Source organism: Natrix helvetica (genome assembly GCF_964273705.1).
Source record: "Natrix helvetica genome assembly, chromosome: 1".
In the NCBI taxonomy this organism is placed as follows: Eukaryota; Metazoa; Chordata; class Lepidosauria; order Squamata; family Natricidae; genus Natrix; species Natrix helvetica.
The window spans coordinates 296,737,691-297,891,123 of NC_138548.1; the positions used below are offsets into that span (position 1 = coordinate 296,737,691).

At 40.3% G+C, this 1,153,433-nt stretch overlaps 12 protein-coding genes, 2 long non-coding RNA genes and 1 pseudogene across 33 annotated transcripts in view; 3 read left to right on the forward strand and 12 right to left on the reverse strand.

Annotated features, from left to right (window-relative positions):
• The window catches only part of LSMEM2 (leucine rich single-pass membrane protein 2), an 8,142-nt gene extending 5,203 nt beyond the window's left edge, over window positions 1–2,939 (reverse strand). Inside the window, exon 1 of the mRNA XM_081935172.1 lies at window positions 2,272–2,939. Coding sequence (XP_081791298.1) covers window positions 2,272–2,293 — 22 coding nt within the window. The 5' untranslated portion in view covers window positions 2,294–2,939. The remainder of the gene's footprint in view (window positions 1–2,271) is intronic.
• A 4,307-nt stretch (window positions 2,940–7,246) lies between these two features.
• HYAL3 (hyaluronidase 3) lies at window positions 7,247–35,073 on the reverse strand. 2 transcript variants are annotated; one of them, XM_081936765.1, is made up of 4 exons: window positions 34,968–35,073; window positions 12,301–13,284; window positions 10,536–10,625; window positions 7,247–9,553 (listed from the first exon to the last, which is right to left on the reverse strand). In XM_081936765.1, the coding sequence occupies exons 2-4, from the start codon at window positions 13,219–13,221 to the stop codon at window positions 9,128–9,130; spliced, it is 1,437 nt and encodes a 478-aa protein (XP_081792891.1). In that variant the 5' UTR covers window positions 13,222–13,284; window positions 34,968–35,073; the 3' UTR covers window positions 7,247–9,127. The 2 variants fall into 2 exon arrangements, with proteins under 2 accessions (XP_081792891.1, XP_081792890.1); XM_081936764.1 differs by lacking the exon at window positions 34,968–35,073 and adding an exon at window positions 33,307–33,772.
• On the reverse strand, window positions 23,412–34,204 carry NAA80 (N-alpha-acetyltransferase 80, NatH catalytic subunit). 2 transcript variants are annotated; one of them, XM_081936780.1, is made up of 2 exons: window positions 34,138–34,204; window positions 23,412–24,808 (listed from the first exon to the last, which is right to left on the reverse strand). In XM_081936780.1, exon 2 carries the CDS (start codon window positions 24,752–24,754, stop codon window positions 23,756–23,758), a length of 999 nt encoding a protein of 332 aa, XP_081792906.1. In that variant the 5' UTR covers window positions 24,755–24,808; window positions 34,138–34,204; the 3' UTR covers window positions 23,412–23,755. The 2 variants fall into 2 exon arrangements, with proteins under 2 accessions (XP_081792906.1, XP_081792907.1); XM_081936781.1 differs by lacking the exon at window positions 34,138–34,204 and adding an exon at window positions 34,030–34,050.
• Window positions 35,074–43,083: 8,010 nt separating the features above from the next.
• Window positions 43,084–53,001, reverse strand: HYAL1 (hyaluronidase 1). Of its 5 annotated transcripts, none has more exons than XM_081936769.1 (4): window positions 52,602–53,001; window positions 46,253–47,265; window positions 45,853–45,942; window positions 43,084–43,842 (listed from the first exon to the last, which is right to left on the reverse strand). In XM_081936769.1, the coding sequence occupies exons 2-4, from the start codon at window positions 47,165–47,167 to the stop codon at window positions 43,492–43,494; spliced, it is 1,356 nt and encodes a 451-aa protein (XP_081792895.1). In that variant the 5' UTR covers window positions 47,168–47,265; window positions 52,602–53,001; the 3' UTR covers window positions 43,084–43,491. The 5 variants fall into 5 exon arrangements, with proteins under 5 accessions (XP_081792895.1, XP_081792897.1, XP_081792898.1 ...); XM_081936771.1 differs by lacking the exon at window positions 52,602–53,001 and adding an exon at window positions 52,345–52,415; XM_081936772.1 differs by lacking the exon at window positions 52,602–53,001 and adding an exon at window positions 50,045–50,146.
• Window positions 53,002–92,865: 39,864 nt separating this feature from the next.
• Window positions 92,866–117,928, reverse strand: HYAL2 (hyaluronidase 2). 2 transcript variants are annotated; one of them, XM_081936767.1, is made up of 5 exons: window positions 117,792–117,928; window positions 117,351–117,583; window positions 114,487–115,459; window positions 105,654–105,743; window positions 92,866–95,018 (listed from the first exon to the last, which is right to left on the reverse strand). In XM_081936767.1, the coding sequence occupies exons 3-5, from the start codon at window positions 115,414–115,416 to the stop codon at window positions 94,614–94,616; spliced, it is 1,425 nt and encodes a 474-aa protein (XP_081792893.1). In that variant the 5' UTR covers window positions 115,417–115,459; window positions 117,351–117,583; window positions 117,792–117,928; the 3' UTR covers window positions 92,866–94,613. The 2 variants fall into 2 exon arrangements, with proteins under 2 accessions (XP_081792893.1, XP_081792892.1); XM_081936766.1 differs by having other exon boundaries at window positions 92,868–95,018; window positions 117,363–117,583.
• A 23,453-nt stretch (window positions 117,929–141,381) lies between these two features.
• Window positions 141,382–165,602, reverse strand: TUSC2 (tumor suppressor 2, mitochondrial calcium regulator). 3 transcript variants are annotated; one of them, XM_081932307.1, is made up of 4 exons: window positions 165,334–165,602; window positions 161,379–161,499; window positions 156,609–156,668; window positions 141,382–141,417 (listed from the first exon to the last, which is right to left on the reverse strand). In XM_081932307.1, the coding sequence occupies exons 1-4, from the start codon at window positions 165,477–165,479 to the stop codon at window positions 141,397–141,399; spliced, it is 348 nt and encodes a 115-aa protein (XP_081788433.1). In that variant the 5' UTR covers window positions 165,480–165,602; the 3' UTR covers window positions 141,382–141,396. The 3 variants fall into 3 exon arrangements, with proteins under 3 accessions (XP_081788433.1, XP_081788432.1, XP_081788434.1); XM_081932306.1 differs by lacking the exon at window positions 141,382–141,417 and adding an exon at window positions 153,443–154,465; XM_081932308.1 differs by lacking the exon at window positions 141,382–141,417 and having other exon boundaries at window positions 153,443–156,668.
• A 1,813-nt stretch (window positions 165,603–167,415) lies between these two features.
• Window positions 167,416–203,361, reverse strand: RASSF1 (Ras association domain family member 1). Of its 2 annotated transcripts, XM_081934171.1 has the most exons (6): window positions 202,292–203,361; window positions 189,915–190,036; window positions 174,554–174,658; window positions 173,987–174,284; window positions 172,852–172,967; window positions 167,416–168,802 (listed from the first exon to the last, which is right to left on the reverse strand). In XM_081934171.1, exons 1-6 carry the CDS (start codon window positions 202,620–202,622, stop codon window positions 168,656–168,658), a joined length of 1,119 nt encoding a protein of 372 aa, XP_081790297.1. In that variant the 5' UTR covers window positions 202,623–203,361; the 3' UTR covers window positions 167,416–168,655. The 2 variants fall into 2 exon arrangements, with proteins under 2 accessions (XP_081790297.1, XP_081790298.1); XM_081934172.1 differs by lacking the exons at window positions 189,915–190,036; window positions 202,292–203,361 and adding an exon at window positions 185,200–185,814.
• A 6,188-nt stretch (window positions 203,362–209,549) lies between these two features.
• On the reverse strand, window positions 209,550–234,379 carry ZMYND10 (zinc finger MYND-type containing 10). Of its 3 annotated transcripts, none has more exons than XM_081945835.1 (12): window positions 233,627–234,379; window positions 226,145–226,253; window positions 225,107–225,223; window positions 224,287–224,340; window positions 222,736–222,888; window positions 220,287–220,375; window positions 217,846–217,946; window positions 214,603–214,775; window positions 213,401–213,526; window positions 212,529–212,650; window positions 212,080–212,205; window positions 209,550–210,826 (listed from the first exon to the last, which is right to left on the reverse strand). In XM_081945835.1, exons 1-12 carry the CDS (start codon window positions 233,677–233,679, stop codon window positions 210,715–210,717), a joined length of 1,335 nt encoding a protein of 444 aa, XP_081801961.1. In that variant the 5' UTR covers window positions 233,680–234,379; the 3' UTR covers window positions 209,550–210,714. The 3 variants fall into 3 exon arrangements, with proteins under 3 accessions (XP_081801961.1, XP_081801960.1, XP_081801962.1); XM_081945834.1 differs by lacking the exon at window positions 233,627–234,379 and adding an exon at window positions 228,607–228,788; XM_081945836.1 differs by lacking the exon at window positions 233,627–234,379 and adding an exon at window positions 228,654–228,723.
• Window positions 234,380–236,757: 2,378 nt separating this feature from the next.
• NPRL2 (NPR2 like, GATOR1 complex subunit) lies at window positions 236,758–252,225 on the reverse strand. Of its 4 annotated transcripts, none has more exons than XM_081936775.1 (12): window positions 251,999–252,225; window positions 249,200–249,285; window positions 248,719–248,810; window positions 248,422–248,590; window positions 247,037–247,145; window positions 246,118–246,254; window positions 244,156–244,253; window positions 242,719–242,755; window positions 241,175–241,268; window positions 240,468–240,585; window positions 237,668–237,810; window positions 236,758–237,437 (listed from the first exon to the last, which is right to left on the reverse strand). In XM_081936775.1, exons 2-12 carry the CDS (start codon window positions 249,275–249,277, stop codon window positions 237,370–237,372), a joined length of 1,143 nt encoding a protein of 380 aa, XP_081792901.1. In that variant the 5' UTR covers window positions 249,278–249,285; window positions 251,999–252,225; the 3' UTR covers window positions 236,758–237,369. The 4 variants fall into 4 exon arrangements, with proteins under 4 accessions (XP_081792901.1, XP_081792902.1, XP_081792899.1 ...); XM_081936776.1 differs by having other exon boundaries at window positions 248,719–248,829; XM_081936773.1 differs by having other exon boundaries at window positions 252,138–252,216.
• Window positions 252,226–252,305: 80 nt separating this feature from the next.
• Window positions 252,306–265,647, forward strand: CYB561D2 (cytochrome b561 family member D2). 3 transcript variants are annotated; one of them, XM_081936782.1, is made up of 4 exons: window positions 252,306–252,449; window positions 254,894–255,198; window positions 257,221–257,258; window positions 263,476–265,647. In XM_081936782.1, exons 2-4 carry the CDS (start codon window positions 255,072–255,074, stop codon window positions 263,977–263,979), a joined length of 669 nt encoding a protein of 222 aa, XP_081792908.1. In that variant the 5' UTR covers window positions 252,306–252,449; window positions 254,894–255,071; the 3' UTR covers window positions 263,980–265,647. The 3 variants fall into 3 exon arrangements, with proteins under 3 accessions (XP_081792908.1, XP_081792909.1, XP_081792910.1); XM_081936783.1 differs by having other exon boundaries at window positions 252,307–252,449; window positions 254,996–255,198; XM_081936784.1 differs by lacking the exons at window positions 252,306–252,449; window positions 257,221–257,258 and having other exon boundaries at window positions 255,060–255,198.
• Window positions 265,648–274,273: 8,626 nt separating this feature from the next.
• On the reverse strand, window positions 274,274–281,249 carry TMEM115 (transmembrane protein 115). Its single transcript, XM_081936779.1, has 2 exons — window positions 279,912–281,249; window positions 274,274–275,773 (listed from the first exon to the last, which is right to left on the reverse strand). The coding sequence occupies exons 1-2, from the start codon at window positions 280,763–280,765 to the stop codon at window positions 275,566–275,568; spliced, it is 1,062 nt and encodes a 353-aa protein (XP_081792905.1). The 5' UTR covers window positions 280,766–281,249; the 3' UTR covers window positions 274,274–275,565.
• Window positions 281,250–286,293: 5,044 nt separating this feature from the next.
• On the reverse strand, window positions 286,294–963,721 carry CACNA2D2 (calcium voltage-gated channel auxiliary subunit alpha2delta 2). 2 transcript variants are annotated; one of them, XM_081936759.1, is made up of 38 exons: window positions 963,573–963,721; window positions 902,598–902,679; window positions 777,439–777,555; window positions 603,895–603,954; window positions 517,155–517,199; window positions 470,318–470,456; window positions 441,810–441,941; window positions 437,911–437,968; window positions 418,559–418,609; window positions 414,485–414,584; window positions 407,139–407,297; window positions 400,901–401,008; window positions 394,338–394,416; window positions 387,141–387,190; window positions 361,759–361,848; window positions 361,368–361,451; window positions 351,600–351,674; window positions 351,171–351,245; window positions 347,172–347,243; window positions 345,756–345,827; window positions 345,088–345,149; window positions 343,141–343,217; window positions 329,699–329,759; window positions 321,442–321,539; window positions 320,161–320,251; window positions 319,682–319,744; window positions 318,530–318,633; window positions 317,830–317,928; window positions 312,545–312,633; window positions 310,382–310,429; window positions 306,856–306,927; window positions 306,462–306,614; window positions 304,752–304,804; window positions 304,369–304,424; window positions 303,319–303,442; window positions 302,612–302,721; window positions 300,464–300,552; window positions 286,294–286,403 (listed from the first exon to the last, which is right to left on the reverse strand). In XM_081936759.1, the coding sequence occupies exons 1-38, from the start codon at window positions 963,695–963,697 to the stop codon at window positions 286,386–286,388; spliced, it is 3,240 nt and encodes a 1,079-aa protein (XP_081792885.1). In that variant the 5' UTR covers window positions 963,698–963,721; the 3' UTR covers window positions 286,294–286,385. The 2 variants fall into 2 exon arrangements, with proteins under 2 accessions (XP_081792885.1, XP_081792884.1); XM_081936758.1 differs by lacking the exon at window positions 286,294–286,403 and adding an exon at window positions 296,792–299,642.
• LOC309384664 lies at window positions 366,188–373,787 on the forward strand. The gene is made up of 3 exons (XR_014174098.1): window positions 366,188–366,258; window positions 366,478–366,500; window positions 373,587–373,787. It is a non-coding gene; the product is annotated as an uncharacterized lncRNA (long non-coding RNA).
• On the forward strand, window positions 767,126–777,650 carry LOC309383849. Its single transcript, XR_014173935.1, has 3 exons — window positions 767,126–767,198; window positions 774,233–774,598; window positions 777,554–777,650. It is a non-coding gene; the product is annotated as an uncharacterized lncRNA (long non-coding RNA).
• Window positions 953,228–954,101, reverse strand: LOC309384137 (GTPase HRas-like; annotated as a pseudogene). Its single transcript has 2 exons — window positions 953,951–954,101; window positions 953,228–953,812 (listed from the first exon to the last, which is right to left on the reverse strand). The product of its transcript is annotated as a GTPase HRas-like (transcript).
• Window positions 963,722–1,153,433: the final 189,712 nt, after the last annotated feature.

Here is a 1,153,433-nt window from a genome sequence, read left to right on the forward strand (position 1 = left end):
ATGTTACCCTGTGGAGTCTCTTTGTACAGGCAAAGGTTGAATGCAATTTTATTGGACCACATTCTCTATGCAATAGGGCAGGGTGAAGAGTGCAGTGGATTTGGCTCCAAAGGCAGACAGACAGTGACTTAAATCCTCTGTCTTTTCATTGCCACATTATTGTTGGCAGTGACAGCCAGTGATGACAGTGTCTCCCCTCCCCCCCCCTGGAGAGAGTTGGGGAAAGGCTGTCAGTCTGCAAAACTGTTGACAGAGATGCAACTTCTGTTTTTCTCTCCTTAGCACAATTCTTTCACTCCATCCCATCAGGTTGTGGTTGTTGTCAAAACAATAGATTTCAGGAGGTGGTGGGGTGTCTGAATGAAAGATCTGCCTGCTGAGCCTCTGCCAGGGAGGACAGTTGTTAATGGAGCAAATTGCTGCCAAGCTGGCAACTGATCCCTGGGCGGGGCAAGGTTCCTGGCAGCTAGATCTCGGTTCTCAAATTGGGGTCATGTTTTTCAAGGGCACAATGGATAACACACACAGCATAATTGGACCTTAAAGAACAACTTAGAAGGCATGGGTCCCTTCCTACTCCTTGGGCCTAAAGGATGGAAGGAAAAGTGATGCTTTCTGCTGCTTGGTTACAAAAAAAAAAACTTTTATGAAAGCATCCCTTGAATATTATCACAGCTCTGTACAAAGTTAACTTGGCAAGGTGTAAGTGGCTTAAATTGGAATTTAGAAAGGGGAACAGAAAATGAGTTTTACCATTTTGAAGATTCTTAGATGTTGAAAGAAAATTACGGGACTGTTCAGGACAGATAAGATCTTAATCTTAGAACAATGACAATAAGGAATGCTTGTCCAGTACATGCAGCCAAAGGGACAAACTACCTACAATAACTGCCAAACCATTAGGTAATCATAACGGTTTAAAAGATTTGTTAATGCAGGAAATGCTCTCGTTATAATAATGTGTCTTAAAAACACACACAATTAATTATAAGAGAAAAATAAAAGTTTTAGAACTGTTACAGCTTTCTGAAGAAAAATTAAAAATTGAGTAAATGGTATATGAGTATAGATAAAATTATATCATTTTGATAAGTACTAATGCATGTGAATTAGGCCGCATCATCATGTGGAACAGTTAATAAAGCTTGAATTTATTGAGAAAATGCTTCTTTCTGTAGCATACAATCCAACTATGAAAATTCACTTCATCAGGTTGTGGTCATCAACCTGTATGCCTTTAAACAAGGATTAGCCTCACATAAGGCTATATATGAGTACCAGTCATAAAGGCTGCATTAATTTTCTTAGATTTTTTTGGAAGGGAAGAGCACCAAAGATTGGAGGAATAATGTTACCTGGTTTACAATTTGAAGGCAAGTGTTGTTTTTTAAGCCATGCTAAGCTTTTTTTTTTTCTTTTCTTTTTTTAGGACTTATACTATCTATCTACATACCTTCCATTTCGGAACGGGTACATGCTAGCACTGACTTTTGGCAATGACAACTGAATGGAGAGCCACAAAGGGATCAGGATTTTCAGTTGCCACTATTCTATAGAAATTTGCAATAATGCAGGATCTATAATAGAAGAGAACAACCTAAAACACAACATAACACATAACATAATAACATGACAAAAAAGAGCATCGGGATTCTCAATCACCTGCTGCAAAATTTATACCATAATAATGCATTTTATATATATATATATATATATATATATATATATATATATATATATATATATATATATATATATATATATATATATATATATATATATATATATATATATATATATATATATATATATATATATATATATATATATATATATATATATATAATATATATATATATAAAACTGAGCTGTAGAAACGGCAAACAAATATTTAAGAAATAACTGCCAGTGCAATATAATAAGTATCTGGTTGCACAGTAATAGCAACACATTTATCTGAACAAAATTCTATAAATCAACCCAAAGTCTCTTTCCTTCACATATTTATCTGCAGACCATCAGTTTCTTTGCTATTAACCATCAACACGGGGTGTTTGACCATTATACTTTGAGTGAGGAAAAATATTAAAAACTACTCCCCTGAACACTTTTTCACCCTTCCTAGGACAAGGTGAATAGCCTTTCTCTTCAAGCTATACAGCTTCACACATCAAGAAATTAGGAGGTAGAAAGGACATTCCTTTGGCATGATAAATGCCAAATGGTACATATGATATGTGCTCTACAAAAGAGACCTCCCAGAGACCATACCTTCTCCAATTTCACCGGACATCCTATAGACCAACTTCTTTTTCTACGGCTCTCCTGGAGTTTGCTCGAACTGGGGGCAAGTTTTCAGAAGCCGCTATGCGAGGCCTATCAGGTCCTCTGGGAACTGATAGGGAAGTAAACATAGGCTTCTGCCTGTCAGGTCAGCTGCTAGGGCTTAAAATAGGAATAAGAGAGCCCAAGGAGGAGCTATTGACAGAGCCAGAAAAGAAATGCCGGGTGGACAGACCATGTACTATATAAGGCTATTGGAAATATTGGAAGGCTGATTGAAAAGAGGAGGAGGAAAGAAGAGGAAGAAAAATAGAATTGCCGATGTGGGACGTTTCCCTACGGACAGAAAATGCTAGTTGGAAAGGGAAAATGAGAAAACATGGGAACACTTAGGTTAGAGTAATGAGGAAGTTGCAACTATCTTTTCCGATACCTTCTGAGCAAAAATTCTTCAGCAGTAAGGAATAGTGAGCATCTTGGCAGTATTTCCCAAATCTCTGGAATTCTGTACTGCATACCTTAAAACAAGGATGATGATGATGATGAAGATAGTTAATCTTCCATTCGATTCACAGTCTGGGACTGGTAAAAACTGAACGGTTCAAGACCTAACCAAGAACCTAAGAGCTGTTAAAGTAGCGCCTGAGTATATAGATAGATCTTTATCTATTTTGGGGCGGAGTGCAAAAGGCACTCGTCTCGGTTTAAGTCGGATTGGCGCCACCTTGGGGTCCAAATTGAATGAGATAGGTTTACCCACATACTTACCAAGACTGGGGCTGAACACGTCCTCAAACTCCTTAAAAATCTGTTCAGCGCTGCTGTTCTCCACGGCGTTGATCCCGGTGACTTCTAACCCCAAGGCTTCAAACCAATCAAGTCCAAGAAGGTTCTGTAACGGCGCGCTGGCGATGGTCACGGGTAGCTGGGCTACGATGTCCTTGAAACGAATTTGGAACGTGCCGTGGCCCACGATGGGGACTCGGTTCCCCTGGTAGTCTCGTAGCAGGATGTCTGGTGCACGTAACTGGCTCTTTTTGAGGCTAGGGATAGCCTTTTTCATGGACGCCCATGAAATGATCGTCAGGGACGATCCTGTGTCAACTTCCAGCTCGCAAGGAGAGCCCTCCAAGAGGACTGTGACTTTCAGCTTTTTAGGCCTCTTGGTGCGGACCTGACTTATTGTGGTGAGATAGGTTCGCAATTCCTCTCTCTGGGTTAACTCTATCTCAGGATCAGTACCCTGGCAATACTCTCGTTGGGCGTCCTGGTAGAACGCTCTCTCAGCTCTTTGTGTGTGATCTCTCTGGGAATACGCCCTTTCAGCTCTTTGGAAATTTTCTCTCTGGGTAAACTCTCGTGGATTTCTCTCTGGGCGCCCTTTTTGACTTCACCAAGCCCCTGGGTTGGACTTCTGTTGGCGGTACATAGGAGGCTGCCGTGAGGAGGCAGGGACTTCGCTCCGGCACACTCGTGCGATGTGCCCAAGTTTGTCGCAATGCGAACAAACAACGTTCCTGAACCTACAGGTAGACCGGGGGTGATTCCCTCCGCAGCTTGCGCAGGGTGGCAAACGGAATCCGGGTCTCCCCCCTGGCCTCATGTGACTGCTCCGCATCAGGTGACTGTCCTCGAACTCGGGATCCTCGTCGTCTGGATTGGTGTCCTCGTAGTGGATTCTGGTGTGTCTGGGTGCTGGCTGGCTTACGTTGAACCCACGTTGTATGGTTTCCGACGATCTTTCCGCTGACTCGGACGCCCTTGCTTCGTTTAGTGCTATTTGGAAGGTTAAATTGGGATTGGCCAACAACCTTTTTTGTAGCGAAATGTCCTTTAGCCCACAAACAAGTCTTGCCAGGATTTGCTCGTCCAGATCCCTGAACTCGCAATGAGTTGCTGCTTTACGTAGGGCTGCAACATATTGGTTGATTGATTCTCCCGCCTTCTGGTTCCATGTGTTGAATTCCTGGCGGCAAACGTGGCGGGAAGGTTTTGGCACGTAATGAGTTTGCAGAGTCTGCTGCAACGCCGTCCATGATACCGCTTGTATCGGAGTAGGCTCGGAGAGGTCCCTGGCCGTGTTGAAAACTTCTCGCCCACAGTAGCTGAGGAAGATGTTCTTCTTTCGGGAATCGGTTATTCCCATGTATTCGTTCGCTTCGAGAAAACACTCGAAACGAATCATGTATGCCTCCCATTGGTCGTTCATCGGGTCGAACGGAGCGGGAGGAGTGTGCATCGCCATCTTCTCTGCATTGAATTTGCCGCGCTGCGATGGCCTGAGATGGCTGCCGGAATTTCTGCCGAATTCCTGGGCTGGATCGAATCCTGGGATTCTGGAGGTAGCTTCTTCGTCCTATCTGTCTCTCGATCCCACCTTCGTCGCCAATGTTGGATTCGAGCAACGAGAGAACAGACTCCGGACACGAAGTGACTTAACAGCTCTTTATTAGTAGTAGTAGTAGTGATCCAGCTTGCTCTGTGGTCGGAGGGTTCCCTTTTTATAGGGATCGGGTACGCCTCTCGACCAATCAGAACGATACCTGTTTCCCGCCGTAGCGGCGGACCTGAGAGGAGACTTGCTGCGATATATGTTAATATCTAACAGTAATAGTCTAATTTTCTGAGATGGTGGATTTGGGGTTTTCATGAGCTGTACGCCATAATCATCACAATTATGACAAATCACGGCGTGAACTATCATGCTTTGCATGTAAAGAGTCTTATCTCATATATTAGTTTCACCTTTTAAGTTGCATTACTGAAATAAATGAATTTTTGCACGATATTCTATTTTTTTGAGTTTCACCTGTACCTTATTTCCTGCAATGTAGCAACATCCCTGCCCACATTCTTGGATTCTAAATCTGGGCTAGCAATGGAGTTCCCAATATGTATGGTTCTGGGAAACGTCTTGAGGAAGTAGACTGTGCCGAGTGTGAGCTCGGCCACCTTCATTCTGGGCACATGCCTCTTCTGGTTGGTTAAGGCTTCCAAAGAGGTGGCATGTGGTTTGGTTCAAGCAGTGATTAATGCCTCTTTGCAGAAGAGGGTAGCACCTCCTGCCCTGAAGGACGCAGTGGTGCATCCCCCTATTCAAGAGGCTGTCCTTTGACCCAATAGTATAAGGCAACGTTCATGCAGTCTCCACTCTTCCCTTTTTAGGAAAGATTGTTAAGAAAGTGGTTGGTGCCCAGTTGCAAAGAACCCTGGATGGAACTGATTACCAGGACTCTTTTAGGTCTGGGTTGAGATTAGAGGTGGTATGCTGCCGGTTGACACCAGTTCAGGTGAGCGGGAGGCTCTGCCCACTCACCCAGATGTCATCAAGGACCTTCTGCACATGCCCAGACAGCAGTGCATGAGCAAAGCAAGTGCGCGGGTGCTAGCGCTTCTGCTACTGAACCAGTAGTGAAGAAAATAGAATACCATTACTGGTTCAGATCAAAACACAGCATTGAAATGGCATTGATTGCACTTGTTGAAGACACTTGGAGGGCTTGGGATGGGGTGATGAAACCATTCTGGCCTTCCTGGTCCTCTCCGAGGGTTTTGATACCATTGACCTTGGTATCCTTTGAGACCAGCTTCAGGGGTTTGGAGTGGGAGGCACTGGGATATGATGGTTCTCCTCCTACTTCGGTGATGGTTCCAGTTGGTGTTGGTGTTGGTATGGAAAGAGAGGTTGAGCTCCAGGACCCTACAGTGTGGCATGCTCCAGGGCTTGAACCTTTTGCCTTTTTAAAAAAATCTACATGAAACCCCTGGGATCATCCATCAGTATGGGGGTCTAGTATCATCACTATGTGAGTAACACCTAATTTTATTTAACATGACATGAAAAAAGGAACATGAAAGAAGACCACAACTGGACGTCCCCCCCGGGCAATGGTGATACTGTTTAAACCCAGAAGTGCTTCAATGCTCCTGACACGCCTGTAGTAGTACCTAATAACACATCCCCTGCACCTATCCAGACAGGTGATGCTGTGGCAGTGCTGGTTTTGACTCAACCCTGGCAAGATGGAGTGGCTCTAGGTTTTGCCCACACCCCAGGCCCAAATGATGTTTTTATCTTTTGACTCTAGGAGAGGACTGAGTTGGTGCACAAATTCAAGGTCCTTCTAGATCCATGGCTCCTGGTTGAGGAGGCGGTGGTAGCTGTGCCTGGGGGGTGGGGGTGGAGCTTTCCATAGATTCATCTGGTGCACCAATTGCACCCTTTCCTGGACTGAGAAGCTCATGGTCACTCATGTCTTGGTAGTTCCCATTTGGATTATTGCAATGTGTTCTACATGGGTCTGCCCTTCAAGACCACTCAGAAGCTACAAATGGTAAAGAATGCAGCAGCATGCGCAGTGATGGGTGTCTCTAGGTTATACATTTAATATTTCTGTTGCATGAGCTGCCCTGGCTTCCAGTTTCTTCGGGGGGGCAATTTAAGGTGATAGTTTAAGACCCCACATGGCACAGCCCCAGGTTATCTATGGAACCGCTTTTCTCTAAAGACATCCACTGGTCCACATTAGATAGATGGGCCTGCTTCTAGTCCCTTCCTTTAAAAGATTGCCATCTTACAGGAAGGAGCTAGGAAGCATCGCTCTTCCATGGCAGCCCCTGCCCTATAAAAAATACTCTCACCCCAAAGGTTTGGCAAACCTCAAACCCTCTTGCTTTTAAAAAGCACTGAAGATCTGGCTTTTCCAAGCCCTAACATTAAGATAGGATGAGATGGCTGCATGTTGGACCTTTGACATGTCACCAGGTTTTTCATTTTTAATGTTTGTGGTTTTAATAGTTTTCAAATGGTTTCTATGTTGTTTTAATTCTTGATTGGGAGCCATTCAGAGTTCTGTATAAGATGGCAGCTGAATAATGTTTTAAATAAATAAATAAAATGTCCCTCACTTATAGAAATAATTATTTGAATATTAGTTTATTTATGTTAAATCCATTTCAAGCATACCGGTTATTCACATTTTTTTAACATCGTATTTTAACTATCTTGGGATAGGAGACAAAGGCAAATAGGTCAAATTCATGTATTGCTTTAATTTATTGGAACTTAGTTTAAGGTGATGTGTGAACTCAGCCAATTGTGGCTTATTTAATCAATTATAGTATCAAATATAGTAAATTATGGTTTAACCTAACATGAGAATTCAGAAAATTACATTGCATCTTACAAAGAAATGCATTTTTGTTCGAGGCTGCAGCTAGTCCTTTAGAAGGCTGTTGAATATATTGTTTTAGAGAAAGAATTTAAATCTTGCAATACTGGCCAGAATAATACAAATACAGTACTAACGCCTACAAATGTACAGTAGACTATGATCCAAGTTCACAATGGGTCATATTCACTAGTGTCCTTCCACAATTAGAAAGTCCATTAATGTACTGATGAATCAAATTTATTTCTACATCTACTTTAGATGCCTGGGGACTTTCTGGAAATTTGACATCCAGGGGATTAACCTCTTGTTGTACAAGGCCAAAAACTAGCAGTCAGTATATTCAGGGAGACAGCTGAGCACACAAGAATATACTGTAATCTATGGAGCTGCCTTATATTGAATTAACTTTGTCCATGGAACCTTGTATGATCTACAGGACCCTGACCAGCAGCAGCTTTCCATAATCTCCAACAGAAATCTTTCCACTTGGGTTCTGGAAAATACAATGAGAGAGACTAAACATTGTGCTCAGCCCCACATCGGTCAATTTATTTATTAGCAAGTAGTGGAGGAACCATGTAAGGAAACAGAATGTGTGAAGGTATTTGAGGTCAGATGAAAATAGGGGCAACAGTGTCCTTTCACTTTTGGTAGCCTTTTTCCAACTGTTCCATTATTTTGCTGGTTTAAGGTAGTCTTGTTGGTGGCCTTGTTTCTCCTTTAAAGGTTAATAAAAGCAACTATTCTCAGGATTGATATAGTCGATTCAGCTTCAAAATAATTGCACTTAACTTAAGGCTTAATTCTTCCTTTCCTCTCAAATGCAAAGTGCAAATGAGAATTCGAAGACGATACTATCAATAAGTGCTGATCAAATTCACGCAGTCCTATATTCAATCCCCCATCATGACACTAGGTGTGAATGATCCTTTTTTTTAGCGACTGATTATTATCAATTTTGCTGACAAAAGAGAACATCCTTTCTCATGCAAGACTTAAAGGACTTTTGATCGTCTCTACTCGGTGAGATGACCAAAAGGCCTCCGAGTCTTGCATGAGGTGCTCTATTAAGTGAACCCAATAAATAGTTTGGGAGAAAAATAAAAAATACAACCTGACAATGGGCTGAGATGATGTGCTTTCAACCTACTTTGTTGGCATACAATTGTGTGCTTTTTGTCAAAGAGAGACAGAGAAAAATAATTATGACAGAGTATATGTGATATAGAGATCCACACATCCATCAACTCTGTGTCATGATATTAAGGGGAAAGACAGAATATGAACTGGCTGGATACCAGTCTTATTGGACAATTCATTTCCCCATCCTCTCTCCATCATGTCCAGTATAGTCAGAAAAGTAGGATTAAGCTACGTTCCTTGCTAAATTTACTCTAATACAAGTACAGCAAAAGACTTAAGCCTGTCTCCCTTAGGAACTGGGGCAAAAATAAAACATTGTCAAGAGGGTACAGCTATTACCGGAACATGTTCGTGCTAAGATTAGATGTAAGTAAAGACAAGAGAGAGAAAATATGAGGTAAAAGAAAGGTAATTATCCAAACATAATTCAAGAATTCTGTTATTCTCTTCAAGTTATCAGGAAATGTTCACTCCCTAGAACCTATCAAGATTCCTACTCAAATAAAGTGCTGCTTTTGGAGAAATCGTTATCTTCCTGTTTCTTTACCGTAAATGGAGGTAGGACAGATATTTGATTCCAAGTCAAAGTCACCATCATGCACTGCATCATACACATTGTTATAATGTGAAGCTTGGTTAGGTTTTGGTATCTCAAAGGGCTCTATTCTCCGTGGCCTCTCACAGTGGGTGCCAGCCCACTTTGGATAGCATTGACACTGAAAGTGATCTTGCATTGATACATTTTGGTCTTGAAAATCTGTTATCCCAAGGTCCCCTTCCCGTAGCTGATGGTCCAAATGGAGAAAGGCTCCTAATTCACTCAGGTCGCATCTCACACAACGTCCATTCCCATGGCATAGCTGGCGACTACACCTGTTTGCTGCTGTAGTCACATTAGCGATGTAAGGTCCCAGTGTGGTGGTGATATAATGGTGAAGACTCTTGCAGCTCTCCTGGAGAACATAAGATCAGAATTAGGATTTTGAAGAAGTCAAGAAGCCCCAGGGTGGATCAGGCCAAGAAAATCATCCATTCCAGCATTCTGTTACTAGAGGGACAAATCAGGGACTTCTACTCAAAAGCAGAACATGGCAATAGCACTTAGACTTATCTACTGCTTTACAGTGCTTTAGAGCCCTTTCTAAGTGGTTTACACAGTCAGCATATTGCCCCCCAACAATTTGGGTCCTCATTTTACCCATCTTGGAAGGATGGAAGGATGAGTCAACCTTGAGGCTGGTGAGATTTGAATTGCCAAATTGCAGGCAGTCAGCAGAAGTAGTCTGCAGTACTGCACTCTGACCCCTGCACCACATTAGCATTTTCCATGCCTGGTTCTCAGCAATTAGCATAGAAAGGTACACTGCCGTCATTACTGGAAGGCAGTACATAGATGAATTCTGCTTGATAGTCTTTTCTTCCATGAATTTGATTTAAAAACATCCAACTTGGCAGGTAACATTACATATTGCAGTAGAAAATTCCATAATTTGATTTATGTAATATAAAATATTGCCTCAACCTCCTATAATTTTTGTTTGGTCATTGTGTGTTCTAATAATGTAACAGAAGAAGGCAACATTTTCCTTTTTTTCCTTCTAAACACAAATTGGCTTTATATATTTTATTAGGTCCCCTCAAGCTGAAAATGCTACAGGTTTTGGGCTATTTGCACAAATATATGAACAATGTCCTCTAAGAAGACCAAATCATAAAAGAATTATTGATAGAGAATTAGTGAACTCTCACTGTTGGGAAAACATATTACTTCATGGATCTACAATATCTTGCCTAAACCAGCGTTTAAAGTTGGACAGGATCTTCCCCATAGCTGCAATGGAATGCTGGTGCAGAGGAAGTGTACATATGGACCTGTTTCATGCTCAAGATTCACCTCCACAGTACGGAGCACAGAAATGTTTCAGAAATACTCACAAGTGACCGGGAGTAGGAGAGGTCGCCCCAGAGTACAACCCCAGCACTGCCAAGTGCTGCACTTTCTCCAATTGTATTTATCAGGTCAGCCTGAATCAAACAAAAGAAAGAAGAGAAAATGTAAGGACCAGTCCACCGGCAGTCAATGTGATGCTGCAAGGTTGTTTTGAGAATGCTGAGGTGCTAGGCAGGTAACAGTTCATTCTCAGGGTACGAAGGCCTTGGAACCAGGCTGGAACCGGCTGGGAGGGAGTCTGCTCCCTCTCTGAAGACAATCCCCCCTCCGTAATTCCCAAGCAGTTACAGCAAAAGCAAAAGCATGTGGAAAATACCAGCAAGCCTTCATACCCACCCCTCCACCCCCGCCTTTTCAACAGAATGGCAGGATGTCATAGTGGATAGTTAGTAGCTCTGTATGAGATCTCTATGGAGATTCTCTGTCATCCAGGTCATGGTTGTCCCAAAGGTGCCTTTTCAAAAGGAAACTCGTCTTTCTGGTTTTTCTTTGAAAACATTTCGTTTCGGTGAAAAACAAAATGACTTCAAAGAAAAAAACAAAGACCAAGTTGCCTCTTGAGAAAGCACCTCTGGGACTCTGTATGAGAGGTTCACATTATAATTTTAGTGATATAAAGTCTCTATTAAGCTGGCTTCAATGGAGTTAAAGATCTATTTTCAGAGACCTAGAGATATAGTGTGATCTTTTTCCATACAGATACCCAAATTGGTACTTACGAGTTAGAAGAGTAATGAGATGAACTGGGCTTCAGTTAGCATAATTGGCTATTGGAGTCTAAAACAGCTGGAAGATCACCAGCTATGTGATAAGTGATATAGGCAGCCAGACACTTTATTATTCAGGAGAGACACTTACGTTCCATTGAATTCACTGGTCAAACAAATCTTGCATGTGTCTCATGGCTGAAGAGCCTGACTGATTTGTTTGACCATTGTACCAAAGACCAAGTGAATGCCTACAATCCAAGCAATAATCATTTTTTTAGTTCTGTGTACACATTTTTGGAACACCAAAAGAAATTAAATTATCCGGTAACACTTTACATAACAGTAATGGCATGGAAAAATATTTTCTGTAAAAATTTCCCAACTCCTATTATGAATACAATTTTTCCATATGTGTAGTGTTATATATATTTTTTCAATGCAAACTGAACATTTTCCATAGAATTATTTTCTTTTTAAAAATTCCAATTCTAATTTTTCAGGAAAATCTACAACACTAAAGAGCACTAAAGTCAGAACAAAAAATCTAACAAGAGCAAGCTCCCTTTACTTAATTACTCAGAGTAGCCTGTTCAGAAAAGATGCAATTTGTCTCTACAGCTCTTGCTAATTAGTAGCTTTTTTCTTTCTAATTAAACAACAATTTGCAAAATTAATGAATGGACCTTACTTACTGCAATTCCATTTTTAAACATAGTATTTTTACTGCAATTGATGACTCAAGACTGAAATACTGTTTACTGAATGGCCATGAAGCAGGAAGTTTCTCCCACGTTTAATCTACTCCAAGGGTAATTGGAAGAATTCAGTACAGGGCTGACAGTAGTGTGTGGATGGAGAAACCATATATGCCATTCAGAATTACTTTGGGGAAAAAGTGAGATAAATATAACAAAGGAAACATGTACAGGAAAGTGAATACAGCGCAAAAATGTTTTCCAGTCAAATAGCAGATGTAACTATTATTTGCAATCCCTGGATCTATCATTACCTTCTTCCCTGAGCAACGCAGAGTGCTTACCTCAGTTAGATACTTTGAAGAATGCCTGTAGGAAACCCTGGAATATGGTAACACAGGAAGGGGATGCTCTCTGCCAAACTGTGCCACACGGAATGCCTCTCCAAGACGGTGATGTACATAATGCTGGCGGTACAAAGTTGGTACTTTCAGTGGAAGGTAGATACTGGGATAGAGGGCTGAGGAGATCTTCCACAACCACATGAGCTGATCATTCCATATGACCTCCTTCGGATTACATTGGCCAGTATAGTTCTCCACTTTCCCCCATTTGTCATTGAAGCAATCAGGAAACCTGTAGAAGCCCCAAAAACCATGTGGCCTCAGCTTCTTTCCCAGAGCTAGAGTAGACTCCATCAGCACCCGTGCGGCCCTTTCAAACTCTACCTTAGCTAAGTGAGTTTGCTCCTTAGGAGAGAATCCACGAAATGTTTTCCTCACCCATTGTTTAGAGGCTTCCCTATAAACCATTTTGGGCACCCAGTTTCGTCTCCAGAGAGGTCGCCACTCCTCCCAGTCTACTACTGCCAGACCTTGGAAGTCATTGTTCAAGAGTTCTGTGATTTCCTTTGTGGCTTTCTCTAGATGTCTCTTCAGATTAACCTTCTGAGGGATCCCCCCATTATGCCAGTCGCCCTGTGGAGAGATGTAGGGATACAGTCCAAACTTGTTTTTGTAAAAAATAGTCATATTTTGTCCATGGAACACATTGCCTTTGTTCTCCACAATGCCATAGACTTCCAGAGGTAATCTGATCCCAAAATGCTCTTGACATCTGCTTGTAGGTAAATTCCACACTACAACAAATGGCTTACGCTGGATGATGGGACTGGCAGCTGCCTGCTTCCAGCTATTCCCTACTAGGGGTCTAACAGATGCAGTACAGAAGGAGATGCAGATCCAGATAATTCTCTCCAGGATCATGGTGGATGGAATAAACTGGTATCTGTTCTGGACCTCCTCAAGCTTTGTTCATAAATGCATCCCCTGGCAAAGAGAAAGGGAGTGATGGGTTAAATAAATTCCGTCTGCCCCTTATTTACAGATCACTTCTAACTCAATAGCACATAATAAAAAGAAAATTAAAAAGTAAATGTAATTAAGTCAAACCATTAGCTATGAAGAGCCTTGCAATTGTCGCAGTTAAAATGTCAGATTAGAATTGAGGACACCCAAGTTTGCTTCCTCCCTCCACAATCAATGAGTTGTGCTCTGGACAGCATGGCAGATTTAAATTCATGTACTATTCATGAATCACTGTCCCGACTTTAGGATAGTCATTATTTCTCAAATTGTCACCTTCTCACAATGATGTAGGGTTGGGTGGAGATCTATTTATCTATTTATTGTGGAAAACTGGAATAGAAATATAATCAATCAATTCATTCATTTAATCAAGTTATCTGACACGTTCATTGTTCAAGGTATATTTTAATCTGAGAATCCAGCTTCATAATGGAAATGCTTTGTTTATTACAGAGTAGGAAGCGTGAAGCTTCTGGCCTCAGGTTCTCTTGTTCAGATTTGTGAGGATTGCTTGCTGTTTTTCTAAAAGTCTGCTAAGTGAAGAGGGAAAGAAAGGACGTCAGGATTAAAACAAATGCCAAAAGAGGAAAAGAAAGCATCACTCTAGATGAGGGGTGTCAAACTCGATTTCATTGAGGGCCACGTCAGGGTTGTGTTTGACCTCAGGGGAGGAAGCGGGCATGGTTGGGTATGACCAGCTCAACATCACTTGTGTCGGGGGCACCTATGGTGGCCCAAGCGCTCTGCCAGTGAAAATAGGCTCCCGAGTTCCGTTTTTGCTGGCAGAGGGTTGCAGAAGACTGTCGCAGCCAAAGACTGAGCTCAGGATCCTGTTTTCACTGGCACAGTCATCGCAGACTGGTTGTTTGCTGTTTCCAGGGTGGCCCTATGGGCCAGATCTAAGTACCCCATGGGCCAGATCCGGCCCCCGGGCCTTGAGTTTGACACTCCTGCTCTACATCATTAGGAATCAAGTTGCTGCTATTAGATCAACTTTATAAACATCTGTGATCTTAAGAAATAGTTCACTTTTTGGCCCATGGCTTGCAAAATATCATTTTATGACAACTAGGAAATTGTCTTCCTTGTGGTGGACATGTCCTGTGTGGATCAACCATCTTCCCTTTAGAACAAACCAAGTCTTACAGTAGGTAAGTGTTAGGTAACTTTAAAAATATACCTTTTGCAATGAGCTTCCCCAACCCACTATCTGTCCCAACCAGCCAACCAGCCAACCAACCAACCAATCAATCTTTATTCAGTCAGAAATCAGCAAATAAAACACAAAAATCACAATTAGAAGAAAGAGGGAAACATATAATTTGTTCTAAAATATCTAAAGAGGATTAGAAGAAAGACTATGCCATATTGACAAACTATAGAACAGTGCTTACCTGTGGTCAGGGAAATAAAGTCAGATTGATCTGATAAGAAATCTTAAAACAAGTCAGAAGGACCAGGATAAAGAATGGAGATAGCAATTCCTGCCGAGGACCTGCCTAGAGGGGACGTTACAGAATCATCTATTCTACCATTTAAGTGATGCCTCTCTTTTTAGTAATGGCTGTTGGGAGGGCATTGGACATGGCAAAGAATAAAACCTTTCTAAATTTTGGGATGATGATGCAACTAAGATATCTAGTTGGTTGGAAAAAGTGTACCTCAAAAAGGTGCTTTTGGGTAGCATAGGAAAGTCTACTTGCAGTTCTAAATCAATAGCTTGCTGTTTGAGATCAGCTAGTGCGTATTCATAATCCATCATAGTGATGATTGGCTATAAAGTTGCACTTTGGCATATATCGCCCTGGTACTAGGAAGACTCAAAGGTCAGTCATAATTAAAGGAGCCAAGCTAGCTGAAACAACAAAAAAAGAGAGCTTAAGCCAATAGGAGAAAATGAAAATCCAGGCAATAGTTTATAGTTTAAGTAGGCCAGCTTCACAGTGGAGGACTGTGTTTAAAATGCATTGAGGAGCACCTGTCCCTAATATTTGTCTTTTTAAATGATGCTTTTCATGCTTTATAGCTTCTATAAATAACAGAGCTTCTAATACAGAGAAGTGGCTTTCAAATCACAAAAAGGATAAAATAGATTGGCTTTGGCATGTGGTTTCTAAGCAAATACAGCAGGGGACAAAACAAAATTATCCACAGCTGATTGAGCATGTTCAAGCAGGTGAAGGAACTCCTCAGGAGATAAATCCAAGGACTAAAATTTTAAGGTGGAAATAGTGAGAATGTTTAAATGGGAACTGCCCAATAAAGACTGATGTTAACTAGGTGACCTAAAATTAAATCCTGATGAGTAAGACATGTTTGGATCAACACAGAAAATGTTGGGAGGAATGACTCTATGGCAGTTATGCATCTTCCCAACCCAAGACGTGCAAGTTCCTGTCTGGGCAGCTTCCACTTGGTGGTTTGGATTGTTTGCTTTGCTAATATCTCGTTGAAGAAACTGCAGACCAACTTCTTTCTACAATTTTAAAAGCCTGGTTTGCATTGATTAGGCTTTTGACTTCTCCCACATTGAAAGAAACCAAGATAAGGTAAAATGCAATTTCCCCATTCTGCTGTCAATTAGAGGTCCGCTCCCATAAACCTCAGGCAGTAAAATTATAGGAACTGATCCCCTCCTTCACTTGGAAGGCACTATATTAGGGCAGGCTAGAACAGAGCATTTCTTCCAATCCAAACTTTCTGATTAAACTAAACTGGTTTCAAATAAAAACTACAAACTTCCCCTGCAGTTGATAAGTCAATATAAACTCTTTTCCACACTTGTAACCTGGCAGAAGCGGCAGGCTTGAAATCCAAACTTCATTGCAGACAAAAAAAAAAACTAATTCTCTGTACAATATTTGTTCACACTTTGGGGGTGTGCATTAGTAACTTGATCATCATGGGAATACTCCAACAGTCACCTCAACATTTTACAATATTTCCTGTTAGCAGTAAGGCAATAAGTCTTTTCTCCTAGCTGCTATTTCACACAAGTTGTGCAATACAACCTCGAAGCCTGTAATACTATAATATTTGTCGATAATGTTCCTGCTTCTCTTTTATTGCTTTTGCGTGATCTGTATTTTTGTAGGAGAAATATGCTAATGGAGATTATTTTAGTAAAATACAGTATACTCTCATTTAACATCTATCCATGCTTCTGTGCTGAAAGTGAACAGAAAGAGAGTCGCTTTTATTTTGGGGAAGGTAGAAATAGCTCAAGGAATGTACTTGAAGACCCAAAACAGAACAGAGTTGTGCTCTGAATAATAGGAAACTTGAAAATCCCTCTTTGATGTGCCATATTAATAGCTGAAATGAGAGGCATTGAATGTAATTTTGCTTAGGATAAATTATCTTTAGAACCAGCTTGAGGAAGTGATTAAAAGCACCAGGCATGAAACTGGGAGACTGAGAATTCTAGCACAGGGCTAACTGGGTGATCTTGGGCCAGACATTCTCTCTGCCCTAGGAAAGCAAGGACAAGCCCTTTCCAAAAATCTAGCCAATAAATCTTAGAGGCTTGTCCAAGAGTCAGGATAAATTCAAAGCCACCAAATATGAAACTTTATATTTTGAAATAGATTGGGTTTAGTATTCAGTAATTAGGGCAATATTTTGTAAAAGCCTAAAAGAACACTCCTTTCAATCCCATATAGTGGCAATGTGAAAGACCCATCCTAATCCATCCAATGACTTCTGTCCCTTCTTCTCTCCCATTTCTAATAAATGAACGCAAGCAACACATTTGGAGTTGAATCTCCAAATTGAGCCTGCTTATGCTGCCATGACACAAGTGGGGCAGTTTAATATTTGAGCCACTGGCTCTCAGACATTTGTGCTGGGCAACTAGGGATATAATTCTGGCCACTATAATCTTGTTTAGCAGATTTTCTTCTTCAGAAGGGCAATGTGATTGGATCACACACCTGTCACCAATTATGTTTTGCAAAATATCGGGACAGTGATCTGGTGCCCAGGCAATTGGTTCTTTTGGAAACGCATAACATAAAAAGCATACCTACCAATAAGATAATACCCAAATTTCTTACAAGCTGCCAGGAGCTCCTTAATGACAACGGCAGAGATACCCCAAGGGCAGCATGTTTCCATAGTATCCAGTGCTAGGTTCCATGCAGAATCTCCCAAAAAGCAACAATAATCCCAACGTTTTTATCAAAACCTGGCACCATGACTTCATGGTTCTGCTATGAGGATAGGACTGCAAGACCTGGCCTTGATTGGCTGGCAAATGACTCTGGCATGGGAATCAAAAGTCTGGAACTTTCACAGCGAGTAAAGCTTTGAAACTATGTGACACTTCGCCATCCACCTTCTCCTTTATTCATTAAACAAGAGTGCAAACCAAGCAGGTCAGCTCTGAATGAGTTCTAAACTTCTAGAACTTTTCGTATTATGAAGAATAAATCAAAATATGTCACTAAACCCCTCCAAATAACAATGGCCTTCTGCATTGCAACTACAGCCTGCCCTCGAAAAGGTCTAGTGGTTGAAGCACCAGGCTAAAAACCAGAAGATCAGGAATTCTAGTCCTGCCTTAGGCATGAAATCCAGCTGGGTGGCTTTTGGACAGTCCCGGCCTCAATTCACTTCACAAGCATGTTGTGGGGAAAAATAGGAGGAAGAAGGTATGTTCCCTATCTTGAGTTATGTGTAAAAATAATAATAAGTAAAATCATTCAAAAGCTACTGTTGGTCCATGGTATGCCCATGTAGCCTCGCTGCAACATGATCCAGCAGGATGGGCATCTTCTGATTCCTTTTCATGTACAGCAGTGGTTCTCAACCTGTGGGTCGTCCTTTGGGGGTTGAATGACCCTTTCACAGGGGTCGCCTAAGACCATCGGAAAACACATATTTTCGATTGTCTTAGGAACCGAGACACCAATTTTATGGTTGGGGGTCACCACAACATGAGGAACTGTATTAAAGGGTCGCAGCATTGGGAAAGTTGAGAACCATTGATGCACAACATTGTTCAATGATACTGATGAGGCACATCTTATGACCAGTAGCAGATGCCTTTTGGAGCAGCCTCCTCCTTGAGTTTGGGGGGACTCTATTGGCTTTCCACAAAATCTGAAGACCTATTTTTTCCTAGGTGTTGGGCCCAGGATGTCAGATTTGGGCATATTTAATTATTTGCTGCTTTATGGTTTTTACATGGTGTTATTTAAGTATTAGTTTTGTTAGATGGCCAAGAGTTATTTGGTTAAGACGGGTGGTCATATAATTCCATTAAATAAACAATTTGATCTAATCTAAGGAAATAGCTTTTGAGCTGTCAAACGCTATTCTGTTTTTTAAACTCAGGGGAAACAGCCATACAGTGAGATTACATAGCAAAAGCTTTGGCTTTATTTACCCAAGTTCTGAAGTGTGTGAAGGTACTCTTTAAAGAGTTTCATACTATAAAGAATTACAGTTTTGTGATCTTCTGGAAGACGATTGACCTAAAAAAAATTTCTATAAGCTGAATTTTGATTACTTCTCCCACACACACACATCCCCATGTGACTTCTTTGACGTACACATACCTATCATATAAATCACTTTCCATTCCATTCTTTTGTATGCTAAAGAACCTTTGTGTTCCACTGAGGGTGACAATTCAGAGTAACATTTGGCTTTTATATGCTAAGCCATTGTTCTTTTCACCCAACAAATCTGTCCTTTCTGATGCCTGACGCCCTCAGAGCATCTGCAGTACCTAATGCAAATGCCTGCACATCCTCTTTTCACATTTGGGACTGTTTTTAAATGCAAATGCTAATTTCAACATTCATGCAAATGCCACTTTCAACCCCCCCCCCCCCTTGGCTTTACCAACTTTACCACCAAAAAATTTGAGAGCAAAGATCCTCCCTACGTAACCTTTAATTTTTGGCTCAAGACTCATTTCTTTAGACCAGTTTCAACTCCCTTCTGTTTTTTTCCGGCACAGACCAAGTACAAAATCCAGTAGGTCACATGATATTTATTACTTAAGCTGAAGAAACCCCTTTTATTTGTGGTTGTCTGTTTGATGGAAAGGTTTGAAGAACTTTGAAGCACGAACATTATTTTCTAATGTTTCAACTAATGATGAAATTATGTTTTAGGCATTCCTTTACATGTCAGTTTTTAAGAACAGATTATTATCACTGTTCTAATGTTCAGCAAACTGTAGTACTTAAGTAATTCTGTTGGCTAAATCTGAAAAAGCACTAATCACATGTAAAAGTTGCTACTAGAAAAAAAACAGCACTAACAACTGGGCAGTATGGCAAATAGTTCTTATTAGCAAATCTACCATGTATCGTGGGATGACAGGAAGAGTCCTTTTAATATTTCCCTCTACAATAACTCAGCTCATATTTTATGGGGCAATAAAAAAAACAATTTCAAATCATTACACACTTTTGACAGCTTCTATTTATTATCTATTTATTCTTTCTCTTCTCGCCAACCTATATATATGCGCAAAGGAGGAAAAGCATGTTGCAATCTTCTGATTAGTAATTTGGATGGGAAGAGGACCAGACTGAGAATACCTATATCAAGCTTCAGGTACTGTATGTTGGGGACACTGTGAATTTTTATAATGCAATACTAAGCTTTTTTTAAAAATGAATGAGGATTATCTTTTTTCAACTGCTTAAAAAAACTCAGACAAGCTTATCTTGAAAGCAAGTAAAACACCAGTTCTATATTCATCTCAAAGAAAGCTCCATGAATAAGAATAATTCATAAAGCACACTGCCTGGCTATCCTTTAATAACACAATGCAACAATGAGAAATTATTTTTTGTCATTTCAGAAGTAACCTAGGTTTGGTTTTTTCACTTCCTGGAGTAACAGTCTATGTTGTTCTGACTTTCTTTTTCAGATACTATCTATGCTCCAGGGTAGCTGAGTGGAGGATTCTGGGTTCAATCCATGCTCATATGGAGACAAATATTTGTGAGATTTGCATTTAAGGAACTTTAAAAAACCACCTTTTTTGATGAGAACTTTCCATTTGCTCAAAAAGGAAACAACGCAAGATTCAGATAATTCTCCAAGCCACACTTGTGTCTTAGCCCACTTGCAGTTAACCACAGCATGTTCCCATAATATTGCTTCCTCTTATGCCTCCAATAGTTGAGGCATTGTGAAGCATTTAGATGTTTCAGTGTCCAGTGTTCTCTCTCTTCAGTAGCCACCAGGCCACAGCTGTTTTTCTGATATGCTTCAGCTGTGCTGGATGGGGGATTTGGGGAGTTGAAGTCCACAGGACTTAAAGTCGCCAAGGTTGAGAAACACTGGTATAAGGCTTCTTGCTTTGAGCAGGAGATTTGACTAGAAGACCTCTGAGGTCCCTTCCAGCTCTATGATTGTTTTCCTGTCAGGGACATAATTGCTACATTGGCGTTCTTCTAGAAGGCAGGTGCCTAATGATGCAGCAAAGAATCAGTTCATGCAGCCTCTTGTTATCTCTCAACCATTGTTCAAGCTAAAAGCTAAATCAGATCTGTGTTAGTAATCAGATCTGTGTGTCAGGGTTGGCTTGAAGACATCATAGATCAAACCCCACCCCGCTCCTATTATCACTATCAGTTATTAGTCACTTGTTATTACAATCAATCAATCAGCCGGCTGATGCAGGTTTTCCCAAACTGGGAGAGGTGCCCCTCTAAAAGGGTGCGTGAATTCTGATCAATGGCTGAGCTTGTGGATGTTGTCAGGCATCACCCTACTAATGAGCAAAAAGCATGACACGTACATGTCTATCGAAAGTCATCCAGGTCATAGTTGTCCTAAAGGTGCTTTTTCAAGAGGCAACTGGACTTCCTTGCTTTTCTTTGAAGACGTTTCACTTCTCATCAACGTCTTCAAAGGAAAACAAGGAAGTCCAGTTGCCTCTTGAAAAAGCACCTTTGGGACATAACAACCACAGCTGTACTAAGATCGAAAACTGGTTTCTCCATCAGCTGGGGGTGTTGAGAAGAGAAACAGGCTCCCCCCCCCCACTGAAAATGGGAAGTGCATTCTCCAGCTAAAAGCCAGAAGAGATAATAATTAGGGTTGTTAAAGACGGCAGCAAAGGGGTGGCATGTTGGTTTTCTAGCTCAGGCATGGAGGAAAGCACTTTGAGCTGTGAGGAAGAAATCTCTAGTCTCTTCCACATAATAGGGAGCAAGCGACTTTTGCCATTCCAAACATTATATTGGAAAAATTACTAGTAAAAGTAATCCTCAACGTACAGCAGTTCATTTTGTGACCAGAGTTGCAACTGCACTGAAAAAAGTGACTTATGATCATTTTCCTATGATCCTTGCAGCATTCCCGTGGTCACATGATCAAAATTCAGAAGCGTGGCAACTGTTTCAATTTTGGGCTCAAAATTTTGGACTCAATTGTGGCCATAGGTTGAGAACTATGATCTTCCTCTTGTTTAAAATGAAATCAATATTCTTTAGACCAGAGTTTTTTAACCTTGGAAATTTTAAGATGCATGGATTTGAGCTCTCAGATTTTCCCAGCCTGGCTGGGGGATTCTCGGAGGTGAAGCCCACACATTTAAAGTTGGCAAAGATGAGAAATATTGCTTTAGACCAAAGTGTTTCATGCAGTAGATATCTGGCAATTTTAAGTAGCAGACACCTGCTACTCTATATGTGCAATGTCATCTTTGCAGCTTTTAATATGAAAAAGATTTTTTTTTTCATTTCAAGGACTTTAAGTATCAAGAAACATTAATGTACAAAATTCAATGAAGAAATAATACCATTTCCTATACATCCCTCAAAAAATTGCATGTACATGCTGCTTTAATAGTTCCTTTACAGCTGTATGACATTGCTGCTTCGTGAACAAATTCTGACGGGGCCTTCCCTCTTCATTTTCAAAAAGCAATTTAAAGAATTTGGAATTGCAAGACAAGTGTTAATTCTAAATACTGTAATTGAAGTATCACATTTCATTACTTCATGTATTTAAATTACTTATATCCATAAACTGTCTGAATATATCCAACACTTGGCTGCAAAATATGCAATGATCTTGCAGGTGGATTCACCAGGGAGCCAATATTAAGCTATCGCTTTCAATATGCATGCAGCAGAAGGTAGTTGCCAAGCAATGAAGGCAATAGCTCAGATGGAATATTAACCAATTAGACTAAAAGAAACTAAGAATCCAAGAATGAAAAGTTACATCTCCATTTAAAAAGTGTACAGATAAGCTTTCATAAAAATATAATTTATGTATGTATGTGTATATATGTATATGTATATATATGTATGTGTGTGCATGTATGTATGTATATGTTTTCATAGATTCAGTAGATATACATATAATGGTACATGAAAGGATGTTTGACATAAACCTTATTTGTGCAACCTATACACTAACCTTTTTGGAAGGCATCAGGCTAAAGCTTCCAAAACCCTTAATTCCAGATTGTGGGGATTAAAAGTCCTGGCAGTCAATATAATTAAAGAGTTTTTCCCCCCTCAAACCAAACTTTAAACACAGTCACTTGATAAGTGTATGATGGCTAATGAGAAAGAACTTTTATTACAGATGCTATTTGTGAGGTCCAAGTTAAGAATGTGACAAACTTATGAAGAAGCAAGCTTGCTCCACTATTATCCCACCAAAGCAGCTCCATCTCTCAGCTCTACCCAATTCACATGAAGGCAATGACTCATCCATCGAAGTCAAATATTAGATAAATATCTATGTTTAGGTTTTGTTCTTATGGATTCATTTCTCTGGTCTTGTATACCACCCAGAGGTGATTGGAGTGGGACAGCTATAATACATGTAAATAAGTATAGCTTGAGTTTGAATTGGCGAGTTATGAGAAGCTGATACCTAAGGTGGCTAAATCTAGGTTTATCACTTAGCAAGTTTGACAAACCAAATCAACTCACAATTATCCAATAAACCATAGTCAAACCCTGTAAGATTTCTAGCAGAAGTGATGGCAAAGCTATTCTCTTTATGCATCAGCACCACATACTTACAAATGCATGTGTTTGTTTGAATGTTCCCTGCAGAGTCAGAAGGGACATCTTGCAGAGTTTTAAAAATGCTCTGTTTATTGGGACATACAATACAGAAGAAGCAAGGGAATCTATAGGGAAGCTTGTCATAGCCCCAACAGCACAACTTTGGCAATTACTGAAATTCAATGAGAAGCAAGAGCTGGCCTTCAAAGTGCACCTAACGTATACGGTCTTGGCATCTTGAACTCTCAACGAAAGGGAACCTAATAAGGAAGAACAACAGAAAACCAAATACATTGTTTTATTCATTTTAAATGGCGATCTTTTGTCTCACAAAGCCAGGCTTTCCTTTTAAAACAAGAAAGGCTTTTCTTTTTCCTCCTTATTCACTTATTTCATCTTTATTACACAGTCACACAACGGAGGGGGAAAAATCAGATATCCTTCTTCATCCAGAATATGGGCTGCCCTTTCAGATCCCGATAAGGTGTTTCAAAAAGCGTCTGTTCTTCAAATGTATTCTCCAAAACCTTGGAAGAGGCGGGTTTTCCGGAGTTTGGCTGGACTACTAAAAAGGCTCTTGGTGGAGGCACTGGAAGTGGGAGGGGAGGAGGAGGAGGAGGAGAGGGTGGAAGAGCTGGGGCAGCAGAGGCGAATGGTGAAGAGTGAACCAGAGCATTACTGGACTGGGCAGAGGATGGGTGGGGACCTGGCAACGGAAGACGGGGAGAAATGGTAGCCGTCCCTGAATGATAAGAACAAGGAGAAGGCAATGAAGGTGGGGCTACTGAGCAAAAAGGGGAAGAAGAAAGAGGCGCAGCACGCGGTGAAGGAGGGAGGTTTGCTCCAGATCTGCTTTGGTAAGATGCATTTGTATTATGCTTCCCAGATTGTGCAGGAAGCTCCGTCTTACGTTGAGGGGCAGAGAAGTTCTCCAAAAATTCCATAGGTACCAGAGAACTGATGAAGCCAGCCCACTGGACGGGCTTGGACAAGCAATAACCCAGGTGGGCATAAAAATGCTGTTTGTCATGTGTGGTGAGATACAGATGCTGGTAGCGGTGGGCTTTGGCAAAGTTCTCAACAGCTTCCATCAGCTTCCTGCCGTAGCCCTTTCCACGGAGGGCCTTGGCAACCACCACAGTCTCCACAAATAAACTGTTAGATTGGCCAACCACACGGGATAACCTGGCATGTCCCAGAAGTTGGCACTGGGTATTGGACATCTTCCCTTCTGCAGTTTCCTCCGTTAGCCTCAAAGTTCTGATCAGTACCAAGCACATGGGAAAGTTGTCACTAGATTTTTGCAGGGAGTGGATACGGGAGGTCCGGCTCCGTTTCCACTCTTCGTTGATGAGGTCAGCACAGGCCTCCAGGAGATCAGGCCTCTTGTGAAGGGGGACTGCGGTGAGCATCTCTGAAACCGAACCCATTCTTCTCACCGTGATGAAACTTCACAAGCGAGAGAGAGAGAGTTTGGTGCACTCCTGAAAGCACAAACACAATGAATTGTGCTTGCAATGCATACTTACTTCCCAGAGAATTAATCATCTCACTGACATTACAGGGAAACTTCAGCAGTTCCTTGCTTTGTTTTGCCTAGGTTAAGCCCAAATTAGCAGCCTCTGAAATACACCCAAACAGCAACAAAAGGACCTAATACAGAAATCCATTTAATAGCCACATACCGTACATCGAAATAAACATTATTTTCACTACCACCATTCTATTATCCCAGCAATTTCCCCAACCTGCTTCAGTAGTTTCAAGAAAGACTGGAGTAGAGCTTCCATTCGTGGGCCTGATAGCTGAAAATGATAGGCATTCAAGTAGAAAACAAGCTGCTACTTTGAAACTTTCTTTTCATTTTCTTTACTGTCCAAATATAAATTACCATGCGTTAAATAACCAACAAGCAGAATGTCTGTATTCTGTCTACCAATCTGAATAACTTACACAAATGCAGATGATTACATATACTTGTATGTGATTAAGAGAAAACAGTCTGGTAACTCATTTTCTCCCCATTGGAAATAATAGATAAATTCTATTACTGTTAAACCTTTAACAAAAAGAAGAACTTGTTGTAGGTTTCCTCTTTATCCCACAAGCATAGACGACCATTATTTTTCAAATATATATTACACTCTTGATAAGAACCTTTGCTGAAATACCTGGATCACCGGCTTATAGGCCACAAAAGATGACCCGCAGGTAAAAAAGCAATCTACTCTAAAGGAACATCCAAGCCCAATTTGCTCTTTTATCTTCTCTCAACAGTCTAGGTGACTCTAGTTAAAAGTTTTATGTAGGAAGCAGCCTTGCATTTAAGGTGCTGTAATATGACATCACTGATCGGCAATGTCATAATGACTTCACATCTCTGGTCCTCACCAGGAGATACCAGCTAAATATAGCTCTTATTATGCCTTCTCATTTCTGCCTGTCATAAATGTAAAGTCCAAGTCCAGAGATGAGACAATGAATCCAATGGAGTTCAATTCTTTATTAGCTTGCACCTAATGGACAGAAACTTACCGGACTAAAACTATATTGTATAACCTTCTCTCCTACTAGATATATCCTGAGAGATTCTAGGGTGAATTTAGTCCAGCTCAGGACTAAGCAGTCTCTTGATCCAGGCTTCTTTGGGAAGGCTCTAAAAATTAACAAAATACTCCCCCTCTGATGCTCTGAGTGCACATTCCATCACAATAGCCTAGATCACGTCTAGGTAACTAGGGCACGCAGAGTTGCTTACAGCTCTCATGTTGTCACAATAGTGTGGAATTAGTGGCAGTCTCCTACCATTGTTTGGCAAGAACATGTAGTATTAGTATACTGGAACAATCTTACGTGATCATTTGAGCTCTGGAAGGAACAGCTCAAGCAAATTGTGGGACTGTTTGAATGTTTCTCCAGAGCACAACGCAATACTTCCTCCAATGTCTCCCAGAAGCCATGGATGTGGCAAATTGCAAGAAGGCAGTATGTTGCAACATTCCCATAACCAGTCACAGATGAAGTACTGATGTTTCCAGTTAGACCACAGAGTGAGTTGCACATATGAGAATCAAAAATGAATATAAACACAATTTTGTTGAAGAGGAGGCCTTTTTGCTTGAGGATTTGAAAAGAGAGCATCATTCTGTACACTTGGTCCATTTGGGGAGGTATGGGGGAACTTCCCCATTATATATCAGTAACAAAGAATAAGAGAGCTTATTTAAGAATGCAATCCCTCTAACCCATTTTATTTACAATATTTATATAGCTGTCCATCTCTCGAGCAACCCTGGGAAGCTCCCAATTAAAAATCAAAAGACACATAAAATTGTTTTACAAAACTTTTAACATTCAGTCAATTAAAACATAAACTATTAAAATAATAATGCAGTTGTTAATAACATGACACCCTTCTGTGCTCATGTGCCATCATCTAATCTCCCAATTTTGGGGAGAAACGCTAGGTCTTTAAAGCCTTGTAGAAGGCTAAAATGGCCTGCCAAACTTTAGGGCAGTATTTCTCAACCTTGGCGACTTTAGGTCCTGTGGACTTCAACTCCCAGAATCCCCCAGCCAGCTGTCTGGGGAATTCAGGGAGTTGAAGTCCCCAGGACTTAAAGTCCGCAAGATTGAGAAACACTGCTTTAAGGGGAAGAGTGGTACACAGGGCAGGGGCTGCCATGGAGCAGGAATGTTTCCTAGTTCTCATCAGATGACAATTTTATGGGAAGAGGCAAGAAATATGGCCATTCTATCTAACCTGGTAGGACGTATCTGTCCCTGTACTGTAAATGTTTAAAGGTGATGACCAGCACCTTGAATTGCACCAGAAAGAAACTGGAAGCAGCTACATAGGCCTACATAGGGGTCTTGTTACTGTGTTCGGTGCTGCATTCTAGACCGGATGAAGTTTCTGATTCAGCACCATGTGAAGCGCACTGCAGTAATCCAAACAGGAGGTGACCGAGGTATAAATGACCATAAGGGAGGCTTGCCAGTCCAGGAAAGGACACAATTGGTGCACCAGACAAATCTATGCAAAGTCCCTCCCTCCCCCTTTAGCACAACTGCCACCTGCTCCTTCAGCAGGAGCTGTGAGTTCAGGAAGACCCCAGAATCATCCTCCGGGTCAGTCCAGAAAAGTATCAACCCATCCAGAATCAAAGATGACGAATCATCTGGTCCTGGGGGATCCTCCCCATCCATACACTTATAGCCTCCCAGGCACTCAGCCAGCACTGCCACTGCATCTGAGATGCCATCTAACCCACATGAGATACTCCAAGGGAGATTGTCTCTCCATCTTTCTTAGTCAGGAATGGTCAGAAGGGATATCAACCATTCACATACTTCTATGTAAGATATTACGTTTGTTCTTTCCTAGACACCCGTGTGCTAAGCTGGCATTAATACCAATCAAGCAGAACCCAGATTAAGGAACTACCAAGGAGAAAACCACACCCCACCAACACTGACAAGCAAGCTACTGAATATAAACAGGCAGGAAGCTCTACATTCAGTAGCACCGGTGATGTAGCCTAGTTGAGTAATGAAATGTCTGGAAGCAAACAATCAAGATCAGAGAATAAAAAATTTTGTGCGCCAAACCGGCAGTAATGCCAGCAGCAATCCACCCCTGCACCAATGTCACTTTAATGTCCACATTCTGGCCCCAAATGGCCCATGTGCCTACTGGGGGTATAGTTCAGGGTTTTATTTGAAAGTATGTTCACCTGATCTGAAAGGACAAAATAAGTAGAGGTGGTAGGAAGCAAGTAACAGGGAGCATTTTAATAAAATAGATAACTGATGGTATCTCTTTGGCAGAGCAAACAGGTACCACCCTCTGTATCAAAACACCACCCAGATATGTCAAAAACTTACTTTCTAAGCATCTTCAACAATATATTTTAGTGACAATATATGTTGTTATTATGGGAAGAAACTGAGAATGTGCCAATTGATTTACAAGTAAAGTATCTTGCAAATGACTTTTGAAGGATGCTCATTATCACTTACCCAAAAACAGGCACAAAAATACAAAGCCCGTTATTCTATTGAAATTATGCAATGTTATTATAATTGTGCAATGTGTTGTGTTTAGAAACTTGTAACTTGCCTTATATATAAATATTTTTTTAAAAAATCACCCTTTCAATAAAAAGAGAAACAAAACATATCATAATCCTAATGATAATGGCAGAACCACAAATGTTGTGGAAAATTATCCTAATACGGATTAGAGCACTGAGCAGAAAGCATAATCCCAGGTAAACATATTGTCCTTTTCACTAAGTGGAATTCTAACTACCACATCAATTCTAATCTACAGTAAAACAGGTATCCCTTCCTTGCTTAAATTAGGAATATTTGGCATACTGCATGGAACTGCAGTATCAGAATTCTGGAGCTAGGTTAGAAAAATACAGGTAACACTATGATAATGATATTGAGAGAAGAGAAAAAGAGAGTAGTATTGAGATAGGAGAAATTAACAGGAATGGCAATGGCTTTCTTTTCACTCCTTCCAGTGATCAACATCTGTAGCTTGGCCTCTTCTTCCTAATTTTATCTTGGTGTCAATTTCAAATTGCTTTGCTTTAAAAAGACAATAAAGCATTCAAGGTTTGAAAGTTCTAGTCAACCATATTTCCGTTTTTGGGTTCCCTGACTGGGTGAAGACTCGCATCCTCTCTCTTTTAACATTACTTAGGGCAGTGGGTCTCAACCTTCCTAATGACGCGACCCTTTAATACAGTTCCTCATGTTGTGGTGACCCCCAATGGTAAAATTATTTTATGTTTTCCGTATTTTTCTCCAATATATGTATTTTCCGATGGTCTTAGGCAACCCCTGTGAAAGGGTCATTCGACCCCCAAAAGGATCCCGACCCACAGGTTGAGAACCACTGACTTAGGGAAAGGTGTGTCTTCCTCAGTTATAACTCTCAAAAAACATCCCACCTTATATGACAATGTGACCGTTATAGATCCTGTTCCTTTACAGTGTAGGCATCAAGAGTGTTTAGTTCGCAGCCCTCCTTTCCAAGACTTAAGACTCCCTATTCCTCTACAACATCTGATCAAGGAAGCCAAGAATATCCTTGTCCAAGTATTAGTGCATAATAAAAATGCAAATGGGAAAAAAAGCACCAAATACCTTTAATGAATGGGAGTTGCCTCAAGTAGCACCACCTTTCTCCTTAGAAATTTCAGCTTGCCAATTAACACCTAGTAGAAACAGTTTGGTTGCTTTCACAAGAGCACAGCAGGAACTAAACATGCTCTTCTTGTCCATTACTTCTTTTAAAGAAAGAAGAGGCTGCTAATTTGAATACTGGTAAAGGGGGAAGTATCTGAAATGTAAATTAAGTCTTGAACTGCCCAGCTCTTACGATCAAAGGCTGGCACCTTTTCACAGCTTAACAATCAAAAGCAACCAGCAAATTCTAAGGGGTTCTCAAATGAATCTTTTAAAACTATCCTTACTGGCAAGTCCAAATATAGGCAAAAGCCTTCCAACAATCTGTTCTCTAATGAATGATCATCCAGTAAACTTTAGCAAGCAACATCCTGGCCTATTATAAAGACAACAATCAGGTTACCTAGGGTGGAACATGGGACAAAGTAGGGCAGATTGAACAGGCGAACTAGATTGACAGCTTACCATGCCCTAATTCCTCCCCAACATTTCTGCATTCAGTCAGACTATTAAAGTGTGGACACAAACAATGCTGACTGTACAATGGGTCCTTAGCTAAATTTATAGTGCCTTGTCATCTCCATCTCTTTGTTTGTGTGTGGCATTGAGGCACGGTCTCAATTTCAGATATTTATTGACCAACTGAATGAAGAGAGCAAGAAAGGCGCAAATAGAAGTCACTGTTTCAATGCTTTCCTTTTAAAGCCATCACAGTCCCATCCCATATCTCTTAGCTGTTTCTTAGAATCCTGAGAATGAAAGAACATTGGGTTGTGATGATCTTAAACTCACACATCAATTTAAGGTCCTATAAGTTCAGAGAGTCCTTGTCACACTCAGACATTCCATACATCCATGCATACAGACATAACATTCTTTCCTTGTTTATTTTGTATCCTTTTTCTTTAATGTGTTCACATTCTCTGTCTCTGTCTCTCTCTCTCACACACACAGAATTACTCTACCTCTACAACATTAAGAAACTATCATCTTTTCCCCATAAGAATTCTATCCACTGGTATTAGCAGGAAAACACATAGCAAAGGAGGAGTGACAGATAGTTACCAAACATCTATCCAAGGGACACCTTGATTTAACCATTGTGTTCTGAGCTGGGTCCTGGACTTCAGGCTGAAACTTATTGGCATTCTTTTTCTCTTTATAATAACTACTGAAAAAATAAGGAAGAGAAGATTCCTTGAGGGGATCATACATAAGCTATTATGGCCCAGACAACAAATATTCAGGAATGGCCATTATCTAGAGTGGAGGAAAGTGGAGCTTAGAAGAAACAACAAAAGGTCCTTCAAGTCTGGCTCATGGTGTTTTGGTGAGCACATCCATATAGTTTTCAAAGCATTGCTATTGTTACCATGATCTTCTCTGGGAATCTTTCTTCACCTTCCTAACTTAGTCTACTACCTTATATTTCCTGATGGTTCCTATTCAAATACTTAGCTTTCTGAGCTTAATTGAGCACCTAGATCAGTGGTGTCAAACTCAAGGCCCACGGGTTGGATCTGGCCCACAGGGAGCTTAAATGTGGCCCATAGAGTCGGCCTGCAAATATCAAAGGACCGGCCCCCGGTGCCTCTTCCAGCCAAAATGGACTGGTAGGGGGCCTCCAGAAGCACTCTGCCGGCCAAAAACAGGCCGCATTGAAGCCCCCATTTTCGGCCAGCAGAGTGCTGCAGGAGGACTGGATTGAATTGGATTACAATTATGTGTCCTCAAGTAAGTGCCTGAGCTGGATAGAAAACAAGCAACATCCTATGTTAATACTAATGCCAAATTTTACATATTATAGGTCCATTTAATCTACAATCAACAATCCATAATTGACAGGCATTTCTATTCACTATTCTGGAAATGTACCTCTGCTGTTAGATCTTGTATTATTGTGTTATTTATGCTATTGTATGTTTATTATTAATTGAATAATAAAAATACAATCGTATAAATATCTTTTCTGCATGGAAAAGCAATTTACTATTAAACAGTGGGGTATAAATTTAGAAATAAAAAGTTTAGTGGAATACGAAGAATAAGTAATACATGTTTTCCCGTAATATCTGGTAGGAGAGATAGGAAAAAGGTTTTAGTAAAAAACTGTGGAAAGAAAGAAGGGGGAAAATGCATCTTGAGCCTATGTCAAATGCCCACTATACTATGGCCATGCCCTCCCTGGACACACACACACCTGGACAAACACACACGGCCCTCTGAGGTCAAACACAACCCTAATGCGGCAAATATGTTTGGACCTATTGCTACAGTGAAATGCATTTTGCACTCCAACTACTACGCAGTGTAAAAGACCAACCAGTTTTCTGCAGTAGTAAAGGATCCAAATTTTGAAAAAAGAAACTAGTTATGTCCAGTTGGTTATAGCTGGATTCTTCACATGGATGACTGGCATCTTGACAAAATCTGGAGTTGCTAATCAACATATCCCTTCATGGAGGGGATCTGCTGTTTCTGGAAGCAAGATTTCCATCCCCTCCAAGGGATTCTGCCCATAAATCATATTGTACAAACCAAGGTCTAGACTCCAGAGGATATGTGCCATCTCAGCTAAATTTATTGCTGTTCCTGGAACCCCTTGAAATGAATGCTTAACCACAAAAAGGCTAAGGCCAAAGGTCACCTCTATAAACAGCATCATGCTAAGGAACGGCAAGTGTGTTAGCAATCTTCTTCTCCTGACCATCAAAAAAAGGGCTTGGCTTTTTAAAGGTACATTATACCTGGGTTCATTTTTTTTAAAGTACATCTCTCATATTCTCCATTTAAGGTCAACAGCCGTCTATGAAGAAGACAGAACCATGTTCTTATTAAGTGTACAGTACAACTGAACTCCATACATATTGTCTACTTAGGAGTTAGGACTCAACCCAAGTAAAGATGTCCAGGTTTCCTAACTCAACTTTGCATTTGCCAACAAAGAATGAACCGCAGGCAAGTCTCAATCTATTTTGTAAGATATATATATAGGAACTTTGAAATAAAATGCCAGCTTACCCTGAAGGCGGTTTCACCCCACAAAAAGTATGAAACAAGCTTGTTCATAATGTTAGGAAGTGTCTGATAGCATCTTTTGTGACTAACAAATGTCATTAAAAGGCATGCCCTTATTCTTTTTTTTACTTACATTGTTAATTAGAAATGATCCTACACATTTGGAACATGGTGGAATAATTACACATATCTATTTGTATTATTATTGTTAATGTTGTTTAAAAGACTTGACCCAGCCAACACACTCTCCACAAAATATATATGGGGAGAAAAGAAAATTGCAAACAAAACATGCTTTAAAAAAAGAAAAGAAAGAAATGATGCTATCTGAATTTAGATTAACACTGTAGACTACCAGTGGTGTCCTCCTATATTGTCTAGACATTATCAAATCATCCCTCACCCCAAAGTAAAATCAGTTCTGTAACTCTAATATGTTGTGAGAATAGCCCTGAGATAGAAGGAAGAGTCAAAGCCCTAGGCAATAGTCTGATAAATGAAATCTGAGCCCAAACTAGAAATTTGAGAAAGTGTTTCAGAATTGACCCACCCTAATAAAGGCAGGAGAAGGGGGAAGCACTTCTTAACTGGTTACTCAACCTATAATGTAACTAGTATTCAGTAGGTTGCTTTCCTAATCCGGACTACCTCAAAGGGCCAACAGTACAGTAACAGTGATCTCTACTTCCCTTATATGTTGAGGATGCAACTAGACGTATTATGTTTCAATTCCACGAAGAAAACCACACCCCTGAAGCACCTTAATCTTCTAGTCCGGGGGCGCTGGCTCTACTATCCGCGAAAATGCCCTGCGCCACCCATCCCAATTCGGGGCTTTCTTCCAATGAATCGCCCCTTCGCTTTTGCCAGCAGAATCACCCGGGACTCATGGGCTCATCCAGAAGCCCTAAAATAAAGGCTGCTACGACTTTTTCCATTAAACGACGCGAGGTGTCAGCAAAGAACGAGCCGCTGGGCTGCAAACGGTCCTCTCCAAACCATACAAGGCGATAAGGGGGAAATGCGAGGAGTCCCCTTAGTGGTTCTCCGCATTGCGTTGCGCTTAACTGGAGGCTTCGTTTGGAAGGAGCTACTTGTAGGACGTTTTACCTCCCGATCCCCCCCCCTCCCGCCTCGTTGCACCCCTGGGTGCAAAAGGTCAAGAGGCGTTTAATAACTTTTGAGACTCAAGTCTCTTGCCTTCATCCTTAAGCGCCGAAACGGGATCCCCCCCCCCCCCCATTCACCCCTGTGCTTCCCTCCCCGCTGCAGAGATCCACATCCTTTTATGGGCACAGCCACCCGACTCCTTTGCCTCTGGAACAGGAGAAAGAAGAATCAGGCGGCGGTCAGCCAAACCTATTCGCACCCCGCCCTTCCCCATCCCTCGATTCCTGCTCTCTCTCCAAAATGAATATTCCAATACTCAATGCTTTTCCCGATCCTCCGTCCAGCAATTGAGAGAGGATTCCGTTTGTACTACCCTGCCTCTCCCTGGCGAGAGTTTCCTGCCTAGAACGTCCCTTGCAAACCCTCGCCCAGGCCCAAAGCAACATTAATGCCGAAAGCGGGTTTAATAATAAATACTAACATCGTGCTAGCTACCGCGGGAACTGCCGTGCGGACGCTCTGCCTTTCCAGCGCCCTGAGCTCGCCCACGGGGACCACGGCTGCACGCCGTAAAGCGGCGAGGGCAGACAAGTTCCGCTTTTTTCTTTTTTTTGTCCCGAAAGCTACACTGCCCTCTAGAGGGTTGGAGGTTTCCTTCTCCTTAAGATTGCCGTTGTCCTTTTCTCGGCAACTTTTGCGAACTGGTTTCTCCTTTCGAAGTTCCATCGCATGAAATGAAAAAAAAAACGGAGCCGTTAATTCATCTCGGGAAGAAGAAGAAAAAAGGCAAACATCTGGGCAGAAACGTAGGGCCAGCAAAGGAAGCGTAAGATGTGCGTAAATGGGCGCGGAATCCAGAACTTGGGGCTAGAAAGCGACAGATAGGTGCAACGAAGGAGAGGCGATTGGGTGCTCCGCGCGTTAAGTGTTGGAGAGCTTTGTGTATGTGTGAAAGAGACAGAGAGAGAATCTCTATAGACGAGTATGTAGGGGGTGGAGTAAATTGAGGGAGGAAAAAGGAACGGATGAGTCTGGGTTCTTAGGCTAAGCGCAAAAAAAAGGGAAACAAAAGCTACCTGTTTTTAAAATTTAAAAACACTGTGAGAAAGCAGGTTATCTATTTTTGCTTGGAAAGACTGGTTAAATTCAGGTTAGTACAGCTGGGCTATATTATATAACTCAGCTTTAAAAGTTAGGTGTTATTTTGTTATTAATATGAAAAAGATTCCTTTTTTTTCTTTCAATAAGAGTAAAATATTCAGAGCTCCTCCCTTTGCACATTTACCAGGAATTAAGCTTCAGTAAACCTACCACACTTATAACAAGGTATTTTCCGGATGTTTTTGGATTATACTGTAATCCTCAGTTTTGCTGCTTGGAGCTATTAACGGTGAAGATTCAAAAACGACTGGGAAGGGGTGCTTTTAAGGCTGTGTTTCTCAACCTTGACAACATTAATGTGTGGACTGCAACTCCCAGAACTCCACTTTTCAACATGATAGCTAGGAAATTCTGGGAGTTGAAGTCCACCCATTTTGAAATTGCCAAGGTTCAGAAACAAAATTTTATATGTTGTGTGTACACACACATACACACACACACACACACACAGAGAGTCACTCACTCACTCACTCACTCACTCACTCACTCACTCACTCACTCACTCACTCACTCGTCTCTGGCCATGGAATTCATGGTTCTTCAGAGCTCAAGAGTATTTCACATACTTGGCACTTTTGTGTCTTTACCCAATGCTTAACAGTACCAAGAACTCATAAATCCCCCACCCCCCCATAAGACTGAGAAGTCACAAGCTTATGACGTCTCAAGGTATGGTTAAAAAAAGTCAAAACGGCAGCCCCTCTGCAATAGCTTTGCCATGTTTTTTTTCCACATGTGCTTCAAACATAGTTGAGGGCATCTTGACTTTTTTGATTATACAAGATAAACCTGCCAAATGTCTCATGGCCAGCATTTTCTGTTATATACTCTGCTTGCACAGAGGTTAGAATGCAGTATTGCAGGCAAACTCTGCCCACAGCCTAGAGTTTGATCCTGACTGGGTTCAAGGTTGACTCAACCTTCCCTTCTTCCAAGGTCGGAGAAATGAGGACCCAGATTGTTGGGGAGCAATATGCTGACATTGTAAACCATCCAGAGAGTGCTATGGAGTGGTATATAAGTCTAAGTGCTATTGGTATTGGTATTGGTATATATTACTCTTCTGTCTCAAGGAGTCTCATGACATGAGAGCTCCTACAGCAATTGTCACATGCCTGGGCTAAGAAACCCAGCATGCCAAACCAGCTGGAGATGACTCATTTGTGTATTCTCTAGCACCCTAAACAAGGCAGGCAGGAGTATCCAGTCCAGATACCAGCCTGCTTCTGTGCTGCTAAGAGAACTGGCAAACACCCTCTCTGCCTCTTGTCCCATTGAGGTGGAAGCAAACAGAATTACCCAGGGTTAACTTTTCTAATGAGAATGATTCTACCTCTCCTCCCCCCCCCACCCCTTTAAATAAAGGAACCATCTCTCCCAGTTAAGCCAGAATATTTGACAAGTGTGCGTTTAGATACACATTTGGGGATATAGCACTTATTGGTATTATACGGAGTACTGGATATCATGCAGTTCAATATGTAAAATATGTGTAGTTGGCTCTTGCTTGGTAACACTGATTGGTTAGCTTTTGGTTTAGCACAATGTATGCATAACACTTCAATGATTTAATTGTCCTTTAATTATTAATTTAATAACTTAATAAAATAGGAATCTTGTGATTTCAATAAGCACATCAGCTCAGTTCTACAGTAACATGCCAGTATTGCCTGGCTCCCTCTTCTCAAAGTCAGTGTCTAAGCTGTAGCAGAATAACGTAACACACAAAAAATTGAGATGGGGTATCTAATCTAACTGGAGGTAGCCTCAGCAGATATACATGCATGCAGTTCAATTACAGAAATCTGGTAACCGATTAGGCCTTTTACTTGAATCACAAAGTCTTTGCATAAAATGATCATTGGCTTCCCCCTTTTCTGTGCACTACAGGAGAGGCCAAGCAACGGGTTAAATCAGTCTGGTTGCCCTAGGACTGAGGAATCTTTTTCCTTGGCCATGCCTCCTGGTGTTGCTTGTCCCTAGAATTTTGAGAAGATCTGGAACTCGTTAAGTCTGGAAACGTGATGAAGCAGTAAGGAAAGTCCAAGTTGACATGACAGTCACAAATCCCTGGACGGAGAAGCCAGGGTGGGTTGGACTCTCCCGCAGTGCACAGAAAAGGACCCTTCAGGTAAGCCAATGGTCATTTTCCTGTGCACTGCTTGGAGAGTCCAAGCAACGGGACAAACCCAAGTTATATGTCACTAGGGCGGGCAGAAGGTCAGTCCCGGGATTCGGTCGTGGAAACAACCCGCCTGCCAAACGAGGCTTCGGCCGAAGCATACATGTCCAATTTATAGTTCTTGATAAAGGGCAATGGTGAAGACCAGGTAGCCGCTCTGCAGATGTTGTCAATGGTAGCCTGGGTGGCCCAGGTTGCGGTGGTGGAAGCACTCCTTGTGGAATGAGCGGTAATGTGTCAAGGTACTGCCCTGGACTGATGTTCGTATGCAGCTGCAATGCATGCTCTCAGCCACCTGCAGACCATAGAAGATGTCACCTTCTTACCCAAGGAGCCTGGCTAGAATGACACAAAGAGGGCCTCTGACCTGCGGAAGTCTGCAGAACGCTTGATGTATATCCGCAGGGCCCGTCTAACGTCCAACTTGTTCCAAACACGTTCCCTTGGGTGGTTGGGGCGCGGACAGAAGTTAGGTAGGATGACTTCTTATGCCCTGTGGAACCAGGTGTTGATCTTTGGGATGAAGGCAGGGTCCAGATGCAGTACGAACCTGTCTGGATGGATGACCCAAAGGTCCTCCCGGACCGATAGAGCCGCCAGCTCTGATATGCGCCTTGCAGATGTTATTGTGACAAGAAAGGCAGCCTTTAAGGTGAGGTGTCGAAGTGATGTTGTACATAGAGGCTTGAAGGGCGGTGACATAAGAGCCTGTAGGACCACCGATAACTGCCAGGTGGTGTAACAGTGAACCACCGGAGGGCATAAGTTGGAGGCGCCCTTAAGGAAACAGCGAATCCTTGATATTTTGCTGAGGGGCTGGGTCGGATCACTGGACCAAACGGTGGATAGTGCCGCCATCTGACGACGAAGGGTGTTGGGGGGGGCGAGACCCTTGTCTAGACCCCCCTGTAGAAAGTCCAATACACAGGAAACAGGTGCAGTGACTGGATCAAGATGGAGGTTGTCACACTACTTGGTGAAGGTGGACCAAGCTGAGTCGTATATCCTGGTCATTGAAGGACGCCTGGATGCCTGGATGGTACGTAGCACCTCCTCTGACAGGCCCTCTCTCCTCAGGAGGTCCCCTCAAGTGCCAGACAGCCAGCTGGAGCCACTGGGGGTCCGGGTGGACTATGGCCCCCTGGCTGAGGGAGATCTGGCCTTGTGAGCTTCGCCATGGAGTAGACACCGACAGGTTGACAAGGTCGGCATACCAGGACCTCTGAGGCCAATGGGGTGCAACGTGAAGAACCTCCGCCCTCTCTGCGATGATTTTGCAGATCACCTGTGGTAGCAGCAGGAGAGGAGGGAAGGCGTACAGCAGTTCCTGAGGCCATCTGCATCGAAGGGCATCCGTCCCCTCCGCCCCCGGTGAATGGAAGCGGGAGAAGAAGCGTTGGAGTTGCATGTTCTCTCGGGTGGCGAACAGGTCGATCACGGGGGTGCCGAATCTGTGAGACAACTGGTGGAACAGGACTGGATCCAATTGCCACTCTGCACTGTCTATGGTGGTCCTGCTCAGCCAGTCCGCATGAGTATTGTCCACTCCTAAGATGTGGTCGGAGCGAATGGATGCAACGTCAGGATGTGCTGATGCAGAATGTCCTGGTAAAAATGTCACAGGGCGAGTCTCGCTGCCCGCAGCTCCAAGAAGTTGATATTGCAAGCTGCTTTGGCTGGAGACCACTTGCCCTGAGTTATGCAATGTCCCATGTGTGCCTCCCAGCTGGCAAGGCTGGCTTCTGTTGTGATGACCACTCTCGCAGCCCTTCAGTAGGGCTGTTGATTGCCACCACTTGAGAGATCTCTTCACGGTCGGGGACAGCCACACCGTCATGGATGAGTTGCTCCTGTTGGCTCTCTGATGGGGCAGGAGAAGCCACTGCAACTCTCTGGAATGGAGCCATGCCCAGGGGACGACTGAGATGCAGGAGAGCATCTTCCCCAACAGTTGTGAGAAGAGTAACACAGAGACTCGCCTCAAGCTCAGAACCCTGTGGGTCAGGGATATTAAGCTGTCTATCCTGTCCTGGGAAAGGAACACCCTGCAAGTTGAGGTGTCTATCACTCCCCCCAGGTGGAGAAGGTTGGTAGTTGGGGTGAGATGACTCTTTTCCAGGTTCAAAGAGAACCCGTGACTCCGGAGGGACCTCATGGTGATGTGGAGGTCTGTAAGGCCTGTTTCCTGGACGACGATTGGATGAGAATGTCGTCCAGGTAACATTGAAGTCTTACGGGCCTGCGCTTGAGTTGCGCTGCAACCACTGACAGAACTTTTGTGAAGGTCCTGGATGCCGACAACAGGCCGAATGGAAGGGCCCTGTACTGATATTGTCGGTCGGCGTAGAAGAACCACAGGAACCTTCGGTGTTGTGGTCGAATAGGGATATGTAGATAAGTCTCCTTCAAGTCAATGGACGTGAGGAGGTCCTCCTGGTGGATCCCTGCTAGGATAGTCTGCAGGGATTGCATCTTTTTTTTTAAAAAAACAAAATTTTATTGGTTTTTAAAAAAATAAAAAGGAAAGGGGTGGTGGAATAAGTTACAGATTTTGGCAGTCACAATATGTAGGAGGTGTCCCCGCCCCCCGTGCTTATGAATTCCATTTATACATAGGTCAATTTGGTACAAAATAGCAATATTTCATCAGCAGGGATTGCATCTTGAACCTCCTGTATTTGATGTGACGGTTGAGATTCTTGAGGTCCAAGATAGCCCTCCACTCCCCTGAGTTCTTGAGTACCAGGAAGAGAATGGAATAAAATCCCTTTCCTTCCTGGTTGGGTGGAACCTGCTCCATGGCATTGATCTCCAGGAGATGGCAAATTTCCTGGGTCATGAGTTCCCTCTTGAGAGGGCAAGAGGGGGTTGGGCAGCGGATGAAATTCTGAGGGGGTTGAGAGAGGAACTCCAAAGAGAGTCCCTCCCTGACTGCCTGGAGGACCCAGGTGTCCTCCATGGTCAGTTCCCATTGGGGGATGAACAGTTGAAGCCGACCCCCGATGGGAGGGGAGCATTGATGGCCACATGGATTTGCGGAAGGGCCTGTTGGAAGCCCTGCCATGGTTGGACCTGCGGTAGTTGAACTGCTGCCTACCCCTGTCCCGAAAGAACTGCCTGTCCTGGGACCTATCCCCCAACTGACTAACTGGTCTGTTTGAGGGAGCGGAGGAGGATCCTACGGGCTCACTGGAATGAAAGGACTGCCTCTTGAAATAGGGAGCGGATTTACGGTCCTGTTTCTTATTCAAGGTAGGCAGAACTTTCCGCTTAGATTCGATCAAGAAGGAATCTAAGACCTCCCCAAATAATTTGGTCCCCTTAAACGGAGCAGAAGCCAATTTCCACTTGTTCTTCTTATCTACCTGCCAGTGACGAAGCCACACAATGCAGCGGGACGTCACGTTGGAAGCTAATGCCCTAGAAGCGAATTTGACCACGTTAAGGGAGGCATCAGCCAAGTATTGGGACGCTGCAATGATTTTGGTTATGTCCTGGCGAAGACGAGTGTCTCTTGCCGGTAGTTTAGCCTGAAGCTCACACAGCCAAATGATAGAGGCTCTGTTGAAAAGGACGCGGAGGAAGACGCCTTAATGGCCCAGGCTGCCGCCTGATGAGTCTTGTGGCAGGCCTTCTCCGCTTTTTTGTCCTCCACCTTTAGGCCTTCTAACAGGTCAGCAGGAAGGACCAAATTAGAAGTGAGGGCTGCTATAGAAGGGTCCACAGATGGCAGGACCAAAATGTCTTCCAGTGCAGGATCTACTGAATACAGCTTTTTGTCCCCCCCCACTGGGCGCGGCCAGGGAACTAGGCTGGACCCATTGCCACTGAATGACATCCATAAAGAGATCGGGAACTAGAACCAGCTCTTGCTGAGTGGCCTGAACATTAAACATGCTTGCATTGCGGTTGACCGGGGTGGAATCAGAAGATCCCTGTATGGTCTTAGGTTTGGTACCCACTTGGGTGGTGTTCTTAGCCTTGTGCAAGATGGACTTAAATAAGCTAGGCTTAAAGAGCCGTGAGAAGGCAGGGGCATCCGGAAGGTCCTTGTCCTCCGAGAGTTCCTGCTCCTCCTGATCTGGGTCCTCCAAAACGGAAGACTTGCTGAGCGCCGAGGATTCCAGAGAAGGGTGACAGACCCACCTGGCAGTAGAGGGAGCCTCCTGCCTGGTCTGATAAGTACTGGGAACAACAGGCACTTGGTCTCGTCTCTGCATCCTCTTGGCTATGCCTTGAGAGATGGCGCGGGTGACAACTGCCTCCATGTGGATGGATAACTCGGGTTCCTGAGCTAAACCAGTGTCCGGCCCAATAGTGTCCCTGGAAGGAGGAGGACCTTGTTGGGCGAGGGTAGAACCAGTAAGCCCCACAAGGTTGGGCCCCACGAGAGTGGGCCCTGAGTCAGAAACATATGAAGGGGTAGGAGAACCTGGTCCGCCAGAGACCTATCCGGGGATAGATCTTGGGATTCCACCTCCTCATCAATCACGGACAGGTGATCCCCCTTGGGGGTGGTAGAGAACCGGCTCAAGAGAACCGGGGAGTGGGCTGAGGGGCCTCCCTCTCTGCCTGGTGCTGGGCCTTCTCAAACTGCTTATTGAGAGCCCACTGCTGCCTCTCTGCATCCCTAGCCGCCGTGGCGGAAGGTGCTTTATAGGGATGACTATCCTGACTGGCCACCCTGCCCTTTGCCCCCTGGCCCCTGCCTGCGGAAGTTCCCTTGCTAGGGCCCTATGAGGGACCTGGTCTACGGTCAAGGGAGTCAGATGGGCCAGGTTGCTCCATGGCCTGGTGGCACGATCTTCAGACAAGAAGGCCAAGGCAGATGGAGATCAGGTGGTGATGGAGACTCTGGTGGCTGACACTGGATCTGATGACCAGCAGGTATTATGGAATCAGGAACAATTCATGAAAAAAATGCCAGAAGAGAAAGCTGGGGCTCTGCAAATGAATCCAATGAAAATCCAGCCACTCAAACAGGAGGTGAGAAGATGGAAAAGCAACCGAGGCTGCAAGACCAGGCAGATAAGGCAGGGAGAGAACTGGAGATAATTGAGAAGCCCTCCCTATGCTGGTGTATGACCACCAGGTGGCCAAGACACCAGCGCCGCTTGGGGAGACATTGTGGGTGGCAGTGACCCAGCCGGAGACCCGAAACAGGGCCAGCTAACCACTCTGCAACTATCTGCTGAAGCGTGGCTGAGCGGGAAATCCGATTGAAAAAGGCGTGAAATTAAGCCTTTCCAAAATGGCCACCACTCCAGTGCGAGGGTGAAGGAAGATGGTGGCTGCGCATTTTAAAGCGGTCGCGCACCTCTCCATGGCAGGCTGTGCCTTCCCAAAGGCAAGAAAACAGTAAAAAAACTCAACAAAGCAAACCGCCAGTTGCCGCCGGGAGCCTTGCTGCCCTGCCGCACTTTAAAGCTGATTCGGCAGCTCTCCACTGCCGTTCAAAGGTGGCATGGCAAGCGGAGCACCTCCCACCACCACGCCTACCTCCGAGTCTCAAGGAGAAAGTCAATGATGGTGAAAAAAATCAAATCTAAATAGCCTACACTAAGTAAGGGGTAAAAAAAACACAAATAAGGACAACAAGGAAAAAGAAAAAGGGGACTAAGTAGTAGGAGAGTCCAAGCCTAGGATAAATTAAACTGGAGCTCACAAAAATAAGTCCTGAACGGGCAGACTGAGGAAAATTCTAGGTCCAAGCAATACCAGGAGGCGTGGCCAAGGAAAAAGATTCCTCAGTCCTAGGGCAACCAGACTGATTTAACCCGTTGCTTGGACTCTCCAAGCAGTGCACAGGAAAAATAGTTATTTAATAACCTTAAAAAAGCACCAGTGCAACAATAGCATACCGAAGTATTTGCACTTATTTTAAGGGCAATTGATGGGTGACAGAGCTGTCTTCCTTCAAAACCCTCACCATACAACTGTAAGAATAAACTCTGGGTCTCCCAAAGAAATGAAGTGTGTCTTTTCTCCCGAGCACGAATCCCTCTGCGTGCATCGACATGTCAACACAAGGATGTCACTGAACTGATGTTACCTCTTCAGATGGCAATGAAAGCAAACTTAATATATTCATAAGAAAAACACATTTATTGACAGTGCAGTATTCATATCATGATCAAGAGAAAAAGCATGCCAGCTTTTTTATGCTGCAAGGCATTAGAAGCAAAGTATTATTATTATTAGAAGCAAAGAGACTGCAGAAAACCATTTCTAGGAGGATTTTTGCTTGCACTCGATAGAAGAGGGGGGGGAATTGTTTGCTGATGCCTTTGCGTATCATTGCAAAAGGATGAAGCCCAATATTCAGCCACTTCTGCCTCTCATAGATGGGACAACAGCTGCCAGAATTCTGAACCAGTTGGCTGACTGTAATGTAGCCTATAGTCTCTGAAAAATTAAAGTAATCAGATATTGATCAGGTATTAATTTTATACAGACTAATTCTGCAGGTTGTGTTTTTCTTGTTGACATGTATTATATATCATGAAAGTGGGGACTGAATACTTCATTGTGGATTGACTTCTTCTCACAATGCAATCCTTTCCAGCCATCGTAGCATTGACATGTGAATTCTTTGGCCATCTTGATTTGATCTTTCACTGACATCTGGCCAATCAAAATAAAGCCAGGGGCGACATTATGCTTCCTAATAGTGAAGCTGGCAGAATTGAGATGCAGGAAGGCTTCTGGGTGATTCTCCCGCCGCACACAGCGGCCATTCTTTGAGCAGAGTATTCGACTACAAAGCTTGCTACTACTGGTCACATTCATAATGTATGGGCCAAGGAGCGTGTCCACATACTTCTTCACTTCAAGGCAGGATTCCTGTAAGGTACAAAAAAACAGGCCCAGAAAAAAATGAGTTTTAAAAAATTTCCTGCAATGATCCTATTACTTCAGAACACATTTCCCACAAGAGTTCCATCCATGACTATTTTCCCTTAACTTGATATGTTTCCTTGGTGATCATGACAACACATATTTAATTCTATATAAAAGAGTAGGTGGGGGGGCAGAGTTAAATGTGTCATTAGCTCAGAGTTCTTACATTGCCACAAACAATTTAAGTCCAGTCTCTCTTGAATTCCGTTGACTCTTATCTGGCACCAATTTAATATTGAACGTTGACTAGATTTTTGTGTATATGTGTGAATAAACCTTCTGTGCTGCAATTTAACGTATGGTCCTGATCTTTTGCATCTGACATTCTAGTCATCATCAGTGTAGTTGACATGGAGATATAAAAGGATAAACATTACACGGTTTATTTCAATGACTTATATGGCCATTATCTCATAGGATAATCCTAGGTACTCACAACAATCCATTAAAAGTAGGCTAAAAATACAAGTACCCTTCCTCCCAGGCCCCAGAGTAAACCTCCTCCAAGTTCAATTCCCACCTTTGCTTAATGCTTAGGGAAAGAAGCAGATCTTTACAGCCTCTGGGAAACTAAAACAACAGGACTCTTTAGATCTCAGGTGGGAGACACCTTAGAAGATAGCTTAGAAGTGAAATGGGACAACTGGACTTTTCTCAATGAATTTGTTATATAATTATGATGATCTTGAAGCTGTTAGATTAACTATCAGTAAGACCCTGAACTCAATTTCAAATGCTATTAGGTTCCCAAAAAACCAAGAAAGACACACTGAGATTCTTCTAAGCAGTTTCCTTCATTGTCTGTCACCTATAGACAGAAATTCTGCCAAACTAAAGCAGACTACTTGCACCATTTAACATATTCTCAGAACTTCTGGGAGGAGATGCCTTAGCTATCTTTTCACACAAACTATCTCAGCTGTCTTTTGTTCCTCTGGAATACACTCCCTCCTGGGAATCCAGACTACATTCCACCACAAATGCTATTGTGACTTGTCTTAATTTAATTGGCTTAAATGAATAGCAAACATGGTTATTATGGAATTAAGTTATGCCAACCTGATTCAGGTACATCTGCAAATGGCACATCAGTTGAAACCAGGAGAAACACTCCTTGGTCACAGTTCCACTTGTCATTCAAGTAGGAGCTATATGGATACAAATTGTGCACCAGCCCATTCAGAGACGGGACAACCTCATCAGAAGCAATTATAGGGGTCAGTATGATCAGACAGCCCTGATGTTTACAGGCACAGAATAACTCCATTTTGTTAGACTTTAATCTCTTCCTGCCCATCCAAACCCTAACAGCCTGCAAACAGCAGCTCAAATATAATCTATAGCATATCCAATACAGCCTGACGTGACAATGCACAGCTGGATGTCATAATAATTTTGATGATATCTCATCCAAACCAACATAAGAACTTTTCCAGTGGCTTCATATATATATTGAATAATGTGTGTGGGGTGGGTGGGTGTGTGGGAGTTAGAGAGACTGATCCCAGAAGCATCTCTCCATGAAATAGACAAGGTCCTGACCATTCTTTGGTTCCCACACCAATTATCCATGCTCAAGTAACCACAAATGAGAAGGATACCTTAACTGATTGTATCAAATGCTGCTGAGAAGTCCAGCAGAACCAGAGATACATATTGAAATATGTTGGAATATTAAATATCAAACCAACATATGGAATATTATCAAACCAACAGCCTAGAGGTACATATTTGTTCATCAAAGTCCTGATAAAAGTCATCTACTGGATGGTCATCTACCTTGTTTATCCCATAACTGAATATATTACACATCCATAATGTATGGATTGAAAAAGAAATGTTGGAAAGGCCTTCGCCCAAATAATATATCTTACCAGAATCTGAACCTTTGAAATTCCCCTACCTAGCCTCATATTGCCCTCTGACCAGCTCTGACTTCTTTGCCACACTCACCTGAGATCTACTGAAATTTGAACTACCCCACAAGATAACTCCAGCAGCACCTTGAGAAGCACTCTCACCAATGGTGTGGACCAGGTCTTCCTGCAAAACAAGTATATTAAGGTAATTTCAAACACAACATGTTTAGGATCTGATTTTTAGCACCCCTTCTTTGACACAATAGACACTATCTAAAAGGACTGCATTGGCTCTACACTAACAGGACAACTTCTGTGTTATTGATGGAAAATTAAATATTATGGCACTTAGGCTTCAAGTCTACGTCTTCCACTCCAAGAGATGGGAGGGAAAAAAGTCCACGATTCTTATGTCCATGTAATGTTTTATAGCAAATTCCCACTGATCAAGGCTTATCAAATCTTGCACTGGACCAGACATGAAAATTGCTTACCTGTGTGAGGAAGTTATGAGTAAACTCGTATACAATGGTAGTATAAGGTAAGACAGGGATGTCATTCTGGGTCCACTTCGCAACCCTGAAGGCCTCCTGGATTCGATGACGAGCAAATTCAAGAGTTTTGTGAATCAGTCTGAGAATTTGGGGGAGGTAAATGCTGGGATAGAGAGCACCACTTTGTTTCCAGAGCCAGTACAATTTGTTGTTCCTCTGTTTCTCAATCTCGGGACATTCTCCAGTATAATTGGCATATTGGTACTGATTGTTATAGCAATTGGGGAAACTGTAAAAGCCCCAGAAGCCCTTCGGTCTCAGGGTTTCACTAACGGCCAATGTCTGCTTCATAAATGCCCAAGCAGATTGTTGAAATTCTAACTGGGCCGCTTTGACCACTTTGTCAGCAGGCCAATCAGGATGCTGCTCTTTGACTAACTGTATGGATTTATATTGATAAATTTTCATAGAACCCCAGTTCCGAATCCACAAGGGACGCCAGTGTTCCCAGTCCACCACTGCCAGACCTCTGAAGCCAACATCCAAAATGGTATGATCAATGTCTTGTTCAATCTTCTGGAGATGAGCCTTTAGGCTAGCATTTTGAGGGAGACCGCCATAGATGGCAACACCATCCTTAGTGTAATATGGATAGTATCCAAATTTATTACCATAGAAGAGAGCAATGTCTTTCCCTATAAATGAATCATTTGAATTGACGATTATATCAAGAATTCTCAAGTCAAGCGATATTCCGTATTTTTCTTGGCATATTTGAGTTGGTGCATTCCAGACTGAGATGAATGGGTGGCCCAAAATTGCTGGGGATCCTTCAGTCATGTTATGGTTCCAAACCATTAGAAATACATTTAGTAAGCAGAACCACAGAGTCAGGTATTCCATGCGCATCCCCATTTTGCAACCTATTTTCCAGCTAAATGCTCAAATCTTTTCTGATTTTCAATGCCAGTGGCTTCAGGCAGAATTGTGTAAAAGAATGACTGTAGTTCTTCCTGGTAAATGGAGAAAATAATTTCACCAACAAGAATAGTATATAACTGTCAGAGGAAACAATACAGAATAAACCATAAATTCCTACCTACCCTTTCATTTTCTATCTACCATTCAAGGTTCATCTAGAGCACAATCAAATGGCAAAGAAACAGAAGTCCTTCTGGGAACTTTGATGTTGCTGGGATTCAATGTTAATTTTTTAATCTTTGCTTTTCCAATGACCTTGATTAACAGTTCAGATACAGGTCGTCCTTGACTTACAGCCAAAATTGAGCCCAAAATTTCTGTTGTGAGACATTTATTAAGTGAAATTTGCCCCATTTTACGACCTTTCTTGCCATCCAGTTAAGTGAATCTGGCTTCCCCATCGACTTTGCTTGTGAGAAGGTCACAAAAGGGATCACATGACCTTGGGATACAGCAACGGTCATAAATATGAGTCAGTTGCCAATATTTGAATTTTCATCCGATGACCATGAAGAAGCTTCAAAGGTCATAGTGGCCATACGTTGCATTTTTCAGTGCTGTTGTAACTTTGAACAGTCACTAAATGAACTATGGTTAAGTCAAGGCCTACCTGTACTGCTTACTATTCCTAAAATAATGAATAATATCCCTCTTTGCTTTTAGGTTCTCTCCCAAACAAAACTTCATTAATGACTTTCTGGAAGCAGTCACTTCTCATCTTGTGAAAAGTGCACCAATAGGAAAAAGTCATAATAGGGAGGTGTCAGTTGAAAGAAATGGTTAAATCAGCTGAATATACAACAAGAGCTATCTCCTATGGAGAAAATAGGAAAGAGCTAAAATAGAAGTGTAGAACAGGGGAAGAATTAGATTATTTCAATTACTATTTTGTTACAGCATGATTTATAACTGGCTGGGAACTATTAGCATTGTGGTACAAAATAATTGGAGGACATCAAATTGAAGAAAATGCAGCAAATGTTCCAAGAATATATCTGGCACACCTTGGCAAATCTTACAATATCTCCTTAAATATATTTCTATTTTCATACTGTGAGAGGAGACTTGTTTCAAATTATCTCCTATGTTTGTGACCCAACTCAAATTTGAACCCTCTTTCATAATTCAATCTCTTAAAGCCATTTTGCTAAATCAGCAGAACCAATGCCCAAAACATAAGATGGGATGGAATATCAAGCTGAATCCAGTTACAAGAATTGTATAAAATAGATCCCAGCTGCTGCCTTTTAATTAACCCAAATTTCCACATCTCCTTACAAACTTATACCACTAAAGTTTTGCCAAACCAACATCTTTACATAACCCTTAGCTAAGCCTGATGTTCCTAAGTGATCAATTAATCAGACCTACAATTTCTCAATTCCCTATTATTCCTTAGGCGTAGTAGTCACAATTTAGTTATGCAGTAATTTTGACAGTGCTATAAATTTGATTCTGCCAGCATATGTAAGTTCAAAGGGGAAGAGATTTGCCCCAAGAAATGCATACTAACATAAAGATAACACTGCTATGAAAAGACATAGGACATTAAGCAGTGGCTGGCATTAGGACATACTGTAATTAATAGAGAAACATAGGTACTGTAGGCAAATAGTAAATTTGGCTGGATTTGCAGGTGGCCAAAGACAGTCACCTTGGTTTCCAATATTATTCCTATAATGCAACAGTACTTCTATCTGAATTGTAAGTAGCTATGAAAGAATAGCATTTCACATTAGGCTTCAGAGAACAAACCAGAGCAAAGTTATTCTGAAAGACACTTAGCCATATAGAAAAGGTCAAAATTATTCTTGCAGAATAGCCATTTTTTAAAAAAAAAACAATATTGTGATTCTTCTTTAAACTTTGGCACAATTATAGAGAATCAGTTTGGTCCAGTGGTTAAGGCACCAGGCTAAAAACCAGAAGACTGTGAATTCTAGTCCTACCTTAGCCATGAAAGCTAGCTGGATGATCTTGGGCCAGTTACCGTATTCTTTCTCAGCCCAACTCACCTCTCAGAGTAGTTGTTGCATAGAAAATGGGAAGAGGAAGGTGTGTCAGATATGTTTGCCACTTGAGATGTTTATAAAAATAAAAGTGGGATATAAATATGGTAAAATCTATTGTATAGCAATTTCCAACTCCAGACATTTCCCCTTTTTCCCCTCTATTGGAAAGTATGTTGCCAAGGGAGAATCTGACACAGGAAAACTAGAATCATTTGAGAATTAAAATGTCAGAACAAAGAATAGGGAAAAGGAGTTGCTTAAAAGTTGCTCTCGGCATCTGATCTTTCAGCACAAACAGATCCAATCACTATTCATAAAAAATAAAGAATGTGAATTAACTGACCACTTTGTTTTTCATTTACGTACATTTGAGGAGCAAAACCTTTACCCTACTGATGTAATGTAGGAAAGTTTACATAATTCAAAATGGGCTGATCAGAGTTGGAATTCAACAGCTTCTGTGGGCAACAAACTTTCCTAATTTAGGTAATCCACTTTTTCTCTTTTAGCTCTTGGAAGCTGTTCAGTTCACATATTTAAATAATATTTAAACTCATTGGCCCATATTAACAATCTTGCAGGATTTCCCAATCTATAGGAAACTATTGAATTGTTTTCCTGCGAGCCACATAATGAACAAATGTATTTGCATCTTATTAGAATGGAAGAAGTGCTCATCAGGATATCCAAGAAGGAGGCAAGAAGATTCAGGATGTGTTGGTTTTAAATGTTCAATCTCACTAAACATGAAATAAAATACTTTGGAGCACAACGCAAAATCACCTACACCCTCATGTACCTTTAATCAGAATTCTTTTCCTAAAGATCTATGGAAGCAGAGACTATTAACTCTTTTGAGCTGGATCTCTGCAGACTGAGGTAACCATCATTGCTGTGGCCCTGTTTATATTATAATATACTGTATATTAACAACCACATTCTGAAAAACCCTAAATTATGTGCCAAGTCTCGTTTTTATATATCTTTAAAATATATACAGCATGACTGAAAAGTACCCGAGGCTTTATACAGCACAACAGCTCCCTGCCTTACAAGAGCTACGAAATGCTATATTATTCAGGACAAAATCGATCAGATCCGGAGCGGGTGGACCTCCGTCAGTGGACCAGACGAGCCGCCAACAGCGAGTCTTGAGAGACCACTCTGGGAGGAGTTTGACTCTGTTGCCCCCGAGGATTTGGACAGGTTGCGTGGACGGCTGCGACCCACCACTTGTTTAACGGACCCGTGCCCCTCCTGGCTGGTACTGGCAGCCTGGGAGGTGACACGAGGCTGGCTCCTGGGCCTGGTGAGCGCATCATTGGGTGAGGGTTACTTACCAACCGCCTTGAAAGAGGCGGTGGTGAGACCCTTGCTCAAGGGGCCTTCACTCGACCCAATGGAGCTAGCTAACTATCGTCCAGTCTCCAACCTTCCCTTCGTGGCGAAGGTTGTTGAGAATGTGGTGGCGCAGCAGCTCCCGCGACACCTAGACGAATCCGACTATCTAGACCCACGCCAGTCCGGCTTCCGACCCGGGCACAGCACCGAGACAGCCTTGGTCGCGTTGGTCGATGATCTCTGGAGGGCCAGAGATAGGGGTTGCTCCTCTATCCTGGTCCTATTAGATCTCTTGGCGGCTTTTGATACCATCGACCATGGTATCCTATTGCGCCGGTTGGAGGGGATGGGAGTCGGAGGCACCGTTTTGCGGTGGTTCGGCTCCTACCTCTCTGACCGGAAGCAATGTGTGTTGACAGGGGGACAGAGGTCGTCCCTGAGGCCACTCACTTGTGGGGTGCCACAGGGGTCGGTCCTCTCGCCTCTCCTGTTCAACGCATATGTGAAGCCGCTGGGTGAGATCATCCGTGGTTTTGGGGTTGAATACCACCTCTACGCTGATGATACTCAGCTGTATATTTCAACCCCAAACCACCCCAACGAGGCTGTCGAAGTGATGTCCCGGTGTTTGGAGGCCGTCGGGGTCTGGATGGGGGACAACAGACTCAAACTCAACCCCTCCAAGACCGAGTGGCTGTGGTTGCCGGCACCTCGGTTCAGCCAGCTGACTCCATCGCTGGCCATAGGGGGCGAACAGTTGTCCCCTGTGGAGCGGGCGCGCAATTTGGGTGTCCTCCTTGATGCCCGGCTGTCAATGGAGGACCATGTGACAGCCGTGGCAAGGGGGGCATTCCACCAGGTTCGCCTGGTGCGCCAATTGCGCCCCCTACTGGACCGGAGTGCCCTGCGCACGGTCACTCATGCGCTGGTGACGTCTCGCCTGGACTACTGCAATGCTCTCTACATGGGGCTTCCCTTGGGACGCATCCGGAGACTGCAGCTGGTTCAGAACGCAGCCGCGCGGGTTATTATGGGAAGTACTCGTTACTCCCACGTAACACCTCTCCTGCGCGAGCTGCACTGGCTACCTGTAGCCTTTCGGGTGCGTTTCAAGGTATTGATTACCATCTTTAAAGCGCTCCATGGCAGAGGACCTAGTTATCTGCAGGATCGCATCCTACCACACACGTCCCTGCGACCTATCCGCTCACACAGGGAGGGGCTCCTCCTGGTGCCGTCTGCCAGGCAATGCCAGCGGGCGACACCTAGGAGTAGATCCTTCTCTGTGATGGGCCCAACCCTCTGGAATGACCTCCCCCCAGACATTCGAACCACCACCGACCTCCGCTCCTTCCGGCAAAAGTTAAAGACTCACCTATTTCAATCAACTGGCCTGGCACCGTCTTAGTTTTACCTCCCGGGATTTATTTATTTTAATTGGGTTTTAAGGGTTTATAGGCTTTTAACGTATTATATTTATTATTCGATTACAGTCTCATAACCTCCTTCACCAGTATTAATTTAATTGTTTATGTATGTATTTTAGAATGTATTTTAGTGACTGTACACCGCCCCGAGTCTCTCCGGGAGAGGGGGCGGTCTATAAGTGTGAATAATAAATAAATAAATAAATTTAGATCGTATCTAAAGCTCTAAGTAAGTCACTAGCGAGGTTTAGCTCCGACAAGCGGTAATTACATCCTAGGGCTCTCTGGTTGGGCTCCCGTAGCCGTGGTTTGGAAACCCAAACATTTGTACCTCGGTTTAAAGGTGGAATTGGGCGCAATAAATTATTCCCTTCACGAACTGCCTCGTGGAATTCTGAAATTCCTAGTAATCGCTCGGCCCCATCTAGAATAGCCTGCCAATTATTCGCCACTATTGCAAAGCTGCCAATCGACTTGGCTTTCCCCGCCATGAGGGCAAAGGGAGGGAAAGGGAGAAACTCCCAGGCGGAGGGAAGCAGCAACTCACAACCAGCAAGCAAATGCCTCGAGCGCAAGCGACCGACTCACCCGCCTGTCCAGCCGAGGAATGCCGCGCGACCCTCCCGCTTGCCAAACTTATAAGGGCTAAGAAGGGACGTCACTTCCAACACGCGTGGACGAGGCACGTGAATGCACGCTAGCCTGGCATCTCAGAGAAGCTGGGAAAGCTTCCAGGCTAATCTAATCAGCTCTATATCGGAGGAGGAGGCCCGGGAGGTCGTTCGTGGCCCTTCATATCCCACACCTGCTTAGGGCAGGGAAGGACGCGAGAGCCGGGACGTGGATCCGCAGTCGCTGCTGCGGGCGGGTTCAGTCTTCATGGGCCGCTCGGCATCCCGATTCGCTTTCCCCCAGTGGGGAATCGATCTCGGCCCAGGCGGGAAGGATCCGCGTTCTGCATCAAGTAAAACTTTTAAGAAAGTTTATTACAATAGGGCAGCGAAAATCCGGCGAGGGAGGAAAAACAAAAACCGGTCCCACGTACGGGGAATCGGCACCGCCCGCTTCTCCGGAGGAAAGCGAGCTCACCTTTCCCTGGGTGTTGATCGGTAGAGGGCAGCACACAGCTCTCGCCCCCTCCGTTCCCCGCATCCTGAGAAAAACAGCTGGCCAAGCACTTCGAGGGCGGGGGGGGGGGGGGAGGCGGGCAGTGATGGCGGGGAAGAAATCTCCCTCTCCTTAGAAGTCTGGTTTCTATTAAGCTCCGAACCCCCGCCCCCCGCTTTGGCGGAGAGGAGGGGGCAGGAGAGATTCTGCGCAAGGAAACAATTACGTCCCCCGTCTTCTGGAGACAGACGGTGGGGGGGGGGTGTCAAGTACAGATGGGGAGGCTCTAAGTTTAACCTTTTCTTCTCTGGAATAGAGGCAGCCTTTGGGAAGACATTTGGCGGCCTGGAGGAATGTTCCCCGCGTCCTCGTGGGCCTGTTGCTTTTTAAAACTTCATCATAATTTATTAACAAGTTTTTCAGAAGGAAATAGAAAAACTATAAAGAGCGGAAAAGGGGAAACCCATCATTACTATGTGTCACATTTAAACAAAAGTCAAACAAATGTCTAAATCTATCTTAGGGCATAATAATTGTCTTAACATTGCAAAATAGCATAAAAATTGTCCCGCAGAACTATTTACTGAATCATTTTTGAATCTATATATATATATAAAATGGCTGTGTGTGTGTGTGTGTGTGTGTGTGTTTGTTCCACCATAACTCTGGAATGCCTTCAGCAATTTCAACCAAACTTGGTACACAGATGACTTATTCTCTGGAAACAAATACTGTGGGGATAAGACACCCCTAACACCTCTCTGGGTGTCTGTTCTGTTAAGATACAGTGGGGCAAAAAAGTATTTAGTCAGCGACCAATTGTGCAAGTTCTCCCACTTAAAAAGATGAGAGAGGCCTGTAATTGGCATCATAGGTAGACCTCAACCATGAGAGACAAAATGTAAAAAAACCCCCAAACTATCACATTGGCTGATTTGGAAATAATTTATTTGTAAATTATGGTGGAAAATAAGTATTTGGTCAATATCAAAAGTTCATCTCAATATTTCGTTATATATCCTTTGTTGGCAATGACAGAGGTCAAACGTTTTCTGTAAGTCTTCACAAGGTTGGCACACACTGTTGCTGGTATGTTGGCCCATTCCTCCATGCAGATCTCCTCTAGAGCAGTGATGTTTTGGGGCTGTCGCTGGGCAACACGGACTTTCAACTCCCTCCAAAGGTTTTCTATGGGGTTGAGATCTGGAGACTGGCTAGGCCACTCCAGGACCTTGAAATGCTTCTTACGAAGCCACTCCTTCGTTGCCCGGGCGGTATGTTTGGAATCATTGTCATGTTGAAAGACCCAGCCACGTTTCATCTTCAATGCCCTTGCTGATGGAAGGAGGTTTGCACTCAAAATCTCATGATACATGGCCCCATTCATTCTGTCCTGTACACGGATCAGTCATCCTGGTCCCTTTGCAGAGAAACAGCCCCAAAGCATGATGTTGCCACTCCCATGCTTCACAGTAGGTATGGTGTTCTTTGGATGCAACTCAGCATTCTCTCTCCTCCAAACACGACGAGTTGTGTTTCTACCAAACAGTTCTATTTTAGTTTCATCTGATCATATGACATTCTCCCAATCCTCTTCTGGATCATCCAAATGCTCTCTAGCAAACTTCAGATGGGCCTGGACATAGACTGGCTTAAGCAGGGGGACACGTCTGGCACTGTAGGATCTGAGTCCCTGGCGGCGTAGTGTGTTACTGATGGTAGCCTTTGTTACATTGGTCCCAGCTCTCTGCAGGTCATTCACTAGGTCCCCCCGTGTGATCCTGGGATTTTTGCTCACCGTTCTTGGGATCATTTTGACCCCACGGGGTGAGATCTTGCGTGGAGCCCCAGATCGAGGGAGATTATCAGTGGTCTTTTATGTCTTCCATTTTCTAATTATTGCTCCCACAGTTGATTTGTTCACACCAAGCTGCTTGCCTATTGCAGATTCAGTCTTCCCAGCCTGGTGCAGGTCTACAATTTTGTTTCTGGTGTCCTTTGACAGCTCTTTGGTCTTCACCATAGTGGAGTTTGGAGTGTGACTGTTTGAGGTTGTGGACAGGTGTCTTTTATACTGATAACAAGTTCAAACAGTTGCCATTGATACAGGTAATGAGTGCAGGATAGAGGAGCCTCCTAAAGAAGAAGGTACAGGTCTGTGAGAGCCAGAAATCTTGCTTGTTTGTAGGTGACCAAATACTTATTTTCCACCATAATTTACAAATAAATTCTTTCCAAATCAGCCAATGTGATTGTTTGGTCTTTTTTTTAATATTTTGTCTCATATAGTTGAGGTCTACCTATGATGCCAATTACAGGCCTCTCTCATCTTTTTAAGTGGGAGAACTTGCACAATTAGTAGTTGACTAAATACTTTTTTGCCCCACTGTACAGCCTGTTTTGCTGTACTGCCTACTGACTTCTACTGTACAGCGCAATGGAGTTGCCATGGTAACTGCTTCACAGCACTCCACAAGGGGGCTCCCTCTGGTAAGGGGGAAAATCCAACATTAGAAGTTTGGTCTGGACATTTTTCCCCTATAAATAAATACTCTGGCAACGTCCTGTTATCGGCTAGTAATAGATAAAATTGCCTTCCTAAAGCGGATGCACATCTCTTGAATCCAGTCTCTATTAGGACTATTATAACTTGCAATTTGTCAAAATAATAAATGGTTCCAATGGTCTTTTGGAAAAATTGCCCTAGGTAGTTGGATTTTATAGCACCGAAAGAAGCAGTGTAGGGTAGAAAGTTTAAATATGTTACTTCTTCAAAAAACATAGCAATGGACAGAATCTTTGTGACATTGATTGTGGTGCCCTTGAAATTACAAGTTGGTTAGTACAACATGCTAACCCCTATAAAGTGTTTTATTTGGGTTTAACTTAGCATGAAATGCTAAACATGGTTGGCCTCATTTGTTGAGGTTACAACAATCAGTTGTTTAAAAATGATTGTGCGGAATGTGGCTCTAGTCTAGCCATCATCTTACCCTCAAGTCCCACTTAGATTTGGCTGCATGTTTTCTCTGTAGTGGGGGCGATCCTGTGTTGCTTTAAAGAGCACATTACAGGCCAAAGTTCAAGAGAAATCACAACTTGCACATCACTTTGTGAATCTGCATTGAAAAAGAGACAGATGAACTCTTCCATTTCTTGTGCAGCTGAACTAGAAAGGGGGGGAAAAGATAGTTGAAGTGACAGGAGTCCGAAGATTTGAAAAATGGCCCTATTTTTAGCAACAGGGTTACATTTCAATAACACAGAGGAAATTCAGGACCTGAATCTCCATCCTAAAGATGGACCTTTTAAAGAGAGATGATTTAAGGACTGAGGCCAATCCACTTCCTTTTGAAAAAGAAGCTGGTTGCCTTCAGAATAAAAGCAACTCTACTCCCACTGAAAGGGACATGGTAGTTCAGTGGCTAAGACGCTGAGCTTGTTGATCAGAAAGGTCGACAGTTCAAATCCCTAGCACTCTGCAACAGAGTGAGCTCCCGTTACTTGTCCCAGCTTCTGCCATCCTAGAAGTTTGAAAGCATGTAAAAATGCAAGTAGAGAATTAGGAACCACCTTTGGTGGGAAGGTAACAGCGTTTGTGCGCCTTCGGCGTTAAGTCATGGTGGCCACATGACCACAGAGGAGTCTTCGGATAGCTCTGGCTTTTCGGCTTTGAAACGGAGATGAGTACCACCCCCTAGAGTCGGGAACGACTTGCACATATGTGAGGGGAACCTTTACCTTTACTTCCGCTGGGATATCTCTTGGGCCTTTAAGAAGGGTACTTTCCAAGGTTAGATCTACTCCATAATCAATCATCGTCTATCTGACTATCCCTCAAATTACAAAGGTCATCCAGCCCAGGAATGTTGGAGTTGTAATCCAACACACTTAGAGGGCACCAGGTTGGGGAAGGCTCTTAAGGGCTTGCTAATGAGAAACCGAAGTTGAGAAGCAGGCAAAGGGGAACAGCTGATTCAAGCCAGCTAGCTAGCATTCAGTTGGATCAACTATACTATGCACAGCTGCCCTTAATTACCAAAATTACTGCTGTTACAAATGGGATTCTTTTCTGTCCAGCTCTCCAAAAGCACACCAGATTAAATCTGCAATATGCCACCCTGGCTGGACTGTTAGATAGCCAAGTACAAGCTGCTCACTTCAGTATTGTAATTCTAAACATTCCAGTTTTAAATATTCTAGCATTCCCCCACCCCCAAACAACTACGGTAGATGCTTGTGAATCTTGCCCCTTAAATCTCCTGAACGGCTTTTTCTCTGCCTTTGTGAGCCACCAAATAAAAGAAATCAGTGGACAAAGGTTTTCCCAGCTGGTATTTGCCTGCAGAAAGAAACTGTTAGATATTAACATATATCGTTACAAGTCTCCTCTCTGGTCCGCTGCTACAGCGGGAAACAGGTATCGCTCTGATTGGTCGAGAGGCGTACCCGATCCCTATAAAAGGGGAACCCTCCGACCACAGAGCAAGCTGGATCACTACTACTACTAATAAAGAGCTGTTAAGTCACTTCGTGTCCGCAGTCTGTTCTCTCGTTGCCCAGATCTAACATTGGCGACGAAGGTGGGATCGAGAGACAGATAGGACGAAGAACACTACTTCAGAATCTCCGGATTTGATCCAGCCTAGGAATTCGGCAGAAATTCCAGCAGCCATCTCAGGACACCGCAGCGCGGCAAATTCAAACGAGAGAAGATGGCGATGCACACTCCCCCCGCTCCATTCGACCCAGCGAACGATGAATGGGAGGCATTCATGATTCGTTTCGATTGCTTTCTCGAAGCGAACGAATACACGGGGATAACCGACGCCCGAAAGAAAAACATCTTCCTCGGCTACTGTGGAAAAGAGGTCTTCAACACGGCCAGAGACCTAACCGCGCCTACTCCGATACAAGCGGTATCATGGACGGCGTTGCAACAGGCGCTACAGACTCATTACGCGCCAAAACCTTCCCGCCACGTTTGCCGCTAGGAATTCAACACGCGGAACCAGAAGGCGGGAGAATCAATCAACCAATATGTTGCAGCCCTGCGTAAAGCAGCAACTCACTGCGAGTTCAGGGATCTGGACGAGCATATCCTGGCACAATTTGTCTGTGGGTTAAGAGACATTTCGCTACAAAAGAAGCTGTTGGCAAACCCAAATTTAACCCTACAGATAGCACTCAACGAAGCAAGGGCATCAGAGTCAGCGGAGAAATCATCGGTGACCATACAACGCGGTTTCAGCACAAGCCAGCCAGCACCCGGGCACACCAGAGTTCACTACGAGGACACCAACCCCGACTACGAGGATCCCGAGTTCGAGGACAGTCACCTGATGCGGAGCAGTCACATGAGGCCTGGGGGGAGACCCGGATTCCATTTGCCGCCCTGCGCAAGCTGCGGAGGGAATCACCCCCGGTCTACCTGTAGGTTCAGGAACGTTGTTTGTTCGCACTGTAACAAACCTGGGCACATCGCACGAGTGTGCCGGAGCGAAGTCCCTGCCTCACGGCAGCCACCTATGTACCGCCAACAGAAGCCCAACCCAGGGGCTCGGCGAAATCAAAAAGGGCGCCCAGAGAGAAATCCACAAGTGTTTACCCAGAGAGAAAATCCCCAAAGAGCTGAGCAAGCGTATCCCCAGAGAGATTACACACAAAGAGCTGAGAGAGCGTTCTATCAGGACGCTCAACAAGAGTATTTCCAGGATACAGATGCTGAGATAGAGTTGACCCAGAGAGAGGAATTGCGAACGTATCTCACCACAATAAGTCAGGTCCGCACCAAGCGGCCTAAAAAGCTGAAAGTCACAGTCCTCTTGGAGGGCTCACCTTGCGAGCTGGAAGTTGACACAGGATCGTCCCTGACGATCATTTCATGGGCATCCATGAAACAGGCTATCCCTAGCCTCAAAAAGAGCCAACTACGCGTTCCAGACATCCTGCTTCGAGACTACCAGGGGAACCGAGTCCCCATCGTGGGCCAAGGCACATTCCAGATCCGTTTCAAAGACATCGTAGCCCAGCTGCCCGTGACCATCGCCAGCGCACCGTTACAGAACCTTCTAGGACTTGATTGGTTTGAAGCCTTGGGGTTAGAAGTCACCGGGATCAACGCCGTGGAGAACAGCAGCGCTGAGCAGATATTTAAGGAGTTTGAGGATGTGTTCAGCCCCGGTCTTGGTAAGTATGTGGGTAAACCAATCTCATTCAATTTAGACCCCAAAGTGGCGCCAATCCAACTTAAACCGAGACGAGTGCCTTTTGCACTCCGCCCAAAAATAGATAAGGAAATAGATAAGCTAGTGGAGCAAGGAATCCTTGAGCCGGTGGATCACGCGCGCTGGGAAACTCCCATCGTGACCCCAGTTAAGCCAGACGGGTCAGTCCGCATCTGCGCGGACTATAAATGCACAATTAATGTCGCGCTACAACAAAGCGCATATCCTGTGCCAGTAGTACAGCACTTATTGCACTCGTTGGGGCCAGGAAAGATATTTGCAAAGTTAGACATGGCACAAGCTTACCAGCAATTGCCCGTGGATAGCGCCACAGCGGAGGCCCAAACTATAGTGACGCATAGAGGAGCATTCAAATGCAACCGGCTACAATTCGGCGTGAGCATTGCTCCAGGATTGTTCCAGAGCATCATGGAACGACTTTTGCAAGGGATACCGGGAGTCGTCCCCTATTTCGACGACATCTTGGTGTCCGCTGCAAACAAGGAGCAATTAAATAAAAGAGTCAGAACTGTTTTGGCCAGAATCAGAGGGAAGGGTCTCCGCCTTAAAAAGGAAAAATGCCAAATTAACGTGCCTAGCGTAGAATTCCTGGGTTATAGAATCGATGGTCAGGGAATACACCCCACTTCAAAGAAAATTAAGGCGATCCAGGACGTCCCCACACCACGAAATCAGACCGAGTTGCAGGCCTTCCTCGGACTACTTAACTTCTACAGCGTTTTTCTGAGACAGAAGGCGACCGTTGCTGAGCCATTACATCGACTACTCCAGAGGAACGCACCATGGAGATGGGGACGATCCGAAGCAGCAGCTTTTGCCGCAGTAAAGCGCCTGCTCACCACTGACTCGCTGTTAGTCCAATACAGCCAGACACTACCGCTGGTATTGACCTGCGACGCATCACCTTTTGGAGTTGGCGCAGTCCTCAGCCACAGGATGCCTAACGGAAACGAAGCACCCATCGCCTTCTACTCTAGGACTCTTTCATCGGCTGAGAGGAACTACAGCCAGATGGACAGGGAAGCGTTAGCTGCTGTAGCTGGAGTAAAACGTTTCCACGAATACCTCTACGGCCGCGATTTTGAACTGATTACAGATCACAAGCCGCTGTTGGGACTTTTGGCGGGAAACCGCCCCACTCCAGTCTCCCTCTCTCCACGCATGACCAGGTGGACTGTTTTCCTGGCCGCGTACTCATACAAGTTAATCCATCGACCGGGCTCCACTCTAGGACACGCAGACGCACTCAGCCGTTGCCCACTACCGGACCTTTTGCCAGACCCCACTCCCGAAGTACCGGTGTTGCTCATTGACTGTTTGGACTCAGGACCGGTTTCTTCCTGCGACGTTGCAAGGTTCTCCTCAAAAGACAATATAATAAAGCAAGTTCAAACTTGGGTTTGGAGGGGGTGGCTGAAGGGAAACATGGGCCCGGAATTCAAAGTGTTTTGGGCGAAACGGGACGAACTCTCAGTGTTACAAGGTTGTTTGTTGTGGGGGGATCGAGTTGTTATTCCTTATGCTTTACGTAGAAATGTGTTAGATGCATTACATGTTGGGCATCCGGGGATCGTTAGGATGAAGGCTTTAGCGAGAAGTTACGTTTGGTGGCCAAACATGGACAAAGAGATAGAGGAGTGGGTGGCCACTTGCGATCCATGCCAAGAATCGAGACCAGCACCCCCAGAAGCGCCCGCCACAGAATGGGAAAAGCCGAAAGCACCCTGGTCGAGAATACACATCGACTTCGCAGGGCCAGTTCAAGGTCAGACCTTCCTTATAGTTGTGGATGCATACTCCAAATGGCTAGAAGTAGTCCTAATGACTTCAACCACGGCAGAGGCAGTCATTAAGGTTCTACGGCGACTTTTCACCACTCATGGCCTGCCCGACCTCCTGGTCTCCGATAACGGGCCCCAATTCACGGCCATGCATTTCGAAACGTACTTAGCAGGTCAGGGAATTCGGCATGCCCTCGTCGCGCCATTCCATCCGGCATCAAATGGACAGGCGGAGAGGATGGTGCGATCCGCAAAAGAGGCCCTCGCTAGGATGGGTCCAGGTGATTGGCAAACACGCATTGACCATTACCTCCTAATTCAACACATTACCCCCAGCGCAACGACGGGTAGGAGCCCCGCTGAAATGCTCATGGGCCACCGTCTTCGGTCTCACCTGGACCGTCTTCACCCCAATTACTCTGCCACAGCACCCCCAGACTCCACAAGCAAAATTCGAAGTTTTAGCATAGGGGATTCGGTATACGCCCACAACTATGCAGGGGGAACATTGTGGATGCCGGCAAAGGTCATTGGCATCACGGGTCCACGTTCGTATCTGTTAGAACTGGAAGATGGGCGGAACTGGAAAAGGCACATCGATCAACTACGAGGTCGCCTGGCGCACTCAGACCTACGAACCGAGAACAAAAGCTACCTACCGATGCAAAGTCAGCCACTCGAGAGCCCCAACACAGAGAACTACGACACCTGCGAGCCCAGGGCAGAACAAGAGGTCAAACGCGAAACAGAACAACCCCCAAGCAACGTAAGCGAGCAGACCCCCGAACGCCAAAGCAATGAAAGCCTGCAAACCCCAGAACTCGAAACAAAGAAAGCAACTGATCCTGCAACTACTTCTGACCAACCCGAACTGCGACGCTCCACCCGAGTAAGGCAAACGCCAACATACCTTAAGGACTACATAACGAACCGCAGTGTTCTGTCTAAGAGGGGAGGGGTGTTAGATATTAACATATATCGTTACAAGTCTCCTCTCTGGTCCGCTGCTACAGCGGGAAACAGGTATCGCTCTGATTGGTCGAGAGGCGTACCCGATCCCTATAAAAGGGGAACCCTCCGACCACAGAGCAAGCTGGATCACTACTACTGAGGCAGCAGGTAAATAACCCCCTCATTTGAAGGGTATAGGAGCCCCTAGACTCCTTAATAAAACTCCTTGATAAAAGCATGGATTAAGTCTGCATATTAAAAGGACTTCTGTAGCTGGCATAGGAAATTACACATCTAAGTGACACATAGCTTAAGAAACGCTTTATGGAAGGGCACAGAGAAAAACAGATGTGGTAAGATAAGAAATAGGGAAGTGGCATTTAGCATTTTACTCACCTTTATGTAGAGATCGCCTAGGCTAACACATTATTTCTGTTTTTCTATTTTTCTGTATAATGTTAGCATTTTCAACTTCTCTTTTCTTGCAAGTCAACAAATTCACTTCTGTTTTTGTTAAATGTCAAGGAGCATATTTGTAACATTTTACTGTAAAGGTTGTGATGATGATGAATCTAGAATATACCTCCCCTTGACCGAATGTACCTCCCCTTGACCTTCCTTTTTCCCTTTGGACAAACACGCCTATGGAACCCCCAGAACGTCTGAAGGGGTATTAAAGTTCTGTTCTGGCCTACCCAGGACAGTTCAGACTTTGCAGTGTTAAACGCTCTGAACTCTGATGCATCATTAAAAAACCTGTTTCTCTTTTACCTTGTGGTCTCGCGTCCTATGTTTGGCTGACTGAGGTTTCCTGTCACAGTCTGCCGCAACATTTCTGGCGACTCCAAGCCGGGACTGTGAGGGGTTTTTGGGACCCTCTGGTGTGTCGGCCCCGGTGCCGCTCGCCCGGCTGCTCCTAGGGACTTCCCCCTGGCGCCAACGGACCTTTGTTCCGAGGGGCTTTCCAGAGGACTGGGGGGCCGCGGCACCTGCGGCTGACGACTCCAAGAACCACGTGAAAAGGACCAGAGACCAGGAGCTCACAGACGCCGGCCGGCTGGGACAAGGGGATTCAGACAGGCAAGTATTGCGGGACCCCTCTCCCCTGAAGTTGACCCGGACTCGTTAGAGAGCCGGACCAGAACCCCGGATTCCTTAGTGAACCGGAGGCGCGGGCTGATCCCCCGACGCTAACTGAACAGGTACCTCTGGGTGGATTGTCTAAGCATAAGTGTTTTCTGAGGCTATTGCGGTTCCCTACGGTGACCCTGTTGATCGGGCACCCTGGGCCAGTAGCAGGTGCGTGAGCGTCCGCAGTTCCCTACGGTGACCCTGGTGATCGGGCTCCCTGGGTCGGACGATTGTTTGTGTGTGTGTAAAGGTGTTACGTTCGCAGTTCCCATTGGTGGCCGTGGTGAACCGGGACCGTGGGTCGGACGTGTGAGTGAAAGTGATTTGTTTTGTCTGGGGCCCCGGGAGGACCATGGGTGGCAGTGAAAGTACACCCCAGACCCCCCTCCAATGTATGTTAGACCATTTTAAGGCTGAATTTATGTCTCAGGACTATGGCATCAGGTGGAGTAGGCACAAACTCAGGGTATTCTGCACTTCTGAATGGCCCACTTTTGGCTTTGATTGGCCAGCCACAGGCACATTTGATCCCCAAATTACTCTAAAAGTCCATCAGCTGGTGTTTCACCCCGAATTAGGCCACCCTGACCAGGCTCCTTACATAGATGTGTGGTATTTCCTGGTGCGAAGACCCCCTCCCTGGATGAAAAAATGTCAAGCCAAAGCAGTCAACGTTATGCTGTCTCGTACACTGACGCTGAAATGCCCGAAAATAAAAGTGGTTCCTCCCATAGTGGCCAGTGCTCCAGAAGAAGTGCCCCATCCCCCACCTTATGAAGTCTCTCAGGTGGAAGCACCTCGATTGGCTGTGGCCAGGCCACCCCCGGTGCCTGCGTTAGTACCCCAAGTGCACCATTCAGGTGCCCGTCCACGCAGCATAAGCTCAAGCGGAACCTCGGGGGTTACATGGATGGAAGAAAGGCTGGATGACCTAGCCCCCCTACTCTCAGCCACCAGCTCTTTCAAAGGCTCCCAGGATCTGGCTCCCTCTGAAAGACCAGTATCCCCAGAAGCAAAAGAAGAAGAAGAGGGGGAAGGGATGGAAGCAAGTGGAGGCATACCCATGAGGGAAAGTCAGGATCCCCCCATTTCTACCCGTACCAGGGCAAGAAAAACTGAAACAGCCCTTACGGCCCCCTTGAGAAGGGTGGATCAACTCTTAGTGGATCGAGAGGATCCTACCAAAGTGCTGACCAGCCCTCTGTTTCAGCACGTTCCTTTTTCTACATCAGACCTCCTTAATTGGAAGCTCCATTATGGACCCTTTAGTGAAAAGCCAAATGATGTAGCTGATCTGTTTAAAACTATCATGGACACCCACAACCCAAACTGGAGGGATCTCCAACAACTGCTTGCCACTTTGTTCAACCCAGAAGAAAGGGAAAAGATTCGAATAGCAATTGGCCAGATTTTAAAGCCTGATGTCCCTGCTCAGACCACTTTGGCCCAGTTTATTGAGAGACGTTTTCCATCTCAGGATCCCCATTGGGACCCTTATGAGCCCCGCCAGATGGCTGAATTGCGTCAACTCCAGCAGCTAATTGTCAGGGCCATCCGAATGGCTGGAAAACCAACTACCAACATGTCAAAGCCCTCCCTCGTTCATCAGGAACCAAATGAAAGCCCCGAGGCATTCTATACCAGACTCATTGATGCCTACCAAATGTATACTCCCATAGACCCCACTTCGCCTGAAAATGCCCGCATGTTGGCTATGGCTTACATTTCCCAAAGCGCCTCAGACATCCGTCGGAAGCTTCAAAAGCTAGAAGGTGCCTTGGGCAAGCCCATGAGTGAGCTAGTGGAAGTGGCCCGCAAGGTGTTTGTCAACAGAGAAGCTGTGGAGGAGAGGAAGAAAGAGTCCAAAATGCAACGTAAAGCTGAACTTCTGGCAGCTGCCTTCATGACGCTGCCACCAGGAGAGGGAAGAATGAGAGGAAGGGAGAGTGGAGGGCCCTTGGGACGCAATCAATGTGCTTACTGTCATCAATATGGACACTGGAGGGAGGAGTGCCCCCAAAAGGCTAGGGACGGCGCAGAGGGGCCAGCAAGAGGATCTGGACGACCCAGACCACCCAGAGACCCTCGTCTCCGCCCCACTAACCGGGGGCACGGAGGCAGAAGAGGCTTCTTTCCCCCTGCCCCCCTTATGCAGTTGGGCCACTTAGAAGAGGAAGATTGAAACCGACCAGGTTCCAGCAGCCTCCCTGAACCTATGGTCCGTATTAAAATTGGGGGCACAGAAATTCCCTTCCTTGTTGACACAGGGGCTACCCGCTCCGTGCTTACCAAACCCTTGGGCCCCCTCTCTAATCAATCTATCAACATCCAAGGGGCCACAGGTGGCCCTCAGAAGCGTTCACTCCTACAGCCCCTGCTTTGTAAAACGGGAGGAAAGTCCATTCTTCATCAATTTGTGTATTTGCCCGAATGCCCACTCCCCTTGTTGGGCCGAGACTTACTTTGCAAACTACGTGCTCAGATCTTCTTTACTGAAGATGGGGAGATGGATCTTAAATATGGGCGGGTGAATTTGGAAGTGCCCCGGGAGGAGGCTTGGAGAATTATGACCATCATGCAAGTACCAGGAGAAAAGTGGCGTGAATTCAAGGTCCCCGAATTATGGGCAGAGGACAACCCCCCTGGCTTTGCAGCTCATCACCCACCTATCATAGTGGAAGAGCTCCCCTTTAAAAACCCTGTCAGGATTCGTCAAAGACCCTACCCCAGACCCATAGTGGCAGCCATCCAAGAAGTCATTGATCTGTATTTGGACAACCATATTCTGGTTCCTACTGATTCCAAATGGAACACCCCGATTCTGCCTATCCCTAAGGGTGAGGGTCGCTTTCGCATGGCGCAAGATTTACGCCCCGTCAACCTAGCTACAGTTACCATACATCCGACTGTTCCAAACCCATATGTACTGTTGGGTCTGATTCCTCCAACTGCTAAGTGGTTTTCCGTCATTGATCTGAAAGATGCCTTCTTTTCCATCCCCATACATCGCAAGAGTAGACACTTGTTTGCCTTTGAGTGGGAAAGCCCTGTCACGGGTCGCAAGCAACAGTACACCTGGACTCGTCTCCCACAAGGTTTTAAGAACTCCCCCACTCTGTTTGGAGAAGCCCTGGCAAAAGACCTTGAGTCATTACAAATCCCTCGGCCTGATGTATTGCTTCAGTATGTAGACGACTTGTTAGTCACCGGACACAACCAGGAGCACTGTCACAAAAACACATCAGCTCTGTTGAATTTGTTAATGGAGAGGGGATACAAGGCTTCTAGGAAGAAGGCTCAGTTAGTCCAGACAGAGGTCAGATATTTGGGCTATGATATACAACAAGGCCAAAGGGCATTGGGGCATGAACGGAAAGAGGCTATTTGCCAATTACCAATCCCCAAGAATCGCAAGGAGCTGAGAGGCTTTCTGGGGGCAGCAGGCTTCTGTCGTATTTGGATCCCTAATTTTGCCCTATTAGCTAAGTCATTGTACGATGCCACAAGAGGACATGAAAAAGAACCTATGCAATGGGGAAAAGAGGAACAAGCCAGCTTCTTGCAGCTTAAGCAAGCTCTTACCCAAGCACCCAGCTTGGGCCTTCCGGATTTGGACAAGCCTTTTCATTTGTTTGTGGACACAAAACAGAACATGGCTGTGGGAGTGTTAACTCAGAAATTTGGTACCTGGCATCGTCCTGTGGCCTATCTGTCCAAACAGTTGGACCCTGTAGCAAAAGGATGGCCTGCTTGCCTTAAAGCTGTTGCTGGCACGGCCCTCCTTACCCACGAGGCTAATAAATTGACTTTTGGCCAGGACCTGAATATATACACCCCACATGCCCTTAAAGCTGTCTTGGACCGAAAAGGCCATCAATGGCTCACAAATCCACGGATGCTCAAATACCAAGGCCTGATTACTCACAATCCTGCTGTTACATTGATCCAATCCCACGCCCTCAACCCAGCTACTCTTCTACCTGAACCTGATGCCCAAACCACCCATGATTGTTTGCAAACCATTGCTGAGACCTATGCCAGTCGCCCCGACTTGAAGGATGAGCCCCTCCTTCGCCCCGATGCTTCTCTGTACACAGATGGCACCAGTTTTCTCCATGAGGGAACCCGCAAGGCTGCCTATGCAATTGTCACTCTCGAGGAGGTATGGGAAGCAGAGCCCCTTCCCTCAGGCACCAGCGCTCAATTGGCTGAGCTACATGCTCTCACACGGGCTCTGGAATTGGCTCAAGGCCTCCGAGTCAACATTTACACAGACTCCAAATATGCCTTCCTCACTGTACAGGTCCATGGGGCCCTTTACAAAGAAAGGGGGCTTATCACGGCAGGAGGAAAAGATATTAAATATGGCCCACAGATTCTGAGGTTATTGGACAGTGTCTGGGCACCTAAGGAAGTGGCCGTTATGCATGTAAGGGGACATCAGAAAGGCACCACGGACACTGAGCGAGGCAACAATAAAGCTGACCGCACGGCCCGTGCCGCTGCTCTCCGCCCTCTGAACTTACAAGCTACATGCCTTACCTTGTGGACCCCAGACTCATCCCATCCACCTTCATATTCGAACCAAGAAATCCAACAGGCCATAGCCATAGGAGCCCATCTTCAGGAAGGATGGTGGGTCTTACCTGACAACAGAGTTTTTGTTCCTCAACATTTGGCATGGGAAGCAGTTACCTCCCTTCATAGGAACCTACATCTGGGGAAGACTGCCCTACAAAATGCTTTGGCCAGAGAAGTCTACATTGAGCACCTTCCTAGTATGGCAGCTAGTGTGTGTGCCAGATGTCAAATTTGTGCTGCCAACAATCCTCGACAAGGTCCTTCTCTTCCCCAGGGACACCAACCAAGGGGATCCTATCCTTTTGACTCCTTAATGATTGACTTTACAGACATGCCTAGGTCAGGTCCATACAATGCCATGTTAGTCTTAGCATGCACTTATACTGGCTGGCCTGAATGTGTCCCCACTAGGACGAAGAAGGCCTTCGAGGTGACACGCGCCCTCATGTGTCTTATAATCCCTCGTTATGGCCTCCCGTCTCGTATTTCTTCTGACAATGGCCCGGAATTTATTCATAAGGCCACGCAACAGGTGGCTTCTATCTTAGGGATCACCTGGAAGCTGCATTCGTCGTTCCATGCTGAATCTGGCGGTTTTATCGAAAGACGGAACCGCACTATTAAGGACAAGGTCGCTAAAATTTGCCAAGAAACCCACCTTAAGTGGCCAGATGCCCTGCCTATGGCTCTCTTGGCGGTTCGCTGTGCTCCAAGCAAGGGTCTTGGTCTCTCGCCCTTCGAGCTGTTGTATGGGCGGGTCCCCAACCTCTTGGCCCCTAATTTGCACCCGACCGCTCAGATAGCTGACTCCATTAAAATTGAACAGTTGCAAGCCCTGAATGCCATAGTCCTCCAATTGCAAAAATATGTATTGACCTGTCGGCCACATGTTGTTACCACTCCGGTCCACTTCTTCCACCCTGGCCAGGAGGTCTGGGTCAAGGACTGGAAAAAGGAACCATTGGGCCCCAAGTGGAAAGGACCATATACTGTTGTCATATGTTCTCCCCTTGCTGTTAAGGTTGCTGAAATCAAGTCGTGGATCCATTGGTCGCGAGTTAAGTTGGCAGCAACTTCCCAGTGGCACGCTGCCAGCAACCCACACGATCCCTTGAAGCTCACTCTGCGTCGTCATCGGGATCCCGACCTGAGGACTGTCACCTCTCCTGACGACACTCGGGACGCTGTCTCTCCACGGACAGGTGACCAACGCTCTCCACCCCCTGCAGGTGGTCTACCAGGCGTGATCACCCATCGCACGGGCAACTTACGACGTCTCCCGTGGACTCTTCGCTCATCCCGACGTTCCAAATAGCTCGATGGAGGCCACCCAGCGCCTGCGCCAAACGGCCTGGATCAGACGAGGCCTTATGCCCACCGTCTGGGTGGTAGTCGTTCTTCTTCTTATTTCTATTGTAATTAACTCTATGTATTTGTACCGACTTTTGCGTGCCCAGGACCCTCCTCTGGTTCTGCCAGAGGGCTTCCCCAAGTCAGTTGACCCTCCAACAGGGGGGAATGGGACACGCCCCGTATACGAAACTATGGGGCCGGGCCCCTTTCCACCCTGTGAGGAGTGTTTTGTGTACGGTCCAGGGGGAAAACAGTTCCTTCATAGTGATTCTTGGTTCCCCGAATGCCATAAGGAGGAAGGGCTCTCCCCTTGTGAGTATGAAAAGACTAACTTTTGGCAATGCAGAATAGACCCCAATGGTACAAAATGGGCCCCCAATGATATTTACAACTCATCCATTATGTGCCACTTGCTAAGGCCCACTCAGGTACCAATTTCTGGTATCAGACATACCAGACACAAACGAGCCAAAGTCACACCTACTAGTAAGAAATCCACTAAAAAGGACCCCCACACCCTTCAGAAACACATGTCAGCCTGGTTGACCAATTTCATGGGCAACCACGTGCAAGAGACGGAGGGGGAACATGCAGGTCCACCAGACAGGGCCTCACTTGATGAGGTCAAGAAAGCTTGGGCTAACTCAAATCTAACAGTAATACCCAAGGAGCTCCCTCAGTGCATTTCATGCATGACGGGCCAAGGAAAAAACATTTTTAAGTTTAAATTGGGCCTGCCCCAAGAGTGCAGTACTTCACCTGAAACTGCTTCACTGCCGGACTGCACCTTTGGGAAGGATCACCCTCAGGTAAAAATATGTAGGGGTCGGGCTGGCATTAGAAACTGTACTCAGGTCCCCCTAAAGCCCCAGGTATACAAAAGATGCCAGGGCTCCACTGGTATCATCTGCTACCTTCCAAAATCCCAAGGTTTGGACAGCTGCACACCTTGCATGAAAAAGGCATGGGTAGGGGCTCGCACCATTGAAACCCTGATCTACCACACTGAGGCCCCTCCACATTGTGTACCCCAGGCCACAGGGTGCACCTCCAATGGCACCATGTACAGTTACTGTTTGCAGGGAACTGATTTGGTGTGCTATAATCCAGAACTCCCTGTGCGGATGAATGTTTCTGTCTGGGCAGGCCTCGGCCTTACCTCTCAGGAACACTCATGGCTCTATTACCTAAACTCTACAGTAGCCCTGAAGCAAGGAACGCAACCCCTGACTGTTGTCTTTGATGTGTGTGCTGCCATGGACAAAGCGGTCCATATTACCTGTGGGGACAGTAGCTGGAGAAATGTCTATCAATCTGCACACAAATACTTATGTCCACGAAATCTGGACCCGCACAAGGGCAATCCTGATGACTTCAGCCCTTGTGACAACCGAATGGTATGTACAGGTTGGGATTGTGTATGCAAATACACAGGCCAGGGAACACATTCTGGTTGTCCGCACATTGTCAAGTTTGAAAGGATCCCCGGTAGTAATTTGGTATCGATCCAGGTGTCTCGAGACCATCCCCCTCAGGTTAGTTATGGTATTGGGATTGAGGGGTCAGGGAGGGATCCTGTTACCTATATCACCATTCGCCTCCAGACTAAGAATGATGGGGAAATAAAGTCTCTTGGATGGTCAGTTTATGACAGCCTTCGAGAGTTGGAAGAACCTCTCCCTCTAAGTACTAAGGCAGTCAATTTGTTTGTGGAAATGGCTGAGGTTGTGGCAAAGTCCCTCGCAGTTCGAAACTGCTTTGTGTGTGGTGGAACTAACATGGGAGAACAGTGGCCATGGGAAGCTTTGGAAACTAGCCCCGAAGTATATAACAACATGAGTCAGGATGGCAATATTACCATCAGAACTGACCCATCGGGCATAGTCTGGACGCTCACCACAAACCTGGTGGGACGAAATTGCTTTGTCCGGAATGGGTCATTCCCGGTGGGCCATCTGATATGCCTAGGTACGTGGGATGTCAATTATACCAAATGGACATCGCCATCCGATTTGCCAGCCCCTCCAAAGTTTAACAACACTTTCCTTCCTTTCATTACCTCCAATCCTAAGTTCCCAGCCCCATGGGTTGCCCCTGCAAATATGTATTGGATTTGTGGCAACACTGCCTATGAGGTCTTGCCATCGTATTGGTCTGGGTCATGTGTTCTGGGGTGGATAAAACCTTCTTTTTTCCTACTCCCCATCCAAAAACGCCAAGTTTTAGGGGTCCCCCTATATGAACACATAGGGCTTCAAAGGAAGAAGAGGGACTCCGAACATGCATTCTCCAACTTCCCTTGTAAAGAATTGGCCCAATATGAAGGACAAACATTCTGGGATTCGGAACGTATTGTTTGCACCTATGGGAAGGCCACTTGGGCTGAGGATGGGTCCTGGGGGTATCGCACTCCTATATATATGCTGAATCGCATCATTAGGCTCCAGGCGGTGTTGGACCTAGCAGGTGAAAGGATTGATAAGTCACTTAACATTTTGGCCTCGACAGCAGATAAACTAAGGACCGCTGTATATCAGAACCGGCTGGCCCTGGACTATCTGCTGGCTTCCTCTAGATTTGGGGAAAGATTTCACTTTAACCAGATGATTCTGAGGAGATGATAAACCTTATTGTTGTCCAGACCCAATTCACACCCTTCTTCCTTAAAGCTGCCCTATTTTTTTTAATAAAAAACCCAATAATAATGGACTCTTTTCTGCACTTCCAGCAGAGGGCTCTGAATATGATCCAGATGGCATGGGATTGTGGGAATATGGATTGAGCGACCAAGCATATTTGGCAAGTATTCAGAATGCTGTTGTGATAGTAGGAACAGAAAGAAGGTTGAATGTTGAGCTAGTACTGGAGAGACTCCCTGGGTGACTTGGGGCCCCTTGTTTCTCTCCCCCAACCTACTTTGCAAGGTTGTAGTGGGGATAAAGAGGAAAGAGGAAAATCTGTACAATGCATCAAGGAAAGCAACACATACATCCCATCAATGGTGGGATTCAATTTTTTTTACTACTGGTTCTGTGGGTGAGGCTTGGTGGGCGTGGCAGGGGAAGGATACTGTAAAATCCCCATTTCCTCCCAATCAGCTGGGACTCGGGCAGCAGAGAATAGATAGGGTGGAGCCAGACAGAGGTGGTATTTACCAGTTCTCCAAACTAATCAAAATTTCCACTACCAGTCAGAACCTGCTGAATACTACCTCTGCATCCCATATATTATTTTTTAAAATGGGTGTGTTGTTTTCCCCCCACTAAAGGCAACAGATCAATGCCTGCCCTTTTCCAAGAAATAAGCAACAAGGGGATGATGAATTAGCCACGGCTAGGATAAGGTATTTGAATAAGTAAAGTAATATTCCAGTTAAACAGATTACATTAGATAATTCATTACGATTGCTTCCAATGCAGTTTCCCCCCCTTTTTTGCATATTAAAAATTGTAATTTGATGGCAGTTTTGGAAGAATCAAGATTGTTTTGGGACAATAGGGGGAGGACAAAAGAAATCCAAGGCAGCATTATGCACCTTTAATGCCATAATTAAAGCACCCCAACTTGAGCCCATAGATCTGCTCTCCTTCTGGCAATTTTATAATAACCTTTCCATACATGTGGACAGGAGGGAAAGCCTTGAAGATGCTCTCCCAGAAGAATGGCATCTTGTCGTTTTTCTGAGTTTTCTGAATTCTGCCTATAAATGTAGGCAGGTGGGTGTAACCCATTCTTGGAACTTTTGGCCAAATGCTTTAGCTGAATATCTTATTCTGTGTCCTTGCCTATCCCATTGTTTCTTTTTGCTTGCTATTTAGCTACAGGACTAGCTACAGGATATTTCTTATTTCTCTTAAATGACCTCTCCCTTCCCAGTCCATCAAAACAGGCTCCCAGGAGAGTTATGCTTTAGAAACCAAAGGCTCCAAGTTCTTCCCAGCAGGGAACTGTGGTTATCAGATATGTACTCTTTTATTACTAGGTCAATATTTAAAGTCCCAAGATCTTAGGGTTCCTGTCAGACTGAAGATAAAAAGGGGCCCATTAGATTTACTCTTTTGTTGATTGGCTGGGACTGCAAATAATCTAAATCAGTGGGTTTTTTTTTCAAACTTGGCAAACGTAGCATGTGGGGACTTCAAATTCTGAGAGTTGACGTTCACACATCTCAAAGTTGCCATGTTTGAAACACTGATATAAATTATACTGGATTTGTGGTTCATTGGATAAACTACAATTGCTTAATCCATGCATTACCATAAACCAGGGGTGTCCAAACTTGGGAACTTTAAGACTTGTGGACTTCAACTCCCAGAATTCCCCAGCCAGCTGGCTGGGGAATTCTGGGAGTTGAAGTCCACAAGTCTTAAAGTTCCCAAGTTTGGACACCCTTGCCCTAAACTATGGCTTTCCAACTCACAGAGGCGCTCCTAACCATGAAGTTTGAACCCAACCTTTGGGTATGTATTCTATATTTGGGATAATTATTTTCTTCCAAAGCAGCTCACATCGTTTTGTTTAAGAGAATACTGATCAATTCTAGCAGCCATTTTATCCAAATTATAGAAGAAGCCTCTAATACACTCCCATGTTGGATTGCAAATAATGCATCAACACAGTTTTATTTTAAGCAATTGCTACTATTAAGCGAAATAGCTCTTGTCTGGAATCTCTATTTAACCATTGATGGACCTCCATGGTTTGATTAATTCTCATTACAAACCATCATGTGTCCTGGCATTTCACAATGCTACTGGAGTGAGCTGTAAAGGCATAGATGACAACTAGGTGGCAACAAACAGATTAAAAAAATATTAACTCTGCTGGCCTCTAGTTGTTTAATTGTTCAATTGCTTCTGACTCCTTGTGATCCAATGGACTTCAGTTTCCTTAGGATTGAATGCCAGGGATAACTTCTTTGAGTTCTGGAAATTTGCAGTCCAGATTTGGTAGTTCTAGAATTAAATAATGTGTACATTATTGATTACTTTTTTGTTGCATCTACCCATCACATAGTGATGGCATAGCAGGAGAAAAGAAGAAACACTGATTCTGTTAATATTTTTCAGTAGTGCATATATCATACACTTGACTTACAACAGTTCATTTAGTGGCTTTGGAGTTACAAGGGCACTAAAAAAAAGGGACATTACCATTTTTCACAATTATTGTTGTATCATCCCTGTGACCATGTGATCAAAGTTCAGCCACTTGGCAACTGACTCGTATTTATGACAGTTGCAGTGTCCTGGGGTTATCTGATCATTTTTTGTGCCCTTTGATAAGCAAAGCCAAATGGGCAAGCCCACTTCGCTTAACAACTGTGTTATTAACTTAACAGCAGCAGTGATTCACTTAACAACTGTGGCAAGTAAAGTAATAAAATGAGACAAAACTCACTTAACAAATGTTTCATATAGTATCAAAAATGTTGGGCTCCATTGTGGCTGTAGGTCGAGGACTACCCATATTATATTCTATCTAAGCATGGGCAGGAATAAAATAAAACATAGATCCATGAAGAAATGTAAAGCTGCAAATAGCATGGAAGAAGTGATCATGTTATTTCTCAACATCTTGTGCCATATTTTTTTTCCTAGATGGTTTTATAGGGTTGGGGCAGAAGGCCAGTTTTTGGTCCTGGAAAATTGAATTGGTCTTGGACATAAGCATTGAGGGTTTATTTGCAGCTTGGTGCTGTGTAGCTGGATGATTCCTAGGAATGATTTAAATAGTGGGTATTTCAGGGACATGGTGGCTCAGTGGCTAAGATGCTGAGCTTGTCGATCAGAAAGGTCGGCAGTTCAGCGGTTCAAATCCCTAGCGTCGCGTAATAGAGTGAGTCTCCCGTTACTTGCCTCAGCTTCTGCCAACCTAGCAGTTCGAAAGCACATAAAAATGCAAGTGGAAAAATAGGTCCTTACAATAGGTTACCTTCCTTTGGTGGGAAGGTAACAGTGTTCCGTGCGCCTTCGACATTTAGTCATGACCACAGATATGTTTTCGGACAGCGCTGACTCTTCGACTTTGAAACAGAGATCAGCACTGCCCCCTAGAGTCGGGAATGACTAGCACATATGTCTGAGGGGAACCTTTACTTTTATTTCAGAAGAGTCAGGATCACACAGATTTCAGTCAGTCTTCTGAGATGACACAGTTTATAGTGGGGATGTAAAAGAAAGGAAACTTCAGAAGAGAGTAGTTGGGGATTTCTGTCAAGTCAGAGACACACACGCACACAAATGTTATTCGAGGCTCTAGGCAAATTGATAGCATTGTTTTCTGTCTGTTGCAAAAGCTCCTGATGTTGAAATAAGAGACATGGTATCCATTAGGCCATGAATGCAGGCACTAATTTCTGAGGTTATTAGGATTAGCCACCATGACCCCTTTTTCCATGCTAGAATCACAGCCCTGAGAGACTCAGACAATGGAAGGCTGGCGGATATGTGACCGTATTAACATGATAAAAGGAAATGGAAGAAGAAGAGGAATTTCAATCCCTCCCTCCTGGGGGGGATCTATTAAAGCCCCATTCTTCTTTGTGGGGTCTCTGGAAGCATGGGCTTAAAAGCAGACAATGCCATTTCTCACCATCTTAAGGTGGGAAACTTGCAAAATGAAATGTAAAGTCCTGAAAGAGGCCTGTGACACACAGGCCCAAAACAATAAAGGCTCTTTCAGATCTATTCCAATCACATATGAGCCGCTTCTCCATCCCCTTTACTACTCTCATTTCTTTAAAAAAAGAAGTAAAGTAAGGCTCTTGGCTACAAAAAGCTTGCCCACCTCTAAACCTTCCAGTGATTATGAAGTCTATGGCTGAAGAGATGAGGGAGGGAGGGAGAGGGGGGGTACATGTATATCAATTTATTTTTCTGATTGTGCTCACAATATATTATTTTGTTTCCCTTGGTTGGGACAAGGAGAACGAACAAGGCAAAGACATTATATACCGTGCCTTTGAGTCCCTGTTATCATCTTAAGTTTATTATCAAAACTAACCCAATCTGTATTCAGGGGAGTTAACAATTAGGTGCCTTTGCAAAATGCAGGACAAGAGAGCAAATGCAACTCTTGATATCTCCAGTACCATGGAATGAAAAGGTAGCAGTGTGAGGCCATCAAAGGAGGACAGGAACAAGGACAACGCAAGCTTGGGAAAAGAAACTCTTTTTTAAAAAAAAAAATTTAAATTTTCAAAACAAACACAACACAAAGACTCCTCCTTCCTTACGTACTGTAGAAAGTGTATCAGTTGATTACAAAAGGCTTTCATGCATCTCTTCCACAGTCATCAAGCATAATTCATATTAGCTCAAGTATTTTAACTCAGATATTTATACATGTTACCATCATCATACCTCCATTTACATTTGACTATAATTGTTTAAATGTCAGTCATCATAAAATATACCAAGATTTAATACTGATGAAAGAAATATCCTGGGTTCGGCTCCAAGTGGGGAAAAAGACACTGGAGACATGGAAGCTGCTTGGAAAGATGGTTTTAATGGTGGACGGGACCACATGGCTTGAGTCCTGAACAGAAAAGGTGATCAAATGCTTCAATGTTGGTGGAGAAGAGAAGGGAAGGGAAGGGCGAAGAAGGGCTTGCAGGGCTTTTTATAATCCGTTCTGCCCCACCTATCTGTTTCCTGTTCCTGTGTAAGAAATGTAATCTGATTGGTTGCCAGACTCCCATGGGCCCGAGCAAGGGCAACCCTCTAGGCTGAGTTTTGAATCCAGGTTTGGTTGAGTTCAGATGCCATGTGGTCAGTTGAGTAAAGGCTTATATTATCATGCCTTCATTCCCATCCCCCTGGAGCTGAAGGGGAGAACTCTTTTATTATGTAAAGAGACTGGCTCAGGCTTTAATGGCTCATGGACAAAAGGTGGGGGCAGGAAGCTGCAGGGAGAGTTATCTTGTCTTTTTGAAATGTGTTTCTTTTCACATCCAGAAAAATATTCTGCCTTTTCAATATTTCCTAGGATATTTCATTTTTTCTGGGAGAGGGCTGGGTGATAACTTTCCACAATCCATAACCACATACTGGCATGTCATTTACTATTTCTAAAATCCTCCAATAACACGGAATCCTTATGTCCTATTCTAGCTAAACATCCATAATATTTAATAACAAAATTTTCTAATCCTCCTTTCCAAATCACTGTTTACAATTTATATCCAGTTTCCTTACGTTGTACCCATACATATATATACGTTGTTATCATTATCCCTCCTTTATTTGACTATATCCTGTATCATAACATTTCTCCCCCTAATAATCAAGACCTAACTGAATCTAACTTAAATCTGTTTTATTAACCTTTATATATAATCCAAAAGGATTTCTAATCTTCCTTTCATGGGTACCATTCAATATTCATATCCAATTATTACTTATCATAACACTACACATTGTATACATTATTATTATTATCAATTATTTATTTAACTATATCTATTGAGTGGTGTAAAAGGGAAGGCTTTGGTTTTATTAGTCATGAAGCCTGTAGCTGGTACAATGAAAAACTGTACAAAAGAGATGGGTTGCACCCATCCAAGAAAGGAACTGAGTTACTTGGCATTAAATTCACAGATTTTCTTGATAAACATTTAAACTGAAGAGCGGGGACAGAGAATTAATAGATACAGAACATCTCTGTCCCCAGCAAACTAAAATTCATAGGGTTATAAATGCATGTAACATAGATGTGTGTGTGGGTAAGATTATCACTCCTGCTGTCAAGCAAAACCAAGCATGTAATAGTGATTGTCATACCATGTGCATGAATCACACAAGTGGCAAGAAAATAGGGGCAGTCAGGCATAATACAGGTTATGTAGACAGTAAACACAAGGTCAATCAAAATGGACTCAAATGTCTATATACCAATGCACAGAGTATGAGGAATAAACAGGGAGAATTAGAAATTCAAGTAAAAGAGGGCAGATATGATATTATTGCCATTACAGAAACTTGGTGGGATGAAACTGACAAATGGAACATACAGCTAGAAGGATTTAAATTATTTAAAAGAAATAGACCAAATAAAAGAGGAGGTGGAGTTGCACTATATATAAGAAATAACTATGTCTCTACAGAAATAGAGCACAACAATAATGAGAACTATCCTGAATGCATTTGGGTCAATATTAAAGGTTGTGGGGGAAATGACATTGCCATAGGTCTATACTACAGGCCACCCAACCAAGCAGAGGAAGAAGATGAACTTTTTGCTAGTCAGCTAACTAAGGTATGTAGGAAGCACACCACAATAGTAATGGGAGATTTTAACTACCCTGACATCAACTGGGAAACAAACTCTGCACCAAGTGGAAGATCCAACAGGTTCCTAACAAACCTAGCAGACAACTTTGTTTTCCAAAAAGTAGAGAAGGAAACAAGGGGATCAGCCATACTGGACTTAATTCTCACTAACAGAGAGGAAATGATAGAAGGTGTTGAAGCCATAGGAACCCTGGGGGCAAGTGACCATGCAATATTGGAATTCAACATTATCCAAACACAAGTAGTAGAACAAAGTCAAACTAGAGTCTTGGACTTTAAGAAAGCTAATTTCAATAAACTTAGAGAGAGCTTGGGAAAAATTCCATGGATGAGAATCCTCGAGGGGAAAACAACTCAAGAAGCTTGGGAAATTTTGAAAAATGAGATTAGAAAAGCCCAGTCTAACACAATACCAATGAAGAAGAAAAACAACAGCTCCCAAAAGAAACCAGCATGGCTGCATAAACAACTATCTGACAAACTGAAAGACAAAAAAAGTAAGTATAAAAAGTGGAAGGAGGGGGACATAACTAAGGCAGAATATCAGCAAATAGCCCGAGCCTGTAAAGATGAAGTGAGGAAAGCTAAGGCTCACAATGAAGAAAGGCTTGCCACAAAAGTAAAAATTAACAAAAAAAGCTTCTTCCAACATGTTAAAAACAAGAAAAAAGTTAAGGAAACAATTGGTCCATTGCTAGGAGAAAGTGGCAAGAAGGTGACAAGCAACAGGGAGAAAGCAGAACTATTTAACTCATGTTTTGCATCTGTCTTTACACAAAGGGATAAAACAGTCCAACCTATCAAAAGCAGCACCACAAAATTAGGAACACAAATTGAAATAGGGAAGAAAATGGTAAGTGAGCACCTGTCTACCCTAGATGAGTTCAAATCACCAGGACCGGATGGATTACACCCCAGAGTTCTGAAGGAACTAGCAGACGAGATCTCAGAACCACTGAATTATATCTTTCAGAGATCCTGGAACACCGGGGAACTACCAGAGGACTGGAAAAGAGCTGATGTGGTTCCCATCTTCAAAAAAGGGAAAAAATTAGATCCAGGAAACTACAGACCTATCAGCCTAACCTCAATACCAGGAAAGATTCTGGAAAAAATAATCAAGCAACGAATTTGCGAACACCTAGAAGCAAACAAAGTAATAGCCAAAAGCCAACATGGATTTGTCAAAAACAGATCATGCCAGACTAATCTTATTGCATTCTTTGATAATGTGACAAAATTAGTGGACCAGAGGAATGCCGTTGATATAGTTTACTTGGACTTCAGTAAGGCTTTTGATAAGGTAGACCATAACCTACTACTAGATAAAGTAGAAGAATGTGGGTTAGACAGCATCACCACCAGATGGATTGGTAACTGGCTGACCAACCGCACTCAACGTGTAGTTCTCAATGGAACTGCATCTACATGGAGGGAAGTATGCAGTGGAGTACCCCAAGGCTCTGTTTTAGGCCCAGTACTCTTCAACATCTTCATCAATGATTTGGATGAGGGAATAAATGGGGAACTCATCAAATTTGCAGATGATACCAAGCTGGCAGGAATAGCCAACACTCCAGAAGATAGGCTTAAGATACAGAAGGATCTTGACAAACTTGAACATTGGGCACTATCTAATAAAATGAAATTCAATGGTGAAAAGAGTAAGGTTCTACATTTAGGCAACAAAAACGGAATGCACAGGTACAGTATAGGTGATACCTTACTCAGTAGTAGTAACTGTGAAAGGGATCTTGGAGTCCTAGTGGACAACCATTTAAATATGAGCCAGCAGTGTGCAGCAGCTGCCAAAAAAGCCAACACAGTTCTAGGCTGCATCAACAGAGGGATAGAATCAAGATCACGTGAAGTGTTAATACCACTTTATAATGCCTTGGTAAGGCCACACTTGGAATACTGCATTCAGTTCTGGTCGCCACGATGTAAAAAAGATGTGGAGACTCTAGAAAGAGTGCAGAGAAGAGCAACAAAGATGATTAGGGGACTGGAGACTAAAACATATGAAGAACGGTTGCAGGAACTGGGTATGTTTAGCTTAAGAGAAAGAAGGACTAGGGGAGACATGATAGCATTATTCCAATATCTCAGAGGTTGCCACAAAGAAGAGGGAGTCAAACTATTCTCCAAAGCACCTGAGGGTAGAACAAGAAGCAATGGGTGGAAACTAATCAAGGAGAGAAGCAACTTAGAACTGAGGAGAAATTTCCTGACAGTGAGAACAATTAATCAGTGGAACAGCTTGCCTCCAGAAGTTGTGAATGCCCCAACACTGGAAGTCTTTAAGAAGATGTTGGATAGCTATTTGTCTGAAACGGTATAGGGTTTCCTGCCTAGGCAGGGGGTTGGACTAGAAGACCTCCAAGGTCCCTTCCAACTCTACTATTGTATTATTGTATTATTGTCACTAAATTTCACTAAGTTTAACTAATTTTAAATTATACTCTTCCATCTATCAACCTGTATCTTTCCAGTAGCAAAACAGTCTCATATCTTCTGCCATTTGTGGTGTCAGTCCTCTAATCATCTCCTTAATCAACTTTGTATGGACTCCTCTTAGTAACTCTTTGCTTATAAAGTCTCTCATGTAATTTCATTGCCCTTCTTCTGTTTCCTTAATCAGCTTATCTTTGATTGTCGGTAGTGTTATCAATGATGTTGCTAATAAAATTTCTCTCTTTAAATCCATAAATTCTTTTATTTCTTCTTCTTCTGTATCTTGCCATCTGAGATAGAGTTCTCCTCCATTTAATTCCTCTTTCAATATTCCACTCTTTCCATTTTCAGAGACAAACCAATCACCATAAATATCAGCAAATTTAATTTATAGTCATTTTCCTCTTCGATTTTTAGGATTCTAACCACCACTTTTTCCACTTGATAAACATCTCCAGCTTCTTCATCATATTTTACTGTTAGATCCTCTAAGTCTTCCAACTTCTTCTCTATCCTCTCAAATGTGTTTGATAATTTCTGTATTTCTAAGAATATCTTTTGCAGACTTAAAGCTTCTTTCTGCTTTTGAAATTGTGCCATTATCTCCAGCTAATAAACACTGCTGCTGTAGCTTGGAAGGTTTTAACAAGATTAAGCATAGATTCACAATAAAGTTTTATTTTCACTTTTCTCTGGTTAAAGATATACTTCAAAGGGACATCTGTATGCTTTTCTTCTTATCACTTTCTATAAACAAGCAGTTTAAAGACCTTGGAGTGCCAAGCCAGGATAATCAGTGAGAAAAGTAAGAGTGTTTCGTTTCCAATACACAAACCTCCATCCTCCGAGTAGCAGTGTTATTGTTGCAATTTTCTTTGTTTCTTTTTGTATCTGTTTTGTATTTCAAGTTTTAAAAAAAGTCCAATTCTTGAATGAGTTAGAAGAACACCCACAGTAATGAAAAAGGAGAATTTTAGTCCATAGGTTACAAGGAGTAATAAAAGAAAAAAAATAGAAGAAGAAAACTTAATCCATTCGTTTTAAAAGACTTGCATAAATTCCATCCATGAACACAGCATTTAAAAAGTAAGATAAACCACTGTCCAAAACCATTCCAAACTTAATTCCACCGGTTATTTCTTCTGTTCTCCATTTAAATTAACTTTACGTTTTTTACAGGCAGTCTCTTTTAAAACGGCAAAAATTCCTCACCAGCTGGAAACACTTTCTCTTTCCGTATCCTTCCGTTTTGGAGCTGCCCTGCCTTCATCAGCCTAATTTTTTGTCGCCGGCTTGAAGAACTTCTCTTGGATCAATCAGGGACTTTGTGATGTCCCTGAGATCAGCAAGACGTATTCTTCCTGTTCATCATCTCTGCGGGATGGTTTAGGTCCAATTGGACCACCCAGCGGCAAAAGTATTGGCTGCGGTCTCATAGCATCAAGACAGCACATCCGCATCGTCATGATGTTGGCTCCTCCCCCTGGGAAAAGAAACTCTTAAAGGGAACAAAGACCTGCAACATGGGGGGGGGGTATCTTCCAATGGCCTGCTTGCCCTTCAGATATGCCTTATAGAAGGCAAGGGGAATAGAGGGACCCTGGAAGACAGGAGGAAGAGCTGCTACCAAGGTAATGATCAATAAGAGGGGCTTGATCCTAGACCAAGAAAAGCCCATTCCTAGTTCACATGAAGAAGTACATTCAGACTTGCAAGCTTCTGTTAACTGCTGTTACTATAACAGTAGTGCTGGCTATATGGTATTCGCTTCTTTTTCTGATGTGCCACATTGGGCTGACATCAGTAGTGGGATTCAAAATGGGCATGGCTTGGTGGATGTGGTGTGGCTTGGTGGGCGTGGCTTGGTGGGCGTGGCAGGGGGAAGGATACTGTAAAATCCCCATTCCCTTCCAATCAGCTAGGACTCAGGAGGCAGAGAATAGATGGGGGCAGGGCCAGCCAGAGGTGGTATTTATCAGTTCTCCGTACTACTCAAAATTTCCGCTACTGGTTCTCCAGAACTGGTCAGAACCTGCTGAATACCACCTCTGACTGACATGCCTCAACTGGTTGCCCACTAATTTCATCCCCTACCTCCCTCTGTTTCTGACACTCGCCTTCCTTACTGTGTCCTGCACCTTCTTCATACCTGCCCTTCATTCTTCAAGTAGCAGGGAAATAGTCAAAGTTCCCAGAAGCTGACCTGCCCAATTTCTACCCCCAGGCCTGATTTCAGGGTAATGATCACTTGTGAGAGAAGGTTTTGCAACTCACCTTCTTCCTCATGGATTAAGCCAGCAAGTGTACTTTCTTAGGCCGCTCTTCCTCACAATTGCTTCTTTGGGGCTCTTTCTTGTAGCTACAGAAAATTTGATCTCCCTAACATAAACACCTTGTAGCTCACCCAGCCATCTTTGGCCTCTTAGTTGGGAAAGCCCAAAAATGCTTTACACTTTGTTCCCTTCTGTCTGCATACAGGCTTGAGTACTTAGCTTGAATATCAGCAAGGAATAGGGTTGGGCTGAAAATAAGGTTTCTGGCCCCTTTCAAATGGGATTATTTATATGACTCAGGGTTTGCTTTCTGCCAGATCCAGCAGGCACTAAGATGAGTGAATTCCTGATTGTTTGCTGAATGATATCAAGGCAACGTACAGCCTTTTGCCCCCTTTACTGGCAACCCACAGAGCCCCATCCATTTTCTTCTGCAGACTGGCTCAGCAAAAGGCAACAACCTGTTTTCCCCAATTCCCTGGAGTTGGAAAATTGGGATCAGGATCAGAATTTCTATACAAAGCAAAAGAGATGACCCCCCCCCCCTCACCTCCATGCACTGCCTCAAAAGTGTGCAGCACAAGTTGCCTGTCCTTGAAAGTAGTGGAAGTATTTGTCTCTCTATATATATATATTTAAATGTCACAAAGAAATGACATTTATTTAATATTTGAAAGCTGGATTGCCCAGAAGCAACGTTTAAGATTTTTGAAATCTCTTTTTACAGAACTATCTTTGTTACATATACATTGACTCATCCCACCTGGTCAAGTAAAGTAGATATGTTGCAGATCCTGTCGGTTAAAGAACTCCAACTGGTGGGATTCAGGAAGAGAGACTTCTCTGCTAAATTGAGCTGGGCGGGGGGGAGGATAATATTCTGCAATATTTGGTTGATACGGGGCCCCAGCTCTCCTGGAATTCCCAATACAATAAGAGTTAAAACATGGCTCTGCGGCCTTGTGAGGGAATCCAGGCAGCTGTGGGCTGGCTGGTGCCCTGAGACGTCTCCCTTCAGCTTTTAAACTAGTTTTTAACAGTTTAATCATCCTTACCTCCATCTAAATTTTCAATTTTTATATGCGGTTTCTACATTTAAATATTTTATTGTACACTGCCCGGGTCCCTCTCCGACCAAGATGGGTGGTTCATGAATAAATAATAAATATATTTCAGTGCTAGTGCTGTAACTGTTTTATCCACCAACAGTGGAAAAACTGACACCTATGATACGTCTTATTGATAGGGGTTGATTGTCATTGTAACAGTATGATGATGACATCAATTTATCCCTTTCCATTGATAGATATTATAAATGCTGCTGAATACAACCAATTGCGTTGTATTTATTTTGTACAATGACAATAAAGACTATACTATTCTTTCTTCCTTCTTTGTCAAATTAGAACTGGTGTAGGTATGTAGCTTAAACATTAGAGGTGGTATTCAGCAGGTTCTGACCAGTTCTGAAGAACCGGTAGTGGAAATTTTGAGTAGTTCGGAGAACCGGTAAATACCACCTCTGACTGGCCCCGCCCCCATCTATTCTCTGCCTCCCGAGTCCCAGCTGATTGAGAGGGAATGGGGATTTTGCAGTAACCTTCACCTGCAGTGAGGAGTGTTCTGTAGGGAGAACGAGGCAGGCAGGAACTGAGGCAAGGCAGGTTGAAGCTAACACAACCTTTGTTAATAGTTTAACACGGCAAAATGTAAGGCAAACCTCGAACCGGCAAACAGCAACATTTGACAGCTGACAGCCCTTTTTATACTAGAGCTGTGAGATGCTGAACCAATAGAATGGCTGCATTCTCCCGCCAGCTGGCTGCTCGCATCTCAACCAATCAGGGGCCGGCAATGATAGTCAATGGCGTCATAGCCTCGAGGACTTAACAGGGAGGGAATGGAAATTTTACAGTATCCTTCCTCTGCCCTGCCCACCAAACCATGCCACGCCCACCAAGTCACATCCACAGAACCGGTAGTAAATTTTTTTGAATCCCATCACTGTTAAACATATTGCTGCACCAAAAAGAAAAAACAATGCAAGGCTAATGTTTAAAAATCTACCAAATATAGTTCATCTTGACACCATTGTTATGATTAAGACTTTACTCTTCTCTACCTGTGTGAACTGCCATATTTCACTTAGTGCATGGCTTTCTTCCCTGCAGCTCAAGGTGGGAAATTTACCAGTTGATATCTCCCAACTTTATTATATTACGCAAAGTCACTTATCAAACTTTATGGCTGAGTAAGAATTGAAACCTGGTTCCCTCAAAGCATTAATTAGACCGTGCTAATCATTACATCTCACCACCTTATATTTTGGCTTTGGTCAATAGTTTTATCTGATTTTGTGCCCTCTATTCTAATGGATGGTTGTACGCTTGGTCTCTCTCCCTCTGACTTTCTGAGCCTTATTGGAGGCCCCTATTACAGGCAGTAACAGGGTTTAAAAAACAGCAACTTTTTTTCTATGTTCTCCTACTGAGCAATGATTTCTCAATATTCCCTGTACAAAATTGGTCTGAGGTTGCAGTACATCTGCCTCAGGCAATCTACTGTAATGTACTCCAGACATATTGAATTTCAGTACCCTAAGCCCATGCTGGAGAGATCTGTCCTGGAGAAAGCTGCAGTAGATGGAACTGGTTTACACTGAGCCAAGTGGTTTATTTGGTTTTGGCTTTATGTGTTGTGTGGATCCCACCAACTGTGAGATATTCAGAAATCATGATTTGTTAACATGCCTGATCCCAGCAACAATACAGCTGCAGAAGACATCATTGTGACCTCAGTATTAACCCTTTCGGAAACCATGTTTTAAGTTTAAATTATTTTGGGTTTGCATGAGATGCGCTTGTGTTCTGTAAACTGAGCATCTATGTTCTAGCTCTGGAATGCTGAATTGCCAAATTTATGAAATAGATTTTAGGCTATAGTTTATATTCTTTACTCACTTCACGTCCTTATTCTAACTCATGTTTAGTGATCAAATACTAAAAGAGAATTTATGCTTAATTTCAAGAAACCAAAGACTAATGGTCTTAAACCAAGGCAAATGGTTGAATTACAGTGACAAAACAGATACAGAACCTGAAGGTATTTGGCATATTCCAGATCTCAAGGGAACCATGCAAATCTACATGAGATGGAATGAAATAATAAAAGATGGAAAACATTTTCTGATTTAGGGTCTGTACTACATATGAGTCTATGAGTCTTTTCTCAGGGAAATCATCCAGGCCTACTTTGGGGGATAATATGCACTCAGGAGAAAACTGATATTGATTGGCCTTACCTAGCCTGCCAGCCATCTGATAGGCAGTGTTACAGAGCACATCCTAGAGAAATCACTGCCTGAAGCTCACAGATGTTTTTGTTTTAAAGGAAATGAGACATAACTAGCCATGTAAACATAACTACAATCTCTGTTGGTCTAGGAGGGAGATAAGGGATTTGTTAGCTCTTTTGTGGCACCAGGGGGTGCCCTTCTACTAGACTACTGAGAAATACAAGGTCAACAACTACCAACTGCAATATGTCAATAGTCAATGAGTATCCTTATGGAGCAATAGAATAGAATAGAATAGCAGTGTTGGAAGGGACCTTGGAGATATTCTAGTTCAACTCTCTGCTCAGGCAGGAAACCCTATACTATTTCAGACAGATGGTTGTCTAATCTCTTCTTAAAAACTTCAAGCATTGGAGCACTCACAACTTCTGGAGGAAAGTTGTTCCACTAATTGTTCTGTCAGGAAATTTCTTCTTAGTTCTAGGTTGCATCTGTCCTTGATTCCATCCATTGCTTCTTGGTCCTGCCTTTAGTTGTTTTATCCTCCAGTCCCCTAATTATCTTTGTTGCTCTTCTCTGCACTCTTTCTAGAGTCTCAACATCTTTTTTACATTGTGACGACCAAAACGGAATACACTATTCCAAGTGTGGCCTTACTAAGAAATTATAAAGTGGTATTAACATTTCACGTGATCTTGACTCTATTCCTCTGTTAATGCAGCCCAGAACTCTGTTGGGTTTTTTGGCAGCTACAGCACACTGCTGGTTCATATTTAAGTGATTGTCCACTAGAACTCCAAGAACCCTCTCACAGTTACTACTGTTGAGCGAAGTACCACCTACGTATACTGTACCTGTACATTTGGTTTTTCTTGCCTAAATGTAGAACCTTACTTTTTTCACTACTAAATTTCATTTTGTTAGATACTGCACAATGTTGAAATCTGTCAAGATTCTTCTGTATCTTAAGCCTATCTTCTGGAGTGTGTTGGCTATTCCTGCCGGCTTGGTGTGTCATCTGCAAATTTGATGAGTTCCCCATCTATCCCCTCGTCCAATCATTGATGAAGATACAATAATACAATACAATAGTAGAGTTGGAAGGGACCTTGGAGGTCTTCTAGTCCAACCCCCTGCCTAGGCAGGAAACCCTATACCGTTTCAGACAAATAGCTATCCAACATCTTCTTAAAGACTTCCAGTGTTGGGGCATTCACAACTTCTGGAGGCAAGCTGTTCCACTGATTAATTGTTCTCACTGTCAGGAAATTTCTCCTCAGTTCTAAGTTGCTTCTCTCCTTGATTAGTTTCCACCCATTGCTTCTTGTTCTACCCTCAGGTGCTTTGGAGAATAGTTTGACTCCCTCTTCTTTGTGGCAACCTCTGAGATATTGGAATAATGCTATCATGTCTCCCCTAGTCCTTCTTTCTCTTAAGCTAAACATACCCAGTTCCTGCAACCGTTCTTCATATGTTTTAGTCTCCAGTCCCCTAATCATCTTTGTTGCTCTTCTCTGCACTCTTTCTAGAGTCTCCACATCTTTTTTACATCGTGGCGACCAGAACTGAATGCAGTATTCCAAGTGTGGCCTTACCAAGGCATTATAAAGTGGTATTAACACTTCACGTGATCTTGATTCTATCCCTCTGTTGATGCAGCCTAGAACTGTGTTGGCTTTTTTGGCAGCTGCTGCACACTGCTGGCTCATATTTAAATGGTTGTCCACTAGGACTCCAAGATCCCTTTCACAGTTACTACTACTGAGTAAGGTATCACCTATACTGTACCTGTGCATTCCGTTTTTGTTGCCTAAATGTAGAACCTTACTCTTTTCACCATTGAATTTCATTTTATTAGATAGTGCCCAATGTTCAAGTTTGTCAAGATCCTTCTGTATCTTAAGCCTATCTTCTGGAGTGTTGGCTATTCCTGCCAGCTTGGTATCATCTGCAAATTTGATGAGTTCCCCATTTATTCCCTCATCCAAATCATTGATGAAGATGTTGAAGAGTACTGGGCCTAAAACAGAGCCTTGGGGTACTCCACTGCATACTTCCCTCCATGTAGATGCAGTTCCATTGAGAACTACACGTTGAGTGCGGTTGGTCAGCCAGTTACCAATCCATCTGGTGGTGATGCTGTCTAACCCACATTCTTCTACTTTATCTAGTAGTAGGTTATGGTCTACCTTATCAAAAGCCTTACTGAAGTCCAAGTAAACTATATCAACGGCATTCCTCTGGTCCACTAATTTTGTCACATTATCAAAGAATGCAATAAGATTAGTCTGGCATGATCTGTTTTTGACAAATCCATGTTGGCTTTTGGCTATTACTTTGTTTGCTTCTAGGTGTTCGCAAATTCGTTGCTTGATTATTTTTTCCAGAATCTTTCCTGGTATTGAGGTTAGGCTGATAGGTCTGTAGTTTCCTGGATCTAATTTTTTCCCTTTTTTGAAGATGGGAACCACATCAGCTCTTTTCCAGTCCTCTGGTAGTTCCCCGGTGTTCCAGGATCTCTGAAAGATATAATTCAGTGGTTCTGAGATCTCGTCTGCTAGTTCCTTCAGAACTCTGGGGTGTAATCCATCCGGTCCTGGTGATTTGAACTCATCTAGGGTAGACAGGTGCTCACTTACCATTTTCTTCCCTATTTCAATTTGTGTTCCTAATTTTGTGGTGCTGCTTTTGATAGGTTGGACTGTTTTATCCCTTTGTGTAAAGACAGATGCAAAACATGAGTTAAATAGTTCTGCTTTCTCCCTGTTGCTTGTCACCTTCTTGCCACTTTCTCCTAGCAATGGACCAATTGTTTCCTTAACTTTTTTCTTGTTTTTAACATGTTGGAAGAAGCTTTTTTTGTTAATTTTTACTTTTGTGGCAAGCCTTTCTTCATTGTGAGCCTTAGCTTTCCTCACTTCATCTTTACAGGCTCGGGCTATTTGCTGATATTCTGCCTTAGTTATGTCCCCCTCCTTCCACTTTTTATACTTACTTTTTTTGTCTTTCAGTTTGTCAGATAGTTGTTTATGCAGCCATGCTGGTTTCTTTTGGGAGCTGTTGTTTTTCTTCTTCATTGGTATTGTGTTAGACTGGGCTTTTCTAATCTCATTTTTCAAAATTTCCCAAGCTTCTTGAGTTGTTTTCCCCTCGAGGATTCTCATCCATGGAATTTTTCCCAAGCTCTCTCTAAGTTTATTGAAATTAGCTTTCTTAAAGTCCAAGACTCTAGTTTGACTTTGTTCTACTACTTGTGTTTGGATAATGTTGAATTCCAATATTGCATGGTCACTTGCCCCCAGGGTTCCTATGACTTCAACACCTTCTATCATTTCCTCTCTGTTAGTGAGAATTAAGTCCAGTATGGCTGATCCCCTTGTTTCCTTCTCTACTTTTTGGAAAACAAAGTTGTCTGCTAGGTTTGTTAGGAACCTGTTGGATCTTCCACTTGGTGCAGAGTTTGTTTCCCAGTTGATGTCAGGGTAGTTAAAATCTCCCATTACTATTGTGGTGTGCTTCCTACATACCTTAGTTAGCTGACTAGCAAAAAGTTCATCTTCTTCCTCTGCTTGGTTGGGTGGCCTGTAGTATAGACCTATGGCAATGTCATTTCCCCCACAACCTTTAATATTGACCCAAATGCATTCAAGATAGTTCTCATTATTGTTGTGCTCTATTTCTGTAGAGACATAGTTATTTCTTATATATAGTGCAACTCCACCTCCTCTTTTATTTGGTCTATTTCTTTTAAATAATTTAAATCCTTCTAGCTGTATGTTCCATTTGTCAGTTTCATCCCACCAAGTTTCTGTAATGGCAATAATATCATATCTGCCCTCTTTTACTTGAATTTCTAATTCTCCCTGTTTATTCCTCATGCTCTGTGCATTGGTATATAGACATTTGAGTCCATTTTGATTGACCTTGTGTTTACTGTCTACATAACCTGTATTATGCCTGACTGCCCCTATTTTCTTGCCACTTGTGTGATTCGTGCACATGGTATGACAATCACTATTACATGCTTGGTTTTGCTTGACAGCAGGAGTGATAATCTTACCCACACACACATCTATGTTACATGCATTTATAACCCTATGAATTTTAGTTTGCTGGGGACAGAGATGTTCTGTATCTATTAATTCTCTGTCCCCGCTCTTCAGTTTAAATGTTTATCAAGAAAATCTGTGAATTTAATGCCAAGTAACTCAGTTCCTTTCTTGGATGGGTGCAACCCATCTCTTTTGTACAGTTTTTCATTGGACCAGCTACAGGCTTCATGACTAATAAAACCAAAGCCTTCCCTTTTACACCACTCCTTTAGCCAAACATTAAACTCTGCTACACGCTGGCCCTTCCCTTTTTGTTCCTTATATACAGGTAAAACCTCTGAAAAGATAAGCCTACAACCTATACTATTAAGTTCATACCCCAAGTTCTGGAAATCATTCTGCACAGAAAGTACATCTTTCTGGGATAGATCATTAGTGCCAAGATGTATAATAGCATCAACGTCACAGTCCTTACTTGCATTCTTGACTATCTTAAGAATACGCCTCTTGTCTCTGCTGGCAGTAGCACCTGGCAGACACCTGACCTCTTTTAAAACCTCCGTATCCTCTCCTAAATTAACATCTCTTACGATTGAATCACCAACCAGAAGGTGACTTCTCTTTTTACATACCTTGATCTTCTTCTGCGACTGATGTGTATATAGACTGATGTGTGAAGATGTTGAAGAGTACTGAGCCTAAAACAGAGCCTTGGGGTACCCCACTGCATACTTCCCTCCATGTAGATGCAGTTCCATTGAGGACCACTTTGAGTGAGTTGGTCATCCAGTTATGAATCCATCTGGTGGGGATGCTGTCTTAAGGAGAATTAGGAATTAAGGAACTGCTACCAGAACTAGAAAGCAGAGACAAGCGTATGGTGCCAGTACAATAGCTGAATTTCATCCATTGGTTTAATTGAACAGAATTCTTGCCTGTAGCTATTTGTAGCAGTCTTTTTCCCTTCCTAATCAAACAGCTTCTTGCTGATTAGTCCATGTATTCAAACTTTATTTGAGCTTTTAATAAAACGTGGAATTGTGAGGACAAATAGCAAACTCATGGCAGGTTTATGCAGACTCCAAAAGTCAATAGGATTTGAATCTCAAAGGGCAAAAGTAGAGAAACAAAAATGATATTAATTTTTTTTCACCTCCCACTAGTGTAGATCCCTTGATTCAGTATCAATCAACACAGTCATTTTTGAACTTCACCAGCAGAGGAATTCCAACAGAACAGCTACAAAAACAATTCTCTTTTTCTTCTGGCTTAGTCTCCTCATGTTCTTCCCACTGCTTTCTTAATTAGCCAACAAACTACATTGTGCAGTAGCAACTATATTATCTCCAATGGCAGCTGTGTTTCTTTAAACTAGGAGTGGAAAACGTTTTGTGCAGAAGAACGTAAGTAGTGGGAGGCAGGAGAAACCCACATTTTAGAATTAAAACAAAGGGATACAAACACACCACGTCAGTGAATTCTAGCCATATCCTCTGCTAGGGTGGTTGAGAGATTTTGCATGTGTGAACAGGTGAAATCATTTATAATTCAGTAGCCTTGATATTTTCACTTGTTAGCATCTTTCCAAGAGCTCTTAGGAGAATAATTCAGAAATGTACAATGGGTTAGTCTCATAGTCCCTGAGCAATGATTTAAACAAGAACCTGGCAGTTTAACCACCTGGATCACTGTCACACCAGAGTCATACCTAGAAGATATACTTCCAAAGTTATATACTATACAGATTCATTCTGGGGGAGTAGTAAGGATTGGTATAAGCCACATCCCATTTCAACATACAAGTAGCAGAATGGCACCTCCCCATCCTGAAAAACGATTGTATTTGTCCTTTGTACACAACTACATGCAATCTAATTTCATGAAACAAATGGTCACATGTGTACAAGGCTTCAAACTCCCAGTTCGATCATTTCCAGTTGGAAGGTTAAAATAAGGTTAAAATGGTTTTGATAAAACAAAACAGCCTACCAGTGCCAAGAATTTGACAAAGGAGTTCAATGCTTATTTAGTTTGTCCTGCAAAATGAATGGAAGGGTGGGGGAGTTAATTTTTTATATCTCTGCCTTTTTGTTGATCAAGTTAATTGTTTTAGATTTCTACTCTGGTAAAATTTCCATTAAGACTGAAGTCCACGAAGTATCAGAATTTCCTCGAGCATGATCCTAGAAGCCCTTTTATAATACTGGGATGTGTTTTACCAGTAAAGTATGCACAGAATTTAAAAAAAAGTTTTTTCCAAGCCCAACTCATAATGTTTCATTGGAAATATTTCTCAATGGGTTTGTTCCCCCAGACAAAAAAAAAAGAATTCAAAATATTTGAAATGTTCACCATAAAGATCTTGAAATATATCCTCACTCCCTAGTTATTATCTTAAAATTACCAAATAGATGTGGAAATAGTCCATATTGTTATTTGATATCTAACCTGCAGAAAGGTTGGCCAAGGGGATTATTTTAATATGTAAAACCCTCTTTGCAAAGTGTTAGCTATAGTGAAAATTAAAAAGAGAATGGAATAAAATGGCCACTTGTTTCTTTAAATGTTTCAAGCTCGGCACATTTACCATACTGGGAAAAAACAATCTTGGCAAGTCTTGGTTCATTCCTCCTTATGGGCTGTTTGTCGGAGCTTCTGCCTTTTGTCAAATGGGAGGGCAGACTTTGCTAAAGCTTGAAGCCAATTTAAAACTCAGGAACGAGAAAATGCCAGATATTCTTCACCAGGAAGAAATACATAGGGCTTAATCTAGGGAATTCCCTCTCCTGTGCATGAGACCCACAGACCCATGAAAGCAGCGTAGCCTTGCTAAAGATTTCATGGCAAGGATCAGGAAGAACTGGGCAAAGGCATTGCTAGCCTAGTGCTGCTCCAGAGAGGGTAGGAGAGCCCCCCCCCCCCCCAATGAAAAAGACAACTGTTGCAAATGATCTTTATCCCACTGGACACAGCAGAGGCCAGGACCCTCTCTATCAAGCACAGGCTGTATGGTATTCTCCCTAGCTCCAAATCAGCACCATCAAGGGACCACGTTCTGTGACAAAGCCATATTTTGCCCTGGGGAAGTCATGTAAAGAACAGGCCAAATCCATTATTGCATACTGGAGCTTGCTTTCAGCTGGAATTTCCCTCTTGGCAAAGAGCAAAGGGAAGAAAGAGTGCCAGGGCAAGGAGCAAGATTTCTTCACACAATACAAAACACACATGATTTTTTCTGTGTCTCTTTAATTCTGAGGTAAAACTTTTTGGTTTTCCCGTAAGAGGTGCGGGCTTCCAAGTTGACAGTGGCCACAGACAAACCAGGCACGTTTTTCCCTGTCAATGGCCTTATCTGGGCCATTAAAAACTGTGCTGCCCACCCCAGTCAGCAAAGAGTGATTTCCAAGTTACTCTCCAAGGTAATCCCCCTGGACTCACCTCTTTCTCTACCACCTATCTAAAGAGATGGGGAACAGCAGCAATTTTCTTCATTACAGCAGCTCCATGAAACCTCCACACCTGTGCTTCAAGCTCCCCCCACCCTGTTGCTTGTGGCACCCTTCCCTAAAACAGAAGAGCAAAGCAGCCCCTTCCTAGTCCTTATCCAAAACAAGATATGGATGTAGGCATTGAGACCCTGCATTCTGGCACCAGGCCCCATGTGTGAGCTTCTCTTTTGGGAGCTAACCTACGGCAGTGTTACGGTTCCCATGATAAAGAAGCTACCAGACAAACCAAGGCAAGGGCCACAGAGGAGGTCATGCCCCGTGAAGCATCCTTCCTTTGCCAGTCTCTAAAGCACCCTTTCTTCCACCTGTCCAGCTCTCTGAAGAGGCACGCTCAGTGGTTAAAAGGATCTTTTCTTTTTTGCCTCATGAAGGGCTGGGGGGTGCTGAGGGGAGAGGTAGAGCCGTCTCTTTAAGAGGTCTGCTACTTTACTGCTAAATAAAGATATAAGGGCTCTGCCCCTACTTCTCCTTCTTGGCTGCCTACCTTCCTTGCCTATTGCACCGCCTCTCCTATTGTTCCAAGCACCATGGATTCCCTTGCACCCCACAGATTCCACTGGAGAGGTGGCCTAGTGCAAGCAGACCAGAAGGAAGACAGTCACCAGTAACTGGAGTCCAAGTGTGTAAGAAATAGAGGGGCCACCTCCGGGTGGATTCAGCTGTTTCTCGCACCCTTTTCCATGCCACCCCTGGTAGCAATGGCATTGGAAGTGGGTTTGTAGGAAGGAAATGTCTGCCTGAGAGAGTTTCCCTTTGGCTCCCAGGAGTGGGTTTGGATGCTTGGATTCATTCCGGTAGATCTGGAAGCTGTTTGGATTGAGATGCAGAAAGATGCTGGCCTCACTTTCTTGGCGCCGGCACCGGCCATGGCCCCTGCAAAGAGTCTGGCTACAGAGCTCCGCTGCGGTTGTCACGTTGATGATGTAACGGCCAAGGGGCTCTTCTATGTATGTTTTAATCTGCTGGCAATTTTTCTGCAGAAGAAGAAAATCCGAATGAGTAAAATACGAGAAGGCAGGAAACGGGTCCAAGCGATAAAGGATTTGTTTTGCAAATGCCATCAAAATGTTTGTGGATATAATGGAAACGAGAAGGATCAAGGGAAATCCACACAACACCGGCAAAGTAAAACCCTGCCAACAATAGAAGAATTGAGACCAATACTGGAGAATACTGGAGAATCTCAGAGGGGGAGCTAGACCTTGCAGGGATAACGGAGACCTGGTTGGGCCACGAGGGCGGTCTGCCCCTCGTGGAAATGTGCCCACCGGGTTTCCGGGCATTTCATCAGCCCCGGGCCCTGGGTAAGGGTGGTGGGGTGGCGGTAGTTATTCGGGAATGTTTGGAGCCGAGAGAGTTCACTGTTCCTCAGATACCCGGGTGTGAGTCCCTTGGTGTGAAATGGGGCCCAGGGAGGCAGTGGGGCTTGCTGATTGTATACTTGGCTCCTCGCTATGCATCAGCAGCCCTGCCCGAGCTCCTCGAGCTGATCTCGGAAACGGCAGTTGAGACCCCCAAGCTTCTGGTTATGGGGGACTTCAACTTGCCGTCGACGGGAGAGGCTTCTGAGGTGGCTCGGGAGTTCATGGCTTCCATGACGGCCATGGACCTGACCCAATTAGTTCAGGGCCCCACTCACGAAGGTGGTCACACACTGGACCTTGTTTTCATATCTGAGCAGTGGACGAGTGATCTGGGAATGGGGGATTTAGTCATCACGCCCCTGTCATGGTCTGATCACTCATCTCTCTGGCTGAACTTCCCTGGCGCTACCTCCCACCGCGAGGAGGCGGAACCAGACTGTCTAAGCTGGTACCGCCCCAGGCACCTGATGGAACCGGATAGATTCCAGACGGAGCTTGGGCCAATACCTATAGCCCTGACCCGCTCCCGGTCGGAGGACCTAGCGGCCGCCTGGAATAGGGTGGCGGCTGGGGCCTTGGACCGGGTTGTGCCTTTGCGACGTCTCCTGCGGCAGCGATCCACCCGGGCTCCTTGGTTTACCGAGGAGCTGAGGGTGATGAAACGCCACAGGAGACGTCTAGAGAGCAGGTGGAGGTCCTCACGCTCCGAATCTGATCGAGCACAGGTAAGAGCCTACTTGCGGACTTACCTTGTGGCATTAAGGGCGGCCAAACGTAGACATTGTGCCGCCCTTATTGCGTCCGCCGATAACCGCCCTGCCGCCCTGTTTCGGGTGACCCGCTCCCTCCTATCACAGAGGACGCGGGGGGCACCCCTGCAGGGAAGAGCAGAGGAGTTTGGGGAATATCTGCAGGACAAAGTCGCTCAGATCCGGAGCGGATGGGCCCCCTTCAGTGGACCGGACGAGCCGTCAACAGCGAGTCTTGTGAGACCACTCTGGGAGGAGTTTGACTCTGTTGCTCCCGAGGATTTGGACAGGTTACGTGGACGGCTGCGACCCACCACATGTTCAATGGACCCGTGTCCCTCCTGGCTGGTACTGGCATCCTGGGAGACGACACGAGGCTGGCTTCTGGGCCTGGTGAACGCTTCGTTGGGTGAGGGATCCTTGCCAACCGCCTTGAAAGAGGCGGTGGTGAGGCCCCTGCTCAAGAAGCCTTCACTGGACCCAACGGAACTAGCTAATTACCGTCCAGTCTCCAACCTTCCCTTTTTGGCGAAGGTTGTTGAGAATGTGGTGGCGCAGCAATTTCCACGACACCTCGACGAATCCGAATATCTAGACTCACGCCAGTCCGGTTTCCGACCCGGGCACAGCACAGAGACAGCCTTGGTCGCGTTGGTTGATGATCTCTGGAGGGCCAGAGATAGAGGTTGTTCCTCTATCCTGGTCCTATTAGACCTCTCAGCGGCTTTTGATACCATCGACCATGGTATCCTATTGCGCCGGCTGGGGAGGATGGGAGTCGGAGGCACCGTTCTACGGTGGTTCGGCTCCTACATCTCTGACCGGACGCAATGTGTGTTGACAGGGGGGCAGAGGTCGACCCTGAGGCCACTCTCTTGTGGGGTGCCGCAGGGGTCGGTCCTCTCGCCCCTCCTGTTCAACGCATATGTGAAGCCGCTGGGGGAGATCATCTGTGGTTTTGGGGTTGAATACCATCTGTACGCTGATGATACGCAGCTGTACATCTCAACCCCAAACCACCCCAACGAGGCTGTCGAAGTGATGTCCCGGTGTTTGGAAGCCGTCGGGGTCTGGATGGGGGACAACAGACTCAAACTCAACCCCTCCAAGACTGAGTGGCTGTGGCTACCGGCACCCCGGTTAGCCAGCTAACTCCATCGCTGGCCATAGGGGGTGAACAACTCCCCCCTGTGGAGCGGGCGCGCAATTTGGGCGTCCTCCTAGATGCCCGGCTGTCTATGGATGACCATGTGGCAGCCGTGGCAAGGGGGGGCGTTCCACCAGGTTCGCCTGGTGCGTCAATTGCGCCCCCTACTGGACCGGGATGCCCTACGCACGGTCACTCATGCGCTGGTGACGTCTCGCCTGGACTACTGCAATGCCCTCTACATGGGGCTTCCCTTGGGACTACAGCTAGTTCAAAACGCAGCCGCGCGGGTGATTATGGGGAGCTCAAGATACTCCCATGTGACACCTCTCCTGTGCGAGCTGCACTGGCTACCTGTGGTTTTTCGGGTGCGTTTCAAGGTATTGATTACCATCTTTAAAGCACTCCATGGCACAGGACCCAGTTACCTGCGGGATCGTATCCTCCCGCACACATCCCTACGACCAATCCGCTCTCACAGGGAGGGACTACTACTGGTGCCGTCCACTAGGCAGTGCCAGCGGGCGATGCCTAGGGGTAGGACCTTCTCTGTGATGGGCCCAACCCTCTGGAATGACCTCCCCCTCGACATTAGAACTACCACTGACTTCCGTTCCTTCTGTCAAAAATTAAAGACTCACCTGTTTCAATTAGCTGGCCTGGCACATTCTTAGTTTTTACCTCCCGATGGATATATTTTAATGGGTAATTTTGGGTAATATTTTAACTCTTGGGTTATTAGAGTTTTTAATGTACTATATTTATTATTCTATATACAGTCTTGCAACCTCCTCCACCTACGTATTTAATTATTTAACTGTTTTATGTATGTATTTTATAACGCATTTTAGTGACTGTACACCGCCCCGAGTCCCTTTCGGGAGAGGGGGCGGTCTATAAATACGAATAATAAATAAATAAAATAAAGAATACACCATGATGACAAAATGACCATTGGCTTACCTGAAGGGTCCTTTTCTGTACACCGCGGGAGAGTCCAAGCAATGGGTTAATTCAGTCTGCTTGCCCTTAGGACTGAGGAACTATTTTTCCTTAAGCCACACCTCCTCCTGGTGTGCTCAATCCCCCAGAATTCTTTGAAGGAGTCAGTTCGTGCGGACGGAGCGAAGCGTCCAAGATGATGTACTGTTGACACGAGGAACCCGAATCCCGGCCTTGAGAGCCAGGGTGGGTTGGACTCTCCCGCGGTGTACAGAAAAGGACCCTTCAGGTAAGCCAATGGTCATTTTCCTGTACACCGCTTGGAGAGTCCAAGCAATGGGACATACCAAAGTTATTGTCCATCTGGGTGGGCAGAAGAAGGCTCCCGGGATTCGGTCTCTGACACAACCGCCTGGAGCACACGCCTGCCGAAAGACGCCTCAGCCGAGGCGAAAATGTCCAGTTTATAGTGTCGCACAAATGGAGAAGGAGAGGACCACGTAGCGGCCCTGCAGATGTCCAGGATCGAGGCCTGGGTGGCCCAGGCCGCTGAAGTAGCAGCACTTCGTGTGGAGTGTGCAGTGATGCCGCGCGGAACGGCTTTGGATTGACTTTCATAGGCAGTCGCAATGCAAGCGCGAAGCCACCTGCCAATTGTGGAGGAAGTGACCTTCTTCCCTAGGGAACCGGGCTGGAAGGAGAGGAAAAGAGCCTCTGATTTCCTGAATTCCGCAGTACGAGCGATGTAGACCTTCAGGGCCCTCCTGACATCAAGATTGTGCCAGGATCGCTCTCTGGGATGCGACGGATGAGGACAAAAATTTGGCAACACAATGTCTTGCGCTCTATGGAACCATGAGTTTACTTTGGGGGTAAAGGTCGGGTCCAGCCTCAAAATGACCCTGTCAGGGTGGATGACGCACAGATCCTGGCGAACAGAGAGAGCCGCCAGCTCCGAAATCCGGCGAGCTGACGTGATGGCAATCAAGAAGGCCGTCTTCAGCGTCAGGAATCGAAGAGAAGTAGTGCGTAAAGGCTCGAATGGAGGGCCAGAGAGGGCCCGCAGGACCACGGACAGCTGCCAAGTAGGATAGCGATGAACGGTGGGAGGGCGAAGGTTAGAAGCGCCCTTGAGGAAAAGACGCACCTTCGGGATTTTGCTGAGAGGCAAAAGGTGGTCGCCCGACCAGACAGTAGACAAAGCCGCCACTTGGCGTCGAAGGGTGTTCGGGGCCAGGCCCTTGTTGAGTCCCGCTTGAAGGAAGTCAAGCACTCTGGGAACAGGCGCGGTCGTCGGCTCGATGAGCAGCTCCTCACACCACTTGGCGAAGGCGGCCCAGGACGCATCATAAATCCTAGTGGTTGAAGGGCGTCTAGCCGCCTGAATGGTGTTCACTACCTCCTCCGACAGGCCTTGGTCTTTTAGTCGGTCCCCCTCAAGTGCCAGACGGCCAACTGGAGCCACTGGGGCTCTGGGTGAATCACGGCCCCCTGGCTGAGGGAGATCTGGTCCGGAGGAATGCGCCACGGAGGAGACACCGACAGGTGGACAAGGTCGGCAAACCACGACCTGCGGGGCCAATGCGGGGCCACGAGAAGGACCTCTGCTCCCTCTGCGATGACTTTGGAGATGAATTGAGGAAGGAGAGGCAGGGGAGGGAAGGCGTACAGTAGCTCGCGGGGCCACTTGCAACGCAGTGCGTCTGTCCCCTCCGCCCCCGGGGTGAAGAACCGGGAGTAGAAGCGGTCGAGCTGCTTGTTGTCCCTTGACGCAAACAGGTCTACGGCCGGAGTCCCGAATCTGTCGGACATCTGGTGGAACAGGCGAGGGTCCAGTTTCCACTCCGCAGGATCTATGGTCGTCCTGCTCAGCCAGTCGGCCTGTGTGTTGTCCACTCCGGAGATATGGTCGGAGCGAAGGGATTCCAGATGGCGCTCCGCCCAGCGTCCCAGGGACTCCGCCTCTCTCATCAGTGCTCTGGATCTGGTGCCGCCCTGACGGTTGATGTGGGCCTTGGTGGCCACATTGTCCGTCATCAGAAGCACATGTTGACGATGGATGGGCCGGCTGAAATGTCGCAGGGCCAGGCGAGCAGCTCTCAGTTCCAGCAGGTTGATGCTGTAGCTGGATTCCACTTGGGACCACTTGCCTTGAACAACCAGGGACCCCATGTGGGCTCCCCAGCCGGAGAGGCTGGCGTCTGTGGTGATGATCAACCTCTCGGGTTCCTTGAATAGGTGGCCCTTGAGGATGGCCGGAGACACCCACCAGCGGAGAGACCTCTTCACGTCCGGGGGAACTCGAATCGGCCTGGTAGAGTTGCTCCTGGATGCCCTCTGGTGCGGCAGCAGCAGCCACTGAAGAGACCTGGAATGCAGGCGGGCCCACGGCACGATGGAAATGCAGGAGATCATTTTTCCCAGCAGCTGCGACAGAAGGACCACTGGAGCCTGCCTCAAGCTCAACACCTTGTGGGTCATGGACCTTAGACCGGTCAACCTGTCTCGGGAAAGGAAAACCCTGCACAAGTTGGTATCTATCACCGCCCCCAGGTGTACAAGTCTGTTGGTTGGAGTGAGATGGCTCTTCTCTATGTTTAGAGTGAAGCCGTGATTTCTGAGGGATCTCATAGTGGTTTGGAGATCCCGAAGGGCCTGCTGCCTGGACGACGACTGGATCAGGATGTCGTCCAGGTAGCACTGGAGCCTTATGGGCCTGCGTCTTAGCTGAGCCGCCACTACCGCCAGCACTTTGGTAAACGTCCGAGGAGCGGACGAGAGGCCGAATGGAAGAGCTTTGTACTGGAAGTGGCGACCCGCATAATAGAAGCGCAGGAACTTCCTGTGCTGAGGACGGATGGGGATGTGGAGGTATGCCTCTTTGAGATCTATAGATGTGAGAAGATCTCCCTGTCGAATCCCCGCCAGAATGGACTGCAGAGACTGCATCTTGAACCTCCGGTAGGCGATATGCCTGTTGAGGTTCTTGAGGTCCAAGATGGCTCTCCACCCCCCCGAGTTCTTTGGTACCAGGAAGAGGATGGAGTAAAACCCCTTCCCCTCTTCGCCTTGGGGAACTGGTTCCACGGCCCTGATGTCCAGGAGATGACGGACTTCCTGGTCCATACGCTGCCTCTTTTGGGGGCAGGACGGGACAGGGCACCGGATGAAGGTCCGAGGGGGAAGGGACAGGAATTCCAAGGAGAGGCCTTCCCTGACTGTCTGCAGAACCCAAGCATCCTCGGTGTTCTGGGCCCAATGGGAGGCGAACAGCTGGAGGCGACCCCCGATGGGCGCCAAGCCCTGGCAGTCACTTTGACTTACGGAACGGCCTGTTGGAGGCCCCACCGCGGTTATACTTGCGGAAGCCGAACTGCTGCCTGCCTCTGTCCCGAAAGGGCGCTCTGTCTTGGGACCTGTCGCCCTGCTGGCCGAAGGACCTATTAGAGGGAGAGAAGGAAGAGGCAGAGGTGGAAGGCTCGGAGGCACGAAAGGACTGCCTCCTAGAGTAGGGAGCGGCCTTACGTTCCTGCTTTTTATTTAGAGAAGGTAGGATCTTCCTCTTGTCCTTGGACTCAATGAGGAGAGGATCCAGGGACTCGCCAAACAATTTGGACCCCTTAAAGGGGGCGGAAGCCAGTTTCCATTTGTTTTTCTGGTCCGCTTGCCAATGTCGGAGCCAGATCAGTCGACGGGAAGTTATGTTAGAACCGAGGGCCCTGGAGGCAAATTTGGTGGCATTGAGGGACGCGTCAGCGGCATACTGGGAGGCCGCGATTATTTTTGACACGTCCTGGTGGAGACGGATGTCTCCCGCCGGGAGCTTGTTTAGGAGCTCGCGCAGCCAGATCACAGAAGCCCTATTAAAAAAGGAAGCGGAAGAAGAGGCCCTGATGGCCCAGGCAGCCGCCAGATGGGTCTTGTGGCACGCCTTTTCCGCCTTCTTGTCCTCCGCCTTAAGGCCTTCCAGGAGGTCGGCCGGTAGCGAGGAGTTGGAAGTGAGCGCAGCGATGGGCGGGTCGACAGTGGGAAGGGCCAGAAGGTCCTCCAACACTGGCTCCATAGTATAAAGCTTCCTATCTACCCCACTGGGAGAGGATTGCGTGGCTGGCTGAGCCCACTGGCGCTGGATTAAGTCGAGGAACAGCCCCGGGACCGGAACCAGCTCTTGCTGGGGCGCTGGCACATCAAACATGACCGCATTGGGATTAGCCGGAGGGGCATCATCCGCCGGCGCGGTCGGCTTGGGCTTGATCCCCACCCTGGTGGCAGCCTTGACCTTGTGAAGGACCGATTTAAAAAGGCTGGGCTTGAAGAGACCCGCAAAGGCGGGCGCTTCGGGGGGAAGGTCCTCGTCGTCCGAGAGGCCTAGCACCTCCGGGTCAGGGTCCTCAATGGCAGAGGCCTCGCTGACCACCGAGGATTCCAGGGAAGGATGGCGAGCACGCTTGCTTGGGGGCGGAGCTGCCTGATCGGGCTTGGGACCCCTAGGGGCCGCTGCGGTAGGGCTTTTAAATTTCATGGCCTCCGTGATGCCCTTGGCAATGGCGCGGGCCATTAGCTCCTGCATGCGGGGCGATAACTCCTCAGAGTCAGAATCGGGATCCAAGCCCTCTTCTAGGGGGGGTGAAGCCTCACCCTGCATATCGTCTATGCTAGCATCCCCAGGGGGAGGAACCTGTTCACAGGCCCAAGAAGGGACCGGGGAAGCCGGCTCTGCAAATGACCTATTAGGGGATAGGTCCTGGGATTCCACCTCCTCGGCGAGGACCGACTGGAGATCTTCCCGGGAGGGAGGGGCTCCTGAAAGGGACTGCACCCTGTCTGCCTGGCGTCTGGCCTTCTCGAATTGCTTGTCAAGGGCCCGCTGGCGCCTTTCAGCATCCTTGGCCTCAGCTACCGAAGGGGTTCTGGAACGCTGTTTCCCAGAGCTACCCCCACCACTCTTGCCCGCACCCCCACTCCCCGAAGAGGAGGAACCCTTGCTAGGGGCCTGCGAGAGGCTCGGCCTAGCGTCTTGGGAATCGGGAGGACTGGGCAGGTCCATAGTCAATGACCACACAAGATGGAGCAAGGCTATGATAAGGCAGAAGGATAGAATATAGACTGGGTGCTGTAGGGGAAACAAAACGAAATGATCGTTAAAATTGCCATATATACAATTAATCGAATCAATACTATGAAATCATCCCATGTTTCACACCAGTCGGAGGCCCAGGGGTAGGATTGGGGCCTGCACCGAGGTGCAAGGCCCCGCAGGAGAAGCAGGGAGGAGAATGACTATAGAAAAAATCTTCAGGCCTGCGCTTACTTAGGCCTCCTCCCTGAGCCGGTATGATGACCGTTGGAATGGCACAGGAACCAGCGCCGCTCGCAAAAATAGACAAATGGCGAAGGTGGCGATCCTAGCCCGAGAAACCCTTGCTAGGCCCTGCCACCTCCAGCGGCCTCCTGACAACGAGGCTGATGCAAAATGGCGGCCATGGCTGGGCGCGCTATTTTCGCGCCTAAAAATGGCCGCCGCAACAGCGTGGGGCTAAGGGAGAGCGAGGGGCGAACGCGCCTCGCAATGGCGACGATCGCCCACTCCTCCCTGCGGCAGAGGTCCTCTAGCAGGCCGGGGAGCGAAAAAACTTCGACGAAAATAACAAACGAGGGGCCTGGGGACTTAGGAACCTCGCCGCTGCAGCCGCGCCGTTTTAAACGACAAGCGGCAGGCCTCCGAAGCCGTCCCAAGAGGATCGGCTGAGGGGCACCCCCCACCACCTTGTAGCTTACCTCCTGGCCTTCAAGTGCAGATTCTATTGAAGAAAGTCGCAGAATTGAAGAGAGAAACGTCTCACGAGGTTGGGGAATATTAGAGAAAAAACTTTAAACGCAATTAGAGAGTCCAAGCCAAAAAAAAAAAAAGATCAATTTAGCTCAGAGCTCTAACTAAATACGTCCAAACGGGCTGACTGAGGAAGAATTCTGGGGGATTGAGCACACCAGGAGGAGGTGTGGCTTAAGGAAAAATAGTTCCTCAGTCCTAAGGGCAAGCAGACTGAATTAACCCATTGCTTGGACTCTCCAAGCGGTGTACAGGAAAACTATAGAAATTCTGAATTCAATTCAAGCAGGGATAGCTCCCTTCCCATATGATACATCATATAGCGAGACAGGCACACGCATTTGGAATATGGTTTTCAAGGAGAGATCAATCAAAATATCAGATCAAATTATTCAAATAAATATAAGCAACAACTTTCAATATTCCAAACAAAGTATCAATACTTAAGTAGAGATTAGTGGTTCGGGATATGAAAGGGAAAGGGGAAAAAACACACCAGTAATTGAAAGTTCCTCCTTATGATGTTTTTGTTTTACTTTTTAATCTTTGCTTCAGTATCTCTTTTTTGGTATATCTTTATTCTTTATTAACAATTTGAAGAATGTAAATTAGCTCTATGCTCATAAAAAAGCTACATGTTTTAAAAATGTAAAATATTTTTTTACTGTAACTCAAAATACCTATTATAATGTTCTGACCTAGGCTTCCCAAGAGCACGAAGCAGACTCCTTGTCCCGACAAAAAACCCTTTTATTAATTTAATGTGGATTCTGCTCAATCATATCCAACAAAGTCTTTCGAGGGAGGATTTACAGTCACTGACCTTATCTGGCTTGGACAGCTGACAGGCCAATATCTGCAAAACTTGGCAAGGAGTCTCGGAGAGTCTCGAACCAATTGAGCGAACGAATGGTCTCTTGCAGAGTCCCCTTCCCTTTCGTTCCTCTTTTATTTCCTCTGGGAGGGGCCATTCATCATCCACCTGTGGCCTTACTCCCAAGTTGACTCCTGTTCTTTAGCTGTTCCCTTCATCTGGCAAACTCTGAGCATGCGCACACTGGGAACAGGTTCCAGCTGTTTGTCTGCCTCACTGATGTCTGTCTCTGAAGGCAGCTGATAACTGGCATAGGGTTCTGCCCCCCTCTCTGCCTCCGACATAGAGCCCTCATCAGAGCCTTCCCCAGACTCCAGGACTGGCCCAGGTTCCTCCCCAACCTCCTCACTGTCCGAATCTTCTGCTAGCTCTGCTGGCTGCTAGCAGGCCACAACACATAAGTTGTTGCTTTCTTACGTTTACATCCTTCCAGAAATATGCAAAGCCCACCTCTTAATAAACTCACTTACAACCTGTCCAAACAGCTCCACATAACACCAATTAGATTAAGAACAGTCAGGGAGGCATTGTTGGGATAGTAGCTGTTTGATAAAGTGAACAGGCCCTGACGTGCTCCTAACAGAAGAGAGATCAAAAGGTTTGTTCAAGAGATCCACTGTAGGGAAAACTACTGTGGCGGTTAGGCTTAATATGAGATCATATAAAGTAGGAATGAGGGAGAGGGAGGGAAGATACTACATACCTTATTTCCAGTGTTCCCAGCATCTCCCCAGAAGATGGCACCAGCTGCCCCCAGAGCAGCACTCTCACCTATGGTGGAGATCAGATCTGTCTGGAATGAAATAGCCAAAAAGAGTTACCGTCATCCTCCTCAGCTCATGACCACAACTGAGCCCAAAATTTCCACTGCTAAGCAAGAGAGTTGCTAAGTGAGTGCCCCCCCACCCTCCATTTTACGGCCATTCTTGCCACCATTGTCACTGCCGTTGTTAAGTGAATCTGGCTTTCCCGTTGACTTTACTTAAGATAAAGGTGATCACTTGACCCCAGAACACTGCAACTGTCATAAATACATGCCAGTTTCAAAGCATCTTGAGTTTTGATCATGTGACCATGGGGATGCTGCAACAGTCATGGTGTGAAAAACAGTCATAAGTCAGTTTTTTTCAGTGCCACTGTAACTTCAAACAGTCACCAAATGAATGGTTATAAGTTGATGGCAAGCTGCACAAACATATAAGTACTAAAATTGGAGATTAGCTGATTAGCAAAATGTTTTCCAGCTTAGAATGGATACAAATAAGCTACTCACAATTACTATTAATTATATAAAAACAAAATACTACTTTAAATGTGGGTCTAACTCTTTAGCAAAAATGTCTTTATAAAGGTCCTTTTATTATTCAGAACCTTTGGGTATTGAAGTAATATATTTCTGGCAAAATCGTAGCAGATGAATCATCTCCTCAATAGGAAATAGAAAAAATGTGCCTTTTCCCTTCATAATTTCCCTGGCCAAATTGCTTTATTAGACCGTAGCCCTACTCCATATATTTTGTCTGTCAACCTGTATTTTCAAATAATACAACTTTGGTGGAGTGCTTAAGGTGCTGGCCTAGAAACCAAAACACTAAGAGTTAAAGTCCTGCCTTAGGTATAAAAGCCAGCTTGTAACTTTGGGCCAGTCGCTTGCTCTTGGTCCAACCCATCACATAGGGCTGTTTTTGTGAGGAAAATAGGAGAAAGGAGTCTTGTGAATGTTTGCCACCTTGAGCTACTTATAAGTAAAGGTAGGGAGAGTACAATAGAATAGAATAGGTTGGAAGGGTCCTTGGAGGTCTTTTAGTCCAACCCCCTGCTTAGGCAGGAAACCCTATACCATTTCAGACAAATGGTTATCCAATCTCTTCTTAAAAACTTCCAGTGTTGGGAGCATTTACAACTTCTGGAGGCAAGTTGTTCCACTTATTATTATTCCACAATAATCTAGCAAGTAACTTTCTACATTAGCTGAGGCAAACAAATTATACAATACAATAATACAATACAATAGTAGAGTTGGAAGGGACCTTGGAGGTCTTCTAGTCCAACCCCCTGCCTAGGCTGGAAACCCTATACTGTTTCAGACAGATGGCTATCCAACATATTCTTAAAGACTTCCAGTGTTGGGGCATTCACAACTTCTGGAGGCAAGCTGTTCCACTGATTAATTGTTCTAACTATCAGGAAGTTTCTCCTCAGTTCTAAGTTGCTTCTCTCCTTGATTAGTTTCCACTCATTGCTTCTTGTTCTACACTCAGGTGCCTTGGGGAATAGTTTGACTCCCTCTTCTTTGTGGTAACCCCTGAGATATTGGAACACTGCTATCATGTCTCCCCTAGTCCTTCTTTCTATTAAACTAGACATACCCAGTTCCTGCAACCGTTCTTCATATGTTTTAGTCTCCAGTCCCCTAATCATCTTTGTTACTCTTCTCTGCACTCTCTCCAGAGTCTCCACATCTTTTCTAGATCGTGGCGACCAGAACTGAATGCAGTATTCCAAGTGTGGCCTTACCAAGGCATTATAAAGTGGTATTAATACTTCACGTGATCTTGATTCTATCCCTCTGTTGATGCAGCCTAGAACTGTGTTGGCTTTTTTGGCAGCTGCTGCACACTGCTGGCTCATATTTAAATGGTTGTCCACTAGGACTCCAAGATCCCTTTCACAGTTACTACTGTTGAGCAAGGTACCATTTATACTGTACCTGTGCATTCCATTTTTGTTGCCTAAATGTAGAACCTTATTCTTGTTTTCTTTTGTATTCTGACACAACTGCCAGGGGTCCTCAATCATTAACATCAACAAAACATTACCAATATAAATATTAAACTTAAGAATAGGAATACTTTATATCCCTCAATAGCATCAGCCCTGCATCCTTAAGCACACTGGAAGTGTTCAGTTTGCTTCGGCGTCCAGAAAAGATGAACCTTGATTGGCTTCCTTAATTGGGGGGCATTACTGAGAAATACTGTTTACCATTTCCTGTCTTTTGATACTGTCCATGGGGTTTTCATGGCAAAGATACTGGAGTGGGTTGCCATTTCCTTCTCCAGTGGACCACGTTTTGTCAGAGCTCTCTGCTATGATCTGTCCATCTTGGATGGCCCTGTACGGCATAGCTCATAGCTTCATTGAACTACGCAAGCCCCTTTGCCACAACAAGGCAGTAATCCATGAAGTGGTAATCCATGTAATGCATGGTGCTAGAGAAGACTCCTGCGAGTCCCTTGGATTGCAAGGCGACCAAACCGATCAGTCCTAGAGGAGATCAATCCTGATTGCTCTTTAGAAGGCCAGATCTTGTAGGTCAGGGGTGTCCAAACTTGGGAACTTTAAGACTTGTGGACTTCAACTCCCAGAATTCCCCAGCCAGCCATGCTGGTTGGGGAATTCTGAGAGTTGAAGTCCACAAGTCTTAAAGTTCCCAAGTTTGGACACCCCTGCTGTAGGTGAAACTCAAATACTGTAGCCACCTAATGAGAAGGAAGGGCTCACTGGAGAAGAGCCTAATGCTGGGAAAGATTGAGCCCAAAGAAAGAAAGGGACGACAGAGAATGAGGTGGCTGGATGGAGTCACCGAAGCAGTAGGCATGAGCTTAAATGGACTCCAGGGGATGTTAGAGGACAAAAAGGCCTGGAGGAAAGTTGTCCATGGGGTTGCGATGGGTCAGACACAACTTCTCAACTAACAACAACAATCTCATGTCTTGATTGACAATATGTGAATTTTGATAAAATTCAAGTGATGACTATGGAAAGGACACAGAAAGACATTGTAACCAATCGACACACTGTATGTAGTTGAAGAGGCTTTTATGTTATATGTGTTGTGTGTTTGTGTTTGTTTGAAAATAAAAAAAAATATTTAAAAAAGCAACAATCTCATGTCTCCCAAATGGGGCACTTATTCATCCTTTTTTGCATTACTGGGTGAGTTGATTTGTTGAGCGTTAGCCCTGAAGATACTTAGGAATTGCCAAATTTTCAGGCACTTTACTGGCAGCCAACATAAGACTAACAGCACAGGAGTCACAGGGCTCTGGAGAGTCTCATTCACCAAGAAGTGAGCAAGTAAATTTGGGACTAACTGTAATTTCTGCTGGTCTTCAAAGGCATCTCGTACAGAGCACTTTACAATAATCAAATTACATCAATACAAGGATGAGTCACAGTTAGCAAAGCCTCAATTACATCCAAAAAGGGAAGGCTGGAGACAAACTAACATCCAAAATGACTGGACCAGGGAAATATTTTTAAAAGAAGGAATACCACCATCTTTTTCATGGTAGCTGGCATCAGTCCTTCCCCCAAAGACATACTGACTACCTCTTGGGCCCATCTTGTTATATTCTTCCCTCATCCCAAAAGGAACCATGAGGAGCATAAGTTTAACACAGGTTTAACATAACTCATGTCAAAGAGCATCTATCCACTTCATTACCAGAGACTAAAAGGAATTCCAGAAAATATCTCAAGATTTTCACCTAAGTCACCCGATTCTGCCCATGAAGAGTTAAGACTTTGGCAGCTCTGAGAGACATTATCAGCAAAATATTGTGCAAACATATCACAACAGCAAGGTGATCCTTCCCTAGTAGGGATCAGCTAACTTTAAACAAGGACACAGGAGAGCAATTGATATTTCGTAGGCTCACACATGAGCTTGTATCCATGCTTGGTGAAATTCATGTTTTATCACTACTATTCACTAGTTTATTCATTAATATTCCGAGTATCACTTTGTCCTAGAGATAAAGTGATCCCCAGGATTATGATGAGGGAAGTCATACCAAGTTCCTGGGTTCCACGGTCTTCCAGATTCTAGGGTATACAGTAGACCCATCCACTTTGCAAAGTTTCAAAAACTATATAGAAGAGGTTTGACCACCGCAAAGAGCCAAGCACATGTCCTCCATGTTCGGATTACAAACCAACTGCTTGAAAGCAAAGGTAAGATTAAATATATTTCTACAAGTGGGCCAGAGGTTATCATAGATGATTGCTGCAGAGAACACAAATCTTCCCCAAGGAATAGTCTCCAAAATGTGTCTGACTTACTATTCTTATCCAACCCATACTTTCCTCTACAGTATATTCCTTTCTTCACTTTGTGCAACACAACTCTCTCTCCAATGGATTGGTAAATCATCAGTGAACATCATGGTACCTCCACCCAACCAGGAAATCACTGTCATTTGATCTAATAGCACCACTCTGGGCCCATTGGGTTTGCCAGGATAGGATGACAAGACTTATAGTTGCTGCAAAATAGGCTCTAGTTTGATCCTGATGCCTGAACTCTGCAAATGCTCACTGTTTTAGCCTGACAACTTAAAGTAGATCAAAGAAGCCCAGCAGCACCTTAATGGCAGAGGGGATCAGAAGCAAAGCCAAACAAAGAGAACCTTACCCACATGAAACTAACATTGTTCCAGTCTTAGACTAATGAGTACATTAACCAGACACCCTTTCAACCTTTTGCTTTCCTCCTTACTTCCAGGTCACAACTTATCCTTCTACTAAGCCAGATAAGTAACTCTTCAAGGAGCTGAGCTACCCTGATCTTTTCACTGGTAACAGGAAGCCAGTTTTACTCCCAAGAAGGAAGTGATCATACTAGATTCGTCAAATTCATCTTTTTAATATTAGGTGTGCTCATAATTGGTTCAGAAGCCAAAGGATAATTCTAAGGTATGGTTATCCTTCAGGCTCAACATTTCACTCACTCATAACCAAACTCATTAGCTTTTTGATGGGAGGGCCAGCTACCATTGGAAATTAGAGTTCAATGACCAATATATAGATCTGTCCACCTCCATATTTGCAGAGGTGTTGATCTGAATGTGAACAGCTAGTAATATCCAGTAATCCAAAACTGGAAAGTAAAGTGTGCTACTTTGCATGAGAGTTTATTACCTATGCAGATCAATCTGCAGAAAATGAGGTGGAGCATGGATGGATCTAATAACTTACAGCAAAAATGTTTCTTTTGCTGTTACAATGGCCGCCCAATGTTCTTGAATGAATGAATGCAATTTGGAACATAACTTGGGAACTGAGAAGAGACCACTTCTCAAAAGTAGAAGTAAAATCAATAATTCAACCATGCATTTGAGTTTCAGCACTGGTTACCTGTTAATGCAGGTTTCAACTGCAACAGGTAGGTATACAACTTGAATGCCCAGTATTTTGTAAGAACGGTTAAAGAAAAGATTCTAGGTTATGGATAGGGATAGTGGATAAGTCCTTTTGGTACTACCGGTAACCCTTTAGTCACAAAATGCTTAAATCCCCAGTTTTATCATTAACAACCCATCTAACTAGACCTTAGATCAGACTAGTTCAGCCTGACCACACTCAACGTATGAAACTGCACTTGTCAGAATTCAATGCATTCATATTCCTAATGTTGGTTGTTGTTATACCAACTAATTGAAAGGGCAGCAAAATTGGAAAAACTGGCTGAGCTGCTAGTTATCTTTATCTAGACATGATTATTCATTTTGGTGCTTCATTGTCCAGCTTATCTTCAAAGCACTCCTCAGTACATCTCAATGATTTTCTAGTTGCAGGGATTAAAAGCATCCTCTTACAAGCTTTTTTCATAGAAGTAGCAGCTCCATAGAATGGTAGTTTGAGGGCCTAGACCCCACTGCAGGCTTCAGTGAAAAATTGTACCCTTGCTAAGCATAAATATGAATTATAGTAATAAAGAAGTGCATTGAGGTTATTATTACATATACCTCTCATTTTGAAATAATCATCAGCACTTTGCAGACGCAAGCCACTTACAGAGGAAATCACAGCTCTTTTAAATCTACTAAGTTGCAGCTCCAGTTTGCTTCAGCACCTTCTACCACAAACTTCAAACACGCTGAGAAAAAGCAAAAATAATCCAGATCTCAACAGTTGTCAAAAGCATTTTTATGCAACTTCCAAAAGGCTCAAAGGAAAGTGTCCCCAGCTCTCAATTGCCAATACTCATAATCCCAAGAAAGAGGGGTTTCTGACTCTAGGGGGCAGTGCTCATCTCCGTTTCAAAGTGGAAGAGCCAGTGCTGTCCAAAGACATTTCCATGGTCATGTGGCCGGCATGACTAAATGCCCAAGGTGCACAGAATGCTGTAACTTTCCCACCAAAGGTGGTTCCTATTTTTCTCCTTGCATTTTTACATGCTTTTGAACTGCTTGGTTGGCAGAAGCTGGGAGAAGTAACGGGAGCCCATTCCATCATGCAGAGCTAGGAATTTGAGCCACTGACCTTCATTGACAAGCTCCGTGTCTTAGCCACTGAGCCACAGGGTCCCTAATTGGACTATATATAAATATAGTCAGAACTATATATAAATATATAAAAATGTGACCTCATTCCACCAGGCACTAGCCAAAGACAACATGGGAAAATTCTGCTCAGCTCCTTGGGAACTGGCCAGTTGTCGGGGAAGGAGGTTCTAAGAACCATCATATTTTGATGAACCGGAGTGTTCACCATATTTTGAGTCACTCTGAGAGATGGGTGGTACCTAAATTTAATAAATAAGTAAATACACAAACCTTCTGGGAAGGATGTGATAACAGCCAGCTACATTTCATTCCTGCAAACTCACAACTGAAAAGCTCCATGTCTCCCAAGCCATAAAGGATTGGGTACAGAACAGATAGAATTTGGACAAGAAAGGATTGTTACCAATTTTAGGTTTGGATTTGACATATGCATACTCTTCCACAGAGTTATCGTACCATGAAGGACCAGATTTGTAGTTTGGTCTTGGATCCAGAATTGATCCAGATTATTTGCAAGACTTCTTAGGTCCCACTGCACAATCTTAGAACTTCTGTGGGGGATCTTTGCAGGTGTGCAATACTCAACTATTAATATCAACAGCCAATTCTGCCTTCTCCTGAAGTGGTACTATAGACAGTAGATCTACTTGAGGTTTAATTGAACATCTAAAAGGATGCCTTAAATTTCCTTCTAAATTGACGGGAGCCAACTGCGATGGCAATTTGTTCCATAGTCTATGGAACAAATTGCCATCGCAGTTGGCTCCCGTCAATTTAGAAGGAAATTTAAGGCATCCTTTTAGATGTTCAATTAAACCTCAAGTAGATCTACTGTGTACGAATATTTATTACCCCCTTTGGAGCCACAAATTGGAGTAAATGCTCCCCACCTAGGTATTTTATCATGAATTGATTACACAATTATTTTAAATCAGTGAAGTGCAGTCCAACTGATAGACCAAAGCAATTGTTCTCTTCACATTGCTCCACAAACTTGTTAGAATTCTATTAGGCCAATTTATTTCCAAAACAATGCTTTTAAGTGCTGATGTGTTCTATTTTCCACAAGGGAATAAAACATCAGGAGGTTTATTATACATATATCTGGTGGGAAAAGACCTGGATCTTACGGAGTTGTGGTATTATACCTACCAATAAAGTAACTTTTGAAATGTTAACTTTTCAAGAATTGCATGGTTAGAAAAAACTTAGGGCTCCCTAAGGGACTAAAAATTGGTGTTGTACAAAGCACATGGGTATGAACGTATTAAAATATCCACATCCTCTAGAAAGCTTAACCCACCTGCTTTGAAATATTATTTGAAAGATTGTTTCCATTATGTGTGTTCATGTATATGCATGCAAAGCATCTTGATGGTGGTCCCAAACCATAAATATAAGGAGAATCAGGGACAATCTTCAAAGTGAATGCTTGGGAGTCTAATGCAGAATGTGGCTGTTTTAATGCTTTGATGCTTTCCTCATATTAACACACTTTGCAAATTACTATTTCTAATGTTTTGTATGAAACTGGTTTTAAATTAATAGACTAGGTTCTGCACAAAGACTGGGTTTATATATTACACTAAACCCTAATGTGATCTGATTTTTTAAAAACTTAGCGTACTCGGGGTTAACAAATTATATATATAGCAATAGTAATAGCATTCAGACTTATATACCACTCTGTAGTGCTTTACAGCACTCGCTAAGTGGTTTACAATGTCAGCATATTGACACCAACAGTCTGGGTCCTCATTTTACCAGAACTCGTAAAAGTGGGAGGCTGAGTCAACCTTGAGCACGTCAGGATCGAACTCCAGGCAGTGAGCAGAGTTAACCTGCAATACTGCATTCTAACCACTGAGCCACCAGGGCTCCTATAATTTAGCATGATGTAGAAATGCACTTAATTGTAATTTAGTCAACACGCAAAAGTTAAGCAAATAATGGATTAATCAACCGAGATTGATGTGGTACCCTAGTCACAATTAATTTATGAAATCAAAAGCCGACCATTAGTTAGATTTTGTGCCAGGCCAAGTGCTGGACCCAGTCACTATTTTTGTCTGTGCAGAATAGCAGTAAAAAAGAGGGCAGTACAGGGCATGGGAGTGTGTTCTGTACCAAGTAGGTAACCTTCCAATTGTATCAAGGGTTGATTAGCCCTGAATTGGTGACTGCTACTCAAGATTCCAATTTCTTCAATAAGGTTTCTCAGTTCCAAGAAGAAAGTATTCTTACCTCACTTAATAAAAGATCCTGCTGATTGCTATAAGTGGGCCTGGTGTAGACAAAGACAGGTAGGGCATAGTTATCATGATGTTGTTGAGAAATACGAAGGCCTTCTTTTACTCGAGACCTCACAAACTTGCGTCCATTCATGGTGTTGGCCAATTCACGTTCCAAGTAAATGGAAGGAAAAAGAGCAGTGCTCTCCTTCCAGAGCCAGGCCAGGTGATCGTTCCGTGTCTTCTCTACATCAGGACAGTGGCCCGTGTAACTATCCTGGTTGTTGCGATAGTCATGGTTATAGCAGTCTGGGAAGAGGTAGTAACCCCAGAGCTGTCGTGGACGAAAGCTCTTGGCATATCGCAGAGTCTCCCTCATAAAATCACAAGCCGATGATTCAAATTCATACTGGGCCTCCTTCTTCAGTTGATCTTCTTGCAATTTCGGACGCCGAGCCAGCACGAGCTTACGAGAGGCATTCCGGTAAATGTCTTTGGGCTGCCAGTTTCGGATCCAGATGGGTCTCCACTCTTCCCAATCAATGACTGCCAATCCCTCCTTTGAATCGGACCGGATGTACTTTTGAATGCTCTCCGTTAACCGGATTAAATGTCTGTCCAAGCTGCTGTTTTGTGGGACACCCCCATTAATTGGCACTTTGTTCGCATCATAGTAGGGATAAAGGCCCAAGCGTTCTCTATAGAAAATGGTCAGGTTCTGGTCCACAAAGCCCTCATTAGGTGAGGCCTGAACATCGAAAACAGAGAAGTCCAATGGAACTTTGAAGCGAGGCTCACAATCCTGGGTTGGTGCGTTCCAAGCCACAATAAAGGGCCTGCGGGTGAAGATGGGGGTGAAAGCAGGCTTGTCATACTGCCCAAGAGCACCAGCCACAGCTAGGAACATGAGCCATGGCACTGCCAGTGCATTGCCCCCCGGCATTCTCTCCAAGTCACTTAAAAACAGAATGATGGCAGATTAAAGCCTGCAAAGAAAAAGAGAGAGAGAAAGAAGAGGCATTATTACAAGACTTCCACAACCTGGAAGTATGGGAATAGCATCCTTAAAGCATCTGAAGCTCATAACAGTATCAGAGTTGGAAGGGACCTTGGAGGTCATCTAGTCCAACCCCCTGCTCACGCAGGAGACCTGTACTAGGGATTCGACTCGCTGAACTGCCGAACCTTCTGATCGACAAGCTCAGTGTCTTAGCCACTGAATCACCTAGTCAGGCTTGAGGTTGGGCAAGATACTATAGTACTGGAACAAAGTAAAAACTCCATCCCTCTTGAGCAATGGGATGTCTGGTCTGTGCTATTAACCAATCATTTTTTAAAAAAAGAATTCCTCAAATTTAATTTGAATCTGCTCTGCCAATAACCTTTTATTGTATTCAAACTGGGAAAACCAGACCTTCTTAATTTGGGATATAAAATGGAGACCTGAAATACCCTTATCAGGATGTACCTAACATTCTGGTTTTCTCTGATTTACAAAGTTTGTAGCAGAGCTGGAAAATGATTGTTTATTCTTAGAATTCCTACTACAAAGTCTAGTGTTGCAAGACTGCATCTATCCGATAGCCAATATAGTTTTACTTTTTCAGCACTGCCAACAATTCAAACAGCTGTTACGGTATAATCCTTGTATGGCCTGTCAAAATCTATTTGCTCTTCGCCTGAGACTGGAGCAATTCCCCCCATAGCCTACAGAAATAAACAAAAGCAAACAATCAACAGTAAATAAGAGAGTTATATTCATTTTTCTTCCTCAAAGGTGTAAGACTCAAGAGTGTATGACATGCGTGTAATATATCTCCTGAACAATTTTAGGCTCACCAGTAATGCAACTACACTTCACAGGGAATATTCTTATTTTCCCTCACAAAGGGACATTCCCTAACTCAGTATGAATATCTAAATTGTATCAGAAGCACCATGGACTTGAATCCATGAGAAGCTCTCTAACACTCAGAGTGCAAAGAAACAAGTTAATTAGTTTCACTCTGGAATAGGAAATGTGTGTGCTAGGATTTATGAGAAGTCTCCCAAAAGAATTCCATTTCAACAGAATCTAGACAGAGGAGTTTAAAGAATTCTATGAAATCTCTCCCCAAATAGTTTCTCTGAAGCAATAGTTTTCAAACTTTTCCAGGACTTGCCTTTTAGGTTTAAAAAAAACAAACCAACCTAGAACCTCAACCAAGAGGCAAAATTCTGGTGAAAGAAAATAGGCTGAATTTCAGCAAACTCCACCCCCCCCCCCAATCTCTCAAGGAATTTTAGGGTACTGTGAAAACACTGTTTGAAAAACCGTACTTTGCATTGACTGCGTGTCCCCCTCAAATTTCTGCAATGTCTAAAGATGCTTCGACATTAGAACCCGCTTCTCAAACTCTGCCCACAACTTGTACTAGTAGAAGCCTTTCCTGTTATAAGAAGTTCAGCTCCCACCCTCCTACTCCTACTTAGTTAATGGGACTAAAGCTTTAAAGTTTTCAAGCAAAAGAGCTGTCTGAAAGTTGCTTTTTTTGGCGGAAAAAAAAAGAAAAGAAACCCCTATCAAATAACAGGCGAGAGGAAGGCGCTGGGGGAAAATGTGGATGTCAGCAACTGTTGAACTAACAAAGCCACACAAGAATACTGGCCTTCAGGAGCCGCTCCTGAAGCAACCAGGCAAGAGGCAGAAGCCTCAGCAGAAAGTGAAAAATCGCAGCTGAAAGGAAATAAGATCGCGGCGTGTGCAGGACGAGAGAAGCGCATCCCCACGTGCTACCGCAACCGCTAAAAAGGAGCTACGCTCCGAGTGAACGAAAGCCATCTAACTCGCCCCTAAATTCGGGAGTTTGGAATGGTTAGTTCAGCCAAGATACAAACCAGATTCCTCACCCCAAGAGATTCAATCCGGATTCATAGGAGGTCGGCGGGAGGGGCTGCAGAAAAGTTTACGGAGAAGTTAGTTTTCCATTCAGTGGCTCCGACCGAGCAGGCATTTCAATCAATTGGGCTAGGAGCTTTGCCAAAGCAAGCAGAGAAAGGGATCGGCAGCCTCGCAGGAAAACGGCGCCTTCCGCAGACGAGCTGAAGAAGTTCCCGAATCAGGATCGGCTCTGCAGAAACAAAACACCTTAAAAGTGATCTCGGACAACCCGCATTAAACACCCTCCCCGCGCGCCTCTTTCTTCCCAGCTTCAGCCATTCTTTGCCGATTCAAATGGGCAGCCAGCTCTGCATTCTGCTTCCAAGTAGCTCCTCCATAAGTCCCCACCCTCATTTAAAACACCCCCTCCCCCAAGGCTTCTCCATGTAAGAACTCACCTGGATACTTAACTCATCAAGCCCCTTGCCAGCTTTATCTACAATATCCTCGCGGGCATAGAGCGCTCGGCTCTTAAAGGGACCGTGAGTCCGGTACCACCCACTCTCTTCCCCGGCGCCTCAACTTTTCCTTTAAAAGATCGGGGTGGGGGCGGGCGGAACGATGCTGCGTTAAAGACAGGGGGTAGTTTCCCCATCGACGAAAAAGTTCGCTCCAAGCAAACTGCTCTGGGAGAATTATTGGAACCGAGAGAGAAAAAGGAGAGACAACATCTTACAGAATCTTGATTTTTCACCGTCAGCTATAAATACAGTATATGCATATGTGACTGCTGGATCTGAATGCTTCCCCCACCTACGGTGGTCACTTGGTATAATCCAGCTACTTCTTGTGCGCCGAGCGTGGCTCGCCTCTTAAAGAAACAAGAATTAATTTTCTTCCTTGACGGGGTAGCTTGTTGGTGAGGCGAACCGCGCTTGGGACACAAGAAGTAGCTGGATTCTGTTGTAGTCACAGGTACCCTTAAGCAACCCATGAAAAGAGCAGCTATAGCACTTGAAGTCTTACTATTGATTCCCCCCCCCTCCAGAATCGGGGAACATATTGCATTGTATTGTTGTATTTGCCCCTCTCTGATACTGTAGAAAAAAAACCAATAGTGAGACATCAAATGTTACTATACAGTTGCTCTTCTCATAGGTTGCTTAGGGATATGTGTGACTACAGAATTGCTCAAGGCATCTGACAAGCACCTCTTCCGTGTGCAAAATACACTTGCAAATGGAATGAACAGAGTGGTCTTTATTCATCTTTGTAACTAAGACAAGTGGCTTCTAGATAACGGAATGTCATATAATTTAGGGCTAAATGAATCCCTGTTGGCAATTAAGATTTAGAAGGATGTCCATTTAGCAGTCCTATAAAGTTACTTTTCCCAAAAGTTCTTGGACTGAAGCTGCTGTCCTTCCCATTCACAGGTAAGAAAGTAGCTAGAACTGGCAGGTAACAGTTTGGTCCCTAATACATTCACTCATCTGACTCAGCTTCTAAAACTACCTTCTGGTAACAGTGACTTGTGCAAGCACAACTAGTGAGGTGCTGGTGCTGGTCAGGTTGTGGATTTATGGTAAAGGAGAAATTTGGCTCTCAGACTTGCTGTTTCATAGTCCTCAACTTACGACCACAATTGAGCGATTTCTGTTGTGAAATGAGATGGTAGTTAAGTGAGCTTTGCCCATTTTATGACCTTTCTTGCCACAGTTGTTAAGTGAATCACAGCAGCTAAGTTAGTAACATGGTTGTTTAGTGAACCTGTTAAAGAAGATTGCAAAAGGGGATCAGGTGACCTGATTTGTTCCTAACTGGCACCTGCCAGGTATGTATTGTACTATCCCAAAGGTGCTTTTTCAAAAGGTAACTGGATTTTGTTTTTCCTTGAAAACGTATCGCTTCTCATTCAAGAAGCTTCTTTAGTTCTCTTCTTGGATGAGAAGCGAAACATCTTCAAAGAAAAACTAGAAAGTCCAGTTGCCTTTTGAAAAAGCACCTTTGGGACAACCGTGACCTGGATGACTGAGAATCTCCATAGACATACTGCTCTATCATATCCATTATTTCCCCCCTGCTCTTTGTTGAGCTAAAAGTTGAAGGCCAACTGATTGAGAAAGTGCTTGCACCTGGAAGAGAAAACAATCTGTCTGAAAAGCCTACTGAAGTGGAGGAGTGGGTAGGTCTGGGTTTTGTGGAGGAAGAGAGGCTAACTAAAACATTTAGCTGTTTCTGCTTCCACCAGTTTTTCTGAGCCACCTCTAGCAAGAAGAGCTACGAGCTCGCCTTGAAGAAGGCCCACTGGCTGGCCTCCCTCCTTTCAAATTGCATCTCTCGGTAGCAATTGGTATAAGGATGACCTTGGGAGCACTGGCTCTATTATTGAGGCACAAAGCGGTTGCTATGTCCAGAGACTGGAGTTCCCTCAGAGTATTCATTGATTATAGACTGCAGATAAATGGCTGCCACAGGAGCAGTGCAGTTTTGACTGAATGGCCATTGTCTGGCAAAGGAGAGTCTTTTTTCCCAGCAACGCGCCAGCCGCCTGACTGGATGGGTTTTGGTTGAGCTCTCCCATGTCCTGGCAATGGGGAGGATTCTATTCTTGAAACAATTGACACATTCTGCCCAACCAGCATGCTGGAGATTTTCCAAAGTGCCACTAGAAATCAGGAAGAAAAATAGCTTCTGACAGCCAGAATGCCCAGTGCTTGAATAGGGTTCAGTACTGTTGTTTGGTTCTCCTTTGCACATGGATCCCGCTGTATAAACATACATCACTAAAAAGCTTGTCTGGGAGTTGATGGGAACTTGAGACACTGACATGTCCCTGGCTTTGATAAATGTCAGCTGCATTATAAAGCATCCTAGACATCTTAAAGTGGTACTTGCAATTTCTCTCTTTTGATCTGACATAGAAAAACAGGTGGAAGCTGTGCTTCAATCTCAGGTGTGCCATTATCTTCTTGGCATGAATAGAGAGGACCATTTGACACAGTTTCCAGAACAATTCAAACAGTGTTTCCTTATCCATCCACATTTTCCCTTCGTGGTGTCTTCCAACTGGGAACTGTGGGATCATGATTACGAGCAGACTAGAGATTATGGGAGTTGACCCAACACAACTGGAGGGCACCAGATTGGGAAATCCCAAAGGTGCTTTTTTCAATCGGCAATTGGACTTTCTTTATATATCCTTGAAGACGTTTCACTTCTCATCCAGCAGCTTCTTCGGTTCTGAATTGAAGAAGCTTTTTGGATGAGAACTTTTCATCTTCAAGAAAAAACAGACAGTCCAGTTGCCTCTTGAAAAAAAAGCACCTTTGGGACTGGATGACCGAGAATCTCCATAGACAGGTTGGGAAATATTGTCCATACTATTTTGAAAGGTTTTCTTTGAGCTAATTATCTTTTGAGATTCTCTTTGGCATTTGATTGGGTGAGGCACTGGCCATATTCCATGAGAGGAACATGACTGGCATCCAGTCAAGTTGATTTCAATGTTTGTGTGCGCATGAGAGAGAACGTGGGTGGGTGAGGAAGTGTAGCATTTCAGAAAAGTTATTTCTCTCTCCCCCTTTTGGAATTTTCTAGGCTTCCCACAATTGCAAAGAGTTTAAACATCTTACTTTGAGCAATTAGCAGTGCAGAGGACTTCCCTTTCCTTCCTGTGTAGGAAATTATTCTGCCTAGGCACCATATTTTAAAGGATCCTCCCAAGATTTCCCTCTGAATGAATCAATTTCATACGTCAAAAGTTCTACCTTTAGTGGAAATCTGCCTCAGCAGTATTGTTGGTAACATTCAGGACAGGAGAATGACATAAAAATCACCATATCTTGCCCAAAAAGGAAAATGTACCTGCCTAAAAGCACAGCATGTTCAGGATTTTGCTATAGCAGCTGCCAGGAGAGTTTCTGGAAGGGCATTCTTGTTACATCATGATCCAGATTACTATACTTTGCCCCTGCCTATCCCTGATTGCTTCTTGTGGAGCCACAGTTAGACAACTTCAAGTTTCTTACAAGAATCCAGCCCGTGTATTTCAGGGGTTTACAATTTCCTCTTTCCTAGTGCTGAGAGTGAGTGGCCCAAGGTCACCCAGCTGACTTCATGCCTAAAGAGGGACTAGAACTCACAGTCCCCTGGTTTTCTAGTCTGATGTCCTAGCCATTACATCAAATTGGCTCTCTTCAATATATCAAACCCAGACAGGAAAAGGGTTACCTGAATAAACCATAGCTAACATAAGGAAGGATAGATATTTTATATAGAGATAGCATAAAGCAGCGGTGTCAAACTCACGTCGTCATGCTGACGTCATGTGATGTATCGGGACTTTCCCCCTTCGCTAAACCAGGCATGGGCATGGGTTGTCAAACCGGGAGTTTGACAACCCTGCCCTAAAGGATTATTTGTTCTTATTACTTCCTTAACATTCCTCAATACAGTTACGATTTTTTTAAAGCATTCCTCAGAGTCAGATTAAAGAAATGAAATGTAAACCACAAAATGTTACATTTGTCCTCTGTTCTTTCTACTATTCCCTCAAGACCAGTGGCAGGTTACGACCGTACTGGTGCCTGCTGGGAGGGCCCACCTTGCCACCCACGCTCCTTACTGGTATTTGAGGTTTTCGGGGCTTCTGCACACAGAGCGTACAGCGCCTGTGTGATGTTCTGCAGAGCAGTTGGAGCGTCGCAGAGGCATCATGGAGCGTTGCAGGCGGTAAGTACGCATGTGGATGCCCGGCCCCATTGTACCGTACCAGCTGCAACGGGATCCGGAACCCACCACTGCTCAAGACCGTCCCTATATCCCAGTGGAAGAAGAGGAATCACAATTTACAAGATAATTGTTAGACTCAGAGAGTTAATTTAAGTAGCATTGAAATTTGCTGTGTTGAGGTTTTGTATTTATTCCCCAAAAGTTTATTTGTATTAGTATAGTACGAATACTGATTTTTGGAAAGAGGAAGGGTAAAATTTTGGATTTCTCTGGAAAAAAAACCTCTTTGATGACTACAGTCATAATCAGAATTTGAATCTGGCCACATCATAATCAAAAAAATTCCTTTGTCAGACTTCTCCAACCTGGTACAATGCATAAATGCTGGGATTGCAGCACTTTGGGAATTATTTTAATTTTGCTAGCTGAGAACTCTTGTTCTGTAATGCCAATAGTTTTAGGGGTAGCTGATTGGAGAAGGTGTTTTTTTTATTATTTAATTTTATATTGCTCTTCCCAAAGTAGCTTAGCATGGCTATTTACGGCTAGCCTATTTCTGCCTAAAAGAAGTATATTCAGTGGATATATTGTATGCATATCTAAATTTGAATGATTTAATGGAGCAGAACCATCAAGCACATGATCCTGGTGCAGCTGAACACATGGAGTGTAGAGTGAGGGTTATTTATACCCTCTCTGATCTTTGAACTTGATCTTCCTGTTCCTGTGGCAAGAACATGTATTCTATTGGTTGCTGTGGAGGTTATAGTTAATTTTGTAGGTATCTGAGTTAAGTTTGGTTGAAGTTTGCGGATGCAATGAAGGGGCTTGTTGGCAATTCCTATTGTGGCTGAATGGTTTTGCCATGAAGGATAATCCCATCATCTGAACAGCTGAAGATCCTTTGTTTTGTAAGTAGGCTGGCCCAGTCTTTCTTAATGGGCACCAAATATCTGCTGGGGGCAGGGAGTTGAAGCTCTGAGTTTTTGTTTCCCTTAAGATTTCCATTTCTCTTTTAGGGGAAATATAGTATTCTGCCTTTTTAAATACTTCTCAAAATATGTCATTCTTCTAGGAGGGGCAACTTCCCTCATGACTAAGTGGGGGCTGCATAGCCCACCAAGTTGAGAAGAGGGTAAATGGATAGGTGGAGCCATAATTAAGGCATCCATCTTGAAAACCTAATATCAGTTATACTCAGAGCAAGAAATTTATTCCTTTTTCAAGTAGCAAAGCTATACTTTGGGAAGAAATAGGCTAGAACCTGTCATAGTTTGGCTGGAAAAGTTTCCAATTGTGTTGAAAACCTCTAATCCAAGAACTGCTGCTTCCCATTGGCAAAACTGCAGAGGGTGTGAGAGCAGATGGGTCCTTTACATCCCCCTCAAAATGGTTGCAAGGGCCCTGATCAGCAAGATAGCAGAAAAGGGAGAACAAAGGACTCCGCTCTCCCCTCCTCCTTTCCCTGAGAGCAAGCTTTAGCAGAGGCCTCCTCAAATGCCCAGCTCTTTCCACTTAATCAAAGGATCAGCTCCCAGTGGGAGGGGTGACAGGGGATGAATGCACTTGAGTAAGGCTGCAAATCTCTTGAGATAAAGGCCTTGCCACAGCTGCTCACAATGGGACTCTCAAAGGGGCTGGCTAGACTGGGAAGGAACACAGAGCTTGATCCCACACAAAGGGGACTGGGAAGCTTTCAAATCCCAGCAGATAAATCCAAGAAAGGGGGTGGTAGAGATCTCTACCGACCTTAGGTTTAGAAAGGGCATAAAAAGTGATTTCCCATGTCATTGTCTGAATGTAAACATTATCTTCTGCTTTCGTTAAGGATATTCTTCCCTGGTCCATTCTTGCCTCTGGTAAGACCAGTATATAAGCATTATTCAAGACTTTTGAAAGAGAGTCTAAAAACTCTCAAAGCAAGCTCAGAGTTTGAAATGATCAGGGAGTTAGATACTTTTTATTCAGTGCAATTCAACTATTGTTAAAATACGATCCGAAGTGTTTAAACGGGCTGGAGAGCCACCGGTCAGCAATAGTTTAGTAAATTCCTGTTCAGCGCAGGGAGTTGGGCTAAACGGTCTTCCAGCTTATTTCCAGCCCTTAGATGCTCTGATTCTGAATTATAGCATCCAAACCAGATATCTCAGATGGCATTTTGGCTACCAAAGTAAGAGTGGCATGAACTATATTTTTGCAGCTAATATACAGATTTTTGAAAACATGCACATCACCAGTATAGGGGTGATCATATTCAGAATTCTGCAGCTGGAACAAAGAGTTTAATCCTTTCCTTACTCACCGCACTCCTGTTGAAAATCCTTTCACTCCATCTAACACATAGGTGATACATAGTGCCACTGAACTCAGCTGGGGCTTGCAAAGGAGATCAGCCAGGGATTTTCTCCCAATACAAATAATTCCCTAAAGGAAAGATTTTCCCTGGAGCCCACTGAGGAGAAAATCTCCAATCCACAATTCACATCTCAATAATTATCAATCCCACCCCTTCCCACATTTGTGTCTGCAAATACATATTTGGCAGGTTTTAAAGTTAGAGTGCTGTTAGTCTAAGCCCTGGCTCAATCTAGAGAATTAATTTGCAATAATCCCATGGCTAAAGTATGTCCCCGATTTTGCTTGGTTTTTATAAAATACAATGTTGTGATGACTTCACTAAAGTCAGTTGTAGAAGTAGCATGATTGCACTGTCAGTGGAAGATGTGGCTGTCAGTCGTTTCATTTAAAACAGTCTGGACAGATGGCCATTCTTCAAGAGGCGAGGAAAGGTTGGGTAGCCCCTACAGAATGAAAGTAAAAGCCTTCCACAAAAAGGTCACGGAGTAGATAGTTCGCATGTGTGTACATATGTGTGTATGGGTGGGAGAGGGGTGTATAGCGTAGCTTTGCTGACCACATTCTACTCTCAGGCAGCAGCTGTTCAATGCACCCAGCCTCCAAAATCTTCAAGCTACAACATAAATGCCCCAGTGGTGTATATTATGGTGTGCAGACACAGCTCACACAACCAGTTGCTAGAGTCTATAACTATACAAGCTGAGGAAAAAAGACTGCATTTCTTTGATAGAAACATTGTGTGATAGGTACTGGTTTAATGATACTATAATATCCTTTCAAGAGGAACTATTTCTGGAAAATGCTGTGTGTCAGCTTTGTACACAAAGAGTCCTTGACATTAAGCTCCATCCCTGGAGACTGTATGGACTTTGGGCATCAGTATGAAAGCAATTGGTTACTACTATTTTACATACTTATTAGAAAACAAAGACAATACTAGATCTTAAGTGTTGCTTCATCATTGATGAAGATGTTGAAGAGGCCGGCACATGTGTATCTTGAGTTGCATGAGCGTTGGGCCAGTGTGCAGTGTGCAAACATGCAGGTTTACTTGCATGATTTGAGCTGTGTGCATGCATGCTTGACAGCCTGCTGCTCGCATGGCCCGGTTCCAAATAGGATGATTTGGATGAGGGAATAAATGGGGAACTCATTTATAAAGTCAAATTTGCAGATGACACCAAGCTGGCAGGAATAGCCAACACTCCAGAAGATAGGCTAAATACAGAAGGATCTTTTTTTTTAATTGAAAAAGTTTTACACAAACAAATTTTCCCCCTTTTTACCCCCCCCCACCATATAATGTAAATCACATACAAATACTGTACCCCCTCCCCTCCCCCCGTCTTAAAAAAAATTTCTCATTCAAATATTGTACCAAATACTGTATCCCCCCTCCCCCATCTTAAAATAGATTTCTCATTCAAATATTGTACCCCCTCACCTCCCAACAATCATAATATAAGTTTCTCTTAAAGTAACAATAGCCCAATAACCCCATCATCTAAATTAATTAAACATATATAAATCCTAATATAGGTTTCTCTTAAAGTAGCAATATTTCATTAATCCCATCTTCTAGATTAGTTATGCATATATATTTCCCCACCCTCCACCCTAACCCTCCCCCACCTCCCAATCAATCCCACCCCCCTGACTTCCACTATACACCACTCTAACAATTCCAAGCATCCCATGTATTATTTACTCTGATCATCTATCAGTCTAAACATTCTTAACTAAAGGCTACATAGTACTTCCTAGTCTGATATTTATTCTGTATGTAATCAATACAGAAGGATCTTGACAAACTTGAACATTGGGCACTATCTAATAAAATAAAATGAAATTCAATGGTGAAAAGAGTAAGGTTCTACATTTAGGCAAGAAAAACGGAATGCACAGGTACAGTATAGGTGGTACCTTGCTCAACAGTAGCAACTGTGAGAGGGATCTTGGAGTTCTAGTGGACAACCATTTAAATATGAGCCAGCAGTGTGCAGCAGCTGCCAAAAAAGCCAACACAGTTCTAGGCTGCATCAACAGAGGGATAGAATCAAGATCACGTGAAGTGTTAATACCACTTTATAATGCCTTGGTAAGGCCATTCTTGGAATGCTGCATTCAGTTTTGGTCGCCATGATGTAGAAAAGATGTGGAGACTCTATAAAGAGTGCAGAGAAGAGCAACAAAGATGATTAGGGGACTGGAGACTAAAACATATGAAGAACGGTTGCAGGAACTGGGTATGTTTAGCTTAAGAGAAAGAAGGACTAGGGGAGACATGATAGCATTATTCCAATATCTCAGGGGTTGCCACAAAGAAGAGGGAGTCAAACTATTCTCCAAGGCACCTGAGGGTAGAACAAGAAGCAATGGGTGGAAACTAATCAAGGAGAGAAGCAACTTAGAATTGAGGAGAAATTTCCTGACAGTTAGAAGAATTAATCAGTGGAACATCTTGCCTCCAAAAGTTGTGAATGCCCCAACACTGGAAGTCTTTAAGAATATGTTGGATAGCCATTTGTCTGAAACAGTATAGGGTTTCCTGCCTAGGCAGGGGGTTGGACTAGAAAATCTCCAAAGGCCCCTTCCAACTCTGCTATTGTATTGTATTGTATTGTATTGTATTGTATTGTATTGTATTGTATTGTATTGTCCTGTCCTGTCCTGTCCTGTACTGTACTGTACTGTATTGCATTATTGTATTGTATTGTATTGTATTGTATTGTATTGTATTGTATTGTGCTTGTGTGGCCCTGTTCTCTTCTCCCCCCAGCCAGGCCTCCAAGTCTCAAATGTTGAGGATTGCTCTTTTACACAAGACAACTTTTGCAGCTTGGCAGCCCAGCTGAGGGGAACAGGGCCATGTACGCAGCTCAACCTGCGCATGTGGTGGGCACACACTCAGTTTGATTTGTGCAATTTGAGCTGCAACTGCATGTGTGAACGCCAGTCCGCTGCTCACACGGTCCAGTTCCAAATAAGTCATGGTCTGGTAGTGGTTGGAGACCTCTCTTCTAAAATATTAGCTCTCACATCTAATTTTGCATTGCCTGTATATGTTAATATAATAAATAATGATATAATAATTAAATACATAGAAAAGTCCAGGTTCCAGAATAAACTTTGGTAGATCATTCTAGAGAAACCATAGGCGAGTCTTCTTGAACATGATTTTGAATTAGTTATATATCTAGTCCATACTTTGTTCATAACAAAATGAGATTTTTTTTGTCAAGTGTGTCATTGTAATCAAGATATATTCCACAGAATTCCACAATATATTAAGGGAGCTATTCAATCAAAGATGAGAGAAGGTCAATCTGCATGATTAGTTTTGGACATATCCATGCTGAGTTGTGATCATTCTGAGATTGTTTTAGATCAATTTCATTATGACCATTGTGGAATCTTTCCAAATAATTATGACAGACCAATTGATCTGAGGTTTCCTACCCCCCCCCCTTTTCTTCCCCTTGGAAGGCAGGAACAATACTCGCTCTTCCTCTGTCTGGAATATTACCCATTTCCCAGGATGTCTCACAAAATAGCATATACCATAAACTTTCAGTTAGGTCACCTGCAAGTTCCTTTAGAATACAATAACTGTAGTATCCACAGTTGTCTGAAGAAACATATTCTATTTTTGGAGGAGACAGAGCCAAAATAAGAGTTAAATAGCTCATTTTTTCCCCTTTGTTACTTCTTAGAATTTTGTCATCTTCCCTGAGCAGCTGCTGAGGTGACTCCATTCTCTTCCTTTTATCCAGAAGCTCTTGGTATTGTTCAACAACCACAATTTACTCTGAGTTTCAACTTTCCTGACATTATCACTACATTTCTGCCCAACTCTTTTGTTTCAGGCCTTTGCTAAGCTTTTTGTATAGATATATTGGCTTTTTTCTGATGTCTGACATTTTCCCTGGAATTGAATTGTTTACTCGGGTGCTCCTTACTGAGGAACCTCTACCCATCTTGAGTTGTTATTTCCATTTGCTTTTCCTGCCATGAAATCCTGCTTGGCATCATTGTAACATTTTTGATAAAGCAAAGAAATGTTTTTTTACTGGTCTCAGTTATAATTTCTTTTTTAAAAAATCAAGTCAGCACTACCCAGTCACTTCCAGTTCAGGGGCATCAGTGAGCTAAATTACTGTCAATCCATCCTTGAGATGACAAGAAATGCTGCCATAAATTTGCTGTTCCCATTGCTCATCTTATCCTCTTCTGAATCGCTGTAAGATGGTATTGTCCTCATTTGTAAGTGTGGATCCAAGGGTGGGCTGCTACAGGTTTGCCCAGGTTCAGGAGAACTCGTAGCTAACCTTATGGCCAGTTCGGAGAACCTCCAAATCCCATCCCTGGCTGGCCCCACCTTTCCCACCCTGCCCCTCCCAGGAGTTTCCACGTGGCCCATTTTGGATGCGAGGTAAGTGCAGGGCCCACACGGAGGCTTGGGGAGGGGGAAAAATGGGCCTCCCAGAAATTCCAGAAGGCTGGAAATTCCAGAAATGGGTCCATTTCCAGCCTCCAGAGGGCCTCCAGAGACCGGGGGAGGCAATTTTTGCTCTCCCAGAGGCTCGAGAAAAGCCTCTGGAGCATGGGGAAGACCATGGTGCAGGAGGCCGACTGGGTGATTCTGTTTTTTGTTAATTAAAAAGTGTTGCGTATGGGAAGAGGGAAAATATGTATGAAATTGTAAAGGGTCCAAAATAAGAAAAGCTTGTTTTTAACTGCTGCAAAGAAGATGAGAACTTGCTTACATTTTCTCTTTTTTTCTCTTTTTCTTTTTATGTACTTTTCCTTTTTTTTGTTCTTTTTTTCTTAAAATGTTTTCATGTTTCTTTCATTTATTTTTATTTTCAATAAAAATAATAAAAATAAACTAAATACAAAATAAAGAAATACATGGAAAGACACCAGGAGATGTTTATTCTCAGAGAGAAGGCCATCCTTACCATAATTCTGCAACCCCTAGATCTTTTTGTTTGAGGAAACTGAAACTAGAAATTGAAACACAATTAGCTGCTGAGAAGCCACCCACCCTCCTAATAGAAATTCCAGGGAAATTCTGGAAATTGATAAATAGAGGGGAAGTGGCAAAGAACACACAAATGTTTGGCCCTTCTTCCCCAAAGAAAAGGTTTAGGTCTGCTTGCCTCTTCTCTACCTTCTCTCCAGGTTAGAAGCCTGGAGAGAAGATCATGTCAAAAATAAAGTGGGTGAGCTGTAGTGAATTATAAGGAGACCCAAATGGGTATAATGGTTTCAGGCACCAGGCTAGAAACCAGGAGACTGTAAGTTCTAGTTCTGCCTTAGGCACAAAGCCAGCTAGGTGACCTTGTGCCAGTCACTCTCAGCCCTGGGAGGGAGACAATGGCGAACTTTTTCCAAAAAGAACCTTGCCAAGAAAACTGCAGGGACTAGTCTAAGCGGTTGCCAAGAATTCAAAATTAAATTGAATACACAATATATAATAAATGCACAATACACAATGTAGTAATAAACTCAACATACCACATTGCCAGGCACTCCCAAAGCATTCCTCTGATTACACCCACGCCTCCTTATCTGGCAGTTTCCAAGGGAGTAAGTGGTGAAGAACAATAGATTTTACATGGTGTTATAAGTAAGAGAGAAAATACTACTTGCATAATGGTCCAGTTAAAGACTGTGATTCAGTCCCAATGAGGACAGGTGTATTTATAAATCTCCCTTGCTTATTAATATCAAGTTAAAGATACATAATCATGTTGAACTTTCCTTTCTTCCTTTAGGAGAAAGTTGTCATGACTTTCCTGGTAAGACTGCTTGGCACAGATATCAGGATAATAGCTGATTCACACTTCTTTCAAAGATCTGTAATTTATTTTTGACGATGTATTTCACCTCTACATGTATTTCATATCGATTGGATATTTGATATTAGCCTTCAAAAACTATTATTATTACTGTATTTGTTTTAATCCAGATGTTGTTTACATATTACCAAGCTCATTTATTTAAATTTTTCAGGAAATGTGGATATTTTTTATATATACTGCAACTCTTTCTCCCTTTTTCCTCCCATCCAATTTATTACAATACAAGGCACTCCTTTTCAGTGAAAAGAAGACATAGCACCAAACTCTCAAATTCCAAAAGTCTTTCTCAACAGCTTCACATATGTGTTAAAGGACACAAGTGACAAAATGCAACTCTTCGAGAAGCACATGCCACAGTTATATTGGCAACACTGCTTCCCAGTCTTCTCAGAGACCCCAATTTCTCATATGTGGATATCATCCATGTTACTTGAGTGCAACAAGATTAATTTTCAATTTGAGTTTTCCAGTTCCAACCTTCTACCCTTCATCCAGTATGAAATAAAGTGGGTGTAAAATATGGCAGCCAAGGACCAGGATCCACTAGCTAAAATATTTATCCTCGACATCTAGTTTCTATGGCTCCAGACACACATCTAGCCCAGGACCTTTCAAAGTGGACATCAAGAATTGCAAACAGTCTCCTGAAAGAATTCCACACTTGCTTTCCTGTACAACCTCTTACATCAGACCCCAGCAGTTTTTGTAATCAGTTTCCCACTGATTACACGGTTGTCTATCTGCAGAGACTTTGTCCCTTTTACACCCAAGAGGTGCTCTTCTTATAGGATGTGTGACCCAGGTGTCAGCCCAGTGTGACTATTATAAAAGCCATCATCCACTTTTCCTGTTAAAAGTGAAAAAAGGCACATCCTGTCAAAGAGATAACACAGAGTTCCATCTGACTTCTTGATAGGGCAGGAAACTCATATGCCGCCTGAGCTGAAGGAAACCACTGATGAAATATAGGAAGCTGGTCTCATAACAGGAAATCTGAAAACGCTTGCTGACATTCCAGAACAAGGAGTGCTAGGCTGCCTGCCTGATTGCTAGAATTGTTCTTCTCTCTCCCCCTCTCTAGGCCCACTGATAGCTTCCTAGTCATCCACCCAAATTTCCCTGATTGCCTCCCACTGGAAACACCTTCATTTCGGGCAAACGGAAAGACCTTACAGATCACTTTTAACATTTCAGTGCATTTTGTAAAAAAACAAAATTTTGAATATTACAATATTGGACTATGGAGAGATCTTAATGAAATAGCTTAAATTGCAAGTCCAGCCTTCTACAACATTGCACCCAGCAGTTGTATTGGGACTAGAATTGGCCGCATTGACTGGTGCTCTTGGGAAATCTGCTTCCAAGACACATGGAGAGCTATATGAAGTTAATGTGACTCAGTATAAGGTAGCACCCTGCCAACTAAAACACATTTGCCATGCTTCTATTAACCCCCTCCTTTTAGCACAACATACCTTTAAAGTGTATTTGTTTGTTTGCTTGTTTGTTTACCTTTGTTGCTCACTCCAATAGCATTGACTGAGAAATTAATCATTCTGAATTTGATTGTAGATGGCCTAGTCCACACTCTTTGGACTAATGGCTACATATGGAGTTTGTATCCCAAAAACATTACAGATTTTTACGGAGCAGCTATTGGCTTAAAAAAAAATCCAGTGTGTATGGATTTAAGGTAAAGTATGTTTCTATTTGCATATTGTATAAGAAAATGTTTACATTAAGATTTTGGATCTGCTTTTTAAGTGTAGATTAATGCAAAAACAGTACAAAATTGATGCAGACACCTGGACTGATAACAAAAATTAGAATGATACACGTATGCCTATTTGTACTATAAAATTTGAATTGGAGGCCTCCCTTAGCACAGGTACTTTTTAGTTCTGCCCAGCTCATAAACCTGATTTTTGGGGTATATTACATCAGATAATAGATAAGGACTGATAGTTTCTTTGAAAAGGTTACACAAAATGCACAAATAATTTGACTGAACTCACACATTGCATTAAGCTATGATTTGTTTAAATACTTCCAAATATTTTGTTGAATAAGCCACAGTAGGAAAATTAATGTACTAAGACTTACATTCTAATAACTGTCTTCAATGATATTCTAAACCAAAATTGAACAAGCTATCTTAAAGCTTGGTGTGATATGTGGCTGTGCCAGAGTGGTTTAAATCTACCCTTCTCCCTAACATTATAAAAAAGTCCAGGTGCTTAGCTGACACTTGTTGGGCTTAGTTCTTCTACTTAGTCATTATCAAAGCATTTTGGATCCAGTAGCTTCACAGATTAAAAGTATCTGAAGATATATTAGTAAATCTAAAGCACAAGCTGGAAAAGTGGAAGTCTATATCTGGTAGCTATAAAATGTCATATTCAGCAAAATCCCTCCAAATTTAGCATTATTTTTGTTTTCACAGAACACCTCCCTGCTTAAGCTCAGAGCAAGAAGTTGCCCAAAACAGCAAGGATCACAGAAGATCTGATTACAGAGAAGGCATGCCAGCCCAGCACAAACCTACAAAGGAGAGCAACTGAGATTTGACAAAAGCATTTTTTTAATAGGAGCCATGCTGTCAAAATGCAGGCTGGGTTAGATTCTTGCAAGAGAATTGTTAACCAATTGCTGAAAAACAGCCATGCTGTTGGGATTGAAGCCGATGCTTTCAAGCACCAACTCTTGAAAGACTTCTTCAAACGTCACTTGAGTACTGGCCTAAATGCCCTTGGCTACGCTAGCTTGTGTAATTATTTTCCAGTAGCTAATCTTCCTGAAACCTGAACATATGTTCCTTCATTCGTATGGAAAGGAGTTCAAGTTGACTGGAAATAATGAGCAATTTTGTCTATAAAGTGTATAACTATAGCAAGTTAGTTTAGTTGTTGAGGCAACTAAATGCAAATTCAGAACATAGAGAGAACCAAGGAAAGACAATCAGACAGAAAGAATTGGCAGGCTCTCCAATAATCTAACAATGACACCTGACAGGAAGCAGGCCTTCCCAGTCACAGCACCTGTCCTTTGGAATAGTAGAATAGTATCCTGTGGTGGCGCAGTGGTTAGAATGCAGCATTGCAGGCTAATTCTGCTGATTGCCAGCAGTTCAGCAGTGTTGATTATAAGGCACTTTTCACTGGCTCGAGGTTGACTTAGCCTTCCAAAGTTAGTAAAATGAGGATCCAGATTGTTGGGAGGCAATATGCTGACTCTGTAAACCACTTACAGAGGGCTGTAAAAGCACTATGAAGCGGTATATAAGTCCAAATAGCATTGCTAGTGCTATCCGTCAAAGATTCATATACCTCTACCCTGACTATTTCTGACTTCATAAGTTTCTGAAAATGTGTCTTCTTTTCCCCCCAGCCCTTGAGTTAGAACAGATGGGAAGTCTCTTATAAGAATTGAGGTGTGAGGTGGGATGTAGTTTGAATGTTTTCTCTTCTGAGGTACATAATTCTTCTCTGTGTGATCGTTTATGATTGTTCCAAATGTGATACACTATGTTGCCTAAAATGTTTACAAAGTTAGGCAGCCTTTAAAATTTCACATATAAAATAAATATTGCTGTAGTCTTTTCTATGGCTACCAAAACTCGGCTGCAACTAAATAACCGCCAGATAGCAAGAATGGACTCAGGTGTACAATATTGTATCCCTTTGCTACCATCTGTTGGCCATCTAGATTTTCATAATCCCTATCAGATATACCTACTAAAGCCTTTCCTGAAGAATTGAAAACTGTCCCCCCATCTGAAATAACAGACTTCACCGCCACCACTACCATCATCACCCCAGATAATCCCAATTCCCTGCCTAAACTGAAGTATGGAGATAGTTGCAAGGATTAAATGATGTGTTGATTATAAGGCACTATCAATCTTCCCTGAAAAGGAGTGACTTTTTCTGTCTAATCTCCCCCCCCCAGCTAGCTTACTTCTGTTCATGCTTCAATGTCATTTCCAATGCTTTAAAAACATCCCATTTTCCTGACCTAAAAAGATTTAAGTTTGGAAATGTCTGCACTTGTTTTTCTGCTCCTGTTTGGTAATGGGAGGGAAGGAAGAAGAATGGGGACACTATCGATCAAGCAATTATTTGGTCTCTGCAATACTTGATAGATTTTGGATTTCTCCAGGGAGCTGAGGCAGCTATCGTTTTTATCATTCTGATGAGAGAGAAAAAGAAGTTAACAGTGATCATATCTGCCAACGAAGGGACCATCCATCCATCTACAAACCTTCCTCATGAGAGCAAAGGCTTTCAGAAAAATTCAGACTCCACTCAAGCTCCCTGTTCAAGTCATTTGTGCACCACTGTGCATCCCAGATGACAAACTCTGTAGCTGCTTATAGAAATATTTTCTGGGTATAAAAGAGGTCTGAGCTGAAAGACACAACTTTTCTTTTGCTAGGTGGCAGGGAATCTCTTTCCATTCCCTTCTGCTGCTAACTCGCCCTTGGAAATTAAATGAGCCAGCAGATAAAGTGAATCCAGGGACAATTGAGTCTGCCCAAAATATTTGCAGTGCAAAATTTTATTCAAGTAAACCAATCTTCACATGCACCTCTTCTCACCTTTCCCTGGTTATATAAATAACCAGAGTCTGTGTAAAGAAGCATGCTCTGCTGTCCCTGGGACTATCTGGACAGTACTTACTGTTAACTTTGTCATGTCGGTTATTTTAATTTAGACTTGAGAAGACATTTCAGGACTATGATAACAGGATTTCCTCCATTTGTTAAAGTGCTGATAATTGTGTTAGGACAATTGAGCCAGCATTTATGCCTGTGTTTCTTCCTGTCCTCAGACACGGTGGCTTTTCGGATCACAAGGAGACTCAGAGGAAACGGAAGACTTCCAGATGTTAGGGCTTTGTTTCCTGATCATGGTTATCTCCTGAATTGTAGACTCCCAAGTGTATCACCACAGGACTGATTCTTCAATGTAATTAAATAGAAAAGGGCAATGGAGGAAAGTGCAAAAGATAAAAACAGAGGCCCAGAGGATAGAAGCGTATTTGGTATGGGCAGAGGGAATTCTAATGAGAAAGACTTCCAATTGTATTTATTTGTTTCATATTAGAGAAATTATGAAGAAATAGAACTTTTGAAAAAATGCTGGGAGCTACTTCATTATTATGATTCTTTCATACAGCATTAATCTAATACAATACGAATGAATACTATTGAATTGTAAATGAAGATTTGCATTCAGCCCTATGTCCTCTCTGTGAATTTGTCTTATGAGCAATTTGCTTGACTTCCTGTAGACTCCTGGACCTTCATCCATTCTCCAGAATGTTGTGCCTTCAATACTTGCTATAATTTCCCAGTTTATACTACTAAAATGAACTATGCCTTCTCACACTTGCTCCAATTCTTTTTAATACTCATGAAACTCTTTTGAAAATTCTGAATGGGATAAAAAACAATATTTCGGTTTCAGTTTCAGTTACAGAAATTAATGAAAGAAAATCTCTTTACTCATTTTGAATTATACAAATATATATTGAATACAAGAAAGGCTAAATCAAAATGTGAGACATTGCAGTTACATTTCACATTAAGCACTGTTGAACCTTGTTGGCTGGGGTCATACTCCATGCTAAGCTGTAAATCGTGATTTATAAAACCACAATGATTTTCTTCACACAACAATGTAAATCATAGATAAATAAACACACTTTGGCTTCATGAAGCCCAAATCCAGCGGGGGGAAAAATGAAATTGCTCCTTACAACTAGCTACAATGAAGTTCACATAGCTTGATTATATTTTAGGGATGTATATGTTGATATGGGAAAAGTAAAATATTATCAATGCTCAGAGTGCCAGAATAAGAGAGATAAAGAGTAACATGAAGGAGAGCTTCTGGATATATGAGAATCTCCTATTCTGCATTGTAATTTGAGCACTGATATCTTATGTACATAGATAGTAAGGGCACCAGAAAGAAAACTGGTTGCCCAGTCAGAGCCCTAAGGAGACTGGGCTTCAGGCAGAAAAGAAGGAAGGGAAAAAGAAAAGGAACTGTCTCATCGGAATGTAGCAGGAAAAGAGAGGAAGAGCCATCTAAACACTAGTGAATCTGAAGAGCATATGTGTGTGTGTGTGTGTGTGTGTGTGTGTGTTGTATTTGTGCTGATAAATAAATAAAGGGAGACTAGTATAGATCTATTTCAAGCTATTTAGCTCTCATCAGCTAGCCATACCCTTACTGGGATTTTGAACCTGGGCTGTATTACATATTAGGCAGTTGTATTAGCCACTAAGTCACAGGCTCTCCTCCTTATCAGCTCAGCCAGGGAAATAGGTATGTATTTGTGTTACAACCCCTGGTATGCCCAAATATGGGAGGGAGCTCACTACTCCCCCTTTCTGTCCTTCGGCTCATTACAGAAGACCATCCAGGCAGAAAACCATATTTTTTATTTTTAATGTTGCCTTTTTATATTTGTGTTGTATTTGTGCTGATAAATAAGTAAAGGGAGACTAGTATAGATCTATTTCAAGCTATTTAGCTCTCATCAGCTAGCCATACCCTTACTGGGATTCGAATATAGATAGATAGATAGATAGATAGATAGATAGATAGATAGATAGATAGATGATAGATAGATAGATAGATAGATAGATAGATAGATAGATAGATAGATAGATAGATGATAGATAGATATGGATGATATAGATATAGATACAGATATATATGAATGGAATGGTACTCAGGAAAGAAGTAGCCAGTGAGTCCAATGTCCAGCAAATCCAAGATGAAACAGAAGAAACAGTTGTGTAAATTTAGCCTGGTGCTGAAGAAGTCTATCTGCCATCTAAGCAGCATATACTAAAATAAGACAGTCAAAGAAGAGAGAAATTGCTGTGCCAGTACAACAACTGGAGGAGGAGCAATCGAATGTTAAAGTAGAGGATAGATTCTTTGAGCTACAGGGTAGATGGAGAACAGTGGTGGGTTCGGGATCCTGTTGCAACCAGTATGGTGCAACGGGGCCAGGTAGCCACCATATGAACGCGCGCAGCATGTGCATATGTACTTACCCCTGGCAATGCTCCGCAACGCCTCCGCGATATTTCGGTTGCTCGGCAGAGTGTCGTGCAGGCGCCGTATGCTCCATGCGTGTAAGCCCCGAACAGCTCAGGGAGGGCGGTTAAGGAGGGCGGGCGGGTGGGCCCTCTGGAGCACCATACCGGAACAGTACGGTAACCCACCATTGATGGAGAAGTAACTATTTTAAAAGGTAAAGATCGGGCAACAACAGGTAATTCTCAACTTATAACCATTTGTTTAATGACCATTTGAAATTACAAATGGCACTAGAAAAAAAGGAACTTATGACCATTTTCACACTTACTAACTTAACAACTGCAGTGATTCATTTAACAACTGTTTCTTTGCAACACTCAGTGATTCTCTCCCTCCCCATCAGAAGCTGCAACTGCAGGTACATTGCAGGAATAATGTTTGGAGATATAATACAGGTAGTTCTTGACTTATAACAGTTCATTTAGGGACTGTTCAAAGTTACAACGGCACTGAAAAAAGTGACTCATGGCCGTTTTCCCCGCTTATGACCAATGCAGCATCCCCATGGTCATGTGATCAAAATTTAGACTCTGGGCAACTGACTCATATTTATGACGATTGCAGTGTCCTGGGTTCATGTGATCCTCTTTTGTGACCTCCGGACAAGCAAAGTCAATGGGGAAGCCAAATTCAGTTAACAACCATGTTACTAACGTAACAACTGAAAATGATTCACTTTACAACTGTGGCAAGAAAGGTTATAGAATGGGGCAAAACTCACTTAACAACGGTCTCACTTAGCAACAGACGTTTGGGGCTCAATTGTGATCATAAGTCCGGGTCTATCTGTAAAATATACCTCCCATGGTTATGAATGGATCAGGCAAAAAGAGATAAAAGGTGGAGGGGGTTGGACCTGAAAACCTTCAAAATGAAGCTGATTATTCAGGACCTCCAGTCTCCTTCCTTCTTCCACTTTCCAAATGATGGAAAATAAATTCTAGCACGTCATTAGGAAGTGATGGCTTTATCTTCACGTTCACACAGAGGACAACACAAGACAGGATACAGAGCTGACAAGGAAGCACCCTTCTCCTTGATCAATCCTTCCTCCTCCTCTCCCTCACTCCCCTCTCTGATATATCCAATAGGCAATTCACAGCCTGCAAAAAGTTTTCTAGCTCACACAATTTCAGTGTTGGCTTACAGAAAAATGCTGATGTGACCCGAAAATTGTTCATTCGCTTTTATCATCATAGGAACTTTTATTATCTGTGTACTGATGATAAAATACTTTCCTTGCTGAGGAGGGATGAGCCACAGTATCTTCTTCAGAACTGCTCTGAGGAATGCTCATTATTTGGCAGACAAAGTTGGTCAAATCCACCTGGAGTTAGATTCTGATTGAGCGAGAGGATTTTTAAAAACAAAAATTAAGGGAAGGTTATTGAAAAGGTGGTTGGGCTACAATTCCAGAGGATCCTGAAGGAAAAAGATGATCTGGACATATTTTAGCTGCATTTAGGACAGAGGGAAAAGAGGGACACAGTGGCTACTGAGCTTGTCGATCTGAAAGGTCGGCAGTTTGGCGGTTCGAATCCCTAGCACCGCATAACGGAGTGAGCTCCCGTTACTTGTCTCAGCTTCTGCCAACATAGCACTTCGAAAGCATGTAAAAAATGCAAGTAGAAAAAATAGGAACCACCTTTGGTGGGAAAGAAACAGTGTTCTGTACGCCTTTAGCATTTAGCCATGCCGGCCACATGACCACGGAGACGTCTTTGGACAGTGCTAGCTCTTTGGCTTTGAAACAGAAATGAGCATTGTCCCTTAGAATCAGGAACAACTAGCACATATGTGCAAAGGGAACCTTTACCTTTATCTTTGGACAGAGGAAAGTATGGAAGCATCACCGATTGCACTTACTGAGGTCACTAAGAGAGCCAGAACAGAAATGGTAGTTTTGGTTCTGGTACTAGCAGTGTGCTGATTAAGCCCAGTTATACATCTTGCCTCTGGGTTCCCCAAGTAATGCTCTTGATGCCTTGTTCCATTGTCTGGAGGTTATAAGGGCCTGGATGAGGTGGAATAGACTCAGTCCTAACACGACTGAGGGACTCTGGGTTTTCTCTCCCTTCCTGGACATCTTCCATCTTTAGTTCTGGGTGGGGAAGCCTTTCTCCATTTGGGGTTTGTATAAGCTCTAGAGATTTTCTTGGACACAACTCATTCTCAAACAATATACCATCAAAACCTTTGCAGAGATTCATTTTCCAGTGGTTTGTGCTTTTCTCTCTTTCTTATTTTTTAATGTTGTACATTGCCCAGATACTTATGCAGTTGGGTGGCCCTCCAGATCTAATGCATATATACATATATTATCTTGGCACCAACATAGTATTTTCAAGCACAAAGTATTTGCTGGACCATTTCCACATTCTAGCTTTTTTTGTGTATGTGTGGTTTTTGGAGGAATGTTTTACTGTATTTTATATTTTGGCACACTGTTTTGGAATGGAAAGCACTGTTGTCAATGAAGAAACTATAAATTGGATAAGTGCATCTTCAAAATTAGGCCGATGTATAACTGAGACTAGAATCTATAATCTTTATTGGTACTGTTTGTGCATGTCGAAGCTTGGAACATGTGAAATTCCCACGTTGAGACGTCATGGTTTTTGCAAAGCCTTCCACTTCCAATTTTTTTGCCTTCTTTAAAATATAAGTTGTCACATTTCTCCTGGGATTAAAATACAAATGTTTACACAACTTCCACAGTTGAGCATTAATATTGCTTTGGACCCAGTAGAGATAGGAGGTATGATTTAAATACTGTAGTAAAAAGATCGTTCATTAATTCATGAACACATTGTATTTCTGAAGGATAAACCTGAGAAGATAATTTAATTACTGCTGAAATTAACCTTCTCCCACCTGTTATCCTCCAGATGTGGAGATATACAACTGCACAGGTCCCATCAGGCCGGGGAAACCTTGTTTAGTCACTACAATTTTTCGTTTTCACAAGGGAAAGAACTTTGTGCTTGGAAACAGCCATTGTATTATGGATGACATCAAGAGAAAGGATACGACCTTTTAGCTAAAACCATCTTTCTGTGGCCCAAAATGAAATACAGGAAGAGCTGAGAAAGAAAGGAAATGAGCTCATGCAAGAAGGGGTGTGTGCGTGTTTGTGTATGTGCATTGAGGAACAGACAGTGCAACGCATTTGAGGAGAGGGAGCCCTGCAAGAGGAAACCTCATATGACTTCCACTCTTTCAAGTAGAAGTCATATGAAGTTTTATATGGAAGTTCATATGTTGCAAATGGGATAACCAGAAAGGGGGAAATAATATATTGCAAACACTTTGGAGATCAATTACAAAGCAGAACTTCATCTAGTCTGACTCAGTCCTGCTTGTTAGAGAAACAACAAGAACTAACAATCTATGCAAGGAAAGTTTGCAAGAGATCAGTCCAACTAATAATATTTAGCATGTGAACTAAATTCCCAGATTGCAATCATTTGATTTCAAACCTTTGTTTTCAAATCTTTGGTTACACAAACAGCCATCCACTGAAATTTCTCTTACTATTTGCGCTATTCAACATTTCCCAGCCATTGAAACGGGGAGGGGTGGTGGTATTTGGGAGGGGAAGTTTAAGTACAGGAGAGATTGTAAAAAGGGAGTTTTGGTCTCACTGTCTACTGTGCATGCTGGAGATTAGTGCTTGGTGTTGGTCAAGGCCAACCGTCCTGCATACCAACCTGATGATGCTCCTTGAAGTGAAACTCACATGACACCTAAGGGATTTGCAGATTGGACACTGGGATGAGGGTTACCAGGGGAAGGGGCTTTGGTCACATATTGATATGTATGATTTCGCGCGCTTTTGCCTCAGATCTTGCTTTGCTTAGCTGCTATCTTTTCATAACCAGTAAAAGTACTCTTCTGCAAAATGGAGTTAAGTGGTTTCTTTCTTGGTTGCTGAGGGAGGCCGGCTTGACAGGAATCTTCAATAACCAACATCGATTTCTGAATCACATCTCCACAGACAATCCCTGAGAGAATGAATAAATTTTCATATCACACCAAGCCAGAACTTGCCTAACTGTGGCTTTTCAGTAAGGCACAATTCGCTGCGTTGGTATACCGCACTAAGCTGTAAAAACAAGAGTTTACAAAACACAATAGCTAAGTTCAAACAATAAACTAAACCAAGCCAAAGAAACTACCGTACTTAAAGGCTTAGTGCAATGTTTGAATTCAGGCAGGGTGTATGTGGATTACATAAAGAATCCACACAGAGAAAATACTAGAATTAAGGGCCCTACTCAGTTTTCAGTCACTTTACATGTTTCTATAAACAAAAGCAGCCTTCTACAGTTGTGGCTCTAAAGCAATGGTGAAATTCATTTTTTTTTACTACCGGTTCTGTTGGAATGGCTTGGTGGGCATGGCAGGGGAAGGGTACTGCAAAATCTCCATTCCCACCCCACTCCAGAGAAAGGATATTGCAAAATCTCAATTCCCAGTCTACTCTGGGGCAGCCAGAGGTGGTATTTGCCAGTTCTCCGAACTACTCAAAATTTCTGCTACCGATTCTCCAGAACCTATCAGAACCTGCGGAATTTCACCCCTGTTCTAAAGGGCTGCAATTTTGCATCCAAAGTATTGGCTCTCCTAAGAACTGGGAGCTAGGAGAACATCAGTAACTGAAGGGCAAGGAGGGCCAGGGATATCACACTTGTTATGGTCTCATCTTGTAGGTGACATGCATGGTATAACTTGAGTCAGTTATGAGTGGCGCAACTTACTTTGTTTATGCCCTTTGCATGATAATACCATGAAATGTATTTGCAAACTGTGACTGACAGTTTAGCATGCAGTGAGAAGCAAGGCAGTAGAGTTTGTTCAACAAGATCACGAGCACTGATGATGTTACCCAGTTTGGGTAATGAAACATCTGCAAGAAAACAACCGAGCTAAGAGAGCACCAAGGACCCCTCAAAACAAACTTGGCTAACAGAAAGGGCTCAGGATTGTGCGTACTGACCATGCTATGCCTTCCTGTGGAGAGCATTTAGAGACATGATTCATTTCCCCAGAATCCTGCACAGCCTGCCGACTTTCCTTCTGGTCATCATTCATGATGGATTTTACTGATACTAGGAGTGTGTTGGGTCTTGCTGATCGGAAGTTGGTTAAATATTCTTGGCAGTGGCTTTGTTCATACATTTGACCTCTCTACATTATTAATAGGCCCTGTTCAGTGGTTAAATTCAATTTTAAATTACTACCAGTTCTGTAGGCGTGGCTTGTTGGTCATGGCAGGGGAAGGATACTACAAAATCTCCATTTCCCACCCCACTCAGGGGCCAGCCAGAGGTGGTATTTGCCGGTTATCTGAGCTACTCAAAATTTCCACTTCCGGTTCTCCAGAACCTGTCAGAACCTGCTGAATTTCACCCCTGGCCCTGTTTCATTCAGAAGTACATTTTTACTGTCATACCATCAAATCTTTCATTCAGATTATGCTACTCAAGAGAATGCTTGTAAAGGGGAATTGGCACTACTCTTGAGCTTAGTTTCTTAGAAAACCCAGTCTTTAATTCTCCATGAACAAATAAATAAGAAGCCAATCTCTGAACCAACCCTTACGAAAACTGTAAAGGAGGTCAGTATAAACACAGCCTTTCCCAAATGTGTTGGGACTATGACTTCCAACCAGTAACTTGAGGGAAGCAAGAGTATCATGGTGTTGGCAAAGAAACAATTGTATGAGGTCTGGAGATGAGTTGAGGAGCAATCAACAGTAACAAGTTTGATCGTGTAGGAACTAACTACACTCTGGCAACTTATTTAAGCTGCAACTGAGACTGAGCAGAGGTGAGAAAATGAGATCCTGTGCCCAAGTATCCTTGTAACCAGACATTTTGGACAAGCTCCAAGCAGAAGGAGTTAGTCCGTAGAGAGAATGACTTGAAAGGCAAGAAGAAAGGGGGGGGGGGACTGCGGAAAATGTCTGAATATTGAGTGTAGGGAGAAGTATGAGTGTGTGTGTGTGTGTGTGTGTGTGTGTGTGTGTTTAGGAAAGAGGAGAAGGAAACCTGCCACTTTCCAGGCCCTTCTGGGTGTAAATGACAGCTGGGTAGGGTGTGTTAAGAGGAACAAAAGGGTGCAACTTGGCATAGTGCAGAGAGAGAAAAACAGAAGCTTGGTCTCAGGAAGACTTGCTGGACAATAAAATGTGGGAGGCAAAAGAACTAAAACCACCCACAGGAAAAAGTGGGGGGGGGTGAGGGAGAGAAGGCGATGTCCTGATCTAGGGATGTTCACAGCCCTTGTAATGCAACCACTTCATGATCATAAGACAGTTTTGCGAGGCAAAGAAATCCCCAGCCAAAGAATAGGAGGAAACCTCACTTACTGTGAAGAGTGAGACCTGGGCCCTCACAAGTCACCATCCCTCTTCTCTATTCAGTCTCTGGGACATCTGCCTCTGTTGTAGTGGGCTGGGGTAGGAGGAGGTGGTTCAGCCTCAGCTTACCCTGGCAAACATCATGCTGAGTCCTTCACCCTCTCCTGGGTGTGGACATCCTTTCCTATGAGGTTCACCATGCTTTACCCCCACCATTGAGGCTAGAAGCAATGAGGGCCTTATCTCTGAAGAACAGGCCTACACTTGGCCTTGGTTAATCTGGCAGCTGAGCCCTGTAAGAGCTTTTCCAAAGTGGGTTTTGGCTTTATTTATTTTGGGCTTTGAATGCAAAGAGGTTTTGTTTTATTTCCTCAGTGCTGCTTGCTTATCACTTCTTGGGACTTTTTTTTTTTAATTTCACTGAGGGGAATATCATATTTTCCAAGTATCTACCATGTCCTCATTTTCTACATGAAAAACGGTTTTTTTTCCCATTGAGAAAATGTATTTTCTTCTTGATCACTATGCAGCTCAGATTGCTTGAGAATCACAGTAATAATACGTTGAGCTAACTCTGCTGCTCCTAACTCTATGAAAATAAACCTTGTAGAAATAAAATCAAGATAAAGAAAGAACTTCCTAATAATATGACTGTTGCTTTGATTTTCTTTATACTTGGATTTCTCTGCTACAAAAACCTGGAAAAATCCAAATAGCACTTCTTCATTTTTGTAGAGGGCTACTGTTGTTGTTTTTAATCATAATGATGTACTGTACCAGTTATAAACCTTGTGGATATTTTGGTTTTTTTAATTTATGACATTAGATGTATTTATTTATTAATTAGATTTTAATTCTGCCTTTATTATAGCATTGTCTTATGGGCAACGCGGCAGGTGTGCAAATGGATGGATGGATAATGACGTGCCTCTCGTGCAAGTGGGATTGCATGTGAGTTTGCCCTCTGCTCACATGACTGAATGGGCTGAGGCCTGGGGCTTGGGGACTCCTGGTAAGGGTAACTCAGGTTGGCACACAAAAGACATTTTCTTTGCTTCTTTTTCCTACAACAGCAACGCTGTGAGATGAGTTGGACCAAGAGAGAGTGACTGCTGACCCAAAGTCACCCAGCTGACTATCACGCCTCAGTTGGGGCCAGAATTCACAATCTCCAGGATTCTAGGCCTGCACCTTAACCACTACACCAACCTGCCCCCTTCTTTTTGCTGATGTAGCTTGTAAAGACCCTTATCTTTTGACTTGAAAGACTATTCATCAATCTGATTTATACTTATATGAACCTATCTGATCCCCTCAAAACTAAGCGTAATCAGACCCAATTAGCTTTTGGATGAGAGACTACCCCAAAATCCTTGAGCTGCATGCAAGGCTGGGAAGTGGAAAAATATCCTAGAAGAAGGCAACGGTAAACCCCTTTCAAACTTCTGTCAAAAACATCTATAGCAGTGATGGCTAACCTTTTTGGCGCCGAAAGGGTACATGCATGCGCACACCCATAATGCATTGCATGTAACTCCCCTTTGTGTGACCCCCCTGGCGCATGTGCCCTGCCTCCTACACATGCACCCTACCTCTGTGCATGAACGCACGACCCCCACTTGTGCACACAACCCCATGTGTGCACCCTGCCCCCCCCCCACATACACATACATCTCCTGCGTGTGCCCTGTTCCCCCATGCATGGATGGCAGAGACCCAAAATCAACTGGCCGGTGGGAAGCATGCGCGCGTGTGCGGAGGAACTGAGCTGGAGCAACGGCTCGTATAACTACAGAGAGGGCTCTGCGTTCCATAGGTTCACCATCATGGACCTACAGCAATAGCACTTAGACTTATATACTGCTTCAGTGCTTTATAACCCTCTCTGAGAGGTTTACAGGGTCAGCAAATTGCCCCCAACAATTTGGGTCCTCATTTTACCCACCTCGGAAGGCTGAGTCAACCTTGAGCCTGGTGAGATTTGAACAGCCAAATTGCAGGTAGCCGGCAGGCAGCAGAAGTAGCATGCAGTACTGCACTCTAACCACTGCACCACCATGGCTCTATTTGGGGATCTCAGATAGCCTGGAGGAGGGAAATCAAAGCCTGGAGAGGAATGAGTCAATTCTGCTTGTTGGGGATCATTCTGAAGGCTAAAATCATCTGTACCATCTTTTCAGCAGTATCTTCCAAAGGATACCTGATACTATTGAAATTAGGAGTCTGGTAGCAACTTTTTTGAATACCATAACAAATTTTATTAAAAAGACAGACGTTCATGACTGACACTATTCTCCTCCTCCACCACTGACAACAGAGCCCTTGGAGGTCTCCTGGTTCAGCCTCTTGCTCAAGCAGGACACCCTATACCAATCCAAATGGTTGTCTATTCTCTTCTTGAAAGCTACGAATGATGGAGCACCCACAACCTCATAGTTTATAAGGCAACCTTTACAGGGGTGGGTTGCTGCCGGCATTACTGCCGATTCGGTGCGTGGGTCGCGGGAGAACCGGTTTGGGGGCATGGCAGGCCTGGGTCGTTGCCAGTTCCAGCAACGCAGGCCACCAAATTGCTACTGGTTCGGCTGAACCGGTCTGAACCGGTAGGAGCCCACCACTGAACCTTTCTGTTTCTGATATACTGTCCCTCATTCTCAATCTTGTTTGCAAATGAGCTTGTGATCAAGGCTGTTTTTTCAGAACTGGTGCTGATACAACTCCAGGGGCAGCATGAGATCACCTCCTCCCCCCAGGCCGAAAATGGTTTCTTTCTAGGCACAGGCAGCCTTCACCAAAATCCTATCAGCCGCTTCCTGTGATCTCACACGCAGCATGTGGTATGAGCTGTGTGGAAGTGAATCACCTTTTGTCACTAGGACTACAACTGCATAATCACCAAAGCCAGGGAGGCCTCTTTAATGCTTCAGGCAGGAATTGCCAAATTAGTTCATTCTCTGGAGGCTACACAGCTTGGAGGCCAGATGGGTTTGGAAATGTATCCAGTAACTCTTGGAAAAAGTTTTGCCTTTTCCCTTCTGCAAGCGTTTTCAGCTTTTGTTGTCTTCCGAGGAAAAGATTTCAGAAATTTAAAGCCAAACGGCCTTTGCTGAATTATTGGAGGAGAAGGCACATTTGGGAAAGGATGGTGAACCTAGCCTCCGTATTTTCTTTCATATGTGAGGCGACCCAGTTTGGTTGATAGTAATAGTGGCATAATTGCCTCCTTTTCCACCATTTTGGTATGTATGTATGTATGTATGTATGTATGTATGTATGTATGTATGTATGCATGCATGTATGTATGTAAACAGATGGGAAACAGATGGAATCTTATCAAGGCAGAATTATTGTTTAGGCAGATGTCTTCAGGGACCAAGAAGGTAGCAACTGTAGCTCCTGATGGAGTTGTACATCCCTTGAATGCACAATCTAGGGGTTCACCTGGATTCACAACTTCTATCACAACAGCAGGTACAGATCTTGTCTAGGAAAGCCTTCAACCAGCGTTGGCTGCCCCATTGGCTGTGGCCTTTCCTAAACTGGGAAGTTCTGACAAAAGCATAAGTCATCTTCTGGCTTGACTACTGTAATTTGCTTGACCTGGGGTTGGTCAGAAGATGGTGTGGGAAGTTAGCACCCACCCCACTCCTAGGAAAATGAAATATTTTAGGAAATATTAAAAGGACAGAATATTTCCCCTAAAAGGGAGGCAGAAACTCACCCACCACCACCTTTGTCAATGGGCCATTAAGGCCTGGACCAATCTATTCTACAATACAAAGATCTACCTCCTTCAGGCAGAGCCATAATAGGAACCCCAAAGCCCTTTCATTACATCATCACCCAGCAAGCGTCAACCAAGCTTGGCACTCAGGACAGCATACAGAGTTGCTCCTGCATGGCTCTCTCTCTCTCTCTGTGGGTGATTCAGCAGATATAGAGCTGTATTGTAGGAAATGCACTGTCCATTGTAGGATTCAGAGCTTTTTATGTGAGGTTTTTTTGTGGCTTACATCCTTGTTATATTCCCAACCATCTGCTCTATGTAGACTCTATCCTAATCAGGGGGTTATAGAGCAGGGCTTCAAAGAAAGACCTTACCTTTTGCAGGCCCTTCATTCTGGAAGAACTTGGCCCTGAGGTTAGGGTGGTCCCCTGTCCTGTTCAATTTAGGAAACAGTGCTTTTGTAGAAGAGGTAGACAATACTAAGGTGTGCCTGTTGCTTTTAAGCAGCATTTGTTATATTTCTGTGTTCTCTCTCACGTTTGCACATTCATAAGCCACATTCAAAATCCACAGAAGAAGCTGCATAAACAGCAATCCAATTGATGGATTATGAAACTTGATGGTAACCAATATATCAAATACACTGGTGAGTTGGTTCTCTTGAAGCCCTCAGAAATATGGAGAAACCAGTTATAGAGCATTGTTTGTCTGGAGCTCCTCTTTACGCTACTCTATGTGTCTGACAAGGTGCAATTCCAATCAGGTGTATTCTTCTGGTATGTACACACACACAGAGAGAAAACTTGTACTCACATAGTTATGTTGAAGTACTGAAAAGATTGCCATCTTTGCTTACTGGTAGGATTTCTTTACAGAACAGTAAATCTTACTTTCTCTTCATCAATGAAACATACGTATATTATTACAAGAGCATCCTTAGTACTTAATGTAGTTACTACGTCAGCAAAGTTCCCAACTGTATATGGGACAGAATGTGCATGGAGAATGGGAGATTTACCGGTTAGTTGGAACTTGATTCCTCAGGAATCAAACAGCAGTAGCCCTATTGATCCCTGGTGGAAGAGCAAAAGTAGGGGAGTAGTTTTGAATTGTGTAACCATGTATGGGATTTGTTAAGCAGTCAAGCCAGCTTTTAGTGGAATATGGCTTTATTTACCTGGCCTTGCTTTTTACTGCTTAATACATCACATGTTCTACTTTTTTTTAAAAAAAACCATCAGGTCTTCTTGGATAACTCATTTATGACTTGTTTCTTAATGCCATTTCAAATTTGTTGCATTTCACACATTCTGCCAGAAAAAGTTGTGATAAACAAATTGTCACTTCCACAAAGTTGTGAAATGGAGACAGCAAGACATTTGTAATGCTAAGTAATAGGTGAGCTATAAGCCATTTTCCCCATCCCTCAAGCCTTGCTAAAGTTGCCTCATTGTGGTGTGAAGGGAGGTATTCCTGGAAGAGATAAGCAAACACCAAGACTGTATATTCCCAGCAGAGTCACCCAAGGCATGAAGATCATCCCAACTGCACAGCCTAAAACATATTGGACAATAGAGGCATATGAAGAATCTGTTGGCTGTATACTCTCTCCTTATTTATTCAGTTTGTATTGAGGGAGGCTACATTGGAAGAACATGAATGTAGTCTTAAAATTGGAGAAAGAAACCTAAGTAATTTGTGTAATGCTGATGACACTGCTCTGGTAGCTGAAAATGCAAATGATCTGTACGTTCTAGTTATGCAAGTGAATGAGCATGTTGTGAAAGTAGGATTAAGATTTAATGTAAAGAAGTGAAAATGAATGACAAAGCAGCCAGCTTTAAAACTGAAAATGAAGATACTGAGGATAGCTTCTGCCTTGCAAGATTGATTATCAACAATAATAGCACCAACAGTCCAGGAATACACCACAGACTAGCACTTGGTAGTTATGAAGATCTTGGAAAATACACATTTATGTTGGAAGGAAAATCCATCTGTTTCAGTTCCAAGCTGGGAAAAAGATGCTGGAAACAACATGGAGGTTGACTGGAAAGAAAGTTTATTGAAGAGCAGAGCCAACCTGTGGTTCTGTGGTAGCTGGCCAATTAGCTAGATGAGTTGTCAGATGGTCAGAGCTTTGCATAGCAGTCCTCCAGCCCTTATTGTTCCTCTTTTGAAAGGCAAATGCGGTGTGTTAATAGTATACTCAAATAATGTTCTGCAACTGTTCTCTTGCTTAACACTTTATAGCCTTGTTTCTCAATCTTACCAAATTTAAGATGTTTCAACTTCAATTCCACACCGGCTAGGGAATTCTGGGACTTTATGTTCATACATCTTAAAATTGGCAAAGTTGCTCTAGTCTAGAGACTTGTGCATCAAACTGGTAACTTGCAGCTGAAGGCCTTGCCAGAAAAGTATTCTGTCGTGACCCCATCACTGGTTGCCGTGCAAGCCCTGTTATGAGCAAAGGTTTGTTAAGGCATAATTTGTTTCACCTGGTTAATTTAATGAACTTCAAGTGGTTGCACTTATAAAACATCTAAGTCCAAATCAAATAAGGCATAATAATGTAATGTGTGAAACTTAATTCTTTTGCTATGTGAATGAGTAAGTTTGATGCAGAACAAGGAGACCCTGCAACTCAGTGGGACAAACACTAACAACAACAAAATGTTGAAGGATGTCCATGTAAACTGGAATTGGCATAAGCACTGATATATTTCTATGAACCATGAATGCCTTCACTTGATAAATAGTCCTGGAACTTATTGGCTTGGACTCAATAGTTCATACTGTTATGTTCTGTTGGACATAAGGAACATGTATTGTTCCTGTATCGTTACTGTAACGTATTGGATTCAGTATGGCAGCAGCAGCTTTTATTAAAGCCAAAGAGCCTTTTTCTGTGTAACTGGAAGCTAGCTGAACATGGGGCCTTTTGGCTAAAGGGAATCCACCCGATATTTGACATCACAATGAGAGCTTGCAACTGCCATAAGGAAATACCTCAAAAGGCCTGTTTATTTGATAAAAGGCCTGTCCTGTTCTCAACTTTGTTTTCATCACAACTAAACTCACTTCCAAGAAGTATGTCCACAGTGAGATTCTCTAGACAGTAGCCAGAAGCAGATGGCTTTGAGTCACTTTTTTGCAATTCCAAATAAACCTTTCAGCAAAGGGTGAAATATCACAGGACAGAGCAAAGTTGGAACAAATCACTCATTGTCTAAGCTAGATGAGCCACACCGTAGTCCTTCTCATAACCCTGCATCTGAAAAACTCAAAATGATCTTCTGTGAAATATGGAGGAAGTGCCTCTTCAAAAGAAGCTAAACTTTGCCATCTGGTGGGCACAGAAAGAATCCCATCTTTTAGCACCACAGAGACTGCACTCACAGACACACACACCAAAAATTTGGATTTACGTAATTTTCCTTAATGGGTCTACAAATGTAAATATATTGTGAAACAGAATGATGCCACCTTGTAAGGTAAACCTGTGCATAAGTTAATGCCTTTTAAAGGAAGCTCCTGGCCAAGAAAGGCACAATTATTTAATTCTATTTTTGCAATGAGAAAAGTGCTTTTACCACATGATGAAGCCACTCATAGGGCCCAGTCCCTGTGTCTGCAGAATATTCTCATACTTTATAGGGCAGGGCTGTCAAACTCCTGGCCCACGGGCTGGATGCGTCATGCGCTGGCCATGCCCATGCCTGGTTTAACGAGCTGGGGGGGGGGAGGGAGGAGTTCCGATACATCACGTGACACCAAAGTGACGTGAGTTTGACACCCCTGCTATAGGGGATTATCAATGGATAGAGGTTTGTGCCACATTTTTCTTCAATCTGTAACTACCTGATGGGTTGAAACATTTAACACACGTCACACGTCGCCCTATCTCTATTCAATTATTGAATAGAGTGGAGCATTGAAAGACTTCAGTTTGGTTGGTGGCCTGCTGATGACCCATATAGTATTATGGGTAACCGGTCTCCTATAAGTTTATAGGTCACTTTTTTATTGCAATATATTTGACTTGCTCTGATTTACATGGGAAGCCACAGCACAGAAACTGAAACCTTATCAAGGATCTGAATACAATAGAGAGCCATTTAGGTGTAGTGGTTATGACACTGGGCTAGAAACCAGATGACCATAAATTCTAGTCCTACCTTAGGTAGAAAGCCCGCTAGGTAACCTTAGGCCACTTACTCTCATGCTTCAGGAGGCAATGGCAAACCACTTTTGAAATCTTTTTAAGAAAACTGCAGGCAGTCCCTGGGAATTAACACTTACTTAAGGGCGCGCGTGCGGGCACACACACACACACACACACACACACACACAGCATTCCACAACACAGACTTAAACTTCAATGTTTCCTTTCTGATCCTTTACTTGTCACCATTACAACATTAGTTCAAAGTCTCTACAACTGTTGTTTTAACCCAGTGCTTCTCAATTATTTTCTGTCATGCCCCCCCCTAGGAAGAAGAAAACATTTCGCGCCCCCCTGCGCGACTGTAAATAGTATCATTTGTCTATAAAATTGTTATAAGTACACCTCTGCATAACACTGTATTGAATAATGCAACACTTCCGACGAGAAGTCAGATGCTGGGTGACACTGTTATGTCTTATCTACCAGAGAGTTAAGACCCACTAAAATTGATTGGCTTTGCTTCCAATTTGGGCCTTCCAATGAAGCTGCAAAGCAACGCGGGCTGCCCCGGTGGCATCCAATCTTTCTTTCATGTTTGGTTTCCGAAGTCCCGCACAGCACCCGGGGCCAGGCCGGCCTTTCTGCCGTCCTTTCCTTCGCCGGACGGGGGCTGCCAAAAGAAGGGAGCGCCCCCTCCGCCCGACCGCTTTCCTTTCGCTTTGGGACTGCAGGTCAGTCATTTGGTCGGCCAGTGGGCTGCAGGGTAGCCCGAGCAAGAGGCTGGTCAGCGTGAAGCTCCCGCTTCCCCTCGCCCGCTGCGGCCAGTTGCAGGGCGCGGATCCTGCTCGGAGAAGGCGGAGCGGCAGCTCCTCCCTCAGCCAGGAGCCAGCGGGGGCTGGTCGGACAGGCAACCTCATCGGGAAACTCCAGTCCGCCGCCTTCGCTGCTGCCGTTGCCGCCTTCGCCGCCAGTTAGCCCAGAGGAGACACGAGCGAGGCCACAAAGACCTCTTTGTGCACCGGCGGCCGCGGCCCCCTTGTCCCTCGTTCTTGGCCGGCGCCAGCATGGGCGCAACCAGCGCCGCCTTCTTAGTCCTGCTGGCAGCGTCCAGGCTTCTTCCTCTGATCGCGGCAGGTAAGCCCAAAAGCAGCTCCGACGGCTCAGGGCATGCGAGGGTTGAGCACCCCCTCGCAGCCGCCCGCTACTCTTCATCCCCAGAGCAAGCGAGGGTTGCAAGAGGAGATTTACACACGGGCTGAGCCCACTTGAAAGCAAACTGTTGAACGTGGTGGCGGGACCCCGCCTGTTGCTCCTGGCTCCTCGTTTGCACCCAGATGGAAAGGGAGCCTTCGCGCCCCCCTTTATGGAGCCTCGCGCCCCCCCTGGGGGGCGCGCCCCACTATTTGAGAAGCACTGTTTTAACCTAACCCAACAACTCAAAGAGAATAAATGGTCAGTGTACGCCAAGATTAGCAAGATCATTAAAAGTGGCAGTGGTGGCATTACTGGTAGAGATGTCCAAGGAAACCAGAGTTAACTTTTACTTAGATCTCAAATGGCCAACCAGTAATGAAAAAGCCCATTACCGTGGATAATGGAAGACAGGGGACTAATATACTAGTGCCGACTGATAATGCAAGCTGGAGCTTACCAGACTCAAAGAAGCAGTTACTGACAGACAGTCTTAATTAAATGATGCCTCTCGGGTCATAAAGAGTCAGAAGTAACTGAATTTCTGAACAACAAACAGAACCACAACTATAGGTATATTCTGGGATATACAAACAATTTTATTGAAATTTAACAAAATTCAACGAATGCACTTCAAGGCAGAGGAAATAGATATCATACATGTTTGCCTCCAGGATTCCTTTCTAGGTGCTACAAGAACAGAAAGGGTAGTGCCAGTGGGTTCAGTTCTCCACAACCACACATGCACAGAAGGACCATTAAAACAAAATAGAGCTTTTTGCTTATTCCAAAGATAAGTGATATATATATCAACATTTTTGTCTATATACCATCATCTGCTTTCACAGTATCAGCATCCTATATAGTCTCCAGAAGAACCTCTCCCTCATCACAGCTGCTATTTGCTCGAGGAGCTGCTGCTGCTATAGAAAGCAAAGATGAGAGGGAGGGCAGAACCCCAGCAGAGCAACTGCACAGCTGGAGACACAGTGGACAGGCAAGGAGAGGGCCTTGGAGAGAGGAAGAAGATGTCAGCTGCCGATATTCTCCTGGGAATTACTGCAGCTTAGGAGATGTCAAGCTCGGCAGAAATGAGATCTCCTTTGCACAGAGGCTCCATTTAGATGCCAGTCAAAAAGAGAGTGGGAGCAACTTGCTGTGCAAGCCACAAGGAAAATGAAACCCAACATAGCACAGTACTTTTTTTGATCACAGGGCATTTGCTTGCTCAAAAAATAACTACTGGAAGAACATAAACCAGGTATTTTAGAAATGTAGATACGAGAAAGTCTGCTAACAACAAGCTTTCCACTGTCTCCCATGAATCAAATCTCTAGATTGGAGAGTAGAATATTCCATTTTGAAGAGAAAATGTGACCCAACACTGAGCAAACTGCTTCTTCCGGCCTACTTTTGAGTCTTAATAAGCAGCCTTCTGTTCAATTACTCAAGAAAGTAGCGTAGTTCAGCTCCTTGATGACAATCTAGAATTCATTATGGACCATCGTGCTGAGATGGAGTATTTGTTGGTCCAGCAAGTTTGCCAACTTATCTCGATCCGCAGGATGCTCTTGTTTCACTGCAATGACAAATCCTTCCCTAATAAAGATCAGAAATGTCAGATTCTGATTATCACATTATTCACTTTAAAAGTGAATAAAAATTCAGATTTCACTACATAAGGGGGTGTTGGCTACGTGTATCCCTTCTATTCGCAGGTAATCATATACCTGGGAAACCCATAATCTAATTTCTGAATGGCAAAGCAGTGGCAACTGAGGAAACAAATGGCAACTATGCTCCAAGTATCAATCCTAATATGTAACACAGACTTGTAGCTAAGAGAAGAGAAGAGAAGATAAGAGAGTAAATAGGTAGACCTCTGTCAGCATTGCTGTATGCAGTCCGTGGCCCTCCTACTTAGGCTTTTAATGCTTAAAAATGATTTCTTTGCATGGGCGGAGATGAAAGGATGCACATTTAACTTATTAATATTGAGATGCAACTGTGTACAAGCTAATTATACTGAACATTGAGGTAGCAATGCCTGAAGTGCTCTGAAAGGCAATGACACACTCTGGGAAAGAAATATGATGTGCAATGAACTCACCCACACTCCAGTTTTAAAGCTCAATACCAAGTCCGATGGGTGGGTAAAAAGGCAGGCAGGCAGGCAAGGATTGTTTGGCTGTACATTGCATATGAAAGCCTCTTCTTAAGAGTGCCTTTAACAAGGTTTGCCTGATCACCTCTCAGCAGCAGGTAGCTCTACATCGTGAAAGCAAGAAGCCTGGGATGAAGAGGTAGGCATACTGCTTCAGTACTTGCTCAGCTATCAGTACCATAGCAAAAACATTCCACATTCATACATCTGGGAGAAGGGTAAGGCCCTTCAACATAGAAAAGATGTAACTCTCCTTTGAAGTGTGCTGCATTCTCCCCCTATCAGACACTACTTGGTCCAATCCAAGGAGTCTGCCAAAGGAAGATCACAGGATTTTGTTATTATTTGCCGGCAGAGGGAGATGAAGGGGAAAATAAACAGCCAAATTAGAGGGCAAACATCTTGACCGAAGTACAGTTGTCTTAGTAAAGATAGTATAACTTAAGAAAGAGATGGAATCATTTGGCTCTCCAGCAATCCCAGAGAACATGGCCGATGGTGGAGGATGGTTGAATCTGCAATTCAGCAACACGTGGTGGACCACAGGTGGAGGCTCTCCATGTGCAACATGGGAAACCAATATGGGAACAAGTTACTCTACCACAAGAATGAAGATAGAAGCCTATGCTCTTGACATGGGGCTCTCCAGAGAAGGTCCTGGATTATGAATCTCATCAGCTCCAGTTAGCAAAATCACTGGTCCTACAGTCTCACTCTGCTCTAGCATTTATTGGAGGGCTCTAGGTGTGGGAAGGGATGCTCTCTTGAAAGACAAATGCTTCCTAAGATATAATCTATTTGGTGCGCTTTAACAGAAAAAGCTTCATATCCAGATGCTACTTCACACCTTCTATCTTGCAAAGTTCAAAAAGATGAAACCTGCAAAGGAAATAGTGCAACTCCCAAGGGAAATATAACAAAGAGAGGACAACCTTCTGGTTGGTCTGTTTCCTACGACCACCTCAAAAATGATTCTGGTTTGAAAAGTTTATTAAGTGCAACATTACCCTCCCTGCCTCCACAAAGATATAGTCGAGTATTAAGTCTTTCGGCCTATGCTTATAAGGTAAGTGGCTGAGTGGACAAAGAAGCATAAGAAGTTTCCTTTCTCACCTTTACTCATCTTGGAAGAAATAGGCTGAAATGTCAGTATCAACGTTTGTATAATCACACGGAATATCTGTTCCCCGAAAAGTGCAAGTTGCCCCTCTAGTGTCAAGACATTTGACATCTGCTGCCCCCTAAGCATCAGTGAGCAGCTCTTAACAAGGTTCTAGTTGACTCAGTGAAGGAAATTTTGAGTAGGCTCCTAATCAAGGCCTGACTTTCCATCTGACACAGGTCCCACTAATATACATCCTTAGACAATATTATGCCTGATAGTCAGAAGTGCGCCCCGTGCCGCAGTTGCTGTCACTGCCTCCAAGCAGAGAAGCATCAAAGCCCGCTGTCTGTTTGTGCCCCCAATTCATCCTCTGCAGGGACACGTGGCTGCCTAGCATGGTTTACATGTGGTGCAGTAAAACTGGGCGGATAAGATGTACTGACAGCACACAGTAACTTTCTCTTGGCTCAGACCTCACAGATGATAACAGGGAAGTCCACATGAATCCGAGGGTGCTCCAATTTCACCACGCCCTGGAACGAAAAAGGATACAGTGTCAGTGAAATGTCACCAAAATTAACTTTCAAGAAGAGGGTTGCAATGATCTTTCCACCTAAGACAGATTGTGCTAAAAAAAAGTGTCTTGCTCATAACCAAAAATCTGAAAACATTAGAAAAGCAAGTAGGCTAAGACATGCCATACCGTTGGATGACTTAAAAGTAGTCAATTATCTCAGGAAGAGACTGAGGAATAGGACCAGAAAGTAGTAAGACCCTTGAAATTTGCATCAAACGGCTTACTTCTATCCCTAGAGGGACCAAATTGTTGTGATCAGACGAGCACACAGGGAAATAGGCGGCTTAATTCTTTCTAATGTGACTTGCGATTGTAAAGTTCACCGCTGAGCTATTTGACTAATGAATCACAATGCGGAGCAAACAAATATTGAGGATTAGGGAAAAGAGTGATTATGTGCCATTGAGTCATTTTTGACTCCTGGCAACCACATAAAAGGAAAAGAGTAGGACTAAAAAAAAATAATTAACTGATTAATATCTTTTATCAAGCTAAGTTTGCTTAGCCCCGGTTCTCTACAGCTGCATTTATCATTTTTAACTACATCAGAAGATCTAATCACTAGTATCCACATCATTCTGTAATTCAGATGTTTTCTATCCAAGAAAGATGTCTAGCTTTTTAAAGAAAACAAAAAAACTCATTTGAAAAAAAGGAAGGCCAGGGAATAATTGAACAAATGTGAGTGAACGCAACTAAATAAAGTGCACTAGAACCTGTCTACAAAATTCTCCCATAGGAGACATAATATCTTCCAGGGCTGCCTCAGAAAATAGGTTTAAGAAGCTAGATACAGTACAGGAAATGAAACTACCGTATTGTTTTGGCGTATAAGACGCTCCGGAGTTTAAGACGCACCTTAGTTTTGGGGGAGGAAAATGAGAAGAAAAAAAATTCTGCCTCTGCCTACCAGCATCCATGGTATCCAGCTGGCTAGCTTCCTTTCAGTGTGTGAGATATCATGACTTGGAACACATTGTAACAAGGTCAGACAATTAATAGGCATAGCAATTAAGTCAGCCAATGAGGGCTATTTGGACTCTGAAAGAGTGTTTGCTGTGTGGGCAACAAGGAGACAGGAAGGAGCCTGGCTTAGCAGAGAACTGAAAGTGAAACTGCTTGTGTTTTGCTTGTATTTACTGCTACTTTGGAAAACCTGCTTTTGGTACTGTATTGTATATTATTATTATTTTGAATCCTGCTGAATCAGTTACTGAATGTGCTTTCTGAATGTGATTGCTGCTGCAAACTCTGACCAGCCAGGCCAGCTTCAGCACTTATTGCAGCCTGATTCAGCACAGCTGATTGGTGGGTGGATGGGACTGCTGGAATATCCCCAATCAGCTGTTCTAGGCTGCAGGGATCGCTGCTTCCATACCTCGCAGTTTTAGCCTCTGGTGGGGGTGGGTGGGGCTACATTTGGTGTACAAGACGCACCCAAATTTTCACCCTCTTTTTTTTGGGGGGGGGGTGCGTCTTATACTCCGAAAAAATACAGTATACTCTTATGTGAGTTTTATCCTATAGATATACCAAACCATAGCATAAAACAAAAGAACCAGCTCAGTGTACAGATAGTCCTCAAATTATAAGCATTTGTTTAGCAATTGTTCAAAGTCACAGCAGCATTGAAAAAAAGTGAATTGCAACTGATCCTTGCACTTAAAACTGTTGCAGCACCCCTAAGACTATGTGATCAAAATGTGGGCGCTTGGCAACTGAACATGCATTTACATGGTTCAGACATCATGTGATCATTCTTGGTGACCTTCCCAGCCAGCTACTTGCAAGCAAACATAAGGGGGAAGCAGGATTCCGTCAAACAACCACACGATTCACTTCCTACTGCAGCGATTCTCTTAACAACCATGGCCAAAACAGTTGTAAAGCTGGGCATGACTCACCAATCAGGCCCCAACTGCTTAAATTGAAGAATATCTGTAGTGCTTAAGGTGCTGGCCTAGAAACTAGGACAGTGATGGCAAACCTTTTTCGGCTCACGTGCCACAAGTGGGGGGAGCGCAGGGGGGGTCGTGTGCGGGTGTGCCGCACCCATAATGCAACGCGCAACCCCCCCATTTTTACATGCTTTTTTCACCCTCCCCAGGCTCCAGAGGCTTTATAGGAGCCTGGGGAGGGCGAAAAGAGCCTCCCCCGCCCCCCCGGAGGTCCTCCAGAGGCTTCAGGGACCATCCGGAGGCTTCCCTGACGCCTTCGGAGAGCTTAAAACCACCCTCCGAACAAACCGGAAGTGACTTCCGGGTTGCTCCGAGGGTCGTTTTAAGTGTTCCGAAGGCTTCAGGGACCATCCGGAGGCTTCCCTGATGCTTTCGGAGCGCTTAAAACCACCCTCCGAGCAAACCGGAAGTGACTTGTGGCACACGTGCCATAGGTTCGCCATCACTGAACTAGGAGACTGTGAGTTCTAGACTTGCCTTAGGAATTAAAGCTAGCTGAGTGAGTTTAGGCTAGTCACTCTCTCTCAGCTGAACCCTCTTAACAGGGTGGTTGTTGTTATTATGAGGAAAACAGGAGCAGGAAGAAGTATTATATACTCACCACCTTGAGTTATTTATGAAAAAAAGAATAAAAAAATATTTTAAAAAGTTATGCCACCACTACTTTAATACTATTTTTAAACTGCAAGTGGTAAGTTTCTGAACTTGTCAAAATGCTAGCTAGGTCTGATACTGGATGCAGAGACAGCATTGCCAATTAACTACGCATTCCTCTGGGCATGCTAGTTAGAGATCAGGGGAAAAAATAAATCTCTTGTATATGCCATGGATCACTACAAAAAAAACAAAAACAAAAAACAAACGTTTGGTCAAAGCAAAACCAAATCAAGTTACACAGAAAAAACCCATGCACTTTCAAGGATGAAATAAAGACACTCTATTGTAATTATTGCCTACTCAGTTATAGAATAGAATAGAATTCTTTATTGGCCAAGTGTGTTTGGACACACAAGGAATTTGTCTTTGGTGCATATGCTATCAGTGTACATAAAAAGACAAAATACATGCATCAAGAATCATAAGATACAACACAGTGATCGTCATAGGTTACTAAATAAGTAATCAAATCATACTAGGAAACAAATAAAACAATATAAATCATAGAGATAAAAGCAACAAGGTTATAGTCAGAAGTGGGAGGAGATAGGTAACAGGAAGGATGAGAAGACGACTAGTAATATAGACTTAGTAAATAGTTTGACAGTGTTGTAGGAATTAGTTGTTTAGCAGAGTGATGGCATTCAGGGGGGGGGGGAATGTCCTTGTGTCTAGTTGTTCTGGTGTGCAGTGCCCTATAGCGTCATTTTGAGGGTCAAAGTACAAACAATATGTTTCAACTTCTACCCTCAATTTCTATCTCTGCAGACTTGGATGAACTCATAGATACTGTAACATCGTATGTCAGTTTTTGTGAAGATTTGTGTGTGCCGACTAGAAACCTACAAATATAAAGTAACAATAAACCTTGGTTCACAGTTAAACTTAAGCAGCTATGCTGTACCAAAGAGGAAGTCTACAGAAAGGGTGATAAAATATAGTATAATCAGGCCAGAAAAGTACTAACAAGGGAGGGGGGGAAAAGCTACTCAACAAATGAACCAGCAAACATGAGGAAAACTCTTAAAAATATCACCGGTTACAGCAAATCTCCTTACCAGGCTGAAGGAAATGAACTGGCAGATGACTTGAATATGTTTTACTGTAGGTTTGAGAGAAAACGACTACCTATCTCCACAATCCCCATCTCAGATGCCTCAACAACAACTAAGCCTCCTGCAACTGACCCCATCCCATTGGGCCCACCACCTCTGGTAATTACAGAAAATGAAGTGCAAGGCTTATTTCACAGACAAAAACCAGGAAAAGAACCAGACACAGACTTGATAACCCCTTCTTGCTTAAAAGCTTGTGCTGACCAACTGGCCCCCATCTTCACCTAAACCTTTAATAAATCACTGGAGATATGCTATGTTCTTTCTTACTTCAAACACTCTATCATCATCCCAGGGCTGAAGAAACCCTCCATCAATGACGACCGGTTGCTCAAACATCAGTAGTTATGAAAACCATCACTTACGTTCTCTGCATTTTAGTCTCTCGTATTTCATTTGGATTGTTTAAAAAAACAAATATGGAATATTCTAACGATCTGTTTATGCTTAGGATTATGTGGTTTACCTTCAGACAGAAATGAGGCATTTATTCCTTCAAAGGAATAAATCAATATATCAAAGTTACAATGTTTCATTTTGAATAAATATTTCAAATGTCAGGTATAGCAGAAATCCCTGAGGAGGAAGCAGGCTGAAATAGACTCCAATTATTCCAACTGCAAGTGTTTCAAAATCTCTGCTGCAGAATCAAACATCTTTCCTCAGATGGTAGAAAGCAATCTTAAAAGGTTCTTATTTTCTTACAATACAACCAATCTTACAAATCCAATCCAGCAATACACATTTTCCCCCCCACGAGGCTTGCAAAATCTAGAAATTAATTGAGTTCTAATCTCAATCTGTTGCATATTGGATCAGAATCTGGGAGCTTCTATCAAGTGTGAAAATGACCAGATTGAAAAGGCTGGATCACACCGTCTTGCTTAAGTGTTTTGAAGTCTTCATTTGAATCCAAAACACAACAATAAACATTACCTGAGGTATCAGGTTCTTCTGAATTCTTTTGAGCTTGGCACGCTTCCTCCCATTCTTGGTGATTATTGTCTCCTCATAAAACTCATGTGCAAGGTCACCATCCTCATCATAATACATAGAGCTGAAAGGAAAAGAGAAAATTTGAAAGGAAGTATCAACCAAAGACAAAACGATGAAGCTGTGTACAGATCAGGTTAACTTATTAGGAGATAGAGAGATGGCATCTGCTGCTGCCAACAGACTTCGGCTGAACCATGGCAAGACCGAATGGCTTTGAGTGCATGGAACGTCAAAATCTGAGACTCCGATGTCTTTTGACTTCTGGATGGGGTGGCACTTCCCCAGGCAGACCCGATTCGCACCTTGGGGGTTCTCCTGGACTCACGGCCCCTGCTTGAAGAAGAGGTGGCAATCATGGCTAGGACAGCCTTTCCTGGATCAGGAGTCCCTGTGCTCAACCACTCAAGCCCTGGTCATCTCATGTCTGGACTACTGCAATGTGCTCTACATGGGGCTATCCTTCGGAAGCCACAACTGTATGTGGCAGTTTTGGGGGTCCTCTACTAGAGTGGTCTATGTTATACTGCCGCTTTGCAAGTTGCTGCCAGTTTGCTTCTGGGTGCAATTCAAGGTGTTATTACTTTTAAAGCTCTTCATGGCATGAGTCCAGATTACTTGAGGAACTCTCTTACCCCAATGGGATTGATCTGCCCACCCACGCCAGCAGAGGCATGCTGTGGACACCTGTCTGTCAGGGATTTCCAGCTGGTGGAGTCCAGAGCAGCCTTCTCTGACGTGGAACATTGTGCCCATTGGGATGAAGTCTGCTCCTACCCTCCTGACTTTTCATAAGGACCTAAAGACATGACTGTCAGTTGACAGGGGTATCAGTTAGGGAGTTTCATGCTGGAAGTGACTGATGGACCAATAGAGATCCTACCTACCTCCCATCGGGCTCCCTTCATCTCCATCTTTTAGTCATAAAACAATTTAAATGTTATTATATATTGTATTATATATATGTGTTTGTGTTGGTATGGCTTATTGCTTTTAATGTTGTAAGCTGTCCAGAATCTCTTCGCAGTGAGAGGAGCAGCCAACAGATTTAATAATAATTTTTTTGTATGTTGGTTATTTTTTTCATTTTTTAAAAAAATCTTGACTTCATAAGTGGAATGAAGCATACTTTTAAAACAAACTTTATATAGTGACCTTGATTTCAAATCACAAAGATGAAGTCTCAAATGGATTCTGCTACAAGTTGGAACAAACAATAGTTGAGCATCATTCTCTCCATGTTCTATGATTTCTCATCATGTTCTAGTTCAATAAAACATGCAGATAATTACCATTTTACATAGCACTCATTAACAACAATTAAGATGAGAGAGGAGACTTCTCTTGAGGCTCAACCCATCATTAAAAACTTTAAATATAGTTTACAGAAATGTGAAATACCTCAAAGATATCTAAACCACACATTTTTGTTATATGCTTAAAAAAAGAAAAAGTGGTAAAACTGTTTAAGTGGCAAGATACCACAAGTATCCAATATAATTGGGATTAATTCCAAATGGTCTCCTTATACAGGTAGTCCTCAACTTACAACAGTTCATTTAGTGATTGTTCAAAGTTACAACAGGACTAAAAAAGGGACTTACAACCATTTTTCACAGTTATGACCTTTGCAGTACCACCATAATCATGTAATCAAAATTCAGATGCTTGGCAATTGGTTCATGCTTATGACCGATGCTGTGTCCCAAGGTCATGTGATCAACTTTTGTAACCTTCTGACAAGCACAGTCAATGGGGAAACCAGATTCACTTAACAACCAGGTTACTAGCATATCAAGTGCAGTGATTCATTTAACAACTGTGGCAAGAAAAGTTTTTAAATGGGGCAAAATTCACTTAACAAATGTCTCACTTAACAGAAATTTAGGGCTCTTTTGTGGTCGTAAGTTGAGGACTAACTGTATTTCAGAGAAAGATTTAGATCATCATTTGCTACATACATGTAAGTTACTTTTTCCAGTAACTGACTGCTTCAAACTGTACATTTAAACAGTCTAATGTATTTAGACTGTCTAATTTCAGACACTCTGCACTAACAATCTTGGGTTTTGCAGTAAAACAATGTTCAGATAACTGAAGATGTTTACATTTGTTTTTTCCATACTTGCAACTCCAAATGAAAGCAGATTTGTATTTTGCCTTAATAATTAATGGAAGCAGAATGAATGAGAATTGGAGAAAGAAACTGGAACAGTCAAGCATATACAAATGAGAAGTAAAATGCTGCAGTCAGACTGCAATGACATTTCATTTAGGAACTCTCAACCACTAATAGGGAGACAGACACGCTATTTTTGCCTACACACAACGTGAATTGTAAGATTATAGCGTTGGAAGGACTAGCAAATCCAACAGCTGTACAAATGAACAATGTACAAATCCTACAGCATCCCTGACAGATGGCTGTTCAGGAAACACAACCAAGGAAAAGAAATTACTGAATCTCTGTGTTAAGTTTTACAGTTAAGCCCATTTGTATCAGGAACTTGCTTTTCTGTACTATAATTTAAATCCCTTATTCTGTTCTTTGGGATGATGAAACACTGGACTTTTTTGTAGTACACATTCAGATAAGAGTTCTACTATATTTCCCCTTCCTACTTTCAGCTTTTTCTTTTCAATGCTAAATATTTCTGGATCTTTTCTATTCATTAGATTTGATATATTGTCTTCTGATCATCTTCATAATCCTTTTGGGCATTTGATCCTATTTTTACCAAATCTTCTTTAAGAAGTGTTGTTATCTGGATAATTTTCATATCTGCTAACAGTTATAAGTGATGTTGCTCCTGACAATTGAGCTAAATCTGAACTACAAAAACTACTGAATTATGTATGATGTTCTTCAAAGATTTTGCAGAATGTGCTGCAAAACATTTCAGATGGTGAATCGATGTCAGAGTAAAAAGCCATTATCACAAGCAATCTGGAACAAGAGAGCTATAAACTAAGACTTCTCACTCTCAATAAATACAACTGATAATAGATCATCAAAGTTCTCAAGGAGGTATAATTATTTTGCAACAATATTCAAAATTAAAGTGCCCCTACCTCTTTCTTTTCCACTGAACCTTCATGGGGGCTTTTTTTACTATGCATTTGAAGAGCATTATATATTTTGCCCAAAATAAATATCGAGGAAGCAAGGTAAATTCTTTAAGTTGTTTATTTTCTCGCTCCAGAACAATTCTACCACAGCAAAATCGATTTATTATTTCTCCTGAGGCATTTCTAACAACCAGAGAGATAGACCATATCTTCTATGCTATTGCAATACCTGAGATATGCAATAGAGGTATTGCAATACCTCCATTGCAATTATTTTACTTTTCAGCAAGCAAAAATCTGGAAAAGGCTCCAAGGCTGGGAAAGAGGGAAGGAAGGGAAGACGAGCAGCAGCGAGGTGGATGGATCCAGTCACAGTGGCAATGAATGCAGCAGTGAAACCCCGAGTAACGAAAAGATGGTCACGGACAAAATCGATGTGGTCGCTAAGAGTCGGAAAGGACTTGCACATCATCACCCATGGAGTTGTCCCGGAACTGGTGGGCTGAAGGCCCTGGCCAGGTTTCCCAAAGAAGCAACTCAGGAGCGGCTCTGTCCGAAAAGAAAGCTCCGATGGTGGTGGTCTTTGGGTCATTCCGAAGTCGTCGGATGACGGAGGGAGAAGTATAGGGAGATCGGGCAGCTTCAATCTCCTTTTTTCCCTCCACACCGCGAGCGACCGAAACAAGGAGGGCATCTGGAGAGAAGCGCCCGCCGCCCTCCTTACTTGAAGGCCGATGCTCCGGGCAGGCAGGGAAAAAGCCGAGCTTGCAAGACCACCTAGCCTGCCCGATCCCTTCCCCACTCCCCACCCACCCAGCTTCCCTCTTACCCGCGGCGGGTGAAGACGAAGGGGGTAGCCGAGCAGTATCCCCGACCTCGAGCCAGCGTCTGATCGCCGGTTGACCTTTCGGAGCCGCCTGACCCACCCGAGCCAAACAGCCAGAGGCCTCGAGACTTGGAGCCGCTGGCGCCCATGGCTCAGAGCAACAGCGGCGGCAGCACCATGACCGCCAAAGGAGGGACGAGACGCCCGACGATCCCCGGAGGCCAGCAACGGATTCGGCCTCGCGCCGGAAATTCGTCCCTCCCCACGGCGTAACTTCCGGCACCGCCCATTCCGAAAGTCCGCTCCTGAGGGGGAGGCGGCGCGTTAAGAAGGGCTCGAGCGCAGAGTCCAGTCGCAACTTCCGGTTGGCTCTGGAACTGATAACGCTCAGCGCAAACCGGCTGCGAATGGGCCGGTTCTGAGGAAACCTGCTGAGGCCTTTGAAGATGTCCCGTTATCCGCTCAAGCGAATTGCCTCTTTTGAAAGGCCCACTGGGACGATTTGTTACGGAGTGATCAGAATGCCGTATTTGTTTCTTAGCGGATACCGTATACAATTGCTATAGACAAGACTTGACAAAGGGCTGTATTTTCTAGTGCTGTCCCATGCTATTAAAAAACAAGCAATTTATAATTCAAAGTCATCCATTGTATCAGAGTGCTATGGTGCTTTTAATTTATGGTAGCTTGAATGCTATTTTATTTCATGTATTTTGGATGAAGGAATGATCATCTCACGAAGATTATGGCAGCTATTTGAGTCAAGCTATAGTAGGAGATATGGTTTATTAGCAGCCCATAATATGTGCCCAAATAATTTTCATGTAAACACTTTCTCTCTTCTAAGAGCTCAGGAGGGGATAGGCATCCCTTATTTTGTTGTCCTTATATCCTAGTGAGGTGAGTTAGATCCACAATTGAATGTGTGTGTTAAGACAAGCTAAACATGGGTTGCCCCAGTCTATTATTACACATCTAAGATGTGCTGCCCAGAAGGTAATTTTAGTAATACAAGTAGTTGATAATTTATTTGGTAATATGCTGCATGTGATTTCACGAATATCTGCACAGGAAAGATTGCATATTGTTTATAATTGGCTTAAATTCCAGTTTATTTAGTAGCCACACCACCATTTGCCCAAACCTTCAAGAAGAGTACATGAAATAATTTTGTGTATTAGAACAATTAAAGTCAAATTTTATTCAAAAAATTATGGACTTTAGGCCATGTTTATTTGATATAGGCAGAATTGTTTTACATAAGATAATGGTGGGTATATAAATAAGTCTTCAGTGGCTCTACTCTTTCATAATGGGGAAGTGTGGCAAATTATGACTATTGATCACCATAAGATTGAGGATTTTTTCACATTGGAAGATGTTCTCAGATCAACTGCTATTTGTATATCCATGATGCCATGGGGGTTCCAGCTGAGGTGGTTAATTCCACAACATAAGCATCTAAAATCCTTTTCCATGGTAAATATTTTTGCTTTGTATGTGTATTTGCTATAGCAAATATTAATCTATTTAATATTTGTTATTAATATTTTTATTATTACTTATATGTAATATATAAATTATTTGGAAAGTTACAGGGTTTGGATATATATAAATTACCATATAAAAGAAACATGGTACATCAATACAGCAATGTAGGACAACATAGCACAATAGTTTTGCTGCAAAATTTTATCTTAGTTGGAAAAAGGTAAGATGTAGTATTTGTTTTATTTATTGTCTCTCAATAATTCACACAAAAGGTTCCAGCAATAATACTTCAGCCAGAATCTAAACCGAGCTTTTTAAATGGCTTTTTTCCAAAAGAAAGAAACCTTGGTTAATACTACACAATAAGTCACTGATAAAATTATTCTGGTTTATGCACCTAATAAAGTCTTTGGCTGAACATATTACTTCAATCCATCTAATTTTTAGGCACATCAATTTTAGGTTTCAAGGATGGCGGAGGATTAGGATTAAAACACATAGTATGGTTTGCAGGAACTAATAGATGTGACACTACCTAGCAGATGCCATTTCTAGGCATAGTCTTTGAGCAAGAAAGTAATATTACACCAAATATTTCTCATCCCTGAATCATTTATTGATTGGTATATAAGCAGTATCATTCATAACCTAACCAATCCCCAAAATGTTTTATCCATTCAAATTTCAAAACAATGAACAAACCTAATTAATCTATTCAATGTTCAAGATAGTTAACAATTTTAAACAAGATTCCCCAGAAATGGTAAAGGCCTAGATTTTATTTTTTAAGTATTTTTCAATGCTCTGACAAATATACTCTACTACTAAATCTCAGAGAGACTTACTGTAGCAGTACAAATGCTTCCCATACCACAGATGTTTTGAGCAGCAACCTAGAAAATTTCCTGCTAGGTTCTGCCCCAAACTAAAATGTTCCACAGCCATACATCAGGATCTCAGTCATGCATGTGCCCATATAAAAATAAGTAATCAAAGCTATGATTATAGCAGAAGAGAAGCCAGAGTTCTGAGATTTGTTAAGCAGCTAGCTCCAATCTTTCCATAGAGATCAAAATAAAGGGGAGATATTGGCAGCATATTTTCCCCCACTATCAATGTTTCTGTCAACTGCTTTTCTATAGTTCTGAGAGAAGGAAAACTTTAGTCTCCATTTCTCTCCATGATCAGTCTTAGTAATGACTTCAGCTGAGAGGCAGTGGATTTCATTCAATCAGACTGACCATGAAGTTCCTACTACAGATGAGCTTAGACAGGGTTGAATGAATTAGACTAGTCCCTTAAAAGGAATCTTAATTAATTACCTTATATAAAAATAAAAAGAATATTTATATTTTAAAGAAAAGTGCCATGGATGCCTCTCTTCCTGGAATACTTCTAGATTCAAAGCTATTCTAGTTGTTTTTAAATTAATCACAAATCTTGCCAATTCCAGTCCCAGAGAAACATAACTCAGCAAGTCTTTTACTGTAAAAGTGGCACTAGCTTTTTGGCACTTTTTTCAGTAACAGTGCTATAGTATTGCCCTAAAATCCCCATCTTCAGACACATTCTGCAAACACATTTTTATTTTCTCACCTGACCCCAATGTGCCATGCATGCAACATTTACTATCCACTCACTCCAAGGGAGCACACATATGCACTGATCAAAGGCTCACAAAGAGATCCATACATCCCTGCTGTCCCTTCCCCACCACCTCCAGAGACACATTCATCCCACAGACAGTCGAAGGATCACTTCATTTGCAGTCCACTTGGCTTGCTTTTGGCATCTGCTCTTTATCGGAGTGCTGGGTTTGGGATGTAGCATTTTATCAACCTGGGGTGCGAGCAGCTAGAGCCTCTTGCATTTTTTGGCGACAATGGGCATATTTCTGCAGAATCTGCCGAGTATGCTCCTCTTCTTCACGCTGCAGGATACGCAGAAAATTCTGCAATTCAGGCATGCTAAAGGCATCCCACTGCAAAAAGCAAGGAAATTGAAGTAATTATCACAACATGTGTGTATCATAGTGATGAGCTTACGAGTACGACCACTAATAGATATATATTTCATCACCTTTTACATTATTTTTCTAGAATCTAAAATAAAGAATCTAAATAAATCTAAACAAAAGATTTTGGCACAGAAAAAGCAGGGAATCACTATATCTTATGCATAACTCAAAAGGTACTTTTGTTAGCGGCTCATGTTTAAAAAAACACACACATACAAATAGTACAAGGGTATGATACGAATCAAAGCAGAAGGCAAATTGGTAATTTCCTGTTCTACAGCTTACAAAACAGCTTTTGAGTATGGCTTTAAATAATGTCCAGTTTGGCGTTCTTTCCTAATGCAGAAAGAAGAAATGTTTAGTAAATTTAAATACTTATGAATATCTCAGAAGGTGGCAGCACTTGAACAACTTTGTCTGAATTTGGAAACTAAATTTATTTTATTTATTTATTTCTTGGATTTCTAAACCGCCCCCTCTCCCAAAAAGGGACTCGGGGCGGTGTACAGTCAAATGCAGATAAAAATACAATAATATAAAACAGTTAAATACATTTGGGTGGAGGAGATAAGGCTGTACAAGAAATAAATAAGAACCCTAAAAACATCCCCAATTAAAATACCCAAACCCGAGTTCCGGTTCCGGCGGCGGCGGCGGGCAGCTCTTTGCCCGCTTCGGCTCCCCGGTGGGCTTCCCCACTCCTTGGGGGGCACAGGACACCCCGCAGAGGGGTCCTGCCGGAGGGGCGGCATCGCGGGGGTCTCCTGCAGCGGCGGCGGCCGGCGGGAGGTCTCGCGCGCACCCAAGGCACCGGGGAGCAAGATCGGAGGGCGCTTCGCGTTTCTGCGCCTCGCGCCTCGCTAAAGCCGACCGGAGAATGCAACAATAGAAGGACGCAGCTGCGGTGCGGTGAGGTTGCTTCTCTCTTCACTCCCTATTCTGCACGAAGGATTATTCAGCTTTCTTTAAAACAACTTTCGGAGCAAGTTGGAGGCGCGGCTGGAGGGAGGGGGGTTTTTCCCCCCCCTTGGACAAGCGGCGAGGAACAATTTTGCTCTCAGCCCCCGGGGGAGGAGGAGGGGGGAGAGCCAACGAATGAAGCCTCATCCAGGTTGAGATGATTTTCTTTTCAATTTAATTTTATATATTACTGTGATTTGAGGACTTCTGGAACTTTTTTAAAAACTTTGTTATGCCTCTGTGCCCAAAACTGGCAGGGCAAGATGGCACACTTCCGTTGTCTTTATGAACTGTGAAACCTGACTCCACCTTTAAAATTCAGGCTTCCGGTCTTTGTCTCCGTGTCTCCCAGAGGAAACTCTTGTGGATTGGTATTTTTTGAACTTTCTAGGGGAAACTTTTCATCTATTGCCAGACTTATTAGAGAGATTCTCTTCTGCCTGGTTCTCCTGCTCCCGGAATTCACCTGGCTACCCTTCTTTTCTAACTGTTTATCTTATATATGGACTGAACTTTTAACGTTATAAAGGATGGCATCCAAAAGACCACCTCCTGGAAAACCTGGCTTTGCCACGTCTGCTCCAACATCTGCAACATCCAGTCCAGCCACACAGTCAAAGATAACAGAACTGATGCAACCCAAGACTACAGAGATGGACTTTCAACAAATGCTTCAACAAATTTTACAGGGCCAGGAGGAAATCAAGAAACAGCTAAGGGAAATGAAAGATGAAATTAAAGAAAATCAAGCCCAAATTTATAAGAACTCACAAAGACTGAACCTTGTGGAAGGGGGGGTGGAGGAGGTGAAGGGGGTGGTAGAAGCTGTGCAGAAAGGGAACAAAGATCTTGACATCCAACAGATGAAATTAGAATTTGAGAGAATGTCCTATTATCTTAGATTTCAAAATGTTATAGAAGAAGATGGGGAAAACATAAGGGACATCATGACAAACATCCTGGCTGACTACACACACAAAGAAAAACAACAGATGGGGTGGGATATAGACCTGGTTTATAGAGTGAACTCAGCTTATGCTAGAACACACAATGTACCCAGGGAGGTTCACATTAAATTTCTTAGAAAAAGCACAAGAGATGAAATTCTGGGTGTACAAAGGGGGCAAGCATTGACATATCATGATATGGAGATAACCATTCTGAAGCAGATCCCTAAGAAGATTAGAGAAAAAAGGAAGAATTATTCGCAATTAGCGAATAAATTATACCAGAAAGGGGTGTGGTTTAGATGGTTGATGCCTGAAGGTATGCTGATATTCTGGGAGGAGACAAGAATCAGAATCAATTCACCCATAGAGGCGCAGGCCTTTATGGAAAAAAATAAAACACTCCTAGAGAAAACACCAGACATTACAACGGACACGCAGGACACGGGAGGGGCCAGAGCTCTGCCAGTGGAGGGAGATGGGGCAATAGCAAGAAGACTCAGATCACAAAAATAAACAAGAAAATCATATTATTATAAATTGACCGAAAGTGATAATGGAATTATACTTGGATTTTATACTGTAATGTTTAATCTGATTGAATTTAGTAATAGAACTAATTTGCTGATTGTAATCAATTATATACCAATGCATTATATATAAATGTATACTATGGGTATGGAGGGAGGGGCGCCTTTCACATTTTGCAACTGCCAAAATTTGTAGACCTGTCCATTTACCCTTTTCCCTATAAATGTTGAAAACCCAATAAAATTTTATTATTAAAAAAAAAAAATACCCAAACCCAATTAAAATATATCCCCGGGAGGTAAAACTAAGAGAGTGCCAGGCCAGCTGATTGAAATAAGATTGGGTCTTGTTAGCATGTGGATGAGATTACTTTGGGGAAGATGGGGTTTATAAAAAGGGGAGAGTAACTTGGAATAGGCTTCCTAGAAGAAAGCAGTAGCAAATCACTTCTGTGCTATAACCAACAAAACTATATGTCTTCACCCCTGAATTTACCAGGAAATCAGCCTGACTCAAAGGAAGCATAATAATACACATCAGATAATAAATGTCATCATATGATTCTAATATTGACCTTGGCTGAAGTCACTAGGCTATGTCAATGAGTCATCAAACATAATGCAGATCTTTATAGGCTTTAAAATTACTTTATTGGGCATTCAGAATTTAACCTTCTTAAATAGATATTAGAAACGAATATTAATTAGTTAGAAACAGCAACAAAACAACTTCTAGTATAATAAATTGTTATCCAGCCAGTTTAATTCCTCATAAAGTACAACAGTAATGTGGGTTTTTGTGAAACATTCTGAAACAGACCTTTTTTTAGTTCCTAAAATTAGGAATATGCAAACATTTTCAAATCTAAAATGCCTAACCAAGCTCAAAATAGTTGTTCTGATCTTACTGGAAGTGTCCCAACCCATTTCAAGCTATTAAGATTTTTGGAAAGAGCAGATCAGCTTATTCAAGTTCAGAACATGCATTTCAAATTCAAAATGTGGCCTTTTCCCTTATCATTACCAAAATGTAATTGGATTCCAATTTCAAAACTTTGATTTCAGGATTATTAAAACAAGCAGCATTATGTAAATGTTAAATTCAAGCAAATGTAAAAGGTTTTTTTTTGAAATTTTTCATTATAATACTTGTAAAACACTAATATTCAGGTCTGTGGCACAAAATTACTTTCATTTTAATAAAAAAAGCCGCAGCAGTACTATAATGTTCATATATTCATGATTCCTAGCAATAGTAACATAAAGGTTATTGCAACTGTTAAATAGTCCAGTTTGTTTGTTCTGTACTCACTATTGTTTTTTGTATGCTATAATTTTCAAAAAAAAGGGCAGCTTTCTTGCAGAAAACATTGCACCACAACACTTGTACATTGCAGATGTATACACTATTGTTAAAAACCATGCAACTGGAACTAGGAGATCAAGGCCAGTGTAATTCTCTAGCTGTTGAGGTCAAGGCAAAAGGTGCTAGATAGTAAATAGCTATGGAGGTTGTCCTACTGCCAAGACAATTAATTGTACTTAGTCACACAAGTTCAACAATATCTATACTCACATTGACTTCACCAGTCTCATTTTCCTTCAGAACAAAACTGAGTGTTTTTTCGTTAGGACCAGCAAGTAGTCGGAGACGCAAGGGTTGCTCCTCATCAGAAAGCTTACGGATATATACTGAAACACGAAAGAATAAGAAAACGAATGATTGAGTCTTCCAGGTAGCACAGATTTAAATAAAATAGACAAATCAATCTATTCTCTTCTGTGAAGAGGCTTTTAATGTATCAGTTACAAACTTTCTCACAAGGGAATTCTGCAGCAGGAAAAAATTAAAGATTTGACTTCTTTTTCTCCCAGCTGACTTTCAGCTCTGATATATAATTAACAATAACATTCTTAAACAAACACTAAGTTTCATTAAAATTCTTTGTTCATTTTATCTTGAAGATAACCTTGCCCTAGTGGTTTACGGCCTGTTTTCTCTCAATCTCATATTTTTCAACTTGTTCAAAATGAACTTACTAAGGTACATAGTTCTCAACTGACATCAGTTCATTTACTGACTGGCCAAAGTACCAATGGCACTGAAAGCGACTTATGACCATTTTTCACACTTATGACCCTTGCAACATCCCTGTGCTCACCTGTTTAACATTCAGATGCTTAGCAACTGACTCAACAAAAATGTTGGCTCAATTGTAGTTGTAAGTGGAGGACTGCCTATATAATATTTTGACCATCACACTTTTAATAGCTTAAATAAAGCAAAACACTGTCCCTCATAAAAGTATTCCTTTGTTACCCAGTTAAAGTGATTCACAATTACAGCAGAATTAAAGCAAAACCATGAGGAGAAGAGATGAAAGGAAAAGAAAGAACACTATCCTCAAAACTTCCCAACTCTCTGTCAATTGGCTTATTCAAGAAGAATAAGCTTAACAGCCTTGGGTAAGTCCCATAAGGAGGCTGCTATGTCTACCTTCATGCGGGGAAGCATTCCAGAAGGTGAGGGCTGTAGCACAGAAGGATTCATTTTGGTTCCATGGACCCTTGACTTCTTATGCATCCTCCCACCGCATGCGTGTATTGACCATGCAAATTCCCTGGTCAATATGGTCCTTAAGATATATTCAATTTACCACGAGTTACATGTTGGTCTTTTTCCAAGAAATTCAAAAGAAAAGATTGAATACCTTGGTCATCTTTTTCTGTTCTCTCAAAGAGGGCAAATTTGCGGGGATTGTCAACAACCATAAATTTCTTGAGCAGCGCTTCAATGACTTCACTGGCCCGTGTACGAGAAATTATATGTAGATGTTTGATTGTATTCTTTGGTAAGTAGAATGAAGTTCGGCGCTTTACAGATTGGCTGCGCAATGAACTCTTCCTAGTGTCCTGGATTGAGGGTGCTTTCTTATTGGCAGGTACTGACACAGGCCGGATCAGCTTTAGTTGTACCTTAATGAAGCCAGTATAGGACCCATCTTTATTCTGCAGGAGTAGAAGAACAATTGAGTTGAGCAAAAAAGCCAGCAAAAAATTATCTCAAAGAGAGTCATAGGTGCAACATTTGGAAAGAAAGGATTTGAATGGAATTTTTATTTTGTTTGCTAAAAATAGCTAGGAATTACATTTATGAAATGATTTCAATGTTAATATTTTAAATTACTGAGTTGGTGAATAAGGGAAGACATAGGGCTCTGTTGCTGAGATGTAGAAATATAATTGGGGCCTTGAGTTACAGTTGTTCTGAAACTTACCAAACTCATAAATAGGTTACTGTTTATCTGGCTATTATATTCTTTTATCTTTTGTTCAATATCAGCTTGGGACAGAATGGGTTTCTCCCAGTCAATCTGTTCATCCTGCAGAAGAATCAATAAATTAATCTAGTTAGTCTATTCAGTCTCACAGCAATAGCATTTAGACTTATATACCACTTCACAGTGCTTTATAGCCCTAAGTAGTTTACAGAGTCAGCATATTGCCCCCAACAACCTGGGTCCTCATTTTATTGACCTTGGAAGGATAGAAAGCTGAGTCAACCTTGAGCTTGGTGAGATTCGAACTGCCAAATTGCAGGCAGCTGGCAGTCTCAGTACTACATTCTAACTACTGTGCCACCACAGCTCTTGAAAAGAAAGATTTCTTGGTAAGACTTTCTCATCCTGCTTTATTTTAGTAATGTAAGGAGAATATTTTGCTTAAAATTCACCAAAGAACTCCAGAAACTTGCTTGCCGATACAGTATCAATGGGGAACAGCCTTTTCTCCACAGGTAAAGTATACACATACACACACTTCAACTTTTCTTCCTGCTTCTTATATAGCAGAGGGCTTTCCTCCAAGCAGAAGTTCCAATATCTTTTTACAGTTGTTTTTGCTATCACCTATGCCCAAGGAAGCCTCCTTTACAAAGAAGCAAGCAGGTATACTTTGCCTCACACTGAATTTGTGTATTTGGAGGTACGCCACAGCTTCCAACTGTTACAACAATCTGCATAAAGTCACAAATCTTGTTATTACCTTTGGAAGGAGGGGGGATGTCTGCCAAAGCAAAGCTGAAATATATAAGAGCCTCTCATATATGCATGTATATGTACTTTCTAGTGACCATTCTATAATGTCTTTTATCGGTACTTTCATTTTAAAAAGTTATAAAGCTGCTTTTAATGCTTAGTTTTATACAACCTTATTTCAGGCTTTCTACAGATAGCTTCCACTGTCTTATTTAACCAGGATAACTATTACAGATGGATTCTAAAGGGGAATTTAAATGATACATATGTCTGAATCTCTAAGAAGCTGCTGTTAATACTGAAACTATCCTCTGAAACTCTCTGGATTCAAAATGCAGTTTAGATACATGCTAATAAAGCCATTTACAATGGAAATAGCATATGAACCAAGGCTCTGCCCTGTTGAAAATGCTTCTGGCAAAATCTAAGCTTCTCTTGGAAATATAGACATGTAAACAATAGTTTCATAATACTGGTATGCAATCTCTTTTGGACAATATAGCTATTAACTACAATAGTGTAAATAGTGAGGGGTAGTATAATGAAATATGATATTGAGATCCAAACCCCAACCTCAGCTCCCCCAAACTTCAGGTGAAGTCATTATTCTATGTTTTACTCCACTAATTCTTTTATTCATTCAAGGCATGAATGAGCTCACTGTGCTGAGCTGTAGTTCTTGAAGCAATCTCACATTTCCCAGCATCAGCTGTAAAAAGCAGAGGACAAAATTATTTGGTATCATCACTGGGCGTACCAAGAGAAACTAAAATAATCACACACCACACCTTTGTTTGATGTTACACCAAACCCAATTATGAGACAGTTAATTGGTCTCGTGATTAATATGCAGCAGGCTGCCAGCCAGAGTTTTATTACCACAAGAAAGCCAGAAGAAATAGTTAAAATTGCTCCTGAAAACTGCAGCATCTTGCTACCACCTGAAATTCCCAGCAGCTACAAAACCAGCATTTAAGTAAAGATAACCATGAACTAAAGAGGCTTATTTCTGCAAAATTTGTTGGGACAATACTAATATAAAATAAATGTATGTTTTAATTACCTTACCATTATTTTTTTATTTCTCTAATACTGTGCCATAAAGTGGACAGCAAAAGGCATGCTATAGGAACATTGCCTATAAATGTTAAGTCTTGTTTTATCTTATTGCTGTACATAGCAAGATATTGGGAAAACAATGTCTCTGAAGATATTTGTATATTATTGTTACAAACACATGCTGATTTGTTTTGGTTTTAAAGCAAGATAATTAATCTCTAAGATTGTTTTCACAATACTGTAACAATGGGGCAGGGAATCATCAAAGGAGAGCAAAGTTCCAGATATGGAGGCATACAATATTCATAAAAGCTAATCACTCAGTTTGTGAAATAATTATTCTATTATTCCATTAGGAGAGAAGGGGGAGGGGAGTTTCCATCTTTGCTCAAGTACAGAGTCTGCCCATCCTGCAAGGACATTTACTTAAGGCCTGCATTGGCAGAAAATGACAAGAGCACAGACCAGAAAGAAAGATTTCTTTTATGGCTGTCCCTACTTATGGAAGAGCTGCACTCAAGATGAAGAAGCCTTGGTCCCTGGGGGATTGATCATATATTTAATAGTTGGAGATTGAATTGTATTTATTGAGATAATGGGATGTCTCTTATATAGCTACTGACTACAATTGTGATAGCAGGATGGATAAATAAATCTGTGTGTTGTGAGGTGCAACTATCTTGAGAAGCTCTTGGTCAGTCACCACTGAATAACTCTAATAATTGAACAATACATAATTCTATTATTATAAAATGATATTACTCAGAAAAACAAGATTCAGTAGACCAGCTTTTAAAAGTCTTTTAAATTAAGAATTTAAGAATAAAGGAATTTCTACTCTATAAATTTTACACTTTAGGTTAACAAGAACATTTCAGGTTTCACGTTCACCTTTCATGCTAGAGAACGGTAAAAATAAAACAACTTTTGCCTACAAGTGTAACAAAACCCTACAGTTTCTCTTTCCCAGCTTTTCAGTTATTTGCTTCTGATTGCATCAGCCTTCTTTCCTGCTGGCATTCTCTAGTGGAGGATGGGAGATTGTGGGGAATTCCAGATGAGATCATTAAAAACCAATCGGAAATCTCCAAGGATTACTGAAAATCGTTTTGTCACCACAATAGTAAGCACATGAGTCAATGATTTATGTAATTGGCTCCCATTTCCCCAGATAGAATCCTTCAGAGGCAAGACATGCATAGTTTTATTCTTAAATGTTATGGTATACGTATGAAAGAGACAACAGAAAAACTTTTAATGATTTCTGTATAATTAAATCAGTTTGATAAAGAGATTCAAATGCAATATTTGCATGTGGTAATCCTAAATTAAAATCCTTGTAGGTTGCTTTAGGCAAATCAGTTTAGTTTACTGCACAGCTGTTGAGATACAAAATTACACAAAGTTCCTTGGAGAAAAGGTGGGATACAAAAATTTGCAAATAATGAAAAAACAAGCTGAAGTGTAGACAGAAGAGCTGAAGAATTTGTTATCAAGAAATATGTTTCAAAGATTTACTAGCAAAACACTGACAATCTTAAAATTATATGCCATTTTTCCAACTGAAACAAGAGTTTTACAATATATGAGAGCAGCATAAAATAATGTAATCCAGACTCCTGAGAGGTCCATTTCTTTAGGATTTCCAGTATTTTTAAAGGATTATCACCAATCTGTTTATTGCCAATTCCTTTATATTTGTAAACATAAGAAGTGCCAAAAAGATAGACTAACAAGGTTTATTTGAGAGAGGTTTTTTTTTCTTAGCCTGATCATTATTAAGGAAATCACAAAAAAATCAGGCATATTAAATGGAATGAAGATCCTTAAAATCTAGATTGGTTATGCCTAAAAAGATTTCTTGGTGCCACAAATTTCAGGATAATATTCTGGTGAACAGTTTCCATCCCAAGGACATGTTTTTGTTTTACGTGAATCATTAAATTAAAATCATGAAAATATTTTAGAGGATGAATATGGAGGATAGTCTTCATATACTGCCCTGGGATAATTTTTAGATAAGCAAATTAATTTTAAAAAAACCTCTCTTCCAAGTCAGGAGTTCCAAAATATGTGTACACGTGAGAAGGATAGAGAGGTTATTCCATCTAGTGGAACCTAATTATCACTCAAGAAAGAAAATAAATCTGATTTAGTGGAACTATGGGAAGCTTAAATCTCTACCCTCTACTGCATTTCCCCCCTAATCAAACCATCTTTGATTTTAGAAAACAAGACTTAATGTCTTTAAGCAGGGAAAACTGGAGCAATCACTTGCAGTGTTCTTGAGTATCAAATTTTGCAAGCTTCTGCCATCCTCACCTTTCCTGAAGGGTAAAAGTGCAGGAAAAGCCAACTAGCATATCAGCTATTCCAAGTGAGAGGGTATGGGATATGAAAAGTGCTTCAGACTGCACACAGATGGTAGATTGGAGTTTCCTCATTCATATATAAAAGGTTCACTATATATTTAATCAACTTTATTTTGGCTCATGTCCTTAATGTGGAGTTCTTATGCTACTAAAACCTAGATAAAATGTACAAGGGGTACAATAAGATTCCAAACCAATTATATATCTTCTTTAAGGAAAATAATAAAGCAATACCTTTCTAGAGTGACTCATAGTTTTCTGAAGTCCTCTAAAAGAACAGTGTGTGTTTGTATGCATTACAGTGAAGCTTATTGTTTTAATTTTTCAACTCAACCCATTACTCATATAGCATTAATCATTTGTACGAATTATATAACCCACATCTTGCATTTCTTCACTCAGCAAAAGAATATATATATTAAAAACTTTGAAGTTGACCTATTTTTTCACACACAGTGAAAACCAGAATATGGAAAAAATCTATTTTAGTTCTTATATGACTGAAATAGATGTAAAGGGGTATAATAAAATAAACAGATAGTTCATCAAATAGAACTATCTTAAGCCTTTTACAATGTTGCACAGTGTTGTCAGTTCCTTAAAAAACTGCTATTTGCCCTAGGCACTTTGCAGCCACGTGTTTTCTTGCAATTTTGTTTTATTAGCTCTTTTTTTAGTCTATTAATTAAACCAGTCTTGGAAATAGGGAACAATTAGCTTTTTAATAAATGTAATAAACTCACTATCCTGCAGAGATTTTCATGAAGTATGACAAAATCACTAAAGCCCAAACCACAACTGACTTACAGGAAGCTGAGTGTTTAAGGGCAAAGAGGATTTCTCAGGCACAGTAATCTGATCTAATGAGTAAAAGTTGTTTCATCCTGTGGAAAAGAGCAAGAGGAAATCCATAAGGGTGGGACAAAAAAGTAAATTATGACCTGAATAGGATAGAGAATCCCACCCATCCACAAGAACAGCATGTCAGGGACATGGATATCCTGTTTACATGATACAGAACTGTCTCTAGGACTCAAGAATGGATAACTCTCATTTATTAATGAAATATTAATTGACCATGTTAATATGGCATGAATTAAATGCACCCACTTACAATGCTTAAGTAAATTTTGTATAGCATTTATAACCCTTATATCTAGCTTGTTAAAATACAGTAATCAATGGCAAATTATGCTCCTAGATTACACAAGCATTAACATTCAAATTTTTTGAATATAACACTGATTTTTTTATTGATCAGCAACTTTTACTAATCACCATCCAAGAATCTGAATGTTTTGTGATACAAAAAACCCCAAAATGCTACTATTTAAAGATAAAACATTTACATTTTTACAGGTATTATTTTAAAAGCATTATTATTTACCATGTTACATCTAAACTACCGTATTTTTTGGAGTATAAGATGCACCTTTTCCCCTCAACAAAGAGGCTGAAAATCTGGGTGCATCTTATACACTGAATACAGCATTTTTTCCCTCCCGAAACCCCGCCCTCTTCACCAAAATGGCTGTGCACAGCCTTTAGGAGGCTTTCAGAGTGCTCCTGGGGGCTGGGGAGGGCAATTTTGCCCCAGGAGCACTCTATAAGCCTCCTAAAGCTATGCATGCCTTTTTTTGACAAAAAATGGGCCGTTTGGGGGAGATCTGCAGTGCAAAACCTTTTTAAATTTGCCTCTTCAAAATCTTGGTGCATCTTATACTCTGAAAAATACCATACTTTTGAGTCTCAATGTAAGTGATATTCATACCATTGATTGAGAACTACCAACTATAGTACTATTTCTAATTCAAGAGAACTTGCCAGTTGTATTGTTCCAATTTCAGTATATGTGCTGCCAAAGCAAATACAACTATTATTCTTGAAATATATTTATCACTATTCAACTACGGGAGATGTCTCTGTGTGTGTGTTTGTGTGTGTGTTTGTGTGTTCCACAAACATTATTCAGAACATTCTTCATCCTTTTCTATGCATATAATCTCAGCTTCCATAACATCAATACCCCACTTCAAACACCGTCTTGTTCTATAAACTTCTTTCTTTTTGAAGATAGAAATAATTCCACCAAACTATAATATTATTGGTCTTTTCTCTCCTCCTGACCTATTTCACTCTTCCTTCATATATTTATTTTAAATAGGTAGTTCTTGTGTTATAATGGCAATTGGGACCAAGATTGCAATCACTAATTGATGAAATTGTAAAGCATAATATCAAGTGGCTGCATTATTTAGCACAGACAGTCCCAGCATTTCTGGTCACTCACATCTTTATTAAATCTATATTGATTCAACACCATATATTCTTGACCCTTTTGTGTGTGTGTGTGTGCGCACGCACACGCACTAGGCACCCCATTCATACCTCAGTTTATTTACTCTGTTTTTCCAGACATATACAATTCTCGCTTCCATGTAACAAAATGGGAAGTATATTGTTAAAGGCAGCAAAATGTGAAATTCAATAAAACCAAATGACAAAAATGTATGTTTCTGTGTTACTGTCAATTACTGGGGAGAAAAAAACTTTCAAAGGCTCAGGAGGACTGATTTCATTTGCTTCCAAAATACCAAAAGGCTGAATTTAATTTTCAGGTGACTGAACTAATTCCATGTAGAACTGTCCACTCTACTAAGTATCATTGGCTCAGAATAATTCGATGGTCTTGGAAGACATTGCTGTCATGTCAAGAGACCTGATGAATGTGAATTTTATCTATTAAATACTGTAGCAACTTAGGCTCTCTCCACTGCAAGGAAATAGATGAACCAGGATTGAAGTAGGAGGGAAATACTATCAATTATAATTCTATATTCTTTTCCCTGCAGACATCCTTAGTTGTTCTTGCCACTGGTAATAGCATGGCAATTTCAAACCTCTCTGCATAAAAAGAACAAACCCATCTTTAACCTGCAACTAGGAAGGAAACCTGACCCTTTTAATCTCTACTGTACCAAGATGTAATGTAATTTCTTTTACCTTGCAAATCAAAGTGATTTGTGCTTCCAATTATTGAAACACTTGGCAACTGTTCAGCTTCAAACAGAATGAAAAGTCCTTGTCAAGATCTGCCATTTCCTTGCTCTTTTAACTTCTGAGCCACATAATCTCTCTCTTCTTGTAATTCAATCTTTCCCTTCAGGAGAAAAACCCCCTAAGCATTAGGAAAATGCTACTTTCCTTGTCAAAATTGTAACAAGTTCAGACTTTCTTGATAAACTAAAATATAGCATCCTTCTCACAAAGATGAACTGCTCTTCTGCTTTCTTAAAATTCCTTTCAGATTTTGAAAGACCCATACAGACTCAAACATTCTAGATAAACAGTTGAAACTGTTGATAGAATTATGAAGATATTTATGCTGGGATGATTTCCAGATGCTTTGGATTACAACTCCCCCAATTTGTTGCCAAGAGCCATGTTTACTAGGACTGGTTAGAATTGCAACCACTCATATTTATGTAGCTTATAATAAATTCTATAGTATGAACAAAGAACATATTCTTGCTCATCACATACTCAAATTGTGTATCAGCCAAATCCCTTTCTATTACTTACTACTGTATATGCAACTATGGCTTTCAGTCAAATATACTTCCAACAGCACCTTATAATAAAAAACCCACCCATTCTCCAATATAATTGCTTCTCTTTCCAACTGGGAACTTGTTTACACTCTGCATTAAATATCTGGGTCATTTCTGATAATTTTCAGAGTTAAGCAAAATGGTTCCTTTATAATAATCCAAGGTGAATTTTTACCATTTCTTCTCCCCATGCATTTGTTACCAGAAATCAAATTGGAACTATTTCTAAAATATCCATTGGACTATATTTAGGCATACATGTCAAATGAAATAATACAGTAGGCCAAGGCCTTCCTTTAGAATATTAGGAAACTGCCTTCTCATATGAGATAGAAGTGACAAAATATAACATTAACCAGATATTCACAAAGCAAGTTAGGGTCAACTTCAGCTAGTTTTGCAGTGACCTCTGTATCACAAATGAAAAGAGACATATTTTGAAATCTTCCTAAAATATACTAAGACAGACTTGGCTTAAATCAGCAATAGTTAGCAAAGGGAGCAATTAGGATGAAAAATAATTTTTACTATTGGTTTTATTGCTTATGGATTTTAATGTGTATATGAGATTCCAACTCCATTTAACTCTTTCAGGATGGGTACACAAAATTCATTATTTGATCTTAACAACCATACCCTAAAAAACAGGGATAGGAGCATGAATAAAAATCCCATTCATTCCTGTCCTTTGTCAGCCTACAGTTTTCAGACTCATTAGGGAAAGTCTGTCAGCCTATAGTTTTTAGGCTTATTACACAGACTTCTCATTTATTACCTCTATCCAGTACAGGTCAAACAAGATAGACATGTTCTTTCTGGAAAGGAACAAGTCATACTAGTGGAGATTTACAAAATTAAACCTCATATGGCACATCAGATCATGTAAGAACATCACACTGATTATAGATGCTTTACTGGTGGATTCAGAGTTGGTAATCCTACTTCTCAAGCCTGACTTGCTACTAGATCTGAGCACTAATAGGTAGTATATACTGTATTACCAACTCCTTCTTTGTTAATTCAGGCAGGCTGTATTACAATTCTGCTCTATCATATTTCCTTAATTATGATTATTTTATCTTTCAATTAAACATGTCTTTCTAAGGTGCCCATTACCCATGCTTTATGGTCTTATAACATATAATTTTGCTTCTTATTATTGATTGCCAATGCAATGAGATCTGCTGAAAGCTAAGCCAGAATTAAATGACTCTTTGTCTCCAAAAATAAGCAGCATTATCTTCTCTTATATGGGAGGCTCTAGTTACTATAATGAAACCACCTCAGACTTGGTTAGCATATTTTAAACCACAAGCCTGATTGAGCTAATGTATCACACATTAAGACATGAAGAAGATGGCCTTATCATGAGTTACTGCAAATTAAAGATAAGCCATCTTCTTCTAACAATCCTTCAATTCATATAATTGTAACGTAACTGCTTTTGCTGGCTGTTTAGGTAAACTAGAGATACTATATTTTGTTTTGTGGCACAACAGCGTAGCAAAGGAAAATTATTCAAAAGCTATTCTACAATATTTTTTTACCCAAGTCCAAAAGAACCATTCTTTATATTGTGTTGTCTCCCTTAGCCCCAGTTAATGTCCCTAAAGAAAGTGCAGCAAGAATATGTATTGCTTTATATTATGTGAACATACGGTATCCTATAAAGACATTCCCTAAAACTTCTACATTCAATAAACCACTACATTATATTCTCAAAGTATTTCCTACAAGCTTAGGCACAAAACAATACAGGACAGAACTATGCAAACAGCAACTATAGACGACAAATGGCAGTGTCAATAGCTTCCATACCATTTTAATATCTGAATATCTGTAGTCTGAAAGCCTACAGACCCTGTGAACTGTTTTTCAATAAGCTAGAAATACTCTAAAGGAATAATTGTTGACTCTTCTTTTGGTGGCATCACATATCAAAAACTACATTCATTCCAGTCCTCCATCAATAAACAACCCATTAACAAACAACCCATTAACATTTTACAAATGATTATTACCCCACTATATTATAGCACCATGCCATAATTATAATTACATTTAGCCCTTACGTAAGTACTGTATGATTTATTATTGAAGCATATTAAGCATAATTCCTCATCTTCATGACTTTTTGTTTCCTTTTTCCTACTTCTATTGATATCATATGAAAGATCACAATAAGTGTATTAGCACATAGAAAAGCAAAAACATGAAGACCAAACTAAGATACAAAATAAGATTTTCTAAGTTTAATGCTGGGCATGTAACTTACAGGATAGGAAACAAATATATGTCTCCATTCAAAGAATTGAAAAAGATACCTTCATCCAACTAACATACAAGGCAGCATGCTGCAAATAAACACAAACAGGCACTCTATGGCTGCTATATATGCATATTATAGCAAGGTTAAACAAATAACTGATTGGGTGCAAGCAGACATTCAAGCCATAGAATAAAATACTCTTAAAGAACCATGTTTGGATTCAGCTACTGGTTTGAGAGAGCAACTGTTGTCTAATATGATGTACAGCACCAAAGTAATTTTATGGGTTAATTAGATTAGGTGCAAGGGGGGGGGGGGGAATCAGGGTCGGCAAAGCCCTTTTAACCGAATATGCCATATTACCGGCAAAGAATATAAATAAGCCAGTAAGAAATGTAATACTCTTAAGAATTATCCACCCTACAAGCTAAAACAAGATCCAGGTGTTGCTCGATTTCTTTTCACCGCAAACTACAGACTGCAACGGATAGTTAGCGCAACAAACACTACTTTCCCGGGTGGGAGAAAAGCCACGTTTGAGAATAAAGAGAGCGGGGGGTGGGGTGAGCCTTTCACCTTTTCCTTGTGGGGTTTGCGGATAAACGAGGTGCGGGCCGTGAAGTACTGCTCCAGCTCGGAGTCCGAGTCTTCCTGGCTGCAGTAGCCGCTGCTCGTCGTGCTGCTCCAAGTCATCTCGAAGGACGGAGTGGCCGCCGCGTCACTTTCCCTCATGCCCTATAGATATATCTACTTCGCCGGAGGAGGAAGAGCGGCAGCGGGGCACGGCTGGACAGGGAGCTTCTTCTCGTACCGCCGGTGCTCCTCAGAGGCCCCTATTCGACCTCACTCGCCCGCCTCCCTTTGTCCCCTGCCGGAGCTTCAACCAACTCACAAAACTGCGCCACGCCACGAACAATTAAACTCCCGAGAACTCGAGCCACGGGAAGAGTAATTCTCCTCGCACCGCCTCCTCCTCTGGGTAGCACTGGGGGAACTAAGAGGAGTCCCTGCGAATGGACACCGCCAAGGAGGCTTGATTTTGCGGCTTCTCCTTCGACCCCGGCTGGCCCAAACAGACGCCCCCAACGCTCCCGCTCGCCCTCTGCCACAGGCGCTACAACCCCGGCTTTGGATGAAGAGGAGGAGCCGGCGGAAGCGCCGCCTCTTTTTTGCACGCCCGCCTGCAGCCGTTGGGATTGAAAAGTAGACAGCGCCCGCGCCCGCCTGCTGATTGGACGAGGAAGAGCCCGTCTGCTGCTGTTTCTCAGGCCAAGAGTCCCGCCCATTTCCTGCTCGTGAGGGCGGTTGGGGGGTGATTTTATCGTCCGAGTAGCCACCGCGCGAGTTGGCGTCACGGTTTTTGCTGGCTTTTGTCTTCAGCGCGTTTTTTCCAGCCCTCCTGGAATAGGAGTCATTTTCCTCCGCCCTTCCCTTTTCTATGGTCGGCGGCATGCTTGAGGGAATACAACGTTAAACTTGCTTGGTTCCTTTAGCCGATTTGATTTTCTTTTCTGCTACGCTAGGAACAAAAATCAGAGCCGCCCGTAGGGCAATTTTTTTTCTTTTTGGTGGGAGGATCTACCAACTGTAGGATTCAGAAGGAAACTAGAAAGGAAAATTAGAATTCAGAAGGAAACTAAAAGGAAAAGTATAAATTTTTGCAGTACCTAGAGCGCTTTAATAACACACAATCTTTGGCTGATTTTCTGTAATAAGAGGAAGATGAACTTGGCATTCCATCTTCAAGGAACTTGGACCCTATCTTCACGGAACTTCTCTCTAGCTAGATATGTGTATATATTGCAGAATATGTATATATTGCAGCAACAGTGCTAGTTGATCTTCCAAACTTTTGGACTCGTGCTGGAGTCCTGGACTCCAGCAGGAGTCCAAAAGTTTGGAAGATCAACTAGCACTGTTGCTGCAATATATACATACTTAATACTTTAGACTACCCATGACTTCTTGGGTTATCCTTTCAAAAGATATTTCCTTACCAGATTCTTCAATGCCTTCAGAGCTGTGTCTGCCTTGAAACAAGCCCATGCTGAACTGGAATAGCAGAGTCAAACATTGGCAGAAGAAATATTTTAGGATATTTTGTACTATGTCATAAGCTTTTATAATCTTATGTCATAAAATGTTTCATACAAGTTACCAAATTTCAATTCCATAGGAATCATGGGTCCCGGATTTTGGACTCATTCTGTAAGTTAAGCCATTGGAGGTACCTTGGTTGAAAAATTATTATCCTATCATGTCCAGAAAAACATCTACTTCTGCTTCATTGACTGTACTAAAGCCTTTGATTGTGTGGATCACAACAAATTGTGGCAAGTTCTTAAAGAGATGGGAGTACCAGACAATCTTATTTGTCTCTTGAGAATGTTATATCCGGGTCAAAAAGCAACAGAACTGGACACTGAACTGCTGATTGGTTCAAAATTGGGAAAGGAGTCCGGCAAGGCTGTATACTGTTGCCCTGCCAATTTAAACTTATATGCAGAGCACATCACGAGAAAGGCGGGGCTAGATGAATCACAAATTGGAATTAAGATTGCCGGGGAGAAATATCAACAATCTCAGCTATGCAGATGATCTCACTCTAATAGCAGAAAATGAAGAGGAACTAAAGAGCCTCTTGATGTGGGTGAAGAAGGAGAATGCAAAAGTTGGCTTAAAGCTGAACATTAAGAAAACTAAGGTCATGGCATCCGACCCTCTCAATTTCTGGCAAATAGATAGGGAAGAAATGAAGGTAGTGACAGATTTTATTTTCCTGGGCTCCAAGATCACAGCAGATGGGAACTGCAGCCAAGAAATTAAAAGATGCTTGCTCCTGGGGAGGAAAGCTATGGCAAATCTGGACAGCATACTAAAAATCAAAGACATCACCCTGTCAACAAAAGTGCGTGTAGTCAAGGCTATGGTTTTCCCAGTTGCAATATATGGCTGTGAAAGCTGGACCATAAGGCTGAGCATCAAAGAATTGAGGCCTTTGAACTATGGTGGAGAAGACTCCGGCGAATCCCTTGGACTGCAAGGCAATCAAACCGGTCAGTCCTAGAGGAGATCAACCCTGACTGCTCTTTAAAAAGCCAGATCCTGAAGATGAAACTCAAATACTTCGGCCACCTAATGAGAAGGACCCACTGAAGAAGATCCTAATGTTGGGAACGACTGAGGGCAAAAGAACAAGGGGATGACAGAGAATGAGGTGCCTTGAGGGAGTCACTGAAGCAGTAGGCATGAGCTTAAATGGACTCTGGGGGATGGTAGAGGATAGGAAGGTCTGCAGGAACGTTGGTCATGGGGTCGTGATGGGTCGGACACAACTTCGCAACTAATAACAATAATCATGTACTGTTTTGCCCAGTTAAAAAGTTACAGGAACAAGAATTTTATAGCATTTAGATGGATGGATGGTATTGTAATCCTTCATCTATTTCATACTTTCCACTGCAAAGTCAAAACTTGCTATTTTATTACTAGATTTTTACCCCACTTTTTATGTATAACTCAAGGTGGCATATATAATATTCCTGCCTCCTATTTTCCCCACAACAATCCTGTGAAGTAGGTTGGGCCAAGTATGACTGGTGACTGAGTTATCCTGCTGGCTTTCATGCCTAAGGGAGGCCTGGAACTCATAATCTTTGGATTTCTAAGCCAGCACCTCAACCACTATTATAATAAGGGCCAAGACCAGAAGAGTTGGTTGAATTACAACTAACAAACCACAAAACTGGGTACAGGTAGTCTTCAATGTAAGACTAATTGACTCCAGAATCAGGGTTATGTGTGGTGCCAGTTCTTAAGTGGATACCATGTGACCACACTTGATTTTTTTAAACTACTTTTTGTGGCAGTTGTTAAACAAATGTCATTAAGCAAATCCATTCTCCACAATGGGCATTTTTTAAAAGATCAAACTGGAAGTAAATGCTAGTTTCTGGCAATAAATGTTGTAAATTGCAGTCATATGACTATTGGGCACTGCAAATGGCTGTAAATGTGTGCTGGCTACCAACTACCCCAACTGCAATCCTGGTTGTTAGCAGTCTTGGGGATGTCCATTGTAACTTTGAATGGTCACTAAGAGATTGGTCATAAGTCAAGGACTACCTGTAGTCTCATTTTTAAGGCAAGAGAGAAGAGGGATCATTATTTTGGGCTGCAGGCATTGATAGCACGTATGAATACTCCTTATGCTATAATTGTATAATAGTAATGCAAGGGCAAAAAAATCTAACAACCTCTTGCCTGCTATGACTGTTCTTTAAAAGGAGAATTTTAAAAAAGCAATTCCAAACCTGCATTCTGAAATGGCAGTCTTTCCCAAGCAATTAAATCTGAGTAAATTAGTGCTGAAAGGGAAAGAGACCAAGCCAGCTGGGCTTTTAAGATACTTACCGTAGTACAGTAGCTTAAATTATACAGCAATGCATAACAGACAGAAATAGAAGCACATTGAATATATATTTCTATAAGAGATGCTAGATAATCTGTTCTCTTCTGGGAACAGTGTATGAGTGATGTTGCTAAGTGGTATGGTTCTACATCTCCATTAGATGACAAAGTGTTAATTGCAGTGAACCTTTCCAGCTGGTCTGATGGGGTATTGCCTATCTAGGTGCTTGGTTTTTTTTTCATCTTCTGACCTCAGGGTCATTTTGGCAGCATCAAGCTCCAGCTGTAGAGAGCAGAAGCACCATTACAAGATGAAATTCGATCTTCCAAAATCACATTGACACATTTATGATCTTGTTTGCCTTCTGTCAAGTCTCAGATTCTATTGAAAATAGAATATTATTGCTTGTGAATGCAATAAAGCTTTCTCCTCTGTTTTAGGAAAATTCTCTTGACCAGACAGAGGAACATTGGATTATTGACAGTCATCTAGATGATAGTCCCCCCCCCTCCTTTTCTGGAATTATATTACTAAGCTTATTACTGGGAACGTTCATAAATGCTTATAAATCGGGTGTAATTTATGATGTTGTAAAACTAGTGATCCCAGCAGTCCCAGGCACCATGACCAACATTACTAGAGACCACCTAGTCCTAGTTGCAATGTATACTCACTTTGTGTTGACTACGGACCCATTTGGTCTAGTGGCGGCTCTTAGTGAACTTAGAAGAAATTCACTTGCTATGTGAAAATATTGTCTAAAAAAATATTAAGGATGGATTCTTGGATTTTTGCTTCATTTTGCAATTTTCTTTGCCATTCCAATATTACTTTGCAATCTCCTCCTTCCACTGCATTATTATTTAAAACTGTTTCTTACCACATTAGTGTCTTTTTCTATTGTCTGCTCATTGCCTTCATCCTGCTCATTTTTATATCTGGGTCCCCTGCAATCAAGTCGGATTAGAGCACGGCATCGGTAGTGACAGATGAACTTGCAGTCTAAGGAAAATTTTAAAAAAACAAGAGACGTTAAAGGGACAAAAGAAATGTCACAAGCAAGCAAGCAGTTCATGTAACTTCAAAGATACCCTTTGAAGTTTTCACCCCAGAATTGTAATGAACATTTTCTTTTAACAATCTTTAGAATTTTCATTTCAACTTTGATATTTTTGTGTCATGCAGGCCTAATCTCCGGGGCACAGCCATTGACAATTATTGGCAGAAAGACAGCAGGCCAAATAAATATTGAGCTCTCCCATGCTTTAAATGAAAGGTCTGAAAGAGCCTCTGTATCCCAGTCCATCACCTTATTTTGGCAGCTGCTCTGCTGTCTGTAAAGATAAAAGCCTTATTTTTAAAGGAGACTTCTTATTGAACTGTAACTGCTGCATGGGAGATACGCTCATTTGAAAGGAATGCCTAATGCCAATCACATGGTGCTAGGGCACAGTGCCATCCTCACAGACAAAATGCCTTCCTTGATTGCTTTTCCCCCCTTAATATGTACATTCCAAGTAGTTTGTGCTTGTATCTTAGACCAGCCAGAATGGACTGCCGTCAAATGTATTTGTTCAGTTTTCCTACGATCGCCTTATAATATAATGGTTTGCAACATCCTTTATAAACTGACTGGTTCAGACTTGTTCACAGTTAACTTTGGGGTGGAGAGACAAGTTATATAATGATAGAAAAATCTATGATCAGAAATTTCGAAAACAAAAATTGACAATACATGTGAAAACAAGCTGAAAGAAACTCATGCATAGCAGGTGTTTTAAGTCAGTCAGATGAAAAATGTTCACAAATATGAAAATCTTAAGTGTTTAAAAATGGATGTTTCAGAATATCTCATTTTATTTCTAGTCTTTGTGCTCTGTTTCTTGAGCTTTGTCATTGGGTCCTTTATTATTCTCTTTATAGACTCTAATTCTTGCTCTCTGGTTTTGTATTCTAAATTCAACCACCACCACATATACGTTGACACTTTCCAGATGTATTACACAATGTGGGCATAGCTTTCTGTTCATTACACAGGATTTCAGATTGTATGTGTTCCCACTATCTTAGTTTGAACATACCATAGTTGTAGCTGCCACCTGCTCTTTGAGCAGGAGCAGTGAATCTAGGTGGTCTTCCAAATTGTTCTGACTGGGAAATGAACCCACAGTCAGAACCAAAGATGAAAACTATCCGGAACAAGGAAACTTAAAAACCATAGTGTCTCCCTGTGCTTAAGTCGAGGTCTGCTGTCCCCCTTCCAGATTCTCAGCCATTGCTTGGTCAGCCCAAGATGGATAAGTACAATTGGACACTAGCAGCAAAGTGATGATAGTGCACCTTATACTCTTAATAACTTCACACAATGCCTTCATGTAGTTATTAAATAGGAACCGGGAGAGTCTTAAGTGCTGAGAGCCCATTCAAAACGGACTTGTGCTTGACCTCTCCCCAACCCAACAGGAACTGGTATTGACACCATGGATAGAGGAAGAGAATCGCCATGATACTATGCCTTCTCCTTCCACTCTCCAAAGCTGCCCCAGAAATATATCATTATCCATACTTTTCCATGTGGGTTGGGGAAAAATGGGAAAAATTATGAAATTCTGTTATTTTTACAGAATGTTTGCAGAATTCAGTGGTTTTTCACTATTAAGAGAGTCAAGCTCTTGGTTTGTGCCACACTTGAATTGTTATAGTAGCCTACTGGCTGGATTCCAAGACTTTGTTCCATCCTTTGCTTCACATCCAGAATAATCCTATTCTGTATCTTTCTTACTATGCCCCCTACTTTTTAAAATTGCATTTGTTAAATTGGGATTTTAAGAAAGATACCACTACAAATTGAGGATGTTGACCGAGTGTATATATGCACACTGGTTATTTGAAAGGCCTGCTGGTTAATCTTGTGCTGATGATGCCTGTGCTTTTGTGCCAGGATCATGCCAGGGTCAGTTGAATCTATTACATACTGGAATAGCCACTTTTACATTTAGGAGCTCCATTTCACTGCAGTAGATTCCTGCCAGGATTACACTTAAAATTTTATTACAGTGCTTAAAGTTTTTTTTTAAGTCTTAAATTGCTTCTTTTGCATTGGCTGCTCTGAAGTTGCTGTGAAATAAACCAATACTTATTTTTCACTTTGAGTGTATAGTGATTAATAATATTATATGCCATGAATATTTTAATTTAGAGGTTCTTTATTTTATTTCTGTTATAATTAATTAATCAAGAAAACAAGGCATAACCTCAAACTGACAGAAGGAAAGTTCAAAAGTAATGTTAGAAAGTATTACTTCACAGAAAGAATAGTGGAAACTTGGAATCAACTTCCTCTGGAGATTGTGGGTCAATCATCAGTAACTGAGTTTAAACATGCTTGGGATAAACTTGTTCATCATCCAACAAAAATATAACAAAACAAAATACAAAGGGCAGACTTGGTGGGCCACCAGATCTTTTTCTGCCATCAGTTTTCTATGTATCTAATTAATGTATCAATTGTGGTTTTATTCTATGCCTTTGCTGCACTTATAACTGCATTATAAATAAAATTACTACCATTAAAATGTAGAATTGTATCCAGTTACATCCATTTGCTTGTATGCTAATGTCTTGTGTACAAAGGCTCCTCTAAAAAAAACAGCCTGGCCTATTAGGACCCACAGCGTTAGCTAGGTGCTGCCATCTGCTGTGGTATTTCATATATCTAGATTATATTACATTATAATCTAAAACTATGTCAAACTCTTGGTTTAGTTGTCCTAAGCCAAAACCTTCTACTTTGCCTTTAATTGCCTTTAATATATATTCCTTGTTCAGTCCTAACTCAAATTAAATTCATAGGATTTAGAACTCCAATATAGAGGAAACATTAATACATTAGTCAATCTACTGCATGTACAATATCTGATGAAGTGAGCAGCAGCTCATAAAATCTTATACCTTAAAATATAAATATGCTATCACACTATTGATATTTGGCTTGCCACACAATACATACTTTATAAAAATGACTAATGGCACAATGTCCCCTAATGACGTATTTACATCTGCTGATTTTAGAACACAAGAAGATAGTCTTGAGTTAATATCTACTTTACTTAATTGGATATATGGAAAAATTACATCACTTCCAAATGAGTAACTGTATTTCTCTCTTACAGCAAACATAACAAAGAGTCTAGTGGGAACTGTATGTTCTCTGCCAGTGATATTACATGATTGAATCCCATCATCTACCACATCAGAGGAACTTACATACACTCTTTTTTCAATGGGGTAAATGTCATAATCGGTAAGCTCAGTACATTTTATACTGGATTATGGCCTACTAACTATACAAACGAGGAATGGGATAAACATCTTATATTAGAAATGACTATATCAATATAGAGAATGAGAAAAATATCAACTCATCAAAGCACTTTACTCACTGTGTAAACACTGTCTTTGATTCTGCAGAACAATATTAGTATATATATATGAGATACAAATGCATAGGACCTACTGCGTAGTAGTGCAGCAGAGATAGAAAATGATTTCCCATATGACTAGGGAAGGAAGTTAGGGGAGAAAAAAATAAAAAATCAGGGTAAAGTTCAGAGTACACAAAACAAACATCCTGAAAAATGACAGGCTCAGAATAAAATTCCTGCTAGTCAGTACAGATACATTTTAAAGAAGATGTGATTACCTTTTACTTGACTGCTAGAAAGTGAGGCCAATAAAGATAAATAAGCATCAACCAATACTTACACATGTTGCAAATACAATTTAGAAATGTGCATAAACCAGATCATACAATTATATCAGAGTTAATTCCTCCCTCCCTCCCTCCCTCTTTCCCACACCTATTGACATGTTTGGAGGATATGTTGTAGGCACTGGGACCATCAAGGACAAGATTTGTCAATTTTCACAAAATGGAAGGTATGGGGGCATGGGCAATTACTAAACAAAAAAGAACAAAACCTAGAGAAAGAAAGAAAAGGTCATAGGCAAATTAGGGACCCAGATAGTATGTCCATATCCATAGGGTGTTTTTTTTTGCAATAAATAGAACCAGACAATGCTATGTAATTCTTAGGAGAGGCTTTATGTATTAATAGTTCTCTGTTAATGAAACTCTCCATTCACATATTGAAAAATAGCATAAGGAAAGTTAACTTTTAAATTTTATATATCAAAATTTATATTTATGATTTATAAATATAAATTTGCACCTGTCTTTTCACATAAAGAAAGTGGTCCAATCTGTCACACTGTGTGTGTGTGGGGGGGGGGGAGAAGATAAATCAGGTCAAAATAGATAAGGAACTAATGAGAGAATTCATACATCTTTGAATGAATTCAAATCCCCAGGTCTCGATCGATAATATTCTAGGATGCTAAAGTAACTAATGAATGTGGTCTTAGAACCAATGATGAGAATTCCTGAAGTTTAGGAGAAATGTGAGAAGATTGGAGAAGTCCCAGTGTTGCTCTAAATCTTTAGAAAGAAGAGGAGGAGGGAGGAAATGGACTTGGGAAAATATCAGCTTAACATCTGTATCTGGGAAAATCCTAGATATGATAATCAAGCATACAGCATATTTGCATACCGCTCATGCCAAATAAATCTGTGTGTGTGTGTGTGTGTGTGTGTGTGTGTGTGTGTGTTTAACAAAAAAAGCTAGATCCAATCTGGGTCAATCACTTGGAGCCCATCTTCAGGGAATTTCTCTCTAGCTAGAGAGAAGTTCCCTGATGATGGGCTCCAGCATGAGCCCAAAAGCTCAGAAGACAAAACCTCTGGTTCCAATGACTGACCCAGATTGGAACCTGCAACATTATCCTGGGACACATATATTTTCCTTCATTCTGGAAAATGACTAGAAAATCAAGGAAATGCTGAACATGAAGTGTACTTTAATGTAGCATTCGGATAAAGTTGATTACAGCCTCCTCCTTTATAAAAGGAAACAATGTGGGATGAATGATCCTATTGCCAGGTGCATTCATAGTTGGTTGATTAGTCTTATCCAATGTGTGTGACTTAACAGTTCAATGTCCTTAAGGAGAGAAATATCCAATGGTGTACCCTGGAGTTCTGTCCTGGGTGCTCTTCAAAATTTTCAGTAATGATGTAGATGCAGCTTCCAAAAAGAGCAGTGGGTGGCATCAATAGAGGCAGTATCAAAATGATGGGAAACGATAGTTCAGTTTTATGACTGTACCTGAACTACTCGGTTCAGTTCTGGTTCCCACAACTTAGGAAAGATGCTGAGAAATGTAAAAGAATGAAGAGAATGCTGATAAAGATGGTGGGGGCTTGAATGCTAAATCTTATGAAGAACAGTTTAAAAAATTGACTATATTTAGTTTAAAAAAAAGAAAAGGGGAAGGGGAGACCTAATAGAAGTTGTCTAATTCTTGAAGGGCTGCCATAGAGAAGGGGGTACGGATTTATTCTCCATGCCTAAAGGTAGGGCAGGAACGTTTGGATGGAAGCTTTATAGAGATTCAAATGGAAAACAAGGAAGTATTTCCTGGCCAAGTTACCTGCCTCTTGGACAGTCCTGGATATTCCATCCCTGCGGGACAGCCATTAATCTGGGATGGCCTGAGGATTTCTACTCTGAGCAAGGGTTGGATAAAATATTTCCAAGATCCCTTCCAAGCTATAATTCTGTGAGTTCCTCCTTTGCAACCTCTCAGATGGAAACATCTGAGCCTGCAATTGAACTCAGATATGCAGCTTTAGTGATTCTGGGTGGCTTAGTAAAAGTAAAGGTTCCCATCGCACATACACTATATTGCCAAAAGTATTCATTCGCCCATCCAAATAATCAGATTCAATTGTGAGTGAATACTTTTGGCAATATAGTGTATGTGCTAGTCGTTCCTGACTCTAGGGGGTGGTACTCATCTCTGTTTCAAAGCTGAAGAGCCAGCGCTGTCCGAAGACATCTCTGTGGTCATGTGGCCGGCATGACTAAATGCTGAAGGCGCATGGAACACTGTTGGGTGGCTTACAAACAGTAAAAACCCAATATAAAAATAATAAAAACAATAACCCCCACCCCCACTGGTGACAACAGCAAGCACTCAAATAAGCCACTTGATGGACTCTATTCCACTCTGGGTTCCCCTGGCCCATTGGCAGAATGTGGTCTTCAGGGCCTTGAGAGGGCCAGTCTAATTTCTGCAGGGATGATGTTTCAAAGGGAAGGTGCCACCATGAAAAAGGGTCCTTTCTTCTGGGTCCCACCAGAAAAACCTCCTTAGGAGACAGAACCCACAACATTATCTGTTCTAGTGAAATGGGTGGATATAAACGAGAAGAGATGGTCCTTTGGATAATGTGGTCCCAAGCCTTTTTTTTTTTTTTTTTTTTCAAGAAGTTTTATTGGTTTTTTTAAAAACATTTATGCGGAAAAGGGTAAGTGGAATAGTTACAAATTTTGGCAGTTGCAAGTATGGCAGACGCCCCCTCCCTCCAGACTCCTAGGTTACATCAAAATATCAAACCTTATTACATAGTCATAAAAAAAATCAGCATATTAATTCTAGAAAAAATACTTTTCAATCAGTTTATATAATTATAATATATAGTCTAGTTGTAGATTCATTAATACTTTCGGTCTGTTTATAACATTGTGGTTTTCTTATTTATTTTTGTGATCTGAGCTTTCTTGGTGTTGCCCCTTCACCCCCCGCTGGCAGAGCTCCGGCCCCTCCCGTGTCCTGCATAACCGTTGTAGTGTCGTCTGTTTTTTCTAGGTTCGCTTTGTTTTTTTCCATAAAGGCCTGTGCCTCTATGGGTGTGTTGATTCTGATTCTTGTCTCCTCCCAGAATATCAGCATACCTTCAGGCATCAACCATCTAAACCACACCCCCTTCTGGTATAATTTATTCGCCAATTGCGAATAGCTTTTCCTTTTTTCCCTAATTTTTTTGGGAATCTGCTTTAGAATGGTTATCTCCCTATCGTGGTATGTCAGTGTTTGCCCCCTTTGTACACCCAGAATTTCATCTCTTGTGGTTTTCCTAAGAAATTTAATATGAACCTCCCTGGGTACATTATGTGTTCTGGCATATGCTGAATTCACTCTATAAGCTAGATCTATCTCCCATTCCATCTGCTGTTTATCTTTGTGTATGTATTCAGCTAAAATGTTAGTCATAATGTCCCTTATATTTTCCCCATCTGCTTCTATTACATTTTGAAATCTAAGATAAAAGGACATTCTTTCAAACTCTGCTTTCATTTGTTGGATGTCAAGTTCTTTGTTCCCCTTCTGTAAGGCCTCTACCCCCCCCCTCGCCTCCGCCACCCCACCCTCCACAAGGTCCAGTCTCTGTGAGTTCTTAAAGATTTGGGCTTGATTCTGTTTAATTTCATCTTTCATTTCCCTTAACTGTTTCTTAATTTCCTCCTGGCCTTGTAAAATTTGTTGAAGCATTTGTTGGAAGTCTATCTCTGTAGTCTTGGGTTGCATCAGTTCTGATATCTTTGACTGTGTAGCTGGACTAGACGTTGCAGACGTTGGAGCAGAAGTAGCAAAGCCAGGCTTTCCAGGAGGTGGTCTTTTTGGAGACATAGTTTATGAAGCAAGGAGATCAGTCAAAGTAGAGACTGGGCAGCTGGAGAGGTAGAGCAGGCAGGCGAATTCAGAAGGCAGAGGATCCAAACAGATGGGGATTTCTTTAGTCACTCTAGCAGTAGATGAAAGTTTTTTTCTCCAAAGAGTTCAGAAAGTAGCAATCCACAAGAAATTCCTCTGGGTGACTCGGAGACAAAGACCGGAAGCCTGAATTTTAAAGGTGGAGTCAGGTTTCACAATTCATGAAGACAACGGAAGTGTGCCATCTTGCCCTGCCAGCTTTGGGCTCAGAGGCATAGTAAAATTTTTAAAAGTTCAAAAAGTTCTCAGTTCATCCATTAGTTCTGGAGCTAGGTCGAATGAAAATCACTTTTATAGGGGTGAGGCATCATTAGTTGGCTCTCCCCCCTCCTCCTCTCTGGGGATGGAAGGAAAGTCTTTTCAAGCCGCTTGTCCAAGGGAGGGGGGGAAATCCCCCTCCCTCTAGCCGCACCTCTAGCAGGGATCCGAAAGTTTAACTTTTTAAAAGTGCTGAAAAGTTCATCAATTCAAAAGCGAAGGAATGCAGAAAGGAAGCCTCTCACCATACTGCCGCTGCTTCGTTCGGAAGTGTGTTCTCCGATCGGCATGGGGCGAGACGCGTGCGCACGCACGTCCTCCAAAACTGCTCCCCGATGCCTAGAACGAAGCGGAGGAGCCCCCGCCAGCCGCCGCCGACGCCAGGACCCTCCGCGAGCCGTTCCTTCGGCAAGGCGCCCCTCCAAGGCGTCTTGTGCCCCCCCAGAAGCGGGGGAAGCCCACCGGGAGAGCTGGAGCAGGCAGCGATCTGCCTGTCGCCGTAGCCGCCGGAACCGGAAGTCTTGGTCCCAAGCCTTTAAAGGTGACAATCAGCACCTTGAATTGCACCTGGAAGCAAATCGACAGCCAATGTAGCTCCTGATACATGTGCACACCTGGGTCTGCACGAAGCCATACAGGACACTGCATTTTGAATCAATTGGAGCTTCTGGATGACTTTCAAGGGCAGCCCTATGTAGAGTGCATTGCAATAGTCAAGTCAAGAGGTGACTAGAGTGATGGGCATGAGTGACTGTGAGCAGAGATTGTTGGTCCAGCAAAGGGTATAACTGACACACAACCCGCTGTTTTGCAAAGGCCTCCTGGCCACAACTACCACCTGCTCCTGGAGCAGGAGTTACGAGTCCAGGAGAACCCCGAGATTGTGCACTGGGTCTGTTTGGGGCAGTGCCACTCCATTCAAGACCAATGGTGGCAATTCTCTATAGAGCAAGGAACCCTGAATCCAGAGCCACTTGGTCTTCCTGGTGTTCAAATTCAGCCCATTGCTCCTTATCCAGTCCTTAACAGTTTTATTTATTATTTTTATTTATTTATTAGCGTTTATATACCGCCCCCTCTCCCGAAAGGGACTCGGGGCGGTGTACAGTCCGTATCAAAATACAACAAATTAAAACATAGTAATAACTACATAAATACACGTATGAGAGGAGGATAAAATATGCCAAACTGTACAGCTAAATAAATAAATCGATACAAAAGTTTAAAATCCCAATGTCATATCAAATTTAAAACACTATCCCTCTAAAAACCAGTAAGAGTGTGTATGCCAGGAGGTAGAAGTTATAAATTATGCCAGACCAGCCAGTCGGAACAGGTGTGTCTTCAGTTTCTGTCGGAAGGAGCGGAGGTCAGTAGTGGTTCTAATGTCGGGGGGGAGGTCATTCCAGAGGGTTGGGCCCATCACAGAGAAGGCCCTACTCCTCGGTGTCGCCCGTTGGCATTGCCTCGTGGACGGCACCAGGAGAAGGCCCTCCCTGTGAGAGCGAATTGGCCGCAGGGATGTATGGGGGAGGATGCGATCCCGCAGGTAACTAGGCCCTATGCCATGGAGCGCTTTAAAGATGGTAATCAGAACCTTGAAACGCACCCGAAAGACCACAGGAGCCAGTGCAGCTCACGCAGGAGAGGTGTTACGTGGGAGTACCTAGTACTCCCCATGACTACCCGCGCGGCTGCGTTCTGGACTAGCTGCAGTCTTCGGGCGCGTCCCAAGGGAAGCCCCATGTAGAGAGCATTACAGTAGTCCAGGCGAGACGTCACCAGTGCATGAGTGACTGTGCGTAGGGCATCACGGTCCAGAAGGGGGCGCAATTGGCGCACCAGGCGAACCTGGTGGAACGCCCCCCTTGCCACGGCTGCCACATGATCATCCATTGACAGCCGGGCATCTAGGAGGACGCCCAAATTGCGCGCCCGTTCCACAGGCAATTGTTCGCCCCCTATGGCCAGTGATGGAATCAGCTGGCTGAACCGAGGTGCCGGTAGCCACAGCCACTCAGTCTTGGAGGGGTTGAGTTTGAGTCTGTTGTCCCCCATCCAGACCCCGACGGCTTCCAAACACCGGGACATCACTTTGACAGCCTCGTTGGGGTGGCTTGGGGTTCTCCAAGCACTGAGAGAGGGAGCTCACAGCATTGCTTAACTCACCATGGGCTGAGACATACAGCTGGGTTTCATCAGCATATAGCAGTCCATAATGATGGATGATCTCATCCAGCAGCTTCATGCAGATGTTAAACAGAAGCAGAAAGAGCACCAACGTTTGCAGGATCCAACAAAGCAGGGGGTGAGGTCTGGACCTCTTGCTTCCTTTCAGCACCAACTGAGAATGGCCACAGAGGAAGGAAATGAACCTGGACAACACAGAGCTCCCACCACCCTCCCAACCTCTGAAACCAAGAATATTATGGTTGATGGTACTGAAGGTCGCTAAGAGATCAAGTAGTGGAAGGATGGTTGTACTATCCCCATCTTCTTTCCGCCAGAGATAAAATAGCATGAACAATGCAATTTCTGTTTATCTGAGGATCTGATCAAATTATAAAACTATTTTGGAAGCAAGTGATTGCAGAATTCTGGAAACTCTTTTTATTTATAGAAAAATAGAGAGCTCATTGGACTTTAAAAACTTTTGCTTTGCTGAATTGTATTTGATAGCACATAACAGTTCCTATTCTGTTCAAGTCTGCACAAATTACAACTTGACCCAGCTTAAATATGTAGTATGTATGTATGTATGTATGTATGTATGTATGTGTGTGTGTATATATATTGCCATGTACTCTTAGACTTAGATAGATTCCTGTTTTACTAATTCACAGCAATTTCTAAACTCCAATTTGTAGTTGTATTATAATAATGTCATATTTTTCATTCATATGCTTTTACAGAGCAAGAGAGATATTTTTATACTTTCTAATAAAAGAAAATGCTAGAAAGAACTTATGTAAACAACCTCGAGATACTTGTTGGTCAACAGGATTATTCTCCCAAATCCAAACAAAATTTGACCAAATTTTGTACAAAAAGAAGACTGAATTCAAATGCCAGGCCAGATAGGGCCAGGAGTTGTGGCAAAACAGAAAGGAAACCTCTATAGGAGAAACAGCTGGGCAGCGGCTCTGGAATGTTGCTGACTGCTTCATTCTAAGCTCTTCTCTGGCTCTCTCCTTGTCTTATGACTCATAGCATAGGGCAGGGATGGCTAACCTTTTTCATCACGGTGTGCCAACCTGCCTGCTGGAAATGGCACACAAAACCATCCCATGACGAACGTGTGGCCTTGCCAGCCTTTACGCTTGTGGGAGCGCCAAAACCCAGAAAACAGCATTCCGTCATGCATACGCATGCCGGCACCCAGACCTGTGGTGCGGGTGTGTGCCTGACAAACCGCTGGCCATCGCTCATGTCCGCAACGGAAACCTGGAAGCTTGGATGCCAACATGCGCATGGGCAAAGGAACGCTGCTCTTCCAGGTTTTGGTGCTCCAATTTGTGCAAAGGCCAGCTGGCTGGCACATGTGTGTGCAAAGGAACATGGAAGAGAGCCAGCGAGACTGTGCATCCCACGCAGGATGCTGTTTTTGGCATGCGTGCCTTTGGTTTGCCACCATGGGTATAGGGTATCTTGCCCATCCTGGGCTTCCCAATGCACAACTACACAAAAACAGCTCCACAGGCAACATGTACCACAGTCCTCCCATTAGACCCTCACAGACACACTATGACACATCTGCACACACCCTAATTAGCCCCCTCCCATAGTATTCTCTTACACACCGCACACAGGCAGCTTGTATGGCCAATGTTGGCAAAGAGATTGAAAAGGGGGAAAAAAGACCCCAATTGTATTGCATGCCCATGTTCAATAGTTGCTCTGGATACAGAGACTTTAGGAAATGCAATTTCCCCCAACCAATAGCTTTCAAAGAAATCTTGAACCAATGCAAAAGACCACTGTCAGGGGATCTGTCATCCTGTTTTTCTCGCACAGCTCTTAAACTGCACTTTCAATACAAGAGACTACTTTTTTAAAGAGTTCATCAGTTTTTCCCCTGCTGGATCTGTGCCTGCCGTACTCAGTTGTCTATAAAAATTCCGCCGGAAACAAGGTAACCAGAGGCGGTTTTTGCATGGAATAGAAGCAACAGTGCTAACATAACCCAAACTCTGAAGCTGCTAAGGGTACCCTAATTCGCCACTTTATGCATCCTGCACTGGGCATTACCTCCCCGCCCTTCTGTTTCTCCCCGAAATTTCTGCAAGCGAGACTTGTGGGGGAAAGTTAAGCTCCGGTACTCACAGATGCAGCGGAGACGCTTTTTGTAGACGCCCCAGATGAACTCCCCGCACAGATCGCACCAGGTGGGTTGACTCTGAGTGCAGGGTCGGAAGAGGTGTCCCTCGCCGAGCTCCTCGGTTAATCTAGGATCCCTCTGGCCGCCCAGAAGGCGGATCTGGCGAACGCGGGTCAAAAGCTCGGGCACTTTCCCGGGAGAGATCCTCAAGGCGTTGGCGCGCTCTAAGCGGACGGGGCGGTCGGCCGTGCCTCGCGGGCCGCGCGTCAGGTCCAGCTGCTCCTCCAGCCCCAGGTTCTGCAGTTCGATCATCTCTTGGTGCGTGGGACGGTTCATGGCCCTTTCCTGGGCTGAGGGCGGAAGGGAAGAAAGAGCTCGGGAACCCGCATGGAGTCCTCATCGGGGCCCGGTTGGCGTTCCCATCCTCCTCACTCGCCGGAATCCTTGCCTCTCGGGCGTTCCTTGCCTTCACTCCAGCTCTCCGCTTGCCTCCCTCCGTTTTGAAGCAATCCGAAGAAAATCCCTGGGGATCTTGGCCAGAGCTCAGCCAGCGGAGCCTTGTCCTCCTCTTCTCTCACCCCATTCTTCCCTGCAACAAATGGGGTGGCTTTCTGGGCTTTTACGGCAAACGGCCTTCTCCCGCGCGTAAAAGTCTGGGGAGGAAGGCGGCGACGGTTGTGTTAACTCAGGCTGCGTCTTTAAAAGGGCTGCTCAGAAACGTTTTCTTTTTGCGCGCAAGCGATCGGAGGAAAAGCCTCAGCTCGCCTCTTCTTTCATTCAAGTCCCCCTTCCCAGCAGTGGGATGGAGGGAAGGGGGAGAGAGAGAGAGAGGCGGGCGGTGCCTCGCTTTGGGGCCGACGCTCCCCCCTCCTCACTTCCCGCCTTAAGGCACCTCCGGAACAAGAAGTGATTGCACCCGCATAGGAACCGGTCCCACGCAGGTTCGAGGAGAGCGATAGTCTCTCAGCGAGGCAACTCCCCCTTGACGAGGCGGGAGGGTGTTGTAGATGCGCGAAGGGGAGAAAGAATCATATAGAACAGCGCCGCGGTTTTTAGACGGCTGGCTTTGAAACAGAGAAAAAGTTTTAGTAGAGAAAGTTGAATAGAAAAAGTTGAAAGCTGCAAACCTCCCCTCCCCAAAACACAATCCCACCCTGCCTGTTCTTTCTCAGCTGCTCACTAAGCTGGACTTTGGGTCGCCCCTCTGGGTTCTGCTGCTGGGTGGAAGTTGGGAATGGGCTTGCAATGGGTGGGGCCTGATGTCAACTCTGGGTAGAGGGAGCCAGAGGCCCTGGGAGAAATAGGGATGACAAAATGCTCACTTACTGTCAACAAGCAGATACTGTTAAAAACAAACTCTACTATTGATTTGAATTTAAGACAGGAGCCACCTTTCTCCTAGGATAGCCACTTTAGACTGCAAGATGCTAGCTAGATAGCCACCATCCTTGCTTTGTGTGGAACACCTAAACAGATTAGAGGATATACTGCTTTTTGTGTGCACACAACTTCTTCCAGGTGCAAAGGTTCTCTGGACCAGTCTTTCCTAAACTGGGGTCTTCCTGGTACTTGGAACCACAGCTTTCAGAATTGTCAGTTGGTACAATAATTGGCTACATATGGAGCTGGAAACCTGTGGGGTTCGGCTCCAAGTGGGGAACAAGATACTGGAGACATGGAGGCTGCTTGGAAAGATGGTTTTAATGGTGGACAGGACCACATGGCTTGAGTTCTGAACAGAAAAGGTGATCACATGCTTCAATGTTGGAAAAAAAGAGAAGGAAGACCTGGGATGCTGAGTCCCTGGTTTTATGCCCTCTCTGGCCTTTGATCTTGATCTTGTATTCTGATTGGTTGTCAGACTCCCATGGGGCCGTGCAGGGGCAACTCTCCAGACTGCGTTTTGAATCCAGGTTTGGTTGAGTTCTCAGATGCCATGTGGGAGTTGGGTAAAGGGCCAATATTATCATGCCTTAATTCCATCCCCCTGGAGCTGAAGGGGAGAACTCTTTGTTATGTAAAGGGACTGGCTTGGCCACCTTAATGGCCCATTGACAAAGTGGGTGGGGGCAGGAAGCTGCAGGGAGCTATTCTGTCTTTATAAAACATGTTTCTTCCTTTTCACATCCAGAGAAATATTCTGCCTTTTCAATATTTCCTATGATATTTCATTTTTCTGGGAGAGGGCTGGGTGATAACTTCCTACAAACCCTAAAAATCATACTTCCAATTTTTAAGTGTGAAGTAATGGATCTCAGTGGATTACTTGCAATCTGCATTTTAAAAGAGATTATGATTCAGAATCACGTGGTTTAGCGTAGCTGCTTGCTTATAGAGGTAAGAAACCACAACATCTACTTCTAGTTATTAGCACTTCAGCCTGCAAACAAAGCTTTCTCTTTGCTTAAAACAATTGCTCAAAAGTATTTTCCTTTTGTGTAAGTATTGTTCTTCAGTCTCTCTTCAGTCTTCTACGAAAGAATCTCTGCTGTATACTGTATATAATTACGGTTTCCTATTAACTTCCTTCCCATTTTCCATTAAAGGTAAACTCTTCTATGAATCCAGCTCACATCTTAATGACTTCATAAAAACATCCGTATAGTTTTCTTGGTAACAATGGTTTGCCATTGCCTTCTTTAGAGATGTTTTCTCAATTTCTCAGTTTAGGCTGCAGTCCTGAGATTTCCTCATCAGATCTGATTCCACTGATTTTTTGAGATCAGCCCCAGCTATAACAATGCAAAAGACTAACAAAGGCACCTTTGCATAAGAGGGTTTCTGTTTTAGAATTAGATAAATGCCATAAAATAGATTATGTACTATACCATCTATTTTTATGAGGCTATTTTGCATTATTATAATAATATCATGTTTCTCAACCCCCATTTGCTATGATAAAAATTAAGGAGGCAAAGAAGAATTTGCAACTTCTAAAGTTCTCCTTCAGGAGGAAAAGAAATGTAAGAACTTTTTTGGCCATGTTTGCAGGGATGAATTAATCCTCAAAAATCCTTTCTTTCCCATTCTCCTGTCAAATTCCATCATTTGCATCTGCTTGTTGAGGGAAAATACAGACCACCACATTTTTCTATATGAGAACTCTTGTTCTTTTTGTATTGAAAATGCAGGAAAGCCTTGCCATCTTCCCCCCTTCATATGATTATGTGTAGGAAGTTATCACCCAGCCCTCTCCCAGAAAAATGAAATATCCTAGGAAATATTGAAAAGGCAGAATATTATATTTCCCTGGATGTGCAAAGGAAGAAACATGTTTTAAATTGAGAATAGCTCCCTGTAGCTTTCTGCCTCCACCCACTTTGTCAATGGGCGATTAAGAAGGCCAAGCCAGTCCCTTTACATAATAAAGAGTTCTCCCCTTCAGCTCCAGGGGGATGGGAATGAAGGCATGATAATATAAGCCTTTACTCAACTGACCACATGTCATCTGAGAACTCTTGAGAATTCAAACAAACCTGGACTCAGCCTAGAGAGTTGCACTTGCATGGGCCCATGTGAGTCTGAGAACCAATCAGAATACATTTCTTACACAGAAACAGGAAACAGAGAGGTGGGACTGAACAGGTTATAAAAAGCCTAGCAAACCCCTTCCTTTCCTTCTCTTCTTCTCCACCAACATTGAAGCATGTGATCATCTTTTCTGTTCAGGACTCAAACCATGTGGTCCTGTCCACCATTAAAACCATCTTTCCAAGCAGCCTCCATGTCTCCAGTGTCTTTTTCCCCACTTGGAGCCGAACCCAGAAGGACATTTCTTCCAACAGATGTATTGGCAGTGCACTTATATGACTGCAACAATTGATACAGAAGTAATAATTTTAAACTCCCATCCCAAATTGGATCAGAGTAATAAGTGTGGGCACACAGAAGAAGCAAGTTCATAGTCATAAAGAGTGCCTACGATGGTACTCAGAAGTTGCAAGCAGATCCCCAATATTATGTGTGTGAGATCCCCAATATTAATAGTAGTAAGATGCCTTAAGCTCTCTTCCAGATGTCTTGCTTTTCAACAACATAAAAGTCTGGAATGACTAGAGAAGTGAGTCCTTTCATTTTAACCCCAAATTTGGGGAAAAGAATGGATCTGTCATTAGTGTAAGTGTATAGTTTAGCCCTGCTCACTGGTGTAAATTATAGTATGATTTGGTTTGTGTGGCTTCATGATAGAGGAAATCACTCATGCTGATCTTACTAAATGCAGCTTTTGTCAGCATTCATAGCAAAAGTCTTACTGAAAATCTTGGCTAAGTCCTTAAGATTGTTGATGGTGGTTGCCATAGATTCATATTACTGAGCTTACTCTTTTTCTAAAATTATCTCCAAGTCAAAAGGAGGAAAAAGAATGAAGCTAGAATGAGGGTTGCAGGCCCTTGCTCTTGCTCCAGGCACTGCATTTTGAACTCTTATAAGAAATAGAATCCACTTGAACAAATTCAAAAATATCATTGGAAAAAACTAGAAATTGTCCTATTTTTGCTGTTTTCCGGGAATATTAAATTTAGAGAGATCTCAGAAGCAATAAATACTATTGGTATTTATCTTTGTTCAGCCTGGAAACTTAAATCTGCAGCTGTTTGTAATCTCAAAATGCAGAGAGGAGTTCCATGTCCTCCCTCCAATCTTCCATTGTTCCTTATATTTAATATTAAAGATTTTTAAACAATTCAGCAGATACACTGATTATGATTGTAATGTCATAATAGTGGCTTATTTATAATAATGGTTAACTTTAGACTTTATAAACATAAAGCCATCTTCTTTTTTGAACACTCAACAAAAGAAAAGATTATGGTTTCTCCCCTGCTGTTGAGTTCCAGCCTCCTTAATCTGTTCAATAACTTTGTGAGTATAAATACATTTTAAAAACTTAATTTGCTAAATTGTATTAGGGGAATTATTTCAGGGACTCCTGTAAATTTGATGATACCAAAAGTTGTAAAAAGAATCTGACATTGACTTGAAAGAACTTCATTTACAGATTCAGCAATTACTTATCTTTTCATTGTTTTAAACATTTGGAACATTTAAACTAGTTTTGGCTGGCTGGTATTTTCAGATTAGTTTGATTAAATTTATATCACAGACTATTATACAACTGAAGACTTCTGTTCAGTGAAGTAAGTTCCATACTTCTTCGGTTGACCGTTTCTCTGTCTGTTAGGTTTCAGAACTCATTCCTTTAAAGTTATGTTTAAAGCATTTTTTTCAACTTTGTTGGTGAACTACATATTGAGGTATAAGCTTTGGAGAGGGAGAAATTATATTTAACAGTCAAGAGTTCAATTAAAAGCTTCCCTCTGGTCTCAGTAACACTGGGAAGAGAATTCAATGTTATTCTTCATTCTGTATGGCAAACATTAAATCCATTCCTCTTATTCATCAATCCAAGTTGTTCTGTTTAATTTAGAACAACCATTAACTGTACTTTGAAGAAAAACACCTCTAAAGCTATAGAAAATTCATCTTATTCACCACTTGAATTGTGATATTAAATGCTCAGAATTCTGCACCTCGGTAACAATACATATATATTTCATGGTATTATTGTGAAAAGTGTATTTCATCAAGATAAGAAACAATAATTTCAAATTTCAGCAGTATTAATTTTCTTCATGGGAAGCTGTGTTTAGCATTCCTTGTTTCTACCTTTAGAGCAGCCATAAGACGTATTTTAACCAGTCATTTATTTATTAACTTTGCAGTAGTTTTAATTAATTTTAAACTCCTCCCCCTGCCTGTTTGAATTTTAACTAGTTGACGTCTCAATTTAGTAGGAAGGCAGGATATAATGTTAACACTAATTCCGAATGTCTAGGAATGAAAGAATAGTTTGAACCTATGCACAATTGCAATATGAAACTTTTATTAACAATGAAAAAAACAAACATGACTCTCTAATTTCTGTCAGATAAATATAGTACTGCATTATGTGCCTTGTACTTAGCATGAAAAGCAAATGAACTTTGAAAAACTTCTGCCCTGTAGTATTTTCTACATGGGAGGAGCTTTTTAGGAATAGGTAATAAGGAGGGCTCTGTTGTGAAAGTTGCAGCATTTTAAAGTTCACTCTAAAGTCAGCAGAGTTAACAATTTTTCAACATAACTGCTGGAATATTTTCCTTTCTTGTGGCCAGCAGCTCATCTACCACTGCCAATTACTGGTAGTTAAAAACCTATTAACAAGACAAAACATCCAGGGTTTTTTGTTTCCAGCTTTCCTGGAGTGAGGCATGTAATCAGAATATGTTATGAAAAACTAAAATGGAAATTAATAAAGGAAATATTTGTAACATGAGTTGTTATGCATATGACTTAAGGATATTTCCTGACTGAACACAATAATTGTTACAGAGTTTATATTATTTGAAGACCTTGAGTTGATTCATTCTTGAACAATTGGTATCTGAGCTCCGTAATATTAAAAACTAAGCATATAGAGAGACTGGAATATGTCAAGTTGCTTATTTAAAGAATGTACTCATTATCTTTAATCAGGGTTGAAGGGACTAAGGAAGAAATAGTATGGCTGTTTTGGGGAAATTCTTGACATCTTTCCTCAAAATCACTGAGATTTCAGAATTTTTTCCCGAAGGCACTTAAACCTTAGACTATATTACAGAGGCAGGGAAGAAAGAAAGCATATTGAAAATACATGGAACATACTGTAAAAATATAATTCCAAAATTCAAATTTAAGAGGATTCTGCATATTAAGAAAGGCCTTTCTCAATATCACAACTTTGTCTAGAAGGAAAAAAGCTAGAGGGCTATGATTTTCAGAAATAGACTAAAATGTGTTATTAAAGATCTTAGAAAAATTAAGAAGAGACATTAAACATTTTCCATTTAGAATTGTATTCCATTTCCTGTGATTTTTTTTGTACAAGATTAGTTATTCAGCAGCATGAAAACTCATATGTAGCAGATTATTAGTGTTCTTTTATTAACAAAATAAGTACTAAATAACAAAGTCAGCTTTCTCACTGGCATGGAAAATGTCATGTGATATACCATCAACTGTGAAACCATACAGCTCACTAAACTGAAATTCTTTATTTACCACATCCTTTCCCCTTCTCTTCCCTCAAAGCCAGTTCTTCTGACATGGAAAAAAAATGTAATCAAACATTCATATACTGTAATTCAGAAACTGTAGTGCAGTCGACAAGGCAACCTCTTCACCCTTCTCATTTCCACAACACAAATATGTTTGATAGAGCATATAATTTGCACATATCAAGGCTTGTTCAAAGAACTTTAATTGTACTTTATTGTTCTATTGATATAACTGGAACCAGTTAAGGATAAACAATTCCCCACCAATACAAATAACTAATCCTTACAAATACAAATTTGAAATTATACAGGAACGCTGCATAAGTGGCTGGTGATTTGAGAAGGGCAGGAATTACTTATTCCTACCCATTTTCTAATTCTACTCCTCCCTTCCAGCAATATATATTATTCTTTAAAAATTCTTATTAGGCTACAATATGTCTGCCTATCAAACATGTACAATGCACACAAGTCCAGTTAGTTTCATAAAGACAAAGAATTTGCTATATTAGTTTCCAAAATATTAGGCTTTTAATTTAGAAACTAATGTAATTGTGAAACTACTGGTCATAAAACTATAAATAAATTCTTCAGACCAGACTTATGTATCAATGTGATTTTACAGAACTGAAAGCAGAAGATTGAACTAGTACCTTAAAATTTTTGTCCTAATGAAAAAAATGATACAACAAAATCAGATTTTGACAGTCTCCAACAGTGCAGACAGCTTGGGAGATCTGTCTTTTAAGTTAGCAATATAATTGAACCAAAAAGGCCCTTTTAAACTTAAGACATAGGCTTTTGTTCTCAAATGGTTGCAAGCTATTTCTGTTTTTAAGAAGGAAGAAGTCTTGCAAGTCAATTTCATTAGTTATGATGTTATTCACTGCGGCAGAAATACTAGTTAACCATATATACCATAGGAAAGGTACGTAGTATTAGGCAAACTACAAAATAAGCCTTAGAAGCTAAAGAAACTTGAATGACAAACAAAAAACAATCTCCATTTATAATCAAACTTAACTCTTCCAAATTCCTAGGAAATTTAGAGCCTGACACCAATGCTTGAGCATTCCAGCATACTGTCATCTAAAATCTAGGATATATACATGACAGTGGTATTCATAAGGGAGAGAACTTACCTTAGAAATAGTTCTCTACTACGACTTATCTCTTAGAATTCGAGAACTATGTTTTTTTCTAAGATTTTTTGGCTGACATTTGTTAAATCAAATGGTTTAAAAAAACCTTTCTGTGTATTTTATTAATTATTAACCTGGTGGCCTTTTTTTACTCTATCATTTTGAGTGTTGTATATTTGTAAATTAATTTTTTTCCCCTGACCATCAGAATTACTTAATGGATGTTGCTTGCATCTGTACATCTTCCTGTATTTTCTTCATTGTATCAGCAATCAAGTTGCAAGCTTTCTTGTGCTTTTGCCAGTGCTGCACTTGGCATTCTCTAAAGATGAGTAAAAGATTAAAAAAATAGTAATGATGGATAACCATAGTAACAACATTCCAAATGTTTCCTTACTACTGTTAATATCTGCATGGAGGTCAAAGCATATACTTCATTTATTCATAAAAACGATTTCATAAATGGTACAGCTGGGATTTGGATGTTAAACCTATGCCAATAAGCACAAACATTTTGAAGCAGCTGCGTGAACCTTTCCAAATTTTTGGAGGAGGGGTGCTCATTCAAATGCTTTGCACAATCTTATTCTGAACTGGAGACAACGTCAAAGAAAAATTGATTCCAACTGAAATTAATGGGAAATAATTTGCTAAAGCAGAACTATATTTGACATCTAAGTTTTTGTGAAATTTAACCAAACACTATCAAAACAAAACAGCTTGCATACTATTGCAAGCTAATACCCACAAGACTATCTACTCATCTAGATAAGTGATGAAGGAGCAGATTGCAATATTGCTAGTTGTTCCAATTCCTTTAAAGCAGACATGAATGGAAGTAAATATATATATATATACTTGAATATACATGATCACTTCTGAGGAACATTCAAGACCCTCAGATGTCATTGTTCAGTTAATGTCCTACTGTTATAGAGCTGTCAGATGATAACCAAAGAGAGAAAATAAATTTGGTAATATAGTAAAATAAATCTCAATCATGTTACCTATAGAGCCAGCATTGAAACTGGTATGCTTTTCTCTATTGGAAGCTCAATAGTAACATGAGTAAACACTTAAACTCTGTCTTATAGCAACCAGAAAGAATAACCCAATTCTGGATAATCTCTACTCTTAGGAGAGTCCATGTTCTACTGAAGAGAAAATGTTCCAAATATCCTAATTATTAGTGATAATATTAATTATGAAACATACTATGGAGAAAGTGTAAGTCTGAGTTCTACTTTTTTCACAAACAAAGCCAATGTAATAAAATATGGTTTTATTTTAACTGGGTACATAAGAATTAGATGTAATTTATTAAAATGTTAATGCATTAAAACATTTCTACGCATATACATACATGCATGTTTGTTTATAGAACTGAAGCTAATGAGGTATTTACAGTAAATGAACCATGAAAGTAAGAGTCTGTTAAATGAAAAATAACATTTCAACCTTATAGCGTTTATAATATTTTTAATATTGGTATTATTTTTGTTTCTAGGTATCTATGTTACCATAAGATTAGTGGAGGATTTAGGATAACATGAAAACTAGTTGTATTAAACTTACCGTTTGCAATACCATTCGTTCCTACAACGGGAACAGCGTTTTGAGGCCTCAGAGCCACACATTGCACACTTGGGTTTATTTGGAATTAGGGCTTCCATTACATCCAGGTTATATGTCTTTGCCCATCTGATTTAAGAAAGAAAGTGGCGTTCATAAAACACAACTGCAACAATTATCCAGTACAACAGAAATGGAACTCTCATATTAATTTGATATTTAGTAAAACATTATTAAAATGAATTGATGTCAATGAAATTGACTTCAGTGACCTTTGAAGACAAAGATTTGGAATACGACATTAAGCAAATAATTTTTAAACTTGATTGAATTAGGAAAATGATTTTTTTATTTTTCAAATTATGGACTATCAGATTAGTTCTATGTATCTTGATAATTGTAACGATTACAATCTTTGACAGAGGAAGAAGCTGAATATGAATGAGTCTTACCTATAAGCCTCGTTTTTCAGCTCATCTTCTGAAGGACTAAACATATTGTTTACTTGGTGCTTGGCAATTGCTTGCCATTTTTCAGAGTTTTTTCTGACTACTTGATCCCAGATTTCAGGAATCTTAGGACAATTACAAAAAACAGAAAGCTTATTTCTTTCAAATACTATATTGAAAATATTTTGAAATTCTTATGTTCATCACAGCACTAAGATAAGAGATGATAAACATTAAGTTGAAGAAAAAATATAATACTATACTAGAGATTTTATCTTGGGGAAAATTTATCCTAAAGAAAACAAAGAAGGGACAAAACTAGATTAAATAGGAATCCCATTTTTATATAGACTAGTATTAATATATGGGGAACCTCTTATTTAAATCCCATTTGTAAAAAGAAGAAACTGTAGTGTAGTTTGAATTAAAGTCCTATCATTCATGTTTAAGATGGTCTACAATTAGAATCCTAGCCTGTTTGAGTAATAACTAATATTTGCTTCATTAAAACTAACCAAAGGAACTTAACAAGAAAAAGTTTAACCATATACTTTCAATAAAGATTTTTAAAAGATTCATGTATTATGAAACTAGGAAAATCACGAGAATTTCCTCTGGTTTCATAGATTTTATTGTAGTGGCTGCAATGTTAGTGAAAATAACATTGTTATACATCTTTTATTGATGATGAATAAAATACATATTTGCAAATAAAATGGTTACTATATCTAGATCGTTTTCCATTGCAATCCCAAATAGGTAATGCAGAATTATAGCATGTCGTAGAGGTATTCAGAATATAGAGATACATAGATGGTATTCTCTGGGATTGTGGAACATAAGAATAGGACAAAAATAGTAGGGATGCACATTACCTGCTCCAGTATGAGGTCCTTCTTGGGTGGAGTAGGATCTGTTACAGCCAGATGGCTCAGGAATTTCTGCATCTCCAAAAGATTGGGAAATTGGTCAACAAGAACATCAGTCAGGAAGGCACGAAGCTAAACAGAGACAAGATGAAACTAAAATATATTGTAAAGCATTTTAAATGAGAGATGCATATTTTATATTACAAAATTGGATTGTAAAAACATTATGGGAATTAAGCAATCTCTCCTGTGCCAGACTCATTTCCCTGCCTATAAAAACCCTATAAAGTGTTTTCAATGACTAATAATGTATCTCTTGTCCTCTCCCTAATAAAAAAGACCATTTTGCCATTTTTGCAAATTATGTCACTTCAATAAATTATATGTGTATATTAATCATACAAGAACTAGATCATTACCCTGATCTAACACTAACAATATTGATATCAACAATGGGGCCTCTAAGAAGTCATGCACCCCAAAATGCATTTTTCCACCATTCTACAATGTCCAGCCCACCTCTTTTATTTATCACATTTTAAATCTCATTTACTTTTTTGTACAATTTAAAGACAGCTTGAGTCTACAAAACTTTGGGCAGCTAACAGCTTTAAAAGCAAGAAAGCAATATTAATAAGAACATAGATAATAGGTGACTGACAGAATGAGATAGACATTTCAAAAACAGATATTTGTTAAGACTTCAATAAAATTAAACTTATTTTTAAAGCAACTAATAAAATAGAATCGTCATTTTGTGCTTTAAGAGCAGAAATGAAATAAAAACTATATTATAGTTTAAAAAATCTTATATTCCATTCTGTACTTATTTTCTATTTCTGTAGCATACTAAAACAAAATTATGGTACCTAGGGACTCCAAGGTAAAAAGCTTTTAACATTCTATTTCACAATTAAAATTTGTTATTAATTATCTAAGAATGAATTACAATTTGACCTATTTATTAAGACTTTCATCCCTATATTTATTCTAATTTATTTATCTTGTTCATTATATGTATGTATATCTGGGTGTGTTTATCTTTCCACATCCAGTAGTGACAAGGGTTGTCATCTGCTGCAATATTAAACAATCCCCTTCCTGTTCCCTGCTATATTGTTTAAAAATAGAATACAATATTAGATCTAAACATGCTAAGGAAAACATGAAGTACACATAAAAAGTCTGCCAGTTTTGCAATCCTGTACCTTGAGGAGCTGACCTTTGTTAAAGTTATTGAATTCGTACTTGCTCTGGCATTCTGGGCTAAGGAGTAGGTTATAAAGAGCGAGCCACACTTGCCCATCCAATTTAGTCATTTTCATACGGTCTTCAGGGGCAACTTCATACCATGAACCGTTCTCAAATTTCTTCAATTTTCCTATGGAAAAATATAAGAAAAAATACTTTTGGTATTGAATATTATTTTATACATACAAAACATTGGTTTACAATTGCATTGTTTAGTAACTGTTCAAACTTATGAGAATAATGAACAAATACTTTTATGACTGAACTTCAAATTTACAACAGTTGTAGCATGTCCATGATCAAGTGATCTGATTCGCATGCAGCATAAATTTACGAAGGTCATAATATCCCACATTCACATTATGGCAATTTGGGCACTTTGCAACCAATGTGCATTTATGACAATTACATCATCTATGTTCATGTCACTGTCATTTGCAACTTTCATAGCCAGCTTCCTACAAGCAAAATCAATGGAAAAACCAGCAGTAAGCTGCAAATTCTTAATGACCACGTCTGATTCTTTTAATAACTGCAGCAGAATTGAGGTCATAAGTCAACTAGTCACATGATGTGTCACATAATGAAAGTGTCAATTAGCTACAGAGTTGTTAGTCACAATTGCAGTCATTAAATGAGGACTACTGTCAGCATCTGCTTCGCTATCTGCTTTCGGCTGCCATTGAAATGGGGAGGGGGGGCCTGGTATTTGGGAGGGGAAGTTTTAGTACAGGAGAGATTGTAAAGAGGGAGTTTTGTTCTCACCATCTACTGCGCATGCTGGAGACTAGTGCTTGGTGTTGGTCAAGGCCAACCGTCCTGCATACCAACCTGATGATGCTCCTTGAAGATGAAACTCACATGACACCTAAGGGATTTGCAGATTGGACAGTGGGATGAGGGTTACCGGGGGGAGGGGGTTGGTCACATAGTGATATGTATGATTTCGTGCGCTTTTGCCTCAGATCTTGCTTTGCTTAGCTGCTACCTTTTCATAACCAGTAAAAGTACTCTTAATTCTGCAAAATGGAGTTAAGTGGTTTCTTCCTTGGTTGCTGAGGGAGGCCGGCTTGACAACTACCTATAACTATATCATTTTTTGAAAGGTGAAGAAGATACTATAAATATGCCCTCAGAGCTTTATGCAAGTCCATATGTGCAAAGATTCTTTTGCCAGAGCTGCACCGCTTGCCGACTGCACTGCTTCTAGGTGCAATTTAAGGTGTTAGTTATTACCTTTAAAGCTCTACATGGCTAGGGGACAGATTATTTGATGGACCACCTCTCCTCAATAACATCTACCAGAGCAAGAAGGCAGAGCATGTTACAAGCCCCAACACTCAAGGAAACACATCTGATGGGATCTAGGAAAAGGGTTTTCTCTTTATGGCTTACTCCCTTTGGAACATCATTCCCAGAGATAAGATTCTCCACAAAGCCTTTGAGACATGGGTTTGTCAGTGGGCTTGGGGATCCCATTTGGAGCTGGATAGTATATTTCAATTGCATAAAATATTTAAAACTGCATTGGTCTGAATATGTTGAAAATGTATTTTCAGCACAAGGCACATGATGGAGCGTTAGAGTCTGCATAATAATGAGATTTCCCCAGTAATCTTTTTTTGCCTAGTGTCCTCCAGATGTGCTTGGCCTACAATTCTTAGAATTCCAAATCAGTGAGTCAAAACATATCTAGAGGATATAAATTGGAAAAAGGCTTCTCCACTAAAATGAAATTAAGTTTTCAGATATAATAATACATTGATTTCTTGATGAAACTTTAGAAACCATAAACTTTCATTAAGTTGTTATTGGCAATTGTACCTATGTAGGTTGCTGTTGGGTTTTTTGGGTGGATGTTTTCTTCAAGTCTACCTAACAACCCAGAAATTCAGGTAGTCCTCCATCTGCATACAATAATAAACAGGGATGACCCTGCTAAACTTCTGAGGTCAGCCACATTTGAGTAGGTGCTATTTTCATCTGCTGAGGCTTTTGAACCTTAGAGTTCAATTAAAATCAATGCGTTTCACAAATTTTATTTTATTTTGAGATGCCCTTGATATCTTTCTTGGATATATACCTTTCTCAAACAAAAATAGTTCTCTGCTTGTAACATCAGACTAATGAATCAACTTGTAGCAAATCTTTAACTTACAACTGTTTCTTTAAGAACAATTCAAAGTAGTGATGGAAAAAGTGACTTGCGACCTGTCCTCGAAGATATAACCATTGTACCACTCCTGAAGTCACATGAATGTAATTCAGGTGGCTACCAGCTCTAATTTATGGTAGTTGCAGTGTCTTGTAGTCATGTGATCATGAATTGTCACCTTCCCAGATGATTTCCAACAAGCAGAGAATTGGGGAATCTGGATTTGCATAAAGACTGCAGTGATTTGCTTAACGATCGTGTAATAATGATTTTAAAACTGGGTCTAGTCACATGATGACAACTGCACTGCTTAGATTTTCTGAAATGAACATGAAATGAAATTATGCACAAATTATATCAACTAAAGTTCAGAAAGTAATGAAAATAATAGATGTTGGGCAAAGCCTTCCAAGATGGGAAATGATAGGGCAACATATTTTTTTGAAAGAAGCCTTTCGGGGAAATGTGTGTTACATCAGAAGCCTGTCTTTTTGAATAATTAAAGTATCCATGTCATTTTTCAGACTCATGCAACTCCTATCTGTTTATATTTGTGTGTTATACAAACACCTGTGTACAGTGATAGCCGGGAACAGTTTCCAAAGAAGACATCTAACCTATAAAAAGATATGGCTGCTTTAAAGATTTGAAAATATGCTTTGTTTGTGTTCCCACATGTTCCAAAACTTCTGCTTTGAATGAGAGGCACAGTTTTAAAAAATAGCCCACTAAAGGCATTTGTTATACATACTGAAATATCAAATGTGCTGATCGAAACATGGAGGACAAATGGCATTAAAAAGTCTTGGGGGTTTGGAAGAATTTCCTAATTTATCTCAAAATCTATAAACTATACTATATTCAGCAACAACTAAGAATTTAATCAATAGGTGCCATGATAATCTTTTAGCCATTGAAAAAAGTATCAACCAGAAAAACTCAGATTTTTAAAAAATCAATCTTTCCTAATAAAAATAAGAACATAGAAATAAATGTTCACTATATTACTTTGGCACACATTGAGAAAATAAGACATGATACAGACCTCCTTCAAGATTGGTCCATGGACAATGCTCTAACAGCTGCACCAGAAGGCATGGAAAATTGTGGGCATTCAACATTCTTGTCACAGCACTTACTGGCAAACTGACAAAGTATATGAGAGAAAAAAGATATAGTGAACATGTGTACTTTATGCAATGAAGCCATTTCCATTCTTTCTCAGGTTTGACAATGTCTTTAATAATGTGCAATAATGTGACAAAATTATAATCCCAATTACATTAATGTTACGATGCCTCCATAATGTTTCAACAATTAAAAGAATTCACATGACTAAATATAAAACTACATTTTTATACTGAATAGCCACAGAAATAGTACTTTCAACATTGTAGATTATATATAAGGCTTACTACTATACCGATAGGTAATTGACCCCTGAAAGGTCATCTTTATTTTGATAAGAATACCATTAAAACTTTCAAATTTGCTTTTATACCAATGTAATGGTATGCATATTCAGACTTTTGTCACGTTAAACAATAACAAACAAGGCAGATAGTATGTCCCAATTTTGGAAATGTTAAATGTCTAATATTTATTTAGGAGCTATTTCAAAACTGTAGGATAATTTGGTTGATCATAGCATGTACTTTGTTCTACAAACGGAAGTATATAGTTACATCCTAATTCTGTAACATTTTGATCAATATGAGAATCATTGCCAAAACCAAATTATTATCAAATCATGACCAGCAATTGATTATTACAACCCCATAGCATCTCTGTAGCATGTAAATCAACTAAAGCCCTGACGATGTTACCTAGGTTGGGTAATGAAACATCTTCAAGAGATTGAGCAAGTTCAGAGAGCACCAAGAACTCCTCATTTCAACCCTGAACTACAAATATTATTCTTTATTGGCAACTAAAGTCCCTCAAAACAACTTAAACCAAAACACCCAAGTCTAAGCACAAAAACCGGAATTATCTACATCATCTACATCCCCTTTTTGGCTCAATGGTCTGGCAGTGGTGGCGGCAGCAGTGGCGGAGGAAGGTTTTGTGGTGCAACCTAATCCTGTGCATGCATAAATAAAGCTTCATGCATCACTTGCGAGGTTCCCAATAGGCCGCAGAATGGTACTGGTCTGTGGCTGGGAGTTGTGGATTGCTGACCCTCAGCATATAGTTTAAGGATTGTAACAGCCAATATGTATAACAGTCAGGCAGAAGACTAGCAGAGCGTGTCCATGAATGTCAACTAGCAGTCAGAAGACATTATGAAAACTTCTTAATCTCATATGGACAGACTCAACAACAATTTCAGATGAGAAACTGTAAGCATCCTGGATTAAGCCAAACCCCAAAACACTAGGGAATTCCTAGAAGCTTGGCATTCAGACAAATCAGCTATCAATAAGTACATACAAATAAACCATATTTATATACCATTCAAAGGACATAACGAAAAGTTAAAATGGAAAAAAAGACCAGGGCACATCCCTTCCAGCAGCCAACACTCAGATAAGCATGGATTAACCCAGTGATGTGCGGTGAGGTTTAGGGCTGGTGAGGCTGGGGGTGTCATCAAATTATCATCATGAAGGGAGGACTGCAACAACTTTGATCTTTGCAAGCATGCAAGCAAAATACCCCAGGATCACAGTGGCAGGGACAGCAACTCCTTCCGCTGCGCTGCAGAGAAGACCCACAGGAAGGAGGGGAATGGGACCAAATGTGGAGGAGGCAGCCCTTCATGTTGGCTCAGGAAGGAGGGGAATGGGACCACATGTGCAGGAGGCTCCTCAGCGCCAGCCTCAGATCAGCGCAGCCGCGGTCCCCTTCATGTTGGCTCAGGAAGGAGGGGAATGGGACCATGTGTGCAGGGGAAGGGGACCATGGCTCGCGCTGATCTGAGGCTGGCACTGAGGAGCCTCCTGCACACGTGGTCCCATTCCTCTCCTTCCTGAGCCAACATGAAGGGCTGCCTCCTGCACTGGTGGTCCCATTCCCCTCCTTCCTGTGGCTCTTCTCCGCAGCGCAGCGGAAGGAGTTGCTATCCCGGCCACTGTGATCCTGGGGCATTTTGCTTGCACGCGCAAGAAAGAGATGAAAGAGAAAAGGGGAGATTTTTTTTTTCTTTTCATGATGAGAGCGGTGAGGCTCTGCCTCCCCTGCCTCCCCTGACTGCACGTCACTGGATTAACCCCAGACAAACAATCAACCTACCAAGGAGAAAACCACATCTCCACCAACATTGGCAGGACAAACTACTGTATGAAAGTAGGGAATAAACCCCACACTCACTAACAGCGATGATGTTAGCTTGTAATGTAAAAAAAGCTCCATAAGCAAACAATGAAGCTCAGAGAGTTCCAAGGACTCAATAGTTTAGCCCTGAGCTACAGAAAACATAGTCTCTTCTATTGAAAAGATTATCTTTCCCAACTGCCTTATTTCTTTTATGGAAAGTTAACATACCTCTCTATCCCATCAGTAATGAAACGGAACACTGAAAGAGCTCTCAGTGAGATCTCAAATTCCATCATTTCAGCTTGCTTCTTTAGTTCCTGAAAAGAATAAAAGATCCTTAATACAATCCTTCTAGATAGGAAAAACTGAGGTTCCTAAAATTTTAAGAAATGGCTGGACATTTGGAGGGCAGCCATGGCAGTGGCCTCTGAATTCTGAAAAGGTTTTCCTAGAAAAACTATTTTAATGCCAATACTGTTTTTCCATATCAATTTGCTCCCAAAATCTAAGTACCCAGGAGGTTGCATGGTATTTATTTATTTTATTTTCTTCGAATTTCTAGACTGCCCCCTCTCCCGAAAAGGACTCGGGGCGGTGTACAGTCCACACAACAAACAATAAGTATCAAATACAAATATAAATACAGATATAAATACACATAAGGAGGAGGTTAAAAATTTAAAAAGAACTGTACAGAAGAATATAAATCTGGTTCTAAAAACCCTAAAATCAGTTAAATTTAAAACCGTACCCTATAAATAACCAGGTAAGAATATGTTTCCAGGAGGTAACAGTTGTCACAATTATAATTATGCCAGGCCAGCTAATCGAAACAGGTGAGTCTTCAATTTTTGTCGGAAGGAGCGGAAGTCTGTGGTGGTTCTGATATCGGGGGGGAGGTCATTCCAGAGGGTTGGGCCCATCACAGAGAAGGCCCTACTCCTTGGCGTCGCCCGCTGGCATTGCCTAGTGGACGGCACCTGGAGAAGCCCCTCCCTGTGAGAGCGGATTGGCTGCAGGGATGTATGTGGGAGGATGCGATCCCGCAAGTAACTAGGTCCTGTGCCATGGAGCGCTTTAAAGATGGTAATCAGGACCTTGAAACGCACCCGAAAAACTACAGGTAGCCAGTGCAGCTCGCGCAGGAGAGGTGTTACATGGGAGTATCTAGAGCTCCCCATGACAACCCGCGCGGCCGCGTTCTGGACTAGCTGCAGTCTCCGGGCGCGTCCCAGGGAAGCCCCATGTAGAGAGCGTTACAGTAGTCTAGGCGAGACGTCACCAGCGCATGAGTGACTGTGCGTAGGGCATCCCGATCCAGAAGGGGGCGCAATTGGCGCACCAGGCGAACCTGGTGGAACGCCCCCCTTGCCACGGCTGCCACATGGTCATCCATTGACAACCGGGCATCTAGGAGGACGCCCAAATTGCGCGCCCGTTCCACAGGGGGCAATTGCTCGCCCCCTATGGCCAGCGATGGGGTCAGCTGGCTGAACCGAGGCGCCGGTAGCCACAGCCACTCAGTCTTGGAGGGGTTGAGTTTGAGTCTGTTGTCCCCCATCCAGACCCCGACAGCTTCCAAACACCGGGACATCACTTCGACAGCCTCGTTGGGGTGGCTCGGGGTTGAAATGTACAGCTGAGTATCGTCAGCGTACAGATGGTATTCAACCCCAAAACCACGGATGATCTCGCCCAGCGGCTTCACATATGTATTGAACAGAAGGGGCGAGAGGACCGACCCCTGCGACACTCCACAAGAGAGTGGCCTCAGGGTCGATCTCTGCCCCCCCGTCAACACATATTGCATCCGGCCGGAGAGGTAGGAGCCAAACCACCGCAAAACGGTGCCTCCGACTCCCATCCCCTCCAGCCGGCGCAGTAGGATACCATGGTCGATGGTATCAAAAGCCGCTGAGAGGTCTAATAGGACCAGGATAGAGGAATAACCTCTATCTCTGGCCCTCCAGAGATGGTAATAGGGTGACTGTTCTTTTCATGAGAGTTAAAGAAATATATTTTGAGTTTCGATGGCTCCAAGCACGTTCTTAGTTGTGAAAAAAATATGTATTGCTAAAAGTTTAAGAACCATGCAGTCTGGAGTGTGATGACCCTCAACTGTGTTGCTAAAAGCCCCGAGTCCAAGATAATTTCATAAGAAAAATGTAAAGTGCTGGATAAATTGTATGAGGGAACAAATATTATTGCTGTTGATTGGCTATTTGTGGTAAACAAATACACAATACTTAGAATCGATAAAAAATGAGAAAGTAAATATAATAAATGGAATAGTGACATCGTGTAATGTCTTTATTTGGGGTGTGATCTAAACATAAGAGAAGATTTCTCTAGAAGTGTTTTCTATTTTGGGAAGGAAGATCAGAGCCAGAAAAATGCCAAGCAGAAAGAATATAATTGAGGCCGGCCAATTTCAATTGGTGGAAGAGAAGACACAAGCAGATACTGTTAAATTGATGGAAGAGAGCTGTGTTACTCTCTCTTAAGAACACTAATTGTGACATTTCTGTGTACTCACAGGTGACCACAGAATGTAGAAACTTGATTTAAACTTTATTTCATGGCTACCCAACAATTTGCAACTGTGTCCAATTATATCTTATATTTTCCCTTTACCTAGAGTGCTCCCTAGGAGTAAGAGATAATATCCTTTGCTCACCTGCATTGATGAAAGACTGGCAAGAGCCCCAGGTTGAAACTTTTGTTCAAATGGTATCTTCCCATTGGCACTTTGAGCTGCTAACAGTGTCAGTTTCCTATGGGTATAATCTATTAAATCCAGAATGGTATCCTCTGCTGATTCACAGATTTCCTATACAAAGAAGACAAGCTATATTTTATGGAAACATCTTCCAAAATGAAGGCAAATGTCAAGATCACTTAAATTGTTTTAATTTCATCTCAGCTGGTAGATTAGTCTACTCATTGGTTATCTGGAAAATGTTTCTCAGTTAAGCAATCTTTGCCAATTATAATGTTGTATCTTATGACTTGATACAATAAATTTCTTCTCCATCTAAAATAGCTTCCCACATGACAGGTATGCAAAATTTTGTATTCCCAAAGGCAAGCAAAATACCTTATCTGGTTTTGTATTGCTAAGGACTGAATTATGATTCACCCAAAGTAAAGAAAAATGGAATTGCATTAATACAGAAAGTTTACATACAGCAATTATTTGAGAAAGATTTGCAGGGGTGACAATAATACAGAAAATAGCAAGAAATTTGGCTGGAGATGCATCAAGTTTGAATCTTGTCTCTTACTTCTAGATTATCATAGGATTTAGATAATTCAAGAAAAAGGAGAGAAGTCAATTACTTGGAAGTATTAACATTATCTAAAAGTTTCAACCTTTTTCTCACAGATGAGCTGATCCATCCATTCTTGAGTCAATGTGAAATGACTATTGCTGTCCCCATTACCAATCCCTGCCTCTTCTCTAAGCCACTGGAGGCACCTAATTTCCCTTGAAGTAACAGATATATTTTATACATGTTAGGGCTGCCTTTGCTACATCAGAACAATGGAAGAAATACTATATTAATAGCAATATAGTTAAATGTACCTTATGCCAGTCTCATTCTTGTGATGAAGGCAATAGCAGAAAAAAGAATGGCAAGGTTATGTTTGTGCCATGGTTAGGTGCAAATGAACAAAGCTGTTGAGTTTGAAATATGGTTTCCAAACAAATAAATGCCACAGAAGTAAGCACCCGAGAGGAATTACCTTGCACATTAAATCAGTTCAGATCAGGTAATTCCAAAGGAGGGAAGTATATACTCATTGGTTCCCTTATTGTTTGGGGAGCACCAGATTAAAAATATGAAAGGTATAATTAATTCTCCTATTTACTAGGATTATTTATAGTCAATTTGGATCTCCAGAATGAAATGATATGAAATATTGTATGAATTTGTCCAGTCCAACATCTCAAGATACAAATAGGTATTTCAAAGTTATTCTATTTGAAAAGAAAGTACTAGTAGATGGACCTATTGCTATTTAAATAAGATGGAATGCAAGGTATATACATAACTAAGGCAATAGAAGAAAATAGGTTTATACCAGTAGCTGTCTTCTAGATTGAAGTTCTAGTTCTTATTGCACTAAGAATTTAGTCAGATAATTGTGTTTCTTCTGGAATGGTCTAAATTATGAACTGAAATTTTTATTTCAAACTTTTATTTATATTGTGAAACATGCCTACCTTGTGAAAAAATACTGTCTCCAAGAAATTAATAATTGAAGCTTCATGTCGCAGCTGAATAAGAGAGACAGCAAAGAGAAATCAGAAATTAATACAAATATTACCATTCTCAGAAAACAAAGTAATATGGAATTAGAAATTAAAAATTTGTGTGGCCTCTTGAGATAAAAGGAAGCATAGAACTAAAAACAGCAAAAGAATTAGACAACCTAACAAGCTATAGCTGAACACAATGTGAGTAATTATTGCTTCTTCCTCTTCTTTGTCAGTGTGAGGAAGAATTCAGAACTGTTCCCTTGTTCTAAGCTTGTGCGATTCAAACAGACTGCACTGAACGTTTTCTACTTTGTATAAAACAAGCCAACCTGTATTATATATTGAAATCCAAAGTGTAAAGTGATTTTCTATTATCTGAAGAAGTGCTCTCCTTCAATTTCTCACAGCTTTTGTTTTGACAACATTATATTTTATATACATTTACTGAAAATTATCTGCAACATAATGTAGAACTGTTTGTTTGTAAGGTTCACATTTTTCTTTCTTTGAGAAACTCAACAGGAGCTATATTGCACTCCTTCATCTAATTTTTCACAAATTCTATGATAGATTGAGAAAAAAAAGACAGACAGAAAGTGACATGAACTTCCACAGCTAAGACTGCTCTATACCTTGACCCACACTAGCTCTTACAAAAAATAAGATATACATTATTACTTTAACAAATAAATATGTGAAGCATCATTTGGCAAGTAGATCTTACAGAAAGCTTTGAAATGTTCTAATAGCAAGTAGGCTGATTCAAAACATTTTTCATACATACCACTAAATACAAGGGAAAGGTGCTTTTTGGTTTGAAATCCTCCAGTTTGCATAGTATAGGGAAGATTTTTTGCTTCCAAATAGCCACAGTAATTAATTCTTCAATGAGAGTTGGGATCTATAAAGAATGGATAAATTAAGTATACTGTTTGCAAGATTGAAATCATAAATAACAGGAAACATATCAGACTTGGGAAAGTTCTGTCTGATGCCTGAATTCATAGAGACAAATTAAATCCAAGCAGAAGGCTTTCTTATTTTACTTCTGTTTCTGTACTCAGAAAGACAAGAAATGTTATTTGTAACAATAATGGGAACATATTTTGCTTTGTAAAGAATACATATCTGTATCTCGCTCATGCTCTCATTATATGCATGTCCTTAGTAGGTTTGCTTAGTCAAGATGTTTTCTTCAATAGGGTTATAGTATATATATGCAATCAAAACCATTCATTCCAGAGGAGTTATTTCCTCATAATTTAACCAAAGGCAACTGGACAGTTTTTCCTTGAAGATATTTCTCTTCTCATCAGTTCAGAACTGAGGAAGCTTCTTGGATGACAAGCAGAGCATCTTCAAAGAAAAACAAAGTCCCAGTTGCCTTTTGAAAAAGCATCTTTGGGATGACCATGTCCTGGATGACTGAGAATCTCCATAGACAAACAAAGCATATTGTTTCTATCCTGCCAATTAATTTGTATAATTAGAGCAAAGTTATCCTTAGGAGGTCAGTAAAATGAGGACTCAGCTTGTTTAGGGGCAATATGCTGACACTGTAAACCATTTAGAGAGGGCTGTAAAACACTGTGAAGCGGTATATAAGTCTAAGTGCTATTGCTGTATATGTTTATATGATTACAGAAAGATTAAGTTGATCCAGAAAGTAATTGTATAAAACTATGCATTTCTAAATATAAGTACTGCCAAATACATAAATAATAAAAGAAATTTTGATCCAAATCAAGCTCATATTTATTCAGGTTAATGTAGCCTTTGTCATAATGATTTTCTTGTGACTAAGTGGCTAAATTCATTATACCTTGCCATTATTCACCAAAAGCTCAATAAGGAACTGCTCCTGGCCAGCAGAAGCACTCAGTATGGCTTGCATGTTCAGCTTTTCAATTATTTCTTGTTGCCGTAGCCACCTAGGGATTAGTAAAAGCAGTTAGCATTCACATCTATGGTTGGTATTCCAATACTTCCCTATAACCATTACTGCAACCACAGTCTTACATAATTCACCCTAAAATCTGGAAGGGGTTTCCCCTGCCAATGTTTTTTTAAATCACCTATATGTTCTAGTGTAATCCAATTTTGAGAAAAATCTCAAAGATAATTCATTGGCTTGCTAAAGTCAGAGACTGTATTTTACTACCTTGTTTCCCTGAAAATAAGACCTCCCCAGATAATAAGCCCAATCGGGCTTTTGAGCACATGCGCTAAAATAAGCCCTCCCCCAAAAATAAGCCCTCCCCCAAAATATTGCAACACAGCAGCAGTCATGAGGTGACACTCACAGCCTCCTGCACCTCGAAAATAATAAGACCTCCCCAAAATAAGGCCAAGTGCTTATTTCCAGGGTCAAAAGAAAATAAGTTCCTGTCTTATTTTCAGGGAAACACGGTAGTGGAAAAACTAACATAATTTGCTCTTCATTCCCTGTGGAGGGTATTTTTCCACTAATAAACACACAACACTTGTTTTGGAATTATTCAATGATATCTCTCTGCTAATGGAATGGGCACTGGTAATGGAATTGGTCTATTGCAGGGGTGTCCAAACTTGGGAACTTTAAGACTTGTGGACTTCAACTCCCAGAATTCCCCAGCCAGCAAAGTCTTAAAGTTCCCAAGTTTGGACACCCCTGGTCTATTGCCTTCTCTACTCTGTAAATCCTTTTGCTCTAAACCTCTTTCTAAAGCTGATTTGGGAAATAATTACTGCAGGAGAAGATTAAAGCGAATGTAATAATGGGAAAGTAGAAGTTTTAGAGATGTTTCAATGAATCATCCTGTTGAGATACATTGTTATTTATAATCTGGTGTAATCTATATGATCTGTTCGTTTTTATGCTTCTTTGCATGATCTGCTCTTTGAATGATTTCCCTCCAATTTTGACCTTGACTCAAATGTTTGCTTATCCAAAATCAAATCTTCAGTTTCTTTTTTTCAATCTTCCAATTGTAAGCCATTGCTAGTTTTTATCTTTATTCACTTTCCTCTGTATATTTTGTAGAAATTGACCATGTAATGCTTTTTGTTGCCAGCATTCTGTTCCAGTTTTTATTGTACATTATTTTAATATCTTCTCTTTTTGTTTCCTGTACTTTTAATAAGTCCAATTTTTTAACCTGCATCAATGCTTGTTCTCCACTATCTTTTTCATAATCAGTCAATCCATGCTTTTCTTCTTTGGCAGTTGTTCACTTGAAATAAACCTCCGCCTCCATTTCTGTGAGGCAGGTATAATTATCAATATTGCTAAGGAAATTAATGCATAGTGAATAGTCATCGGTTTTCTTGTTTATCAGTCCAGGCTATTCAGTTTAGCTTGTGTCCAGTAAATAATTCAAGAAATATATCAAATCACAGGGATGGCCCAGCTATTGATGGCTTTGATGGTATTTCTTACCATTTTCTTTTTCATTAGAGTATAAACAATGACATCTCTTTCATTGTCCACTCCTATTTCCACCTGCAGCAATGGAACTGATATAAAAGTGGGTTTGTCCCAACATTTTGATCTTCCCTTTAGAATAGTAATTAATATGATCAGAGTATTACAGAAAAAGCTTTCATTAAAATTATTTTATATTTCTGCATTTCACTTCTCTTTTATATGTTTTGAAACTTTCTTTGCTGTTTTTGCATGTCCCTTCATATTTTTTAAGTTCCTCAGTACTCCTACTGTCTTTCATTCTTTTATTTTTCTCTCTCATAGCTGCCATGTGCTTTGGAACCTTGTTTAAACTAAGTTAATGGCCTTTTAGGCTTCCTCCACATGAGTAGAGTTCACTTTTTGAGTAAAGTAAGAATTATATGGTGGTGGGGGGGAATCAGGATTTTAGAGATGCTTAGGTGGGGCATGTCCAAAAAAAGTTTGGGAACCACTGTTTTGGATGGAAGGGCAGTTCCGAGCAGAATGTCTTTCCAGCCTCCCTCCCATCTTCCCCCTCCAAGGCTCCTAATGCTTGTTCTTTCCTTTATCCCATACCCTCCTCAAATACACGGGAAAACACGACTCGAGGTCTTTTGAAAATAACAACTGCCGGCCATCAGGCAGAAACCTAGCACGTGATTTTTTTGGCAAGGATATCTCTTCCATTTCTGTAAAAGAATAAGCAGGGGGGCTGCTCCTGAGGAAAGGAAAGCCCGTAGCCCCGGCTGACATTCAACCCCCAAGGAAAGCCGAAACCTGCCGTCGTGAGTTTCTCCCTGCGGGACCCTCTGTCTCCCCTTCGCACCACCCTCCCTCCCATTCCTCCTCCTCCCCCGTACTCATGGCTCCCGATATCCCGCAGCTGGAAACTCCTGAGCGACTCCACGGAGATTTCGGCTTCGCCCGGCAGCAAAACCTCCGGCAATAGATCCTCCATGGCGCCGGCCGACGAGCTGAAGGCCGGACACCGTTGCCGTGGTGACGAGCGCGCGCTGCTCAACTGCTACTCCCTCTAGCGGCGCCCACCCCTCCCAAACAGCATGGCGACTTCTTCCTGCCGGCTGGGCGTGGGGACTTACGAGTGCGACCACCAGGGATTTCATTGGCTGGGGTTGCTCAACGTGCTAGTTCATTAATTCATAACACAAACATCTGGGAGGAGGGGGTTACTTGGAAATCAATCAATGGACCAGTTATTACCATACTTCGGTTTGCAAAACACAAAAAGCCCCTCGCGAATAAGGCTCGTCGCCTAACGATTTCATGGGACACACCTGTCTCTGTTTTGGGGCTTCCCTGCTTAGCCTAGGCTGGTGTTTCTCAAACTTGGCAACGACAAGATATGTGGACTTCAATTCCCAGAATTCCCGAGGCTGTACGAAAGAGGACAGTCTAGTGATCCCCTTCCATGCCCAGATTTATTTAGGATTGGCTTTGTTTTAGCTCAGTGGTTAAGACGTTGAGCTTGTCCATCAGAAAGGTCGGCAGTTTGGTGGTTCAAATCAGTAGTGCCGCATAACGGAGTGAGCGCCCGTTACTTGTCCCAGCTTCTGCCAACCTAGCAGTCTGAAAGCACATAAAAATGCAAGTAGAAAAATAGGGACCACCTTTGGTTAGGGTTGCCAGGTATCCACTATTTGAGCGGACAGTCTGCTTTTTTCACATTATGTTCACTATTTTTTTTCACAAAATAGTGGGCATTTTTTTTATTCAAAAGCTTTATGATGAAATGATACATAATCTAAAGCTGTACAGTCTAAGAGAATAAGGTTAGGAGAATCGTGTTTTGTCTTTTTTTTTCATGTTAGAATGAGACAAAGATTGAATATCCATTGGACTAGATTCTCCGAAAAAATTATTAATCATACTCAATTGTTTAACAAGACATTTAATAAAAGTATATAAAATTATTTACATACTATTTTTCTTAACTCGCATTTACCTATTATTTTTATATTATACTTTTTTCTTAGTTGGATAGGTATGTTTTGGAACACTTAATAACGTAACATCATTTGAGGTTCAATGAGTACTAGCCTCAATAAGTAGAGCGCGAATTTGTCAAACCAAAGATTTCGTTGAAGCATTATAAACATAAAAGTTAATCATTGTTTTTATGTAAATACTATTTTGCTGTGTTCTAATTAAATCACCATGTAAGTAATATTAGGTTAATCTTTAGTAACAGCCATCAGTTGAATCAGTTCTCAGTATAAAACACAAATACATAGCTTCAGTGAATTTAGCAAATTCTACGAATTTGTGAATTCACTGTTATTCACTGTTAAATTTGAATTAAATCTAAATAAATGTAATCTAATATTTTACATATTATTATATTTGATGTTTTGAATTTTAAGTAAAGTTTTGAAGTGATTATTTTAATACGTGTGAAAATGTTTGTAAGAAAATATATAATTTAATTGTAATTTTTTTTTTTTTACTACTTAACCCCCCCCCTCCCCGCTTGTCCGCTATTTTTTGGAAGCAGACCTGGCAACCCTACCTTTGGTGGGAAGGTAACAGTGTTCCATGCGCGTTTAGTGTTTGGTCATGCCGGCCACATGATCACAGAGACATCTTTGGACAGCGCTGGCTCTTCCGTGACTCAATCACATTCTAGCCTGGCACATGATATCAATATGACCAGAGTGCTGACATCTAAACTAGGAGTTATACATCTTTAATTCCCAAGGTATACAATAGATTGTAATCACAAGAATGCTAAAATACACTTTTTATTCTCAAATGTAATTTTTAAAAATCAGAACACTCCCTTTGGTAGCCTAAGGTTTTTCTCTTCTGATAATATAATATATGAAAAGGTCAACTATTTAGACTCAAATCTCTTTTCCCTCTAAAGGATTATGGAGCACCTCTCTAAAATAAAAATAACAGATTCAGAAAATATACTTTTAAAACATAATTTCCATCAGCTAAGATACACTCAGGCAGCAGATCCATGTGGCCAATAAGAGTTGAAATTGATGACACATAATCAATCAAGATCAATTTAATAGAATGCAGCAGTAATAGAATGTAAAAAGTTTGTAAAACTGTTACAGGACTTTAGATCAGCTAAGATGGATATATTTGCCAAATATATAAACTTGCTACTATATTTGCAAATACCATAGCACACATGGACATTAACATATTTTAAAGTAATGATAAATTAGCATACTGCAAAGGACATTTGCTCAAGTAACACTTTTATTTCCAGCAATGGCTCTGTATCCTTTAGGTATGTTCATGTATGTGTATGTATGTATGTATGTATGTATGTATGTATGTATGTATGTATACAGAGCATTCTTAGAAAATGAAAATTACAGGAGAGATAGTCCAGTGCTGTATTTGGAAATGACCCGCCCACATAAAAAAGACAGCTAAGTAAATGTGATAAGGTGTTTCTGGGAGGTCCTGTGAGAGAAATGTCCTCAGTATGGTTTCAAATTAATACAGGTAGTCCTGGCTTATCATTCATTCAGTAGCCATTTGAAGTTGCACCGAAGATTGCAACTGGTCCCCAAAGTTGTGGCCACTGCATCATCCCCCCACCCACCTCCCAGTCAACATGATTTAAGATTTGGGTGGTTGGCAACTAGTACACATTTACAACTACCAGTATTCAAAGTTTGCAGTCATGTGACTGCTATTTACGATTTTTACAGCCAGTTCCTGATAAGCAAAGTCAATGGGGAAGCCAGCAGGAAATCACTTAGTCATGTGATGTTTCACTTTACAATCACATTGCTTTGTAAAAGAGTTGTTGGTCCCAATTAGAATAACAGAGTTGGAAGGGATCTTGGAGGTCTTCTAGTCCAATCCCCTGCTTAGGCAGGAAATCCTATATGACTTCAGGCAAATGGTTATCCACAATCCAACAATTGTGGTTGATAAGTGAGGACCACTTGTATTTGGCACAGTCTACCTTTACTAAGATAGTCAGTTTGTGGTAGCACTCACATTTTATCAAAATTCCACACATATACATCAAGTTCTCTTCAGATAGAAAAGCTTTAATCCATTTATAAGAGGAAGATATCAAATAATGAATTAGAGATTCTAAGCATTAAAAAAATTTTTTTTTTGCTATGTTTAGTTTCCCTTTCAATTGCTGCATTTGCATTAAATTTCCACAAAAATATTCTAGTTTATATGAGCTTTATAAAATAGAAGGGCCCATCATTCTCCTATGATCGTGGAGACAGTAGCCAGACAGGGTTGCTCTGTCCAGTAACCAATTGGACTGAGTCTACACTTGTGATGTCATTGAGCCCTGGTGACTCCTCCCAGTTTAGACTCAGTCCAACCTGGACTTACAGTGAGAATTGTTCTCTCCTCCTTAATTCAACTTTAATCTTCCAAGAACTTACTGGCATTTTTCAAAAATATTTTTTCTAATTGGCATATTTTTTTCTTTTTTTTCCTTCCCGGCTCTCCTTATAAGTAGTGGGCGGGAAGTTTAAATTAGCCATTTGGGCTGCCTACTGGCCTGCTGCATTGACTAAGTTCTTCTGAAGTGTTCGTCAGAAGCTCTCCTCAACAAGGAATGGCTCCCAGGCTCACGAGCTGTGGCTCTGCAGCCTTCTGAAGAAGCGCTCTATTTGCAAGTGGTTTTCTTTGCTTGCTGGTGCATGGAAGCCCTGAAGACGCGCAAATGCTGCTGCCGGCTGTTTTAGGACTGTTCAAGCTTCAAAAAGGCCACCATTTTGGACCCTAATGGCTTCGGAAAAAGGGCGCAAAGTAGCGGTTGTCATTTTGAGAACGTCGGAAGACTGAGGAGCGCCTTTTTCTAGTGCAGCCAGGGGACTTCTTCTCCTCAGGGGTGAGATCATTCCCTTTTGCTGTTTGCCGTGGTTGGGGGAATCGCGTGGTGGAAGCAATGGTACAAAATCCCCCCTTGGGCCCCATTCCTGACAAGGACTTAGAGGAGGCAGGCTCTTATGGTGCCAGGCCTAGCTGCAAGAGGGCAGCTAAGGAGATTGATCAGGCCAAGGCATCCAAAGTTTCCAAACCTACCGTCAGAGCGGAGGAAAGAAGGCAGAAAGCTCTGGAAAAAGTTTCAAAAAGCCCAAACACAGGCAGGATAGGACTCCAGGGTTTCACCCCCTTCTGACAGGGGAGATCAAGTCACCTATTCTGCCCCTCCAGCACTGCCTCTCATGGAGCCTGGTTCTACTGTAGATGACATGTCTCATGAGTCAGATGGTGAATTGTCTTCATCATCATCTTCTATTCATCCTGTCATGGGTGGAAATTTTTTTGTTGTTGCCCTCAACAGGGACCGTCAATTTGAACAAGCCAACTTAATTCCAGCTCAGCCCAATTTGCCTCAGGCTACAATTTCTACTTCTGCTGACATGGCATCTATAATTTTGGAGGCCATAATGCAAGGCATTGCAGCCGACCTTCAGCAACGGCCGTCCTCAAGATCAGCTAGCAGGCATAGGGCATCCCAGGGATCTCATCAGCTCACAGAGTCAACATCAGCCAGTCAGGCTTCTATATTTGGGGACCAAAATACCCTCAGACACTCAGACTTATCGGACGAAGAGGGTGTCACCCTGGACGTTCCAGCATTTGCTGGATTGTTTAAGTCTGACTGCTTTAAGTCACTTCTCTCAAAAGCAAAAAAAGCTGCTAACTTGACTTCTTCTCCTCAGCCTCAACTTCTGCCACAACTTCTTCCGACCAACCTAACATGTTCTTCTCTGAACCAACTGTGGAGAAGGAGGTTATACCTACTCCAAAACTCTTCATGAATGTAGTCCAGCGACAGTGGGCCTCTCCAGGAGTGGGTCCTCTGCCACCTAACTTGAACAAATGTCTCTACAATGTCTCCCCAGAACTTACCAAGTTTCTTGAGACTCCTCCAGTGGATGTTCCGGTTGCAGCCCTGTCTTCATCTACAGTAGTCTCTGGAGCCCCTGAGGAAGTTCTCAAGTCTGAGGAGAAAAGGTCAGATTGGTAAAGGGTTATCAAGCAGGGGCCTGGGCACTATGGGCCCCTACTGCCTCTTTGTTTTTCTCCAGGGCAGCGCTGATCTGGATCCAGCAACTCCAGAAATGCATTGCAACAACTGATACTAGGTCACATAGGGATCTTAATAAAATTAGGGCGGCTATTGAATTCTCAGCGGATGCTTCCTTAAACACAGCTCGTTTTGCATCTAAAGCTATGGCCTCTTCGGTCACGGCCAGGCGCTGCTATGGATTAAGCTGTGGCAGGCGGATGTCCGGGCTAAGTGGCACCTTGCAGTCTCCCCTGTTAGCGGCACTCAGCTCTTTGGAGCTCCCTTGGATCCTTACCTTATGGAATCTAAGGATAAATGCAAGGTTCTTTCCTCTATTTACAAGAATCAGGACAACCGTTCTGCTCCATTCTATAGGCGGCCACCCATTTGACCAACGGACGGGGGATCATCCTTCCCCCGTCCACAATGTCAGTCTTTCACACCCAGACAGGGATCCAATCAGGACAGGTCTAATCGAAATGCTCAGCGTTTCCCCCCGCAAGAAGTCCTACCGGGGTGGAGGTTACCATCAATTCCCAGAGTGAAAGTGACTATCTGGACTCTCTCCCAATCGGGGGTTGCCTAGCGTTTTTCACCACCGCTGGGAGGAGACCACAACAGACAATTGGGTAATCAAAACAATAAAATTCGGCCTTCTCCTGGAATTTCTCTCCACCCCTCAGGAGCACTTTGTACCATGTCTGATATCCCAGTGCCCTCGCAAGAGGCTGCTGGTGGATCAGGCCATCCAGCATCTACTAGAGATTCGGGCCATCCAGCCGGTCCCTCCCCATCAGAGGGGTCAGGGTTTTTATTCCCGTCTCTTTGTGGTACCAAAGGCTTCTGAGAGCTGGAGAGCGATCCTGGACCTAAAGTCATTGAACTGCCACATTGTTTATCAGCGGTTTAAAATGCACTCCCTCCACACTATCCTGCAGGGAGTCAGGAAAGATGATTTCCTCATCTCGATAGACTTGACCGAAGCTTATCTTCACCTTCCCATCTTCGCAGACCACCAAAGATATCTCTGGTTCTCTTATGGGGGAAGGCATTTCCAGTACCGAGCCCTTTTATTCAGCCTCTCCTCCGCCCCCAGGGTCTTCACGAAGATGCTGGTGGCCCTAGCTGCCCACAACTGATCGTCACCAATCAGAATTCTTTGCTATCTGGACAACATTCTCTTGTTGTCCAGGTTGCCCCTTCAAGCAGACCCTGTGGGACCATGGGTTCGGGGTGAATCTCAAGAAGAGTCACCTCGTACCCGTGATTTGCATTCTTCATCTCGGAGTCATCATAGACACTGTGGCAGAGAGGGTGTTTCTCTCCTAAGACTGCATCCTCAGCCTCAGGGAAATAGTCAGGAGGGTCGTGCATCTACGCAATGTCTCCCTTCTATTGCTGTCCCAGTTATTAGAGAAAATGGTGTTTTGCTTCGGGGTAGTACCGTGGGCCAGATCCCACAGCAGGACCCTGCAGTGGTTCATGCTCCCGCATCAGAAAAATAACAGGAGCTGCTCCCCCCACAGGGTTCTCCCCCCCAGGCAGGTCACCCAGTCTCTAAACTGGTGGCAGTCCCCAGCAATCTTGCAGGGGACGTTGTTCAGAGAGCCGGCCCATCTCACTCTTACGACGGACACCAACTTGACAGGGTGGGGAACACACATGCAGAACCTGGTGGCGCAGGTGAGTGGTTGCTAGATGAAAGCCAAAACAGCATAAATTGGCTAGAACTGCGGGCAGTCCGCCTCACCCTGATACACTTCCAACAGACGGTTCAGGACAATCATATCCTCATCCTGACCGACAACACCACTACTAAGGCACACATAAACAGGCAGGGGGGACCAGGTCCTGGCCCCTGATGCAGGAAGCCAATCTATTATGCCACTGGGGGGAATCTCATCTAGCATCTCTCAGGGCGGAGCACATCCCGGGATCTTCAAGCGTCCAGGCAAACTGGTTGAGTCAAGCCAAAATAGATCAGGAGGAGTGGAGTGTTCACCCGGACCTCTTCCATTGACTCACGCTCAGGTTCAGACTACCTGTCTAGACCTGTTTGTGACAGTGGACAACAACCAAGTCCCCAGGTACTACTCAAGGTTTGTGGATCCCAGTGCAGATGGTGGTCGAGCTCTTAAAATCTATATCGACCGCACGGCTTCGCTATGCCATTCGGAAACTCTTGTCTCTTTTCGCCAGGCATCCTTGGGAAACAAGGTTTCACCATTGAGTCTGGGACGGTGGATCAGAGCCTGCATTAAATTAACATATGAACTTCAGTCCTTATAGGTACCACAAAACATTACAGCCGACTCTACCTGGAGTGCGGCAACGGCGGCGGCGTGGTCTACACAGGCTTCTTTGGAGGAAGTTTGCGGGGCAGCCACATGGACATCTCCCACAGCCTTCATACGCCACTGCAAATTAGACATGTATGTGTCGGCTGATGCAGCTTTTGGCTGCAGAGTGCTGCAACAAGTACATGTGCCTTAATGAACTTTACTCTATTGTCCTCACCCTAGTGGATAGCCCTTTCTTTGGTACATCCCAGTCTGGCTGCTGTCTCCACGATCATAGGAGAATGGCCGTTGGTCCTTACCTGATACGCTCATTCTCTGTGAGGTGGAGACAGCAGCCAGCCCCATCCTAGTGTAAATCATTCTGAACTGAACTTTTTGTGTGGAGGAGAGAATATGCATTTCGCAGTTATTTTTTTGCTTCACAATTCTCACTTGAGTCTACAGTCTACTTTGTCTAAACTGAGAGGAGTCACCAGGGCTCGATGACAAGTGTAGACTCAGTCCAATTGGTTACTGGACAGAGCAACCCAGTCTGGCTGCTGTCTCCACGTCACAGAGAATGAGCGTATCAGGTAAGGACCAACACCCATTCTTTCTCACAACCAGTATTTGAAAAGTATACAAGGTAAATAGATTGAGCCCAATTATATTAAATATAACTATGCTGCAGCTTTATTTCCACAGTTTTACTTCAGTATTTTACTTCCCCAAAAGAGTGTGCTTTTTATCAGCATGATTATCCATTATTTATAATCTGCAGATTTTTTTCAAAACTCTTAAAGGATTTCAAGTGGGTATGAGGCATCAAAATCCCTTTTGTTAAAAAAGAAGGCATATTATGATAGAGAAGCATATAGTTATTAGTTAGGGGGGAAATCCAGAATGAGATAGTAATAAGCAGAATAGATTTTTCTGCTGCTGAGGTGCAGCAGATTAAGTGGGAGAATTTATGGTACAGCATTCCCTGCTAGGAATTTTTCCACTTCAGTTCCTAACTATTTTCAAACTATTTTATCCCTTGCTCAACACCATGGCCTTCTGAAATTTCTTTATGCTCCTGTGTGTCTTTTAACACACCCTCCACAAAAAAAGAAGCATGGTTCTGCATCTCAGCTGATCAAAGAGTGTCAAATCCATTTTCCACATTTTTTTTCCAGGGACTACCACAGTTCAAGCCATGCTGCTTTTCATGATCCAGAAGAGTCCTGGGGCCACCACAATGTCTCATGCAGCCCAATTAAAAGTTAACAGGGCATAATAATCATCCCATGTCTCGAAGAGTCTCATTTCCAACAAACAATTATATTGGGATCATTCTCTAATCTTTCATCCAATTCCCGATAGCTCATTCCTAGGGAGAAATAAAAAAAATGATGATGAAAGAGCATTAGTATAATTCTATTGCTTAGGCAAAATAAGGAAATTGATTTATATTTCCCAAATAATCTAAAGATTGTAGAATTGTTTGGTATAATGTTATTCCTGTTTACTTTTAAAAATATTTTGTTTCTGCTTTGTTATCTATTAATAAGTTACTTTATGTGTTCTGAGTAGATGAATACAGGGAATATGATTCCTTACCTGTTTTACAACAAATTTCATCATAGCTATGGCAGCCAGTGTAAAGTCGAGCTGGATGACTTCTTTCATCTCGAGCTATTTTTACAGGATATTTCTGGAGCCGACGAATAAGACCCTTCATCAAACCAAACTGGATGAATTTTCTAAACAAGAGAAAAATGTGCTCATAAATATTTAAGAACAACAGCAGTAACACTTAGACTTATGCACCACTTCACAGTGCTTTTAGAGCCCTCTCTACGCCATTTACAGAGTCAGCATATTGCCCCAACAATTTGGGTACTCAGACCTTGGAAGGATGAAAGGCTGAGTCAACCCTTGAGCTGCTCAGATTTGAACTCCTGAAGCAAGCAGTGAGTTAGCCTGCAATACTGCATTCTAACCACTGAGCCACCACGGCTCTTAGGACACTGCAGTGCTTCTTTTTTTTGCTATCCATTTAGATAGCTGCTAAAAACAATTTTAGATTAGCAGGAATGGTACTATATATGTATTGCTGGTACAGAAATGTGTTGTTTTGGACTGTTTTTCTTTCTCTACTGTACCACAGATTGCTATTGTCCACATGTGCATGGAAATTTTTGATATAAATATTGAAAGAGGTAAGAATACAAGAACCTTTTTCATACATGCACTACATTTAATGAGTAGAAATAATTATTTGGAGAGGGAAATGCTCAAAGGACAATTTAAGATCAACCAACAGGCACATAGTTATCAAGTTTCTGCCTGCCACAATTGGTAAACAATATATGAGGTACATGTTACATGTTTGATAGACACAAACAGATCATGACAATTATTTCTCTTTCCAGACATCCTTAAGTTTCTACGTTTTTTAGAACAAACGAATGCTTTGCACAGTTGATACTAAGACAAGTCTGGACACTTACCGTATTTTTTGGAGTATAAGACGTACTGGAGTATAAGATGCACCAAGGTTTTGAAGAGGAAAATAAAAAAAAAGTTTTTGCACTCTGCAAATCTCCCAAAAAGGGCCTGTTTTTCATGAAAATGGGCTCTTTTTTTCAAAAAAGGGCATGAATAGCCTTTAGGAGGCTTGTAGAGTGCTCCTGGGGGGTGGCCCCCCCAAAATGAGCAAAAAATGGCCCATTTTTTGCGAAAACGCATCCATTTTTTGTCAAAAAAAGGGCATGGATAGCCTTTAGGTAGCTTATAGAGTGCTCCTGGGGGGGCTATAACTGAGCAAAAAACAGGCCATTTTTTTGCTCATTTCTGCCCTCTCCAGTCTCCAGGAGCTCTCTGAAAGCTTCCTAGAGGCCATTTTGGTGAAGGGGGTGGGGTTTCAGGAGGCACAAAATGCTGTATTCAGTGTATAAGACGCACCCAGATTTTCAGCCTCTTTTCTGAGGGAAAAAGGTGTGTCTTATACTCCCAAAAATATGGTATGCATCAAGAATGTGATTTTACACGACCAAGTAATGCTACTGCTACTAATCAAATAACCACACAGGTTTTACACACAGGTTTACTGAAAAGAATAGGATAGCAAACAAATTAAAATAAGGAACTTCATATTTTGATTAGCCCTTTAGCTGCAAGAAAGAAAAGGATGTATTTGTTCTGAAAATATATATCCATTTTAAGTAAGCTGAACAGTGCTGTTTCTATTTGTCTAGATCGAGCCCTAGGAATTGTAGTTTGATGAATATACTCTCATACAACTCTCAAGCAAAGTTCTCGGCCTTGTAGACAAGACAACAGTGATTACCATATTTTTGGAGTATAAGACGCACCGGAGTGTAAGACGCACCAAGGTTTTGAAGAGGCAAATTTAAAAAAAAGTAGGTAGGTAGATAGAGGGATAGAGAGGGATAGAGAGGGAGAGAAAGAGAGAGAAATACAGAAGGTAGGGAGGGAGAGAGAGAGAATAGTTAGGTAGGTAGATAGGTAGGTAGATAAAGGGATAGGTAGGAAGAGAGAGAGAGTGTGTAGGTAGGTAGGTAGGTAGAGGGATAGAGAGAGAGAAATAGAAAGAGAGAGAGAGAGAAATACAGTAGATAAGTAGGGAGAGTGAGTAGCTGGGTAGGTAGATGTTTCCAGGTGTATTTATCATGTGCTGGAGAAGGAAATCGCTGACAATCTATAGCACCTAACTTTGTTCCTGCTGGCACAGCACTTGATCTAATTCTCATCAATCAGTTAAAGAGTTTCTGAAAGGAAAAAAAAAGTTTTTGCACTATGCAAACCTCCCCAAAACGGCCTGTTTTTGGTCCGTTTTGGTCTGTGTTTTTTTTTCAAATAAAAGGCATGAATAGCCTTGGGGGGGGGGGGCTTGCAGAGTGCTCCTGGTGGGTGGGGGTGGGCCAAAAACAAGCAAAAGATGGCCCGTTTTTCATGAAAACGGGCCCCTTTTTTGTCAAAAAAACTGCATGCATAGCCTTATGGAGGCTTATAGAGTGCTGCTTGGGGGGGGGGGGGGAGGGCCCATTTTTTGCTTATTTTTGCCCTCCCCAGCCCCGAGGAGTTCTCTGAAAGCCTTCATAAGGCTATGCACGGCCATTTTGGTGAAGGGGCGGGGCTTCAGGAAGCAAAAAAGATGCTGTATTCGATGTATAAGACGCACCCAGATTTTCAGCCTCTCTTTTGAGGAAAAAAGGTGTGTCTTATACTCCGAAAAATACGGTAGATTGAAACCAGACACATTTAGCCTTTGATTGCTCTATGTGGTACTGAGCCTTTGATTTAGCCTTTTCTCTATGTGGTATTTAGCCTTTGATTGCTCTATGCTACTGTTGCTGAATTATTGGTTTTCTGAAGGGAGGGGAAGCTTTCCTACCTTTCATCCACTCTCTGGAGTTGGAGGGTATAGCGGCAAATAAGGTCTCGAACAGTTGTCCCAGGGCTCAGTCCACAGTAGAGCTGGAAAACATCTCTCAAACTGGCTCGCTTGTGTCCTATAGAAAATAGTCAAAGAACAAAATTGGGAAAGCTGCTAAAGATGATGTCTACCATCAAAATAGCTAAAATTTAAATAAGAACAGGATTCAATATTACAATGTGGATTGTATTTACTCTAAATAAGGACTAAAAATAACATTCCAAGGGTGGATGCAAATTAATCTGTACTGCCAAATATAGTTTATGGAACCACTGCAGTCAGTGACAATGCCAGCAATTAAATTGCTATGAGATTTTTATTTTGGACTGAAAGTCAGCCAAGAGCAAACTAATTCATTTTATCTGCTATACATTATTCATATAACTACCACTGTCATGAAATAATTGTTTTATGGAAACATTTGCTACAATAGCTTAGTAAATAGCTTATATTAATAACCTTTGATTTTATGCAATCTCTCCCAAATATTTTAACAAGAAGAACATACTTGATAAGTATGAGGACAAGGACCAATTTTATACTAGTTCCTCTGGATTAGGCGGAAAATACACACTTTCCTGAAATTAAGTTCAGCTCAACTCCCAAGGATGTAGTCTGAACAGATACAAACAGGACTGCACGTTCAGCCATCCATGCTTTTTTACCTGGTTTTGTTACATATAAGAGACATTCATCTTGCAAGCATTTATCATCCACTAGGTCCTGAACTTTGGGAGTTGTGCAGTAAACATTTGAGTACTGTGGGAGGGAAAAAAGAGATTTCGGTCAATACTGGCAGAGTTGCAGCATTTTAGCTACTGCTGAGATTCCCATTAATTACTCATCAAAAGCATTCCAACAGAGTTCATAGTGGCATATGTTAATATTAGCATTACATGAAATAATCAAATAGTATCAAGTAGCATTATAGTATAGTATGTTAATTTATAGTAATAATTAAGAAACTTTTGCCTTTTGGATTATAAAACTCTCTCACTGAGATCACAAAACGTCTGCCATACCTGCAGACTAAAATCTGGAACGCTAGAAAACACAGGTTTTTTTTCGTGATGAAAGGACAGATCAATCTTAGCTGTTATTGGGAGTTCTCTGCTACCATCGTCTCCAACAGACCTTCAGCATTGCTGGGTTCTTGTCAGCAGAACAAAAACCAGAGAGGTGTGTTCTTCCCTATCCCTATCCCTGTTAAAAAACAATAGGCTCCCCTTCATCTGAAAATAATTAATTGGTACAGAATGAGAGCTGGGGAGGTCTGGTACATAGAAGAAATAAGGTCTCCCCTTGCCCTTTTCTGATGCTCAAAAGTCCTTGATCTATATCACGGGTGTCAAACTCGATCGTGATAGTAGCTGAACTCTTAACATTTTTGGCAATTAGCATAATATTCTTTCCATTTACAGTTGAGTACTGGTACTTTAGATATACTGTTTTCAAATATCAGGGACTGCTCATTTCATTAATATCTATCAGGTTTTTAAGCCACAAAATATCCTGTATAACAACTAGGGTTCCTCTTTTTGTTAAAATGGAACTAGATCAGAGGTGAGTTTCTTCCGGTTCGCCCCGGATCGGCAAACTGGTAGTGGCGGCGGCGGGAGGCTCCGCCCACACGCACAAACGCTTCTGTGCATGCGTAGAAGTGTCGCAGACACGTGCGCACAAAAGCAAACCGGTAATAAAATAAATTGAAACCCACCACTGAACTAGATAATGTCAAATTTTCTGTTTTGAGGTTTCCCGAAAGCCTAATTGGAAAAGATGCAGGAGTTGAAGAAGACAGAGATCCACACTCTTTCCTGTAATAATGTAATATATCACGGGTGTCAAACTCGATTGTGTCACAGAACGGATTGTGATGTTTTTTGCTATTGTGAAGCCAGGATGGGCGTGGCCTGCGCTTGATGTATCCGGCCCGCAGGCCACCAGTTTGCTAGGCCTCTAATAGATTATAAATGCACATGTCTATGCATATCCTCTTATTTCTCATCAGATTATTATAAAATGAAGCAGGAAGGGATTATGGGAGAAACAATTAGGGTGCGAGTTCAATTCCTTAACAATTACTGTATGTTCTTTGACAGATAACCCATCTTTACAAAGCATCATTTTATCATGCATAATCATGCAAATATATAAACTTGATATTTTATCATCTCAGTTCATCCTACTGTATGTACATTCTACTCACCTGAAGTATTGAAACAAGAGTGACTACATTGTAGTATCTAACAATGAAAAGAAAAACCATTAGAAAGTAACAAACATAGAAAACTATATGTATATTATGAGAAAAAGATAAATCCAGAAAAGTAATAAATTATAGGAAAACCATTATCAAAAGTGATTGGATATGTGATATTAATTCAAGGTAACCTTTGAATTAATATGATCCTCCCCTCTTCCAAATGGATTGACAGAAAATAGAACATATTTGAATACTGTTAACCTAGAATCGTTGAGATGGATTGTGGTGGGACAGAAATTGGATCAAAAAGTTAAATGGATAATTCTAGCAGAAACCAGACCATGAACCCTGCAAAATAATATACACATTATATTTATGAGCATATATGTATTTATACACTTTCTAGAAGTTAATCTTTGAAAAAATGACTGGTTTGGAAGATCTTAATCAAACTGTGTGCTTTTCAATCCATGTTGACTCCTGGTGACTGCCTGGACAATTTCTGCAGTTTTCCTGGTAAGATTTCAGAAGTGGGTTGCCATTATTTTCTTTGGGGGTTGAGAGAAAATGACTGGCCAAAAGGCCACCTAGCTGTCTTTGTTCCTTAGCTGAGACTAGAACTCAGTCTCCTCTTTCTAATCTGGTATCTTAACTACCACCAAACTGGCTCAATATTAATCAAATAACATCTAATTGAAAATTAATTGGGTATAAAATATTTCTTATTAATATAATTAAATGATTTTCATTGAGACAAACCATTCTCATTTATACACGAATATTTTCCACGCAGAAATGTATAATATACTCCAAATACTTGCATGTGTAATAAACATAATTCCCTACCTCATTCCAACAGAAAAAAAATAATACCCCCAAAATGGGTTAAGATGTTGAAAAGAGAAGAGAACAGAAAGTGAGGACAAACAAGGGGAAAAAATAGACTCTATATGGAAAAAAAAAAGCCAAAAGAAAAATCCTGTTTCTACTTTACCAAAATTAATTTCAAGCAAACAACTGCAGCTGCTCAAAGTATTTCCATCCAGGATTTCTGGCCATTTCTGCTTCTTGCCTAACTAATAAATCTTAGATGACACTTACACTTCTACAATCTACTGTATGTGGAGAAAAGCTGTTAAGTTAAATACAGAATAGTATGGAAATGTTATTAGGAAGCTGATTAAAGTTGCAGAATTAAGGTAAAAAAAGAGCCTTAATGTATGATTTTTTAAAAATTATGTTCAAAACAGTATCAGACCAATACACAAGAAAAAGTATGTATCCATCAAAAAAGAATCAGAACCTAACTTAAAGAGGATGTTAAAGAGTTGTTGCTGGAATATTATATGTTACATTGTGTTACATCACATCACAATAACGTAATGTAAAGCACTCTCTTTCCTTCACTGTAGCTTTTTCTTTTGTGCACCTAGCACTTACAAAAGGTTTTGGACAGCGATTCGAGCCAAATTGAGTTCCACATCTGCTTCAGCTGATATTTTCTGAACATGCCGAAATCCATCAATATACGGCAGGATCTAATATGAGAGAGGATGTAGGCAAGGAATGTAAGGTTAAAAATGCATAAACATAAACAATTTTTTTCCTCATAAGCTAAACGAGGAAGACAAAACAAGATGAGAAAATGTCCATATAAAAGACCATTTGATTTCAGTGGAAGCATGTCTTAAGCCCTTTCACTTTGTTTATTTGTTTGTTTATCAAATATATGTAGCTGAAATGTGACTGTTGCGCGTGAGCTACACTTAAGTGGATGGCAGAGGCAAATAAAGGTCTTCTGCCAACACTTTAATTGATAAGAATTGATAAGAATGGACAGGTGTGAACCTTAGCTGGGTGGTGGCGGCGGTTAAATGATTTATTTATTTAGTTTCTATAGCCACCCATCTCAATGATTCTGGGAGGCTTGCAATTAAAATATATACTACAATTAAAACAATAAAAGCATTTTAAAATGCTAACTAAAATCCTCTTAAGAACACCCAAAATAAATACAGCTGCTGAGATACAGTTAACAATAATGCCAGGCAATCGGGCCCTTAGCCCATTCAGCACTGTAGCCCCAGGAACACAGCCTGACGCTTACAGTTTTATGAAAGGCTAACAAGATTGGAGCCATTCTAATTTCTGAAGAGAGGATATTCCACAGAGCAGGAGTCATTGCAGAGAAGGTCTAACTTCTAGTCTCCACCAGTCAACATTGTTTGGCTGATCTGCAGCGTGCCCAATCTGCTAGAGTGGATAGGTAAGACTCCTGGAAAAAGGTGGTTCCTCAGGTAATTCAGACGCAAGCCATGTAGGGCTTTAAAGATGACAACTGGCTCGAATTGCATTGCACCCAGAAGTATACAGGTCGCCAATGTAGCTCACGCAGTAGTGGTGTTGCATGTGCTGATATCTGGCACCATTTGTTACCTGTACAGCCTAGTCCTTTGGGCATTTGCAGGCTCTTAACAGCTTTTACCAGAATAACAAAAGCAGCATTTTAGCACTGCGCCACAAGCCCTAGCCCTCCTGAATGTGTAATGTTATGATGCATGCAAAATATGGGCAAAGATTGTACTGCATTGCCATAGTGCTGCTTGCCTCACTTTGACATTTTTCCCCTTTGACCCTATCCAAGCTTCTTTGCTGAACAAGGATCTTAGCAAATACACAGTTTTAAGGAAGGAATGTGTGCTTATTCATATCTGCATCCACATGCTTCACTCGAATTTAACTCTTTTCATGTGCACACAAATAAGCGCATAGGTTCAAGTAAATTTCAGTTTCAATTAACCTGCCATTGATAACTAAAATACAGTTGTTGCTTAACATATGTGGTCAGACCTTAAGGACCAATTATGATGGATCTCCAAAAATATTCTTACAACCCATCCTTGAAATTACCTTCCTGCATGTGACAATGCTGTCACATGATCCCTTTCAGCTGCTTGGAGGTTGGTTGGCTTTTAAGACCAGCTGCAGCCATCCTGTGGACATGTGACCACGATTTGCAACCTTTTTTTGCCATTTATAAAGTTCATGGAATCCTGCTACCCTTCTTAAAAAAACTCAATTCTGATGAATAATATTCTCATTGAATATGCAATTAAATAAATGCAGAAGTATTAAGAACACAAAATTGCAGTCTTAATCTCAAAACAAGAAAACATTTAGCTGGAACCCCTTTCAATACAATGGGGACCGCTGAATAAATTAGAACACATTCAATCTGCTTGGAGAGAAATTGTTTTCGATTTTTAATCCGCCAGGAGGTTAGTGTGTGTGTGTGTGTGTGTGTGTGTGTGTGTGTGAATTGAAGGCAAGTTCTCCCTGTAATGTTGATATTATTATGAAATCCATTGGTGGGATTATTTCAGGCTAATTTTTTGCACTAACCTGTTGAGTAGTGAGGTCCCACTGAGAATTTAAAAAGTCATCTTTATCTTGGGTGAAGACAGGGACATCATATTCTTGTACAATGGGGGGATCTGGACGTTGCTCAATCACTTTCAGGTGAATGGTGTTTGATTCATCTATGAAAAAAGGCAATGCTTATCTCAATGCAAGATTATACTATCACAACAGGCCTGCTGGAATTGAAATACATCGGACAACAATAACAGACCCTACTTTATAGGGTATAATTGGACTGGGTGTGCAATGGGAGCGCTCACATTACAACCCCAATTAAGTTTTAATGTTGAATGTACAGCAATTTTCAAACCAGTGGGTAATCGGATAACCCAAGTGAATGATACTCCAAACCAATAGGATAGTGTTACAGTATAGCCTATTCATCTTATTGTTTTACAACATGTTGCACTTAGTACTAGAGAGAATATTCAAATTATGCAAAACCCCAAGGACAATTAGTTTTTTCCTTAGTCATGTCAATTTATAAGAGCCAGAATATATTTGTAATGAATACTAAGAACTTCCTTCAAAGAATCAACATCCAACAATTTTTCATACTTTGTGGACCCTTGATCTAAGGGGCTGAGAACTGTGGATTTACTAGGCTAGAGAATACTGCTTTGGGAGATGACTCTTCCCTTACCACCCAATAAATAAATAGAAACTACAGTGTACTGTATGCTCAAGAACATTGGTACAGTATTCTTCCTGCTGTTGAGCAAAATAATATTTTTATCTACTTTACCTGTTCAAATTGAGACATATAGATGTGGAGAAGACAGCACTAAATAATAAGTATCCTTCTTTCTAAATGTGCTTATCTGCCCAAGAATCACAAGCCTGAATTTTAATATGCTCCATTCCAAAATATATTTTGTAACAATACGCTTGGTGAAAATACCAATAGGCAGAGTGCATTTGCCAGTAGCATTCAGTTCTTCAAGTAGAATGGTCATGATGGGTATCAATTTTTGCTTGCTCTCATCATTGGAAATGAAGCCACTTTCAAGCTAGGAAAGAGCAGAGTTGACGATCAATTACAATCAAACTATTACTAGGAGCAGTAGCATGGATCGACTGTGTGCCCCACTAAAAGAAAATACAACTTCGTTCAAATAAACCGTAGCATATTTTTCATAGCAATAATAAAATGGAAACTCAAAAATAGAATTAAGCTCTTAGGGTATCATGCATTTCATTATTACAGCCACAGAGAGTGATGAAAGGATAGGCATAAGAGATCGTGATTTGTAGATGAGTGGTCTTGAAATCGGCTAAAAACTGTTTGACTTTTACAGCACACAAAATACTCAGGAAAGCAGCATAAATGTTTAAAGAATACTTCTGGAATAGTACAACTTTGCTGCAGGAAATCAGAAGAGGGTTGCTGCCGGTTTGGCCCACTTCAGTAGAACCGGTAGTGGCTTGGAGCAGCTGAGAGCGAACCGGTACAGGGGCTCTTTTGGCCCACCCGCCCGCACTCTATACCTGTTTTTATGGCAAAAGGCAAATTGCGCATGCACGCATAGTGTGTGGCGCCTATGTGAACCCTGACAATCAGCTGGTTGTTGCAGGGGCAGTGGATTGCCCAAGCACATGCGCGCAATCACTGAACCAGTAGTGACAGTAAGTGCAACCCACCACTGCAGGAAATAGAGTAGCAGGTATAGAAAAACAAAGTGGTTATAATTTACAAGTTTTAATAAGAATACATAATCTCCTGCAAGTGTCTCCAGAGTGGAAGTAAAATGTCTGTTGTGATCAGCTAAGAGATAGCTAAGACAGTCCATATTCATCACACAACTTCATCAGGTGTCACTCAAGGACTTAAAGGTCCTAAAATATATATATATCAGGTTTGCCATTGGCAATTAGACAAAAAAATAAATAAAGAGTGAAGACAAATGTGCTTCTATATTGCCTTTTCTGTCACACTGCTTGCGGTCTGCTTGGAAGATCATTTCCCAAAGGTTAGACTGTCCTAATCCTACTGGCATTTTATAAAGCACTGAAGACCTGGAATATGATCCAGATTCTGGAAGTTGGGAGAATAGAAGCTGCACTGAGAGGATTTTGATGATACTTTTGTCTGGGTTTATTATTGGCATTCACTGTTGGTTTTTACCCACATTAATATTGGTTTTTTTATGATTTTAATGTATTGTTAGCTGCCCAGAGTTGTATTTATGAGATGAGTGGAAATGAAGTATAATAAAAGATAATTTAAAAAATCTATACACATATGAGAGCAGGAATGAAGGATATCATATTTATGCTATTTCTAACCTCCAGAGTAGTAAGATAACCTGCCAATTTCTTCACAATCGGTTCCAGTGCACAGGTCTTAGCTCTAGCATCACAAACAAAGCCAAGGTTGAAATGCAAGGCATTCCGGGTGTATTTCTTATGTTCAATGCAAACTGGGCAACCAATTAGCTTTTTTTCCATAGCTGTACTGGATTTTGGTAGAGCAGGGGAGAGAAGAGAGAGAAAACAATTAACTTTCCAGCACCCAAAATACTGAGCAATTGTATTTCTTCTTCAAGCAAGGTTTTTCTTACAGTGCTCCTGCATAATACTCACACTGTGATAAGCTTACTTTGGAGTTCGGGTTTGGTGATGATATATACTTGCACTGTATCAAACAACTCTCGGGAAATAAAATCCTCTGGAACCTGCAGGAACAAGACAGAGCTGCAAATAATTAATAGACAAACAAATCAATAAATAATGACCTTAACTTTTAGGGCAACTCTATTTTTAAGCTATGGCAACATGTTTTTCAAACAAAGGTGAAAACATTTTTTACACACCACTGCAAAAATAAAATACGCAATCAGAAATAAAAATAGACAAGCAGATGCAAAATAAGAAGCTTTGATACACTTGATGAAAGACATTCCATCAAAAGGAAGGCCCTCATGAATGGCAAACATAATGTTTTCCTAGATCTCGGCTTCAACTCCAGTCATGAATAATAAAGAGAAAATCTAAAATCTTGGACAACTGATGCCAATCAGAGCAGAAAATAACAAATGAGGCAGGTAGCTTTTGCACAACTCACCTGATACGTTATTTTAGGCCCCAGTGTTGGGTGGAATTCGCTGAAAAATATACACTCAATTCTGCTGCTGATTTCCATGGTTGTAACTGAAAAAAGATGAAATACGTAGAAATGAATGAACAGCTACCTACATGGAAAAAAATAACTCTTATTTTCTTTTAATCCAATTTCAAGGCCTGACCCCCCTGATGACACGGTGTAGCTTACAAAAGAAAAAGAAAAAAAGAAATCACGGCCAACTGGAAGGACAAAACACTCGAACATAACTAAAGAGGACTCCAAAACACTTTACCCAAGGCCTGAAAGAACAACCTGGTTTTAAATAATTTGCTAAACGTCATAAGCGTGGGAGTTGCATGAATCTCGGGGGAGATATTGTTCCAAAAGGCGCAGGTACTGCAACAGAGTTTGCCTATCTTCTGAATCCTATAAAAGGCAACATAGTTTAATCACACAGGTCCAATACTCATCTCAGTCAGGTCGATCTCTACAGGTAAAAAACATTCAGAAAGTGATCTGATCACAACAATGGACTAATAATAATGTTCTCCAGAATCAGATTATATCTCATCTGCCCCAAGAGAAAATCCAAATCTAGTATGTGAGCTGTTATGCACGATATTCATGATGTCTTCGGACAGGTCTATGGTTATCGTGGTGGCCACAAACTCCTAAGTTGCCTCACTCAATAGCACCAGCTTGACATCATCAACATCCTCTGAATGGACATTTGCCCCAAGCCTGATGACTCACATCTAGGAAAATCTTTATGGCAAAAACAAACATTATTGTGGGTACGCAGGAACAAAACCGTATTGAAAGATAGAGAAAGGAGACCACTGAACAAGGCATAATATGAAAAGAGATTATGGCTGAAGAATCCGATCTCCCTTATACTATTTGTTGGACCTTGCATAGGTTGAGGGTTGGAATACTGCCAGAAACATAATACTGATAATGATTTATTTTTGCCCGATGACAAAACCAAGGTGACTTCATTCTGGCAGTCTAAAGTTTGATCAAGACACAGAAAAAGAACATTACCAGCTGCTAAATTGATGTCCCAAAAATTAGTTGCCCCAGAGTCTCAATTACCAGCTTAGTAAATGAAATCCAGCAGCTCAGCCAGGGGAGATGCTATACAACATGGAGGGCAGGGGAACAGCAACTATTACATGTGTTTCTTGGAAGCCAACTTCAAACCAGAGCAATTCACTTACTGACCCACAATGCCTGCTTAACGAGGGCTGTAGAGTATGCCAGGATTGCCATTGCTAAGCAATGCAGTCTCACAATGTTTCACTTTATAACCACTTAGTGATAGAAATTCTAGTCTCAATTACCACAAAAAGAAGAATGGAGCAGACCCACAGTCACCGCCAGCATCTGTGATGCCACAGGGAACCCTACTGGCCTCAACAGGCCAGGCAGCAGTTGGAAGAACTTGCCCTATTTTTATATGGAATAAATTCCATAAAAGTAGAGTGATCATTGAATACCAGGTTAACCCAAATTTCTGTAATCTTACCTCCTGCACTGAATATGTAACCTAAGCAGTAAGCTTACCTTCGGCATAATTTTAGCTTATCACTGGAAGATTAGCATAACTATCACACTGAGTGCATTCTCTTACAAGTGTATGTAACTAATAAATCAGGATGTGAGTTGTCTGTGATCTTGTACAAACCAGAACTCTGCTGAATTATTCTTGTTCATTCAAGACTAAATGAATCACTGATCGAAGTGTCAAGATCTGAGTCACCCTTAGTCAGAAAGAGCCAGAGGGAGTAATCAGTGCATTTTGTGAAATGCAATTCAGAAACTGTTGTTTTGAGCAACATAGAAGGCAGCCCCTAGCACTCTCACTCTGATTCCCATTGACAGCATAAGAATACTATAAGTACTATACTATAAAGAGCACTTACAGTCCCTCAATTTCCAGATGTCCATATTTTCCAAAAGAGGGCAGGACAATATCCCATAACAGTAGGTACACGTCTACTCACTCTATCCATCACGTTGAGAATGGCCAGTGTTTCTCAACCTTGGCAATTTGAAGATGTCTGGACTTCAACTCCCAGAATTCCCCAGCCAGCATGCTGGGGAATTCTAGGAGTTGAAGTCCAGACATCTTCAAGTTGCCAAGGTTGAGAAACACTGCTTTATACTGTACTTAGCAATCTTCTAAATTAGCTGAAAACAAGTGCCCTATTTTTCATTAGAATTTCTCTGTTAATCTTCCCATTTATGCGTGCACAAACGACAGTACTTGGAGATTAACCTTCCTACCATAGTCCATCAATTTATTCAATGTTTTTTTCAGACTTGGCCACCTTAAAATGTGCGGACTTCAACTCCACAAAATTTTGGGAGTTGAAGTCCATGCCTCTTAAAATTGCCAAATTTGACAATCACTGCTTTAGTTCATAAATTACAAGCCAGTCCGCATTTCTTTAAATATAACCGATTCCCACAATTCTGGCAGTGTGTGTGTGGTTTTTCTTTTCTTTTTAAAAGCTGATAGAAATGACTTGGTGGAAGAAATCTACAGATCAAAGGATCTTCTTGTCTTCCATCAATAATCAAACTGCCTGTGAAGTTACAGGGTAGTATTGCTCAAGAAAGGCCTATTTAATGCCCGGTCCCCTGAACTAACAGAAAGCTGCCTAAACTTGGGGTTCACGTAAACTCCTAAAATCCCCGCCAGATAGTGTGCCCACGAAGGGAGGAATCGGGAGCCTTCACATGCTCTCCTCTCTCTCAGGTAGCCAAAAACCAGCCCACAGGCTCTGCACCTACCGGAAGAGCACGGCCAAAGCACGCATGTGCAAGGCTAACTCCAACTGGGCGAGCGAAAGAGCCTGTGGGGGGTGGGAAACAATCGATATCACAGCGCCTGCGTCTTGGTGGCCCTGGAGAAGAATAAAAAAAAGACAACCTCCCTGCAGATCTCCGCTCGCAAACGTGCTCCCCGACCTTGCCCGCCGGTAACCATACAGCATTAAACTAAGATCGGAATGGTAGTTACGGACGTGCAATGCTTGTCACGTGTCGCGCAGTTAGCTGTCTTGGAGAGGGTTTGCCCGATGATGGGCAGCGCGGCTCAGCCTCTCAGGCGCCGAGACCGGCCCCCAGGGTAGGTGGAACGTATGACAAGCTGGGTGGACTTGGCCAATCAAAAGGCATCAGATACTTCCTCGGCTTCCACCGGAGTTGATGCCCCTTTGCGATGCTGCTGTTCTCGGCGGAGGTGAGTTCTTTGGAATCTCCGCCAAGGCGGTTGGCTTGGCGCTGGGAGAGGGATGCTTTTCTCAAAGCCTGCTGAGCCTTGTGGGCGGATTAGGGCAGATCTGCGGAAGGGGGTGGGCTCTGCTTCGGGTTTCCAGGGCTTGGGATGCTTTTTGTGGAACAGCAGCCCGGGAACTCAACGCTTATCATTCTGGCAAAAAGAAACCCTAGGTGTGGTGGTCCTTGGTTGGTGGAGGCATCTCTCCACACCTCTTGTACTAACAGACCTTATCGCCTATGCCAGTTGCAATGCAAGATGTAGGGTGGGCAAAGCCGAGGTAGGGAGCGGCTGCTTTATCCGAGGAGAATCTATGTCCTGGTGCTGTCGGATTAGGTGAGGCGGAAGATCGGCACATTCTCTGCCTCTCCCCGAAATGATTGTCGAAATTGTGCATCATCGTTTTGGACGGAATCCTGACAGCTGTGCGTCTCTTTAGACAGCGTAGCTTCTCGTGTTTCCTTCCTTCCAGCAGCCACCTCCACTTTCGATTGTGCCCTTAAGATACGCGGTGCTCAATCGAAATGCAGGCTGTCCTCGTCTTCTTTTTCAAAATGCTCAGGAGGGAGCCTTGCCTTGCCACTGAAAGAAAAGGAAGGAAGGCTATGACGTCTGTCTCTTTGCCTTAATACTGTATTAGAGAGAACAGCCTAGGGCTAAAAGAGGATTGTGTTGTTTGTGGCTCAGCATCTTGTAAGGAACCTAGCCAATAAGCTAGCACGTTATACATTTTATTTATTTAGGCATACCTGAACAAGGTCTGATAGGAAAGCCTATTGGTAGGATCAACCTGTCTTAAAGTTAGTCAGATTTCTTGGTTCCAGTCTCATTTCTTTTTAATCCCGTGGCTTTATTTAATTAAGGTTGTATCTTTATAGATTCAGCTTCTTACAAAACTTGGAGTTGAATTCTCAGTTGTTTTCATTAATTACGGCCTCCCCATATAGGTAAAGCAAATTTGTGGCAACTTGAATTTGCATATTATAAATTTATGATTCCAAAATAGCTGTTACAGGGTATATAGAACTGTAATTCTCATTAGCAATGAGCTTTCTCTATGAAAAGGTGTAAGAAACACATGCATGTATGATTATATATTTAAGTTGCTTGCCTATTCCTTCAGGTGCAAATAATTTAATGGATGGATTTTGAAATGTCAGAAGACGTCTCAGGGTGATGCTCACTTGGTAGCCTTGGACAAATTACCATCAATTAGCAAGAGTAAATATGAAGAGAGGAAAAAATATTTTCATGTTTATATTTATATAACCCTGAACAATAAAAATTGAGTGAACAGATTGCTTGCAAGCTGTATAGCGCATAAAAATTAAAAATAATACACTGTTGTTTTCTATTAGTGCTTTTGATTGAACAATTTTTCAGGAGTTTTATCTAGAAATGTTATTTTTCAGAATTTCAAGTGTTTGCCATCTACTATGCTGCAGAGGACTGAAGATGGGCAGCATGACAGATGTGAAGATGAACCCTTCTGTGTTCTTTAACGATACATATTCAAACATACTCATAGTTTATGATTGAGATGTATTTCCACAGATATTACATTACATTCAGAACCTAAAAATATCTAAAATTTGGTTTCCTTTCTGGCAGAATCCCAGGTTTTGATGGCACATTCTTGTTGGAAATGAAGACTGCTTTGATAGCCTAGGGCAGCGATGGCAAACCTTTTTTGGCTCGCGTGCCATAAGTGGGGGGAGCGCAGGGGGGTCGTGTGCAGGCGTGCCACACCCATAATGCAATGCGCGACCCCCCTCAGTGCACATGTGCACACTACAGGAGCGACCTCCCATTTTTTGCATGCTTTTTTCGCCCTCCCCAGGCTCCAGAGTCTTTATAGGAGCCTGGGGAGGGCGAAAACAGCATCGCCTGCCCCCCCCCCCCCGGAAGCCCTCTGAAGGCTTCAGGGACCTTCAGGACGCTTCCCTAAAGCCTCCGGAGCAGTCAAAGCGAACCTCCGAGCAAATCAGAAGTCCATTCCCGAACTTCTGGTTTGCCCATAGGGATGATTTTTTGCGCTCCAGAGGCTTCAGGAAAGCTCATGAAGCCTCCGGAGGGCCTCCAGGGGGGGCGGGGGAGGCTCTTTTCACCCTCCCCAGGCTCCTATAAAGCCTCTGGAGCCTGGGGAGGGCGAAAAAAGGCTTTAAAAAAGGGTGAACTCAGCTGGCCAGCGTGCACATGCGTGCCGGCCAGCTGACAGGGCAGCACCTCACATGCCCTGACAAATGGCTCCGCATGCCAGCTGTGGCACGCGTGCCATAGGTTCGCCATCACTAGCCTAGGGTTTTGTTTGATTATACTTGAGGACTAAAGATGATTATTGGGTTTCCAGATGCTTTTATTTTGCTCCTTCTTTTCTTAATATTATCTCTTTACATTTATTCACACAGGATAATTGACAGAAGCATGAGAAACCTGAAGCAGATTTTTTTTGTTTAAAGACAGTAGTGCTTGAATTTTCCCTTACTTTGATATTCTGGAACCCTTGATAGGTCTTGCATGTAAACACAGAAGATCAATAATTAGTGGACAGTGGAAGGCCAACGCCTTATTCGTATTCCAGAAGACATGGCTCTGACAGTTGAAACGGAATCTCGGATTTACCACTCTCTCAGGACTGTCTTTGGTGCAACCGCACACCTGGTTTCCCTTGGATTCACCATTGTTATGGTGGTACTCACCAGACCTGGATCAAGTAAGTAAAGAACAAAGGGAGAACCATGTGGTGTTATTTCCCCAATAGTACTTGAAACATGGACAGGAATGCTTATGATATATTGTACAGTACAGATCGTCCTGCTGGATGATGACTTTAGTTAGAAGGCAAAGCTGGACATAGTGGGGTGGGGGGTGGGGGGAAGAGGAAGGCAGGCTGAAAGTCAGTCAGTAACCTCCCTGGTTGAGTTAGACTTGGATCTTGGCAATTCTAGTCACCCATTTTGACCAACACTCTACTCTGGATTTTCCAACTTCAACTGTACTGCTATATATAATTAAAAGAATTAGTGAAGTGGGGAGGTAAGATGTACTTGAGCTAGTTAGATTCAGATCCCACTCAGTTATGAAGTTCTCTTGATAAATTTTGGCCAATCATGCCTTCAGCCCCACTTATCTTATAGGATCATAGCTGTGATAGTGTTGGGAAAGACCCCATTCATAAATGCTACCTCGAGTTCTCAGAGAAAAAAGTTATATTTGTGTGCATGCCTTTGAGTCATTGTTTAATCCTGATGACTGTCTGGACAAGTCTGCAGTTTGCTTGGCAAGGTAAAAGTATGTAGAAGTGGCTTGCAATTGTCTTCCTAGGGAAAAGAGAGAGTGTGAATGACTGGTCCAAGGTCACCCAGCTGGCTTCATACCTATCATGGGACTAGTAGTCATGATCTTCCAATTTCTAGCCATAAGGATGCTTAATGTATAATAATCTGTGATTATGAACTGGGTTGCATCCATATTGCACTGCCTTGCTGAATTTGGTCAGTGTGCATAGCCTTTGCTTTTGTTTGACTGACTACAGACTTCATCCCATTCATTGCAGTGTCTTCTCCAATCTAGTTATAGTTCTGTATCTTCTGCAAAAAAAAAAGGTAATCCATTTCTCTTAGTAAAAGGAAGATGACAGTGAAATAAGAGCCTTGAATGCAAAGGCGTAATATGAATTAAGCTCCATTTTCCATGTTGAATAAAGAATTTTGAGAATGTACATCATTTTGCAGGATCACAGGAAACAAAATTATAAATCAATACAATAATGTTTATTTTATTTGTATCCTGTCTTTATTATTTTTTATAAGTAACTCAATTCAGTGAACATATCCAACACACTTGCCTTCTTCTATTTTCCTGCAACCACCACTCTGAAGTGAATTGGGCTGTGAGAATGATTGGCTTAAGGTCACCCAGCTGGCTCTCATGGATAAGGCGGGACTATGGAACTCATGAACTACTGGTTTCTAGCCTTGTATCTTAACCACTAGACCAAACTGATTAACATTTAATTCTGAGAATGTATGTTGTGTTACCTTATTATAAATATTATGTAGTATAAAGTTTCATGAATTAGCACTTAAAAATTTACTTCATAATAATCTGTTTTCTTTTTTTAAAAAATTCTCCATGGACATGTTTTATTTCTTCCTCAACCCCAAGAGATTATTAGATTCATATTTGAAAAGAACCTCAACATTACTTATTTCACAAATAAATGGGCTTCCAATACTGGCATATTTAGTATTGTTCTACTTGTAGTTTCTCAGTCAACATATTAATACTGTACTTCAGTTATCTGTGGACGTGTCAGTTCTTCTGTCCTGGGCTACACTTTAACCTCTTAGCTGCAGAAATCTTATTAGTGATACAAGGATAGAAAGGGCAATAATTACTTGTTGACCCTGTTTTGCGTAATTTGGGAGAATTTAGGAATGGGAATGAAATCCTTGTGCTTCTATTTCTACCCTTAAAAGTACCCAGTCTGAAAACAGGATGAAAATTGTCCCTAATTAGCTTCCAGATTTTGGTGGCTCTACCTTTGGTGGCTTCCAGGGGCTCCCAAATGCAGTATCAGCATAGGCACAGCTATGATAGAAACCTTGGGTCGGGTTATCTCACACCAGGGTGTTTTAAGACTCCAACGAATGAAGTGAATGTAAGGAGCATACTTTATCTTTTCAGCCATGATTAACCAGCAAAGATTGATTTTGCTCTCATTCCTTTCCAGGTTTGTTCTCCTGGCATCCTTTCTTAATGTCTCTTGCGGTAAGCCAGACAAATGAGATTATGTTTTCTAGATTTTTTTCCTCAAATAACTAACTATGCAGGTAATCCTTGACCAATGACCACAATACAGCCTGCCCATTACAATCGAGAGAGCACATCACTTAATGACCTCCACCCTCTGCAGTTGTTAAAATGACTATGTGGATCGTTAAGCGGAACACAGTGTGCCCATTGGCCGGTGGGGGGGAGGTCCTGGAAGTCCTGGCTCATGCCCACCTGCCATGGGCTTCCCAAGGTCTCCTAAAACACTCCATGCTCTGCTTCCCACCTCTTGGGGTCTCCACAGCCCTGGGGCCTGATTCTCCCTCCCTGCACTGATTTCCCACAGGGCTTTGACTTTCTGCCCATTCCCCATCACTGACATAGCTTTTGAAGCTCTCCAGAGCTCTGCACCTCACATTGGGGAAGGAGACCATGCCACATCACCCCTCGGCGTTCCTGGGCTGTGTGGCTGCATCATAGATGCAGCTGCCATTTTAGTGCAGCTACAATATGGATTGCTTTGCTGCTGGGCTATGTTGCCTAGCAACACTGTTCCTTGTAGCCGCACTGCAATGGCAGCTGTGGCCCAGTAACAGAACTTAGCCAATCAGGAATTGAACTGCCCTGCCATAGACTTGCCTTGCTGCCTCCTGATTGGGTAAGACGCAGCAGCCTGCCAGTGGGAGAATCCAGCTACCTGATTGGTCAATTGCCTGACAGCTCGACTATAAAAGAGCTGTCAGCTGTCTTTTGCTTGCTGTTTGCCGGTCTGAGATTTGCCGTACTTATGAGCTGTTTGTCACTGTTAATAAAGGTTGTGTTAGCTTCAACCTGCCTTGCCTCAGTCCCTGTCTGCCTCGTTCTCCCTACAGAACACTGGCGACGACGGTGGGATCAGGTCTGAGGTAAAGGACAAAGGCGAAGTCACTGTTAGAGCTGTCTCGAGTCACTAAGCGATGAGACGTTGCTCATCGCTGAATTTTTTTTCTCTGATTCTTCACGCCCGTCCTTCTCAGGATGGCTACCCAACCGGCATTCTCGGCATTCAGCCCAGCCACCAAAACATGGGATGCTTGAGTGCTTCCTGGAAGCAAACGACTTCACTGGTTTGTCTAGCGGCTGTAAAAGAGGCTATTTCCTCAGCGCCTGTGGCCACGAAATGTTTGGCACAGCCAGGGCTTTAGCAGCCCCTCAGTCAGTGCACTCAATGCCTTGGGAGATGCTATTGGAGAAGCTGAAGAACCATTATTCTCCAACTCCCTCACACATGGCGAGGCGCTATGCATTCCGACAGAGAGTCCAGAGAGAGGGAGAATCCATGTCGGATTACATGGCGTCTCTCAGAACGGCGGCTCTTCATTGCAATTTCCCTGTGCTGGACGATGCCCTGCTAGAACAGCTAGTCTGTGGTATCAGAGACCTCAGACTCCAGCGGCGTTTGCTGGTGTGAAAAGAGCTGACACTTCAGGCAGCCGTGGACAAAGCCAAGGCATACGAGATGTCTGACAAGTCTACTGCAGAAATTCAAAAATTTCTGCTGCCAGCCACTCATGCCAGCAGTGGCCACGCTGTCCACTACAACGAGGTCGAAGCAGGCGATCTCTCAGACATTGAAGAGGACATCAGCTGCCTCAAACTGACAACCCGAAAAAGCCGGTCACAGAGAGACTTTTTGCCTCAGTCAGGTTGCCTCAGCTGTGGCGGGAACCATGCAAGGGCAAATTGCAGGTTCAAAGCCGCCATTGTCAACGTTGTGATAGGAAGGGACATTTAGCCAAGGTGTGCAGGGCGGCCATGCCAGTTGCTCTTCGGCCTCCCGAACACGCCTTGCCAAGGCAGTCCACAACACTAGCGCCTGCGCACCGTCGGGACTGTTTTGCCATTGCCGATGACCAGCAGCACTCTGAATGGGCTGTCAGTCACGCATCGCTCTCAAAGCTGGCTCACAAAATATATCTGACTGTCCAAATTGAGGGGAAGCCCTGTAAAATGGAGGTGGACACAGGGTCTTCAAAATCCCTTGTCTCGTGGGCCACAATTAAGCGCATGCTGCCCAGCCTTACTAAGGCTACCCTGAGGCAATGCCCAATTCGCCTTAGGGACTATCAAGGGCAGCAGATCCCTATTGTGGGCTGTGGCACATTCCAGGTCACCTGCCAAGACTTCAAAGGGCCTCTCCCTCTCGTCACTGTCGACGGCCAGCTGCCCAACCTCCTAGGGCTGGACTGGTTCTCCACGCTGGGGCTCAACGTTTCCGGCATCCATTCCGTGGTTCCAGACCCTTTCGCTGTGCTTACCAGCGAGTTCGCAGACATTTTCGATGACCGGCTAGGTAAATATACGGAGACACCTATTTCATTTAATTTGGACTCCCAGGTGGCACCAATCCACCTTAAGCCTAGGAGGGTGCCATTTGCCCTATGGCCCAAGGTAGATTTAGAATTGGATAAATTAATCGTGCAAGGGGTGCTAGAGGCAGTGGACCACTCCCCCTGGGAGACCCCCATTGTCATACCCATCAAACAGGATGGGAGCATTAGGATCTGTGGTGACTTTAAATGCACCTTCAATAGGGGGTTGCAAGCCAACCCTTACCCTGTACCTGTGGTGCAGCACCTGCTCCACTCCCTGGGCCAGGGTAATGTTTTTGCTAAGATAGCACAAGCCTATCAACAGCTCCCTGTGGATGAGGCCACCGCCTTAGCCCAGACCATAGTGACCCACCAGGGAGCTTTTAAGTGCAAGAGGTTACAGTTTGGGGTCAGCATTGCCCAGGCATCTTTCAAAGCCTGATGGAGCGATTGCTCCAAGGGCTGCCTGGGGTGGTGCCTTATTTCAATGATGTGCTTGTATCCGCCAAGGATCAAGCCGACCTCATCATCAAATTAAGGGCAGTCTTGCATAGGTTTTGTCAAGCGGGGCTTAAACTTAAGCGTGGCAAATGCAAGTTAGGAGTCCCCAACACAGAATTTTTGGGGTACCTTGTGGATGCCAAGGGCATCTGCCTTACCCCGTCCGAAATTGAGGCAATCAAAAAAGCCCCCACACCTACATCTAAGGCAGAGCTTCAGGCTTTTCTGGGGCTTCTCAATTTTTACGCCATATTTTTGCCCCATAAGGCTTCGTTGGCAGAGCCTCTTCACAGGCTCCTAGATTCTAAGACGCCCTGGCATTGGGGTCCTTAGGAAGCCCATGCTTTTAAGGCAGTCAAGGACGTTCTCACGTCCCAGTCACTGCTGGTTCAGTATAGTGACCGCCTTCCCTTGGTACTGGCGTGCGATGCATCGCCTTTTGGCATTGGGGCTGTGCTGAGCCACGTTCTCCCTAATGGCTCAGAGGCCCCAATTGCCTATTATTCCTGCACTCTCTAAGCTGCGGAAAGAAACTACAGCCAGATAGACAAAGAAGCTTTAGCTGCTGTAGCAGGGGTCAAGCGGTTCCATGACTATGTCTATGGTCGATTTTTCCAATTAGTCATGGACCACAAACCCCTCTTGGGTCTCTTGGGAGGGGACCGCCAGACCCCCCAAATATTGTCACCTAGAATGACCAGGTGGACAGTCTTCCTGGCTGCCTACAATTACCAGCTGCTTTACAGGCCAGGAAAGAACTTGGGGCATGCTGATGCCCTCAGCCGCTGCCCCCTGCCAGCGCTGGTGGTTGACCCTGCTCCCGCTGCCTCTGTCCTACTAGTTGAGGAACTAGCTATGCCAATATCCGCCCAGGATATTGCCAGGTTTTCTGCCAAGGACCCTGTTCTCTCCCAGGTGCTGGACTGGGTGCGCAGGGGGTGGCCGCAAGGGCCAGTTGGTCAGGAGTTCCAGTCCTTTTCTGTACGCCAGCATGAGCTATCCGTTCTCAATGGATGCCTGCTGTGGGGAAGCCGGGTAGTACCTCCCCCCAAGCTTAGGGCACCAATTTTGAGCTGCTTGCACACTGCTCACCCAGGAATCGTGCACATGAAAGCGCTGGGCAGGAGCTACGTGTGGTGGCCCAAAATTGACCAGCAGATAGAAGACTGGGTGGCTGCTTGCCAACAGTGCCAGCAATCAAGGCCAGCTCCCCCGTCAGTGCCCGTCAGAGAGTGGGACATGCCCCGGGCTCCATGGGCACAAATCTATTTGGATTTCGCTGACCCATTTTTGGGACAGAATTTTCTAATTGTAGTGGACGCCTACTCGAAGTGGGTGGAGCTGGCGCTCATGCCATCCACCACTTCAGAGGCCATCATTAAAGTACTGGAAAGACTTTTTGCAACCCATGGGTTGCCTGATGTGGTGGTGTCTGACAACGGACCCCAGCTAGGCTTCCGACATGCAACCACGGCTCAATTTCACCCGGCGGGCAACGGCCTGGCTGCACGAACCGTCCGGTCTACTAAGGAGGCATTGGGCCGCCTAGGGCCAGGCAATTGGCAAAATAAATTGTCCCAATACCTCCTGGCGCAACATACAACACCGTGTCCGGTTACCAACCAAAGCCCAGCAGAACGGCTAATGGGACGCCGGCTCCGGACAACCCTGGACCGGCTGCTCCCCAGTTATGTTCCAGAGAAAAGCCCCATCACAGACTGCACTGCTCGAGACTTTAACGTGGGAGACCTGGTCTACGCTCAGAACTCTGGAGCTAAACCAGGGTGGCTCCCTGGGCAAATAACACAGCTAACTGGACCCTACTGTTATAGGGTCCAGCTTGATGATGGGAGGGAGTGGCGCCGACACATTAATCAACTTAGACGAAGATCGCCCGGTGCTCCAGACTTCCAACCAGGGCAGGCCCAATCCTGCCCTGGTGAACTAATGCCGCCCGAAGCCGCTTCCACGCCCGTCTCCAACGACTTCTCATCGCCAGCCCTACCTGGCAGTCCAGTTGGTCCAGCGATGATCACTCATTCTGCCGCCTCGGCCGCTCAGTCTCCAGCAGTTCCGCAGGCTTAGCCAGCAGAGACTCCTCCTATGGCCGCTGCCCCTGAACTAAGACGATCAGGGCAGATCCGACGTCGGCCAGCGTACTTGGCGGACTACGCATGTGCCAACTGGGAGGAGAGGGGTGTTGTGTATTGAACTGCCCTACCATAGACTTGCCTTGCTGCCTCCTGATTGGCTAAGACGCAGCACCCTGCCAGCGGGAGAATCCAGCTACCTGATTGGTCAATTGCCTGACAGCTCGACTATAAAAGAGCTGTCAGCTGTCTTTTGCTTGCTGTTTGCCGGTCTGAGATTTGCCGTACTTATGAGCTGTTAATAAAGGTTGTGTTAGCTTCAACCTGCCTTGCCTCAGTCCCTGTCTGCCTCGTTCTCCCTGCAGAACAGAACAATCCATTATGGTTCCCTAACATGAACTGGGCAATGCTGTAGAAAGCGCTGGCATTTTCCATAGCACTGCACAGACCATGATAGGAAACAGAACAAACTGCTTCATTGCTGGGCTGCGTGGCACGATCCCAAAAGCGGCTACCATTTTATGAACAACCCCATGTGGCACAATCCTGGAAGTGTCTGCCATTTTATGAATGGCAATTTAATATGGCCACTTGGAAGATGTGCCTCAACAACAAAACTGTGCTTCCCTGACTCAGGCTCTGGAGTTTTTAGAAAGTTAAGTAAGGAGGAGGATGGGAAGCAGATCCAAGGCCTCTGGAGACCCCGTGTATGTGGGGAAATAGGAGAACAGGCAGGAGGGCAGTACAGTATTACTGTGTTGTTCATAAGGATGAATGACTGCAGGGTCACTGCAGCAGATGTAACTTCAGGACTAGGTCATAAGTAGTCTTTGGGGGATCTGCCTAACAGCTGCTAGGTGACTGATTGTAAGTTGAGGACTACCTGTACAACCTTCTCTTTTATAACAAGTTGTTCAATTTGCTGTCTCTTCATGCAAAAAGGCAGAATACTTTGTTGCACATAATAGAGGACAGGTGCGTATTCTTTACTATGGAAGTTGGGAAAAATAGCATAACACTTCTGCTGCCCTGTTTCAAGAATGAATCTCTCTCTATATTGTCTCTATCTGTATTTTCGCTTTTGCAGAATTTCATTTAAAAGTTACGTACTGTATCTTCTTGAATAGAGCCTCCCCCATTGACAAATTACTCTCTCACTAAATATCTGACCGTTTCCCAAATTTTCGCATGAAGTATTGCTAAAAAAAAAAATTCAGCTAACCTTTATATGGGAAACCCTTATGGTTTTTTTTCCTTCTTCCCTTCTCCCAGTTTTCCTTCCTGATGACAGAGGCCCTGCTGACTTTCTCTCCAGAGAGCTCCCTCCTCCGGTCCTTCTCCCGCAAGGCCAAGGTCCGCTTCCATTGGGCTTTACAGCTGCTTGCTCTCATCTGTGCATTGCTGGGATTGGCCATTATCAGCTATAACAAGTACCTCAATGGGAAAGAGCACTTTGTCACCTGGCACGGCCAGACTGGCTTGCTGACAGTGGTATATGCTAGCCTGCAGTGCATGGGTGGGCTCGCCCTGCTCTATCCCAAACTGATGAAGAACTGGACCCTTACCAAACTGAAACTGTACCATGCCACATCAGGGCTGATTGGGTATCTTCTTGGTTGTGCCAGCTTGATGCTGGGCATGTGTTCCCTGTGGTTTTCCACAACTGTGACTGGAATCTCCTGGTATCTAATTGTGCTGTGCCCTATTCTCATCAGTTTGGTTATCATGAACCAAGTGAGCAATGCTTATCTCTACCGTAAAAGAATCCAGCCTTGAAAACAGTCTTAAAGCAAGACATCTGTGTGGGATCCCAGAGACATTTCTGCATTATCTGGAAGGAATCCATAGCTATATACAGGAGTACTGGAACTCAAGCATCTTTTTCTACCTGCCTCTAACTTTGTATGGATTTTTTTTTATTGCTTCAATTTTTCCATAGCAGAGATGCCTATGCTGTTGAACCAAGTTTCTTGCAATCCCATTGCTGGAACTATAATAATTATTAATATTGTATAAGAGCCCAACTTTGCTCTACTGGTACTCCTTCACCCCTGAATGAAATCAGTGGATTAAATTATTCTTGATTGGCCATGTGCATCTATGATTGTAAATCTAACTTGCTGTAACTTCTCTTTCATATTCGTGCTCAGTTCTAAGGCATGGGCATTTTTAAACTTCCTCTTTGAAAGAATGGCTTTTATTCAATGTATTCAGTTCTTGTTTACATTGATGGTCAATTCTTCCTCTTTTTTTTAAAAGTCACATGCTATGTGAAGGTACAGCATATCCAGCTATATTAGCTAAATCATATGTGCTGATCAAGGGCTAATAATATATTTCACTTTTTTTTTAAGTAGAATTGTTTTGTGCAGATGGAAAATGTGAACAAAAAAACTTCAGAAAATGAATATTCCTTTACCTGTTGTTTTTCTTACTCAAGCCTATCAGTCCTGCTTCCAAATACTGTCATCTCCTGAAGGAGTTCAAATGCATGTTAGCCTGTAAGATAGAGACAGCTCTTCAGCATAAAAGGTATCACTTAAAACCAATGTCCCTCCATTCTCTAGGTACATTGGGATTATTGTAACTCTACTCCCAACCAATATTCTGACTTTCTGCTCTGCAATTAAAAGATGCAGAGCTATAAAAAGGCACTTTAATTTAAAGCAGAAAACAGGAACATACATTCCTGGATCCCTGCCAGAATTTAAATTATAGACAACCATTTCATGTTATTAGCCGTGGTTTAATGGCATAATAGGAAGGTTAGCAGAGCATAACAGTGAGTTGCTTACTTTGATAACCCTTTAATAAGTTTTCAAAAGATGTGTCCCCTGAAAGCATATGGTATCCTTATCCAGGAGCAAGTAACCCATGAGAATCTAGATTATTCTTGATGTGGCCATGTACATCTATAATTGTAAATTGTAGTGCTACTACAATTTTATAGACAAAAGATGTAATCAGGAAGGACAGATTTAACTTCCAACTTTAATGTTTTAAGATGTGTGGACTTCAGCTCCCAGAATACATCAGCTGGGAATGCTAGCTAGAATATTCTGGGACTCAAATCCCCACATCTTAAAATGGCTAGGGTTGGAAACACCAGTCTAATGGCAAGGAAGTAAGCACAAACTATTTTCAGAAAGATGAGAAAATGCAGGGTGAAGAATACTATTTTATCCCTATTATTTAAAAAAAAATGTTGAGGCCACCCAGAGTTTTGAATGACTTTCACAATGCACATTTGATTATCTCTCTTTCCTTACCAAAAGTTAATAGGGAGTATCCAATTTCTCTTTTCCTGCTTGGCAGCTCCTGTCTTGTAATCTCTTGTATTTCTTCTCTAACCTTCTTTCAATTTATCTTGTTCTTCCTTGTTATGTGCTATTATAAAGGCTGAATGCTGATTCTTAAAAATACACATTTTTACTCAGAAGAAAATGTACTTGGTTTATATATGGCGTGTGTGTGTGTGTGTGCGTGTGTGTGTGTTGCATTTGTGCTGATAAAGTGAGACTAGTATAGATCTATTTCAAGCTATTTAGCTCTCATCAGCTAGCCATACCCTTACTAATACAGCCCAGGTTCAATTCCCAGTAAGGGTATGGCTAGCTGATGAGAGCTAAATAGCTTGAAATAGATCTATACTAGTCTCACTTTATTTATTTATCAGCACAAATGCAACACAAATGTAACAAAGGCAACATAAAAATGGCTTTCTGCCTGGATGGCTCCTAGGGTGAGCCGAAAGACAGAAAAGGGAAGCAGTATACTCCCTCCCATATTTGGGCATACCAGGGGTTGTGACACAATACACACACACACACACACAGATATATATACTTAATAAAGCTTGTATCCCACATACGAAGAAGAGACATGACAAATATTCAAGGAGCTATGAATCCAAAGAGATGTGCAAAAGATTGGGAAATAGAACTGTTTCAATCTCTCTCAACACTTTATAGTACAGCTTTGGATATGAACTTGTGTAAAATGAGTTGAATCTGTCTCTTGGTCGTATGCATTGAATTTAGAGGTGATTAGATGATAGCTTTGGCAGCCATGAAATTTCAAAGCATGCTGGCTAAGTTAAAGCTAAAGTACTATATTTTGGTTTTTGTTTTGGCTTAAGTTTATGTTAATTAAATCATTATGGCATTTTTATGAACTAGACCACCATAGTTTATTCTACAAGAATAAAATGTTAAAATGTAAAAGAAACCAACGTTTAGCAGGATGAATGAACCCATCCCATAGCATTAGCATAATGGCTAATGCTTCAGGTTTCTTTTTAATTTCTTTTTAAAACAACAAAAGGCAAGAACGAGTAACTCTCCTCTTGAGTTTCCACAATACTTAACTCCTGAAATTCTTTCCCATATTGTATTATATAGTTTCCTGTTCTCTAAAGTGAGATCTTATGGCAAATTGATGATAGCTTGGAGTGATGGGAACTATAGTCCCAAAACTCTTGAGGAAACAGTTGGAGGATCTGTCACAAGTGAATGAAACCTCATCTTTTAGACTTGTAAAGGAAAAAAGGCTTAGCTTCTCATTAAATCAGGCAAATTATACTTGGTTTTGACTCAAACTTTTCAATATCTGAGTAGTAAGGAATAATAGTACTAGATAGTTTAATCCTGCAATTACAGACAGAAATGCATTGACAAAGAAATCCTCTCATTTCTCAAGACTTGGAATTGTTTCATATGCACAGTTCTTTAAAAATAAAGATATATCATGCAAACAGAGCTTGAGAAAAGTTCAATGTGATTAAATACATGTGCATAATCAGCATTTTCATTCATCTTTAATTCTTACATCAAAGCACTTCTCAAGCATGCTGAGGTTCTTAAAGAACTTAGAAAAAGATTATGCTTTTTCTGTTTGCTTTTCCAAAATGGGGAACAAATCTAATTGCTTTTGTTTTTTTATCTTGGCTATCCGCAACAATTGACCTCCCATAATACGTTTTGTTTGTTAACAAACATTTTGTTAATGTTTGTTAAAACAATTTCGGTAACCATAGTTCCTGCTTATGTTACTTCCAGGATCTCCTTAAATAAATATATCTTTGTATTCTACTATTGAGAAAGGATAACACCTGCTTTCCAAAGTGGGAGAAAAATAATCACAGAAAAGCTTCTTTAATGGGGAAATAATATTGTGTCACAGAGGAACTATTAATACTGATGTATTTAAAGACACTCATGTTGCAGTCAATGAAACAGACTAACTTAAGTTCTATAGTTTTCAAAGACAGATGGCCACAGGTAACTATGGTTACAATGTAGGCTTTGATTGCATTCTCCTTCCGTCCTTTTAAATTTAATTCAGTTTTCTTTTGCAAAAGCAAGAACAAAGATTAATGATCTCGTTAAGATATTTACCACATAGCATTGTGTAATGAGTATGAGATGCTCTTTTCAAGCAGCACCTAAATGCCTGCATGTTCAGTGGTTTATAGTTTAGGTATCTGTAGTTGCTACTTGTGTTCCAACATATATTTTGCCATACAGTATTATAATAAAAAAAACATACACTAGGCTTAAAAAGTTTGTTTTTGCACTGAAAGCATAGGGAAGATTAATCGTCTCATAGACACCGTCAACGAACAGTTTATAACTGGTTCTAATGCTACTTTTTTGCCCAGTGTTTACTCATTAAACCGGTCAAGTAAAGACTGCTGCCTTGATAAGAGGGAACAGAGATAATATTTGTTATCTGAAAACACTGAAAACAAAATACATACCATCAAACTGTGTAGCAAATGAACCTACCGCTGAAACTTGGGACTGGGGAAAAGAAGCTTGTACTTATGAGTGCTGAAATAAAGATTTTTTTTAAAAAATGCAGCAACTGTGACATACTGCTTGTTTTTGCTTCCTTCAGATAGATTTTGAATTGTTCAGTCAGGCAGAAATTATTGGAATGATAGCTTCCTATTTTGTGAAAGCGTAACAACCTCAGATATTTCCAATAACCTTATTCCCTTTCATTAAGATTTCTGCCTGTGTTTCAGGGGAACATTACTCATTATGGCCACAATATTTTAAGAAAAAACTTGAGTTATTTTCAAGTCATTGAGCAATAATTTAATACAGCAGCCAGATTAGCTAAGACTAGAATTAGAATCTGTTCATTAGAGCCTGGGTATGAATTAACATATTATGTTCTGACCCAGCCTTCACAAGAAATGAGAAACTGCTTACTCACAAGTAACACAAACCACTTTTTATTTAAGTCAGGGCAGGAACAGTTTTGTTCACATTGGCTGAGGCAAATTCACTCCCGATTATTTCCCAGCAGAGAGATTCCGTTGGCACTTCAAATATAGAACAATTAGTCCCAACAAACCTGGTTCTAGCAAAGGAATCCGACATGATTGATGTACATTGGAAACGAATGGTTGTCTGTGACAATCTGCCACTCCCAAACTCCTACTATTTATTTTCCAACCAGAGAAGGGCTGTCTAGCATCTAGGTCTTCGTTTCCCTGAGAGCCGGCTTACTGCTTTCCATTGCTCTCCTCTCCTCGCATACATGCATCTGGGATGGGCCCCACCTGTTCCTTCTCCTCACTCAGCTCCTGAAGACAACTGCCTCTCTACCTGGGGAAGGACAGAAGGCCCTGGCTCTCAAAATAATTGTGGATATTGACAGTGAACTGCGTGTGGTTGGAGATGGAAAGAGTGGAACATGGAAAGGGAAGATAGATGGACTCCAGATCTCAAGGTATAGAAGAAGAAAAAAGAGAAGAATTGATGGACTTAAAGAGAGAAACTTTGACAAAAGCACTACTGATAACCAAAGATAAGCTGATTAGAGAAGCTGATGGAGGGTCTCAAGATTTTACAAGATATGTAACAAGCAACAAGTTTCAAAGAGAAGTCCACACAAATTTGATTAAGGAAATAACCAGAAGACTAATTCCACAAATGGCAAAAGAAATAGGACTACACTATTACCGGAAAGACACTGGTTGAGATATAAAAACTAATAACAAAACACTAGTTAAAGTTAGTTAAAATTAGAGCATTATGTTAAAAATGAAGTGATTATGGATAAAGTTAGATAAATAATTGATAATAACAATGTATACACATATATTGGTTTGATAAGAGGAAATTTGGTATAAATTTTAAATGGTGAAAAAAGGGGAAAAAGTAAGATAAATTTAGTCAAACTATTGTTAAATAAATGACTGATAATGATAATGTAATATTTGTATCGACATGATAAAAGAGAAATTGGATATAAATTGTAAACAGTGATTAAGAAAAGAGGTGCAAAATTTTTGTTATCAAACATAATTTTTATTTTGAATGTGTTATAAAGATATAATGTTGTTGGATGATATTGAAAATAGATAACGGAATGCCATTATGTGGTTTTGTTTTAAACTTTGGAATATTTGTTATAAAGGGACATTAAAACAACTCTAGTCATATGAAGGATGAGGTATGATGATAATAATATATATAAATATATATGATGCAAAATATATAACTTGATATAAATCATAGGTGATGACGGTGGAAGGGATGCACGAAAGTTCTTTGTAACCAATTGACACACTTTTTACAATTTGTAATGGAAGATGCTTTTACGGTGTTTGTTATGTCTTGTTTGTTTGTGTTTATTCAAAAATAAATATATATGTATACACTGTAAAAAAAGAAGGCCCTTGCTCTGCCTCTGATCCTGTTCCTTATCAGAGTCTTCCAAAGACTCCATAGTTGTTCCAGGCTCCCCCTTTCCTTCATCTGACTTTGCTGCTAGCTCTGCTGGCAGCCAACAGGCCACATTTTTCTATTTGACTACAATATATAAACATATTGAACAGGCTTTATATTGACTTGTTCAATAGCAAAGTCTTACCTCGTGGCTGAATATTTTAAAACCGTTAGACCTTGTGAGATGTCTTTATGTGCACTGCTCCTGTTCCTGCTGACATCTCTGGAATATTGTCGTCTGTTCTGATTTCATTACCAGTTTAAGTAACTCAGTACACTAGATGTTGATGAAGTAAAATGGGAAAGTGCAGAGGTAATGATAGGAAGTAAGATGAGAGTAACAAAATACAGATGTTTAAGGAACACAAACCCCACAGTCATGGAAACTAATTCCCCAAATGCATTGCTGAAAACATTGTCTTTCAGAATGCGGATTTGGAATGGGGGAATTAATCTGATCTCAGCCAATATAGCAAAATTCACTAATAACATTTGTACAGTACAGGAACCTGGGAGGCAATGACACACTGGAATTCAATCTATGAAAAGCTAACCATGAGCTTAATGTACTCCAAAATTCAGTTAAGTTGATATTAATAAAACCAGAGAGGTGTTAATTAATGTTCTATGGTTAGATATAGTAGGAAAAGCTCAAGATACCGTAGCTGGAAATTCCTGAGGTTACAAACTGCACAATCATAATTTCCAATGATAAATAATTGGAGACATCTAAAAGCTCTATCTGGCTAATTAAAAATGTTAATAATTACTGAAAATAAAACAGAAGGAATGCAGCTAACTATACATATGAAAAAGCCCGGCCCTACAGAAGTGATGTCAGCATGAACTAGACTGGCAAGTAATGATGGGAAGATGGTGAAATATTAATTGATGTTTTTTCTTTCTCCTTTTTCCATACTGAAAAATATGTGCAAGCTTGTCAAAGAGGTATGACTGATAAACAGCTGTGGCTGCAATTCAAGGCTAAGAATTGGTGCCTAGCTTTAACAAATCTACATTTCAAAACCTCATTAAACTATCAAAGAAGTCGTTAATGCTAACAATAAGGCTCCTATTATTGAAATACGATCTTGAATGCTTCATTGAAATGCAATTATGCAGATAAGAAATGGCCTGAAAGTGAATAAAGGCAGTTTAAAGATATATTCTAGATAAAAAATCGTATTTCTTTTTATAGCAGCATAACAACTAAGTGATAAAATAGGTACCTATTATTTTACTGAATTTTCTCCTCAATGGTTGCTACTACCAAAATACTTCACAAAACAATGTGAGTACTTCTAATTCACAAGTGTGCGCATACCATCAAATCATTGTTACCTCCTCATGACGGCCTGAACTAATCCTGCAGGTTTTTTGGCAAGATTTTGGAAGCTATTCCCTCCTTGGTAGTGAAAGTGATATGATTTGATTTATATCTGCACTGGACAAGAGTTTTGTATTTTTTCAATTAAAAAAACTTTGCTACTTTATTTTGTATATGTCTGGTTTCTCTTTTTTTCTCTAAAGAGAGGGGAAACCTTTTTCATTTCTATTTATTCTCTGGGAATAAATAGAATATTCCCTGTGAGGAACATTATCGTAATTTTTCCTGTGGACATTTATGTTACAGAACATCTACTTCTTTTATCTTTGAGAGGAATTGCCTAAGTTTGTTGTGAAATCTGGCTATAAAAGAAATCTGGATTATATTTAAAATGAAAATAACACTATATTAAAGATTAACATTATGCATTATATGTTCTTTGCAATGCCCACAAAGAGAGATATAAAAGAAAGGAGAGAGCCAGAACAACTTAATTTCAAAGCCTTCTTGAAACCCTTACAAGCGCAATACTCAGAGAGGTAATTAGTTAAATCAGACTTGCAGTTGGATGAATTGGAAGTCAATTTGTTGCTGACAGAATTGTAATAGCTTTGTTTGAGAATTGCAGGTTCATTGGAGAAGGCCAAAAAGGTCACAAATTTAAGTTGGCAGTATGGATCAGCAATAAACTGAACTTTTAAAAGAAAATAAAGAGATTATGGGATAGATATATTATATTCCCTCAGAAGACAACTGTTAAGAGATGTTGTAGTCCAAACCGGCACAAAAATATCTCTGAACAAGTGCTACAGAGATATTCACAATAGAGAACTATGACTTTGGGGAATGAGATGCAATTATTGAGAAAGATTCCAGTTAGAATTTTAAGGAAAAGCTTCATATATTTTCAAGAATCAATCAAATTTGATCCTGGACAGATTAAAGATAATGATAGCAGTGGTCTATGGTAGATTAGAAGCCGTAGAGGACTTTCCACATGTGAAATACAATACTAGAATGTTAACAAGAGTTTTGAAGTTTAGTTTTGTTGTTGGTTTTACCTGTTAACTGATTTTTTAAAACAGTAATTAGAGGTCAAATTAGTTGGGCAAATAACTGGGGGAACAATATGTGTGTGTGCACTTTTATGCACTTTTTTGGGTCTCATCTTTGTTTTTTTGGGGGGAGGGGTGACATTGGAAATAACTTTGGAAATAAAATAATTAAAAACAGCTCAGAGAGAAACTGGCCCAAGGTCATCCAGCTGGCTTTGTGTGCCCAAGGTAGGACTAGAACTCAGTCTCCTGGTTTCTAGTGGCTTACCTTAACCACTTCACTAAACTGGCTCTCTATTTATAATTCACAGTAGTCAAACTGTAACCAAGTCTTTCATTGAGAACTTTTTTTTTATTAATGGTCTGAGACAGGCGTGTCAAACTTGCAGAGTCATGTTGTTGTCACATGACATATTGCAACTTTCCCCTTCGCTAAAATGGAGGTGGGCATGGCCAGCGCATGGGGCATCCGGCCCACAGGCCGTGAGTTTGACACCTCTGGTCTAAGATTTCAACCAGAACTACAGTGTTGTAAATACCACGTTGCCTAAGCCATCCAAAAAGTTATTCAGACTTTTAAAGTGATTTAGAAAATTAATCCATTTGGGACTTATAAATGGATTTAAAATTTTAAGTTGAAAAAGTCCTTTTGTACATGCACAGGTCACTAGTTTTTAATCTTGTCAAATTAAGTCCAATATTAATAAATTATTCTAATCAGAGATTGATCCAGCAACTCAAACTAGCTTCTGAGACTGCCTGTGAACTCAAATTTCTGAATTTAATTTTCAGATTGTCAGCCCTAGCTTTTCACATTTTTTGGGGGCTTTTCTAATATATGGGAAATATATTAGAAACAACTTTTTCACTTAACATACATTTTAGCCTCAATTGTGATCATAAGTTGAGGACTACCCATAGGTTTCGCGCCCCACTTTTGCTATTTTAAAATGTCCAAGCCGCACGACCAAATGCCGTTGCCAGGCTCAAAAACTCAACCATTGGTGTCAAGTTGTAGACGGCGAGAATAATCAACACAAAAAGCAAACTACAATTCGGGGAAATCTGCTGCTAATCCTGCAATTGCAGCCGCACAACACACAAAATGATCTTGCTATGCTTTTAATCAGCGTGGTCTTTCCTGAGCAATTAAGGGCAGCCTCAATGTCCGTTAAAAGTCCCTGAGGCAAAAGATCGTAGCTCAAAGGGGCGAACACAGGAAGTGCTAAATCTAGGGCTAAAGAGCCCCGCAATGGCGCCTACAGCACTAACTCACAACACGATGTACTGTTGTTCTCTTCTATTGATGTCAAACCGATTTATATCACAATCCAACTATCCTTCAAAACCTGAGCTGAGAGCTCAAGAAAACCAGTCCTGCGAGTTGAAACTGAATTGAAAGACGGGACCATTGCCAAGGAGGCGTGTCTTCAGATTTTCAATTCAGTCAACAAGCTAGCAGGGTAGAATAAACCAACCTGGACTCTCCCGTTGATACCATAGAGAAGTATTAAGACCTAAGAAGTAGACAGGTATTCAACCCTGGAAATTTTAAAGATCAGATAAGCAAAACAATTAGGAGACAGCTGCAGTTGGAAACTGAACTTTAAGATATCATGGTTCAGTTTTTTACTCAAGGTTTCAGGTTCAAAATGGACAGTGTTTATTATGCAGGATTTCTGTAGTGAAGTGGGATGAGGAAGTGAACAAGGATGTACATTATCTTGATCAGACTGGGCTTAATTCTACAAAAGAAGCAAGACTCTTAACATTCAGGAGTTTGCATGTTAAAGAATTCACAGACAACATCTGTTACTGCATTTTAACATCCCCTCATGTTAACAATACTGATTGCAGTGAAAATGATTTTTGTGAGTTCTTTTGCAAGTAGGAGCAAACATGGTCAAATGATGAATGATGGGAGGTTTAGAAAGCCAATCAAGAGGTACTCTTTGAAAGAACCGTTTATTGATACTGAAATCTGTGTTTTACTTCTTGGTTGACAAAAAAAAACCTTGGTCCTTTAAAAAAATTAACATTTTCATACATTCTCTTTCCATTCTTTTAAGTGCTACCTAACCCAGTTGTTCACCTTTAGTTGGCTATCAAGGCAAGAAATCTCAGAACTTGTTGCCCCACATAAAAAAATATCTCAGCCCAAAGGAAAAGAGGTTAATGATCTCACCAAACCAAAAAAAAAAAAAAAAAAGAATCAGAGAAAATAGTAGTAGTATGCAACCTACTGTGGCAAAAATTTACCCCAGTGGTGTCTTGAATACACTGGTTGACCATTAAAGACAAAAACTGCTTTATACTTTGAATAATTGTAAATGGAAGTGAAGAAAAACAAATCAAATTAATTTCCTTTTGGAGTCCTATGGAAAGTCTCAGACAATGCTTTCCTATCCAGTATTAACTGGCAATCTAGAAGCAAGCTGCAGCCTGCATCCTTTCACTTTAAAAAAATCAGCAATGACATTACTATTATTAAAAGGCTTTAACTGCTGCCTCTACAAGAGGGAACTTAACAGTTTTATTTGGCAGGGTTTAAAATTATGAAACCCATGGATACTGGAAATAAAAGTGAGTTACAAAGATCTTTTTTTGCTTATTTAATCAATATTAAATTGTTTATTTAATCAATAACTAATTCTGAAAAAAAAGAAGCCAAATAATCATTGACAACAATCACTGCCACCAAGTAAAACTGCAATCGAGGAGAATGCTGTACATTCGAAGGGGTTGTTCTGTGATATTTTCGTTGGGTTTATGTGATAATTTAGCATTTAGAACTCAAAGAACAGATTCATCAGATTGGAGAATACAAGACTCCATTAAGATTAACCGGAATTGCCATTAAAGGAACTAAACACAAGCATTGTGTTAATAGCCACAATGGCAGCTTTAGGCTGGGGCAAATTCTATAGGTCATTTTAAGGAGATGCTCCTTATTGAGCTATGCCCTCCTTCCTCCCCTGCCAGTTCTGAGAAGTTCTTAATTTCAAAACCTTTCTGAAGAGATGAAACAACCTCTCAGGTCAGTCTGACAATTCAGTTTTCACCAAAAGAGTCCTAAGACCTGGAAAAACCACAGGTGGCTCACAAATGCTGGAGGAAGTAGCCAGGAGGCATAGTGTTTTGTTCCTGCAAAACAGGGAACGCTATGAGGGAGGACAGGTGAAGGATCATTAGCAGCTCTGATATGCAGGAGCAGGCAGGAGAGGCAAATGCTTCATGGTCACAACTGAGAGGGGGCATCTTCAAAGGTAATGAGGCTGGATTCTTGGCTGGAAGCTTTTCCAACACCGGCAGAGTCCCGGCTCTTTTCAGGTAGCAAGGGAGTATCGGCCTTGGCATTTTCTTCATCTTCATCCTCCATACTGGGCCAGGCTGACTGATCTTCCACACGTTTCAATCGTTCATTCAGTGCCTTTAGAGCCAGTTGTCTACAAAATGAAAAAAATGGTACAAAGTTTAAACAGTCTATCATGCATTTCATGGAACAGGAATTTTCTAGTGTTAGTTACTGAAGAGACTAAAACCACTTTAAAGCTCTGGGGATATAAACAGCTCAAGACTAAAAACAATTCTTCCCCCATATCACATCCATCTAATGCAGGCTATGAGTGTTTTGTCACATGCACTATATAGGTTCCTCCACATTAATATCTACAGCAATATCCATTTAACATATTTTATCTATTCGTATCTTTAACTCTTCATTTCCCATTCACTGATGGCAACTATTAGTCAGGTCTCTAGTAATGTATTTGTCTTCATTCTTAACAATATGAAAATAGATTCTTTGTCTTTCAGTATAAAGTACTAACATTTAATATAGCCTTATTCAAGTTGACTCTCTCCCGATTGTAACATTTGACCTTTCTTAAGAACATAACCCCCTGGTGGAAAGAATGTTACAATAATGCAGTTACTAGTTCAGGTTGCACTTTACATACCATGTTGCTTCAAAGTATTTATAGTTTAAAGAAAATGCACTTACTAAATTATTAAAAAAATAAACAGTTCAATACTCTAACTCAAGAACAAGAGTAACAGTGTAGTAGTATAACTCTTATTTTATCGATCTATTAAAGGAATCCAGTTTATGGGCTACATGCTTCATTATATACTCTATAAAGTTTCAATCTATTCAATCTAGTATAATTATAACAAAAGTACTGATTTGTTCTATACCTAAGGGTTCTACAGCTTTTGCTAGACAATCAAGCATTCCATACTGATGTTTTCCAAAGAAAAGATCAAGTGAGAGAAAGTTTGCCCTGGTGGCCCTGCCATGCAATCTTGATTTTTCTCTCTTAAGGAAAGGACCAGAGAACATGACAAGCTTACAATTATTTGGCAGCTTTCTCCTTTTTTTGTTCTAAGGCAGAAAAGGCAACGTCCATCAGTTTGGCCCTGCATTTCTTTGGGTGTCTTTTTCTGTGCAGTTGTCCAAACTCTGCTTTCTTTCACAGTGGAATTCAGAAGACAGCAGAGACAATAATAAAGTAGTCCAGGGTGTTGTTACTGACTGAATCTACATATACCTTGCTAAAACTCTCACAAACAATCCAAACTAGACATTTTTATAGAAAATACAGTGTTAAATACCTACAAATGTTAATTTGATTGGGTTGGAGATCTACTTGTTTCTACTACCCCACAGTGTTCGAGGTTTCAGTTGAAGAACATTCTTGGCCACATTTGTGCTTAGTGATCTTGTTATCATGTTACAAGTACATAAAATAATTCAAATGGTAAAAAAAATCACCATAGTAATTCCCTTCATCATAAAAGGAATGACTAAATTGCTCCCATTTGCAAGTATTAGTTTGTGATTCACAAGTACAAAGTATTCAGAATATATTGTTTTAAAAAAACACAATAGAATAGAGGAGAAAACTTTAAAAAAAATTAAAACAAAAAATAACTCATTGTGCGCTGAATATATTTGCTTTTAACTGAAATTTCTCTTTGAGTAAGTAGTTCCTCTTTTTTCCTTTATGACACAGGAGCAAGTACTCCAACCCTGTAATTATTTATTCTGCATTTGTATTCAGACTGTTCAGAAACCACAGTAACAGCAGAAAGCATTTATACTACAGGCATAGGAGAATATGAGCTGAAATATCTAAACTAAACCGATCAAATAGTTATGCAAGACAGCTCAGAAGTGCCTGCAAAGGCAATTCACTGAACACACATCTACAAAAGACACATTTTATAACTTTTAAAAACAGATATGATGATAGTTTAGCCTTATAAATAAAAATTGAAACACTGAGCTTCGCTTTACTTAATTACATTTCCTACCTAGGATATGTAATGTTTAATACTGTTAATACAATAAAACTACTGTGTTTCTCCAGACAGCCCACCTTGAAAAGAAGCCCTATCACGTTTTTGAGCGCATGTGATCAAATTAAGCCCCACCCACAAAATTAGCCCTAATTAAGACCCCGCCCACCCTGGGGTGCAGGGGGCGGGTGAGGCAGAAAGGTAAAAAATAAGCTAGGGTGGGGATAGGTGTGTGTGGAGCTGCCCTACTTACCAGGCCCTGCATCACCTTCTGCGGCCTCTACTGCGCCCACTTGCCACCACTTGCATGTATTGCCCCAGCCTCTGTTTCACCTTCAGATGCCTACCGGAAGGCATCTGAAGGCAAAACGGAGGCCGGGCTGATGCGTGAGAGTGGCAGCAAGCGGGTGGAGAAATGAGCCAGCAGCAGGTTCTTGCTGGGCGGGGTGGTCGGTGCCACCACCGCAAGGTGAATCAATAATTAGAACCCTCCAAAAAGAAGGCCTAACTCTTTTTTCTGGAGTCAAAAGAAAATAAGACCCGGCCTTCTTTTTGGAGAAACACGGTATTAACTACTCTTCAAACTGATTCTGTCTTGTTTTGCTCCACTAAATTCATATTAACTTCACAACACAATAATTTAAAGTAATGTTTTCTTTGATACAATTAACCTGCTGAGATGAAAAACAGTATAACGTACAATAGTTACTTAAACTTTTGAACAACATCAGTGGGCCGTGCGTGTCACACCCCTGCTTTAGATGTACAGATAGTTGACTTATGACCAAATTGAGCACAAAATTTCTGTTGCTAAGATAGTTAAGACAGTTTTGCTCAATTTTACAACCTTTCTTGTCACAGTTGTTAAGTGAATCATGCAGTTGTTAAGTCAGTAACACAGTTAAGTGAATCTGGCTTTCCTATTGACTTTGTCAGATCGCAAAAGGGGATCACATGACCCAGGACATTGCAACTGTCATAAATACATGCCTGTTGCCAAGTACCTTGATCACATGATCAAGGGGATGCTGCAACGAACATGTGAAAAACAGTCATAATTCATTTTTTTCAGTGCCATTGTAACTTTGAATGGTTGCTAAATGAATGTTTGTAAGTTTAAGATTACCTGTGTACCAGAAGTCTAATATGTATTGTGATTTTCCAAGTCTACAATTCCCTCTACCGACTATAAATTGCAAAATAATGTCCCTTTGGCTCTTTTACACATTTTTTGGTGAATGTCATACTTAAGACAAAAAAGGCCTACGTTTGATATCTAAACTGTTCCAAGTTTAAACTCTACACATTGCATATATAGCTAGGGTGTGTTCATGTACTTGTGTGAAGTTCCCAGTTAATTCAATGGATCATTTTTTAAAGTGTTTAGACATACTTTTTATGGAAAAAGCAAACAATGTACAGGCAACCATTTTATTTCATACACACAATTATATTGAATTTTCTTAGTAGTATTATAGAAGTAGCTTACAAATGCTTTATTCTGAAATAGTTTTTTTTATTTTCAAATCTAATCCTTTGCCAGTTTAAATTTGTACTGTTGGTACTGTTAATAAACTGCAGATTCCATTGGCAAATTTTAAGTACAGTGCTGTAAATACTAATAACAAACTCACTGCATAGTATTCGATTCTGCTGACTACTGTGAGGATTACCTTTATATAAATATATAACCCCATAAATATATGGGTCAAATAAATATGCAAAGCCTGAAAAAGAATTATTTAAATCTATGTTTAAAAATAAACTTTCTTACAACTCACTTTTCCTAGCGTTGGCAATAATGACAATAGAAAGTCTAAAGAAGTAAGCTGGAGGCCTCATTAAAAGAATTCAGCTGGATTCACAGTTCTCTTGAATCTCAACTATAACTTCTTGTTCTGGTTTAAATATTCTCTCTCTCTCCTTTGCTGCAAAGAAAAGGAATTGTTTTAAAATGCACAGGAACAGGAGAGATATTGTTTTCACTCTTACTTTTTGCTCTGCGCCTGCATCAATTTGAAAGGGTATTGGTATCTTTGATAGAATATTCTGAGGACAGAGGTCTCAGTAGTGGTCAAACAAACAAGAAAGCTCAATAAATCAAAGGTATATTTTTTTTCTCAAATACAGAAGACACATAACTAAAAAAGTTCAATTTAAAAAGGGACTATTTTCAATAGTTTTATCTTGGAAAATTAGCCATAGTTCATTTAGTTCCTCCCTTTTCCTTTCCGACACAGATCACATAAAAGTTGAACCTAGATATAGTTTAAGGAAAATTACCTCCTTCGTTCAGCATCCTGAGGATCTGTTCCAGGCAAGCTGATAGTAATAGAAGAAGGGGCTCCAACATCATAACGTTTCACTGTTTTCCGGCAGACTCTCACTTTCACTAAGATGGTGTGCACAAGATTGGCCAGCAAACCAACCACAGGCTGTAGGATCTCAGGGAAGAATGTGGCAAATGCAAAATGGTCTGACATATCGCCACGCCCTCGGCTATGCCTCTGGTAAAAACGCAGGTATATCCAACTGGAAAGGACCCCAAAACCATAAGAAGCCAAAATGTTGCTTTCAATAAGAGTGGTCAGTCTCAAAACCGAAAGAATGAGAAGCAAGAGCATGGGAACCACCTTCATTCGTACCTGAGGTATCTTTAAGACAGTACTGTCCCCCATGGTTTGCTTGAGGGCCACTAAGACCCCGCCAAGGAAACCCAGCATCCCATAAATGCGAACAGAAAACAAGTAAGGCAGACTGAACGTCGCCATGTAAGTAAGAAGATAAGCAAAGGCCCCCAAAAGCCCAACTGAAATATTCACCACGGCAAAGAAGATCAAAAGTTCCAGGGCACCCCAGAGTGGCTCCAGCAACCTTCCTGCCACCACTATAGTGGCCAGGCTTACACCCACATCCCAAATATGCTTTTCCACCAGGCTGTGGGTTGCCAGCGTCCATATCCAAAAGTTGGGTGGGAAGAGATATCCGGGGGTAACCCCAAGTCCAAAGACCGTGTCTACAGCAAATGAGAGAAGATAGAGCAAAATGACAATGGCACATATAGATTTCACGACTACACTGGTGCTGGCTAACACAGCCAGGAAATGCTGTCGTGCTACCGGCAGGTATCTGTTCATGTTTCCCTTCGAAACCGCCGCCCCACGAGTCCAGAGAATTTGATCCGAGTCTGGCTTAGGGGTGAAGATCCGGTGGCCCGGAAGCCTTCCTCTTTTCTCAGCGCAAACGGCCTCTCCGCTCCGTCATCTTTTTCCACCTCGCCCCCAAACGGAGTCGGGAGTCCGGTTCGAAATGGACGGCATCCGCTCCCCGGCACCCACAGCTTTCCCTCGCTTCTGGAGCCACGGAGCCCCTTTCTCCGCAGCACCTTCACGACCTCGTCCCACCGAAAGAGACCAGCACAGCCGAAGCGGTTCCTCGGGGAGAGAAGCTGGCCTTTTAGCGCCTATCAGACGGCGAAGGCTCGACTGGGCCGTTTTGCAGGAGGAGAAGGAGGAGGAGGAGGCGCTCGCAGCCCCATTCAGCCCGACGGCAGGGGCGGAAGGTTGCCAAGGAAGGCCTCGCTTCGGCCTCCCTTCGCCGGAAGCTGAGATCTCCCCCACCTGCCGAGTCGCGCTCTCTCTCCAGGCCGACGCCCGGCGGCCCCGCCCCACGGCGGCACGCTCGCTGCGTCCCTCCTGCTGCCGCCTCTTCTTCCTCCAGGTCGGCCTCACTCTCGCTCCCTCCGCCCGCACTCCAACGCTAACAAACGGTAGGGCTTGCGCACGCGTGATTGGTCGGCGAGCTGTCCGGGTGCATGACGGGAAATGGAAGCTCACCTATTGCGCAAGGATGATTCCGGCATGCACTGGGACCCAAATTCTCGCGCGGAAGAAGGGTGTCGATGGGGTGGAAGGAGGGGAAGGTCCCCCCCCTCCGCGATGAAGCAGTCAGTCGTGCTGTCTTGTAACAGTTTCCCTTGGACTCCTATTTAAGTCCAAGTGGAATTGATTTCCATGAGCGAATTTTAGGGAAGGGTGGTTTATGAAGGAATTAGGCAGCGCTGCTCTGGGCAAGTTCAAGCGCTTTTTTTTCTCTTTCCTTTTTTAAAAAAAGTGTTTCCAAACTTTGTTTGGGCTTCAACTCCCATTGTATTGTATAACCAGTATGGCCATTGATGATAATTCTTTCTTTAAATATATATTTTATTGAAGACAGTGCCATGTCAGGGTAACAATTACAAATAAAGCAAAGCCAAAGAAAAATTAATAGTAAATCTTAACATACTATCAAAAAAAAAAAAGAAAAAAAAGAAAAAGGTTTAATTAGATTTCAACTTACATTAGCCCATTTACAATTTTTCCAAATTATATCCATAGTTTTATAATTGATGATAATATTATGAGTTGAAATTCACCTGCCTAGAAATCGCCAAGCTGGGAAATGCTGATTACATGTAAAGGAACATAATGAGTAATTTTTAGCAAGAAACCATCAGTATAGGCGGATGTATGGCATATCCTCTTAGGATACTTGTATCTCTTAAGAACAGCTGGAAATGTCTAATTTAGAGAGTGTGCCACAGACTGCTAGACGGATCTGGCTGAGAGAGAATGTCACAAAGTCACCCAGCAGTGAAGCAGCTTTCATGTCTTATGAAGAACTAAAACAGCCTCCCAGTTTCTGCATGGAGGCAAGGTGGTAAGTGTTTGAGGGAGTGACTATGTCTGTTAATGATGCCCAAATAGGTTATTTTAGAATCAGTCATCTGATTCTCATCTGCACCCAGTAGTTCGCTGTAAGAAAAAAATGGAGGGGAACTAGATATCAAGGCCATTCTCTTTCATATTTCGTAATGAAATGTGTCATAAGATATGTTCCAAATATTCCAGAAGTAGCTACAGTTATGATGATGAAATAATCTCCCCTGCTAGTTTGCATAATGGCTATTGAGAAGTTGGCTGAGCAGTGCAGAATGGAATACAGAGATCTTACATTTCTTAAATTGCTCCATTCTGTATCTTTGGCCTAGCCTTTAGTTATCAAGTTGCTTGTTAGAAAGATTGGCTTTGTACTCATCAAAGAGATTTAAAAAATTCAATCTCTGGATTGTTGTCAGAGCATCCAAAACATGAAACTTGGTATTTATTTTTTCACAAACACAACATTGCCTGTCTGGCCCTCTAACTATTACATTGATATGGCCCAATAACTTTTTTCTACCTGAGATAACAGCTTACAGTTATCCCTAAGTGTTTTAGTGTTCAGGTAATGTATTCCCTCTCCTGCTACTTTCCCCCCTTAAGATAGAGGTCCCGAAACCTGGGCCGTGACCCATTACTAGGCCATGGCTTATTCGGAATTCAGCCGTGCAAGTGGCTGGCTGAAGCGTGCGTGCACAGCTCAACTTGCATGATTGGCCAAGTTAGAATCTGCCAAACTCCCACTGGCCTTTTAAAGTTGTTGTGGGCAAGCTCCTTGCTCCAGTGACTGGGTGCTGTAACGCTTGAAAGGGGCCATCTTAACAGAAGCCTAATAACATGAGTTTAATGCTCTTTTGAAAGAGTGATAGTTGTGTGCCACACAGAAAGTTTATTTAAACTGGGAAAGAGCCAATCTCCACCAGTTGCATATTGTGTTACCATTGAGCCCATTACATATTTTTTTCTTCTGCTGTTAATGTTTTTTCATGGCCATATATTTTACTTCTTATTTTTTATTATGAAAAGCATTAGCTTGGGTGTGAGTATTACAACAATGACTCTCTGCAGTTTCCATAGTTATTTGTGCAAGGCTGTATGGTTACTTATGTCCCCTTAGTGCGTAGGCTTCTGATGTTAGCAGTGATGATGACGGTTATTATTACAAGTAATCAAGCACAATTGTTGTCCCTAAATTCAGATCTCAGCCTGGTGCCAAAGACGATGAAGACAACCAGACATAAAGTTATTTTCCTTTCATTGAAGTGCTTCAGCAAAAGGGGTCCCAGCTAGCAAAATGGCAGGACCTCAAACAAAGGATTCATCCAGTTTTTTATGCATTTTTCAGCATGAGATAAAGAAGTATTGTCTATACTATAGACTCTATCTATAGCAACAAGTTGCTAGCCAATTCAAGAGCAATTTAGTCAACTTTATACATTTTTCTCTTGTATTGGCTCCCAAAAGTAAATCATCCACATATTGTAAAGCTGAATATTCCTTGACCCATGATGGCTTGTAAAGGTCCTTAGGCATTGGCCAAAGATGGTAGGACTGTTTTTTTAAATCATTGTGGTAGTCTGGTCTATGTACATTGTATGGGGGACACCTGAAATTGGGTCTTACCATTCAAAAGCAAAAAATGGCTGGCTGTCTTCTGGCAACGGGATGCAGAAGGCATCCTTCAAATCCAATACTGTGAACCACTTATCTTTTGGGTTAATTTGTGCCCAGAAGGTATACAGGTTGGATACTACCACATGGAGGATAAGGGTATTCTTATATACCCCTCTCAAATCCTGGACAAAACAAAATGACCCATCTGGTTTCTTAATGGGTACCACTGGGGTGTTCCAAGGTGAAAATGATTGGGTCATAAGCCCCCATTCTAAGAGGTTTTCCATTATAGGCTGAAGACTTGCTTTGGTTCCCATTTGATATTATATTGCCTTTTATTGGTCACTTGTTCTCCCAGAGCTAAAGTGACTGTGCCTGGTTCAACAAAAACTGCCTTTCCTGGTTATCCTGCTGTCCAAATCCAAGGTTTTACAATGTGTTTTATTTCTGGTGGGAATAAGGGAAATTTCTTCTTTGATTACTAAAGTAGTTGCCCTCCATACTTCTTCTTAAAGTATTTTCATGTTTATCTTCCACCATTCACATGTTATGGCTACCCGTAGTTTACTGAGGATGTCCCTACCTAATAGTGGGATTAGGTATTCTTGCAAATACAAAAACTGGTGAGTTAATACAGTATGCCCCATCTTATATTCTAAAGGTTGCAAAAATGGGGCTGACAAGACTTTTGATGATGCCTCCACATTGGGTATCTCATCTATAATTTGATTTATTAATCTAAGCAGTAGTAAGCTATAGCTCCCCGCCCCTGGAGCTTCCTCTTCTGCCCGCATGCCGTTGCCACTGGGCATTCATTCTTTCAGTGTCCTTCCCCCTAGTGTTTCTGAACGAGGCTGAAACTACAAATGTTGCAGCACTATGGTAGTTGTTCACCCTTACGAACAATTCTAGAGGCTCTGCAATGTTTATCCTGTATGTTCGCGTCTGAAATGGAGCTTCTGATGGGCACATCTGCTCCTCAGAAGTCCCATTCGGCCATCCAGAGGCCTTGCCCAGAACCTTGCCGTCAGAAATGGAGCTCCAAGGGGGAAGATGTTTACCTCAGAAGCCCTGTTTGGCCAGCCAGAGGCCTCTTTCGGCTCATTGCAAGCCAAAATAGAGCCTCTGGGGGCCGGAACTGGCCTTCCAAGGCTCAGTTCAGCCCTCCATTGGCCTCCCATGGGCAAAAGGCAGGAGTGATCTCATTCAAGTTACGAGATTCACTCCCGCGAATCCTCAGGTTATGAATGGAACGGTCAGGCACCATAACATTCTTAACTCGAGGGCTAGCTGTAGTTTCCATCCATGTTTCTTGTCCTGTCCGCTGGTGCTTTGAACAATAAATTGAACCCCCTCTTCTTTGTGACAACCTTTAACTACCCTGACATCAACTGGGAAACAAACTCTGCACCAAGTGGAAGATCCAACAGGTTCCTAACAAACCTAGCAGACAACTTTGTTTCCCAAAAAGTAGAGAAGGGAACAAGGGGATCAGCCATATTGGATTTAATTCTCACTAACAGAGAGGAAACGATAGAAGGTGTTGAAGCCACAGGAACCCTGGGGGCAAGTGACCATGCAATATTGGAATTCAACATTATGCAAACACAAGTAGTAGAACAAAGTCAAACTAGAGTCTTGGACTTTAAGAAAGCTAATTTCAATAAACTTAGAGCTTGGGAAAAATTCCATGGATGAGAATCCTCAAAGGGAAAACAACTCAAGAAACTTGGAAAATTTTGAAAAATGAGATTACAAAAACCCAGTCTAGCACAATACCAATGAAGAAGAAAAATAACAGCTCCCAAAAGAAACCAGCATGGCTGCATAAAGAACTATCTGACAAATTGAAAGACAAAAAAGATAAGTATAAAAAGTGGAAAGGGGGGGACATAACTAAGGCAGAATATCAGCAAATAGCCTGAACCTGTAAAGATGAAGTGAAGAAAGGTAAGGCTCACAATGAAGAAAGGCTTGCCACAAAAGTAAAAAATAACAAAAAAAGCTTTTTCCAACATGTTAAAAACAAGAAAAAAGTTAAGGAAACAACTGGTCCATTGCTGGGAGAAAGTGGCAAGAAGGTGGCAAGCAACAGGGAGAAAGCAGAACTATTTAACTCATTTTTTGCATCTGTTTTTACACAAAGGGACAAAACAGTCCAACCTATCAAAAACAGCACCACAAAAATCAGATTAGGAACATGTTGAAATAGGGAAGAAAATGTTAAGTGAGCACCTGTCTACCCTAGACGAGTTCAAATCACCAGGACTGGAGGGTTCTGAAGGAACTAGCAGACGATATCTCAGAACCACTGAACTATATCTTTCAGAGATCCTGGAGTACCGGGGAACTGCCAGAGGACTGGAAAAGAGCTGATGTGGTTCCCATCTTCAAAAAAGGGAAGAAAACAGATCCAGGAAACTACAGACCTATCAGCCTGACCTCAATACCAGGAAAGATTCTGGAAAAGATAATCAAGCAATGAATTAGCAAACACCTAGAAGTAAGCAAAGTAATAGCCAAAAGCCAACATGGTTTGTCAAAAACAGATCATGCCAGACTAATCTTATTGCATTCTTTGACAAAGTGACAAAATTAGTGGACCAGAGGAAAGCCGTCGATATAATTTACTTGGACTTCAGTAAGGCATTTAATAAGTCCCTTTTTGGGAGAGGGGGCGGTCTAGAAATCCAAGAAATAAAATAAATAAATAAAATAAATAAGGTAGACCATAACCTACTACTAGATAAAGTAGAAGAATGTGGGTTAGACAGCATCACCACCAGATGGATTCGTAACTGGCTGACCAACCGCACTCAACATGTAGTCCTCAATGGAACTGCATCTACATGGAGGGAAGTATGCAGTGGAATACCCAAAGGCTCTGTTTTAGGCCCAGTACTCTTCAACATCTTCATCAATGATTTGGATGAGGGAACTCATCAAATTTGCAGATGACACCAAGCTGGCAGGAATAGCCAACACTCCAGAAGATAGGCTTAAGATACAGAAGGATCTTGACAAACTTGAACATTGGGCACTATCTAATAAAATGAAATTCAATGATGAAAAGAGTAAGGTTCTACATTTAGGCAAGAAAAATGAAATGCACAGGTACAGTATAGGTGGTACCTTGCTCAATAGTAGTAACTGTGAGAGGGATCTTGGAGTCCTAGTGGACAACCATTTAAATATGAGCCAGCAGTGTGCAGCAGCTGCCAAAAAAGCCAACACAGTTCTAGGCTGCATCAACAGAGGGATAGAATCAAGATCACGTGAAGTGTTAATACCACTTTATAATGCCTTGGTAAGGCCACACTTGGAATACTGCATTCAGTTCTGGTCGCCACGATGTAGAAAAGATGTGGAGACTCTAGAAAGAGTGCAGAGAAGAGCAACAAAGATGATTAGGGGACTGGAGACTAAAACATATGAAGAACGGTTGCAGGAACTGCGTATGTCTAGTTTAATGAAAAGAAGGACTAGGGGAGACATGATAGCAGTGTTCCAATATCTCAGGGGTTGCCACAAAGAAGAGGGAGTCAAACTATTCTCCGAAGCACCTGAGGGCAGAACAAGAAGCAATGGGTGGAAACTAATCGAGGAGAGAACTGAGGAGAAATTTCCTGACAGTTAGAACAATTAATCAGAGGAACAGCTTGCCTCCAGAAGTTGTGAATGCCCCAACACTGGAAGTCTTTAAGAAGATGTTGGATAGCCATTTGTCTGAAATGATATAGGGTTTCCTGCCTAGGCAGGGGGTTGGACTAGAAGACCTCCAAGGTCCCTTCTAACTCTGCTATTGTATTGTATTGTATTCTCTAGAATGGTGCGGCTGACGTATGCAGAAGTACACAGTCTTGGTCACTGATTGGGAATTTATGTTAGACTATTCATATACCTGTCAGCCACTCTCACCCTCTGTTGGCCATTTGTGCCCTCAGTTGAATCTAGGCATGGTAGATCCCAGACGAACCCCCAGATTGTTGTCCCTAAATTTGGGTCTGAGCCTGGGACCAAAGCCAATGAAGATGACCAAACATAAGGTGCAGAGTTAATTTCTTTTTATTGAAAAGCTTCAGCAAAAGAGGTCCCAGCTAGCAAAATGCCAGGATCTCGAACAAAGGATTGACCAAGGTTTTTATACGTTTTTCAGCGTGAGATCAAGAAGTATTGCCTAATAGGCACTCTAGGAGTTATCTAAAAGGCACTCTATTGGCTCAGTTTCAACTCTATACCTTAGCTCTATGCCTATGATGATATACGAGACAGTCGGTTCTCATTATCTGCCTTTAATCAATCAGTGTTTAGGTAGGCTTTGCATGTACACGCTACCCTTTTTTCCTGTGAGTGCATGTCATAACCTAGCATTGTCACAACAGCTGACTCACCACAATTGAATGCATCTTCTGCTCTAATGTGCTTTTTCTTCACAGCCATCTATCTGTTTCACCATCCTCTTGCAGCCCCAGTCAGAGACAAAACTCATTTGTTATTTATCACTATCTTGTACTATTTTTACCTCTCAGCCAGCCTATTTTTGAACGCTGATTTTTGCAGATGAATAGTTCATAGAACTATAAAACTAGAAATCGCCTGAAAGACAATTTGAAGGTGAAGAAGAGGGGTTATGCCAATCACTTGGAGAACTCTTTGCTTTATCCTTCTTGTCAGCCAGACTATTTCCGAACCCAGATTTCGAAGACATTCAGAAGAGTGCTTTCTTATTGAAAAATAGCTTCACTGACTGGCAACAGTGGAGAAGAAGGGGTTTTAAAGCGCATTGGGAAGGTTCCTTCTAGTGTAAAGCTTTAGCATTTGCCACCTATTAAGTCAAGCAGTCTGAAAGATGGCAAACCCCACGATTTTTAGCACCCATTCAAACTTGCACCATCTGCTGGCAAATAGTATTTAGCTTCAGTTGTTATAGTAAAAAATGATTAATGATACCGTATGCTTGTTCAGATTTTGGAAAGATAATATTCTAAGCAGAAATCAGCAGTCCTGTAGTTCTGTAAAAATAGTGTAGCGTAAATTTTTGTTTGGGTTCTACCCCATGACTCAAAGTGCTTTTTCAGAGTGAAAAGCACTTTGAGGTCGAGAGTTTGACAGCCCTGCTCTAGAGGGATTCTATTCCAGACTGCAGGCAACAGAGAAGATGTGCTTAGCAAATGTCATCAAATGGCATTTTTTAATAGATAAAATACAATGTATGCTCATCCTGTCAAATCTTAACTGAATCAGAATCAGAATAGAGCTGGAAGGAACCTTGGAGGTCTTCTAGTCCAACTCCTGCTCCAGCAGGAAATCCTATACCTTTTCAAACAAATGACTGTCCAGTCTCTTCTTAAAAGCCTCCAATGATGAAGCACCCACAATGTCTGAAGGCAAGCGGGAGGGACAGAAATAATGGGAGCCGGGTAATGCTTCATGTAACCAAGCCTTATGCCATGAAAGGTGGTAACCATTTAAAGGTGGTAATTCAGCATCTGGGCCTTCACCAACCCAGGAGTGACATGGATCTAAAACACAGGATCAGGCTAGCAGCCTAAAGACCCATGCACTTTCTCATGTTACAAGATGGAATCATGCTTTGGTCAACTCAGCCAAGGCATGCCCCGTTCAAGCCTAACTCAGAGGAATCTGAGCAACTTTGTCCACCAGATGCCAGAATAATTGTCAGAAGAGCCCGGCAGAGACATTTGTGACCTGTCAATTTAACCATGCTGTTGGCTAGCTAATTATCTTTATTCTCTCTTGTTGTGACCGGCAATGGCTTTGACAAATGCTTAAATACTGAATTTATATATTAGGACATAGCTCATACATTGTTTGAATGCCAATTGTACGAGAGAGAGAGAGAGAGAGAGAGAGAGAGAGAGAGAGAGAGAGAGAGAGAGATTAATCTCTTGGGTCATACATTAGACTAGTGATGGTTAACCTTTTGGGCATTGAGTGCCAAAACTGAGGCGCGTGCCAGAACCCAGAAGAGAGCAGCTGGCTGGTGCACATGCGCATGATGGAACCCAGAAGAGCAGCTGGCAACAACATGCATGCCCACAGAGAGGGTTCTGCATGCCACCTCTGGTACATGTGCCATAGGTTTGCCATCATGACATTAGACAAACAGCCTATTGAGATCAATTCATTAAAATGCCATATTTTGTGTGCGGCCAGAACCCAAAAATTACAAACAACACAGACCCTTGTATGAACAAAACAGTGCAATTGAGAACTACATGGTAGATCTTTATTGGGGTAAATTGTGGTGGGGACACAGAAATATGATTTATTATTCTTTTTAGTTCTGCCTTTTACTCTGTTTTATTACACATGGTCTTATCATTGTTCTGTATTTTATATTCTGGCATGCCCTAGTTGCTAATCAACTAAAGTATTATTACAATATTAAAGAATAGGCATTAGGGAGAACAGCAGAGAAAAAAGTCACATTCTTCACCATGCAATCTCCTCAGTCCTTTCTATTGGTCAGCTGCTGCTCCTGCTCAGGTTGACCAGATTTTAGAGCCTTTGATATTTTTAAATTCAAGAGTGCTTTTTTAATGGTATCTCTATGACCCTTAACTAAGGAAGTATTTAGATCCTAGTTAATCCCACAGCTATTTGGCACAGAACTATTGGTTCTTCCGACTGTCTAATCATCAGAACACAATCCTGATTTAAAGTGGTATGCCATAGTATAGGCAAGGGAGAGCATAGAGTGCAAATGACATTCTTTTAGCAAGTGGTATCAAACTTTGCACCTTGATGCTAACCATATCGGGTACATTTTGTTTTTAGCTTGGGCTTGACATTTTCTAACTAATGGTTTGCTTGCAGGAGGATTAATCCTGTCCCCCACAAATAGTGTTGCCTTTGTTTCTTAAGGAAGCTGGATTTTTGTATGAATGGAGTAAATAGTTGCATTTTTGAAGCTTAGCATCAATACCTGTTTGGGCTATTGATTACAGTTGGCATTTTGATCAGGCCCAATTCATGGCAAAGCACTGAAGTAATAAATGGCAGCCCAACCTTAACCTCCATTCAACTTGTTTGTTTTGTAAGAATGCTAATGAGTCTCAATTGTGGGCCATAGACATTCTGGGGAGCAGACATGAGGCTGACCCTCCAATCTCCTATTTGAAAAACATTAGCTTTTTTAAAATCCAGGGATCAAGGACACTAGAGCAGGGGTGTCCAAACTTGGGAACTTTAAGACTTGTGGACTTCAACTCCCAGAATTCCCCAGCCAGCCATGCTGGGCACCCCTGCACTAGAGGTACAGTGACATAGACAATAAAACTGAGCGCTATGTTTTGGGTGTTAAGTGCATCTTGCAAAGTACTTGGGGGAAAAAAATGGCAGCCACATATAATACAGGTATCCTCAACTTACAACAGCTTGTTTAGTGACTGTTCAAAGTTACAAAGGCACTGAAAAAAGTTGTGACCATTTTTCACACTTCTGACCACGGTGGCATCCCCACGGTCACGTGGTGAAAATTCAGATGCTTGGCAACCGATTCGTATTTATGATGTTTGCAGCGAGGGATCATGGGAATCACCTTTTGTGACCTTCTGACAAGCAAAGTCAATAGGGAAGCTAGATTCACTTAACCGTGTTACTGATACTAATAGTGCAGTGATTCACTTAACAAACGTGGCAAGAAAAGTTGCAAAATGGGACAAAACTCTTTTTAAAAAATGTCTCAGCAACAGAAATTCTGGGCTCAATTGTGATAGTAAGTAGAGGACTACCTGTATCAGACTACCTTATTTTGCAGGAGTAGCATACAATCACCAGAATGTTGTGTACTCTTACTATAAAAGTTCTAAGGTAGAGGGCAGAACTGAAAAAATATATAGTATGTAAGGTATGTGTATATAGTACAATATTCTTATGTTTACGCATTACTTGGTTTCATTACTGGATCAGCTTCCTTTCTTATTTTTCTTTTAGATATGTTTATCTCTGCCAGATCACTTATGTATATACATGATATATTCTTTTGTTGTGTAAATGGAAGAGGGAATAGTTAATGATTCAACAGAAGAGACTGCATGGTAACCTGAAGATTTTACACTCAAAGAAATCTTTCAAGAAGTCTAGATAAGGTTATTGTGTTATCTGTTTTAAGTCCCACAGTTTTTAGTATCTTCTTTATGGGAATTACTCTATCCTTATTCAAGGCCCAATGACCATCAAGGTTGCCCAATACCAAAGTCAGGGTATCTTATGTTGGGGCTTATACATAACAAGGGTTCTAGGATGTTTGAAGTCTTCAAAAATAGAAGCTAATAGGAACGCCAAAAAAAAAAACGGTAACACAGTCAAAAGAGCACAGGCAAGCAGGGAGCAAGAGAAGTCATAGGTATCTATGAAGGGGTGGATCAAATGCACTGTGTGATTCAGGTACTTTGTGTTTCCCATCCATTATTTGCTTAGTTCATTATAATTTGTCAGCAGGAGAATTAATATAGATTTCAGAATCCTCACTGTTTCTTTCCTTATATTTAGTTTTAAGTATTTTATTTAGGTATTTGTATTCTTCATTTCTGTCTCTATGTGACAACCAGACCAGGAAATTGTAAAATGGATAATAATTGCCATCTCCATCATGCCTGTTCAGGACACTGGTATGTTAAAAATAACAGACAACTTTGTTTATGCATATATATTAATCAAACATTTTCCACATGCTTATCTGCAAAGCTGACGACAGTTTAACTCAAACTTTACAAAATGGCCTTTCTTTTGGAATATGTAAAAAAAAAAAAATAACCCCAGAGGTTCTGTTTTCTGAAAGTGTTTAATCATATGACGTATTTACATTTTGAAACCATATTCTTTTATATTCATCAGTGATATAATCAGCCATGTTTGGCAAATATGTATAAATGGAAATGTACATTAAAAAAGTTTGCTTATAAACAAAAGGCACAGACTTGCAAATATTAACCTTCAGCACATGGCATAGTCTCTGGAAAAGACAATGAGTAGGATGCTCTTACTTTTGATAGAAATATCAAAGGAAAACAATTTGAAATTGCTTAAAGGCAACTCTTTCAGTGTTTTGTGTTATAGACTGATGGAGAATTGTTAGAAGATCATGTTATATATAATTCTATTGCCTATTTCTGTTTCTGTCTATGTTATTAGTAAGGGAAAAAAGCTATGGCTGCAAAGCTTGTTGATGGTAAGAAGAAAAACAGAAAGCTTTATAACTGTTGTTCAAATATGGAACCAACAGAGGACCATAAATTAAGCCCCATTTCAGAAATCTTACAATAAACTTCAAATAGATTGCAAAACTATTGAGTCTTATTTTTTTGTTTCATTCAGTAAAATTATATCTTGAGCAACAGGAACAGCAATTGTCAAATTATAAGAATTTTTTTCTGTCCATCTGTTTTTACCATTGAATAATCAAGAAAAAAACCCACTGCATTTGAAGTGAAAATATGAACATTATTTAATAATTGATCCTCTGTAATAAACAATTTGAAAATATTTTACAAGGAATCACACACACAATATTTTACAAAGATTTTAGTCTTCTTTAAAATTGTTCAACTCTTCTGTACAAAACAAAATTAATGTAACAAAAAATGAATTATTGAAAGAAAGCTTTTTAAATGAAGAATGATAGGAATAGGATTCAAGCAGCTATAAGAAGAGCAACTTGACATTTTATTTTATTTTCTTAACTTAAAATATAATATATATTTATAGATATGTATATTTTTCATTTTTTTCTCAGATGAGCAGCACCCAACTAGACTACAGATTTACATACACTCCTGGTAACACAGCCAGCCATCTGGTCAAAGCACAGTTCCCATATACATAACCAAACACACACTAAAAAGCTACAAGCAAAATGACCTTTAACCTTGTCATTATCAGTGAATCGCCTCCTTGTCCCTTGACTTTGGAATCAAATTTTCAAGATCTTGTCAAGATCATAGATCTCCCCTTTCCTACCTCTCTACCCTGCCACAAATTTTGTCCAAACTGATTTTAAAAGGAATTAGGCATGTTAGGTGGTTTGAAAAATGATTACATTTTCACCTCTGCTAATATGTCTTTATAGGAAGAAATCAGCACATAGGGCTAATGGGATTTATTTTTACACAGTTCACTTTTTCTAGAAAGAAAGTTTCTAAATGGGATTGACAAGGTCAAAATAAGAGTCCCTTTCTCTCTAGAGATTCTTTTTTGAAGATTCATTTTCTCCAAAGCATTTTTCCTACTTTTTTCCCTACATTTACCTACTTCTCTGAATTCAGGAAATTGGCTTAATCCAAGTTCATAATTCTTTGCATGGTTAATAATTACATGAGATTATCATGTCAATTGAATAATCATTTTAATTCTTCTAGTCTCATCATATTTTACTTTTTTTTAAGAACTGTATTTCTGCTTTAACAGCTTTGGATAATAATGTCATTCTGTTTCTTGCTTGTTTTTTTCATACAGCCTGTGCAACTTCTGATTTCCTCAGGTGACTGAAGCAAAACGGTCATGCTCTTGGCTTCCTATTTCCCAACATATCTTCCCCTATCAATCAATATCAGCATCATCCATCATCAGTGGGGGGGGGGGGGGGAAGACTGGAGGAAGACTTAATGACAATATACAAGTGATTCTGACTGGGACATAGCACCAACCATTCAGACTCTAAGATAAGCTGCAGATAACACAAATTATGTGAAATGAACATTCCAGTTCCTGTTTACACAACCATTTCAAAAGAGATTGGTTGTTGCCTAACTCAACTTATATTTACATATACATCTGAAGAGCTCATTTTCAGAAGGCAAATTTTGCTACAATAGCAGGGAATGAGCAAAGTATTTCTGTCCAGACCTGCACATATTGCAATATGATTAGCTCATGCACAAAGATCGATCTCGCCCACCCCAATCCCCTCTCCAAAAATTGGAATCATCAACCTGGGTTGAAAAATGGGCCATAGTTTCATCTTCCAAATGCGGATTCTCTAACTCTGGAAAAGTTTGCTCAGAACTTTGCTTCCTTTTTGTACTAGTTGTGAAAATGTGAGAAAGGATTACCATTGAACATATAGGTAAATAGCAGAACATTCTTTTCTAACCAGTGGTTTTTGCATATATCACAACTGAAGTAATTGGAGGCAGGGCAGCATTTCTCTGACATGGTACTCAGTGATTCCCTGACTGATAAATGAAGAGGCTGAATCACATTTGGTATGTAGTAATCAAGGCAATATCTACACTTTGCTAAGCTCAATATGTCTTCTGCTGTGGGTCCGTTTTGATGTTTCACTTCCAGTATTCTCCATTCTGCCATCTCCCTTCCCTTCTGAACTGGAGTCTAGAATCAACTAATGGTGAGGGAGTTATTTGGCTAGAATTGCACCTAGACATTAAAAAATGATGAGACTTTTACCAAGACTGAAGGTGAATGCACTCCAACTTAAGCTGAACAAATTATTTAGAAAGGATAATACTGTTCCATAAGTGGTCAACTGCAGCTAGCTCTGTTATCAGCATTGCTCATATTTTCCTCTCCAAGAGCTTTGCTTTGCTTTCCCAGAAAAACACTCGTTCTGAAGGTTGATAGTCATGATCTCTCATGGCAACAGAGGTATATCAATTCAGTGATTTATCCAATCTGGACCAAGCTCAGGAGAAACCAGTTCTATATGTTTGTAACAAAAGCTGCCTGGGCATAGCAGCCACTGGCTAGAACCTGGAATGCAACTAAATCATCTTTCCCCCTGCTGCCTCCAGATTTCTTGGCATTTCAGACTTAGAACAACTATTATCATCGTTATTATTATCATTTTAAAGATATGCATGATTGGAGTTTTAAAAATGTATTTTAAAGCAAGCAATTCTAAAGGTAGGATGAAAAAGAAAGAAGCCAGAGGACCCAAGCAGTGCTTTAATTTGCGACATAAATGTCCTCTTAAAATAAGGATATCTGGAAACAGACTCACCTCAAGGAAGGAAAAAACAACAACCCATAGAATTGCAAGATATACTTGCACCATTGTGAATCACTTAAGGTATGTTTTTTAAAATCTGTCTTTGGTTATTACATACATAAACACATCTGTATGTATATGTATGTAAACAACTAAATGTGCTTCATTGTGACTATAAAATTTCATTGGGTATGTTAAAACAAAACAAAACAACCCCCAACATCTTGGAAGGCACCGGCCAAAAGTCAAAGATGAAATGAATACCAATTCAACCCCAGCAAATTTTAGTTTTGAGCTTGGATAATTGAGCAAGAACAAAGAGTCTTGTGGTTGACCAAGAGGTATGTCATGGCCATTAATGGTAAAGTATTCAAAAGCAGGGAAAGGCCATGTTATCCAATCAGCTTCTTGTATGAATGAGAAGCACTTCAGGTACAATATCATTTCTGTGTATGCTTTTTGTGCTCTAAATTTTTCCTTCTCTGAATATCTGTTGCTGATGAATATATACTGGCTCCAGAGCACTAGCCAAACAGTCACAGACAAAGTGGCATAAGGAAGACAAGAGGTTTTACTCAGACTAATGTGGAATGAATTTGGGGGTTTTCAACAAGCACACTATAGACAGTTGCCCACATCACAAAACAATCACATAATTTGGCACAATTTTGTAGTTTCTGCTCAGAAGAGACCAGGGAGATTCTGAGAGTCTATTCACAACCAGTACAATTGATTATTACTGGTAGTATACCCAAGGAATAATGGTGCTATCTTTACCATACATCAGAATTAGCTAGATTTATAACAGTTATGTAGTTAGTTATGTATTTATAATCTCCCAGTTTGCTTCTGTAGAAATCTATACAAAGCCAATGCACACGAAGGAATTTGAATTAAGTTAGTTTTTGAGAGATTAAGAATTTCCTAGTCTCAAGAGCAAAGTTTACTGAAAAGTAAGCAAGTGCACTCTTGGTTCTACTTCCAGATTTGTCAAGTATTTTTTTCTACAATAGGTCCAAGCACCACATGTTTGCACTTTGCAGCCATAATTATTACAGCAATTATGCTTTCGACTCTTTAGATTATATTATGAGGACCACAGAAATCTTATTTCTAAGAACATCAGTAAATAATTTTGTCTGATATGCCTCCAGTATTGGCTGAGGAATGGGTTGCATTCAACAATTGTATACCTTCCAAGCTGCACTATTGTTTGCAATTAAACAACTGGTGGGCCATTGTAAATGGCAGAGGTTGTATTAAGATGTAAGTTGAGATCAGGAGACTTTTCTCAAAAATTCTGGTTTAGTACTAAATCACGACACTAAGACCACAGAATGTTTGATTCAAACATAATCTGAAGTTGTTAATCAAAGTGGATTGTCTTCCTCTTTAGAAATCTTCAGGTTAAAGTAATGACCTACAGTTTGCTTTCCAGATTTTCTTGTAACAAAGCACATGAAATTCATAGCATTTGAATAATTCATAACAGGTGGCATGTTTGTATTAAAAGAAGTTTGGATTAAAGAACTGAGCATAGGAAGTTGAAATGAGTGCATCACTGCGCATAATATTTTAGTAGGCTTTTGTAATTGCAATCACCCTTGTGCCAGAGGGGGGAAAACCATGCAGTTTTTGGTGTGGCAACCAACAGTTTCTCCCTGATGAAGTTGCATCATACTGTTCTGCCGTTCCCCGTATTGTCCAGAAGGTTCTCCTACAACATCAAGCAGGAACAAAACAAAACAAAACAGAATGGAATTCTTCTCACTTTGCTGGCTATTTCAAGTGTAGAGGCAGTGCAGTGGGGCATATTTGGCGGATGAGAAGGATCTTCTGGAATTGTCAGGGGACTGCAGGCATTTTCATTTCATAATGTGTAGCAAGGTATATTTATTGCCATATGTGCACTAGTAAATAGGCACAAAGACTAGTAACCTGCTCAAGACAAATCTTAAAAACAGGCCTTTTTTTTAAAGGACTCCAGTTGATGAATTATAGCATTAGACTTTCTTTTAATTCTTCAATTGTTACAACCACTTAAAATAATTCCAGACATGAAATATATGCTTGCAGGGTCATCAGAGGTACTTTGTGGGATCTGAGCTTAGTGGCAGATAGTTTAATAGCCATTATTGTGAAGTAGAACATTTTCACTTCCCCAGAGATCAAGTACATGGACACCAAAGAGTGTAGTTAGGTTTCTGCACAAAGCCTAAGAAGAAAAACTTTGGCAATCATCTTCATGGATTGGTTTGGCACACAGTGCTGCCTCCACTAGGGTGGAAAATATTCCGTAGTTTAGAAGAAAAGAAACTGAAGAAAAAAAAGACTTCATCTTTGTCTAAGCCAACTCAATAATTGGCTTAGTTTAAAGATTGGATACTGCAGAGCTACCAACTGAAGTCTTCCTCGTGGTTTGGGGAGTAGAACAGCTCTTAAAATAGCTCATATTGGGGTTTTTTTCCAGTTGGTTCAAATGAGAAGTGGGGAAGCAAGAAAATAATTAAGGGGCTGCTGGATTTAAACCATAATTGCATTCTATCTTGCTATTCATTTTTAAAAGATTGTCTCAGTTGCTGCATCCTCCAACCATACATGGATTACTGGAATGGTATACAAAAGGATCTTCACACCCTCTTCTTTCTGCCCTGCTTGGTTTTCAAGTCCTCTTTAGAGAATAAGTAGTTTAAATGAATAATGCTGACCTTAACGTTCAAGTGATATCCTCTGCATTTGTGTATGTTTCTTTCTTGGCTGACAATAAATACTATAATCTCTCAGGGTAAGTGCTTCAAAATCAGATGTAGAAAGATCTAGATTAAATTGTTTCGGATGAAAATAATTCATCATTGATTGGAGATGGGATCCACCTATTGAAAGGCAGAGATAACGGTGGCCTTGGAAAACTCATAGTAAATTGGGTGGAATGATATTGGGGTGATCTTGTAAGATTACTTTGAGTCTGAAAAGCTACTGGAATTGGCTGAAAGATTTGCTAGGTTACAGAATCAATTTGGCAAGTCGTCTCCATTTTTTCGGTTATAGTAATCGGTGTTGTTTCTGCAGTTTTCATTATTGGAATGGGAAGGTACATTGTTTCAGACAAAATAGTATCATCAGTATTGTTGATTAAATACTTTTAAAACCATAATAAAAGTCCTTCACAAGAAAACTAACAAAGTCTCCCAGAATTCCACAGATTCAATGGAAAAATAAAATCATGGGGCCATGTTCTTTGTATTTGGCCAACAGCTCAATGAGTGGAAAGGGGAACAATGAATCAAAGCTCAAGAATGCTCCCTGTGTGGAGAAGATCACGGTGGTCCATGCTTCCCCTTGTCATCTCAAAGCTCTCTTTAGCACAATCTGCTATGCCGAGACACTGGAAAGGCAAGGATTGATGGAGGAAAAGGATTAAAAAAAAAAAAACCAAGAACAACTTCTGGATTTCTGAGTAAAGAAAGCAACAATCCTCATGAGTGAATGCCAAGGTGCAGCCAAAATTGATGGGACTAGGCAGAAGTCATCCTCTAGCAAGTCTGGAGGGGATGATGATGTGCATAAAATAAAAAGGATGGGTTAAGCTAAATGGGCGTTTCAAAGGCAAAATGCCAAGGGTAGCGAATGGTGACTTGCAGTCAAATAGAGAAGGAGCAACTGCAAGCATAACAAGATATTCAAGGAAGGTCTAAAAGAGGCCCCTCTGCCACAATCCGAGGTGTCTTCCTAGAGAAACAAGAGAGGAAGAGAAAGAGAGAGAGGTTTCTTTAAGGATACTTGCTTTTGCTGAAACTCGCTATATGTATTTTTAGATTTTGTTTTTTTTAAGCAAAATGTTCATGCAAATACATCTGTGCATTATCCAAGGCCTTTTCTTCTCTATTTCTTGTTCTATTAGAACAGCTTTGAATATCTAGGATTCTGGAATAAGCTTAGTTTCATAGATTCATTAGCGGGAAAAGATAAATTGTACTCTTTCAGGATAAAGAACAAAGCACAGTGAGGTTAAAAGGACATCCAGACCAATATTAAGAAAAGTTAAAATTCATGCCATTTTTTTTGGCAGCATTTTATTTAAGAATTAATTTTCAGAGGTTCTTTCAATGGTCTTTTATCATGTATACATACAATAACTCATCAAAATTGCATTGGTTGCAGACATTACTATGCCTCTTGTCATGCACAGTTCTCTTTCTCTTCTATTATTTTCTTTAGAAAATAGAAAGAATTCACAAGCGGGAAAAAGAGAATAGCTGTATTAGTGGTTCAAGATAACCCTCGTTCTGTCAGTTAAAAGTGAATATTTTCTAAAGGCAGAGGCACAATCAAATGTATTTAGAACGACTGGAACCAGCTTTACAGCTTTTCCCTTTCATTTCCCCCCTTTTCTTCATATATATATTGGACGAACCGGTAGTAGTGGTGGTGGGAGGCTCCGCCCACCCACCCAGGAGTGTCAGGCGTGGGCGAACCGGTAGTAAAAAAATTGGTCCACCACTGGTGTGTGTGTGTGTGTATTTGCATTAGTTATCTCTCCTTTTACTTACAGTTATGTTATAATCAAAACAGACGCGGGGACCCTTTCGGTAACGTGGCTTCTCTACTAGCTCACATTGATTGCGATCCCCTGGAGGAGCTTTGCATCATCAAGCAAATGAAGCAGAAGATAAAGAACATTAGATTAAAACAATGTGAATTAGAAGATTAAAAAATAGGCTTGTTTTATTCTCTATGATAAAACTATTTTAAAAAAAAGATTAAAAAATAGAATACAAATACTAAGAGTGCCAAGCTTTGAAGTGTATTCAAACTGCTTTCATTTTCACTGTTTTGCAGCTTGCCAGCAGACCAGGGGGAAGGGAGGGAGAGACTGGAAGGCGCATTCCGGATGATAACAAGAAATGGTCTTGTGAGAACCAAGGACATTTCAGCTGGTGTTCACCAGATCTTCCCACAACAACACCTGGACACCTAAGTGGACAATGTGACCTACACAAATGGGGGGGAGGAGGAGGAGGCAGGATTCTATACTTTAATTATGGCGAGTTTCCTTGGAATTCCCTACAGCGGGTTTTGCTTCAGTCCGTGCCAAAACGATGTTCTCAATAAGGCTTTGCATTAAGAGTTTGGATCGTCTCAACAGTGCCTGCTTGTTTGGGTTCGTCAGTCGGAACCTTGACAAACTCATTAAATTATCTCCAAATATCGAACTGCTATGCCAACTGAATTCTTGTTTTACATTTTCAAATACCAGACAGTCCTACATCTGTGATTGGTTTTTGTTCTTCCTTACTCTCTTGTTTTTGTTTTCCTCTCCCTAAAATCTGTAGTTGTATCAATGTAAATGGTAGCTGGTGGGAGGAAAAAAAAGGTGAATGTACTATTTTTGTAAAAATTCTCAATTTCCACCATATTTAAATGGGCTCATATAGAAATTTAAAAAAATCTAAACAAGGAGTAAATAACATCTGTTGGGCACTAGATGGCCTCTTGTTTGACTCTGGCACCTTGTCATACACAAAAAAATGTAATGCATAAAAGTATATTGCTCAGCTGATTGTTGGGTTGCCTTAACACAGGAATAGGAGAGCACTGGAAAGTAGTAATAGCACTTAGACTTACATACCACTTTATAGTGCTTTACAGCCCACTCTCAATTTTAACTGAGGGTGTTTTAAATAGCTATTTTAATTTTATTTTTATATATATTTTATGAGTGTTACCTCCTCCAGGTACATGTATGTGTATGTGTTTATTTGTATTTGTATATGTATTGTATATATATGTATATTGTATGTGTTTTATTGTACGCCGCCCCGAGTCCTTTTGGAGAGGGTGCGGCTAACAAATTAAATTTCATTTCATTTCATTTCTCAGTGTTTTACAGAATCAGCCTATTGCCCCCAACAATCTGGGTCCTCGTTTTACCCATCAAGGAAGGCTGAGTCAGCCTTGAGCTTGGTGGGATTTGAATTGCCAAATTGCAGGCAGCCGGCAATCATCAGAAGTGGCCTGCAATACTGCATTGTAACCACTGCGCCGTAACTCTAACCACTGAGCCATAAGTAGCTCTCTCCAGCAACTCACTGCGCTTTGGATGGAAAAAAAGAGGAATGGAGCCAAAGAAGTTCATCATTGACTAGTTGTCAATTAGTCATGACAATTCTGGATTACTTCTACTATCTGATGTAATGTATCTCTGAGTATCACTGGCTATGGAAGATGAGTTGGAGAAAATGAATGTGTTTATGGTCTGTTGTGGATTTTCCATAGACCTGTTTCGTTATTGCAGGTATAATAGAAGAGAAGATATGTATCTTGAACACTGATGTTACCTAGCTGGGTAATAAAATGTCTGCAGGCAAACAACTAAGTTCAGCGAACACCAGGGAGTCCACTACTACAGGTATAGATTGTTGGACCAGATGCCCTTTGGTCTAAAATAATGTAGCTTGTCTTAAATTGTTACAAAATTCGTTTTTACATTTATTTACATCGTTTACAAAATTGTAATGGATTTGAGCTCAGATTATTGTATTTTAAACTATTTGTGATAATCAGAACATCAAACTACTTATGGCAAATGTATCTCAAGTAATGCTTATAAAAAAATACAACAGAAAAAACACCAGTCAATAATAGTCATACCATCTATTATATTGTGACTGATTTGGAACACAATTGATTACCAATACCTTTTATCTCTGCTTGGAGAAGTTTTGTGGATTCACACTGATTGCATATTGGCTTTTCTGCTACAACAAACAGAAGATTAGACCCAGCAAGCCTTTGTGCATGGAACAGCCTGGAGAAAAAGAGAGAGAAGAAGATGAAGTACTGCTATCCTGTTATCCTATCCTTCATAATTTGTAGAGTTGTGCTCCGCAAAGAAGTGCTTTGGGAGTAGGATTTTTTTTCTTAGTAAAGAGCTTCAGCTTCTGAAGCAGCCATCATAGCTACCTCGTTCAAATCTATCTATCTATCTATCTATCTATCTATCTATCTATCTATCTATCTATCTATCATCTATCTATCTATCTATCTATCATCTATCTATCATCTATCTCTCTATCTCTCTATCTCTCTATCTCTCTATCTATCTATCTATCTATCTATCTATCTATCTATCATCTATCTATCTATCATCTATCTATCTATCTATCTATCTATCTATCTATCTATCTATCTATCTATCTATCTATCTATCATCTATCTATCATCTACTATCTATCCACCATCTATCATATCCATCCACCCATCCATCATCATTTCCATCCATCCATCCTTGTCGCCCATCTTGTTGAGGATGGAGAAGGTCATTCCCCTCCTGTAGTTATAAGGACTGAGCTGAAGAATCAGTGTTTTACAATGTTTACTAACAAGAGGGGCTCTTTGAACTAACCTAGAGCAATTTCCACAGTCAATGATGGTGTTGTAGGTATAGTTAACAGAACTAAAATAGTATTGGGTTTGCTTCATAATGCAGCTGGTCTCCTTGGATTCCATGTTGTCTGCTGAAACATCCTCTGTTTGGACACATAGCACATATAATGAGTCATAAATAAAACCATGACATTTTAAAAAAATCTTCCCTACATTGTCTAAAAAGGAGTTCATCTGGCTGGATTGACTGTCAATTTGTGCTTGTGCCAAATGCTACTTATAATAGGATGTATGGGAGATGTAGAAGAATGTACTGGGGAAAATTCAACAATTTATCTTATATTTCTCTTTTGCCTTACTATTTGTTTTTTCTCATCTATGTAGATACTTTTTATTTTATTGTAGAAGTATAACATTTCTCTGCTCAGTCTAGAGCAGCGTTTCTCAACCTTGATAACTTGAATATGTGTGGATTTCAACTCCCAGAATTCCTTAGCCAGCATGGGTAAATCTCAAGAGTTTTTTTTCTCTATCAACCTTGTTATTGCTTTTTTGTTCTGCCATCCTCTACTAATCTACATTAAAGCTTGATGTGTTCCCTTGCCCAACTAATCTACCTTGTGAAATTGACTTACATCTGCTATTTTTTTCCCACTGCAGAAGGTCAATTTAGCAACTTATTGATGGCTCCACTCTTTTTTTTTTGTCATGATAGATCAGATTTATTGGAGTATGCTTTGGTGAAGATTTATGTGTGCAGAGTTTATGTTTGTGCCCCTAAAGCCCCCTGAAGCTGCACTCATAATAACTAGGTCACAATCTGCTTCTCACGTTTAAAGACACAAAGATGGGGGAAGCTTTTTAGAGACCCGAACCATTCAGTTGTAGCAAGCAAGCAATTTCGGTAACATATTCAGTCCCATGGTAATGAAGGAGCAACTGAAAGTCAGATAACATTTACTCTTATTTTCACTTCCTATATTAATCCAGCTACAGTTAATTTATAATGCTTCCTCCTGCCATTTCATCTTTTGGGGGCTGAAAAAAAAATACAAATAGGGATTGTTACCTGTTTGAAACCAGCTATTATAGGCTAATCCATACAAGAACTGCTGAAATAGAGACCTTGTGGAAAGAAATAACAATCAGGTGACTGTAAAAGAAAACAGCTGCATGTCACAACACAAAATAGGTTCCTTGAATTAATTTTTTTTGACATCTCGAAGTCGAAAACAAAAAACTGAAAATACAAAAAAAATATTTGTAGATTTCTAGGGAAATGTAAAAAAACCCCAATAAAATGACCATTTTAAATAATTCCACTAATATTTCGGTAACAGGTTGTGAGATCTATCCTAGAATGGTTCATATGTTTTACATCATGTTCTGTAGCTTATCTCATCAACTATAAGAGAAGAGAAGAGAAGAAGAGTAGAGAAAAAAGAAACTCACCATGCAGCTGCTGAGCTCCACCAAGCCAGGTTCAAGAAATCTGCCATGGTTGGCTAAATATAAAGAAATAAAGAAGTATGCTTTTAAACAGAACACAACTGTTACTAGGAAGGGAATGCTGGGAAATCCAAGCCCAGTGAACTGCTGTTTCTTGTGTGTTAATGGTGTAAATGCCAATCCTATCTTTAAAGCGCTCCATGGCACAGGGCCTAGTTATTTGCGGGATCGCATCCTCCCACATACATCCCTGCGGCCAATCCGCTCTCACAGGGAGGGCCTTCTCCAGGTGCCGTCCACTAGGCAATGTCAGCGGGCGGCGCCAAGGAGTAGAGCCTTCTCTGTGATGGGCCCAACCCTCTGGAACGACCTCCCCCCCCAACATTAGAACCACCTTGGACTTCCGCTCCTTCCGACAAAAATTGAAGACTCACCTGTTCCGACTAGCTGGCCTGGCATAATTATAAATGTTACAACTATGAACTCCTGGAAGTATACTCTCAACTGGTTATTTTAAGGGTAATGTTTTTAATGTTTTAATTTTAATTGATTTTAGGGCTTTTAGAGCCATATTTATTCTTCTGTACAGTACTCTTAATTTTAACCTCCTCCACATATATACGTATATTTATGTTTATATTTGTATTTCATCTGTTATTTATTGTGTGGACTGTACACTGCCCCGAGTCCCTTTTTGGGAGAGGGGGCGGTTTAGAAATGCGAAGAATAAATAAATAAATAAATAATCCCTAATTTTCTTTCTCCATTAGTGCTGGGCTACTCCAAGTTAGAATTCCCTTGGATGATCAGAATGGCCAGTCTTGGTAAATATAGTAGGTGCCTATTTGAAGAGGACAGCTATACAATCCAGATGTTATCCATGAGGCTTGTTACATCAGTGTTGCCCTTTTCTAACCACTATCAGTGCTTCATCACTTACACATTCACATGTATGGATTCTGGCCCTCAAATAGTGCTAGACGTTTTGCTATATCTCTTCTGCAATGCTTGTCTTTGCCACCCCTCCCTTCTGGAGTCCTGCAAGGTTATCAAATACCTGTAAATGATTATTTTGTTTTACAGTGATCAGCCATGTCACTACATGTTTGTGTCCAGAAGGGCACTGTGGTGAAGCAACATACTCTTAAAAACAACTGAATAGAAGAATGGAGAAGGAATAGCAATAGGATCACTTGTGTAAGGTCTCATACAATCAGAGAAGAACAACAGGAAACTTTACCAGTGCCAAAAAAGGGGATAGATGGAAGTTGGCCCTCCTGCTTAAAAATAAGTTTGGCAGTTTGGATTGGTCTACTAAGTTAATAAATCCATCCAAAAGCTGATAAAGTTAGTCTAGCACAATTTGTGACAAATATCCTTCTTTTAACTCAAGAGGGGAAGTAGCATGCACTCTTCCTTGCTGATTTGTTTTGGTCATTCATAGAGATTTTAAAGTTCTAGTTGTCTCAACTATCAGTTGAGACACCTAGAACTTTAAAATCTCTATGAATGTATCCTCTTCAGTATCTTCCTTAGTCAAATGGAATGGCTTCCGATTTATATTTTTAGAGGGCAAGAAGGTTACCTCCTTCCCCCTTCACTGGCTACTTTCTAAATTTAAATACCTGCCGTTCAGTGATGTGAAACATATTTACACATGTATATGCAATGCTTCAATCCGGTAAGAGCTGATAGCATGGAATCCTGACTCACCACATAGACCCCACGTGGTGCACTTCCTGTGTTGCTTGGAGCTTCTGGAGCGCAGACAGATTGAAAGTCATAGGATTCTTTCTGTGTGAAGAATGAATTGTTGTAGAGAGCAGACATCAAATGGGCATCCACTTCACTGAAGAACTTTCCGACCTGAATATGGAAAAGGAGACAAGAACAATCATCAGTAATATCTACATCACGTTGCTGTTTGTAAGAATGTTATCAGTCATACATTTGATACATAAATATGAGAAAACAATAATCAGTGAATGAATTGTACTAAGTAAACAGTCAATATTAGAATATTGAAAACTAAGTTTGGTAATTACATAAGTATCACTGTGAAATGAAGCAAGTATCCCTATTTTTTTTATAAGACAAAATAGCTCACCTGATATTTGTAATCTTCTTGATTGGAGATCACCAGAAATCCACCATCATCAATAAGCACACAAAGCAGATCCTGCAACATGGGAAGAGGGAGTGGGCAGCTGCAATGACATGGAGTGTTGTTGCTATATTCTTTTTGCTTAAGGAGGCCACAGGCCTTCTTTTTTCTCCCTTCTTTTATTGCATCTTTGTGCTCCACCTGCATGCACCCATCCGCTTCCATTGGCAATTCAAAGTGTTAATTTCAAAGTCCCATGTCTTGGCATTAAGGTATCCTCAGAGCTGTTTCTTCAACCCAACTTGTCTACTTACCTGGTAGAATTTCCTAATTATTCCCCAGGAGGCGGGGTGGGGGGGCAGAGAGGTTCAAGGGCTTTGTTTCACTACTCTGGTGCAGGTGCTTTTAAACACCCCTTTCCTTGGAATTTGTGCAGCTCTCAGCTTACTTAGCTCTAGGATATTATTAAAAATTGAATTAAGAGAAATTATGAACCTTGAGTGCCCTATCTATTCATTTCTGTCAATTGATTTTAGATTTCTTGATCTATTTTGTGGTTATAATTTTTTATATAATTTTTTAGTCTTGGGTATTGTACCATGAATGTTTTATTGTTAATTCTTGCTGAAATCCACTGAGAGTAAATTGACGAGGTTGACCCCCGGACTTGCATGAGAGGATAGCAACTCTTATATAGTCCAAAAGCACATTCCTACCAAGCATGTTTCACATACCTTTAAAACCTTCATTTAAAATAAACTGCTCTCAAACTACATTTAAAATCCATTGGGCTTTCTTTCCTAATTCAAACAAACAAACAAACAAACAAAAAAATCCCGGTTCCCTAATCTACTTTTACCGTTGAACGATTCACCCCTCTTTCCTCTAATCCACTTTTAAAATGAATAGTTCTCCCCTCCCTTCTTTCATTTATTTTTATTGGTTAGCTGGCTTGGCAAATTTCCAGACAAATTTTTTAATTTTCATAAATTGTACAGGGGCTGTTTTAATTTGATTTTTACTTATGTGTTTGATTGTTTATATGTTTTAAATTTATGCCTGTACACCGCCCCGAGTCCCTCCGGGGAGAGGGGGCGGTCTAGAAATTTAATAAATAATAATAATAATAATAATAATAATAATAATAATAATAATAATAATAATAATAATAATAATAATAATAATAATTGGCTGAATGATTTGCCGGGTTCTTCTACTGTGAAACCAAGAGTATTTGTTGTTGAAGGCACAAGGTCAGGAGGAAGTATGTTTGAGAGCAGGAAGAAAGAAGATCATAAGTCACCATCAAATGAATAAGTTATAAGGAGGAACATTTTTAAAAGGCAGGCAAATGGTGGGAGCATGAAGTCTTTGCAACCTTCATCCAAGCATAGGTAGCAATGCCTGAAATGCACTACCTGACTCTGTGGTTTCTTCCCCAAACCCCCAAAACTTTAATCTTAAGACTGTCTACTACCGACCTCACCCCATTCCTAAGAACGTGTGCATAAGCACCCCAGCGTGCCTACCGTCCCTGTCCTAATATTCCCTTGTTTTCGTATTCATTTCATGCATTCATAATCAAATCTATACTTGTATCTGTTATCTAATTCATACTTGATGAAATAAATAAATAAATAAATAAATAAATAAATAAATAAATAAATGGGAAAGAAAACCCATTCTAGCCTATCATGGCTGGTTTTAAATCGATGAATCAATGGCGAGGTAGGGCTGGGTAAATGGGTGAAGACAGCACCATCATTAATCTTTCAGCCTTGGACATCAGTCACTGCCTGTCCCTTCTCCAGAAGAATGTTCTTTTGGTATCAGATGGGTCCTGATCCTGTTAGCTTTCCATAAAGCCATCAAGACCCGATTGTTCTCAGTAGAACTTTGGATCCTGAATGGTTGTCTCTCTGAGTGTGCATTAGTGTGCAATTTTGGATATGGGTTTACAAGCTTACAATAGCAGACTTGGAAGGGAACTTGGAGGTCTTCTAGTCCAACCCCCTGCCTAGGAAGGAAACCCTATACCGTTCCAGACAAATGGCTATTCAACATCTTCTTAAAGACTTCCAGTGTTGGGGCATTCACAACTTCTGGACGCAAGCTGTTCCACTGATTAATTGTTCTAACTGTCAGGAAATTTCTCCTCAGTTCTAAGTTGCTTCTCTCCTTGATTAGTTTCCACCCATTGCTTCTTGTTCTACCCTCAGGTGCCTTGGAGAATAGTTTGACTCCCTCTTCTTTGTGGCAACCCCTGAGATATTGGAACAATGCTATCATGTCTCCCCTAGTCCTTCTTTTCATTAAACTAGACATACCTAGTTCCTGCAACCGTTCTTCATATGTTTTAGTCTCCAGTCCCCTAATCATCTTTGTTGCTCTTCTCTGCACTCTTTCTAGAGTCTCCACATCTTTTCTACATCGTGGCGACCAAAACTGAATGCAGTATTCCAAGTGTGGCCTTACCAAGGCATTATAAAGTGGTATTAACATTTCACTTGATCTTGATTCTATCCCTCTGTTGATGCAGCCTAGAACTGTGTTGGCTTTTTTGGCAGCTGCTGCACACTGCTGGCTCATATTTAAATGGTTGTCCATTAGGACTCCCAAGATCCCTCTCACAGTTACTACTATTGAGCAAGGTACCATTTATACTGTACCTGTGCTTTTCATTTTTGTTGCCTAAATGTAGGCAAAGGGTTCCGTGGGTCCCTTGACATAGGGGAATTTTCTTGGGATAAAGTTTCTGCTTTTAATGATTACAATTTGTAAAGTTTGGAAGCCTTTCAGAGCCAGACATGACTGTAGCAGCATAGGTGCCTAGCAAATAAATATACAAATAAAAGGTAAAAGTAAAGGTTCCCCTCGCACATATGAGTTAGTCGTTCCCGACTCTAGGGGGCGGTCCTCATCTCCGTTTCAAAGCCAATGAGCCAGCGCTATCCAAAGACATCTCCGTGGTCATGTGGCCAGCATGACTCAATATCGAAGGCACACGGAATGCTGTTACCTTCCCACCAAAGGTAGTTCCTATTTTTCTCCTTGCATTTTTACATGCTTTCGAACTGCTAGGTTGGAAGAAGCTGGGACAAGTAACGGAACGGCTCACCCCATTAAATAAGGAAGCTTATTACAGGTTACAGATGGCCTTTTTACTGAGCAAAAGCAACATCTTTATCTTCAACAGGAGACTGAATATACATTTCTGAATGTGCAATCCAAATCGCCAATGGCTACTGTACACTGTCAATTTGAAAAAAGAAGTATCCCGAGTGCAATTGGCAATGTTTACATTTTTGCATTAGTTGATTTAGGCAGCAGATACACCAAAGCCCTGCTTTAGGGGAGGGGTGAAGGCATTGTCCTCTTCATCATAACATACCGTTACTTTGGCAGTCCTATTCAGCATCTCCGGAAGTCAATTTTAAATTGCTTACTTTCTGAATTTTAAAAATCAAGTGGGTTTTTACACAGTCTCCTGGGTCAGAAGGAGTCATGCAGTGATGTTGCAGCTATTTACCTTGTCATTAGTATCACAGTCCATCTCACAGCTTGTGGAGAGGTCACACTGCAAACCAAAAAGAAAGGCAAGAAAATCAAGGGGATTCTAGACAAATCTTAGCACTGATTTATTTAAATCCACATTAAGTCTATAAATCATTCATAATCGCTTTCTAACCCTTCTACAGACTGATAAAAATAGCAAGAAAGGAAGCATTTCCAAGAGAATTGCAGTGGTTACCCGCATTCTATAACAGTAACGCTGTACTAAGTTATATATGAGGCATATTTCAATACTATTTGGAAATGTAATTTTTTTCTCGTTGTGTTTGCCACCTTTTAAGCCATGATTTGCTAAGTAAAATACACCTTACTAGTGTTAAAAGATCTTTACTGGTTCCAGTTAATGTGTAGCAATTCAGTTTTTGGCCAATTAAATGTCTTTAAATGAAGATATTTGAAAAAAAAACTCCATATAAACATGGGAAGAGATGATCCTGCAACCATGTTTGTAATGGTTGCAGGATCACAGGATTATGTGATCACCATCTGCGATCTTCCAAGCTGGCTTCTGACAAGCAAAGATTGTCTTAACGACCACATCAGGAGTGGGTTCCCGCTGCCACTACTGCCGGTTCGCTCAGGGACATGCCGCATACACGCATGCTTGATGTGCGTGCTTGCCCAGTGCACCAAAAATTGCTCTGCGCAGGCACAGAAGGCAAAAACAAGATGGCGCCACCTATGGCGCCCCCAAGAGAACCAGTTCGGGGCTGTGACAGGCCTGGGTTACTGCCAGTTCCAACGACCCAGGCCGCCAAGTTACTACCGGTTTGGCTGAACCGGTCCAAACTGGTAGGAATCCATCTCTGGACTACATGATTCATTTATGTATAAATGGCAAAAAATAAAAAATAAAAATAGAGCAAGTAAATGAATTTGGCTGAAAATTAAGATGAGAAAACAGAAAATTTATTACTATTGGTGTACAATTTTCTACACCTCAAACTTTCTAGGTTGGTGGCTTGGCACAGGGGTGGGTGGGTGGTTGGGTGGAGTAGGGGAAGAGGGGATGGTTTTATGTGAGGGGCAGGAGAGCGAGTGGGGCTGCCAGCTGCAGGCACCCACTCCTCACCCGAGTGGGGCTGCTCTCTCTGGTGCTCGCCGTTTGCCAGGTGGGGCTAAGCATGACACGCATACGCTGGCTTGCCACTCATGCCATCCAGTTGCAAATAGGCCATGGCCCAATAGTGGCCCACAGATTGGGGAGTTCTATTCTACACTATGGATTACATAGCTTAGAAAATGTATAGCTATATAGGGAACATTAACTATGTTTCTTACGATCATGAGAATAATACAAAAAATGCCATGTTCACATTTATTAAAAGCACCAAGTGTTTTATTTTAAAAAGAGTTAATTGTCTTGCTGTTGTGCTGTTTGGTTTAATATTCATCCATTTGTTTACACAGTTTTACAAAATTCAATAAGTTTTAAATATGTGAATATACTTTTGATTTATATACCAGAAAGGTATCACACTATGAAGAATTATGAATGTATCAACATGGGGGCTGGAAAAAACTAAACTAGTTGGACTGGCACATTAATCCCACATTTAGTACCTTGAATAATCAATACATATTTGCTTTCTTTTTATGAACTGATTCTGTAGTAATATAATGAAAAGATTAATATGGTACATGATACATGCTTAATGATGTGTTTAAAATTAAACTGAATGATTTTTGTATGTATTATTATTTATTTTCAATAAGATTTATAAGGCCACCCAACTCAAACAGCATGGCTCTGGGTAAGCTAGAGCATAAAAAACAAGCAAGACTCACCCAACCTACAACTTTAATATAGATACAATATAAAAATATAAAAGGCAAAATATAAAAGGCAACCAAGCCACACAGAATATTAGGTTGGAACATATAATATAGTATATTTTTGTTATTTCCTTTTGTCCTTTTATTGCCTTTATATATTATAATTTTTCCCTTCTTTTTCTTTTATTGTATATTAATGCAATATTTATCTATTTATTTTGAAAACAGAAATTCTATAGCTACAGCCATGCTGTTTTCAAAAATCAAAATCTTAGAATTGTTCCTAGGAACAACAACAACAACAACACACACACACACACACACACACACTTTGATTACTTACTCGTCGTGTTTTCTGCTGATCTGTTTGATTGCTAGCAAGGACTTTAAATTTTTGTGTCCAAGCCTCCAAGTCAAGTTTTACTCCAACCACTGAGGAGAAATAATTTTATTTTTTTATTTGCAGATAGAAAGTTTAATCTGCAGAATATGAATGCACAAACATTTGTTTATTGAGCTACATAGTTTTCATATTTTTCTCAGATATAGCACACATGTATATAGAATTTGTGCCAGCTCAGAAGCAATAAATGAGCAATATAGTGACTTTCAAAACATTGATAACATTGAGTTTTAAAATCTATTTGTACATTTAAATAATCTTATGAATTAGATTAGACTTTGTCTCTAAGCTAGCTTGAACATCTCCTGTTATTTTCCTCTGTTATTCTTATATGGCATAATTCCATAAGGACACGAAGAATTACACAAACCAGCACAAATTCTATATACATGTCAGCTATGTCCGAGAAGATAGCTGTCCAACATAATCGCATTGAAGCTCAAATTTCAGAGGAGGTGGAAGAAAGGTGTATCTGGAAATATGGAATGATTGTAGAGCTTCAGAAAGCCTATGCTGAACTAATTTAGGTTAGAATAGAATAGGATAGATGTTAGATACTAGCAACTGTTATAATGGTTTCCACTTAGGTCCTCTGTTCCGACGGAAACAGAGGTTTAATCCCATTGGTCGAAGGGTCTGACAGCTCCCTACAAAAGGGCTGCTGTCAGACTGAACCTTCGCTGGATTGTACATACTTGTTCTGTTACAATAAAGAGCTATTGTTGCCTTTAGCCTGAGTGTGCCTTTCCATTTCCCGATCTAACACTGGCAACGAAGGTGGGATTGGAAGGCAACTAGGCGAACCAAAAAAGAGCGTAGCAATCTAGCAAGTAAATCCAGCCCAGAGCTCAGCGTGGCTTTGAGCAGCCATTTTTGAGCGGCAAACTCAAAACGCCCTCAGAACACATACATGCCCCACTGACTCCATACAACCCAGTCACCGAGCACTGGGAGTCGTATATGCTGAGGTTCGACTGCTTCCTCAAAGCCAACGACCTCATGGGCCTTTCTGAAGGCCGCAAGAAGAACATGTTCCTGGGATACTGTGGATGGGAAGTGTTCAAAACAGCCAAAGACCTATCTGAGCCAATGCCGCTCCAGTTGGTCGCTTGGTCAGTGCTCCAACAGACGCTGCAGACACACTACGCTCACAAGCCATCTAAGCACGTCCGCCGGCACAAATTTAATATTCGCAATCAGAAGGAAGGTGAATCGATCAACGAGTACGTTGCGGTGCTAAGAAAGGCCGCAGCATACTGCGAGTTCCGAGACCTAGATGAACTTATACTAGACCGCATCATATGCGGTGTGTGGGACATTAATTTACAGAGGAGGTTACTTGCCAAATCTAACCTCACTCTACAAATTGCCTTGGATGAAGCCAGGACATGCGAATCGGCCGTTACATCTACAGAAACCCTGCAGCACCAAAGCACTCCACAAGATGCGTGAAAGAGCGCAGGTGTACATCACGAGGCTGCAGAGGCTGAGAGCTCAGAAGACGAAGATGACAGCTGCCACATGCGCAGTAGCCACACCAAGCCAGTGCGCAAATTCAAACCATGTTTCCTGCCTTGCGCAAGGTGTGGAGACCATGCCAGATTGTCTTGCTGTTTCCGCGACGCTATCTGCCAACGCTGCGAGCGAAAAGGGCACATCGCCAAGGTTTGCAGAAGCGAGAACCCCACGACAACCTGGAAGCCCAGAAGCTGACCAAACCGCCAGCAGAGGCCCAACCAAGGGGCATGGCAGCCGCCACCATGGCGCTCAGTGGGCGACACCAGAGTCATCTACCACACCTCAAATGGCCAAGTCTGTACAAGGCACCCAAAAAAGCTAAAAGTCATGGTCCTCATCGAGGGCTCTCCATGCGAGATGGAGATCGACATGAGGTCATCACTGACCATCATGCCGTGGTCTACACTCAAGCAGGCTATCCCTAGCCTGAAGAAGCAGCATCTACACGCCCCTGACATCTGCCTTCGCGATTACCAGTGGCCAGCTTCCAGTGACAGTGGTCAGCGGTGACATGCAGAGCCTCCTGGGGCTCAACTGGTTCGAAGCCCTGGGTCTAGAAATGACTGATATCAACGCCTTGAAAGACAAGAACGCCGAAGAATTCTTCAAGGAGTTTGAGGATGTCTTCAGCACCGGTCTGGGTAAGTATGTGGGGACTCCAACCTCTTTTAATTTGGACCCCAATATAGCCCCCATCAGGCTAAAACCCAGGAGAGTATCTTTCGCTCTCTGCCCTAAAATTGATCTGGAAATTGACAAGCTCATAGGCCAAAGAATCCTAGAGCTAGTTGATCACGCACGCTGGGAGACCCCTATAGTGACACCTGTCAAATCTGAGGGGTCTGTCCGCATCTGTGCAGACTACAAGTGCACAATCAATAAAGTGCTACAACAAAGCGCATACTCTGTACCCATTGTACAGCATTTATTATATTCTTTAGGCCCCGGCAAAGTCTTCGCTAAATTAGACATGGCACAGGTATACTAATAATTTCCTGTAGATGGCGCTGCAGCGGAGGCCCAAACCATTGTGACGCACAGGGATGCATTCAAATGTAACCGCCTGCAATTTGGAGTTAGTATCGCCCCTGGACTGTTCCAAAGTGTCATGGAATGGCTTTTGTAGGGGATTCCAGGAGTTGTCCCTTATTTTGATGACATCTTGGTATCGGCTGCAAATGAAGCACAACTTTTCAAACGTTTAAGAACTGTTTTGACCAGAATTAGAGACAAAGGCCTCGGTCTCAAAAAATAAAAATGCCAAATTAACGTGCCAAGGGTTGAATTCCTAGGGTACCTCATCGATGGTTCTGGGATTCACCAGACATCTAAAAAATTAAAGCAATCCAGGATGCCCCTACACCTCGCAATCAAACCGAGCTGCAGGCATTCCTTGGGCTCCTTAATTTCTATAGCGTCTTTCTTAAACAGAAAGCCACCGTTGCTGAGCCCTTATATCGTCTACTGGCAAAGAATGCAAAGTGATCCTGGGGCAGAGCCGAAGCAGCTGCATTTGCCGTGGTAGAAACACTACTGTCAGCAGACACGTTCCTGGTGCAGTACAGCCAGACCCTGCCACTGGTGTTAACTTGCGACACTTCCCCGTTTGACATCGGAACCATCCTCAGCCACCACATGCCCAATGGAACCAAGGCTCCCATAGCCTATTATTCAAGGACCTTGTCCATTGCCGAGCGGAACTACAGCCAGCTGGACCATGAGGCTTTGGCTGCAGTGGCCGGTGTAAAAAGGTTCCATGAGTACCTCTATAGCCGTGATTTTGAACTAATTACGGACCACAAACCGCTACTGGGCTTGCTGGCTGGGGACTGACCTATTCCTGTGTCATTATCGCTGCGAATGACTAGATGGACTATTTTCCTAGCTGCCTACACCTATCGTCTCGTCCATTGACCAGGCTCCACTTTGGGGTAAGCCGATGCTTTGAGTCGCTGCCCACTGCCAGAACTTCTTGCAGACCCTACCCCCGAGGCGCCAGTACTTCTTATTGACTGTTTAAAGACTGGTCAAGTCTTGTCTAGTGACGTTGCCTGCCACTCTGCAAAAGACTCCACCATCAAACAAGTTTTGAACTGGGTGTGGAGGGGGTGGCCCAAGGGGCCTGTTGGGTCTGATTTCAAAATGTATTATTGTAAAAGAGATGAATTGTCTATTATTAATGATTGTTTGCTGTGGGGGGACTGGGTCGTTGATCCAGCCAAACTGCGAGTTGCAGTATTAGAAGCTTTACACATAGGGCATCCTGGAATTGTCAGGATGAAGTCTTTGGCTAGGAGTTACATGTGGTGGCCTAACATGAACAGGGAGATCGAAGAATGGGTGGCTATCTGCACATCGTGCCAGGAGTCCAGACCAGCTCTCCCAGAGGCGCCCGCTAAGGAGTGGGAGCGACCTCAAGCACCATGGTCTAGAGTGCACATTGATTTTGCTGGCCCAGTTCATGGCCAGACATTCCTCATAGTTGTGGACGCCTACTTGAAATGGCTAGAGGTAGTCCTGATGACCTCCACTACAGCAGAAGCCGTAGTCATCAAGGTACTACGGAGGCTTTTCTCCACACACGGCCTGCCCGATGTCTTGGTCTCGGACAACAGGCCCCAATTCATGGCCATGCAATTTGAGACCTTCTTAGCAGCACAGGGAATCAGACATGCCCTGGTCGCGCCATTCCATCCGGCCTCCAATGGTCAGGCGGAGAGAATGGTGAGATCTGCAAAAGCGGCTCTATCCAGGATGGGGCCGGGAGATTGGCAAACATGGGTTGACCATTATCTTCTAATTCAACACATCACGCCATGCGCTACTACAGGGAGAAGCCCCTCTAAGCTTCTCATGGGTCGCCGGCTAAGTTTCCACTTAGACTGGCTACACCCAAACTATTCTGTCGCATCGCCCCCAGACTCCACAAGCAAAATTCAGAATTTTAGCGTAGGGGATTCAGTTTACGCCCACAACTACACCGGGGAATTCTGTGGATTCCTGCCACAGTGATAGGTATCACTGGGCCTCGCTCTTATCTCATAGGGCTCGAGGACAGTTGGAATTGGAGAAGGCACGTTGACCAACTCTGTGGCTGCCTCTGCAATTCCACTCTTAAGCAGCCAGAGGTAAGTCTTGCACGAGTTATCCAAAGCCCTACCCAAAAGGAGCACCAAGTCACTCCTTCCACAGCCAACTCCAAACCCAAGACACCGGGATACTTAGCTACTTGTGTTGCAGGCCCGCAGCGAGCTCTGAGCATACCGGCTCTAGAAACTCCGGCCGCTGCCTGTGAAAGATTCCAGGCGTTTCCACCAAGCGAAGCTGCAGAGTCAACAGGTCCACCCGACCTGTCCGAAGAACACCCTCCGACTGAACTGCGCAGATCTGGCAGAGCTACCAAAAAGCCCGCCTATCTGCGTGACTATGTTACCAGTCGGATGATTCCATCTAAGAGGGGAGGGGTGTTAGCAACTGTTATAATGGTTTCTACTAGGTCCTCTGGTCCAGCGGGAACAGAGGTTTAATCTCATTGGTCGAAGGGTCTGACAGCTCCCTATAAAAGGGCTGCTGTCAGACTGAACCTGGATTGTGCATACTTGTTCTGTTACAATAAAGAGCTGTTGTTGCCTTTAGCCTGAGTGTGCCTTTCCATTACCCGATCTAACAATAGAAGATCTTTGGGACAAATCTGTAGATTACTTTACCTGCTGGCTTCAGATGCCTCTCTGCTAGATTGAGTTCTACAGCTGTGCTAACTAGGATCCCAACAGCATTGCTGTCTGGCTCTGGTCCTCTGTAGCTGGCTATTTAAAGAAAAGAAGGAAATAAATTAGCATTTTCTGATGGATAATACTGCATGACTGCTACAACAAACTCTCTGGGCTAGAAGAAACAATCTGATAGTGGAGTATTTTTATGGTTTCATGAATAGTTGTCTTCCTGCCAATGCTTATTTTACAATTCACGTTAACCACAAAATAAAAAAATCTGCTTCTTCGATTCTGCTATTTAGTAATTAAGGTCTTAAGCTACATCCATGGCTTCTACGTTGTCACAAGGCTATCAAATTCTGATAACAAAAATTAAATAAGCACCATAAAATATAAATAAGGCCAAAGCAATTTATTTCCCATGATTTGATGACTGAATGCTCCCTTCCCCCACTCCTGACACATACCCCTACATATCAGAGATCCTATAGGGTAAGAGTTCTCTTATAGAACAGTGTTTCTCAACCCGAGCAACTTTAAGATATGTGGACTTCAGCTCCTGGATTAAGCCAGCATGCAAGCCAGCTTGAACAAGAGTTTTGCTGTTTTCTCCTGGAACTTCATATTTTTAAAGACTATCCAAATTGAAAACACACCAAAGCTGCCTAGCGATGTTCTGCAAGATATTACTTACGATCTCGGTAAGGAGGCTTAAAGATGTAGCCTTTATTATCTAGGCTCCTTCGATAAAAGCTGGCATTGAAGGGCTCTCGGTCTTCTTCCCAATCCTCAGCAGCTCTTTCATAGAAATCAACCACACCCATAAAACATTATCAATTTCATTTTTCACAAACGAAGGCTCAAAATCAAATATGTGCATAAAAATTCTAAAAAGTTTTTAAAGAGGCAGTCTGCTCTTCAGGCGTCAAAATCTCAGATATTCATCAAATGTATTTCCTATAAATTTTTCAATACATAAATAAAACAACTATTTAACCCATGAGGTTATAAAATGGCAATTGGGACAAGTCTCAATGTCACTTGATGCTTACAGAATTGCTTTTTAAAAATGAATTGAGTTCTATCACTTCTTTTAGAAGATTGCAGAAAAATCCCAATGTAAAGCCTATTAATTTTTTTTTTACTGGGACAATAAAATAATTTTCATTTTGCATATATAGCTGAGTGCTTGACAAATCTATTATATTTGTTTTTCCAAGCATATAAAATATCAGGATATTTATGAAGTCTCTAAAATGTTGCATTTGGTTTGGGAAGTAATTTTATTGCTTGGCACTTAGGCATTTAAGGCAAATCAGTAAGAATCAGGGGTAGGTTCTGTCAGTCCCTACTGCCGGTTTGCTCATGGCTGTGACGAGCATGCTCAGTGCAATAAAAATTAGTCTGCACATGAAAAGAAGCAAAAAGCAAGATGGCGATGCCTACGACAGTTTTTCAATTTCCTATCACATTCAGATGTCCAAAAGTAGTGGGATGTTTGGTTTGTTTGTTTTTCGTAGGAGTCCTCCTCTCAACATTCTTGCAGAAACAAAAGACTTGTTCACATCTTTAGAATACATATAGAGGAAATAAAAATGCTTGGCTTCATTAGAGGAAACTTTTTTTCAATGCTGTCTTTCTTCACTGGTGTTCAGCCGGGGGCCCACCAATTTTCTCTCTCCTTTGATCTACTCAGAAGAATCTGGAAAGTGGCTTTGATATCAGCCAGTCACAAAATAGACCATACATGTAATTCTGTGATGATTTCCATGGATTGCAGAGACCAAAGGGAAGAAAGATTAATCTATCTGTACACAGATGTTGACAGGGAACAACAAAAACTTACTTGTTAGGGAAAACACGGGTGATGCCACCATCTGTGGCAACAAACACAGCTAGAAGACTGTATCTGCAGTAAGATAGAAATCAAAGTGAAAATTTAGGAATAGGGTGGCATATCAAAATGTCCCCAACTATTAATGAAAACAAGATTACATGATAATGAATTAGTTTTCTGCTGCAAGAGATCAACAAGAAGCAGTTTATATAGCACCTGTATAAGCCTAGGAAAAGATGCAGCTGCTTTAAAAATTAAGAGAGAGATGTTTCAAGTGTGCTTCTGAATCACCCTTTTCAAAAGATTTGCATAGCCCCATCTACCATTGATTTTCAACATGGTCTCCAGGCCATGTAATTTAGCTTATATTAACACAGTTGAAGGCTTCACATTATCATGGAAAACTGCTTTACAAAAAGATGCAATTAATCTGCACTCAATTGAATAATTGAATAACACCACTAGCATGTCTCAGAAGTTTTATTTACGTGCTTAAATCTTGATTCTTCCATACTGTTTCCACCAGCTGTTGTGTAATTCCAGTGTCCAGGATAAGGTTGTGAAGAAGGAAGTTGTCACCTTAATAGAAAGAAGAAATGTTCCAAAACCAGAAGTTTACTTGAATAGCTACTAGAATTTCTCCATTCACCATTTTACTCACAAAAAGGCAGTTGAAGGCAATAGCAAATCTCTCCATTATGCCGTAATTTGAATTCCGGATGCACTGATCTAAATTCTTAGCAGTATTAAACAGCCTTTTTAAAAAAAGGTGTACATTTCTCAATGTTTTTGGAAACTCTTCTCAGTACTGGAAGTCAGCCAGCTCAGGTCTCTGGCTTTTCTTGCTGTTCTGAGTTGGAGATGGTATTTTTGTATCTTATGCACACAGAGGCAGATTCCTAGAGTACTGTCATATTTCTTTTAGCCACACCAAGTGTAATAAAGAAACATGGTAGAACTATATTTCCATATTTGACAGATAAACTACTTTCCTTGGGAAATGTACGTTAACATCTAAAGAATACTTGATCAATATGTGTCCATAAAGGAAGGAAATAGCATGACTCTTGTTTCTTAGTTGCTCAGTTGCACTAATTTACACTGAGAAATCAGGCTGGCTATGCAATGTAGGGTTTGTTTTAATGAAGTATATCTTACAGTCATAAAATCAGAGAACTCTAACCTCTGATGAAATGTGACCTGGTTCCAGCCAGATCAAGCCTGAAGAAGTCCATATGCCTATGATCAAATGTAGGATTGGCAAGCAACATTATCCAATGACTGCATACTTTTTAAAATGATAAGTCCCATCGATTCCATTTGGGCAAGCTGATTATTACATGTACAGGGCTACACTACAACTCTTAATTGTGGTGGCTAATCATTTATACCAGACTTTTACAATCAAATAGTCTCCAGAACAGGCCCCAGTGGTTGGGAATTCTGGAGGCTGTAATCCAATACATCTGGAAGTTGCTACAAAAGTTGAATTACATCCTTGTTTTAGGAAATCCACCTTACCATAAGGTAGCAATTCCCAGATACAAAAGAAACACATATTAACACTTTATTTAAACAAACACGAAACTTTATTTAAACAACCTATTTTTGGCAACCTTTGCCTCACCCCCATCTTTTAAAGTAGATTTATTTATTTAATAATCCATTGCTGCTTAGTAATGGTTTTCCCTGGGTTCTTTCACTCACAAAACGTGAAGGCTTCCTTGAGATGAGACTTTTTGTCCACCACAGGCCTTTGGGGTACTTACATTGTTTGGAGTCAGGCGTCACCTTTTCCATGAGGGCAATAAAGTTTTCCAGGAATTCAGTGTTGTTATCCGACAGGTTGAGGTCTTTGCAATATTCTCTGGGTTACGAGGAAGATTTGTCGATTGGAAGGATGAAAAAGTTGTGATTAGTTTTCTTTCTCTCAGAATTGGCCTAATCGTGTGCTCAGCACAGGTGAAGCAGCTACTCAAGCTAGCTGGGTATGGTTAAGACAATGAAGGTGGGAAATATGTGGAGTTACTTAATGAGTCATATCCTCACCACCACCATCTCGGCTCAGAAATATGATTTTCCTTCAATGTGCATCTCATTGTCGATATTTAGGGCTAATCAACTTTTATTTTTATAGATGTCTTAAATCTATATATGGGTAGAGAAAGAGATATGTGTAAGAATCTAATATGTTTCAAATATAATATCTGTATAATATGTACTAGTGAGTCTTCTGAGAGTTGGGGAGATTGTATGAATGGGTTTTATGCCATAGCTCACAGTCTGCTGAGAAAGGCTATTATTTGGCCTTTTCACACTGGTGTTACAGCACCTCTCAAGAGTAACCAGAAGGCTATAAAATAATACAAAGTCAATTTATGAAAGCGCAGTAGGAAGCCTTTGGGAATTTATTGGCTATATAAAAATCGGTGGCATAACTCTTTTCTGTTATTTACTGATGTCATAAACCACCACCTGAATGGTTTCTTAATGCCACCTAAAGTACAGCACACAGCACTGGGTAGTACTACGCATCACTGCATTTTCAGAGTTCTGCAATAATTGTGCCACTCTATTTCTCGAAGAACTTGCTGGCTTACTTTAATTCCTCCGGGTTTGCAACTTAATTAAACTCTTGATCTGCTTTTGTGAATTTCTATAGACATCAGTCTTTACTATGATTTTCAACATGGCACTTATACAGAAGCGTGACCGTGCTAGTTATAAAAAGCCTCTATTTTTATCAAGTATTGGAAAAATAGCCTCATTTCCTTCCTCTCCCACTCTTTCTTCTACCATTCACTCTCTCTTTCACAATGAAGTTGGGGGCAGGGGAAGGAAAGCAACACTTTAAAAAGGTGGCTCTGTACATAAGCTGCGAGAGCCCTCAGTGAGATGCTAAGGGTGCAGATTTGATATTATGGTATCTGGTCTTTTTAGAGCAGCAATGGGGATCTTGCAGATTTCCAGGTGTTGCTGAAACAGAATTCTGAGCTGGGATGGTCAATTGTAAACAATGTCAGTAATGGAGGTTGATAAATATGTGGACCTAAAAAGCCCACCACTTCTCTAGAGAGAACAGCGGAACTCAAGCTGTGAATATTATTTTTTCATTCTAGTTATTGATATTTGATGGCAGGGAATAAGTGAGACTGGTAATCTAGGGCAAAGATAAATTTCTCTAACGGTAAAGGTAAAGGTTCTCCTCGCACATATGTGCTAGTCGTTCCCGACCTTAGGGGGCAGTGCTCATCTCCATTTCAAAGCCAAAGAACCAGTGCTGTCCGAAGACGTCTCCATGGTCATGTGGCCGGCATGACTAAATGCCGAAGGCGCATGGAATGCTGTTACCTTCCCATCAAAGGTGGTCCCTATTTTCCTAATTGCATTTTTTACATGCTTTCTAACTGCTAGTTGGCAGAAGCTGAGACAAGTAACAGAAGCTCACTCTGTTACGCAGCATTAGGGATTCAAACCACCGAACTGCCGACCTTTCTAATTGACAAGCTCAGCATCTTAGGCACTGAGCCATCGCCTCCCAAATTTCTTTACTGTCTTCTAAATGGGACTACTTCTTGCCCACTTTATTAAGATTGTTTCTGAAGATTGTATGCATCCCCAAATAAACCCTATTAAAAGCATGAAGATAAGTAATAGCTATCTCCAAGCTAAAATGTATATGCAGTGCCAGTTACTTGATATAATGGGTCAATTTATACAGCCTTAAATCTATCTCACTAAAACCATTCCAGCTATCTTTCTAGACTCACTTCCAGCATCTTTTTAAAGGTTCTTTTCTGACATGATTATATTACTTGACTGCTCTATTTGCAATTCAGAAAGAAATCTCTGCCCATTGCTTCAACAATGGCACTGCCATTTAGTCTAAGATGATGCGACAGATATCAACCAGTTTTCTAAAAAAAACCCACAGGTGATATCAACTCTTGTTTTTAAAACTCTTCCGAACAGACTTTTGATGATAAAGGGATAAAAGGTGAAACTGTAAGTTAACATGGTGGATCCTATTTCTCCAAATATGGATTGACTGCATCATGGTAATATCAAACAATATTGCTAATGAAGCTACCCCAATCTGGCACTTCCTGATGTGTAGGGAAGTTCCACAATTTCCAACCAGCAGAGGGTTCCAAATTTGGGAAGCCAAGGAGAACTGACAGGAAGGGGACAAAAATGATAATTCTTCCTTTGCCCACTAATTCAGTCCACAACCATTCTCTCCTTTCCACTTTATATATTTGTAGTTTTAGTTAATTTTTTTAATAGAAAAAAAGAATGGAAGTTGGAGGAAGAGTTATTGAATCAGATAGATCATTTTATCATCTTTCTTTCACTTATCAGATTGCTGCAGCATTATGAAATGTATCCAGGATGGGAAATGTCTTTCTTAATACTATGTGTGGTTTTCTTAATAGATTGCTTAAGTTAAGCAGATAGAACTTAAATGGAACACACTAATTCTAGATTGTTGACTTCTTGAATGACAACAACCGCAGTCCAAATCATATACAAGTGTATTTGTGCCTGTTTATATCCAAATATGCATGTAGCACTATCTGTCTATTTGTCAAGGGATACTACCCAATTCAAATGTCTATGGAGATTCTCAGTCATCCAAGTCACGGTTGCCCCAAAGGTATGCTTTTTCAAAGAACTGAAGAAGCTTCTTTGATGAGAAGTGAAACCTCTTCAAGGAAAAACGAAATCCAGTTTCCTTTTGAAAAAGAACCTTAGGGACTACCCAATTCAGGTTTAGTCAGGAGCTTTGGTGAATTAAGCAGGACAAGATCGCAGAGAAAACAACAAGTTAAGAAGTTTGGTGATTGGAGCCTGAGTTACCATCTTGAGAGGTGCTGAATCTGGAGGCACAACTGCATTGTTTCTTGCTTTTCCTCTTTTGGTCTTGGTATGGGATATTAAATGAGGGATAAAAATACTTACCTCTCTCTTAATGGAAAGAGGAGAGATGTAGGTTCAATGATTTGTGAAAAGGGTAGAAGATTCTCTTATCTACAATGTTTTGATATAGAACTTGTTTTCCCTCAAAAGATGCTAAGGCCAACGTTGCAAATTCATATCTATTTAATCACCTATTGCACAACTTACCACATGCTTTCATTAGATATAATCTCTTTGTTTATTGTGATCACAGTACAACCCAATAATTAAAATCAGTGTCACTATTCTTTTCTTTTTGTTTTGTTTTGGAGGGTGGGGTGGAGGAGGATAAAAGTCACCCATCTTTAGTTGATTTTACATTAAATATGAAAAGTGTTTCTTCTCTGAAACTCCACTTTTTGAGAAAAGGATAGGAAAGAGTGGAAGAGGGACATATGAGAGAAAACACTAAAGATTTGGCTTACTTGTGGAACGAAATGTAATTCCACAATGCACAGAGATTTTCAGGACAGTCACAGTGAATCACTCTTCACCATAGCAATAGAAAACAGGATGGCCAGCCATCTTTACTCCAAGATTATGCATCGAAATACTGCTACAGACACATATTGAAACTGTAGATATATCTGTACTCTTCATTTAGACAGATAGGTGCTGGCACTTGCTTGCAAGAGTATATGCACATGTAGTACTGAGCTTTATATATTAAACTATTTATCAGCTCGGTCTTTTGAATGGGTTAACTTATATGTAAGATTGTACCTTGCTGTGAGTCTATGCATCTGCAGATATAGACCATTGTGAATTGTAAAGATATATAACAAAACTAGGCTTGTTCCCATCACCATTTGCCATTATATTTGGGAGTTTTTATTCAACTGAAGCAACAAAGTTTGCATGATCTAGTTTTGCATTGCCAGTTAATAAGATCTGGGGTTGGAAATAGTGTGTGTGTGTGTTTGTGTTGTTGTTGTGTGTGTGTGTATTTCTGCTTCTTTATAACTGTAGCTTTCAGAATTAAATATTAAGAAATAATTTAGAACAGCATAGAGACTGCAATTTAGAAAGCGATTTTTCTGGGTTCATGACAAATGTCACATGGGACATCTCAACAGGTGGCCAGATGTAAAAGATGATAGTATCCTGTATCTTTTAACAGCCATGTAGCTGGGGGGGATAGTGATGGGTGTAATTTGTGTAAGGCCTCTGTCACAAAAAGTGGGTTCAATGCAAAAGCCTGCCCATGTATAAATGGAATACATTCTGTAGATAAAACTACTTAGACTATGTTGCATGGGCATCTTTGGCACAAAATCAGTAAGTCCCTTAAAAGGTTGGTTCAAATAGAGAGTTAATGAGTTTGAACCAAGTAGCAGGTTCTGTATGCATCTCATTTATTAGATCCAACAAAATGAATGTGTATGAAAGCAGAAGCAATTAAAATATGTTCTGTAGAGTAGCTGGATAAGATTTGACGGCCACCGGTTTGTAACAGCTTTTTCATAGAAATAAAATACAAGATTATTTAGCTTTAATAACGTTTCGATTTTCCTTCATTGTATGTTAATGCAACATAAAATCCTGGGTGCTCAGTTTATTTTGCTTCTTGAAGAGCTATATATATACATATATATAGAAAGAGATACATATACACAATATTTTATCCACCTATGTATCTACACAGATATGTACAGATATATGTGGTTGCACACCCACAAATAGATATATATCAGTGATATATGGTTTCTGAAAATTACCATGGACTATTGGCCACATTAGCAATGATGAGACTTCAGAGCATATTGCCAAGCATTATTGGGACTGAAAGGCTAATAAATACCGTAGTGTAGCTGGAATTAAAGAAATGTCATAAGTAATCACTAGGAATGAATGCTTGCTAGAACAGAAGCCTGTTTGTTCTGATATAATCATAAATCTGCATTTCTTCACCTCTGATAGCTTCCAATGGACAACATGACACCTCATAGAATTGACAATATGGCTATTGGTCATCTTAGTTGCCACTGGGGGAAGGTGTGGTCCAAGAAATAGAAAAGGAATCAGGTTGGGAAAGGCTGCAGGACAATAAAAAAAGTCTTTCCCCTTTATTTTATGACTATCTATGCATCTACGTATACAAAAAAGGACACATTCTAAAAAAAACCCCAACACCTTAAACCTAAAAATTTGAACATAAACTGTTATCCATGATTTATAAAATGTCCCACAGAAATCATGTATTTCTATGCTGGACAGTGTTCAGTGCAGCAAAAGATACCATTAGTAATGGTGATCACATCAGGAGTTCAAAAATTCAAGTAACAAGTAAATGATGATAGCAAAGAAACATAGAAGACAAAGGCCTATGATAGCTATCTGGATGTTTGTACCCCAGATTTGGTAGCCCTAAATGATAACAAACTAGGCAATTTACAGTTCTCCTCGTGTACTATCAACTCCAAATGCAAAGCACTGAATGCGACAAATGTCAGTGAACCCAATTCACTGAGGTTACTAAACTAGAATCAACAGAATTTAAGAAAACAAGATATACTTTCTCATTCATCCAGGTAGAGTTATCTGGAATTTGAATCATGGCAACTAGACTTTTCTTTTTTGGCTTGAAAAGCAGTGAAAAGTTTCAAACCAAAAAGAAAAGAAGTCCAGTTGAATGCTAGTTTCTACGCAAACCTGCTCAAGAAGACCCGTACAGAATGGGGCTGTTTTGATTGGTTCAGCATTATATGGAAGGATACAGTTTCCTCATCCCAATTTTAAAAAAAAACACCTTGTATGTGTCTCATGCTTTTTTAAACCTGTGATCCTATAAATACTTACCTGGGAATAAAGTCCACGGAATACCTCTAAGTATTTATGTATAGGATTGCTTTTAGAATTAATACATGCCATAGCTGTTTTAAAAAAATATGTTGGAACATCACCTACCCATTGTATTGTAATGCCTTAAATAAAGAGGAATTTGTGAAAAGGCTATTAAAATGGCATTTCTTCCATTTTCTTACCCTATATACGGTGATTGGAACCTGAGTTACCAGAAGAGGCCGACTTTACTGCATCTTTAAAAGTTTGGGTAGAAGGGTTTTTTTCTTCCTGACAGCATGGCATGCCTGCCTGAGCCTCCGATTTTCCCTTTTCTAAAGAAGTATTAAAGATGTAAGAGCTCCATCTTTATTTATATTTGGGCTTTTGTGGTTGGGTGAGCCAATTAGGTTTCACCATTGCAAATGATTATCACAAACAGTGGTCATTATAATTTCATCTGGATGCCAAATATATCACCAGTTTATGATATTGTGCTGGCCGTAAATCTAACAAGAATTATTTATTTATGAAATATGGAATTCCATTCTACCCCCCCCCCCAAAAAAAATCTTAGATAGCACATACACTACACTTCCCTCTCCAGTTTTATTACCAAACTGTTCTGTGAATTTGAACCTCCCTTAGCCTAGTGTAATATTCTGACCACTACACTGCAATTCTGGGTTTCCATTATTTTACTACCAGTTTGCTCATGCGCGCATGTGCGACACTGTCCGGGCAGGTAGGCAGAGCCTCCTGCTGCTGCCACTACCGGTTTTCCCGATCCGGGCTGAACCGGCCAAAACCCACCTCTGCTACACTGGACTGGGCAACAAATGTTCTGTTCTGTAGATTTGAAATAATTAAATTTGAAAAAGTCGAAAGAATAAAATTTGATAGAGTAAGGCTTGCAAAATGCAGAGTTTGTGATTTTTATGCATGGTGTTACTATATAACAGTGATGGCGAACCTATGGCACGCGTGCCACAGTTAGCACGCCGAGCCATTTGTCAGGGCACGCGAGGCGCCCTGAGTTCACCATTTTTAAAAGCCATTTTTTTGCCCTCCCCAGGCTCCAGAGGCTTTATAGGAGCCTGGGGACGGCGAGAGGAGGCTCCCCCCCCGAGGCCCTCCGGAGGCTTCAGGGACCGTCCGGAGGCTTCCCTGAACACTTAAAATGACCCTCCGAGCAAACCAGAAATGACTTCCAGTTTGCTCGGAGGGTCATTTTAAGCATTCCGAAGGTTTCAGGGAAGCCTCTAGACGGTCCCTGAAGCCTCCGGAGGGCCTCCGTGGGGGCGGGGGAGGCTCTTTTCACCCTCCCCAGGCTCCTATAAAGCCTCTGGAGCCTGGAGAGGGTGAAAAAAACATGTAAAAATGGGGGGGGGGTCGTGCCTGTTGTTCGTGCATGCGCACTGGGGGGTCACGCATTGCATTATGGGTGCGGCACACCCGCACACGGCCCCCCTGCGCTCCCCCCACTTGTGGCACGGGAGCCAAAAATGGTTCGCCATCGCTGCTATATAATGTCAATAGTAACATTGTGTAGAGGGCAAAGGGAATAGCCTTGAAGAACAGGAAGAAATGCTGCTACCAAGTCAATAATCAGATAAGAGGGGCTCTTACCTAGACCAAGAAAATAACATAAGGAAACATCTCAGACAAGCCCCTCCCTAGTTCACACAACAATAACGTGAGGAAGAGGGAGCACATTCAGACTTGCAAGATTTCTACTATTACAGCTGTCACAATAAAAGTAGTCCTGGTCAATATGATTTCTTACGCTGGGCTAATTTAGAGACGTTTTGGTGGAATTTTTCCTTACATGATATCATGATCTCAATAGGACCGAAACAGGGTTGTCTACTGATGGGTTTTTTTTTTCTTTGAGGATTTTCAGAAACTATACCTATATATGTGTGCTACATATGTATCTCATATGCAGCCATATACACATATATATTCTTCTTATGTAGGTGAGTGAACAGAAGATGGGGCAGCTATGCTGCCAGCCGCCAATGGTAACACAATGTAGTGTAGGTGGCGGCAATCATAGTCCCCGAGACTGGCACACAGGCAGACGACAGACACAAGAAAAGAGGAAGGAATGATCAAGACATTGGCACAATGAAGAGGTATATCAATTCCAAAGGGGTCAGGAGTGATGGAGTAGAATATCTGAAGGTGTGGCAGGGACGGAAAAAGGGTTGGGAAAGGGGAGTTGAACCACTCCCAGGATCGGTGGTTAAATGGACACCTCAGCAAGCTCACACACAAAGCTACCTTGGAGCAATGAATACATGTCCCTCGGACTCAAAGCTGTTTGGCAGCAGGTATTCAAAATCTGCAACAGAAAGGTAACATTATGCGGCGGGGAGTTGAAATGAGGGAAGAAGGCAGCTTCGGTTTCAGAAGATAACAGAGCCAGAGCAAGAGGAAATGGGGTTGGGGGAGAGAGAAAGAGAAAAGAGACAGGAATAAACAGAAGAGGCAAAACCACTGGCTCGTTTTAACAAGAGAGAAAGAAGAGAATACACTTTGGGTGCTCAAGTCATACCAGAAGAAAGTTATATAGCCAATAAGTTGCCAACATTCAGTGGATTTGGAGAGTTAATCTTATATAATTAAAATTCCATAATCTGTAATTAAATATATTTGGCAGATTGTATATATATGTATAAATAAATATTGATTTGGGACTATACCTACACACATATATACTTTCATACTTATATATATATACACACACATATATATATGTATGTTTAGTAGGTCATGTGGATATCTCTCTCTTATTATGAAATTACAAAGAAAAGAAATCACATGCTCTGCTCATACAAAAAGAGAATTACTAAAACAATATTTTCTAAGAAAAATTATTTTTCAGGCATCAACATGGCCAAACCAGGGTCCTTTATGAAGACAGTCCAACCAAAGACTTACCCATAGCTAGAGGTAAAACACAATGCATTGTAGAGAGTGCAGCTGCTGTGTTTTCTAATAGACAAGTGTTCTCAGAGCATTGCAACAGCCATCCCTCCTTGGTTAGAATGTGCAACAACCTTCCATAGAAGTAATGTATGTAATCAAGTCAACTGTGGAGCATTAAACGTGGTCAATATTCCAAGAGAATATTGAGCTCTGATAGTTAAGGCACCAGGATAGAAACCAGGAGACTGTGAGTTCTAGTCCTGCCTTAGGCATGAAAGCTAGTTGGGTGACTTTGGATCAGACACACACTCTCTCTCAGCCCAATTCACCTCACAGGGGTGCTATTGTGGGAAAAATAAGAGGAGGAAGGAGTATTAGTACGTTTACCACCTTATAAAAATAATAAAAGTGGGATATAAAGAGATATATTGTACATTTTTATCAGTAAATGGTTATTTATTAAAATGAAGATGTATGGTATGTTATTGGGATGAAGTGTTATATTAGGAGCAGAGAAACCCACACTGAAGTCCACCTTCAGGCATGAAAACTGGATGATTTGGGGCACTTCACAGGGTTTTTTCTTGGGAAAAATAGAAATTGAGAGGCCTATATAAGCTACCGTGAGATCCCCAAGAAAAGCTGAGATATGAATTGAATGAATGAGTAAATGACTGAATCCATTAATAAATAACTAGAGGGTTCTATTAAAGTATAACTCTGGAACCACAAAATAGGACCAAAGATATATTTAACACAATTAGCACAAGAATATGCAAGTGGTCCTCACTAGTCGTGGTGTGGGTGTTGAACATGATCCACAGTTTTCCAGAAAAGTTATGATGCCTATACTGTAATCTGTACGTTATAAATGTTTTTCATTTTGTTATTTGGTTTTTTCTATGAGCTGATTAATTTCCAGTAAACTTTTGGTATGCTCCCTAAATACTTGCCAGAGGTTACCATGTTCTGAAAGTTTGCAAGTTTTCTCACATTTAATTCGCACTATCCGAAAAAAAGAAGTGAAAAATTCTTGCGACATAAAACAGAGATAGAAGCATCCCAATGTCCTGAATTTCTACTGTTATAGAGAAAAAGAGAAAAAAGGGCAGGAAGTATTTTTTATTGGAATTTTATTGGAACTCTGTGTTTTATAGTATTATCCTATATATCAGGGGAGTCAAACTTCAGGCCTGTGGGCCCAGATTCAGCCTCTGGGGTGCTTAGATCTACCCCGCAGGGCTGTCCTGGAAACAACAAAGGACCGGCCTGCGGTGCCTCTGCCAGCAAAAACAGAGTGTGCAAGGGCTGCATGCAGCCCTCTCGTGCTGTGTTTTTGCTGGCAGAGGGTAGCAGGAAGACATCCCAGCTGAAAAAAGAGCTCGTGAGGGCTGCACATGGCCCTCCCGATCTCCATTTTTGGTGGCAGATGGTTGCAGGAGGCCTTCCCAGCTGAAAATGGAGCCCAGGAGCCCATTTTCATTGGCAAAGCACTTGGGCCACAGGTGCCCCCAACACAAGTGATGTTAAGTTGGCCACGCTCATCTTGGCCACGGCCACCCCCATGAGGTCAAACACAACCCTAGTGCGGCCCTCAATGAAATTGAATTTGACACCCCTGCTATATATGTTCGACCCAGACATATCTCAGGTAAGTAGGATTATAAACTCAATTTACTATATGTAAATTTAGTGGCCTCTAAATCATAACTAAGCTAAACTAAGCTGAGCTAAACTAAACTAAACATCTTTATCATTGCTTCTGCCAAATGACTTTGATAAAATGTGTGAATTCCCCTAAAAATTATTTTTATAGGAAACAAATTTTTTAAAACTAGAATTGACATGCTCTCTACACATTATGGGACATCTGTCTAGTAGCATTGTCACTTTCCATCGAATTATGTATAATCTTCATCCGTTTCATTCCTAACGTCTAGGAATAATTGATGGAAGCCTGTGCCATAAATCATGCCATGAGAAAAAAAGAACTGAGTGCAATCATCGCAATGCTGTTACTGTGCTTCAAATCCTTGAATTACCTCGTGCAGCACTTTCATGTAATTCTTAACAAGTATGGTAAGCAAAATGAAATCCTGTGGAATCTCCTTGGCCAATTTTCACAGAAAATGATTTCCAGAACCATTTCTGAAACCAATTTGTGAGATAGGGGGAAAAAGCAATGCATAGCAATTTATTCAGCTTTTAATCTAGAAAAGTGGTTTGGAACTATACCACTGTTACTGATGTCAGTGGTTATTGATGGAGAATCAACATCCATAACTCACTGATTGTCTCTTGCTTCTGTCCAAGATTCAGACTGAAATAAATCCAAAAAATCTGATCCAACCAAAACTGTGCACCCAATTTTCTACTTGATCAGATTTTGATATCTTCAATCTAGACAGTTTTCTACACTTTTATGGTTCTTTCAAAGAATAATCTTAAAGGAATAGTTCCCTTGCAATCTTGATACAATTAAAAAAAAATTTTTTTTTAACCCGGGCATAATTTAGTTGAACTTTTGTTTTGCCATAACCAACATTTAAGAAGGCATCAAATAGGCATGTATTGGGATTCAATAATATTTCAAATAATAACAACTGAAGGTTTGTAATTGGGTTTTGTGTTTTCTTTCCTTTCTTTTTGATTTGAGAGGAGGGTGAGGAAACTTTCGTTGCTGCAAGACCCGAGAAGTTCAGAACAAGGAAGGGATTTTCACTCATTGTTTTCAACATTTCAGAAGAAAAGACATAATTTCCAATCTGCTTCTAACAGACTGAAAAGTAAAAACAATCGTGGTATGGTTCACTCTCCTGGTTTATTTTTTTTAAAAAAACATATTCATGCTGCTCTTTAAAAGTAACGAAAAATAAATATTCAGGAAGTATTTTTTTTAGCAAAGAAACAATCATTTTGGATCATGTTTCTCTTTTCAGTAACCCTCCAGAATGAAGTATTCCATTACAAACTATTTCAATGGAATAGGTTCATTATCTCCTTTATCGGAAATTTCAGAAGGCATATCAGTTCCATCTATTCACCCCTAAACATATGATGGGTGATACTTTAATCTGGATTATTTTGGAATTAAAAAATAATAATATTAAAAAAAATTAAGGATCACTGTGAGGCTGATTCATTAAGATCAGGACTAAGAAATTTGTCTGTATCTTCAACTCCTAACAAATCCTTCATTATCTTCTCCTCTAGCCAATCCAATCTGCAAACATCAACCTCTGCCAGGCTCATTGGCACTCTAATCACAATCCCTACGGCGCCACAACATTTAGCAATAATTAACACTCTAGACTTGGCAGCAAGACCGCAAACATATATAATTGGCTGCACAGAAGAATTTATTCTAAATTAATGGCTTAACTTTAAAAAAAATGAAAACATCTCCCCCTCCCCCAAATTTTCTAGGAATATAAAATCATGTCAAGCAATGATTTTTTTTTTAAATAGGGGGGACTTAATAGGCATAACCACAAAGGAAGAGCAAGGTCTTGCTTTGACCAGAGTGAAAATAATTGTGATATTTGTAATGTGAAAAAGACCAGTTCTCTAAAAAAAAGAAAATATATTTGCAACCATTTGTAAATTGCAACCTTTTTGCTTATATTGATCATTGTTATGTATGCATAAGTCACTAAGAACAAGGCTCAGATGAATGAGAAGATAAATGCCATCGTACTTTGTGTTGCATATAGCTCCTAATTCACTTAAGTATGAGAGGAAGTACAGCATAATCAGACTTGCACAGCTATTATCAATAAAAGTAGTATTAGCTTCCTGTAGAATTGATTCCTGCTCTGATCTATCTGGGGGGGGGGCTGACAACAATCTTGCAAATCTCATTGTGCTGTACCCCTTCTCCTCTTTATACTCCTGTGAATTAGGGTGGCGTCTGTCTGAGCCTTTCTCATAGTTTCTGCTTGATGTAGACTTAAGATGTTTTTTCTCTGGTTAACAATCATGGATCTTGCCTCTCTCCATTAAGATTATCTTCATTGCTTTCAACAGGTCTCTCTATACCAGACTAAACAATAGCCAATAGTCAACAATAGTCTGTAACACATGAAAACAACTGAATAGTTTTGTACCATTTATATTCAAGGGCAAGAAAATAACACAGGTTGAGGCTTCTGATGGAGTTGAAGCTTGGAGTTGAGCTTGGCTCTTCTTTAGAATAGAAGAATTGCATGGAATTGCAGACAATTCCCTGGAGACCCTGCCACAATTCAGGATGGTTCTTTGCAGGTGTAAGCATGGTTACTTAACACCCTTCATACTTACACACTACTGTATAGAGCCAGAATGTGTGGACTCAGCAACATTGTCTCCTGTGATGCATATAAAGGCAGCTTACCTTTAATATATTAATAGGTTCTGGGTGAGGAATTCTACACGAATATAATTTCATATCTACTTTCTAGAGAACAGTATATTATTTTAAGTCTCCGACAGCTAATCTCTTTTGGTCTGGAGAAAAAAGAAAGGAAGGAAGGAAGGAAGGAAAAAGAAAGAAAGAAAGAAAGAAAGAAAGAAAGAAAGAAAGAAAGAAAGAAAGAAAGAAAGGAGGGATAGCTGTTGCAGGCTTTCCCCTGAAAGATACCCATTCACTTTTCATAATTGGATCAATCAAATTCACCAGACTTGTATTTTTCATTTAGTTACAAAATGTGCTTCAGAATGCATCAGTATAAACAGATGGACTGTGAAACCCTCAAAACCCCTCTCCCCCCATGTCTCCCACAATGCATTGCAAGATGTATGTGGCCCTTTGTGAGGGCAGCACAGCCATAGGTTGGACTGCTGTTTTCGAACAGGACTATAAGGCGGGGTCTGGAAACAAGCCAATGAAAGGAGGAAGAGGAAAGGAATACAAAACACTAAGTAATTATTTTCATCAGCATTGCCAATACAGGGTCAGGAGCAGGCAGCTCATTGCTGATAGAACAGGGCTGAGGACTCTTGTGCTTGAGATCCAGTCACTGATAATGTCTTAGTGTGACAGTCCACAGCTGTGTATTTCGCCTGGGGTCTCTTCTCAGTGCCTTTTTACATGGCGTATCTTTGCCTATCTACCGGCACAATTTCCTCTGCCAAGTGCTTAAGCTGCGCTTCCCAATCTGAGCACTATCCAGCTTTGTTAGGCGTTACAATTCCAGCCAGTGTAGCTGAACTTCCATAGATCTAAGACTCACTTAACCTCACGAAATTCTACAAAACTACAAGCATAGAAACTTCACACACCATTGTAGGTATGCTTGTATCTAGGGGAAATTTGAGTCAAATGAGAACATAGTATATTTATTGCAAGGCATTTCAGTTTCATGTCTTTTTGTATGGAACAGATCACAGTCTAATAAGAAGCATCCCTCTGGGGCTTTCCTGCATTTCGTGTTAATTAAATGCCATTTCAAGCCATACATCTCACTTTTATATGGGTACTGACTCTGGAGATCTTGAATTATGGAAGTAACCAAATATATGCAGTATTTTATTCCTTTTACTTCTTTACTTTGATGAAATAAATGTTCCAAACATTATTTTCATATAAAATAGATAGTTAAATGCTGCTATGTTCCCCACCTCATAGTTTTGCTTTTACTACTGAACGGGCTTTAAAAATTCACTCCCCCTTCTTCTCCTGTCACAGCTGGTTCTATAAGTACAACTTCTACAACACACTATTTTCATAACAGAGACCCTTAATATGTAAAGTATACTATTCAAATTAGTTATTTTATAAAATATAACCACATATCTCTTTTCACACTCAGGTACATGTGTACAGGAGCTGTGGTGGCACACTGGTTAGAATGCAGTATTACAGGCAAACTCTGCCCACAGCCTAGAGTTCAATCTTGACTGGTTCAAGGTTGACTCAGCCTTTCATCCTTCCGAGGTCATTAAAATGAGGACCCAAATTGTTGGGGGAAATATGCTGATATTTGTCAACCTCTTAGAAAATGCTGCAAAGCACTATGAAGTGGTCTATATTGCTATTGTTAAGTGCTATATAGAGTACTGTATGCAACCTCTAGTCTGAATTTAAACTAAAGTGCTACTGTAGTGTTTGATGTATAAGAAAAGGAGGAGGCAAGCAAAATCTACAGCAATCAACTAATTTAGATTTGTGTAGAGGATGGAACGTTTTAGACTTGCCCTTCCTATTAATTAGTTTTGGAAGTACTGCCTCAAGAATGTTGTAAATGAGTAGGAGAACCGAGTAGACAGAATGTTCACAACACGACCTTACGACTACGTCCCATCTCTGATTGTGATAATAGTTTGAGATAAGAAAGTAAAAAAAATAAAGATAAATAAGTTTGAGGTAAATAGCCAGAAATCTCTTTTGAAGACTTCTGCTAATGATGATGATGCCCACTGTGGGGATTATGGTACTTTAGCTTCAAAAATTCTAGCCTGCGAGCAAGGTAGACTCATCTTGAGATGTTCTGCTTCTCCTCCTCTCCCTTTGGAGGAGCTTAAAGGTTTTCTCGAGGAAGTGATATTGGTCTCTGTTTCCAAACCTTTCTGAACCCGGAGGTTTCTGCACAGCCCTGTTCCATTCAGGTTGAGTTGTCTTGAAGAGAAAGGTAAGCATAGGAACAAGGACAGGGTAAGAAAATTCATAGGAAAGGTGTGAGGCAAGGGAGAGGAAAAAGCAGAAAGGGTGGAAGAGATACTTTTGCAGGGAGGAAGAAGAGCAGGAATTTTAAACTAGCTACAAAAACCTTAATTGAATTCAAACATAACAGTTCCATATGAAATTGGCTCATCTTTAACGATACCGGATTGAATCTCTGAGCAATGCACAGGGTAGGAGTGGGGAGATCAGTAGTGGTGAAGCTATTATGAACATAACAAGACATGTTGCTTCCAAATAAAGAGTGAAAGAGGATACGGTGGGGGAGGGGAAAGGAGAGGGGAAGAGTTTGGTGGTGATTCGCAAGGTTAGGCGTGGCAAACGGGCAAGGAAATGGGCAAGCAGGCCAGGTGGTGGTGGTAAGGGAGAGTGGTGAAGGTCTGGAGTGAGGGGTGGGGGTTACTGGACACAGGTGAGGAAAAGGGGGTGGTAGGAGTGGTCTAAGACTGAAAATACTTGCCCTTCAATTTGCTTGGTACTGTGTGAATCCATCAGAGAGAGAAAGCAAGAAAAAACAAACAAAAAACAGAAAACAAAAAAGGGGGTTGGGTGGAAAGGGGGAAGGGGGTACAAACAATATTTTATTCAATTTCTGTTTGAATAAAAATATTGTGTATCATAATCATACCAAAAGGAAACCTCTTGCAAAAAAGACATGAAAAAGAAATAAGCCAAAATAATAATAATAATAATAATAATAATAATAATAATAATAATAATAATAATAAAAGTACCAATCAAAAGGCCACAGTAAGAAAATAATAAAATGTATAGATATAACTCGATCTATATATATATATGTATTATATAACCAACATAAAAATGGAATTCAGTAGCAAACAGTTTGCAACAGTCTTGATTTAGAAATGTTCTTACTGAGTTAGCAGACCATGCAAAATTCAAGATTAACAAAAGACACACACACAGATTGAGACAGAAGGAGAGGAAACGAAGGGAGAGAAATTCAGGGCAGTGGGCCACGCCTGAGCTCATCTGGCAAATGGGTAAGATGTGGCAAAAATAGGGCAGGAGCTTGGAATCCACCCTACGTGGCAGAAAAGGTTTATTTTTATTTTTTTAAAGCAATCCACATTTCCTTCTGCAAAGGAAGCTGGAAGTCTTTACCATGCCTGACATTATAGCGCATAGGGGAAATCACATAGTTTATGAAACGTGACCAATTCTAAAAAACAAAAAAACTGCCAAGACGACACATGTAAATTCCTGATGAGAGAACATAGTCCCAACGGTGACAGAAATGGTTGAAGAGAAATATCTGTGCATTAAAGTGACATTTAGGAGAAAGCGTGCAGCTTTATAGTAGAAAGCACATACTTCTGCATGTGCAAAAGACACTAGCTACAATTTTCGGTCAGGAATGGAAATGGGGTCTGCCTGAAATTTGGCAGAACTTTTGCCAGGCACTACAGTGACAATATTAAGTTAGATAGATATTAAGTAAGGTAGCTACTGTTCGAATCAGGGAGATTGAGGACCAAATCCAGGTTGTATTACAGTATTTCAGGTTGTTTTTTTAATGAAGAGCCATGGTGGTTAAAATGCAGTACTATAAGCTACTTCAGTGATTTCTGGCTACCAGTTCAGTAGCAGTTCAGCAGTTTGAGTCTCACCTGCTCAAGGTTGACTCAGCCTTCCATCCTTCCGTGGTCGGTAAAATGAGGACCCAAATTTTGGGGGGCAATATTATGCTGACTCAAGCACTGTGAAGCGGTATCAGTAGTGGGTTCCTACTGGTTCGGCCGAACCGGTAGTAGCTTGATGGCCTGGATCACTGGAACCATCAACGACACAGGCCTGCCACGCTCCCGAACCGGTTCTCCCAGCGGCGCCGTAGGCACCACCATCTTGTTTTTTTGCTTCTGTGCACTCACAGAGCAATTTTAGTTGTACTGTGCGTGCGCGTGCAGCACACATCAAGCACACATACATGGCGTGTCCCTGAGCGAACCAGTAGTAGCCTCTGCCGGAACCCACTCCTGAGCGGTATATGTTGTAGTGCTATTGCTAATTGGAAAAGGAACCTGGGAAGCATAAATCCTACCAAACTAGTCTGGTGAGGGTAATTAGAAAAGCTCTTCCTGTGATTTCATGATTGAATTTGAACTACTCATTTGTTGGTTTCAGAAACGTGAAGGCCAGAGCCTGATTTGGTGCCACTTAGCATGCTAGTTCAAAATCAACTACCCAAGTGATAATCTCAACTACAGGTAGTCCTCGACTTACAATCATTTGCTTAGTGGCTGTTCAAAGTGACTGTTTCCACCCATTGCTTCTTGTTCTACCCTCAGGTGCCTTGGAGAGGGAGTCAAACTATTCTCCAAGGCACCTGAGGGTAGAACAAGAAGCAATGGGTGGAAACTAATCAAGGAGAGAAGCAACTTAGAACTGAGGAGAAATTTCCTGACAGTTAGAACAATTAATCAGTGGAACAGCTTGCCTCCAGAAGTTGTGAATGCCCCAACACTGGAAGTCTTTAAGAAGATGTAGGATAGCTATTTGTCTGAAATGGTATAGGGTTTCCTGCCTAGGCAGGGGGTTGGACTAGAAGACCTCCAAGGTCCCTTCCAACTCTACTATTGTATTGTATTGTATTAAAGTTGCAATGGCACTGAAATGACTGACTTATGATCATTTTTCATACTTATGACCACTGTGACATCTCCGTGGTCACGTGATCAAAATTAAGACTTTTGGCAACTGGCTCATCTTTATGATGGTTGCAGTGATCATGTGAGCATGTGTGAGCTTCTGATAAGCAAAGTCAGTGGGGAAGCCAGATTCACTTAACAGCCATATTACTAACTTAACAACTGCAGTGATTCACTTAACAACTGCAGCAAGAAAGGTCATAAAATGGGGCAAAAGTCACTTAACAACTGTCTTGCTTAGCCACAGAAATGTTGGGCGCAATTGTGATCGTAAGCTATATAATGTATAGCAACCTAAGGCCTCATTTGAGAGAGAGAGAAAACAGATGAAGTCAGAGATGGCCAGCAGATGTGATGGTATTTGGGAAGGAGGATGGGAGATCGGGTGAAGATGGGAACTGTCAGATAAGAGAGGGCATAATCAACAGCTGCACAATGGAAAAAGAAAGAGGCTCAGAAGGAGCCTGTGAAAGAGATGATGGGAGATTAGTACTTTTAGACTTGCAAGATCCTGTTGATGTAGTCTTACAATAAAGTACAATTAGCTCATCTGGCCATGTTTCTTGACTGTTCTACTTGGGAACAGGGACATCAATCTTGCAAGCCTCCTTTACAGCCTGAGAACTTAGAGGGAGTCCTTTCTGAGACTCATTCTCCACCCAATAAGCAGCTATGGGCTATGTCTTCTCTTATCTGACCCTTTTCTGATCCCGGGTTGGGGGGGGAATTATCCCTTCTTTCTGTCTCCCAAGATCATTCCTATATAACATCATTATACCAGAGCAGGATCCTTTAGGAGCACAGACCAACTGTGTCCTAGATGTTAAGGAGAGATGCTGTTTGGAAAGGTATCATCTCTTGGCCTCAGACATACGTGAAACTTCATCTGATTCTTATTTGTATTTGCTGCCATAATCCTTCCAAAAATTCCTATCAGTTTGCACAAGAGAGTTATCTACGGTATTTGAAAACACTTCCCATACGAAAAACATATTTGAACAAAGTTTCCATGTTAGGGAAGAGGCTTTGCTATAATACTTTTCATCTGGAAGGAATGGGATGGCAATTTTTTTTCAAGCAACTATTTGTGAATACTGCACCAAATGCTCCTACAACACATTGGAAGCTTAGAACATAAAATAATAGAGTTGGAAGGGAAATTGGAGGTCTTCTAATCCAACACCCTGCTCGAGCAAGCAATCCTATACCATTTCAGACCAATGGTTGTCCAGTCTCTTTTTGAAAGTCTCCAGTGACGGAGCTCCCACAACTTCTGAAGGCCAGTTATTCCATTGGTTGATTGCTCTCTCCGTTAGGAAATTTCCTCTTAGTTCTAGGTTGCTTCTCTCCTTGGTTAGTTTCCAACCATTCTTTCTTGTCCTGCCTTTTGGTGTTTTGGAAAATAGTTCGACTCACTCATCTTTATACTTTGTAGGAGCCCCTTAAGCAGCTTAGACCTGCAACTTTACAATGGATGATCTTTATTTATGTTTTCTTTCCAAAGAGAAGTGGTAGCTTAAATAGCAGGAGAAAGATGATTCACATTATTTCTTCTTAGTATCAAAGTTTTTTTCTAAAGAAATTCTTATTGAAAGGATTTTCAAGTAAATTGGAATAGGACTGCAACTGGGGTTAAAACTAATTTAACTAAATGTCCATGGAGATCCTCGGCCATCCAGGTCATGGTTGCCCCTAAGGTGCTTTTTCAAGATGCAATTGGACTTTCTGATTTTTCTTTCAAGATCTTTTGCTTCTCATCCATGATGCTGAGAAACGATGCTTCTCTTGGATGAGAAGTGAAATGTATTCAAAGAAAAACTAGAAACTCCAGATGCCTCTTGAAAAAGCACCTTTGGGATAATTTAACTAATAGTCAGCAAGTTGGGGCAGGTCCAGCTTGGAGGTATGCAAAATCACCCATTTTTAACTATTTCAAGAAAAACATAGGCCTGATTAATATTATACTATATCCAGAGCTTTTCTGGGACTGGATCAGTCCATTTTAGGGGTAAGGCCACTCTATGATTGATGATTCTATCCAGCCTTGGTCAGAAGAGCTATATAAGGGTAGTCCTTAACTTACAAGCATTTGTTTAGTGACTGAAGTTACAATGGCATTGAAAATGTGACTTCCAACTAGTCCTCACACTTATAGCCATCACAGCATTCCTACAATCATGTGATCAAAATTTGGATACTGGGCAATCAGCCTGTGCTTATGATGGTTGCAACATCCTGGGGTCACGTAATCGCCATTTGCTATCTTCATACTGGTTTCCATCAAGTAAAGTCAACAGCGGAAGACGGATTTACTTAATCACATGTGATTCACTTCATAACTGCAATGTTTTGCTTAACAATCATGGGAAAAAAGATCATAAATTTGGACGTGACTCACTTACCAAATGCCTTATTTAGCAAATGAAATTCTGCTCCCAATTGTGGTTATAAGTCAAGGACTACCTGTATTTTGGAACCTAGTTGCATAAGCGAATCTTCAGGGTGATGCAGTGGTTAGAGTGCAGTGATGCAGGCTACTTCTGCTGATCACCAGCTGCCACAGTTTGGCAGATCAAATCTCACCAGGCTCAAGGTTGACTTAGCCTTCCATCCCTCCGAGATGGGTAAAATGAGGACCCAGATTGTTGGGGGCAATATACTGGCTCTGCAAACCGCTTAGAGAGGGCTGTAAAGCACTATGAGTCTAAGTGCTAAGGACTATTATGTCACACCTCAGCACACATTCTAAAGAATAACATCTCTTTAAAGTCCCTGAAGGTGAAAATTTTTAGTCGCCGTAAGTAACATAGCACAATATGGAGTACAAAAGGTGGGAGAAGGGAGAGAGAGATGAGAAAGAAGAAGAATTACAGAGACAGAGGGACAGACACAGATAGAAAAAGGAAGAATCACTCAGAACAGGATGTTAAAAACTCCCTTGGAAGCTCCTCACACCCTTTGATGAGAGAGAGCAGAGCCCAGGATCACACACAAGGGGAAGCAAACACACAAGTACAGAGATTAATTGTAAATTAGTGAGGAAACAAGCAAAGTAATTCAAACTTTAAATAAAAATAAGGATGACTTAAAACAAATTTAAACAAAACAGAAAGAAACATGCAAAATTTCCCAGTTTTCAAATTAATCAGCTGCTATTATAATCTACCACATAAAAAGCATATAAAGCAACAACTCAACCTTATCTCCCCTGGATGTTTTTAAAAGTTCATTGCAAGGGATCTGGTAAATCGTTTCATCTCTGGGAAGCCTGCATTATTCTTTCATAAATAAAATGAAACTTTCTTTTCTTCTCTGGGTAGGAATTTGTTTTTCATTGGATACATTTTTAAAAGTGTTTAACATTTAGGCATTTTGCTTTCTCTTGTAAATCATCCTTAGGCTAGCTGGTGGGTTTAGGGTCACAGGGCACGTGAAAGGACAGGAGAAAAAGAAAAACATATACTTACACTTCACCTGGAGAATCTGGTCGCTTAGATTAGCTTGGATGTAAGATCTGCTGTAATTTGGTAAGACCAGACCTAAGCTGGAAAAGGGAAAAAAGGGAAATCGCAGTGTTACCAAAGCAATTGCACTGGTGATGAAAAGAAGTCTGAATAGAAGGCAATAATTGAGGATTTAAGGTGACAAATTGGCTTGGGAGATCATCAGAGTTGAAGACTAATATATCTGGAAGGAACAGGATTGAGGACACCTGCCTTAAGATTTGAATGAAAGTGCTGGATGTTGCAAATTGTCCAAGGAGAGTTTAATGAACCGATGTTATACAAGAGTGAATCTCAGAATGGCCTGTCTTTTAAAGGAATGAAATACAGGTAAGAATAAAACCAGTGTCTTTAAAGGGCATTTGCTGGAAGCAGAATTAGAAGTGAAGATTTGAGGAAGTTAAGTTTATAATATCTTTCCCAGGAGTCTGCCATTCCATGTCAAGAAATCATCCAAATAAACAAAAAATCATGGCAGGCATAAAGTTTTTCTCATTCTAGGCATGGTTCTCAGATAACTGGATTAGAAACAACTGGGTATTTGTTGAGATATGTAGTGATAAATTGGTTTCCCTAGAAAATTTCAGAGGCATATGCATAGTTGCAATAAACAACAATGCACTAGATGGCAGCCTCACTTAACAGCTTCTGGTTGCACACTTCAAACATGATATAATCTTGATATCGTAATAGGTAGCTCCCTCTTATTACATTACAGTGGAAAGATGTATACATTGGAAGGGTGTTGTGCTTTAAAAAAAATCAATGGATAGTTCTTCCAAGATTCTATTTCTACCCTGCAAGACCTAAGGGCATGGATAATAATATAAATGAATAGACCCACAAAGACCATCTGGCACTATATATTTCAGCACCAGCCATTTGTAGAATCAACCAGCGGTGGCTGTGCTGACATAGCATTAAGGAAGAGAGGCTTTTTATTTCCACAATGATAGCTGGATGATATCATAATCTCTAGAGCAAGAAGTGTCACAAAATGTCAAGGAGTCAGCTCTCCTCTCCTCCTAAGCCCTTACTCAATAACTACCAATGACCACACTTATTACAGTTTAATGCTGACTAGTTGTTGCACCAGAATTGCTCCTCGTGTGCTGTGTTCGACCCACTTTTCAAAGGGATGGTGTCAAAACTCTCTAACAGACTTTGCTATTGAATTCTATAGATTGGTCAAAAATATAGAATTTCAAAATAACTTAAAAGATCAAGCCATTATGTTATAATGACTTTGGCTAATATTGGCTGTCAATCTTAGTAAAGTTGCTTTCAAGTTGGAACTGACTTCTGATGCCTTATATCAGGGGTGTCAAACTAATATCATCATGGCATCATCACATGTCATATTGGGACTTTCCCCCCCTTCACTACACCGGGTGTGGGTGTGACAAGCACGTGATGCCTCTGGCCTATGGGTCAGGAGATTGACAGCCATGACTTATATGGACACCCCTGTGCAGTTTTGTTTAGAAAAATATAGTTTGCACCATTGTTTTCTTCTCGGATTTTTAGCTTAAATACTGGTTTCCTAAGGGGATCTCCTCCCAAGTACTCACCAGAACCAGCCCTGCTTAGTTTCCCAAACTAAGGAAGACTGGTTGAATGCTGGTACCTGCTAAAAGGTTATCTGTTCAAATCAAAACATTATGGCCAATCAGTACACCTTTGACATATTAGATAAAATTCTGAAGAACACAGGAGAGAGAGAGATAGGGAGAGACAGAGAGACACAGAGAGAAAGACAGAGACAGACAGAGAGGGAATGCATTTCTGGTGTCTTTTCTCAATCAGCAGAGAATTGCATTATCTTCTAAAGAAATCTGTTAGGAGTATTTTTCCTAAGTATTCTTTTAATCATCACTTATGGAGAAGTGTTTTTCCTGGCTACTTACTTACCTGTAGTTTGTGCTTTTGATAGGTGCCCAAGTGTAGATTCTATGAACTTTATCAACATACCTCTGTAGAGTCAAAAGGAATGAGTGACTAAATATTGCTCATTGCATTTATGAAAACCATTAGCTAATTTCAAAGTTTTTTGGCCACATTTCATTCTTCATCAAAAAAATGGTGAACAAACCAATGTATATCACAATTAACATTAAAGAAATGGTGAAGCATATCTTCCAGTTAATACAACCAATCCCAACTACTAACCTAGTTCTTGTATTCTAATATATTGAAAATTTCCACAAAGTCTTTTGAGCTGGTCCTACTTATAATGCATGTTAATGTTAAGACTGCCAAAATCCAAAAAGACTCTGGGAAGTTTACAATATGTCTAATACATATTAAAAAACTGATGGCTGTACAGACTAAAACAGCACTCCCAACATTCATAAAGGACTCAATAGGGTCTCCACAAATATCTTAACACCAGGTGTGGGAACATAGCAGGTCTTAAGAGACTTGGCCAAATGGAATAATGATTTAATTCCATGCAAGGCATTGTCATGTGATTTCATGACATATTTTTCATACCCTACTTCCCTACTCCTCCTATGTTCCAATAAAGAACCACTCTTTTTGAAATCTGGCAGCTCAGACTCAAAGTCCAACATATTTACCTCATCAAGGGATTTTATCAGAGTCTTAATATATTGTTGATCTTTATTTCCATCTATCATGCTTCGGCGAATCTAAAGACGGGAGAACAGAAAATGCTGTCAAGTTGGGTGGGGATACATATCAGCGGTAGCACTTACAAGTCACCCTTCTTCTGTTCAAGTCCCAAGATTCTCTTAACAGGATAGGATCTGCATTTGTGCCTGATTCAGACTATGGTATAAATGCACATACGCATCCATACCAGAGGTAGATTCCTACGCATTCGGTCCGGTTCAGCCGAATAGGTAGTAACTCTGACGGACCTGTGACAATACCGGTTCTGTGATCAGCAGCACCATCTTGATTTTCTGTTCTGCACATACACAGAACAATCGTCTTTGAAAAAATGTAATTTTTATTCCTTTTATTCCTTTTTTAATATTGTGTGCATTTTTTTTTACTACCGGACGAATAGTAATGGTGGCCGGAATCCACCCCTGATCCATATGCAATTTACTTACAGAAATATAAGAAATAATTATGCAAGTACAGGTAGTCTTTGACTTATGACCACAATTGACCCCCTAAATTTCTGTTGCTAAGGGAAACATTTCTTAAGTGAATTTTGCCCCATTTTACAACCTTTCTTGGCCATGGTTTTAACAACCATGTTAAATGGTTCACTGTAGTTGTTAAGCTACTGGTTGTTAAGTGAATCTGGTTTTCCCATTGACTTCACTTGTCAGAAGGTTGAATAAGCTGATCATATGACTCTGGGACACTGAAACCGTCATAAATATGAGTCAGTGGCCAGGTGTATTAATTTTGATCGTGTGACCATGGGGATGCTGCAACAGTTGCAAGGGGGGGGAAATGGTCATAAGTCACTCCTTTTAGCGCTGTAACTTTGAATGTTCACAAAATGAACTGTTGTTAGTCGAGGACTATCTGTGTGCATGAAGAAATTATTCCAAGTTGCCATCACCATACTAAAAAATTCTGACAGGGTAGCACTAAGTTTGCCAAAGGGGAAAAAAAAAATCTGATGTCCAGATTTGTAAAAGTAAGCATTGTAGAATCTTACTATTTTGCATTGAGAAAAGATTGTTACAATGCCATAAGAATCTTTTTTTGTGTGTGTTTTTTAAAAGTAACTTTATTATAGTTTTTGGAGCACTTGCATTTTTGTTTTTTGGGTTGTTGTAGTCTACTTTGATACAAAGACTATATAAATGTTAAAACAAATTATATATATATATATATATATATATATAATTGTAATTATATATATATATATATATATATATATATATATATATATATATATATATATATATATATATATATATATAATTATATATATATATATATATATAATTACTGTCTGTATGAATTTGCCTCAGATAAAGCAGAGCTGATCTAGCGTTATCACTTACCCTTTCTTTGTTCTCATCCTCTAGTTCAGCATCAAGGAAATCCAGGGTTACAGCTTCTTGAAAATTGATGATCTGAAAGAATAATGCCAAAGTAGTGGGTGGTGTGAATGAGATGAGAATTCAAGATTATCATCCTGTTCATTTTATGCATGTCAAAACAATCCTTGTTCTATGCCTTGACAGAGTATTTTTTTGCCTTCGAGTCAGTGTTTGTTTATTTATTACATTTATATGCCACCCATCTCATTATCCAAAGTTGACTCCTAGAGACTGCCAAAACAAGTCCTTGCAGTTTTTTTTTACAAGTGGATTGCCATTGCCTCCTGCCTAGGGCTGAGAGAGTTACTGGCCCAAGATCACCCAGCTAATTTCATGCCTAAGGCAGAGCTAGTGTATACATAGTATAAATGCTGTTATAAATTATAAGTTCAGTAATGAGACATGTTGACAGTTTGTAACTGAAACATTTTCTACAAAATGCAAATGTATTATGTTGGGAGTAAATAGAACTTTTCCATATACACACAAGAATCACAATGTTAGATGTAGGGGGAGCTATAACTGGAAAGAATGCTTTAATTGTAAAATTAATTATTTTTCTGCAAGACACTTCAGATCCAGAGACAAGACAAGGTATCCTTACTTTAAAACAATATATCGACAATATAGGTAAGATGAAGGAACCAATCTGATTCTTTCGCGGGCACGAAAAAAATGCATGAATTGTGTGAGAACATTATATTGTACTTTTATTGATTTATAAAAAGTATATGATAAAGTGAATAGATTGATTTATAGAATCTTATATACAAATTATAATTGAAAGTTGTAGAGTGTGCTAGAAGTGGCATGTGGTGGAAGTAAAATGCTCTAGAACAGGGGGCGGCAAACTTAAACACCCAGAGAGCCATTTGGACCTGTTTCCCGCAGAAAAGAAAACACTGGGAGCCATAAAGGTCCTAACCGGAAGCCCCCTGTTCAATTCTGGAGCTGACCGGAAGTTCAGTTCCCTCATCTAGAAAGCCCTATCAATTGTGGAGAAAACTGGAAAACCCTCCCATTGCCATAGAATCTTCTCCTGGCATACTGTGCTTCTCTCCCCCCGCCCCACCGGAAGCTCCTCTCAAAATTGTGGCGCCAACTGATGACGGAGCCGCAGCAGAGGGAGGAAAGAGCCACACACGGCTCCAGAGCTGCAGTTTGCTGACCCCTGCCTTAGAATAAATGAAAATGGTTCATCAGTGAGCAGAGATAACAAAAAAAAAAAACATTGTCAAAAAGAATTAAAGATGTTAACACAGCACTTAATACCAAAATGACAAAGAAAAAACTGCTTTTATTGCTTTGAAAGTTCCAAACCAAGTTTTGGTATACCAAACATTCTGATTCTAATCTGATTTCTAAGTAAGAAAAATGCAAAAATGAAACAGGACTTCAGCAGTGGAAATTAAGGTAGAGTTCTGCCAAATTACCAGGACAAAGTTTTACTAGTCACTTTTCAATCTTTACTCCATCAAGTGTAAGTCTGAATGCCACTGGATCAATTAATTAATTAATGAAGAAAATAAGAGTTTGTCATTGTTATTTGGGAGCACTCAAAACTAGTTAAATTCTCAAGTGTCCAGAAAGATATATTCTACTCATATGCCAAAATAATGTCTTCTATCTAGAGTTGAAAGAACAAGGCATTTCTATTAAAAGTTGTTTGGATTTAAAACACACACACACACACACACACACACACACACACCATAAGGAAGTGGATTATTTCTTGGGTGATTTTACTGTGCTGAGTAATTTGAACTGTTATTGATCAGAGTCACAGTGAAGTGGCTAAATAAATTGTTATGGTTTCTGTCCATCTCTGCCACATCTGCCTATTAATAAGGCTGATGAACCGAGCTGGAGATTTCTGCCAATGAAATGTATCTCATTCTGATCAATGCCATTTTTCAATTCCTTAATTTCTAGCTGCCCTTTCAATGACAGATTTATCTGACTAGTATTTGAGCTAGAAGCCTGTTCTTTTTACTCCCTTCTGATGAATGCAGAACATCTCCTGAGATAAATTAGCCCAAGGCTTTAATCTACTCCTCTCTTTTTTGGTTAATACCCTCGAAAAAGTAATATCTCATAAAGAGGATCTAGCTAATTCTTTCCTATACTTGCTAAGAAAGAAAGAAAGAAAGAAAGAAAGAAAGAAAGAAAGAAAGAAAGAAAGAGAAATACATATATTGTATTGTCAAGATGAGCCAATAGGTGCTTTGTGACTCTCAAGAAACATATTTTCTCTTCCACTTGAAGTACATGAGCATTTTTGCCCACAGTAAATGAATCCCACCCTACAGCCAAAACAATTATTTTAATCCCAAATATCTGAATTTCACACTGCCCAACATCCTTAGTCATCATCAATGCCACTAAGTTAGAACAACCATGTTTGTAAAGACAAAGGGAATGATTAACTGGATGTCCAGTTCTGTAACTCTTGACATTTACACATGATGCTCATATTATGGAACTTGAACCGAAGATTCCATAATCAGAGATGGCTTCTATGTTTCCTAATCCAGTTAAACATCATAATTATGTTATGGCTAATTGATGAGATTATCGCCTCAAAATCCCATTTTTTAAAAAGAAGGATAAATTATAGATTTTGATATTAATGTAATTAGCTAAATCTTTGGCTGCAAACCTAATTTAAACATTGAAAATCTCTCACCAGTTATAATGCTCTTTGAAATTATAATGCATTTAATAGTTAAATCTGTTTTTGAGTAAATGACACCATATTTTGTCTTTATGCAGGGGGCTCCATGCCAAAAGCTGACTGGGCGAGGCTCCCAAGAAGGACACAGCTAAATCAAAAGAGAAAGGCGGGCCAAGGCAAACATTTTAAATACAACTATCTCCCTCTAGCCATCCCCCACCTTGAAAGTAGCTAAGCAATAAACCAAGAAAGTTGACAAACTTTAAAGTGCTGAACATGTTAAGCCGTCTAAAAGAATTTAAAATGTGAAAAGCAAAAGTTCACCACCGTTTCTTTTTTAAATTTTTGCAGCAAACTGTGCTGTCAGATTTGGTGACAAGGATGTGTGGATTTCAAGGTGGCATGAAAACCAGCCCAAGGGTGGCAAATAAACCTAATAAAAGTGTTTATTGCCCATCTCTGGTTAGAGGCAGTCTTTGCAAGTCTGTTCTACTATTGTGGACATAGGGAAAGATGAATTTTCTGGCAGAAAAGCTTCACACCTGACTAGATAAGAGAGAAAAAGTCCTGCAGGAAGTTGAAACCCAAGGATCTAGGAATGTAAAGGAATCAAAGGGGCAAAGAATGAAAAAGATAGATTGGAAGGGGTGAAGGGAGAGTTCACAAAGTCACAGCGAAAGGAAAGAACATGATGCTTAATTCATTAAAAAGTTTTGGGCCAGATAATTTATGAGTGCCACATTTCACATATCCATTATCAACATCTGTGCCGAGCTTTGATTATTAGTCAATAATAAGTTTATGCAACTATATATCCTACAGAACTGATATTCTCAGTTGCCAAGCTCACTTTCTGGCTGGCTGGTGGCATATGGTGATCGATTTGTGATCCAGAGGTGGCTAAAATGTGAGTGGTGCCCTTGTTTGTGACAGCTGTTTGCATATACTTGCAGTCTAATGGCAAATTGCCACCATTAACATTTCCACCCAACTCATTAATTCCTATCCGGGCAGTATGAGATACTTACCTCTGGACAGGCATATTCAGTATCCACATAAGAGCAAGAATATCTTTCCAGGAAAAATGAAAGAGGACAAGCTTATTGCAGTCAGTTTGGGGAAAAAATGGAAGAGCTCATAATGATAAAAAATGGAGAAAGAGCAAAAAATTGTCTTTCTAACACTGTCGATTTTGTGGTTGCTGCTAACACGACGGAGTAAACGAATACAATTCCCCCCCCCCAATGATTTTGAATATACATTCATAGGCACAAACGTGTCCTTACCAGAGGTCGCAGGTTTGGATGTAGCAATACATATCCATTCAAGTCAATAGCAAATACGTAGCCATTAGCCCCCAACTGGATGGAAAGACAAAAAAGAAAGGAAAATCCTCCTGAAGAGAAACAGATTACATCTCAAAAGGACAGAATGGAGTTGCATCAAAGCTCCTTTACCATGATATTCGGTGTCACCCATCTCCTGCTTGTCTAATACCCAATCCAAGCAGAGAATAAAGGTCCATCACTTTTTTTAAATTGAAGGAGAGGATTTCAGTTTGCCTCAGTGATCATCATCAAAAAGATGAAAGGTGGTTTGGGGGTGAAGTAGAGAATTGAGGGAGAACATTCCTAGGAAAACTAACATCCCTCTTCCTATCCCGCTTGCTTTTTTAAATGGCAGAGTTTGAGGAACATAACATCTTCCCTACTCACATTGTACCGTGGTGTCAGCTTCTTGATATCATTTAGAGCCACGTCAATCCCCACAACACCCAGGATGAGCTGGTTCTGAAAATACATAAACAACAATGACAATTTCATTCATCACATCATTCATTATTCTGTTATTTGAAATTGTGCAAATCGGGATGCAGACTCTATTGATTTCGACTGTTTGTGTCTAAGGCAACCCTCACCACTCTTTGAGCAGTCCTGACAGGGAATTCCAGCAGTTTTAATTCACCTGGAAGTCGCTGATTTGGAGAAAGAGGATAGAGTATACCATGCCTACTTCGTCCACAGAATTTATTGGTAGTTTGTATAGTTAGTATATAACTATCAGCTCATATACTTTTACATTTTACAATTGAACTGTTCAAAAACTAGAGGTAGACAGTACGTAATTATACACAAGAAACCAATGGAAAGATCAACATGTTTTCACAAGATGAATTTTGCTCTAGTATTTGGGAGAAGATGTGTGAATTTCCTGAAGGGGGCTGGATGCAAGATGAGCTGTGAGCTATGAGCTGTGAAAGAATAAGTTTCCAAAACCTCTTCTTATAGCAAGAGAAAGTGTAAAATATCACAATAGGAGTGTCCGTCGGTTTTAATGCTGAATAGAGAGTTAGAGGACACAGAGTACCAAAATGAAACCTGGGATATATCAACCATATCTGCACCACCATGAATGAGTTTGTCACATTTGTTCTAAGGAGTCATGGTGGTGCAGTGGTTAGAATGCAGTATTGCAGGTTAACTCTGCCCACAGCCAGGAGTTCAATCCTGACCAGCTCAAGGTTGACTCAGCCTTCCATCCTTCCAAGGTTGATAAAATGAGGGGCCAGATTTTGGAGGGCAATATGCTGACTCGGTAAACTACTTAGAGAGGGCTGTAAAGCACTATGAAATGGTATATAAGTCTAACTGCTATTGCTATTGATGCCTGAACTTGTCTGGCTTGGCAGTCCATCTTAAAATAAGGGGATATCTTTTTTTAGAGAAGTCCAAGTGCTAAGGGTTCTGGTGCACCTCTTCCAAGTTTACATCTATGCTCCAGTACAAATCTGAACTGTATGTTCTTTTCAATTGTAGGAACATTATGTCATGGTATTTTACTGTCTGCATAAGCATTTCTAGGTACATTAATTTAAATATGTCACCTGAATCTAGGTCATAACTTTTCTGTATATTAGTTATTAGTGGCATCCCAGAATTCTCTGGAGTCGCATTTTTCTTCTAATATTCCAGCAATTCTGAAAACTGGACATAAACAACATCCAGTGAAAGGAAATCAGAAGAGAAGAATATTAGGGCTAGTAGCAACACTCCCTTCCCCCAAACCTCTCCAAAGGGAGGATGTACTATATTTTTGGACAGCTTCAACTACCTACAGAAACAAGGAAATTTATTGCCTTTTGTGCTGTGGTTAAACTGAAGAAGTGGTGTACTTTGGCTTGACAGCAACTCTGTGGTTTACATCTTTTCCATTCCATTTAGGATAATATAGGGTGGCTGTTACGGCTAAATTCCCACAACTATTGTTGCTCTGGACGAAATCTCTCTTGGACTATGTGTAAATGGGCTTACTTTTCCAACAATACTAGTGAAGATCCTGGTCTCAAAGTAATTGATTATGGAATTATCAACTGTTGATTGGGACATTTCCTTTGTTATTATGTATGTTGGTTATTTGAAATTACTGATACAATACTAAACTAAAATATTAAAATTAAAAGTTCTATTTTGTGTATGATGTGAAGAAGGTGATAGATCCTTTTAAAAATAAATTTTAGTGAATATTTTTTGTGTGAAATAGAAACAATATAAATTGAAAGAAAAGAAAATGAGAAAAGCAAAAGAAAAGGGATAAGAAAATAAGGCAGAAATAAAAGAAAAGAGATAGAAAAGAAAGAGATAAGATAAAGAAATGGATTCCAATTTTACAGCATTTATAAATGCATTTATATTTTTTTCCCTCTCTTTAAGTTTTGTTGTTCTTAGTTGCGAAGTCATGTCTGACCCATTGTGACCCTATGGACAACATTCCTCCAGGCCTTCCTGCCCTCTACCATCCTCTGGAGTCCATTTAAGCTTTAAGGTTACATTGTGGAAAAAAGAGAGTGATCCGGAAAACTAGATGCCTGAAAAAGCTGGGGAAGATTGTTGCACCCCCTTCCCATATGAACGTTGATGGAAATATCTAATTGCACTTACCAATATCAATATCCTTCAGTAATATTCTATTGGAGGTTTGCAAGGCAGAGCCAGAGAAAAGTGCAGTCTGGAAGTGAGTTTCTTACTTGCACTGTCCGCTCTTTAAGCGATACAAGTTAGCCAGGCTTGGCCTGGTTTGTAGCTCAGATTCAAAAGGAATATCTGATTCTCAACATCGTGCTTCAAAAGGACTGGGCATCTTGCACTCAGGTTTTCTGAGTTATGGCATAAAACACATTAATCCTGGGAGCCATATCATAGAACTGGAGAAAGCAGTCCTTTTCCATTGACTGATGAAAATGTATAGCCGGCCTTTAGTGGGTTCTTCTAAAGAAAAGTACTTTTTCCCCCCCTTAAAAAAGACACCTGCAAGAAGCCACCGTATCAACGACTAAATGGCGCAGCATGGGATGCTCATTTCAATGGAGCTGCCATGCTGCTTTATGAGGCCATATCCAGGCTCCCTGGAGAATAAATGGCTTGGTCTTTGGCCTTACCTAGTTGGGAAACAGATCATTGCCTGCTTAAAAGCAAGCTGACATAGAATGCCATGGCAGATCTATTGCTGCTAATAAATCTAAACAACTAGGGATGTAGGAGCATAAGGCAGATGAGACAGATTGCTGTAGACATGCTGTGAATCTACCCACTGGGGAGAAAAAGAAATGTGTGATCTACTTAGTGGCACTTGTTTGCCTTGCAATATAAGATGATAGAATATATAGCCACTGCATTTGTTGATGCTGCATTAATAAAATTAGCGATAATATTATTTGTCATTATCACATGCTCCTTTGGGCTCCCCATGAGAGGCCACAGAGCCAGGTTTTGACTCCTTTTGGGAAGACTAGGAGAGGAGGGGGTCATCTCATTTGTGTGTGTGGGGGAGGGATATTCCACAGGGTGGAGGCAACAGCAGAGAAAGTTCTCTTCCTTGACCTGCAAATTGGAGTTCTTTAACTGGCATTATAATGGGACAAAAATGGTTCCGTAGGTAGCCTGGCCCTATGCCATGTAGGGTTTTATAGGTCATAACCAACACCTTTAACTGAAGTCAGAAGCAAACTGGGACTGAAACATGGCAAACATGGGTTGACTACTATTTGCTAATTCAGCACATCACACCCAGTGCCACTACAGGGAGAAGCCCCTGGAGCTTCTCATGTGTCCCTGGCTAAGGTCCCACTTTGACTGGCTACACCCAAACTATTCTGCTGCATTGCCTCCAGACTCCACAAGCAACATTCGGAACTTTAGTGTAGGGGATTCAGTTTACCCACACAACTACGCCGGGGGAACTCTGTGGATTCCTGCCACAGTGATAGGCAGATCTCGCTCTAATCTTGTAGAGCTCAAGACGGTCATAATTGGAGACGGCACATTGACCAACTCCGTGACTGCCTCTCCAACTCCACTCTTAGACAACCAGAGGTAACTCCTGCAGGAGTTAGCCAAAGCCCTACCCAAATGGAGCAAGAACTCACTCCGTCCATAGGCAGCTCAAGCCTGAGGGTACCGGGGAACTTATCTGGTTGTGTTGCAGGCCCGCAGTGAGCTCCAAGCGAACTGGCTCTAGAAGATCCAGCCGCTGCCTGTGAAAGGTTCCAGGAGCTTCCACCAAGCGGAGCTGCAGAGCAAACAGGTCCGTCCGACCTGTCCAAAGAACACCCTCCGACTGAACTGTGCAGGTCAGGCAGAGTTACCAAGATGCCCGCCTACCTGCGTGACTACATAACCAGTCGGATTACTCCATCTAAGAGGGGAGGGGTGTTAGATACTAGCGTCAGCTATAATGGTTTCCACCAAGGTCCTCTCTTCCGGCAGGAACAGAGGTTTAATCTCATTGGTAGAAGGGTCTGACAGCTCCCTATAAAAGGGCTGCTGTCAGACCCAACCTTCACCGGATTGTACATAGTTGCTACTGAGTTAACAAAGAGCTGTTGTTACCATTAGCCTGTGTGTGCCTTTCCATTACCCGGTCTAACAGCTTGTATTCCAAAACTCATGTTATCAAATGTATGAAATAATCCAGATATTTGTCAAAATAGGTTTGGTGTGAAAGGATAATTCAGTTTACCAGCAATGTAAATGAATGAAATGGGAGAGTTTTTTCTTACTTGGTTGTAATAATATTCCTTCATGTTTGCCATTCTAGACAGATTTAACATCATTTATATGTTTACATGCTTTTACATTCCCTCCTCATACCTTCCCCTAAACTGTGATTATAAATGTTTAGGGCAATTTCTTGGTGTATTATTTTTGCTTGTTGTATTTTTTTCTTTGTTTCATGTACTGTGGCACCAATTCATATACCATATGTAAGAGAATGTTCTCCATTACTTGCTGACATATGATATAGCTTCAAAATGATATTATGGGATATTACTGAGTATGTTTTAAAAAAGAAACACTGCTCTGTCATACAAAAATGTTTGGGAATCTAACTGTATTCTTTTTAGTGTATGAATATTGGAAAGGAACATGGTTGGTTGGTTGGTGGCTTACTATAAGTACTCTAAGTGGAGTCCTAGGAACATTGGCAGCGTCTCTATCCCAGTCTTCTCCAATCTGGTGTCCTCCATGTGTGGTGAACTATGACTCCCAGAATTCTCAAGTTATATCTGGTAAGCACCCCATTGGGAAAGGCTGCAGTATCTATTTAGTATCTTATTCTTGGTCTGTCCATCCATTCATCTCACAGAATACATCAACAAGATCTGATAACAATTTAAAAGCAATTTCAGGAAAAGTTAATTTTCAGTTGAGGATGCTACTTGGCTGAAAATCAAGGAATAAATCAAGGAATACTGTGGGTTCTCTGTGGAGCAGTTGTACAAAGCAAAGGGGTGAAGGTATAACTATTAAGTATCAGTAATAACTGACAGACAACCAGTAACAGTAACTGATTTATTCAACTTAGTAACTGAACTGAACTGAAAGCCGGTTGACAGCTATTTATATTCTCCAGCTGTCAAGCCGGTAGCCAATAGGGGCTTGATGCTCGTGCCGCCCTGGAACCTGTTTAAAACGACCAATCCTGGGCGCGCGTGGACAGGCCTCCTCTAGCGCCACCTGCTGGTGGACGCTCCGAGAATACAACACTCCTTCCCCCTTGTCCGCGCATGCGTAATCCTGGAACCTGGTTGGCCTTCTGCGCACGCGCTGCGATCTTCTTAGCTGTGGAGTGACTGCCGCCGTAGAGGGAGGATTGCTTCGAGGAAGTGTCCATGAAGGGCCAAACCGTGGAACTCCTCCCAACTCACCAGGTAGATAGCTTGCCGGTATCGGATCATTGATTTGGCCGCCGGAGCTAGTTGTTCGCTCAGATCTGTGCTGATGGGCGGCGTCAACAGGTCTTTGTGAACTTGGAATAACATTTGGAACATTTGAGTTGTTTGACGCTGCACCGGTGTCTCTTCGCCTCAGCTGATCTATGTGCCTCCTCCACACTCTTCCATCTCCAAGGAGGACCCTATAGGAACAGGGCCCCGTTAGCTCCGATACAACACCAGGCACCCATTTAGGATCCCCTGCAAAGTTTTTAGCGAACACTCTTTCCCCTACCATGAAAACCCTGGGGGGGGGAGAGGATGGGTAGGAAGGGGTAGCGTAAAAGGGATGTAATCTGTCTAACGTCGTACGTAGTTTCCTTCCCATTAACAACTCGGAAGGGGCTTTGCCAGTTATTGGGCAAGGGGTGGTGTGCTGGCATCTTAAGAATGTGGCTACTCGTTGCTGCATTGGCAAATGAGCCATGCGTGCCAGTGATTCCTTGGCCGTGCGCACCGCGCGCTCTGCCATTCCATTAGCCGCCGGGTGGAAGGGAGCCACGGGAGCGTGGCGAATGCCTTGGCGTTGGAGAAATGTCTGAAATTCTTGTGAAGTAAATTGGGGCCCGTTATCCGACACTATGATGTCAGGTAACCCATGTGTTGTGAATAAGTTGTGTAAGATTTTTATAGTGGCTGCAGACGTAGTGGAATGCATAGGGAACATTTCTACCCATTTTGACCACGCGTCAATTACCAAGAAGAAGGTGGTTCCCTCTATTGGTCCTAAAAAATCCACGTGGAGTCTGCTCCACGGCGATCTGGGTTGTTCCCATTCTCTGGATGGGGCTGCTGGTGGTGCGGGGCGGACCTGCTGGCATTGGGGGCATTCCTGTACCCACGCTGCAATGTCCGCATCCATGGAGGGCCACCATATGTAACTGCGCCCCAGGCACTTCATACGGACAATGCCAGGGTGGCCCTCATGGAGACGAGATAGCAGTGCCTGGCGCAATTTGCTTGGGATTACTATTCTGTGTCCCCAGAGGAGGCAGCCTTGGAGAGATGACAGTTCCGTTCGGCGGCGGTAGAATGGCAGTAGTGGCTGGTCTATATCAGAATTAGGCCATCCACTGCGGACGAAATGAATTATTTTTGAGATGATGGGGTCTGCTTTGGAATGTATTGCTATGTCTGATGCAGACAGTGGAAGTTGCAATTCATCTAAAAGGCAGATTGTTTCTGTAGGAGCTGGGTCCAATACCGGAATCGGTAAAGGGCAGCGGCTCAAAGCATCTGCATTGCCCATTGTTATGCCTGGCTTATGGATCAGCGTGTAGTTATAGGCTGATAAGAATTCCGCCCAACGGGACATGCGGGGAGATAAAATTTCTGGAGTGGGGCGGTCGCCAGCTAAAATGCCTAGAAGTGGTTTGTGGTCCGTTAGGAGGGTAAATGGCCGCCCATACAGGTAATGGTGGAAACGTTTTACTCCCGCAATGGCGGCCAGCGCCTCCTTGTCCAGCTGGCTATAATTACGCTCAGGCTTGGACAAGGTGCGGGAGTAGAACGCTATGGGGGCCTCTGAGCCGTCAGGATATACATGGCTCAGCACTGCGCTAACTCCAAATGGAGAGGCGTCGCAAGCTAGCTGCAGGGGCCACTTCTCGTCGTATTGCGCTAGTACTGGTGGAGCTGTCAAAGCCTTTTTGACAGCCGCGAGCGCCTGCGCCTCGCGGCTGGTCCAGAGCCATGGTGCTGAAGTGTCTAAAAGTCGGTGGAGGGGCTCTGCTAACGACGCTTTGTGTGGAATGAACGACGAATAAAAATTGAGGAGGCCTAGGAAAGCCTGCAACTCAACCTTATTGGTTGGGGTTGGTGCGGAAAGGATTGCCTCCACTTTCTTTGGTGATGGGTGGATTCCATCTTTATTTATTAGGAATCCCAGGAATTCTACGGCAGGGACTCCCAATTTACACTTTGATGCCTTAAGATGGAGGCCTGCAGCCCGGAATTTTTGGAGGACCGCACGTAGGGATTTTATTAACGTGGGGGCGTCTTTGGCTGCGATGAGCACATCATCGAAATAGGGTGTGACCCCAGGAATGCCATGGAGCAACCGCTCCATCAATCCCTGGAATATTCCTGGGGCCACACTGACGCCGAATTGCAGCCTACGACATTTAAAAGCCCCGCGGTGGGTGACTATTGTCTGTGCCAGTGCTGTGGCTTCATCAACAGGTAGCTGTTGATAGGCCTGGGCTAGATCCAATTTTGCGAATATCTTACCTCGTCCTAATGTGTGTAGTACGTGCTGGACTACCGGTACTGGGTGGGGATGTGCTTGGAGGGCTTTATTAATTGTTGTTTTAAAATCTGCGCATATTCTTACAGAACCGTCAGATTTTAGGGGAACAACAATTGGAGTTTCCCAAGGGGAAAAATCAACTGGTTGTAGAACTCCTTGTTCCAGGAGTTTGTCAATTTCCGCGTCTACTTTCGCCTTTAAGGCGAATGGTAGACGTCTGGCCTTAAGCCTGATGGGAGCTATTGAAGGGTCGAGGTTTAAAGATATTGGGGAGCCCTTGTAGCAGCCTAATGATGGTGAAAAAACATCTTTGAATTCCGCAATTAGTGAGGTGAAATTGTTAGTAGGTAAGGAAGAGTATTGCGTTGCATGGATGCCAGTTATTGACAAACCCAGAGCACTGAACCAATCGAGCCCCAATAAAGAGGCCAGGGGATCCTGTACCACTAATAATGGTAGGTGGCCTGTGAAGGAGCCATAAGTAACTAGTAGCTTAGCGCAGCCTAGGAGCTTGATGGAGTTTCCCTGGTAGTCTTTCAGGCGGCAGTTTGCAGGGCTGAGTTGCTTTACTTTGTAGTGGGGTAGAATAGATGATAATGTTTGCCAAGAAATAATTGAGCGAGCTGAGCCTGTATCTAGCTCCATAGAGCAAGGCCGGCCTTCGAGGAAGATAGTCAGGTGCATCTTACCGCGACCTCCTGCAGATGCGGATGCTGAGTCGACAACCCATTCGGGGTTGTATTCTTGTATGTCTCCCAGAGATAGAGAATTTAGGCGGCGATTTGGTGGGGCAGGTGCAGAAAAACGGTAGGCAGCATTTTGATTTTGTGGCCGGTTGTCAGGAGCGGATGAGCGGCATATTGCTGCTAAGTGTCCTTTTTTCCCGCATTTCCGGCAAATAGCTGCCCTAAATCGGCAGGTTGAGCGTGCGTGCTTGCCGCCGCAGCTCATGCAGGCGCGACTGTCTCTAAAATTTAATGATTGCAGACGATCTATTGCTAAGTCAATTTCTGATTGTATAGAGGAGGCTAGTTGTTGATGATTTACTTGAGGCGATGGAAACTGTTGTCCTGTTGGCAACGGCTGTGGCAACCGTCTACGGTCAGGGGTTGACTGTTCGGCCATCTCCGCTGCGCGAGCCTCATCAACGGCAATTTTCAAAGTGAGGTCTGACCGGGATAGAATTCGGCGATGTAATTTAACGTCTTTCAGACCATAAATAAATTGTTCCAACAGGGCTTCGTCCAAATCAGCAAATTCACAAGGAATAGCAGCCGCACGGAGCGCAGCCACGTAGTGGCTTATGGATTGCCCCTCTCCTTGAATGCAGTGGCGAAAAACTTGTCGCCTTGCAAAACGTGAAGGTGCCGGTTCATAATGTGTTTTTAATTTTGCCATTAATGTTTCCCAAGGCACCGTGTGTACAGGGGTGGGAGCTGAGAGAGCTCTGGCAGTTGCGAACATTTCTGGTCCACAGTAGTTTAAAAATATGCCTCTTTTCCTCTCCAGGGAAAGGCTTGTTAAGTCGTGTGCCAGGAGGAAACATTCAAACCTTTCCACAAACGCCTCCCAGGTTTCTGCCTCCACACGAAATGGGGCGAACATCGATGAAGTTGTCATTGTAACTTGTTTTGCTGGGTTGGATCCGCCCGTCCTCGTCGCCAGTATTAAGTATCAGTAATAACTGACAGACAACCAGTAACAGTAACTGATTTATTCAACTTAGTAACTGAACTGAACTGAAAGCCGGTTGACAGCTATTTATATTCTCCAGCTGTCAAGCCGGTAGCCAATAGGGGCTTGATGCTCGTGCCGCCCTGGAACCTGTTTAAAACGACCAATCCTGGGCGCGCGTGGACAGGCCTCCTCTAGCGCCACCTGCTGGTGGACGCTCCGAGAATACAACAATAACAGCAACCACTCAATGTGATTTTGGTAGCAGATTCTTGCAAAATAGGAACATACCTTCCATTCACCGCTCCCGCGAGACTGGCCATCATCAGTGAGGTTAAATACAGGCAGAGTGCCTGTTACCACTAAACCCAGGCCCTAAAAAAGTAACAGCAATAAGAAAAGTAAAATATGGCATTATCTGTAAGACCCTAATTGGCCAATTCAGAATTATAATAGCATTTCTAATTCATAATATTGAAGAGTGGAGCAGTTAGACTTTGATTGGGAAGAAAAGGGGGAAAAGAAAACATCTCAAGATTAACACTTTTGGGAATCTGAAGGGATATGGAACCAAAACGTATTTATCTAATTTGAACTATATTGCAATGTATGAATCACACAAGCAAATGAAAGTGGGGGGAAAAAACCTGGTTGCAATATTTCATAAAGCTGTTCTCCTTACTAAAGCGTCCTGATAAACATTGGTCCACTGAACTTGCTTTGCTTTATTTCCGGCCAAGACCATGGGCCTTCCTAGGACATTGAGATATTCCTGCAGGAAACAGAAGGAGACTAAAACTAACAACACGTAACATGCACTCATCCAGAAACATGAAATATAGCAATATGTGCATATCATAGCATCATTTGTACAGCAAGCTCACACCAGCGTATCTTTGAGGATTTATTCATTTGACAATTTTTAGCAGCTTTCAGATTGAGAAACAGCCGATTTCTCAATTGCCCAAAGCTATTTTTCTTCCAGCTGAAGCAATCCAGATGTGCTGAACTACAACTTGAATATACTTTTATCAGCTGGAAAATATAATTATTGCAGTCCATCAGACACTGGAGACACATGCGGAAGAAGACTGCCTAAGCAACCTTTTTTGTCAAAATATTTATTCAGTTCTATCTTTAATTCGTGGCGCAATTTAATCTAGTTATCACTAAGTTTGGAAGCCTGGTTTGTTTCAGCTCATCACCATCACAGTCTATAAACTGGCAGCTTCGTATGTTTCTATGGCATTAGGTCCAAACCAAGTTGTACCTGCACTGAAACTGCTTGGACTTCACCAAAAAACTAGTGTCAATTATATAAGGTGTGCCTCTAAGTTTTATCATTGTGATTTATATGGATTATGCTTTTTGTCTTAGGTTTAAAAAATGTAGCTACAGGGTGTTCCATTAAAAGTATGTCAGAACTAATGACATAGTATTTACTCACTATGATTACCTTTAAACCAAATTTGAAAAATTAATTTTAGAAGCTGAACCTCATTTAAGGTAGTACCAGAGTATTTTAAATTGTGATATGATATAGTTTTATTATTGTCCAACTGCTGCAGGCTGGCATTGCTGGGGAGAACACAGGTACACATTTGAAAAACAAACAAAAAGATAGATAAAATATCTCAAGCCACATAGTAGGAGAATAAGCATTCATATGAAAAACCTGTTTGAAAAGTATGCTATCAAAAACTATTTTTTTTCCATAAAAGGGGAAAAATCAGACCATTGATCTCTGTGGAGAAAATATATATAATGAGTTTTTCTATTGAATATAAAAGCTGGGGAGAGATATGCAATATAGAATTATTAATACCAGCAAAACTTTAAAAATGCAATATAAGTAGTGCTATATATAGATGAGGTTGAACCTCATTAATTCATCTATTTACAATTAAGAGGCTGTGATGAAATATGTCTTTGATAAATATGCTAAGATTATTCCCAAATCTTGGAACAAAATACTCAGAATGATCTCAGATATAATAAGCTCACAGATGTATTGAATTCTATATTTCTACTACTACACATTTTTTTTTTTTTTACAAAATAATGACCAACACTTTGCGAAAAACATTTTTTTTCCCAGTTGTAAGCCATTCTTTGGGAAGTAGTTTCATGTTTGGAGGCACGTGATAATTTATGATAACCTGAATTTGGATGAGTCACTCCATGGGGAAAAATTCGTGATTTTATTGCATCAGTTATGGGCAAGAAATAAAATGATCATTTCAATGGTAAAGATGAACTTGCTCACTTTTGCATAATTCCTGACGTACAGAAGGAGGTGGACGGGAGAGAAAAAGCATTCCCTTGCCTTGCGTCAGATACCCTTCTTAAAATACTGCAGCTTGCGAAACCTCAACAGATAAGGTAAAGACAGTGTCTCCCAGCACAGTCACACGGAGGTAAAGGTCACAGCCCAACTGCTCTTTCCCTTCAACCCTATAGCTTGTAAATCCCTCGTCCACTCCTGCAACTTCCTTCTCTCTGCTCCCTCACAACCTTCCCACCTTTCCCTCCATTGTACATTCCACCTATAGAGGGAAAATCAGAGCTTTGTGCATAATCTTCATGCTCTCCTGAGATAATTACTCCTCTTTTGAATGGCAAACACTGTAGTACGAACTCTGTGGGTACACAGAACCTTGTGCATCAGCTATGATGATACAGGGCTCCAGAATTGTCACCCTGCTTTGCATTCATCATGCTTCTGTATCAAATTGGCAAGGCTGTTTGGAAACATGTATTTGGAAGGAACTCTTGAACAACTGTTAATTAATTGTCTCACCTATGTATACAGAGGCATGCTGCCATTCATAGTACCATCAACAGCCTTTATGGAAAAACCTTAAGAGGAAGAGCTAGAACATGGAGAAAAGATTGTTTTCATTTCATTTTAAAACTGTTTTTAAATTCCCAGCAGAAGTTGAGTTGCATCCAGTTACATCCATGCTACAATAAATTGACCAGATGAACTGTACTTTGGTGGAGTGGGGCCTTGACGATTTTGCAGCCAATCCTGATTGTGAAAGCTCTGATAATGTAAGCACCAAACAAAATGATAGACAAGAGGGAACACTGCTTGGGTGCATTTTTATACCTGACTGCCCAAGGTACTCTCTAGCCGACCAATGATTTTGAAATCCATGACTATAGGTTGGTGTGAATCTATTTTGTATATATTAAAAATGGGTGCCTTCAAGTCAGCATTTGATTCCTGTCAAGTACCTGAACTAGTCCTTGAATTTTTCTTTGCAAGTGTTTCAGAAATGCTTTGCCATTTTCTCCAGTGACTGACTGACTCAGATAACCCAGCTGGCTTCCTGCTTAGAGCAGGACTAGAATCCATGGTCACCTAGGTTCCTAGCCTACTGCCTTAATCACTGTTGGAAGAAATGTCCATTTGGGTTCAGTTCCAAGTAGGGGAAAAAGACACTGGAAACATGGAGACTGCTTGGAAAGATGGTTTTTAATGGTTTGAAATCCTGGGGGGAAAAGGGAAGAGATGCTGAGGGTGCCCTGGTTTTATGCCCTCTCTGGGCTTTTGAATTTGAGCTTGTATTCTGATTGGTTGTCAGACTCCCATGGGGCCATGCAAGGGTAACTTTGTCGGTTGTGTTTTTGAGTCCCAAGCTTGGTTGAGCCTTGCTGGATGATGAAAACTTCCCAGCTCACCATGTGGTGAGTTCAGTTGCTAGATGGGTAGAGGCTAATCCTACCTTTGTTGGATCTTGGGTGAGGGCATTTGCCTATGAATAGACCCAGCTATCTCTTTATCTCTTAAGTGAGGACATCTGCTGTGGGCTATTGAGGATGGTGGGGGATGAGTTTCTGCCTCACTTTTATGGGAAATATTCTTCCTTTTTAATATTTCCTAAGATGTCTCATTTTTGTAGGAGCAGGGTGGGTGTTAACTTCCTACACCACAACACCAGATTTGGTTAGCTGGGGGGGAGCGAGCATAAGTTGGCATATGATGTTCTCAGAGTCTTTTCTGCATTTGTTGAAAAAGTGAAGTTAATTGCAGGCCAGAGTCCAATTCTTTTATGATGAACTTGGATGAAAACATTGGTCTTGCAAATATGCCTTGAGTTGGCAGGGTAGAAGCAGAATTATTGAAAGATAGTTTAGAGACTAGTGATGAAGAAAATGGCAACCTAGTTCTTATAATCAATAAATACAGTCTTTAATGAGGAGATCTCTGAATTTCAATGTTAAATTTAATTTCATGATTTCATACAGGACTTAAGGATTGCTGCATGAACGATTTCTATCATTGGGGGAGCTGAATCTAGTCTAATACACTATAATAGTAATGAAAAGCATCTACTCCTACAAGCAAAAGTAGGAGTGGAAATACGTAATATATGCTTCTGGAAATTAAAAGTTGACATAACTTTCAAATGAATCCATCTTATGGTACCAATGAAAACAAACAAATCCTACAAACAATAATCATAGACCAGCTGTGTCACATGCACAGGCTTGCCAAGCATGATTTCTTCATGCGCCTTAGAGAACACACAAAACATTGAATATTTCTAACATAACTGAGGCCCTCTTGGCTATGTTATACTGAGCTTAAATAAGACAAGATACAGAGTTTCAGATGGGCATTAAAACAACTTTCTTTTTCTCCATCTATTTGAAATGCTTAAAAAAAACCTATACGTGTTGCAAAAGTGCCATCATGAAAAGAACATCTGAGCAGAAATCAAGTTGGACTTGAATTCATTGTATTTGAATAATGAATTGCATGAATTTCATTGTATATTTGCATGAATTTCATTGTATATTTGCATATTGGGAAGTACTCATGACTTCTCACTATATGTGCACATAAAGAAACAGATTTCTGCATATGCCTTATCTAATGGTAAACTATATGCAGGCTGCAGCTTCATTCTAGTAGTGGAAATCAGAATTTCCCCCCATACCTTGCATTTCAGTGTGTGACACCAATGTAAACAAGGGAGGAGGAGTAATGGCACGATTCCTTCAGCTTTCTTTCCTGAGTTCTTTAGCTTGTAGAGAAAGACTGAATCTGTTAAATACATTGGAGCTGAAAAATCAGAAAGCTACCAGAAGAGGAGCAAACAGAGGCAGAGAGTCGAACCCTTTATGATCACGCATTGGATTCTGTCCTTTTGTGAATTCTGCAGGAGTGACGGTGGGCAACAGGGGAGGAAATGGTGGGAAGAAATAGGGGGGACAACAATGGAGGGGTGTGGAGAAATGGCACCAGCAATTCCATATGCTGAAAGCCACATTGATTGCTGGTTAGTCTTAGTAAGCACAATACTGAAAGGGATAGCATGTTCCAGTCAGTCCTTACTGTCAGTATGACGGAAACACACACTTTCTGCAAATCAATTAACCTTCCCTGCAGGTTGCCATGGAGAAGCGTGGCAGGTAAGAATTTCAGACTGAAGCATCAAAAGAATGTATGTATTATTTCCGTATAATGTAGTACAAGGGAGGGAGAAAGGGGTGAAAAGACAAAATGGAGTGGGGGTGATGAAGAAAATATACAGGCAGAGAGTGAGAGAGGTATAGGAAGAAAAACAGTGGTAGAAATAGAATTACTGAAAAATACTCTGGAGAAGAGTAGCAATCAATAGAAATCTGAGCTACAAATTCACTGAAGGTCATACACATGTAGTCTTAATTCATTATTATGGCAGGAAAGTGATCCTCCCACCCTCTCACCTCCATGCATTCAATCATGGAAAGATTTATTTATTGCGGTTCTTCAAGGGCTGGTCATCATAGTTTGCTCTCCATGTGATTGTCAACTATAGTTGGCCTCTTGGCATAGTCCTTCTAAAGCCACCAAGAAGTCTTTCTGCCTAAGTACTGGTAGAATATGCAAACTTCTCAATTATGATTCCATTTTCTGGGACCAAGCCAACAAGCAGACATAGGTCCACATTGCCATTATTTCTTAAATTTATTTCTAATCTTATTCCAAGGGATGTGGAATTCAGGTTGGTATTCTGATAGATACAATTTGTTAGTTGTGAAGTTGTGTCTGACCCATCACGATCCCATGGACAACTTTCCTCCAGGCCTTCCTGTCCTCTACCATCCCCCTGAGTCCATTTAAGCTCACACCTACTGCTTCGGTGACTCCATCCAGCCACCTCATTCTCTGTTGTCCCGTTCTTCTTTTGCCCTCAATCTTTCTCAGCCTTAGGCTCTTCTCCAGTGACTCCTTCCTTCTCATTAGGTGGCCAAAGTATTTGAGTTTCAAGGATCTGGCTTTCTAAAGAGCAGTCAGGGTTGATTTCCTCTAGGATACAGTTATGTTAGATACAGAAAAAGTTATGTTCCCATTTTAGAACACTTGTAACATAAATTAAACTGAAATAGGACCTCAGATTACCCATTAAGTTTGATAACTTCAAATTATCATGATTGAGTGATGCTGTACTTGTAACACTTCTAAGTGAGTTTTGAATTTCCATCTAAAAGTGGAAAGGAGTGTATGTATTTCATGGTTCTGGAGACCACAAAAGTGTGAATGTCTGTCTTTGTGTGTGTGCATGCGTGTGTGCATGCACGCGTGTGAGATATCAAGACTGGAGCAAGAATTGCTTAGTCCTGCTTACTCTTAGTTATTTGGAGGCTACCTTCAGGTTCACAAATATCCAACTGGAATGGTAGAGAACCTGGTGGGGAGGCTAGTTTAGATTATGATTAGCCAAATCCAGAGTGGTAGCCATTTTGTGAATATACCCATCAAATGCTCTCATAATTCCAAATATCTCTCCCCCTCTCAAACAAATTGCCTGCTGCTGAATTATTTCACAGTATAAATGTGCAGCTACTGTAACAGAGGTAAGCAAGAATGAAGTCTCATTTCCCTTTCATATCCTAAAAATGCCATTTTAAAAGATGACGGTTATAGATGCATCCATGAATTCCATTTTTTTCATGAATGAAAGATTGAAAAAAAAATCCCATTTCTTTTCTGTATCATTTATACCAGTTCATTATTAGCGAGGACAAGTGTGCTTCCTTCCTCTCTTGGCTGATGTAAAACAGCAAGAAGGGAAATGGAGTTGAACGACTGATTCAGCCCTATTGATTGACTGTTTGATTTATAGCCTGTCTTTCTGCCAGGAGCAAAAGGTGGAGTGCTTAGCGTTAGAAGTGATTCCCCTCTCCTCCCCATCTGGTTTTCCTGAACTTTCATGAGACAGATCCTCTCCGTGGTTGAAAAGCCTGGGGGGAAAAATGGTTTTCAAGCTGAGCGGTGGGGATCTTGCCATCACATCACTAGCCTGAACAACACAAGTGGACTCAGGCTGAGTGCCTGGAAATTCACCGACTCTCTCATGCTGTTGCTTTTATTCAGCAAGTAATTAGGTTCCGGGGTTATGTTGAGCATTTGAAAGCGGCACTTTGCAAAGTGCATTGCTATGAGGGAAGCACCCCTCCTAGAAGCCTTGATGCAGCCACATCCCAGCTACTTTGAGGCTTTCTCAGGTTGCCTGTGCTTGATCAGCCCACCTTTTTTTTTTGCAGAAATGGCCCATAGAAATGCTTTGTGCAGTCCATCAAGGGATATCAAAACCAAATCCTGGGGACAAAACGATTTAAAGTTTACAGAAGCCAATATTCAAGGATTCTTGAGTAAAACTGTCTCATTCTTGTCCGGATAAACACATAATTGCATAAAGTGCCTGTGCTTGTGGGGCCTATGGCTGCGGTTTCGTTATTGTGCGGTTGATTATTCTAGACAGACAAATATGTGGCTTTTAAAACATATTTAATAGCAAGCACAATCGAGGCCGATAACTTAACATCTGGCATTGCTACATCGCCGCCTCACTTTAGTACCCTAATTTCTGCACAGTAGCAAATGCTCAAACACTTTAAATCTGGGATATAAATGGCTCTATTACTCTGCTGATCTGCTTCTCTCTGAGACTTCAGGCAGATGAAATCTGACGTTTGTGATGACAGGCAGTTTAATCATAGACTCTCATAATTGGACTCAAAACTTAAGGCAGCTGAGAGTCCAGTTAAGTGTGATTATTTGATAGGCATGCTTGTTGTCTCTTTCGTGCTTCAGTGAAATGAACACAAAGCCTGTTTGCTGATGCAAAACTCTTTGGGGAGATAGATTAGATGCTGTCAGTGTTATCCCTGCCACAGGGGTGTATTTGAGCAAGCTCTTTCTGATATGTGTTTTGGTGGCAGAAATTAAACAACTAATATTTGTGCAATGAAATGGTTACAAGCAGAATTTTCCCAAGGTGGTGAAAAACTACCCCTTCTGTACTTTTTAAAGTGAAATGTGTCTTTGTAGATACATTTGGAATTAAATTTATAACAATGATCCTATCTTATATATATATATTATTACTTTTTTAAAAATCTATCACCATTAACCTTAAAAAACAGATTAATTTTTGTAGATATGCTGAGAAGGGGGCCTTTTTTTTGCATTTCCTAGAAGAAAGGGAAACAAGGGCAGTTTGGATTCAGTTGCCTGTCTAATAATTAAGCAAGGTATGATAAGCGCATTACAGAAGAATTCTATCAGGATGAAACTGTCTTGAACAGTAAGGAACTTCTGACCATAACAATATCTGTCCTTCATTATGACATATCCTAAGGTGGCTTTCCTTTAATTTCATAAAATCCCTCATTTCCACTTCTGAACTTCGTTCTTGAAGTGGAAAAGAATGAAACTTTGTTTTTACTGAGTAGATTGATAGATCTTTACAGAAATAGCTAGTTCATATTATTATGAAGTGGGATGTGGTAGCTCAGTGGCTAAGATGCTGAGCTGGTTGATCAGAAGGTTGGCATTTCAGTGGTTCGAATCCCTAGCGCTGTGAAATGGAATGAGCTCCTGTTACTTGTCCCAACTTCTGCCAACCTAGCAGTTCAAAAGCACATAAAAATGCAAGTAGAAAAATAGGGACCATTTTGGTGGGAAGGAAACAGCGCTCCCTTCGCCCTTGGCGTTTAGTCATGCCGGCCACATGACCACAGAGACGTCTTCAGACAGTGCTCTTCGGCTTGTAAAAATCCCTAGAAATGACCACCGCCCCTAGAGCTGGAAAAGACTAGTATGTACGTGCGGGGAACCTTTGCCTTATTATTATGAAAAAGCAAAAAGTTGTGATTTGATGTTAATGCCTTGTTTTACTGCAACAGAGAGAGTCAGAAGTCAATGTTTCTTTTTCTTTTTCTTCCTCACTTCTGTTCCCCCTTTTCCTTCCCACTGCTTTTCTATTTACTTTTGTATTTTACAACTCAATAAAAATGTTAAACGTCTAAACGTCAAAACTCATTGCAAGCAATTCGTTTAGAATACTAATAAGAGAAAAATGTTGAGATAACAGGGTCAGAAGGATAGAAGTCTCATCTAATGTCACCCATCCATGATTTTAGTTCTCACAGGTCTCACTGGTAGAGAAGTAAGCAACTGGAGTGGTTAAACAGTCGATACCAGCAGGGAGCAGCAGAGTTTGAGAGCTGTCCATTGTACTTAGCTTCCACTATAGCTCCTAAACTGGTCTGCTACTCTCAAGCTGGCCACCACCCGTTCTGAAACAAGATTCAACACACCCATTCTGGAAGTGACATAATATTGCATTTATTAATGCAATGTCTTGGGACAGGTGTGTTATGTTCACAGGATGTGATTGGATGTCCACGTTTAGAAAAAGGCATATAAGTGCTAATGTTTCAACGAGCAGTATTCACTGACTCTTTTTCCCCCAACCATTTCATCATTTTGTTAAGTATTGAAGACACGGATGCTACTCTTCTTCTCAAGTAGTGCTTCGTATGTGTTTATTTTACAAAAAAAGGAGAACAGCTAGATGGAAGAAGGGGAACATTTAAAAGTGAAATGAGAACTTGAGGTTGCATGTTTGACTCTGATCCCATTTGAAGAATTGCAGATTCCTCTCTACATTTTATCGGGAAAAGGCTTCATACTGTCTGTTTGGCACTCAAATAATGCCGTTAAATGAAAAAGACAACATGCCAGAAAGCACAATAGGAAATCAGCTGATCAATTTGTTGCTAGTTCCACTGGAGCCTTAGAAGGAAGCCAAGGGAGGAGGGGCCTGCTGGTCCAATGCCCTGCCTATCACTGGTCCCTAGCTGATGCTCTCTAGTGAAGGGTAGCAGATGTCTGTGCAGAAGGAAGTATTCATTAGAATAAACTCCATCCTGCAGCCCTCTTTACTTCTTCCCTCCTAAAGGTGTTCAGCTCTTTAAATGGAGCAATGCACAGGTAGCCAGGAAAGGCTTGAAGGGGATGACAGTGTAAGGTGTGTGGCGCTGTTAGCAATTTGCAGCTTAACTGAAAGAAATACACATTTATTTGTTGATTTAAAAAAGACTCGAAAGTCTGCACAGATCTGTGGCTGAAATCAATGAAAACTCCAAATAGTTGTATTGGCGTATCTATTTATATCTATCTAGTATGGGAATTGGCTTCAGAGAGAGAAAAGCATATGTTTGTGTTTGTTAATATATTTTAATATGGAAAACAAATCACTTATACAATGATAGATTTAAATCCATATAACTATTATATGTAATATATACCATTGAGGTCTTCACTAATGAATATATATATGTTGTATTTTGTACTGATAAATAAATAAAGGGAGACTAGTATAGATCTATTTCGAGCTAATTAGCTCTCATCAGCTAGCCATACCCTTACTGGGATTTGAATATATATATATATATATATATATATATATATATATATATATATATATGTGTGTGTGTGTGTGTGTGTGTGTGTGTGTGTGTGTGTGTGTGTGTGTGTGTCTGTGTGTCTGTGTGTGTCTGTGTGTGTGTTGTATTTGTGCTGATAAATAAATAAAGGGAGACTAGTATAGATCTATTTCAACCTATTTAGGTCTCATCAGCTAGCCATACCCTTACTGGGAATCGAACTAGGGCTGTATTGCATATTAGGCCGATGTAATTGTCACTAAGCTTACTTCGATTCCCAGTAAGGGTATGGCTAGCTGATGAGACCTAAATAGGTTGAAATAGATCTATACTAGTCTCCCTTTATTTATTTATCAGCACAAATACAACACAAATATAAAAAGGCAACATTAAAAATAAAAATATGTTTTTCTGCCTGGATGATCCTCTGTAATAAGCTGAAGGACAGAAAGGGGGAGTAGTGAGCTCCCTCCCATATTTGGGCATACCATACATATATACATATATACATACACACACACACACACATATATTTGGGCATACCAGGGGTTGTAACACAAATACATACCTATTTCCCTGGCTCAGCTGATAAGGAGAGCCTGTGGCTTAGTGGCTAATACAACTGCCTAATATGTAATACAGCCCTGGTTCGAATCCCAGTAAGGGTATGGCTAGCTGATGAGAGCTAAATAGCTTGAAATAGATCTATACTAGTCTCCCTTTATTTATTTATCAGCACAAATACAACACACATATATATACCAGGGCAATTATGGTTTTTTTTTTACAACTGATTCTTTACAGCTACCTATAGCAGGCTCCATATCAGGACTGGCAGGCATCATCCAAACATACAGATTATTGCACTATATCTGTCAAGATAAAAACAGAACAATTATTTCCTTAATTCATATGGCATATTCTCATGTGCTACCTACAGGGAATCAAGAACCTGATACTAATCTATTGCAAAAGTGAGATAGTTCACTTGCCCTGCTTATCATTTGAAAACTGCAGTATTAAATAATGACTTGCATATATGAAGCAGCCATAAAAGCCAAATGGCAAGCAGAACACAGTGTTATCTGCTGGCATCATTTTTCATATTTATTTTTAGCCAAGCCATCAACATATTCAACAGCAGGGTCATCTGGCAACAGGTTTTTAGATGATATGTCAGATTGTGTGTGTGTGTGTGTGTGTGTGTGTGTATGTATATACCTATAAATTAGTCTTAGATTAAAGAAAGACTTGCTGACTGCTGAACTAACTTCTGAAGGGAAGAATATTCAAACAACAGATGAAAAGTCAAGCTGCAGTGCATCTGAAATTCACAAAATATAAGTTACATAAATTATGTCCTCCCAAACCATCTCATGATCTAAATAAGTGTGCATAACTAGCATATCCACATATCTGCTAGGTTATGCTTTTCAATAAGCAGTTAGTAGAGCTGAATATCTGGCATGTCATACTAAAAGTGTAAAACAAAAACTAAGATCTAGATTGAAGGGAGTGACCTAGATATTGATTGATATTAGATTTCTAGTCTAATCTAGAATAGAGAGTATGCAGTTCTATTTTCTATATAGTATCTTGCATTCTATAATATATACAGCCGAGGTACTAGTGTCAGGCCTGCAATTATATTCCTTTTTAGGATCTTTGGCCTGCCGCACTTTCTATTATTTTCCTATGCTGTTTCATTAGTGTGGTAATTGGGAGGGGGGAATAGAAAGGAGTAGAATTGTGGAATGTGTTGTTGTCATTCTTTTCTAGAAGCCAAGGTCATCTTTTGTCTCTGCACCTCGACACCTGACTGGAATCAGTGGGGTGGCGATGCCAGCATGGAAGAAGAGGATTAGACCATCTGATGGATTTATGGGTGTGGGGATATATCATGAACTTTCAACTGGGTGGAATCCCATGAAGTTCTTCAGATTTGGGATTCCACAGCACGATGCCAACATGTCTGTCTTATTAAATTGGAACTTTAAGGATAGCTCTGCCTTGGACTCTGATTTAATTCTGCATGATATTTGGAACCCTAACAATTAGATTGACACATCAAATAATTAATGATTGCTATAGTATTGCTATAAAGGTGGAATTGGTCTTGAAAAAACAGGAGATGATAGAACTAGGTTGCTTGAGCAGTATGTATGACTTATGTCTCACAATTCTGATGAAACAAGGATATGCTCCAATCTCCTTTCTCCATGGGCTGTGTGAAGCATGGGGTGATGAAACTTCTTTCTCCAAAGCAACTAAATTTAGGAGTGGAGAGAAAGCTTGGCTCAAGAGAAGGTATGCCCTTTAGCAGGCCATCCCAAAGACACAAAATGTATCTCTAAACTCCTTTCTAGCAGATGATTCAGAAATGGAAGAGATTAGCCTCCCCTTGAGGTGATAGTGGAGAAAGTGCAGAGGTGGACTAATTGATTTTGCATTTCTTTAGCATAGCCTGTGAGCCTTCCTTCCTTCCTTCCTTCCTTCCTTCCTTCCTTCCTTCCTTCCTTCCTTCCTTCCTTCCTTCCTTCCTTCCTTCCTTCCTTCCCTCCCTCCCTCCCTCCCTCCCCCCTTCCTCTTATTCCAAGAAGGCATTTAATCTTTTATATTCAAAAGTACCAAGAAAGGGGATTTGCCTTGTTTTAATAATACCATCAAAAAGCAATTCATGAGGAAGTAAATAGGGCAAAAAAAATTGAAATGAGCAAAAGACACAGTGCCATTTTCTCTCTCCCCTCCAGCAGCTCTTTGCTAATTTCCACACATATTTTTATCCCAGACTCAAATGCAGGCCCAAAGAATCAAGAGTGGGATTTCAGCTTTAAGCAATTCACCTTTTATTCTGTAAAACAAAGGAGAAAGATATATAATCTGAAATATATTTGAAAGTCAAAAACTGATTTCATCCCCCCCCCTTTTTTTTAGCCCTCTTGGGATTGGAAGCAAAGGAAATGATTTACCCATTGAGAAAACTCACTCTCTTCCGGGAGGATAAGACTCAAGCACCATTCTCTGAATATCACATGTAATTGATGCCCAATTCCCCAACCTACCAGATACTGTATTCTGGATTACATATCCCATCCTTCTCTGATATTAAAGTTGGGTTGTAATTCAAAATAAAAGCATTAGCTTTTTGGAATCTATTGTAAGGCAAACACTACCAATCCAATAAGGCAGCAGCTGGTTTGGCCTAAAAGGTATTTGTGATATGACTTTAATAATAATAATTAAAAAATTAGATTTTTTTCTTTCTTGCATTTGATTATTAGACAATATTCATTCAAACTGCCATAGCATCTAATGAAATACACATACATTATAGGAAGGAAATAGATTACCTGCTGAAAATCAAAATATAGATTTTGCAGAGGCAACATAGACAAAATATTTTAGGATTGCTTCAGGCATTCATTTTATTTAATATTGTTTTAAACATGCAAATATAAAAGACAGAAAGAAACAGCACCAGTGTGGGAAGCCATTCAATCAGAATGTTATTAAGATTGTCAGGTTTCTTGTATGGAGGTAGGCGTGTATTCAGATTAGAGTTATAGAAAAAGAGCAATCTTTTTTTAAAAGTGAGGACTAAGCTACATGTTATAGGCATGCACCTTTCTTATCACTTTTTTTTTCTATGCTAAGGCTGCATTAGTAAATTAGATGTGGATCAGAATCCACAGTTTGACCCATATGTAAGTGAAGATAGAGCAACAACATGAATAGAGTTGGCAGGATGACAAAACTGTATAACAAACAAACACTCTCGTTTTACAGTGCAGATTGCATGTAGTTAGAATCAGGGCCACATGTTCACCATTACAACTATAGAGTTCATTTTGCTTGGGTTAGAAGATGTGGGAGACGTTTCCTTACTGTTCCGCCCAACCTTGAGTCAGGAGTTAGCAGTGTCAGTAAAACGTTTGCTGCATCTTCCCAAACTTTATCCTGCTCTATTGTTTCAGTTTCAAGTCACTGCAATAAATTGACTTATTTGAAACTAATAGGTAATAAACAGATTTGACACACTTGGAGGCCACTGTTGGATCATACTGGAATAAGGGAAAAAAACATTATTGCAATGCCAGTGTATCTCATTCATGCCATGTCATATGCAAATAATCCCCCCTAAAGCAGTGATTCTCAACCTTGGCAATTTTAAGATGCATGGACTTCAATTTGCTGGCTGGGGAATTATGGGAGTTGAAGTCCACACATCTAAATTTGCCAAGGTTGAGAAATACTGCCCTGCGCATTACCATTCAGTGAGAAGAAATAGATGATGTTTATTAAAACTGGTATCTAAATTCTCAAAACCATGAACTAATTATAACAGGGAATTTCAATTACCCAAACATCTTCAAAAGTCTAAATGCCAAACAGAGAGGTCAGATAAATTCTAGACCAATGCTGATGATCATTGTCTCTTTCAAGTTGAAATTAGGAGATTTGCTGCAATGGATTGGTCTGCGGAAAAAGGAGGAGTTGATTTTAAGATATTAATGCATGGAAACTTTGAATGCAAGCGTTAGAATTTTTGATTTTAACAACAAAAAAGATAAAAAAAACAGTTAAGCAGAAATCATTGAAGTTTAGAAAGGCAGATTACAATCAATGAAGAGAAATAGTACAGAAACTGTTGTGACAAGAAAACCTTAAAGACAAAGGTGTTGCAGGCAGTTTGGGACTTCTTGAAAAGAAAATTAAGGATGACACAGCCTCAGGCAAGACACTGAGGAAGAAAGCTAGGGTTGTCTAAACCTAATCCAATGTGGTTTAATAGGCAGCTTCTGAAGGGTCTGAGGCTGAAAAAGGATGTGTATTAAAAATGGAAGGAACAGAGGATAATTAAGGAAATTTACAAAGCCTCCACTCATGAATACAGGCATGAAGCCAGGAAGGCAAAGGTAGAAAACAAGCTAAATTCAGCAAGAAAGGCAAAAATATCCAGAAAAGAAATCTTCAAATATGCCACGAGCAAATAAAAGATGCGAGGGGAGTTACTGTTTAGTCTAAAATAGAGTGGGCAACTATGCCCCTTTTACGACATGTGGACTTCAACTCCTAGAATTTCTGAGTCAGCCATAAGGGACCATAGTTGCCCATCCCTGGTCTAAAGGGAGAAGTCTACACTGATTGTAGAGGAAAAAAAAAAGTTCCTGTCTTGTCTTTCTACTGAAAGGAAAAAGTAATTTGAGTGGCACAGTCAAGGAACAAACACAATAGGGGAGGGCTGCAGATCAGTATGAATATAGTAGAGTATCTTCTCTCTTGGCCCCAGGTCCCTGATGAAATACGCCCTAGAATACCGAAGAAGTGGATTGAAGATCTGCCAGGAACTGTGCCAATTTTCTGAAGCAATCCTAGGGATGTGGCAGAGGAGTGAAGAGCAAATGCGATCCTTCTCTTTCAGAAAATCAGGTGGGGGATCCCAGTATATATTGACCAGTGAACCTAACATCAATAAAAAGATATTAGAGCAAACAATGAAGCAGGGTATTTATAAGAACCTCATAGTTGCTAGTAGTCAGCATGGCTTTGTCAAAAAGAGTCCATGCCAGAGCTTCTCTCCTGGTCTACATAAATATAAATGGCAGGTCCATCATCTTTGGAGATTAAGAGACTAGATAGCCACCTCCGAAGGATGATTGAATTCAGGGCTAGGCAATCTTTTTCAGTAAATGGCCATGGAGGCCCAACAGAGAAAAGATATTGGAAGGCATGCCTATACTATTGTTTAATGCAAGGTAATAAAAAAAAATCCCTAAGATAATCAGAGCAGATTTGGAAAGATTGTTCTGGAACAATAAATTTAAACTAAGAAGGGGAGGGAGGAGGGAGTTTTAGAATCCGTTTCCGCTATTTTTTCTGTCCGTGAAGGAACAAAGCATGAGGAGGCCAGAGCATCAAGAGAAAGAATTAAGCAATCCCTCGTCTCACTTCATTATCCCTTTGCTTAATTGGCACCTCTCTGCCCAGTCCTTGGGCAAATGACAAGATTCTCAAGGTGACATTAGGGATTTTTCCGAGATAATGGGCTATAATATTGGGCAACGTCCACCAGATGGCATGCTTACACCATTGAATATTGTCTTCCCCACACCAGAGAAGTATGAATTGGCAACCCAGAGGGGAAGCTCCTGTCAAAATCTGGACTCACATCACCAGAAATAAATATTCAGTAATGAGCTATTAACCTTTATAGTTCCCTAAGGGGGAGTGGACATGCTAAATACTTTGCTGTTAAACCGTACAGGATCATGCTGAGCTACACAGAAATGCATTTTGCTAGGATACTTCTAATCAGAAGATATTCCAAAAAGGAATGCCAAACTGGATCTAGAAAAGCAGTGCTTAGAATCGGAATCAGAATATTGATTTTTGTGGGCTTGGCCAGTAAAAATATGGTAAGCCTTGCTCAGGATGGATGGCTGACTGTTTCTGCCGATTTCCATTTAATCTAGCATTCTGGAAGATGCCAAATCCAATCTGGAAACAGTGGAAGAATGAAGTCCTTCGAGAAGACATTGATTGTCAAGGCGGTGTGGAGACCCATGGAGAAGGCCTTGAGAAAATATGTAGAAGCCGCTATGAAAACAAAAGGGGCAGAAGCATACCTTGAACCCTGGGAAAGGAGACAGTATTAGGAAGAGACTAGGGATGGTTCCTCCCTGACTCCTTAGGGTATAAGAGAGAGGGGAGGGAAAAAAAATCAGACTTGCAAGATTCTGTTAATATAGCTCATCTCAATAAAGCGTAGATTTAGTCCTCTTGTGGAGTCAGAATCCTGATCTCAAAAATTTTGGAATGGATGCCAGATGTCAGCTTGGGTTCTCCTCCTCTCCCGCCCTGGTTTCTTTTGCAGTAATGCACACCTTCCAATGCTAGCTTTTTGACAACCTCTTGTTTATACTCTAGCCAATTCAGGAGATCTAGATTTTGGAAAGCACCCCAGTGACAGCCAATTTAATCCCCCCCTCCACACCTAACAGCAGCACCATCTGCACAGCAGCTGCTTGCCTATCATCCCCGAATCGCACACTTCTTTTCACTCTGTGCTAAGAGAAACAATCTAGTGTCACACTTTATTCCACACAACTAAGACCGGTTTGAAATGTTTGCTTTGAGGGGAAATTCTCAAGCACGATCCCACTTGTTCACAACTGTGTCAGGGGACAAGAGAGATGTGCTTTTTGTGGAGTTAAACTGTTTCTGATCTGCCCACAATACTATGAATTTTCTTTGCATTTGCTAATAACAAGACTTCAATATCAGAAAGGCACGAATTTTGGATGTTTCTGCAAAAACCAGAATGGCAATCTAAAGTTAGATTTCTTCCTTCAAAAGCAGACTTATGGAGGAAGAAGATCTCAGCTATTCTCTAGTTTCTGGTCATCCATTGCAGAGATCATAGGATTGCAGTTTTCGGTTCTTCATAATACTGCTGTATTTCTTCAGTCTGCATTCCATATTTCTTAACAGGAGCTTAGCTTTTATTAGTCACTAGCCGATAACCCGGCATTGCCTGGGTATTTATTTATCGGGGGAAAATATCAGGATCAAATGTATTTTCTAATGTTGGATTTTCCCCCTTACCAGAGGGAGACCCCTTGTGGAATACCGTGAAGGCGTTACCATGGAAACTCCACTGCCCTGTACAATAGAAGTTATTTTAAGGCACAATAGGCTGTATCTTAACATAACACCACCACCACCATCCCCATGAGGGGTGTTAGGGGTGTCTTACCTCCCACAGTATTTGTTTCCAGAGAGTAAGTTATCTGTGTATTAGTTTGGTTGAAATTGCTTGAGGCATTCCAGAGTTATGGTGGAACACACACACACACACACACACACACACACACACACATGAATTAGCACAGATAAGACAATGTGACTGTGGTTAAAACTATCCTGTGAGATTCTGAACTAACCAGGGATATGTACCTTTCAATATAATTATAACAAGCCAGTCATCAACTTTCTTTGGTGCTGACCACAGATCCACATCTCTGTATGAACTGTGAGGTAGGGGTTGGAAGGATGGCGATTACTCCACAAATTATTGTTTAAGCTTTGGACTTTGCTGATAAGGAGCTAGGAATAAGATGATTTGGCTTCTTATAGGACAAACTGTTCACAAGAGAAGGAGGGAGTTCATATGGACTTGACACCAGTCTTTTCCAGAAGAATCTATCAAGATCTGAGAGAATTCTGGGGACAAGAAGCTGAGCAGTGAAGAAGGTGGCTGGTAGCTAAAATGGACTAGGCAACTTTAATAGCTGTTGAAGTTAGACTATGTACTATTGTTTTCTATCCAGAGTAATGTTGGCTAGTAAATCTAAAACAGGGCTGAGCAGTTAACATTAATGAGGATTTATAGACACTGAATGAGACTTGAGGAATAATCACTGAACTGTTCTCAGCAACCCTGAAGAGTGGTGAAAGGGAAAAAAAACAATGTGAGAAGACACGGCCAGATGACCCCAAAGTTTGACTGGCATTGAAAGTCACCAAAAATAAGAACATCATAGATATACCTGCCAGAGAAATAACCGCTTGTCATCTCTTCCACCTGAGAGCAGATAGTAAAATGTCAGTTAATTAACTAAGCCTGTTCCTTAGACTTAAAGTGATAAACAGGAGTAGTACAAAGAATTAGGACCTGTGAATTGGGGAATGTACTGTTAGGAGCCAACATATTTTAGGCTCATATTATATAGTGTTAAGACTTACTTAGTTAGAATGCTTTTGACAACAAATGCAAGTCTACAGAACACAAAAAAACCCCCACCTTATTGAATCAGGCTATAAGTTGGGAGGTAGGAAATAAATGGCTAAAGAATACAAAAAAATAGCAGTTTTGAAACTGGTAAGAAGTGAAATTATGTCAATATTCTGAGGCAGCTTGGTTTATATTCCACTTCCTATTTTTATCTTCTGTCTTAAGAGAAAAAAAATGGCAATAAGAGAAAAGAGATGGAAATGGTCTTGGCCTGTCTCTTTCAGATGTTGAATCAGTGATGAAAATCAAATTGTTTTACTACGGGTTCTATGGCCATGACTTGGTGGCCGTGGTGTGGCTTGATGGGTGTGGCTTGGGGTGTGTGTCAGGGGAAGGATACTGCAAAATCTCCATTCCCACTGCACTCTGGGGCCAGCCAGAGGTGGCATTTGCCAGTTCTCCGAACTACTCAAAATTTACACTACTGGTTCTCTGAACTACTCAAAATTTCTGCTACCGGTTCTCTAGAACCTGCTAGATTTCACCCCTGTCTTGAACCCCTATCTGCGCAACCCCAGATCACTGACCCTCTAATCCAGGGGTGGGGAACTATGGCCCTTTTATGACTTGTTGATTTCAACTGCCAGATCTGCTCCTTTGAAGTAGGCATTTACAGATTCCGTTAGGGCTATTACAATAGATAATGTATCTTGACTTCCTAGGCTGACAAGCAGTGGTGGGTTTCAATTTTTTTTAGAACCTCTTCTGTAGGTGTGGCCTGCTTTGTGGGAGTGGCTTGCCGGCCATGTGACTGGGTAAGAGTGGCTTGCCAGCCATGTGACCGAGTGTGAGTGGCTTGGCAATCATGTGACTGGGTGGACGTGGCCAACTTGTAAAATGTGGTGAAACCCATCTAGCACTCTTGCTTAGCAACCAAAATGTTGGCTCAGAAACTCTGGCATTTGAAGCATGCAAGTCTTAAAGCTGTCAAGTTACAAGACCCTTGCACCCCTAACCCTTTAGAAAAAAAAACCCCAGGGGTGTTCAAACTTGGCAGCTTTAAGACTTGTGGACTTCAACTCCCAGAATTCCTCCTCCAGTCATGTTGGCTCAGGAACTCTGGCATTGAAGTGTGCAAGTCTTAAAGCTGTCAAGTTACAAGACCCTTGCACCCCTAACCCTTTAGAAAAAAAACCCCCAGGGGTGTTCAAACGTGACAGCTTTAAGACTTGTGGACTTCAACTCCCAGAATTCCTCCTTTCATTCTTCATCTTCATGATGGGCGGATGGGCGGGGGGAGGGAGCTGGAACCGGTTCTAAATGGCTCTGTAGGTTAGAACTGGCAGGAACCCACTCCTGCTGACAAGGCTTGGAGGACGTGAAGTTCCTAGAACACATAATATGCAGTCTTCAATTAAGCAATATTAACTCTACAGTTGTAACTCTAAAGTTACATTTCTCATGACATTTATTTTTAAATATTATGTATAAGGTTATGCAGAATTCAAAATACTGCACTAATCAATGGAAATTCAGTGCAAAAAATATTTTTAAATGTCATATCAAAGTTAGAGTTAGGGTATAATAACCCTAACTAACCCTAACATAATAGTGCAATTATGAAAAAGAGCTAGAATCAATAACTTCAAAATCAAAATAAGATCAAATTGTAATAATAAGGGAAGAAACTATAAAAATAATTTACACACACACACAAAAAACACTGCTATAATGAAATATAGTAGTTCTCAGTGGATGTTTGTAAGTTCCAAAATGTGGACCTTTTCCTACTACATATGATGCAAATCTCATCTACTGTGAGCCCAAGTGATTGAATTGTTGGGAGCTTTGGTGTCTAGCTGCTGATGGAAAATACCATGTCTATCTATAGTAAAGGTGTTTATAATCTAGTGATGATGAAATAGACAGATTTGGTATGTATCACTGAGATCTAATTAGGTGGAGACAGAAAAATAGCACTGCCTGAAATCATTCTGGTTGGGTTTAAGGTCCTGTAAATACTGGTTTGGGAGTTGAAGTCATAAAGGCACCACAGATCTACTAGATCTGTGAGAGATCAATTAGAGCAGGTCATCTCTGCTCTAATTGAACTGGACTGATTCTTTAAGTATCACATTAAGGTATTATTACAACATTACAGAATTGTTTGTTGTAAATCAGCCAGCCAGAAATGTGTGTGTGTGTGTGTGTGTGTGTGTGTGTGTGTGTGTGTTCCTTTGCATCACATTTCTGGCTCATATTCTCCAACAATCCAGCCAGCATTCTTGCTTTGAACTCTAATGGGAAGATTTTATTTTATTTTATTTTTTATGTTATTGTTTCATTTATTTTATTTTATTTTAATTTTTAGGGTATTGCTTTGCAAGCCTCAGGAGGTTTTCTATTTATTTTTTATTTTGCCAATAATCTCCCTCTTGTGTATGGATGACACCATATGGATCCACACCGGGAGACTGAATTTGCTATTACCCCATAGCATGATTATATCCTGTTCTTATAATTGAAACCTCTGGAAGTATTCTCAGCCTTGGTTTGTACAAAGCAATTCTGACTCAGTATCACGTCTTCAGTTCACTAATACATCAGGTTCATTCCCCCCACCCCCACCAAGTGGGATAGGAAAAAAGGGTGGTTTTCCACTCTTTTTAGCATATATGAACTTGGCTTAACATTAATTCTTCTACCTATCCTTTTCACTGACTTTTATTGAAATGCTGCATGCATCAGTTGGCATATGTAACAGCTGGAAAAAAGCAGACAGGGGCTATCACAAGGGCAGAAATGCTCATTAGTTTTAAGCGCTAAAAGAAATCGTTTTTCAAAGTGCTACTGAAGCTAAACAGTTGGGTTATCCATCTAAATAATATCAAGTTTGTGTATTTTCTTCCTGGGTTTTGAAAATCAGGAGGCCTGGGGGGAACAATTATTCCAAAAATGGGCTCCTAGAGGAAGTTCAGACAAAAACCACAGATTGTTTGTGTGTTGCAAAAATGACCCAGGTAAGTTTTCCCACAGAATTTATACAAGCGTACAGGTGCACAAAGCCCTCTGTCTCATGTTCCTCCACTTCCCCCATTTTCCCTGTGGCTTTAGGCCTGAAGATTCAGGCATCATTTGAATGCAAAGCTATTAGCTCTGCCTCGTCACCCCATTTCCAGGGCACTAATAACTCATGCCATGCTCTTTCTCTCACATGCTGCCTGTCGGCTTTAATAGCTTGACAGATCTGGCAATTCGACTTGTTCCTCGGCATGCTGATTCAGGCACAAAGTTTTAATAATTAGTCACATAAATATAAGCCGCTGCACACAAGCACTTCCTTCTTGAGCAAGTCCCTCTGCTGGTTTGGATATTAGTGAAGCTTTGTATGAAGATGATCCAATTAGGAGGAACGTGAGGCTGTTGCAAGAGAGGAACTAACACATTCTTTTGAGCCAAGAAAATGGCAGAGCAGGAATACTGAAGAAGTAATTAAGACAACTTGCAGAGTTACATGCATATTACATGAATCTACTGCAGTAGAGCAGATCTCTACTGTGTAGTATGAATATGGAAATACAGGATGTATGGAAGATATTCCTCTTAAAGAAATGGACATGGCTTTATTAAACAATGGTGCTTTGCACACAGAACAAGGCAATCCATGATACTGCGAGATAAAGCAGCTCTGATTGGAGGACTGGAGACATTTGCTAGAACTTCAAATTCTGCTGTCAGGAGACAAGAATGTTTCAGAAAGGCTGAAACTGACTGAGTTTATTAGTATCACCTTGTTCCTTCAAAGTCAATTCATGTTGCAACGGGGCTGATCCTTTCCTGTGCTATAGCCTGTCAGGGGCATGCTCAGCATTCATATTTCAGTACAGCACGGTTGCCAGATTCAGGACTGAACTTAAATAAAACCCTGAATTTTTTTGAAATGAGAAGGTTAGAAACTTTTTCTCAAAAACTAAATTCTGAACAATGCCATCTATCACTTTCTCTGTGCAGTTCTTCAGTTAGAGTTTGCATCAACAGTATTTCCCTCAAGGACTAAGAAAAATAATGGACTTATTCAACAACTATGGCATGCAGGTCTATACAAATTACAGTAAATTCTTCCCACTGGAATGGGCTACAGATTGTTTCGCTTAGAGACCATTTGCAGTTTTGATGCCCCCCCCTGCATGGTACTTATGATCCAGTTCCAGAGTTGACAGAGGTACCCCACCAAAGTGGCAACCCCATCCCCCATTATGGGCACTTGACAATCAGCTTGTTTTTAATAGATGGTTGCAGTGTTCCATGGTCACTTGACAAGATTTATATTTTTTTCCTGGAAAACATCCTTTACAATTCTAAGTTGAGGACTCCCTATACCAGGGGTCGGCAACCTTAAACACTCAAAGAGCCACAAAGGAGCTAACGGGAAGCCCCACAGTCAATTCTGGAGCCAACTGGAAGTCCAGTTCCCCCACCATAGAGTCTCCTCTAGTAGGGTGTCCTTTTTCCTTTACCTGTCCTAACCGAAAGCCTTATCAATTGTGGAGCTGACCAGAAAACCCGCTCCGTGCCATAGAGTCTCCTCCTGTGCTCACCCCCCCAAAAACTGGAAGCTCCTCTCAAAATTGTGACACCGACTGGCAACAGGAAGTGACAGCAGAGGGATGAAAGAGCCACATGCTTGTTTGTTTTTTTTGTTTTTGTTTTGTTTTGTTTATTTTTATTGGATTTGTATGCCGCCCTTCTCCCAAAGGACTCAGGGCAGCGTACAACATTAAAAAACACACATCCCAAAAGTTCCAGAGCAGAACATCCCATGCAGCTCCAGAGCTACGGGTTGCTGACCCCTGCCCTATACAATGGATCAAGACATACACATGAACACTACCTTGGTCAATAGCGGTCTCTATCTTGGCCCGCAATAACATCTGTCTGTCTGTCTTTCTATTTCTATCAATGAGAGCTAGTTTGGCGCAGCAATTAAAACCAATGCAGAAGCCAGGACAGTGACTTCTGGCTGGCTAGCTGGCTTTAGGCCAGTTAGCTACTCTCAGGTCTCTATTATGAAGTTGAAAAACATCTAGCGTCCAGTACTGGACCAGGGTGGATAAAGTGATTACATCATGAGGTCTGGGGCTTTCGGGTTACTGGAGACTTGCTCAGATGGCTCCACTGCTGAGCTGGTTATTCTTATCCTTTGTTTGACTAGGGTTTTTATCTTTGTTTTTCACAATACTTATTTTTTTAAAGTGAATTTTATCCTTTATAGTATCATTACGATACACATTGCAAGGGTGCTTTTTGAAAAGGCAACTGGACAATGTTTTTTTCCTCGAGGAAGAAGACATTTCGCTTCACACCCAAGAAGATTCTTTTGTTGTCAGAACTGAAGAAGCTTCTTGGATGAGAAGCGAAACGCCTTCTTCCTCAAGGCAAGAAATCATTGTCCAGTTGCCTTTTGAAAAAGCACCTTTGAGACGATCATGACCTGGATGACTGAGAATCTCCATAGACATTGTGATACATGGTTTTCTCTTTAGTTATGAGCCACCCAGAGTCGCCTTTGGTGATATGAATTTGCAGTATATAGTTACATAAATTAGATAGATAGATGATGGATCAGTGATGATGAACCTATTTGTAAAGGCATGCCAAAATTGTGTGCGGATGTGCTATTGCATGCGCATGCCCACATCCACAATTCAGTGCGTCCCACCCACCTGTGCGTCCATGCGTGACCCCCACCCTGCATAAGCGTGCATGACCCCGCTCCCCACAGGAGGGGAGTTTTTGCCCTCCCCAGGCTCCAGAGACATTCCTGAAGCCTGGAGGGAGGGCAAAAAATGGGCCCAACAGGCCAACCAGAAGTTCAGAAATGATCTGTTTGGGAAGTTTGGGAACAAACTTCTGGTTGGTCCATTGGGCCTCTTTTTTCCTCTCCCAAGGATCCGTAGGCATTCCTAAAGCCTGGGGAGGGCAAAAATGGCCTCCCCCGGCCCCCCCAAAAGGCCGAAAATCAGCTAACAGCTCGTGTGCCAGCAAATATGATTCTGTGTGCCACCTGTGGCATGTGTGCCATAGGTTTGCTATCAAGGTGATTGATGATAGATAGATAGATAGATAGATAGATAGATAGATAGATAGATAGATAGATAGCTTCATTTTGTAGTGATTTGATTTAGAGTGCTAACAAACAAAAAAATGCACCTGGAGTTGCTTTAGTAACTGAGGTGACTTACAAATGGCTCTCTCTTTTACATTCTCAGATATAAAGGACTGAATTCAAAATTTGTATTCAACAGATTTCTATTGAAGAAAAAAAGTGGGTGGCAATTTCTCCTGATTCGCAGTGCAAGCCTCAGTGCTGCCTTCCATGCAATTGTGAGAAAAACAGAAAGCCCAAATTCTAGCTCTACGCAGTGTTTCTCAAACTTGGCGACTTTAAGTCCTGTGGACTTCAACTCCCAGAATTGAGAGTTGAAGTCCACAGGACTTAAAGTCGCCAAGTTTGAGAAACACTGCTCTACAGTATTGCCTCCTAATCCTCATCCCAAATGAAATATTTTGGACTGAGTTCACACTCTGTCTTTTCTTACCTGAGTGTTGATTCGGATAGCGCCAATGGAAGGAATTTCAAAATAATAACCTTAAAAAAAACACACACACACAAAATTAATGTTAGGAATTTTTTTAGCATCATCTTTTGAACTGGTTTTCAGGACAAAATCCTCTTTTTAATTCAATATTTGGCACACTTGATGGAGGCTACACGCAACAATGAGTTAACTAAGTTCAAGCTTACTAAATTTTGATTGTGCCATTCCCAAACAGCTTCCTCTAGGAAATCCAGAAGTTCTATTGAGGTAAGCCAATACAATCATCATGTTTAAGGAGGGCCTGGAGCCCTTAATTTGATTGGTTTCAACTCAGCTGACCTGTTTTGGCACCATCACCTACTTCTTTATCTTGACAGGTGATGTGTAAGAGCATCTTCTCCTCTTCTGCCTCACCACCAATTGCCAGCAGTCACTGGCTTCTTTCAGACACCTGACTGGGTGGCAATATTCATTGGATGAGATGGACCACCCAGGCAGATCCCTAATCCAGGCCACCCAGAGCAAGCAGATAAAGTAGAGGCAACTCCATTGCAGCAATCAACTAATTAATACCTCCAGCAAACCTACAATGTCCAACTTCACCATGTTCAAATCCTACACAGACTAAAAATACTGCATAGCATCCATCTCTCCTGCTGATGAAGATTTGCTAGTATGTGAGGTGAATCATCTGCAACTCTCCCCCAATCAATACTTTTAAATATAGATCTCCCAAGGACTGTAAAATCTGAACATGAATTTATATAGTCTTCATGGTATGTGTGCACATATAGGAGGTACACAGAGAGAGACACACAGGGATGTTGAAACTGATTTCCCATATCTTATGAGAGAAGATTCACTTCCAAATCTAGGCTAAGGCAGGTGGAAGCCCATTTTTAAACATTTCTATTTCAGTTTTAGTTGCTTGAATAAACATATTTTCAGTGATCAAGTACAATTCTTCTCATATGCAGAACAAGTCTACTTTAATTTCTTCTTTTTTCATCCCTCCATAAGCAGAAGAAAAATTGATCCCTGCTCTTAGAGTTTTAAATCTAAATTTCAGCAGAAAAAAACTACAAAGGTGCCTAGACATTGTAGGAGGAGAGCTTGTATTAGACCAAGGTGGGAAAAATTAGGAATTCTGCAGCCCATTTCCAACTAACCAATGTTACATAAGCTTTTTTGCATTTCAGCTTTCTTCATCAGATTGCACAAACTAATGTAGGATTTAAATTGGATAAGGTGGGAAGAGGGAGGGGAAGACGGTTTGTTTATATGGATGCAGGTAGACAAATTACAAATACCTTATCAACTAACAATTGCATTATAACAATAATACAAATGCGATGGATAACAACAACAACAACAATAATATGTGGGCCTCAAAGCCATGCCTGCTTCTCTAGCACCAGTGCATCCATCAGGCCCATTTGCTCTGATCTCTTCCCAGTCCAGGTCTTGGCAGCTGTGACCCTCACTGCCTCCAGCACTTTCCATCTCTCTACAGCATCTGCCTCTGCAGTCACCATGTCTGTTTAGCAGTCTTCCTGTGAACTTTAGAGTTTTTTGTTTATTTCCCTCTGACTTTTCATTTACAGAAAATTCATCAGCAATAAATGACTTGATGTGCCATTATATTTCTTCAATTTTGTAAACAGGGAAGCCAAGATAGTTACAGTCACCAAAGACCGAAATGTCGAAGGGCTGTTCTAGAAAGATGAAATAATTTATCTCTACTATTTCAATTCAGGTGACCAATTTAATTAGCAATTCTGAGGGAAAAAAGCAGAACTCTCTGAGAACCCAAATAGACTTTGTCGCTACAACCTTGAGGTCTACTGTGGACTGAAAGCTGATTAAGCTGTATGGCTGGAGTTTTTACTGTACTGCTGGGGCTATAGGGAAATTATTTTAAGAGTGGGAGTGGTGATTGTTCAGACTCAGAAGTGGTTAGATGATAATGTCATATTATATTGAAACGGAATTGCTTCCAAAATTTTTCCAGATTGTTATATGACTGAATATTAATGGGGTGTAAATCATGCATTCAGCACTGAATAATCTTGTAATCAAAGTAACATGGAGAAGTAAAAGAACAAAATAATGTGGAAAAGGTTGATTGGGAGAGTACTAAACATTCCTGCCTCAACTGCTAGATAGAATGGGGGATTAAGATATAGGCTGGGGTAAAACCGCGGATTTAACACCCAGTTACATATTCGTGGTGGTACTTTTTCTCTTTTTAAAGTTAATGGTGGCAACGATTGCAGATGGTCTTTGAGTGGCAAATAATTTCCATTCCCACTCCTAAACCCCAAGCAATGCAAAAATATCCCACATTGTTCTGAAAATCCACAGCATTGTTCTTCCTAAATCAGGAAGCAGGGTGAGAATGATATACAAATCAACAACAATTCCATATGAAAGGCTTGGAGCTGCCTCAGCTGGAGATGTGGTACTTTAAAGGTCAGGAGTTTGACACCCCCACACCCTCGTACCTCAACAGTTTTCACCCCACATCAATCCCTATTCTCTTTCCTACCTGATTGCAATTTCTAAATGTTTCTGGAATGAATTCAATCCAGCCATGGGATTGCATGCAATTCCAGAGAAATATTGTGGTGCTTAGGGGGATGGACTGCAAAGTAAGTGCAGTTTCTCCTGAGATCTTGGTGCTCTTTTTACAAATCATCTCTAGTCACAAAGATTTATATAAGACTGTAGGAAGTTATCACCCAGCCCTCTCCCAGGAAAATGAAATATCTTAGGAAATATTGAAAAGGCAGAATATTACATTTCCCTGGATGTGAAAAGGAAGAAACATGTTTTAAATTGAAAGTAGCTCACTGCAGCTTCCTGCCCACTCCCCTTTGTCAATGGGCCATTGCCCAAGCCAGTCCCTTTACATAATAAAGAGTTCTCCCCTTCAGCTCCAGGGGGATGGGATTAAGGCATGATCAGCCTTTACCCAACTCACCACATGGCATCTGAGAACTCAACCAAACCTGGATTCAAAACACAGCCTAGAGAGTTGCCCCTGCATGGCCCCATGGGAATCTGACTACCAATTAGAAGACAAGCTCGAGATCAAAGGCCAGAGAGGGCATAAAACCAGGGACTCAGCATCTCAGTCTTCCCTTCTCTTCTCCACCAACATTGAAGCATGTGATCACCTTTTCTGTTCAGGACTCAAGCCATGTGGTCCTGCCTACCATTAAAAACCATCTTTCCAAGCAGCCTCCATGTCTCCAGTGTCTTTTCCCCCACTTGGAGCCGAACCCAGAAGGACATTTCTTCCAACAAGACGTAACAGTCTATCCTTGTTTACTCTGCATGTTCCCCTTTTGTTATAGGATTTTTTTCCTCCTGTGATTAAAAGCTAGAGGTATTACAACAGCTTTCTCCAACCTGATGCTCTCCAAATGTGCCATCTAACTAATATAATAATTGAACATGCATTTTATAGAAATATAGGGAGCTGAGGGAGACCACAACTGCGATATAAGGATATCTGCAAGAGGGAATGGACATTAATAGCTGGGAAAACATTGACCTCTGATCGTTCAGTTCAGAGGCTAAAGATGCAGTATGGCCTTCTCCAATTCGAAGAGACACTTGTTCGGCAGGCTGAGGCAAAAGGCAGTCCCGGAACCAGTGAAATCTGGGGGCTGGGCAGGAGACAGAATGTATCTGCCCTCAGTGTGGAAGGGATTGCCACTCTCAAATTGGCCTTTTTAGCCACACCCGATGCTATTTTAGGACCTCTTTCCAAAGCACGATAGGATGCCACTAAGTTTATAGAAAACCTTTCTTTCTCAAGATTTCTGTCCCTTGCTCTTTCTTGCCCACTCAATCATCTTGCACTTCATGCAGCTTCTGCTGTGCAACAATGGAGCCACAAGCTTTCCCTTCCTGGCATTTCGAAAGGAGTCGGCTCTTTTTATTCTTGAGAAAGTTCTGGTGGTAGCTTGCTATCAGTAACAATAGAACACTCCTCTTGTTCTAACTACCTACATCTTTCTCTCTCACTCCTTCAGAAGTTCCTGCTGTTTACAATGGAGCTTTTCCTAAGTATGAAGTCACCGTTGCTGTCCAAATATCTTTGATGTCAAAAACCCAGACCTGGGGGATCAGCAGCAGATTACAAAACTCTCAAGAAACAAAGGGTCTCCTCCTGCTTCACATGCCCTTCAGAACAAAGGCTGCCAGAACAAAGCAGTCAGAAACAGGCGGTTTCTTTAAAGAGAATATGGAAAAAGGAGGCTGAAGGGGTTCATATATCTCCAAGTCATTAAAATAAGGAAGTCAACAAACAAACAAAAGTCCACGGGGCTTAAATAATTGTCAAAATCTCTTTCTTTTCTAAAATTAAACTCTTGGGAAGGAAGCTAGAGGTTACAGTGTGTGAGGTTCTTATTCATATTCTTATTGAGAGACAGCGAATGAGCATCAGGTATTCAGATGAATAAACAGTAAGTAAATATCAGGGGGTGGAGGGACATTGAAAGATGGGTGGGAAACAAATTTAATAAATAAAATAAAACAAAAAGTGTTGGTAGAATAAAGACAAATGGGTGTGTTTAGTTTAGCACAATGGCTGGAGAATCTTGAGAGTCATTGTCCCAATCCATCTGGAGATTACTGGGGTGAAGATTCCTGGTTTAGTATTAATAATCAGGGAAAAGATGCTTCAAATGTCTTATTTCAGTTGGGTAACCTTATTAGTTTACTGAGATTTCAGTGACATCTTGGAGCACAGCAACAAAAGGACTGTTGAATAAATTTTCACCCTCTCCTTCAAATAACCTGGAATTGTATTTACATCAGTTTCTGGGTTAATTCTGGTAAGCCTTGTTCTACACAAATTAATTCAGTGAAGCAGTTGAGGCAAAAAAAAAATAGCAGTGTTTCTTCAAACTTGATTTTTTAAAAAGTTGAAAGCAAACCTTGGGAAATTAATTCCGATCCCGCATTACTGGATGATATGAAAAAAAAAAGTGGATTGGCCACAAAACAGCAGCAGCTAATATAAATTGAGCAAAACTCTTAGAAGCTTCTTTTCACCCAGCTTCTCTACTTGGATGTGGTGGCAATCAAAACACTTGGAGACATACAATGATGCATGATGACGGCTGGAAGAAGGAAGAAATACTTAAAGCCTAAAAGGGAGAGCAACATTAGAATTACAATGAGAATTAGTTGCTACGTGCACTGCTGATCTGAGAGGGAAAAGGACAAGGGAGCCGAGTGGATAAAAGGGAGCAGTGGGCACTTGGCTATTATGTCTAGAGGTATTTCCACAGGACAGAACAATGGGAAGATGGATTACTGCCAGCCCAAAGGTTCACAGACTTCCATCACTTGCTGAAAGATACAGACGGTGTGAACAGAAAGCCAGCCCTGGGGAACAAAAGGGCACACAAGGCAATTTCAGATAAATGAGAGACAGCAAGAAGGTTTCTGATAGAGAGGAAGGTGAGGAGATTAAAAGACTGTCTGAATGTGACATGCCTTCAGAGGAATAGCTGAGGTGGGAAGCAGCTTCAGGGACCTTATAAAGGAGTCTGTGGCCACATTAGTTATCAGGAGCAAGAGAAGAAATGAGCCAAGGGGTAATATCCACATACTCTCTAACAGTATACAGATTTTTGTATTATCCAGACTTCCATTTGTGTAATTCACCACCCTATCACTTTTTCCACACAAAGTGAGAGTTCTATTAATTCTGGTAATGACATCTTCCACATATGGCTTTCCTGGATTCTCCTAGAATTCCTTCTTTCCTCAAAAGAAACACGCCAAAGCCTACCCCCCCTCCCTCCAATCCAGTTTAAGGAGCAAAAGATGAAACTGCTGAATATTGTCTTTGGTGTGGAACTTCCTTTGTCTGGAATTACTTTTCATCTATCACTTTTCCTATCCACCCCCCCGATCTCCCAAGAAAAATATATGTACTTGTCAATTACTGATATATAGTTGGTGAAGAACTATTTTCCATGGACATAGAAAGTAGGACCAGAAATAATGGGTTTAAGTTGCAGCTACCTACTGTGTTTCCCTGACAATAGGACCTACGCAGAAAGTAAGTCCTAGCTTGATTTTTACACGTGCACCCAATATAAGCCCTACCCCCCCAATTAAGCCGTAATTAAGACCCCACCCTCTCCAGAGTGCATGGGTAAAAATTAAGCTAGGGTGGGAATGGGAGGGGTGAAGCTGCCCTAATGCTTACCTTAGGATAGTTGCTGCCAAGCCTCACACACCTTGGACCGTTCCTTCTATGTCCAGCAAGGCCTTCCTGAAAGCCTCTGTAGCCAATAGTAGAACTCCGGGTTGATCTGGAGCTCTACTATTGGCTACAGAGGCCTTCAGGAAAGCCTTGCTGGCCATAGAAGAAATGGGCCAAGGTGTGCAAGATCTGGCTGCGACTATCCGAAGCCCAAGAAGTTCCTGAAGGTCTCTGACAGTGAAAAGGAGGCCAGAGGTGATGAAGTGAGGTGAGTTAGTGGATGACATCCCTCCCCCCCTCAAATAGGTCCTGGTGCCTTTTTGGTGGCAAAAATATATAAGACAGGGCCTTATTTTGGGGGAAACATGGTAGACTTCATATACTATAAGTACTAGAAGCATCAGAAAAAAACTAATTTGTACAACTATGGAACAAGTTGTACCTGTGGAAGTTGTGGGTTGGATGGAGAGTTTGAAGAAGAGGCATGGGAATCATTTCTCATTGGTGATTTAATTAATCTTCCTATATATTGAAATGGGTTGGGCTCTATAAACTTTCTGATACCTTTCAACTAAATAATATTACAATTCTCCTAGGTAAGATTATCTGGAAAATAGATAAGCAGTTAGTACATTAATCACTTAATCTTTCAATATAGAATACCCCCTTCTTCCAGTATAAAGCTACTTTATATCAACTGTTCCCTCCAGATGTTGTCCAGATTTATTAGGAATTCAGGTCCCATCATCAACAGCCCTTCATCAAAATACAAAAGAATAGCTGTGACCCAAGTGAAAAGGGGCAAGTTGCCCCACACCAATCTCAGGAAAATAGCAAGCTAATTTTTGACCAGCAGAGGGTATGTCCCATTCCCCCACTTCATATACTACAGTAAGAGACGGCAATTTTGTTCCTGAGCAAAACTGAACGTTTTGAAAAAGAGGCAGGAGAAGGCAACCTACCTTTGTTAGCACAAGCCATCCACTGTAGGGGAGTGACGTCATAGTTATGCTGTCCAACAGAAAAGGTGAATACTCGTACCTGGAACAAAACAACCAACCAATAAGGAGTATGTCTCCTAAAGGGGGTAAATGAATGTATCATTTCCTTACTCTATCCCATACTTAAATGCCTTCATTATAAACTCTTGTAAATGAAATTTACCAATATGCCCATTCAAATACCAGCAAAAACTCCTACAACGTGAATAGGACAATGATGTCACATCTACCTGTATGGCCACTAGTTAACTTCTTTCCTAATATATATATATAAAGACCTGCCATTCATCCTAAAATGTGAAAAAGTCGTACTGTATCTTAAAGAGATACTGAGAGGTGTCTAGGACAACTCACCATGGCCCAACTTGCCAACGGACAATTCGCCATAGCCAATTCACCATGGGGCAACTCACTGCAGGACAATTCAATGCTGTATAAATATTTTCATTCAGTTATTTTAATTATTGGTGTTAACATTTTTGTTGAAATTATACAAGTAACTCTTGTATTTCTGGATTGACTTTCTTTTATTATTATTGGCCATGGTTCCATGGAAATTAATGTAACTTAATTAATGTATTTGTTGAATTGTCCTGTGGTGTGTTGTCCCACAGTGAGCTGGCTGTGGTGATTTGGCTGCACTGAGTTGTTCCATTCCATGCTGAGAGAGCTGCTGGAGGTCAGCAAGGAATGAATCTGAGAATGTATTGGAGTTCTGAAGGTTCCAAGAGTTGCCCTAATTAATTTACGAGCCCCGAGACAAAATTCAAAGTAAAACCATTCGTTTATTAGGACTAACATCTTGGCACGGACTTCTGTGTAGCTGAAACTAAATCACACTTAATGGCGTCTGACCTTTACCCCTGTGCCCCCTCCCCTCTGGCTGAGGTCATCAATCACATTCTCCAACAGGTCGTTATGGCAGGGTTCTTGACATGCGCATTCACATCCCAGTACAGAAATATGAGACTTTTACTCTGGCCAAAAGTATGCATGGCATTTCCCCCCCACTTCTCAAGTTGATAGTAGTCATGGAAACGCCTTAAGTATTGACAGGAGTCCCCGATAAGACCTAACTCATGGCAATAAGAATGGTAAAACATAGAGCCTTTTCCAATATCCTGCCTATAGCATTCATCAAAGCTCCTCGTTGTGATGGTACATGAATTCTCAGAATCATGAAGTCAGCCTCTCTGGGTTAGATCCATGCAGGTTAGAAAGATTTCCCAGGAAAGGATATATGGGTGGTCTTTGGTAGTGGAGAATGCATCTTTAAGGGAGAGGATGATCCTGATGATATAGAATAGAATAACAGAGTTGGAAGGGACCTTGGAGGTCTTCTAGTCCAACCCTCTGCTTAGGCAGGAAACCCTATACCATTTCAAACAAATGGTTATTTAATCTCTTTTTTAAAACTTCCAGTGTTGGAGCAATTTACAACTTTTGGAGGCAAGCTGTTCCATGGATTAATTGTCAGAAAATTTCTCCTTAGTTCTAAGTTGCTTCTCTCCTTGATTAATTTCCACCCATTGCTTCTTGTTCTAACCTCAGGTGCTTTGGCTTCCTTCTGGGATGATAGCCCTGCAGACCAATTTGATGCAGCATGCGGCATATGGTCTGAACATTGACAGGCTGACCTTCCATCCCTTCAATCTGTGCAGCAATGCTGGTAGCACTCATACGTCTATTTCCCAAAGCCAACCTCTAAATATGACGCTGAGCAACTTCTTTGGTCGACCATGGCAAGGCCTGTTCTGAGTGGAACCTGTCCTGTTAAACCACTGTATGGTCTTGGCCACTGTGCTGCAGCTCAGTTTCAGGGTCTTGGCAATCTTCTTATAGCCTAGGCCATCCTCAGAGAGTTCATTGCCATGAGGTGCCATGTTGAACTTCCAGTGACCAGTATGAGAGAGTGAGAGCGACAACACCCAATTTAACATACCTGCTTCCCCTACACACCTGAGACCTTGTAACATGAACAAGTCACATAACACCAGGGAGGGAAAACGGTTACTTGGGCCCCATTTGGACATCATCACTTTTGTTTCCAGCAGTTTAGACATTAATGGCAGTGTGTAGTGTTATTTTGAGGGGACGGCACATTTACACTGTTATACAAGCTGTATACTCACTACTTTGCATTGTAGCCAAGTGTCATTTCTTCAGCGTTGTCACATGAAAAGATATACTTAAATATTTACAAAATGTGAGTGGGTGTACTCATTTCTGTGATATATTGTATATACCACTTTACAGTGCTTTATAGCCCTTTCTAAGCGGTTTACAGAGTCAGCATATTGGCCCCAACAATTTGGGTCCTCATTTTACCTCCTTGGAAGAATGGTAGGTTAAGTCAACCTTGAACCTAATGGGATTTGAACTGCCAAATTGCAGCAGCCTGCAGTACTGCACTGTAACCACTGTACCACTGAGACTCTATACAACTTTACATTATCAATGCTGCAATAATTAGACTGAGTAGCATCCACAATTGCTCTTATTCTTTTTACTTTTGTTTTTATTCCCTATTGTTATGTTTATTATGATTTTATAGTTATTTGCCTGGGGAATATTTTATGCTGTTATATTTGTTTATATTTACCATCCACAATATTTAAGTATACTGTATGAATAAATCTATTTTTTCTCTTTATCCAATCGTTACACATCTCTTCCAGAAATTGCAGAGGTTAAAGAAAAGTCTCCTGTGCTTCCTCTCTTTACTTACTGGGAATAATGGATACAGTAGTGTCTGGAGGGAATCCCTGAAATTCAGATTTTCAAACGAGAGGCCTTTCTAATCACATTGGATTACAACTTCTATCATCTTCACCTTGCAGAATTTGAATTCTATAAATTGAACCCTTTTCCCGGAGCCATCTCACACTCCCAATCAATTAGGCAAGCTGAACTGGGTTCTACTTTGGACCTATTATAATACTGGAGTTCTTTTCTTGCCCTCTCTAAAACATTTCAGGGGATGTTAAATTAATCCTCACTTTCACCTTTTAAATCCACAGGTTTTCACTGTCAATTTCCATACTCAGCTGTATACATGTACTGAAATTAAATTTAGATATTGAAAAACGGAGGATGAATTTTGTAGGAATCATGACAACTGTCCTGCTTCTAATGCCCACTAGGTCAGGGGTGTCCAAACTTGGGAACTTTAAGACTTGTGGACTTCAACTCCCAGAATTCCCCAGCCAGGGGAATTCTGGGAGTTGAAGTCCACAAGTCTTAAAGTTCCCAAGTTTGGACACCCCTGCACTAGGTGTTAGTTACATTAATAAGACTTATATAAAATAAGTTAGAAAAGTGAGGTTTGCTTTCTTTCTGGCTGTCTCTTTCTCTTTCTTTCTTTCTTTCTTTCTTTCTTTCTTTCTTTCTTTCTTTCTTTCTTTCTTCCTCCTTCCTTCCTTCCTTCTTCCTTCCTTCCTTCCTTCCTTCCTTCCTTCCTTCTTTCTTTCTTTCTTAATTTCCTTCCTTTGTTCCTTCCTTCCTTCCTTCCTTCCTTCCTTCCTTCCTTCCTTCCTTCCTTCCTTCCTTCCTTCCTTCCTTCCTTCCTCCTGGCACAGAAGTGATTGGGGACTGTTGCTATTTGTAATCAGTAACATTTGGATACTTACAAGTTTTCTATTACTCATGCTAAGTGCATCCTCGCCAAAAACATAACATAACCCTCTCCTTTATTTCTTTGTATGAAGAGGGAAGAAAGAAGAGTGAACATGAAGAGTAAAAAAAAAGTTATGTGACTTTGAGTCTAAGCCATTTAATTTGAACTTCCATTAACAGGTTAACATTTCAAATACAGACTTTGATGGGGTATCTCAAAAATCCAACATATTAACAAAATACATTCCTTTTCTTGTAGAAACAGGATCTACAAACTTTCAAAGGAAGTTCTGTCCACTTTTTCTTCTGGGACTTCAAGGTCAGCGCAAGCAATAAAACCAGTACCGGTATGTTAGACGCCCCATTAAAGGGGCAGTGGCTCAGTGCAGGAGCAGACAGGTAAGAAGATCAACTGTCTAAATAGCTGGCATCAAATGAGGCGGATAAAACCTGAGTTAGCTGCTCCCGTCTGTCCCCATGACTGAATCGAAGCAAATCAGACAGCTGGGTCTGCAATTATTTGGTATTTCTATAGGAATATATCCTATATTCAAGGATTTGATTATATTGCCGTTGTTACTGACTCACACAGAAATTTTCACTGAAAAAGATGATCATTGTATAGGCAGTCGAACAAGACAGGCCAGTTTTGACCTTACCTGTATTTTCTACAGCAAAAAATAATAATAATAATCAAATGTGCATATGGGGCATTCAGAACAAGAGTATTTAATTTAGCCACTGCAGTCATTTTCTTTGTTGTAAAATTGACCCACGAGAGGCAAACGAAGAACATTCAGAACACGACAAATAATGGCAAGGAATGAGGAGAGGAAAGTGTTCACAAGTGGTTGTTGGATTATGGCTGATCGCACAGTCAGCCAGAGGTTTAGATTGGATTTGGCATTTTTATTTGTCTATCGAATCCCTCCCAAGGACTTGAGATAGGGAGTTGTTGGTGTTAGACGGTATTAAAGGTATCATCACAGGATGTAAGCTATCCCAAGTAAATCTGCATTTTGCAATAATTGATGGTGATTTTGTCAATGCTGATGCTGTTCAAGCGGTGCTCCAGATGTTTTGGGATTGCACCCAAGGTGCCCATTACTACCGATACTATGTTTGCTTTCTTTTGTCACATTCTATTTCTGTTTGCAGATCCTTGTATTTTTTTATTTTTCTCCTGTTCTTTCTCTTCTCTACTGCCATGTCCACTTTCCTGACTTTTTTTTGCCTGTCTTATTGACATTTGTTAATTCTGGAGTTTTATGAGGCAGGTGGTGTCTGTTTTAATTCTAAAGGCCCAGAGCACTTTAGCGTCTTCATTTTCTAGTACTTTTTCTATTTCAGTTCAATTCTGGCTTCCAGACAAATAGTATTTCTTGCAGATCTTCCAATGGACCATTGTTGCTACTTTGTCATGCCGTTGTTTGTAGGAAGTGGGAGGCAATGGGTGGAAACTAATCAAGGAGAGAAGCAACTTAGAACTGAGGAGAAATTTCCTGACAGTTAGAACAATTAATCAATGGAACAGCTTGCCTCCAGAAGTTGTGAATGCCCCAACACTGGAAGTCTTTAAGATGATGTTGGATAGCCATTTGTCTGAAACGGTATAGGGTTTCCTGCCTAGGCAGGGGGTTGGACTAGAAGACCTCCAAGGTCCTTCCAACTTTACTATTGTATTGTATTGTATTGTAAGTCTGTGTGATCTTCTTGCAACAGCTAACCAGGTGGTCCACTGTTTCTTCAGATTCATTGCAGAGACAGCATTTCCTGCCTGTTGCTGTCTTCTCTATTCTGGCGTTGTATGCATTTGTTCTTAAGACCTGATTTTGTGCAGCCAGAATTAGCTTCTCTGTCTCTTTATTTTAACTTTCCTGGTCTTCACCATCGCCAGGTCTCGTTTTATGCTTTGCCTGAATCTTTTTAATATATTGGCCATATCACATTTTGCTTTGGCACATCTCTTTCTATCCTTCATTTGGTCTTTATTATTATTTTTACTTTGCATACCCTTTCAATTGGATAAAACTTTCTGGCAGAAAACAAAAATAGATTTTGTAGATTTTACTGAATAGATTTTACTGAATCCCTTTTTCTAGCCCCCCAGGGAGAACTGAATTTATGAGCTTAAACATGTTTGTTGAATCTGAAATGTAACAACATGTGATTGTTATGGTAGAAGAATAAAACCATCCTGATTCATTATGTCCCTTATGGGGACTTGCCCAATCAGCTCTGTTAAACCACAGGTGAAATCCAGAACGTTTCTTTAAAAAAATTTTTTTTTAGAACAGATAGTTAAGAGCTTTAACTGTCTATTTTGACTTAGAGGCTATGCAGAAGAGATTCCTTTTTACTGACTGAAAGCTAATAAATGCAGCAATGTGTGGTCTTTTTCTGTCTAATAAGCTGATTCAGCATTTTCTAGTAAATATATAAATGGCATTTTTACATATTTAGTGAAGATAGAATGCATTTGTGCGTCTATATAAAGTGCTTGACTTTCTGTTGCATTCTATCTATTATTCATTATTTAGAGTCTTGATTTCAAAAGCTCACATATCTGAAACATAGTGCTGGAGCTGGCAACAATTTGAAAATCCAGTATACAATTTCTGGTCTCTGAGAATGGAATTAGTAGTGTCGCAATGGCATTACTATAGAGGATACAGCTGCAACTACACCATGATTTGGATGTGGATTGTGGAAGGGAAAGGATTAGATGCTGATATTTTGGTATTCCTAGAGGAATCCCAGTAGGTCTTCCCTTTAGGACCCTTTGAGACCATCTGGATATACTACTTTCCAATCTGATTTTGAACCTGAAAAGACATACAAGTGGTTGTAGCAATATCAGATGCCCACCTGGGGACATAATATAGTCAAGGGCAAGTTCAGATGCTCACCGTCTTGTTGGGTCCATTATACTTCTCAAAAACGTCTTGCACTCGGTCTTCTCCTCCATCAGTAAACATCATGATCATCTTATTGCAATTGGCTCTTGTGATGTTGGACTATAAATAAGAAGCAGACATTTTAGCAAGTATAGGAGACAGAGCCAAGTACATTGGTTTTTTTTTCCCTGGAAGAGATACAACATTATATACAGTACATAACTGTATTTGTAAGGGTACTTGATTTAAAATAAATTATTGGTGGGAAACTGGCATTTAACATATACAGTATGGCTTCTTCAAGCATTTTTTTCTGTCACTGAATGTGGTTTGGTGTATCTTTCTTCCTAATAAAATTTTATTTGCATATTTTTCTTAAATATGCATATTCCCATATACATGTTTGAGTTATAAACATCATTACATTTTTTTTTAAAAAATGCAGGTTTCAGTATAGAATTTTCACTCTGCACATTTGTATAAATTTCAGACCCCATCAATTTTACTTGGACTAATACATTTCCTATCTAAAGAGAAGAACAAGCACGCTCAAACAGGTTGCTGACTACAGAAATACAGACATACATGCATTAGCACATATATTTTTCCTGTACAGAACTCCGTTCAATTGAGGTGTATTTTTCAGACTTCTGGGTAAGCCAATGAAAGGAAATGTATGGTTGCAATCTTAAGGGGAAGTAGTAAAAGAATATATATTTATTTATATGTGTACTTATGTGTTCTTAGGAGGGCACTTCCTGATAGATGTCAACAACAGGATATTAGTAATGGGAAAGAGCAGAAGACAATAAATATCAAGGCTATCAGTTCTACTTCTTTCCCATCCTGCTTGCTGTCCTCTAAGATACTGGCAGAGAGACATCTGTTTTCTTTAGCTATTCTCCAGGGGTGAAGGTGGTACAGATGATCAAGGGAGAGGGAGTTGCTGTCGGGACAGAAATTATGTTATGGCTATTACCGCTCAGCATTTAATAGAGCTATTCATCTTTATTTTGTCCAACGTCATTCTAACCCTTCTTATCCAAGTCTTCTCAGATGGGTCCTGCGAACTTTATAATGAAATGGAAGAGGCAGCTGTTTCCAATGAAATTTAAGTACCAGCTGCTGGAGTTTTCATTTATCTAGGGGAAAGCACCCAGCACTGAAACTTTATCCTTGGTTTCAACCTCTCACATGATCAGGAAAAAGAATAATGAAGGTTCCAGCTCTGTTTATCATGTAGCCTCTTAAGAATCGAATGTTTCAGGGAACAATTGCAATGAAGGCAGTTCCAGAGATGCCAGGCTGTTGGATGGGCAAATATCCTTCAGTTCTAGCATATTAGAAGACAGAGCTAATGTAAGGCAATGGGATACAGACCTGCATTTTAAAAAATTATTGGAAGGAATTAAATGTGCCTTGCTTGCACGCAGGAGATACAATTCAGACGTCTTTTTGGCTAATGAACTACTCTTGCTGGTGGCATGATCGAAATAGCAGTGTTTAAGCAATGGCTGCTTGCATTGTTGCTTGTAGTACTGGTAGTTCTCAATTGACAATTATAATTGAGCTCAGAATTAAAGGCATAAGTCACGGAAGTCATTAAGCATGTTACCATGTGACCACACCAGATTTTATGACCTTTTTTACAGCAGTTGTTAAGTGAATGTGATGATTGTGAAAAGAATCTGTTATACCAAATGACCATTTTTGACAGAAACTAGAAATAAACTGTGGCAAAAACTAGCAAGAAATGCTGAAAATTGTGTCACATGACTGTGGAATGCTGCAATTACTGGTAGCTGCATATGTGAGCCAGTTGCCAGCAGCCGAAAATGACCACGGGACATCAGAATTCCAGAACTGGGTCACTGGTACTTTTTGGGGGGGGGGGGCGAGGGGGGAGGAGAGGTTCTTAACTTCAATGGTTGTTAATTGAGGGCTACTTGTAGTATGGCAGAATAGCCCTTCTCAATCAATAAACAGGTTTAGTGACTCTGTGTCAGTCATTATCTTAGTCCAATGTGCCTCACAAGGTTGCTAGGTGTAAAAATCCCCTAACTCCCTCATAGGGTTGATAAAGTGTAAAAAAGAATCTTGTATTTTATCTTATTTATTTATTTATTTATTTATTTATTTTATTTATTTATTTTATGTGCTTCTAGACCGCCCCCTCTCCCAGAAGGGACTCGGGGCGGTGTACAGTCCATAGAGAATATCACAAAATACAATAAAAAATTAAATATGTACAGTTTGGAGGAGGTTAAAATACAATTAAAAGAACTGTACAAAGCTAAATAAATATAATTTTTTAAAATCCCTAAAACAGACACAACAGATTAAAAAACCCTAAGATAACCAGATAATAATACATTTGCCAGGAGGGACAGTTGTAATTATGCCAGGCCTGCTAATCGGAACAGGTGAGTCTTCAATTTTTGCCGGAAGGAGCGGAGGTCAGAAGTGGTTCTAATGTCGGGGGGGAGGTCATTCCAGAGGGTTGGGCCCATCACAGAGAAGGCCCTACTCCTTGGTGTCGCCCGTTGGCATTGCCTAGTGGACGGCACCAGGAGAAGTCCCTCCCTGTGTGAGCGAATTGGCCGCAGGGATGTATGTGGGAGGATGCGATCCCGCAAGTAACTAGGTCCCGTGCCATGGAGCGCTTTAAAGATGGTAATCAGCACCTTGAAACGCACCCGAAAAACCACAGGTAGCCAGTGCAGCTCGCGCAGGAGAGGTGTTACGTGGGAGTACCTCGTACTCCCCATCACAGCCCGCGCGGCTGCGTTCTGAACCAACTGCAGTCTCCGGGCGCGTCCCAAGGGCAGCCCCATGTAGAGAGCGTTGCAGTAATCCAGGCGGGACGTCACCAGCGCATGAGTGACCGTGCGTAGGGCATCCCGGTCCAGTAGGGGGCGCAATTGGCGCACCAGGCGAACCTGGTGGAACGCCCCCCTCGCCACGGCTGCCACATGGTCATCCATTGACAGCCGGGCATCAAGGAGGACGCCCAAATTGCGCGCCCGTTCCACAGGGGGCAATTGTTCGCCCCCTATGGCCAGCGATGGAATCAGCTGGCTGAACCGAGGTGCCGGTAGCCACAGCCACTCGGTCTTGGAGGGGTTGAGTTTAAGTCTGTTGTCCCCCATCCAGACCCCAACGGCTTCCAAGCACCGGGACATCACTTCAACAGCCTCGTTGGGGTGGTTTGGGGTTGAAATATACAGCTGAGTATCATCAGCGTAGAGGTGATACTCAACCCCAAAACCACGGATGATCTCACCCAGCGGCTTCACATATGTGTTGAACAGGAGAGGCGAGAGGACCGACCCCTGTGGCACTCCACAAGTGAGTGGCCTCGGGGTCGACCTCTGCCCCCTGTCAACACACATTGCCTCCGGTCGGAGAGGTAGGAGCCGAACCACCGCAAAACGGTACCTCCGACTCCTATCCCCTCCAACCGGCGCAATAGGATACCATGGTCGATGGTATCAAAAGCCGCCGAGAGGTCTAATAGGACCAGGATAGAGGAACAACCTCTATCTCTGGCCCTCCAGAGATCATCGACCAACGCGACCAAGGCTGTCTCTGTGCTGTGCCCGGGTCGGAAGCCGGACTGGCGTGAGTCTAGATACTCGGATTCGTCAAGGTGTTGTGGAAACTGCTGCGCCACCACATTCTCGACAACCTTCGCTAAAAACGGAAGGTTGGAGACTGGACGATAGTTAGCTAGCTCCATTGGGTCGAGTGCAGGCCTCTTAAGTAAGGGTCTCACCACCGCCTCCTTCAAGGCGGCTGGTAAGGATCCCTCACCCAATGAGGCATTCACCAGGCCCAGAAGCCAGCCTTGGGTCACCTCCCAAGATGCCAGTACCAACCAGGAGGGACACGGGTCCATTAAACATGTGGTGGGTCGCAGCCGTCCACGCAACCTATCCAAATCCTCGGGGGCAACAGAATCAAACTCCTCCCAGGATGGTCTCACAAGACTCGCTGTTGGCGGCCCGTCCGGTCCACTGAGGGGGGCCCATCCGCTCCGGATCTGAGCGACTTTATCCTGCAGATATTCCCCAAACTCCTCTGCTCTGCCCTGCAAGGGTGCCCCTTGCGTCCTCTGTGACAAGAGGGAGCGGGTCACCCTGAACAGGGCGGCAGGGCGGTTATCCGCGGACGCAATAAGAGCAGCGCAATATCTACGTTTGGCCGCCCTTAATGCCACAAGGTAGGTCCGTAAATAGGCTCTTACCTGTGTTCGATCAGATTCGGAGCGTGAGGACCTCCACCTGCTCTCTAGACGTCTCCTATGGCGCTTCATCACCCTCAGCTCCTCGGTATACCAAGGAGCCCGGGTGGGTCGCTGCCGCAGGAGAGGTCGCAAAGGCGCAACCCGGTCCAAGGCCCCAGCCGCCGCCCTATTCCAGGCGGCCGCTAGGTCCTCCGACCGAGCGTGGGTCAGGGCTACAGGTAATGGCCCAAGCTCCATCTGGAACCTATCCGGCTCCATCAGGTGCTTGGGGCGGTACCAGCTTGGACCATCTGGTCCCGCCTCCTCGCGGTGGGGGGTAGCGCCAGGGAAGTCCAGCCGGAGACATGAGTGATCTGACCATGACAGGGGTGTAACAACAAAGTCCCCTATACCCAGATCACTTGTCCACTGCTCAGATACAAAAACAAGGTCCAATGTGTGGCCACCTTCGTGTGTGGGGCCCTGAATTAACTGGGTCAGGCCCATGGCTGTCATGGAAGCCATGAACTCCCGAGCCACCTCAGACGCTGCTCCCGTCGACGGCAGGTTGAAATCCCCCATAACCACAAGCCTGGGGATCTCAACCGCCGTCTCCGAGATCAGCTCGAGGAGCTCGGGCAGGGCCGCTGATGTATAGCGAGGAGCCAAGTATACAATCAGCAAACCCAACTGCCTCCCTGGGCCCCATTTCACACCAAGGGACTCACACCCGGATATCTGAGGAACAGTGAACTCCCTCGGCTCTAGAGTACTTTGGGAGAGAGATGATCTACATATGGGACAACCTAGAGGAATACAAATATATCATGTGCTTACAATGTACTGTGCTTACAAATGGCAATTTTTTTTATTGCATGCAGAATATTTAAAATACAGTAAGCTGTCTCTGTTCTGAAAAGATTCCTATGATGCAGGCATCCTGGAACTTGCAGCTAAAAGGGGAAATCATTGTAGCTTTAAGTGACAGGTTCCACAAGCCTTCATGGTCCTTTAATATATATTTTAAATCAATGTCTGTTGTGCTGGGCTAGTGTTCATCTGTATGCTAAGTTAACCGCAGAACAGCAAAATATAGCAAAGGGAGACAATGTTTGTGGAATGTTGTGCTAGGCTGGGTTCTCATGGTAATGAAAGCTATAGTAAAGCTTAAGAGCAAAGCTGCAGTTGGCACACTAGAAGGTTGCATCTACCTAGGGAGACAAAACAAAGGAAGTGAATTGTGGCTGCCATCAAATATTTGACTGTGTGGAAAGAACGGGCCACACTGAGTGTTACGCAATGGATTTCTTTCTTTCATTGTGGCCTAGGAGTATTATTCCATGTCTATTCTCTTGTTCCAAAGCTGCATGCATGATTTCTTTCCTCATTCTATTACAGCAGGGGTGTCCAAACTTGGGAACTTTAAGACTTGTGGACTTCAACTCCCAGAATTCCCCAGCCAGCATGCTGGGGAATTCTGGGAGTTGAAGTCCACAAGTCTTAAAGTTCCCAAGTTTGGACACCCCTGTATTACAGCAACAAACCAATTCCACCAGTGAGGGTTTTTTGGCTGAGTAAGACTTGAAGTTCAATTTTCTCAGATTGTTGTCCAATATATATTTATTTAGTGCCTCATCAAGGAAAACTGAACCAACAGAGAAGCTTCTTAGGATAATCCCTTTTAGTTTCTAACACAGTAATGATATTATGAGAATCTGAGACACAAACATGAAATTCCAGCAATCCTTCTGCTGCTTAGACTTGTCAAGGTGAAACAAAATTATAAATATAGAGATTTTTCATTGCCCCCCCCCCCCCTTGATAGCAGTTGCAGGAGATGGATTGGGAGACACCTGCACTTTGGTGCTTTCAGCAAATAGAACTATAAAAATTCTTCATATGACTTTTTAAATCAAATTTGGCCCTTACTTCTCCAGCTCCATATTTCGTTGCCTCCATCTTATTTGAAATCTGGCATTTTAATGCTTAGCCTTTCACTCTCCCAAGTTTAAACCCTGGACTTACATTTTGCAATTGCTCAAAGGCATATTCAAAGCCAGCCTTATAATCAGTGGTTCCTTGGGCCTCCATTCCTTCCACGTCCTCTTTGAAGACCTTCTTGTTGCGGATATTAGCTTGGACTAAATGTTTGAAGCAGGACACAGGTTGCGCCTTTTGGTTAAACTGAAAGACAGGAAATTATAATCCATTAGACTGGTTAAGGATGCCATGAAAAAGCTGGGAATCTGATCAGCTTCCCCCAACTGGGTCTAGTGAATAACAGAGTTGTAAATGTTTTGAATAATACTGGGCCATGATAACATACTCAAGTCAGCTGAGACAATCAATTGGGAAGTCAAGGAAGGTCAGAAGAAAATTACTACTACTTTTAGAGACCCACTTTCCTTTAAAATATGATTATATCCTAGTTCAAAATATTGGAAGCCTTCCAGTTGATAAAGCTTCTGCAGCTGTGCTGATCAAGATTCAGCTATGAAGGATGTGCGTATGTAAGAGCAAGACAAGAGACAGCAAAGGGGCAGCATGATGATCAATTGCAATATACCAGTCTCAATCGGTAGTGAGTGCATCTTTGAAAGAGATCAAACAGCAGTCAAGATCTATCACTATTTTTTTTCCATGAGTGGGCATATAAATACTAGATTTAGATAAATACTAAATTTCAGCCAACTGTAACCTAGGGATAATGGGAATTGTAGTTCTTTTGCAAGGGGAAGGAACATAATGACCTCAAACTGATATTTCCATCACCACTGCAGCCTGCAATTCACAGGGTTCTGTAGGAGAAAGTATGCCAATTAAAATGCATAACAAGTGCACAGCAGATATGCCCACTGGAGAAGATATTTTATGGTCCCCCCCTCACACTTTTGTGAAAGGAAGAATTGCAGATTATAACTCCAATCACACAAGGAAAGACAGTTTGGATAAGATTGTGTTAAAGAAGTGCAGAAAGGACAGACTGAAATAAACATGGCCCGTCCCCCCACCCCTGTTGGGAGTTACAGCCCTTTTACTGATGGGACCACATTGTATTCAGGTTTCTGTAGGAATAGACTGGCAATAAGGAATAACCAAAACTGTCCTTCCTGTTAAGAGTGATTGAGAATTGAATGAATTTGTGGACAGCATAACTGGGATTGCCCAAACATGTTTTTTGCAGGGCATTTTAATGCCTTATCACAAGATCACAGGCTCAGTGAAGTGGATACTCTATGATAAATGGTTGCTGGGATAGAGCAGGCTTCTCTTGCATAAAGTTTGGCCAGCAGGTGAACTGAAAAAAAAAAAAACCCACTCATTTATGCTTATGGCTTAGTTTGCTGGAAATACAGAACATTAATTTAGAAGGCAGTGATCCAGCAAAAGTAACGAGGCTAGACTTGTTAATTAGGCCAGCCATGTTTCTGCCAGTCAACAGGCACATGATAGGGTTACAGAGAATGATGGAGTTTATATACTTTCTTTCATGGTGTGCCTTAATTTATTAAAAGAGCAATATTACAGGACTTTATTGAGGGGGAGAAGAACAAGATTCCTGATGGGTTTCCTGCCTAGGCAGGGGGTTGGACTAGAAGATTTCCAAGGTCCCTTCCAACTCTGCTATTTTATTGTATTCGGGAAGTTACCCTAAAATACGTAGTACAAAACTGAAAAGTACTTAGAAGGCAATTCCTCCAGCTTTCTCCCTGTCTTTTACTCTCAGGATCAGGTTTTGAATTAAAAACGGGTACACTTGCTATTTGTTCCTGATGTGGCTAGGATTATGACAGCTGGGGATTCAGTAATAAACCAGTAACTCATGGCAGATGGAAAAATTGGCATGTCAACTAATTACAGTTCAGGCTTGGCTCTTGGATGCTCTTATAGAACAGAATAGAGTTCTTTATTGGCCAAGTGTGATTGGGCACACAAAGAATTTGTCTCAGGTGCATAAGCTCTCAGTGTACATACAAACAATAAGTGATAAATCATGATCAGAGTCATTGTAAAAATACATTCATCATAAATTATAAGATACAACTTAGTGATTGTCATAGGATACTAAATAAGCATTAGTTATATTAGTTCAAAAGAATATTAGTTCAACAGAAATCTGGATCTGAACTGAATTTTAAAATCATGGCACCACTGACAAATTTCAATTTAGTGCCTTCCATTTAGGTAGGGATGTCATAAGTTTGCTCTTCTCAAGCCGAGGTCTATTCATTTCTTGCTGAAGTGTCAGGGTTTAAGATTATTTGACTGTTTTTATTCCATATTTTGTATTTTTATAAATAAATTAAGGTGGCAAATACACTTAGTGCTACTCTTTCTCTCTCCTATTTTCCCCACATTAGCAATCCTGCAAAATGAGTTTTGCTGAGAGACAGCAACTAGGCCAAAGTCACCCAGCCAGCTTTCATGCCTGAAGCAGAACTATAACTCACAGTCTCCAGGCCTCTAGTCTGGTGCTGTAACCAGGCTCCATTTAATAATTTAAATTTAAAATAAAAAGTCCTCTGAACTTTATAAATGAAGTGTAGAAACATACTAAATAAGTTCATCTTGTCCTAAAAGTCGATCTATATATATATATATCTATGTATTTGTGTTACAACCCCTGGTATGCCCAAATATGGAAGGGAGCTCACTACTCCCTCTTTCTATCATTCAGCTCATCACAGAAGACCATCCAGGCAGAAAACCATATTTTTATTTTTAATGTTGCCTTTTTATATTTATCAGCACAAATACAACACACACACACACACACACACACACGCACGCACACACACACACACACACACACACACACACACATACATGGGAATATATATAATCATACATGGGAAAAGACCCCAATACATACATGCATACATACATACATATATACATACATACATATATGTGAATGATATTTTAGATTTTTCTTGTTTTGGGGGCATATGAAAGAGTGTTCCCACAGTGCCAAGAATCCACTGCCAGCTTCACTTCACATGTATACATACTATGCATACTGTACATAGGATCTGTCCCTTTAAGGCTTAAGAGGCAGAAAAATCTTAAAGGATGGAATAATAAACAAACAGATATCAGTGTCAGTGCATGTATAGGATGAGTATTATACAAACCATGCTCCTATTTGTTTTCTGATATTCAACAGGCATGAGGCTACAGAACCATTCTTAGAAAGTGGGATCTTCATCACTGAAGACACCCTTCCTCAGCTGCTTTGGCCATTGGGACCAGTTTAGCTTAAGGTCCGGTCAAGTACTTGTCAGTCAGCAAGGGCAAAGGGCATCAAGTCATTCATTTCCTTGTGCTGTTCTACAAGCAACACCTGCTTTCTCCGTCTCTCTGTCACTTCCCATCCTTGCTACCGAGAGCATTTCTTGAAGCTGTGACCGTACCATTCCTTCCTATCTTCAGAAGAAAGCTAGTGTAAGACTGATCAGTGGTTCTCAGGCTAGTGACATTAGTGTCAACACATTCCAGCTGTGACCTTGAAAAGAATAGCCAAAGGTCCATTAAATTGGAAAGAAGAGGGGGAGGGGGAAAGTCTAGAATTTAAACTATGGAGCAAATATACATGCATACATACAGTACATACTCCGTGACTGTGAGATAACATAGCAGGCAGATTATTCTGATATAGTGGCTTAAGTTTTGTCTGCAATGAAGTATCAGAACTTGGTAAATCATGGTTGAAAGTTTATTGACAATTAAGCCCATTCTAGAATAAGGGATGGAGAGTTGGAAAGCCTACAGTTCTGTCCAGTGGTGGGTTCCGGATTCCGTTCCAACGGGTATGGTTGGAACGGGCCCGGTGTCGTCCACATGGATGCGCGCAGCATGCACATGCATTTTACCGCCTCCACGAACTCCATGACGCTCCAGCTGCTCAGTGGAGTATCACACAGGTGCTCTATGCGCCGTGCGCAGAAGTGCCGAAGACTTAAAAGACTGGTAAGGAGCTCGGGCGGCCCTCCGGAGCACTGTACCGGAAGGGTATCCGGTGCTCCAGGCAGGCTCCGTTATGCCCATACCGGGGTGTACGGCCTGCAACCCACCACTGGTTCTGCCAGTCCTTATTGAATAGATAAGGAGGGATGGGAAGCAAGACACCTCCCTCTTCCAAAAAAAATACCCTGTCTCAAACAACTATAGGGCACTTGGAAGAGAGGCAAGCTTTATTCTTCCTTCAGCTGATTTTTTTTAAAGAAAAGGAAGGCTTTTCAGTTTGAATGGCTGAGTCCTCTTCCTTTCCCATAAAGCTCCATATGTTTGCTAGAGAGCTGAATGTCATTCACAGATAGGTTTAAGTACATTTAGATTGTTCCTTACTTCCTTCAAGCCACAGCAGAGATGAAAGAACACCTCCCCTGTTCCAGAAGCTTTACACTTGCCAGTGGATTAGGAGAGCAGGGAAGAACAGGTAAAAAGGACCCTCTATTTTTAGATTAGGGACAAGAATGTAACAGGTAGAAAGAGGCTGTTGAAGAAGTGGCTGTGATCCTTAGATGTTCCTTTTCATGTATCCATCCAGTTGGAGGCAGCAGCTTGGGAAGACACTTCTAAAAGGAGCTCAGCTTTGCTGAAGCCTTCAACTCCATCCTTGATCCATAACCCACCACGTGTTCCTGCCTGTAAACTAACCTTAATCCAACCCAGATCCAGGAAAGGGCCCGGCTTCTTTCATGAGCCATCATTCTCTCAGTCAAAGCTTTCCTTTTCCTCATCCTTGTCATACCTGCTGGCTTTGCCCCATCCCTCCCCCGCCCTCCCTGTAACTTCCACCAAAAAGAATCACCCTGTGCAAGCCAAACAGTTTGTCAAAGCTGACACAGAGGAAATGGCAGGAGGAGGAGGATGCAATTTATTTCTTGCAGGTGTGTTTTGTCATTTGCAATCGATCAAAGGCAAAGAACAGTCAGGAGTGTGGGAAAAGGAAAGGTGACAGAAATGGGGAATTGGGCTGCAGGAGGTGCACGAGGCAGAAGCCAAGGCCTCTGACGGGCATCTCTCCCTCTCCCCCCCACCCCGGTGTTGTACAAGGAAACAAATCAGGCAAATAAAGAGCATGGTTGTTTTTGTAGGGCTGATGTGGCATTTTGGTTTGAAATGCTTTCAGCCACTCGTTTCCTAGAGAAGCTTTAACTCCTAGAGGCTGCTAAGTGCAAGAGCAGGCAATAAATGCACACCATCAAATCCAGGACAACAGCTTTGATCATTCACTTGTTTTGCTGCTAGTCTAGAAATACTTATCTTGATCCTGAGTGGTTGGTTCTTTCATCTTCACTTTCCTGTCCCCTGGACTATCATGCCTGCCGCTGGTATAAGCTGAATTTATGTGAGCTAAACAGATTGACTCCAGTATGAATTGCGAACCATCATCTTCTCCAAAATTGTACTACAGGTAGTCCTTGACTTACAACAGTTCACTCCATGCCCTTTCGAAGTTACAACAGCACTGAAAAAAGTGTATGATCATTTTTCACGCTTATGACCGTTGCAGCATTCCCATGGCCACGTGACTGACATGTGGATGCTTGGCAACTGATTTTCATTGCTGTGTTCCAGAGTTATGGGATCACCTTTTGCAACCTTCTGACAAGCAAAATCAATGGAGAAACCAGATTCACTCAACAAGCCTGTTACTAATTTAACAACTGCGGTGATTCCCTTAATAAATGTGGCAAGAAAAGTCATTAAATGGGACAATCTTACTTAACAAATGTTTCACTTAGCAACATAAGTGTTGGGCTCAATTGTGATCGTAACTCATGGACTAATTGACAAAAACAATAATCTACACTGGCAATGTATTCTCAAGCATTTACAGCATGCGTTGGGGTGCAGTTTTTATTCCAATGTAAATGATTATATATCATTGTATATTATTACTATTGCAGTATTTGACACTCTTTCAGTCAAATGTTCTAGATGAGGGTGGACTGGATTGTGGGGAAAATGTGCTGCAAAATCCAGAGAAGTGCAAAATCTAACGAAAAACGTGTCTAACAGTCTGGATTGTGAAAATTTTCAATCTATTCAAATTCAGATAAATGAAGCTTTCCAACATCCTTAGAGAGCAAAGATTTCTTACAAGCTTTCTTTTTCACTATCTTTAGGCATGTAGGAATTGCCATAATACACCTGATAGTTTCTTATGGTTAGCTTATAAACCTGTAGACTTTGGGCATACCTATGTCAGAATAGAGGGATGCAGCTGTGAATTCTAAATATATACACAGTTATAACACATTGGTTATCAATAGGTTGTAGTACAATTTAGTGTCACTCAATCTGCTCTTTCCTAAATTGACCATGCATTTTTATGTAAGAAAGAATATGTGTGTGTTTTTATAGTTATAGGTATACGCATGTACCTATATCTATAATGTAATTAAGAGAATCTATACGTAATAGAGAAACCCATCAATTATTGCCATGGATGACACTACAATGAAGAACAATTAGATTCTGTATCTTACTTCCTTTGTGTGAATAGCACAAATTGCCAAACTCTCTTGGTCTGCATTCCATTTTTTAAAAAATCTGGACTGAGGCATTACTCAGCATTGCATTACCAAAGATATAAAAGCAAATATAGCCAACTTATTGGTTCATAACAAATGGGCTATGGGCTACTGTTCTGACCCCCCCTCCGTCTGGTAATGAACGCCGACACAGGTTTAGCTGTCTGCAACACTTTATTGACAGTCCTCTAATCTTGCTGGCTGAAAGCTCAAACCTGACTCACAGACAAGATGTTGGCAGCAACCCAGACTCCAACAGATACAAACAAGAGCTTCTCCAGCTGGATTACAAACAGACACACAAGGCAGATCAGACAAAGAGTTCTCCAGAGTAATATGAACGGTTGTGTCCTGAAAGAAGTCTCCTCCCAAAATCTCCCTTATATAAGCTCTTGGGAGGGGCCATGCCACAACCACCTGAGCTTCATTATCTCTTAGGAGCTTGTCTCCGGAGCAGCTGTTGCCTTCATTTCTCCGCCCTTCTCTGCTGGGCGTCAGGGACAAACTCCCTCTGATCCTTCCCACTGCTCCATGCCTCAGGTGCCTCCTGGTGACCAACCAGCCTCTCTGGACCCTGCTCTGCGTCTGAACCCGCCCAGGGTCCTCCACCTCCTCCATAGCCGACTCATAGAGTTCGTAGCTATCTGAGTCGCTCAGCAGCTGCAAAGGATCCTGCTGGGTCACAACAGACTACTATGAATATTAGCATTTATTATCTCTTTAATTAGACTTCTCAATCTAGTCAATGCCAAACTAGTGGATGCCATGTTGGTGGAAAGCTGCCTCTGTCATTGACCCTTAATTTCCCACCGCAGGCTGGCTACTCACAGAAGCAACATTAACGTAGTCATCATCTGAGAGGGTGTCCAACATATCATAGACTGAGGTCTTCATCAGCTTCAGTGTCAGGCCACTGACGCTGCCACTCCTGTAACAGAAGATAAGGTAGAGCTCAATGAACATGTCTTTCATTAAGAGTCTTTACTCATTTCCAAAAGCATGACATAGCAACATATCTCCTGTACTGTGACCTCATGAGGTGGCCTTCATCTTGCTGCTAATCCATATCTGAGACACCTTAGGATTGCTCTTAGCTGTTCTATGTTCAAAATGCTTTCCCTCATTAACAGGCAACAAACTGTAGGAGCTTAACCATGAGTACCTTCTGATGTACTTTAATGCCCATTCTGTCAATCACACTTCTGTCGAGCCACTATGCATTGGGGTGAGCACCCCAGCACTATGATCCAGTTCAGATTAGTGTGGGCATATTCCTCCCCTCAGATTTCAGACTGTTTCACCAGTGCCCTTGCTTGACAGAAACATTATTCTGTCTATACTCAGTAGTTTTTAGCAACAGCATTTGATAATTATACATTATACTCGAACCCATCTCAGATTCAAAGCTTTAAAAAAAAATCCACCCGTAGGCCGTAGTTTAAAAACTAGTTGATTAGGGAAGGAGGAACTGATGTCGCAATGACACGATGTGCAATCTTGGAGCTCCAAGATCACAGTCGAAACTTTTGCTGCTGGATGGTCCTTTTGAACCTAAACCGTCTTGAAGAGATGGTGACAGGGAAGAGTACATCCTACTGATCTCAGGGACACCACAAAGTCCCTGATTGATCCAGGAGAATCTCTTTTTGCTGGCGACAGAAGCGCAGCCATTGAAGCTGCTGAAGTTGGGACAGCTCCGGAATGGGAGGAAAACAGAAAGAGAAAGCATGTCCCTCTAGTGAGGAAATCTTATTATTATAAAAAAGACTACCCCCCAAAAAAAATTAAAGCTAAATTAAATTTGAAAATAGAAGAGAACAAGCAGCGAAATTAAGCTACATTAGGCAGTGTGTTATCCTTTTTTTAAAAAAAAATTCTTTTACAGATGGAGCAAATGTTTCCTATTCTTTAAATTGAACGGATTAGTTTTTCTTCTACTTTTTATATTCTTTTTTTTTATACCTATGGATTAAAATCTTTTTCCTTATTTTTATAATGCTGGATTGGATGGGCTTTTTTTTGCTCCATTTAAGAATTTAGTTTTCTTTAAGCTTGGAATATAAAAGGAATACAAAGAGGGCTGTAATAACAGAGGGAAAGGAAGTAACACTGCCACTTGGAGGCTGGAGGCTTGGAAATATTGTCTTTTCTTTTTTCTCTTTGATCATTTGACTTTGCATTTCAAGGTTCCTCAGCTTGTTTACAGAGTGTGATAGTGAGAAGAGCATGGGTTGTTTATACAGGTGCTCTTTGGGAGCTGGAGTGAAAACAAAGCCTTGTCTTGAAAGATTATAAATGAACTTGCTTTAAATTTAATAAAAAGTTTTGAATGCCAGAGTGGCAGTGTTTACAAGTTGGAAGAATGGCACAACATGAAAAAGAAACCTTAACATTGCAAAAGATTATGTTTGAAATTCAAAAATTATTAGGAGTAACAGAGAAAATTGAGAAGAGCTTGGAGAACATAGATCGTAGAACAGTAAAATTTGATGGAAAAATTGAGGATGTTCATCAAATGAAAGTGGAGGTCAGAGTTCTAAAAACTGAAGGAAAAAATAAACAAAGAGACAAGAAAATTGTTGATACTGACAGTGAATTGAGCGTGATTGGAAATGGAAAGAATGGAATATGGAAAGGGGAGATAGGTGGACTGGAGCTCTACCCCAGATATCAACGTATAGAAGAAGAAAAGAGAGAAGAATTGATAGAATTCTTAAATATAAATTTTGTCAGAAACACTAGTGATAACCAAACCAAATTTTGTCAGAAACACTAGTGATAACCAAAGATAAGCTGATCGAAGAAGCAGATGGAGGGTTTCGAGCTTATACAAGATATGCAATAAGCAATAAGTTGCGAAGAGAAGTCCATACAAAACTTACTAAGGAAATAACCAGAATACTAATGCCACAAATGGCAAGAGACATAAGACTGCACTATTACTGGAAAGACACAGGTTGATGTAATGAAAGCTTATAATAAAAAAATTAAGTCAAATTTAGTTAATTTTGAGCATAATGTATAAAATGAAGTGGTAATAGATACAGTTAAATAATTGATTGATAATGATAATAATGCATATATATATATATGTATTGGTTTGATAAGAGGAAATTTGATATAAATTGGAAATGGTGACTATGAAAGGAGGTTTAGAAACTCTGTTATTAAATATAACCAATTTTTATTTAGAACATGTTATAAAGATGTAATGTTACTGGATGATATTGGGAAGAGCTAATGGAATGCCATTATGTGGTTTTATATAAAAGGACGTACAAGCAATTATAGTCAAATGAAGGTTGAGGTATGATGATAGTAATATATATATAAATATATTTGATTTAAAATATATGATTTGATATGAATTGTAGGTGATGACTGTGGAAGGGATGCATGGAAGTGTTTGCAACCAATTGATACACTTTATACAATTTGTAATGGAAGATGGTTTTGTGGTTTTGTGTGTGCGTGTGTTTTGTCTGTTTGTGTTTATTCAAAAATAAAAAAAATCTTTATAAAAAATAAAAAAACTAGTTGATTAGTAAGCACATGCCACTAAATGTACTTGGGACCTGAGTAAATAAGTGTAGGATCAAATGTTAAGATTCTTCCACCTTTGTCCTAGGCACTTCTGTCATAGCTGTGAGAATTAATCCTTTGTTGGAAGAGGTGGAAGGTAAAAGGGGAGATCCCTGGGTTCAGCAAATCAATATGGATAGACTTGTGGCTTTAAGTTTTCCAGCCTTATTGCTGTTTATTTAGGAATAAGTTATGCCAAATTAAATAGGATTGATTTTCCAGCAAAATGGTTTTTAGCATATGTGCTGATTGCATCTAACCTTCCTCTCATACATATCTGTGCCTTCAAAATATTGAAGCAATATATCCCAGCTCGGCTGCAAAAGACTGCAGCCCACTGCTCACTAAATTCCCAAAAGGAATTTACAGCTGACCTTGAAAGAGTCATTAAGAAGGGACTTAGACAAGGGATTATGCAGTCCAAAGACTGAAGCAAGAACAAAGGAGAAATTTAAAGTAACCCTTGTTTTTGTTTAGTATAAGATGGGAGAGGCAAAAACTTGGTCAGGCCTAGATTCCCTACCACCACCACCACCAATGCTGTTTGAATACACCTGGGCACTACAAACAGGGTGCAGATTGGTAAGGGAAATAGCAAATTTTAGGCTGTTCCAGCCTTGATGAAAGAATGGCCCACTCCTGTCTGCTCACTGCTATCTGTGTAGAGCTTTGGGAGAGGTATATATTGGCTGTGAGGGAGGAAAAAGTCACCCTCTTGCTCAGCCGATCAGCCAAATCCACCAGAGTAACTAATGCGAGGACAGCTGCTACAGTCAGATTGCCCTCATATCTGAAGCACCAGGTATATGTTATAATTCCTTTCCATAATGATCTTATGCTGTGGAGACAGTCCCTCCTGCCCACTGGGCCTCCAAACTCATTTCAAGGATTTTAGCATTATAAAAAGGTAAAGGTAAAGGTTCCACTCGCACACGTGCTAGTCGTTCCTGACTCTAGGGGGTGGTGCTCATCTCCATTTCAAAGCTGAAGAGCCAGCACTGTCCGAAGATGTCTCTGTGGTCATGTGGCTGGCATGACTAAACGCCGAAGGTGCATGGAACGCTTTTACCTTCCCACCAAAGGTGTTTCCTATTTTTTTCTACTTGCATTTTTACATGCCTTCGAACTGCTAGGTTGGCAGAGGCTGGGACAAGTAACGGGAGCTCACTCCGTTATACAGCGCTAGGGATTGAAACCTTTCCGATTGACAAGCTCAACGTCTTAGCCGCTGAGCCACCGTGTCCCTTTTAGCATTATACAAACAATAAGATACAGTCTGAAAACATGACACGTGGAAAATTGTAGGGGAAAAATACTCACACATCCACAATGATCACCATGTCTTTTGGAGATGAGGCCCCTTGAATGTACCTGCATTAAGCAAAGAGAGAGATAAAATGAGAACTTGCATTCAACATACTGTGAACTTAGAAAAAGGCTGGAGCTATCACTACAGGGCCTGTCTTACTGTTTAGCTGGTAGAGCTTTTAAGGGGGAAGTCTTAGGGTGAGAGCACTCAACCATTTCATTATTAAGAGAATAAGGATACTTCAATGTTCTTTTCAAGATTCCACAGCGTCTTGGGCTGAGCTGGTTCTGCTAAAAAGATGGACAAAGAATAGCATGGATGTTGGCATAATAATTAAGTGTCAGTTCATACAAGCCACATCTATATTTATGGCCAGTACTGGAAGGCTGAAATGCGACTAGACAGTCTTTTAGTTGGGAAATCAGAACAGCTTAAAAGAACAAATGAAAAAAGAAGCTTGTATCCATTTGCTACTTTGATCTACTACCATTTGTATGTCTTCTGGGCACGCTTCTAGCTATTTTTGTGCAATCAAAAACTTATAAAACAGTTTTTTTAAAAAAGGAATACAGGGTAATTTTACATCACTTTTGATTCATTTTTTTTACTTTATAGTTTTTGAAGTAAAAAGGAAAATCTCTCCTAATGTGAGTTCCTTCTACATCATTATCTAACCAGATGCTCACCACTCACCTTTTAAAATTCATTTTGAGATCTTTAGAATCAGTCACTTCCTTTGCTATCTTGTCTTGTGCCCCCCCACTCAATCATGTCACCTAAAACAATCTCTTTCCCTCTGGATCATATTATTTCAGAATGTTGCATTATCTCCCCCCCACCCCCAATTACTTTTGGTTCTTCCATTATTACAATTCAATGATGCATAGCATGCAACTAATAGTAACACATGGAATCCTACTTTCAACCAAAGTATGCAATATTTTGTTAGAACAATAAACACTGTATTGCAGTGGTACACCATGAGCATTTCTCTTTCGATGCCCCTGCAAAGGGGCAGGGTTTGTACCGCAATACCATTTGTGTCACTCTGCCCCTTTTCTATCCTGTAGAAGCTGCTACCCACAACATCCTATAGCACTAAATGAAACTTTCTGATGCATATTTTAGCCCATTCATTCATAACCAAGGACTAAAAAGTAAAATAAATCTATTTTTTATTTGCATTCATTTATTTCCAATCTACTCTTTTATTTCCATTGCTCCATAGCAATTTGTTACATCCTCCTCCTATCTCTTTTAGCTTCACAGCCTTACAATGTAACAGTTTTTCTTTCACTTAATTCATTTGTTAATTCGTGCTCTTTATTGTGAATTATGTCTAAATGTCTAGGCAAGCTAAGCTAATACAGAGGGTAACTTGAGTTTGGAGACCTTGGTAGGTTAAAGGTTTTGGTTCAGGTGCTGACATTGGTTTGATTCCTTCACCCTCCATTAGCATACATCATATGTGAGCAAATTATTCAAACAAGGAACAATGACATGCCAGTATCTTCATGATTATGATAAAGGGACACATGATCCTATTCTTTTTCATGATGTAAGAGCAGCCGAGAGAATCGACTTTCAAAGAGAACAAAGGAAGATTAAAAGAGAGAGAAAGAACTTTTCTTCATCATCATAATAGAGACCTTGAAGAAAGCAATGCTAACTTGCAATGGTTCCAGAGATACAAATTTACCAAGTTGCCTAAAACATGGATTGTTGCACTACATGTTTATACCTTCATACATGAAGGTATAATTCTCTCTCTCACACACACTCACACCCACACACCCATGTACACATACACGTATTCAGGAATGCAAAAATGCAACAATTGGATTCATTGTCTAGATCAGAGCTGGGGAATGAAGGCCCCTTTATGACTTGTGGACTTCAACTCCCAGAATTCAGCATTCTGAGCCAGCATTGTGGAAGCTGAAGTCCACATGTCATAAAAGGGTCATTGTTCCCAACTCCTGATCTAGATCAAACAAGCTCTGGAGAGTAAACCAGTCAGCAATGCTAGATTGCCTCAAGGATGGGCAATGCAGAGTCATGGTATTCTGCTGCTGTACCTCCTATTAGAGCTTAAATATTGAATTCTATCATGATTTTTAATAGCAAAGATTCAACTGACACACATGCATTAAGTTACAATTCTACCTTAAGATTCCTTCTTCCCATATCATTGATTTCAAGGGCTAAAAATGATGAGACAATTACTTGACTCTTTGTAAACAATAATGATTATTTTTAATAATTCCCCTTGTTTTAAAATAATGCATCTTAAACCTAGTTAAATATGTTTTTCTCTGTAAATTTCAATAAATAAGCTTGGTCTGTCTGTCTGTCTGTCTCTCTCCATAAACTGATTTACAGAGTTAAATTGTGATAAAATGTAGGGAGGCAGTAGTGATGGATAGACCCCTGTTTGATGGATAGACCCCCATGATATAGTGGGCTAAAGTATTATACAGGTAGTCTCACGATCACAATTGAGCCCAGAATGTATGTTGCTAAGTGAGAAATTTTTTAGTTCCGCCCCATTTTTCTTGCCATATTTGTTAAGTGAATCACTGCAGTTCTTAAATTAACTTTAAGTTTGTTTGTTAAATGAATCTGGTTTCCCGAATCCCTTTGCTTGTCAGAAGGTTGCAAAAGAGGATCACATGATCATGGGGCACGGCAACCGTCGTAAACGTGAATCAGTTGTCAAGCATCCGAATGTAAATCATGTGACGTTGGGGATGCTGCGATGGTCATAAGTCACTTTTTCCAGTGCCGTTGTAACTTGGAATGGACACTAAATGAAATGTTGGACTACCTTAACATGCAGTCCAATTTTTTTAAACACAGAGCACTGGCTCTTTGCGTTATCAGGAGAAGTGGTGGTTTGGGTGATGGCAGGAACTTCTTCAGCACTGACGTACTGAAACACATCTACATCTGCAAGTAGTATGCTTTCTCTACAAAGGTCGATTGGAAAGTGTGAGCTCCAGCATCCTGTATCTCATAAGCCTACTTCACTCATGATACTAAGTCACAATGTGGTGGGTTCTTCTGGGCTTAGCAAGACACTTGATAGCATCCATTAGAGCTTAATGTAAAGTCTGCATGGCTTGTTCAGCGAAACATGTAGCGATGCTATGTGTAAATACTGTTATAATAGTCTCTAAGAAAGTCACAAACAGGGAATAAAGATGAAATATTTTCCTGTTGTGGCTCCCCATCAATTGTTAATCAAAGTGACACTATGAATAATCAGAAAACCGCTTACAGCCATCATGATAAGAAGCCTTTGACGTTGGACTCGCATAGAAGTCATGTGGGTGTCAACATTTTTGCATCATGATATGATTCACATTATAGCACTTGGCCCCATTTGCCCAACTCTGCGAGGACTCTGATTCTCCCAGGAAATTGCTTAACCCCTGTTAAAACTGTCTAAGCAAGAGTTGTTACCTTCGTATGCCAACTAGGTTTCATATTTGTACAATATGATTAACAACCATAGTTTACTGTATAAACCCACTTTTCTTGGTGTGTATGATATACCGAAGAATGAGCCCATTATGGATTTGTGCAATGCTCTAGGCTAAAATGTAATTGGCTAATTTGTGGTCACAGGTTGTTGAAACATAGTCACGATATGAATAGGCACAATGCTTCCCCTTTGGAGTTAGACTTTTTTTCTTCTTCAAAGAATATTTTGTTGTTGTTGTTGTTAGTTGCAGAGTCATGTATGACCTGTTGCGACCCCATGGGCAATGTTCCTCCAGGCCTTTCTATCCTCTTATCATCCCCCAGAATCCATTTAAGCTCATGCCTACTGCTCCGGTGACTCCATCCAGCCACCTCATTCTCTGTTGTCCCCTTCTTCTTTTGCCCTCAATCTTTCCCAGCATTAGGCTCTTCTCCATTGAGTCCTTCCTTCTCACTAGGTGGCCACAGTATTTGAGTTTCATCTTCAGGATCTGGCCTTCTAAAGAGCAGTCAGGGTTGATCTCTTCTAGGACTAACCAGTTTGATCGCCTTGCAGTCCAAGGGATTCTCCAGCACCATAGTTCAAAGGCCTCAAATATTTGGCACTCAGTCTTTCTTATGATCCAACTTTCACAGCCATACATTGCAACTGGGAAAACCATAGCCTTAACTATACACACTTTTGTTGGCAGGGTGATGTCTCTGCTTTTTAGTATGCTGTCTAGATTTGCCATAGCTTTCCTTCCCAGGAGCAAGCATGTTTTAATTTCTGTCCCCATCTGTGGTGATCTTGGAGCTCAGGAAAATAAAATCTGTCACTACTTCAATTTCTTCCCCGTCTATTAGCCAGGAATTGAGAGGGCTGCATGCCATGATCTTAGTTTTCTTAATGTTGAGTTTCAAGCCAACTTTTGCACTCTCCTTCTTTACCTGCGTCAAGAGGCTCTTTAGTTCCTCTTCACTTTCTGCCATTAACAGAATATTTGCAAGTACAATATTGCCCTGTTTCTCATTCACTATTTTTTTGAAACTGTTCCCAATCCTTTTGATGGTTCAGGATAATGTAACTTCTGCAAACTGGATCTTTTTGCTCCTCTACTGTGGTACCAGATCATTTATGAACAAGTTAGAAAGCTGCACAGCTAGGACAGACCTATGGGGAAATTAACTATTTACATCCTTCAGGGCAAAAACTGTCCATTGGTTCCTGCAGAGCACCTTTTTCTCACAGATTCCTAGGAATACCAGTCCTCTTATCGTAAGACTGCTCGAAATAAGAAAGTAAAAAGGGTGGTTGGGATTGGGAAAATTAATAGGTCTCCTGCTAAACAAAATCCATAAACATAACGATCAATTAGAGCGAGTATCCACAGACTATTAATGACGTAGCCTGACTTCCTCCAAATAACATTACTCCACTGAGCCTCATTGAAAGGGCTGCTCCAATTTGCATGTGCGTGCACACACAGAGACATACATTGCATTCTGCCTGCCTCCTAGTAGTTTTCTTTCTGTTCAGTTCTGCATCGTCTTCCCCAGTTAAACCCCTCCTCTGGGCAATACGCAGAGGGGTGTGTGTGAATGCAGCTGAGTGGAGTGACAATCAGGAACATTGGCTCTAGGGGACACATTTTTCCTTTTGATGTTTGCAAGAAACTGACAACCCAAGAATGGATTTTGTAGCTCTTTCACACACACTGGTTCATTCAACTCATTCCTCTTTTTACAGCTTCCTCATTTTTATGTGACAGGAGACACCCTCTGGAAAGTTGCTCATGAACCGATAAGCAGAGTGCTTGCCTGCCAAGCTGAGTTATTCCCCACTAGAGTGCAAAAATGCGCAAAAAGTATTAAAAAATCAGTTGCTTCTGCAGAAACCAGACACCTAGAAACTATTATCTGTCTGTCTGTCTGTCTGTCTGTCTGTCTGTCTGTCTGTCTGTCTGTCTGTCTGTCTGTCTGTCTCTATCTATTTTCTATCTATCTATCTATCTATCTATCTATCTATCTATCTATCTATCTATCTATCATCTATCTATCTATCTATCTATCATCTATCTATCTATCTATCTATCTATCTATCTATCTATCTATCTATCTATCTATCTATCTATCTATCTATCTATCTATCATCTATCTATCTACCCAGTCACCCATTTCACACACTGTCTCTATCTATGCATTCCTCCATCTCTCTCTTCATCCATCCATCCATCCATCCATCCATCCATCTACTATATCTATCCACCCATCCACCCACTCATCATCTCCAAATGTGCAATATACCCCACAAGCTACTTTCTTTTCCCAGACCTTTCCCCCCAGTTCCTGATATAATGTATTACAGCTTCTATCATCATACAGTTAATGTGATGCTTATTTGTGGAGAAAAAAAAAATCACCCCCATCACAGAAGTTGGATTTCCTTGATTGCATACTTTGAAATGTCAGTGAAATATTTCCAGAAATCCCATAGGCCAGAAGTACCCAACTAGTAATCCCATGTAAGAACAATACTTTTTGCTCCTAAGACATTACTTAGGACTACTCTGTACGAAGTATATATCAGAAATATATCATCACAGAAGAGCTATAATATATGGGAATCATAAAAGCTGACTCAAATCTGCCTGATATCTTCATCACACTGTTTTGTCAATCATTGCTAATTGAGCCAGAGGGTGTCAAAGGATGATCATCTTTTAACAATTGAGAAAATTAAATCTATATTGACAGTACAGAAACCTATGAAAGGAACAGTATAGGTCATGATAGCATCAACAACTTCAGGGGGGCATCTGTGTCTATCTGTTTTTATGTCTTGGACACAAGAAAGGGAAATAATTTAGGGGAAAAGGAGGGCTCCACCCTCACAAAGCTACCTGCATATTATCTACTATTTGGGAGCTATGCTTAGTTTACGTTTTGATAGATGACTAAGAGAGTGCAAAAAGAAAATTGTGGCGCAGAAAGTGCCACTTAGCTCTGCTAAAAATTCATTGTGATGTTAAACTGTAAATAAAGCTAATGTTCCCTCTTATGTCTACATAAAGTCTGATCCTTTCCTCAAAGAAGCTAGAGGGAGATTTGATGGCACAAGCTGGCTCAAACAGGATCAGTCCCAGCATGAATTAATTAGTGCTTAATTACTATCAATTATTCAGCATTACTGGGAATTGCTTGTAAATGGACAGCCTTTGATTGCTAATCCCAATTACTAATGTTATCTAATTGGAAGTGATTATATTTTCTTTGGGGGTGATGCTGAGCTTTATGCCTCATGTGCAGCAAAGAAACACTTTGCTGTCTTCTCATGCGTTGGGGTATGTTGCGCAAAGGGAAGGAGATGACTCTACTGCAATTTCTCTGTGTTGTCTTCTAGGACCAGAATGTAACCTTGCGGGCTTCTTGGAAGTTCAAGCCCACTTGAAGGGCACTTCACTGTAGTGTAAACCACCCAGAATCTTTAGAACTCGAGTATATAAACACCTCTATAAAATAACAAATAGCAGCTAAAATTCAGAATTGAGCTCTCTGACGTTTTTGAGCATTTCCTAAATTGAAGCGTAGCTCCAGTGCATGTTACTTGGAAGGTCTGCCAGGTGGAGAACAGTAACTACCCTCATCTCAGTTATCACACAAAGCACAACCTGAACCATCCATGCAATGCCCATTGACTGTCTTCACATATTATGTGCGTGTTTTACATTTGTTGTAGCTACACGTTGCTGAGACTAAAGTTAGCACTGAAGAAGAGTATGACATCCTCTTGTGGAACAAATTTCAGGTTTATTTTCCTTCAGTTTGCTTATCACATAGTTCTATAGATCGGTTAGAGTTAGGGTTAGAAATGAACTTCAATGGCTTACCACTAAGGCTAGTTCAGGACTTCCAGGTCCTAGTCCAGTGATGGCTAACCTTTTCGGCACCAAGTGCCAAAATGAGTGTGCGCCCTGGAGCACCAGAACCTGGAAGAGAGCAGCTGCCCGCCACGCGCATGCACACCAGACCAGCTGTTCAGTGCCCATGCGTATGATGGAACTCAGAAGAGCAGCTGGCAACAGCACGCGTGCCCACAGAAAGGGCTCTGAGTGCCACCTCTGGCAAGCGTGCCATAGGTTCGCCATCACGGTCCTAGTCCAACATTTTAACTATTGCCCTGCACTAGTACCTCATGTAACAAATAGTAGCAAGGAGAGTTGTTTTTATCTCTTTGTTCCCATCTAGTGATGAGACTAAATCAGTGGGGAGATATGACTGGTACACACCAGTACGGGCGTACCAGTGCCTGCTGCGAGCACCAGGTACCGTTCCGGTACGGTGCTCCGGAGGGCCCACCCGCCTTCCTTACCTGTATTTGAGCCGATCGGGGCTTCTGCACACGCTCATGGAGCATTTGGCGCTTGTGTAATGCTCCGCCGAGCAGCTGGAGCATCACGGGCGGTACGTACGCATGTGTGTGTGTTGCGCATGTGCATGTGGTGGACGCTCGGCTATGTTGCACCGTACTGGTTGCACCAGGATCCGGAACCCACCACTGGACTAGACAGTCACTTATCTGAAATGATATAGGTTCTTCTGCTTGAGCAGGAGGCTGGACTAGCAGACCCCCAAGGTCCCTTCCAGCTCCATTCCATTACATTCCAGTGGTCATCCAGATGTTTATACGTCAGATATGGCACCTTAATATTATCGCTTACTACAAACCCAGCCATAGAGTTATTGTTTATGTGATTTCTTTCCCCTTTTAATGGATAGAAACAGCATATACACATTGGCCTCTACCATACACTATATCTCATGGGTGGGCAACACAATGGTTTTCAGTATAATTTAATGCAGGCTTCACACTAGTTTTATAAACCTTCTTAGTTTAAACACTGGGAAACACGATTTGTTGCCAGAAATAAAGGGCAAAAACAAACACTATCTAAAGGAAGGTGATTAATTTCTCCATTGCCTCAAATGCTTCCATACATGGTTGGAGATCTGATAAGAAATCAGTTATGACTTGTCAGATGAGGCTATAGTGATAAGCATTACATTCTAATGGGCTCGTTTTCCTTTTTGTGCTTAGCAATCTGGGCTCTTACGAGAGAAAAGTTACTGTTTGCCTGCTGTAACTAGCTGGGTTAGGCAAGGCAGTCCAAATTTAGTAACCTTTGTAGGGCAGCATCAGTGGTTTTGAAGAAGACGACAGCATGCCACTATGGCAAGTGGAGGCATAAGTAAAAGGGACCCATTTAATTCCCTGAATAAAATAAACCTGGGATGGAAGGGAAAAATGCAGCAATCAGTTACTGGCTGGCATCTGAAAACTCAATTGGCTCCCAGTTCTTTGTGCTTAGCTGTGCTCATAAAGAGCTTGTGTTGGTTTTCTGGCAATTTTCTGAAGAGAAAAAAAAAAGAAGCTCTATCCTGTTAGCATTCCAATTTCCCAAAAGATCTAAAATGGTTAGAACAGCCTGGAGCAATACTGAGTAGGCCGTAAATTGAAGACAAAAGGGTTTAGTGGTAGAAAAGCTGGTTGTCTGAAAGCCCCCTTTACTCGCTCCATATATTTTAACTGGAAGCCATTGCAATGGTCATCTGAACTCTCAGTGTGAGGAATCAACTTTTCTCTGGTGCCTGGGGAAGATAAAAACAGATTTTATATAAACCAATTTCATCAGAAAGCAGCAAGCTTTATTATGTTTTCTTGTATGGGTACTATGCTTCAGGGAAAAGAAAGCTATTTCTAAATTATTTATTGCAGAGAAAGCTGTGTTAAACCAAACCAACCTCACAAAACTGATCTGACTGAATTAAGCTTGTTCACATTAGCTCAGCCCTTAAATCAGTTTAATCTATCTGAGTTGTCTCCAGTTCAGTTCAAGCAATCATCTTTCATGACAGCTCTCTTCTCATGATTTTTGTTGCACAGCTTCTTCTTTCTGGTTATCTCAACCCATGGTAGTGCGAGAACCTTCCTAAAGCCCTATGAACCACTGTTGTTTCAAACACCCAACTAGTAAACCTCCTGTAGAATACATTTATGGGACGCGGTGGCTCAGTGGCTAAGATGCTGAGCTTGTTGATCAGAAAGGTTGGTGGTTCGAATCCCTAGTGCCGTGTAACGGAGTGAGCTCCTGTTACTTGTCCCTAGCCAGTTCTGCCAACCTAGCAGTTCGGAAGCATGTAAAAATGCAAGTAGAAAAATAGGGACCACCTTTTGTGGGAAGACAACAGCGTTCCGTGCCTCTTCGGCGTTTAATCATGCCCGCCGCATGACCATGGAAACAGCTATTGCCAATCTAAATCTGCCTTAACTGCCTTATAGAGGCAAGTTCCTTCCTTAAAAATATGAAAGTGATAGGAAGAAAAGACAGATCCTGATGAAAGTTAAACAAACCAGATCCGATCCTATGCCAAAAGGGAAGAATTAGATTCACACATATGATGGAAGAGAGAGATCAGTGTACTCTGCAACATACTACAGAGAAATGCTCATTTGCAAGAAAGGGAAAGCAGTGGAAAATATTGGAAGGTGATTTGTCCTCCCATTAAAGTCCTTCTTCCTCATCTAAGCTCCCTCTATATGACTAAAATGCCCCATTTGGGAGACAGCTAGTCCTATAACAGCAGAGGTAGTCTTCAATGACATATTATTTCTATTCTTGAATGAAAAAAAAATGCAAAAATGCAATCCATTTTTTTCTTTTCTTGAAAAAAAAAGTTATTGGAGTGAAGGAGAGAAAGAAAGAGAGACAATAGCAACGAGAGGAGATTTCCTATATAGAAAATAAAGAGAATAAAGACAATTGGCTTATTCCACAATGGGAATGGGGTGAGCAGGGGAATTTCAAGGGCTGTTCCAGAGGAATTCAGCTATAAGCTACAACATTTGCTTCTTTGAGAAGATTCTCTTCTGCTGGCAAACAGTTCCCTCACTTAGCAAGCTCTCTGCAAAAAAGACCTGTTAGATCGGGTAATGGAAAGGCACACTCAGGCTAAAGGCAACGACAGCTCTTTATTGTAACAGAACAAGTATGTACAATCCAGCGAAGGTTCAGTCTGACAGCAGCCCTTTTATAGGGAGCTGTCAGACCCTTTGACCAATGAGATTAAACCTCTGTTCCCGCTGGAACAGAGGACCTTGGTGGAAACCATTATAACAGTTGCTAGTATCTAACAAGACCTAATGTTACTTTTCTCTCTAATCCTTCCCTCTAATCCACGTGAGGAAAGTTAATAATGAATATGCAGCAATTGTCAACAATTAACTGGAATGTTGCGGTCATTAATTTTTTGCCAAAGAAATCATCCAATCATTCAGAGTGCACACTGCCACTCAGCCCTATTTGTCAAGAGGTGACACAGCATGGCTGAAAGTATAATTGCCCATCTGGCCAGCTAATATTTGAGGAGGAAAAAATCCCCCACAAGCGAATGTACAGTAGAGGGAAAACCCATCAACACCTGCCGATTAGTTTTCTGCATCTTGTTGGCATCACTTATCATTTCATTTGCATGGGCCAACATCTAGGTAAAATTAATTAATTAATTCAATCTCTATAGCTACCCATCTCAAATAAGTGACTTGGGGTGGGGGTGGGGAGACAATCATTAAAATTAAAAGCAGTTACAACATAGTACAAAATGAAATAAAGACTCAGATAGAAAGCCAGGTCTTGAGGGCTTTAAGAGTGGCTAACAGGCTCAGGGTCATCCTCAATTCTGAAGGGAGAATGCTCCAGAGGGCAGGGGCTATATCAGAGAAGACGTATCTCCTAGACCTCAAGACAATGACCCGATGACACTCCTTAGCTGATGGAACCCGTAGCCCGTTCAACTTGCAAGACCAAATTGGACATGTAGAAAGCACTTGAGGAAGACAATCCTCAGGCAATCTGATTCCAAAGCCATGCAAGGGTTTAAAGGTGACAGCTAGCCTCTTGAATTGCACCCAGAAACACACAAGTAACCAATGCAATTCATGCAGTAGTAGTGTTACATATGTCAAATATTTAATAACATCCACTACCTCTGCAGCCACATTTTGCACCAGTTGAAGCTTCTGAATGTTTTTCAAGGGCAACCCTATGTAGAGCATATTGCAATAATCCAAACAAGAGGTCACGACTGACTCTGAGTAGAAACTCTTGGTCCAGGAATGAGTGCAACTGGTGCACAGCCCAAAATTTAAAAAGGCTCTCCTAGCTATGGCTGTCACCTAATCTTCTAGCAGGAGCCATGAGTCCAGAAAGACACCAAGATTATGCAGGAGGTCCAAATATCTAGAGCCACTCACTCTTGGGTGGAGTTGAAGCTCATTGCAGCTTATCCAGGTCCCTATTGCCTCCAGACACTGGGACAAGATAACCATGGTATCACTCAGGCGGCTCAGGATGAAAACATAAAACTGGATATCAACAACATATTGATGATATTTCACACCAACTATCAGATGATCCCACTCAGGAGTTTCAAGTAGATGTTGAACAGGAGAGGAGAGAGAACCAGACCTTAAGGCATCCCACAAAGTAAGGGCTGTAGCCTGGATCTTTGCCTCCTATCAACATCAACTGGAGCTGATCCCAGAGGAAGGCCACAGTACTATCCCAACTGCCAAAGCCACTCCAGACAGATACCATGATTGATGGCATCGAAGGATGCAGAGAGGTGAAGAAGAACAAGGACCAATCCACTCTCTCTAGTGGTCAATGTGGTTTCAGTTCCATAACCTAACCCGAACCCTAACTGAAAGGTCATTCAGAATTTTTTGAAGCTGCCATGCAGCCACAATCATTCTTACAAAGGAAAGGTTGCCGGCTGGATAAAAATTGTCCAGCAATGACCCCTTGAGGACCAACTATTAACCAACAGTAAAGGAACCAACAGTCAAAGCTACATCACATACTAGCTTCAAGTAGAGTAGCAATGAAGGGTTTGGAAAAGATGTTCAGATGCAGGGATATATGTCCATAACCACAAAGATCAGAATCATGCAGGCAATGTTTTTCCCCTGTAATATAATATTGCATAGACGTAAAAGCTGGATTATGAAGAAGCAAAATAGAAAGAGTATTGATATGTTTGAACTTTGGTATGGGAGAAGACTCCTGAAAATACCATGGACAATTGAGAAAATAAACAAATGAATCGTAGAAAATTCAGCCCAGAATTCTTCCTCAAGGCACAAATGACCAGATTCAACTTTCATATTTTGAAATATTATGCAAAAGCCTAGATATTTGGAAAAGGCTTTAATTCTGGCAAAGGTGAAAGGAAAAAGAAGAGGACATCCAGCAGCATGATGGAATGACTCTTTTGTTGAAAGACCCGAAAAGGCAGGTTGGGGACAGATCACTGTGGAGAAAATCCATTTGTCTGGTCATTAAGAATCAACACCAAATTGCTGGCACATCATCATTAAATAAATATGCTTTAAAATAATTGATCATCAACCTGGCCAGGGAAGAGGTGACCCTGGATTTACTTTTAAGCAGAACCAACCATGGATCTTATTATCAACTGCTAGAGAACATGAAATCATGGAGTGGTGGTGTCTAGGACAATTCACCAGAGCCAATTCACCATGGCCAACTCGCCACGGCCAACTTGCCGTGGCACAACTTGCTGCAGGAAAAAAAAGTTACACAATATTGATGGAATAGAACAATTAAAGGATGCAAAAAGAGGACAAAATGAAATGTGAATGACCAACATTAAAATTATTTTAAATAATGAAATAAAATTGTTGACTTGTCCCATGGTGAGTTGGCCATGGCAAGTTGGCTGTGGTGAGTTGTCCCATTCTGATCATGGAACCTACTCTTAACTCAGATTATATGTTGAACCTTCCAGCGGAATTTATTGACTCCCAGGAAAAAGCATGCTACATGTCATGCACCCATTATAACTCTTTTTATGTTCTAGAATCTATATCTTAAAATATCTTTATTGTATCCTATCAGGAAGGCCTTGAAAATGAAATCTGCATTATGCTATCTTTGCCAAGACTCTTCTACAAAACCTTTAGGGAATTGTTGATCCATACATTATTATTTGATTTTTTTCCCATTTAAAAAAAAGGATGTATAATATGAATTATAGACCACAGTGAAAGTATAGGTTTGAAGATATTTATTTATAGCTTTTCAGTGTCAGCTTTTTCAAAGCACTGTTTGAAGCATTTTGTTAAAAGTAAGAAGCTTAGGAAAAAGAAATAAACCTAGAGTGAAAATTGAATGGAAGGATGTCAGCCTGTACTCTTTAGCCTACCTTGCAGATTCATTTCTTGCAATTTTCTTATGTAGCAATTTTCTTATGTATCCTCTCTAACCCATCATGAATAGTTATGTTCAATCTAGTTTTGCAATGCTGATAAATGCATGACCTACCTGTAACTCTCTCTTGTAAGGGTCAATTTATATTTTGAGTAAAATAGAAAGAATTTGCTTCTTTCATAATACTTTGGACATTGGGTTCTGAATAGCTGGAGGTGTTATGAGCTTAGATGATCAAAGACATAGTTTACTATCTTAATTCAAAATGATGATAAACAGTAGCCTCTTTGTTCATATTTACGTAGATTCAGGTTGACATCTTTAGAGGTTGAACTGGATATGAACCCATTAAGGACTATTATGAGGTCAAAATGGAAAGAAGCAAAGTTTTTGTGAAAGTCTCCTTCAGTCCACTACTCAAAGCATGTCTCACTGCCTTGACTATTAGCTCCCTTAGCCTGTAGCTAAAATAATTTACCTTCAGAATGAAGCAACTCAGACCAGCAATACCAGCCAAAAAAGGCTTGAGCTATTTTGCATACATATAGCTGCTCTGCATGGTTTGGAGAAGGCCAGAAGTTTAAGAGATAGAACTCAAAGAAACTTTGGCTGTTGATACGAAGAAAGGCTATTGGTTCTTCCTCCCCCCCCAAATTATGGAGGATGTGGTTTTAGAGGAAGCCCTTCCCAGTCCAGTGAGAACAGCTGGATGGGCTGGTTATGATATTGTTCTGGGAATCTGGCTGGGCCCAGAAGTGTGTGTAGAGGGATATTCCTCTCTCAGAAATATCTCAGCTGGATTTTGGGTGTGGCACCAACTGAGATCTCAGGACAGTGGTGTGGAAATTATCATCTGAGAATCTCTTTTTTAATGGGTGCTACTCCACAGGTTGCTGGATGTAGGATCTTATTCATTAAGTTGAGGTCTTGGGATCAGTTGAGATTGTTGCTATTGTACTAGCCTCTCTCCTGCATAACAATGTCCCTGCCTGAGCTGCTTGATTCTTTCTGGATTGGTGGATTGGCCTTTCTGGGTAAAGCTGACAGAAAACTTCAACTGGTGGGATCCAAAAGGTGGGCCTTTTCTGCCATGGAACCCACCTTGTGGAACATCATCTTGTCCCCCCAACCTCCCAAAGGTGAGATTGGTTCCATCCTTGACATCCTTCCAAAGGCCCCTTAAAACACAGCGGTGTAAGCAGGTCTGGAGATCTCAAGGCCACAATAAGTTGACAAAATGATTGTAGTGTTTTTAACATCAATCCACGATCCATAAAAAAATATTGCTGATGCTTTTTTTTAATGTAGTTTTTAAAATTTGGATATTATTGTTTTGATTGCAAGCTAGCTAGAGTCCCTTTATTGTGAGATGGGTGGCTATATAAATGTCAAAAATGGAGAAACAAATAAGTGGAATGCTTTACTGTTCTTTCTTTTTGCTATCCAGCCAGGACTTCCAGCTCAACATGTCTGTCCCCTTCCTATCTTTGCAGGCTACTAATGCTTGTTTGAACAAGAAATGTGGTCTCTCAGGTGAGAGAAAAAGGAGATAGTACAAGGAGCAGCAATCATCGCTTGGTGCGCCTTGTACAAACAGGCTTTTTTAGACACAGGCAAAATGAAGTGCCGAAAAAGAAGGCTGTTTACCTTCCATTCGCAAGGCAAAGGCACTATAATTTCCTTTCTGCATCTCTGTGTGTATTATGTCTGTAGGAGGCTGGTTCTCTTCCCCCAATTTACAAAAGCTTCAAAATAGATAGAGGAAAAATAAATCCGAAGCACTCTGCACTTGCCCAGGCAATAATTAGCATTGCCAAACCAGCGCCTTTACCTGGGCTAATCCTAACCGATTCAATCCCACTTAAACTTGCTGTGTGGCTAAATTGATGATTGCAGCTTTCCCTGAAATGCAATCTGTCACCATGCGAGGTATCTCTCTCTCTCCCTCCCTCCCTTTCTCTCTTGCTCTCTCCTTTGAGCTCTGTCTTAGAGAAACGTTTGTTTTTTTCTGTTTTTCTCTCCCAGCCACCGCCTAAGGTGGAAAGCCCCAATCTGAGCTGCCTGAAAAAAATAAGGCAAAATTTACAATTGCAACTTTCTTGGGAAGGGCGAAGGATTCCTGCCTCTTTTATCTGTATCTAAGGTTATCATCTCTCCGTCTCTCCTGCCTGGGCTCCTTCTTTTCTTCCGAGACACAACAGGAGGGAGGGGAAGAAGTCGAAGCAGATGAGAGCTGCAGCTCGGATGCCCCTGTCTGTGTTATTGTATCCATTTTCCAATGGCAACGATGTGTGAAATGAAAATTGGACAGAGCTGGCTGCTCACAGACCTGGAATTTCATACAGACTAGTGGAGGGAAGGAGGGAGCAGAGAGACAGAGAGATGTCAGGAGGAGGGGGTGGGGGAAGAGACTTCTGGATGGCTGCACGCACCCATGGCCTGAGTAAGCCCTACTTCAGCTTAATAGACCCTTGGAGTGGAAGTACCGGGCTCATTTACATTTCATTACTCCAAGTGCTCTGCTAGCTCAAGATATTTGAGAGCATTTACAGAAGCAGAAAAGTTGAAGAGAAACCCAGAAGGGTTGTGGATTCTCTCCCTTCTCTAATTCCTTTTGCTACATTCTGGCGGCCATTTTATAAGCATCTCCTTATAGGAAATGCTGTCCTGTGTGACACAGATATTCTCTCATATGTGATCTATTCCCTGCCATTTCTTCAGCCACGAGGGTTTTTCTTTCTATAAAGACTAGGGTAGAACATGGTGTGTGTGTATGAGTGTGTTTGCGCATATGTGCCGTGTGTGGTTGCAATAATGTTCTTCAGAAATAGGTTATAATACAATAACAGAATAAATAACAGAATAACAGAGTTGGAAGTGACTTTGGAGGTCTTCTAGTCCAACCCTCTGCACAAGCAGGAGTCCTATATCATTCCAGACAAGTGGCTATATATTCTCTTCTTAAAAGCTTCCAGTAATGGAGCACCCACAACTTCTGAAGGCAATTGGTTAATTGTTCTAATTGTTAGGAAATTCCTCTTTAGTTCTAGGTTGCTTCTCTCATTGATTAGTTTCAATTCATTGTTTCTTGCCTTGCCTTCGGGTGCTTTGGAAAATAGGTTGACCCCCTCTTCTTTGTGGCAGCCTCTCAAATACTGGAGGGACTGCTGTTATGTCATTCCTAGTCCTTCTTTTCACTAGACTAGACAAATCCAATTCCTGCAAGTCTATGGAGATTCTCAGTCATCCAGGTCATGGTTGTCCCAAAGGTGAAGAACCTTCTTGGAAGAGAAGCAAAACTTCTTTAAAGAAAAACCAGAAAGTCCAGTTGCCTCTTGAAGGACCATCTTTGGCCCAATTCCTGCAACTGGTTTTTGTATGTTTTAACCTCCAGCCCCCTAATCATATTTGTTGCTCTTTTCTGCACTCTTTCCAGAGTCTTTACACTTTTTTATAATATGGTGACCAAAACTGGATGCAGAATTCTAAGTGCTCTTTCCACTTTTTCTCTTCTCTCTTACTAAATCCATGAAAGGAATGAAATGAAATGAAAAATTCTGACCAGAATCTTTTGGTTGCTCCTGATAATGATCTACAAAAGTATGACTAAATATTCTTTTAGCAGTCTGTAAAATCAGAAATGGTAATTTAAGAAATTACAATATCCTCATTTCATTTTTTCCCCTTTACATGAGAGAACTAGGTAATCAAACCAGGAAAGTACATTTGATGTCCAATATTGGTAAGTTAAGTAAAGTGAGATAACCTAGGATATATAGCAACTTTAAAGCTGTTTTACCATCATGGAGTTAAACCTGATTTTGGAGACAATATGGAGGTATGCCTACTTGCTTTGCTCACCTGGTTTTAAAGGAGAGATGGAGCTGGATTTACTACCATAGTACTTGATGACGTTGTGGCGTATTAGGTTAGGATTTCTGATTAAATGTAACATCCAAAAATGGCCAAGGACTCCCGATGATATCACAGGGTTTATTTATAACTATGCTTAAGTACTGTATTAAAAAGAATGAGTGAAACTGACAGACCAACTTGAACCAAAATTCTAGTGCATGTCTTTTATTCAGAAACATAAAAAATGAAATGATGGCGATACTATCTCCACAATTCAAAGACAAAGTAACATGAGAAATTGTCCCTGAGATCTTGTTCAGTAATTTGTTTTGGAACTTTGGTATTCATAGAAAGGTGTCAAAAGAGGGTAGATGGGATGCAAAGTCAAAGAACATACAAAAGAACTGGGACTTGCATTGCAAAACTGCATCTTCCATCATGCCTTTTTTAATCTCCCTCCCATGGATATTATTGTTTGACATATTGTTTTAAACACCCATTCAGACAATTGTTTGTTGCCCGGCAAATAAATGCATATCTATTATTCATTTGAGATAGAGGATCCAGATCCACAAGCAGTATTTTATTATGAAGTAAATATTCCATCTTTCCAGTAATCAAACTTCAGTACTGTATATTGTTGCTGGGAAAATGCAACCCAGCTTCCTCAATCTATTACTTTTAATTCCAACACAATTGCTGTGCTTAAAGGAAATTGCCTCAAAGAGGAACTCTACATTACTTCAAAAGTATAGAAGAGCTACAGCATTTTTTAAAAAAAATCTGAACTAAGCATGGTGACCTAATACAATTCAATATCTTAATTTGCATGCATAGTTTTATTTTCTCCATGCCTACAATTTAAACTGGCCAAAATGTGCTTCATTAACAACAAACAAACATTTGAATCATTCCTGGAAATAAAATCCTCAAGCAGTCCTCCTCACAATCTAAGTCAGGGCTATCATGAGAAATAATATATTAAACCACCACAGTTCCCTTGCTCCTGGGACTTCTTCTGGTTTGGGTCATCTACAGCTTTTGCTAATATCTACTTGATGTAATCTAATTCTTCTGCAATACATGAGCTCCATTTAGAGACCTTTCCTCTTTCTGTTATCTCCCTTTTAAACCTATCTCCAGTACCTCAGCAGACCTGATTTGCTAATTGAAGAGGGAAAATAGAATAGCAAATAACATAGACAGTCCGTGTGCCCTGAGTATGGATAGGCTTTCAACTATGTTATATTACTACCATTAGGGGGACAGCTGTTGCTCATCTCGATAGAGCCCGACACTGTATATTGCTTGACTTAAGTATTTGGGGGGGAAAAGTTAGTGTGAAATCTAGGCATTTCTCAGTTCCACCGAATGCTGGAGAAAGTAGATTGACAGAGATTAAAGTATAATGATAATAAATACTAAAATTTTGAGCTGGCCCATTGCTCTGAATTTTATTGCTAATAGCAATAGCACTTAGACTTATATACTGCTTTAGAGTGCTTTACAGCCCACTCTCAGTGGTTTACAGAGTCAGCCTATTGCCCCCAACAATCTGGATACTCGTTTTACCCATCTCGGAAGGATGAAAGGCTGAGTCAACCTTGAGCCTGGTGGGATTTGAACTGCCAAATTGCAGGCAGCTGACAGTCAGCAGAAATAGCCTGCAGTACTGCATTCTAACCACTGCGCCACCAAGGCTCAAATTGTTTTATTCTTTCTCAAATATGCAGCATAGCAGGCACCCTACTTACCAAGGCCTTCTTCGGACATCATACAGGTCAATCTTATTGGGGGCTCTCCATGGGGAGGCTGTAACGAGAAGAAGCAGTGAAAACTATCGTGATTTTTGAGCTACCAAATATGTTGATATGAGGGAACTTGAGGAGAGAAAGGGAGACAGCGAGCAAAGCTGACATGGAAAGATTTCTCTGCCAGGAATGGTATTAAGCAACAAGAACACCGGAATATGTGAAACTGGGAGGAAAAGCAGCTGTAATTTTATATTATTCAAATGCCTATTATTGTCACAATGCACTGGCCCTGAAAGAAATGTGTCTAAAGCCCATATTAATCTGAAGTGTTTGAAGGTGGGTTTTTTTTTTTTTTGCACACTTCGAACACTGTTCTTTGTTTTGGAACATGTGAATTAGAAAGCATTTAACATTTCAGCCACACATCTCTTTTGCTTCTCCCTCCTTTGAGAATACACATTTTGCTATTTTGCTAAATAATTACAAGGTGTATACAGTAACAGAGGGCATATGTTTACATAAAACTTAGCTTCCCAGTTTAACCAGCAGTTTGGGCCTTAGGACTTTGGACTTTCTATTCCTGCCTCGGTATTCTTTGAAGATTCATTTGTTGACATACATACATATATAAATACATACATACCAGGGGTGGATTCCTTCCAGTTCTAACCTCTTCTATAGAAGAGGTTCCACAAATCTACAGTGCCGTTTAGAACCGGTTCCAGCTCTCTCCCCCTGCCCGTCAGCACTTCATCAAGATGAAGAGCGAGAGGAGGAATTCTGGGAGTTGAAGTCCACAAGTCTTAAAACTGTCAAGTTTGAACACCCCTGGGGTTTTTTTCTAAAGGGTTAGGGGTGCAAGGGTCTTGTAACTTGACAGCTTTAAGACTTGCACACTTCAATGCCAGAGTTCCTGAGCCAACATGACTGGAGGAGGAATTCTGGGGGTTGAAGTCCACAAGTCTTAAAACTGTCAAGTTTGAACACCCCTGGTTTTTTCTAAAGGGTTAGGGGTGCAAGGGTCTTGTAACTTGACAGCTTTAAGACTTACGTACTTCAAATGCCAGAGTTTCTGAGCCAACATTTTGGTTGCTAAGCAAGAGCGTTGTTAAGTAAGTTTCACCACATTTTACAAGTTGGCCATGCCCACCCAGTCACATGGCTGGCAAGCCACTCCCACCCAGTCACATGGCTGGCAAGCCACTGCCACAAAGCAGGCCACACCTACAGAAGAGGTTCTAAAAATTTTTGAAACCCACCACTGATACATACATACAGTATATATAATATATCTCAAGAATTAGGAACTGCATTTTCAGGCAGAGAAAGTATGACTTTATCAAAGCCAGTAGATCTGGGAAAACAATCAACAGCCTCAGAACTTCACATAGGTTTGCAATAATAATAATAATAATAATAATAATAATAATAATAATAATAATAATAATAATAATAATAATAATAATACTTTAATTTATAGACCACGCCCTCTCCCAGAAAGGACTCGGGGCGGTGTACAGTCATATTAAAATAACACTATGGATACATAAATATAGATATAGATAGATAGACGGAGGAGGTAAGATATACACTGTACAGTAATAGTTAAAATTCGAATTAAGAAATTAAAAATTACCCTTAAAAAACTACCCCAGAATAAGAGGTTAAAAGTGGGACTATAAATCGGCTAGGCCAGCTAATTGGAACAGGTGGGTCTTAAGTTTCTGTCGGAAGGAGCGGAGGTCGGTAGTGATTCTGATATCGGGGGGGGAGGTCATTCCAGAGGGTTGGGCCCATCACAGAGAAGGCTCTACTCCTGGGCGCCGCCCGTTGACACTGCTTAGTGGACGGCACCCGGAGGAGTCCCTCCCTGTGGGAGCGAATTGGTCGCAGGGATGTATGAGGTGAGATGCGATCCTGCAGGTAACTAGGTCCTGTGCCATGGAGCGCTTTGAAAATAGTAACCAACACCTTGAAACGCACCCGAAAAACCACAGGCAGCCAGTGCAGCTCGCGCAGGAGTGGTGTTATATGGGAGTACCTGGTCCTCCCCATGATAACCCGCGCGGCCGCATTCTGAACTAGCTGTAGTCTTCGGGTGCATCTCAAGGGGAGCCCCATGTAAATCCAAATTTTTATGTCCAGCATGACCTTGATGGAAATATGCAGGAACTGCTAGGCAAAAGAGGCTGAAGATAACATAATGAGATAACATTAGGAAATGGCTCAGGTAGATGCCTCTCTAATTCACTGAAGTATAAGAAAAAGGAAGAGATGAGTACAATCATACCTGAAAGATTTTGATACTGTAGCCAAGTACATTTAACCTTCCTGTGGGCTTGATTTTCTGATCTACTTAGTGGGGCTGATATCTGGCCAAACCTTGATACCCAATGATCCTTCCTATTATCCTAGAACTGTGATGGCGAACCTATGGCAGGTGTGCTCAAAATGGCACACAAAGCTATGTCGCCCGGCACGTGTGGCCTTACCTGTTTGTTTTCTGGGTTTCTGATATGCATGCGCACATGATGATCAGATGTCCTTCACACACGCGGCAGTGCTGAAAACCAGTGTGCGCATGCATTCTGGCCAGCTGATAATTGAGTGTGCATATGTGCCAGAACCTAGACTTTTGGCTTTTCCAGAGTGCGATCCCTTCACACACGTAGCAGTGCTGAAAACCGGCCTGCGCATATGCGCTGGCAAGCTGATCGCCAGCTTTTCCAGAATGCAGCCCCGACAAACACATGCACTGTTTCCGCGCGACCTTTTTGGTACTCGGTGCTGAAAAGGTTTGCCCTTACTGTCCTAGAATAATGGCCTAGGCAGTGGTCGGCAAGCCGCGGCTCGCGAGCCACATGTGGCTCTTTACACATTTTAATGCGGCTCTTCTGTGTGCTGGGCGCCCGCTCCCCTCCCTCCTCTCGGGCACTTCAAAACAAGCGCCCCTTTCCCTTTTTTCTTTTTGACCCACAATGATTAGGGAGGATCCTGAAGTCGGGCGGGGACGAGAAGCGAGGAGGCAGAAAAAGAAACGGAGGCTAGGGAGCTTCCCCTTGCCCCCTCCCAGCAAAAATCTAACTGGGGAGCCGGGCGGGCAGTAGCAAATTAGCCAATCACGTCGTGTGAGCAGTAGCAAATTAACCGATCACGCTGCGTGATCGGCTAATTTGCTACTGCCCGCCCAGCTCCCCGGTTAGATTTTTGCTGGGAGGGGGCGGGGGGGAAGCTCCTTAGCCTCCATTTCTTTTTCTCCCTCCTCGCTTCTTGGGGCTCCACCAATGGGGGAACAAGGCCCGCCCAGCGCCAGGCTTTGGGCTAACACAGAGGTCTGCAAAGTTGGCTGTTTTAAGACTGGTGGACTTCAATTCTCAGAATTCTGGGAGTTGAAGTCCACCAGTCTTAAGAGCCAAGTTTGCAGATCCCTGGGCTAATATGATTGATGCCCTTGGTGGACTTCAATTCTCAGAATTCTGGGAGTTGAAGTCCACAAGTCTTCAAGCTGTCAGGTTTGAAGACCCCTTGGGGTTTTTTTCCTAAAGGGTTAGGGATGCAAGGATCTTGTAACTTGACAGCTTTAAGACTTGCGTGCTTCAAATGCCAGAGTTTATTGAAACTAAAAACAATGTACCATCCTATGTATTTTCGGTTTTAAAAATGTGGCTCTCAAAATAAATTTCAATCGTGGTTTTGGCGAGATTTGGCTCAGTTGAAAAAAAAGGTTGCCCACCACTGGCCTAGGATGACTAGGAAAGTAATGCACTGTACTTCTTCTAAAGTGAAAGCCATGACTGTGCTGCTACTCCCACTGTCACATCTCAGAGCTCAAAACTCAACTATTTAAATTCAAATGTTCAAATTATATTTTCACTCTGTTAGTTGAGAATGGTACCAACCTGGATAGAAGCGGGTTACCCCTGTAGCGCTGCCGAAGACTTGCCACAACAGAGACGGGTCTTCTTTTCGGTTTTCCACAAACACATCCTCTAAGGCTTCTGTCCAATTCAGTTCGTTGAGGATTACAGTGGCTGCAAAAGAGAGGACAAGTTTAGTGTGCTTAAGGTCTAGAGATCTCTTTGACAAATGTGATTGTTCTCTGGCAAGGGAAGAATGCGAGTTGCTTTTGTGAAAGGATATATGCCCTCCATTAGCAGGATATATTCACTCCATTAGGGGAGCTGTGAAGAGTGACATCAGCTGAAAGATTGTTCTTGGCAATGCCCAGCATCTCCTGTGGAGCTGATTATCATCAATTTGTCACAACAACATAGTTGCATGCAGGCTATCTCTCTTCAGTGGGGCCATTCCTTGACCTTTTGTTTATATTGCTTATTTACAGACCACATTTCTATCAGAGATGGAATAGGAAGTGCCTAATAATAGTAAAAAAAAAGGAACCGAAACTAACTGAAACCCAAATAAGAGTGTGCCCCCCAAAAAGGTCCCTTAAAATTTCATTAAATTAAAACAGACTTTAAAATTCAGAACAGCCCCCCCCCAAAAAACCCCCAAATCAAATCAGTAAGCTAAACACCTGTATAGAGGTAAAACACTTTTGCCTGCCATCAAAAGGCCAGCGATGAAGGACACTTTCAGAGTTATTATCAAGCTAATGATTTCATGAAAATACCATGCATGCATAAATGGGTTTATGTAATCAAACATCAGCCGGTATGTATTAAGAGCAGTGATAATCAATTGACTATGTCTGAGATGAAGTCCAAAGAGACATGTATGGTATAAATGATTTAACGCATTAGATTTAATGACTATGTAGCCAAACATTATACACAGAACCATGTGAGAGGCTGTTAGACTAGAATAAGTTGAAATGGAGACCTTTTGCCTGTTGGTTCTAAAAAGAAATAATCATAAAATATAAATCCATTTGATAATGTGTACCCTAAGGGATTACCGTACCTCTCTGGCCTAGTATAATTTGGGATGTGTCTCATATAATGTAATATAATATGATTATAACATATGATCATAAAATACACAAAGAGAGATTAATAAAAGAGATTAACTACAAAGTACCTATGGATTATTAAAATTTGAATTGAGCCCTACCACCAGATGTAATGATTTTTAGGGTTGCGCAATGTTCACCTGAGACCTTGAAGAGGATGGGGAAGTGCTAGCTGGTAACTCAATCCACATCATCTCCATGTACTGTACATTGATAGCATCCAATCTGAGAAGGCAATGGCATTGTAGTATGGAAGTCTATGTATGTCTCCTCCTTCTTGGTGGTCTCACCACCAATATTTGGTAGTGCAACTTTAAGGCTGAGTAAGAAAGTTTGCAACACTTTGCAACAACATCAACAGGATAGCTAAGGGAAAGGATATTTTTGTCTGCGTTTTGAAGACTTGGAGCATTGTTTAAAAATGTGTTCATATCCCTTTTTAATCCTGGTGATCGTGACTACTCCATCCCTCAGCAAAACTCATGGTTCAGAGATAAGTAAGCAAGTATTACTCATCATGCTGACGGAGGCTGATGGAAGCTAGAATCCAAAACAAGTGAAGAACTCTAGAAATTCTCCTTTCCCCACATTCACTGGGGATAAATCTAGAATGTCTTATACCCTCTTCAAGTCAAACTGTTTCTAGTTCCCAGTCCTTGCCCAGCACTCCCCATTACAGTCAGACATCTTTGACTGCATGACAATTTTATGGCCATCTTAAAGCCTTCCCAAGAATAAGAATCCATGTACCATGTACAGACATTTGTCCCCTCGGTTCCCCATACAGATGGGAGATATTCCGTCGGCAGCCACGTTTATCCCCCTTCCCCCCATAAGTCAGTTCAAAAGAGATGCCAAAGGAGAGAAATAAAGGGACTCTACCGGGGTTATTCCCATTCTGCATTCCTGGTGGCTTTTGTGTCTAATGCAAAAGCAATTAAGACGCTGACAAACAGAGGCTTTAAATTATTCAGCTATTAAGGAAAGTGATAAGCTCAAAGCAGCCTGACTGTATGATTAATCAGCTGGGGCTGGGATTTAAGCAATGTGTAGAAGAGAGACATTTGGTACTTGTCGCTGCCAGCCTGCTTTTTTTCCTCTTTTAAAGGAATCTTCCACTCCCCAAAAGATGCCAGTTAACAGTACTTGGGGGAGAGAAAATCCTGGAAAGGAGCAGCTGGACGATTGGGGAGAGAGATGAATGTTGAGCACAGACTGGCAAGATGAACAGGAAATACCAACCGCACTGACAATCATTGTTCTATTCAACCTCTCCTGTGCATTTTTAAGAGATCACATGTCACTCTTCCCTGACAGAGGACATCAGTACTAAAAAGCAGTCAAGATATACACTTTGAAATATTTTACAAGAGAGCAGCAACTACATTTCCATCATTTTACCACCAAGGAAATGGAAGACAGCTTCATCCCGTTTAGTCACAAGTCAAAGATATTGCAAAATATCTTAGCAGGCCCTGGAGTCATGCCCAAAAAGATGGATACAGAAGAGAATAGCACTCCACACCTTTGTTAGCTCATACAAACTTCCCTTCACCTCTCATCAGTCTACTGATGCAACTCCTCTGGCAAATGCCCAAATGTATTATGTATGAATTCTAGGCCAATTTCCTACGTATTCTCTTGAATATATCAGTTGTCCCCTTCGGCTTCCCCAGCAGTTACACTGATCATTATACAAATATATTTCCAAGAGTATAAAGGCACCACTCTTACATGTGAACCCGCAGGAGATAGAAAAGATCAGATCTTTGTCCTTCACTATTTGGAATGTGGTCTGGAAGAAATTCCTCATTCACAACCATGCCATTACTAAAACAAAAACTCTAGTTTCATTAAGTGTTATCATAGAATTATATCCAGTTCTCAAGTTATTCCAGGTTCTTCAAATCAGAATGACTGTGAATAGGGGCGGGCTTCAAAAATTGAAGCAACGGGTTCGCTGACCCATTGCTGGGTGGGCATGGCCTAGTTGGCTTCCTGCACCTTGGCAGGATTGGATGGGTGTTTTTCACCTTCCCCAGGCCCCGGAGTCTTTCCTCAAGCCTCTGGGAGGGCAAAAACTGCTTCCCCTGGTCTCCGGAAGCTCTCAGGGGTTGGAAACAGACCCATTTCTGGACTTCTGGAATCTCCAGTAGTAGGCCTGTTTCCCCCCCTCCCCAACCCTCCGCATGGGCCCTGCATGATGAATGGGCCGAGTAGAGACTCCTGGAGGGGTGGGGTGGGAGGGGCAGTGTGGGATGAGTGTGGCCAGCCGGGGTGGCATTTTGGGGTTCACTGAACTTGGCAGAATCCTAGCAAGAGGATCGCCTGAACCTGTGCGAACCCCCAGCAGCCCATCCCTGGACTGTGAATGTGAATGTTTACACATACAGTATTGAGCTTTGTATCATGTTACAGAGACATTGCCTCTAACTGTCTGGGGATGGCTCAAGTGGTATTGGGCTGAGCTCTCTTGTAAACTGACTGTTGAAGGAAACTTGTGAGCATTTTTCTCTTCACAGCAGAAACTCCCTAGGAAAAAGCAACTTGGATCAAAAAGCAATGGGAGCTTGTATGTGTTCTCATCCTTCTGGAGGCCACTGTTTCTTTGGCTCTGGATTTAGGCAAATGCTGGTTGTTGCATAAGCAAATGTCATGACATACATTGGGAAACAACATCTAATCTCCTGTGTGCATTTAGTTCTATGTCATCTCTACCATTGTCTGATCTAACCCCAAAGGATTATTACAGATCATTTGCTTGACCACAAGACAGAAAAATCAGTGCTTGTTGTTAATTCTGTTTCAAAAAAATCTACTAGCTTTCTTCTAATTGTGACAACAGTTCTGGCAAATAGAGTTTCAAGGATCTTTGAACATTAGGTATTTCTGCTGGCTAGATTCCTAGTGGTACTGCTCGCAGATAATTATTTGGGGGTTGGCTTCTTGCTCTTTCCAATTCTTTTTGGAGTGAAATTAAAAGAAAGCTGGTAAAAGCACTTTCAGTTAAATGTTTGGAACACGTATCCCTTAACATTCCAGTTTAATGGATTGTGGAAGCCCTACTCTAATGCAGCACAATGCCTATCATAAACCTGTTATATATTGCTGGATGCAAACCAGAGGGCACATTCTGGTTGAATCAATATGATTTCCCCCCTTTTCTATCACTTAGCAATTATTAAAGTTAAATGACCTGCAGGTGGGCTGGAGTCCAAGGTGGAACTGAATCAAATATAAACTAGAACATAGGGAACCCCATGGGACAAACAAGCAGCTCTGATCAGAGGGTAATATAGTATATAAAGCAATCAGGAAACTAATACAGATGCTGCAGTTTACCAGAGAAGGGAGTGTCCTTCCTCATCTCGGTGCCAGCTAGAAGTGTTGTAGTCCAGAATTACCAATCAGAATGCCAAACCAGCCAACAGTTTGGAGAATATCTGATTGGGAAAGGCTGGTTTGAGAAATGTCATATTCTAGTAATGGTAGAATGAGGAAGATCCAACTGTTCCTTTGAACTTACATCTTGAGTAGAAGTTGCAAATATCTCTGATACAACTGGAAAACAAGATGCTATGGCCCTGTGATGGTGAACCTATGGCACGCGTGCCCAAAGTGGCATGTGAAGCCATGTCACCCAGCATGCACAGTCTTGCCTGTTTGTCTTCTGGATTTCTGGCACGTGGTCAGATGTCCTTCGTAGGTGCACCAGTGCTGAAGACTGGTGTGTGCATGTATGCAAGCCAGCTGATTGTCAGATGCGTATGCGCGCCAGAACCTGGAAATTCGGCTTTTCCGGTATGCAATCCCTTCATGAGTGCCGAAAACCGGCATGCATACGCGGCTGGCCAGCGGATCGTTGGGTGCGCATGCACTTTAGGACCCAGAAGTTCGGTTTTTCCAGAGCACGCCCACAATGAGCATATGTGGGCATGTGCATGAATGACATTTCCACGCAACCTTTTTGGCACTCGGTTCGCCATCACTGCTATAGCCTCACAAACATTTCTAAGTAAAATCCACATACAGTATATCTGAATTTTAAAACAACTTGTTCTGCTGAAATAGGGGTGGATATGCAACTGAATTGCTGGACTACTGAAGGAAAACATTGGTTATTTGACAGTTTTTTTCCCAGGGTACATGAGAAACAATCCCATGGGAATTTGTTTCGCGAAAGTTTCTTTTTAGTGATCTTTAGTTGCAGCAGAACTCATCCGAATGTTTAGTGCATTTTTTGCCTGAAGGATACAGGACACCCCAAACAGCAATTGATGCCTAAAAGCTTTGCAAGGGTTCAGAATCTCGGCAATGAGCCTTAGTGCTTTCCATTGCTGCATTTTCAAATATTAGACTCTATTTGTGCCTCATTTCCCTTAATAACTGTAATGTTCTGCCTGGTAGGCTGGATTTGATGATAAACCTGTTAGCATTAGGCTATCAGTCACTGTACTGTCACGGCTCTTTTATAACTCTTACAGATAAATAAAGGGAGCCCTTAACATTTAAACAACATCAGCCCAGTTTCTTCCATCTTGGGAGAAGGATTACTGTATTATTTCCATAAGTTTTGTTCAGGCCGACAAAACACAAATACATTGCCTTTCCTCCCTCTTCCTTTTTCATACATCAAGGACCTATGAGGTGAGGAGAAAATACTTTTACCTCTTCAAGAACCTGATATAATTCGCAGCCTCATTTTTCGAAGATTCATAACTTGCATAATCTTCATAGGGTTCAATATGATAGGAACAAATGGGTTTATTTGTGCTTTCTTAATGTGACTTGCTTAAGCTTTTAACCAGTCCAGAGGCTACAGCAGATAAAAAGGAGAAGGAGGAGAAGTAGAAGGAGCAACAACAACTAAGCAGAAACATTACAGTATGCATAGTTTGCAAATCTGCACAACTGACACTTATTTCTTGCTTGCTGAACAGATTATGATTAGAATAAACAAGCCTTAGTGCTGTAGTGCAAAGAAAAAAAAAACACCTTACAGGTCCAGGCAGCTCTGCAGTTTGTTTCTCATCTTCTTGTGTTTCTCAATCCCTTTCTGTTCCCCTTGTCTTTTGTTCTTAATATTTTCAGTATCACATTTTAACACTTACGGTAATTTTCTCCTGAAAATTCATCTTCTGTTTCAGTTCCTCTGAATCCTTCTTAAAATGCATTGCAAATATGACATGCATCCCATCCCATCAAGTCATCAAAATCATTAATAAGAATGTTGGACCGGCACTGGCTTTATCATTTGTAGGGGATGGGGCATATGGCATGGTTATAATTAAGGGTGAATAACAGAGTCTATATTTTATCTTGCTAAAAAGCATTATGTGAAAAACCTGATTGACCAGAGCTCTGATGAGTGATAAAGGTCAGTATCTACGATCCCATCTGGTGATAACCATGGCATTCTGACCATGACTTGTACTGGGACGGGAGTAATTAACAAAGATGATTGCTTAATAAACATCATGAAATAAAGAAAAATAGATATGCTGATCATTTGGGAAACTGAGGGGAAGGGAAAGGATTTAATAGATTGGAATGAAAGTGGCCTGAGGAATAGATGTAAAGAGGCAAAGGGAAGATTTAATTATGAATGAAAAGCCCAAAATGTACGTTCTGGCACTTTCTTAGTTTTACCTCTCGGGGATTTATTTTATTTTAATAGGGTTCGGGGTTTTAATTGTGATGTTTTTAGGATTAGAATATATTTATTTCTTAGTACAGCCTATCTCCCCCTCCAAATGTATCTTAAATGTATTTTATTATTATGACTGGTTTTATTTGTATTGACTGTACACCGCCCCGAGTCCCTTTCTGGGAGAGGGGCGGTCTAAAAATCTAAGAAATAAATAAATAAAATAAATAAATTACTAAAATTGTTATAAACATGAAAAAACATTTTGAATAAAACTATGTTTTAAAAAGGAAGCCTGTATATATTATTAAAGAGGTGTTCCCTAGTGTGAGACATTCCTAGATATTCCTGCCTCTTCTGTGATATCAAAATAATATTAATATTGATACTATTAATGTAGAAATGTGTTGGTAAGCAGGAATTAAATTCAATTCTCTGCATATTCAGTTTTATATACATCAAAATGGCTATGACATACTCTAAAACCATGTTGTTTTGGTATTTGTCATGTAGCAAAATGTTATGAAATAAGCCATCTTGCCTTACACAGCATAAAATAGAGTAAGGAAAGGAAATAATACTAAATATATGCGAGAACTCTGGCAAGTGTATGTATTTCACACAGAAACAGATTGTGAGATAGCAGCACAATAAAGTACATATGTCAGCCAAAAGACAGTATACGTTCCCCAATTTCAGCTTGAGCACTGAAAAAGACAACTCTAGGCTAGACTTGGGGGAAAGAAGAAAACAGAATATAACAAAGTCACATCAATATCACTCCAAGATTCCTCTTATACCACAGAATAAAAATATGGTTGTTATATAAAAATAGCATAAAGCAAAACACACCAAAGCAGACAGCACTACTATCAATCACATTTCTAAAGCTTGTAGGAAAAGCTATATTGTGATATGAAATGCCCTTGACTTAGAGCTGTCTATCAGCTGCCCTGTTCATTGTATGTGTCTTCCAAATGATAATTCTGATGTTCCTTCATAGAGAGGCTTCTTCTTTTATGCAGATAGAACTATAGTACCTCCTCAGCTGGAATGACTGGGGAAACCGTATGGGAGAGGTGAGTTTCTATATCAGAGTTTCTTCTGAATCAGCAAACCAGGAATGCAAACCTGACCTACTTATAGAATACTTTGTGCATCAGTTGTGCCTATTCTGGATTCATGGACATCCACACTTTGGTTACACTTTGACTCCTGCAATGATAACACATGAGGCTGCATTTGAATATATTCAGAAAAGCAAGCAGTTATGGGTGTACTTCCATATGTACTTGTAAAATGCTACTACCTGAGCTGCACTGGTTTACCAATGGGCTTACAAGGTGCAATTCAAGAAGCTGATGGTCACTTATACATAGCACAGGACCTGATTAGCAGTGGGTTTCACATTTTGTTACCACTGGTTTGTGGACGCATGCGCCAGGGGTTGGTTCCGGCTTCTGTTACTGCCGGTTCACTCAGGGACACACTACGCGTGCATGCATAGTAGTAAAAAATGTGCTTCTGTGCATGCGCAGAAGCAAAAAACAAGTTGGTGCCACCTATGCCACAGCCAATAGAACCAGTTTGAGGGTGTGGCTGGCCGAGTTATTACCTACTTGGCCGAACTGGTAGGAACCCACCTCTGGCATGCGCCCCTTCTGGACATGTGCCCAGCCTTCCATGCATGTGCTTTGCTTGCGTGTGCGCCTTCTGCGCATGTGCCCGGCCTAAAAAATGTGCCTAAACAGGATGGCATAGAACTGGGTTTCTGCTACTGGTTTGGGCAAACTGGTCCAAACTGGCTGAATATCACCCACGGACCTGATCTGGCTCTAATGATCTCTGCTTTTCCAATAAGATCTGGCAGAATTGGCATGCTTCATATCCCATCACTTCAAGCAGTGTCATCTTTTGTAATCAAGGAGTCGTGCCTTTTTTGTTGCAGCACCTGCCCTATGGAATAACACTTCTCCCAAATTTGGAAGGCCTTTGTATTGGCAGTCTTTGGGGAAAGGCTTAAAGACCTGGTTCTTCCTGAAGGTCCTGGAAGAGGAAGTAACGTGATGCTGTTTTAAATGTGCATTGCTTCTGTTGCCATGTATTTTTTATTTCTTCTGATTTTTTTTTTTAAAAATACATTTGAATCATCTTGTAAGCCAACCAGAGTTCCACAATTCATGGGCAGTTACTGTATACAGATTGAAATAATAAAATAAAATAAAGAAATCTTCCCATTATTTTCTTTATTTTTGAAAAATAAAGATTCAAGTTTCTATTCTTTGTGTGTATAATAAAAGAACCTTTGAAACTGCACAGACAGTGTTGTTGGAAGTTGTTGGCTTAAAAATCACAGTGAGGAATAATTTGCTAAAAACTGCTGATGGATGAGTCTCCCTGATCATTAAATGCTGTTTGAGAATATGTGTGTTCAGTCTGCAGGAAAAGTAGGAAAACAGATTTTGTAATCGGATTATGCCAGTGTTTGAGTTATAAGAAGAATACAAAGTTTAAGAGCAACCAGCAATATTAGATAAATGAGACTAAATGGAAGCAATTGGGACTCATCAATCTCTCAGGGCAACGTCAGCCAAAATCCATGACTCTATGAACAAAATGACCTTCAGGTATCCTACTAAAATTAAAATATGTAAATATCCCATCATCTCTGATAGGAGATCATTGGTGTAGTTTTTTGTGGGCCATAGTTTATACATTGAGATGAATGAGATATTATGTATGGTTGTAACCCAAAGAACTAAAAAAAAAGTGAGATCAGGGATAAATGAACATAGATCAATGAACATAGATCAATGAACACAGAAAGGGATAGATAGATCCCTTGGTCTATATCTGCTTGAAAGGACAATAACAAGAGATTGTGGTATTGTAGTTTAACACATAATGGAGAGTACCATATTAACTTGATGTAGATAGTGATAATTTTCTTCATTACAGGCCATTTCCTAAAGGGTTGCTATGTATAACACAGGCATTCTTGCATTGGTGAGCTGTTTTTCAAAGGTATGCATTAAGAATACTTAATTTAACCTACAGGAAACAGATTTGAATTTGCTGATGAATGACAGGTCGACTGAAATAAGCCACATAATTTTATCCAAATTTTAGAGCAGAAATGGAAAATAAATGTAAGAGGCATGTTTTATGCATGCTTCTTCTGGATAAGAAATGGGCATATACTGCTGACCAACTTCCATAATTTTACAAGGGCCATTTCTTAATCATAGATATAAAAACTGCTCTAAATTGTGTTCCAGAATAACCTTTTTCACACAGAAAGCTGCTTGTGGAAGCCTCTAACTATAACCATCTTCTCCATGCAATCACAAAGCTTCACACCACAAGGCCTGCAGTAGAACAAATTGCATTGTCTACCTGCTGAGGTGCTTTTTGCACGAAGACAGTTGCCATGGTAAGCAGTGAAAGCAGCCTCCCCTTGGTGGCAGGTACATATTCTCTACTCTTGAAGATTACTGCTTACTCCATTTGGCCCACAACGAAACAATTTTAATGCTTCTACCAATGTATTTTAATGTTATTTGATAAAGAATATTTCCATTTTGAAAATGGAATTTAATACAGAATTCCTGATAGGTGGCCATATTCCATTTGGCTCACTTGTGACCAAGCTGATGCAGGCCTTTAATGGAACCGATGAGACACTGGGGATGATATCACGGGGAGTTTGCTATCCAAATACCCACGGCCTAAGGGGCGGAGGTGGGGAGGAGACAACTAGCATGGCTACAAGGTTCTTCCTGCAAGTCCATTAAAATCTACACCACCTCAATGTGAAACTATCCATGTTGTCCATTCAAAGCAGATGTAAGAAGAGAAAGTACTGGAGAAATTGATATTTTGTTTTCTTTGTCCAGTTATTGCAGACATTGAACATTACCAGTACATGTAACGTTTCTTCTAAGCCTGAATAATGCAAATATAAAGCTATGTTTGATTGATTTAATATTTGATTGCTAGTAATAAAAATAAATACATAAGAGAAGGCATCCATAATGATATTTCGGAATGAACTTGGAAGATATGAGGAAGAGCTGTAGTCTAGACAGATATCTGATAAGTCTGACTCTGAAAGAGGAGTGGGTGGGTGGGTGGAGAAATTGTCCCAGAAGGAACCCCCCCTTTTTCACTATTTTTTAAATCCACCGCCTCTTTCACTTCATCCTTCCACCAAGCATCGTATTTTTCATGAGAATAACACCTCAAATCTTCAGTGAAAATCTGTAACATATTTTTCACTCTATTTCAAGTTGTTTCCGTGTGGTCTTACATCAACTTGACATTTGTTTTGTTGGGAGTTTAATGCATTTGTAATACCTTTTTATGCAAGGATTCCTACTTTCTCTTGTTGCAGTCATTCTACTTTCGCTTTGATTGCTTTCACTTATTTCCTTTATTTTCATGTCCATTTCTCGTTCTTGACACTAACAGGAAATATCTGGATTCAGAACTTCTCATTGCTGTTGCAACCTTCACTAATTTTCTCAGTCACACTTTTATTTTCATTCCTTTGTCATGTGTATATATGAATAGATTTATACTTAAACAATGTGTTGAAACAGAGAGATTATTCTAAGCAGATACTCATAAAATAGTGACCATTCTTGTTTATTTTTGTGGGTCTTTGAAATGCCCAGTCATTTTTTCCCCTGTATTCTCCTAGATTATTCGCACCGATTCATTTTTGTTGCCTAGCAGGATAATTTTCTCCCTTGGATTGCATTTATTCATAATGTTCACAATTTTTCAGAGAACTCATCTCTGGTTCTTCCAGTATCCCCTCTCACTGGAGCATAATGTGCAACTATCTATTATGTGATTCTGTAGTTTTGTACACATTCATTGCAATTGTGACTGTATGTATGTAATCCATCCGATGTTAATTTTGAATGGGCTTTTGTTAAGGACAAACCACAATCTTAGTCTTTGAATAGAGTTGCATTTTCAAAACTCTCACAGGAGTGTTATGAAACCCAATTCAAAATTTCCGTAATGTTATCCCTCGATTCTCCATTATGGATGGTAAACAGCAATCACGGATTTTGCAAGAAATACAAGCGCAAGTTGTAATGGGATTGAAATGAACAAACTGTGCCTCTTGATTTACTGAGCCAAAATTTCTGTGCCACCTTCCTAGTACTCCACCCTCATCTAAGAATTTCAGCACTGAAGCAATGGAGGGGCACTATCGCTAGCTGGCACGCTAATTAAAACATTTATATAACACTCTCCATAGTCACCCGTCACTACACACGCTAATTGCATTTTAATATATTTTTTAATTTACCATGCTAGTTTTAATTAAATCTGTAATCACTTGCCAAAGAGGGGCGGGAAGAAGGCGTGGCCTAGATTCTTGCTCTTCCTGGCTGGGCAAATAGATTGCTTTGAGCCTTCACATTTAGGCTGATAGTGGATTCCTCCATAAAGGAAAGAGCCCCAAAAGAATGGAAGAAGGAGCCTAATGGCACAAGAAGAAGACTCCCTGTCCATGAGGGAGGAAGTATGAACAGGGAAAAACCTGTGAGAAATCAAGGTTTAATCAAAGCTTTAGAGAGTCCCCTTATCAAGCAGAATGATTTATTATCTCAGCGTTTTAATATGTTTCCATTAAAATCAGGCATGTGGCAAAAGATGATACACAAAAACCTCTTTGAACATGACAAATCTATACTATGTTAAACTCTTTTTTTAAAGCATGGCTTTCCCACACAGGGAGGTTTAAAAGATTACACATGGCTACCTCTCTGCACCACATTCCTTATCCATTAGATTCTACCTATAATGAATGAAGTCCTTTTCACAGCCTTAGCAGTTTCCATGACTGTGTTGCCATGGGGAAATGTAGTAAGCATGATTTAATCTATGTAATATCTACTTAATAAATACCTTCTATCTTTAAATCTTTATTTTTGAATTTATAGCCCACTTTTTAAACTTCCTTTCCAAACCAGGCACTTCAAGGCACCTAACAGTAAAAATGAAAATAAGAGATTTGTGACTAAAAGACATCCAGCAATTAAAAGCATGGATTAAAAAAACTAAAATATAATTTAAAGAACTTGGATACTGAATATCTATCACTATCCTAGTGAATGGGAAGGAAGCAACAATATGCTAGTTTGTAGGTTAACCTGTAGAGACCTTAGCTTGTACAGAAAAGTGTATCATAAGTATGCTTGAAGGGAAATTTGTTTTTACTGTGCTTGTGATATACTGTTCAAAATGTGCAGAAACTAACTGGGATTGGCCTTACTATTAAATGGGGAGTAGTGCAAATGGCAGCTTCTTGTAACTAAGTATAAATCTCTGTGTTACTAAAAGTCAAGTCAACTATATTTATTATAGGTTACAGATCCAGGCAATAAAAAACATAACATTATATACACGATTTTAAACAGTCTGTGATTATGCTTCATCCATTTTACTATTCATGAATCATTAATCATCTACTAGTTACCTTACAAACCCATAACAGCAAAAAGTATTTTAGGATCTCTACCCATCAAAAATAAGCCATACCTAGAATTCTTCTACTTATCAAATAATATTACTAAAAAATGTTATGTGAAAGTCTCAGTTGACCAAAGCCAAGAGACAGGGGCCAGTACTTGTGATAGTATCTGACAAGAACAATTGTATGTAGGAGATTTTGACTTGAAAGCAAGAGGAGTAAACCACATGAAATGAAGAAAAAACAGATATATTTGTTTGTAAAAATAACCAGAGGGGTAAATAAATGCAACAAATCTGAATTAAGTTTGTCTGATTTTGTGAAATGGAACTGATGAATCCTGCAGGGAAGTGAAGGTTTAGGCTTAATTATAAAAGAAAGACTACAATGTATGTCAGCAAAAAATTAATTACTGTCATTTAGTTTGTTGTGGGTGTATTTGAAAGTGTGAATTCATACCTGGTTATTGTTGTGGTTTTTTACACTCCAATGAATGGTGATGATGAAAAAAACAGGGATGAAGTTTTGGAGAAAAATAGTAACTGAATGAATGTGATCTAAGGAGGAAAATATGTTGAATATGTGAAAACAAGAAGAAAGGAACCACATTAAAATTGACGGGGTGATTTGTGGACCTATAAATGAATAAAATTGTGACTATTTGCTGAGTATCTGCTTTAAAAAGTCCATTTCAAGTATGTGCTTATCTTTCATCTTCTTTTTTGCATTGCAAAATAATGATTGCTGCAAAAAAAATGATAATAGAAAGTTATTGTATAATCTGCAGAGAGATTAAACAGATGATTGGAAAGAATGTAGTCAAACAGAAAAAGGAATGGTTAAGACTGAAAAAGGCAAAGAAAATTCAGACTGGTTTTGTTATAAATAATAATAATAAAAATGTTTTAGAAGTGAGTGAAGAGGGCTAAACAAAAAGATCCCAGTAGGCAGGAGTTTGGAATAAAATATAAAAGTGATTAAATATTTTGGGATGGGATTGAAATGAGAGATTTTTTTTGAGAGAGAAAATTTCATCAAGGATAGCAGATTATACATACTTGACCTAAAATTAGAATAATTGATCTAAAATTAGAATGAATGTATATGGTATACCTTTGTTTACAGTTTACTAACAATGGGGAAATGGAGTAAGAAATGTTAAGCTGTAGAAATGCTGGAAGAAAGATACTGGGTGACATATGAACTACAGATAAGGATTATGTATAAGAGCATGCCTATTTTGTGTTATGGAAAAGAGGGTTAGGTAAGTCAAGAGAGACATACATATAAGTGGATTGTGGCAGGAGTGGAGTGGAGTAAAGGAGGATGAGATTGAGTCAAGAATGAATGGATGCCAAGGATTATGTAAAAAAAGAGAGTGACTATTAGGAAAGAAGTATGCTAAAATGGTTTGATCATACAGAGAAAATTAACGTGGATCAAAACAAACCTATAAAGAGGAAATGTCGATATGAAGGGCAAAACTGAGAAAATTGTGGCTGGTTGCAATTAATAAAATCCAGAAAGAAGAAGAAGTGAGAAATTTAAAGAACAAGAAACTTGAATAGTGATGCATAGACTGGTTGAAGCGAGGATGGCTTGCAAGGACAAAAAAGGTTTGCAAAAATAGTGATTGAAGTTTAACCAATGCTTTCTTTTCCTTTTGTCATCTCAAAAATAAAATGCTTTAATATTTAAACGATCTATTTATTAAAGTTCAATTCTTAGGTGCAGTCTTACCCGCCCAGTTTTCAATGAAGTGTATGAATTAAGGAAATGATATGAAAAGGGTTCTGTTTTTCTTATTTACTTACTTAAGAATTTAAGAAATAATTTGTCTAGTGCTATTCTAAAACATTCCAAGAGGACATTTAATGGATACCAAATAGTAAGATACATGGGCAAGATGTAGGTGAAAGAAAGATCATTCCCAACTTTATTATGCCTATGTGAAAACCAATTCTCCTTCCAGTCAGTAAACCCGATTGTGTCAAAATGATCAGCAGTGAATACAAGCTTTTGTTCCAAATCCTCTAGTTCTAATATTATATATTGCAAAGGTGTAATGCCTTACAACATAAAGAAGATGTGAATGAGAAATCCCAAGGTTAGGGTATTGTAATTTTTTTTAATGTAGGATATTTCCAAAGTCTGTCTTCAGTATTACGGCTGAAGAAACAGAAAAATAGAAGAACTAAAATGTCTGCTGAATTCACTAGATCAAATGATACCCCTGCTAATTATTGAGAAATAACCCAATTTTGCAAAGATGATAAAGAAAAACTGAGGGAAAAGTGGAAACTATCTTTGGTGCTGAAAAAAAAAAGCCAGCGGAGTCCAGCCAAGCCCTCAAGGCGATCATTTTGGAAAAATATGAATTTTAATGAGGAAGGGGTCCTCATTATATATGCACATATATATTATGTGCACATTTCTTTGCAACTCTATATTTGCAGCTTTGTTTCGTTGCATGCGACGGTCCACAGAAACTTAATGTTGTCAAGTTAGCAACCTAGTTCTCAAGCAGCTTTCAGGATATCTGTGGAAGGTAATAGATTATCTCAGCATGATTGAGAAAAGAGCATAACATGTGTACAGGAGCCTGAACTGGAAGGAGCATTTGGTGTGCTTTTTACCCGGGGCTCTGTTCTAGCTATTTGTGTGTGTGTGTGTGTGTGTGTGTGTGTTTGTGTGTGTTTGTGTGTAGTGGTTTAGAAGTTCCTAGACACTGTGCAGAAGATGCTACTGCACCAAAGTCAAGGCTCCCTGCTTGGCTGTGATATTTTGCAAATCTGGGCAATAGATGTCATGCATAACAGCCCAGCATGAAGTGTGGATCCAGTTATCTTAACTATGGAGAAAATTTCCCTTCACCACCTCCACAAAAACGGAAGGTTAAAAAAAGTGTGGCTTCATTTTCCCTCAGTGACAACGTCAGGGGCACTAAACTCACCCTGTTGTAAGGTCATTGCATTTAGTACAAGCCACTTGGGAAACAAGAATCCCAGGGAGAGGCAAATAGAGAACAAAAAGCAGTAATGGAAAGAATTCTAAATTGCTGCAAGCAGAAGCTAATAGGCTGCAATTCAGCCGGTTGGAAAGGAAAATTTGCTTCCCCGAGGAAATTCAATACTGCCCTAAATACATGCCAATGACCATTCTGAAATATAATAATTTACATATGCACTTCTCCATAATGGGTGTTAATCAAATTCTGTACTTTTCAATTTTAGCGCCCCCCCCCCCCCCATAAAAGGAAAAGAAAAAAAGGCTTTTTCTGTAAGCTCTACCGTTCAAAATGTCTTGCCTTCAAAATGTATAAATTTCACATTATTATTCAGGCACGATAGTGCCAGAATAATTAAGGTTGCATCAAGAATATAATAGGGGCTAAAACATTTAATATCTTCAAAAGTACACGATCAATCTTAATGAAACTTTCTAGGGGGTTAGTTCCAAGGACTTTTCAATTTTCTAAACAGTTATGGTTTACAGTGCTTGAATGTTAAGGGGCAAAAACAGGATTTTGAAAGACAAGCAGTGTGTTCCCACTCCTTTTGAAATGCATTCTTGGCAAATACAGAAAATTCATACCAGGCGGTTTGTAGCTTTAGTAGTTTAACATAGAGAATTTCATTTTATTGGGCACTATCTAATAAAATGAAATTCAATGGTGAAAAGAGTAAGGTTCTACATTTAGGCAAGAAAAACGGAATGCACAGGTACAGTATAGGTGGTACCTTCCTCAATAGTAGTAACTGTGAGAGGGATCTTGGAGTCCTAGTGGACAACCATTTAAATATGAGCCAGCAGTATGCAGCAGCTGCCAAAAAAGCCAATACAGTTCTAGGCTGCATAAACAGAGGGATAGAATCAAGATCACGTGAAGTGTTAATACCACTTTATAATGCCTTGGTAAGGCCACACTTGGAATGCTGCATTCAGTTTTGGTAGCCACAATGTAGAAAAGATGTGGAGACTCTAGAAAGAGTGCAGAGAAGACAACAAAGATGATTAGGGGATTGGAGACCAAAACATATGCAGAACGGTTGCAGGAACTGCGTATGTCTAGTTTAATGAAAAGAAGGACTAGGGGAGACATGATAGCAGTGTTCCAATATCTCAGGGGTTGCCACAAAGAAGAGGGAGTCAAACTATTCTCCAAGGCACCTGAGGGTAGAACAAGAAGCAATGGGTGGAAACTAATCAAGGAGAGAAGCAACTTAGAACTGAGGAGAAATTTCCTGACAGAACAATTAATCAGTGGAACAGCTTGCCTCCAGAAGTTATGAATGCCCCAACACTGGAAGTCTTTAAGAAGATGTTGGATAGCCATTTGTCTGGAATGGGTTTCCTGCCTAGGCAGGGGGTTGGACTAGAAGACCTCCAAGGTCCCTTCCAACTCTGCTATTGTATTATAGAATGCTTTTAGAAATATAAGCATTTGTTTTCCTAAATGAAAAAAAAAAGACTCAGGGATAGGCTTTGAATTCTGCACTAAGCCAATATCTTATTTAACCAAGTTTGCCTTAGACTGCTAAATATATTTAGCCATTATGATTTGTAAATCATGGCTTATGGTGGACACAATCAATTGTGACTTATTCAGTTTTTAAAATATTAGCTTAGTGCAACATGCCACTAGAATGTGCATTTTTGCTTGTGAGCAAGCATCTAGCTTGGTAGAGATGTCTTTTAAATTTATTTTCAATTTTTCATGTATAATATTGTTACTAAGTCCTGATTCATTTCTCACTTGAATGGCAGGCTTCCCAAAATGGTACCCTCCATGTACAACTTTTCATGCCTGAGGTAATTAATGCTAAACGGATAGAGAAAATCCAACCACTCCCTCCTGCTAACTGATCAAACTATAGAACCGAGAGGACTTAGGCCAGTGTTTCTCAAACTTGGCGACTTTAAGTCCTGTGGACTTCAACTCCCAGAATTCCCCAGCCAGCTATGCTGGCTGGGGGATTCTGGGAGTTGAAGTCCACAGGACTTAAAGTCGCCAAGTTTGAGAAACACTGACTTAGGCTAATATTTCCATCCTTTTATTTCTTGGTTTAGCCCAGGGGCTGGCAACCTTAAACACTCAAAGAGCTACAAAGGTCCTATCCGGAAGCCCCCCATTCAATTCTTGAGCCAACTGGAAGTCTGGTCACCCCACCATAGAGTCTCCTCCTAGCACAGCATCCTTTTTCCTCTACCTGTCCTAACCAAAAGCCCTATCAATTGTGGAGCTGACCAGAAAACCCACTCCTTGCCATAGAGTCTCCTCCTGGCTCCAAACCGGAAGCTTCTCTCAAAATTGTGGCACCGACTGGTGACAGGGAGCCACAGCAGAGGGATGAAAGAGCCAGATGTGGCTTCAGAGCCGTGGATTGTTCGCCCCTGGTTTAGCCTGATAAATAAATAAAGCTTGGCGGCCATGGCAAACATCTTTCAGGAGACCCTCCCTCTGTTCTAACCTGGGTTTACTAGATCTCACTTTGCATTTTATTGAAGATGAGTTCATTGAGCTTCCAAGCTAGCCAGGTCTTCAGAGGTGCCACATTATGTGATGGGCAAGTGAAGGGTCCTTTCATTACTATTTCATGGCTAAGAAGAATGGAGTGGTGCAATTGCCTGGAATAGAAGTGTAGCATTTTGTGTATTGAGGGTGGTGGTGGGAATGAGAAATACTTAGCTCTGGCTACTGGGAGCCCAGTTCTATGAACAAGAGATCTACTGTTCATTTTCTTGCTTGCATGCTTGTGATCAGTGGCTGAATCACAGTGTTTTTTTCAGTCCCATCTAGAGTTCAGTGCTTTCTTCAAAATGCCAAGCATTTTAAAATCTATTTTTTTCAGAGCTAGATTGAAAGCTCTCTTCTTTAAATGGTTTAGTGATTTCATTGCTCATAGTATTCCTTTTATTGGAGACATTTTGCTCCTAATGTATTAGTTCTATGCCATTATGCTACTTTTTTCAACTGCAGATTTTGTATTTCATATATCTGGTACTGTTGGGTGATCTGAAAGTATCTGAAAGGTTGATTTTCTCAACCTAGAAAGAACACTGGTACTTGTCATAATGTGAATAGGTTTCACACATATATAAGAAATGGTATACTGACAACCAGTTTGGTGTAGTGATTAAGGTATCAAGCTAGAAACTGGGAGATGTTGAGTTCCAGTTCCACTTTAAGCATAAAGCCAGCTTGGCAACCTTGGGCTAGTCACTGTCTCACAGCTATAGGAAGGAGGCGATGGTAAACCACATCTAAAAAACCTGGACAAGAAAATATCAGGGACTAGTCTAGGCAATCTCAGAGAGTTGGACATGATTGAAGAGGACAACAAGAAAAAAGCCCTTACAGTAATATTTAATATTTGTTTAGCTTTCACACTAGGGTAAATGATGTAGAATTCTGGGTAGAGTGGGACCAGCTGATTGAAAACAGAGAATATTTTATGATAGGTAAATGGCTATTTTTTATTCCTATCTCATACCACATGCCGCAGAGACCTTTCTCCCTTTCTTTTATTAAGGCTAGTAGTTCTCAAGTACAACAATCCAGGTTGACACTAGATCAGGGATCAGCAACCTTAAACACTGAAAGAGTCACAAAGGTCTTAACCAGAAGCCCCCTGTTCAATTCTGTAGCCGACTGGAAGTCCGGTTTCCCCACCAGAGTCTCCTCCTAGCGTGGCATCCTTTTTCCTCTACCTGTCCTAACCAAAAGCCCTATCAATTGTGGAGCTGACCAGAAAACCACTCCTTGCCATAGAGTCTCCTCCTGGCACGCCCTGCTTTCCCCCTCCAACCGGAAGTTCCTCCCAATTTTGTGGTGCCGACTGGTGGCAGGGAGCTGCAGCAGAGGTATGAAAGAGCCACATGTGGCTCCAGAGCCATGGGTTGCTGATCCCTGCACTAGATGGAAGCAAAGATAGAGCTTTCAATGCCTCTCATGGGATTCGGTGACCCTCTGGATTTTTGTCTTCACAACTAGCATTCCTAATCTTAGTAAGAACTAAATATTAGGATTCATTTGGAATTACTCCCAAGGAAGATGCTAATATGGAATTGTAGACTTATTTGCTATGTGCTAATTTAATTGCAGAAGCTAATATCTATTTCCTCCAGAGCTGATTTGCCCTCGCATGTATATTCCTTGATTAATTGCAACTAAGCATATAAACTACCTTGATTTATCTATTGGCTCTTGATAAAATACTCCACAATGCCTGTTTTGTGATATCTTCTTCACTTTTTAAAGTAGCCATTTGATTATGAAATAAAGAACATCTATGTGTAGATTTACTGTGCTTATCTCTCTTATGTGCATACATAAACATGTAGATGCATGCAGAGTTATTTATTTATTCATATTTATTTATTAATCATCTTTATTTATTTACTGTATTTTTAGAACACCCTATTACCCAAGGTCACAAAAGATGGGTAAGGTAGCTGTACGTGGATGATTATTTTCCTATCACTTCTTATTGTCACTATAGCATGTTGTAATGCTCTTTTAAAAATACAAAAATACTTTGCCAAGTTTGTTAACTTTTATTTTTTTACTTTAGCTCATTCTCTTTTGAAAAATACTTGATCATATAATTTAGTTGCCATGGAATACAGATCATAATAATTGCTTATGCTTTTTATCACCACTGTAGCTTTTCATATTTGAAAAAAATAATAGCAAATTACTCACTTTTTCCTCTTCCTCTTAAATGCACTTGTCAGATATATGAGAAGTGAGAGATGAGTTCTAACAAAATATTTGTCATTTTTCACTGCTCATTGGCAAATCCTCACCTTCTGCTTAAAACTCTTTCCAGAATAAAGCCAAATCATGAGCCCTGTCTAAATTTATTTATGTATGTTTATTAAATTTATATACCATACGTCTTGCTGTTTGGGCGACCCTAAGAAACAATATTTAACTTACTTAGCAATAAATAACAAAACGATGCTTAACAAAATACTAGAGTTGATAATTCCACAGAATTAGCAGAGTCACTTTTCTGGGCAGAAATAGAGGGTCACAAAAACCCTGGTTAGGACTGATTTCTCATCTAGTTCCAAACCAGTGGTGGGTTCCTACCAGTTTGGACTGATTTGGCTGAACCGGTAGTGATTTGGCGGCCCAGGTCGCTGGAACTGGCAGCGACCCAGGCCTGCCATGCCCCTGAACCAGTTCCCCGGTCTCTTCTCCCATTGCCAGCATATTTCTGCACATGCGCAGAACATTTTTTTTACTAACAACACATGGTGTGCATGAGCTAAGTGAGCAGCATGTGTGCAAAACTTTTGCGCGCGCACAAAATGCCCTCTCTCAGTGAACTGGTAGTAAACAGGTTAGGAACCCATCATGGTTTCAAGCCATAATAAAATGAAATGGGATCTGGCAATAAGCAACTTCAATGCTTATTCAATAAAGATAAAAATATATTCCTAGATGTTCTGAGCATATACAAGTGGAGGTAATGGTTTGTGGGATTTCATACATATTAGAAATATGTCCATCGCATCCTGAAAACAGTATCCTTTCTGATTTAAAGGTCTGGTTGGCATACATTTGCATCCATGTCTGTCAAAATTTTTCTGTGTGAGTGAAAGCTAACTTCCCATCCAGTTCAGCCATTGGCAGCTATCCTCTATCCAAGTCCGGAGAACTACTGTAACCAGATAGCTATGCTAAGTGACTTCTTGTTTTCAGTGCTTCAGAGGTTCTTTAAACTCTTCCTGTGTTTCTGTCTTCCTTGAAACTCTATCATGGTTTTAACTACATATTTTATTATGCAAACAGCAATCGACCCCTATGCTGTGGATGGCTCACAAAACAGAATGCAAGCTGTATTAAATAGCATGCAAAAATGCTAAGTATAACTTTAAAGAGGGGCCTGCCTTGCTAGAGCATCCCAGTCCCCCATCCTAATAGTTCTTGGTTTTGCTTATGAAACAAAGCATGGAAATCTCATGCTTTGCATCCCTTGCCTCCCACACAGGAACAAAAATGCTGCAGGCATAGCTTGTTGTTACTCTTAGGCAAGAAAATCCACAAAGCACGCACATAGCTAGTGACCTCCTCAGAGGCTTAGCTGTTCAGATAATTATTTTAAAAAACCGTGAACTTCTCTACTTCAAAACACATTATCTTGTTTGATTTCTTTTTTAAATGAAGCCCACGCACCCTCTTATTACAAGATTATTTTTTCTTCTCCCAGAAGGCATGCTTTGACATTACCCAGATATGCCCTAAAAATGGTTGTAAGCTGTGATATCCTCCATTTGTCTTTTTGCAGGCCACGTTTCCTGTTAGTACCCAAAGCACGCCTTGAAATTATGACAGTGAGTAAATAAAAGTGAGTTCCGGGTTATTATTCAGGGGAATGCACAAAACAGATTCCAATTTTTCTTTGATTTCCTCAATTATATTTCCTAACTTAATTTTCTTGTTCATTTCCTAAGTTTATATTCCAGGATTCCCCAGTGCATTGGCTGTGTGCTTCTCAGTACCAACATTATTGCTATAAGTGTCTTATGAAGCACAATATACTTTTATGCATGAGGAATTGCTATTATTACAACTTTAGTAGTAACTTTAGCGGTGGGACCTGGAGATTCAGAGCAGAAGAACTCGATAATGAATCCTTGTAGATGCTGCATTCCCCTGACAATTCTTTACTCTGGCAAGGATTGAGTCATGTGCAGCGCTAGTAATAGTAACACCTCTCCTTTAGAGTAATGGATCTCAGTCTTTTCTATTCTGCATTCCACCTATCAGACCATGAAAGGGTTTGGATCTGACTAGAAACCCAAAAGGATGAAAACAAAGAAACGGCTAAAGGTCCACATGCTAATAGCCAGCTTCACGATTTGCTTCATTAGTAGTTTGGTCTAAGCAAGGATGGTAATAAAATTAATCACCACATTAAATCCACTGGTGCCAATGCAATGAAATCATTCCACTGATATAGTTCTCCATTTACACCTGTAACAAGGCTCTGTAGGTGTATCTTAGAAACTGTCATTAAAAAGGATAACATTAAGTTGTATTGTATCAACCAGTCTGACAATTCAGCAAATGGATTCCAAGGATCATATGTCTGTAGGTATATATTTGGATGTGTGTGAATACTGCCCACCTGAATTACTTGTTTCAGAGAATCAACAAATACCAATGAATTAGTCTACCCAGTGTAGCATAGTTTTTAAATGATGCCAAAAACCAAAAACAGCCTTTCCTCAACTTGGTGCTGGCCAAATGCTTGAATACATCCTCCATAATTTCAAGTTAGCAGGTTCTTTGATTTGCTACTTCCAGATACGTAACATGTTAGATGGGAATTATGGGAGTTCTAACCTAGGATCTGGAGGGCATTGGGTTGAGGAAGAGCATCTCTGTATTAGGGGCCAGTTCAAGGTCTCATACGTTTAATGAAGCTAGGCAACTAGCTGAATTAGCTAGGCAAGGTTAAGGCCATGTCTCTACCAATTGCCCTTAAGTTGGGCAGAATTAGCCTCCCTACACGATGATATTAACTTGCGTTTAAAAGAAAATCCGCCTTTCTATGCTTACAGTCTGGCTCTGAAAGGCAGTAAAAGTTAAGCTTCTGTGTCACTTTTGATTAAACTCCTAAGTGATTTAATAGAGAATTTTAAAAACCATATTAAAGTCTTAAAGCTTGCAGGTGTCAGAGATTTAACAATCTTGATCCTCCAAGCTGCCACTAAAGGGAGGCCAAGAGTTATATTTCCAGCATGTGGTATATTCTCCCCTGAATAGCATGAAAGGAATGCACAGGGGGCATTGTATATCGAAAATCTTGTGTGTCCCACATGGGGAGAAGCCTATACTAGCCTGCTAATACTTTGTGCGAAATGATTCCCTGCTCTCAGTTGCTCCATTTACTTGTACTATGGCTGAATTCAAAGACTGGCAATGGGGAACCTAAGGGCCACGAGAAAGGGCCACAGCTTCTTGACTATAGGATGTTCAACATAGGTAAACAACAGCAAAGAATGGTAGGAGAAGGACATCACTTTTCTAGAAGCTGCAGAACTGCTCTCTTTGCTTACTAATACCACTGGATCTTTGGCCGATACCTGGAATCAGGCAACATCCTTGTTTAACCTTTTGTAAATAAATAAATTGTAACCATGTTGCGCAGAATAAACATTAAGAAATGTAAGTGATGCATTGGAAAAATACAGCACATTTTAGGACACATTCAAGCAGCACCATTTTCTTGGCAAAAAAGATAAAATAAGCCTTCATGAGCTTCCAATTACTATCTAGTCTAGGAAAGCTAAGTTTCAAGAATAGTTGTTCCACCCTACCTTCCTACAGCAAAAGAGAAATAATATCTTGGGGAGTAACAACAAATTAATTTGAGTAAAAAATCCTCAGTTAGGCTAGGGCTGTTCTGGAGCTGATGAGAAAGAATAAGTTCTCCACCCACTGACAAGCCAGTGGCATGCAGAGGCAGGACCTGAATTGGACTGTAAGCAGGCAGCAATGGCAAGAGTTTTTAGAACATGCAGAGTTTAATCCCACAAAATTGCAAATCTGTTGGAAGTGTTTACACCAAGTTTTCCTGGGGCAAAGAGCCCTTCAGGATTAGCAAGGTTGGATGAAAGTTCTTTCCTTCTATTGCTGGTGCAGAGATTTGAGATCATATTTCTTTTTCATATTTATCCATGGCAGATGCACCTGGGACATCCACAATTTCCCCGAGATGCTAGAAAGGATGGGAGGTAGAAATACATCACTTCAAAGAGGCAGTTGCAGATATAGCTCGTCCCTATGTATTAATACTGCATACATTAAAAATGCCCCTGGACTGAAACTGTGTGCAGGTGAAGTTGCAATCATGGTTGACTGAATTTGTCATGATTTCCCTCTTTCTTTTGTAGAATTCATCTGGTTCAGGAACTGTAGTTTATTAGTTCTGCTGTGGTAAGCCAATTACTTCACAATTACCCTACACAAATACACTCATGTGTAATAGCAGTGGACAGAAATACAATACAAGCAATGCACAAACCAATAGTGCACCAAATAGTAATTAGATAGCCTGTAGTGCAAATTATGCATATAGTCAACTCTTCTGTGATTGTGAGCATGTGCAAACTTCCCATCTTTCATTTCATGAGAAGCAAAATTTAGAGGGAGTGAGATGTAAGGGCAAAGTTGCCTGAAACGCAGAGTAACAAAGTGATGGAAACACGCACTGTGACAGCCCATCAGATTCAGTTCTCTGACTCGCAGGAGAAGCATTTTCAATACGGTAGTCAGGAACATAGTTGTGTCCCTTTTAATTAGCATGGCGATTCCACTTTGAAACAGTCAAAAGTCATTATTGGGAAAGCTGCTCAGGTGAAAGCCATCCTTTGCTACGTGCAGTGAGAAGATTCAGCAAAGGAATGGAGCTATCCAAGGCAAAGGAAGAGCAGTACTAAGTCTCAAAGAGGATCGAGCAGCAGATCTGGCCTAAATTGCAGGCCATCACAAAAGAGATATCACTGACAGTACCATTAAAAAAAAATCAATAGGTGGCTTTGGTGCAGGCAGCTAACCCCACTCTGGGTTGTTGAATTTTGAGATGTGGGTCTCAAAGAAAGGGAATTGGACACTTAATAGGCAAGTTCACTGCTCACTCCATAAGCAAAATGTATTTTCTAATCAACTTAGATGCTCATGATAGGAGGTGCCTGTGTCTTGTCTGGGACTGTTTCCAGAACCCTATGACAGCAGTCATAGTTCAAAAGGACAATGGACAAATTGGAGTAAATTCAGAGGAGGGCAGTCAGGATAGTGAAGGGTCTGGAAATTAAGCCCTCGGGAGAATGGTAAACAGATTTAAGGAAGTTTGGCTTACAGCAAGGATGACTGAGAGGAGATGTGACAACAGTATTCAAATAACTGAAATATTTTGATAAAAAAGAGGGAATGAACTTATATTCTATTGCCTCAGAAGTCAGAACCAGAAAAAAAAATCCACCCGTAGGCCGTAGTTTAAAAACTAGTTGATTAGGGAAGGAGGAGCTGACGTCGCAACGACACGACGTGCGATCTTGGAGCTCCAAGATTGCAGTCGATACTTTTGCTGCTGGACGGTTCTTTTGGACCTAAACTGTCCCGAAGAGACAGTGACAGGGAAGAGTACATCTTGCTGATCTCAGGGACACTTGCAAAGTCCCTGATTGATCCAGGAGAATCTCTTTTTGCCAGCAACAGAAGCGCAGCCATTGAAGCTGCTGAAGTTGGGACAGCTCTGGAATGGGAGGAAAATGGAAAGAGAAAGTGTCTCCATCTGGTGAGGAAATCTTATTATTATAAAAGAGACTACCCCCAAAAAAATTAAAGCTAAATTAAATTTGAAAACAGAAGAGAACAAGCGGCGAAATTAAGCTACATTAGACAGTGTATTATCTTTTTTTAAAATTTTATTTTATGGATGGAACTTTTGCAAATGTTTCCTATTCTTTAAATTGAACGGATTAGTTTTTCTTCTACTACTTTTTATATTCTTTTTTAAAATACCTATGGATTAAAATCTTTTCCTTATACAGGTGCTCTTTGGGAGCTTTATTGGCAGCTGGAGTGGAGTGAAAACAAAGCCTTGTCTTGAAAGATTATAAATGAACTTGCTTTAAATTTAATAAAAAGTTTTAAATGCCAGAGTGGCAGTGTTTACAAGTTGGAAGAAGGCGCAACATGAAAAAGAAACCTGTGGAAGGGATGAACATAACTTTTTGTAACCAATCGACACACTTTGTACAATTTGCAATGGAAGATGGTTTTGTGTTTTTTTGTGTTTTGTCCGTTCGTGTTTATTAAAAAATAAAAAAAATCTTTATATAAAAAAAGAAGAAGTCAGAACCAAAACTACAAGTGAGCAGGTATAAACTAGATATCAAAAGGAGTTCTTCACTGACAATGATGTAGTGAATTCACTTTTTATTTTATTGTTATTTACTTATTTAGATTTTTAAAACTCCTGCCTTTATTATTTTATAAGTAATTCAAGGCAGTGAACATACTAAATTCTTCTTCCTTCTCCTATTATCTCCACAACAACAATCTTGTGAGGTGAGTTGGGCTGCGAGAGAGTGACTGCCCAAAGATACCAAGCCAGCTTTCATGCTTAAGGTGGGACCAGAAATGGTTCTAGGCCAGCACTTTAAACACTGTACCAAACTGCCTCTCAACTTTGTTAGAGGTCTAATTCTGCACTAAATATAGGATCTACCCAATCCTAAAACTCCATGGCATGTACTGAAATCAATGCAGAAATCAATGTATTCCTTGTAACAGCAAAGAATCAATGTATCACCATCATCAATCAATATCCTTTTTTTGTTAGAAGATACATACCAAAATTGGATATAATTTGTTTTTATAAGACTACTGATATATACATTCTGAGTGGAATCCACAATTAATCTCCAGTCTGCACTGGGCAGGGATGGAACTAAATAATTTCCAAAATTATTCTATGATTCTACAATTTTAGCGGCTCTCAGTATGCCTGAAATTGATGCCAAATTGTGGCTTGAAGATGGACTTTTAAATATTTCCCTTTACATCCTATAATTTTTCAGAGATGCTGTAACATTTCTGAATTGTAATAGAAAGTTGTGACTTTGTGACCCTGTACATCCATAAAGTACTGAAGCTCATGAAGGCTTGACACACAAAGCTCACAGCAATCAAACTGAAGCTTAATCAGCACATGGGGACAAAGATGTTCATCTCCTTCTCTACTTCGTATTTAACCACTGGTGCTTTAGAAACCTCATTCCATTTTTCCATCTAGATTTTTAACCTGAGGGCAACTTCACTTTCTAGGTCTTTAGTTCATAAACATTAGGCATAAATCCAAATAGTCTTTATAATTCACAGTGTTCTTGAGATATTATTCATCTACAGTTTTTCCATATTATTTGAGACCACAGTCTAGTTCAGCTGCACATGCGCAGAAGTGCCGCACATAGACGAAGCGAGCATGCACACAAACATGCTCCCAGTTCAGAACCAGTAGCAAAGGTAAGAGAAAACCATTACTGAGCCAATTGACATTACAGTGTAGGAAGGAACTGGCTAAAATCAGTCAGAGAAAACTCAAGCATTGAATAAGTGATTTTGTTTGTTTGTTTCTGTAAGGATCTGTACATGCAAGGGGAAATTAATCCAATTCTTTTGTCTATGTCATATAATTTTTTTAAAAAATGAACATATAAGATATGGTCTCTGGTCTCAATATGAAGAGTTCTGCAATAAGGAAGAACTTACAGCCTTTGTAGATGTCTGTAGGTATCTGTACAGCTGCATATGAGTAATTAACTTTGGTTTTGAAGTTATCGTCATCTGTGAATTCCAGTTTCAAGGAATTGAATTTCTCTCTTTCAATCTCTTCCCCTTCTGGGTCATCCTAGGAAAAGAAAAGGACACAAATCATTAAAAAAAATCAAGTCAGGAAAATAGTATGGCAATGGGCTTTTCCCTTTGAAAAGGTCCCAAGGGAAAAAATGTCTGTGGGAATTCTCTATCATCCAGGTCTTTGTTGTTTGAAGGTTAAGAACTTGGTGGTCCCTCTTTCTTGGATGTTCCAAAGGTCTGTTTACCAAAAAGCAACTGAACTTTCTTGGGTTTTTTCCCTTTGAAAACATTTTTTTTCATCCAAGAAACTTCTTCAATTCAGAACTGAAGAAGCTTCTTGGATGAGAAACAAAATGTTTTCAAAGGGGGAAAACCCCCCAATAAAGTTCAATTGCCTTTTTGAAAAAGCACCTTTGGAACATCCAAGAAAAAGGAACCACCAAGTTCTTACCTTCAAAAGTGATCAATGGGCTTTGGAGGCCCTAAACAGGAAGCAAGCTGGGGACACCTCCTCATCTGCTGATATACTATCAGTAGCCAATTTGAGCATTCACCACAAGTAATTGCGCTGTGCTAATCTAACAACTGTACTGTATGCATAGTGTGTACATGTGCATATGGCCATATATACATACACAAACACTTTGATATAGAAACTATCTCTTGAATTAACATTTTTAATGTAGTCTTATAAATAGCTTTGTGCATATCTAAATTTGGAGGGTTTCCTAACACAATATTATAACATTTAATATTTTTATAACTGTTAAACTCATTACATTTTTTAAGCAGAAATTATTTTCTTTTTTATCCCAGTCTGTAACTTCTACTTGAAATCATACTGGTTACAATTCTATTGCTGTATAGTCATTCATTTATAATATTGCTTGACAGATACTGATAGAAGAGAATAGTTGTAGCTCAGGTTGAACTGTGGGGTCCTTGGTGCTCTCTATCTTGCTTGTGTTCTTGCAAGTGTTCTTAAGTGTTACCTAAACTAGGTAACACCATCAGGGCTAGTATGGAGTGGGGTTGCTCTCATTTTATATATTAGTAGATTATCCTGACAGAGTTGGCGGGAGTGGTCTTGGTAGTTCCTTGATTGGGCTTGTTTGTTTGCTTGTTTGTTTGACTTGATAGTTTCTATGTTGTTACAGTCATTATGTAGGACAAAGAGGCAGAAGACTAACAGACCACATCCCTAAATACTAACTAGCAGAAAACATGATAAAGACTCCTTAATTTCACAATACATGGGAAACTGTGAGCATCCTAGACTAAGCCTTGTCTAAAACTGCTAGAGCAGGGGTGTCAAACTCAAGGCCCGAGGCCTGGAGCCGGCCCACTGGGTGCTTAGATCTGGCCTGAGGGCCTGGAAACAGCAAAGGACTGGCCCGCGGTGCTTCTGCCAGCAAAAATGGCCCTCCCGAGCTCTGTTTTTGCTAGCAGATGGTTGAAGGAGGTTGTTGCAGTCAAAAATGGAACTCGGGAGCACGTTTTCACTGGCAGAGTGCTCGGACCACTACGGGCGCCCCCAACATGAGTGAAGTCGAGCTGGACATGCCCACCTTGGCCACAACTACCCTGGCCTCCTGTGATCAAAACAACCCTAATGCAGCCCTCAATGAAATAGACACCCCTGTGCTAGAGAATTCCTGGAGGCCTGGCACTCAGACAAATCAGTCATCAACAGGCACACAGAGGTAAACAACAATCTACATACCATTCAAAAGAGACAATCAAAAAGCCAAAAAGAAAACAAAAAAGACCTCCTCACCAGCAATCAACATCAGATAAGCAGAGATTAACACCAAGTTTAACATTAGATCAACAATTAAGAAGCAAACAATACTCCAATCAAGGAATTGCCACCTCAGATAAACAAGTTAACAGTAAAAACAGACCAATAAATGAACCACCAAGACCACTCCAACCGATGCTGACAGGGCAAGCCACCCGTACAGTATATAGAATGAAAGCAAACCTCACTCCCTACTAGCACTGATGTTGTTATCTAGTTTAGTAGTGACGTATTTACAAGAAAATAACCAAACTCAGAGAGCACCAAGGACCTCACAATATTGATTGATGTCAAGTTAAAATCTGAAGGTGATTTAAATCTTCACGCTGCTATAGGATAATTTGCTATGCAGATTTATATAACAACAACTTTACAATTTTGTAGCAAATTGCATGACCCTCGTAGGATTTCTTTAAAATGCATCTTTCTGTTCAGAATGAAAGCCTCTGCCTCTCGTTTTATTGTTTTCTTTAAACTTTCCAAGAAAATGGGCTCTAAATCAGATTGTGATTTAGGGTGGCAAGTAATGCACCCTTGCAGACTTTTCTTTTGAAATGGAGGCATTTACCTCACAGCTCCCATTCTTAACAATTACAGTGCACCACTAGTGACAGCATCTCCTATCCAATGATCTCTCCATTCCATCAGGTGTGTGCGTGTGTGTTGCTAGGAAACTCGGATGTGTACATCCTGCAGCACTCCTGAATCAACTCCATGGCAACAGCTGCCTGAGAATGGTGTAGTGGCTAAGATGCTCTATCAGGCAGAGGTAGTTTACTGAAGCAGCGATGTCTGGGTTCCTAACTCTTGCCGAAGCTCTGTTTTTCTTGCCTTCCAGTTTTCAATTGCCTGGCAGGAGTTAAATCAGAAAAGCCCCACCCCTTGAAAATCAATTTAGCAGCAAAAGGCAACTATCAAAGAACAAATTAAAACACAGTAGAGCTTACTGCTCTGTCAATAAGCACTGCAAACAATATTTAATTTCGGGGAGAGGAAGGGGGGAGGGAGAGAGGGAGGGAGAGAGGGGGGGAGATGACAACCTTCTCTGCTGTTGAGGCCCGAAGGGGCCATTGTGTTTTCTGTCTCCCTTTCTGAGAGATCTCTGAAAGAAGTCTTGGCTTACTCTTTAAAAGGAAATTTGGCTTTTTTTTTTTTTTGGAAGGAGAAACCCAGAAAATATTTATTTGGCATTTCAGACCTGAGAAACCTTCATTGTTGGTTGAAGAATGTTGCCACCATCTTTGAAGCAGATTCAATCCATCTGCTTGGACAAAATCTTGCAGGTCAAAAAAAACCCAAAGTGGTATGTGGGGAGAAGTATTCAAAAAACCCAGGCATACCTTCTTTCTTTGCTAGCATTTTATTAACAGGAAATACACAGAAACAGCCCAATGAAATGAATTAACCCAACCCCTACTTAGTTTTCTTTAAGAAAATTGTTTTAAAATTATTAAAATGATTAGAACATTAATAGCCACTACATATGTCAGGCTCTAGACCAGAGATAAGCCTGTGAATTCCAATCGAGTCCAAATGTTTTTGCTCATACCCAATAGATAGAATCTTGCCAGACTAAAGCTATAATCTTTTAACCTAGCAGATACACCCTGAGAGATTCTAGGCTATAGGTATCCTGTACCTCTTCCTCCTCCTCCATCCCGTTAGGACTGTACAGTTTCTTATTTTGGACTTCTCTCTGGAATATACTGCTTCCTCCCTGGAAATCCAAATTGCGATCCAAATACTCTTTACAGAAATGATCTGATTTCAGTCACCATCTTCTTTGAGAAAGGGAGATTGTGAAGAACGTAAGAGAACACAAGAAATCAAGACAGCAGTTTTGGAGATGTGCTTGGTTTCTGCCTTCTAACATGGTCTTTCTTACCACAAGGAATTTTAAAATATATAGTATATTCCCAACATGAGCAACTTTGCTTCACTACAGTTAATTTCTTTTGGGATCTTTTTAGATTGTAGGCTTTTTAATAATCTGAAATGGATGCTTGTTTTGACCTAGAGTTATATTGTTTGTTCTGAGAATACGTAGTAGAAGGCTTTTATCCATGATATTGAAGTTGGAGACATTTCAGAATTGTTAATAGTTACAATCTCCTTAGTGAAAAAAAACCTTTTGATTAAAAAAAAAACCAAGAAAAAGAAAATAGACACTATTGACAGGTGATATTATCGGTAATAAAGGTATAATTTTAGTTACTTTGTATGTATAGCAACAAGGCTTTTGACAAAGTAACTAAAATTATACGTCCCAGGGCAAATAAAACAACGAGCAGCAGTTAATATGAATTTCTTTTGGGGAAATTCTTAATTCTGCGTAGACATTTCTTAACAAAACAGCTGCAAGATTAAATCTCACCCAGGGGCTCTCATTTCATCTCCCAGCACAACAAAGAAATGAAACACCAGTGAACCTTTTTAATCTTGCTGTAAAAGTTTACCTGGATGAAATTGAAATCATTATGACTAGAAATATTAAAACAAGATTATTGGAATTCTAGCAACTTGTTAGCAATGTAGGGCAGTGCTTAGGTGCCAAACTGCGTTTCTTCAGTGTTTCAGACCGGGGAGCTATCCAGTTTAACCTGGAAATTCTAGAGATTCTTCTATAGCCTCTTGCACACAAAATGCGTGCTCACAGCATGCTAGTTCTCTTTACCATTGTTGTAAACTAATATAACGCACAAACAATATTTTGGCACATGGCAGATCACACTATATGATCCACACACAATGCCCAGTTCATTAAATAATATAATCTCCAGATTTAGATGAAATGCTAAATTGTGGCAGAAATGACTTGTTTTTTATTTGTAAGATGTGCTAATTATTGAAAGCACAGCACGAAAAGTATGTGTTACTCACTTTTGCAAGAATTGGGTAATAATCTTTTCTCATGAGGATGCTCTGTTTTTTTTTACTGACAGGGAACAACGCTTGGTGTAGTCATCAAAGCAGACTTTCCTAAAATGGACGTCTCCTCAACCTTCCAAATTCTCAGCAAAGGTTGCATCAGTTGGGGAATTTTGGGAGTTGTCAGCCACACATCAGAAGGGCACCCAGATTAGGGGTAGCTGAATTATAGGGTGCCATTCTGATGGGAAATTAAGGACAAATCCACATTCAACCATAAAACTCAATGGGTGACTTGGACTAATCACAATCTGTCGCCCAAACCTATTGGGGATACATGGCTTGGAGCACCTAGAAGAAGGAAGGCACAGTGAAAATTGAACAAATAGATGCGTCCCAAATTTTCTATTGTTACCATTGAGGCACTTATTTATACATACATGCATGCCTACAGGCATATACAATCATTCCAATTCTCTACTCCAACAAGTAGTCAAGGCAGCTAGGCGTGGAATTTTTATGTTAAAGGTACTGAAGCAAGATATAGCCCAATGAACTGCAGCTCAGACAAAACCCTTTTCTTGACAGACTATATGTCAGAGTTTCTTTTCTGTTGAGTCAAAATGGAGGGATGTCTTAAAAAAGAGAGTCTGAGCTAGGACTGGGGTTAGGGTTAAAAGGAAATGCTCATAGCACCTGCCAGGCTCTTTGCCATCCTTATTTTAATTGGTTATAAAACAAAGTCTCAGCTTCTATTTCAATCTTCATTTAAAAAATTCATGTGTGCCCCTAATAGGCCCAATGGGAGTTCTTAGACAATAAGCACAGCCTTGGGTATTATTTAGAAGCGCTACTATTTGCACAGAAAATAGATAAAATCTGTGTGGAAATTAAAGTTCCAGGGAACTAGAAAGGATGGTGGGGAGCAAGCTTATCACCTTTCCTTCTGGAAAAATGGCTGTTTTGTGACTCCCAAAATGTACCCAGCACCCCTTCCACAATTTCCTACGGGATATTGTAGTTTGTAATAATGTTATAATATTATGGGGTAGCATACTCATAGGTTCTTAATGTATCTCCCCCAGCTCCCTGAAAAAAGAAGAAATCCTTTCGTAGCTATTTTCCTGGACATGTTTTCTGCTTTATGGCAAGTTGGCAGATGAGGCTGAGATGTTTCAAGAGCAATTTGGCTAGTATGTGAATCCTGTCCTATGAAAAACTGGAGTGCATTATTTGTAAACTCGAAGTGTTTGAGGATTACTAAAAAACAAACAAAACCATGCTTGGCTAGTGCCAGAGTTCTAACTAACAGTGCATAAATGAGGAAAGAAAGAATAATTATTATGATTCCCAGAGACAAAAATGCTCATCTGATTTTATTAAAAAGTTCCCTTTTCTTCCAATTGATGAATCTTTCAAAAAGTAGATACACCAAAAGAATATTAAAACAGAAGTCCAGATAACAGCCTCTGCTTCCAATCCTCTCCAACTACATTTTATATCGGATGACTCTTTTCTAATTGCAACAACTAGATGCATCTGGGACAACCGAAGAAGTTTGTGGTTTTTTTGTGGGAAGATAATAAATGCTTTGATGTCTTTCTGGACAACTATCTACTGAGATATATATGAGAGAGAGATATATTACCAAAAAACCAGAAGGATTGCAAAATACCAAAATACAAGCAAATAATATATTCGCTTCGTTTTTATTTATGGTAATATTTTCAATGCAAGATAAAAGAAATAAACTAAATTGATTTGTATGGTATTATTGAGAAGCTATCATGCACGGGAAAATGCAGAGTGGAATGAGTCACTAAGGGCACTTTGACAGAGTCATCATCTTCAAATCTAGAAGCCTTTTCTCTCCACTATTTATCTGAGTGACTTCACTGTGATTGTCCTTGCAATGCTTAGCATGGACTAACCAATCTTCATCTCAGCTGAGCGACAGTGAATACCAAAATCAGTTTTCAGTCAGGACTATCTGTGTGTTTTGGTAGATTTATTTTGTGATGAACAGAACCATATTCATTCAGTTAAAAATGGTTAAATGATGGCTAGTTACCAAGGTGTCATAATTTCAGCAAGATGACAGAGAGGTTGAATTTAAAAAGCAGGGAATGGTTTGGTTTCTTAACTTATATCAGGGATCAATTGGATCCAACATCTTCAGCTGAAAATGTGTAAGCAGAAGAAACTTTCAGGTCAATAGCCCAGGAGACTATTTCATGAATCAATGGGCAAAGAACTTCAGGCCTTGTTTTTCCCAATCTGACTATAGAGGATTTGACCTTCTAGCTGAAGACAGAACTAGCCTTTGTGGCATCAGCAACATGACAACCCCAAAAAATGTAAGGCAGAAAAGTGGCCTTTTAGCAGCAAAGACACTTGTCTAAAACTTGAGTGAAGTAAATCAGGCTGATGCATCCTTAGCTGCATCTGGAAGAATCCTGGCAGTGGTGGGTTGCAGGCGGTACGCCCCAGTACGGGCATATCAGTGCCTGCCCAGAGCACCGGGTACCATTCTGGTATGGTGCTCCAGAGGACCCACCTGCTGCCCGAGCTCCTTACCTGTATTTAAGCTCTTTGGTGCTTCCGCACACGTGCACAGAGTGCATGGCACCTACATGACATTCTGCAGAGTAGCTGGGGCATCGCGGAGGCGTTGCAGAGGTAAGGATGCAGGCACGTGCTGTGGGTGTGCATGTGGGGGACGCTGGGCCCCATTGCACTGTATCGGTTGCAACGGGATCTGGAATCACTGAATCCTGGGTATTTATGATATGCCTTCAGCATTTCTGTAAGACCCCATACATTGACTTCTTATATAATTCCTACTTCTCATATTCCAGACACTTCTATTTCCAACCCATCTCTCTCTCCTTGAATCTGCCTCATTTGAATTATTTGCTGGACCTTGCTTATTCCTTTGGCCTTTTTGGTTTCATCAGATGATTAGGACTCAATAAATGAGTTTATGAACAATGACAAATACGAGTGTCTCTGTATTTATGACAAGCCAGTTTAAGTTCATGATCTAATTTTGGAGGGGGAGCCGGACCTCGCGGGAATAACGGAAACCTGGTTGGGCCACGAGGGAGGGTTAGCCCTTGTGGAAATGTGCCCACCAGGTTACCAAGCATTTCACCAGCCCTGGACCTTCTGTCTCCTGGACTCTCCTGGCTGCCTTGCCTTTCTGACTGACCATTCTCTATATTGACTGAACTTCTCATTGTACAAAGAATGCCACCTAAAAAACCACCTCCTGGAAAGCCTGGTTTTGCTGCCTCTGCCCCGACATCTGCAACCTCCAGTCCTAGTACACAATCAACAATAACAGCTTTGATGCAACCTAAATCTTCAGAGATGGAGTTTCAACAAATGTTTCAGCAACTTTTACAGGGACAAGAGGAAATAAAGAAACAACTGCAGGAGATGAAAGAAGAAATTAAAGAGAACCAGGCCAAAATTAATAAGAACTCACAGAGACTGGACCTTTTGGAGGGTGGGGCGGCTGAGATGAGGGAAGGGATGGAAGGGATGCAGAAGGGAAACAAAGAATTTGACACCCAGCAGATGAAAATAGAGTTTGAGAGAATGTCTTTTTATCTTAGATTTCAAAATGTGATAGAGACAGATGATGAAAACATAAGGGACATCATGACAAACATTTTGGCTGAGTACATCCAGAAAGAGAACCAACAGATGGGGTGGGAAATAGACCTGGTTTATAGAGTGAACTCAGCTTATGCTAGAACACACAATGTTCCCAGGGAGGTACACATTAAATTCCTCAGAAAAAGCACAAGAGATGAAATTCTGAGCGCACAAAGGGGGCAAGCCCTGACATACAAAGATAAGGAGATAATCATTCTGAAACAGATCCCCAAGAAAGTAAGAGAAAAAAGAAAAAGTTATTGGCAATTAGCGAATAAATTATACCAGAAGGGGGTGTGGTTTAGATGGTTGATGCCTGAAGGTATGCTAATATTCTGGGAGGAGACAAGAGTTAGAATTAATACACCCATAGAGGCACAGGCCTTTATGGAAAAAAATAAACTACTCCTAGAAAAACCTGATGATCCTCCACCAGATACACAGGACACGGGAGGGGCCGGAGCCCTGTCGGCCGGGGGAGATGGGGCAACATCGAGAAAGCTCAGATCACAAAAATGAGTAAGAAAATCCACCTGATATAAACTGATCGAAATTATTAACTGAATTTATATGCTGACTATATGTTATTATGTTACTACTTAATAATGAATTATGTGCAAATGAGTATGGAGGGGGGGCGCACCTACCGCACACTGCAGTTGCCAAAATTTGTAACCTTTCCCCTACCTTTTTCCTTTGCAAAATACTAAAAAAATCAATAAAACTTTGTTTAAAAAAAAAAAAAGATCCAAACAGACAGACATCTTGATGACTGATCTACTATCAGCCTTCTTGGTTGGGAATGGAAAGTGTGAGTCAGATGGACTGAGGAAGGACCGGGCTGTGATGAAGCCTTTGTGGAAAGAACTACAGTGGACAAGTATAGCTGAAAAGTAAAACTGAGTGGCAGAAAGTAGTGGAGTATGGAAAGAAGGTAAAGGTAGATGAGAAACAGAAAAGGTAAGAATAAAGAAGGGAAATAAAATGAAAGAGAATATTAGAAGCAAGGAGAAGGACAGAGTAGTGACAGGTAGCAGAGAAATTGTGAGAGTATCTAAAAATTGTGAGAGTTGGTTCACATCTTCACATCTAAGGAGAGAGTTATACAGCTGAAGAAAATTCAAATGGACATTTTTTTTCCATTAGACTGAAGAAGGTTGAAGGTAATTGTTGCAAAAGCTTAAATTGGACAAGTAGAATAAGCAAATCTATCGAAAGTAATGATTTCCTGCATCCCTGCCATTGTTCAGCAAGAAAGGGCTGAAGTTGAGGAAGGAAAAAAGGCTGCTGCTCTTAATAACAGACAGACAAGGTGGACTCCAGCAGGAGTTACATCAATTTACTATGCAACAGCTGCTGTGGGAGGTGGAGTGGGGTGCAAGTGAGCCCAAGTAAGCTGAATGGTGAAACCCATTCCTGAAAGCTGACTCTATTCCCTGAGGAATGAATTAAATAGGCTCCCGCAGACCATCCAGATATTTTGGTGGCTAAATCGTTCATACCTACTGTGTTTTGGAGACCAAGTCCAAGTGAGTAATTTGGGCAATGTCTTGTTTTACAATCAAGGATTTTTTTTTTGAGGCTGTGGAATCCAAGAAAGTGGATAGGTTTCTCTATAATATGACTTGTGTTAGTCCAGGCCTGATCTATCTCACTCATGAATTCTTGTTGGCTAATGCTTCTGCAAGTTAGGGTGTTAGGCTGCTGCCTTTGAAAACAGTGGTATTGTAGTTTATTTTCTCCTATAGAAGCACAGTTGGTTCACATCTTTTAGGAAGCCTCTAAAAACTTCCAAATGATTTCAGCCTATTGTATAATTGCTTATTGCATTCATTAATTTATATTAAACTCTGTTTCTTCTTTTCTGGTTTTGCTTACGTTGCGCCCATAGAGTCTTACTAATTGTGACAATACAGATAGTCCTCGACTTACAATCACAATTGAGCCCAACATTTCTGTTGCTAAGTGCGACATTTGTTAAGTGAGTTTCACCCCATTTTATGACCTTTCTTGCCACAGTTGTTAAGTGAATCACTGCAGTTGTTAAGTGAGTAACTCAATTGTTAAGTGAATCAGGGCTTCCCCACTGACTGTGCTTGTCAGAAGGTTGCAAAAGGGGATCGCATGAGCCCAGGACTCTGCAGCCGTCATAAAGGTAAATCAGTTGTTAAGCATCTGAATCTAAATCATGACCATGGGGATGCTACAATGGCCATAAGTGTGAAAAATGGTGATAAGTCTCTTTTTTCATTGCTGTTGTAACTTTGAACGATCACTAAGTGAACTGCTGTAAGTTGAGGACTACTTGTATACATATAGTCTGCAACATACAATCATTCATTTAATGACTGCTCCAAATAACAACGGCACAGAAAAAAGCAACCATACCTTGCACTTATGACCATTTCAGCATCACAACAGTCATGGGATTCAGGTGCTTGGTTACCATCCTGTACTTAAGAGAGTTGCAGTGTCCTGGGGTCATGGGGTCACCTCTTGTGACCTTTCCAGCCAGCTTCTGACAAGCAGAGTCAATTGGGGAAGCTGGATTTGCTTATGACTGCATGGTTTGCTTAACACCTGTGGTAAAAGAGAGTTAGGGCGTGACTCACTTAACAACCTCATTCCTTAACCATGAAAGTTTTGATTCCAATTGTGGTTGTAAACTATACAAAACCCACTAAACAAATAAACAAGCAAACAAACACATCCGCAAGCCAAGATTCTTCTTGAGGATTACAATTTAAGAATATTTGGGGACAAGAAATACGTTGTGAACTCTACACTCATTCCTAAGCACAAAAATTGGACTGATCAACTAGGGCAATTACTGGATACACCCGTGGACTTCTGGTTTTGGGTTTCAGAGTGATGGAAAATGAAATGCTTCTTATTCCATATGTGCAAAAAAGCTGGAAAACAGTTCTGTTGGAAACACAAAGAGGGAATAATGAGGTGGATTAAAACTGAACTCAAAATGGCATGGATTGGAGATGACAGATGATGACGTAGGCATGCAAACATAGCTCACTTCAGTGGTGGGTTGCAGGTGGTATGCCCCGGTATGGGTGTACCGGTGCCTGCCCGGAGCACCGTACCATTCCGGTGCTGTGCTCCGGAGGGCCCACCCATCCGCCCATTGTCCTTACCTGTCTTTAAACTCTTTGGCACTTCCGTGCACGTGCATGGCGCATACAGTGCCTACGGATGCTCCACCGAGCAGCTGGAGCATTGCGGAGGCTCACGGACGCGTTGCTGAAGGGTAGGACGCATGTGCGTGCTGCACACCACATACATTCATGTGGAGGACACCAGGCCCCGTTGCAACCATACCAGTTGCAACGGGATCCGGAACCCACCACTGGCTCACTTCCATCAAATTTATTTCTCCCAGTGGCTACCATGCACGTAAAAAGTCTTACTAAATGCAGACTCCAAGATTGGGACGTGAACCTGAGTGCAAGCCTGCTTGGAAGCAGAGCTAATGCATCCACTTTTGGGGAGCTACCTATTTTTAACAGATGATATTTGCTTTAATAAAAAGGTTATCGCTTACCCCAGATGGATTGAAAGCATTACGCTTCTAAAGTCAGCCCCACCTTCCTTGCAATGCTATGCCTGCCCTTGACAGGTGCCAATTATGGCACTGCTGCACTCTAGACATGCAAAGGAGCACACCTCCCACTTCACAGATGACAAAGTCAAACAATGCGACTGGAGCAATGTTGAGGAGGAAAATAAGAGGTAGCAGTTTAATTCTTGCAGGTGTGTAGCCTTGTGCACTTTGTTCATCTCAGACAACAGAGAAATGGGAGGCCTTGATACCTCATAACAGTTCTGAAAGAAGCCCAGACAGTCAGAACTGCAAAAAGGTAATTTAAAGCCTCTGCTCTAAGTCAGGTGACGTTGAACTTCTCTGATATACTTTTATTCTCCCAGAGGCTGCTCAGTTTTTAGAAATCAATTAAGGGAAGTCCAAAATGGTTGGGAAAGAGTGAAGCTGCAGAACTTTTGGTTCGCCCCAAACCTAGACGGAAAACAGAGCCAGAAGACAAAGTGGGATTGCCTGCGGGCACCTGGAGCTATGTGATAGTTGGCTACCCATTGTATAAAACTCTTGTTTTACTCTTTCTCTTTGCTTGAGAGACATCTTCCCTCTCTTTACCAACATCTATGTGCTCTCCATAGCTGCCCAAGGCTAGTGTTTTCTTTTTTTAAAATTTTCTCTTGAAGTCAAAAACAAGCATGGCATGGGGGGGGGGGAATGGAGTGGAGAAATGAAAAGCTGTCATTTGTGGCATCTTCTCCCCATTAACTAATTAAAGGGACACTTTTGCTTAACTTGACAGAGGAATTTCCAGAAATCCTTCTCAACAAATCAAATCAAACTCACCAAATGTTGATGCATATGAAATGTATAGATAGATGGACTACAATTCTTTGAATATTTGGGCTAAGATACAAGTTATTATGATGATTTAATTCCAAGGTTGATTTTCATTTTGAGAGGAACTTCGCAACATTTATTTTTTTAATGGACATTAAGCAGAGTCACCTCACAGGGGAGATGGACAGCATGGAAATTTAATGAATAATAATAAGAATACAAGACCTCACAATAGTTAAAAGCAGGAAAGTTGGAGAAAAAGAAAGAAGGGGTTAATTCTGGCCAAAAATATAAGCCTTAAGAACAAATGTATATAAAACCAGAACAGAGAACACAGAAACAGCCAGCAAGTACCACCTTTGCCGAGAAGCTGAAAAAACAGTGGATCACCTGTTAGCTACTGTAAGAAGATTACCCAGATTGACTACAAACAACAGCATGACAAAGAAACAGCAATAGCGTATTGGAAGATCTGCAAGAAATACGATTGTCTGCAAGCAAGAAAGGATGGGAATATAAAATAGAGTAGGTAAAAATGTAGAGTAGAAAATGTAGAAGCTAAAGTGCTCTGGGATTTTGGAATTCAAACTGACATACACCTGCCACGTAGCACCCCAGACTTAATTGTCAATAAGAAAGAGAAAGAAACCTGGATAGTGGAGATGGTAAAACCTGGTGACAGCAGAATAGAAGAGAAAGAACCGGAAAGATTAACAAAAAACTAAGATGCAAATCTGCAACTAGAAATAAAAAAAAAAAAACTGTGGCAAAAGAAAGCAAAGGTTATAGTAACATGCACCTGGGTGCACTCCCAAAGCAACTGGAGCACTACTTCAACACCACTGGCATTGACAAAAATTACCATCAGTCAATTGGAAAAGGCAGCTTTGCTCAGAACAGCTTACATCTTGCAACAATACCTTTAAGACCATAAACATTCACATCTGCCTATCCCAGGTCTTTGGGAATGCCAAATGCATTCTGAACATCTGGCTGACTATGCAATGAACCATAATAATGATAACAGATCACTTTGGCAAGGACATCTCATGAAAATTTCATTGTGCAAATTACAATTACCTATTGAGAAATGTATAGTAAGGAAGTTCAGAATTCACCTCTTTTTTAAGTATAACCTTATAGTTATACTTAAAAGAATTATTACTGGACCTTACTGAAATCTGTACTGAGATCCCTAGTTGTGCAGAAAATTAAAATATTAATTGTAATATTTGCACTTAAATCTGCAAGATATACTTGGGTCATAGATATAATTTTGGCAATTCATCATAAAACGCTAATGTGACTTTTAATTTACAATTTAAAAAAGAACATTATTATTTTGGATCAACTGTGTTCCCAGCAGCTTTTGCAAAATCAAGCCATTAGCTTTATGGCTGGTCTCTAACTGTAATAAAGATTTGATCGGTTAACATTAACGTAATTTATTTCAAGATGCTTTTTGACTGTTTGTTTGGCATTGCTAATTCAGTATATTTGCTACTTCAGTATATTTGAGTATTATTGCTACTTTTGACGTTCTTCTGGGGTTAGAGATTTTGCAGGAATTAAACTAAACCAGTAACCATCTTTCAACTGATGAAACTAATGTCATTTAGTTATTCAGTCTCTGGAAAGCCAAGTTTGAATGTCCTATCTTAATAACCCAATTGAGAATCAATTTAAACAATGGGATACAGCCCTGGTTCTCAACCTCTTTTTCCACCATGGACCCCTTTAAATACCTTTTGTGGCTATGGACCCGCAAGACTTAACTCAAGATTTAAATCATAACATTTCTTCAAGCCTTCATGGACCTTCTGTGATGTCATTGCAGCCCCCCAGGGGTCCGGGAACTACAGGTTGAGAAACATTGTGATACAGCATGTAGTTCCTTTGGGATTAACCTAAGGTTACTATAACAAAAACAATTTGTTTTGGACATAATTGGAACTTGAAGGTTGGTTGTAATTACTTTGCTGTTGGAAAGTAGAAAATTAAATCATGGTCTTGTTCTAGTACCATAATCTTGTTGACCAGGGACGTGCGGTCAGGGGAGGCAGGGGAGGCAGAGCCTCACCGCTCTCATCATGAAAAAAAAAGGGAAAAGGCGCTGAGGAGCCTTCTGCACACGTGGTCCGGGAATGGGACTACGTGTGCAGGAGGCTCCTTTAGCCTCAGCCTCCCTCCTGCACACGTGGTCCCATTCCTCGCCTTCCTGAGTCAACATGAAGGGGACCCCGGAGCATGAGCTGCGGTCCCACGGAGTGCGCTCCGTGGTCCCCTTCATGTTGACTCAGGAGTCAGGAAGGAGGGGAATGGGACCACGTGTGCAGGAGGATGAAGCTGCCTCAGCCTCCTGCACACGTGGTCCCATTCCCCTCCTTCCTGACTCCTGAGTCAACATGAAGGGGACCGCGGCTTGCGCTGATGATGTCACCAGCCTCACCAGCCATAAACTTCACTGCACGTCACTGGTGTTGACAGTGATTGGGTGATTGATATGAATGTGGTTCAAGTACTACATGTCAAAAATAAATATATCCTCAGAACTTCAAACTGTTAAGATACAAACAACTGGAATTTTTTGGGACATGGATGTTGAATAAAAAACTATACACTGTTTGAAGCAATATTTAATAGGCTGTTGATCTGGTTGCTTGTCAACATTTTTTTTAAGGGGCAAGAAAGAAGATTTTTAAACATTATGGTCAAAATTTGGAGGGATTATTCATAGTTTGCAGGCTCCTGTATTTTCTTTTTTAAATAGTAAAATCACTATCAAAATTCATTACCTGTTAATTTTGCTTCATGCACAATATTTTTCTTTTGTTAATTAGTTTAGTTCAATAACATTTATTTTTAAAACGGAACAACAGAGAGATAGTAGTGAAGATATATGTGTATTGACATGAAACTACAGAAAAGATGACATCGGGCAAAGGGTAAGTGGCAGTGTGGAAGTGCCCTTAAGTGCCAACTATTTTCAGAGTTATACTGTAATTAGGAATTTACAGACATTTGACTCACCAATCATAAAATCAGTCTTGCCAGTTGGAAAGACTAATTGAAAGGGACTGAGAAAAGAAGATATTTTTAGCCTGACATATGTTCTCCAGTATCAGAACATTACCTGCAGTCTTTGGTAATACACCTTTCTTTGGAACATATCACTCTCATGGAATTCAAGCACACTATTTTAATAGATAAAGTCTCTTACTGCAAGAAACCTTAGTAGAATGATTAACAGTGTCTAATGGGCTAAGAGTCTGGATATTGAGATTATCTATCGTCTGTCTGTCGTCTGTCTATCTATCTATCTATCTATCTATCTATCTATCTATCTATCTATCTATCTATCTATCATCTATCTATCTATCATCTATCTATCTATCATCTATCTATCTATCTATCTATCTATCATCTATCTATCTATCTAACTATCTATCTATCTATCTATCTATCTATCTATCTATCTATCTATCTATCTATCTATCTATCTATCTATCATCATCTATCTTACCATATGAGCCATTGGCACAGTGGTTAGAGTGCAGTACTGCAGGCTACTCCTGCTGATCACTGGCTGCCAGGAGTTTGGCAGATTGAGGCTCAAGGTTGACTCAGCCTTCCATCCTTCCGAGGTCGGTGAAATGAGGACTCAGATTGTTGGGGCAATAGGCTGACTCTGTAAACCGCTTAGAGGGAACTGTAAAGCACTGTGAAGCGGTATATAAGTCTAAGGGCTATTACTATTGCTAGAATTTAAATAATGAACTTTCTTCTTCCACTTTTTGTAATAAATTACTTATACAGTAGTTTGTTTATGATTCCTGGCCTATGTTTCACCAACGGTTCCTTGTAATTCCAGACTCTTTGTTTCCACTTTGCCACTTCCGTCCCTCACATACAAATATGGAGGTAAATCTAAATTCTGAAATTGCTGTTCTTGGATACCTCCACACTTCGCTTTCTACCACCCTAAAATCAACTTAACATTCAGATGATTTATGTCATCTGGATTTAGAAACATCTAGATGTGAAGCATCTAGAGTATCAAAATGGGGACTTTTCAAATAAAAATGGTGTGATTCTGCAGCGCTTGAAATCAGGCAGTTTTTCTATTGGAAGGAACTCTGGGTTTATCCATGCTCCTGGCTCCAAGTTAGGTTCTTTCCCCCTCTGACAGAGGATTTGCCACTATGTTTTGAAAAACCTTTTAAATGCACCTGTGAGATCATCTATTGATGGCTTTGTAGCTCCCCCTTGCTGTCACTGCTCAGATTGGTTGGAAACCAACGGAGAAACCAACAGGAGATAAACTGACAACATGGATAGGGGGTAAAATGCTGATTGAATGCTGTTCTTTACACTCTTCTCATGATGAACTGATATGAGCAATGTTGATGTTCTCAGTGTTTTGAAGTTGGTTTTAGTCAAGATAAGCTTGAAGCAGCATTTGAAGGATTAGGAAGTAGAAATGGTGATAGTATGAAGTGCATGTGGCCTTCCTTAATGCTTTTCTATTTATCAGCTATTCCTTTGAATTCATTACAGAAAACACCTGGCAGAGTATACTTGGCACAATACTAAAGAGTGTTTCAGAAAAACAAAATGGTTTCTTGTGATCAAAATGCCATTTCCCCCCATCAATGCTGGCTCTTATTGAAACAGTTAAGTTTTTCTCTTTTTGTTTTCATGGAATGATCTAAATCAGGGGTGTCAAACTCACATCATCATGGCTGCGTCATGTGACTTACCCCCCTCCTTCGCTAACCGGGTGTGGGCATGGCCAGCATGCGATACGTCTGGCCTGCGGGCTGGGAGTTTGACAGCCCTGATCCAAATGGAAGGGCCTATTTAGGGCCTCAAAAGCAACCTCTGCTCAGTACAAAGTGACCACTGCTCTTCTATGATTGATGAATATTTCCTATTTCTCACATTCCTACACTGTGCATCAATGAAAGTCAGAGAACAGGATCTACACGTGCAACATTTGAGATATGCTTGGGATTGATCTCAGTTGCTGGAATAATCACATTTGTTTTATGAATATGAAGAACTCTTGAAGGAAAAAAAATCATTGTTCTTATTTATAGGATTTTTTTCAGGATTTTTTTTTAAAATACAGGCTATCACATTAGGAATAAGAAGTAAATTTCCTATACCAGACATAGAGGACACGGGAGGGGCCGGAGCTCTCCTGGCGGGGGGAGAAGGGGCAACATCGAGAAAACTCAGATCACAAAAATGAACAAGAAAATCTGTTTGATGTAAAATGATTGAAATTATTTGAAGATAAAAGTTTATCTGCTGACAAAATACCATCAATCTGTAATAATCTAATGTATTAATAAATGAAAAGTATGAGTACGGGGGGAGGGACCACCTCCTGCATATTGTAACTGCCAAAATTTGTAACTTATTCCACTACCCCCTTCCTTGTTTATTTTTTAAAAAGCCAATAAAACTTTGTTTTAAAAAAAAAGAAGAAGTAAATTTCCTGAGAAGGCAAAAAAACAAAAACAAACCCAACCTTGATACACTGTTAGGTTAATTTGAATGATAGAAGCCAAACAACCAATCTTCTCTTAAACTGCATATATTAAATATTAAAATGTAGTGAATATGAACAAATGTTCTACTGTACTCAGATTGTTCATTTGAATTGAATGCCTTTTCCTTACAATAGGAGGCCCCCCCAAAAAATCCTTTATAATGTCATTCTTCAATTGGATGGTATGCTACTGCTGACTATAGTAATGGTTAATCTGTTTGATCATTTTCAAAAACAAAGGGCCTCTTTAGTGGGTTGAATGGCACAAGATCTTAAAGCAGAATTTGCAGTAGCCAGTTTGTGAGTTGCTATTAGATCACTCATTCACAAAAGTAACAAAGCCAAAAGGTCAGCAATTGACCAAAAGGTCAATATTCTCTAGGTCACTGATTCTTAGCTACTGCTTTGTGACTAGTGGTCCATTTACGGCAAAAAAAAAAAAAAAAACTTGGCTTGGCACTGTCCTATTTGCTTCAACAACACAGCCTCTTCAAGCTCCTCTGTAGGCATTCTTTCATCTAGTATGAAACCCAGAGATTGCCATAAAAATTATCATAAATGGAAGAAGGTATCCTGCATTTCACCTGTCAGAAATGTACGTGAATCTTCCATTTTCTCTTTGTATAACCATCTCCTTGTACTATGAAGTTGTTTCAAAGCTATATAACAGAATAATAGAGTTGGAAGGGACCTTGGAAGTCTTCTAGTCCAACCCCCTGTTCAGGCAGGAAAGCATTTTAGACCAATGGTTATCCAATCTCTTCTTAAAAACTTCCAGTGTTGGAGCATTCACAACTTCTGGAGGCAAATTGTTCCATTGATTAATTGTTCTAACAGTCAGGACATTTCTTCTTAGTTTTAGGTTGCTTCTCTTCTTGATTAGTTTCTATCCATTGCTTCTTTGTCCTGGCTTCAGGTGTTTTGGATAATAGCTTGACTCTCTCTTCTTTGTGACAACCCATGAAATATTGGAATACTATCACCCCTAGTCCTCCTTTTTGTTAAATTAGACATACCCAATTCCAGCAACTAGTATACAGTACAGTAGACAATATTTATGTACATATGCAATTTATCCCCCACCTCAATCCAAAATGGACTCTAAACAGTTCAAAGGTATTAATAATAAACACAACATTAATAATACATTTATATATGCATTTATTCTAGAATCATAATGAACAAAACTACATAATATATCCAAGTTGGATAATAAATTAACCAAGGAACCAAAAGGCTGCACAGAGGTATTCTTTTATGGCTTCCAGAAAAGCCAATTTTAACTACCCAAAGGAAGGCTATGAGCCTGTGAATCATCCTCACTTGTAGGGCCATATTGTTCCATTAATTTGTTTATTAAATTTCTATGCCACTTGTAGAGAATTCCCATCGTCAAGGCAAGTGGTGAGATTCATTTTTTTAAACTACTGGTTCTGTGGGCGTGGCTTGGTGGGCGTGGTATGGCTTAGTGGGCATGGCTTGGTGGGCATAGCAGGGGAAGGTTACTGCAAAATCCCCATTCCCTCCCGATCAGTTGGGACTCGGGAGGCAGAGAAAAATGGGGCGGGGCCAGTCAGAGGTGGTATTTACTGGTTCTCCAGAAGTGGTCAGAACCTGCTGAATATCATCTCTGATCAAGACCCTCCTTCCTCACCTCCTGCATTCTCTGGGGTTCTCTAATCTACACAACTGGGCAGGCAGAATCTATCTGGGAAGAGCAATCTCTTATTTTGATTCCCAGACCTTGAATAGTATCAGAACCAATGCAGCTCCCGAAGTAAAATGGCAGCATCATGTCTGGCCAGTAAATATATGGGGCACTGAAATCTGGAGTTTTTCAAAGGCAGCCCCATGTAGAGCAAATTATGATAGTGCAACTAAAAAAAAAAAGGACAAAAGCATGAGTGGAGTTCCTAAGGTTCTTTGACCTAGATAAGGGTTGCCAGAAGAATAATTTGGGATGGGGGAGGTCTAACTTGAGCTGGTATTCCACAAGAATAAATAAAAAATGAGATCCAGACCACTGTGAGGAGAGAAGAAATGTTTATAAAACAGTTTGCTTTTAGGGACAGGCTGCAGAGAAATGGGCAACATAGGGAAGCATATAAGTGGAGTTTGTCCAGGGTGTGGAAGTGTCTACATGCTAAGGTGTGTGTGTGTGTGTGTGTGTGTGTGTGTGTGTGTGTGTGTGTACTCATGTGAACTTACAGTTCTGCTGGGAAACTTAATGAACTTAATGTTTGCAAACCTTATCTTTGGATACGTGGATTAGGTCTGGGTAACTTATTTCAGAGTTTGAGGAAGTTTGCTAATTTGATTAACTTGGAGACACTGATTGTGGATTCTGTTAATATTTTAAGGAAAGATGGAAACAGTATAAAGAATAAAATGTATTTGGATATAAAACTTCTCACAGGGTTCAACTGTGACATCCAGTTGGAGCTGGGCATACTAGGCACTTCTAAATATAACTGCCAGGTATTCTCTGATCAGGAACGATCAATTCAAGGAGAACCCCTAAACTGCCAGCTCTAGATAAGCACAACCTCATTGAGAGTCAAGGTTAATGCAGTCAGCTTCTAAATTAGGAGCTTCTCTGTCAGTTCAGAGTATACTAGATAGCTTATCCCGTCTGATTGCGTAAGAATGATGCATAGGAAGAGAGAACTATTATTGAAAGCACTAGCAATTTCAACAAATGTTTTGTTTGAAAAGAGTGCTGAAAAACAGTTGAAAGATGGCACGTTAAGCCTCATCCGCATTTCAAAAATAAATTTGATTGATTTTGGTCTAGTCTTGGAGGGAAAAAAAGTTTAGGTTTTTTTTTAATTGATCCAAGTTACGGTAACCCACAACCCTTCATATTTTATTTTTGTTTTAAAGACATTTGGCTGAGAAGAGTTACATAGACTTCTGTGCATGTTGAGTTACATAGACTTCAATCAACAGACATAATCAGGTGCTGCATGCTCCCTTTCAGGCCAATGGGGCCACAAAAAATAAATCTTGAGGAGGGCCTTGCTTTCAAAAATCATACATATATAGTTTGGGTCTCCTGGCTCCTTTGAAGGCTGCTTGCCTATTTTATTTCAGATGATACAGATACAGATTAACAGAGTTGGAAGGGACCTTGTAGGTCATCTAGTCCAACCCCCCACCCAAGCAGGAGACCCTACATCATTTCTGACAGACGGAAGTCCAGTCTCTTCTTGAAAGCTTCTAGTGATGAAGCTCCCACAACTTCTGAAGGCAACTTCTGTTCCATTGGTTGATTGCTCTCACTGTCAGAACATTTTTTCCTTATTTCCAGGTTGAATCTCTCCTTATTCAGTTTCTATCCATTATTCTGTGTCTGACCTTCAGGTGCTTTGGAAAATAGCTTGACATCCCCCCCCCTCAAATATTGAAACACTGCTATCATGTCTCCCCCTGTCCTTCTTTTCATTAAACTAGACTTACCCAATTCCTGCAACCATTCTTTACGTTTTAGCCTCCAATCTCCTAATCATCTTTGTTGCTCTTCTCCGCACTCTTTCTAGAGTCTCAACATCTTTTTTATAATGTGGTGATCAAAACTGGATGCAGTATTCTAGGTGTGGTCTTACTAAGGCTTTATAGAGTGGTATTAGATGAGCATTTCATGCCTCTCAGAATCACCTCCCCATCATTTCTGTTGCCAATGGAGAAAATGAGAGCAAGTAGAATCTATGCCTTACATTACAGCCTGCATAAGGAAAGGGCAGATGATAGTTTTCCCAATATTACAAGCAGAGAACCGTTCCATCCACGGCAAGGGAGAGTAACAGATTAGATATGCAATGTTTTTTTTTTTAAATTTCAGCAGATGTATTCAGTGTAAATGCATCATATACAAGAGTTTTAATGGAGCAACTCTTGCAAAGATTCAGAGCCCAATTATGTTTTTAGGAGCTTCTACTAGCATACAACACGGGGAAATGGCTGCAGTTCCCCTTAAGGGGCAACTCGCAAGTCAAATCTAACAATGTAATAACACAGAACTGAATCCCCATCTTTGCTCTATTACTGTACTTTATGTTTAGAGAACAAATTGAGATTTTTATGAGCAAAGGACTCCCCCTAGGTTAACTAATTTGCCTTGTCAATACCAGAGGTTACACTATTGTACTATATCATTTCCAACCTGAATTACTTCATTTTAATAAGATGCCATATAAATCAAAAAGAGGATAGAAAAATCTGAGAGAACCAACTAATATCTGAGGGTAGCATAAACATCATGCCCAGGAAAACAAAGAAATGCTTACAAGCTTTGAACTTTTCAGTGATATTATAAGAGAATCCTTAAAAGAGAACATTATGTACTTCAGATAGATGTGGAAGGATTTTGTGGACCATTTATATATTTTTCTTTCTTGGAAAGAACATGCTGTCTTATGATAGACATGATGTTTTGAATTTCAATGACACAACCATGCAATTATTTATTCAATGACTTGATTAAAAAGGACTGCTTTTCTGTGATTTAATTTATTTCTGTCCTTTCTGTACTGTAGATTGTACCTCTGTTGAGAGCAGTTTCAGGCATCATAAAATACACCAACCTTTGTTTTAAAGGCTTCAAAATCTGAGAATACAAGTGACCATACAAGCAATTCTTATTCATATTCTAGAACCAAAATATTCCTCTTTTCCATATTTCTTTGCTAGATTTTCACTTATCACCTGTAATTCATTAAATAACATAGGGACAAGTTGTGTGCAAATTTAAAATAATAATAGAGTTCACAGATTAGTTGAGGCAAACATTATACCGCACTGCAGGACTGCATATATTTTTTACCTGCCTGTTAATTTATTTAATCCTGCTTCTCTTTTGTAGGAAGCTCTTCAAGCTTCCTTTCTTTATTATAACAAGATATAAAATTCAGGAGCTTCATTTGATAGCACTAATATGGGATATATCTTTCTGACAAGGGAGCAATAAACAGAGAGCATGAGAGAAAAATCTCACTAAAATGACGCCGTGTGTGTGTCTCTCTCTCTTTCATTCTCTCTGTGTAGTTAGTGCAAGGAAGAGAAATTCTCCTGTATTTTTCCTACCAGTTTTCATTCAGCTGAATGAAACAGAAATTGTTTTCACGCAGAAGAGAATTTCAAAGAAACTCCCAGGGCAAGACTGTGCTCCTGTTACATTACTTAATTATAACTCAGAGAAAGGATGGGTAGTGTGTTGATGGGTAATCACCTCTCCAGTGAGCTACACTGGTTAACCTCCCTGTTTACCCCAGCTTCAATTAAATGCCAAAGGAAGATTTCCTAAGCAAAATTCTCCCACTGGGTCTTGGAGGTTACTGTCATGGCAAAGGAGTCGTCTTGCCCACAAATTTGACGGAGAATGCTAAAAGGCCATTTGTGGTTGTCAATTTAGGTAGCACCCATGGCTGGAATTGTACTTTGTGCAAGTGAACTAAGGTAAATCTGTGGCACACTGCAGAAGAAATGGGCTTTGAGTCTGTGCTACAGCCACATAAGCAGGCCATCCCTAATCTGGTGTTTTCAATGATGTTGGAAGTTATGAGCAAATGTATAGAACTCATCTCTAGAAAGCTCCAGGGCAGTAGGATTGGAGTAAGGAAAACCACACCTGTTTAAGAGTCATTGCTGCCATAATGATTATATCACATCTCCTCCTTGCTAACAACACACTTGTGTAAACGTTCACCATTCATGCCTGTTTTACACTTTGATTGATTATTGGAACTGACATGAAGTTTAGAAAAGCTTGATATTCAGCAGGTGTGATTTGTGAAAGGGTGGCATCCATTCAGATTCCCTTCTCATCTAGATTGCTCCTCCTTTCTGAGACTCACATACCTGCAAGCTGAAATGACACAGTTCAAGGAAACTAGCCCATGTCATTTCTCATCCTGCCTAGAGCAATTCTTATTAGTTTTAATGAGGCATTTAGTGAAGCTGGTGTATAAAGCAAGTTGACACACTGCAGTCTCAAATGGGCTCTGTGACAGAGATTACGCATCTCAGTTCCAGCACATCTCTCTAAATCTCCCGTACTACCCTAATTATTCATGGTGATAATAATACAAAATATGATATGGAATTAGTGTTATAGCATGGACTTTGAATGGCAAATAAGTAACGAAATTAAGTCTCTCTGGTTGTTAGAATTTGTCTCCCTAGAATTTGTCATTGAATCCAACCTTAGTACTGGTATCCAAATCAAAAGATCTGTTTCAGATGTCTGTCCAGCATCTCTTGAACACATCCAGGGAAGGGTGCTTGATACTCCACTCTGCTACCAAATGGTTTCTAATCCTATTACTTTACTATTAGGCAGATTTTTGGAAGTGGTTTGCCACTGCCTTCTTTTGAGGACTGAGAATATTACCAGTTCAAGATCATCCAGCTGGCTTTGAGGGGTCTAGGAAAACTCACCATGACCAACTCACTGCAGCCAAGTTACCATGGCCAAATTACTGCAGCCAATTTGCTATGGGACAACTCACCATGGTCAACTCACCACAGGTCAAGAGTTATACTAATATTGAAGAAATGTTGGAATAGAATTATTAAAGAAAGGGTGCCAATAGAGGGACAAAATGAAATATGAAATGATAAAAATGGGTGCATTTTTGGTGAAAACGGGTATGTTTTTTTTAAAAAAATGGGCCATGTAGAACACTTCAGAGTGCTTCTGGGGGCCAGGGAGGGTGAAAATGTGATGTGCAGAGCCAAAAACTATTTTTTCTTGTTTTCCTCTTGTAAATTTAGGTGCGTCTTATAGTCTGAAAAATACAGTACTTTTATTATCTTGTCTCCTATACCGTGAAGAAATAGAGGATAGATCTTCCCACCTTCTCACCAATATCTAGGATTTATAAAATGATACTTCTTGGTAATGTTTTACCTTCTCTTACTAAAAAAATACACAATATTTCATGCAATTGAATGGGTTCATCCCCTTTTATATCTCTTCCTTTCTTGTTTCTTCAATTATCAAAATATAAACTCTAAGCTTTGTGTGATATAAAGGGGCCTTTGGGTGTGAGCTTATGTTGTAGTGTAATATAAACAATGCTAGCAGATGCTAGCTTACACTTATTTTGTGGGTCCTGTACTGCTTTCCTATAGGCTTGTGGGTGTAGTTTCAAGTGCTGGTTTTAATCTTATAATATTTATGCCTGGATGCCAAGTTAACTTCCGGACTACATCTCTTTACTGGAATTGGCCTGACCTCTTTGATATGCTGGGGAAGCAGCTGGTTGTTCCCAATTTTTGGGAGATCAGGGCACAAAGATTCAGAAGGGTGGTCTTTCTGTCATCAAGCTGGCCCTCTAGAATTGCCTCTTGTAAGAAGTGCTCTTGGCCTAATCTAATCACCTTCTGGAAGTTCTGAAAATTGAGCTTTTCCCAAGGCCCTTTAGGAACTGATGCCAGATGCTATCTGGGACGCATACATCTGCATTTTTTACTACAAGTTTTTTGTATTTTTGATTTTATTGCTTCTCCCACCCCCACCCCCATATTGCAAGCCACCAAGAATCTGCATACAATTGTGGTAGAATACAAAAGTGATAAATAAATAAAACGAATATGTAAGTATTCTAAATGCCAGAATCTAATGCTATAAAATAATAATCTTTGCTCCCTAAATGGCAATTGTTTTTAATTTAAACAAATTTAATTAATTTATTAATTTTATCAAACTCCTCAGAAACGTTTGGAATGGGGTGGCCCATACACAATGAATATGGGATTTAAAAGAATGGTAATCTTTCAGAACCTAAGAATCTATTATTCTTAAGAAAAACATTTAAGAAAACTGCTTGCGAGAACATTGTTTCTTAAATCCAGGAGGTTTAAAGTGAAATATCAATACTCATCAGAACTACTAACCAGATTCTACCTAGCCTAATTAGGCTGCTGGCATTAAGTTAGCTGACAGCAGTGCCATTTAAGAGTTGTATTTCTCTGATGCTATTGCCAACTAACTGGCCTTTGTCCTATATAGATTTTTTCCCCAAATGATGAGAATGCTCTCCCTAATGAATTAAACCAGATCTTAAAAGGATGCTAATCTTCCTTGATGATACCTTTGATTTTGACATCGTAGCAGGTTTTACATGGCGGTTATCTATCACAACAGTTTTTTACCTGATACTTATTTGGGAATATGTTACTGCTCCCTCCCAACCCTGCCCACAGTACCCTCACTCCCAATTTACGCAGAGAGAAATTTGGCCAAGTATCTTTTGTGACCTAGAATTGTAAGTCCAGAAACATCAAACAATGGACAATCTATTAATTGCAGGAAAGTTGTGAGATTTTAAAAAAAGAGAGGACTATCTCCATTCTACTTTTATCTTTTGCTTCTGTATGAGTAATACTAACCAAGTGCTAAATTAAGAAAAAAAATCAATCAATGAAATCTGGGTTAGAGTAGGAAATTATATAGCAATCTAGGGACTAATGCAGCGATGGCAAACCTTTTTTGGCTCGCGTGCCATAAGTAGGGGGAATGCAGGGGGGTCGTGTGCAGGCGTGCCGCACCCATAATGCAATGTGCGACCCCCCCAGTGCGCATGCACGCACTACAGGTGTTCCCCCCCATTTTTACATGCTTTTTTCGCCCTCCGCAGGCTCCAGAGGCTTTATAGGAGCCTGGGGAGGGCGAAAATAGCCTCCCCCATCCCCCCCGACGCCCTCTGGAGGTGTCAGGGAAGCCTCTGGACAGTCTCTGAAGCCTTCAGAGCGCTCAAAACGATCCTCCGAGCAAAACGGAAGTCACTTCTGGTTTGCTCGGAGGGTCATTTTGAGCGCTCCGAAGGTGTCAGGGAAGCTCATGAAGCCTCTGGGGGGGGGCGGGGAGGCTCTTTTCGCCCTCCCCAGGCTCCTATACAGCCTCTGGAGCCTGGGGAGGGCAAAAAATGGCTTTAAATGGCTTCGCGTGCCCTGACAAATGGCTCCGCGTGCCACCTGTGGCATGCGTGCCATAGGTTCGCCATCACTGGACTAATGAATGCAAGATGTGGATTAGAAATTTTATTTTATGGAATATGAGTTGAGCTGCAGTGATTTGTTTTTTGCTTAGGTGTGTGCAACATGAGTTAACTAATAGCCTCTTCAGTACTTTGTTTTCCTTTGTTTTCCTTTCCATTATAATAAAGATTTCAGTTCTTGACAATTCAGTGATTTCATTCTGGTCAGTATCTAGATTTCAAATAAGTCCCATCCACTTACGATACTGATGAAAAGGCAGGAGGATGCTGACTTCTTTCCTCCTTAATAAATTAGTGCATGAGGAACTTCACTGAAGTAAAATAGCAGCATTACCAAATAGGCTGAAAAAAGTAAAGTTTTACATTTAGGCAAAAACAAAAAACAAAATGCACAGGTATAGTATAAGGCACGGCTGTCAAATTTGCTGTGTCACGTTGCCATCATTTTCCTCATTCACGGAGCTTGGGGTATGTGTCGTGGCCTGCCCATGACACATATGGCCCATGGACCGCCAGTTTGACACCTCTGCTTTAGGAGGTGCCTGGCTCAATAGCAGTAACTGTGAGAGGGCTCTAGGAGTCTTACCTGACAATCACTTAAATATAAGTCAGGAATGAAAGCCGATGCAGATCACATGAAGTCTTAGTACTGCTTTATAATGAATGCTTTGGTAACAACGCACTTGGAATACAGGTAGTTCATTTGAGGACCGATCAAAGTTGTAATGGCATTAGTTCATTTAGTGACTGTCAAAGTTACAATGGCACTGACCATTTTTCACACTTATGACCACTGCAGCATCCCCATGGTCACATGATCAAAATTCAGATGCTTGGCAATTGGTTTCAGATTTATGACAGTTGTAGTATCCCAGGGTCATCTTTTGCAACCTTCTGACCAACAAAGTCAATGGAGAAGCCAGATTCACTTAACAACCGTGTTACTAACGACAGCAGTGATTCACTTAACAACTGTGGTAAGAAAGATCATACTTAACAAACGTCTCACTTAGCAACAGAAATTTTGGGTTCAATTGTGGTTGTAAGTTGAGGGCTATCTGTACTAAAACCAGTTTGGGTCATCATAATGTATAAAAAAAGATGTTGCGACTCTAGAAAGAGTGTAGAGAAGAGCAACAGAGATAATTAGGGGAGTGGAGGCTAATACATAAAGAACAGTTGCAGGAATTGGGTAAATCTAGTCTAATGAAAAGAAGGACTAGGGAGATTAAGATCGAGGCAAGATTTAAAAGAACAGGGGATAGATCTGGAATGGTGGTCTTACCTCCAAATCCAATCACGCTACTCAAAAGATAAGAGAGAGTGGGTATTAGTGGGGAGTAGACAAGATTCTTTTGGGGACAAATGATAAATTGATAAAGAAGATTTACAAATTCTTATTGGAATACAAGATGGAAGAAGAGCAGGTCAAAGAGACAATGGTTGCATGGGCGATAAACTTTGGTTATAATATACACTTGGACAGGTGGCAAGAACTATGGGAAAGGAACAGGAAAATATCATTGTCAATACCGTATAAGGAAAACCTATATAAGAAGTTTTATAGGTGGCACATTCCGCCCGCAGGAATCACCAAAATGTTTAGAAATTCATCGCCAAACTGCTGGAAATGTGACCGAGAACCAGGCATGTACATATGTGGTGGTCATGCCAAAAAGCCAAAATATACAGGCAGAATCTCCAAAAGTGGTTGATAGAGATAACCGAAGAGGAAATAGAATTCACACCAGAACTATTTCTCTTGGGAATTATAAACAAGAAATACAACAAGGAGGTTATCTTTTTAACTATACATATTATCATGGCAGCAAGAATGCCCTTTGCCCAAAATTGGAAAAATAAGGAAACTCCACGTGAAGGGAAAATAATTAGGAAAATTTTGATTTGCGCTGAAATGGACAAATTGACGTGGGAATTGAAGAATAAAGATGAATCCGAATATTATAAATTCGGATAAATTTTATCGATGGTTGGAATATAAAAGAGAAAGCCCAAAATAGGCATGAGACAAAATTCATAGAATGGAGACTAGAATTAGGTATGAAACGAAAAATGCGAGAATGTACAAGATAAACACAAACTAATACGGCTGGAAATAGGTTACCTTTTTTTTCTTTTTGTAAATACCGTATGGATCAAATGTTAAAAAAATAGGGTGGTTACAATGTATAACTGAATATCTTAGCATGTATGGCATAGATTCTGCCAGGACAGTCTACACTGTGTCCAACGTTTTAATTTATTTTTTAATAAAAACACTTTTTAATTAAAAAAAAAGAAGGACTAGGGATGATGTAATAGCAGTGTTCCAATATTTGAGGGGCTGCCACAAAGAACAGGGGGTCAACCTATTCTCCAAAGCACCCGAAGGCAGGACAAAAAGCAGTGGATGGAAACTAATCAAGCAAACTAGAAATAAGGAGAAACTTCCTGACAGTTAGAACAATTAACCAGTAGAATGGTTTGCCTTCAGAAGTTGCGGATGCTCCACCACTGGAGGTTTTCAAGAAGAAATTGGACAACCATTTGTCTGACATGCTATGATGAAGGTTGAAATGATGTCCCGGTGTTTGGAAGCCGTCCGGGTCTGGATGGGGGACAACAGACTTAAACTCAACCCCTCCAAGACTGAGTGGCTGTGGCTACCGGCGTCCCGGTTCAACCAGTGGATGCCATCGCTGGCCATAGGGGGCGAACAACTGCCCCCCGTGGAACGGGCGCGCAATTTGGGCGTCCTCCTTGATGCCCGGCTGTCGATGGATGACCATGTGACAGCCGTGGCGAGGGGGGCGTTCCACCAGGTTCGCCTGGTGTGCCAATTGCGCCCCCTATTGGATCGGGACACCCTACGCACAGTCACTCATGTGCTGGTGACGTCTCGCCTGGACTACTGCAATGCTCTCTACATGGGGCTCCCCTTGAGATGCACCCGAAGACTACAGCTAGTTCAGAATGCGGCCGCGCGGGCTATCATGGGAGGAACAAGATACTCCCATATAACACCTCTCCTGCGCGAGCTGCACTGGCTACCTGTGGTTTTTCAGGTGCGTTTCAAGGTGTTGGTTACTATCTTCAAAGCGCTCCATGGCATGGGACCTAGTTACCTGCGGGATCGTATCTCACCTCACACATCTCTACGACCTATCCGCTCTCACAGGGAGGGACTCCTCTAGGTGCCATCCACCAAGCAGTGCCAACGGGTGGTGCCTAGGAGTAGAGCCTTCTCTGTGATGGGCCCAACCCTCTGGAATGACCTCCCCTCCGATATTAGAACTATTAATGACCTCCGCTCCTTCCGACAGAAGCTTAAGACCCACCTGTTCCAATTAGCTGGCTTAGCCGATTTATAGCTCCATCTTTCACCTCCTGGCAAACATCTTATCGTGGAATTTTTAAGGGAATTTTAATTTTATTTGTATTTTAATTAAATATGGTACAGTATATTTTCTACCTCCTCCGTCCCATGTTTATGTATATGTATTCTATTTTGATATGTATATGGTTTTTAATAATGACTGTACACCGCCCCGAGTCTTGTTTAGGAAAGGGCGCGGTTTATAAATAAAAGTTGATTGATTGATTGATTGATTTAGAGTCTCTTGCTTGAGGAAGGGGTTGGACTAGAAGACCTTCAAAATCCCTTCCAACTCTATTATTCTGTTATAGTTGATTGTAGGTGGAAGTCTAAAGACCATTCTTCATGGGAGCCATAGAGCCCAATCCACTCTGTCCATTGTCTTGTTCTGTCTACTACACAATGAGATTTGATTCCTCTTTGTCCCCTGCTTGCTTCTTCTTATCTGTCCTTCTCTGGCCAGATATTTTCCCTGCTGCCATAGCCTGTCCTTGATTCATTCAGCTTCCCATTATCAGCACTCAGATCGTATATTCTCTGACTAGCCACAAGGAATTCAAAGGAATTTAGCATTAAATATTCTCTCATAGAAAACAGGATGCCATCATGCTCCTAGCAAAGCACTTTGGGGACTGGCTAACAGCATGGCTATCTTTTTTTTTTTTTGCTGGATTTGAGGAATTGGGGAAATTCATGGATGGGGTATTAGGTTCTCTTAAAGAACAGACAACAAAAAACCAAGAAAACAAAGAATGTCTTAAGTTGCAAGATGGACACAGTTTATTTCTCTTGAAGTATGCAGCCGTGAATGCTTTTTTATAGAAACAGCTGTGTTTTTTAAAATTTTTTAAAACCTAAGACATCCTTCTAAGATTAAGAAATATGCCCCCAATTAAAACCTCAACCCATATCGTCCTTAATGCATTTTGCTTCAGAATAGCACACTGCAGAGAATCATAACACACTGTGGAAGAGTCTCGTCCTTTATTGCCATTCAGGTTATAAATAACAATCAGTCTCTCTTGCTTGTTTGCTTCTTTAAAAAAATAGTAAGTTGCCAAAGGTAGTATTGAGAGATCTTTCTAGACCATTTATTTTTAAATTACCAGCCAGAGGAGAGAAGAAAGGGGATGGGCTGGGGGATTGCAGACCAATTGCTTATCAGATGAAATCCAAATGTCACATTAGTTGAGTTTAGGAGATTAAATTTTCCAATGCCCTTCATCTGCTGCTGACATTTTGGGAGCTTTCTACCCCCTCCTCTTGCTCTAGCTTTCTGCTCTTTAAAACTTAAAACACAAACATGCACACATGCAATACAGACAAACACTGTGTAAAGGGAGAAGACTCCACAGTCTAAATAGCCACATTATTTTGTAGGAAATGGGTTTGGGAGTGTGTGTGTGATTCTGCACCTTTGCATGCAGAATCAGTCAGGGGTAGGCTTCATTTTAACTAGAGTGTTCACTTTTTGAAGGCCATTATTCTAAGCAGGTCGCCTGTTATTATAATCTAATGAGTTCTTTACTGGCCTGCAGGTATTTCCTTTCAACATGTTTTCATCCATCTGTTGAAGAACCACATAGCACAGTCGAACACAGCTTCTAAAAAGCGCACCTTTGGCATTGTTGGATTAAAAAAAAATCAGGTTGATTTCAAATCATAATCTAAAAAAGAAAAGCAATGTTTGACTTTCCTCTTGCTTTTTGATGAAATCTTTGCTCTCAGTCAAAAAAGGATGAGAGATAACTTGCATAGGAAGACTGAGATTCTTTTGTGCTGCCTTGATCAACACCAAACAAAAACCTTCACCTACAACCCATCTTGCTCCCAAACTGGAGTAGCCAATGGAACAGGCAGATAAAGGGTAAGATCACTTTGTTCTATTTTCTGTCAATTCAGTAGAATAATGCTCAAAATGATTGTTAATGCCCTTCATGACAAAATCTGACACCCTTGATTTTGTGACGGCTGGGTTTTATTGCAAATTCCTTACTTCGTTTGGTTCCACTGCATTGTGCTTGAAATCCAGTTCTAGTTTTTCACAGCGAGCAGGAACACGTAGACAAAACCAAAATAATAATAAAAAAAACACCTCAACCCTTTCTAGATGAATTGGACCCCAATGTCCAGCGATACTTTAAGTGCACTGAGAAAAGTAAGCCATTCTCCTGCATTTCTAAAGCCAGGGCTAGAGAGGTACATGGGTCAGTCTTACTTTTCCATCCGACCCCCACATCCAATCTTGCTTTGAGTTGAACGGAGAAAGGGAAGAAGAGAAAATAAATTTCATTAGTCCCAGATTGACAAAGGCTCCAATGAATGAAAAATCTTTTTACCAGTGGATAGAAGGGTGCCTCAGTTCCAACACTGCTCCATTTAAGGTTATGCCTGTGGAACTTTGTAAATGACAGTTGGTGCCTTTAGTAGAAAGACACCTTTTCCTATCCAGCCCTCTCCTCTTCAGATAGTTATTTTAAGAAAGTGGATTGCACTCCTGAGCACTTAAAAATGCAAGGTGCCTGAAAATAGAAGAGTAAAATTATAAACTGATGTGAGGAATTGGCTTGTTTCTATTTTCTGCTAGTAGGTTGCCTTTCTTTCATTACCTTTTGTTTAAAGATTTAGTAAGATATGGTGAATTCCTGCTCCCATGTTCAAAGTGCCACTGAACTTGCATTTTAAAAAATAAAACAGCAAAGATGCATCCCTATTAAGAACAGAATTTAAAATAATGTGTTTGCATATTACATACCACCACTTCTGAAAATTTGTACTGGAGCACATTCCTGGAATAAACCACACAAAACTAACTTATCTGGATGACTATCCTGTAATTAGCTAATGGTATACAGCTTTATAGAGAGGACAGGGAAGCCCTTAGTAGATGAATGACTGTCTTCATTCAGAATTTGGTGAAATTCAACATTGATCAAGGAGCATCTCCCTGCCCACCCCCACCCCAATACACCTGGAATTGCAGTGAGAGGCAGATGAACAGTTCTGCTTGCTCTCCCCACATGACGAATTATTAATAGTGCTGGGAGCAGGAGGGACGTTTCCTTCTAAAGAAAATCTATTTAAAATTTCCTACCAATCATTCTGCTCTATCTTTCCTCCATATTAGAGAACTGTATTCCATTCAGTGCCAGTTGGAGAATGTAACAAGAAAAAGGGAAAGCATTATGGGTTATGCTGTTGATGGAAGCCATCCTGTAGGGAATATTTATTTATTTATTGTGCCCTTAAGTCAGTGTTGAATTCTAATGACTCCATGGACAACTCCCTGCAGTGTTCTTGGCAACATGTTCTGTATGGTTTCCACTGTCTTTTTTCCTAGAGCTAAGTGAGACTGTCTGGCTAAAATCCCCCAACTGGCTTTGTGCCTAAGGCAAGACTAGAACTCAGGCTTTCTTGATCCTACACTAGTGTCTTAACTATCAGTGTTTCTCAACCTTGGCAACTTTAAGATGTCTGGACTTCGATTCCCAGAATTCCAGTCAAAATCTTTTCCACATTCAGAATCTCCTATTACCCCTATGCCTATACTAATACTCTCAATCTTTCACCACAATTGTATGAATCATGTTTTAGCTTATTCCTTTGCTATGGGTATGGGGACACTTGAACCATTTATTTGAAATAAGCAGACCTTTTCTAAGAAAATAATCAACTGTCTGTCAATATCTGATTAATTCTTGGATCTACAAGTGGCTTGATAATTGTTTTACCCACTGTTTGAGTTTCATCTACCCATTTATGTCCCTGAATAGAATTATTTTTCTCTTGGATCACATTCATTCAAATTATGGCACAATTTTCCTGAGAATTCATTTCTATTTCTTTTATTATCACTATTCTCTGAAGTGTAACTTGCATCATCATCATCTTATGAACTCCTCTATTTTCATATATACCTGTTAGAACCTAGATCATACAAATTCATACTTTCTGAAATACATTTTTGCCCTTTTGTTCATAATTAAATCTACACTATCATTTCTGTGTGTGTATTATTCAACTCACTATGCACAACAAGACCTTCTTCATTCAGTTTTATTGTATGCTTCCCCTTTCTTTTAATGTCACATAGAAAAATGTGCCCATTTTTCCTTTTATTTGATTGGTTAATTCAGGCTATTTACCATTTATTCCTCTTGTAGATCAAGCCTCATTCCTCCTCATGCCATACGTCTCACTAGGGGAGCCACAAACATTGATCTTTGATACTCATTATGAGTTTAGTTAATGAAAGATTTCATTCTTTTTAATTAAGATGCAGAAGATTTGGGCTAAATAAGCAACCTTAGTCATATTCATGCAACATTCCCTATTAATAGTAAGCTTCATGCATGTTCACTCTATTCTAGGATTTGTAAGCTAGTGTCTATCTTGCAATAGTCAATCATTATTACCCATGTCATACCAACACAGTGCACTGGCACACAGATAGAGAGGAACATGCAAACGCATAAACCAGTCTGAACCAATCAAACATTTAAAAGAAATTGATATTCTGGTGCCTATCTCTGATGCTTACTTTGGCCACCTAATTAGAAGGAAGGACTCACTGGAGAAGAGCTAATGCTGGGAACGATTGAGGGCAAAAGAAGAAGGGGATGACAGAGAATGAGGTGGCTGGAGGGAGTCACCGAAGCAGTAGGTGTGAGCTTAAATGGACTCCAGGGGATGGTAGAGGACAGGAAGACCTGGAGAAACATTGTCCATGGGGTAGGTTGGACTCCCCTTCCCACACTCCATCTATTATGACCCATGCAAGCTATGATTACAGAAATGCACTTAACTGTAGCCAACATGGTATCATAATGATCATGCTTTTAAATGTAACATGATGATAGTGTCAAGCTTGTTCGATATTTGGTCATTTCCTCCCCCACTATCAGCAAACTATCTCCCGCCTCTAAGCAATCTATGGCTTTCTATTATATTAACACTTGGGGAGCAGCATTATTTTTTTAAAAAAAATCCTTTTAAAAAGAGTGGTAAAGGAAGGATTTTTGTTTCTCTATGACCCCCAGCAGCTCATAAGATAGAATACGAATTAAATGGCATTTCCTGAGCTTTCCTCCTGGTTAGTTGGAGGAAGCACTCTTTGACACATGTCAGTCTTGTGTTTCCTGCAGTGCGGCTGTGAAGCCGTGTCAAAGTACTTAGGAAGGTTCAGGGAGTGAAAACAGTGGTCATATAAAAATGCCTGGTTCTTTTTTTTCTAGTTGGAGGGCTCTGGCATACTACAAATCCGTAGAAAGCATCTTTGTCTCCTTAGCCTATTTTCTTTAATGAGAGCAACAGTTTGAACATAAAATCAAGCAACGCCATACCTTCTGACTTCTCAAAAGAAACAAAGGCAAAACAGGGGCCATGTTGGTGTGATTAAAGAAGCCATTCCCAAGTGTCAAGCAGCGCATGACCAGGGAAACAAGATTCATATTTCATTAAACAGGTTTCATGCAGGAAATACAGGATTAAGTCACAGGATCTTGGAAAATGAATAAGCACGCCTCTCCTCCTCATTAAGGTGAGGTATCCGTGAGTTGCTTTATCGGCTTTTTCCTGGAACGTGAAACCAAAGAACTAACTGACCTTTTCCTAGTTAAGCCTAGGATTGCAAAATCCATCTGCTTTTCATTGGCAATGCCTTTGAACATTTCACTTATCCTTTCTTCATTCCTTCCTTTGTTCTTTCCTTGATGCAGCCTTGATGCCTCCCCGCTTGGGAATTTGCTGGCTGAGGCAGGCTGCTTCAAGTCATTCTCTAGCAAAGAGGGGCCTTCACGGATCTTCCTTCTTCCTCCTAAAATATGCTTTGATCTTCATTAATAGGCCTGGAGCTATTTGTGTCTCTTCTGTAGCTTACTAGACTGGCTGTAACTCACACAGTCTCCAACACATGAACTATTTATATTCTGTCTAGTGTGTCTGCACACGATATGTCATTAGCAACACAGCCAAAGGCTATGATCTATTGGAAAAGTTTTTATGTATATACATTTGTCGGAAATGGCGTAGGGCCATGGTGGCGAACCTCTGGCACCTGTGACAGAGGTGGCATGCAGAACCCTCTCTGTGGGCATGCGCGTCATCACCAGCTGCTCTTCTGGTTTCCAGCGCGTGGCCAGCTAGTCTTTGCGGGCACCGGAGTGCCAGAAAATGGCTGAAAAGCAGCCTGAAAATGGCCCCAAACAGAGGCATGTGTTTGCCGGTCAGCTGGTTTTCGGATTTCTGGTGCTCTGGCGTGTGCAAAGACCAGCTGGCTGATGTGCATGCACATGCTGGAAAACCGAAGACCAGCTGGCCGGCGCTCCGGCGCACACACACAAACACGTTGTGTTTGCACGTTCATTCTGGTTTGGGCACTTGGTGCCGAAAAGGTTTGTCATCACTGGTGTAGGGTCTCCTGCTTGGGGGGGGGGTTGGATTAGATGTCCTACAAGGTCCCTTCCAACTCTACCTAACTCTATCTATCTATCTACCTACCTACCTACCTACCTACCTACCTACCTACCTACCTACCTACCTACCAGTGGTGGGTTTCAAATTTTTTTAGAACCTCTTCTGTAGGTGTGGCCTGCTTTGTGGGAGTAGCTTGCCAGTCATGTGACTGAGTGGGAGTGGCTTGGCAGTCATGTGACTGGGTGGCCAACTTGTGAAATGTGGTGAAACTCACTTAACAATGCACTTGCTTAGCAACCAAAATGTTGGCTCAAAAACTTTGGCATTTGAAGCACGCAAGTCTTAAAGCTGTCAAGTTACAAGGCCCTTGCACCCCTAACCCTTTAGAAAAAAACCCCAGGGGTGTTCAAACTTGACAGCTTTAAGACTTGTGGACAGCTTTAAGACTTGTGGACCAGAATTCCTCCTCTCGCTCTTCATCTTGATAATGTGCGGACAGGCAGGGGAAGGGAGCTGGAACCGATTCTAAACGGCACTGTAGATTTATGGAACCTCTTCTATAGAAGAGGTTAGAACTGGAAGGAACCCATCCCTGGTACTTACCTACCTACCCATGACACACATAAGCATACCATGTCCACACCTGCGTTTGTGTGCACACACCCAAATTGTGTTGTTTGTAAACCATCCAAGGTCCCTTTGGTGATCTGGGTAATGTAGAAATTTGATAAAAATAAATGAAGATGATTACATTGTTATGACAATATTAATTTGTAATTCTAAGGCGCCTATCTGGGTGTCATAGAGTTGATACCATTTATGAACACCATCTGCAAAAACAGGCACTGGCGGCTCCAATGGCTCCTACCCTCAGCAGTGTAGTTTATAAGCTCCTGAAGCTTGCATGGAAACCCATCCATTTGCATTGCTTCACATACCCCTGGTCTCTAATGCATCAATCACAGTCCATATGCTTTGCATTTTAAACTCCATTATAAGAAATGAAATGGAGGGGAAAAGCCATATAGTAACACCCATTTGCTCAATTTCTTAGCAATTTCTCTTCCTCTTTTTCCTGCACTGCTGCTCTTCATCCACACCCATTGTACTGGAAATATGGAGGCAAAGTTACTTTGTCATTTACATCATATCTTCACTGTCCAGTTCTAACGAATTACAGTTTACTGAGATTTTCCAGTAAACATGCATAAGCCTGCAGCAGCTTTCTGGATATAACAAAATGGGCAATTATATGATTGTATAAGGGTGCAGTATGGAGGCTGATACTGGATAAAGAGGCTTTTAAATGCTTTTCCCTAGTGCTTTCTTGCTGGATATAAGCCCCCCAAACAATGTCTTTTATTCCTTGAGAGAACATAGCCCTATTTTATTCTTATCATCCCATCTTTCTTGCAAGGGCAGGGTAGGGTCAACAGAAAAGAAATGAAAAAGATTAAGTCCCTTTCTTCCTCTACCAGTTTTCTGTTTTTCAAAGTTCAGTTTCAGTAGTTGCAACATATGTAAGACAAAAACCAACACACAAATTATAAAATGACATGCAATATAAAAATGCAGACAGTAAAGAATTGGCATCTTGGGGAAGAAACTCAAGATTTGCAAGGTTTTTATTTGAATGAAAAGATCAGTTTGACTTCCCTTCACCTTTCCTTCCCAAGGTACTGTATATATATTTCTCCCAGGAAGATAGAAACAACTAAGGTTGTTTTTTTCTGATTGCAGGGAAAAATGGAAAAGTCCCTAAGTTGCTACTTTCAACTTTTGGAAGTGGTAGGTAAGGATCAAAGCTTCCAGGTTTTGTCTTTTGGATTCCTTCTAACAGCTGAGCATTTGTACCAACAAGAGAGGTCATAAAATGCCATAAAATGAACCAATCACAAACCATTTTATCTTTTATTAGAAAACAGAATTGGAATCAGAGGTGGAATTCTTCCGGTTTGCCCCAGTTTGGGCAAACCAGTAGTGGTGGCTGTGGGAGGCTCCACCCACCCGCCCAGACGTCATCACGGATGCTCTGTGCATGCGCAGAAGGTTTGTGCATGCACAGAAGCCCCAGTGCACCAGCAAAGCATTCACGCTACCAGTTCTGAACCGGAAGTGAATATTAGAGCATTTCATGCCTGATTGGAATGCTATGTGATTTTAAAGGACCAGAGTCTTAAAAATAATAAATAATAAATATAAAGGTCTATTCATACCACAGAATACATTAGAATTGCATCTCTTCAACCACAAAAGGTTCCACTGAGAAAAAATGCTTACTATTTTTTAACATTCTAGGAAATTACTTATTATTATATAGAAAACAAAGGATACTGTTTATGATGTCCAGGAAAATCAATGCAGCTTCAGTATTACCAACGGAAGGTGGGCAGTTTAATTTTGTCCTAGGGGATTTTGGCCTTTATTATGATTTATACGCCATCTTACAACTCTACAATTACAATAAAAGTTTTGGGGGAAATAATCTTAATTTTCTCATCTTCTTTCAGGGGAATCCAGAAGAGAATGTCAGTTAATTTGAACACTATTCTGTGAATAAACCTTGAACTCCTCTCTGTTGGATGAATGAGCAAAGTGGATTTTTAAAACAAATATAAAATATGTGAGTTCTCTTGTACAAATAATCAGACTCCTTATCACTTTTTAAAAATTAATCCTTTTAAGAAGTTCATAATCAGAATGGCAGTGGAATGAAAAACCAGTCCAGTGAATAGGAATCTCATTTCTATTTCTCTCCACATTTATATCTCCCATAAGCTTCTAGAATAAAATCACTTTTACTGAATAAACATTGTCTCTCTGAATTAACTTCATTTGAGGGTGATCATGCTCTATTTAAACTGCAAAATGGATGCAAACAAAAATGAAAGGGCTAGGTCATTTATATTTAGTTCCATTCAGTATCTTTCTAATTGCATCATCAATGCCATCCTCATCCTCATCCTTTTTTTTCTACATTTGTTGGATTTTGTTGGAATAAGATTCATTGCCATCATAAATAAATAAATAAAAAATGAATCTCTCCTAGATGAAACTAATTTGCTCTTCTTTCCCCCTATTTAGAATTTTATTATTCATGGACTGTCAGAAGTCTGATTAATTTTAAAGGTTTAGGGAGTTTATCCTTAAGCATTCTTAAGAATCATTGTCCTCTGTAGCAAGCAAAGCTGAAAGCCTGCTAATGCAGGCTCCTTGAGGAATGTCTGGGGTGATTTCTGGATCGTGCCTTATTCTATGCTGTGATTCTGGGGTTTCTCCTGTTGCAATGTACACCTGCTCTTCAGAGTTGATTGCATTTTATTTACAGAAGTTGGAAATATGACCATGACAAAAGAAAAAAAAATCTCACTTTCAAAGGTTACATTCCTGATCAAGAGTTAAAACTCTAGTGACTGACAACTGGCTGTGTTTGAATGGACTTTTTTTTTTTTTTTTACAAAAGCCCTTTGATTCACGCAGAACCAGGGTTGGCTGCTACGGGCTTTGCCTGGGTTCGGGAGAACCTGTAGCTAACCTTATTGCTGGTTCAGAGAACCTCCAAATCCCACCCCTGGCTGGCCTCTCCCACTCTGCCTCACCCTGCCCCACCCCTCCCAGGAGTCTCCATGCAGCCTGTCACTGCGTTAAATTGTTTGCTAGCCGAGCTGAAAGAGTTACTGCGCAGGTCATAGGTCCTTATCAGCAATGATTTACTGTGCATGCTTAACATGTTTATAATACATCACACATTCCAGAGACTTCTTTCCTTTTGATCTTTGTTCGTCTGCCAGGAAGCTGGAAGACAAACTGCTTTTGCCAAAATGTAACAATTAGATAAATTTGTTTATTTTCTTATTTCTTATTTTCTTATTAAAAGTTTGTTTTCATTAGAACATGTTCTCAGGTTTTTTATTTTTGTTTTTCTTGAAGATATGCTGTTTGGAAAAGCCGTTGATACCTAGACCTCATTAGTTCAGGGTGAAATTTTTCCCCTGACACAGCCTGTTTTGGATGTGAGGTAAGTGCAAAGCCCATGGGGAGACTCAGGGAGGGGGAAAAACGGGCCTCCGGGAAGTTCTGGAAAGTCAGAAATGGGCCCGCTCCGGCCTTCAGAGGATCCCTGGAGCCTGGGGGAGGCAGTTTTTGCTCTCCCAGAGGCTCGAGGAAAGCTTCCAGAGCCTGGTGAAGGTGAAAATGCCGCCCCCCCCCCCGCCGTGGTGCAGGAGGCTGACTAAGCCACACCCACCATGGCCACGCCCCCCAGCAACCAGGCAGAGAACCTATTGCTGAAATTTTTGAAGCCCACCCCTGCGGCAATTAAGTTCTTGAGGAACTCCTATGGGTTCTATGGAACCCGGTTTGAAGAATTCTGACATACAGCATGTTAGGAAACACGACTATTTTCTTTTTGGTCTCCATCAATGTTACCTTTCCAGCTATAGTTTAAAGGAGGGGTGGATAAGCTTCCCAGATGAGCGCTGTTTTAAGGGAAAATAGTAGGAGATGAACTCCGTTGATATAGTTTACTTGGACTTCAGTAAGGCTTTTGATAAGGTAGACCATAACCTACTACTAGATAAAGTAGAAGAATGTGGGTTAGACAGCATCACCACCAGATGGATTGGTAACTGGCTGACCAACCGCACTCAACGTGTAGTTCTCAATGGAACTGCATCTACATGGAGGGAAGTATGCAGTGGAGTACCCCAAGGCTCTGTTTTAGGCCCAGTACTCTTCAACATCTTCATCAATGATTTGGATGAGGGAATAAATGGGGAACTCATCAAATTTGCAGATGATACCAAGCTGGCAGGAATAGCCAACACTCCAGAAGATAGGCTTAAGATACAGAAGGATCTTGACAAACTTGAACATTGGGCACTATCTAATAAAATGAAATTCAATGGTGAAAAGAGTAAGGTTCTACATTTAGGCAACAAAAACGGAATGCACAGGTACAGTATAGGTGATACCTTACTCAGTAGTAGTAACTGTGAAAGGGATCTTGGAGTCCTAGTGGACAACCATTTAAATATGAGCCAGCAGTGTGCAGCAGCTGCCAAAAAAGCCAACACAGTTCTAGGCTGCATCAACAGAGGGATAGAATCAAGATCACGTGAAGTGTTAATACCACTTTATAATGCCTTGGTAAGGCCACACTTGGAATACTGCATTCAGTTCTGGTCGCCACGATGTAAAAAAGATGTGGAGACTCTAGAAAGAGTGCAGAGAAGAGCAACAAAGATGATTAGGGGACTGGAGACTAAAACATATGAAGAACGGTTGCAGGAACTGGGTATGTTTAGCTTAAGAGAAAGAAGGACTAGGGGAGACATGATAGCATTATTCCAATATCTCAGAGGTTGCCACAAAGAAGAGGGAGTCAAACTATTCTCCAAAGCACCTGAGGGTAGAACAAGAAGCAATGGGTGGAAACTAATCAAGGAGAGAAGCAACTTAGAACTGAGGAGAAATTTCCTGACAGTGAGAACAATTAATCAGTGGAACAGCTTGCCTCCAGAAGTTGTGAATGCCCCAACACTGGAAGTCTTTAAGAAGATGTTGGATAGCTATTTGTCTGAAACGGTATAGGGTTTCCTGCCTAGGCAGGGGGTTGGACTAGAAGACCTCCAAGGTCCCTTCCAACTCTACTATTGTATTGTATTGTATTGTAACTCTATCAGCCAAGGACCTAGAAGGCTAGTAGGGAGATGTGCTTTTTTCTGCCAATGTTCAGCAGGAAATAATAATAAGCCCTTACTTAGCACTGATAGAGGAGCTGAAGGGACAGAATTAATTTGTAAATAGAAATACTAACAGAAGTTCAAATGCAGATTGCTGTAAGATATAGAGAGTACAGTAGCTACTGTTTTACGGGAAATAAGGCCTAAATTATATCAATAATGTTGGCTGACCTTAGAAATCCATTTATTATTAAACCATTCAACTGCAAGTGGTGTTTCTCTAGGAACTCTTACATTTTTTGCCCTTTATAGCTCCATAAATTTTCAACAGCAAGGGAACAGGCATGCCAAGAATAGAGATTTATTGCCATGTGTTCTAAACTGCTAATGATTATGCACATCTTTGTGCAAAAACATAGAAAGAGAGAGGGATGGGGGAAGCAAATTAGACGAACAGTAGTAGTAGCAGGAGTAATGCTACAGGCTTTGCATTCCAAGGCACAGTCATCGGCTGAGGAATTCAAGCAAGGCTGAACACAAATGAGGGGAAAAATCATAATGAAGAAAGTGGATGAGAACGAACAGAAAAGATGAGACTGTTTTCAGAGGAAGGAGGTTTCTTACTTAGAAGATAGTATTAGATTCCCTTGCACAGGTGAGTTTTTAATAAGAGGAATTGTAAAATAGAGGGGGGGGGGAAGAGAGACTTGGTCAAATTTTAGGAAGTGAATAAGAAGTTTAGATAAAAGATTGCCATGTCTCTTCCCCATCTTTTCATCCTCCTTATACTTATGTTTGTGAAATAAACCTAATAATTAACTTCTGTAGGTATCTCTGTTATACAGCTTTGAGACAACATCCAACTCCAGTATAAAACATATCTGACTCCCTTTTTATGATCCCGTAATCCCTTAATTTGGGGCAGAGCTGGGGTTATTTAGCCCATAATAGTAACTTTAGCATTAACCTAAAGTTATCAGCTATGACCCTTTCTGTTAGAAATCTGAGAACATATGATTCCGTTTTATAGCCCTCTAGCTTCATTGTTCTCCTAAGAAAATGGGCCGAGCATTCAAGTTTCAGTCTGTGTTTTGAGTTGGTGTTCAAAACCTGTTCCTTGTCTATCATTACCAAATTGGACATGTAGAATAATGTTCCTCTGTTTATAGGAAGACATCAGTTTTTGCAACTATGTTTTCTATGAACTTTTCTTTACTGTCTAGGGTTCCACGTTTTTTAATTCCTGTTGTCTAGGATTCCACATTTTTCATTTATAAAAACATAAATAAAACAAATCTGGGAAGGAATCCATTGTACATAAATAATGGATACCAACTCAATCATCACAGACATATAACTGGGTGAATAATGTTAGTTTATAGTCCAGTTTGCGAACTATAGGAATCCCCTGTTAGTCTTCCACTAACATTATGAAGCTTAAGGACAGCAGCTTTCTCAAATGGAGAGATCAGTATTTGGACCTTCTCACCAAGCTGGCAATGACAACCTCTGTTCCTGCTTTTGCATACGAGTTCTTTTTTTCCTCTGCCCTGAAAGATTTGAACTATTCCAAAAGCACTCCATAGCCAATCAAATGCAGTCAGTTCTGGAGTGAGTTAAGCCAGGAGTGGATACTTGGGAGTAATTTTGAGCAACATCAGTTCCAAGTGTTCATATTGCACGTAGTAACTAGCAAAGGCCTATTTCCTTGGGGAACTGAAGCTCTCTAGTTTATACTTAACATTCTGATTGTCAGAATTATAGGATGGCTGTGCCGGGAGGAGGGTAGAGAATTAGATTCTGTCTCTAATTAGATGTTTGCTCTTCATTTGAATTTCAGATGCTAGCTTTAATTTTAGAAACTTACCCAGGAAGCAAAATGACTTTCTCTAGCAAAGTGCACCTGGCTTCTTCAGTCTTTGTTTGATAGTTTGTCAGTATTATGAAGTGAGCATGGAGTGGGCCAACCAGTATCTCAGCACTTGGAACCAAAACTTTTAGTGCCACCTCTCAATTTTTACGGATGTCTCCCATGAGTACCCTCTAGATACATGGACTTCAGTTCCTAGGATTCCTCAGTTAGGTTGGCCATTATTGAAAATTCTGATATTTGAAATCTGCATATCTAAAAATTGCCCAGACTGCGAATGCTGCTTTACAATCTCTATGTAAGTAAAGGAAGTATATCTAAACTTCCAAGAACACGTAACAATGGACAGCTCATTATTATGTATTGTTATGTAATTATATAATGGTTAAGGCACCAGGCTGGAAATTGGAGACGATGAGTTCTAGTCCTGCCTTGGGCACAAAGCCAGTTGGGTGACCTTAAGCCACCTCTAGAAAGCAGGTAATGGCAAATAACTTCCCAAAAACTTGCCAAGAAAATTGCAGGGACTAATCCAGGTGGTGCACAGGAGTCAACACTAACTATAAGTGTGCGCGCATGCACACATACACACACACACACACACACACACACACACAGAGGATCTAAATAAGATATATTTGAAGAAGAGATTGGACAGCCATTTGTCTGAAATGGTATAGCATTTATTGTTTGAGCAAGAGGTTGGACTAGAAGACCTCCAAGGTTCCTTCAACTTTGTCATTCTGTAACTGTTTGTAATATATCACTGTAGCTTCACTGTATCCCAGGAAATGTAACCTGGTGCAAACTTTGTGAAAAGATCTAATTAATCAACCACTTGCATAAAGATCCATCTAATAAAGGAGAATATTTGTAGCTCCTGGTTGAAATGAGGGATCCTTGCTGCTCTCTGAGCTTGGCTGTTTTCTTGCAGACATTTCATTAACCAAACTCGGTAACATCATCAGTACTGATGATGTTGCCCAGTTTGGGTAATCTGCAAGAAAACAACGAAGCTCAGAGAGAAGCAAGGACTCATCGAAGATCCATCTCTCTCTCTCTCTTTTTTGATAGATATTACTTTTGGGTAGCTTAGTGAGAAAAGAGATGATAGATGAGATAATCACATGACAAACATTTGCAGGAGACCAAATGTATTTCCACAGTATCTCTTTAGCACTCAAGGAGATAGAAAACAGATATATCTAGCTTATGGTATTGAATGGACAAGTAGTCACTAGCTGCTAAATTTATATTTTAATTACAAAGGAAGAAGATGAGGTATTTTTGGGTAACTGAAAGTTAGCAGTTTCATATACATGAACTCATATAAATATAAAACTTTTGGAGCTTCATAGTAACTTTCATTGTTAAAAGCAAGTCTCTTTAGGGACTGCTGGATTCATTCCCAGATACAGGACTTCAGTGTGAATTCAGTATTTGATGTAAGCAACAATGACAGTATATATTTTCAATCAACTAACAATGATAGATGGTTTTCTTTTAGCACCTAAAATTTGTCTTCTCGCTCTGCACCGTTTCATTTCTTAAGATTTCATTATGATATTCTATGCTTAAATTTGCCCTATTTCAGCATTCCTTATCCTGGAAAATAAATTTATTATGATATTTGATAAAACTGCATGGGAAGATTTTAGCACTTCTGAGCTGAAGAAGAGAGAGAGAGAGAGAGACAAAAAACAACAACACCAAAACCAACAAAATAAAAAACCTCAACTAACCAAGCAAGGAAGCAATGAGAATTTAAACCATGAAATAAAACTGTGAATCCATTTCAAAATGTAACAAAACTTACACACATATATATCCTTGTTCTCTTCTCCAACGCACCTCCCTGAAATCACCAAGACTGATGAGCATTTTTTTGTCCTACTTCTGTTCTTTGAAATTCTCCTTGTTGAAATGAAGTTAAATGTTTACAACTTCCTTTCCATTACCAATGGATGAAGAAGAGCTGGAGGTTTGCAGCTCCGCAACTTACTTTTCACCATCTTAAGCCCATTAAAAGAATGTAAGCGTTGAACAACTATAGCAAAGAAAGCCCTACAGAAATTAATACAGAATATATTTACTATGTAGAACAAAAGCAATGCAACTAGAAGATACTTACATATTCTGTATCAGCCTTGGAGTCATAGTATTCAATATCTTCCTCCTGTAGATTAAAAGAAATAGGTGTGATAAATACAATGCAGGATCCAGGAAGAGTTTTCATCATGAAAGGATCCCTAAATATTAGTTGGGTCCAAATATCATATAGGATTATGGGTCCCTGGAGAATTATCACAAAACTTTGGGAGTCTTTTGAGGCTGGCTGATAGTGGGCTGAGTTGTGATTGGATTTTATGGATGGAGTGAAGGAACAATGCTGGGACTTATGTCTGGCAGGAGATTCTCCAGGGGCAGCTGCAACTCCACCACTTTTCCTTCTGGTTTTTCATAGTCTGTTGAATAGCTCATTAGACTAAGCCAGGGACACTCCACATTTCTTTTGATCTGTATCAGGTATATATGTCATTTGGATATGTATCAGTAGAAACACCAGAGCTTTTGAGAGTATGCTTGCCATGAAAAATGCCTATTGACTCAGTAACTGTATGAACAGTATGATCAGTTCCAAAAGAAAAATGCTTGGTGACAGTGCATTGAGAGAGATGGCTGAACTAAGGTTCCCATAGACCAGAAAGGCTATTCTATGTTTAGAAGCTATTTTGTTGTAATCTATTACTCTTAAGTGAAAATAAGTGTAAACAAGATTTTTATGATTTATGTTGATTGCTTTTATTTAGTATTCTATGACTATCACTGAGTGTTGTATCTTATGATTTATGATGAATGTATTTTTATGATGATTATGATCATGATTTATCACTTGTTGCTTGCATGTGCACTGAGAACTTATGCACTGGAGACAAATTCCTTGAGTGTCCAATCACCCTTTCCCAATAAGAATTATCCTATCCTATCCTATCCTGCCCTGTCCTGTCCTGTCCCTATCCTATTCTTGAAAGCCACATAGAAAATGTTTAAATATATAAATGATTTACAAACCATAATAGCTAGATACACAAAACATGGCATGATAGAAAGAAGCCACATTGTGGCGACATAACTATACAGGTGAACTTGGATGGCTTAAGAAATCCCATAGAACAGAGGCAAATTACTAAATAAAAGCATACAAAATAATTGGCATGCTGCAGCTAAATTCAAAGGCATACCATTGTTAATCCATGTGTACGATCTACATAATTAAACTAAAAAAATGAATGGGCTGTTTAAAATAAAATGAACAAATTTTGTTTTTACTCCCAAAAGGCCAGCTTTCACTCATCGTTTGCCTTAAAAAAAAACTGCAGCAAGAATGAGAGCAGGTTGCGATGGGACTAGCTTAAAACCAAAACCAATAACTTCTTTTCTGAGCCTGAACAATGGTGATAAAAATGCTATTAACAATTCTTCCCTTTCTTTGGAGAACTGTCCTATGAACAGATGATTCTACTTCCACTTCATGGCCTCTCTTTTTCTTTCATAGTTCTGCTCTACGATGTTTCCTCATCATTCATATATCTGAACATATTCATATATTTGAAAGATATCTACTTCAGAATTCACATTGAAATATGTATTTTAAATGATGGTATTCAAAAATATTTGTATTTTAATACATATTCTTGCAACACTTACATTGAGAGAGGATAGTGTTAAGGTTCAAAGATTTGCAAAAGCCTTTGACTTGTTTGTTTTATTTATGTTTGTACATTGATGACTCACAGTGTTTTGTAAGCAGATGCAACTAAATCCAATAAATTACAAAGAGCAAAAGGTAACATAAACCAATAACTAATAAGCCAATATGGGAACCCTGAAGACCTTTTGAAAAAGTTATATTCTGATGTCCCACTAGTGAATTCCAACTCTGTCTCTCAGAAGAAGCATTTCCTCAAGGTGAGAGCAGGCAAGAAAAAAAAATACTATTGTAATTTTCCACCTTCACATTTATGGGGAAGAATTCCTCACTGGGCATGAAAACGATGAATGGGTTGGCCTCATAAGGAGGAAGCCATCCCACATATGTTAAAATCAATATTTTGAATTGTACGTCAAAGCCTGTTGGAAATTTGATGCAGTGCCTATCACATTGGTTGTAGTTGTTTTCACCCACCGGTGGAAATTCCAAATAGCGTAACAGGGATGTAGTTTATTTGTGATCAGGGCACTTCACAATCATCAGAGCCTTCTCATCCAGCTCGGATCACAATTGGCAAAGCAGCCGAAGCTGGACAAAATGACCCTTGTGCATGTCCTTTACTAGGAGTTGTAATTCCAGGAAGACTCCTAAATCTTTCCCTACCTCATTACAAATATGCTGAATTCAAGGACTACATTTCCAAAAGTCATATGAGTAGTTTATAATATCCTTCCTCCTAATTATGATTTAATGAATGTATGAGAAGCATGGAATATATTCTTAGTCCTTATGGAAGAATGTGTACTAACAGTGGTGATTTTAGACATTGCCCTCCTTTTACCCAGAACATCTAAACAGGCAATGAAATACTAGGGACTGAATTCATAATTCCAAAGAAGAACTGTGTGCCATTAAATATGCAGTATTTAGAAACTATTTGCATAGAAAGCTGTGTTCTAATTTCTCTTCTATGCTAGGATACCCAGCAGCTGATAAAATTCATAAAGGGACCAGCAATTCAGAGAGCAGCAATGCTGTCAAAATATAATGCTCTATTCTATCAAAAGGGGTAATTAAAGGGCACTCAGAGTTTGCATTCTACTGACAAGTATGGAATGCAGTGGTAGCGTGCTGTCCTTTGCAGCTCACTCAGGACATCACGGATCCAAGGGCATCCATCAATGGTCCTGAAATTCTCAGTTGTCCTATTAGAAAAAGGATGTACTTCTGCGTCTGGTCATGTTGCAAGGATTGTAACACACTTTGGAGATTCCAGGGTATGCAGGATATTATAGTTAAAGCATGTCAAGAACTGCATGCTTCAGCCTATTTAAACCCTTGGGATTATGGGCCACACATATAAAGTGTGGGAGAAATGAGTTAGATTGGATAGAGATGCTTTCCTTCTCCTGTAAACCAAGGAAAGGCAGTGGGCTGCTAAGAACACGTTTTCCAAGTCATTTCTTTACAACTCTGTCTTTTATCCTGCAAAGGGGTAGGGTCCTTGGGAACTTTAAAGTTACAGGCCTGGCATAATTATAATTGTTACAACTGCTACCTCCTGGAAGTATACTCTCAACTCTTTATTTTAAGGGTAGTGTTTTAAATCTAATTGATTTTAGGGCTTTTAGAGCCATATTTTATTCTTCTATACAGTTCTTTTAATTTTTTAACCTCCTCCATGTGTATATTTATATTTATATTTGTACTTATTATCTATTTGTGTTGTGTGGACTGTACACCGCCCTGAGTCCCTTTTTGGGAGAGGGGGCGGTTTAGAAATGCGAAGAATAAATAAATAAATAAATAAATAAACATGGACAGAGAATTAACTTCTTAAAAGACTAATGAATGGGGAATACATTTCAGATGGAATGTATCTCACTCTATAAGAAGCAACACAATCTATGTGTTCCCTCACAGATCATGCCCATGTTCAAGGAGCCATTTCTATTACTAGACAACCTGTGCCCTGTTAGGTCATCATTTAAGAGATGATGACCAGGGGTGGGCAAAAAAACCAAACAAGGGGACTGGGAGCAAATTATGACTTCCTGTTTGCTTCCTTTAGAGTTTTCTAATGAGAAGCTGGCAGAGAATGTCTGAAATTTTCCTTCCTTCCTTCCTTTCCCTTCCCGCCATTGGCTGGGAAACTGTCATGGAACATTAAAAATGAGAGTCTTGTGACCGCAGCAGCAACCCAACAATGCAGTAGTAGCCAGTGGTACTGAAGCAGCCACCACTCCCCCAAATTGCATTCTCTCGGGAGTCATGGGTCCCAGATTTTGGAGGCATTCTGCAAGATAGCCCATTTGAGGCAACCTGATTAAAAAAAAATATTGTCCTGTGATGTGCCATTTTCCCCAGTTCAAGATCATGACAATGAGAATTTTAGCAGTAGATACGGATGCAGAGATATATAGATAGCTATATAGATGTAGATAAAGGCAACAATGCCTTCCCAAGTGTAGAACACGGACAATATGCTTCCTATTTCAACACTAGTTTCTACTCTTTTTTCTAGTTATACCCACGACATCACTGTTGTTGTACATAATAGCCTGTCTTACATGGCTGCAGAGCCTGCTTGTTTTTGCACTGCCCTTACTTGGCTCTTACAGTGAAGCTATCAGTGCATGATGCACAAAGGATTTAGTTCATCAGCTGGCTTGTTGCAGAGCCTAAAGATGATTGGAATTGTGAGCGAGTGAGTGGCCCAAGGTCACAAAGCTGACTTCCCTGCCCAAGGGAGGGCTCAATGATCTCCCTGCTCTTTGTCCAAACACTTTAACCACTGTGCTATATACTGGCTCTCTTACCTAGACATCACTGTGAGACCTAAAATTTGGCTGACAGTGAGACAACTCAATTCACAGCTGTGAAGACAGCTTGAACCAACCAGAAGGAGTTGAGGACATATTTCTGGATGCTCTCTTCCAAGTGGATTGAACTAGCAACAGATGGGGCATGCCTGCCCCCTATGTCAACTTTAATCACAGACAGCAACAGATAGTTCCTAATAAGCATGTAAATAGATAAAAAAAAATATTCTCAATGATATTAGTGACATTTGCAAGAGTACCTTAGCAAATCCCATGCAGAATAGCAATACCTGGTGAAATTAATTGTAACGATAACAACAACAATAATACAGTAATAGCAACAATAACAATAATACTAATAGAGCCGTGGTGATGCAATATTGAAGGCTAATTCTGCTGACTGCCAACTGTCAGCAGTTCGATCCTGACTGGCTCAAGGTTTATTCAGCCTTCCATCCTTTTGAGGTCGGTAAAATGAGGACCCAGATTTTTGGGGGAAATATGCTGACTCTGTAAACCACTTACAGCAGCTGTCCCCAACCTGTGGGCCCAGCCCACTACTGGGCTGTGGCCTGTTGGCCACTGAGTTGTGTGAATGGCTGGCCAGTGTGCGTGTGTGTGTACCCTTCACTTGTGCTAGCATTGTTGTGAGTGCTACGTGGGCATTATCTTTGCCATAAGTGCCACGTGGGCATTACCATCACAATTGCCACACAGGCACTACCATCACCTCAAGCACCACACACACTTGCAGCCCCATTTGCATGCGTGCATGTGCACCTAAAGGCACCTGTCCATCCCCCCCCTCCCCCGGGGCCACCAACCCAGAAATGTTGGGGAACTTTAGCTTAGAGAGGGCTGTAAAGCACTGTGTATCATTATATAAATGCTACTGCTATTGCTAATAACAATTATTTGTACACAAATATGGATAATTTGTATACAAATAGTTTCTACACAATTCTTATTCATATTCTTCTTTCAATAATACAGATAATAGACTTCATATGCACTGCTGCAGAAATCAATGTAATGATCCTATAACATAGGTCATTTAGATGTTAAATCTGGATTCTCCATTTTATCAGAATTCATCATAATGCTGTAGTCTCTTTGACCATTGTTTTCTCTTTTTTGGTTTTATTTGCAAAGTTTTTAAATCAGAAGTTTCCCTTGCATAGGCTTACATATAATCAGAAGTTTCAATTATGCACATTTCCTGTCAATTCAGTAGATTTTCCTCTGCACGTTTCTATTCTTAATACCTAAATATCAAAGGATAAGAGATGCGCAATGTCATCAGCAGTGCGGCAAACAACTTTGCTGCTATTTCTGTAGAAAGAATCCCCAACATGCAAATGAGAGAATTAAATGGTTAAAAAAGCAGCCAAATATGAAATTCATTATCTCGATACAGTGTTTTGCTGTACAGTTTCAGTCAGCACTTAGAACAGATATAATTGAAAGGGGTATCTTTTCCTGCATATATGCTCAATTTATTAAGTTGCACTAATGAGGCCAATCTATAGAAATAAAAATGTAATGTTTGTTTGTTCAAAATCTCAAATCTCCGAAGATTCTTCACCAATTGCTTTGAAATTTTGACACAACGTTGCAATAGAATACCCACATGTTTTTATATACCTATATTATATAGATGTCACACCTATGACAGGTAAAAACATGCTTTTCTCCCCTCTCCTCCCGCTGGGTCTTTGCTGCCTGAGGCGGGGTGGCACCTGCGCCATCCCTCGGGCGCCTCCTCCCGCCCTTAAGCCAGCCTCCACCCGGCCAGCCAAGCAGAGCTCCAAGGAGGCGGAGGCGGAGCATCTCCTCAGCCTGGCCGGCCGCACGCACTCTCCACCAGCCCCTCACAGTGAGCCAATTACGACCTTACCAAGGCGGCTCTGATGGGGGGTGGCAGCGGTGTCAGCCTGAGGCACAGTGGGGCTGGGGCGCCCACTGGGTGCCCCGTGAGGTGGTGGCTGCAGCGGCGGCAGCATCTTTGGATGGGGCCGTGGCTGGCGGGGGCTGCCTCGCATCCTTCCTCCTCCTCCTGCTCTTCAGGGGACGCCGGACGCCTGCTCTCGCCACCGCTGCTGAGGGAATCTGGGTTGGGGGTGGTGGCCACCTTCTCCTCCTCCCCTCCTCAGCCCGGCTGGGCTGGCGCCTGAGGGAGGTGTCATCATCGTTGGTGGCGGAGTTGGGCCTTCTGCCGGCCCCAATGCAGCAGCAGGCACAGCAGACTGACTCAGTGGCAGAGGCGCGGGAGAGGAAGAAGATGGCGCAGCCCGCGATGCTGCCTTGGTGGGCTGGCAGCAGCAGCAGCAGTAGCACCAGCTTGGAGGACTTCCCGCCTGACCTGTTGGCCCAGCCGATGCCGCTTCCCCTGGCCTCTGATGCCGCCTCCATCTTGGTCTCCTCCTACCCTCCTGGGGCATCTCCGCCGCAGAGCCTGGCCCTGCTCTCGCAGGGAGGAGGAGGCATCGGGGGTTCGGCAGGCGCCCAGTTGAAGAAGAAGAGCAGCTTCCAGATCACCAATGTGACCCCAGCGCAGATCTCAGCCAGCCTCAGCTCCAACAACCGCATCACCGAAGACATGGAGAGTTAAGATGACCTGGACAAGTCGCACACTGAGGACTTCTCTTCCTCCGAGATCCTGGAGGTCTCGCTCTCACAGGCCACCAACTTGGGGGAACCCGAGCGCAGCTCCTCTGAGGAGACGTTCAACAACTTCCACAAGGCTGACAGCCCCAATGCCGTCTCCCCCAACCAGCCTCACCCAGCCCAGCAGCCCTGAGGCCTGACCAACAGCAACACCCACCCGCCGCCCCACTACGCTCAGCCTCCCTCCCACACTGGGGTCTCAAGGGGCCCCATCCAGCCCATCGTTCCGGAGGCTGCCCGTCGCAGGGAGCTTGGAGGGAGCCAGGCCGGGGCCTACGGGAGCGTCCTCCGTGGCGGCTCTTGCAGGGGCCACCGTGGCTCACTTCCATGCCTCTGCCTGGGGAGCCGTGGCTGGTGCAGCGAGTGGCAGGGCCCACCAGGTGGGCAAGACCCTCATGAACCTTGCCACTGCTGGTAACGGCATGGCCCTGCCTGGAGGGAACCACCCTGGGAATGTTTCTTTCTTTGCATGCTTTTGGTAAATGTGCCTGGTCCAACGTCTTTCCAGCAATTGAAAATTGTTTCTCACATGGACAATTATATGTTGCATGTTCTAGAGTTGGCAAACCAGACAATCTCTATATCTGCACAGACAATGGAACAACAAAAAATATTGTATACTCACAAGCATTGTGAAATTAAACATATTAGAAACTTACGCTTTCTCTTTTCTTTCTTTTCCATTTAACCAGACTGGGCCACAGCAATGCGTGGCCGGGTACAGCTAGTTGTATTATAAGTTAACCTGATCTCTACAGCTAGCAGAATTGTTCTAGCGGTAGCCCCAGATTCTAGAGAACTCATATAATAACTTGGCTTACTTAACTGAAATAAAAATAGGAGAAGACTCTTGTATTAACTGCCAGAAGTAATGGTATGTTTTCTGGCAGAAGTCTCCAACCCCTGGTCTGTGCACCGGCACCAGGCTGCAGCATACAGCAACCAGGACCCGTGGACAAGTGAAGCCCCATCTGTGGGATGCAGGCAGCATGCAAAACCATGCCCCCCACGGAAAAAACACTCTCCACAGAACCAGTCCCTGGTACCCAAAATGTTGGGACCCACTGTTTTATGGGACTCTCCTGTTGACATTCATTTTTCTGACAGGTTCATACTCTATGTTTCTTCTTGGTTGTGTTTTTTAAAGTGATTTCCACTGCTTTTTAATATTTTTAAATGTTTAATAATTATCTATTCTAGATCTCTTTAAATATTGACCAAAAATCTAGACTGACTTCTATTAATAACTGGCAATTTAATTGCTATGTACATCCATACCCCACTACATATGCTCCACCAGAACGTCGTGCATTACAAAATTACTAGCTTTATCATTGTGAAGATTTTCTATAAAGAGCTGAGAGGGACTAATTATTCTTTGGTACTATCACAGGGACGGAAACCTGTTTAATTTCCTCTTTCTTCTCCAGAATGCTAGAACTAAAGGTAACAAAAATGGAGACTAAAACATATGAAGAACGGTTGCAGGAACTGGGTATGTCTAGTTTAAGAGAAAGAAGGACTAGGGGAGACATGATAGCAGTGTTCCAATATCTCAGGGGTTGCCACAAAGAAGAGGGAGTCAAACTATTCTCCAAGGCACCGGAGGGTAGAACAAGAAGCAATGGGTGGAAACTAATCAAGGAGAGAAGCAACTTAGAACTGAGGAGAAACTTCCTGACAGTTAGAACAATTAATCAGTGGAACAATTTGCCTCCAGAAGTTGTGAATGCTCCAACACTGGAAGTCTTTAAGAAGATGTTGGATAGCCATCTGTCTGGAACGGTATAGGGTTTCCTGCCTAGGCAGGGGGTTGGACTAGAAGACCTCCAAGGTCCCTTCCAACTCTGCTATTGTATTGTATTGTAAAAATGTTTTGATTTAAAGAGATCTCTAGAATTAGTAGGAAGATGTTCATTATTTAACAAAAAGCTGGGTGTTAGCTGAACTTTTACATTCAGTAAAAAAATTAACTTTCATAAAAGAATTCATAATATTTTCAGATTGTTATATTTTTGTCTAAACTCCAGTGTATTATTATTAGTCTGACACGTTAGTTCTGCAGTTTTCTTATTCAGATTTCAAAAGCGATGGGCCCTTGCCTCCTTCCTAGGGCTGAGACGGAATGACTGGCCCAATGTCACCCGAATGGCTTTGTTCCTAAGGCAGAACTAGAACTCATAGTCTCCTGGTTTCTAGTTTGGTGCATTAACTACAAGACCACATCAGGTCTCTAAAATAAGCTTATATCTATATCTGTGTCTGTGTCTGTCTGTCTATCTATCAATCAATCAACCAACCAATCAATCAAATGCAGGAATTAGCATCTGTAAAATGAAAAGCAGATAATATAAGGTGATAAATGAACATGTAGGGTAAGGATAGTATGAAACAATGGTGGTGGTTTTTGTAAAATATATGTTACTTAATGAAATTCATGTACCTTTCCAATAGCAGAATGTTCCAGATTACATGTTTTTGCTCTTGGAGATAATGTAATATAAGATTTAAACATGCTGTTTTCATATTTCTTCTTCTAAAGCAGAAGAAAATCCATGGTTTATGATTGCAGCATGCCAAGGACCGCTCATAATTCAGGCTCCTCTAATCCTCGGGTGGACTTTAATATTTCTGGTTGTATGGCACCGGATAAATCTGTTTTGGCTGCTTCTGTGTCATTGTGTTGTACTAATCTCTCTATGACAGAAAATTGTGCAATGTAGTCTTGCTGTGAGATCAGAGGTAAAGGAGCCAGGGAAAAAGAAATGAAAATCTAACACCTGCATTGGGTAGAAATGTTAAGACTTCAATTCTAAACTGAAGTTCTTCCTCCAGCTTTTGTATCAATGTAAGATGTATAGCCTGGCTTGCATACTGTATACTCCTACATGCATCCTATGGAGGGGGGGATCTCTAGCATAACTAAACCATTGGCAGCAAGAAAAAGTAAGAAATGTTTTCCTAAACATCACCCACCTGCTTTTCCTAGATTAGCTAAAGTATAAAACAATCAGAAATCTTACTGCATCTCTTTTACTATCTATCACAAGTTTCAGGGCATTGTCTATTTTAGTACAGTGTCATATTTCACTTGGGATATGGCCTTTAGGCCATCCAGAGTACAACACTGACCACATATGTATATATCTCTTTTCTTTTTCTTTACTATATTTTTATTTTTTCTTACTTTTTTCTTTCTCTTTTTTCTTTTTCTTTTTTCTTTCTTTTCTGAACTTTTCTCCTTTTTTCTATTTGCATTCATTTTTACTGTAATAATTATAATCTTTAATACAATTATTATATTAAACGATACTAGAAAAAAAAGCTACAAGGTCAATTCTACCATTTGCACATGGGATTATCCTTACTCTCAAATACCAAAATGTTGGAAGAATAATGTACATTTTTGTTGCAATCAATACACAAACAAACAATAGGAAAACCCCAATAAATTGGTGTTTCTTGCTTGGTGAGGATTTATCCCCTGGGCAGATAAAATCTTTCTTAATTGCCCTCTGAACTCTGCATTCTGTTTAGCATTCTGTTAAATAAGGTAGATCAAGTTCTATGTCTTGAAACCATATTCAGCATTACAATAAAGAGAATGGATTTAAACTATCCCCTGTTTAGGGCATGTACAAGATCTATCAAGCTTGAATCAAGCTTCTTCCTATATCAAATAATCTCCTTGCAAATTTCTGCTCAGCATGGGTAACAATGAAAGAAAATAATCTAGGTAGCTCAAAAACTGACAGCTGATAGATGGAAGGGAACTACACCAGAAAGGGTTAATCGGTGGATTGCCACAATATTTCTGATATATGAAGAAAACCTCTGGCGTTGCACTCATCTCTAATACAGCTCTTCTCTTCCAGATGATGACCTAGTAAGATAGAGGGTTTTATCCAGATAAGGACTAGTAAGCAAAGTTATGAAGGCTTGCTGCCAGCAGCAACGGCTTTTATGGAAAGAAATACTATCACAGCAGTAAATATCTAGGCCTTTTGCTCCGGCCAAAATGATTTCACTATTAGCTCCTACATAAAAAGAGTGAGGGGTCTCCAACCTCTGTTGACTTTGGATGTAACAGGTGACATTTCCCCAAGGAAAAGTAGAAAATTAAGGAAGGGAAGGCCTTATTGGGAGAAGAAGGCAAGCTTTTATAAGAAAAATATATACAGATTTCTCACCTGTCCCCAGGTAAGAAATTCAGGCAGCTAATGTGGAAGGAAAATATGTTTAGGAATAGCTACACGAGTTACAAAGAAAAATGAATAGAAGGAAAAGTTGTGAATGTCATTTGTCTAGTGATGGTAACTTGCATCAAATCATGGAAAACTGTATCTTCCACTGTTGCAATTTTAGAGAGACATTCAAAAGCAGGAGGGGAAATGATGAAATCCTGCAGCTAAAATGACACTGGACTGAGCAGTCAACATACCATGCTGTCCGTCTTGCAGAAAGTAGTAACTACCCTCTCATGGTAATTTCAGCTCCCACCTGGCAGAGACTAACTGTAATGGTATATGGGAATGACTTTAGTGGATAGGAGGAAGAACCGCAGACCTGCAAAAGGTATCTCAGCCCACTGAAGGAAAAGGCGTGTGGGAAACATCTTAGAAAGGACCTTCCCTAGTTTTCTGGAAAGTTAAACTAAAGGATAGGAGAAGGATTTTTGGACTTGCGAGATTCTGTTCCTGAAATCTTACAATACAAGTAGTAGCACTCATGATTTGTGCTTCTTGCCTGGATTACTTCGAAGGGATACACTGAATAGATGGCATCTGAGATCGAGGAGAATCAAAGGAATCCGGGGATATCTGATGTTTTAAATATACTGTTTCCCCCAAAATAAGAGCTCCCTGGATAAAAAGTCCAATCAGGCTTTTGAGCGCATGCGCTAAAATAAGCCCTCCCCCCAAAATAAGCCCTCCCCAAAAATATTGCAACACAGCAGCAGCCATGAGGTGACCACGCTCACCGCCTTCTGCACCTCAAAAATAATATTTCTACCTCCCCCTTTCAATAAGATAGTGCCTATTTCTGCAAGGTTCCTTGTAGCCACCTTTTCTTATATCAGGTTTTTTTTTTTTTTGCCTTTGAGATCATGTCATTTCTGAAGCTCAACAATTTCCCACCAATTTCAAATGCAGCAGATGGGAATTTTAGGAGTTTGCAGTATAATTATCAATTTCCCTGTGTGGTTCTTGCTTGTCATGTTGTGATGGAACAAAATGACAACTGAAAACTTTACTGCTAAGTGGAACACCTGCTTCTAATAACATATGGCACAGGTCCAGGGTATCTGAGGAGCTGTCTTGCCCCAAAGGGACTAGCCCACCCCATTTGCTTCACTGGAAGGTATCTGTTGTGGACCCTGTTGGGCAACAGTTCTGGCTGATGAAGTAAAGGAACAGAGCCTTTTCTGCTGCGGCTCTGGCTCTGTGGAACTTTCTACCGTCTGAGGTGATAATTGCTCCCACCCTTCTGCCCTTCCAGAAGTATATTAAAGCCTGGTTTTGCCAGTTGGCTTGGGACCCCAAGGGGGGGGCAACTTACCACTGGAGGTGGGGTACGAACAAGAGCTCATCCCCATGCTGTCCACGTTCTTGGTTCTAGTTTTTTTTATATAGCACTTGCAATTTTAATTGTTTCTGTATAGATCTGTTTACTGTCTGTAAGCTGCCCAGAGTCAAGGGCCCACCACTTTTGAAATCTTGATAAGAAAACCGCAGAACTGACTTGTCCAGGCATTCATGAGGAATCAGTGCAAACAAACCAACAAACAAACCTATCAATCTATCAAATAAATAAATGTGGTGAGACCATATCTTAAGACCCAAAAGGAACCATTTTATCATTTTAGAACGCTTGTGAATCATTCCTGGGTGAACTCTTTTATTACCCTAGTCATTTCTTTGAAGCTATGTTTCTGAATTGCCTTTTGCCTTGCAGTTGTCTATAAAAAATAATCATTCCAGTTTTGAAACAGGCTTTTAAACCATTGCTCTCATCAAAGAGAAGAAAACATTTTAAGAAGGGAAATTACAGGTAATACAACCACTTGGAACCCAAGTGAAAGCAAAAGTCAGGGCAGCCTAATTAAACCTGATTAAAAGAAGAGGGGCCAATTTAGATCCTCTTGCACAGAGTATTCCTCGAACAAAATGGCAGCGCAGAAAAGGCTCCCACCATGTTCTACCCCCTGTCTCCCTCTTGTTGGTTGGATACGCAGAGAATTTGCTGAAGCAGATCTTAACCTCAGCAGAGAATAAATGACCTGCTGACAGTGTCCATGTGCTTTTTCCCTTTGCTAAAATCTAGCCAGTGACTAACTGTGCCTGCAGTGCTGATTCCTAATTCCTCTCTTCTCCACTTCTCAGCTTTCATTAATATTGGCAGTGGAGGGTTTGGAGTTAGCTGGCACTTGCAGGCATGCCTGCCTGATTTCTAATTCCTCTGGCTTCCTCAGCTAAGAGATTTTACCTTTATTCTCAGGAATTCTAAGTAGGAGCAAGGGCATCCTGGAGGAAGAGGAAGAGGAGGAGGATGCCAGGTCTCCAGTTTTGGCTCAGATTAATTTCCCTAAAATCACAGATATTTCTTTCAGGAAATGATAGCCCTTAGAAATGCCCATAGCCAGAGAGAATCTGGAGGGAAAGTAGACTCTACCATTTATTTTCCCAATGCTGGGTCTCTATCTCTACATAAGATGCAATCCTCAGTCATCCTTAATGTTGCCTTTTAGGTTATTGATTCACAAGTCTCATCAATTAGCTCCTGCTAACAGGGCCAATAGTCCATGATAGTCCAGGGATAATTTTTAAGAAGCTGGGTAATTTAGAGTGAACTCTGGAACAATGTGGGATTACGTTTTGCCATTATTTTCACTTCCCCAGTATATTCCTTTTCCTTAAGGTGGTATACACAACTATCCCGTTTTCCCTATGGTATCTCCTTAATGCACGTTAGGCTGAGAGAAAATATCGAGTCGAAAGTCACCCTGTGAGCTTCCATGGCTAAGAGTAGATCAGAAGCTCCTGCTTTTTAGTCTCACCCCTCCGCTATTACATAATGTTGGCTCTTTTTATGGTGATTGCATTACTTGCTGTTGTAACCCATTTTAGGCCAAGGTGAAAGGTTGCGAGCCTGCCTACCCAGCTGAATGCAACAAACACAATATTTTGTCATGGGAAGAAAGTTCTGTCCCTGCACACAACCAAGAACAGGACAGCAGAAAACAAGAGTATTAGATTGGGTAATGAAAGGCACAAAAGGCTAGCGATAACAACAGCTCTTTATTGGTATAAGGCAGGCATCCACTGAATGCATGGTCGGACAGCTCCCTTTTTAAAGGGGAGCTGTCCGGTGCTCCAGCCAATCAGGGGCTTCTCTGTTCCTGCCGGAAAAGAGAGGACCTGAGTGGAAACTACTATTGTCTTGCTGCCACCCCAGGGGGGGAGTATCTAACACCCCTCCCCTCTAGGATGGAACATTCTAACGGGTGACATAGTCACGCAGGTAGGTGGGTCTTCGTGTCATCCTGCTGGACCTGCGCAGTTCAGTTGGTTGGTTTCCCTCGCGTAGGTCGGTTGGACCTGCTTCTTCTTCGAGCCCGTCCGAAGGAACCCTATGGAATGTTTCGGAGGCCTTGACTGGAACTTCCAGAGGTGGATCTTCCCGGGCCCCGTTGGAGTCAGATAAGTCCCTCGATGCTTCCGCAACAATGTGGGGGTGGTGCAGCTCGGGCTGTGAAGGTGTCGTTGGCATTTGTCTGAGTGAGGAGTTCGCCACTCATCCCCGGAGTTGTCGATGTGCCTCCTCCCATGTCGCCCGTCCTCGAGCCTGACGGAGTAGGACTGCGGGCCCGAGATTCCAACGATGGTCGCGGGTATCCACAGGGTCCCCCCTGTGTAATTGTGGGCGTAAACCAGGTTGCCTATGTTAAATGTCCGGACTTTGCCTGTGGAGTCTGGGGGTATTTCTGAGGAGTAGTTGGGATGTAGCCAGTCTAGGTGAGACCTGAGGCCCATGAAGGGATCGGCTGGGCTTCTGCCAGTGGTGGCGCTGGTTGTGATGTGTTGTATCAGTAGGTAATGGTCTATTCGCGTTTGCCAGTTGCCCGGGCCCATCCTGTTTAGGGCTTCCGTGGTAGACCTTACCATCCGTTCCGCCTGGCCATTTGACGCTGGGTAGAACAGAGCCACTAGGGCATGCCGGATTCCTTGTGCCGTTAAGAATTCTTCAAATGATTTGGCCGTGAACTGTGGGCCGTTATCTGAAACCAGCACATCGGGAAATCCATGGGTCATGAATAGCTTGCATAGCATCTTGATAACTGCGTCCGTGGTGGTGGATGTCATCAGGGCTACCTCCAGCCACTTTGAGAAAGCGTCCATGATTATGAAGGATGTCTGACCGTGGACTGGCCCCGCGAAATCTATGTGGACCCTGGACCATGGTGCTTGGGGTCGCTCCCATTCTTTTGCGGGCACCTCTGGGGGAGACGGCCTGGACTCTTGGCAGGGTGTGCATGTGACTACCCACTCCTGTATATCACTGTCCAAGTTGGGCCACCACACATAACTCCTTGCCAATGCTTTCATCCTCACTATTCCCAGGTGACCCATGTGCAGAGCCTCTAACACGGCTACTCGTAGTTGCTTGGGAATGACTACCCGGTCCCCCCACAATAGACAACCCCTGATGGCTGACAGTTTGTCCCTCTTTGCAAAATATGGTTTGAATTCAGCTCCAACCGGCTCCTTGGGCCACCCCCTCCACACCCAGTTCAGTTTGTTTGATGATGGGGTCCTTTGAGGATTGGTGTGCAACTTCGCTGGAGGAGATGGGGCCAGAGTCTAGGCAGTTGAGCAGGAGTACCATGGCCTCGGGGGTGGGGTTGGCGAGCAGATCTGGTAGTGAGCATCGGCTTAGTGCATTGGCGTGTCCCAGTGTGGTGCCTGGACGGTGGATGAGCTGGTAGGAATATGCCTCCAGGAAGATAGTCCATCGGGTCATGCGGGAGGAAAGTGATACTGGTGTCGAGCGGTCCCCAGCCAATAGTTCCAAGAGAGGACCTGAGTGGAAACTACTATTGTCTTGCTGCCACCCCAGGGGGGGGGAGTATCTAACAAAGAGGCCTCCTACATTATGAAAATATATAAAAATGCTTGCCACAGGGTGGCAGTAATAAAAAACTATTTGTTTGTATAGCCCCATCTTTATTATTTTTATAAATAACTCAAGGTAGAGAACATATCCAACATTCTTCCTCCTCCTCACAACAACAACCCTGTAAGTTGGGTTGGGCTAAGAGAGAGAATCTGGACCAATATCACCTAGCTGGCTTTCATGGCAAAGGCAGGACTTGAACTCACAATCTCTTGCTTTCAAGTCTGGTGCCTTAATCCCTAGACCAAACCAGCTGTTTGCTCACACATCATTCCATCCAGCCTTTCCCCACTCTTGTGCTCCCCAAATGTGTGAAGAATAACAATTGCCAAAATTACCAAGCTGGGAATTCTGAGAACTGTACTCTCGGCAGGTTTTTGAGAGCACCAGCCTCGAAGCAGTCTGGCCAAGAAGAAGGTGTAAGCAAAAAAATCAACATGGCAGTCATGGCACACATTAAAAATGGCTTTGACTACACCATCTTCACCTGACTGTGAGATCCCCAAAGCGAGCATCTTCACATTTCTTTCCTGCCCCACAGAATCGTGCCAGAGGGATCAGGAGCAGGGTGGGGCAGCTTTCCTTTTTGTTGTGGGTTCAGTAGGCATCCTAGTAGAGCTGGAAGATGAGAAAGGAAAGTGCTGGCTTCCAGCATCATGCCATAACATGGGCCTGGCTAGTCCAGCAGCCAGAGAGAGGCTCAAATCTGCCTGATAATGAAAAACTAAGAGGGTGGGGCGAGGCTGGAGAGAGAATGAACTGATGCTGATTCTTCCAATTTCTGCAGTTTAACAAGCCTAGTTATTAAAAGAAGCGCACTTATTAATTAACCGTAATTTGTTGTGAAAGACTTCAGGGTTTAGAAAAACATTGAAAATAAAGATAAACTCATTTATATTTCCTCCCCTTTCTTGGTCCACTGTTGGCCATCTCACGCTTCCACCTCCAGCTCTGTCCCCTTTTCCAGAGGTGCAATTTCCCTGGGTTCTTGGCAGTCCACATTAATAATTTAAGGCACCTCGGGGGATCTGGCAACACAAACGACTTAATTTCATGTTTAATGATCTTTAATCAGAAGCAAGCGTGACTAACAACAGTCATCCAGAAGGTGGCTGGTTTCTCATTTTATCTTCCATCATTCCTCCCAAACCCCGAAATTTGACTTTCACGTATGATGGCCCATTTCTTAGCCAGGCACAAACAAAGCCACTACCAATCCAGCTACGGAAGGGAGAAAGGGGGAGGGATGAACAGTGCCCGGCATGCTGAAAATATCCAGCAGGCCGGGTAAAAATCCAGCTCTTGCTTCTTCTAATGTGTTTTCAGGTCACAGAATTACTTTGCAAGGAAAGTCTACACCATCTGAATTTCTATGAAGTTGTCTCATATCGCCAAACTGTTGATTTACCCTGCCTGAGACCTTGTGGGTGGTTGTCAGATGTTTTTTCTTTCCCTGTCACCCTTTGAACAGAGATGTTATGTGCTCTTTGAAAACACCCTGCCTTTCCTCTTATATTATCATTCAAAACGGCAAAATAGGAAACTTAATAACAAGGCTGCCAGCATGGTTAAAAGTATGCTTCTGGTGCAATTTAAGTATCCAAACCGCTTTATCACCTATAAAGCCCTACATGGCTTGAATGCTAGTTATGTGGGGGATGGTTTGTCACCTGTGGTGCCAGTCAGCAAGAGCTTAACAAGTGGCTGTGCTCTAGGTTGATCAAATAATGTCATTTTTCAGGTCCAGGGGTGGTTCTTCTGTATTGTAGAAGATGGACTAATGCACTGCCCTTGGATTTCTGTATTGTGGCACCTGGAATGAGGTTCCATCTGAGACATGGACAACTCCCACACTGTCATTCAGTATATGAATTAGGCATGCACAAGTATGAAATTTTGCACGTGGACTAATCAGTGTCAAAAGGTGGCATGCAGAATGAATCAGAAAATATGGATAATAGGTCTTAAACTCTCTGCAATACTGGCTAACCTCACTTGGAGAAGATTGATAGGATTTGCTGTTCAGCAGCCAGAAGGTCAAGAGAAACTGGGGGGGAAACAGACTTCTTATTAGTCTTATTTGAAGACGTGTTTAAAAGTAGTTTGACAGTGGATGAAGGTGAACAAGCTGAAGCTTAATTTCAACAAGATGGAAGCATTTCTGGTTAAGGCTATTCAACTGTTGTTAGATGGAGCTGCATTCCTGCATGCAATCAAGTTAATAACTAGCCTATGGAAGCTGATTACACTATATCCATTTTCCTGAACTGGTTGCCAATAAAATTCTTTACAGGGAGGGTCAATGTCAGGCTACAAAGAGTGATATAGAAAACAATGTTGCATTGGATTTACAAATGAAACTAGCTAATGTCTTAATAATTAAAGGGGACATACAAATAGAAAATCAGAAAAGTGACTTGAACAGCTTTCTTATCTTGGATTTACACAACAAATACCTTGAACTTGTGAAGGGGAGGGGGTTCTGAGAAGAGAAAAGGATTAAACATCAAGATTATTAACGCAAATGAAAGGAGCATCAAGGGGATTTATTTGAGGAAGGTTAAAATATGTATCATGTTGTTTCTGGTTGTTTGTAATGGACTTTTGCATGAAACCAATTAAACATTCAGCTCCACAAGACTGGTACATAGAGCAATATATTTCCACGGGGTAAATTGCAACCCCAAGCAAGTTCTTTGGGTTCTACTTTAAAATATATTGATCACAAACTTTTTAATAGTATACTGAAGGCAGAAGCGCATCCTCTGGCAATTTGCAGCCAGAGGCAAACTCTGTAGTTTCTGCATCTGGCTTTCTATAGAAAGCACAAGTTCACATTTAAACTACTGTAAACTTTTCTCTACCACTGTTTCAATGAAAACAGTTATTATAATGCATTGAGCTGAAGATATAAACACAAAGAATACAAAGGACAAGCAGGCTACTATTGATTCTACTGCAGATTCTTCCCATGCAGCAAGACAAAGAGATTGTTGTGTTCCTCCATCACAGCCTGCTGATCTGCAATTGCAACTGCTTGAACGGTGCTTCTTGCTTGGGGGAACAGAAATGAATCTCAGGAAGCCAGGTAGCCAAAGCTATCACCTTAGCCGATGCTATCATCTTGAACCTGTTTCCATCTACCACCATGGATGACAAAAACAAGGAAGGTCACAATTCTGTCTTGCTTCAGCTGGTTGCTAAGTTCACAGTCAGAAAGAACTACTATTGTGACACCACAAAAGAAAGTAGCATGATAGCAGATGCAACACAATTGCTTTATGGAATAAAGCAAAGAGAAGCTGGACAGAATGAAACGTGATAAATAAACCCAAAGTCCTAAAATATCCAGATTTATGGAAGCAGCAAAATCATGTTGACTTTCAGGACTTCGTGTGGAAATGAGAATGACTCCATAGATCTTATAGGCTATCACTGATATTCAGTAATCCACTTCATCCAATGGAACAACAAGAAAAAAGGGGATATGGTAAGGTTTCCTTACTCTTTTTTTCAGGGATCAGTTTATTGAGAATAAAAGACAAGAAAGAAAGAAAGAAAGAAAGAAAGAAAGAAAGAAAGAAAGAAAGAGAAAATAGGTGTCCTGAGTTACAAGAGACAGTACAATAAAAAGATCAACTTAACATTAAACTGCTGTGAAAAGAGCAAATTTCATGTTGGAGAGCATTAGGAAAGAGACTGAAAATAAAATTACTATGTAATGCTAACATCTTGATACAAATTTATATATGAATATAGACTGCATTTCTATGATCATTTGGAATACTGATTACCATATCTCAAAAGCTGAAAGAATATATATAAAAGGCAAACAAACTCAATAAGGAGCTTGAGAAAAGAGAAAAAGTTGCTGTCTTTGGTGCTTTTTAGTTTGAGCAGTGTTTCTTAGCAATTCTCAGATGGCTGGACTTCAACTCCAAGAATCTCTCCCCCCACCCCCGCCAGGGTGGGGATTCTGGAAGTAGAACTCCACACATCTTACAGATGTCAAGACTGACAAACACTGGCTTAGAGGAAAGTGGGAAGGATTTATAGTGATGTATAATCATATGCAAAATGAGTAAATGAAAACATCTGTGTGTCCCCCCCCCCACCTTTCACTCAACATGTATTTCAACTGTGGACTTCAACCTGGCCAAGGTCAACCACCCACCTGGGTGTCAAGGGACATGCTTGGGCTTGAAACAAAGTAATGAGGAGTGAGAAAATCAAGCAGCAATGGCTACAGAGTTTGCCTCTGCTAAATATCACCATTATCCATTTGCAGCTAGTTATTGAAAGAAGACCTGGCAGGCAGTGGCATTCCCTGCCAGTTATCTTCCCAGTAGCAGTGGCTTGTTCTTTGACACATTCTCTGTCTCTCTTTTTTCTGTCTCTCGATGCATCCAAACAAGACAGACCAGGAAGGGGAGCCGAGATGAATACAAGGGAGTAAAGAAAGGCAGAAAGGTATTCCCTGCACATCCTTTTAAGGTTTGAGCGAGGAACTGCTGCATATCACCTACTTTTTGGCTAAATACTCAATTTAAAAAAGAAATTGTTCATGCTTTCCTTAAAAAGAGCAAGGAAGGAAACAAAAGAAGGACCCTCTCCTGCTGCACATGTCCTGAAATAATCACTGTTTACTGACACAGCAGGAGATGGAGGATCCAAGAATGACTGCAATTCTCTCTGTATGAAGCTTTCAAGAGCCCAGCCTACCCTTATGCCAGACAGGTGTCCCAGATGACTCCCTTCCATTTTCCTTTCTATCTCATAATCATCCGACTGCCATATTAATATACTGTACTGTAATCATGGCATTAACCTTCCTAGATGGAGGAAAAAATCATTAAAACTTCAAATATTACATCTAAAAACCTTACCAGCACAATATTTTAACATTGAGAACTGAAAGGCTATATTTTGCTTTTGCTTGTGGAGTCAGGGTATTTCAACTGGACTGACAAGTTGAAAATACTTTAAAAAGACAGTTGCAAAGAAAAATGGCTTCTCATCTTGTTTTTAAAATATTTCTTTAAGAAAATACATTTTTGAAACCTCAATATACACATAAAATCCTGAAAAACAATTCAAGAACAAACTTTTCTTTCTTTCTTTTTACAATCAGCCTTACATTGTGTGCTGGTCTGTTGTCTATCTTTATACTTTCCATTTGTAAGGCTGCCCGATTAAAAAATAACTCTAGGTGACATAAATATTAAAAATAGATAAAACAATTAAGAAAAATAACTCCACATAGGAAAGAGGACTCTAAAAGACCTTGCCATCCAAGTTAACCCTGAGCATGGAGAAAAAAAATAGATTTTAAGAGCTTTTTTAAAACAAAAATAAGACAAAATGGAGGATGGTACATGATCATTGGGGAAATATTGTTTCAGAGACCAGAAGCAGCGACAAAAACAGGCCCACTTCCTGGTTGCATCAGATGACACTGTTTTAACAATGGGATCTGGAGCATACCATGTTGCACAGGATGAGTAGACATTACTCATGGAGAGCCATGGCAGCACAGTGGTGAGAATGCAGTATTGCAGGCTAATTCTGCTGACTGCAAGCAATTCAATTTTCACAGGCTCAAGGTTGACTCAGCCTTCCATCCTTCCGAGGTCAGTAAAAGGAGGACCCAGATTGTTAGAGGCAATATGCTGACTCTGTAAACTGCTCAGAGAGGGCTGTAAAAGCACCGTGAAGGGTATATAAGTCTAAGTGCTATTGCTAGTATGGGAGATCATTGGTCCTTCAGTTAGCTAAGCCTGATGCCATGAAGGACTTTAAAGGTGATAACCAGCATTTTCAGTTCTATCCAAAACCTTACTGGGAGTATCACTACTCTTCCTATCCTGCTTCTTCATATCCAAATTTTTCTTCCATAAACTATCACAGGGTATAACATAGCTTGCATGAGTCTGATCTCTAGCCACTTAAACGCATGGCACAATGTAGGGGAATAAACCCATCAGGACATGATTCAGCAGTCCATCCGCATTTAAAAGACAAAGGCCACTATTTTGAAGACAACAAAGCCTACATTTTGGACAGAGGCGACTGCTGAAAGAGGGGTCAAAGAGGCCATCTGTGTCAAAACTGAACAGCCCTCTCTCAGCAGAGCGAGAGGGATACGACATCATCTATCTCCAGTCTACAACACAGTCCTTTCAACAGTTCCAAGAAGCTCCCTATCCATTTGCACTACTCAGGTGAACCTGACCACATTGATAAACCTCCAGGTGGCCTCAGCGACTCTCCAAAAGAATGCAATTGACCAGCTGTCTGCAAGGAGTATAAATCCTTCCATCCCCCACCATCCAGTCAGAGCGGAAGAAGCTTCTTGGATGAGAAATGAAACAAAGAAAACACAGAAAGTCCATTTGCCTCTTGAAAAACATCTTTGGGATTCTGATCTTTATAGGTACAGACACATCCCAATGTTTGAATATATTTTCCAAGACTCTCAAAGCTTCATTACCATATTTCTTGAAAGCTTGTTCATTAACTGTTGGTGATTGAAAGGCAGAAACTGTCTATCACTTCAGTGTCTTCATTGTCACTTGTACCCTGTTTCCCTGAAAATAAGACCTCCCCGGATAATAAGCCCAATTGTGCTTTTGAGCGCATGCGCTAAAACAAATCCTTCCCCCAAAATAACCCCCCCCAAATATTACAACACAGCAGCAGCTATGAGGTGACCACACTAGCCGTCTCCTGCACCTCAAAAATAATAAGACCTCCCCCAAACCAAGGCCAAGTGCTTATTTCGGAAGTCAAAAGAAAACAAAACCCTGTCTTATTTTTGGGGAAACATGGTACCTGTTGTCAATAGTTTGGATTATAAAAATGTCACTGCACTCAGTCACATTTATCACTAGAAATTGCACAGATTGGAGGAGGAGCTTCCTGGAGAAATGGCGGTCTGCCACAGAGCTCCTTAGATCCATGGGCTCTTTAAGGGAGCAGGGGTGCTGCCGGCCCCCCTTTTACATCATGGGGGCCAGGTGTCCAATAAAGAGCCACCCTGGATCTTTTTATGACCCAAGGGGGTCTTCCAGGGTGGTTTGAAGACCTGGAAAAGCTCGGAGAATGGACTGGTGATCTGCCGATGAGAGACGCCGCCCTGAGACGCCGTTTTGAGATTGGAGGAGTTTGAGTTCGCCGTTCTGAGATCGGAGGAGCTTATAGGAGATCGGAGGAATGGCGAAAGGCGAGGAAAAGGCGTCCGGAACATGCGGGGGCGTGTTGCTGTCGATACTGGAGGCTTGTGGCTTGGAACTGAGCGCTGGGGCGGCGGCGAATGGAATGGCCGACCCTGGGGCGGCGGTAATCCAAGCGGCGGCGGCGACGGCTGGAAAGGCCGAACGCTGAATTCCCCGGCCTGCAGAAGATTGTGAGAGATGTTGGAGATGCTGGAGGTCGAGCTGGAAGGATTGGAGGCCAGCAGGACTGGAGCAGGAAGGACTGGAGGCCGGTAGGAGCGGCGTTGGGGCTTGGAATGGTGGCTTTGGGTGGTAAGAACATGGATGCAGGCCTAGGCAGGACTTAAATGCCGAAGGCCTGGTAGGAGAAGGGCCGCGTTTCAGGAGGCTGCTTAGAGGCCGGGGGGGGGGAGTTTGCTGGGAACTGGCATGAGGCTTTAACATCAGGCTTGGCAGGGGAGTTTTTTACCTCCTGCCAGCTGCCTCCATGACTGCACCATCTACTCCCCCCCCCCTGCTGACTCTTGGACTAACAATTGCCCCTGTCTTCCATCTGTGCGTGCCCTGGAGGATTACCTCCCTATCTTCGTCTGATTGACCATCTGCCCCTTGCCCATTATCAAGCAATAATCCACCTATCCCTCGCCACCCACTATTGACCACCCACCAGCTCCCACTTATTGACTGGCACCTGACCAGCTTATTACCATCATTACCCCCCTCTCATCTAGGACTGGACAATTTTCTTTGCACCGGAACCCGGCTTTTTCAATTTTATTGGACTATGGCTTATTGGCCAGAACATCTGCAGCACAGAGCCTAGGCCCTGATGAACTTTTAATAACATATGTACTCAAGGATAGACCTAATCCTACTGCGTGAGTCCCCCTTCTCGCAGGTATGGCCCTCCGCCCTCTCAAGGGCCCACCTTGATGACGGATTTATTAATCCCGAGAGGTGGAGGAAGCGGAGACTTAGGAGGTTTTTAATTAAATGTTTTTAAAATACTTTTAGGGGGTTTAGGGGTTGGGGGGCGGGTGGGTCAGATCAGGAGCGTTGACAGAGCCAGGTCACCAGGTGGGGTCACGAGCAGAAGGAGCGGAGAGGAGGAGGGGGGGAGGATATCATTCCCATACGGGGCTCCTTGATTCCAACAGTCGTAGGGAGGGGCAGATACGAGGACAGATTAACAACTCGCAGTCAGTTGGGAGACCGTGAGTGCTGGTTACACCCGGTCGCTTGTACCAACCCCCGCGTTCTAGGTGGTCAGGATCTGCAGGCCCAGGGCCTGAGGCTGTTGCTATGCAATGCGAGGTCCGTTGTCAATAAGGCCCCCCTCATTCATGATCTAATTTTGGAGGGGGAGCCGGACCTCGCGGGAATAACGGAAACCTGGTTGGGCCACGAGGGAGGTTTACCCCTCGTGGAAATGTGCCCACCAGGTTACCAAGCATTTCACCAGCCCCGGGCCCGGGGAAGGGGCAGTGGGGTAGCAGTGATTATCCGGGAGGACTTAGAGCCGAGGGAGTCCACTGTGCCACAGACGTCCGGTTGTGAATCCCTTGTTGTGAAATGGGGCCCTGGGAGGCAGCTGGGCCTGCTGATAGTATACCTGGCTCCCCGCCATACATCAGCAACCCTGCCTGAGCTCCTCGAGCTGATCGCATCGGTGGTGGTTGAGACCCCCAAACTTTTAGTGATGGGGGATTTTAACCTGCCATCGGTGGGAGAAGCATCAGAGGGGGTTCGGGAGTTCATGGCTTCCATGATAGCCATGGACCTGACTCAAGTGATTCAGGGCCCGACACACGAGGGAGGTCACACCTTGGACCTAGTTTTTGTCTCTGGCCAGTGGTTGAGTGATCTGGGAGGAGTGAACTTAACCATCACTCCCCTGTAATGGTCAGATCACTCACTCCTCCGACTTGACTTCCCTGGTGCTACTCCCCACTGCGGGGAGGCGGAACCGGAAAGCACTAGATGGTTCCGCCCCAGGCGCCTGATGGAACCAGATAGGTTCCAAACGGAGCTTGGGCCACCTCCTACAGCCCTGACCCGCCCTCGGGTAGAGGACCTAGTGGCCGCGTGGAACAATGCGACTACCAGGGCCTTGAACCGGGTGGCGCCTTTGCGGCCTCTCCGGCGGCAACGATCCACCCTGGCTCCTTGGTTCTCCGAGGAGCTAAGGGTGATGAAGCGCCGCAAGAGATGCCTAGAGAGTCGTTGGAGATCCTCCCGATCGGAATTTGACCGAGCACAAGTATGAGCCCATTTAAGGACGTACCTTGTGGCATTGAGAACGGCCAAACGCCAATATTGTGCCACTCTCATTGCATCTGCAGAGAACCGCCCTGCCGTCCTGTTTCGGGTGTCCTGCTCCCTCTTGTTTCAGAGGCCGCGGGAGGCCCCTTTACAGGGTAGGGCAGAGGAATTTGGGAAATATCTGCAGGATAAAGTCGCTCAAATCCGGAAGGATTGGGTCCCCTTCAGTGGCCCAGTCGAGACGTCCGTGGCGAGTCTTGAGAAACCTTTCTGGGAGGAGTTTGACTTGGTTGTCATTGAGGATTTGGACAGATTGCGTGGACGACTGCGACCTACCACATGTTTACTGGACCCGTGTCCCTCCTGGCTTGTACTGGCATCCTGGGAGGTTACACGTGACTGGCTCCTGGGCCTAGTGAACGCTTCGTTGGGTGAGGGGTCTCTTCCGGCCGCCTTGAAAGAGGCGGTGGTGAGACCCTTGCTCAAGAACCCTTCCCTGGACCCTACGGAGCTGGCCAATTATCGTCCTGTCTCCAACCTTCCCTTTCTGGCGAAGGTTGTAGAGAGTGTGGTGGCTTCTCAGTTCCCACGACATCTGGAGGAGAATGATTATCTAGACCCGCGCCAGTCCGGCTTTCGCCCCGGGCACAGCACAGAGATGGCCTTGGTCGCGTTGGTAGATGATCTCTGGAGGGCCAGAGATAGGGGTTGTTCCTCTATCCTGGTCCTATTAGACCTCTCGGCGGCTTTTGATACCATCGACCATGGTATCCTGTTGCACCGACTGGAGGGGTTGGGGGTCCGGGGCACCGTTTTGCGGTGGTTCGGCTCCTACCTTTCTGGCCGGACGCAACATGTGTTGGCAGGGGAGCAGAGGTCGACCCTAAGCCCCCTTACTTGTGGGGTGCCACAGGGGCTGGTCCTCTCGCCACTCCTGTTCAACACATACATGAAGCCGCTGGGCGAGATCATCCGTGGTTTCGGGGTGGGATATCATCTGTACGCTGATGATACTCAGCTGTACATTTCCACCCCGAACCACCCCAACGAGGCCGTCGAAATGATGTCCCGGTGTGTGGAAGCCGTACGGGTCTGGATGGATGACAACCGACTCAAGCTCAACCCTTCCAAGACGGAGTGGCTGTGGGTTCCGGCCCCCCGGTTCAACCAGTTAATTCCCTCTCTGGCCATTGGGGACATTCAACTCGCCCCCGTGGAGCGGGTGCGCAATTTGGGCATCCTCCTGGATGCCAGGCTGTCCATGGATGACCATGTGACAGCCGTGGCCAGGGGGGCGTTCTACCAGGTTCGCCTGGTGCGCCAATTGCGCCCCCTATTGGACCGGGACGCCCTACGCACAGTCACCCATGCGCTGGTGACGTCTCGCCTGGACTACTGCAACGCTCTCTACATGGGGCTTCCCTTGAAATGCACTCGGAGACTGCAGTTGGTCCAGAATGCGGCCGCGCGGGTGATTATGGGGAGTACTAGGTACTCCCATGTGACACCTCTCCTGCGCGAGCTGCACTGGCTTCCTGTGGTCTATCGGGTGCGTTTCAAGGTCTTGATTACGATCTTTAAAGCGCTCCATGGCTCAGGACCTAGTTACTTGCGGGATCGTATTCTGCCCCATACATCCCTACGACCCATCCACTCGCACAGAGAGGGACTTCTCCAGGTGCCGTCCACCAGACAGTGCCAAGGGGCGGCGCCTAGGAGCAGAGCCTTCTCTGTGGTGGGCCCAGCCCTGTGGAATGACCTCCCTCCGGATATTAGGACCACTACTGACCTCCGCTCCTTCCGTATAAAGCTCAAGACCCACCTATTCCAAATAGCTGGCCTGGCTCAACCATAACTTCTTAAGGCTCCTGATGGGTTTTTTAATTCGGTAATTTTATTTAATGGGATTTTAAATTCTGTTTTTTAATTGTCTTCACTTATTAGTGTACCTCCTCCATGCACATGTATTTGTCTTTGTTTCTTATGTATGTATGTTGTCTTTATATGTATTTTATTTGCTTTGATTGTACGCCGCCCCGAGTCCTTCGGGAGAGGGTTGCGGCTAATCAAATAAAATTATTATTATTATTATTATTATTATTATTATTATTATTATTATTATTATTATTATTATTATTATTATTATTATTATTATTATTATTATTATTATTCTCAATATTTTTGCTATCAGGTTAGTGTCCTCACCACAGTTCTGGTTACTGTTGCTTTTTCCTCCAATTTTAAAATCATGTTCATTTTCTTCTAATCCAGCGAATATATATTCAGCTTAATATCAAATTAAAAGGGAAGGGTATGCAGTCCTGTCACACTCTTTTGCCAACCTAGAGCCCATCTGTTACACCATATTCTGTCCATACTGTGGTTTCTTGACCTGGGTATAAGTTTTTGATGAGGACAATGAATTGCCTGCAATGCTTTTGGCAACATTTTCAGAAGTGGTTTGTGACTATTTCCCCCCCTGCAGATGAGAGACTGCTCCAAATTTATTTAGCTGGCTTTGTGCTTAAGGCAAGGCTAAAATTCACAAGTTCCCAATTTCTAGCCTGATGCCTTAAACAACATATTAGACTAGAATTGTCTCCTGACTTTAATGGGATAAAAATAAAAAAAATAAAATGGAGAGGAATTGAATTGAATTGAATTTATTCAATTTATAGACCGCCCCCTCTCCCCGAAGGGACTCGGGGCGGTGTACAGATAGCAGCTAAAAACCATGTACAAAATAAATAATCTTAAATACCCCTAAAAACAGATTAAATGTTAGGCTGTACAATAATAAAAATTAAAAAGCAACCTAAAAAGCCTACCCCTAAAAATTTAAAATACAGGCTAGAAAGATTAAAGATTAAAGCTACGGTTAGGCCAGGCCAGCTGAGTGGAACAGGTGGGTCTTAAGTTTCTTGCGGAAGGAGCGGAGATCGGTGGTTATTCTGATGTCGGGGGGGAGGTCATTCCAGAGGGTTGGGTCCATCACAGAGAAGGCCCTACTCCTGGGCGTCGCCCGCTGGCACTGCCTAGTGGACGGCACCCGGAGGAGTCCCTCTCTGTGAGAGCGAATCGGCCGCAGGGATGTATGGAGTAGGATGCGATCCCGCAGATACCTAGGGAAGTTTTAAGGTGTATACCGTAACTCATATATTTTCTATAAATAAAATGAGGGTGTATAGTGTAAAATAGGGATTTATTTATTTATATCCATCCTTTATTATTTTTACAAATAACTCAAGGCACCAAACATATCCAACATATCTTCCTTTTCTTATTTTCCTCATAACAATGACCTATGTGTGGATTGAGTTGAGATAAAATAATTGGCCCAAGGACATCCAGTTGGCTTTCATGGCTAAAGTGGGACTTGAACTCATGGTCTTCTGCTTTCTAGCCTGGTGCCTCGATCACGACCAGATTAAATGTAAAGACCAAAGTCATGACAACAGGCAACCATGTTCAGAACTGACAATGAAGATTCTTAAGTGGTGAATAGCTTCTGCCTTTTAGGGTCAACCATCAACAGAAAAAGAAATCAATAAATGCTACAGACTAGAACCAGGTTTTTTTTTTTAAACCAACAATTATGGTAGGAAAACTGTTTGAGAATTGTGTAGTTTATTTTAAAACTTTATGGAACCTTATGCTAATAAACAAAAGAGTACTGCAGTGCATTCTAAGTATTACAGCTTCACAGGTGTTAAAGACCAATGCTTCAAATCCATCTCCTGCAGTTGGATGGATGCTGAAAACACAGTGTGTTATTGCTCTGTCGTATTTCATAACATTAAGTGACCAAACATTCTTCATCGGCAGGTATATTCTAAAGTGACTTTCTTAAGAGGGAAAAAAAAAAGGCAAACAACAAAGTGTGAATTGCTTCTCAGGAAATATGGATTGTATAAAATAATAGTTTGGTTCCTGTGCAATGCAGAAGGCCAACCAAAAATAGGGCACTGAGGGCAGACTAACAATATAAGGAGAAAATCACATTAAACGCTGCAAAAATTACTTTCTTTTCAAAAAGTCTGAAAAATACTAATTCTTAACAACATTAAAAAGTGTCATCAGTGCTGTTACAATTAATTTCTGAAGTTAATACTGAAGATAATAATACTGGCTTATAGCATATGAACTAGATCCAATCAGTGATGGGTTCCAACAGAGACTACTGCCAGTTTGCTCAGGGGTGAATCGCGCATGCATGCGCAGTACAACTAAAATTGCTCTGTGCATGCGCAGAAGCAAAAAAGCAAAATGGCAGCACCTATGGCGCCACCGTGAGGTTCGCTGCCAGTTCCAGTGACCCAGGCTGCCAAGCTACTACCGGTTCAGCCGAACCAGTCCAAACCGGTAGAAACCCACCACTGGATCCAATACATTTTCATCTTCATTTTTTGGTATATTACCTAAAGTACACCTGAAATGCTTCTATATGGGTTTTTATTCTGATTTGTCATTTACTGCAAGAGCTACAGTACTCTCTCATCTAGCCTAAATGCATAAACACTGTTATATCACAAATTCTCAACCTGGAAGATAGTATCTACCACAGCCCTCTAAAATGAAATGTATGGCTATGTATATTTATGAATTATTACATTTATATAACTGTACAGCTCACGTACTGTATGTGTGATGACACACGGTGGGTGGTACACACAATTAAAATTACCAAAACCAGAACAATCCAAACAATTAAAAAAAACACTAAAATACCATAAAACAATTAAAAAGTATAAATTAAACAAAAAAAAAAGGAAGAGTACTTTCTACATCTTGCATGAAATGCAACCATTTTGCAGAGTCTATACTTGCATAGGATCCCTATGCCCAATGACCAAATCAGGGGCTTCTGAAAGGTATTATATCTGAAAATCCATATCGACCATCCGAAAGGGTAAGACCTACTTGAAAGCAATGGAAGGAGGCAAAAATGTTTTGATGTTTAAAACTTCATAATTACATTTTATGTAAGATTAACTAATATTGGGTTATATGAGCCATGATATGGGTCATTTGATGCTTTGAAAATCACATCTGCACATACTGCATGTGCATCTGTATACATCTAAAGGAATGGTGAAATTCAAATTTTTGGTTCTGTGGGCGTGGCTTGGTGGGCGTGGCAAGGGAAGGATATTGCAAAATCCGCATTCCCACCCCACTCTGGGGCCACCTAGAGGTAGTATTTACCGGTTCTCCAAACTACTCAAAATTTTCACTACCAGTTCTCCAGAACCTGTCAGTACCTGCCAAATTTCACCCCTGATCTAAAGAGAGTAAGGAAGAGATAGTTATTTGACTAACTAACAATGACATGAGCACAATCTCTCCATTATTATTTGTTTGCAATCTTTATTTTCCTCCTCCTGATCTTTCTTTCATCCAACTTTCTCTTAGTCTCAGTTGCATGCTCAGCTCCTCATAAGCAAAGCAATCCAATTAATGTCCATCTGTTGACATGTGTGTGAGTTGTTCCCCCCCCCTTCTGAGGGCGAAGGTGAGAGGGCTGTGGTTAAATACACAATGAAGCAACCGTCTGGTAATCAGAGTCACTGTCTCATGCATTGCCTGAGATGCTTGAACGGTAAAAGCTGCAATCACCCCTGCAGGGACCACTGACCACAGCCAACCGGTCTGACTGCTTAGCCAAGATATCCAGGAAGCAGCAGCTGCCATCAATAGCAGAATTAATAGAAGCAGTTAGACACTGCCCTGGTTTCAGGCAAGTATAGATGGTGAGAAGTAACAGGCCAGAGATTTCACTTCTTTACAAAAGAAGGAACGGGGAGGAGTAGTGAGTTTTTAAGAAGACATCCTAAAGGGACTTGGGGACAGATATAAAAGAAAGGACATTTTGCCTTGTGCCATCTAATAAATTTACTGGCTCCCTGAAATAGGCCTGGCCAAATTTCTCCCTCCCTCCCTCATTCAGATTTATGATCAGAGTTAAAAAAAAGTCACAATATAAGACAGGATTCAGTTTAATGACAACAAATGAAAGACTTTATAGTTTTGGAGGCATTATTCAAAATGTGGGTCTTATAAAGCTTGTGTGTGCGTTCACTAATAGGCGATATCAATTAGATAGCATAATTTGTTATCTAGTAACACACCGATAAACTTTCTTAGACGTTTTAGTGAACAGTTAGGCTTACTGGCAAAAGGAAGAGGACAAGGTGCTTCCATATTAATCTGGATTCATGCTCAATACTATCTTCGTGTCTAGATCAAAAGCAGCCTTACCTCTCCGAATTGCAGTGGTGGGATCCTATAAGATCTGGTTGTTCATGAGTAAAATGTGATGATCTGCTAGAGGAAGCCTTTCTATATATCTGGGGATGAAGGATTCTGACTCATAGAAACCTTCTTGTTTACACAAAGGGTGTCCACTACAATTAAACTATAGACTTGGATACACATGGAGCTATTTACTGACAAGTCAATCATAGTATGACCTAGAGGAGAATATGGTGTTTGATCTAAACTTGAAAGTAACATCTGAACTAAGCTGAAATTAAATGTAAAATTGTGATGCAGCACATGAGTTTTTGTTTAATAACCAGTAATCAATACGCTGTGATTTACAGAAGCATAGAATTATAGACTTGTAATTGTAAGTCAATTATTTGTAAGTCAAGAGTGTCTGCAGGGGTAGGGCATGTCACGATGACATGTCCATCAAGTTGTCATGATACAAAACTCACACCTTATGGTATGTGCTTGCATTAGAAATAACAATAAGATGTGTGCACAATCATCTGCTGATGTAATCTTGGCTGCAAATATCCACACACCACACATTTCCTTGTCCATTGTTGGAACCCAAATTAAAGCATCCTTCCTGAAAGGAACCCACCATCTCTGTGGGAAATGTGTTCTATTCTCAAGCTGTTCTTATTGTTAGGATTTCCCATCAAAAAAACCATTTGATTAGAATCTGACTAATTATTATTTGAGAACCAGTTTGGTGAAGTGGTTAAAGGGATGAGAATGGAAACAGGGAGACTGTGAGCTCCAGTCCTGCTTTAGGCATGAAGCCAGCTGGGTAAGCTTGGGCAGAATGGGCCAACTCACCACAAGCCAACTTGCGGTGGGACAACTCACTGCAGGACTATTTAACAATTCAGTTTAATTATTTAAAAGAAACAAAAAATATTTTAGTTTTTGTCCCTCCTTTTGCATCCTTTCTTTAATGATTCTATTCCACAATTTCTTTGATATTTGTGTAATTCTTGTTCCGCAGTGAGTTGTCCTGTGGTGAATTGGCCATGACAAGTTGGCCATGGCAAGTTGATATCTTGGGTCAACCATTCCCTCTCAGCCTTAGGAAGAAGGCAATAACAAACCATTTCTGAAAATGTTGTCAAGAAAACTGCAGGGAATAGTCCAGGCAGTTGCCAGGATGTAAGACTGAGTAAAGACAAAGAGAGTTATTATTTAAACCCTTTACTCTGAATTCTGCACTCAAGGATAATAGAAAACAGGTGTTTATATCTTTTCCTCCATCCAAGCCTTTGAAGCATGACAGTAAATTCTTATTTTCTCCTCCTCCTCCTTCTCCTCCTCCTGACTTTCATCACAGCTCTTCATTTCTAGTGCCTTGATCATATTCACTGCCTCCTTTCTCTGAATCAGTTCTAACCTGGCCTTTCTAAAGCCAAGAATGGGGCACATCACTTCAGATGGGAAGTATTATTTCTTTGATTTGGAGATTAAATTTCTATTGTTGTTGTTAGTTGCAGATTTGTGTCCGACCCATCGCGACCCCATGAACAAGGTTCCTCCAGGCTTTCCTGTCCTCTACCATCCTCTGGAGTCCATTTAAGCTCAAGCCTACTGCTTCAATGACTCCATCCAGCCACCTCGTTCTCTGTCGTCTCCTTCTTTTGCCCTCAATCTTTCCCAGCATTAGGCTCTTTCTAGTGAGTCCTTCCTTCTCATTAGGTGGCCAAAGTATTTTCTATTAATTCAGCCTAAAATTAAAGTTGTTTTTACAGTCACATCCCACTTCTGATGCATATTCAGTTCATAATCAACTCTTATTCCAATGTTCTTCCATAAATATCTATATGAACCAAAATATCTTCCATCCAGTAGTTGCATATGGGATTTCTGTTTCCTAAATGAAATTTTTTCCATTGAATTCCACTCTGTTACTTTCAGTCAATTTCTCCAAATTAGCAAGATGATTTATTTATTTATAAATATAATGTAGTTCTGCCCTAAGGGAGGTATCCCAGCCAGTTTTGTGCCTCCATTTCTTTATCCAAGTCATTGATAAAAATATTGTTTCAGGTTTCAGTAAGCTGGGCAGCTGTATGCTAAGAAAGTACTGGACTATTTTTAAAATTAAAGTTACTGAAGTGGTCCATGAGCCAATGGGTGCATGCACATTTGCTGAGGAGTTTGAAAGTAGAGGAAAACAACAGTAATAATAACATTAACCAGAAGACAGAACCATGTTGGCTGCAGTTGAAGCAGAAAGGTGAGACAGCGTCTTTCCTATTTATGTACAGTGTCTTTAATATCTGTACTCATAAAGAGGGTCTTAAGCCACCGTAATTTTTCTTCTATTTTTCCATTTCTGCCCTGTGCTGACCTTCACAACAGATGCTAAAGTGCTAATAGGCAATTAATTTAAAAAGGAAATGAGAATGCTTTCTGCAAACTGCCATGCCACCTATCTTTTTCTATTGCTCAGATGAAGCTCATATTCCAGTCATTTCAGTTTTGTAGAAGTGATATTTTGACTGAGCTTGGCAGAAGCTATTAAATTGAAACACATCCAAATGGTTGGCTTGGCCACTTGTTCTTGTGAATGCCTTCACTATACATTTTGCACCATTGCCTTGCTTTGAAGGGCAAATATAAACCTGCTGTCATTCATTCATTCATTCACTCACTCCCTCACTTACTAATTTATTTAGTGCATGGCAATGGTATATTAGCCAGGATATTATAGTGTTAATACAGAATAGTGGTTTGCTTGCCTAAGGCTACTAGTCCATTCGGTTCACACTAATGTGCTATCCAGAAGTGCACCACAGGGGGCAAACTAGCTCTGTGCTCAGATTGTCATACAGAATTATGCAAACACTGGGTCAACCACACCTCTGATGTTTCAGTGTTGTGACTGTTCCCCAAAGACTCCATACTTACTTTTGTAGTTGATATACAATTAAACAGCGGTAAAATGTGATAAGATATATTTTCTGTTGCAAAGGTTTTGTGTGGATTAGAGATTGACAAAATATTGCACCAAGGATCATTTAAAGAAATCACAGAATTAGAAGGAACGTCAGGGTTCATCTAATCCGACCCGTAATGAGTTCAGGCTCTAACAAAACATTTCAGACAGATGAATATCGGGCCTTTGTTCAAAACAACAACAACAACAACTCTAGTGAAGGAAGATGTAGCACTTTATAGGGTAACTTATTCCACTAAGTGTCAGGAACTTTTCCCAATATCCATTTCCTGTAGTTTCAATCCACTGATTCTTCCCTTGAGCTTTCTAGTGATATCTGGAGTTCATTAGCTGGAATGGGGCACAGTATTTTAAATGGGACCTGAGCAAGGGAAACTATTTCTTCCCATGGATTCTGTGCTCCTCAAATTTGTCCTTTTAGCAGTTGGCTCATGTTCAGCTTGTGGTCTACTACAACACCCAGACCTATATTATTATTGCCAAGCCATTTAATTAATTTTATTTATGTCAAGTTGATAAATAAAACTAATACTCCTTCCTCCATGTCAGGTGAACTGGGCTGAGGGAGACTGACTGTTCTAAAGACACCCAGCCAGCTTTCATGCCAAATGCAGGACTAGAATTCACAGTCTCCTGGTTTCCTGCCACCTGGTGCTTTAACCACTAGACGAGACTGGCTTTCATGTTTCCCCTACTATACCTGTGCTTCTCATTTTTTCCCCACTACTACATTTGTGTCAGAAGGTCCTACAAAGGTGATTCCAGGTTAAAAGGATTAACATGACATCAATGTTGCCTGGGATTGCCCATTTTTTTCACCCACAATGCAGGAATTTACATCCCCTTGTTCATTTTGGCCTGTTATTCAATCCCATCTGAATGTCTTTCTTGAAATGTTAGCCAATTCTTATAGCTTTGTGTCATCTGCAAATTTGATTACTATGTCCTCAACCTTTTCATCCAAATCATTAATAAAAATATTGAGCAGCACATGGCCGAGACAGAGCTCTGTGGCATCTAATTGATGGTAGTCTCCAAGCTGATAAGGAGCCATTTATGACTGTTATCTGCACATCATCTTTCAGCCAGTTATGAATCCATCCAAGAACTGCATCATCTAGCTCATATTTTACCACTATATTTATGACTACATCACAAGATATTGTTTTGCTGAAATCAAGGTACCCTCTGTGGCATTTCCTCAATCTATTAAGCTAGTAACTCTGTCAAAAAGGAAGATAAGCCTAATAAGTTATCAGTTATTGGTTTGTGACAAGCCCAGGCTGGCTTGCCTTGTTGCATACTTATCTGAGCACACACATATATCCTGTTAAAATGTCTGCTTAAGGATCTTTCTCTATATCAATAAAAAACTGTCAGGTCTGTAATTTGTCTGTCCTTCCTTCCTTCCTTCCTTCCTTCCTTCCTTCCTTCCTTCCTTCCATCCATCCATCCATCCATCCATCCATCCATCCTTCCACACCATTTGCTCTCCTCTAGTCTTCTCAGACCCTGCCAATCCTTCAAGAGTTCTCAATAATTACAAATAATGATTTCTTGAAGAGGATGCATAGGATCACTGTACTGCATACTTATTTGTCCCAGACTACCATAGCAAAGCTTTATAGGGGTGACAGTTTGTATGTATTTGAAAACTAGTATCTCTTTTCTGCCTGAGATTCAGAGTCTGGAACCCTTTTTTCTGCTCTTCCAAGAGACATGTCCAACTCAATAATCTTGGCTGAGTCAATATCACTCCCGCAGAGCCCTTCTTAAACCCCATAAGGGCATCCAGCCAAGGAAAGGACTGATATTGATGATTCTACTAATTCTTTCAGTGTTGTATTGATTTGGGCCTGCCTCAGAATTTCCAGTGGATTTCACTCACTGGAACATGGCCTTTTTGTAGATTTAATTAGCTTGCACAGATAGCTTTAATTTTCTTTTTTTTTTAAAAAAAACATGTTTAGAAAGAAAATAGAACACTGGTGGCCAAACTCAAAGAGCTAATTCTCCTCATGTTTTCTGCACTTTTATTACAATTTGGAAAAAGTTGTGCAGCTTAATTTTGGTTGAACCAGGAGGTGGGAAGCTGTGGCAATGCCAATGGGTAGATGGGGGTGAGCCAGATACATAGCCGGGAAGCTCTTCAGAAAGAGTAATGTAAAGCTTTTTGGGGAGGGAGTATAAATTATGCTGTTCTAATAAATGTGACATTATGAGAATGCGAGGAATGAGGAAAATAATATGGGAGTCCCATATGCTTCATTCTAGGTATGTGTTCCTATTTATATGCTAATCTACCTAGGCCAAGTAATCCTACAGTTCAAAGGATAAAGTCCTTTGCATGCAGTGTTAAAATATTTTCCATCAATACTTCTTCCATGTAGAAATTGGCCAAATCTCCATTGCATTTGAAATAAGTGATGGCCAGGAAGTTACTTAATTATAAATAATTATTATAATTATACTTTATATAATATATAAATTGTATATCTATATATCTATATATCTATATCTATATCTATATCTATATCTATCTCTATATCTATCTCTATATCTCTATATCTATTTATCTATCTATCTATCTATCTATCTATCTATCTATCTATCTATCTATCTATCTATCTATCTATCTATCTATCTTCATTTTCATTTATTTCATTTATTAGCACTTATATACCGCCCCCTCTCCCGAAAGGGACTCGGGGCGGTGTACAGTCCGTATTAAAAAACACCAAATAAAGTACATGTATGCATAGGAGGAGGATAAAATAGGCCAAAACTGTACAGCTAATAAGTAAACAATATAAAAATTTAAAATATCATACAATTTATACACTATCCCTCTAAAAGCCAGTAAAAAGTATATGCCAGGGGGTAGACGTTGTAAATTATGCCAAACCAGCCAGTCGGAACAGGTGTGTCTTCATTCATCTATCTATCATCTATCTATCTATCTATCTATCATCTATCTATCTATCTATCTATCTATCTATCTATCTATCTATCTATCTATCTATAATTTATTTATTTATTTCAAGGTGAATTTTTAAAGGTCATGAGTTGATGCCAATTTTCAAATTTCTAAAAATTGTGTGTGTGTGCATTTGTGCATATGCACTAATTATTAATGAAACAAAAGGCCATATATAAGCAGGAATACTTTCTGTGATCTTCTGTTTCAAAGGCAATATATTTCCATATGTTTCATTCAATGGATGCTACATCACTAATGATTTAAATAAACAACAGCTTGGCCTGCTGTGGCAAAGATATAAAAATCTCCATACCGAAAACCTATGATGGTGCCAGATATGAATGAAGCACTAGTCTGAAAACACAATTTCTGAAAGCGGTACCAAAAGCTACCTATGTTCATTGTTATGACAACTGTTGATGTCTGTCAAAACAGAAATCTTGCAAATATCCCTACTCGTCTTCTACAGCCATATAAGTTTGTAGCATGTTCCCCTGTGTTTTCACTTTTCATTGAATTGCAAAAAGAAAATGGGAGTGGAATTACGGAATTGAAGAAACTGTCAGAGACTCAATAGGTTATGTCAGATTATATCATGGCTCAACTCTCTCAGTAATTTTATTGCTTTTGAACACAATCAGCAGTGGATTGGATTCTGCAATAAGTATGGAGGCACAGTGGTTTTGTAAACCAGATACACATTTACTTTGTGTTTTGCCTGACACTTTTTAGTGAAGTGTTTCTAGAACTTAAAGCAGTATCAGATTACTTGCAGAAGTCAGATTGTGATGTGACTCCACCTTGTTTCCATATTAACTCTTTAGTAAACTGCAAGATCTGATGCCATGAGAGGTCTTCAAACAGGAACTATGTGATGATCTCTCAGAAATATTCTAATATGGCATGGGTGGACTGTACTAGATGACCTCTGAGATCCCATCTATGATCTCATTATTCTATGAGGACAGTTTCAACATTATAAAATATAATGATTAATTTAGAAGAAAATTCCACTAAAATGTACAGATAACAATTTGCTTTATCCCCCTCCCCCAATGTCAAAGCTATCAATTCTACCCAGCAGAAATACCCTGCAAACTTGAAAATAAAGCTTTCCTCCTCATATGTGCTTGTAGTATGAGTAAACTAGGGGATGATTTATAGACATGTTCCAAGTTTTAGATGTGGTCAGCAAATTTAGTCTACAGTGGAATGACTTTTTTTGCTTCAGAGAAATCCAGACCATCTGCAAGACATTATAATCGTAGTAGGATGAAGTTGATGCAGAACTGATTTCCAGAAGTCTAGAGAGATATGAATGTTCTGCCACAATGAACTAAGAGCTTAATTTACCTGAAGAATGGTAAATATCTTTCAATGAACTATATTGGGTGTTCTTGCCACCACCATATTTTTATCAAAAGCAGGTTCTCATTGAATATTTTTAACATATGCCCATGCTATTGTTGATGTTCATGTTGTATGGACTGCGAGAAGACACTTTGGTTCAGGTCATGTTAGGCAGCTTCTGCCTTTGCAGTATGTCAGAATATTCTGGGTGGCTCTTTTTTTTTATACAGATTGTTTATTGCAAGAGATGCAAGAACAATTTTCATTTACCATTTAAAAGAAGCAGATGGACCAGAGGGCAAGTGGACCAGCCTAATCAGGCAGCTGGACCTGTCAAACTAATCACCGATAAATAGCCGCTAGGAAAAAACAGATACTCCAGAGTTTGGATGGATTTGAAGCAGAACTGAAGCTATTTCTAAAGCCCGAGAGATAGGTAGAAAAATATTTTCACAGTGAACCAAGGGCTTGATCTACTGGAAGAGTACAAAATATTCAGTGAACTATTGATTGTGTACCACTGTCATCACCTCCATCAAATGCAAGATATGGACATTTTCATGTCTGGGTTGAATAAAGACCCATTTGAGAAATGGGATGAATGAGGAACAGCCATGTAGTACTGCCATACTGGCAATACAAAAGAGGATCTCCAAAGCCCCCAATTTTGAAGCAATGGTTAGCTGTTTTGCAAAAGTGTGTGATTTAAAATTTACAAATATCTACATGTACATTTGCCTCCATTTTCTCCATTGCCGTTCACTGACCCCCTATGTGATCATATTCATCAATCAGTCAACGAGACTTTGGATCAACAAGAGCATCTTCTGGCTTTTATATATGGCCACAGATCGCCTTGTCTCAGTTTGCTGTGCTTTTGTTCACTAACATGTATTCCTTGCCTATACTAATAGTAGCTGAGAAATAAGCAAGTATATGCCTGAAATAACTCTGCAACATCTATGGTTTTGTCCTCCCTTATTTGCTTCTAACATTTTGTTTAAAACAAACTTACCTGAGAATTGTTTTCCCTGCTGTAAATTGGAATGTGGTTGGTAAAAGCTGACTTGAGTGTAATAAGCAAACTATCCAGTTACCTAACTTCACCCTAATAAACTTCACATGAAATTCAGTCAGCTTTACTTCAGAGAATATCAGTTGAGAATAAGTGCTTGTCCACCTTGAAATTCACAATTCCATCTTTTACACCTCGTCCTTGCAAAAATGTTGGAAGGCATTGGGAAGAATTTTTCCACAACTAGATAGTCAACTTGCAAAGGAAAGATCCATTTCCTTTTGATAACTACATGTACAATGTGTAAGTTTATAAACTATTATAAATAACAGCTTTGTTTCATTTTATAACATACTATAGTTAGTATGGATTACACATAATTTTATTAACTTGGTTTCTGTCTTTAGTAGTTTCTTGTTACGTTTCTTATTATACTGTTTTTGTATTTTAATAAGGTACTCTATTTGAATAGATGTTTTGATGCACACATTGCAAAATTGAGGTTCTCTTGTTTATCAGATTTATAACCCAGCTTTATTTTGAATTACTCTAGGTGCCATTTATAATTTCTCCTATTTTCCCAGCAACCACTGTGGGATGGATTGGGCTGAAAAACAGAGGAACTGCGTTAACCAAAGTTACTTGGCCAGCTTCTATACCAAATGGAGGTCTATAGGATTCTAGTCCAGCACCTTACATTGACTATTAATAGGTAGACCTAGAATACTGATGTTCTTATTTATTATATATATTATGATATTTACTTACTTCTGCTTTCTTGGGAACTTTTTATCTTTCTACCAAACATGCTCACCTTCTTACAGTATATCTTATCCCTATTGAAAGCCAATGAGCCAACTGAGATATGTTGCTCTATTGAGGGGACTATACTATTTTTTTTTGTTTAGTTACAGATTAGAAGAAAAATGCGCTGAAAAGCAAAAGACAGTAGTACAATATCAATAATAAAAAAAATGTAAGGATTTATTATAAGGCCAACATAGGTCTTACCGACATAAAGCCAGTTTAACCTCCAGTCCCCTGCAAAGGGAAACCATTATTTAACACTCATTCCCCATAAAGGATAGTGAAAGGATAAATTAAGACTTAATAAAACATTTCTTTAACATTGATTTTTCCAAATGCTTTGGATTATAACTTGTCTTTGCCTCAGCTATTATGACTCAATCAGAATGATTGCAGTTGTTCCAGTACAAATATGTCTGTAGGGCCCAGATTAGAGAAAGGAGCGATTAAAAAAACTTGATATATAATGTAAAAATTAGGAAGTTGTCTAAATTTCTGAGATACTACATTTTCTTTTTAAGCAAACCCAGGAGCCATTTATATCTGCAATCTATCATATTTCCACCAGAACACTTCCAATGCTTCTAAGTCTTTATGTGTTTTTTTGTTTCATGTGTTCTGAGCTTTAGCAAATATTGATTTTTATGTATTTACAACAACCAACTCAGCTAAAGTTACATAAGACTGTCCGAATAAGCCTAACGGCCAATATATCTTTATCTATTCAGTGGTAAACCCCTATAGAGTTCACAGCGAGTCCTAATTTCAGGTTCCTATAAGTAAAAGTCCTAGATAGCAGCCTTGCTCCACTGAAATCAATGGAGGGGAAAAAAAGGTAAGCAATCTTGCCTTTTTCACTGGTTACTCAGTGCAGGACACGGTAAGAGAAATTGCATTTGATAGCAAGGAGCGTTAAATCCAGAAATGCACATTTTTTTAATTGCATCACAATTTCTAATGGTTTCCTTGCATAAAGATATAAATATCAAATAGAAGTACTTTTGGCTTAGGGTTGAAATGAAGTGTTGTTCAGATTGGTGTTCTCTGAACTTGATTGTGTTCTTGCAGACACTTCATTACCCAAACTAGGTAACATCATCAGGACTAATGTCACCTAGTTTTGGGGGGAATGAAATGTCTGCAGGAAAGCTCAGAGAGCACCAAGGAACCCTTATTTCTTGACATATGGTACTTCAGTGGTGGGTTCCTACTGATTTGGACCAGTTTGGCCGAACCAGTAGTGGTTTGGTGAGCTGGGTCGCTGGAACCGGCAGAGACCCAGGCTTGCCAGGCCCCTAAACCAGTTCTCCAGGCGGCGCCATAGGTGCCGCCATCTTGTTTTTTGCTTCTGCGCATGCACAGAACAATTTTTATTGCACTGTGCATGCACGCACAGTGAACCGGCAGTAGTGCCTGCCGGAACCCACCCCTGCATAGCTTGGCAGTAAGGTGCTTACTACATTGCCCTCTCTACCTGAACAACTACCCAACTAGCACTCTCTAATATACGGTACTTTAACGGTGTCCCAGTCAGGTGAAAAGAGCCAGGGCTCAGAAGCAAAGCTTTTGCTTGTGTCTCCCCATAATATGGAAGAGTCTCTCTCAGAAGATTAGGTTAGCACCCCCACAGCTGGCCTTTGAGAAGCTATTAAAGATGGGGTTGTTCTGGAAGCCCTTGATCACCGTTACTTGAATTGGTCATGAAAAAAAGGTAAATATGGATGTGTTCGCCTAATTGTTATGCTTCCCTGAGGACTAAATAAAGTGCAGGGTACAATTTAGCTTATAGTAGCACATTTTCCTCTGCACAATGCTTTGTAAAATTATGTATTGGATAGTGAAATACTGCGTGGGCAAACAGTGCAGCTATTATTTGCACAGCTGTAACTCTCCCATTGCCTCGGGCATTAAAAGCTTTGCAAATAAAAAAAGCTGAACGGGTGGGAGAAAGAGAGAAAGGCAACCGGTCCTAAAGCATTGGTTAAAGTGGCATGTAGCATTTCCATGAAAAGTAACTGATTCATCTCAGTAAAGCATAGAAAGCAGTAACCAGAAGGCCTTTTGGCGATGTGGGCTGCTCCATAGTCTTTGCTCAAATGTCCAAAGATGCTTCTGTCTTCTCTCCTACACGATATCTTAATTACTTTCTTTCTGATAGTCCTCAATATTCAGATCTGAGGGTATAATTTAAAACCATCTTGGGGGTGGGTGGGAAAGGTGGTTACCTGCTATCCACAGTTTCCAGAGGAGAAAAATGGGAGCCCAGGCATGGGGCAGTCTCAGCTGTACAACAGCACCAATATCTATTTTAGGCAGCATTCTGTTATTCATACCCAACTGTTCAGGAATTCCAGGAGTTTCAGTTCAAGGCGCTTGGGGGATGTCAGGTTGGGGAAAGCTATCTTAGACATAGTGCAGGTAGTCCTCAACTTACGACCACAATTGAGCCCAAATTTTATGTTGTTAAGTGAGACAGTTTTAATGTTTGTTCAGCTGCCCAAGGTTGTCTCACGACAGGAGGAGCGGCACATAAATTTAATAAGTAAATAAATAAGCAAATAATATAACACGAGACATGGAAGTCCAACCAAAGCAGGGTAAAATATTTGCCCCCATTTTTCTTCTTTTTATGTTCCTAGTGCTGAATAGTCATGTTTGTTAACTTTTGGGGGCCAAAGTAGATTTTACATGTTTTGGATCCCTCACCTCTTTTCTTTGTGATTTTGAGAGAGATAGCAGAATGTCTTCTGGAGAAACGTTTAAAGTCCTTCCATGCATCATTTTTAGAAGCTGCTTATTTTATATTGTTGTCATGAAGTTTCACCTAGCTCTGGGAAACCTATGTTCATTTTCAAATGTCCACATTTCATAGGGATAGAATGTTTCAAGTAAAGATGCCCATTTCTACAAAAATTTCACAAGCACTGCTGCTTCTTATTTATACTGTGAGAGCAAAGCACAGGAGAATATTCAGAAATTGTTGGAAGGAGCTTCTTGTCATGTTAGTAGTTTTTCATTATATAGGTGGCACACAGAACTAGCTCTGCGGGCATGCTAGCCGTCGCACCAGCCCAGCTCCACCGTGGATGTGTGCCTCCTGCTGGCCAGCTGGACTTCGGGTCTTTGCTGTGCATGCGCGGGGGCAGGAGATTCACTGGATCGCCGCAGTTTCCCCCGAGCGCGCCTATCTTTTTCCCCCTCCCAGTGCGCCCTATCTTTCTCTTGCGTTCTGGACACCCATGCCTTCCCTGATCTCTGCAGGTTCCACCCTCCACAGGTCCGCCTCCATGGCAGGAATGGAGGAGAAAGCCTGGGTGCACTGGGGAGAAACTATGCAGATTGGGAAAGGCACGGGAGGCGGGGCGCATGCACAGGGAATGCGCGCACATGCACAGGGATGGGGTGCATGCGCGAGGGGATGCTCGCATTGCATTTTGGGGATTGGGGAACACATGTGTGCATTTGCATGCTTACGTGCGTGCTTTGAGCACTCAGCACCAAAAAGGTTAACTGTCACTGATTATAGGCCCATTGTTCAAATACATTGAAACATTACCAGTTGAATACCATTACAGTGTTCCCGGTCAGCTAAAGATTCTCCTTTTAGTTCACAAAGCCCTTCATTTCAAAATTAGATGCTTAATGGATTCATCCCCACTCCCCCCCCCTTACTGGGTTCAATTTTATATAACCTTATTTTCTAACAATTAAATGACTTTGGTTCATTATCTTTTTAGGAATGTTATGATATGCCGTACATTTGTTGCTGAGCTCTGAAAACTATAATGCTTTTTCTTCAAATATGCCTTGTGAGTTAATTTATTGTTATCTGTCTTCTCTTGCTATAAATGTATCAGTTCCATCTAATACTCTGTTTCATGTGTAGTTCACAAGATCCATTTGACAGATTTGTTCTGTAAAATTATAAATGGTTGTGTGGACCTTTGATTTAACTTAAAATGGCTTTCTCATGCTAGTCTGTGCTTTCAATCACCAGCGGTTATTTTCCTTAGACATTATGTTAATCACCGCAAGTAAAACTCTGTTTTGCCTTGACTGCTGTGCAAAAGAGATGTGACATTCAGAGTTTATTTTAGATTCTTTCTTTTGGAAGATCAGCTGAAGATTGGCTCAAAAAGAAGAAGTATTCTACTGTTGGAAAGCCTGTAAGGATCAGAATATAAATTTTGATTATCTTGATCCTCCACACCTGCAACTCATTATGCCTGATCTCTGGTTGAATGCTAAGAGTTAAATTATAGTATATGAGGTATGCACATACATCAAGTATCCAATAGCATGTAATACGTATTTGTCCCTAGTGGAAGAGAATACACACACAAATATACATACACATATATATTTCTGTTTCCTGACTGTCACGAGGTTTTGCAGTAATAGAGAACTGAGGCTTGAATCAGGCTTTCTATTTCCCTTCTACTCTGTTTAACAAAATATAAATGCAAAATATATTGCTTTGCATAGATGGGGAAAAAAACTGGCACAATCCCCTGTGTCATCTTTTTTTTTTTTTTAAGAAAGCAATTTTCTCTGTCTGCGTCTCTGATGGAGCTGGATAAATATTTAAGTGACCTTTCAGTAGCTTTTTTTCTTCCATTATGTTTTAATTGATCTGGCAATTTTCTATTTTGAGTTTCTCTTTTTCTCCTGTCAGCTTAAGATTTCCCAAAATGAAATCTGTACAATTATCTACATTATAGAAAGCATCAAGCCGGTGCTGCCTACTGATTTTCCTTTGCAGTCACTCCTAATTTGAGTGGGTTCGCTGCATTACAGAATGAAGCTAGCAACTTCTACTCTACAATGCAAAGGGGCAACTAGCACGAGTTATACCAAGTTGTCTCAAACTTTGGGTAGTAAACAGCTGGTGGTCACAAACAACTCAAAAGAGGGTAGCTGTTTTTCTTTAATAAGTGATAGGTAAGCAAAAAGCAAAAAAAAAAATGCTGACAAAACTTACTACTGCTTGGTAGGGGCAAGCCTACAGCAAACTGAGTGGCAAATATTGAGAGTTGGGTAAATCTGTGGATCTTATACTGTACTTTTCTTGAAATCATCCTTGCATCCTTGGTTGCCTGTTGTCTTGGACAACAGGCTCTGACTCTGGGACTTTGTCAACTTTGACTCTGGATGGGGTCTGCAACTTTGGGGTTCTCCTGGACTTGCAACTCCTGCTCAAAGAGTAGGTAGCAGTTGCAGTTAGGCGAGCCTTTGCACAAATTTGTGTTCTGTGCCAGTTGCGGCATTTCCTGGATCAGAATTCCCTGTGTTCAGTCATTCAGTCCCTGGTCATCTCACAGTTGGATTATTGTAATGCTTCAAGGATACCCTTGAAGAGCATTTGGAAGCTATAACTGATGAAGAATGTGGCACCCTAACCGTAGAATAGCCCCAATAACCACTGCTTCGGGAGCTGCATTGGTTACTGATCTCCTTCTGGGTGCAATTCAAGTTGTTGTTGATCACCTTTAAAACCTTTCATGGCATAGGTCCATGTTACTTGAGAGGCCATCTCACCCCACTGAGATTGGTCCATCCCACCTCTGCTGGCAAAGGAATCATGCTGTGAGTCCCGTCGGCTCGATTAGTCCAGCTGGTGGGGTCCAGGAAAAAGGCTTGTCTAGGGTTACTCCTGCCCTCTGGAACATCTTGCCCTCCAATGTGAGGTTGGCCCTAACCCTCCTATCATTTCATAAGGGCCTAAAGACGTGGCTCTGCCTGGGGCCCCAATTGGGTAACAGCTCAGTGGAGGTGGTTGATCGAGTAACAACAGATCCCCCTCTCCCCACATTCCGCTTTCACCCTGCCCATGTACCCTTAGGTTTTAATGTTGATTTTAATTATTTATGTTTTAAATGTTTTATGATTGCAAGGTGCCCAGAGTTACCATATGGTAAGATGGGTGGCCAATAAAATTTTTCATTATAATTAAAAATTATTATTATTATTATTATTATTATTATTATTATTATTATTATTATTATTATTAATAATAATAATAATACAGAGCCTTCTCTGTGGCGGGCCCAGCCCTGTGGAATGACCTCCCTCCGGATATTAGGAATACCTCTGACCTCCGCTCCTTTCGTGTAAAGCTCAAGACCCACCTTTTTCAAGTTGCTGGCCTGGCTCAACTTTGATCCAACTATATCGCTCCTGACGGGTTTTTTTATTTGGGGTATTTTAATTGCATTCAATTTATTTAGGGGTTTTTAAACATTGTGTTTTTACTTGTTTTTATCTATCACTTCACCTCCTCCTTGTATATGTCGTGTATATGTCTTGGTATATGTTTTGTTATATGTATGTCGATATATTTATTTCCTATGTTTTGTTGTACGCCGCCCCGAGTCCTTCGGGAGAGGGTGCGGCTAAGAAATAAATATTTATTATTATTATTATTATTATTATTATTATTATTATTATTATTATTATTATTATTATTATTATTATTATTATTATTATTATTATTATTATTATTATTATTATATAATAAAACCAAAACCAAAACCAAAACCCTGGGCTCTATTCATTCTGAAAATTTATCATTGTAAATCAGTACTTTTCCAAGAAGTGAAATATCAATTTTAAGAAGACAAGGAATGTAGTTTATTTGGTAATGCACAGGAATTGCAAAGTAAATAAAATAAAGTGACAAGAAGAATGAGTATAGCTTGGCCTCTTTGAAGCGAGGTCTTGTTCTACAAAGCATGCTTGCAGACCATGCAAAACCTTAGATAGCTCACACCTGAGTCAGCTCTACTCACTTCTCTTTTCAGAGAGGTTTTACAAGTTAGGCAAAATGCCAAACCACAAGAATTTGAAGTGATCCTTGAATGATGAGTGATAGAGGAAATCTCAAAAAATTCTACTTCAATATACTTCCTGAGGAGCTTAGCAGAGGAGACGTTTGAAAAAAAAGTTTTGAGCTTCACTTGAAAGCGGGAGAGTTGGGCAGAGGTTTGATGGATTGGATTAAGCCTGCAGGTCAGATCTTTCCCATTCCTGGAATATGTTAATGTTGGATCTCCCAAATATATAGAATAATCAAAGCATGAGGTACCGAAGAAAAAACACATTTTTCAGAAATTTGCAACATGTTCTGAAAGGGTTGACCTCTCTTGCTGCTGCCCCAAAAGGCAGACATAAGATTGGATAAATGAGTGCTGAATCCAAATGCTTCCAACCTTCAAAAGGTTCCTCATTTACCATTGGATTGATTGTGTTGAAGATTAGTTAGGATGACGTTCAGCCTAACTTAGTTTGTGCCAACTTGGCAAGCATCCTCCTAATCTGTCTTGAGTCTGAATTCAATTCTTCCCTGCTTCTCCTCATTTTGGGGCTTACTTTGTGGCATGTTTATTTGCTCTGTTGGCAGATTTCTTTACTAGCGAATTGCAAAGTAGCACGTAAAGAAATTTAGCTGAATGTGAGCTGGCAGAAAAGACTTGTGCTTGATCCGAATCTCCTTGGCTTGGCACACTTGTAGTTCTGATTTGATGCTCAGAAAATATATACAAAATGCATATGAGGGGGAAAAAAACTTTCAGAAGTATACATGAATATGCATAGGAACATTCATGCATGCTTGTTGCTCTGAGTTTTCAAATAACTGAACTGAATGGTATCTGCACGCACTCAAATTAGAGCACTGACATTTTTTTTTAAAAAAAAGAATTGTCGATCCTCATGCCTTTCCAATCTCATTACCATGCCAGGAACATAAAAAAAACATCTTTATCTCAAATAGAAGGGAAGCCCCCCCCCCCTTTTCTCTGATGAATTTTAGTTTTTTATTTAAATATAGCTGCCAAGGTTTTGTGCCTTTTCTCCTGAACAATTTTCTTGTTTTACTTTTACTCAAAATGACTCTACAGGACGGTTGGTGCTTTAGCAGGGATTTTGCTGCATGCTCTTATGGCGTAATGAAAGCTGACATTATATCAAACACAATAAAGGGTCTCAGCTGATGAAGATCATTGCTGAACACACAAACCTATTAAATGGAAGGGGGGGGGAGAATATCAATTCTACACACTTGCCAGCCAGAAGAAAATGTGATTTGTTATCTAAAAGGGAGTTATAAACATAGCTTTAGCGCACTTTCTGTGCTGTAATGAAAACTGGGTTTGAAATGAAAAGATGATTGCAAATTAGAGCATTTGGTTTTATTTTCTGGCATTTTTTTTTAAGGTAAACCTTCCACAAGGGCAAGTAGAAGGTTAAAGAGACAATCTCTCTGTTCTCTGCTGATAAGTGGCCTCTGTAATTAAGGGAGAATAAAAAATGAAATGGGGTGCTAAGCTGCCTTTGCCCTTCTTGACATACTTGGAACACAAAGACAGACTTCAATAATACAACGCTGGAAATAAAATGATAGATATCATCTGTACCGGTGTCATTTGTACATATAAATTAGTGTATATGTTCTCTGTGATACGTATAATTTACATGCTTTCTTATATAGTTTACACATTATTCTTATAACAATACTATTAAAATTATAAACCATTATAATTTTAAATTCTTACGGAAACTAAACATTTAACAGACGAGTTGGTACACACAAAAAAGTATTATCTGAAAATATCAGTTGAATCTGAACTGTAAAGTAGCCCTGGTGGCTGAACTGAGATAACATCATAAAGGTACACACTATAGAGCCAGTGGCTCAGTGGCTAAGACACTGAGCTTGTCGATCAGAAAGGTCGGCAGTTTGGCGGTTTAAATTCCTAGTGCCGCATAAGGGAGTGAGCTCCCGTTACTTGTCCCAGCTTCTGCCCATCTAGCAGTTCGAAAGCACATAAAAAATGCAAGGAGAAAAATAGGAACCACCTTTGGTGGGAAGGTAACAGCATTCTGTGCGCCTTCAGCATTTAGTCATGCTGGCCACATGACCACGGAGACGTCTTCGGACAGCGCTGGCTCTTCGGCTTTGAAATGGAGATGAACACCACCCCCTAGAGTGGGGAATGACTAGCACATATGTGTGAGGGGAACCTTTACCTTTACAGAGCCAAAGGGAATAAATTCCATATATTAAGAGATAGAAGTTTCGATCTCTAATATCTGGAAAGATGGGCATAGTAGGGTCAGGATCAAAGGTTGTTAAGTTCAAGCTGCAATCTGATATAGAGTAGACTGAGAAATACCATACTCCTTATCATTCTTATGGGCATTGCCAGTAGTAATATCTTAAAACAAGACAATTTCAGTTGAAGGCCCAGTTGTCTTTCCATTTAAAACCAATGGTGCATCCATATGTGAAATATGAAGAATAGTGCTATTGACTGCATTCCTTCTCTACACGTTCAGATGAAATAAGCAGATTCTGCCTGAGCCCTGAGATTCATCAGAATTCAGCTATATACATTTTTTATATGTCTAAACCCACTTTTTGAATTGGGTTCAGAAGCTTGCTAATGCAGCTCTTGCAGAATCAGTGTTACCCTGCTAAACTACCTACCACCACTTGGCTGATGAGCTTATTATGCACAGGTTGCAACTTCTGAGTCAGCCCCATGAAAATGAATTGTAGTAGTTGAAGCAAAAAGTGACAAAGGCAAAGGTTATGTGTTCAGCATCTCCTGATCATGGTATGGGTACAATTCATAGCTTCACCGAAGCTAGCAAAATGCCAAAGGCGCTACTGGCCACAGCTTTCACTTGCTACTCCATGAGCCAGCAGTCCTGATTGTACACTGGCCCTTTTTGGTGAACTGTAATCCCATACAGAGCAATACAGTGGTACTCAACTGCTTTGAAACTCATCAAATTTGGTACTCAACGTATTTTGAGAAACATTTTGTCTGGTACTCATTGTCTGGTGTTCAATGCACAAGGCTAGAACTTGCTGGTGTTGGCTGCCTTGTGACTCACTACATTATTCCTTATGGGAAAAAATATTTAGTACTCATCATTTTTGCCATTCATTGTGCCTTCCAGAACCAATTAACAAGGAGTACCGAGGTACCACTGTACATGGAAAAACCATGGAACCAGAGGGTTTCTGTGCAGCAGTAACTTCCCCCTGCTGGTACACTCCTGGAATCTGTTTTTCCTTGCCACCTCCAACTACTGGGTTCAGAGTTCTACCACATTTCCTGTTTTCAGCCTGGGGTCAACATCTAAAGCTAGGCATTATCAGCATCTTTATGATAGAGGACTTAAAACCGACAGAAGAACCTTCCCACCAGTTTCACATCAATCTTAAATATGAAGGGAGAGAAGACCAACCCTTGGAGCATCCCATCCTGTAATGTCCAAGGATTTATCCTTCCCTTCCCTGATATCATTGACTGGGATAACTCCACGAAGAACTGGAATATATCTAGAAGTCCTAGTAAACTCTGTCCCATTTTGAGATGAAACTAGACTAACTCTTATGCTCAGTACCCATCTCTGAGTACATTAACATCTCCTATGCACTATCAACAATCATGAGGAATTCCTGCAACATTATTTAGCATCACCGTTATATTCTATTACAGTCCTTGGAATAGACTGGCTTCAGGATCACGTTCTATCCACGGCATGGAAAGCCTCAAGCCCCCTCCCTACTTATCACCCCACACCAGGAACTTCCTTCCATTTTGCCTGCCACATATGCATAGATTTTGTTCCAGAGGTGGGTTCCTACCGGTTCGGCCCAGTTCGACCGACTAGGGCCCAACCAGTTCTATCCTCGGCAGCGCCATCTTGATTTTCTGTTCTGCACATACACACTCTGCTCTGCAAATATGCAGAACAATCTGAACTGAAAAAATGTAATTTTTTCTCTTTTTTAATGTTGTGCGCATGTGCAGACCTTTTTAGGTGCAAATGCACACGCAAAATTTTTCAAGCGCGGAACCAGTAATAATGGCAACAGGAACCCACCCCTGTATCTGTTCCTCCATCTATTTTGTTTCTATAATGTCTGCCTTGTTCTTGGAGATCAGATTTCTACAAAACACTACCGGTATTATCTAATGTAGTAAATAGTACTGCCATGCTTAAAAGATTTTCAATGAGATTTTACAAGAATTTACAAGTGAGATTCATCCTTCTACACTACCACTGGTCTAATTTTTGTTATTGTTGTTGTTGTTGTTAAAGAAAATTGGGTCCTTAGTATAGCCTGACCTGTCACCAGTCCTATCCTGTAAGACTCTTGCTTACTGAAGATAAGACTCCTGTAAAACTCATCAACACCTGGACCCTTAATGTCAGGTTCAATGAACCAATAATGACACGACACATGGGAGTTACTTCTGAGTAGTTTCTTTATTGCTGTTCGTCTATAGACAGAAATCTTGCCAGACTGAAGCAACTATCTGTGAATTACTATGTGAATTACTGCATTCCAAGGATTCCAAACTCCACTATCTCTTTGCTCTCTGGGAAAGAGCTCCAGCCTCATGAAATTCTGGACTGCATTCTACCACAGATATATAAGTAGGCTCAGAAAGATGATCTTGCCTTTCATTTGCCTATCAGGGAGAACAGCATCACAATAACTTGCGATGTTTCCTCCTTACTTGTGGGAAGACCTTTTGCAGCTCTACGACAAGAGCTGGCCAGTTAGACATTTTGGATTGCAGTATTCAAATATTCATATTCAGTATTGAGTAAATGCTGAATAAAGCTAATGCTTTATTTTAATCATACACAATCATACCGTGCTTTCCTGAAAATAAGACAGGGTCTTATTTTCTTTTGAAATAAGCGCTTGGCCTTATTATTTTATTATTATTTTATTATTTTTATTATTTTTGAGGTGCAGGAGGTAGCGAGGTTGTTCACCTCAAGGCTGCTGCTGTGTTGCAATATTTTCAGAAGAGCGCTTATTTTAGCTCATGAGCTCAAAAGCCCAATTTGGTTTATTATCCGGGGAGGTCTTATTTTGGGGGAACCAGATTATAATAATCTTTGGCAACTTCTTTTCCTGTTCTGGTAAAATTCCTGTTTAGCTAATTATTTAATGTAGTTAATTGCTGTTGCTGTTTTTCACCAGGTTCTGGAACATACAACCTGGTGCACCTCTGCATTGAAACCCACTCCAATCTCTGTGGGAGGATAAGAAGAATCAGAAATGAAGTTTGGACTCCTAGCATATAAGGGGCAATCTGGAATCTCTTAGTCACTGGGATGGTTAATCTAGGTTTCCAGTGATCTTTGGAGGCAGCAGAAGCTGTATATTTCCTTTGCCTCCTTAAATAGTTCCATCAGCAATTCCCGCTCAGCAATATACTGCGGGTGCTGGGAAGTGCAAAACTCGTTTGTATGCAAGTTTATTCTCTATAATCAATTTACTTATCTCACCTTTTGCATCTCCTTCAGGAATGGGGAGCTGAAATTATATTTTTGCTGCTTAGCTGGGCTTAATGACCAAATGTAGAGGACAAAAATATAAACGTATTTTAAATATAAATTCATTTTTTTCTTCCGCATAGAGGCATATTTTAAGATCCACACAAACACAAAGCTCTTTCATTCAGGTGGTCATTCTAGATTTACAATAATGCAAGTCACTGAAATTTGACTAATATAAACCTGCAATTATATAACTCTGCTATGGTGACATTTTAAAAATGCAGATTATGGGTTTCTACAAATCTATGGAGAAAATTATACATGTTCTATCAAAAGCATTAGAACTATGCATGCTTTAAAAACGATTTGGGAGAAAAGCTTCGGGTCTCATGTGAATGCAGTGCCTCTCTGCCATTTAATGAAGAGGGCTGACATTTTTGAGGTTGCTTTGTAAGCCTGGAAAAAAAGAAGAAGAGGGTGACATTGAAACCTACAAAAATATTTGGTCTACTTAAATGAATAGTAGAGATGTGCTATGCTTGTTTGATGCCTGGAGTACTCCTTCTGAATCATTTTAAAAAGTGCGCGCACACACACACACACACACACACACACACACACACACACACACTATAGAATAATACAGGGTATGGAAAACATAGAATGTACAGAATTTGAATATATAGTACCAGCTTTGTATTTTTCATGAGTATTATACAATCCACAATGACTGCCTTCCATTAGGGCAGAGGTGTCAAACTCGATTTCATTGAGGGACACATCAGGATTGTGTTTGACTTCAGGGGCTGGGTGGGTGTGGTCAGCTCAACATCACTTGTGTCAGGGCACTCCTCCCAGGCTCCGTTTTCGGCTGCGACAGCCTCCTGCAGCACTCTGCCAGTGAAAATGGAGCTCTCGAGGGCCACACATAGCCTTCCCAAGCTCCATTTTTGCTGGCAGAGGCATCATGGGCTGGTCCTTCACTGTTTCGAAGGCGGCCCCACTAGTTGGATCTGGCCCGTGGGCCTTGAGTTTGACACCCCTGCATTAGGACAACATGTATGTTGCTCTGTCTTGCATGGTTCCATTACATTCCCACCATAAATTTCTTCTAAAGCAGAGGTGTCAAACTCACAGCCCACAGGCCAGATGCATCATGTGCTGGCCATGCCCAGCCCCATTTTAATGAAGGGGGGAAAGTTGTGATACATCACGTAATGACAACGTGATGCTATGAGTTTGACACCCCTGCTCTAAAGGAACAGCCACGTTAGTAAAAATTTCTTGTTGGGATATCAAGGAAGAAAGCTATGTTTCAAAAGGATGTAATTTTGCTCCACATAAAGCATTCACTCAATATTTTTTCCATGGATATGACATAAGAAAAGAAGATTATAAGGAGAAGACAACTGCAATGATGGGAGCTAGACAATTCAGAATAAAAGGAGGGAGAAAACCAGTAATAAACATTTTATGAAGCAGAAAATTGCTTATAAAGAAGCCAACTTTTAAAGGCAGTTGATATAATCCTGCCAAGTGCACATAAACGAGGAAATAACTCTCTCTGCAACTACTAAGCACTTCTTTAAATGGGACAGATAGCTGCAGCAAAAAAAAAAAGGTCTCAGATGCCAAAGCAGATTAACAAAAAAAGAAAAGAAAACCAAAAAAGAAACAAACAAACAAACAAAAAGAAGGACTAATAATGATAGAGGAGGAGGAGGCATATATGAAATCTATTTATTTCATCTTCCTGTATTTCCTGTTGGGCAACATAAGATAGAAAGTACTGGCCAGTACATGCAAAGGGGCTGCTCATATGGCAAATGGTATTTTATTAAGGTAATAACTGCAACTGCAATTCTAATACTATACCTCAGGGCAGCTTAAAGAAGTACTTCTGTCTTAGGACCTTTTTCAATAAATGAGTTTAAGTGTTAATCACCCTTCCCGCATCAGCCAAAAAACAATATTGGCATGTAATTTGCTACCGCCACCACCGAACCTACCATGCCTCAGTTAACTTTGTTTCCAGCCATTGCCTGTCTTAGACTTCCTTTCAGGGTATGAATGACAAAGCCAAACAGACTATACCAGTGATGGGGACCCTTTTTTCTCCCGGGTGCCAAAAGTATGTACGCACGCTCACTCCTGTAATTAAATGCCCACCCCATTGTGCCCAACAGCACATGTGCGCACGACACCCCCCTGCTGCCTCCTGCGCATGCCTGCATGGCTTTCTTGGAGCCTGGGGAGGGCAAAAACAGGCTCCCCGTCCCCCACATGCCCTCTGGAGGCCGGAAACGGCCTGTTTCTCGACTTCCAGTGTGTCCAGTAGGTCTGTTTTTTGTCCTCCTCAGGCTTCAGGAGGCTTTCTTAAAGCCTGGGGAGGGCGGAAAACAGCCCAATGGGCCCACCGGAGGTTCATTTCCTAACTTCCGATGGGTCTTTTGGGCCTGTTTTTCACCATCCACAGGATTTGGAAGCTTTCCTAAAGCCTGGGGAGGACAAAAATGGTCTCCCCCGCCCTCTGGAAGCCCAAAACTCAGTTGGTCAGCATGCACATGCACACTGGAGCTGACATAGGACAATGCCTCACGTGCCCTCAGATATGGCTCTGCGTGCCACCTGTGGCACGCGTGCCATAGATTCGCCATCACAGGATTATACATTCCTTGGCTGGTGTCAGGATAGACAGTAAAATATTACCTTAGCAGTAGTGCTGTTAAGGATAACTTATATTTGTCTCCCTTATGAGCTGGGGACTGGATAAAATGTAAAGAGCCAGTAAGCCAGGGGTGTCCAAACTTGGGAACTTTAAGACTTGTGGACTTCAACTCCCAGAATTCCCCAGCCAGCATGGCTGGCTGGGGAATTCTGGGAGTTGAAGTCCACAAGTCTTGAAGTTCCCAAGTTTGGACACCCCTGCAGTAACCGAACCAGAGGTGGGTTTTGACCGGTTCAGCTGAGTAAGTAGTAACCAGCCTGCCACGCCCCCAAACCGGTTCTATCAGCGGCAGTGCCATCTTGATTTTTGGTTCTGGGCATGCGCAGGACAATACTCATATGCAGAAATGTAATTGTTTTCCCCCTCTTCTAATGTTGTGTGCATGCACAGACCTTTTAAGGTGCACATTGGCGTGTGTGTGAGCGAAACTAGTGTCCGTGCGCAACATTTTTAGTGCGCCGAACCAGCAGTAATGCCGGCAGCAACCCACACCCGAAGCGAACCCTGGGCATGGCTGCACCCTGGTTAAATCCAAATAAAGATATGGCTTGGGTTTAAGGGGCCCGATAGATTCTTGATTATGATTTGCAAAAAAAAAAAGAGCAACACCACACCCTCTACAGCTTTTAGAAATAAACCTAAACAATATTTTTTTAAAGATCTGAGACTTTAAGACCCAAGATTTAGCATTTAACTTGGTGTTTAAAGCAATTTGTTTAGCACTTCAAAATGTAAAGATACAAAATATTTCACAGCTTTTATTTAATGTTATGCATGTGTCTCTCTCTCTCTCTGTGTATATATGCATTTGAATGAGGAAGCCCAAAAGCTTTTTTTGGGGGGGGAATATCTATCAGGGCCTCCAGTTACAGGTTTTAAGGGTTTTTATTAAGCCATCCAAATAGGGTTTTTTTTCCCCCAAAGAAAGAATTTGAGTTCTTCAATTAAAAAGTCAGCATTTAGCCTTCAGCAGTGAAGACATATGTTTATCTCAGGGTATAATGAAGTTCCTTACTTTAGCAGAGGGTGAACTAGCTCACTTTGAAGTAAATGAAGTAAACCTTTGATTTTACATTTGAATTTGGTTTCAAAGTTGCTCTCTGTTGATAAAGAATGCACACTGATTTTTATTAAAAAGACTCAACAACAATACAGTCTAGTAAAAAAAAAGGCTGCAGAAACACCTGTCTTTGAGTATTCTTAGATATAGCTGTAGAAAAAAGTTTAAGCATAGAATTGTGAGGAGAGGAAAAAGTCCTAGGTTTGATGCTTGCCATTCCCATTAAATTATGGGAAGAAGCCATTTGAAATATTGAAGAACTATTAATAATTAATAATAATTTATTAAATTTCTAGACTCTCCCCGGAGGGACTCGGGGCGGTGTACAGGAATAAATTTAAAACATACAGACAATCATACAAATAGGTAAAAATCAAATTAAACAACCCCTGTACAATTTATAAAAATTAAAAAACAGACCCTAAAACCAATCTTAAAAATTTAGAAATAGACTGAGGTGGGATAGGTGGAATTAGGCCAAGCCGGCTAGCTGGAATAGGTGGGTTTTAAGTTTCTGGCGGAAGGAGCCAGAACTTATCTGTGTATCTTTTTTAGCCTTCTCACACAATATGTCCCAGGGAAGTGACTTATCTATTGCTCAAATGGTTTCAGTGAAGGGTGTGGTCAGAGTTATGGCTCACTTTAATGCATTGTAGTTTTTATTTAGCGGTATTGTGAATGGATAGAATTACAGCCTCAGTGACCTCTTTAAATTATTAAGGGATTTTTGAATGGAAGCTAAATGGACAAATAGGCTATTGGTATATACAGCAACTTCTTGTGTTCTGTGCCCACAGAGTACTGTTTCTCAACGGTGGCAAATTTAAACTGCATGGACTTCATTTCCCAGAATTCCCCAAACAGCACGCTGCCATAAAGCTTCAATTACTGAAAATGTAGCTAGAGTTATCATACATACACATATAATAACACACACAGTATCAGACAAGGGTTCAGTTGAGAAATTCTAGAGCCAAAGCCTCTGACTCCACTAGTCAGTTCAAAAAATAAATGAAGGCTGTGACATCATGAATCTTTCAACTTTCATAAGGTCCATTTCAACCTATATTATTTCCCATATCTCACTGGTCTCACTCCCCATTACCACCATCACCACTATAGATCAAGTTCTATTTACATGCGTACCAGTTTCAGCCTGCTCTGTTACATCTAACTAGCCTGGATAGGAGCAATTTACTTCCTACACCTTTTCAAGAAAAAGTGCAACAGGTAGTCCTCATTTAATGACTTTCCTCTCTGGCTTACCTGGCATACACAAAACACAACTAGATGAGCTGTATCTACTTATTGCAAGGCTACATTAACTATATCTTGCAAGCCTGAAAGTACAAACTTCCTGCCTGTCATTTTTAACTGTTAGTCCTGTGTAAGGGCAGGTTCATTCTAACTTTCTTTCTTTACTGTTAAGTGTTTGCAGACTCCTGTCTCTCTTCACTGATGGTTTCCTATGCAGCATCTCCTCTCCTCTTTTTTCAAGATTATTCATGCATTCCATTACAGTGGCTGACTTGTTTAGCAACTGTTCAGTTAAGACGGTGATGAAAAAGTAACTTTGTGATTTGTGCAGATCTGTAAAGCAAAGGAAATTAGAAATCTGATTGCAGTTTTGCTTAGTGACTACTTCACTTAATGATCAAATTATCAGTCCCAATTGATAAGTTCAAGGATGACCTAGACAACATCTGAATGTGCCTCAGGTGGAAAAGAGGCACCTAGAAGACAAGGGAAGTCCAGAAAAACATATAAGAGGGAACAAGTATGAATCCACACATGCTGGTACATACATGTGGAGAAAAACTGTATCCAAGGTGATGGCTTTGGGGACAGAATACATCAGAAGGGACAATGATGGAAAATATACAGTAATTCCCTTACATGGCCATTGTAAGTCCAGTTGTAAAAAAAAGGAAGAAATAAACGTATTACCAGGGTACTTTTAAGCTGCAGCTGATGGTTTGAAATCACCCAAAAGAAATGTAATAACACCTTAGCTCTACTGTATTTTTTTCTTTGACATGGAGCACATAAAGAAAATTATAGAGAAGGAAAGAGAGAAACCAGCCGCCTTTGGTAGTTTTTATGGGTACATTTTGCACCTGTTTTTCTTCTGAAAGATGAAGTGCAAACCAGATGATGCCGAGCAACGTGGTTTATCCTCGTTCTAAACCAAAGCGTCCAACCCACCAGCTGTCTAAAGCATAACCCAAAGCAGTAGGGGATATTTGGATGCCCTCTTATTCTTCCTTGCTGTTACCAGATGAGTCTGCAGAACTGGACTCATCACTGGCTGGGTTTAAAAAAAGGGTCCCAGTGCCAAGCTGCAATAGAACATTGCAGATTCTTCCAAGGGAGGAATTTTCTGCTTCTGAAAAATTTAGTGAACGTATATAAAAAACCAAAACAATCTCACAACAGGCAATGGATATGCAGCTTTGTAAAATGCCTGAACCTGACTCTTCTTCGGTCCATGCCTCCTCCAATTGCGTGCATAAGTGCACCATCATGCCTACCGTCCCTGTCCTACGGTCCCCATTCATTTGTACCCATTTCATTCATACTCATGTTTATTCTTTTACCTATCATCTTGTAAATGATTTACAAATCAAATCAAATCAATAAATAATAAATAAATTCTAGATGTCACGGAGTTGGAGTCTTACATATTAGCTGGCAAGAAGAATGGCTTCACCCAAGGACAGAAATACCTCTGGTGATTTCCTCATTCAATTCGACTTCTTTTCCTGCCAAGGTTGGAAGCCCAGCTTTATATAAATAACACAGTCCACTATCCAGCTGGCCATAAGAAAAATAATAGCATGATTTCTAGCTAATCAGATGATTCCTATATTGGAGCAACTTGATATGAAATACATAAAAGGTAATCATAAAGTGCGACTTCTGGTTTGGGTCATCTCATTTTTCTTTTTTCTTTCTTTCTAGAAATGGATCTCTGGATACAGTGCAACATAAATTACTTCTACCACTAACTACTCAATGTGTAAACACTGCCTTGAGACACATGATTTTTCTGCTACTTCAGAATCTATCTACTGATACATGGAGTTCGGCTCTTTCAAAAACATATTTCAAAGACAAAATATCAGATTTGCTACCTGCTCCTTAAATTGTACTCCAGTTGTGGGACCCCAATCAAGTCACAAGGGCTTCATTCCTGGGATGAAACTAATATCCATATAGATATTAGAAGAAGTCAAGCTAGTATGTCTGGTTGACAAAGGAGCCCACAATGCCCATCATATTTTGTCTTGAAAGAATTGGTAGGGTGGGAGCCCCAACTCATTACAAAGGGGAAGGAGATTTTACAGCTTGGCAATTCCTCATAGGAAATTTCCTGATTTAAAAAAAATGATTATTTTTGCATATGATCAGACAAATGTACACAATGTATGTATGCATTGAACGTGACTCAATAAGGTAATGAAAGCTTTCCCCCTCCTTTCATGTTGAGTAAGGGTGAGATGACCATTTGGATGACATGCCTGCCATCTTCGAAAACATTAGGGGAACTGGGTGATGAAAAATACGATGGCACGAAAGTGTCTTCAATCTAGGTTCAAGATCTCATGGCAGTAACAATTAGCTATTTTAAAGATTTTTTTTATGTCTTTCGCCTCTCCTTGCTTGTTCTAGCATCCTGATTGATGAAGAGATTTGGAAAATTCAGAAAGAACATACGTTTATTTTAGCTGATCCCAGTAAAGGCATTACCCAGCTTGAAGGATACTGTGATTGCAGGGCTAAAAATAGTAATGCCAGGATATATTGCATCCTCTCCTCACACTGAGAAGATTTAGTAATACAAAATGCAGAATTATAGATTTGCTTGTTCCTGAAAACTACTGGGAAAAACAAACAAATAAAAAAAAGAGCTAGGACAGGTCTGAGGCGGAATATCAGTGTTTGATATGGTTGGATGCTCTCATGGCCCCCTCGGAGCCTGGTTCAGAGGAGGAGGAGGAACTGAGGCCATCCAACAGGGATGACATGTCTTCCTTGGAGATGCCAGGGTCTGAGGACAATGCTGTCCCAGGCCCCTAAGGCATTGGGGGAGGTGGTTGACCAGACAGAGGGCTGTCTGCCTTCACAGACACAGGGGGGGGGAATCGGCTGCTGACAGGCAGCCAATCTACTCTGATGAGTAACAGCTGCCTCTTCCACTTGATCTAAGGGCGTGGAGAGTGGACCATAGGCAAACCCAGAGAAGGGCTGCAAGGCTACTCAGGAAGAGGTCACCCCAACACTCATCACAAGGAACACCTGGAGTGGAGTAATTGAAGGAGAAGCTGTGGGGAATTAATCTTTGCCAGGACCAATTGTTTTGTTTTGGATTACATTCCCCCTTGACTCAGGCCTTTTTGCCTTTGCCATTTGTCTTGCCCTAGTCTTGTAGACTGCTTTTGCCCTTTGCTTTGCTTTCCCTTCAGAACTGCCTTGTACCTTGTCTTTGCCCTGAGGACTGACATTTGTCTTATGTATGGACTTTGCCTTGTGGACTTTCCTGATAATACATGGGCTGTTATTTGGGAGACTGAAGTGGCTGCCCTCAGGCAAAGGTGGGGTGGTGACTTACTGGTCATTGGAGGGCTGCTTGCTGAACACTTCTTGAGGTCAATAAAGGATCCCTAAAGGCCTGCCTTGCCTTGACCATCTGGGCCATAACACTACCTGGAGTGTTCACATGGAAGATAAAAGGAAAATCTATTTCTGCTTTTCCACCAATAGGTACTCCAGTTAGCTTCTGCTATATAAAAATATTTCACAACAGGGTATCCATCAGATATTCTGCATTTCAACTTTCATAATCTCCCAGCCAGTACAGCCAGAGGAACTATTAAAGTTGAAGGATAACATATCTGGGAGACACCAAGCTGGGAAAGGCTGCTATAGATACAGCATTTCTTAAGTACTGATTTTTGGACTGTAATTTTTGGTCCTCTAAGTACAGAAATGTTTGGGTGGGTGACAGTGGTGGGTTGCAGGCGGCACAGGCATACCAGAGCTTTCCCGGAGCAACCAATACTGTTCTGGTACGGTGCTCTGGAGGGCCCACCCGCCCACCCACGCTCCTTACCTGTCTTTAAACTCTTTGGTGTTTCTGCACATGTGCACGGCGCGTAGAGCGCCTGTGCGATGCTCCACCAAGCAGCTGGAGCATTGTGGAGGCCCGCGGAGGCATTGCTGGATGGTAAGGCTCATGTGCGCACTGCACAGGACGCCGGGCCCTGTTGCAACTGTACCAGTTGCAACGGGATCCGGAACCCATCACTGGTGGGTGGGTGGGGGAATAGAAACATGTAACTTAATGTTGAGTCTCTGTATCAATAGAGACCTGAAAATCACATCTTAAAATGTTACTTTTCATGTATATCTGAGGGGAAGGGGAGAATCCATGTAGGAATCACACTTCCGACTGTTTGCCCAGCTGATGATTGCTAGAAACAGCCCATAGTCACTTTCATTCTCACTCTTGTTTCATTTCCCCCTGAACTTCCATAGCAACCCATCTGCAGTGAGTGACTCTAATGTTTAATGGTCCTGCCATTAGCACTAATGCATTCCAAACAGCATCTGCTGTTGCGCATTCATATGGAAACACAAAAATAACCACATTCAGTGCAATCTGTCATAAATTCCAGCTTGAGGTTATAAAATGACATACTAAGAGAGTGAAAGAAAGAAATGGCCAAAATTAATGATATGCTTGGTTAAAAAAAAAAAACCAAAAGGAACAATAAAACATACAGGCAAGTAAATACCCAATAAATAAGGAAGATGTACAAGGTATTTAAAAAAAAATACCAGGAAAAGAATGGTATTGCTAATGCTTACTCAGAACCAGCCACAGAAAAACAAGGAAATGTAGGTTTTTGAGAAATTATTTCCACAATAAAGCAGGAGACACAAGGAACATCCATCCATCAATCAATCACAACCCCCCCCCCCCTGTTAAATGTGACCAAATAATGTAATACAAACAATAGGCAAAATAATTGGAGAGCTAAACAATTGGCAAAGGGGTAGGTTATAATGATAACACAAGTAAACGCAAATAAATTAATATTCAGACATTGTTGCTTCTAAAATACCTGACCAAGAAGATGGTATCCTAACATCAGAACAAGGCTTGAATGTAGAATTAAGCAAGTATCTTTACCAAGCTCATAAATGATTTCCAGTACGAGAAACAGAATATATGATTTTATATTTTTTAGTGGAAGAAAAATACTGTATTAACCAACATGATTTATGGATTGTACTTTTAGTATAGTTAGACCATATATAATTGACAGACTGGATTTTATCATAGATTTTAGTTCTTATTTATTCTTTTGTACTAGAATTTTTAATTGTAAATTTACTGATTTGTAAATTTGTTTTGTTTTTATTTGTACTGGACTCTGGCCTATGACTGTAGTAAACTAAATTGATTGATTGATAAAGAGGGCACATATGGAAAAAAGGGGGTTTGGTGAGAAAATCGAACAAATAGCCAGCTGTTGTGATCTAAGAGCTGCAATATCCTACATTTAATCTCCCAGGTAAAACCAATCTGCCTTTCCTTCTTACTTTTCCTCCCAACAGAGATTATAACCATAGAATGGAGGGAATAACAGGACTATTTATAATATTTTATTATGTGAAGGGATTCTTCCAGATCATGTCTATAGTACGCTGAGGGGGTTTGGAGGTATGCATACGTATTAGATTTATATACTAATGATAAAATGATTAGTACATGCTGGTAAGTCTTAATCAAAACAGAATGAGGGAGAATTATGAGACTGGAGAACTACTTTTGTTTTTTAGTTTTTAATGAACTATTCCTGGCTAATCGATGATTGATCCACATGACTTATTTTAAAGATGCTTCCCTATAATGATATTGCAGTTGTATAATGCTCGTCCTCCTAAAAAAGTAGCTAATCATAACAAAAGGCCTCAAATCTGTAATAGCTTACTTCCCAAAAAAATATATCAGGAAAATAATTACAAGATTGCTACATCTCTTCATTAGGTAAGCTGTTCCATAAAATAATGAGAAGAGACCCCCCCCCCCCCCAAAAAAGACAGTTACTCGACAGTGAAGTCACAAGGTTAGTAAGGTTATCAGGAGATATAATTTTTGAGAAGCAAGCATTTAAATTCGGCTGTACCAGGTAGAGGTATGTTATTTTGTTGTCCCTGTTTGCTCCCTGAAAAGTTTAAATTAATATGCTGTACAGATACAACAGTTCTTTTAGTGATTGTTTAAAATTGCAATGGCACTGAAAAAAGTGACTTATGGCCTTTTCCCACACTTACAACCATTGCAACATCCCCTTGGTCACGTGATCAAAATTCACACGCTTGGCAACTGACTCATATTTCTGGCAGTTGCATCATCCCAGGGCCATGTGATTCCCTTTTGCAATCTTCAGACAAGCGAAGTCTTGTTACTAATTTGAGAACTGCAATGATTCACTTAACGACCGTGACCAGAAAGGTCATAACATTAACAAATGTCTTGCGGACGACTTCCGGTATCCGAAGACGATGGACGCGTGCGTCCGCCGCTTGCTGTTTTGGTGGGCTCCCCTTAAGTCTAGGGGGAGCACAGGTGCCTTGGAGGGGTGCCCTGCCGTAGGGGCGGCTTGCTGGGACCCCCTGGAACGGCGGCCACTGCGGGGTGTGTGTCTCCAGCTTTGCCCCAGGAGCCGGAAAGCGTGGGGTGTGTGTGCGGAATACCACCGCGCGCCTTCGCCGAACAGAGCCTGGAAGGAAACAATCAATTTGAAAGACGCAGCTGAAGTGCGGTGAGGTGGGGAATCTCCCCAAGTCTTTTACTGGTTTACTCAATTGTTGATTGCAGTTTTCTTTTTTAGAACTTTGTTTCAACCTCTGGAAGAATTAAGATTGGAGGGGGGGGGGAATTTCCACCCCCCTTGGAAAAGCGGCACTTGCAAAATCTCTCCCTCTCACAGGAGAGAGAGTTAAAAACTTACTTTCACTTCCCCTAAACAATGGAAAAATAATTTTTGACCACAATTGAGAGAGAAAGGATGGTTGAACTGACTCCTCTTTAAACTATGTATGGGAACTTTGGACTTGTTGTTTCCTGACCACCTGTAAATGCTGAGCCAAAATGGCCACTTCCTCCTTCTTCATTGTCTTTATGAATGAAATTCCTCCTTTGGAAGATTTTATGGCTGTGAACTAGTTTCCACCCCAGAGATCTCCAGGAGCCTCTCTAAATACACTTTTTCCTTGGATTTGGAATATTTTGATTCACCTGTTTGATCTAATCCTGTATTAGAAGATTTATTCTCCCTTGGATTTCCCTGCCTTGTGATCTCTACTGGCTGTGCTCTCCCACAGACGCCATTTCGTTGCACAGATTAATAAATATCTCTGAACTTTATGATGGGTCCAAAGAAATTACCGTCTGGCAAGGCTTCATCGGCCCCGACATCTTCTACGTCTAGTCCAATTACTCAGCAGTTACAACTGGGGTCATTTCTACAACCTAAAGCCCCTGAAGAGAGTACAAAGAACTTATCTATTCACCAGATGCTTCAATCTATCTTAAAGGGACAGGACGAAATGAAAAAACAACTGAAAGACTTAAATGATCAGCTCAGAGAAACGAAACAACAAGCCACACGGAATGAACAGAGAATAGATGTACTGGAAGAGGGTGTGGTTGGGCTGAGGGACAAGGTTAAGACAATCCAAAGGGGGAATGTAGAATTTGAAAACCACATGATAAAAATGGAATTTGAAAGGATGTCTTTTTTCCTTAGGTTCCAAAACTTGCCAGAAGTTGAGAATGAAGATCTTAAGGAGATTATGACCACAATACTAGCAGAATACATTAATAGAGATAAACAACAGTTGTGGTGGGATATAGACTTGATTTATAGGATTAATTCAGCATATGCAAGAACACACAATGTTCCAAGGGAACTTCATGTTAAATTTCTTAGAAAGACTACAAGAGATGAGGTTCTAGGAGCTCAAAGGGGAGGACCACTGAAATATAAAGATAAAGAAATAACCATTCTTAAACAGATTCCAAAGAAAGTAAGAGATAAGAGGAAGAAATATTCCTCTAGCAAAAAATATATATTAAAAAGGGGTCTGGTTTAGGTGGTTATTACCAGAAGGCATGTTGATTTTCTGGGAGGGCAGCAGAATTAGAATTAATACAGTTGTGGAGGTGGAGGCTTTCACTAAAAAAACATAGTGCTCTCCTAGATGAAATGGGGGATGGTACACAAGAGATGAGGGAGGGAGGGGCTGAGGCTCTGCCAATGGACGGGGGGGAGGATGCAACAACTAGAAGACTCAGATCACAAAAGTGACTTGAAACATTATTGCAATTGTTGTTATAATGAACTTTACGGAAGTGATACAAAAAATGATTGAAATATACTGATGACTTAGTGTTAAACTTAAAACTGCTAATTTCTATTCAAATGTTGATGTTTTTCTATTCTTGTCTGTAAAAGTTGTGAGACTTGGGGGGACTGCTCTCCCCCGCACGATGTAGCTGTCAAAAATTTTTATACCCTTTTTGACCCTTTTCCCTGAAAAAATTTGTAAAAACCAATAAAACTTGTTTAAAAAAATGTCTTGCTTAGCAATATAAATGTTAGGCTGAATTGTGGTCATAAGTCTAGATGACCTGTCTATGTCCTTTCATTAGTTTAAGAGACAGAATGAAACTTGTTTATATTATGGGAGAAGAATTTCTTTCCCTTAATTTGCAAGAAATGGATTATGATCAGAATGCATTTGTTTGGATCACTTCTAAATAAGACTTCAGTTTTAGGAATTTCACTAATGTTCCAACAGTGCAGTTTCTCACTTCTCTTTACGGCACTCCCACCAACACTAACAGGGAAGGCCACTAGAATATAAACTAACAGAAAACCCTACTCCCTATTGCACTGGTGATGTTACCTAGTTTGGGTAATGAAAGGTCTGCAAGAAAATAACCAACTTCAGGAAGCATCAAAGACCCCACAGTTCAACCCTGAGCTACGAATATTTTCCTTCATCCAAACGAAACTGCTCCAGCAGTTTGTGTGTCTGTATGTGTGTGTCAAGGGTGGGTTCCGGCTGCTGCCATTGTTGGTTTGCTCAGCGGCGCATACGCAATACTAAAAAAAATTGCTTCTGCGCAGCAGAAAACAAGATGGCGCCACCTATGGCGCCACCGAGAGAACCAGTTTGGGGGAGTGGTTCGACCTACTCGGCCGAACTGGCCCAAACTGGTAGGAACCCACCTCTGGTGTGTGTCTCTATATCTATATGGTACTAATTTAAGATAAAACTAGACAGGTGGGATCTAATATTGTCAAGGTAGACATGGACAAGTGAAAGAATTCACAATTTCAGCATTGAGTAGTTTAGCTGCAATATATTTCTGAAATCTACCTTGCTCCCAACATTTGGCTATAAAGTGCACCATCAATGGCTTTCAATCGCAAATGAGCAGGTAGGTTCATGGGCCACACCAAAATTTCCCAGAAGGAGCGATGGTATATATATTTATACATATAAATAGCAAATATATAAATGTGTGTATCTATATAGAATTCCATCTCCCCTTGGATGAGCACAATAAAGAAACCAACAGCTCTTGCTTTGCTGAGCTGCCAATCACTGCGGAGGAGCAGTGGGAGAGGAGCTGGCTTCTGCATGCTGTGAAGAGTATCCCAGGTAGGCAGGAGAACAGCTCTGGGCTATCCTGATAAAGCTGCCCTGCATTCTGCGGAGAAGTATTAGAGCATATCGGATTTGGGTGGCTTGTTCCTAATTACCTGCATCGTGATTAACTGGTACGATTGGTACCATTAAAACATTTTCCTGAGAATTTCTGAACAGTTTGCGGCGTAAAATAAGCCAGCAGCCCACAGGCATGACAAATCATTTTAAAGAAGATAATTAACCTCTTTATGCCCCTCATAGGCACTGAATCAGATGCAGTGGATGCTGGCAATGACCATATACCCCTTTTCCTTGGCATAATGCTTAGTGGTCTGTGTGGAATGAGAGTGTGGCTATTGCTGGAGCAAAGAAGTGTTCCTGGCATATTACAGACCCTTCTTTCTTGCAGGCTGATCCATTGAAAAAATGCATTGGATAAAAATAAGGTGTAACATTGATCGCTCTTTGGTATAAGTCTTCACGATTTCTGCTCTCCCAGGAATTTCACAGACTTGACAGTTAATCCACAAAACCAAACACCATGCAAATTGTTACAGAAGGAAGTCCAGGTGTGAATTCATATTGAAGCAAACACCAGGAACTGACTGGACTGATATCTAAGTATTCTGAGCAAAACACAGAGTAACAGGGATTTTCTCCCCGCCATTTAAACTGCTCATTCTGGAAAGAATCCTCCAGGGCCATCTTAGTCTTTTTTTATTCTTTCCAACCCAATAATTCTGAAACCTGAATAAAATGGAACCAAATATGGTGAGGGGAAGAAATTTTTCAAAAAAGCATTTTCTGCATACTTTCTTACATAGAGGACAAGTCACGAACTAGTAATCATCTCCATTGTTGACAGAAGAGTCAACTAAGTTGCAGCGGGCAGCTGTGGAACATGGCAAGACACTCAGAAGGCTTTCTCTTCTAGTTAGAGATTGGGAAATAGGGGGTGGGTAGTGAGAAGGGTGGTGTCTCCTAGATCAGGAGTAAGAAACTCCAGCACAGAGGAAAGCCAGATGGATAAATAAAGTTACCATATATTGTCTCAAAGTCAGAAGATATCTCTCTCTCTCTCTCTCTCTCTCTCTCTGTGTGTGTGTGTGTGTGTGTGTATGTTCCAGCATAACTCTGGAACGCCGCAATTTCAATCAAACTTGATACACAGATGACTTACTCTCTGAAAAAAAAACTGTGGGGGATAAGACACTCCTAACACCCCTTGGAGTATGTATTCTGTTAAGATACAGCCTGTTGTTCCTTAAATGGTTTCTACTGTATTGCCATAAAATGGTTTCCACTGTACAGCGCAGTGGAGTTACCATGGTAATGGCCTCACAGTACTCCACAAGGGGGCTCTCTCTGGTAAGGGGGAAAATCCAATATTAGAAATTATGTTTAGTCCGGACATTTCCCCCCTATAAATAAATACCCGGGCAATGCCGGGTTACCAGTTACTTGAACATAACAGTCTGCTGTGGTTGGTCAAACTCTTCCATTAGAATGATCAGTTCACAATCCTTCCAATGCAAGTGAAATGTCACAAACAATCAAACAAAAAACGTACCTACTTCCAGACATATGACATGTTTTTCCCCTCCTAGAACCCCGTTACTGTTCACAAATCTGGCAGTGCTTATGAGATCCATGTACTAATGTGTAGCACAATAAACTCATCTACCAGTTCCTCATATTCAGCAAAGAAGCTGACATTTGTGCCAGGATTTGGGTTTGGAGAGTACACAGTCTTGGAAAGCTCATTGGATTAAAACATGGCCGTGTTTCTTTCCCACCATCACTCTCTGCAGCTTGTCTTTGTGAGACTTCACTGTTAGCGAACCAATTTTAAAGGTTACCAGAGAGTTGTAGGTAATCAAAACCAGAAGTACTAAATTAAACAATCTGATGAAAATGCTAACATCAGTGGAGCACAGGGGACAAAAAGGAGAGAAGTAATAACAAGTGAAAAAGCAAGAAATGTGTGTTTTTCAGGCCAGCGTTATAAAAATTGATTTTAAGCTCAGACCATAACATACCTCTTCATTGGGAAACTGCTTTAAGAATGTGGAAATAAAAGCATTTCTTCCACCGGGAATATAACAGTTGTCATCAGCCCAGGGGAGAATCCTGGGGCCCAGCTAAGCAAAGCCAGTGATGGTGGATTCTTTTCAAAAGGAAACACAATAGCTCTATGTTAACAGAACATGTCCTAGTCAGGGGTGGGCTTCAAAAATGTCAGCAACGGGTTCTCTTCCTGGTTGCTGGGTGGGCGTGGCCATGGTGGATGTGGTCTAGTCGGCCTCCTGCACCACAGTGGGGAGGGGGAGTGTTTTCACCTTCCCTAGACTCAAGCCTTCGGGCCTTCCAGAACTTCCAGGATACCTGTTTTCCCCCCTTCCGGAGCCTCCGCATGAGCCCTGCACTTACCTCACATCCAAAACAGGCTGCGTGGAGACTTCTGGGAGGGGCGGGGTGGGAGGGGCCAGTCAGGAGTGGGATTTGGAGGTTCTCTGAACTGGCCATAAAGTTAGATATGGGTTCTCCTGAACCCGGGAAAACTCATAGCAGCCCGCCCCCTGGTCCTAGAATCATCAATTTAGCTGCATACGGTATGTATTAACATTGAAAAGAAATGCAGTTAACTCCAGCTTGTGGAAAACACTTTTGTTAGATACTTTCTTTAACTACAGTGGTTTCCACCAAGGTCCTCTGTTCCGGCGGGAACAGAGATTTAATCCTATTGGTCGAAAGGTCTGACAGCTCCCTATAAAAGGGCTGCTGTCAGACTCAACCTTCTCTGGATTGTTCTCACTTGTTGTACCTAATAAAGACCTGTTGTTACCGTTAGCTTGTGTGTGCCTATCCATTACCCGATTTAACAACTTTTTTTCCTGCTTTGTAGTGAATGCTATACATACATCAGGGAAGAGACCCAGTTAGGTGCATGGTGTCTGAAATATATATATTTCTCATATACTATTCTAAATAAAATGTTATGATTTGGCAGTTTCCTCAAACAAAAAGCAAGACTCTTACAGAAGGTTTCCCCTCATAAAATGTATTGAACTGAAAAGGATAGGTAATGGGAATTTTGAGCAACTTAATTATTATTCATGTGGCCTTACTCCACTTATTTCTAAGTGACTTTTCTGCGAAATGGAGAGGAAGTGGACCTCTTGGCAGATAATGAGAAACCTTGTTGCTGTCTGTTTACCAAACCATCTCTCGAATCTTTATTAGTCTGTGAATTAACCATTACATGAAGTCAAGTCTCAATTCTTCAGGTTGAGTTTGGTAGTTGGGGATTTAATGGATTTTCTAGACAGTTTTGCAGGATAGTTTTCTAGGCAGTAACCCAGTGGTAATATAGCTCACAGCCCAGGGATTGCCTGGATGTCTCCTGTCAAACCAGCCCCAGCAAGATCATCCAATGCTGCCACTTTCCAAGACTTACTCTGGGCCTTAGCCTTTGTTCATTTAACCTTTTCTCTTTATATTTATATTCCCCAAACCTGTGAGATGTTCAGCCACTGCAGCAAACGAAGCTGCATTTCTTTTTTTCACTGTATATCTAATGTCTCCCCACAGACCGTTATAGTTAACTTTATCTGTTTATATAGTCTCATGCATCAGCTCCTTTCTATAACATTACTGTCACTCATACACATACGGTACATACACAAATATTTTCACCCTCAGGATTTTGAGTGAATATAACTAAATCTTTCTAAGTCCCACACAAACATCCTGCAATTGAGAGAGACTATTTTCTTTTCTTTTATCTAATGTATAAAGCCACTTTCTATCCAAAAATTTCACTCATGATACCTATAAAAAAAAGAAAATACACAGATAAATAATAATGCAAAAAATTATATTAAAATAATACAAAAAATATGCACCACCATTAACGTAGCACTAACAGCTAAACTGAAGAGATGCATCTCTGTATCTTTCTAAAAAGTGGACGTGGGAGGACAAATCACAATTCCAGAAGAAAACTAATACAGCAGGAATTATTTCTTTTTTATTTGACAAATTTTAATCACAAGAAGAATATGGAACTTATTGTTTGAGGTTGTTCAAAGATAGCAGCACAATCCACCTGTAACAGCCTTCCCCAACCTTACGCACTACAGATGTGTTGGTCACCCAGCTTAGAGAGCTTCCAGCCATAGTTGCCAAAAGATTCTAGGAGCTACGGCCAATATTTTATGTGTATTTTCAAAAGAAGGGCTCTCAGGGTAAGCACTGCCCAGCCCAGTATCAGACCTGGAAGCCATCTTTTACATTTGAGCCTTCAGGCTTGTCACATTTGCTACTGTGGAGAAATGGGAGTGGGGATTATATAGAGTATGGGTGATATATAGTCAAAATAACATTATTTTCTCAGAGAGTCAAGGCCACCTTGCCCTGCAGCTGCATTGAGGTGACTGGGAAGCATCTCTAATTTTGGATGGTGCCTGATTGGATCATATGATGAACATGTGGGTGCTGGGCAGGGACTTGAGCTTTCTTTTGGGTGGAGAAAACCTGGAAACTTTCAGATTTGGGTTTTCCCAGATGTGCCAATATGACATCTCTAATAAAATGGAACTTTGAAGAAACTCAAGCCTCAGAGTCTTCTTTGGCTGGGGGTGTTATTAGAACCCTGACACTCAGAATTTAAATACATTCCAGAGGTTAATGGGTAAGCTCTACCAGTTGGGGGCTATTTCTTTTATGAAATGTGGAGACACATCTATATATATATATATATATAGATAGATAGATAGATAGATAGATAGATAGATAGATAGATGATAGATAGATAGAGTTATAGTTATAAAACTATATAACTATATAACTATATATTTTAAATATATATATAGCTCGAAATAGATCTATACTAGTCTCCCTTTATTTATTTATCAGTACAAATATAACACACACACACACATATATATATATATATATGTGTGTGTGTGTGTGTGTTGTATTTGTGCTGATAAATAAATAAAGGGAGACTAGTATAGATCTAGTCTCCCTTTATTTATTTATCAGTACAAATACAACACAAATATAAAAAGGCAACATTAAAAATAAAAATATGGTTTTCTGCCTGCATGGTCTTCTGTGATGAGCCGAAGGACAGAAAGAGGGAGTAGTGACCTTCCTCCCATATTTAGGCATACCAGGGGTTGTAACACAAATACATATATATATAAAAAGGGAGAGCAAGCCACCTCAGATATTAGAACTCTTTCTCTAGCAAATATATTCTGCTCTCAAATTCTTAACCACAAGAGCTTTGGGGCAAAAGGAGGGAGGCCTTATATTAGGGAGCCCATACAGAGTAATAAAAAGGTAGAGACAGACTTCACAGAGGAAAGCTTACCCGCTTCCAATTACTCTTTTCTGCTTGCCTTAATTGTGATTTTTCAGCAATTGTCAGGTCTGCACTGGCTTCTGAAATGGCTGTGATAATTAAAGGGTGCTTCCACATGTCCTGCTGTCGTTCACCCCAATGCCTTAGAATGTAGCCAGAAATTAAGTTACTATTGCCTTCATGTCTGCAGACTCCCCTATGTCTTTATTTAGCCATCTAGCTATGTTTAGATGTTTCTCCAATTGTTACTGGCTCTGAGTGCCTTATATAGCCCTCCGCCATAAACAGGATTAAAACAACAACAATAATAAAAACAGCAGTACAATACTAAAACCTTTTCATTCCCCAAAGAATAGTGACAATGTAAACAGAACTCCCATAAGAAATGGATCCATCTCAAAACACACATACCACCTGTGGTTATAGTCCTGTTCTCTGGGGAAATCAGGAATAAATCTATATGTGCCAGAACGCTTTACATACTCAATCTATTTTTTCTAGAGCTCTCCATAACTGCCGACTATAATTCCATCACCTTCCCTCAGAAATGCAATTTTAGAAATTGACTGGTGGTTGTCCAAAATTGTCATGTTGAGAAAATAGGTTTTTGAGCATGGGTCTTATAACCCCCTCCTTCAAGATAGTTGACACTAACCCTCTGTCAAGGATGCATTCACTACTACTCTGACCCAGCTTCCTGTCACCTCCCAGAAGACTTTGAGCAACCAGAAAGGGCAAGGATGCAGGCTACAGATGACAGAATTGAGAACCCTGTTCAATTCCTCACACAACCTGCCAAGGTGGTAAATTGATTGATTGATTGATCCAACACAACAGAGTGCTGCTTTGAGGAATTAACTAATTTACTAACAAGTAGGATAAAACTGGGCTGATCTGTTCAGAGTTAGATACCACTTTGAACAGATCTGCCCAGTTTTATCCTACTTACCAGTACATTCCTCAAAGCACCACTCTGTTCTGTTCTAACTCATCATAATACAGTTTAGCAAAGAAATGGGTGAGAAGGGAATACATGGAAAAGAGTTGTAGAGTTTTTGCTCTCTTCTCTACCAATCTCCTTCTCTGCTTAAGAAAATCAGGAGACCCTCTCCAAGGTTCTTCACTGTGTTACAGAGCATGCTTAGCAAGGCCTTCCCTCAAAATCTTGTGATTTCCTCTTGTCACTCCCAATCTAAGCCCTGCAACATATTTCTCCCAACAATCTCCAGTGATATTTAGTGACCCTTGTGCTTTGCATTTTTAACAGATGGTGTTATATTTTCAGTGCTGACCCAAGTTCCTTTTTTTGCTGAATTTTTGTGTTTTCTTGTTTATGACTTTTCTTGTAAACCACTTTGACATTTAAAGAACTGAGCTGGATTTTTTTTTTAAAAAAAAATAAATCTCTGTAAGCCACAAAACTCACTCTTGCTTGGTGTGATTGCTGATGATTTCGATGAAATGCCTGCTTATTGATCTGCATGGCTTAAAAATACCAGCAACTCTGCCATAGGCAGGTATGACAGGAATCTGCCCTACAGTGACAGAAATCTGATCCCTGGGCTAGAGGAAATGTTCTTTTGCTGCTCTTCACTGACTCAGTGCTGTCTCCTGCTAATCGGGACAGACAGCTGCTACTACACACTAACACTTAGCAAGTGAACTACAGGATATGTTAATAGAGAGCAAAGTAGCAGCAGCAGCAGCAGCAACTGCAACAAGAGGATTTTAAAATCACTGAGGCTTTTTCTTTGGAGGTGTGTGTAGAATGTGTTCAAGGAGAAAGGAGACTTGAAAATTAAAAGGACCGGACTTGGGGAAGATAAACAGAGGCTGGGAAAATCTCTCTAGCCAGGGCTATCCTTCTTTTCTGTCCCATTTCCCTTCTGCTTTTATTTGTTGGAGGACTGGGATAAATAGCATGTATTTCAGTTCGTTCTGTGATTATTTTGCCAGTGATAGATTTGGGCACAATCATCATACAGATGCATGAAGGGGCTCAATTGTCCCTACAGAGACTCAGACGAGCTACTGCAGTAAAAGGAGGAAAGGGACCCAAAGCATCCTTAGGCTGAGAAGGAGAAAAGGCCATATGACAGAAATAGGGGTGGGTGGGAAATCCCCCTTCCCTGCCCCTGTTTAGATCTTCAACCTGGTGAGTTAGATTGGAGAAACTGCTCTTCTCTCAACTAATTTCTAGAATTAAACTAAAGCTGTTGATAATCAGTAGGGTGGGAAGGAAAGGATTGAAAGAAAAAATACATTTTCACCCTTGATTCTAGTCTACAAAGGAAAATGGACTCTTTTCACTCCTTTTGCTTTGCCTCCTAAGGATCAAAGTTATCTCCCTGGCACCACAGCACTACTACCCATAATAATCTAAACTCCAAATAATTTGGAGGAAGAATAGGAAAGGAAAAGTTGAAAATGTTTTCAGAAGAGAAACAAAAAAACGCAAGAAGAATGAGCTAATTGTGCATTTCAGAGATGAAGGGGACCAGGAAAGGAATCATTAAGCTCTTCTTTATTCTGGGGTTGCTGAATGCCTGAGATAACAGAGATGAAAGATGATTTCCTTATATTTACATAATGGCACAGTGGCCCATGGGTCACAAATAATAGACAAAGAGGCATTTCTGGCTGGAGTGGAAAAGGAAGTCACAGAAAGGGCCCTTTGCACTGTTGATGGAGGTCACTGCCACCATCCTAGGAGAAGGGTTACAGACCTGCCAGAGGCAGATAACAACATAAAACATGGCACCACTCTTTGGGGGTGCTGTTTTAAAAAACCTTAACTGTTCCCTTCTTTGTAGCCTAATTTCTATTAGACTCTGCTGGGTACCAGCAAAGAGAGGAAATGGAGTGAGACCTAAAGACATTAATCTGCCAGGTCCATAAACTAGCTTCCAAGCCATCAAACATGTTATTATGGGTTGGAGATTTAAAGATTTGTGGAGAAAACCTAGAATCATCTAGCCTAACTTGTTTAATGCCAAGAAATTCATGAAGTGTCTCTTGTTAAGTCATACATTTTAATAGAAATGTTAAATCCTGAATCATCTATTGATCTGCTTTTCTGGGCAGGCCGCTGAAACTCTTAATCACTGTCACTGTTTACAATTCTAAATCATATTTCTATCACAAATCTGTTAAGAGTCAAATTCCATACCTTAAATCTAGCTTTCCTTGTTTAAACAGCCATGCTAAGCTCTTAATTGCTTCTTTGGGAAATGGTGGGTTAAATCTGCTAAATATATGTGCAACTCAAGCAGAACCAGGATGACAATATGTCATTTTTAAAGGAGCTGTTTTTCTAAAAAAATATATGTATAAATTCTTGTGCCATTTTTTGACTGCCTCTATGTAGCTTTGGATGAAGCAATGCAAGCAAATGTTGCCCATTAAGTGACTTGGGAATGGTGATTTTAAATCCATAATTGACTACAATTTTATACACTTGAAGTCAGTGCACCCATTAAATTTTAAAGTCAAAATTGGGCAGTAAATAGTTGTGTGACAATTCTGCTGTAAACTATATTAAGTTACAGATTAGCTTAGTTTCCAGGATAATTATACCATTGGCATTGTAAAGGTTTTAGCAAAAAGATTGTCCTATAATCCACACCGTTTGTCTGTCCTTCTTTTGAAAGCAGAACTTTACTTCACAAGATGATCCCTTATTTTTGCCAACTGATGTCCAACACGTTTCTCACTTTTGACCTGAAATGGCAGCCTCTTCTACCTTTTACTTCATGGGAGTATGACAGCCTACTATAAAAATTGATTAAATGACTAAAATGGCCAGAAGCTGGAAGTCTGCTGTACAAACCTGTACATTCTATACCACATTTTCCCAACAAGGCACACATGAAATAACTTGAGATTGCAACTCCCAGAATCCTGGAAGCTGCAATTTAAATCTGTTTGAAAGGCATCCAATCGAGAAACATTCTTCTATATAAATCTATATAGAAGATCTGAAGGCCCTCTGCTTATCATGTTATGATCCTGATTCTAACTGACCAGTTCCTACATCTGGATCAATGCCATCCTTCAATTACTGACTTATATTATTGGTTCTGAGAACCCAAGTTCTCAGCCTGATCCACCTCACTGGGTTGTTGTTGTGGGGAAAATAGGAGGAAGGAGGTGTGTTAGATATGTTTGTTGCCTTCAGCTATTTATAAAAACAGTAAAGGTGAGAAATAAAGAGAAAGAAAGAAAGAAAAATTCTTTGGATTACTATTTCTACAAAGATAGGCATAGGCCAATAGATAATACCAAGAGTAAAAATAGATGGAATAACTATAAAACTTAATTGCTCCTCTGTATTGTTACTCAGGTTCAAATATTTTCATCTGAATTGCCTGGTGCCCAGTTTGAAAAGCCAGAGAGTTTTCTCAGATGTAGTCATACCATTCAGTTGAGTAACCACAGAGGCAGTCACATCAAGGGTCAAGATGGAATACAGGAAACCCTGTGCTATGGGATTTATAGAGCAACAATATTTGCTGCTCATTTCATGTCTGCTTATTTGAGTGGAGAGGCAGAAAAATATAGTGGCTGCCCTCTACCTCCTGAACTTATGCATTCATATATTATTCATATCTGGATGGGAGTGGAGCTGCTCCTTTGGGAATCAGGGCTCTGAACTAGAAATTTGGAGTTGTCAGCAAGGCAGCTTTGGAGATGTCACTTGTCTTCAAGGAGAAAACAGTTGTCTCCAGGCATTTATTATGTAATATTGAGATAACAAAACTCTACTTGATTCTGGCTTTGGGTTATGGAAATGAAAGCTAGACATGTGAAAGTCAAACCTAAGCGGAAGGGATTGTCCTCTATTCTCTCATCACAGGCAGGAGAAGCTAAATGCCATCATTGTTCCTACACATTGCTAATGATATGCCCACCTTAGGAAGAGACAGTGTGCAGGCTCTCAGATGTCTGGAGCTGTTGGAAGACTAGGGCATACAAGGATATAAATAGATCTGCATAGCAAATATCCATTCTCAAAAGTTGAGCCCCAGTATAGTTTGGAGAATATGACAGCCCAGTGAAAAACACAGTCTTGCTAAGCTTTAATAATGGAGTGAAAAGCTATTTCTTCCCAGAGGCCAAACTAGCTCTAGGAAAATGCCCCAAAAGAAATGTCACAAATAAGTTGCCTTGACGGCCAAAGTACTGAAGATCCCAAGACTGCAGCTGCGCAGGCCCGTAGAATCTCCAAGGACCCTTCCATTTCATTTCATGTGCTATGTCTCCACTTAGTTCCTACAAGAGGAGTAAATGAAAACCCTGTAACATTGCCTGAAACTATAGTTTATTCTGACTTATAAGGGAACAATAGCAAAAGCAATAGCAATAGCAATTCGACTTATATACAGCTGTTGTGGTCCGCCAGCAGCCTGCGGAGCTGGCAGCAGAGTCAGACAGTGAGGAGGTTGGGGAGGAACATGGGCCAGTCCTGAAGTCTGGGGAAGGCTCGGACGAGGGCTCTGTGTCGGAGGCAGAGAGGGAGCCAAGGCTATCTGTTAGTGATATGCTGCCTCCGGAGCCTGGCATCAGCGAGGAGTCTGTTCCCAGTGTGTGCATGTACAGAGCTGCCATAAGGCAAGAACAGCTAAGACAAAAGGGGCGATTCAGGAGTAAGGCTTGGAAATGATTGGCTCCTCCCATAAGACATAAAAGAGGAGCAAACGGACATCAGCCTTTGCAGGAAGAAATTTATTCATTCTGGTCGGTTCAAACTCTGAGAAGCTCCAATTGACTCAGTGCTCCGCTTTGCCTTGCAGTTGGCAATTAGGTCTCTGGCAGTGTTTCAAGGGAGATAAAGGTGGCTGCTTATCAGCATTACCCTGAAAGACTCTATCAGACATCTGTTGGACTCTTCACAGACTGTTTGTGAATCATTACGGGCTGTGAATTACCATCATTCACAGCCGTTTAAATAAAAGAGGGTTTTGGGGACTAAGCGTTTGATCGATGCTTTATCAGGAAGCCTAGGTCAGAACAACAGCTTCATATAAGCTTTACAGCCCTCTCTAAGCGGTTTACAGAGTCAACATATTGCCCCCAACAATCTGGCTTCTCATTTTACTGACCTCGAAAGGATGGAAAGATGAGTCAACCTTGAGCCGATGAGGACTGAACCCCTGGCTGTCAACAGAATTATCCTGCAATACTAATCACCATGGCTCAAGACAGCTTTATTGACTTAATTAAAACTATCTCATTCACAATTGATGCTGGGAGATATTATTCCATCTCCCTCTCTCTCTCCACAACCTCCAATACAATGAAGACAATGGAATGCCAAGAAGGTATGACGGTAGTAAAGAATTCAGCAAGGCTTATGTTTTTGATACAGGAACAACAAGGTTACATGGAGTTAAATAAATTAAACTGACTCCATTCTGAACGGTGTACCGAATCTCTTACCTCAGAGCTGTAACAAATCTTTAATCACCAGAAATAGAATGATACCTCAATGGAAAAGTTAATTTCACACCTGCTCTTCAGAGGAATCCACATATCTGCATTGTCAACTCTGGCTTTGCTTTTAAAAGCTGTTGTCACAAATTTCATTTAAGATCAGGGGAAGAGAGAATGGCCAGGGAGTTTCCTCCAAGGGCCAGATTTATTATATATATTTTAAGAAGCTGGAATGTGAAAATCAATATTGCTTAGCTTCAGATCTCTTTAGTACAATATATTCATGAAGACCATCTAAATGGCAGCCTTCCCCTACCTGGTGCTTTCCTACCTTCCATCCGTAAGAGCTGTGGTGGCGCAGTGGTTAGAATGCAGTACTGCAGGCAAATCCTGCTGATTGCCGGCTACCTGCAATTTGGCAGTTCGAATCTCACAAGACTCAAGGTTGACTCAGCCTTCCATCCTTCCGAGGTGGGTAAAATGAGGACCCACATTGTTGGGGGCAAAAGGCTGCTTCTGTGTAAACTGCTTAGAGAGGGCTGTAAAGCATTGTGAAGCGGTATATAGGTCTAAGTGCTATTGCTATTGCATATTTGGAGGTCAGCAGCCTGGGAAAAGCTGTTCTAAAGAAAAGCCTCATGTCCGCTGGGGATTCTTTGAGTTCCAATTCTTGTCTTTATTTCTTTTTCTATTCTCTGCTCCCCCTCTCCTCACTGATTCTCCTTTCTTGCTCTACCTTTTCCACTGCGGCAGCTGAATCCTCCATAGGATAGCCATTGCCATTCAGCATGTGTTTCACTCCTTTGTCTTTTCACAAATGACACTCTAGTGAAGTCCTAGGTCTCAGGCTCACTCAGGTGTAAAGTTATAACAACAGCCTTTAGCAGCACTCAGTGCTTGCCCTTAGATCCTTGAAAGAAGTAAACGGAATGTCACATTAACTTCCTTTAAAGAAAGAAATGTGTCTTAGTGAAGAAAGTGGACAGGCAGGCAGTGCAGATTGCCTAGTGCAATGGGAGAAGAGTGATGGCGAAATATTTTTCTTCCCATAACACTTTTTTCACTGACCTTCAGTAGTTGCTCCCTCCAATCATTTATTCCTACCTACGCTATATACCTCTCTGTCTCCATCTCTATATGAAATAATCCCATCACCCAAGCAACTAAATAAAAAGGCAATAACTTCATTTAATCTTCGCCGGAACAGACCTTCATTCTACTTATAAGTGCATCCCACAGTATTAGAAGGATGCTATCTAGGTTAGAAGTGTTGTCATATAAAATCCATTCTCTGTCCATAAGGGAGTCTTGTGGTCTATCCAATTTAGGGCTAATCTAAAACATTTCTCAGCCTGATGTGGATTTGCAATTAGCACCCCATCTAAATTTATACTCTAGAGCACATTCTTTTGTTTTCAAACCTTTTGGGAAATGCTTGTATCTAAGATATTATTTTTTCTGCTTTTTCTGGAATGCCACACCATTTCGTTTGGAATTGTTACCTGACCTCCCAAAAATCTCACATGATCACTGTGGGAACAGTTCTCCAGAATGAGAACTGAATAAACTTATGTAAACAGAAGAAAATAAGAAACCTTCTGAAACATATTTGTAAACAAAAATGCTATAAACTCTAAGAGGCATATGGTACATCTACATGCTTCTTGCATCAGATATATAGGAGAAATTACCACTTGAATCCAATGGATATTAAAGTCATCTTATGCTTTATCCATGCAGCAGAAGTTAGTGCCAGAAGCTAGTTGCTGTTGTGTTCAATCTGTCACACTCAAAATAGTCTTTGAGTACCCTTACCAGCTAATTCATTATAGCACAAGATGTTGTGGACTATGATAAATTCATAATTAGTTGCATAAAATAATAGCCTCGAATTTCAAGTATGTAGAGATCCATGACTGAAGATTATAAACAAAGCCATTCCTAACAGCTCCATACACCTCTCACGTCCTTCAGTCCCAGAGTGTTTATTCAGGAGTAGAGAACAACCAGCTAAGTTTCTAATTCCCACAGGTAAGTGATGAGCCCACCTTCCATTTCCTTGCCTGCAACATAATCCAAGTGATTCAGACTACAATAAAATCATAATTAATAATTATAAATGATGTTTGAAGTTATAATTAGGAATCCAGTCCAGTGCCAAGGTCTAATTTAGTAAAGTTGTTAAAGTAAAAGGCAGTGAAGAAAAACAGTGAAGTTAAAAAAACAAAAACAGCACAGAAACAAAATTTATATCAGGAGAATTGTGTCTCTCTAACAGCGAAGTCAGATAAAGAGATATTAGAATCCCTCAAGCATTCTATGATTTGTTTGGGGCTTGGCAAAAATGGAAAAGGTGGGAGCATTAGTGGTTAGACATTTTGCCATATTCATAGTCTTTTAATGATCCCATAATCCTTTGCATTATGGTGGATCTGGGGCAGCTGAATGGAGCTGAATGTTTACTGGCCGGATGCTCTTCCTATTGCCAATGCGGAGTTTGCAGCAGATATTTTCTCATTGTGCCCAGAGAGAGAAATATCTGCTGCTACCTAGGATCAAATTCAGAGCCTCCTGATTATGGGGCGATAACTCCACCTCTAGGCCACGGCACCATTCCACATTTTGCCATATTCATGACAGATCAATAATCAATGATCAGGACTTTACAAATTAAGGGGTAGCCAAGGAAAAAAGCCTGGTAACAGCAGGATTCATCCAGAGAAGATAAAAATTAGTAAAGCTGTGGCTAAACCTTTCCTCTTGGAATTTTATCTTAAGTGTCTTTGTTCATAAATAAGTTGCGATCAGTTTTTTAAAAATTCTGTACTGGGCTATAGATTCAAAAGTTGATTACTACATGGGCAGATTCTAAAATAAAGCTAAGTAAATAGAAGCAAAATAAGGACGTAACATTTTCCCACCCCTCAACTCAACACAGGTTTGGATTTCCCAACTGATATATCTCATCGCAAAAATTATCAATTTAAATGCACGACAATTCTCTCCCATCAGAACGGTCATTTTGTGTAATGCACATTCATGCATCATGATTATTAGAAGGGAATTGCAAATGACATTTAATTATGTATCCCACAATAAGCTTTGAGCCACTTCAAATCAGGCACCCACCTGACCAGGAAAGCAGGCAAGAGAATTGAAACAAATGGCAAAGAATACAAAACTTAAGATCTGCATTGCACAATTTTACTTGTCCAGAAGATCATCTTTTATGATAGAGGTTCCTAAACATTTTGCCTTGAGTATAGTCTTTACCTACACCCCCCACAAAAACCCATACACAGAAATGAACACAAATGAATAATGAAAACAAAACTTTAGGAAAGGTAGATTTATTGTAACAATATAAGAAAACGTTCCTCACACTTCACCCTGAACTCTTGTCTGCACCTTTCCCAGGAAGATATGCCTCATGGTTTGGGAAACCCTGCTTTATGAGGTGGCACTGAATCATGTTTATCCTAATTCTTTTATTTGGAGTAGGGTGACACAATGTCAGTTAACACAGAAACCCTTGATAAGAAGACTTGCAGTTTGGATTATCCTTCCTTTCCGTTTCAAAATATTTTTTTAATTTTAAAAAAATACAAAGGACAGAGACAGGCTAAAGAGAGAGACACTTTCAAAATTCTTTGCAGAAAATACTGATACAAGTACAATTACAAAATTATCTCTTACACCAGTGATGGCGAACCTATGGCACGCATGCCACAGGTGGCACACGGAGCCATTTGTCAGGGCACGCCAGGCGCTGCCCTGTCAGCTGGCCAGAGCGCATGTGCATGCTGGCCAGCTGAGTTCATCCTATAGGCTTTATAGGAGCCTGGGGAGGGCGAAAAGCACCCCCCCCGGAGGCCCTCCGGAGGCTTCATGAGCTTCCCTGACGCCTTCAGAACACTTAAAACGACCCTCCGAGCAAACCGGAAGTGACTTCCTGTTTGCTCGGAGGGTCGTTTTGAGCGCTCCGAAGGCATCAGGGAAGCCTCCGGACGGTCCCTGAAGCCTTCGGAGTGCTCCAAACGATCCTCCGAGCAAAGTCGGAGGGTCGTTTTGAGCGCTCCGAAGGCTTCAGGGACCGTCGGGAGGCTTCCCTGATGTCTCCGGTGGGAGTCTGGGGGAGGCTTTTTTTGCTGTCCCCAGGCTCCTATAAAGCCTCGGGAGCCTGGGGAGGGCGAAAAAAGCATGTAAAAATGGGGGGTCGCGCCTGTAGTGCACGCATGCGCACTGGGGGGGTTGCACATTGCATTATGGGTATGGCACACCCACACACGACCCCCTGAGCTCCCCCACTTATGGCACGTGAGCCAAAAAAGGTTCGCCATCACTGCCTTACACTATGAGTATTCTTTTTCTTGTTCACTTTTTTCCCTAATCATTAAAACCAGCAATCATAAATGCATTTTTTTTCTATTTCATACAAAAAATCTATAAGGGGTTTCCAGTGAACTATAAATGTAGATATTGTTTTATTTCTAATGAAATAAATGAAATTTATTTAGCTATCTCTGCAAGTTCCATCATCTTCACCATTCCTCTGCTGTAGATTGATATACTACTTTTGAGCATATAATAGTCTCTCTGTTGTTTTCATATATAAAAACAAGCTTCCATGACTTTTTTTCCTAATGCTTATCCATTAGTACCAATAGGCCTTTTTGAAAGAGATAACTGTTAAATTCTAAGCAACTTTAGGTACCTGGAAGAGTATCACTCCTTTATTGGACACGGACTCTAAGGTCATTTTCTGAGGTTGCTTTCCAAGTACCCCGCAAAATGATTAAAGAAAATCAATGGTGTTACGTACCTGGATTAAGGTATGCCCTTCTGTTCTTGGAAAAGTTCACATGATACTTACACTATGGTGTACAGTGGGTCAAGTGGAGACATTTTTATTCTGTCAGGCTGCTTAGCCTTTTAATATTTCGCTTTAAAAGTTATTAGCATCATTTAGATTCTTCCGTTCCTATTAGCCTCCCCTAGTTGTTTATTTTGGATTCATTCTGAGATGGTTTTATTTGTTTAATGTTTTACATTAAGTTTTATTATATCTTTATATTTTATGGTCTCCACCATTAATTTCTGAAGTGCCCAGAGAGCTTTGGCTATTGGATGGTGAAGAAATGCAATAAATAAATACATACATTTGGAGAATACCATGGGGCAATGTTTTATAGTATGAACAAAACCAGCTTGCATCAAGAAATATTCCTTCCCCTTATGCCCACTATAACAGATGATTAGCAAGAGTGGATTGACTGGTTTGAAATTATTTTCCTTAATCTTTTTCCTGAAAGGAAAAGATCTCTTTTCTTGGGTTTCATTTGGCTGAATTTCCAAGTAGAACACCCATTTCCTGGCAGAGGTGCCATAATTACAAACTCAAATGCAATCATTAAAGCAGCAACATTTGCTTGGCATCCATTTCAACGGCTCTTTTCTCCTCCAAAACCTACCTCAACTGGAATGAAATTGCATCAAATCCTATGAAAAGGTGAACCCAAAGAAAAATGCCAGGTTCCTGCTACCCTCTTTGGTTTAAGAACCATCTTTTTGGACAATCCGTGCAGGGCAACCTACACAATTCCTCTCAGACTGCCGAGATGGCAAAATGGCAAGCTTTCCAAGGAGTTCTCCATGGTAACCTGAAAACAACTCTTTAACCATTACCTCGACCTTCGCCTTCAGTCTTTTGAATTGTCTTATTTCATGCACGTGTGAGCAGAGGTAATACTAAAAATGAGTTCCAAGTGGCTTTATTCAATTTCATTAGAGCTGGGAGGCATTGAGAACTAAGAGAACTAGGAACCTCTGTCTTAGTTGAGTTTTTATAGTTTTAAATGCTTTTAAACCTTTATTATAATAATGGTTTTGGATAATGACTTGTGTATATTTCTACTTTTTGGATTGTTGTACGCTACCCAAAATCGTTGTCTGTGAGATGGGTGGCCGCATATGTTTGATTAAATGAATGAATGAATGAATGACCAGAACAGGGCATCCACGCATGAACTTGATAAGATGGAGCTTGTTTTCAGAAATCGGAGTACTAGAACATTACAGAAGTAGGAGACAGGAAAGGAAAAGATAGGTGATGGGAAATAAAGCGCAAAGAAACATGAGATGTGAGAAATCTCTTAGTGCACAACTATGGTGGAACAATGTTAAAAGTCTGGAACCTGTAAAATATTTTAATTTTTGGTGTATCTTTAGGCACAATGATAGATCACACTCATATTTGGAGACGGGTACAAGTATAGTTTAGGATCAGCAGTAAGGATAATCTTATGTCACTTTAGTAGCACCTCTTGTGGCTAGCCGTTGTAGGAAATGAATTAATGGCCTAAGATGCCTGATCGTTTTTTTTTAAAGAATAAATTTGTGAGAAGGATCTTTGATAAATAGATATTAGACCAGTTTTTCCAAATCGAAAGCTTCCTGGTGTATTGGGACTGCAATTGCCAGCATTCTCAGCCAGAAGAGAAATTTTATCTCAATACAGGTAGTCCTCGAGTTATGACCACAATTGAGGCCAACATTTATGTTGCTGAGTGAAACATTTGTTAAGTGAATGTGCTCCATTTTATGACTTTTCTTGCCACAGTTGTTAAGTGAATCATTGCATTTGTTAAGTTAGTAAAACCTGGTTGTTAAGTGAATGTGGCTTCCCCGTTGACTTTGCTTGTTAGAAGGTCGCAAAAGGGGATCACATGACACCCCCCCCAGGATACTACAATGGTCATAAATATGAACTACTTGCCAACATATGAATTTTGATCATGTGACCATGGGAGTGTTGAGATGGTCATAAGTGTGAAAAATGGTCATACATCTCTTTTTTCAGTGCCGTTGTAACTAAATGCACTGTTGTAAGTCGAGGACTACTTCTATATCTTAGTTTAAGGATGATCATGTTAAACCAAAGGAATAGGAAAAAGGAGCCCAAGACATGGAGATCAGAAAAGGCCATGCCAAGATTTACAAACTTACCTTAATGTTGTCTTGCCATCGATGGGCCTTCTGAAACTTCTCTGCTGCATCAGCCAGTCTCTGAAATGAAAGAGAAGAAATAGTATGAGTCCATAAAGAGATAGTATGAATGGCAATAATGACCAAGGACTCATTTTAACTCTGCTCTTTCACACGAGAAGCCAGCTATATCGTTCTCCCACCTTATTAAGTAGCAAAACATTTTCAGCACCTTTACTTGGCAGCTCGGCTGTGAAAAGACATTAATTAAAAATTTATGATTTCCATAAACATCTTCTATATGCAGCTCTGATCTTTCTTAATTAAATGCTCAAGCTATTGGAAAACCTTGCCTTTCGTTACTTTTATGGGATCATTTTACTTCTGTGTCAGTGCAATGCAGTGCTTCTACGTACAAATGAAAGTAAATAAATTACAATCAGTGGCACACCGAGTGTGAGGGAGAAGCCGCTCTTCAGAAATCTCATGTTCAAAGTCCAAACCTTGAGGCCAAATTGATTAATTGATGAGGTTTGAAGCGGGCTGACATGTTATTTTAATTTTTGAGTTAATACTATTGCCTTGATAGGTTTAATGCCTTGCAGTGTCCTAACAATGTAAATACGATTGGAGAAGAAACGTATCAAATGGTCCTTTTATCCTCCACAGTCAGCCTGGAGCTGGGCAGCACCAAACAAACAACTGAGCCCTGCACATTTCCCCTGAAATTGGCTTGCTAAAAATAACTATTTTGTAATAGTGAAAGGTAAAGGCTCCCCAAGCACATATGTGCTAGTTGTCCCAACTCTAGGGTGTGGTGCTCATCTCTGTTTCAAAGCCAAAGAGCCAGCGCTGTCCAAAAACGTCTCCGTGGTTATGTGCCCAGCATGACTAAATGCCGAATATTCCACATTGCTCAAGCAAAGGCTCTGCATGACAAAAGCAGTTTTCTTCTCTTAGGCATGAAACACTCACTTATATCATCAATGTATGCATCTCGGATTCTTTAGAAATATCAACACCTTTCAGAATGGCAATTATCCCAAAGGAACATGCAACAGTCATAAACCCAATTTAGAACAATATATCGCATGATTCTTTGAAACAAAACACAGTAGCTGTAAAATACACAAGCATTAACCTGAGGCCAGCCAAAACCATGCTTCCTAATATTCAGATTAAAAACGAAGCAAAATATTTTTCCTTGATGCCGCAGTTTCTCTCTCTCTCTCTCTCTCTCTCCCTCCCTCCTTCCTTCCTTCCCTCCCCCCCTCTCTCTCCAATGCAATATTGCAGCTTGGACTTCCCCAATAAACAACCCAAAGACTCCATCAGGGCTGGGAGCATCCGAGCAGGAGCTCAGAGCAATTTATCTTCCAAGCAAAGCTCATAAAAATGTTCTTCAAGCTGCTTTTTAAAAACTACTTGTTGAAAGTTTCCAAAATGCAGAGGAGAGAGAAGCCTTCAGAAGAGGAATGCCAATTTTTTTCCAGGAAAGGAGGAGACTGTTCCTTCCAATTTTTTCATCTTCTTTTTCAACCCTTTATAAACTAGTCACATTCTCATTGGGGGAAAAAACTGTTTTGCTTCTTCCATTCCATGCCAGCATATTTTCTTTAGCTTTATTGGCTGCATGAAAAATTATGGATAGGGTACATGAACGTTTTCTGCATAAAATGTAACAGGTGTAGCACTAAAACATATGTTCCATTATTAGAGTGACTGGGAGTTGGACGATATACAAATTTAATAAATAAATATGCAGAGTGTTTAAACACTGGGAAAATAACAGGGTAGGTATCCAACTGAGTGGGGTACTAATTTAATGCTGAAATAAAAATCAATCATGTCCCTCAACAAGTGACGGTGCTCTTGTGTTTTCCCATTACTCTTTAGAACTAAATGACTAAACAGGACTGAAGTGAGGATAACCAATATTACTTCTTTTCCCTCTATAATATTTAAAACCATCCATTCTGCCATTTAGACAGGAAAAAAACCAATTCCAACTGCCTGGCAAATAGCACAGAGCACAATCAATCACAAAGTTTATTTTTGAATTTTGATGTAGTTAGGGCTTTATTCTAAGCGTATAACACTGGCAAGAAGAGTGTTACCCATTATTTAACATCGTTCTCATTTTATCAACCTCAGAAGAATGGAAGCCTTGAGCTGGTCAGATTTGAACTCTTAGAGGTGGACAGATTTAGCCTGCAATACTGCATTCTGACCACTGTACCACCACCGCTCTTAATGTACTGGGAGCAGACTGGCAGCTAGTGCAACTCTCATTGTTCAGATGTTACATGGTTGACATGGCTGTTATAAACCACCCTAGATCCTGCCCCTGTCTGAAATGCCCCAGAACCGAGATCTAGCCAAATCAATCTCCAACCCACCTGGGAGATCCAGCATCTTATTCTTCCCCACCTAGTAAGTGCTGATCAGTAATTCTGAGAGTCCAAGTTACCACACATCTGGAAAGTATCAGGAATGTTAATCTTCATATTTAATCAATATTATTCCCCAGGAAGTGATGTTGTTAAAGATATCACAGCAGGTTAACTACTTTATTAAATGAAAATAAACTAGCATATAGTATCATACAGAAGTCTGAGTCTTTGATGGTTTGCATGTAGGAAGTTTATTTTCCTTCTCTACTATTCAACAAAATGTCCTTCTTTCCTCCCCATCCCTCTTTCCTTCTGTTACTCCCTCCCTTTCCTCCTTCCTTCTTTCTTTTCCTTTTGCGTCTGCTAAAGCAGTCATATTAATTTTGGTTCAGACACATTCACTTTAGCACTCATCTGCAGACAACGTGTTCTACTTCTTTCCAAATATTGCCATTTCACTGTCTCTTTAAGCTTTGTAGAAATGTACATGGAAGCATTTCAGAAACATCTCAGGGTAGATAGAAAAGTTTCCCATAATCCCACGGACTAAATAAAAGTAGGAGAGCTGGGAAGAAAGAAATTAAAAGTGCAGAGAATTGATTTGTGTAACACATTTACTCAGAAATATAGCACTGCTTGTTCTTTATTTTTAATTAAGCTAAAAGGTATGACTATACTGAGGCCATGGACTTCCAAAGGGATCAATTTTGCCTCAGGAAGTAAATTAAAAACAGAAAGCGCAATAAATGACATCCTGCTTGTGGTACCAGTCAGTCTCTACCTTGGTTCTGTGGAATATATTTTCAGATAAGGAGAATAATTTCAGCCAAGCTAGCTGGGCCACTGGCTCTTGGGATCCAACCTTGCCCTCAGTCAGTGAGAGCTAAATGCATTTGTGCCATAAAGATGTAACCATTTGAGACTAAAGTTTAGGCACTTCTGTAAGCAAACACAAACTCACGGTTGTTCATTTCCCCACAGAACAAGCCCATCCTTGACTTCTTTCCACCAGGGAAATTGTATTCAGACATAATAATAGAGCCTACATGGCAAAGTAAAAGAGTAATTAAAACTGCCATGAATTAACAATTACCAGTAGAAACCGAGAGTAGAGATAAAATTACAATTGCATTAGTAATAGATAGATTTAATAAGCAAAAAACTCTGCATCCAGCTGAAAACAGTCATTGGTTTGATTTGTGTTCTTGTGTGTGTGGTGGTAGAGTAACAATTTTCTTGTTTTGCTTTGCCTTAGCACTTCAGTTTCAGTCTTCAAAATACTTTTTTTTTCAGGGCAGTTGTTAAGTGAGTTTTGCCTCATTTTACAGCCTATTTTCTCACGGTTGTTGAGTGAATCACTGCAGTTGCTAAGTGACTCATTGGTCGTTATAAGTCTGGCGTCCCCCATTGACTTTTTTTTTTGAAAAAGTTTTTTTTATTAGTTTTACAAAATTTTAAGGAAAAGGGTGATGGGTATGGTTACAAATTTTGACAGCTACATCATGCAGGAAATGGTATTCAATCCCAATTCTCATAACTTTTACATAATGGTAAAAAAAATGTTATTGCTTAACTAGATTTTGACAGCTTGTTTTTACATTGTATCTTTCAATAGTTTCAATCATTTATTTTGTATCAAACAAAAAGATTCCTTATATCAGCAATTGCACTATTTTTCTAACTTACTTCTGTGATCTAAGTTTTCTCATTGTTGCCTCCTCCCCCCGCCTGCCAGCAAAACCTCGGCACCTCCCATATCTTGTGTGGTGTCATCCGCTTTATCTAGGAGGGTTTTTTTTTTCATGAAGGCCTCCGCCTCCATAGTTGTATTAATTCTAACTCTGCTGCCCTCCCAGAATATCAGCATACCTTCTGGCAGAAGCCACCGGAACCAGAATCCCTTATCAAATAATTTTTTTGCTAATAGTGCATATTTTTTTCTTTTATCTCTTACTTTCTTCGGGATTTGTTTCAGGATGGCTATCTCTCTGTCCTTGTATTTTAACGTTTGCCCCCTTTGTGCCCCCAGAATCTCATCTCTTGTAGCCTTTCTAAGAAATTTAATGTGAACCTCTCTTGGAACATTGTGTGTTCTAGCATAAACTGAATTAACCCTATAAACCAGGTCAATATCCCATCCTAACTGCTGTTTGTCTTTTTTAATATATTCTGCTAACATTTTTGTCATGATCTCCCTCAAGTCTTCATTGTCAGTCTCAATTACGTTTTGAAATCTAAGGAAAAAAGACATCCTTTCAAATTCAATTTTTATGATGTGGTTCTCAAGTTCTAAATTCCCTCTCTGGACCCCCCTCACCTCCCCCCTCATCTCAGCCGTCCCCTCCTCCAGAACTTCCAGTCTTCCAGGCTTACAAGGATATAACCCCCCCCCCACGCCTCACTTCGTGGCCATGGCACGGCGAGAAACCAGATGAAACAGGCGGCCGGCTGGCTGTGCAGGCTCTTAAGTAAGGCTTATTTTTTGGAGAGGAGGGATAGGGCTTATATTAGGCACGCACATAAAACATGCTAGGGCTTATTTTTTGGATAGGTTTTATTTTGGGGAAAACAGGGCAATTCTTATTCTGTTCTGTTCTATTCTGTTTCTCTTTGTTTCTCTTTCTGTTTCTATTTCTATTCCATTTCTCCTTCAGCCCAGCTATTCTAATGAAAGGAGTGCAATACAAGATCAAAAGATGATGAATTCAATAAAAGCACCTCTGGTGTTTTCCTTCTGGAAAGCATATAAGAAGGTTGTTTGAGGGGAACATACACAAATCTAGTGAATTACACTCCTGTCTTACATTATATGGAAAATTCTAAAACAAACAGCAGCTGAACACATGGCCCTAGTTCATAGAATGGTCCCTCCTTATTTGGTATCAGCAATTCAGCAGGTGTTTCCTTCATAAACTTAACAGAGAGGAGACAGATGACTCCTTCAGCACAGGGACCCATTTTCAGGAGCAGAACCTATCTCAAATGCATGCCTTTTCCATCTCTGTTGCAAGAATAACATACTCTAAAGGCATGGGAAAACAGATTTTTTTTTCATCTTGAGGAAGTTAACATTTACTTACTTTTGGGCACATCATGAAAAAAATCATCCCTAATAACCATATGGCTCTGAATATAAACAGAGCCAGCATGTGCCAGGAGAAAGCAAACACTTTGACAAAATATTTGTACGCAGACGGCAACACATTTACATGCACACGATAAACACTATTCCGAACTTTGGTATGAATCAACGCAGCATGTGGCAACTACTAAGCAATTAGGAGACTATAGGCCAATGTAAGAAATATTGTTTTCATCTCTTCGTTTCCTCCATATGAAAAGAGGATTGCCTAGAGAATTAGAAATATATTCTCTTTAGGAGCTCATATTACCTCTGTAGAGCAAGGCAAAGCCCTCAATATATGACGCTAATATTGTTGGTTGAGGGAGAGTGAAGTTGGGCTTGCTGCCTGCTCTTTTCAAAGCAGGTACAGTGAGGCAGACAAGCATCCCTAACTTCCCTCAAACATTCCTTGATTCCCTCAGAACTGCATTCGTGAGCAGAACTCGGCATTTTATGGACCCTGGGCCATATCTGGCCTTTGTCTATCCCTGCCCGTGAGGTCAAATAGAAATTAGAATCAAATGTAAATAAGTGTGCTGCAGGGGATGGGAGAAGAACAGAGGTGGGTTCTTACTGGTTTGGCCGAACCGGTAGTGGTTTGCTGGCCTGGGTCACTGGAACTGGCCTGCCACAGCTCCGGACCGGTTCCCGATTGGCGCGGCATTTTTTTCCATTTTTAATGTTCTGTGCATGCTCAGCCCTATTTATGGGAAACTGCGCACACGCAAAATTCCATGTGCACTGAACCGGCAGTAATGCCATTAGCAACCCACCCCTGGAGAAGAAGCCAAGATAACTCTGTCTCTGTGCAGTCAACATGTGCTCCTTCAGTTGGCAGGACTGTGAGGTGGGGTGAGGAAAGACTGTGGTTTTTTGGTGTCTGTACAGTGTTCACCTCTAAACTGGAGCGGCCTGAGGAGATAGTGCACTTGTTGTGTGAGGGGACCCAGGTTTGGTCACCCACCACTATCTCAGCAAAAGTGCAGGTACTGGTTGGGTCCTCCACAACACACCCAGTTTCTCATGTCGACCTTTGGGAAAATTAATTGCCCACTTCTGCTCTTGGGGATCCAAGCCGATGTTCCTGATGCTTGGTTACACCCTGGGTTTTTCAAAGGTGGGCTGATGTCCAAAGGTAGCCTCACCCACCCAATCTTTGAAGCTTACAAAAGTAAATACTACAACAGAGTGGGGAGAGGGGAGTGTAGCAGGAGAAGTGAAAGCAAACAGCCTGCAAAAGAGGAAGCGGAGATGACTTGCCACTATTACAAGCATTACACTTTCATTGAACTGCCAGAATCAGAAGCTGTGGTGAGCAGCACATCCTGGTGGGAATCCTGCTTGTAGCTTTGCTGGGAGCAGAGTAACAAAAAGGAACAATCACACTGAAGCAAGTAATGCAAGAACATTTGGAAACAGGCAAAGATTGTATGTTGCTTGAGACTTTAGTGTGAACTGAGTATTGAAAACACTTAGTAGCACAGAGTCAGTTATGCGGTAACATTACCTCACAAAAGCTAGAAGGGTGGGGTTGACCCAGAACAATAATCCTGTTATTGGGGAAGGGATATGCTGTAATAAATTATTTTGCACATATTTACTATACTGTGGTGTATCCAGTCCTTGTAGAGCAAAGAACCCTCACAGTGGACTAGTAGTGGAGTTGAGGAAAGACAAATATATATATCAACTAATTTAGTTGATTTTTACATCCTTTGCAATTTTGGGAAAAGAATGTGTATGCATAAACATTAAAAATAGGCATTCACAGACTCAAATTTTCATAACATTTGGGAGTTTTAATGAAGTTAATGAGCTGTTCTTGTTATTTAAAAAAATTAAAAGTGGGATGACCAAGGAGGCCTTTTGGTATTCATGGTCACTGTACTACCAACCGATGATGCAGCAAAAGATTAAGGAATCATTTTTCTAGGAGGAAGTAGTAGATATGCCAGTGTAATCAGAACCAATTTTTTCCCAGTGGGAAAAAAATTAGGAAAGAATTAAAGATGTGCTTCATATAGAATGCAAAACCATGCAGAAACATGAAATGGAGTCATAAAGTTGCTTAGTAGCACATCTATTCTGAAAAATCGGCCATTTTGTTAGCACAAGTCTGCTTCATGCAATAGACAGGCAACCTGACATGTTCATACTTCAGATAGCAAATCTCATTTCAATGATGAAATGAAAACAAAGGAAGGAAGGGGAAATATCACAGCAAAGTAGATGGCCAATTCAGCCAAATGAAACACCCAATCTGTAGCATGCTAAACATCCAGTTCCATGACCTCCCTACAAATTTATTGCATCAAGTATATCAATGAGGGATCAGGAGAGATTTAGAGAATAAAAATAATGAATTTATATGATCCAGCAGATCAGAGAAGACCATTAAAGGTTTATTGAGTGGGGGCACATCCAATGCTCCCAAGCCAGCCGTCAGATTGTCAGAATTTAATTTCATACTAGGTAGGTTGGTGAAAGTTATTATTATTCAGCAACCATGTGGTTTAATATTTTCCTCACACAATCTCATCTTTGTTTTTCATTCTCCACCTAAGAAAATCCACTCTGAGCCTCCTGTTCTAGAGCCCCAAATTTAGGATTAAGGAGGATCAGAGCTAACGCCACCCAGAATCAGCTGGAGTCAGACCGCATCAAAATTGAATTAATTAAAAAACGATTCAGAATTCACAGGCAGTAACGTTAAAAAAAACTTACAAAAACACTCAACTATATAGAATCTAATCTACAGTATATGATGTCTTTAAACTTTTAGGTCATAAAGGAAGGAAAAGGTACCAGTAAACTAGGATGTCATAACTTCATAAAAATAAAGGCATGGTATATTTATCCGAGTAAAACTGCAACATCTGCATTGGAAATAAATCCCTCTAAATTGCCATGGCAACCTAAATCTGCCGCCATCCTTTCTTCTGCTTTCTCTTTCTCGTTCATTAAACTAAGTGCAATATACTTTCCTTTTGTTTGAAACTATGCCACAGACATTATGATTTGTCGAATTCTAATTATCTTATATGAAATTGGAGCAGTATAGAAGCTGAAGCAATAAATAAATAGATCCAATCCTTTCTTACGTGGGTGAAAAAAACCCGGTTAAAAAAAGAAGACAGCAACTAATCTACAAAATTTGTCTTTTCCAAAGGAACACCATGTTCTAAGCCAGTTAGAATATCACCCATTTGATCAGTTGCTACCTTGTTTCCCCTAAAATAAGACCTTCCCGTATAATAAGCCCAATCGGGCTTTTGAGCGCTTGCGCTAAAATAAACCCTCTCCTGAAAATAAGCCCTCTCCCAAAATATTGCAACACAGCAGCAGCCATGAGGTGACCACACTCACCGCCTCCTGCACCTAAAAAATAATAAGACCTCCCCCAAAATAAGGCCAAGTGCTTATTTAGGGGGGGGGGGTCAAAAGAAAATAAGCACCCTGTCTTATTTTCAGGGAAACACGGTAGAACTGGAGAAAAAGTAAAACTGCAGCACTTTTATTGTTTTACTGCTTTTAAAAAGATATACTAGTTTAATGTACCCTATTTAAAATAAAATTATGCACATTTGTAAGAAAGGAGGATTTCCTATGTGTTCTTCTGCTGAGACAGGGTTCTCCCCCTTTGGACCACATTTCTCTCTCAGTTCAGACCACCATCAATGTCAAGTCCACTTTCTGGCTGAAAGCGTCCCTGATGCAAATACAAACTAACCAAATCAATGCAATTCTGGAACAGGAGTAAAAGGGACGGTTTTCAGCAACTGATATAAAACACACCAAAAATATTCTTCCCAAGCCCAGCTGGCCAGTGATTCTGCTGAACATGTTAAACAGAATCTTTTGGGATTGCCTCTTGGGAAAATACAGATCCTCAAAATAGTCTGGTTTTTCAAGTTAATCCTTTGGTTGCTACTGACACGCTTTAATTTCCAAAATGAATAAAAGCTGTTTGGCATGTTTTCCTTTCCTATGATACAGAGACCGAAGCAAACTCATGCTAGAAGGAAAATCCGTATGGGGCAATTTCCACCATGCTTTTTCTGCCTAAATCACTGGAGCAAAACATAATTATGTACTTTTAGAATTCATTCCCTCTCTTGGGCATCTAGGTGTGTTTTTCTTTATCCACTGGACCTTTTCCTTGTTGCATGCTTTTGATAAACATTGCCTAAGAGAAAACCAATGCAGAAGACCAATAGTTAATGATATATAAATTACAAGAGAATTTTTTTCTTATACATCAACCAGCAATGACAGAAAACAGTCTTTGTTATATTCTTGTGGAGTACTGTATGTCTTCAGTGGATACTGTAAAGAAACCACTGATCTTCTGTAATAATCTCTGTGGCAAGTGATCCCCCGGCTCTTGTTAGTCATGCATCCCTAATCTGAAATCTGCTAGGCAGCTGGTTATGCCACAGATGAGTATTGATCAAGGAAGTAATTTCACAAAGTACTAAGGTCTTTGTCAATAACTGTCTCGTCTGTAAAATAAAGGTTTAGTTAGTGAGAAGAATTCAGAATTTTGGACAGGGATGGGGAGGAACAGACTTATGTTCAATCCTGTCAAAACTGAGTGGCTGTTGGGGCCCCCATTCTGAGTTGTGGGCCCCATTCCTTGGGATATTTCATCTTTAGTTGTGTATGGGGTTGCACCTGCCCATACAAGACTGGTATACAATGTGGGGGTCATTTTGGATTTGCAGCCCCTGCTTGAAGATCAGGAGTTAGCTATGTTGAAGACAGCCTTCCTACAAATTAATGAAATGTATCGGTTGCACCTGATCCTAGACTAGAGTCACTCATGCCTTAATTACCCCAACAATGGACTACTGCTCTGTTCTCTACATGGAGCTGTCCTTGAAGGCCACTTGGAAGATATCACCTGTCAGAGTGGGTAGTGTTGAGCATGCCTAGATCTACTGATAGTTGTATAGTCATATCCAAATAATATATGCTAGTGGCTCCATGTCAAGCTGAAAGGTATAGTGTAGCACAGGGCTCTGTTGCAGGCTGTTTATTGAATGATACACAATCAAGAGAAACCATTGTTCCTCTCTGTTTTGCATTGGTCAGATTGTTATTAGAATATATTGTGTCTAGTTTAGTGCACTGGAACGACGCAGACAAAATGGGACAGTAATCTAGATAATGGGCTTGTTTCAAGCTTATAACTTTCTTCAATAAATATTACATAGCTATAGTTTCCCAATTACTTTTGAGCTTGGTTGGGTAGTTCATTCCTCACTATATTTGAGAGTTTGGCTGTGAGAAATAATTATTATCCTACTGATATTCAGACCGATAGAAATGGACCGATAGAAATGGAAATAGGAGCCTTCACTGTCCTATTGTCCTGTGATGATAGGGAAAAAACTATGTTATGGGGATTGCTACCCTTTTGGTTGATCAGGGGGAACACAGTTAGAAGTTAGTGCTGTTTTAAGTCAAACAGTGATAAAGCTATGTCAGATACCATTTTAACCAATTTCGTTGTATTTAAGTACAATGACAATAAAGATTATACTTATACATAGATGGGGCTGGAACCTGAGGATTTGGAGAATTTAGGAGAATTGTTTGTTTATTTCTAATTGCATTAAGCTTAATTTTATGGCGTATATCATATATTTTCACATCCTTCTTAAGAGTGGCAGCGCATTGTGACATCAGTTTTGGGCTGTTAGGATCAAAGCGGGCTCCTGAGGCCATGTTATTCCTTGTTCACAGTTTTTTTTTTTAGTACAACCTTCTATGGGAATATAGGAAACCCCCCACCCCCATTGTGCTGATAGTTTTGTTCCTACAGCTGTTAAATTTTTGCTTTAATGCCAGAAAGGAGATAGAGTTCTTAAATGTTTAACCAGTATACATAAGAGCTTGGGCCTGCATGCGCATATGAACAAGAAAAAGCCTCCTACCTGAAATCTGCTAAAACTAAGCATGCTACTATGGATTTCAGTTTTAAAGTAACTAGATCATTTGGAACAAAAATATGTGGAGCCCTTAGTGCTCTCTGAGCTTGCTTATTTGCTTGCTGATATTTCATTGCCCAACTAGATAATACAATCAGCATATTCTTCCTGTTTATTAATAAATAAAGCTAAATAACAAACAATACTTACAACCCTGCTTCACTTTTCCTTTGCTTTGCCAAGCTGTGAAGGTCATAAATGTGAGGATTGATTGCAAAGTTGCTTTTCCATCACTGTCATAACTGTGAATAGTCACTAAAAAAGATAGCTACTACACTAGGACACTCTGAACACAATTGTATACATGCAAATCCAGAGAACCAGACTCTAAACATGCATAACAAATGATGTCTCCCCCCCCCCCCAAATTCTCTGAATTCTACAAATGTCTCTTTGGGATCATAAGCTAACAGGATACCTTGATCCAACAAATACTTATCAAGTTTCTGAGTCTATTTCTTGTGTTACTGGTTTTCTTAAGCAATTAGGGAACCATTTGTATTTGCACGAGTTGCTTCCATTAGCTGTTCTTCCATTCAGAAGAACAGAATGCAATTGTGAGAATTTTGTAAATAAAATGTAGGGCATGTGAGGCGAGAAACGACCTACTCTGTGGGTCTGAGGACATGTTTTGATCTTCACTGATCCATTCGTGAGAGTTCTCAGGTATTTGAGAGAGATTTTGCTCACTTATCAATTGTAGAATTATGAAAATGTTCAGGGTAAAAGCTGATTACCAATGGTCACCATCTGCTTTATGGGTCAAAAATCTCATCAAGCTAATGTGCCCTAGTTCATTTTCAAGTTAAGCAATTAAGAGAGAGCTCTTTCTCATAATTGCTTGTGCTTTATATAACCCATGTACAATGAAGGTTGAAGGTGATGGAAGGGGACTAGGATGTCAAGCCTCATTCTACACGCATTCAGTAGATGCTCTCTATAGAGTACAGAACTACAGAGAAGTTCTGAATGCAAAGGGGAAAAGACAAGGCTCCCCCACTGCTCTGGCAGTGTAGACATGTGCATATAATTCTCTATATAACTTATTGAGGGACTGGTTAATCAGATCCATTTTATATCTACAGTCAGTCACTTATACAAATATTTTCCCTATAAATCAATTCTGCCTTGGTTTTTCATTATTCTGCAAATATAAGTGTGGGTTTTCATAATCCACACATATATTTGCATTTCAATATCTATTTGCATGAATATTTTAAAAAAGTATTTTCTTGCGGAACACACATTTCTAAATGTATGCTGATACCTTTTATGAGTGAGGAATTGCAACAGAACATATGCAAACATCAGTAAATGTTTATTTCATTTTTCAACACTTGGCATGCTTTTTGAAGCAAATAGACTCTCTCTCTCTCAACTGGTTCTCCGTTTTCTGAGCCATTTTCTTTTTTTCCTCACCCCATGTTTCCTCTCCCTCTCTTCATTGTACTTATGTAACTTCATGGTGTGTGAACACTTTCACTGTGAAAAGCAAAAGCCAAACATTTTGGAAGTTGTGCAAGGCATCTTAAAGCAGCGACTGAAAATGGAGTCACTTTTGTCTACCCTTCTCCATTCCATTGAGAAAGGTAACGGAGCAAAAGCATGAGAAGACCTCCTAAAAGAGCAGTATAAAGGAAGATCTTCTCTTGGAAACCTCAGATAGCTTGAAAAAGTAGCTCACAATGGAAGTATTTGAAGCTCCTACCAGACTGAGCAGGGTAGAGTTTTAAAGGAGGGCTCCAGCTAGATTGGATTATGTTGTAGCTTGACATCTCCCCTGCCTCCTACTGAACGTGGCCCACTAGCCAAATTGGTGGTATAGGAATGAGAAACTGAAGACTCCAATTGCTAGAGGCCTTGGTGGAAGATATTTCTTGGAATCCTAGATTATCTAATTAAGATTCTAGAGTGAATATATACACTAGTATATGAAAGTGGGGCATACAATTCCAATTATATACATAATATATAGATTGTCAGGGAAAATATGTCATCACAAATGGAAACATATCACAACAGAAACATTGGAGGACTTAAAATTCTGTGCTTTCACGCTCCCTCAGTATGAAACAGTACATGCTTAGCTATATTTAGTGCTGGCTCCTTTGTATCAGAGGAGTAAATCCAAATTCAGACATCGTAACTGAGGACAACAGCTGACTATATACTGAATAAGTTATGATGGAGCTTCCCACAGCTACTTAAGACCCTTTTAGGTTCTGACTACTACATCTCAGTGATCACATGATCATATTTGGGTACTTGGCAATTTATTCTCATTTATGGTCATTTGTAGCAAATCACAATCATGTATCTGCAACTTTTAGCATTTTTTTTGTCAGTTTCCAATGTTTAAATACATTTTCTGGCACACAAAAAAATGCCTATTTATAAAAATGGGTTTATTTAAGGACCCTGGTGCTTGCTTAATCACCATGGCGTTCACTTAACAACTGACACCAAAGTTGTAAAATTGGGTGCGGTCATGGGGTGACCCACTAAATTGCTGCAACAACCTGCAACTATAATTCTAGGCCCAATTGCACTTGTTAGTATAGGCGAACCTGTAGAAGTTGTGTACTCAATAATAGTTTCTCTTTTACTTTCATTCCTAGATGTGCCACATTTTCTTTCTGTTAGTATTTTATGGTCATCCAGCATGAATAGAAAGAAACCATTTTATTTCATTTTTTAAAAATCAATCAAGTTAGCTGGGCTGTTGTTTGCCTTGCACTGTACTCTCTCTTCCAAGTGGCTGAAGCTATTCAAGCTATTCCAGGTTTGCTATCCACAAATCTTGTAATTAAGCCATGCAATGTATATGTTTTATAGGTGACCATGACCCATCCTTGCCCTTTTTGAAATTTGTGGCATAGCACAGAATAGAAAGCCCTTTGGTATATCTGGCTTTTCTGAAGATGAATTCCTAATATTAAATAAAGGTATTGATTCATTTTAAGCATTTCTAAAACACTCTTCATCTCAACAGATTCCCAAGAAGTACACAATAAAAAAATCAATGTAATAAAACAATATAATCATCAAAACCTTAGGAGCAATGAAATGTAACGCTGAAAATAGAGGCAATAAAAACAATTTAAAATGTCTGGAACTATGAGACGTCTTGATTTGGTATTAAAAAAAACCCTCCACAGTGTTGGTGCTTCTTGATGTTCCTTATGGAAAGTGTTACACTACCTGGTCCCCAATATCTTTTTTGTTTTTTTGCAATTTACTCCTAATTCGTTATGTCAGTCTTTAAATGTAGCTTAAGGTAAAGGAGTCCCTGCAGATTTTATATTCCTCTAGTCATTGCTGACTATAAGGGGCGGTGAGCCAGCATAGTCTGAATCAATCAAACCTTTATTGTCCTTGCACAATTCAATATATTTCATCTATTCATATGAAATTGAATATTCAATGAAATTGAATAGAATCAATCGAGGATATTTCCATTGTCATGTGGCCAGCATGACAACACAAAGTGTGGTCATCTTCCCACAAAAGGGGTACCTATTTATCTACTTGCATTGTACGCTAGATTGGCAGAAGCTGGGGTGAGAACACGAGCTCATCCCATCATGTGGTACTCCGATCTAGAACCTGGGCTGTTAGCTTTCCAGCATTTCCAGCCCAACATCTTAACCACTGAGCCATCACACCACCCCTTAAATATAGGTAAGTTTCATAAAATGGCTAGTGTGCAACTGAGTGCTTTGATTATTCTGTCTTTTTCTATTATGTTCAGTTCAGTCAATTCTGCAACTAAGACAGGCTTCTAAAACAAATCCTTCCAAAATATCCCCAAAATATTGGTTGATGACTACGCTGCAGTGATAAATAATTAGAAAGCCAGTTCCTGCTATGGTGAAAACCTATTGTGGGGTGAATTTGATGCAAAATCTTTTTTGTCAATAAAACTGTGTACAATTATTGCTGGAACAGAGACAATGGTAACTTGGAGATCTGTGTTAGTAGCTAACTAATTTGATTTTGTATAAATCTGAGTTTTAATTGCACTATATTTTAATCCAAATTTAAAAACCAAAATTTAAAAATATAACTTTTTGAAACTGCTACTAATTTTTTAAAATTAGACAAGAGAGCAAAATGCCTCTTCTGACAATGAAAACTAACATCCGTAATGACCCAATCAAGAGGAAAGGTGGTCAATCTGATGTGATGGTTAAGACTCCAAGCTAGAAACAGGGAGACCATGAATTCTAGTGCCACCTTAGCAGAGTGGTATTCGGCAGGTTCTGACCAGTTCTGTAGAACTGGTAGCGGAAATTTTGACTAGTTTGGTGATAAATACCACCTCTGACTGGCCCCGCCCCCATCTATTATCTGTCTCCCGAGTCCTAGCTGATAGAGAGGAAATTGAGATTTTGCAGTCACCTTCCCCTGGAGTGGGGTGGGAATGGAGATTTTACAGTATCCCTCCCCTGCCACACCCACCATGCCATGCCCACCAAGCCACGCTCACAGAACCGGTAGTAAAAACATTTGAATTCACTACTGCACCTTAGGCACAAAGCCAGATGGGGTACCTTGGGCCAGACATTCTCTATCAGTCATAAGAAGTGGGCAATGGTAAACCACTCTGAAATCTGAGTGAATTCTGCAATTATAAAGGCACAAAAGGACTGCTTTTCAAAGAAAGAGAAGCCTGGGGCAAAACTGTATCAGAATATTAGGCATCTTTTTGGAGGTAAACATTATGATCTTCAAATAATACAGTAAATGTTGTATCATCAGAACTCTTTTGTAATTCACTCAAGCAGAAAGAACCACAGTACTTGTTAGTCTTTCCTCCAGCTGAATTTCCAGCAAGTCAGTTGTACAAGATTTGTGAGATGGACAAAAATGTATAAAAAGGGACAGAATTAAACACCAACATGACGTCACTATTACATGACAAGGAAAATAATAGAGACAGATAAGGCTAAAATTCTCATATTCTAGAATGAATCTGATAAAGAGATAAAGTCAGGGGCAGGTGAAAAAGATCTAGACCAAGATGCTGTATCTGCATCTATTCATGGGGCTCCCATTCCTTCCCTCTTTCACCCTGGAGCAAGCCAGGACATAGGAAAGCTTTAATATCACATTTAGCATCCATAATTTTGACAGCTCACTCGGTGCACAATGAAGCCAAGTATTATAATCTCAAATTTGTTATCTCACTTTGTTCCACCTTATAGATTGCTTCAATATATTCTTTACAGCTGTCCTACAAATAATATACACAGCTTCATCTGTTGATTGCATAGTATTTATAATGGGTCTCTTACTAGTCACTTGGCTCTATACAAATGTATATATAGAACGATAAGGAGCAGACTCTGATGTGTGTGTGTGTGTGTGTATGTATATATATATGTATATGTATATATATATGTGTGTGTGTGTATATGTGTATATGTATGTATGTATGTATGTATGTATATAAACATGCTTGTTGTAAAAACAACAAAGCTAATTACAGGTGGTAGGCGGGTGGATAGGCGTATCACGTGCACAATGGCCAAATTGATTAATATTGTATAAAGGCAGGTATCTATTTAATGGCTTTTACACTCTGACGATGTTAGCAGTGGCTAATGAAAGCTTAGCGAGCAATATATTTTAAAGTTCCGGAGATCACAATGTTTGTTTCATATGTATTTATGAATGTATGTATGTATGTATGTATGTATGTATGTATGTATGTATGTATGTATGTATATGTATATGTACAGTGAGGCAAAAAAGTATTTAGTCAGCTACCAATTGTGCAAGTTATCCCACTTAAAAAGATGAGAGAGGCCTGTAATTGGCATCATAGGTAGACCTCAACCATGAGAGACAAAATGTAAAAAAAAACCCAAACAATCACATTGGCTGATTTGGAAATAATTTATTTGCAAATTATGGTGGAAAATAAGTATTTGGTCAATATCAAAAGTTCATCTCAATACTTCGTTATATATCCTTTGTTGGCAATGACAGAGGTCAAACATTTCCTGTAAGTCTTCACAAGGTTGGCACACACTGTTGCTGATATGTTGGCCCATTCCTCCATGTAGATCTCCTCTAGAGCAGGGATGTTTTGGGGCTGTCGCTGGGCAACACGGACTTTCAACTCCCTCCAAAGGTTTTCTATGGGGTTGAGATCTGGAGACTGGCTAGGCCACTCCAGGACCTTGAAATGCTTCTTACGAAACCACTCCTTCGTTGCCCGGGTGGTATTTTTGGGATCATTATCATGTTGACAGACCCAGCCACTTTTCATCTTCAATGCCCTTGCTGGTGGAAGGAGGTTTGCACTCAAAATCTCACGATACATGGCCCCATTCATTCTGTCTTGTGCATGGATCAGTCATCCTGGTCCCTTTGCAGAGAAACAGCCCCAAAGCATGATGTTGCCACCCCCATGCTTCACAGTAGGTATGGTGTTCTTTGGATGCAACTCAGCATTCTCTCTCCTCCAAACACGACGAGTTGTTTTTCTACCAAACGGTTCTATTTTGGTTTCATCTGACCATATGACATTCTCCCAATCCTCTTCTGGGTCATCCAAATGCTCTCTAGCAAACTTCAGATGGGCCTGGATATATACTGGCTTAAGCAGGGGGACACGTCTGGCATTGCAGGATCTGAGTCCCTGGCGACGTAGTGTGTTACTGATGGTAGCCTTTGTTACGTTGGTCCCAGCTCTCTGCAGGTCATTCACTAGGTCCCCCCGTGTGGTCCTGGGATTTTTGCTCACCGTTCTTGTGATCATTTTGACCCCATGGGGTGAGAGCCCCAGATCAAGGGAGATTATCAGTGGTCTTGTATGTCTTCCATTTTCTAATTATTGCTCCCACAGTTGATTTGTTCACACCAAGCTGCTTGCCTATTGCAGATTCAGTCTTCCCAGCCTGGTGCAGGTCTACAATTTTGTTTCTGGTGTCCTTTGACAGCTCTTTGGTCTTCACCATAGTGCAGGTTGGAGTGTGCCTGTTTGAGGTTGTGGACAGGTGTCTTTTATACTGATAACAAGTTCAAATAGGTGCCATTGATACAGGTAATGAGTGCAGGACAGAGGAGCCTCCTAAAGAAGAAGGTCTGTGAGAGCCAAAAATCTTGCTTGTTTGTAGGTGACCAAATACTTATTTTCCACCATAATTTGCAAATAAATTCTTTCCAAATCAGCCAATGTGATTGTTTGGGTTTTTTTTTTACATTTTGTCTCTCATAGTTGAGGTCTACCTATGATGCCAATTACAGGCCTCTCTCATCTTTTTAAGTGGGAGAATGTGCACAATTAGTGGCTGACTAAATACTTTTTTGCCCCACTGTATGTGTATATGTACTGTATATATGTATATGTATACGCACTGTATATATGTATATGTATATGTGGTGGGTTCTGGTGGGTTCTGGCCCGGTGTCCTCCACACGAGTGCTCGCAGCGTGCACACACATGTGCGCAACGTGCGCATATGTCTTACCGACCAGTGACGCCTCCACAAGCCTCTGCGACACTCCAGCTGCTCGGCAGATCGTCATGCAGGTGCTGTACGTGCTGTGCGCGGAAGTACCAAATAGTTTAAAGACAGGTAAGGAGTGCGTGCGAAGCACTGGATACTTCCAAGGTTATATTTCAGCACACATCCAGAACGGCATGCAGGCATGCGCACGTACACACACTGTTTGACTAATTTTTTTAATCAATAGAATAATTCAGTGGGAATCAATGGGCGTCTCTTGCTTTGTCTAAACCATACACTTTTTCAAAGGAAAAAAATTGGTACCCATTTCTACCTGTGCTAAGGGAAGAAGCAAGCTACAATCTATGTTTTGAAGGGATTTGTGCCTGCTGGATATTCTCACCATGTTGTCACAGATAACCCTTCCCTGCTTCTTCAGGATCTAAGCAGAAGAAATAGAACCGAGTGCCTTTCTGTGATAATCAAAATGAGTTGTAAACTAATGAATTGTGAATCTTGGTCACTAGGGGGGTCTTATGTTATTGACCTGGCAATATTATTATTACAGCATTTAATACATTGCTCTGTGCCAAGTGCCTTGATTCAACAAGGTTAGAATATGAGACCCCAGAGAAGATGAACAATAACCCATTCCTTTTAGACATTTCCAAAATAGATTTTGTGTCATTCATAATGTTGCCACGTTTAGATACCAAATCTGCCAGGAGTAAAAATAAATATATCAGCCCATCAGAAGAGAGAAATTTGCAGCTCAGATGACTCCCAGAATCAAGATAAAAATGTTTTTTTAATAATGGACTAAGGCTAAGGATGCTTTCAGAGGCAGGGTATCTAGTGTTCTAGTAAACAGAATTCTGTAACTATTCCATCACTTCCCTTTTAATGGTCTATTTGTGGTATGGAACAGCAATGTTACACAGCAGAGAGAGAGTATGGGTGAGAAACTCTAAAGGGAGGGATATACATTAAAATAAATGTCTGGGACTGGTGCTTGAATCAAAGAAAATCAAGGTTTTAGTTATGAAATCACCTGATGATAAGAAATCAAGGTTATTCAGCCTTTTTTCAGCTAATAATCTGAAGCTTCTCTTCTCCGTATGAAGGCAAATATACATGCCCCAGGATAATATTGCAGGATGCATGGAGAACATTTTGGAGAGAAAGAAGCTCAGTGAGGATGGGCAATGTTCAGCAAAAGTCTGAACATTTAGAAGAATAAACCTCTGGTACAGATGACCGACTGAGATTGGATCCTTGCTTTTCTCTACTATGGATGAACAGCCAGGCAAATTGGAATGTGAACCACGCTGGTCAGAACCAAAAGAGAGCTGAATTGAGACAGGAAAAAAGTGATGAAAACTCTGAGAATATTATACTCAGCAGAATGCTTGCTACACAGAGACATGCAAAGAAAGGCATTCCCATAACCAGGGAAAGAGGTACAAGACCCTTCTGCCAACTATCCTTACACTTATTCTCCGGTGGTCAATAGATACAAGCAACAGTGAATTCTAACAGCTGTTATTTTTTTAAAAAAAGGAGGGGGGGGAGGAATAAAAACTAGTAAAACAAAAAACAAAATGAACAACAGGGCTTGAGACAGACTGTTGTTAAAACTCTGTGAAATAATTATGCCAGGCTGATTGCCTAGGAAAATTCTTACTTGAAAGCAACTCATTCCTGTATCTCGTTTGTCATAACAGACAATATTGCTACATTTCCTTTGGAATGGGATGCCAAATAGGAGAATATGGATTCTGTATTAGTTTTCCTTCTTCCCGAGGTATCGTAATTGTAAAACAGATGGTGGGAAACACACCTTTTTATCCAAGTCAATAGAAGTATACTTGTGCTTATGCATCTGTCTCTTTCTCAACTGTTGTGCTGAAGAAACACTTTAAAAAAAAATGCTGTAGGGTTTCCCCTTCTGGCATCGACACATATGGGGAAAGATTCAGCACATGTCTGTCTGAAAAAGAACTACTGCAGAAGTTCATGTGTGCTGCTGGAGATCTCAATCACAAACAGACAAACTGGACAAACAAACAGGAGAGCCAGTTTGGTCTAGTGGTGAAGGCACTTGGTTAGAAAGCAGGAGAAAATGAGTTCAAGTCTCGCCTTGACCACGAAAGCCAGCTGGGAGAACTTGTGCAAGCCACTCTCTCTCTCTCAGTTATTTTATTTTTATTATTTATTAAATTTATAAACCGCTCCCTCTCCCCGAAGGGACTCGGGGCGGTGTACAGACAAAGGTTAAAATACCATATACATAGAAAGACATCAGAACCCCGTAAAAACAAATTAAATAAAAATCTGTACAATAGTAATGAAAATTAAAACAACTTAAAAATCTACCCCAGGAATTTAAAATACCGGCCAGGAGGGTTGAAGATTAAAACTATGATTGGGCCAGGCCAGCTAATTGGAACAGCTCAGTCCAGCCCAACCCACAGGGCTGTTGTTGTGGGGAAAATAGGAGGAAGAAGATGTGTTGGATATGTTTGCGGCCAGGAGTTATTTGTAAAAACAATAAAGGTGGAATATAAATAAATAAACATAATGGGATCAAAACTTCAAATTGTTAAAGACATTAATAGCTGTGTGTTGCGGTATTTTGAGGGGACAGCACATTTACACTGTTATGCAAGCTGTATACTCACTACTTTACATTGTAGCCAAGTGTCATTTCTTCAGTGTTGTCACAAAAGTTGTACTTAAATATTTACAAAATGTGAAGGAGTGTACTCACTTCTATTTAAATCAAATGTAATTGTCAAGTAACCAAATTTTGCCTTGCCACCAATTCTTTGAGCACCTCCTCCAACAGGCCACTCAAAAGCCAAATACAGCCCTCAGCTTGGACAAAGATACACAAGCCTGACATAAAAAGCCTGTTTGAATGTCTACCCCTTAGTGCTGTTGGAAATGAGAACAGATTCATAAATGCTCATTGCTCAAACGTATCTTATCAGAGAGAAACAACTGGAAAAAATGGTAGGCTATTGTTCTGCCAAAGGGGAGCACATCTTCTCTTGCAGCACCTCTATTCTGGCAGACCTTGTTATATTTTCAGAAGCAGGTCGAGCCTGTGGTTTCTTGGTGGGGCCTTTCAAAACCGAGTTTCCTGAGAAGCTGTGGCAGTTGCTTCCTGATTTGGTTATTCTCACCAAAAATATTTGTTTACTCCTCTGGGGATAAATTAAAACAGCTTAGATAATAAATGTAATTCATTCAGAGGAACAATTAGAGGATCTCAAGAAACTGCCTAAACTTTCTAGGCAGTGTGCTTACTCTTGCAGAATCCCTGGCATAAAAGCTTTGAGTTGGCTTGGCAAAGAAGATGTAAGAGAATAAGGTTAATAACATTCTGAGCGTCTCTCCTGCCATCCTACTCACCATGGCTGGAAGCCCACCTGCTAATGACAGCCGAAGTAGTGCCTGGGATCTGGCTGTGAGCTAAAAGCTTAAGGATGGCCGTTATGCGTAAGCTCTCATTACAAAACCCTTCAGAGATGAAGAATGCTCTTTTGTAGTTTAGAACACTGCATCTAACTCTTGGGTCTTGATATCCTACAGTGAAGGAGAATGGGATGTCCAGAGGAGCCCTTTATTCAGGCTAATTTGCTGACTGGCAGCTTCCCTTGTTGGCAAGTGCTAATCTTACTCTCCAGTGCTCCCAGCTACAATTGCTCCTTTGTTTATTACAGTTATTATCCTTGTTTAAAGAAGGGAGGGGAGTTAGTATATGCCTGGTGCCATTTATACACGAGCTGCCACACCTTGCTATTTCCTGCTCTCCGTCTCCCTCATATCTGCAATTGTTCTTCATATGTTTCATTTGTTAATGGGTGGGCTGGCACAGCACTAGGATGTGATTATTTCTGGGTTATTTTGCACAAATTATTCTACTTTTTGGAAAGGGTTTGCCAGAGAGTTTGGAGAACTTTTGAAATTTCATAAAACAGCCTCCCTCCACTCATTTGTTTTCCCAGAAGTCATCACTTCTGGAACAAAGGAACTTCTATCAAGCAATTCTACTCCTCTTTCCTGTTTATTGCATTCTTCTCTCCTCAACCTGAATATAAGTAGTCAACTTACAATCACAATTAAGCCCCACATTTCTGCTGATGAGAAGACAGTTGGGGATGCAGATGTTGAACGAAATTTGCTCCATTTTATGACCTTTCTTGCCACAGTTGTTAAGAGAATCCCTGCAGTCGTTAAACTAGTAACACAGTGGTTAAGTGTATCTGGCTTCCCCATTGACCTTCCTTGTCAAAGGATTGCAAAAGGTGACCCTGGGACACTGCAATGGATGCTTGCCAATGTTGATTGCGTGACCAGGGGGAATGCTGTAATGGTTTTAAGTATGAAAAACAGTCATAAGTCACTTTTTTCCAGCGCCACTGTAACCTCGAAAGGTCACTAAAAGAATTGTTGTAAGTCAAGGACAGCCTGTAAACAAGAAAAGTTCATATTCAGATGTGAAGAACTTCACTTTGCTGAATCGCAAGTGGAGAGGAAAGGCATTTTTTTTATGAAGTGAAGCCCCGGTGCAAACATCCCAAATGGTGCTATATCAAGCCCATTATTGTTGAAACACAATACTATTCGGCTCTATGGCCTTTTCCACCTCTCCTCTACTGTGGAGGAACACTAATATCTGATAAGGAATAGCCTCTGCAGCAATGGACAGGTCTGAGAACCAAGGGACCTAGATTGATAGATCTTTATATACCTATATAAGGTATATATATATATAGAGAGAGAGACACAGAGAGAGAGAGAGAGTTCATGCTATACAGAAATCAAAAGGCCAATTCTGTATTCACAGAATGGCAGCCTCAGATGCTTCAGTGCCATCAGTACTGTAACTGAGATCGAAATGAGTCCTTATGAAGTCAGAAAAGGTTGTTTGGGTCTCAGTTACAGATAAGCATCTATAGGTGCTGATTGTATAAATATAGTAGACGTCTCATGAATTGCTTAGGGAACCAAATTATTGCTAAATGTTGATAAATCCCTGTATTCTCTGCTTTTTATTTGCAACACTTTTTGATTTGTTTTTTTAGACCTGACCTTGAGTTTCTTTTTCAATCTGGCTCTGGATTTCATTGAACCCCTTGGTCCTGAAAACAGGTTTTCATCCCATCAGGTGGCTAACTCACAAGCAAATTGATATAGATTTTGAATGGATAATGAAAATGAAATATGGGACTCATTTATATAAAATGCAGTAGGTTATTATAGTGACATAATTCTATTAGAAGTATATATGTACTTGAATAATAATTCCATTAGATAACTATATATAGAATTGTAATCATTTAACATGGTATATTGTATATTTTTGTTGTATTTTTTCACTTAAAAATACTTTCTATATGTTTTTACTTTTCTTTGACAAAGGAGGCATTTTTGCTTCGGAGTTTTTTCTGTTTCTCAGTCATTATTTTAAAAACAATAAAAAGATAAATTAACTTTACAAACATAATCCTTACTTACATCTGAATTTTTCTCAAGAGCATCTGGTGTAATATTTATCAACATGTTTGTTGCCCTTCTTTTAGAATACTTTGTAAAGGAGTTACGAACTTATTAAAATAATTGGTATAAAATTATAATTCCAAAATTCAGATTACCCTGCTGATTGCCTAGCTCTTCATTCCTTGTTTTTCCTTATCACTGTCCAACTATCAGCTTCTGAAATGCCACAAACCAAGAAGTGAGAAAGAAAAGCTTATTTTACCTAGCAAGAAGGTTAATAGAGTTCGTTTAGAGCAATAAAGGTTTGTTGTATTAGGCTAGCAAAGGACTCATTATCTGTTGGAGGTAAAAGGGAGAAATGGTATGGATGTAGCAGACAGGTATTTTGTCCATTTCTCCTGATTCAGGCAGAGGAAAAAACCCTAAATAAATGTGAATCGTTCATTCTACTAATATTTCCTAGGTCACATTAAAATACCACATATTGTTCCTATTGCAACCATCAGGTAGGATGGTTGCTCAAAATCTACAATGTAATTTTTGTGCAAATATAAGAAATATTGGCACTTAAAAATGTGTATTACTGATCATGGAATAGATAATTAAACAATGATGCATATAACTTGCCTTTTTGGCAAGAGGATATAAAATATCACAGGATATAAATTAAGTAGATTTTGCATTGGACCATAGCAGTTAGATATCTATTTCCTTCATAGAGCTTACTCATACATTTCCCCTGAATACTATAGAAGAATTTAAGTCTTTGAGAATTAGTTCACTTAAGAATTAAATGAACTAATAGAAATTGTTTTCTAAAAGTTGGTGAACTCTATATGACAAAAGGAACTAGAATTCTATTATGGTTTAGTTATGTATTTCTAAAAATTGATATTTTAATTAAAAATAATGTTTTATTTTTGCTATCAGTATTTAAGTAGGAGGGCTTCATATCTAACATTTAAAACAACCGAATAGCATATCTGGTCTTTGATCCTACCAGGTAAATTTTATCATGGAAAACAATAAACACCTCAAGAGAAATACCAACTTCCTAAAATTACACTCTGACTTTCACTAGGAGGCAAAAGAGATTTTTATAGCATAAGAAATAAGTGTGCAACATTTAATCAATTACAATTAATTGCTGAACAACTTCGAAGCCAACTAATTAGACAGATCAGAGGATGTTATTAATTTATGTGCTTGTAAAAAAGTAGAAATTAATTATAAGCATTTAAAAAGAGGCATTCATTTTTTCCTTTCCATACAAAAGAATTCCTCATAGACACACACAAACTTAAAATATATGATTTTGCTATAGATTTCATTTATGAGAAATTTAATCTGTCAATCGCTTATCCAGAAATTACTTGAATAATACTTACTTTAATGAGTACTAGAAAATGCCAGGATTATAGACTAGGCTAGGAAGTAATATCTCTGGGAAGAAGGAAGTAGAAAACCATTTTTTATTTGCAAGATTGCTAGACGGATGTATCCATGAAGTCACCAGCAGTTAAGCTCAACTCAAATAAAGTATTTTTTTCATATTTTTAAAAATCAGCCAAATTTAATCTGCTATGTTTTAATAATATATGCTTCTAAATAATTTATACATTTATAACATAATAAATTGTTTATTATAGAAAATTTTGTCAACAGCTCACTGGCTATATAACTCTTACAATAAAAGTGTAATTATTTACAGGTTTTCAAAAATGTACTCTTAAATGATAACCAGACTCAGAAATCTGGAGATCATGAAAATTGATACAAGGTAATGTCACCCCATGTGATCCAATGTTCAGTGGATGCAGTGGCATTGGAACATTATTGTCAAGCTAATGTCAGACACGAAGAATCAGGACCAGACATTAAGTTGCAATTAAGATGATTTATTGCTCATACCTATACCCAAGAATCTAGTCAACTAATGGTCAGCACGAAATTGGTGCTAGATAAGAGTCAACAGAATTCAATGGTGGGAATGTAATTGCTTGTGGGAACTGAATGACTTGATTGATTCATCTCTTAACTCCACCCCCAGGCTCTGCCTCTTCTTCTCCTGCAAACAAGCAACAGCTTGAAGAAATGGTCAAAGAGATTTCTTTATTGATGAACAACAGTGTACAGGAATGTCACCAGATATCTACCTTCCCTTGGGAAAGGACAGATATACTCCTAATGCCTTGACTTCAAATTTGCCACTTACAGAGTCTAAGCTGGAATGTCTTTTAACATCCTTCCTTTCAGTCAGTGGTCCACCACAATTATGATGTCACACTGCAAGTTCTACTCTTTTGATATATGTATGCAATGTTGTAAAGCTAAGAAATTAAAAGACGCTTGCTCCTAAGGAGGAAAGCTATGGAAAACCTAGACAGCATACTACAAAGTAGAGACATCACCCTGCCAACAAAAGTGCGTATAGTCAAGGCTATGGTTTTCCCAGTTGCAATGTATGGCTGTGAAAGTTGGACCATAAGAAAGGCTGAGCTCCAAAGAATTGAGGCCTTTGAACTATGGTGCTGGAGAAGACTCCTGCAAGTCCCTTGGACTGCAAGACGATCAAACCCGTCAGTTCTAGAGGAGATCAACCCTGACTGCTCTTTAGAAGGCAAGATCCTGTAGATGAAACTCAAATACTTTGGCCACCTAATGAGAAGGAAGGACTCACTGGAGAAGAGCCTAATGCTGAGAAAGATTGAGGGCAAAAGAAGAAGGGGACGACATAGAATGCGGTGCCTTGAGGAAGTCACTGAAGCAATAGGCGTGAGCTTAAATGGACTCCAGAGGAAGGTCTGGAGGAACGTTGTCCATGGGGTCACGATGGGTCAGACACAACTTTGCAACTAACAACAACATGCAATGTTGACATATACATGGAAAAGAGGCAGGGCTTCTGCTGCCATGGCATTGCTGTCGTCATTCTGCACGCTCTCTCTGTCTCTGTCTGTCTATCTGTCTGTCTCTTGCTCTCTCTTTCCCCTCCCTCCCTCTTACACACACACACACACACACACACACACACCATGATCACTACTGTGCACAAAATGAAACTGCATTTCTCCCAAGACATATACTCTATGCCTGCTAGATGCTTCAAAAAAGAGGAAGGGGCTGATGGCAGCTTGCTTTATTAACCACATGTTAAGGTTAATTAGCATGTGGTTAATAAACCAAGCCAAACTCTGTAAAATCTGGTAGAGTAAGGATCTTTTTATTTTACTTGCCCTTGTTATAGTATTTTTTACATCAAACAGATCAATTTCATAATGCATGTATATATTATTCTGTGAATGCTGTTTACTTGATAGTTATTCTGCATGCACTACTCAAAGTGAATAGCAACTCTCAATGCTGATTCCAGGTTGCCATCAATGATTCTACTTCTTGCCACCATCCTGGCTGATAGTTACATTCCTCCTTGGGAATCCTTTGCATGAGTTACTCATAGTCTCCTTGTTCCTGGTGCCACTTGTCCCATGGAATCTACCCACAAGAAGATGAAGTGACAGTAGAAAAGGCAAGAGGGCAGGAAACTTAGTAGGTTACCAATGGTACTTCTGATACCAAACCTGGTGCTTGCAATTCCCCTTTATTTCACTAGCTTATGCCAGAGAATAACTGGGTAAAGTGCACCCTGGGTGAATAGGAAATTACATATGATAGTCTCGAAAAAGAGGTTTTTTTTTATTGAAATGCTGCTTTCTGAATATATTTCTTTTCAAGGTAACTTTGGAGAACAGGAAAGGAGGAAGGGAAATAAAACAATTGTCTCCCAGAGTGATTTTGTACTAAATCCAGCAGCAAAATTGGCCTCTGCTGTATGGAACAATGAGGTTCAGTTCCACAAATCACTCAAAGCAGCCTTCCATAGAGAATTGCAAGTCATGTACTACACAGCTTACATACAGCCACACTGGTCCCATCTAACTGTTTTTATAGACTCAGTTTGAGAGACCCAGCTGGGGTTCTTTGTGCATTTCTCACCAGCCATCTCTTGAAGCAGACAACCTGCTCCAGAAGGTGAGGGAAATGAGTGGCAAAATCATTTTTTAAAAACCAAAACCAGAATGAAGCAGTTAACTATCTAGAAAAAGCACAAAAAGCACAAAAATTACAGTCAAATATTACATCAACTGTATAGACCAGCATATTTCAGATCGGAGATTCATGAATACTTTTGAGACTGAAGAAATGGAAGAAGCATATCCTATTCCCCAAATTGAGAAAACCAGGGAAAATGGGAATATTGGAAGGAATGTGAGATGAACTATGCAAATGGCATGATCCACATCATGTTATGTATGGGAATGGGTAGATATATACTTTCTTCTGAGAGCAGGCAACAGATTTTCCTTTTCAATGTGTCTCAGTCTGCTCACAGTAAAAATGACAACAAAGGTTATCTTAATTAAACTCAATAAAATATTCCACCCTGCCAGGATGTTATGGCAAGTCAATATGACTGAGATACTGTATGTATGTATGTATATATGTATGTATGTACGTACGTACATATGTACTTATGTATGTAGCAATGCAGAAACCTGTATTAGTCAGTTCTAACCATCATGATTTCCATCAACAGGTGAATATGACCAAGCCAAGTCTAACAACACTAGATAATTTCTAGAAGCCTGGCACTCTGACAAATTAGCTATAAATAGACATAAACAATATCTACATATTGTGCAAAAGAAACAATCAGCAAGCCAAAAAGAGGACAAAAATACCCAAACACCTCCCCACCAGCAATCAATAGCCAGATGAGTCTAGATTAATTCCAAGATTAACATCAGACCAACAATCAAGAAGTAAACAATGCTCCAATCAAGGTACTGCCAAATAATCCCTCAAACCTTGGGGGCTGGCTAGATTAACCAAGAGGAACTTTGTTTTCTAGTTATATTAATATATACTGCAGTGTATTTAAGTATCCCGGCTCTACCTGAATTTTACCTATAAAATTCAGCAAATGCTGCTTCCAACTTCCCCTTTTTTATTTGCCCTTAAAAAAGGAAAGGGAATGGAACCAGCTGCCTCAAAAATCGAGTTTCCCAGACCTTATTTTTGCTCATAGTATTGATATTAAAATATGAAAAAATCAAGCAATGATTGACGTGTGCATTTTATTTTAAAAGAAGGGATAAATGAGGGAGTGAAAAGTGAATTCCCTCAGGGAAATGCCGCCAAGTGAAACAAGATTTCTACAGTTACACATTCCCTGACCTTTTCCACAGTCATATCTTTAATGTTTCACTGGCAAACTTGATAAAAAGAAAAAAAAATCAAATTCATTTCATTTTTTTAAAAGGTCAGGACACGTGTTTCTGAGGAAAACTCATTTCGGTTTCTACCTTCCACGTGTCAAAGGGAGAAATTTTGTTCCCCTCCTCGCTGAGGGACCTTTTCCCGCCTGTGAACTGAGTCATTGGTTTTGGTTTTACTTGTTTCTAGCATACTCAGCACCTAAGCAAGCTTCCCTCCCTCCATAACCCCACGGCATCCAAACAGTATTTAAATAATCAGTCTAAATTACTCAGAGAAGGAGTGAATAAACCACGGGGTTCACTTTGTCACTTGTGAAATATAGCTGATATACCCAGGACCCTTAACCACTTCTCATCCCTGCTTTCTTCAAGTATTGTGGCAGCGGTAGAGAAAAATATTTTAAAAAGGAAGCACACATTGGAACAAATTAACAGAGTGGGAAGGGACCTTTTAGGTCATCTAGTCCAACCCCCCACTCAAGCAGGAGACCTTACACCATTTCTGACATATGGTAATCCAGTCTCTTCTTGAGCGCTTCCAGTGAAGAAGCTGCCAGAACTTCCAAAAGCAAGCTGTTCCATTGGTTGATTGTTCTCACTGTCAGAAAGTTCTTCCTTATTTCTAGGTTGAATCTCTTCTTGGTCAGTTTCCATCCATTATTCCTTGTCTGGCCCTCAAATAATGGAACACTGCTATCATGTCTCCCCTGGTCCTTCTCTTCACTAGACCAGCCGGAACCCTGAACATTCTCCCTATTTTCAGCAGGAAAGCCACTAGAATAATTGATTCAAAGTACTTGTTTAAAAAAAAACTTTGGGAGTAATTATACCTACACACTAAAGCTATGTTTAATTGTTCCTTCTGTAAAACAGGTGGCCTATGCAGTATTGCTTAGAGAACAAGAGAGAATGGCTACCTATAATGTTTAGTTTTAAAATTACATACAGCACCCTCCACCAATTCACAATTGCAAGACCTGGTAAGAGAAACTACAAAGAGCTTCTACAGGTAGTCCCCGACTTACAATAGTTCATTTAGTGACCATTCAAAGTTTCAACGGCATTGAAAAATGAGCAGTGCAGCTGGGGGAAGCAATTAGTTACCCCGGGAACAGTCAGCACACGGTTTAAATGGCTGCCTGGCCAAGCCTTACCGCGAGGCAGCCACCAGCTATCTGGCGACTGTCCAGGAGCTCCGATGATACTACTGGGAGTCCTGATGAATTAGTGGCTGTTCGAGATGATATATATGTTTCCTGTGTCTGTTGAAGACTTCAAGCATAGAATTATTCCAGAACTCTGCTTATTAACCTAGAGAGAGATAAGCATGTGTCTCTTTGGGCTAGACTGAGCTAAGAAACTGACTCCAGTCAAGCCGAGGAGGTGTGTCCAAACAATTTGAACTCAGTCTCTGGGCTAATAGGCAGATGTTATAACCCATGCATGGAGTCTCCAAGCAGCACGCAGAAGAACAATGATTTATGACCGTTTTTCACACAACCATTGCAGCATCCTCATGGTCATTGATTAACATTCAGATGCTTGGAAATTGACTCATATTTATAAGGGTTGAAGTGTCCCAGGGTTATGTGATAACATTTGGTGACCTTCTGAAAAGCAAAGTCAATGGAAAAGTCAGATTCACTAAAACAACTGTATTACTAATGTCAGGCCTGCAGTTATGATATTTGATAATGCTGACAACTAATGTAACAATTGTGGGAAGAAAGGTTGCAAAATGAAGCAAAAATCACTTAATAAATGTCTCGCTTAGTAACAGAAATTTTGGGCTCAATTGTGGTTGTAAGTTGAGGATTGCCAGTATTCTACCAAACTTTACCTAAATTTGGGTAGAGCATGTTTAGATAAGTTTGATAAATCTATACTTCTAGAAGACAATTCTTAACAAGGCCTGTGTGTACCCTTTGAGTAACAATGAAGACTCAAGATAGAAGGAAAAGAGAAAAAGGGGTTTATTTATTTTTAAATGAGAAAAGTAGACTTTTATTGAACATTCACATTTCAGTGTAACCCTAATGAATACTGTAAGTTACTTTATATGTTCTATAGAAAGACCATTGTATCCATATAATACAGTAGACCACTTGCTGCGCATGGAAAAGGGAAATCCATGGTTTCCTGGTGGTTGTGGAATTTTGTACCACCTTGACTATTCTATGGGTTGGCAACTGGAGATGGGTGCGGGTGGCATGGTGTGGAGAGTATGATGGCTAAGATGCCATAAAATTTTACTCCTAATGATCTATGGGATATACTCAGTTCTCTGATCTAACCTAGCCAAAGAAACATCATAAATGTTACTTCAATGAAAGCAAAGAAGAGGCCTCACCAAGTTCTCCCATATTTTTTGTTTGTTACTGTAAGATGATTTTGCCTAGGAAGTGGTGTGTTTAACAGAATGACAGAATAACAGCGTTGGAAAAGACCATGGAGGTCTTCTAGCCCAACCTCCTGCTCAAGCAGGAAACTCTATAGCGTTTCAGAAAAACAGCTGTTCAGTCTCTTTCTAAAAGCCTCTAATGATGGAGTACCCACAACTTGTAGAAGGCAAGCTGTTCCAACAATTTATGTTCTGACTGTCAGGAAATTTCTCCTTAGTTCTAGGTTGCCTCTCTCCTTGATTAGTTTCCATCCATTGCTTCTTGTCTTGCCTTCTGGTGCTTTGGAAAATAGGTTGACCCCCTCTTCTTTGTGGCAGCCTCTCAAATATCGTTTCTTTCCTTGATTAGTTGAATGAACAATTAGAAGAATGGAAAGTAACTACTTAAAACCATTATACATATTTTAATGTTTTTAATCTGCCTTCTAACTAATACCCCACGTGTTTCTGAGCAAACAATGTAACTCTTAATTGTAGAGAACACACTATTTGCATGTATTCGGGTACAGATTACATATCCCTAGCCATTTTATTTCAAATTTTCAGTTTGAATAAGTAGAATTTCCTTAGCTGAGGGTAATTTCTTGGAGATTTTGAGAGGCTCCCGAAAAGATCAATCCCCAATCCAATAGACTGAAGGAATCTCTTGTACTGAAAAATAGTTCTTAAATATTTATTCTGTCAATCTTCAAAGGGATAAGAAGCAGTGAAACTAATTTTATTATTATGTTAAATTTATTTTTCCTCCACAGGCACACCAGCAAAACATATGCACTGAAGCTGGTTTCATAAAAACTGTAAATATATCAGACAGGTTCATTATAATTTTAGACAAGGTCTAGCTTCTCAGATTATCTTTTGAATGCTTCATAAAGAATCAAATATTTAGAATATGTTGTCAAACACCCCGATGGGCAAGACTTAACTGATTTTTAAAAAAATCTATAGTCTGATTTTTTATTGAATTACAACAAAATGTAATTTATCGATGCTAGTCAAAAATTATCCAGATAACTTCTTGCCATGTTATTAAATAGCAGTGAGAGGGAAAGAGAAATTACAGTACATCATCTATTATAGTGTACAGCCATCAAGATGAATCAAAGTGAAAGCACCCAATGAATGGAAAGCACATTAATCTGAACATTAGTATAACGGAATACAATACCTGCCATTCAACCGGTGTAATTATTGCTATACTTCACAGAATTGACTAGAAAGATATAAAGCAAGAATTAGAAAAAAAAAAGGGGGGGGAAGAGAGCATGATTGTGCAGTGCCATTAAGAAAGACAAACCTTGCTTGTTGCTTTCTATAGTTATTTGCAAGCCCCAAGAATGCAGGATTATCCACGGCCTGAAATTACATTTGAAATTTAATGATAGGAGAGTCAGTTTGCTTTGTGGATAAAGTATCAGGCTAGAAACTAGAGATTATGAGTTCCAATGTTGCCTTAGCTATGAAGGAAACTGGATGACTTTGGTCACTCTCTCTCAGCCCTAGGAAGAAGGCAAAGGCAAACCGCTACTGAAACCCTGTCAAAAAAAGAATCAGGGGCTTGTCCATGCAACTGCCAGGACTCAACACTGACGTTAATCATGTTTTTTAATGATATAGGGGAAGTTATTTAAACCCTTGATGTGTGTGTTCAAGTTATTTTTGTTCATTCAGCGCTAGTATCCAATAACATTTTCAATTAACAATTATATTACAACAATTATCTGTGTAATAAGACTGATAATAAAATAGGAGAATCTGCCCATTGTAATTTCCCACCATAGCCTCCCACCTAAGTAAGCATTTAGGCATTATTGTCTCAGAAGGTATTGCCTCAGAGGGAGTTGAACTATTTTCCAAGGCACCTGAGGGTAGAACAAGAAGCAATGGGTGGAAACTAATCAAGGAGAGAAGCAACTTAGAACTGAGGAGAAATTTTCCGACAGTTAGAACAATTAATCAGTGGAACAGCTTGCCTCCAGAAGTTGTGAATGCCCCAACACTGGAAGTCTTTAAGAAGATGTTGGATAGCCATCTGTCTGAAACGGTATAGGGTTTCCTGCCTAGGCAGGGGGTTGGACTAGAAGACCTCCAAGGTCCCTCCCAACTCTACTATTGTATAAGAAGGTGGTAACACCTCTGGAGAATAACAGGACTATAGGCTAAAATCAGGGAGTCAAATATGGAGCTCTTCTGTACTGCTGCCAAGAAAAAGTATGTGGATATGTCCATGAAATCACCAGGAGTTGAGCTGTACTTGAAGGAGACTATATAGTTAGATACAGCTTTATACTTCATTAACTTAATGTCTTTCACAAGGTAATGCAGATCATACATCGAAATAGTACATAAAAGAAAGACTCTACATTTAAAATTGTCCCTATGAAAAGGAAGACTGTGTGTGTGTGTGTGTGTAGAGGGAGGGAGGAAGGGGGGAGGGAGGGAGGGAGGGAGAAGCTGAAATCAATCCTAAAAACCAACCCTCCCCATGAATGACTACATGTGACACATTTGGAGGTATACCTACAGGAAACCACATTAAAAAATGAAGAAGGTTAGCATACTTGTAGTGTCCTTCTATATCAAGAATGAATTACTGAAATTAAGTGCCTGTAAAATAAGATATTTCATTGACAAAATTAGTGGAGTCCCTCCTTGGCATATGCAGCCAATCCCTTTCTCCAACTCAAAAAACTCAAGTAGAAACATGCAGTCCAGTGATGGGTTCCTACCAGTTCAGACCAGTTTGGCTGAACCAGTAGTGGTTTGGCAACCTGGGTCACTGGAACCCGTAATGACCCAGGCCTGCCACACCCCCGAACTGGTTCTCCTGGCGGTGCCTATCTTGCTTTTGGCTTCTGCGCATGCACGGAACAATTTTTATTGTATTGTGCATGTGCGCAATGCATGCCCATGAGCAAACCAGCAGTAGTGGCTGCCTGAACCCACCCCTGATACAATCCCTCTGTACCTCTAGCAGAAACAGGAAAAAAACATTCTTGCTCAGGACAGAGTAGAAACAAGCTACATAAAGAAAAGAAAAAGAAAAGAGAACAAAACTGTTTGAAGATGAACAGGTTTATTTATTTATCAAATTATATAGTCACCCATCTCATACAACATGACTCTGGGAGCACACAACAATAAAATATAAAATAAATATATAACTACAAGACAGAAAAGGAAGCAAAAGAGAGAGGCTTCCATTCTTTTCAGCAAATATTAGAACACATTTTACCCCATTATAAATCCACAAATCCATTTGAGGGAAGAAAAAAAAAAAACTCAGCTCACCTTGACAATATGATAAGATGTTCACATTAGCTGCATTGTGATTGTCTCTATATTGTCTCTGGTTACTAGGATGGGGCCAATTATGTATCTAATATAACCTAATGCCTATTGACTTATTTATACAGTACTGTTGACCTGTTTCATTCTAGAAAAGGGGCAAGTGAATACGAGATCCAAGATGCAATCTCCTGAATCAGTTAAGGGGATAATCCATTTCCCTCTCCTATTTCTTGACTTTCTCCACCTTCAGATATTTCTTTGAAGAAAAAAAAAACCTCAAATGCCACATCTACATTTCTCCTGGCATGACAAACAGCATCTTGAGTGAAGCTGGCTTGATTTTAACTGCAATCCACTGCAGCCCTCAGCCTTTTCCAAATTGCAGAGGTTGGTTTAATCAACTTCTTAAAACACAAACAAATAGGAGCGGTGTAAATCCTAAATGTGCAAATTGCATCACAGGTGCTGAAAATATTAAAAAGGTAAAGATTCCCCTGCACACACATGCTAGTTGTTCCCGACTCTAAGGGATGGTGCTCATCTCTGTTTCTAAGCCGAAGAGCCAGCGCTGTCTGAAGACATCTCCGTGGTCATGTGGCCGGCATGACACAACACCGAAGGTGCACAGAGCGGGTTTTTTTGTTTTTTTTAAATAATTTTTTTTATTTTTGAATAAACACAAACAGACAAAACACAACAAACACCACAAAAATATCTTCCATTACAAATTGTAAGAAATGTGTCAATTGGTTACAAAAAGCTTTCATGCATCCCTTCCACAGTCATCACCTACAATTCATATCAAGTTATATGTTTTAAATCAAATATATTTATATATATTACTATCATCATACCTCAATCTTCATATGACTATAATTGTTTTTACGTCCCTTTATATAAAATATTCCAAAATTTAAAGCCAAACCACATGACGGCATTCCGTTATCTATTTTCAATATCATCCAGCAACATTACATCTTTATAACACTTTCTAAATAAAAATTAATTATGTTTAATAACAACATTTCTAGACCTCCTTTCTTAATCACTGTTTACAATTTATTTCCAATTTCCCTTTTATCATGTTAATACAAATATTACATTATTATCATTATCAATCATTTATTTAACAATATCAGTCATCATTTCATTTTTTTTGGTCTTAGTTTAACTAAATTTGAATTACTCTTTTTTTTAATATTTTAAACTTTCATACATAACAGAGTTTATAAACTTCCTTTCATGATCACCATTTAGAATTTATACCAAATTTCCTCTTATTAAACCAATATATATATATATATATATATATATATATATATATATATATATATATATATATATGTATATATATATGTACATTGTTATCATTATCAATTATTTATCTAACTATATCCATTATCATTTCATTTTTAACATAATGCTCTAATTTTAACTAAATTTGACTAATATTTTGTTATTAGTTTTCATATCTCAACCTGTGTCTTTCCAGTAATAATGCAGTCTTATGTCTTTTGCCATTTGTGGAATTAGTCTTCTGGTTATTTCCTTAATCAAATTTGTGTGGACTTGTTGCTTTTTACACATCTTGTAAAATCTCGCTCAGATCCGGAGCGGATGGGCCCCCCTCAGTGGACCGGACGAGCCGACATCAGTGAGTCTTGTGAGCCCACTCTGGGAAGAGTTTGACTCTGTTGCCCCCGAGGATTTAGACGGGTTGCGTGGACGGCTGCGACCCACCACATGTTCAATGGACCCGTGCCCCTCCTGGTTGGTACTGGCATCCTGGGAGGTGACGCGAGGCTGGCTTCTGGGCCTGGTGAACGCCTCATTGAGCGAGGGTTCCTTACCGACTGCCTTGAAAGAGGCGGTGGTGAGGCCCCTGCTCAAGAGGCCTTCACTTGACCCAACGGAGCTAGCTAATTATCGTCCAGTCTCCAACCTCCCCTTTTTAGCGAAGGTTGTTGAGAATGTGGTGGCGCAGCAATTTCCACGTCACCTCGACGAATCCGTATATCTAGACCCACGCCAGTCCGGCTTCCGACCCGGGCACAGCACCAAGTCAGCCTTGGTCGCGTTGGTGGATGATCTCTGGAGGGCCAGAGATAGAGGTTGCTCCTCTATCCTGGTCCTATTAGACCTCTCAGCGGCTTTTGATACCATCGACCATGGTATCCTACTGCGCCGGCTGGAGGGGATGGGAGTCGGAGGCACCGTTTTACGGTGGTTCGGCTCCTACCTCTCCAGCCGGATGCAATATGTGTTGACTGGGGGGCAGAGGTCAACCCCGAGGCCACTCTCTTGTGGGGTGCCGCAGGGGTCGGTCCTCTCGCCCCTTCTGTTCAACGCATACGTGAAGCCGCTGGGTGAGATCATCCGTGGTTTTGGGGTTGAGTACCATCTGTACGCTGATGATACTCAGTTGTACATCTCAACCCCAAGCCACCCCAACGAGGCTGTCGAAGTGATGTCCCGGTGTTTGGAAGCCGTTGGGGTCTGGATGGGGGACAACAGACTCAAACTCAACCCCTCCAAGACTGAGTGGCTGTGGCTACCGGCGCCTCGGTTCAGCCAGTTGATTCCATCACTGGCCATAGGGGGCGAACAATTGCCCCCTGTGGAACGGGCGCGCAATTTGGGCGTCCTCCTAGACGCCCGGCTGTCAATGGATGATCATGTGGCAGCCGTGGCAAGGGGGGCGTTCCACCAGGTTCGCCTGGTGTGCCAATTGCGCCCCCTTCTGGACCGTGATGCCCTACGCACAGTCACTCATGCACTGGTGACGTCTCGCCTGGACTACTGTAACGCTCTCTACATGGGGCTTCCCTTGGGATGCGCCCGAAGACTGCAGCTAGTCCAGAACGCAGCCGCGCGGGTAGTCATGGGGAGTACTAGGTACTCCCACGTAACACCTCTCCTGCGCGAGCTGCACTGGCTACCTGTGGTCTTTCGGGTGCGTTTCAAGGTTCTGATCACCATCTTTAAAGCGCTCCATGGCATAGGGCCTAGTTACCTGCGGGATCGCATCCTCCCACATACATCCCTGCGGCCAATCCGCTCTCACAGGGAGGGCCTTCTCCTGGTGCCGTCCACGAGGCAATGCCAACGGGCGACACCAAGGAGTAGGGCCTTCTCTGTGATGGGCCCAACCCTCTGGAATGACCTCCCCCCCGATATTAGAACCACTACTGACCTCCGCTCCTTCCGACAGAAACTGAAGACACACCTGTTCCGACTGGCTGGTTTGGCATAATTTTAACGTCTACCTCCTGGCATACACATTCTTACTGGTTTTTAGAGGGATATTGTTTTAAATTTAACTTGATATTTTAAACTTTTGTATTGATTTATTTATTAGCTGTACAGTTTGGCATATTTTACCCTCCTCTTATACATGTATTTATATAGTTATTTCTACGTTTTAATCTGTTGTATTTTAATACGGACTGTACACCGCCCCGAGTCCCTTTCGGGAGAGGGGGCGGTATATAAACGCTAATAATAAATAAATAAATAAATTGAGACCCTCCATCAGCTTCTTTAATCAGCTTATCTTTGGTTATCAGTAGTGCTTTTGTTAAAGTTTCTCTCCTTGAATCCATCAATTCTTCTCTTTCTTCTTCTTCTATACCTTGAAATATGGGGTAGAGCTCCTTTCATCTATCTTCCCTTTCCATGTTCCACTCTTTCCATCTCTAACCACACTCAATTCACTGTCAGTATCAACAATTATCTTGCCTCTTTGTTCTTTTTCCCTTGGGTTTTTAGGACTCTAACCTCCACTTTTTCCATTTGCTGGATATCTTCAATTTTTCCATCGGATTTTACTGCATTACTATCTATATTTTCCAATCTCTTCTCAATTCTCTCTGTTGTTTGTAATAATTTTTGAATTTCAAACATAATCTGTTGAAATGTTATGGTTTCTTTTTGATGTTGTGCTATTCTTCCAACTAGTAAACACTACCACTCTAGTTTCAAAATAAGGTTTTGTTTTCACTTCTCTCCATCTGCCAAAGAAGCATCCAAAGAGCACCTGTATAAACAATCCATGCTCTTCTCCTTATCTCTTCTGTAAACAAGCTGAAGCCTTTGAAGTGCAAAGTCAAAATGATCAAAGAGAAAAAAGAGAAAGCAATATTTCCAGGACTCAACCTCCAACCTCCAAGTGGCAGTGTAACTTCTTTTCCCTCTGATGTTACTACCCTCTTTATATTCCTTTTATATCTTCTTTATGCTTCTTTAGGCTTAAAAAAACCAAAATTCTTAAATGGAGCAAAATAAAGAGAAAAAACCCATCCAAACCAATATTATAAAAATAAAGAAAAAGATTTAATCCATAGGTTAAAAAAAGAAATAGAAGAAGAAAAACCAATACTTTCACTTTAAAAATTAGGAAATATTTGCAAAACTTCCATCCATAAAAGAAAATGAAAAATAAAGTATAACACACTGTCCAATATAGCTTAATTTCACTGCTTATTTTCTTTTCTTTGCAAGTTTAATTTAGCTTTGATTTTTTTTGGGGGGGGGCAGTCTCTTTTATAACAATAAAATTTTCTCACCAGATGGACACACTTTCTCTTTCCGCTTTCCTCCCATTACAGAGCTGTCCCAACTTCAGCAGCTTTTGGCTGCGTTTCTGTCGCCAGCAAGAAGAGATTCTCTTGGATCAATCAGGGACTTTGCGATGTCCGTGAGATCAGCAAGACATACTCTTCCCTGTCACCATCTCTTTGGGATGGTTGGATGGTTTAGGTCCAAAAGGATTGTCCAGCAGCAAAAGTATCGACTGCAATCTCGAAGCGCCGAGATCACACATCGTACCGTTGCGACGTCAGCTCCTGTTTCTCATTTTCCACAGAGCACTGTTACCTTCCCACCAAAGTGGTCCCTATTTTTCTACTTGCATTTTTACATGCTTTCAAACTGCTATGTTGGCAGAAGCTGGACAAGTAACTTGAGCTTACCACATTACGCGGTGCTAGGGATTTGAACAGCTGAACTGCCGACCTTCTGACTGACAAGCTCAGAGTCTTAGCCACTGAGCCACCACATCCCTGCTGATATATCTATATCTATATCTATATCTATATCTATATCTATATCTATCTATCTATCTATCTATCTATCTATCTATCTATCTATCTATCTATCTATCTATCATCTATCATCTGCTGGTTTTGTTGTATTTGGGTCTTTTCCCGTATAAGGTTGAAATCTCAACCTTAAACGGGAAAAGACCCGAATACAACAAAACCAGCATACCTACACCCGTGAAAATCTACGAAAACACACACACACACACACACACACATATATATAATGCAAAAGGGCAATGAAAACTGACCATATTCAGAATGTCACTTATCTATTGTTGAATGTCTCTAGAAGCGATGAAAAAAAAAACCCGTTGGCAAATGAAACAATGAAGGAAAGCAATCTGCACCAAAATGTTGTGCTGAAGGCATCATTGCCTCTCTTCCTCCCAATGTCACCTCATTGTGGTGTAGGTGTGTGTATGTGTGCACATGTGTGTGTTCCTAAGAGATGTGAGTCAAGAATATCAGAAGTGTATGCCAAGAGGTATAATCCCAGCAAGATCTCCTAAGGTCTGAAGGTCATTCAAGTTACCCAGCTAAAGCAAGTAGGCAATTTTGTAGGGGCATCAGTCACATAAGAAGATGCTGAAGACTGGTTAGTTTATGAGAATGGGAAAAGGAATATATTCATACCAAGCAGAAGAAGGTCATGTAAAACAGTCCAATATTTTAGCAAGAAAATCACAGGTATAGAATATACAAAATGATTGATGTAGTGCCGGATAACACTCAGTGTATGACTGAGGAACAACTATGGATCTTCCAGAATACTAATGAGGTTCACAATATTGCAATATTAAACCTTTGGGATGTATAGCTACTAATGTTGCCATGCAGAAAAATGAAAAGCTGAAGCTGCAAAGACAGCATTAAAGTGGGATCATGGAACATAATAAGCCTGAATGTGAGAAAGCTCAACACTGTGAAAAATGAATTGACAAACATTGACATGCATCATTGAATTGAGATGGGCTGAAATTGGACATTTTCTATCAAAAGATGACTGTTTGCTATTCAGGACATGAGAAACAAAGAAAGAAAAAAGAGTGCCTTCATAGTTAGGAAAGGTATGGCAAGATCAGTACCTGGCTGCAATACAATCAATGACTGAATGATATAAATTAGACTTCATGGACAATCCTTTAATGTGACTATTACCTAGGTTTATGCTCTTGCAACTGATGCAGAAGAGAAGGTGATGAGTTTTATTATCAAGTTTAATTTGAAATTGACAGAACATGTAGCAAGAGGTGCGGCTTGGAATGGAGACCAGAATGCCAAAGTAGGAATTATTAGGGAGAAAAATGTTGCTGGAATGCTTAGCCTAGGAAATCAAAATGAAGCAGAATAATTTATCAGTTTCTGCCAATCTTCATTGCTAACATGAACTTCAAACAATTGAAATGACATTTTTATACATGGACATCACCATATGGAGTACACCAAAATAAAACGGACTATATTATTAGTAGGAGATGGAACAGCTACTCAGCTGCAACAGCAAAAACTGGCCAGGGGTGACTGAATTACAAATTGCTCATATGCTAGTTCCAAGTTAAGGTAAAGTGGAAGAAATATACAATCAGTTTCCAGCATACAATCTTGAGCATATACCAACCATTTTCAAGGACAGCATCAGTTTTAAAATTCCGAATCTTATTGACTGAAAACCAGAGAAAATGTGGAATGAACTTAAATAAATTGTTAAGAATGCATGTAAAAAGTGACTGCCAAAAGTCAAGAAACAGAAGAAAGTTAGTTAGATATTAGAAATTGCCAAGAAGAGAAGCCAATGACAAGAAAGACAAAGATTTCAGGAACAAACTCAGTATAGAGTTTCAGAAGCAATATTACATCAACTTATGTAAAGCCCTTGAAAATGGAAACAGGGGAAAAGAGGAAGGTCTTTCAGAAGATTTCTGAACTGAGAAGGTATGGTATGATCAATGCACTTAAAATAACTGATTCAAACAAGGTCAAACAAAAATGGAAGGTGTATATTGAAAATTACTGTAGGACAAAAATGTCAGCATCTAGGAAACAATAGTTCCTCTTTACAAGGACTTTTTGTACAAGGAGATGTAATTAAATCAGCATTCTGATCATTACTAAGTTGAAATGCTATAGAAATGGATGAAATGTCCACATAAAGACAGCAAGCAACAGAAGAAATAAAGATTTGAACCAAGCTATGTGAGCAAACCTGGCAGTTCGAAACCACATAAAAAATGCAAGTAGAAAAATAAGAACCACCTTTGGTGGGAAGGTAACAGTGTTCTGTGTGCCTTTGGCGTTTAGTCATGCCGGCCACATGACCACGGAGATGTCTTAGGACTGTTCTGGCTCTTCAGCTTTGAAACGGAGATGAGCACCACCCCCTAGAGTCGGGAATGACTAGCACATATGTGCGAGGAGAATCTTTACCTTATGTGAGCAAATTTGGAGAATGACATACTGGCCATAGATTTGAAGAGATCAATGTAGTTTCCAATTCCAATGAAAGTAGATTTAACAGAATATTCAAACTACAGTACAATATTCTTAGTTTTACATGCTAGCAAATTAATGCTTAGGATCATCCAACATAGATTAAACCCTTACACAGAAAGGAGGATGTCAGATATGCAAAAGGGTTTTTTATAAAGGGATGAGGAACATGAGACATTATTGCTGATTCATGCTTGAAAAAGCCTAAGATAAGCTTAAATAAGTCAGTACGTGCTTCACTGCAATAAATCAGGTGAACTATTGGTTGTCAGAAATGCTGTGACATCATGAGTTTGCTTCATGCCCACAGATGTCTTAGAAAAGCTTTAGAGCCTCAAAGCAAGCATGGCAAATGAAAGACAGGAATGCTATAATAAAATGGAGAGGGGTGAAATTATTTTCAGTGTAAGTTGTGTATAATACCATGATTATGTCATGTTCTATATATCATAAGCAGGTCAGAATCTATATAATTGACAAGCATCAATGATTTCCATAACTTCTTTAATATGAATAAAATAAGCCACTCACACAAAATAGCCTCTCCCAACTCATGCAAAAAATAAGTTAAAGTTCCTCACTATGATTATAATGAAACAAGGAGCTAGGAAAACTTTCATACTATATTCCAAATTCATTCCACACTGCTGCTGCAAGAGATAATGCCAGCACATGAACGGATCCACCTGAAATAACATAATTTTGCTAGATTGTTGCATTCAATGGGATGCCAGACTGTATTCCCATTTCGACGAAGCAGCATTAATTGTGGATCCACAAAGCATTCTGATTTTTTGATCAGGGTGTCAGCCTTGATCTGTTAACAAGACTCCTAGGGAATTATTAAACAGTGTAATGCACTTGGTACATATATAAACATTCTCTGTACATATCAGTACTGAAAACTATCACTTCTATAGTAAGCTTTAAGGTTGTCCCCACCAATGTAAAAGATTGAAAACTTAGCACAACCAACTAGTAATCTCAGGCAAACTTCAATGATCAGGAATTTTAAGTTCAAAATGTACTAAAGCTCAGTTTCACAGTTCCGTGGATGTGCACATACCATAAATGGTTAGCAGGATATATAAAAGTATTTTTGATGCAACCAAGCAACATAAAAAGGAAGAGTTCTTCGCTTTTGAAGCCAGAACTTCAGTTTCCCAACCTGGAAGACTCACTGCTAGTCTATCAAGATCCAAAAGAAACTAATCCAAGGTCCCCCTAGATTGTGTCTGCTACTAATGAAAAGGCTATGATGGATACTACTATAATACTATCAGCTTCTGATAAATACAGGGGAAGCAAATCTGTACGGGCAGAACCATGGATAAGAAGTGGAAGCATTTAAACCTTCCAATGATAATGAATTTTCCTAGCAGACACTGTCAGGTCCCCATACATCCCTATCGGGATGTTGCCTTTCCGGCAGGAGGGGGAAGCCTTGGAGCCTTTTATGACCTGCCATTTGCTTTGGTCCTTATTGCACTTTGATGTACTTTCCAGGGAATGGGAGGGGGGAGGGACTGTTTTGTCTTAGCTCTTAAGAGACGAGAACGCAGTGGGAGAAGCGGTGCCTGAGAACAACTGGCATAATTACAACTGTCCCTCCTGGCAAATGTATTATTATCTGGTTATCTTAGGGTTTTTTTAATCTGTTGTGTCTGTTTTAGGGATTTTAAAAAAATTATATTTATTTAGCTTTGTACAGTTCTTTTAATTGCATTTTAACCTCCTGTAAACTGTACATATTTAATTTTTTATTGTATTTTGTGATATTTTCTATGGACTGTACACCGCCCCGAGTCCCTTCTGGGAGAGGGGGCGGTCTAGAAGCACATAAAAATAAAAAAATAAAAAAATAACTTCTGATCACTCCCCAAAAAGAAATACCCCGGGGAGATGAAAAATGATAAAAAAAGAATTTTTGGAGTTCTACTAGTTTCTACCCTCCCACCTTTTTGCTATGTCTTTTTAACAAGTCTGGTCAGATACAAGACATGTATGTCCCTCTTTTTCTCTCTAGAGTAATCTATCATCCAGAAATGCTAACTCTAAGTAGGAATTTAGGCAAAACTTGTCTTATCCTGAGATAGGCTGGATATATAGCCTGAACATTTTTTCCATAAATAGAGTAATGAATATCTGACTACCATAAAAGCCTGATCTTGTTGCATATAACCAAAGTGAAGGCCTTTAAAAATATCTCTATATATCCTGTTTATTTCTTTGGCTTTGTGGTTTTAGGGGACTTTGATGTTTTACTCTCATTAAGGACCACTTTTCTCCACTCTGCTGTTTTGCCCCAATATACAATGTAATTTTAGATGTTTCAAACAACATGAGGAGTCTACTGAGAAATTAGAGAAGTGGACTACAAATGGAATGCACTTAAGGTCTCCTATGTTATTGCTGCAATTTTCCTAATCATTTTTGGATCTTAACTATCCACTTTGTAAAAGAAAAAGGTAGGATTGCTAATTAACTACATACTAGATTTAACAACCTCTATGTCAATTATTTTTCCACACAGTTCTTTACATCTAGGAAAATAAATAATAACAAGCACAGCATAAACTATTTATACATCAGGGCTTTAGCATCAACCTTAAAAAGGCAAACATAAAACCCTGGAATCAAAATACATAAACAGCATTGCAACCCTATTCCAAATTAATAAAATCAATTCTTCTAATTAGAACATGAATTTAAAAAGACATAAGTTGTAGTTGTAGTTCCACTTGTAGTTGAAAAATCAAGTAAATAGCTATTTAAAATAGTCATTTTAAATTCCTTGCCATTAAAGCTCACAGGCTTACTTGCTATGGTGACTTTACAAGTCCATCGTTACGTATCTGCAAGTCTCCTTAGTCTTTCAGGCCAACTTGGAACTGGAGAGGATGTGTTAAGATAGACCATCAAACAGATAAATAAATGTATGCCTGATATCTTCCCACAGTCATTTCTGAAATGAGAGGGTTATGAGGTCCTCAACTGCATTGTGCCTAAGCCCTACATGTCGATCCCAAATTGTCCCTGGTTCTCCCGGGACCTGATGGTATAACGAGTGAATCTGACTAGTCATAGTCATAATACTTCATTAAGTATTACACCTTGGTGATAGGAAGCTGCCGAAATTAATTTCCAATCCCGGACAAAATGAACTGATCTTACCCTCTTAGGGAGGAGTGAGTCAGAAGACATTCATGCATATGATGTCACACTGATATTAAGACAGCTTTTGCTACACCAGTACCCCTTTTGCTGGGGATTATTCTGAGACATCCCTGCTCCCCCACAATGCAAGTATTCCCTTTGCAATCAACGGTATGGCAAACGAAGTGAAATGGCACAGTCTCATTTTCAAGTTTTCCCCATCTCTATTCTCCTGATATGCTGTGCCTGTGGCTGAAGGCTCCACCTGCTGGCTTAGCTTGCCCAAATGTCTCTTTATAACTGAAGCTGCATTCTGGGAATGATGAATGATGGAAGCTTTCTGGAAAATAGTCCAAACTTTCTCTTGCAGAGGTTGCAGAAATTTTCTCTGGCACATACATATTTTGCATGCATTTCAGCTGAGCATGGCCACTATTCTAATTTTGGAAAGGAGGTCACAGGAGGATCAACTCCCCCATTATTGACAAAGGTTTGTAGTCATTTAGGAAGACACTGGAAGGAGATTTTCTTTGGCTTTCTGACTACCTTCTCAGCTTGGTCTAGTTTTACATGTGCAAGATTGTCAATTTCATTATCTAAATCAAGAGGTAACAGATCATGGGTAATGGACACCACAGTGCAACTCTATAGAGAATAAAGGTTCCCCTTGCACATGTGTGCTAGTCATTCCCGACTCTAAGGGGCGGTGCTCAACTCCATTTCAAAGCTGAAGAGCCAGCGCTGTCCGAAGATGTCTCCAAGGTCATGTGGCTGGCATGACTAAACGGCGAAGGGGCACGGAATGCTATTACCTTCCCACCAAAGTGGTCCCTATTTTTCTACTTGCATTTTTACATGCTTTCAAACTGCTAGGTTGGCAGAAGCTGGGACAAGTAATGGGAGCTCACTCTATTATATGGCACTAGGGATTCAAACCGCCAAACTTAGATTAACACAACAACACCAGCAATGTCAAGGCAGAAGCAAAAGGGACACAACAATCAATAACGGGGAAGCAGAAGTGACAAAGTTAAAAGAGTTCAATCGGTTAGCTTTACTATTCATTTTATTTTAAATACAGGTAGTCCCCGATTTACAGCAGTTCACTTAGGGACTGTTCAAAGTTACAATGGCACTGAAAAAAGTGACTCATTAGTGACATTTTTCACACTTACAACCATTGCAGCCTTCCCATGGTCACATGAACAAAATCCAGACACTTGGCAACTGAGACTTATTTAGGATGGTTGCAGTGTCCCGGGGTCATGTGATTTACCTTTTGCAACCTTCTGACAAGTAAAGTCAGTGGGGAAGCTGGGTTCACTTCACAACCCTGTCACTAACTTTAAAAACTGCAGTGATTTGCTTAACAACTGTGGCAAGAAAAATAGTAAAATAGGGCAACACTTTCTTAACAAATGACTCTCTTAGAAACAGAAATGTGGGGCTCAGTTTTGGTTGTAAATCATGGATTACTTGAAGTAGTACTGATAGTTATTGACTTATTACTGTTCATTTAATGACAGTTTGAAGTTAAGACAGACTTGAAAAAATGTTACTTATGATCCATCCTCAAAGTTATGACTGCCACACCAACCCCGCAGTCACATGATTGCAATTTGGGCACCTGCCAACTGGCTCACATTTATGACTGGTTGCAAGCATTCCATAGTGATGTGACTGTATTTTGTGACTGTTTTGCTATTTTCAGCCAAAAAAACTGCCCATTGGATAAGTTGTATTTGGATTTATAAGCATGGAGTTTGCTTAAAGACTGTAATGATTCACTTAATAGCCATTGTAAAAATGTTATTAAAATCAAGTCTGGTCACATGGTGATTTATGACCACGATGTCTTACAACCAAAATTATAATTTCAATTGTGGTGTAAATTGAAGACTACCTGTAAATAGGTAACACTCTGCTTGCGTGGTCAGTACAGTATTAAGGGCCTTAAAGGGCTTGGTATGTTAATATTATCTCATATTAATAAATGATTTTGTACATCTATAACTTCAGCAGTCCCTTGATCATTTTATCTGGGATCAGTGAGCATTCTAATGTTGCTTTTTTAAAATCCAATAGAAATATATTCTTTATATTAACAAGTAATACAAGTTGATTTTATAAATGAATACTACTGAAGCAATGAAGTTTGAAAAGCAGATTAGGAACATTGCAGAGAGTACAAGGAAGGCTTTGAAGGACAGGAAGAAGAACCACTACCAAAGCAAAGATCAGATAAATAGAACTTGAGCCTGAATCAAGAAAATAACTGAAAAAATCCAGACAAGCCCCACTGGTTACAACAAAAACCATATATGGCATTGGTTTCTAAGTGTGAACTATTTTGTGTGTCTGTCAACAACCAAAAATGGTTGCCAGTAGTAAAACTAGGCATGTGGGCTACTTGTAGATACCTCATTGGCCTAAGTACATGATTGATTATATGGATCTGCCTAGGAGAAGTATTCTTAGGTTTTGATCTACTATATCTGATCAGGAAAAAGCCAGATGACTTCTAAATAGCAGCAAATATACAGAGAGTTACTCACATCTTGCAGTTGTCCCAATTTTCACCAAACCCAGACATGGTAACTCTATTCATAACCCCATATTAATTAGAATTCATACTGTAAAAATACCAGGAAGATAAATAGGCATGCCTTACAACAAATCCCAGTCTTTTGGAATGGATGGGTTTATTTGGAATGTATAGATGAAGGTATTGAGGCATGGTGGTGCAGTGGTTAGAATGCAGTATTCCAGGCTAATTTTGCCGACTGCCAGCAGTTTGATCCTGACTGGCTCAAGGTTGCCTCAATCTTCCATCCTTCTGAGGTTGGTAAAATGAGGATCCAGAGTGTTGGGGAAAATATGCCGACACTGTAAACTGCTTAGAGGGGACTGTAAGGCAGCAGGAAGTGGTATATAAGTTATGTGCTACTGCTATTGCTTTAGATCAGGGGTGGGTTGTTGCTGGTTTTACTACCGATTTGCAACCCATGTGAAACCTACCTGTGCGTGCGCTGTTCAATGTAAACTGTTCTTCGCGCATGCGCGGAACAATTTACAGTGAACTGCACACGCGCAGTCACTAAAAATCAAAATGGCGGCAGCCCAGCAGCTGCGTGGGAACTGGTTTGGGGGCGTGGCAGGCCTGGGTTGCTGCTGTTCTGTGATCCAGGCCTGAATGCCACTAAAGGTTCAGCCGAACTGGCCTGAATAGGGAACAACCCATCTCTGCTAGAAATCCTTTTGCAAAACTGCTACCTGTTTGCCTGTTCACCAAAGATACGGTGAGTGTGATCAGTCATTTACCAGGAGGTGGCAAAGGTGAAGAAGTATCCAACCACCCAAATTCCCCAGGATACTGACAAGTTATCTCTATTTTACAAGGCACTGGTTATTCCATTACTGTGCATATGTTTACTATGCAGCATTCATGTCTTAGTAATATTTTTAAAAGAAGAAACTATTCATCACATGTTCCTCATGTCACTCTGCTGATGCACCACAATTTCAACGTCATCGCTGTACAGTTACAATAGTAAGAAATACACCCCTTGCTAACTAGCAAAGTGCTTATCTCCAAATTACATGCAAAGATCACCCCTAGATTAGAGAGCTTTGCTACTTTCCTCTGACTCTGTTCTTACCAGGCCACAGGTGTCCTCTTAAGTAGTAGAGTTTTCTTCTTTCACCTTCTGGAAACATTATTTTTACATTCTTGTTAAAATACAACACTAAGAGAGGCTTCTTGACTATATTAACATTAGGAATCTAATCAGCAATCAGGCAGCTCATAATTTTCTGATTAGCTCTGATTATGTTCAATCTCTGAAAAGGAAAAAAAGAAGAAAGAGAAAAGAAAGACACACTCCCTACATTTTTCAATATTTTAATCCTATCTCAGGGGGGCTAAACAGAGTAGAAACATAAGCATGGATATCTGATATACAGACACATGCTACAAGTCTTCATAATGTGCTTGCTCTATAATGATTGATATAAAAATACTTCGCTCATGTGAAAATCTTAATCTGAGGTATTCCATTTTTTTCCCTGCTTCTCAGTTTGGATTTCTGCTGCAACTTCCTTTGGGAAAAATGTTATTTTCTTTTATCATGGGGATTCAGGAATCAGCCAGCGGATTCTTCTACTGCCTACCTAGTCAGATGCTATATTTTGTTTCCAGTCCATTTGTATCATAGCACTGCCTTAGATCAGTCTATACACTGCCTCTAGGTTCAGTGACTAATATGGCAGTTGATGTTTCAGAGAAAGGATACGATAATAATCAAGCCATTTTAAGGACAATTGATTTATTAATCAATAAAGCCAAACAAAGAAGATTCATTTCCAGCTGAATCTGGAATGCTTCTGTATTGAAGCATGAGATTTGATTATTCATATCTATACAAAGCCTGCAGAAATATAGGCATTGATAATGGTACAAAAGTTACTGTATAGCCAGTGGTGGGATTCAAATAATTTAACAACAACCTTTTCTCTGCCCTAATGACCGGCTGGGTAGGTGTGGCTCAGTGGTCATGTGACTGTGGGTATGGCCAACTCAATGTCACTCATGTCAATAGATGCTTTGCCTTAGCTATTACAATTTAATAAGGGTTAACAGGGCAATAAAGATCAGGATAGAAACAACACCAGAATGTTTCTTTCCTGCTTTCCTTACAGGATTAGCCCTGTAAACTGAAAAAACAAAACAAAATTTCTTCCAACAACCAGTTCTCCAAACTGCTTAGAAAGTAAACAACCGTTCTCCTGAATAGGTGCGAACTGGCTAACTTTTAAGAACTAGCTTGTATGATACTGACTTTCATACTGTCCTCTGGCTGTAAAGCTGTAATCTAATAACTGATCAGGTTACATGTATTCTTAGAAAATATTCCTTAAAAATCAAGCACTGAACATCTCTTGCTGTGAGCTCCTAAATTTTTAGGGTCTGTTTTCACTGAAAATTATTTGTCAGAGTTAAGCTTAATCAAAATCATTATCTTGCTATAAACAGCTCCTACCTTTCAGCCCATAATAAATGGTTCCTCTTCCAATAAAGATGGGGCTCCTAGTTCTAGGAAAATTTGGTTGCTATGCATGACAACGAATATTTCTCTCAAGTCTAGCTCAACTCCTGGTGAATTCACAAATATAAGATTTTATGTTTATGTTTCTCAGACCTTAAAATCCTGATTTTCAATGAAAAGAAAAAATAATTCATACTTTTATACTAACTGAAGGTCTAAATGCCTTTCTATAATTATGGACATATTCTGAAATTAACATTTATTTCAAAAGATTGCTTTATATATTATCACACTGTAGCTGTCCAGTATCAACTGGAATCCAATTTAACATCGTGATGTAGACTTTCTAAATTCAACTTTCTAAAGTTTGTTCAAAGATCTTAGTCGAAAGGTCTTGCTAAAGTCCACAATCCTGGAATTTATTTTTTTTAAAAAACACTATAGTGGATCGCCATTAAATTAGATTGCCAAACCTATCTGAAGGCAAATAGTAGGACTCTTGCTAGTTTCCTACTTGTAAATTGCATGTCTCAATATTTTACATTTCATTTTTCAGTGACATGTTTGACAGCCTTCACATACTGCAGAAGGGCTTGGGGCAAATGGAAATAAAAGTTGGTTTCAAATGCCAGAAGAAAACATTGGAGTGATTAGTTGTTGGATGATCCTTGCACATCAGAGTAAAAGAGATTCATTTCAACTTGGCTACATTAAATTCCAGCATAAAATTGCTCCCAGCTGGAAACTGGAATTTGGCACCAGGCAAATGTATGATTAGTGGATGGACTCTTTTGTTTATTTTCAGCAGGGCCTGAACTCTGTGCACTGTTGTGTTTGTTGCACTCGACATAAGCTCCATGTTTGGAAGCCTGGGTAAACAGAACCACATGCAAGACTCCTATAATTAAACTACCCAAATTTATGCATTAAAAGCTAGCCAAGTTCACATGGCTAGTGGCCTTTTCCCCTCCCTCTTCAGTACTATAAAATCTCCTGGTTGCACTTCAAACCATGTAATCACATCCATGCAGCCTCTTTTGTAAAGCAGCACTGGGGATGTAATTAGTTGGAGGTGACCTCTGAAAGAAAAAAAAAGTTCAAGTTTAAAAAGAAAATATCTCTGGTTAATACTATGCAAATTACCAGAGAGGCAATCAGGCTGACTTTTTAAAAGCTAGCCCCTGCCACAAGCACTTGCAACAGAGTTTATTGTCTCTTTCCCAATTTGCATCTCATTTACCCACAATCCTCTGCACTTTAGATGTCACCTTTTAGGGGTGCACACTACAGCAATGTAGCAGGTTGATATAATATGGTTATGAGAGTTGACAAGTATTTAACATAGAGACAGCCCCAAAGGACTTGCTTCCAGAATCCCCAGGTAAAGTTGGCTGTCCTTTTCAACCTGTTTTACAGATGCCAAAAGCAAATGATGCCCTTTTTTCAACCTAGTTTTGCTACATATGTTAGACTTGTGACAACCTGGTTTTTTAGCCAGCAATATCTTTTTACAGCTGTAGTCTCAACATTTCTCTGATGTACAGTACTGTGTTGGAGAAGAGTTGTTTACAGACAGACAGATTGCCAAAGTCTTGAGCTTGCTCCCCAAACCTCTCTCCATTTCAATCATGATTTAGTCCTTTAATTTTTGCTATTGTGGATCTCCTCAATGTGCATCACTCACCTCTTGAACTTTACATGCCCTTAAACCCTTGCTATAAATTGCAACCAAGGTAAGAGGCATTTATAAACCAGTTGGTCTGCATGAGATATTTGAACTGCAAGTAATGAAACAGTAAGTATAGCAAGAATAAAATAAGATGCTCAAAGTAGGGCAATTCTCCATTAATTAGATGAAGATTTATTGTCACATACCTGCATGCAGATCACCCAGCAAACATTCTTCAAATGAGATCCAGATGTGACAATTACTCAGGCCTAAGAGTACTGGGACAGGCCCATGGTCACTGTGGAGCCCCCCCCCCCCAAACACACACCATGAGCATTTCACTCAGAAGGTGTGGAAGTTCAAGTTTCCTAGGTGCCCTAGTAATCACGGAGAGTCCAATACAAGCACAATAATACCATCTAGCAGTCCAGGAAGGGATTCTGCAGAGGGCAAGGGTCTCCATGCCCTTGAAATATATTTATGAGAAAAGATGACCTGAAATATATCAGTCTAAAGGTTTGCTGGAGTAAAACAGTGGCTATGTTCTAAGATCCTCTCCAAACAATAACATCTGCATAGGTATCCAAGTCCAACTTCAACACTGTCTCCTAATGAAGATCACACAAAGATGCCCTATATAAGTAGTAGTTTTACAGTTAAAAAAAATACTGTAAATTTATTCTGTTAGGAAAACATATTATAGACATGTTTAAAGAAGTCTATAATTAATCAGACACAGCTGAGTACACTGGATATTCTTGAAATGACAGATGCCAAGAAACAGAACAGCCCACATCTGTTTTCAGAAGCAGTGGAGATACATGCCAAATTGAGTTTAGACTATGAGTCTCTGTATTCAAAGATTTCTTACACATATTTATCTAGAATTAAGACACTATGAACTCAGTGGGGCACAGTATAGTATTTTATTTAATGGTGCATGGGATTTACGTTTCACAATTCTCTCACACATTTTCTGTCATGTTCACTATCAAAATACTTTCTGGTTTTCCAAAGTTACAAAAAGTAGCTAATAACAGGTGAGTCCCTATTACAGGTGAGCACAGGTACATTTTTCTCTTTTCCCTCCCCAATTAGAAACTAGAAACTTTAGGAATGCTAAAGATGTGGTTTACCCCATGTTTCATTTCTTATAAGATGCCTATAAGGCCCCTTTCTTTAGCTTCTTGCTCAAGCAGCGTAAAACTTCAGCGTTGCTAAGCACTTTCAGTGGCCTGGAGCCAACCCGAAGATGCCACATCAGTCATCCAGGCTAGAAGTGCCAAGACTATGAAGCGATTTTTAATAGGCAAGAAAGTACCATTGTGATGAAGAAAATGGGATCATTTAAAAACCCTTCTGAGTAATGAGGCCACCTCCCTGCTGCTCAAATCAGCTACTGCATTTGGTTATTATGATAACTAAATATGGTTGATTTTAACAGCTGGAAACACAGCAACAATATTTAAAAGAGTGTTTTTTAAAAAAATATATCAAGATTGCATTCAACAAAAGTAATGGGCTATTTAAAGCACATTGTTTTGGTTCTGCAACTCTTTCCACATTTTGTGCTAGTAGGAGCTGTGAAGCCACCACTTGCCTGGAGATGGCAGGCATTTAACGCCTGCTGAAAAGCAAAATGTACATTTTGGCAATGACAAACATGCATTTGCTCCTTCTTTGCTCCTTTATTTCCTTGCTTCATTTTGGCTATAGGCTACAGGAAATTAGAAATGATTGCAAAGTATGCCAGATTACACAGCCACTGTAATCTTATCAGGAAGTAAGACTTGACCTAAATCCTTTGGAACTTCAGTGTCAAGCAAATAGAGTGTTTCACATCTTACTTGAAATAGAAACAATTTTTAATGGAACAGCTATGTTTGTTGATTTTACTGCAAAGTAGGAACCCTTGTGAGACCCCAAGGACTAAAAAAAATGCATTGTGAAATAAGCTTTTAGATTCTACTCCATGTTCTTATTCATGATAAATATCCATTTTCTAAGAACCCATAAGTTGGTTGTTAAAATGGTATTACTCTACTGTACAAGCATCATCATTTTTAGGATGGATAATACTGTTTGTGCTGGAACATTGAATTCCAGAGTTAATACCAATTGCAGAACAAAAGGATAATTTGAATCATAGTTGCTTCCTACAACTAAAGAAAGACTACTGTATCTTAGATGTCAGGACTGAGTAACACATATTATTCTTTGAGAGGAAAAAAAATACTTACAAGCAATTCTTAACTGTTGCTTTTGAGACTGTTGCCGAGAAAAACAATCTAAAATGTACAATTGTTGAAGATACTGTCTGCGGTTTAAAACTAAAATGAGTTTTAAAACTTTATTTTAAAAAAGACTTGGTTTTTTTAAAAAAAAAACACTGTAGAATCTGAAAAAATGTAGCACATTCAAAATAATTTTGGAAGGTTTGTGTTTCCTGTATCTCCAGAATCAAGGGTGCTAAATCAGTGCTTCCCAAAAATTTTCCTCTATTACCCTAATTTGCTTATGAGAAAGTCCTTTTTTATCCAATGTAGATAAAACACTTTAAGACAATTTAAATGTCCCTGTTGTGATTGGGTAATAGGTTCATGTGCCATTACCCAAAGAAAAACCATTTTCATCCAATTTTGGGTAATTTACCCAGGTTTGGGAAGCACTGTGTTAAATGATGCAACTATTGGGAACTTGACAAGCTTTATGCACAGATAAGATATTTCAGCTGTGTTCAGTTTAAGAAGTGGCAAATGCAAGCATGTGTAAGTAGAACTCCACCACAAATATGCAGCTGACATGTAATATATACTTGTGTTTTATTGTTAGTAATATGAATTAATTAGTTGAGCAGCCCCATGCATGAGCTCACTGATGGGAAAATGGACATCAAACTACAGTCTAAACCAGGGGTGTCCAAACTTGGGAACTTTAAGACTTGTGGACTTCAACTCCCAGAATTCCCCAGCCAGCATGTTACTGTATCATCAGTATCTTCATATAATTGCACTTTAGAAAATCATCCCCCCTCAGAATTCTGGGAGTTAAAGTCCACAAGTCTTAAAGTTCCCAAGTTTGGACACCCCTGGTCTAAACGCTACTTGTGTATTCTACCATTCTTCCTTCATGACTCTCAGAAAACTCTACTTAAGTGTTAAGTGTTTAGTTGGTTTTTCAACTAAGTAACAACTAGATCCAACTAGTTAAGCTTCAGCAAAGTTACTGTATCATCAGTATCTTCATATAATTGCACTTTAGAAAATCATCCCCCCTCAGAATTCCCCCAAAAGGATGAATTCAGCTGTTAACCCATGCCTGTTTTCTCAAGTGGCATTTAGAAGAAAAGGAAGATAAGCGATCAGTGGTGGGATTCATTTTTTTTTGCTACTGATTCTGTGGGTGTGCCATGGCTTGGTGGGCGTGGCAGGGGAAGGATACTGCAAAATCTCCATTCCCACCCCACTCCAGGGGAAGAAGTCAGTAAAATCTCCATTCCCTCCCCACTCCATTGGAATGTTATTGCAAAATCCCCATTTCCTCCTGATCAGCTGGGACTTGGGAGGCAGAGAATAGATGTGGGTGGGGCCAGTCAGAGGTGGTATTTATTGGTTCTCCGAACTACTCAAAATTTCCACTACCGGTTCTTCAGAACTGGTCAGAACCTGCTGAATACCACCTCTGAAAGCGATGACATCTCAGGAACCTGTTTCAGCTGGACTCTCCTTATCACAGGGCCTTTATCGTCCACTGCTCTCTGAAAAACAGCTCAGTCATTTTCAGGTCGTTGTTTGCTTAAACATTATTTATTGCATTTGTGTTACTCTTGCCTGTAATTTATTTTAGTCAGATTTGCATTCTGGAAAGTAGAAAATAAATATCTGTAATAAATAAGTAAACAAATTTGTACCAACATAGGTCTCATTGTATAATATAAGGTGCAGTCACCTCCCTTAAGATTTCTTTGGATGGCCTGCCTTGGGAAGGTTTATGTCATCACAAGCTGCTCATAGAAAGCAATAAGTATGGAAAGTGTTTAAAATATTACACCATCTAGTGTTTACATTTGTTAATTTTAAACAGGGATACTGTTTTATTTTGTTCATTGACAAATACTTCAGAGGTTGCTACTCCTACCAATTTTAGTTTCTCTGCCTATTCCAAGAATTATGATTCTATCATCTTGACCTCTCAAAGGTTCTACATTGTCATCATTTCATGCTCTGTGGAAGTTTATAATCTGACAAGAGTTTCATTCAACTTTGAAAAATATACTGAAGATATCCATATACTATTAATAGTATGACACCAGCTAAACTTTTTTGTTAGAGCTTGTAAGAAACAAAGGTATTGAGAAACACAACAGTGGCAAGATGTTTATTTATAGGTACATTTAGTGGAAAAATAGCAGGTAACTAAGTAGTTCTAGAATATCTATAATTATCTTTTCTGGTCTTGAAATAATAAATGTAAAAAAAATACCATGTGCTACTCATCTGTACAGTTCATCTTTATTTCTTTCAAATAGACAAGTATTCAGAGTTTTGCAAATACCTGCCAGGTGTGAAGAATCAGGACCACATGTTAAGTTCCCGTTAAGAAGATTTAGAATAGAATAGAATAGAATAGAATAGAATAGAATAGAATAGAATTCTTTATTGGCCAAGTGTTATTGGACACACAAGGAATTTGTCTTTGATGCATATGCTCTCAAGTGTACATAAAAAGACAAGATACCAAAAAAATTCATTGCTCATGCCTAGACACAAGAATTTAATCAAGTAACGATCAGCACCAAATTAGTGCTAGATATCAACAGAATTCAAGGGGGAATGGAACTGGAGAGTCTGTGGACCTGTAACAAATTTAGGCTGACTCCATTCCTTTGTCTCTTTTTGCTCCTACATCACTGTATAATACAGACAGATATAATGGGTCTTATTGTGTAGCTTCTATACTGAGATGACAATATTGACAATCTAGAAAAACAGCTTTGAAATAAATCATTAGCATATAGTTCACTAAGTATATTTAAAAGACTAATTGAATAGTAATTAGCCAACTTAGCTTTTTTGAAAAAACAACAATTGTTATTGACCAGGATCATCCCTCAGGGATCTAGCCAGTGTATTCAAAATGGATAAATAAAAATGTCAAAACATGGGTCCACTAATTTTTCTTTAAATAGTTTCATCTGAATCAAATTCCCCACTGTTACTTTACGTGATAGTTAGTTCAAGGTTATGTAAGGTTAATCTGGAAAGTCATTTAATTCAAGAAAGAACAAGATTAACTCATCACTGCATAACACATACTGTAGCAATGTTCAACCCTAACCTCACATGGAGCTGATGTTGCAAGCTCAGATAAGTCTATCAAGTCCCCCCAAAATTAGGAATCCTTATCCTTGACCACTTGGGCTATGCCACTCTTCTAATTTGGTGTCTTTGTCTTTACCAGGGATTTATAAGATTTTTTTTTTCAAACCTAGTGCTGATTTCTTCAGAGGTTAATCATTTCTTCAGTCACTCCATGAGCCCTAGAATCTTTGACAATTCAGTTTTAGTTATGGCACATACATGATCACAACAGAGTTGGACATTGGACTAAAATCTGGAATTTTCCACTGGTAGATTTACTATTAACATCTCCTAAGGCCTAGCAAATAGTTGTTGAAAGATATGCAATACTTCCCAGAACAGATGGCCTGATACAACTGTGCAGCTATAGAAAGTTGAAAAATTGTGAAACTATTGTTTCCAGCTGTCTAGACTATCCGAGTCCTTAATAGTCCTTGAACATTAGTGTTTTGGACAACAAAACCCAAGCATTATCAGCTAATTTCACAAATAACCATGAATCGCCACTATTGAAATGGATATGAATTATAAAAGGAGCATTGTGCTAATTAAGAAAACTGCATAGATGGGATTGGATTCTCATCTACCCTAAGTTGTATAGTCTGCATTACAGTCTCTATACAATCACCTCATCAAAATAAATAAGTCAAGCTTGAAGACTATTTATATTGCCCCTTATAATTTCTTTGCCTTCTAAAAGTAGGTCAAACCATTAAATGGAGTGCATTCACTCTCTAATATAGCAACAGCACTTAGTCTTTTATATTGCTTCACAGCGCTTTACAGCGGTTTACAGAGTCAGCATATTGCCCCCAACAGTCTACATTTTACCCATCTCTGAAGGATGGAAGCGGAGTCAACCTTGAGCCTGGTGAGATTCGAACTGCTAAATTACAGGCAGCCAGCAGAAGTAGACTGCGGTACTGCACTCTAACCGCTGCTCATATATATTTGAAAGGATAAAATGTAAATAAATATTTCCTTTCAATTCTGTAATTCTAAATTCTGTGCTTCATATTAATTACTAATAACCACAAATGGAATACATAATACAGAAGAAGAGAGAATCAGCTTGGTAAAGCATGAGACCAGAAACAAGAACATTGAGTTCTAGTCCCACCTTATGCACAAAACCAACTGGGTGACCTTGGGACTGGGTCTCTGGATCCTAGGAAGCAGATAATGGCAAACCACTTCTGAAATCTTGTTAAAAAAAACTGCAGGGTTTAGTCCAGGCAGTTGCCAAGAGTCCATGCAGACTTGAAAGCACACACACACTCAAAGACACAAACAAAACAAAAAATCAAAAAGAGGAGAGCAAAAGTCAAATTACAAAGAAATATGTAATCATGGAAGAAAAAAATAAGGAAATTGAACCAAATTGTTTAAAAATATTTTACTTCACTATAGCAAAATCAGTTCAAACACTAATAAGTAGTAATAATAATAATAATTATTGAGACTACAAATCTGCCATTTTTTGGATACCCATCATGTACAAAGAGTCCTTCTGCCAATATTTTTGTAAACGCTGCTCATTCCACTTTATTCACATTCCAGTTAGATTACTGCAATCTGTCTACATGGGGCTGCCCTAGAGGAATATTTGTAAGCTTCTGCAAAATGTGGCTATATAAGCAGTTATGGCTGCTGGTTATTTGGCACAAACTTTAAGAGAGTATCATCTGGTGGGACCCAGGAGGTGGGCCTTTTCTGCCATAGTGCCTGTTCCATAGAAGATCATCCCTCTCAGTGGTGGGAGTCAATTTTTTTTTACTACCAGTTCTGTGGGCGTGGCTTGGTGGGCATGGCAGGGGAAGGACACTGCAAAATCCCCATTCCCTCCCGATCAGCTGAGACTCGGGAGGCAGAGAATAGATGGGGGCGGGGCCAGTCAGAGGAGGTATCAGTTCTCCGAACTACTCAACATTTCTGCTACTGGTTCTCCAGAACTGGTCAGAACCTGCTGAATACCACCTCTGATCCCTCCCCTCCCCCCTGCTTCAACCCTACTGGTCTTTTGCAAGACATTAAAAACTTGGTTCTACCATTAAATATGGGACCCTGATAGTGTGAAAGAGCCTATTTATTTGGATATAATGATTGTGGGATGCTGTGGAAATTCTGAGTTGGTAATTTTATGTCATTTCTGTTTATAATTATTGACTGTGCTTTTATGTTTTTTTAACAACCCAGAAGTATGTATATGAGATAGGCAGTCAAATAAAATAATTAAACAAGCAACAAGTGGTGTCAAATATTGCTCTTAAAAGCAAACAGAAATTTCAACAGAGAATGCTTTCAAAAAAGCCCCTATAAAAGCCCCATGTTTACCATGAATTTTTTCTACAATAGAATGAATACCTCTATTTTTGAGAATGAAAGCACAGTCTGACTGTGATTAGAAAGCCATGCATATCTTATTTCAGAAAGAGCAGGGTATCCATCTCTTTTTCAGACATGTTAAATTTAAGCCTGACTAAATTCTCCTCCTCCTATAGATTTAAATAATCTGAATACGGAAGAACCATGCTGATTACAGGATATGGGGTGGGGGGAGCCAAGAGATTAACAGATTTAAGGATATTCCTGTGCATATTTGAAAGAAAGAGGGCAGGAAGGAGAATATCGGAGAGTCGGGAAGAAGTGGCAAGGGCAGAGAAGAAAAGGAGGATATTTGTTCAGGCAATGTCTCAGGAGAAAAGTCTTATTTCATTGTGCTTATTCATAGGCATTGGTGGCCTTCACCTTGATGTCCATTTAATGTTGTCCTATTCAGCAAAGGTTCCTATGATCAGGTAATTATCTTTCATTTATAGAAACACATCTCTGTTTTTCAAACACTTTCCTCCCCAGTTCTGCTATAGATCAATATCTTCTTAAGACCTTGCACTATTGTTTGGGAGAATGATATCGATTTCTCCAAGGAACAAGGGATGATGTTTGCATGAAGGGGGAGCGGGGAAGTAATGCCACAGATGCCTCTGTACCAAATTCTGGCTGAAAGATGTGTTACAGTCAAGTAATAAATTGTACTCCTTGGCATTTTGAACGATGGTGTCACATATTGTATTTTTATGCTCACAGTTCATTTCTGCAGAATGAAAGGGAGCATCCAGTCCCTATCATATAAAAAGCCAACTTATTTGCAAAGTATTACAGGAAGTTTCTATTTCCTAAGGTTTCTGCAGATTAAAGCTAATTAAACATAGATTTAAAATCTATTTGTGAAAAAAACACTGATTTTCATATAATTGTGAAAAATGGTTGATTTGGAAGGGATAGGTGCCATTTGCTACTTGCATGATCTTTCAGTAATAAGTAGTAATAAAGTCACTATGAAGGGCAAAGACAATGTGCAAAAAACCCATCCAAATTTCCCCTTTTTTACACAAAGAGTTTTACAGAGGAAATTCAAAAGTGTCTTTATAAAGTTAATTACTGAAGAAAAAACATTCTTCCCAGCATTTTTTTATCATTATACAGGCTGATAACAATCTGCTATTATTTCTAATGATATTATTTGGCAAGAGTGTTTAGAAGAATCAATCAACAAATCAATCAATTCTTTATTTGGTCAAAGACAAGCATGAAATATTAAAGTAACTTTTTGATCAGTTTAAAATGTTGCTGTTGCAAGCAGCCTAAAAATTAAGCAGTAAATAGCTAATGGAAATGCTAGATTACAATCATTAATGTGTACATAATCAATAATAGTTTTCTGCTTTGTGAAAAAAATTTCAAGACTGACCCTGATATATAAGAGAAGAAAGAGCAAATCAGGGCTTCCCAAATGCATGCATAAATAAAGATTTTTCAGATACAAAATTGAGCGGACAAATCTGTGCTCTGTTCCTGCACCTTTTGAGGAGGGGAGGGGGAATGTCCTCTTAGTCTTACCTTGGATAACAAAATGTTGTATTTTCTTGGGTTGCTGAACTTTTACCATCATCAGAAATTTCAGGAAAGCCACATGCTTTGGGCAATCAATACTGTGAAAACGAATGCATTCCTGGGCGAAATCTTTTAAGTGTATCCCAGTGTTTGTGTATTTTTAAAGCATTTGAGAGCAGATAGTCTTCCCTATCTACTTGTGCATCTTTCAAGAAAGACATTCTACGATTTACCTACTGATCAAGCTACACATTATGTAGATTAATAAAATAAATACCAAGGAGCTGGTCATTTATAAATCTAAGTAAGCATCTAGATCCCAAAGGTGATCAGGTCTATTGTGCACTGAGGAGAAGGATTCAAAATTTCTTCTATGAAATCATCTTCCCATTTCAAATAGCATAGAAATTATTAAAAAGGAAAAACAAAAAACCCTCACAGAAACCAAGAGAGGAAATGATAATATTTTAACCCTGTGTACAATCCAATATTGAGGGAGTGGGGGAATAAGGATATAACGGAAATAACATTTCAAGGTTCACAATGTCTTCTTGCAATATCTCTTGTTTCCCTCATTTATGTGGCCATAAAGTTGTAGAATTTGTTCACTAAAGTGGATATTACATTAATTGAACCAATTAGTGATTCTGATTCTACTAATCCATCTTGGTGCATTTATGTGTATCTATGGACGGGGAAATAGTTAGCCATTACTGATAGTTATTTGAATGGAGAAATGAATTACAAGTGTTCAACAAACTTTCATATCTTCGTTGCTTTCATTTAGTCATATATGTTGGCAACTTTGTCTCCTGTTATTTCTGGACATCATTCTCCTTATGAAATAGATCTCACTCCATCAATGAACATTTATTCATTAAATATACATTTGGATTGCAACAGGAAAAAGCATCCAGTTACTGTTAAATATGCATGTGAATTTTAACACTATTAGTCAAGAATGAGGCAGAATTAGAAACACAAACTATCCATGTAGCAAATATAAATATGAAATTTGGGATCATGTTTTGAAAAGACACAATGTAGTGCTGCTTTGATGCATGCATAATCATTTTAAATATATTCTCTTCTTGCAGAATACATTATCCATAGCATTTTCTATGCTAATTCCACATTTGTAAAGATTCTTTTTGTACCTCTACTGCTAATAACATAGCTGTGTATTCACTGTGGCTAGGAAATTAATATTGTTCTTACTGTGGAATCGTGTTGAAAAAAAGAAACTGCATCGCCACAAAAGATGAGGTTTTTTTTTCTAACTCTGCAGAACACCAAATTCACACACTACTGTATTATGTCTAGTTACCCTTGTAGTATGGCTGTATTACTATTGTCCTTCTCATCTTTCCTACAACCTTTTCTTATTGGAATCATTATGATAATTATTAGTGCTCTAATTAGTGCATACACTGAGATTTTCTGCAGCAGAGATACTGTAAATTCCTTGTGTTCAATCACACTTGGCCAAATAAAGTATTCTATTTCTATTTCCATTTCCATTCCAATTTTCATCCCAATTCTATTCCATTCCATCCCTTCCTCTCTATCCCATCCCATTCTATTTTGAATCAAAAAGTTTTTATTTAATTTCCATAACAATTCTTTACCGCACTGAATATTTTCTATTCAAATAGTTTGAAGGTCTTCCTATAGTCTTTTTGCAATGAAGTAACTCTAATTCTTCGTGTTATGATAAAATATGTGGTGGCATGAATGTAAGAGTAATATATCGCCAACCAGAAACTGTCATTTGGGAATGTCAAAATATTGCTTTTTCTGCTACATAAAATTTATGCAGCATGACATTGTGGTTAGTTCCAGACATTTAAAAGGAGACCTCTTGTAATTTTTCTAAGGATTTCCTGGATTTCTATAACTGGGGAGGGGGGGGGTGATTTAAGAAATTAAGAATTTAAATATAAGTTTAGGGATTTAGAAAAAAACAGTTTTGGGAATAAATAGCAAAATTGTTTTAGAATGTTGATTTTGGAAAGTTAAAAATGGACTAAGTGTATAGATGGATTTGAAATAAGACTTTGAATTAATTATAACAATTATTCTTTTAGGAAATGGCTGTTGTTTGGATTCCTTAAGGGGGGGGGGGAAAGATAGGATGCAACTTTGAAGGTTGGATGCTAGAGGAAATTAGGTAGAAGAAATTAAAGATTACAATTAAAGGAGAATATTTAAATATGACTTGCTAACACAGAATGAATTTAATGAATGAATTTAACATTGGATGCACTGAAGGATGTTTGTGAACAATAGTTTGAAAAGCTAATTTTTAAAATGTTTGCCATTATAGATAAACTGTATTTAAATATTGTTGTGACAGAGGAGCAAGTTCTACCAGACAAGACTGAAACTGATTTGAATGTGGATTTTAAAATGATAAGCTACAAGAATGTTATGGAAACAGATGTTATACTGGATATACAATGAAACCAGCTGATGCGTTAATAATTAAAAGGAACAGACAAACCAAAAGAATGATTTGGATAACTCTTCTATATTAGATGTACAAAAGAGACCTATTAAAGTTTTGAAGGATTTTCTGAGAAGAGATAATAGAAATAATGAGGTTAATGTGTTTGTGGGTCCCATTGTGTATTTATTACTCTGTTTGTCCTATGGGCTGTTACTACTGTATGGTTGCCTGGTATGTCCCATTTTGCTTAATGTTTTTTTCAATAATGTATTTCAATAATTTGGATTTTGGAAGCTGCCTAGAATCTATTGGAGTGACTAGCCATGATAAATAATAACTATGTAATAATGCTTGTTTTGAATTTAATCTGTGGATACCAATGTACAGCTCTAATTGTCCAGAGTTGCTATGTGGATGACATATCTTAAATAGTGACAAAAAATAGGTGATATAACCCTTTACTAATGAAGGGTGTATCAAAGGTGTTTTTCTAAAAGCAACTTTCTTGTTTTTTTCCATGAAAACATTTCGCTTCTCATCCAGACAACAAATGGAGTAATGTTCACAATTCATAAAGGAGCATAACCCAGAACACTGATATTGATTCAAAGGACATTTTGGGAGTTAATCTATTTTTTTCACCTTGTGTTCATATAATCTTAGTAACTGACAATTTTGTCCCCCATATTACAAACAAAGGGATAAGCAAATGAACCAGTTAATGTGTAGTTTTACTTCTACTTAATCTTATATATTTTGCATGTGTTTTGTTGAATCAGCACAAAGTAATTTTCCTGAGTTGTACTTTAAAATGTCAATAAAGTCACTTCTTGTTGCTGATATTTTTAGTAGTAAGATATATAGTAGCAGTAGTAGTAACAGTGGTTCCGGGTGGTACGCCCCGGTAAGGGCATACCAGTGGCAGCTGGGAGCAGCGGAGATCTTCTAATCCAACCTTCCGCTCAAGTGATTGCCCAGTCTTTTCTTAAAAACTTCCAGTGATGAAGTACCTACAACTTCTGATGGCAAGCTGTTCCACTGGTAATTGTCCTCATTGTTGAGAAGCTTCTTCTTACTTCCAGGTTGCTTCTCCCCTGGATTAATTTCCATCAATTCTTTCTTGTCCTGTCCTCTGGTGCTGTGAAAAATAAGTTGACCCCGTCCTCTTTGTGGCAACATCTCAAATATTGGAACATTGCTATCGTGTTCCCCCCACCTCCCTAGACCTTTTCTCTAGACTTGCCATACCCAAATCCTGCAACCGTTCTTCATATGTTTTAGTCTCCAGGCCTTTAATCATCTCAGTTGAAGTCAGATGATATCATGCTTAAAACTGCCGATGATTCATTTAATGACTGCTACAGAAGCAAAGTTGTTAGCTGGTTGCAGTGAGATGAAGTCTTGCTTAGTGACTGAATTGCTTAGCAACAGAGTTGTCAGTCCCAATTGTGATCATTAAACTGGGACTACCTGTAGAGTAGTCAAATAAACAAAATAAACTTTCAGCTACTTGTGCTACTTGTGAAAGAGAAATGAAAATTGTTCTTGTTAGTTCACGTTGCCGTCTTTTCCTCTACCACCCAAAAGCAATACATCTTGCAAGAAAAAAACTGTTTATTAAATGATCTCTTTACATGTTTTGTGGGTTTTTTTTAGTTCCATGAAGCTGTCAGTGTAAAATGAGAGGGTTTTTAGTACTCTTTGAAATAAGGATGTGATGTGGGATCAATTTTCTATGGCAGTAAAGTAAAAGGAGAAAATGGAAGCAATTTTCTCTTTTGAACATGCCCTATTTAATGAAATTGATGTCACAGTAAAGCTTTATTTAAGGAAGATGCAGGAAGAGCCACAAAATGATACTGTGGTCAAAGACTTCCACTCTGAACATTTCCTTGTTCCTCCTTCATTTTTTGGGGTGGGGGGTGGGGTAGCTACTTTCATGGATAATACATAGTAGTAGCCACAATCCTATCTCCACAATTTCCCACTGCCACCCATCCTTCTCTCTGCTTCATCTAAACAAATAAATAAAACAGACATCCCTGGTTTTTTTTTTGGGGGGGGGATGTTGTGTCAGACAAAACTTTTTAAAATAACAAACTTTGTCTGCATGTTGTGTTTCCTATTCAGTTCTATATGCATGACCCAAAACTAATACAAAAAAAAGTTTGTCCCAGATTTGATGCAGATCTGAAGGAAAATTTGCCAGCATCCATCCAATTATTTTGAGTACAATAACAACTAATGTTTCCCCACATTTCAAATGCTGTTAGGCTACAGTAAGCCTCATCACACCTGTCTTGACTATTGCATGGGGTTCTCCTTAAAGACTATTCAAAAATTGTAATTGGTCCAGAATGAGGCAAGTTCCTGGTACTGGGAATTTGTAACACCAATTTTGTGGGATCTGCACTGACTCCCTGTAGGTTTTCTGATACAGTATTTATCTATGAAACCCCTCCCCCCTGGCTTGACATCTGGCTATCTATAGGACTGCCTATTTCAATTAGAATTGACTCACTCCATTAGATCTTCTACAGAATTTCTGCTGATGGTCCCATACTTCCAGCATTTTTAAAACTTCAAATCCACATTCAGATCAGTTTCTGTTTTATCTGATAATATCCATTGTTCTTCTATACTCTCTGGTAAAGCTCATCCTTTATCAGTAATCAAACTGTAGAAAACACTTCATTAAGTCCTGATGAACAAAAAACTACCAGAAATATCAACATATGTATTTTTTGAATTCAAACATTTAAATTTTATAAATTTTATAAATTTTGTCAGCCTTACCAGGTACACCAGACACAAAACACAGCCAGATAAGCTAATTCTACCTTAATATAGAGTTATGTTAACAGAATCTTATAAGTCTGAAAGTACAATTCTCCCACCATCACCATTACAGTCTTAGCACTTAGGGAGAGTCCCTTTCAATCCACTTGCTCCACCCACTATTCAGCATCTCTTTGCCTATTTTCTCAAGGTCATTTCCATGTACCATTACACCTTTGTGTGTAAGGCTCTGTTCTCGGCTACAATCTCAGCTTTTCTTATGGGAACTGTCTTCAGTCAGGCATTCTTCCCTGAAAATCTGTCTACCCTGGCCATCGTTGATGGGATTATTTACTATCTGTAAATCATTTTATACAAACTTTTCCTTAAATTACAGCTTGGATTAAATTTTATTGATTATACTGATTAATTTACTGAATATGTATAACTGCCCATTCATTGGCATGTGGTTCTGTTTTTTTCATAGCTTTTTCCATTGGTCCATTGTGATTGCCTCTCTGAAAGTTTGTAACTTTTTATTTATTCTGTTTTTATATTGTATTTCAGCAAAAAGTTGTAAATATATTGTCCTTGGAGATTCTCAGTCATCCAGGTCATGGTTGTCCCAAAGGTGCTTTTTCAAGAGGCAACTGGACTTTCTTGTCTTTCTTTGAAGATGTTTCACTTCTCATTCAAGAAGTCTCTTCAGCTCTGATTGGATGGTGGGGAATGGAAGAATTTATATTCCTGTCAGACAGCTGGTTATTTGCATTCTTTTAGAAAGTCATTGAGACCACTTGGAAGTTTGTCTGTGTTCTTATGGTCACAAGGTGTGGGGCAAATGGGTTTGGAGCCTTCTGGGAACACCTGCAAGAACTGTGTTGTGGAGCTGTGTTTTCTGCCCTGTGTCCCTTCACTGTTGACCACAGGTGCAGGCTGTTGGGGATGAGTCGGTGTTGTCTCCCTCTCAAACTGAAGCATAAATGGTTCCTGTAGTCCTCAATTTTACTGGAAATCCATTCATACCCCTGCACCATTCAAGGGTGTTCATCCCTTGATTGGTGCAAATATATCTTAATAAGTGATTGTGGTTTTATATCACTTTCACACATATTAACATGTTGGGACATTAAATAGCAGCTTGTCCTACACATGATAGATACTATGCTCATGTGGGTAAGAAATCAGGTAAATGATATGAGCATGAGTAATAAAGAGAATTTGGGACATTTTTTTAAGAGCAAAGTAAATAAAGATGAAACGCAATGGGCATTGTGATTGTCTGCATTCAACCATGGCTTCCCGTTGCCTGTTCATGTATCCACATAGCACATAATGTAATAAACTTTTTGCTCTAGTGACTATACTAGAGCAAGAGAAAATGAGAGTTTTAGGTGTCAAAATATACCCCTCCCAATTGAATTCAGCTTATCCATGGAGGGGCTGCATTGCAAAACTCTCATGTCAGAAACTTCTGGGTTGAAAGGATTAGCTGGGTGAGATCACCATTGCCTGGGGAACACCCAGTTGGTGGCTCCTTTCATGTCCACAGCAAGACAGATGGGCTTATCATATGTACTGTATAAATGATAATACTTGCTTTTAAAGTACCTCTGTATCCCACATATACTCATGTATAAGTGCATCCATGGATAAGCCAATCCTCAAATTTTTAACCAAAATACTATGAAAAAAAAATGCACTACCCCGTTTTAAGAGTCGACTTATCCATGGGTTGTGCATTTTTATGGTATTTGGTTAAAATCTGAGGGTGAGCTTATTCACAGATGGGCTTATCCATGAGTATATATGGCCAGTGGAAGTAGAGTAGAACATATAGCTTCGTTGCCCATAAGAAAATGCTTCTATAAGAAAAGGAAGGTTGAAGTAGAGCTGGAATCTTAAGAAGTCAGAGATGACTCTAGAAAGAAGAACTGGAAGGAGAACTCTGATAAAGAAAATGTAATGGCTGATACAATCTAAGTAAGATGTAGACAGCAGTAGCTGTTGAAAATGTGTGACTGGTTTCAGTAAAGAGCTGTGTTGACTGATAACCCAAAATTGTGCTGGCAATGTTGTGCTGCTGAAGATTTGTTATTGTTCCTGAGATGCTGAAAGACATCAGAAACAGGGGAGGCATGATTAGGAAAAATGTGCCAAAGTCGAACAGAAGGATGCATCTTGGGACCTTGTCTGCTCTTTACTGAAGATCTCTCAAAGATTAGAGATAGTCAGAAAATAAGAGGTTTTATCTGCCAGAAGGATGCCTCTTGTTAGTCTGAAAGAAAGAATAACAGCTGTATATGCAGCCCCACTTTGTCCTTCTGGGAACTTAGTAGAATAATTAGGAACATTCATGTGTTCATTAGTTCAACATTATAGCATGAAATATATGCAGTTAGACCAATGTTAGACTGCAACCTTGAGTACGGAAAAGAAAATGTAATTATTTGCAATGCATTTTAATCTATAGGCTGAAGGGGTAAGGAGAACAGAGATGACCTTCTCTGTAGTAAATAAGCCTCACTGACTTTTGCTAAAGAATGTAGTAAATTACAAGTAGCTTTGCTCACTTTGATTTGTTTTCTTAATAAGATTTTTAAGAAGACCTGAAAAGGGGGTTGGTACTTATCTGATATGCCTCTTCTCATAGTGGGAGAGGAGTATCCAGGATGGGTTGACCTTGTTCTCTCATTGATTGGGCTGAGTCAGATAAACTCTTTGGGCCATGCCCTAGTCACCAGATACTACCCAGTTATCGGCGAAGAACTCTATCCGACTCGTTGTGCAATCCACTCCAGACTTTTGTCTTAGTTTCAAACCTTTATTTATTTATTACTTTAACAAAGCAGTTCAACAACCAAACATATATCGTTCTTGCTACATGACAGAACAGTTCGACAACCAGGCATATCTTGTTTTGCTTACATAACCATATCAGGGAGGGGCTGGATACTCCTTCCCCACTATGAGAACAGGCGTATCAGGTAAGTACCAATGCCCTTTCTCCATAGTGAGGGGAGGAGTATCCAGGATGGGACGTACCAAAGCCTACATGTTCCTAGGGAGAGTTACGCATGTTAAGAGCACAAACAAACTTATGCCTGGTGAGGCGTCACCTCCACCCTGTGCCCAGCCTGCAACACCCTACGACTGAATGAAGCCTCTGCAGAGGCAAAGGAGTCCAGTTTGTAGTTCCTCACGAATGGTGAGGGGGAAGACCACGTAGCTGCCCTACAGATCTCAGACAATGAGGCCTGAGTGGCCCAGGCTGTTGAGATGGCCATGCTTTGTGTAGAATGTGCTGTAATAGAGCTCGGTGTTTGCAGACCCCGTGCTTGGTAGGCCGTAGCAATACAGGTTCGTAACCACCTGCCTATGGTGGCGGATGTCACCTTGTTCCCCAGGGACCTCGGCTGGAAGGAGACAAACAGGGCCTCAGATCTTCTGTTCGGCCAGGTTCTTGTAAGGTAAATCCTCAGAGCCTTCCTTACCTCTAGGGTGTACTACTTCCTCTCTAACAGGTGAGAGGGGTCTGGGCAGAAATTGGGCAATATCAATTCCTGCAAGTGATGGATGCAAGAGCACACCTTGGGGATGAAGGAGGGGTCCAACCTTAGCACTACCCTGTCCTACCGTTCCTCATAAGTTTTAGCCTTCAGTCCCCTAATCCTCTTTGTTGCTCTTCTCTACACTCTTTCTAGAGTCATCTTTTTTACATCGTGGCGAACAAATGTTTAATATTTGTAATCTCAAAGAAGCTGGAGAAAATCAAAGCAGAGGACAATTTCTTTCTGTTTCTGTACAAATTAAATAAAATATGTACCCAGGAATTTCTGCTGCATTGTTATTTCTCTTTTTCTAAGCCTCATTTTCTGTATCCCTTTGTAACAGTTATGGAATTTGGTATTAAATTTCCACTTTCATTTGTATTTCCAGCTGTATTTGTGAAATATAGATTAAAAAAAAACTTTTGTAATAATCTGAACTCCATCCTCAGAGTTGTCAAATCTCCTCAGACATTTTGAGCAGCAAGCTCTTCATTTGCGGACTTCACTATCTTTTCCTTTAGATTTTTCTTCTTTAACTAATTTGCAAGCTACTGTATTCTGGGCAGCCCTGTATTTATCTTCTTTCACAATGAATGTCTGCATTTTAACACTTACAGTTAAAAGCTGCTTTTTTCCCCCTTTAAAAAAGACTTTTCTCTTTTAAAAAGATAAAGATTGATTTTGTTTATCTCCCATGAGCTTAGTCTATCTCCCAAGGGGGAAGGAAGGACTGAATCTTCTAATAATCATGCCTTTATATTAAACAGTCAGGAGACAGCAATATCAAAGTTACTTCAACTTTTGCATTTTAACCTTTTAATTACCCAAAGGGGAGCATGGGATGATGGAGCCCCATTTCTTTTGAATGCCTGAGTTGTGGGGAGGACATGCCCTTAGAAGATAGCTGACAAAATCAGGAACTACACACCAAGCAGGAGATAAAGAAGAAATCTGGGAAAGGATTCTTGGGACTTAAAGCATCCCATTCTGCTGGTCTCAGCATCACTACAAAAACTACAAATGGTTTGCTTCTTTTTGGCTTAGTGTACTTCAGCTTCAATGCTTACCCTTATGTGTTACCTGGACCACTATGACTTTTTCAGTAAATTTTGATTGGAAAAAAAAACCCTCCTATTTTAGTGTTATGTGTGAGTCAGTCTGTAGTATTTTATTATGTACAAGCTACCCTGAATCAAATTAGCCCTGGGGAGATTGATAGGCCAATAGATTATGCATTATGATGGGTAAAGGCTTCGTTCAAAATACAATTCAGAATAAAGAGTGCCCATATTCAGGATATCATTTGCATAGAAAAAAAGAGTCAAGTGGCTTAGCTAAGAGTCTACCTGCCAACAGATCTACCTCCCCTATTGCAGGAGTCAAGTATTATTGTATAAAACTCTCATACGTAGAAGCATATAAGCAACACCAATATTTTGTAAGAGAGTTTCATATTGCATACAAGTATCCTTGACTTAGGACTGCACTGGAGCCTGCCCATTATGTTCACAAGTGGAGATGGTCATTAAGGACATTACTACCATCTATCCCTAATGTGGTCATTAAACGACTGTGTTGTTAAGTAGACCATGGGGTGCATCAGGGAGACCCTGGGAGGCCTAGCGCAGGCCCAGACTTGCCTGTCCTGGGCCTCCTGCAACACCTGAGACATCCTGTGTGCTGCCTCCCATCCCATCGGGCCCCACACCCTCCTCCACACATTTCTGGAGCTCAGGGTAGGGAAAGAGAACAGATCACTTCTTTGCTGGAGCTCCTGGCAAGATACCAGAAGCAGTTGCCATTTTCTGAGTAACTTGTGAATTGTAGTTGCTTCGAAAATGATGGCCATTTCCAGGTTTACACTGAATAGCCTAGCAACAAAGTAGTTTGCTTTGTCTGCTTTATTAATGCGAACACTCACTTTAACAAAGCAAAGGAAGCCTCTCCAGTGCTGGGCTGAATGGCACGATCTCACAAGTGGCCATCATTTTGCTTCACTAACATTGAGTTTTGCTTCACTAACGTAATTTTTTTCCAAGCTTAGTACAAAAATGTTTGATTATAACATTTTTGGATAATGCTGTGTGAAAATATGATGCATAGCCTCATTCATATTCTTTCTGCTCATCATTCAGATAATGAAGTAGGGCTACATCTTCTGGGTATTATCTAAACAGAAGATTATTTTTCTATGAAAGTCCAAAAGCAATTTTATGTCCTACAATAAACTTTTCCCACTGTGTTGATTGGCTCTTGATGTTCATTAACTATGTATAGGATTTCAGATTCAGATTCACAAATACTCTGGGAAATTCTGGCAATTTATATATTTTGGAAAACTAATTTGAAATATTTCCATTATCCTTTGTTTCCCATCAATGTTTCCTCTTTATCACCTGTTTGGGGAAATAGAAGAATAATGGCTTGCCCCAAATAACTAAATGTATAAAAGCATTTATTAATTTACTGATTTTATTGGCTGCCCATCTGAGTGACCAGAATTATCATGTGTTATGCATAAAGAAGGGTTATTAAATATAGAGAATTTATTATATTGACAGGAATTGATATATCAATTGATCAGACTGATGATCAGTGATACAAGTGATCAGATATATTCTCATTATTAAGTCCTTTACAAAAATTCCATAGTAAATGTCTCTTAGTTACAATACAGCATTAGTAACATAATTATTCTGTGTGCAATGATGCTTCATTAAAAGTAGAGTACACTAAATAACAAAACATGCAAAATTCATTAATTTGATATTTGTCAAATTCTTATATTCAAAGACCCAATTGCCAGAGTTCCAAGGCTATCTTGGCACTTATTGATATAGGGAATACTATTTTTAATGGATTTATATTCTTCAGAATTGCAGCTGCTTTTTAAGATTTCAAACTTTATCTATCGATTTATCGATCAATCAATCTATCCATCCAGATTTTAGTCAGAGAGTGAGTAGTATGTACAGGAAGAATGTTGAAAAATTGTTTTGCAAATGACTACTATCAGGCTTAAAGCAGGATATCATGCACCTGTGTATTGACAGTATTATGCACAGTATCACATAGATTTAACCTTAAGAAAAGAACACTGAATGGAATCCTCAAAATAAAAGGAAAGCAATGAAGCCAGAGAATACGTTATTACATGTATTTTGTGGACATAATCTCTGTATTCTAGAATCTTTCAAAATAAACTTGCCAAAGGCCTTTAGCTGCTTTCTGAATGCTTTTCAGGAGAAAATGGCTATTGTCTAGAAATAGCAATATCATTTAGACTTATATACTGCTTCACAATGCTTTACATCCTTCTCTAAGCAGTTTACAGAGTCAGCATATTGCCCCCAACTATCAGGGTCCTCATTTTACTGACCTCAGAAGGACAGAAGGCTGAGTCAACCTTGAGCTTGGTGAGATATGAACTGCGAAATTGCAGGCAGCCGGCAGGCAGCAGAAGCAGCTTGCAGTACTGCATTCTAGCCACCTGGCTCTTATATAAATAAAAAATAGCAGGACATGCAGAGATAAATGCTTTCACTACACCTAGAAAAAAAGGCAGAAAACCTATGTGATTTTTACTCTGCTGTAAGAGCTTATAGCACACATTTCACCAGTGTTCACTGCTTTATTCTACAAAAGTATTTTGAAACTTAATCGTTGGCACTGATTCATCCGAAGTTGTTAGAGTTTGATTTCAGCCATCAAGAAGGAATAGGCATATACAACTCACCACTTATCATAATTTGAGTCCCATCACAGCACCTTGTCTAAGAGATCACAGAAAGGAACATACTAAATTGTAGAGGCAGTGAAACTGAAATAAATTTTATTATGAAAAAAGAAAAGAATGTTTTTTCTATGCTAACAGGGGATTTTCCATATTCTAAGGAAGAAATGTGACCATTCCCAAATAAAAACTCCTATATACTATTGTAGCAGTAGGAAGATTAACATACATCAATAACACTTTGCCTAAACACAATGCTGCTACACATATTCAACCTGTACATCATTCACAAACATTCAAGCAGTATGTCAGGCACTCAAGTTATTCATATATGTGTACCTCTGTCAGTCATAAATGTGTTGCCTCTAACTCACATCTGTATAATCCTAAAAGTTGAAGCAGATAATTTAATCATATCCTAGTATCATTCACTAGATCAAACCTGGGCATCTTACAGCCCGACCCACATGGATTGCTTTTATTTTGAAGGTGATTGCTAGTTTTTTCTTCAATTTGCGTATGAGCATTTGTGCATGGCCTTACACCTTCACAACCCTATTGGTTGAGTCTTCCACAACAGTCCCAGTTTCTCATGTGGCCCCTTGCGGGATCGTATCCTGCCCCATACATCCCTTCGATCGATCCGCTCTCACAGGGAGGGGCTCCTCCAGGTGCCGTCCACGAGGCAGTGCCAGCGGGCGACGCCCAGGAGTAGGGCCTTCTCTGTGATGGGCCCGACCCTCTGGAATGACCTCCCCCGTGACATCAGAACAATCACTGATCTCCGCTCCTTCCGTAAGATGCTCAAGACCCACCTGTTTAGTTTAGCGGGCCTGGCCTAATCCCGATCTAGTCCCTCAATTCTGTACTTTTAAATTTTTGGGGTTGTTTTAAGCTAATTTTTTAACTTTTATTACCCTGTACAGCCTTATAGTTTAATTGGTTTTTAAGTGTATCTATTTTATATTAGGTTTTAATGTGGTGTCTGTACACTGCCCCGAGTCCCTTCGGGGAGAGGGGGCGGTCTATAAATTTAATAAAATAAATAAAATAAAATAAATTTTCCATGCCTGCTCTAGAGGGAAATAAAAGAAGAAAGATGACTGCAAGGTGGTACTGATGTAGGAAAATTTTGCAGGACCAAGTCAAAATCCCTAATCCAAATACATCTTCCCAGAGCCTGGGGTCAGCTATATAGTGTCAAATTGGACAACTATCCCATTATTACAACACTTTCCCTCTAAAAATGATATCCTGTCCACTTAGCCACATAACATTCAACAAGGTCAAAGAAAGCCAAAAAAGCTAGGAAGATACTGGGAAGGCAAAAGAAAGTAACTCCCTAGAAAGAAACTATGTTTGTGGAATAACTGCCTCTTTGTTCTTTCAAAACCCAATTATCATTGTAGTCCTGCCCCATTGCCTCATAGTTGTATCCTAATGGCTTTACTGACTTTACTAGGCATATGATGTATTATGTGCCATGAAACATCTTGTTGATCTATCTAATCACATGTATATTGTAATTATACAATTACAGTATACAGGGACTGTAACCCCTCTCCTCTTTCGGCCTGTTTTTGCCTTCAGCAACTAGCAATAAACCAATGTGTGCTTCAAGATAATGTGTCCTAATCTTAGATTCAAGCATAACACTGAAGTATTCTGCCATACTGACATTAGACCAAATCACTTTGGATTCCTGGTACTGAGGGGAGAAAGAGGCATACTGACTTGTTTTATCTGAAGAAATGTGGAGATCCCTAAGGTGCTTGAGTACACAGTACAATGAAGGAAACAAAATTCTGCACCAGGAATTTTTAGTAGGCCTTGCAAAGGCCTTGTTTGTTCAAGCTGAGGAAAGATGTAGGCAGCTTTAGCTGGTGAATTATGCAGCAATCTATTTCAGAAAAGGGTTCCTTAATCTTTGTGCCTCGGGTTGTCTTCAATGACTTTGTCCCCAATTATTGGCAATGCAGGAGGAGAAGGCTGAGGAGAGTCAGAGTTCACAAAACATTTTTTGCAAAGACTGCCTGAAGATAGTTTATTAATAAGAAAAAAAATAGCCTACATCATTTTGGGAAAAGCCCTGCCAAGACAATTAACAGCTCTGGAATCTCCCATCAAACAGGAGGAAAGAGTGTTCTGAGCACTCAGGTATGAATAAGCCAAAATATCCTTGTGTATACAAGAAGCAGAGGCCACATGTTCAGCAAACACTGGAGAAAAACAAACAAACAGATAAGAAACACTATCTGGCAGCAGACCCATCCCACTCTTCATTCATAGCTCAGCTTTTGATATAATTAGCAATTTTGAACTACAAAACACTGCCCCAGTGGAATAATAAACTCTAACATCTGTCAGAAAAGCAAGTGCCTATCAGATTGCCAAGAGAAACATTTTTCTTCTCATTCAATTCACATCTAAATTGAAAACAACCCCAGAAAGTATCCAGTGGCACCAAATCACTATATGTTTCTGAGAGGATGCAAGCTGTTCATCATCACAGACAAGCTTCCTAGCCAGGCAGCAATCACTCACCCAAATTAACAAATCATTTAATTTAGATAGAAAAAGAATTTGTAATTGACCGATGACGTGGCCCCATATGGTACTGTAAATTGAAGAAAATTTAAAAACTAGCCACAACCGTCCCTGTGACAAAGATATGAAGGGTATCAGTAAGTAACACTGGATATATTATAGGAGAACTTGGGTGAGCCTAGCCTCTTTTCCTTTGTATCAGTATTTACCCCACTAGAAAACAATTCGATAATTTTAAAACAATTTGTCTCTAACAAGACATATTATACAACAGAGGTTTAGGAGATACTGAATCTTTGGGTATTTCCCACTTATTCTCTCTGTCTCTCTATATCGCAACACAAGGAGATGGGAGGCGAGGGAAGAGGAGGGGGAGGAAAGAGGAGGGGGGGAAAGGTGAGGAGTAGGAGGAGTGGTGGGTTCTGGATCCCAGTGCAACTGGTACGGTGCAACGAGGCCCGGCATCCACCACATGAACGTGCGCAGTGCGTGCATGCGTCCTTATCTCCTGCAACACTTTGCGACACCTCCACGATGCTCTGCAATGCCTCCGTGACACTCCAGCTACTCGGCAGAAGGTTGCGCAGGCGCCGTACGCTCTGTGTACGTGTGCGGAAGCACCAAAGAGCTCAAATACAGGTAAGGATGGCGGGCGGGCAGGCCCTCTGGAGCACTGTACCGGAATGGTACCCGGTGCTCCCGGCAGGCACTGGTACGCCCGTACCGGGGCATACCGCCTGCAACCCACCACTGAGTAGGAGATAAGTCACAATTCATTGGTATATATAATTTTATCTGGAGTTTCTTAAGGAAAAAATAATCAGTCTTTAAATGTTCTCAAGTTACTATGGAGTAACAAAATGGAAAATTTGTTTCAAAAACTTTTTTCTCAGATCATAATAATATTAGAAATGCTTTTGTTAAATGTGGAATATTACAAAGTTATTTATATTGTTGTAGAAGACCTCAAGGGACAAAGTCTGCACACAAACTAAGTGGGAGACATAATCTAGACTTGATATATTTCCATGTTATATATATTCTTATATGTAATTTTTACATATTTCAGGAAATCTCAACTTTATTTTTGTAAGAAAATGTTATCTTTTCCCCCGTGAAGATCTCCCTAATATATACATTTTGGAATACAATTTTGAGGTATAACTCTATTCAACTGCTTAGCAGTAAGGAAAAGGAGAATGCAAATTAGGTCAGTTCACTTAAAACTTTTTTCTCCCAAACATATCTAGATAATGCCAATCTATTAATAAACTCTCTCATATTGTCAATTTATGTTTCAGTTGACAATTATCCGGACAAGTTATGAACATGCCTGTAAAGTTCCTTGCTAATGGCACAATTTAAACCCTGTTAATATAACCTGCACCTATGAACAGTTCAAAAATCATTTGAACAGGTAAGTAACATTTATTTGGTCAATGACCAACAACATAAAACAGACAAAAAGAAATAAAAGATAACAAGCAGTATCAGAATAAGGCACACATTTCAATGGAGCAAAAAAGATTGACTGGAAATGAAAATAATTGATTTTAGGGAAAAAGGAGAGAACTACTGTAATAAGAGGATGGGAGGAGAAACTATCAATCATAATAGAGCTGGAAGGAACCTTTGAGGTTTTCTAGTCCAGCGCACTGTTCAAGCAGGAAACCTTATACCATTTCAGACAAGTGACTGTCCATTCTCTTCTTAAAAACCTCCAGTGATGAAGCACTCACAACTTCTGAAGGCTAGCTGTTCCACTGGCTAATTGTCCTCACCTAGGCTGAAGAGATTAACCAGTTTTAAGAAAGATGGAGCTTGAGAAAGGAACTCAAAATAACCCCACCTTGATTTTGTTTAGTACAAGATGAGACAGAGATAACTTTTGGGACAGTCTTTCATGATTCAGCTAGTCTCCAGTTTAGAATTAGGGTGCTTTTTAAATTTCTTTCTTTTTCTTCCTTTATTCATGGTTGAATGATCTCTTCTGCCCCCCTTAATGATTTACTCTGATAGTAGTAGAAGAGATCAGGTAGGATAACATTTATGAAAGATTACTGATGCTATACATATTATTATTTTTTATTTTATTGTTTTTAATATGGTTTACATATTAGCTTGTGATGTTATTCACCCCCTGTGGACAAAAATTGAAAGATTCTGTTGAACTCACAGTGAAAGAACAGTTGATGAAAAGGACGGAACTTGAAGAAGTGATAATTAATTTGTTGGCTCAAAGAAAGATCAACTGTTACATTTATTAGTGAATGAAAATGTCTTTAGCAAAATGACATTTGCTAAAAGAAGAAAGAAAATGAACTTGTGATATATGGGTTTGACCATTAGAAAGGGTAGCTAAAAATAGAATGAAAGTATGATGTAACCTTAGAAAGAGAAGGTAAAATATAAATGCATTTATAACCACTGTAAAAAAGATCAGAAGCCACTTTTTAATAATCTTTTCTTTCTTTTTCTATTTTCTTTTTCTATTTTCTTTCTTACATATTCACAATTCTTCCTTATTTTTATTTATTTTCTTGATTTCTTTAAAAAAAATATTTGTATTGCTTTTATCTTGTTAAAATTACTTCAATAAAATTACATACATACATACATACATATGTAATTTTAACAAGAATATATGTGTGTGTGTGTGTGTGTGTGTGCATATAATTTTACTGAAGTAATTTTAACAAGATAAAAGCAATACAAATATTAAAAAAAGAAATCAAGAAAATAAATAAAAATAAGGAAGAATTGTGAATATGTAAGAAAGAAAATAGAAAACGAAAATGTGAAAACATGAAGATTAGATAAATATGGTAATGTAAATGTAAGTCTTCCCAACTTAGTGCTTAAGACAATCTGCAGAAAATGTCATGTTCACTTTTGTAAAATCTATTTTCCAGTTAATCTCAGCAATGATTATCAGTTTTGAAATCAATAAAAAGAATTGTTTCAATCTAGGCTTTATTTTGACTCATTTAAAATAGAAAATATCCTTCCTTCCTTTTGATCATTTTAAACAGATTGATGAAATCACAACATGAATATAAATAGTTTTGATTATTGCTACTGCATTGAATAACTTATCACAGGTTGGCAGTGTTTAATCTCTGATTAATGAACCGCTTCTGTACTTCAGCTGGAAATGAAAGAGATGGTTAAGACAAAGAGAATATGGGGCCCATGTGATTTTGAACAGAGGGACTGAAGTAGCCTAACAGCCTTATCCATTCTGCCTTTATCATTCTAAATTTCCAAATCAGCTGTGGCACCGGAATGGGATGAGAGACCAAGAACACTGCTGGAAATTTCCACTGCCAAAATTGTAAATTTCTAAATCTGGTTTTAAAAAAAAACTTTGTGGATAGAAATGTTGGTTTTCTGAGGCCTTAAACTACCAATATTTATCAACTGTTGCAAGATATTTAGATTACAAGGGATAGCTCCAGAAATAAAGACTCAATGGGTATTTTATTTCACATTCATATTATGAGGATTATTATTGTGAAATGAAAGGAAGTATCTAATTTAAAAACAAGCAAACAAAATGAACCAAGAAATTAAAGAGTATTTTTCACACAGAGACTGCATGCCAGTATTAGAAATAAGTAATGAAGCAATCACTCACCTTCATGTCGTCTGTCAGCTAGTTTTGCCAACCATGGACAATGCCGGACAGCATTTTCTCCTTGACCAAAATGTCAAAACGGTTATGACTGTATGACTGGAAGCCTTTCATTAGCAAAGAAAAACTCTTTTCTACTATCTGTCAGTGGATGAGCCCCAGGGCTTCTGTGCAGAGCACCTCTTGGCCTGACAATATTGTCTATCACTTAGTAAAGACAATGCAGAATGGAAGGCATATTTGGATCTCTCCCCCTGCGGTGCCCTTCCTTCTGCTGTATCAAAAATTATTTAAAATTTTGTTTAACAAAATAAGAAATAAAGTAAAACACACCCACAGGGAAAGCCTGTGCTGAGATCTAGCTGGGGGCATGGAGAACAAAGCTGTCTTATTGGAGGAAATCGACTTGTTAAATTTCTGCAATTGTTTATCCATATTTTGGACTGACACTCTCCATTCCAAGCAATTAGCCTCTGCCGAATTTTATTGCCTATGGGGCAGTGGTGAAATTCAATTTTTTTACTACCTGTTCTGTGGGCGTGGCTTGGTGGGTGTGGCAGGGGAAGGATACTGCAAAATCTCCATTCCCACCCCACTCTGGGCCTAGCCAGAGGTATTATTTTCTGGTTCTCTGAACTACTCAAAATTTCCGCTACTGGTTCTCCAGAACATGTCAGAATCTGCTGTATTTCACTCCTGCTATGAGGGATAGCAGGGATGGTTTTCTGATGTGACCTAGGAGCTGTGGTCTTCTCAGTGGGCAGGAAGGTGGGGATGAAAAAGAGAGCTGGGGGAAGAAGGAGATTATTTATCTGGTTTACAACGCCAAGCTTTTAGTTTGCCCTTTGCTCAGTTGATCAGTCAGTAAGAGAACAAGGGTTTGGCACATGTAAAGAGAAATCAGAGAAAGACGAGAAAAGTGGTTCCCTCATTCTGTTCAAGCAATGGATTTCAAGAAAATTAAGCAGAAATTGCCTAGATGTGTTGAAATAAATTTATAAAATTTATTTATAAAGAAAAGTTATACCGCTGACTCACAGTGACTCCAGGAGGCCTACAAATACAAACACTCAGCGTAAAAGTCAATAATCGATATGTTATAATATATGAATTTCTAAACAGTATAACCTGGACATAATGAGCAAATTAGTACATTAAATAAGAGAATGGTTATGGAAAACAGTTATAGATGGCTGCAGTAATGTTATTATCAATTGTTAAGCTACTCGTTTTAAATCTGTCAGGCTCTAAAAACCAGGATCACTCACTGATTTCAAAGCACTGAAGAGTTTATTATTGCTACCTACAGTATATACAAGAATGTGGTCAACCAGCAATCAAAGCCAAATTGGTGCTGGATGAGGGTCAACAGAATTCATGGGGGGTTCGACTTTGGACTCTTGTGGCTGCTCAATGATTCCAAACGATTACATGTAACCCCCACTTTCCAGCTCAGCCTGCTCATTTCGTACAAAATCTCACAAAACATTTAAATTAAAGGTAGAATAACTACTTGGCACTGGATGTTAACCTAAACTCTTCAGAATGTGGACACTATAAAGGAGTTTTAGAAGAAACACTAAGTTTCTTCTAAGTAGTGTTTATTGTTCCAGGCCTCTAGACAGAAATGTGCCAAACCAAAGAACTCTACTATCTATACATCTATATTCAGAGAACTATTAGGGAGGGGCTGTCTTCATCTTTCTCTCACACAAACTATCTTAACTGAGTTGTGTCTTACAACTCTGGAATGGATCCCCTCCTTCTTGGAAATTGATATCGATACAGTCCACCACAGATACACCAAATTATTGCAACAAGGTAGTTTCAGATCAAAAAAATAAATACTTCCTTTACTAAAAATTAATGTTTGGCTTTTCCAAAATCCCAGGAGTTGAAGCCAGCTAGAATTGTGAATGCATTATTTCATAAGTAAAAAAACAACAACGTACATTTCTGTCTCCTACTGAAGGCAATGAAATTATACTATATGTGAAAAATCACCCATTGTCACATAAACCTGTTCTGAATGTCATCACTAAGATAGTTTGTTTTTTAGTGGCTGTAGAATATTTTTCTATAGACAAGGCGGATGGTATCTGATTGCACTGAAAAATACATTCATTTGAAATATATTGAGTGATGCCTTTAAAAAGCATAGGAAAGCAGAAAATTCAAGATCAGCCCTCAGTATCTCTAGCTGAAAAACCTGTGTCTGAATTCCTCAAGAACCTACTCATACTGTTAGTATAGACAATACTGAGACAGACAAATGATTACAGGCTACTTCAGACAATGTCCTTTGTTCTTAGCTTTCCTCACCCTCTAAAGGTACACAATTATGATACGTTGCTGAAGGGAGAAGGTCTATATTCACCTGAATCCTGAAAGATCTTCATGGCTGGGACAACAGGACAAGGTAGGGATCTCAGAACATATATAAAAATTTGGAATATGAGCTGAATAAGCTTGCAGCAATTGATGCAGCAAATTTGCTTTGCCCTTCCTAAGCCAGCCCTCATAATGCACACTTCAGATTGGTACTCAAGTGTGAAGGCTGCATCTTCGGAATAGCTGCTGTCTTCAATCTTAGAGATTAATGACCAAAAGAATGTGTCTGTCTGAGAGATGAAAGAGTTTTGTTAAAAGCATGACAGTAATTATGTTCACATTAGTCTCAAAACACTGAACACTCCAAGAGATTTCAGATGGGTGCTGAGCTAACTCTGTTTTTTTTCTTTTTGCCACACTAATTTGTTCCAACTGCTAATGAAGTTGAGATGAGCACAGCTTTTCTGGTGCTCATGGCTCTGGACACATCCAAATTCACTAACCATGGGACAAAGCTGAATATATCATCTATTTCCTATGCGTACGGGAAGTTGACACCAAAAACAAAATAAAGATAAAATCAAATTGCTAAAAACTAATGCATGCATTTCCACATGTGAAACAGTAGGTTAACAAAACACAATTGGATTTTCATAGAAGATAGGATTTTGTCATGTTTGGGTATTTAAGCAACATTGGAGGTGTCTGAATGCATATGATTTACAACATAATGTGTGCTGTTGTAAACTACATGCATTTTTTGAAAATACCTATAGTCTCACATTTTCAGATATATTTCTTTATTTAAAACATATATCCAACAATCTCTGGATGGCTCTCAACACATTATTTATAGAAACATTCCAGTTGTTATTACAACAACTATCTGTTTTTGGCAGTTACACAACAATGTGTCTAATAAATAAGAATAAAGTATAATACGTTGAAAAGGCAATAAGTTTATCAGTTAACATACAATGCAATGAAATAATAAAAAATAAATAAGAGAAATTAAGGTTAAATCTCAATTCAGTACTCAATTCAAATCTCAAGCTAATGTAAATATGAAAAGCCTGTCTGAATAAAAATACTGGCCACAGAAAAACAGCAGAAATGGAGACTGTTTGGTTTTAAATGATTAGGAATTCAGATTCTTGGAGTCATTGAGATCTCAGGAGCTCAAATATTTATGTTGATATTTTTGTTCCAAATATCTACTGATTATTTTAATGTCCCAAAGTATCTAATTAACATAAAATAAGGTAGTTTGTACTATGGAAAAGTGGTAGCAACCACCATAAGCCTCCTGATGATCATCCAGTAAGAAAATCTGCAGAGTCCAGACGTGTATCTGAATTAGAGGGTTTCAACAGAGGCACTTGACTAAAATTGAGAACAACATGGCCATCAAAAAGGAGGCTTTCTATAACCATTAACTATAAGCCTTAATTGCACATAATTATACCACTGATGGAGACATATGGTACTTTCTAGTTGAGGGAAATCATTGTACAGGAAAAACAGGAAAGAGGTGGTATAAATAAAACTGCTTTTGGCCAAACAAGACTCCTTTTCTCAGCTCATACGTTTATTTAAAAGAATCAGCATTACCGAAGAGCCTCTGTATACCAAAGGGGACAAGCACAGCAATAAAAAAACTGGAATCACTGAAATATATGTGCTGTGTAACAAATGGAACCATTCTGACTCTTAATAGCCTTTGGACCAGCTCAGGGGATTAGGAATACGGAGGCTCTTCAATGGTTGTCCCTCTTCCTCCAAGGCCAGTTTCAGTTGGTGTTTGTTTTATGGTATGCTGCAGGGATCAACTCTCTCCCTGTTATCAATGTTCCTCAAGTGCCTCTGTTGAAACCCTTCTATTTAGCATATACACGAAGTAACTGGGAGAGGTCATTCATTGGCACAAGATTAAGTATAATTAATGTGCTGAAATTAGTTATACATCTCTGTCCCAGGCCATCCAAATGATGCTATCAAATCTCTTTCCCAGTGCTTAGTTTATCAGAATCTGAGTGGCCTCAAATCAGCCCTAGCAAGATTAAGGTCTTGCCTAGTCTTTATGGGCTTTAGGGATCTCCTGATCTGCATACCTTCCATTATTAACTATGAATGGGATAACATTGTTCTAGACAGAGCAGATGTGCAGTTTGGGAGTCTTCTTGGATATACTGATGCTGCTTGAGGATCAAGTGGCAACCATGCCCAGGTGAATCTTTGTACAAATTTATCTTGTGAGAGAATTGAGCTTATTCTGAGATCGGAAGATATTGAGTGCTGGAGAAGACTCCTGCAAGTCCCTTGGACTGCAAAGCGAACAAACCGGTCAGTGCTAGAGGAAATCAACTCTGACTGCTCCTTAGAAGGCCAGATCCTGAAGATGAAACTTAAATACTTTGGCCACCTAATGAAAAGGAAGGACTCACTGGAGAAGACCCTAATGCTGGGAATGATTGAAGGCAAAAGAAAAAGATGACAGAGAATGAGGTGGCTGGATGGAGTCACTGAAGCAGTCATCATGAGCTTAAATGGACTCCTGGGGATGGTAGAGGACAGGAAGGTTTGAAGCAACATTGTCCATGGGGTCGCGATGGGTCAGACATGACAAAAACAAATTCATGGTTTCTTGCTCCTTAGTTACTTTTTCACTGCTGAAATGTACTATAGATAGAATTGTCCTTGAGAAGCATCGGAAAGCTTCAGCTGGCCCAAGATGTGGTACATGTACAGGGCACATTAGAGTACACTGATGCAACACTATTGATATGTGAGTTGCATTAGTTCCCAGGAGGCTGATTGTCACCCTTAAAGCTGTAGAATGGGGCCAGATTACTTGCTGGAACCCCTGCCTCTAGTTTTCTCAAGATTCCATCACTTTCATTATCATGGTAGCCAGAAACTTTTGTTCTCCTAATAGCTATCTACTATTTCCTGAGGTCTCTCTTCCCTGTTGTCATTTTCCTCATTTAGAAAGTGTGTCATGGTCAGTGGTACAGCTAGAGATGTCAGAGATTGGACTTAATGGTTTTATGAAGACACCTCTTTATGTACAACTAGAGTGTCCAAAAAGCTACAATGTGGAATGTACTAAAGCTGCAGATAATCTCCAAAAGCCTTGGTCCAAAAGCAGTGGTCTGTCAAAGATACAATCAAATTGTTCTTTTTAATAAAGTTATACATATCTTCAGAGGTACCTTTTGCCTTTTTATTTGAAGTGCCTCAACAAAGCGATGGTGAATAGAAACTCTTACTTGTGAATGGCCTGGATGGATGGAGATAGATTGGCTCATTGCACCTCATATGCGATGCAATGGACCTTCACCGGGTAAAGATATTCTAGAGGCAGAACAGCCACGTACACCCAATTTTCAACTTAAGGGGAAAATGATTAAATACATGGTGAAGAATTATCATATAAACTCCATTCATTCTTATTAGAATTGAAACAAAGACAAATTCAACATTGATTTATCCTGGTCCCTCATCCCAGTATTGGGAGTTGGCTGATCATCCCATTGATGCAATAAGAAAAAAATAAAAGGCACACATCATTCTCCCAAAGATTTCTAAATACCTCTCCCAGACAAGCAATCTTAGAAAGGACACGCCACTCCCATCCCCCACTCTTATTTTAGCTCTTTCCATATGCATGCTTACTGAAATCTGATTTTTATGAAACACTTAACATCAATGCTGCTAGTGTCCTCTCCTTTTCCCCTACACATCCTTACAATCATAATAATCTTGATATCTTTTTTTTTTTTTTCAAGCAACAACCTTCCATCACCAGCATCTCTTTCTTCCATGTAATGAATTTCTGGCTGTCTATATTTCTCAACTGTAGTGAAATAAGCTATGACCTGACCTTTCCTATTTTTGAAAAGAAAGAAAAAAGCCAACATCTTGACCTATCTTCTTTCTGCAGAGAGACTCTCTCAATTTTTATGTTACGTGCATATTACTCCTAGTTTCTTAATTTCCTCTTCCTAGACTGACTTTTGCTCTCTTTGGAATCCTTGCATTGCATTCTCCAATTGTCCTCATGGTGATCAGTGCAGTATCCCTGCTGCAAAAGTGAAATGCTTCATTCCTCTTGAGAGTTCTTTGCTTTTTATTCATTTTCTCAGGTTCTTTCTCTCCCCCCCCACAGCCCTCTCCCCATTCTTTTAGTACTGTAATCTTTTGACTTTGTATTCTGAATATCTGCTTTTAATTGACTGTCTTCCCTACCTGTTTAATCAATAGGACAGCTGGAAATGTTTCCTCCTCTTTATCTGTTTGGGTTTCTCACTGCGCTTTTCTCCTCCTCTTATTTAGGCAACCTCATGAAAGCCTGAGGTTTCTACTACCCTCTTACATTTAACCAACATTCAGCTTCTCTCTCTATTCTTGAATTGTGTCTCTCATTCCACTTTCAAACTGCTTTCTGGTTCTCAAATAATCTCTGGTTACATTTTTTTTCATCCACTCACATCCATACCTTTCCCCCTCTCAAATCCCAATCTCTTCCCCACTTCTCACTCCATGGTTCTTATCTCTCAATACTATTTCTAACATATTCTGTTAAAAAAGGACATACTTTTCGGCTTATCTTTAACTTTCTCTCTTGCTTGTGCCATGTATTCAGTTTATAACCATTATATCATAGCCTCCTTTTCAAACCTACCTGACTCCTGATAAATAAAATAAAACATAGTTGCTTGTTCATGTCTAAAACCCTGGAGGAACCCAAAGCACATTGCACATATAATTCAATCACAGCCTATTTGAAGCTACAATAAAGTGTGTGTGTGTGTGTGTGTGTGCGCGCGCGCAAAAGGTAGTATTCAGCAGGTTCTGACCAGTTCTGGAGAACTGATAGCGAAAATTTTTGAGTAGTTCGGAGAACCGGTAAATACCACCTTTGACAGGCCCGCCCCATCTACTCTCTGCTTCCTGAGTCCCAGCTGATCGAGAGGGAATGGGGATTTTACAGTATCCTTCCCCTGCCATGCCCACCAAGCCACGCCCACAGAACCGTTAGTAAAAAAAATTGAATCCTAACACTGATATATACATACATACTGTGTGCATGCATGTGTATGTAGCCATATACATACACATACATATAGCTTTCCTTCATAGCCATATATAAAACAGATAGAAGTAGTTGAAAAGGATAAAAAACCCACCTGTTCAATTTAGCTGGCCTGGCCTAATTCCAGCTTACCCACCTCAAGTCTGCATTTTTATATTCTATGGGTTGGTTTTAGGCTGAGTTTTAATTTTTATCAATTTGTACAGGGTTTAAGGTGTAATTTGATTTTAAGGGTATTTATTATGTATATGGTTTTTTAATGTGGTACCTGTACACCGCCCCGAGTCCCTTCGGGGAGAGGGGGCGGTCTAGAAATCAAATAAAATTGAAATTGAATTGAAATTAAAAGTTCTTTGTTTTTCTTTTGTATGGAAAGGGATTGAAATGGTTTGTTTCCTCAAGACTGATATCCATGGCAGCTTGGACCAGAATGATTAAATGAAGTTTTTACATTTTGCCATAAAGTTGACATAGTGAAGATGATTAACTGTTTAATTAAACTGCTTCTGAAGGACTGAGCAGGGAAAACTGGCATAGAAATACCATAACTTTCACCTACTGCAAACTTTTATCTGGCTTTGTTTTCTCATCATAGTTTCTTGGCATTTATTGAGCACAGCGTTGTCCCAGATTATGTTCGTCTATAATACTCCGATGATAGAATACACCTTCTATACAGTATACCTTCTTGTCCATTGCTGATCCACTATGAGTTTCTAATCCTTATCCAGATTGCTGCATTACATTTCTCACCCCATTTTTTGTTTGTTTTATCTATTGCTGTCTTGGAACTTCATTCCATTATTTTTCTGCCTGAAGTCTTTTACCTCATCACCCTATAAAATGTTATGTTCAGTTATTGTCCTTGGTTTGGTCACTAAAATGTGAATATATTAAAAAAAATGGAATACAATAAATTTAAGTGTGATTATAAACATAAATCTTCTCAAAAGAGCATACCATTGGCGGGGTGGATGTGGGGGAAATTGGAGAAGGAAGGATGTTTGGTATCTTCACTGCCTGGATTTATTGATCAAAATAATAAAGGGGGATAATTAAAAAAAATCTAAAACATTCCTGCAAGTGGACTGCGCCATTAACAAAACCTAACAAAACCTATTACTTTATCTTACTGGCATGTTATAGGAACATAATCAATAATTTCCGCATATGATCCCCCAGGTCCATAAAAGGCCACACAGATATCAGCGATATATGTTATATAGGTTATTGGAATTAATTTAGATTCCATTGATCATAATGAGAGCTAGAGTGATTTTTCACTGGATCATGATTATTACTATAATTATATATACAATGGAGTTGCCAACCCCAGCTGTGGTTGCTCAATAGTGTACAGAACATGAGGCATTATTTTAATGGTTCCATTTTACTTGCAGCACTGGCTTCTTGAAACATGGAGGCAGCCACCTGTTCTAAAAGTCATGCCTTTCTGGAGACAAAAGGCACATGGTCCCCTTTTGTCTTCTGTATCCTTGACCATGGATGAAATTTGTAGAGAAAAAGAAATCATTCTTTGGGCCAAACACTGAAGAAAAGAAAAACTGAGGGTTTGGATTTTTATAAAATTGGGGTTCTATAAAATTTTTGTGTGTCTCCATCCTGTGGAGAAAATGTTAATGTAATGTTGGGGGTATTCAAGTGAGTCATTTCAGTTGGTATATTTATAAATAAGTATAGATTGCAAAATGCTAGTCATCCTCCAGATATTTCCTTTAAAAAAACAACACTAAACTAAATTTTTGGAAGTGCTGTGCCTTTATCTGAAGAATTGGGATGAATGTATTTATATGTATCCAAACCTCAAAATATAACGAAAAGATTGTGGCGCTTTATAATGTTCCAATGAGTAAACGTCAGCTCATTCTCTATTTAGCAAATGCCAAAGGCAAATAACGATCTTTGTAAATGATTAAAATAGCATCATTTTGTAAACAATATTTGGTAAATGCAATTCGGAGAGGACCGTGCCAAAATATGAATCATCATATCCATTAGTGAAAAGGCAGTTTCTTCTCCCCTAGACTCTCTATTTTTCTTATTTCCCTTTTAAACAACTATTGGGGGCAGAAAAAGCAGCCCAAATTGATGTTTCTTAGGAGACCTTTTTCACACCACGAGCTTGGAGCAACATAAAGAAATTGGCAATTTACCTGACCCAATTGGCAGCACTGAAGCATAACTTGATGTTGCACAAATTGTTCCTTAAGTGCAATTATTGCTCCATCTCCCCTTTTCTTTATCTCATCCTGCCTTGCTTTCTCAGAGAAGGGCAAGGGAGGGAAGGGAGATGACAGATGCAATATTTTGCAAAATGAGATAATTATAAAGGAGCCACATGGTGAGATTAGATCAGTAAGAAATTTCAACACAAGGACATTTAATAAGAATGAGACACAGGTTCGTGAAAACCCAGACAATGGAAAGGTCATCATCATCACATAATCTTGAGATTATGAAGCAAAATGCTTATGACCTACATATCCTTCAGTACTGGCTGCAATAACTCTTATTGCAAACACAAATAATAGTGTTACTTTTATACAGATGTATAGTTTTCCTTTCTCTCACACGACTTTCCAGCCCCGTCTCCCTGAAGCACAACTATGGTAATTTAGCTGTGTTAAAGCATTCGAAAAACATTTGCTGTTCCATAGTCAATTTTGCTAAAGGACATGAAAGATTCAACAAGGATCTGGTTCACAAAGAGGGGTTTTGCTTTGCTTTGTTTCTTTTTAATACTGATGGAAACATCAAAACAGAAAAAACTTTCATTGCTATGATTGCTTTAAGACAACTTCTCCAGTTAGTTTTTCATATCTCATTCTTAAACCACTGTTATGTATACAAGGCAAAGAGCTTAAAGAAAGGACTGAATGTCATATTCTTAGTATAACGAATGGTTGGATTTTTTTTGGGGGGGAGGGGGGGACATATTAGCCCAGAAAAATTGCTTGGAATGTATATGAAAAGAGACATTTGAGACAGAGAAAGAAAAGCACGGACAAATTCTGCGTTCATGGGTATATCTCAAACACATGCAGATGTTAAAAGTCTGTAGAGATTCTCAGTCATCCAGGTCATGGTTGTTCCAAAGGTGCTTTTTTTTTTCCCAGGAGGCAACTGGACTTCCTTGTTTTTTTCTTTGAAACTTCTTCAATTCACACTTTGAATGGTGTGGGAGTAGAAATGGATTTCCAGAGGGGGGAAAAATTAGACTATAGGAACCAGGAACACTACTCAGGGAGTCCTGAGGCACAGATAAACTTCCAAGTGCTTCAACAACCCTCTAAAAGGATGCAAATGACCAGTTGTCTGCAAGGAGTATAAATCCTTCCATTCCCTGCTATCCTGTCAGAGCTGAAGAAAGCTTATTGGATGAGAAGCGAAACATCTTCAAAGACAAAACAAGAAAGTCCAATTGCCTCCTTAAAAAAAACCACCTTTGGAACATGCAGATGCTATTTCTCCTATATCTAAATTTTTAGTAGTCATATTTCATATTTTTATAACATTATTCACCCCATGGCTCCTTAAAAGAAGATAATAAACTGGATTTTTGGTTTGAGAAATCTGAACAAAGCAATTTGTTCAACGATAATTTAAAAAAAAAAACTGAAAAATCCTTTGAACCCTAGATAAAGCATTAAGAAAAGTCTCACAACCTTTAGAACGTTTAGAGATTAAGATTTTACAAGTTTCAAGTCTTAGAAACTTTCTGAGACATTTATTCAGGGAAAAAAACTTAAATATATGCAAGAACTGTATAATTCACCTTAGAAGCAGCAGGGGGTGGGAATGTCAAATAGTTCAGTAAGATGAAAGCCGTATTGCACTATTGTGATGCAAGTCTTTCCCCTTTTATGCATGTTCCATGACATTATATGCATGTCCAATGGGGAAAGCTTGCAGCATGATGCTGTTTTTTTTTCCATTTTCACAACCCAGCAGGAGCCTATGGATTCTTAGGCTTAGAAATGATCAAAATACTTCAGGGGAAAAAAAAAGTACAGCAAAAGAGCTGATCCTTCTGAGCAAATCTAAACAAAATAACCTCCAAAGCCTGGAGAGATGACAAAGTTTAGTGAAAACCTCACTATCACAAAGGACTTTTTGGTTCTATGGACATGCTAAAGTCTTCTAAGGATCCTCTATAGTGGGTGAGCTTTCCCCATATCTTCAGCTTATGTGCGTATAGTCTCTGACACCCTCTGTAGCCCTCTAATGAATGGATACAGGCTATGGAGGTAAAACTGGATAAATATCATCCTTTGCAGAACGTATCTTGTAATATAGAGGACAAGCCGGTCCTCTCCCTTTTCTTGATTTTAGCCCCTGTAGGGTTGTCAAAGCAGCCATTCTAGTCTTGGAAACCTCTGAAAGGTTGCAATTGTTTATTTGGCATCCAGATATTATATATCCTACTGTCAGTCACTCAGTTGTTTCCCTTCAGTTTCTGGTCGATAAAGGATTTGACAAAGGTTCTGGAAAGCATTTGTCAGCCAGGAAAGCTACACATTTCCCCCCCCCCCCCTCAACCTCACGTTATGATCCAACATGGAAAAGAAGTTCAGGGTTTTCAAAACATGTTCCTGACTTGTGAGAGGATTTTTTATTTTTTATTAACAAACCAGTGAATTTCATTGTCCACTTCACCTTGGGAGAGCTTTAGTAAAGACATGCCATAGTTTGCTATCTATCTATAATGTTCACTGAACAAATCCCTTGCAGTGTCACACAGTTCACAATATATGAATCCAGGAATTAGCTAGCTGGATCCAGAAAGTGATATTATCTCCTTCTAAACAATAGCTTACCTTGAGTTAAATCTCTGTAAGATACTCTTTTGATAGTCCAATAAAATAATGGGAAGGACTATGTCAAACAGGGGGCATGCAGTGAATTATTTGTATACTGCCTTTGCCTATAGAGTCTCCTAAGATAAATCTACTCCCCCACCTCAAAGAAATTTTAGAATTCCACAGACTAAAGGATGTATTTTATAAAAAGGAATAAGATGCTCCTTAGCTATCCAGAGATCTGCCCACTTCTTTAGAAGACCAGTGAGTGTTATTAGCATTGTTCCAGCAGAATGATAGTCACAGGACAAGGTGATAGCAGGTCACTTGACTAAGAGAAACTCCTGTTTTTAACAAGGAATGGAAAATAGCAATAGCACTTAGACTTATATACCACTTTACAATGCTTTACAGCCCTAAGCGGTTTACAGAGTTGGCATATTGCCCCTAGCAACCTGGGTCCTCCTTTTACCGGCCTTGGAAGGGTGAAAGGCTTTAACCTTGAGCTGCTCAGAATCGAACTCCTGGCAGTGAGCAGTGAATTAGCCTGCAGTACTGCATTCTAACCAGTGCGCCACCATGGCACTTGCATGATCTTGTATGAAGTGAAACAAAAATTAAAATGGAAAGTAGCAAAAATGTACACAAGTTGTGACTTGTCCATACTGTGATGCAAGCCACACAGATGTGCAAACATCTATCTACATATCTGTAGGAGTGCAAATGTACATTTTTAGTGTGTGTGTGTCTTTGTTCGAATCATGGTTACTGTCCAAGCCATGCATGTTCCAAATAAGTCTAGAGAAACCTGGCAATTCTAATGTGAGTTGTGATATTAATGGATGCCTATTCTGTATTAAAATTTTACTACTGGAAAGCCACACAAGTATTCGAGATATAATCTTACTTTAACATTTTTATTTTGAATCCTATGATCACGGCCTTGCTTCCTAACTAGCAGTAGTTTAAATATCACATAGAGGTTTTTTTTAAATTATTATTCTTTACAGTTAGAAGGATGGTGATGAAATGAGATTTATCAAAGGAATAGTGCATATTTCACTGGCTACCATGGAGTGCATCCTCAGAGGTATAAATTTGTTCAGATGTATTTGGCACAAGCCAAATTTCTGGTCTGCAGTATACATTTCATATGCACACAGCAGGTTTTTCAACCATGGTTCTCCCTCCAAGGATTTCACGGTGCTTTACAGACATTAACAAACAAAGCCACAACAAACTGAAAAATATACTGAAAATGTAAGGGATAAGAAATCCATTTCAGCGGAGATCATACGATTTGTTATCTGCTCACAAAATTTTATAGCTGATTCAAAATCAAAACTCAGGCACCCAACAAAGTGGCCCTTCATCAAAGCATCAGTATGCATTTTACTTGTAAACCATCCAGAATTGCTGGGATTTGGCTGGCATATAAATATAAAAAATAATACTTCCGATCTACAAATACTATAAATCAGAGGTGGTATTCAGCAGGTTCTGACCAGTTCAGGAGAATCAGTAGTGGAAATTTTGAGTAGTTCAGAGAACCGGTAAATACCACCTCTGACTGGCCCCATCCCCGTCTATATTCTCTGCCTCCCGAGTCCCAGCTGATCAGGAGGAAATGGGGATTTTGCAGTATCCTTCCCCTGCCATGCCCACCAAGCCACATCCACCAAGCAATACCATGGCCACCAAGCTATGCCCACAGAACCAGTAGTAAAAAGAATTGAATCTTACCACTGCTAGAAATGAGTGTATAATGATTTTTAATCAATGCCACTATCAGTATTTCACTTACACAAGAACCTCTTTGGAATGGGACACTCCAAAAAGCAATATAGGATAAACTCTGGAAAGCTGCCGTAAGGCATTGTTAACAACTACTCTTATTGTCTGCAGTGCTATATCCTTTTATAGTGAATTAACATGCCCACAAGTATTTCCTTTGGCTCTATCACAATTAAATAATAAATGAAGCTGTAGTATGAATGAAGCTGAAGTATGTTAAATACTGAAACTGGAAAGTATAATGGAAGTAGGCAATTATGCCTGAAGTAGGAAAATAGTACAATATATAATAGCAGAATTTTTGTAATGATTAATATAAATCTACTACTCGCTACAATTCTGCCATTGGGTTTTGCTTTACCTATTTTTTCAGTAGGAATCCTGGATTCTGGAATATTAATAACAAAATATGAATATGACCACAAAGAAAACAAGCTTTTTCCACAATTGCAGTTCTGAAAATTTAAGTAAAAATATTTATTATACACTTTCCATTTGAAAATATGCTGGCAACAAACAAAACACCCCTTCTAAAGTACTATTAAGCTAAAAAGGGAAAAATCATTATGAATTGACCTGCAATATTAATGTGTTGACTTGTTACTCTGTAAAAGTAAAAATAAAAAGGTGTATTTTTATTGTTATTGCTACTTGTGTCAGAAGCACCAAAGCCTTTCCAGGTTTGAAAGTTTAGCCAGTGACATCATCGTTGCCCGAGGGACATTCAATTGGGGGCTCCTCAGCTCTCAAACCTGAGGTCTCAAACATAGGCTTGCTGTTTGTCAATTCAACTTCCTAACTACACAAGCCACTGTGCTCTGTAAAGAGATAGTGGGAGATTTGTACTTTCAAGCTTACAAGATTCTGTAAATGTAGCCTTATGATAAAGTAGAATTACTTGTGAACTGACAGGGTCTGTCTGGAATAGTATCAGGGGAAATTCCAAATCAGAAGCATAGCTGGTCCAAAATTGAGGTGTGGGTGTACACAGGACAGGAGCAGCTGATTCCCTGTAGTCTGACAGTGGAGATGGTCAGAGGCTCCGTCCAGATGCCAGGCCTCTTTCAACAGTCCCAGCCAATGCATCAAAACTGTCAGGGGAAATTCCAAATCATGAGCAAAGCTGCATTTAATAAAATTAAACAGACAACACACCACAAAAATCTCACTTTAGGATTCAAAGGTTTATTAGAATTTAAAGCATCGCAAACATAAAGCACTTACATTAAACACATGGCAATGAGGGTCAATCAGACCAGCAGACACAAGAAAATGCTTGGGACCAATTGGATCCCCTGATTGCAACCATCCTCTCAAGCACCTTCCCCAAAAAGGTGCTTGAGAAGATGGTTGCAATCAAAAAGGTGGTGGGTGGATGAAAATTGTCCAGTATGCTGCAGTCTAGCAATGGCTTGGCGAAAGGGCAAACTTAAATCTCTTTAAGTCAGAGGTGTCTAAACTTGGTAACTTTAAGACTTGTGGACTTCAAATCCCAGAATTCCCCAGCCAGCTCTGCTGGCTGGGGAATTCTGGAAGTTGAAGTCCACAAGTCTTAAAGTTGCCAAGTTTGGACACCCCTGCTTTAAGTGGTGAAGGTTCCTCATTCAAAGAATTAACCACTGCTCAAGTCCACTCAGATGATAAACCTGAAGTAGAGGTGGGTTGCTCCTGGTTCGGCCGAACCGGTAGTGATATTTTTGCCTGGGTCGCAGAACCGGCAGTGACCCAGGTTTGCCACGCCCCTGAACTGGTTCCCTGGCCGCTGCCATGTTGGTTTTTAGTGACTGCGCGTGCGCAGTTCACTGTAAATTGTTCTGCGCATGTGCGAAGATCAATTTACATTGAACACCACACGTGCGCGCAGTGTTGCACATGCGCTGTGAACCGGTAGTAAAACCGGCAGCAACCCACCACTGCCCTGAAGCCCCTTTAACAAGCCAGAAGAGGCATGAACCTGAAGAGCAGATGGCAGAGATCAGAGTCTTAAGGATTCTTTCATTTCCTCAGATACAACAGGTTCAAACTGGTCCTAGATAACTGGGCAAGATTCCTCCTCAGACATTTTCTTTGGACTGCAACAAAACTGGCACTCAACTATGACCAAATCAAGGTGACTTTGGCCAAGAGAGGTTGAGAACATTCCTCTATATCCCTTCAAGAGATTCCCCAAGTCCTCTTTTCCCAAGAGGGCTCATGTCAATAAAGGTGGAACACTAGTAAGATTATGCTGTCTATAGTGACTTTAATACATATTGAATTTGTCCTTTGTAGAGTGCCAGCAATGCTCCAGATGCCTCTTCTCTCATTTCATTTCCTCCAGGTGGCTCTGGGTATTATGGGGAGCAGTGGGATCTCAGAGGGGAGAGGTTGCATGGAAATAATCTGATCCAGCATCTCTGTCACCCCCTTAAAAGGAATGGGGGGACAGAAGTACTTTCACACTTGGAAGAATGTAACTTTAACTCATCTGTTCATGTTTCCTGTTTGATCTTATCTCATAAAGCTGGCACCAAGATTGAAAGTACTTCTCTCCCCCATACCCTTTAGTCTCGCATTGCCGTATCTCCCAAGGTCATTCCTCAGACCATTACAAAATCTGGAGCTGAATCCCTCTGGTCCTAGTCTAACATGTTCTGAACTACACTGCATTTTTTATCATAATACTGTTGGAAATTAATCTACCCTGCCTGATGTTAACATTTTGGGATTCAACAAAATCAAGTTTGATCTCTTCTGCAAGGAAGACAAATGGATAAAACTTCAGAGGCTGGAACTCAAGAAGTCCTGTCTTCCCCTTTTAGCAAAATCATTGCTGAATTAGTTTTTGAGACTAAACTGTAAAGGCTACTTTCAGCAAATCTCTTCAAGGTAGCTAGCTTTCCCTTTGGGCACCATTATTCTCTTGACATCTTTTCTTCAATATATCTGCAAGATTCAGGTTTTGGTTTCAATTTGGTTTTAATTTTAAATTTAATTTAATTTTAGTTGAAAAAAGGAAAGAAACAAGTCTAGATCCACAGATTCAATGAAAAATTCCCTTAATTAGTTCATTGCTTTGTAATTCTGTAACAAACAAGTGAAAGTGAACATATCTTAATAATTTGAATCTTCAAGTTAAAGTCATTATTCATGAAACAAGGCAAAATAATTATAATATTCCAAATACTTTTCTCATTTTAAAAAGATTTTGATACTATTACCAGATGAATATTAACCAATGAAATGATTAAAAATGCTAAGACTGGCAAAATATATAAAGCTTTGAAGAGAATGGATTTTACTATAGTGAAGTTAGCCTTAGGCTCTGCAAATCAATTTCTTCCTACAATTGTGTTGAAGTGCTAGTTTATCTCCCTTGTTAAGTAAGTTGTATCGTAACCATCTGTAGAATATTTTTGAAGTTTCTGCTGACCCAATTCATAATAATAATGCAAAATTATTTTGCTGGGATGTGGATTTGGGGAAAAGTAGATATCCTATCTAGACAGAATTATGTATACGCATTTAAATAGACTCTAGTTAAAATGAAGAGCTTGAAATAAGTGAAAACAACTGTGTTGTTGCAGTGTATCATCTTTTTCCCATCCCTATTTCATATAAGAACACAATTTTGTATAGTTCACGTGGTGTCTTAAGGGTTTTTATCAACCCTAAATAATAAGTGTAGCTAAGAGAGTACAAACAGTCTTGATTAGCCAAAGGAATTAGGAAAACTAAAATCATATTGTAAACTAGAAAGTAAACAACTTACTGTGGCCACAGAGTAAGTAAACTCTGTGGCCAGGGAAAAAAAAATTGTGTAAAATTATTGATGAGTTACACACAGAAATTAAGAACAAAAAAGGTAGGAAATGAGATACTTACTGTAAAGAAGCAAAATGTTAGTAGATAAGTAACCTTAGTGAACAAGAAACTAATGATAAAGCTGTCTAATTCTGTCTAATTCCCAAGGATGGGAATTTTCCCAGAAGCTTCATCAGTGTCATTCAGCAGACCTGGGGCACTGGAACTGTTCGTTATAGTAACAGTGATGATCAGCATTTGACAGAGCCAAAATTGACCCCCATTGCTCTATCCCTTCCCTACAGGAGCATCAGGCCAGTATTGAAGGACTGGAGAAATTCCAGAATCTGCTGATGGGTAACTTATGAACCTCTTGGTCATGCCTTTGAAGGCTAATCTGAATGTCCAGTTTTCCCAGTGCTCTTGATTATTTGGCAGTTAGGCAATTTCTTCAGGTCTGCAAATTCCATAAGCATCCTTGGTTATTAGGAAATAAAAGAATCTGGTAGATACTTAGAGAGATGGTAGCATAAATCTACAAGCATGGTTGAGAATTTTATTTGTTCCTGATCAAATTCATGCTGTTATTTTCACTCCATTTCTCTTACTAAGATTATCTGAATTTTATTTCTGTCTGCTAGGTTATTAGCTAACCCATGGCATTTTGTATCATCTATATATATTTATATAAATCACTAATAAAAATAGTGAAGAGTACAAGGGTGAGGACTGTTCACACAGGGAAACGTTCTGACTGATTTCTCCACAAAGAACAATGGTAATCTGAATTTACCAGTTTATGTGGTCTGCCTTCTCTTGCAGCCTAGGGTTAAATCTTTAAAATACTGCCCTCTTTAAAGGCTCAAACTGTGCCAGCTGATAATTTTTGACCCTTGAAACCAAAATTTATATAACTGAGTATGTGAGGGAGATGACTTTACAGTTTTCAAAACTGGAGCAGCGAAACAGTTGGTAACCAACTCAGTCTAAAATAAGAGTAATCTTATCATCTTGTCTTCTAAAGACTGTCTTCGGCGTGATGGTGGATAGCAAGCATCGCATATTATTATTCTCCAAGTAATAGAGTGCTTTGATCTGGAATGATATACATCCCGAGTTTCGAGAGATCACATTTTGGATAATGTTTCTTTTAAAAAGCTGCAATAATGATCTGAACTACCTCCCTCCGCCCCTCAATCTCATAGAGGTTGTTGCCAGAAATGAACAGTAGTAACAAGTAATGAAAAACGTATAACTGCAATAGCCGCAGGCAGAAAAGACAAACCTGTCTTTGTCCTATATTCTGTGAAAGATGAGAGAAAACTAAGCAGCTGTTAAAAATTCAGTGGTGTTAATCATATTCGGCTCTTAGAAGTTTTTCTTCATCTGGCCTTTTCAAAGTGCCTCTATTAAAAAGAAGCAAAGTCCTCATTCCTGAACAGAATGGAAGGAATAAGTGTAGTACTGCAGATAGAAAGACCAAGATAAGTCTCAACTTACACTCCGGAAAAAGCTTGGCATTCCTGACTCACAGTAAAGAGACCAGAATCTATCCCTTCTCCATACTTCATTGTATCTTCTTTTTATTTTTATTGCAAAAGGCACTTTCAATTCAATGATGAACATGCAGCTAGAGCCAAAGCGGCACATGGAGCCATGTTACAACATGTGGCGTTGCCCATTCCTCTCCTGGGTTTTGGGGCACGCATGCGCGCATGCCGATCAACTGGCCTTCGTGCATGTGGCAGTGCCAGAAACTGGAAGAGCTGGTCTTCCGTTTTCTGGCATAAGCATGCATGCCGGCCAGCTGACCACAGTGCACACATGCATACCAGTAACTGGAAGACTAGCTGGCCACTGCGCATGCACTCGCCGGAAACTGGAAGTTCATTTTCTGGCATGTTCATGCCCCCTCGGCAGCTCTTTTCTGGGTTGGATCCCAGACAAGCGTGCAAAGTGCACACGAAGTGCATGCAAAGCATGTACACTGAGTGCCGAAAAGGTTCGCCATCACTGAGCTAGAGGAAGCTCTTTTGCATCCTTCTTTGGGGACAGAAAATGTCTCTAAAAATTTGAAGTACAGTAGCTCAAGTTTTCTTCATGTTATTCTTTGTCCAACAGAGGGGGGGAATAGTTCCTTTTAACCAAACACCAGGTTTTTGAAAAGCTGCTATATCTTGCTTATTTCAAACTGAGCCATTTCTAAATACATTTTATTGCAACTACAATATATTGTTGCTGGTAAAATGCAAATGCTTATAGTGTGTACTAGAGCCATAAGCACAGAAAGAACAGGGGAGCCTAAGGAACCAAAAATACTTTTAACAGTTCCTCATCACTATAGAATTGTGTCCGTAACTAATACGATGATTCACTAATATTTTTTTTAACTGACACATCTCAGCACAGGAACTGTTGTTCTTGCTCAATACACGTGTTTTCATTTTAATCTATTTTTCCCCTTTTTCTTTCTAAAAGAAACTATCATAGATACTCCTCATTAAAAAAAGAACATACTGTTTTATGTTCTCTGGCCTTGCAAAGTTTAAGAAACACTCGTCAATGTGCAATGTCAATTACTGTATTCGGTAATGGAGGAAACACGTTTTCTGTAGTCCTCTGATGGGAGGGAAAAAAAGCTAGAAATGACAATGGTAGAAGATATGGCTCTTCAAATGTTCAAAATAAACAACACTTATCCCTCAGTAGATAAATATCAAACTAAGATATTTTTCTCTATATACTGACAAATTGCACTACATGTGCAGTATACTACAGAATCAAAGTTATATAAAGTATTAGCTAACTATGTGGCAATTCTGGACCTGGTACAGAAACTAAAAACAAAACTATTACCAAAACCAGTAATAAAAATGCCAAAGCCTTACATTCTGGAATACTTCTTGTACTTTTACTGAAATAAATCTAGTCTTACTGCTAAGGAAATTGGGGAGATATATCTTCTGCTTTTCCCACAGCTAGCACTGATTGGAGGAAATGGGAGGGACACTCTCAGACTGAGGTATAAAATAGTGACTGTAAGGATGAGGAACTTGCAGCCTTTCTGGCCACAATGCCTCCCATCATTTTTGATCATTGCCTGTCTTGACTGACCCTGATAGGAGCAGAAATCCCAACTGCATAGAGAGGACAGATAGGTTCATGGCCTATATATATATATATACAGATAGGTTCATGGCATATATATATATATATATATATATATATATATATATATATATATATATATATATATATATATATATATATATATATATACTATATTGGGTTAAAGAAATGGCTGTTGGCAGGAAAATTCAGGAAAACTGCAGCTTCTCTGGAGAGTAACCCATGAAGCACTGATCAACAATATTGTGTAGTCCAGGGGTGTCAAACTCACAGGCCACATATGGCCCTGCCCCATTTAGTGAAGGGGAAAAAAACTCCCGATACATCACATGACGATGCGAATTTGACAGCCCTGGTTTAGTCTGTGTGAGGAAAAGAAGAGAAAGGAAAAAGAAAATATCTGGGTTTGAGTAATGTACACTTTTACAATGACTTCATGGAAGGAAAAAAATGATTATTGAGAATCAACAGCTTTCAACCTAAAGGAACTAAAAAAAAGGCAGAAATGATATCCCAATCATTACATTCAAAGGATATGTAGCTGAGCCTCAGGGAGTAAGGGTGCACATAAGAGCAATCCTTCACTCCACAGGGAAAAAACTCATTGCTTCCAAGTCATCACATTACCATAGATTTACTCAGCTTGATTTAACAGCAAGTCCTATCCTACATAAATTTGAGAGGCATGGTGTCATGTGCAGAATTGGCTTTGTGTTTACAGTTACAGATCCAATTTGTTTTGTAAGCCACCCAGAGTTGTAATAGACTGGGATTAATTCTTAATACAACATAATCTAGCAATAATATTCACAGCATTTAATTGGTTAATGCTACTGGAATGGGCCTAAAAGTCATCAAATACAAATACTATTCCAAAAAGTTCTTGTGCAAAGAGTCTTTTCCTTATAACTATTTGTTTAACAAAGGTTCAAAGTTACAATGGTCTTGAAAAAGGTGACTTTGACGTACTTGCACTTACAATAGGCAGGACATTTTTTCCTACACATGTCGGAAAACACATTAGGCCCAATATTATCTTCTCAAACTGACAGAAGTTCTTTCAGATCTGGGTCAGTGATATTCAAAAACCCTGAATTACAGTAACTAAACAATTGGCCATTTTGAATTGAAGTAGTACTCCTGAAACCTTCTGGATGACTTGGGACCAGCCACTGTCTTTCAGTCCTAAGAAGAAGATAATGGTAAACTTCTTCTGGAAAAGTTGCCAGGAAAACTACTTGGATTCATTCAGGCCAGGAATCTACACTGACTTGAAAGTGCAGATGTGTACAACACACACACACACACACACACGCACACATATTTGTTTTATTACTGAACTATGATCCCATTTGAAGGGTCTAAGAACACTGGCTAGCAATTTTAATTACAATCATGAAACAAATTGAATTTCTGCAAATTAAAGGGCTGATCAGTCTTGTTTATACACAGCTTTCTCTTCTTCTTTTTAGAAACTACAACTTTCATTGAATAATTTATTGTGACTTTTCCTAATCAATAATTTTGATACAGATAAGCAGGCTTTCTGAAACTTATTGGGCTAAAATGCAAACAGAAATACGATGGAGAAATAGTAATCTGAGAACATTTAGGATTCTTTAGAAAACTGCCTGTCCTGGAGACCTGGTTTTACCTAGAAGAGAACAAGTATTAACAGGTAGTCCGTGACTTACAACCATTCACTTAGGGACCATTGAAAGTTACAATGGTACTGAAAAAAGTAACTTATGAGTATTTTTCACACTTATGATTTTGCACTATCCCCACGATCATGTGATCAAAATTTGGCCGTTTGGCAACTGGCACATATTTATGATGATGCCGATGTCCTGGGGTCATGTGATTACTTTTTCAAAACTTCTGACTAGCAAAATCAATGGGTAATTGTGGTATGAAAGGTTGTAAAAATGGGACAAAGCTCCCTTAACAACTGTTTTGTTTAGCGCTGGAAACTTTGGGCTCAATTGTGGTCGTACGTTGAGGACTACCTGTACTTATCCAAAGAACTTCAATACTAAACAGACCTAGGTAAACTCAGAAATTGAACCCCAAAAGACTTGATAAAAAAAATCCTAAGTGGTCAGTTACTGCAATATAGAAAACAATTAGCAACAAGTTACTCAAGGAAGGATGGTGAAGTTCAATGCAGACTATGTTCTTCTTCCACCCCAAATAACTTATCATTCTCTTTTGCAGTTTGTGAAGCTATAATAGGGATGTAAATATTACTAACCAACACCATCTTACCTAATATCAAATTATCTTCCTCCTTGAATGAACATCATCACTTTTAATTGGAAGTACAAGAGATATTTTTTCTCCACTGAAAGCCTTGAATGCTGGCATGCCTTGGATAGATAAGAGCATTCCCATCTAGAGGTTACTAAACTAAACACAGCCTGGATTTTGGCCCTTGACATTTGATGTAAGGCCATGGAATACCAACAGGCATAATATTGAGTTGAACTGAGGGGCAGGTTGAATGATTATTTATACTGTGATTAAGCTGAGAAGTTTCATTTCAAGAAGAGAGACAGTTTGCCCTAGTGGTTAAAGCACCAGGCTAGAAACCAGACAACTGTAAGTTTTGGCCTGCCTTAGGCATGAAAGCCTGCTGAGTGTCTTTGGACAAATCTCTTTCTTCCTCTTTCTCTGTTTAACCCACCTCACAAGTTGTTGTGAGGAAAATAAGAGGCATTTTCATCAGTCACCCTGAATTATTTATAACTCGTCTGTGGTCTGGTACTGGTCCATGGCATGCCAGAAACCAGGCCATGCAAACAAGTGAAGCTCCATCCACGGGAATAGAGGCAGCACATGAAATCACATCCCCTCTGCTTTTCAGAAAAAGCTCTTTACACGGAACCCATCCCTGGTGCCCAAAAGGTTGGGACTCACCCGTTTATAATAAAGGTTATTTAAGAGGTTAAAAAAACCTAAATAAGAATGAAGAAGAGAAGTTTGGGGAGACTAATTGTTGCTGTAAAATGATATGTTAGCATGCATGATCTGGAAAGAAGGCTGCCACCAAAGAGACTACTGCCTGGACTTCCATTTTTTAAAAAGAAGTGAATCAATCCAGGTAAAAGACAATTTGAGTATATTAACAAACTCGCAAGTGTTCTTCTGCACCAGGAGCTTGAATGTTTCAATTCCCGCAACAGCACAAGAATGGGCCTTGAATTACCTGTTAAGGAAGGTTTTAAAATTTTAGCAGTGGAAAATTAAATTGTTTAAAAGGCCAATTAAAATCCTCAGATTCATTAGTAGAACAATACATACAGACATTCTGAAAACACTTAGGATTCTTCAGAAAACTGCCTGCCCTAAAAAGCAAACAAACAGACAGACAAATAAGAAACAGGTAATCAGTAGTGATCCTAAAGTTTGGGCCATGTAGGAATCCTGATGCTCTGTAGCATTTTCAGGATTTTTGACAGATCTTTGAACAGATCATCGGTTTTTGACAGATCTCCTGTTATCTGTATTGTGGCTGCATTGTGTTCAATTATTTTCCACAACAAGAAAACAAAAAATAGTAACGAGGCAGAGATCTGCAATACCTGAGGAGGTTCTTTCATAATAACCAGATGTTTGAAAAATAGAAAAGAAAAGAAAAACTACCTTCCTCAACCCTTTTACAATTGTCTTATAAGCATTAAAAAGTATTATTATTGCCATTGCTACTGAAAAAACAAAACAGGCTTGTTAACATTACATACAGAAGGCCTGTCCCTTTTGGAGTTTATATTCCCCAGAACAAATCTTTATAATGACCCAAATCTCACAATCCAGACTTAAGGAATTAAGGGTGAGCACATTTGGTGACAGAAACAAATAATTTATGGTGGTTGAAGCAAAAGAAGGTAAAAGTAAAGAACACACAGCAAAATGAAAAAAAAGAGCAGTAAAATGCCAAGTATATCCAAGTAATCAAATGTAAGGCAATACACATGGTGGCAAAACTTTGAATTTATGCATACACAGATAGGACCTGACATGGCTGTGACTGATCAAGAAAGAAATCTTTAGATTATTTTTTAAGATGCTTTTATCCTGCCTTTATTATTTTTATGACTACCTCGAGGCAGTGAGCCTACCTAATATGCCTTCCTTCGCCTATTTTCCCCAGAACATGAAGTGAGTAGATCCCATGAAGTGAGTAGGGCAGACAGAGATTGACTGGCCCAAAGTTACCCAGCTGGCTTTCATGCTTAAGTGCCTTAACCCTTAGACCAAACTGGCTCTTAAAACTGTGATGGACAAATTGACAAACCCTTTGGTGAAACTGCTATGAAAACCATGCTGTAGATCATTAAGAATGGAATAAAAAACAACATTGCCAATACTTTTCTAGACTATAAATCTAAGCGAGCCCATTTAGAATATTTGTGAATAGATCTCTGCATCATACTTTAAAAATGGAACTAGAAAAGCTACACAGAGATAGGCAAACTCAAATAAACAAGTAGCTGGTGCAACTGACCTATAAAATTTGTGGCGTTTACCTTAAAATCATAACAATGGTTTATTCCAATCCAGAGTATATGTCAATGGGATTTTCACCTTTTGCAATTCTCCAAAACCATTTTCTCAGTCAGAAGTGGCTATTGTAATTTCGAATTATAACCTACTGAACACATTGTATGGGAATATTTATTTAGTTCCCTTGGTGGAGAGGGTGCGGCATATAAAATGGATTAATAAATAAATAAATAATAAATAAATAGTTTTCTCTTTTTCAAAAAAAATAGAATTCTAGTCTAAATGTTGTAATGTTCATTTTAAAATCTGAACGACACTGTTACGCTTCTGCTCACAATATTGTCATTTTAAATTTCACAATAAAAAATATTTCCCTTCAGTGTATCATTATGCAACCTGTTTGGGAATATTCAGGGTGAAGAATCTTGTAATTTCTCATCTGATAAGGTAAAGGTAAAGGTTCCCCTCGTACATATGTGTTAGTCGTTCCCGACTCTAGGGGATGGCTCTCATCTCCGTTTCAAAGCTGAAGAGCCTGCGCTGTCCAAAGACATCTCCGTGGTCATGTGGCCAGCATGACTAAATGCCGAAGGTGCATGGAGTGCTATTAACTTCCCACCAAAGGTGGTTTCTTTTTTTTTTAACTTGCATTTTTACATGCTTTCAAACTGCTAGGTTGGCAGAAGCTGGGACAAGTAACGGGAGCTCACTAGGGATTCGAACCACCAAACTGCTGATAATTCTGATCAACAAGCTCAGCATCTTAGCCACTGAGCCACTGCGTCCCTTCTCATCTGATAAATCCCTACAATATGTTGAGGAATATAAATTCTAAATGTTGTCATATTTCTGTCTGAACAGAGATTAACCACAAAGGTAACAGAAGCTCACTCAGATCTATTTTTCAAACCACCACATTTATCATTCTTAATAACAATACCTTGGCAAATCAAAAGCAGAAACATTCCTTGAGGCTAGATAGTTCTTGAAAGCCTTAACAAAGATAGGAATGGCAATTGCTGGACAATCAATAGTTAATGGAAAATAATTTATCCAACTCAATTGTTTTGCAGCTAAAAGAAAAGCACCTGCTGGTTTAATGATATACATAGTGGCTTATTTTCAGATTAGATATAAATTCTAAACAAGGTTATGAATATCAAGGGCAATTATCTGAAATTACTTCAAGAAGCCTGCAAAGCATGTGGCTGATGGACCAATCCACTGGCAGCAGAAGGAGCTGGCAATGTAATTGGTTTCCTTTTCTGCATTAGAAGATACTCAGCTTTACTGTTGCATTCTTGTTATGCACAGAGACACTTACAAGACAGTACACTTAGAAAATTCACTAGCAGCCAGGCTCTGCATGACCATCAGTGGAATGACTCTACCTACCAGTAATGTTAGTGGGAGTATCCTGTGGAGTCCAAAGAGCTCTAAGTCAGTGATGGGATTAAAAAAAATTACTACTGGTTCTGTGGGCATGGCATGGCTTGGTGGGCATGGCTTGGTGGACGTGGCTTGGTGGATGTGACTTGCTGGGCATGGTAGAGGAAGAATACTGTAAAATCTCCATTCTCTCCCCACTCCAGGGGAAGGTTACTGCAAAATCCCCATTTCCTTCCAATCAGCTGGGACTCAAAAGGCAGAGAATAGATGAAGGTGGGGTCAGTCAGAGGTGGTATTTACCGGTCCTCTGAACTATTCAAAATTTCTGCTACCAGTTCTCCAGAACTGGTCAGAATCTGCTGAATACCACCGCTGCTCTAAGTGCTATGTTAGTGGGAGATACATATGACTTCCATAGGTGATTTTGATACCATTCCTTATATACCATAACTATATTTATTTGATGCTTTCTACACTTCAAAGATTAATATGTGCATCGGATGGGGATAACCATTTACAGGTCTGGCTACTGGGAAAGACTCTCATTCTAAAAACAAATGAACAAATGGATCAATACATTGTCTATACTACCATGAATAAACTGGTTTGCAATGAAGCCAGCTTAAGAATCCCTTTCTGAATTTCAACTCTTTCCTCTACTTTGGCCATTGTGACGGTTGTTGCTGGGTCCAGATATCGTTTATTATGGGCTCAATAGGGAGATTTCACCCACACCCACACATATACTTGTTTTTTTTTTCCTGTCACTTGGGCTAGAAAGGGAAAGTGACAAAATTCCTGTCAATGTCACCAGGTCAAAAAAGGTCCACCTTTATACTATTCCCTCACTAAATTTATATTTTAGAACTGAGGTGCCGCAGTGCTTAGAGTGCAGTACTGCAGGCTACTTCAGTTGACTGCTAGCTGCAGTTCAGCAGTTGAAATCTCACCGGCTCAAAGTTGACTCAGCCTTCCATCCTTTCGAGGTGGGTAAAATAACGACCCAGATTGTTGGGGGACAATTTGCTGACTCTACAAACTGCTTACAGAGGGCTGTAAAAGCACTATGAAGCAGTATATAAGTCTAAGTGCTATTGCTATTTCAATGTATTATGTTAATTTTTTTAAAAAAACAATGAAAATATGGGTCTATTGTTTAAATTGTTGCCCTATTTTTTTAAAAAAAGTTTTATAATGTCCCATCTCTGAACTTATAAAGGAAGAAAACAGACCCCAGTTTTTCACAATTCCACTCATAAATGTAAAACTTGTAAACTCTTGAGCTGACACACAGCAGAAAGTACCACTTTTGACAAACAACAGAAAAAATGTGTAGAGGTTGCCTTCCGGATGAACCGAGGATAGGTAGAAAACAAGGTCAAGTGTTTATGGCTACAAGGAATGGCCAGTGGCCTGTACTCAAGCTGGTCAGGCACAGAAAATCCATATTATTTAAGGAATTTCAGAACTGGCAGATCAGATGCAAAAGAGAGTTTGGAGGGGGAGAGGGAAGAAATGGAAGAAAATTGTTTCTAATTATTAGCAGCAGGCTGCCCCAAGAAATTACACAAAGTTGTCACATCTTCCTGAAATGATCTCCTCAGAGGAGAGGACAGGGGTTAAATGGCTCATAATAATGATAAAATAAATAAAAGGTTTTAAATAAATGGGTGGAAACTAATCAAGGAGAGAAGCAACTTAGAACTAAGGAGAAATTTCCTGACAGTTAGAACAATTAATCAGAGGAACAGCTTGCCTCCAGAACTTGTGAATGCCCCAACGCTGGAAGTCTTTAAGAAGATGTTGGATAGCTATTTGTCTGAAACAGTATAGGGTTTCCTGCCTAAATAGGGGGTTGGACTAGAAGACCTCCAAGGTCCCTTCCAACTCTACTATTGTATTGTATTGCATAAATCTTAACAACTGATGTGAAACAAGACCTCTTATGCAAGGTAAGCAGCAGCAGTCTGGAGTAGCCTTTGGAGTGGGGAGGAGGTGAGGTGGGAGGGACTCTTTCTGGTCCTCAGAAGTTGGCAAGAACATTCTGGCCCAAGATACTAGGCACTAGGCAGACCTACATGAGGCCCAGGCATCTTTCTTCCCTTCTGTGCAGTGACTCTCCTGTCAGTGCTAATTATCTGTGCAGTTGTAGACACAAAGAAGGAATCGGATCAGATGAACTTTTCACCATGTAAACAGCAGGAGAGGAGAGGCAGGAGGAAGAAAGCAGGCAATAATCTTTATGGATCGGAGCTGCTGCAAATATTGAAAATTAAGCCAGACGGAAAGGTAGAGGTGGGGAACCCAATTTAAGAAAAATTACACCCACTCCCTATCTGGCAGAGAAAGGCAATCGAAAGCAATTATAGGGGGCCTTCAAAGTTTCCACAGCAGGTGTTGGATGAATGGTACACCAATCAGAACAGACCGGATTCATCAGGAGAACAAGAAGCTTCAAACAATGGTTCCTGCCAAAGAGAAAGGGAGAGTGAGATGAAAGAATCCAAATGGATACAAACAAGAAAGCCTGCAGAGTCCAGTCAAACAAACAAGTGACATTGTTTGTGCAGTGGGCTGGAATAACAACATTTGATACCAGAGACATACTTGCTGCACTTTAACTATTGTGCCACTGAGAAGCTGCTGTCATACAAGAGAGAGCACAGCTATTACAATTTGGGAAGCAGGATGCCATTCAAACCCCATAAAATCCAACAAATTGGGGCGATTTTGTAGTTTTTCTTAAGCATTTGCAAACAATTCCATTTGGTATTGCGAAACACATATCGAAAACCACATGTGAAGGAAGTCATTCATTCAAGAGCTTATTTATTACTAGAGGATCATCTACAAACAGGGAATCACAAATGTAATCTTCTGAATAGTTCCTTTGAGTGAACACAAGAGATCACTTAAATAATTAGATCATTACTCAATTCATGGCTACAATAATTATTAAATTTTATCTAGCATGGATCGAAAGACAACTGAGATCTGGTACCAAAATTAACCGAAGTGCCGAGCCACTAATATAAGAATCCATAGGTAATGTTTGAACAATCAATGGCAGCATAAGTATGACATAAAATTATTTCTGATAATAAAACTCACAAGCGAGAGAGAGAGACAATTTTGCAAAATAAACTGAATACATGAAAATGAACCTGCATATAGAGAGAAACGGAATGGAAACTCATTGTGCGTGGTGTCTGTAAGAAAGCAAAACAGAGAAATACTGTATATCACTACCCATTCTGTCCATCTGACTGTTTTCTGCTTTGTGACTGAGTACAATAGGATGACAGAGTTTGCTTGACATGGAAAAAAACAAATTATTCACACACCCCTTGCAAATTATTTAGCCACACAGAAATGAAGATAAAAGGAGAGTGTAAAGAATAAAACCGCTTGGCAAAGCGATCAGAGGAACAGTACTAACTAGAAAAGATGAAAAATGAAAGAATGTCAGTAGGAAAACACTACCAGGAACACTTATCCATAATGCATCAAGCAGCTACCTAACATATCAATTCCATCCCTATAAAAGTGCCACAGAAAACATATCATTTTAGAAAGCTCTGATTTTTTTAACCCAAATTCCTTTTTAGTTGCAGCATAGTTATCTCACTTAATGCAGATGAATGAGTACTTTACTTTATCCAGTAGGGAGCCATATACTGTTTCCTTCTCTACTGTCCCATGGATCTCTGAAAGATTAGAATAATGAAAATTATTGTGGTTGTATTATGAAAAATTCATTTAGTTTGCTTCTGAAGTAAAAAGATACCTATCTATGTCCACCTGGGACAAAGAACCCATTCTGTGTTCAGGAGAGAATTATTTACCACTGTACATTTTCCCATGTTGATTATCTAAAATTTATATAAGTCAGTTATCTGCATTTTGCCCCATTCTCTTGTGTCCAAATATGTTAAAGACAAAGAGCATGGGACAGAGTTATGGCTTCCAAGGTTTATGTCCTGGCACTGAAGATGTCTTAGGTCAGAAGACACCACTTGTCCATTTTGCTAAATGAAGCATAGCTCCAGGGTGCCCAACATGCTGCGTTGCCCCTTGACCACAAATATTTATTGTGGTGTCTACCACATTCCCTGCTCAACTGATTGTTTTAGAGAGCAAAACTATTTTAATTTTTAAAGTAGGAAATTGACATATTTCAAAATGGGCTCTAAAAAAATGACCAAGATACCTAAAGTAGGTAGAAAGTAGGGAAGTAATATTCCAGTAAGTGATGGTTTTCTAACTAGTCATGCATCTCATGGCAGTTATTTTTGGAACAGGCAAAACTCCTCAGTGTGTACTAGTACGTGTGTGTGTGTGTGTGTGTGTGTGTGTGTGTGTGTGTGTGTATGAATTTATTTATTTATTAAACTTATATGCTGCCCATCTCATCTAGAGGTGACTAAGTGGCTTGCAATCAATAAAGGCAACAAAAATATCATCATGTTGGTAAATATCATGTTGGTACAGCATCTAAATCTGGAAAAAATAGTACACACTGTTTCCTATACATAGTAACCAAAATGGTTACCATGTAGATGAAGAAAGAATGGCCACATTGGTTTTTGTGAAAATTCTACCACTTTTCTCTATGCTAAAAGTCTCCTTAATTACTTTCATTATTATTTTAGCTGCTCTTTTTTATCTTCTTCTCTCCCTTTATTCAATCTTTTTCTTGGCTTTACAGTATTTTGCTTTTAAGGACTGTAACTAAAACTGTATAGGAGATTCTAAACAATCAAATTAAGAATCTTCTATGGTCTTTTGCAGAATTCTCAAAAATTATTTGTAACTGCTTTAAATAATTCAAACACTACAATTTAAAACCATTTTCAAAGTTTAAGTATAGATGTACCTTGGGTACTTAGATTCATTTCTGTTCTACCATACCCTAAATGTCTGACCTTTCGATTCAATCAGAAATAGATATTTTAAAATTACAAAGGGCCCCTGGGTATCCATTTTTCATGAAAATTTGCTGGAACTATAGGACTTATACATGCCCCTTTAACCTTCAAAAACATTTCCCTTAATCTTGTGCCATTTATTTTCCTAGCTAAAACAAAAACAGAAAACATGTGGCAGAGGGGGGTAGTTTACTTTAGCTCTCCCACCAAAAGGAGCAGGTATTCAAACACATGAAGTTACCGGGATCAGAGAATTTAAAGGAAAACAGAATGGTAGAAGTGAAAGATTTTGCAAAGGCTACCTAGTTCGGTTTCTGATTGGTCTAGAAAGGCTAATGGTATTTTTCACCAGTAGTTTATTCCATGGCAGGAAAAAGATGTATACTTTGTCAATATCCTCATCCTCGTATTTATTTATTTCATTTATTACTAATCCTTTTACATCACTCAGTCATTTGATTTTCTTAGACTTACAACAATATAAATAATAATATAATACATCATTCATATCATTTCTGTTCAATAGATAAAACCCATGACTCCTTAAAACATCCAAACAACTAGATTCATCCAAAGCTCAGGTACATCTCCCAATGTAGTCTCAGTCCCCAAATACAGACTGGAAGACCCATTGTTACAAGGGTGGGTTTCATCTTCTTCTACTGCCGGTTTGCTCAGGGACATGCTTCGGGTGCGCGCGCGCTTGATGCGTGCTATGCGTGCATGAGCAGTAGGCAAAAACCAAGATGGCAGCGCCTAGGGCACCACCGATAGAACCAGTTTGGGGGCGTGGCCGTCCGAGTTACTACCTACTCGGCTGAACCAGTCGAACCGGTAGGAACCCACTTCTGCATTGTTAACAGGTTGTCTTAATCAATACAAGGCCACTTGTCTGACCCTACTAAGGCTTTGCCTGTGTTCCTATTTTTAATGGCATCTGAATTTCAAAAGTAGTTATAGGATTGTTTGTAAGTTGTTTTGGCACCTGTGAAAGCTTTGGTAGTTTTAAATTTTATTTTTTTTTGTAAATCCACATTCTTTTTCTTGTACAAATTTGGGTAAAGATTATATAATGAATTTAATAGAGTCATCATTTGTCAGTATTGTCTTGCTCTCCTGGATTGTGCCAATTACTGTCTTTTCTTTCTTTTCTCAATTTATGTACCAACCATCTTCCTGGTTTATTTGAGAACTTAAAATATCTTTGTTTTGTATAATTCAATTTTATTTCCAATTCTCAAATGGTCAGCATAGATTTGGAGTAAGTTTAATTTGATGTAAAATTTGGTCTGTTGGTGTCTTCTGTAAGTCAGATTCTTTCTTTTTAAGTTCATGTAATATTTTTTGCATCTTTTCTTAGTTTTATTCTTGTTAATGATTATATTGGATGAAATAACCCTTCAAAACTCTCGTAAATTGCTCGTTTGAGTTCCTTTACTCAAATTGTTGTTAAAATATTCATTCAATTTCTCTTTGCAGTCTTTTAAAATATTCTTCTGTAAAATAGTCTCATTAAGTATCCCTCTGAACCCTTTTCTAAACATCAGAAAAACTTGATTATGATCCAAAAACCTTCAGGCAAAATGTCCACTTTTGAAATCTTATGAAGCAAAGTCCTTGGAAATCCAAGAATCCAAGATATCCCTTCCTAAGCTAAAGTTGCTGTCATTGGAGAATCACTCCCCTATCCCTCCCTCCAAATCCATTTCTTTACTCCCTACCCTATTGTATGTCTATAATAATGCATCACAAAATATGCACAGTAAGTCCATGATTGAAACCTTTTTTTCTTAAAACTATTCTTCAATTCTTTCCTTCCTCCTCCAATAGCACTGGAGCATAAGGCAGAATTCTGTAAATTAAATCTCAATGGCCTAATCTAGTCCATAAATTGGAGTTGCCCTTATATCTAAAAATGTTTTCTGCTTTCCACCACTACAGACAATATTTTGGATCAAGGGCTCAAAGCAACTTAAGTCTTATGTAAATGCGCTTATGATGCTTAAGGTTACAAAGATACAAGTTATATCCCAGGAATTGATAACTGTTTGGCAGCCAAAGATTGCACTCTTCTAATAGGGTGGTAGCCAAGGGCACAGAAACAAACTATGATACAATCACCTAAGTAAAATGATGGGATATTTCCTCTCCCCATTGGATTTTTGAGATTTGTATTCTGTTTAGTAGCAATTTTTAACCATAAAACAGCAAAAACTGTATGTCTTTTTCTTAGCATTTTGCTGCTGAACTCAAACAATATGATTGCCAGCTCTTTGAGTGTTCAAGGACCAAACACAGTCCATAGATCATAGATTGTCTATCTCTGCACTATATATCTTTCTTTAAAAAGTACTTTTTAAAAAATGAATAATTAACTATAACAAATATCCTAAGTCTGGAGGTTAAGTGTAGAGTGTATTTCTCAGTGCTTACAATTATTTTTCTCATGTGTTGACCATTTGTCATATAATTTACAAGTAAAGATGACAATCTAAATGTACTAAATGAGCAAAAAAGGAAAGCTAATAACTTTGATGGTGAATTTCATAAGGAAGACGAAGTACAAAAGAGAATGACCAGAGAAGTTGTGGATTTTGAAGAAATCTATGGGGTGAAATTGAATGGGCTGAAAAGGTAATCTTCTGAATTGCAAAATGTATGTCCTGAAAATAAGCAGTTGCTATAGAATAATGTATAGAGGGAATATAAAGTAGCCAATTTGCAAGGAGGAAGCTCATTAAGTGTGGAAACATTAGCTGCTAATTGGCAAATGGGTTTCCTTCCAATTTTTGACCAACTACAACTGGACAACACGAGAAGGGAACATTAAGAAACACAACTTTTTTTGTTGGTGATGCCAATGTAAGAAATAAATCAGTGCTTGGGGATTTCTCTCAAAATCTGGTAGGCAATTCAGTTGGGTACCTTAGATAACCTCTAGAATAAAAAAAGCATTTGAAAATCTCTCTCTCTCTCTCTCTCTCTCTCTCTCTCTCTCACACACACACACACACACACACACACACACACACACACACAATCAGACTTCCCCAACCCTGCTGCCCTTTGCAAGACATTAAAACTTGGCTTTGCCATCAAGTCTGGGACCTTGACAGCCTGGATGAGTCCATTTTTTTTGTTATCTTGACTGTGAGGTATTTCATTATTCTTGGATACTATTTTATGCTGAGTAATGTTCTTTATGTTTTTAAACATTGGTTGTTGTTTTTATTCGGGGTTTATTTTGCTTTAAGGGTTAACTGCCCAGAGTCATGAATGTAAGACAGGCAGCTATATAGATTTATTAAATAAACAAACTGCATTTTGCCACAGGGGTCGGTCCTCTCGCCTCTCCTGTTCAACACATACATGAAGCCGCTGGGTCAGATCATCCGTGGTTTCGGGGTGGGATATCATCTGTACGCTGATGATACTCAGCTGTACTTTTCCACCCCGAACCACCCCAACGAGGCCGTCGAAGTGATGTCCCGGTGTGTGGAAGCTGTACGGGTCTGGATGGATGACAACCGACTCAAGCTCAACCCCTCCAAGATGGAGTGGCTGTGGGTTCCGGCCCCCCGGTTTAGCCAGTTAATTCCATCCCTGGCCATCGGGGGCGTACAACTTGCCCCTGTGGAGTGGGCGCGCAATTTGGGCGTCCTCCTGGATGCCCGGCTGTCCATGGATGACCATGTGACAGCCGTGGCAAGGGGGGCATTCCACCAGGTTCGACTGGTGCGCCAATTGCGCCCCCTACTGGACCGGGACGCCTTACGCACAGTCACTCATGCGCTGGTAACGTCTCGCCTGGACTACTGTAACGCTCTCTACATGGGGCTTCCCTTGAAATGCACTCGGAGACTACAGTTGGTCCAGAATGCGGCCGCGCGGGTAATTATGGGGAGTACAAGGTACTCCCATGTGACACCTTTCCTGCGCGAGCTGCACTGGCTTCCTGTGGTCTATCGGGTGCGTTTCAAGGTTCTGATAACGATCTTTAAAGCGCTCCATAGCTCAGGACCTAGCTACTTGCGGGATCGTATCCTGCCCCATACATCCCTGCGACCAATTCGCTCGCACAGAGAGGGACTTCTCCAGGTGCCGTCCACCAGACAGTGCCGGGGGGCGGCGCCTAGGAGCAGAGCCTTCTCTGTGGCGGGCCCAGCCCTGTGGAACGACCTCCCTCCGGATATTAGGACTACCTCAGACCTCCGTTCCTTCCGTGTAAAGCTCAAGACCCACCTATTCCAAGTAGCTGGCCTGGCTCAACTATAGTTTGATCATATCGCTCCTGACGGGTTTTAATTTTGTAATTTATTTAAGGGATTTTAAATTGCGATTTTAATTGTTTATATGCATTTGTCTACCTCCTCTACGCACACGTATACATCTACATTTGTGTATGTATTGTCCATAATTGTACTTATGTGTTTTTATTGTACGCCGCCCCGAGTCTTTCGGGAGAGGGTGCGGCTAACAAATAAAATTTTATTATTATTATTATTATTATAATTGAGACTTTGGAACACCCCAACAACTGCTCAATTTCTGCAGTACTTAAAACAGCCAAAATGTAATCTGATATAGAAAGAGGATGCACTCTTTGTATATCAGAGTTGAAATTAAGATTTTAGTTAGTTCATGGTTTTATCAGTAGACATGGATGAGGGGCTCTTCACCATCTATCTTACAAACTAAGTATTCTGCTTTTTATTCCCTGTTCCCCACTCTCAGAAGAATTTCTGATTTGCTCCACATTATATCAGCTCACAGTTGTAAGCTGCCATTACAAACAAAACAAGACTTTTCTTTTACACAGCCTTTTACATATTTTTCTTCAACACGATCAGCATCCTCTGAATGGATCTGAGGGAATAAAAAGGAAGGCATCGCAGCAAGTGGCAGCTTCAAGCAACTTTGTTGGTATCAAAACAACTAAGCTGGGCTCAACTGGTTATTCTGGGTTGGATTAACATTTCCATTTTGTTGCCAACAAAACAACATGGACACAAATTGTGAAATCCTTGGCAGTTAAGCTACATGCATGGGAGACTCCAAACAACAGATTGAATCTAAAAGCAGATAAAACAGTTTCCCCCTCCCAAAAAATGAAAATATTTGAGGTGGGACTGGGGTCATATTCCTTATTTTTTTTTCTTTTTGTACAGTTAGGTGTACAAAAAAAATGTACATTCTTCTACATCAAAAGTTAAGCCTGCTTTCCTCTCTGTCCTTTCTTTGAAAGTGTTATGTGTCATGTCACTAAACCTTGGCCAGACTAAAGTCACCCTAAAGCAAATGGAAGCTGTAAAGCAGAAAGTTGTAAACCAGAGAAAGGGGCAGGTAAAGAGGCCATAGTCTGATGGCTGTTTGTTTGACCTTCTTCCTCAGGTTATGGAGAAGCTAGCTAAAAACCTGCCTGAAGCTGAGAAAACCAGATATCTCAGTGACACAAGTTCCCGCATTGCCTTCTGTCCACCTGTAGTCTGGGGACATGAGAACAGACTAGCTTTCTCTAGCAATGGCTGTGATAACGCGAAGAGTCAAGCAGTGGGTCAGCATATCAGAGTCCCCAGCTGAAAAGCCTCACCTTGTACCTTAAATAATACAACAATGCTATCTAACCTACAAAAACAGCTCCTGGCTTCTGTCAATTCATTTATGTAGAGAGAGATTCAAATGTACAGAGACAGACAGCAGCATAAATTCTTACATGTGGAGAAATCTCCACATGTAAGTAGATTTAAATCTACTTTTAACTTTCCCTTCCTTTCTTCCAATTTATTTACCTTACATTGCCTTTCCATTCTGCAAATTGAACTATTAAGAGAAACTAGTCTACAATTTGTTTTAAGAACTTAATGGAAATGGAAGGGGTAGGGGAGTAAAATTAAATTATTCCCAGTCTGCTGTTAGAAAAACACATAGGAAAGATGTTTCTGGAACACTGAAGAAGGAAATATACTTAGGGGCCTTGAAGAATAACCCTTAAAAAAAACCAACCCATAGCACTTGAAAGAATTTTAAGCAATTATGACATTCATTTTTGGGACTTGCTAGTCTTTTCTGTACCAGGCAAACAAAAATTCACTTAAATTGAAAATGATCCTTCATGTTACTGTTTTTTTTTTCATTCTGGGAATGTAGCAACATAAAAGCCAAGAATATGCAGGAACTTTACAAAATAACTAGAAAAAAAGGGGGAAAGTTAATCCGTTAGGTTTCATGCTACGTTACTTGGATGACTATGACAACTGTACTCATTCCAATCAATGGCCATCTGTACATAGAAATAATGTGAGATCCTTCAGCGTCATTAGTTTACAAAACAGGCGAATATGATTGAGGCATTGGCAACTTTCCTGTCAGACAGTTTGATAAATTTGCAAATTGGTTGATTAAGTTCATCCTCAATATACATGTTTATTAAATTAAAGTCTGTAAAATGAAGCACAACTTGGATATGCTCTTTTCTCAACTGATTGAACCTTTCAATGCAACCAAATATATGACATGATTTTACTTGTTGGTCAAACAATACATTCCTAGATTCAGGCAAAGTCAACATGTTGACCATTTTTTAAAGTTTCATCCATTTGAGCCATCTGCAAAATATAAAGAGCTGCTTCAACAGGGAGATGGGCAGCATATACGTTTAACATGCACACACACACACATCAAAAGTGACAAAAATGTGAAACAGAAGTGCACCTGAAATGCATTTCCAAAACATATGCATTTTCAAACTGATGGGTTTTTTTCCCCTGCTGTTGATGATACCGTCCTTAATGGTAAAAACAAACTTAGTTGCCCATAGTACACATACTTATGTAACAGCAAAAATGCAAAAAATAAAATAAAAAACTGGATCCTGTGTATAATTAATTAGAAAATAAAGAGATTATAAAAGCCATGATATAGATAAAGTTAATTATTGTTTGCAAAGCATGCCTTGGTTTTAGTAAAATGAAGAATTCACCAAGTCAAGTCAGAAGGCTATATTCGACAGTGTCATCTGAATACTCAAATGGTATATTCAGAAGAACAGATATCTCGTCCTCAAAAATCTACTCCAGAGGTACCAGGAACCTTCAGCAGCAAATTAAGGAGCTGCATGGAAGTGGAGTGGGAGGTTGACATTCTACTGATGTAACAATGAACGTCATCTGGAGGTTTTACATTTTTGGCTTGAGCTCTTTATGTGAAAATAGATTCCTATAATAGAAGTTCTACCTATGCTATCTTTACAGTTGAAGTACAATCTCTGCAGTGAAGAAATACTACATTGTGGGAATGCAAACGCCTTTTTATAGAGTTACAATATCCACCTATCACATGTAGCTTCAAAGTGTTTGTCAAGTTCTGACACTTTAACACTTCTCAAGTCAACACTTTGTTAACATTTAGAGGAAGCTGTGACAATAAGCTGGTTTCTTTTCTTTTTTCCTTTATTTGTCTTTTCTGTCAAGGGCAGAAAGAAATGTCTGAAGCATGGCAATGAACATTGCTACCACTATACTTACCAAACTGGATTAAATAGACAGTTCATGGACTGAAACGGTAAACTGATATTTTATGGACAATTCACAATTTCCTCATAAAATTTTCCTCTGACACAGCCAATCAGAAAGGACTATCCATTTCTTGTCCTCATTTACCCCTATTCACAAAATGTATCACACTAGGATGTAGATATTGAGCTTCCGTATGTGTCATAGATTTTCCCAGTTACAGCAGTGACGATGATAGCTCTATTTACAAACTGAGTTTTCCTTTCTACGGAATTTATGGAATAAACTTCTGCAGTTTTGAATCTTCTATTGTATACTGCATCTCCTTTGCCAATAAGACACCTTCAGGATATGCATTTGTTATTTATTAAATGCCTATCCAAACTTTTTATAAAAATAGGTCAAGACTGTTGGATAAGCCTTGTCTAAGGTTTAACAACAATCATCAAGAACTGCTGTCTCGCGAAACGACTTCCAGTTCCCGAAGGCGACGGACGTGTGCGTCCGCTGCTCGTCTTCTCGGTGGGCTCCTTTTAGGAGCACAGGGGGCCTTGGAGGGGCTCCCTGCCGCAGGGTGGCTTGTTGGGACCCCCTGGATCGGTGGCAGCTGCAAGGGGGTCTCCAACTTCGCCCAGGAGCCAGGGAGCATGGGGGATGTGCGGTGGCGCTGTCATGTCGCTGTGCGCCTTCGTCGAGTGGAGCAGAGCCTGGAAGGAAATAATTAATCGAATGTTACAGCTGAAATGCGGTGAGGTGGGAAGTTTCCCTCAATCTCTTTTTAAGCTATTCAATTTATGAACAGCAGCTTCTCTAAATTCTGGTTTCAATCTTTTGAAGTGTTAAGATTGGAGGGGGGGGGGTTTCCACTCCCTCGGAAAAGCGGCATTCGGAATATCCCTCTCTCTCGGAGGAGAGAGAGAGAGAGTTAAAAAGTTACTTTCACTTCCTCTAAGCAATGGGAGAATGACTTTCTGCTACAATTGCAAGAGATGACTGCTGAGTTGATTCTTTTAAACTATTTATGGAAACTTTGGACATGTTGCCTTCTGATCTCCTGTGAAGGCAGAGCCAAGATGGCCAGCTTCCTCCTTCTTCTTTGCTTTTATGAATGAAATTTTCCTTTTGAAAGAATTTCTGGCTTTTATTATTTCACACCCTAGAGATCTCCAGGAGCCTCTCCCTTCACGTATCTCCCTTGGATTTGGAACATTTGATTTATATCACCTGGCGTGGAGCTATATAGGAAGACTAACTTTCTCTTCTGGGCTTGCTTGCCTCACGATCTCTCCCAGCTGTGTTTTTCCACAGACGCCATTTTTTTTGTATAGACTTATAGTTATCTTGGAACTTAATATGGGTCCTAAAAAGCCACCGCCTGGTAAGGCATCTTCGGCCCCGACATTTTCTAGGTCCAGCCTGATTACACAACAGAAACAATTGGCTTAATTTCTACAACCTAAAACAACTGAAGAGAGTTCAAAGGACGAACTGAAAAAACAATTGGCAGATTTAAATGACCAGCTCAGAGAAACGTAACAACAAGCAACACAAAATAAACAGAGAATAGGTGTGCTGGAGGAGGACGCCACTGGGATGAGGGAAGAGGTTAAGATAATTCAGAAGGGGAACATAGAATTTGAAAATCATATGATAAAGATGGAATTTGAAAGAATGTCCTTTTTTCTTAGATTTCAAAACTTGCCAGAGACAGAGAATGAAGACCTTAAGGAGATTATGACTACAATTTTAGCAGAATACATTAAAAGAGATAAACAACAGCTATGGTGGGATATTGATTTGATTTATAGGATTAACTTAGCATACGCTAGAACACACAATGTTCCAAGGGAAATACATGTTAAATTTCTTAGAAAGACTACAAGAGATGATATCTTAGGAGCTCAAAGGGTGGGACCATTAAAATATAAAGATAAAGAAATAACCATTCTTAAACAAATTCCGAAGAAAGTAAGATATAAGAGGAAGAAATATTACTCTTTATCAAAGAAATTATATAATAAAGGAATTTGGTTTAGATGGTTATTGCCAGAAGGAATGTTGATTTTCTGGGAGGGCAGCAGAATTAGAATTAACACAGTTGTGGAGGTGGAGGCCTTCATTAAAAAACACAGTGCCCTCCTAGAGGAAATAGGGGACAGTACACAAGACATGAAGGAGGGAGGGGCCGTGGCTCCGCCAGCAGACAGGGGGGAGGATGCAACCTTGAAAAGACTCAGGTCACAAAAATGGGTTTGAAACATTATTGCAATTGTTGTTATAATGAAATTGTTGGAAGTGACATAAAAGATGATTGAATATATTGATGATATAATGTAAAACAAAAAGCTGCCAATGTCTATCTCTAAATTTTTGATGTTTTTTTTTCTGTAAAAGTTGTGAGATTTGGGGGGATTTCCACCTTTCGCATGATGTAGCTGTCAAAACTTTCTATACCTATTTACCCTTTTCCTATAAATATTTGTAAAAACCAATAAAATTAAAAAAAAGAACTGCTGTCTCAGAATCTAGAGTGAAAACTTGAGGAATCATTCTGTGACTGAGTTGGACAGTGATAGATAGATGATAGATAGATAGATAGATAGATAGATAGATAGATAGATAGATAGATAGGATAGATAGATAGATAGATAGATAGATAGATAGATGGATAGGATAGATAGATAGATAGATAGATAGATAGGGATGGATGGATGGATGGATATATAGATAATTTTCTTCACTAACAAGCATTATAGAGAAAGAATTCAAATCAGAATATTTAATCAATTTTATTTTAGTGTTTTTTTAATAGTTTCCAAGCTATAATTACAGAAGCTGTGCCAAATGTTTAACTGAATCACATAAACTCACATTAAATGAAAAATGTTGAAGGCAACAAAAATTCTATGTTATCACAAAATAAAACATGTTTTATCTCCAGAAATCTTTTGAATAAGGGAAAATGATGTTTCCTATATTAGTAGCTGATGCTAAAATTACACATGAATTTCATGTAATCCAAAAGAAATGAAATGCATATGCAGTCCAAACAAAGCATTTAACCTTAAACTATCTGCTTTACGAAACCTATTGCTCAGGCTGAATATATTGGTATCATACTACTGCAGATTGCAGAGGAAGAATGTGGGTTGTCATAATGAATGGAATCAAAACAAACCCACTCATAGGACTGATTTGCAGGTTTACTTTGCACTTTTATTTCAGAATTTCTGTTATCTCTGTTCTGGCATGAGTATTTTTTCCCCACATTTTATGAAAATGTGAGCTTTTTTAAAAAGTATAAATCATGAGGGAAATAAAACTTGTATTAAAATCAGTTTGAAGATAAAAATCAGTCACTTCAAAGCAAACGGAATGATGTGAAAAGACATGGCGTATCACTGAAAGATACTTTTTTAAAATGTAATTTTGTTAAAGAAAAAAAAAACAGCAAAAGAGGAAGACCGAGAGTGGCTAGAATTACAGTTCCATTGTACACCTATCTGGGTATTAACCTCAGTAAACGTATAAGGTTTAGGATGAACACTGTGCATATTTTACACACAGGAGCAAGTCCTCTCAATGCAATAGCACTAACACCCTAAATGTGGATAGAATTATAACTTTACAGAAAAATCTTAATTGTTAAAAGTACCAATCAAAACTATTTAGATTCCCGGCCATCATGGTATTGTTTGTAGCTGTTTTTGTTTAATTAAATGCAATGTAGGTGGCCCATTCCAATGGGCTCTGGATGACTTATAAAATATAACACCAGATGAAAACAATTATAAATATTAAAAAAAAGAATGACAGCCTGGAGTAAAATTAGGAATTAAAGCAGCACCTCCTAGCATATTATAGATGTGTATATAATGCATACTGAAGTCTACGTGGAACTCCTTATCCACAAAAAAACGAAACTCTTTTTGATGTATAAACCAGGTTGTTGAGTGCATCCAATTCATCTTTTATACTTCCTGGTGGTAAACTAAATATTACAATAACTAGAACACTATAATAGATTATCATTTAGTGTTAATGACGAAGTAGATCGCGGTCCTCAAAATGTCATGCACTAATGAATGCGCAGGTATAATGATGCTACAAGACACTTTGGCTATATGTGCTGCAAAGCCTCTGGATACTTAAATGTCGCATTTTTGGTTTTCTGCATTTGTCATCATAATCTCCTTCAGCAGAATTTACATGCTTACAATTAATAAAATAAATTATAATATTCAGAATGTTAACCATTATAATCTTATGAGATGGGGAAAATATCCTGAAAAATTATCAGTAATTTCAAGAGGAGGACAGAGCAGCTGGGGGGAAGTAGGTCATTTCTTTTGAACTTTTGTTTTATTTTTCTTCCATGTTATATGCTTGCATTTAAATATAAAGGCTATCCATTAATACTAATGGAGTACTGTCATTAATTTAAAAAAAATATATCCTAAAGGATTAAATAAGTCTTCCACTATTCCTGTTCTAGCATGCCAGTCAAATCTTAAAAGTCTATTGGTATGAGTGATTAGGAGTCCCATGAGCATCATCCTGTTTGCTAATTAAGGCTGATGCCCCTTTAACTATGGGAAAAGGTTGACTCTTAGCTATTTTGTTACTCCCTTCATTGATGGTACAGATGGTGCTTTGTGATTCACTGATCATTTGGATTACTAGAGCAGATTATATTTTTGGCATAAGTCTATAATAGAAACACTGTTTTGTTTTCAAACATTCAGAAGAATGGGGAAGGGAAAAGTTTGTGAAAGATGGAAAAATGTTTACCAGATTCAGCAGTTGTGAGTCTAGGCAACAATTTGTTATTTAAACATCTATAAGATAACCTTATAGATACGGTGGCTCAGTGGCTAAATCGCTGAACTTGTCAATCAGAAGGTTGGCACTTTAGCGGTTCAAATCCCTAGCGCCACGTAATGGAGTGAGCTCCCATTACATGTCCCAGATTCTGCCGACCTAGCACTTCGAAAGCACGTAAAAAAAGCAAGTAGGAAAATAGGAACCACCTTTGGTGGGAAGGTAACAGCATTCCATGCGCCTTTGGTGTTTATTCATGCCGGCCATATGACCACAGAAACGTCTCCGGACAGCACTGGCTCTTCCGCTTTGAAACGGAGATGAGCACCGCTCCCTAGAATCAGGAACAACGAGTACATATGTGCAAGGGGGACCTTTACCTTTAAGATAACCTTGCTTAGTTTAAAGATGGTGGCTTTTGCTCCATTCATACAGTTCAATGGCCCTATAATTCAAATTTTAACAAGAGGCACCAAAGTGGGATGAAAACTGTATTCTACCAATTCACTACTGTATTCCATTGTGTGTTGTTTCTCCCTGCTCTTGAAAAAAAACATGTTGTGAGAGGCATTTATTTTTATTTATTAAATTTGTATCCCATCCATCTCACAAATATATGTATGAATGAATAAAAACATCAGGATAACAGTTTAAATTATGTTTAATTTAACAAGGGTGTATGACTGATTCAGGCTAATTATTAATTTACTTTCTTGGACATACAATAATTGGATTAAATATTTTTTTAAAAAATAAATAAAGCGAGAATGCCTACCTTGAAAAAAAGAAAATGCTGTACACCCTGAGAATAGAGGATGGCAGCCCAAACATTTCCTCAAACTGTCTCTCATTTATCCTCTATTTCTCCAAAGAAAATCATTTCAAGGATAAGGTGGATTTTCTTCCATTTTAAAACATTCATATCACATGAAGGCTAAAAAAGAAATTGTTCCACAATGCTATTTTAGTTCTGCCATAATATTTGAACAAGTCACAGATCTGAATACTTTTCATAACACCAAATGAAGAATTTTAACCTTAACTGCTGTAAGTATTGAGAACTCTGGGATTTAATTTCCCTTGAAATTTGGAAGGAGGATTTGGCTTTGACTGCAATAATAGATATTGTATAAATGATGTTAAAAGGGAAATGCCTTGCCTTCAAATATTTATAATCCTACAGTCTCAGGGACATCAACAATTAAGCTGTGAGAGGTCTCTCTTTCTCTCTATCCCTCCATCCATCCCTCTCTCCCTCCCTCCATGTGTGTGTGTGTGCACGCCTGTGCACGTGTGCGCAGTTTTGGGTGAAGTGTGTTTTTTGTGGGGGGGGGGGTAGGATTCCTGGTGACTGCCTGGCCTAGTCTGTGCACTTTTGCTGGCAAGGTTAATCAGAAGTGGTTTGCCATTGCCTGCTACCTAGGCCTGAGAGAGACTGACTGGCACAAGGTCATCCAGAAGGCTTATACCTAAAACAGAACTACAACTCATAGTCTCCCAGTTTCTAGCCTACTGTCTTAATCATTACACCAAACTGGCTCCACTGCTAGCCTGAATTACATTGGTACCTTTGCTATTGCTATTGCTATGGTTACACTGGCAGCACTGGTTACTATTACTAAAGGAGTAAGCTTAAATTTTACATTTCTTTGCTTCTGCCAGCATAGAAGGAAAACTCACAAATGCCACACTTTAAGAATCTTCTTTGGGTCTGCTCTAATAAGCCCCCCAAAACTGATGTCTGTATTCAATATAAACCATTTTCAAACTGTTTTCAGAGCATTTATGTCTTGAAATAAATTTATTCTTCAATTCCCCCCCCCCAAAAAAAAAATTAGTAGTGGACAAAGTAGTGACTGCAGCAAAATGTCAGTAAGACATGGGACAAACAGTTCAAGGCAAAAGTAGACATCCATCAAGCCTAAGTTATGTTCTGTGGGAGTGGCAAAAGGATATACAGTTTCTAGTCGTTATGGAGGCAGCAATGAATAAAAATTGTCTCCAGTTTTAAGAGATTACAAGGTGCCTTTTCTGAATGCCAATGCCTGTCTCAGATAAGAAATTACTATACTATGCAGAGGACTCTGTGATGTTTGGCTGATTCAAGCATAATCAGACTTAAATGCAAGCAATCAGAAAGAAAATGTCTTCACAGGCACCTAATTTCCTGTACTAATTGGCACAATGTATTACTTCTTCTTCCTGGGGAAGAAAACAGTTAGGTTAAGATCTTTAAATGCACATTAAAGGACAAAATGCACATTCAGAAAAAAAATCTTTAATTTCAAAGATAAAAGATGAAATGTAAAAGTTAGGAGAGGAGGAAATGTCTAAAAATCAAGCAGAACAACTGTTTAAAAATGCATTTCTTGGAACTCATTATGCTTTCAGCATTATTCTCCAGAATTCTGCTCCCTAGAAAAATGAGAGAGATCTAGATTCTGTAAATTAGGAGTAAAATTCACTGCATGATATGATGCCACATCCTCGTTAAAGATAATAAGCCAGTTGTAATGGGAAGGCACAGGAAGATGTTATACATTCCTTTCTGAGTTTCATGATGCAAATACCAGATTCAGAGACTTTATTTATTTATTTAAAAATACTTATAGCCCATCCACTCAAAAATGTTTTGCCATCTGTCAAGGCCACGCACACATTGGCTTCTTAATCCAAGCTGGTGTCAGTTTGTCATTTGATTTGAAAACATACACCCACACTCTTATTCTATTTTAACTTTTGCAAATTACCCTGAAAATAGCAGATAAAATGATAATTTAAAGTGCTGATGAATAAACACAAATTGCTCCCTTGTAGTGCTGTATCTTGGAAAATATATCCTTTTAAAGTAGAGCAATATTGTCTAATGGAGAGGTGTATGATGTATGGACCTTGAGTAACTCTTCCAAAAGTACCTATTATATTTTAATTTTTAATATGAAATTATATCTGTGGAGAACAATCTAAGTAACTATATTTAAGCCACCTCTGCCATACCTACAAATGTGAAGCCTATGAATTGATATAATAAATATTTCAAATGAGATCACACCAAATTCCAACTTCTTTGGATTAACCCTACTCAATTTCTGAAGTGCAGTTTTCAGTCATGAGATGCTTCAGATCTAATAAAAATATGATAATGTAGATTATGATAAGAATATGGTTAAGCACACAGGTAAAGACATAGTTCTAGTTTATTGATTTTTCTCTTACTACACTGAGTATTGTGGCATTGGAATAGCAATAGCTATTCCGTACTATTATTTAGACTTATATACTGCTTTACAGTGCTTTAGAGCCCTTTCTAAGTGGTTTACAAAGTCAGCATATCGCCCCCAACCATTTTGATCCTCATTTTACCCATCTTGGAAGGATGGAAGGCTTGAGCCTGGCAAGATTTGAACTGCCAAATTGCAGGCAGCCAGTAGGCAGCAGAAGTAGCCTGCAGTACTACACTCTAACATTGCACCACCAAGGCTCTAATAATTATCCCAAAGGTGTTTTCAAGAGGCAACTGGACTTTCTTTTTTCTTGAAAAAGCTCCTTTGGGACAACTATGATCTGGATGACTTAGAATCTCCATAAACATTGCAATAATTACACTAAACCAGCCAAGAAGCTAAAGGCTCTGTAAGTGAAGTGAGGAAAAGATGGTTTCTACCATTAACACAGCTGTTATAAAGTCTGATCTTACCCAAGATATTCAGGCTAATTTTTTATTAGAATAATTGTATTATTTTTAAATTGCAAATATCAATAATGTTAATTGCAAGCTTTCATTTATTTTCACTTTCACTTAGGATTGGACAATACTGTTCAAGTACATCTTCAGCCACAGAAGTTTACTGGTTTATTTTCCACTTGCTGTACTTGTGGTATGAATAAAATGAAGGCAGCCCTCTAGCTACTTGGGGAAAAGGTAGGATATAAATCCAATACTGTATATGAATAAATATGAATTTCATGCTGATTTAAGACTGTTTCCTTTCATCAGCTTAAAAAAATACTACCTTTTATAGGATGAAAGCAAAGAGACATAAAGAATTAGCACCATTGCAAATGAAGTTCATAAACTTTTCAATCTGCTTTGTAATAGGAAAAAAAAGAGCGGTTGGAGAGAATCAGATAAAGTGAAGGCATTAAAAGGATGGAAATTTTAAAAAGCTAATATGTTTTTAAAGTAAAATACAAATGACCAAAATATATGACTGAAGAGGAAATTGCTGCATCTTTTTAAAGAGGCAGTTATAATGGCACTGATAATAAAAGAAAAGTGGTTGAAAAATCATAATAAATCTTGGATAAATTTTTCTCCAAGTTGTTCTGGAATACCATATATATGGTATATATTATACACATACATACTTTATTTGTCATTGTACATTTGCACATACAACGAAATTCACGTAACACCCAGAGACCAGTCGCAACACTCATAACAATTCCCAAAACACACACACACACACACACCAAAAAAAAACACCCTCCGCCCCTGAACCACCCAAACATCCACATAACAGATCAAATAGTGCTGTCCAATAGCTCACTGATGGTGACCCTTTAGTTCATTGTTGAGTGCAATTATAGCTCTGGGATAAAAACTATTCAGAAGACTCTAAACTGAATAATTAGAAAAACTTCATACAGCACTGGGCCACAAAACCTGAATACTCAAAACACAAATGATCCACTCACATTGAGAATTACGAATCTGGAACAAGCAGATTTGAAGGGAGGAGCTAACTCATCTTTTCCTAATTGGGAGGCCCTATGGATGTATGGTCATGGCCCCATTGGAGCCTGAATCCGAGGAGGAGGAGAAAACAGAGCCAGGGCTGACGGAGGAAGATGGAGCGACCTTTCTATCCCTGGACGAATAACCCGAGGAGCAGGATGAGGCAGTCCTAGGTCCTCAGGCCTCTGATGGGTTGCCGGCGATGTAGAGAAGATGTAGAGAAGGCACAGGACGACCGAGTGAAAGGGGAGGAGAGAGAAGGGAAGGGAGGAGGGAAAGAGTACGCAGTGCAGCCAAGGAGAGACAGAGCTCAAGAGAAGGACAATTGCCTCCCCAACCCTTGAGTATGGAGAGGAGATGGGATCAGTGCAGGGTGAACTGATGACTAGGGAAGAGGGTGCCCCACCCCTCGTCACAAGACTCACCTAGGGAATAAGATTTAAAGAAACACCATGGGGAGGGGTGCTTGTTGGGAACAAGCGTTGTCTTTTTCAAGCTACACTTGTGGTTGCCGACATCTTGCCACTTTGCCTAGCCTTGTTTCACCTGGGTTCAACTTGCCTTGCTTTGCCTAGCCTGGTTGTGGGCAAGTACTCAGTGACATAGCTCTGATTTGGATTGTGCTTCAGCCTCAGTGACCACTTCATGCCATGAAATTCTGGGTTGTTATATTGTTACTCTTATTTATTAAAGTTGTGCACTGAATAACTCCCAGTGACTGTGATTCTTTTATGAAGGAATTGCTGGGTGTTACATATCCATTAAGCCAGCCTCATCTGTTAGGTGTAGTACTAAATATCCTGTCAGCAATATTAAGTAGGTCTCCAGCAGCTGCATGTGGAATAAATGGATTCTTTCACCTTCTTTCATCTCAGGCAATTTATGCCTTTGGTCATCTTGAATAGAATAACAGAGTTGGAAGGGACCTTGGAGGTCTTCTAGTCCAACCCCCTGCTTAGGCAGGAACCCCTTCACCACTTCAGACAAATAGTTATCCAACACCTTCTTAAAAACTTCCAGTGTTGGAACATTCACAACTTCTGGAGGCAAGTTGTTCCACTGATGAATTGTTGTAACTTAGGAAATTTCTCCTAAGTTCTAAATTGCTTCTCTCCTTGATTAGTTTCCACCCATTGCTTCTTGGCCTACCCTCAGGTGCTTTGGCAGACTGTAATAGATTTTATATACAAACAGTCCTTGAGTTACGGCCATGATTGATCCCATATTTTTGGTCATAGATCGCAATCATACAGCAAGTCACCACATGCCTGGACCTTTTATTGTAGCAGTTGTTAAGCAAAACTATTGTATGCTGTTGGGATGGTTTTTCCAAAAACAGGAACTAAACACCAGTTTCCAGCAAAAACATTGTAAATCATAGTCAGGTGACTGTGTCGCACACTGCAAATGGTCATAAATGTTAGCCAGTTGCCAAGCTCTCAAAATATGGTTATGTGACCATAGGGTGATACAGACTTTGTAACTCTGAAACTGGGTCGTTAGTACCATTTGTGAGTTCCGTTGTCACTTTGAATGGTTGCTAAGCAATTGCTCATAAGATGAGCATTACCTGTAGCTACAACAAGTAACTACATGCAAGGGCAAGAGAATGGAACATAACTAGGGACTATGGGACAGGAATAGATACCTTTGGGGAATAGATATCTGGGGGGAAAACCAGTGTCCTTCCCAACTTTGCCTTCTAGCAAATCTGACTTGTTTTTATATATATACTTAATATTGCATTAATATAACTATTTTTCCAACTTCCTCTGGTCATTTTGACCTTCACAATACTTCAAAGCAATTCTTAAGTTGTATTCCATTCTATTTGGTGATAATCAAAGAACATTTCTAAATTCCCTTTTTATTCCACATATTACAACACTGCAAAATCTCTTTCTTCCTACATAAAATATTCCCCAGATTTCTTCAATCCTATCAGAGCATTCCTTGCAATTCTTCTACTTGTTAATGTTTCTTTTAGTGATTCTGGCTTTGTAAAAGTGCACCAGATGCTCAGCTAACAGTCAAATGTGGTTTTTATGCCTTTTCTGCAAACCTAGTTTTTCTACGGAAAATTCAGTGTAATAAAGTACAATTTCACCAGGCTTTCACTAGCTTTCCCAATAATATTTAAACACATACTTAATAATTTAATAAACCTACTGAAAAATGTAATTTGGTAATTGGTTATTCTGTCAAAAAGGGCAAAAATGTTTTTAAAGACTTAGTGCTAGATAAACTCTGTAATGTATTGAGTAGGACATGAGCATCTGCTGAAGAATCAAATGATGAAATATGTGCTGTGATGCAAACTCTCTCCTTTAGATACTTGGATCTAATACTGTTATGCAAATACAAAGAACCCCACCACTTCTACTGTGGTATCATGATCCAAGTTTAGTAATTTTGGCACTGAATCATTGTATTTTGGTTCACATACCTAATTTGGAGGTAGTGTTAGAAATGTAAGTTATCCTTAATGTAAGTGCTATTTACTGTTTCAGTTCATTATTCAAATATCTAATGATCTCCTTTAGATACTTTAGAATTATAACATCTATCCCATTTCAATTCTATTAATCCATATTATGGTGATCTTATTGTGGTTTTATCTTAATTTATTATGTCTATTATTATATTGTGTGTGTTACTTACATACATACACACATACATACATACATATATACAGATAGATAGATTAGATTAGAATAAATAGATAGGTAGATAGATAGATAGATCTAAACATATATAATTGCTGATCCTTTATTTAAACCAAATCTGTATATCTGTGATTGCATAATCTCTGTAAATGACATACGCTAAATAAAATAAATAAATCTGAAAAGTTCAGAACATAAACCCAAGACAGTTTGATTCCACACCTGGGACTGCGAAATCTGAATGCAGACGATTTGCATAAAGACCCTCACAAGCATATTAATTCTGCTACCAAAATATCAAATTGGGGACTTTTCAGGACAATCTAGGATTAGAATACAACTTTCTGTGTGACACTTCATAAATTTCTAGTCACGGGAAATAAAAAAAAATCCATGCATCTCCATTCCTGTTACACATGCACACATGCAACCCATTTCCTCTTCAGACAGAAAGGACAGGATTAGAAGCAATGGGAAATGTTTTAGAAGGTGGTCGGTCATTGGGGCCAGGATGTTAAATGGAACTGGCATAGTTGTATTTGACCTATGGATGTGCAATTTTCATGGGGCCTTGATTTTATCTTTTTTTTCCCCTGTGGTAATGGATTTTGATAATTGTATTTGCATTTTTATTCTGCTTCACTGCCTAAAGTTAACTGTGGTGGATGGGTAGCCTTATCCATTTGCTAAATTAGTAAGGTGGGCAGTTGGGGAGGGCTACAGGATGAATAGAAATCAAGCTATACGAAAATCAAATCTGTCTCTGCTTCTCATGTGCACTCACCCACTTGTGCAAGCAATATAAATTGCAGCTGCAGAAAAGCACTCCAGAGTTTCCCCTGTGCTGGAGATTAAGGAAATTAGTGAGCTCCCTTCTGTAATAATACATTCAATCAATGTTTTTGCTTTAGCCTCATCAGCAGCCATCAAGATGTCATATGGTACATGTTGGATCAAACTAAAAGAACTTAGATACCTATTAAACCTGTCTAGCAAAAAAGGCATCCTCAAAGAATCGCTAGTTGATTAATGTGGGGACTAAAAAAAAATCCTTCTATACACTGCATATAGTATTTACTCAACCAGAATCTGTGGCATATAGGCGGATTCCCCAGCCTTCTGTTTTGGAGATTACTCCTAATCAGAAATAATTTCAAAACAGAAGGATGGGAATCTGCCTATATACTAGAGATTCTAGTTGAGTAATGCTACATGTAGTATACAGGAAGAAATTTTTCTTAGTCTCCACCTCACTGCAGTATAACCATTAACTGCAACAAATTGCTCGGCATTTCAATACATATTTTTTGTGCATGCATTCTAGTTTGAAAATTTCACATCCTTTCAGATGCTGCCAGATACAATAAATAGCTACAGGACTACACAATGTGAAATCAATAGAATCAGAGGTGTTTCTTTTATTTGCTGCCTTGAAAAATGTCAGCAGCCATGAATATGTTTACAAACCTTTGTCAGAGTGCCAGATGAGTATTATCTAGACAGAGATATCCAGACCAAAATTTTGTTTGGGCAGTAGAACCCTACAATCACTGAAAACTTGCGCAAATAACATAAAGTAATGGAGAAAGCTCCCTCCCTCTCCTACCCAATCACAACTCTTGCTCCTGCCCTACCTCATTTATTTTAGATTATTTTAATTTTTAGAAATAAAGAAGCTACTATGTTGCAGAACATAATTTATATTTCCAATAATTCCTCTTTAGTAGTTCCCATATAGATAAATAATTGTTACTAAATACACTGGCCGTTCTTTGCTTTACAGGTGTGCACATCTACCCAGAAAAAAAAGAAGACAAATATAAAGAAAAAACAATTTTAAAAAATCATGGAAGTGAGAGGGTGGGAAAGCAACCTCACTGATTCACGTTCTGGTAAATTGGTCACTTGTATTCAGAAAAACCAGGACAACTGTTTTGTAAGAAGGCTCATGGAGTGCTCTCAAAATTCCAAATGTGACCATCTTTCAAAGGATTACAAGCAGCACCCTACAATGGTGGTATTATGTATTTCCGTGATGGTGATCCTATGGCACGCATGCCAAAAGTGGCACGCATAACCCTCTCTGTGGGCACATGCACCATTGGCAGCTGCTCTTCCAAGTTCCGGTGCGTGAATGCACGCGATGTAACCCGGAAAAGCAGCTGTCTGGCATGCGCATGCACAATGGACAGCTGCTCCCTTATGGATTCCAGCACTCCAGTGCATATGCTCCAGTTTCGGCACTCGGTTAAAGGTTAACCATTACTGATCTATTTCATTAATCATGTAGAAGAAACTAAGCAACCCTAGTATATGCAACAAAGGGATTGGCAATAAGGGAAGGTTTCTTTCAGGAGGTCAATGCCATGCTTCGTATTTTTTCAATACAATACAATACAATAGCAGAGTTGGAAGGGACCTTGGAGGTCTTCCAGTCCAACCCCCTTCCTAGGCAGGAAACCCTATACCGTTTCAGACAAATGGATATCCAACATCTTCTTAAAGACTTCCAGTGTTGGGGCATTCACAACTTCTGGAGGCAAGCTGTTCCACTGATTAATGGTTCTAACTGTCAGGAAGTTTCTCCTCAGTTCTAAGTTGCTTCTCTCCTTGATTAGTTTCCACCCATTGCTTCTTGTTCTACCCTCAGGTGCCTTGGAGAATGGTTTGATTCCCTCTTCTTTGTGGCAACCCCTGAGATATTGGAACACTGCTATCATGTCTCCCCTAGTCCTTCTTTCTATTCAATTAGACATACCCAGTTCCTGCAACCATTCTTCATATGTTTTAGTCTCCAGTCCCCTAATCATCTTTGTTGCTCTTCTCTGCACTCTTTCTAGAGTCTCCACATCTTTTCTACATCATGGCGACCAAAACTGAATGCAGTATTCCAAGTGTGGCCTTATCAAGGCATTATAAAGTGGTATTAACACTTCACGTGATCTTGATTCTATCCCTCTGTTGATGCAGCCTAGAACTGTGTTGGCTTTTTTGGCAGCTGCTGCACACTGCTGGCTCATATTTAAATGGTTGTCCACTAGGACTCCAAGATCCCTTTCACAGTTACTACTGTTGAGCAAGGTACCACCTATACCGTACCTGTGCATTTCATTTTTGTTGCCTAAATGTAGAACCTTACTCTTTTCACCAATGAATTTCATTTTATTAGATAGTGCCCAACGTTCAAGTTTGTCAAGATCCTTCTGTATCTTTAGCCTATCTTTTGGAGTGTTGGCTATTCCTGCCAGCTTGGTGTCATCTGTAAATTTGATGAGTTCCCCATTTATGCCCTCATCCAAATCATTGATGATGATGTTGAAGAGTACTGGGCCCAAAACAGAGCCTTGGGGTACTCCACTGCATACCTCCCTCCATGTAGATGCAGTTCCATTGAGGACTACACGTTGAGTGCGGTTGGTCAGCCAGTTACGAATCCATCTGGTGGTGATGCTGTCCAACCCACATTCTTCTACTTTATCTAGTTTTCAATCTACCTTCCCTTCTATTGTTCCTCATCACAGCAAACCTTTCAGATAATGCAAAAATTTGTAAAGCTGAAGGTGGCGAAGTTCTTGCAGTTCATTTTTTTTTTGCCTGAGGGTTTAGTATTACTCTAACCAGATCAGGGTAGGTGGGTGGATTGGACAATGGTTGGATGATGTTATTTCCACTCTCCTATTAGTCAGCTGCGAGGAAAAGAAAAGAACAGACTAGCCTGTGGAGTTCTCTAAGTTTCAGGATTGGGAGAAATGAAGACTAGTATAGAACTGGTGTCAGGCCTGTAATTCTGTTCCTTTTAGGATCTTTGGCCTGCCACATAATTAAAACATACATATTATGCTGTTTCATTGGTATAGTAGTTGGGAGGGGGGAATAGAAAGGAGTAGGATTGTGGAATGTATTGTTATGGATTTCTTAGAAGCTCAAGGTCATCTTTTGTCTCCGCACCTCGACACCTGGCCGGAAGAAGAGGGGTGTACATGCCAGAGTGGAAGATGAAGATTGGACCATGTGATGAATTATGGGGTGTGGGGATAGATGATGAACTTTTAACTTGGGGAATTCACCGGATGTACCTTAGAGTTGAAATTTCACCAGCTTAATGCCAACATGCCTGTCTTATTAAATTGGAGTTTTAAGGACTACTTTGCCTTGGACAATGATTTAATTCTGCATGATATTTGGAACGCTGACATTATTTCAACTCTCCCATAAATTTTTTTTCTTTCATCGGGGTACTGAATCCCAGTTCTGACCCAACCCTGGGCAGGACGAAATTTCAGTGAAGATGGAGGAGGGAAAGAATGCAGCAGAGAAAGCTAAGGATGATGGATCGCTTATTTTTGTCGAGACTATCTATGCACCTTCTAAAGAAATAGTTCAACAGGCAGAGGCGAGGGAAAAGGAACCGAAACCAAGATTTTCCTCACAGACGGAGTTAGACCTGCGAGAGGAAGTTTCGGGATTTATTGCTTCTCAGGAATGCCTGCTGGAAGGAGGGGGGCCCCCCAAGGGAACTCTGACAGACGGCTGGAGCATGGGGAGAAGAGCAAATGAATGGAGATCTCAGTCACTCTCACGCAGCCAGTCTTTGATGGGCCTTCAGGACCAATTCCGACGCCTAAATGTGAGTGAACAAAAACCCCTGGGGCCCCCAGAACCACCCGGGTGGAGGCTAGCAAAGCCCACATTATCCTTCCCCAGCAGAGAAACTGCTGCGCAGTGGAGCGGAGACCTTGGGTCTTTCCATACAGCCATCAGCGAATCAGCACCCTCCCCTCCTGGAGTGAAAAAAAGTTGGGAAGTAAAACTTAACCAGCCGAAAGGGGCCTGGAACACTTTCACCTCCCCCCCTCTGCAAAGCGATGGCTCTGGACCCATCAATCAAGCCAATTCAGGTTGGGCTTTCTTCCCGGGTCATGGATGGGCTCAATGCCAGTGGACGCCTGCCCCTTCCCAACCAATGGCGCCACCCCAAATAGCTGCTCAGAGGCAGAGCCAAGGAATGGGACCACCACAGGGCCCAGCCCCCCCACCAATGCCTCAGCAGGCTTTTGCCCAACCGATGGGTGTGGCTCCACAAAGAAGCTTACCACCCCAAGCAGCAGGCCAACAGGTTGCTCCGGTTCAACCACCAGCACCCCCTCCTCCTCCCACACCCCCAAGGTTCCGTGCAACCTATGATGGCAGCCGAGACAAACTAGCTTACTTTATGAATCGAGTGTTGGCATACGTTGACCAAGTAGGCCCACAATACCTGACGGATCGAGAACTGATCCAAGAAATAGCAGAGGGGATGAATGAAGGAGAGGCAGCACAATAGATAGCGGAACTCCATGAAGAAGCAGCTCCTGAGTTAGATGACATAACGGGGTTCATCCAACTGATGCGGGCCCGATTTTACGATGTGGCCCAACAGGTAGATGCTGAAGACCAGATCCAGGAATTACGACAGGGGGGTCGGCCGGTCAAAGAATTAGTTTGGGAATTCCGGAGAATAGCTGGAAGACTACGTTACTGGCCAGAGAGACTATTGGTCTATACATTCAAAAAGGCCTTAGATCCCAAACTGAAACAAGCTTGTGCCGTAAGGGGGACCCCAGATCGTATCCAAGAATGGTACACCACTGCAATCATACTGGACCACGAGATTAATACCTATCCAAAGCCTGGTACCAGAACCCCTGAAAAAAAACCGTTAGCCCACCGAACGCAGAGGCAGCAAACTGAAAAGCTCCCGCCAACCCCTCGTTCCTGGGGCCCCAAAATAAAGTGCTACCGTTGTGGTCAGCTTGGCCACCGGGCATCTACATGCTGGGCTCCAGCCCCAGTTCCACAACCACGCCAACCACCTGCCAGCACAGTCAAGAAAACCCCCAGAAAAAAGTCATCTGGCACAACAGCCAGCAGGGGCAGAGAGCGGAGCCACTGAAAACGCCCTGGACACTTCAGAGGAGGAAGAGGAAGGAAACCCAGAAGACGACCCAATGGTGAGTGCACCTATCCGCCCCTTCCAAATAAAAGCCAAACTCCAAATACCGAAAATGGGGGTAGAAGGGGAAGTTGGGGTGATTATAGATACCGGCTGCACCCGATGCTTAATCAGCATGTCAATAGTGGAGCAACTAGGTATACGCACCAGACCCCTGAAACAACCCATTCTGTTTGAGCAAGTGGATGGAACCCTAATTGGGGGAGCTCCGGCTACAAAGATCACTGAGTTAGTAAAACTGGTGATAGGCCGCCACTATGAGTTCCTCAGATTCATCGTGGCCCCTGGAATGCAGGAGTCAGTTATCCTAGGGCTTGCATGGTTGGACAAGTGGGAACCTACCATAAAGTGGGAGGATGGCGTTAGAAAGGTGACTATTGGACTTGGGCCGTTACCACCAGTGGAACCAAAAGGCCACCCAGGAACATTGGAACCTAACAGCCCAACCCATCCAGAACCTGCAGCAACCGCAGCAGACACTAAACTTCCGGGAATCCAACGAGTCCCAAAGATCTATTGGGATCTGGCGGAGGTGTTCAGTGAGGAAGACGGAAACTACCTTCCACCTCACCGCGCCACAGATTGTGCCATAGAGTTCAAACCTGGGGTAACCTTACCAAAGCCCAAAATGTACTCTATGACGCCTAAAGAGATGATAGAATTGAGGAAGTACATCGACACCAATTTGAAAAGAGGGTTTATTGAACCAGCAAAATCAAAAGTAGCAGCCCCAGTGCTCTTCAGGGAAAAGAAAGATGGGGGGGTTCGCCTCTGTGTGGACTTACGAGCTTTGAATGCGGTATGCGAAAAGAATACCTATCCCCTCCCTCTCATGAAAGATATGTTGAACCACTTGGCTAAGGGCAAGATCTTCACCAAGCTGGATTTGAGAGAGGCGTATTACCGTATACGAATCCGGAAAGGGGATGAGTGGAAGACTGCTTTTAATACTCCCTTAGGCAGCTTCCAATATAAAGTCATGCCTTTCGGACTACAAGGAGCACCCGCAGTATTCATGCAGTACATAAATGAAGTGCTACACGACCACCTGTACCGCGGAGTACTCGTTTATTTAGATGACATCTTGATCTTCTCTGAGACCATGGAAGAACATGTGAAACTGGTACGGCAAGTCCTGAAAAAACTTCTAGCTGCCAAACTTTATGCAAAATTGTCAAAGTGTGAATTCCACAAGACCTCGCTAGATTATCTGGGATATCGTATCTCCAATGAAGGAGTAGAAATGGACCCAGAAAAAGTGAAAGCGGTGTTAGATTGGAAACCTCCAAGCACTCGCAAACAATTACAAAGCTTCCTTGGATTTGCAAACTTTTATAGGCAGTTTATTCCAACCTTTGCTGAAATTGCCCTACCATTGACTGACCTATTAAGAACGGGGCCTTCCCCTACTAAACCAAAAGCAAACCAACCATTAAAATGGACAATCGACTGTCAAAAGGCTTTTGAGAAATTAAAACGGCTCTTTGCCCAAGAACCCATATTGCAACACCCCGATCCAGAGCGACCTTTCATAATCCAAACGGATGCCAGTGATGTCGCGATAGCTGCGGTGCTACTACAAAAGAATAAAGAAGGCCACCTCTTACCATGCGCTTACATCTCCAAGAAACTCACCACTACGGAAAGAAGGTGGCCCATTTGGGAGAAGGAGGCATTCACGATCAGATGGAGCATGCTCACCTGGAGGCATCTCCTGGAAGGGGGGGATATACCGTTCGAGGTATGGACTGATCATAAAAACCTCGAAACTCTCCTTGCCCATCGAAAGTTATCCCCCAAACAGGTCCGTTGGGCCCAATATTTCCAAAGGTTCAGATTTGAAATTAAACACATCCCCGCAGGGAAGAACTTATTAGCAGATGCACTGTCGAGAAAACCCCAGTTTGACAGTAAAAAGGAAGAAATTTTCCACCCCATCATATCTCCTTCTCACCAAAAGGCAGCTCAAGTCACCAGTCGAAGCCAAGATAAACTGAGAACCGAACTGAAAGCAGCCCTCCAGACAGACCCATGGTTCAACAACAACAAAGACATCCTAACGATTAATGATGGCGTAGCCTGGAAGGGATCCAAACTGTACGTCCCTGCAGAAATGAGATTGCAAGTGCTACAGCGGAGTCATGATGCGAAACTAGGAGGTCATTTCGGATTCCTGAAAACTCTCCACCTCGCTAGACGTCAATTTTGGTGGCCAAAGATGAGGTCGGAGGTGGAAGATTATGTAAAAAGCTGTGCTACTTGTGCAACAATGAAAACCCGTCTGGGAAAGCCCCCTGGACTACTACAACAAGTGGCCAACCCTAGCCGACCATGGGAAGAGATAGCAATGGACTTCATTGTCGAACTTCCAGATAGCAGTGGTAATAAAGTAATCTGGACAGTTATTGATTTGTTTTCCAAGCAAGCACACTTTATCGCTTGTTCAAGCCTACCATCCGCAAAGAAATTAGCGAAAATGTTTGTGAAACACATTTATCGCCTACATGGAGTTCCAAAAAGGATCATTTCAGATCGCGGAGTTCAATTCACCGCCAAGTTCTGGAGAGAATTCCTAAAATCGATCGGGTCCACGCAGGGACTCAGCTCAGCATTTCATCCCAGCACAAATGGGGCAGCAGAGAGGGCCAATGCGATGGTGGAACAGTATATCCGGTGTTATGTGGACTATCAGCAAGACAATTGGTCGGACTTGCTACCTTTCGCTGAAGTAGCATATAATAATACGGTTCACAGCAGTACCGGATTAACTCCTTTCCAGATTACCAGTGGCATGGAATTCGTTCCCATGCCTGAACTACCTAAGGAACCTCCCTCATCCATGTCCCTGAATGAATGGCTGGAGGCACTAAAGAAGGGATGGGAGAATACCAAAAAGGCGCTAACAGATGCGGCAGAAGCCTACAAGAAGCAAGCTGATAAACATCGTTCCCTACAACCCCCCTTTCGAGTGGGGGACAAAGTTTTTTTGTCTACTAAATACATAAGATTAAAGATGCCTAGTAAGAAATTAGGTCCAAAATTTCTAGGTCCTTTCCCAATAGAAAAGATAATTAACCCAGTTACAGTTCGACTCAGCCTACCCAGACTCTTAGGGAAAATTTACCCGGTATTCCATTGTAGCTTATTGAAGCCGGTAAGGGAGTCTAGCACGAGACCATCCACCCAAACTCCACCTCCTCCCGTAGTGGTAGAAGGGGAAACACATTATGAAGTGAAAAAAATATTAGATTCCAGGCTGTATAGAGGTCGTTTACAATATTTAGTGCATTGGAAGGGATACCCTTTGTCAGAAGCTACGTGGGTGAAAAGTTGGGATCTGAAAGCAGATAAATTAGTGAAGCAATTCCATGAGAAATTCCCTGATAAGCCAAAGGGTCCCCCTGGGGGAGGAAGAGGTGGTTAAATTTTGATAGTTAACAATTATGTTATTCTCTTTTCAGGAAACGGTTTTCTCTTGAGGAGAGGCCGCCTGTCAGGCCTGTAATTCTGTTCCTTTTAGGATCTTTGGCCTGCCACATAATTAAAACATACATATTATGCTGTTTCATTGGTATAGTAGTTGGGAGGGGGGAATAGAAAGGAGTAGGATTGTGGAATGTATTGTTATGGATTTCTTAGAAGCTCAAGGTCGTCTTTTGTCTCCGCACCTCGACACCTGGCCGGAAGAAGAGGGGTGTACATGCCAGAGTGGAAGATGAAGATTGGACCATGTGATGAATTATGGGGTGTGGGGATAGATGATGAACTTTTAACTTGGGGAATTCACCGGATGTACCTTAGAGTTGAAATTTCACCAGCTTAATGCCAACATGCCTGTCTTATTAAATTGGAGTTTTAAGGACTACTTTGCCTTGGACAATGATTTAATTCTGCATGATATTTGGAACGCTGACAACTGGTTTATTAAGAAGGCAGTTTGATAGCATTGTTTTTTACAAAAAAAAAAAACATTGCTTGGCAAGAGCCAGCATAGTTTAATCAAGAACGTTCTTTTTTGACACTGACTAGTTTAGCTGATTGCAAGAATACAGGGGACATAGTATACTTAGACTATAGCAAAGAATCCAGCAAAATATCTCATGATATTCTAATACATAAAATTATAAAATGGTTTGTTATCGTTAGATGGATACAGAAATGGCTGAACAATCATGCCCAACAAGTGTATGTCAAGGCTTTGTATCAAGCCAGAAAAAATGGTTAATGGCATATTCCTGGGCCCATTTTTATGCCCTGTTCTATTTATGATCTTTATTCATTACTTGAATTAACTACGGCTTTCAAAAAGACAGGAAGTTCAGCTTCAATCAAGTTCAATTAACATCTAATCTGGACCAGAGGTTTAGTCTTCCAAGCCTTCAGATTCATGCTGGAGCCCATGCTAAGGGAATTTCTCTCTAGCAGTGTACTTTGGGCTGTTGTGTGTGGTATTTATATGGTGCCTGGTTTTGTGTGCCTTTTTACTTGTTGATTGGGGTGTTGATGGCTGATTAATAAGTCATTGGCTGTTGTTTCCTTGTGCTGCCAAACTGGAGATGAGAAGATAGTAAGTGTGATAGTTTCTGAAGGACAGCTGTGGAGAAGACTGCTCAGATTTGTTCAAGAATAAGGGGAAAATAGATTTAAATTACAAGGATGTAAGTTTTGGGAGGCATGTAAGGAAAATCTCCTCTTGAAGTGTTCAGCATTGGAATAGAGTATCACAAGAGATTCTCTTTTGCTAGAGGTGTTTGAGTGATGCTAGATGATCATCTGTTACAAATGCTGTAGTAGTGGATTGCACTATCTGCCTTCTAACCCTTACGTTTTATGGTTTCCAAGTGCTTTGAGAGAAATAGTGAGAATGGAAATGGCAGTAGAAAAGTATCCTTTTGCCTTGGAAAGGAGTAACAGCTTCTGAATAGAGCATTAGTACTTCAGAACTTTTTTTGTCACTTTTGTGCCTTGCCATCTTTTGGTATTGAGTTCTGTTCCTTCTTGGAAGCTCAGAGGCTGCTCTAAAAACTCTGGGTTGAAATCTAAGAAAAAGTGGCAGAGAGGTTGTGAGGGCTGGCTTTTCTCAGTGTTGGCCCTGGCTCTTTGGATTCAGTAATTTCAAACAGTATTCATGCTTCATTCTCTTCCTGCAAGTAGAAGCTTCTGGGGCAGTCATGACTACAATACTTCTATGGGTGCTATGCACTTGAAAAATGCTTCTCATCCCAGCAATGCTTTTGTCTATGCTGTAGCTGCTACTTTCTCCTCTTATCTAATTTCCAAACCAAAGAGAGAAAGTAGTGGCTGAGATAATTCTTCCTCTTCCACAAGTGGTGACTGTACCACAGTGCTGTCTCTTGAAGTCTCATGCTCACTACCCAGGAAGATGACATTTGAGCTGCCCAAAGAAATCAAGCTCTATCATTTTCATTGTCAAGAAGAAAGTGAATAGCCTAACCTTAGTTTATAACTTTTTTGTACAGGGCAATAGTAAATCAGACTCTTGAACTGATCAAAGGATCCTTGTTGTTGAAACTTCTTGGGCTGACAATGTAATAAAATTAATTGGTGTTCTAAATATTACTAAAGCAGTGGGTGGCATGTTTAATAAACCTTTTCATTTGAGAAAATTAGCACTCATCTGGACAAGCACTGAAATGCTGTTACTTGGGAGAGGGAGAATTCAAGGATCTGAGTACAATTTAAATAATTATCAGCATATTTCTGCTCTTAAAATGTTTCTAAAATTACAGGGAGATTCAGTGCAATCTAACCATAAAGTGCCTTTTGTCTGCATATAATTTATTGATCTCATTTCAATCAGTCAAGCACATTCACTTCACCGCCTGCACTTTCCACATAATAACCAAAGATGTGCTTTATAACCATAGATAGCAAAATCAATAGCATGGCTGTTTTTATGGATTTTGATTAGAACTGATGACTGGTAAGCTAGCAGCTAACAATATTCACATTGGTTAAATCTTATGGCAGATACAATCCTTTTTGCTTTATGTTTAGCTAATTATTTTCCTAGGTTTTAGACTGCATTGAATATTATTACTGAACACATCATTATGTTGCATCAAATCTACAATCAGCCAGTCAAAGGGCAAACTGACATATCTTCAATCAAAAAGAATTTGGAACTATTTGGCATTCTGGATTCACAAAGTAAAACTTATTATAATATGAGCCAGGAACCAATTACCTTATCACTATCATCAATCTCTTAAATTTGTCTGCTGAAAATGAATGAACCCGGTGAGAAACACAAATACTTCCGGTCAACACCCTCCCATATGTCTAGCTGTGAATGCTTGATAATTAATAGAAACAATTGAGCATAATATTCCAGATCTTGACCATCTGGAGTAATTATACGAATGAAGGTTGACTATCATAATCAAGTTGAAAACCAAATTGGCTTGCATTTGACAGATGTGCCATCAAAATGTGATGAAAATTAAGTGACCAAGTAGAGGCAATTAAGAAAATAATATTAAGAGGTTGTTTAAACTAAACTGTGGCCTCCATGCATGTCCACATTGTTGTAAGTAATGGAAGATAAACCATAGCCACCATTATAGGACTTTTTGCTTGGATGACAGCAGTTGAGATAGGAATGGATCTAACCAACAACGTATCATCCTTTTCAGGCAAACCCATGTTACTATCCAAGCAACTCCCTCTGCTTCAGTCCAGTTAACTAATTCAGAGACTGAATGCTGTGAGTTTAGCTACAGTTGTCTAACAGGTATGGATGGAAATAGTTGGGACATAAATTTTGTTACAAAATAACATGTCATGCCCCAATGTTTTCAAAACGCATTCAAAAAGCATGACAAACTTGCCACAGATGAAAGAACATGCTTTTTAGTTGTACTTTAAGGTGCAGTTGCTCCATTTATCAGAGATTCGCATCTTCTGCTTCCAGGTAGGCTTTCCCTTACTTTGAAGTTTCTACCTTCTGCGTCAGAACGATGTCAAGAAAGTTTGAGAATTGTAAGTTAACTATTGAACTCTCCCATCCTCATGCATAGTGAACCATGCACCCAAGGAAACAAAAGATTAAGTATTGATCAAACAGGAGGAAGAATCCCCTCTTCATACGTAAACCCATATGTTTTCAGTTAAAGAAGAAAGAGTACTTGGACGGACAATTCCATAAGTCACAAAGATTTATCACTCTTGTGATAAATCGAATAGGACCGCACCAGTGGCGGGTTGCAGGCGGTACGCCCTGGTATGGGCATACCGGAACCAGCTTGGAGCACCGGATACCGTTCCAGTATGATGCTCCAGAGGGCCCACCTGCCCGCCCGAGCTCCTTACCTGTGTTTTAAAGCTTCTGCACTGCCGCGCACGCACATGGCGCATACAGTGCCTGCACGACCCTCTGCTGAGCAGCTGGAGCATCGTGGAGGCGCTAAGATGCATGCACACACTGTGCGCATGCACTGTGCGCATCCATGAGGATGCCACCGGAAACCAACCACTGGACCGCACCCTCGACTCATCAGGTTCAATGGAAATGGCAAAGAAGCTGCTTCATTCTAAGTTGCTGAGGATTTTGGTAATGCCTGAGACTAGTCATAATACTAGAATAAATCTGAAGTGGTACAATTAACGTGGATAGTATTATGGCCCAGGTTTGACAGCTGCTGAATGCATAGATAGAATAAAGACTAGTCAGAAATAGTTTAATTTAGTTATTAGGCGTTGAGTGCAAAAATAAATGGATTTGTGTCGATGTATATGTGCATAAATACATTTTGACATCCAAAGGATGGTTCAACTATATCCAAGAGTGGCATTTCTTGCAAATTTTCCAAATCTCAATGTCCATTGTTCTTGGACTGAACCAATACCTCTATCTAGACCAACATAAGGTAATCTTTACAGTTAGATTTAAGACTACTTAATATATTCAACTGCTTTTGATGTATTGGATTCAGCCACTCCTGCTCAGTTGAGCTGATAAAATTTCTTCTTTTCAAAATGGCTACTTTGGGATCTTTTAAGTAAAGGAATATCCAATTTATATGCATCAAAAGGTTTCAAGCTATTTCAATGAGAAAATTTATTTTAACACATTGTTAATTAATAAGGTATTTGCAAAATGTCTTGCATGTAATCTCCACCTGCAAACTATCGAGTTTCTGTCCTCCTTTCCATGTGCCTCATTTCAATTTATATCCAGCAACATTTTGATAAAGTGTTGTGGAGCTGAAAAGGTGCTGCCAAAGACTGATTTTTAGCAGAAAGAGTGGAACTCTGGATGTTTAAAGTTTTAAAAAAAGGATAATAGAATTAGGGTCTTTGGAAAATATCACAAGAGTGGAAACTGATGAAGAGGGAACCAACTATTTTCAAGACAGGCAGACTCTTTAAGAAAAGATTGTCTCCAGGAATCAGGGCTGGGAATAGAACATCCCAAACTTCATTGCTTCTAAAGGATGGGACGCCTTGTATTTAAAATCAAAGGCTTGTATACACAAGCACACCCACCTTTATATTCTGCAATGTCAAGTCTGTTGTTTGTGCTGTTGCTGAGGTTTTTTGGAATGTCAATATTTATTGCTCTGCCCAGCATGAATCACCTAAGGAGAAGAAGAGAGGACTCACTGGAAAAGACCCTGATGTTAGGGGGGGGGGGAATGAAGGCAAGTGGAGAAGGAGACAGCAGAGGATGAGATGATTAGATGGTTTCATCAATGCAATAAATATGAATTTGGGCAAACTCCAGAAGACAGGGAGGACAGGGGAGCCTGGTGTGCTATGGTTGAACAGGCCTTAGTGACCAAACAACAACTGGTGTGAATTCTGATAGATGGAATGTAACTCTCTTAAACCATTCCATTTACTAGAACTGTCCATTTTCTTTCACTGGGAAGGAAAGAGGATGGCTACTATTTTCCCTAATCAACTGGACTACAGGAAGCATTTCATTTCCAAAATACCATGCATAACATGTTTCTGTGAAAATAAGACAGGGTCTTATTTTCTTTTGACCCACCAAAATAAGCGCTAGGCTTTATTTTCGGGGAGATCTTATTATTTTTGAGGTGCAGGAGGAGGTGAGCATGGTCACCTCATAGCTGTTGCTGTGTTGTAATATTTTTGGGGAAGGCTTATTTTTGGGAAGGGCTTATTTTAGTGCATACACTCAAAAGCCGGATTGGGCTTATTATCCAGGGAGGTCTTATTTTCGATGAAACAGGGTATCTAACACCACCTCACAAATATGTTATGCTGCCAGCCCTTTAAGTAGAGCAGATTAGAAAACCCAAGTCATGTAAATCGATACTATTTTTATTGCAAAATTTTAATAATAAAATCCTACAAGTTTTAATATAAATTCCTCCTTCCTACTCTTTACTTTTGTGTGAACTAAGAAGGACTTGTCTGAGAGGTTTATTGTAAATTACAGTTCCGCCCCAGACTCAGTTTTCCATTATCTAACTGTTGAGTTGGCAGTGGCTTTCCTCCTGTCCCTCAAGGCCATTTCTTCTACTTTCTACATAGGCCAATGAAATATACACCAACATGGGTAACTATTCCTAATCACGTGGCAAGATGACAAAGCCTGCATTATGACCCAAGTGTTCTTATTTAATGTTTGCATCTAGACATCACATATAAAAGCAGAAGGGATAGATCTTACATTGTAACTTCACAGTGTGAATTTTATCACTGTTGAACCCAAGTGTCCAGGCACACACAGTTATTTCAAACACCCCCAAGAAATAGGACAACTGATCACAACTCTCCAGCATCACTTGTATTTCAGTCCTACTGATTAAGTACTACTGCAAGGAAAGTAATTTACAGAGCTGGGCTTATGAAACTATTGTAGTCCAAACTGGCTTCCCAAAATGAGCATTCCAAAGACCGAGTTCCTAATCTGTGTTGCCTATCTGTTTAAAATTGTCTTTTTAATTATATTTTGTTAGGCACACAAAAGACTAGAAGCTCAATCAACCAGGAAATAAAAGAAAAAATACAGTACTGTGATTATGGTAGATAAACTGGCTTTTCACTAATCCCTCACAAGCAAGGAGTATTTTCAACTAGGAGCTAAGGATTTACATAGGGTTTGTGCAGCAAGTTCAAGCAGTTTAAATAAGTTTGTTGGCTAACAAGGACTGTTGTTATAGATCACAGACTTTGCTGCTAAACTTGCATTAAACTGATACAATCTCTTTAACGTTATCTGCAGCTTTTGATCACACATGCATGTGCAATTTACATATTGTCAGCTCTGGATTTATTTAAGAGATACTCAATTCAGATTTCACGCATTGTTCCAATGTCACTTAAAACTGAGTAAACATCAAGTGCTCAGGAAGGACAGAAAAGCTCTTCTGGTAAGGTGACCAACCGTCCTCCTTTAGGGAGGACAGTCCTTCTTTTGTAACTTCTGTCCTCCCTCGAAAAGTGTCCTCCTACATGTCCTCCTTTTTGATATTTGAAGGCTAATCTGTTGCGTGTTATGTGACGTATTTTATTAAACAGTTTTTAATGGTGTTTTTTTTTACTTCATCACAAGTATATTGAACAGATATTGAATCTTGTGTTGAATTTTTATCTAAAGAAATGCTAGACATTAAAATAGACGACAATTGTCTCTGAAGTAATTAGAAGACTGAATGTATATTTAAATTCTGAAAAATGAATACAATGGGAAAATCAACATGTTGAAATTGATAAAAGATGGGTGGATATTGTCAGCCATTTAAAAAATGAACATATTCCATGTGAACATTTATTTATACTTGTTCAATTTACGTTGTGCTGCCCTGGAACTAGAGTTTTTTTCAATTGCCAATGGTTTTTGGACAAGTGAGAAATCGAGATTGAATGTAGATACTCTAGCTGCAGCACTTGCCGTAAAATTCAATATGAAGGATATTTCTTGTTCAGATATTTCCAATATATTGTTAGAAGATGATACATTGACAAAAAATATTAATTCAATGGAAAAGTACTCATTTAAATAATAATTAACAGGCATGTAAGCATAATTACAGTATAAAATGTTACAAATGTTTTTATTATGCATATATCATATTTTAGTGTATTATTATTGCAATGAATAAAATATTTCTTTTATTTACGATATATTTTTTCCAATTTATTTGTCCTCCTTTTCATTGTAAAAAAGTTGGTCACCTTACTTCTGGGGAACATGGATAAACAAAGCATTCTACTCAGGTTCATGTATTGCACTTCTAGCAAGAAAAAGTGGGCTCATGAAAGCCCTTGTTTCTGTTATATGATAAATGGGTGCTAAAATATTGCATGAGAAAAAGTGAGTGAGTGGCTGTCTTAGTTTCCTTAGCAGATGGAAATGGAATGGAAGATGTTATAGAGCAGGGATCCCCAACCATTTTGGGTCTGTGGATCGGCAGTGGCGGCAGCAAGGTGAGATGGCTGCACACACACAACCTAATCACACACATACTCAAATAAAGATGGCCTGCCGCTTACATGGCTCAGTTTCCAACAGCCCAGAGTTGGGGACCCTGTTATAGAGTTATAGCAATAGCAATAGCATTTAGACTTATATACACTACTTCACAGGGCTTTACAGCCCTCTCTAAGCGGTTTACAGAGTCAGCATATTGCCCCCAACAATCTGGGTCCTCATTTTACCCACCTCGGAAGGATGGAAGGCTGAGCCAAACTTGAGCCTGGTGAGATTTGAACTGCGGAACTGCAGTCAGCCAGCAGTCAGCAGAAGTAGCCTGCAGTACTGCACTCTAACCACTGTGCCACTGTGGCTTATCACTGCTTTCTGAGACTTTATTTATTTATTTGATTTCATTTTTATCCTATCTCATTCAAATCTCAAGGCAGCTTATATAAGATTCTCTCCTGCTGTTTTTCCTAAGAAAAAAATCCTGGGAGGTTGGTTGGGCAGAGAGAAATAGCTGACCCCAAAATCATTCAGTGAACTTCTGTGGCTCAACTAAAACCCAGTTTTCCCTCATTCTGGCCCAACCTATACGTCACTATACCACATAACATAAAGGCAAAAGTAAAATAACTTAAAGGAAAAAAATACTTTCTTTTCCTTAAGGATAAAATTATGTTCTCTTCTTTAGTGGTTCAGGTGTCAAAGGAGAAGAAGGATTTGTCTTCATTTTTCTTTAAGCTATATTTCAATATGTCCACACACACAAAATAAATAAATAAACCCAACATAAAAGAGGCCAATTCCTGCCTAACCAAAAATATAATTATCAAGAGAACAGATTATCTTATTTCACATAGAACATTATGTCATAATATGGTTCAATTTCTCATTTACATTTATATATAATGCTGGCTGGGGAATTCTGGGAAGTCCACACATCTTAATGTTGTCAAGATTGACAAACAATGAGCTATAGGAATATGAACTTCATTACTATTTGTTGCCAGTTGCAACGTGCTCTACATACACTCAGAAGCTTCAGCTAGTGCAAAATGCAATGACCCAGGCAGTTATGTGTCCCCCCCCTAGAATGGTACAAATCACATCTCTACTCCACAAGCTGCCATGGTTGCCAGCTTGCTCCCAGGTCCAATTCAAGGTGTTGGCTTTGACCCTTAAAGCCCTTCATAGCATGGGGTTGGGTTATCTGACAGTTCATCTCTCCCCAATCACATTTGTCTGTCCTATTATAACCAGCAGAGAAGGCATGCTGCAAGTGCTGTCTACTAGGAAATTACATTTGCAGGGACCAGAAGGTTGCCTTCTGCAATGGCACCTGTGGAATTTATTTCTCCAGAAGTGAGATTAGCTCCATCTTTCTCAATCTCTCGCAAATCCCTAAAGACCTGGCTATATTATCATGCCTGGGAGTCCCAGGAGATCAGGGAAATTTTGCAATGGCTCTCTTACTGTAGTTAATATCATCCTCTCTTGTTTTGTGTGCCTTTCTATAGTTATTTTAAAATTGTGATCTTTTATGTATTTATTGATTTTAATTAAGGGTTGCATGCTGCGCTTCCATATGAGATGGGTGGCTATATAAATATGCTAAATAAATAAATATGCTAGAAAATATTCAGAGAAGCATTTCCAAAATTATTCCCCCCGCCTGAAAAATAAAACAAGCAAAATAAATCCAGGGAAAATCTCAGCTGTTTGTTAAATATGATGCTCTCTGAAAAAAAAATCTAATTCTATTTAGTTCAGGGCATCAAGGCTACTGCTTAGTTATAGAAGCCTGGCAATTCCAGATTTGATGATCCAACTAATTTGGTATCATGGTGCTGGCAGCTCATGATAATTGGATAGGAATATACATGCTGAGGAAAGCAAAACAAGTTGTTAATCACTGTTTTTAACAGCTACAAATGGTTCTGCTTGCCATTGCACAAGGAGATGACAGCTATTTCTGTGAAATCTATGTGAGTAATGAAAAAAGATAGACCATACATGAAATTAAGTCCTTACTTTAAACAAAAACTGGTTGAGGCTCTTATACATCTTTAAGCTAATAAAAACGTATAGTTTACAACAAGTCTAGTAACAAATAGGGACGTGGTGGCTTAGTGGCTAAGACGCTGAGCTTGTCAATCAGAAAGGTCGGCAATCCCGTGGTTTGAATCCCTAGCGCTGCGTAACGGAGTGAGCTCCTGTTACTTGTCCCAGCTTTTGCCAACCTAGTTCGAAAGCATGTAAAAATGCAAGTAAAAAAATAGGGACCACCTTTGGTAGGAAAGTAACAGCGTTCCGTGTGCCTTCGGTATTGAGTCATGCAGGCCACATGACCACAAAGATGTCTTCTGACAGCGCTGGCCCTTTGGCTTTGAACGGAGATGAGCACCGCCCCCTAGAGTCGGGAATGACTAGCACGTATGTGTGAGGGGAACCTTTACCTTTACTTTTACCTAGTAACAAACTGTAGCAGATTACTAATATGCATTGGTTAAAAAATACATGTGCAATATGTATCAAGATGGTTCATAAGAAGAGAAAGAAATAAACCAAAAAGATGATTTTGGATAAGAGAAACCGGCAAAGTATGGTTAGTTAGATCAATAGAATGGAATAACTAAGCTAGAATACTGAAAGAACACAAAGAAACATAGAAATAACAAGTTAGAATGACTGTCTATTCAATCTTGCATCCATGCTATGAGAGCAATTAACACAATAGGCTGGAGAAAGCATAAACAAGAACTATAATAGCATGATATAAAAATGCCAGCTACAGGGCTGGTGAAAATGTTTCATTTAAGTAGTTGTGGTATGATGAGCAGCCGGTTGGATTGTTTAGGATGGGATGTGCGATTTCTACTAGTTTGGGGGACAGCCTGCCTAGAAAGGACAAATTCAAAAGGGGCTCAATTTTAGAGGGGGGGGGGGTTAAGGGATAAAAATAATGCTTTAAGCTCCTGTAAAACCTAAGTTCTCTCTACCTCCTCCACTTTTGGGGAAGGTTATGCAGGCATCAAACGAGTAGTATGCTTTTTTGTAAAGAAGCTCAAGATATCCTTCAGTTAGTACCTCGAACTGCTTAAACAATCAGAAAATGATGCAGGATCCAATCTGGGACCCAAGGTTTATTCTTTTTTGGGGCTCGCATTAGAATTCATCATCAGGGAACTTCTCTCTCTCTCTGGAATATGTGCACTGTGGTGTTCTACATATTGTAAATACTTGGATTGGATCCTGCAGCATTATCCTGGGACACATATATTTACCTTCACTCGTGAAACAGAAAATGAGTATAAAAGCCCTAAATTTGTGTAACATGACCCAAAAAGTGGACACCCAGAAGCACTCCGTCCACTACGTTTTCAAGAGCAGCTTCATAGCAGTTATGAGAAGTGTTCTCACAAAAAATTGCAACAGCTAAATAAAAGAATATGAACAGTGTACAGTATAATGCTCTCCTCTTCTCCCAGAAGAGACATTTAAAAAACACCATTCAGTTGTAAACTTGGCCCATCAAATGGAAGCTGCCTTTGCTCTCAATTTCAGTTTGTCTACTGATTACTACTACATTAAGGCTCAAGTTTTTTTATAGTATCAATTCATCTTATTTCAGATAAAAGTTCATGGTACCCACAGTCTCTTTGATTCCACCCACAAAGAAATAATGAAATTTGATACCATGAGCATATTGATGACATCCAACTCCCGAACTTTTGATAAAGCTAGAATAGACAAGGGCAAGACTTTATTATTAGTCATTTGTCTCATTTTTTTTAATAGTTCCTTTTAATCTATTCAAAGTACTGCTTACTGGGAATTTGAGTTGACAGTGTTTTAGGGAAGAGTTCTGAAATTAGGCCAAGGTTTCATGAAATTAGCTAATAACCATTATGAACTCTAATATCTTGCCTATAAAAGATAAATTAGGGGGAAAAAAATCCAGAAAGAAGGTCCCATAAATGCAGGACTTTTTGCCACTTATGTAACTATTATAAGAATATATTTAAGCAAACTCCACTAATAGATCCCTCTCTAGAAAATTTAATCAGCCACAATAGAGTAGGATCAAAGTAGGAAAGAGTTACCTCTCAGTCCTTCAAGTACATAGTCTCCGTACTCCAGTGGTGGGTTTCAATTTTTTTTAGAACCTATTCCGTAGGTGTGGCCTATTTTGTGGGCGTGGCTTAGCGGTCATGTGACCGGGTGGGAGTGACCAACTTGTAAATGTGGTGAAACTCAATTAACAATGCTCTTGCTTAGGAACCAAAATTTTGGTCTCAATTGTGATCATAAGTTCTCTTCCTTTTTCTTTCTTTCTTTTTCTTTCTTCCTTCCTTCTTCCTTTCTTTCTTGTGTCTCTCTCTCCCTCTTTCTTTCCTTCCTTCCTTCCTTCCTTTCTTTCCTTCCTTCCTTTCTTTCCTTCCTTCCTTCCTTCCTTTCTTGTGTCTCTCTCTCTCCCTCTTCCTTTCTTCCTTTCTTCTTCTTTCTTTCTTGTGTCTCTCTCCCCCACTTACTTTCTTTCTTCATTCCTTCTTGTGCCTCTCTTTCCCTCTTTCTTTCTTTCCTTCCTTTCTCTTCCTCTGTCTTCCTTCCTTCCTTCCTTCTTTCTTTCTTTCTTTCTTTCTTTCTTTCTTTCGTCTCTCTCCCCCACTTATTTCCTCCCTCCTCCCTTCCTTCCCTCCATCCTTCTTGTGTCTCTCTCTCCAACGTTCTTTCTTTCTCTTTCCTTCTTTTTCTTTCTCTCTTTCTCTTTCTATCTTTGTCTCTCTCTCTCTTTCTCTCTCTCTCCCTTCCTTCCTTTCTCTCTTACTCTTTCTTTCTCACTCTCCCCCACACACACACACATACCTTCCAGTTGGCGAAAATTTCTGTTTTGCCAGCTGGGAGGCTGGCAAAGAAGCCTCGTTTTGCCTGCCACCCATGCCACTTCACTTGCTGCAACTCGGACAATGGGGAGGTGGGAGTAGCGCTGTCCGGGTTTGAGGAACGGATGTTCCTTCTGCTCAGCTTACGCACATGAAAGACCCCCGCAGTTCCACATCCACAGCTGATCCCTTCTTGGTCAAAAGGGCGCCTTTTCGTTCCCAGCTGGGCGTCTGGAAGAGAGTGGCCGAAGTGGCTTCTCTCTCCTCCTCCTGCAGCCGAAGGAAAAGCCTCGGGGAGACGGGCTCCGTGCGCTGCAGCCTTGCAGAGCAGCGTGTGGAGCCCGTCTCCCCGGGGCTTTTCCTTCGGCTGGTAGGAGGAGGAGAGAGACGGACTCCGCGCGCTGCTCTGCAAGGCTGTCGCAGCCGATCCTCCGCTGACCCCTAAAGAAGAAGCGGTGGTGGATCCTCTTCTTTAGGGGTCAGCGGAAGATCGGCTGCGACAGCCTTGCAGAGCAGCGTGTGGAGCCCGTCTCCCCGGGGCTTTTCCTTCGGCTGGTAGGAGGAGGAGAGAGACGGACTCCGCGCGCTGCTCTGCAAGGCTGTCGCAGCCGATCCTCCGCTGACCCCTAAAGAAGAAGCGGTGGTGGATCCTCTTCTTTAGGGGTCAGTGGAAGATCGGCTGCGACAGCCTTGCAGAGCAGTGCGTGGAGCCCGTCTCCCCGGGGGTTTTCCTTCGGCTGGTAGGAGGAGGAGAGAGACGGACTCCGCGCGCTGCTCTGCAAGGCTGTCGCAGCCGATCCTCCGCTGACCCCTAAAGAAGAAGCGGTGGTGGATCCTCTTCTTTAGGGGTCAGCAGAAGATCGGCTGCGACAGCCTTGCAGAGCAGCGCGTGGAGCCCGTCTCCCCGGGGCTTTTCCTTCGGCTGGTAGGAGGAGGAGAGAGACGGACTCCGCGCGCTGCTCTGCAAGGCTGTCGCAGCCGATCCTCCGCTGACCCCTAAAGAAGAAGCGGTGGTGGATCCTCTTCTTTAGGGGTTAGCGGAGGATCGGCTGCGACAGCCTTGCAGAGCAGCGCGCGGAGTCCGTCTCTCTCCTCCTCCTACCAGCCGAAGGAAAAGCCCCGGGGAGACGTGGTAGCTCCGAGCCTTCTCGCCTTCAGACAGAGCTGATTCTGCACCTTCTACGTTGTCCTGGGCATGCGCCCACCAGCTTGCCTGTCTTGTCTTAACAAGTTGGCCAGCTGAAGCCTCCCGCCTTTCCTGAGCAGCTGGCAGCTGCAAGAGGCGCGAAGGGGAGGCAGGTGGGGTTTGCAACCCGAAGGCTGGCATTTCGTCTCTGCAGCGTGAACCAGCTTGGGTGCGACCGGAGAAGCTTCCTCAGTGGAGCTCCTGAAAGGGACGCAGGCTGCCACCGCTCCACTGAAGACATTTCTGAGAAGAGAAACTTCTCCGGTCGCGCCCGAGCTGGTGGAGCGCAGGCAAGCGCCGTCCCGTGAAAGGGGCGGGGCAGGAAACTCACTTCCGGGTTCATTGGCCAACCGGATCGCGCGATCCGGTGCGATCCGGCAGAAACCCACCACTGCCGTACTCCCATGGAACAATCTGATGACTCTACAAGCACTCAAATGAAAGCTGCCTATAGTTGTCAGGTAAACCATGAAATTGTGAGCAATGACACATGAAATCTAGATGCAAGATACACAATGCCTGCCTCTAGGCAGAGTTACTCTACTCTGGACAAAACTCATACCACTTTTATTCAGGCAAAAGAAATTCACAAAGCAACAAAATGAATGATATACATAGAAAGAATTCAATAATTTCTTGACAATAATAAATTACCACCAGATACACACTCTCAAAACTAAGGGGTAATGGTGAGTTTGACACAAGGCAAGGCACAGAAAATATGTCTCTTCATTTATTGATTCTTATTTACTGCTCCTCTTAAAAATCTGGATAGCATTATTTGGTCAAGCTGATTTCACTTTCCTCCTCTAGTTAGGCTTCTTTCACACTTACAGCCAGCTCATAACTTTCCCCAGTCCACACAGTTTTATTCTAACTCCTAAATACCATCCTGAGCCAAAACAAATAGCATTTTAAGATATGCTGATAATGGGCTGCAATTTTAAGACTGCCTGGGGTTTACAGTCTAGCATACACTCTAGCTACTCTTCATTTGCTTATTCATTCTCCAACATCTCTCTTTATTTGGAAATGCCTTAAGGCCTTGCAGTCAAATGTACAAACATAGAGACAATATGCATCTCCTTAGGTGGTTAATGCCTTGAGGTCTCCTCTTCAAGGCCAAAGCCGAAAAGCATCCTAGGTGATCTATAAAATTCTCATCCACAAATGTGTTGACTGCAGGGGTCTTCACTCAGCAAGTGCTTCAACCCCCTTAAATAGATGCCTATCTACATGTTTTAGTCCATTTAGTCTAAGGACTATGCATAAAACAAACAAATCTTTTGGACTATAGAAACTTAAACGTTATATTCTGAAGATTGCCTAAGTATGATGCCTAAGTATCAAGAGCCACCCAATTATAACAGGAACAACAAACTACAAGTTTATGTTGAGTTAAGCCCATTGTTTAAGAGAAGACCTGCAGCTAAAGTTTCGATACCGTATTTTTTGGGATTATAAAAAAAAAAATTTTGGGGGGGATTATCAAAAAAGAGGGTGAAATTCTGGGTGCATCTTATACACTGAATACAGCATTTTTGGCCTAGGGAAACTCCGCCCCCTTTTGCAAAAATGGATGTGCAGAGGGTTTGGGAGACTTGCAAAGTGCTCCTGAGGGCTGGGGAAGGCAACCCCCCCCCCAAAACAGGGCGTTTTTGGACACCCGCAGCGCCCAGGAGCACTATACAAGTCTCCCAAAGCCTCTGCATGCCATTTTTTTTGCAAAAAATGGGCTGTTTTTTGCTCATTCCCCCCCCAGACCCCCAGGAGTACTCTAAGAGCCTCCCAAAGCTCTGCATGCTCTTTTTAAAACAAATGGCCCATTTTTTGCTCGTTTTGGCCCCCCCTCCAGCCCCCAGGAGCCCTCTACAAGCCTCTTAAAGCTCTGCATGCCCCCTCCTTTTTTTGGAAAAAAAACAAGGCGTGCAGAGGGGAAGCCTGCAGAGTGCAAAAAACTTTTTTTAAAATTTACCTCTTCAAAATCATGGTGCGTCTTATACTCTGGTGCGTCTTATACTCCAAAAAATACGGTAATCGATCTTCAGCTGCATCTCCTCCAGAAACATTCATTTTTTTAAAAAAAAATGGAAAATAAAGAGGCTACACCTGCACCTAATATTAGACCAAAATTTGTTTCATCCATGCTTTATTAAACAAGCCAAAAACAATCTACAATGAGCGCTGTAAATGTGCAAAGTATGCTAAAGATACTGAATTATACATCTTTATTAGAGATGCTGTTCAGGTTAATGCTCAGTGTGTGGAACCTCTTAAGAATCTGGGTGGGAAGCAACTACTCAATCTGGGGTGGAGTGGTTGTAGGTATTTGGTCCCTCAGGGTCAGGTGTGTTGACATCTTTTAACTCTGAATGAGTTAATACTTCTCTTACAGGTTTGGTCCCCAACTTGGGAGTCTTTGTAGAGTCATGGCTCTTATTAGAAAAGCGGGTGGCTGACATGGGCTAGAGGGCATTTGCACAAATTCATCTGTGTGCCAGTTGCACTGATTCCTGAATCAGGAGGGCTTACACATGGGCACTTGTACCTTAATCATCTCCCATTTCAATTATTACAATGTATTCTATGTGTCGCTTCCCTTGAAGACTATCCATAATTTGCAATTGGTCCAGACACACAGTTTTGGGAGACCCATGGTTCATCCAAGTTACACAAGTGCTACACTGACCCCTAGCTGCTCTCCAGGTGCAATTCAATTCAATAATTTGGTTATTACACGTAGTCCTTGATTTACAACCATTTGTTTGGTGACCAGTCGAAGTTACAGCGGCACTGAAAAAAATGAGTCATGACCGGTTTTCACACTTACAACCGTTGCAGCATCCCCATGGTCATGTGATCATGGATATTTGGCAGCTGGCATTTATGACACTTACAGTGTCCCATAGGGTCACGTAATCACTTTTTTACGACCCGCTGGCAAGCAAAGTCAATGGGGAAGCCAAATTCACTTCACAAGCATACTAACTTAACCACAGTGATTCACTTAACCATGGCAAAGGGCATAAAATGGGGAAACAATCATTTAACTGTCTTGCTTAGCAACAGAAATTTGGGGCTCAATTGCGGTCATAAGTTGAGGACTACCCGTGCCTTTAAAGCCCTACGTGGCACAGGGCAACGTTTTTTGTGGATCTACATTTTCCCATGTAGATCCACACTCCAGGGGATGGTAGAGGACAGAAAGGCCTGGAGAAACGTTGTCCATGGGGTCATGATAGGTCGGACACAACTTCGCAACTAGCAACATTTTCCCAAAAGTATCTGCCAGTCCCAATGTGTCAGAGTGTAAGTGGGCACACTCCAGATCTCTTAAATGCTGCCGTTTGATGGGATCTTGGCAGTGTCCCTTTCTCAGTATTTGCCCCAACCATTTTCAACAGCTTCCAGCTTGAGATTTGAGAGGTCTCCTACCCTTCCAACTGGTTGGAGGCTGGTTGGTCTGGTGCTTGGTGGGGATGGTTCGCAGCTTAAGCCTGAGACATTTGAGAACGTTGTAGATAGGAAAGCCCGAAACTATCTGTAATACAACTGTATGAAAAATCAATGCATCACACCAGTACAGCGGGTTAAAAAAATGGTATTACCAATGTAATTAGAATACTTCAAATCAAAGATGATACATCCGGTCGCATTTCCTTTTCAGCAGTCATCTTTTTTAAATAATTACTAGGGAGGGCCAGTTTCACAGCAACTGCATATTCTTCCACCGCTCCCAACAAGATTATCTAGATTATCCGTGCAGAGAAATTATGTTTTCCCTTCATCCAGCCCTGTAATCATGATTACTGCAATCTCCACCCACCATTTCCAAGGGATCAAATATCCAGTTTCTAAGGTTTCAGCATTTCCAAGGAGGTGGGTACTCAATTTCCAAAGTTAATTTCAAGTCAGGTATTTGACTTAGTGCTATGAAACTGGGTGGGATAGGGATACAGAACCCATGAGGACTCAGCAGAAATATAATCCTCTAACATATGGATAATCCTTTGCAGAATACGAAGCTGCTTATGGAGTTTCTAAAGGCAAAGTGGGGCTATGCTTCTGCCAAGCATGTCCTGCAAAAGAAAGGAAAACATGCAAGCTAATCTGTATGAAAAGACATGAAACCCTAAATCGCTTTAGCGTTATTAGACGGCTGGATATACTGTTTAACGAAGGGGTCCCACGCAGCTTTGATAGACTTGTTACAGACATCTGATTCCTCCTGATTAGATTAGACAATAAATTCCTATCTTGGTATTCACATTGTTCAACTCCCACTGCAATCTGCAAATTAGAATTTCAGACCTCAGAGACTAGATTCAAATTGGATTAGTGGATCTAGTCCAGGAAGAGGTGGGAGGGAAAGAATGGAGGGAAACCCAGGGGGAAGCATACAGCAGTCCACACAGACTCATGTGCACAGATGCTAACAAAATAATTAAATAAACACAGAGAGACAACAAGCCACTATTTGATTAGGAGTAAATTAAAAATATAATTAAAACAAAAACAATAAAACAGCAATTAAAGAAGTGGAGAAAGGAATGAATTGTCACTATTAATTAACGAAGCAGGGAGATTATACCTTTAAATGTTGTTTTTCTCCAGCTTAGACTGTGTGGGATTTTAATGCAAGGGCTCAGCCGAAGAGAACAATTTTCATTTCTATTGTTAGGTGGGCTAATGTGTTGCGGGCCGGGAACTGCATAAATACACACTGAGTAATAGAAGAGCTGTCTCCAAGATTCAAAATACTAAGAAGAAAAATATTGCTTTCTCTTCTATCTGAATAAAGAAAACCTAATTCATACATATTCTATATTCATTGCTGAAACTTTGGCAGGTAGATTCTCACCTAAGATGGCTTACCACTGTAGCCTCCTGTAATAAAAGAAAGGTCACACTATATTGAAGTGTCTCTCCTTCCAACAATCCACATCTATTTAACCCACGTAGATGTATTCTACTATCTATGACACTGTGTAACACTAGTTGGCTTTCAAGAGTAGCTGCAAAAATGACTCAGTTCACTTACAGTAGTACTAAATGTGAACTGATTAAATTACTCAAGCACCTGTAATTCAGAGTGGTACTTTATAAGGCACAATCTGCATACGCCACTGTTCTGAAATAAAACCAAATTTCAATGAATTAGATATGGTAAAAGCAGGATATCAAAGAAGACAGCTTCCTGTTGGTTATGTGATTGTCATTTAGGTACTTGGCAATTATTTATAACAGTTGCAGAACCCCCTGGTTGTGTGATCACCAGTTCCCAGCAAGCAAAGTCAATGGCTCCCAATAAGCAAAGTCAAATTAAGTCAGATTTGCTTAATGACCAAGGCCAAAAAACAAAGGTAAGACAGAGTGTAGTCCAGGGCTGTCAAACTCCTAGCCCATGGGCCAGATGCGTCACACGCTGGCCATCCCCACCCCCATTTTAGCAAAGGGGGCGAAAGCCCCAATACATCCTGTGACGTTGCCGTGACAATGTGAGTTTGACACCCCTAGTGTAATCATATGATGAGTCAGCTAATGATTGTATCATTTAGCAATGGAAGTTCTGATGCCAATGGCAAATGTAAGTCAAGTATTCTCTATAAAGCCACCCAATGAACCCGGTGCATGGTGGGTGGGTGTGCATGCAGACTTAAAAGCAACAAATAGCAATAAAAGCATTTGCCCCCAAGGCAAGATGGGAGCAAACAATTTTTAATATTAATGAAAACATGAAATCATAAAAAAAATATTGTGCTAGAGACACATTTAAACAATGAGAAACAATCTCAAAGGCCAATCAAGATGAGTCTAACACCACCACCATCTCTAGCTAATGTCTAGAGTTAGTGGTGGCATTAGAATATTAAGTGGTGGAATATTAAGGCAAACAGAATTGTGGCTCCCTATAGCGTAGGAAAGGCAGAATATCAAAGAAGACATGCCACACCAGGTCTTACCATATGACACTGCTTAAATGATAGGACCTGGATTATGCCCATCATGTCTGATCTTATAAAATGACCAGAATTAATTGTAGAAAGACAGTCCCATAAATAACAAAATCTTATACCATGAAAGGCTTTATAGATAACAACCAACATCTGATTTGCACCTGGAAACCTACTGGTAATTAATGTAGCTAGCAAAGCAACAGTGTTAGATGAGTGTGCCTTGGTGTTCCCGTATCTACTTACACTACTGCATTTGGATCAGTTACAGCTTCCAAGTGCTCTTTAATGACAGCCTCATGCAAAGCACATGTCAATATCGCAACTTCCCTCCTTTCCTAAAATGGGGTGGGCGTGGTCAGCACATGATGCACCTGGACTGGGGGCCACGAGTTTGACACCCCTGACATAATAGATGTTCTGAGAATTATTCTTGCTTGAGTCTTCCTTCTACATAATTTTAAATGATGCACAAACCTTTCTCTTATTTTGCATCTTGATCATTTAAATATCATCACTTGATTCTAACAACCACAAAATCTGGCTTGATTCTTAACGGCTAGAAACGTGGCCCAATTTCAACCACTTCAGTTTGAGGAACTAGAAACAGGGTGAAAACCACTTAACATTCAAGAAATTTTCAGTCTGCCTAAGAGATACTCCCACCCAATCAAGAGCAGAAGTATTGGTGGTTTATATTACTGCTGCTCTTTCCATTCTTTTCAGTCTGATAAGCTAAATTACTATTTCCAACACAATTGTATTACGTTAAGGCACAACACAATTAAATAAGCAGGCCAGCATCAAAGTCAGTGCAAATATATAATGAAAAAAACAGTTTCTTTGCCACATAATTCCCCAAATATAGGCCCACACATTTCTGCATTTAAAAACAGAGCAATTGTACTTTTAGACAACACATTTACCTCTTGGTGAAGTGTGAAATTGCCTCTCAAAGTACTCCAGTTACAGCATCCATTTTGATGGGATAACAATCCATGTTCTTTAATGTGGATATTTTGCCATAAAATCAGTGCTGGGATGGTAATGTACAGAATTTCTGGACTAAACAGTATTTCCTAAATATTCCACACCTGTGCTCCAGCAGACAGAAACTAGCTGCACACTATACATTTTAAAAGCTTTAAAAATTCATGAAGATTTGGCAGAATAATCACAGGTGTTACTAATTAATTATACAAAATCCAGAACTATTTTCCAAGACAGCTCTTCTGTTTTGAAATATTCTTTCCAGCATTCAACAATAACATTTTGTTACTGAAAAGAGGGGGCTGTAATATATTCTTCCCTTCAATAAGCACAGAAGTTGAAAGAAAAAAGGAGCCAAATTTTTAAAAAAGAACATTTTCATTGTGGTGATGTTGCACTACCCTTTTAAAATCAGGTGAACTATTACAGCAGTGAAAATGGAAAGATGTGAAACAGCTGGAGTGAACAGGGACTTCAACCACCTTTATCTAATAAATCAGATGGGTGTCCTCCTGCAAGGACAATCCTGGCTTTGGTGAGTCATGTCTTGGTAAACTGACAATCAGACTACTGTAGTGCATATTTGGTTAGGCAGTCCATTAAAGCAGTACAAAATCAGCAGCTGTCTCAGAATGCTGCAGCAGGAATGGTAAGGGATGTCTCTTTAAGGTTCCGGATTACCCCTGAAACAATGTCAATGTCATTTAGATCATTAATGCAGTATTTAGTGTGTCAGGGTTCTTTTTATAGTACAAACTGTGAATTGGAGTTGAAATTAGTCTCCTTTTTACAGATCATAAAGGTTCTACGTTTATTTTCTCTGGCCTTTTAATCTTTTTTAATGTTTTCAATATTTTACATTTTGTTACTTTGACTGTGTTTTCATGATCATGATCATGTCTGTGCTATTTATTTAAGAAGGTTAGATCTGTTGACGGAGCAGGTGGCATATAAATGTACTAAACACACATAGCTCCTCTACTTTAAGACCAGAAGAGACAGACCAGGCGCAGTTTGAGGAACTCCGCTGCCCAGGTAAATTTGGGACAAAGCGGGCAGTCTTGATCAGAGTAGTAAATAATTCTTTTTATTCCCTTTTTTTCACAATCCCCCTCCAAGTTCTACTTGGTTTTTTTCTGAGACAGATGAGCAAAAAATGTCAGCAGTCACCAAAATCATGAAGGTCATCCCAGCTGCCCAGCTAAAGCAAACAGCTACCTACAGTGGGGCAATAGTCACATAGGAACATTGTTGTTAGTTGAGAAGTCATGTCTGACTCATCATGACCGCATGGACAACATTACTCCAGGCCTTCCTGTCTTCTACCATCCTCTGGAGTCCATTCAAGCTCAGGCTGACTGCTTTGGTTTTATTGGCTTATTATGGAACTGAGGAACTGCAGGCAAATGCCTGTGATTTATACTCTAGGCCCACCATGATTTTGTATCGATAAGTCAAGTCTGAAACTGATGAAGAGTATAAGCAAGATATGATGCTTGTGACTGGAGACTGGAATGTCAACATTGGAAATTGTGTGGAAGAAATTATAGTTTGGACTGTATGGCCTGGGAAACAGAAATGAAGCAGGAAAATAATTTGTCAGTTTATGCTAATACATTGATATATTTTTTGGTCATTACTAACATAATCTTCAAATAACCGAAGCACTATCTACAGTGGGGCAAAAAAATATTTAGTCAGCCACCAATTGTGCAAGTTCTCCCACTTAAAAAGATGAGAGAGGCCTATAATTGGCATCATAGGTAGACCTCAGCTATGAGAAACAAAATGAGAAAACAAATCCAGGCAATCACATTGGCTGATTTGGAACGAAATTATTTGCAAATTATGGTGGAAAATAAGTATTTGGTCAATATCATCTCAATACTTTGTTATATATCCTTTGTTGGCAATGACAGAGGTCAAATGTTTCCTGTAAGTCTTCACAAGGTTGGCACACACTGTTGCTGGTATGTTGGCCCATTCCTCCATGCAGATCTCCTCTAGAGCAATGATGTTTTGGGGCTGTCGCTGGGCAACACGGACTTTCAACTCCCTCCAAAGGTTTTCTATGGGGTTGAGATCTGGAGACTGGCTAGGCCACTCCAGGACTTTGAAATGCTTCTTACGAAGCCACTCCTTCGTTGCCCGGGCGGTATGTTTGCGATCATTGTCATGTTGAAAGACCCAGTCACGTTTCATCTTCAATGCCCTTGCTGATGGAAGGAGGTTTGCACTCAAAATCTCACGATACATGGCCCCATTCATTCTGTCCTGTACACAGATCCTGGTCATCCTGGTCCCTTTGCAGAGAAACAGCCCCAAAGCATGATGTTGCCACCCCCATGCTTCACAGTAGGTTTGGTGTTCTTTGGATGCAACTCAGCATTCTCTCTCCTCCAAACACGACGAGTTGTGTTTCTACCAAACAGTTCTATTTTGGTTTCATCTAACCCTATGACATTCTCCCAATCCTCTTCTGAATCATCCAAATGCTCTCTAGCAAACTTCAGACGGGCCCGGACATGTACTGGCTTAAGCAAGGGGACACGTCTGGCACTGCAGGATCTGAGTCCCTGGTGGCGTAGTGTGTTACTGATGGTAGCCTTTGTTATGTTGGTCCCAGCTCTCTGCAGGTCATTCACTAGGTCCCCCCGTGTGGTCCTGGGATTTTTGCTCACCGTTCTTGTGATCATTTTGACCCCACGGGGTGAGATCTTGCATGGAGCCCCAGATCGAGGGAGATTATCAGTGGTCTTGTATGTCTTCCATTTTCTAATTATTGCTCCCACAGTTGATTTGTTCACACCAAGCTGTTTGCCTATTGCAGATTCAGTCTTCCCAGCCTGGTGCAGGTCTACAATTTTGTTTCTGGTGTCCTTCGACAGCTCTTTGGTCTTCACCATAGTGGAGTTTGGAGTGTGACTGTTTGAGATTGTGGACAGGTGTCTTTTATACTGATGACAAGTTAAAACAAGTGCCATTGATACAGGTAATGAGTGCAGGACAGAGGAGCCTCTTAAAGAAGAAGGTACAGGTCTGTGAGAGCCAGAAATCTTGCTTGTTTGTAGGTGACCAAATACTTATTTTCCACCATAATTTACAAATAAATTCTTTCCAAATCAGCCAATGTGATTGTTTGGTCTTTTTTTTAATATTTTGTCTCTTATAGTTGAGGTCTATCTATGAGGCCAATTACAGGCCTCTCTCATCTTTTTAAGTGGGAGAACTTGCACAATTGGTGGCTGACTAAATACTTGTTTGCCCCACTGTATATGCACGGACATCAACAGATAAGAGTATGCAGAAATCAACAGGCCTTAACAAAACATAGAACTAGAAAAAGCCTGCCCAAACATAAATGTTCTACATTTCCCTTCAAAATAGTTGGGGTCATCTGAAGGTTAGTTTCACTTTAGTACAGTTAACAGTTAGGGTCATCTAAAGGTTAAATGTCACTTTAGGGAAAACGAGAAAGGCATTCTTTTCATACCAAGCAAGAAAGGCCAATGGTAAGCCACTTCAATAGTTTACTAAGAAAGTCCCATGAATAAACTATATAAAATTATATATTGTTCTGGATGGTGGGCCCCTCAGGTTGGACTCAACATGCTATTGAGGAAGACTTGAGGATCTTTTGCAGTACTGCTGGCTTGATTAAATCCTTTGGAACATCCAGTTGATGTTGCCATAAAGGAAAAGAACACCCAATGCTGTAACTTTAGAACATAAGAAGCATGAACATGGGAAATCTCAAGCAGTAAAGATGAAATGAAGCAACTACATATTGACATCTTAGGCATCAGCAACTTCAGATGGACAGGGATTAGATACTTTGAGTCATAAGATCAAACTGTTTATTACTTAGCACATGAAGAAGAAAGAAAGGTGTTGCATTTAAGGGGACAAATTATTCAGTGACTGAATGATATCAATTAGTTTTTTATGGACAATCAATTAGTTTTTATGGACAATCTTTTAGTTTTGATTAGATGGGATTCGAAATTATCAAAATCTTTTCCTAAACACTGATGATGAAGAAGAACTTGATGATTTCGTGTAGATTTCGTGTAGATGAAGAGTATAAGCAAGATATGATGCTTATGACAGGAGACTGGAATGTCAACATTGGAAATTGTGTGGAAGAAATTGCAGTTTGGACTGTATGACCCAGTAAACAAAAATGAAGCAGGAGAATAATTTGTCAATTTATGCTAATACATTGATTTTTTTTGGGGGGGAGGGTTATTATTAACATAATATTTTTACAAGAAGAGTACTCAACTCCCCATAATACATTTTGTATACCACCAGGCTTGAAATGTTAGGCCTGGATAACCTTGAACTACGCCATCTACGTTCCAACCTGAGCTTAGTGCACAAGTTAATCTGCCATAATGTCCTACCTGTTAATGACTACTTTTACTTCAACTGCTATAACACGAGGGCTATCAATAGATACAAACTAAATGTACTGTGCCCTGTGATGCTCTATGGAAGTGAATGTTGCACTTTGAAGAAGCAGGGTAGAAAGTGTGGTGAAATGTAGTGAGGATTCCCAGGAGGGGGAGACTGCATCCCAGAGAAGGAAGAGACAGAAAATTTTGAATAGCTTGTGTGTGAAGCTAAAATGGGTCCTCCCTAGGAGTTCTCAAAGTATATGTTTAATGGTGTGAGTAGTCTGCTTTCTGTCTCTAAGTGAGGAAAAGGAAGCGGCTTAGAAGAACCTCAACATGTCTTTCCTGGTTTTGAAGCCTGCAGAAAGAATATTCACACTTTTGAACATTAGTGATGGAGAATACTTGTAAAAATACAGCAGAGAGACACCCGGACACACGGAAAAAATAACTTCAACCCAAACAAAAGGCTCATTGAACAAATCAACCCAGAATCCAGGGGCAAATGATGAGATTCAAATCATATTCCATTGGATTCCTTTTGCAAAGGCCTAGCTCTCTTACAGAATGCTCTAATGCAGAGAAAGGGAAGGGGATAGGAGAAAGACCACCAGCAAAGTGGATGAACTCACTTACGGTGGCAAAGGGTGTGACCCTGGAAGACCTGAAGGACCAGATCAGGATCAGTTCTTCCTGGAGAAAATCTATGTGCTACTAAAATCAGCACTGACTTGATAGCACACAATCAATCAATTTCATACTGCCCAACTGCTATATTATTGTACAAAAGAAATTGCAAAACACAAATATCAACTTAAGGTAATTATCTTGATTCAGGTTTCCATAGGCAAATTACATACTTCAACCGTAGCATCAAAAGAATGTAGAACATGCAGCATTTTAAAGACACGGAAAATACTCTGTGACCCAGAATAACAGGCAGAAATATTAAAATATTGGAGACAGGTTATATTGGCATCAATACATACTTTATCTCAGAATATCAACTCCCCACCCAATTTCTTCTTGTTTATTTATTTATTTCCAATCCATGGAATACAATCCTACACTTTTGTCAGAAGCCATGTACACTGATCAAACTCGGTCAGTGATGGTTAATCTTTTCGTTGCCATGTGCCAAAAGCGTGCGTGCACATCCTTAATGCAATGCATGGGCAACCCCCTGTGCTCCCCCTGCCCCTTCTGTGCCCCCGCGCATGTGTGCACATCTCCTGCATGTGCCCCACCCCAATGCATGCATGGCAGAGACCTGAAAACCAGCCTGGCCTGTGGGAGATGCGTGTGCCTGCACAAAATAGCTGAGCTGAGCTGAGGCGACGGCTCATATGTTTGCAGAGAGGGCACACCTGTGGCACGTGTACTGTTCACCATCATGGAACTAGGTCTTCATTCTGGGTGAATATGTAAGGATTACGCAATCACTGTAGATTCTTACAAGTTCAACTACAACCACTTATATCCTATCAATATTGCTCAGTCAATATTTGTATTGTTTTTTCAGGAATGCCAGAGATAATAAGCACTAACGTTCTCATCAAACAGCTCACAGATATTTAATTCACTTTTGTTGATATTTCACTCTGAATAGCAAGGTATGAATAAATAAAAGCTTCTGTTCTAGGATTTCTTCAGTTTTGGATGGGGCTGTACTAGCCCAGATAGACACGTGTGTGATCTGGTGTTCTTCTGGACTTATGTCTCCTGCTTGATGAAGTTGCAGTCAATGTTAGGTGAGCCTTTGCACAACTTCATGTCGTGTGCCAGTTGCACGCTTTCTAGATTGGGAGTCCCTGCACTCATTCAAGTCCTGCTCATCTCATGCTTGGACAATGCACTCTACATAGGGCTACCCTTGAAGGGTATCCAGAATCTTGAGTTGGTGTGGATTGCAGCTGCGCAGGCAGTTCTTGGGGCCCTTAAGGTAGGCCATGTTATACTGCTGTTTCACGAGCTGCACTGGTTGCCAGTTTGCTCCCAGGTCCAATTCAAGGTGCTGGTTATCACCTTTAAAGTTCTTCATGGCATGGGCTCATTCTACCTGAAAAACTGGCTCAACCTGATGGATTAGCCCACTCCACCCATGCCAGCTGAAAGGACATGCTGTTGACATGCTGTTGTGCCCAGCAAGGAATTTATGACTTTTATTGTTTTAATGTTTTAATATGCCTTTTAGTCAATATCTGTAAGCTGCCTAGAATCATCTTTGGCAAGATGGGAGGGATACATCTTGTGAATCTTGCTAAATGAATAAAATCTTAAATCAGCATGAATGTATCTCCTATTTCAGTCACTGCTGACTCAGTACAAAACTTGCTTTAGTAAATTAATCCTCCAATTCTTACAGGAATATCACAGAGAGGAAAGGTAAGGCTGTCTAGAATAAATACAATGAAATGTACTGGGGTCATGAGTATTATGCTCATCTCATTCATTTCCATTAACTCATCCTCATTATCCCAATTCATATGTACATGAAAAAGAAATCACAACTCACAACTTATCTTTTATTGCGAATAAAAGGAAAAGTCTCTCGATGACTCAATTACAGTATAAAGAAGAAAAATAAATAAATTTGAGGTCTTCATATGTACCCTATTGTAAATACAAAAGAAACCAAAACAAAAGCCAATGTCAATTATAGTGGGCAATCTGCTGTATAGTCAAACAGAAGGACTTCTAATATAGCAGAATCAAATATTAATAGAAAGAACCATAGACTTACACTGTTACAGTACTGCATCCTTAAAGCAGTCGTGTTCCATGTTGATGCCAGCTGACTTCTAAACTGCTTTAAGAAAATTCTGTCTGGTTTGAGGGATTTGGCAGCAATTTGTTCAGACTAGATTGCCAGCTAGTATGCCCCCAGCTGGGCAACTCCCCAGTTACTATACCTTTCCAACTTTCCTTATAGGGAAACCCAACTGCCAATCTGTTCCGCAGGCAAGTCTTCCTGGATATATAGTTATACACTTTTACATCTATACTCACGCAACAAAATATATGCATACAAAGTTAAATTAGACTCCCACAGACAAAAGAACCTCTCAGCGGGAAATGATTATAGCATTTGTTTAATGTGCAAAACATTACATCTTTGAAATCCAGCATAACTGTTTTAATTTATTTTTTTGTCTACTTGCAAGGAGGAGGAGGAGCAACTGCCTTGACCACTATGCTACTAAAACACCGTGGTAAGAGTAGCTGCAGCCAAGATTAGGCTGCTACAGAGTGATGACCACTGACCCAGATAAGAAGGTGTTCCTGTCTTTGCACACTGCCAGTTCAGAGCACAGCACTTAAAGAAAGCTCAGCAGGCAAACCAGAAAGCAACCCCTGAACACTGAAAAACACTATTTTCAATGTGGAGCAGAAAATGGGAAGAGTGGGGGGTCGGAAACGCCACATCCGTGGTGGGATGGAGATATGCAGAGTCCAAGTCATGTGCCAAGCCTTGTGAGGCATGCCAAGGGCCACACTCCAAAAGTGGTGGGACTATGATCCATTTGGAGAGGGACTAGGAGGTAAAACCCATGTTTCAAAATATCCAAGTAAACTTTTATTTACCATAGGATAGATGCTGCAGAACAAACATTGGAGGATCATACTCTTTATGTATTTCTGCTGGATGAGATGGAATTGGTTCTGGTATTGTACAATGTCATATCTATTATGCAAACTGCATACATATGAGTAAAAGTTTGGCTAGGATTAATACTGTGTTTCCCTGAAAATAAGATAGGGTCTTATTTTCTTTTGACCCCCGAAATAAACACTTGGTCTTATTATTTTTGAGGCGAGCATGGACACCTCATGGCTGCTACTGTGTTGCAATATTTTCAGGAGGGGGTTATTTTAGCGCATGCGCTCAAAAGCCCGATTGGGCTTATTATCCAGGGAGGTCTTATTTTGGGGAAAACAGGATAGTAATACAGTGGGCATTGCCTTTCTTCGAAATGTGCTCAAAAAGTTAACGTGGGTACAAAGAAAAATGTGGGTACAATTTATGAGACAAATCTACTGATATGGAGAACATCACCACATCTTTCTTTTCTTGACCTGAGGATGGCCTACTAATGTTCCCCAAGTCTGCGTGCCTCTACCAGTAGTTGAGTTGGTCCAGGGACATTCTAAGGCACTGCAACATACTCTGAGGTAATATTTTCCTTAATATTCTGGCAGAAGGCACTATGTGCAATGTAGAACATATTAATATACATTCAGGGAAAACAATGTATGCCATATCAGCAATCTTCTCACTCCAAGTGGTTTCCTATGAATTCAATCTCTTCACTCTGGTCCCTGATTTCTTTACCTACCCATATCCTTATTTTGGTCTCAAGGGAATCTGTAACTTTGCAGTTCCTTTTTCTTTTTAAATGTATGGAGCTTTTGGATCTAGAGGGTATAAAACTTTTGACAATGCCCATCTTATACATGATTTAACACATGTAGTTGAAATGTAACTTGAAAAAGTTGGGCACTTGCTGTGCTCTTTCCTGTGTAATTGGGAATTCCCTCCCCAGTTGCTGCTCCTAAGGAAGCACAAGTTCCTTGCCTTCTCTCTTCATATTATGTTCTTGGGATAGTTTACAATTCTCACACTAATCCTCACAGTGGACCCTCAAATTCCAGTTTTTCAGTATGTGCATCTCAGTAAAAATCTGGATGACCACTAGGTGGCAGCCAGAAGACACAATGTTCTAACCTTTCTGTTCCCATCCAGCTGTCATTAAGTAAAAGAATCAATCCACAAATTCAAGGATATTAAAAACAAATTTAATTGGTCATTGGTACAGTGAGAAATTAAAAAAATAAAACATTAAAGTAAGCAGGCTGTTTTGTATGCTGGGGCTTTTCATGTGGAATGACGTTGAGCAGAGCTGAAACTTCAGCTAAGACAACCACCAATCAGGGCCCTCAGAATGTTGTTCACTAAAGATGTGCAGTAGTAGGGTGCACATTCATTCTAGGTGCCTGGTGCAAATCTTGCAGCCTTGGGGTTTGCAAGATTTGAAGCATTACACGTTATTCCTAATTCTGGGATGGGGCAAGATCAGATCGTAGCACATAATCTCTCCATCTCTCATAATTTAGCATCTGGCCTCGAACACAGATGATGTATGAAGGTACCAATAGTAGCCAAGACTTGTCCCCATGCATGTATACTGAGAAACTGAGTCCCACTGACTTTACGGAGCTTATTCTTCAAGGAAATTTGTATATGATTGTCTCTTTAAATTACTTGGGAAAGAAGGTAGCATGTAGAAAGACTGACCTAGTTAAAAGAGAGGAGGGAGTGATGCGACCTGAACTACTGCTGAGCTTTGAAAACGCCAATTGCCAAGATGACTGAAGCTGATTGCAGTTTTGCATAATTCTACTTTAATCTTTATGCACTTTATTGTATTGTGTTTTTTTCTTATCTTTCTAAAGGATCTGACTGATTTTAATCTACATTCTGAAACTGTCATGCTCTGTTTTGCTACTCGTTTTATGGATTGAAAAGTTAATATGCCTTTGAAATAAATATAGGTTTACCAAAAATGATATATAGTATTATTATTATTGCTTTAATATGTATTATTACTGCTTTAATATATATTATTATTATTGCTATTCTATTTTTTGGCATTATGAACTACTATGCCTCCAAGGTTTCTTGGAAATCACAAACAGGTCATAATAACAAACAATTTAATATCTGATAATGTTGGGGCAATTAAACTATGCAAAAATATGCACATATAAAAGCAATTTACTAACTGAGAATCCTCAGTGTGATATCTGAGTAGAGAAGATTAAACAGAAAATGTACATATTGAACGTTGTCACAGGAAAAGTCATGTCCATCTAATATTAGAGCTTTAAACATGCTGATCCACTCTGGCACTGTATACACAATGAAGGAAATTATATAAAATGAGAAGTTAGGTTGAAAACCTACTTGAAAGCCCAGATTTAACTGCAGACAATTGCTATTATTCTCTGCTTCATTCCCCCATTATACACTCACATTTTGCAAAAAATATCCTTCCAAAGGAGGAGATAAGGCCACTCAGTTGAAGAGCCCAAAGTAGGCTGGAGCCTGAGAGAGTTTAGGCTGCTTATAGAAGAAAGGCTAACCAGAAACATTTCACACCATATTTAATTGTATATGTGAGAGATACAAAGGAGAAAATATTTGGAAGAGCTGTACAAGCACTTTGGTTAACATTACGCGTTTCTAAGAAACGTTCTGTGAAACCTTGTAATAAAGTATCAATCAATTCCTGGGGATATCAGAACATCATCATAGGTACCAATTTGATTGCTTGACTCCTGCCTGTTTCATCAGATACACTGAAACTCAGGAACTATGTACCTTTAAAGCTTGGACTTTCTTGGCCAGGAGACTCTCAATGTCCCCTGCCACTTTCTCCACGATTTTTTCAGGGATGTTGTCTCTTACTTCAAATAAATTCTTCTTCTCATCATAGATCTGTTGAAAGAGATGAACAAAGAAAGAAATTGGAGCACCCACGAATTCAAACCTTCTACAAAATACTTCTGGAAAAGAAACCCCTAAGAATAGAATACAGTAAATGTTCAGAGTAGGAAAATACCATGAGCAATCCATAATAAAATTCTTAAACCAAACAACTGCCTTTGGACAGCTTTTTCACTCATATATTTTCTTCTCATACGTTTAATAACATTCCTTGCAGGTCTTGTGAAAAAACCAACCTACATCTCACATATTTTATATCTAATTTTAATCATTAGGCAAACTTAATTCATTGCAGGATGAAGGACTCTCCTCTGAAATTACCTTCAGTAGCAAATTAATCTATCAATGCAGGTATGAGAGATTGAAGCTTTCCAATCTCTCAGTCTAGGTCTCCTACTCTCTGGGACAGAATGATTGGCCCACCAAGCCAGCTTCTGTGTCTAATGGAAGAAATCACTAGTAAAACCTAGTTTTTTCCTCTCCTCTCCTCTCATCCAATACCATAACCCCTATACTACACTGACTCTACATACAATATTTATATTTACCTAGAGCTCAATATCTATACATATGTAGTACATGCATGTATAGTAGTAAGATATCCATATGTTCAAATATCTTGCTCTTGAGTATGTTGAATTGGATATTTTAAATGTTTTTTTTTTACTGTTGTAATGTTTTTTAATTAATCACTACATCTTTTCATAAGCTATCCAGTCATTGACTGAGATGGGTGGCCCTAGATTTGAAGAAATAAACAAATAAATAAAACTTATAACTGCAGTATTATAAAAGAGAAGGCAGTAAAGATGGATTTACAACACCCAGACAAGCAGTTAAGGTCAAAGGTGCAGAGGATGTAAAAAGAAATAGATTTAGAAACACAAGGTTTTTGAGTGTTTGAGGGCCTGGCCAGTTATTTAATTTCTGTGATTTTCGCTTTTCAGAACATCCTTCTACTTTTACAAGCTGAGCATGCCATGTGGTCGGAAGCCTTTGAAATTGAGATTCTCATTTTCTCAGGATATTTATGGCATGCCCTCAAGCCTTAATCAGAAAAGTATTCTGCGAAATCCCGCATATGCCCAGTCCAGTGGTTGAAACCTAGCACACTGCCCTCATCTCTCCCACTGTGCATATAATTCAGTGGATATTGAGACTAGCAGCAGATGGTACATAGCTGAAGGTGGTGGCACAGCCAGTGAAGCTCAAAACAGACACTGAAACAGACTAATATGATTAAAAGTCTGTAAGAAAAAAAGAGGGAAAATATTTAGAGTAAATAAATGGAAACCATGCAACAGCAAGCTGCCTCGATTTTTATAATATCTACAGACCACTGCTATCATAGCACTTGAAGTGCTAGTGGCAATAGGACTGTAATTTGCATCAGAAAAACCAATTAGTTCAGCAAGGTAACAGTCTCCACCTACATCCTTATCATGAACTCTTAGAATTAGTTTCTCTTCACTTATGTCTTTGCATATACAAAAATACACACAAATTTACAAAAACTACCCTTGCCAACCCGGTGCATTCTACATGTTGAACTGTATTCTCTGTAATTTCCAATTAGTATTATCCAGCTATTATCTATCCAATTACCCTAAGAAACTCTTTAATTCCAAATAAGTGTAGCCATGAATCAAATTATGGAATTTGTGGTCCAGCGGACACAGAGAGCAGCAAGTTGGCAAACACTGATATAAAAGATGGCAACCAAGATAACTCCAAGATTGTAAAACAGTCTGAACTCATACATTGCATTAATACAAGAAAATTTGTGACTTACTCAGCATACATAGGGAAAAGAAACCATGGCACAGAATGGCCTGCAAATCTGTCTGCAGCAAACAGCAAGACTGAATCCATGCTGAGAACCTCAACTCTGCTACTTGGCAATAACATATAACCTTCTATCTATGCCAGACAAAAATGGATATGTACGGGGGGAAAAATCTGGAGGGCATCAGTCTGAGAAAGAAACATTACTATAGATTATCAACACACATCAAAGACACACGACTGTCATTCAATGTGCAAATAGTAGTCTGGCTATGGTAAGTACAGATAAAGCAGACAGGCCTTACTATTACTGCATTGTTTATATCTTTCCACAGACTTTGTACAATGCACGAATAATATTACTGTTTCAAAATAAAGGCAAGCTTTGTGAAGCCGTTTCAGAAATAGACTTTTGAACATTGCAGCCTAAGTAGCTTACGGAAGGATGCAAATACTCAACGCTGAATATTTATCCAATGTTGTTTCTGGCAGTGGGCCTCTTCCATGCTTTTCTAAAAACTGCCTTTGACCTGCTGTGTGGAAAGGCTGTTCCTTCCATGTCTTTCTAAAAAATGCCTTTGACCTGCTGTGTGGAAAGGCTGTTCCTTCGTGATAATATAAGGGCAGCTGGAGGTGAATTGATGTCCCTGAATACCAATCTTAGACTTTCCCCTTGTCAAACAGCAAGCTGTACATGCCAGAGGATGGAAAAAAATACTATACAAAACCATTTAATATCAGAGAACATGGTATAATGGATTCTTATGTCTCTCTTCCCTTCTCTTATTTTTCTTTGGGTAACAGCATAACAAAGTAATGTGTTTTGAAGGCACAGCAGCTCCAACTGAGCAGCAGCAATTTGGGAAGCAAAAGAAAAAGGAACAACCTTCAAGGACAAAATCATGGATGCAGAGGGCATCCTGACACCAGCATTTTCCTATTACAAAATGCCAAATCTCTTCCCAGTGGCTATTGCTGATTTTATCCAGAAAAAAATAAACTATTGTAGGCTATGCTGTCTATTTGCCCCATTAGGCCTTGATGCTTTCAGTCTTTGGGAGCAATTCTGTATATGCTTCTTGAAACATAACAAAGTAAAATGCTGTCTTTTATACATGAAACATTTACCTATTATGGTTTTTTTTGTAAATGTACTTTTCTGGCCAGGGATTAAGGGAGCTAGCTCGGAATGATGACAACCACTATATGAAAATAAGGATGGTTACCATTGCAGAAAACAGATTTTATGAATCAGCCAGAAGTATGGATATAAATCCAGAGGAAATGCTTCTATTGTCAGTAACTGTTTCAATGAGTATACCGCTGCTGCTAGTTATCATGTTGTCTACAAATAAAACTTGAATGAAGATCTAGGCTACATTGTACACTGGGCTTTATTTCTTAATAAATATCTACCATATAGAGAAATAACATGAAATTAATAAGCAGAAAGTAGAGACAAGAATTTGTCTGAAGTTAGAGTGTTTTAATAAGTGAACTAGGTAGGGAGCCTCTTCCCCTCCAGGTCTTACTCAGCTATAACTTTCACAATATCTAATGGCAAAACATGTGGAAAACTGTAATTCAACAACATGGTTAGAAACATGGCATGGCCAACCTTAATTTAAAGTTATTTGTGAGTAGTGAGATAGCCATGTTTGCTGATCAGACCAAATTATGCAAAGTAATAAAAATAAGCAGATTGCAAAGTGCTCCAGAAGGGCTTTCTCCAAGCTGGATAAATAGCAACAGCATGGAAATGTTTTAATATAAACACAAAATGGTGCTCATGGAAAAAATAACTATATCCATCCAATGACAGTGTATGAGTTACAGATCTTGGGGCCATGATAGGTAAATATAATGAAAATGTCAACCTGGAGTAGTCAACTGTGAAAAACACAAAAATATGATAAAGATAACAAAATAAACTAAGCACAAGTATAAACTTGATTGTCATTGTACTTAAATACAACAAAACTGTCAATATTATACTTTTTCAGTTATCAATTTATATAAGAAGGCTGTGGACATACTAGAAATTCTCTGTGGAACAATTGCTGTATCTCAAAAAGTATATTGTGGAATTGGAAAAAGTAAAGAACTGATAGGAAGTTGGATCAACTCTCCTCCAAGATAAGGTTACAATAACAGAGCCTTTTTAAGTTTAGGGAAAAAAGATTAGTCAGCGGAAGTATATGCTCATAAAATTATGAACTGCATGGAGAAAACAGATAAGGGTTTTTTTTCTTATTCTTTCATATATTAGAGCCTGAAGGTCTACAATAAAGCTGAATATTGGGAAATTCAAGACAGGAAAAAGGACACACATCTTGCACAATTAAACTATGGAATTTGCCACCACATGTGGTGGTAAGAGGCCCTAACTTAAAAGCAGATCAAACAAACTAATGCATGGTTAAGTATTCAGTGATTGCTCGCCTTAAACATCTCTTAGAGACCACCAAGTATTTCAATGACAGTTGTTGGGCGAACAGAGAAGGCTGTTGAACTGGATATGTCACCGGCAAAATCACTATGGATGATGAGAAACAATAGAGTTTTATGGTTTAAGAAACAGGCAAGGAGAAATCAGGGAAACTTAAAATGTCAAAATTTGGAAAGTCAAAATATATATGTGACAAGAAGTAACAAAGAAGAAGTCTCCCCCAAATCATATCAAGCAGCTAAAATGAAAACACCTTGCAGGGAGTGAAATGCCTACTAGTTCCAAATATTTTTACAACTTCTACAAAATTTGAATGTTCTCAGTAGGCTTCTTCTGTTATGCAAAGCTTGTAAAAACTCAAAGTGCTGTGCATTTCCCAATCATATCTGAGAAAAGAAATTGTCTTTCTAACTGTTCTATGAGAACATTTTCAATTTTTATAACTTAAAAAATAGTACAAGAAAAACAGCCATATTTCAATACTATTACCAAGGTTATTTCTGAAGGACTTAAAAACATATACAGCTGATCTTGTTTTCTTATTATGGGAATGAAAAAGATAGTCAGCTCAAAGATATGCATACCTATTCAAAATGCATTTTACTGGCCTCAATGCAATTTACCATTGGACTTTTGACTCTTGGTTATTTCCAGGCAACCACCATGGGCAGTTTGTTGTTAATTCTGATTGCTTTAATGTTGTTGAAGATTGAATTGTGGCTTACTATTCAGAATCTATATAATGAGGGTAAACTGTCAATCAATCAATGAAGAAGCAAAAAAAGCCAGCTCAAGGTTACATTGAGGTTTAATAATCCTGAATGATTAACCATGTATATGTTGACTCCGAGTCCCTTGGACTGCAAGGCAATCAAATCAGTCAGTCCTAGAGGAGATCAACCCTGACTGCTCTTTAGAAGGCCAGATCCTGAAGATGAAGCTCAAATTCTTTGGCCATCTAATGAGAAGGAAGGACTCACTGGAGAAGAGCCGAATGCTGGGAAAGATTGAGAGCAAAAGAAGAAAGGGACGACAGAGAATGAGGTGGCTGGATGGAGTCACTGAAGCAGTAGGCATGAGTTTAAAGAGACTCCTGGGTATGTTAGAGGACAGGAAGGCCTGGAGGAACATTGTCCATGGGGTCATGATGGGTCGGACACGACTTCGTAACTAACAACAACAACAATGTGTCAATCAGAAGTAACATTTCCAATGCAGAAATTTTTCTTCTGCTGCTTTCCTCTATTTTTTCCAATTCACTCACAGAGAGAAATGGTATGTGCAAATAAGAATTACATTGCTTTCAATAAGTTTTACTGTAAAAATATTGATCAATTGCCATCAACTTGGTGTTGACTCTTAGGGACCATATAGATTTTCTCCACAATGATCTGTCCTTAAGCTGGTCTTTCAGTTATTTTAACATTAACCACATTGTGACATCAAAATGTTGTACTTTTTTCAAGGCCTGCCTGCCTTTCTTATTTAATGTCACAGGATCTGTGGTGGGTTCCTACTGGTTCGGATTGGTTTGGCCAAACCGGTAGTGGTTTTGCAGCCTGGGTCGCTGGAACTGGCAGTGATGCAGGCCTGCTACACCCTCGAATCGGTGCTTTGGGTGGCGCCATAGGCGCTGCCATCTTGTTTTTTTTGCTTCTGCGCATGCACAGAACATTGTATATTGCACTGCGCATGCGTGCACGGTGCGCACACAAGCGAAGCAGTAATAGTGCCTGCCGGAACCCACCCCTGCATAGGATGATTGATTACATCCCATCAAGTCACTATCAATTCATAGTAACAACATGGATAGGACTTCTCCATGATGAACTATCTCCAACCCAGACATTCATGTCTCACAATCACAAATAAGTAGTATACTAATTGCTACGATATTTGAGTCCATCCACTTTGTTGCTGGTTATCATCATCTTCTCATTCCTTCCTTTCATCTTTCCCAAGACTATACACTCCTCAGGGGCTCTTGTCTTTGCCTAATATGACAATTTGAGCCTAGTCATTTGTGCCTCAACTGCAGGGTACATTGGCTCTGTGGTTAGAATGGAGGCTTGACAATTGGCAAGTCCGAGTTCGAGACCCAGGCTAATGATGGGATGAGCTCCTGTCACTCACTCCAGCTCCTGCCCACTTAGCAGTTCAAAAGCATGTTAAATGCAAGTAGATAAAAAGGTAGTACTTCGTCCATGATAGTCTCAGATGTCTTCTCCAAAAGTTCAAAAGCATCAATACTATTTCAATCCCGCTTCTTCAGATGCCAGCTTTTACATTCATTGCCTGCACAATTCTGATTTTTCTAACTATAGGCCCATCACTGCATCAAAAAAAAAATGCTACTCCAGAGGTACTCCAGTCTGAGGTATATTTCTTGATTTGTGGATTTTCTGCTGTTGACAATCAATCCAAAAAGGCATAAACTATCCACCATTTCAATAACTAATTCTAAAGGTAGTTACCTTGAATTTTATCACTAGAGCTTGGAGATCATTTTCACTTATTAAAGTTACATCCAGTACAGCATACATTCTGGATATTCCTTCCTCCAATTTGAAGATCATGCTCATTTTATTTCAGTCCAGCATTCCACTATATGTAGTCAGCATATAATTACAGGATGAAATGGATCGATTTTGTTGAGTCTTTACAACTTGTAACCCCTCTTGTAATTATTATTATTGCTGTTGTAATTATTATTGTAACTTTACTATTACCAATATAATTTGCAAAATCTTTCTGCACAATTGACTCGGCATCTGTGAACATAAGAAAGTAGGTTGAGATCTCTTTGTGCGATTCACTTTCTCCTACTTTTTAAAAACCTTGAATAGGGAAATTATGCAATGCTTACTAATTTCTAATTCATTCTGTCTGTCTGTCTATCTATCTATCTATCTATCTATCTATCTATCTATCTATCTATCTATCTATCTATCATCTATCATCTCAGAAAATTATCACAGAGATTATTATCATTTCATGCTTCTTCCTAAACCTAGGGGGAATAAAATGGAAGTCAACTCCTCTCTACTTCTATGTCCTTACTTGGTAGTATAGTTGAATATTAGATTTCTGCTTCCAGCTCAGAATCTTGTCGGAGAATCAGCAACAAAATGCTGAAACATACACTACATAGTACAATACATAAATATAAGGGGAAAAGCTCATTTTAAAATTTAAAATATGAACCTTCCTTGTCCACCAAGATAATTTTGGCAATATATGAAAAATAGTTCATAGTTTCAATTAAAGCAATTCAGCAAAACTTCCAATTAGAAAGCTGAAAGTTTAAAAAAAGGACTCTCCAAAGAAAAAACAAAGCTAGAAGAAATGCAGGTAAATATATCTTCTACAAATTCTAAATACTTTCATCAACAAACTCCAAAGTACTGGTGTCAAACTCGCTGCATTGTGTTGCCATCAAATGATGCCCTTGGCAGAGCAGGGGTGGGCATGGCATGTACATGATGCACCCGGCCCACGGGCCACCAGTTTGATGCCCCTGCCCCAAAGACTGAGTGGGATTGAACTGAACTGAACTGAATTCTTTATTGGTTAAGTGTGATTGGACACACAAAGAATTTGTCTTCGGTGCTCTCTGTGTACATAAAAGCTATAAATGATGAATCACTTGTAAATCACTTATGGATAATACCTTTACAGGGACTTTATGATCGAGGAACTAAGACAGTTTAAATTGTAGAATAGGTTGAGAATGCCTCAGTTAGGTTCAAAATGCTTCTGATAACATACTCCCCAATCTTAGTATTTAGTAGATTGTGCAAATCTTGTCAAATTGGCATTAGCCGATTTGTAGCTGGGTAGAGTACTGAGCGCAATAACCAATATTCTGAATTGCTGCTCTACGACTGTATTACATACAGTCTACAGCTGTACTCTCTGTATTACAAAGAAAGTGCCTGTAGAAATAAATTAGGATTAATAAATTGAGAGAGTGGGCACTTGCATATATGCTTTGCTCTCTCAAGAATAAACAAGCTAAAAGGTCAGAATTCAAATGTATTGCGATACTACTAGCTTCAATGTGTTTAGATTTTTAGTCAGTTTAATTTAAGAGGAAGACATCATTCATTTGAATTTTCTAATTCTTGGAGTCGTCAATGCATTTGAATAAACCAAAACATAGGTTCTTCTTCCCCATTAAACTGTACTTCATGAATCACTTTTAATACCGGGAATCAATAAAAATGCCTATTTAAGTGTCCAGATTATTTCCAAAAGACCACAGGAAAGCCAAAATTGAGTGATTTTCAAAATCTAGAAGAAACACTGCAAAATCTATTTCCAAGGCTCACCTGCTTATCTTAAATGTCATTGTCTAGTGCCTATATTTCATAGTGTTTTTGCAATCATAGTGCTGTCTCTATTGCATTAATAAGATGTCAACTTCTTCGCAGCATCAAGCAGGCAGGGACAGGAGGGACATCTGATTTCACTATTAGAATCCCTGAACAATCACCACAGTGGCGGTGATTTTGAAAATGGAGTAAAATTTAGTACAAAAAGGAATAGACACAGATCGTGGTGGCAGAACTGATGCATGGCAGAAAGGCAAGGCAAAAGGGTAAAAAATAAGCACATGTTTTTGAAGGAATGCTGAGCAAGGACGAAACAGTAAGATTTTGAGAGCGTTCCAATCCAGCCAGTTTAATTCGAGGCAGAGATCAGCACAATTTTAGTGTCACCTCTGACATCAACCACACTGCAGCAACATTGCAAATTCTTCCAGTAGTCACAGTCATGCTGATCCAAGACGCTTGTTGTTCTCAGAGGGAGGTAAATAAGCAATTTTAAACAGGATGCACATGTTGCTGACTCAGAGCTAAGTACTGGCAGGCAAAGGGGAAAAATCTACAGCTGCTCTCCCCATTTCCAATCTCCAGCATCCCCCCAATAAGACCCACTTTCTATGAGAACAAAATACATAATTTTGGGGGTGACATAAAAAACCCCTTGTCTTCTATGTACTTTGCACTCTTAAGCAGTTTTATTCTGATATCTAAATAATAACCAACCAACTATCTTTGCAATTATTTATGAGAAGGAGTAACAAATTGATGTATGCATTTATGTAGACAGGTCCTTATAATTAAGCAAACAAACACAAACATACACAAAAAGTTCTGGTTAATTAAATAGTAGTTCCAGGTGCATAAATGGTGCATTGTAAGTACAAGGTGGCGGAATTAACCTAACACAGCTATATAATGCATGTTCAGTATTTTTCCTCTCTCCAAATCCTTGGCCAAAGGACTGCAAATATCAAGCTCATAGCTGTCATTTCCCTTACTGAAGTGAAGAGGGAAGAGACCCTTCTTTATTTTCCACAGCACCTGAAGGCAGGACAGAAAGCAAAGGTTGGAAGCTCCTCAAAGAGAGGTCCAATCTGGAACTAAGGAATCCTCCCTTGGGCAGAGGGTTGGACTAGAAGACCTCCAAGGTCCCTTCCAGCCATATAAAACAACGTTTATTTGCACTCACATACAAATATGCACAAAACAGCCTCTTCTTTATGCATACCAGAATGTTGATCTAAAAGCCCTAGCTCTCCCTTTATTTTACGACCTATTCAGGATAGAGTTGGGGCAACTGGATGGAGCTGAGCATTTACTGGCTGGATGCCCTTCCTGATGCCTATGCAAAGTTCACAACAGATATTTTTTCTTTGTTCCCTAGGAGAGAGAAACATCTGATGCTATCTAGGATTGAACTCTCAACCTTCTGAGTAGAGGCAAGCATCTTCACCACTAGACCACCATGCCACTCTTACCTTAGCCCCAGCTAATAGGCTAATTTCAAATGTCACATGGTAAATGAACATTACCCCTGCATATGAAAGTGACCATCACTGTTACTTGAACTACCTTTGGAAGAATAACAATTGCAGTAAATATCTGTTCTGTACTAACAGTGGTTCTAATATCCAAATGACATACAAGTGCTGTTGTTCTATGTGATCTTTCAATATAAAAACAAGGAATAAAAAAATATAAGTTATTAGGCTGGAAGAGACTTATAAAGAGAAAGAACATGGAAAACCAGTAGGAAAAATCTGCCCCAACAGCCAATGAGAGCTGTTTGTTCTCAGGAATCAGTAAATGCCGCCTGGATGGAAAGACAGGAAGGAGGGCATGAGGAACACAAACGAATTATGAAAAAGAGCTCTTCACACTGTATTTATTTAGATAATTGTTTTAGGGATAAATGAGCAGCTGCCTAATGTAATTCACCTTTTTAAAAAGTGCTTTTTTATAAAAACCACTTTCTTAGACATATTTATTTTTCAATGCTGAAAAATTACAGCTTGTATAAGCTGGTGTAAGCCTGCAGTACTGTAGATGTCTTGAAAACAAAGTTGTCTCGTGGGAGACTTCACCATTTTTTGCCCTGCAAACAGTTTAAAGGTAGAGACCACATTCAGTACATTGTTTCTCCTCATTACTCAAAATAAGGCATACATTAGCCATGAATGTCCACCCGCTCTCGGGGCAATCCCTACATTCATCTCTAGCCAACTGTTGAACCCAGAGCCACCATCTTCTGAACGTCAAAGACATCCATTAGCTTGTCTACCTGCAAAATTCTAAATGCCAAACTCTAGACCTGCTGTCGCCTAGAACGGGAGTAATTGTTCTGTCTCTGTTTATGTCTGAGCCTACTGTCTAGCTGACAAGCTATTATCTGTTACAGATTTATTATGCAGCTACAAGGATGTAAAAGAAAGAAAGAAAGGCAATGACCTGAAATGTTCTGGTGGCTGTATCAGAGTATCCCATTATCTTAATGCTGTTTTGTACCAACTACAGACAGTCTCCAACTTACAGCCATTCATTTAGCGACTGTTCTAAGTTAAAACAGTACTGAAATAAATTATTTATGACGCGTTCACACCATTTAGGGCTGCTGCATTATCCCCACGATAATGTGATCACAATTTGAGTGCTCAGCAACAGGAATGTATTTACAATAGTTACAACATCCTGAGGTCATCAGATTGCCATTTGCAACCTTTCTAGTCTGTTTCCAACAAGCAAAGTCAATGGGGGAAGCCCACTGCGTGATTCACTTAACAACTGCAGTACTTTGCATATCAAGAGGGCAAAAAAGTTCATACAATGAGACATGATTCAACTGCCTTGCTTAGCAGTGGAGATTTTGGTCCCAATTGGGGTCATAAGTCAAGGACTACATATGTATATAAACCTTTGTCTCTTCAGTTTCTGCTTTTGCCACTGTTCTAAACTATGTCAGAATTTGCTCTTTCCTTGTATTATGTAGCAGTTGATTTTTGTTTAGCTTTGACAATACTTTTTACCCTTCATATTTATCCTTACCAGATTTTCTATTAGTCTTACTATTGACCAGAAACCTGGCTGAGGCTCTAAGGAACAATTTTTGTCAATTCTGAAACTTTCACTAAAAGCAATTCTACTTCTAACTACAATTGATCATGCCTACTAAATCCCCAATGTCCTTATGCATTTTCTTATGTATTAAAACAATCTTTCTCCCCTGACCTCCTGTTGCTATTGAGAAGCGCAGTCATGATTCTAGCTTGTCTAGCACATACTGTATTTCTAAGAAAGGGTGTAAGAGCAGGAGCCAAGAGGGTGTTGAAGAGGGACTTCACTACAGCCAATGTACAGTATAAGGATATTTTTTTTTCATTGTTCACTGTCTGGCCTATCTAGAGCCTTAGTGAGAAACATAATCCAATCCATATGCATCCTGTCTTAAGGTCTCCAAATAAAAGGCACTCTTTCCAATGTCTCCTTTGTCCTACCTCTCTCTTTCAAAAATATGGCTTTCCCAGAACTTGGTACAATTAGACCCAAATTCTGCTTCCCCCTCCCTCCCCCCTAACCAGACTGCATGTTTCAGAAAATACTGCTGCTGCTTGGTATCTCCATCATAGCCTTGAGACCAAGAAAATAGAGGACTATTTTGGAATCTGAAGTTATTGAAAAAGCGAGAGCAAATTTTGAATAAACAATCAGAAAACCAGAAGCCTGCTCTCCTGTGAGAATTTTTAAACATCTGTGACCAACCAGGAAGATATCATGTTCAAAAGGAGATAAATATATTTGTTTTGATTAGTGGTTTGGAATCTATTCTTTTTATCAGTTGCACCATTTTTGATTTGGAGAATCTCCTGCTGAATAGAAAAAAATTCAAATTCTGTGCAATGATTTCTTTAGTCCCTCTACCATACCTATTTATTAAACCTCGATCCCCTTTTGGGATTATTCTCTCTCTACTAATGTTTTCTAGAATAGGCTGCTGGTCTAATGCTGTGGCGTTAATGGCTAATTTACCCTTTTTTCTGTAAATGTTTATGGCAATATAACTTTGCACATATAAGGACAAACATTAACACTGTTTTTCAAAGAAAAGACAGTTAAATTTTCCTCAGTAATATTTTCTAGAAGCTTATAGTATTTTAGCATGTTGGAACTTTAACAGATTTAATCTGCCTTTAAATGCTCAATATTTATTTATTCATGATTGCATTTTTTTTGTATTTTGACTGTTAAGACACACTGATAACTTTCATATTTAAGGAGAACAACATGCAAAAATTACATTAATACAATCCTTGGTTGTATAAACAGTGGCATAGAATCAAAATTGTGTGAAATATTAGTACCTCTTTATAAAGCCTTAGTCAGACTTTAGTTCTTTTATTAAATTAAATTATTATTAAGTTATTACCTTTCGAATAAGAACTGCCAAGGCAATCTATAATGGAATATTATGTGAAAATATGGTATTAAAGAACATAGCAGAGCAAATTTTCAGTAAAGAGTTTTTCTTTTCTCAAAAAAAATAGCAGTAAAATAAATTAGAGGCAAACAACTTTCTCTTGTTAATAAAAAACCCTTCATAAACCATGGATCAGCACATGGCACCTGTAAATCAAGGAAAACATGTTGCTTCCCATGTGCCAAGATCACGGATATGATTAAGAGGCTTACTCAACTGATCAAGCCCAATGATTATTATTTCTTTCTCCTCTTTCACATTGGCATAAGTGGCACAACAAAAAAAGAGCCTGAAAAATATATATCAAGAGACTATAAGCAGTTAGGCAGAAGGCAAAAAATTAGGAATATACGTGGTGTTTCCTCCATACTTCCAAAAGATGTTCAACATCCAATGAGGGAACAAGGATTTCAGAGAACATTGGCTCAAGGGAAAGTGTTGTCAAGAAAAGTTTATATTTCTGGACTATGGTCTAAACTATCTACCTATTGGGCCTCTGGCAAGAGAGGGCTCCATTTCTAAACAATGACTAGACAGTATGTATTTGGAAGAAATCTTGTTGAAGTCATTCAAAAGACCTTAAACTAAATCTGGAGGGTAAAGAGGCCAATTTCAAGCCCAAACCCAAAGCATAAGCTGGAAAACAATGAATTTGATAACAAGAAAGGAAGTGGGGAAAAGGAAGGGGCACTTGGCTATAAAACAGGAGTTGTAGCAAGCAAACACAAAGTCATAAAGAAGTCAGTTCCTCTACATTAATGCTCAAAGTATAGGGACGAAACAGAGAGAACCTGAAGTTCTAGTACATGAGAGCAGGTATGATATTGTCAATATTATTGAAGGATCCAACCCATGAGTTGAATTATACTATTAAAGCAATATAATATGTTCAAAAGAAAGAGGTACAACAAAAGTGGAGGAGGGATTGCATTGTATATAACTATACAGAAATACATTATACTAAGGGTGAAGACCTTCTTGAAGCTGACAGGTGCTAAGACAACTGATCTGCAAGATGAACAGGGTCACCCGGTAAAAAAAAAGAGAAGTCTGCCTGCTTCAGTGCATTGCTCTGCCACACTGCATACATCAGGAATTGTAGGCAATCTGTGGGAAGTTAAACAATGATTTCTTGCTTCACAGGGTGGTAGGGCAAAGTCAACCCAAGCCATGCACATAAATATCCCCCAGAATAGAAGGCAGGTGACAAAGGGATAGTAGAGTTGGTCAGAAGAGATCTTCATCCACCTCATCCCGCCCATTCACTCCTGTGCTGGTTCATTGTTTTTCCAAACTGCTAAATGGGTTCTAGACATAAATTCTAGTTGTTTTTGGAAAAAAAAGATTATCACATTTTTTAAAAAAAATGCTAAATCCATGTTTAAAACATGTCCAGCTGGCAAAAGAGAAACAGTTGCTTGGTACAACTGAGATACTTTCCATTTCACCTCTCAATTGCCACACACATAAACCCTCCATCCTTGTCAGGTATTTTTCAAGCTTGTTTTGAACTCTGGTTTACTGCTCTTTTTTGGAAGCTCCGTAGACCTGTCTCCGATCTGAAAGATGAGTCAGCAGGAAAGTGTTCCTAGGCAGCCACTAAAATCTACTGGCCAAATCATTTCTGCCACTACCAAAACCAGAATGATCTTAGAAAATAGTCCCCAGGTTTTAGATGAGAAGGTGCATGACCTGAAGCACCCTGAATATATCTGGCCTTGAAATTGTCAGCAATTACATCACTGAAGATGCTAGGTAGATTAGATCTACCACAAAATCCATGTCAGGAGAAGAGGGAAAACTCTATTTAGAATTGGTACAGATTTTAGATTGTATCAGCTGTGACTAAAGACAAGACAGATATAACATCATGAGGACTTGTCATATAAAAATAGCCATCGGAATAGTACCTATTGTTTGTGTCTGTGCTGTTATTAGAGAGAAATGATGTTGAGTTCAGATACGAAGGAGGAGAAAGCACACACACATACACACACACAAATCTTATTAAAGCACAAACAAGATGACATCAGCATTCTTGCCGCCAGAGGGCTGGAGGAGATTATACAATTCCAAGAATAGTTACTAACTCCGACATAAATAGAATGTTACTCCTCCTCCTCACCAAAAGAAGCCCTCACCTACTACATCACACGAAATGAATAGCCTTTAAAAATTTCCTTGACACGTAGGCAGATTATGTGGGAGAAGATCAGATTGGCATTGTTTGCTCATTTATGATTCCCAAATAAAATGATGTAGTATTTTCAAAAAGTGACATTTCAGTTTGAAGACAATATTCTATGCCAAGGAGGTTACTAAGACCTAATTGTCAAAATCTAGAGGATCCAACCTGCTGGTTTCATGTTTACTATGGGCACATAATATGTAGTACTTCAGATTCACAGCTTCCACTGATCTACCAGCCACATGGGAAATGGTTGGAGAAGCCTATGTGTAGTTGCTGAAATGCATGGGGTTGCAATAAATGGCATAGATTTGAACAGAGTTCTCTAGCAGTCATTTTGGGAATAAACCTTCCAAATAGCATCAAGAATCCATTCAGCTGAGCATATTATCTATTACATTAAAAGTGATAAGAGATAACAACTGATTGAAGACCAATTAATTTCCTTTTTTAAAATATTTTTTTAAATTTTAATTTTAATTTTCAAAACAAACACAACACAAAGACTCCTCCTTCCTTACATACTGTAGAAAGTGTATCAGTTGGTTACAAAAGGCTTTCGTGCATCTCTTCCACAGTCATCAAGCGTAATTCATATTAACTCAAGTATTTTAACTCAGATATTTATACATATTACCATCATCATACCTCCATTTTCATTTGACTATAATTGTTTAAACATCCTTCATCATAAAATATACCAAGATTTAAAACATAACCACATACTGGCATTTCATTTGTTATTTCTAAAATCCTCCAATAACACTGTTTCCAGACACAAACCAATCACCATAGATATCAGCAGATTTAGATTCCTTATGGTCATTTTCCTCTTCAGTTTTTAGGACTCTAACCTCTACTTTTTCCACTTGATAAACATCTCCAACTTCTTCATCATATTTAACTGTTAGATGCTCTAGATTTTCCAACTTCTTCTCCATTCTCTGAAATGTATTTGATAATTTCTGAATTTCTAACAATATCTTTTGCAGGCTTAGAATTTCTTTCTGCTGTTGAAATTGTGCCATTACCTCCAGCTGACAAACACTGCTGTTCTGGCTTGGAAGGTTTTTACAAGATTAAGCATAAATTCACAATAAGGTCTTATTTTCACTTTTCTCTGGTTAAAGATATACTTCAAAGGAACAATACAATACAATAGCAGAGCTGGAAGAGACCTTGGAGGTCTTCTAGTCCAACCCCCTGCCTAGGCAGGAAACCCTATACCAGTGATGGCGAACCTTTTTTGGCTCGCGTGCCACAAGTGGGGGGAGCGCAGGGGGGTTGAGTGCGGGCGTGCCGCACCCATAATGCAACGCGCGCCCTCCCCAGTGCGCATGCATGCACAACGCGTGACCCCCCCCATTTTTACATATTTTTTGCCCTCCCCAGGTTCCAGGGGCTTTATAGGAGCCTGGGGAGGGCGAAAAGAGCCTCCCCCGACCCCCCGGAGGCCCTCCGGAGGCTTCAGGGACTGTCCGGAGGCTTCCCTGAAGCCTTCGGAGCGCTTAAAAGTGACTTCCGGGTTGCTCGGAGGGTCGTTTTAAGCGCTCCGAAGGCATCAGGGAAGCCTCGGACGGTCCCTGAAGCCTTCGGAACTCTTAAAATGACCCTCCGAGCAACCCGGAAGTCACTTCCGGTTTGCTCGGAGGGTGGTTTTAAGCGTTCCGAAGGCTTCAGGGACGGTCCCTGAAACCTCCCGGGGGCGGGGAAGGCTCTTTTCGCCCTCCCCAGGCTCCTATAAAGCCTCTAGAGCCTGGGGAAGGCGAAAAATAGCTTTTAAAAAGGTGAACTCAGCTGGCCAGTGCGCGCATGCGCGCTGGCCAGCTGACAGGGCAGCGCCTCGCGTGCCCTGACAAATGGCTCTGAGTGCCACTTGTGGCACGCGTGCCATAGGTTCGCCATCACGGACTTATATGCACCTGTACATTTTGTTTTTGTTGCCTAAATGTAGAACCTTACTCTTTTCACCATTGAATTTCATTTTATTAGATAGTGCCCAACATTCATGTTTGTCAAGATCCTTCTGTATCTTTAGCCTATCTTTTGGAGTGTTGGCTATTCCTGCCAGCTTGGTGTCATCTGAAAATTTGATGAGTTCCCCATTTATATCCTCATCTAAATCATTGATGAACATGTTGAAGAGTACTGGGCCCAAAACAGAGCTTTGGGGTACCTCACTGCATACTTCCCTCCATGAACATGCAATTCCATTGAGGACTACACATTGAGTGTGGTTAGCCAGCCAGTTATGGATCCATCTGGTGGTGATGCTGTCCAACCCACATTCTTCTACTTTATCTAGTAGTAGGTTATGGTCTACCTTATCAAATGCCTTACTGGAGTCCAAGTAAATTATATTGATGGCATTCCTCTGGTCCACTAATTTTGTCACATTATCAAATAATGCAATAAGATTAGTCTGGCATGATCTGTTTTTGACAAATCCATGTTGGCTTTTGGCTATTACTTTGTTTGCTTCTAGATGTTCGCTAATTCGTTGCTTGATTATCTTTTTCAGAATCTTTCCTGGTATTGAGGTCAGGCTGATAGGTCTGTAGTTTCCTGGTTTCTGTTTTTTTCCCTTTTTTGAAGATGTGAACCACATTAGCTCTTTTCCAATCTTCTGGTAGTTCCCCGATGCTTCAGGATCTCTGAAAGATATAGTTCAGTGGTTCTTTGATCTCGTCTGCCAGTTCCTTCAGAACCCTGGGGTATAATCCAACCGGTCCTGGTGATTTGAACTCGTCTAGGGTAGACAGGTGCTCACTTACCATTTTCTTCCCTATTTCAACTTGTGTTCCTAATCTGATTTTTGTGGTGCTGTTTTTGATAGGTTGGACTGTTTTATCCCTTTGTGTAAAGACAGATGCAAAACATGAGTTAAATAGTTCTGCTTTCTCCCTGTTGCTTGTCACCTTCTTGCCACTTTCTCCCAGCAATGCACCAATGGAACATCTGTATGCTTTTCTTCTTATCACTTTCTATAAACAAACAGTGAGAACTTGAAGTGCCAAGCCAGAATAATCAGTTAGGAAAGTAAAAGTGTTTTGTTTCCAATACACAAACCTCCAGCCTCTGAGTAGCAGTGTTTTTCTTTCCCTCTGTTGTTACAATTTTCTTTGTATCCTTTTATATCTTTTTTATATTCCAAGTTAAAAAAAAGTCAAATTCTTGAGTGAGTTAGAGAAGAGGGGAAAAAATCCACAGTAATGAAGAAGGAGAATTTTAGTCCTTAGGTTGCAAAGAATAATAATAAAAGAAAAAAAATAGAAGAAAACTTAATCCATTCATTTTAAAGGGCTTGCATAAATTCCATCCATAAACATAGCGTTTAAAAAGTAAGATAACCCACTGTCCAAAACCATTCAAAGCTTAATTCCGTCGCTTATTTCTTTTGTTCTCAAATTTAAATTAACTTTAAGTTTTTTATAGGCAATCTCTTTTAAAATGGTAAAAATTCCTCACCAATTGGAAACATTTTCTCTTTCCGTATCCTTCCGTTTTGGAGCCGCCCTGACTTCATCAGTCTAATGGCTGGATTTTTTTGTCGCCGGCTTGAAGAACTCCTCTTGGATCTATCAGGGACTTTGCAATGTCCCTGAGATCAGCAAGACGTATTCTTCCTGTTCACCATCTCTGTGGGATGGTTCAGGTCTGATTGAACCACCCAGCGGCAAAAGTATTGGTTGCGGTCTCGGAGCATCGAGACCGTACATCCGTATCATCGTGACGTTGGCTTCTCCTCCCCCAATTAATTTTCTTGATGATGATTTCACCTTATGTTTTCTTTCTTCTTCAGTAATTTAAAAAAAAAACCAAAGGATGTTGCATCAAAGAAGTTTATCACATGCACTGTTAAATGCAAGTTCTGGCACTCATTTCGGCACCTTGTGTTTTCTGTTGGTCAAAGACAAATTGAACCCACATTGTATGCATCTGTTCCTGCACTGTTTAGACAGATGTTTGGATTTTAACAGTGCAGACACAGGTTTAATGTGCTGGAAAGTGTACCAGTCTGAGAGGGTGCTAATTTCCCAAGGCAATTTACCATGCTTCATAAATTATGGATGGAAAACTCATAAATGGCACATTTATTAATATTATTATTACATCTAAAATTATGTCAGGCACAACAACACTGTCATCAGTGAGAACTTCTGGTCATTTCCTCATTATTTCCAGTAGATTTTTCTCTCTGTACTCCCTGTGGTTCAAATGATGAGGCATCTATTTCATTATTTTTTTTACAGTCATCTGAGTGCTAGATGAGCCTAATAATGTATCCAACTGAAATGCCATTGGAAACACAAAACCTGTTACTTAACAGGAAGCATCATCTTGGAAGTTTGGATGAATAGTTTTTGAGTGCTACATAGAAGGGATTTAGGAGTACTTAGATCATCCTTTTAAAACAAAGGTAATGCAAATATTTATAAGCGTGTGGGAGATGCAAAAAGCATTTCTCTCCCCCCCCCCCAACATACAGAAGTGTGATGAAAACCCATTGGTTCAACAAAAATAAATAAAGCAACTCTTCCCTCTAAAGACGTGTTTATGGTTTCCACTTCTCATTAAGGCCATCAGTAATAATCTAAGTGTTGGTTCCATTTCAAACCTTGCTGAGAAATGCTCCCAAATTATTCAGTGAATCCAAAGTCAGCATCCAACATCAGTGCTGAATTCCATGAATCTGACAGATTTGCAAAGTAATGTCTGTCAAGTGTGGCAATAAATGAGTTTTTGGATATTAGGTTGCATTAAGTACTATATACGCAACTACTTTGCTTGGTCTGGGATATTTATGACTAGTAATTTAGTATAAAATTTGATAATATAACCAAGGCACATTACTATAATTCATGCTGCCAAGTAAAGTATTAGAACACAGCTAAAATTATGAAGAAAATGAATTTTACACATTGGCCATTCAGTGGAAAAGCAATACGTGAATTTAAAAATGCAACTTCATTTCATTTCAGCTACAGATCATACCAATAGTACAGGTCTCCAGAGTTTAATAAAGTTGCAACTAATCTCAGTAACACCTGCTAACCAATATGAAACTTTCAGGCTGGGCTAGCAGAAAAGAGAAGCTACTGATCTTATGAAAAAAAAATCTCTTAAATTTCCAGAGTGGGAATAACATGGAATTAAAATATTTAAATGGACTGGAAATGAAGTGACCGAGGCATCATGTTGTTTCAAGAAGAATAGTAGACTCAAAAGTGATGCAATTGTCACAGAAACTCCCAAACATTAGTCTAAATTAATGTGAATTCAAATGTTGATTCAAAATGTGTATTCCCAGAGTCCTTCCCATCCTAGCATCTGCCAGAAATTTCGAAACAAATTTATAAGATACTGTGAACATTTCTTTGGGATGGATGAATCCCCAGTTTTCTCTAAATCATGATTTCCCTATAAAGATGGGGAATTTGAGTTTCCCAAATTTCAGCTCTGTCAGTGACGTTATATTCTGACTTCTTTTTCCTTGTGAACTTTAGATTATTCCTCTCAAAGATCTTTCCAGGTACAACTAGAAAGTTTCTATTTTGCCCTGTTGATACTTTGGCAGAAGTGTTTCTCAAATTTAGCTTATTTCAATGCACATATAATGAAAGCACTTATTCAATGCAAGGTCAGTATAGGTGTCACAGCTTCATCCTCTGAAGTACAACAAGCACTGCTTTATTATTATTATTATTTTTAAAAAGCAGAGTGGAAACCTCCTAATAGAAAATGAAAATCCTGATATCCCTTCAGCAGGTACATATTCCAATGAGATTTTCATTACTGCCTAAAATATTCCTTATATGAAAGCTGATTCTTGTTTCTACAAGAAAATGGAAAAGAGACGTGACAGGGAGGGAGGGAGGGAGGGAGGGAGAGAGAGAGAGGGAGGGAGGGAGGGAGGGAGGGAGGGAGAGAGAGAGAGAGAGAGAGAGAGAGAGAGAGAGAGAGAGAGAGAGAGAGAGAGAGAGAGAGAGAGAGAGAGAGAGAGAGAGAGAGAGAGAGAGAGAGAGAGAGAGAGAGATCATCCAATACATTGTGGTACATGTTAATATCAACCTAGGTAATATCAATCCTGAAAGAGTTATTATTTGGGTGCTATATAGTCATTATCACCTTTACACATTCCCTGTATTCAGTACACCTAAATCTCCACAGATGCAGAATGTAGGGCACCACCCTTGCCTAGCCTTTTCTCAACTTGCAAAGCTCAGCACTGCCACCTGCAGAACTTCAGGGAAGTTCTTAAGGGAAGGTGAATTGTGTACTGTATATCTTTTTGATACTGTAGATTTTATACATCCTTTCCTCAAACCATTGAGCATCAGTACCTGGAGAGGTCCTAAAGTGAACATACTATATATGTTCTTCTAAAGTGCAAAGGTTGATGAACTCAATTATCAAGTAGGAGGTTTGAACTCCATAAAAGGTATATATTTGGCTACCCATTTCTCATTATTCCTGGTAAGGATGAACCTCTCATGTAGGACTTGCCTCCTGTTATTTTAAAAAGAAGTGAACAGCAGGTGGAAATTGCTAGTCTTACTATGCTATCCACTTAGCAGATTACCCATATTAATCAAATTCTCCTTACTTCTTCCTTAGACCTTGTGATTGCTTGGATACTTGTTTAGCTAGCACAGGCCAATAAACCCAACCACATTATTTTATACTGCCCAGTGTTTCCCAGTTCAACACCGGGCAGTATAAAAGGCTTAATAAAAATATTCTTTAATGTATATAGTTTGTATTGATTTCTTGATAATTTTCATAGATCTGTTTCCTCCACACACATCTTTGACCATGAAATTGTGGTCAACATCTGCAACAAAGAGGGATCTTTTTCAGAGATGCCTAAATAACCTTACAGCCGGCATCCAACGAAGAAAGAACACACAATGAATACAAAATTCATCTGCCTCCCAAATACACTCATTGTGAATTCCTCAGCATTTACTTACTATTTATCTGTTCTTTAAAAATACAGAAATCAATTACTTGAAAACAAAACACAGCAATAAATATAACAATAACATGAAACCCATCCAAAGTCAGCAAACCCTATATTTTATGGTTCAAATAAAATAAATTAATGTCCATTTTCATTTGGCAGCATGGATTTTTAGTTTCATGCATCTGGCAATTAGAAGCATATAGTTAAGATCCATAATGCTGCCTGCCATCATGTTAACAACTCAGAAGATGACAGTATTTCAGTTCCCCTTTCTGGGCTTGAAAGCTAAGGAGGCTGAGGCCAAGTTAAATCTTGGATGGGAAACCCAAGGTCTATGGGATATACTGTGAATTTGAAAAACATCCAAGCAAACCAACTGTGTCTTATTGCCAAGAAACCTATATGGATGAGTCTTGGAATCAAGCTTGACAGGAAGACATTATTATCTCCATCACATTAAGAGGCTCTTGTATGTTAGAACTCTGCCTATTATTTATACATTGGTGTGTGGTAAATTCTACTTAAGAATTGCACCTGAATAAATAAATATGACTATATTTATTTAGATACATAAAGGTTGTTTTCCCCCCTAGAAATGGTTTGTCATTGCCTCCTTCCTAGGGCTGAAAAAAGGGTCTAGCCCAAGGTCACCCAACCTCTCTGTGTTGTGTGTGTACACATATACATACACACACACAAAGTTCCAAATGTCAGTGGCATTGCAATATGTACCAGAGAGCATGGTGTTGTAAATTATTATTTCTGGGCATCCTGCTGTTCTTTGCCAAAACAGGATCTTTATGTAGGTCAACTTTCTCATTTTAGAAATAAGCATAAAATGTTTCCCGAAGTGTAGTTTTGTCCACTTTATTTTTTAAAAGGAAAAAACAGACTATGATTCTGTAAGTCTTTGGTCCCTTAGTTTTTTAGTTCTTTGCACACTTCCTTAGAACAAGTTCAATTAGAACACTATTCGACATACTTCTAAATATGGTACATAGGAAGCAATGCTTTACATCTGTGAAGGCAGAAAAATTAGCAAACCTGTGCAACCATTTGTCTGACATAATTGAAGATTCTAAAAAACCCTCAAATCTGTTACATCAAGTGCTGAATTTAGTGAGTGAAAATCTTGGTTTCTTGCCTTCTACTTTCTAGGGAGATCTAAGGAAAGTGGCCATTGGCTTACCTGAATGGTCATTCTCTAGGCGCTGCGGGAGTGTCCAAGCATGGGTTAACTTCAGCTTGCTGCCCAAGGACTGAGTTCAAAGTTTGTGAAGCCACGCCTCTTGCTCCCCTCAGAGGCTCAGTTTAAAAAACGAAGAATAAGTCCCAAAAGGAAGATATATATGAATGTTCTATGCCCTCAACGTTGGTACACACACACCTGGGGGCGACCCCAGGGTGGGGTTGTACACTCCAGCAGCACCTAGAGAATGACCATTCAGGTAAGCCAATGGTCATTTTCCTAGGCGCTGCTTGGAGTATCCAAGCATGGGGCATACCCAAGCTATGTAGTCCCAGGGTGGGAAGAAGAATTGTCCAGGCCCGCAGGAGTCGCAATGACCCGTTGTAAAACTCTTCTTCCGAAGGAAGCCTCCGCAGATGCAAAGGCATCCAGTCTGTAGTTCCTCATGAAAGGAGATGGTGACGACCATGTCACGGCTCTGCATATCTCCTCGATGGGCGCTTGTGTTGCCCACGTGGCCGAGGTTGCGGCACTCCTCATTGAGTGTGCTGTAATGCGAGGAGGAACCGGTCTAGCTTGTTGCTCATAGGCTAGCTTGATACATGCCCATATCCAGCATCCTATGGTGGAAAATGAGACGTTCCTGCCCATGGAAACAGGCTGAAAAGACACAAAGAATGATTCCAACCTGCAAAAGGAAGCAGTTCTTTTCGTATATATGCACACAGCATGGCAAACATCCAGGGCTGAGGTTGGTAGCCCTCTTGAGGAAGCTACGAACTTGAGGATGTCTACTAAGGGACAGATGTGAGTCCATGGACAGAATGGTGGCCAAGGCTGTTGTCTGCCAACGGAGCATGTTAGGCGCGAGGCCTTTGTCCAAGCCCTCCTGGAGAAAGTCCAGAAGTTGCAGAATGGTTGCGGAAGTGGCGATGACGTGATGAGACTGGCACCAAGATGAGAAAGCAGACCAAGTCACCTCGTAAATCCTGACAGTGGAGGGCTGCCTGGGCATCTGAATGGTACAGATGACCTTGTCTGAAAATCTTCTGAGCCTCAGGAGGTCCCCCTCAAGTGCCAAATGGCTAGTTGCAGCCACTGGGGGTATGGATGTTGAATGGCCCCTTGACTGAGGGAGATCTGCTCCTGAGGTATGCGCCAGTGCTTGGTCACTGACAGGCTGACAAGGTCGGCGAACCAAGACCTCCTTGGCCAGTGTGGTGCCACGAGCAACACTTCTGCTCCTTCTGCCAGAATTTTCCTGATCACCAGTAGTATCAATGGAAGAGGTGGAAAAGCATACAAGAGGCTGGGAGGCCAGCGATATCATAAGGTGTCTGTTCCTTCCACCCCGGGGCACTGAAACCTGGCGAAGAACTGGGGGAGATGAGTGTTAGCCGAAGTGGCAAATAGGTTGACCTTTGGGAGGCCGAACCTCTGCGGCAGCTGATGGAACAATGATGGATGGAGACGTCATTCTGAGTTGTTGATGGTAGTCCTGCTCAGCCAGTCCGCGGCCACGTTGTCCTCCCTCAAGATGTGATCCGCCTGCAGCGAGGCCAGGTGATGCCCTGCCCATCAGCGCAGTGCCTCCACTTCTGCCATCAGGGCCTGAGATGGAGTGCCGCCCTGGTGGTTTGTATATACCCTTGTGGCAATGTTGTCGGTCAGTATTAGGACATCGCGATGTGATGGTGAAAGTGATGCAGGGCAAACCTGGCGGCCTGGAGCTCCAGCCAATTTATGTTGTGAGTGAGCTCCACCTGCGACGACCTGCCCTGAATTACATGAGTCTGGAGATAAACGCCCCAACTGTTGTTATGACCAGGTGCTCCGGTTTCTTGAATAAAGATCCCTGTTGCAGGGCCTCCGACTGCCACCACCTGAGAGACTGAACCACCCTTGGAGGGAGGCATACCACCTCCTGGAGTTGCTGGCCTTGCGTCTCTGGATCGGTAGGAGGAACCATTGGAGCTCTCGCGCATGCAGATGCACTCAAGGAACCACTGAGATGCAAGATATTAGTTTTCCTAGCAACTGGGAGAGAGAGACAATGGACGCTGGCCCTGCCGATCACATACGTCTCACCAGAGATCTGATGCTGTCCAATGTAAGAAAGACTTTGCAGCTCCTGGAGTCGATCACCATGCCAAGATGCTGGATTCTGGATGTTGGAGTCATGTGGCTCTTGTCGAGATTAACTGAGAACCTGTGGCATTGGAGAACACGGATGGTGATGTTGAGATCTCTTTGGGCCTGCCTCCTGCACAACGAGTGAATGAGAATGTTGTCCAGGTAGCATTCGAGTCTCACTGGGAGAGATCGGAGATGCGCTGCGATGGTGGCCAGAAGCTTGGTGAATGTCCTTGGGGCCGATGAGAGGCCGAAGGGGAGGGCCCTGTATTGGTACTGCTGGTTGGCAAACTGGAACCTCAGGAAACTGCGGTGCAGTGGATGAATGGTAGCATGCAGGTACGCCTCCCTCAAGTCGATGGAAGTTAGGAGGTTGCCCTGCCTGATGCAACCCAGTATGGTCTGAAGAGACTGCATCTTGAAGCACTTGTACGCTAGATGGATGTTGAGTTTCTTGAGGTCCAGTATTGCCCTTACTCCCCCTGAAGACTTTGGGACCAAGAAGAGGATCGAGTAGAATCCCCTGCCCTCCTGACCCCTGGGGACCTTCTCTATGGTCGCTATCTCCAGCATCAGCTGGTGCTTGTGGGCAGACTTGGGAATGGGACAACGGACAAAAGTCCGAGTTGAGAGGAATTGCAGGGTCAAGCCCTGATGGACCATATTCAGAATCCAAGTGTCCATTGTTGTCTCCTCCCATTGAGCAGTGTATAGTTGGAGACGACCACCTATGGGAGGGGACCGGTGACGGTCACTTTGATGTCTGAAAGGAACGGTTGGAATACCCCCCTTGGAAGGGCCTGCGGTTGCCCTGTTGCCTGTTCTTGTCCCTGTAAGATGACCTGTCTTGGACACGTTCCTGAGATTGGGAATATGACCAGTTAAATCCCCTAGAAGAGGCTGGTGGGGTCTGCGTTCCGAAAGGGCTGCCTACGAAAGGACTGACCCTTGTGGTCTGACTTTTTGGTGACTGCTGGCAGGATTTTACATTTATCCTTAGATTCAATGAGGGCTGAATCCAAGGACTCCCCAAAAAGCTTTCCTCCCTTAAATGGAATGGAAGCGAGCTTTCACTTCACCTTCATGTCCGCCTGCCAGTGGCGAAACCACAGCAGACTGTGGGAGGTGATATTGGAGGTGAGGGCTGTGGAGGAAAATTTTGTGACATTAAGCCACAGAGTACTCAACAGCCGCTATGATTTTATTCATATTCTGGCACGCTCTGGTGGCCCCCGCCAGCAGGCTGGACAGCAGTTTGAGGAGCCAAAACAGCGCTGCCCTGCTAAAGTAAGAAGAGGAAGAATATGCTTTCATGGCCCATGCAGTGGCCAGATGAATTTTATGAGAGGCCTTCTCCGCCCTCTTGTCCTCAACCGTTAAGCCTTCCAGGAGGTAGGCTGGAAGCACTGAATGGGAAGTTAGCGCTACAATGGGATCATCCACCTGAGGAAGCTTTAAGAGATCCTCAAGGCTACTCTCCATGGTATACAGCTTCTTATCTATCCCACTGGGACTATCCATCAAACCCGGTTGGGCCCTTTGGCGCTGGATAACATCCAGGAACAGTTGGGGGGCTGGGACCAGATCCTGAGGAGGAGTGGTCTCCTTGAAGAGCCCCACACCAGGATCCTGGGGCCCAATAGTATCTTTATTGCCCTGATCAGTGGAAGGCTTGTCTGCCTGAGCTGGTAGACGCATTTGGGGGCCAGAAATCCTGGCCTTGGTAAGGATAGCCCTAAATATTGAGGGCTTGAATAAGCCTGAGAAGGCGGGCATATCGGGGAGAAGATTTTTGTCCTCTGATAGATCAGGAGGGTCCTGCTCACCTTCCTCCGCCTCAGACTCCTCATTGATTCCCGAAGGGGTGCGAGAGGAGGCTCTAGCCAGTGGGTTCTTAGTCCCAGCAGCGCGAGCCCTGCTCAAGCTGTTGGCCTATCTAGGTAAGTTGATCCCTAACTGTTGGATGCCTTCCACAATACCCTGGGAAATCACAGATCTACACTAGATTTAAATACCAGGGGATGGCGAAGCAATAGCCAAAATTCCTGCAGCCGCCCAGTTGGAAGTCCTGGGGAGGGGGAAGCCTGTCTGGAGACCCAGAGCAAGGCTAGATAATTAGAACCCCTCTCGGCAGCAATTTGCAAAGGAACAGGCGGCAGCGGCTTGAAACGGCTCAGAATAAAGCGCGTGAACTTTTTTCCTTTTCAAAATGGCCACTGCGTGCCTGGAGCGGCACCGGGGAAGCTGTTGGCTGTTCGGATGGCTCAGGAGAGACTCCAGCTACCAAGAAGTCTTCTGACAGTGTTTTAGGGGGTTCCTAGCTCTAAACCTGCCCCCGAAGCTTGCCAGCAACCGCTAACGAGCCATCCCATGGAGTAGCTGCAATCGCGGCAGTGCGGAAGCCAGCCACGCTCCAGGCAGCCTGTTCCGCGCATCAGAAGTCAAGACAGGCAATCTACATTTTTGACAGTTGAGAGGAAACAATAAGGAGCTAAAGAAACCTAACCTAACTAAGTACAAAAATAATAAAGGCTACACTACACTGACTTGGAGAGTCCAACTTGCTGTTCAACGACACTCCAAGCAATGCCTAGGAGAAGCAGTCTTTCATAAAATATAAAATGAGCCATGGTGGTGCAGTGATTAGAGTGCAGTACTGCAGGCTACGTCTGCTGATCACTGGTTCCAAGCGTTTGGCAAATCGAATCTCACCAGGCTCAAGGTTGACTCAGCCTTCCATTCTCCCGAGCTTGGTAAAATGAGGACCCGGATTGTTGGGGGCAATATCCTGAGTCTGTAAACCGCTTAGAGAGGGCTGTACAGCACTGTAAAGTGATATATAAGTCTAAGTGCTATTGCTATACAGACACCTGTATTTTGAAGCAGCAGACTAGAAAGAATATTGACACTTTGCATATTTCCACCCAGAGTTCTCACTAGACGCACAAATAACCAGACTCAAACCTATCTACTTTGAATACATTATGTGAAGATGTAATTTTCTGGAGAAGGCTGTAATGCTGGAAAAGGATGAAGAAAAAGTAGAAGAGAAAGGCTAGCAGCAAGATGGATGGATTCAGTTACATTTATGTGGGGTACACAATTGGAAGACCAAGTTAGTGACTGAAATGTAATAAACAAACAAATATGTTTAAGAGAAAATCTATCTATGTAGTTGCCTACTTTATGGCACTTAATCAACTGTCACATTGTAATCAACCAACAGCCAGATAAACTAGAACAGCGATGGCGAACCTTTTTTGGCTCGCGTGCCATAAGTGGGGGGAGCACAGGGTGGTAGTGTGAGGGCATGCTGCACCCATAATGCAATGCGCGACCCCCCAGTGTGCATGCGCGCACTACAGGTGCTCCCTCCCATTTTTTGCATGCTTTTTTTGCCCTCCCCTGTTTGCTCGGAGGGTCATTTTGAGCGCTCCAAAGGCTTGAGGGACCTTCAGGACACTTCCCTGAAGCCTCCGGAGCAGTCAAAATGACCCTCCGAGCAAACTGGAAATGACTTTCGGTTTGCTCGGAGGGTCGTTTTGAGGGCTCCGAATGCTTGAGGGACTTTCAGGACGCTTCCCTGAAGCCTCCGGAGCAGTCAAAATGAACCTCCGAGCAAACCGAAAGTGATTTCCCGAACTGACGGTTTGCCCGTCGGGCCGTTTTTTTGCGCTCTGGAGGCTTCAGGGAAGCTCATGAAGCCTCCGGAGAGCCTTCGGGAGGGGCGGGGGAGGCTCTTTTCACCCTCCCCAGGCTCCTATAAAGCCTCTGGAGTCTGGGGAGGGCGAAAAATGGCTTTAAAAAAGGGTGAACTCAGCTGGCCAGCTGACAGGGCCAGCGCCTTGCGTGCCCTGACAAATGGCTCTGTGTGCCACCTGTGGCACGCATGCCATAGGTTCGCCATCACTGAACTGGAAGCATCTCTTTACCAACCTAATAATTAAAGGTGAAACAATCCCAGGAACGAAATGATAGCCTCTCAACAATAGCAATAGCAATAATATTTAGACTTATACTGCTTCACAGTGCTTTACAGCCATCTGTAAGAGGTTTAGAGTCACCATATTGTCCTCAATAGTCTGGAACATCATTTTACCGAACTCGGAAGGATGGAAGACTGAGTCAACCTTGAGCCTGGTGAGATTTGAACTGCCAAATTGCAGTCAGCTGGCAGTCAGCAGAAGTAGCCTGCAATACTGCACTCTAACCACTGCTCCACTGTGGTTCCAAGCCAACCAATCCTGCAACTATCAGCACTACAGGAAGAAACCAACACTTATGTAAGACCTACTCATCAAATTTATCAACAATAAGAAATAAATCGCTTCCAAAACCTATCCCCACAGAACCACCCCGCCCAAGCACATCTAACCAAGAAGATAAATGCCAACTACTAAGTTTCATCTCTTTAAAAAAAATCCTATATAAACTACCTAGTAATAAAATGATTTCAACTCAAAAACCATAACTAAAGAACTTAAAATTCAATATTGTCTCACTGCATGTAGAGCATCTCACATTATATGGAATACTTCAAATAAAATGAACAGCAGAGTAGATCATTTCTGATGATCAAACATAAAAGGAGAGGCAAAGTAATTGTGTATGCATGTATATATTTATGCTTATGTTTTTGTTCAGTAAAAATCTAATTGGCAAGTAAATATTCCAATAACACAAAATGAGGATGACAATGACAAGGATACAATAAAATAATCAATACATCCTAGGATGGATGACTAAACCAATCAATTCTGGCTGAAGGCTCAACAAGGTAAATTATATGTTGCTGGTTAGCAAAATGCAGGGAGGGTAAGAGCTTCATGTATCATTGGGAGACATTGGAGATTAATATGGAGAATTGAGATACAGGTAAATGTAAACCAAAGAAAAGATAATTAAGAGCAAATTCTTCCTCTAAATTGCATTTGCTCAGAATGATATAGAAACCAGGGTTCTTTTTATGCTACAAAGCACAATGGATAACATAGACGCAATTTGAAGAAATGGCCAGGAGCTGTGCTGAAAAATGGAAGCCATAATTTATGTAGTTGGACTGAAAATTTTGGTACTTAATACTTTCCAGCAGTTTACCAATGCTAAGGTAATGCAGCCAAATTTCAACATTGTAATTTGTCTCCTCTAAAGCTTGATGTGCACAGGGTCGTTTTGAGTGCACCGAAGAAGTCAGAGAAGCCTCCAGATGGTTCCTGAAGCCTTCGGAGCGCTCAAAACGATCCTCCGAGCAAACCGGAAGTGACTTCCAGTTTGTTTGGAGGGTCGTTTTGAGCACTCCAAAGGCTTCAGGGACTGTCCAGAGACTTCCCTGATGCCTCCTGAGGGCGTCCGGGGGGGCAGGGGAGGCTGTTTTCGCCTTCCCCAGGCTCCTATAAAGCCTCTGGAGCCTGGGGAGGGTGAAAAAAGCATGTAAAAATGGGGGGGAAGCGCCTGTAGTGTGCGCATGCGCACTGGGAGGTCACGCATTGCATTATGGGTATGGCACGCCCGCACACGACCCCCCTGCGCTCCCCAAACTTATGGCACGCGAGCCAAAAAAGGTTCACCATTGCTGCACTACAGGATGGAGTCTTTGTTGCAGATTAATTCTGCATATTGGTCTAGTGCAGGGTGGTAATAGACATTTTTAGCCTCCCAATCTCGAGTTCATAGAGAGCAATACAACCAGCTTTCAGTCTCTGTGCTTGAGGACTAGAACCTGGGTCTCCCTATTCCTAATTTAGTACCTTAATGACTATATCATATCATATCCTATCATGCCACATCATATATCATATCACAAACCTAGGCAGTAGGACACTATAGGTACAGTTATATCATCTCAACTTTGGAGAATTTCAAAATCATTGAATGATTATCTTCCCCACATTTCCTTCCATTTGATTTCTATTGATGTGAATGGAATTATTGGCCTCTTGGTTATTGCTTGTTTTACTTAGGCCAACATTACCTTCCAAAAAGAGATCGTGAGATTGCTTTAATGTAGAAATGAGTTTACAGTCAAATCAGCCTTTTTCTTCTCTCAGCAACTGTGATTCTAACACTGACTCGTTTCCACAAATTAAAAATGCTCTCAGCAGAGCTGTCCATTTTTTCTCTCCTATAGTCTTTATAGCTGTACTAATGAACCAACACAATATAATGCCAGATAATTCCCAACAGAGACTGATCATAAAACTGATGAGAACTTTATAGTTTAGAATTGGGAAAGAATGATTCTCTTCCAATTGCGACCCAGCATACATACTTTTTCAATATGAAAATCTTCCTGAAAACATACACAACCACATATTATACAATTCCGCTCTTCCCAACTTAAAAAAACAAAACCAGAATAAGCTCTCCAGGCAGGAAATGCCTTTACTAGATGTGTTCATTAATGCCTCTGCATGGTTTCTAGTTATGTGAGCACTGCCAGGAGAAGGAAGCTAAAAAAAATGTCCCAATTCAAATCAGCTTATATATGTAACTCTGTGATGCCTCTGAACATTTGGAATTAAATGAGCCAGAAACCATTTAAGTTATTAAGTGTTTATTAACTCATAGATGAAGTCACATTAAAAAACATAAATTAAACTAAAAATGTGACTAGGTCACTTAGAAAAAAATAAATTAGAAATTTCTCTAGCTACTCGAGAATTTGAAGTAAAGGAATCTATTTCTGGCCTTTTTTTTCCTCTCACATTTTTCAAGTACTCAGTTTATATTTGTATATACCCTTCATACCTACTCTAAATACTTTTCTGGTACACTCTTTCAACTTTATGCTATTGTATTTTATGTCTTGCAGCCCTTTAACAATCTCTACTAAATAAGGCTCTGATATAAACAGAACAATCCAACACATCCATGGGGGACTAAACTGCTTTAGTTTACTGTTTCCATTTGTTCCCATAATTCCTCCTTCCAGAACAAAAATGTTGACTGTGCCCTGTTGGTTATGTTGCTATGATCTCTAGGAGACGACTGGCTAAGCTGTATCTCCAATCCATCTAAAATTGCTCACTCATGTTTCATAGAGTTGGTAATTCTGAACTAAAACAGTTTCAATTCTTCAAATCACAACAGTTCAACACAAAAGATGCTTTTCAAATTAAAAAAAATAAAAGTTTGGTTTAGCAATGATACTACTTTGTAATTATCCTGATTGTATTCAGCCTTTCAGCCTTGCTAATCTGTAAGGTTTATATTCCATCTAAAAATCAGGGGTCTTATGAGGCTGGAATGTCAACATAATTCCTAAGCATCTGAACAACGTATTGTGCTGCTCTCATATTTGTTCGTTCCATAATGAAAATGGGTGAGAGAGGCAATAATTCCTGTTGGTTTAATTCAATGCATTTTTTCTTCTCAAAGAACACTGAAAAAAACCATCTAAACTAAAAGCCAATCAATGTACAGTACTAACACAGCAACCTTCAAAAATGTAAAAAGGCAGGTGGGAATTACAATGACAAAAAGATAGAAATCTAAAAAGCATTTCTATATATGTTGAAATGCCACCATTTACTATCTATTCCCTTCAGAGTTTCCACAACAAAATGGATAAGTTGTTTTTTTTAAATAACTGTGACACTAAATGATGTAATGCACATAGTATAATTATGCTTAAGTGCTTTCCATGTTAAATGTCATTTCAGTTATCACTTTTTAAATGTGTTTTATTAAGTGCACAATAATAGTTATTCTGGTATATGAGCAACTTACAAGAAAAGGGAGCCAAGCTGGATTGGGGAGATCTGAGACACTACCATGAAATGTACTGGATATACAACGATGCTGTCCCTGAAAGCTTTAAATAATAAAAAAGAGAGCCCAAAATTACTAGGCTGCCAATTGTAATAAATTACAGCCTCTACCAAAGCAGATAATGGAAACTGAAAGGATAAAGGAGGGGAAATGAGATAGAAATCTGCATAATTTGCCACTGCTGGCCCATGATGGATGTGCAGCATGGCAAATACTGTGATATTTCAATAGCAAAACCATCACAATGCCCACAAGCCAAGAAAGCCAGGAAGTTCATGTTAATTCTGTTTTCTCGTTCAGCTGGAAGTTCTGCTTGGCTTTTGCTCTGGGTTAGATGAAGACATCTTCAGGCTGAATGAATGAACCAGATTCAAAGAACAAGATGTGGCTTAAGAGGATCATAGGCTTCACTTTCCACATATGGCTTTTACATTTTGCTTTTCCAAAGTATTCAGAACAGAAAACATAAAGCAAATTCAAGACATCCCCACAGCACCCAACAAAATTAAGCTGATAAATAATGGATGCTTACTCTCTGGCTAGAGAAGTCTCAGACTATGTTATTGTTGTGTCCAACCACAAATCCACTCTTTGTGGATTTATAATAGGCTTACTCAGACCTCCCAATGTTTAGAACATCCTTCACAAGCACTTGTTTTCCGCTCAGTTTGCCCATATATGTGATTATCTTCTTGTCCTTCTTTTTCCATCACTTCAACCTATGCAAGGGTCTCTTAGCAACTGGTTGTGTTCAGGTATTGTCTGTCTATTTCAATCTCTTGTATCCATTTCTTGCATCTGCTATCTGTGATTTACTATTGGCTTTCAGTTTCAGCATCTGGCATGAACTTCAAAATCAATATCAAAAAGAAAGTATGGGTCACATTAACAGGCCAAGGATCCCTAAGTACTTCTGTAGAATTATAGCAAAGCAAAGTAAGAATCAGTATTCCTCACATATATTCTTTTATTATATGTATTAGCGCCCTAGCATAAATCCACTCCCTGCCCACCACAGCATGCTGGCTCTGTGAATTACTTTAATACAGAAACATTACTTTAAAAAATTATATGGAAATGGTAGGGATTCATACAAACTGAGCTCACCACTACAACAGGATGTTCCATCTTAATATAGGAGCATCATTATAGATAAGGAAGCTATGAAACAAGCACTCTGAGGTGCCCAGATTACACATTGTTGTTAGTCACGAAGTTGTGTCCGACCCATCGTGACCCCATGGACAATGTTCCTCCAGGCCTTCCTGTCCTCTACCATCCCCTGGAGTCCATTTAAGGTCACGCTGACTGCTCCTGTGACTCCATCCAGTCACCTCATTCTCTTTCATCCCCTTCTTCCTTTGCCCTCAATCGTTCCCAGCATTAGGCTCTTATCCAGTGAGTCCTTCCTTCTCACTAGGTAGCCAAAGTATTTGAGTTTCATCTTCAGGATCTGGCCTTCTAAAGAGCAATCAGGGTTGATCTCCTCTAGAACTGACCAGTTTGATTGCCTTGCAGTCCAAGGATTACATACAAATTGTGTAAAACCTGCTTGAGAAAATGTTTTTCTTTAGTTGTTGCTTCTGCTTGCTAAGCAGTCATAATTTGTAGGTCAAGAAAACGTGGGAAGTCTATGAAAATAATTATATTAAAGCTGCCTTGCAATTTGGTTTGGCAGATTCCTGAAAACTACTATGCTAGATTTGCTAGACTGTCAAACAAAACTAACTGGGTCCTGTTAAGGCTTCTGAACTTTTGTAAATGGCGTCTAAAAATATAGATTTCCAATGGCTTGAAAATTTATGCCTTAAGTGCTTAGGTTGTCTGATAGACAGAGAAAACACACCTGCCCAATTTGTCATGAGGGTATAACAAGTTCATAGCAAGAGATGACATTAAGAGGTATTGAAGACCAAATGTTAGTTTTTTATTTTTAAAAGGCAGGTAGCCTCTTCATGATGAGGTTTTGGTAATAGCAGTTCCTGTTCTCTTTACTCCCCGAGGGTGCTCAGCTCGTGTGCCACTGCACAGGTTACAAATCAGGACACAGAAAGATCAGGACAGGCAGGAGCCAGTCTCCCACATTTTGTTCCCAGCAGGAGCTAAATGCCTGGATTAGAAAGAAATAGCTTCACTGCTCTACTTGAATTCAGAAGAGAGGCTTCAAAGGTTTCCAAGGAAGGAAGAGAAATGGAGTTGTTTCCAAGTAGAAAGAACTATTTCAGGTTTCACAATAGACTAGTCCTTGCATTCCATATTCCCTAGGCTATACTAACCTCTTGGGCTCAGAACTGAATTGTACGTTCCCAATATTTCCTTCTTTGTAGCACAACCAGAATACTCTTAGATAATTCTCCATTTTCTCCTTCAGCACAAAGGAGAATTGTCTTTCTACCTACTGCATCCCAACCAAATTCATGACTTCCCCTGACTTACAGTACAATCCTGGCCTTCTTAATTCTATAGGATCTTAATCCTTCTTTCTGCTCTCTTTCATAAAATGAATGCCTTCTCCCACCTCCTCACATGTCATGCTTCCAGCTGAGTGTGCCCCTTGAGCATCTTAATTTCATTAGCTATGGAATCACTGAACTTTTATGTGTACACCCGAGAAGTGCTGGTGGCATGGCCAGATCACTTCAACAGAAAGAACTCTTTGGAATGTGCCATCAGTCATAAGGCCAACTGGCTTAGTCTCCTTAGATGCAGTGGTACCAATTTGTATTTGGATAACAGGGAATTGACTGACAGACTCCCCCAAGGCAAAAAAGGCATTAAAGCATAGAGAAGATGGTTACTTATAAGCCTGTATATGCTGTCCTCCACTGCTGTCCCCTTCCTCAAACTTTCTTACTCTGCTCCTAACCAAGGCATGTTCAGATCCTCCAACCTCTGCACAATGTTTTTACAGTATAAATTATTTTTGTCCATACCTGAAAGAAAAACACATTTTCTGTACTTAGTCAAGTGAAATATAAATCCACTCACTATAGTGCATTCCAGAAAGCATTGTTATTTCTTTATTAAACAAATAGCAAATAGCTATTTGTTGTAATTTCTAGATTACATAGAATGTAATCACAGCAATTGCCAAAGATAATATCCCTCCGTCTAGATTCCCATTTTCCAAATTAGTACGCTTGTAAATGTATTGTAGCTTTAACTCACCATCGGAAACTAGGTGTTCCTCATTGAGTCCAACAACCTATAGTTTTAATGCATGCGTTGCAGAGCGTCTCCTGTAATTTTAATGATTATATCATTGTGTGAACCATGCATGTTATTTTACCTCTACAGTCCAATTGCTGTGAGAAATCTGCAATTCCTGGAATAAGAGCCCAAACACTGAAAGAATAGTGGCTTTCTCCAGCCTTATTTACTTTTCTCCAGATGTACTTGAATTGAAACCTCTGGAGGGCCCCTCCAGTCAGCGGGAATTTTCATGTTAGTTGGGAATTCTGGAAGTTTCAGTTACCACAGGTCTGAAGAAAAACAAACTGTATTCCTCCTAGGAATTCAAGGCAATATAATAGGACCCATATCATTTTATTTCCCTCAAAATTCTGTGACTGCTCCAGCTTTTACTCAGTGAGCTTCTTGGCAAAGTAGAGATTTGAGCCCAAGTCTCCTCTTTTCCTAGCTCAACAGTACAATATTTAATCCAGTCTTAATCCTTTACCAAATCAATACTGGATCTTGTATGATCTCCTCTGCTTGACTGCATCCTTTGCTTGTTTCTATTATTAGAATCCTTATCTTTCTTTCTTGTGAATGTTATTTTTTTTTTAATCTACCTCTCAGCCAGATTCTTTTTTAGTTATCACAATGGCCAACAAACACAATAACTATTATTAGAGGAAATATTTTCAATTACTGAGAGAAATGCATTACAAAAAGGGTGATATGAAAAATGGAACATGCAAAATTACCTGTGAACGAATATTTGTTCCTTTATTATTTCTGTGCCTCCTACCATTAGCACAGTGATGATATTGATCAGAACTAGCGCCTTTCCCAAGAGAATAAAGTGTAATCAATGAGGTATCATTGGACACCTGAGATAATACAACCCAATCAAATCAGCCTAGGAGAAATCATCTTTTGGGCCATAAAATAATTCATCTTAATCCCATTCATAACTTCTAAGATGAGATTTCTACGGCACCCTAAAGCTCCCTTTTTATACTTCGTTTCTCCTTCTTCTTGTAGTCCTTCCACCTGAATGCTTCAGCACTGACAGCTACTAATCATTCAGAGCCAAAATCGACTTCTTACTCCTTCATCAGTGTTGTCCTAAGCAAAAAGTTATTCTTCCAACTCAATCCTGGGTCACTTTCTCAGGTAGGAAGTGGATGATATAATGGGCAAGCAAGCAAGAATATTTTTCTCATATTGAAAAGGAAAGTCTGTCAAGGAAATAGAAAACATTTTTTATAATTGCATAGGGGGAGGGCTAAGGGAAGAGGAAAAAAGAAACAAGAATGGAGTAATTATAGAAAACTACTTGATTTCAGAATTACTGAAAATTTTCTAATAATGTAGGTAGCCCCTGACTTACAACAGCTCATTTAGTGACCATTCAAAGTTACAACAGCACTGAAAAATGGGACTTACAACTGTTTTTTTTGCACTTACGGCCATTACATGGACACATCATCAAAATTCAGATGCTTGGCAACTGGTTCATATTTATGATGGCTGCAATGGCCTGGGGTCACGTGATGCCCTTTCTGACAAGCAAAGTCAATGGGGAAACCAGATTCACTTAACAACCATGTTACTAACTTAACAAATCCAATGATTCATTTAACAACTGTGCCAAGAAAAGTTGTAACTTAACAAATGTTTCACTTAGCAACATAAATTTTGGGCTCAATTGTGGTCGTCACTCAAGAACAACCTGTATACCATCACTAAATCATCAAAGTAGAAAAATCGAACTTCTCCACTCTTTATATTTATCTTGCCTTCCTTGTCTGTTTCATGGATTCTGAAAACTTCCTAAGAAAATTTTAGAAAAGACCAAAAGACCATGGATGAAAGGTGGAATCTGCAGCAGCAGAATATCTGTTCCCTTGCCAATCTATTCTCATTTATACCATCACCAACTGAAGAACAATTAGTTCCTTAAAATTATGAAATGCTGGTATTTCAAAAAGCTAAAGACATCCAAAAAATCTCATTACTGTGCAATGTTATTTACTAGGTTTGATTATTTAAAAAGTTGAGAGGAATGCAGAGAATGCACACAGAGAATGCTTTAGAACAGGGGTGTCAAACCAGATTTCTTCAAGGGCCAGATCAGCATTGAAGTTCTCCTCCGTGGGCCAGCCGGGGGGACGGGGGGGACGGACGGGATTGACACCTCCTGCAGCACCTTGCCAGCTAAAATGGGGTGCAGGGGGGCATGTGTGTCCCCCTGTGCCCTATTTTCAACGTGGACAGCCTCTGTCCACGGCCTCTCCACACCTTATTTTGGCTGACAGAGGCACTGGTCCTTTGCTATTTTCAAGCCAGCCCTGCAGCCCAGATTTAAGCACCCCATGGGCCGAATCCAGCCCAAGAGCCTTGAGTTTGACACCCCTTCTTTGGATAATGAATGAATGAATGAATGAATGAATGAATGAATGAATGATATTTTGATCATTCCTAGAAACATTAAATCATAAAATGTCATGTGTGCACATACCTGAATATAACCCTTCCCAAACAGAAGAATTGGACATATTTAGGATTTCTCTTTTTTTTAGGAATTGAAAAGGTAATAGGTTTGTTAAGTTTAGCAATACGGCAGAAGGTGAGTTCTGGCATATGGAAAGGTGTGGACTCTATCCTGAAACTGAAATATAATTGTTTCCCGAATATTTTAGAAATGTATAATTTCTTCATAAATACAATTTTATACACAGAGATTAAATATTAAAAACACAAAGGGGGGGGGGATTTTCAGAAGATCATGGATACATTTACAAACCAAGGGGACCAATTAAAAGTACAAAATAATATATCAGAGGATGTGGCTAGTTACCAGTAGTCCTTTTCATCCTTTAGAAAAAGGAAATTCCCAGTAACTTTGAGATAATGATTAATCTTTGATCACATGATGTGCAAAAATATTCAATCATTTGGCATCTAATGGTGGAGCATGATGTCAAGCCTTATGGGATAATATATTTATTATTCTCTAAGGAGCCAACAGGACTTTTCATTTCATTTTTGCAGTGGGCTAATGCAGCTACCTCTTGCAAATTATTTATAAACCCATGTATGATCTCCACTTGTATCAGTCATTTTTAAATTTAAAATAACCCTGCAGCCTTATTATATGATGTATAGCAATTACATAGCAAATCATCCTATTTTCAAAAGTCAAGGTTTTGTAAGTTAAAGTGTGTACTATATTTCATTTGGTCATTTTTGCAGCCCATTTGAAACCATCAACAGAGCTCATATAACCTGGTCAATGAAAGGGCTAGTGACTCCACTGAAGTAGACAGTACTTGGGCAGAGGTGTATTGTTTTAGTTAAATTACTATATAACTGAAATTACCATTCCCCATCTGCAGTGTTGTTCAAATCCAAAAAGCCAGTGAATGTTAGGGAATATCTAAATCTAGTTAGTCCTTTTTTGATAAGTAATGGACCACTATAAACAAGGGGTTCCACTATAAAGTGCTTTGTTGACACCTGACAATTATGGGCCAAATACCATCTGCATATCCGCAACATATCCATTACTGACTATCTAACCAATGCTATTCTTATAATAAAGCATGATCAACATTGAGTTAAGCAAGTTCCTAAATACAGCTCTTGTGTGGAATCCCCTCAAGGAGTTTAGTTTCCAAATATTTGGGACTATAAAATCTCATAAATTCTAGCCTACATGGTCATTTAAGTTTCTACAAATCGACTATGTCTTGTGTGAAGAAACACTTCCTTTAATCCATGCTGAATCTCTGCAGGTATAGTTTGCTTAGTAACTTTCATTATGTAGAAAGTGCCAAACAGAAATCTACTGTTTCATCATTTATCCTCTTGCCTGTAAATTATTGTTCTGTACTACTATGTATTGAGTCAAGCATGCAAGCAGTGATGCCCCAATTACTATATCCTCACTGGCACTAAAAAGTATATGTCATTTGACTTCTGATGAATGCACAGACACATCCATTACGGAGATAATTTCCTGGACATTGGGATGGGCCAATTTGCCATACCTAATGGCAGGAGCTATTAACAAGAGCTCTCCTTGTTGAATATCCATGAAAGAAAGACTCTATTTAACTATATAGTTGAGAGAGGATGTTTCTATTTTAAAGCCTCTAATTGTTTTGAACCCTCCTTCAGAAAATATATCAATTATTATTAGGTTTACATATTACACTAACCAATGGCATATTTAACTGTGCTCTGTTGAATAAACCACCATTAATGGGCTCATATGCCATAAAATATAAACAGCAAATCCATTCAAGCAAACCTAATAAAATAAAAAGTCAAACAATATTAATTGGTCGTATTCAAAGAGAAATAAAGATTGAAAAATCCACCAGATTTGAAATAATTACATTGAGCAAATCAGATTATGATTGGAATTCATCTGTGAACCAAGACACACAATGATAGGGGAATCTATTTATATATGGATATTATTTTAATTCATTATTTTTATTTATGATTTATCATGTTGCCAAAGTACTACAAGTTAAAAAAACCTGATTGATATTTTATTGGGGGCAGGAGAAAATCAGAATATTGTTTCTTCTCCAGTCGTTTTTTAAAATTGATAACATTTTAATGAATTCAGAGCTTAGTTCGATCAGGAATATCTGAACTTTTATATACCTCATATATAAAATTGGAATGTATATTGTTTGAGCTATAATTATAGATTTATATACCGAATTTTATAAGCTATTAAGTACAGCATGCCTTCATTTTTTATCTCTTTGAGAAGTAAGCAAACAAAAGTTGAAAACAGAAGAATTTATCAAAATAATCTAATTATGAGGAAAATCTTGTAAGACCTCTGTGTTCATACATGAGATTTCATAAGTTGTTGGGTAATTATCATTATTGCCTTATTTTTCATTTGATTTTTTAATCTTGGCATCCATGAGATTAATGAATTTGATGGAAAGTGTCTACCAGTTTAAAGGGTGTCTCAATCCTATAGTATATGTGTGTTATTTTGTGTTTCCCCCAAAATAAGACAAGGTCCATTTTCTTCGAAATATGGCCTTGGGCTTATTGTAGGGGTTATTGTTTTGGGGTTGCCGGGCAGCTGCTCCCTTGCGAACTGCCTCCCGAAGAGCCGGGCACAACCTCAGGGGCGAAGCAGCCATGAGGTGACCACGATCACGAGCAACCGGCCAGCAAACCCCCTCTCCTGCCGCTCTATGTTTGTGGGCTGGCTGCCAGACAGAGAGTCTTCTGGACAGAGAGTCTTTCAGCAGCCAGCCCACAACCAAAGAGCGCACTCCCAGAGCGGCCGCTGCTGGAAGACTCAGCAGCGAAGTTTTGGAGTTTGGAAGCTGGAGAAGAAACTCTGCTTGGAGCGGGGCAGCGGAGGCGCCCTGGCCCTGCAGGGAGAGCTGGGCCAGGGCATGGTGAGGCTGGGAGGCATGCTTGCTGGGGGCAGAACCGCCTCTCCAACTCCCCTCTCCAGCCAGGCAGAACGCCACTCCCCAACCTAGCGGTATCCCTAAGACAACAAGCAACGTGAGCGCCTTTCCCCCCCCCCGGTTCCCACGGCTTGGCACCTTCAGGATGCCACTAGGTCAGTGAGTGGTGCTCTGCCTGGCCGGAGGGGGGGTTGTCCAGGGGGCTTATTTTTGGGGGTGGGCTTATATTTTTGCCCACGCAAAAAATGTGGCAAGGCATTAGTTTCAGGACAGGTCGCATTTTGGGGGAAACACAGTATTAGAATCCTCTTGAATTCTCCCCAACTTTGAACAGTTCTGTAAGTGTATAAAGTCAATGGAATGGAATGGAATAGAATAGAATAGGACTTTATTGTCACTTTGAATGTACACTAATCGACATACATTAAAATTTCATTGTATATAGCTCTCAAAAGGTCACCACCTCCAATATACACTACATAAATATGACAAAATAATTAAATAAATAAATACAAAATTATGCATATACCCACATATATTATATGATACAGAGAAACAACAGTCTAGCTTGGATATATGCATACATGTATACATCCTACAGACTCATGCACAAATACTAGAAGAAATGGATAACAAAGCTGGGTTATTCTGCTTGCTTATCATATATCATCCAACAATAATTTGCTCTTTGGGTTTATCAACTTTAGTCATGAAAGACTGAGTGGTGTAATGCTACAGGGGTGAAATGCTACTGATTCAGGCCAGTTCACCCGAACTGGTAGTAAAAAAATGCTTTAAAACGGGGAGAAAAAAGTTCCCACAATCAGCTGTGTGACAATCAGCTATGCCTGATTGTCTGTGAGGTTCCTGCTTGTTGCAGGGGCCATTTTATGTGAAGTCCAGCTGCTTTTGCATTGTGTGTGAGTCAGTTATCTAGATTTTGTGTTATTTTTGTGTAAAGTACGATAGTTTGTGACTGTGATGTTCCTGCGTGTTGCAGGGGCCATTTTGTGTGAAGTCCAGCTGCTTTTATATTGTGAGTCAGTTGTGCAGACACGCCCACCCTGACCACCACGTGACCACCAAGCCATCCCCGAAACTGGGCATATGACCACCAAGCCACACCCACCCGGTCACATGACCACCAAACCACTCCTGACTGGTCATATGACCACCAAGCCACACCTACCCAGTCACATGACTACCAAGCCACGCCCACCAAGCCACACCCAGTAGGGAAAATGTTTGCATTTCACCACTGGTATATATACAGGATACAGTAATTAGATTAAAAACAGACACATAAAAATATAAATCAATGTATCCCAAGCACCATTAACAGCAAATGACATATATCTATTCTCATACAAGGAATCTAAGCCACATGCTAAATCCTGAAGTCATGCAATCCCCCCATCCCACCCCCCAGATCTTTATAGTTTTTTGAAAGCTGAAAAGCATGTGAGCCAATCAACCTGGAAGAATGCAGTTTAAGAGGCTGGGGACAGAAACTGGGAATGACTGATTCCATGATCCCTGAGATATGGTAGGGTCCCAAAGAGAACGTTTTCCTGATCTTAACAAAAGGCACTTGTAGCAGTCAAAGATAATCAGTCCTGAACCATAAATGATTTTAAAAGTGGTAACTATCACCTTGATTTGAACCCAGAAGCAGGCTACTAATCAGTACAGCTATCAATTTCTTCCCGTCAGTTAAAAAAAAAAATTAAAACTAGGAAATTCTTTCTCTTGACAGTACACATGTCACTAATTACTAGCACTGCTTGTTCCTTGCTAAAATAAAAATATTTTTTACCTTCCAAAAGGTCTACAGGGTAGTTCTTTTTAAAGAAGAAATATGGGAGTCCAGATGTCCAAGGCAACACTCAACCTTGTCCCTCTTTGCAGATGCCCATGCCTGCATTCCCATGATAGGGATCTTAGCCACATTTTGGAGAAAGGTAGGCAGAAGATTGAAGAAGCAGCTGATAACCTCTACTATCAGGAATTAACAAGCAATATTTATAAATTTTCCTAAATAAGAAGTCATATCCAGAAAGAGCCATAATGTAGTTAAATCTGGTCTTTGCAGGCTTGTAATAGTCACAATAAAATAATTGAGCTTTCTCCAATCTGCTGAACTCCCGATATGTTCTGCTTCAGTCTCATAAATCTTAGGCAACAGTACCAATAGCTGAACTAATCAATCAATTAGTCTTCTTGTTAATTGACTATGGTCAAATCCAGCCATTTATACCTTGAATTCCACATGCTCATGAATACTTTGTGAACTGGCCTGTTGCCTACTCAGCACAGTTTTTTAAAAAAATATGGCAGCTGCTCTTTTCTATTAACTGCATTAAAAAAGAGACTAAACCCAGTGTTCCAAGGTAAATATCAAATAGGATAACTGTTTAATGAATAGCTCATTTAACCTTATTTTAAATTGATAAAAGTTATAATAGTTCATTGCATATTTAAATAGGTTAGTCTATAAATTTCTTTCAACTATGGACATATGTTTAATAATTAATTCAGGCAATAATTACATTTATTTATTTAGAGACTTTATACAGCAGTCCATTTTTATCTTGCTTCAATAGTAGGAGGAAGGATTATCAAGTATCATCACTGTCTTAAATTGCTTATAAAATAATAAATGTGGGACAAAAATCAAATAAATAAAGAATTTTGTCATAATTATCTCATCTTTCAAGGGGAACCTCGGACAATTTACCCACATTTTCATGGCCAACCTAAAGCCAAGTGAACTTAAGGCAAGGTTTTCATAGCTTTTATCTTATACTGAAGAAACTTTTATTAGTTTTTGCCTTCAAGGATCCAGACTATGGTGAAGTTCCACCAGGATTTCAACATTTTGACTAAAAATTTAATTTAAATCTAGATGAATCTACATAGCAGCTGTCACGGAAACCACCAAACAGCCACATAAATATCAACTTGTAGAAGAAACCACTGATCACTATGCATACAATTTCCAGGTTTTATCATTACAATAGATAGTCCATTACAAAATTACAAAATGGACTATCTGTACAATTAACAATGCAACTATTCATTAGTTGGACTCCATCAAAGACTCACAATTAAAGATTAAATCAAATATTTCTGAGAATAGCAATAGCAGTTTGACTTATATGCCGCTTCACAATGCTTTACAGCCCTCTCTAAGTGGTTTACAGAGTCAGCATATTGCCACCAACAATCTGGGTCCTCATTTTACCAACCTCAGAAGGATGGAAGGCCTGAGCTGATGAGAAGTGAACTGCTGACAATTGCCAATCAGCAGAATTAGCCTAAAATGCTGCATTCTAACCACTGCACCACCACGGCTCTTTATTAATATAGTCAACAAAGTGAAAAAGAATAAACAGCCTTGTGCTTGACTGTTAATTAGAATTTATCATGTCCAAGACAGATCTTTGAGAAAAATGGTACAGCTCTTATCATCACTCACAGGATATTATTTGTAGTATTACAGGCAAACTCTGCCCACAGCCTGGAGTCCAGTTCTGTCACAGCCCAAAGTTGACTCAGCCTTCCATCTTTTCAAGGTTGATAAAATGAGGACCCAGATTGTTGGGGGCAATACATTGATATTGCAAACCACCCAGAGCAGGGATGAGTTCTGGCTTCTGTTATTCCCAGTTCGCTCAGGGACGTTCTTGGCACGCACGCAAGCGCTTGATGCGCAGTAGCAAAAAAATTGCTTCTGTGCATGAGCAGAAGCAAAAAACAAGATAGAACCAGTTTGGGGTGTGGCCAGCCAAGTTACTACCTACTTGGCTGAACCAGGTCGAACTGGTAGGAACCCATCTCTGACCCAGAGTGTTGTAAAGTGGAGCAGTATATAACTCTAAGTGCTACTGCTATTGCTATCATCTACTCCTGTTCCAAGCAAGCCACTGGTGATCCTGAGGGTTTCTGGAAAAACAACTCAGCCAGTCCATCCCTTGTTCAATTGCTCTTTCTTATTCAAATAAGATTTTTATAAAATTAAGAATCCAAATTTCATCAGAATAGAATTAGTCAAGGCAGCCTGGAACTGGACTCATATCCACACCTCACTACATTACACAAGAACACTCATCATGAATGTAATAGAAGAAGCTTCATGTAAACTGAGGAGCATTATAAGCTAAACAACAGTTTGGTTAACTCTGTTCTTCTTGTGTGTCCTGGCTTGGCAACCTTTGCCATAATGCAGTGTAGTAAACACAATAGAAAACAAACCTTAGAATTCTATTCTTCTCACAAATGACAACGTTTAAAGGATAAACCTTTATAAGAGAAATAATCTTTAAGAAGTTTCCCAAGAAACAATCATATTATCAATGAAGAAGCCAGATAAGCTAAATTGTCAGATGCAGAAATGAAGTAAGTTTTTATTCCATCAATCAGTAGCAGCCTATTTCTATATAGAAGACATCTTTGTCAAAGAGAAACTATAGTACATCATCAGAAGGCAAATAATTACATTAAAATGCTGAGATATTTCAAAGAAGTTAATCAGTAGCCTAGATCCTTATACTCAGGATACATTCAAGTCTTTATATATGTAAGATCACTGATCACTAATGAAGTATTTTTAGACGACTGACAAATTATTAACAAGTTTTCATCATTGCATACAAAGCTCATGTTCTCAGCACTAAGCATCTTCTGCTTATTAATATGTTTTAAAGATTCAAACAACTGCATTCTTCTTTAATCTCTTATCATTAGATCTCTCCAGTTTCCCCCTCATATCTTATTTGCATTTTAATATTCCTGTTTTTCTCATACTTTCCTGTCATGTCAGAGCCCTAGTAGTACCAATATAGCTGCTATGCTAGAAGTGTCCCCATTTGGAAAAAGAAATGGGGCTCCTACAAGATGCATCATTCCACAGAGGTGCCATTGTCTATCCCAGCTCTCTCATTACAAGTTAATTAGCAATTCATCCCATAATTTGCTTCTCTATTTCACATACATATACATAAAGGTAAAGGTTCCCCTCGCACCTATGTGTTAGTCATTCCCGACACTAGGGGGTGGTGCTCATCTCCGTTTCAAAGCTGAAGAGCCAGAGCTGTCCGAAAACGTCTCCGTGGTCATGTGGCCAGCATGACTAAATGCTGAAGGCACACAGAACGCTGTTACCTTCCCGCCAAAGTGGTCCCTATTTTTCTACTTGCATTTTTATGTGCTTTTGAACTGCTAGGTTGGCAGAAGCTGGGACAAGTAACGGAAGCTCAGTCCGTTATGCAGCGCTAGGGATTTGAACACCGAACTACTGACCTTTCTGACCCACAAGCTCAGTGTCCCTTTGCATATACATATACATGCTCATGGAATGTGACCATGTGGTCACATTTGAGAACACAGCAATTCTCTGTATTTCCCCCATCTCTGAGATCTGTAGAAATAATTTTAATAATCAGTAATAATCCTAAAAGACTCTTTCCTCCACTCTCCCAAATAAACAGCCAAGACTAGAAACCATGTTGCAATCGAATTTTAACAAAGATCTGAGAAAGGCTGCTGAAAGCACACCTCTGCTAAACAATCAACAAATAGTAAAACTAATTTCCTGGGCAAGAGTAATTAACTACACCGAGAATCAGTTCACCCACAACATTTCCCCAAACCCACATAATAGGCTTCCCAGACACCATCTACAAAACAAAGGCAAGGGGAAGACAATTAAGAGTCACCTTTTGACTCACTAAAACCAACACATACACACCCGCTGCTCTTCAAGCACATACTAAGGACCAGTTCCCCTATAAAACACCCACCCTGTACCTCATTTTCTCTGTATGAACCTCTTTGTTTTCCCACATCATGTCTGGATTTCATTTTGATTTGTTTTTGCACAGCCCCGGCTCAAATTGGGACTCCAAATCAGTTACAGAGATTAAGAGAGGAAAGGCTAGGGTAGTTTGATAATTCAGCATATAACTTACAAGTTTCTTTTCAGTATTTAACACTGAATTACTCCCTTGTTAAGCAATCTATAATTTGCTCTAAAAATGCAGAAGCAGATTTTGCTCATGTGCAAAAGAAGAATTATGTGCAAGCATTTGTAAATAATCTATAAATATTATAACTCCTTTTGAAAGCTCAAGTTATCTTCAGCTCCATAAAGCCTAAACCAGTCTTTCCTAGAATAGTCTCAGTGATGCATACCGCATACTGTATCCTTCTCCAAACTGATAACCTTCAGGAACAGTACACTCGAAGCTTCAGTATATAGCTGGTTCTTACATTGTACTAAGTCTCACACCAAAGTTTACAAGCAAAATGGTTCCATTTACTTGCTAAGAAAATCTTGGATGTGTTTAAAACAGAGGCAGGCCATTATACCTATCAGCTCACTTTTTTGTGCACGATTTCTTTTTACAAAAGAACGTGTAAAACAATGTGCAGGTAGTCCTCAACTTACAACCACAATTGAGCCCAAAAGTTCTGTCGAGATATTTGCTGTTTTGCCCCATTTTATGAACTTTCTTGCCATAGTTGTTAAGTGAATCACTGCAATAGGTAAGTTAGTCCCTTGGTTCTTAAGTGAACTTGGCCCTCCCCATTGACTTGTGTGTCAGAAAGTCACGAAAGATGACCACATGGCCTTGGGACACAGCAGTGGTGATAAGTATGAACCAGTTGCCACACCGCCCCGAGTCCCTTTTGGGAGAGGGGGCGGTATAAAAGTTTGAAATAAAGTAAAGTAAAGTAAAGCATCTGAATGTTGATCACATGATCATGGGGATGCTTCAAAGGTCATAACTGTGAAAAACAGCCGTAAGCCACTTTTTTCAGTGGCTCTGTAACTTTGAACGGTCATTAAATAAACTGTTGTAAGTCGAGGACTACCTGTATTATTGTAAACTCCCAATGAGCTTCACAAACATTTTACTTAACCCTCCGTAAGTGTCAATTACAGCCTTACATCCCTGGTGATGTCATTCTATCAGGATGACTTCTTCAAACTGGTGGGCTGCTACGGGTTTGCCTGGGTTTAGGAGAACCCGTAGCTAACTTTATGGTGAACCTCCAAATCCCTGCCCAGCCCACTCAGCCCCTCCCACCCCTCCCTGCCCCTCCCAGGAGTCTCCGCGTGGCCCATTTTGGATGCGAGGTAAGTGCAGGGCCCGTGCGGAGGCTCGGGAAGGGGAAAAATGGGCCTCCCAGAAGTTCCAGAAGGCCGGAAACGGGCCCATTTCCTCTACACCCCGGGGGAAGCAGTTTTTGCCCTCCCAAAGGCTCAAGGAAAGCCTCTGGGGAAGGTGAAAATGCCCCTTCCCCCTGGTGCAGGAGGCCGACTACGCCACGCACACCCAGCAACTGGGCAGAAAAGCCATTGCTTAAATTTTTGAAGCCCATCCTTGCCTTCAAACCTCCTCTGGATAAATCAGAGTCCTCAACCCCCAGGCCATAGCCCACTACCAGGCCTTGAGCCATTCAGAACCGGGTCGCAAAAGTGGCGAGTTAGCAGGAATGTGTGTGTGAGGGCATCCCCACTTGTGAGAGAGTGGGCGAGTGCATGCTCTCCATTTGCGCAAGTAGCAGGCATGCATCCTGCTGCTCACACAAATGGAGCTGCGTGTTCACATGCGCTTAACCCCCGCTCACCTGGAAACATCCCCTTTTTCCCCCACCCCCCTGTCAGACCACAAAGGTTGGGGAGCTCTGGGACAGAGCAATAGAATTATATTTTAGCTCTATTTAACCTTAGCATTAGATATACTGTATAAAATACTCACTGATTATAAAAAGGTTGATTGCTCCCGGCCTAGGTGGACATTTTGGCCCTTTCATTATCAGTATGATCCCAGGGCACCAATTGGTATGTCCTTCACAGAGATTAGAATGTGATGAAGAAAATCTGCTTTACAGAAGCGACCTGAATTTTAAGATTCCAACCATCCTGAAGAGCAAACTCAGACATTGCTATAAACAGGGCTATGGCCAAAATAGGGCTAATGAAGAAGAGGTGAGTGTGATGGGGAAAATGTGCCATACTGTATAGAAAGCTGAAGTTGGCAGAATCCAAACTCTAATCAAGAATTATCAGATGAGTACTGAAGAAGCTGAATGTCTAGAATATGCTCAGGTTGCTTGAAGAATTAGTGCTACGAAAGGGAGAGGGTTAGAATATTCTTGAAGAAGGTAAAGCTTGCTACAGGCACAAAAAAACAGAAATACTAAATACTAAAATATTTTGCAGCAGATCCTATTTCCTATGATATTATCATGAATGTGACAGCAAGAGCTGTGCAGACAACAGGAAACTTGTTCATAGATAATTTTAATTTCTTTCTATTATCTTGCGCATTGGAAGTGTGTAACTTTGCCAAACCACATGTCTAATCTATGCCATTTCCCCTCTTTTCCCTTTCCCAGAATATTGCAGTAGGTTTTTTTTTAATTTGTTGGCATAAAAATACCCTTTGTTGTAACAATCTTCAGCTATTCATTGTTTGCAGCTGACAAAAGTGGAAGCCATGCCATCTGCTCTAGAAGCCTTTAATGCTTCCAAAGAGCATGCGTTGGGAGGAAGGGCTGATTATGCTTGGAAAAGACCATCTTTGGGAACTTAGCAATATTATTCTACATTATTACTCCATCTATTCCAAGATTCAGCCTCAAACACTAATAGCAGACAATTTAGTCCAGGTGGGAGGGGAAACAAATAATGATAATAAACTCTGCCTGTATTTTCTTTCCTTGGAAGTATTCAAATAGATGTGGGAAGGCAGTGGTCATGGTTGTTTATTTTTACACATTAAAGTAACTCTATGAAAAAAATGGTGGGGAGCACCTAGTAACCTTTGAATAGTAAAACCAGGTCACATACAAAATATTTTTAATTATATTCTTTGCATTCATTCGGACCAATGCATGTTTCTTTCCAGTGACTTTGGCTGATTCATTTTAGCATATTTCCTTTTGCTAATTCATAACCGGTTTCAGTCAGATCCCACCTTCTCTCCATTGTTCCACCATACATCTACATTAATGTAAAAGGGGGTTGGCGCATATTAACCCTCCTGTAAAACACATACTCAAGGAAGCACTAAAAATAAAGCAATCAAGAAATTCAAAGTGAGAGCTTCTGGTTCCCAGGAGATAATTGGGAAAAGAATTGTATGCCTGCACTTCTTTAATCCTTGGACATTTTCAATAATTCAGTAAACAGGATTGTCTTGAGGGATGAAGAATGGATTTGTTTATTTGTTTTATTTATCTGTTGTTTTCAGTCCAGCATGCTGGTTTAGTTTTCATTCTGTGTCTATGTACAATTAATTGTGTGTGTGTGTGTGTGAGTGTGCGTATTCCCATTTCACATTGTTTCAGTCACAGCCACATTAGATTTTAGAAAAAGGGCAGGCTTATCACTACATTTCCTTCCTTCCTTCTTGCTCTTCTACCCTTGAATTCCCCTTCCTGCTTTTCCTTTATTATTCTGGTGTATCTGCATCCTCAACTGTAATGGATATTTCCCCCATCAGTAGAGAAATTAAGTTTTTCAGATGGAGCTCAACTAATATTGGCCTTTACCCATCCACAAATATATATATTTGCTTTCGTAGATTTTCACGGGTGTAAGTATGCTGGTCTTGTATTCGGGTCTTTTCCCGTGTAAGATTGAGATTGTCTTGGCAGCATTTCACCTCGCTGAAACGTTGCCAAGACAATCTCAATCTTACACGGGAAAAGACCTGAATACAACAAGACCTGTCTGTGTGTGTGTGTGTGTGTGTGTGTGTGTGTGTGTGTGTGTATTGTTCAAAGCTTATACTTCAATAAGTACTGTGAAACCTTTCTTCTGGTGCTTTTTGAATAATTGCTAATAATTCAGCCTCCTGATCCCCAAAGTTCATCAAGATGTCCCTCTGCTATTGCTTCTATATATTTTTCTTTGCTTACAATTTCCAACTGACATTATCTTTGTACAATAAATGTATAAAACTTGCATCAAAATGCAATAAAGTAGGAGGATAAAGCAAAGTTAAGAGAGAAAACGCCTTCTAATACACTTCTCCCAATTCTGGAATTTAAAATTTATATCTCTCCTTTTTATATTCCTCCTTTTATTTATATCCCTCCTTTATTATGTTTACAAATAACTCAAGGTGATGAATATATCCAATACTCCTTCTTCCTCTGTTTTTCCCCATAACAATCCTGTGAGTTGACTGACTGGCCCAAGGTCACTCAACTAAATACAATACCATTGCCTACCCTTGTTTGAAAGTGCTGCAGATTTCCTTAAAATTACCCTTCTTCGTTCCACAGCAGTTCTTTGGGGCAGATTGGGCTGGGGCAAAACCTTACAAATGTTAGTTCATGACTAAGGATGAATTTGAATCTGGTCTCCCTCCTCCTAATCCAGTATCAGAAGCACCATAACATGCTACCTGCCTGCTTACCTGCCTACGTATCCAAACTTATTAGCTTCTTTCTTTCTTTCTGCCCCAGTAAGGCAAGTGTTATAGGATTTCCTGCTTGAGCAGGGGGTTGGATTAAAAGACCTCCAAAGTCACTTCCAACTCTGCTATTCCGTTAATTGAAGGAGAAACAGGGGGAAAGATTGTAGGAAATAGGGATTCAAGAGAAATGATTAGTGTCCTCAAAGGGAAATCACATATGAATGATTTAGTGATAGCAGGAACAAAGAAGAAGAAACAAATGTGCCCGAGAATTCCGGTGATCAATAGAAATTCACCTTCTGTTACATCACAAACCACTGTTGCCCTTTCTATTTTATATTCTAACCTTTTTGATTTGGAAAAGAAGCAACAACATTTAGACCACTGCAACATACCATACATAAATGTACCTCCTGAAAATGTCTCAAAAGTGTCAATTGATCCTCTATGAGGTGGCCTAGCTATTAATAGAGAAGAGTACATTTAATAGCATTACACTAGTGCTTCAGTTGCTACCCAGGTTGTCAATAGGCTCTGAGCCCATTGCAATGGTTGGTTCTGACCTATAAATCTGTATATGGGTTGCCATCTGTGTGCTTATAGAGCTATTTGTCTCAGCCAGATTCATCCCATCTTGTGTGCTTATTCTGAAAGGGGATGCTAGGTGTCTCCATTGTTCAGGATCCAGGGGAGATCCCATCTTGGTGGAGGCCCCTGAGTTATGGGCATGCGGGACTTTCTGCGTTTTGTAAGGTCTTTGTTGAATGACTATTAGGTGAATGAAGGTTCTACTTTTTTCTGTTTCTACTAGTATACAAATCATCTTGTGTCTTTTGAAATATACTACATCTTCTTCTTTCAAGTGTATTCCCGTAGCTGCAGGGTCTGCTTTTCGGATCATTGAATGCCACTTTGCATGGTCAGTTGCATCTAGCGTGGCTTGCATATCATTGTTGATAGTGTCTTGCTATCTCTGTTTTGGATGCCCATGAGGTCACCAGCCATTGACTTCTTGTTGGTAGGCAGTCTTGGCCACGGTGGAAGGTGCTGTTCTCTGGATATATCCATACCAGCGGAGTCGGCCTTCTCTCATCTTCTCTATAACTGGTGCCACACCAAAATGTTGTCGAATGGTGTCATTTGTGATGTGGTCAAGAAGGGAGATGTCCGATAGACATTCACATTTCCATGGCATGGAGATAGCTTTCTGTCCCTGTTGCTGCTGCCCAGCATTGAGTGCCATACAGTGCAACAGGGCAGATGGTTGTCTTGTAAGTCTTAGATTTAATATGGGTTGGCATTCATCTGTCACATAGCGCACCAGTGAATTCTCGCCAATCATCCAGGCTGCATTCATCCTTGATCGCACTTCACCACTGATGTCATCATTGCCTTGGAGATAGGATCCCAGATACTGAAAAATATCCTACTTCTTTAGGTTTTCTCCATTGATTTGAAGCATTCCAGGGGTGGTAACAGTCTCTAAATAATCAGTTTTCTTTATTAAGGTTGAGGTTTATTAAGGTTGAGGTTTTTGAAATATACAAGATACAGTAAATATGCGGGTAAATATATAAATAAATAAGGACATGTGTTGCTGTAGCTTTCTTATCAACCACTCACTAAGACAAGACAAGACAGCAGGGACTTGCTAAAAGGTGCTAAGAAAGGAAAATAAAACAAACCAGATATTCACAGATGCTCATCTGCAGGCACAATCTCTGCTGAATTAAAATGCATAGACATGGGTTATTAGAAACATACCAATATTCCCAATATTAGTACTAACAAGCTTATGCGTTACAAGAATCACAGATGTGCTAAAGAGATAATGTGCGTAATCGAATACTGTTTAAATGTGGCAGGTGAGAGGTAAACAGAAGCAGCTGCTTGCTAGCCAGTATCTCCCGATGCATGCTTGGAAAAGAGATAAATCTCCCCACTGGAAGGTCAGTTGTTGGCTCTCTCAGAGGGAAGTGTCCCAACATGATGATTCATTGTCACCTTCAGCAGAAGAATCACATTAAGTAGGAAGATAAGATAAGCTCACAGAGTATTAGGGACTGGGCAGGGATTCTGATTCAACATATAATGGAAACAAATTTAAGAACTCAGTAGCTCAAGGGAGAGGAGGGATCAGTTCACAACTGCATTCTTTTTTGGGCAGGGAGGTACGACTAGACTATTTTTAAACTATCAAAAGAAATACAAACATGAAAACTGCAGACTTCCTTAATTAAAAAAATAATGACTAGTAGATGTTAGTAAATTGTATCCTTTAAGAAATGCAGTGAATTTTTATTCTGCTTAATTGCATGTTGTTATGAATGGCAGATAGTAGGCAGGCAGGCAGGCAGAGTGCATGTTAAGAAGTTTGCTTATTTTTATTCATAACCTTCATTAAAGTAAAGTTAAAAATATTTAAAATGTTTTCAATAAAATTTCCAGTTTTCTGTAAGTTTAGTGTTATGAAATTCTTCTTGCAAAGAGATTTACAATTACTGATATAAAGGCAATTGGTCAAAATATTATTAGCAACTCTTAATTCTGGTGCAGTTAATAATGATTTGTTATCAGAGTTTCACCCAAAACTTAGCAGTAAATCTCTCTTTAAAACCAGCATTCAGTAGCTAACAGTTAATAGTCAAGAACAAAGCTTAGACAAATATTTTGCTTTTACTTCAGTTAAAGTTTACTTTCTAATAATGCGGATGATCAGCTACTGCAGAATAAAGCAATCAAGTTCTCTATTTATAGTAGCCCTAATCTAACATCTCTTTCTTCTTCCCTTACATAGTAACAATCTTCTTGCTGTTCATTTCTTGGCCTAAGATGCGGACGGCTTCGCTATGGTGTTTTGAGAATTATCCTGCCTGGTCTCCAATTATTGCCTTATACGTGTAGTTAACTGATTCTATGCAATGCTCCATTGATATACAACATGTTTGTGTGAATTTTATGATTCCTAGTCAAATACCAGCAACTATATCTAGTTCCTCATAAACTGCAAGATGTTTCAGGAGATCATCATCCCAACTGAGCATTGAGATTTCAGAGCTGGAGGATACAGTTAGTTTGAATTGTCCTATTTATGTAAGCTGATAGAGTGGAAAGAATATTGTTTTATTGCCCTTGGTGCTAAATTGAAAAGCAATGTAGGCATGTTAATATATAATACAATACAATACAATACAATAGTAGAGTTGGAAGGGACCTTGGAGGTCTTCTAGTCCAACCCCCTGCCTAGGCAGGAAACCCTATACCGTTTCAGACAAATAGCTATCCAACATCTTCTTAAAGACTTCCAGTGTTGGGGCATTCACAACTTCTGGAGGCAAGCTGTTCCACTGATTAATTGTTCTCACTGTCAGGAAATTTCTCCTCAGTTCTAAGTTGCTTCTCTCCTTGATTAGTTTCCACCCATTGCTTCTTGTTCTACCCTCAGGTGCTTTGGAGAATAGTTTGACTCCCTCTTCTTTGTGGCAACCTCTGAGATATTGGAATAATGCTATCATGTCTCCCCTAGTCCTTCTTTCTCTTAAGCTAAACATACCCAGTTCCTGCAACCGTTCTTCATATGTTTTAGTCTCCAGTCCCCTAATCATCTTTGTTGCTCTTCTCTGCACTCATATGTATATGTGTGTGTAACATGAGTAACATGAAATCAGTATTGGCACCCACCTCAAGCCAGCTTTGAGGTGGTGCAGCCATATAAATCCAAACTACAAATATAAACATAAATAAATAAGTAAATAAATGGACTTGTCTATGGGGATGCTCCAGGTCATGGTTGTCCCAAAGCTGCTTTTTCAAGAGGCAACTAGACTTTCTGGTTTTTCTTTGAAGACATTTTGCTTCTCATCCAAGAAGCTTCTTCAGTTCTGGCTGGATGGTGAGAAATAAAATGATTTATGCTCCTTGCAGACAGCTGGTCATTTGCATTTTTTTAGAGTCTCATTGAGATCACCTGGAGGTTAATTTGTGTCGTCAGGATCACCTGAGTAGTGCAAATGGGTATGGAGCCTTCTTGGAACTGTTGAAAGGACTGTGAGAAACTGGAGATGGATGATGTCATATCCCTTTCCCTCTGTTGAAAGAGGGCTGTTCAATGTTGACATAGATGGCCTCTTTGACCCCTCTTTCAAAGCAGCGGTCCTCTCTGTCCGAAATGTGGACTTTTCTGTCTTCAAAAGAGTAGCCTTTTTTCTTTTAAATTCAGGTGGACTGCTGAGTCTTGTCCTAGTGGGTTTGTTCTCCTGTGTTGTGCCATGAGTTTATGAAGTGGTTGCTTTGTTTCCCCAATGTCCAACTGTATACATGGCTTACTGCAACATGGTATATGCAATACAATGCATGTGCAGATCTGTGATGCTTAAAATGATGGTTAGGCAACCTAATCTAATCTAACCTAATCCATTTGGAATATTGATTTTTAGTATAAAACGTAAGTTATTTTATGAATTTAGAAACTGGAACTAAAGATTATATGTAGAAAGGAAAAAATAAAAACCTGTTCTTGAGGTCAGTTAATACTAAGATTTACAAAGTAAAACAAGACATTCTAATATCAGAATCAGTTTTGAAGAATAGAGGCAGATATTAGTAACTACAATATCAATGCTGACAGTAATAATGTGTCCTGGTATTTATATTATAAGGAGACCGTATTTAAAAATGTTAATGAAGGAAATACATATGTGGAACAAGATACAGTATAGAATGTGGAACTACAAAGGACAAAGGATGATTTGAGAAAGCACATTTTAATGGATATGCAAAAAAATCTGGCTTTTTAAAAATTATAAAGGAAATACAAATGATAAACCAAGAGAATGACCTGGAAAACTTTGTTTTATCGGATCTTCAAAAAACCTTGACGTGGGATTAAGAAAAAAATTAAATCAAATCCTATAACAATATTTGATTGGATTAAAGATTAAGAGTATTTTAGCCAATATTAACTAGAGCCCTTACTGATAATAAATTAAATTTCAATTTAGGTACATACAACATGGATAAATGCTCATTTACAAATGAACAATATGCCATACCTTCACCAGATGCTTTCACCTTCCATCCAGTTGCCAAATCATGGTTTATTGGTGCATTGCTAGAGATAGTCAAAGTAGACATGGCTAAGTAGACATTAGCGTTTTTCTTAGCCTTTCTAGTATTCTGTTGCTTTGCATTTTTACAGAATCTAGCTATATGCCCTTAGCCCCACAAGAAAAACATTTTCTAACAGTATAGCAGTCGAAGGTGACTCCTCATGTTGTGGTGGTTTCTCTCTCTTTGTTCTCTTTCCATCCTTCTTCTCGACTCTTCCAACAAGTGTGCAGTTATGTCAGTCAATGTTAGTTCATTTCGGGTTAGGACCTCAAGGGAAGATACAAAATCATCATAACTCTCATCCAGTGAGGACAGTATGATGTAGACTTGATGTAACTCTGAGAAAATAAATTCTTTTTCATGTAGCTCTTGGAAAATTCCTTTCATAAAGTTTAAATGAGCTAACATATCTCCACCTTTCAGAAGACGTGCCCTAAACAGCTTGCGGGTAAGATGTATATATGCACCTACAGTGTCACATACATAAATATTCTTCAAATTCTCCTAACATCTTGCAGCAGAATTTTCCCCACAAATATGAACTAATCGTTGGTCAGCCAGTGTTAGACCAATTATACACAATGCTCGTTCATTGCATCATTGAAACTCTGCTATCTTCTTGGCATCATCCTCGTCATCTGGATCCCAAGAAGTTACGTCCGGTGGATTCTTTACAGCACCCCATAATCCCTCACTATGCGGGAGTAGGCTGCATTTCATAGACTAGGAAACATAGTTTGTTCCGTCCAACCGGGTTATTAGTGATAGACTTGCTGATGGGGCGTGTGCCATCTTCTCCGTGATAGTAACAATCACAAACTAAACAGCTGTCTGTATACAGTATTGTGTATCGGCACCAACTCTCTTTTAGCTACGTCTGGTACAACCTGGGCCCCTAACCAGTGTTAGGTAAGCTCCCCATTAGGAGAGCGAGTGTGCAGAGAAGCGTAATGAGAGTGGTGTGGAAGAACACGCACAAACCAGCATACAGGGACACCGAATAGTAAAAGTAATAGTATTTTATTTATGTGGAAAATATAGGTATTCAGAGTTCAATTTACACATGGTTCAGTCAGTCAGTTATCAATGTTCTCAGTTAAGACGTGATCCATCGAACACAGTCCAGTATCATATAATCAGTTCAGCACACAAAGTAGCTAACAGTAGCAAAACTCACAGTAACTCACGATACATCTAACAAGCATTATCCACCGATCAGCATCTAACAGAGAGCTAACAGTCATTCTGTCTCCATCTTATGGCTGCTTGAGGTAACAGCACCCAATCCCATTACAGCAGTACTTAAAGAAACAGTACTACTCTCATGGCTTATATATTGCTGACCCAACCGTTAGCTTACATTCCTAACAAGAAGTAGAAGGAAGGAATACCAAGTTTACTTGATCAAGGTTGAAATATTTTTTTTCTAAGGTTCTGGCATATCTTTGTGGACATTTTTTAATGTTAGGATTGAAAAGTTGATGTTTTATGGATTTGCTTATCAATAAAGAATGGGATATAGGATGAAGAGATATCTGTAGACTTATGGAGTGTGAAGAATCACTAAATTTGTTCATACTTATGTGATGAAGGTTAGAAATAACTTCTTTAGGTATTTCTTTTCATTTTCTTAATTATATTCTTTCTTTTTTGTTTCTTCTTTTTCTTTTTTCCTACACTTTTTATACTTTTTTACTATTTTATCTTTCTGTAAACTTTTACTATTGTAAAAAAAATTCTTAATAAGCATTAAGTTTAAAAAGTAAAACAAAAATATATAAATTATGGTTAAAAGTAGTTTGATTTCCCAGGAGGGAGAGGCCAGAGGGCCAAGAGACAGCAAATATTAGATAGTTTGGTCAAGAGAAATAGAGTTCCTCATTAGCAATTTTTGGAGTGCTAAGGTGAGACTTTAGTTTGGCAAGTTGTCTGTCTATAGATGAAGAACAATAAAAAAAACCATGCTCAGAAGTAATCCCACCTGTCTTTCTGGGCACTTGGGGCATGAAAAAAATGCCACAAAATGTCTTTTTATAACAAGAATAGCACAATAGCCACTGAAGGACTACCTTTCATTACATTTTTCTAATGTTAACAGATTATTGGCTTCCTTCTATAAGCACGTATAATGCCCAGCAATAGGAAGATAAAACATGACGATGGTTATAATTAAGGTAGCCTACGTAGCTAAATATTCTTATTGATTTCCACCTTCATATCACTTGAAAGAGATGAAGACTGTGCATTTCACCCAGTACCATCATAAACCATCCTAGCAACTGTCCTGCTTTCATTATAACTTGCTATTTGATCAGAAAATTCACTTGTCATGGAAATGTTTTCTACTTAACAGCTTCAAATACATTTCACTTAGTAGCTTAACTTTATTCTCTGAAATTCTGCCATACAATGCACAAATGAGAAGAGGTCAACTAATTCTGTCTTCAGCTGTAATGCAAAACCCACATTATTTGCCAGCTAGTTAATTTTATTGGGTTCAGCAAAAATATACAGAATCAGGTTATTAGCATGCAGCCTCAACCTGTGAGTAAGTCCAGTGGCAATTCACTCAGATGCTTCACTGAATCAAGTTTCTAGCTAGATGAGAGAATGATTTTAAAAAATTACTATGGGTAATTAGAGAAACTAGAAAAAAAAAAGATTTGAATTCATCCAGAACAAAATGAACTAATGCATTAATTCTATGAAAGGAAGAAGATAATACTCCTCATATTATTATGAGTTGGTGCTCCAGTGAACTCAATTAGTCATACTTCTGAACAGATATTTATAAAACTGTATTGTATATATTATTAATATCTTGTCCACTGAACATTAAAAAAGGCCCTTTGACTTTAATGGTTCTTTTTTGGATCAAAGAATAATTAAATGCTTCATAGAAGGAAAAACTGTCATCTGTGTTTTAAAGAACCATACCTTGGAACCCAGTATGAACCAAGTTCATATATATTCATAGGAGAAGAAATGCCCTCCGTGTGTGTGTGTGTGTGTGTGTGTGTGTGTTCCACCATAACTCTGGAATGCCTCGAGCAATTTCAACCAAACTTGGTACAGATGACTTACTCTCTGGAGACAAATACTGTGGGAGTAAGACACCTCTAACATCCTTCAGGGTCTGTGTTCTGTTAAGATGTAGCCTGTTATTTCTTTAAATGACTTCTACTGTACTGCCATAAAATGGCTTCTACTGTACAGTGCAGTGGAATTGCCATGGTAATGGCTTCACAGTACTCCACAAGGGGGCTCCCTCTGATAAGGGGGGAAATCCAAAATTAGTAATTACATTTTCCCCCTATCAATAAATACCTGGTTATCGGATAGGCATAAACTATTAGTCATATTAGTTGGAACTCAAGAGCATAAAACATACTTATCACTACAGGAGAAATTTGTTCAACATTTTTAGAACACCTCGCCGTTCTGTACTGACATTTTGGGACCTGAAGAGTTCTCTCCAAAACAACATTTATCCAAGGAGAAATGGAAAAGAATCATTCATGAAGGCTAATTGTATGTAATGTAATGTAATGTAATGTAATGTAATGTAATGTAATGTAATGTAATGTATGTATGTATGTATGTATGTATGTATGTATGTATGTATGTTGGTTTCAACATATTTAGGCTCAAGATACCCTTTTGTCTCATGCCAGGAAAATTATGTTCTACTGCCTAACAATACCAAAGGCAAGATAACTATAATCTGTTTGCTGTGTGTGTTTCCAGATAGTAGCCCTAAAAGCTTTAGTCTATCAGTTAGGACTTCTTGCCAATGGAGTTTGTAATGTTCTGGTAGTTCCAAATCCCAATGCATTATTTGAATACTTACAATATAGATTCCAACAGCCACTGGTTGCTACAAGGACAATGGATCTTTCCCTTTTTAGCAAACTCACAAAATTAGTTAGAGAACAAGCAAGTTCCTCTCTAATTGGTTTATAAAACAGCAGGTCCTCTTATTTCTAACTGGTTGATTAATTAGCAACCTGTACTTTTAATACCTTGCCTCTTGCTAGCTACTTAACCCAGTGGGCTAAGAGCCTTGAGGGTAACTGAGAGGTCGAAAAAAATTATTTAGCCAGAGACTCACAACTCTTCTACACCAACCATTTTTTTCATATATCTTCCTATGAGGGAGAACCAATTAATTTGTTAATGGCATTTAAAGAAAACAAATACCCCATATAATATCTGACAAAATAACAGAACATGTATGGTTTAAACAATGTGGTTTTATCAAACAAAAGCCCTGGCTATTAAAACCAATTACTTCCTTCAGTATCTTTCAACATCCCAATCAATAAGGGGAGTGGAGGACAGTAGGACACACACACACACACACACACACACATACAGACAGACACACAGATTTTTATGTGACAATGATAAACACATGGGGCATATATAGTGTGGTTATTCATACCACTTTTTAAAAATGTATTTACAGTCATTTTTAGGCTGCTGAGTCTTAAAATGTTCTCTTTTTTTTGAAAAATTTTTTTTTATTAGTTTTACAAAATTTTAAGGAAAAGGGTGATGGGCATGGTTACAAATTTTGACAGCTACATCATGCAGGAAATGGTGTTCCCCCCAATTCTCATAACTTTTACATAATGATAAACAAGATGTTATTGCTTAACTAGATTTTGACAGCTTATTTTTACATTGTATCTTTCAATAGTTTCAATCATTTATTTTGTGTCAAACAAAAAGATTCCTTATATCAGCAATTGCACTATTTTTCTAACTTACTTCTGTGATCTGAGTTTTCTCATTGTTGCCTCCCCCCCACCCCCGCCTGCCAGCAAAGCCTCGGCACCTCCCATATCTTGTGTGGTGTCCTCCGCTTTATCTAGGAGGGCTTTGTTTTTTTCCATGAAGGCCTCCGCCTCCATAGTTGTATTAATTCTAACTCTACTGCCCTCCCACAATATCAGCATACCTTCTGGCAGAAGCCACTGGAACCAGAATCCTTTATCAAATAATTTTTTTTGCTAATAGTGCGTATTTTTTTCTTTTATCTCTTACTTTCTTCGGGATTTGTTTCAGGATGGCTATCTCTCTGTCCTTGTTGAGTCTTAAAATGTTCTTGAACTCCTGTGATAGTATAAACTATCTTGAGCTATCCATAAAAATATCCTTGTAGCTTTTCCAGGAAGATTTTTGTTAATTTTTTTTAAATATCTTGTCCATCCATTTTCTCCCCCTTCTTTTACTTCCCTTAACCTTGTTCATTTCTCTAGTCCATCATTCATTTATATCACATGCCCAAAATGTCTGAGTTTCTGACATTATCTGAAAAGGAATAGTAAGCCTTTATTTAGTCCATGCTTTGCAGCCATAGCATGTTATCTTCTTTCTTTTGCTTCTTGGGGATATAGCATTTGTTACTCCCTTTCTTCCTAAGACTTTTTTTTTTTCATTTTCCAAAATAATGTCCATCCTTATTTATTATTCAGCCCAAGAAAATAAACTCTTCACTTCTTTAGCACATTTGTATATTCAGCGTGGTTTTTCTTCTATCTTTCCATAATTTGCCACATTTACTTTCACATATGCTTTGTTATTAACTCTGCTCCTTGTATTTACCATATTTTTGCACTATAAGATGCATCTTCTCCACCACAAAAAGTGAGTGGAAATGGCTGTGCATCTTCTAGAACAAATATTGCAGCAGGGGGAAGATGGGTTGGTGCATCAGTGGCATTTGTCGCCGACGCCTGTCACTGCTGCTGCCACCTGTCACCACTGCCACCATTCGCCGCTGCCGGGGAATGCTGGAGCCTTCACTGCCAAGCAGCTGATCGGTGGTTAGATTGGTCTCCCAGAATACTGCCGATCAGCTGTTCTAGGCAGTGGGGAATCACTGCCACCATTCACCCCCACTACCTATTGTCGCCGCCAAATGGCAGTGGCAGCGAACAGCGGCGAATGGCAACAGCGGTGAATGCAGCCAACAGCAGCAATCAGCAGCAGCAATAAGCGGTGGTGATCCCTGCTGCCTAGAACAGCTGATCAGCGGTATTCTGGGAGGCCAATCCAACTGCCAATTAGCTGCTTGGTAGTGAAGGTTCCAGTGTTTCCTGGTGGCGGCAGCAGCTCAGCTCAGTTGACCAGTGGAGGGCTCAACTTAGCGGAGCCCTGATGAGCCACATGCTGGGGCTACAATAACATGCTAAATCTGATCAGGCTGTTTGCTGTTTGCTGCAAGGATGCTAGCCAGATGAATAACAGATGGATGCTGGGAGGCAGAGGCAGATTTCCCACCCACCCCCTTGTTTTCCTCCTTTAAAGCTAATGTGCGTCTTATGGTCTGGTGCATCTTGTAGTGTGAAAAATACGGTATTTTATACTCTTGATTGCCTATGCCCCAGGTTATATGTTGCTGGCATGGCTATTCTCTTTCTATGTTTATCTGTAGATGTAACAGGACTATCTCTAGATTTGTTCCTTATAGATGGAACTTCTCCATATTCTATGTATGGTGACATGCATATGTAGGCTCTGCATTTATGATACTTGAAGCAGGCATTAATAACAAAAAAAGTTTAAAAAATCATTAATTTTAATCATAATAAATGTGCCCATGATTCCAGGTTTCCCCAGTTTTCTAACTTTTATTATATACCAATCACTTAAGCCCTTTTTTAAAAATAATGTATGTAGCTCCTCTTGAATTTGCCAGAGAAATCGTCTGTCTTCCTCCATTGCATTGGTAAAGAGTTGGCTGCATATACTGATATTTACTGGATAATTCTGATAGATATAATTCTGTAAGATAAAGATAAAGGTTCCCCTCGCACATATGTGCTAGTTGTCCCCAACTCTAGGCAGCAGTGCTCATCTCCGTTTCAAAGCCGAAGAGCCAGCACTGTCCGAAGATGTCCCCGTGGTCATGTGGCCGGCATGACTAAATGCTGAAGGTGCAGGGAATGCTGTTGTCTTCCCACCAAAGGTGGTTCCTATTTTTTCTACTTGCATTTTTACATGCTTTCGAACTGCTAGGTTGGCAGGAGCTGGGACAAGTAACAGGGGCTTACTCCATTACGTGGTGCTAGGGATTCGAACCGCTGAAGTGCCGACCTTTCTGATTGACAAGCTCAGCGTCTTAGCCACTGAGCCACCGCGTCCCTTTATAATTCTGTATTTTATTCAATTACAGCCAGGCATATACCTAGCAATGTTCTTTTAAAGTATCATTGGTTGTCCATTCTTTTGTAGACTGCTCTTGTAAGAGCATTTGTAAGATGCTCTTACAATCATGTACTTTAAAGAGGTCTATTCTGGCCCACCTCAATTCATTTATTTATAAAACATTCAGTTTAGTCCCCCATTTCCATTTTAATAATTTCAAGTTTCTTCTTGGTACTCATACACCAGTGATGGAGAACCTTTTTTGGCTCGCGTGCCATAAGTGGGGGGAGAGCAGGAGGGTAGTGTGCGGGCATGCCACACCCATAATGCAATGTGCGACCCCCCCCAGTGCGCATGCGCGCACTACAGGTACTCCTCCCATCTTTTGCATGCTTTTTTTGCCCTCCCCAAGCTCCAGAGGCTTTATAGGAGCCTGGGGATGGTGAAAACAGCCTCCCCGCTCCCCGGAAGCCCTACGGAGGGACCTTCAGGACGCTTCCCTGAAGCCCCCGGAGCAGTCAAAACGAACCTCCGAGCAAACCGTAAGTCACTTCCGGTTTGCTCGGAGGGTCGTTTTGAGTGCTCCGAAGGCTTGAGGGACCTTCAGGACGCTTCCCTGAAGCCTCCGGAGCAGTCAAAACGACCCTCCTAGCAAACCGGAAGTCCGTTCTCGAACTTCCAGTTTGCCCATAGGGCTGGTTTTTTGTGCTCCGGAGGCTTCAGGGAACCTCACGAAGCCTCCGGAGGACCTTCGGGGGAGAAGGGGAGACTCTTTTCACCCTCCCCAGGCTCCTATAAAAGCTCTAGAGCCTGGGGAGGGCGAAAAATGGCTTTAAAAAAGGGTGAATTCAGCTGGCCAGCGCAGCGCCTCATGTGCCCTGACGAATGGCTCCGCTGCCACCTGTGGCACGCGTGCCATAGCTTCACAATCACTGTCATATACCATATATGTTTCCTTGTAAAATGAGGAATTTCTTTTTCAAAACTGTTATCATCAGTGATGAAATTTCCTCTCGATTTTGATTTGGAGAATCCATACAGGGTTGTTGTTTTTTGGCAATAATATGAAATGATTTGCCATTGCCATTTTCCTGATTTGGTTTTGTTGGTGGATGTTCTTTTATTGAGTAGCCTAGCTTCCATCATATCACCTATAGTGCATTATTCTTCCTTCATTATGCAAATTCATTTCTAGATGGAATGGCTTTGATAGCACCTGTGTTTTGGAAAATAAATTCACCTAAATAGGATGGGATAGGATGGAGCAGGAGCTCCTGGTAAGGTTACCTTCTATGATAAGATTGAATTAAATTTTATCACTTGCCGTTAAATTTTATTTATAAAAATAAGGAATACTTCCATTGTGCAAACGTTCCCTCTATTTTTATGTTGCAGATGCCCAGCAGGGGGGAGTGGTTAATGTATTCAATTAAAGTAGCAGTGACTGTTCAGCTGAGAAAATCTAAGAAGCAAGAAATTCCAAAAAATTCTAAACTGTGAAGGAAGGCTGAATGAGAAGCCTTTCTCATTCAGAAAACACAAGACAACTGAACTACAGTATAGGTAATTCTCATCTTATAACCATTTCTTCAACAACTGTTTAAAAGTTACAACAGTGCTAGAAAAATTATAAGCTGTGCCTGAAGTTATAACAGTTACTGCACCCTGGCAGTCATGAGATAAAATTTGGGTGCTTGGCAATCCACCTGAACTTACGACCACAGAGGCACTTTAATTTCCTCCACTTTCATCAGAGGTGGGTTCCTGCCAGTTCTAACCTCTTCTATAGAAGAGGTTCCACAAATCTACAGTGCCGTTTAGAACTGGTTCCAGCTCCCTCCCCCCGCCCGTCAGCACCACGCTTGCCCCGCCCACCGCTCAGTGATTGGCTGGCTCACCAATCGTCCCGCCCGCCTCTAAGAGTCCTATCTAAACCTTAAAGTCTTAAAGCTGCCAAGTTTGAACATCCCTGGGATTTTTTTCTAAAGGGTTAGGGGTGCAAGGGTCTTGTAACTTGACAGCTTTAAGACTTGCATGTTTCCAATTCCAGAGTTTCTGAGCCAACATTTTGGTTGCTAAGCAAGAGCGTTGTTAAGTGAGTTTCACCACATTTTACAAGTTGGCCACACCCACCCAGTCACATGGCTGGCAAGCCACTCCCACCCAGTCACATGGCTGGCAAGCCACTCCCACCCAGTCACATGGCTGGCAAGCCACTCCCACAAAGCAGGCCACACCTACAGAAGAGGTTCTAAAAAATGTTGAAACCCACCACTGACTCTCAGCTATCTCCCTGTCCCCAACTCTTCCCTTTTCACCAGCCTCCACCCTGCCTTGGCGAATGGCAAGCAATTTAGAACTATGTAGTTCTGGGGATGCAAAAAGCCAGTGTGTAGTGTGAAGTGCAAACTACCCCTGGAAACCACAGCCACACCAGCTGCCTCAGCAGTGTGACACCAAGCTGCAAAAATCAGGAAGCACCAGCAAGTGCCAGAAAACATTTGTTTGCTACCCAGCTACCTTCTCTCCTATTTCTCCACACTGTCTTTTCACCTTTTGCCTGAAGCTGAAGTAGTAGACTTGGCTCATGCTTGTTACATGTGCCTCCCTAAGCCAACCCCAGGTGTTGTCCTGTCAGGAGAAAGTATTTCCTGCCTTTCCCATTTTCTGGCATTTTTATTTCCATCACATTGTGAGGCTGAGCTAGACAGCCACATTAGGAAGCTTTCACCAGAGAAGCTGAATCCCCTGTAGTAACTTGGCAGTCTCAGGAGCAAAAAGGAGACAGTAAAAGCAGTGAGGAGCTTCTCTTTGGCCATGGAGGCTAGGTGCAAATGGTGAAAGATTGGTTGAGGGAACTGGCAGAGAAGGAGCTGGGCAAATGAATGCTTGCTGGGACTTCTTGGGACTTCTTGGGTGCTACAGCTTGGAACCATGCTGCTGGAGTGGGCTGATGTGGCTTCAGGGTCAGCTGCAGCTTCACAATGCACTGAACCTCAAGGAGTTCTTGCATATATTTATGCAACTATGCAGTGGATGAAATGTATATTTATATGGTGTATGGGTAATGGATGAAAAATAGACACTATCAAAATCTCAGTGGAAATACTAGAGAGAAAATTCCAAATATTATTAAGGATCACAAACAGTTTCAAATGAAAAAATATATACTTTTTATTAATAAACCTGAGACTTTAATATAAGATTCTTGCATCCAATTTAAATAGCTTATAGAGAAAGACAGAGAAAATTAAGAATTAACAGCACAGAGAAAACAGAAATCAATTCTCTATTGAAAATCCCTGGCTAGATGTCTTACCTATTGTTACAGTAATGGCTGGTTCCTAAAGGAAATGCCCCCCTGGCTATGGTTCATAGATTTATCTGGATTCCTTATTCCAAATTTTAATATCCTCAGCTTCTTCCTGCAATACTGCCCCCCGCCCCAAAAAACCCCATAGACTCATAGAGTTGGAAGGTATCTTGAAGGACTTCTAGTCCAATCCCTTGACCAGGACAGGAATCCTCACACTATTGTGGAGAAATGGATGTTTAGTCTTTTCTTGAAAGACTCCAGTGACGGAGCACCTTAGACTCCAAGAGCAGACTTGCCAGGAAATTCCTGCTTATTTCAAATTCAGTTCTCTCCCCCTTAAAGCTTCTACTTGTTGCTTCTTGTCTTGCCTTTGGGTGCTATGGAGAATAAATCCACATCCTCTTCCTTGTGACAGGCCTTCAAATATTGAAAGACTGCTATTATGTCTCCCCCCGGCCTTCTCTTCTTTAGATTAAACATATTCAGGCTCTTTAAAAAACTCTTCCTCATAGGATTTAGCCTCCAAGCTCCTCACTATCTTTATTGATCTTCTTTCTCTGAAGAAGCAGGGGCTGAGGTACTTGATTGCATATGACAGAGAACATATTCGAAATTGTGTAGTGACAGCCTGGCCTGAGAGACTGCTTTCCCTTGTGGAAATTGACAATCAGACATGAAGGACTAACAGGCAGCCTACATTCATAATATATTCAACTGCAGAACAACCAGTGTCATTCCAGAGTGGCTAGTATACAAAGAAATATACACACTCCTCAGTAATCTAACTGAAAATCCCCAAATGGAAGTAACTGTAGTAACCTATACAATGGTTAGGTCTATTCTTGTTCCAATAGGTTGTGAAGACATGGGTTATTGTACTCTAAATTTAAAAATCTTAGGGAATCACAGTGAGTTTTCTATGTATAAACTGGTTAGGCAGTAAGAGTGGCTCCATAGCCTGATTTCTAGAATAAGACTGCCACATTCTCAAAATCTGGATGTATTCCTGTTAACTGGACCCAAGAGCAATGTCAAGCAACAAATTTGATGCCTTGAGGATAAGAGAAAATACAATTCTATCCTGAACTATCCAAAGTGAGTTAGACAAGATATTCATTCTAAAACATCTGCATTAAAGCAGTGATTCTCAGCTTTAAGATGTGTGGATTCTAGAAATAGAAAGTTTCAACACTACCCTTTAAGAAGGTTTGATTGATGAAGTTGACAAACTTTGCTGAAATAGACAAATTAAACTTTTTGATTACCAAAAAATCATTATTTACATTTACATTGGAAAATCAGTATGAAAACACTGAATTGGATGATTAGACAGCATAGATTTTAGAACAAAGATTAAGATGATGCAACTTTAGAGAAGGAGGTCAAAATATATCTGACCTGCTGTGAAGAATATCAGAAGCCATTTCTTTATGCTGTGTTCTTTCTTTGCTATTTCAGTTATTTCCCTTTTCTTGCACCTTTTGTTTCATTTTTAAGATTATGATTATTATTCTTTTCTTTTTTACTTTCTATTAATTTGGATTAGTTTTTATCTTCTGGTTTAAATGTTTTAATAAAAAATACATATGAAGAAAAATTGTGGACACTGATTCCCTGAATTCCCCTTGCCAGAATGCTGGGATTTGAAGCCCACACCTCTTAAAATTGCCAATGTTCAGACCAGTGGTGGGATTCAAAATTTTTTACTACCGGTTCTGTGGGCGTGGCTTGGTGGGTATGGCTTGGCTTGGCGGGTGTGGCTTGGTGAGCATGGCAGGAGAAGGATACTGTAAAAACTCCATTCCCTCCCCACTCCAGGGGAAGGTTACTTCAAAATCCCCATTTCCTCCTGATCAGCTGGGACTCAGGAGGCAAATAGATGGAGGTGGACCAGTCAGAGATGGTATTTATCAGTTCTCCGAACTACTCAAAATTTCCGCTACTGGTTCTCCAGAACTGGTCAGAACCTGCTGAATACCACCTCTGGTTCAGAAACACTGCCTTAAAGTTAGCATGTTTGGTAAGATAATTTGAGAACCTTTGGGCTGAATTCACAGCATAAAAATGGTACATACACATACAGCATATACACACATACTTTGTATATACGTATATACACACATGTACAAAAGTATACACACGCACAGTCCCCCCCCTCACACACACACCTGCATTATTAAACAAAATGTTAGAAAAAGAAGATTTCATGGTGGCAGCAGTATTCGTAGCAGATAGCCTGTAGTATAACTAACCTAGAGAAGTATTTTAGTACTTCTCTGCCAGAAGAAGTTTTTGCCCTGCTCTCCTCCCCTCTCTCAGGCTCCCCTCTATCCACTGTTACACAACAGCATCTACATTAAATGTCTCTGAGTCACCCTTTTGCTCATGGTTTAGAGGCCTAGAAAACAGCAGAAATGACAGAATTAGAACTGACAGCTCTACAGCATTAAATCCAGCAGGGCATTTCTCTTCCTTTTTCTCTTTCTTGTCTCTTAATATACATTTCCAAGCCAGAATCTGGGAAAATACGGGATACATAGGAATCCATGCCAAGTGGGTGGGGTAAAATATATCCTACTTCCAAACTGTACCTTAGGATAGTTCATGTGTTGGAAGGCTAGTGTTTGTCTTACTGTAGCAAGGCAAAGTGTTTGTCTTACTTGTGCTTCCAAACTCTCTGTAACCATTGTTTCAAAATTTGAAGTACTGCAATTTTGCATTCTTAAAGTTTGGGGTTTTCATAGGAGGAAGGGATCCATTAGTGAAGCTTTGTGATGATATTCCATGAACTGATCTATTTCTAATGATGAGCCTATGTTTTGTTGGGTGTGAAGAAATTCCCTTGCTTCATTCCCATAAAAGTAATTGCTGGCAAATTTCAACTCATGTTTCTCAACAGCAGGCATACACACATACATATATATACAGTACATATACACATACACACACACACACACACACACACACACACACTGTTTACAACTAATTAATGGTATATTAGAAAGCTATATACTCCATGACATTTTTAAATCCTTAATTTATTCATTTCCATGATATTCTTCTTTCATGTACTTGTTTATGGGCTTTTCTTAAAGTATTTAATTAAAGGAAAAACAAAAAACAAAATGAAAGAACACGTCGGAGTTACTAATGCATCAGTACTGCCATCTGTTGGCATAGGAGGCACACTACTTTTTGTTTAATCCTCTTTCAATATATTGCAGAAACCATATTAGATAGATAGATAGATAGATAGATAGATAGATGGATGGATGGATGGATGGATGGATGGATGGATGGATGGATGGATGGATGGATGGATGGATGGATGTAGGTAGGTAGGTAGGTATAGGTGTGTGTGTGTATGTGTGTGTGTGTGTGTGTGTGTGTGTGTGCATATATATCCTAGCCGACAAAGACCACCTGAAAACTGAATTACACACTCTCACAAATGTATTAATCTCCAATGGATTCCAAAGAAAAACAATCACCAACCTAATCCAAAAGGAGACTCCCCCAAAAACTGAGACACAGAACAGGACAATGGCATCGCCATCCTCCCTTACATCAAAGGCACCACAGATAAAATCAGCAAAATTCTCCACAAACACAATATCAAGACAGCCTTCAACACTGACCAAAAATAGCCAACATCTTAAGAAACCCCAATGACAAAATCCAGCTAGAAAACCAAGGAGTCTACGAAATACCATGCAAAATCTGACTTGCCACATACATAGGACAAACGAACAGGAGAATAAATGCACGCATTGCAGAACACAAGAATGCAATAAGAAAAAAAGAAAAAACTTCCTCCCTTTTTCATCACCTTAAAGCTACAGGACATGAAATTAATTTTGAAGGAACAAGGTTAATCTCCAAAACTGAACACTTCAACAAGAAAATAATTAGGGAAGCTATCAAAATAGAGAAACACCCCCACAACATGAATAAACGTGACAATACCTCCCGCCTACCAAACTTCTGGAAACCAGCCCTAATCAACAAACGAGCCCCACCCACCACCCAGGCTGTTACAATACGAAACAACAACAGACACACAGTCAGCACCAATCAGCACCAATCATGATACAACCACATGACCAATCATTCCACTTACTGAAACAAAGCCAGCACTCCACACACCCTCACCACAATTTATAGAAAGATGGCAGCTCTGACCATGCTTTAAGCCCAAAACCCAGCCTGAATGGCGAGTGAGACCTCGCCGAAATGTTGCCAAGACAATCTCAATCTTACATGGGAAAAGACCCGAATACAACAAGACCAACATATATATAACATTTTATACAAGATATTATAATATATTGTTTAACCCTCCAATATATTGCAGAAATCCAAAAAACAGATGCTAGTTTTTTAAAAAGCCAAACTCCTGAATATGAGACATGCTCTTAATCTTATTAATTTCTCCAATAAGCTGAGCTAGTAGATTGATTGCTGTGTTTGTAGTTCCACTGCCAGTAAATTATCTAGATTGTCTTGCACAGTCAACTTCAGTCGCTCCAGTCGCCAATAATGCTGAATGAATGAATAGAGAGAACATAGGATTTTTTAAAAATCACAATGGTGCTGTCTGTCCCTCCATGGAAATTAATTTCATAGTATTGTGTATTTCAATCATAGTTTATTCAGGTACCCCACTTATATCCAGCATGCAGAATTGCATGGCAGACAAGAGAAATTCATTACACTATTAATGAAATTTAGAATCCAAATGTTAAAGTGCCAATCTAATTTCTTACTGTTGGGAGTTGCAGATATTTGAATTCATCTGAAGAAAAGTTGGTAAGCATAAAAAGTAACTGAAGTGCTTATGCTTTACATTCAACTCATTGCATTGATTTGGTGATATTTCAATCCTGTTTTCAAATTGCCTGCCATTGCTTTTCAAAGTGGTTTTTTTGTAACATTCATAGGGCTGAATTCCATTGAGTTTCAGAACAAACAGGACATATGTTGTTTTGATTCCAAACTAAGAATCATGTTCTAGAATCCATTTTACAGCATGGTTAGCAACCTACTCAAGCCTAGGGCACCAGTAAAGAAACTTTTGCAATAGTTTTGTCCCACTCAAATTGCTGAAATCTTGTGAGGCGTTTCCAATTTCATGGAGATGCCAAAATATCAGAAGATTTTTAAGAGATATAAAAATACTAAGCGCCTTGGTGAACTGATAGGCAGCATGGTACTCCATGCCAATTCTTATTTTACATGGTCTCCTTTTGCAAACATAGATATCTCACTAGGTACTATGCATTTTGTATACCACCATAGAATAGAATAGAATAGAATAGAATAGAATTCTTTATTGACCAAGTGTGATTGGCCTCATTGCTGCACCACCCCACTATTCTTCCTACTACCTTCTTTTTTTTTTTTTTTTTAAAGTTTTATTGGTTTTTTTAAAACATTTATAGGGAAAAGGGTAAATGGAATGGTTACAGATTTTGGCAGTAGCAAGTGTGACAGCGGCCCCCTCCCTCCAATCTCATAGGTTACATCCATATATCAAGCATTAGTCCATAGTCATAAAAGATCAGCATATTAATTCTAGAAAAAATTTTTTTTCAGTCAGCTTATATTGTTATAATATATAATCTAGATATAATTTCATTATTACTTTCGGTTTGTTTATAACATTGTGGCTTTCTTATTCATTTTTGTGATCTGAGCTTTCTTGGTATTGCCCCTTCTCCCCCTGCTGGCAGAGCTCCGGCCCCTCCCGTGTCCTGTGTGACCATTGTGGTATCTTCTGTTTTTTCTAGGTTCGCTTTGTTTTTTTCCATAAAGGCCTGTGCCTCTATGGGTGTGTTAATTCTAATTCTTTTCTCCTCCCAGAATATCAGCATACCTTCAGGCATCAACCATCCAAACCACACCCCCTTCTGGTATAATTTATTCGCCAATTGCGAATAATTTTTCCTTTTCTCCCTAATTTTTTTGGGAATCTGTTTTAGAATGGTTATCTCCCTATCATGGTATGTGAGTGTTTGCCCCCTTTGCACACCCAGAATTTCATCTCTTGTGCTTTTCCTAAGGAATCTGATATGAACCTCCCTGGGCACATTGTGTGTTCTGGCATATACTGAGTTCACTCTATAAGCCAGATCTATCTCCCATTCCATCTGTTGTTTATCTTTGTGTATGTATTCAGCTAAAATATTAGTCATTATGTCCCTTATATTTTCCCCATCTGTTTCTATTACATTTTGAAATCTAAGATAGAAGGACATTCTCTCAAGATCTGTTTTCATTTGTTGGGTATCAAGTTCTTTGTTTCCCCTCTGCAAGGCCTCAACCCCCCCTCTCGCCTCTGCCACCCCACCCTCCACAACGTCCAGTCTCTGTGAGTTCTTATAGATTTGCACTTGATTTTCTTTGATTTCATCTTTCATTTCCCTTAGCTGTTTCTTAATTTCCTCTTGGCCCTGTAAAATTTGTTGGAGCATTTGTTGAAAGTCTATCTCTGTAGTCTTGGGTTGCATCAATTCTGTTATCTTTGACTGTGTGGCTGGGCTAGATGTTGCAGATGTTGGAGCAGAAGTAGCAAAACCAGGTTTTCCAGGAGGTGGTCTTTTTGGAGACATGGTTTGGAAAGCAAAGGAATCAATCACTGTAGAGACTGGGCAGCTGGAGAAGAAGAGCAGGCAGACGAGTCCAGGAGACAGAGAATCCAGACAGATGGGAATTTCCTTAGTAACTCTAGCAATAGGTGAAAGTTTTTTTTCTCCAAAGGGTTCAAGGAATCACAATCCACAAGAGATTCCTCTGGGTGGCTCGGAGACAAAGACCGGAAGCCTGAATTTTGAAGGTGGAGTCAAATTTCACAGTTCACAAAGACAACGGAAGTGTGCCATCTTGCCCTGCCAGTTTTGGGCTCAGAGGCATAACAAACTTTTGAAAGTTCAGAAAATTCTCAGTTCACCCATAAGTTCTGGATCTAAGTCCAAGGAAAGTCACTTTTATAGGGGTGAGGCATCATTAGTTGGCTCTCCCCCTCCCTCCTTCCCCTGGGGGCGAGAGCAAAATCTTTTCAAGCCGCTTGTCCAAGGGGGGGGGGAAATCCCCCTCCCTCTAGCCGCACCTCCAGCAAAAGTCCGAAAGAAACTTTGTTTAAAAAAAAGGCTGAAAAGTCCATTAATTCAAAAGAGAGGGAATGGAGAAGGGAAGCCTCTCACCACACCGCCGCTGCTTCATTCAGAAGTATATTCTCCGATCGGCATGGGGCGAGACGCGCGCACACGGGCGCCCTCCGATACTGCTCCCCGGTGCCTAGAACGAAGCGGAGAAGCCCCCGCCAGCCGCCGCCGACGCCAGGACCCTCCGCAAGCCGCTCCCTCGGCAGGACGCCTCTCCGGGGCGTCCTGTGCCCCCCCAGAAGCGGGGGAAGCCCACCGGGAGAGCGGGAGCAGGCAAAGGCTTGCCTGTCGCCGTAGCCGCCGGAACCGGAAGTCCTTCCTACTACCTTCTTGCCCTATCTTCTTCTCCCATAACTTCACTGCAGAGATCCTGAGCATTACACGTTGTGAGTTTTTAATGTTTCCTAAAGCATCCCACATACTACTGATTCTCAGTCTTGATGGGGCCCATGTTAGGGACGCTCAATATTGATGGTCTGCATAAAAATCAAATATGGAGGTATAAAATTAATAGCAAATTAATAGCAATGCAGCACAAATTTCTTTTGAAAGATGTTTTAGGCTGCCACAACTTTGCTTTCTCCCCTAAACATTCTATCAAGGCTGCCTGGAAATGAAACTAAATTCTGGGCAATCTATGTTTTTTTGCTAAATGTTCAAAAAAAGGATCAAACGTATGAAACTATTGAGTCATACAAGTCTATAATTGGAATGCTATGCAACCTGACCCTTGAAATTAATGGTTTCTTTTCTATAGCTGATTTGAGAGATAGGGAAGAGTACTAAAAATAAGAACCAAAGTTATGTTTTTCCTCTACTGTTATATATGAATAACCATAAGGAGGACTCTGCTTATTTTAAGCAATGACATAACCTGAACCTTCTTCCCTCTGAACATGTTGTCAGGGAAAGATAGCAGTTGCAGTTCAAGATACCCAAAGGACACCAGTTTGGAAAATATTTGCATAACTTCACTGAAACAGCTGCACCATTACCTATTATAGCTTACAGCCCCTATCTCCTTCTCTCTGTGTGCAGGAACTGTTCTTAAAATGACAAATAAACCTTGGGGGTGGGGGGAGACCCTCTTCCCATTGGGCACAATGTCCCCAGTTGCTTTATGGCAAGCCAAGAGGTCACACTGAGAATTCTATTCTGAACTTCTATATTTATATGTGTACCTTTTACATTTAAAATTAAGCATTCTGTAAGAGGTCTGATATCCTGTATTTCTAGTAGCCCCCTCCCACTTTAGAGTTTGTGGATTTAAAGAAAAATGGAGCAAACAACTGCTTTGTGGCTGATTGTGGCATATTTGCTCTGGTCTTGATAAAAGTGGGCAAATAAGTATGCCGTTCCGTGAAAATTTAACTAGAACATAAGAGACAAATACAATAAGTAGTACTTTTCATCTACTTAATCCTTTCCTATTGTTTTGTGCACATCAGAAGCTGGCAATGGGTGATCCTCCCCCCCATCTCCCGTTTTCTACCTGGAATGAGGAGCCCTCAGTTCAAGAGAGCTAATGAGTTTATAAGTTCAGATATGAAGAATGAAAACTATCCATTAAGATGCCCACCTTAATTTCTACACTAAGCAAGTAATAAATATTTTATCTCTGCATGTTGATGTATTATTCTCATTTTTAACTTAAGGCACTTGCATCAGTTTTGGGCTGGTTCTGCACCTCACTGATTACACAATGTCAATTGAATTAAATTTATTTCCCCTGCTGAGGCACTTGCAACAAAGCTAGTGTTTATTTTCCTGATGGTCCTCTGCTGAGTTTCTGGGTGGCCTGTGTCCATACTGGTGAGCCATCTAGTCTCACTCTGCCTGTTTAGACCAAGCCAGCCATTTATTCTCCACAAATAAAGTTCAATGTCCAATTGCAGAACTTTTTAGAATGTAGCTTCTCCTCTCTACCTGTGAAAAAGCACATGATTGCAAAAGTATTAATAAAATTTCATAAGAGTTTTAAATGCAGCAAAGGCATGATGGTTTAGTAGTCAGAAAACCCTTATGGGATCTCCAACCTTTTCTTAATAGTTTTACTATTTTACTATAAGAGGCAGAGTGGCGCAGTGGTTAGAATGCAGTACTGCAGGCTACTTTTGCAGAGTGCTGGTTGCCTGCAATTTGGCAATTCAAATCTCACCAGGCTCAAGGTTGACTCCGCCTTCCATCCTTCCAAGGTCAGTAAGATGAGGACCCAGATTGTTGGGGGAAATTCACTGACTCTTAAACCATGTAGAGAGGGCTGTAAAAGCACTGTGAAGTGGTATATAACTCCAAGTGCTATTGCTATTGCTATTACAGTCTTCAATCTTCATGCATAAACTGTGATGGGATATCCAACAGATTCTGAGAACATGGAGGATGGAGAAAAACTGTTACAGGAAGAAACAGAAGAGAGGGAATGGAATGGAGGGAAGGAGGAAGGGGGGGGGGAGGTAACCAGGTGTAACCAGATCACTAGTGGGATTATAGACTCAGAGATATCTGTAGGATCTGGTCAAAAAAGTCAGGATGGCAGTCATGACACTGATCCAACTCCACCTTTTTTTTATGTGTAACACTCAAGAAAAATGGCTGAAGCTTGATCATATTTTTGGGGCCATCTTGATGTTTTTTTACCATACCCCTAATGGAATTCAAATATCCTGCAGTAGTACTACAAAAAAAATACTTTCCATATAGCCTTATCCTTGAGAATGAAATGACTCCTTTCTTGGTCAAATACTTTGCATGACATCTACAAAAAACTAACAGGTTTAGATTCTTATGGTTTATTTCCAGACTTCACACTGCCATCCAGGAGAGTTTGCAAAATATCAGTTAAACAACAAAAAAGCCACAATAATTCTCAGGACAGCTGAGTTACAGTTCCATGTCAATTACATTTTCTTTCTTTTTCTCTCTACTCTGCTTGGTTTATCTATTTTGTATGTGTCATTATTTTCCCCTTTCACTAATTGTTCTTAAGAACAATGGAAAGCTCATTCTCTGCGAAGCTAAATGATGTAAATTATTTTTAAGGAAGGAGGATGGGGAAGAATCATGTCTCATAAAATGCCTATGTGAGGTTTTATGTGCCTCTCTCTCTACATTTCTCAGAGCACTCATAACAACAAACAACAGCAGCAATGTGAAAGAGCACTTGTGTATATTGGCGGCATCAGGGCAGCATGGTTTGATATTATGACTACCTGCCACTATAATCAAATGAATAAAATGAAAGTGAAAATCAATTTTCCTTTTCTTCCTTTAAGACTGGCACATTAAACAGCAAGTTTTATTGCCAAGGTATTTTATAAATACTTAAAGAGGAAGGGGGAGGGGAGGAAAACTATCATCAATTTGGATTTAATGATGGATTGGGCATGAGACTGGAACAAGGAGAACTCAGTGCCATACTGCTGATATTCTTTCGGCTTACATCTGAGATTAAAACTTTCCGTTGCCAACTCCAAAATACAATACTAGCAAAGTGGTGGAACCAATATCAGCATTTTTAATCACCATTTTCATACCCAGCATAGCTGCCAATTCCCCAATTCTTCAAGGAGAAAAAAAATTAATACAAAAACTTCTCTTGCATGTAAGCTTCTTTGTGAGTGAGAAACTTTGTTTGCCCAGGGATCTACATTTGAGCCAGCAAATGTCCATAACTTACCCCATGATCCTTTAATTGCAAATAATTACCGACATAACAATGAGTGGGATCAAGAATTCTGCAAAATATGACTACTTTGCCTAAATTTGAGATTGCAGATGTAAAAATTAGCAAAAATATAAAGGATTATAAATCTACTAAATAGTAGTGGTAAATGAGTGCCTAGCAATAATCCACAAGTAGTCCACAACTTACAACTTAGTGAGCATTCAAAGTTACAACAACACTGAAAGAAGTAACTTATGACCATTTTTAACACTTGCAACCATTGCAGTATCCCCTTGGTTATTTTATCAAAATTCAGACACTTGGAAACTGACTCATATTTATGACAGTTGCAGTGTCCCGGGATCATGTGATCCTCTCTTACGACCTTCTGACAAGCGAAGTCAATGGGGAAGCCAGTTTCACTTAACAACCATGTCACTAATTTAACCACTGCAATGATTCACTTAACAACTGTGGCAAGAAAGTTCATAAAATGCAGCAAAACTCATTTAACAAATGTCTCACTTAGCAAGGATAATTTTGGGCTCAATTGTAGTTGTAAGTTGAGTACTACCTGTATATCAGGAATAGGCAGCTACCTTAAACAGGCAAAGGCAAAGAACATGTTTTAAGCAGCTTCTCATGTATCAACAGAACATCTAAAAAAAGGAATTTGGCATTCAAGACATCAGACTGGATTTAATATTTTACTCTACACAAATCAGCGGCAGAATACTGGGAGCCCACAGAAAAAAGCAACTCTGGCTGATTATGTATATTGTTACTGTCAGGATTTTTGAAGTAAGGAATATTCTCACTAGAGTTGTTATGGCTATAATGCTCAAACAGCAGAACAAATTAATAAAGTAGCCCTGCTCTATTAAGAAGTCTGTGTCTTTGTCTCTTGGTTGAAAAAATATATAAATTGAAGAGTTTCCTCCTCTGCAAGTAATTCCCATAATAACTGAAGGTCTGGTTCTATCTCAACTACAACCGAAGTGTTATGGAACCATATCACCCCATGGCTTTCATAATTTTATTTTCATTGTCAATCTGAATTGTGTTACATTTTCTTTTGAACATACCAAGGCTTAAACATAACCTGTTTGTCATATCCAGAAGCCTGACCAAAGCCATTTTGAAGCTTCAGTGTTGCCACAGTGGAGCTGAGGGACAGGAAGGGGTGCTAATCATTCCCGACTCTAAGGGGCGGTGCTCATCTCCTTTTCAAAGTCGAAGAGCCAGTGCTGTCTGAAGATGTCTCTGTGGTCATGTGGCCGGCATGACTAAACGAAGGCGCACACAACCACTGTTACCTTCCCACCAAAGGTAGTTCCTATTTTTCTACTTGCCTTTTTACATGCTTTCTATCTGCTAGGTTGGCAGAAGAAAGGTATATTACTTATACCTTAATCCTTTCAATCTTTCAAGAGATAAACAAAATCAAGTTTTATTTTAAAAAATAATTTAAAAGTTACAATACATGAAGCCTGGTATACAAAAATGCATGCAATACATGCAGCAGATCACAAGGTGAGGCTGGTCTGCTATAATTAGTGATTTGGGGAAAGAGAATATTTTCAGATTATACAGTTATATATAATCTCCAAAAAAAATAATATAGAGAAAAATAAATCTTGAACTCAATCCAAAATTATATAGATTGCACTGAGCAAAGAAATAAAAGTAAGAGAGAATACAGCTTCTGACATAAAAACAAGGAAAACAAATTAAAATGTAACATGTCAACTAGAACATTTATCTATTGTTCAGAGATAACCTGAATCCCAAACCAAAATCCTCTTGCTTTATTGTCTCTGGATTTCCTCCAGCTTTCTGAAATAATGCCAATCATTTATTAAAATTACTGAGAAGATTTACAAACTCAGGCAAAGAAACATTTTACTCTGGATGTGCAGAGTTCTGCCTTTGTAACATACCTTTTCCTCTATCTAGAAGGGGAGTGGATGAGGCAGTCTCTTGAGCATATGTATTAAAGGACATGTTTGAGTGGAGTCAGTTGCTGTCTGGCATTTAGACTGGCCAGGAAGCTGAAGAATTGTGTCTCAGGTTTTATCAACAGTGGAATTATTAAGTAAATAAACCATCTTGTTCTAGATTACAAACACTATTCTTAGTAACAAATTATATTTATAAATTGTAATAGCAAGACTCAAGCAATTCCATAACCCACAAATAAATAGCAACATTAAGGCTTTAGCACAGCTTTCCCTAGCCTAGTCTTCTCTCAAGATGCTAAGATCTCAACTTCCAAAATTCTCCAAGTAGTTTGATGATTGGATAAAACCTAGGCTGGGAAAGGCTACCTTAGTGTAATGTGCAAGCTCGATCATTCCTCACCATGTAATTTTCTTTCTTTACAAACTTTTGCCCTCCAGGCTTCCAAGTGCAACAGATCAACTACTGTATTCAAGCCCAAGATGATTGAATTCTGAAAGTATATCATATACCTAAGTTTGATCTTTTCCTGCGATTGTCACTTGCCTTCCCACAATGGAACTGCTAAACAAAAAGTGCCCATCATCTTGTATGGGTCACCAAACATCCATTACTCAGTGCTTACCATCTCAGAATTGACTAGAACCAATTTGCAGTGAATAAAACAGAGATGTGAAGAACATATTAACATTCTTTTGTTTCTTTTCAACTATGAGTAAGTAGGTTGTCATAAAAAAAAACTTTGGTTGATTATCAGTTGTTCTGAAGGGAGCAAGCATATTTTATTTTCAAATCACCAACGCTCTCATCACATTTAGTACCCAGAAAAAGAATCACTATTTATATGAATTATTTTTGCTACATCTAGTATTTTGCTTGATTCCTCTCTTCTTAGAATTTATTCAGATATTTTGATTCAGTTAACATAATCAACAATTGGTTATATCTTACCACTCTAGGACACATCTTCTGTTCTTAAGTGCTTCAAATGCCACATAATTCTGACATAGCCAGAAAAATAAATATTAATACTAAACTTTGGGTTGCTACTGTTTTCTTTTTCCTTCAATAGACATAATCACTCAAATCCAAAGAGAAAACAGCCACTGGGAAAATGGCACCTGACCATAAGTATCACGGCTGTGCAGTCTATATAGCACTTTTGCTTCAAAGACAAAAAGATACTTTGTAGCCCCCAGGGGCCTATGTATAATGCATGTCTGGAACTCTGGAAACTAAACAGTGTTTTCTGGGATGGCATGACAGCAACCTCATGATCCTAGGTAAAAAAACAAAACAAAACACAGGCACTTTAAACCAAACTCTTGTATGTGATACTGCAATCTGAATATTGTTAGTTCTCTCCACATTTTAATTGAATCAAGTTTATCAGGCCTCATGAAAGCCAAGCTGCTTTTCACAAGCAGCAGCTGTAGTAGGCAGCTAAGGCACAGAGAGGCATAAAGGTTATGCAGGTCAAAATCAGAATAAAATCACACGCCTCTTTTTGGGGGGAAATAATACTGAAAAATTGAACACCTGACAGCAGAAAAACCTGGTCCAGGTGTTGGCACAATTCTGCCCCAGTTCCTTTCATGTCACTAATATTACAATGCCAACTTCAATTGATTCATTTTTAGACTTCATTCCATATGCATCCGGTGTAATAAAATATAAAACATTCATTTTTCTAAGCTGAAGTTCATGTAAGCTTTTCATGCCACAGTCTCAAATCAAGAAGCACCAGCATCTGGAGATTCTAGTCTCTTCCAAATAAATATGTAAGTTTTATCAGTCATCTCTCTCAGATAAATGAAATTTCTTGGGGGGGGGGCACTGAATGAACAGTATTAGCATTGGATATCTCTCTTTTCTATTTATTTATTTACTTTCTTACAGAAAGCTAAGCTTGATGGAAGAGAAATGCATATGGATGCATAAGACAGGATGTTACTAACATATTGAAAATGTTGGACCATTTAATAGCATTCAAATACATCTTCTTCGTTATAGATGGCTGCATAATCAGTCAGATGTTTAGACTGGATTTTACATTTTTATTCACCTATCCTCTTTCCCATGGACCTAGGGTAGGTAATGTTGTTGACTGATGATGTTAAAGGTACAGCCGCAGGATGTAAACTGTTCTAAGTAACAGCTTACCTTCTTCATATGTATCAAGTTCTTCCCAAGAACCTAGGATGCTGTAATATATCAGTGAAGTATATGTATGGATCCAAGCACTGTGTCCTTTTGTAATTAACAGATGGAAATGTTCCCCATTTTCTAAGTGCCATCCAAGATTTTTTTGCATGGCTCCCATTGTGCCTATAGCCACTGGGATCACCACAGGCAGATTCCATTTCAATTTTCTTGATACTTTGTGATCTCCCACTTTTTGTCTTCTATTGCACAATCCCTTGGTACTGACACATCAATTATCCATACTTTCTTCTTTTTAAACATAGTTAAAGCTGCCAAGATATTGTCAATCTGTATTTGGAAATCTCACAATATTTTAACTTGCTGATTTTTACTACTTTTTTCAGTTATATATTCCCACCAACTGTATTATGTTGTTGTTTATAATTTTTTCAGTTATATATTCCCACCAACTGTATTATGTTGTTGTTTATAATTAGTTTGTGTGATCTTGCATGAGTAGAGTATTTTCTCTACTGTTTTTTCTGCTGCTTTGCGTAATCTGCACTTTGAATCATTTTATGATTTTTCAGTTATAGCTCTGATTTCATTAGTTCGAACAGCATACTGTTACACAGCCAAATTCAAGACTTCAGTTTCTTTGTTTTTAATGTTCCAGTTGTAAACCATTACTAGGTTTATCCTTATTCACTTTCCCCTTAACTTTTGTAGAAATTGACCATGAATGATTTTTCTTGCCAGCATTCTGTTCATATTTTGATTACATTATTTCAATATTTACTTTTTGTTTCCTGTACATTTAGCAAGTTTCAATTTTTAGCTTGCATCTATGTTTATTCTTGGCTGTCTTTTACATGATGAGTCAATGTATGTTATTCTTCCTCAACAGTTTCTTTGCTTGAAGTAAACCTCTGTTTCCATTTATGTAAGCAGGCATAATCTAGCAATATCACTACAGGGATGTAATGCATAATGATTGTCATCAGTTTCCTTGTTTTTTTAGTCCAAACTGTCCTGTTCACCTCCTGTCCAGTTAATAATTTCAGGTATGTATTGTATCACAGGTATGGTCCAGGTATTGATGGTTTTTATGGTGTTTACACCATCCAATTTTTTCTTTAACAATTTTTTCTTTCTTTGGAACTATTTTTTATTAATCACATTTTAACTTCTCCATGCTTGATGTTATCCAATTATAAAATGCCCAAATACTAGTAGGGTTCATAATTATTATTATTTACCAAAATTTGATATTTTATATAAAAGACATAGTCCCTACTCTCAGGATTACAAGTTACAAAAACCAAGAAAGGCAAAAAAAGGAGAAAATGCAAATTTATCAAGCATTAAAATATACTAATAGAGATAAATAATAAGTAACAAGGGATAATGAAGAAGGTAATCCTGAGATGGTCACCATGCTTCCTGCCTTATCTAGTGTCTATTTTTTAAATAAAGAGAGAAAAATAATATGTTATAAGACAAATCACTACCCTCCAGCACCATCTTTATGTCTTCATTCCCTTCAATGTCCCATAAGCATTCCTTTAAAAACAATCAGTAAATGCATCCAGCCTGGTGCTTTGAAGGATAAAATTAAGGAGTGCAGTTGGGGGGGGGGCAATTAGAAAGGAGCAAAGTGCATTTTTGATGTTCTTTTTTTCTTTACTCAAACTTCTATGCAATTTCAATCACAACAATAACTCTAAGTGGCTTACACAGAGTAAAATATTGAAGCAGCAGCAGCAACAACTTACTATAATAACCCAGATTTACCAGGCACCTGCATCAGGGTAAACAACAAAACCAATTATAAAATTATGGAAAACATATCAGCAGGATCACAACCACTCCTATCCTAAAGCCTGATGATTTTCAAATCTTTGCAGAAACACAACAGGGACAGCATTGTATGGACATCAGGGAAATGGTGTCTCATAGGATGAGCAAAGCTCCAGAAGTGGTGTAGGGTTTCCTGACTAAGCAGGGGGTTGGACTAGAAGAACTCCAAGGTCCCTTCCAACTCTGTTTTCCTAAATGTTCTAAGTGATTCCAAAATTGGATCCAACCCTTGTTCTGAGACAAATGTATTATTGTCTGAATGCAGATATTAGACATCTTTAATTATCCAACCAGGTAATATAATCAGTGCTAGAAGGGTGTGAGATTAGCTTTCTTTTTATATAGTGATTACATTATGCTAGCTATATATTCTTTTTATATAGTAGTGGTTGCCCTTTCAATGTTGGTGGAAGTGTTCCTGATGTTCAATCATCCCATCCTTCTCTATTCTTGATGTTCATCATCCTGTCTTTCTCTGAAAGGACCTGGGCTACCTTAGAAAGAGATAACAGTAGACATTTTATACATATGATAAAAGTGCAAAAATAATTAAATTTTGCTATCCTATCACCACAGTGTAGAGTCTAACATGAGCTTCTACAGACTCCCTTTTTGTCTTCAACCTATCTTCTGTGTGTTCATCTCTCAGATTGATTAACTGTGTTGCCTTTATAGCAACCACACAGATAGGCTTTTTCCAGGATGATTTGTTCCTAGTCTTCCCAAGAGAGTTGGATCTTTGTGTCTCCAGGGATTGATTTGTTGATCCATTTGTTTGTTTTCTTGGATATCAGTGATATCAGGAGTCTTCACCAACACCAAAGTTCAAAAGTGTCAGTAATTTTTGTACTGTTTTTTTTTTTAAACTTCCAACTTTTGCTTCCACGGGGAGCCTGTATGATTTTGATCTTTGTAGGGTTAGAAGGATGTTACAACATCTCTAAGGACTTTATTGGTATCAAGTTCTAGTGTATATTGTTTGCCTGCTGGTTCCTTATTGTTGAGAGTTGATCCTAAAAGGCATAAGCTACCAATCACTTCACTATAGGTTCTAAGGCTGATTGTGGTACCTGTTTTCATGGGTTTGAACTTCTTTATATTTAACATCAATTTTATTCTTTCACTTTGCTCTTTAACTTTCATTATTGGAGCTTGCAGACCATTTGGATATACAGCTATAAGAGTAACATCAGCATAGTGCAAAATGATGTTTATTCCTCCAGTTCTAAAACCATATGAATCTTCTTCCATTACAATTTTTCCAATATATATTCAGCATGTAAGTCTGAGTAAAAAAGGGGATGTCAATGTAGTCTTAGTCTCACTCCTTTGACACCCTGTAGTCATATGTCCAAAGTATGGCTTCAGATCTTGTACATAAGTTTCACATGTGAACAAAAAGACATTCTGGGATTCCCTTTTTCCTAAGCATACTCCAAAGATTGATATGCTTGTCTCAATCAAAAATCTTCCAGTCATCAACAAAACACGTATTGACTTTTCTCAAATATCTTGTGAAAAAAATTCTCCCTTTTTTGTATTTGTTTATTCTCTAATATCTTCATTGGGATGATATTAATATTAATATTGCTTCTTGTCTCTTTAAACAGTTCTCTGAAACTCTTTGTTAAGCTCCTTCCTGAAATCTTTGTACATTTTGGCTGTGGCTTTTCCTCTTTTTGTGGCAATTTCCATTGTTTGTTCTGACATCCAATTTGCTTTCTTCTGTTTCTTTGGTCTTGGCAGTTTCTTTTCACATTTACAGTATCCTTAACAGCTTCCTTGATTTCATTTCACAGTTCCTCTGGTTCCTTGTCAAAATGATTCCCAATGTTCTCCTTGAAAATGTGAAGATATGTTCAAGATAATATTTTGGACACTAGTTTGCATAGTTCTTCTACTTTAATTTAAACTGGAACTTATACTTTAATCATTTGTGATATTTTCCACAGTTATCTCTGTGTATTCCCTGTTGTGTATTCCCTGTTAAAATAAACTCTTCCACTTCCTTCTACCAATAATATAGTCAATTTGATTTCTGTGTACTATATCTGATGCCATCCACGTACAAACTCATGGTTAGTTGGTTAGTTGGTTGGTTGTGGATTGTGTTAGCAAAAAAATAAATAATTAGGTTGGAACCCACAAGATGCTCTCCTGCTTCACCTCTGTTTCTGAGGCTATACAAGAAGCCCATCTTGTTTGCACGTTCTGACAATTTTAAATTGACTCTAAAACTCAATGCTACATTGCTCCTTGTGCCACCCATGATGTATGCCATCATAAATTATTAAAAATGTTAGTTGCTTTTCTGATTTAAAATATTACGATCTTCCTTCTGCAACATCTAATCTGGGCAAGTTCCTTGCAATAGCTAAAGCTTGCAGAAGTCAGGCTTGTAGAAGTTAGGTAAGGCCCTCTTCTCAATGTTCCCAGTTGGGGGACATTTTTTCCTCTATTTTAAAATTTATATTGGGGTTGCTGTGTTTTAAACTATTTGTGTTTTTAAAATTCATCAACATCCTCTTGGAATACTGTATCTAGTTTTGGTCATCATGACACAAAAAAGATGTTGAGGCTCTAGAAAGAGTCCAGAGAAGACAACAAAGATGATAAAACATCTGGAGGCTAAATCATATGATGAATGCCTAAGGGAACTACCTTGTTTCCCCCAAAATAAGACAGGGTCTTATTTTCTTTTGACCCACAAAATATGGCTTAGGCCTTATTATGAGGGGAGGACTTATTGTTTTGGGGTTGCCAGGTGGCTGCTCTCTTGCGAGCAGGCTCCCAAAGAGCTGGGCACAGCCTCAGGGTCGAATGGCTGTGTTGCACTTCCTAGCAGCGCCATAGCAGCACAGCAGCCATGAAGTGACCATGCTCATGAGCAGCCACCTGGCAAACCCCCTTTCCATCTGGGCACTGCGCCATTCACTGACCTAGGAGTACCGCCAAGCCGCGATAATGCCTGTTCGCCACCCCCCAGCTCCCACGGCTTGGCGCCTTCAGAATGCCCCTAGGTCCTAAATGGGGCTCTGCTTGGCTGGAGAGGGGGGTTGCATACTTCCAGAGCGTACACCCATAGAGCGTACTCCCAGAGCTGCCACTGTGGGAAAACTCGGCAACCTACTTCCATGGTTTGGAAGCCACACAAAAAGCCATGTTGGGACAGCGGCGGCGGTGGCAGGTGGCAGCGGAGGTGCCCTGGCTCTTCAGGGAGAATTGGGCAAGGGCATTGTGAGGCTGGGAGGTGCGCAAGTGGGGAGCGGAAAAGCCACTCGTGCAAACCCCCTCTCCAGCCATGCAGAGCCCTATTCACTGACCTAGGGGAATTCCGAAGGCGCCAAGCCGCGGGAACCAGGGGACAGTGAACAGGCGCTTACGTGGCTTGGCGATACCCCTAGGTCAGTGAATGGCACTGTGCCTGGCTGGAAAGGGGGTTTGCCAGGTGGCTGCTCGTGAGTGTGGTCACTTCATGGCTGCTGTGTTGCACTGCTGTGACAGCGCAACACAAGAGTTCGATCCTGAGGCTGTGCCCGGCTTTTTGGGAACCCGCTCGCAAGACAGAAGCCACCCGGCACCCCCCCTCCAGCTGAGCACAGTGCCACTCACCGACCTAGCAGTATCCCGAAAGCGCGAAGCAACGTGAGCGTCTTTGCCCCCCCCAGTTCCCGCTGCTTGGTGCCTTTGGGATACCGCTAGGTCAGTGAGTGGCACTCTGCCTTGCCAGAGGGGGGGTTGTCCAGGGGGCTTATTTTCAGGGAAGGGCTTATATTGTTGCCCACCCAAAAATGTGGCATGGCCTTATTTTTAGGACATGTCATATTTTCGGGGAAACACGGTAGGTATGTTTAGTCTAATGAAGAGATAAGGGAAGTATATGATGGATAGTGTTAAAAATGGGATGCGAAAGTGAGGGAAGAAAGAAAAATCCATGAGATTTGGAATGAAAATAGCTAGAGAGCTTCATATAAGAGCATTCACATCAGTGGTGGGTTCCTGCCGGATCGCACCGGATCGCACGCTCCCTTTTGGCGCTAAACCCGGAAGTACGGTCTTGCCCCGCCCCTGGCGACGCGACGATGCTTGCCTGCGCTCCACCAGCTCGGCTGGGAACGGAGACGTTTCTCTGCTCAGCAATGTCTTCAGTGGAGTGGTGGCAGCCTGGCAGGCTGAGCCTGCGTCCCTTTCAGGCGCTCCGCTCCGCTGAGGAAACGTCTCCATTCCCAGCCGAGCTGGTGGAGCGCAGGCAAGCGTCGTCCCATCGCCAGGGGCGGGGCAAGACTGTACTTCCGGGTTTAGCGCCGAAAGGGAGCGCGCAATCCGGTGCGATCCGGCAGGAACCCACCACTGATTCACATGAATGAATAAATCTAAATTCAAGCTGATGGGAATGAAGAAAGGAAATATTTAAGAGCTTGATAATGACCTTTAGAAAGTAAAGAAACTGGATGCTGATAAAAACTGAGAAATGTATGGAATAGGGCATATCTTAAGAAAATGAGAAACAAAAATAATAATAATAGGGACAAAAAGGAACAAAGGATATTTTCACTAAACCGCTTGAATGTAAGATACTAAGAGTTATTCACCAGATAATATTCCAATAGCATTCCTTGATTCCTTTAAGAATAGCAACTCATTAACATCAACCAAAAAGTTATTTCCCCTTGTACTCTCTGCTTATAATTACACTGCAAGAACAAAGCTTTCAATAAATCTGAAAAACGCAACAATTGTAACATCTTGTTCAACTTAAATGGATTACAAAACTATCAAAATAAATAATTGCTGGTAGGGAAAGAATAGTAAGGAACCAGATCAACAGAACCAATGGTAGAATGAGAAAACAAAGAGGAATTACAGGAAAAGAGTTAAAAAGCTAGGGAAATTTTTAGAAATAATGAAATGGAGCAAAATAGGGATGTATATTTTTTTCAAATTAAGGAAACAAATCTTAAGAACAGAAGAGCAGAAAGACTAGAAAATGGGGAGAATCGAAGAAAAGAAGTGAGATTAATAAAAGAGAAGTTATGAAGGAATGAGGAGAGTAAAATTCTGTAGTGGAGAGGAGAAAAATCAGGCTCAAGTACAAGTCTCTCATTAATGCAAGCACTGTACTTATATTTGTATTTAATTTCTCAGTGTAGAAGTCCAAAAGAGATCTAAGAAAAAAACATTTAATTAAAAAGATAATTATTAAAGATAATTGGTGATTAGAGAAGGCCAGCATTAAATGATAATGTTTTTAAGCATAACACTGAGATGTAGTCTACTGCACGGGAATACTTTTCTTTCACATTAATTCCAATACTGTAGCAGAAAAGGCTGGATTCTGCAAGCGGCAATCTGCAAACTACAGAATGCAGCAGGATCCTGCCTGAAAATCAAAAACATGGAAGGTAGTTTTGTATCACTGTACCTTTCCCTGCAACATAAGAAATCATTGTTGAGATAAAACCTCTACAAATGGGTCAGAATTCTTCAACGGCAGATAAAATCAACAGAAGTTAAAAGAGAAAAGATATGCAAGCAAGTACTATCAGTCTATTCTGCCAACCTAGCAGTTTGAAAGCATGTAAAAATGCAAGTAGAAAAAATAGGAACCACCTTTGGTGGTGGGAAGAGTGAACAGTGTTTCATGCGCCTTTGGTGTTTAGTCATACTGGCCACATGACCACAGAGATGTCTTCAGACAATGCTGGCTCTTCGGCTTTGAAACGGAGATGAGCACTCCCTAAAGTTGGGAACGACTAGCACGTATGTGCGAGGGGAACCTTTTTACCTTTGCTATGTCTGACACAGTGGTTAAAGACACTGGGCGACAAACTGGGTGGCACTGAGTTTTGCTTTAGGTGCAGAACCAGCTGGGTAACTTTGGATCAGTCACTCTCTTTTGGCCTTAGGAAGAAAGCAATGGCCAACCACTTTCAAAAATACTGCCAAGAAAACTTCAGCAAAGTATCACAATCTTATCTGTGTGTCAAGATTGACACGAAAGCATAACTAAAATACTGTACAAAATGTACAGTACTGTAATGTACATATGAATACATTTATTAAAACACAAATCTGAACTAGTTTTAGAAGCAAAACTTTCAAATGTAATTATGATAAATTTAAAAGCAGAATGAGTAATAATGGTCCAAGAAGTGAATTTTTGCATTAAGCATGTCCTTAAAAATCCAGTTTCTTCAAACTTCATCTTAAACAGTACACACATTTTTCAGACAATAGATAAAACTGCACTAAAACAGGTTCACTTAAAAGAAATAAAATGCAATGGTACTGATTTCATGTAACTTTTGACCAAACTTTATAAGATCACAACAATCAATAATCTCATTTCCTACACAGGCAACAATTAATCAACACAGCATTCTCTATGAATTCTCTATCCATTATAATCAAGTTAGTTTTAGCACCAGGAAATATGACATTGGACATAAAGGATCAAAATATCTATTTCTCTTCAACAAGATTTAGTTACTAAGATTTGCTACACAAAAAGGAAGAATTTAACTACAATAATTCTAACAAACAGGTTCATAACAAAGAAATGCTTTGAATAGTCTATTTTGCTGAATGGAGTCTGTTAACTTGTTTGGAGTGTATTTCAAGCAGTGACGTGCAGTCAGGTGAGGCAGGTGAGGCAAGTGAGGCACAGCCTCACCACTCTCATCATGAAAAAAAAAAGTAAAAGGAAAAAGCTGAGCTAGTTGCTGCCTCACCGTGGATGACTCTGCTTAACCTCACTGGTGCTCTCCCTCCCCAAGTGTAGTGACTTCCTCCCCAGGCCCCCATTCATTTCTCTCTCACACACACAGCTGGATAAAACTATATAACAATCTAGCCCAGCTTCCCTGATTACAAGTTTGAAAAGGCAACGTGGCTCCACCTGCAATCAAACTACACTTGGGGAGGGAGAGCACAAGTGAGCACTGAGGAGACCACAGGAGGAGGCAGGAAGCCAGGCAAAGAGCCATGCTGTAGTACACACACTTCCCCCCAGCCTCTTTCTTTTGGAAGGCTTGGCTCGGCTGCCCTCCAGCTTCTCTGCCTCTCCTCTCACCCCAGCCTGCCAGCAGGAGGTGGTGGGTGGGCTTTATTGTGTTCCAGGCATTTCCCACCCAGACAGCAGGCTGCAAGGCACCTGAGGGTAGAACAAGAAGCAATGGGTGGAAACTAATCAAGGAAAGAAGCAACTTAGAACTGAGGAGAAATTTCCTGACAGTTAGAACAATTAATCAGTGGAACAGCTTGCCTCCAGAAGTTGTGAATGCCCCAACACTGGAAGTCTTTAAGAAGATGTTGGATAGCCATTTGCCTGAAATGGTATAGGGTTTCCTGCCTAGGCAGGGGGTTGGACTAGAAGGCCTCTAAGGTCCCTTCCAACTCTACTATTGTATTGTATTGTATTGCATTTGCAATGGTGGAGGTGTTTGGGAAAGGCAGCAGGGGAATGGGGGGGGGATGGCAGAGGAGCTGCTTTCAAGCCACTGGAAAAGATATCCAATCCAACTTTTGTGTGTGGGGGGGTTTGTTTGAGAGTGACTGAAGAGGGAAGGGGTAGGAGAGATACTCCAATCCAACTTCTGTGTGTGTGTGTGTGTGTGTGTGTGTGTGTGTGTGTTTGAGAGGGGGGGAAGGGAGGGAGGGAGGAAGGAGGGGAAGGAGAAGAAAAAGAAAAAGAAAGAAGGAGTAAAGGAGAAAAACAAATGCTGTCGCTTTAAATTGGAACTGAGCATGCCTGGCTGTGGAATTCTGGGAGTTGAAGTCCACAAGTCTAAAAATATTTGAAACTCAGCACTGTGTCAGTGCCTCACCAGTCATAAACCTCACCGCACGTCACTGATTTCAAGCCAGGGTTGATGAACTGATTGAATAAGGCTTGCATTTGGAGTCAACAAAGAAGAACTGAGAGCTGATGTAGCATATGCCTAACAGAGAATCTGCAGTATAAATGTCATCATTACTATTATTATTTCTCAGCCTCACCTCTATTCTGCTATGTAGGGCTAATAATCTAGATATATCTAGGCTTTCCTTTATAGTTTAGCTATGTTCTAACAGTGATATATACATACTTTTTGCCAAGCTGATATTTGACAAATATCTACTTGACCTTGGAATAGCATACAAAATCAAAACCCAAGGCAAAAAATGGGAAAAGATTCCATTTCCATTTAATTAAATATTAAAATTACAGTATGGTAACCAACTTTGACAGTCCTATTTAGAGCTTCCAGGAGTAGTGTGTGGTCCTTGAATTTCAGATTGTACATTTCTGCCCTAAAATGATTAACTTGACCAGAGACACAAGTTTCAAAAGAATCTAGCCTAGTTAGAGAGATATAGAATCACTATAATCATTGTTACCTCTCATCATTTATGTTCTGGGACATCTTATTTTCTGTGATTAACTCTGTCTGTCCTCTGTTTCACCACCAAATTCCTCCTACCTATCTAAGCCTAGTATAGTATTCTATTGTGATCCATTGTTTCCATCCAGATCTTAAACACTGAAATACCCCTATCTGCAAGTCCAAAACAGTACAAAATCTGGACTAAATCTCAGAGTGTACAATTCATTCTCAAGTGATTTGTTGCATGATTTCAGAATTATATTCTTCAGAAACCGCTAATTATCTGCAGCAAGGTTGCTAGTAAACATCTTTTAACTAAAGAAAACAACTGTAACTAACACATTTGGATAAACACATTGAGAAAAGAACATTGTTCCTTAATATCAAAAGGGACCGCATATGGTTCATCTCTTCTCAGCCATATGTACAATAGTGAATATAATGAAAGAGTACCACAAATGGTATGCAAGTATGAACTTTAAGTGAATGCAAAACAGGACTCTAGAGTGCTCAGCCATAAAAATTAATTCAGATTAGAAATTTCTGAAATCTGCCAAGTTCTCAGATAATGCAAATTTCTTCAAAGATCCAATCTGATTTTGAAATATGCATATGGCAAATCCACAAGTCCTAATCCCAATACAGCTTCTTTATTGTTGCTTTGCAAAAGGAACTCTATGCAGAGATTACTTCATGTCCTTACAAATTATCTGCACAAGCATTATCAAGAGGGAAGGCATTCAATATCTGGTCTACAAATAAAATGAGTAGAATATTTTTATAAGCAGTTCTGACAAAGAGCAAGTCGTCGTCATGGAATCACTCTGCAAATAATTGTAAACCTTTCTCTCCAGCAGAAGTACCAAGCAAATACATCTCCAATCAACCTAATGAAACACTGTTTGTCAATCTATAACTGAGAAAACATAATCGAGCAAAAGCTAATTTAACCGAGTTCCACTCTGAAGAGTCTTCTTTGTCCCAGCATTCCTCAGACAGGGAGATTAGAGAAATTATTTTAACATTCAGCATTAAACACTCAAATTCAGTGAGCTAAAAAAAAAGAGGGGATTGGTAGAGCATCAATTTATGAGAGGCAAAAAAAGGTTCAAATAATCTGTGTTAAAGGGAGTACAATCTCCTGGATATTATTTAATTTTACTCCCTTTTTCAAGATTCTTTGGAGGATTATCTGACAAATATCTGTGAGGTGTGCAAATTCTGCTTTACACTTAAAACAGTTTTGTACTATATATTGATTAGTGCATCATACTCCTTATGATAATATTTAAAGATTAAAAGACATTTAAGGCTAACAAATGTAGAACAACTTGCCAACATTACATGTCTTCATATCGCTGAACACTTCTTGAACCAAAAAGGGAAAGCCCAAGAAAATTACCTCCTCTTTTACACTTATTTTTATAATTATGTTCCTTGGAGGCTAGAATCAAGGAAGGAGCATCTACCACCTCTGCAAACTGTTGCCTTAAATAACTATTTCACCGTGGTTCATTGAAAAGCTGGCCCTGAAGAAACTAGAAAGACAGGGGAGCACTGGGGACATGACAAGGGGATATAAGAAAAACTAGGTTCCAAATCAAAGGCATCATACACTCTGAGGATATCTCTACCTCTCTATTCAGGATAGTAAGTGCCATGATGCTAACTTCGTTAAAGGGTATATAATGGGTGCCGAGGTCTTATGTCAGAAAAGTTTGAGCTCCAATAAATAATGTATGTGATGATGCAACTAAAACTACCAGTAATTTAATTGACAGAAAATATGGCAAATACAACTATATGGTCAGTAAACAAGAGAATCAAAGAAATGGCTTCTATGGGAGTTTATTGCAGGGATGGGTTCCTGCCAGTTCTAACCTCTTCTATAGAAGAGGTTCCACAAATCTACAGTGCCGTTTAGAACCAGTTCCAGCTCCCTCCCCCCACCCATCTGCACATCATCAAGATGAAGAGTGAGAGGAGGAATTCTGGGAGTTGAAGTCCACAAGTCTTAAAGCTGTCAAGTCTGAACACCCCTGGGGGTTTTTTTCTAAAGGGTTAGGGATGCAAAGGTCTTGTAACTTGACAGCTTTAAGACTTGCGTGCTTCAAATGCCAGAGTTTCTGAGCCAACATTTTGGTTGCTAAGCAAGAGCATTGTTAAGTGAGTTTCATTACATTTTACAAGTTGGCCACGCCCACCCAGTCACATGGCCGGCAATCCACTTTCACCTGGTCACATGGCCAGCAAACCACTCCCACCCAGTCACATGGCTGGCAAGCCACTCCCACAAAGCAGGCCACACCTACAGAAGAGGTTCTAAAAAATTTTGAAACCCACCACTGGTTTATTGTTATTTATTTTAATGCTATGTATAACCTATGACAGCGAACCTTTCTAGCACCGAGTGCCCAAACCAGAACGTATGTGCATACATGTGCATGTGTGTGCGTGCGTGCCAGAGCACCAGAAGCCCGGTGAGCACATGCCTGTTTTTTGGCTGTTTTTGGACCATTTTTTGGTCAATTTTCAGGCCATTTTTTTGGGTCCGTTTTAAGACCTTTTCAGTGTTTCAATGTTTCTAGTGATTTTCTTCCCACTTAAGAACTGGCCAAACTGGGTCAAAAACGGCCCAAATAAGGCCTGAAAATGGCCCAGAAAATGGCCTGTTTTGGGGGCAGTTTTGGCCCTTTTCGCGGCCGTTTTCAGGCCATTTTCCAGCAGTCCGGTGCCTGCGAAGACCAGCTGGCACCAGAAACCAGAAGAGCAGCTGGCAACAGCATGTGTTCCCACAGAGCGGGCTGTGCGTGCCACCTCTGGCTCGCGTGCCCTAGGATTGCCATCACGGGCCTATAAATATCACAATGGCTTTGGTTTTTTTGATATCCCCAACCCCTGAAATTCCTAATGAAAAAGAAAGGTTTTACTAGGGGACATCAAACAGTCTGTGACAAGTCAAAATAACATGTTTATACCTAGAATGTATGCTTTTTATTTCATTTTTTTTTTTACTCTGGCTTTAAAGCTGATCACAGCACACAGAGACAAATATTTTAAATAATGGTACTTCGGAAATGCATGTGTACCCTAGACAAGGAATAATTAGAAGATAAATTATGTTTTTTAAAAATCACAAATTACTATCAAATGCTGAATGAATCAGCTTACTAGCCAATTCCTGTCCCTAAGCAGGGATTCTGTCTGTACACGGGAGTTCTTATGCAAATTGGATCTCTGATAAAAAAAATATATTGAGATAAAGGTTGGAAAACACAAATAATGCCGCTCCAGGAAAGTGTTCAAAATCTGCCCAGCAACTTTCATAAATCTAAAAGATGTAACATTTCTGCTGGCTCCACACCAATAGTTTGGTCTAAAAATAGCTTAATCTCCTTGAGAGCAAAAAGAGCAATCAACAAAACAGTCACAGGCTCTTAGCAGCACTCACAAATGCTGGCAGAAACCACACAATCACTCTCTTTCTCTCAAATACACACGTTTCCATCACTACCATCCTAATGCAAATGCCTTGGCCAAGATCTTCAGTTTCGCCATCCAAGATATGATGGTCCAAGTTACCTGCATTAAAACAAGTAACAATCATAACCCTTATGACCCTTTGCGTGGGATTACATAGCACACCATTGTCATATTAACCCACTGCAAATGCTATGCTTATGTAAGCATAGCAATAAGGAAGCCATATGCTTTTAACTATTAAATAAATTAATATATGGTGGTTCTTTGTGTGAGAGAGAATGCAGTGGAAAAGCTCAGATTTTCACAACACACTGAACCATTCATTTCATTACAGATGAGTGTGTTGTGCAAATCCAAACCAAGTGACCAGAGGGAATCCTTTCCCATTTATCTTCCCAGCCTGGAAGACTAACAGTGTTGGAAACTTGTCCCTATTCATACTGTACTTCCAGGAGACCCAGAAAACTGTAATCTTACATTGCTTCTCTTCAGAGACTCAACCTGAGAATATTTATGAACTTCTGCAAAACCATTTCCCCAAAGCCACCCAACTTTGTTGATACGTGAAAGTATTACATTGGCCTTCTTTTACTGGAACTCGAATCCCCAGACCTCCCAATTAGCACAGAAGCTTCCATGTGATCCCTATCTCCTTTGCAAATGATTACATGCTCCATATCCTAGCTAAATATCCCAGAGTGGGTAACATTGTCTGCATAATGCAGGTCAGGCTTTTCATTGCTCCTCTTGATTTAAAAAAGAAAATCTACAAAATAGATCTATCCAATCAGGGTCCTGCAATAAATGGGCTGACATTACAGAACAACAGAGCTATCAGTTTTGGCTAGGCGGTTATCTCACTGTGAGCAAGAAAAGGTAATTGAGAATGAGGGTGATGAGAATGAATAAGAAAACAGTTTCACAGGGTTGGAAAAATCACCAGGAGAGGAAGTGTTTCAACACTGTGTGTGATAAACTATGGCTTTTCTCTAAACTGAAGTAAAATGCAAAAATAGAAGGAAATTGGAAAAATCCATCTCAATGGGGCTACGCTTAGAAGGCAACTCAAATATTTTTTAATTGTTGCCTGCAGAAAATGAGGAAATTATGTTCATACAGAAAAGCTTTATTAGATCCAAATACAGGGATTCAGAATGGCTATGAAATTCGTCTACCTCCTAGTTATTTCTAATGGGTGAGAATGAGAGATTGCATCCAATTGGCTTTAGTTGAAGGAGGCTATGAGAAGCAAAGGCCCTTATAAGGCAGTGGAAAGTCACCAAGGTTAGAATTCTTATATTGTAATGGTGGAATGAATGGAATCAACATGAAGGAATTAGAGAGCAATCCCCACTCCCTTTTAGACTGTTGATGTTATCTAGTTGGGTAATGAAATGTCTGCAAGAACACAATCAAGTTCAGATATCACCAAGGACATAGAGGGGTTTATTGTGAAAAGATACCTTTGCTAATAGAGCAGAACTCCTTTCAGATCCATCCTTATTTATTTATGATATTTTTATCCCACTTTTATTACTTTATAAGTAACTCGTGGTCTGATTACAGCCACACCAAATGACTATTACAAGGTAAAGGTTTCATCTAGCCATCTTCAGATGGTATCTATGCTCAGAAGACTTTAACTGGGCTTTAAATTATCCATGCCAGACCTGGATGACTAAGAGTCTCCATAGATATCCATGCCATGCTTTCAAGCATCTGCCTTACATAGAAAATCCAGATAAGCTCATGAAATTATTTGCACAATTTAGTACTCAAAGCTGTATTATTATTCATCACCAGCAAATCACAATTACATAGATGTTGTCAGTGCACAAAATCTAAAGGAGTTATATCACAAATTATTCTGAGAAAAGCAGAAAAAATAGTTGAAGGCAAAGGATTATTCAGAAGAGATAAGATACTGCCCCACATTAAAAATGAAATTCTGGTGCCTGCTCTCAAAAGAAAGTATATATCTACCCATACACATAGATGACACACATATACCCATGCTGGAGACAGACAGACAGATTAATCACTGTCCATTTTGAATACATAGCAGAAAGAGGAAATGTCAGAGTCCACAAGGTTAATGCTATATGGAACAAAACTGTGACTGAATCTAGATGTTCTGCTTGGGATACCATGAAACCTCCTCCCAGAACATAACAAGGAAAACAGATCATGAAGAGGATGTGCAGCATTCCAAGCAATCCTGAGGACCTGCTCAAACATCGCTTATATGCTATGTCCTGGATAGAAGGAAGAGTGCAATAGAAGCAATAGTTTTGCCAGTTTTGAGGTTCTGTGTGTGTGTGTGTGTGTGTTATTCTCCTTGATAGTTCATTGATTAAAGTATTACTTTCCTCTTGATTGTTTGTCTAGCGTTAATCCCCAAGGTGTTATTGGAGAGTTGGATGCTAGAAAGGATACGTTCTGGTCTTTTCGTTTCCTTTTTCGTTTTTTTTATTGTCTCTTTTGAATGGTATGTAAATATTGCTTATTTTTATCTGTCTATTGATGGCTGATTTGTCTGCATGCCAAGATTCCAGGAATTCCCAGGCATTTTTGGATTGTAATTTGGGTTAGTAAACTCACAGTTTCGCAATTGAAACTATTGTTCAGTCTGTCTATGTGTTGTGAGATTAAGGAGTTTTCACTGCATCTTTTGACTGCTAGTTGGTGTTCGTGGATCTGCTCTGCTAATCTTCTGCCTGACTGTCCTCTTACTCTCTTTGTTTTTTAAAGATAACATTCTTCCAAAACATTCTTTTATTCTGGCAAAGTATTACATGCTTCATGTTTATCTAAAGTAGATAGAGGTAACACATACTTATCAGAGCTACAATCTATGCCTACTATGTATCTGTTGTTATCTGTAGGAGTGATTGAGTAAATAGTACAGAAATAACTAATTTAGAGAAAGATTTGAGATTAACTCTCAAAAGTAATAGTTCTTAATAACAAGATATCCTATTTATATAGCTCCCTCTAGATGGATGGATGGATGAGTGGATGGATGAATATTTTAATACTGTCATTTACAAACTATTCAAATATTTGACAATATTGTTTAACCTTGTAAGAAAACTTGATCCCATAGTCAAAGGGGAATATATAGTAATAAAAAAAGAAGAATTAGTAAATGGCATTGATTGAATACAGATATCATGAAGGGGTCTAGGTCTGAACAGGTTTCCTTTATATGTTTTTCAGACTGTGATCCTGCTATTCATTGCCCTTGCCTGATGATGTCTTTTAGAGGTATAAACTATCCCGGTTGAACCAGCATCTAGTAGTGGAGGTACCACAGGAACCTACCTATGGTGGCATGCAGTGTGCTTTCTTAAACAGGAGGGACTGCATATCACAGGACAAAGAGACTGTGGTGCTTGAAAATTTTGGCCAGCAGGAAGAGTGTTAAAACGGCTCCTCTGTAGAATTTCCCAGACTATATCTATAGTTCAGTGGTGGGTTCCGGATTCCGTTCCAACCGGTACGATTGGAACGGCCCCAACATCACTCACATGGATGCACGCAGTGTGCGTGCACATGTGCGTGGCGCATGCCTGCATTGTACTTGCCTGCGACGCTTTTGCAAGCCTCCATGATGCTCCAGCTGCTCGGCGGAGCGTCGCACAGGCGGCGTACATGCTATGCGCCAAAGGCTTAAAGCACAGGTAAGGAGCTCGGGCAGGGGGTGGGCGGGCCTTCCAGAGCACCATACTGGAACGGTATCCGGTGCTCCGGGCAGGCTCCGGTACGTCCGCCTGCAACAGCCTGCAACCCACCACTGCTATAGTTATATAAATAGTTGCTTTAGTCTGGCAAGATTTATTTATAATGAAGAACAAATAAAGGAAGCTACTCAGGAGTAACTTCAAGTGTCATTCTGGGTTCTTGGGGCCTGACATTAATAGAGAAAATTGTGTATTACAAGTCAGTTATGCACACATTATGAGATTATCCTTAATTTACATGAAAGTATTTAGTAATCCATGACTCATTGTTAAAGTGAACCATGTTTCACTTAAAAATCAAAACTTACAAATAGTATCATGGTCACTGAAAAAAAAAAGCTTGTACTGTATTGAAGTACAAATATAGAGAATCTACAGTGCCAGCTTTGAGAATACATTAAAAAAAATATGCTGGCAAAAATAATTGCTTTTTGTATAAACATGTCCTTTTTTATTAAATAGTTTTGCCCAGCATGAAAGTCTCTCTTTTAAAAGGAATGAATTTACTGCATGCCAATTTATTCACAGCTTGTAGATTTAGCATAATAAAATCCTCCTAAGGTAAATAACTGATAAAAAGAGCAAATAGGTAGCATTTGAACCCAGGAGTTGCATTTTCTTGAGATGGTGCTCTAATGCAAAACAGCAGGAACTTCAGAGCTTTGGGCACATGGAGTCAAGAAATAAATCATTTTGGGAGGGGGAGAGCTCTGTTTCTGAGAGGCTAAGTGGTAAGAGTTGCAGCAGCTGGTATCAGACCAAGAGATCAAAGGAAAGGATAACTGATTTCTTTCTTGAGCTTATAGTGGCCCTTGCAGCTAAAGTGAATGCATTAGAATGCAGTAATGCCCACTGCCAGGAGTTCAATCCTGACCAGCTCAAGACTGACTCAGCCTTCCATCCTTTTGAAGTCGCTAAAAATGAGGACCCAGATTGTTGGGGGCAATATGCTGATTCTGTAAACCTCTTAAGAGAGTGCTGCAAAGCACTATGACGGTAACGAAAAACCTTTTCAGCACAGAATGCCGAAAAGGGAGTGTGTGCATGCGCGCTCGTCTGGTCCGCAACCTGGAAGAGGCATACACATGCAGGACAATGAACTTCTGGTTTCCGGTGCGCGCATGCACACCGGCCAGCTAGTCTTCGGTTAGTGGCGTGCATGCGAGCACGATGATCAGCTGGCCGGCTCACATACTCACGCCAGAAAATGGAAGACCAGCTCTTCCAGTTTCCGGCACTGCCACAAGCAGGGAGGCGAGCAAATCGTCTCGCAGGTATACACGCTAGGAACCTGGAAGATTAACGGATGATGCTGTGCATGCCAGGCAACATGGCTCTGTGTGCCACGTGTGCCATAGGTTTGCCATCACGGAACTATGAAGTGTATATAAGTCTAAGTGCTGTTGCTATCCACATTCTACAAAGTAGCACATATTAATCTATTCTCACTCTTTAACTGAATTAGGAACACATTGGTTCAAAATATAGTTGGACTACCAATAGGGAATAAAATATTTGGCTTGTGCTGGCAGAAAAATGTAATTTATCAGCGACCATTAACAAGTGTCTTCTCTGTGAAAACAAAAGAAAGCAGAATTCTCGCTAGGTATGATTTACTTTTACATACATTTCTATACAAGACATTGATTGATGACTCTTAATTGAGCCAATCCACGAATCCTTAAAACTACACATTTTGTTCAGAAGGTGCAGAATTTAGCATCCACAGTGCTTTAATCACAACTGACGAAAGGATGTGATTAAAAAGGGAAGGCTTTGGAAACTGGTGATGGATTTTTTTTTAAAAAAATTAATCCTCTTCTTTCAGCAAAGGGCAGAATGTATAATCTCCTCAGAACAACCTTGTATGGTAAAGACACAGAGGTTGGCCTAAGTTTATCCACTGAATTTCATGGGTCAGAGGTTTTCAGGCTTAATTCTAGCTCTGAAAAATCTCTACCAAATTGTTAGAAGCAAAAAAATTAAGTTTCAAAGCTGTGGCAGAACTATAACCTCCCATCATTAGAAAGAAAACGAGCAAAAATGAACAACTATATGCAAGTGTTTGTATAAAGGCAAAAGAATTAAATCTTTCTTCATGCAGAGCTTATTTTTCTTGCAGAATTTAAATTAAGTGTACAGGAATAAAAAAAGATATGCATATGGAATTAATGGCCTATATAGTGGCATCCTTCTTTAATCTCTTATTCATTTCTTTAATCTCTTGTTTATTAACTATATTTGTATGCTATCAATTCCCAGAGATTCTAGGTGACTAAGAATATTTTTTTTTAAAAAACAACCAATAGATACAAATGTAATATCCTTACAAATAAGCTATGTGAGTCACTGATTCCACCAACTATGTATTAGGCATCTTTCTCCTGAGCCAGCTGAAAGAGAAAAGAGTTTACAAGCTTCCCAAAGCACAGGATATACATACAGCGTTAAGTTCCACTGGGAAGAAGTTTCAGAGAATAGCAACAGCAACATAAAAAGCTCCCCACCAAGGAACCTACATATGAGATGACAGTCCTGCAGGGATGGGACCTTAAAACAGTGGACCATATGAGCTCCAGTAAAATAGAAAGTATGTTTTACTAGCTACCAAGTATAAAGCAATAAAAGCAATAGAACAACAGGCATTCCAAACATGTTACTATTGTATTTCATTGATTGATTGATTGATTGATTGATTGATTGATTGATTGATTGTCCACCTTAAAAAGCTTCATCTTGAAAAGGAAGAATTACCATTCTTCCAAGCAGATTTCTTTATTGCTCTTCATCTGGACACAATCTTGTCAAACTAAAGCATGCTACTACCCCACGTGGCATTTACTCTGGGAACTATTAGGAAGGAGCTGTCTTCATCCTATTTTTCTCACACAAACTATCTGAACTGTTGTCTGTTCCTCCTTTGGAATTCAGACCATCTCTCCTGGGAATCCAGCCTACATTTCATCACTACGATCAAATGACAGAATTTTAAAATATAGCATATCATTAGATTTTTTCTAAGCCTAAAGAAGTAGGGCTGGTATTGACAGTGTATATTGTCTCAGATTTTGATTTAATTATTTTTTCAAGGTAGATTTAATGAGATGCATTAAATGATGTTCCCCACATGAATTGTTTCTGCCAGAATCTTAGACAAAGTCAACTTGCCCAGGACTCAAAGGGGGTACAGCCTAGTTCTAATCTTGTGATGGCATTGGAAATTGAATATGGGATGAGTGCTACCAATTTTAAGCATTTTGTTTATGACTATTCTTCAGTGTTTAAGTTTATGCCTTCCCAATATTGGTCAAATGTCATCAAGTCAGTGTCAACACTTAGTCAGCACACAGATAGGTTCTCTTCAGGATGATATGTCCTCAACTTGGCCATTTAGGTCTCTCTGTGGGGGTTTCTTTGCTATTACAATTGAGTTGCTATTGGCCTCTTTTTCTCTTTCCTTCAACTTTTCCCAATATTTTGGATTTCAAAGAAAGTGATCATAATGCATCCTTTGGAGAACTCATATCCGTATATAGGACATCTGCTTAATAAGCAATGCATCTCAAAGTGTTCTTACATTATACTAATCAGCCTACATTCCACAAATATAGATTAATATCCTGCCGCTATAAAAATAAAGAAATCCTATTTTTTCAATTAGAAAACTAGTATAGCTTACAGAAGGTGACAGTCCCATATATATATATGGCTCATTCTATTTTTGCCAATTATGCTTGGCACAGGAAATTATCTTTTTCATTTCTGAAGACTGACATTGTATTCCAGTCTTGCTACTCTCTATGCACATTTAGTTTTATTTTCATAGATACATAGAGTTCTATGGTTGTGGAAGTCAAAGCAATACAAAGGAATATTCATTTTGGTAAATTAGTAAGCAAATAGTATTTTTATGCTTATATATTCCTGAATACAAAGAAGTATACTCATATAAACTCATACATGCTACTATATAAACATTGTCATAATCCACAGCATCACAACTACTGGTTCACCGCTATAAATAATTTGCAAAATTATGATTAAAAAGAAGGGAATGTTTTACAGGAATCCAATATTAATTTTTCATAGGTTTCAGTGGTAAATGTGGTTGTCAACATTGTTGTCCTTCCTTTAACAAAAGAAACAAACAAGCAAGCAAGCAAAATGCTATGTTCTTTATTGCTTATAATTTACAGTGGCACATTTGTATCAACTTTCATGTACCCCAAAAGCAATGATTGGAAAAAAAGATGGAAAATATATTATTTCAGTACTATTTGTTGCTACCTATGCTCAGGTAGTCTACTAGGTACTATTTCAGATAGTAACATTTATTCTGTATTAGGTGGGTTGGGATGCGTTTATAATGATCGTTGCCACAAAGATTGAGACTTTGTGATACTTTTAATTCATTACTTAAATAGTTTTCCTCCATCTCTGTGATATAGAGATGTCAACATACATTTACAAACTCGTTGTTAGAGCTTGGAGAGGCCAGAAAGGTCAGCAGGATGTGATAAAAAAGATAACAGAATAGAATAACAGAGTTAGAAGAAACCTTGGAGGTCTTCTAGTCCAACCCCCTGCTTAGGCAGGAAACCCTACACCACTTCCAACAAATGGTATCCAACATCTTCTTTAAAACTTCCAGTGTTGGAACATTCACAATTTCTGGAGGCAAGTTGTTCCACTGATTAATTATTCTAACTGTCAGGATTGTTCTTTTCAATTTGGTAATTCTAATACAGCCAAAATATCCAATCCAGGTAAACCCTTTTCTAAGAACTCTTTTCATATATCCAGACTTCTTTTAAGATCTGCCAACCTAATGCTATTTAGATCAGGAGGAAACACATTATTTACCTCTGCCATTTTCTCCTTTATCAAAGTTAGAAGAAATATTAATCTGCTTCCAAATGAAAATATGCAGTGACTGAAGGGGAAATAAAATCTCCTCCCTCAAAAACCATTCTTTGTCTCCACACTGACATTCAAGGTCTAGTGGGAATAAACTACTCTGCTTTCCTAATTAGTTTGCAAGCCACCTTCCCTAGAATGCAATAAAATAACCTGCCTAATCTTTTTATCAAGGATTGTTTAGATCAACTTTCATTAACCTAGTTCCCTCCAGCTATAGTAGGAGTAAAACACTGGAATCTTGAAGGGTACCAATTTGGGTAAGGATGTCTAGATGTAGACTTGCTTTTTGATTTTGAAATTGTAATCTATAAATAAAAGTAGTTATTCTATCTTGGACAGCTTAAAGGTATCTTTTGCGAAATAAGGCTAATTATAATTGCAATCCTCTGAAGAAATACTGGAAAATAACTTTCCATGATATCTGCGGAAATTCAATTAAAAACAACAAGATCAATCAATTTTAATTTTTTTCACTGTGTGCATCATAAATGTAAATTAACTTGGATAGCACAGAAGGGAATTACAGTTTAGCACCTACACCCACCACAAACATATTAATATCACAAGGAAACTTCCTATAATATATTTTCATTACTATACAACATAGTCAGGAAAAAAAGCCTGATATTATAAGCTATAGCTACTCAGCCTATTAATCAAACCCATTCCCTAAACAAGGAATCAAATAAGATGGGAAGTCATTACTTCTTTCAGAAATTGATCCCCTGCCTCCCTGCTAAATTCAGACTATAAAATCCTCGCTTCAATATTGGCAGAAAGACTTAAAACATATTTAAATAATTTTATTCATCCTGATCAAAATGAATTTCTGCCAAAGAGACAAATTAAAGATAATATGAGAATAATTCTGGACACTTTGGAATACTATGAGGCACACCCTGAAAAACAAATGGCCTTGATATTTTTAGATGCACAAAAAGCCTTCGATAACCTGAATTGGCAATTTATTTTATTACAGTTGGAGCAGATGGGCTTTGGTAAGAAAGTCATTCAAGCCATAGAAGCCATATATCATAAACAAACAGCAAAGATAATGATAAATGGAGAATTGACAGACTCTATTGATATAAGGAAAGGGACAAGAGAAGGTTGCCCACTGTCACCTCTGTTGTTTGTGTTAACATTAGAAGTCTTAAATAGAAATATTAGACAATAAAACGATATAAAAGGAATGAAAATTAAAAAGGAAGAATATAAACTGCAAGCATTTGCAGATGATTTACAGGACCCATTAAAAACAGCACTTAAATTGATAGAAAAGATAGAGGAATATGGAAAAGTAGCAGGCCTGAAAATAAAGATAAAATGAAGATTTTGACAAAGAATATGTTAGTAAGACAAAAGGAAGAATTGGCGGAAGCTTTGAAGGTTAAGTATTATCACGAATAAGGTTAAGTATTTGGGGATATATTTGACAGCACGATGCAGTACACTTAAAGAGAATAATTATCATAAACTCAAACAACAGATAGTGACAGACCTGGCAAAATAGGAAAATTTACAACTATCTCTAATAGGGAGAATATCAACAATTAAGATGAATATACTACCTAGGATTTTATATTTATTCCAGTCAATTCCAATTAGATTAGGGAAAGATTATTTTGAAGATCTGAATAAAATAGTGTTGAGGTATATTTGGCAGGGAAAGAAAGCGAGAATAAAATGAAAACTATTGCAAGATGCTAGAACAAGAGGAGGATTTGGTTTGCCTAACTGGGAGTTATACTATCAGGCAACAAGCTTGATATGGGTTAAGGAATGGATAACGCTAAGAAATTCTAGATTATTGACATTAGAAGGACATGATTTGTTGTTGGGATGGCACACTTTCTTATGGTACAAGGGAATTAAGACACAAAGGTATTTCAGAAGACATAATATATGTGAGGCTTTACTATTAAACTGGGAGAAGATTAAAAGACATCATTATTTAAAAATTCCAGTATGGTTATCAACTATTGAAGCATTTTCATATTCAATAACATACAAAAGGGAACAAACAGTTAGATATGGTGAAATATTAATGCAAGAACTGGAAGAACAAGGTATAAGGATGAATTGGTTTTCATATGTGCAAAATACATTCTAGATATGATAAAGATTTTAAAATAGAAGGTTTTTAAGACAAGTTGACTGATTTAGATAAAATCCTGACAGGTACTGATGAAAAGGTGATTTAAAAACTATACGGATATTTATTAGAGGTCAAACTAAAAGAAGAACAAGTTAAAGAAACAAAGATTGCTTGGGGGAAAATTTTTGGATATGGGCTTGATTTAGAAAAATGGTAAAAATTGTGGTCTCAAAATTACAAAATGACAATGTCAACAGCATATAAAGAAAATTTGTACAAAATGTTTTACAGGTGGCACTTACCCCCGATAAGAATAGCAAGAATGTTCAAGAACAAATCCTAAAAATGTTGGAAATGTCATCAGATACCGGGTTCATATTACCATATGTGGTGGATGTGTGCAGAAGCTAAAAAATACTAGACTAAAATCCACACATGGTTGGAAAAAATGTTAGAAAAACATATTGATTTTAAACCAGAGATATTTTTATTGGGGATTATACCGGAAACATATAGTAGAGAATTGAAATATTTGATTGTAAATGTGTTAATAGCGGCTAGAATTGTATTTGCTAAAAACTGGAAAAATGAGAAAATACCAACGCAGGAGGAAGTTATTCATAAAATAATGGAATGTGCTGAAATGAGCAAATTGACATTTGAAATTAGAGAACAAGAGGATGAACAATTGTATAAGATATGGGATTTATTTTATCAATGGTTAGACAAAAAAGTATGGAAATGAAATATGATTGAGAATTTTACAATACAAGGATAATGGAATGACACAGAATATAATATAAAGATGTACTATTATTGGATGGATTTAGGATGATGTAATGAATTGTTAAAATATAAATTAATTCAAAATTTAGAATATCTTGTATAAAATGAAGGAATAATAGTTATAGTCAAATATATGATTAACAATGATAATGTATACATATATATTAGATTGAAAATATGAGATTCTATATAAATTGTAAGTGAGGACTATGGAGAGGATGCACAAAAGTTTTGTAACCAATCGACATGCTGGATGTAACTGGAAGGTGGTTTTTTATGTTTTATGTGTTGTTTGTGTAAGTTTGTTTTAAAAATAAAAATTCTTCTTTAAAAAAAGAAATTGATCCCCTGCCAAACTAGTCTTAGTGTTAGGATTTTTTTGAAACATTCAGTTGGAATATGCACTTCTGTAATTTCAATCCTTAATTTTCTGTTCTAAAACAATAGGGAACAGGTATTGGCCTTCTTTTGTGGAGCAACATTTGAAATATTTGAAAAGTGTTATCACAGAACTAAAAAGCAAACTATGACACAAATCCAAAGTAATGCCACAAAATTACTGGTACATCATCGCCACTCATACGTCACTCCTCAAACGCCTCTAGAAGATCTCAGTTTACATCAATTTCTGAAAGGCCATGAGGGTGGGCGCTAATCTGGATTTGAGGGGAAGATTATTCCATAGTGTAGAGGTTACCTATAAGACCACCAAGCATCTTGACCACTCAGTAATAGATGCTGTAGGGAGCATGCATTGGATGGCTAAATTTCATATGGAGAAAGCAGTACTCTAGAAACCAACTCATATAGTACTCCATAAATTAAATCAGTGCTTGAAATTACAGCCAATGTAGTCTGCTGGCAACCACTGTAGGCCTTATAAAACCAATAAATAAGACTGTGGCAAATTTCACGTGTCAACACATGAGCCGCTGCATTTTGGATCAACTGCAGATTTGTAGTCGTCTTCAAAGAGCCGCACATACAGTATACATAATGCAACAAACCAATTGCCTTTTTAATAGTATGAATCACCACTACCCTTCCTATGAATCTGTTCCAGTTTCTTTTCATTCCATTACTTCGTAAAGAGTGATTCCCAATACTGGACACAACAGCTCAAAGTGGGTTGGGGGGTGAGTGACCAAAGCAAAATGAAGTAGGGCAATTATTTCCTAGGGTCTAGAAACTATATTTCTGTTGATGCAGCTTAAAATTGCATTTGACTACCTTACGGTCGCATCACTACTAATTTATTCTGTTTATAAATCAAATGTTATTACAATATATTCTTTATAAGTACCATTATCAGGTCAAATATCCCTAACCTATACCTATGCACATGGTGTTTCTTAAATGAAGAACTTCACACTTGTCTCTGTTAAATTTCATTCTATTGTTTTGAGCCTATTCTAAGTATTGAGATAATATTGAATATTATTTTTATCTTCTGGAATATTGACTATTCTATCTAAAGTAATGTCATCTGATAATAATTTCTTCCATATCTCTATCCAATATTCTATTATTCAGTAGTAAAATTACTGGAGTAGAGAAGATAGACCACAGTACTCTTACATCATCCCCTGACAATCTCTCTTCAGCTTGATAAGGAACTAAACAGCACTCAATGAGAGCTCATCAATTTTGCAGCTATCTACGCATCTGCTTGATTGTTATGCCATCCTGTTCTCATTTAAGTAGCCTGTTAATCAGAATATCATCACATATTTAAATACTATGCTGAAGAAATCAAGATATTACACCCCACAATCTATTAAGCATTCCCACAGTTGCCAAGAAAGTTATTTGGTTTTCAAAAAGTGAGATAAGATTAGTTTAGAAGACTTGCTCCTGACAAATTATCCAATGTTGTTTTGAGATATCTGAAGCTATGTTTCTTTATATGGATATATGGATATGTCTTTAAATTCATAAATAATTGGGAAAAAACAAGAGTGGAACCTGAATTGAAATATGAGAAGTGTGCATGTACATAACTACGGTTTGTATAGTCTTTATCTTTGCTGCAATCGAAAAACTTTCAACAGTTTTCAACCCTCACCAATATAAAATCATAAAATGTTTATTGTATAAATGTAATAGCTGAAATCTTTTTTTTGTAATCATATATGATAAATTCTGAAGTTTATTATTGGTTCAATGGCCCCTGATTTGTTCTGTTATTTTTCTTTTCTATTACATTATTTTAGTCTGGTCTGCCTCTTTGACTCAATTATTTAACTGTTTTATGCTTTACCTAGTTTTATACACTGCCCAAAGTTCACTGGAGTTGGACAGCCAATTACTTTTACATACACACACACACATACACATGCACATACATACACTCACACACACTCACACACATACTGTAGAGCCAGTTTGGTCTAGTGGTTAAGGTATCAGGCTGGAAACTAGGAGACTGTGAATTTTAATCCTACATGAATATTATTGATAAGATGATGGATGGATAGATGGATGGATGGATGGATACATATGTAAGTACGTACATACATACAAATAGACAGAATTCCAGGGGAGAAACAAAGTGACCATTGGCTTACCTGAAGGGTAGTTTTCTGGGTGCTGCAAAGGAAAGTCCAAGCATGGGTTAAATACAGCCAATCTGCCCAGGAATTAATTGAAACTTTAAGCCACACCTCTGGTGCTGACTATTCCTCAGATTTTTCTCAATGAAGGCGTGGACGTTGCGCACTGAGAAGTTGAAGAACAAATATCACAAAGTCTGTATACATCCACAAGTCCAGATCAAGGTCAGACATCAAATAGCGGAGAAAGACCCTGGGTGGAGTTGGACTCTCCTTCGCAGCGCCCAGAAAACAACCTTTCAGGTAAGCCAATGGTCATTTTCCAGGGCGCTGCTTGGAGAATCCAAACATGGGACATACCCAAGATAAATGTCACTGGGGCAGGAAGCAAAAACTTGCAGGGTCTTTCTGCTGGTATGAATGCCCTGAAGAACTCGCCTCCCAAAGGCCCCCTCCGCTGAAGCAAATTTGTCCAATTTGTAGTTGCGAACAAAAGGAGACAAGGAAGTCCATGTCACTGCTCTGCAAATCTCCTCTATCGGTGCCTGGGTATTCCAGGCTGCCGTGGTGGCGGCGCTTCTTGTTGAATGTGCGGTGATATGGCGTGGCACTGGTGTGGATTGGAGGCCGTGGGACAAGATAATGCAGGTCCGCAACCAACGTCCGATGGTAGGAGAGGAGACCTTGCGGTCCTGGGATGCGGGCTGAAAGGATACAAAGAGCAATTCAGAGTGCCTGAAGGAAGCTGTGCGTTTAATGTATTTACGTAATGTTCTACAAATATCAAGCATGTGCCATCTGTTTTCTTTAGGATGTTTGGGGTGTGGACAAAAATCAGGGAGGATGACCTCCTGGGCCCAGTGAAACCAGGAGTTGATCTTGGAGATAAATGTCGGGTCCAAACGGAGGATGGCCCTATCAGGCACAAGTCCTCTCGAATTGACAGAGCTGCCAATTCAGAAATTCGCCGAGCAGAGGTGATGGCGATCAAAAAGGCGGTTTTGAATGTCAGATGTTTGAGGCTGGAGGACCGGCATGGTTCAAAGGGTGGACTGATGAGGACTCATAGCACTACCTTAAGATCCCAGGATGGGTATCTGTGGATGACCGGGGGCCTCAAGTTGGTCGCGCCACAGAGGAAGTTACGGATGGTGGGATGGCGGCCGAGGGATGAGTGTTTGTCCACTGACAGAATCGTGGACAAGGCAGCTACCTGTCACCTGAGTGTGTTAGGAGCCAGGCCTTGATCAAGTCCATCCTGTAGATAGTCCAACATTTGTGGAATCGAAGCCATAGTCGCTTCAACGCCATGTGCTTTGCCCCAGCCATAGAAGCATTTCCAAGTGGCGTCATATATTCTGGTCGTAGAATGGCGTCTGGATGCCTGAATGGTGTGAATAACCTTGGTGGAGAGTCTGCCCCGACTTAGGAGGTCAGTCTCAAGTGCCAGACGCCTAGTTGTAGCCACTGGGGCTCTGGATGTTGAAGCGCCCCCTGGCTGAAAGAGACCTGTGCTGAGGAATCCGCCAAGGTGGGTTGACAGAGAGACTCACCAGGTCAGCGAACCAGGTTCTTCTGGGCCAGTAGGGAGCCATGAGCAGGACCTCCGCTTCCTCCAACAGGATCTTCCAGATCACCCTGGGGAGAAGAGGCAATGGAGGAAACACGTACAGCAGTCCCAATGGCCAAGGACATTGAAGAGCGTTAACCCCTTTGGCTTGAGGGGTGTGAAACCTGGCGAAGAACCTGGGAAGATGCGTGTTCTCTGGGGTAGCGAACAGGTTGACTAGAGGACGGCTGAACCGCAGGGACAATTGGTGAAACAAGTCTGGATGCAGGCGCCACTCTGAGTGATCGACTGTGGCCCTGCTCAGGCAGTCCGCTTGGATATTGTTCACCCAGGAGATGTGCTCCGCTTGGATCGAGCACAGGTGTCTTTCTGCCACCTTCCCAGGAGCTCGGTCTCCACCATCAGGGACCTGGAGCGAGTGCCCCCCTGATGGTTTATGTGTGCCTTTGTGGCCACATTGTCTGTTAGGATTCTCACGTGATGCCCCCATGTCTTGGAAGTGAACGAGGGCAAGTCGCACTGCTCTCAACTCCAACCAGTTGATGCTGTGTGACACCTCAGCCGTCGACCATCTGCCCTGCACAATCTGGTTGTGGAAGTGAGCACCCCAGCCGAAGAGGCTGGCGCCTGTCATGATGGTGAGATGGTCTGGCTCCTTGAAGAGGGTGCCCTTCACCAGAGTGAGGGACAGCCACCACTGGAAGGACTGGCGTACCTTCTGTGAGACCGAGATCAGCTGTTGAGAGCTGCTCTGGTTGGCCCTCTGGTAGGGCAGGAGGAGCCATTGCAGGTGTCAGGAATGAAGGCATGCCCAAGGCACTATAGACAGACATGAAATCATTTTGCCCAGGAGCTGGGACAACTGTACAATCGATGCATGTGATGACCGTTGTACCTGCAGTACCTGGTCTCTGATGCTCGTCAGCTACTCCGAAGACAGGGAGACCTAATAGCTCATGGTGTTGATGATGGCGCCAAGATGCTGCAGACTGGTGGTCGGCGTTAGATGACTTTTTTCTGTGTTGATGGAGAACCCATGCCGTTGGAGGGTTCGTAGTATGTGTTGCAGGTTTTGTACCACTTGTTCTGACGTCGACTGGATGAGGATGTCATCCAGGTAGCAATGTAGTTGCACTGGACGAGATCTTAGGAAGGCCGCCACTCAGCCAGGATGTTCGTGAAAGTCTGAGGAGCCGATGACAGGTCAAACGGCAGAGCTCTGTACTGGTAGTGGTGGTCTGCATAAAAGAATCTCAGGAACTGCGGTGAGCCTTGCGAATGGGGATGTGGAGGTAGGCCTCTTTGAGATCTATAGATGTTAAGAGATCTCCTGGCCTGATGAAGCCCAGAATTGACTGAAGGGACTGCATCTTGAACCTCCTGTATGTGACGGTTGTGACCTATGTGACGGTTTAACTTTTTTAGATCTAGTATCCTCCTCCACCCCCCGGAGTTCTTTGGAACAAGGAAGAGGATGGAATAATATCCTGTCCCTTCCTGGCCTGTTCCCATGCCAGAAACACTATAACAGTCTTTTACACTTGAAAAAATGAACTTTGCCAAGAAAAATAAAGGCCGATTTCTTCCAAATAGCATTCAGATCAATGGGAGGAGAAGATAAGTCATAATCACCCTGGAGTTTGTTTTTATTTTATTTATTCTGATTCCTAGCCAATAATAAAGCTACATTTTCACAGAGGTCTTCATCTCAAGCTACATCTATTCCCACAGCGAATTCAAAGGAAAAGAACCAAAGAAAGTATAACACAATGAAATATGCATTAGATAATAATATATCTGAGTTGTTAAGAAAGTAAGTTTTACTCATAGCGCAGTATGTTGGATTTTTGAAAAAAAAACTGGATTAAATGTAGAATTTCATTCTTTTGAAGAGATCCTTGAGGTACTGCAGTGTGGAGTCAATGTAGCTTCCAATGTGAATCATGTTGAAGGAGGAAAAAATAGAAGCACTATGAGGCAATGTGGAGCAGCCCTTTCAGGCATGTCAATTTCTTCAGTTTCCTTAAATACTTTTCTCTGTATTTAAAAATAATAATAGGCATGTTTCATAATGAAGCATACTTGTCACAAATGGGAACAATATATGGTAGGGGGGAAGTTACATCAATTGTTCTCTGACATACTCAAGCGATTACAGTAGGCAATTATTGATGTATGAACTTGGAAGCAAATCCAGAAAGATAACAGTTTTGGGACACAGTGATTCTATACTACTTCCAAGAGTGGTATTGGTCTAAAATTTTAAATAAAATTTTAAACCAGAGCCTGGTGGCACAGTAGTTAATGTGCAGTATTGCAGGTAAACTCTAACCACAGCTTGGAGTTCAATCTTGGCAGGGCTCAACATTGACTCATCCTTCTATCATTCCGAGGTTGGTAAAATGAGGACCCAGATTTTTTGCAATATGCAAATAATGCCGATACTGTAAATCACCCAGAGAATGCTGTAAACCCACTGTTGCTATTGTATTAAATAATGAATTATCTATTTATTATTCATCAATGCGGGTCAAACAATTTAGAAATTCTGTCTTCATTCATGAGGATCATTTTTATTTATTTTAATTGCTTTTTAATTAATAACAAAAAAGTGTTAGAAAAAAAGATCAAAACACAAAGATGATAACGATAGAGATGCATATATTGTCAAAGAGAAGAGAAAAAAAGAACACATAAAAGTACTTTAACAAAAAAGTGAAAAAATACAAGAAAAACATATTATGATACATGTATAGGTAAGTATAGAACAATTATACTTATCTAATGCAAATGTTATTAAATATATACATTTCAATACAATTATATTACTATCAGACTGTATTCTGTATAAATGAGTCCAGTATTTTATTATTTTGTCTATACAAAATCTACCTCTACCGCTGTTAACTGGCAAGGTTTTCAGTCCATTGAATAAATGGATGCATACTTTATTTATCTTTTCAGAGCTCCATTATCAGTCTTTTAGTCATAGTAAAGGCAGCATCCATTGATGCTGTTTGATTATCAAGTATGTTATTAGCACTACTACAGCATTTACTAGATATATAGTTCAAAAGAGTATTATCCTCTGAAATTTTAGTTTTTGCCACGCAATCATATTTATATAATCCACCTCTTTCTCCAAAACATGGTAAGTTTAGGTCACTGTAGAAAAGATGCAGTAAAAAGTATTATCTTTATTACACTTCCAACAAATTTTGTTTTTGAAAGTCCTTTTCCATTCAAACGTAACAGAGTCCATTAAGTTCTAAATATAATTTGTTGTATAAGGAATAACATGACTTTATCATAATTCCTATAGAATTTTAAATGCTCTCCTGTCATCTAGACAATATAGGAAACTCTTAATTTTTTATTCCACTCATTTCTTAGAGTGTGCATATCAAACTGATTTATTGATAAAAAATATCCATAAAAACTAATAATAGGGTTTTTTTTAGTTTTAAAAGGTTTAATAAGTTGTTCTAGTACCTCAGGGGTCTGAGAAGTTGAAAATGCTGTTGGTCCAAACAATGTTGTTAACAAATGGTGTAACTGTAAATATTGCCTTTGGGTGATATCTGTCAGGTGCAAAGAATCAGGACTACGTTTTAAGTTCTAGTTAAGCTAATTTATAGCTCATGTCTATACATCTAGTCCACTAGTCCACACCACATTGGCATTAGAAAGAATTTACAAAATTCAAGAGGGCCTGGACTTGGACCGCTTGTGAGAACGTAATGACTCCAGGCTGATTCCTCTCTAAACTCCACCCCCAGACATGCACACATACACACACATGTATACACAAACTAAACAAGATTCCAAAATCAGAAATTAACACTGTCTTCCAGTATTTAATATTTGACCATAAGCATAATGATCTAGCTCCAGATTTATAAAATTGAATTCTCCCTTATTAATTAGTAATTGCATTTTCTCAGAATCAAAGAACCCCATACACATTGTCTAAACAAACAAACAAAAATTCTGAAAATATTTTCCAAATATATAAACTGGAATTCCAGCTATACATTAATCTGGGAAGAAGAAGACTCTCTCTTTATGAGGAAACCTATATACAGTATGTAGATTTTATTTATATTACATGTACATATGAGATATTATTTGGTATACAAATAACTATATATTTAATGAATTCAGTACAAATATGGCATTGATAATCCTTAAATCGATGGATAGCCCAATTTTTCACCTATTGGCATTAATTTTGATTCTTTATATGGGAAGATTCAAGAATCCAATATGATATTTTTCAATCAACTAAGGTAAAAATAAACAGTGCAGTGTCTGAACCCAGCTATTTACTCTATCTTTTGCTCTTTGTGATAATGGCACAAAATCACTAAAACTGTTATCTCCTGATTCCAGAATAACTCAGCATTTTTAGCCCAGAATAGATCTATTAAATGCTACATAAACTGGCATTTATACATCTTCTTTTCTTTGGCAATTGTTACAAAGTACAAGATATGTATTTCTAACTTGTGGGAACAGAAGAAGGGACACACAGCAAATCTTTCCATGGACATATTTTAATGTATTATGTATATATACTACTTTGTTATGCAAACATAATAAACACTGGAACATATGCTTTCCTGACATTTCTTAAGGTGGATGACTGTAGAAATCTAAGTGAAGGGGGTTGGGGGAACCAAAGATGAAAAAGTGAAAATTTTCCAACAGCTTTGCACAATCTAGTACAATGATAATAACAACAATTAACACCATAAAGCATCAACATCTGCCTATCCAAGGTCTTTGAGAAGGATTTTATTGATGGATAAAAATGCCAAATCCAGTCCAAACATTTGCCTGGCTCTGTGATGAACCACAATATAAAAAAAAAATACAAAGACCACAAAATGGAAATAGAATGATTGTGGCAATAGAAAGCAAAGATAGTACCAATAATAATAGGTGCTCTGGATTTATTCCCAAAACAACTGGTGCACCACTTGAATACTATTGGCACTGATAAAAATCACCATCAGTCAATTGCAAAAGGAAGCTTTACTTGGACGAGCTTATATTCTGCAACAATGCCTTTAACACCATAAAATAACAAGGTATTTTTGTGTCTTTAATAAAGTAATTTATTAAATGTATGTGCCACCTAACTCCCAGTGACTCTGGATGGTTCACAATTGTTAAAATGTTTAAAAACCAAGAAAATAAATCCAGAGGGAAATAAAGCGACATCAGTCATCTTGCCAAAGGCCTGGGCAAAGAGCCAGGACTTTATGGTCCTTTGAAATGGGTAGGAATCGTTCAAACTTTGGAGAGAAACTCATTCCAGACAGCAGGTGCTGCTATAGGGAAGGTAAACTTCCAGCATCCCAATAAGTGGCATTGTTTGATTAATGAAACCCAGAATGCACCAAACCTGCCAGATCAAATCATTCAGGCAGATACTATGGGAAACCAGTGGTCTCTCAAGTAACCAGGCCTTCTGCCGTATATGATGGGTGTTTTTCTTCTTTTAATTAAGAAGGAAATGGCAAATCAACAAGTAATAACTAGGAGCTCTTAATTATTCAGCATGGACACTGAAGCATAAACAGAAAAGGGAAATGGAAAAATCATATATCTGCACCAGATGTATCTACTTATCAAAGCAAGGATTATTAGGCCAAATGAAGGTTGTCATTCAACACAAGTCGGAAGCACAAGATTGCAGAAGACTAATGTAAGTGAAGAAAGTTCCACTTCAGCACTAAAATGTGAAAGGGAGAGTTTTGGTAGGGAAAGATAAAGGAGTTCCTGAGGCTCATCTCCATTTCTAAGCCATTGACCCAACACAGTCTGAAGATATTTCTCAGGTCATATGGCCAGTATGGCATCATGCTGCAGCGTAGAGCATCTGGCAAAACACAAAGCACGGTAACTTTCCACTGAAGTGGTACCTATCTATCTACACACATTTGCATGCATTCAAATTGCTAGTTGCCGGAAGCTGGGGCAAGTAACAGGAACTCACCCTGTTGCAGTGTCGCGTGGCCCTTGGGTCTTGAACCTGGGCTCTTGGCTGGGGCAAGTAACAGGAACTCACCCTGTTGCAGTGTCGCGTGACCCTTGGGTCTTGAACCTGGGCTCTTGGCTTTCCAGCTGACAAGCCCAGCGTTTTAACCACTGAGCCATCAGTGTTTATTTGCTGCTATTTGCAACCTCCTACGGTAAATATATGCTGTCATATAAGGAGCTCAGTGCCTGCTACTTTCCCATGGAATCATACAACATGGGAAAATTTATTGTGAGCAGATTAGTGGCCAATAAGATAATCAAACAATTCTGACAATGAATAATACCCTTTATATAAATGAAATCTTGTATCACATTTGTTGCATTTTTAGACAATCTAAATCTGCCTGTCTGCCTCCACACACACATACAGGTTATAATGTCACTGCATTCTTTTGCATTTTTTCTCACGGTGGTAAATGAAATGTCCCTTCTCAATTCCTAACATGTGTTATCTTATTTATAATTGCTGATAAATGTTTTCTTTTTCCCATTTTACTTGACAGATGACATGTTATAATTTTACCATCATTTTTCTGCCTGAGAAAAGTGAAATAGAAAACCACTGAGTAGATGACCTTTCCCCTGATATACTAGCTTTCTGACTACAAACATAGTTGCTCCAAATTTCAATGAAAACAGGAATTCTCTTGTCCTTTGCTTGTGCTATTATCAAGGAAGACTATTACTTGTTGACTGTATTAATTGATCACAGCAATAAGGAACAATCCCAGAATTTTTTGGCTTGGTTCAAATCACAGGTGGGTTGCTCCTGGTTCGGCCCAGATCGGGCAAACCAGTAGTGGCAGGTGCAGGAGGCTCTACCCATGCGCAGAAGTGTCAAGCGAACTGGTAGCGCCAGGATTTGCAACCCACCTCTGGTCCAAATCTATCATTGGTGGGACTGATTGAAGAAGATATGGAGGCTTTCTGGAAGACATTCCAGGTAAATCAATACAAGAAGCCAGGAGTATGTGTGATATGGTACAATAAAAAGAAAGTCAAGGACAAATACCATCATCTGTTGTGCATAAATCAGATATTCAGCACCCCCCTCCTGAAATACATCTCTCTATAATTAAAATATGATACTAGTTCCATGTCCACCTATGCTATCTGAATGTGTGTGTGTGTGTGTGTGTGTATGTTTGTGTGTATGTATGTATGTATATATCAATGCTGGTTTTGTTGTATTCGGGTCTTGTCCCGTGTAAGATAGAGATTGTCTTGGCAACGTTTCAGCAAGATCTTGCCGAAACGTTGCCAAGACAATCTCTATCTTACACGGGACAAGACCCGAATACAACAAAACCAGCATACCTACACCTGTGAAAATCTATGAAAACACATATATATATATATATATATATAGATGCTTTTAGATTGTTTCTTTAAATGTTTATTCGTTAACAAATAATTCATTACGATAATAATAATGAAACAATAATTTTAACTAGTAAAAGCAACTTGGATATAAACTACAAATTGTGACCTGGGAAAAAGATTTATCAATTTTACTAACAATTTTTTGTTTAGATTCTGTTATAAAGATGTAATCTTTCTTGGGTCTGATGACAGAAGATGTGATAAATAGTAAATAATTTTTAGCTAACTACAATAATAAGGAAATGTTAATGGATAATGTTTAACAATATCTACATGTGTTGGCATTGGTAAAAGCAATTAGATATAAGCCTTAAATAGTGATTTGGGGGGGGGGAATGTTTAGATATCTTATTAATTGGTTTTTTTCAGAATATGTTATAAAAGGGTATCTATTGGAGGTTTATTGGAATAGTTAATGAACGCCAGTAGGTGGTTGTGTCTTTAAATACAAATGATTCCAGATAAAAGCATGTTTAAATAATTCTAGTTAAATGAGAATGGTGGTACATTGATAGTAAACTAAATAAAGATTTTTGATTTAAAATGTACAATTCAATCTGAAGGAAGTATAAATAATGATTGTGGTAGTAACGCACGAAATCTATTTGTAACCAATCGACACGCTTTCTACAAGATGTAATGAAGGATGATTCTTTTTTTGTGTTCTTGTTTAATTAAAACAATAAAAAATTTAGAAAAAAAGCAGCTTTATCATATAAAAAAGATATTCCTGTTTTTTAAAACAATATTTTTGCAGAAGTTCTAGTGACACTGGGCTAATGCACTTGATTCTCAGCTGTTTAGAACAAATTTTTAATATTCATTTCAATGACAAAATTTAAACTTTAAACTTTCCAAAATCCATCATTCATTTTATTATTTATAGCATCACCTTAAAATATTCAAAAAGTATGAAGAAAAAATTATGATGAATCTACATTTGCACATCATTATGTTGGGTAGGAATTTCCATTGGTATCAGGTACAAATAGTCCTCGACATAAGACCACAATTGAGCCTAAAATTCTCATTGCTAAGTGAGACATTTGTTAAGTAAATTATGCCCCACTTTACAACTTTTTTGCCACAGTTATTAAATGAATCACTGCAGTTATTAAGTTAGTAACAGGATTGTTAAGGGAATCTGGCTTCCCCATAGACTTTACTTGTCAGAAGGCCGCAAAAGGAATCCCATGACCATGGGACACTGCAACAGTCATAAATATGAGTCAGTTGCCAAGTGTTTTTAATCACATAATCACGGAGATGCTGCAACAGTCATAAGTGTGAAAAACAATCATAAGTCGCTTTTTTTCAATGCTGTTGGGACTTTAAACAATCACTAAACAAACTATTGTATGTCAAAGGCTACCTATAAAGTCTATCTCATTCTGCATTTCTGGTTTGAATGGCGTAATTAAAATCAGGGTAGACATTGCTTTGTGAGCTGAATCAACTTTACAATTATATCTGCTAAGTGACACCAATTAGGCCAGTTAAAAGACCTAGTAACTGAGTTTACACGACATATTAACAAACACAATGGCTATATTCACCTGATGTGCCATGTTCAAGCAGCCAAACTATGTAATGTTTTAGCATCATGACTTGGCTCATACCACATAAGACAACAATGGCTAGTTTTCTACACCAAACTGCAAACATCCCACTTCATTTTACCTTAGTTTAGCATGTTGCTCAACTACAAACAATGTATCATTCCAATCTCAATAATCTAATCATCCCCTGGTAGTGACCATGGTGATCCTGCACAAGCCCATACTCCTATGATATACAAGATCAATGGTAATTACTTTACCTCAGTGTGATTGCTGTGTATCATCCAAATTACGTTATTTACGTAGGTATAGTAACAGATGAATCTAATCTAATCTAACCATAATATCATATCAATATAATATAATCTAGAAGCATCAGAGAATTGCAGGGCCATCAGAAAATGATTCGACAGGGAAGAAACAGACACCCCAATTTCAGATCGTGATCCCACTGGTCTAACACAAAATCCAGATCAGGCAAAATACCACTTAGGGCCCTGCATGACCTGGGACAGCCCATGGCTGTCGTAGTGGCCTCAGATCCCACACACAGGGAAGGCAAATTAAAGTCCCCAAAGAGCATAAGTCTGGGGAATTCCCAACTTAACAAATGGAGTCTTGAACCCAGTAATCTGTGGAGCAACACCTCCAAAGGTCACCTAACCTCTTGGATGACACTCACTGTTACCTCCATGTTTATCCTGGTGTCTTGGCTACTTCTTGGAAATAGGCCTTTCTGCCCAGGAAAAAAAAAGTCTAAAATATTAATGAGCATGGCAGAAGGCTGATGGAAGTGGCGGTGAAAATATTACTTATTTTCCTTTCAGTAAATGATAACTTTGTGATGAGCCATCTCCATTTGATGGGAATTCGTATAGCATATGCTAAATATTCCAAATCTGCCCACCAAAGTTGGTCAAACCTCTGGTTTAGGTCCAATTCTGTTGGATCCAGAATAGAAGACAGATATTCAGAGTCAGGAAATCAGTTATCTATTAAGGATTCTGTCTCTTCACTAGACTGTCACTAAGACCTTGACTTGGAATCATGATATAGCATTTGGTTGACTGTGAAAGGCAAGTTGTGACAATAAGGACAATTTCTGTTCCATTTTAATATCTCTAGTTTCAATTATCATTTCAATGAATACTGAAATTCATTTCAGTTAGTTTAAAAAAATAGGCAAAGAATAACCTCAGGAATTTAGTGAGACTGACACTTGGGGAGCTAGGCTTAACTTGATTACATCACTGATCAAGTCTTTTTTGGCTTTGGGATTACTTATGCCTCAATTCCCTCTTTGTACATGACTTTGTAGTTGATTGTAAATCACTATGAGATACTATCTTTTAAAGAATTATCAGGATGGTAAAGTCTACATGCCCAGTTTAAAAACAAATGTGTCAATATCACAGTATTTCATTATTTATTCCGAATTCCATGACAGCAAGTGTTGGTTGCAACAACTAATTTATGTTACATAATAAGTAACATAATAACGTGCTCTTAAGTATAGTAACTTAGAGAATTACAGCATAAGTAACATAATAATATGTTCTTTGCTGTCCTGGCTTCATGTATTTCATTAGTGATATAGTCTATCATTTGCTTAATTTGGGCAGAGAATGTTGGCAAGGACTTAGCTGCTGCAATCCACAAACCGTAAGTTATATCTTAGTGTGACATAACACTCTGACAATATGTATTTCTGGTATTTAAAAAAAATAATTTATAAAATTTGGAATACCTTTTTCTTCAAAACAATTTATAAAACTGAATCAGCATTTTGCTTTTCAAATATGTGTCTCTGCAACTGGATACATATTTCAACTACTTCTATCCATGAACTATGGAACCATTCAGAACATTATGTTCTTATTTCTAAGAACCACATATACAATTTTCTAAAATCAGTCAGCTTAAGTAAAGTTTACTGTCATGTGTCAATGAAATAGCCTTTCACCCTACAAACTTCACAGGTCTTTAACAGATGCTCTTTCTATGGAATTGGATTTAACTAGGCTGGAAATGAGTACATCTGCTCTATTTTTCTTACTGCCATCAAAATTGGAGGCTTGCAAAAATAAGTCAACAAACCATGTTTGGAAGAAAATATTGGCAAGCATTGTTTATGTTTCTTGGAAACACAAACAATTCCCAAATAATCAGCAACATTTCCTGTTTCTGGAAATGATTCAGGATTAGAAATAAATCCTTTGCACCAGCAGTCATAGAAAGCACACCGCAACATTACGTTTTCTATAGCCATATTTCTGACAATAAATTTTAGGTCTTCTGTAGCAAAACAGTTGTGAAAATTTAATGAATAACCAAAGCATAGCTTCAGATCCACAGCAGGCACACAATGAGAAAATTTGAGAAACAATCCTTTCCCCAGAAAAAGGGCAGGACGTGTTATTGTTGTCTGGTGCTTCCTCAATGTCTAATTAGACCTGAATTAAATAGAGGCAGCTCACTTTCTCAGAAAAGCTTGTTTGTTTCTGTCTCACACACGTACATGCATACAGACCAATAAAACATAAGAAACTGAACTCAAAAATTGCAAATGATGCTCTGGAACAGATCTGTGAGTTTTAGACCGTTACCTCCTCTGACATTATGTAGTGCTATTTTTAATCCCAGGATGTAGAAGACTGAATCACAACAAAGAGAAAAAACTGAGGAAGGTGGGAACAGGGAAAGGGAAGCATATGGTTAAAAGTAAATAAATAATGAGCTGAGAATAATCAGTGGCTATTAATTAGAGATTTATTTATTTATTTATTTATTTATTCACATTTCTAAACCGCCCCCTCTCCCAAAAAGGGACTCGGGGCGGTGTACAGTCCACAATAAATCACAGATAAAATACAAATATAAATAGGGCTATAAATATATGTATGTATGTATGTGGAGGAGGTTAAAATTAAGAGTCCTGTACAGAAGAATAAATAAATATGAGGCTAAAAGCCCTAAAAACAATTAAAACTAAAACATTACCCTTAAAATAACCAGATGAGAATATACTACCAGGAGTTCATAGATGTAACATTTATAATCATGCCAGGCCAGCTAGTCGGAACAGGTGAGTCTTCAATTTTTGACGGAAGGAGCGGAAGACCGAGGTGGTTCTAATGTCGGGGGGGAGGTCATTCCAGAGGGTTGGGCCCATCACAGAGAAGGCTCTACTCCTCGGCGCCGCCCGCTGGCATTGCCTAGTGGACGGCACCTGGAGAAGGCCCTCTCTGTGAGAGCGGATTGGCCGCAGGGATGTATGTGGGAGGATGCGATCCCGCAAGTAACTAGATCACCATTTCTCACTATTTCTGAAATATACCATTCTAAAATAGTATACTTAAAATGAGGAGAGCTAAAAGATTTCTCTGACACTACTATAAAAGGCATAATAAAGTGTGTTTGTGTTTTGGCTTAGCATAATATGCAAACCTAAACTTTAAGGCTTAATATTATCTGCAAACTACAACACTATAGCTTGTTTAGCAAATCATGGATAACAAACGTTGGCACAGCTTAATATTGTTTTAACTGAAAAGAAAACACAATGCTGCCAAAACATATGTTATTCAGACTACGAAAAAGGATATAGTTAAAAATAAGCACCATTTTTTTAAAAAAAATCAGGTAGAAATAGGATATCAAATCAAAATTCACTACAAAAATATTATTCTGATTTTCAAAAGTGTCAAACATTGGTACTAATGAATACCTAATATTCTTCTGAAGGCATAGTTTTGTCTAAATGCTGACATAAAGAAAGCAAACATAATGCAAGAAGAAAAGCAAATCTTACCTGTCTGAGCTGCTTAACATCACCAAATATCTTCATTACTCCATCAATCTCACGCTCTAGCCTTTGAGCCCAATTCTGCATTCTGCAAAAGAAAATTTGGAAGGAAGAGTCAGTGAAAAAAAATGTGGTTAAAAGTCAGCACTTACAGCTTAGCTTACATCCTATGTTCTTACATTCAGAAGATCCAGCATGTCTGTCTCCCATGCAATTCAACTGCTGACCAACTGCTAGACACACTATAAATAGATTAGATAGATAGATAGATAGATATATGACAGAGATAGACACAATGATGGGATTCAAAAATTGGCCGCCCATTGCAGGTGCCCAAGGCAGCCTCGACCCCTGCCTCCCCGCCTCCTCCAGGCCCGCACAACCTCCCCACCAACCTGGGGACACTCCCAGTTCTGCTGGGCAGCCACTCCTTCGTGCCCCATTGCCAGCTGCAGCTGGGCTTTTGGCAGCTCTGCTTTCTCCTGATGCCCCTTCCCAGCTGGGAGACGCTCCATGACAGCCCCACAACCCTGGGCAGGCGCTGGGTCGGACTCGGTCAGCAGCCCGTGCACCACCGCCACATGACCTTTATAAATGGAAATTAACCAACTTCGTTTAAACTTTCCATTTCAATGAGAATTTTTCTGAAACTTCTTAAAATTCTCATTGAAATGGAAAGTTTAAAAAAACATGGTTAATTTCTTTTTATAAATCGGCGGCTGGCCAGGAAACCTTCCCCAGGAGCTGATCAGGCTGAGTGTGGCTTCGGAGGCTAAAAGGGAAGCTGTGCCCCCCTCAAGGCACCCCCTCCACTTCTTGGAGCTTCCCATCCACCCGCTTCACCTCACTGTGATCCGAGGGATGTTGTTGCCTTGGTAGGACATCTTCCCCTCAAGGCCATGCCTGCAGTGCGGGAAGGAGAGCAGAGGAGGCAAAGCGGCCTTTCTCGGTTCGTCTGAAGAAATCCATCCCCTTCCTCCCCCTTTCTTCTCTTTGAGAAGCGGTTTGCAAAGACTGGTTTTGCAAGGTGCTCGTCAAGGAGAAGGACGTGCGGGCTTCTTCCTACAGCTGTGTCCTCTGCTCTGGCAAAGGAAGTGGGTGGGTGGGGAGAGAGAGAGAGAGAGAGAGAGAGGTGACCGGGTGGGGTGAACGAGTGGGGAGGCAGGCCAGGGGAGGGACTGTTCCAGTACAAGGCCTCTAGAGGCCCCGGTACACAAACACATGCCAGATTTCTGGAGCCGGTCCATGTGTACCGGACCGGACCAGCTGAAACCACCTCTGCTTGGAAGGGTCGAAGGCTGAGTCAACCTTGAGCCAGTGAGATTTGAACTGCCGAACTGCAGCTAGCAGTCAGCTGAAGTAGCCTGCAGTACTACTCTTAACAACTGCGTCACCTCGTATATTTGAGACCCTTGCTGATGCAGATAAAGTGTCTGGGTATCCTGCAGTGACAATGTGCCATGCGATCCCTTCTTAGCAACTATTAGCAGCATGAGGAATGTATTCCCTCTCTGTCCCTCCACCTTTCTTTCTGACACCCAAGTTCATCAGGAAAGAGTCAGAGGCAGCTTGAGCATAGGGCAAGGAAGCACAGAGCAAGGAAACTAAAAACACTCTCATTGTTCATGCCATGCATATGAGGGTTTGTGTCTAGATAGGAGTTGATAGCAAACGTGCTGCCATCCTGCCTCAGGTTTTTTTTTTCATTGGTTGGGGAAAAGTTAAGCAGAAATTGGAGCTATTGGATATTGAAATTAACAGCTCCTCACAAGTCCCTGAGAGAGCAGAGAACAGCCAAATCCACTCAGATTTCCACTCAAATCCAACCAAGATTTCTCAGTAAGAGACTTAGTTGCGGTAGGACAAACCCAGCATCTATTTCATCACAAGGCACATAATTCTTCCTGGTGAAAAAAGCAGAGCCTCAATTCCCCATGTACAAAGTAAAAAACTGTATTTTATTTGTACTCATTGCAGGTTGCTTTCATTCTCACTTATTTAAATACAACTCAGCTCCTTTCCAGGTACCATCATCCCAAGGTTAAACTAGCCATTTCTCTTATGTAACAATACTAAGAAGTAGGAAGATTTGAAAGAGAATGTATTGCCATAGACGGCAGCGTTCCTTAGACACTTATTTTGGTGCCTACTTGATTTTTGACCCAGCTGACTATTTTTTAAAATCAGTGTAAAGCTGACATTCTTCAACAGTACACACCTTGCTCCACAAAAGCCACATCGGCATTTTCAGCCAGTGAAAATGATGATAGGCTAGAGACTAGTGACTCATTTGTCCAACTAAACAGATGACACCTGCCTATAGAAAAAGAAAAAAGACAAATGTAAATTATGGCGTGATAGAGAAATCCTGAAGGAATAGCAGATAGCAATTGCATCAACTTACCTTCTGTTAAATAGGTTTATATGAAATGAAGCACCCATTGTGGCAAGCATCTTGTAAATAAGAAAGCCCTTTGTCGTAATAGCCATTTTGTGAGTGCATCCATTGCATGCTGAAAATATTCAAGCATGCCCTTAGCTCTAAAATGTTTGTTATGCTTGACATTTGTTGAGCTTTTTTTCAGGCTACCTTTTCAAGAAGGCATCATTCATATGTTTCCGTTTCATATGTTTACACTTCACCCTAAAAATGTACACTAATCATTTCTGATATGTCTGAGAGCCACATATGTTGAATGACAAGCAGGGATGGCATAATTTTATTGTTTTTTTCTAAAGTAACTCCTTAAACGGAATGGGTGTTTCCATAGTTCAGAAACAGACATTCAGAAAACCTATAAACTATTTTCAAAAGGAAGAAAAGAAATTACACACACACATACACAGAGAGAGAGAGAGAGAGAGAGAGAGAGAGAGAGTGAGAGAGAGAGTGAGAGAGAGATCTGCTCCACTTTCTGCCATTATCTAAAATGCAACCAATTCAACTACAGCTCAACAGTGAGCTAGCAAATACCAGTTGCTCAAGAAACATACATTCATGTAAAGGAACAATTGCCTGTTAACATTTTTGTGCTTTCCTATAACATTTTATAATACATAATATCTGCTTTGGCTGTTATTTGTAAAATCATATAGAAATATATAAAATGTGCCAAAGCTAGTCCTTATGCCTGCTTTATATACAAACACATTTCAAGTGTGCATTAAAATGTACATTTTGGCTATTAGGTAAAGAATAAGATAGAAGTATGAGTTTTTTTAAAAAAAAGAACAATCCATAGTTTCCTTAAGATGTGGAGAAAAAGACTTCACACTTCCAGGGAAGAAATGGTGGACTGATGACAGCTCTATGAAAAGTGGAGCCCCTGACTATACAGAATAAAGAAGTGGATTCAGATCAGCTCTTTCATAATTTCCCTAAAGAAAGAACCCGAGATCACCTACAAATGCTCCAGATAGCGGCTCCTCATAAGAACACAAGATCCCTAGAAGGTTTAAAGCTGCAGGAGATGACAGAATAACGATGTTGCTCAAAATGCAGTTAGTACATTTGAAAGGACATTGTATTTGCAAACTTCTTTTCTAATCACTTTCAGAAATTGCTTCTTAACTGCTTTTCAGTTATCAGGGAACTTTGGGTCAGCTTTGGAAAAAATGTACAGCATTTTCTTTCAATCCACAGTGAAGGAAGTTTTTTATGTAAATTTTAAGACTTTAAAAATTATTTTTGAATAAACCAAAAAAGTTGATTATAATTTTGATTTTAGAAAGTTACAAGCAGACTAGGGAACAACGTAATTTAAAATAACAATTAGGAATTAATTATAAAGGATCCTTCCCATGGAAACATGCTTTTATTTTGAATTCTTTCAAAAAAAATGACTTTAAAAAATGGACACTAGAGGGAACTTTGTTAGCATCCCAAGTAGTCCAGATAGGAAACCGAATAAGATGAGCTAATTCTACTTTATTGTAGGGTAGAAGCTTGCAAGTCTGAAAGTACAAATCCTGCCATCTCTTTTTACCATCTGATAAATTGGGACAGATTCTTTCTAAATTTCTTTGTCCACTGTTCAGCTGTAGTCTTTTCCCATGATTTGCCATAGTCACTCCCATATACTATTTCAGAAGTAGAAGGAACTAAAGATTATAAGAATGAGAAGAACATTCATTATAGGACATTATTTGAAGGCACTAAAACTCAAGTTAGTTAAAAGTAAAAAGATTAAATGTAAATTTGGTTTATTTGATCAAGGCTAAAATAGATATGTTGTTATATCTGGTAATATTTAATGGACTTTCGCTGACATCCAGACAGAAATGAAAAGGCTTTATGGATGTACTTATAGAAAAAAGCTGTGGCATGCGAAAAAGAGATCATTTATTGTTTTCTAAAGTGATAAGTTACTAAAATTGTTTATATTTGTTTGATGAAGGTAGAAGTAACTTATTTATATATTATTTCCTTTTTCTTTACTATATCCTTATGTCTATCATTCTTTTCTACTTTTTCTTTTCTGTACCTTTTATTTTTTAATTTCTATTCTTTTTAAATTTGTAATATTTAATGAAACTACTATTAAAAATGGAAAAGGTCTCACAAACTGCATAACAACAGATTTTAGAATGCCTGTATCAGGATGAAACAGCTGGTAGTTTCCATTGAAATCCATCTGCCAAGAAAACTTATATGCAGACCAATATCTGTCTACCACTTTCCCTTTAAGATCAGCTCAGTGATTCATCTATTCTAGTATTCACTTCTCCTTAAAAATCACTTCTAGTATAGAGGATTTCATTGTCTTTTTATTATATGGAAGAAAGAGACAGACAAAAAAGGCTTATTTAAAGATTAGAATTACTACTTTTAATCATAACGGCCATTAAAATTCTACAAGATGATTTAAGCATATTATTTTGGAAAATAGGCAATAATTTAGGGAAGAGGTGCATATTAATTTCCATATTAAAATACGACAAGCAGCAGGTGGGTCTTTAAAATCTACCCAAATGACAGCTCCAAGGAATAAGGAGACTACAAAGTGTGCTATAAATGCTAATAAAAATACCAATTGATTAAGACAAAGGAGAAAATAAACATTTTTCATTGTTTAACATTTTTTTTAAAAAAAGAAACCTGTTTGGGATTCATTAATTACTGCAGCAGAGGGTGTTCTATGCCACCACTATATTAAATAAGCATTATTTTTATACTGCTTTTCTCATACTGACTATTGTGTGTGAACATTAAAAAGCAGCAAGATTATATTGTAACAAAACAGTATTCACTATACATTAAAATATTTAAAATGTTAAGTTAAAAATATGGTTCATGCATAGATATCTGCAATGGCATCCTGATTACATCAAAACATTGAGAGGAATGCCATATCCTTATCCTGCAAGTTCCAACCCTTTTGGATGTGCATGCAACTGTTAATCCTGAAGCGAACCTGGCAGGGGCCATCTTTGAGACTTCAGGGTTGCCAATAGATAGGAGGGAAACAGTTAACTGGGGTTTTGCAGTCAAAACAAAAAGTTTTCCTGTGGGAATCAAGGTCATTACAACAGGTGGCTGGGAGAGAAGGAGCAAAGCAACCAAGCAACTGGCCAGCACTTCTATTGGACCATGTCACTGATGACTTGGGGAAAGGGGAAAACTGGGTGAAAACCGACTCTGAAAATTCCCACGGTTCCCAGAAAACCGTGGGAATTTTCAGAGTCGGTTTTCACCAATTGTGCCAATATAATGTATCCAATAGATTTGTTCTTTGAGGAATCTACCTGTCTCAGAGTTCTGCTTTCTATGGGTGCATTATTTGGAACGCCGATAGCAACATCACAGCATAAATACAAAAAGTTTGCATTTGCAACAGTGCAGGATCTGGGTGACAATGGCATGACACTGCTTTTCTTATTCTTGTTCCCTTTGCCCCTCCCTTTCTGAAATCAGAAAGAGTGGAATCAATTTGAACAACAAATTGCCCAGTTTTGGGTCTGGACAGCCTCCTGCAGCGAGTGGTGGCCAAAACGGGCTACAGGAGGGGTGCATTTTTGCCAGTAGACACACCATGGGCAGATCCTTTGCTATTTCCAGGCCAGTCCCGCAGGCCAAATCTAAGCACCCCCGGGGTAGATCCGGCGCCCAGGCCTTGAGTTTGACACCCCTGAGCCAGAAGGTCCATCTGTATCCTTCTTTAGAATAGTAAGAGAATAAAGAAGACATTAGCCAGCCTTCTGTTCAACACCAAAGTCATATCATACCTTTCTTTGCAACTACTGTAATTTCCTAATCCTCTGCTCTAAATCGCTTTTATTTTCTCCAGGCCATATGAGTTAGAAGATTGCCAATGCCATGACCAAGCATTTGATATGATCACTTTCTTTATCCGTGTCAGCTATGCTAGGATTTATTACTGTTTCTGTCTTTTTTATGTTCATTCGTATCTGATTTGTCAACGCACTATAGATTTATTGTATTTTACATTTTAGTAAATAAAACAAAACAAAAGAGTACAATTGCAGAAGAAACAGATTCAAAATTATGCAAATTACATGAAGTTTTATTTTGAAATAACCTAGTATGTAAGTAGTAAATTATAAGATATGATTTTGATGCCTTTGGGGGTAATATGGCACAGTACTATAGGTCGGAAGGCACAATCATTTCTTGAAATTTCTTTACAAAACCTCATACATAAATAATACATAAAGAAATAGCCAGGCAAGATCAGGATAAGCCATCCACAGAGACAAAGTTTCAGTTTTCATCTTATTATATTCCATGTTCATAGCTTTGGGCTGCTGAAGATACAAAAGACAAATGGAATAAAACAAAGAATTACAATAGGAACTGAGAATCTGTCTAAAAGGTTTATTTCTTTCTGCTTTAGTAAACAACTACAAATTTAAACAGAGCTGTCCTCTGGAATTTAATCAAGATAGTGGCACCTAAGCTCAAATTAAGATATGTCACCTATTTTTAATTTATGTTAACTAGAAAGGAAGGAAGAAGTATAGCCTGGGAGTTATTATTTTTGGTAATTTATGAATGTGCTTTTCAGTGCTTCATGATTTAAAAAAACAAAGTAAATTCTAAGTTATAATGAATGTACTCTTTATGCATTTAATAGCCATGATGATTCCTGCTGATGGCCATGGCATCAGATGAAAATTTCCAAAGTCACCAAAATGTTTACAAGTTTTCCTACTTCTCTCTCTCAAATTTAATTTCATTTTACATTTATTTATTTATTAAGAATTTATTAACAAAAGAATAGTTCCTGATCCTTTCAAGGAACTTTTGAGCACGCTGATAAACTCCAGAAAAATTAATCTACTGTAACTCTGGTTGAAACCTTAACTTGCTAAAAGTTTAAGCAAGATTTCTACATTATAGATGTTCTAAATTTAAGCCTCAAGAGGAGAGAGTAAGCATGTTTCTAGTACCACCTATCCAAACTTGCTAATTTCAAAAAAGTTAATCAGGATTGGGCCTGATTGGTCCTTGATGAGGCAGCAACAGGACATACCACAATGGTACAATTATCCTGAAAAGTTTTTTTTTTAAATTCCAAAACAAGTAAATGGCAAATCAGTTTTTTTCAATTGCCAAGGAAATGGTACCTGACTAGAAACCAAGCTCCTCAAGGAGTCTTTACTGTTATTGAAAACACAATTTTGTGTACTTCTATTCTTCCTTTTGTTACTGTTATTGTTGTTAGTCTATAGAAAGAAAAAATGGAGCAACATTATAGGAAATCATAGGACATCAGCCAATAATAAATGTTGTCTGTATACAATAATCTGTGAATAAGGCAGGATAATTGTATAGTAAAAACTGCAGATATATTCAATTAATTGCATATTAAATCTACTGAAAAATGGGGTAACAGTTACGATTATTTTAATTTTGATTGATTTCTGAACTAGTTTTCAGTTTAAAGAATATCCCAGATTCTTATTTATATCTTGAAGTAATATCCATTTTTTCCAGTCTCTTTCTTTTGGCATGATTGATTTGATTGACTCTCAGTGGCCACATAAAAATGTTTTCTTCAGGAGGATCTGTCCTCAATCTGATCTTTCAGGACTTCCAATGATGCACCCATCACCCATATAACTGAATCCATCCATCCACATTCTCTTGCCATCCTCTTCTCTTCCCTTCCAACTTTTCCAGAATTTCTGTCTTCCCCACAGAGCTAGGTATTCATATAATGTGCTCAAAATAGGATATTTGTGTTTCAAATGATAACTGGCTGATTTCCCCCCCAATGATCCATTTGTTTGTTTCCCAGGATATCCATGATATTCTCAAGAATCTTTTCCAACACTAGCATTCACAAGCAGCAATATTTTTTCTACTCTATTTCTTCAAATTACAATTTTCATTTCTGTAGTGCTACTTTTGCTTGAATTATTCTGCTCTTTATAGGTATAGACCCTTTATGGCTCTGAATATCTTTTCCAAGGCCTTCAGAGCTATTCTACCAAGTGCTAGTCTGTCATATATTTCTTGATTGCTGGTTAATTTACTGTTGTTGGTTGATCTTAAAAGACAGAAGCTATTTATCAGTTCAATATCTTCAGAGTCAATTCTGGCATGAGGAAGGCTGACATGCTGATCATTATTATGAGCAAATTATTAGGACTAATAGCAATAACAAAACAACTATTTTCTTTTCTTCTTTTATTCTTCTGACTATATCTAAATTCAGAATTATATTCACTCATTCTCTTATTCATAGAGTAGCAGTTGCTCAATGTGACTCTCTGCAGCTCCAGGCAGCATGCCCAAAGATAAACAATGAACTGTAGTTTGGAGGTCCATCTCTCTCTTATATTAGTTGTGACTGGAGTGAAAATTGTGAGTTTGGCCCAAATTGTGATCAAATTGTATCTGTTATTCTTAATGTTACTTTACATTAGTCACAGGATGTGCAATTGGATAGCATTTTTTGATTATTGTGAACTGGCCAAAGTCACTGAAAGTTGGGAGGCATATAGATTTAATAAATAAATTGTTGCTGCTGCTGCTGCTGTTATTTTTATTATCTTTTATTCATTAAACTTGAAGCTCAGTCAACTGAAGATTTAAAAAAGTGTCACAAATACCATTAGCTAATAGTTGATGCAGTTGATGCTAGCATCGTAGGTATCAACCAAGTATTATTATTATTATCATCATCATCATCATCATCATCATCATCATCATCATCATACGCATGACCTAAGTGATGGGGGGAAATAAAATAAACATCAAGCAAAACAGTATCTTAATTTAGCTATGGGCTTAACGAGAACTAAGCCTAGATGTAAGAAGAAGGCAGCAGATGTTCTCTATTCCAGAATTCGGGTTGCAGACAATTCTGTTATAACTTTGATTCTTTCTTGATCCAGTTTCATCACTACTGTACATTTACAAATAGCTTCTCAGGCTTTGAATTCCTTTACTAGAATGGTTCCAGATATCATTTGACCACAGTAGTTCAACTGTGGTCAAGAGCCTCACTTTAATAACATCTCAAGTATTTGACATGCGGCAAAATGTTGACAGTGACTTAAAATTTGGTTTAGGCAAGCATATCTGCTCTGTTTTACTTGCCTTCTTTGTTGCATTAGATTTCATAGTGTTTCATTGATGTTTGTATAATTTTAATCATACTGTACATACTAAGCTGGTCTTTAAAATAAAACACAATGCCTTGAAAATATTCCAGTAAAGAATAAAAACATAAAACTTGTACCAAAATATCCTTTAACCTCAATTACTTATCTCTTCATTATCAGGGACTTCATATGACAAGATTGGAGTTGGGTGAAGAATGAATCAAATATTGTAACAAAATGCAACTGAAAAATTGTCACTCCATGAAGTTATCTGCTTGCAAGATGAGAATTGGGCTTTGATTTAGCACTGACTTTGTTGGGTGACTCCATGATCTTAAACGTTTTTACTTTCTATACATGCTGTAAATATTATCTATGATACATTGGTATACATGTATAAAACATAAATCTTTGGAAGACACAGCACTTACTGAGTAGTTTGTAATAAATATCTTGCAAAGCAGTAGTGATACAGGATATGAGCCTCTGCTGCCATTGTTGTTGCTGTTGTTAGGGAAACTGTTGGGAAAACAGTTTCATGGCTGGCTCACCAAATCTGGACAAATACTCTTTCATATTCTGCAATAAAGCCACTTCAGCCATGTTCAACCTCATTTACATTTGTTTATCACAAATATGCTAAACATTTTGACAGATACAATTTTAGAAAAGCAAAGGAGGAAATTCATGGAAAGCATATTTAAATTTTTAAAACTAGTGATTTTGCTCATATTTGTATGCATCTAATCAAGGACCAGAAATATCATGCTAAATGGAAGGTTTTTTATGACTTTTTTGCATGATTCAAAAAAATAAGTACTATATACATAATTTACAACACAGACAACAAGCTTGTCAATATAAAAGAATGACATCTGGATCCCATCGATGTCCAATTCTAATTCAGCTTTCTGTATCCCACAGTACCCATAAAAAAAGTTTTGGGGGATCCAGAGCAGTCCAGAAACACCTGCAGATTCCAGTGGTTTTGTCAGAAGGCTGAAATGAGCATTTTAATGTCACAACCCAAGTTCTACCCCCATGTACATGCATGATATAGCATGATACACATACAAAAGAGATGGCACTGGTATCTTGGTGTCATTTTATTATTTCCCTTCCCATCCCAACTAAAAGTTTTCCAGTAACTCTAATTCTATTAGTATTACACAACTATCCTTTAGACTATAAATATAATCTATTTTAAAGCTGCCTATATTGATAGAAATTGCTATATTTTGTGATAAAGAATTCTATAATCTAACTGTGCATTGCATAGATAAATATCTTCTTTTTATATCTTGAATGTGCTATTAAAGGTTTTTGGCATTAAATTCTAGCAATTCAGTTCCATTTCACTGCAACTAACACCTGGCCTTTTACAGAGCTACATCATATTCCAAAATGTTCCCCAAGGCCTAACAAATCTAAACTCCTCTCAATCCTGCCGTGAAATTCATACACTGAGACTCCTGTACCAGAAACTGCACATGCTCACAAATACGGCTCCCTTATTTAACTTGAGCAATTCAATAGACTCAAGAGGTTCTGAATGTGCAGATTATTAGTATATAATTCATATGTGACCCAGGAACTGAGAAAGATCTACAGTCTGGATTAACCTAGTGAAAGGCACACTAAAAGTATCTATAGAGAAAAAGGGCAAATAACTTGCCTGTTGGAATATCTCAGCTAACTGCAAACATATTCCAGAAATAGGCATCCCCGCAGCAGTAAAATAACTGGGTAAAAACTTTGCGGATTTCCTGGCTGTAACAAATGAAGCAAAAAAGTATATCTGTAATCTGAACATATGTTTATAATATTTTGTATTTTTATCTGTTTTTATCAAAATGTGATGTGAATGTGCCATACAATAAACAAATAGTGCTAGTCAAAATGAACCTCTTCCTAAAACTACAATTCAAAAATGTATTTTTTCTAAAGAGTTTTTGTTACATCAGGGCAATGAGAGGACAGACTCAGGTTCAAGGAAACAACAGCTCTTTATTCACAGACAAGTATGTACAATCCAGCAACTGTTAGGTCTGACAGCTCTCCTTTTATAGGGAGCTGTCATACCTCTCAACCAATCAGGTTAAACCTCTGTTCCCGCCTAAACAGAGGACTGGAGTGGAAACCACGGTAGCTTGTGTGGATATCTAACACCCCTCCCCTCTTATTTGGAGCATTCCAATTAGTGACGTAGTCTTTCAGGTAGGCGGGTCTTTGCCTAACTCTGGCAGACCTGCGCAGTTCATTTTGAACCAGTTCTTGGAACAGGTCGGAGGGACCTGTGTGCTCCTCAGCTCCTCTCAATGGAAGCTGCTGGAACTTACCCCAGGCTGCGGCTGGAGTCCTTTGAGCTTGTTCACTCGGGGCTCGCTGTGGGCTTGCAACAAACTCAGGTAAGTCTGCCGGTTCTTTCGGGATTGAGAAGTCTGTGGAAGGAGTGACTGTTTGCTCCTTTTGGGTAGGGCCTTGGCCGGTTGGTGTCAGAGTTTCGTCTGGTGCTCTAAGATTGGAGTGGGTTAGGCAACCGCGGAGTTGGTCAATGTGCCTCCTCCAATTTCTACCATCCTCGAGCTCAGTAACAGGTAAGAGCAAGGCCCGGTGATGCCTATCACCAGGGCAGTAATCCACAGAGTTCCCCCTGCATAGTTGTGGGCGTATACTGAATCCCCTATGCTAAAGTTCTGAATCTTGCTAGTGGAGTCTGGGGGCGATGTGGCAGAGTAGTTTGGGTGTAGCCGGTCTAGGTGGGACCTTAGACGGCGACCCATGAGAAGCTCAGCAGGGCTTCTCCCGGTGGTGGCACTAGGTGTAATATGTTGTATTAATAAATAGTGATCAACCTGTGTTTTTCCCATCACCTGGGCCCATTCTGGCAAGGGCCTCTTTTGCTGAGCGCACCATTCGTTCCACCTGTCCATTCAAGGCCGGATGGAATGGCGCGACTAAGGCATGCCGAATTCTCTGGCTAGCTAGATAGGTCTCGAAGTGCATGGACGTAAATTGGGGCCCATTGTCGGAGACCAAGACGTCAGGCAGGCCGTGTGTGGAGAAAAGTTTCCATAGCACCTTGATGACCGCCTCTGCCATGGTAGAGGTCATCAGGGCTACCTCTAACCATTTCGAATATGCGTCCACAACTATTAGGAACGTTTGGCCATGAACGGGGCCTGCAAAATCTATGTGCACCCTAGACCAGGGTGCCTGAGGGCGCTCCCACTCCTTAGCGGGCGTCTCTGGGGGAGCTGGTCTGGATTCCTGACACAGAGTGCAAGTGGCCACCCACACTTCTATCTCCCTGTCCATGTTAGGCCACCAGACGTAGCTCCTAGCCAATGCCTTCATCCTGACGATGCCAGGATGCCCCACATGCAATGCATCTAATACTGCTTGTCACAGTTTGTTTGGAACAACCACCCGGTCCCCCCACAGTAAACATCGCTTGAGAACTGACAGTTTGTCACGCTTTGCAAAAAACATTTTAAAATCGGCCCCAACAGGCCCCTTGGGCCACACCCTCCACACCCAGTTAAGCACTTGCTTAATTACATTGTCCTTCACAGAAAAGCAGGCAACATCAGCAGAGGAGACTGGTCCAGAGTTCAAACAGTCAATCAATAGGACCAGAGTCTCAGGAGTGGGGTCGGCCAATAGTTCGGGTAGGGGACAGCGGCTCAAGGCGTCGGTGTGTTCCAGCGTGGAGCCTGGTCGGTGTACCAGTTTGTATGTGTAGGCAGCCAGGAAAACAGTCCACCTGGTCATGCATGGGGAAAGGGACACCGGGGTGGGTCGGTCTCCAGCCAGCAGCCCCAGCAGCGGCTTGTGGTCCATCACAAGTTCAAAGTCGCGGCCGTAGAGGTACTCGTGGAAACGCTTGACTCCCGCTACTGCAGCCAAAGCTTCTCTGTCCAGTTGGCTATAGTTCCGTTCAGCGGGAGACAAGGTTCTCGAGTAAAAGGCGATGGGGGCTTCAGCACCATTGGGCATTCGGTGGCTGAGGACCGCACCGACGCCAAAGGGTGAAGCGTCACACGTTAAAACCAGCGGCAGGGTCTGGCTGTACTGGACCAGCAGGGAGTCGGCTGTGAGCAGGCGCTTTACTCCAGGGAACGCGGCGGCCTTGGCTCGTCCCCAGGTCCATCTAGCGTTTTTGGCTAGTAGTCAGTGCAAGGGCTCAGCGATGGTTGCTTTCTGCCTGAGAAAGACGCTGTAGAAGTTAAGGAGCCCGAGGAAAGCTTGCAACTCGGTCTGATTGCGAGGTATAGGGGCGTCCTGGATTGCTTTAACTTTTTGGGATGTCGGGTGGATCCCAGAACCGTCAATCATGTACCCTAGGAATTCTACCCTGGGCACATTAATTTTACATTTTTCTTTTTTGAGGCGGTGGCCTTTTTCCCTAATTCTGGTCAAAACGGCCCTGACATGTTTTAAAAGTTGCGCCTCATTTGCAGCCGATACCAAGATGTCGTCGAAATAGGGGACGACTCCTGGTATCCCCTGCAAAAGCCATTCCACGACGCTTTGGAACAGTCCAGGGGCGATACTAACTCCAAATTGTAGGCGGTTGCATTTGAATGCACCCCTATGCGTCACAATGGTTTGGGCCTCCGCTGTGGTGCCATCTACAGGCAACTGCTAGTATGCCTGCGCCATATCTAATTTAGCAAAAAAAATTCCTGGCCCTAGCGAATGTAGTAGGTGCTGTACAATGGGCACAGGGTAGGCGCTTTGTTGTAGCGTGTGGTTTATTGTGCATTTATAGTCCGCGCAGATGCGGACTGACCCATCCGGCTTGACCGGGGTCACTATTGGGGTCTCCCAGCGAGCATGGTCAACTAGTTCTAGGATCCCCTGGCTCACCAGCTTGTCAATTTCCCTATCAATTTTAGGGCGGAGGGCAAAAGGCACTCTCCTGGGTTTGAGCCTGATCGGCACGATGTTGGGGTCCAAATTAAATGATATTGGCATCCCCACATACTTACCGAGGCCGGAGCTGAAGACGTCCTCGAACTCCTTAAATATTGCCTCGGCGCCGCAGTTCGCGATGGTGTTGATGCCGGTGACTTCCAAGCCCAGGGCTTCGAACCAGTCTAGCCCCAGGAGGCTTTGCAGCAGTGCGCTGGCCACGGTCACGGGAAGCTGGGTGGTGATGCCCTTGAATTGGACTTGGAAGGTGCCCTGGCCCACGATGGGGACTCGGTTCCCCTGGTAGTCGCGCAGCATGATGTCTGGCGTGCGAAGCTGGCGTTTTTTGAGGCTTGGGATAGCCTGTTTTAGGGTCGACCAGGATATGATTGTGAGTGACGATCCAGTGTCGACTTCTAGCTTGCAGGGAGCGTCCTCAATGAGGACCGTGAGCTTCAGCTTTTGGGCCGCCGTGTGCGGACTTGACCTATCGTAGTTTGATAGGTTTTTAGCGGTTCTCTCTGAGCGTACTCTCTCTGGGTGTACTCTCTGTGTTATGTCTCCCTTGGTTCTCTCTCTGGGCACCCTTGATTCTTTCGCCAGGCCCCTGGGATGGGCCTCTGTTGGCGATATGTTTGTGGCTGCCAAGTGGTGGCAGGGCCTTCGCTCCGGCACACTTTTGCGATGTGCCCCTTCTTATCGCAACGCTGGCAGGTTGCGTCCCGGAATCTGCAGGTAGACTGGGGACGGTTCCCTCCGCACCTTGCGCAGGGCTGCAAACGGGAGGTGAATTTTCGTGCCGGCTTCGTGCGGCTACTGCGCATGTGGTAGCTGTTGTCGCACTCGCTGTCATCTGTTTCTTGGTCTGCGGCCTCGTGCTGGACGCGCACCTGCTTAACGACGGCCTGGGGCATGTTGTACTGGCGCTGTAGGGCTTCCGTGGACCTGTCGGCTGACTCTGATGCCCTGGCCTCATCAAGTGCGTTCTGCAGAGACATGTTGGATTTTGCCAGCAGGCATTTCTGCAGATGAATGTCCTGCACTCCGCAGGTCAGACGGTCCAGGATCTGGTCGTCCAGGTCACGGAAGTCGCAATACATGGCTGCTTTTCGTAGGGCTGCGACGTATTGGTGGATGGTTTCATCTGCCTTCTGGTTCCGCATGTAGAACTCGTGTCGACGGACATGATGGGAAGGCTTGGGCGCGTAGTGTGTCCGTAGTGTCTGCTGCAAGGCTGTCCATGTTACTGCCTGGATCAGAGTTGGCTCCGACAGGTCTTTGGCATCTCGAAAACCTCCCTGTCGCAGTAACCCAGGAATAGGTTCTTTTTTCGGGAGTCCGGAACTTCCATGAGGTCATTTGCCTCGAGGAAGCATTCGAACCTCAACATGTAGGATTCCCAATGTTCGGCCACTGGGTCGTACAGAGTTGGCAGAGCGTGCATGGCCATTTTGTCTTGAGGTTTGAATTTGCCGCTTTAAAATGGCTGCTCGATGCCACGCCGAATGCTCCGGGCTGGATTCACTTGCTGGATTGTCTGGTTGTTCGTTCTTTGCCTTATCTGCCTCTCCATCCCACCTTCGTCGCCAGTGTTAGATCAGGGCAATGAGAGGACAGACTCAGGTTCAAGGAAACAACAGCTCTTTATTCACAGACAAGTATGTACAATCCAGCAACTGTTAGGTCTGACAGCTCTCCTTTTATAGGGAGCTGTCAGACCTCTCAACCAATCAGGTTAAACCTCTTTTCCCGCCTAAATGGAGGACTGGAGTGGAAACCACGGTAGCTTGTGTGGATATCTAACAGTTTGTCTGCCCAATTCTTTCACACATCTAACAGAATCTTGTCTCCAAATCTGCTATGTTATTATGATCCTTTTTTTTAAATGAAAAGGAATAACTGCCTGTCATGCCCCTGTTGGAGTCTGACTCTGCGGGGGAAGATGAGCTGGAACAAGAACTGACAGAGATCGAGAGGGAGGCTCCGTTGGCTTTGCAGGAAACTGGAGAAGGGCAGAGTCAGTCCCGGAAAGGGCTTTTCAGGATTAGAAAGGCTTGCAGACAGGGAGGAACAGGAGAAATAGAGTTCAGGCAAAGAGCAAGGAGCACCTCCTCCTGATCCTAGAGTGCGAACAGAAGAGAGAAGGTGAGAACAATGCAGACTATGCCGGCTATGAGAGGGGAGAGTACCCTGTCCTCCTTCACAAGGCATACCAGGGACTGAGATGTAAGGAGGTGCCAGTGGGAGAGGCATTTGTTGGGAACAAGCCTTGAATGAGTGGAGCCTTGTGTGCACTTGCCAACGCCTAGGGATCACTATGCTCTGTCTTGTGGGGCTTACCCGATTTGCCTGCTTCACTGAACTTCTTGCTTTGGTTACTGTTTTGCAAACCATGCTTACTTCACTGGTGGCCCTGGTTACTGTTTGGCTAACCTGACTTACTGGACTGCTGGCCCTGGTTACTGTTTGGCTAACCTGGCTTACTGGACTATTCACAGCCAGAAGCTGCTAAGGTGTGTGTGAGAGCTTTGCTCCAGGACTTGTAGTAAATGTGGGGACATCTGGGGGCAAAGTTGGAGCAATAAAGAGGAATTAGACCTGTTATCTGATTGTGTTGCTTTCGTGCCATGCCCCGGGTCATCACATTGCCTTTTATTCCAACCCATTTTTTCTAAATCTTCTCCAATCATCATTTGGCTCACATTCATAGTGTCTTACAAGATGAGACTAATACAAAGCCTCCCTTTAAATCTTTAACTTTTTTCTCCAAATTATCCAAAGGAAGACCAATCCAGAAAGTGCTGCTACAGACAGAGAAACTATATTCCATACAAAACTTACTATTCTATCAGAGAGAGTCTCACTATGGTAGCTGTCTTTGAGCTCCACATTCACCACTCTCTTGTTGATTTGGAGAGTACTTCCTTGGCTTTTAATATAGGATCTAAAGGCTTAAGAACACTTTGTCACAAGTTAATGAAGTCTACAAACACTCCATGTTAGACTACAAGAAAAGTATACCTTTCTGCCCACAGGTCTTGTATAATCTACAATTTTACCATAATTTTCAGATCTATCACTGCATCATACAATATTTACTGCAAATTATCCAGATTTCAGGCAACAATATGGAAAAAATTTCATACTGAAGTAAATGTACATTCGTGTTCTCAGCAAACACACCTCTAATGTCAACTCTAGCACTTCTTATACATTGGTCTACAAATAAACAACCAAGGGAGAATCAGATATCCTTGTTTTATGTACTCAATATTGAAACATTTGATAATTGCTGAGTTTATTCCCAAGTATGATTTATATCTTATACTGATTTTACTAAATTTAGCAACCAACTTTTAACTTCAATTTTTTGGCAAAAATAATCCGTAATTGAAGCCTTTTCAGTTTATCATATGCTTTCACTAAATCAGCATTTCTCTATTTATTTCCCTCTCAGGATGCCTTCCTACTTTTAAAAATAATGGATGACCTCAAAATGGCTTTTGTTTGTATGGTTTTTATTTACCATATTTTATTTACCATATCCAAATTAAAATTGATCCATTTATTACTGCTACCACTTGATACAATTGTTTGATGGAATTTTAATATTGTATTATTTTTCAAAATTGTTTGCCAAATAGTGCCTGTTGTAAGAGGCATTTTAGATGTTGATTGGGGTGTGTTGATGGCTGGCTTTTAAGTCATTAACTGTTGTTTGCTTGTGCTGCCCAGCCCTTGCCTTCTAAGTACTTGATGGGATGGTAGTAAATCAGCACTCCTGTTGACTGACAAGGGGCTTGTTTCCCAGGCTTCAATCACTTCCCTGGCTGTTTTTGTGCCTGTTTGTCCAACAATCTTATTAGCTGCAAAATTGAATAACAAAAATCCTTGTTCTTTGTGCAAAACTGAAAATCCACTACTTTCACACTGAAACCATGTATCCTCAACATCAGGGCTGTCAAAGTCATCGTTGCGGGCTGAATGCGTCATGTGCTGGCCACACCCAGGCCTGGTTTAGCAAAGGAGAAAAAAGTCTTGATACGTCACACTGCCGTGACAACGTGAGTTTGACTCCCCTGTTCTACATGTTTTTCTCTTTGCATTTCAAATGACTGAAAACTCAAAAGCCTAATAATACCCATGACTTTCTATATTGGCAAATCATAGAACAATAGCATTTGTTACCATATTTAAGTCTTTGTTTATTAATCTTTCTTATTTTCATCTCGAACAGACTTACTAAATTATTAACATATATTTAGAGGCAATATATATAAACAAGTCAGGTTAATTGTTTACTTAGATTTTTCCATTTTTAGGATTAGATTCTTTGGGCTCTCATTTAGTAGAGTTTTTTAAATTATTACTAAGTCAACATAATAGGATTATCTTTGTTAAGACAGTGAGTCCTTTATAATCACATGATTACAAAAATTGTAATTTAAAGAGAAACGGCAATTGATATAACTGCCACACAATAATAACAACTACAAATTCTATTAAGCACTTAGTAAGGCATTTTATGGTTCTCATGTCACACAAGCTTATAAATAATGAGGGCTTTTCAGCTTTCCTGCCTAGATCTAAACGTTAATTATGATTAAGTTCTGTTTAATTGACAGGAATAGAAAAAACATATTCTTTCAATTGGGAATAGAAAGTCTTCATATCCTACCATTCAAAGAATAGGCTAGTTCTTTAAACTCCATTAAGATTCTGGCGATAAGACTATATTAAACAGCATTTTTTTAAAAACCCTCATTTTGTTTATTTATTTATTTATTTATTTCACTTCTTAACCATACATCTCCCTCCCTCCTTCTTTCATTCCCTCCTTTCTTCCACAATAACTTCACATGCCTGTTTTTCCACAGTGAGGAAAATAGGTAGAGACTAGAAATTTTAATCTAGTCTTCAACTTTACCTTTTTAGGAAAAAGTTGTAGGAATGCAGCTGCAAAGGGACTTGGAAGAAACACATTATCCAGATCCTTCCCAGTTGGACTTCAGTTATAGTACCAACACAGCTTTGAACATGCTGTTTCAGTTCAGATCATGGAAAATAATTGTCCCATTTTACTCCATCCTAGCCTTCTCTGAGATTACTGTAGATATGTATATAATCTACATTATTCCGAATCAGTTTGAGGGTTGAGAGTGGGGAGAACAATGTTATGAAGGTACTGCTCCCTTTCCAAGGCCAGTTCCAATCAGTTGAGGGAAGCTCTGTTTGGGGCGGTCTTAAGGCTCAAATTTATCTTCATAGCTCCTAGGTAAGATTATTCATGATACTTAGTTATGTACCTCTATCCCAGGATCTCCAAGCAATGGCACTGAACTTGCCTCCCATCCCCCTGCAAAGTTTACCTATTTGGGTGTAAAATAAATAATAAAACATAAACAGACTGCAGAACTGAAAGGTTGTAGGTGTTAGGGAGGCCCTGAATGGACACTTTCGACCATTAATTCTAGATAAGGTGGCATTTCCCCAGATTGAATTGGTACACAAGTTGGGGATCCTCCTGAATTCATGGCTCCTGCTTCAGGAGCAATTGATATTTGTGACCAGGAGTAGCTTTGCACATACCTACCTTGTGAATCAGATATACCCAGACAATGTTTTAAATACAAAGCAAATATTTTGATTAACCCATACAAAGTGTCTGCAAAAAAAAAAGAAATAATGCATTTTGTTTTGTTTTTATTATCCATATTTCTTCCTCATTGTTATCTATTTCTTGCAAACTCCAAACTCCTCCCGTCTGCCTCTTCTACACATTTGTATGTCCCCTACCACACTGTTCTGTGGGTATCAGAGCCAAAGTTGGATTGGTTTTTTCCCAGTAGATCACCAAGGGGAATTCAACTCATTTCCTTATAGGTGCAGTAAAATGGATTTAAGAGAGGATTTTGTAGTGTAGGCTTAAGGTTAAGGTCAATGCAAAGTGTACTGTATTTGTAAGCTTAATTAACAACTGAAGGGAATTCATGCACTCTTGATTACTATCATTTCCTGAATCTAGGCAAATGAAGGATAAATCAAGTTGGTATTTTGAGGGGGGAGAGGTTGTCCACAATCAAATCAAACAATAGGAATGTATTACACATAATAGCATCCCACTATTCCACTATCACTAAACACATGTATGAAATTACGGTATATTGTTCACAAGGAATTAACATGATACAACTTTATAATGTGTAACTTTGTTCCAATGTTGCCAAAAATATTCAGATAAGGAAATAAAATGTAACAGTCATGTGACAATATTACTTTAAAAAGTTTTTTCTAGCCTTCAGAGAGTTGGACTTCAACCCCCAGAATTCCCAACCCAAGGCAAAGTAATTCACTAAGCTGATATCACAGCTCAGAGCTAGATGAAAATAATCCTTTACATTTTAGAAAGCATGGTTAAGCAGATTTTTTATATACCTACATATATTCACACAACACAATACAATTGCATTCTATTTCAGCAAAGCAAATAAAAATTGTCTTTTCTCAGCATATTTAGGTAGCAAGTTCAAAGATGGTATTTGGTTCTGATTTAGTAACAAAATTGCCATTGTTCCATTTTTCTTTTGTTTAATATCTCAAAACATATACCGTGTTTCCCTGAAAATAAGACAGGGTCTTATCTTCTTTTGAGCCCTGAAATAAGTGCTTGGCCTTATTTTTTGGGAGGTCTTATTATGTTTGAGGTGCAGGAGGCGGCGAGTGTGGTCACCTCATGGATGCTGCTGTGTTGCAATATTTTGAGGGAGGGCTTATTTTAGCACATGTGCTCGAAAGCCCAATTGGGCTTATTATCCAGGGAAGTCTTATTTTAGGGGAAACAGGGCATACCATAATCAAAATGTATTCTATAACATAAATAGTATATAGCAGTGATGGCGAACCTATGGCACGCGTGCCACAGGTGGCACGCGGAGCCATTTGTCAGGGCACGCGAGGTGCTGCCCTGTCAGCTGAACAGCGCATGCGCGCACTGGCCAGCTGACTTCACCATTTTTAAAAGCCATTTTTCGCCCTCCCCAGGCTCCAGAGGCTTTATAGGAGCCTGGGGAGGGTGAAAAGAGCCTCCCCCACCTCACCCCCACCCCACCCCGGAGGCTTCAGGGACCATCCGGAGGCTTCCCTGAAGCCTTCGGAACGCTAAAACGACCCTCCGAGCAAACCAGAAGTGACTTCCGGTTTGATCGGAGGGTCGTTTTGAGCACTCCGAAGGCGTCAGGGAAGCCTCCGGACGGTCCCTGAAGCCTTCGGAACGCTTAAAATGACCCTCCGAGCAAACCGGAAGACGATCCCTGAAGCCTCCGGAGGGTCTCCAGGGGGCGGGGGAGGCTCTTTTCGCCCTCCCAAGACTCCTATAAAGCCTCTGGAGCCTGGGGAGGGTGGAAAAACCATGTAAAAGTGGGGGGGATTGGCTGTAGTGCACGCATGCGCACTGGGGGGGTTGCGCATTGCATTATGGGTGCGGCACGCCCACACATGACCCCCCTGCGCTCCCCCCACTTCTGGCACACGAGCCAAAAAAGGTTCGCCATCACTGGTATATAGGAACACTCAGAGTAGCTTGTGATGTTATGCCATGTTACATATCAATACAATTAATATTTAGTTTATCTTTAAAGCTCCAAGGAGTAATGAGATAATATGTATTTACAAAGGACTATCAGCATGTCTATGGAAACTTGAATAGTAAGTCAGAATAGAAATCTGTCTTTCCTAATGGTTTAGGAAATTAGTGCAGTGTATACAGACTGCAAACAAGGCAGTCCATCCATTAATAAACAGAAAGAACAAATTATTGCTGGGCTAGTGTTCTTTTCTATTCAGCTGCAGTCTGACTGACACTCTGATGCCTCCATTGGGTGCCAATGACAAATGTTCATTTGAAATATTTCTTCTGCTTTTTACTGCCCTTCGTATAGCTGTCAAGGGGATAGCTGAATTGAAAAAAATGTTATCTCCTCCAAACTCTAAAATGAAACTGAGTTGTCTCAGAAAGCCTATCTAGTGGCAGCTAATCCAGAAGCTTGAATTATTAAGGTATATTCTAGTGTAATAGCAGGCATACCAGCCTCTTTTTTCTGTAGATTAGATGTTTCTCTCTTGAGAGGTACAGGAGGAACAAAGGGGTCATTTACCGAGCATGAGAAAACTGAACAGTGCAGCAGAACAATCCTATTTGCATGGAGACAAAGCACTGGAAACCCTTGCTTCAGGCAAGATGGGACCGTACTAATAGACAAGGCTAAGGCTAAGAATCACGACAATGCTTGGCCGAATATTCTACTTTCATGATAGTTCTGCTGATTACCAATTCTGCACATTTATAATGATATTGGTAATGATAGAAACAGAAAATTAAATTGTGAAGCAACAACTAGTCATTAAAGAATGCCATAGTAAAGGTCCCTTTCCATTAGGACTTCTATAGTGTTTAATACACTATATTATTTCCAGTGGATTTCATTCTAGCAGTACAATTACAGCAAATAGACACATTTAGGAATACCTCTGACCTCCGCTCCTTTCGTGTAAAGCTCAAGACCCACCTTTTTCAAGTTGCTGGCCTGGCTCAACTTTGATCCAACTATATCGCTCCTGACAGGTTTTTTATTTGGGGTATTTTAATTGCATTCAATTTATTTAGGGGTTTTTAAACATTGTGTTTTTACTTGTTTTTATCTATCAGTTCACCTCCTCCTTGTATATGTCGTATATATGTCTTGGTATATGTTTTGTTACATGTATGTCGATATATTTATTTCCTATGTTTTGTTGTATGCCGCCCCGAGTCCTTCGGGAGAGGGTGCGGCTAAGAAATAAATATTTATTATTATTATTATTATTTATAATTTAGTTTCTGTAGTCAAGCACACACTCACAAACAAATAGCCTTTAGATAAGAAGAGCAAGGACTCAGTAAATTCTTTTCAATGGTCTGATTTACCCCCTAATGCTAATCTGTGGTTTGTTTGCAATTTGTGTGCTTTACCATTAGAGTTTAATGCTATCTATGAATCGGTTCTCTATGACTTGTTTGAAGAGCCGTGTTAAAATAATCTTGCTTTAGTGCCAAAAATGATGGCAGGCACTCTTATTTTGGCATTCGGAGCTGAAAAGATTAGCCGTCACTGTCGTAAGTGATATATACATGGAAATAAGCAAAAGGAATATATGTCCTTGTAATTAAACTCCATTATTCTTTGACTGGCCATTTGAGATGACAATGGTTTTCTTCTCAATATCTTTTCAAGTACTTGAGGAGGGCTATCATATTCCCCTCAGTTTTCCCTTCTCAAGGCTTAATATTCCCACTAGGCCCATAGATGCACAAAAGACTCTTCCAACTCTTGGGACTATTAGAAGAGGCTCAGAAGAGATCTTCTGAAAGGATACAGTTGCTTCACTGTATCATGATGTTTTGACATAGCTCTTCATGAAAGTAAATATTTTTTTCAATCTCTTTTTAACAGGAATTGAAACAAGGAGGAGTCTGATAGCACCTTTTCTGACTAATAAATTTTATTAAAGGGCATAAGCATCTAATGAAGTGAGTTCACAGAAGCATATGCCTTTCAATAACATTCGTTAGTCAGACAAGGCACTACTAACTTCTTCCTGATTTTTTGCCACCCCAGTTTAATAAGACTCTTGTCCTAGAATTTTGTAAGCCTTAATATCCAATACTTTTAATCATTCTTGTTGCACTTTTCTGAATGTGTTATAATTGTCCGTGTTCTCCTTAAGTGATGGCCAGAACTGGATTCAATATTCAACACAACAGTTTAAACAATACAGGTTAAAGAGATTCTATTATTTACCAGAACATAATAAAATAGTTGGGTTTTTTCTTATAAGAATATTGTTTTTATTGGTCTTTATTTGGCTTTCTATGGAATATCCCACAAATTTCCCAAAAGACTCTATGCTGTCCAGAATGTGGTAGAGACGTAGTGACGCAGTGGCTAGAATACACTATTGCGGGCTAATTCTGCCAACTGCCAGCAGTTTGATTCTCCCGGCTCAAGGCTGACTCAGACTTCCGTTCTTCTGAGGTCGCTAAATGAGGATCCAGATTGTTGGGGGCAATATTCTAACTTTGTAAAAAATTATCAGAGAGATTTATAAAGAACTATGAAGCAGTAAGTGCTATTGCTATTGCTAAGTGCTATTGCTAATTATGTCATCTATCACTAGGAACTTGTATGATATTCCTAAATGTTAGTCACTATTTAAACCATATATAATTCATTTAATCTAAACTGGCAAATACTGAATTTGCCAGATTTCCAACTTTTCTCAAATCAGATCTTCGTTGAGCTTTTGTCATGGCCTTATCAGAGACAGATTCTCAAGAAAGAAGACTGTCTGAGATGATCCCCTGAGTCCTCCATACTAATTCAGCTAAGGCAGCCAAAGGCAGCCTCCTGTTTGAATCACTAATGCAACTCTCTAGCTCAAATTAACGAATGGGAACACTGAATAATCAAAACTAAAATCCTCACTTGCAAGAAAGAGAACCTTGGGAAATAATGACTAACTTAGAATGCCTAGGCAACTTTGCAATGAATGCAGGCTTAGTGGGCATTAGCTGAGTAAGAAGAAAATAATGACAATCTCTAAATTAAAAACCTCTGTATGTCTCGCTGTTGAGGGCAACCTCTACTATGTATGAAGCTTGTTACCAGTAACCACTTGTAGCTTTAACTCAGATTATTAAATAAATTCTTTGTCCGAACTATGACAATTTTCTTGTGCTTTGCCCTTTGGAACCTCAGCTAGAGCTTAGACGGTTTTGGCTTTAGATTTTTGGACAAATTATTCTTATCTGCCTGTACAGTATGTGTGTCTCACTGACAGGGAATAACCCTTCTGGGAATTAAACCTTTCACTGTGTAAATACTCTTTTGCTGAAAACCTTGGAACAGGGTATCTGTGGGGAATACAGTGAATCAGTAGTTATCATCTACACTGGATGGTTTCAGCTATGAATGTGTAAAACGGCTTAAGTAGTTGTGTATAGGAAAACATGTGGTCCTTTTATGCCATATGAAGGAGTACCTAGTTTTCTTTATAATGTCTCTGTACACTATATCTGGACAAATGCTCCAGAGAAGAAAGCACTAGTGCACCAACTCCTTGCCAAAACTATTAGCAAAGTCTGTGAGACGTTTATATCTTGTCTATAGTTTATAAGGTGTGCAGAAGATTGTGATTTCAATGTGACTTGCTATTTTTATCCACCTAATTGTATTTATATTTATTTTAATAAGATAAATTTGGGGCATGGATCAAATCCATCAATAGTATATTACAGAGTTTTTTAAAAAAACAATAATTTGTATGCAGAACATATAATAAACACAGCTTAGAAATTTCTTTCTTGAAGCAGATCTGGTTAACACCTATCATGTGAAAATTCCTCACTTCAAGATTCTTATTAATGAAATCAGTTACAGTGAATCATGAAAATGTACATAGAGAAATATAGGAGCATGGTGGCTCATGTGGTTAGGCCCCTGGACTGACAATCAGAAGGTTCATGTTTGAGACCTGGTTGCTGCCACAGGATGGGTTGAGCTCCCATCATATACTCCAGCTCCTGCTGACCCAGCAGTTTGAAACTGGGTGACTACAAGTAGATAGATGGGTACCACTTTGGTAGGCAACTTAACAGGGACATGAAAGGAGCCCCATCCCCATTATGCAATGGTAATGTCACTATTCAATCCATTCAACCCGAAAGCACTTTGGTGCTCCTGACACAAATGTAGTAGCAATATAGAATATAGAAAAATATATTTATAGCCAACTTTCAGGTTTATGGTTAAGTATGTGTATAAAGGTAAAGGTTCCCCTTTCACATATGTCTTAGTCGTTCCCAACTCTAGGGAGCGGTGCTCCTCTCTGTTTCAAAGCCGAAGAGCCAGCGCTGTCCGAAGATTTCTCCGTGGTCATGTGGCCAGCATGACTCAATATCGAAAGCACACGGAATGCTGTTACCTTCCCACCAAAGGTGGTTCCTAGTTTTCTACTTACATTTTTACATGTTTTCGAACTGCTAGGTTGGCAGAAGCTGGGATAAGTAACCGGAGCTCACTTCATTACACAGCGCTAGGAATTTGAACCGCCGATCTTTCTGATCGACAGGCTCAGCATCTTAGCCACTGAACCACCATATCTCTAAACAGTATGTGAATATGTACACTGAAATACACAGTTCTATGTACAACTGGGTATGCAAAACTATTATTGAAACTTTAAAATCCCTTCCTCCTTTAAAATTTAAAAGATGCTAATGAATCCACATTTTCAAGCCAATGTGACTTGCTCAGGTTCATAATCTGAGCAATTTGTTGGCAAGTGGAATAGATTTTAGAATACCCCAACATTATTAGTTGCTGGGCTTGTTTTCAAGCCAATGTGACTTGCTCAGGTTCATAATCTGAGCAATTTGTTGGCAAGTGGAATAGATTTTAGAATACCCCAACATTATTAGTTGCTGGGCTTGTTTGCTTTTGCACCCCTCTCTATTCTACATATTATACTTTCCTTGTACTCTGAAGACTAACCTGCTAAATATGTCTTTTGTTAATCTACCAATCTTGTTTCCCAGCACTGCTGCCCTGGAAAAAGTCCCTGCTCCTAAGAGCAGCATCATTAAGAGAGGGTGGCATAATCATAGTTATTATAAAGCACTTAGCAATGTTCAGTTGGTTCTTTCAATAGCCAAGATTGCAAGAGCCTGTCATTTTACATGCAGATACTTTGTTCACAAGGAGACAACTGTAGGCTTATTGTTAAGAAAGAGGTCTGAACAGAGAAAAAATGAAGGGGAAAAAATACAAAATATTTCCTCTTATATTAGCATTACTATTTTTCATGTATATAGTATATTTGTGTTACATAAGATAGCAATTAACAATAGTTTAGAGAAACAAGATCCTACCCAACATCCTCTAATATGGTAAATATCTTAAATTCTAGCATTCATCACAAACTCATATTTGTCAAAATTCTTTTCTTTATGAAGTGAAAGAATGGATGAACATGATTAGTTCCCGTTAGGAATTTGAGCAAATAGACACCAAGATTAATTTAGCTAGACAATCACTAACCATATCTGAAGTTACGGATGGCAATAGATATAAGAACTCTACGTATTCAGGATAACAGTAATAGGTTGCTCCCAAGCTTTCCTATAAGCATTATTTTTTTTTAAAAAAAAAAGCGAGATCTCCTAGGATAATTTTCAATATTTGAAAAGAAGTATTCAGAATAAGGGATTGAATCTAAGCCAAGGTTATTTCCAACCCTCTCTCTACGTCTTTCAATAAGATACCATAATCAAGTCTAAAGCTACCCAAAGACCCTGGAGTAACAGGGCGAGACTTCCCCATCTCTCTCCTGGATCATCCATCAGAATGATCAATAACATCTCAGTGCCAAATTTGGATTTAAAAAGCCCAGACTAGAAAGGATTGAGATAAACTATTTCATCTAAGAGCTCCTATAAAAGTGTCATGGCTGTCTCCAACAACTAATTGAGAGTTATTAAAACCATTCAAGTCTAAAAATAGTTTTTTTGATTTATCACCTCAGCAGCATCTTCTTTAAGAAATAGGGAACTGAGATGTTATTCGCCAAAAGAATCTTTGAAAGTCCTTCAAAGCCAAAGAAAAACTAACAGGCAAGTAATGGTTCAGAACAGATCCAATAACATTATCCACTTCTTCAGGAGAGAAACAACAATATTAATGTTATTATATGGTGCACTGGAACAACTTAGTTATAGTATTGAAATCAAATCTGACAGGAATTTGTATAGTTTTATCCATGGTTAAACTGCTCAAAATTCATAAATTAAATTTGTTTGAAGGACCGTACCAATTGTTCAAAGGATCATTGGAGAACGGGTTGCCCACTGCAGCTGTAATATTTCCCTGACTACTGCAGTACAAGCATATGCTGCTTCCACCTGGATTGCCCTAACTTGCATTTCTCCATCTGGGTTTGCCCTAACTTGCATTTAAACTGCATATCCTCAAGATTTCATCATCCAGAGGTTCTCTGCATATTATGAAGGACAAATGGCAGAAAAGCATAAAAAGCATCTTATCAAGAAGCAGTATACACAATCATTCCAAGTCAGCAAACATCAAGAAAACATTCCTCATATATGTCTGGAATCCTACAGGATGCAGCATTATCTATGGTAGATTGGTTTATTGTAATGTGACCTCACTCCTGCAGACAGCAACATTTTGCAACTCTTCAACCTTCCTCACTAGCAAATGCATAATTTCTAAGGACCACGAAATGGAGGCCAAGAAGCCATGAGATGCTGAGTATCAATGTTCCCTCATGAATGTTACAGATGTGCAAGATCAAAGACTTGAATTCTTCAGATCACTTCCAAGATCACCCTTGGTAGTTCAGTCTGGATCATCTGCTAAACAGATGGCTAGACAGTATATCACTAAAAGAATCCCTCTTTATCAAGAACAAAACGCATCTACTTCAATCTCATAAAATATAAAACATGTACTCAAAACTTTGCACATAAACTATCTGCAAAATAAACAATTGGGAGTTCAGCAGAGACTTCTAATTATTTTCTGCCCAATGTGCTAGACCAGAAAACTTTGTCCACAAAACATTCTTATAATTAACCTATCTCATCCATAATTGCTAAGAACATTTCAAACTGCCATTTATAAGTTTGTTGGTTTTTCTTTTTCTTTTGCTACAATAAATCTCATACCACATTCATGTTTTTCAAAAGTTCTCTAAAGCTCTTGATCATGTTACTGGCTTACATACTCCTTGGCCTTGTTGTAACTCTGCTATAGATGTCCCTGCTTTTTGTTCCCATATACTTTATTTAATTTTGCAGGATTTTTTGCAGGAATTTTGCAGGAATCATATGGAAAATGGCTGCAGACCCAAAAAAGAAAAAGGCTCGATCAATTAAAGTATCAATTTAAAAAAAAACATGAGAAATGTGTTATTATCTCCAGAACTGCATTGTTTTCTTAACATCATATCATTGTCAAAGTGATAAGTTCTATAATAGAATTTACAGTCATCTTACATTATTTAAATACTTCGTCCCCTGCACACGCAGTTCCATTTCTATTCACTACATAAACTTTTTTCAGATTCTCAATAATACTGTGATTGCTTAAAACTGGAAACTCATATGAAACTCATACCATTTTTATGAATGTCAGTTCAATCTGGAATCATTAGTTTTTATTGGCATTAGTTGTTCTGGAATTGACTATAGTACAAATAGGATGACCAATGTTTTCTTTTGTAAGACTAGAGAATAGGGCATTGTAGGAGGGATAAAACTTCCATCCCTTCCCTCTTCTTCGTTGAAGCCAACAATGACTCAGACTCCTCCCGCTCTAACCTGGTGATTCAGACTCCTCCCTCCTCCAACTTTTTCCATTTTAGCCAAATGCAATTAGCTGCAATCAAGGGCTAAGAAAAGCGAGAGGTAGAAAGGAATAATAAGATGTCTTGAATCTCTTGTGTTCACATTCTTTCAAGGCAATCAATAGTAAGATTATCAGGAACAGAACACTTTTGGCTTGGGGAGGAAAAGTGAAAACACAAAACTAAACTGTGCAGTAATAAAGAAAATCAAATAAAATATAACTTGACAACAAGCAAACCTAGAGTTCATGACAGAAGGATATCACGGAAAATGAAAGTGATATTCAAATTAAAATATATATTTTGTCAATATAGATTATATTAGGGCTACCAGATCTATGTTTTGATGTGACCTGCTACCCAAATGTGATAGCTCGAATTAATTCTGCTGCCTATTAATTCAGGGCCTAAACAGGTGAAAGACATCTAACTGACCTCACTGGCCTTGAAACAGGTCAGATCATATTAGTATTTGGATGTAAGACCTCCAGGATATTAAACTTTGAAGTAAAAATAAAATTTCTAAAGGAGATAAAGATAAGCTGATCTTTCTTCACTAAATAGACCACCGATTCACTTTCACTCTCTTTAAACATAGAAGGCACTAACCTTCTGCAGGATCGCATCCTGCCCCATACATCCCTGCGGCCGATTCGCTCTCACAGGGAGGGACTCCTCCGGGTGCCGTCCACTAGGCAGTGCCAGCGGGCGACGCCCAGGAGTAGGGCCTTCTCTGTGATGGGCCCGACCCTCTGGAATGACCTCCCCCCCGACATTAGAATAACGACCGATCTCCGCTTTTTCCGTAACAAACTAAAGACCCACCTGTTTAATTTAGCTGGCCTGGCCTAACTGTAACTTTTGTGTCCCTCTAGCCTGTATTTTAAATTTTAAATGTTTAGGGATAAATTTTATAGGTTGTTTTAATTTTTAACTATAATGTACAGCCTACCATATAATTTGTTTTAATGGGTATTTATAATTATCTAAGTTTGTACATTGTTTTATTGTGGTCTGTACACCGCCCCGAGTCCCTTTGGGGAGAGGGGGCGGTCTATAAATTAAATTAAATTAAATAAATAAATAAATAAATAACCTGTAATGTAAATATTACCTGAAGAAAAATATATAGCTTTAAAAATATAAGCACTATATACTTATACATATTGATTGAGATTGCTTAAGTGCCATCAAGTCGATGCAGACTCTTATCCACAACCGGTTTCTCTTCAGATCATATAAACCTTTCACCTTTTACAATCTCTACTATATTTAAGTCAATTTTGCTGCAACATCAGAGCCTTCTCCAAACATCTAGGTCTTCATAAAATTGGTTCAAAGTAGAATAATTTCATCATGACCATTTGTCCATCAAATGAGAACTCTGGTTTGATTTGTATGATGCAGAGGTAGGATTTGAGAGAACATATACTGCCCATGGAATGGTCAGATAAGTGGGAGCACAGCCCACAGTGGCATAATGGTTACAGCAAGAGGGTCCCTAAGTTATTGGGCAATAAAGGTGGCAGCAGGAGAACTGTACTTTCAGACTTGAAATATTATGTTAATGTAGCTTTGTAATAAATTATATGGCCATATTTCCTGTATGGTCTGCCTAGTGAGGCTGACATCAGATGATTCAATTGCTTTCTTGACTATTCTCAGGAGTCTTCAAACATCAAAATTCAAAAATATCAATATCTATCCTACTACTTCAAAGTCTGACTTTCACTTCTAATGTAGAGTGACATAGGAAAATCCACACACACACATACACAGAGTCTGCCTGAAGAATATTTAATCCTATATTGAACCAAGTTTAGATAGGATTTTTTCCAGATAAATTTGCTGCTTGGAAAGTGGGTAGGAACTGACCATATAATGAAATCCCTATTATCGTTTTAATCCATGCATCCCATATAATACAAACCAACTTGGTATAGTAGTTAAAATGTTGGAGTAGAACTAGAGAGGCTAGGTTCAGATCCATCTTAAGAGCCATGATGGCACAGTGGTTAGAATGCATTACTGCAGGCTACTTCTGCTAACTGCTGGCTACCAGCAATTTGGCAGTTCGATTCTCATCGGCTCAAAGTTGATTCAGCCTTCCATCCTTCCGAGGTCAGTAAAATGAGGACCCAGATTGTTGGGGCCAATATGCTGACTCTGTAAACCGCTTAGAGTGGACTGTAAGGCATTATGAAGTGGTATATAAGTCTAAGTGCGATTGCTAACTTCAGCAATGGAATTTCACTGCAAGATTTCAACAGCTTAGCACAACCTTTCACATAGGATTGTTAGAGAAACATTTTGTAGGAAACTATGCAATCTACAGTTCCCTGATTTCCTGGAGAAAAGATGCAATATAAAGCTAACGAATTATAATCTACAGTATTTTGAAAGAAGTCAGTGACTAATCTGAAGATTCATTTCTGCCAGTTAAGAATGGAAAGTCTATTTTTACAACCTCACTATATCATCAATCATTATACCACAACTGTTAGTGGCTATAATGTGCATGGTCCTACATACTACCTGCAGCAAATGGAGGGGGGAGTAGTTGAGAAACAAAGGAGCATTCATTCTTAAAGTGATCTTGAGATTTTCACTACATGCAAATCATTTGTACATCTGCAGCAGGCATGAACACCATAATAAATTTCATTCACAGCTCTGGAAATCTAGGCTGTCAAACTCTCCAGCTCAAACTGAGCACAAACTTTTGAAACACTCAACATATCATGGCTAAATAAGAATCTTACTTTAAGCACAGATTGTCCTCACAATGCAATCCCCTCTTACATCTATTGCCATTTAAAGCTGGTGTTCCCCCCCCCCCCCCCCCACAACTGAACAAATACCTTGTTTTGTATTTTTCAGATTTGGAACTGAATTTGGAACTATTGGACTATTGGTTCCTAAAATAATTGACTTTTGACATTACCAGCATTCTAGGCGCTAGAAAACGTTTCAGTGTAACTCTTGCGGAAGTCAAACCTGTGACCTAGATGCAGTTCCAGACAAACCTCTTTTCTCCTCTGCCCAAGCCCTATCCACTGAACCACTCCAGGATCCCAGTCACATGGCTGAATATTGAAGGGATCCTATAGAAATTATACTATAGAAATTATACTAGGTGAGAAAGACTTGCATGTAAGAAATCCTGACCATTCCCTCGATACCAATTGTCATCAAAAAGAGCTGTATAGAATGCATGAACCCACCCACCAAGTATGACTCAGAAACATTAGCCTCTCTCAAGTAAATGTGTCATATTTACTGGGTGATGTTTTGCATTCCAGTCTGGAACTCTCCATTGTATTCAAATGAAATTACAGATTTCTTTTTCAGCATTAAGATTACATTGGGAGGAGAAGAGGGGCTAGCTCTTTAAGAAGCCACTCAGTGTGTCATCTCAAATCGTGAGATGTGTGGCAAATAAATTTAATAATCATAATTTTTGAAAGCATCAAGTATGGACAAAACCAAAGCCGAACATTTTTTTTTTAGTTTGCAATGACAATAGTCTATAGTCGTTAAGAGTTTCTGCAGCAGCAGGTACTAATGAGATATTATTGTTATGGTAATGTTTTGGACCACTGTTCCCGCAAAGTAAATCAACCTTGCTATGGGGAAAGATCGGATATGGATATATATATATATATATATATATATATATATATATATATATATATATATATATATATATATATATATATATATATATATATATATATATATATATATATATATATATATATATATATATATATATATATATATATATATATATATATATATATATATATATATATATATATAATCTTATAAAAAGTTAGGTGGAAAAGAAAACAACTAATCAGTTTGGTTATCTGAGAACAGTCCTTAAATGTCTATTTATTCTGCAAATTTATTCAGACCTCTGGGTTTAATATATTATATGGTAGTATAGACTGATACTCTCTGAAGATAAATGATGAAAGCTTTTTTTTTTGGCAATCTTCAATTATCTTAGCAAATTACCCATGCATATTGAGAAGCACCAGGGAATATTTATACTTCTGGTTTTAGCACCAACGCATTCTTTGAACTGAAAAAAAAAAACCCATACATTTTAAGCAGCAAAAAATACTTGTTAAGATAATATTCTGGGGTTTTCCCTTTTTTCAACAGCTTTTTAATGTGGTTATTCAGGGTAGTTTTTATGACATCATCTACCCTTTCCATTTAGAATAATGACTTCTACTGCCCGCCAAGAGGTTTGAAATTACCTGTGAAATACATTTCCCTAGGCAGAGGCTGAAGAAGCATGTAAATTACCCAATGTAATGGACTCTGCATTCTCTCTTTTTCAGTCGCACATACTCCCACAAGTCACATACCTTCCAAAAAGTTCATAGGAACTATGCTATAAGAATCCTGAGCATTTGATGAATGATAACAATGTTACTGAATTTTCCTGAGGAACGAGCCAGACATCGCGATGACACAATGTGCGGTCGATAGTCCGAGACCGCCGTTGATTCTTTTACTGCTGTAATGGTCCATATAGACCTAAGCCATCCCGGAGAGACGGTGAAAGGCAGACAAATCCTTGCTGGTCACAGGGACATCACAAAGTCTCTGTTTGACCCAAGGGAAACTCTCCAAAGCAGCGGTAAATAGACAGCCCCCAGGTTGACAAAGTCGGAGACGGCTCCGGAAGAAAGGCAGTGAAAGTGAGTCTATTTGGTGAGATTTTTTTTCTTTGAGAATGATCGCCCAAAGAAACTTTTTTTTCTAGGATAAATTAGTCCTTTTAGCTAAGAATAAAGCGGCGAAATTTATCTCTATTGGACTGACTTAGAAAGTTTTTTTTTCCTTTTTTTTCTATGTAACAACGTTTTGTGGATTGAAGTGATTGTAACGCTTCCCGTTTCTCCTCTTAAGTGAATGAATTGATTTTTTCTTCTATTTCCTGTTACCTTACTTTTTGGCTGAACTAAAACCTCTTTTTTACTTTAACAATCCTTCCTCCTACTGTTTATTAAATTTTATTAAAGATACTTAGAGACTTTTGCTTTTTTTTTTAAACCCTGAAACGAATAAGAGAAAGTTGAATCTGCCATTTGGAAGCCAGAACTTGGTTTTTCTTTTTCTTTTGAAACAATGTATCCTTTGTTCTACTTTCCTTGATTTTACTGAAATTGGAGGGTTTGCAGCTTGTTTGTGGACTCATAACATCTCAAGGACACAGACTGTCCCTTTGCAGGTGTCTGTGAGAAATATTTTGGGCAAGGGAAGGAAAAGAAAAGATAGAACCCTCCATCTCTGAAAAAACTAGAAGAAATTTGTGCATAAGTGCATAAGTGAATTCAAAATAAAAGTATTTTTATACATCAAAGAGATATTGAAGGCGAGAGTGGCAGTGGAGTTTAGATTTTTTTTTTTGGAAATATGTATCTATATACAGATGAGGAAGGCTTAAGTCTTCAAGATGTTTTGGATGGACTTCAAAATTTATTGGAAGGAGCCGAGAGATTTGATAAGAAGTTAGATAAATTATTGTTATGCATTGCAAAAGATGAAGGGGTTGGAGTTCCAAAAACTAAAGAAGAGAATGAAGATATAGAAGATATAGAAGATAAAGGTAAGACAACAGATGAACCTACTAATGAAGCACCCATGAGTGAAAGTGGAAAGATATTGAAAAGTGAATTTGACTATCTGGAGCTCTACCTCTCTTGTCAAGATATGGATTTGATGATGGAATTAAGAAGAGAAACAGCTTTAGAAAGATGTCTGATCATCAAAGACATGTTAATTTTAATACCAGCTGAAGGGCAACGAGACTATATGAGAGATCTTTTGAGCAAAAAAGTGCGGAGAGAAGTTTTTAAGAACTCTATAAAGAAGCTAATAAGAGTATTGACGCAACAACTGGCCAAAGAGATAAGATTGTTTTATTACTGGAAAGACACAGGTTGACAATGAATGCTGATAATTAAAAACTTAGTTAATCTTTGGTGATTAACAAGTAGGATTTTGTAGATGCTTATAGAATGTTTTTGTTTTTAAAATGTTTATTCGTTAACAGATAATCCATTATGATAATAATACTGAAATAATAACTTTAATTAGTGAAAACAATTTGGATATAAACCGTAAATTGGGACCTGGGAAAAAGATTTATTAATTTTATTAATATATTTTTGTTTGGATTTTGTTACAAAGATGTTATCTCTTCTGGGTACTTACAAATTCTGCTAATAAATTTTTGTTTAGATTTATTATAAAGATGTTAGATAACTACAATAACAATAACGAACTTCATTGGCTAAAGAGATAAGATTGTTTTGTTACTGGAAAGACATAGGTTGACAAGGAGTGTTGATAATTAAAAACATAGTTAATCTTTGGTGATTAATAAGTAGGATTTTGTAGATATTATAGAATGTCTTTGTTTTTAAAATGTTTATTCATTAACAAATAATCCATTATGATAATAATAATGAAATAATAACTTTAATTAGTAAAAACAATTTGGATATAAACTATAACTTGGGACATGGGAAAAAGATTTATCAATTTTACTAATACATTTTTGTTTAGATTTTGTTATAAAGATGTAATCTCTCCTGGGCACTTATAAATTCTATTAATAAATTTATGTCTAGATTTATTATAAAGATGTTAGATAACTACAATAACAATAACGAAATGTTAATGCATAATGTTTAATGATTTTATATGTGTTGGCATTGGTGAAAGCAATTGGGTATAAGCCTGAGGTTTACAGAAACAGCTAATGAATGCCAGTATGTGGTTGTGTCTTTAAATATAAATGATTCTAGATAAAAGCACGTTTAAACAATTATAGTTAAATGAGAATGATGGTACATTGATGGTAAAATACATAGAGATCTTTGATTTAAAATGAACAATCCAATATGAATGAAGTATAAAGAATGATTGTGGTAGTAACGCACGAAATTTATTTGTAACCAATCGACATGCTTTCTGGAAGATGTAACGAAGAATGATTTTTGTGTGTGTGTGTTTTTTGTTTAATTAAAACAATAAAAAAAATTCAAAAAAACCCCAATGTTGCTGAATTTTCCTAGGACAATCCTAATTCTCATACATAATCACAACCTCTTAAAAAGATAAAGGTAAAACAATACATTAATGTGCAAAAAGAGATTACATATTTTAAAAACTCTGCTCCTTGGAGAGGTAAGAAATCCAGGAACAATTTTCATAAGAAGCATGAAGTCAAATATTCAGTGATTGATGCTTCAGCTTACCTAATTAATTTACAAAATCTAAGTATTTATTCAATTTATAAGGTTGCCTAGCTCCATCCCAACTCTAGCTGACGTGCAGTATTGAAATAGTATAGAACAACAACAAATACAAGCAAATTGTGGTTTTTAATTTAATAAATCACCCAGAATCACTGTATCACTTTTTTACTAAATAAATAATAAATAGCTAGAGAAAAATAACACAATCTCTCATCACCAAAGGGAACTGGCACCTGCTCCAGTTCAAAGCCTAGAGAAAAGCCAGGTTTTAAGAGGTTGTTTAAACAAGATTAAGGAAAAAGTTGCATAATTCTCTAAGATGATGTTCCAAAGGATAGGTGCAGAATAGAGAAGATCTGGGTGGTATATGCTTGGAATTTTTTTATTTTGATTATCATAATCTATAAAATGCTTGGAATATGCGATCTCAATGCATGCAATAGCAAGCAGAGCAACATTATTCAATGAGACTCCTCAATAAGCAAAGAGTACTTGAAGCCAGCTGCCTGGAGAGGGAGATTTATGTAACTGTTTTGCCTTCACCCTTTGTTGTAATTCCATCTCATTCCTAGGTTTTCTTGTGCTTGAATCTTTGGTTGTTGGATATGCTAACTACCCGACCAGGTTCTTTGACCCCTGGAATGAATTTGGCCTTTCTATGGCTGCTTGAACTTCAAACAAGCATTGTTTAAAAGATTTTGATTTACAATCTTGTCTCTGTTAACTGCTACATTGTAGTAAATAGTTCAACTCCTTAGCAATTGTGTGTGTGTGTGTGTGTGTGTGTGTGTGTGTCCAATCTCAGGCAGAGCATGGCTTACTTTGCAGGTCTGACAACAATCCTGAAAAGTCTCTCCATTGTCAATTTGGAAAGGCATCAAACCTTGTCATTGATCATGGAAATGGTATCATATCCACAAGTCATTTCAATGCCTGTTGAACAACACGCTGAACATTGTTACAGACTCAACAGCAAGTGGATATACAAATACAAAAGCTGTACAATGCCATGGGACAACTAACAGAGTCTTTGGGAGCAGGCTTGCCTCAGCCAGGAGCAGGACAGCAAGTTGCAACCCAACCATTTTTTCTGTGCTCTCTCTGGATCAATTTCTGACTTTGACACAATGCAAGATTCAGTCTGAATTGTTTATGGCAGGTTGGCTAGAATTCCTAGAAGTCGCAACAAAGTGACTTTTGTTCTGAGTCCACTGAAAAAAGGAGCAACTAAATGAGCTGTGTTCCTCATTGAGTGCAATGATCTGTCACTGGACCATTACAGATAGTCCTCAGTTAACATCCATTCATTCAGAAATCATTCATAGTTATGATGGCACTGAATAGGGAAACTTATGACTGATCCTTAAAGTTGCAGCCATCACAGCATCCCTCTGCCCACATGATCGCAATTTGGGCACTTTGCAACTGACTCAATTATGGCATTTGCAGTATCCCATGATCTCATAAATACGGCATTCTTTGCCTGCTTCCAATAAGCAAAGTCAATGGGGAAACCAGCAAAAACTTGCAAATGGCAATCATGTGACATTGTGCTTAACAACTGCAAGGGACTTGCAAATGGAACTGCCATCCTAAATCAGCTCAATCACCTGAAGTCACATTTTATGACTGCATCATTTAGCAATGGAGTACCCATTGCAATTACTATCGTTAAACGAGCATTGCCTGCATTAGAACCTTCACGCAAAAGTTTAGAGTTACATTTGAAGATCTGGCTAAAAAAGCAGCTTTAGATTTATAATCTGAAACAAAGCAATGCAGAATTTGTGAATCTAAATCTGGATTATTTGGCTCTGCTTGACCAGTTTTGAGAAAGACTTGCTGATAAACTAAGGGATGAGTTAGTGAGAAAAGGCACCCACCCTCCCCAAAAATTGAAAAGGCTGCTCCAACATTGCGCGTTAATCAATTGATGTTTGGAAGAATTGAGTCATAGGGGTATATTAAGGGGAGATTTCACAGACTCTGTTCACACCTACCCCATCTCCCTATGTGCTGGAGAATCCTGCAAATAGAAATAGTAAAAAATTACCATGCCCAGCAAAGAAATACACTAGAAACATAAATCTTAGTTTATGTTAAACCTTAGCCAAGACTGACACTGCTAAAGCGAATCTCCCAAAGTTAGCTTCAAAAAGTTAGCTGTAATCTGTGTATGGCACTTGGCATGCAGGCTAAATGCCAAGCAAATGCCTGAATCACTCCAAAGCTTTATCTTCGGGAACCTTTGTTCCTCTCAAGAGCTTGGCCGAGGCTGCATCAGCCAATTAAGACCAACTAAGGCAACCGGCAATAGGTAAATGCATTTTATTCTGTTTTTGTTCAGACTTGGATTTAGAAATAAAACGTTTAGCTCTTACAGAATCAGAATAAAAGTTTTGTTTCCCCCACTAAACCTCTAGCATCTACACTTATATTTACTAAACCCGAGAACAATAATTATTGAGAGCGGTTCATGATTATATGAACTCCTCAATATTGTGGCCATTAGGGATCATTACCCAACCTCTTCCCACAGACCTACTGAACAACTTTCGAGAAACACCCATTTTCATAGAATTGGGCTTGCAAGGCACACATAACTTGATCAGAATTAAACCAGAGCATGAAAGTTTTACTGCCTTTGATAACTGCAAATTTAATAACTGCAAATTTGAACCTTCTATGGATTATCTAACTTTCTACAATCTTCTAACTTTCTACAATTTTCATCAGATTCATGAATTTAATGATACTTAGGTTATTTTTTTCATATTTTTGAAGAGTGTTTTTTTTTCAGGTGGGGAAATGTGCATTTGACCTTTCCTGGTTTGATTATTTGGGTTATAATATAGAAGGAATAAAAATCCACTCTCTCATGACAAATGCCTACATACACGATGTCCAGCATTTTCTATCCATTGCAAATTTCTGTAGCAAATTAATCCCTAATTCTACAGAGCACACAAATTAGCAATAGCACTTAGACTTATATATCACTTCACAGTACTTTACAACCCTCTTTAAGCAGTTTACAGAGTCAGCACATTGCCCCCCAAAATCTGGGTCCTCGTTTTCCTGACCTTGGAAGGATGGAAGGCTGAGTCTACCTTGAGCCTGGTGAGATTTGATCTGCCAAATTGTAGGCAGCCGGTGATCAGCAGAAGTAGCCTGCAGTACTGCAGTACTGCACTAGTAGCCTGCAGCCTGCAGTACTGCACTCTAACCACTGTGCCAACGCGGCTCAGTATTGCTGTTTTAACTCTAAAAAGATATTCAAATGATCTACTTAAGTGTAAGCATAATTTCAAAAATTGAAAATCCTTTTCTCTTTCCAATTGCTAATCAAATATCAGCCCCCGTATTCTTTTGTAGAGGTAGCTCTCAGTTAATGACCACCCATTCAGCAGCTGTTCAAAATTACAACAGTGCTGAACAAGTGGTGGTTAGGACCAGTCCTCGAAATTCCAGACAGCCCACAAACCCATAGTGACATGATTACGATCTGGGTACTTAGCAACCAACTTGCGCTTACAACAGTTGCAGCAACCTGTGGTCATGTTATCACAATTGGCAACCTTTCCTGCTAGCTTCCCACAAGCAGTCAATAGGGGAAAAGGGAGGGAAAGTTATAAATTGCTTTAATTAGTCTCCCCATCCTGTGCACCTTTACTTACCTTACTGTGCTTCCTGGCCACCCATACACCACACTGTCCCACCCAGGAGTAGTTATGCCATCCCTCTTCCACTCACGCCTCACTCCACCACTCACACACACCAACACACCTTCTCCCACTTGGCACCCCCCCCCCAAAAAAAGTCCTACTGCACTCAAACTGTGCCTATCCAACCACCCGTGCACCCTCTTGCTTCTCTTCCCATCAGGCAGCAGCTATTCACCTGTTTGCCATCCTGCTTGTCAGATGTCTGGGACTTGCAACTTCTTGGCTTCTCCACTGACCTGGGTTATTTAAAGCTGGCAGGAAGTTGCAAGGTCACTTAACAATGCCAACAGGGACTGCCAAGATTGCCATCACTAAGCAATATTATATCAGACTTTACGATCACATCACTTAAAGATGAATATTCATATGTCATGGGTATATATTCCTGGACAGGAATAGCCTGGCCATGGTCTCTTCTGCATTGCTAGGATTAAAACTGGATTAATATAATGTGTGCTAAATGGTTCTGACTTTAGGAATGATCAAAAGGCAATTACTAGTGTAACATACAGCAACTTAATTAGTGTCTGGTCTGCTTTACATTCATGTTACACTTGTACTACCAAGTGTGTGTCTGCTGTTATGAAATCATTGTGGACCTATTATTTCTCCAATTTTAGAAACTTCTAAGTCACTAACAAGCTTCAGGGGAAAACCTGTTCTCCATTCTAAAGTTTGCAGATACTGTAGCTACATAGTATTACTGACATAGATTGGGGATTCCCTATAGACTTAAAACTCTGAAATATTGCAAGGATCTTTAATCCATCTTATGTTGGCCTTCTTCAAACATTAACTCATCCTGAGATTTATCTTTTTAGCAAATTGTTTTAGCCTATTTCACGATTACTGCAAACAGCTTTAGAATTCCTGTTAATAAGTATATATAAATACTATTACTAATGGCAATAATATACAAATAAAATTCTTAAAAATCCTGAGTGTTTGATTTTTGTGGAACGCAAATTAAAGCAGCATAAAATCACAAATACAATGAAAAAGCTGTTCCCCACATCTAAGAGCAATCTATTATTCCTCTGAAGCTAAATCCTGAAACAAATTCCAAAGATACAATGCCATAGTAAATCATTTTGCTTCCTGAGGCAAAAATCCAGACAGTATCTATAAAAAACCTTCACAAACATCATCAACTTTACTTCAAGATTCATATTTTGTACTACCAGTTTCTAAAATTACCAGTCACCTCAAAATAGGGTAGTACTGACAATGGAAGTAAATAAATGAAATTCTTCACATGATTATTTGATTGCAGACATATCTTTTGCTCATCTGCAATTCGCAGGACACAGTATTTCCACTTCCCTACAAAATGTCTGTATGTCTAATTTTCTCAAAAGCTGCTAAGAAGAATACTGAAGAATTAGCTCTGTTGAAAAATCAAATTTATCTACAGCTTAAACTGGCAGAGTATTAAGGATTCTACTTCCAAGAAAGGAAAGGAGAAAAAATATCTTCCTTCTCAGTCTGCCTTTACTTCCTAATCCAAGGTACTAACTCTTTTGCATCCTATCCCAGGGCCAGATAAAGTCACATATTTCAAATGAGACACAAATAAGGATGTTGTGATGTCATAATACAAAATTCTGCACAGCCAAGTGAGGAATAAGCATTCATCCAAACAGGAATTGTGATCAGATCCAGATTTTCTGTCAACACAATTTGGCGATTCAATGTACTATTTTGATTCTTTTTATGACAGAGTTCTCTCTCTCATTAATGCAATATGATGAAGCTATCAAGCGGCTGAATCCGTTAAATTTTATGTGTTAAAGCAAGGGTTTCAAACTCAAGGCCCATGGGCCGGATCCAGCCCGCGTGGTGCTTAGATCTGGCCCATGGGGACGTCCTGGAAACAGCAAAGGATCAGCCTGCCCCGTTTTTGACTGTGACAGCCCACCCCAAGCTCCATTTTCGCTGGCAGAGGACTAGCAAAACACACTTGAGCATGCAAGAAGGGACAGGAAAGGAGAAAGGGAAAGAGGAAAGAGAAAAAAAAAGAAAAATAAGGAAAGAGGGGGAGGAAGAAGAAAGGAGAATGAAGAGGGGGGCAGGGAAGGAAGGAAGGAGGGAGGGAGGGAGGGAGGGAGGGAGGAAGGAAGGAAGGAAGGAAGGAAGGAAGGAAGGAAGGAAGGAAGGAAGGAAGGAAGGAGAGAGATTATAATGAGAAGGAGGAAGGGTCTGAGGGAGTCCTGCCTTAGCACTTGGCCACCATAGGTGTCCCCAACAGGAGTGATGTCAAGCTTTCCCCAACCTCACCCCACACACAAGGTCAAACACAACCCTGATGCAACCCTCAATGAAATCAGGTTTGACACCCTTGTGTTAAAGGAAGCAAATACCAATTCTGCTATAGGAAATTTCAATTACATCCATTAGACCAGTGGTGGGCAACCTTTTTTTTCAACTGAGCCAAATCTCGCCAAAACCACGATTGAAATTTACTTTGAGAGCCACATTTTTAAAACCGAAAATACATAGGATGGTACACTGTTTTTAGTTTCAATAAGTTTTTATTGAGAATATTCTGCATGCAAGTATCCACATAGGTCGGGAGGATACAAATAACACAACTAATAAAACAAAAACTTTAGAACGATATTATTTATCGATAACGTTAAATTCCATAAAATTTGCCTTACAATGTAGAGAAAATTACATCCTGACATTGACTGACAAAGTCACAACCACTAATATGAACATTGGCCTTGCATTTCCTTGGATAGTTTGAGTAAGTCAGGTTTGTATGTTGTTGTTTTTAATTTCATCTCTCTCTCCCACTTTCTTTCTTTTCTTCTTTTTCTTTCTCTCTCTCTCTCTGGCTCTTTGTCTCTCTCTCCCTCCCTCCCCCATCTCTGTCACTCTGTGTGTGTGTGTGTCTGTCTGTCTCTCACTCACTCTGTGTGTGTGTGTGTCTGTCTCTGTCTCTCCCTCTGTCTCTCTCCCCTCCCTTCCTCTCTCTCTGTCACTCTGTGTATGTGGGTGTGTCTGTCTCTCACTCATTCACTTAATCACTCACTCTGTGTGTGTCTCTCTCTCTGTCTGTCTATCTTTCCCTCCCTCCCCCTCTCTGTCTCTCTCTGTCTGTGTGTGTGTCTGTCTGTCAGTCTCTCTCTGATTCCCTCCCTCACTCCCTCTCTCTGTTCCTCTCTCTCTCTCTCTGTCTCACTCACACACACACACACACACACACACACACACACACACACACACACTGTGGTCACCTTGTTGAGTGTTCCAATCACATTTGAAACACTCAACAACTGGCCTGCATTTATGGTATTTTGCAGCATTCTGCAGTCATAGGACCAAAATTGGTTGTCACTCGCCCGGGCTTTTGCAGAAGCTTCCCTCCGAAGCCCGAGAGGAGGGAGGGGAGCGGGCACCCAGCACACAGAAGAGCCGCATTAAAGGGTGTAAAGAGCCACATGTGGCTCCCGAGCCGCGGGTTGCCCACCACTGCATTAGACTATTATACAAATTAATCAAATACGCCTTTGTTTACTTCTTTCAAAACTTTATTTCTGCTCTCATGAAAAAGGCAGAGAAAAAACTTTCTAAAGCACAAAAGCCATATTTCTGGGCATAGTAATCCATCCCTACTCATACAACTTAATCTGGCTCTGCTGACATTCAAGAATCCTGTAATTCTAAAATAGACAAGTTTCAAATTCTGCACTAATATAATGAACATTTGGTGACTTCATAATATACAAATCGTATATTTAAAAAATCTCTCATATGTCATCCCAGCAAGAGAAAAAAAACAACCAATATCTGTGCTTTCCAGTACTGTACTCCACATATAAAATGGATTATATTTTCATTTATGAAACTAAATAAAAAATCCTCCTGTCTGTCCCTTAATGGAAAGAGTCTTCTTAGATGAAAACAGCTGATGAGTACCATTAAGTAATACTTGAAGGAGTTAGTAAGTTTTTAAGCCTCTCAAAACAGACAAGAATGTTTACTGTAGAAAAATGCATGATATCCACAATTTTCATATATATGTACCAAACAGACAATGCAATATTCAGCAAAGAAACAAATTCATTGAGACATGTAGGAATCATAGTTGTAAACCACTTTGATATTATTTACTAAATTACAGGTAGTCTTCAACTTACAACCACAACTGACTCCAAAATTTATGTTGCTAAATGAGAAATTTGTTAAGTGAGTTTTGTCCCATTTTACGACTTTTCTTGCCACATTTGTTAAGTAAATCTCTGAAGTTGTTAAATTAGTAACATGGTTGTTAAGTGACTCTGGTTTCCCCATTGACTTTCCTTGTTAGAAGGTCACAAAAGGTGATCGCGTGACGTAGGGACACTGCAACCATCAGAAATGTGAGTCAGTTTTCAAGCATCCAAATGTAAATCACGTGACCCTGGGGATGCCGCAATGGTCATAAGTGTGAAAAATGGTCATAAGTCACTTTTTTGCTGTGCCTTTGTAACTTTGAATGGCCACTAAGTGAACCATTGTAAGTCTAGGACTACCTGTATACGGTACTAAGCCATTCAAAAGTTGGGCATGATTGGAATGGCTTTGGAAAGATTGGAAAAGAGGAAAAATGGAGAAATACATGTTGATTCATCCAACTTTCAAGATTTATGATTACTGTTGTTCATCAGAAATAAAGGCATTACTGTACATTTGTTCACCATCTTCTTCTTCTCCTCTATATATAAAAATGGCTGTGTGTGTGTATGTTCCAGCATAACTCTGGAACGCCTCAAGTAATTTCAACCAAACTTAGTACACAGATGACTTACTCTCTGGAAAAAAATACTGTGTGAGTAAGACACCCCTAACACCTCTCGGGGGGGGGGGTGTTCTGTTCAGATGTACTGTACAGCGCAGTGGAGTTGCCCTGGTAACGGCCTCACAGGGGGCTCCACAAGGGGGCTCCCTCTGGTAAGGGGCAAAAGCCAACGTTAGAAATTACATTTGATCCGGAGATTTTCACCTTATAAATAAATACCTGGGCAACAGCAGGTTATCAGCTAGTTATATATAAAATTACTAAAACAAAGGCAGCACTGTCCTGCAAAGCTCTAGAACAGTGTTTCTCAAACTTGGCGACTTTAAGTCCTGTGGACTTCAACTCCCAGAATCCCCCAGCCAGCATAGCTGGCTGGGGAATTCTGGGAGTTAATGTCCACAGGACTTAAAGTCGCCAAGTTTGAGAAACACTGCTCTAGAATCTTCTAAAATGTGCGTATCCAACTGCAGCAATGGAAAGCTGGGCACACTCAGTGAAACTGCAACACATGCCTACTACAACTGCCTTTGAATTCACTGCCCTACGATTCTCACAGCCTTGTGGGGCTTTAATAATTAAGTGTTGTCTCTTCTGTCCTACTATGCATGATAAGTAGCTGTGTAAGGTTTCCCTCAGTAGGGAAAACAAGTTTCAAAACAGCAATCCTCATCTTCCCAATGAAAACATCGGGACAATCTTGCCTTGCGTGAGGATAAATACAATACTTATACCAAGCAACCATTATTGTTTTGCGATTGCGCTGCACTGTATTTTGCAGCAGCACAGTTAATTCCAGAAACGTAAGCTGTATAGATTGTTGTGTCTTTATGTACACAGACCCACAGATCAGCTTTTTACACACACAGTGGAAATAAGCCATTCGGCATGGCCGTATATTGATTCACCGACGTTTCCAAAACACCTTGAATTTCAAGCATTCATACAGAAGCATTCATACCCAGCAAAATGAAAGATGTCCATTGTTAGAATGATACCTGCCTATTTCTTCAAGGGATGCAAAATCAGATATTCACCTGACTTTTCACCCAGTTTACAAAAGGGATTTACTTATGTTTGACAAGCAATAAAACTCTATGATTATAGCACAAAAATCAGTGAAAGATATAGTTATGAGTTGTCAAGTGCTTTATTTAAGGGAGAGGAAGGGAGGGAGGAAAGAAAAAGAAAGAAAGAGGGAGAGAGAGAAAGAGAGCGGGAGGGAGGGAAGGAAGGAAGGAATGAATTATTACAGATAAAAGTGAATAATTATATCCCAAACAATCTGATTGAAAGAATTAATCATACACAAACTTCTGTGTGTGTGTTTGTTTGTTTGTTTGTTTGTGTGTGTGTGTGTGTGTGTGTGTGTGTGTGTGTGTGTGTATGTCTTCCAAGGGGGTTTGGAAGAAAACTCAATATTGAGAGGAGAGGACAGCTTCTCAGACTGATTCCTAGCAAGTTAAACATGACATGAAATGTAACTTCATTGCTTATGTGTCAACAATCCCATAAGTGGGAAGTGGTGGGAGTCCCAGGTAAGGAGTGCAGGGGTGCTGCAGGAAGCTCTGGGAGGCCTGATGCAAGCCGCACACAAGAGGTGAGAATGACTTACTGGAGCGACTTGCCGTCTTCCATTGATTTTGCTTGTGGAGAAGCAGCAAATAAGGTTGCAAATGGTGATCACATGACCACAGCTTTGAGCAATGTCATAACCTGAGCACCCAAGCACCTGGATCATGTAATGTACCCCATGTAATTGCAGGGGTTCTTACAATGGCCAGAACTTCAAGGTCTGGGATACACCCTTTTTTTTGACACTGTTGCAACTTTGAACATTCGCTGAACAAATGAACATAAGCCAAGGACTACCTGCAACTGTAAACACTGGATACATATAATTATATCAAAAAGTTTTTGTTTTGGAAATAAATGTGTCCCTCCCCTAAAGTTTCCCTACTCCTACCCCTAAGGGTTCATATGTATGATTCTAATCTAATATACTAGAAATGGAGTAAGTAATATTTCAATGAAAATTCTTGCTGAGTAGTGATGTTTAGGAAATACTGATGATATATCAAAATCATAAAATGCTCTTCTTCTGGTTTATATTTATTCTAGGTTCTTGAATTCTTTTTCTTCAATAAAACTATTATGAATATCCAAGAGCGTATCATGTAATAAAAACAAATTAAAGAACTTCATATAAAGCTTTGAAGAGCCAGTTTGCTGTCACACTTAAGGTACCCACGCTAGAAACCACCAGAATGAGTTCTAAACTCACCTTAGACGTGAAAGTCAATTGGGTAACTTGGGCCACCACCACCCCTCTCTCTCAGCCTCTCAGGAAGGAGGCAATGACAACCCATTACCAAAATCTTGCCAAGAAACTGCAGGAATGAGTTCAGGCAATTGTCAGGAGTCAACGCTGGCTTGAAGGCACAAAAAAGAAAATAAATAAATAAATTGGCTCCTTAGTTCCAAAGTATTTATATTTCCAGGGTTGTATTTAACCCAACACACACACAGATGCAGAATTATATATTCAGGTAAGAATTTGGCCTTTAGAAAAATATATAAACTAAAAACAAAATGCCCAGTGTTTTATAAATGCAAGGACACACTCCCGATTAGTAAAAAAATGCTGGGATAACAAAAGTATTATTTTCACACAAAAACGGTTTTGTGTTTTTTAATGATACATTATAACAGAATAAGATAATTTATATGTAATTTGTGATGAAGTCTAAAGGCAGAAATTTGAAATTCAGAAGCCCTGTGCCTAAGAATAAAAAATCACAATGAGTTAAACTCACTTTAACTCACTTTCATGAGTTAAAAATGCATATAGCATATAAATTAATCTTCTAGGTAGTCATACACTGTATTTTTATTTTATTAAGTGACGCTTATATGATATTATATGAAAGATTGAATGATTTCATGACATTTATTGGCTTTTTTAAAAAAAGATTTGCAATTTTTTGCAATGGAAAATATCTTTAAAAAACTGAATCCACTAAAGTATCTTTCTTTCATATAACTACATTTTAAAAATAAATATAGTATTCGTTACTTAAGGAAACACGTTGTCAGTTCACAAGAAGAAATATGGGGCTTGGGTGGGGATACTCAAATGTTCTAATAACATTTGACTCAAACTGTAATATCCAATTGATATAGAATGCTACTTAGAAGTTTTTTAACTCTCAAGATCACTGAAGTATTATATTGAATTTGGTTTGTCATTAAAATGTTCAAAAAAATGAGTGGACCATTAAGCAAATAATCAGCTGGAGCAGATGGATAACTTCTATTCAACCTAGATCACAAAATTATGGAAGTCAACTTTCAAGTCCTTAGAACTTTTTCCTTCCATAGCAAAGTTTCTTGAGTTGCACATAATGTGATTGCATATCTCATCAGCCAACAACAAACTTTTCTCATCTGTCCAATTATTCCATCACTATCTAATGAATGACAATATCATGTTACTGTAGTTCTATTAATTTAAGTGCAATCATGTTTTTTTAATACAAAGAACAGCAAGGTCAACAACTAAAAGCAAGCATAACAGATTAGGTAACCAAAACTGTTGAGTATAGATGACCACTTCATAATCTGAAGGCTCTCTGGGCAGGACGGATCATATTACAATGGATAATTAGAGCAGAATGGCACAGCTTTGAATCAGCATCTTAAAGAAATAATTCTGGAAAGGCTCCTTGTGCTTTACATGTTAGTGCTTTCAGTGTTATGTCTCTCTTTAACATGTCACTTTCTTCTGCATGTTTTTTCCCATCACTACTGCAGCTAGAATAAATGGTTGAGTGAGTAGCAAAGAAAAGACATTTGTTCCTTTCAGCAGCTTTGTACGATGGTATTCTAATCTAAAATATGTGACTTATAAGTTCCTAAGTGAAATGAGATGCCTCAAAAAATCTGTTGCATTCTGGTGTATGTATTCAAATAATTACCAAACCTATAGGCAGCAGTCCTATAGATCAGTGTTTCTCAACTTGACAACTCTAAGGCAGGAGGACTACAAGTTCTGTGCTAGCTGGGGAATTCTGGGAGTTTATGTTATAGATCAATGAGCTATCCAAATAAAAACTTGAGTAATTTTCCGTTTTCCTAAACTTGAAATCAAACACACAGGTTTTTTTTTTCTTTACAGACTGAAGAATGTCATTATGGCTGAAGCAGGGGTCCCAACTCCCAGGTCATGAGCTGTTCGTAATAGGGCCGCAGAAGTGATGGGTGAGCATGCGCATCTGCGTGCATTTCCCCTTGAGCCTGGGGTGGGCAAGTGCACTCCACTTGCTGTGTGATGGGCACAGGTGCCTGCAGCTCACGCTAATGGAGCTGGACACATGCATGAGTTGCCCGCAGCTCAGGCGAAACCATCCCCCTCTCCCCCTTTCACCATTCTGCACAGAAAGGTTGGGAGCTCTGGCCTAGAGTATACAGTATGTCACCATTGTATAAAATACTTTCTCATCTGTATCAGTTCTCAAACCAAAAGAAAATTCTTTGTGGCATTAAGATGAAAATACTCCCACATACAATCCACTAATAAGAATCCCATATACAGTATGTCTTATATATCTATAAAGGTGTAAGTCTGGATTCCAGATCAAATGCATATGCAAGACCAACTAAAAACTAAAAGAAAAATATTTCCCATGACAAATTTGCCAATCTTTTTGATAGGTGCTGAAGCTAAGGATTTGTCAAAAACTAAGCTGAGGATTTACGAATAATGAATAAGAATAAAACTGGTATCATTAAAATTATTTCCATGTTATCCACTTGATTTTATTTTCATGTTGCCTCCATCTCCATGCTACACACAGTAGAAAGCCTTCCAAGTCACAGGTCTGGTCCGCTTGGTCATGATATTACACATTTGCAGTTCATGCAGCCTGGACCATTTTCATCTGGGTGATTCAATTTACGTAGTTTGTGCTGCCGGATCTCTCGCACTAAACTATAGAAGGCATCTTCAACTCCATGTCTAGTTTTGGCTGACGTCTGGATGTATGGAATCCCATAGCTCCAAGCCAGCTCCTGGACTTGCCACATTTCCACAGTCTAGGCACAAAGGTCACACTTATACCCCACTAATACTATGGGCATATCATTGGAGTCCTTCACTCTCTTGATCTGCTCTCTATACTGATGAATGTCTTCAAAGACTTGGTGTTCTTAATTGCAAAGACACAGAGGAAGCCTTCTCCTGTCCTCATGTACTGGTCTCGCATGGCACTGTATTCTTCTTGGCCAGCTGTGCCCAAGATGTCCAGTAAGCAGGTCTCCCCATTGATGACTATTGCTTTCTGTACAAATCCTCTATGGTAGGATCAAACTCATCAACAAAATGATTCTGAATCAGCTGAATAGTCAATGCACTTTTCCCAACGTCTCCTGCTCCAACCACCATCAGTTTGTACTCTTTCACCTTCTGGGCTACCCCAGCTCAGGGTCTGCTCATGACACAAGTGCTACTTATAGCCTCTGGGGTTTTCCTTACAAACCAGAAAAGTAAAGCTGCCTTTTTCCTAGAGGGTTTAAAAAAACGGAAGCGTGCGAGGAAATGCAAAGTTTGCACGGTACCTCGGAAAAGAAAATCACCTTCACGAGACTCCACGTCCTCTTCTGCAGAAAGACCAGCTGCACTCTTAGTCAAGGCTCCATCAGTCTGATGCAGGGCAAACTTTCCACCTAGGTGGTGGAGGAGCCCATGTTTGCAATTCCTTCCCTGCATTAGCACCCAACACTGAGGCACCCACTCAGCCCGGGTGCTGCCGTGACGGTGGCTTGGACAATGTATGCAAACCCATTATTTGCATGTTATGAGTACTTTTATTAATCAAAAACAGTATATATGCTGAAATTATAAGAAATGTTATCTTAATTTCTGAGGAAAGGGCATATCTAAACAAACTCAAAGTGAAAGGAAACATTTCTTTTTTTAAAAAAAGTGAAATACTGCAGCCCAATTTTACTCTCCATCTTTTTTCAATTTAGATCCCATCATTGCCAAGCTTTTCAACAAACAGATATGATGACAAAGATTACATCTTTTCTGTTTTTCACAGAATTCTCCCTCAGGCAGAGCTAAGGTTCTCACAGATAAAGCTTGCAAAAGTCTCAGAATGTTGCAAGAAGGTCATGTCTTTATTAAATTCAAGGTCCTCCCAAATGTTCTTCAATTATAGCACAGAAACATATACATAGTACACCGGACATTCCGCTGTGAAAGAGATCATACCAGTTATGAAATACAGGTAATCCTCGACTTACAACAGTTCGCTTTTAGTGATCGTTCAAAGTTACAACAGCAATGAAAAAAGCAACTGATGGCCATTTTTCACACTTACGATCATTACAGCATCCACAGTCATGTGATTAAAAGTTGGACGGTTGGTAACTTATCCCTATTTAAGATGGTTGCAGTGTCCTGGGGGGGGGGGTGTCATGTGATCTCCTTTTGCAACCTTCTGACAAGCAAAGTCAATGGGGAAGCCAAATTCACATAACAACCATGTTGCTAACTTAACAATGGCAGTGATTCAGATAACAAACGTGGCAAGAAAGGTCATAAAATGGGCAAAACTCACCTAACAAATGTCTCACTTAGCAGCAGAAAATTTGGGCTCAAATGTGGTTGTAGGTTGAGGACAACCTGCCCTGCCCTGAAAGTCCAAGCCATCTAAGAAGGTGGTGCTGACCATGGTGCTGCAGCTTCCCAATAGGAATCTCCTTTGAGTCAGTCTTGATTCCTGGTAACTTCACAAAAACATGTCATTTTCATGAAAACTGTATCATTATTTTGCTGACAATTCAAATGAAGTATGGAATGTGATGTGGACAGGACCTAACCCTGAGATACAGATAAGTCCTCAACTTACAACCATTTGTTTAGTGACCGCTCAAAGTTACAATGGTACTGAAAAAAGTGACATTACCATTTTTCACCCTTACAACCTTTGTAGCATCCGCATGGTCACATGATCAAAATTCAGATGCTTGGCAACTGACTCATATTTATGATACTTGCAGAGTCCTTGGGTCATGTGATCTCCTTTTACGGTATTCTGACTAGCAAGGTCAGTGAGAAAGCCAGAGGCACTTACCGTATTTTTCGGACTATAAGACGCACTGGAGTATAAGACGCACCATGATTTTGAAGAGGTAAATTCAAAAAAAAGGTTTTGCACTCTGCAGGCCTCCCAAACCTTCTGCACGCCTCATTTTTTGCCCCCCCAAAAAGGGGGCACACAGAACTTTGGGAGGTTTGTAGAGTGCTCCTGGGTGGCAGGTGGGCAAAAATGAGCAAAAACGGCCCGTTTGTTGCTCATTTTTGCCCTCCCCAACCCCCAGGAGCACTTTGCAGGCCTCCCAAACCCTCTGCACATCTATTTTTGCAAAGAGGGAGGGGTTTCGAGAGGCCAAAAATGCTGTCTTCAGTGTATAAGATGCACCCAGATTTTCACCCTCTTGGGGGGGGGAAGGTGCGTCTTATACTAAAAAATATGGAAACTCATTTAACAACTATGGCAAGAAAGGTCATAAAATGGGGCAAAAGTCACTTAATAACTGTCTTGCTTAGCGATGGAAATTTTGGGCTCCATTGTGGTCGTAAGTCAAGGACTACCTGTACCATAAAATGTTATTTCTTTCTCCAACTCTGGTATGTGCTCTGTCATGCTTCTTGATTGTAGTAATCAGCAAAGCCAGAGACTTCACTGCATATTTCAAAGAATCATCACAAGTTAACTTGGTTCTAAATAGACATTCCATAGGATTTAACATTCTTCTTGTCTGATACTATTAACTTTTCCAGAGCAAAATCTGTTCCTTACTTTCTAAACTAAGTTAACAGACTTGATTGTTGGACCTGCTGTCTTGAGGAACTTCATCTCTTGTAAAACATTTTAACCAGTTTCTGTTCTGTGGAACAGCCTAAAGACAATGAATTCAATCTAGTTCCTTCTGACAACAGCAGCTGCCCATTCTAAATACCCAACTAGCTAGCTGACCTTAAGGCTAGTGGGCCGTAAAGGGGAAGTACCAATAATGAAAGTGCATCATGCTTATGAGTTGCTGACTGTAAGTGTAATGGTTATTTGTTTTATCTATCATAGTTACAACCACAAGACCCTAGCAAAATCAACTCATAGCCATTTACAATACCAATCAGGAAATGGCAACAATATAATAATAATAATAACAATAACAAAATCTATTAAAACACCAAATCAGAGTTTTTAATCTGCAGTATATGTTAAATTAAAGCAGCAGTAATTAATTTAACATATACTGTATACCATGCCAAACCCGTGGCGTCACATTGCTGTCATTTGACATATTGTGACATTTTTCCCCTTCACGGAGCTGGGGTGGGCATGGCCTGTACATGACTGCCGTGGGGCCGCCAGTTTGACACCCCTGCTGTATTCCTTCTCACAAAAGAAACCAATGTAAGAGTAAGAAAAATAGATTCCTCTAAAAGTACATTTTTAACATATTCTTAGAACACACCAGGGAGAAAGTGCCTCAAACATGATTGTTGTATGCTGCCCAGAGTCACTTCTAGTGAGATAGGAGGCTATATAAATTTGATAAATAAAAAACAAAGTGTAGGAGATCACCTGAAATTAAATTCTAGGAAGGGAGAAATTCATAAAGTTGGTCCTATCACAGAGAAGAACCTAAATCAGAGGTCCCCAACTCCTGGTACATGGACTGGCATCAGGCCGTGGCATGCCAGAAACTGAACTGCACAAGCAAACAAAGACCAATCAGTGGGATGCAGGCAGCATCTCCAGTCTGCAGAAAAACCTTTCTCCACAGAACTAGTCCCTGGTATCCAAAAGGTTGGGGGGTCACTGACCTAAACCTTCTCAGTTCCAGCTTGGCTTCACTGGGGGTTGGCACTTGCAATAGACTTTTCAAAGATGACTGGAGCACCTAGTTTGTAAGATATGGAGGAAACCATTCCTTTAGGTATCTATTGAGGAACTGAGGTAAAAAGCCAGTTTACACCAGTAAGCAGCCCAGAGGCAACATATAGTCCTATTTCTTTCATTGTTGCTTAGGAAAGCTGAAATATTATGTTCCTCCAATTTTCACTGAGAAAAAAAGACAGTAGAGTAACAATACAATGCAACCCAACCCCAGCCCCCCCATTCAAAAACAAAGATGAAGTCTACTCTTCTCTACTCCAACCTATCTTGACCCCAATATCATCTGACTTTAGCTTATGGCATAATGATACACTTTTACAAAATCTTAAAACATATTTTACGACATGTTTTACTTGCCCATTCAGCTCACTTCCTTGTCTTCTTCTCCTTTCCTTCTTTTCATATTTTCTTCAGAGAAGTCAGACTTCAAGAATCATTTTTACTTCTCCATTCCCTATTCTAGTTTTACAAGACTGGATTTGGCTCTGGAGTTCTTCATGACAGCTTAGCTAATTAATCTGTCATCCTGTCAACTTCTTTGACCCAAAGACCTAACCAATGTTGAAATATATCCAATGCTGAAACATATAATGTAGTTTTATATACATATATAACATATATACACTCATACATTATTTCTGGTGTTTCTGTATAGTTTACCTAGAGAGCTAGAGTAATCATCCAAATGAAATCATGAAAAACCATGATCATAGGAGTAAGATTGCTTGGATTCCTCTTACCTTAACAAAAAGTAATTATATCTGTTCTATTTTTTTCTCTCCTAAACTTGCTCTAGCAAAGCAACCTAATGTTCCTATTTGAAGATGCTCCAACCAGAGGTTCCAGAGAATCCAATGTCCTGGCAGGAAGAAAATGAGAGTAAGGAGACATGTACATATCTGATCATTTCCTTGGATGGGTTCCTCTTGTCTAGCTCTGTCCTCTGCTAGTGATAATCAATATATTGCCAGAGTTTGGGGGCACTACAAAGGGCCAGGGGATTGCCACCATGCCTTTTTTCCAGCCTCCTCAATGCTAGAGTTTCCTCTGTTATGAAAAACTAGCCTTGGACTCCAGCAGTAATTTCAAAACAAGGATTCTGACAATTCAGATTAAAGCCTCTCCCTCATCTCAGTGGAAGACTTTTCATGCCTCCTATGAATTACAATGATCTATTTAGCCTAAGAGACATCCTGAAGAACCTCATCTGTAAATAGTTTCTCAATTTCTCACAATTTTCCTTGTTTCATATTTGGCTGACTTTTAATTCTTCACTCCTATTCTTCTCCATCTCTGTTATTTTTTTTAAAAAAAATAGACAGTTGATGGATTGCTAGCAGACCAGTGCATTAATCTAATAACTTTTCTCTAAATGTTTATGATAAAAACAGTTCTGTATAATCTTTGTCAGTTCATTTCTTTGTTCCAATGGAACAGACAGCACGATCTGTTATACAGGCACGCTCTGCAAAAAAAAAAACAAAAAAAAACACCCTATTTCCTTACATCAGGTATATCCATGCAAGTTAGTACTAAGATATTCGGAAACTGAAAGATTATCATGGGGACTGCTTGCTCCCATACAGTTTTACTTAGGGATTATAATCAGTTAAAGAGACCTAATTCTTGTTACAATCTCAGGTGATTCAGTGAGCATGAAAAGGCTTTTCTTAGGTCAGAGCCCGTGACACCAAATGATAATTGCCAGGTTCCCTCTTGATGCCAGATATTGTAATGAGATCTTAACAACTAATACTATTGATGCCAGTTTTGATGGTTGGCATGTTTTACCTGTGCTACTATTAGTTATTTGGTTATGTATTGGTAAACCTTTGGATTTTTTTTCCTTGACTTCGAATTTTTTATTGATTAGAATATATGGTTTTATGCCTATATAAAGATACATTGCTCTGGGAACCTTTAGTGAGATATAAATAATTGATATCAAAATACATAATGTGAATTTAGTAAAATGTATAGAACGTCATTCTTATTGATTTATTCACTTATGAGATTTGTTTATCACCCCAAAATAGAAAGACTCAGAAAGAGATACTCCAAATACTCCAAATTTAGACCAACTCTAGAGTTTATTTGCATGTGGAGGGGGATGACCAACACCATACAACACATGAGATTTCATCAAACATCCTAGGAAAGACATCAAATCCAAGTGCCTGATTTTGCTGTCCATTTCAAATGCAAATACAATATCCAACTAACTCACAGGATTGTTGTTGTGGGAGGAATAGGAAGAAGGGATGTTAGATTTGTTTGCTGCCTTGACTTATTTGTAAAAATATTAAAGATGGGATATACATAAATAATTGAGGAACTGAAGCAAGTAATAACTCACTTAAATTGCCAGCAGTAGGATTAGTTTACCAGAATATTAATTTATGAATAATAATGCCAAATATATTCCTACTCCATAAATGTTTTTAAAAACCTTATTTTAGACATAGTGTTTGATATTTAAAAACTAATCAATTTTTCTTGTAAGTTGGATATAGGTTTATTTTATCGTATTTGATTGACAAGATGTGATGAAGACAGCTATAGACAAATCTTACTTCTGATTTATTACACTTTAACAGACTAACTGCTTTGAACTAAAAAGAAGTAACAGCTACGGATTATGGATATATTTGGAGTTTATTTTATAGTAGACATATTTTAATTCTTATAAAGTTCTCATAACTATCATATGTAGGTACAGGTTGCAGAACAGTTTCACACAGGATCTCTTTTCACTCTACATTAAAAGGGACTAAGGTTGCTTGTCATACCTCCCAAAAACTCTGCTTCTATTTAGCATCAGTTGGGCAATGCTGGTAGAAAGTATTTAAAAGAACAGTCTACCTCAAAAAGTAAAGCCTTTAATCCCTGTTGCCTACACAGGCATACCATTTATCAAAAGCAACATGCCTCTCAGGTGGATGACTCAATGTCCTTAGCAAAATAGGCCCGTTCCAATCGTGGATTTTTCTTTTTAAACCTCAGTGAGAAATCCTACACTGAGCAGCAGACTGAGCCAAGCCTTCCTTAGTTCAGCATAAGATGAATAAAAACACAAACACAGAGGCAATGTTCTAGGAAACAGAACTGGGAACTCATATGTACTGCAATTGTTTAAATAGTGTCTGAATTTCACTGCTCAAAGACTAAATACACCAATCGTGCTGCATCTGAGACCAAAACTACTCTAATAAAAGGCAGTTTCAGGATGACATATGAAGATAAAAGTATTTTCTCTGGAGGGTTAGTGCTGCACATAATGGGAATAAGTAATTTAGTGAGAACAAACTCTTAAATTGCCAATTTCTGATATTATTCCATTGCTCAGAATCATTCAGTTGGTCCGAAAGCCTTCCAATATTCTTTCAAACCTTTTTTTAAGGCTTTCAGTTTAATCCTCTAAGTTTAAATAAAGATAACTGCATTTTCCTATATCAACCACTTGCCTCTTTTCTCTCCACACACACACACACACACACACACACACACACTGCACCCCGAGTGTATTGTTTGCTATTTCAATTTATGAGCTTTGGGGGACATTCCTCTATAAATTCCTATAAAGGGCAATTATTATATAAATAATTATATGGATACTACATAGCTCTGAAGTAATGAAATGAATATACTTGGAAAAGAAAAACACAATTTTATTAAAGAAATATAATTACATAGTAATTCTGCAAAATATGGCTTGCTTTCAACAGTTCAGTTATTTTTAATCAATGGTCACTTAACTAAGACTGTTGAAGGAAAAGAATTCCAAGGGGAGTATGACAGCTTTTTTTGCCTTCCTTTCCGGTAGCATCTGAGCCTTTAAGCATTTGAATGACAGTGATGGGAGCTCTGAAGAGCCGTAGATAGTATTATAGCCCACATGTTAAAGGGCATTAGCAAGCAGTGATACATCAACATCAACTAACCATTCATGCCCCTCATTTATTTACCCAATTGGTTTGAGGAAATCAAGGCAAAAAGAGACAAAAAAATTGTTTTCACAGAACTCAGGAAAGGCACATATGCATAGATTAATCTATACATTATGTATAATTGGACCATTGTTGTCTTCCACAAGTGTTCTAAGAGCTTTGGAAATGTAGAATTTGGACTTTTTGGTATTAACTAGGAACAGGACTATAGGATAGCTCATAAAAATATATTTTATACAATTCACTTATATGAATGCACATTCACAAGTACTTTCTAAAGGGATTCATTTCCCAGTAAGTCTATTGAATTAATCTATCAATATTATTTGAAAAATTTAATCTAGCATGATTTGCATTTAAACCTGGTCCAATCCATCTTATATTAGATTTTATATAACTATATAAAGCTCACAAATTCTGTAAGATGTAGTTGTTGTTTGTGATACCCACAGCCAGTTTTTTTAATTAAATTCCCTTTCTAAAAAAAAATCTAATACAGTACAGTACAATTTAATGGTTGGGACTGCTAAATCATCTTTTGTTAGAAAGCAATAAAGTGATGATTTCTAGAGGGACTGCTTGCATGAGTAACAGCCACTCATGCACACAGGGAGACTGGAAAATGAAACCATGAACATTTAGTACCGAACAAGTGTTAGTATTTGGTTTCCTACCCAGGGTAAAAAAAAAATTTACTTTCAACTTTAAATCCTAGTTGAATTTATAGGTCTGTCTGACAGGCAGATGGAAGTCTAGCAGCCTAGACTCAGATGTCAGTAGCGTATGATGCACTGAAGGACTAAAGCAGTATTACCAGAGACTCTTGGGGAGAAAAAATGTACATTCTCTAGCTAAATACAGGAAACTTTTATCCGGGTGGAGAAAGGCCAGTAGTGGGAACTGTGCCCAGTCAGAATTTATCACACTATTTCTAAAGACCTAAAAAGTGTTGCATTGGGAAAAGAATTCCCATTTCCTCCGTATAAGTTTAAACTATGCATTCAGTTGCTGGCATGCCCTTCAGCAGGTCATAGCATTTAAAATCACTGAACCAGTTACACTATTAAAATATTTTGTCATATTATGAAGACTTCAATGGATCTTAAACTAAAACAAACTACTAATGCCAGGAGCTATATAAGAGTAACCTTGATGTTATTGATTTGGGTTATCAAACCTATCCTCACTTAAAGAAGTAGATGACAAGTGAGCATGCTGCCTGCCTTCATAATAAATCCTAGGAATAGGACAAATTTGATTCCTGAAGGTACTGTGTGCAATTTTAAAAGTATCTGAATAATTAGTGCTGATATATGCTTTGAATGAGAATGTTCAGAACAGCAAACTATCCACTACAGTAGCAAAAGGCATTTAACATGCTTATTCTTAAGTGCAGTAAGATACTATTCACCCTTCCATACCGAGGGATAGGATTGAAGCTTTAAATAGCTGAATTGCTCCCCTCCCCACCCTTATCAATTTATTACCTGCTTTGCACTCTGTCAATAATTCCTAGATTGTGGAGGCTGTAGGGGGACGTTTGTAAGCCATAAAAAGCAGATGATCCACATACACATTAATTTCAACAATTCTAAAAGCACTATGGGCTTTGTTTAGATAAAAAAGGGAGGGGGGAGAAGAATGCAGAAAGTGACACAGGAAAGGAGAACTTAAAAACAGAAACTTGCTGCTGCTAACATTTGCAATGAAATCTTGGTCATTTCTAACAAATGAGTCTAGTTGAACAAGGGGGGAAGATAAATGGGTTCATGACTACTCCACTGCAATATTTTCAAACTTTTGCTTCTCTTAAAAGAGTTGTGAATCAATGAATTCACAATGCAATGACGATCTTTCTTTTGTTAACTGTACTAGTTTGCTGGAACTGTTCAGCCTCAACAGTTACAGAAAGGGATGCATCCTTGCTTTTTAAAATCAGGTGAGCACATCTTGCTCTGCCATCCTCACTTTCCACAAGCCAGCTAAGGATTTGATAGCACCCAAGTGGGGAAAGGTAAGTTGGCACAGAGGACCGTCAACCAGCCCTCCTTCACCCACCCACCCCAAAGCCTTGTCTGAAGCCCCTGCAAACCAGGTAGGTCTACTTTTTCATAAGCTCCTCTATTTAAGGCCACAGGAAAGTGACATCGCCGGTGGTCCATCGAAGCGGGATAAGCGCAAAGGCGCGCGCCAACCCCGGCAAATCCGGACCAACCCGCGCCGCAAAAGCTCCCGACCCGGCAGCCCGAGGCAGCACTTCCCCGTGGCGACTGGCTGCCCTGGCAGCCTAGGTTGGTTGGGAGAGCAGCTCCTACTTACGTGTACTGCTGAGGAAAGCTGTAGCCATTCGCGGAGGGAGCCGAGACGAGGAAGCCTAGCAGGATTTGGCCGTAGAGAGCCCGGACGAGGCAAGATGTGCCGCAGGTCTGAGCCGAGATCGCCATTTTTCCATTAAAAATTCAGTGGCGGCACCAATTTTCTGCCCCCTCCCCTCCCCTCTCCCGCCCGGTAGCGGTGGTTGGTGCGGCGGTGGCGCTTGGCTGCCGAAACGCGCTGGCTCCTGCTCCGGCTGGCAATCTGCTCGGGTGTTGGAGGCAAGCAAGCAGGCGCCCTGAGGACTCCCCCCTCCAACACCTCCTTCCCGCTTATTCCAGAAAAGCGAACCGGCAGCTCAGCAAAACACCCCCCCCCTTTTTTTTTTCCTCCCGCAACGAAATGCCACCGGCGAAGCAGTTCGCAGGGGACGGGGAACAGGCAGCTTCGCGCGGCGAGCTCTCAGCTCCGTTGAGGCAGGCACTGAGCGAATGCAAACTGCTTACTTTCCCTCACATAGGCGACCGACCTGCCTAGCCTCCTCCCCTCACTTCCCTCCTCCCCATCTCTCGGATCCGAATGCTCTCCATCCTCGGCAGCCGCCGCCGCCGCCACGGCGCATGCTCTCTAGGTAATTGGCTGATAAACGAGCGCTCTCGCTCTCTTGGACCTTTCGTCAGGCCCAGGCGGTCCGTGTTGCGCGCGCTCTCCAACGCATGGCGCAGTCAACCTTACTTTCTTGCAGGAGCTGGCAGGCGCGCGCACCTATCTCACCCCCCCACACACACACACACACGTCTCTCCCCCCCCCAGCACGTGGCGCCGTAGGGCCTATTTCTAAGACTGCTGGTATTGGCGGGGGGCAGGTGACCGGTCCTTCTAAGTTTCTTTTCTTTCGACCCTTGGCTGAAGACCGTTGACAGATGCATACATCGCTTCGGACCGCTTATGGTTCTCTCCGGGTTTATCCAGTCCGCTTGAAACCGTATCTGCACTGGTCTCTCTTTAAATCCTATGGCGTACGATCCGAAGACTACCGCCTGAACGTCTCTGGGGCTTATTGAGCTGCCACCTGCAGAATCAAATTGATCCCTCAGCTGCAAGCTTTTTCGGGGAAGCGAAGCTTTATATATAGCATTTCGGAGAGAAATTTCTACTCCAGCGCTCTGCAGAGCCTTCACCTGTCAGAAACCCCTTGGAATGCTATTATTACCTTGAGTGTTTGCACTCCTGCAGCTTCTCATGTGCAGACCCTCGATTGATGACATGGGGAGAGTAGTGACATCTGGGGCTTTAAGCTTCCAAAATTATTTGAAATTGAATGTTGCGCCCAACATAGGAAGTTCACTGTTGCCCAGTAATGAGAATTATTCCGGCAATGCTATTGCTAATCTCAAAGATGATGCTAAATACAACAAATGCATTAGTTAATGCACTTTTAATTTGCTGGGCTTTCAAAAAGATGCTTAGAATAACCATATGTCAACCCCGCCTGCAGATTTACAGTTTAAAAAACATTGGATACAAAAAACGTGAGGGAGGTGAAAGAAAAAACATGTATGCATTCTTAGTGTGGTTTATTGGATCTTAAGTAATGACCCATAGTAGTAATGACTCACTGGAGAAGAGCTTAATGCTGGGAAAGATTGAGGGCAAAAGAAGAAGGGGGCGACAGAGAGAGAGGTGGCTGGATGGAATCACCGAAGCAGTCCGCATGAGCTTAAATGGACTCCAGAAGATGGGAGATGATAGGAAGGCCTGGAGGAACATTGTGCATGGGGAACACGACATCGCAACTAACAACAGTAGTAATAATGATAAAATTTAGATAAAGTTTGATGGAGCTGTTCTGACAGTAAAGCCAATGAAATGACCTAGCCCAGTGAAGACGAACCTTTTTTGGCTCGCGTGCCATAAGGGGGGAGAGCACAGGGGGGCCGTGTGCGGGTGTGCCACACCCATAATGTAATGTGCGACCCCCCAGTGCGCATGCGTGCATGAGAGGCGTGACCCCTCCCCATTTTTCTATGCTTTTTTCGCCCTCCCCAGGCTCCAGAGGCTTTATAGGAGCCTGGGGAAGGCGAAAACAGCCCCCCCTGCGCCCCCAGAGACCCTCCGGAGGCTTCAGAGACCTTCAGGAGGCTTCCCTGAAGCCTCCAAAAGGCAAAAAACAGCCCTACAAGCAAACCGGAAGTGCCTTCCGGTTTGCTCGGAGGGTCGGTTTAAGCCCTCTGGAGGTTTCCCTGAAGCCTCTGGAGGACTAAAAAGGACCCTACGAGCAAACTGGAAGTCCATTCCCAAACTTCCGATTTGCCCGTAGGGCCGTTTTTTTGCGCTCCCGAGGCTTCAGGGGAGCTCCTGAAGCCTCGGGAGAGGGGAGGCTTTTCCCCCCTTCCCATGCTCCTATAAAGCCTCTGAAGCCTGGGGAGGGCGAAAAATGGCTTTTAAAAAAGGCTGAACTCAGCTGGCCAGCTGACAGGGCAACGCCTCGCGTCCCTTGACAAATGGCTCAGCGTGCCACCTGAGGCACACATGCCATAGGTTCGCCATCCCAGACCTGGCCATTTCCCTCTGCTACAGCTGAATGACAATCTTGTTTTGCGTGACTTGAGAATACACATGTATGTATGTTTGTGTATGTATGTATATGTATGTGTGCAGCTAGATTTTTAAGGCTGCCTGGCTAAACAGATTTGGCTGATCTTGAAAAGTTTTGCAGGGCAGGATCAGACCTGATTATTGAGGGGACCATCAGAAAATGCCAAGGCTGTAGAAAAAAAAAATTAAATCCCAAAAGGCTACCGTCGCAAACTACAGGTAGTCCTCGACTTATGACCACTCATCAGCCCAGAATTGGTGTTGCTAAGTGAGACATTTGTTAAGTGAGTTTTACCCCATAGACCTTTCTAGCCACAATTGTTAAGTGAATCACTGCAGTTGTTAAATGAGTAACACAGCTAAGCGAATCTGGCTTTCCCATTGACTTTGCTTGTTAGAAGGTTGCAAAAGGGGATCATCTGATCCCAGGGAACTGACGGTCATAAATAAGAACCAATTGCCAAGTGTCTGAATTTTGATCACATGACCATGGGAATGCTACAATGGTCATAAGTGTGAAAAATAGTCATAAGTTTATTTTTTCAGTGCCAGTGTAACTGAACAGTCACTGAATGAACTGCTGTAATGAAGGACTACCTGTATTTCCACACTGTTTTCAAAATAATTCAATTTAACAAAGGAGAGAGACTCCATTCTTTTAACCAAAAAGAGCTTAAATCTGAATTTTAAAAGGTTGTCTTCCAATTGTATATAATTATATACACATTCCACTTATTAATTTTTTCTTATGGGTTTTACTGCTATTGTCTCATTTTTGTAGCTTCTCTCTTTTCATCAGTTATCTTATTGTTCTTGTCTTAATTGTTTTCCTGACTTTGTCTTCACAAAGTTCAATTTACTATTTCAGTGCAAATAAATAATCTTTGGTTCTGTTTGTGAGTGGAATTAGAAAGTCAGCATTTCTTAAATACCAATTCACAAATTACTTTTATGTGCACTCATGCCTCCCTTCCATTCTCAGAGTGAAATTAAAGTGATGCTCCTATTTAAGAAATAAATTTATACTGCCAGGTAAATAAGGTAGTTTATCTGCTTCTATTATCTTGGATGACATAAATCTCCAAATGTTTAGGCGTTTTAACCACAAGGAATATGTTTCATTCCACCTAGCATCTATTTTTGGGAAACTTGATCTGTATTTTTTATTATACAACATTAAAAAGGTCATTTTAAAAATACAAACTATTATTATTATGAGAATTACAATAAGCAGGAAGGTTTTTTTTTCTAATTTATGGGCTAAGATTAAAAATGTTCCTTCAAATTGAGCTTTATTCCTGACACAGATACAGATGGGATTTGCCATTGCCTTCTTTCGGGGTATTTTTTCTACTTCCTGTCTAACCTACAGGCCATAGCTTCTGTAATGGTCTCCCATCCATGTATCATCCAAACTCAACTCTATTAAGCTTTCCGTTTCTAACATCTACTAGAAAATTTTCAAACTTTGTTGCTGAAAAGTCTACAATAGGGAGCAAGTGCAGTTTACTTAGCATTCTAGTGATTCTTGTGATTTCAGGTAGAAATCACTAGAATCATGTCCTTTTTTTTTTTTTTGCAAACTGTTGCAACTCTATACATTTATGTAGCTAATTGGAGTTGTGAAGAATGCTTCTCCCCCCCCCCCTTCTAAGTCATAGGTAGTAATAGGTAGTAAGGCTATCAGATAAGGGCTATAGAAATCCAGGAAACCATTAAATGGCTACAAAAAGATATATAGAAAGCTCTAATCCTTTACTGCCCCCTATTTGTTCTTTTCAATCAAAATCTGGTAAACTAATAAATAGTGACTACATTTAGCACTCACTTAACAATGAACAAATGTTACATCTTCAGGACTAGTAACATTTCAAACACTAAAAACAGGAGTTCTGCATCAATGAATCACAAAATAAGGAAGAAAAGGTACCCATCTCCTGAGTAAAGATGTAAAAATGACCTCACCTTAGCCTACTAAACAAATCTATTGCTTCAAGGGATTTTCTTTTAATGGTGCCACCTCAAGAGCTGTCCTATTTATTGCAAGAATCAAGTGTTGCCTCTGAAAATAGAAGCATACTTTTCACTTGTCTTGCTGGAGCCCAGCTATAAGAGCAGAAGGATGGCATGGTTTTAGCATTCCCTCCACAAATTAATCCTGCCTATGTCAGTTAACAAAGTGAGTGACAAACAAATTAAGCTGAACAGCTATTTAAAAATATCTCCTCCAAGCTTGCAAGCATCTCTTTGATCTGTTTAAGTTTACTTTTCTCTTGGTGTCACAAAGAAAGAAATGGCAACATGCTCTGAATATTAAGACACTGTAATTAGAAATCTTCCACTAAAAGCACCTATCTACTTGAACAGGAATATATTATGAATCTCTTACATTTAGACCAATTTGACTTACAGAAGAGGAGGGTTGTGTATTTCCATAGTTAATTAGTTATGAAATATATACAGCCACCAATTATACAGTGACTAACTGTTTCACTTTACAATGTACAATAAATATAATTAGTTTTTTTTTAAAATCCCCAAGTGCCAGAAGGACAAAAATATTAGTCACAGAGCAATGTGATTTTTAAATCACCTAACCATGAAAGGTTCCACAAGTAATAATCCATGCCTTGAATTGCACCTAAAAACCTAATGCTAACCAGTGCAGCTCATGAAGCAAATGTTACTCGGATATCACAAGATACATTCATAACTGCCCATGGCAGTTCTGAACTAGATTCAGCTTCCAAATAGTTTTTAAGGGAACCCAATCTAAGATGCATTGCAGGAGTCATGTGGGGTGCCTGACTGATTGAAGGACTTCCTGGCCCAGGAAAGGATACCATTGACACACTAGGTAGATTTGTGTAAAGGCTTTTTTAGCCACAGCTGACACCCTATTTCTTAAGCAGAAGTTATGGGTCCAATAAGACTCCCTAGATTGTATATCAAGGGTGTTGGGAATTGATCTTTTTTTCCTCCTGTCATCACCGAGTGGACTCAACCTAAGAGAAGATTGTGCCTCCTATTCCCAATCTGTGTTTTCAGGTCACAAGGATACCAAAACTGTCACTGCTAATGCATTTGGACTTCATATGACCAACATTTCCGATGTGATTACTGGTTACAAAAGAGCAACTGTTGGGGCCAAGTGTGGGAATGAACATCTCATCCTTGATAAAAGAAAAAGAAATAGCTCCTTTTTTTAAAAAAAAGATGCTGCTTATCTTTTACAATATTTAGATGTACACACACTGGAGCAAACATTTCCTAATCAATTCAGCAAGTTTGAAATAATTTTGAAATATTTGATAATATAAAATTAATGTATACCTTAAACATTACAATCATGCCTAAGATAAGATAGCATATGGAAAGGAAAACATTGAAAGCTGTTTATCAATTGTATTATGCAATTATATAAAGATAATGTCCTGATATATTTATGATGATTAGGGTAGTTTTGACCTTTTTAGCATTCAGCTATATACATTGCTCTGTTTGTATGTAATATTTGAGTAATTCTATTGTGCTGTCCTAGAATCGTAATGGGACTTTTCCCATACCTTAGATTTAATTATGTGTTTTTCTGGTGTTTTTATCAGTCCTGTTTTCACAGACTCAGAATGAATGATACCGATCAGAAACAAATCACCAACTAAGTGGCAAATATAAAAAGGTATCCTTAAAGAGAAAATCACCCACTCAGAAATGTACTTTTCATGCATAACTGTTGCAAAGAATGGCCTTTCCAATATTTGCAGATATACTTATTGCAATCTCTTGTGCATCTCTTGTGCATATTCAGTGAGTGTACGCAAAATGTTTCCTGGCATGCCACTAAGATGAGACAAATGAAACTAGAAAGTAATCAAAAGTAAAAAAGATGGTAATCATGAGTAAATCCATTGCGGTTGGGGTTTACTTTTTATCTGCAGTATACTTCAACTTGAGTATTTTGGCTTCTGATGGGTGTGAATGTGCATTGCTATCTGATGACACATCGGAAGTTCTTGGTGGTCGCTCCAGACCTTTGGAACTCAGGTCTCCCACCTGAGGTCTGAGGGATCCCTACCCTTTTAGCCTTCCAGAGGGCTATGAAGATCTCTCAAGTACTGGATTAAGGTAAAGGTTATGCTGCAAGGATGATTAGCCTGCTGCCCAGGGGGAGGCGGGGGGAAACTGACAGACTTATAGCTATGCTTTGTATAGATTCTCATGATAAATCCAAACAAGCAAGCATAGCGTCTCTGTTTAAACAACTACTACAAGATATCATGATTGTCACTAAGTTAGACAATTAGATATATTATTCATGCCTTTTGACAGGAAAGAGTTATCTGGAGGATATCTTGCCTCCAAGATTAGAGTCAGTAAAAATTGATATATAGCAATAATGAGAGAGGCAGTTTTTTCATAGCCAACTTTTGAGCTTCCACAAAAGATCTTGTTTACTGTAACAGAAAATATATTAGATTAGACTCTTCTTGTGTATTTATGAATTGCCGCATGCCAATGTTTCACAAGAAAGAATGTGGAGAAAGGAGGCCATTTTTAAAATTAGAAATACGAAAATTTGTTACTATACCCAGGGACATTTATGCTATTTTGAAGATAAAATAGTAGATTTTTGTTCAGAACTCCCCTCACTCTGGGGTCAGATTTACAGAGAAAAGAAAGAAAAGAGTGCCGAGAAAGTAAAAAGTGGAGAAATGGCAGTCTGAAGAAAGCTCCACAAAAAGTAGAGCTGATAACTGCAGCAGAATAAAGAGCTAGCATGAACACTGGGTCTTTGTAATTCTTCTATGGACAATGAGAAAACTTAAGATCACCCACAACTGCTCCATGCAACTGATCTTGTGAGAAGAGTGCAAAACAGTGGTCTCTGGCAGGCTCTGTGAGACAAGGTAATAGCTTTCTTGATCAAACCACAGTTAGCTCCTTCAAAAAAAATGGGTTTGCATACTTCCTTTCCGTGTGTGTGTGTGTGTGTGTGCGCGTACACAGTTATTAAACCAGAAGATAAAAGTTAACAAAAACAAATGGAAAATATGGAAGAAAAAAAGAAAAAAAGCAAGGAAAAAGCAAAAGGTGCAGGAAAAGAAATTAAGAAAAATAGAAAAAAGTGATTTACATTATTTTTCACAGCAGTTAAAAGTAAAAAAATATTTTAACCTCATTAAAGTTACATCATATATTCTTTCTATCCTGTTTAATCCTGTTTAATTAAAAACATAAGTCACAAATTAATATTTTTCATTTTTACATAAACAGTCCATAAGAAGCTTCCAGTTGGCAATAAATGTCAAAATCTCCCCTAATCAAAGAAAGTAATTTATCCATTTCAGCAAAATCTATAAATGTCACCAATCATTTCTCAATAGTAGATGGTCACATTTTTCCATCTCTGCATACAGTAATCTCACTGCTGTGATCATATCTTGAAATAATCTTCCATGGCTCTTTTCCTGTATATTCAGCAATCATAAAAGGAAAAGTTTTGGCTTCAATTGAACATTCATCTTTAAGATCCTCTAATTCAAAGTAAATATTTGGATCCATTTTTTAGCTTTTTTACATGTCCCCCAAGCAGGATAAAATATCTCTTCATGTTATTCACATTTCCAACATATATTTGAAGTTCTTTTATAAATTCTAGATAATTTCTCTGGCATTATTTAGCAACAATACTTCTTTCTATCAAATTACTCATTGAGATCATAGCACAATATACGTATATTTTCCCATTGATTGACCTGAATATTATGATCAAAATTATTAGCCTACTTTATCACACATTCTTTAACAAATTTCAACAAAAAATGTGCTTTTTAGTAATTTTATGTTCATCATCAATACGCAATTATATTTCAAATTCTGACTTACTTTGCTCAATATCATGTCTTTTTATCCATTTTAAACCTTTCAGATAACTCTAAATGTGAGAAACATTAACAAACATATCCTTTTGCATAACCACCTGATCTACAGAATCATGTGTTCCTGAACTAAAGGCGCAATATAACCCAGTGCAATCCACATAAAAATACGTGCAGAATTGTTATCCCTGTAATAGGGTAGCCACCTATTAGCAGTAGAGATAGCAAATCAGACCACCTCATTATATAGACTCAAGGTGGCTTACAGATAAACAAAAACAATTTATAAAACCAAGAAGCATTTAATAACTAATACCTATTTATGGACAGCCTCCACACCATTAGCATGCAAACACTAATGTCTAAGGTGATTTTCTAAAGAGAGGCAACGATGCATGACAGAGAAAGGGTGCTTTTAACTTCCAAGTCCATTTCCACAGGAAGTTCTCTCTACAAGAATATACAGCACAAGCCAAATTTTGTTGGAAATAATATTTTCACAAGTACCGAGAAACCAGGCCAAGAACATAATAATTAATAATAATAATAATTTGAATTTATTAGTCGCTCCCTTTCCAGACAGGACTCGGGGCGGCGTACAATGGAGCATATAGAACATAAAACATGTGTACAAACACATAAACATACATATATACAAAGACACCCATGCACGGAGGAGGTAACAAATTACAACATTTGGATAGTTAAAAATCACCATTAAAATACCCCAATTGTAAGAAACCCAATGTACAATTAAAATTTAAAATTTAAAAAGACAGTCAGGAGGAGTAAGAAAAATTACGGTTGAGCCAGGCCAGATAATTGAAAGAGGTGGGTCTTCAGCTGTACACGGAAGGAGCGGAGATCGGAAGTAATCCTGATGTCACGGGGGAGGTCATTCCACAGGGCTGGGCCCATCACAGAGAAGGCTCTGCTCCTGGGTGTCGCCCCCCGACACTGTTTGGCGGACGGCACCCGGAGAAGTCCCTCTCTGTGTGAGCGAATTGGTCGTAGGGATGTATGGGGCAGGATGCGATCCTGCATGTAACTAGGCCCTGTGCCATGAAGCGCTTTAAAGATCATAATCAAAACCTTGAAACGCACTCGGTAGACCACAGGAAGCCAGTGCAGCTCGCGCAGGAGAGGTGTTACAGGGGAGTATCTAGTCCTCCCCATAATCACCCGCGCGGCCGCGTTCTGGACCAACTGTAGTCTCCGAGTGCATCTCAAGGGAAGCCCCATGTAGAGAGCATTGCAGTAGTCCAGGCGAGACATCACTAGCGCATGGGTGACTGTGCGTAGGGCATCCCGGTCCAATAAGGTGCGCAATTGGCGCATCAGGCGAACCTGATGGAACGCCCCCCTTGCCACGGCTGTTACATGGTCATCCATGGACAGCCGGGCATCTAGGAGGACGCCCAAATTGCGCACCTGTTCCATGGGGGCTAGTTGCACGCCCCCGATGGCCAGAGATGGAAGCAACTGGTTGAACCGGGAGGCCGGAAGCCACAGCCACTCCGTCTTGGAAGGGTTGAGTTTTAGTCGGTTGCCATCCATCCAGACCCGTACGGCCTCCAAACACCGGGACATCATTTCGACGGCCTCATTGGGGTGGTTCGGGGTGGATATGTATAGCTGAGTATCATCAGCATACAGATGATATCCCACCCCAAAACCACGGATGATCTCGCCCAGCGGTTTCATGTATGTGTTGAACAGGAGAGGCGAGAGCACCGATCCCTGTGGCCCTCCACATGTGAGTGGCCTCCGGGTCGATCTCTGTTCCCCTGCCAACACACGTTGCATCCGGTCAGAGAGGTAGGAGCCAAACCACCGTAAAACGGTGCCCCTGACTCCCAGCCCCTCCAGCCGGTGCAACAGGATACCATGGTCGATGGTATCGAACGCCGCTGAGAGATCTAATAGGACCAGGATAGAGGAACAACCCCTATCTCTGGACCTCCAGAGATCATCAACCAATGCGACCAAGGCCGTCTCCGTGCTGTGCCCGGGTCGGAAGCCGGACTGGCGCGGGTCTAGATAATCATTTTCCTCCAGGTGACGTGGGAACTGTTGTGCCACCACACTCTCTACAACCTTCGCTAAAAAAGGAAGGTTGGAGACTGGACGATAATTGACTAGGTCCGTTGGGTCCAGGGAAGGCTTCTTGAGCAGGGGCCTCACCACCGCCTCTTTCAAGGTGGCCGGTAGAAACCCCTCACCCAACGAAGTGTTCACTAGGCCCAGGAGCCAGTCGCGCGTAACCTCCCAGGATGCCAGTACAAGCCAGGAGGGACACGGGTCCAATAAACATGTGGTGGGTCGCAGACGTCCACACAACCTGTCCAAATCCTCGATGGCAACCGAGTCAAACTCCTCCCAAAGCGGTCCCTCAAGACTCACCACGGGCGTCTCTACTGGACCACTGAAAGGGGCCCATCCCATCCGGATTTGAGCGACTTTGTCCTGTAGATATTTCCCAAACTCCTCTGCTCTGCCCTGTAAAGGGGCTTCCCGCGGTCTCTCAAACAAGAGGGAGCGAGTCACCCGAAACAGGGCGGCAGGGCGGTTATCTGCGGACGCAATAAGAGCGGCGCAATGTTGACGTTTGGCCGCTCTTAATGCCACAAGGTACGTCCTCAAATAGGCTCGTGCCTGTGCTCGGTCAAATTCGGAACGGGAGGATCTCCAACGACTCTCTAGGCGTCTCTTGTGGCGTTTCATCACCCTTAGCTCCTCGGTAAACCAAGGGGCTAGGGTGATTCGTCGCCGCAGGAGAGGCCGCAAAGGCGCCACCCGGTCTAGGGCCCCGGTAGTTGCACTATTCCATGCGTCTACCAGGTCCTCCACTCGGGGGCGGGTCAGGTCCACAGGAGGTGGCCCAAGCTCCGTCTGGAACCTATCTGGTTCCATCAGGCGCTTGGGGCGGAACCATCTAATACCTTCCGGTTCCGCCTCCTCGTGGCGGTGGGTAGCACCAGGGAAGTCAAGCCGGAGAAGTGAGTGATCCGACCATGACAGGGGAATAATAGCTGGATCCCCTATTCCCTGATCACTCGTCCACTGGCCAGAGACAAAGACAAGGTCCAGCGTGTGGCCTCCCTCGTGAGTAGGGCCCTGAATTAACTGGGTCAGGTCCATGGCTGTCATGGAAGCCATGAACTCCCGAACCCCCTCAGATGCTTCTCCCATCGACGGCAGATTAAAATCCCCCATCACTAAAAGTTTGGGGGTCTCAATCGCCACCGATGAGATCAGCTCAAGGAGTTCAGGCAGGGCCGCTGATGTATAGCGAGGAGCCAGGTATACTATCAGCAGGCCCAACTGCCTCCCTGGGCCCCATCTCACGACAAGGGACTCACACCCGGATGTCTGTGGCACGGTGAACTCTCTCGGCTCTAAGTCTTCCCGGATAATCACTGCTACCCCACCGCCCCTTCCCTGGGCCCGAGGCTGGTGAAATGCTCGATAACCTGGCGGGCACATTTCCACGAGGGGTAAACCTCCCTCGTGGCCCAACCAGGTCTCGGTTATTCCTGCGAGGTCCGGCTCCCCCTCCAAAATTAGATCGTGAATGAGGGGGGCCTTATTAACAACGGACCTCGCGTTGCATAACAGCAGTCTCAGGCCTTGGGTCTGTAGATCCTGACCACCTAGTATGCAGGGGTTGGTACAAACGACCGGGAATGACCAAAAACCCCGGTCTCCCAACCGACTACGCGCTCTTAATCTGTCCTCGCACCTGCCCCTCCCCACGACCGTTGGTATCAAAGAGCCCTGCACAGGAATGCTATCTTCCCTCTCCTCCCCCACTCCGCTCCCTCCTCCTTCGACCACACCAAGGTGCCTGGCTCTCCCATCCCTCCTGTCTTGTTCCCCCCCCCATCCCTGTAACCCCTTACAATTTTTAAAAAACAATTAATTAAAAAACCCCTCAACGAGCGCTTCCTCCACCTCTCTGGGTTAATGAACCCGTCCTCAAGGTGGGCCCTCGAAAGGGCTGGAGGCCATAACTGCGAGAGGGGGGACTCTCGTAGCTGTAGCAGGTCTAGCCTCGTGTATAACATAATTGGACAGGGCCAAGTTCATCAAGTGGGTGCTGTAGATGTTAGTATGCATCAGCAGCCGCAATTCCCACTAAGGGGATGGTCCTGGCAAGAGGATAGTCCAGGCAAGGGGATAGGCTGATGAAAATAGTCCGCATCAGAATGGAAATGATGGTTGATGGAAATAAGATAAAATAGCCAGTTGATGGATAAAAGATTGCAGCTAAGAAATAGTTCGTAGTAGATGGTAGGTCATAATAGGCGGTAGGGCGAATAGCCCATAGTAAGTAGGTGGTAAATGAGTGGGGAGGTAGTGGTGAGCACAGCAAAGCACTGGGTCTGACCTTCTGCATGGGCCTCTGATGTTCCAAGCCTCCGTTCCATGGCCTGCCATGGTTGTGAATGGTCCTCCGTCCATTTGGCAATCCACATTCATTGTTATTGGGCCCGGGAGGGCTGCATCGGCCTCCCTGCGGCCTCCCTGCAGCCCTTCCACCGTTCTTTCCGTTCTCTACTTCCTCTGGCGCCTCAGGCCTCACTCTCCTTCCCTTCTTCCCTTCGGCGCCTCGGATCTCACGGGCCTCCCTCGGGCCTTGCACTCCTTCCCAGGGCCCTCTCGCCAGTCTCAAAGCACAATCGCCGGCTAGCTTGGAGCTCAGCGATCCATAGATTATAATTTGGGCCGCTCGGCTCTCCTGGGTTGCCACCATCTTTTTAAGTATCCCAAGCCAAAATCCGCCCAGTCACACAGTCACACAGACCCCCGCCGCCGTCCTCCACCTCCTCCAGCCTTCTCCGCCCTCTCCACTCAAGTCTTTACCGCTGCGCTGCTCCGCTGGCGCTGGCGCTCCGTTTCTCTGCCGCTCCGACTCAAAAAACGCCAGCCCCCATGCTGGCTTAAAAGGCCAGCCGCCTTGCCGCGCTAACTGGCGCGCTATCTTCCTCCTGTCCGGCTGCCCGGCCGACCCAACGGGCCAGCTTGGAGCCGGGCAGGGTGCCAGGATCTTCGGCGCCAGAAATCCCCGACCCTCAAGGTGGAAATGAGGGTCGGCAGCATCCCGCCCGTCAAAGAGCCCTCCGCATTTAGCGGAGCTCAGAAGCAGTCCTCCATTCCCTCCGGAAGCTCCTCCTCCTCCTGTAGAATTTACATGTATTAAATACATGTATCATTAATAACCAGTACCTTGAATTAGAATAACAGAAGCAAAATGGCACGTTTAACATTAGTATTATACCACTGAATCTGCTACTATCAATTAGCAGAAAGGTGGCTGCGCTTTTTGCCAAATGAAGCTTCCTTGTTGCATTCAGTTTATATATATTATGTTGTAGCCATCTAAGCATGAGCTTATTTATTTATTACTTTTTAATTCAATTGGAATCCAATTAAGGATTCTCACCATGCCTCCTCTCTCGCCATGGCAATGAATTTTCTGCAATACTTGGAAGTCTAATAGGCACACTTCAGATACAATTACACTCTTACCTTCACCCAACTACTCTCTGTGATGGAAACCATATTTACAAGTGGAACCCAGTAACATCATATTGAGGAATGAGGGCCTATTACACATGGATCTAGAGGCAGGTCAGCAGCTACCTAAGGCCCTGGCAACAATCCTATCATCCAACCTAAGAAGTAAGGGTAACAGACCAGAAGTGGGGATCTGCCAGGTTCATTGTATTTCTGAAGTTCATTACTTTCCTATCCTTTTCCTCTGCTTAACTTAGATACTTAATTACATTTGTACCCTGCTGCAATCAGTTAAACTCTTAGTGTCTTACATTGCAGAAAACAAAAAGTTAAAACATCCACAACAAACTTAAGAATGTAAAAAAAAAGCCTACATAACAAGTAGTAGAGTTATTTGCTTTAATAGGTCAGGCCGATACAAATTTCAGGAGGCAATCCTAGAGGTAGTCAGCAAGGGCTTTATAAGTCAAAAGCAACCATTTAAATTGCACCTGCAAGCTAATCAATATCAAGCCTGCAGTAGTACAGCGTAATATGTTCTCGGCAACAGGAAATCAACAGTACAAGGAGCACAGTATTGAACCAACTGTAGCTTCCAAGTGTTCTTTAAAGACAGTTCCATATAAAGTGTCTTGCAGTCATCCAATAAAGGCATATTTACTATAGCAAAGTCCTCTCCTAAGCTTTCTTCTCCTCTTTACCCAATTGTGACTCATTCATTTCAACCAGGTGAGAATAACTATTCCCTCTTGATCCAATAATACTTTTCTATTCTAAGGCGACAACCTTGGGCATAGGCTTCAAACTTAGACTTAGATCTCCATACACATCTTGCTATGCTAGAAATATTCTTTCACAATGTATTTTTTTCTCTCGTGTGTGTGTGAAGTCACCTTCATTTCAACCCCAGCCCACAAGTGAGTAATACTGTGATCCAACTATATCGCTCCTGACGGGTTTTTTTTATTTGGGGTATTTTAATTGCATTCAATTTATTTAGGGGTTTTTAAACATTGTGTTTTTACTTGTTTTTATCTATCACTTCACCTCCTCCTTGTATATGTCGTGTATATGTCTTGGTATATGTTTTGTTATATGTATGTCGATATATTTATTTCCTATGTTTTTTGTACGCCGCCCCGAGTCCTTCGGGAGAGGGTGCGGCTAAGAAATAAATATTTATTATTATTATTATTATTATTATTATTAAAAATCATTCAGGTTTAACAGCACCAATATTAAAGTGGTATCTTTTCTCTTCCATTACCCTCCAAGCATCTTTAATGTGTGAACAATCTGGTAAGTAGCTAGCTAGGTAGGTGGACCTTATTACAGTTTAAGACCAGTTTAAAAATCTATTAGATATTGTCACCTGTTATCTTCTGGAAAAGGTGACTTACACAGACAGAAACAATAGGGCTAAATAGGAATCACCAACTAGAATGGAAAATGTCATGTTGTCTCAAGTTTGTGTGGATATCAATAGTAGAGAAAGATTCATACATTTTGCTAGGTAGCAGAAAGCGCTTGTTGGAGCTCTTTTAAACTGGCTGTGGGAATACATTGGCAGAGAAAACTGGGCTTGGGCCAGTCATCCAATATTTCTAATGGGCTTGCACTCCAGAGATCTAGAATGACAAATAACTTTCATCCTATTCAGTCATACTTCCTCCAATAATTTGTTGAATCAATGTTATCAAGGATAACATAATTTCCTACATATTGTGTAGAAAAAAGACAGTTAAAAAGCAAAAAGAAAAGTAGAGAGAAACAAATAATGAACACCTTCGTATTTGTCATAAAAGTATTTCCAATAGGACTGTTACTATGAAGATAATATATGAAGTTTGTGCAAATTTGGTAGAATTGTGATTCCTGCCTCTGAGATTTCATTGTTCTAACTTTACCTACAACCTTTTCTGTCATGGTCATTGAAGAGGCTTGGTTAAGCCATATCTCAATTGTTGGATTATCTAAAGTTTTCTATTGCTGAGTGATCGTTATTTTATTACTTTAGCTGCTAAAATTAAGCAAACATTTTTTTAAAAAAAGGTTCCTTATTTTTAATTTTAAAATTTGGCCACATAAATAATTATAATAACCCTAACTCTGGAGAACATTCCATTCTTTGTTTGATAATGATGCTTATCTAGCAGAAAATTTCACACCAAAATTCAACATCCCTTCAACATCCCCTCTTAAAGCCATCCAGTTTAATGATCATTACCACAACTTGTGATAATGAACAACACAGTTTAATTATATGATTTGTGAAAAACCTGTTTCTTTTGTTGTTCCAAATTTTCTCTTAGCTTCATTTCAGCTCCCTTGATCTAGTGTTTTGAGAGGGGGGGAAACTGATCCATACAAATTACTAAGAAAAATATTTTGTGGTCATGGAATATTAAAAGATGTCAGCTCAGTGTGTAGCATCTGTTAAAAATTAGCAAATTCTATCCTAATAATCATAAGCAAAGGCACTGAAAATAAAATTGCCACTGTTGTAATTCTATTGTGCAACTTTATTGTACATTTATACCTGAAATTCTGGTTCTCCCGTATGAAAAAGGATAGAGCTGGAGAAATAAGACAGAAAAAGGTAACCAACAGGTTACCTTTTGCTCAAACTCCTTCCCTACCAAAAGGGAAAGCTAATTTTTTTTACTCTTGTTATATTGCAAAAAGGCAGGGACTTAATAGAGGTATATAGCATCATTTATAACACGAAGAAAGCAGAGAAGGAGAAACAGACATTATAATAAACTGTGAGGAAGGCAAATGATTGTATGTGCATGACAATATTACTAAGCAAATGTTACAATTATCTACTTCTGCTGGGACACTTATTTGAAAACTCTATATGACCACCTACATTATATAAAACAACAGGATGGAAAACACAGATAATAAAAACATATAATTAAAATTAACATACCAGTGCCATAGACTGGTTTTTCTATCATCATGGCCAGTATCTGAGGAAGAACAATAACTTAATAGCTCTTTGCAACTCAGGAAGAAGCTGTCCCTCAAATAATATGAGGCTTGAAGGGCTTTAAAGAATTTGGGAGAAAGTAGAGCAACAATTATAACACTGGGAAACTTCAGGTGGCCCAAAACTTTGTGTGCCACAGTATTCTGGACTTGTTCAAGTTTCCAGGTGGTTTTTAAGAGCAGCTCCATGTACAGTGCATTGCAGCAGTCTGTTGCAAACATAGTTGTGACATTTGCATGATGATGTCATTCTGCATATGATAGTTGCTTCTTCTTTCCCTGATACCCTGTGACAGGGGTGTCAAACTGGTGGCCCCTGGGCCAGATGTGTCAAATGCAAGCCACCCCCACCCCAGCTCTGCAAAGGCAAAAAACGTCATGGTACGTCACATGACGTTATCAAGTTTGACACCTGTACCCTATGGCTAACCCATGGCCATGAAAGCCCAGAGTGGGAGCAAAGGAAGCAAAAGACAAATGTGCATCATGACACAAATTCTGGTTCTCAAGCATTAGCATGTGAAATACAAAAGAATGTGGCTTACACTATGATGCTTCAAGGCATGTTTCATTGTTGATTAGATGTAAATATCTATTACATAGCTCAAAATCCATCGGCATATATGAAAAGTTGGGGTTTGTTGCCTCAATGTGCATCCTATTATTGTTGCTGTTATTATTATTATTTCATTCAATTGATTATAGCTAGCCACTCGGACTCTGGGCAATTCACAAAATATAATACTAAATTAAAACAATTTAAAACATAAAATAAAACAAGACAATCCAGACTAAAAAAAATTACCGGTATGTACACAGACACACACACACACACACACACTAATCCTAGGGCCTAGGACAAAAGCCAGGTTTTAAGTGCTTTACACTTAAATTGAATTGCATTTACCATTTATTGACTCAATATGAGCAGACTTCCTGGAGTTCTTCCTAATCACTTTTGGTTTTTACCACCATGAATAGCCATCTCATTGTTTACCCTTAAGTCAAAATTATTTACAAACAAATTAAAAGAAACTGATTATAGAACAGATCCTTGAAGAATGCCAGTTTTTATTTCCCTGCATTAAGAAAATTGTCCATTTACTTATTCCTCCTTTCAGCTTTTAACCCGGCCGCCATCAATCCATAAAAATACAGGTTTTCTGCTACATGAACTGGTAGGTTTATGCAAGAATCTTTGATGAGAAACTTTGCAGAAGCTTTTTGAGAATTCAAGAACACAATATTGATAGGATCCCACACTCCTAAATAACTTTGAAAAGCTGATGAAGCAGTATGTACCTATGCAGAATTCATGTTGATTTATTTTCAGCACAATTTGTTTTTCTATGTACCTAGTTATTTTGTTTAGTTAGAACAGACATTTTGTCATCCAGCCTATATTTTCAAAGATCTCCCTGGATTTCTTTTTGGAAAAATAGCATCACATTAGCTATTTTCTAAAGATACCTGTTTTATTATTATCACGGTTTGTTGCACAGTCAGCCAGATGTTTACACTGGGTTTGGCATTTTATCCACCTACTGAGTTCTTCCCAAGGACCTGGGATATATGTAGATAAGGATGTTGGATGGTATTAAAGGTATCTTCAAAAAATGTAAGTTATTCCAAGTGAAGCTGCCTTTTGCAATTGACTGGTGGGGATTTTATCAACTAGTAGAGAAGGTGATGGTGGTGTTTAGCTTTGGAAGCCATTGCCTCCAGAAGGATTGCACAGCTTATAATTTGAAAATTGAAAAACACAATTGAGAATCTGAGATATCCAGATAACCATATCCTATATATCCCCATACACCAAAAATCCCACCACTAACAGGACTTCACAAACACTCAGCCTCAAGGCTGGGACAACAGCCAAACCACTGAAACAACACTGAGCCACACAGATCTCTGGAGGAATATTATTCCAGAGAGCAGGCACTGCATCAGAGAAGACATCTTCCTGGGTCCTAACAGATGACACTGGGGAGCTGCAGTTACTCAAAAAGCATCTCTCAAAAAACTTATCCCATAGTCAAGAAGGATTTTATAGATGACAAACATTGCATTGCACCCAGAAACTCATTGGCAATCAGTACAGATAATGAAGCAATTGGGCATACCAAAGCATTCTTATAAGTGCCTGAGCTGCTGCATTGAACAGTTCAGAGGTGGTATTCAGCAGGTTCTGATCAGTTCTGGAGAATTGGTAGCGGAAATTTTGAGTAGTTTGGAGAACCGGTAAATACCACCTCTGACTGGCCCCACCCCACCTATTCTTTGCCTCCCCCAGTCCCAGCTGATCGGGACGGAATGGGGATTTAGCAGTAACCTTCCCCTGGAGTGGGGTGGGAATGGAGATTTTAGGGTATCCTTCCCCTGCCATGCCTGCCATGCCACGCCCACAGAACTGGTAGTAAAAAAAAATTGAATCCCACACTACAACAGCTACATCTGAGTAACTAGGGTTTCCTGCCTAGGCAGGGGGTTGGACTAGAAGACCTCCAAGGTCCTTTCCAACTCTACTATTGTATTGTATTGTATTGTATTGTATTGTATTGTATTGTATTGTATTGTATTGTATTGTATTGTATTGTATTGTATTGTATTACTTCAAGAGCAGCCCCATGCATTGCAATACTTCAGCCTTGGTTGTATTGATAGTAACTTTTGCTTTATTTCAAAAGGTTATCAAAGATGGGCTTATTCCCCAGGGTTTTTGAAAGTTGATACTGCCTTATACTAGCTGGTGCTATTCAATAGTTAAAAGGAAGGCTGTAGCCAATTTGCATTTTCATTGTATTTTTTATCATGTTTTCTATCTGTATTCTTGGAGTATATAAGTTTGATGAATAAACAAATAAACAAATACACTAAAAATGCTAGCAGTTGAGGATCTGCTATAAAATGAGGCTATTTGGACATGATGCTGTCTTTTTAAATTGCTGACCCCTTTCACTAAAATTCCCATTATAAGTTCCTCTTTGTACACTCAGTTTGTAAGATAAAAATGAAATAACACCCTGCCTCAAGCCGTCTCATCTAAGTAAAGGAATCCACATTCCTAGATGGAAATTTACAATATGTGATTGCATTTGTGCCTTGACTAGCTGTAGAATGAGGCATCTTTTGTCATGTTGTAGAAATACTTGTATGTAGGCAGAATGAGCAGTAGATTCGGGTTCTCCCTTTAACTCATTGTTTTTGTCTCATAAAATTAGGTTGTTTGCGTGGCGACAGAATCAAGATTTGAAGGAGCTGGGCATGCTAGTGAAGTCATACCCTTTCTACAACATATTCTTTGCTTTGACCTTTTGGTCCCCAAGGCTACTAGCTGATGCCAACACGGGGACTGCATTAGCAAAGGCTTACAGCATCCCTAGAGCAGAAATCAAATGTACTCCTGCTGGTATAATCAGCTCTGAATTATTTACCAGGAAATATATTGGCTAAATAATTATTATAAAGGAATTGATTTCAAATAGCCCATCAACCGTATTTAGACAGAAGGAGAAGAGCCATGTAAATCTAATTTAAAAAGTGATTTGACATTATATACCATCTACATAGAAGAATGTTACTGCAATGCAATAAAAGGAATCTATTTGATACCGTCAATGTTTTCTTTTCATTTGATGACTTTCTGATATTCTCTAGCTATTTACTCCACCACAGAAAAGAAATGCCTAAAGAGAAAAATGATTCAAAGGTCTAGGATTTTGCCAGGAAAAAAAGAGGGCATTTTTCTGACTCAGTTCTTCATGAAAATCATTGAAACTAGCTTTGTCCTGAGGGATAACAGAATGGTTCATTAGAGGTCTTGGAATGTTGATACAAGATTTTGAAGCTACCCTTCAAGCTGAAATATCAGGATTTTAAAGAAAAGTATTTTAAAAAAAAAACACCTAGAACTGCAGAAAAGAATTCCCTAACAAAGTGTCATTCTCTCCTTAGAAATACACAATGGGAAAAAAAATCAGGAAATTGCTGCTCTCTACCTCTGGTGATTTAATCACATATGATAACTGTATAAATCAAATCTTCATTTCTCTGAAGTATGAAATAGCTGATAATTAGGCCGTGAGACAAGTTTCCAGCTAAAGTGAAATGTGTCTTATTAATAGGCTGGCGTATCTATTGTGAATATTAAGGTTAAGTCATCTATCTTATGCAAATACATCAGAGACTCCACTTTAATCTCATTCTCATTGGGTTGACCCTACTAAGTTCCGTATCATTCTTCTGCTTCCAACGAATACAGGTCAGCAGAGGCCCAGGCCACCAACCTTCATTTTCTCAGTAGGTCAAAGATTGCTTCTGCAATTCCATCAAATTTCAGTTCTGAGTCCCAGGAATGCACCTTAGTATTATAAAATGTTTCTTATGGTAAATAGTGCAGTGACTATTAGATCTTCATCTGCTCATATGGTCATCTTGAGACACTGGAAATGGCCTGGTATTTTCTTTTCAGTTACCTAAACAGGCACCGTTCTTCTATTTTATTTTTTTATATAAGTAACTTGTAGAAGCACTCAGAAGAAAATTGTTTTATTAGTCTGCCAATTTCCTAGTTAATAAATCAGCTTAGGGAAGATTCTGGTGGTATATGATCATCTGGGAGCTTGTGTTTGTTTGTTTTTACATTATTTAGATAGCTGCCCATCTCAACCCCATGATTCTGGGTATTGTGCCAGTAACATAACAGAAAAGTAAAAACATAACTTAAATATCTATAATGCAAGTGAGGCTCCTAATAAAATATTAATAATCAACCTTATCCACTTGTTCAACTAATATCTTGGCCCAATGTTTAAGGGAAAATCCATATCTTCGAGAGTTGGGGCCAACTGAATTATGAAAAGATGCTGTTTTGTAGGATAAGTGCCACGGTGGAAAAAACACATCTCCTAAACCCTACCAGAAGGGATTTGGAAGATGACTACCCTGCCAGAACTGTTGGGACAGGTGAAAACTGTTGAAAATAGGCAGAAATTGTTAGATATTAGCATATATCGTAGGAAGTCTCCTCTCTGGTCCACTGCTACAGCGGGAAACAGGTATCGCTCTGATTGGTCGAGAGGCGTACCCGAGTCCTATAAAAGGGGAACCCTCCGGCCACAGAGCAAGCTGGATCACTACTACTACTAATAAAGAGCTGTTAAGTCACTTCGTGCCCGCAGTCTGTTCTCTTGTTGCCCAGATCTAACATTGGCGACGAGGTTGGGATCGAGAGACAGATAGGACGAAGAACGCTACCTCCAGAATCTCCGGATTTGATCCAGCCTAGGAATTTGGCAGAAATTCCGGCAGCCATCTCAGGCCACCACAGCGCGGCAAATTCAAACGAGAGAAGATGGCGATGCACGCTCCCCCCGCTCCATTCGACCCAGCGAACGACGAATGGGAAGCCTTCATGATTCGTTTCGAGTGTTTTCTCGAAGCGAATGAATACACGGGGATCACCGACGCCCGGAAGAAAAACATCTTCCTCGGCTACTGCGGAAAAGAAGTCTTCAACACGGCCAGAGACCTCACCGCGCCTACTCCAATACAGGCAGTATCATGGACGGCGTTGCAACAAGCTCTACAGACTCATTACGCGCCAAAACCTTCCCGCCATGTTTGCCGCCAAGCATTCAACACGAGGAACCAGAAGGCGGGAGAATCTATCAACCAGTACGTTGCAGCCCTACGAAAAGCAGCCACACATTGTGGATTCAGAGACCTGGATGAACAGATTATGGATCGACTCGTTAGCGGGCTAAGAGACATTTCCCTACAAAAACGGCTGTTAGCCAAAACCAATTTAAGCCTACAGATTGTACTCGATGAGGCAAGAGCTTCAGAAGCAGCAGACAGATCAGCGGAGACAATTCAACGCGGGTTCAACACAGGCCAGCCAGCGCCAAGACACACCAGAGTCCACTACGAGGACACCATTCCAGATTTCGAGGATCCCGAACTCGAGGAAAGTCACCTGATGCGGAGCAGTCACGTGAGACCTGGGGGGAGACCCGGACCCCGTTTGCCGCCCTGCGCAAGCTGCGGAGGGAATCACCCCCGGTCTACCTGTCGGTTCAGGAACGTTGTTTGTTCGCACTGCGACAAACTTGGGCACATCGCACGAGTGTGCCGGAGCGAAGTCCCTGCCTCACGGCAGCCACCCATGTACCGCCAACAGAAGCCCAATCCAGGGGCTTGGCGAAATCAAAAAGGGCGCCCAGAGAGAAATCCACAAGTGTTTACCCAGAGAGAAAATCCCCAAAGAGCTGAGCGAGCATATTCCCAGAGAGATTACTCGCAAAGAGCTGAGAGAGCGTTCTACCAAGATGCTCAACGAGAGTATCTTCAGGATACAAACGCGGAGATAGAGTTGACCCAGAGAGAGGAGTTGCGAACGTATCTCACCACAATAAGTCAGGTCCGCACCAAGCGGCCTAAAAAGCTGAAAGTCACAGTCCTCTTGGAGGGCTCACCTTGCGAGCTAGAAGTTGACACAGGATCGTCCCTGACGATCATTTCATGGGCATCCATGAAACAGGCTATCCCTAGCCTCAAAAAGAGCCAACTACGTGTTCCCGACATCCTGCTGCGAGACTACCAGGGGAACCAAGTCCCCATCGTGGGCCAAGGCACATTCCAGATCCGTTTCAAGGACATCGTAGCCCAGCTGCCCGCGACCGTCGCCACCGCACCATTACAAAACCTTCTAGGACTAGATTGGTTTGAAGCCTTGGGGCTGGAAGTCACCGGGATCAACAGCGTGGAGAACAGCAGCGCTGAGCAGATCTTTAAGGAGTTCGAGGATATGTTCAGCCCCGGTCTTGGTAAGTATGTGGGTAAACCAATCTCATTCAACTTAGACCCCAAAGTGGCGCCAACCCGACTTAAACCGAGACGAGTGCCTTTTGCACTCCGCCCAAAAATAGATAAGGAAATAGATAAACTAGTGGAGCAAGGAATCCTTGAGCCGGTGGATCACGCGCTCTGGGAAACGCCCATTGTGACCCCAGTTAAGCCAGACGGGTCAGTCCGCATCTGCGCGGACTATAAATGCACAATTAATGTCGCGCTACAACAAAGCGCATATCCTGTGCCAGTGGTACAACACTTATTGCACTCGTTGGGGCCAGGAAAGATATTTGCAAAGTTAGACATGGCACAAGCTTACCAGCAATTGCCCGTGGATAGCGCCACAGCGGAGGCCCAAACTATAGTGACGCATAGAGGGGCATTCAAATGCAACCGGCTGCAATTCGGTGTGAGCATTGCTCCAGGTTTGTTCCAGAGCGTCATGGAACGGCTTTTGCAAGGGATACCGGGAGTCGTCCCCTATTTCGACGACATCTTGGTGTCCGCTGCAAACAAGGAGCAATTAAATAAAAGAGTCAGAACTGTTTTGGCCAGAATCAGAGAGAAGGGCCTCCGCCTTAAAAAGGAAAAATGCCAAATTAACGTGCCTAGCGTAGAATTCCTGGGATATAGAATCGATGGTCAGGGAATACACCCCACTTCAAAGAAAATTAAGGCGATCCAGGACGCCCCCACACCACGTAACCAGACCGAGCTGCAGGCCTTCCTCGGACTACTTAATTTCTACAGCGTTTTTCTGAGACAGAAGGCGACCGTTGCTGAGCCGCTACATCGACTACTCCAGCGAAACGCACCATGGAGATGGGGACGATCCGAAGCAGCAGCTTTTGCCGGGGTAAAGCGCCTGCTCACCACTGACTCGCTGTTAGTCCAATACAGCCAGACACTACCGCTAGTATTGACCTGCGACGCATCACCCTTTGGAGTCGGCGCAGTCCTTAGCCACAGGATGCCAGACGGAAAAGAAGCACCCATCGCCTTCTACTCTAGAACTCTTTCATCGGCCGAGAGGAACTACAGCCAGATGGACAGGGAAGCGTTAGCTGCGGTAGCTGGAGTAAAACGTTTCCATGAATACCTCTACGGCCGCGATTTTGAACTAATTACTGATCACAAACCGCTGTTGGGACTTTTGGCGGGAAACCGCCCCACCCCGGTCTCCCTTTCTCCACGCATGACCAGGTGGACTGTTTTCCTGGCTGCGTACTCCTACAAGTTAATTCATCGACCGGGCTCCACTCTAGGACACGCAGACGCACTCAGCCGTTGCCCACTACCGGACCTTTTGCCAGACCCCACTCCCGAAGTACCGGTGTTGCTCATTGACTGTTTGGACTCTGGACCGGTTTCTTCCTGCGACGTTGCAAGGTTCTCCTCTAAAGACAGTTTAATAAAGCAAGTTCAAACTTGGGTTTGGAGGGGGTGGCCGAAGGGAAACGTGGGCCCAGAATTCAAAGTGTTTTGGTCAAAACGGGATGAACTCTCAGTGTTACAAGGTTGTTTATTGTGGGGGGATCGATAAGGTTATTCCTTATGCTTTACGTAAAAATGTGTTAGATGCATTACATGTTGGGCATCCGGGGATCGTTAGGATGAAGGCTTTAGCGAGAAGTTACGTTTGGTGGCCAAACATGGACAAAGAGATAGAGGAGTGGATGGCCACTTGCGATACATGCCAAGAATCGAGACCAGCACCCCCGGAAGCGCCCGCCACAGAATGGGAAAAGCCGAAAGCACCCTGGTCGAGAATACACATCGACTTCGCAGGGCCTGTTCAAGGTCAGACTTTCCTTATAGTTGTGGATGCATATTCCAAATGGCTAGAAGTAGTCCTAATGACTTCAACCACGGCAGAGGCAGTCATTAAGGTTCTACGGCGACTTTTCGCCACCCATGGCCTGCCCGACCTCCTGGTCTCTGATAACGGGCCCCAGTTCACGGCCATGCAATTTGAGACATATCTAGCAGGTCAGGGAATTCGGCACGCCCTCGTCGCGCCATTCCATCCGGCATCAAACGGACAGGCAGAGAGAATGGTGCGATCCGCAAAAGAGGCCCTCGCTAGGATGGGTCCAGGTGATTGGCAAACACGCATTGACCATTACCTCCTCATTCAGCACATTACCCCCAGTGCAACGACGGGTAGGAGCCCCGCTGAAATGCTCATGGGCCGCCGTCTACGGTCTCACCTGGACCGTCTTCACCCCAACTACTCTGCCACAGCACCCCCAGACTCCACAAGCAAAATTCGGAGTTTCAGCATAGGGGATTCGGTATACGCCCACAACTATGCAGGGGGAACATTGTGGATGCCGGCAAAGGTCATTGGCATCACGGGTCCACGATCGTATCTGTTAGAACTGGAAGATGGGCGGAACTGGAAGAGGCACATCAATCAACTTCGGGGTCGCCTGGCGCACTCAGACCTACAAGCCGAGGACGAGAGCTACCTACCAATGCAAAGTCAGCCACTCGAGAGCCCCAACACAGAGAACTACGACACCTGCGAGCCCAGGACAGAACAAGAGGTCGAGCGCGAAACAGAACAACCCCCAAGCAACGTAAGCGAGCAGACCCCCGAACGCCCAAGCAACGAAAGTCTGAAAACACCAGAACTCGAAGCAAAGAAAGCAACTGATCCTGCAACTACTCCTGACCAACCCGAACTGCGACGCTCCACTCGAGTAAGGCAAACTCCAACATACCTTAAGGACTACATAACCAACCGCAATGTTCCGTCTAAGAGGGGAGGGGTGTTAGATATTAGCATATATCGTAGGAAGTCTCCTCTCTGGTCCGCTGCTACAGCGGGAAACAGGTATCGCTCTGATTGGTCGAGAGGCGTACCCGAGTCCTATAAAAGGGGAACCCTCCGGCCACAGAGCAAGCTGGATCACTACTACTACTAATAAAGAGCTGTTAAGTCACTTCGTGTCCGCAGTCTGTTCTCTCGTTGCCCAGATCTAACAGAAATAGCTTGGACTAATGCCATATAGGATTTTATATAATATGCAATCACCAGAATCTTGTGCACCCAAAAGCCTTCTGGGACCCAGTCAGTTCATGAATATCAGATTGGTCATCACATTCATATTTAAAACATGGATGAGGCAGCCCTATCTAGACCAATCTTGCCTTCTACATCAGCATCTGGAAATAAGGAACCAGCCCCTTCTGCCATTTTCCACCAAAAACTTTTCAAATCACGGATGAAAAAATCCACATCCTTTGGTAAAAAATAGATATCAAGCCTTGGAACCACCACAGGCTGAAGCAAATAAAGCAAACTTGGGTCATAGCTCTAAGTGTCATAGCTGGATCGTAAGGAATGTCAGCATTTCAAAGTGGCCAGGTCAGGAAACAGTCTCTACATGGACTATTGAACTCTATTTGATAGTTGCAGGATATAATAATAACAGAATCTTGAAAGCCTGACAGACTTTCTCTTCCTTCCATTGTTATACTGAGCTCAGACTTTTTAATCTGAAAATAATTCTGAGTTCAGTTAAAGAACAGTAATAGACCCAGTTGTCACTCTTTTATTTAGACAAATATAGATATAAATTTACCCAAAATAAAAAAAATATAACACAACAGTGATGAGGCAATAACAAGAATACTAATTTGCTTCCCAGCCCTGTGGTAGTAAATGTCCTCCTCAATCACGGATCCTCTACCAGAGCCCAGGGAATTTGAGGGTTCCGTACAGTATCTTCCTAACATTGGTTTTCTGGGCAGAGACCTCTGATTTTGTTCCCGGGATCTGTTGGACCCATTTCCTGCCCTCCCCACTTATCACCACAGTGACAAGTTTGGCCTTTACTTCCTCTCTAGTTGGTCTTTCAAGCCCTAGTACTTCTCAAGCTTCTCATTCTCCTTCTTCCTGATGTTTCTATCACTTGGCATCACTACATCTATTGCCACTGCTATCTTCTAGTCCTTGTCTACAACCACAATGTTTTGTTGATTAGCCAGCCTCTGCTTGTCTGTCTGGATCTGGAAGTCCCACAGGATCTTAGCCCTCTTATTACCTACAGCCTTCTGTGGAATCTCTCATCTGGATTTGGAAGTGTCTAGCCCATACACTATGCAGATGTTCCGGTACACAATGCCAGCTATTTGGCTGTGCCATTCAGTGTATGCTATCCTGCTTACATGATACACCCTACCACTGTGTGTTGAACTCTCTCTGAAGCCTCTCTGCAGAGTCTGCACCTTGAGTTCTATCTCATGTGGTAAATTCTTACTTCTGCAGATTGGTGCTGAGTGGTTATTCTTTGGTGATATGATCAGTGCTACAGTTCTGTCTTTTAGAACCAGCCTTTTCCAGCCATTGGTTGGATTTCCCATTGTCAGCCACCTCAACCATCTGTCCATGTTACAACCCATTCAGGGTCTTGTCTTGACATGAAAAATAAACTCAGATCTTCATAGTTTAAATATACAGCTTTTAATGTATTATTATCATCATCACCATCATCACCATCATCATCATCATCATCATCATCATCATCATCATCATTATTATTATTATTATTATTATTATTATTATTATTATTACAGAGTATAGACCAGTGATGGCAAACTTTTTCAAGCACCGAGTGCCCAAACCGGAACATGTGTGCATGTGTGTGCATGTAAAGACCAGCTGGCCGGTGCAGTTTTCCAGCACGCGCATGCGCACTGGCCAGCTGGTCTTCACATGTGCCGAAGCATCAATAATCCAGACCAGCTGGCCATCATATGCATGCCTGTTTTCAGGCCATTTTCTGGGTCATTTTCAGTACAAATATGGAGATGGCATTGGTTGCACTTGAAGTCGACCTCAGGAGGGCTCAGGACTTAAGTGATATGACTATCCTGGCCCTCAGGACTTAAGTGATATGACTATCCTGGCCCTCCTGGATCTCTCAGAGGTTTTCAATGCTATTGAGTACGGAATCCTTCTGAGCCAGCTTCATGGACTGGGAGTAGGAAGCACTGTTTTGCACTGGTCAATGCAGGACAACATTGTTTCTGTCCCATCCCCCACCTAAAAGTAAGGATAACTCCACAGCATCAATTTCATGCACGAATCCAGGTCAAAGATTCAAGTCAATTTTCTGGTGCTTCAGTTCTCTTTGCCGCATTCCCAAATTTTCACAAGAGAAGAATAAAGTGCTTTTATCCTAGCTGAGTTTTGGACTACGGATAATGTTCCCTCTGCTAGAGCTGCATAAACATTTTTGAAAGTTGCTTCTTTTCACTTTCTAGAGCTCTGTAAAACAATACAAATTAATGCTTTTAAAAAGTAGCTGCTCAATAAATATGAAGTTTACATAAAAAGGAATTCTGGTAAGCAACCAAAAAACATTTCAGATTGTACATCACTCCCCTCTCCCTTTTAAGTGCAGGGAGGCATCTTTTAGAAAAAGAATAAACACACCATTATTGTTCTCACAAAATTGACTCAAGAATCTCCCGCTCATTATTAAACAAACTTATTGATGTAGAAGTTCTTACTTATGCAGATCATAATCCAATCATTGTAGGACTACTTAGAAGGAACCTCTAGACTGAAAAGGTAGAGACTGAATGTTCTATTATTATCACAAGAATATATTAAATCGAAGGGTCGACATGAATTAAAGAGCTTTTTCCAAAGTAATTTAACTTCTGACATTTTTTATCTACAGTATGGGTTTCTAGTTAAGTACTGAGGAGAAGACTGTTTATTTCTTTAGCACTGGAATGGAAAGTAAACCATACAAAAAAACAACACCATGGATGACTGGAAGCAATTAAAATCATGACATAAAGAAGAACCCTGTTTTGGATTTAGAACAAAAGGTTAAGGTGATTTGTAATCAATTTGGACCTAAAGAAAGTGAACAAAACTTTTACAACTATGTGTGTTATTTAAACAGAAATATTTTGAAAAAGGCAATGAATCAGGCAAGTGTCAGTTTTGTGTAGTGGTTAAAAACAATGGACTAGAAATCAAGAGACCGTGAGGACACTTGGCGCCTTTTATTGAAATCCTATATAATTCTCTCTACAGAAGACTGACAAACTAAACCATAGGATTATGCATCAAAATAAAAAAATGACTTCATATGTGAAAAACAAGTCACATACAGAATTTAATTCAACTTGGAATCCATGTATGGATTACAGTTCTACATACAGACTTATACTGTATCTAAAGTTTGGGTTTCTCTTAACATATGGTTTTAAGGTATTAGCTATTGTTCAATGTGTCAAATAAAATTCTTAGTATTTTAAAAGATAAAATTCTTAGATTAAGCCGATTTGTAGGTTCTTTATTCTGATTTTTTATTTATAGTATGTTGCACAGATTATCCTCTTTAATTATTGAATATTGAATATTAAACATTAACTTTAATGATGTTTTGAAGTCTTAAACTGGTACAAGTTGCAGCATTCCTCTATTAGTTTGACATTTTATTTATTTATTTTCTATTTTCTCTACTTTCTTGTGTCTTGCTTTTCTTCTTGATTTTGTTTTTCTAAATTTTTATTAAAATAAATATAATAACCATTATAGTATTAAATATTATTATAATCATTCATTTAGTGATTGTTCAAAGTTACAATGGCCACTGAAGAAACTTTTGACCAATCCTTGCATTTATGACTATCAAAGAATCCCTGTAGCCATGTGATCCAAATCTTGGCAACTTTATGACCATTGCAAAATCCTAAAATCATATGATTGACATTTGCAACCTTCCTGGCCAGCTTCTGACAAGCACAGTCATGGAGCAAGTCAGATATGCATAACCATATGGTTCACTCAACAACTGTAGTGATTCATTTAATAACAATGGCAAGAAAGGTCACAAAATCAGGCATGACTCACTTAACAACTGCCTTGCTTAGCAAGGGAAATTATGGTCCCAATTGTGGACGTAAGTTGAAGACAACCTGTAATACTTTATTTATGTATTTATGATTCTGGGTGTTAAGAATAGAAATCAGGAAACTCAGGCAGTTCAAATGAATGTAAGGATTTATTGCAAGCTTAAGATCTCTACAAGAATCTGAACTACTAATGGTCAAAGCAAATTGGCAGTAGATAAGGGTCAATGGAATTCAAGGTGGCTGGACTTAGATCACTTATGGGCACAAAGGGACTCAAGACTGATGACACATTTGAATCCTCTCTCGACCTCAGCCTGTTCATCTCCTACACCAGCAATTGTTTACAGCAATTTAAAACTACAAACAGGAACAATATTAAAACATATAAAATCAATACAAAGTAAATAACAAAACTCACAGACAAGATTTAAAAAACAATCTATACTCAACATAACCATTGTATAGGCTAGTGATGGCTAACCTTTTCCAAATGAACCCAAACCCTTTGTGGGGCCCCCTTTGTGGGGCCCCCACGCATGTACCCCCCACATATGCCCCTCCCCCACATGCATGCACATCCCCACACTTGCCCCCTCTTGCCATTTTTGGCTTCCAGGTTGGTGCAGGAGGGCTTTCCAGACCCAAAATGGGGCACTGGGGGTGTGCGCACATATGTGAACCCCCCAAATGCAATGCGAGTGAGTGGCCCTTCTGCATGCATCCCACCCCCTGTGCATGCACATGTACATCCCCCGCATGCACCCCGGCCCCCAGATGTGGGGCAGAGACCCAAAGACCAGCTGGCCGGCAGGAGGCGTGCACGCATGCTCAGTGAAGCTGGGCTGGGGTACAGCTGGCGTGCCTACAGAGAGGGCTTTGCGTGCCACCTCTGGCACTCATGCCATAGGTTCTCCATCACGGTTATAGGCTCTACTGCACATCCAGTGACACAATAACATCTTTACAGCCAGTAGAACTGGGGACAATCTGATCTCCGGGGTGATGATATTCCACAAGGAAGATGCTACAGAAAAGGATCTTCTCCTGGGCTCTGCCAGAAGACTGTAGTGGATGGGACCTTCCAGATCTAATGAAATCAGTAGATGTAACCAGAAATGAGCAGTCTCTTAAATCACGCCATTAAGAGTTTTATAGGTCATTACCAGCACCGGGAATTGAATCTGGCAACCAATTCATCCCACACAATAGAGATGTAATATGCACCCCACAAGGGGCAACCCTAACTGCCCATACAGCTGCATTTGGACCACTTCTGAAAATTGAGTGTTTATTTATTTTATTACCAGATACATGTGTATTTGTATTTATTTACTACAATTTATATGCCATTTTGATTCAAATGAGACCAATTTCGCAATAGAAGACAGATATTAGAATAGCATCAATGATAAAATAAACAACAAAGCAAAACAACAGCACCCCAAGAAACAAATGAGATCATCAAAGTCCATAACAAAAAGATCCCCCTCATCACAGAGCTACAGGTTTTAATGGCTTTCTGGAAAATCAATAGGGTTTTATGCGCTCCATTTACTGTATCTGTATTGTTCAAAAAGACATTATAGCTGTAATCCATGCACTGATAGCTCCCAATCAGTGCAAACAAAATCCTAACCTAAAATAAACCACAAACAATCAAGCCTGGTTCACATAATAGTATCATAATGAGCATGCTTGCATATTTTAATTCTTATCCATCTGTTCTGCTCCTTTGGGAAACATAGCGTTCCACACCTTTGTCCTGTACACCCAGAAAAAGGGAGGAGCCTCACATTCTCACATAAATTGAGAAAATGAAATATCTTGTCTGACTTGCAATAATATGGAAGGACATGTAAATGCCATTTAGGGTCTTGATTTGCAATGAATCCCTGTAAGGATATTACTCATGTGGAAGAATAGACATGTGTCCTTTAATCAAACCTCACAAGAACTTGCAAGAAGTGTCATTCATGTAAGCATTTTCTAGGTGTGAAAAAGCCCTGACTGAAATTATTAATAACATGAAGACTTTCAAATCAGGTTTCTGAATTTTGCTATAAATCTATCTTCAGCTCCAATTAGTTAGAACAACCTGTTCTAAAATAACTCTTTTGTTTTTTCTGGGACAATACCTGAAGATGGCTCAATCTGTCCTTTTAGTTTACCCAGATCCTCGGGGTTACGAACATTTTCAGCCTTAATATATTGTTGTCACTACTGTATTAAGTGATTAGACACCAATTGGAGAGCTTTCATTTTTCACACATTCAGCCTGAAAACACTGCAGACTAAACAAGGCTTGAAATCTTTGAAGAAGCATAATATCAAAAGGAAAAACAAGGATACAAGCCATGTCTAATGTCATTACTTTTTTTAACTGTACTCAGAATAATTTTGCACAATAATAGGAATTTGCCTTTTGAAATATCCTACATCCAACAGTCATAGCGCTTCTAAGAGGAATAACTTCAGAACTGTCAAATGTAATTCAGAAAAACCTTTCTATTTAATAAAAAAGGAGACAGGCTCAATTAGTAAGAAATATTCCATATAAATGAGATTATTTTAAAAGTACTTGCAATGTTATAAAACATTTGCAGTAAATGAGCAGCTGTCAAATAGCAGCACTTCTATTTTACTTCCTCTCTGTTTTAAAAATTCTGTTTTATTTCTAGTTGCCTATTTTGTATGTGCCATAACCAATTGCAAGCATTAGTTCATAATTGTTCATTTAAATAGGAAAATACTTTACTGGCTGTAATCGTGTTTGGGTCTGCCCTTATGCCATAATAAAATTTAGGTCATTCCTAAGAGTTTTCCTTATTTATGGATTAATATTCGCTTGGACTTATTTTAACACAAAGAACCATTTGAAGTGTGTAATGGAGATAAGAATCCCAGCACAACATAACATGCATGTTCTTTTTTTGACACATCAATTGCCTTGAGAATTACTGATCATTCTACTTCCACTTATATCTTACCAACAGAACTTTCCATTGTTATCTCTGATAACATCTTGAGCTGAGAATTTAGAACAGGTCACTTGAACACTGTTCAAACTTAATGTTTAAATACCATTGCAATATATTCCACATCAAATGTTTATGTACCTGTTGAAGAAACAGTAAATCTGGAATATTCTTTATTATTGAATAAAGAATATTCCAGATTTACTTTTTCTTCAACAGATACATTTATTGACAATTCTTTTTCTTTTTATATGATCTGTAGTTTTCATATAATGCACTGAACATAAGATAATGTAAAATAAATTTAAAGTCTATGATTATATGATTTCTTTTCCAGGATATCTGCATATAACTATGTTCATATTATAATTATCAATGTCATTAAGATACCAAAAAGGTCAAATAAGAGTTCAGAATAGGGGGAATCCCAAACAGCTATCATATCTAGTAACCAACTCCATGAATTTTGATAGAAATTAAACTCACTACTATAATGATTCATCTATTTTTTTGATTTATTCCTCACCTTTTTATTCTGAAGAGTCAATACCAAATGTACAGATTAAAATTTGCCAAACTTAACCCTTATTAGAAAAAGAGCATCTGGAGTAGACGATTTCCAAAGCAAATAACCAAAGGTGATTAATTACCTCATTTCATATTCATTAGAACTAAATGCTATATACATTGGTCACATTTTGGCATCCTCTGCATTTTATAAAGTGCTTTGTGGAACTAGACTATCAGGAAGCCTGCTTCACATACATATATTGTAAATATTGCATTTCAGAAGTAAATGAAGATGATTCCAGAGGAAATATTTTACAACCAGAAACTTGCTGTGTAACAAAGGATAACCTCAGAATTCAGCATTTCTGTCCAATATTGATGGCCGATCTAAGAATGAGATTTATGCTGATATTTTCCTTGTTTTCTTGCTTAGATTTGCTCCTCTCATTTGGCTCTCCTTGATATATCTGTTTTTAAACATATATTGGCTTGTCGGACCACGATTTGATGGATAAACTTTCTCCACACCCAAAGTAATACCAGATATTGTAAGCCACATAGTATGCTAATATGATAGTCTACAAGCAGAGTTTACACCATGGATTCCCATTTGACATGTACAGGAAACAATAACAAGCTGGGATATCAACTCAGCAGCCAAGGATAGGTGGGAAGGGATATGCAAGGTATAGAGCTAATTTTCATGGTTATTATTTTGGAACAGTGCACTTTTGCCAGAGAGCAATTGGTAGCTGAATCCTGTTCCTCATTTAATGTTACCAATTATTCCACAGAATAGTTCCACATGATGTAGGAATATTTTGCAAAATAAATCTATAAGTGGAGACAATGAAAGAGCCTTACCAAAATCACAGTGGACTGCAAAATAACCCCATTTGCGCTTTTGATCTGTCTTTTCCCTGTTTTCTTCCCCTGCCTCTATTTTTTTTACTTTGTTTCAAGAAAGAAAAGGCAGATGCCATCAGCATTGTATCCACAAACCAACTGATCTTCTTTCCTATTAAATGCACAAGGCACACCTATCATTAAAACCAGCTTTCCTATTATACTATTATTATTATTATTTCCTTTATATAACTCAGAAGGCCTATGGGGAGAAAGCTTTTGTTATCAGTGAATACAAGACACAAAGCAACCTGCACTTATCTTATTAATTAATTCAACAACTTCTCAAATCTGATCACTTGGAGTGTTATTAATCAGTTAGTACAGCTGAGGCTGCATGCTGACTGATTCTGTCCATAAAACTACAGCTCTTACAATTGCTGAATTTGCATGGCACAAGGCAGCCTCCCACTAGTTTTGAGTCTGGGGCATATCAAGGAGGAAGGCCTAAGAGGAAATCAGCATACAGGAACATGCTCTGAGGAACATGTTATGTCAAGTTTGTGGGGAGCACATTCTGAATTATGCTACATGCTAAAGACATCATAACTGGCCATTTTTCAAATTAAAATCTTCCTTTCAGACATGCTATATTTCCTTCTTATTTTCAGACAGCTTCTCACAGAGGGCCATTCAAATCAGAGATCTCCCACTTCTGATCTTCATGATGTAATTACCCTTTCCGGGTTCAACCCCTTATTTCTCTGAGTTGTCAAAACAGATTCAGACAGAGCTAAACCCAGAGCACACTTGAAAACTACTGAAATACTACAGTAGATTGTTCAATTTCATACTGACTTTGGAACATGTTTCTCAGTGGCAGCTTGATTACAAGTGGAATGAACTTAACAGCCAAATCTTAATATTAAAATGAAGGAAGAAGAAATTAAATGATTTAGGGAAGGGAGGGGGAAAGCCCATGGACAAAATGTCAACTTTATCCCTTCTTCCTAATTTTGCATCATTTTCATTCCTTTTCAAAATCATTGTAGAGATCAACGAGGAAGAAGAAATAACAGCATGTTGCTTTCCTATGTCAGCACTCTACAAAGCAGAGAAAAAGAGACACAATGGAAGAGAATGTTTGTAGCTCAGGTTTGAACTGTGGGGTCGTTGATGCTCTCTGAGCTTGATGGTTTTCTTGCAGACATTTCACTACCAAAATAGGTAACATCATCCGTGTGAGCAAGCTCCTAGTTCTAATGATATCACCTAGTTTGGTAAATATCTTCAAGATAACCACCAAGCTCAGAAAGCACCAAGTACCCCACAAAAATATCCCTTCTCTTTTATTTGAATTAAGGAGAAAATGGGCATTTTGATACTCTAAAACCATTCAAGATTAGTATGACTTTATAATGCCTTGGTAAGACCATACTTGGAATATTATATCCAGTTTTGGTCACCACAACATTAAAAAAATATTGAGACTTTAGAAAGAGTGCAGAGTAGAGCAACAAAGATGATTAGAGGACCCAAGATTAAAACACATGACAATGGTTGCAGGAACTGAATATGTCTAGTCTGCTGAAAAGAAGGACCAGGGGAGACATGATAGCAGTGTTCCTATATCTAAGGGGCTGCCACAAAGAAGAGGGAGTCAACCTATTTCCAAAGCACTTGAAGGCAGGACAAGAGGCATGGATGGAAACTAGTCAAGGAGAAAACCAACCTAGAATTAGAAGAAATTTCCCGAGAGTTAGAACAATTAATCAGGGATCCCTTTTCAATAACCTGGAAATTTATATATTTCATTTTATTCAGACAGAGACATCACAAGAGCAAGTGATGGGAGTTGTATTAATTTGAAACTATAAAATTATTTTTCAACATATAGAAAAATTTACAAGATAGGCTTTTTTCCCCCTGCTGGAAGAACTGAAACAAGTTTATTTTCCTAAAGTAAAAGTAGAAATTCTTACACTCATGAATTATGAATACAACCAGCTATCTTTAAAAGTAATCCTTTTATATTAAGCTTTCCTTGATATCACTGGAAAAATATCTTTAACAGAAGCCCTTTTAAGAGTGATCCTAAGTCCTTCTGGGGTTATTGTCTTCAAATAGTGTATTAGAAATTAATAGCACTACTGAAAATTGACAAACTAATTTATAATGTGCTCTTCAAGAATTGCTATTTTCAGATGGAGTAGATTAGATTAGCTAACAGTACTCAAGTAAATTTGATACAATTTGAGTTTAATGGATTTATGAAATATTTTTAATGCTTATTTGAGAAACCTTATTTTGTCTATCCAATGATATTGAATTTCTTCTCCATAAAATATTCTTCACTGCTTGAAACAGCAAAACGATATTCTCAACTCCCCCCTCCCCCCAAAATCACCCCACTAGATAGTAGTAAATATCATTTGCACTGACTTCTTATTTCAGTTTATTTGGCATGGCTGTGCACTGACTGAAACTCACAGGGAATTGGAGTGGTGTTAAATAGCTTTGAATCTGGCATAGATGAGCTGCTGAAGAATAGATTCATATTGGACACGTCACTCTGAAAGAATGTCAAGAACTGATGGAGAGAAATAAGTAATACTAATGGAGTAGGAGGCTATGGTGTGAAAGTGATATCACAGTCATATTTGCTTCCCAAATGTTTTTGTCCAAATTTTTCTCCTAAAATTTAGATTCCAATTCCACCAAAATAAGTCATTTCACAGTCTGCTTGGGTTGGGGTGGGGGGGAATTAAGGGGAAGGGGTTTATTGACAAGTGACAGAAGGGTTAAATCACGATCGTCATAGTTGGACTGAGAACAGTCAGACAAATCAGATTTGTCTGCTTTTTTGTAGCCCAGATGGGATAGTTCTAGTTAAATAGTTCCCTCTGAATGCTTCTTCACTTTACTAACCCAATGAGACAAACAAATGATAATCAAGGACTTTGAAATGATTTACTGCACTGTGTATCATTCTGTTGAACTCATTTTCAATTATCTTTTAAGAACTGTACCACGAGATAACTCACAAGAAGCAGAAACAAGATTTGGTATTAAAATAGAGAAGTGACTCTGAGCAGTTTATAAAGATTCAAAAGGGCAATTTAACCATTTTTTTTTGAGAAGAGGGGTCTGAGATATTTCTGTTAATTAGTGGCTGGAGTTGGCAATATGATATCTGCAGATATCTTTTGTAGATATCTTGTTAAGCTTCCTATCCCACTGGAATATTTCTTTAAATTAAATGAACAGGAAGCAGGTATGTGAAAAGCGGAAGGGTAGCTGTCCATATCTTCCTAGTTTTGAAGCATGCTACTGGGCCTCACATAGGATCAGTAGGCATTCCCAGAAAATAACCTTAGTATGTGGCTATATCTCAGTGCTTTGTTTGGAAATCTTCCCACCCAACTTGAGGAACATGAACAGTATGCTAGGAGTATAGTAATCTATTGGGAAGCCTAGAAGTGATGAGAAAGTCTGAGTTTCCCTGGTAGATGAGTGTTTTATGACTTCCCCAACTAGTGTACCAGTCAAACAGTTTGCCTACCCATTTAAAACAATGCTGTGATAGTGTGATTGTCTTGGTGAGTTGCTGTTTTTCTGCATTTGGCGAATGGATCTAAGCTCATGCATTATGTTACTATAAAAATACATTGATTGAACAACAGAGCAATTAACTTATGCTCTGTTGTTAAATATTTGAATATGTTACCAACAATTAAGTACATAGTGGTATTTCTGAAAGGAAGGAATGCAGCAGATTCTTGCTGCAATGCCACATAGGTAAAGTAATTTTTAACATACAACTATCATTTACCTTTACAAAACCATTGTGAAAATTTTGTCAAGTGGCATGCTCTATTTGGTAGCTGCTGTAGTATGGAAGCAAGTTGGAGATGGGTGACCTTTTGGACACTTATTTAACATTTAATATTATTTAACATTATTTAAGGAGACCACGGTGGCTGAAATAAGGCAACAAAGAAGGAGCCATGGTGTTCTATTTTTGATAGGAGGGATTGGGATGGTCTTTCTTAAAATTATATTAGAGCTTACACTATAATTTTGAGTTTTCCACACAAGTGGTGGTACACCGTGTAACTAACAGTCAGCAATTGGAACTGGAATTGCCCTGAGAGGTGCCAGAAAAGATTGGGGCAGCGTAAAGCTTTAACATCATAGAATAGCCATCGCTGCCGTTAATTCTGAGTTATCATGCCATAAGAAGTTTCTTCCACATAATTGTAGTGTCCACTGAAATAAGATACTGTCTCTTGTGTTCCAAATGCGCTCATTTACATGCATGCAAGTGTATTTTATATACACAAACTGGATGTGGCTATCCAGAATCTTACGACATTGAATCAGGCATGCTTAACGCCAACATTCCGAAAAGCAGTGAACTCTGTTCATAAAAGAATTAAAAGCAAGTTCAAAATAAATAACACATGGTGAGAAACATACTTAGATTGAGAGTGTTACTAAACTAGGGGACTTAGAATCAGATAAAATGTTCTAACAGGGAAAAGCAGTAGAGAAGTGAGCTATTGTTGATAAAAAGCTGAGTACAAAAAAACGGAAGAGGAAAGACTAGAAATGCTTTAAACATAGAATTGGGAACACTCCTAAAGAAACCAGCTGACAAGAAACAGATACAGGAGTGATGCACTAGGCTAGGTTCACAATGAAGATTTAAGAAAAAATGTAGAAGCTCACTGCATTGATGCCAAAAAAAATTTTTTTGCCTGAGTTTTCTTCTCCTGTGCCTTTTCCAAGCCAGAGTGGAGCATTTCCTTTCAAATATAAACTACTATATGCTTAACAAAATATGAATGGGTATTAGTGAACTTTCCTCCAAAATTTAGAAAGTGTTTGAAGGGTGTGTGTAATCTTGTGTGACAGCCTTCTGGATTATTAAAATCTATCTCCCATCTTCCCTGGTGACAGCCATTATTATTTATGGTACATTTATTTACTAAAGTGTTGTACAAGGCAGTCCATCACAAATTCCCAGGACATTTGACATGTAAATGAAACCGTTCCAATATTCATAACAACTAAAGAAATGGAAGTCAGAAAGCTCTTTAAAACCTAGTAACATCAATCATCAGAATTATGAGCAGTGTCTCTAACATTCTGGTATTAAAGCTGCACAATGATTTAGTATCATTGTACAGCTTTGATAAATATTTAGTATTTATGTCCCTGTATGTTTGTATGTGGATGATAGCTTAAATTCAATAGCATTTTTTGAAATGTTTACTAATTTTTGTATTTTCATGTAAGCGAATATGATTAACAATGATCCTTTAAATTTGGCCTAACAAAATGACATTCTTTACAATAAAATATTTCAGGGTATTTGTTGTTGTTTCCCAGTACTCATTTTCACAATTGCATTTCTACAAGTTGTGGCACACCTGCTGCATTTTTGAGATTGTAACCACTGTAGTTGAAATAAACATTCAAATGCAATCTCAATGCATTGGGGATGGGATCACGCAACTATATTTATCTCTGAACATGTCCACAAGCACTCCTCAGAGTCAAACTCTTGCCAAGGTCACCAGGTCACCTGGGAGACCGTAAAGATGGATGAGAAACTACTCAAGAATGAACAAAGAGTCAGTGCAGAACAAACACATGAAAGTAAAAATAATATGCAACTTCATCAGCTTCCAGCTTATCTTTGATTCCAATTTTTCATTTTTATATTTTGAAATATACAGTACATCTTCTGAAAACATGGCTTTAATCAAAATTCAAACTTAGCTTCTGCATACCAAACAAAACATGTATCAGAAACAAATCATATTCAGATGAGAGAAAGATGAGAGAAGGCAACACTAAAGCTATGCATAAACTGTTTTGTCTAAATGTGTGTCTCTAAGGATTGGAGAAAAGTTCATGATTTTCAGAAAGATCCATTAAACACACACATACACACCCACATTTTTTCTTTTCTTCTGTTTTTAATTTTTAAGAAAGCCAACACATCACTCTAAATCATAATTTGGCTGAACCTAGCAGCCCAAGTATTTAAAGTTTAGAATAAATAGTCATAGAAGACTTTGGGAATTCATTTGTTGTATTACATCATCTATATTGGTAGATCTTGAAAAATTAAGCAGAATCAGATCTTCTTCATACTTAAAAGACAACACAAGAAACCCCACAGAAGAATCCCAGGAAATTCCTAAGATTCCCTGGCCAGATTTTCAAAGTATTTTATTTTTAAAAAAAAGACTGTCCAGCCATTTTTCCGTAAAAGTCTACACTATAAAAACTCTTTGCCCAGCTGAATGGTGGCATTTCTTCCTATTCCTCAGAAGAAACTTTATCACCTCCACCTTCAAATATATCAATGGTCCTGACAGCTTGGGATATGGGGGCTAAAAGGAAAAGCAATATCCAATGGAGGAGAAAAAGGGCAATTAAAGTAGGCAGGAAAGTACTAGTAGAAACTTTAGCAAAGAGAGCCTGTTGAATTTTATAATTTTACTCACATCATATTAATTACTTCTTTTTGAATATTAAAGTGCCCATATCCTTTCCCAAGCTCACATGGCTGCTTTGAAAACTATGTCCTGCTACCTCTTTTTTTGGTAAGTTTTTTATTTTTCCTTTTAAATTCATTCTTAGATATACATTCTTATAATTGTTATTTAACAGATGTCTATTCATATCATTTTTCTGCCTGTATATTTACATTTTGATATTTTCTTATTCCCCCTCCCCCTATTTTAATCATGTGTCACCTGAGATATTTATTTCCTGTTTTGTTCCTTATTCTTTCTATTTATTCTTTTTTTCAAGCCACTCATAAAATCGCCCCCATGTCCCGTAGCACGCTAATACATCTTTGTCCTTTATTCTCAATGTCAACCTATTCATTTCTGCACAGTCTAATATCTTCTTTATTACCTCCCCTTCCGATGGGATTTTGTCTTCTTTCCAATTTCGTGCAAATACAATTCTAGACACTGTTATTATTTATACAATCAAATATGAATCTTCTTTGCTATATTTCTCTGGTAGAATGCCCAATAAAAATACCTCTGGTTTAAACTCTAAGGTTTGATGTATCATTTTCTCTAACCATGTTTGTATTTTAACCTGATAGCTTTTTGCATCCCTACACATCCACTACATATAATGTTCCTGACAAATTGGTGACATGTCCAACATTTAGCTGATTTATCCTTAAATATTTTTGCTAATCTTTCAGGTGTCATGTGCCATCTATAAAACATTTTATATAAATTCTCTTTATATCACCATTGTCAATGTATAATTCCTTTCCCATATTTGTTGCCATTTTTCTAGTTCTATTGTAAATCCAAAATTTTTTGCTCATCTTATCATTGTTTCTTTAACCTCTGACCACAAATCAAGGTGACTGTTTTCCCACATTGAAGTGGAAGCAAGTCAGACCAACCCTCAATAGCACTAGCAGCACTTAGACTTATATACTGCTTCATAGTGATTTTACAGTCTTCTCTAAGTAGTTTAAAGAGTCAGCATATTGCTCACAACAATCTGGGTCCTCATTTTACCCACCTTGGAAGGATGGAAGGCTGAGTCAACCTTGAGCTGATGAGATTTGAACTGCTGAACTGCAGCTAGCAGTCAGCTGAAGTAACCTGCAGTACTGCACTCTAACCACTGTGCCATCTCAGCTCTTATAAATGAAAAGTGAGTTCATGAGCTTAATGCAAAAATATATGGCCAATTTAACCATTCGGAAAGGGATACTTCAGATTCACTCTCCTGCGTTCTGAAGCTCATATTTCCGAGGATTTGCACAGCATATTGCATCAATAGGTATTTTGCTATAATTTTCCATTCAACCGACATTTCCAATTATTTTCATCACGAAAATGAATCTAGTCCTACCTTATTTTCTAATCAAAATCTAACCAGATAGGGTTAGAACATGAATAACTTGATGAGAATAGATGCAATTTTCTGAGATTTAAAAAAAAAACCATGTCAAATGTTATCAATAACTTCATAGACAATTTCTGAGATAAGAGTTCTACAGATTAGAGTACTATATAAGAATCTGTTCTGTGCCTTGGACTTTTAAAAATAATATGTCCTTAAGTATCTGCTTATTCATTGTCCTTATACATTATTTCAATCAGTGAAATCTATGCATTGTATATGTTACATATAATCTTTCAATTCCTAATATATAGACATATGTACAGTAATGTAATCTACCTGATGTGTCTAGCATCCAAAATATTTTTTCTTTTATCATTTTCCATAAATATTGTGCTAAAAAAATTTTTCAGTTACATAATCTGAAATGTTTGTGCTTGAGCTAAGTCCAAGAGTGTGACAGCATGCATTCACCCATGGCTCTCTGCTATCTTGCGATATACACACACAGGGAGACATGTTGTTCTTTCTCAGTGGTGGTAGGCCCTGCAAGTAGAAAGATAAAACATGGGTTTTTAGAACTTTCTCTTAGAAAAGGTAGGGGAAGAATGCTGCTGAACTGACAAAAGGAAGAAAGCTGGCAAGAGATAAAATGAATGTAGGAAAATATATGTGTCCTGGGATAATGTTGAACGATCCTATCTGGGTCCAGAGCTTTCAGACTCATACTGGAGCCCATCCTCAAGTAACTTCTTTCTTACCAAAGGCAAAATGGCTGATAAATTATTGCCATAATATTAATTAATTAAATTAATTAGAATATAGATTCTAGGAAGTGTTTGCTGTTTTCAGAAGAGCCTGGGGTAAGACTGTTATGTAATTGTGAGTCAGGAATAGGTCTGAAGTCCTATTGAAAGAAGAAAAGGACCACCATGGATCAATTTATACAATGCAGATGGTTTCAGCCAGAATGAATGTGAGACTATACCTGGTCAGCCTGGAAAACGATAGACAGTTTAAGAAAGAGAATTTCATCCACTGTAACTAACCTTCTTACTTCTCTGTAAGTAGGAAAAGAATGCAGTAGTAGCAGCAGTCACCATATTTAACCCACACTCTGGGCTACATGCGTAACAATAAGGACATGGGAAGTTTTATCATGCTTATAAAAATGGTAGGAAACTATATACCGGTGATGTACTTCAGGAACTTACTGTAGCTTCTCGGCTACAGTAGATATCTCAGATAAGTATCTCAGCTAGTTATCAATAAAGAAGGTCAGAGAATGGAGAATGAAGGCTGGCTTTTTTTAGCAAAGCTGCCATACTAAATCACTACTTGAAATCAAAACTTGTTCTGTTGGGCTGGGTTAATAAAAGAGACAGAGACAGGGAGGGAGGGAGGGAGGGAGGGAGGGAGGGAGGGAGGGAGTAGAGAGAAAGAATTCACAAGATCCCATGAATCTTCAAGCCTTTATGGCAAAGATAGGTTTTTACTTGATGGAAAACCTGTGATGTATCTATCCCACAGATTAGAGTTGCAAAATATGGTCTATCAACATCATTTTGGCAGTCCAAAGAGTTTCCCCAGAATGGGTGGATCCAATGAATTTTACATTTTCAGCATTTTTGTGGAGGGAGCTTAAGTGGTAAGTGGGTATCTTGAAATTTCCTTAGGTATCTGTTCCATATATGTTTATTAGGGTATCTATGTATATCTGGTAAGGTATTCATTCCATCTGTTAATTTTTTCTAATGGTTCAACCTTTTTGAGGTGCAGTTTTCAACATCCTGTACAACATGCATTCCAACAGCCCAACACTAGTTGTGAACTTGCCAAATTTTATGGGTGCATAACTCCCAGTAAATTATAATGATAATAGAGTTATAACTATGACATAAGTGATAGATTTGTGTCCCTTTTTTTGGAATATGGTGCCTTAAGATCCACTTAAACGCCAAGTGGACCTTTTGCCCTAAAACATTTGCACAGTGATGCTCTAGAGACTGAATTGAAAAGATGAGACTGGAAAACAATTGCCTTGAATATACACTAAATTCGGGGCAGGATTTACAAAAGACTTTGGTTTAAGGACTTTGTAAACTAGAGAAATCAAATTTCACCTCCACTAGCAGCTGCTTGTCTAATAAAACAATATTCATAAGTCATGTGTTTGTCAATCATTCCCATCACGGAGGATCTGTCTGCAGTTTAGAAACAGGGGTAAATTAAAACTCCCACCCTTGCTGATAAGCCAACAAGTAACAATGCCCCTGCTTTCAGATAAGAAAAGGCGCTGAAAGGTGAATTGATTTGTCATACTCATAGATTGAATGCCAGGGAAAATAGAGACAATTTTCTGGTGTTAATTCAATCAGAATTAAATACTGCCATGTAAACATATTTGAAATGCCATATTATACAGCTTCTTTTTGGTAGGCTGATGGTCACTAGATCCAAAATCCCAGTAACAGTCTATATAGCAATAGCACTTGGACTTATATACCACTTTGTAATGCTTTACAGTCCTCTCTAAGCAGTTTACAGAGTCAGCATATTGCCCCCGGGGTCCTCATTTTACCGACTTCAGAAGGATGGAAGGCTGAGTCAACCTTGATTCGGTCAAGCTCGAACTCCTGGCAGTGAGCTGAGTTAGCCTGCAATACTGCATTCTCCTGCCACCATGGCTCCTGTATATTTTATGTATCTGGGTTGTTCTTTTTTAATGATAGGTGGGGTTTTTGTTTGTATGTGTAGTATGTTGCTCAAAATCACAGATGGGCAGCTCTAGGAATACATGAAATAAAATAAATTATTCTTAAGACTGGCTTGATAAGCCCACATCTTCTACCATTCTTCTGCTTCTGGAATTCTAATTACTAATTAAATTTATTAGTAATAAGTTTAACTCAGTCTAAGAGACTTTTTTTTTGTCTAGGCCTGTACAAAACCTCCTATGAACTGACTATTGGACAGCAAAGAAGAAGGCCCTGTGCAAGGTAGTATCAACATCAGCAAAGAGTGTTTCATGGCAATATGAATAACCTTGATGATAGATATCCCTCAGGCCAGTCTCCCTCACAGAGCTGCTGTCACTAGGATAAAATAGATGCCTTGAGTTTCTAGGAGATAGGTGAGATATATATGTAAAAAAGTAATCAATTAATTAGTTTCTGAATCAAAAATATAGCAGAAAACCACAAGAATCTAATTCTTCTGGTCCTTTAAAAGGTGTTCGACTTTAATTACTTGAGCTAATTCATGTTACTTGTGACTGATTCCCCAGAAGAATCAGAAGATGCAGAAGAAAAATAGCTTCTGAAGCCAACTTTATTGTTTTGAGGAGGTTTAAACATTTCTGGCTGTCAGTGTACAACTCAATCTACCCTTTTCTCAGGCATGCCACTTAGTGCCTGGGGAAGGTATTTTTTTCCAGAGACAGAGTTCAGGAAGACTATATCTCCCATTAATATGTAATATAGACAGGAAGCACAACACATGCTCTTAAAATATACTGAGTTCTTTCACTTGAATAATGGATATATTCATGAGCAGGCTTTTGAACTTTGCAGTGCATTTTGTTTTATTTATGTCCTCTTTCTCTCCTTCTCTCCTCCACTGAAATCATTCTGGCTTTTCTCCCCTGACCACCGAAACTTGAAGCTCTGCCTCTGGTATTTCTGCTCCAGTACTGAGTAGCGACTATTTTCTCTGCAAGTACAAGGGATATACAGTATAATTCCTACAGGGATTTTCTGCTTTTCTGATTCAATAAAATAACTTTGGAAAATCATGTGACAGCAGCCGAACACATTCCGGAAGGGATCAGCTGAAATAGCAACTATCATCTACTAGAGCACTTGTCAGAAAAAAAGTTTTCCTGGAAACTATACCAAAAAGCAAAGAGAAATCTGAATATCTACTTGGGGGAAAACACCCATCACAATTTTCTTGACAATCCTATGCTTTTCCTTCAGACATCAAGGTGGAAGCCATGAGCACCAGCTTTGCATCTTGCCCTAGATAGGAGATGAGACATAGCAAGCACAAGCTGGGTTTTGGATAGCCTATTGCTCTCCTATTGCCCATCTGAATGTCTTTTATCATCCACCCTGCTTGGTGAGTTTCCTGACAGTCTGAGAAGTGACTTTTGTGAAGGACTAGTTTGCGGTTGGCATCATGAGATGACCCAGGACCTTGATAAAATCATTCAACTGTCTCAGTTGGCCAATGAGTTGTGTCTTGTGTTGGCCAATCCTGGTTGGCTCCTTGGTTTACAAAAACAGATGTTACCAGAAACAACATCAAAACCTGAAACTCATTCAGAGACCGCAGTTGGTTCAGAATGCAGCAGCCTGGATGTTCACCAACATTCACTAGTACAAGTATTTTATATCATGGCTACAGGCCCTGCCCAGTTTGTCAACAAGCTTCTGGGTGCAAATTAAAATTCTGGTACCAATCTACAAGGTCTTCCATGATTTTACACCTAGTTATTTGCAGGGCTGCATTCTCTTCCTGGAAATGACCTAACAGGTTCAATCTATCTGGGGAAAAAAGTGGGGCTGCATTCTAGCGAGACAGTGAAGTTTGATGGCACTGTTTTACAGTGGCTGGATCGATTCTTTGGAATGGTCTCCCAATGGATATCAAGTTGGCTCCACCTAACTGTCTTACAGAGGCTGCTCAACAGAGACCATTTCCAGGAGCATTTTCATCTTGATCTCACTTGGTTTGGCTATACTTTAGTTTGGTTTAATTTAACATATGTTTATGTATCTCATTTGTATTTATAAACTGCCATTTACTGTATCATGTATTGCTTTTTTGTGTGTATGTTCTCCACTGCTTTCCCTGAAGTTCACTAATCAACACTATATCGATACCATTAATTGATTAGGTCTTGTGATTATAATATTGAGAGGCCTTGGGGCAGTGGTGCAATTCATCAGGTTTTATTTGGTTCGGGCAAACTGGTAGCGGTGGCGGCAGGAGGCTCCATCCACCTTCCCAGATGTAATCACGTCCCATTTTTGATGCTCTGTGCATGCACGGAAGGTCCTGCGCATGCATGGCGGTGGGGTGTGCAAGCAAAGCAAGGACACACTCACATTTGCGAACCAGTAGCGAAGGTAAGTTGATTTCACCCCTGCCTTGGTGGAAGAAGAGGAAAGCCATATTATTTTGGCGGGCATAGTGAGGCAATGGAATGGAATTCTGAAACTAGGCTGTGAGACAAAAGACCCCTTTTGTGGCTCATTCTGGGACCAAGAATTATAACTGAAAAAGGTCTCCTGCAGCACTACAAAGCATTGCTCCCATTCTGAAGACCAAGTCAGGTTCACATTCATCTTTTCGCTAAAGGGATGAGGTGTTGGTTTCCTGGGAGGGTAGTGTAATTGCAATCCAATTGAACATAGTGATAAACATCTCCCCTCTTTCCTGAGTGGACTAATTCAGCTTTCTTGATGGTAAAAATAAACAAGAAATAGCATATCAATACTAAGTAGCAAGCATTTTTGTCAAGGGGAAGCCCTGTCATTTTCCCAATTGTTATCAAAATTTCCAACTATCAGTCAGGTGAGGTGAGTGTCAGAGTTCCAAATAGCATCCAAAATTAAATCAGAGTCCAAGGCAAAGTATTGCTCAAAGTTCCAATTTATTAAGAGAGTTTATTAAGAGTTTATTATTAAGAGCCATGTTGGCACATCTGGGAAAACCCGAATCTGAAAGCTTCCCAGTTTTCCCCACCCAGCTGAAACTTCAAGATCCTGCCCCCACACCCACCAGTCCATCACATGGCCCAATCTTCCACTTCCATGCTGGCAGTTCCACCCATCCAATTCCGGTCAGGTGCAGAGGGGTAGAGCCAAAGGATGACCTTAGCAATCTAGAAAGGAATTTTATTTTGACAACATCACATTCTACTCCTTACTATTCCCCCTCCCAATTCCCCACTAATGAAACAGCATAGTAGAATTAGTGTGGCAGGCCAAAGATCCCAAAAGGAACTAGCTGCAGGCCTGACAGGGAGACTTCCATTGTATTAGAATTTCTCAGCCCATTTGCCTGGGTTTGGTTGGGTCATACAACAGGAGAGACAATTCCCCAAACAGCACTGTTGTGAGAACTTTTCTGTAACTCACCCTACCCAGATTGTCATGGAATATATTTGGAAAGGTTCAACTTCCCAAAATAACAACAGATCACCCTGCGGTATGGGAGAAACCTACATTGAAATGAAGTGGTGACTTCAAAACCTTTGTCTTTTTCTGTGGAACTAGGGAGAGGGACATGGGTGGGTTCTGGCAGTCACTACTGCCAGTTCATTCATGGCCGCATCATGGATGCACGCTTGATGCATGCTGCGCACGCATGCACAGTGCAATTCAAATTGTTCTGCACATGTGCAGAAGCAAAAACCAAGATGGCGGCACCTATGGCACCGCCCAGAGAACTGGTTCAGGGGCGTGGCAGGCCTCGCGATCCAGGCCGCCACACCACTACCGGTTCGAGTGAACCGGTCCGAACCGGTAGGAACCCACCACTGGACAGAGGTCTTCATTTCCTTTTTAGTGTTCTGAGGAAATTTCATCTTTTCCCATTGAAGCATTAAAAAGTCACTCCCTTTTGTGTTTTTCCCATGCTAATCAGGGAAAAGAACAAATTGTGGTACAGATTGGACTTGCATCAAAAGGGGAAGCCTTTGATTCAGTCATTTTCTGAAGTGCCAAATCAGACCTGAACTGAATCACATCATTTGAGCCCACCTCTCTTTTCTACTTTCATATTCAGAGGCAGCATGCTCCTGAACACCAGTGGCTGGGGAACAAGCAAGGGAAACGTGTTGTGGTTTTCATGCTCTATTTGGAAGCCTCCTGATTTATGAGAATTGGAAAAGAAGATGCTGAATTAAATATATGCTTGATCTGATCTCCCAGAACTCTTCTTATGCTCTTTTATTCTCTTGCTGCATATCCCAGAAGGAGGCTGGCTTTGTCAAACACAGTCTTGCCCCAAAAGAATGTTTATTTAACATGAAGTCTGTGGCTAGCAGTGGTGGGATACAACCAGTACTGCCCAGTACAGGCATACTGGTGCCTGCTGGGAGCACCAGGTACCGTTCCGGTACGGTGCTCTGGAGGGCCCACCCGTGCTCCTTACCTGTATTTGAGCTATTCGGGATTACGCACACAGAGCATACAGCCCCTGCACGATGCTCTGCCGAGCAGCTGGAGCATTGCAGGCGGTAAGTACGCATGCGCGTGCTGCATGTGTGTGCGTGTGTGCTGCGCATGTTCATGTGGTGGACGCCCGGCCCCGTTGCACCCTACTGGTTGCACCGGGATCTGGAATACACCACTGGTGGCTAGATATGATGTCATTAGGCTTGGAGTGAAGTTGCCAGTTCAGGATGTAAAGCCTATATTTATTTCCAAACTTTCCAGTTAAAGAAGTGGAATAATAGCAATGACATCTGTAGGTGCATGCAAAACACATCTGAAACAGTGATATATTATTTGCAGTTCCTAACTAAAATGACTTCAGACATAATTTTAAAGGATGGAGTAGTGGTCTGGTATTGTAACACTGAAGCATAGAAAATGATATAATAATAAGCTTCATGAATTTCTCTGGCATTATCCAATGTGCCATTCCAGGCCTTGTTCTGCTCAATGTATTTATAAATCTTGAATGATAGACTAGAAAATCTAATTATCAAAGATAGAGGAGGTAGCAGACACCTTCAAGAAGAACAATGAGATGCAAAACAATGTTTACAAGCTAGAATAATACTTCGCCTGCATAAGAGAAGATTGTGTCTTCAAGGGAACCTAATGGCATAGAATTGTTCAGCGCTGTTGCAGAAGGCAAGAAACAATGGGTTTGAATAACAAGAAAGAGGACTGCAGCTGTATGTTATGAAGATTTTCATAAAGGCCATAGCTTTTCAACTAAGAAACAGACTGCTTTGGACTGTTCTTTACTAGAGGTAGTTAGGCAAAGGCTGCATGACCATCTGTCAGGATAATGCAGTGGGTTCCTGTGTTGGGTAGAGGATTGGATTAAGTGACCTCTAAGGATCCTTCCAAACCAATTCTATTCTAAGAACTGGAACTTCTTAAAAAGTCCTTCTGATTAGACTGCGACGACAGTAGGCAGTGCATAAAGATAAGCATTTCAAAAAAAGTAGAATTTACTGGATATAAACAGCACATATGTAACGTATAAGCCAAAGCATTTGGACGTTTCTGATAAAAGGATAAATGCTTGATCTCTTAACTTTCAAAAACCATAAAATATATCACATTACATTGTCCTTAAGCTACAATAGTTAGGGCAGAGTTTAAGAATAAATGGCGCTGGAATGATATTAATGCTGTAATGCACCATCAGTGGTTTTGGTTTTCATTTTGCTCATATTGATGCAGATGAGCTCAGACTCAAGTACACTGTTTAATAAGGTTTCCACTTCAATTTGCTTCCTTCTCCACAAGGGTTTTACAGCTTAGACAAATGGCTTCCTTTGGGGCTTGTGCTATTTCCAAATATAACATCTACTGTGGAACTTTGCAAATACCTTGTGCCAGGAGAATCTGGGTGCCAAATAGTAGTTTTCTGTCAAGTTCTCACATGGTAGTTACCAGCTAATTGTCATGGTTGTGTGGGCAGGACATCAAATCCAAATTCCATAATGGAGAAGACTGTTGAGCAACCTGCCTCAGGTCAGGCAGATACCTGAATATAGAATACATTTATGTCATTTGTGGATTATGCACAATTGTCTATGAGATCTTAATACCAGAGATTTGCTGTCTGAAGGAGAGGTGTGTTGAGATGGAAATGATGAAATAAATCACTGTGTCTGAGTCAAAAATGCATGAACGACAACAAGCCTGGGAGCAATATGATAAAAATTGGATTAAATTAACATTTGGAGATGGAGAGAATGGCACAAGTGGAGCAGGCACAGAAAATGAAGGAATTTGTAAGTTTTTGTGGAGTGTATATATAATGAGATGGTGATACTGTGAAAAGCAGAAGGGTTTTTCCTCTGAAAGAGGGTATTTGTAGGCATTTAACATCTCACACTGACTACTAGATTCATTATACAGAAAAACCCCAGGACTTTGCATCTGCTCAGTAATATATTCTTTATTACTAATTCAGATGCTCTACAATTGATCTATGATTCTCCATCTAGTCTAATGAATTTTAAAAAATTACTTGGCCATCATTCAGTGTAAATTATTTCATAAAGCAGCACATAATATAACAACAATAATAATACAGTACAGATCTTTCAAAAGCAATGGCTTTATTGGACCACTACATTTCCATCTTATTTTGAGTATGTTTTAAGTTTATTTGACCTCATCAATCCTAATCCTACTGAGCATGAGAAATGGCAGTGGTCTCAAGAATGTGACACAATACCCAAGCAAAGGCATCCTCCACCAGGAGGTGATAGAAATAGTCTTCTTCCACAATTGCTTCTTGGTAGCTAAAGCAGATCATCTTTGATACTGGAAGTAACATACTGGCATTGAGATATTTCAGAAGAGAGTGAGGAGTCTTTGGGAGAGGAAGGTCTTTGCCTCTGATCTTCATGTGATCATTGGTTCCATTCTACCTAACCTCTGTTCATTCAGCTGAATGCATGAATGGACTTTGTATATAGCCCGGGGTTCATAAACATTATGGAATTTTAATATGGTCAGATTGTGGATCTTAGGGCTGCACAATGATACACTTGGGGTCAGCAGCATATCATTTTAAAGCTTCTAAATCTTCCAATTCTTCAGATATCTCCTGAAAAATACTGATTAGAGACATCAAAGTTACACTCTCACATAAGAACCAATCAGGAGACCTATTTCAAAATCCAGAAAAGAGTAAGCTTTGCCTATTGGGCCTGCCCAGCTTGGTACTTCATTGAAGCCAGTAATGAGGGGTCTTCCCCGAGAGGGGTCATGGTTGTCAACTAAAAATGCTACCCCTAAAAATGTTCTTGGGGGGTGTCCGAGACACAGAACAGGACAATGGCATCACCCTCCTCCCTTATGTCAAAGGCACCACAGATAAAATCAGAAAAAATCTCCACAAGCACAATATCAACACAGCCTTCAGCACTGACCAAAAAATAGCCAACATCTTAAGAAACCCCAAAGACAAGATCCAGTTAGAAAACCAAGGAGTCTACAAAATACATGCAAAATTTGCCCTGCCATATACATTGGACAAACTAATAGGAGAATAAATGCACGCATCGCAGAACGCAAGAATGCAGTAAGAAAAAAAGAAAAAACTTCCTCCCTTTTCCAGCACCTTAAAGCAACAAGACATGAAATTAATTTTGAAGGAACCAGGTTAATCTCCAAAACTGAACACTTCAACAAGAGAATAATTATGGAAGCTATCGAAATAGAGAAACACCCCCACAACATGAATAAACGTGATGATACCTCCCACATACCAGACATCTGGAAACCAGCCCTAGTCAACAAATGAGCCCCACCCATCACCCAGGCCGTTAAACACAAAAGATCAACGGACACACAGCCAGCACCTCAGCCACACAGGATGATACGAAACAGCCGACCAATCTACAAACAATATGTGTATGTGTGTGTCTATGTGTGAATTATACCATCTTTCCTAGCTAATGAATTCCTGATTCATAAGTCCTAAAGGAGTGTGTAGAGATAAATATTTAAGTCAGGTAAAACCAATCAATCTAATTTGTTCAACCAACATTGGGCATGCCTATAAGTGAAAGCTATATTTTAAGTACAACCATGCATTTCTGCAAAATCGGATTTTGAATCATAATGACATCGAAACTTTCATGGAACTACCCTGAAGAAATTCATGAAGACGAAATGTGTCACCAACTACATGACATTCCTAGTTCCTTTAGTTCCATAGGAGAAGTAAAAGTGTCTATATAGCCTGCATGCCTTCTAACTCTCAGGATTAATTTTGTTTCCATAATGAGACTCTTTTGTCCCATCTACGGGCATGCAACTGTTTCCAATGTGGTGACATTTGTTTAACATTGTGTAATGGCTCTGGGTATCACAGAGGAATAAACTTAATCATTCAGAAAGCCAAATGGGAAGATTTCACTAGGTAGGTATAATACCCAGGATAAAACTTCATTGCTGGGCCAAATGCCTTTAAAAGCTTTCACTTTACTTTCACTCTTTTATTTATTTCTTCTGCTTCTGGGTACTGCAGCAGTCCATGTAATAAACTTGGTCAAATGCTATAGAGAGTGGGCAGAATCTGCTGGGAAATGTTCCTACAGAGCACTGCCCTTGTGAAGCTCCAATTCCTTTATAATCAATGGGGCTTATAGAAGGGAACTGCATGATACACTGGGTTTGACAGAAAAAGCCAGCAGCATGGTACAAATCCTAAAAGGCAGCTTTAAAGCAATTGCCGCCTTGTGAGTATGTTGTGTTGGCTTAAAAACATAAAAATAATAATGCTTAATTAGACCGAAGGCATACAAAGACATCAGCCGCATATAAATGGAATAAATGTGTTATGAACATTGTTGATTGGGAGCCAACCAGAGTTTGACATAAGATATGAGGGTATATAAATGTTTTAAATAAATGCATACATAGAATAAATACATGCTTTGCACAATTGCCAACCTATGGAGAATCTATGATTAGGATATGAGAACAATAGCCCTATTCCACAGATATTCTGCAGTACCTGGTCCTCAGTTCTATGATTCTGTTTGGCTTTATAGACGTAATTATTGTTGGTCTCTTCCTTTGTCTATTTTCTATGGATATTAGCCATAAAATGCAAAGTAGCAAAAAATGCTACCTTGCTACCTTCCAAATAAATGCTGATGAAAATAAGCTTTGGTTGCTTGGGAAAGAGCAAGATTTTGAACTGTAGTCTGCTTTTACTTTGTTGATGCAACTGGAATGGGAAAAGGTGCATTTTTAGAAATAGATCCATGCATGTCTTATATTTGCAAAGAGTCACTCAGAAGCCTAAGATACAATTTTCCATATGCATGTACACACATGAGTAGACCTTGGCTTATGAGCATTTGTTTAACAACAGTTCAGAGTTACACGGGTGCTGAAAAAAGTGACTTACAACTCATCCTCAAAGTTATGGCTGACACACCAACCCCCATGGTCATGTGATCACAATTCTGGTGCTTAGCAATTGGTTTGCATTTACAACAGTTACAGTGTCTTGTAGTAAACTGATTGCAATCTGCAACCTTCCTAGCCACTTTCTGACAAACAGAGTCATGGGTGGAACATGGATTTGTGTAACCACTGCGGTAAAACAATGGTTGTAAAATTGGATCTGTTCATATGATGACTCACTTAATGACCTTAGTGCAAAATTCTGGCCCCAATTGCAGTTATAGGTTGAGGACTGCCTGTACACACATTTTACTGATTTTGCTTTTTTCTAGTAAGCATTCATTACTTTCCATGTCTTTTAAACAAAACTGGAATTAGCTTGGTTATTTTTGTAACAATAAACCCCATGCATAGGCTGCTTTTATCCAAGGCTGGGAAAGAAACATATTTGTTTTCTCTCTGGCATAACTAATGATGTCAGAAAAGCTCCCAGAAGAGTGGCTGTTGTCATCTAATTGCTGACTGCTTTATAACCAACAAGATTAGTTTTAAAAAAAATGAAGCCTGATACAATTTGGAAGCATTTTTAACGTACCCTTAAAATAGATTCCATACCTTAAAAATCTTGCCTCCTTATTATGGTTAGGCCAGGACAGTTTTACTGGGGCTCCATTCATTTCAATGACTGATGGGTAGCTAAGGAAATTTCCATTTTCTATTTTCAGTTTTTGTATGAAGGGTGGAGAGAAGTAATTCTCATGAAGTGTGTATTTTGCATTATTTCTCCACAGAAAATAATATTATTGAATAACCTCAATAATGTAGAGTATGGTAACCTGTTGTTGAAAATCTCAGCTTCATTTCAGAATAAAACAAATAATGTAGTAACCTGGAGATGTTACATGGGCATACCAAAGCATGTCCATAGCTGCTTGTACTGCTGCATTCTGGATCATTGAAGCTTTTTGAAACCAGCCCCATGTTACAGTGCAGTGGCATGAGTTGACCAGGGCACTAATGACTCTCTGAGGGGTTCTCTGATCTAGGAAAGGCTACAACCAGCCTTCCATCCTTCCAAAGTGGGTAAAATGAGAACCCAGATTGTTGGGGGCAATATGCTGACTCTGTGAAATGCTTAAATAGAGCTGTAAAGCACTGTGAAGTGATATATTAATCTAAGTGCTATTGCGATGCAGGACATGTATTTCCACACAAAGCGTAGTTGAGATTTGGAAGGTGTACACATCAGCCCATCTGCAACTATGAGCCCATCTGTAACTACAGCGTCTGCAACCTACACTTATCCATACTTACCATCAGAGGAAGTAGGCATCAGCACTTACTCAACACTTCAATCTATGAACTTCTCATTTGCCCCAAGGATTGTAATTTGAAGTTTTGCTTCTTACATCTATTCAACTAGTCTCTGGAAGAAGAAACTTACTAGTTAAAAGATCAGTAACAAAATCTCAAGTGGAATCTATTATATGAAATTAGACTTAAGTATGTGATTTCCTACCCAAAGCTGACACTATTTAAAGAATGTAACAGGGCATACAGCATAACCTGAATTCTCATATAACAAGAGTTCCATACTCAATAACATCTGGATGGAATTTATGATAAGGACAGTTTGATTTTTAATTCTGTTCTAATGATCCCCCAAAATCCCCATTTATTATCTTATACTGTTCATCTAGCTACCTATACTACATCCTCTTCAGGTCAGTTATTATGGCTGTGCAAAGCTATGAAGGACATCCTTCAGTTTGATGCTTCAAAATTGCTTCATTAGTCAATGTGGCCTCCCATCCGTATCTGCATCAGGGGTCAAAAAATGCTGGTTGCAGCAGTATGATTGAAGCCTGCCCTGACTTCATATGTGTTTATGCCACGTAGATCTACAAGTGACCAGGGCTTGGATTATACTGCTGCAGCCAACTGCTTAGCAAAGCGTGACTGTCCCCTTGTTTCAGTTTCTGATGCTTCAGATGTTACTTCTGGCATTTTGAGGAGCTGGAGTGAGTTCTGTGTGTATCAGAAGAGGAGGTGCCCAAAGCAATGTTAAACACCCTGATGAGACCAATGGCACATTCACTAAGACTCAACAAAATAAACAATGTGGCTTTCACTTGGCAAAATGCCATGCCAGGTTGAAGTGTAGTTGCCCCAGACTTACCAACAGCTCAGATCACATCAAAATATTCACAAAGTTAACTTTTTTTGGCCCAGTGTGCATCATTTTGAATGTCAGCCTTATTTGCGATTTCAATGCCTCTTTTTCCAGTTTGGAGAGATATTTTCATAAGTCTCTATATAAATCTGCTTATTTTTATTTATTTATTTTTCTAGTTGTTTCTGCACCCTATCCCCATATATTCTTTTATTTTTGAAGTTGAAAGTTACTATGAGTCGGGGCAAATATTGTGCATGGAATAATAACATGGTACCATATAACACACAATAAATATTAATGAAGGGAAATGTAGGTAATTGACAGGAAGGATCACAGCCAATCAAATATAATAGATTGATGAGTTTGAGATCATGAGGGCAAACTCAATGATTGATAATAGGCCACTAGGAACAAATAAAATAAAGTGAGAATGATGAATAAATAAAGGAATAGGTAATGATTTTTCAAGGTGTATTTTACATTAGAAGAAAATGTAATAGTTTATAACTGCTGAAAATGATTTTAAGAAACTCTCAGTTGCTTTGTCTCAACTCTACATGCTTTTAATTATGTTCTTTTCTAACTGCTTTATTGATACAGAGAGAGTTAAACCTTCCTTCAAATGAATAAATAATGTCTCTATTCCCGGATTAGTGAGATGCACAGAATAAAAAGGGAACATATTCTAAAGGCAGGGAAACTAAAATCTCGCTAAATCAGAAAGCCTTCCAGGAAATTTTTGTTTCTCCAAGTTTGATTGCACCGGCTTCATCATGCATGATGAGAACTGACTACAAATCATAGCTCTGGGGAAACATTGCAGATAGCAGAAGATTAGGAAGAAGTATGTTTCATAATAATGTGCTGGCAGGACCATCACGCAGGTCATACGGTGAGCTCTCAGCTGCTCAGGCCTTATTTGAAGCATTTGTTTCTGTAGACAAATGGGAGCATAGGAGCTACTAAGCCCTTTCTGGTATCACCAGGCAGATGCTGCAAGAGGTTAAGCCCCTTGTGTCTTTGATGGCATCTGCATGCAGATTTCTAGCAGAGAGAAAGAAGGCAGGTTTCCCCCTTCCCCTTCCAGGCTTTCATTATGTTGCAGTTTTTGTGATTTTTTGAAAGCTGCTGGTTCATGAAAATTAATGCAATTCTGCCAGACTATTTTCTTTGCATCTGATGTGCCCTGATGCATTATGAACACTCTTCAAAGGACTGAAATTTCCCGTCTGCTGAGTGCAGGCCATCAGAGCTTAATTCACATGGTTCCAAGATCTTTATCTTTGACCTGAGCGTGATGCTAAGTGGCCCAGCTGAATAAAATGGAAAGGTCTTCTGTAAGCCCCAGCATTTGTGCAAATGCTCATTTAAGTTGACGGCATCAGCTCATTTGCTCCATAGCACTTTGCCGAGTCAACAGACAGATTTCAGAAAATATGTCAGTGCTGTAAAAGGTTCAAAGTATTTTCTGTCTTTCCTGGTGTTTGTAGCCAGTGAGAAGCAAACAAATTCTAGATGGGAAACATTTGCCACATAGAAGATGGGTGAGAGGCCATCACCAAAAGTGGGGGAGCAGTAAGCCAACCCAAGAGACATTTTTCCTTCCTCCTCCCCCCTTTTTTTAAATAACACAAAGTGTTGTTGGAGAAGGTACAGCAACAAAATAGCTTGATTTATCCAGTGTAAGAGCTGATTGTCTTAAAAAGCCTTAATCAAACGATAGCCTAATTCATGATAAAAATAAATTAAATGAGATGTAGTTGAAAGTGTTTATTTAACTTTGATAAATTTAGACTGCTGTCCAAATCTAATCAGATTCTTCTATGATTCCAATTTTAATCCAGAGGAATATGTTAGTGATACTTCATTACAAGTTCTGTAACTCATTCTGATCACACACACAAACACACACACAAAATATTTGACCAAGTAGACATGCAAAGCAGATGTTTCAAAGTTAAACTGCATTTGGCAGATATAGTAACGTGCAGTGGGCCAAGGGGAGAAATAGGCATACGCTTATTCCACATTAGAGCGTTCCAATTTTATTCTATATGGACTTTTAACATTTGGGCAAATAGCTTGGTAAGTTGGCAGTAAAAGATTTAACAAATTAAATTAAATGGAAAAAGAAAATGCACCCTGTCTGAATAGGTTTTGAGAAGCTGCTCCTGCAGATGCAAAACTAGGAGAGTATTCCATACTCTTTTCTTTTTCCATTTAATTTAATTTGTTAAATCATTTACTGCCAATTTATCAAGGCAAGCTATTTGCCCAAATGTTAGAAGTCCATATAAAATAAAATTCTGAAAAAGTATCTGAGGATTCAAAGTTTGCATCTCTAAAATGGCAATTTGCAAGAAGAAAATCCAGAACTGAAAATCAAAAGGCAAATTTGTTATTCTAGAAATGTTGTCTTAGAAAAGTTCTACAGGGGGTCTATTTTGAGCCAGGTTTGGAAAACCCATTCCTCTTGTAATATCACTTGGTACTGATGAACTATCTGCTTTACTCAATGCATTCCCATATATAAGATTTTTAATTCCAGTGACCAAGATTGAAACACCTATAGCAGAATTCCTCTGAACGATTCTCCAAAATGCATGTAGGTATATAAAAACTTTCACAGAGAAGCCCCATCAGGAGATCATTTACTCTTTCTGATGAGAGATTATGTGTCCAATGTTTGACCATTATCTCATTGGCTGACAATCATGATTGACGCATAGATGTATAGACATATAGACTCATAGACGTGCGGGGCACATGCAGGATGGTATATGTGCCCAAATAATGGGCATTTCAGAAAACTGTTCTCAGAGTTATTTCCAACAAAAGAGAGGTATATATTTTATGTGGCCCTTGAGAAGACAATGGAAACAAAAAACAATGAATGTTAATCCTAATAAAATCAGTATTGATCCCCACATGTATCAGAGTAGGAAGGTAAACAACACATTTTTTTTGCTAGACTATTGTCCTTTGCTGTGGTCCTCCAAAAATACACATATTATTTTTGTCCTAGAACTTTCCCACTTTGTAGAGTCATCCTGCAAAACAGAAGTGTAAAATCTAATTTTTATCACTCCTGAATTACATTGTTTTGGATAGGCACCAGTGTTAAAGTCTGTCTTGATCCTTTTGGATCTTAAGCATATCTTTTGGAGTGTTCCGCCAACTTGATATCATCTGCAAATTTGATGAGTTCCCCTTCTATTCCCCTTTAAATTGTTTATGAAGATGTTCAAGAGTACTGGGCCTAAGATGGAACTTTGGGGTATCCCACTGCATACTTCCTTCCATGTAGAGGATTCCATTGAGGATTACACATTGAGTGCAGTTTGTCAGCCAGTTACAAATCCAGTTAGTGGGTGATGCTGTTTATCCCCCATGTTTCTGTTTTATCAACAAGTAGGTTGTGATCTACTTTGTCAAATGCCTTACTGAAGTCCAAGCACACTATGTCCACAGCATTTGTCTGGTCCAGTAATTTAATCACTCTGTCAAAGTATGCAGTAAGATTAGTTTGGCACGATCTTTTTGATGAATTAGTTCTCTAAACACCCCAAATTTAGTCTGTTACATTTGCATACTTCTGTTTCTATTTTACATCTTTTATCAATATCTGAATCAATGTTATCCTGAATCAATCATTAAGGCTAGTAAACAGTAAGCTAATATAGTGAATGAACTGCATGCATTCCCAAGTACTTTCAGATAGTTGATTGTTTTCTGGCTTCTCTTTCAGTTACTTCATGTGTATTCTCATCGTAGCTGCATCGTCGTGTTGTCCACTGTAACTTACTTTGTTATAATTTAAATATCTTAGAAAGCAGAAAACTCAGGAAGCTGTTACATAGAACTGCCTAAACCTGAAAAGGAACTGCAGATTTTTAATAATTGCATTATACATAAGTAGGAAAAGGCAGAGGTAGATAAGTGAGAGGAAAGGTAAAATAAAAGCTTGAATCCTGTTTATCTTACTGGTCATCTGCTCCCAGGTAGAATGTGTCCATTCTGTATATCTGAATAGCAAGGGGTGCTGCAGGTTTCCATGTCAGGTGTGACCAGGGAGCAGGAATATGCCTTATCCTATAGGATAGTCTGAGATAAGGATGGCCCTTCTTTGAAATTTGGACATAATTTAAAAGAATTCTCTTTTATCAAGCACTGGGCGGGGTGTCGCTGCTGCTCAGTTTATTCATTGTTGGTTGTATCATGATTTGATTTTATTGTTTATTCTTGTAAACTCTCCAGAGTTATATAATTGGGGCAGCAGGGTAATACCATCACATAAATAAATGCAAAATAGAAGCAGAACCAAATAGGTTAATGATTCACAGTACATGAATGTTGAACTTCTTATATTTATTTATTTTTCAACTTTGTTTTAAGCTGCCATAATGAGCCTTCCTCCATTGGAAGTTATTTTCCAACAATATTCAATATCTTCCCAATGCATTAGAATTCATTTCTTGGAAATCTCTCGCATAATCTCCAAATGTTGACTAGAAATTATGAGAAGAGAAGTGTTATATATCTGGTAAGTAGCAAGCTGGGAAAGGCTGAGCTATAGAAAAATTCATTACCAGAGAAAAAGAAATTAAGAAAAATTGAGATCATATCCGAGGTTTATTTTAAATCCCAAAGCACAGATAATCAGAACTGCTAATGAAACCCTTCTATTTCAGTGATTATGGATTTATTGCAGTTCAGAGTACTGATGCATATTAGTTGATATTAACTTAAATTTATTACCAAAAATGAATTTTAGGGCTAGTTATAACTCAGGTGGTGGAAATACTGTCTTTATTTTGGAAATACCTAATCCCATATTCTAAAGCATCAGGCATCCCCATTGTATTAAACCAAAAACATTCTATTGCAACATTAAGACCCTGGAACTTTGTTATGAATCAGAATTATAAAAGTATTTCATCCAATTGGATGAGGATCTCGAGATACTAAATCATAACTTCCCCAGCTGGAAATTGTTAAAAATGTAGTGACTAAAGCATTTCTGCTGCATGCAGTTATTCTTACACTACAATCCCATAAATTCCAGTTGGAAGAAAGCCAAATTTAGTCCACTGACATAAGATTTCAGCAATATGTTTCACAAGGTATCTTATTTCTTATGGGCACCTTTTCAATGGATGCTTGATAATGCCTTTTTGTTTTAAGCTTTCTTTTGTATATTGAACATAGGATAGTTCTAAATTTTTGTATATCTCACTGAACAAACATAGGGAATTATGCACTGTTTGGTGTATAATAACTCATGGAAACAGCTTGTGAAGCTTACTGACTGATTATGACCCAGAAATCCTAATCTCGGGAGCAACATCTGCATTTGTGTCAAAAGCACCAACAAGGCACTTCGAGGCTGAAAAGGTTAACCAGTAACATCACCATTGCCCAGGGACATGGAGAGCTCTTCATGTCCTCGGCATTTTCTCACCAAAATGATACCTATTTATCTACTTGCATTTGCATGCATTTGAGCTATTAGGTTGGCAGGAGCTGGAACAAACTGATGGGAGGCATTCTGTCATATGGCTTGCACTCTCAGGTTTTGAACTGCTGAGCTGTTGACCCACCAATGGTCTTCTGACTAGCCAGTGTCCTAATCATGTGAGTCACCATGACCCCTGAGACTAATCTCTCAGGGTTAAACAACAAAATGGTATCAATTTAAGACTCAACATACAACCCTTTCCCCCTCCTAATGTATAGGAAAACAATGACAGATGAATAAAATCTCTCCCTCAGCCTATTTTGAATTTATCCAAGAATGATCCAAATTCTTTCCAAAAAGATCAGATCTTTCCCCAAAGAGAGCCCTCCTAATGTCCCAATATCCTCTTTTTTATTTACCAATATTTTAATAAAATCAGGGATAATGGGCACAAGGTACACCTAAAGTACATCTACCTATACACCTATATCACAGGTGTTAAACTCGCTGTGTCACGTTGCCGTCACATGGCATATCACACTGGCTTTCCCCTTCATGGAGCTGGGGTAGGCATGGTCTGCACATGATGCATCTGGCCCACGGGCCACCAATTTGACACCCCTGACCTATATTAACAGTCTTATGGAGGCTCTTTTTTCAGAATGCAAAACAGAGAAGCTAGCCTTGCTGCTTTGGGGAAAATATTCAATCCTGATTGTGGCCCCAAAGTTCAGCTTTGAAGACACTATTAAATAGAAGAATGGAGGGCAGAGATCTGAGCCTTTTGTTCTCCTGATATGACCCACTGCATAGGAAACTCTCCAGGAAAAAGTATAGCAATTCCTGGAAGATTTTAATTCTTTTTTTTTCTGAAAGAACCTTGTCAGCATCTTGAACAATTCTGATTTAACTTTGGTAGCATCTCTAACAATAATGACCTAAATTGCTGGATTGCTATGCAGATTATTCCTTGTTTCATTGTTGCAGGTATGGTCAGGATTACTCCTGTGTTTTAACGCCAAGCACAATCTTAAAATAATCACTAATCTCTTCTCATTTCTATCTGTTTACTTGTTCTCACTGGATCTTGCTCAGCAGAATCAATGAGAAAACATTAGGAAACAGCCCAAGGACTTCTTGATAAAACTTTTCCCCCATGTGCCATAAATTGGCTTGTTTGTAGCCAGTAAGGATTAGCTCTGCTCTGCTGCCCCCATCCCTAAGAAAGTAGGAAGAAGAGTAAAAAGGCTGTGGAAATGATAAATCATGCAGAGATGCAGACAGAGTTGTAATGATCAATAAAACAAACAATTATCCTGTCATTATCTGGTGCAGCATAGCAATGGCTTGAATCTCTAGCTCAGGAATATAAATAATAACTATCATAAAAGAGGAGGGAATTAAAATTTATGAAATTCTGATCTCCATGAAGGAGCTTTTGTAATGAAGGAATCTATGTAGTACCAGCAATAAAACATATCATTCATTTAATATGGAAGCAGAGTTCTTGGGAACCGCAATATACTGGGAAGATACAATGCATGGCTTCTTCTGCTCAACTTACAAGCTGATATCCCCCCTCACTTGAGAGAATACTCTGACAAATGATTCCTCGAGAAAACCCCGAAGCGTATACTTTCATGTAATTCTATAACAAGTAGTGATAATATTCCACCAATGCAATTACTGTTGTCACAATAGTAAATCAAATGATTGTGTGCCTTTAATCCTGGAGCAAGTTTCTCCCCTCTAGTTGGTATCTGTAAGTCCTGAAACAGATATTACTTACAATTAATAATAACAGTAGCAGCAGCAACATTTACAGCCCATCACACCACATATAACTCTTTGGGGGGTTTACAAGAAATATAGAAAAATAAGTAAAATATCCAGGGTTAAACCTAATTAAAATGTCTAAAATCAATAGGAAAGCATGCTCCAGGTCCCATCCACAAGACAAAGCCATATGTTGGCACCCAGGAAAAGGGTTCCTCCTTGAGATTAGACATGCCCTGATCCTGCTCACCTTTTGCAAGGCTTTAAAAACTTGGCATTGCCAAATGGTAGTATTAGTGAGCCCATTTCATGGTTAATTTGAATGTGGACATTATGAATGTTCTTGGCAACTATTTTTTAGCAACAACAATAACAATTTGATTTATATACCACTCCATAGTGCTTTGCAGCATTATCAGAGAGATTTACAGAGTCAGCATATTGCACCCAACAGTTTATGTCCTCGTTTTACCGACCTAGGAAAGATGGAAGGCTGAGTCATCCTTGAGCTCTGTCGGAATCAAACTCCAGGCTGTGGGCAGAGTTAGCCTGCAATACTGCATTCTAACCATGGCATCTCGTGGCTCATTTTTTTTGCTATTGATGTTTTTACATTTTAGCTGTTTTATTCTGTTTTTATTTTATTTTGCATGTTAGCTGCCCAGGGGTCATGTATATGAGATGGATGGCCATATAAATCAAATCAATCAATCAATAAAACCTCTAAATAAGCAAACAAAATAGTGAGCCATACTTAGTGATGTGTTTTCTTTTAATTTGCTTTAATGTTGAGAAATTAAACAAAAGAAAAATAACGCAGGGGAAGAAAAATATTAAAAAGAGAAAGTATAGAGTAACACCTACAGAAAACAATTCTGTTTTTAAATATTTATTTGAACACATGAAACAATACTTATCTACTGGCCTATCTGTAATTAATGAAAAAGATTCATTTCACTTTTATTCTCATGGATGCATATATAAAAAAAGCATTTGACCTGCATCCACTACTGAGAAATGAAGTCATGAGATTTGTAAGGGAGAATGAAAAAGAGCTTAATTGAAAGTGAAAACTAACCAATTAGCAACGAGCTAAGAATAAATCAAGGCACAGCTCTATACTTTAGAAGAGAACAATTCCTTCCTGACTTCTATGGAGGCTGCCTCGCCTTGGTTTTCCTCACTTTGACTCAGTCTTTTTCTGAGTTCAGATTCTTCTCTACTGTCATCAATCGGAAGGCTGACTTGTCAATTGAAGAAGGCTTGCCACTCCAGAATCTAACTTACAAACCTGAAATATGTGCAGATCAAAGAAGAGAAAATAGGACAACTATCAGATTAAGAATTCTGCAGTTTGCTTATCATTCTTGTATGAGATGCTTAATTATATCCTTAATCAAAATTAATTATGATTAATTATATGCTGAATCAAGAAAGATGGATTTAAGGATTACATATTTAAATTAGGATGCACTCCAATCACAAGACTGAGTTAAGACACAATCCAGTGATTTACAAAGCTTTGTTGCTGTTGCTGATTGTTATTGGGTTTTAATATAATGCATTGGTAAATTCATTTGAGGAAATTTGGCAATCTTTTGAGGAAAAAAATGAGTTTTTTGGAGCAAAGCTCCTTTAATTTTTTTTACTGTTGTTGTTGTTGTTGTTGTTGTTATTATTATTATTATTATTATTATTATTATTATTATTATTATTATTATTATTATTATTATTATTGGGTTAATCTTTGGTGAGATTCACAGTCCTTGGGGCTGGTTGGTTCTTCAATTCGTGCATCACCAGGTATTGCAATGTCAATGAACCATACTTTTTTCTTTTCAACTATTGTTATGTCAGGTGTGTTGTGGGCCAAGTGCCTGTCAGTCTGGATTCTGAAGTCCCACAAGATCTTGACTTTCTCATTCTCTAAAACCTTCTCAACCTGATGGTCCCTGTGTTTTTTGCTGTACTCAAATCCAAACTTTTGGCACAATTTCCAGTGAATAATCTTAGCAACGCAGTCATGGCGTTGTAGGTAGTCAGTTTGTGAAATTTTGCTGCACCCGCTGATCAAGTGGTCGAATGTCTCATCTTTCTCATTACAGAGGCGACATTTGCTGTTGGTGGTAACATATTGAATTTTTGCCTTCATGCAGTTTGTGGCTAAGGCTTGAGCTGCCAAAATAAAGCCTTCTGTTTCTTTTTTCAGTACTCCTGATCTTAACCAGTTCCAAGTTAGTTTTTGGTCAGCTTTGCCTTCAATACTTTCCAAGTATTGTCCATGCATAGCTTTGCTTTTCCAATTTTCAGCTCGCTTCTCAATTACTTCTTTCTTATATTCAGCTTTTAACTTAGCTGTCTTCAAAAGGCCTCCTTTATTTACTTCCTTAATCATTGGTTCTTCACTTTTCTGGATGTAATCATTCAAGCTGTGTCTTTCTTCTTCCACAGTCTGCTTTACTTATAGGAGTCCTCGACCACCCTCTGCTCTTGGTAGATAAAAATCGGTCAACATCACTTTTAGGGTGCAAAGCATGATTCATTGTCATAAGTTTCCTTGTTTTTCTGTCCATATTGTCCAACTCCATCTGGGTCCAGTCAATTATTCCTGCAGAGTATCAAATTACATGTATAGCCCAGGTATTTATGGTTTTATGATGTTTCCTCCACTCACTTTGGACTTTAATATCTTGCGAATTCGCCGAATGTACTTGGCTGAGGTTAATTCTTGACTTTATTATGCATTAAGTCAGAGGCCTCTAAAATCCCGAAGTACTTGTAGCCTTCTTCTGGTTTTACTGCCTTTATCATTTCTTCATTCTCAAGTTGTATTCCATCATCTTCTAGGACCTTGCCTGCCTTGGTTGCCATTGTTGCACATTTGTCAATTCCAAACTGCATACCAATGTCTTGGCTAAATTCTAGTTGTTGTTGTTATTATTATTATTATTCAATTGTATCACAGTGGCCAGTTGTTTCGCCGGATTTGGCATTGATTACTAGTCGGGCCCTACCCAGGGGCCTAGGACGTCGTAACGTATTTTCGTAATATATGTGCAGATCCAAGCAGTGCAGCTTTTTGCATTTGACTGATGGTGATTTTGTCAAGTTTTAACTGTTTTAAATGTAATGCCAGTGCTTTTGGAATAGCACCCAGTGTGCCGATTACCACTGGAATTACCACTGCTGGTTTGTGCCATAATAGTTGAATTTCAATTTTTAGGTCCTGGTATTTTGCTATTTTTTCATGTTCCTTCTTGTCGACCCTGCTATCACCTGGTATTGTGATGTCTATTATTGTAACCTTATTTTTCTCAACCAGTGTGATGTCTGGTGTGTTATGTGCCAGTATTTTGTCTGTTTGTATACGAAAATCCCATAGGATCTTGACCATCTGATTTTCGGTGACTTTTTCAGGCTTATGTTCCCACCAGTTTCTTGTTGTTTTAATATTATAGTTTTTGCACAAATTCCAGTGGCTCATTTGTGCTACTGAATTGTGCCGCAATTTATAATCAGTCTGCGTGATTTTTTTACAGCAGCTGAGTATGTGGTCAACAGTTTCATCAACTTCTTTGCAGAGTCTGCATTTGGTATCATCAGAGGATTTTTCGATTTTGGCCTTAATGGCATTTGTTCGGATAGCTTGTTCTTGCACAGCCAGGATTAGTGACTCTGTTTCTTTCTTCAATGTACCTGCTGTTAACCATAACCAAGTTTTTTCACTGTCCATTTTATCTTTTATTTTTTCCAGAAATTGACCATGCAATGCTTTGTTCTGCCAACTCTCCATTCTTGATTTTATCACATCTTTTCTGTATTCTTGTTTTGTCTGTTGGGCCTTCAGTAGATTTTTGTTCTTTACTTCGATTAATAGATGTTCTTGAGTTTCTTTTAAATAATCAGCCAGTGCATGTTTTTCTTCTTCAACTATTTGCTTCACTTGTAGTAATCCTCTGCCACCTGATTTTCGGGGCAGGTATAGTCTATCAGTGTCACTACGTGGATGTAAACTGTAGTGCATTGTGATTAGTTTCCTGGTTTTTCGGTCCAAAATGTCCAAATCAGCTTGTGTCCAGTGAACTATATCAGCTGTGTATCTTATAACTGGTATTGCCCAGGTATTTATGGCCTTGATTGTATTTCCACCATTTAATTTAGATTTCAAAATTTTCCTAATTCTGTTGGTGTACTCTCTCCTAACAATAGTTTTTACTTCTCCATGTTTAATGTTATCCAACTGCAGAATGCCTAAGTATTTGTAGACTTCATTTCCGTTGCATTTAATTAGTTGGCCATTGGGCATTTCAATTCCCTCACACGCAGTGATTTTGCCCCTTTTTATGGATACAGTGGCGCATTTTTCCATGCCAAACTGCATTGAAATATCAGTGCTGAATACTCGGACTGTGTTTGTCAGTGCTTGGATTTCTATTTCTGACTTACCATAGAGTTTCAAAGCATCCATATATAATAAATGCGAAATTTTTTCAGCTTCTTTGCCTGTTTGGGAGCCTAATTTCATTTTTAAAAAAATTACCGATAGCGGGATCATCGCGATGATGAAGAGAAGAGGTGAAATTATTGTTGTTGTTGTTGTTGTTGTTGTTGTTATCGATTTAATCTTCAATTCGATCACAGTCTGGGACTGGTAAAAACTTAATAGTTCAAGTCCTAACCAAGGGCCTAAGAGCTATTAAGGTAGCATCTGGGGATATAGGCAAGGGGTGTCAAACTCATGTCGTCACAGCAATATCACAGGACGAATCAGGAATTTTTCCCCCTTTGCTAAACTGGTTATGGCTGTGGCCAGCACAAAACACATCTGGCCTGCAGGCCGGAGTTTGACAGTCCTGATATAGGCAGTTCTGAATAGCATGGATTTTTTTTGCAAAGTCAATTTTTTCTTTTAATTTTTTTTACTTTGCAGGACCTGACCTTACAGCATTTTTGTGGTAATTATTAAGTGAATTCATTATACTCAATGAACATTTTTTTCCTGAAAACCAGAGCTAAACTCTGGAAACCAGCAGAAAACATCAAAAAACACAATCATATGACTGCAGTATACTGCAAACAGCTGTAAATACCAGCAAGTTACCAGGCACCCCAAAATGCAATCACACAATTGCAAGGGAGGGGGTTGCAGCTGTCATAAACTTTAAATCAGGTTGTAAGTATCTTTTATGGAGCGTGTTGTAACTTTGAATGGTTTCTGAGTGTTAAGACTGGTCATAAATTGAGGACTTACCTGTAAAAAGCCAGCTGCATAGATAAGAGAGAGAAATGATTCGTTTCCCTAGAACTCTAGCAATTCCGGCTCTTTAGATCGAACTGAAAATTTGAATGGGATCTTGGCAGGTTCATTCTTTCCTAATAGATGATAGGGGGAGCTGAAGGGAGTGAATAGGCTAGGTTGCACTGTATGCTGGAATCTCAACTCCATAGTTTTTAATATGGAGAAACCAAATACCGGTACATACATAATATAGTGAACAGAAATAGATTGGGGTGGGACCAAATGACATTATGGCCCCAAGCAACTTAAACTGAATTGAAATAATAAGAGAATGGCTTTCTTTCAGTTACTGGCTTGATTCCTTCTTTTCCCCTCATTTTGGATTTTACTCCAACATTTCTTTCACAATTAGTGTATTCTAGTTTTTCTTTTGTAAGTCTATAAGTCTGTAACTACAATATAGTAATTTCTATTTAAGTATCTCAGTAGAACTGGCAATTGCCGCAGTAATTTATATTCTTACTTAGTTGTACTTTGGGCTGTCAAAAGGTTTGTTTTATATAGAAAGATCGTATGAATTGATGTAATTTTCAATAGATTGATATTTAATTTAATAATGCCTTTAGCATTATTTAAATTTGTTTGGGATTTGCGCCGTAAGATTACTTTCGAATATACTGATTTTGAGAAACTGAGAGCATGCATAAAGCGATAGCAATATCATCCATAAGTTCAATGTTGGGATAAACCTGGTCAGGCAGTAGAATGTATAATTAAATTTATGTTGTGTATCAAATGATTATGTCAGCCTGGAGGCTCTTTCATACTTACTATATTTTTATTACTTCAGGGACAGAAGCTGAACAAGCCAGAAATTCAGAAGTAGGCAGATGGTATAGTCCTCTTAAGAAGGTACCATTCAAATAGGAGTTGAGGGGAGGGAAACTGTTCCATCAATGACCTACCATAAGCTATAACTGGATACATATGCCAATACCCCTCCCTTGCAATATTTAAAAAGTAGAAGAAAAGAAAAGATTTGGCAAGAAACAATGGTTGAATCAAACTGTACAATTCACTGAGATTTGAATGCAGTGGTGGAGTGAAGTGGACATATTTTAGGCTAAAGTACAGAAATCCCTACTCAAACATGACAGTTATCCTGAAAGTTTTAGGAAAGTCATAAATTGGATTGTTAAAATATATAATATAAATATAAATATATAATATAACTTGACTTGCTTAAGCATAGAATATAATTACTAATATCCATCTTGATCTTTTCTCTTGGTCTTCATCTACCCAATAGATCAACATAATTCAATAAGATGTTAATGGTGTTGATTGATAACTAGAATGCGTATTTTGAGAAAATGCAGAAATATACATACATTAGCATGTACCTTTTCTCCCCCCAGCAAGCTTTTGGAGAATGCTTATGGTAATCTGAAACTAGTCCGTACCTGATAAGATCTAATCTGCATGACTGAAGTCTCTCCATCATTCCATCTAATCATGCAAACGAGTGGAGACATGGCTCGCAAATCAGCCACAATTTTCCCCCCTCAACTTGTCTGATGAAGAGTTCTTGACATTCAAAAGCCTGTAGGAATTCTGAACAATTTCAGCTGGCCATTCTGGTATGGATCGGGGATATAATGTCCTTATATAAACTGTCAAATGGCATCTTATTTAAATATTTTTTTAAAATAAAATTATCTACCCAAGGCACTTGACGAATGCTTGGGTTCTATAGGTGACCTTGCTCTAGAAAGAAGCAAGACAGAGAACAAAAGGTGCAAAAATAAGGTGACCAGAGAGAATTAGGTGAACTTAAGAATTGAAAGTGTGTGCGTGAGGGGAGAGCAGATTCGGTATCTGAGTCTTCTTCAGCCATACCCATGTAGCATTAGTTTAAGTCATCAGTCCTGTGCAATGTGTCTCTGACAGGACTAAAAGAAAAATATTTCATCTACCCCGCCAGTATCCTAAGCTCTGGTCTGCTGATCCAACTCTATCTTTATCTTCCTGTCAAAGACCAAAATGTGAACAGATGCTAACTCCTCTCTAAGGAACTTGCTGTTACCTGATAACACCGGGCATACATCTCCCCACAGATTCTCCTGCTGTTCCTTCACAAATACATAAAAAAAGATGTATATGCTGAAGGGTTGCTGGCTTTTGCAGTTTTAACCACAGATTTCAGGTAGTCCGATGGTTTCTGAAAGCAAAAATATGACGAGATGTTAGGCATTTCTAACCATATCCACTCTTAAAAATATCATACTTCTGATATTCCTATTGTGAAGAAAGATCAGAAAATACATCTGCAGCCCGAAGAAACTGGAAGAAAAGTCTAAAAATAAATGAATCTGGGGATTGTTCTATCAAATTGTTTAGTGATTGGAAAATTCAACTTAGAAAGAGAAATTGTGCTTTAAAAACAGTGGTACTACTTGGACCTCAGGAATCTTCAGGAGAATGAATAAAGGACTCCAAAATGTAGCAGGTGGCTTGCCATATTCCAAAGCATCTGTTGACAAAATAATTCCAGATTGTTTAGATCAGTAGCCTAGATATTATCTAAAGAAATACCACCGGTTACTAGATCTCTGAATGCTAACTTCTGGAAAATAAATACAGACATACAGAGTTAGTCCAGTGACCCATCTAATTTAATTTAATTGACATGGTGTTTACTCCAGGTTTTAGGCAGGAGTTTTCTAAATGTATCTCTCAATACAGTAAGTGCTACTGATTTATTGATCCAGCAGGGCTTTTCGGTTGTAATGTTTAAAAAGTGCATTTGCTGTATTCTCCATTGGGAATATTTAAGGGCCAGAAGTGTGTATGTACAAGCACCTTCAATCAGTGTTAACAATCCTTTTTTATATGCACAGTTGGGCACAGCCTTCACCAGTTTAATATATTTCTAGCCACTTCTCACAGCACTAAGTTTCACGCCCTGTGTGAAATTTCTGTCCATCAGATGAACCAACACAAAATGGAACATGATTTATTATTCTGTACCATTTCCAGAGAAACTAATTATTCTGCATTGTTGTATTAGATACTTTAAGAAAGATTACATTTTCTTACTTTAGGCTGATAGAAAAATTAAATCCATCAGTTCTCCTAAACACATTAAAGATGGAGTTTCTGCTCCTAATTATTAATAAGTTGGATTTCAGGGCGCAAAATAGTTGACTTAACCTCAATATATTCATGAATAATGTCACAATATTACATTTTGTACTGAAATACTTTTTCATTTTATTAAAGTTCATTGTAGATGGACCAAACTGGAGCAGTTCTTGCTCAAGGTCACAAAAGCTTAATGGACCTTTTCTGAAAAGCACCACCTACACCTTATCTCCAGCTTTACAGACAGCAGCATTCTATCTCATCTGCCAAAGTGTTGGTGTGCCTTCCCACACACATTCCCGGATATGGGTTACCAAGATACCCAGCCAAAGAGTGAAACCAAACAATGCCAGTGAAAGTAGAAAATACATAAAGGTAAAGGTTTTCCTGTCAGTCATGTCTGCTCTAAGGCACGATGCTCATCTCCTTGACTGAGGGAACCAGCATTGTCTGAAGACAATTTTCATAGTCATGTGGCCAGAATGGCTATATGCCAAAGGCGCACAGAATGCTGTTACCTTCCCACCGAAGTGGTACCTATTAATCTACTTGCATGTGCATGCTTTTGAACTGCTAGGTGGGCAGAAGCTGAGACAAATGACAGGAGTCCACCCCATTGTGCAGGCTTTTTGTTTCCAGGAATTTTCTTCTCTTTTTCCTTTGCAATGTGATTTGATTACAGCTGCTGTACTAAAAAGCTGCTGTAATTTAAAAAAAAGGAGCAGAACCATTTTGGTATGGACTATTTTTTGCTGATTGAGATAACATGTACAACTTTGATATAAAAATATCATATTTTTTTCTTGAGAATAGGGAATAAAATATCAAAGCAGCATATCAAAATGGTTTCCATTGATTTAATGGTCAAGTGTAAAGCTTTACTCCCATGACCACATCTCAGTGAACTAAATGGGTAGGGGAGAAAAATGATCCTAATAATCCCAACTGTGCTTTTTCTGGACTTTTTGGTTTTTCTTGAAGACATTTCGCTTTTCATCCAAGAAGCTTCTTCAGATCTGACTGGATGGTAGGGAATGGAAGGATTTATACTCCTTGCAGAGAGTTGGTCATTTGCATTCTTTTAGAAAGTTGTTGAGGTCACTTGGAGGTTTATCTGTGTCGTCAGGGTCACCTGATTAATGCAAATGGGTGTGGAGCCGATTGTGTTGTGGCCTGGAGAGAGATGATGTTGTATCCATCCCTCTATGTTCAATTTTGATATAGATGGCTTCTTTGACCCTGTCTTTCAAACCACTCTGTCCAAAATGTGGACTTTGCTGTCTTCAAAAGAGTGGCCTTTGTCTTTTAAATATAGATGGATTGCTGAATCTTGTCCTGATGGGTTCTTTCTCCTATGTTGCACCATGCATTTATGATCCTAATAATCCTACATAGCACTGGGTTTACTCCAGTACTCTGACTGCCCCAGATATTGTATATCAAAACTTGGGGCCAGAATACCTAGGAGAATACAATTTTTCTCTGATTGTTTTGGTCCATCCAATAAGCAGACATGCTCCAGATCCCATCCGTAAAGCAATGGGATCTTTAGCAATTTTAGAGATGTGTCTTCTTTCTAGGTGCTCCTGCCCCATAGTGTAACATTTCCCCTGAAATTTGCACTGACCCAGCCCTCACCTCCTTATGAAAAACTTTGACTTGACTATTTCAATAGATTGTTGTACAGGCTGATGAGATCCCATTTGATGTACATTGTTTTGAGGTTATTTCATCCAACATAGGTAGCTATATTTTTCTTATTGTTGATCGTATTTGTGTCCAATTTATTGTTTCTGACCTTTGTTGACTGCCTAGAGTTGCTTTGGCAATCAAGGTGGCTAATTAGTTGAATGATTATAGCTTCATCTCCTAGAAGAAAGCTGCACGATGTGTCATATTAATGTTGGTATGTAGGAAGAAAAAAACGAGAAAGTGGAAAGGTCTTTACATTCTGGCAGGCATCCCCCTGGAGCAGAGGTGTCAAACTCACGGGGTCACAGCAGCATCAAGTGATGTATTGGGACTTTTCCCCCTTTCACTAAACCAGGCATGGGTGTGGCCAGTGCATGACGCATCTGGCCTGTGGACTGGGAGTTTGACCGCCCTGCTCTAGAGCTAAACAGAACGCTGTGTCAAAGTTTTAGTGCAGAGACCAATAAGCGTATCCATATTTTGTGAATATATTCAGTGTTTTAAAGTTAATCGGTGTGTTTGAATTTTATGGACGGTGAATTTATACATTGCTCCCCCAAAAGCCGCTTTCCCCCTTGGGATCATCTGATTATCTGCAGGATTCTGCAGATTGTGTAGAGATTTGATGGTCAAATAAGGATGAACGAGCAAACCAAAGCTGCTAGAAACAAATAAAAAGAAGACTGCAACATTTGAGAAAAAAAACTTTGCTCCGAGACAGTATTTAAATTAGTGAAGTTATACACTCTACTTAAACCAGAGATTTTGGATTTTACTAGCAGCACTAATTAGAAGCCTATAACTACTTGCTTGGTGTAACCTTGTTAATTACTGCTCTTAGTTGGTTATCACTTCTAATGCCTTCTAAAGCTTTTCGTCATCTCTCATTTACTGCTTTAAAAAATGGTTTGCTCCCTAGAATTCCTTAATCATAGGGACTATGATTTAACCATACATGTATAAATTTTCTATTCTTACCTTGACAGTGGGTTTAGCTAATTGCTGAAGAAAGAAATCCTCCTTTATAGTTTATGAACCAGATTTCTATCAAAGGATATATTTTAGCTGGACTTCCTGTTGACTTTCAGATAGTTTCTTAGCTCTCTGCTTCCACACAATACACATCTCTTTTCTCAAGTCACTCTGCCACAAATGGCATTTGAATCTGATATTTGTAACCGTATGTAAATTATTGCCAAGCCCTGAAGCCAAACTAACTGCACTTACTTGAAAGTAAGACTTTTATCAGGATGTCTGAGCAGATATGCATAACAATGAATAGCAATAACATCCAAGACTCAGATGAAACAATAGAATGAATGACCTTGATTTCATTTCATCTCATATTAATTTGGAGAAAAGAAAAAAAACCTGTTAATTAGAAGGAAGGACAAAAACACACTTGATAGTGTTGACGATGTTCCATGCAAGCAGTAGCACAAGCAAAGCAGATGGCTAGTATTCAGGAAATCATCCTCTCTGAAAACCTCACAAACTTAGATTAGCTATGGGGATTGAGAAGACAGACATATTTGTGGATGTTTAATTTCCATTTATTTGGTATTTGAACAACAGACCATCTGTGTTCAAACCTTCTAATTATCTACTGGCAAGAAGTATTCTGACTGCAGTTGTTCAACCATTAACTTACTCTGACCTCTTGCCAACATAAAAGCAAGTACTTAAACCATAGCATTATCCTGTGATTTTTGCCTTGTTTATGTTCTTCCTTGTTTTTGAAAAGGAGAGGAAGAGTGTTTTTATTATTATTAATAGCCTCTGTAAAACCAAAGTAATTCATTTAATGCTTCTTTGGCATGGCCTCCCAAAATTGTTCCATCTACAATATATATTTGAGATTTAAATGCCATTCTTTTAAAAATTATAATAGATGAATATTGGGACTCATTCTTAATCTGCAAGAGTCTATTGGCAAGGTTGCTTACTGTATACATGCAAATGTGTAAGGCTACATCTCTGTTGTAAACATTTCTGGATAACAGTGAAGAATTTGAGTTTTCTGCATTTCTTTTCTGCCACCTAGTAGTCATCCAGCTTTTTGCAGCTCACATCTCACAGCCCTAACAAAGCAACATCTGCAGATCAGTGTGTTAGCTTCTAATACTATATATATGTATATAAATATATAAATATATATATATATATATATATATATATATATATATATATATATATATATATATATATATATATATATATATATATATATATATATATATATATATATATATATATATATATATATATATATATATATATATTCGGGTCTTTTTCCGTGTAAGATTGAGATTATTTTAGCGACGTTTTAACGAGGTCCCACTTGCCAACTTCAGGCTGGTGCCTTCGGCTTCGTGCTTGTGCGAGCAAAGCATGATTGGAGCTGCCGTCTTACTATAAATATTGGTGTGTGTGTGTGTGGAGTGCTGGCTTTGTTGCTGTAAGCAAATTGGTTGGCCGTGTTGTAACATTTTGATTAGTTGATGGAGTTGATGTTTGCAGATTAGTCAGCTGTTTCATAACATTCTGTATGGCTGAGGTACTGGCTGTGTGCCTATTGTTCTTTTGTATTGTAATGACCTGGGTAATGGGCTGTGTGATGACATCCTGAGCTCTATTGTTGTGATATCCTGAATCCTGTGCTGCAGCCTCCTGGAGGGTTATAACATCCTGGGCCTTTGCATTGTAACTCCTGACTTCTGTGATGCAATGCAATGTCCTGAGCAGATGGCTGTGGTGTAACATCCCGGGCTTTGGTTTGAGTTTGCTGTCTGGCCATGTGTTTATGGTGTGTGTCAGTTTGCTTTGTGTGGGGGTCGGATGGGGGTGCAGCAATTGGTGATGCCACTGTGGTTTGGCTTCTGGATGGTGGTTGCATTTGGTCTATAGGATGGTTTGGGTTTGAGTCTGGTGAGGGTGATTGGTGGTTGCGTCCTGTGTTGTTCTAGATCCGGTGTCGGTTTTCGTGGCTGGGACTCATTTGTTGACTAGGGCTAGTTTCCAGACGTCTGGTAGGCAGGAGTTATTGTCATGTTTATTCGTGCTGTGGGGGTGTTTCTCTATTTCGATGGCTTCCATATAGAGAAACACCCCCACAACATGAATAAAAGTGATGATACCTCGCAGAGGCATTGCAAGAGGTAAGGGCATTGCTGCGCATGTTCATGTGATGGATGCCGGGCCCCATTGCAACTGGTACGGGGTGATACTTCGTGTGTGTGTGTGTGTGTGTGTATATATATATATACTGGTCTTGTTGTATTCAGGTCTTTTCCTGTGTAAGATTGAGATTGTCTTGACAACATTTCAGCGAGGTTTCACTCGCCATCTTCAGGCTGGAGTTTTCGGCTTAAAGCATGGTCGGAGCTGCCGTCTTTCTATAAATCTTGGTGGGATGTATGGAGTGCTGCCATTGTTTCAGTAAGTGGATTGATTGGCTGTGTGGCTGTATCATGATTGGTAGATTGGTGCTGATTGGTGCTGGCTGTGTGTCCATTGTTGTTTCGTGTTGTAACGGCCTGGGTGGTGGGTGGGGCTCATTTGTTGACTAGGGCTGGTTTCCAGATGTCTGGTAGGCGGGAGGTATCATTACGTTTATTCATGTTGTGGGGGTGTTTCTCTATTTCAATAGCTTCCATAATTATTCTCTTGTTCAATTTTGTAGATTAATTTGGTTCCTTCAAAATTAATTTCATGTCCTGTAGCTTTAAGGTGCTGGAAAAAGGAGAACGTTTTTTCTTTTTTTCTTACTGCGTTCTTGTGTTCTGCGATGCATGCATTTATTCTCCTGTTCATTTGTCCTATGTATGCACTGTCCTTTATGATTTCCCACAATGCCTTGATGGTTTTTATTCCAGTGGCTTTGTCTTTTCTTTCCTTAGGGTTAGGGAAAAAAACTGGTTTCATCTGCAGTCTTTTGGGGGGGAAATTGTTATTTTTTGGTGTTTTCCTGGCACTGTCATAATTTGTGAGTGTGTAATGTCCCGCACTTATCTACACATTAATAATGATCAAATACTAATAATATTTCCTTATACATTTTAGTGACCTTTCCTTACATAATTGGTGTTTTCTTTCATACTTTTAGATTTCTAATTTCTGTTTCTGTTAGTTAGCAATTGCTAAAACAAATCCACGTGAAAAAGTATTCAAAGCCTTCTTGATTTTAATTGTCAATTTATTTGACAATTGTTATTCTACATGGGGCTTCCCTTGAAATGCACCCGGAGGCTACAGTTGGTCCAGAACGCAGCCGCGCGGGTAATTATGGGGAGTACTAGGTACTCCCATGTGACACCGTTCCTGCGCGAGCTGCACTGGCTTCCTGTGGTCTATCGGGTGCGTTTCAAGGTTCTGATAACGATCTTTAAAGCGCTCCATGGCTCAGGACCTAGTTACTTGCGGGATCGTATTCTGCCCCATACATCCCTGCGACCAATCCGCTCGCACAGAGAGGGTCTCCTCCAGGTGCCGTCCACCAGACAGTGCCGAGGGGCAGCGCCTAGGAGTAGATCCTTCTCTGTGGTGGGCCCAGCCCTGTGGAATGACCTCCCTCCGGATATTAGGAATACCTCTGACCTCCGGTCCTTCCGTGTAAAGCTCAAGACCCACCTATTCCAAGTAGCTGGCCTGGCTCAACTATGATCTAACTATATCGCTCCTGATGGGTTTTTTATTTGTGTAATTTAATTGTATTTTTACTTAGGGGTTTTTAAACAGTGTGATTTTAATTGTTTTATTCATCAGCCCACCTCCTCCTTGTACACGTCTTAGTACACGTCTTTGCTATATGTATGTCTTGTCTAGATATGTATTTCATATGTTCTATTGTATGCCGCCCCAAGTCCTTCGGGAGAGGGTGCGGCTAAGAAATAATATATTATTATTATTATTATTATTATTATTATTATTATTATTATTATTATTATTATTAATTCCTGCACATTCTAATATTTATTCATTTTCATATCTCTGTTTTTCCACTGCTGTGCAAACACAATTCCAGTAGCTGCTAACATGTGTAAAATTAAATATATATTTATTCCCTTTCAAATAGCACACAAAATATTTCTGATTTTAAATCCATATCTTGCTTTACCATTGCTTCTAACCACTAACTCTTGAATAGCTACTTGGACCGACCTAAGTGTTGAACCTAATTCATATATTCCTCTTTTTTTGAACTGAGAACTAAATTTCAGAAAAAGAAATCTGTATTGCTCTGTGAATCTACCTATGACATTCATTCTTGATCTAACTTCTTGGATGAAAGACTATATCTTTCCTGTTTGTTGGGGGACATCCTTTCTGAAAAGACTGTACATTGTTGGGTGAAAATAGAGGTCCCTTCTATTACCCGTAGTATAGTCCTCAGCTTACAACCACAATTGAGTCCAATATTGTTTTATTTCTTCTGCAGTTAGTATTATTTAACAGGATGAAGAGGCAACAGAGTATGATGGCTAGGACAGTCATCTTTCCTATGTAAATAGTTGTTTTATTGCTTTGTGTGCTTGTTTCATCCTTAATATAGTAGTGCAAGCAATTAAAGTCTTCCTTTCTGTATCTCTTTGTGCAGTCATTCATTGGAGCAAGGTGGTCAGTGGGTGACTTCAATACACAAAAGGACAGTTACCTTCCTTTTCTATTTTTGTGTGTGCTTGTTTCATCCTAATGCAGTGCATGCTATTAAAGTCTTCCTTTCTGTGTCTCTTCTTTGTGCAGGTTATTGGAGCAAGGTGGTGAGGTGGTGGTACAGAAGATGGAGAAAAGGACAGTAATATTCCTTTTCTATTATTTTGTGTGCTTGTTTCAACCTAATGCGGTGCATGCGATTAAAGTCCTCCTTTCTGTGTCTCTTCTTTATGCAGGTTATTGGAACATGGTGGTAAGGTGGTGGTGTGCAGAAGACCAGCAAGGCAGTAACCTTCCCTCTGTAAGTAGCTGTCTTTATTGTTTTGTGTGCTTGTTTCATCCTAATGCAGTGCAATGGAAGAGTTCATTTATCTTCAGTGATACTGAAGACTGGCAAGGACAGTCATCTTCCTTCTTTAAGTAGCTCTTTTATTGTTTTGTGTACTTATTTTAATCTTATTGTAGTTTATCCATTGGGGCAAAGAATTCAGTGACATTGTCTTGGCCACTCCCACCCGGTCACATAGGCAGCAAGCTACTCCCACCCGGTCACATGGATGGCAAGCCACTCCCACCCAGTCACATGGGCAACAAGCCACTCTCACCCAGTCACATGGGCAGCAAGTCACTCCCACAAAGCAGGCTACACCTACAGAAGAGGTTCCAAAAAATTTTGAAACCCACCACTGAAATGTTCCATGTATAAGTTTGCGATGACGGGTGAGAGGGGTGATCCCATGGGTGCTCCTTATCTGTTTGTATCTTTGTCCATTATGGATGAAGTATGTGTTGGTTAGGAAATAGTTGGTCAGGTCCAGGGTGTGTTTGGGGGGGTTGTGTTTGTTCTGGATAGCTGTCAAGGCTTCTTTTATAGGCACTTCGGTGAAGAGGGATATGACATCGAAACGCACAAGTAGGTCGCTGGGTTGTAGGTTTCGTTTCTTTATTGTTTCTATGAAGTGGAGTGAGTTTTGTACTTGTGAGGTGATGGATTCTGCTTAGGGTTGGAGTTGTTTGGCAAGATTCTGTAGAGGTGAGCCTATGGATACCATGCAAAATCTGCCCTGCAACATACATAGGACAAACGAACAGGAGAATAAATGCATGCATCGGAGAACACAAGAACGCAGTAAGAAAAAAAGAAAAAACTTCCTCCTTTTTCCAGCACCTTAAAGCTACAGGACATGAAATTAATTTTGAAGGAACCAAATTAATCTCCAAAATTGAACACTTCAACAAGAGAATAATTATGAAAGCTATTACAATAGAGAAACACCCCCACACCATGAATAAACGTAATGATACCTTCCGCCTACCAGACATCTGGAAACCAGTCCTAGTCAACAAATGAGCCCTACCCACCACTCAGACCGTTACAACACGAAACAACAACGGACACACAGCCAGCACCAATCTACCAATCATGATACAGCCACACAGCCAATCAATCCACTTACTGAAACAATGGCAGCACTCCACACACACACACCAAGATTTATAGAAAGATGGCAGCTCCGACCATGCTTTAAGCCGAAAACTCTAGCCTGAAGATGGTGAGTGACACACACACACACACACACACACACACACACAAACGTGTTTCCCCAAAAATAAGATTATCAGAGAGTCTTCTGGTACTGGCTGCTCTGGGAATGCGCTTCCTGCTCTGTGGTTGTGGCCCAGCTGCTGGAAGACTTTCTGCCCCAGTTCCTGGAAGACTTGGCAGCAGACTTCCAGAGTTTGGAAGCCACAGAAGCCATCTTCAGTTCTGGGATGGCGCCAGCGCCCTGGCCCTGCAGGGAGAGCTGGCCCAGGTTGTGGTGAGGCTGGGAGGTGCACAAACACCTTATTTTCAGGACATGTCATATTTTAGGCGAAACACGGTAGAAATACAGGCATTCCTTGCTTACCAATTATTAGAAATATAGGTATTCCTTTCTTTCCAACCATTCAGTAACTGTTCAAAGTTATGTTAGCATTGAATATGGAGACTTATGATTTATCATTGAAGTTACAGCCATTGCAGCATCCCTGTGGTCATGTGATCATGAGCTGGGCACTTGGCAACCTGCATGCTTTTATGATGATTGCAACCTCTGGTGGTGAGGTAATCACAATTTGCTACCTTCACAGTTGGCTTCTGAGAAGCAAAGTCAACAGGAACCTGGCAGTTGTATCTGGAACTGATGATAGCAGTTCACCAGTTCCAGATGCAACTGTTAAGTGAATTGGTGCAGATCATCAAGTATGATGTCCCATGACATTGGCTTGCAACTTCCTTCCAGGTTCCCATTGACTTTGCTTCTTGGAATAATATATATCTCCTTTGAATGCTCATCATCCTTCAGTTCATCAGATACATTGGTCCTTAGTACATACCTGTGGGTGCATGAATGCCAACTAGAGGTGCTTAACACAATGGTGAATATTGCATTTGCATGAGGTACATAGACATCTGTCTCAGAACCTTCCAGGCATGGGGGTCAGGAAATCATCAATCCTACACTGTTGGAGTATGTTATCTATAACAGTCACTTTGTATTTTAGTTGGGAGGGAGGGACATATCAATAATAGATAATAGGTATTGTACATGTTCCTATCCAAAGAGAAACATATCAGAATCTCAAGAGAGCAACCGTTTAGCACTTCCCCATCACCGATTCACATATTTATTTCACACGATTTGAACCATCTTCCTTGATGCCTAAGGATGCTAAATAGCTTTGTGTCTCTGTATGTTTGTATATGGTTTATTATAATTTAGAATTATTTTTAGCTTCCCAAAACTGGCAGCATATAGGGCTAGATTTGGTCAAATTTGCCTGGCATAAAATATATTTGTGTACTCTACCTCTTTTAAAATAAGTTGTTTTCATTTTTTAAAGAATAGGGTCAAGAGACAGCTCATTTACTTGCTGTTTCCTAAAGATCCCTATAAATATGAGATTCGGTACATCAAGATTAATGGCAGAATAATGCATGCCTGTGTCACTTCCATTTTAATTCTCATCTGTGTTATCCATGGAAGGTGTCATTTTGATGTAAAATATGGGAACTGATGTTTTGTCACTGTTATCAGGTACAAAGCACTGTGGGAGATCTGACTAGATATTAGTTTAGAAAATATCTTCCCACAGTGAATTAACTTTTATTAGCCTGTCACACACCCTTCTGCATCTGTGCTATGTAATGCTCTGTCTAAGAGATGTTTCGCCTGCCATGGGCTCAACTTACATTTCAGAAACACATTGTGATGGGAGAGGTAGGCAGCAGTGGTCAATAATTTATCCAAAATCAGACATATGCAAAACATCCCACATGGTTTTATGACACTTGGCCCAGTGTAGCTGAAAATTGGAACCGTATAAGCATCTCAAAATTGCCTTCCTATCTTTACCCCATACTGGTCATCATGGATTTATCACTTAGTCTATTTCCTCATTCTATTTTTTTTTTTAAATGACTGTATGAACAGCTTATTTGTGGGCCATTTGGATTTGCATGCAGCCTTCCCAAGCTCTGTTTTTGCTGGAAGAGGGTTGCAGGAGGCATCCCAGCCAAAAACGGAGCTTGCGAGGGCTGTATACAGTCTTCCCAAGCTCTTTTTTCACCAGTGAGGGTTGCAGGATGCCATCGCAGCCGAAAACAGAGCTCGGGATGGAGCCACAAGTGCCCCCAATACAAGTGATGTCATGCTGGCCATGCCCCCTGATCACGCCCCGTGCCCCCTGAGGTCAAACACAGCCCTGATGTGGCCCTCAATGAAATCGAGTTAGATATGTGCCTGTGAAAAAAAATCAGAAGCACCTTCACTTGAGAGTAATATATTGACAATAAGTAATACTCAAATTCGAAACACCAATCATCCTAAGAACCTAATTCACTCTTTCTCTGTTTTTTAAAAAACACCAAGCTGTTCATTAGAAGCAATCAGTCTTCTCTCAGGGCTGTTTTACTTTCCATTCCTGCGTGGCGCAAAGGCCAGATTTCATGGCTTAAACATTGCCTTTACTCTATTATTCACGAGGTCTACGGGTGGCTTCTGTGGCTTGCAAGGGCTAAATGATTCACTCAAGATAATTCTGATTCTAAAATAAGAAAGCTGGCAGCATGGCCCTTATTGGCCATCTTATTAAGATGCAGTGATACTTTTGAGAGGGCATTGAGGGAGAAAATTTCCTGTGGCTGAATAAAAAAATTTTTTTTGGGGAGGAGGATAGAAAGGGGATGATATGGGAAGAAGACTGAGCAGTCATCCTGTATTTCCATCAACATAACTAGTCACCTTCAAACTACATAGTAATGGACTCTCTGCTGTTTATTTACCTTTAACTAGAGTTAATTGTGCTTCCAATCTCTCTGCCCTAATTTCTGCAATTTCTTTAGGAGCATATTCTTCACAGGAAAGGATTAAATGACTTCTTTTGAAGTCTTACAATACGTGTGTGTGTGTGAGAGAGAGAGAGAGAGAGAGAGAGAGAGAGACTGTATACACACACACACACACACACACACACACATACACAGCTAAAATGTTTGCAGAAGCAGAGGGCTTTTTTCTGCCAAGCATTCAGACAGCCTCTCATTTCGCTTGACAAAGCCAAAAGGGCACCGCCAAAGGCTTCTGAAAACCATTTCCATGTGTCTGCAAGTATTTGCTGATCTGCTCTCTCTTCTCTGTGTCCATCTCAGCCCTTCCTTGCTTTCTAAATATAGATTCAGTACCCTTGTGATTTATGTTGTCACTTTGTGCCCTCTATTTAAAATAATAATAATAAACCTCTGCACCAGGAGTGAAATCCACTTACCTTTGCTATCGGTTTGGTAGCAATGTAAGCGTGTGCGCATACATGTTCACACCACCTCCATGCATGCACAGGACCATCTGCGCATGCTCAAAAACAGATGTAATGATGTCCAGGTGGGTGAGCAGAGCCTGTTACCGAGCATGCCTGCAAAGGTAAGCGAACAGCAAGGGGGGGGGAGATCCACTGTGCCACGCAACTTAGATTAGCTAGAAAGCAGGAAATTCTGCTTTCTAGCTAATATAAATCACACATCACAGCTGATTGTTGGAAAAACCATTTTGCCTGAACTGGTTTCATTTTTTTTTACTACCGATTCAAGTGAACCAGTAGCATTTTTACTACCAGTTTGGGCGAACCCGTCTGAACCAGCAGCATTTCACCCCTGCTCTGCACATATCTTGGCTTGCTTTTTTTCAAATGCCAAGATGGAGGAGAATATGTAAGAGTGGCACCTGATTCACCATGACTGCTTATTCCTTTTCTTCTGGTGAGGAGAGGTCATTCATAATCAGAAATCATTGGAAGGATGCAGCCTTGGAATTTGTTCCTTTGCATCAGAGGTGGGTTGCTGCTGGTTCGGCCTGGTTCAGCACTGTTTGGCTGAACTGGTAGTGGTATTCAGGCCTGGGTCACAGAACCGGCAGCAACCCTGCCTGACATGCTCCCTAACCGGTTCCCTTGTTGCCACTGATGTTGCCGTCATGTTGCATTTTAGTGACTGTACATGCAGTTCACTAAATTGTTCTGTGTATGGATGCGCACAGAACTATTTACATTGAACAGCCCACGTGCGTGCAGAGCACGTCTGGCGTATGCATGAACAAAACTTTGAACATTCATAGTTGGGTGGGTTTTTCATGTATTATGATTGGTTAAGTCCCTGTGGGCCCAGAGTATAAATTGCAGGCAATTGCCTGCTATTCCTCTGTTCCAGTTTGAGTCAATAAATGCTGCTGTATCTATGCTGGTCTGCTTCTTGCCTACTAAAGCCCACTATACAATATGTGGGATGCAGGCAGCATGGGAAACCACACTGCCTCTGGTCCATGGAAAAACCTCTCTCCACAGAACCGGTCCCTGGTACCAAAAGATTGGGGACCACTGCTATATAATGCCTTCCAGCAGGTCATTTTTATAGTTTAGTGTTTCTGGAGAAAAACACAAGCATTTTTTGGGGGGGATGGTCACCCGATAGAGATATACTGTAACTCTACCGTTTGTTCAATTACTATCAGAGATTTGAAATAAGGAGGAAAAACAAGAGCATATACCCTTTAGTCCAATGTTAGTAAACCCCAAGCTTCTTTGAAACATTTGAATCCTGATCTCATTAGACTTTTCAGCTTGAAACTTAAATTTGGATTTAACCTTTAAATCAATCATGGGGTAAACACGGAGCTGTCTGGTGACTGTCCAGATTTTTGCATTCATGATCTGGTAATATTCAGGCATGAAATCTTCCTCTGCTCCAAAAATGTGCATAGAAATGCTAGTCTTATAATAAATTCCCACCGAATGTCTGTTCAAGGCTTGTAACCCAGTGACACCATTTATAAAGCAAGTCCTAGATTCAATATTTATCAGGTTGCACAAGATACAGCCACTTACGTTTACATTTCTCCCAAATTGGGCAAGCTGCATCAGGGATTTTATTCACTTTCAAGGCAGTTGCCTTGAAGTATATTCAATCTTAGAGCCGTAGCATTTTCTTACAGTGGATCTCTGGACATTTTGTGCATAATATAGAGTGGTAATCCTGAGGCATCAGATCTGAAGCTCAGCATTTTGAGAAAATGCAGCATTTCAAGGGATGATTTAAGGACCTTCATTTTGGATCAGTAAAGAAAACACAGGCTATGGAAAAGCTACTCTCTGATCTCTTTTTCTTTGCAAGTTCATTACTTGTTGCCCTACTGTCATGCTTTCATGTTCAGTATCTATGTCTACCCTGATCCTGATATGGAATTCTACTCTCTTTTTTTCTAAGCAGAAAAACTCACAATAAGACAATGGAATATAGGAATGTAAAATATTGAGTTAAGAAATTAAAAACTGAAAAAAATATTATAAGTAATGGGAAGGGAAGAAGAAGGAAAAGGGAAGGGAAGGTGAAGTCCATTAAAGACTGCTTTTCTGTATTTGCATTTCTGCTCTCTCCATTATTTTGAAGGGGATGTAGGAGAAAATTGTTAAACTTTCCAAAAGCTGGAATATTATTACAATTCAAGCAAAGCATATACTTTTATTCCCAAACTCATCTTCTCAGATATTGCATTTATATGGGTTAGTTGGTTGGCAGTGACAACAGCTGAATTCTTGTTCATGTTAACTGAAAATTGTGGCTGTTGTAGTTTGGATGATACACATAATCATAGAAAAATAATAAAAGAGAGTTAAAGAATCATATGATTGGTTTTGTTCTCTTTTTTTTAAGGGTAATTGGCTTGTGGTAACCATCTGGAATGGCTTTCTGTATCATGCAAACATGTCTACAGACCAATTATATACTTTGATTTGCTACAGTTTGTTGAATATTTATTAAATTTATGTGGCTGCTCATCTTATATACATGACCGTTAAAACAGGATAAACACACACTAAAACAAAACCAATAAAATATATCGCCATGAACTGGATTCATACATTCTGTTAAGTCAAAAATTATATTTTACAAATCACAACAATTGTATCTTCATAACACAAATATAGAAGTGCTTGCTGCACTTCCTCTGTGCTGGCAGTGGTTTGCAGAAGTTTGGAACAGAGTCTGATTCAGCTTCTCCCATCTCATTCCTCCACCTGTCTTTCAGCACATCTCCTGGCATATTTTGAACATAGCAGTGGTCAGTCACCAGACAGTCTTTCCTCCAGGTAATTGCCTGACTGTTCTTGTCTCTTCCAGCCAGTGCATCTTTGACCTAGTCCTGCATGCTAGTTCATTATTTAGAGAGGGAGTCAGTTCCACTTAGTCAGTATCCAGAGTGGCTCATAGCCTACAAATACCCGCAGTGGTTCATTGCAAAGAACATTTGAAGGCATTAACATATTTTGAGTAACAATGAAGTAAAGAAGCAGAGGGAAATGTGCTACAATTTGAAGCCTCTTCCTCCCAAAGCCCTTTTGGTCCGATTCCCAAGCAAGTCTCCTAATTAGTGATGAGAAATCATTTTCAGATGAAGGAAAATGACATAAAATGAACCGATTCCTTTCCCCCAAAAAACAAACAGAATGAGTAACAAGCAATTATGAATAGTTAAGTCTTTTGATCCACATTCATCATTCTCTGTTCAGGTGCAGGATGCCAATCTTTCTCTAAAGTCAATTATGGGCAGAGAGGTGTTCCCTGAGGTGATCCTTTTATTGCCTTCATTATCTTTTATTATTACTGGGTCTTGCATCACGTCAAGGCACTCCCGAGAAGAATACAAGGTATTTCAGCAAATGCCACCATTTCATAGGCAAATGACCAAAACAAGCAAGGCAATCCAAATAAAGTTGTTGAGGCAACTGCTGCTCTCAACACAGCCCATGGCAAAGTATGTACAAGGGGATATGGATTGATTGAAAAAAACTGAAAGTCTGTGTAATGTGTCTGTAATTTTTACTCCATGGTGAAACTTGCGTTCTTGTTAGTGACAATGAAAAGAGAAAACATGGATTCCACAGGTTCCATCATGTGGATTGGAAAGAAGATGTCTGTACAGTATCTCTTCATAGAAGAATGTGTTGCTGCTATGATTGTAGGGTAGGTAGTTTTAGTAGAACAGGAACTATGTTACAAACCAAGTTCTTGCAATACCTTGAAGTTTTACATTATTGCATAAGCTTTTAAGGAATATAGTTCAGTTCATCTGATAGCAATAGCACTTAGACTTACAGTATATACCACTTCATAGCGCTTCACAGCCCTGTCTAAGTGGTTTACAGAGTCAGCCTATTGCCCCCCAACAATCTGGGTCATCATTTTACCAACCTCAAAAGGATGAAAGGCTGAGTCAACCCTGAGCCTGGTGAGATTTGAACTGCCAAACTGCAGGCAGCGGTGATCAGCAGAAGTAGCCTACAGTACTGCACTCTAACCACTGCGCTACTGCAGCCCAGAGTACATAGTCCTAAGAGGCAAGTTTCATATATACATGCAACTTGTTGCTTCAGGATGGGGTGGGGATGACAATGGAGATAGTTAAAAGGATGCCTGAAAAAGAAGTACTTCTAAGTTTTGGCCACTTGAAGAGAACAGTTATTGAGTTTGATGTAGGCATTCTTGCACCAGTGAGCAACCTGGCTATAAGTCCATTGTTATCTGCTGCCTTAATAAGATCAAACTCTTTCAAAGGACTTCTCAGGCCACCAACCAAAGTTTCTAACGTTTACTTCTTCCATTTTTAAAATAAATATTTTTTTTCCTACCGGTGCAAAATATATATGACTTCCGTGTCTTAAATAATCAAATCTTCTCAAACATAATCATTCCAGTGCCTGTAGCAGGAGCACAAAGGGAATTGTTTGATTGCTAGAATAAGTCTACAGCCAAACTTCCAATGGATTTATGTGTGTCTGTGCGTGTGCTTTCACTGGTAAAAATGAGTGCAAATTAGATATGCCTGTCGCTGCTACATTTTTGCTTCTAAAAATAAAATAAAGGAGGGAGTCATAGTTTGAGGGCATTTGTGAAGTTTTCTGGACAGGGTTGAATGCATTTGCATGGTACTTATGTGTGCGCTGACAGCAAGGGCCTTTAGCCAGCTGCTCCTCCTGCATTAAGTACCCTGCTTACTCTTCTGTGTGTCAAAGTTTCCAGGTCTGTATTATTTTCCCTTATTCAGAGAGTTGGCAGCTGGTATGGAGATCATGCACACAGCAGAATATACAAAAGTCAGCACCCAGTTTATATCTCACTTCTTCCTGTCCCCTAATAAAACACATTGTGATCTAAAACATAAGTGGCCAGATGTATCACACATTTTCCTTTTCTCTATAGAGGGTTTTTGGCAAACTTCCCCTCACATCCTTCTTTCCTGGGACAGCCAGTAGTTGTACAGCATCTTCCAATTGCCAAGCCAGTGACTTGGAACACAGGAGAGCTTCCAAGAAGTCAAGGTCTATTATGAAAGCAGTGACAATCAGCCAGCCTGAATTAGAAAATGTATGGGAGGGGAGGGGTGCAGAGAGGACAGTATGATCATACTGTCATACTGCTTTTATAACATTGACTAAACATATTTGGGAGAAGGAGAATGGGGCTTTATACAAATAGATTTACAAATCCTTTATACAAATAGATTTAAGATCAGTCTCTTTGCCTTGTGGAGATACACAGTACCTGACATGTTTTACGCTTTAATAATTTGATGTGAAATCACCAAAGAGTCTACAGAAGAGGCCATTGTTTTGCTACTAGAGTTTGACAGCCTTGATTGGGGCTGGAGGAAGATGGGGTCGACTAGTGCCTCCCCCTGCCTTTTAACTATTGTTAATATTAAATTTTAATCCATCCTTCCCTTTTAAATTGTGAACTTTATATACCGCATTTACCTTTGAATGTTTTTGCTTGTATGCTATCCAGAGTCCCTCATTGAGGCAGATGTTCAGTTTTGAAAAACATGACAAATAAAGAAGACGTATATAAGGCAGACTCAGGGGGGACACTGTCTACTGGGAAAGCAACAATTTCCTGCCATCCTGGCCAGTCCTAAGTACAAGGAATTCTTAGAGAAACAAGAAGAGAATGCCTTCCCTGCCAGCTGGCTTTCTGACGGGTGCCATGCTGTTTCCTTGGCCTGCCTTCATGATCTGTGGAGCAGATGCACACTGGAACTGATCTTCCACTGAGCATCATGAATGGAGAGGCAGTCAGAACAGAAAGTGCAAGCAAAGGGAGGGAGAAGAGGTATGCAGTTGAGCCATGCAGAAGAAAAAATGGTGGTGGAGACAACTGGATACAACGGCAACGTGTGCAGAAGAAGCTTAACTCCCTCTGTGCTGAAGAATGGAGGAAGAGATTCCTTTAGCCTACAATCCTACCTATTCTCCTAGGGCTTGGCATTTCCTATACAATACAATACAATAGTAGAGTTGGAAGGGACCTTGGAGGTCTTCTAGTCCAACCCCCTGCCTAGGCAGGAAACCCTATACCGTTTCAGACAAATAGCTATCCAACATCTTCTTAAAGACTTCCACTGTTGGGGCATTCACAACTTCTGGAGGCAAGCTGTTCCACTGATTAATTGTTCTAACTGTCAGGAAATTTCTCCTCAGTTCTAAGTTGCTTCTCTCCTTGATTAGTTTCCACCCATTGCTTCTTGTTCTACCCTCAGGTGCTTTGGAGAATAGTTTGACTCCCTCTTCTTTGTGGCAACCCCTGAGATATTGGAACACTGCTATCATGTCTCCCCTAGTCCTTCTTTCTCTTAAGGTAGACATACCCAGTTCCTGCAACCGTTCTTCATATGTTTTAGTCTCCAGTCCCCTAATCATCTTTGTTGCTCTTCTCTGCACTCTTTCTAGAGTCTCCACATCTTTTTTACATCCTAGGGGTTGGCTTCTGGAGAAACCGGTAGAAGTCAGAATGATCGTAATTGGTTCTTGCCTCATTAAAATAATGGAAGATGCACGCATTCTTAGCCAGGCAAATTTTCAACAATAACATTCTAAATCATCTGCTCGGGATTTAAATTCAGTTTCTAATTTTTTAAAACCATTTTCTTTAAGGAGTTCAAAGGATAGATCAAAACAAAACAAAACCCTGTCTAGATTACACAGAGGTGCTCCTGGTTCAGGAAAAAAATTAGGCTTTGGGGGAAAGGATCAACTTCTTTGACTGTAGTATTCCTTCCCCACGAAGGACTCAAACTGCCATCCAATTGAGTCTTGTTACTCAATAGGCAGTTATTAGTAGGATTGTCTTTGGCCAGTTTGAGACCAATGCTGAAATCAAATTGGTAAGGTCATCTTTGGAACACTGCATCCAGTTTTGGTTGCCATGATGTAAAAAAGATGATGAGACTCTAGAAAGAGTGCAGAGAAGAGCAACAAAGATGGTTAGGGGTGTGGAGGCTAAAACAATAAAGAAGTGGGTATGTCTAGTTTGATGAAAAGAAGGACTAGGGCTGACATGATAGCAGTGTTCCAATATCTCAGGGGTTGCCACAAAGAAGAGGGAGTCAAACTATTCTCCAAGGGACCTGAGGGTAGAACAAGAAGCAATGGGTGGAAACTAATCAAGGAGAGAAGCAACTTAAAACTGAGGAGAAATTTCCTGACAGTTAGAACAATTAATCAGTGGAACAGCTTGCCTGCAGAAGTTGTGAACACTCCAACACTGGAAGTTTTTAAGAAGATAACCATTTGTCTGAAGTGGTGTAGGGTTTCCTGTCTAAGCAGGTGGTTGGACTAGAAGACCTCCAAGGTCCCTTCCAACTGTGTTGTGCTATTCTATTCTATTCTATTCTATTCTATTCTATTCTATAATAGAAAGCCTGATTTGTTGCATGCAGGCTATTTTGCTGCAGTCTGCAATACATGGGCATGTTAAGGAGTCATAAGAATCTTCAAGTGGATTTTTTAAGAACATAGCTGCCCTCATTGATGGGACCATCTAAGAGCAAGAGTCACACTGGATATTAGACATGATTCAACATGCTGATAATTTCCTTTGAGAAGGTATGCCAGAGAATGGGAAAGGGGCAGGAATTTATCAAGACACACATACACCAGTGGTAGGATACGGCTGGTATGCCCCTGTACAGGCATACCGGTGCCTGCTGGAGCACCAGATACCATTCCAGTATGGTGTTCTGGAGGGCCCACCCACCCGCCTGCCTGCCTGTCCTTCCTCCTTACCTGTATTTGAGCCGATCGGGGCTTTCACGCATGCTCACAGAGGATACGGCACCTGTGCGATGCTCCGCCGAGCAGCTGGAGCGTCATGGACGGTAAGTACGCATGCATGTGCTACACATGTGGTGGATGCCCAGCCCCATTGCAGCATACCGGTTGCAATGGGATCCAGAACCCACCACTAACATACACTTATATTTTTACAAACTAAGGTGCTGCTTGGTGTTACAGTGCCACTCAGGTAAATAATTTGTGCTTACTCCTAATAGACAGTGGCTCAGTTAACAAATTACTGGATAGTTATATATGCACATATAGTTCTTTTTACAGTTGCTTAACTATTGACTCACAGGTATTAGTTATCACTGTGGAACAATAATTCCTTCCTGGGTCTCTTGGAAATCTTACCACCTTGGCCATGCTTTCCTACAACGATTCCTGTTGTGTCCTTCCTGAATGCAGCTTCAGTCTTTTCACCAGCCAATCCAGATCTCCCCCGCCCTTCTGACCTGCTGACTTTTCCGTTGCACATTCCTCCTTTCTCCAGGATTTAGTGTTTCTCTATTAAAAACTTCCTGTGTATTTAAATAATAAATTGGCTTTTGCAGCAGAACAATGAGCTATAAACACAATAAAAACTTGTGACTTCTGGAGAATTAAATAGTCAGATTTCTCATGCAATCACAGGATACCCATGGAAGAATATGCATTTGCTGAATTCAGCCAATCCTGTGTGGTTTTTCAATTCAAACTCCTTTCACCCAATGCCTTCTAAGCCCTTGCAGATAGACTAAAATTATAGGAGCCTCTAGCCCCCCATTTCCTAATAAAGCTTCCCAAAATGGGATTCCCTCAAGTATAAATTCTCCAACAGCTATTGTTTGACAATAAAGTTTTCTGGTGCCAATAGGCTTTCTGAACAATAGCAAACTCTACGTAAAGACTGTTTCAGTTACTGCCTTATTTAAATTTTTTATTCACACTGCATGACTGAAGGACACCAAGATTGAGGGTAGAAGTTCAAATAACATTGCACAAGCAGGGCCATAGATTTCATGCCTGTGAAGGTGCACCACCCATCTCATCTTCCTCGACTCCTGGCTGGTGATTGCACTGTGTCCAACTCATTAACACTTTAATCTTTTCATCACTTTGAAGCTGGAATGCCTACCACAATCAACGCCATTCCCATTTTTAAAGAGAAGAAGAAAGAAGGGGGGGGAACCACTGTAATGTGATTCCTAATGTTAAGTCGCTCAGGTATTGCTCTAGATGAAAGAAATACTATTTTATTGGATATGATATTTCTATTGGAGAAGTGCATCTCCAAGCTAGCAATGCTACCAGATACTGAGAACGTCATATCCTTCCTTAATTCTGATACCTCTTTTATTTTAGCTTCTATAATATCAACAATGAATCAGTAGCAGGGTATTTTGTTTTTGTGCATCTAACTCTCTAACCATTTCATTATGTTATAAATAGGTATCGTGACATCTTTAAGAAGAACCTGAATATGCTGATCATAAATCAGGAGCTCATTTCAGCACTTTCCATTTTTGGAATTTAAGTGAAATATTCCAATGTGGGATTAAAAGGGGGTGGGGGCACTCTATTGCTCTACGAGGTCTGCATTTTTTGTGATTTTGCTTTGTTTTCATTTTAGTTCTGTGGGATCTGATAGGCACTTCTGCTTAGACTGTGTTCTGCCAGGGCAATTTTTTTCATCACCTGTAAACAGAATTGAAAGCCTATGTGTAGCAATTCAAATATTGGAATAGGTGCCCATAGAAGGGGGCAAGTGAAAAAATGTGGGTCACAATGGACCAATGCAAATTTCAATCCTTATGTAGCAATAGTGATAGCACTTAGACTTATATACCACTTTATAATGCTTTAAGATAAAGATAAAGTTCCCCTCACACATACATGCTACTTGTTCCCGACTCTTGGGGAGTGGTGCTCATCTCTGCTTCAAAGCCAAAGAGCCAGTGCTGTCTGAAGATGTCTTCATGGTCATGTGGCCAGCATGACTAAATGCCAAAGGTGCACCGAATGCTGTTGTCTTTCCGCCAAAGGTGGTTCCTATTTTTCTACTTGTATTTTTACATGCTTTCGAACTGCTAGGTTGGCAGAAGCTGGGACAAGTAACAGGAGCTCGCGCCGTTACACAGTGCTAGGGATTCAAACCACTGAACTACCGACCTTTCTGATCGACAAGCTCAGTGTCTTAGCCACTGAGCCACTGTGTCCCCTTATAATGCTTTACACCACTATCTAATTTGTTTACAGTGTCAACAAATTACCCCCAACTATCTGGATCTTCATTTTACCGACAAGATGGAAGGCTGAGTCAACCTTGAGCCAGTCAGAATCAAATGCTGGCTGTTGGCAGAATTAACCTGCAATACTGCATTCTAACTACTGCACCACTACGGCTCCACTTTGTATGCTATATCACAATACAAAATCAAAGAAGCCGAGCTGACATCATGATGCACATTTTGGCATCTTCGTAAACAGTTGCAGATGTTTATAGATCCAGATCCATCCTTGCCATAGAAACTCACTGGACAAAGTTGGCCAATCACTCTTCCAGCTGAACCTATCTCACAGGATTCTTATTGGCGGCGGTGGTGGTGGTGGTAATTGGATGAGGCAGTTTTTTAAATGCCACCTGAGCTCTTCAAGGAAAGGTGGGATATAATCCTAACAAACGAATGAATTGCTCTGCAATGTTTAACCCGCTATTTTAGAGAAGTGACCACCCAGATTTTCCCACTTCCATCGGCCCACCTCATTCCATGTTTGGTACCAACCTTTTGCATTGTATGGATAGTTAATCTGCATTATAGAAGGGGAAAAAAGATTTGGCAAGCATCCCGAAATATATTTTGCCCAGCTGGGAAGCCTCGCTTGCTGGTGAACAGGAGAATGAGAGATCAAGTGACATTAGGTGCCTTTTTGCTCTCAGAAGGCTGTAACCGCAGAGCAAGTTACAAAAGATGAAAAGCAGCTTTCAGTTCTCTCACTTTCTTCCTCAGATCTAAAAAGCAGGTGCAATTGGGCAAATAGCCATGCAATCAACCTCCTTGGGATTTCAGATCAGGCTTCTTGTTTCTCCAAGGCATTGAAAATGCTCTGCAGACAACTCCCTATCAGCATGGGCAATTCTGATTTTTCCTTTTTTGCCTATGTTGAAAACTGACCATGGATTGAGCAGAAAAGGAATACTGCTGCTATTGGAATTCGTGTTACTGGCCCACCCCTTCCTTCAAATTACAAGGCTTGCTTGCTCCTGTGTGACTTTCCATTGTTTCTGAATATAACTTGTCAGCCTTCCATCCATTACAGCGGCCAACTGCAGGCTGAAAGAAGGGGAAAGATAGGCTACAGCCATTTAAGCTGTCACTGGCATGATCAGCATTTTTAAACCACTGACATCGAATAACAACACTCTATATTAATGCTCAGAAAAACAGCTTATCACTAAAAAAATCATCCAGAGAACAGAATAAATGAACAGTCTGCTCCCCCTGATTGTTTCCTGTTTGAGGGCAATGCAATCCCATATAACTAGGCAGACAATGACTTGGCTTCCATACATCATGAGCCTATTTTGTACAGATTATGAACACATTGTAGTTTATACTTTTATAATGTATCATGCTGCATCACTCCCAGAGTGGGGAAGCATTTCTATATATTTTCTTACCTCGTCTACATTTATGATTGACTGATTATTTGATAGAAAGTATTATCCACATTTCATTGTTAAAAGACATCCCAATGCAGGAATATTAAATGCAACAAAAACAATAGAACCATATAACCAGAGGTGGATTCAGCCGGTTTGGGCTGGTTTGGGCAAACTGGTTGTTAAATTGCTGGCTGGCCCTGCCCCTTCCTGCCCTGCCCCTTCCAGGAGTCCCCACACCCTGTTTTGACTCCCAGGTAAGTGCAGGGAGGCCTCCTAGGCCCAAAATGGGGTGAAGGAACGTGCAGCACCGCCTCCCCATTGCCTATTTCTGCTCCCAGGAGGCTGCAGGGAGGCTTACCAGGCCCAAAATGTGGTATGGGGTGCAACATGGCCCCCCATGACCCGTTTTTGCTCCCAGGGGTGCAGGAGGCTGAGTGCTGCCTGTCACACTCCCTGGCCATGCCCATCATGGCCACGCCTACCCAGCCAGTCATTAGGGCAGAGAATCAGTTGTTAAATTATTTGAATCCCACCACTGCATATAACATTCCAAAATAAAGCAGGATGACCACAACAGAGGAGGGAATAGCACAGCTTCTTGAAATGGAACTAAGGGAGCAAGTGAATCCTCAGCTAGCGTATGCAAGAGTCAATGTTAGGCATAGTTAAACAAGGAAATAATAAACAATTAGATGCTACCACCAAGGAAGCCATATCTAAAGCACTGTATTATGGGGCCAATACCCACCAGTGAGAAGATAAGTCTTCTCATTATCTTTTAGTTTCTTTTGAACTTCTTACTCCTCATATTTTTCTTATCTTTTATGTAGGAAAAAATATAAGTTATAATATTGCTCAAAATGTGGCACATTAAATGTGTTATTTACTGTATGTATCTCTGCCTCCCTTTCAGCATCTTTTCCCTAGCAAAATGTTTCTCTAGTTTTGCTTTATGAAAAAGATCTTCAAAATAATTATGTCCTTGGCCACAGAGATGGTCTACTTGCTTTTTAACTATATATTGTAAATTATTAATTTGATTTGTGTACATACTTCCTTTGATCTCCATTGAAAGTAAATAACAATGTCTGTACCTAAAAGTAGCAGTTATCCCTATGTTGAGCTAAATTGCATTGTGAATTTTCGTGACTTGTTAGATGTATTTAGGATTGTGTGTGAGTCCTGCCAATTATGGCTTACTCAAGAAAACAGCTAATCAAACCACAGTTCAGTGACATTTTTGGACAAGATTAGTAAATGAAAGAGAGAGTCTGGAGTTATCTGCCTAATTTCAAAAGTCCTCTGCCACTAATCAATGAATATATTTTAATAGAATAATGTGTTTTACTTTTAGCAGGCTTTTAGATGGACAGGATGTAAGGAAGCTGAAAAATTACTGATGTTCTTTGTCTTGTCAACACTGTATTTTCTCTCCTTAAAATTATTTAAGTTCCTCTGAAAGATACAATTGCAACGTCAAATCTCATTTGCTGGGATGACAATGATGATGGCGATGATGATGTAACTAGATTTCTACTTTGCCTCTTCACCAATGGCTCAAGGGCAATACAAGAGGCATTCCTTCCTCCCATTTTTCCCCATGAAAATCTTATGAGATAGGTCGAGTTGAGAGATTGTAAATGGCCCAAAGTCACCCAGTAAGCTTCCATGCCTGCGGCTGCATTTGAACTTTCCCTTAACCACTGCCCCAGAAGCAGCAGCAGAAATGAACAGCAACTTCTGTGAATTATAGAAAAAATAATGGGAAGCAAATTGACAGGAACATTTTCTGTTCCCTAAGAAGATGCTTACCTCTGAAAGTCTGACCCAACGGAATTACTTCTTCCTTATAACAGTTCAACTTCCAATGTCTATAATCTTATATCCCCTAATCTGGGAACGAACCCCTTTTAATTTGGCTGGAATTATTTCTGAGAATGAGAACTTGCACTCTAAAGAGATGCCAGCACTGCATCATCGCTGAACTCATACTTGAAAGTCTTTTTCCTTATCCCTGTACTCACTCAGTGGTATTTTTGTGCTATATGTCATGCAAGCAAAGACTTCCGTAATATGAAAGAGATGCAGTGATGCAAATAGAAGAATTTTATCTTATTTTATACTCACACAGAAGATCCCATTTGCAGGGTGGGGATGGGATTTCTTTCTTTCTTTTTTTGGGAGGGGGGGAACAACTGGCATGTTAATTACCACTCTCTTTAAAAGAAAAATAAAAGGATAGCTTTTTGCCTTATGGACTTTACCAGTTCTCTCACTGAATTAAAAGGGCCACGATAAAGAGACAGGGTTGATTAACACACAGGAATTCAGCCTTTGTCTTTGCTTGCTTAGTATTAACTGTATAAAATTATACTCTTTTAGAGGCCGCATGTAAAAATATTTTTTTAAAAAAATGTCAAAAGAAAGAGAAAATATCGATGCTGGCGATAATAGAAACAATGGCTTGGTTAAATTGGAACCTTTAAAAACAGCAAAACAAGCCCTCATGTGAACAAAAGGGAGGGTAGCGAAAGAATTTCCATCTTCTTTCTAGCTTAACAAAATCATGGAAATATAGGGAAGAGGTGGACTGCAGGAAATAACAGGAGCTGGCCATGGTGCTGAAACGTAGTTTGTTGTGCTGATCCTACAGCGCAAGGCAGAAAAAAGAAACTTAAAGTGGACACCATTCCATGCAAATGAAACAGTGGAGAGCCAATTTATTTTAGGCTGTAATCACAACCAACTAAAATAGCTAAATTGTATCAATAACTCAGGGAAAGGATATTATAGGCCCTATATTATAGGATATTATATGCACAATGTTTATATTGTGCATAAAATCACTACAGCACACCTGGAATTGGTTTACAATGCTATCAGCCTTGATTGTTATGCTTAGCAGTGAGTTGATTCAGGATGGCATGCAATGCTGAAAATTGTGGCATTTTGTCAGCAAAGCAGTTCCAGTGTTCAATGCAACATACATATTTGCCTATACAGCAGCTCATAGGATTTAACCATAAAATATCACTGTATTTACAAAAAGAAAGCAGCCGCAACTCAAATGCATAACTATGAGATCTGGTTTATCAAAATGAAGCAAATTTGTGGAGTCAATTTGATCTCAAGAATTGAGTCGTCAATGTATATTGTCCAAGATAGATCTATTTCCGTATGCACATGCTAATGAAACGAAGTAAAAAAAAACCTGTTCTAGATCTTATAAATTACTGTTAAACTATATTCCCCTCCCTCCTACCTCAAATATCTTAATGCAGAAGGCACACAACCCTTTCAATGCCTTGAAAGTAAAAGAAATGATAGAGAAGTTGGCATGATGATAACATGTTAGACAATAAGGGAACAAAGGTTTATCTTAGACAAAATGGGACTTGCTTGACATAACTCTGAGATTCTAGCACTGCTAATAAAAAGAAAATTCTGCCTCATTCAGTATTCCTTATATAAAAAGACTCTGCTTTCTTTATTCTAAATAAGGGATCCATTCTTTAACTCTCTGATAATAGCACCGAGGATATTTCAAATTTCTCTGTTTTTGCAGTTAAAGAAATTGGCTGTAAAGAATATTACGGTGGATATTTGAATACAGCATATATATTAAGTAATTTAGAAGGCATTTACTAGATATGATGACTAGTTGCATTTGATTTCTATAGTATCAATGAGCACCGTAGATAGATTGAATAAATAAATAATGTGTATTTTAGTATATCTGTAGGGTACTGATTCAAAATATTTGTGAGTCACACTGAGGATTGATGTGTGGCATAAACCTCTGTTGGATGGATAACACCAGAAACATGGACTCATTTGTTGACTTTCTTTTCAGATGAACAATAACTGTGGGAATAACATCCTGTAGAATTAGAACTACCCACAAGGAGTTGCATTATAATATCACTACAAGAATAAACAATATAGCAAGAATAACATATCTTTGTGTTTATTTATTTTATTAAAGTAATAGTAGCAGTGTATATCCTCTGCAATATACCCTGAAGAACTCCTAAGAGTAGTTGAGTAATCCTTCCTTCTTTCTTGCTGGAAGCTATTCATTATTTGTGGAATTAAGAGGACTTTATATCAGTCAATGGATGTTTTTTTAACTTCTTTGAATTGAAATGAGCAGTCTGCAGCTTATCTACCATCATTTTTTATTATTTTTGTTATGAATATCTAGACTAAGATGGATTTTGAGAGTAAGGAAGCATAAATGTACATGGCTATACATACATATTGCCCTGCCACCCCAGAACCAGGTAAAAATGCTGCCTCCCTTTAAATTGAAGCTTAGAGTGACAAGTGTCTATAGCTGCCCTCTTAGCCTGATGTCAGCTGCTGATCTTCAAAGCCATTCATTTGAATTCAAATCTGTGTTACTACCCTAAAGAAAAGCATAAGATAAGTAAAATGCTTTCCTTATTTTTTTCATGTTTAAAATGGACAACAGAATAAGCAGAAATTGCAAGGAGCTCTTGCAGAAAGATCAAAAGATTTCAGAGGTGGATTATGGGCCCCTTGCAGCGTCTGGGCATCAGTAAGGACATTATTTGCTCCAGATCCAGCATTAGGCAATCCTTTCAGCTTTTTACATTGTATAAATGTTTTGAAACCTGTCTGCCATAGTCAATACATTCAAGCATGTGCCCGTCTGCCTGTCGATGTGGATAGATCATACAGTATCTATCTCCCAGCTGTTTTATTTCCTATATTAAAGAGAAATGATTTTTCACTTTATGAGTACTAGTCATCATTGTACTACTGAGCTATAAACATGACACACAATACAACAGTGGTAAGAAGGAGTTAATCAGTTCCTAGTTGAACGTGTCACAATTTTCTTGAGTAATAACTTTTTAAAAGAACAATAGCAGGAAATGTAATTTTTAAAAGGAAGGCTACTAAATCAATAGCTGCTACATGACTAATCATTTTCTATTTATTCAGTGCAGAAAGGCAGAGCTGTGAGCCGAAATCCCAAACACAGAGCTGAGATGCTGCTGCAGAACTCAGAAGAACAGTTACCAGAGAAAGATGATCTTTTTGTCATTATAGCAGAAATATAAGGCTAGCACAAAGATTGGTACAATGTGTATTTTTAATGAAGTTAATAAAGCCTCTGAATAGTTAAGGCAGGCAATCTTTTTCTCACCAAGAGAAAAATGTATGCAATTAATAATAATAATGTATTAAATTTGTATGCTGCTTGACTGCAGCAACTCAAGAAAATCTTTTTTGTTTATGGTTCTCTACAGCTTCAGATAATATGTATATAAAGGGCATATATGCAGTATAAGTTCTTTTGTATCTACAATGGGAAGGAATCTCTGTGCATGTATCCTTCCTGATTGTGTTCAAAAGAAGTTCCAGGTAACCACTTTAAGGAATATAGCCATGAGGGCGAACCTATAGCATGCGTGCTAAAGGTGGCACACAGCCCTCTCTGTTGGCATACATGCCATCACCCCAGGTCAGATCTCCATGGCGTTTCTTTTGTGAGCTTCTGTGCAAAGAATGAAACAGAAGCTCACAAAAGAAAAAGACCTAACCTCTTGCCACGCTGCCAGTGCTGGGATGCCCTGCCTCCCACCAGCCAGCTCGTCTTCGGGTCTCTGCTGCGCATATGCGCATGCGCACATTCACTTATGCATGCATTTTTGCTTGTCTGCACATGCACACATTTGTGCATGCACACACATCTTTATGTTTGGACATGTGCATGCGTGCAGTTTGGGCACTCTAAAAGGTTCGCCATCACTGGAATATGTTCTTCGTATTACCCCTTCATTATTGTTCACTAGGCATTGTAATACAGTGTGTAAAACATTCTGTGTATGAAAATAATATCCAAGTTTTACAAAACAAAAGTGGGAAGTAATGGGTTTCAGTTTAGTCCTAATAAAAGCAAAACTGTGGAATTAAATGAGGCAAGTGGCTATCCTAAATCTAATTGATGTTATGATTAAATCTCTCTGTCCCAATATGCTTAGGTAGCACCAGTGTCTGTAATCTGACACTCAATCTCTGTTTGTGCAATATCTTGGATTAATTATAATTTTGATATTACTTCTAAAAATGAACTCCGATCTAAAACAGTCTGAATCATAGACAGGTTGGTAGTTTGGATTTCTGTAGTAATGAATTCTTAAATCTCTTACATTCTATCCATAATAGCAAAATGCTGATGTGAGGGAAGATAGAGGCTGTATAGTTGTGTGGCTGATTTCTGTATTTACTATTAAGACAATAGTTTTACTAGAAAACCATTTATACCATTGGCTCCAACCCCCTGCTTAGTGCAAGTATCCAAATTAAAACATCTCAAAATGTCTGTCTAATCTTTACTTGAATAAATTCAATGAAGGGAAAACAAGTGAATCGTTAGTTCCACAATCCTTAATGTTAGGAATGCTGTTTTCCCCTTAATATTCCATCAGAATCCTTCAATCAAAAGTAATGCTTTTCAGAAAGATAACTAGAGAATTCCTCAGCATCACTGGATGCTTTGTATAAATTGTGTAAATGTTTATAGCATCTTGGCCACATCAAAATTACAGGTAGTCCTTGACGTACAGCCACAATTGAGCCTAACATTTCTGTTGTTAAATGAGACATTTGTTAAGTGACTTTTGCCCCATTTTATTATCTTTCTTGCCTCAGGTGTTAAGTGAATCACTGCAGTTGATAAGTTAGCAGCCTGGTTGTAAAGTGAATCTGGCTTCCCCATTGCCTTTGCTTGTCATGCCGTTGCAAAAGTCGATTACATGACCTTGGGACACAACAATGGTCATAACTATGAAACAGCATCTGAATTTTGATCACATGATCATGGGGATACTGCAAAGGTCAAAACTATGAAAAACAGTCATAAGTTACTTTTTTCAGTGCTGTTATAACTTTGAACAGTCACTAAATGAACTGTTGTAAATTGGGAACTACCTGTATTTGTTAAGTAAAATTTGTTTCAGGTTTTTTGCTATTGTTTGCTAATAAAATATTGTTATTTCAGTACAGGCTAGAATTTCCTAATTGATTCTGAAGTCTACCTGTTCTGTCCCAATATGCAGAGGTAACACCAGTGTCTGTAATGTGAATCTCACCTGCATTATTAATGGTTAAAGAGCTCAGTTTGCACAACATGCTTAATGTGATTACTTAATTAACTCTTTTTATGGCTCTGACACCACCCTCTACATATGCTTAATGGGATATATGGAGAGCAGGTAATTAGTATATTGTGTGAGCACCAAAAAGTCCTTCAAGAAAAGAAACAGAAGAGGAAGATTGACTGAAAACGTCTATGGAGATTCTCAGTCATCTAGGTCATGGTTGTCCCAAAGGTGCTTTTTCAAGAGGCAGCTGGACTTTCTGGGTTTTTTTTGCTGTTGGAGAGCTGAAGAAGCTTCTTGGATGAGAAAGTCTTTTAAAAAACCCAGAAAGTCCAGTTGCCCCTTGAAATAAATACCATTGGGATTAACTGAAAACAAAGTAGCTCCATGATAGAACTCACTGCCAAGAACTAACAGCCCAGAATGCAAATGTTTTGGTTAGAGTCACCTCTAAGGTAAAGGTAAAGGTTCTCCTCACGCACATGTGCTAGTCGTTCCCGACTCTAGGCGGTTCATCTCCGTTTCAAAGCCAAAGAGCCAGCACTGTCCAAAGACGTCTTCGTGGTCCTGTGGCCAGCATGATTAAATGCCAAAGCTGTTACCTTCCCACCAAAGGTCGTCTTCGTGGTCCTGTGGCCAGCATGATTAAATGCCAAAGCTGTTACCTTCCCACCAAAGGTCGTCCCTATTTTTCAACTTGCATTTTTATGTGCTTTCGAACTACTAGGTTGGCAGAAGCTGGGACAAGTAATGGGAGCTCACTCTGTTACGTGGCACTAAGGATCCGAACCACCGAACTGCCGACCTTTCTGATGAACAAGCTCAGTGTCTTAGCCACTGAGCTACCAGTCCCTCTTAGAGTGTCCTCTAGCCAGGCCTGATTAGTCAATGGGAGCATAAACAGAGATAAAATGATTGGGTAGAAAGCAAGTTTGTGTCAGGGCATATATGGAAATGCTTGCAGGACTAGAAAGGAGCAGAGAAAAGCAGGAAGTAACAATGACTGCATCTCTGTACCTGTGCATTCACCTTTACACCTTCTATGAACAGGATACCTTGGGAGGCTCAGAAGACAAATATTTTAGATTTGGTTTCAATGAGGGAAATTTAATTTCAAGTTCCTTCTCTCTTATTGAGCCCATGGTATGACCTTTTTTTTCCTTTGGCTGATGTGTCTGTCTGTCTATCATCTATCTATCTTATGCCTTTCACCATTGACTCCTAGTGATTACCTGACAAGTCCATGCAGTTTTTGTGACAAGATTTCCGAAGTGGTTTCTTTTCCCTCCTTTTTAAGGGCTGAGAAGGAGTGACTAGTTCAAGGTCACCCAACTTGTAGGACTAGAACTCACCGTTTCCCAGTTTCCAGCTTGATGCCTTAATCACTGCACCTAATTGGCTGGACTTTATCCATGTAATAAATAATGGTGAAGCACTTAGGAAACAGTAGACATTTATAAATGTTGTTTGTAACGATGATGAAATCAACATTTCAGAAAACTTGTTTAGTTGTTTGGCATATAAAAGCAATAGGGGGTTAATACCGCTCCCTGTTCATGCATCAGTCTCCACTGTTTAAGAATTTCACAGCAACTGATTGTTTGTTTGTTTTAATGATTACTCACACTCTTGGAAGGCTTTCAAGTAAGGAACATAATCTTTTAAAGAATATTAATTAAGTTTTATGCACTTCTGTGTTCTTGCACAGTTCACCAGAGTAACAACCAGGAAAGTATACGATTCAGTTCAACAGCAGAAGCAGGAATGTGTAATGTTGTTTAATAAGGTTACATAATATTTCAAAATCTCCTTTTTTTTAACCAAAGATAGATTAGGCAGCTAAAAATATATCAACAGGAAGTTAGTTGTAGAGTCCTCCTTGGGCGTTGGGCTTCTACAGTAATGGTGTGAAACAGCGACATCACAAGTTACAAATATTGGTTGCAATGATATTCCATCTAGAGCATCTGCTTTAACATTTGACCAGCAGAACATATGGCATCCCATCCTGAGGTCAAAAATTGTTCAGCCAGCATCTGCTGCTGTCACTGATCCAAGAACCACATTAGCAGGATCTTTCTACACCAATGACTATGCGGTACATTATTTAAAACAAGAGAATATTGGATCTGACCTCTTTGATAAGCACCTTAATTTCAAAAGATAACCATGCCGATATGTGTTGAGAAACCCAAATGATTGTGTCTTCCAAATGAATGTTTCCTATAGTTTAGAAAAACAACCTTTAAAAAAGAGAAGAAAAGGAGCTTGAGGTGGGAATAATTTGAGAGCAAAGGACAATATAAGGAATAAAGTGCTTATTGCTTTTCCCATTTGTCAATGTTGAATCTAAATTGTTACCTTTATGCTGCTTTCTACCCTCACATTGTTGGGGTATGAACTAGCCTCCATTTCATCCATCAAGTTGCTCTAGAAAAGAAGAATTATTCTTATATTTGTAAGGAATGCATTTAGACATACCATAAGCTAACTTTTCTGTTTGTGCACATCATTAGACTAAGATAAATTGGGGTTGCGTTGTTTATGGATCAACCTGTTTTAGAAAACTAGCCATTGTCCTAGAATGCAATGTGTATCAAGACATCACCTCAACCTGTAATATGATTTATTTGGACATAACATGTTATCTGAAGAGAGGTTTTTTTTTAGTAGGGTGTATCATGCTATCTGAACACAGCCAAGGGATCATGTGAACATAATCCACAGATAAACTTTTCAGATGCCTTTCCTCTCCAGAAAATCAGAGGAAGCTTTTGGGAGTGCATATACAGTGTTATCCTTTTATCTGAATATTTCTGTGCCAGATTGGATTCTGATATGAAAGAAGATAGATAGATAGATAGATAGATAGATAGATAGATAGATAGATAGATAGATAGATAGATAGATAGGCAGGCAGGCAGGCAGGCAGGCAGGCAGGCAGGCAGGCACACAGACAGACAGACAGAAAGACAGACAGATCTAGGTTTAATGAAACATGAATGTTAAATGTTTTAGAAATAAAAGTATAGATAATGTGTCTATGCCATTTTACTCTCTGTGTCATCTTAATGTGTCACTTACTGGTGATATTCATTCTCAGAATATAAAGACTTATCTGTGTGATACATTTTACAAATTATGTCTAGAAATCTGATGAACCTGCAAAGGAAGAAAGTACAAAAAGAAGTTTGTAATAAGACACAGCAGTGTTCAGCTGTTCACAAAAAGCAATCATGCAGAAAGTGCAAGCTGACTGCATGATTTGAGTAGGTCTTTGAATCGAAGGGGATGCCAGTATATTTGTATTTATTTTAAAATACCTGCAGTTTATTCCAACAGTAGCTTCAGCTGTGAAATACTTGTGTCTAGGGCTATGGACTGGTATTATCTGAAAGAATAATGTACAATGCATGAAAAGTACTTCATAGCAGATTTTTCTGAAATTGTAGGTATTCCAGAAATGTATCAAGCACAAAAAACAGGTTGACACATTAACTGATTGATTGCTAAAAGCCTATGCACAAGAATCATCTCAACTAACGTTCAGCACCTGGTTAGAATTAGATAAGGCTCAATGACAATCAAGGGGAATTTGACTTTGTTGGGCTATGCAATAACTCTAAGCTGATCCCTCTTGCTATTCTTTCCCTTAGCTCTGCCAATCTCTCCTACAAATAACAACTACATTGCACCTAGTGAAGAATTCTATTTCAGCACCTTAGATAGCTCCTTTATCTGGACTATTTAGGTAATCCTCAATTTATACCCACAACTGGGGCAAAAAATTCCATTGCTAAGCAAGGCAGCTGTTAAATGAGTCATACCCCATTTCTTGAATATTTTGCCACAGTTATTAAGTGAATCACTGCAGTTGTTAAGTGACTCATGCAGTCTTTAAGCAAATCTGTCTTCCCCGCATTGACTGTGCTTGTCAGAAGCCAGCTAGGGTGCTCACAAATAGCAATCATATGACCCTGAGTTGCTGCAACCATTGTAAATACATGATGGGTGTCAAGCACTCAAATTTTGTTCACATGACTTTGGGAATGCTGCAATCATTGTAAATGCAAAAACCTGTTGTAAGATAATTTTTTCAGTCCCTTTGTAACTTTGTCGCTAAATGAATGGTTATAAGTTCAGGCCCACCTGTATAGAGTTTTGTTTTTAAAAAGTCACTGCTTAAATAAATCTTCTCAACCTCCTCCAGTAGAGTGTCATAAAAAGGTATAGTTTCATAAAAGTATAGTGTCATAAAATCCCAGCTCAAAAATTGTGGCTATTTTGGTTTGTTGGTGCAAAACTCACCTACCAAATTATTTAACAAGCCATGTTTAAATCACAGCTCAGCCTGATGTGGGAAGCCATTTCATTGATTTTAGGGCACATTAATAAATGTTACTCATGACACGGAGAAAAATAACTAACATTTTAAGGGCATATCATGTGGAAATTGCTAATGTAGATTAATTTCTGCCATATTTTACTTACTTGGCATCTTTTTGTGCGTTTGTTCTGTTTAGTGTTTGATTCTTAAACTGTTACATTTATCAAGATTTGCTTTATTTAAAGCAACTTAATTCACTCCTTAAAATATTATCAATCTCTCCAATTTTATATTCCCCTCAAATTTAAAATGATGTCCACTGTTTCATATAAAATAAAATATTCCCAAAGCAATCTTGCTAACTATTAGCAGATGAACTGCTATCTATGGTAATTGTTAAGCTATCACCTATGAAGGGGGAAATCAATATGTATTTTTGTCAGTGCAATTATGAGCTGGGATAGACATAACAACAAGTCAGCCAATGGGGACTATTTGGTGACCCAGACAGCTGGGAGCTGGGCGTGGCTTAGGTTCACTGATCTGTATATATGTGAGTGCTTCTGAGCTTCTGTGATTATTGATTCTATACTTTGGGATTCTGAGTTCAGGTTCTGGCTTCTGCTGTATGGCATTGTATACAAATAAGTTTTTTTATATAAGTGAATCCTGCTGAATTATTTACTTGTGTGCTGGTTGGATTGCTGTAAACTCTAACAATTTTGAAATGCTGCTCTTCAAATTAACATGGTTAAATAATGCATATTTATTTATTATGATTATTATACACATCAAAGTGAGTAAGAATGTTCTAAATCAGGGCATTGACAAAATATTACATATTGGAAAGATGTTATTATATTTGACAAAATCCATTAAAGTATATAGTATACATATACAATTGCCTAAACTTTAATATCTTTTGACACTATCAAAGCCATTTGCAGTAATATAACTTTTACTGCATTTGTGTATTCTATGCTGAATTTATATAAGAGATTTAATGATCAGCCACTTTATCTGATTCAAATATGTATTTAGGCAGCACTGAGATACAAGATCATAAGAAATATTTCCATTATAGACAATGAGAAGTTTAAAGAAAGATCAAGAACTATATTACATAATGAATCAACACAATATTGGTTCTGCTAAAAGAAACAATATTAGCATTTCAAACTGAACACAATCCTCTAGAGAGGGAGATGTTTAGGAAAGGAAGCATCATATCTATATGCATAGAGAGAAGGAAAAATATATGGTGTTTCACAAAGACTATCAAAACTCAGGCAATATATATTTTGGGTTTCAAGAAGGATTTTTGGCATTTAATTTTGCTCTTCTAACAAGCCCAACATTTCTGAATGAGTAAAGCAGTAGGGTCCCTTTCTCCACTCTTGAGCCTCAAGAGTAGCAAACCTAAAGCATCTCCATTTGTCATCTCTCCAGATGCTGAAAAATGATGGTATCTCTAAATTATTTTCCTGCATTTTCCAAATAATGATGGTCAGATCAGGCCTCCTTGACTGTTTAACTTACCCAACCATCAGCCAAGTAATTACACAGCACCCCTTCAAAGTTATAAATATAAGTGCAATCTAGATAAGCAGGTAAAAAGAAAAAAAGTTTTTTAAAAGTTTTAGCCACCAAGTTCATCTCAGGCTGGAGGCCAGAATACAAAACTTGAATAATAATTTTGGAACAAGAAACAGCTTTCTTATTCTTTTGAATACTGCCAACACCGAAGATTCTGAGGAGGATAAATGCTGGTATAGTGTACTCTATTATTGCTCGATCCTCATATCATCTGATATGCTTATGCTTATGAGATATATGGATGTACACTCACATTTTATATCCTGTCCTTTAAGTCTGGCTGGAAGGATTGCTTCTTTCCAGTTGCTGTTTTGCAGTGTCATCATCAGTCCTACCATCTCAAATGAGAAATTTATGGATAAATTGTTTTGTTGATTGAGCAAAATAAGGAAATTGTTTCTCACAATATCCAAGAAGGTGGGGGTGAGGATTTCTGCAGGAAACATACTTCCACAGCAATATAACAACCAGCATTTATTTGTTTATTGCCTTGGTATCTTAAGAGAGTTGTCAATCCCTCTGCCTCTTCAGAAGCCTATGAAAAAGTTCCTTTAATCTTCTGCAATTACAGTCAAACTATTGTCATTGGGTCCCTTTCAAATATATCTTCCTCAGAGTCATACACCCCTTTGAGATTATCTCAGTTTGACTATACATCTTTTAGATATGTTTGAAGTTTATTTGGAAGGACTACTACAGGCTCCAGACAGAAGCTGTCCAATCTTTTGACAGGTGCAAGATCATAATAAATTATTCATCCTGCATTCCTGACTCTCTTTATTTTTCATGCATTTCTGGGGTTAATGCAAAGTAGTTATCTGGCAATCTCTTGCTATTTCATATAAAGAAAAGCCTTTACAAACTATATGTAAGTTTTTCCTTTCTGTATTGTATGTATATATATATATATATATATATATATATATATATATATATATATATATATATATATATATATATATATATATATATATATATATATATATATATATATATATATATATATATATATATGGTATATATATACATGGTGTATATATATATATACCACTGAAACTCTCTCTGGTGGTATCTATTTATGTGCCCATACATTATACTGAAAACAATTTTTGAACCAAGGTACTTAAAATCAGCTAATTTAAAGAATTTAAAGAATGTATAAAAATCCAGCACCTATTACTCCTGTGGAATTGAAATTTCCATCATGTTTATAAAGTTGTAGCCATTGCCGTGTTCCTGTGGGCACGCAGCTATGATTTCCATCACACCCTGTCAGCTTCCCACAAGCATAATTAGTGGGGAAGCTGGCAGGAAGTCAGATGTTGATAGCGCTTCTATTGCTTTTTTGCCTGTCCATCATCTTTTTTGCCTGTCCATTGGTGATAGATAGATAGATGATTGATAGATAGATGATAGATAGATAGATAGATAGATAGATAGATAGATAGATAGGTAGGTAGGTAGGTAGGTAGGTAGGTAGATGATAGGTAGATAGGTAGATAGGTAGGTAGGTAGATGATAGGTAGATAGGTAGATAGGTAGATAGGTAGATAGGTAGATAGGTAGATAGGTAGATAGGTAGATAGGTAGATAGATAATCAAAGTTCACTTGCCCCTACAACTCTTCTTAATCACAGGACTGGCTAGCATTGGGTAAAAAAATAGTTAGGCCAAAATTTAATGCTCTTTCTGGTCACATCATACTGCACTACTTTTCTGGCAAAGGTTGACCCAAACTCTCTCAAAGGCTTGTCTACTATACCCTAAAATCTTGTGTCAAAGCAACGTTGTTCAGGCCCTCTCTTTAGCATTCTCTTTCTTTATGTATTACTTCCTTCTTCTGGATTTTGAGCTAAATTCAAGAATTCAACATAAAGGTAACACAGCCAGGTAGTGAAAGGAAATATCGCAGTGATTAATCACTGTTAGGACTGTGCTGCTGTGGAATTTGTAGTGACACATTTACAAGGGACTAGGCTGCCAAGGTATCTAGCATTAGACCTCAGGGAGCTACTAGAACCAAATGGGAGCTTTGCCACAGTACAAGCCTTCATCCTAAATCAGGTCATTGTTCCACTGTAGTTCAATATCTTAAATAGGGTTTGGCAGCGGTTTTCTAGGGTTTTAGGCAGGAATTCCCCATTTCACTCCTGCATCTCTACCTCTTGCATATAAGAATTCCAAATTCTTATATGCAAAGCATATGCTGTTCTCAAAGCTCTGCAACCTGATCAAATTATTCTTTGCTCCCTGAAATTGCTTTCAACATCTTTTTTTTAAAAAAAATGAGGGAGCCAAATTCAAATTGTTTGTCATTTTATCCAGATGCAAAGAATTGGAACAAAATAACACAGGAGGACAAAATAGAGAGGGCTCAGTTAAATAATCAAGCCTAGTCTCCTGTTCCATGCAGGAATCCAAAATTGTATCCAGATAATGGCTGTCTAGCTTTTGAACGCATTCAGTGAAGGGGATAAAAAAAACCCTCACCACTCTGGGTAATTGGTTCAACTATCAGATAACTCTTACTGTCTTCCTGTAATCCAAATCCATTGTTTCATGTGTTGAACTGCGTCTTGATCTTCCAGATCGAGGTCTGGGTCCCAATCATTTTTTTTCTGAGCACACTCCTTCAGGTTCTTGGAAAATGCTATCCTATCACCTCTGTGTCTTCTTGTCTCAAGGATAAACATATCCATTTCCTAGGATCTTTTTTTTTTGTTAAAACTTACAGCACCTTCTTTCCAATTTTTTAATGTCTCTGAAAATTGTTTCAAATGGGATGTTCAGAATTGCACCTTTTCATAAATGGGGTGGGTGGGTCTGTACTGACTATAATGAAACAATTATTTCCCATGATATAAAAATTATTTTGCCGGGATGACCAGCATCTGAACTTCTTTACTACTGAAGTTAGTCTCTTCCTGCCATTTCTTCCAAGAAAGTCCTACTGCCACTTGGGCTGCCAGGCCCATGAGATAAGCCATCGGTGGGCTCTCCTTTTCAATGCTTATAGCTTTTCCAGGATTGCTTTCAATGTAAATAACCCTTTCCTTTCATATAGCTTACTCTTCCTCTTCACATCAATATATCAAGCGTGTGGAAGTACCCCTCGTTGCTGCATAGATGCTCTTTTTATGAACGTCAGTCTTATGGTCAATCATCATGGCCATTTTCTGGTGCCTTATGGGAGAGAGTTGACACTATAAATCTGGGTGCTGAAGAACATATAGTTGCCAACTATGCTATGGCAAAGTGCTTCTCCCACCACTATCTGACATGGCTGATTGGGATGAGATCTCCTCTGTGAGTCTTCTGCTAATTAAACAAATATTTGAATGTTGCCATAGTCCTGGCATCTGTTGTTCATTTTAGCTCTGAGATCTCCCCAGATGGGTGACTATTTTACACAGACAGACAGACACACAGACACGCCATAATTTGGATATTATACTTTGACTAGCGTAGCCCAAAATTGCATTCAATGAAGCTAGTCCCACATGTTTTACCTGCATATTTTATTTCTTTTTCCTACATGAAGAACTTTGCTTTTGTCACTGTTAAATTTGGTTTAGCCTTATTTCTCTAACGTATCAAGAACATCTGAAATTTTGTTTCTATCTTAAGAGCTGTGGTGGCACAGGGGTTAGAATGCAGTACTGCAGGCTACTTCTGCTGCCTGCCAGCTGCCTGCAATTTGACAGATCAAATCTCACCAGGCTCAAGGTTGACTCAGCCTTCCAGCCTTCCAAGGTGGGTAAAACGAGGACCCAGATTGTTGTGAGCAATATGCTGACTCTGTAAACCGCTTAGAGAAGGCTGTAAAAGCACTGTCAAGTGGTATATAAGTGTAAGTGCTTTTGCTAAAGCAGGGCTTCTCAAAATGTAGGTTTTTGATTCCCAGGAGTGTTATGAAAAAATGGACAGAGGGATACCAGAGACTGACTTCCTTTGCTGAACATCTTGATGAATGTTGAATAAAAATGATACCAGAGGCCTGAGTGAGTTTTTTTTAATTGATATTTTGTCATTTAACACCCTGCCTTTGGAAAGAAAATGATGCATGCCTAGAGATATTACGGAATGTGAGAATGACCTTTGGAGACAGGAGGAAGAGCTGAAAATTAGACAACAGATAAAGAGGTGCCTGAATCCAGAGAAGGACCAAGGGCATGGCAAACATCTCAGAAGAGACCCTACCTAGTTCCTTAGACTGTTGACATAAGACTTGTAAGATTCTGTTAATGTAACCCTACAATAAGATTAGGGTAAATACTTCTGGATGTGCTCGTCTGGAAAACCTTGCAAGACTGAAAGAGGACACAAAGCTTCTGTGCAAAAAAAAAAAAAGAACCTCTCTGACTATATGACCTGATATACTCTGTAGAACAGGAGTGTCAAATTCAAGGCCCGCAGGCCACATCTGGCCCATGAAGTGCTTAGATGTGTCCCAAAGGAAACACCCTGCTTAGATGTGGCCCATTTCCACCCTGGAAACAGTGATGGACCGGCCTGTGGTGCCTCTGCCAGCGAAAACATGTCTCCCAAGCCCCGTTTCCGACTGCAATGTCAGGGGTGGGTTTCAAAATTTTTTACTACCTATTCTGTAGGCGTGGCTTGGTGGCCATGTGACCAGGTGGGCATGGCCAACTTGTAAAATGTGGTGAAACTCACTTAACAATGCTCTTGCTTAGCAACCAAAATTTTGGGCTCAATTGTAGTCATAAATTCGCTTTCTTTTTCTTTCTTTCTTTCTTTCTTTCTTTCTTTCTTTCTTTCTTTCTTTCTTTCTTTCTTGTGTCTCTCTTCCCCAATTTCTTTCTTTCTTCCTTTTTTTCTTTCGTTCTCTTTCCTTCTTTCTCTTTCTTTCTCGCTCCTTTGCATCCCGTTGCCAGCTGCAGTTGGCTTTCCCCTGGCGAGCCTTCATGGCAGGGAGAGACCCTCTGGGGCAGCCCTGCCGCTCCTGCCATGTCCGGGTGAGTGCTGCACCCATATAAGCGGTCATATGGTGACGGCCCAGGCAGATGGGCAGCATTCCCCCCCCCCCCCGAATGCCTGCGGCCTCGGAACCTGCAACAACTTCCACAGTAAAGGCAATTAAGAACTTCTCACACGCGTGAGAAGATTTTCTTTACTGTGCAAAGGCTTGCGCCAAGGCTGCAGGCTCTGAGACTGCAGGTGCCCAGGGAGGGGAGGGAATGCTGCCCGTCTTCCCCCTCCCAAAGCAACCTTGCGAGCCACAAGATCCAGAGCCTCCAGTCTCTGGTAAGATGCGCATCTCATGGCCCGGTTTGCCCCATCCCCTGCCCCACCTGCACCCCACCCCCCAAATTTCATCCCACTGTGAGTGTCTCTCAGCCTTTGTGTTCAGGGAAAATGCTTGCACAGAAAAGAAAAACTTCCCAAGAATACAAGAAGCTGTTAATTGCCTCGCACTCAGGAGAATTTTTTCTTTACTGTGCAAGATTTTTCCCTGCACAGCAGCTGAGAGACACTCGCAGTAGGGCACAATTTGGGCTCACCCCCACCCCCACCCCAAGGCCTTCCTGCCTGCTTGCCCAGTGCTTGGTCAGCTGCCCCCTTCAATCCCCCAGCTGGATGCAGCCATGTGTGGGCGACTGGAAAGCGAAGTCGTCCACCGCCTGTTAGTCCAGCGCTCACTCAGAGACCTAATAGCTCCTACACATCCAGCCCCCCTATATCTCCTCTGTCTGGGTGCAGCCACTCACCGGTTCTTTCTTCTTCTAGTTCCAAACTAAGCCCCAGTTGGTTGGTTGGTTGGTTGGTTAAACTGCAGATTGGATCCTAATGCTCCATCACTGGAGGCTTTTAAAAGGGAGAACTTTTCAGCGGCCGGCTGGCAAAGAAAGCTCTCAGCCATGACCGGCGCCGCTGCCACTCCCACCAGCTGGGCAGGCCAAGGAAATTGATGGGCGGGGCAAGCATGGTACAGATGGGTGGACTGAGAAAGCGAGAGAGCGGCAACCAGGTGGGCAGGGGGAGCAAGCAGGGGCAGGCCAGGGAATCGTACCGGGATGGGGGCATGGCCATGCTGCTGCGCTACCATTCCACAAACATATGGGCAATTTCCGCTAATGGTACACCCGTACTGGTACATACCAGGAGCAACCCACCTCTGGTACAGTTGTTTTGGGATTGCACCCAAAGCACCTATGATTATTGGTGTTATTATGATTATGAATATTGTTTGGGGTTTTTTGGGTAATGAAACTTTTATTTTATGAACTTGTTTGCTGTAAAGGTCAACATTTACTTATTCAAAATAAATAGTGAAAAATAAATAAATTTCTTGCACAACCCTAGCTTTTATTTATTTGCTATAAAGGTCAACATTTACTCATGCAAAATAAATAGTGAAAAATAAATAATTTTCTTGCCCAATCCTTAGTCCACTGAAATCATTAGTGAGGGTGTGGGAAATTGCACAGATCCCTTGTAACATTTTAGAGCTTCATAGTATCTTTTAATTCTTATCTTAAAATTTGACAAGCTTTCCACCAGATGTTCGTTTAAGTCATTAATTGAGGTATTTAAAAAGTATTAGTGCAATAATACTTATCTTCATATTTGCCACCATTTTGTTGAAGGCTTGTTGAAAAGCATTCTTTGTGGAGAGTTTTTAAACCAGTCCTGTACTTTTTCAATAAACATGTTAATTACCTTGCTGATAGAATGTTATGCAATAATGTGGCAAATGTTGGTTGAAGTTGAGATACATTACTTCTATAGCATTCATAGAATCTACAAAAAAGTTGGTTTTGATCTCTCGCAATCACTTATTTATTTTTTTGCTTAGAGATCAACTGTTTTATGATTTGGTCTAGAGTGATCTCAGATATTAATGTTGGTCTGACTGGTTTGTAATTCCACAAGTCTGCACTAACCTCAGTCAGAAAAAGCCTATCGTTCAGTCGCCCACAATGCACAATCAATAAATCACCCTTGCAATTAACATCTGTTCAGGAAATTATCTTTTCACTCCACACTGGACGCTTAGTTTTTCCCAAAGTAGAAATCTCTTTCTTCCATGTCTTTTTGTCTTGATTAATACGTTTGCTAAAATCCTGTTAGCATTCCCTATTTGCTACCACTGATGAGAAAATAAGGGTGATAAATAAAAATCACTTAGAATGGAATCTGTTTAACCATACAACAAATAGTGACTGCCATTGTTTAGTGAATGGCTTTGGTAGTTCTGCAGAAAAACATGCTGACTTGTTGAGCTAAAATAATCACAGGAACAAATCATTAATGAATATAAACATGCAAGTATAGGTGTGAGACCTATACTTGCATGTTTATACCACATGTGACATTGTGTAGGAATTGAAAAAAGGTTGTGACATAGCCCCATTGCATGCCTGGGATTGTCAATTTCATTTATGTGACTCAGAAAACAAAATGGTGTTGGACTTCAGATAATGAGCGCTATGGCAAGTTTGATATCCTGCTGACCTAGAATGACGACGGATATCGCATCTGCGTGCTGGATTTGAACTGCTGAAATATCTGCAGAGAAAGGAGATATTGTGCAATAACCCATCTACACTCCAGACAGCTGCTCCTCATGAGTAAATCACAGGAACTATGGTTTTGTGGTTGGCTTATGAGCTGAGTGGCTGGGAGTTGATGGATACCATCCAAGCTCACATAATGCAACCTTTTAATGACTAAAAGTTTAACCAAGTTTTCTACGAACAAAAAGCTCAACTAGGCCTTGCTTCTCAATCTCTTTTTGAATTATATTTTTATTGGTTTCAAAATATTAAAATGTTTTTGATAGGCAAGTTTCTATTGTATTCACTGAATAAATCTCCTCTTTAGTGAAAGAAGGTGTTTTAAAGACAATTTTAAGATTTAGAAAATATTATTTTCTGGAATGCAACCAACGGATGTTTAGAGTTTTAGTTTGGAAAAGTTAAAAATGCAATATAGGTTCAATAGAATTTGGAATCAAAATTTGTAATTAATTATAAAATCCTTCCTGCAGGAAGCTGAGGATGTTTACATTCTTGGGGGGGGGGGGGGAATAATGTGATAAATTGGGATTTTGAGGATTGGACACTAAAAGGCACAAAAAAATAATAATGAATGCATTGATATGTGTGAAAAATAGCAATAGCACTTAGACTTATATATCACTTTACAGTGCTTTACAGTGCTCTCTAAGCTCTTTACAGAGTCAGCACATTTCCCCCAACAATCTGGGTCCTCATTTTACCCACCTCGGAAGGATGGAAGGCTGAGTCAACCTTGAGCCCGGTGAGATTTGAACTGCCAGATTGGAGGCAGCCACCAGTCAGCAGAAGTAGCCTACAGTACTGCACTCTAACCACTGCACCACCATGGTTCAAATGGCTCAAAAATGATTCAGAAGATACTCTTGAAGATTTCTGTCAATATTGAAATATTAGATGATACTATCCCAAAGGTGCTTTTTTAAAGAGGCAACTGGACTTTCTGTTTTTCTTTGTTTTTCTTGGATGAGAAGCGAAATGTCTTAAAAGAAAAACCAAGAAAGTCCAGTTGCCTCTTGAAAAAGCACCTTTGGGACAACCGTGACCTGGATGACTGAGAATCTCCATAGACATTTAAATGATACTATGGAACACAAACAGCTTAATTGGACAAGGATGAAATTGACTTAAATGTGGACTTTGTAATGACAGATTATGAATAGGAAATTGAACTAAGTGAACTAAAGCTACAAAGGAAGCTGGCTAATGTTTTGATAATTAAAGAGTCATGAATTATTGTATGTCAAGGATTATCTGTAGACTGGATTTACATAACCAAGTTTTTTAAAGAGAGGTTATTTATGTTATGTCATGTTATTTATTTATTAAATTTATATGCTACACCTTTCATCAGTAAGGCAACTTTGGATCTTTTTGTTATTTTTGACAATTTCAGGAATTTTCTGATTAGGATTGGAAAATGAAATTTTAAAGGTTTTGCTCAATAACTAAGAATTCTACTGTATTTCTGAAAGTGTGTGTGTGTGTGTGTGTGTGTGTGTATTCTGATTGGGATTGGAAGATGATATTTTAAAATTTTGTATAAAATGAAAAAGAATTATATGGGAAAGAGGTTATTTGTTACATTGTAAAATGATTAAAATAGGTATGTAATTATTTCTGGTAACATTTATTGGGGGAAGGGGTCATTGATGGTATTTCATTGATCAGGTTTGTGAGATTTATTTAAAAATAAAAAAGGAGATATGAATGTAAGAAAAAAAAGTAGGTTTATTAGATTCAGTTTATAATACTGTAGCTAAGTGATTGTTTCTGGTGCTCCTTAATGGATTTTTGCTGATTAGCGTGGATGATGAGAATGTTTACGTATGTTTATAGAGAGTGAAGTGAGATATGGGGTGAAGAGATTGTTGTATTTTAAGAGATGGTGATAAGTTGTTAACATTGTATATATTTGCTGGGATGATGGGGGGAAGTTACTTCTTTTTTTTTTCGTTTTTCTTTTTTTAAAATTTTCCCTACTTTTTCCCTTTTTCCTTTCTCTTTTTATTTTTTAACCTTTTGTAGTTTGTATCAATTTTATTTGTTTATTGTAATCTTTAATAAAACATTTTACAAAAAGAAAACCAAATGACATTTAGCTGGTTTACCTAATGTAGCTCAGTCATATTTGCAGAGCTGTCATAGTTATCCATGATGTGGCTATATATAACAAATTTAAATAGAAAGTACATGATGTCAAGACTCAAAACAATAATCAGGGGTGAGGGGACAGGAAAAAAACACCAAAAACGGAAGTGGGATGGATTAATTCAGCTCAATATTCGGAATATAGCCAAAGCACCTACCATGTACACATCGATCCAATAAACTAAGGATCACTGAGTATTGCCATGCAGTAGGTGTTATGTAAGAATTTGTGGCACTTAATGCCTTTACCTTGCAAGATAAATTTATCTGGTAAATGTTTCCTTGTATGGACAAGTCACGGTTATTTATATTAGATAAACCAAAAGAGACCACATCTGTATGCAAAGACTTAAAGATATTCTTGGAAACAGTTGGCTTATTATATATATAGCCTTAACAAACTGATATTTTGACTGCTATCAAGGATATCATTGTTTTGGCCTGCCGGTGGCCAGCAGAGCTTGCAGCAGAGTTGGACAGTGAGGAGGTTGGGGAGGAACATGGGCCAGTCCTGGGAGTTAAGGAAAGCTCAGACGAGGGCTCTGCTTTGGAGGCAGAGAGGGAGTTAGACAGCAGTGAGTCAGAAGAACAGCTGGAGCATGTTCCCAGTGTGTGCATGCGCAGAGCTGCCAGAAGACAAGAACAACTAAGAAAGCAGTGTCGATTTAAGAGTAAAGCCACACCTTGGGGGTGATTGACTCCTCCCATAGAAAACAAAAGAGGGATGAATGGGGAGTGGGTTTTTGCAGGAAACAATTCATTCATTCGGTCAGTTCAAGAGTGGAAAGTTCTGGTTGTGACTTTAAGAGACTCTGTGCCAAGTTTGCTTTGCCCTGCGTTTGGAAACTAGTTACCTGGCAGTGCTCAAAATGAGATAAGGTGATTGTGGATAAACATTCCTCTAAAAGACTGTTTACTAAGCCTTGCTGACTGTGAATGAAAGGAATTCAGTTGTGTAAATAAAAGAGGTTTTTTAGGGACCATGACTTTCCTTCGTGCTTTCTAAGGAAGCCTGGGACTCAGAACAAACATTGGAGGGATATACAGTGTGACTTCTGTCAGCCAATAACTGTTCTTGTGCAGCAGAAAGAGATGGGTCATAAAATGGGTTTACTCCAACACAATTGCTTCCCACTACCTCAGAAGGGAGACTTGGGTGGTAGCCACTAATTTCTCTTTAATTTTCTCCCCTTTATTACTAATCATCTCACTACAAACATAGTTTACAGCAACATAAATAGGTGCTGTAGCTGAAGGGAATTGTGCAGCCTTTGTCAGGTTTTTAGCACCCAAATGTGAAACAGAAGCAATTAAATTCCAAAGGGAAAATGTAACAGCGTGGAACATATAAAAAACTGGGTCATGAATTCACACAGATGGGGAAGCCAGGAAACAGTGTGAAAACAGAATTTGGTTGACTCGCCATCAACAATAAATGAGCCACAAGAGTGTTACTATCTAATTCTTTCATTTAATCTACAAGTTCCATAGGTCAAATTCAGTACGGGGGTAGCAGAAAAGTTGGAAGTAATGAGATGTAGGAAACACAAGTAGAACAAAGTCAGGCCAAACTCTTAAGCAACTTGCTTACTAGATGAATTTCTTAGATGAGTCTTAATTCAATAGGATATAACCAGCACTAGTCATTGGGATTCATTCACAGGTGTAGCAGTGTCTTCTTCCTTATTCGGCCAGCCAAAGTTTCTGCCCTAAGGTATATGGAGATGTACTGAAAATAGTTCACTTGCTAAACTTCTCATACCCCTTATACCAATCACTCCAATGACTCCTACTAAAGAAAACACTGTGAGAATAGAATGGGGGGGGGGGCTTTTAACTAAGGAACCTGCCAAAGAAAATGAAGAGGACATAGTTCTTGGGGCCACCTTATCCTGGGACATTTAGGCCTCACAGTCTAATAAAAGGTAAGGTTGCCCACCGAGGTTCATTTTGAATAATGCATGTATGGGATGATGCTTGCTCCCATATGGGTTATTGTACCTTAATTTAGTTGAAGTTTGTAGACAATCCAGGTTCTCACAAACAGTTCTATGTACAAGTAGAGCAGCTGGGTCATTTTTCATTGTACATCTTTCAAATTCTAACCAAGACATGAGAATTCCATTTGATTCTTATTCATCAAATGACTATTACTTTAGTTCATCAAGACTTCCTTACCAAGGTCTCTCTCATGGAATTAGACCTCTATAATACACATTCAGGGTCAGTGAAAATTGTCCAATATATTAAAATGCAGCCATTTGGGGGAGATAATTATATACTCTCTTCTAAATGTATAAAGGCACCTGATGACTCTCTGTGAGTATTAAATCAAGACCACTTTCTGTAGAACTTCAGTGGCTATACTATATGGCTGTTGACCCTTGGTATGTTCAGACAAAGTGAATAGAAAGGTATTTACTGTACTAGAGCAGACAAGAAGGAAATTTAAGTTGCTTACTCCGTTTGTATAAATGTTGGGTGTAGTTATTTTCTTTGTGGAAATGTTCATCTAGCCTTGGTAATAGGAAGGAAAAGATTGTATGCAAGTGAATCCTTATGAATCTGGGTTAATAATTATAGTACTTTAATATTAATATGATTCCACAGAGCAAGTATTTCATTCAGTTTGAATTCTAAGATAATCAGACCATCTCTGTAATGTTGCAGAATGTTAATTGTGCCATGTTCATTGGTGATGAGAATTATCTTTCTTTCTGGGGAAAAAACTCCCTAATGACTTCTGGGAGAAGTACAATTCAGTGAATATAATATTTAATCAACATGAATGAGTGTGGCTAAAGTCAGGTATTATTTTACTTTTCATATAATGACTTCAATGGACTCCATCTGGCCTGTGAAGAATATTAGCTATGAAACATGCCTCTAAAGTTTATAGGACAAAATTGCATAGTGCTGTTGTGAAATAATATACAGTTGTATAATTAAAGGTACTTATCTGGTGCATACTTTGGTGAATTGAGATTGTGAGTGTGTAGCTTCTAATATGTCTTTTTCCTCTACACAGGCACATGTAGTGCTGCAATAAGGAAAGTCATAAATGTATTTTGAAAAAACAAAAAAGAAGAACAGGGTACGTTTTATAGAGGCGATCCTTTCATCTTATATTTTTAAAGTTTCCTATTGGAGCCAGGTGTTTGTAACAAAGTTCTTTGGTTTAAACTAAGAATACAAAGTTGCATACAAATGCCTATGCAAACGGAGTAGAAGATTAACAGGCTTAAAAATTATAGCCTTCACTTTTAAGGAATTTATATCAAGAGGCATGGCTATAAACATATGCTGATATAGAATATAGAACATAGAATAATAATGTTGGAAGGAATCTTTGAGGTCTTCTAGTCCAGCCCCTGCCCAAGGAAGAAAAGCTATACAATTTCAGACAAGTGGTTGTCCAGTCTCTTTTTGAAAGCCTCCAGTGATGAAGCACCCACAACTTCTGAACCTATTCCATTGGTTGGTTTCTACATTTGAAGCAGAAACATAATCGAATGACATGTCTTTCATTTCAAAGGAGTCTAGTTTTCTTTCAAGAGTTTCAGCCTTTAGCTGAATTTTTTAGCAAAGGTGTATAGCAGATTATCCTCCTTACTCTACTTCCCAGAAGGAGGTGACAATTTAAACATGTTCCTTCCACCATTTCTGATTTGCTGCAAAGTACTTTTCCTGAAATTGTTCCTTCCAAAAGTGGTGGTGGGGAGGCATAGTCTCAAATCTGATAGATGAATAGCATCTTTCTGAAAATGAAATCTTATTTGATGACTGTTCCACAAGAGTACTGAGGATCATCTAGTCAGGTGCCTCTCTTTTAAATAATCCTATTAGCAATAATTAGTTATATTATTGAGTGTTGGATCAAAACCCAGAAGACCCAACCATAGAAGATGCTGGAATTTCAGTGAAATCCACATGGATGGTCCTTGTTAAATGATTGGATTGATTTAAAAGATTAGTTAGCCTGACTAGGTAGACCAGACCAGAAAATAATCCACAGGAAGATTAGAAATATCTTTATTGAAAGTGGCTACAGTAACAGAATCTTGCAAGTCTTCTTATACCTCAGTGAATAGGGGAGGCATCTGCGTGGGCCACTTTTGAATATTATCTTGTCTGTTGGGGTATAAAACATGTTTTAAAGCCCTTTCCTTATGTAACAATTCCTGCATGTTTCTATCAAGGACATCTTCCTTACTCTCTACACCCCAATTGCAAGCAACTCTGGACAGCTTACACTTTTTTAAAGCAGCAACAATTTTTAAAAAAAGCAAATCATAGAGAAAAAAATAGCATAAACGCAAAAAATATTCCCATCCTGCAGGGAATCAGTACCCATCTTACCAGATACTTAAGAAAACAATCAGGTTTCAAAGATTTTTGCAATACCATAAGAATCTCTTAGGAAATACAAGAGCAGGGGGTAGAGAAGCCCTTGTATTTACTTAGTGACAAGGTGCCTATATAATATGCAACCATTCTGATTGCCTCCTGCCCTTGAGTTAAATCCTTGGAGGAGACTTCTGTCCATGCAGTTCAGATTGGGAAACACAGAAAAGTAAAGAAGCTGAAAAACAATAGGAACACAAGTAACCAAACAATAGCATCATCCGTACTGCCCACCACCACCTCCGAACGTAGGGAGATAAAGGTAGGTTAACCAATTCTGATTTCACAGCCTATCTGTGTCAGCTTTTTAGTTACAGACTTAAAATTGCTTATCATAATTGAATGAGCATACGTACATCCAAGAGATTTTCTGATTTATTGTCTGCAATGGAGAAAAACACAGCCATTAGTCCTACCAGACTTTGGGTTCTAATAGTCAATCAATATCAGATATTAGTATTCTGATTTTTAAAAATATACTAACAGATTAATTATGCTGTGGGATCTCATTGGAGAAATTTTCCATTTTGTAGAGATCTATGTGCAAAAAATGTCACTAATTGGAGGAATATTACCCTGAAAAATATGGCCCTGAATGAGACCACAACAGTCCACATGGACTAAGGTAGTCTATAATTCCATACATATAATGTGACTTAAAGAACTAGTTCATTGTAACCTAAGTTTTCATGGGTGAAAATTAATTAATTAGTTGAATGGAGCATTATTGTGGCATAAATTCATATAAATGCACTCACACATTTTTAGAAAAGAGGAAGAGGAAAAGGCTAAATCAGAAATGAAATGTATGGACACAAACAAGAGAAACTGCTTAAGGATAGTAGTCATTGACAAAACAGCGGCTGCATGTAAAATCTTTGCATTGATGAGCTAATTAATATGTATTGTAATAGCAAATCTTGGTCTTCTTTAATGTATGAATAATAGCATTCCATCAACTTATTACAGTTTAGCCGTCTTTCAACAAAATCAGTCTTACTCATTTTAATTAAATTTGCTAAATTTTGCTAATTTAGTAAGCATGGAAACTCATTGAGTGATTTTTTTTTAATTGAAAAAGTTTTATACAAAGAAATTTTCCCCTTTTTACCCCCCCCCGACATATAATGTAGATCACATATAAATACTGTACCCCCTCCCCTCCCCCCATCTTAAAATAAATTTCTGATTTTGGATCAGTCGCTCTTATTTAGAGTGTAGTTGTGTGTGCAGTGTTGCTGTGGGAGTTAAATTGAAAAAGGATTATTTATTTATTTATTTTATTTTACCAAATTTATAGACCGCCCCCTCTCCCCAAAGGGACTTGGGGCGCTGTACAGACACCACATTAAAACCTAATATAAAATAGATACACTTAAAAACCAATTAAACTATAAGGCTGTACAGGGTAATAAAAGTTAAAAATTAGATTAAAACAACCCCAAAAATATAAAAGTACAGAATTGAGGGACTAGATCAGGATTAGGCCAGGCCCGCTAAACTAAACAGGTGGGTCTTGAGCATCTTACGGAAGGAGCGAAGATCAGTGATTGTTCTGATGTCACGGGGGAGGTCATTCCAGAGGGTCGGGCCCATCACAGAGAAGGCCCTACTCCTGGGCGTCGCCCGCTGGCACTGCCTCGTGGGCGGCACCCGGAGGAGCCCCTCCCTGTGAGAGCGGATCGGTCGAAGGGATGTATGGGGCAGGATACGATCCCGCAAGTACCTTGGTCCTGTGCCATGGAGCGCTTTAAAGATGATAACCAGTACCTTGAAACGCACCCGAAAAGCCACAGGTAGCCAGTGTAGCCCGCGCAGGAGAGGTGTTACTAGCAAACTGGAAGTGATAAAGCCTCTGGAGCCTGGGGAGGGCGGTGTCTCAAGTGCCCTGACAAACAGCTCCGCGTGCCACCTGTGGCACGCGTGCCATAGGATCTCCATCACTGTGCTAGGAAGACCAATGCTTGCTTTGTATGTTGTTCTTAGCAGAGGGGCTCAAGGCAGTCATACCTGGCCTCAGTGAAATGTGGAAGTGATGTCATTTGGCTCATTCTAGCCTGGGATGCATCTTGCCTCATGGAAACATTTTGCATCATATCCAACAGAGGCAAGAGAATTTAACACACAAAGTCAGCGTGCCTAGAAGCCCCGTGTGATGCTCTTCGCAGCTGCCTCAATGAGAAACTTAAGTATTTCACTTTCTGAAGATGAAGCAGGCCTTCAAAGTTTGCACAACCTTGGTTTCCAACATTTCAAGATTCACTGCTGTAAAAACAAACATGGGTTGGCTAAAAAAAAAAGCGTGGCAGTGTGGAAGGGAACTAAATCTCAAGATATATGGACCTGGGTCTCAAATAAATTTTCCTAAGCCCCCAATAGTTCTTAAATTTTCCTTCTGTTGACAAAATCTGTCCTCTTGAATTTCAGCAATTCCTATCATTTCTTTTGCCAAGGGTCAAGGTAAAAGCCATCCAAGTCATCCATGCCTTAGATTATTTTGAGGCCTGTCCTGTATATCATCAACTTCTTATTTAGTCTACTGCCTGTGGCTTACTTGGAAAAAGAAACACAGCCCGCAGTATTCTTGTAATAACCATTTGGGGCCAACCCTGATGTTCTTGATAAGGAATTCAGTTTTACAGCACAAAAAGGCGGCATTGAGTTGTGCTGTAAATTGTTACGTCAATCACTTACCCATTCACCAATATCTCTTCATCTCTGTTTCTAAAGCCCCAATCAATGTAGCAGCTAGGCAGTAACAATGAATAGTCTCACTGACAGTACTCAAGGCACTGCATTCCTTTGCATTTTTGCTTCCTTCAGGTGATCTAGTTTGTTTTCCAGTCTTTTTAAGAGTTAAAAAAGGGAGTTGTTGTTGTCATTGTTTGATAGTAGTAAGGCGAAGGACAGTAGAGTAGTAAACGATTTACAGCTAGGATGTTCAAAAAGAGAGAATGTTTAGTCCAGTCATAAAATGGATAGGCACGGCATGAAAAAAGCTGGTTTGTGTGTGAGAGAGACTGTGTCTGTGTGTGGCACAGGTGGGACACAACTTATCACTTTTATTCATGTATGATACATAAAATATGCATTGCAAGTTAAAAAGAAAAAAGAAACCCATCCCAACACAATATGAAAGCTTAGCACCATCCTGCAGGCAATCCAAGCAAGTAGCTTTAGGCAGCAGCTTGATCTATGCTTGTATGATCATCCCAGGGTGTCAAGTTTGAATAAATAGCCACTGATTAGTGCATTGACACTGTCATTGGTTGGCAAGATTATGCATCACAGGCAAAGTAATCATGAGGTTGAGGCACACCATTGTTTTCCACACAAGTCACCCAAAGCACTGGACCAACACTTCTTTGAGCCACAGTGTTACAGCGTTTTGTCTCCATTCAATAGCACAAGACTCTCTTCATAGCCTGAGATAGGGAGAAAACACAAATAGCAAAGTCAATAAACCAACAATGTAATTAGATGTGCTGGTTAGGTGAAATTGGGTGATAAATTAAAAAATGGTCCTGCGGGAAGTGTATCCCATGGATATTGATGATCTTCAGGTGATCTAAAAACTATCAGAGGGGAATTTATTAATTAGATGCTGACATTTAATTCCCTTTCTCCATCAGCTCTCAGCACTATAGTTCTTGTTTACTTGTGCCTTTGGCAAAGGCAGCAGGTAAATTTCTTTAATCTTTGTTCTCTGTCTGTGTCAAAGGACCATGAAGTGAAAAGACAAAGCTCATTAGATGCATAAGGGTAGCCTCTATTCTTGATCTTCACATTGTGGGAAGCCCCATGTCCTAGAAGAATGAAATATTTCGGGAAACATTAAAAAGGCAGGATAAAATATTTCTCCTAAAGGAGAATTTTTTAAAAAAAATCTTAAGGGAGGCAGAAACCAGCCCCAGTTTCCTTGCCCCAAGCAGAAACTGATGAGGCCAGCTTTTAGAAATGCAGATTTGGCAATCCATTCAGAAAGATCAAGTCCAGACAGAAACTCAGATAAGCAACAAACAAAAGGTTGACAAAATTAGCTCAGACAAACACCTAGGATTTGCGTTTCCTCTTTTGCCTATAGAGCCAGCCATGAACCCATAGGAGTCTGACAACAGCCAATAGAATATTAAGGACATGTTCTTATACAGGAACAGGAAACTCAAATACAAAGCCAAAAAAAAGGTATAAAACCCCACCCACTCTCAACTCCGTTTTGTCAGCTGCACCAGAGCCAAAAACCCTGGTGGTTATGCTTCGTCAATAAATCTTTCTTTCCAGTCAGCCGCCATGTTGTTTCCAAGCATCTTTCTGCCAGCTTGGAACTGAACCATATGGATTTTCCTTCCAACAAATTCTTCAACTCCTCTTGCTGTTAATTTTTTTCATCACAAAAGTCTCTGTTAAATGTTTGTCTTCCACACAGAAAAGCCCTCCATAGGATGAAAAACAAATAAATGAACCCCTAGCCTTTACTTTACTTTACTTTACTTTACTTTTATTTTGATTTTTATACCGCCCCCCTCTCCCCAAAGGGACTCGGGGCGGTGTACAGTCAAATAAAACACATAAAATGCAAAATACAAACATAGAAACATAGAAGAGGAGGCAATAAGACACTGTACAAAGTAAAGTAGATAAAAACAATATTTCAACAATCCTAAAAATACCCAATTAAAATTACCCAGTTAAAATATATCTGCCAGGAGGTATAGTAAGGTTATGAATGGTCCAGGCCGGCTAAACGGAACAGGTGAGTCTTCAGTTTTCGTCGAAAGGAGGGGAAGTCGGTTGTGGTTCTGATATCGGGGGGGAGGTCATTCCAGAGGGTTGGGCCCATCACAGAGAAGGCTCTACTCCTAGGTGCCGCCCGTTGGCACTGCTTAGTGGACAGCACCCGGAGGAGTCCTTCCCTGTGAGAGCGAATCGGTCGCAGGGAAGTGTGTGGTAGGATGCGATCCCGCAAGTACCTAGGTCCTGAGCCATGGAGCGCTTTAAAGATGGTAATTAACACCTTGAAACGCACCCGAAAGACCACCGGCAGCCAGGGCAGCTCGCGCAGGAGCGGTGTTACGTGGGAGTACCTAGTACTCCCCAAAATAGCCCGTGCGGCTGCGTTCTGAACTAGCTGCAGTCTTTGAGCGCGTCCCAAGGGAAGCCCCATGTAGAGGGCATTGCAGTAGTCCAGCCGAGACGTCACCAGTGCATGAGTGACCGTGCGTAGGGCATCCCGGTCCAGTAGGGTGCGCAATTGGCGCACCAGGCAAACCTGGTGGAACGCCCCCCTTGCCACGGCTGCCACATGGTCATCCATTGACAGCCAGGCATCTAGGAGGACGCCCAAATTGCGCGCCCGTTCCACAGGGGGCAATTGTTCCCCCACTATGGTCAGTGATGAAATCAACTGACTGAACCGGGGTGCCGGTAGCCACAGCCACTCAGTCTTGGAGGGGTTGAGCTTGAGTCTGTTGTCCCCCATCCAGACCCCGACGGCTTCCAAACACCGGGTCATCACCTCGACAGCCTCGTTGGGGTGGTCTGGGGTGGTCTGGTTGGAAATGTACAGCTGCGTATCATCAGCGTACAGATGATACTCCACCCCAAAACCACAGATGATCTCCCCCAGCAGCTTCACATATGCGTTGAACAGAAGGGGCGAGAGGACCGACCCCTGAGGCACCCCACAAGTGAGTGGCCTTAGAGTCGACCTCTGCCCCCCTGCCAACACACATTGCATCCGGTCGGAGAGGTAGGAGCCGAACCACTGTAGAACGGTGCCTCCAGCTCCCATCCCCCCCAGCCGGGGCAATAGGATACCATGGTCGATGGTATCAAAAGCCGTGAGAGATCTAATAGGACCAGGATAGAGGAACAACCCCTATCTCTGGCCCTCCAGAGATCATCGACCAACGCGACCAAGGCCGTCTCCGTGCTGTGTCCGGGCTGGAAGCCGGACTGGCGTGGGTCTAGATATTCGGATTCCTCAAGGTGTCGTGGAAACTGCTGTGCCACCACATTCTCTACAACCTTCGCTAAAAAGGGAAGGTTGGAGACTGGACGATAATTAGCTAGCTCCATCAGGTCAAGGGAAGGCCTCTTGAGTAAGGGCCTCACCACCGCCTCTTTCAAGGCGGCAGGTAAGGACCCCTCGCTCAAAGAGGTGTATACCAAGCCCAGTAGCCAGCCTCGTGTCACTTCCCAGGATGCCAGTACCAACCAGGAGGGACACGGGTCCATTGAACATGTGGTCGGTCGCAGCCGTCCACGCAACCTATCCAAATCCTCCGGGACAACAGAAGCAAATAACCTTTTTGTTAATGGGACAGAAATTTGTGTCTGTGCTGTGTAACTTCAGACGGTAGAAAAAAACATTCTCCTCATTCCAGATGCGTTGGATTATTTTTCTGTCGCCTCCTGAGATGATGAGAGATAAAGCCTAACCATCTGGAGGGTACCGACCTAGGGAATGCTTGTTTATGTAACAGAATGCTTTGAAATATAATGGAAAGTTGATGTCGTGGAGTCACATTGTAGTCTATTCTTCCATCAATACACAGCATTTAAATTTTTTATTTGTCTTTTAGTCTGGAGAAACAGTCCTGTGAAGCCCCAGCCATCTGAATATCAAACATGTGCAGATTGTTATGATGTTTAAAAGACTAAGCACAATTGTTCTAGGATGAAATTATAAGCAGTAATGTAATTTATATAGTATTTTAAATATCCACCGATGCCAAATTCAGATTCACACTGGGCTTATGGTGTTATGAGCAGTTAAGCTGCATATTTGCCATTGACTCCAGGGAAAATTAATCAGGCTGGCAATTTGTGGCCTTGTGTCCCATGACTCTTGACACTAAATTAGAAGGGAGATATAACATTGTCTTCTATTGCTCCTATTAAACATAAAATCAAAGACCACAAAGGCTTTCCTAAGATTTATTTTTCATGTCTAGTTAGCCATGGGCCTAAGGGTTTCTCCAATCTGATTCATGTGTCTTTTTCCTGGCCCTTAAAGTTAATCTGTTCTCATGAGCTGTCGGCAAGAGTAAACAGGGGCAAAAAATATGGACAATTGAAAAGGGCTAAAAGTCTCAAAGCTGTTTTCCAAAATATACAAGAGATACAAGAGAGCACCTGAGGCAAAAGCAAATGCACCACAACTGTCACCTTTTGACAATGTAAGACTAATGTGTCAACCATTATAGACAACTGGTTTATGTTGGTAATATTTTAGTATTTGTGCATTTCATTGTTTAAATTTTGTTCAAGTATTTTATTCAATAAACAAACTCTATCTAATGTTTTATGATGAATGAATTTTTACAATGACTATGATAATGATCTATCACAGTTGTTATATGTTTATGTGTTGTATGTACTGAGAGCTTATGCACCGGACACAAATTCCTTGTGTGTCTAATCACACATGGCCAGTAAAGAATTCTATTCTATTGTATTCTATTCTTATTCCTATTCCTACTCCTATTCTATTTGACTGATCTGACAATTTGATGCAAGGCCAGTGTAAATCTGAAGTGTTTTCTAACTTGTATTGAATATGTGTGGAAAAATAACAAACCTCCCTTTTATCCCCTTAATTGACAGAACTGGCTGAAATTTAGAGAGCTAACTTCAGGCAATAATCAGTGCAAGTGTTAGTGTAAGATACCCTTAAATTTTGAAAAGTATCTTTTTCTTCTCTACTTTTTTCAGAAATAGATGGAGTTTTCAGACACAATGTTCAAAATGTTCAGTTCTTACAATAGTGCAACCATCACCATTATAACTGAGTTTATTCATTTTGCTGCTAGTTATTCCTTTCTTCTCTTTGTTCTGACCCAGACTTCCTTAAAAAGCAAGAAACAGAGTCTTGGTCCTGGCAAAACCCCTTTTATTTACATGACTGTGAATTCCTTTCATTCACAGTCAGCAAGGCTTAGCAAACAGTCTTTCAGGGTAATATTTATCAACACAAACCTTATCTTGTTTGGAGAGCTGCCAGATAATTAGTTTCCAAATGCAGGGCAAGGCAAAACTTGGCACAGAGTCTCTTATAGTCACAAACAGAACTTTCCACTCTTGAAACGACCAAATTGTTTCCTGCAAATGCCTGTTTGCTCCTCTTTTGTTTCCTATGGGAGGGGCCACTCACCTCCAAGGTTTGGCTTTACTCCTAAGTCAACCCTGCTTTCTTAGTTGTTCTTGTCTTCTGGAAGCTCTGCCCATGCGCATACTGGAAATAGGCTCCAGCTGTTCCTCTGCCTCACTGCTGTCTAGCTTCCTCTCTGCCTCCGACGCAAAGTCCTCATCTGAGCTTCCTCAGCCCCCAGGACTGGCCCATGTTCTTCCCCAACCTCCTCACTGTCCTCTGGCCACCAGTGGGCCACAACATTCTTTTCCTCCATCTTTCCCAATACTGCAGCCTTCTTCAGAGAATGGTTCTTCACACAGTATGTCTGAAGTAGGATAATTTGAGCCTGTGTACTTCAAATGGTATGGAGGTAGAAAGAACAATCCTAAACTGAGTTTGGATCCCAGCCCCCTAACCTCCATCTAACTCAAACTGAAAGGCCCCCATTTCTGCAAAAGATGAATTTTGGAATCACAACTCATTGCAAGAGGGAGGAATTATCTTTCCATGAGCTTCCTTTTAACTTGCCATGTAATCCAAGTCAATTCATGACAGAAGACAGTGAGAATAAATCTACCTGCTATATTGTCTTGCCTGGACCCAATAAATGTGTGGGGTTGGAGAATGTTGATTTTTGCCAATACAGTAAAATCTAGCTTGAATTATGCTATTATTAAAACACACACACATAAACGCACACACACAAATACCTGGATAGTACTACCTATCTCAGAAAGAATTAAAAGAAGGAAACAGAAATGAATATATCCTACTTTCCTCTCCTGCTTGAGCTAACATCAGAGGAAGAATACTAGACAGACAAGACAATTTATGTGACAGTCACTGAGGAGTGACAGCATTGCAGCTCTCTTGGGCTGCTAAGTGGCAAAGCTAGCCAAAAAGAGAGAGAGAGAGAGAAAGAGGAAAGAAAAGAGACTAGATAAGGTTATGATTTTCTTTCTGAACTTGAAAAACTGTGAATGATAAGGACACATCCCTGAAGTCTTTGAACCTGTATAATATCTTGTGAACAAAGTGTGGCTTTGTGATCAGTGGAAAATACAAGGCACTCTTTCTGGATCCGTTATAACTTCTAGAATGGGTCCTGATCAAATAGCATACATCAAATTAATCTACAGTCCAAGAAACAAGATTATTACAGTATTTTAACATCATACACTCAGAAGTGATCCCTGATCGGGTTGCAGAATGCTAGCTTCTAAATACAGTGGCGGTAGTCCTTGGCTTATGACTACAGTTGGCACCAGAATTCCTGTTGTTAAGTGAGTCATGCCTGGTTTTTACAACATTTCTTGCCACAGTGGTTAAGCAAATGACACGGTCTTTAAGCAAATCCAGATTCTCCCATTGACTTTGTTTGACGGAAGCTGGCTGGGAAGGTTGCAAGTGTCGTTCGCATGATCCCGGGAGGATCATACGTGCCAGTTGCCAAGCGTCTGAATTTTGATCATGTGACAACTGTGATGTGCCAATTCTGTGATCATCATAAGCATGAGGACTAGTTGTAAGCTACTTTTGCCCACTTTTGTTTTAAGTTCAAATGTTTGCTAAATGAATGGTTGTCAGTCAAGAACTACCTACACGCCTTTTAAATGTATGGTCCACTTCAGAAGAAGACGAGTTTCGACACATCACAAAGAAATATGATCATATTCCTGTAAGAACAAAGTTAAGTTCAGCCCTCTGCTCTTGGTCATTTATATAATATCCATGCTTAAAGCTTGTATCTTACATTTAACAGCTGCTTAGCGCAATAATAGACAAGATTAGAGTTTATTTCATGAGTCATTGCAAAAAAAAATGCCATCCAGTACTGTTTATTGTGGCAAAGAAGGGGATTAAAAGTGTGCAGCTACAAATATTTATCACACAAGATGTAGTTGTCTTTGCTCTCTACAATTACCCTACAATTAGTCTGGAATTCATTTTTCTTCTAAGCTCTACCTCCTCTAACGTTCTTTGAAATATCTTCTTTTCTTTCTCCAGAAAATTCTTAAACTCCCCTTGAAGTTCTTTTACCAACTTCATTGTTCTGCATTAGCTGCAAGATTTTATTTCCTGTTGCCATGAACTAATATGAACATCCATTTATATATACCTGATATTTAGAGCACTTTATATAATCTGAAATGGAAATATAATCAGTAACAGAAAAGAAATCATGCATTTTAAATAATATACTTCATGAAATTTAAGGTTTTTTTATCAGGGAAACATGGTCTACCCAAATATGGGATGGAGCACACTGCTTCCATTTTCGCCTTTCAGCCTTAATCCAGGAGCCTTCGCAGGCAGTCACTTTCGCAACAAACAATTTTGGTGTTAAATTTATATTTACCAACAAAGAAGTAAAGGGAGACTAGCATAGATCTATTTCAAGCTATTTAGCTCTCGTCAGATAGCCATACCCTTCTGGGATTTGAACCATTAAATTTAAATATAAATTTATCACAGAGTGATGGCATGAGTGAAAAAACCTGTTCTTGTGTCTAGTTGTTTTGGTGTGCAGTGCCCTATAGTGTTGTCTTGAAGGTAGAAGTTGAAACTGTTTATGTCCAGGATTTGAGGGGGTCTGCAGATATTTTCACAGCCTTCTTTCTGGCTTGTGCAATATACAGTTCCTCAAAGGAAGGAAGACCAGTAGCATTTTCTTTTTCCTGCAGTTCTAACTATCAGTTGAAGTCTGTGTCTGACCTGTTTGGTTGAAGTGCCAAACCAGACAGTTATAGAGGTGCAAATGACAGATTCAATCATTCTTTGGCAGAACTGTATCAGCAGCTCCTTGGGCAGCCTGAGATTTTTGAGTTGGCACAGGAAGGACATTCTTTGATGTGCTTTTTTGATGACATTTTTTATGTTAGGTGTTCATTTTAAGTCTTGAGACATTATAGACCCTAGAAACTTGAAGGTCTCTACTGTTGATACTGTGTTATTAATGTTTTAATAAGAGGTAAAATAGGAGCACTTCTCCTAAAATCATTTCTACAGTTTTGTGTGTGTTCAGTTCAAGATCGTTCCGATTGTTCCACAAGGCTAGTTGTTTAACTTCCCATCTGTACGCAGATTCATTGTTGTCTAGAATGAAACCAATGACTGTTGTATCATCTGCAAACTTCAGTACTTTAATAGAGGGATCCTTTGAGATGCAGTTGTTGGTATATAGAGAGAGGAGAAGAGGAGAGAGCACACAGCCCTGGGGTGGGGAGGACTGTGCTATTTGTACAGGTATCTGATGTAATTTTGCCTAACTTCACCTGCTGCTCCCTGTCTGTTAGAAAGCTTATGATCCACTTACAAGGATGGTCAGGCACGGTTAGCTGAATCAGTTTACTTAGAAGAATATCTGGAATGATGGTACTGAAGTCTACAAAAAGAACCCTTGCATCAGATATAGATAAAGGTATAGATTGTGTGTGTGTGTGTGTGTGTGTGTGTGTGTGTGTGTTTGTGTGTATCATTTCTAGCAAAAAGTCCAAAAGGCATTTCCATGTAAAAACAAAGTGTAACAAAGTCTTTTGTTTAATCAAGGTAGTTAATTTCACCATCTTAACCAGTACCATTAACCTTATTCCCTTCTTCCATGATGGGAATCTTTAAGTCTTTCCATCTGTATATATAAAAGTCTCACTGTAGCAGAAGGAAGCATGCATCTATTTGTCTCGTAACATGCTCTGCCTATCCTATTCAAAGAGTCGAGGTGGTGCAGTGATTAGACTGCAGTACTGCAGTCTACTTCAGCTGACTGCTAGCTGCAGTTCGGCAGTTCAAATCTCACTGGCTCAAGGTTGACTCAGCCTTCCATCCTTTCAAGGGGTTAAAATGTGGACCCAGATTGTTGGGGGCAATATGCTGACTCTGTAAACTGCTTAGAGAGGGCTGCAAAGCACTGTGAAGCGGTATATAAGTCTAAGTGCTATTGCTATCGCTATCCAGCATCTTAATGTTTAGGAATGCATCAGCTTCCAACTGATGTCCCATAACATTTTTTACAAGAGCAACATACCAGACGTTAGACAATTAGCAAGCCTAGGACCCAACCCTTGCCCTCTCCTCATCCAACTCTCCACGTCCTTTTTCTCACAATGCAACTGAGTCCACGCAGTCCAAACGTAAGCCAGAATCATTCAAATCCGCTTCTTGTTTTTGCATCAGGTTATTTTGCCTCTTCCATCTGGCTGGCAAACTCATGTAAAATCAGAGGATAATTAAAAGTGACAGCATATTTTGTTTTGTAGCATTGCTAGGTAGCAGCGTGTCTTGATCAAGCTGCAACGCAAGGTCTACTGAGCACAAAAGGTCAGAAATGGAGCAGACTATACCAACCTCTCCAGCCCAGGGCATTTTTAATTGGTAATTTTAGTTTTAAGGGTTAATTTCACTGGGGTTTTAACTTTTTTAGGTATTGTAACTTATTTATTTATTTTTACCTCCTCTGTACGCTATATAATACTTTTGTACGTCGCCCCGAGTCCCTGTGGGGAGAGGGGGCGACTAATAAGTTCAAGTAATAAATAAATAAATAAATAACTAAAGAACAGGAGACCCGGATCAGAAGGGACAGGAAGCCAACCATGGAGGAATCCAATTAACAGAAGCTGAGTAAGTCAATGACAATAGCAAAGAAATTTAACTGAGGATGTTGTTCCAGCAGTGGTCTGTTCTTCACTAAAGGTTTTAATGCTTCTACTTCCAATGGCACCATGGTACAGCAACAATTAGTTCATCAGAGGAGCTGTTTCTGCATTCACTTGTTATTTCAGGGAATCATTCCATGTAATTGAGCATCAATTTTCCTCCGTTCTCTGAATCTTTAGTCCTCTAGTTTATTTTTGAAGGCTGAATGGAGTCTGAGCATGTGACATCTGGAATGAAATAATATGCCTAAGCTTCTCTCACCTTTTTCACTTCCCTTTAGATCAGTGTTTCTCAACCTTGGCGACTTTAAGTCCTGTGGACTTCAACTCACAGAATCCCCCAGCCAGCACAGCTGGCTGGGGAATTCTGAGAGTTGAAGTCCACAGACTTAAAGTCGCCAAGGTTGAGAAACACTGCTTTAGATTTTAAAATGTTTGAGTTTGCTGCAGTGCTATGTCCTCCCTTCTCAAGACCTGCCATGTGATGCTATCCCTTTTGTTTATCATTTTCACTTTCCCAACACTGCGAGAAAGATCAAAGGAAATCAACAGAAGTGGGAGGTTGGAAATAACAGAAGGCGATCTCAGCTGGATTCCAATTAAAATGAAGTGCAATTGATTGTACATAGAAAGATACAAAATGTAGCTTCGTTTCCTAAGCCACAGCAAACAGCAAAGCTGCCATGGATTTAACTTTTACCAGATCCATGGCTAACAGGCCGATTATGCAGAAATTAGGAAGATCCAGTTTTCTAAGTCATGAAAAACATTTGCCAATAGGCAATGCAGTAGATATTAAGTACAGGTAGTCCTTGACGTACGACCATACTTGAGTCCAAAACGTACGTTGCTCAGTGAGGCATTTGTTAAACAACCTTTCTTGCCACAGTTATTAAACGAATCACTGTCATTGTTAAGTTAGTAATAGAGTTGTTAAGTGAATCTGGCTTCCCCACTGATTGTCAGAAGGTCACAAAAGGTTATCACATGATCCCGAGACATTGCAGCTGTCATAAATTCAAGCATCTGAATCCCCAGTGACCATGGAGATGTTGCAAACAGTCAAAAATGTGAAAAATGATCTTAAGTCCTTTTGTTCAGTACCGTTGTAACTTTGAACAGTCACTAAATAAACTGTTGTAAGTTGAGGACTACCTGTACTGTAAAATCAAAGGTGTCACTTTCTGCAGAAATAGTCCATTCATGCTCATAAACCAATGGTATTTCTTTTGCTCGCTCCTCGGCCTGCCTTACTCAACCAGGGTAAGCTAGAGAGATGCTGCAGTTATTGTCTTCAGACGATATACATTGTCACTGTTTCGTTGTCCTCTCCTAAATAAGAGATAAAGAAGCAAGGGCCAAAGACAGAGACTGCCATTCCTTTTCTGCTGAGAGAAAAATACAAGACCAGTTAAAAACAGACGAAACATAAAAACAACAGCAATATTGACTGTTTATTAAAACACATATCGAAAAGAAACATGGATAGATGTTAGATAGTTTAAAGAAAAGGCACAAGGTTCAAAGAGCAACTGTAAACACACAAATCCAAAATGGAGAATGAGCTTCACAGAAAAATACCTTGGAAATAAGCAAGGCTTAGGTCTTTCTCAGCATGCAATCAAAACTCCAATGCATTTTACTGATTACCTACTGCATCTGGAAGCAGGGGGGAACTTCTCTGTACACTACTAAAACTCTCATTGTCATGACCTCTAACTGGATAAAACAGGGCATCATAGCGCAACAATTTTTGAAGGTACCTCAAATAGGCTAATTTACAGAATGTGTCAAAAATTTGGGACTTATGACTTCCAAGGGAATGAAATTTAGGTATGGCTGCTGCAGTTCTACTTACCTGCTTGCTGGGAAGGGATGGATGGGATGGAAAGGGAAGGGAAGGAAAGGAAAGGAACCCCGTGCACCCTTTTCAGTCCATGCTACCCAGAGGTGGCATTCAGCAGGTTCTGACAGTTCTGGAGAACCGGTAGCAGAAATTTTGAGTAATTCAGAGAACCGGTAAATACCACCTCTGACTGGCCCCACCCCCATCTATTCTCTGCCTCCTGAGTCCCAGTTGATTTTACAGTTTCCTTCCTCTAGAGTGGGGTGGGAATGGAGATTTTACAGTATCCTTCCCATGCCATGCTCACCAAGCCATGCCCACAGAACCGGTAGTAAAAAAAAATTGAATCCCACCACTGATGCCACCACTCCTCCACATGTTCCCCCAACTATGCTGCCTCCCAATGTGCCTTGCCTGACCTATGCAGAACCTGTTGCACAACTCCAGGCACTCTCCCCAAACTGTGCACCTTCTGTGCACCTTCATGCAACACCACTTGTGCATCCCCATGCTCCCTTCCCAACTCATGCTATCTTCCCATGCACTGTCCATGACGTGGATGGCACCTCTCACATATTTCCAAGCACCTCCAGGCACATCTTCCCACATGCCATCCCTGGCCAGCATTGCAGCTCTAACACACCCCTGAGTCCCCTGTGCATTCTTCTTCACCCGCAAGCCCTACTTCTTGGGCAGCACCTCTTACATATCCACATAACCCCCATGCTCTCTTCTGTGCCACTTTCCATATACTCTAACTAACCCCAGGCACCCTACCCAACCCAGGGAGTGACCAACACAAGGTGACCCAGTTGGCTTTGTGCTGAGGGCAGGACTAAAACTCATAGTTGCCCAATTTCTAGGCCTGTTGACTTAACCACTACATAAAATTGGCTCTGTCTTTTGTCTTACTAGAGGTACTTTAGATTGTAATTTGGGAACATCCTAATCTGTATATTGTTAGCTATTTTTGTTTTTACTTACTATTACTATTATCATCCCTTTTCACGATAAAACAAACTCTAAAGTGAGACTTTAAAACAATAAAAATTGTAACATAAAATTCTGATAAGTGTGTGTGTGTGTGTGTGTGTGTATATGTGTGTGTGTATGTGTATGTATACACACACACACACACAAACATACATACATACATACATACATACATACATACATACATACATACATACATTCCTAAACTCAGTGATCTGTTCAAAATATTTTTAATTTCTTGGAATGTACTGTATTGTACTGAGTGTGAGGGATAGGAATAGGAATAGGGATAGGGTTGGGGTTGGGGTTAAACAAAAGAATAACATTATAATAGAAAGAGGGAATGGAACACGATGGCTCAGTGGCTAAGACGCTGAGCTTGTCGATCAGAAAGGTTGGCAGTTTGGTGGTTCGAATCCCTAGTGCCGCGTAACGGCATGAGCTCCCATTACTTGTCCCAGCTTCTGCCAACCTAGCAGTTTGAAAGCATGTAAAAATGCAAGTAGAAAAAACAGGAACCTTCTTTGGTGGGAAGGTAACAGCGTTCCGTGCCCCTTCGGCATTTAATCATGCTGGCCACATGACCATGGAGACGTCTTCGGACAGCGCTGGCTCTTCGGCTTTGAAATGAAGATGAACACCACCCACTAGAGTCAGGAATGACTATCACATATGTGTGAGGAAAACCTTTACCTTTACCTTAGAAAGAGGGAAATCATAATTGTAACACAAATAACTGGTAAAAGATTGAATATCTAACAAAAGTCCCTACATTCAGTATATATCCAAGTTTTGTTTGTTTGTTTGTTTGTTCCTTCTTTCATTCATTCATTCATTCCTTCATTCCTCCCTTCCTCCCTTCCTTTTCTTTCTTTCTTTCTTTCTTTCCTAGACCAGAATGACAATGACTTAGGGCAGCTTTGCAAAATTAAAAGCACTTTACCTAAAAGCAATAATCATGCATAATCAAAGTGTCCAATGCAAAAGAACCATCCTTCCATCTCACTGCTAGCTGAGGTAATATCAGATCTCCCTCCTGATCTCAAGCCCTGAGAGAAAAGGTAGATTTTTAAAGAACATTTGAAGATAGACAAGGTGGCAGTGGCAAGATTCTTCAAGGGGATGGTATTTCAAAAGCCGATGCAGTGACAGAAAAGTTGGGCTGGAAAAGAGTCCAGTGTAATAATCTGGAAAGTTAATGAGAGGAATAAAAAACAAAATGAGCTAATGATCTGACTCTACAAGATATCTTCTTGTGTTTGTCTCTGTCATCCAGGAATTTTTTTTATTCCTTCAGAAGAGTATTTTTCAATTATTATTCATAATACTTAATCCTGAGATTTGTAGAAGGTCTTCTGCTTGACCAGAGGGTTGAACTAGAAATCCTCCAAGGTCCTTTCCAACCTATTATTCTATGTTCTATATTCTAAAACCGTTTTCAATCAATGTACTTTCTTTTCCAAAAATTAATTTGTTATGACTAATTTTTTATATTATTTTCTTGCATCTATATATTCTTGCCTTTATAACTCCATCACATAATTCATTATCCCATTTAGTCATCAACTGCGCTTTGACATTTCCCAATATTTAGCATAACAAAAGCAGGAAGCTAGTATCATATGCAATATTAATTTTCAGCAATTGTAGATTAGATTTTAGGATAGATTAAAAGAAAGATTGTTGGGTTACAGAAAAATCGCTCTGCGAGAGATATCATTTTATTTTAAAATGTTTGAATGATTTATTTGTATCTTTCATTTTCATTTTTCTATCAATTCTCAAACGAGAAATTTATACGCTACACACAGACACACACACACACACACACGCACATGGGAATTCCTTTTTTCCTTCTTCCATTTTCAGCATTTTTCTTACTTTATGGAAAAATAAAGGAGGAGGATGCCATATATGTAATGATTTTAGATTAGAATTCAGAAAAGGGAGATAACTATGTTAGTGTTTTGTAAATCAAAACCTAGACCTAAAAAAAAATCCGTAATAATTTTTCATCTTTAATTTAGGGGAAAAAACCACCACCAATTTCTATAAACCATATCCATGAACTGATGATATCAAGAACATCTATCACTATATAGGATAGCATAGAACAACAGGATTGGAAGGGACCTTGGAGGTCTTCTAGTCCAACCCTCTGCTGGAGCAGGAGACCTTATATCATTCCAGACAAATGATTATCCAATCGCTTCTTAAAAGCCTCCAGTAATGGAGTGCTCATAACTTCTGGAGGCAACCCATTCCACTAATTAATCATTCCCCATGAGCTTTGAGTTTCTAATAAGGAAGCTAAAGAATTTAAGAGCTCTGGTGATATTCTCACCTACTGTTTCAGTCCATGAAAGAGAATTGTGGAAAGCAAACTGCAAGGAAATAACCAGCTATACATAGTACAAATTATTTTGTGGGGCAGCGGTGGGCTCCTAAATGTATAACAACTAGGGCCGCTGGCTCCATTGCCACTGTTAAGCCATACGCTGCAAAATAAGTGATTGTCATGCTAGGCATCATGGCTTAGCTCTATTCTCCTGGAAATTTAACCATTGGCTCTCATGTGTTGTTAGTAGCCAAATAATGCATACTTCCAGAAATAAAGGTGATGAGCCCATTCTCTTAATACAGAAAGGCAAATTTGATTGATCTGAAATAAGGAAAATCTGGGACGATGATTCCCATCGTTTTAATAGATCGATTTGAGCATACGCCTTTATTCAAAGAAGATTTTCCCAAAGTAAACTGCAATTTAAAGATATCTGAGTTGTGAATTATCTCACCTTCTTTTTAGAGGTAACCCAGGCAAACACAGTCCATCCAGAATATCCTTATTTTGTTATAAAATCAGCTTTTTCATCCAGAAAGACTTTCTCCATGGAGAAAGTCACAGGGGCATCTTAACCAAAGGAAGCCTTAGCTGAAGAAGTGAAGTAGCAGCAACATTGGTGAAAAATTATCATATAATGCTGGAATTTCATTTTGATTTTTTTTAATGAGAAACTAAAGTCAAAGATTTATTCTGGCCTTCCAAAAAATCACATCATACAACTGCTAGATATTATTGTTGATTTTAATGTAAGAGTTTAATGTATTTTATATCTGTATCTGTACAAAGAAAGTGGGAAATTGTTCTTTTTTTCCCTTTCCCCTTTTTTTTCTTTCTTTTTCTTTCCCTTTGCATTCTTGACTTTGCTTTTTCTTTACCCTCTCCATTCCCTAGCCTTTCCCTTCTTCTTTTTTTGTATTTTATCCTTTGCTGAAGCTTTATAAAAAAAACAAAAGCATTTCAATAAACCCAGTGCAGTGATAAGTAGTTTTATGAGCAGAAACGTTAATGGGAATTCAAGTTGATGAAAGTTCTTTAAAAAGGAGATGCAAAGAGTTGCAAAGAATTGACTATAAACTATAACCCTCTGCACCGAAATAGTCTTGTCTCTGTTGATCTGAATACTCACAGTAGATATGTAGACTTGATGTTCTATGTCTGTCATGGAAATAAGCTATATTATTTTACTTATAAACGACTTAGACAAGGGAATAGAATGGGAACGCATCAAATTTTCAGATGACACCAGGCTGGCAGGAATAGCCATTGCTCCGGAAGATAGGGTCAAGATACAGAAAGATCTTGTCAGACTTGAACACTGGGCCCTATCTAACAACATGAAATTCAATGTAAAGCAGGTTTTTACATTTAGGCAAGAAAAACCAAATGCACAAGTATAAAATAGGTGGTACCTCAACAGTAATAACTGCAAGAGGGATCTTAGAGTCCTAGTTGACAGTCACTTAAATATGAGCCAGCAATGGGCTGCAGCTGCCCCCCCCCCCAAAAAAAGTCAATGCAATCCTAGGCTGCATTAATAGATGGATAGAATCAAAATCATGTGAAGTGTTAATATCACCTTATAATGCTTTGGTAAAACCACACTTAGGATATTACATCCAATTTTGGTTGTCGTGACATTAAAAAAATGTTGAGAAAGAGTGCAGAAAAGAGCAACAACATGATTAGGGTACTGGAAGCTAAAGCATACAGGGTATGCAAGAACTGGGTATGTCTAGTCAGGGGTGGTTTCTGACGTGAACCGGTACGCTGTAAATAGTTGTGTGCATGCATGAAGACTATTAAAAGCTAATAAACAAGATGCCAGCAACACCAATGGAAACTGGGGGACCGGTTTGAGGGCATGGCCAGCCTGTGTCACTGCTAATTCTGTGACCCAGGCCAGGTTATCACTACCAGTTCAGCCGGACCAAGCTGAACCGGGAGCAACCCACTTCTGTGTCTAGTTTAATGAAGAGAAGGACGAGGGGAGACATGATAGCAGTGTTCCAATATCTCAAGGGCTGTCAAGCTATTCTCCAAAGCAATGAAGGCAGGACAAGAAGCAATGGTTGGAAACTAATCAAGGAGAGAAGCAACTTAGAAACTTCCTAACAGTGAGAACAACTTGCCTCCAGAAGTTGTGGGTGCTCCAACATGGGAGATTTTAAAGAAAAGATTGGGCAATCAATTGTCTGGAATGGTATAAGCTTTTCTGCTTGGTCAGTGGGTTGCATTAGAAAACTTCCAAGGTCCTTTCCAATGCTGTTATTCTGTTATTTAAGGCACAGCCTATATTTACATGAAACCATAATATTTTATAAATAAAGTTCATTAAACAAATCCTGATTTTAAAGACATAATATCTGAGTGACTATTTTTTTCACATTTTAAAACTCTAATAAGCCTTAAATCATCCCCCCAATTCTCTTGTTCTCTTGCTTTCTGGATACGTTTATAGCAACTAATTATCCCTAGCAAATGGAGAACTAAATGATCAAAAAAAGAAGAAGCTTGTTCCTGCAGAAGAGGGAAATGATCTACCTGGATATGTGCTAAACTATTTTAAGAAACTAGACAGTTATAATTAATTGTGCTTTTTTATGTCCTCGTCTCTTTCCCTTTTTTTGTTTTAGTAATAGCCTGTAATCAAGGCATTGATGCATTTACTATGTTGCTTGCTATTTTCCTGCTTGCCATTCTTCTGTGGTACAGAATTATTGTTTGCTGAGGCAGGTGGCAACTGTATCTCATTGATAGCCTTTCGGGGTGACTGGTAATGCTTTTGGGGTGGCTTTTCCCTATACCAGGTGTCTGCAAACTTAAACATTCAAAGAGCCATTTGGACCCATTTCCCACAAAAAAGAAAACACCGCGAGCCACAAAGATCCTGGAAGCCCCCTGTTTAATTCTGGAGCTGACCGGAAGTTCAGTTCCCTCACCATAGAGTCTCCTCCTAGCGCAGCATACTTTTTACTCTACCTGTCATAACCGAAAGCCCTTTCAATTGTGGAGACAACTGGAAAACCCTCCCCTTGCCATAGAGTCTTCTCCTGGCGCACTGTGCTTTTCTCCCCCCCCCCCCCACCAGAAGCTCCTCTCAAAATTGTGGCGCCACCCAGTGACGGAGCCACAGCAGCGGGAGGAAGAACCACATGCGGCTCCAGAGCCGCAGTTCGCTGACCCCTGCCCTATACAAAGAGAAATATGCATCATGTAGCATTAACTCCTATGTGACGGAGCAAGTGATTATCATAACATGATGCATCTCCTCTGACCTAGCAAGAAATAGCCAGTCACTTGAATGCTGGGATTATAGACAAGAAGAGACTTTTCATGGTTCTTCAGTCTAGAGCCCAAAAGAGATATATACTTGCAAAGTGAACTGCAAATTAAAAGTTAGAGAGGGAAAATCATGCTGCCCTATTATATGTTGTGATTCAGACCTGCTCTTTGGATAGCAAAGGTGCAGGCCAATTGAACTTGTATGGTAGCTGGGCAAACCAAGTGTCTCTGTGTTTGCCATGGAAACATTGCAGTGAGTTCAGGATGTGACAAGAGGGGGTGGTTTTTTAAAAAAATCACTCTAATGTATTTGCCCAGAGTTGTTGCAGAGTTTTATGCCTCCTTTTGTAAATGGCATTGTGCTTTAAAATATGAAAATGACAGTAATGCCCAAGGGAGGTGTCTAACATAGAATTAAGGAAGAATTAAGAGATTTTAGTTTTTGTCCCCATCTTTTTCCGCACCTCAGGTGAGTATCTTCACAAGAACCACAGCTAAGAAGATCACCTAGGAGGAAGAGGTCCACACTGATCGTGGAGATTGGGCCTTGGCCAGAATGCCTTATCTGGCTTCTGCAGCAATACTCATATGAGGACATTTAAAATCTCCATTTGTGAGAAGGATATGAATTTACAGGCTAATATCGTTAGCATACTTCAGTCTCAAAAGACTATGGTATTGTGCTCTGGAAAGACCTCCTAAAGCAACATCTGGTGTGGCTAAAAAGGCCAATGCCTTCCACACTGAGGTCAGATACATTCTGTCCCCTGCCTATTATGTAAAGCTGGAAAATTTGTAAGCATATTACTCTTTGAAATTAGGGCAGTCTTCCCTGATTGGCTACAACACCTATTGGTATGCTGGCTGAAAAAGTTACCCATTGTAAATCTTTGTCTGTTCAGTGTCTTTATAAAGACACTGTGTCTTTATATAAAGTCTGAATATATTTATATATTCAGTGTCTATATAAAGTCTATATCTCCTGGGGGCATCCCTACAACAGCTGGAATAAGTGGTTAAGGGACTAGCAAACAGCAATCAGTTGCTCCTTCCAACAGTTTTATGAGAATGATTGATAGAATAGATTTATAAGCTGTCAAACTCCACCATGATTCTGGGCAATGCAGAATGTAACTTCATTCTTTCTCACCTTAACCTACCCCTTAGGGTTGTTGTGGTGGGAAGAAACAAGAGGAGAGAATGAAATATATGCTGCTTTCTGCTCCTTAAAGAAAGAGTGGGTATACATCTAAAAATTAAGTATTTTTGAAATTGTTATTTTACTATAAAGATTTTCAACAGATATAAGGCATTCAAGGGCAGCATTCTAGTAAGATATCCAATTAAAATATCTAATTAGCAAAGATATAGACAAGGTTATGAAAGCAAAAGGAATAGACATTCATTACTACAAGATTGATGAACTAATTTCTGTAGTGTTTTGAACAAGGGGGATTAGAAGATTTCCAAACTTTTTCATAAACTTTAGGTATCAATGCTTGTTTGTTTTTGACAGTCAACCCTAACTGTAGAGTCCTTTAAATTGGCCTTGAGCATTGTTTTCTGCTTTAAAATGAGTTTTGAATTCCTTCCCAATCTTCCCCCCAAAACAGTCCCTTCCTTCAACACTCCATTGGATATCAACCTTCTGATGCAATAAGGAAGAAATGTGTAAGACTGAGTAAGACCTATGCTCCCATCACTATGGCACAGATATTTTTCAGTTCAATCAGGTGTACGTTTTTTTTCTCACTGTATTCCTCAGAGGTTCTTTTCCTGTTAGTCATCTTTGCTACCCAGGAACTATTTAATTTTCTGTCTGAAAGGCAGAGAATGCCAAATATTGGTGGTCAAGGAGAATGTGTCAAGGAAGTATCTGCTCACCTTCACTACTCTTTGAAGTGAAACAGCAACCAGGAAAACTGTGGCAAAAAAGTGAAAGCTTCACATTTGTCTAGCTATAATTTTTTTGATTCAGTTTCATTGTTTTTAATTTTTTCTCACTGTAAGTTCATTCAGTCTACGTCTACATCAGTTCCTTATCTGTCTCACTTTCATCCTGGGAATGGGAGAGAAGTCCATTAGATTTGCCTTTTTACGCCAATTCCATGTTCCTTGAATCTATATAGGAATTCCTTTTAAACCTCTACAATAGTGAAGTTTATAAATCCACAACTCAGATATGCACAAAAATAACACACTACATATATTTGCATAGTGAACAGGTACAGTATAGGTGATACCTTACTCAGTAGTAGTAACTGTGAAAGGGATCTTGGAGTCCTAGTGGACAACCATTTAAATATGAGCCAGCAGTGTGCAGCAGCTGCCAAAAAGCCAACACAGTTCTAGGCTGCATCAACAGAGGGATAGAATCAAGATCACATGAAGTGTTAATACCACTTTATAATGCCTTGGTAAGGCCACACTTGGAATACTGCATTCAGTTCTGGTCGCCATGATGTAGAAAAGATGTGGAGACTCTATAAAGAGTGCAGAGAAGAGCAACAAAGATGATTAGGGGACTGGAGACTAAAACATATGAAGAACGGTTGCAGGAACTGGGTATGTTTAGCTTAAGAGAAAGAAGGACTAGGGGAGACATGATAGCATTATTCCAATATCTCAGAGGTTGCCACAAAGAAGAGGGAGTCAAACTATTCTCCAAAGCACCTGAGGGTAGAACAAGAAGCAATGGGTGGAAACTAATCAAGGAGTGAAGCAACTTAGAACTGAGGAGAAATTTCCTGACAGTGAGAACAATTAATCAGTGGAACAGCTTGCCTCCAGAAGTTGTGAATGCCCCAACACTGGAAGTCTTTAAGAAGATGTTGGATAGCTATTTGTCTGAAACGGTATAGGGTTTCCTGCCTAGGCAGGGGGTTGGACTAGAAGACCTCCAAGGTCCCTTCCAACTCTACTATTGTATTGTATTGTATTGTAATTTAAAACAATGTTGTAAATTCACTATGCAAATAGATGTACTTTGTGTATTTTTGTACACATCTGAATTGTAGATTTTTAAACTACACCACAGAAGTCTAAAGGGAGCTCATACTATATATAGATTCAGGAAGGATGAATTGGTGTAAAAAATGCAAACTTGATGGACGTCTCTGCCATTGCCCAAGGTGAAACTGGGCAAGATAAGGAACTTGAATAGAAACTTTATTCTGTCATATCCCCATATCAAATATATAAAACCGATACAAAAATACAAATAAACTAGTTTTATAGTAACAGCTCTAGAATCTTGCCTTTCTGAAAATGCTTACTGCCTCACTCTCTTTATCTTTTTGTGAATGGGTCGGAGGGCTTGTCTGAGATATTTTCTCAAGTTATTTTCTGACTGTTGCCTTGGAAGCAGCTCTTGTCCTTGTCATTCAAGACCATCCTTTCTCCTCTTTATAATATGACCTTCTCTAGTTCTGAGTCCAGTGGAAGTCAGCCAGTTGCTAAAAAGGCTCAAAGTTAAATAAATATTTACAATATATACAGTATATGTTGGTGTAGGTGTAGGTGGCTCAGTGGCTAAGACGCTGAGCTTGTCTATCAGAAAGGTTGGCAGTTTGGTGGTTCAATTCCCTAGCGCCACGTAATGGACGAGCTCCGATTACTTGTGCCAGCTTCTGCCAAATTCGAAAGCGTGTAAAAATGCAAGTAGAAAAATAGGGAACACCTTTGGTGGGAAGGTAAGAGTGTTCTGTGGGCCTTTGGCATTTAGTCATGGCAGCCACATGACCACAGAGATGTCTTTAGACAGCTCTGGCTCTTTGGCTTTGAAACTGAGATGAGCACTACCCCCTAGAGTGAGGAACAACTAGCAATAAGTACGAAATGAACCTTTACCTTTATGTGTATGTATGTGTATATCTCGATATCTATCATATATATAATGTCTATCTATCTATCTATCTATCTATCTATCTATCTATCTATCTATCTATCTATCTATCTATCTATCTATCTATCTATCTATCTACACACACACACACACACACACACACACACACACATATGCTGGTCTTGTTGTATTCAGGTCTTTTCCCATGTAAGATTGAGATTGTCTTGGCAACATTTCGGCGAGGTCTCACTCGCCATCTTCAGGCTGGGTTTTGGGCTTAAAGCGTAGTTGGAGCTGCCGTCTTTCTATAAATCTTGGGAGCGGAGGTATAGAATGCTGGCTTTGTTTCAGTAAGTGGATTGATTGGTTGTGTGGTTGTATCATGATTGGTAGATTGGTGCTGATTGGTGCTGGCTGTGTGTCTGCTGTTGTTTCATCTTATAATGGCCTGGGTAGTGGGTGGGGCTCGTTTGTTGACTAGGGCTGGTTTCCAGATGTCTGGTAGGCAGGAGATATTGTCACGTTTATTCATGTTGTGTGGGTGTTTCTCTATTTCGATAGCTTTAGAAATTGTCTTGGCAACATTTTGGCGAGGTCCCACTCGCCGTGTTTACCAGCCTGAAGATGGCGAGTGGGACCTCGCCGAAACATTGCCAAGACAATCTCAATCTTACCCAAATACAACAAGACCAGCATATATATATAGAAGGGGAGAAACAAAACTGGCAGAATGGTGCATGATCATATGAGCCTTTGAGTTTTCCATAGGTTCTGAACAACGTACTCCCATCTCCAGTTTCTGTGATCCCAGCTTCGCCACTTTATTCAACACAGCTTCTTATGTGTGGCAACAGAATTCCCTGCAATATCTTATCTTAGACACAAGCTGACTGTCAGTGGGACACACACATGTTGCACTTTTTGGTGGGAACTATATAAAAGGATATTGGGGTGGGATGGAAAACATCAAGGAAGATGCCTTCTCTGGAATTCATGCCACCTTCTCTGATGGAACCAAACCAGAAAGTATTCAGATCTTCAGCTGATTTCTGACAGCATGTCCTATGGGGATTCTTTATTCCATATGATAAAGTAGGATGTTGACTAAGAACTGAAACTTCCCTATCTACTCTCTCCTGTTAAATTCCCAGAAAGTTTGGCAGGATGGACCTATTCTTCAGTAACAATTCAGCAAACCAAATATTGTAGCCATAGCAACACACAGTTCAACTTTAAATTCTCTACCACACAGAAAGACAATTTTTTTTATGTTGTCTTTCTCCTTTTCTCTGCATTTTTATATATTTATGAGGTTTATAATGGCAATCATGGCTTCAGGTTCCTGCCTCACTCAGTCACTAACTGCCTGGAAAGCTTGACTTAAGAACTCAATCTAGGAAACAGGCAGGCTCCTTTGAAATCACTAGCTTGCTGTCTCAGAGACCATCATTATAGAATACCTCTGGGAAGCAGTAGCAGGGAGTAGAGTTCCCACTGATCTGCAGGTAGAAATTGCAGGGTGCATTAAGACACTACCTAACTCCACCTGTCTTGGCCTCTCTGCATCTAATACAGTCTCCCACAATTCTGGGAACTGCACAGTAGAAATTCTAAGAGATCCAGCACAATTCATTTTGGAAGCGCCATGCTATTATTCTGGAATAATAAAGTTTCTTGAAGATGAGTTTTCCTAAGACTTCACCTGACTGAATTTACAATACATCCCTTTAAAAAAAACACAGTGAGAAAATCATGCAAGACTTTGGGTTTTGATTCAGGGGCGGGCTTAAAAAATTTCAGCAATGGGTCTCTTCCCTTTTGCTGGGTGGGTGTGGCCATGGTGGGCATGGCCTAGTCGGCCTTCTGCGCTATGGGGGGGGGGCTTCCTTGAGCCTCTGAGAGGGTGAAAACTGCCTCCCCCAGGCTCCACAGGACCCCCAGAGGCCAGAAACAGGCCCGTTTCTGGCCTTCTAGAACTTCCAATAGGTTTTCCCCCTCCACGAGCCTCTGCACGGGATCTGCATGTATCTCGCATCCAAAATGGGCCCCATGGAGACCCCTGGGAGGGAAGGGGTAGGCAGGACCAGCCAGGGGTGGGATTTGGAGGTTCTCTGAACCAGTGACGTGCGGTGAGGTTTATGGCTGGTGAGGCTGGTGATGTCATCAGGAAGGCGGGGAATGGGACCACGTGTACTGGAGGCTGAGGCTGCCTCAGCCTCCAGCACACATGATCCCATTCCCCGCCTTCCTGAGCGCGCTCTGCCAGCTCGCGCTCCGTGATCTCCAACAGCAGCTGCTTTTCTGTGCGTCTGGCGTTTAGGACATCCGGCTATCTACCTAAATGCCAGACACACAGAAAAGCACTGAAAAGCACTTCACCTCCAAGTCTTGATGACGTCGCTGACATCGCTGCTGGGCGCGGCCGGACGGAGGTAACCAGAGTGGCGCCGAGGGGTCCGGGCGGACGAAAGAGCGAGCGAGCGAGCGATGGAGGATCAGGCAGCCTGATCCTCGGTTGCTTGCCCGCCGGACTGCCTCGGCGTCACTCTGGCTACTTCCGTCCGTCCACGCATGGCAGCTACGGCAATGTCATCAAGCCCCTGCCACTTCTGGATGTCTATTGCAGTCACGAGGAGCGTGCAAAGTACAGCGGAGGCAGGAAGGTTATTGCCGCTTCCGAGAACCCTCCTGCCTCCACCGATTGCCCAGCTGGCACAGCCCCGCGCACGCTCCTCCTCCTCCCTCCTCTTCCTCTTATATATATGAAACTCCCTTGTGGATATTATTATTATATATTATTATTTCATGATGAGTGGTGAGGCTCTGCCTCCCCTGCCTCCCCTGACCGCACGTCCCTGCTCTGAACCATCCATAACATTAGCTATGGGTTCTCCCGAACCCGGGCAAACCCATAGCAGCACACCCCTTGTAAGGGTGGTTGCTGTTTCTGTTTTGTGTTACTATAAATGGGAAAAAAGCCAATGAGAAATTACACCACTGGGTGAGAAGGATGTAGTGGCACATTTTTTAAAATCTCTGGTTGGAGGCCACAAAAAATGGGTTTGGGGCTGCAATCTTAGTCAGTTTTGGCTCTCTGTGAAGTTCCTAGGTCAGTGATGGCGAACCTATGGCATGCATGCCACAGGTGGCACGTGGAGCCATTTGTCAGGGCACGTGAGGCGCTGCCCTGTTAGCTGGCCAGCACATATGCGCATGCTGGCCAGCTGAGTTCACCCTTTTTTAAAGCCATTTTTCACCCTCCCCAGGCTCCAATGGCTTTATAGGCTTTGGGCGAAAAGAGCATTTCGCCCCCCCCCCCGGAGGCCCTTTGGAGGCTTCATGAGCTTCCCTGAACCCTCCGGAGCGCAAAAAACCAGCCCTACGGGCAAACCGGAAGTTCAGGAACTGCTCCGGAGGGTTTTGACTGCTCCAGAGGGTTCAGGGTAGCGTCCTGAAGGTCCCTTTGGAGTGCTCAAAACGACCCTCCGAGCAAACCGGAAGTGGCTTCCGGTTTGCTCGGAGGGTCGTTTTGACTGCTCCAGAGGCTTCAGGGAAGCCTCCTGAAAGTCCCTGAAGCCTCCGGAGGGCTTCCGGGGGGATGGGGAAGGCTGTTTTCGCCCTCCCCAGGCTCCTATAAAGCCTCTGGAGCCTGGGGAGGGCAAAAAAAGCATACAAAAAATGGGGGGTCGCGCCTGTAGTGTGCGCATGCGCACTGGGGCAATGCGCAATGCATTATGGGTGTGGCACGCCCGCATACGATCCCCCTGTGCTCCCCCCACTTATGGCATGCGAGCAAAAAAAAATTCGCCATCGCTGTCCTAGGTGACCTAATTAATTTACGAGTCTCGAGACAAAGTTCAAAAGAAATCCATTTATTTATTAGGATCAACATTCTGGCATGTCCTTCTGTGGAGCTGAAACTGACTTCCGCTTAATTGCATTTGAATTCTACCCCTGTGTCCCCTCTCCTCTGTCTGGGACATAAATCACATTCACCAACAGGGTTGTACAAATATGAGATCCGACTATGGCCGAAGGTATGCATGGAATCCTTCCTCCAATGCCAACCTGATAATAGTCATGGCAACGCTTTACTAGTTGACATCCACAGCCAAACATTGTTCACCTTTGCTTTAAAAAAAATTAAACATGGAAACAAGTAGTATTATAGAAGTTGATTTTCAAAAATTATCTGTGTTTGCTTTCAGATCAAGAGGACAGGCTTGGGCAGTGATTGTTTTTTTTTCCTGGCTGTCTCCACAGCACACTTCCTAGTTAACCCTCATAGCTGCCATTAAACAAATAGAAATTTTATTGCGTTTGAATGTACTTATTCTGCAATAAACATTAGAATTCGGCACTCTTAAATAAAAAACATTTGGAGGGAATGTTGAGATTTGCATAAGCACCATACCTTCATTTTATTCATCGGAGCAACTTGAAGGAAGGCACAGCCAACCTGTTAGGATCAAATTTGAGGCTGAGTAGAATTAGCCTGCAATACTGCATTTTAACCATTATGCTACCATGGCTCTTCAGAAGTCCCTAGGTCTTGAGTCCACTTCTGGTTTCTGTGGATGACGGACATGCAGTCCGCCGCTCGCCATCCTGGTGGGCCCCCCTGACTCACGGGGGGGCACAGGGTGCCTTGTAGGGGCGTCCTGCCGAGGGGGCGGCGTGCTGGAGCCCCCTGGAGCGGGAGCGGCCGCAGGGGGGCTACCAGCTTTGCCCTAGGCTTTTGGGGGGTGCGTTTGCATGCGCACCTTCATCCTGAGGAGATAGGAAGAAAACGTTCCATGTGAAGGCAACAGCAGAAAAGCGGTGCGCTGGGAATTCCCCAGGGGTCTTTTTCTTACTTCTTTGAACAACTGAGTAAACAAGGATTAACAGCATTTTTAAGACTCTTTGATCTTGGCAAATTGTTGAGATTGGAGAGGGTTTTTTTTTCTCCCCCTCCTCTTGGAAAAGCGGCTTTAAACGATCTCTCTTTCGGAGAGAGAGAGAACTGGGGAAAAAAAATTTGATATTCACTTCTTTCAAGCAATGGGGTAATGACTTTCCTGAACAATTGCGAAAGAAAGAAAGTGAACTGACCTAATAAACTATGAATGGAAACTTTTTGAATGATTGGCCTCCGATCTCCTGAGAGAGCTGAGCCAAAATGGCGTTTCTCCCCCCATTTTTGCTGCCGTTACAAATGAACTGTTGTCTTTGAAAAATCTTCTGGGTCAGAACTACAAAACCCTGGTGAACCCTAGAGGAATCTCTTTATACAATCTTCCTTGGATTGGGGAAAATTGACTACAACTAGAGGGGTGCTGTATTGAAGACTGATATCCCACGCTGGATTTTGCATGCCTGTAGACCTCGCCCGACAGTGCGCTCCTGTAGACGCCATCTTTTCTGTCTAGACTTATAAACTTTCTCTGAACTTCACAATGCCTGCGAAAAAGGCCCCCATTCCTAAACCAGCATCGGCTCCATCTTCTTCTGTTTCAAGTCCTGTTCCACAACAAACACAGCTATCTTCCTATTTACAACCAAGGGCCCCCGAGGGGGAACAGCAGTCTCAAGAAATGTTTCAACAAATGTTCCAGTCAATCTTAAAGGGACAGGATGAAATAAAAAATCAGCTGGCTGACTTAAGGGAAGAACTCAGAGAGAATAAACAACAGACTTTACAAAATAGCCAGAAAATAGATGCTCTGGAGGAGGGGGCTGTGGGGGTGGGGGAAGAGATGAAGGTTTTATTAAAAAAACACTGGGATTGAGAATTATATGGAAAAAATGGAATTTGAAAGGATGTTTCTCTTTCTTAGATTTCAAAACATACCTGAAATGGAGGGTGAAGATTTAAGGGGGATTATGACAACAATGTTAGCAGATTATATTAAAAGAGATAAGCAACAGCTAGGGTGGGATATTGATCTGATATACAGAATCAACTCAGCATATGCTAGAACACACAATGTTCCAAGGGAAGTTCATGTTAAATTTTTTAGAAAGACCACAAGAGATGAGATTCTAGGAGTTCAAAGGGGGGAACCTTTAAGATATAAGGACAAAGAAATAACCATTCTGAAACAGATACCAAAAAGAATAAGAGATAAGAGGAAGAAATTCTTCTTTCTAACCAAACAATTATATGAAAAAAATATCTGGTTTAGGTGGCTAATTCCAGAAGGCTTATTGATTTTCTGGGAGGGGGGTAGAGTGAGAATTAATACAGTAATGGAGGCAGAAGCCTTCATGGAAAAACACAAGAACCTCCTAGATGAAACAAGAGGCACTGCACAAGACATGAAGGGGGGAGGAGCCATGGCTCAGCCAACAGACAGGGGAGAAGAGACAGCAATGAGACTTAGGTCACAGAAATGATTTGAAAACACATTGCAATTGTTAATACAACAAAATGGTTAGAAGTGATATAAAGTATGGTTGAAGATGTTAAAGAATTTGAAGTTAAACTGCTAATATGTATGCAATAATGATATTTTGATATATATAAAATAAGAGAGAGATGTAAGACTCCGGGGAAGTACCACCTTCCATATGATGTAGCTGTCAAAAATTTTCTCCATATTTATGTATCCTTTTCCCCAAAATACTTGAAAAAACCAATGAAACTTTTTTTTAAAAAAAGAAGTCCCTAAGTCTTAAAGTTACCAAGGTTGGACATCCCTGACTACAATCCTATAACTCTTAGAATGGACCAATTCTACTGGCCTTCCATGGTTCTGTGGTCTGGTCTGGGGCCCTGAGTGTGTGAAGTGCCACATCTTTTGGTTTACTTATTGTGTCATCATCCTCAGCTGCTGTGTGTTCTAATATTTATATTTATAATGGAAATGTGTTTTTTTATTTATTTATTTTAAGATTGTTCACCACCCAGTTGTAGAGATACGCAGCCATAGAAATTGGGGGAAAAAATAAGTAAAGAAACAAAACTCTATTGGGCCATAAACCCTACTAAAATTAGTAGAATTATTTCAGAGTTAAGGGATTCATATACAGCACTTATAGGAATCATGCTGGGCTATGGGTGTATAACTTTATTTTTAAGTTTGAATTCTATCCATCAGCTGTTTGGCAGAAGGAAATCTCCTCCCTCTGCAACAGTGAACGCCTAGTTATGTCAAAGAACTATCTCATGCAGGTCAGTGGTGGGTTCCGGATCCCCCAAATGCATGGCCCTGCGTCCCCCACATGCATGTGCACAGCATGTGCGCACATGCGCACAGTGCACGTATGCATCCTTACCTCTACGACACCTCCATGATGCTCCAGCTGCTTGGAGGAGCACTGCGCGGGCACCATACGCTCCGTGCGCTGAAGCGCCAAAGAACTCAAATACAGGTAAGGAGCTCAGGCGAGTGGGTGGGCCCTCCAGAGCATCGTACTGGAACGATTCCCCGTGCTCCCAGCAGGCACCGGTATGCCTGTACTGCGGCGTACCGCCTGCAACCCACCACTGTTGCAGGTGGAAAATATCTACTAGTAATGTGGAACTGTAATGTCTGAGAGAGTACTGTGTGAGGCTATGATTTTACATAGGATTTCTTAGAGTTTCTGAAACAGCTGGAAGGCCTTTAAGGTACGTGTAATAGTAGAAGTCCTACATCAGCAGAAAGTAAGAATAGAAAATTGCTGAAGTACCATCTATTTTCATGATTCTATAACCACAAGGATGCGGGAACACATGAAAACCTTGTCTTGACGGAGGTATGTCTTGCTCTTCGGCTTTTATTGGCTGCTTGTGTTAAGAAAATTAAGCAAATGTGGCAATTGGGATAGGGGTTGAAATACAGGTAGTCCTTGACTTACAACAGTTCATTTAGGGACAGTTCAAAGTTAAAATGATTGTTACTGATGGTTACGAAAATTGACTTATGGTCATTTTTCACAGTAACAATCTTTCCAGCATCTTCATGATCATGTGATTAAAATTCTGATATTTGGCAACTGGTTCATATTTATGACGGTTGCTGTGTCCCAAGATCATGCGGGCCCACCTTTTGTGACCCTCTGACAAACAAAGTCAATGGGGGGGTGTTACTAACTTAACAATCAGGTTACTAATTTATCAACTGCGGCGATTCACTTAACAACTGAGGCAAGAAAGGTCATAAAATGAGGCAAAGTTCACTTAACAATAGAAATTTTGGGCTCAGTTGGGATCGTAAGTTGAGGACTACCTATAGTGGGAATGGTTTAACTTTTCTTGCTTCATATCTCCCTGTCTCCCTAGGGTTAAATGTTCAAGAAAGGATGGAAGGAAGAAACGAAAAGCCATCCCCATGCCATGGACTTTCTCAGTATGTCAGTTGTTAGGTATGCCAACATTTTACTGGCCCGACTGCTGGGCTTTTGACAGGAGCCTGGCAGGCAGGCCTTTGGCAGGCCTTTTAAAAAAAGGTTGCCTTTAAAAAAAATTAATTATTTATATATAAGTATATTGAACACAGTATGATTGTCCTGGCATTTCACTTGCTATAGAAACCAAATAACATATATACTACTTAAACAGTGCTGGTGTTGTACAATTATTTTTGACCATCAAATTCATTCTAATACCATGATGCATATATACTATAGTATTTTATTCCAGGTCCCCCTGTCCTAATTTTTTCGTATTCTGACTGTCACCTCATGCTTCTAAACATTGATAGAATCTATTCCATGTGTCATAATATTCTGTCTCTCCTTTGTCTTTTATTTTTTACCATTAGTCTATCCATTTCTGCACAGACTAGTATCTTCTGTCAGGCTTCTGAAAGATGTCCTAATTGATTCATGAGCCTCGAGCCAAGTTTCAAAAGAAAACCAGTCACTTATCAGGAAAACCATTTTGGCGATACCTATTGCAGTCAGATCTAAGCCTCATTTGAATTATAGCTGAACTTTAGCCCTGTTTCTTCCCTCCCCTCAGTCTGTGTCATAAATCACATTCTCCAAAAGCTGCAACCCTCACAAGCCTGCTGTAGTAATCTGAGATCCAACTCTAGCTGAAGGTATGCATGGAATGTACTCCCCCCTTCCTTTTATTATCTCCTCCTTTGAAGGGGTGCTTTCAGAAAAGGCTGCCTTAATAACAGCAATTTTGTCCCCCCAAAACCTTCAGAAAAGCTGGTGTTCTAAAGAGTGCATTATTCATAAATATAAATTATTTGGAAAGTAGTTACTAATTCTTGCCTGATTAATTTTTGGCCACAGTGATCTGTCATGTGATGGAAACTCTGATGTATTTCCTCCCCTTTCTTAAGTGCTGCTGCACTTACATTAAAAGACTGGAGACAGCTGGATATGGTGGTAGGCTGGATAAGTGGCTTACTTTTTTTTCCCCCGCTGCTGGGTATGCATCACTATATTTACAAAGTGGTAAGAGGGCAGATGGGGAAAGTGTGGTGCTTTTGTTTACAGCAGATTACAATAGCTTCTAAAAAAGGTCAGACTGCTTGACTGCTAGAGGCCATAAGCTATTACCACATTCATGACCAGCGTCTTTTGAAGAAGGTCGTAAACAATTAGATGGGATGATCCAAGGTGGCTAAGTGGGCTACAGAAAGAATAGCCAATGTCACCGATGTGAGGGCTCCGCATCCATCAGCCCTTCCTATTCCCCGAGCCCTCAGCTGTTGCAAAATGAAGCCATTTCTCCCAAAGATTTCAGCCATCTGAAATAGCAAAGATGCAGGGGAAGCTGAATTTTTCAGAGGAGGTCTCAGTCACAAATGGCTAAAAACAAAATTATAGAGCAATCTTTTGCTGATGGAGAGCAGGAGGAAATGTGATTCATTTTCCTCTGCCAGGCAGAATCTGCAGCAGAAATGACTAACTTAACCCTTTCCCCTCTGCAAGTGCCAAGCCTGCTTGTTTTCAGGAGTGGGGAGAAATAATGACAACTGAGTTAGCTGTTGCTTGAGAGAGCATGTTGTTCCTAATGCGATGTGGGAAAACGGTTAATGCCCAGCTGAGTGATGCTTCAAACTAGAGGCAAACCCAACACTTGTCTGCTCATCTTTTTCAGGGGTTTCACGGCTGTCTCCTACTGCTGCCATGTGATCCAAGAAAAAGGCCAGCCTCCTGAAGGTACTGCAGACAGGAACTATGGTTTCTCAAGTCCTCCCCTGAAATAACTTTCTGGAACAGAATTCAAAGCACTGCACAGCCTTTGTCAGTAATACAGCTGCTTTATTGCTTATACAGTACTTGCAAAGAGCAGGATGTGGAACAGTCTGTTTATCTGACGTGTCCTAGTAACCCCCTTTTGAAAGAGGTCACTTCTATTTTCAACTTTCATCCTAATGGGCATTGCATGACATAGCAGAAAATTGAGTGTTAAGCTACTCTTCTGCTCCATTATGCAGGTAGTCCTTGACTTACAACCGCAAATGGATTTCTGTTGCTAAGTCAGGCAATTGAGTTGCTCCTGATTTTGTGACCTTTCCTCCACAGTTGTTATAAGTGGATCACTGCAGTTAAGTGACTCATGTGGTTGATTCGCATTAATTCCCCCATTGAATTTGTTTGTTGGAAGCCAGCTGGAAAGGTGGTAAGTGGTGATCACATTACACAGCCCCCCCCCCCAGTGGTGGGATTCAAAAATGTTTACTACCGGTTCTAGTGGGCATGGCTTTGTGTGCGTGGTGTGGCTTTGTGGGCATGATAGGGAAGGATACTGCAGAATCCCCATTCCCTCCCCACTTCTGGGGGAAGGTTACTGCAAAATCCCCATTCCTTTCCTACCCACCTAACCTGCTTTCCAGCTCTGTTCTCCTGTTCAGGGCAACAAAAGAAGATCAGCTGGGAGGCAGTGGGGGACTGGGACAGCCTATTTCTCCGATCTACTCAAAATTTCTGCTACTGGTTCTCCAGAACCTGTCAGAACTGGTTGAGTACCATCTCTGACACCCATCCACCCACCCCCCAGATGTTACAACCATCATAAATAGTTGCCAGTTGCTAAATAACTATGGAGATGCTACAAGGATTTTAAGTGTGAAAGATGGTCATAAGTCATTTTTTTCAATGCCATTGTAACTTTGAATAAGTCACTAAACAAATGTTTGTAAGTTGAGGTTTATCTGTACAGTCTGATTTGCCTAACCTATTTGCAGGAAACAAATCTGGGAGCACCTGAATGTTTCACCAGGGAAGATGAATGGTGTCAAAGTATTTGAGTTTGCTGGCATTTCTGACTGCCACTCTAGGCTTCTATTTCCTTCTCCTCTTCCTCTCTCAGAACTACTTCAAAATATTGGGGAGCATGAAAGTATTCTCAGTGTAATGTGTATTCAACAAACAGTATGTCAGGATCATGATTGGGAGGGAAAGACTGGAAATTTAAAAATCCATTAAGAAAAGTGCTTTTGGACTTGGCAGATTAGTATAACATCCTACAAAGCAGCTGAATGTTATTCCTGGAAATTCTTCAGATTTAAAGGAGGGATTCAAGAAAGTTTATGTTCTGTTGACATATAAGGCAGTTCAGTTGAATTTCAGGCATGCGTAAATTGTCAGGTGTGGATGTGAATTATAGCTCTATATTTCTCGTGTTACTTACCCCTGTTGTACTTTCCATAATCATAACAATGCTTTGGTTTAACCCAATGAAGGAAGGCCAACAAATAGCAGAAGAAACCAATTGAGTTAGCATAGTCAAGACAGAAGCATGGGACTTATTTCTTTTTCCCTTTTAGCCAACATTTACCTACTGAGAGAGGAAATTGGTGCCCCACCTTCAGAGGTGGATTTAACAAAGGGCAGATGATAATATTATATCATGAATTTCCAACTAGCAATTGGAAATCTTCATGGAAAATCATTGGATCCTTGATCCAATATAAATTCAATTCCATGAAGCCTTCTTCTGGATATGAGATAGATGGATCATATTACCATCTCTTTACCCAGCATTTAGGATTCATGTCTGTTGTGATTTAACCTAGTCCCAGTAATGGTCATGGGCTGATCCAAACCACATAGTATAAAATTGTATTTTGTGTTGGTTTTTGAGGCATGCACATTACTATTGTAAATGGTATTTGTGTGATAAATAAGCAAGTACCAGAAGACCATTGTTTTGTGCTCTCTATAAAATAATTATATTTCATAACAAAATGAATAAAATGGTTTCAAAAAGTGTAAAGAGGTGAACATGTATATATCTAGTCATCTTGAACTGATGCTAATTGTAAGCATATTAGTACTTGGCTTCGGAGACTAAGACATTATGCAGGTTATGTTGATACAAAATTTCAGCAAGTGAAATTTCTGCCTCTGCCTTTTACTTATGCTGATTTGAAAAAAAAAAGCTTATTTCTATATTAGTATATGATGGACTGATTACACCAGTAAAATATACCGAATCATTCCATGGGGAAATAATAGACGTGATTATCCAGTATCAAGTGAGTCAGCCCAGCTCCATTTATGGATGACTTAATTTTGCATGTCCTTTGTGACTTTACTAAAGATACTTTTACTATTTATTATTTACACAGACATTTTCTAACCCATTCTTAAAAGGTTTAGGAAAACACAGGTTTCCAGTTTCCAGTTTAATGGTTTTGTGAACTGTATATACCACATCCAAAAGAGGAATGATGGTTCAATGGCTTAATTATTTTGGAGATAGTCTTTCTTAGTGGTTTGAGTTCTACCCCATGTGGTGAGCTGAGCTCCCATCACTTGCCTCAGCTTCTGCCCACATAGCAGTTCAAAAATATGTTACATGAGAGTAAATAAATAGGTACCACTTCAGTGAGAAGATAGACTGGTGTTTCGTGCCGATGATCAGATTCCTGCCTGCACTGGACCTTCCCAGAAGCAACCTCCTTTTGTGAGGTGATTTTGGGGGAAGGGAGAAAACCCCAGATGACATTGTTCATCTTTCTTTTGGGTGCGGAGCTAGCTTGCATCCTTGCTTGCACCATGGATAGCATGCAAGCATGAACTAAATGGGAGGTAAATATATATTAGCTTTGTAGTCTTCTAGCTAATGTAACATTGTCATATTAGATAGATAGATAGATAGATAGATAGATAGATAGATAGATAGATAGATAGATAGATAGATAGACACATCCCAACTCAAACATTTATTGTTATCATGGACACAGTCAGCCAGATGTTTGGGCTGGATTTGGTATTTTTATTGACCTATTGAATCCTTCCCAAAGACCTGGGATAGGCAGATGGTGTTAAAAGTATCATTGTGAAATGTAAGCTGTTCCAAGTAAAGCTGACTTTGCAATTGACTGGTGGTGATTTTGTCAATGCCAGTGACAATGGCCCAATCAATGAACCAGATTTTCTTCTTTTCAATCACTATTTTATCAGGCACCTTATGAAAAAAAAAGTTGCCTCTTTGTTTGGATCTTAAGGTCCCATAATATCTTAACCCATTCATTTTCCAAAACCACCTCAGCTTGATGGTCCCATGCAGTAGTTCAAATCCTGACAAAGTTTTCAATATATAATTCTGGCAACCCAGTCATGATATTGCTTGTAGTCAGCTTGTGAAATTTTGCTGCAGCCACTTATAAAATGGTCAAATGTTTCATCCTATATTATTGTTGTTGTTATCTGTTCACAACTTTACAATGTGAAATCACAGTGGCAGTTTTTTAGCGGATGTTGGCCTTCATACATATTGAGTTCTTTCCAAGAACTTAAGAAGTTGTAATATATTAGTGTAGCATATGTGCAGACTGAAGTAGTGTGGTCTTCCACAACTGACAGATGGAAATTTTGCAGATGCGCAGATTTTCTAGGTGCTGTCCAAGATTTTTTGGTACAGCATCCAGTGTACTGAAAAATCAATGGGACCATCACAGCCAGTTTATGCCATAATCTTTCAATTTTGATTATTATGATTACTCAAAGTTAATAGATGATACTTTGGTAAAGTTGAAAGCTTTCAGCAAAAGTAAGTACCTGAACTGAATATCAATGAAAGAGATAAAAGAAAAATTATGTGTAATGCTACTGGTAAAAAAGGATATTAGTTAGCAGAAGCCATGTCAAATTTAGTTAGCTGTTCAGGCCACTAATTTTATAGATTTTCCAAAAATACTCTAGTAATGTAGCCCCTGACTAAAACTTAATCAATAAACTCCTATGAATTTCAGTGGATAAAATCAAAATATCACTGAGCCCTTTTAAAAATCTAATCTGAAGCAGTGCACATGAAATTTTGGAAGACATATCAGATGACTTCCTTGTAATTTGTGTTTACCTGGTGGTGTTTTCATATTCTCTACTAACTTCAATTTGACTTGGCATTTTGAGATGCATTGTACCAACCGAAAACAGTTAGAAAGGATGTTCATTTCTTCCATAAGCTTGGCTGTTCCACCCTGGAGAGAAAAGGATTGCTTTCACAGAATCTCAAGTGTCTCTGCATTGAACCTAATTAAGCAGGTGATCAAACTAAGCCTTTGTGTCCAAATCATAGGTAAAGAGTATATTGGAAGGAAGACAGTGTGCACTTGCAAAATCAGAGTGTAAACAGTCCATAGATGCTTACAGCCTAAAGCCAGCAACAGCCTAGCTAGAGACAGATGGAGCTTCTCAGTGGGACTATGGCCAAGGAGGAGGGAAGGAAGTTCTGTCAGCATTTTGCAAATCCAACAAATGCTTATGCAATGCTCTTTGGCAACATGCTCCAACAGTGTGTAGTCTTTTTCCAGGTTCAACATTGCATTGCTATCCATACTCTATGAAGGAAATTCTTCCTCTTCACTCAGAGGTGGGTTGCAAATCCCGGCGCTACAGATTCGCACGCACACAAGTACGACAATTCTGCGCATGCACAGACGCCACTACCTGTTCACCCAATCCAGGCCAAACCGGGAGCAACCCCACCTCTGCCTTCACCATGGCAGCAGATATGGTCACTGGATAATGGCATTGAAACCCTTCTTCCCTCTTCAGTAGTGGCCTGAAGTTACGGTGTACATCTGAAACCAAAAACTAATTGTACAAAGATCAGAATGGATGTGACAATTGGTCTCCAGACTACACACATTCAGTGTGTTTTTGAAAAGGAGATTTTGGACTCCATCTTATTTGGACTCCATTTAAAAGTTGTCACCATCCCCTAATTCCTTTGAAAATGCCTTTACTGTTTCCTGCAGCACCTGCCTTTATTTGTAATTTGCTATCTATGGAAGACTGGCTCTGATGCTAATTAACTTATAGGATCTGACACATCCATAACCCTGGGTGTTTTGGCTATGGCTTGTTATCATAGCTTTCCATCACTGTTTATAAGGATGCAAGCACTTCCTCAGAGCATTGTTCGTGGGGATGTTTCAGTAGTCCTTCAAGTGGCCCTGTGGGCTCATATCTTGTTACCCAGGGCCAGCCTTAGTGTGTGGTGCTCTGGGCAACACTCAAAATACAGTCATTATTTTGTGTCCTCCATCTCTGAGCAGTTTAAAATCTGACTATGTTCTATTCTGATGGCTGGCATGGTCTGGAGGGAGAAATTATTTGATGTGGTGGTCTGTGCAAAAAAGAGGTTTAAGGCTAGCATTGCATAGCCTTTTCCTTCATAGAGGTATAGATTCCCAGAGACCTATCATTAAAAAGTGGCATTGTGCTCCTGGTTTAAGGCTGTAATGAACTTCCCACTAATAAGCAGGTCCTTCATAACACAAGTCTGCAATAGATTAGACAGAGAATGAGGAATCTCCTAAGGCCAAGTGGCAGTCAGGCAGTTAGTCAAGGAAGAGTCATGCAGATAAACATACCACTAGCCTCAACATATTTTTTATAACAAAAGTTTTATTGGTTTTTTTCAAATATTTTGGGGAAAAGGGTACATAAATGTGGGAAATTTTTTTTGACAGCTACATCATACGGAAGGTGGTACTTCCCCGGAATCTTGCATCTCTTTCATATTTTATATATATCAAAATATCATTGTTACATTCATATTAGCAGTTATTTTACTCAATTCTTTGACATCTTCAACCATACTTTATATCACTTCTACCTTTCATTATATTAGCAATTGCGATATGTTTTTAATTCATTTCTGTGACCTAAGTTTCATTGCTCTCTCCTCTCCCCTATCTGTTGGCTGAGCCAAGGCTCCTCCCCCCTTCATGTCTTGTGTGCCGTCTCTTGTTTCACCTAGGAGGTCTTTATGTTTTCCCATGAAGGCTTCTGCCTCCACCACTGTGTTAATTCTCACTCTACCCCCCTCCCAAAAAATCAACAAGCCTTCTGGAATTAACCACCGAAACCAGATATTTTTTTCATATAACTTTTTAGTTAGAAAGAAGAATTTCTTTGGCCACATTCTGGACCTTGTTTTCGTATCTGAACAGTGGACGAGTGATCTGGGAAGAGGGGATGTAACCATTACCCCCCTGTCATGGTCAGATCACTCATGTCTCCGGCTGGACTTCCCTGGCACTACCCCCCACCGTGAGGAGGCGGAACCAAACTGTCCAAGTTGGTACCGCCCCAGGCGCCTGATGGAACCGGATAGGTTCCAGACGGAGCTTGGGCCATTCCCTGTAGCCCTGACCCGCTCTTGCTCCGAGAACCTAGTGGCCGCCTGGAATAGGGCGGCCGCTGGGGCCCTCGACCGAGTTGCGCCTTTGAGGCTTCTCCTGCGGCGACGACCCACCCGGGCTCCTTGGTTTACCGAGGACCTGAGGGTGATGAAGCGCCATAGGAGACGCCTAGAGGGCAGGTGGAGGTCCTCACGCTCCGAATCTGACCGAACACAGGTAAGAGCCTATTCACGGACTTACCTTGTGGCATTAAGAGTGGCCAAACGCAGACATTGCGCCACTCTTATTACGTCCGCCGATAACCGCCCTGCCACCCTGTTTCGGGTGACCCGCTCTCTCTTATCACAGAGGACGCGGGAAGCCCCTTTACAGGGCAGAGCAGAGGAGTTTGGGGAATATCTGCAGGACAAAATCGCTCAGATCCGGAGTGGATGGGCCCCCTTCAGTGGACCAGAGGAGCCGCCAACAGTGAGTCTTGTGAGACCATTCTGGGAGGAGTTTGATTCTGTTGCCCCCGAAGATTTGGATAGGTTGCGTGGACGGCTGCGACCGACCACATGTTTAATGGACCCGTGTCCCTCCTAGTTGGTACTGGCATCCTGGGAAGTGACACGAGGCTGGCTACTGGGCTTGGTGAACGCCTCTTTGAGCGAGGGGTCCTTGCCTGCCGCCTTGAAAGAGGCGGTGGTGAGGCCCTTACTCAAGAGGCCTTCCCTTGACCCGATGGAGCTAGCTAATTATCGTCCAGTCTCCAACCTTCCCTTTTTGGCGAAGGTTGTAGAGAATGTGGTGGCACAGCAGTTTCCACGACACCTTGAGGAATCCGAATATCTAGACCCACGCCAGTCCGGCTTCCGGCCCGGACACAGCACGGAGACAGCCTTGGTCGCGTTGGTCGATGATCTCTGGAGGGCCAGAGATAGGGGTTGTTCCTCTATCCTGGTCCTATTAGATCTCTCGGCGGCTTTTGATACCATCGACCATGGTATCCTATTGCGCCGGCTGGGGGGGATGGGAGTTGGAGGCACCGTTCTGCGGTGGTTCGGCTCCTACCTCTCTGACCGGACGCAATGTGTGTTGGCAGGGGGGCAGAGGTCGACCCTGAGGTCACTCACTTGTGGGGTGCCTCAGGGGTCGGTCCTCTCACCCCTTCTGTTCAACGCATATGTGAAGCCGCTGGGGGAGATCATCCGTGGTCTTGGGGTGGAGTATCATCTGTACGCTGATGATACGCAGCTGTACATTTCCACCCCAGACCACCCCAACGAGGCTGTCGAGGTGATGACCCAGTGCTTGGAAGCCGTCGGGGTCTGGATGGGGGACAACAGACTCAAGCTCAACCCCTCCAAGACTGAGTGGCTGTGGCTACCGGCACCCCGGTTCAGTCAGTTGATTCCATCACTGACCATAGGGGGCGAGCAATTGCCCCCTGTGGAATGGGTGCGCAATTTGGGCGTCCTCCTAGATGCCCGGCTGTCAATGGATGACCATGTGGCAGCCGTGGCAAGGGGGGCGTTCCACCAGGTTCGCCTGGTGCGCCAATTGCGCCCCCTACTGGACCGGGATGCCCTACGCACGGTCACTCATGCACTGGTGACGTCTCGGCTGGACTACTGCAATACCCTCTACATGGGGCTTCCCTTGGGACGCGCTCGAAGACTGCAGCTAGTCCAGATCGCAGCCGCGCGGGCTATTATGGGGAGTACTAGGTACTCCCACGTAACACCGCTCCTGCGCGAGCTGCACTGGCTGCCTGTGGTCTTTCGAGTGCGTTTCAAGGTGTTAATTACTGTCTTTAAAGCGCTCCATGGCTCAGGACCTAGGTACTTGCGGGATCGCATCCTACCACACACTTCCCTGCGACCGATTCGCTCTCACAGGGAAGGACTCCTCCGGGTGCCGTCCACTAAGCAATGCCAACGGGCGGCGCCTAGGAGTAGAGCCTTCTCTGTGATGGGCCCAACCCTCTGGAATGACCTCCCCCCCGATATCAGAACCACCACCGACTTCCGCTCCTTTCGACAAAAACTGAAGACTCACCTGTTCCGTTTAGCCGGCCTGGCCCATTTATAGTTTTATTCTACCTCCTGGCAGATATTTTAATTGGGTATTTTTAGGGTATTTAAATATTGCTTTTAACTACTTTACTTCAGATATGTACAGTTTCTTATTGCCTCCTCTTTGTGTTTGTATTTTCTATTTATTGATGTGTTTTTATTTGACTGTACACTGCCCCGAGTCCCTTTGGGGAGAGGGGGCGGTATAAAAATCTAAATAAAAGTAAAGTAAAGTAAAGTAAAGTTCCTCTTATCTCTTATTCTTTTTGGTATCTGTTTCAAAATGGTTATTTCTTTGTCCTTATATCTTAGATGTTCCTCCCTTTGAACTCCTAGTATCTCATCTCTCGTAGCCTTTCTAAAAAACTTGACATGTACCTTCCTTGGAACATTGTGTATTCTAGCATATGCTGAATTGATTCTATATATCAGGTCAATATCCCACCCTACCTGCTGTTTATCTCTTTTAATATAATCTGCTAACATTGTTATCACGGTCTCTCTTATGTCTTCACCCTCTGTTTCAGGTATATTTTGAAATCTAAGAAAAAAAGACATCCTTTCAAATTCCATTTTTTCCATGTAACTCTCAAATCCAACATTTTTTTTGTAAAGCCTTCATCTCTTCTCCCACCCCCACAGCCCACTCCTCCAGAGCATTTATTTTTTTGACTATTTTGTAAAGTCTGTTGTTGATTCTGTCTGAGTTCTTCCTTTAAGTCCGCCAGCTGCTTTTTTATTTCGTCCTGTCCCTTTTAGAGTGTCTGAAACATTTGGTGGAACATTTCTTGAGACTGCTGTTCCCCCTCTGGAGCTTTTGATTGCAAAAAAGAAGTTAATTGCGTTTGCGGGGGAACCGGGCTTGAGACAGCAGAAGATGGAGCCGAGGCTGGTTTGGGTGGAGGCTTTTTTGCAGGCATTTCAAAGTTCAGAAAAAGTTATAGGTCTAAGCAGAAAAGATGGTGTCTGTAGGAGCGCGCTGTCGGGGGGGGGCAAGAGACAGGCAAAGTCCAGTGTGGGATATCGATCTTCAATACAGCTCCCCTTTGGTTAAGATCAATTTTTCCCAATCTAAGGAAGAGTTGTACAAGGAGATTCCTCTAGGGTTCACCCGGGTTTTATAATTCCAGCCCAAAAAGTTTTTCAGGGACAACAGTTCATTTGTAACGACAACAGAAATGGGGGAAGAAACGCCATTTTGGCTCAGCCTTCCCCAGGGATCGGAGAACAGTCATTTAGGAAGTTTCCATTCATAGCTTTTTAGGTCAGCTCACTTTCTTTCTTCTGCAATTGTTAAAAAGGGTCGTTACCCCATTGCTTGAAAGAAGTGAATATCAAATGGGTTTTTTTCCCCAATTCTCCCTCTCACCAAGAGGGAGAAAAATCGTATAAAGCCGCTTTTCCGAGAGGGGGGGGAGAACAAACCCCCCTCTCCAATCTTAACACTTCACAAAGATCAAAGAGTCTTAAGGATACTGCTAATCCTCATTTACTTGGTTGTTCAAAGAAAGTAAAAAGAAAGACACCGGGGGGGTTCCCCCATCACCGCATTTCTGCTGTTGCCTTCAAGTGGAGCGTTTTCTTCCGATCTCCTCCGGACGAAAGCGCGCGTGGCAAGCGCGCCCCCCAAAAGCCTCCCAGTGCTTAGGGCAAAGCTGGCAGCCCCCCTGCAGCCACTGTGGCTCCAGGGGGCTCCAGCAAGCCGCCCCCTCGGCAGGACGCCCCTACAAGGCATCCTGTGCCCCCCCCGTAGATCAGGGGGGGCCCACCGGGACGGCGAGCGGCGGACAGCATGTCCGTTGTCCACAGAAACAGGGAGTAGAATCCTAGCCTCAACATATTTGATGAGGAAGCTATTCTATTTTATGTATTAGATGTTTGGGAGCAAGAGCCATGACTAGCCAGCATGGGAAACTCTGGGAGTTGAAGTCCAGCAACATCTTAAAGTTGGTAAGGTTGAGAAACACTGACCTACAAGTATAGAGGTCAGTGCAGGGGATGGGAATTGGAAGGCAGGGAAGGGGATCAGAGGTATAGAGGAAGAAAAGGTGCTCAGGGATGCTTTCAGGATAGGTTTTTATTTCTACTTGCTTGATATGATTTGAGAGGGTGGATACATCCAGGTCCCATCTTCAAATCAGTGTCATTTGATGAGACTCAAGCATGACTTCTGTGTCATAGTCCCTGCCCTTAGAATAGCACCCCATCCCCAGGGGTTCTAGTTGTACCAACCCTGCCATCCTTTTAAAAATCCTCAAAGACCTGAGATGTCTTTGGTGATCGGTTTCCTCAGGTGATCGGTTAGGGAAGCATATACCTTCTGAAGGAATTTTATGTCAGGGTTCCAAATAGCATCCAAAAGTAAATCAGAATCCAAGGCAAAGCATTGCTCAAAGTTCCAATTTTTTAAGAGAGCCATGTTGGTACATCTGGGAAAACCCGAATCTGAAAGCTTCGCAGTTTTCCCACTCAGTTGAAAGTTCAAAATCTTTCCCCCACACCCACAAGTCCATTACATGGTTCAATCTTCCACTGCCTTGCTGGCAGTTCCCCCCCCCCTCCAGTTCCAGTCAGGTGCAGAGGTGCAAGGTCAAAGGATGACCTTTGCTTTCTAGAAAGAATTTTGTTATGGCTACATCACATCTCACTCCTACAACCTCCCACTTTCCCACAATAGAAAATGCATAGTAGAATAATAGAAAGTGTGGCAGGCCAAAGATCGAAAAGAAAAGATGGCTGCAGGTGTGGCATTTTATTAAGGAGTTGGGTGTATTTGTCCCTAGGTTATTGCCTATTTTTGCTTTTATTGTATTATGTTGTATTGTATTTATTTTTAACTTGTTATGCCGCCCAGAATCATTATGAGTTGAACAGCCATATAAAGTAGATTTATAAATAAATACAAATAATTACACGTTTGTGGAGAATGAAAGTTGGAAAGACTAAAATGCACTGGAATTGTGATAAAAAATACATATAAAAAAGATTCCAAGGTCTTGTATTGATGTGAGAAAAGCGGAAGAATGTGCCAGTCAATATGTGCCAGTCAATATGGTGTGGTTTTGGAAAGTCATAGAACCCATCTCTGCCTATGTGAAACCTTCGAAGCCAATTTCTGACCAAATGTTCTGAATCTTTATTCTGTGGTGACCTTTTCTTAAATGCTTCACCCCTGATAGTTCCACTTTAGAAAACATAGATAATATATAGAGTCTGCTTTATACATTATGCTATTATGATCAAAGTGGAGAGAGTCGCAGAACAGAAGAATCAAGGTGTTAGTGAACAAGAAGCCATGGAGCGCAACATTTTCATTTCCTTTTAACTTGTTGGGGCAAAATGGGAGAATCTGTCTTACTTAATTATCTTCCATTCTATATAGCCCATCATCCACTCCATTTAATCTATGTGATGACCCATGTGCTCTGCCACATCTGAAATGGCTTTGTTCTGTGCCACTATTCATGTTGGGGACAGATTAGCTTTTTCCTGGGGCTGCCTGAAGCTTCACATTGTCTTTTTGCCGTGATCATCCCCAAAATATTTGCAGGGTGCATTAAAAAAAAATAATCAGGGTGGCAGCTGCAACAATAGAAGCTCCACTCATAGGTCACAATTTTTTTAAAAAAAATGAATGGAGCTTCAATGCACCATCTTCACTTTTTGGACCTCATCCTGTGGTCAGCATTCCTGATCATCAACTCCTCACAATCTGGTCACCACAAGTATGTTGTTTCCCAAGGATTTAAAAAGGCAGTGAACAAAGTTATGAATGAGTATATATGCCTTTGCACCCGGAGTCTGGGTGTAAAGAAGCTGTGTAACAAAGGGACAGAAATGACAGGTCCTGGTTTTTTTTTAAGTCAAGATCAATTAGAATGTGTTGAAAGGAGGATGGCTTTGAGTATAATTAAATATTTAAATCAGTACAGCAGCAGCCTAAAACAATGAACGAAGTGGAATGAAAATGATTAGCAAAGAACAAAACAGAAATGGGAGTGATATTAATTGAAGCTATTATAAAACAATAATGGCAGTCAAAAACCTAATTTCTGCATTGTCAGACCCATTTTGATTAAGTGTTAAATGCTGCTCTTACAAACTAGTCTCAGTTTGTGCTGAAATATTAATTTCTGCCTTTATTTGGCTATTATCTTTTGCCCTCCAAAATGGTATTTCTGTGCCAAGTCAAGTAGCACTTTCTCCATACATAATTCACCTCTCTCTCCTGTCTGGGAGGCTGCTCTGGCAACCTGTTTGCCGGCCAGATGAGGAATACCAGACACACCCTCCTGCCAAGAAGAATGAAGCTAGGGGCTGATAAAGGGACGTGAGCAGTAAATACAGACATGAGCATGGATGGGGAGAAATGCCCTTGGCAGTATGGAAGCTTTTTCAAATGGGATCAAGGCAAAAACTGAAAGGAAGAAAACTGTCTTTTGATTCGTGTTTCAATAGTTAACAGGAAGCTTCATTTTGGGGAAAAAAATGATTGTTATTTTTATTTTAGCTGCATCAGTTGTGCATTTCTTTTACACAATTATTACTTAGGCACAGAAGGCCAGCTGCCAGGAGCTGCATGGAGAATGACCATAGACGTTACTACTATATAGGTATTATATTATACAACTATAAGGCATCTCTCATTTAATTTAATTGATTTTGACACTATCCAACTTCAACTGGTATATAAGAAAAACTAGAAAAACACAACACAATAATCTAAGAGAATAAAAGAGTACTAGATCTGGCAATAATACCCACATACACTCCATCCACACTATCTCAAGACTTGGGAAAACAACTAAGGCTTTCCAGAATGTCTTCAGGGTGGAAGCCACATGAATATCTGGTGAATCACATTCCAAAGGGTAGGCACCGCAATAAAGAAAACATGCTGTTGGAGTCCTGATAGATGATATTATTTAATTGGAGGGGCTTGAAGCTCATCAATTCTATTGGATTGAACCAGGTGGGCTGATACCACAGGACCTTCAATTATCCAGGTCCTATGCCTTATGGGGGCTTTATAAATATTAATCAGTACCTCAGATTGAACCTGGAAGTGTGACATTCACGAAGAAGTATCCCATGGCATAACAAAGCATGCTCATCACTATCAGTGCTGTTGCATTCTGGACCAGTTGAAGCTTCTAAGTGATCTTCAAGAGCAATCCCATATAGAGCCAATTTCAATAGTAATAGCACTCAGACTTATATATCGCTTTACAGTGTTTTACAGCTCTCTCTAAGCAGTTTACAGAGTCAGCATATTTTCCCCAACCATCTGCGTCCTCACTTTACAGACCTCGGAAGGATGGAAGGCTGAGTCAACCTTGAGCCTGGTGAGATTCAAACTACCAAATTGTAGACAGCCGGTAGTCAGCAGAAGTAGCCTGCAGTACTGTACGCTAACCATGGCTTATCCATTCATGAGGTGACTAGGGTGTGAGTGAAGGACTTCCTAATCCAGGATAAGCACTAATGATGCACTAAATGAATCTGAGAAAATGCCCTCTTGGTCATAGCTGCCACCTGTTCTTTGAGCGGAAATTATGGGTCCAAAAAATATACTTGTATTGCTCATCAAACTCAATTGGTGAAAAGCTACTCCATCCAAGGACAAAGATGGAAAGTCCTGGAGTCAGAAGGCCTAAACATCCACAGCCACTTGGGTTTTGTCAGGACTGTGGGGATAAGACCTCAGGAACATAATTTTTATCTCTGCTTCCCTCTCCCAAAGTTTGCTTTCCTAGGAGGAATTAAATTGGATTGATTTGCTGTTTAATTAACTGATGTATTCATTGCTCCAGTTGCCGTTTGTAAATAGCTTTGCTTGTCTTTTTGACCGTGCAGCAGACAGAACGAGGTCGTGAAGAGCCAGCCTCCCTGTCACCAGACTCCACTTCCTCTTAAACAAAACTTCTACTCATACCATCTGAACCCAGCCATGTGTGCTGCCTTCCTTGGGCTGGGCCCAGCATTCAGAGGCATGGATGGGTCTATTCCATGGCAGCAAAACAAACTGTCTTGCCAGAAGGCTTTAACAAGGGACATGGGCCACTTCCAATTCATTCCAATTGCTTCTGCCTTGGAAGTCCTCATCATGGGCTTCTGGGCACAAGGCTAGTATGCAAACTTTATGAAGTAGAAGTGACATAAGGGAGAGCTGCATCCCTTTATTAACCTTGCTCGAGACTCTGTCTATCCAAAGGCTTTACTATCCCTTTCTCATAGGAAAAACAAGTGCAATGCCTTGTGGTAAAGTGATTTAAAATAAAGGTAAAGGTTTCCCCAGTCATGTCTAAATTGAGGAGGTGGTGCTCATCTCAGTTTCTTAGCTAAGCGAGCCAGACATTACTATGGTCATGCGGCCAGCATGGCTATAAGCCAAAGGGATACAGGTTGCTGTTACTTTCCCACTGAAGTGGTACCTGTTTATCTACTCACACTTTCCTGCTTTAGAACTGCTAGGTGAGCAGGAGCTGGAGCAAGTGACGTGAGCTTGCAGCACTTGGGTCTCGAACCTGGGCTCTCAGCTTTCCAGCAGATAAACTCAGCATCTTCAACCTCTGAGCCATCATACTCCGTAAAAACTTTAGATGTGGAAATGGTATGTGGCCAAACTATGCATTACACTGGAATACTGTGATAAAAAATCACCTACTTCACCTACAAAAGAAGTTTGTTTACATTGGGACTGTGTGATACGGTATGGGATAGAAGGGGAGATGGAGAAAGTAATGTGGAGAAAGAGTCAACATGGCTATTCTCCAGCCTATTCATCTGGAGCCTATGGCATAGCCATCACTGTCTGCCTAATGGTAGGGCCGGCCTAAGTCCAAACAAACACAAAGAAGTGAGGAAAGGAAAAATTACTCAATCAAAGTCTTATTAGAGATTGTTTACAGCAGATTCTGGCATTGCCAGCAGGGTTGCCAAGTAACTAGGATAAAAGACAAAATAAAACTGTCTAGCCTGTTCTAGTGCCATTAACTTAATCTGCTGCAATTAGTGGATGGCCACACTTATCTTTTAGCATGAAGAGTGTCATCTGTTAATTCCTGAAAACCAAAAACAGAATTAGGGAGATTCATTTCAGACATTGGCTATTCAACTTTACCACCTGTTTAGACGTTGGGTCAAGAACCTAGGAGAGAGAACAAAATGTTTGCAGGAATCAACTGAGTTGATAACGCCTGTACTTGCCTACAGCTCAAACAAGGCATGGCTGGATTGTGAAGAGAACTGGATTAATTATATGCCATGCTACTTCAAAGTAGTCAACATTTCCTACATTTGCATACCTCGGAAAGGAAAGAGCCGATGGAAGGACTGGCCTGCATTAATCATATCATTCAAGAGATCGGAGTGAAGAGAGCTCTGTCCTCTTTGAGACCACTGGTGAAATGTTTCTCCCAGGCCTTCTGCAGATGGTGGGCTGTTCTCAACTTTGCAATAAGATTCCATCATTTACTTCTGAGAAGAAGGCTTGTCTTTATAGCCATTGAGTCATATTTTCTGCAGTGTATACTTTGGCTTTCCTTATAGAGCCATGTGGAAAATAATTCTCTTGGCAAAGGGTGTCAAACTCGAGGCCCGCAGGCCAGATGCATCATGTGCTGGCCACACCTATGCCCGGTTTAGTGAAAGTGGGGAAGTCATGATACATCATGTGATGATGCCATGATGATGCAAGTTTGACACCCCTACTCTAGGCTATATTAAAGGTAGCTTGCTTAGAGGAGAAGGTGTAAAATGCCCCTCCACAATCTATTCATTTCTCCTTTTTGCAGTGTCTCCATGGTATCCAATCTCTTTTCCATAGGGTACTCCAGATTTTTACCGACATAACCCGAAATGACACCCAGGGCATTATTTGGAAAGGGAAGCAGGAAAAGCACAATTCTCACTGCACATCTGTAACCCATTCTTCTTTTTCTTGGCTTCTGATTAAACCAAAGACAAAAGAAAGTCCTAAATCAGAACTACAAACTACAGATGTAAGGAATACTGGTAGTTAAAGATAAGCACATAATTTTTTTTAGCAAAAATTTAGAATATTTTTTTTCTTTGACCCTATGGCTGGCTTAGGTTTGGGTAGAGTTTTCTTTTCTTTTTTTAAGTAAGAGCACACATCCTGCAGCCTTTGTTCAAACAATAATATTGATGCCATATCATTTCATTGTGCAATCACAGCTATGGAGATTACTGAGAGTTTGCGGCAGTTTTCATAGCTGTTTTGGGCCACATGAAGAGTGGCGGTTGCTTTTCTGCTACAATTTTATTTTTTCCCACCACAGTGTCCATCCGATGAAATTTGCTACCAGGTAAAATGAATATGGATTTAGGCCTTCCTGATATGCGTGTGCATGGCTGAGAGAGAGGAAGGCAGGGAGGGAGAGAACGTGCGCTGCCATTATGGATTTTTTGCTTCGCTGCGTTTTAAGGATATGCTCTAGTTAATGAAAAAGAGGCTCTGATGCTGACTGGTTTTATGGCTACTTCTAGGGATGGCTTTAAAAAAAACCATTGCTTCTTTGCTTGCTTACACAAATCTCTTCGATGCCTTTGCTTTCATTGTTTTCAACAAAGGTATAATAATGTTATATTCATTCCTTTTCAAATATGTATCTGAAAGAAAAGAAGAAAGAGCCTACCCTCTCTTAGACAAGGAAATCATGAGGCTAGCAGGGAGATGCAGTGGGGGGCTGGGAGGGGCGTACAATCCTTTTCAAAGCCCGCTGACTCGCTGCAATCAAGGCAAGAAGGAGACATGCATTTTTTTTCAATTTCATCCTGCTCTTTCCTCTCTACTCCCTCCCTACATTATAATAAAATAATCTGTATTAGAATCAGTGTGGGAAAGACTTTCTTTATGAGCACACTAAAGTTTTCCTCACCATTTTTCCTCACTTCTTGGATGAGAAGCAAAATATCTTCAAAGAGAAAACCAGTTGCCTCTTGAAAAAAGCACCTTTGGGACAACCATGACCTGGATGGCTGAGAATCTCAATAGGTCAGGGGTGTTAAACTCAATTTCATTGAGGGAGCCATCAGGGTTGTGTCTGACCTCGGAGGCCAGGGTGGGGTGGCCAGCTTGGTGTCACTCATGTCAGCGGCACCTCAGACCCTCCCTCATTCTCATTATTATCTCCTTCCTTCCTTCCTTTTCTTCTTTTTCCTTCTCACTTCATTCTCCTTTCTTCTTCCTTCCCCTCTGTCCTTATTTTTCCTTCCTTGCTCCCTTCCCATCTTCCCGTCTTTTTCTTTGTCTTTCCTCTTTCCCTTTCTTCTTTCCTGTCCCTTCTTGCATACTCAAATGCAAAAGAGGAAACATTTCTCCTTCTGTTTTGTTTTTAGCTTGTTTTGCTAGCCCTATGCCATCCCTGTGTCCCATTTTTGTCTGTGATGGCCTCTCTGCAGTCCTCTGCCAGTGAAAACAGAACTTGGGGGAGCACGCATGACCCTCCCTCGAGCTCCGTTTTTGCTGGCAGAGGGCTGCACGGTGGCCATCGCGGCCAATACGCGTGCTGTCCTCCCGAGTTCCATTTTTGCCTGCAGAGACAGCGTGTGCCGATCCTTTGCTGTTTCCAGGGCAGCCCCTCAGGCCAGATCTAAGCACCCCATGGGCCGAATCTGGCCCACAGGCCTTGAGTTTGACACCTCTACCATAGACATATTAGGTTGAGTTTTATGGAAACTGGCTTTGTAAGTAGTAGCCCCACGGTGGAGCTTATTTTCTGCAAGCAGCATAACTCTCATTCCATCACACCTCAAGTCAGCCTTGGGTTGCCTTTATGAATACATTGTTAGTAATCCTCAGTCATGTCTTTTCTAGGTTGGGGAGGAGTTTAGAGTTTTGACTCTTCCTCTTGAGCACTATTTCTTTTCCCTGGTTGGATATTTAGAATTTATTGGCAGTTTCTCCAGGAATTTAACAAATCAAGCTCACATGCCAACTTATCTCAACAGCAAATGGGTAAGACGTCGCAGAAGAGCTTTTTCATTTGTGACAATACCACCACAATTATAGAGTTACAGAGTTGAATCCCAAATTGGAACACAGATAATAATTTACTCAAGTGTTCACAAAGGAAGAAAACAATGCAGAGAATGAAATAGTAAATTGTTTTTGGTGAGTTTTGTATGACTTGCATAGGAAATAGAAATTAGAGCATTGGGATTTTAAAAAGAAGAAGAAGCAGATTGGCCTATGATATTCCTGGAAAATGAATTTCAAATTTGAAAGGGTGCTAATTTTCCTGTGAATTACTTACTTTATTTTTTGAGGATAAGAGTATCTAATATAGTGTTGAATTAATAAATGGGCCGACTCATATAAGATACACATCGTAGTGTAAGAAGGATGATGATGATAATTAGATCAGATTAACAGAGTTGGAAGGGATCTTGTAGGTCATCTAATCCAACCCCCCACCCAAGCAGGAGACTCTACACCATTGCTCACAAATGGCAGTCCAGTCTCTTCTTCAAAGCTTCCAGTGATGAAGCTCCCACAACTTCTGAAGGGAAACTGTTCCATTGGTTGATTGTTTTCCCTGTCAGAAAATTTCTCCTTACTTCCCGGTTGAATCTCTCCTTGTTCAGTCTCCATCCATTATACATTGTTTGGCCTTCAGGTGCCTTGGTAAATAGCTTGACGCCCCCTCCTTTCTGTGGCAGCCCCTCAAATATTGGAACACTGCTATCATGTCTCCCCTGGTCCTTCTCTTCCCTAAACTAGCCATGCCCAGCAACCATTCTTTATATGTTTTAATCTCCAGTTCCCTAATCATCCTGGTTGCTCTCCTCTGCACTTTTTCTAGAGTGTCAACATCTTTTTTATAGTGTGGTGACTAAAACTAGATGCAGTATTCTAGGGATGATGATGATGATGATGATGATGATGATGATGATGATGATGATGATGATAGAAAAGCAGAACTATTGGAACACATCCTTTTGGCTCAGCTGCAACATTAAAAACCAGTAAACAAAATCACCTGATATTTCCAAAAGGAAGAGTTTGGGTACCTAGACGGATGACCCTCTGAACACAAATGTCACAGAGAGATTTTCGAGGGGGGAGACAAAGAGTTATCACAAGGTTGGCTAAACATCTTTTACTAATTCATTTCTAACAAAGTTGCCAGGTTATTTCACAACTCATGACAGTGGGGAAAATGTGGCTTGGAGCATCCTTGCGCCTCATTCTGAATATCATGACCACATCTGCTAATCATCTGCTTTAGACAGAGATATATTAACTGCTAGTGTTTGTTTAAAATAATAAGACTAAGGTTTGCCAATTTGCTGCCATCTGCCAAGAATTCTTTTTGCCTTGTATGCTTTACATCTTGTAACCTATTGACTGAACATTTTGTAGCTCTTCCTATTTCCTCATTCTGTTATCTTAACTGCTTGTCTGTAATGATGTATTTATCTGATATCTTGCACCTTATTACAATACATTTGACAGCAGCAGGCCAGGAGTTTTTAATAAGTTCTCATTTTGTTCAGACAAAGCTTTTTTTTTTTTTTTGGTACAGTCTCTCTGATGAAATGCTGGCCCCAAAAGTAACAGGCGCTTCCTAAGTAACTAAGAGAGGTTTTCTTTGTAGGTCAGAAAGGTCTTATAATTCAATCAAGTAGCACCGCTTCTCAAACATGACAACCTACTACTATTTTTAAAAAAGGTTTGTAATCTAGCTGTTAAAGACACACTGAAAGTGGTCCAAGTATCCAAGGCCAAATGAGACAAGCGTTGAAATTACTTGGCGTGATCCTAAAAATATATCGAGAGAGAGCCAGTTTGGTGTGGTAGTTAGGTCACCAAGACCTTGAGTTCTCGAATGGAAGAACAAAAATGTTCTAGGGCAAAATCTTAAACAAAGACAATATGTTTTTTAAAAGCCTTTTGGAAATAAAAGGCTCAGTGAAACGTAGAGAGAGAAAAAAACCCTTGATGGGCACCTCTGTGCCAAATAATATTATAACTTCGCTCAACAGTTTTACTATGTTTGTTTGAAAATAAGTTCCGTTCAGAACTAAGGGAGGGAAGACCAAACATTATTGATTATGATTGAAAACTCCAAGTTAATTCTTTTAAAGCAAAAAAAAAGATATTATTTGTGATTTCTGGGGGTAGTCCATGGCACAGAAAAGCATGGAGTTTGCTTTGAAATGGAGCCCAAGATGACTCTGGCTGCCTGTGTTTCAGTGAATAGTGGGCTAATTTTCTGAGAAAATCTCAAATTGAATCTTGTGGCTAGTTCTCACCCATACTACATAACCATCTCAAGCTGGATTCTTGGTGGCTTTAGCTATGCAGTTTTTCTGAAATACTACAGTATCATGAAGCTATTTCCCATGCCAACCGGCAGAACCTAGAACACATATCTCATGATATGCACAGCAGACCTTCCCAATCTATATCCTAAAACATAGAACATAGAATCATAGGTCAGGATAGGGCTATGGATAGGACATATTATTATATTTCCTACTTCTACTGAAAAAGTAAAGATTCTTTTAAAACCAAAAGCCATGCACTAGAAACTGTGAATTAAGGCGAGGAAAATCAAAAGACTAATGTAGTTCCTTCCAGTCGGAGATTACATTCTGGTATTTTCAAAAGCCTTGGAGCCCTAGTTGACCAAAGCAGAAGAATCAATAGAATCAAGATTCTTTTTTAAAAAAAAGAAATAAGCAACAAATGCAGAATGGGAGCTGCAGAATGTCATCCTATCATCTGTATTTCTTGGCATTTTCAAATATTAACTGGTTCTGATCTGTTTAGCATTTTTCAAAAACAATCAGAGTCAATGCTGCTCCTAATTCTTCTGAATTAGTAGATTTTTTAGTACATTGGTGGTAGTTCTGGGATCGGGTTCCTTTGGGAGTCACTGAAACAAATACGCAATTGTCAATTTCTCACTGCCCATTTCTACCTGAACGCACAAACTTTTTGTTTACTAAGTTAACCTGGTAGGCTTTGAAAGAAATGAGGAGTATGTTGCAAGGAGAACATCATTTATGCTAATAAATGGAATTGTGAAACTAGTGAGATATATTTTTGTAAGTCTTGTACTGGAAGCAAAGCAACAGTGCATATAGTCTTATATAGACTTCAGAGACAAGAGGAGAAGGCGAGAGTGTGATAATATTTATTGCTACTCAAAGATAAATTGAAGTATGCAATTCAGGAATTTCCTAGTGGAGTGGTAGATCAGATTAGCATTCCATGTTGCCTGGTGCTTCCTTTCCTCTATGCAACCACTTCCTGAGTAGTTTAGCCCCTATTTTGAGACAAAAATATATCCATGAGAAATAATGGTGGGGCTTCAATAATACAGTAAGCATGATCTATGGGAAGGCCTTGGCTGACAAACTCCAATTATGTCAAATCAATGGATCTTATTGACCACAGAATATCTCCTAGTTACCTAAGGAAAGTGAAATTTAATCTATGAAGCATGGTTAGTGGTAGCCAGATTGCTGAAACGCAGAGCTCTGGAAATATTTGTACAATGCCTTGCAGTATTCTTGGAGTGTGTTGCCATTATGCTCAAATCTGTCTGCACATCAGTAAATGCAACAATTGCAAATGCAAGTCATCACTAACTGTTTAAAGGCAACCAGCAAAATCATTTCCTTGTCTGGAGTGTCTGGGATTCAAATTGCTCACAGAATTGGGATGTATTATTATTTCTCCCCTATCTGCCTCTCTTGCACAGTGGTGATTAGGTTCAAATATTGCAGTAAGCATTGGAATGTTAACTCAGACCTGTTGACCTGATTCTCATGCAGGATTTGTTTGTGAGAAAAGCCGCTTTGAGTCAGTGTTGACTCCTGGTAAATGCTCAGATTCATTCCTCCAGTTTTCATGGCAAGATTTTTGGAAGCGTTTTGCCACTTAGGCAGAGGGAGAAGAACTGGCCCAGGGTCACCCAGCTGAATTCATGTCTAAAGTGGGATTAGAACTCACAGCCTCACAGCCTCACAGGTTCTAGACTGATAATCCTACTTGGTCTCTCACAGTACTAAACCATAAAATGCAATTAAACACCAGTAGTGGTTTGGTGATTCATACAACATGGAATGCCAAAACCAAATCACCTCTATCACGAAGCACACATGAACAGCAAAGGAACTTCATATGGATGTATAGCGGAATAATAATATTTTAACATAGAGTATATGCTAACAGAAATATGCAGATTAAGACCAGAATTGCCTAAAAGAGGAACAGATGGGAATGATGGATACTTGCTCATCTATAAAATGAACTTGCCATATTCTTCCAGATTTAACTTCAGTGTCTGAAATTATGTCTGAACCTCTTATTGTTAAAAACCTTGTCATAAAGGAAGAATTCTATCATAGACAAAGCCAAATTCCCAACTAAGCTATAATGGCCATCCTTGTGCCAATATAATGTAAAGCATGATCCATTCTTGCAAAACATCTTCTTTCATTTGGTACTGAATGAAATTGCCTAGTTCTATTTGTCCTTAGAATCCAGGGCCCAATGTGCACCTGAAATGTTGAAAAGGGGCCACCTCGGGGATGAAAGGTGAACTGGCCCGAACCAGTAGTAGAAAATGCTACTGGTTCGGGCAAACCAGTAGTTCCGATGATCAGCTGTGCGACTATCAGTTGTGCCACACAATTTATATTAGCTAGAAAGCAGGAAATCCTTATCGTTGCAGACTCAGAAAAGGCTTCTTAATCCTCCTTTTTTCAGTGCTGCACGACAGTGGTGGGATACAACAGGTACGCCCCGATACAGGTGTATCCATGCTTGCTGGGAACACCAGGTACCATTCTGGTACAGTGCTCCGGATGGCCCACCCACCTGCCTACATTCCTTACCTGTATTTGAGCGGTTCAGGGCTTCTGGGCACGGGCATGGAGCGTACAGTGCCTGTGCAATGCTCCACTGAGCAGCTGAAGCATTGTAGAGGCATCACAAAGCATCGCAGGTGGTAAGTATACATGTGCGCACTGCATGCGTTCATGTTGTGGATACCCAGCCCTGTTGCACCATACCAGTTGCAACGGGATCCGGAACCCACCACTAGCTACACAGTACCTCCTTCGGTGTGCATGCGCGCAAAGCTGCATTTGGCATGCAGGCGCGTGCGAAGTGAACCAATAGCAGACTTCGGAGCATTTCACCCCTGAGCCACATTGTTTATTGGAGGAACAAAAATCCCAAGTCTGCTGTTTGTGGAGGCAGATAATAATTACCTTTGTCATCCATCTTGTTGGGCATTTAACAAATTCTGACCCTGTGTGCTCCAATTTGGATTTCTGTTGGCACAACAGAAGAATTGCATAACTGATTCTTTTTGCCTAATACAGTTAGATAATTTTATATTGTTTCATCAGCTTCTTCTTATATGACTTAAGTATCAAACGTGTGTGTCTGGGAATAAATTTAATGCTTGCCTACCCACATGTTCCTCTTAAATTGTCAGCTAATCTATCATTATATCACACCTTGCAGCTTGGGATTTCCCAAGTTGCCATGTACTTGGTATGTCTTTCAGACTGAATTGCCTGCAGCATGCTTGCTTATATATATTGTAAGAGTCTGACAGGGACGGGGCGGGGGACAAGAGTGGGGTTGTTAGGTGTACAAAAATAAGCAACTTTAAATGAATGAATCCTCCTGGTGGATGTCTGGTCTGCAGGAGAAGCATGTTTCTGTAGAGATGTATTCTTCTATAACAGTGGTTCTCAACCTGTGGGTCGGGACCCCTTTGAGGGTTTAATGACCCTTTAACAGGGGTCGCCTAAGACCATTGGAAACACATATTTTTGAAAAAATACGGAAAACATAAAACAATTTTATGGTTGGGGGTCACCACAATATGAGGAACTGTATTAAAGGGTCGCGGCATTAGAAAGGTTGAGAACCACTGGTCTAGAATGTTCAGCTTCTGATGAAGACAGATTGCAGACATGATAAAGGCAAAATACACTTATTAAATCAAATGCAAAGACAGTCCTAAGAAATCAGTATGGCGGATATATGGCAGTATGGGTTCTGGGTCTACCAGAGACTTATTTAAATAATTTCCTTCAGGAATTCTTTTTGAGAATTAATATTGCCTATCCTGCAACATTTCTCTACCCCAAGTATGATACAGGATGCTTTTTAAAATATGTCCTATTCTTACCATAATATGTAACGTGTGATATTATAACATACCAGCTAATTTTTCTGTGTGTGTTGCATTTGAAAACTGCTTAACTGACTTGTGCAGTTCATTTCTCATCCCTTGTTTTAATAAGTGTTCCATCTTAGCTTTCTCAAGCCTAAACATTGCAACTCATTACTAACTTTGTGGGAAAACGTTGTGGCCAGCCATTTCACCAGTAGGACTTAGATATCATATAATTGAGTCACAAGATGAGTGGCAAATAAATTGGATAAATCAATAAACCACAACTTGTTTAACCACAGATTGTTGACTAAGCCATAATCCATGGTTTGCCTATAATACTTTTATTTTTCATTTTTATTTTTATTTCCATCAAGCATGAAAATATTAGATAACAGATATAAGTGTAAACATGATTATGAATACATGAAATGGATATGAATAAAAGGGAACATTAGGACAGGTACGGTAGGCACCCTGGTGCGCTTATGCACACTTCTTACAGACCTCTTAGGAATGGGGTGAGGTCAACAGCAGCCAGTCTAAGGTTAAAGTTTTGTGGGTTTGGGAAAGAAACCACAGAGTCAGGTAGTGCATTCCAGGCATTGACCACTCTATTGCTAAATGCAAACCATGATTTACAAGCCATAGTTGCTGTCTTCATGCGTAAAAAAAACTAAAATTAAATAAACATTGCAGATGGACCCAAACCATATCTGAAGTGCAACCATAAAGGGCAGAAAAGAACCACATTTTTAAAAGCTCAAATTTCATCATTCTTTTCATTTCTGTTCATATAGTGGGTGTGTATTAACCCTCCTACCAAGACCTCTCCCTCATTTTATAAAGTTCAATATAAAAATGCACTTCTGTTCAAGAATACGTATATTCAATCCCATCTGTCTTTAAAAAAATCAAGCCACTCCCCACTTTTGTACAAATTAGGAAAAAATAGAACATATTTTCTAATATTCACTAGCACCTACAACCAAAAACATCTCTAGAAGAGAAAATTATTCCGTCAATGCTTAAGCAATCACATGGAATTTCATAGTTTCATTAAGATTACAATTGGAGATGATGCAACTTCCCCAAAAGTTTGATTTCCAGAAGATAAGACATACATTCACATTTTAGTAAAAACGTACACATGTGTATGACTCATCTTGGGTATGTTTTTTGGCAAGATTTCAGAAGTGGTTTGCCCTTGCCTGCTTCCTGGGGCTGATAGAGCCTCAGTGGCCCAAGGTCACCCTGTTGACATTGTACTATGGTGGAATTAGAACTCAGTGTCCTGATATCCATCTTGATGCCTTGACCATTTCACCAAACTGGCTCTTGTATTATATTTTACTTTCGCTTGTCATAGAGAAGATGCATTATATGATATTTGGGGGCAACAAAGTTGGTGTCTTTTATCAAAGAATAACAAGCTCCCTACCTCCAATCTTCTTGAAGGTTTTTGAGAGCAGTATGTGCTTCACTAATGATTTTTGCAATTACAGAAGTCAAGTGTACTTCCTATAATTCCCAACCAGATCCACAGCTCTTAGAAAAATATATTTAGAACAGAGAAACAACACCATATACTAAATCCTCATGCTACCTGGGCAGCTAAGTAACCATGCATCTTGCCATAAGTCAGTAGTATAAGAGGAAAATGTCAAATGGCTTTCCTTGATGTATGTGCCAGGAAAATGCACTACTGTTCTAAAATGACATTCAGTGAGTCTCCTTGAGGCCCACAGTGAGGATGAAGGAAACTGGCCTTTTCCACATTGTCACACATTTTGGGAAAGGAGGCAGAAGACTATAGAGATCCAAGTTCAGGTTCATACTTGATCATAGATCTCACTGGGTGATTTTGAGCTAGTCATTCTCTCCCATAATTCAAATTACAACTTTCTAAAAAGCCAAGTCAATGGGGAACTCAGATTCACTTAACAACCATGCGACTAATTTAACAACTGCAGTGAGTCACTTAACAAATATGCCAAGAAAGGTCGTAAAATGGGGCAAGAGTTCCAGGAGAGTTCCAAGAGAAAAGTCAACTACTTTGATGCTTCAAACGCCATTGGAGGAAATAGATTACCTGCAACTTTTTAATCAGGTTTCCGACTAGATAAAGTATTGAGGTAAGGCAGATGACACTTGGAGATGACCTTTTGGCTGGACCAAAAGGAGGTGGTGCATCCATTCTGGTCATTCTTCAGCTCTCCATGGTTTTTGATACAGAAAGAGTGTCAGAGTAATTCCCCTCCATGGAGAGCTGATTCCAGACGGTAGACCGGGGGGGGGGGATCTAGTCCTAAATCTCTGCTGTGTGGGGTTCCTCATCACTCTCCACTGTCTCCACTGCTATTTAGTATCTACATCAAGGGTACATCACTGCCTGGGCCACATTGACTGAAGAGGAATGGTCTTGGGTGGTATGGAAAATATATAGTTAAGATATATAAATGTCACTAAAAATCACAAAATAAAGTTAATGACCTTAGGCGGCCGCATTAGTAGCTGCGGTCTAGGGCCACCTGCAGCCATGCCTGATCTACATGGAACCATTGGATGGTGTTATCTATCAGAATGGGATCAAGTATCACTTTTAGTTCAGGTTTGTCACAGTGTGGTAGAACAAAACCAATACATTTTGTGTTTACAAGGATGCCAATGCCGATAAATACAATAGTGGAGGCTTTTATGCTTTCTTACTAAAAATAGCGATGCTATTTATAATAACTATTTACAACAGGTATGTATGCAGAATCCCGGCTTTCACCAGGTGTCAGGTCACCTCCTAAGTCTCCCTCCTCAAAGCTATTCCCTTCTCTCTCTCCTGTTGAATGCTTCATTTCCTCCCCCTCTTCACTACATCTCCCTCCCCTGTTTCTGGGCTTATGAAGAGAGAACAGAAATGAAAGGAAGGTTCTGGATTTATGCTTGCCTGTCAACAGAACCTAACTCAGCCGAACACCTTTCCCTCCTTTGGAGATGAACCTCTCTCAGGGTCTTCTGCCCACTCCTTCTCCAGAAAACCAGGGCTTTTGTCAATGATTGCTTTTTCTTCTCTCCCTCCACTGCTGGACTCACAGAAACAGCAACAGAGTTTATATGTTCTCAATATGCATATTCATTAAACTATTGTTGGTTATCATTCTTCATGAATAGCCAAGACACATTATGTCACACACACATTTCTATTCTAGAATTGAATTAGAATAGAATAGGATTAGATAAGAATTAGTACCTGCATTCTAGACAGGCATTCTCCTTTAGCCTGTAGTCTTTGACATTTGACTACTAACTTAATCATTGTTCAAAGTAACAATAGACTAAAAAATAATTACTTACTATTTTTGAATTCCATTGGTTTACTTCTTCAAAATTCCAAACCCATGCCATCCTTGCAGTCACATGATCACATTTTATCTCGCATTTATGACCAGAGCATCTTGCAGTTTTGTGACAATTTTTTTTTGCCATATCCAGTAAAAACCAACAAAAAATGCCCATGGGATAATCTGGATTTGAACTCAGGACAGGTGATTCATTTAACAACTGCACTGGCTCAGCAATCATGGTAAAAATAATCATAAAATCAAGTCCAGTCACACGGTGACTCAACCTATATCTGCAACAAGCTACGACCAAAATTCCAGGCTCAACTGTGGTGATAAGTTAAGGACTGACTTTAAAGTGGTTTTGGTGACTGCTAAGGTAACTAGAGTTTACTTCAGGAAAATTCTTCAAGGCCATCTAGTTCCTATTACTTCTGCATTACCTGATCTTGCTTCATATTTTTCCTTTATTAACTAGTTTTCCTTCACGCAGTCCATGGACTGTCTTGAAGACCAAGCAGAATGCAACAGAGCAGGTAGATATAGATGCACAAAGGTATATCTGTGTAACATCATTCTTTTGTGAGCTAATGTAATGGACTATGAGAATAATCTCGGAAGACAGGAAGGAGATACACTGCATTCTAAAGCCAGCATTCTAAGAAGGGATATCTCAGCCCACAACAGGAATGGATATGGAGAAAGCATCTTAGAAAGCACCCTCTCTAATTCTCTGGAAAGTCAAGGCAAAAGTATGGGTGGGGGTGTGTGTGCTTTCAGACTTGCAAGATTTTGTTGCTGTAACCCTAAAATAAAAGTAGCATGATTACTCATGGTTTGGTTTCTCTGCCTGGACTACTCAAAGGACGGACATCTGTACCAGTGGTGGGTTTCAAATTTTTTTGGAACCTACTCTGTGGGTGTGGCCTCCTTTGTGGGAGTGGCTTGCCGGCCATGTGACCTGGTGGGAGTGGCTTGGCAGTCATGTGACCAGGTGGGCATGGCTAACTTGGAAAATGTGGTGAAACTCACTTAACGATGCTCTTGCTTAGCAACCAAAATTTTGGGCTCAATTGTGGTCATAAGTTCTTTTTCTTTCTTTCTTTCATCTCTCTCTCCCACTTTCTTTTTTTCTTTTTCTTTTTCTCTCTCTCTCTGGCTCTTTCTCTCTCTCTCCCTCTCTCCCTCTCTGTCTCCCTCTGTCATTTTCTCTGGGTGTCTATCTGTCTGTCTCTCTCTCTGTATCTCTGTCTCTCTCTCCTCCTTCCCCCATCTCTGTCACTCTGTGTGTGTGTGTCTGTCTGTCTCTCACTCACTCTGTGTGTGTGTGTGTGTCTGTCTCTGTCTCTGTCTCTCCCTCTGTCTCTCTCCCCTCCCTTCCTCTCTCTCTGTCACTCTGTGTATGTGGGTGTGTCTGTCTCTCACTCATTCACTTAATCACTCACTCTGTGTGTGTCTCTCTATCTTTCTCTCCCTCCCTCCCCCTCTCTGTCTGTGTGTGTGTGTGTGTGTGTGTGTGTGTCTGTCAGTCTCTCTGATTCCCTCCCTCACTCCCTCTCTCTGTCTGTCTGTCTGTCTCACTCACACACACACACTGTGGTCACCTTGTTGAGTGTTCCAATCACATTTGAAACACTCAACAACTGGCTTGCATTTATGGTATTTTGCAGCATTCTGCAGTAATAGGACCAAAATATATGCTTTTAACCATATATTTTGGTCCTATGACTGCAGAATGCTGCAAAATACCATAAATGCAGGCCAGTTGTTGAGTGTTTCAAATGTGATTGGAACACTCAACAAGGTGACCACAGTGTGTGTGTGTGTGTGTGTGTGAGTGAGACAGACAGACAGAGAGAGAGAGGAACAGAGAGGGAGTGAGAGAGGGAATCAGAGAGAGACTGACAGAGTCTGACAGAATCAGAGAGGTACTTTTAACTACCTGGCAGCGGCGTTTTTCCTTGGGGGGCTCCTCAGAACATCCTAAGACTTCGGAGGGAAGCCTCCAGCCCGGAGCAGGAGCAAAGCCCCTTTTCCAACTGGCCTTTCCTCGCTTGGAGGGCTTTGGAGGGAAGCTTCTGCATAAGCCCGGCCGAGTGACAACAAGTTCCCACCGTTACGAAGCCTCGGAGGCTGTAATTTTCTGAGCTGTGCGCGCCCGCCTGTTTTCCACGGCGTGGAGCAGCAGCGAGGCTCTGCCAGGCCGGCAATGACTCAGGATGCCATCCGGGAAGACGAGGAACGCGAGGGGGGACCGTTGACGGCCTCCGCAATCATCGCTCGCCTCGCAGAGCCTCGCTGCTGCTCCACGCCGTGGAAAACAGGCGCGCGCGCACAGCTCAGAAAATTACAGCCTCCGAGACTTCGTAACGGCGGGAACTTGTTGTCACTCGGCCGGGCTTATGCAGAAGCTTCCCTCTGAAGCGTTCTGAGCCTCGGAGGCTGTAATTTTCTGAGCTGTGCGCGCGCGCCTGTTTTCCACGGCCTGGAGCAGCAGCGAGGCTCTGCGAGGCGAGCGATGATTGCGGAGGCCGTCAACGGTCCCCCCTCGCGTTCCTCGTCTTCCCGGATGGCATCCTGAGTCATTGCCGGCCTCGCAGAGCCTCGCTGCTGCTCCACGCCGTGGAAAACAGGCGCGCGCGCACAGCTCAGAAAATTACAGCCTCCGAGACTTCGTAACGGCGGGAACTTGTTGTCACTCGGCCGGGCTTATGCAGAAGCTTCCCTCCGAAGCGTTCTGAGCCTCGGAGGCTGTAATTTTCTGAGCTGTGCGCGCGCGCCTGTTTTCCACGGCGTGGAGCAGCAGCGAGGCTCTGCGAGGCGAGCGATGATTGCGGAGGCCGTCAACGGTCCCCCCTCACGTTCCTCGTCTTCCCGGATGGCATTTGGAGTGATTGCCGGCCACACAAACCTCGCTGCTGCTCCACGCCGTGGAAAACAGGCGGGC

Excerpts from the sequence above, each read along its gene's own strand:
- RASSF1 (XM_081934171.1), bottom strand. The coding sequence starts at position 202,622 with ATGAACCGTCCCACGCACCAAGAGATGATCGAACTGCAGAACCTGGGG. Across the intron at positions 174,285-174,553 it reads GTAACCTATTTATGAGTTTG|AATAAAGATGGGTCCTATAC; the intron begins GTAAGTTTCAGA and ends CTACTCCTGCAG. Across the intron at positions 168,803-172,851 it reads ATGAGACTGGTGAAGTCAAT|TGGGATGCCTTTAGCATGCC; the intron begins GTGAGTATAGAT and ends TGCTTTTTGCAG.
- CYB561D2 (XM_081936782.1), top strand. The coding sequence starts at position 255,072 with ATGGCTCTGACAGTTGAAACGGAATCTCGGATTTACCACTCTCTCAGG. Across the intron at positions 255,199-257,220 it reads ACTCACCAGACCTGGATCAA|GTTTGTTCTCCTGGCATCCT; the intron begins GTAAGTAAAGAA and ends ATTCCTTTCCAG. Across the intron at positions 257,259-263,475 it reads CTTTCTTAATGTCTCTTGCG|TTTTCCTTCCTGATGACAGA; the intron begins GTAAGCCAGACA and ends CCCTTCTCCCAG.
- NPRL2 (XM_081936773.1), bottom strand. The coding sequence starts at position 252,201 with ATGCTGTATGGTTACCGGCGGGCAAGGTCGGGGAGCACGTTTGCGAGC. Across the intron at positions 237,811-240,467 it reads CTCCAGAGAGTGGATGAAAG|AAAATTCATCCAGTTTGGTT; the intron begins GTAGGAAAGCTT and ends TCTCTTGTTTAG. Across the intron at positions 237,438-237,667 it reads TGAAATTTGTTGTAAAACAG|GAATGAGCTATCGGGAATTG; the intron begins GTAAGGAATCAT and ends ATTTCTCCCTAG.
- TUSC2 (XM_081932306.1), bottom strand. The coding sequence starts at position 165,479 with ATGGGCGCCAGCGGCTCCAAGTCTCGAGGCCTCTGGCTGTTTGGCTCG. Across the intron at positions 156,669-161,378 it reads AGAAGAACCTGATACCTCAG|GGCGTGGTGAAATTGGAGCA; the intron begins GTAATGTTTATT and ends TTTTCGTTCCAG. Across the intron at positions 154,466-156,608 it reads TCCCTGTTATCATCTGTGAG|GGAAGGATTTGTCATTGCAG; the intron begins GTCTGAGCCAAG and ends GATCTTTATTAG.
- ZMYND10 (XM_081945834.1), bottom strand. The coding sequence starts at position 228,704 with ATGGAGGATCTATTGCCGGAGGTTTTGCTGCCGGGCGAAGCCGAAATC. Across the intron at positions 220,376-222,735 it reads CCAGTCTTTCATCAATGCAG|GAACTAAAGAAGCAAGCTGA; the intron begins GTGAGCAAAGGA and ends TATTCTTTTCAG. Across the intron at positions 210,827-212,079 it reads AACGAATGGTATTGCAAACG|AGAATGCCAAGTGCAGCACT; the intron begins GTAAGTTTAATA and ends ACTCATCTTTAG.
- CACNA2D2 (XM_081936758.1), bottom strand. The coding sequence starts at position 963,697 with ATGGCGATCTCGGCTCAGACCTGCGGCACATCTTGCCTCGTCCGGGCT. Across the intron at positions 603,955-777,438 it reads AGAAAGTCCAAGCTTTAAAG|AGACTGGCTGATGCAGCAGA; the intron begins GTACATAGTTCC and ends CTTTCATTTCAG. Across the intron at positions 302,722-303,318 it reads GACTGTGGAAATTGCTCTAG|GCTGTTCCATGCACAAAGGC; the intron begins GTTAGTTCAAAG and ends CTTTTTCTCCAG.
- TMEM115 (XM_081936779.1), bottom strand. The coding sequence starts at position 280,765 with ATGAACAGATACCTGCCGGTAGCACGACAGCATTTCCTGGCTGTGTTA. Across the intron at positions 275,774-279,911 it reads CAGGATGCTGAACGAAGGAG|ACAACTGGCTCTAAAGGCAC; the intron begins GTAATTTTCCTT and ends TTCATTTTGTAG.
- HYAL2 (XM_081936767.1), bottom strand. The coding sequence starts at position 115,416 with ATGCCGGGGGGCAATGCACTGGCAGTGCCATGGCTCATGTTCCTAGCT. Across the intron at positions 105,744-114,486 it reads AGGATCTTTTATTAAGTGAG|ACAGATCTGATCTCCACCAT; the intron begins GTAAGAATACTT and ends ATTTCATTCCAG. Across the intron at positions 95,019-105,653 it reads CTGGGAACACTGGAAATAAG|AAAAATTGCCAGCAGATTAA; the intron begins GTATGTAGTATC and ends CTTCTTCTGCAG.
- NAA80 (XM_081936780.1), bottom strand. The coding sequence starts at position 24,754 with ATGGGTTCGGTTTCAGAGATGCTCACCGCAGTCCCCCTTCACAAGAGG.
- HYAL1 (XM_081936769.1), bottom strand. The coding sequence starts at position 47,167 with ATGGGGATGCGCATGGAATACCTGACTCTGTGGTTCTGCTTACTAAAT. Across the intron at positions 45,943-46,252 it reads CTCATAACTTCCTCACACAG|GAAGACCTGGTCCACACCAT; the intron begins GTAAGCAATTTT and ends CTTGTTTTGCAG. Across the intron at positions 43,843-45,852 it reads CAAATTTCAGTAGATCTCAG|GAATCCTGCCTTGAAGTGAA; the intron begins GTGAGTGTGGCA and ends TGTACCTTACAG.
- HYAL3 (XM_081936765.1), bottom strand. The coding sequence starts at position 13,221 with ATGATCCTGGAGAGAATTATCTGGATCTGCATCTCCTTCTGTACTGCA. Across the intron at positions 10,626-12,300 it reads CTTCAAAGTATCTAACTGAG|GCTGACCTGATAAATACAAT; the intron begins GTAAGCACTCTG and ends TGTTTGATTCAG. Across the intron at positions 9,554-10,535 it reads TCTCCTACTCCCGGTCACTT|GAGAGCTGCAAGAGTCTTCA; the intron begins GTGAGTATTTCT and ends TATGTTCTCCAG.